This window comes from Acomys minous (assembly GCF_964271855.1).
Source record: "Acomys minous genome assembly, chromosome: 9".
Classification (NCBI taxonomy): Eukaryota; Metazoa; Chordata; class Mammalia; order Rodentia; family Muridae; genus Acomys; species Acomys minous.
In genome coordinates this window covers 103,675,956-104,818,571 of record NC_140490.1, presented here as the reverse complement: position 1 = coordinate 104,818,571, position 1,142,616 = coordinate 103,675,956, and the positions used below count along the sequence as shown (strand labels likewise).

At 36.2% G+C, this 1,142,616-nt stretch overlaps 3 protein-coding genes across 7 annotated transcripts; 1 reads left to right on the top strand and 2 right to left on the bottom strand.

Moving 5' to 3' along the window:
- Window positions 1–298,589: 298,589 nt before the first annotated feature.
- Window positions 298,590–325,398, bottom strand: RASSF9 (Ras association domain family member 9). Its single transcript, XM_084796248.1, has 2 exons — window positions 324,637–325,398; window positions 298,590–300,938 (listed from the first exon to the last, which is right to left on the bottom strand). The coding sequence occupies exons 1-2, from the start codon at window positions 324,681–324,683 to the stop codon at window positions 299,678–299,680; spliced, it is 1,308 nt and encodes a 435-aa protein (XP_084652374.1). The 5' UTR covers window positions 324,684–325,398; the 3' UTR covers window positions 298,590–299,677.
- A 19,130-nt stretch (window positions 325,399–344,528) lies between these two features.
- NTS (neurotensin) lies at window positions 344,529–353,944 on the top strand. Of its 2 annotated transcripts, XM_084794819.1 has the most exons (5): window positions 344,529–344,551; window positions 344,725–344,883; window positions 347,156–347,217; window positions 350,535–350,801; window positions 353,150–353,944. In XM_084794819.1, the coding sequence occupies exons 2-5, from the start codon at window positions 344,811–344,813 to the stop codon at window positions 353,300–353,302; spliced, it is 555 nt and encodes a 184-aa protein (XP_084650945.1). In that variant the 5' UTR covers window positions 344,529–344,551; window positions 344,725–344,810; the 3' UTR covers window positions 353,303–353,944. The 2 variants fall into 2 exon arrangements, with proteins under 2 accessions (XP_084650945.1, XP_084650946.1); XM_084794820.1 differs by lacking the exon at window positions 344,529–344,551 and having other exon boundaries at window positions 344,638–344,883; window positions 350,535–350,759.
- A 65,458-nt stretch (window positions 353,945–419,402) lies between these two features.
- On the bottom strand, window positions 419,403–1,034,218 carry MGAT4C (MGAT4 family member C). 4 transcript variants are annotated; one of them, XM_084796244.1, is made up of 8 exons: window positions 1,033,972–1,034,218; window positions 852,427–852,489; window positions 768,574–768,684; window positions 546,876–546,984; window positions 466,708–466,752; window positions 431,880–432,032; window positions 425,781–425,928; window positions 419,403–423,175 (listed from the first exon to the last, which is right to left on the bottom strand). In XM_084796244.1, exons 6-8 carry the CDS (start codon window positions 432,024–432,026, stop codon window positions 422,034–422,036), a joined length of 1,437 nt encoding a protein of 478 aa, XP_084652370.1. In that variant the 5' UTR covers window positions 432,027–432,032; window positions 466,708–466,752; window positions 546,876–546,984; window positions 768,574–768,684; window positions 852,427–852,489; window positions 1,033,972–1,034,218; the 3' UTR covers window positions 419,403–422,033. The 4 variants fall into 4 exon arrangements, with proteins under 4 accessions (XP_084652370.1, XP_084652371.1, XP_084652372.1 ...); XM_084796245.1 differs by lacking the exon at window positions 852,427–852,489; XM_084796246.1 differs by lacking the exons at window positions 768,574–768,684; window positions 852,427–852,489; window positions 1,033,972–1,034,218 and adding an exon at window positions 641,003–641,174.
- Between the last annotated feature and the right edge of the window lie 108,398 nt (window positions 1,034,219–1,142,616).

Here is a 1,142,616-nt window from a genome sequence, read left to right as displayed (position 1 = left end):
TTCCTCAACTCTCTCGCTCCTTTTTTCTCAGAGACAATGAGGCACCCAAGGGGTACCAACCCACCCTGGCATCATCTCAAGTCGCAGCAAAACTAAGTGCATCCTCTTCCACTGAGGCCAGACAAGGCAGCCCAGTTAGAGGAAAGGGATCCAAAAGTAGGCAACAGTCAGAAACAGTCTCTACTCTTATTGTTAGGGGAGTCACAGGATGACCAAGCGGCACATCTGTGACATATGTGTAGGGGATTTAGGTCCAGCCTGTGAATGCTCTTTGGCTGTTGGTTCAGTCTCAGTGGGTACCCATGGGCAAGTGCCTACCCCAAGAGGGAGATTTCTGGACACAACATGGCAATTGCATTAATACATTGATAGCACCTGTGACAGCAATCCAAAGGTATGTACAAGATCAAGCCAGAAAAAAAAGTCCCAGTACAGAATGAAAAGGAGATGAGGAATTCCGAGCCTTGGTTGAGGAGCTATGGGCAACTAATGGCTTTTAGGAGGAGAGTAAATTTTCATCTGGGATAAAATCCCAGAGAGACTGCCCATGCTCTAGCCTATGGTGCTATACCCATGCATACACTGGCAGCACTAAATAGCAATATACATATCAAGGACCTAAAGATAAGAGCTGATACTCTGAACTTCTGGAAGAAAAAGTAGGATGCATATTTCAATTTGTAGACAAAGCTACATAATATCTCTTTTGTTGTTTGTTTGTTCTGTCTTTTAATTTTTTTTATTTTTATATATACATTTATATTATTATACATATATAAAATAAACTATCTACAGCAAGAAGAAGTACAAAAAATCATATACTATATCAATGTTACATTCATAGTGTTTTGGCTATTTATTTTCTTTTTTTAAATTTTATTAATTTATTCATATTACATCTCAATTGTTATCCGACCTCTTGTATCCACCCATCTGTCCCTCCCTTCCCCTATGACTGTGACTGGTGACTGAGGGGGACCTCCTCCCCTTGTATATGTTCAAAGGGTATCAAGTCTCTTCTTGGTAGCCTGCTATCCTTCCTCTGAGTGCCACCAGGCCTCCCCATCCAGGCGACGTGGTCAAATATGGGGCACCAGAGATCGTGTGAAAGTCAGTCCCCACTCTCCACTCAACTGTGGAGAATGTCCTGTCCATTGGCTAGATCTGAGTAGGGGTTTTAAGTTTACTGCACGTGTTGTCCTTGGCTGGTGCATTGTTTGAGCAGGACCCCTGGGCCCAGATCTACCTGTCATAATGTTCTTCTTGTAGGTTTCTAGGACCTTCTGGATCCTTCTATTTCCCCATTCTCCCATGCTTCTCTCACCTAGAGTCCCAATAGGATTTCCTCCCCTCTGTCCCACTTTCCTGGTAAGTGAAGACTTTCATGGGATATACCCCTTGGGCTAGTGTCCAGATATAAGTGAGTATATACCATTTGACTCTTTCTGCTTCTGGCTTAACTCACTCATGATCATTTGTAGTTTAATCCATTTGTACACAAATTTCAGGAATTCCTTGTTTTTAATAACTGAGTAGTATTCCATAATGTAAATGTACCACAGTTTATTTATCCATTCTTCTACTGAGGGAAACTTAGGTTGTTTCCAGGCGCTGGCTATTATGAATAAGGCCACTATGAACATGGTTGAGCATCTGTCCTTGTTGTGTGCTGGAGCATCTTCTGGGTGTATTCCAAGGAGTGGAATAGCTGGGTCTTGAGGAAGCCATATTCCCATTTTTTCTGAGAAAGCACCAGATACATTTCCAAAGTGAAAAAAAAAAATTCCAAAGTGGCTATACTAGTTTGCATTCCCACCAGCAATGAAGGAGTGTTCCTCTTTCTCCACCTCCTCACCAGCATGTGGTGTCGCTTGAATTTTTGATCTTAGTCATTCTTAGGGTGTAAGTTTTGGCTATTTGTATTTGACAACCTTGAAGAAAACATCTTTCCTATCTTGGTGAGTCTAATATTCTGAATGTAGATCAATATCTATCATATCGCATGTCTGTCCACTTGAAACATCTATCTAGACCTAAAAACATCTTTAGGTGACTGTACAAGCAGCAAACAATCTCTGTCATCTTCTCATTTGGGAAGTTGCTAACCTGCACTCTCTGTTTACTCACGTAATTGATTTTATTCCTTCTCAAGTCTCTGATGGAGTTAAAGGCCAGCTAGTTTAGTATTACAATTAACCTTAGTTGTTTATGGGTTAAGATGTTTTTAGGTCTGAAAAGCTAGGTAATTTCTAAGTAGGATTTTCTGTAACTGAAAAAAATACAACCAACAATTGACAAGTATAGCTTCATTAAAATAAAAACACATTCTGTACAGATATGATACCATTAACAGAGGGAAGAGTAGCCTGCAGGATGGAGAACAATCTATGCTAACCATACACTTCACATATTAGTCTAAGGGATCCATGAAGAACAAAAAGAAAAGAAAGCAAGATAGAAAAAAGAAAGAAAGGAAAGAAGGAAGGAAAGAAGAAAAGAAAAACTAAACTCCAAAATGAAAACAATTCAATTAAAAAATAGTCTATAAAACTGAGCAAAGTACTCACAAAAGATGAAATATAAACAACTAAGAATTAAGAACTATTTTCACAAGCTTTCAAGAGCCTTACCAATCAAGGAAACGCATGCGGGGGGGGGGGGGGGGTTGGGGTGGGGTGGGGGAGGACAGATAGTGATAACAAGGATGTGGGGAAGGGTGAAAACTCATTGACTGCTGATGGTAATACAACATGAAGCCATCCCTGTGGAAATCACTGTGACGCTTCCTCAAAAAGCTGGAAATTGATCTACTTGTTCAGACAAGCCTTATCACTCTTGAACATAAACCCAGAGGACTCTATGTCTTACTACAGAGACACTCATCCATTTTATCCCTTTTTAAGCATGCTTCATTCTCAATTGCTAGGAAATTAAAACACCCTCATTGTCCATAAACCAATGAAAAACATAGCGCGAATAGACAATTGAATTTTTCCAGATATAAGGAAAAATAACTTAATAAAAATTTCAGTAGTCACACTAAAAGAGGCAGTCCAGACCAAGAAAGACATAATCTACACATCCTTCCTCATATGTGGGTCCTGGCTTTGGACCTTTACATCTGTTTTTTAATTATTGTAAATAGATTCTTCTCTTACAGAATATATCCTGAGCACACCCATTCCCGCTGCTAGGAGTCCCACAAAAACACCAAGGTAATTGCCTTAATGTATATGCAGAGAACCTGGTGAAGACTCAGGCAGGTCCCATACTTGATGCATCAGTCTCTCTGAGCCCTTCTGCTTAGCTGATTCAGGCAACCATGTTCTCCTCATTTGCTCCATCCCCTCTGACTCCAATTATCTCTCCCCTGCCCTTATACTTCTTCGGCAAGGGAGGGAACTGACAAAGGCTTCCAACTTAGATTATTTTTCTGCATAATGTCTTCCAGAGGAAGCCTCTCTGATGAAGAAGGAACAAGAAAGGCACCAATCTATGAGTATAGCAGAATATCATTAGGAATTAGAAATTTTACTAATTTTTTAAAATTGCCAATCTTGTTTGCTTCTACCCTAAGTCTTTGGTATATTTAGACTCTGGTTCCTACCTATCCAGGCAGTGATGCATGAGCTCCCTCTTGTGCAGTGGAGTGGGAAGCAAGTGAAATGAAACATTGGTTGGTCACTCTTACAAATTCTGTGTCACCATTGTCCCAGCACATATTGTAGACAGAACAGAGTTTATGTCAAAGATGTTGTGGCTGGGTTGGTTGGTTTTCAGGTTTCTTTTTTTGGTAGCCTGCAGACTAATTCCCTACATTAAAGAAATCAGGCAGGTGCCAGCTTGACTTCTCTGTGTTCAGTGAACTCTGTGGATGTTGTCCTAGGCAATGGTGTCTTGCTGGCAGTTTTAGGGGGAGAGCCTCTGTCCTAGCATCAGTCTGTGTTATTTCAGGGATCTCCACAGAACCCTGTCATCCAAAACTTGATCTGATATAACTCCAGTCACCACTGGAGGCCTGTCAGCTTGTAAGAAATAACCAGTTCAGACTTGGTAGCTTCTACTACTAGGAGGCCTCACTAGAATCACCCTCATAGACTGCAGGAAGTGTCCACTGCAGTAGTTTCCAGGCCACCCTCCAAATGGCCCCTGCTTTCAGTTGTCTCACACCGTATTACCTCCCCTCACCATCAACTAGTCCCTCTTGCTCCTATCCCCACCTGACCACAGTCCATTTGCAAAATCTATTCTATTTCCCTTTCCCACGGAGGTCTATGCACCCTCCATAGAGTTTTCCTCTTTATTTAACCTCTTTTGGCCTGTGAATTGTAACTTGATTATCATTTGCTTACTAGCCAATATCTACTTATGTAAAGGAGAGATAAACATTCTTTGTTTAGATCCCAAGTGTGTGATGAGGAACAGACTTGTGAGAGAGCAGGTGATGTTTATCCCCACCTTGTGGGAGAGCTTGATCGTTACCAGCTGAAAAACAACCTTGAACAAATTTTGAGAGAAGAGATAAATGTGAGCCCAAAACAGGAGGGGTGGCATCTTTTGAGATTTGGGATTGTTTGGCTGTTCATTGCGTCACTTTGAGATGCTCCTTGAGAGAACCACTTTAGTTAAGACTTCGGGGCTCAAGGCTTCAGCTGCTGCTCCGGATTCCTGTTGCTCCAGATTCCAGCAGAAGAAATCCTGCTGACTATGCCAGGAGAATCGTTCCTAGGAACTGATACCCAAAAGGTTTCATTCTTGTCTTCTTTAATCTCCTTTTCCTCTTGTTTAGGTTAGTCGGGATACAAGGGAGTTAGGCTCAGTTAATAAATTCATAATAAAAAATAATTGTTAAGAAAATTGAGCCTACTCTTATAAATGAACACATACCATATTTGTCTTTCTAGGTCTGGGTTACTTCATTCAGGATTATTGTTTTTTCTTGTTGTATCTATCCATCTTGAAGTAGATCAATTCCCAAGTCCTGAGGAAATGCCACATACTCCACCAACACTGGAGGAGTGTTCCCCTTGCTTCCCTTCCTCCCCAGCGTGAGCTGTCTCTTTTGTTGTAGATCTTGGCCATTCTGGTCTGCGTAAGACAGAATCTCAAAGTAGATTTAATTTGCATTTTACCGATGGCTAAGGTGTTGAGCATTTCTTTAAGTGTTTCTCAGCCATTTGCTTGATTCCTCTGGTGAGAATTCTCTATTTAGATCTATCCCTCATTTTTTTTTTTGGTATCTAGTTTCTTGGGTCCTTTATATATTTTCGATATTAGTCCTCTATTAGAATGTGGAGTTGTGGACTTTTATATGTAGGTGGCTAAGTTGGGGTAAATGTAAAAGTCAGAAGAATAAAAAGGGAACATTGGATTTTGAGGAAGAAAACACCTTAAGGGAGTGGGATAGTAGAACACAGGTGATATGAAGCAAGAAAGGATAATAATGGGAAAGGTTATAAGTGGGGAGAGTAGGACAGAGAACGAGCAAAGGCAGGGATAACTGACACTAAAAGGTTACATGGAAACCAACTGTTTTGTAAAGTTCTAAAGTACATTTACAGTGAAAGAGTTTCAAAGGTGTTGCCACACATGGGAAATCATGCTCCTTCCAGAAAATATAGGTTCTTAAAGAAGAAGCCCTATGCCAGGTTTGGGAGTCTTCCCTTAGAGATGTTGGTCAGAAGGTTTCCAGAGGTCCTATAAACAATATAGGTGATTACTATTGCTCTTGGTTGCCCACCAGAGCTGGATGCGTAGATTAATTTGTGGAAGCCCATACATCAGTCACAAGACATGGGGCTGACCAGGAACTTGTTCCCAGATGTGTCAATCCATGTACAGAATCTGCTTCCTTCCTCACTATGACTCAAAGCTTTTAGAAGTTTCACTTGTACTTGCGTTGGACTTAAGCATTCAGCCATTCAGGAAACCACGCATAAAAATATTGAAGAGAACATAATTATCTAGAAATGACTTTGAACTCACTGAACAAGTTTCTTTCACTAAAAAGAAATTCAGTTCTAGAATAATAACCCAAAAGCCCAGTGACCAGAGTTCATTTCTTTCTTGTCAATTTAAGGGCTCACTTTACCACAAATTTACTCTGGCTAAACTCACAGAAGTCTATGACTTATTTTATTTATGTTTTTAAAATTACCAGTGTAGACTCTTGATGATGGACAGTAATGAAAGTCTTCTGTTAGCTGTGTTAAAGTCACACAAGCCTTTCTCCTTGGCCCATTTCCCACCTGTTGTGTCTTCGGTTCCTGCTGACACTCAAATATTTTCCACATCTTTTTTTTTTTAATAGGAAATAGGATATGGCTAATGAATTATAGTGTCATAGAGAAATCTACCTTGCTTTCCATTGCCTCTTCTACGTAGTCTCTGACTTAAGAAATGATATTTACAAACCATGTATTACAAAAATATGAATTTCACAAACACTTTTCACTATTCTCTGTCAAAGGAAATGAAATTGGACTACTACCATGATTAAAAATAATCTCTGCTGTGAGACAAAAGAGGTTGTCAAAACTGGCTCTTGTTTAATCTCTCAAGTTTCCTGCTTCCAGTAAGTAGATATACGGTGTTTAAAAAAATAGGTAATTTATTTTCCGTTTTGAAAGTTTCTTTTCCAATCTATATAATGAACCAAGTTTAAAAATACTATATTTTAAGTCAATCATACAATGACTGCAATCATCTCTGTGTCTACTACTTTGAAACAGAGGGAACTTTCAACTCAATAATCATTTTTCACTGTCGTTATACAACTATCAAGAAACATAAATGATTAAAAACCTATATATATTTTGAATTTATCATAAGAATAATATACGGTTTACATATTATCTCCATTTGACAGCTGATTCATAGTATTCATACATTATAGAAAATAAATCTTTAAATTTATACATTATAGAACTTATTCATATTCATACGTTCAGTAAGTGGTAGCCTATAGCTGAGACTCCATTCATCCAAACTTTATAGAGTTTACTAACAAAGTATAAATTGCAATAATATAATGCCAAGTGATAATATCAGACTACATAATAATTGCATCACAATGGCTACTCAGAGGCAAATATAGAAAAAATAGGCAGAGTAATCACAGAAGGAGGACTGAGATGATTGAAACAATCCACTTGTGAACTTGTGAAATTTCACTAAAGGTACATAGAACTATACAAGAATACTATCTTGAAAGTATCAGCTATTATATTTGAAATCACACATATATTATCAGGAAAATTTATAAGCTACTGTGATGGTTCTTCTTGTTTGTCAGCTTGGTTGGATCTGGAATGGATTCAGACAAGCCTCAAAGTAAGAATGTAAGGAATTTCATGGAAAGATTAAATGGGAGTTAACTGGGATTAAAAAGGGGAGACACTCTACTAGACTAGGAGCAACTTTCAGATGGTAGACCAGTGTTGGAGGTTGATCTGATGTAATTTGAGGCTAATTATTGCTTACTGTCTTTGTGCCCCAAATATTGCTATGCAACCTTGCCTAAAAATGTATTCCTGTTTGACCAATAAAAAGCTGACACACCTGGGCAGGTAAATGGGATAGGCGTGGCTGAGGTTCCCAGGCTTTGAGAGCCAAAGAGAATCTTGGGAGAAGAGAGAAAGGAAAAAGGAGGAGGAGAGTAACCATGAGATAGGAATAGAGCCGCGCTGCATAGAGAATGCGATCTGATGTTCCACATGGAAAGAAATGCAGAACATTAGCAAGTATTTTGGGATTATGGGTGGGCGGTAGCCCAAACGGAAATTATTAGAAGCAGATGGAATGGGAGGGAGACTGGGAGTTATTGGTGTATAGCTTAGGAGTTAATATCTGCCTTGTCCTGGGTAAAGGCTATTTTCAAATAAATCAAGTGTCTGTGTTCTCATTGGTTGTTAGTGGGTTAGAAAATACCATCTAATAATAATTATGGGGCCAATAATTAATGCTTTTTATACCCTACCTTTAAATTAACAGCAACAGTCCAGATTTAAGGACATCTATATAATGGGAAAGCTATGGATTTTCCCTGTCTGCCTTTTCTTTGATGAGGAGTGCATCTACCTCCTTGTTGCTGCTACTGCTGCTGCCATTATTTCCTGACAGTGAAACTTGTGACTCTTAGGGGATTCTGAAGGTCTTCATTATTAGTTTGGAACCTCTGAGGCATCCAGTCTTCTGAAGTGAGCAGCCACAAGATTCTCAACGGGTTGTTAGGGACTCTCATGTGTTCTCTGTCCACCTCTATGCACTTCACTTGAGGGAGTTGCATGTTTTCCTTGATCCTGTGTATCTAATAAGTTATTGGCCCTGTTTTACTTGCTATAGATTTAATATGCTTATGTACCTTTGCAACCCAAATTCATCCCAATAAATGTGTAGGGAGGTACCATTTTCACTTCTAGGAATAAGTCATTGGCAATCTGTGCTGCATGCGCAGTGCTGAATACATGGAACTGTTTAGTGTCCACGCTCCATTTTCAAAATGAAGTCAAACACTGTAAAATGTCATCTTTTAGTACAACGCAGTCTACAAAGCATTGCTCTATATGGTATGGAAGAACTTAGGGCAAGACACAGCCAGAGTTCAATATTCTCCTGGATTTAAAAAATCCCAATGGTTTCATTCAATTTACAAGCATTGATTTTTAGCTATCCATTGGTTTTTGTCTCTCTTTTAGCTAGACCTAACTTCAGAGGAAAAAAAGAGCTTTTCAGAGGTGGCAGTGTGCCCAGACAGTGTCATAGGAGGCTTCTGCATTTGAGTTAAATAATATTTTACCTCTAAATCTTAGGGGACACTAAACAAACCAAATTAGGGTCATGTTTTCCATTTATTACATTACTGCTTATAGAAATTTATTTTTTAAACTTATAGGGATCTTGATAAAATAATATCTGTAGCTACAAAGGATTTATTTAAAGTTCAATAATCCTTTAATTTTCACCTCTGTTTATATATTTTGTTAAATCCAAGTAAAACAAAATTCATTACTTTTAATTTAACATGTGATCCCTAAGTGTGATTTAGTTTTTATGAAAGAAATTCTATCTTTATCTTCTACTTCTATCATTGATACAGAGAACAATATATTTTTATGAATAATTTATATTATATAAAGTCTAAGTTCAAATTCAGATTTGCGTTAACTAGTTGAATGGCCTTGAATAACTTACTTAACTGAAACCTTTATTTTCTTAAAGGAAGATAAATATAATGTCTACCCTATCCATTTCTTAGGATGACTAAGTGAGTTGATGCTTATTAATTAAGTCTTTTATGTCAGTAATTACATAGCTCAAAGTTATGATCATCTCTATTGTGCCCAGTGTTCCCTCTCATGTTGTTACATCCTTTGTGGTGATGGTTTCACAGGTACAACATTGATCACACTCACCATACTATTTTTTTAAATATGTGCAACATATTGATTGATTGATAGCTATACCTCAACGAAGCTGAAAGAAGTTGATTAGTGAGAGAGGTCAATATATCTACAGTGCTGTTTATCAAATCATAAAATCTCTTTCTGATTAATGACAGTTTCTGATTTATCATCAAACTATGTTGCAGAAGAGTGTAATTAAAGTACTTTCTCTAGTGCAAGAATAAGGGTTTTTAAGAATGATAAATATGTAAGACAACTATAAACCATTTGTTGTAGTCACTTAGAGGGAAGTATTTTGAATATACAGTGCATTCAATATTCATTTCTACTGCTGTAGTTTGTCACTCTTCATTGGATAGACATTAGATATAATATCTCCTATCCAAATCTCCGAGTGCTATTATTCCATCATTTTTCATTGACAGGTGTATGAGTGAGTTTGAGAACAGCTCTGCAATTGCTCACTGTGATTATAAAAAGTCCTTCCTCAAGCTTATGCTTCTTTCATTTCGAAGCAATTTATACAGTAAATACCTAAGTGCTCTCTGTCTTCTTTTCTATAGAAAACAATTCAGCTCCCAAACAAATTCAGCTTTTGCAATTTTTCACATGTAGGAAGTATTAAAAATCGTCTTAACTTGTCTGGGTCAGACTTGTCTCTTCTGTGTATTCCTTGTTGTATTCCTCACATACTGTACTCAAACATGACATTTTCTGGCAAACTATGTCTGAATGGGACAAACTTGATTAAGCTCTATTCTAGCTACCTAGCTACCCGCCCTTCCTTTCCATGAGTTACTCAAAGCACTCTTTGCATGCTTGAACCTATCTATCGACAGATGATGAATTACAGAGCAAAAGCTGGCTGGCCTACAGTGATACAGCATTGTATCATATGTGTGCCAATACTTTTATTGTGGTATAACTGTGCTAAACAGTATAAAATTATTGTTTGTTTCATTAATTTATATTAGTTTAAAACACTTAGAAAACCCAAGTAGTCATTTTGACTTTTCTCTATGATATTGAAGGTCATAGTTACTTTGTGTTAATAGACACAGGTGAAAACACAACCGAATACCACTGTCTATTTTCTCTTGATTGATTTTGGCATTTTGAGGCAGTGTTGCCCATACTGTCCTGGACTTAAGCAGGCTGCCTGCCTCAGTCCCCTAAGAGATGAGATCCTAAGTATGCCATATTATACATGATGAGCACCTATTCTTTGCCCATAAAATGACCAACTAAAAATGACCATGTTTCCTTTGCTTTTTTTTTTTTTAAATTGCATGATTTTATCCCTTATATCCTTTGGCTCTGTTTATTTGTATAAATACTCCGTCAACACTTGCTACTTCCCACTGTCTTCTAACTGTATTGCTCCTCTTGACTCATAAACACATTCATTATTGTTCTCATCCAGAACAACCCCGATGATGATTTGACTCCTGCCTCTGCTACAGGTCCGCTGTTAATTCAGATGACTTCTCACGCTAAATGGATGTGCCACTCCACTCAATTCACCAGGTTTCACCTCATGGTCACACTCCTGTGTTCTGATGCCTTCCTCCCCTCCCTCTAAGAACTGCTGCCTTCCTTCCTTCCTTCCTTCCTTTCTTCCTTCCTTTCTTCCTTCCTTGTTTCCTTCCTTTCTTCTTTCTCCCTCCATCTTTCTTCCCCCCTTCTTCCCTCCCTCCCTCCCTCCGTCTCTCCCTTCCTCCCTCCCTCCCTCCCTCCCTCCTTCCCTTCCTTGCTTGTTTCATCTCAATCCCTGTTCTCTCCCAATGCCCACTGAGAAAGCAACCATTCTCTTACTGCTTTGTTTAAATGTACAATTAAAACAGTGGATCTAGACGGTGAAGGTGCTTTAGAGATTTAGCGTTTCCATCCCTTACTGAGGCCTGGGAAAGTGAAGTAAGTTCATAATGCCACCTGACAACTACAGAGCTGAGACAGAATTTATTGAATTCAGATTTAATATCATACAGTAGCACTTTTATTTTAGTAGCATGCGATTTTTGTTTTGATATTAATCACAGACTGTATTATTGTACCATTTTGTGTTTTATTTCATAAATTTTGTTTCTCAGTTTTATATCATCTGATTTCCTCATCCAGTCTACTCCATGGAGGTAATGCACCTGCTTTCCCTTCTCTATCTCTTTCTTAATCTTTGCCCCACAAAAGCATAAAACACAGCTATGAATTACAGAATAATAATAGTGTTTACACCGACAACACATTATATACAATAGAAACTCCATACAATGTAAGCATAGCTAATTCAACTAGATTTGTGTAAATGTGCTTTATAAATTTTGTACAAAGACAAAATCACCTAGCTGCTCATTTCTCAAGACACATCACCATCAGTAAGTGGCTCATGACTCTATATGTGTGCGTGTGTATACACAAGTGGTACTCAACTTATAATTATAGACTTAGAAGAATTCTGTTCTTAGAGTTTTATAAAATATGTGTAAGCTCAATTTGGGTTCTATTAATGAAATTTGTGATTCTATAACTACTTATCTTGGGGAAATATTAATTACAAGATGTGTTAAGTGATTCTATAATTCCTTCTCACATTTTCTGTCATAAGTTATTCTTTTTAGGCCCATTACTATCCTTTATTTTTTGCTTTCCATTATGGTAGCAGAAGTCATCATCTCGCTGAGACACAATCTTCTAGTTGTCCTCCTCCTGGCCATCTAGTGGATGTATAAGGCCAAAAGTTTATGTAACAAGGCTTTGTGCACATGTTTTAGGAGCTGCCTGTTGTTGCCTGGTGGACTATATTTTTATTGGTTTAGGTTTCTTCTTTCATGGGCTTATGAACAGATGTACAGACTGTGATCATTTGAGCCACTACACACCTATGGATTCATACGTATTCATATGTTTAAATCTTTTTTTTTATTATGGAGGGAATTTATGCACCTTGAGAAGGAAAGCAAGACAGCTGCTACTGTAAGATAGCTTTGTAGAAACTGCGGGACTGAGTCATGAAAGGCCCTGCATGAAGTGAGAACAGGTTTGAACGGTGGAACGTCTCTCAGTGAATTGCCCTTTCACAGGAGAGCAGTCCCTCTGGAATGTCAAGTTAGCAATCAAAGCTATACTTTACTATTAAAACTTCTCGTGCTTAGAGTAAGTCGTCTTAGTCAGTAATTAAATCATAAAACCACTGAGTAAACTAACTGACATCTTTGTAAAATGGGGATTTAATTACAAACTTTAATCTTGGCAATGCTACTTGAAACCCAAAACTGTGACCGTGGATGTGTATACTCAACCAAAACTAAACTTTCCACTCATTAGCAACACTTCCCTCACTTGGGGTTTTCTTTTCTCAAGCTGTTGGCACGTTTGAGCTACTCCTCACTCTATGAGTTCTTAGGACATATAAACACTTCTTCAAATATGGACACTAAATTCAGAAGCCCCTCAAATGATTAATAATTTGAAAAAAAAATACACTGTTAACCAGAGTTTTAATTTGAAGAAGCATAATGACAGTTTCCCTGTCATGCAAATTTTACTATAAGACTACAAACTTTAGTACCTTAAGTAGAAGTAAGTTAAAAAGAAACTTTGCTTGCCTGTTGGAACCTAGCATTCCAGGTGAACGTGTTCTCTCTGGGAAATGAACGGGCTTAAGGGAAGTACTTCTCATTAAAAAGACGTGAATCCAAAGCAGAGTTTATACTCATTTCCTTGATATCCTCTACTGTTTTGAGTTGTAGTAGTTCTTGCACAATTCTATTTAATCTAGGATTTGGTTTAAGTTAGTAAATATTATCTAGCAATTTTAACAATATTCCCATAAATCATTATTTGATCGAATTATTTTTTTTCTCATCCAGAAACCAGCCAGGAGAACACTTGGCCTCCTAACAGTTGTTCATCATCTCCTGGGAATGAGTGGTAGTGAGCTTCGGTCTTCAACAGCTATTTCTGAGAATATCTTCTGCACCACTGTCTTGAATGGCATGGAAAGAAATGCTTGCTGAAGAGAATGTGCAGTCATTTAGCATGGACTTGGAAGTGCACACCATTTCCTCTTCCCTTCATTTGGTAAAAATCAGTCAAGTGACCAGAGGTAAGTAAAAGAAAATGGCTGCCGCTTGCATTGGTCATTGGCTGTTTCTGCCATGCCTTGCTAATGACCCAGTTCTTCAACAATGGCAGAAAGGGGCATCTTATTCTCAGATAACACACAACAGGAAAGCATTAGACCTCAGGGGAAAGATCTAGTTCAACAATTTCCTGTCTCCACTTCTTGATTTCTGTCATTGAAATAGAATTGTTCATATAAAACACATGAACATACAAATGGATATAATACCCAACAGATTTTTACATGTTTGGCCTCATTTTCTATGTTTAGGGTCACAATCTGTTGCCTAAGTTACTGATTATCTTAGTAATAGCTTAAAATATCCATGCCTAGAACTGATCTTTTGGGTCTCAAAATACATTAATATTTTTTATTTTGGGAAAGCTGTCTCAATAAAAACATGCTGTGTGTCCAAGGGAAGAAAATGGATAGTGTGGTGATGGAACGTTTAACAATACTCAAAGATAATGATTTTTTTTATGGGTCATGAGTTATGCCAAATTAATTTTGCCTTTCATAATGCCTGCTTTTGTCAATTAATTTACCTTTTGGAAGGAAAAGAATGTTAATTCTTCTGAAGAATTTCTATTTTCTAACAGCACAGAACTACCATCTTGTAACAATGGCATTTATCAAGTGCTCTGAGCTCTGTCCACCCCCCTCCCCTCGCTGTCAGGAATGGTAGCATCTCTAGTTGAAGAAACCCCCACTCTGTTCTTGATGACAGATCTATCTTATGTCCTCAGCCACTGATGTCCTTGTCTGTGTCACTTCAGAGGACCTCTGACTCATTGCCAAACTGTCTTCTAGTATCTTCGATGATTTGTGACCTGTCTGAAGAACCAGGGAATAAAACTCAGCAAATCTTTAAGAGCTAGAGACTACAATTAGATAAACCAAGGACAACAAAGATGAGTAGTTGCTCTTACTGATTTCGGATCCAGCAGAGCAGTTGAGCACCATCAGCAGCACAGGAGCTTGCATGTGCGCTCACTTCTCAGAATTCATGACAGCAAACATTTGTTGTTTCTCCCTTGGCTCAAAAGACACACCTTTTCTGCAATCCTGGGTCAAAATAAGAGTGGTTTTGAGAAGGCAAAACCTTGAGTTCTAACTCAGCTATGCCCTCACATCATAGCTTACAGGGGCATGGAAATCCACATTCTTAATAAGTTTCTCTTGGTATAATTTGGAAACACAAAATTTAGGCCTCTACAGAAGTCCATTTATAGAAAGAAAACAGAGATCCCACTTTTCCCACTTACCTGGGTAATGTTTACGAAACTACAGCATTCAGCAAAAGCTTCTCTATTCTGTTATTCACAAAACTAGAAGACGCAAGTATGTCTGCATAGAAGCCTGTAAGTTGCAGTATTGCCACAGAAGCTTACACAGCTCCCTATTTGAGTAGGAGTCTTAGGTCTCTCTGTCTGCGTGCTGTTCCAAACATCTTTGTCTTTGTGTATGACTCCCTTCTGCTCTGGGCCAACGATTGTCTCCCTCAACCCCACTGGGCTTTTTATTCTTAGTAGTCATTTTACATTTCTTTAATGCAGTCATATTGATACCACCACACAAGCACTTTGACAGAAAGTTGAACTCTCTATGTCAACCTCTGATTGTTTATGTTGTCATTTCTTCAGTCTCATATTTATTTCTATGACAGCTTCTTCCCACCCAGGCATATGTGCACACAAAGATAACCTCCTCAGTCTCCATCTGACACCCCATGTACAGGGCTTTCAGGGCACTGCAGCCTCTGGATTTCCTTATAAGCTCGCAGGGTTTGGTAAAAGGAAAGAGAAGAAACCATGGCTATCCTTGCCTCCTGCAACCGATTTTAGTTTTAAAAGCATTTTAAAATTTCCAGGTATTAGCTAAGACATAACATTTTCTAAAGAGACCACTCCCTCCAATTTAATGTCTGTGTTTTATTTGGTTATATATTACTATTGGTCTTATGCAGAGAGAAAACTAGGTTAGACTCAGGGACGTCTCTCTTTTCCTTTATATTTCTCTCATAGGTAAGGAGTTAGGAGCTGAAAAGAAAAAAAGGGGGATATAGAAATATAGAGGAAGGATAGAACAAAAGGTAGATAATTGAACCTATTCCTTAACTCAAGGCCTTAAGTGTTACTCACAAAGAAGGTTATTTTTAATTTGCTGATATAGAATTTTGTATACTGATGCAAATCATGGTCATGTCAAATAATAGTCTAATATTATCACAAGAATATATATCCTAGGTCTAACAGATAGATATGATTTTATAGATATTTAAGGTAAAATGGTTAAATAAGGTCTTCAAAAGCCTCAGAGACCCACAGAATATGGTATTTAAAGATATTTTCATTATCCTAAAGATTCTTTGACAACAAGACAAGTTTACTCCCGGCAACACCCAGCCTAACTCAAAGAAGATGATCAACATCAAATAACCTCCTTATGGAGTTAGCTTCAAATGTAGCAAACCAGCTGATAAAAATGTCCTCATTTCTGTCACAGACAGAATTCTGGCTAAAAATACACAAGCTTAAATGCAGGCAGAGTCGATGGCTGAACTCTGCCAAGACAGGGTAAGCAAGTCCTCTGTAGATCCTCCCCATCAAATATGTCTGGCAGAGATAATGGGCTAGAAGGCCAAAGATGATGCTCCAATGTGATGGAGAGTTTGGGTGACTCTTCAGGCAGTAAACTATCTCAGTCTTTTTTTTTTTTTTTTTTTTTTTTTTTTTTTTCATTTTGGAAGCTGCTAACCTGCCCTTCCAGTTCATTCAGGCATTTAAATTTTATTCCTTCTCAAGTCTCTCATGGGGTTGAAGACCAAACAGTTTAGTCTTCAATAAAGTTTAGTTGGTTAGGGGATAAGGTATTTTTAGATGAACATAGATGATTTAAGTTAGTAGAGATGAGATATGATAGATATTGACTTTCATTCAGAAATTTAGACCCAACAAGGTAGGAAAGATGTTTTCTTCAAGCTTGACAAATACAAACAGCCAAATCACTATGAATGTAACATTCATATAATTCATGGTTGTCTCATGGTTCTTCCTGCCACTTGTAGTTTATCTTACGCATGTGTAATAATACAAATGTGTATGTTAAGCCGGGCCGTGGTGGCGCACGCCTTTAATCCCAGCACTTGGGAGGCAGAGGCAGGCGGATCGCTGTGAGTTCGAGGCCAGCCTGGTCTACAAAGTGAATCCAGGACTGCCAAGGCTACACAGAGAAACCCTGTCTCGAAAAAAACAAAAAAAATGTATATGTTAAAAAGGAAACATAATAAAATAATTTTTTTAAAAAAGAAAAGCCTGTGGGAATAGTTTTACTAGAAATCTCCACTAGATGTCACTCCTGAGTCAGTTTAGTTTCAATTTTCATCATTGTAGGATTAGCGCTGCAGCAGAAAGAGAAAAATACTTCACGTTTCCTTATGTATCCATAACCCAGATTTAAAACTGTGTATGTATGTGTGTTTGTGCATGTATGTGTGTGTTTGTGTGTGTGTGTGTGTGTGTGTGTGTGTGTGTGTGTGTAAATTTTGAGGGGAATAAGAGATTTAAGGCAAGTGAAAAATCGAAGGAAATAGAATACATATAATCAAAAAATGTAACTTTGGAATGACCGAAAAAGATAGGAAACCTGGAAGAAGATATACAGGGATGGAAAATGAATGATAAAAACAATTATAAAGACACATGTATGAAGATCTTGTGATAAAATCCATTACTTTGTATAATACTTTAAACATGTAACTAATTGACTTTATTATTCATTTTTATAGTTTTAATTTACGTACTTTTAATATATTTTGAGAATTTTATCCATGAGTACACAGTATTTACATAATTTCCATTCCTCCTTTCTCCATTTTCAAATTCCTTTTTTGTACCTATATCCACTAGGTGGATACCTTTGTGAACTACCTTTGATGAGTATGAAGTGTCCATCCTCATCCCTTTATTCAGCTATTAAAAACAAGGAATTCCCGAAATTTGGATAAATGGATTGAGCTAGAAATGATCATAATGAGTGAGTTAACCCAGAAGCAGAAAGACTCAAATGGTATATACTCACTTATAACTGCATATTAGCCCAAGGGGCATGTCCCACGAAAGCCTTCACTTACCAGGAAACTGAGACAGAGGGGAGGACATTCTAGTGGGACTCTAGATGAGAGAATCATGGGAGAAAGGCAAAGTAAAAGGATCCAGAGGGTCCTAGAAGCCTACAAGTAGAACATTATGATAGGCAGATTTGGGCCCAGGGGTCCCGCTCAAACTAAGGCACCAGCCAAGGACAATACAGGCGGTAAACCTTAAACCCCTACCCAGATCTAGCCAATGGACAGAACACTCTCCACAGTAGAGTGGAGAGTGGGACATTACTTTCTCACATACTCTGGTGCCTCACCTTTGACCATGTCCCCTGGAGGGGGAGACCTGGTGGCACTCAGAGGAAGGACAGCAGGTTACCAAGAAGAGACTTGATACCCTATGAGCATATATAGGGGGAGGTAATCCCCCTCAGGAACAGTCATAGGGGAGGGGAATAAGGGGGAAATGGGAGGGAGGGAAGAATGGGAGGATACAAGGGATGGGATAACCATTGAGATGTAACAAGAACAAATTAATAAAGGAGAAAAAAATGAAAAAAAAGATAAACTGTTCACACTTATGCACAGATAATTACTGTATTCATAACCATCAGATGTTTTTATTATTATTTTCTCCTTTAAAGTTTCTGAATTTTCTGGATTTTTTATTGGTCTAAGCCCAGGAACTTCTTCCAGCTTGTACTTAATCTAATTTTGGAGAACAAGAGAGAACCACATAATTTATATTGTATATGCACAGTATTTGTGAAACTGAATTTGTCCTGGCTTTGTATATAAATATATTTATGGCTTGTTGGCAAAAAAAAAAAAAAAAAAAAAAAAAAAGAAAGGCTGTGGGTCTCTACATCTGTTACCGTTACCTGCTGGGCGAAACCTTTCAGAGTGAATGTCACTGATTGCAGTGACCTGTGATGGCCAGGATAGGGAGTCAAGTTCCTGGAAACTGGAGTTAACTCCTGGAAACTGGAGTTAACAGATGGTTGTGAGGTGAAGGATGGGAGCCAAACTCAACGCCTCCAGAAGAACAGCAAGAAATTTTACTCATTGTGCCATCCTTCCACCTAAAACATTTAATTTAAACAGAAAAAAATGCTGATTTTTCAAACTGGTGACTGATGGCCCAACCATTTTTCCAACAATGTGTTTTACACTTTTCAATGTGGAGAACATGGTCTTGCTTACATAGGTTGTTTATAGGCGTGTGATATTTGAATAGCACTGGTCACAATTTAGTTTTCAGTTCCCAGACTGTCTAATGCTAGTATAGAAAACTGCAAATGATTTTTAATACTGCATTTGCCAAATTCAATTACAAAGCTAGTTTTGTTTGGGTCCATAGATCTTTTTTTTTTGTTTTTTGTTTTTGTTTTTTTGGTTTTTCGAGACAGGGTCTCTGTGTGTTAGCCTTGGCCGTCCTGGACTCACTTTGTAGACCAGGCTGGCCTCGAACTCACAGTGATCTGCCCGCCTCTGCCTCCCGAGTGCTGCCATAGATCTTTTTAAATATAAATTTGTTCATTTATTATTTACTCACTTTACATCTGATTCATAGCCCTCCCTCCTCTCCTCCCAATCCCACCCTCCCTCTTCCCCCACTCCTTCCTCTATTCTTCATAAAAGGGGAGTAATTTCTACCCATTTGCCCCAGCTCATCAATTCACATCAGGATTGAACATGTCCTCTTTCCCTGTGTCCGGGCAAGTTCCACCAGGAGGAAGTGATCAAAAAGCAGGCATCAGAGTACTTGTCAGACACAGCCCCCGTTCTCCTTGCTAGGGGACCCACATGAAGCCTGAGCTGCCCATAGGCTACATCTGTGTAGGGGGCCTAGGTGCAGCCCAGGCATGGTCCTTGGTTGATGCTTCCGTCTCCATAGGCCCCTCTGGGCCCTGGCTAGTTGGCTCTGCTGGTCTTCTTTTTTTTTTTTTTTTTTTTAAATAATTTTTATTTCATTTTAATTTATGTGCATTGGTGTGAGGGTGTCAGATCTTGGAGTTACAGACAGTTGTGAGCTGCCATGTGGGTGCTGGGAATTGAACCCGTGTCCTTTGGAAGAGCAGGCAATGCTCTTAACCGCTGAGCCATCTCTCCAGTCTTCTTGAAAAGCTCCTGTCCCTTCCAGATCCTTTTCTCCTCCCCCCCATTTTCCCACAAGACTCCCTATACTTCCCCCAACATTTGGCTGTAAGTCTCAGCATCTGTTTCTTTTTGCTGCTGGGTGGAGCCTCTCAGAGGACAGCTATGCTAGGCTCCTGTCAAATAATATAATCCCCAGATCTTTTTCTACCGTGCATAAGCATGCCATTTCTAATTAGAGAGTTTTACTCTGATTTTTAAGACAAGAGTCATGATTTAGGTTTCAAGGTTGACTTGACTGGTTAAAATACTGTTTCACCCATAATTCTTCAAAAGTTAAAACTTGTGATTCATTGTTGAATCTGACCTAATAAATTTTCTATACATGTGTAGGGGGGATCAATTGTAATTTAAGCATACAGCAGAGAACAGGTGACTACCTACAGAGGGACTTTAATCCAGCAACATGGTGGTTCTGACTGGAATACAAACAGACCTTTAAGACATACCTTTAATTCCAAACAATTAAGATAAATTTAGCTTGTAGAAGGATGCACCCATCTTTGAAAATGATGTCTAACTGAGAGGAAGACAAAGTGATTAATCAGAGAAAGAGTTGACAGAATAGGATCCTCCTCAATTCTCATTAGAAAAGAGAGGATAAAAGGCCTCTTGAGAAAGCAGGAATAGAGAAAGCAGGGAGAAAGCAGTGGGTAGGGGAGAGAGAGACAGAGACAGAGAGAAAGAGACAGAGATAGAGATAGAGAGAGACAGAGAGAGACAGAGACACAGAGACACACAGAGAGAGACACAGAGAGAGACAGAGACACAGAGAAACACACAGAGAGACAGAGAGACAGACAAAGAGACAGACAGAGGGAGAGAGACACAGAGACACAGAGAGAGAGACAGAGAGAGAGACAGAGAGAGACAGAGAGAGAGAGACAGAGAGACTGAGACAGAGAGACAGAGACAGACAGAGGGAGAGAGAGAGACAGAGAGACAGAGAGAGACAGAGACAGAGAGAGAGACAGACACAGAGACACAGAGAGAGAGACAGAGAGACAGACAGAGGGAGAGAGAGACAGAGACAGAGAGAGAGAGAGACAGAGAGAGAGAGACAGACAGACAGACAGAGACAGACAGAAAGGAGGAGGAGGAGGAGCAGGAGGAGCAGGAAGAGGAAGCATTTTTACACATATTGTTGCAGGGAGAACTAGCTAGACACAGGTGAAGACAGTTGAACCAGAGAATGAGAAAGAGTCAGAAGATTAAGACAGATTAACAGGGCTAGTCTGAGGCCAATAAGAGCAATTCAGTGAGGAACTGAGAGAAGCCAGTTTGAATCAGTGAGCTTGAAGAGGAGTTTTGAGCCAGGCACATGAGTTGCAGCAGCCAGAAGTCAGAAAGAACTAGAAAGGGTGAACTTACTCAGCAGCAAGCCTCAGAGACTGAAAACATTCTAGGCCTGGATTCGATTTTACAGAGGCTATAAACATCGAAGACTAGGCCTAGATTAGCAGGTGGAGGCAATAAGCCTCAGAGACAAAAAATATTTCATCTGAATAGAGTTACTTTGGCACCTACCTCCACTGTGTACCTCAGGTATATATTGTAAATAATAATGAGTACAGCTGAGCACTGTCCCCCAAATGTAACCTGGATCTTACTGTACTTCTCACTGGCACATACCTGATCAACTGTAGCTTCTTTCCTCTCCCACTGTTAGTTCCCATATGATGTCACAGGTTGCTCCTTTATTTGGCTATATTTAATCCCCCTAATACCTGAGGCCTCTACTTTTTAAATGAGTGCAGATGAAAGTTCAAATTGGTTTCCTAGTAGTACCAAGCTATCCAACTTAAGAATTGTTATTTACTGAGTGTAAAGGAAATTACACCGACTCCAAACATACCCATCCCAAACAGAGAAATAGGCAGGTGGCCATGGAATCTTGGGGCCAAACAATAAGCCACATTTCAAACCACAAACTGGCCAATGACTAAATAATGTGCACAACGTTACGTAAGTCATTGGAGATTTTCTGACTATGCTGTCGAAAAATGAAAGGAGACCTCATACATGGAAGGTAAAGCATTAATAGGTTATATTCCTTAAGAAAAACACCAGAAAGCAAAACACAGATGAAAAACTTAAAGGGAATGTGATGAGAGAAAGCAGAAGACAGGAGTAAGAGTTTCCCAGGGAGGGAATTAAGACACAGATTCAAGGGGACAAAGGGACAGTTATGGAGACCATCTCCTCTCTTAACAGTTAAGATTTTCACACCTATTTGTCTGGTGAAAAGATGAAGTGGCTATAGATGTTGCTGATATAAAGGAGACCAGTGAGAATCTGTTCTTCCCCACCTAGATCTTGGGTTTGCTCTTAAATAAATAAGTGTGAGGGAAAAGAATGAAGTTATCTGGGGCTCTGTTAAACTACCATTAGTGCCACTATAGTTGGCATCCTGCCTTACAACACATATTTACCTGCTTTAGTTTTGCATCTTAAAATTTATGTATACAGTAAAAGGGAGGATATTCATCACAAGTAGCAAAATAACATTTAGTGAAACTACAAAAACAAGTGCATTGATACATATATTTGTATATCTACGAATGATGCATATGCCTACATTCAGAAAAATGTACGAAACTAAGAATTAATTTTGTACTAACATTATAATTAACCCTGCCACCTGAAAGCAGCTTGTGCTTGCACTTGTTAGAAAGTGAGCTCATTGGTTATTTAATCAATGTTTTTTTTTTAAGATCTTTTATTGCTACTTTATGTTGGTCTCTATGCTGAGAATTCTAATGCTAAATTAGGTTTCCATACCTGCTCCCAAGAAGGAAGCATTCCACGTTCAGTTCTCTTTGTTTAGAATTTTAAGAAATATAGGAACTCACATTCAGCTCACCAAACAGACATATTTTGCTTCTCTTTTTTTCACTTTTGCTTTATACAATAATATCATTTTGAAAATTGAAAATAGATTTCATACAGTATATTCTGATTATGGATCTCTTTTCCTATTTTCATAAAATAAAAAACACAAAATCTTTTCAGTCAGTAAAATGCGCTAAGTGAGATAAATAAGAATCTCACTAAGATGAAAATAATTTTAGGGATTTGCATAAACTCCCTCTCCCAGCACTGGAAAGTAAGACTGTCAAATCATTTTTCATGTGCAATGATGCCCAAGAAAAATTTAACCCAGCAGTCTACTAATTCTTCATGGATCACAGTACAAAATAATTCCTAGTTGAAAATATAAGAGATTGATGTGAGTGTCAAGCGCCCTTTATAAGCGTTTTTCTGCTACCAAATGTCAGCACGTCATGCTGTGAACACTTACCACGAATGAGCCCTGAGGTACCTTGGCTGAACACTGGTCTGGCGCTTTGAGCTAATGATTCACTCAATCCTTAGTGTAGCTGGCAAATTCAGGCTCTAGAAGTATAAGGAAGAATAACTGCAGTTTTTGCATCAGTGTTCACAGTAAGTTTCTTACGGACTCACTCTCAAAGCAGCCCCCCAAAATGAGAGGTATACATTTTTTTTACTACTGCTTTTAAGTGGCAAATGTAATTTTAACCCTTTGCTTGGATTTGAAAGAATTTCATATTGTGTAACACATGGGACAGTATTCTAGAAATAATAGCTTTGGACTCAGGGAGCTTCATGGGTATTGTTCCCTTCTATAATTTCAGTGATAGCTAGTAATTTCATAAATAGGTAAGCGGGGCTGGAGGGATAGCTCAGCTGTGAAAGGCTAGGCTCACAACGAAAATAAAAAAATAGGTAACTGATAACAAAAGTGTTGCTTAAGTTCAGATGAAAATGTCATTCTGGTATTTACACATAGCTAGCAACTTGCTGTTCACAAGTATTTCCTCCTAATGAGCCTCTATCTCTATAATGCAACCTTTAATATATGACTAAATTATATCACCTATCTATTTTTGTTGTACGCAGTTATTCAACCTGAAGTTTGATGATTGATGTCCTACTATGTAGAGAAGGCTGTCAAACAGCAAAGTCCCCGAAATGTTTGTGTTATTGTTTCTACTCTCATCTTGACCATCTTCTGTAATAAGATGGCTGTGTCTGTTGTTGAATGAACTCCCTCTCCGTGAACCCTATGCAATCTCTGACTATAGTTTTTTTTTCTCGACTGCTCTGTAGACACGAGTTAGAAATTATATGAGCTTCCCGTAATATTTTAATTGCGTCTTGTTATTGGCATGCTGAATGAAAGTGTACTGTCGTCTCCTTTTGGTTCTTAGTACTAAACTGTGACTCTGGTTTCCATAGCTTCTGTGCCTTTTGGCACAGAGTTCTCAGGCAAGAGAGCTGGAACATTCTACCACTGTGGTCTCTGGTTCTCAGTCCCAAGTGGGCATTAAAATTACTTAGGATATTGGAAAAAAAATAAAGTTTAGTGTTCACAGCCACTCCTCAAATAGCAGCCAATAATGTCTACTGTCTGTCTGGAAAATTCCAGTCTGCCACTTCCCCACAGTGATATGAATCTGAAGAGGAACCATAAGAAATTGAGGGGAATCGGCAGGAGAGGGAGAGAGGGTGAGAACGGAAAGATAAGAGGGAGGGGAAAACAATCGGGATGTAATGTGAATAAATTATAATCAAATATACATTATAAAGAAATAGGCACTTGTATCTTATTCACAGAAGTGCATTTTAGTCAGATCCCTGTTCATTCAGAGGGTGGACTAGAATGTGGTGGCAGGTGCCTCTGATTTCAGGACTCAGGAATTGAGAGAGGATTGGGAATTCATAGTCAGCATAAGGTATATAGTAATATCTGGTCTTCTAGGAGAACAAACAAACAAACAAACAAACAAACAAACAAAAGTTACTTAGCTATTGTGTTATACCCTGAAGGCAGTATGGGGAACATGAAAACACCTTGCCATGTGACAATTATGTGGCTTTTACTCTATCCATCTCCCCTTTCCTTCAGAGGCATGCAATTTAACTGTATAAGCACAAAGAAGAGCCTCTTTCCGGACAATTGTGTTGCTGAGGCCTTAAGATAATTTAGGCTAAACTGTTCCCAAAATGTCAGTAACATATCAATAACAGTTTTGGCATACATCCGCCTGTGCAGTAATAATAGTTCACTGTGACTCAACACAGCCTGCGACATTAGTGGACTTTAGTCATCAGAAAACTCCTCTGAAGCTGAAACCTTTGCTTATCGTTGTGTTTACTATCCTGGCATTAATGCTCTTGGTTGTGCCCATGACTCATCGTGTCTTAGTTTCACTGGTCACCCTTTAGATAACTGGAGACAGTCACAAATGTCTCTGCCACTTTTATAGATGACACAGGCTGAATCACTTCAATGATTCCCTTTCAGATGCCTGGTGGTTTAGAAAGAGGGCTGACCATACCTAAGTGGGTCTGAATGGGCTTGCGGCTAAGAGTACAACTCTAGTGACGCTATGTGAACTTCAAGGCTAAGTTTTGAAAGGCATGCAGCTCTTGTTGTGTTCATTGTAACAAGCCTTGTTGGAGTTCTGAACTCAAATGGAGTCCTACTGCCCCAGGCACTGTCAGCTGAGGCACAGTGTTCGTGCTCTTTATCACATGCCAAGAATTCTTCCTTTCAGCCATCCTCACAGAGTCCCTTCCTGAGCAGCTGACTCTTCAGAGATTCGTCACTGTCACACAGAAATGAAGAACTGCTTCCCTATCACTAACAACCTTAGCCCAACTTTATGTTCACTAAAATCTAAAAGTTGTGTTCCCACCACTACCAATTCGTGCTCAAGTTTCCACTCACAAGACCATAATATGCAATGATATACACAGCTTCATCTACTAAGTTTTGGGGTAGTTGCTCAGCCCCATCAACTCACCTCGTCTTCAATTTGTTACTAGACACTTCGTCTACAATGCCTCCTCTTACATATTCACATTGGTGCAAATGAGCTTAAAGTATTCCTTCCCTCTCTTTAAAGGTTAGTTTGAAATTTATCCCATAAGATAGTTTCCAAAAACTCTGAGGCATTCCCTGGGAGTCCTCATGCCGTGCCAGCCAGAGAAATAAGTAGGCTAGCTCCAAATCTTCCCTTCTCCTTCCTCGACTCTGAATCTAATCCCCCTAGACTAACAGAGAGCACACGTGGCCTCTACTTCATTTCTACTCTCCTCTCCAGAAGATCATGAACATCTCCTACAACTTTCCTTCCTGCTCTTCCCTTTCTCTCAAACCCCAACTCCAGCAGGCATTCCCCGGGAGCCACTGGCCCAGCCTGCCAGGAAAGTAAATAGGCCAGACGGACAGCTAGGCCATCTTCAGACCTTTACTCTTCTTCCTCTCCTTCAAGTGAAATGCCTCAGCCTCATCCCTGGCTCTGAAGCAGCTGACTTGCCCTGGCTTCTCTGGCCCCATTCTCACGGGACAATGCAGATAACGGTGGAACACCTTCCTCTGGTGAACCTCTCGGCTCCCGCATCATCTCCTAGCTTATCCATGTTCCTAAAGGTCACCTCTAAATTCCTAGAAACACAATTTACACGGGAAACTTCAGCGATCACACCTGGAAAGATCCGAGAAGCATTCCACCAGGTAACACACAGACACTGCACTCTGCTAAGTACCAGAGGGCAACAGAATGACAGCAATAAAAAAAAGCCCACCTAATGAAAACAAGACCAATTTCATCACGTAGAAATATAATCACCCCATACATGAATGTCCAGACACCAGCAAAGAAGCACAATCAATAACAGCTAGCACTATATATGTCCACCACAGCCTATCAGCCCTACCACAGGGGGCGCTGAGAAAGGCAACATAGATGAAGATAAGGATCTCCAAATAGCATTTAAGTATATGATAGAAATCCTTAAAGAAGAAGTGAACAAATCTATTAAAGAAATCAATTAAAACACAAACAAGTGGAAGAAAATAAATAAAAAGTTGAAGACCTGAAAGTGGATTTATTTCTACATCTCTATTTATAAAAGAAAAACAAACAGCAAAATCTGAGGATGAAGCACTTAAGAACTTAAACAGAAATGTCAGAGGCAATCCTCATCAACAGAATATAGGAGATGGAAAAGAGAATTTCAAGCATTGAAGACATATGCAGTGAGAGACCTTGGAACATTTAACCCTAATTGGGATGTCTCTGACAAATACCTCCTCTTGGGGCTGCAGGAACTTTGCAGAAGAGGAGGCAGAAAAAGTGGAAGTGCCAGAGGCAGAGGAAGGCATCGAGAAAGTGAGATCTTCTAAACACAGCAGGACTGATGAACCTATGAACGCACAGAAACTGAAGCAGCATGCACAGGGCCAGTACCGGGTCTGCACCAGATGGTGTCTGTCTTAGAGCTGAATTAAAAAAAAAAAAAATGGACTCATGCCCTTGCCATAACCCAGAAGCTAGCCCAATCTAGCAGGAGATGGCCAACAGAAAATACACCAAATGGTGTCTTTGGAGGGTCTTGTCTCATAATGTCGTATTTTGGCAGAGCTTTCTTTTTTCTTTTTTTTTTTTTTAATTTAAAATTAATTTATTTATTCATTTATTTGTTTTTTATTTGTTTATTACCCTACAGGTTCTCTCCACCTCTACTCCCTCCTCTCTCTCTCTCTCTCTCTCTCTCTCTCTCTCTCTCTCTGTGTGTGTGTGTGTGTGTGTGTGTGTGTGTGTGTGTGTATGTGTGTGTGTGTATTATGGCCACCAGTATTTTTTGTGGAAATCCTGAGTATGTGATCATGTTGGTCTCTGTGTCAATACCTGTTTCCTCTGCCTCTTCTTGGGACCTTTTCCTTCTGTTTTTGTTTGTGTTTTTTTGTTTTATTCTAATATGTTTTTTATATCTTTATCATATTATATTATATTATATTATAATCCTTTAGAAGCTTTTTGTTTTCCCACAATGGACAGAAGTGTGAGTAGATCCAGATGGGAGAGGATGTTGAGAGAAACAGGGAAAAGTTCCAGTGAGGAAACTTTAATCAGAATATACTGTATGAACATATTCTCTTTTCAATAAAAAAATCATTTAACTTTGTAATGGTAAACATGGAATAGTGACTGATTTTTTTTTTTTTGCTTAGACCTCTCAGTCTCTTTGATTTAATTATCTCTTAAATCTTCTTTTATAGGTTTGAGTTCAGTCTTAGAAAGACAGGAAGTTAAGAAAAGGAGATGTAGGACACCTTCGTGAATCTAGTCTATGAGAAGATATTTTATTCTCACTGTTTGTCTAAGTTAACTCAACTTCAAAATTAAATGTCTCTTCTTGTTGAAAACAAAATGTCCATTAAATTTACATTCTTATCTTTAACATCATATATGTGACACACATATACAGAAATGTTTATAAAAGATAATTTAAAAAGAACAATTGAACAAAATGTAAAACTTTGTAAGTATTAAAATTCTGTGAATTTTTCAGTGTTTAAATATCGAGTATAAAAATTTTATAATTTGGTAAAGTTCATAAATGCATACACATATTTAAAATTCATAAAACAAAAATAATTTGTAATTTGTTTTAACTAAAAACACATTTCTTGATCTATTTCTAATTGTGCCACTAGATGGCACACTATGCTGAAAAGTTATTCGCCTCCACCCGAAGATTTAGTGGGACTTGTGAGGTAACATGTTCTACTATACATTTCTTTGTCCTGTGAAATAAAATAAATTAAATGACAATGTATAAATGAAACAACCAATAAAATTTCTAAAAAGCTCCTTAGCATCAATAGGTTTCAGAAACTCTTTTTCATTACTCTTCAGCAAAATCTATGGATAAATACTCAAAAATGTAGTCAGAATAAAAGTCCGGTTTCTTAGAGCACACATTTCTTTAATAGTGTGTAGAAATATTGTCATAAATGGTAGAGCACATACACTCTATTCTTGCAAGAACATGGTTTAAAGGTTACAAATTGAAGTGATAAATCATTGAAACCTAGACAAAAGCTTTCCGGGGACACCTATTAAAAGCATACATAGCTAATGGACACATTTGTGAGCAGCAAGATACCTATTCTTAAAAAATGAACAGCCCAGAAGACACATACGCATTGGCCATTTTCCCTAGTAATTTGCATATATTTCTTTCATTTATCTTGTGACCAAGAGATATAATCAAAAAGTGAAACATAATAAAAGCAGATAATGAATCAAATTAGGCTCTGTGGTTAGGATGCTAGTCCTGGGTACCCCTATGTTAATTCAGAAACTGCCTATAGGTCAAAAGGTTCCCTTCACTTGCTCAATGAGAGCAATTTTAAGCCTAAGATAGAGGGGAGGGGGAAAGGTCTATCTAAGTAACCATTTATCCATTTATTCATTCAAGTTCCTTTTCTTATAATACATATTCATCAAAGGTCTACTAAAGTCAAGTTCTAATATCAGCTCATGGAAATGGACAAATATTATTCATTATACATTTTACATTGAATTTTGAAGGTCATCTGATGAAGCACAGGGGAAAACACAGAAGGGAGGACTAGGGTGGTAACGGTATGTCTTTCTGAGAAGGTAATAGTCAAATAGGCACTGAAAAGGGAGGAGGAGTCAGATGAACAGGAAGATTTTTACATTGAGTCACATATAGATAATAAGATTTATTAACTCCCATGGCTTGGCCATCATCTGGTCCCTCCTGAAACCATAGCCGGAGTGCAAATAGGAAGAGAGTCACTGCAGAGAGTTTGAGGAGGAGTGTTCTTCTGATTGTTGCCCATTAAGGTGATATATAATTTTCATGAGGGCACAAGATTACAGTCTAGAAATCTGGACTGACTTTCTCACAAAATGAAAAATACCAAACTCTTCTTGATAACCTGCTGTCCTTCCTATGAGCATATACAGGGGGAGGTAATCCCCCTCAGGAACAGTCATAGGGGAGGGGAATAAGGGGGAAAGAGGAGGGAGGGAAGAATGGGAGGATACAAAGGATGGGATAACCATTGAGATGTAACAAGAATAAATTAATAAAGGAAAAAGAAAAAGAAAAATACCAAACTTCCATGCAATTATCAAAACATTAGAATTTTTGTTCAATTAACATATGAAAATTGAGACCAAATATCCCCAGAAAAAAAAACCTGGAAAGATGGACATAAGTGGATGGGTTATAATGATTAGGAGAAAAGATAAATCACTTTATTTTATTTTTGTTATTTCGTTGTCATTGGAAACCCCTGTCAGAGGCTAACAAGGTCGAGCAGCTCTACTAGGCCCTTATTAGACAGAACATTCTTGTATTGAACAAGTTGATAAATTACACTGACCTGATTTGAAGTAATTTTTTTGAAAATTATTTTTATTAATGCTGGGAAACAGATTATCAAGAGAGTCTCTGATGGGGTAAATCCTCTGGGCCGGACTCTCCTATGTAGTCTAGGAAACTTCCATCCTGCCCTGCTTCAGAGAGACTTTCTCATAGAGGGCCTGCAGTTCCCAACTCCTGGATGATGCAGGAATGTCTGGAAAGACAGAGAGTAGGGAGCAAAACAGGAAGTAAGAATCAGAAGAGGAATGAGAAGAAAGCAGAAGCTTGAATAACTTGATATCTTCCCTCCCAATGCTTTGCTTGGAGCACAATTCTTAAGCATCATGAAGTCCTTTGCCTTTCTGGCTTCGAAATTAATAATATGCTTTATTGCATCGGGTAGGGGAAAACAAAATTTCAACTAAGGGAAGAGAAAGAACAAAGGCTCGTTTTAAATAGATTATATTGGCACAAGGTCTGGTTATGTCATTACTTCAGTTGGGAACAAGAAGAAAATCGCCACAACGCTAAGCCTTTCACCTTTCATCTTGTTGAGGCCCTCCAGATATTTGACAAGTTGCCATAACCAGCTATTGCTAGGTGTTCAGTTAGGCAGGAAGTAAACTTCCTGGGGCACCAAGACTGGTCAGGATTTCCTTGGCTAGAGGCAGTGAGTTACCCATGTGCCTGTCTACAGGATCCACATAGACTCTTCTATTAATTATTGTCTTGTGTTAATGCTCCACATTCCAGTATTCTCAGCTAAAGGGCCTAATGTATGTAACTTTGATGATCATGTATGTAACCATCCCTGTACAACAGTGAAAATACTGGAATGAGCATCATAGAAAAACACATATGAAAAGTACTTCCATATATTATATTTATATTCTTAAGAGAAAAAAAATATTATTCTGTAGTTGTGCTTTTTTTTTTTTTTTTTTTTTGTATTTGTGGAGTAGGGTTTCCAGCTTGCCTCCAAAACTTCCTTCTGTGCCAATAGAATCTAAATGTGGCAGATTTTTTTTGTTTCAATTCATGCTATATGCAGTAAGGAAACTAAACTTTAGTAAGGGGACTGGGGGGATAGGGCTAAAGCATAATAGGTAGAGCGCTTGCCTACCATGCATGAAGCCCAAGATTCAATCCTCCCCCCCCCCCCCGTTACAACATAAACTGGATTTGGTGGTGCATGTTTAATCTCAGACGATAGGAGCAGAAAGCCTAGAAGTTCAAAGTCATCACTGACACCATAGCAGATTAAAACTAGCTTGTAATGTAAGACATTTGAGGGGATACAGAGAGGGAGGGAGACATGAGGGTGGAGAAATGACTTGCCATTTTAGCAGGTTCTAGAGAGAACTAGGAGCATCTTCCATGTGTAAAATAAATATAAAAAATAAATGGGAGCCAAAGGATTACGCCATAAGATTTACAGGTCCTCTCTAAATCTAACGACCTTGATTCACCAGCTTGGTGGGTTTAAAGAGTCCATAAAAAGAAAGCTGACAAATGAATCTTTTGTAATGATTATATAAATTATTTTTTCCAGAATCATGAAAATCCTATCTGATACTGCTTTGAGTTTTGATAGTACTACACTCACCTGAAATATGAGAATAATAGTTAAGCATGTATCTCAGGATTTGAGATAGTTTGATATGGATGGAGGATGTAGAGTAAGTGTTCATTAGGTTACTGAAAACCCCCCTTTGGCTACAAACTCATCATGGTAACAACTCTTGGAGAAATTTAAGCGCTTATTAGTACTCACCTCATTTGGCACAGGTGCCAAATTCTTAGAACCAATCAGCCATCTACCTATGTAAGAGGGAGCATGGAATAAGAGATGTTATTTTCTTGCTGTTTTCAATACAATTCGAAGCCACAGAAGTTACATTGAATAGCAGAGTTAAAATGCATTCTTGCAAATGTGCCTAAGACCGCCTAGAGTGTGCAGGGAGAGAGGACAGGAAAGAGCAGCACTAGAATGGAAGCCGTGGATGGCTGCTGCGTGGAATTGGGAAGGGACATTCTTTGTATCAACAAAGGACATGCCTATTGTGTTCCTTAAAGAGACCAGAAAGAAACTATTTACCTGGGAAACCCAACCCAACTTTGGACATATGGTATGTGTTTGCATTCCAGTGAGAAAACCTAGGATTTGCCGTTCTTTGTGATTCCTTGTAAGTGTAGAAGATGTAATGTGTCTCTCTCCAATTCTTCCTGTAATTTTAACAAAAGTTTGAGCAGCTGTAATATTCTATGCAGTAAGCACTGTGATAGGAAGCTCTAGGTTCGCAATAGTGTTCTGGACAGATACATGTAATAAAAGAAAAAAATTGCGCATTTCATTTTTCTACGGATCTTTAGAATCTAAGATGCCAACGTTGTAAGATACACTCTAGTTCACGTACTACTAGGAAAAAGTACCAACAGTTAAATATGGCAAGAAGTTATTTATTAAACGGGATGAGGGGCAGGAAATGGCCCTGTTTAAAGGTGAAGAAACTGAATTCTGGTGTGTTTTTCTCACTATGGTGAGAGGTGAAGAGCGTACTGACGAAATCCCAAGGGTTTTAAACAAAATTTCAATAGCTATATCTAAGAAAAGCTCAGTGGGAAGGTGTCCTGGGATTTGGGAGCTCAGGAAACATACAGCACTGAGATAAGAAAGTATCCCAGTAGAAGGTCATCCTGAGATGGGGGCCCAGGAAGCACACAGCTCCGAGAGGAGGCCTCCTCAGCAGAGGCGTTGCAACTCCCAGCGAATTTTTGCAGCAGAGCTCAGGAGCCTCACTCTCATTCCTTCTTCAGTATTGAAGTTAGCTGCTTCATCAGCTGCTCTTTGAGAGATTTATAAAGACTATGTCTGCTCAGTTCCCTGCTGTCTTCTCCCGGGAGCAGAGGCAGCTAGCCCCGCATTCATCCCTCCATTCCCTGGATGCTCCAATTAATCTCTTTTACGACATTTTCTGCCTGGTGTGACTCCCCCATCAGAAGAAACCAAGAAGCAGTAAAGAGAAGAAGGGAAGAAGCCAATAAGTGGAGAAGGTCTGAGGCTCTTGAGCTCCTCAGCTAAGCTGTGGATACCCTGCACCCCCCCCCCTCCCCCGCAACCCCTCGAACTGCAATATCTCTGCTGAGGAGGGCCACTCACAGAGCTGTGTGGTTACTGGGCTCCCTGCTTCTCAGGATGCCTTTCCATTGGAACACTGTCCTACCTCAGAGCTGTGTGGCTCCTGCGTCCACTTGTCTCAGGGTACCCTCCTATTTAGGGACAACATGGTTCTTGAGCTCCCAAATCCCAGTCACCTTCCCATCAGAGCACGAAGGCCGACGACAACAATTGAGCAAAGATGGTCAAAACACGATCCATGCCCAAAGCAGTTTGGGAAATGATAAACTTAACATAGACCCCTTAACATTTGAGATAGTCTCTGAGCGATGGAGGAACATCCAGTAGCTCACAGTTTTGCTTGGCAAAAGTCATCTCTCCTTTTTTATTTTTAGAATAACCTCATGGTAATAGGGCTCATAAAAACTTAATCTCCTCAGAATTCAGTTGAAAATGAGTACTTTCAAATTTAAATAACTTTCTTCTGCGGCTTTTAGTTTCTAAGAAAGTTTAAATGTATGCATAATGAGCACTATTCCTTTCTGTGAAATGTACTTATGCCGTACTTCATATTTTTTTTCCTACTTGAGAAATAAAGAATTTGGATATAATAAAAACCCAGATTCTTAGACTACTACTTGAATGAGTAACCATCAATCAATTTTGTTTTTTGTTTTTTGTTTTTTTTTTTTACACTGGAGTGCTACCTTTTCTGTAGTATGCTTTTAGATGGTAAAGTGGGAATCAAGGTGAGCTTGCATCTTGGCTCAGCTATTTACCAGCTGTAATCACTTGGGAAGGTTCATGTTTCTCTGCCTCTTTTGCTCTTTTTACCTCACTTATGAAATGGGAATACCAATGTAGCTTGCCCTGTAGGGTATTGTGAAGTTTTTTTTTTTAGCTGTGTTTGTGTACGTATAGCTGTAATTTGATATTATTTTTAAGAAAACCCAACATTATATAATCAATTATTATTGTGTCTTCTTCCTACTTATCAACTGGGCTGATGGCCCAAGTTCTGGGCTGAGTATGAGTGAGAAGAGCTTGAATGCCCATTTAGACACAGTTAAGGAATATATGCAGCCCATCTTTTCATTTGAAAAAAAAAACACCTCACAAATCTTATGTACTAATCAATCAAACCTACAATTTATTTATTTATTTATTCATTCAGAAAATACACGTGCATGTTCCAGCTGTGCATTCTTTCGGCTTTCCCCTGGCACTTCCTAGCTTTAAAATAGCATCTTCAAGTGAAGCCCACCCAAGTCTGGGCAGGGTTCATGCATCGGAAACACAAAACTTGTGTCACCTGATAAAAGCTTTCCTATCAATGCCCATCTACTCTCCTGCTAATCGAGGACCTTACCCACACCATATCCAGAAGTGTAAGGATGAGGATCTTACAGCCATAGGATACCCTGTCCTTCATGTGTTGTCTTCATTAATTCTCTATTACCCGGACAAAGCACCATGTCTGAGCAACTTATAAAAGAAAGCATGTAATTGGGGCTCATGGTGCCAGAAGGTAGTGGAGTCTTTCATCATCATAGAACGGAGAAAGTCAAGCAACAGGCAGGCATGGTGATGAAGCAGTAGCTGAGAGATTTTTCTATTATCCTGAAGTTGGAAGGAGAGAAGGGAGAGAGAGAGAGAGAGAGAGAGAGAGAGAGAGAGAGAGAGAGAGAGAGAGAGAGAGAGAGACTAAGAATGGTATGAATCTTTTGAAACTGCAAAGCCCAAACCTAGTGACAGATCCCCAATCTCTAACAAGACTACAACTCCTAATCCTTTCTACATGATTCTGCCCAATTGGGAGTCTTTGGGGTAGGGGACTTCAAACATATGAGCCTAGGGAACTAATCTTATTCCGATAACCACACTGCTAGGGGAACCACTGAGGTTAAATCCTCCCTAAAAGAAAAGAAGTGGTGTGCACACAACAGATCCCGTTGCCTTCCTTTAGATGTTCCAGCAGCTCTGGACAAATGATGACACCCTTACATTGTTGTTGCTGGACCAGAGAATGGTAAACGCTCCAAAAAAATATTTAGATGTCTCCTACTGCAATCTTGAAAGAATCTGCAAGCACAGCCACTGTGTGTCTTTGCTTCTCTTGACATTCCTTGTCCTTCAGGTCATGGTGTGCTCAATTTAAAATCTGTGAGGAATAACAAGTTGAGATAATAGTATCTAGGTTTTTCATATTCTGGATAAAGCCTAGCATAATTTATTTACTCATTCCTTCACTTCTGGCTTTTGTTTTTCACCTAAAGCTGGGGTTTTATAGAGAATTTCAGGGAAAATCTCATTATCGCAATAAAATTTAATGATAAATTCCAGTGATAATTATCTTTAAAAGAATATAAGACAGACAAACCTAAACTTCTACATAACACTGAGGGAACTGTCTACTTCAGAAGCTGTGCCCTGCTTTGGAAATACTCTTGAGCAGGTTATTGAAGTTCCTAGAATTGGAAATTTATTGAAGAGGAAATGTAAGCTGTTGACATTTCCTTTTGGGGATTTTGCCCAGGACTTAGTAAAATAAATGAAGCATGTGAGAAAAATTAACAGTCAGTGTCAGAATATTATAAAACATAACTTATCTCCTACAATCACACAGTGTAGCTTAGAAAGCGAATACTTAGGAAGACCATCTGAGCGTAGCATCAGGGACAGTAAAAACATGTTACAAAACTCAGTGTTGTCTCAGAAGCAGAAGGTGACGAGTAACTACTTTCCTCTCTAAGAGATAAAAATGGGCCATTATTGTCAATCAGCTCTGCTTCCATGTCCCCATTTGCCTCCCAACTTCTGATTCTCTCTCCATATTGTGGGACCTGAATTGGAGCCCTATTTGTCTGCTACTGTAACAGCCTACATTATTTCTTCTAGGGCCAGATCCTTATGAAAGCTCAGGCAAAGGTTTTCCTGCCAGCAATTTTTGAGCTATTGATCGTGCTCTTAACTCTGGCCTGCCTCTGTGAGACAGCTTTTGAGAATGATGGAATGAGAACTCATCATTAGGCACTTAATGTACCCCATGTTGTACTACTTGGATTTGAGATTTAAAAAAAAAAATAGTTCCTGGAAGTAAACTAGAGAGCATCATTACTGCTTCTTGTTACATTGCTGTGAAAGCCAGCACCCTACTTTTGAAGCTTAAAAGCAAATCTGAGCAAGGGAAGATAGGATAATGTTAATACTTCAGAAAAATTTCTTTTTTAAATACAATTTTCATTGCAATGAATATAATCTTTGTGTAATATGCAGTACAAGTGATTAAATACTTGATGTTGGTTTTGTTCTTGAAGTTACATGAACCACATCAGTTATTGGTCTTATTTGGGGAGCCTGTATCAACTATTAAATAAGTTGTTATAGGGTCATATTTATTTATTTACTCATTTATTTTAATTTTTGCCCAAGCTATCCATTCTTACTTGTATGCATAAAAATGCCTATGACTGGAAATTATCTGCATTCAGCCCACAAGCCAATCAGTACGGTTATAAAGAGATGATTTTAATATAATATCTGAAGTCCCGAAGGCAAAAGATATCTATTATTTATTTATTATACTGGTCTTGAAAGTAGACCATATAGATAAATTATTGGATATTGGTCTATCTTTTGAGAATATAAAATAATGCTGACTTATTTTAGCATTGAAAAGGTAACCCCTTATTTATCATTTTGAAGTTTTGGTCCAGGTAACAAAATATGTTTATAGTTTTTTACTTTATCCAATCCATGAAATATAAGCCAACCATGAAATAGCCCCTGGATGATAACAGAAAAAAAAAAAAAAGAGAATGGATACTTTCATTTTATTTCATTTTGAGCTACTGCACACTACATGTAATTAACAAACTATGTATAAATGGAAATGAAAAGACATAATATTTTTGGAAAGCCAAAAGTAAAAAATTTAAAAAGCACATTAAAAATCTGGAGATAAAAATTGGTAAATAAATGAATTTGAAAATACAATTACCATGTGAACACACCGACACCTATTTCCTATATCACTTAATAACGTTTTTACATTGTTTTGGCTGAATGGGAATTGAGCCATGAGTGCAACAACTACAAAAATACTTCATTGCCTATGAGTTATGAGCGACACAAATCCGGTTATGCCTTTGGGCTCTATAATCAAAAGTAAAAGGATGCAAGGCCATTAATTTAGAAAATAGACATGAACGTACTGTCTCATTAAGTGAAAAGTGACATTTGTTTCTCCTTATACTCAAGAATGTCCAGAAATGAACTTGGTGCTGGGTAGTGGAGCTTAGTCTGTGATAACATGGCTCACGTATGTTTGAAAGACTCTTCCATGTCACCTCAAGCACATAGCTTCTAGGGAAAAACAAAGTCATCATCTATTTTTAGAGAAGCTATGAGATCATGGCTTGATTTATGTATTTTGCTAAGTTTACGTTTTCCTAAATTATAGTTTATAATGTTTATATATTAATAGGGATACCTCATTAGGCAATTTGGTGTGCCAGCCTGTACTATGACTAATACTGTTATTGCCTTCAACGTTAAACATAAACACTAGGAGATATTTATCTAAATTGACTTAATCATAATTTAATTACTATATACCAAGGCACACACCCATTACAAAATTCAGACTCCTATTGGCCAAATAATAGATTTCAAATACAGTGTGAGCATATAAGAATGGATTAAAAACTTGTTTATTAGGTCCCCGAGAGAAGATTTTAAGACTGGTCCTTAGGTTAATTGTGAAGGAGAGAAAAAAATCACTATGTTCTAGAATGTAACGTTCTATTCTCCCATTCTTCCTGATTTGATCAGCAATTCAGAACTCCTTGTGTTATTGCTTTTTAATATGTCAAACAACTATGTAAGCAGATACATAAGTAACATATACAGCCTGTGCAGGGTATATTTAGAAAAAAATATATATGTTCAATTTTTCTTTAGTTTTTGATTTTATTATATAATTACATCTAATTTCCCTGAACCTTTTCTTCCCACCAAAGCATTGTATATACCTCATCTTGATTTTTTTTCAATTCATGGCATATTTTTCATTGTTTCTTGTTATGGGAGAATTTTGAGGGTGGATAGGGAAAGGAAAAATAGTGTAATTATAATCACAATTTCTAAAAAAATTAAAGAATAAAGAAATAAAGAAAAATGCAACAAAAAATTTAGAACATTATATCTGGGCATTTGCAGCTTAAACAATTGTGTCTATAAGTGATTCCTTCAGTAAGATCAAAATTAACTAAATGGATAAAATGTTGTTACAATCAATACTTTAAAGGAATTTTCTCATGGTAAAGATAACTTACCATGGAGGAAAAGTTGCTCCTGTCTTGAGAAAAAAATCACATAATTTTTTTTTCAGACAGTTTGCATTTTGAGGCTAGGAAACTTCTTGATTGAAATGTTACAGTTTCGAATCATCTGCAAAAATGTTTCTAGAGTTCTCAGCACTCCAAAGCATAAGGCAAGGGGAACAAATAAGATCCAGGCACTGAATTGCTGAGCTCTGAGCCTATGACACTTCTGCTAGAGTTTCTTCTCCAAAGTAAAGAGCTTTGTGAGGATGAAAGTCATTGCATGCTTAGAGCAGAAAGGTTCCTACATACAACACATAGGACGATGCCTCAATCCTTCACGTTTCTCTCTAAACATAACAGGAGTTTTGTACCTTGAAGTAAAAGTTATCTAGAGCTCAGTTTCTCAGTCACAAATGTGTTTGACCTCTTTTATATAGCTGTTGGCCCCTTAATGTTCTTCCCTGAGACATCCTTGAGTGTTCACTAAATTCTGCGGCTGGGTTAGATTTTTTTAATATGATTGTTTATACTGGTCCTTGGAAAAATTCCCATCCTAAGATTCACATAAGTTTACAAATATTTGGAAACATCCACTCCCTAAGGGAAATCTGCCTCACTTTCTAAGTTTCTACAGCTTACTCCTTACATCATTGAACCTGTGCCTAACCACATTATGTGCGGCTTAAAAGTACATAATCTGTGCTCTCTTGACCATGGATTTAGGCATAGATATCACCTTTGATCTTAACTTACTTATTCTCCTGCCCTTCTCACATGATGTTAATATCCATTTGTTACTTGCCTGACCATCATTCTCATTGACTCATCATTAGCATCTGATAGGATGTTTAGCAAACGAGAAATAATCCCTACATTGGTTGATGTATATGTGAGTGCATTCATGAGAAACCACAGGGTCCTTTCAGCTCCCCGTTTTAAACACTGCAACAGCACGGCTACATACATCCATATTGTACCAAAATCTATTTTCTGTGCTCTACAAACATGAGGCTATAAAACTGTTACTACACACTGGGATCCAGTTTCCCTCACTGTAAACTGGGTATTACTTAGATGTCAAAAGTGAGGAACACAGCTTAAAAATCCCTTTCCCAAGACCATGTAGCTAGTTATCTGTGTTGGATACAGCTCTTCAAGATGAAATAGGATAAAGCACAGAGCATGGAATGACTCATGGATAATCTTCTAAGGTAGTAGTTTAGGAAGACTCAACACTGTTGCGTGGGTTGGTCATCATTTTTCATCTTCTGCATTTTGGTTCTTCTCCAGCTTATGCTGTCAACTTAGTTCTTAAACAATCCAAAGTTTCTATGTTCTCCACGCAGTGCTTTCTCTCTGAACATTCAACTGCACAAGCTTTGTGTGGGAAAAGGGTAAATATTAGGATACTGGCTACATCCATCAAAATTTTAGTGCCTGTCTATTAATTATCTTTTGGATTTTATTCCTAAACACTACTGAATACATTTGCTGCAGTTATAAATCTCAAAAAAGTATGATTGTTGCAGTTCTAAACAAAGGAAAACATTCCATGTAGAATTTTCACATTATCCAAGATGCAAAATGATTTTGTGCAACAAATTTACTCACTGATTTTTTCCTAGAGTAGCATTGTTTTCAGTAAACAAATTTATTATTGAAATATTTTATTATTTATTTGATTACCTGTTTTGCTATTCACAGCCAACACAAAAGTATTCCTTTTATTTTATTCTTCTCTATCTGTGGTGCAGTTACTTTGTTTTCTCAAATAATAAAGACCGTCAACTCAAATGCTGAACTGTGTATCCTTTTCCTTGAGAACATTCTCACAATTGCTAATTTGTCTTTGTTTAGTCTTCTCTTAACACAAGAAAGTAAACCTGCAAAATTTGTTGGGAACTATATACAAGTTCCTTTGAAAAGGAGATTTTCCTCTGCAGAAAGAAGCCAGTTATAATTTGGACTTCCTTTGTTCTGTAATGGGAAAACCTCATGCTTCTTATTTACCTGTAAGGTAGAGAGAATGGATTTGCTATGAGGACTTAATGGCATGATCTTATTCTGACACATAGTGGCTTTCAGCAAATGGAAGATGTTCATCTGTTGGTAATAAGGAAACCTGGTGGTCACCTCTGTACCCACTTTTGTAGGAGATAGACGGATGCCAGTTGATAGAAGAAGAGAGAGAGAGAGAGAGAGAGAGAGAGAGAGAGAGAGAGAGAGAGAGAGAGACGGAGAGGGAGAGGGAGAGGGAGAGAGAGAGAGAGAGAGAGAGAGAGAGAGAGAGAGAGAGAGAGAGAGAGAGAGAGAGAGAGAGAGAAACCCCAACCAAACAGGAAAACACAGTTTAGACAAATAAATAGCAGAAGGTAGGAACAGAGGAAGTGACTCCATCAAATGGAGAATGATAATAGGACAGACAAGTCAGTGAGCATTGAAGATAGATCTTATTTACTCTTTGTGATAAGAAATGAGGGAAAGCAGTACACCTTTTGCTACAAAGTTAGGAAGATAGTAAAGTTATACTTTGATGAAATTCTAAATTAAAGAAGATTAGCAGAATAGAAAAATAAAGTCATACTTGCTGTAGACGTGCATTAAACATAGGGATAGATCAAACGTGGGGAGAATAAATAGAATATAAATATAACTGGAGTGGCAGTTTTGTGTTATGATGTGTGTGAGGCTCAGCTCACGTGGACGTGCCAATCACGATTTACCGGGAGTCCATGGAAAAATGGGCTCCTATTGATCAGAAACTAGGGTCCTTTCGAGGAGACTGCTATCACAACTCTTCTTCAAATGTCTCTCAGACTTCCTCTTCTCATGTGTTTGTCCAGATCACTGCTACATCCTCTGCACATGACGATGTACTCCTTTATCAAGTTTCTTCTAATCAATAAACTCCTTCCTCCAATCCTGCTATAACCATGCCAACTAATCTTTACATAACTTGAGCTACGCAAATGTTACAGTGGCATGAATCTAGGACTTATTGGCGATAGTCAAACAGGCACCAAAAGCTTAGACAAACCACTGCAATATTCCGAAATAATGAACATAGCCTGGGGTCCTTGAAGACATTTTATACATGTGTAATTTAGTACTATGGAGTTCTTAAATATGCTTTCCTGTTAAATGTCCTAAAAGGAAACAAATCTTGAAAATGACTGTTCATATGTTTCTTTTAAAACTTGGAATTAAAATACAATTGCTTCATATTCTCTTCCATTTAAAAAATTTTTCTCCCTCTAACCCTTGCAAAGTATGCTGGACCTCCATTCTCTCTCTCTCTCTCTCTCTCTCTCAAAAATTCACGGTTTCTGGTTTCTAGCCTCTTTTTCTTTTTTTTTTTTTGTTAAATATGTAAATGAAATCTGCCCCTCTGTACAGTGTTACTTTTGTGTGCATGACTTCAAGGTTTTGGTATTGACTAAGAGAGATATCTTGGTATTGGATAAGAAATTATGAATGCTTTTCCATGGGAAAGACTATTTTTTTCTTACTCTCAGGATACGTTAGATTTTTGTCTGGAGTTGGTCTATGAGAGTATGTCTCTTGCTCTCATCCTTGGTCTCGTCTTGTTTAGGAAGCCATGTTGTTGAGACTTTTTCATGTAACCTTCCTTACATTAGGAGGAGAATTCTCACAGCAGACATCATGTTCTGCTGGTTAGTACAGCCTTTTTGCTTTCTCTTCCACCACATTTCCCTGAGCCTTAGGTGGTGTCCAGCACAAACTGGTCCATGGTCTGATCTTTTTAAAAATTAAAGGAAAGAAAGTTTAAGATATGGAAGACTGAGTGAAATCAGGAGCCACAAACAAAAGTTTATTCAAAAACATGCCATTGAATATAAAATGTAGAACAGGAGATAATTGTTTTGAAAAATGATTAGAACTTGCTAAAAAAACCCACTGCCAACCCATCTTGGAAGATATTAGTAGACAGACAATTAGAAATAATTGATCATTATATATAGCAAATATATGCATGTGTATAATGTATACATTATATTTATCTTAATATGCTAATATTTTTCAATGTGATATGCCTTCAGAAAATACAAACCTATATAGAATGGCCATATATAATTAAGTTGTTTTTTCTTTACACTTTATACATCTTTATCACTAATTTAAAGTCAACATATTTACTGTGAATATTGCTTGGTAAGAAGAAATGATCACTGGATTGAAGATGAGATCTGAATTGTGAATTCCAGGCCTTCTCATTGGTTCTGTTGAGAGAACCTGTCTCCTCTGTCTATATATGTGAATCTGTTACAGTTTCTTTAAACAAAGGATAATCAGGTTTCACAGTCAGTTTCACAATATAGATCATAGTTTATTAGCAGCTGAATCAAGAACACTGCTATATTACTTCTAAGCTGTTGTCTCCTCATAATAATATTTATTCTCTAAAGAAGTGGGGCTGAAGCTTAGTCAGCTTGGAGGTCTTCCCTGATGATCTCTTGACTCATCTACTCCTCCATAACCTTTATTCTTCTACATTAAAAAGTGTGCAGCGTATTACCAAATTTTCACTAATGATGCATAAAATGTAATGGGCTCTATGAGCTTTCAGACTATTATATGAATGGTCTTCAGTCTGATGTCTCACTGTGTACTGCAAACTCATAAGCCATAATTGCATGAGGAATTTTTTAAATTTTACATCTCAATGGAATAGTAAACTAAAATTGAACTACCTGCTCTTGCAACCTGAGTAATGAATTTTCAGAAACATGTCATCACAAAGACCTTTTAGCTGCATGTTTCACATGTAGTACTAATGTGTAGATTGACTTACACTGACATGTAAAACTTATTCCAACAAATAGAAAACAATTAAAAACAACAAAAGCAGGCTTAGTGAAAATAAACTACTTCAACACAGATATATATTTTAACCTTTCAACTCATTTCATTCTCTGTAGTTTTTCTAATTATATGTTTTATCCTTTATAGAACTTATTACATTTTAAAATTATTGTCTTGCTTTTTTTATTGACTTATTATTTACATTACTCAGCTGAACTATTAATTCTGTGGGAAAAATACATAATACTGTTCCTCTTTTTTAAACACAGCATATGGATAACAATTTCAGCTCCAAAGTCAGAAATTTGAATTTCAACATTAATAAACAGTAGTTTATATCTTCTAATATTGAATTATTAGTATTAAAAAGCTCTGTTTCATCATATGTAGTAGTTATAGAACAGTTTAATTTTAGTTGAAAACAAAAACATGCTCACTAACATATGAAATTAACAAGTCCATCAAATGAGTATCATAACTTTATATTTCAATAATTATCTAAAATGAGAAGGAAATTTAAGAAATTATTTAACTATAAATATTTCTTTAATATATGGTTTTTCTTGTGCCTAGGATAAGATTGCAGATTTGCTTCAATGACATACTATAAAATATGAAGATAAGATAATGCACACACACTAGTTATAGTCAAAGTAATTGTAATTATTTATGATTATGAAATGTTGAATGAACATCTAAATTAGTAGCCACCAGTTTCCTTAGAAGAAAGACATCTTGATGAGTGTAACCTTGTGGATGTGAAGATACCCCAAGATGTGCATGGGATATAGAAATATGATATTAAGTAGGATGTGAAAAACAGAAAGTTATCAAAAGTGATTGCACATGCTTGATTGGAGTAAATAACATATAGTTTCAGAAAAAATAGTTAAGTGTTTTTTATTTAAATTAAATCTAACATTCCAGATTGGAATATTTTGTTTAATTTGATAGAAAATAAAAAGTCATTAAATATTTTCAAACATGGGGGTAAAGTGAAAATATTCTTCTATAGAAGATTTCAGTAAGTCCAGGATCGACAGTGTTCATGTACTAAAATATAACTTGCAGGAGAAGAGTGGATAGGTTGTGGCTGGATTGTTTGGGTAGAGTAAAAAGCAAAATAGTAGCTTTGTGAATTGAAAGAAAGTTATATGCAGGATATAAAACATTAGAACTCTCTGTGGCTGAGATGTACTTCAAGCCTTTGTTGTAATGAGAACCCTTTAAAAGTTAACAAAATTTCAAATGCACACTTCCGTATTATTAACTACTGTGAAACAACTGGGCAGTAGATCTCAAGAAGTTAATCTTGTCTCACTGAGACTTAGGCCCTTTTGAACAATGACAATTACTTTTTATGCATTGAGCTTAATACTGCTTTTGATCAACGGAATCAACATTTTTTCTAAAGAGGAATTCTTCAAGTGTCTTATACTCCCTGGTAGTTTAAACTTGCTAAATAAAGGTAGCAAGCAACAGAGAGTCAATTTTGTGCCCAATATTGCTTCTGGAACTTGCTTCTGTGTTTTTAAAAAATGTTTAAGTCTTTATGCTTTCTTTATTATTGTTAAATTATTTTTTTACATCTGGACTGCAATTTCTCCACGCAACCCTTCCTTCCCACCTCTCCTCTGCCCACACCATTCACTCCTCCATTTCTCTTCAAAAAAGAGCAGACCTGCCATGAATATCAACCAAACATGGCATATCAAGCTACAGTAAGACTAGGCACTGACCCCCCTTATAGTAAGGCTGATTGAGGCAATGCAGTGTGAGGAAAGAAAGGTCCCCAAAGCTAGTAAAGGAGTCAGGGACAACCCCTCATCCCACTGTTGGGAGTCACACAAGAAGACTGTTTAAGGGAATATTCTCAGCTTGTTTTACCTGTGTGTTATGTCTGAGGATCCCAACACTGGGTAATTGATTCCATATTACACTCCAGTTTTCAAACACATTTGTTATAGTGTCCAGTTAGGACTTTAATGATCAGAACAGACAGATTCAGTAGGATTTGAATAGTGTGATAAGAAACTTCGTAGACAGCCCTTTTTCCACATAGACTGCAGTTTGCTAAGTTTTGACTCACTTATCTTATTTGTTGTTACTAAAGGTCAGGTAAGTATTTTCAAGAACATTACCATGAAGGGTAGAGTGCCTGCATTACTCTTACAGAAGTTCATGGCTAGTGAGTGTTCCATGGTAGAAGTGTCTATCATACAAAGTGCAGCTTAATTTTTGATCATTTGACTCATAATATTTAACATACTCAAAAGCTTTCCGATATGCAAACTTTTGCTTAGGGACTGAGAATATACTGATATTTACTTTTTGGAATGCCCATTTCACCTTTCTTTTAATTTTTTTATTTCATGTTTTTCTCTTGTAAAATAAAATCGTTTTTCTAATTCCCATATATATATATCATATGTATGTCTATTTATGTATTATATTCGTGTGTATATATATGCATGTAGTTAGTATATGTATGTGTGTATTATATATGTATATACATATCTAGAAAAATGAAGTTTAAAAATTGCAAGGTAATAGATGGATTTAAAATGCATACTATTAAGTGAAGTCACATAATCTTAAGTGTGGCTTAATGTTAAGTGCATGTTCTTCCATATTTTGGTGTAGCGAAGAACAGATTTACAGACATATATGTGTGTATATGTACATAACTGTAGATGCAAATACATTATAACACAAAGGAGAGAGAGCATGAAGGGATGATTTGGTGCAGGTAATGGACACAAGATATGAAGAAAGATATAGAGCTAACAGCTTTTTGTCTTTTAATTCTTGATTTTTGTTGTGGATAAGTGCATCAACTACATTCAGGACTAAAAGTGTAAAATGTATCTTAAAATATTACAGATTTCATTTTGAATGGCAGTTTTATTGTATGTAAATTAATTAGGTTGAATGGAATTTGGATCTATTTACATTGGAGGAGTGATGTTTCTATTTGTTGGCAAGTTTTTGTTTTACATAATATCATTTATTTAAGTTTAAAAAAACAAGATAAAGAGGAGGGCTGAGCAAGAAACCATTCAAAACAAACATTGCAGTCTTAGGAAATAGTTAAGTAACTAAAAGTTTGCAACTAAAGGACTAAATAAAAAGTTTAATTAAAAAATAGCTTATGAAGCACTCGACCAAGTAGTCTAAGGAAAAGCAACTAGTAAATAAAAAAAGAAAAAGGAAAAGGGTAATCAAAGTATTCTTTGAGCAACAGGTAACACTGGTCAGATATATTCCAACCCTGTTTTGTGTTTACTTTAAAAGTGGTCACATAGAAAATTTACATTTCATATTCCCAAATAGAGAGTCCATATACTGATGTTGTCTCAAAAATATTTTGATGAAGATAATTTACAGATATATGCCTAAAATATGTCTATTTCTGTCATTATTACATTTTAGTCTTGACACCAGTAGAACATCAAAATGTTGGGTAGTTAGAGAGCACATTTTTCTAAGCTCTAAAGATCTGCCAGGTTTTCAACCATTATTTAGCCTTAATGACACTAACTCATTACAAAATGACAAAATAAATACATATTCTTTTTTTCTTGTTTATTTTATTTTATTTTTAAATTAATTTATTCATATTACATCTCAGTTGTTAGCCCATCCCATGTATCCTCCCCTCCCTTCCTCCCACTTCCCCCTTACTCTCCTCCCCTCCCCTAAGTCTGTGTCTGAGGGGGATCTCCTCCCCCTGTATATGCTCATAGGGTATCAAGTCTCTCCTTGGTGACCTATTATCTTTCCTCTGAGTGCCACCAGGCATCTATGTCAGGGGGTAAAAGTTTTATGATGATGTCTTAACATTATTTAAAAGTCCTCCATACTATTTGCTTTCCCATCAGCTCTGAGTATCACAGCTACATATATTTCCATCACTACTGTGGATTATGGGAAACCAAGTCAACTTTTTGCCAAGACTCCATACCCATTATTAAGTAAGAGAAGTAGTTTTGGGTTCTAATCCTCTAATATGCCCCCATTTTTTTCATTTTATCACACATATTTTCCTATATATCATATCTATTCTTATCCCTCACTATATGTATTTATATAAACCATCTTGAGAAATGTATATAAATAGAGCCATATTTCACTTATTCATTTAATAGGTTATATTATCATACATGTATGTGCACAAATATGGCAAAGTGATGAAACGTCAATTATTTTTAGAATTAAGTTAAAACTTCCAATTATGTAGCAATTATAAATGATAGTACTATAGCTCTTTAATGAGGAAAGATATGTTATATTTGTCTGCCTTCTTTGCCTGTTTTCACCTTATGTTTTATATTTTTGGTTGTGAGCCTTTACTGGCTGAGCTTTCCTGGCAGGTGTAGCCTGCGGGGATCCAGGGACTGCCTGAGGGAGGTAGTGGCTACTTCCCTGACTTGGTGGCAGGCTGCTGCCGTGAATGATATTTTGCTCTTATTTATTTTTCTTTTCTTAAAAATTTTTTTTGTTTTTAAAATTATTTTTCATTAATTTATTCGGATTACATCTCAATTGTTATCCCTTCACTTGTATATTCCCACTCCTCCCTCCCTCCCTCCCTCTCTCTTTCACCCTATTTCCCTCCCCTAGGTCTGTGACAGAAGAGGACATATGGTCACAGCCTATCAGGTCTCATCTTGGTAGCCTGCTTATCCTTTCTCTAGGTGCCCCCAGGCCTCACCACGAAGGGGAACCAAAGAAGTCTCTGTCCCTCTCCCTCTCCTTCTCCCTCTCCTCCTCCTTCCCTCCCTCCTTTCCTTCCTCCCTCCTTCCCTTCCTTCCTCCCTCCCCGCCACCAACCTCTCTCTTTCTGCGTTTCAAGACATGGTTTCTCTGTGTAGCCTTGGCTGTCCTGGATGCCAAGTTAGCCTCGAACTCACAGAGATCCACCTACCTCTGCCTTCCCGAGTGCTGGGATAATAAGCGAGCACCACCGCACCCGATTATTTTTCTTTTCTTAAACTGAGTTGTTCCATCAGCAAAAACTTTCTTTTCTAAACTATGAAGAGCTTTTTCCTCACAAGAAGCGGAGGTGTAAATTACCTTGAAAGAGTCTTTTATCAGAAAAAAATTTCCACTTAAACTTTATATTTTCAGAAATGCAAGGCAACGTCAACTCATTATTCACGGGGGAATGGTATAATCCTTACTTTTTTTTTTCTAACTTGGTTTTGTAAATTGTTATGCTTGTTTGAGTTTGAAATGAATAAAATGTATTTTTTCCCCCAGTGGAGACTTTTTAAAATGGATTAATACAACAATAAGCCAACAAATGTAATTTGCTTTCATTTGTGTAGAGTTAGAGAAATTAGCCAGAGAGGTCTCATTAAGTATAAAACTCATAAGTAATGCAATCCTTAGAAAGCCAGGCAAGCTTTACCAGTTGTTCCCAAGGAATGTACTACTTAAAGCTGGCCTGGCTTCCTAGGCAGTTCAACCTGAAATCCAGATTCTCTGACCAACTACTAGAGCTGTGTCTTAGTAAACTGAATTTTTTGAACATTCTGTGGAAGGAAAAGCCTCACAGAAGAAATCAAAGTTTTAGAAGAGATACCACAAACTAGACATAGGTGGCACACTGCGAGAAGCTATATCTCATACTCGGATCCATGCCTTTGCCATTGTTGAAAGAGGTAATGGGGAAGGGACTTTAAAAGTTATGATTCTATAGGTATGTGTTCAGTGATAGCCCAGGAATGCATCTCTATGTGTATTAAGTCCACCTCTCTTCTGGCCACCACTCCGAAATATTGTCGAGATTGCCAAATTATTCTGTGAAATGAAAAATTTAGTCTAAATGTCGGCAAATAAAATCAGTTCCAGATTTGAACTATAAAACATCTTTTTATGTATATAATTTTTATTGGTTAATATTAGTGATATTTTAAGAATTATAATATTTAATTTATATGAATCCTTTTCAGATAGGCACCAGTTTAATCCCAATATGATAGGAAAACTTTAATTCTCCCTAGGTTCATTTACCTTAATATATATTTACTGTAATATACAATGTAGTAATATATATATGGAAACAAAGCAATAACATGCTATAATTATACTTTTAAGATGTAACATCTTGTTACTTTATTGACATATTTCTTCCATTTCAAAAGTTTTAATTTGTGTGAAAATTTAGGATCTGGAAAAATTAGATAACTGCTCTTACCTATGCAGTAGCTGCTCTGTTTTTTTCAAACTATTTTTTATTACTATGTTTCCTTTTAACATATACATTTATATTATTACACATGAATAAAATAAACTACATACAGCAGGAAGAACCAAGAGACAAACAGGAATGGTCTAAACGTTGCATTCATAATGGTTTGGCTATTTATTTGTATTTGGCAAACTTGAAGTAACCATCTGTCCTATCTTGTTGAGTCTAAAATTCAGAATGAGAATCAATATCTATCATATCTCATCTCTATTAACTTAAAACATCTATCTTCATCTAAAAAATATCTTAACCCCTAACAAACTAAGCTTATTTGTAAGACTAAACTATCTGGTCTTTAACCCCATCAGAGACTTGAGAAGAAATAAAACTTATTTATCTGAGTAAACCAGAAGGGCAGGTCAGCAGCTTCCAAAATGAAAAAAATGACTGTGACAGTTTACTGCCCAAGATTGTCTATAACATTGAAGCATCATCTTCAGCCTTCTAGGCCAATGTATCTGACAGACATATTTTTGAGGCAGGAAATGTTGAGCACTTGCTTAGCCTGTCTTGGCAGAGTTTGGCCATCAACTCTGTCTGAATCTAAGCTTGTCCATTTTTAGCCAGAATTCTGTCTGTGGCAGAAATGAGGACATTTTTCCCAGTGGCTGGTTTGCCACATTTGAAGCCAACTCCATAAGGAGGTTCTTTGGTGCTCATCATCTTCTTTGAGGTAGGCTGGATGTTTCCAGGAATTAACTTTCTTGTTGTCAAAGAATCTTTAGAATAATAAAAACATCTTTAAATGGCATATTCTATAGGTCTCTGAGGCTTTTGAAGACTTTATTTAACTATTTTACCTTATATGTCTATAGAATCATATCTATCTATTAGACCTGAGATACGTATTCTTGTGATAAAATTAGATTAGTATTTGACATGATCATGATTTGTTCAACAAATAATTAGCTTGTATTGACTAATTATCCTAAGTAGGTTGCAGCACCCTTTTCAAGGTTTTGGAAGTAAACCTTGTATTATAATTGAATTGAATGGATACTCTGTTATTTTTTAAGTGTAGCAAAATGGTGAACTTGTTTTGAAAGTCATTCAGAATCTTTATTTTCAGTCTTGCCTTGGGGAATCAAGCCATGGGGAACTGGCACACAGGAATTAAAAAGGTTTGCAACTCATAGTTTACCTTATTAGTTCATATGCAACACCAAATCCCAAGTATGATACAATGTTTCCTCTGTATGAAACACGAGGGTAGATACAGTTTGATTAGCAATTAGGCTTGGGATCTTTTGTTAATAGATTGCTTGCTAGTGGTATTTTTGTTGATTCAGGTAGTCATCTATATACAAATGAAATATTCCAACAATGAGGAATATCACAACTAATCTCTGATTCTTTTTGACAGATACATAACTTTCATTTTCATTATACATTACATGAATAAAATCATTTTAAGTAGCTATTTCAAATAAAAAATGACAAAGACAGTTGAAAGAGGGTGTTTGTACCATTGAGTTAGTTGCATGAAAATCTGGAATCTTTAGTGTAAAATAGAAGTGGGTCCATAGGCGATTGGAACTTCTGGTATAGTCACACCTTAGCTTCAAATACTTTCCTCAGGGAATAAACACCTTTTTTTGTTAAATGATAAGTTATTATTTACTTCTATGAGTCTCTCATCTACTCATGATAAATATCATCAATCTTTGATAAAATGTCATTTAGAGAAGGATGAATATATTTCCTTTGTGGAATTTTAGGAGAAAAACTTAGCTGTGCTCTCTTTTGTTGCGTGTGGATTCTAAGGTTGTAACTTAATGTAAATTTGCGTCTTGATTTGAAACCATCTGTGGGAAGCTGCAGTCCCGAGTAAGCGGGATAGATAAGCCATCTTTAGGAAGGAACGTTGAGATGTAGTCTAATATAACTTTATCTTCTTTTTGTCCCAAGTTCATGTTAATTCTGTGAGTTTTAAAACAGGAATTCTTACACACAATGGGAATCTGGACGTGGTACAAAGTTTGAATTTCACTACATTGTTCTGGTGCCTGTTTTAGGCTCTCTGCCCTGCCAGGTGTCATAACTCCCGACCTTACACCATATACAGCATGCATCCTCTTTTGTTACCTAAGCGCATACATTCTTGTTCCTTTTCATGAAGAGCATTCAAATAGGACAGACATAATTATAAAAAATATTTGCTTTGTACATTCTTGTTTTCTCTATTTAATTTGCAATGAATGCTTTTATGCTTGTTTCTGTGTAAGAATAAAAAAAGAATTGGATTTCTCTAAAACTGTGCAGTCTGGGTTAGACGATGGGTTGTTTGGCTGACCCTCTTACTTCTCCCAACATCTCCAGCCAGGCCTCCCATACATTCCCCAGGCTGCCACCCAGGGAGGGGACGATAGTGGGGTACCATTCTCACACTGAGGACTGAAAAATGGCAGCTCCACTTACAGTAGAGTGAAACCTTCAGGAAACTGTTAGATGACACTATTTTTTAAAAATTTTTATTAATTTATTCTTGTTACATCTCAATGGTTATCCCATCCCTTGTATCCTCCCATTCCTCCCTCCCTCCCATTTTCCCCTTACTCCTCTCCCCTATGACTGTGACTGAGGGGGACCTCCTCCCCCTGTATATGTTCATAGGGTATCAAGTCTCTTCTTGGTAACCTGCTATCCTTCTTCTGAGTGCCACCAGGTCCCCCCCTCCAGGGGACATGGTCAAATATGAGGCACCAGAGTACATGTGAAAGTCATACCCCACTGTCCACTCAACCATGGAGAGTGTTCTGTCCATTGTCTAGATCTGTGTAGGGGTTTAAAGTTTACTGCCTGTATTGTCCTTGGCTGGTGCCTTAGTTTGAGCGGGACTCCTGTGCCCAAATCTGCCTATCATAATGTTCGACTTGTAGGTTTCTAGGACCCTGTGGATCCTTCTACTTTGCTATTCTCCCATGCTTCTCACATGAGAACATGCACAGGAGAAATAACCTGCTTAAGCAAAAAAAAAAAAAAAAAAGTACCATAACATTGAGCATTTGATTAAATTAGAGTATTGTAGCTGAGAGATAATGACTTATCAATTTAGAATATAATTAATAGTGCCATTATGTCATTTGTTTTTCTGCCTGAGAAGGTTTAAGTTTTCTTTTGAACTGAATTACTACCCTCCTTCTCATCTTCCCTTTACTATGTATGAACATCTGGGAACAATGTAAATCAGAGACAGTGAATAAGTGTTTATGCTTTGGGTACTTCCCACGATGAGCAATCTATTGTTAATTTTATGTACACACTTGTGCAATGGCAAAGTGTGATTAAAATACAGCAGTGTTCCAAGAATATGACATTATGAACAAAGTCTTTCATGCTATCAGCACATTTTGTCTGAGCCGACCGCACCTCAGAAATACTTTAAACCAGAACATGTTCTGGTGACTTGAGAACATTTTTCTTCTTCATATTTATGTTTTGTTTTGTAAAGGCATAGTTAATTAATAATTTTCCAATTGGTACTGCCAAAAATCTCACGTAGGCTATATGAAGAAGCTAATCTGCTGTAATGTATATATCTAGCCTGTGCACCTCTTCTCTAGGAATTTGGAATTAATCATCAAGTGAAAAAGGAGAATGTAATATGCTAAGAGTAACTGATAGTCAATAAATAGAGGATGCTTCCAGTGACTGTTACATGTGTTCAACCTTTCAAGCTTTTTCCTCACTATAATGTACTTTATTATACTGAGCACAATATACGCAGGGCTCAGCACTTGTACCACCATCACAGTTCTGGCAGGGTTAATGTTTTCATTTTATAGAAAAGCAAAGTGTCAATCAGTGATGACGAAATAAATAAAAATAAGCAAAAGTTCCAAAAAAAGGTCGCTATGTAAACCTATCTGACTTCGCATTCTGAGTTCTTTGATATTTGGGTGCCTTTCAGAAGTTATTCATAAAATGTTTTAAAGTGTTTTTGCTTCAGTAGAGTTCACCAGTTTCATTAGCCTTTCCAGGCTAATATGCTAATATTTAATATGCTAAGCATGTCTCTCAACTCTTCGTTTTCTGTTTTGGATGATTGGTGCTATAGGTCAAATCACATTTCACAGTACTAGTTCTACATCATTATGAGTCAAACAAATTAATTCCTCTCCGTTTCCAGGCAAAAGTATGTCAGTTCATCTCTGTGTTGGCTAGAATATGGAACTCTCCCATTTTCCATTATTTGACCTTTTACAAGTGTGGCTCATAACCTAGTTCCCTTTGTTCTATTTTTTTTGGCATTCACAAATTAAAAGGAAGATTGGGTTAAGTAAACAAACAAAATTTTAATAGACAAGGATCCAGAGTTATGAAATATAGATGATCCTACATAGTTTCCAACAACATACTATATCCTGTACCTCTCCCCAGGTCCTAGTGGATTCTGACCATCCTAAAAATGTCATCCCAAACATTGCCTCTGCTTTTATTTAGCCTTCTAATTATTTGCTCTGTGTATCTTTATCCCTCTTAAGTTCTTTTTAAATTTTTATGTATATAGGTATTTTACCTTCACTACATGTCAGGTACCCCCAAAGCCAGAAGGGTGCACTTAATCTCCTGGAAATTGAGTTACAGAAGGTTACGAACCATGTGGATTCTGGAAACCAGGTCCTCTTGAAGGGCAACCAGTGTTCCTAAACCCTGAGCTATTCTACAGCCATCCTTTCTTCTTACAATTACACCAGTCATTGGATTTGGGGGCCTACCCTTATCCAGTATGATCTTATTTTAGTTTGGTTACTTCTGCTAGTATCCTGTGTTGTAATGAGAGGGGTCTTTTTCTGCGCTGCTTGGTGGACATGAATTTTATAAGACATTATTATACTTTCTTGATTTCCCAGCAGCCCACTGGTAAGCCAGTAATGTCTTTGTCCCTTCAGTCAATAGAGTAAAATGTACAGGTTAAATATATCTTTGCTTTAAAGTATCGTCCAATGGTCATGAACTCTTATGAATCTAGGGACGTCCTGTTGGATTTCTAACACTATCCCTTCTGATCAAGGGCATTGAGCAGCATCTACTGCTCTCCTTCTCCCTCACCCATGACTTAAGCATCATACCCAAACCATTGTTTTGCTGTCACTTTTCTTTCCAAACAGTGCTATGTGCATATCTTTGACATTCTGATTCAGTAAATCTATACTTCCCCTATACTCAATGACTGGATACAGTCCCTGAACTATAAATAACATAAATAGAGCTTTGATGGGACCTTAAACTCAAAAGTCTGACAAAAATCTCTAGTCTGGAAACCTTCAAATGTAGTCAATATTTTCATATATCTTTTTTCTGCAGTATACTTCTTAATTCTCATTCTTCCTTCAGCAGGTTTGTCTACCTATTCTTTTTTAATTAAACATCTTTTATTTTATATATATACATTTATATTATTATACATATAAACATTAAACTACCTATAGCAAGAAGAACCATGACACAATCAGAAATTACATAAACATATTACCTTCTTAGTGGTTTGGCTATTTGTATTTTACTTATTCATTTATTAGTGTGCTTACCTTCCAATTTTAGAATAAATGGGCATTTCTTGAGAAAAAAAATCTGTTTTAAGTATACTTAAGAGATTCTTCAGCATATATTTAACATACTAAAACTACCATGAAAGCAATAGGGTCAAATATTAATGAACTATCAACATATATCCATTTTCAGTCTCTACTCTAAACACTCTATTCTTGTGGGAAAAAAGTAAAATTGTTTTGTATAGTTTCTGTATTAACAGAAGAAAATTATTTCTATAATTATGTAAATTTCTATGTAGTATAAAATTAAGTTTAGGAGTTCAAATATTCATACAAGTCTTCCAAAATGTTTGTTTTTAAATGTGCAAGTACATTAGAAAATAATAAGAAAGAATTTAATAATATACAACTTTTTGGGGTTTTGGGTTTTTTTTTTTTTTTTTTTTTTTGCCTGTTTGTTTTTGGAGATGTTTCTCTGTGTAGCCTTGGCTATCCTGGACTTGCTTTATAGGCCAGGCTGGCCTCGAACTCACAGTGATCCGCCTGCCTCTGCCTCCCGAGTGCTAGGATTAAAGGCATGCGCCACCACGCCAGCCTAATTATAAAACTCTTATGGGCATTTCTCATGGTTTTTATGAATGTGCTAAATTCTGGCTCCTAATTTTGTATAGACTGTAATTAGTCTTAAAAAAAATCAGCTGTTTTATATTTTTTATTAAGTGTTACTGAATAATTTGTGACAATGGGTAATAAACAACTAAAATTTTAATTTTAGATTTTCAGCTTCTTTTATCAATTCTGCTCTTGGGTAGATTTTCAGACTGTATTGGGTTTTCAACAATTTGTCTGTGTTCTAGCTCTGTGGAGAAAGCCTGTCTTCCTCGGCTTGTGAAAGGAGCCCAGTTAGAGGGCACATCATTTGGGTTGAATGTACTTGATTCACAGGACAGAGTTCCTGTAAAAAAAAAAATGTGATATTAAGAAAGTTACTTAACCTCTCAAAGGTCATTTTCCTGGGTATAAAATCTATTCTAACCATAAAACCTCATATTTATTTACCTCTATAAATCTGTGTGATTAGCTGTAACAGAGAGTAGACACCTAGAACTCTATCTAATCTCTCAAACGTCAAGTGGGAGCATAAGATAAATACAGCTGCCGTGTAGAAATGAGCTGTAGGAAGAGAGTGTAAAATAAAATACTGAAACTGACGGTAAAGTTCACATATATCTATTTATTGCCAACTACTGCTCAACTATACTCTAGGCTTTTAAGCAAAGATCAATTAATTGAGTAGTAACTTCTTTGTTTCAGAAAATGGCCTTTGCAAAAATTTATGCCAGTTTTCATTGTTTTTTTAGCTTAAGAGGAGAAAGTCTGAGAAGAAATGTGGTTGAAGAAGAAAATAGTTAGCCATGACTTCTAAGGTAATAAAAATGTCACTATTCCCTATGAACAAGAATTGGCTTGAGATTGTATCCAATTTCCTTTGCAGATCCAATCAATAGGATGATTTGCCTTAAATTTTTGGATTTACGTTTAACTTTGAGAGTTGCTAAAACTCAGAGAAATCTTCAATTGTCTTTAAAATCACTTTGTAAAATATAAAAGTTATATTTCTCTTAAATAAATAGACTTTGTCTCCACAAGATTGTTTTAAATATTTAGCTAAGATTCTGTCCCTGGTAAAATTTAATTGATAAAAACTCTTCTTTTCATAAACAAGAAATCTTAAATAATTCTGGTTAGATTTTTTACTTTTATGGAATTTGATTATCTGGATATACCCAACATTTAAATGATTTCTATTAAAATACTTCTTTTATGCAAAGTAATTTTATGTGTTATTTTAACACCCACTTACCTCTCAAAAAAGATTCAAAGCCATTTAAGATCATCATTAAAGTACTCATCTTAAAATATGACTAATTAGTTTTGCATTGTATTTCAGAGTTTCCTCTAAATGACTTTGGAAAAGACCTTAATTGTGCATTTTCCACCCAGCTGAACTGTGCAATAGCGTGGGACTGGCAGTGGGTATAATAAAATCATTTCCTGGTTAATTTGACCTCACCATTGATAAGAAGGAGGAAGCATTTTTCTTTTTTTATCCCCTGTCACCAGGAGTACAATTACATTTTTAAGTAATTTCTTACAAAGGCTTTTATTGCTTAGCTTTTGGAAGATAGTTTAATTGTGGACTTGAGCCTTGTGAACCTGTCAGGTGCCAGGTACCAAGTTTCTCAGTAAAGAATGAAACCAGGGCTCCATTAACATTATCCTCTTGTTTTCCACAAAAGGATTTGCTCTTCTGGAGCTGTTTCTTTGGAGAGGCCCAAATGAATGATAGGCAGATTTGGGCCCAGGGGTCCCGCTCAAACTAAGGCACCAGCCAAGGACAATACAGGCGGTAAACCTTAAACCCCTACCCAGATCTAGCCAATGGACAGAACACTCTCCACAGTAGAGTGGAGAGTGGGATATGACTTTCTCACATACTCTGGTGCCTGAACTTTGACCATGTTCCCTGGAGGGGGAGACCTGGTGGCACTCAGAGGAAGGACAGCAGGTTACCAAGAAGAGACTTGATACCCTATGAGCATATACAGGGGGAGGTAACCCCCCTCAGGAACAGTCATAGGGGAGGGGAATAAGGGGAAAATGGGAGGGAGGGAAGAATGGGAGGAAACAAGGGATGGGGTAACCATTGAGATGTAACAAGAATAAATTAATAAAGGAGGAAAAAAAGACTCTATTGGTTGAGAAAAAAACCTTTTAGATCAGAGATCTTCAATACCTTAGACTTGACAATTAGTCTGATTTTCTGATATGCCAGTAGCATCCTGCCTTTATACCACAGTCACGGGGTCACATCTCCTTAAAATATATAATTAATCAGAGAACACTCTGAAGACCTAAACGGTGAGGGCAGGCTCACAGTCATCAAGGTATTCATAGTGTAGGCTAGCTCCTTTAGCCCCCACACATGGAGAACTTAAGGATGCCAAATGGCAGAGTTTAAAGCCACTTGTTCTACTTCCTTTATATCCTTGAATTTATTTAATATATACAAACGGAATCCAGTCTTATCCTCTGGGAACATTCTCTCAACAGAAACAATGGTGGTAGCTGTGAAATAGAAAGAGACTCAGATAAGGAGACATAGTAAAAAATTAGATTCTTTCTTCTCTTTTAAAAAATTTTAATAAATTAATAAAATTAAAAAATATTTCCCTACTATATCAGAAATGATGTGTAAATTTGGAATAAAAGTAAACATGGATTTCAAATATTTTTGCTAGACATGTAACAGAACTTGGCTCTTTATTCTTGTTTTATGTAAATTATTGCACTGCATTCTCATACAGTCCTGTGTGAATAATATAAGGTGCAGTATGTTTACACCTGGCCAGTTAACATTATGTGCTCTATAGGACAGTGCTATAGAAAATGATTCAACTTCTCTGAGCTCACTACCTAGCAAATTAGGGCAATGATTAATTAATTTAGTACTTGATAAAGACTTCACAAATGCTGCCTAATGCCATTGCAAACACATGCCCACACCAGCACATGTAACACATATAGAAGCAAAAAGGTCTTGGTTGAGAAAACATTCTGAGGAGAGAAACACAGCTGTGACTGAAAAGTGATGGGTGATGGTCAGATGAGAGCAGCGGGCTGTCATTCCCTGTCCATGGGATTACTTCCTACCCTCTCTTGTTTGGACATAGAAAGCTACTATTCTATCCTGCCTTAGTGACCTTTAGAGAAATGAGAACAATATACTCATTAAATTCCAAAGACTGAGATAAGACAGTTGCTCCATTTTGTTTCCTGAAATAAAATATAAAGGAATTGTATTTTATTTATTTCATATGAGAAGTTGATCATTCTAGTATGAAGCTTAAAACAATTGAAAATTTTATTGCATTACTTCTCTATTCTAAGGCTCCATTGAAAACACTTTAAAAGATGTAAATACTCACAAGAGAGAATTTCAATGTTTGAAGTTTAATTATGTCTAACACTTTCTTATGTTATATCAGATTCTGCTTACCTTACGTTTTTGAAGAAAGATTAATTTGCAATCTATTACCTTAAATGTTTCTTTTAAATATATTGAAGCAATTTTTCATAACCACTCCTAATATTTTATTAAATGGTTAAAAATATTATTTTTGTCACTGTCCATTGAAAGGAACACATTCCTGGCCTCCATGAGCCGATGCAAACCATTAACATTACTCATTTTGTTATATCTACTGCAGCTTCATTCTTAGGGCAATCAATGTGCCTATGTGCACACACACACACACACACACACACACACACACACACACACCTGTGAATGCATACACACTTCCTACACTGCTGTTGCGATGGCAAAGCTCAGGAGCTCTCTGAATTGTACTGCATCTCCTAAGAGACCCAGGCACTGACTCCGTAAGTCTGTCTACCTCTCTCATCAACGGGTACATTGCTGTCTGCTTTGCTTGCTCCTGAGATAGGCTTCTTTGACTGTCTGAACAATCTTCCCTCCAGACTGCCAACTCTGCTGCCACATCAGATGGGCGTAGGTCCACCAAACAAGTGCTTTGCTTACTTTAACAAGTTACATTTCAGCCAATACCATAGTCATTGTATTAACAAGATTTAAATTATGGAGTTCAGTTCAATGCAGTCTAGTGACCTGATCTTTTAATACTAAAAAAAACCACATTTTATTATTCTTTGAGAAGTCTACTCAATGCTTAGGCTTTGGATTTTTTTTCAAGGCTTGATTTTCAATCATTTTGTAATATACTAAAGCTATAAAAGATACTCATAGCCCATGCAGAGATTATGTTTAAAGTAGGCACAATTTTTACATTTTTTTTTTTTTACAGTTCTACATTCCCTGACAATACTCATTTGTTTTCTCTGATTCTGAAAGAGTAACGTGCTAGGAATTTGAAACACTCAGAAAATCGATTTATTTCATTGTATGTTCTAATTCTAAAATGCATCACTGGTGATGAATAAGCATACCTTTTTAAGTTTAAAAATAATAAAGGAAAACATTTAAACATATTTTCAGTAAGTATATTTGTCTTGCAAATATATAAGTCAGATCCTCGCTCTTTCAACAGGTAAAATGCTTGCCTTGAAAGGCCGAGGATCTGACTTTGCTTCTGCACATGTGGTAGTGCCGGTCTGACTCCTAGATTCTTTAAAGTAAGATGGCAGGTGGAGTAAGAAGAATCCTGAGAGGCTAAAAGGTCAGCAAGGAACACGTTCTTAAATAAAGTAGAAGAGGGACCCAAACCAACGGTGGTCCTTTAACCCCCACCTGTGTGTAGTCACACAGGTACACCAAAACACATACCATATTCTTCTCTCTCTCTCTCTCTCTCTCTCTCTCTCTCTCTCTCTCTCTCTCTCTCTCTCTCTCTCCCTCTCTTCCTCTCTCTCCCTCTCTCATTCACTCACCAAGAGAGAGACAGAGAGATATTAAGTCTAGAACAGAATATTTCAGCATTTAACTTTCACAGTCACAGTAAAATCTAAAGCCTCTGACTTGTCTAAGCCTCTGAATAACATTGTGGTATAAAAAGAACCACCCTAGGTGTAGTAGTGTCACAAAATAATGAAACCTACTATTCTTGGATCAGAAATTCTAGCACGAGAAAGTCAGATGATTTTTCTCTGTCAGCATGTAGGTCTCAGTTGGGGAAATTGATTATTTAGGGGCAGTGCAGATGAATGAAACTTCTTTGAGCTATCTTTACCCACATTTCTAGTACCTGATACAAGAACACTAAAAACTTAAGCCTGATGTGACTTTCAAACAGAGACTTTCCATGAAAGCTTCCAGAGTTACCCAGTTTCCATGCTGAATGATGGCTGGTTCCTGAGAGGAGCATATGGGATGTGAGCACACCACAGACTCAGGCATGGCGGATGATGGAGCTCAAGGTCTCTATAAGAGCCCTGGAAGTCAGAGATTCATTTGTTTCTCACTTGAGGTCACACCCTTGGGCCCAATAGAAAGGTACAGAGAAAACACTGCTCTTTAGAGAGACTCTTACCTAGACTGAAGACTTTGTTTATAATTTCCGTATTTCTATTCTGCTTACAAACTATTTATCTCCGATTCATATACAAAATCTATTGAAAGTTGCTCAAGGACCCACAGTAGCCTCATGCTGCTTTGGCACTGGACTCAAGTATGAAGTCCAAAGTCTTGTTATGAAAGGTATATTAGGAAATTGATGGGGCACTTCAAAGTCTGCTTCTTGGACAGTTTCCTATTATTTGCTTCCATAAATGTGGATGAGCAGGTCAGAATATTTGTGATAGGAACACTAATTAAAAAGATCAAAGAAAGGGAAGAATAGGAAAAACAACCATTGGCTTTTAAAGGGGTCTGATTCTTCACAGATAGTTGCTCTATGCAATGGAATAATTTCTACTCTAACTTACTCTCACAAGTCTCTTGTTTTTAGATGCATAATACTACCAATCCATAATTCCAAAGTCCTCTTCATTTTTGTACTTCCCGATCAGTTCATTTACAGATGGCACATATTTCCTGGATAGATTATGTGGACCCCAGTGTATATTGATTTTGTAAGCCATGCTATCACACAAAAGTCATATCTCTCCTTCTCTTGGAAATGATCTCACTTTTGCTTCAGGTTACGTTAGAGCTACAGTGAGCCTTTATCCTGTATATTTTCATTCTTCATTGGATAATCTGTGTACATTACACTTTCCAATATCTTTAGACGGCCTTTATTGTTTCACACACCCCATGATGTGTTTTCAAAAGGACTTTATCATGTTTACATGATTTCACCCTATTGATCTTTTCTTCCATCATGAGAAACTTTAAACCTGGCAGCTCCTGTATCTCTGAGGTGTCTGTTCAGTTCTGCTTGAAAATTGCATGCTCCCTTCCTTCGCTGTCCAAATGGACTTGTTTATGGCTGAATATGTACGTCAAAGCATAATAAGGTCTTGAAATTCTACATTCTACTGTGATCTTAAGAGGAGGGCTATGCAGGAGGTGATGAGGGAGAAGAATTATATAGTGCCATCATTGTGCTTACTGGAAGAAAGATGACATTCTTTCTTTCTTTGCTCTGTGCCACATCAATATAGAAAGAGACAATTTGAAGACAAAGAAGCAAGTCCTTACCACTCCTAGCATCAGGGCTATTAGACTTGAGAATGCTGCTCTACCTCAGCTAGTTCATGAATAACTGAGACAGAGGCCTTTTAAAAAGATTAATAAACCTGGAATATACCCAGAAGAAGCTCCAGCACACAACAGGGAATATGCTCTACCATGTTCATAGCAGCCTTTTCATAATAGCCAGAACATGGAAACAGCCTAAATGTCCCTCAGTAGAAGAATGGATAAAGAAACTTTGGTACATTTACACTATGGAATACTACTCAGCTATTAAAAACAAGGAATTCTGAAATTTGTGGACAAATGGATTGAACTAGAAATGATCACAATGAGTGAGTTAACCCAGAAGCAGAAAGAGTCAAATGGTATATACTCACTTATATCTGCATACTAGCCCAAGGGGCATGTCCCATGGAAGCCTTCACTTACCAGGAAAGTGGGATGGAGGGGAGGACATCCTGTTGAGATGCTAGGTGAGAGAATTATGGGAGAATGGGGAAATAGAAGGATCCAGAGGGTCCTAGAAACTTACAAGTAGAACATTATGATGGGTGGATCTAGGCCCAGGCATCCTGCTCAAACTATGACACCAGCCAAGGAATATACACGCAGTAAACATCGAACCCCTGACCCAGATCTAGTCAATGGTCAGGACATTCTCCACAGTACAGCGGAGAGTGGGGACTGACTTTCACACAAACCCTGGTGCCCCATATTTGACCATGTCCCCTGGATGGGGAGGCGTGGTGGCACTCAGAGGAAGGATAGCAGGCTACCAAGAAGAGACTTGATACCCTATGAGCATATACAGGGGGAGGAGGCCCCCCTCAGTTACAGCCATAGGGGAGGGGAGTAGGGGAAAAGCAGGAGGGAGGGAGGAACGGGAGGATATAAGGGATGGGATAACTATTGAGATGTAAAATGAACGAATTAATAAAAAAAACATTTTAAAAAGAAAAAAAAGATTAATAAAAAGCTTTAAGGTACCATAACTGGGCAGATATCAACCCTATAGACTATTTTGCTATTTCCCCGCTACACATTCCAAAGTACTTGCCATAATTATTCCTGCCTGGGTTGCTTCTGTTCCATCAAGCCAGCTTGTATGGCCATGTGCTTATGGCCCTTACTGCCGCATGGTGACTTCCTTCTTTATGGCTTCCTCCCCTACTGCTATATCTTCTTCCCCTTGTGGTCCATCTCTGACCCCCAGCCCAGGAAACCAAGCTCCACCTACTTCTCTTCTGCTCAGCTATATGTGGTCAGATACTTTATTTTACCAGTCACAGAATATGGGCCAGCAAAGTTTACACAACATCACACTCCAACAAACAAGCATTTGCAATCACCTTAATCTTAGACTTCCAAGTCAATGCAAATGGGAGAAATAATACTGTTCTCCTTTCAGGCACACCAGGAACTGATTTTTGTGATAAAATCCCAAACTAAATATATATAATTGATAGTGATAACTGATAGTGATACTTCAACATGTACATACACACACACACACACACACACACACACACACACACACACACACACACACACACACGAAATGACCGTGAATCTTTGTATCTAGACTTATTTTTTAAAAGAACCATTTATCTATCTATCTATCTATCTATCTATCTATCTATCTATTTATTTATTTTCTATCTATCTATTTATGGTAGGGATATTTTCTACTCTCAACGACAGCAGAGATGATGACAGTTTTCCACACCTTTGTGTAAGTGTATAAGAGCTCTCTTTCAAAATCTAGAAACGCCTTCCTTATTTTAAGTTATTACTGACAGCTTTTACATACCATTTCCTCAAATCCATTTTGAATTCATTGGCACTTCATTGTTAAGTCGATACCCAATGTTTTAAGGCTTGTTAGGGTAACACTTCGCTTTGAGTCACAAATTCTCTATCTGGAAGATTGCACCATATATTAGTGATGTAAAATTAACTGTTTTGTTACTCTCAAAGTGTTAATTCAGGAACTTGAATAGGACACAAGGAATGATTTCGTTCTACTACTATATATTATTTGGAATATATAGTACTCTACTACTATATACTATATAGAAATCTACTACTATATACTATATATCATCTTAAGTGACTGAAATGATTCAGTGATTTGAGTGGCTAGGTGCTAGAATCACACATTTGCTTCTTTGACTGGAGTGCATACGTGGTATATTTGAGATGACCCAAAGCCTGGACTTTGGAAAACAGAAAATAAAAGAGTTTTCCTGTGGCTTCTCTCAGTGGAATATGGATAGAATCAAAAGTTGGATTAATAGAATATCCAATATTTTGAAAAGGAACAAATAAGCTGTCATGACTTGTACAACTTATCCTCATGAATAATGCAACAATACTTGCAATGGCTTTTGGTTATTACTCTAGCAATTTTGCATTCTATTTATTTTAATTGAAATTTTATGTAATAAGAAGTTAGGTGTTTCTGTTGGTGGAAATGTAGATACCACGATTATAAGGGATATTTTTTCTTTTTAACATTTCTTGCATAGTCCTATTTTTTGTTGTTATACCTTGAACATAATAAACTTTATGTAGCTAGAAAGATATTAATGCAAAAAAGAAAGATATTAATGCCATTTGCACCAATCATATTAATTTCTGGAATTATCAAAATTACTAAAATTGACTAATAGAATGTTTGAATATAATAGCTTATCACCGAGTCAAAATTATACCTTATGTTCATAGATTAGACTTGATGGAATTTCATGACCTTTCACACAGCATTTTCTGGTAGGTAATTATCTTAAATATCTACCTATATTACATTCTTTCCCCAAAATGTATTTCAGTATCTAATGATATTTAAGTGTCATTTCAGTAATTGATGGCTCCAGATATCTGTCATTAGTTAAAGTCGTTGCAGGAGCCCTGCCTCAGCTTTTGTTGGTAATTTGTCTAAGCCAGGAAACTCAGATTCCTCAGGTAGTTCTTTCAGATTACAATTACATTTCCTAGTGAAATCTTGTTAGCCACACATTCTGCTTATAGCCTTTTTAATGAAATATGTAATTTTAAGTTTTTCATATTTAAATTATTTTATAGTGGTTGAAATAGATTCGGTAAGTGCTGTAAAGTTAACTTATTTATTCCTGCAGAAATGAGGCTGGTAGAAGAATTTGTTCTCTCAGGCCAAGTGATTGTTCAGCCGTTCATCCAAGACATTCTAAGTGGCCAGGTCTCTAGACAGAAAAGAGTTCTTTGTAATTGATTAACTGATCTCCCCTTGTTCTATGAATCTCTTTTCTCAAGTTTTGAAATTGTTATCACTTCAATATTATCTTGCTCATTCATGTGAGTTAAATCTATCTCTTTACTTACAAAATTTTAGTTTCCTGAAAACTTATTTTTCATATTTATCCTTACACACACATTATATTACACACACATTACTTTCTTTGCCTAAAATAAAATGATTAATAAATTTAATGTAATAAGGCTATATTTTTAAAATTGTTTTTATTTTGCTTGTGTGGTTATTACACATATACCTATGTATTTATTTTATTTGTAGCAATCACTTGTCCTCTGATAGCAAAATAAGTGAAAATTTTTGTGATTATTTGATGTTGTTCATTTTAATTTCATTTGTGCTATTTGATTTTATTGCTACTCTAATTTCTAAAAGCAATTTGACGGTAATAGTTTCTAAAAATTACAATGTTAAAGTGGTCTTTTTCAATTTCACATATTTTCTTACATTTAAATAGTTTTTTTCAAAGATATCCAAATAGCCTTAAATTATAAAATAATATATTAAAATATTTATGTAGACTTGCATAAACACCTATGGCATTTATAGAACAATGTAATAGTATAGTCTTTAAGATAAAAATACACTAAAATTTAAGGCTATTTCCTTGAAAATATTTTATGTAACTCAAAGATGCCTAAATCAGTTTAATATTATCTGTGGATGTAATAGAATGATGAGTTAAGTTCTAAGCTCAGACGGTTATTAGTTGTAAAATTAATCCTTGTAAAATGTAGGCAATGGATTTCTTACATTGGAAAATACCAATAATAATTTCACAATACTTCATGTCCAAGGCAGACTCCTCCGGTACAGACCCAGGCATGCTTTCTTTATCCCTTTCCCTGTCTCTTTCCCACACACTCTTCTGCTTTCCTTTCCCTTCCATCCTACTCTCTTTTCTTTTTTCCCTTTTTCAGGTTTTTATACAAATTGTTTAATTTTTTTCATTTTTTTCTCCTTTATTAATTTATTCTTGTTACATCTCAATGGTCATCCCATCCCTTGTATCCTCCCATTCTTCCCTCCCTCCCATTTTCCCCTTATTCCCCTCCCCTATGACTGTTCCTGAGGGGGATTACCTCCCCCTGTATATGTTCATAGGGTATCAAGTCTCTTCTTGGTAACCTGCTGTCCTTCCTCTGAGTGCCACCAGGTCTCCCCGTCCAGGGGACATGGTCAAAGTTGAGGCACCAGAGTATGTGAGAAAGTCATATCCCACTCTCCACTCTACTGTGGAGAGTGTTCTGTCCATTGTCTAGATCTGGGTAGGGGTTTAAAGTTTACCGCCTGTATTGTCCTTGGCTGGTGCCTTAGTTTGAGCGGGACCCCTGTGCCCAAATCTGCCTATCATAATGTTCTACTTGTAGGCTTCTAGGACCCTCTGGGTCCTTCTACTTTGCCTTTCTCCCATGATTCTCTCATCTAGAGTCCCACTAGAATGTCCTCTCCTCTGTCTCAGTTTCCTGGTAAGTGAAGACTTTCGTGGGACATGCCCCTTGGGCTAATATGCAGATATAAGTGAGTATATACCATTTGAGTCTTTCTGCTTCTGGGTTAACTCACTCATTATGATCATTTCTAGCTCAATCCATTTATCCACAAATTTCGGGAATTCCTTGTTTTTAATAGCTGAATAGTATTCCATAGTGTATATGTACCACAGTTTCTTTATCCATTCTTCTATTGAGGGACACTTAGGCTGTTTCCATGTTCTGGCTATTATGAATAAGGCTTCTATGAACATGGTTGAGCAAATTTTCTTGCTGTGTGCTGGAGCATCTTCTGGGTATATTCCAAGGAGTGAGCACATGGCTTTACATGGCAGTTCTCTGTGTCTTGGGATGCTGTTTCCCACTTTAGAAATGCTCCCCTACCTGTGGATTTTAAAAGTAGAAAAGATGTCTTCTACACTTAGTGCTCATTATAGTTTTCCCCTTATTCTTTAAATGGCATTCCTTTTGATCATTTTCTGTTGCAAGCTATGGCTTAATGATGCATTTGCCCAATTCAAAAAATAATATTTACATTTTGGAGATATGTGTGTGTAGTTTTTAATATATCCATGAAAAAGCATTTCCTGATTCCTATAAATTGACCTTTGTCATCACTGTTAAATGCAGGCCATGATGATCTAGCGACTAAAAATCTACTGCTGTTTGAATTCTAAAATAAAGTATAGGGCTAAAAACATTAATTGATGACAACTTAATGAAAGAAGCTGATGCCTTGCTGAAGCAGAAAATCAAACATGTGATAGCTCTGAGATGCTTGTGAGTTTGTGGTTTTAACAGTTTTGGAATTGTTATGACACCGGAAGCTTCTAGTATCCTAAACAAGATGCAGCATAGGCATATTTTGTGGGTTTCTATAATTAAACTTTGCATTTCCATATGAAAAAAGCCCCGCTTCTATTATTAAGGCATTTTAATTCCCCCAGGTAGTCACAAGTCTTATGCATTTTTTGAGGACTTTGAAAGGTCTATATTGCTGCCCCACATCCAGCTTGACTAATGACAAAACAGTTCCAATGCTTTCTATGCCATATTAATTGCCAATCTGTATTTTGGAGGCTAACAAATTTATAGATTAGTCTTGATTAGATAAAATTGCTCCCAGGGGAACGGTAGCAATAAAAATAAATTATGTAAAAAACTTCTTATAAAATTCAAATTACTGATGAAATAACTAGGCTTCCTGGGTTTGATAGACATGGTATGACACAAATCTATGAAAAAAAAATCACAGTTAGCTTCTTCCACTTTCCCCTGACATTTTTATCAAAGTGCACAAGAGTTTAACAAAGCTCTTTTTCAGTACCTCCTACATCTCATAACTTTTGGCTGAAAATTCACAATAAATGTCAAAGAAGATCCAAATTCCTCCTTAGTTTTTCTGACATGAATCATTTAATTTCCAGATATTCTCAAAAGAGAAGGCAAATGGCACAACCAAGCAATAAGTCAATAAACTCTTGTGCTTTGGGGATGACTTCAGTGAGGCCAGACTTGGCATGTGTGCTTCTTTTACTCACCAGAGGTCTGGGCACTTCGTTGATAGATAGATTTTATTCTTCAAAATACAAACAAAGCTGTGTTTTTATGATGAATCTTTAGTAGTGTTTGTGTTCACAGTGGTTCTTTTTTTACTCCTTTTAAAATGACGCACAGGTACAATAAACTAAAGATCAATATAAAGCTCTGTGTACACATTGGAGTCACATTTCATCAATGAGTAATTATGTACTAGGTATGATCCCATAAAACCTCCTATATTTGGTCTACTAGATGAGAATGAATTATACGTGTTTTTCACAAAATATTACTGCTCTTGGCTAATGATGCAGTAGAGGAGCTATTTTGTTACTGTATTGCTTAATTTTCATAAATTATTTTTTGAAAGAATAATTTTATTTATTACACAGCTTTAAAATCTGTATATCTAGCAAAAGATGAATTTCTTTTTAATTTAATAATTTTCTTTTTTTTTTCCTCCTTTATTAACTTATTCTTGTTACATCTCAATGGTTATCCCATCCCTTGTATCCTCCCATTCTTCCCTCCCTCCCAATTTCCCCTTATTCCCCACCCCTATGACTGTTCCTGAGGGGGATTACCTCCCCCTCTATATGCTCATAGGGTATCAAGTCTCTTCTTGGTAACCTGCTGTCCTTCCTCTGATTGCCACCAGGTCTCCCCGTCCAGGGGACATGGTCAAAGGTGAGGCACCAGAGTATGTGAGAAAGTCATATCCCACTCTCCACTCTACTGTGGGGAGTGTTCTGTCCATTGGCTAGATCTGGGTAGGGGCTTAAGGTTTACTGCCTGTATTGTCCTTGGCTGGTGCCTTAGTTTGAGCGGGACCCCTGTGCCCAAATCTGCCTATCATAATGTTCTACTTGTAGGCTTCTAGGACCCTCTGGGTCCTTCTACTTTGCCTTTCTCCCATGATTCTCTCATCTAGAGTCCCACTAGAATGTCCTCTCCTCTGTCTCAGTTTCCTGGTAAGTGAAGGCTTTCGTGGGACATGCCCCTTGGGCTAATATACTTATGTGTTCCAGTATTTTCTTATGGCTCTTTCAAGCTATTAGTAAAATGTCTTAAAACATTCTTCTACAATTACTTTCATCTTCGCACTGGAAAATACTATTTTCTTTGACTTTACATTGGGCTATAAAATTTATTTGACAGGTAAACATGATTTTAGTTCCTCATTCAGGTAGCTAAGAAGCGTTTATTAAGCATCTACTGTATCTTAGACGTTTTGCTGAGTTTTTCATAAGGAGATTAAACTACGTCCCAAATGTTGAAGAGATTATTTTAGTAAAATGATAGATTATATGTGTTGAACAAACAATGTAGTAAGTTATCAAATAGTGGGGGAACTAGAGAGAACTACTATTGGGTAGTAGTTCTACTAATGATGTCCTTGGTACCAGTGAAAATGGATGGAAATGAGAATGGCATTATATTAAAAACAGGCTATAATGACACTGTTGTGGATGGGGAAGAGCTCAGTTTTCTTTAAGGTGCTGGCTACTGGAAATTAAACTATACTCCAGTGACTATATGGGCAACAACACAGGACTTTTCTTTTTCCTACTTGATTTTCTGGGAAAGGGAAATTACAAAATTAGGGGGAAGACCTGAGAGGGCTGGAGTATGAGTGTATTTTAGGGTTTATGATGTAAAATTCCCAAACAATCAATATAAATATTAAAGGGAAAAAAGAGAAGGCATTCATAGAAAAAGGCATGTGGGCACCACAAAAAAGGCATGTGAAGGATTAGATGCATTCCCTTTGAGATCTCTAGAAGCTACCATACCTTGACTTTACTACAACTGCAAAGATAATGAATTCACATGGCTTTAAAAATACTAATTTTGAGATGATGATGTGTTACAGCACCAGTGAGAAATTAATAAGATTACTACCGAAACTGCTCATTTCTATTAGGTTGTGTATAACTATCTCTCAGGGTCTTAAAACATTACTGGAAATATTCTTGTATATCTTCTCTAGCATGCTCCCACTGTGAGCTTCCTTGCAGTTCTGCGATTCACTGGGGATAGTAAAAATAAGACTTCTCTGCAACTGCAATACAGTGAGAGTATCAAACACGTTATTCCTGTGGCATTTTCAAAGTCTAAGAAAAGTGGCTTAGGATCACTCTTCTGGATTTACCTTCATCCTCACACTAGCATATGGTATTTTCATTTTTTTCTTTTTTGACCACCAGAGGAAAAAAAATATCCTAAATCATTTGAAACTTACAGAATTCAATTGAAAATGTGGTGATATGCATAGACGTATTGATGTATTTGAGGTAGAAACATGATTGGTAGGTCACTTTGTGCCTGAGCCACACAACCGATAGCTCCTATAATCGTGAAATCCGAACATCTGACCACTAACGTCTCTTGATTCTCTGCCCAGGACAGCTTAACACAATTAAAATTATATTTGACACTAACTGAACAGAGATAAACACTCAAACCAATGGTTTTTGGTTGGTTGGTTGGTTGTTTTTTTGTTGTTGTTGTTTTTGTTTTGTTTTTTGTTTTTGTTTTTATTTTGTTTTGTTTGTTTTTTTATTCAACAGCACAGGAAAAGTGAACAACTCCATTTCCAGTCTTCTGCACTGTTAGTGTGTGTTCTGTTATGACTACAAATTTTCCATAGCACGATGTGCTGAGATCTCCAGTAGACTATGATCTCCTCATCTTCTCTGTTTCTGTCTTGAGCTGAAGATTAGATATAATATCCTAATTCAGACTTACTTCGGATAAAGAATTTTAAAAATGTGCTTTAAAGGGTGGGGAGTATATGTTTCTAATTGCACTTCTCAAAGATTCCATTAATTACATGAATTAAGGTGACAGCTTATTGTGGTTTTGTTGTTGTTTTTTGTTTTGTTTTTTGTTTTTTGATTTTTTTTTTTTTTTTTTGGTTTGGTTTGGTTTTTCAAGACTGAATTTTTTCTCTGTAGCCTTGGCTGTTCTGGAGACTAGGCTTGCCTCAAACGGAGAGATCCACCTGCCTCTGCCTCTAAATTGTTGGAATTTAAAAGGCATGCGCCATGATGCCAGGCCAAAAGACAGTTGTTTGTTATCTAAGACACAAGTACTCACATCTTGAAAATTCAAATAAATGATTGCACTATAGAAACTTATCTGTATTTATATGTTGGATTTAGATTTGAGGGTTATACAGTTATGTACCTAGGCTGGGGATACAATTTAGTCATAGAACTTTTGCATGCACAAGATCGTGTGTCTGATACCCAGCACCACAAAAGTGTGTGTGTGTGTGTGTGTGTGTGTGTGTGTGTGTGTGTGTGTGTGTGTAGTATTTTCATCAAGGCAAAGAACCACCTCTCCTGTTCCCAACTTTATTCAGTTATTTATGTAGTTCTTTGTGTAGGACTGATGCCTGCACATGAAGTTATATCAGTCTATGAGTCAAGAGTTACCTACAGGTATAGAATTCCATAATTGTTAGAAGTACTGTTCTAGCTAAAAAGAATTTATAAGATCAATAAAATTTTTAATTTTCCAAATTGAACTATCAAATTATAAGGTTTCTTGTTTGTTTATTTGTTTTTTAAACCACTAAATTATCTTACAAACTTGAGAGGGCCACCTCCCCTGCTCCAAGCCTTACTCAATTGCCTATTTCTTCATGTGTTGTTGAGACCTCATAGGCCTTTCCCTATGCAGTTTGATATGCTTGTTGGTGTCATCAGTTCCCTGAGATTGTGTCACCTTATATTTTAAGTACATTCCCTTGCTGAATCTGGGGCTTGCTGTGCGCTCTCTCTCTCTCTCTCTCTCTCTCTCTCTCTCTCTCTCTCTCTCTCTCTCTCTCTCACTAATTTTTATTTATTTACTATTTATACAGTATTCTGCTTGCTGGAAGATGACATCAGATCTCATTATAAATGGGTTTGAGCCACCATGTGGTTGCTGTGACTTGAACTTTTGGAAAAGCAGCCAGTGCCCTTAACCTCTGAGCCATCTCTCTAGCCTGAGTTTGCTGCTTTCAATGGACTGGGTACCCGTTTTGTCCAATGGGATAATCCTCTCCTCTCCCCGTAAACTGGCTACAAGTTTATTCAGCCACATCTGGGTTTTACAGAGCTGTTGCATCCAAGTTCATGTCCACATACCCGAGCAGCAAGCTCTTCACTCACTGGGAGGGCCACCTCTTCTGCAGAAGCAGTGGCTTTTTGTAAGGTCAGAAGAATGAAGACATAATACCAGTTAAGGAAATTAACAATATGCTATACATTGATGTGTTTTTATCAAGTTAGACAGAGGAGAATGTTCCTCAGTAACAATGTTGAGAATGTTTAGCAAGTTCCTTTGATGTTGCAATGACTTGAATCACCTGTGAGTTTGACCTCAGAACTCCAGTGAGTATTTTGTATTAGCCACTTCTCTGGAAGTCATTGACAACTCGGGCTCTGTTTGATTAATTTGCACTACTAGTGATAGCCACTGCACCAGAAATTGTACAGACTAGTGTTTAAAAGAAAGCTGAACCTTCAAAAATACTCACTTCTAAGTTAGTTTATGTGGAGGGTAGAGTGTGTCTGAGAAACAGCACTCACATTAGGTCCTATTTATATAAATACTGTTTGTTCTTTTCGGAGCATATTTAACCTTCCAGAAACATAAATATTCTTATTGTACAGTTTAGTCCACCAGCATTTGTAATTTAGACTACTTTAGTAAACATATCTCTTCACTATTTATTTTATAACCTTGAAAGTAGCATAAATGGACATTTGTAAAAGAAAAAAAGAAGTTTGTCATTTTTCCAAGTAAGGATTGTTTAAATATATTTTCAAAAAAACTTTTCCTTTGGCCATCAACATGGCAAGGGAATGGGTCAAAAGAATCCCTACAAAAGACTGTAAAAACAGAATAAGCAAAAGAAGCTTATAGGACCTATAAAAACGGAAGCTCACACAGAGATATGAGTACTGGTCATCACATAGTATGTATCAGAGGTTGAGTGACCTGTACATCAATCTACAGAAGATACCCTATAACCCTGGGGTTTTTCTAGTCTAGCATCAAGTTGAAACTGTCACCATGTGTGGTTAAAATACTGAGAAACATAATAGTGTCTTTTCTTACAATAAGAGACTGAGTTTGTAAAATTACTAGCAAGTGAAAATTCAAACAGAACTGAATATAAAGATAAGACGTTAAACTCCTTAAGAAAGAGAACTTGGGAAACTGAACCCAGATCAAACACAAAGAATACAAGGTAGTCCAAGTAGAGAAAACCACTTTTTAAAAAAGAAATTAAGAATCACACCACTGAATTTAATGACGTTTCCAATATAAAATGATATCTGAGCATCTTCAGTAGAGTCAAAATTTATATCCTAAGAATTATAAAGGGGGATGGGGTGTGTCATCAGACAAATATTGACCATAATTGTCCTATTTACTGTTCTATTGCTGGGAAGAGACTGTATAACCAATATAACTTTAAACACACTTAATTGATTGCTTGCTTTCAGTTTCAGAGGCCTAGTACATGTAGATAATGGCAATAAGCATGCCAACAGGCATACATGCATGGGCCTGGACTAATAACTGAGAGCTAGCATCCTAATACACAGGGAGGAGTCAGAAGAAGATGGTGGGACTGGGCCTGACAGACTTGTCAAGCATCTAAGTGCACCCTCTGTCACACACCACTTCCAACAAGGCCATACCTACTCCAGCAAGGCTACATCTTCTAATCTTTCTTTACCAGTTCCACTAAGTGGTGACCAAGCATTTAAATATATGAGCCTATGGGGCTCATTCTCATTCAGACCACTACAAGGGTTGACTTCTTTATATTTAAAAATAACCATCAGATAATATTGAGTTGGACCTTGTAAATATTGTTACATGTGATGGGGCACGCATTTAAAGTGTGTGTGTGTGTGTGTGTGTGTGTGTGTGTGTGTGTGTGTGTGTGTGTGTGTTGTAAGTCCTAGAAGAAATTAGAATTCATTGTAGATGGTAGAACGGAAAAGACTCCAGGAGTGGACTATGGGACCATTCTCGCAGGATGTTAGATTGATGCGCACATACACAGAATGATGAGACCCAGGACCAGCAACAACTCCCTCTGTCCACAGCCAGTTGGTGAAAGCCAAAGCCAGGAGTGGATGCTCCTGCCAGAGATGTGATAGTAAATAAGGGAAGAAATATTTAAATGACCATTCCCCTGCCTGCCAGTCTTTTACAAGTAACTCTTGACCATAACCATCCTGTAGTTGGTCAGTAAGTAAGAAGAAAAAGTCCAGGGCATGTAATGTACTTATTATAACAGAGCTGACTCAGGATGAGCCATAGTTCTCAGGAGAGGAACACCTACCATTGTACAAGTCATTTAATTCATAATAAGTTGTGTGATTGGTAGAATTTTGAATTTGGACCAGTTCACATGACTTACTTTGGCTAGTGTAAGAAGACATTACTTAAAATGTCTTGGATATTTAGAACTGCTCTCTTATATTTTTGCTGTTGCCTAGTGAACAAGCTCCAACTTGGTTATCCCTCCACCAAATACAAAATAATAAATGGAGCAGTGTTCTCCAAGCCAACTCACAGACATTCATCCCAAAGCAAATATTTCCAAGTGAAACTGCAAATGAGATAGCCTGATGCAGGTATTTGTTTTTCTTTAATTTAAATATTAATTAAGTTTTAAAAAGAAAGCCAATAATAATTGGATAGAATAAACATATTCTTTAATGAAGTTACTAAGGGAGCAAGCTGTGTGTTTGTCACTCATCTTTGTCAAAGGGCATATAGTCTCTCTCTCTTCCTCTCTCTCTCTCTCTCTCTCTCTCTCTCTCTCTCTCTCTCTCTCCTCTCTCTCTGTACATCCTTTTAATGAAAATATATTTTTTACATATAATATATTATGATTACAGTTTTCCTTCTCCCTATTCCATCCAGATCATCCTGCTTTTTCTTTCCTATCCCCTCCTACCCATTTCAGATCCACATCCCTTCTGTCTCTCCTTAGAAAAAATACACTCAGCACAAAAAGGGATGTCTCCATGAAACCCTCCCCTCACAGCTCAGGGAACTCTTAGAAGAGAAGATGGAAAGAGTATAAGAGCAGGGGTGGGGTGGGGGTGGGGGTGAAGGACACAAAGGAATCAAAGCTTTCTGTAGAGGAATTTAATCCAGCCACATGGTTACTCTGACAAGAGACCACAGACTAAGACCTAGGCCAGTGTGATCTGACTGGTATATAGACACACCTTCAGTACATACATTTAATCCCATATAAGAATGTCCAATTGAGGGACAGGCAAAGTGATGAATCAGAGAAAGATTTGACACAATAAATCAGAGATAGGATATGCCAAACTCTCATGAGAACAGATAGAAAAGAGAAGCTACTTAAGAACACACACACACACAGAAGAGAGAGAGAGAGAGAGAGAGAGAGAGAGAGAGAGAGAGAGAGAGAGAGAGAGAGAGAAGAAAGAGTTTGTGCAGACAATAGAGTAGAATTCGAGAGTACAGTACAATTCAGTGAAGTTTTGTACAGTTCAGCTGTGTGCAATTGACTTCCAGCAGTTCAGCTTCTGAGGATCAGATGAAGGTTTTCAAAGCAGAGCAATTCAGTGAGAACCTAAAAGAAACCATGAGTCAGTCAGCACAGAGAGAAGTTTTGAGCCAGAATAGCTGAATTGAACCAGCAGCCACAGTTTGGGGGGTCGGGGGGAGGGAAACTAGAAAGTGTGAGCTTTTTCAACAGTAAGTCTTGGAGGCTAAAACATTCTAGGTAAGTTAGCAGACAGAGCCTGGAAGCTGAAGCCTTCAAGGTCTGGGTTTACAGACGATTATATAGTGGCGAGAAGCTTTTAGGCCTAGGCCTAAGGGTAGTTAGATAAAAACACTCTGGACTCATCGCAAGCCATATATTCATAATGCTTGGGCGTGGCTCTCATCTCATCCCCTCATCTGAGGACCATTTACTCCTTTCTCTGTTCAACATGGTTGGCACGCACATAAACTCGCAGAGACTGTGGCATCATACAAAGGATCTGAACAGGTCTGTGCCAGGTGAAGTCCTAGGGTTGAAGGGGGATGTGAGAACATGTGCTCACCTCTAACCCAGAAGCTACTTCCAATCAATAGCCACTTGAAGATGAAAAACTAGTTTTCTCCAAGGGAGTCTCACTGGGGAAATGAACCACTCTGAAGTGCAGGCCCCATGCCCAGCAGTAGATAATCAACACAGAACAAATTCAATGTTGTCTTTGAAGTTCTGTTTCTGATAATGGTGGAATTTTTGTTTCCAAACCCTACTGATCATCTGCACACAAAGCATGGCTTCCAATTGTGGGTTTTCATGGGAGTCCTGCCATGAATGGATGCGTCTCTCCATCTTTATCATCAGCTTCTTGTACCTCCTTTTTGGTTCTTTTTTGCCCCCTGTCTGGCTGCTGTGTCTTCTTCTGATTTGTTTGTTTTTTTGCTTCATCTTATCATCTTTTTACTATTGTTCCTTAGACGCCTCTTTCTTTTCTGCCAACTCAGTTTTTATGTCACTGAATTTGGCAGTGGTCTGTGATTGACCTCTGACCAGTGTCTTATGCATGCTAGTTGTTACATGTTTGTTTTCACTTTTTGAATTAGTGAAACAGCACTGCAGGTAATGAGCGAGTGCTGTGTGAGCCTGAGATAAAACAACTGACATCTAGGTTATGAGAACCCCTATATTAATTAATAGTTTTGAATAAATGAGTATTTGATATTATAAAAAAACAGTGTCTGAAGGCATATAACACCAAATGAACTTCTTTTTTCCTCTTACTAATGTTTGCTATATACATATATAGTCATATATAAGATATTCACCACTTAGCCAAGTATGTGCATAATAAGTGGAACCTTTCCATAATGTATGTACTTGTTAATGTACTTTTATTGGCCAGATGTAATTGTTGTCTCAGAAGCTTACTGCTAAATAAGTTCATCCTTTCTAGTTCTTTCCATCTCTGGCTGGCTGGTTAAACTCAGCTGTGCTGGCGCAAACTCCTCCCCAAGCTGACTGATTCAATTTGGTTTCTCTTGGCTTCTCACTGGAGTGTTCTGCTTTGAAAGAGTCCCCCTGTCAGATTCAGTGCCCACTCTCCACATAACTGTGGAGAATGTCCTATCCATTGGGTAGATCAGAGTAGGGGTTCGATGTTTACTGCTTTGAATCTGACATGAACTCTGGTGCCCCATATTTGACCACCCTCCCGTTGGTGGGGAGGCCTGATGGCACTCAAAGAAAGAATAAGCAGGCTACCAAGATGAGACTTGATAGTCTATGACCATATAGTGGGGGAGGAGGTCCCCCTCGGTCTTAGACCTAGGGGAGGGTCATGGGGGAAAGTGGGACGGAAGGGAACAATAGGAAGATACAAATGATGGGATAACAATTGAGTTGTAATCTGAATAAATTAATTAAATAACTTTTAAAAACTCTGAACTCCCCAATCTGCACTAAACTGTACTCTCTGCTGTACTTATTGTCTTATCTGCTCTTTTGCTACTTCACTCTACTCTATATTCTTTTGCGCCGTTATCTCTACTGTACTCCCTGCTTTACTGTATTGTCTTATCTCCTCTCCCTCCACTGTACTCTCCTGTCTCAACCCTAATGTACTGCTCTTAAATAGCTGCTTTTTCCTGTCGGTTCCCATGACAGTAGGGCATATCCTAGCTCTGATTCATTCTGTCAAATCTTTCTCAGGTTTGTCACTTTGCCCCTCAGTTATAGGTCACTTTTCAGACATGGGTGCTTCTTCTACACACTAACTTTACTTTCGTTGTTTGGGATTCATTCTTTTCAAAAACGAAACTTTAAGATACCCTTCATCTTTTTCCAGTGCCTAAGACATGAGAGAAAGGAACATATACGTATTTTATAGAAATTGGAAGGTTACCTAAAAAGACTTTCATACATAAAATAGCCATTCCTAAAATTTGTTTTTGTTAACTCTCAAAAACTAAGAACCAATATTCTGAAGAACATACAGAAGAAATGAGACACTTGTCCTAACATTAACCGATATGTATCGGAAACATGACTCTATGCAACAACATGCAAGCTTTGTGTCTTGAACAAAAAACAAATTCTCCAAAGCAGGCTGCTTGGGGTAATATAATGTCTTTCTATGGAGGGATCAACTTAGTGTTAGTAAATGAGAAAAAAAAGCAAGGTTTATAAAAATAAGTATCGACTTTCTTATCTTATGGAAATGACTTCAAAATCATAATCTCAAGTGCTGGAGAGAGAGAGCTCAATGGTTTAAAAGTGTTTGCTGCATGAATATGGGGTGGGGCCAGAGTTCTGATCCTAGCACATATGTAAAACAAGGAGGTTCCATGCCAACCTGTATCCTCAGAAAAAGAAAACTAGTTCAGTTTGCTAGATGCCACCTTAGCTGGAAAAACACTGCTCCTGTGTCAGCAAAAGACTCTGCCTCAAATGACCAAGCAGAGAGCAAAAGGAAGACACCGCAGATGCCTTCCTCTGGCTGCCATGAGCACAATCCTGCACAATCAATACTATTAATATTGACAGAACACTGCTGGACTAATGCATACACCTTGCACACACATTGTATATAGCCATGTCACAGAAACTATAATCTCTTCTCATATTTTTAGCCTATGAATTTCATAATGTATTACATATCTCTTATTTCCAAATTTTAAATTCACTCTCAAAACCAAACCAAAACAAAACAGAAGCTTTTGTCACTTTCTAAAAAAGAAGACTGAGATACAAAAAATATAAAGGCACGGAGATGGCTGGCTAACATCTTCCTTATTGGAATTAAGGTTTTTGTGTGTAGAGTGGCACTTTCAGGGAAGTCCTCCTGCCCCTTATGAATACCACATCTGGACAACCTGCAACTATTTTTCTTCCTGCAAATAATAATGCTACCAGATGGTCATAAGCAGAAACCGTGGACCTCTAACCCTCATCCATTACCATTGCCCAAGTGTCTGACTAAATTGCTGAAAACCATATATGAAAAATAAAATGTTAAGACCTTTTGTAACAAAACCGACATATCCCTTCAACATAGCTATCTCAAGTGGCCTCAATGCTAGACAAAGCAAAGCAGTTTCTAAAGAATGATTTTGTGCACTCATCCCAACTACTTGTCCTTGAACTTTATGTTCTGGCAGGGAGATTTTTTAAAAAAATGGTTGGAATCACAACCACTTCATTAGAGGAAAGCCAGCACCAGGACCAAACAGACTGCTCTTAAGCAATTGGCATCCTTTTCATTACTTTATATGCTATCCTGTGCCAAGGCCAATTAAAAGTCTTAAACATGTAGAGGGCTATTATACAAGGGATGTTGTTAAGCAAGCAGCCATATGCATACAGGCTTAAATTTTAGCTGGGTGGATTTAGGATGTTCACAATCAATACTATTAATATTGACAGAACACTGCTGGACAACAGGATGGGAACAAGGTATGTGTGAGAGGACACTGATGTGGAAACAGGAACATGGGCACTTTAGCCTGTTTCCAAGGGAGACTTGTAGAACTCCTTTCCTGGACATCTTTGACAGATGCCGTGAAGTCTGGTGTAATGGAAATCTGTCCTACCTCAAGTATAGCTGAGGATGACCTGGTATCTACAGGCTCCTTCCAAGTCTAGCACATGGAAATAAGAAGAAGACAATGCAAAGAAACAAACATGAGATCAAACCAATAAATGGTTTGTATCCTTCTTAAGATGTCTATTTGACTAGCAAAGATGCACATGAACAATACTTATGTAAATAAGTCACCTAAGAATATATTAAGTTAACGAATGCAAATTGCTAACTTGAGTGCAGTTATCCTCACTTAATTGTGATGTAAAGGTTTAAAAAGAAAAACACATCAGGTAGTGATGGTTAGAACTTTTGCTGTGGAATATTATAGAATAAGTTATGCCCTTAGGAGTGGTGTCCTGGCATGAGATAAGAATAAGATGTGAGGCTTCTCCAGAAAGGGTTTTGGTTTTCTTTGTATGTGATTTAAAATGAAGGTCGGGTGCTGCAGAGATGACTCAGAGGTTAAGAGCACTAACTGCTCTTCCAGAGGTACTGAGTTCAATTCCCAGCAACCACATGGTGGCTCACAACCATATACAATCTGATCTGATGCCCTCTTCTGGCCTGCAGGTGTGCATGCAATTAGAGCACTGTATACATAATAAATTAATAAATCTTTAAAAAAAATAAAACAAAGGTTGGTTCTCTCTGTTAGCAGCATATTTAGCATACTCTAAATATTTTGTCTGTTTTGTATTAGTGTCATGGGGTTTCACTATGTAGACAAGGCTGCCCTTGAACTTGTAGTGATCTTCTGGTTTCTGCCTACCCAGTGCCGGATTATACAGTATGCTCCTGTGACAGACAGAAGCTCTCAAATCCAAAGCTTTACTCTCCCGCTGCTTGCTTCTGTCTCAGCTCACCTCTTTCATTGCTACCTTTGCTTTGCAGTGCATTGACTGAAAGGCTGTTTCATCACCTTGAAAGCACAGAAAGCGGTTTGGAAAGCACGTACCACACTGACTTCACGGATGCTGAAATATGCTGTATTGCATTCACTCCACACAGGTTTTCAATAGGCTGGGTGCAACGAAATCACAGTTCAAACAAACTCCTCCACGGCAGGTCAAGACATTTAAAAATCCACCTCATTTGCGGCAGCTCATTGAACATTTTTTTTTCTCCATTGCAAAGGAAAAGTGAAGTTCTTAATGTTTTCAAAGCAGCAGGGATTCACTTTTGTGATAGAGAAAATTCAAATTTGCAGGTCCAAGCTGGCTTAATGGGGGTGTCACATTTCTTATAGTCGGCTTGGAAGCCCACAAGTATAACAGCTCTGCCACAGGTTGAAATGGGCACTATTGCCTCTCCTTGATGCTGCAGAGCTAATGGCTTAACTCTCTGCATTCCATTGACTTGCTGTAAGTCGGTTTCAGAGACAAATTTTAATAGCTGTATGATGACAATTCTGCTTAGTTTTCTTCCTATTGTGGATCTACCGACATTTCTAAACAGGAAAGGTAAACCGAACAGATTTCAGTGAGGTTCATAAAACCTCATATCACTCACACACACACACACACACACACACACACACACACACACACACACACGAGTGAATTATGATTGCTCTTGTTCTCTCTCTTCCTCTCATGTCCTTCCCACTCCTATCACCCTTTCCAGATTTTTCCCAGATTTATGTAGTTTTGTTTGTTTTGTGGCACTGAGTTTAATCAGGTCTGCCTGCGTTGCTATAATTTGGAACTGTTCATCGGTATCTGGTAGGCTCTGCAGTTGATAAACAATGGGAATAATGCCAGTCCTTCCTCCAGAATCCATCATTTGCTAATAATTCAGCATGAGGATACACTGGTCCCCCCCCCCCGCCCCCATCCATGATTAGTCACTGACCAGTCAAGCCTGTGTTGGCTCAGTGCAGTCAAACATAGCTCCTGTGAGATCATTTGTTATGTCTGTGCCATGCTGTGGAGATAACATCTTCCATCATCTCTATCTCCTAGTTATTTTTATTATTATTAATTTATTTATTTATTCACTTTACATCCCTGTCGTAGCTCCTCCCTCCTCACCTCCCAGTCCTATCCTCCCTCCTGTCTCCCATATTCTTCAGGAAAAGGGGAGTCTCCCCCCCTCCCCCCCCCGCCAATGCACACCAGCTGACCAAGTCTCATTAGGACTGATTTCATCTTCTTCCCCTGTGGCCTGGCAAGGCAGTCTGTCAGGAAGAAGTGATACAAAAGCATGCAATAGAGTCCTGTCAGAGAGAGCTCCCTCTCCCCTTACTAGAGGACCCACATGAAGCCTGGGCTGTCCATAGGCTACATCTATGTGGAGGACCTATGTCCTCTTTAGGTCTTTAGTTGGCACTTCAGACTCAACAGACACCCCTGGGCCCTGGTTAGTTGGCTCTGTTGGTTTCATGTGGCCTTTTTGTCACTTCGATGTCCTTTTATCCCCCCCCCCCCACTTTTCTACAAGGCTCCCTACGCTTTGCCAATGTTTGGATGTGATTCTCAGCATCTCTTTCTAACCACTGCTGTGTGGACTGCTCAGAGGACAACTCCGCTAGGCTTCTGTCTGTAGACATAGCAGAGTACTGTTAATAGCATCAGGGGTTGACTCCCTTCCCTGGGGTGGATCTTGGGTTGGACCAGGCATTGGGTGGACATTCTCTTGATCTTCTCTATCTTTATCCCTGCACATTTTTGTAGGCCAAGTAAGTTTTGGATTGAAGATTTTGTGGGAAGGAAGGTGTTCATCTACCACCACTAGGAGTCTTGCTAGGTAGAGGGTGTCCTTTTCAGTCTCCATTGCTCTTGCTACTAGGAGTCTCAGCTAGAGTCCCCCCTCATTTCCTTCTAACTTAGGTCTCCAGCTTGTCACAGAGATGCCCCTACCCATAGTTTATCTTTTCTCTGTAGGCCTTCTGCCCCTCCTCCCCTCCCCAAGTCTGATCTGCTCCCTTATTTCTCCCACCTTGTTCTCTGTCCTCAACCACTACCTCTGTTTATTCTATTTCCCCTTAAGAGTGATATTTAAGCATCCTCCCTTGGGTCCTCCTCATTACTTATCTTCTTTGGGTCTGTGCACTGTAGTATGTTTATCTGGGCCCTGGGCTATATGGCTAAAATCTGCTTATAAGTGAGTACATACCATGTGTGTCTTTGTGGGTCTCGGTTACTTCACTCAGGATGATCCTAGTTCTTAATTCGCTCTGTTCATTTGTAATCCCTCACCCCTATCCTTAGAGGAGAGATATACATCTCCGGTTTAGTAATGAGAAACCAATCATTATATATTCTAAACATCTTGGACAGCCATGAATTTTTGCATTCATTGACATTTGCTGCAAAGAAAAGTTTCTCTGATTAAGCGTAGGAGCAAATCACATAAGCAATTTAGGGCTAGTTAATGAAAGTTGAAATTCCAGGATCATGGGTATAGAATGGCATGGCATAAGCTAATATGCTTTAGTTATGCCTTCTCCAACTCCACAATCCTCATATCAGCAATGAGTTTTAATATGTGAGACATGAAGTGAAAATGAATTACATCTTAGATCCAATAATTAAAAATATAAAAGCCCAGACTCTATATATTCAGGAAAAATCTGGGGGAAAAAAAGAGGAAAATTTCACATAGTGCTGATAAAAATGCAAGGTGATTGTATTCTTTGGAAAAATGTATTCGTCTATTAACTGAAAGCTTGTAAGTCTTTATCATTTTAAATCAATAATTTTAATCCTGAATTATTTCCAGAGAATCTCACACAACTGTGCACATAAAATGTGTTCAAGATCATGCATTGTATGGGGGATAATGTGTGTCATCTGTCTATATATCTAACTAACATCTGCCATCTATCTATCATCTATTCATCTATATCTATCTATCTATCTATCTATCTATCTATCTATCTATCTATCATATATCTATCTTCACAAATGAATATAGCAATACAAACATGTGAATAAGTCACTATATTTATAGGGTATGAGACACAGCTTAGCAATTACAAGCCTGGAGCTTTTATGAAGGTAGAAGAAGATCATTTACTCCCCAAGTTACCCTTGGGCTTTCATATGTATGATGTGGGTGGCAGTTGCACAAACAACCATGCAAGTGTGTGTGTGTGTGTGTGTGTGTGTGTGTGTGTGTGTGTGTGTATGTCTGTGTGTAGATATAGATATAAATATATAGATATATAGATATAGATATGGAGAGAGAGAGGGAGAGAGGAAAAGAGGGAGATGGAGAGATAAGAGAGAGAGATGGAGAGAGAGAGAGAGAGAGAGAGAGAGAGAGAGAGAGAGAGAGAGAGGATGTAGGTAGGTATAACTTGTTGGAGGAAGTGTATCACTGTGGATGGACTTCGTTTCAGAAGCTCAAGCCAGGCCCATTATCTCTCTCTTACTGCTGCCTGCAGATCTAGATGTAGAACTCTCAGGTACCTCTCCAGCCCCATGTCTGCCTGCATGCTTCCTGCCATGACAATAATAAATTAAACCTCTGAACCTTTAAGACATCCCCAACTAATTTTTTATAATTGTGTTTGTGATCATTGTGTCTCCTCACAGCAATGGAAACCCTAACTAAGACAACCATGAACTTAGCTTTGTGCTGGCTATCTACTGCTGGACATACAGCCTACCCTAAAGTATGGTTAATATACCTAGTGAGACTCCATTGGAGAAAACCAGTATATCCTTTGCAGATGGTATTAATCACTGATAGCTTCTTGGTTAAGAGTTGGAGCCCTTGGCCACTTCTCCCTCTAAAAGCTTGGACCCCCAGTTGCAGGCCTTGGGTGTGCTGCGACCATCTTCTGTGAGTTGATATGTGCTCAGTCTTAATTTGTATGGAGTCTCTTTCCCTAGTAGTTTCCATCTAGAACAGGAAGGAGATTCTCTGATGATAGCCTAGAGAGGCACTGATCTATGCACACAGCAAACCAGTACATTATTGCTATGTGTACTTAGTAGAACAATAGTATATGTCTTGCTCTAAGCCTGTGGCTTATCCAGTCTCATGTATTTGGTCTCCCAAGCTGTCTCATACATAAGTTCCATCTCATGAAGTGGGCTTTATATCCAATCAGAGACTGCTTGATGACTCCTAAATTTGTACCATTATTACTCCAGCATATCTTACAGGCAGATCACCATGTGGGTTGATGGTTTTGTAGCAGGGTTGATGATTGTCTTTCACTTCTAGTAGTGTGTAGAGTACCTTCTAGCACCATGAACACTAGTCAGTAGAGGTGAGGGTTCCAGGTAGGCACAAGCTCAACTTCTTTGTGTTCAATGAGATACGCAAGTGTTGTCTTCAGTGTCTACGCAAGTGTTGCCTTACGATCAGTTTGTGGAGAGCCACCCATAGCCTAAGCAATAGCCTGAGTTATTTAGCAGATTTAATGGGGCCCCTTTAGCCAACAACTCAGCTAGATATAACCATTCCTGCCACTGGAATTTCTATTTGGTGTCAAAAGATGTCTAGGTTGGGGAGTGTCTCTTTCGTTACTTGGCGACTCTACATAGATTCCTCTCATATATGTATTTTTTTTATTTTTTTTAAATACATTTTTATTAATTTATACATATTACAATATATGTATGTTTTAAGAAGTTCCTACAGGATTAGGGTTCAACATGCCCCTTCAAATGACCCTTAGGGTTTGTTGTCCTTCTATGTACCTCTTTCCTTATCCTCTCTTCCATTCTCCTTTCCAGTTAACCTTCCTATTCCTGTTCATCCCCTGTCTCTCATCCATAGCTATATATTCTAGTTCCCCTTCCTTGGGAGATTCTTCCTTACTTTATACCTGTCCCTTTTGGTACTACAGATTTCAGCATCCCTATGAAAATGCTTACAAGCTAACATCCATGACATACCACATCTATCCATTTCTGGCCTTGGTTTCCTCAGTCAGGATATTTTCTTCCTAGTTCCACCCATGTATCTGTGAATGTTATAATTTCATTTTCTAAAAAAAAAAAAAAAAAAAAAAGAATAGCATTTCATTGTGCAAGTATAACATAACACATTTTCATTATCCAGCTATCAGTTGATTGACATTTAGGCTGTTTACAATTTTTGGCTATTATGAATAGAGCAACAGTGAGTATGGTTGAGCAAATATTTCTATAGTTTGATGTAGAGCATTTTGAGGATGAGCCCAAGAGTGGTATACTGTATCTTGAAGTAGGACTTGTCTCAGCTTCCTGAGGAAGTACAGGATAATAACTTTAACATGTTATGCAAAATGATTTTACAGAAGTGAAAACGAACACCATGCAGTAAGAAGAGTTGAGTACTTGCTGTCGATATTTTCTTTCTATATTGAATATCTAGTTATTTATATGACCCTTTCAAACAGCACTCCACTTGAATTTAACTATCAGGAAAGAATTTTGTTAAGTCTCCATAAAGATAAAATTCATTGACTATTATTAACAATTACCCCCTAATCAATTGAAATTGTATTTGCTTACCTGATAAGTGTGGCAAAGGTCCCTTATCTAACTACCCTATGGCATAGGAGGGAGAAATAAAACAGTAGATTATAGGAGTTTATTTGAAGGTGACAAATGAAATATACTTTTAAACATTAAATATTTTCCTCTGTACAGGTATATATGCCTAAGCTTTTTTTTTTTTTAATTCACAAATCTACTGCCCCTCCTTTCTCACCAAATTTTGTTTTTCTTTTCCCATCAAGGCCAATCTATGTAAGACAATAGATGCATGCTTGGCCTTTTTTTGTGGAATATGGTGGACTTATCAGGGTCTACAGGTTTAGTGAGAGGTGGTTAAGTTCCTTACTTGACCATCCTGGGGCCATTGTGAATGTAGTAGCAATGATCATGATCATCCACTACATACATGAAGCCATGCAGTGCTTACCTTTCTGTGCTTAGTTTATTTCCCTTAATAGAATAAATTCTAGTACCATCCCTGTTGTTAGAATGCCCTTCCTTTTGTATTAATTATTTTGAGAGTAACCTTTGCTTGAAATTGCCCTCCATGTGATAATTCTTTACAACCCCACTGCCCCTCCTTTCCTACCAAAACTTGTATTTATCTTTTTCCATCAGGGCCAGTTTTTATCACCCAATATTTTTTGGATATGTGGCTAAACTCTTGGTGGAAACCTGACCCTTTGTTTCACAAAAGGTATACATTGCCAGTAGCTCCTCAGCCGACAGTGGGATGTCACGCTAAGCTAGAACTGTGTCTAGCGTGGGTTTGTCAAGTCTTATGCATGTGGTCACAAATGCTGTGATTTCATGGGCACAGTTTTCCTGCTGTGTCCTGAAGATACTGACTTTTTGTAGTCATCTACTGCCTCTGGCTCCAACAATCTTTCTATCTTCACTTCATTTTGCCCTAAAGATTTGTCCACTGTATCTTCACTGCGTATGCCATCTACACATTAGGTACATAGTGAATCTGTCTGTTATCACATCCAATCGCATGACAGCTTGCTGAGTATGCTTAAGTACTTTCATTTACGTAATAATGGCTTTAAAGTGCAAGAACAGTGATGCTGGAAGGACAATGCTCTTATTCTGTGGGAGGAGATTTCTGGGTCTTGTGTCCCAAATGCATAGTGTCTTCAGCAATATGGAATTACCCTGCATCTCTGGACAGAAACCAAGAACAAAATTAATAAACGATAATGTTTTGGGAGTTTCTTGTATAACACTGACCCACAGCTCAAAAGAGGGCTTCCTCTGCCTGGTTTTGGTCTTTGTCCCATAGAATCTATGGCTGTAAGGAGAGTACTGTCATCTCAGAAGGGAAAATTATGGGAGATCACTTTTTTTATTCAGTCTTAATTCATTACCAAGGTAAAATATGAGAGAAAATGATGAATTTTGTAATATCTTATTCTTGTTCATACTTGGTGTCCTATTATGTGAAACAAGTATATTGGTATTCAAAATTCTCCAAGTAAATTCCAAATAAAAAAGGTTTCAAGGAACAGTATACTTTTTTATTTCCCTTTTTTGTAGAATTGTAAAACTTTAAGGAATATATAATTTCAGAATATTAAAGTACAAGAACTACCTAGACCAATGTCCTAACTTTTTTAAATAAGAGAAATTCACTGCTACAAGCCTAGATTATGTTACCAGATCTGCCACATGTTTTTGTGTGTGAATCAAATGAAAAGTTGGAAAGAATATCATTCTACATTCATACCTGGCTAAACTTCCTATCTTAATAATGAGGAATGGATCATAAATATATTTTCATGATGAATGATATAAAGGGATAACTTCTATAATCCTCAGAATAAATTATGCTGTGAAATAAAATGAAAAAAAAAAGATTGACTTAGTAATCATCCTGGTTATTCTTGGAAGAGCAGGGAGAATTAATCTTACAATATCTCAAGGTGTTTACTGAGGTATTACAATAGATACCACCTTTACATTTCATAAGACAGAAATTCCCACACAATGTCTTAACTGTGAAATCTTCAGGCAGAACAGAAAGGTTGCATGTGTTAATAGTCATATACAAACTTATTTTAGTAAGAATAGTTTGGAACATTGTAGTCCTTAACTTAAAATTGGCCCCTTTAAATAAAGAGCCATAATAAGCATTAGCTAAATGAGTTTTTGCTAGAACACATTTTAAATGAAGTGTTCTGTTTTCAAGGAATTAAAACTACTATTGAGAAAAGACTTACATTAAAATTTTATACTAGCACATCTGTCCTTCTGTTTGAAATTAGGCACTCTGCAAAACATTTAAACAAAGAGCGTAATAACAGTCTGTTTCATTCTGGCTTTGGGAGTTGTGTGACATATCAGAGTCACATAGAAATCAAGGTGAAGAGTCCCAACAAGTGCGATGTAACCCTAGTGCATAAAGTCATAGAACTATAAATGTATTATCTTTATTTGACATTTAGAAACAGTCTTTCAACAGGAGATATTACTATATCATTAAAGCTATCAGAGTTGTTGAGTAAAGCTGGAACTATATTCAAGCCAAAAAAAAAAAGTAAAACAATCTCCAAAGTATTTTTAGAAATATACAATATGAATTATGTTTCTTGGAATAAAAATCTAAAAATGGAACTGGGTAATAGTGTATTCTCTTTGTTGTTAGATGCTAATAAAATATATTGCTAGAAAAGTCAACATAAGTGGCAAAGAGACAACCAAATTTCTTAGGTCATGGGCTGGAATATTTCGTAACATGTATAGAAGATGGCAAAGGAATATCTGGCTGGTTAAGCTGTCATTTGAAACATTCAGCAGTTGCTTATTGATATATCTGGTGAATATAATGAAATTGTTAAAAGTAGAAAGGATTTCTTCTTATCTTTTGTCAGCTAAATAGTTTCATCTCGGATGTACAGGTAAAGTTTTTTTTTTCATGAAACCAATTAAGATCACTTTAGTCTAGACTCTACATGGACACATAATGTTGTATTGTAATTGGCAAAAGCTCATTTCATGCTAAACTTTAGTGTATGTAAATGTGGTTTAATAATTTTTTAGACTAATATTTGATTATCAAGTGATGATTGTTTTAAGTGACTAGCTCTTCCTCTAAAGAAAAGGAATCATTGCACAAGGATTTTGTTTTATATACACTGTGAGAAAATAGTTCACAACTATGTCATTTACTAAGGAAAGAGGAAAAAATAAAAATATGCCTAGTTAGAGTTACATGTGGATTTTAGGGGTTTTTCAAGTATAAAGTTCAAGAATTTAGCACATGTGGATTGAAAATATAAAATCTGGAGCAGAAATAAACAATGTATCTATGAATTTTTATTTTGTGATCACTTTAACATATTATTCAGAGATTTGCCAAAATAGTCTAGTATGCTTAATAGAATTTCTCAATCAAAACAGCTGTATTGATTGCTTTGAATATTTTTAAGCACACATAATTCAAGATTTATAATAAAGAAAACCAAGAACAGCAACCACATAACACAGTGGACATAAAAGATCTATAAGGATTATGTTATTCAGGTCTACTAGGGGAAAATATCTTAGAAAAGATTTTGTTAAAGACACAAAAAATGTTTAAACATATTTAAGAGGAAAATAGTCATCCTTACTTTTTTCCATTAAAATCAAGCAGGATATGTTGGGTGCTAAGTATTACATTGATGTGTAAATTATGCAGAATACACTAAATAACACTTTCATGCTACACATGTAATTTGTAATACAGTAATAGCCATTATTTTGGTGAAACATAGGCACCAAAATGGTCCTCACCTTTTACGTGAACAATTTAGAGCACTCTCTGTCATTATGTAATAGGAAGCTTTTCTGTTTGGAGCATTTTGCAGAGGCAGTGATGACTAGGTGAAGAACAGCACATCTCAAATTAAACTAATGTATAAGAGTGCTAGCTATTGGGAGTGAAAAACCAAACATGTGAATTCTCAGCCAAGAGAATAACAAAGCAATTACCAAATTATGAGAATTCCAAACTAGTCCTCTCTTACTTATTTCTCCTAACATCAGCATTTTAGGCTAGATAATATTTTGTTGTGAAGGATTATATTATACAACATAGGAGGCTTTGCAGCATTGTGTGTGTGTGTGTGTGTGTGTGTGTGTGTGTGTATGTGTATGTGTGTGTGTGTGTGTGTGTGTGTGTGTGTGTGTGTGTGTATTAGATTCCAGTGACACTGCCTCAGTTTCATGGCTCTAAACTGATTCCAGAATTGGCAAAATGTGCCCTAGGAAGTCAGTTGTCTCTGTTGAGAATTAACGCTTAGTACAAAGGGTCTGAAACCATAATGGTACTCATGGTGGCTTAAATAAGAATGGTTCTCCTAGGCACCTATATTTGAATGCTTAAGGTGTGGCAATATTTGAAAAGATTAGATATGGCCTTGTTGGAGAAAGTGTGTCACTGGGAGTGGGCACTGAGCTTTCAAAAGGGCAAGCCAAGCCCAGTGGCTCTGTCTTCCTGTTGTTTGTGGATTTGGTTCAGCTACTTCTCAAGTACCATGTCTGCCTGCATGCCATCATATTTTTCACCATGATGGCAGTGGACTAAATCTCTGAAACTTTAAGCCATCCCCAATTAAGAATTTTTTAATAAGAGTTAACTGTGGTTCACGATATCGCTTCACAGCAATAGAACTCTGATTAAGACAGTGCTCATATTGAATTAACTTGAATGAGTTTGTAACATCAATTGCTAACATCAATATCTAATAACATCAGAAGAACCTCTATGGAATATTCATAGCATGTATTTCATAGGTTAGAAGAATGGAATTAGTTATGGAGCATCCCAGACTATTTTGACATACCGGGGATTCTGACAGCTGAAAATTTTGTTATGTGCGTTTCATTAATTTCATTTCCTCATAAAAACAAAATGACTAAATGTTGGTAAGGCTACACAACTTTAAAGCTTATGAATCATAACAATAGCAAGCATTGCAAGATATACCCAAGACTATAAATAAGCATTTATATATGAGATAAACAACATCTATCTAATGAGACTTAACAGCTGATTAATGAGAAGGAATTAATGCCTAGTAATATACATCTAGCCAGTTTTCTGTGGCTGGTGAGGTAGTGGACCTTATAAATGAACCTACTACTTCTAATTCCCTTAACTAGTATAGTACCCCAGCTACATTCTAAATGCCAGTCCTTATCTACACAGGTAAGTGTAGCTCTTATATCTCATCCAAGATGCTTCCCCCACCCCATCTCAGCAGCTGGAATCACAGAAATCCATAACTGACCAAACTGGAGATAATAACTGGCTGTGGTATCCCCAGCCACACTCAATACATCTACAACACAACTCCTATGCTAAATCTCAGGGAACATTGTGGAAAAGGGATAGAAAGCTTGTAAGGGCCAGAGGACCAGAACATCTCTTATTAAAGAGTTTTGTCTATGGATGATAGGGATGGAGATGAGCTCACAAAATCTTAACTACATGCCTGTCTAAATAAAACCTGCACAATAACACCACCAGTGGACATACAAATGTGGACATGGCAAATCTCACAAGGCCCTAACCATTAAAAAATGTGTACGGGAAAAATAATGTCTGTGCAGGCACACACACACACACACACACACACACACACACACACACACACACACACAGAGAGAGAGAGAGAGAGAGAGAGAGAGAGAGAGAGAGAGAGAGAGAGGGAAGGCGGCTGACTTTTAGTGGATTGTGCTCTCTGATAGAGAAAACCACAGCACCCTAGAAGCTCAGAATGTTTGTTATATAATTGAATAGAAAGGCAGGCTTATTGTGTGCAGCTGAACAAAAGGGTGGGGCTACTTCATACAGATAAACGAAGAGGCAGGAGTCATGAACCCAAATGGCCCAAATGATCGAGAAAATAAGTAAATATAGGGTTACAACAGAAAATAAGCCAGCATGTAAATTCACACACAAACAAATCATCCATAATGTGAATAAAGGAGAACAAATAACAAAAGAAAAATTCACACATAATATATATAATATATGTGTGAATTTTTCTTCTTCAGTAGGCAACCCAGAAATAGACCTATATAGAGAAAGTGAACTGGATTTTAATCATTACCAAGTATAACACAACAAAAGAAAAATAATTTTTGACAAAAGACACTGAAACAACTGGACATCCATATGGAGAACATATATAAGGATACAATTTTATAGAGCTACATATCTGGCCCTTTCATGAAAATTAACTCAAGCGGATAGGAGACTTCAATGTAAAATACAAAAGTCTGAGACTCCTAGATCAGAAGGGAATAAAGGCAAAGTATCAAGTCTTCTGGCCTAGGAAAAAGGAAGCACGTTCAATAAATTCACATGTGCAAATTTGAAATCATCACTGTACTAAACAATTTGCACTAAGGCATGACCTGACTTCAATATAAGATAATTATAAGTGTATAATATTGGTGGTGGTAAAAAATTAATGGCAAACATTATAAATCATAAAAAAAAATTAACTGCAATGTAGAACAGTACTCATAGTCAGCAGGTAGACATTAAATCCCCACAAAAGTTTTCCTGCAACTTTGATCATAAAACTAGTATATTTTTCCTACCTACAACTTTGTTTCACATTTTATTATTTACTTTAAACCAAGTATAAAACTGTATTTTGTGATTTTTTAATCCCATGAATAATTATGGCTTTCTGCCTGAGTAAATTGTTGTGTATTGACATGTGAAGTTATTCTTGATTTTATAGTTTTAATCCATCCAAACTTCAAAATCTTCCATCAACAGCTCTCCTTATATTTACATAGAATTACAGTGTTACCTTTTAACTTGAATGCATGCCATATGACTTAAGAGGGAACAGGGAGCACACTGATACAGTCAGGTTTTTGAAATGAGCAAGTGCTCACAAGTTCTGATAGTTAGAAACTCTAGGGCAAAGTTGACTTGGGGCCAAGCAAGTTGACTTTATAATTGAACAACAGATCTTTGAGTGCAATGCATTTTTACTTGCGAGCTACTTAAACAAAATACCATATGAATAGATATGAGTGTGTGGTGGTAATTACATAAACATAAACAAGTAAGATACATGTTTAAATAAACTGTGCTTTTTATAAAAGCTGGGTGATAACATTTATATAATGATGACAGCATAATTTTTGTCCCAGAAAACTTCATGACTGATATATTAATTTTTATTGGCTATATAATAAATTACTTCAAACAATGATTTATGTTTGTAATCTTACTGTTTGAATGGATCAGGATCTGGGCCCAGATGTTGTGTGAGATTGTCTTACTGTCACAGGCTTTGGTGAAGACGTCGGCAGGAGATAGAACTTGGAGTCATCTTCTCATTTATACTGCTGCTCACAGAATGCCACTAATCCTATATGTAGGATTACTGCTCACAGTTCCAGAAGCCTGAACTCAGAAGCAGCCATTCCTGAATAGCCTCTGCTCTTCAGAGCTACAGGAGATCATCTGCTGATCTTGCCTCACCCTTCAGGGGCTGTTGTGATGATACTTTCCAAAGAGGATTACCCGCTTATGTTAGAGGGACCCAGGATAATCTTCTTTTGGATTAGAAATCTTAGTTATACCTGCATATAATCTCTTTCCTTTATGCTATATTCTATCAGGTAAAAGGCAAGATAAACTTTCTTTCTGCATTCAAGGAGAAGAGATTATGTAAAATTATGACTGTCAGAGTCAGGACTTATAAGGCCCATCTTGGAGTTCTGCCTGATGCAACTGTCACACAACAGCATGCTATTCTCCCTGTTAGTCAAATATTGTGCAACAATGTAGAAGAAGTAACTGAAACCAGTTACTTTTAAAATATAACCAGTGAATTATCTTTTTCTATAGTAGAATTCATTGTATCAAACTGCTTGATTGGCTTATACTTATATTTTACATTAACTAAATAGTGGTCCAGGTTCACATAGCACTGTTACTTGACACGTAATCAAAAATTAAGCTTAGAAATTCGAAGATAATTTTTTCTTCATTTGACAGCAAAATCGTTTTGCACTTTCATGGGTAAACTGTAACATAGTTTTTCTTAAATCACATATTTTGTTCCTAGCTAGATATAGTTTGGAAAGTGAAATAATCAAGCTTTTAAACTTGACTGCATTCACAGGATTTTGTGAAAGTTGTTTTATTTCTAAATGATTCCTAAACTAAGTCTCCCATTCAAGATGCGTAGAACAGATACAAAAGTTGCATTCAAGTAACTGTTTCTTGGAGACAGTAAGAACTTTTTATACTTCCACACAAATCCTATCCTTAGAATTAGAGGATTTTCTTCTGCAGATTTACGCTTTACACTTGAGTGTATTGTTTGAGAATGTGAACTAGCTGAATTTTGTTTTCACGCATAGATGCACACTTCCTTGCAGCTATAACAAATGCTCTGAAAGCCCCTGAAAAATCAAGTGACTCTAAAAGTAAAAAATAAAATGACTAAGATGTTGCAGTCAAGAGTCAGGGGTCAGGGGTCAGGGTTACTTGTATGAAGATGTTCAGCCTGATGAACATCTGTGTCTTGTTTTGTAAAAATTAACATTTTGCATTATCTCAATATTGCTTTTAGGCCAAGAATAGGGTGAGTAAAAAGCATTCAGAACTAAATTGTGTCTCTTCACACAGTTAACTTTCATGGTGAAAGACAAAACAAACAAAAAATTCTTTAGATGAAATGCAGTCTTTTCAGATCTCCCTCTCTCTTACAGTATTGTAGACCAACCTCTGATTTCTATTATAAACTGCTTCTATGAAACAAGTCATTATTGACAAAATCCAACCATGCATTTTACTCAAATCTCTCTCAATTGCTACCAATTTTTGTTGATGCTTTTTCTTTGTCTATTCAACTATTTTCTTAAGATTACTGTATGCTAGAAAAATATATTCTGAAAACATATTTTCTTCCCCGTTTTCAAGATTGTTCAACCAACACCATCTTTTTAATGCAGTTAAAGTTTTTTTCTACTACAGTACATATGGCTGTTAAAATTTATTTGAGTGACTTTTATTGATATCTATAGAGGAAAATCATGTATGAATTGTTTAAAAATATTTAAACTTAACAGATAGCTTAGTATTGAAAACTCTGTTAATCTACGGACATTGAAATGGTCATGTACTAGAGGTCTAAGAAACTGAAACTTTCAATGTTGCTTATAAAAGTTATAAAATACTATATTTTCTTTATACTTTCTTCATTTTATTTAGTCCTAATCAATATGATGTGAAAACACTTTAAGGCACACAGCAGTGTAATGATTGAAAACTGTACCCCTAAATTCAGAACTTAATTAAACTGTTAACTACGGAATTAAATTTAATTAGCTTTTTAAGTTCTGACTCACTTTCTTTGGAAGACATGGCACCTTACAGGGGTTATCAAGTTCAAATTAAGCCTCAACCCAGTAGGATTTATATTTTATAAAGAGGGGAATCTTTGTAACAGAGACATTCAAAGAGGAAGACAAAAAAAAAAAAAAAAAAAGCTCCAAACAAAGCCAAACCAAAATAAACAAAACCAAAGCTACAAAAAGGATGATTTAAAGGGATCAGAGAGGAACACAAATCATGGAGAAAGTTCTGGAACTGTTTCACTCCCAGCTGCAAAGGCCATTTGCATCCCACAGGTTTTTATAGCTATGAAACATATTTTAACATTCTTCCACCCTTCCAGATGAGTATTTAGTCATTGATATTCCAGCAAACTAACATGTAAAGGCTTTGAACTTTTTTCAAAACTACTTGATTTGGGGTTCTTTAATAGTTATGGCTCCTCTCCACCCCACCTACCCTAGATAGGAGAAAAAAGAGATTAATGGGAACAGGAGAAGTAGACCTTTTTAGACTCGGTTCCTTGGAGTGCTTCCACTGGTGTAGTCAGCAGGATTCCATCAGACCTGTTAATTAGCAAAGCAGCAATTCAGCAAAAGTGATTGCAACTGCAGTTGCAGGAATCCAGAGCAGGAGCCAGAACCTACAACCCTGAAGCATTCACTGGAGTGTTTCTCTCTAAGAGCATCTCAAAGCAGAGTGATGAACAGCCACACAATAGGAAATGATGCCAAGATCAAAAAGCTCAAACCTCTTGTTTGGGACACACACACACACACACAGACACACATATGTACATATATATATATATATATGCTCTCAGAGTCCAAACTAGGATGTTTATCAGTTGGCAAAGACCATGCCCCTGCAAGAAGCAGTTCCTCTTCTAGTGGACAAACACCATGGGTTCTCTCACTAGTCTGTTTCACATCCCACAGTGGTGATCAAAACAAAAACTTGTTCACATCCACTACAAAGATGAGTCCAGGTGATCCCAAATTTAGGATCTCTTGACTCAGGAGTTTCCACTTTGAGCATTACGAAATGGATACTTAGTAACAACTGTCTGTATTCATTTCACCCCACATTTTCCAGACAGGCTTGGTTGACCCTCTACTGGTTTTACAGCCCTGGCTTGCTTCCAGCTCTCAATGCTCCCACCCCAGCCTCCTGAGTACTAGGATTCAAAGTATGCCACTGCGTCTGCTATAATCCTCAGTTTCTTGACTATTTACTGTGTTAGTTGCATCCTATGTAATACTCCATCAGGGAGCTAGACAGAATCACCAAATGTGAGCTCTCAGGTGAACAATATAAGCACAGAGGAAACAACAGATTCTAGATACTAAGTTACTAAGTTATGATCTGGATCCATTGTTGAGAGAGCAGACATTTTCAATTATTGACAGTTACTGTAACGAAGCCCCTTGAAGTAGGAGAACAACTTCCTTAATCTCATTCTTAAACTGTCCTGGTTGTTAAAAACCAACAGTTTCTTCCATCAGCCAAAGTCAAGTAACAAGTTCTGTACTGATCAAGGAAACAGCTCTTTTTCACTTTTACTGTTACTACTTTACCATTACATACATTTAGTCCCCCACAATGACTCCATGATGCAGGAATAGTACATGCCCTAGGAGTTAATACTTCAGATTTGGTGGAAGCGTCTTTGGGTTCAAATTCTGATTCCATTATTTTCTAGCTCACTGATTTTACTCAATTCATCTGTTTGTATTCTCAGTTACAAACCTGGTAAATGTCTGCAAATGTGAATATGGATTACCTATTAAGGAAAGAAGAAAAATGATGTTAAAATTGTTAAAATTCAAAATAATTGTAGAATTTCATTTTACTGCAATGATTAAGAATCTAGAGAATTGGGTAGAAATAGGATAAGAGGAGAAAGAGGGCTGAGATCAGGCTGTAAAGTGACTAAATAAACAAATAATAAAGGAAATAAGGAAGTGGGAGGAAGGGAGGAATGGGAGGATACAAGGGATGGGCTAACAACTGAGATGTAATATGAATAAATTAATAAAAAATACATATAAAAAAAGAAAATTGAGAGAAAAATGCTAAAAAATAAAATAAAAAATAAAAAAAATAAAGGAAATAAGAATATAGTTAATGATACATGTAAAATAGCATAAATTTAAAACAGTAAACATAATAACTTGGTTTCATAGCTTTATGTAATATAATACAAAATAACATAATACAAAATAATATTTATTAACTTTTTACCTCAATTCACTGAAGAAAGTTCTGGCACACCCTTTTTTGCAAATTAATTTATTAGAATATCAAAATTTATGTAACAGCTTCATTTTCCCATTATTTATTTAAAAGTGATATCAGACAGTCTTGACAAGTAAAACTAAGTAATTTCTAAATTTAGGAAGATTCTTTTCTAATGATACCACTACAAGTACTGTTAAGAATATTTTTAACTAATACACATTGATTTCATGCAAACCTAAATTTAATTTTAAATTAAAAGTTAGACAATGATATTTTAACACTCCCCCACATATCCTGTAATTTGAGGATTCAATTTTAGAAACCAAAAGTTGATCCATGTTATCTCTTTAACCAAAATGTCTCTTACTGTATTTTATCTCTCTATCTTGGGTTAAAAATGAAAAAAATTTAAGTTATTTCCCCAATTCATTTTATGTTCATATGGAAATTGGTTTCTGCTTAGTATCTGTTTTGAAGGCTGTGGACATTTGCTTTCCAACATCAATGCACGTTTTCACAATAAATATCCCGCACTCATTAAAGAATTCCAATCACTTCTTGCTGTGTCTTCTTGCACTGTGGATACTCATTCATTATTGAAAAAGAAGTTCAGATAGTCCATGTACGCACTGGCATTAGCAGTCTTGAATCCCTTAAGGAGAAGAGTTAATTTTTGTGTACATGCAAAATGATAGGCTGTGACAATGGAGGTCCCAGCCATATTCTCCCCAAGGTGAACAGAGCTTCTCAGAAGTAGAATCACCGCCTGGTGTGGTGGTGCAACCCTTTAATCCCAGCACTCGGGAGGCAGAGGTAGGTGGATCACTGTGAGTTCAAGGCCAGCCTGGTTTACAAAGTAAGTCTCGACAAAACCAAAACCAAAAAACAAGCAAACAAAACAAACAAACAAAAAGAAGTAGAATCATCCTTATAACCAGAGACACAGCTGCCACCACATATCTTTTTTATCATAGCTGTGGGGTTTCAGTTTTTTGTTTTGGTTTTGGTTTCTTTTTTTTTTTTCTCTCCTTTATTAATTTATTCTTGTTACATCTCAATGGTTATCCCATCCCTTGTATCCTCTCATTCTTCCCTCCCTCCCATTTTCCCCTTATTCCCCTCCCCTATGACTGTTCCTGAGGGGGATTTCCTCCCCCTCTATATGATCATAGGGTATCAAGTCTCTTCTTGGTAACCTGCTGTCCTTCCTCTGAGTGCCACCAGGTCTCCCTCTCCAGGGGACATGGTCAAAGGTGAGGCACCAGAGTATGTGAGAAAGTAATATCCCACTCTCCACTCTACTGTGGAGAGTGTTCTGTCCATTGCCTAGATCTGGGTAGGGGTTTAAGGTTTACCGCCTGTATTGTCCTTTGCTGGTGCCTTAGTTCGAGCGGGACTCCTGTGCCCAAATCTGCCTATCATAATGTTCTATTTGTAGGCTTCTAGGACCCTCTGGATCCTTCTACTTTGCCATTCAGCTTTCTCTATGTAGCCTTGGCTGTCCTGGACTCACTTTGTAGACTAGGCTGGCTTCAAGCTCACAGAGACTCACCTGCCTGTGCCTCCCCAAGTGCTGGGATTACAGGTGTTTTCCACTCTGCTTGGCTTTATCACAGTTGTTAATGTGGCCCAGGTCACAGTGCCCATTGAAGGCACACAGAGTACCCCTATTTTTCCTTTCACGTACATCCATGTTCTCTGCCTCCTTGCCAGTTGCTTATTTCTTCTGCCAGCCCCACATCCCTGATTTATCCTTGAACCAACCACACTACTCAGTCGTCTACCACATTGTCTCTCAGGTTTTGCTTGTAGCTCAAGCTCAGAATTACTATAAATTTCAAAGTGGGTAGAGAAGGACTTTAATCTAAGTGTGAAGCCTGCATGTGAGCAAGGTTTTATATTATACTATAAAGGCTGCACACTTGTGAAGCCTGCTTTATAGAGCTGATAACAAAAGCCAAAAGCAATTACAAACCTCTAGTAAAAAAAAAACACAAGTGGCCCCTTCACAGCAGATAGTCACCAGATACGAGTTCTTGTGCTACCGTGATGGCATGTATGATGTATTCACTGCCTCAGAAAGTGCTGACAGTGGTGCTAGCGACAGACATTTGAGCAGTTCATCATAGCAGCGTAGAAGTGTAACCAATACTAGAAAGTAAAAAAGGCCTGCCAACAGGAGACCTGGAAAGGCAAAACTAACAGACACAGGATGCTAGTTCAATTGATTAGTGGGCATCTCGCTTCTACTCATGATGTAGGAATTCTCAGGCACCTGCTATTCCTACTTTTCATTGACAAGAAAGAAGAAGACTCTACACGAGACAATAGTATTTTGATCTCTTCAGAAAAGGATGGTTGTCAGGAGACTAGATGACAAAGATTCCGTAGTGGTAAGCCCTGTATGAACACGTTGGAGACACAAACTATTTTTCCCTTGACAGGATATAAAAGGAAGAAGCAGCAGATGTAGATATGAGAAGAAAGCATCTGAAATTTCAATGCATTTTTGAAGGTTAAGCATAGCTTCCATGAGAACTGAGACTTCTTAGAAATTCCAGTTGAAGCTGGGCCACCTCTCCTTCCTCACCAGCTCTTTTTAAAACAAACAGATAAACAAACAAACACGCAAACATCCTCCCCCACAGGTTTCTGTTTGGCATGTGTTTAGTCTGGTGTTGGAGAAGGGATGCCCAGGGAGGGATAGTCCCTCAGTTGCTAGGCATGGGATGGAAGACAGCCCTGGAAGCCCAGTTCTCCACTTCTGGCAAACTCCACAACAGCTGCAGCCATGGCATTATGATCCCAGCCAGGATTTCGCCCTTTGAAGCCCCACGAAGAAGAACTGTGGGGAACGGGTTAGATAATCATTCCTGCCCAAGGCACAATTCCCTTTACAAGACTTCTTGGAAAAGAGAGGAATGACAGGAATGGGTAAGGAATGCTAAGAGTTCCCCATCCTTGAACTTCAAGTACACACAGTTTACCTGAAACTCAGATGGAAATAAGACACTTGTGAGAAATCCCCTGACTCCACCCTACGGTGTGCACATGACAACAAGCCTGCCTGAGTGCAGAGAGGCCCTTGCTATGGTACTTCCTCGGTTTCTCAAAGATGCCAATAAAACATTCCAGGCTTCATAGGACACGGGAAATAGTCTTTTTTTTCTTGTTGTATTGATATTTCAAAAAATTTACATATAAATTTATATTATTATACATATATAAAATAAACTATATAAAGCAAGAAGAACCACAAAACAATCAGGAATTATATTAATGTTACATTCATAATGTTTTGGCTATTTGTATTTAGCAGCCCTGAAGAAAACATTTTCCTATCTTGGTGAGTCTAAAATTCTGAATGTAAATCAACATCTATTTTATCTCAATCTCTATGCACTTAAAACATCTATCTAGACTTAAAAGCATCTTAACCCTCTAAGCAACTAATTGTGAAGCTAACCTATTCGGTCTTCAACCCCCTCAGAGACTTGAAAAGGAATAAGTTTAATTACCCGAGTAAACAGGAAGTACAATTTAGCAGCTTCCAAATTAAAAAAAAAAGGTGAGAAGAGATAGTCTGCTGCCTGAATAGTCACCCATAACTCTATAACATTGGAGCATCATGTTTGGCCTTTTGGCCCAGTATATCTGACAGACATAGTTTTGAGGCAGAAACCATTCCTTACCTTGTCTTAGCATAGTTTGGCCATCGACTCTACCTGCATCCAATCTTGCCCATTTTTAGGAAGAATTTTGTCAGTGGTCAAAATCCTTCTTTTTTTTTTTTTAATTTTTAATTTTTTTTCATTTTTTTTTATTAATTTATTCTTGTTACATCTCAATGGTTATCCCATCCCTTGTATCCTCCCATTCTTCCCTCCCTCCCATTTTCCCCTTATTCCCCTCCCCTTTGATTGTGCCTGAGGGGGACTTCCTCCCCCTTTATATGCTCATAGAGTATCAAGTCTCTTCTTGGTAGCCTGCTATCCTTCCTCTGAGTGCCACCAGGTCTCCCCCTCCAAGGGACATGGTCAAATATGGGGCACCAGAGTTCATGTGAAGGTCATACCCCACTCTCCACTCAACTGTGGAGAATGTCCTGTCCATTGGCTAGATCTGGGTAGGGGTTTGAAGTTTACGGCCTGTATTGTCCTTGGCTGGTGCCATAGTTTGAGCGGGACGCCTGGGCCCAAATCTGCCTATCATAATGTTCTACTTGTAGGTTTCTAGGACCCTATGGATCCTTCTACTTTGCCATTCTCCCATGCTTCTCTCATCTAGAGTCCCAATAGGATGTCCTCCCCTCTGTCTCAGTTTCCTGGTAAGTGAAGGCTTTCATGGGGCATGCCCCTTGGGCTAGTATGCAGATATAAGTGAGTATATATCATTTGACTCTTTCTGCATCTGGGTTAACTTACTCATTATGATTATTTCTAGCTCAATCCATTTGTCCACAAATTTCGGGAATTCCTTGTTTTTAATAGCTGAGTAGTATTCCATAGTGTATATGTACCACAGTTTCTTTATCCATTCTTCTACCGATGGACACTTAAGCTGTTTCCATGTTCTGGCTATTATGACTAAGGCTGCTATGAACATGGTTGAGCAAAGTTTCTTCTTGTGTGCTGGAGCATCTTCTGGGTATATTCCAATGAGTGGAATAGCTGGGTCCTGAGGAAGCCCTTTTCAAAAATCCTTCTTAACCCAAGGGTCTAGAATTATCTTCATTAGTGTTTTTTTTTTTTTGACAAGAAAAAAATCTGCCACTAGATGGCACCACACCTCGATGAGTCAGATCCTAAATATGTCTAAAAGGCACAGCTGGGCTCCTTACAACTCACCTTGATCTGAGGTATGCCCAGTCCTAGCCATCTTATTACTGCAACATCATAGCAAATAATAAAATGTCTCTTATTGTGGCTGGCCATTGTGTTTGCCATTGTGCACTTTTGTGTTTGAGTTTCCTATGTATTACTAAAGTGCATTTATTTAGTTTATTAAGGAATGTTTTATATAACCAACTTTCCAAAGTAAGCGATTACACACATACATATGAGGGGGAGAGACAGAAAAAGACAGAGACTTTAACAATAACATGAGTAATATGTAAAGGTGACATTTATTTTGAATACAGCACTGTACAGTGTGCAGCCTTTTTGTACAGCTTCTTAGGATTCACAGGAACATCCATTGACTGCTTAAACTACCATTAGCAGCATGGATTTTCATTAATTGTATATTACATATCCACTCTAGGGTCTTGATTTGCACAGCTGTAATAGTGATTTAGTTTAAATAGGTGGATTTAAATAAGTCAAATTTCCAAAGGACAACCGCCAACTCCCACAAAAACCAGGAACCTAATTTGAGGTCTTAGTCCTTTACAATGCCTACAAACACCAGAAGAAAGAATTGAAAGGTAAATGTTGAAAAGAGACTGTCAAAACTTTAAAAAAAATAATTTTAAAAGATATATTCAAATTCATCACTGGCTTAAAAAAAAAAAGCAAAACTTCCATGTATATGTGAAGCAGAACTCTAGCGTATGAAAGTCATTCTAGTTCGCTAAAACCCTAGGCATCTGCAGAAGCAAATGCAAACATACTCAGGGAGAAGCAAATGATCCTAGCATTAAATCTCACCACATAGTTTCATTTTGATCCACCTAGATGATTAAAAGTAATCAGCAATGAAAGAGTGGGCAACACAGTAGGAAACATTACTTGGAGAAATAAAATGTCAGCTGAACTCAGTGGATGCTTTCTACAAGAGTTTTCCATGTCAGTTCACACGTTGACAATGGGATACTTGTTCCATTCTGGAAACTGAACTCTGACACCTGTCCATGACCCAGATTCCTAGCAGCTGTCCTTACCTTTATCCATGGCTGCTATAAGGTTTGAGCACTCAGCCTAGGACATTCTGATCATAGAAGTCTCCAGTTCAGCAATAAATGGATAGTTTATTATCCAACTGTTATTCTAAAATAAATAAACTGAACAGATAGGGCTGTTAGCATTATTGAAGTTTTTCCTTCTGCTTTTGTATATTACTCCTCTTAAAGTAATATTCAGACATGTTGAAATATCTATTTCAAATTAGTGATAGTTTAAAGATATCGAGATAAAACTACTAGTAAGCTCAATTGTAAATAGATGGATAGAGCAATAAATTTAGGTATCAGAGAATAACCTTGATTAGTGAAAGGTCTAAAACCTTTTATGTATCAGGAGAACTTCAGAGCTTTGTTTAGATTAAGGATTGCTGAATTTTTAAGGCTGAGGTTTTCCTAAAACATGATATGATCTGGCTTTTTCAAATGCTATTTTTTTTCGAGACAGGTTTCTCAAATGCTATTTTTATGTGCTATATAACCCCCCAAATTATAAGTAAGTTCAAAGTATAATTTATTTTTTGACTCAAACAAATTGGATTGTGTAAATCGGATTACTGGATTAATCTATAAATTGTTTGATTGGACCACAATCATAATGATGACATAAGAATAAAGAATTGAGGGCACACATCAATTTGCATAAAATTCTTATTAGCAAGGTGCGCAATAGATTAATAAATCTAACAATGTTGGTGGATTATCACTGTGACCTGGTCCTTCCTAGTCCACATCCTGAATCAGGACTTCAGACGTCATACAGAATGGAACTTCTAACACTCTTATGGAAAAATGGAAGTCCCATTTTGATATCCAATTCTGGGGAGGAAACTGCTTTGCCAAAAACAATTTATTACACAATATTTCACTTCCACTATCTGTAGCATGATAGAAAACGTGTTTTCTTCTCCTTTGTTGTAGTTTGCTGAGGAAGCATATCACAGTCTACACAGACACCTGAACATGTCTGCCAAGATTCTTCCTTATGAAACAGATAATTTCTACACAATAGAAAGAGTGATCATGTTTCCTTCCCCTGTCAAAATTCTGTATATCTTGGAATAGGAGAGCACTCATATAGCTTTTCTAAATTAAATGCCTTAGATGTTTAAACAGGCAAATTTTACTCTTTGATTACCATGTGTTATAAACCTCATGTGATCCATTTTAATGGCTACATGTCTATTTTTATGCCTGCAAAACTTATATTACAGTTTACACTCTCCTTCCCCTTGTTCCCCCTCCCCCATTTCCCAGTCCTCTGAAAAGAGGCGCCCTCCTCCCCTCTCCTCTGAACCCAGCCTATCAACTCTCACCTGGAATTCCTGCATCCTTTTCTGTGGCCTTCCAAGGCCACCACAACAGGAGGAAGTGATCAACAAGTAGGCACCAGAGTTCACATCAGAGGTAGCCCCTACCCTCCCTGTGTTAGGGAACCCACAAGGAGGCTGCGCTCCCTATGGACTGCTTCTGAGCAGGGGGCCTAGGTCTTCACCACACATGGTCCTTGGTTGCTGCAGCAGTCTCTGCAGCAGCCCTCCATTTCACCCCAGATTTATTGGCTCCATTGGTCTCCTTGTGAAGCTCCTGTCCCCTCCACATTTTTCTGTTCCTGACTCTTCCATAGGACTCCCCGCTCTCCACCCCAAAGCTTGCCTGTGACACTTGGGCCTCTGCTTCGATCCCCCACTGGGTGAAGTCTTTCATAGGACCTCTGCGGTAGGCTACCATCCTGTTTCTTCTCTTACGGACTAATATTTCTTTTCATTCATTCACTAATGATTTTATGCTATTGTCTGAAAACAGCTATAAAAGTTTTTTTTTTTCGGTTTTGATAAAGATCATAAGTTTACCTGTTCCTTCCTTCCTTTAGCCTCACCCATATTTTCTCCTTTGAACCTCTCCCATATCACCACTCAAGCAGATCTCTCACCTTGATTATTGTTATCACACACATACATGTGCCTACTACACAGGTGCATGATATGCATGCATATCCACAAATTAATATTAAAAACTACTCTCTGAGTCCATTTTCATTGCTTGTGTGTATGTGGTTTCAGAAATAAGCATTTTATTGAACAAGTAATAAGGGGGCTTAGCCCTGTTATAAGAATGTTTATTATACACCAAAATGACAACACACATTATTAACAAATCAGAGCATTATTTTTTCTATTTCTTCGTGCATAGTCTGTTTCAAATAAGTCAGTTGTGAGCAATTCAACTCCCATAGGCCCTCACAGCCTAACGGCAAACTTAGAAGTCTCGTAATATACATGATTATGTACTATGTACGATTACATTTAATATATAATATATTAACATGCTTATGTACTACTATACAAGACTCATAGAGCTCACCATGGCAGTTCCACTCTAAGCATTTAACATCACCAAACCTTTCTTATTTTGTGCTTTTGCTGCTGACACAGAAGTTTTAATAGCTTTGCCCAACAAGAAAGTCAAAACTCAAATCTGTGACTCACTTTCATTCTTATTTTGACTTCAGTGTTCCTGCAGGCAAAAAAAAAAAAAAAAAAAAAAAAAGACTTGACTTATATAACACTTTTTAAACAGAAGCCGATACAGGTGTTGCAATAGTGGTTAAGTAACCTACGAATGTTGAATTATTTGTTGTTGGCCACAGAACTAAACTCCTGTAGGTGTGGGTGTGGACAGACGCCCTCTTGGTAACGTCAGGGAAATTCTTCAGTTAGTGTTTGAGGGTCAAACGTTTTCAGTCTCACACATATAAAAGCAGTTCACCTTTGGGATTCAATTGAGTACTAATTCCTTTGGAAGTTACCATTATTTTCCTTACAATCTGCATGTGCTTATTGACTTTTGAGTGTTAAAGAAACAAGAGGTGTTAATTAAACATACGTGATCACTGTCCATCACATTCATAGATCAGCATTGAACTTTGTCCCATAAATACATAAAAGTAACAGAGTAATCTCAAAACCTCCAAGCCTGTTTCCCAGCAGCCACTCTCCTTATATTTCTCTACTCCTTAGAACATAGTCCTTTAATGTTCTTCCTAGTATCCCATCTTTACATACAATACATGTTTTAGGTTGAGTTAACTGACATATCTCCTTGCTTTGAAGTATTACTTGCATGGAATGAGTGAGGGATTGAGTGACTGAGATGACTATTCTGTCTAGGAGAATAGTCCTATTCTCCATATAGTCAAACAAGAACTCTAGCACATTTTTCTTTTCATTAAATTTAAGATTTTTTTTGTAGCTTAATTATTCAATAGTTAAGTTTGAAACATCAAAGTTAAGGTTATTGATGTAGAAGATCACACGTTAGAGTTGAAACTGAAAATCCTAGATGAATTGTTAGCAGAAAACAACAACAACAACAACAACAACAACAACAACAACAACACACAGCTTGGTGACTTGTCAAAAAGACCTATGCTAGAATAAAGGCACTTTTAATGGAAGGATGTTCTCAGAAAATCTACATAATCTTTTTGATCTTTAAGCACTGAGTAATATCTCCTTTTAAATATTGTTTATGAGTATATATTAATATACAAGATGACAATTCTTAGCATATATTCAAGACAGCAAATGTAGGTGTTTTATAAATATGGTTATCATAACATTTAAATAAAACTAAATTAAGTGTCTTATCAAAGAGGCACAAATATGAAGAAGTTGGAGTATTTCAGAAAATAAACAAGAAATCAGTTGATGGAGGACGTAGTCACAGATATGTTGCTCTGCAGAGGATTTCATGATGGACTAAATTGATTCACAAGCTACAAGTCACAGTAATATATTTTCCACCTTTTTCCTGGGAAAAATTCCACTTTACACTCTTGTCTCACTTTAATTTTCCATACCTTTATGTTTTATTCAGTAAACTGTCAGGCTTTAGAGCATGATTTATGTATTCTCTACAGGATGACACAGATTATCTGTCGTAATGGAAACAATGAGAAGCAACTTGTTCACATTCCTAGTAAGTGTCTTACGCTCAAAGCCTGCCCAGGTACATTGACGCCGAGTTTTATTTTCAGTAGACAAAGCGTGGATGGTGAGCAATGCAGCTCTCATTGTACAGGAATTATAAAGCCTATCTTTTAAAAGTGACTTTTAAGGGCTTCACCTTTAACAATTCACTGCCAAATATCTAAAAGGAACATATTTTTGATCACTATGAATTACACAAATGTCTTGGCATTTTAAATTTTAATTATTTTGTTGACCTCTTAATAAACTTTACATTTACTAATTTGTTATACTCAGTTTTAAAATATATTTTATTAATTTATTCATATTATATCTCAGTTGTTATCCCATCCCTTGTGCCCTCCCGTTTCTACCTTCCTCCCATTTTCCCCTTACTGCCCTCAGTTTTAAAAAGAGACTTTTGTCGTGATTTGATAGTCAGGAGGCTCAGATGTGAGAGTCATTCATTTTTCTTTTTTTTTCCCTCCTCTTTTAAATAATGTACTTACTTATTTTTCAAGTGTGTGTGTGTGTGTGTGTGTGTGTGTGTGTGTAAGTATGGAAACACTTATTGAGGTCACAGGACAACTTTCTGAAGTTTCACCTTGTCTGACATACAACACCCTGTTATTTCTAGGTGGTTTATCAGCTTATGGCCCATGCTACCGTCTCTGTCTAAACATGAGGGCCACACCATCTTTTTTCTTTTTAATGTGAGTTCCTGAAAAGAAAACTAACTCTAGATACCAGGTACACTTACCTACTGAGTCCTTTTCTGTATGTTTGATGGATGAGAAAAAGTTTTGATTGAGGATACTTCGGGTTGTCATTTACCTGTCTTTGTTTTCAGCAACAGTAGTGATTCTTCAAAAATATTTCTATGAGTCTTTCCTTAGCTATCATCTACATAATAAAACAAACATAAATACTTGAGTAATTATTCATGGGACAAAACTTTTCCTATCAATGATGTTTTGATTAAGGCAACATAACCACATCTTTGATGTTTGAATACAAAACCTTTGAAGTTTGTACTTTTAACATGGTACATATTAAACTACTAATGATGAGAGTATCAATAGGAAACTATGCTTACAACATTTTAAACTGTTCTGGAAATAAAAATTGAGTTTCAGATCATGTGACAAATATGGTAATTTTCAGATAATCTTCACATTATAGGAAATGTGATTTAAAATGCTGAAGACAATTTTCCTGGTGAGCTATACACAAATTATAATTCCAGGAAAATTAAAAGATTCAACAGTATTTAAAGGACATTTTAATCAGCAATGATGGCCTCTGGGAGAACTGAGCATGAAATATTAATGTGGTAACTCATATTTGTAAGTGCTGTTAAAATGATGCCAAGAGCTGAAATCTGACAGCTTTTATTTTATTTTTGTCTTGTAGCAATTGCCCAATCTGCTAAAACATGAGATGCAATCAACATATAAGTAATGAATAATTATTTAAATATATTTTGAACTAATCTTAATCATTTAGAAATAATCGGATTCAAAAAGAAACATACAATAACTGTCCTGGTACATGGTAAACCATTTATTTAAAATATTATTTTGCCTTTTTAAACAATCATAATACACATAAAATGATAAATGTGTATTTCTATTGTATCTATATCATATATATTTACAAATATTAGCTTATCAGTCCACTAGTTCTCTAGCTTGGCTTCAAATTTAGTTCTACAGATCCTCTCATATTACAAATCAAGTGAAAGTTTATTGACATTTCTCAAACTGAAGTGCAAGTCTTGCTTCATTCTGTACAAGCCTACACAGCATAATGATTTTGGCCTCACCATTCTCTATCTGTAGAGTTCAAAATATCCCACATACCATACATAAATCATAAAAGGGTTGATGTTGGTCACGGTGCATGGGGTCTTGTACACGCCTCCACACCCTCTGCAATCAGTCTTCAGAATATAAGTCTGAAGGCACAAAATAAACTAAAGAAAAATAGCGAGGTATGAGCATCTGACGGTAGAGAGCTCCCCATTGCTCCATTTAACAAAACATTCAAATAAGTGCAACTGCAGAACAGGGAGATGTATGTGTGCCGCGACTCTCCGTGCGCCTATTTATTTAAATACTTTCATGATTCTACATGTTCCCGTTTCTTCACTAAAACATTCAAAGTTCTTATCGTCAGCTGACATAGGTGTGTGCCTGGGAGGAGTTATAAAAAATGTGTAGTAGAAGTTAAAACTCTTGACTTTTTTCCTCATCCAGGGAAAGGTAATGTGACTGTAGCTTTAGGAAATTTTTACTTAAAAGTTATGAAAGCTATTTAGTGTGAGAGTCATGGACAGATGCAAACACCAAGATGAGACTGCCTCTGTGTGATGCCCATCTGGAAAAGGGCAAGGAGCTGGGGAGAATTTGGTGAGAAGGACTCAGGAAGAAGACAGGAGAAAGTGAGAAGTCGGAAAAGAAGAAACAGAGGAGCAGAATTGAAGGAACAGTATGAGAATACAAACATGCCTTCTAGATAAAGAGCAGAGTTTTGTAACGTGTCTTAAAATTTCCATCTCTCCTATCTCCTTTACAAAGTCTTCCCACAAAGGCTTAAAGTTTTTACAATAAATTTTCGTTAAGAAACAAAGAAAAGTAGGGTACTGACAGTATGCTTTTGGGGTGTGTGTGTGCATTTTGTGTAGTTTTTACATATGAGTGTGTGCATGTGTGTGTGCATGTGTGTGTGCATGTGTGTGTGCATGTGTGTGCATGTGTGTATATGCATACAGATGTGCATAAAGAGGAAGAAACTAGAGCTAAATCTTAAAATCTTAAAAAAGCAAAAATTGTATACAGTATCAAAAGAAACCAGGCGACTAAGCTAACAATAAAAGCCCAAGTTTAAAGAGTTTTATTTTTTGAAGTACATGCATATTTTATTTTATTTTTTTTTAGGTAACTACGTGAACAAATATAATAAATCCATAGAATAGGATACTATACCGCTTTCGGTGAGATGGAAATTATTTTTTTTTGAGATGTAAATTATTTTTTTTTGAGATGGAAATTCTTTTTAAAAAGCTTTTTCTTGTGCAGGGCATGGTGGAGCATGCCTTTAATCCCAGCATTCGGGAGGCAGAGGCAGGCAGATGGCTGTGAGTTCAAGGCCAGCCTGGTCTTGAAAGCAATTTCAGGACAGCCAAGGCTAACACAGAGAGAACCTGTCTTGAAAAAAAAAAAAATATATATATATATCTTGTATTGTTTTTAATTATGTGTATGTGGGCGGGTATGTGAACATGAATATGGTGCCCATAGAGGACAGTGGATAGATAGAATTGGATGCCCTGGAACTGGACTTATGGGAGATTATGAACCACCTATTGTGGGCCATGGAAATTGAAGTTCCTTTCTCTGAAAACTTGATACCCTATGAGCATATAGAGGGGGAGGTAATCCCTCTCAGGAACAGTCATAGGGGAGGGAAATAAGGAGAAAATGGGAAGGAGGGAAGAATGGGAGGATACAAGGGATGGGATAACCATTGAGATGTAACAAGAATAAATTAATAAAAAAATTTTAAAAAAGCAGTAGTGACTGTTTGTTTGTTTGATTGTTTGTTGTTATTGTTGTTGTTTAGGCCTCTGGCTTCTGGTACCCCATCAATAATGGAGTCTAACTGAGATTCCTCTCAGATATCCCACTGCTGCCCTGATTCATGAAAATCCTTTGAATCTGCAGGACTGGCCTTTTCATGGGCCCCAGCAGCTCATAAATGGGATAGATGTTGGGATGGGCCAACTCAGAGCCCTGGCCCTGCGCCTGAGTGGTAGCTAAGCTGGTCAGCTCACCAACTCTCCAGCACCCATGCTGCCAGGGCCAGCTCTCCTGAGCTGCCCATGCAGGGGGTGGGGCCTACTCTCCCACACCCATGTCACCACTGTCACCACAGGCATATTTTCAATTTTGTTTTAACTTACAGAAACACTATGGGAACACTTAAGGTAGAACAGAAAGAAAATGGTAGGCCATTATTTAAAATATGAAATCTCCAAGTAAAATAACAGGAGAAATAGAAACACATTACTGAAATGAAAACCCCGTGTCAATTAAAGAGTCGAGGCCATTAGCAGAGTGAGAGCATTCATTCTCCTTTTTTTTTTTTTAGCTTTGATTTTGATTTTGTTGTCATTTTAAAACAATGTACAATTATATTGGATTATTTTTTGTTTTTTATTTTAATATATATATATATATATATATATATATATATATCAGATTGTCACATTCACCTCTGAAATTTACATCCTTTTTTAAAAAATAATTGCTAATGTGTTCAAGTAATATTTGTTGCTGTTTGTTTGTTTCTTTGGGCTAAAAGCTGTATGAAATTAAGCCTCGTGTCAAGAACTCTTCTTCCTCTCACAAATCTGCAAGCTCCTGTATCCTATGCTATAACACTGCATCAGTCAATATCCACGAGCACCATTTAGGAAGCTTAGAGTCATGAGTGACACCTTTGCCTTTCTCCTCCTTTAGGCACAGCTTATCAATATGTCCATGTAACTAATTTCTAAAAGGTTTCTGAGCCTAGATGTTCTGCACTTTTCGTGATTGCTCAGTCTTGTACCAATCCCCTTTGATTTAGAAGGAAAGTATTCCTATCTGGACCCACATTCCATTTCATCTCATTATGAATAAACTTTTTAGTCCTTTTTAACATGAGAGATAAACCTTTTAAACATGAAATTAAACCCTCCCCAGGATATAGCTTGGCTCCCTGCTACCTCTTTGGACTAAATTCTCCCCAGGATCTTCTCAAAGCCTTGTACGGCTACATGAACAATTGCATGCCTGTGTAACTACATGCTGTAGCAAGACACCTGTCACCTTCATTGAAGATGGTTTTATCCTCTTCTTGAACTTTCATAGCTATCACTCAGGCTTAGGGTCACAGCTTCAGTTTTATTTGATTGATCTCTTATTCATCAATCCTTAGTATTCTAGCTTTCTTGGTATCATGCAATTCCCTTTCCTTGGGTTTGAAACCTGCCATTTGTTTGCATGGTCATCTGTTAAAGCATATTCACCCGATAGAGACACCAATAAGACTAACAGGGTCAGTGTTGGTGTTTTTGGCCATGTACAGCTAGCTGCCTGTCATAGTAGACCCAGAATAAAGACTGTTGAAATAAATACATTAATAAACTCATCTCAATATATTTTGTAAAGAAAGGAGGCATTAGGGAATAATAATTGCTTGCATGTCAGGGTTTTTAAATTACCTTTACATTCCAGAAGTAACTTTAGGAGAGGATACTATATTGTGCAACATACATATAGAATGTGTGGTGGTGAATGCCTTTAATCTCAGCACTTGGAGGCAGTGGTAGGTGGATCTCCATAAGTCCAAGCCTAGCCTGGTCTACAGAGTGAGTTCTTGGACAGCCACGATGACAGTGAGACCCTGTCTCAAAATACATCAATTATAAATTCAAGAATTTATGTACATGGAGGTAGAAGATTGTCAACCAGGGCTGGGCATGATGGCTCATGCCTTTAATCCCAACACTTGGGAGCCAGAGGCAGGTAGATTGCTATGAGTTTGAGGCCAGCCTGGTCTACAAATTGAGTTCAGGACAGCCAAGGCTACAGAGAGTAACCCTGTCTTGAAAAACAAAAACAAAAACGAACAAAAAATGGCAACCACATATGGAATGAAGCAATGAAAATACGACTTGAATTAAATTGCAGCCATGCCGAATGATGACTTTTACCTTGTACGGTACAAAAATGTATGCTTTCTGGTCTGTTCATCCTTCCTAGTATATTAAAGATTCCATAAGTCTTTTACAAAATGTTTGAATTAAGGCATTGTCCCCAAAACCTCCCCAAAATGTAGTCTTAATATTAATATTGCCAACAATATTTTTAGTATAACACTCCTTTGTAAGAGAATCTATATTTGTTTGTACTTTGCAGTTACCATGGTTAGGAAATATTTCCTGAGTATAGTCTTTTAACATGGCTATCCTGTTCAGGTAAACAGCTGTTTTACAGTTGATAAGGCTGAAAAAGTAGATGACATGCACAAATGGTTGCCATTGGTAACCAAAGTTGCAGGAGATCTTGAATATATATTTTCAGAATAATAACTACCAGAATCTAGCAGATAAGCTTATAAAATACCCACTGATACAACTATTACAGGAAAAAAAGACACTCCCCCCCCCTGCAATGAAGAGAGAGAAGTTAACACTAGGAAGAGGAAGAACAGAGATTAATGAGTAAAGAGAAAAATACATAGAAATAAAAGAAAGGCAGAGGAAGGAAAGCTAAAATCAGCAATAGGGAAGAAATTAAAGGCAAGAAGAAAGCCCCACATCATCAAGCATTCTAATGCATAAATGGTAAATACTCAGACACTTCCCATCACTGTAAGAATACAGTATAGCCATGAGTACTGGTGATTTTTATCATTATTAAATCAGTCACATCCTCATTTCAAGTGCAAAATTAATGACATAATTCCTTTTTGTAAAAAAAAAAAAAAAAGACAGAAGATTTGTAAGAGGCTAATACAATATGGTTTGATTTGCTATCCAATCTGAATCCAGAACAGCCAGGAATACACAGAGAAACCCTGCCTTGAAAAACAAACAAACAAAAAAGTAAGCATCTTATTTTAATAAGAGAAAAATGGTACATATAAAGAACATAATATATTTAAGGGAAAATTTAACTTTCCTACTTATTTATCAACAAGAGCATATATCATCTACTTTTTACAATTCTGAAAAATGCAAAACTGACTCAAAAAGTGTTTGTTGATGATGATTGTAACAAAATTAGGCATAGTGAGTCAACTTTAATTCTACCTATGTCCTCCATACAGATGTCCGACTAAATATAATGAATGTTAAACGATTTACAAACTGACTTTGAGGCACTAATTAAAATAATTGCCATCAGAAATAATGTTGGTAGTAAAAATTTCATCAGATTTGATAAGCAGAGAGTCTGGACAACGTTAATAATCACGAATCCTAAAATAGAACCTCTTTGCCAGCCTGGAAATGGCCTTTAGATTAAGACATTTATTTTTATCAATCAGAGTCATTGATTTTACTGTTACTTTTCTGTCCCAATATTTATATGGGACTCATTTCCTTGTAAGACGCTTTCAGGTAGTGCATGAAGGGGAGAAATTAGGAATATAAGAACAGATCTCCTGACTTAAGGGGGGGGGGGGCGTTTTTCAAAGCTAAAGTAATTAGCATTCAGATCTGTACAAAAAGGAAACTGTAGGTCCAGAGACTTTCTAGTCAACCAGAATATTCATCTACTAACTACCATAAATCAATAAGGAAGGTTGAGAATAAAAACATAGGAAATATGGTGGAAAACATTACTATGCTCTTGCAGAACTAAAAATATTTTCTTTCCTCATCCAGCAGACTGGGAAGCCTGGAATCCAGAGCAGTTACAGAGAGCACCTCGAAACGTTGAAGGTGAGTACTGAAGACCTCCACACACATATATATTCCTAAATGCAACCTGTTCAGCCCATTCAGTGCCACTTTCGTGTGTGCTTTCAGAATTGACCACTTGGCACTGGGAAACAAGTTGATGTGTCTTTCCCTTGAGAAGGCTACCCCTTCCTTTCCCAGACATCTTCAGCTGTCTCTAGGTCTTTGGGTAGAGTTGAAGCATCGTGGGCTTTTCTTAGTCTTGTTTGACATGGTTAGTGGTCTGTTCCTCATTTAGGTCACATTGTGCAAGTCATATTAGTGAGACTTTATGGCTTAGCTTCTGATGTTACTAGAACACCAAGTCTCAGGGCAAATTCCCCGACTCTATGCCTCTTTCAATCATTCAATATCCTCTTCCATTGTGTTCCCTGAGCCTTAGGTGCAAGAGTGTTTTGTAGATATTTCCACTGGGACTTGTATCCATAACTTTGAATTATGACAGGTTCTGATTTTCTGTAGAGGTCTCTGTCTGTTGCAAAGAGAATATTTCTGGAGGAAGGGTGAAAACCACACTTATATGAGGGCCCAAGAACAATTTTCTACGTCATTAGATATTACAATTTTTTTATTAATTGTTATAGATTCTCCTCTAATAAGATGACTTCACTAGCCCTAGCCCTGAGTAGTTGGCTAGGTTTCCAGTATCGGGCATGGTCTCTCTCTTGTTGAGCTGTTTTTGAAAAAAGCTGTTGGTTACTGCCAAGGTATGTGTGCCACTACTGTGTCATTAGGGTTACGGTATCATGCTAGTCTTTCTGTGATCCATACACATTACAGCTGAATAGGCCTATTAGTTGCCTCCTTCCTTTGGAAATTTGTATGAGGCTTTCTTGTACCATGAAAGCTAGTCTTCTGAGAGGTGTTTTTCAGTAAGTTTTAATCCAGGGTGCTCTGGTCCTTGTTTCTGAAGTGTGAAATGTCTTCAGCAACACGGTCATAACCAAGGAAACTAACAGATAGACTACATGTTTTTGGAGTTTCTTAAGCAGTCTTATCCAACTACTTTAAAGAGGGTTTCATATGCCTGGAATTGGGGCTTTCTTTTTTATTTTCCTAAGTCTTTCTTCTCAAATATGTTACACAATTTACTTATAAAATAACTGTGCATGTTTACCATTCTCCACACTGTTATCATGCCTGGATTCATATTCTATCTGTATCTTCCTTCTGAAAACCTCTGTTGACTGCTCTTACATAGCTTTGTGGGTAGTGTATATTTTATTTTTCATATATTTGAAAATGTATGAAAATTTCATACATTGAAATGACTACAATTTACTTTTACATTTAAAAGCTTTTTCTAGTGGTAGAACTCTGGGTTGGAGATCTCTTGAAGATTTGTTTCTCTTTGGCATATAAGTCAAACATTAAGAATCTTGCTTTAATAACTCCTTGTGTACTTTTCTCTTGGCTATCTTTAAAATTGTTTTACTTTATTACTTGGACTTAAGGTAAATTATTATTCTTTGCCTTGGAATGATTACTTTATGATCTTTGTATTTGAATATCATTATGGTTTCCAATTTTGTATTTTTATGCATTTTCTCTGTGTGTCTTCTTCTCATGCCTTTTATTTTTCTCTGTTCCTGTTCATTTTTCTATTTGTCTGTTTAAATCTTAACAAGAGACAGAAAGAAGGCATGGATTTGGATTGGTGGGCAGGTGGTAAGGACTTGAGAGGTGATGAAGGAGGGCAAGAAATGATCAGAATATACTGTATTTTTAAAAAGCTGTTTTCAGTTAAATAAAAGGAAACAAAAGAGAATAGGATAAGGACTTTTGTCAGACAGACACCTTTATAAAACTTTTGGCTATAAAGAAAATTTCTCTATATAAAGTTCAAATTTTCATTAGCGTGTAAGACTGCACAAATCTATATTCTGCTCCAGTTATGTGTAAACTCAGCATAAAACATAACCACATAGCAGATTTATGATGGTTGTCCAGTGAAACATGCATGGAAAGTGCTCGGGTGAACTGTAAAACCCATAAATCCTATTCAGGATCCTGCCATCACTGATATGCACATCAGTTAACTATACGGCACTTCCTCTGCTGGAACTTGCACAATGGCTGGGTGTGGATTCTCAGGCATTTCCTGAATAAGTTTGTGATCTCAGGAGCCTTTCATCAGCGTGGCAAATAGCACATTTTACATGGCCTGATTCTGTAACTAGTAAGCACTGCACCTTCTGTTAGCTTTTTACTTCTTCTATTTGTAATGTCATCTGAAATATACTTTCTTATTTTGAAAAGAGCATCTCAAAGTTAATAGTTAAAGGATGTACAAGAAGGTTAGTAGTGGAATATATATATATATATATATATACATATATATATATATATATATAACTTTAGATTCTTTGTTTACATATTCTGGGTTTGGCATACTGTTAGAGCAAATATTTATTGAATTGCAGTGGCACTTCAATCCTAACATCTATTAAAAAATATTCCAAAAAGTTCCATTCTTCCTCTTAAATTAAAATGAAGAGCATGTATTTGAATGTAGCAATCTTCAAGAAAAAACTCTTTAAAACTAAAGGTTCATTTTCATTGGGGAAAAACATGATCTTATTAGAAGCAATGAGAATAGCCCATGATTTCTTTGTTAATGAAATGTATTCCATATTTTGTAATGACATTGCACAGTAGATAACCAAGAATACATTTTCTTCTTCCTATATAGTGCTGGAGGCACCACCCTCTCATACTTTGCCTGAATATAACAATAAGTATTTTTGCAAAATGGATAACCATTTGCTACCTGCAATCTATATTTGCTTTTAAGATATTGTTTTCTAAGCCCTTAAAAATATAGGAAGAAAAAACAAAACAAAATGAAAACATCCACATTTCAAAGCTCACTTGAAACAAATCTGGATCCCAAGTCTAAGTTGCTGGCTTTGTGCATTCCGTTTTTTATGTTTATTCAGACAGCAGGAGGTCTGCATCTGGTGTTTCCCCAGGAACAGATGTTCATTCCAGTTACCTCTTCAGAAAGAGAAATCAATTTTTATAGTCATATACAAATGTGACAGAGTTACCAATGCACTTTGTTCTCAGAAACAGCAAATTGTAACTAGAAAAAGTAGGATTACATTTCCTATATTGATGCTTTAAAATACTGCAGAAATAATCCTCTAGCCAGTGATTTCAGCAAAGTAAATCTCTAAAATCTGTATATCCAGGAAACATAGTCACTCATTCAATAAATACACGCATTTGGTCTAAGTCAGTAACATAAAGTCACTATAGTATCTGTTAATTTAACAAGACAATATAGGAAGATAAGTCATATTCTTATCTTTAACAAACTCATAAATCACTATACCTGAGGAATCAGTATAAAACTATTTTAAAAGGTTACTAATATTTAACAGTAAATAAAAGACGAAAAGGGGTATAGCTAATTAAATAAATTAGAAATGGTTATGTATGCCAGGAGATTTAAAGATGACATCACACAATAGTTATCATTGACATTAGGGCTTCCTCGTCTTTGATAAAATATGACCATTATGTTCAATTCTTCAGGTTTTCCGTAAGAATTTAGTATAAAAGAGAGTATTATGAAAAAAGGATACTATTATTACTTTTTACGTTGGTTATAAGGCATGTTAAGATACAATCTATAATATGATCATTTCTTTTATCATGATAATAATTCTAATTGCACTGCATGCTTTTCAGATTATGCTTACATTTATTTTTTCTAATGATCTCAATTTATAATACACAAACTCAAAAATGCTTTCTGTTAGGAAAGATCATGTGTAAATCAGAGCAGCTCAACTTTACAGCTGAGAGGGTACTTTAAGCCTGCATAGGTTGTAGACAATGGAAATTCATTCTGCCATCTACTTAATTGCGCTCCTAACTGGAAATTGTCAGATTGCTGAGGGAGATAACTTGAGTCTAAAGGTTGCTAGAACTCTTTAAAATGTGTTTTTATGAATTGACAGATAGTTATTACTAAATACAACACCAACAGTATGAAAGGCTCCAATTTTAGCCTTTCAAAATTGAACTGATGATTCAGAAGAAACACATGACAGGAAATATCTGTGCCCTTCTCAGTCCTGCTGAGAGTTGAGAATATACCTTTGACAATAAATAAAGTAGTCAAAAATAATAAAATGAAAATCTAAAAGCCAGGTTATTTTTTTAATATTATCTTGCTGAATAAAGAGTAAATCTATAGATTTTTTTTCCATAATGAGATGTTTCCCAGTTATCCCACAAGAAAAACATGAATAAATTTCCTCCCATATTTGACTAGAGAAGAAATTAATGAGATCTCAAGTTAGAACTTTAAAAGCAGGAAAGTTGTTAAAGGCTATTTATAATGTGTAAGAATTGAACACTGGAGGATTCTTTATCTTCAGTATTAGGCACCTTTCCATTAATAATGAAAATCTGGCAGTAAAAGACATTTTTACAGATGTTCAGATACTTTCATGTAGACTATATTAAAGCAGAAAACTATTATGATCTATCTTCAATATAAGGAATGTGGATAAGTTTTTTAAAAAATGATACCAGGTAGGCAAAGGGTTAGTAGACATGAGGTAACAGAAAAACTAGCTGTTTCTGTGTTGCTGTGTTGCCTGATGGTCCCAGCGCACTTAGTGCTTAAACATCCTTAAAGATGCTGTTAGAGTCACTTAAAGACACTATCAGAGATCTGCATACCACAGCATTCTATCACACATGTATGCTAATGAAGAGTTTCCTTCTCAAAAGACCTAATGTCATAATATCACTTGCCCTATCATTTTGATACCCTCTACCTTTGGTAGATACTATTGAAAAAGAAAAATTGTAAAACCAAGATCTGCTCCAACATAATTTGGGACATAAAAGTTTTGCTATACCCCATGAGCATGCCAACTACATCATAAATATTCAGAAAGCCACTAAAAATGCACTGCATAGGAATAGTAACTAGGCTGCTCCTCAGGTAGGAGCAGCCCACTTTCATCTCTATTTGGAGTATTTGCCTTTCTTAGCTTAAATAAACAGGTCAAACTATGCCTCCTGACTGAATTCCTTCCTTCAACATGATAATAGTTGGGCTGGACTCATGTGTCACCAGTAAGAACATTTACTTTAAAAAAAAAAAAACATGACCTGGGATCAGTTCCCAACACCCTTATTGTAAATCATATCTGTCTGTAACTCCAGTGTCTGTAATACCTTCTTACTTTAATGGACACTTACAGACATGAAGATAAAACTCTCATACACATAAGACATACTTTTTAAAAGCTGAGAGCTTTAAGAATGCCTCACCCCATGACATTTCCATTTTGTCCTAACAAAAGGATTTCATTTCACTACCACATTTTTTTCCCTCAGTATTTTGGCTGGAATCCAGGCTCTGCTTTCTCTATGCTGGAACGTGCAGGGGTAGAAATATTTCAAAGCACCCTGGAATGAAGATGAAAAATACTGAAGGCTATGAACATGGTTGAGCAAATTTTCTTGTTGTGTGCTGGAGCATCTTCGGAGTATATTCCAAGGAGTGGAATAGCTGGGTCTCCAGCACACAACAAGAAAATTTGCTCAACCATGTTCATAGCAGCCTTATTCATAATAGCCAGAACATGGAAACAGCCTAAGTGTCTATCAGTAGAAGAATGGATAAAGACACTGTGGTACATATACACTATGGAATACTATTCAGCTATTAAAAACAAGGAATTCCCGAAATTTGTGGATAAATGGATTGAGCTAGAAATGATCATAATGAGTGAGTTAACCCAGAAGCAGAAAGACTCAAATGGTATATACTCACTTATATCTGCATATTAGCCCAAGGGGCATGTCCCACGAAAGCCTTCACTTACTAGGAAACTGAGACAGAGGGGAGGACATTCTAGTGGGACTCTAGATGAGAGAAGCATGGGAGAATGGCAAAGTAGAAGGATCCAGAGGGTCCTAGAAGCCTACAAATAGAACATTATGATAGGCAGATTTGGGCACAGGGGTCCCGCTCAAACTAAGGCACCAGCCAAGGACAATACAGGCGGTAAACCTTAAACCCCTACCCAGATCTAGACAATGGACAGAACACTCTCCACAGTAGAGTGGAGAGTGGGATATTACTTTCTCACATACTCTAGTGCCTCAACTTTGACCATGTCCCCTGGAGGGGAAGACCTGGTGGCACTCAGAGGAAGGACAGCAGGTTACCAAGAAGAGACTTGATACCCTATAAACATATACAGGGGGAGGAAATCCTCCTCAGGAACAGTCATAGGGGAGGGGAATAAGGGGAAAATGGGAGGGAGGGAAGAATGGGAGGATACACGGGATGGGATAACCATTGAGATGTAACAAGAATAAATTAATAAAGTAAAAAAAAAAAAAGAAAAAGAAAAATACTGAAGGCACTGATACTTCCTACAGAGTTAGGGAATGTCTTAGTTGTTACCATGGAAGAGATGAAAAGTATTTTGATAGTATTATATCCTGATTCAGGCTTAGTTTACACATAATCTTCCTGATGTGTCTTATGTGGAGATCTGACAGTTTTTGCAAGCTGATAAATACTATCTTCACCTATGTTCTTTGCAAATAAATCTCCACTGAGCCACCCTTTCCCCTTCTTGTTGCTTCTCTCCACCCAGCTACACCTTCAACTGCATTATTTTTTTGTTGTTGTGTTGTTTTATTGTTTACTGTTATTTTGCAATTTTTATAAGAATGGTATTGACCAGGCACACAGCTGGCAGAGGTGAGCTGTACATGGCTCCCAACCCCCATTGTCCTCCATCCTGAGGAGGCTATGGAGCTGAGGAGGCTGTGAGCAGCTACACTCTGCATAGATCCCTCCCTACCTACTTGCAATATGCTTGACCCACCTTGGTCACAGAAAACAGAGCCAGCAGAAGTGAGCTGTATCCAGGTCTAGACCCTCATTGTCCAACATCTTGAAGAGGCCTGGGGGTTGGAGGGAGAGAGTCATTCAGCATAGAGCCATATCTTCCTTCTCCTGATCTGCCTGATCTATTGAGGCACAGCCTCTGAGCCCCTAGAGCCTCCAGGGCCAGCAGAAGTGCACACCTAGCATAGCCAGTAGAGGCCTTTAGGACCCCCAAAACATTCAGGTTCATCTGAGGCACAGCTACCAGAGGCAGTACCAAGGCCAGACAGATGACTAAAGGCCAGCATAAGAACACAGTTAACAAGGGCTAGGGTAATATGACATCACCAGATCCCAGTCATTCTACCACAACAAGCCTTGGATATTCTAACACAGTCAAAGCACAAGAGGAAGAGCTTAATACCAACTTATAAAGATGATAGAGGCCTTTAAAGAGGAAATAAATAAAATCCTTAAAGAAATATGAGAAAAATACAACCAAATAGGTAAGGGCCTTTAAAGAGGAAATGGACCCCTTAAGAAAGTACAGGAAAACAAAATTAAATGGGTGAAGGAAATGAATACAATTGTTTCAGACCTGAAAATGGTACTAGAAGCAATAAATAAAAATGAACAGAGAAAATCCTGGAAATGGAAAACTTAGGGAAGAAAACAGGAACTACAGAGGCAAGCCTCATTAACAGAATACAAGATATGGAGGAAAGAATCTTAAGCATAGAAAAAACAATTGAAGAAGTCAATCCATCTGTCAAAGAAAATATTAAACCTAAAACATCCCTGATAAAAAACATTCAAAAATTAGACGACACTATGAAAAGATGAAACATAAGAACAATAGGAATAAAAGAAAGAGAAAGTCCCTGGCTCCAAGGCCCAGAAAATATTATTAACAAAATCATAGAAAAAAATTTCTCAACCTAAAGAAAGGGAGGCCTATAACCATGCAGGAAGCCTATGAACATCAAATAGCTTAGACCAGAACAGAAAATTCTCCTGGCACACAATAAGCACTAAATCTACAGAGAAAAGTATGAATATGAAAAGCTGCAATGGAAAAATGCCAAGTAACTTACAAAGGCAGACATAAAAGAATTACACCTGACTTCTCAACAGAAACTATAAAAGCTAAAAGGGACTGGACAGGTGTTTTGCAGCCTCTAAGAGATCACAGATGCTAACCTAGGCTACTATATCCAGTAAAACTCTTAATCACTATAAACGGAGAAAACAAGATATTCCGAGACAAAACCAAATTTAAACAATATCTATCCACAAATCCAGCCCTACAGAAAATACTAGAAGGAAAACTCCAACCCAAGGAGGTTAACTACATCCAAGATAACACAGGAAACATATAATTCAACAAAAGCAAAGAAACAATGGGAAGGTACACACACACACACACACACACACACACATGCATTGGCTTCTGCTTCCATCAAGGCTAAGCTTCTGAGTTCTAAAACACACAGTTCTTACAAATAACAAAATTGCTCTCAGGAAAATTGCCTTTACTATATTTTAAGAGTCTAATTTGGCACCCAGAGGCATAGTTTGAATATTCTCTATGTACTCATCACACAGGAAATGTACAAATTCTACTCTCATGCTTTAGTTCTTGTGACTAATGGGAAGGAAGGACAGAAGAGGCGAGAGGGAGGAAGTCAAGGAAATTGGTCACTGCGCTGAAAACATGCTTGCCCTAGGTACACAGGTGTAGCAAAACAAGAGCAACGAAGCTCCATGTGAAAAATAACACAGTAGATCAGCTGTGCACATTATTCTTTATCTTTTCAATTTGGTTTTAGTGGTACTTAGTTATTTTTTCGTTCTTATCTAACTCTCCCATAAGCCTCAATGAAAGTTTAACACAAGCAAAAGGAATTAATGAACAAATTACATGAGTCAGAAGGGAATCATTTATGCTGTTTCACCTGTTCAAATAATCCAATGATATTTTTCTTCACAAAGCTATCGGCAAACTTCATGGTTTCTACACAGGGCAGACATTCCAAACATTAACATCCTGAGTTTGTGTGAACAAAACAACTAGCAGATGCCTAATAAAAACCGGGAACAGCGCCACGGGTCTGCAGGTGTGTCTGATATTGACTCTTCTGTTATTAGCTTGTGAAAAGTCTGAGAGTTATTGTGGGGTCTTTGTGATCATCTGCATGAGGTAAAGAGTAAATCTGTTTCATCATGACTTTCCGAGTTCAAACTTCTAGAGTCTGACCATGAGTCTGACCATTGTAAGCATATTTATCCACAGTACAATTTGGAGCAGCCTACCTAAAGATAGGCCACATGTGTTGGCTTAAGGGCCTAAGAAAGGATCTGGTGTGGTCTTTGTCATACAGATAGCACAGAGGTTATTTGGGGGTATTAGCCACCTCTAATCCTGCCTGTGGGAGCTTGGAGGGAGTTCCTGATTGTACACATAATTTAAGGGTCACTTAGTCTATTACATATCCACAATCCTGATTGTGAGGGCTTGGGGGAGGCCCTGGTCGTACAGACAATGCAAAGGGCACTCAGATGAGCCGTCTGTGAGATCTTGGTAGGCCTTGCCTCATCGACATTGGATATCACCAGGTTTTTGTTGTTGTTGTTTTGATTGTTTTTTTGGGGGGGTGGTGATGGTTAAGACAGTGTTGCTATGTGTAGTCCTGGCTGAACTGGAGCTCACTGTGTAGGCCATGGTGGCCTGGAACTCAAACTTCCACTACCATCTGCCTCCTGAATGCTAAGATTAATAGGCTTGCAACCCGTGTCTGGTCTAAATCACCAGGTTATTAAACATCTCAATTTCCAGCTTTCTGGTTAGAAAATCAGTTTGTCCATCTTTCCCATTGATAAAAAGACAGTTTTACATGTTTATCATTCTAGGTTTCCTTAAGTGCTTATTTATAAGGGCAAGGAACTTGGTGCTACCAACAGGTTCCAGAGACATTTCCAATAAGGCTGAAGTAAATTACATAGGATAGGATATTATTTGCAGTCTACATCTAGGCTGAATATCAGGCTTAGCACCAGCTTCTTGTGGTATACATTGTATTTTCAGCCCAGGGTTATTATTGAGATCCCATGTCTTCATTTTTCTAAATGAGTAATAACAGGTTCATCCTCAGTCAGCCGTAAGCTGGGCACAAAGTCAATCCTAGTCTTCCTTGAGGCACATGGTTGCTAATGAGGACAACAGCCCCACTGACTCTCTGTTTCTGGATGAGATTTTTTTTCACTATCTTAGCCTTCTCTGTCTAGAGTCCGGGTGCTGTGTGGAGAGGCTGGAGTTAGTTCACTCCATATACTCTTTCTCTGAAGGAGTATTAGGAGACAAGAGAGATAAAGGATTTGGTAACCACTATGGGTTTTCTCAGTTTTGCTCACAAGTACGGATATCCCAATCTTTGATGTCAGAATCTAGCCTCTATTTCCACCTTTTAGAGAAGTGCCACATGAAAACAATCATTGTTGCTTTTATAACAAGTACATACTAACATACTCGAGTCACTAACCTCAGATATCAAGCATGCAGGCTATTTGTTTGCATGTATCTTCTCATATATAACTGGCTCACACAGGTGCATTTAGTAAATAATTACTGAACTAAATACAGAATTGAGCTACTATTAGTGAGAAAAAAACCCTACCACAGGCTGTAGTGGATGTAAACATGTTTTGATTCCAAGTGTGGGATGTGAAATAGACTTGTGTGAGGGTGTGCAGTGTTTGTCTGCTGGAGTCAGACTTGTGAGAGAACAGGTGATGTTTGTCCACTGGAATAGGAACTGCCTCTTGCAAGGGCATGGTCTTTGCCAACTGACAAACATCCTAGTATGGACTCTGAGATTTATATATCTGTTTTTTGGTCTTGGCTGTACGTTACTCCACTATGAGATGCTCCTAGAGAGAACTGCTCTAGTGAACACTTTGAGGTTCTGGGCACCAGCTGTTGCTCTGGGTTCCACTTGTTGCTCTGGGTTCCAGTGGCTGAGGTTGCAGTCACTTTTGCTAACTTGCTGGTTTGCTGTTTAAGTTGGCTGTGGAATCCTGCTGTCTACACCAGAGAAATTGGTCCAAGGGACTCAGTCTACAAAAGGTCTACTTCTCCCTTGCCCATTATCCTCTTTTCTCTCCTATCTAGGGTAGTCTAGGGTAGGTGGGTTGGAAGGGAAGTATAAACATTAAAGAACCTCAAATAATGTAGGTTTGAAAAAGTTCAAAGCCTACAACAGGCAGCTTCAGGATAGTTTATTTCCTTGCATTTATTTTCTCTGGAATCAATGAAAACCTTTAAAAAGCCTCTCTCTCTCTCTCTCTCTCTCTCTCTCTCTCTCTCTCTCTCTCTCTCTTTCTCTCTCTCTCTATCTCTCTCTCTCTCTCTCACACACACACACGCACACGCACACACACACACACACACACACATTTGGTAAGAGGCTTGGCTACAATTCTAAACCATTAATGTTATAATGATGAACATTAACCAACTCCTTTCTTACCTAACCTTTGAACTGCATTTAAATGACTTGGCTTTCTAGACAAAAAGTGCTTCTAAATATAATGTGCAAATAAACACAATACTAATTACTAAAAGAGACCTTTTGGCATAAGCAGACAACACTTAATGGAATAATAAATCCCTAGTTTGGGATTCTTTGATCACTTTATCTTCTATACTTAAAAAAAAAAAGAAAATAAGAAATAAAGCAATTGGACTCAGGAAAACTAAATTTAAAACACAAGTAACCATTTTGCTTTAATAAACTTAAAATCTTCATCATTAATTTATACCACATATTTATTAGTTCGTGTATTTATCATAAATACCTTAGTAAAAGAAGTAAATTTTACATGGTAGAACACCATGACCAAAAGCAACTTGGGAAGGAACGGGTTTCCACTGGAGGAAAGGATCCTTCACTGGGGAAAGTGAGGGCAGGGGATGAAGGCAGGAACTTGGAAGTAAAGGAAACAAAGGACTACGGAGGCACACTGCTTACTGGCCTGCTCTCATGGCTTATTCATTTTGTATTTTTAAAAATTAATTAACTGATATACTTTTCACACCCATCATAGCCCCTTCCCTCTTCTCTTCTCAGTCCCAGCCTCCCTCCACTATTCCCTAGAGAAATGGGAGCTCCCCTACCCACCCACCCCAGCTCATCAAGTCTCATCAAGACTGAGAGTGTCCTCCTCCCCCATGGCATGGCAAAGGAATCTCATCTCAGGGAAGTGACCAAAAAAGCAGGCAACAAAGTCCATGTGAGAGACAGCCTCTGTTCCCCTTATTATTGTACCTACATGAAGCCTGAGCTGCCCATCGGCTACATCTATGTAGAGGACCTAGGGCCAGTACATGCATGGTCCTTGGCTGATTCTTGAGACTCCACAGGCTCCTCTGGGCCCAGGTTAGTTGGATCTTTTGGTCTTTGTGTGGAGCTCTTGTCACCTGTAGATCTTTTTATCCTCCCCCCCACCCCCACTTTTCGACTAGACTCCCTACGCTTTGCCCATTGTTTGGCTGTGAGTCTCTACATCTGTTTCTAGATGCTGCTGGGTGGAACCACTCAGTGGACAACTCTGATAGGCTCCTGTCCACAATTTTAGCAGAGAATAATTAATAGTGTCAGGGGTTGTCTGTCTTCCATGGGGTGGGACTTGGGTTGTGCCAGACATTCGTTGGACATTCCCTCAATCTATGGTCTACCTTTTTCCCTGAACGTCTTATAGACAGGGTAAGTTTTGGATCAAAGTTTTTGTGCGTAGGTTGGTGTTCTCCTTCCTCCACTAGGAGTCTTGTCTAGTTAAGGATGTCCTCTTCAGTTATTAAATTTGTAGTCAATTCTATTCCTAAATTCTTAACATTCTCTATGGAGTTCACCTCTGTGGGAATATGGGAATTCTGTTCTGGCTAGTCCGAGGGAGACCTTCAGTTTGTATTGTTATATCCATGACTACCTGTCCAGGGAACCACTCACAGTGGACTGGAAAAAAAATACCTGAGAGATATACTAACATGCTAGTTTGATTCCAGTGTTTTCTTGAATTAATTTTTTTTTCTTCTCAGATGACTAGCTTCTTTCAAATTGACAAAAGACTGACCAGAACAGAAAAGAAAATACTCCCATAGGAGGTCGGATCAATAGAGAGTGTACAGAATTGAGGAAGAGCCTTGACTACAAATTTAATAATTTCTTATTCAAGAAGTAGAACTTGAGACACCTGAAAATATTAAATACCTCAGTGGTTACATTAAAAATAATAGGAAAGTACAAGCAATTTAAATTATAATAATATCTATCTAAATATATCCCTGAGTATATAGTCTCCATGAATTTATTGTTATTGAGAAATTGGCCACAGTGCCTCATGTTTGTAATGTAGACACTTGGGAGTCAGGCAGAGACAGGAGAATTACCACAGTTCAAGAATAAACTGGTCTATACCAAGAATTTCTAGGCTAGTCAGTGTTAGAGAGCATGACCTTGTCATAAAATTCTGATTAGAATGTTTTCCATCTTAAGAAAATAAATTAGTGATATGTAATGTGTATATTTTCCACTTATAGCCCTCCTCAGTTCAGAAGCCAACTTTATAAAATGAAAATATATGCTTGGTATTTAAATGTCATAAAGTTTACAGGTATAAAAGTAGACTCTGTATGTACCTTATTCCAAACAGTTCCTTAAGAGCTCTATTGACAGCTTTTACAGTCATGACAGAAAAGTAATGCATATTTATAGGGTACTATGTAACATATTGGTGTACCTACACGCTGCAGAAGATTAAAACTGGGGTAAGCATATCAATGTCATCAATTTTTTCATTTATTTGTGGTAAACTATGCACAATTTTTTTCTCTTCATTTTTACACTTCTCTTCACTGTTACACTATCATTATCTATAGTACTAACACTGTATAGTAAGCACCCAGAGTTATGTTACCTTTCTAATAATTATTTAAGACATATTAGCCAATATGTCTTAAGTATATGAGAAACTCTAATTTACCCTGCTTTTTACTAGGCCCAAGCCTTTGGTAACTATTTTCTCAGCAGTTTATTTTGTTGTTTGTAAAATGATATTTTATTTAGTCTGATAGAAGATGTTGAACTTCTTTTCAGAAAACTTTTTAAAAGAGCCTTAAGGAGCACATTAATCCATTAACAAATGGAGTGAAATGTATAAATACATTATGCCTAACATAAGAAAAAAGAGTCTTGCAACTCATCTTATGAGGCCACAGTTACCCTGATACCCAAACCATATAAAGACACAACAAACAAAGAGAATTACTAACCATATCATGTGTAATGGAGAAAATGCGTTCACATTCATCACAAACAGGAAGCAAGAAGAAAGGGAAGAGGTCAAACTTCCAATTCGCTCTTTCCAGAGTACACTCCTCAGATATTTTAGTTTGTTCTTCTAGCTCCCCTTCATAATGCCCCAACACTACCCAATGGGTTACATGTTGGTACCATGTTGAGTTTCTGTTGGACACTCCAATCCAAACCATAAAAGTATCTATGCATCTGTTAGGTCTTTTCTGGAATTAAGAATTTGTAACTCAGCCTGAAAATCGACCCAGATTAAAGCCTTAAGCTTAAAGGAGAAAGATTTACTTGTGCTACCTAATCTTAGCAAATGTGAAGAAAGGAGATATTGTAGGTTGGATCATAGTATCCTAAATGACATGAGGAAATCCTAATTCCCATGTTTGCATGTGATAAAATTTGTAGACAAGAACCTGATAGATCAAATGTACATATAATGGACACATCTTGGTATATGTAGGGTGACTCCTAATCAGAAGACCTTTGTCCTTAAATGATATAGAGAGACACACAGCTTATTAGAGATGAAGGCCATGTGAAATCATTGGAAATTGGAATTAGGCTATAATAAATCAACTATGTCCAAGAATTGCTGCTATCCAGGGGAAGCTAGAAAACATCTCCCTTGAAACCTTCAGAAGTAAGCTATCGTTGGAGACTTTGAGCTCTCAGAACGTAAGAGAATAAAATTATGTTGTTGTAAGACACGTGGTTTGTTTAGCTAAGTTGTGACAACCTAAGAAATGTTTATAAATAATCATAATTTTTAAAAGATTTAAATATGGCTAACTGTTGGCTTGCTTTTTCCTTATAAGGAAGAAAATGCACCATCTCAATCAACATATTCTTGAGTATTCTAATATGCTTGGGTTATCGCTGCTCTATCTTCATCATTGTTTATTCATGCTTGAGAAACTTATATTTAATAACTTAACATGTTTAATAAAAATGAATAAATAAGAGATTTAGTCTTGGTGCTGCTGAGAAGGCTTGGCAGATAAAATGATTACAGCTCTTACAGTAGTAGACTTGAGTTTTGTTCCCTGTACGCACATCAAACAGTTCACAAATTCCTTTCAGTCCAGCTCCAGAAGTCTTGACATTCTCTTCTGGCCTCTGCAGATTTCTTCATGAATGAAGTGCATGTAAGTTATACACACACACACACACACACACATACACACACACACACACACACACACTCATGCAGATACACACACACACATACACACACACACACACACACTCATGCAGATACACACACACACTCATGCAGATACACACACACACACTCATGCAGATACACACACACACTCACACACAATACAAAGTCTATATGTGAGATGTATATTTCTACAAGGATAATATATTCAACTGAAATAGTATAAAAACAATTAAACTTATATCCATTGTAGTTAGTTTCGAATCCACTTTATATATTAGAGCACTTTCTTTGTTCAATCATGCTCAGTTTTTTTTTTAAGTGAAGAATGTTTTATTTAAATTTCAAATGTTGCAACAACTTTTCAGCCTTTAGGAATTATGCCCTTTAATTTAATGAGATTTTAAATAAGAAAGCAAATTAGATTTTTTATATTAGTATTTCCTAGTTTTTAATAAAAACCTAAATTTTGGAAATATCGTTTGCATTTCTTGTCAAGCAGTTTGTTCTAGTTTTTAATTGCTCTTTGTCTTCCCTAACAATATAAAATGCGAAGAAGCTTCTGATCACTACTGACATTTTAATAAGATAGTAATTTTATAATTTCTTGAGAATTTAATATAATGTACCTCGTTCACAATTGCTTCCTACTTCTCCTCCTGCCTCATCCCAGATCCAGGCTCTCTCTAACACTTTTTTTTTTTTTTAAAGAAAAGACTCTCGTTGTAAATGCCCTGGTTCTCTGGCTTTTATAGTCTTTCTGCTCCTTTTTGTGGCATGTTCCCTGATGCTTAAGTGTACGGGTTGTATTGTAAATGTACTCTTTTGGTTCAGGTACTCTGTGGTTGGTTGATGTCTGAATTTTTGACCAGTTGTGGGTTTATGTAATGTTTTCTGTCTACTGCAAAGAGAGGAGTCTTTGAAGAGAGAGGAGAGCCACACTTGTCTGTGGATGAAAGCATAACTCTTCAGAGTGTAGTTCACACACACACACACACACACACACACACACACACACACACACACACATCCTTCACAAGATTCCCTGCTCTCATTCCAATATTTGACTGACTATTAGTCTCAGCACCTGTTTTGATCCACTGTTGGTTGGAGCCTCTCAGAGGACAGCTATGCTAGGCCCCTGTCTGCAGTCATAGCAAAGTATCATTAACAGTGCCAGGAGTTGGCTCTTTCCCAAAGGGTGGGTCTCAGGTTGGTCAGGAAAGTGGCAGTAGAAGGTTCTTCGCTAGGTTCCATGGCTTCACCATACAGGAGTATTTTGCTAAGTTTATGGGGTGTGGCATAATTTCCCTCCTATTATCTATTCCTTATGTCCATTAAGTGGTTTTTGGTTACCACAGGGTATAGGTTCTACGGTTATATCCTTAGGATTATTTTCAGTGCTGCTCATATACAGCTAGATAGGACTATTGATTGTTCTTATCCCTTGGCAATTTACATAACAAATTTGTATATTATGAGAGCTGGTCCTCAGGGAACAGGACTTCAGTCAGATTTAGAATGATCCTCCAAGTCCTGAGTCAAAGGTATCATCAGAAATAGCTTCTTGTTTCTCTCTCTCTCTCTCTCTCTCTCTCTCTCTCTCTCTCTCTCTCTCTCTCTCTCTCTCTCTTTTAAGGCATCAAGTGCAATGGCAATAGCCGTTATATTTATTTGGTGGTGGGCACCTTGGACTCCCTTGACAAACAGCTCAAAAACAGAGACCCCATGCCTAAAACTAGTGTTTAATTACTGATAATAATTGGACAAAAACAAGCAAATAAAAAAAAGCCACACACTCATTAAATAGGCATTTTGAAATATTACTTTTTATTTTCCTTCTAAGAAAGTCTAAATAGTTTATATGATTACCCAATTGAATATCTGTTAAATTTTTTATGGTGAATAATTATTACTGAAGATTGAAAAAAAAACAGCATATGTAAAACGATAATGACCAGACTATATAGAAAAATACAATTCGGAACACAATCCACACCATGCTCTATAATTCATCCCATGCTATATTATTACTAGTCCATGAAGCCAGTCTGGTGGTGCCACTAGTAGTCAATTCATTATCTCTGATAGTAATATAGGATTCGCCCATAATACGTGTATAAAACTGGGGCCTGAATGTCCTCTTTTAAACTTATGACGCCTCAAGAAAAGGAAACTACGAACCTCTGACTTATCACCAAGCTACAGTTTGCCTGTGCTATTGGCCTTTAATGAGACTGCACCAAATGTTTCTCCTCTTGGCTTTCTAAAGCCTTCCCATTCCTCTACCTGCATTTTAGTCTCTGCCAAAATGCAAGCGACTGTTTTTATTGCCATAGCAAAACCTTAATAAAAACTCTTTGCTTGTTTTTAAGTAAAATTTTCAGTTAAAATAGCTATGTCGTATATGAGTTCCCTAAGACCAGCAACTATTTCTAAGTTTGTTTCCAATAACCGAGTGAATTCTTAACTATGCAACAGTTGAAAAATTTTTTTTTCAGTGCGAACTTTATCTAATGTAATGTTTACGCATTTGTAGAGATCATCAAGATAGCACATGATATTTTTCAAAATGAGCAATTAGTGAGGTGTGCAGACATGTTCAGCTTGGCACAGAGGGAAGATGTATCTATCATTCCTCATAAAGACAGAAAGTTCACTGGAATATACTCATTTTCACATATACAAGGTACAAATATAATTGTAAGTTTTAAATGTCACACACGCATTTGATTCACTGGGATTATATTTCTCTGTAATGTTAAATTTATGAACTTACATTTACACTTTTTTACTTAGTTTGGTTCAAGAAATGACAGCGAATCATGCATTCCTCAGTTCCCCTTCCGCTCCCCACTCCACAAAGGAAAAAAACCAACCCAGTTTTAATAAAGAATTTCCATTGGTCAAGCTTAATGGCTCATTGCCTATAATCCTAACAGTCAAGGGGCAGAGGCAAGAAGCTCTGGAGTGTTCCAGGACGCCCTAGGATCCACAGTGGAACCTGTACAGTTAGAACAGATGTCAAGAACACTCATTTGTATAGTGCATGTCTAGAATAAGACCATTGATTTTAATTAGTAAAACAAACAGACACACACACATACACCATATACACATATACAACACACATGTACAGCACACACACACACACACACACACACACACACACACACACATGCAAACATACACACAATTATAATTTAAATGTTTTAAGTGTGGCTTAGCGTAATTCATTCAAGGAAAGATGATAAACCTGTGCTCTTGCCATTAAAGGATATATATATATCCTTTCTTTTCTTTCTTAGGTCTCAAACCCAGTGTTTAGTTTGGCTGGTATACTGTCTTTCAGCGTTTGGTGGGGTGGCCTATGTTCCATGTCCTGTGGGTATTTCCAAGTGCTGCTTGCTTCCTGGAGAGGAGTGGGCTGACCTTGAGGTGGCCTGGGCACTAAGCCAGATTCCCGGTCTCTCCAGAGGAGGTGGAAAATTAGTTTTCCATGGAGTTTTACAGTTTAGCTCTTTCAGAATGAGACTGCAGGTCTCAGAAGGCAGTGGAGACTCAGGAGCTCCACAAGCCCAGGATAATACCAAAGTGTTATAGTTCCTTGTTTGAGCTGCTGCCAGAGGAATCAGGCAGATGTCTGTAATCAGCTGGCAGGCAGAACTGGTGAGATGCAGGTCTGGCAGTGCTTCACAGGGCATCAGCACTGAGCTTGCTGCAGTGGGCGGGGCAGGCCCCAGTAGCAGCCTAGGTAGTTCTGCCATTGTTGCCTGACCACAGGGTGTCTAGAGGCAATTCCCTACCCCTGGCCCCACCCCTGGAATAAGTGGAGTGTCAGATGGTCACGGTGGAGGAATGTTGAGCAAGAGAGAGAGCAGGCCAGCCGGCCATTATTTATAAGCCAGGGGCAATGGGGAAGGGTTTTTGAGGGTGAATCTATCTGATTCAATAGGGCTGAGGATGCCAGAATACTTAAACTACATACAGTGGTACATTGCTTCGTTTACATGCAGTAACACAGGGGTCCTATCACAAAAAGGAGAAAACAATAGTTAATTATCTAGGTACATTAAAGGTAATTTACTGGAGGCTAGGATCTAGCATAGGGTGGGGTACTTCCAGGAATTCCCTGCTGTTGCTGAAGTTCCTTACAAGGAAAGGGTGAGACCTGTGTTCTTCCTTGAAGGTTATGTGACACTCCTTACACAATCTGATGTTACCAGATCATGTAGAGTGGGAACCCTGCTGAGAAAAGAGAGTCCACCATCATAGACCAAGGGCAAACCCTCTCCTTCAAAGTTATCCAGTAGAGTCTCACATTATATAACAGAAGTATGACCCAATACTAATACAGTAGTTTTTTTTCCTAATACAGTAGTTTTATCAAACGAATTAGGCCTCAGGTAAGTGGATAGAGATTGACCTTGCAGTTTATTTATCCACAAAAGTGTCAGATGGAAATAAACAAAGCCCCTTAATATCTGCATTTTTCTGTTCCTAAAATTTAGGGTAGCCATCTTTCCCATTGCTTGGACAAATTGATCTCAAGCTAAGACAGTAGTATTGCCTGCCAGTAGACTGAAACATGCAAGTTGAAGACACACTTGGGCATGAAATATTTCTACAATGTATTAACTTTTGTGATTATTATGCCTTCCATATTATAATTCAACCTATTATTTACTGAATGAGTACATTTTGACAATCAGTAACTTTTAAAATATTATTAGTTAAGATTTGTATAATCCCCAATATATTCTAATTATAATATGTTCCTGGGTGTGAGATTTATGGCCTGACTCATTTAACACCAACCAAGAAGATGTAATTAAGTTTACATATTAATAAAGTGAGTGTGTGTGCATGTGCATTCTTGTATGTATACCATACATATAAGTATGTATATAAACATATTTGTGAAAAGACTAAGTTTATTTTTTATTGCATTTGCTTATTTACATATCCAGCATAAATTCTTTTCTAATTCTTCCTCACAATTATTTAATTGCATGTAATACTGAAAATAATATTTCAGACTTGTTCGCAGGGCAGGAACTATTGAGGACTTACTTCCCATGACTTTGCAGAGTGTGGCTGTCGACTCTGCCTGCATCTAAGTTGCCCAGAAAATATTTTTCTACATTTTGTTCCCAGACTCTTCTTTTTTTCTAAAATCCAATTCAGCAATAGAAGAATCATTCTAAAAGTACACTAGGAGACCTTGTCAATTTGGTCAGGCTGACATAATGCACTACACATTGATTGGCCTAAATGAGAACATAAGGGCGTTCACAGTTCTCTATTCTAAAAGTAGAAGGTGAAAACTAATAGGTTTGGTTTGTAGGGAGGTCTGTCTCCTTCCTGCACAGATGGTCACCTTCTGCATGACCGTGTGACAGTCTTTCTGTCGGTGCTATATGTTGAATATAATCCTACTGAGTTGACACCAAAGCCCACTTAAGATTTACCGTTTAAAAGTCTTTCTTCTTGGTACCCTATGAGCATATAAAGGGAGAGGAAGTCCCCCTCAGTCACAGTCCTAGGGGAGGGGAGTAAGGGGAAAATACAAGGGATGGGATAACCATTGAGATGTAATATGAATAAATTAATAAAAAAATTAAAAAAAATAAATAAAAGTCTTTCTTCTGAACTCTGTCCTATAAGAGCTTCAGCGGGTGAACCTTTAGCCAACAGCCCAGATAATAATCCATACTTGGGGATTGTTGCTTCTGTCTCTCAGCAAGTAAAGTTTCTCAGAAAATGATCTTCAAAGATAATCAGATACACCATAAAATAACTACGTTTGAACTTTGCACAATACCAGGCATGTTTATGTTGGAACAAGATAACTAGGTTATCATCAATAATCATATGTCAAGTTGAAAGGCCTTAATAGATGTGTGTCATAAATTATGCCCCATTGCTCATATCCAAGTCATCCAAATGGAATGCATTCCCCGTGCTTACCCTCATATTTCCCCAGCATAACACTTTATTAATCTGATCAAATAAGGTAATTCTACAGGGAGTTTCCTCTTCTGATACGCCTCCCTACTTGCATATTTAGTGTGCATATTCTCCACTATCTCTGTTTTAATCTCAATCTACTTCTTAGGCAATCTGGACATTATTTCATCTGATATTTCACTTGACATTGTAACTATTTTCTGGAGCACACCGCTTGAAACTCCTGTGACCTTTCCCTTCACTGACAAGTGCCCTGATGCTTTATAATTTCTACTCTTGTCTGCATACTTAAATAAAAATGATGTTCTTGGCTCTTACTTGTATGTATGTGAATGTTATCACTGGAAAATCCCTCATTGCAGCACTACTAGTTCTAGCACAACGCAGAGACAATGACCCAGAGTGTGCCAGCATTCAGTCCCTCCCTGAAACTGTGAACTGAAGAGAAGAAATTCATTTTAGGCACAAATCATGGCAGCCTATCATTTTTCTGAGTGACATATGTCAAGTTGTTCCAAAGCCCAGACTCTCAAAGGTGTTGTTCAGAGGACAATCTCAGCATGAAGACAAAGTCTAAAAGTCTTTTCTAAAATGCCTGAAAAGAAGGCATGATTATAAGGAAAGGATTAGTAGAAACAAATAATTTTTGTAATTGGTTTTTCCTGGGCTCAAGATTTCAAAATTGAGCTATTATCAAGACGGATGTCTAATATTCAATGACTTCTGGATGTTAATGCTTTATGTTATAGAAATTTTTTTCCACATGGATTATGGAAAATTAGACTAGTTTAGTTTACTTTAAGTAACATTATCTATGACATTTTTATTTAAATCTTTTAAACAATGTATTTGATCATAGTCTTTTCCCTTCCCTAGTATTCAAAGATCCTCCACAGCTCGATAACCACCCAACTCCATGCTGTGTCTGTTTCCTCCTCCTCTCTCTTAAAAAAGTAAAATCAAAATCAAAATAACAAAACAAAACAAAATGTGTACAAAGAAATACAAACATACTTATGCACAAGTACACACAAAGAAACACACACACACACATACACGAGAGAGAGAGAGAGAGAGAGAGAGAGAGAGAGAGAGAGAGAGAGAGAGAGAGAGACAGACAGACAGACAGACAGACAGACAGACAGAGACAGAGACAGAGGCAGAGAGTCCATTTTGTGTTGGGCAGCTACATCTGGCATGGTCTGCCTTAAGGGTGGTCGATATACCCAGTAACACCCTATTTTCTGAACCCTTTCAGTGTAGCCTACAGAAACTGACTTTGAGCACTGGGTTGCTGCTTCAGGGCAACAGTTATTTTGCTTGTCAAATGTTGAATTTACAGGAGAATATGTATGAAAAGAGGAAGACAGGGGGCTCCTATTATGTTAACTTCTCAGAGGAATGACCTCTCATGTGTATTAAACACCCACAAAGGAAATCACTTGTCTAACTTTTGGTAACACATATTTGATCCTAAGTTTTTAAATATTCTCTGACACAGCAAATTATATGCATAGTAGCCCCACTTAATATCCGAGTTGCAGTCCCAGTGACAAAATTAGAGATCAGACATACTCAAGGTTTCTAAAATGGGCCATCTTTTTTATGGCATTCTAGTAGTTCTTAGCTTGTTAAGAATAGGCTCAGCTGAGTGTTGTCAGGAGTTAACTTGTCCTGTTGTCAAAGAAATTTAGGATTATAAAAACCACTTTAAATGCCATACATAAATGTTCTGTGTGTATCTGAGGCTTTGAAGGCCTTATTCAACCATTTTCCCTCATATATCAATAGAGTCATATCTATCTGTTAGACTTGGGATATATATTCTTGTGCTAAAATCTGACAAGTATTTCACATGCCCATGTTTTGCATCAATACACTAAATTATGTACTAGTGACTTATACATAACCTTCGTTATGAGTGACAATTAAGGCCTTGAGTTAAGACCTGACCATAAGACCAATAATGACTTATGACCACCTCCAGATGAGAATAAGCATTTCTTTGATATCAAGACAAGTTAACTCCTAACAACATCCAGCTGACCTCAAAGAAGATTATGAATATCAAAAGCCTCCTTCTGGAGATGGCTTCAAATGTGGCAAACCAGCCACTGGGAAAAATGTCATCATTCCTGCCACAAACAGGATTATGCCTAAAAATGGGCAGCTTAGATGCAGGCTGAGGCGACAGCTGTACTCTGCCAAGACAGGGTAAGCAAGTCCTCAATAGTTCCTGCCCTGTGGATAAGTCTGGCAGAGATATTTGGCCAGAGGGCCAAAGATGAGGCTCCAACATTATAGAGAGTGTTGGGTGACTGTTCAGGCAGTAAACTGTCTAAGTAAATTTGTTCATTTTGGAAGCTGCTAACCCACACTGCTGGTTCATTTAGGAATTTAAGTTTTATTCCTTCTCAAGTCTCTGAGGGGCATTGAAGGCCAGATAGTATAGTTTTACAATCAAGTTTAGTTGGTTAGGGGATAAGATCTTTTTAGATCAAGATAATGAAGTTAAGTTATGAGAGTTGAGATAGGATAGATATTGAATTTCATTCAGAAATTTAAACCGAACAAGACAGGAAAGACATTTACTTCAAGCTGAACAAAGACAAATAGCCAAACCACTATGAATGTACCCTTTATAGAACTCATGATTGTCACATGGTTCTCCCTGCTGTATGGAGTTTATTTTATACTTATGTAATAAAATAAATGTATTTTATTTCAAAAAATTAAAAAAAAGAATAGGCTCCCATCCTGACATCTCAAAACACTATGAAGAACAGCTTTTATTTTAAAAAAAAAAAAAGTACAAATAGACAATTTTTTTAAATTGCTTATATTATTGTCTCAGTCCTAGTTCCTCCTACAAGGTAATCTAAAAAACTGTAAATCTTTCCTACCAGATGAGCTTCCCACCTGGGTGGCTTCAGGCTTCAGATTTTCCTTCTCCACCACGAGATTGCTGGGGAAATTCTAATTTTTGGAGGTCCATTGTTAGTCGATGGCCAAAGGGAGTGTCGTAAATATCTGAGTAGTATCTCCAGAGTGCCCTAAATATCTGTGTAGTATCTCCATTATTGTCAGCATGGCTCCAGGTGGGTGGCTCAAACAACAGAAATGAACTTTCTTTTTTAAAAATATTTTTCTTTTTCTCTTATATATCACATCCCGACTGCAGTTTCCCCACTCTCCCCTCCCTACAGCCTCTCCTCTCCTCCCCTCAGAGTTCCACAGCATCTCCTCCCCTCAAAGAAGAACAGGCCTCCCAGGAACATCATACAAACACTGCATAACAAGCTGCTGTAGGTCCAGGCACATTTCATCACACCAAGGCTGGACCAGGCAACCCAGTAGGAGGAGAAGAGCCTCACAAGTAGGCAAGAGTCAGGGACAGGCCCTGTTCCCGTTGTTAGGATTTCTACAAGAATACCAGGCTACTCAGCCATAATTTATATGCAGAGGACCTAGGCTAGAAGCTGTCCAGGGTCCCTGATCTCTACAGTTTTCATTTTCAAGATCCCATAATAAATCATTATGCAGGCCGGTGCTGTCTCTGGCTATTTAGAAAGACTATAAAGTGGAATCTGTTCTAGAGCCACAAGAATGAGACTAACCGGTAAACTCCAGTAAGGTTGCACATGAAACATTGAGAAGTGCCCTGGCTGTAATTGTAAACCTAAGTTACTTCTTATCTCTTGGCTGAATCCAAATGGCAGGCAGATTGCTGTAAGTTCGAGGCCAGCCTGGTCTACAAAGTGAGTCCAGGACAGCCAAGGCTGACACAGAGAGACCCTGTCTTGAAAAAAAAAAAAAAAAAGAAAGAAAGAAAAAAAAAGAAAAGAAAGAAAGAAAAAAAGAATCTCAACAAAGTTCGAGGTCTGCTATTATCTGATAACATTTGAACACCATACCAAAGAAGAGCAAGTCTTCTCTGGAGGCCTTTGCCACTCAGTGGGTTGGCTATAGTTGTATTATCAACGGTTTTTCAATTCTCACTCTTTTCATTTTAACTTCCTCAAATGGAAATAAGTCAGGCTTAGATATATAGGTAACCTTTAGGGAAATTTAAACAGCCTTTCTCCTCTGCAGGATGGTAACAGATTTGAGTCTTCCTAGCTTACCTCCGACAGTTTGTGCTGGCGACAATGCCGTCTAAAACAGCAGATGGTTTCTTGCAGATCATAGAGAGGGGCGGGGGGTGGGGGGTGGGGAAGAAGCAAGTGCTATATCAACTGGGATCACAGCCCTGGGAAAACTTGCACATTTCAGCAAAAGCTATGGAGATTTGAATGTTTATAAGCAACAAGGAGCAGGGGAGTGAACCAGAGGCGAAAACCTCAGTACAAAAAAGGAAAGGTTAATGTAGCAGAAAGTGTGGGCCTGGTACTCTTCCCCTCAGGAAGGAGCAAGTGCATTTGATAATTGTGTTGCCGCATAATGTGCACACCTTCAGAACAGTGCATCGTGGACATGGCGCTCTTAATGAAGCACACTAATGAGGCGCACAAAGTCATTGTCGCAGGCTACAACTGGGAACGCAGTAGCACAGCCTTTGGAAGATGGCTCGCCTCTGCACACGCATTCCAGTCCACAATCAACCTAGCTTTCTTTCCTTCTCTTGTAACCTGCCAAGTTTGTTTCCCTGTCCGTCGTGAATCTATATCAATTAAACGGATTGTTAATTAGTAATAATAAATAATAATAAACTCACTCTGTAACAGACAACTCATGTCCTGGTTTGCTTGGGGCAGGAGTCCTAATATAGGACTAAAACCTGGGACTTGTTAATGGAGGCTGCACAGCGTGTTGTGTTTCCAGGAGGTTCAGAGTGAATGTCTGCACCTCCTAGGACTTTGATGGCAGTCGTTGTTTGATCTTTCCGTTCTCTCTGCTGTGAGTGAGGATAATAATAGCACCTGCCTCACAGGTTTGTTTGCGGGGATGCGTTGAGAAAACCCAAAGTGCAACAACAGCGAGCCTTCCTTGGTGACTCCGTGTTCTCTTACTGACAGCTTACCGTGATTTATTGTGGAGAGAGAACAGTTCAGAGCAGTTTCTTCAGATTCGCTGCCACTGCAATAATTCACATTCTCTCCTCCTCTAGCAGATGGCTTTTAAAATTAATAAATGATAAATAGCTGACATTTGGTGTTTGCCACATGCCAAGCATGGCTCTTAAGTGCTTTACAGTCTTGTTCCCTATCGTAGAGTGAACATGCTCCGCATTACTCCTGCCTTAGATGCATAGGAATAGAGGCACTGATAACCGGTGAAGTTTGTCCTACAGCCAACTAATGAGCGGCTAGAGGAAGCCAGCTTTCAGGCCCAGGCTGTCTGGCTCCAGGGTCCACACCCTTACCTCTCCTCTGCATGGCTTCCTGTGTTTGTTCTGACATTAGCCTGTCTCTGAGCCTCACTGAGTTTGTCCCAGCCAAGCCCTAAGTCAATGCGGCTCCTCAGTTCTTTCGACTAGTGTACTTCCCGTGACCTCTTGCCTGGTAATTTCTCCATGTTTTCAAATATCTGTAATTTGTCACATTTCATTGGCTTTTCAGTGGGTCTCCAAACAACCAGCTCTCTCTTGTCTTTGAGATGAGTAAGTGCATGCTTGGGATTTGTGCTTGGATCTTAAAATCCTCCCACCCCTCACTGCCACACAATACTTCAAGAAAACAGGCTTCTTGCCAGCCATTGGCATCTGATTAATATTCTGTCTCTTCTTCCTTATCTACTTTGATCCCTCAACTGGGACTTTTTTTTTTTTTTTTTTTTTTTTTTTTTTTTTTTTGTGGGGAGAGGGTGTTACTATGAACCTGGCAAGTGTTTATGGATCTTTGTATATGGAGCTCATGAATTCAATTATTTCTGACAAAGATTGCATTAGGGTAGTTTATAGAAATACTGTCATATAGGATCATCTGTGAAAAACAATAAAGCATTTTTACTGAAATAAACATTAGTGCTTTTTTTTGTTTTGTTTGTTTGTTTGTTTGTTTTACTTCTATTTATCTCTTGGGAGCTGCCTTTGGTCATCTGAGTTAAATGGCTCAATTTTTAATGTAAACTTTTAATATTCTCCTTTGAATAACTATTTAGTTCTCTAGCTTTGAGGATTTAATTTTTCTTATTCTTTTGACATTTTCTTAGCTTTGTTCTTTGCTCCAAATGAACAGTCTTAAGGGGAAAAAAAAATTCTTTCAAATGAAGCGGATAATTAGCATAACAATGTTCATGACCCTCATTCTTTAAAAAGTAGTTGACATTTAAGAACAAGTAGGACAGGTTGTCATTAATCTGCAATAATTACATATGGACTTTTGAGATAATTGCTAATTTAAGGCTGTTCATGGTTTGGTACTATATATTCTTTAAAAATATATACCTGCTTAAAACACTTAATGCCACAGGCCCTGAGATAATCAAACATATAGGAAACAATCATTCTAAGGGATCTGGCTTGCTAGATGTTGCTTCCTGGCTCTGCTTTATGTTCAGCATTTTAAAACCTTTGTAGGTTCTATACACTAAGCCTGATGTAGAGTAAAGGTACAATTACTGTCTATTCAATGACTGCATGACTACCATTTGGGGAGGAATAGGATTAGGAGTTAGTTTCTATTTGTTTATAGTTTCTTTCCCTTCTGGGTTCTGGGTTCACTTAAGAACTGCGTAGCAGTGAAGGTATAGGATTCTACAAACAGAACTAACAATAGAAGGAAGTAGAGTGACAATCTTGGAATTTTCGGTTTCCTTTTAAAAACACAGAAATATTATAAGAATATGTTTTTGTTTTAATCCCAGGTGCGGGGATGTAAGGCTGCTTTGCAGCAGCTGGCTATGATTAGCCTCGTGCTCTAGCAGAGGCATGACTTAGTCAACTGCAGATAGTTTCTGCAACCGTGTGATGTTTAGAATTCCGGGGACGATTCAGAGGGTGTATAAATGCTAGGCTGGGAGGCTGGGTGAGTTGTTGGTTGCTGTTAGTTGCTGTTAGTCACTGTTGGTCACAGTTTGTTAAGTAGTCGGGCTCATAGGAAAAAAAAAAACAACACAAAGAAGAAATTAGATATCTTAACGGTAACGAAGAAGTGTGCCCCAAAGATCTTGAAGCTCCTAATTATCAGGAAGTAGTCTAATGGTAACATGTCCCCCTCGCTGACCTCTGACTTTACTCATGGATCTCTTTATTTTTGTCTCTCACAGCTAGTGTTAGGGAGTTGAAAGGGAAGGAAAAAAAAAGGGTGGAGAAGGGTAGAAAAAATAAGAACCCACAACGTAGATAACACCAGATGACAAGGGGTATATATGCATAAGTCATCTGTACTTCTCTTAGTTAGGTCCAAAGATGACAGTCTGGCTTGTTGGTGGAGGTGGGCACAAGTAATATAGTCATAATGCCAAAGCCATGTAGTGACTGAAATTGAAGCCTCAGTGGAATCTACGTTGTACAGAGAAGAATACACATTGTAAATATTTGCCTCACAGATGTGGAGGTTGCCAAGTCTCAAGATCTACAGAGTAAGTTAGTAAATCAGAGAATGGGGAATTTTTTTTTTTATTTCCGTGGCAAGAAGGCTCAAGACCTGAAGGGAAAAACTTTCAGTTTTAGTCCAGTGATAGGAGAAACCCTTATTTTTATCCAAAGCAGTCAGATGTTAGGAATTATAGATGTGCAAACATCTTAGATAAAACACCAGTATTATCACATATAAATATTAATATCTATCCAAGAAAACATTAAGAGAAGGAAGAAGGAAAATGTTTGACCAAACATCTAGGTACCTTCTAGACATTTAAAATATATCATTACAGATTCTTTCCGAATGAGGTATATGAGTGAAGGGGTATATGAGTATATTATATTAAAAATAATAATAATTTAAGCAATTAAATAAACGAGAAATTTCAAGCTTTATTCTAGCAGAATAACTATGACGTTTGAGCACTGTATGATAATATGTAAATAAGTGACAATTTAAGTATAGACTACCTATCAGGTATTAGTAATTGCATATAGGGTGTATCTGTATGTGCTAATTAGTTTTAAGTGTCAACTAACCACCACCCAGAATCAGCAGATGAGATCCTCTGTAGAATAACTGTCTACTTCAAGTCGGCTTATAGGTGCATATGCAGGGATGTTCAGCATTTTAAATTAATGTAGGAAGACTCAACACATGGTGGCATTGTGGGCAGACTCATTCTCTTGTCTACACCACACAAGGGAAAACAAGATGAAGGAAGGCAGAAAACAAGGAACCAGTAGCATGCTTTTGTTTCCTTCTGTTCATGTGTATGGCTGTTATGAGACCAGCTGCATGACTTCCCCTCACTGAATAACTGCAGCCCAGGGCTGTAAGCCAGATAAACCATTTCCTCACATAAGTTGCTTTTGGGCAGGGTATTTTATCAAAGTAACAGAAAAGAAACTAGAACAATTTACAATTATGTATTTTATTTGTAAATTCTATCTTTATATATTATATAATTCTCAGCATTTCTATTTGCTAAATATTGAGGACTGGATGTGCATGTGAAGATTATAAAAGTTTATAAAATCAATTCCTAAAAATAAGACATCATTAATTGTAGACTCTGAGGTCATCTCCAACAGCTAGTTCAAATATGGGACTGGACTCTGAGCTACTGATCTCTTATTCAGATATTTCCATGTGTAGGCATTTCAACTCTGAAAAAGAAGAATAGCCTTCATGTCAGAAGTTATTGGACTAACTCAGTAAATATTATATGTGCAATTTCAAGCACATTGAAACAATATTCTGAGGATAATGATTACTTTTATTTCTATCCAGGTCTGGGCATGGCAAATCAAGATAATTATGTAAATTCAAATATTAATATGTGTACACAAATGTATAGTGAAAGTTCTTTGGGTGCTTCTGCATAAATAAGAGAAAACATAAGAAAAAATCATCATACAAATTTACATTTCAATGGAAGAAAAACGCTTCAGTTGTAGCTACATACAGTACTATGTGGATTATATGTAACTAAATATATCTGCCATTCATTTTTTTGTTTTGGAAAAATCTTTTGTAAACATTTCAGTGAAATAAATGATTATAAAAACAACTGTTTGCAGATATTATGCAAACAAAATATTCGGGTTTGGAAGGATTCGTTTAATGCTTGAAAACTAATAATTAACCTTTACTTGGACCTCTGCTGGTTACATGTTCCTGCTCGTACTGGTTTTCTACAATGGGATTTCTTATATAACCATTATAAAAACCCCATAGTAACCGTAATTGTTGCTGCTGTGTTACAAATGAGTGAAGTTATCTGTGACCTATGTGGTTAGATCCAGACCCTGGAGCCAAATGTCTTAGACTCAGTGTGGTTTTCCTGCTTTCCTCATCAAGCCAGGGAAGCATCTCGGCCTCTGTGTGTATGTTGGCTTCCTCACTTCACTGGCAGACACTACAATAAGTCCCGTCTGACATGTAAGCTGTGAGCAATGAGTAGCTTGGAATTCACAACTCCACACTGGGAATAGATACCTGGGTTAGCCCTGGACCTGGGAAGAGCTACTTTCCTCAACAGTAATAACAAAAGTAATAGTTAGTACTGTAGCATTGATATTTTCTGTAACGAAGAAGAATTGGAACTCCTGAATTTCTTAAGGTATAACATTTCTTAAGACCAATCTTACTGTATTTCTAGGCATGGTACAAAGTTCTTTGTATATATTTTACCTTTCAATCATTTCAAACAGCTTAAAAAGTATACTTGATTATTGTCATTCTTTTAAAGTGACAATATGAGGTTTACAGATTTAACTTGGCTATTTAATAATATACCATATCTTCTCTTCTCAAAACCCCTAAAATTTAAAAAATTAAGGGTATTCCTTAAACATACAAAACAGATGAGAGCACATGTGAAGTAATCTACCAGAGTGTTGGAAGTCTAAGTTTGAAATGTAAAATTGGTGAAAGTATATTGTGCACATCATTTCTTTTTCTTATTTCCGAGATCATAATACACCATATGATTTCTGCAATCTCAAATTTTTAAGAAATCCTTGACTTCTGACATCCTGTCTTTTATAGTAGGCACCAAGGTCAGATGAGATGAGGCAGCCATCTCTGTATGTTTATGAGGGAAGGGTTGGAAACAGGAGGAGTAAATACAAATCCTCTTACTGAAAGTGACATTGCTTCCACTTCAAACTCTCAAACACTAAAAACCAGGTTCTAGCCTATGTTGACTCACTGGGAAGGAAAAACTGACCTGGACATTTGGGTTCCCTCAGAGTAATAACTACAAAGATTGTTTTAGTGTTAGTCACCCAATAGTGAAGCTTAGTACTAATTGAACTCCCAATCAACTTCTTTTTATTTTAAATTATTTTTGAAAATTTCATGCTTGTATAAAATATGTCTCCATCATACATACTCATCCTTCCCCAGCCTCTCCTCAAGACCTCTTATCACATCTCCCTCCAAACTCCATGCCTTCCTTTCACAATTGTAAATTAATCAGCTAATTTTTCACCAACTGAGTCCAGTTAGTGCTTCACGTGTGCAAATGTGAATAGGGTCAACCACTGAAGCATTTAAAGACCTACTAGGAGCCACATTCTTAAAGGAATGCCACTCTCCTCCCAATGGCCATCAAATGCCAGTAGCACCTCAGCCAAGAGTAAGTCTTAAGAAGTCTTTCCAGCTCCAAACTGGAATTGTTAAGTGATCAACCTTGTGAAGGTTTTATATGGGTAACCATGATTTATATGTGTTCATTTGTGCAGCAACCACATCGTGTCCCGATGACATATATCCATACTGCCCCTCCTTTTTTTCTGGCCATTACATTCTTTCCACTCCTTCTTCTGAGTTTTTCCTTGTATCTTGTGTGTGTGTGTGTGTGTGTGTGTGTGTGTGTGTGTGTGTGTGTGTGTGTGCAACACAAATGTATGGGTACAAACATAAATACTAAGAAGCCAGTGTGTCACCATGACCATTTAGATAATTAGTGTGTCAACGGTTTTGCGCCACGTCATGACTTACTGAGCTATTGAGCTTTAACCATATTTACAGTACCAGGATGAATTTCTGCCTCTGGAACAGATTCCAGGTTCAACCAATAGACTGATTGGTTACCCCAATAAACAGTCTTGCCACTATTGCACATCTTGCCTGGCAGGTTAGTATTATAGCATAGGGTACAGAACTAGATAAGACCATTGATGCTTCAGCTTCCCTAGCAGCCTGCACAGCACCTTCTAGCACTGGGAAAACTAGCCAGCAGGGAGAATTTCCTGGTCAGTTAAAAACCCATTTTTCTGTGTTATGTAACCAAAGGACATACTGTCTTTGGCAGGGTTTTACCATCCCTAGTTATGGTGTGCAAACAAGAACAATAGTCATTAATAGCTTGTAGTATATTGGCTGCCTCTGGAGCCCTTTTCTCTCTCTCTCTCTCTCTCTCTCTCTCTCTCTCTCTCTCTCTCTCTCTCCTTTTTAGTTCTCTTTTTAGTCATAGAGACTATATTCACTCCCTAAACTAACTCCTAATGTCCTCTTTTAAGATTCTTCATTTTTATATCTACTAAAAATATATGTCAATATACTTATTAATGTGTAGCATAATAAAAATGGGAAAAGGTAATTTATTTTCAAAATTGTGCTTGATTTTCAAAATGATAAAATGAATACCTTGACAGACTAGAGGACTTGATGAAATGGCCATACAATGCTCAATCTGGGAAAACAAATCGATTAAAGAGAGAAGTGTTAATATTGTAAGGTGTACACATTTTGTATGCTACCCTCTACCTGTAGCCTTTGCTTTCTGTGTTTCCTTCATCCATTAGTGATACCATTTTCTTACTGCTGTTGCTCAGGATGGCTGAAGTATTTTGAACTAAACACATGATCCTTTCTTCTGATATTATGGTATTGATAAAATGAATCTCGGAGCTACTATGAGCTCATTTATTTCAGTATATGAAACAAAGTGATGGGTGAAAGAGGAAAAAATACAGTTCATGTACTATCTTAAATTCCATATTTTAGGCTTGTTTAATGTAAGTTCATTGATGTCCCTCCAGTGATTTGTTTCTTTCAGATAATGAATTATTTTCAGCTTGTGAGTTTTGTTTTTATCATCCAAGTTAACAATCTCAACTAAAATAGTCAGAAAAAAATTTTGTACAAAGAGAACAGGTAACTTTTGGGAAAAGAAAGGGAACGAGACAAGGAATAGAAGATGTGATGGAGATTGTAATGTGTGGGTGACTCTATCAAATTACATACAATTATAAAAATACTGTAACAAGTCCATTATTTAATATTGTCGATCACATTGATGAATATTAAAATAACCTATGGTAAAAAAAAATCCCAATAACTTCTGCTCTAAAAACTGATGGGACACTAGGAAGAAATTTAATTTAGTAGACTTTTGTCATAAATTATATCCCATTAGATATGGTGTTAAATATTTAAATAGTTCAAATTGCAGGCTTGCTTTAAGTGTTGACAATAGCTTCAAAATGGAATGATGAAGTGCAGGGATGGAAGAGGTAGGGCCTGAATGGGAAGGAGAGCTATAATTGGGATGTAATATATGAGAGAATAAATTAATAAAAATACGTTCTATGATAGTAAGAGGACAAAGAATGACAAGGAAGCCAGTAGAAGAAACAATTTAAAGTGCTGCTACAAGAGCCTATTTACATTCAAGGGCTCGATTTCTGCAAGTCTATTTTCCTATGTTTGTGCTTAATATTCATTTTAATTATTAGGATTTGTTCAAACTACTAGAGTTAATTCTAAATGCATCTATCTATATATTTATTCTTCAGGATGCATGATAAACTAACTTTGAAAGATATAGAGGGAAAGTAGTTAGGGTAACTAACTAGGTAAGAGCTCTAAAATGTTGGGAGCCAGCCATTAAGTAAACTGTAGAGGGCATCCTAGCACACATTTAATATGGCCCTTTAAGGTTGTTTTAATTAGGGCTGTTTCTCAGAGAAAGTTCAGAGAGGCTACTGACTTGTCTATAACCCCACAGCACATAGAAATTGGGATTCAAACTACATTCTAATTTATTCTTTCTGCCACACTCCACAGCCAAAATGAAACTTACATCTCATTTTGTAGGTCTGGTTGCTGTATTGTGTGAAAACACTATGTAAATTCACAGCAGCATGAAAAAATTGTCACAGATAGTTAAAATAAGCTTTTGTACTCTGTTTAACCATTGTCTTAGGCTCTGAAAGCAAGACAGTTTTTTTTTGTTTGTTGGTTTTTTTTTATTATTTTTCTGCACATAGTAGAGAGCACCTTCTTATGCATAATTCATATAATGCATTTTTACTGTTAATATATAAGGAATTTTCACAGTTAATATAGTCTTAGCATGAGTGTGTCTAAATGTATTTCAATTTGTAACAATTTGTTCTAACTGACAGGAAGCATTATATGATTAATATATTTGATATTTGATATATGTAATGAAACTTTTGCTTCCAAATAAATAGTTCACTATATATTCTACTCTCAACATTGCAAACTGTTCTCCAAATATCTATATGACACAAGAGATGTAAAATTTCCCCCTATTTTAAAGACAGTTGCCAGGACACATGAGGAAGACTGAGAGATCTAGATATGCACTACTCAATACAGTTATTGCTGGTTATATGTATCTAAATACATTCAAGTGTAAAATAATTTAATTTAAAAACAATAAAATTTCTCCTGTTATATGAACCATTGCTAAAAACACTTAACAATCAAATACAACTGTTTTTCATAACTAACAATGCAGATTTTGGACATCGTCTTCCTTCAAGAAAGTCCCCCAAGATAGCACTGATTGAGACAGCATGAATAAGACATGTGATGGCTAGCCAAGCCTCACTCCTGGACACTTAACTCATCACTCACCTCATTCTTTTAAAACACTTCAGAAAACATGACCAGATATTGGATGTTATTGATGAATAATTTTGTAGAAAGGTTTGCTGTCATATTGATATATTCTCTCTCCTTTTGTCTCTGCCAAAGTGAGAGGACCATAAGAGAAATACTTAGAATATTTATATATATTCCGAAAGTTCAAAGAATATGACACAATCGTTCCCTTAAAGGTCTATGACTAAAATGTGCAATGAAGAGGCTATAGGAAGTAAAATCTGACCTGTCCTGGTCATATCTGCCACCTATAGCAATCATCTGGTAATCCATGATGTCAAGTGTCTGTGCCATGACAATTTCAGGACATCATTTAACATGTAGCTAAAGGACGTTGGCAGTTATAAGCCCTGGAATAAGCTCCTATTTCCACAGAAATTATTGCTATTATAACTTATAGTATGAGAAATAGGCACCATCAGAGGAAACTTCAAAAGCATCCCATAAAAATCAGAGGAAGCCCTACAACTACACTCTACTGACCACAAAGAAGCAAAAATAAAAAAACCCAGTCCTGATATGGTTCAGTGGTTGAGAGCCAGTACTGCTCTTATGGAGTTTACTCCCACAGCATGTGGCCCTAAACTTTTTCTATTGCTAGCTCCAGGGGGTCGAAAACCCTGTTCTGACCTCTCTTGACACCTTTACTCATGTGTGCATATTCATACACATGAACATTAAAAAAAAGATAAGGTCTTAAATGTACACATGATATAATATTGGGTGATACATGGACAAGAACAAAAAGCCACTCAATCAAACATGGGTGTGGACTGAAGATTAAAATACATGAGCTTTTCTTCTACACCTCCCTCCCTTCTCCCTTCCTTCCTTCCCTCCTTCCTTCCTTCTTTCCTTCCATTCATTCTTTCTATTTTTTAAAGTAAATTTGCCTTTTCATCTGTTAAGATACTTTAATGTAGAAAAAGGAGGAAGAAAAGGACAGAGGGAAGGGCAAGAGAATGAGTTGCATATACTCAAGTCAATGCAAAGTAGGAGCTCTTAAATGCTGAAGACAGAGTCACAAGGAGAAAGACAATAAATTGGAAAGCACTCTACTTTCATGTAGGAAAATCCTGCTCTTTTGGTTATTTGAAAGGTTACTGAAAGCTGTAGAAACGACCTAACTTCAAGCAGCACTCTCCACAGCCTCTACCTCAGTTCCCTCTGTGACATCAGACTGTTTCCTACAATACAAATAAACCATTTTCTCTCCAAATTGCTTTTGGTCACTTTTAATCATAGCTACAAGGAAGTAAACTTTAAAAAAAAATCTTCAAATTAAAAAAAAATATCTTCAGAAGAAATCCAAAGTTTAGACATAAAAGTATGATTCTGCCCATGGCTGCCTACTCTAACTAGTTCAGGAGGTTGTTTCCTAAAGAATACAGGGTGTCATAAAGAATGAACACCAAAAGAAATATCATTTTTATGAAGAAAAGTAAACTATCCAACTAATTTATGCTTTACCTGGCTATCCACTGCAACCACACTCACTGCCAGCATTAGTCATTTTTCTCACTTTCAGTGATAGTATTCTCCTAATAAAGCACTAATCCCATTTTCCTGAGTGTTTGCTCATGACCAATAGTTTCTAGTGCCTCTCAGGCTTATAAAAAGATGTGATATACACTTAACCTGTGTGAACAAAATGGCCTTTCTCTATTGCATGTAGTTATGTATTATAATATGTGTGGGAAGCTCTTTTCTTTAAAAATTCCTTTGTTTTGGAGGTGGGAGTGGAAGGGTTGTGGCGAGGTCTCAACATGCACATCTGCCTGTCCTGACCCTCACTATGTAGACCAGGCAGGACTTGAACTCACAGAGATCTACATGCCTCTGCCTCCTGAGTACTGGGAGTCAAGCATGTATCACTATGCCCACCTGTAAGGAATTCTTTATACTTGGCATGAAATTAATTTGCTCAACAAATTACTCTTGACTTGAATCCTATTATTAGTTAAGAAAAAAAAAATCCACCCAAATTTAAAATCAATGAAATGTTTTATTATGGGAATAGAAAAAAAAAACTCAATCCATAAAAATCTTAATGAGATAGAAATAGGAAGGAACAGTCATATGATATAGACACACCAAATAGCTTTAATGCCTTAAAGTATTCATCTATGTTTGGGGGAATATTTCTTCAGAATTCTTTGCCATAAATAGATAACTGTGTAATGGTACCCCTATTTCCCGAGTATTATGTTATTGTTAATAGACACAGGAAGCTGTTGAAAAGAGGGCAGAGGATTGGAGCCTACCATAGAGCTCCTCTGAAAGACTCCACCCAGCAGGGGATTGAAGCAGAAGCTGAGTCTCAGAGCCAAGCCATGGGTAGAAGGCAGGGAGTCTTATGAAAGAGTGGGGGATAGAAGGACCTAGCGGGGACAAGAGCTCCACAAGGAGACCAACAGAGCCAACAAATCTGGCCCTGGTGCGGTGGAATGTCTGTGTGGCTAGTGGAGACTGTTGCACCAAACAAGGAACATGCATCTAGAGGACCTATGGCCCTGCTCAGATGTCACCCATAGGCAGCTCAGTCTCTGGAGTACCCTATTAAGGGGAGCAAGGACTGTCTCTGCCAGGAACTCTTGTTACCTGCTCTTTACCTGGTGGGGTGCCTTACCAGGCCACAGAGGAAGAGGACACAGGCAGTCCTGATGGTAGGCTGAGGTCAGTTGATAGGGAAAAGGGGATCCCTGGGCAAGAAGGAGGGAGGGTAGGACCAGGAGGAGCTGAGGGAGGGGCCTATGATTGGGATGTAAAGTGAACAAATTTTTAAAAATAAAATTAAATAAAATAAATTTGATACCAGAGAAATTCTATCCAACGTCCTACAATATATGCACATTAACATAAAAAACATATTCAAGTTCTTTCCTATGGTGATAAATAAGAGGATAGGTTCTTCTTCTTCTTCTTCTTCTTCTTCTTCTTCTTCTTCTTCTTCTTCTTCTTCTTCTTCTTCTTCTTCTTCTTCTTCTTGTGCAACCAAACAGACTCTGTTAACTGTTAGAGTCATTGCAGTTCTGTATAAGAGAGCTTTATTCTTGACCGTAACTATTTTGATTTTCCTACTTCATGCTATTGGTTCACTTCTTCAAACATGCTCTGTGCATAGCTTTTTACAGAAGTTGAGAGAGTCACCATTACATCATTGCTATTCTGGGCCAACTCCTTACCACCTTTTCCTTGATTATCACATCTATTCTGTTAGAAAATCTGCTTAATGGCGGCAAAAGGAGAGAGACAGGCACTCTTCCTTGATCCAAACTAACATACGAAACAGTCTTAAGTTCTGCCTTATATGTTTTCTATTTTTTCATAGCGATCATTATTTTCTTATAAAAAGTATTGTTCACTGTCCCAACTATATTTAGTATTAAATAAGTATTTTTTTCTATTATAAACTATGGTAGGACATGGACTTCCTCTGTATGTACAGGCACATACACATAATGAAGTTTGACAATAACATATGTAAGCATAAATGAAATATTTTATATGTAAATATCTAATATACATATACATAAATAAATTTACTATGCCAAATATTGAATCATTTTTAAGTATGTATAAAAATTTTTAAATATATAAATGTATGACATCCATTTCCCCATATATTCATATATTACTACACACATTTTATTTACACATTTGTGTATATATGTGTCAGTAAAAACATATGGAGATACACACACATATTTATATGGAAGGGTTTAATATTTAAAATACCAATGACCAGAAATATGTTTGTTTTTTTCCAAAGTCTATTCTATAACTACTACCTAAACTGTCTTAAAACTTACATCGGCACCTTTAACAAAGGCTATAGAAAAGTACAACCTCATTCAGACTATTAGATGATCCATAGAGGAACAGGCTTTTTATTATTGATAAGAGAACCTTCAAAGAAACAGCATGTTGCAAGTAATATTTAATGGAAAATGGTAATTAAATTAAAGTTTTTTCATATTTAAAACCTTTTTATTATGTACTCTGTATAATCGCCCAAAGGTTTATATGTGCATTCATGTGCACACAAGAATGAATGACTCATGGGCTTCGCTCTTAAATAGCTGTCAAGCAGGGCATTTTTAGTTAACTTAAAATAACCTGCAAGTCATAAGGAGGTCCTTAGCATACCAGGAGCACAAACAGTGTTCCAGGCATCAAAGAAGATGTAGGTATGGAGTCATATTGTATTCTTTATTGAGCCATTGAAATAGGACTGATATTAAGGAGCTTTTCTAACAGGATAGGCTTCTTTCTCTTTCTGAGAGGAAATATCTACGAAAGCCTATTAAAAACTCCCACAGCAATTAATGGCAGTTCGAAGTATTGTAAATTTCAGAGCCCTTATACTTTGAAGTGCTGGATGCTTAGTTTCTTATGAGATGATTACCAGAGCATTGCCGTTATTGAACATTGTAATGAAGTTATTTCAGTAGAAACATCTAACTCAAGGGTTAATTAAATACATACCAAAAGGGCCACCCATCTGAAAAGAATGTTAAATGACCCAGAAATTAACATAATTTAGGTTTATGATTAAATTAGGAATCATTGGGCCACCCTTACCTTATGAATAAAGAGTGTTAAGTTTACAGAGGCAGTGATCCGCATGCAGTGTTTACAGTTCTGAAAAGGAAAGTGACAAGAATCAGTTTGGAAGTTTGGTCTAACCGTAGTTAGCCCATGTAGGACCTCTGGATTGGGATTTCACACTTGCTTCTAATTTGTCTGTCTCTGAAAGGAAAAAAATAAAATCTGCATCCTCGAGCTGTTCTCTCTCTTAGCAATAACAGATCCCATAGCACTTGAATTAAAACTGTTTAGACATTTATCCTTAGCACTGCTTCCCTTTCACGAAGACAGTAAATTGTCTTTTTAACGCTTGCTCCTCTTTTGTCCTTGTCGTGTCACCACTCACTTACTTCTCACGGTCGGTCACTAATACTACTTATGCTGTCTTCTTAGGAATTGGTTTGTAAATCCATTTTGTATTGTGTTACACGTATATCAAGTACTGGCTATAGAAGGACAAAGTTCTCAGAGGCAGGCAGGCAGATCACTGTGAGTTCGAGGCCAGCCTCTCCTCTACAAAGCGAGGTCAGGACAGCCAAGGCTACACAGAGAAGCCCTGTCTCAAAAAAAAAAAAAAAAAAAAAAAGGACAAAGTTCTCTCATTACTGCATCTATAAAAGTATCCAGGTATGCTAGCCAAATGTCTTCCAAGAGGAACAATATATTCCGAGGTGGAGAGTGCAAATTTCAAGCCATCTAACCAGCTCTCGAGACTCTCAAGTTTATAAAAATGAGGTTTCATAAAGCAGTGAATGTTGAGTCAAGGATATGTTGCAGATATTCCTCAATCTCCATCTTGTACAAAATTCAACATTTTCTATTGTCCCATCCAGAATTCTTTGATGAGGAGTTCAGTTACACAAAATAGCCCCCCTTAGTTCAACTGAATGCTTTGTCCCTACAGTGTAATTTCAAATGGTTACCAGCCATAATTCAAAAGCAGACAGACATTCTTTGCCATCTGTCATCGAGAGACTTTACGATGGCTATTATTTGTTGGCTCAGTTTATTAACAATTAAACTTTATTATACAACCCAACTAGCATATACAAGAAGGAAAAAAAGGTTAAAGGGACAGAAGATTAAAACCTCCTGGAATCCGTTCGGCAGGACGGGTCCTTAGGTGTCTCAGTCCCACGAGCTGGTCCGGTCCTTTCCTCTCTCTCTGCGCCTTCTTCTTCTTCCTCTCTACCTCTTTCTTTTTCTCTCTCCCCCACCTTCCCAGTCATATGCAAAGGGCGGTCCCTTCTCCCTTCGAGGGTCAATTAGGAAAACAATAGCCACGGTGGGGTTCCTAGGTAGGCTTCCTGAATTCCAAGCCCAGGAAGGCTCCAAACAGTCTCTCACAAGGTATTCATGGTGTGCCCTAAGGGTAAAGCCCGTCAAGACTGCTTCCACCTGCGACAAAGCTTAATCTATCCTACACCTCACCCTTCTCTAAAAAATTAAGAACTATATACACATATATACATATATACATATATACATACTCATCAGGAATCAAGAACATAACAAAGTCCTTTTATACTTGTTATCCTAAGGGAAAGTATACCACTATCCTACCAAAGAGAGTCTTTTTCTTTCATGAGAAACTGTAATTATTAATCTACTAAAGCTTCTAGTAACACTGTGGCTATCTAGTCTTCAATCCCATCAGAGACCCAAGAAGGAAAATCTATCTAATAAAGGAAGTGTTGGCAGGCAACTTCCAAGTTGCAGAGTACAGAGAGAGCAGACTGCCTGGATAGTCACCGAATTCTCTCCTTCATTGGGGCAATCAGTCTTCAGCCTTTCGGCCCAAAACATCCAACGAACTGCTTTTTGAAGCAGGAAATCCGACGGTCTGGTCCATCTATTCTCTTTAAAGCTGGACAGTCATCTTTCCAGCATCATTGTTGATCGTTGCAGACAGTCAGCCTGTCATCAGCCGTAGAGATAAGAGCAGTAGCAGAGCAGTTTTTCCGTCTAGTGACCATTCTGTCACCAGCGTCTCTTGAAGCCCCCATCTTCAATGATGCAAATGGAGAGGCGGCCAGGAGCGGATGTCTCTCTCTGTCAGGAAAGCCCTCATCATTAAATGCCATATTCTGTGGATCTCTGAAGAGTTTGAAGAGCAAATCTATCTATTCTTACAGTTATCAATCTATTCCTTTGCAGACATAGACAAGCTATTAAACAAACCTGCTCTATAACAAAGTGAGTATCTAATAGGATTTCTACGTAACTAAATACCAACTTTTATCCCCGATGATTCCAAACAGTTTTTTATAAGACATTAGTGGTACATGAATAATACATCAAATAAACATTGAACAAAAAGAACGTAAATTTCTGACATACAATATACAATATTTTGTCAACATATAACATACAATACATAAGGCAAAAATGAATGGAGTATACAATTTAAGTTCATATCAATGTGAAGCAAAAGTTGAAGTCTTAAATTTCCATCAATCAAAAGTCTTAAATTTCCATCAATCTACAATACCAATGTAGAAATTTTTAAGTTAGTAGATTCAATAATCTACCTTTTATTCTACAATCCTGTATCCTCCCTTCCTTCCCCCCTTTTTCTTAATATTAAAAGGGATAGAAAGTAAGAGAGAAAGAAAGATAGAAGAAAGAAATCCCCAAATGAACTTTTATTAATTGTAAATAACCCCGTTAGGCAAAGATGAGCATTGGTAACCCACCAAAAACACACATCCCAGCTACTGGGAATGGGGGCGTCGTGTTCTCAAAATTACTTGATGCTGTTTAAGAGAAAAATATTTTTCGGGTACCCAAGAAAAATAATATATTGGCCAAGCGCTGGAAAAGCTAGCTGTTTTTTGTCCAGTCCTTTTGGGATCGATCCTTTCGGCTAGCCGATTTATTGTTAATATGCATGCAATTTCTGGAAGAAGTAGTAGTGCCAGAGGCAGAAGTTCGATCTTCATAATTGTCCTGTTTTTTGCTCTGAAAGTAAGCAGACTTTATAAATCATTAGTACAGGTATGTTAGTACATATATAATTTTCAAGGGAACATCATTTGAGGCATTTTGCTCGAGGTGCCAGAGGCATGCTTTTGGGGTTAAATCACCCATGCTGCCTGCTGTCTTCAGCATTGTCCTGCTTTTTGCAAATACAGGGCTCTACCTGCATATACACCAATAGGACAGAAGAGGGCATTAGTTCTCCAAGCTGTAAGGAACAATGTCAAGCTGTTAAGAACCAGGTAGCTCTTAAGATTCACTTGTTATATGGTCAGATCTAATCTTTATAAGTTTAGTTGGTAGCCATATATTTTCACTCCCTGTGGAAACATACGCATACCCACGACCCCATCTCAAAACTACTGCAGGTTTCCATTTCATACTTTCCAAGTCTTTGAAGAATATTGGTTGCCCCAATTCCTCAGTTTTTTCTATTATCCAATGTCTCTCCGCAGCTGACGTCCCTTCATCATTCACATTAAGAAAATTTAGAGTCAACAAAGCATTATTTAATCGATCCCTGGGTGTCTTTACCCTTCCCTTTTGTTTAATAAGCATTTCTTTTAAGGTACGATTAGCTCTTTCCACAACTGCTTGTCCTGTGGGATTGTGAGGTATACCAGTAACATGTTTTATATTATAATACATAAAGAAGTTTTTCATCTTAAGGGACACATATGCAGGAGCATTGTCAGTCTTAATTTGTGCAGGTATTCCCATAAATGCCATTATTTCTAGTAAATGAGTAATCACACAGTCAGCCCTTTCAGAACTTAAGGCAGTTGCCCATTGAAAACCTGAATAGGTATCAATGGTATGATGCACATATCTCATTTTTCCAAATTCTGCAAAATGAAACACATCCATCTGCCAAATTTCATTCCTTTTGTTACCTCTAGGGTTAATTCCAGCAGGTAATGGTAGTTGACTATATAAGGAACATGTAGGACATTTATTAATTATCTCTCTAGCTTGTTGCCAAGTGATAGAAAATCTTTTCTTCAACCCCTTACCATTGACATGATGTTTTTCGTGAAATTTGGAGGCTTCGAATACATTACCTATCAATAATTTGTCGATCTCTTCATTTCCTTCTGCCAATGGACCTGGTAAACCTGTATGGGATCGAATATGAGTAATATACAAGGGATAATTTCTGCTTCTGATGACCTGTTGCAGCTCTATAAATAAAGTAGTCAATTCTGTGTTATCAGGAGTAAATTCAGCAGTTTCTATATGCAAAACAACCTTTTCAGCATATTGAGAGTCAGTAATTATATTAAGAGGTTCAGGAAAATCTAACAAAACCATAAGGATAGCATATAATTCTGATTTTTGAACTGATGTAAATGGGCTTTTAATCACCTTGGTCATTTTCTCAGACTTATAACCAGCCATACCTGATTTATTTGCATCAGTGAAAAAGGTGGGTGCCCCTGAGATTGGTGACCTCTTTACAATACTTGGAAGGATCCAATTAGTTCTTTTTATAAACTGTATACGTTTGCTTTTTGGGTATCTATTGTTAATGTCTCCCAAATAATTACTACAAGCTTTTTGCCAATCTTCATTAATTACCCATAGTGACATAATCTCAGAATCAGTAAGAGGCACTACAATTTCCGCCGGGTCCATCCCTGACAGTTGACGCAACCTTATTCTTCCCTTTGTAATCAATTCAGAAATTTTCTCTATATATGTTTTCAATTTTTTGCTTTGTTTATTTGGCAGGAATATCCATTCTATAATCCGGTCTTCCCTTTGCATGAGAAGCCCAGTAGGAGAATGTTTTGAAGGCAAAATAACCAAAATGCAACCAAGTTCAGGATCAATTCTATCCACATATGCCTTTTGAAGTTTTTGTTCCACCAGAATTAACTCCTTTTCTGCTTCAGCAGTTAAACACCTAGGACTTTTTAAATCCGAATCCCCTTGTAAAATCTGAAACAAGTTACTTAACTCATAGGTAGCTAACCCGATTGTAGGCCTTAACCAGGTAATATCGCCCAATAATCTCTGAAAGTCATTAAGAGTTTGTAATTGATCTCTACGAATCTGTACCTTTTGTGGTCGAATTTTTTGTTCAGTTATTTTATAGCCTAAATAGGTAATTGAATCTCCTCTTTGTATTTTTTCCACCGCAATCTGTAATCCCCAGCATGGCAGAATTCTTTGTGCTTCCTGAAACATTTTTTCTACAATACTAGGATCAGAATCAGCTAGCAGAATATCATCCATGTAATGATATATGATAGATTGAGGAAACAGCTTACGAAGTATTTCTAAAGGTTGTTGTACAAAATACTGGCATAAAGTTGGGCTATTTAACATTCCCTGTGGAAGTACCTTCCAATGATATCTCTTCATTGGAGAATTACTGTTCAGAGTAGGTACTGAGAAAGCAAACCTTTCCCTGTCCTTCTCGTGTAGAGGTATGGTAAAAAAACAATCTTTTAAATCAATTGTAATTATATGCCAAGACCGAGGTAATAAGGAAGGCAAAGGAATTCCAGGTTGAAGCGAACCCATGGGTTGAATCACCTTGTTTATGGCCCTCAAATCTGTTATCATTCTCCATCCACCTGATTTTTTTCTTACCACAAACACAGGGGAATTCCAGGGACTGGAAGATTCTTCGATGTGTTGAGCCTCCAGCTGCTCTTGCACTAAACCGTGAAGCGCCTGTAACTTTTCTTTTGTTAAGGGCCACTGCTCCTGCCATACAGGTCTGTTTGAAATCCATTTTAGGGGCAAGGCGGTTGGTATCTCAGCAGTGGCCCCTCTTATAAATTTTGACACTCTAAATCTGAAGAATTCTGAGGTTGGACAATGGGCATAGCTGGTGGTCGCCTCTGATCACTTACATTAATCTCTTCCCTAGAAGCGCATACCAATTCACCCATTGTTTCAACCTTCTTTATCTCAGTATTTGCAGGAATAGTAATCTGAGTACCCCATTGCTGTAAAAGGTCTCTTCCCCATAGATTTATAGGAATGTCAGCCACATAGGGTTTCAGCCTCCCTATCTGCCCATCTGGTCCCACACACTCAAGCCACTGTACACTTTGTTTTATTTGAGATAACTTGCCAATTCCTACAATTTCCGTATAAACCTTCTTAAGTGGCCAAGTTTGGTTCCAAGACTTCTGGCAAATGATGGAGACGTCAGCTCCACTGTCTACCAAGCCTTCTATTTCAATACCATTCAATTGTATAATTAACTTAGGTCTCTGATCATTAATTACTGTTTGCCAGAACACACGGGTCCCTGTGCTCCCGAACGCACCAGTCCTTTCCACTGGAGCGGCTTTGCCCTTAATGTAAGGAAACAGTAGGAGTTGAGCAATCCTATCCCCGGCATCAATTTTCATCTCCTTTTTCACACATACCAAGATTTTTATTTCCCCTTTAGAATCTCCATCTATAATACCAGGATGCACAATAAAACCTTGAGAAGTCAGCCCGCTTCTTCCCAGAACCAATCCTACTGTGCCTGAAGGCAAAGGTCCAAAAACACCAGTATTTAATTTGTAACATTCAACCTGAGGAGTTAGGGTAAGAGACATATTTGAAGCCAGATCCAAGGCTGCACTGCCTTCAGTAGCATGCATTAGATCGCTAACACTCAGTTCCCGTTTTCCTGCGGGTTTGTCACTTCCTGACTGGCCAAAGGAATTCGGCTGGCATTGTTTACGGGGGCCCGAGCCGATGGCCCCCTCCTGCCGTTTCCCGTCGGCAAGATATTGCCTTGCACATCTCGCTTAGATTGACAATCCCGAGCCCAGTGTTTCCCTTTTCCACAGCGACTACAGTACCCTGGGAGTCTTGGTACCTCATTACCATCATAACCAGAACCCCCCTGTTCTCTTCTATAAGTTACGTTTTCTCCTGGGTTAGTGCGCCTTCTATTTCTACAGTTTCTTTGCACATGACCGATTTGACCGCAATTAAAGCACCGAGTATTATGATATCTGGGCTCTCTGACTAAAGCTTGTCCCACAATATTATTCTGATATTCCTGAGAGTTGATATTAACTGTCTCCTTTACCCAGTCATCTAATGGAGCGCCTCTTTCCTTTAACGGTCTAAGCACCTTCTTACATTCAGCATTTGCATTTTCATAAGCCATGATAAGTTTTAATGCCTTTTTGTTATCAGAATCTGGCATCGCCTTATCCATAGCAGATCCTAATCTCTGCAAAAATTCTGTAAAGGGCTCCAGAGGTCCTTGGAACACCTTAGTAAAAGAAATAGTTGTTTTCCCAGGTTCCTCTACCAGCTCCCAAGCTCTCAAGGCTGCCTTACGACATTGTTCAATCACTCTATCGTCAGCTTGAATTTGTTCTCTCATGTTAGTATATGGTCCATCACCAAGTAACTGATCTCTATTAATATTTATTCCCTGTGCGATATTTTCTTGTTCTATTTTTATAGCCTCTGTTCGCCACCATGATAACCACTGTAACTGTTGTGCTGCTTCCAATACCGCTGAAACTAAATTTTTCCAATCTTGGGGAACAAGTCTATTCTGATAGGCCCAGCTGTTTAACGTTTGTTTAACGAAGTTAGAATGCATACCATATCTGATGATGGATTCCTTAAAATGTTTTAAATCCATCATGTCTACAGGACACCAGGCTATTTCGTCATGACCCTCAGCACCATTTGGCTCGATTACATGTCTTACAGTGACTGGAAAAGCTGAAGGTGCCTGGGTGACTGTGGAAGTATCCTCCACTGGTACATTTACTTCCAAAGACCTTTTGGTCGGTCTGGCTTCCTTTGCCTCTGGTTTCTGACCTTCTCCACCCTTTTTAACCAAAGGTGCCTTCTGCTTTTCCAGCCCTTCCACTTTTCTCTGTATTTTGCCTATTTGTTCAGTCAAGTCAGTAATTCTTTCCAAAAGGATAGAGCTTATTGACTCTTCCTGATTTTTCTGGCTTTCCGGTCTCTCTATTTTCTGTCCTTCATCACTACCAAATGCCAAAAATTCTATCCGTTTTCCCATCCCTTCATTTTCATACCTCAGCCTTTCTATCTGTCCAGTCAAATCTGCAATCTTTTCCAAAAGGATAGAACCTACTGACCCTTCCGGCTTTTCTATGCCATTAGCCTGTCTTCTAATCCTTCTAAGCATGAAATATTGTAATAAAAGGACAATGAGAAAACAAAGAATTCCCTCTAAGTATAATGCAGGAAAGAGTTTTGCAACAGCAGTTGCAATTTTGCCAATACCCTGAAACAACATTTCTATCCCGTGGAATACTGAATCTTCCCTCATATCATTAGGGATTGTGGAACCCATCGGGCCCCACATCGGGCGCCAGATGTTGGCTCAGTTTATTAACAATTATACTTTATTATACAACCCAACTAGCATATACAAGAAGGAAAAAAAGGTTAAAGGGACAGAAGATTAAAACCTCCTGGAATCCGTTCGGCAGGACGGGTCCTTAGGTGTCTCAGTCCCACGAGCTGGTCCGGTCCTTTCCTCTCTCTCTGCGCCTTCTTCTTCTTCCTCTCTACCTCTTTCTTTTTCTCTCTCCCCCACCTTCCCAGTCATATGCAAAGGGCGGTCCCTTCTCCCTTCGAGGGTCAATTAGGAAAACAATAGCCACGGTGGGGTTCCTAGGTAGGCTTCCTGAATTCCAAGCCCAGGAAGGCTCCAAACAGTCTCTCACAAGGTATTCATGGTGTGCCCTAAGGGTAAAGCCCGTCAAGACTGCTTCCACCTGCGACAAAGCTTAATCTATCCTACAATTATTACTCTCTCTTACCTTTAGGCTGAACAAAATAATGTTTTACAACTATTTCTAGCATTTTTTAGGCTGCTACAAGTAGTTCCTACAGTTCTTTGAAACTGATTATTCCTCAGGGTATATCATAATTAACAGTCAAAGGAGACCAGGAATTAGTACCTGCCTCCAGATGTGGTTTGGACAGAGCAAAGTGCCAGCGGATTATTACTTTATTTCCTTGGCCACTGTAATTTTCCTAATGCATTTTGAGACTTCATTATTTTTTGGCCATGACATCACAAAGTTGGCATGTATGGAACTGTAAAGCCAATTTTATTCACCCAGTTATTTTTTTTCCCAGCATACGATGTAGTCAAGTTTCTTTTCCATCACCCTATACTTGTCAAATTATTTTCAGAATCTAAATGTACTAATTTACTACAGTGTTCATTTCACCCCATTAACTAGACTTGTTTAAAACAGCATATACTCTTGACAGTATATGCTTCCAACTCTTGTTATTGTTTTTCTGTGATATTTTCAGATATAAGAGAATGTCTTTTATTCTTGAAGAGGACAGAGCAGTAAGCAACTAAAAACTGTTCAAATGCCATAAACCTACTACTTTGTAAGTCAATTAAAAACTTTAAAAATTATGATAGACAAATCATCTCAAAAAGTAAATAACAAGAATAAATGGAAAACTTATCTATTTGGAGTAGAAACTACCAAAACCTGGACATTACAACTTTAAAAACAATTATTTTTATGAAACACTATTTTCCCTGCTCAAGCATCTATCAGCCTGCAGGTCCTGAAAGTACAGCTCAAAAAACACATTTTTTGGCTAGTATGCTGATATAAGTGAGTATATACCATTTGACTCTTTCTGCTTTACTCTGGTGCCTCATATTTGACTATGTCCCCTGAATGGGGAGACCTGGTGGCACTCAGAGGAAGGATAACAGGCTACCAAGAAGAGACTGGATACCCTATGAGCATATATAGGGGGAGGTGGTCCCCCTCAGTCGCAGTCATAGGGGAAGGGAATAAGGGGAAAATGGGAGGGAGGGAGGAATGGGAGGATACAAGGGATGGGATAACCATTGAGATGTAATATGAATAAATTAATTAAAAAACCACATTTTTGGCACCGTCTGCAGTGACTTAATTCCAAATGCTCCTTTGTCTCCATCATGCATTTTCAGTCAAGTCAAGAGATGACAACTGCACCTGGACCACCCAGCTCTTCTGCTATGCATCCGTCAGACCCTGACCTAAGACGTCAAAGCACAAGGAGATACCATCCAGCTTCCTTCTCGAGTAATCATTCATTTTCTCATGAATCAGCGAAAGAGGGAAGCAGCTTTTGCTTTTTATAGATTATGGCAGGCACTCTCTCATCTGTGATAAGAATTTTTTTTTTTTTTGGAAGATGGCACAGTTAGCTTTGAGGGATGTTTACATAACTAACTGTACACGTCAATGGAAAACCACCAGAGCTCACTGTACATTTTTCTCATGGGAACAGCACCACTTTCTTGATGTCTGCTTGCCTTTTATTTATTTATTTTTGAACATTAATGTAAACACGTTTTCCTAACAGCATGTTTTTCTTGTGTTTTTGATGTCTGATAGGCTTATTTTCTTCATTTGCTTCTGCAGAGATTAAGATCAGTTTTAAATGGGTTGGGCCACTCTAAGAAGTGAAATTGCTCAACTGGTTCTTCTTGGTATGTCTCTGTATGTATCTAATGCCTGAGATCACCTACAATGGAGTAACTCATATAGTTGATCAAGAGTTATTCTTTAAGAATTTTATACGGATACACTGTAAAACGTGTTCACATACACCCTTAATATACCCCATTTAGGTCTCCTTGAATCTCCCTTTAAATATTTCCTCTCCAGTTTTCATGTCTTCCGGTCCAACATGGCCATTGGGTTCAGGAACACCCACTGGAGCATAGTCACCATTTCGGGTGCCACCCTATCAAAGAAGAATGATTCTTCTCTCTGCAGCAACATTCAACTTCCAATAGCTCCTCAGCTAGGGGTGGGGCTCCATGAACTCCTTCTCTCTCCATGTGGTAATTTTCGTTGGCTTCATCTTGTGCTAGTCTTATGCAGGCTACTACAGCTGCTGTGATTTTATGAGTCATGTCTAGAAGTCATGTTTAGCATTTCACAGCACTCTTCCCAGTTATTTAGCGCTCTCGCATTTTTTTTTCTTCATCTTCTTTTGGGATATTCCCTGATCTTTGGACAAGGCCTTAAGGCTGATCACCCAGTCATTTAATTTCAGCTCTTTGATCAGTTATCAATCTCTGTATTTCTGTATTTACTGCTACCTACTTCAAAAAGAAAGTTCTCTGACCGAGGCTGATAATACACTAGGGCTATGCTTATAACCTTTTAATATTTAGAAGGCAATTTAACAACATGATTATTTAGCAAAATGATGATAATAGGTTGCACCCTAGAACATATGACCTCCTTATGTTATTTTAAGATTTATTTTTCCCTTTCTGAAAACATTGATACTTCTTTATTGAATGAGACAAGAGTTTTCTTCATCACTCACAGATGAACACTCATTAAAAATAATCCCACCATCCATTGTCATATTCCAAGCCACAGTTTATCAACCCCCACTTTCCATCTTCATTGTAACTTGCTCCCTTGTTTTCTTCTTATTCAATGTGTGAAGCATGCAATTGCGCTTAAAAAAAATCTGTCCCCATCTTCCATATTAAGCCTGGGTTCTGAACACCCATTTCCCCGAATGCTTTCTTGTGAACCATTTTTTAAAATCTTAATTGCTTTCTTCTGTTCTCTAAAGCACGAAGAAGCTCAGCGTATGTCTTCCTATACCAAATGTATTCTTACCTAGGAGATATATTAGTATTCATTATTTTACAATCTTTTAAAAATGAATAATAAACTCTCACTGGGTAGGAGCTGTGATAATCTCAAAAGATTCCTTTACCCGAACCTCTTCAAGGACTCTGCCTTAAAGTATATCTTTATAGAAGCTTTTGGATACTTTCCAGATTCCCATCTTCAATGAAGTCCAGCCCCTTGAGGAGAAAATTTCATTTTCCAACCATCAGACTCAGCTTGGGCATCACATCCTTGAGGAAAGTCACGCTTAAGCATGGAAACTATGACTGTAGTGCCAGCCTTGCTCTGTAACACGAATTTGTCAAAAGCTGAATATTGCAGTCCAGTCATATTTGATGTGTGACTTATGAGTCCTCTTTCCACTACCTTTGCAGCTATGGCAAACTCAGGAATCTTTCTCAGAAATCAAAAGAATATTTAATATAATATTTAAATTTTTATTTAACATAAGACAAAACTTGCGAGAAAATTACTTGAGATTACACTAAATTCACAGTCTTTACAACCACACATCTGAATAAGAGGAATTGATTGTCATCTGCAATAGTTGTTGCCGTTAGAAAATTACCTTGCCTCTTAGTATGAGTCATTATTGTGCACATGTCACTAACTTGGAGCAAGATCCTGGATTCCTAAAATGTGCTGGTACTCAGTACTTGTGGTGTTACTGGGTTTTACTGAGGAATTTGAATGCACATTTGAAAGGAAGAAATAAATTCTATTATATAATTATTATCACAATGCATAGTTCTTAATCATCCAGCAATAAAAGCTGCATCTATTAAGATTGTTTTGTTTTTACCTTGTAGTGTACGTATGGGTTTGATTATCATTGTTTCCTAGCTGATTTGAAACTCCCCGAGGTAAAACGCTCACCTTAAGCATTTCCTTTAACACACACACAGAACTTAGAACATTGGATAAAAATGTGTTTCATCAAATTGTATTTGATTAAGTCTAGTAACAGGATGATTACTTTGAGAAGAATGGAGGTCTATTTCTGTTATGCCCTTTTAACGGTACACTGTAATACTCATTAAAATGTTTGACTAATTTAAAATTAGAAATGTGTATCCCTGAGGGGGATTACCTCCCCCTGTATATGCTCATAGGGTATCAATCTCTTCTTGGTAACCTGCTGTCCTTCCTCTGAGTGCCACCAGGTCTCCCCCTCCAGGGTACATGGTCAAATGTGAGGCACCAGAGTATGTGAGAAAGTCATATCCCACTCTCCACTCTACTGTGGAGAATGTTCTGTCCATTGGCTAGATCTGGGTAGGGGTTTAAGGTTTACCGCCTGTATTCATAGGGGAGGGGAATAAGGGGAAAAGAGGAGGGAGGGAAGAATGGGAGGATACAAGGGATGGGATAACCATTGAGATGTAACAAGAATAAATTAATAAAGGAAAAAAAATCAAAAAAAAAAGGAAAAAAAAAACATAGTTAAAAAAAAAAAAGAAATGTGTATCCCGGTCAACATCAATCTGCATGATAACTCCCTACTAAAACTGTTCACTTCTGATCAAAATTGGAGAGCCTCATTGCTTTCAAAACAAGTTCTCATATAAACTGAATGATAACTGCCACCCAGAACCCTCTGCCTTCATCAAACCTTTACTAAAGATTGGAAGCACCGTGTGTCAGAGAGTAAAAAAATGTTAGATCATTTTGTTTGGTAAGATTGCCCAACTTCATCTGCTTGATGTACAGATAGTCGTGTGATTACCTCAACCAATCCTTATTCATTGGCTGTGAGACAAACAAACAAACAAACCCAAAAAACTCATCCTCCTTCCCAAAGAGCTCCTTCCCCCGTCCCCTTCACACTGTACAGGAGTGTTGAAAATGGCGTTGCCATCAATCATACAATTGGTACGTACCAAAGGTTTTATTTCATCGATTAACGAGAAAGCAAATAAGATGTTTTTATTAGTTAAAAAAAAAAGACCATATGGCAATGAAGATTTCAAAATGTTGTGAATGCTTTTATCTTAAATTTACATTTTGTTCATATAAGAAATCAATGCTATTTTATATGATTCAGAGTGTTTTTATTTGAACCACTCTCAGACTCCTGTGTTATCCTTTGCTCCTACAAGGACTTAAGATATGTTAATCTACAGAAAACTAAAAGTCCTAGAACCAAATAAGATCAGCAAAACCCTAGAGGGTCCATGTACTCAAATAGCAACGGAGCATTTCCATACCGTGGGCAACTTTTGCAGGCAGAATATCTACTTTGTAAATGTGATCTTGATATTTCATCTTCTCCAGTTTTCTTAGGAACCAATCTCAGATTACAAAAACAAGGTCATTTTAGGTGTAGATTATGCTGTTAAGGTCTAAAGCTTTGATATATCACTGATTTAGACTCTAGCTGTGTAACGTAGTCATTCCATTTAGGAAAGGTCGTTCGGACTTTCCAATTTAATTATTTTTTCAGAGCTCAGTCCAAATCAAAGCTGAGTCATCCTTTCATGGTTCTCTGATGACTAAGGGCATGTCCTGATTTTGTATAAAACTCGAAACTACTTACATAACTCAAAGATAAAAACCCACAATATCTCTGTTCAACTATCTAGACCCAAATTCATTGTGGTGTTGTTTTGAGGAATTCTTACATGTTTGCTTGAGTATCAAATGAAACTGAGAACTATAATGGGAGTTGCCTCAAACATTTTCTTTGACAATGTGCCAATGCATCCCACATATCCTTATTAAATCTCAGCACAATTCATCTTCTGGAGATAATGGGAATGAAGATCTATTCACTTGATTCACATGCAACTCAAATGCAAAGAATGATACTTTCTTTTTTAAAGAATTATTTTCATATTTTATTTTTAATATGTGTTTGCTTATTATTTGAAAGTGTGTGCGTGTACATATATGTGGAGGCTGGAGGGCAATCTTGAATGTCACCCTCAGGAACCTATTAAAAGGTTCCTGAAAGGGTTCAAGACAGAATCTTTTGTTGACCTTGTGCTCTCAGATTAGAGTAGACTGAATGCCCAGACATCTCTTGAGTCACTCTACCTCCATAACGCAAAAACTACTGTACTGTGCTTTTCATTTTCTACATTGGCTATAGGGGTCAAACTCATGTCTTTGTACTTGTAAGGGAAGTCTTCACTGACGAACCATCTTCCTGAAGGAATATACCAGGCTGTTTCCCAACTCCTTATCTTCCCAACTCATCATTTTCAGCCTATGACTACTAGTGATTACCTTTACTCACTTCATTTGACATCATTCCTTTGGCTTACTGAATTCCTTCCCAGAAAAATCTCAATAGTTTTCTTCTTTTTCATTAAATAAGTTGCTTTAAATAAAACCCTGGTATTATAAAATTAGTGTTTGATCAGAGTGTTGATTAAACTTGATGTCATAAATTTATTGTCTTGAATTGCCTTTTTTGTGTTTATAAATATTTTTTAACCTTAAAAATTATTGATTTATCATTATGTATACAGTGCTTTGCCTGCATGTACAACTACAGGCCAGAAAAGAGCATCAGATCCCATTATAGATGGCTGTGAACCACCCTGTGGTTGCTGAGATTTGAACTCAAGACCTCTGGAGGAGCAGTTTCTGAGACAATGTTTTTTCTGAAATTAAAGAAATGACTAAGATATCTGCAATGATTCTCATTGAATCACCTTTCTTTGTGTTTGCAAAAAGTTTTGCTGAGTTTGAGTTGCCTACATTATCAACAAGTATATACTAGGACAGAATGCTAGCCAGTAGATTCCTCCTCTCAGTTGCCATCCACTCTGTGTCAAGCTGGATTCACCTGTTTATATTTAATTACACTGACACATTTCCAATTATTTATAGACCTGCAAGAATAACCTGAAAAATGCTGTACACATCCTCATTTACTGCAATGAATCCACTCTACTTGAGTCTAGTAATCTGACCACTATGCTTCCCTGTGTTGTGATGAATATGTTTCTAACTAAGGCTGTCTTCTGAAAGATGTTTCCATATTTGCCCATTCCTCTACAGTACTTTGCACACTGAATCTTTGATATAGTAGTTTTCTTGATTTATTTTAACCAGAAACTTGAGTAAAGAGTATTCTAAAGGAAGAAATTTTGATTTATTTTGGAAAATCTGATCAAATGCTACCTCATTGTCAAATGGCTTAACATAATTTTATGACCCTCAAGATTCAATTTAATCTGAAAACTGATTTATGTGCTTAGGCTATTTTTGATCAAATAATATATTTTATACAGATGGCATTGGACAGATATTAAAGACAAAAATACAAAACATAGTATTTCTTTTTTAAAAATACTAATGACAGAAATATTTCAATAGATAACACTATATGGTAATGAATGTTAAAAAAGTTGTATGAGATATAGCAGTACTCAAACCTGTGCAGGCTGGAGATCCTAGTCTTAAAACAGCGATGTTGTTCTAACACTGTTGTATCTATATAGAGGTTTGTGTAGCACTTTGAATAACTCTTTTCATTATAAAGAACACTGTGTTTTCAAGCAAGAATTTTACCATTCCAGTCTTAGCCTACTGACATGAAATCGCCACCCACATCTGTATTTATAAGCTTATTCATGTATATACTTTATCTATGATTCTTGGGCTCAGCTATGTATACTCAGAACATTCCTAAGCGTGACTCAGAATGCAGATCAACAATTCAGTTCAGTCTCTACTTCTCCCTGTCCTGGGGTCTATTGCTCCACATACATTGTTCAGATCAAAGAACAGGCAAATCAACTCATTGCTCTGTGGATGAGAAAGCAGGCTCTGACTTGTTTACACCTATCTGTGGCTCCTTTTCAAAGGAACGCTTATTTTCAAAGGCCAGATCTACAGCCTTTCATGAAGATGAACAAATAAGACAAAACACAAACACACACTTACGCATACAAACACACACATGCATACACGCACACAAACACACACGTACATGCACACTCATGTGCACACACAGGCACGCACACACACACACACACACACACACACACACACACACACACACACACACAGTAGGAAATTTCCCTGCAGTACATGAAGCTATGTGTGAAGTTTTTTATTTTTTTTTATTTTTTATTTTTTTACTTTATTAATTTATTCTTGTTACATCTCAATGGTTATCCCATCCCGTGTATCCTCCCATTCTTCCCTCCCTCCCATTTTCCCCTTATTCCCCTCCCCTATGACTGTTCCTGAGGGGGATTACCTCCCCCTGTATATGCTCATAGGGTATCAAGTCTCTTCTTGGTAACCTGCTGTCCTTCCTCTGAGTGCCACCAGGTCTCCCCGTCCAGGGGACATGGTCAAAGGTGAGGCACCAGAGTATGTGAGAAAGTAATATCCCACTCTCCACTCTACTGTGGAGAGTGTTCTGTCCATTGTCTAAATCTGGGTAGGGGTTTAAGGTTTACCGCCTGTATTGTCCTTGGTTTGAGCGGGACCCCTATGCCCAAATCTGCCTATCATAATGTTCTACTTGTAGGCTTCTAGGACCCTCTGGATCCTGTGAAGTTTTTATCCAGAGACTGTGACCAGTATTACTAAGTCTACCTGCCAAGGGCATTGCCTCATGATTAAATTTGCCTGCAAATAATTAAGGTTATAAATTACCCAAGGAAAATGAGCATAGTACTAAAATAATTACCCAAACACCCTGTTACGTCTTGCAAAACATCCTTTGCCATCCATATAGTCCATCATGATTATTACAGTTTTCATCCTTGCCTATTAACTTTTTGGACACCGAAAGAAACCTATTCCCTTATTACTTTTAAGCATCATGAAGAATGCTTAAGGAAAACTTTTAAATCCCTCCCATGGTCATCCCTACTGCTTATAAGGCAATCAAAAAGCCAACCAATTTTTATTGGTACATTTTTAACCATGCTAAAGAATTAAATGTACAAATTTTTATGTTAGAAACTATATGGCAATATTCTCCCCAGCTTCTGTAAAGCCCTTTCATCCACAGAACTACAAAATTAAACGACCTTCGGTAATGAAATAAGCTCCTTTTATGTCTTAAGCACTGGATTGATTTACAACTCCTTATTGAGATGAAGGTGCTCAAATTATCCCCCACCCAGCTTCTTTTCAAGTTAAAAATGAACTAAGTGAGTTTGCCTTTGGTGTTTTATAACGTCAATGAAATTTAAAGAGCTTTTGAACAAATAGGATTGCCTAGACACCAAGAACTGCATCGTTTTGTTTGGGTTTCTATCCAGTTGAAACTGTGTGACACTGATTCAGGACAGGCTCAGCAGGTATCCAGGACGCTGAGGCACCTGAGGGTATCACTCATCCAGTCCAAGTCTCCTTGCCCAACAAGACTTTTCTTGGAGATTATTCCTCTTTGACTCCTTCCTATAAAAAGAGATTAGTTTTATGAAGTCAGATTGCTAGAAACTGGAGCATGGCCTCTCGTTTAAACGAGATTTTCTGCCCTTTAAATAAATCTGTAAAGGTTACCTTACATAGAATTTTTTTTTGTATTATCATTTTTTAAATTATTTTTTCTTGTATGTGTTACATCCCCACCTTAGTTTCCTCTCCCTCTCTCTGACCCCTACATCCTCCATTCTGCCCCTCGTCCCTTCCCATGCATACTTTCTCTGCTTCCCTTCAGGCCGCTCAGGTGTATCTACCAAATATTTTCTGTACCACCTTTACTTACCACAGTGTGTCATGCTGACAGGACAAATTGTCAGTCAAACGTTTTGTGGCTGGGTTGGTTTCCTGAACCTCTCCACTGGAAGTCTTGCCTGGCTTTAAGAGATAACCAGTTCAGGCTCTGTATCCCTGTTACTAGGAGTCACCTAATAGATTCATGGGAATTTCCATTTTGTTAGGTTTCTACCTTGCCTCTGAATTGATGCCCAGTTTCCATTGTCTCTCCCAGTACTCTCTCCCTCCATCTTCTCTCCTCCTAATCCTTCCTGTTCTCCTTTCTTTCTTGTTAACTCTGCTTGTCCCACTCAAATTAAAATTCTCTCCTCTTCACCCTCAGTCCGTTCTGTAGGCTTGAGGACACCCCCAACCCTTTTGGTTCATCAGTAGTTCAACTCATTTTAATTGCCAAAAGTCACACTTGTGCTATGTAATTTTTCAATGCTTAAGGCTCCAGTATTATTTTTCTCTTTTCTTTTCTATCTTCATTACACTTCTCTAGATAACTAAACTTCTTCATCACATTTGTATCTCATGAACAAGAAAGTGTTTTATGTGTCATGGATAAATTAGAGTATTTCACAGAAGGTCAGAAGTAGTGTCTGGTAATGTAGTCTTGCAATACACATTGTCTTATTTTACAAATAAGATGTTTATTACTTAGTCTAAACAAGTGCTAAAAACCATACAATGTAGACCATAATTGTCATGGCAGTGTTCCTAAACACAGGATTACTATTGTTATTGGTGGTGGTGGTGGGATTTACTCTTTTTGAGGCAGGGTCCTGTTATCCAGCTTGGCTAAAAATTCACTGTCTAGTCCAGACTAGCCTTACACTTACAGTAATCTCTCTGACTCAAGCCTTGAATGTCTTAGAATCTCTTTGTGAGCTCCCATGTCCAGCCAAATTATAGTTCCTAACCACTGAGCCTGAAATTTATTTTTCAATTAAAAAAAATGCTTTTGTGTCCCTTAGTGTGATGTGAGCAGACCTGCAGGTTAAAAAGTGGTGCCTACTATTAAGATTCACAAATACTATTAAAATAACCAAGACATGTAAAACTTCAGCATGACCCCCTACCTAGCTGCATCTTATTACAACCTTCATAAAAAATTATTTAGTTTATCTTCTTTTTTTTCACACACTGAATCTGCTGGTGACATTTTAATACACTGCGGCAGTGTTAATGTACTGTGAGTTTACAGTGACATTATGAGGGTAATTTTATTCCAGGGCAGTCATGTAACAAACTGAACTAGATTAGAAGTTTCTCCTGCTGGGAAATCTGGCAGTGGGGTTTTCCTCTGCTTTTATACGTTGCATTTCTTCTAACTACAAAGTATATTTATATTTTCAAAAATAGCACTTACTGTTGAGAATATTTATTCAGCTGGATGGAGAACACTGTACACAGGGACACTCAACCTCTATAAAAAGGAAAAGAGTTGGGAGAGAGGAAGGAAGATATTTCAATTCTATCAGAAACAAGCATGAGTAGAATTAATAATAATATACAGATTCTGACTACAAGTATGGCATTGTACTTAATTTGTTTCCTTCATGTGTTCAAGTATTGCAAGTTGTGTCCAAACATCTTCATACTTTCATTAAATGCATATGAAAACATGGAATTTACAGGTGTGTATTTTTACATAGAATAAGCTGAACGATAAGAATGGCTGAGGTGGTATGATAGATGGAAAATTCAATATGGGAAAATTCAGACCAAAGTGGGGTAAAGTCAGTTCTTTTATTTTTAAATTTGTATCTAAAGTGATCAGATATTAAATATGTAATAAAAACCAAAACAAATAAATTTTAAAAAAGAAAAGAAAACACATAGATTGCACCTTGTACTTGCTGGTTTTGTAGGAATGGAGCTGAAATCTATTGATTTATAGAAAATAAATCAATTTTATTTTCTAAATGAAAATGATCAATTTTAATTTATAATGTTCATTCTGTATTGTAAATGCTATTTTAGTGTGAGTTTGTATAAATATTATTTACTTGGAAGAAATGAGCTATTTGGTCCATGTACTGTGGATACAAATGCACATTTCACCTGGTTTTAAACTGTGCTTTTACATACACAGCTTTTTTTGTGTGCACATGTTACGGTCTTACCAACTTCTCTCCACGTTTGAATCTTCTTTGCCTCATGTTGTCTTTGATATAGGGTCCCACAAAACTCAGGATGGCCCTGAACTCACCATGCAGTTATGTCATTGATCATCTCCTGATTACGATCATGATCTGCCTCCAGGTTCTGGCATAAGTTCAAGTGACTTATTTGAATCAACGCCAAGTGAAAATTTCATGGTAATAACTCCTAACGAAAAGATCATGACCGTTGCTGGTATATTAAGCAGTGTTTCAAGCCTGCATTCCAAAGATTACTAACTCTTCGTAGATTTTGGTCTGACAGTTTTTTTTAACTTCCTTACAAAATAATAATGGTAATCTTACTATCAGTAACACTACAAAATGATATTGTCTACCACAAAGGACTTTTGTTGTTGATGATGAGCTTTTGGATCTAATTATTACATAGTCAGTTTTTTTCAGATTTTGTTATTATTAAATATTTTTAATTTTCCATATATATTTATATTATTACATATATATATATACAATAAACTACCTACAGCAATAAGCACCATGAAACAATCAGAAATTATATAATTGTTACATTCTTAATGTTTTGGCTATTTGTATTTGGCAACCTTGAAGAAAATATCTTTCCTATCTTGATGTGTCTAAAATTCTGAATGTAAATGAATATCTATCATATATCATCTTTACCAACGTAAAACATCTATCTAGACCTAAAAACATCTTAATCCTTAAACAACTAAGCTTAATTGTAAAACTAAACTGTCTGGTCTTCAACCCCATCAGAGACTTGAGAAGGAATAAAATTAATTACCTTAGTATACAGGGGGTGTAGGTTAGCAGCTTTCGAAATGACAGAGACAGTTTTCTAACTGAATAGTTACCCAAAACTCTATATAATATTGGAGAATCCTATTCAGCCTTCTGGCCTGATATACCTGACAGACATATTTGTGAGGCAGGAACTCTGTCTCTGGTAGAAATGGGGGCATTTTGCCCAGGGGCCTGTTTGCCATATTTGAAGCCATCTCCATAAGGAGGTTCTTTGATGCTCATCATCCTCTGTGAGGAAGGCTGGGTGTTGCTAGAAGTTAACCTGTGTTATTGTCAGTGTATCTTTAAAATAATAAAAACATTTTAAAATGCTATATTCTGTATGTACAGAGACTGACACATCAACCAAGGACCATGTATGATGTGGACCTAGACCCTCTCCTCAGTACCACAGTCTCCTTGTGGGTCTCACAATGTGTAGATTAGGGACTACTTTGTACAATGATTCTGGCCACTGAATTTGGACACTTCCCTCTGGCGGGGGGGGGGGGGGGCGGGGCTTGCCAGGTTACAGAGGAAGAGGTTATAGTCAGTTTTTGTTAATGATCACTTCAAAGAGGTCGGGAGGAAGTTTGGTATAGGAAAAGGAAACATGAACTATTATTCAAAGAATTGTATCTGTGATGGTATGTGTTTATAAAGGAGAAAAATATTGTTGAAAGGATATGGACTCTGGGGAAAGAACCAGAGGACACTGTCCCTAAGAGACAGAAACTCCAAGTCATTTATTGTGAGAGATATTTTATTGCTTTTTTTCTAATGGGATAATTGCTAAAAATACAGATTAATCATTCATATTTTTGGAGTGAGATAGTTGTTTTTTCATAGAAAATGTGCCAAGTGCTTATGCTTTATCTTACACTTCAAGGAGTCATACCCCAAAACACTTAATGTTGAGTTTATACATCTGAAATATTTTTACTTCTGAAAAAATATAATCTTCAAAGCAAATATCAAAAGCTCTGGTTGAAAATAACACCTGTCTGCTTTCCATCTTCAAAGTTTAATATCAAGGAATAATATTACTGATAAATTTAAGTGGAGGAGAGGTTTTGACACTCAACAAACTGCATGCCATCTTGGGCAACAAAGTGAGACCCTACCACAATAAATAAGTGCTCTTCATAAACAATAAAATAATCACTAATGATAAAAAATAAGATTTTAGTCTAGAACATTTATTCACAATTTTTATAACAAGACTTGCATTAATTTTTAACAAAGTAATTCATTTTTAGACTTTGGCACTATTGTTAATCAATATTCAATTATTTTAAAAATGAAATTTAGGAAATATTTCAGTATTACTTTGTTGGATTATCTGTACAGCCCTTTTAATTGAATGATACTTTGCTTTATAAGAAGAAACATTCCTTTTATTTTACCAGGAAGTGAAATATTTATGTTTCTAAAAACCTAATAAAAGCTCATCTAAACCCAGTATCTTAGAATTCTGACATTTTTCACCTTATCCAAAAAATTACTTTTCTTAATCTATAAATGGTCTTTAAGTGTCAAAGGGGAAAAAGCAGAGTGCTATAGTGTAGTCAAGTAACATTTGAAATAATACACTATATTGTGTCATTCCCATAAATAGAATATAGTCAAACAACAAGAAAAAAATATAAAGGATGCCATACAAGAGTAGCTAGAGTGAAAGGTGTATGTTTCTCTGTGAAGTAAATGTCAGCAACTGCCTTTGTTCCTCTACTCTCTGTTGTGCTGTATGCTTTTGGTTCCTCTAAATTCCATGGTAGAATACAGACATCATTTAACTGTGTTGTCACAATGGCTTCCACTCACCAGGAATGTTTTATGCCTTTAAAATGGAGCTTTTAGTAGTGGGATATGTCAGAGTCCCCTACCTGCAAATACTTGATGCTATCATAAGGCTCTTGTTAACTCACCACCACTTCTTTTGGAATTCCCATCCTTCAGAACTGTGAGAATGCAGTTTTAGTCTCTAAAAATGGCCCATGCTCTGCTGTTTTGAAGAAGGACACAGTAATCTCATTGTCTCAGTCAATTCATAATGCTGAAGAATGCCATGAAATGGGTGATTCATAAAGAGCGGATTTTTTACTCATAGTGTAGAGTTAGAAAGGTACAAAATCAATACCTAGTTGGTTTGCTGCCTGGCACGGGCTGCTTCCTAATGATAACCACCAGCTGTATCTTCCCATGACCAATATATTTCCTTTATGAAGCACTATTTCTAGTTTTAAATTTTCTTCAAAGACTCCACCACCACAGAACATTGCAAGTGGGGATTAAGTTTAATATACGAATTTTAAGGTGAACTGAAGTATTCAAACCACAACTATTACTTAGTAATAAGCAGCCATGAGCATCTACACATGTATATGTGTCTGTGTATATCTATGTGTTTTCATAATTTGTATAAAAGCTTCTTGTAAGGATTTAACTCCAAAAGCTACTGTATTTTCAGTATTACACCATGTACAAAACACTCCTATGTAACAAAGATTACAAAGCATTCATGGTAGCCAAAACAACTGGCATGACAAATTAATATATTTTGTGAGATTGTAAATAAAAATGGTTCCTTTTGTACTTTCTCACTTGTATTCTGAAAAGAGAATTACACACACACACACACACACACACACAAACACACACACACAGTCCACAATTACCAATGACCAAGCTTTCAAGCATTGTTTGTTAAAGTTTTCTAGCTAGTAGTCATTTTCAAACCCTGCTTACCACTATGATTTGTCACAGGGTGGATGTTTCTCTATGAAACAATCTATTTGAACAGATTAAAGATAAAATTATATGTATATAAATTAATTAGTCTTCCTGATGCAGTGTAAATTTGATTATTTGAAGAGGCTGAGTCTCTCTAACAGCCATTTCCTTCAATATGTCTTAGTAGAAAATGATGCAATTGTATTAATTTACCAGCTTCTAGTTTTTTTTTTCTTTTGGGAACAGATTGAGTCTAGAGTTAGGGAACTCTGGAAGTTGGGGAAAATGTTAATGAAAATCAACCTCTGTGCTTCTTAGAAGACATGAGATTAAATTATTTCTTTGTTTCTTGAAGTAAAATCTAAGATTATACATTTAGGTAACTGTAGAGCATGGTTTTTCTCAACTGAAGGTCACACATAAATGCTTAGCTATGCCACAAAGAAGGAAAATGTAGGAATAAAATATTATAAGAGGCTACTGTCCTGTGAGTGTTTAGGAGAACAACACTAACTTGAGTCTTTTCATCATCATCCTTTCCTTTTTAAAGTTTTGAGTATCATGGTCAAACTAACCACACAACATCCATATTGTCCTCTTGGATTTGTCTCATCTCCGCTACAATCTCCTTTATTTCTCTTGAAAACAGATGACTGCCATTAATTCTATTAAAAATATAATTACAGAGTGAGGGAATCATTTTTGAGGGTGAAGTGCTTGTCTTATACACACAGGGGTCTGAATTTGATTCCCAGGACACAAGTAACAAAAGTTAGTGTAGCCAGATAGAGAGCTGGGCTTGCAGGCTAACCATTTGCCTGTTTTCTGAGTTCTAAGTCAGTTTTAAAAAACTGAAAAAAGAGTGGGAGAGTGCCATGCAAGGTGGTGTCTGTTCTTTATACATGTGTACATGAACATACATACACATATGTATACATAGAAAAAACACACGTTACTGTTATCAGTCTTTAAATTTGAGTTACATAACTTCATATTTTGTGCAAATATTTATAAGAAATATGTTCCTTATAGTCATTATTTTTAAATACAGAATAAAGGTTGCTCAAAATACCTTATATCAACATTTTAAGCTAGGTGCATTTTGGTTGAATAATCACTCATGTTTACTCTGCCATTTTTCACTCTTTCTCTGAATTTTGAATTCTAAACTGAATATTTATGTAGATAGCTGTAGCTTTTATATTATTGATCTATCTTACTACAAATTTATAAAAAAGTTATGCACAAAATATTTTCTTTATTTCACTCAGACAACCTCAGGCATACATATAGTTAAATAGTTAAACATTATTTCCTAAAAGAAAACAATAAAAAAATAGCATAGAGAATCTATTTTTTCATATGTAATAAATTTGGCTTGTTGTGTTTTCCTTAATAAATTGGTTTCTTCAATGAAGCATTTGGAATGTAAAGTAACAGAATGGGACAACAATGGGGACATGACAGGCTTAGTATATAAAGTGTCATTTATATGTCATTTTTAGTAAACACATAGTAAAACTGTGCTACTGGCAATAGTATTACTTGTAAATGGACAGTTACCACCCACACCCTATGAAGGAATCTTCCTAATTTCCTTGAGCTAGTTAAGGAGTGCTAAATAAAGTCTTTGAGTGGTCAAATAAAGCATGCTCTATTTTCTTCCCCTATAATTAGCTATACTAATTTAAACCATACATTTTCTGCAAAATAAGTTACTTTTAAATGCTTTCATAATGTAGAAAACTTACATTTACACAAGTACATCCCACTTTGATTGTGTTTATATTATGGTATATATAGGTTATCCACTTGTACTCAAGAACTGTGCATTCAAATAATTCTAGCAATATCTATGTGTCTTTGATGTGCTAGTTGAGAAGGCATTGCTCTTATCAATTATTATGAAGAGATGATTTTTTTTTGTCTGAATGAGTAAGAATTTTAAAAGAGGAAAAGGGCAAAGGAAGTAGCCTGGTTTCCTAGAGGGCACAAATCTCTGTATTAAGCTGAACATGGTAGCCATTCATTCTACAAGTAGAGTCCAAAGTCAGTTCTGATAGTTCTAATTGTCAACTTGACAAAATCTCAGTATGTACATGCTGTAACCTTTGGTTGGTTGGTGCCCATGGGTTGGTGCCCATGAATGTGAACTCATTAGGAAATGAGTTCTTTATGGATACAAATGAGTTCTGGATGGCCAATGGAGTAGGAAGAGTCTCGATTGTGTAGGAGCAGCATGATTGTTAATCTTGATTATGAGCTTGATTGATGGAGGAAAATATAGAAAATACTAAAGCTCACTCTGAGTTTGACCATAAGGATATTTCGATAAGTGAAGAGATAAGATGGAAAGTTGTAGTGCCCTCCCGCCGGCAGGAACGACGCAGACACCAGGATTCTTCTCAATCGCACTTTATTGGGAGCGCCCTTGAAGCTGAAGTGAAAGACCCCCGAATGCCCATGAGCACGTCATTTAAATACTGTCTGTATGTGGCGCGTCAAAGTCTCATTGGTTGCATTTGGATGCCTCATTAGCATGCCCTATTAGCATGCCCGCAGTCAAGAGGGCCGTGTTAGAGTGCTTCATTTGCATACCCCTGTTCGGGAGGGGTGCATTGATAGGGCTTATGTCTCCGCATGCGCGGGAGTGTTAATGGTCGCTGCCAAGTGGTAACGGTCGCCGCCATTATCGGGTGTGGCCGCGCCTTACAGAAAGTCCTTCCCTCCATATGTGTGGTTTCATCTAAAAGGATGAGAGGCCAGAAATTGAAGGGAGGAAGAAGCCGTCTAGTATTGTATTATTCCATTTTGCTTCCTGGCCACGAAGAGGCAAGAAGCCCTTGGCTACTGCTGCCACCATGATGTCTATGCCTCACCTAGGGCCACACAGAGCAGAATGGTGCATACTCAGGCTAAGACTGAAACTCATAAGACTGGGAACAAAAATAAATCTTTTCTTCTTGTAAGTTGTTTCTCTCTAATGTTTGTCAAAGCCACACAAATCTGACCAACCCCTCTAGTATTCTTCTGAGGGGAACAAAGACACAAAGCCCTTCTGTCATAGGGACATATGATGATTGACACACAGTCTGGAGTACTGAGAACCAAAGGACACCGAGGAACCATGGCAACACCAGATGTTAAGGAGAAATACCTTCCCCCTAAATCATAACCTCTAGGATAGACAGGTCTTGACATTTTCTGGTTTTTAAGACATCTACTTTATTGTGATTATTACAACAGTCTGAAAAATTAATTGCTGAAACAACACAGATGTTCTTTTTCTCTAAAGCATCTCTCATTTTCACTGTGTGATGACATATTTTACTATCCCAGGCTATACTTATATTGGGGATATTTTCAAACCTTCCTGCCTAGCAATTTAGATTCCAGATGAGCTCAGTTCTTTTTGTTCTTGCCACTGAATAAGGACTCAGGGGAGGCAATTTCTTCTCCAGGAAAACTGCCTTCCCTGGGTTCACCTCTGTAACTTCTCCCTCATTATGAGCCAGAAAGAAGTTATTATCTAGGGAGTGGTTCATATCAGAAAATGAGCAAGGAATATCTTCAGCCCTCTCTTTAGATAATCACTCCTTTTCTCAAGACACCAAAATTATTCTAAAGAAATCCAGATGATTTCCAAAGGAAACATTTTCTCTCTGGGAATGCAGTATATTAGGAAAGAAACTAAGAGAACAAAAGTTAAGTAACAATTTTTATCCACCCCAAGAATTTTCCTCATTATCAAATATGTGACCATGAAATGAAGAGCTGAATGTCTATTCAACATTTCTTAACTGAAGGATTTTCTCTTTCAGTCCTCCACAATAATTAAAGGAAACTTGTAATGCTGGCTGTGCTTAAGCTGTGGCTCGAGACCCCTTTAGGGTTGTAATGACCTTTTCACAAGAGTTGCATATCAGATATCCTGTTTGTCAGATATTTACATTGTAATCATAACAGTAGCCAAATCACAGTTAATGAAGTAGCAACGGAAATATTTTATGGTTATGCAGTTACAACAACATGAGGAACTGTATTAAAGGGTCACAAAATTAGGGTGGTTGGGAACCACGATTATAAGGCATTCTAATGTCAATAAATCTGGCATGCCTACAGTGAAGATGGTATGATGTTATTTTTAATAATAAGCTGCAGTATGTTAGAGCTTTAATGACTTACTTCCTCACCTTTTTCTCACTCTATGGTGTTGGGTAATATATAGTCTAGTCTAATCAATCTTTTAATGGACCTGTTGAAGGGCGACTTTCTTCTTCAATTTGAAGAGATTGATATGGAAAACACCCCCTGAAAATGCATTTAAAATGATAACTTTTTAATAGTTTATTTATTTTTATTTTTTGTGCATCAGTGTTTTTTTTGTTGTTGTTGTTGTTGTTTTCTTTTTTTGGTTCCATATATGTCTTTGAGTTATATCAACTGGAACTAGAACCACAGGCAATTGTGAGCTCTCATGTAGTGCTGGGAATTGAACCTGGGTCCTCTTGAAGAACCACCAGACTTTTTTTAAAAACTGTTGAGTCATATATCTAGTCCCCTGGCCCAGGAAAAAATTCAGATTATCTTTAAGTTTAAATTTAATATGTCATCAATTACTTTCTTTTAAAAAATATATTTTATTAATTTATTCATAATACATCTAAGTTGTTATCTTATCCCTTGCACTCTCCCATTTCTCCCTCCCTCTCACTTTCCCCCTATTTTCCTCCCCTATGACTGTGACTGAGGGGGACCTCCTCCCCCTGTATATGCTCATAGGGTATCAAGTCTCTCCTTTGTAGCCTGTTATTCTTCCTCTGAGTGCCAACAGGCCTCCCCATCCAGGAAACGTGGTCAAATGTGGAGCACCAGAGTTCCTGTGAAAGTCAGTCCCCAGTCTCCACTCAACTGTGGAGAATGTCCTGATGTCCTGCCAATTGGCTAGATCTGCATAGGGGTTCGAAGTTTACTGCAAGTATTGTCCTTGGCTGGTGCCATAGTTTGAGGAGGACCCCTGGGCCCAGATCTGCCCATCATAATGTTCTTCTTGTAGGTTTCTAGGACCCTCTGGATCCTTCTATTTCCCCATTCTCCCATGTTTCTCTCACCTAGAGTCTCAATAGGATGTCTTCACCTCTGTCCCACTTTCCTGGTAAATGAAGACTTTCAAGAGACATACCCATTGGGCTAGTGTCCAGATATAAATGAATATATACCATTTGAGTCTTTCTACTTCTGGGTTAACTCACTCATGTTCATTTCTAGTTCAATCCATTTGTCCACAAATGTTGGAAATTCCTTGTTTTTAATAGCTGAGTAGTATTCCATAGTGTGAATGTACCACAGTTTCTTTATTTCTTTCTTCTACTGAGGGACACTTAGGCTATGAAGCTTCTGTAAGGCAGAAAACACCGTCAACAGAACAAAGCGACAGCCTACAGATTGGGAAAAGATCTTCACCAACCCTACGTTTGACAAAGGTCTAATACCCAAATGGAGGCAGAGCACAGTGTGCTTATGCATATGCACACACATAAAAGAAAACAGAACAAAAATATAGTTCTTATTATTCACAGAGGCCTCCTATATAATAGATAAGACAAATTTCTACATAAAAATCCTCAAAGGTATATTTTTCCAGCAGCTACGGAAATAAAACGTCACTCTTACTATGTAGTCTATGGTTAATAGTAAAAGATAAAGGCCTTTTTATTTAGATGTTGGATGAAATTAACCAAGATTAACCCTAACAATATTTATCCACATTTTCTTACAACATAGTGCTTTCCATGTAAAGTATCTTTTAATTTAGTGCATTTATTTTTCAGTTGCTTTTAACATGAAACCTTTTCAAGAGTTTGTTTCAACAGAATTCTAAGAAACGCAGACAATCTACAGAGATAGTAAGGCACTGCCTTCATCCTTTTAGTAAGGAAATGCAGTTGAACTGTATAGGCTACAGTGTATATGTTTTATAAAAAACAACCTGTTTTAACACCTCATAAAACTTTTGCCTTGAATTTCTACAGTTGGTAATGAGATAATGCTTTTTAAAATACTCATTAAAACATATAAACATATAATCAGGACTATTGAATGGATTTTTTTCTTAAACTAGAAAGTCAAGATACCGCTGTTTAAAGTCCTCTACATAATTACTAAAATCTGAAGTAAGTTTATGATATTGAATTAAGCTGGAAAGATTACCATGATTAGACCATCAAAAATATTATCTGTTTATTTTCAGTTAACTAATACCCAAAATATTTGGTGTCACTGTTTGATTTCAAAACAAACTCTTTTTTTTTTTAAAGCCTAGACAGGGTTTCTCTGTGTAGCCCTGGCTGTCCTGGAGTTCGTTTTGTAGACCAGGTTGATCACGAACTGAGTGATCCACTTGGCTCTGCTGGGACTAAAGTCATGTGCCACCAGCACCTAGCTGAAACCCAGCTCTTTTCTCATGTCTGTCATGCTTTGCAGTTTCTCTGGCTAGACCAGAAATTACATTGACATCTCAGGATTTGGAAGAAGCACAGTGACCACTTACATTGCTGTGTTCCCTAGTCTCTTTTTGGTGGGGACTCCTGATAGAAACCAGTTTCACCAAAGCTACCTCTTGCTTTACTCCTCTAGCCGAATCCTTTCTCCTTATTAAGTTCTCACACCAAGAATTTCTCTGAGTAATGAATAAAACTTTTATTTGCCTTTCCCATAACTCACATCAAACATCCCTCTAATTATCTTGTTTCCTTCCCCCATAATGAGTACTAATACTTTTATTTCAGTGAGATACACCTACATTCTGTTTAACTATATTGTCTATACTGTCAACAAGTGTTTCACTGTGTACTATAGTACACATTGTTAACACTACAAATGTTTAAGGATTTGTTCTCTCACATTACACCAAGGAAGAACTGGGAAATGGTCTTGTATGTATTCATTATGAGAAATGGTAAGCAAAGTGCTTTGCAGTATGTTTTGATGAATTTATTTTTGATGAAGTCCTGTTTTTCTACATGTTTTAAGAAGTTATAAAATAAAAGAAAATATAATTTCATCTTATGAAAAAGAAAGCTGTAGCTACATTTTTTTACTGAAACATATGTTTAAATTAGATTTAAAAATTGAAGCAATTTTTGTTGGTTTGCAAAAGATATAGGCTTTGAAATTTATAGAATGAATGTGATTCTGTATATATAAGATGCATATATTATTTTAAATAATTTTACATGGTACTTATCTTTTATAGAACACCCTGAGCTACCAAGTCGGTATCACACATGTTATAATGCCCTTCAGATTTTTCTTGAGATCTATCTCAATATTTAACCAAAATAGATATTAATACATTAAAGTTAAATATACTCATTCTAAGAAACTTCACATAGATTTATATAATTCTAATAATTATAGTCCTACTAATGGGCAGGATTAGAAAGAGTAGGTTGTGGATGAAGGAGATTGCTATGTGGGTAAAGCCCTTGCCACACAAGTCTGACCACCTGAATTTGCATCCCTAGAACTCATGTTGAAGATGGATGCAGTAGGGCATGAGTCTGTAATCCTTGTCCACCCTATGAGAAGATGAGAGGTGGAGACAACAGAATATCATGGGAATCTTGAGAGGCAGCTACCTCACATGAACAACTGCGTAGACTCTGTCAAACAAGGCATAAGAGGCAAGGTCAGGTGCTAGAGCTTGCCCTCTGACTACACATGTACTTAGCAAGAGAGGTGTTTTGCCTGCACACATACACACTCTAAAAAAGAAGAAATACGTTGATTTTGAACTATGTAAATAAAATAAAATGTGAAATTATTAAGAAAAGTTAAGATCTTAATTATATCGAAGAAAAACACAGAAACACTTTCATAGAAAAAAAAGTACTGAAAACTAAAATGACTTTTTGGAACAAGTAGGCCTTTTATCTCATTTCTTGATCTATATGAAACAAAATATTTATCTATCTCCATGTTTCATGGAACAAACCTGAACAGACATTTCTAAAAGGAAGATACGCATATGGGTATCAGGGATGTTGAAATGATAAAAAAAAAAGCCAATTAAAACCACAGAAACATGTCACCTCATACTTACTGGAGGAAGTATTGTCACAAAGATTTAAAGCAACAGTGATATATAATACATTGAACCTTTCGTGTGATATTTAAGCTTACTGTACATTGCTGTTTAAGCTTTCCAAGAAGCCTGCTGTAGAAGCAGTATAGAATTTCGAGCGTCAGACCCACGCATATCTGTTTCAAAGTATCTTCAAGGTCTGTTGACTTGCGATTGGTTAACAATCTGACCATATAGCAAGGAAAAGGAATTAGAGAACAGCACACATCTAGAGGGTATTAAAAAGATCATATCTTGGCATACAACAGTGAGGAAAACAATTTTTAGTAGTGAGGACTATTATTTATTCTACTGTATTAAAAATAGCGGCCGTGTGGGCTGAGAACCTAGAAACTGGTCCATGGAGAGGAAACTCCCAGTGGGAAACTCCAGCTGATTGCTTCAACCTGCCTTACTCTGCGACTTTCTCCTGGATGCTGTAAGCCTGCATATTTATCTCTCAGTCAAGCTACTCTAGTTGTCTCTGTTTGATGTTGCAAGTGCCTGATTTCTGGTACTTTACAATCCTCTCTGTGTTAACTGTTCTTTTACTTTGGCTTTTTACGTGCTTCATAAACTCACTCGTTTGAAACTGCAAGTACAGCTAAGGCAGATCTGATCATCCTTCAGTCAGTACGGAACAATAAAAGTGCTGGCCATGACGTGGGAAAGGGCAATCCTCTGTGTACGCTGATGTTAGCAGAGCAAACTAGAATGAACTTAGGGAAAACATTTACGAAGTTAAAAAAGAGAGTGACCGTAGGATCTAGGTGTCTCGCTTTGGTTTGTGTAAAAAGATGTACACTGCCGTGTTCATCAAAATACTAATCAAAATATACAACATAAGAGTAAGCCTGTTCAGTCCTGATGAGACTTGATGGGGTGAGGTTAGTTGGTCGGTGAGAAGGGCTCCCCCTCTCTAACGACTAGAGGAGGGGCACAGGGAAAGAGAAGGAGGGAGGGTAGGACCAGGAGGAGATGAGGGAATGGGCTGTGATCAGGATATAAAATGAATGCATTAAAAAATAATTTAGAGAAAGAATGAACCTGATTATTTCCTTGTAGAGGATGGAATGAGAACATTAGTTATCAACATCCATATTTAATCTGTTTTATATATATATATATATATATTCAATCTATAGGGTGTAGAATAAAACATGTGTCTTTTAAGAAAAGAAGTTCTTAAGAAAAGAAGTATTACAATATGAACAAACATAAAGAATATTCTAAGAGAAATGAGTTATACACAAAAAGTCAAATACTATATGGTCTCATTCACTACAATATAAAAAAATTCAGATTTCCCAAGAGCACGGTGCAATGGTAGGTTGGAAATTCAGTAAAAGGGGTAACAGATAGTACAAAAGTTCAGAGAGCAGCATGAATATGTTTTGATTTCTAATGGAGAGCAGCATCTACATATACTTGAAACTTCCTAAAAGTTTATCCTAAAGGCTTTTACTACCTAATTCATAACCATGTGAGGAGATTAACATGCTATCCACCTTGATGGAGATATTTTCTCAGATATAAACAAATAGCAAAGCATTTCTTTGAATTCAAATATATATTATGGATTTGTTAACTATATCTCAACAAAAAAGTATAAAAGCATTTAAATAAAGGGACACAGTGTAGGCAAAAATATAATCTTATCTCATTCATGAATAAAAGCGGCTTAGAGAAGGAAATATTAGGGTATGCATTAACTCTCATCTATCCTCTTCCTTGACTGTATAAAATTTCTGTGTCTTTCTGACTCTCTGAGGCTTCGTTTTCTTCTACTCCCTGTGTTCTCATAGCACACTCTGCCTAGTGATTTAGGCTACTTTCAATTGTCATTTTGTGTCTCTCTCTCTCTTTATCTCTTTCCAGAAAAACCAGGAAAAAAAATGAGAGAGGGAAAAAGACAGAAAAGTAAAACATTCTGGGAAGAAGACATTAACTAGAGAGGGAGGTCAGTCTGTCTATCCAGCTGGTCATCTGGGCTGGGAGTGAGGTACCAGGCAAAATGTCAAATCTGAAGCTGGGAAATATGATGAAACAAACAAACAAACAAACAAACAAAAAACACATGAAATTTCATTACTCTGGAAAATCTCTATGGATAAAAGTCATCTGATAGATTGTGAACACTGAACTGTATGCTCCTACACTAGTATGCCATGCCTCTAACTCTTGTTCTGTAAAAATAAGTTCACGAGTTGTACACTAATGTAGAAGCTAGTCAGAAATCCACTCCCTCAAATGTGAAAGTTTCTCTGGAGCTTCATTTGCAGTGCTTCGCTGGAACAGTTCTCTTGACTCTAAGTCAGTTCAATTAAAGTAATATTTGTTACACCACAGAAGTGACATAGGAATTAGTGTGCTGCTTCTCCCCAATTATTAGCAAAACTCTATACACGTCTCCCAATTTAATAAGTTCTAGGAAATCTTTGCATTGAATCATAATATATTTTTTTCAAATAGAAACATGTTTTTCTCTCATACAATACATTTCAACCACAGTTTCCCCTCCCTCTACTTTTCCCAACTCCCTCATTCTCGTTCCCACCGACCCACATCCACTCCCCATCCATTTTCTATTCAGAAAAGAGCAGACCTTCAAGAGATGATAGCCAAACAGGACAGAACGAAATGAAATAAGACAAAGCAAAAGCCTTCTCGTATGGGGGCTGGTCAAGGCAACACAACAGGAGGCAAAGGAGTCAGAGACAGACCACCTCCCACTGTTAGGAGACCCACAAAAACACCAGGCTAAGAGCTATGCAGAAAACCTAGTGTAGAGCCCTGCAGGCCCCCTGCTTGCTGATATAGTTTGTAAGCCCATGTGAGCCTTGTTATTTGATCCAGTGGGTCATGATCTCCTGGTTTCTTCCATCCCCTATGACTCCTACAATCTTTCCTCCTCCTTTTCCATGGGTTTTCTGGATCTTTTAGGGCAGCTTCCCAATGGAGACAACCAATTTTGACACTCTCTCTGCATAACGAATGGCTTTGGTTATCTTCACCTGCCCCCATCTGCTGCCGGGGGAAGTCTCTTTGATGATGACTGACAAGACACCTATCTATGAATATAGCAAAATATTACTAGGAATCATCTCACTGATTATTTTTCTTTTTGTCCAATTGTGTTTGGTTCTACCCTAGGTTCCTGGACTATCCAGTCTCTGGTTCTAGGTCATCCAGGCTGTGTAGGACATGGGCTCCCTCTCCTGGCATGGCCCTCATGTTAAACCAAACATTGGTTAGCCACTACCACAAGCTCTGCGCAAATGTTCAATTTTGTCCTGCAAGAGGACTGCACCTCAAACCATGCTCTAGTTCCTTTGTATTAACATTATTCGATTTTTATTAAAAATTGCTCTGTTGGTTTTACCCATTGATGTTTATTGCTGTGCAGTCTGTCATGTAGCTATATAGATTTAACATTTCTGTATAAAAATAGAAAAGCATGACAGTCACAAATAAACACCTTAGGAAGGAAATCATTCTGCATTCTGTTATCTGTATGGCTCCTGGTTGGTGAATCCCATTAAAATGGATTCAGAAAAGAGGAGAAATGGCTTGGTTGGAAGAAATGTTCTGCTAATTGCACTCTGTAAGTTACAGTGCCAACCGAGAATCAAGCTGCAACGTGAAAGTCATAAAACTCAATCAGGATGAAAAAATCAAGGTAAACACAACATGTATAAATTCTGTATTTTCTCAATTTGTATCCCCAAGAAGAGAGAGTGTGAAGGGCAGACTTTTCCTTCAAATAAAAGATTTTAACACTTGAACATTTCCTTTTGTAACATTGGCATTTAAAACAGTGCAATAGCTGTCTGTATTATTTATGTCCCTTTTATATTCAATACTTTATTTTCCCTCTGTCTTAGTGACAGTGAGGAAGGGGCATTTAAGCAGATGTGGCTTAAGTCTCCATAAAGCAACTTTATTTTTATTTTACTGGAACTCTGTGAGAGGCACGTCATAAAATTTTTTTCTGTGTTGAAATTAGTCTCCTGACTAATGTTTGCTAGACAGTAAATAAAATAAATGACTGATTTCATTCAATCAGTTCTTTGACACATTTACTATATATGTAATAAATTTAGATGGAAACTTGAATAAGTACTTGTGATTGCCAAAGTTGAAACACTTGAACAAGTAAAAGCTTGGCTAAATTTTAAGCTCTCAGAAATAACACGTGATGTAACAAAGTGGTTTTTATTGAGAGGAAAAAGATTAAGACACATTTTAATGGAATTGGAACAATTATACTTTCTTTAACCACTTAAAGAAAAATCCTAAGGAAGATGCTTAATTTTTAAGGCATGGCGTACATTTTTCACAAACAATCTAGAAAAGCATAATAAAATGTGGTTACATTGAAAAGGATGTTAATGTTATTTAATATATAAAGTTTGTTTATTTGTAAAATTTATCTCGATCTTTCTGAATTACAGTGTAAGAGCAACACTGACATACAATTAGTGTTACAGGAGAAAAAAAGCTAGATTCTATTTGTTCCAGTGATAAATTAAAAATCACCTTAGAGTCTGTAAATCTACCAAATTAAGCATTTCTTGTTGATTTCTTCGTACTAATTAGGTTGCTATTGATGTGATCAACCCAATTCAAAAAGCACATTGTGGCACATGATTTATGCTGGTTTACAGTGGTAGTCTATCACTACAGGAAGTCAGCAGGAACTCAAGGGAGGCACCTGGAGACAGGACCTAAAGCAGAGATGATAGAGGAACGTGTCTTACTGGCTTACTCCCCATACCTTGCTCAGTTTGCTTTAAAAAAAAATCCCAGTACCACCCAGTCAGCCAGGCCTTTTCATATCAATCATCAGTCAAGAAAATACTCCCACAGAGATGTGTATTTTCTCAGTTGAGGTTCCTCTCACAAATGATCCTACCTTGTGTCAGGTTGGAAAAAAACCTAAACTGGACACATTTTTATTTCTATTATTTTTAATATTTGGGGTTTGTTTTATTTTATTGGCCAGGATCTTACAATCTCTTTCAGAATGGCTAGGACTCACTTTGTTAGGCCAGGCTTACCTCAAATATTTGGCAATCCTCTTGTGTCAATTTCCCAGTTCTGGGATTACCAGCATGTGCCACCACACTCAGCCTTATGTCATAATTCTTAGTCAGTATTTTTGGTATTCTTATAATTGATGGATAGTGTTTACTTTTTAAAGTTAGAACATTTCATAGTATAATGTATTAACATATAAAAATAGAAGTCAAGGAAAACCATAAATACATACATATATGTATATGTATATGTATATGTATATATATATGACTTGAAATACTTTTACATTGTGTGTCATTCATATAGAAGATAATGTTGACAGATCAGACTGTTCAAATAAATGAAATCATCCTATTCACAGTTTATCTATTCATACCTATTAATAGGATAAAGCCACGCTAGTGGGTCAACCTTTGGCCGACCTGTGCCAAGTTTGCCACTTAGAAATTATGCCACACAACGATCTATTCTAAGAGGTTTATTGAAGGAGGGAGGAGAGTGAAAGGCCATCTCAGAATGGGGACATGAGGGAGAGGTGGAGACAGAAAGGCAGACAGACAGAGAAAGAACATGACAGAGCACGAGTGAGACAAACACAGAGATAGAAAGAGACAGAGAGATAGAGACTTAAGCTGCCTGTAGATCCCCAAAGGGAGGCTGGTGGAAATGTCCGACTGCTAACACATGTAGCAATAGTAAAGAAACTCATGATGCTGTCATCCCAGGTGTGCCTTTGTGTCGAAATGCAGCTGTAGCTGTTTCTTATTGCATGGTATGAACATCAGCCATCATAATGTAGAGAAGTGACAGAACCTCGCAGAATGTGGTGGCCCACAGCGATGGCCCATAATCAACTATAGTAGAAGTAGGGAGGTTGTCAACATAGGGTCACCAGAGCCTGACTTGAAATTTCAGCCATCACTTCCTCCTAACCCTCAACTGCATGTAGTTAGTCTTGGCTGGTTCCTAGGCCATTAAAAAGGTAGCCTTGGAGGATGGGGATTATTCAATAGTGGTTAGTGTGATTTAATGACAATACAGCTCCCTCTGAGTCACCTATGTGCCTATAAATTAATTTATCAGTTCATCGATCATTTTGCTGTCTGTTAATGCCCTGACTCTGGCAAAGAGGTGCGTTTTTTCATAACTCCAAGGAAAGACAAGACAATATTTCCTTCTACTCTGAATTAGTGATATATTATGTATAGACATAAGGGCACAGAGAAGATTCTCAAATGAGCCAAGCCTTCTTAAATTTCCTATCTTATTATTTTTGGAAAATAATTTTGTTTCTAATAATATTTTTGCAAAATTGTTCATTCCTAACCAAACGTCAGCTTAAAATACAGTTTTTCTTTTTCTCTTGCTCATTGCTTCTTGTACTACATAAAACTTATTTTGAATATCTTAGGTTTTTTTTTTCTCCTGTCAATCTGTCATATCCTTTAGGTGTTTTAGTGAAGAAAATTAAAGAAGGAAAACATATTGCTTTTTTATTTCCATTTTTGTCCATTTTCAGTTGTTGGAATCTTTATTGCTGGGCTGTAGTGCTATACTATGCCTTATCTATTCCTCTGTAGATCAATATATTTTTAATTTTCACTTATTTTGAGTAAAGTTGCTAGGAGGATCTTGTGAAAGTCTTCTTATTAGTCTACCATTTCATGTCTCTTGGATGAACTCCTAGAATATGAATTGCTATGAAATTTAAATTTTCAAGGAACTATAAAGTACATTTATAAAATGGTTGCCAAAGTAATTGCCAAGGACAGTTCTTTTATTGAAGGAAAAACAAGCAAACAAACAAAACCAGTAAGTACAATCCAGGAGATAAAAGATTGGACAGAGTTGTGCTAACTACGGCAGTAACAGAAAGTACTGGGATCATACCAACACTGGCACCACCCTGTAACAAAGTAAACAGGAACAATTATTCGGGGATCTTATACATATTCATTTGGAAAAGTACCTTGTATTTGGGCATTTAGTAAGCCTATTCAGCAAGGTTATATTTCTAGATAAAACAATGTTGGACCCTTTCCTGGCCATGATTATCCCCAAATCAAATATCAAATATTTGGAAGATAAAAATGACAGGGAGGGGTATTTCTGGGTATGCCTAGCTTTTGCTTTAATGATAGGGAAGTCCAATATGAATAATTCTGGACATGTTTAACATGACTCATAAAGAAGACAAAGAGAAGAGATACTTCTAGACATTTCCAGAATTATTTTTTTTCCAAAAGATTTTACTTTAAGGCAAAGAAACGGACACTATAAAATTACATTCATGTGGAATGTGTTTTAAAGAGCTCTTCCCTCCTGGAACTTCAGTCACGCTATTTTACACTCCAGAATTTTCTGAGTGCAAATTTTTACAAGATCCCTATAGACACTTTTGATAGTAGTTGTTCTCCTGACTGAGAAGTCATATCATCTTCCTAACTTCAGTTTTTTTCACACTAAAAACCCAAGCAGTGCTGTCTGTACATGCATGTGTGTGGGGTCATCCCTAGGGCATAGGCAGCTTACCAGTGGTGTGTCTCCTCTCAAGGAGCACCTCTCACTTCCTCAGAAGCCATTGTCGCTCAATAGCTCTTAGGCAACAGTTAGGGAACTGGGAAAATTTTATTCCATCTGATCTTGACCTGTGTGTGTGTGCGTGTGTGTTGCTGTGAACCCACGTGTGTAGCAGCCATGCCATTTCTAAGTGCCAGCTTTTCACGGCCTTTCTTCTCACCTTCCAGCTCTTCGATTCTTTTCACCCCTATTCCATGATGTTCTGGAGGCTTGGCCATGAGTGTGGAACTAGATGTGTTCACCTGTAGTGGAGTTGCTCATACTCCCTTATTCTTAGCTCTGCATTAACCACTACCCTCTGTAATAAGGCACTCTGACTAAAGTTGAGAACAACACAAGTCTTCAGACATAAATATGGATCTATTTTAAAAGGTTTACTTTGCATTTGGGTGGTGTGTGTGTGTGTGTGTGTGTGTGTGTGTGTGTGTGTGTGTGTGTGTGCATAGATGTTTGGGCACTGGGTGTACTGTGTCCAAAGAGGCAAAAAGAAGCCATTGGATTCTCTGGAACTGGAGTTATAGATGGTTGTGAGCCACCATGAGGTTGATGAGAAGCAAATCTGGGTCCTCTAGGAAAACAGCGAGTGTTCTTAACTGAAGATCCATCAATCCAACCCCTAAGCATAATACTTAGGCAGAGTTTGTGTATATTTAGTTGCTAAAAATTTCTACATCCATTCATGTCCTGGAATGCTACTTTTAAAATTACTGTTATCTAGTTGTCCATGGCTAGAGCTTAGCAATACATTTTGGGGATTAAGATGTGTGTGTGTGTGTGTGTGTGTGTGTGTGTGTGTGTGTGTGTGTGTGTACGTATTGTGCAGAGGTGCATACATATGTCCTCATGCATATGAACAACAACAACAAAACAAAACTTTAGATGTCTTCTTCTAGAATCTTTTGCCTTGTTTGAACCAAGATCTGCCGCTAACCTGGGGCCTCACCAGTTCAGCCACACTGGATGGCCAGAAAGTTCTACGATTTTCCTGTCTTTGCCTCCCCAGCACCCTGATTTACAGCACTGCATCGTCTTCTCAGCACATAGCATTTTCTTTTATGGGAAAGAGGAAGACTCCTAATATTTCCCGTTTCTTCCCATGAAATGAATCTTTTCCTTTCTTTCTTTCTTTTTTTTTTTTTTTTAACAGAATGTACTTTCCTAGCAGAGATGCTTGGGAGATGACAGATTTTTCCAAACCTTTTCATGGTGTTTCCCTTTGCTAACAGACCTGTGAGGCAGCTGATTGGGAGCTGCAGCTTCTGAGGGGGAAGGCAAAAGCCAAGCAAGTCCCAGTTGCTATCAGCAAGATTTTATTCCCTGTGGGGAGACAAATGCTAATTAAAGAAACAGTGGGGAGCTCAGTCACACTGAATTAGTAAATACAACCACGCAAGAAAAGCTTCTCTTGATATCCTGTGAATTGGAACCTCAGAGGTTGCAGGCAAGATGTGTAACATTCTCAAAATGACAAAAGTATGGAGAAAGAGAATTGACAAATCATAGCAGGTGTAAATGAAACGAGGGAGATGTATAAAGATGCAGCCCATTAGAGTAGCTTTCTAAAGATGCAAAGATGCACGGATAATCCTTCACCTTTGCTGTGACTATTATACAAAAGCACACAGATTACTCACACGCAATCTTGTATTGATAAGTTCCCTGCTTTTGATAATGCACTATCACTATGCAATCAAAATATCACAAATTATCTTTTGTATTCTTATATGAGTCTATGATTATTTCAACCAAAAATTTAAGCGAATCAAATGTCAAAGTGTAACGTGTTGAGTCACACAAAATAAATAGCTCATTAGTACTAATATTAGAATTTCATATTCTATTACTACATTTTAGAAAATTTTTAATTTTGCTCTCTGTAATGTTGACTTCTGTTAATATTTAATGCAAGTAAAACTAGTTCCCTCACATGCTTCTCACAGTCAAAATTTCTACAATGAGAATTCATTGTCAAAAAAGGGATTATGATAATTTCTAAGCCCGTGACAGTTTCTATATTCAAAATACATTGTAGAATCATGCCACACTTAGGCTGGAAGGGATTATTTTTCACTAGGAATCTAGATATTGTTCCCACAAACAAACAAAATACAAACAAACAAACAAACCAGAATAAAGGTTTGTGTCCTGTGAAAGCACCAAGAGGAGCTGTCATTACTTAGAACTCATTCTCAGCAACAGAAACTTATACTGTCAGCTGGGCATGGTGGGTCGTGCCTTTAATCCAAGCACTTGGGAAGCAGAGACAGGGAATCATTGTGAATTTGAGGTCACCCTGGTCTACAAAGTGCGTCCAGGACAGTCAAGGCTACACAGAGAAAGCCTGTCTCGAAAAACCACAAAAACAAACAACCAAACCAAACAACAACAACCCCCCAAAAAACCCATACTGTCATAGAACGCATTTACTACTCAAGTAGAAATTCTCAATATGATTTTTTACTTAAATAAGGTGAATAAGGGGAAAATGGGAGGGAGGGACGAATGGGAGGATACAAGGGATGGGATAACCATTGAGATGTAACAAGAATAAATTAATAAAAAAAGGGAAAAAATAAGATGTGCTTAGAAATGGGTGTAATCTAAGAAGGCACAGACTTCCCTGTTATTATCACCTAGCTTTTAGCTTTATGCTGTCACTTAAGAACTCTCATTCCCAATTAGTAATCAGCTGTTTTGTATACTTGTTTTCAGTTGTCATTTCGACAAGCACTGTAGTTATAGCTATTAGAATAAAGTCTCTTAACTGTTAAAAAAAATAAGAACTCTCATTCATCTTCTTCAGCCTTCTGACCCAGGTGACTATTCAGGTAGCAAACTGTCTCTGTCATCTTCTCAGTTGGAAAGCTACTAACCTGCCTGCACTCTCGGCATACTCCACAGATCAAGTTTATTCCTTTTCAAGTCTCTGATGGGGTTGAAGACTAGGTAGCTTAGATTTACAAAGTTTTGTTGTTTAGGGATTAAGATGTGTTTAAGTCTAGATAGAGTTTTTAAGTTGATCATGACAAAATGTGATGGAGATTCAGTTACATTCAGAATGTTAGATGCACCAAGATAGGAAAAGATGTTTTCTTCAAGGCTGTTGAATACAAATAGCAAAAATACTTTGAATGTAACATTTTTATAATTCCTGATTGTGTCATGGTTCTTGCTATAGGTAGTCTATTGTATATATATATGTAATAATATGAATGTATATGTAAAAAAGAAATATTTTTGATTACTTGAGAATTAAAAAAATAAAAGAAGCCATTCAACTGTGAGTAGAAAAACTTAAACTTGCTCTAGACAGTCTTGCGAAAAGTCCTATTATGACACTTAAATCATACTTGTTTAACGATTTCAGGTTCAATTCTTTTGTTCGTTCTCCCCTTTCATTTCTTCCATTTTGTAGATGAAGAATTCTTGTCTGAGTTTATTCCATTCATCAGAAATTTACCCCTGGATTAAAACTCATCTCTCTTTCCACTCCCATGAGTAAAAGACTTTTTTTTCTCTGAGCTTATACATGGTCTGTTTTTGGTATTTGTTTTTTGTTTTGTTTTGTTTTGAGCCATGAGGTTGCCTGGGCTGGTCTTGAACTCACACTGTAAAATAAACTGGCTCTGCAACAGTGATCATCATGCCTCAGTTTCCCAAATAAATAGCAAGATTTGTATACCACGAGTTGTAAGGATGCACACCACACTCACACTCAGATGACTAAAAGCATTTATCTTTACTTAGAGATGTTATCTTTAGTTCACTAGTTTGTATGTTCCAAGATCCAGGAAACACATACACTCAGAGGTCTCCAAACCTGTAATTTGATGAGACACTTTCAATGAAATAAAAGGAAAAAGGTTTCACATTCTGAAGGACAAATAGAATAGACATCAGAAGCAGATGAAGAGAGGGAACGAGATGAAAACCTAACATAGATGTCCTCTGAAAGACTCCACCCAGCATAGTATCAAAGCAGATGCTAAGACTCACAGCCAAACTTTGGGCAAGAAGAGTGTGGACAGAAGGACCAGGAGGGGACAGGAGCTTCACAAGGAGACCAACAAAGCCAACAAATCTGGACCTGGTGGGGCATGCAAAGACTGATGCACCAATGAAGGACAATGCATGGAGAGGACCTAGACCCCCTGTTCAGATGTAGCCAATGGACAGCTCAGTCTCCGTGTGGATTCCCTAGTAAGAGGGTCAGGGGCCCTCTGACATGGACCCTGGTGCCTGCTATTTGATCACTTCTCCCTGATGGGGCAGCCTTGGCGGGCCATAGAGGAGAAGGACGCACTAAGTCCTAATGAGGGGTCAGATGGTAGGGGAGGAGGGTTTCCCTTTCAGAGGACTAGGGGGGGGGTGAGGAGGAAGAGAGAGGGGTGTTATAATTAGACATAATGTGAATACATTATGAAAAAGAAAAAAGAAGAAAGAAAAAAAGAAAGAGAAAAAGAAAAAGAAACTACATGGCACCGAAACTGAGGGATTACACCCTGGGTCTGTGAGCAGCCTTTTATATTCTGGTGAAAGCCTTCCTGACGTCTCTCCATTGTTGTACTGTAACAGTCATTACTTTACTAGCATTTTAATTGTCTGAAAGGCTTTAGATAAATCGTTTGAAGCTCAAAAATCGATTTCTAATTAAAAAGAAAACTTCCATCTCTCTTAGAAAATTCAAGACTGAAAGTGAACCAGGGACTAATTTGAAACCAGGGCAATCGAAATACCACCAAAACGGCACTCCATCTCTTGCTCTTTTATTTTCTTTCTCCCTTAATGTTTTATCTCCATTGGGTCTGATTTTTTCCTAAGAAAACTAATTCTTTTAAGCTTTATCAGGTTTGCACATGGGACACTTTAAACAGTCTCCTTCCTTTCAGCATCAGAATCAATGTTTCCTTTCCCTTCATATGGAATCGTAAAAGCCCTTGGTGGGTTAACATTCTTGTCCATGTGACCTGAGTCAGGATCTGTTCCTGTGGATGATGGATTGGCTTTCCAGGCTGGTGGGGCCTATCATTACTTTTTGAAAGGGAGAAGAATCCAGCTGTTCCCATGACAACAGCATGTTGTTTTTAGATAATTGCATGGGTGTTTCTGGGCAAACCCATGGCCAGTGTATTATTGTCTCTGGGCTGTACGTTCTTGTCTTTTTCCCCTCGATCCCATTGCTATGCCAGCTTTTCTTCTTTATGTTAGAGTCTCTATACCATTGTGAAGAGAAGCCCTTGTTTCCAACTCTAAGGTCCAAAGCAGCTATCACGGAATATCATATCAATATTTATTTCAAGTTTAAAATATCCCACTCATATTTTGCATCTATTTCCTGGCTCTCACAGTTCACAGGCAAACAATGTCTGTACCAAGGAAGCTTCTCTTGGTACCTAACTGGACCTGTCTAAATATTCACTATATACATAGTTTGATTTTAAAAAAAGTGTTATTTAGCATTTACGTTTAAATAATTCAGATATTATAAATAAATTACAGAATTGTTCAAAACTATGAATTGCTTATGTCACTCAACTAGTTCAATTGAATATAATTCCAATTTCAGTTAAAGCCTATCACTATGGGGTTTTTCTCTTAGCCACATTATTGCAAATGTATTATAGAATGCCTCCCAGAGTTTGTTCCCTTCTTAGCACTGTTATGAAGGAAATAAAATGGCAATTAAGTCAATCCAAAACCACAGGAGACAACCTCAATTCATGCACAAGCTAGGAAGGATTTTTAAAATGTATGATATATTAAAAGCTAAGATCTCCATGTAACTTTTCCTATATTTATGGTTTGTATGAGTTTCAGTGTGCATCAAGAAGGTATTTTTCCTAAAAAGAAACCACCAGGAATGTAAACAGCTCTATTTTTAATAGATTTTTGCGATCTAAACTCATCCCACACTGTAATTCATTACCCACATTTGTATTTCTCTCACATTTCCCCTTGAAGGGAAAGAAAGATTCTTGGGATTGAAGCCACTCAAGTATGTTCAACAGATACCTAAGCTATTTGGTATTTGGGAAATTCCACACACAATTCATAGAGAGAGAAATGAATCAGAGAGCTAGGAGCCCTATGGTGCCGGACAAGTGTTGCAGAGACAATGAAGCCAAGATCAGAGGCAGTGGCAGAAAACAAACCCTGGCATGCAGATAACTTGAATGCAATCTCAGTTACACACATAGAAACTTTTTCTTTAAAAAAGGGAAGAAGAAACATCATTCAAACGTTCACCTGTGACTAATGAGAAATTAAATTGGTCTATGCTATACTTCCGGTTTTCCTTTGTTAAGATAGAACACATAACAGAAACGACTTTAAGAGAAACAAAAGACATTTTATTCAGCCTCCATCAATTCAAAGTTACAGGCCATTAGTGTAGGGAAATCAAGGCAGCACCTGGTCACATGTATAGAAAAGAGAAAATAAGTGAATGTATGCTGCCACTCGGCTCTCATTCTGCACCCTCAGATAGTTGAGAATCCCCTGCCTGCCTAGAAAACAGTGCCAGCCATCATGGATGGGTCTCCTACCTTAATTAATGTAAACAATAATAGTCCCGCTAATGACACAGCTGCAGCCAGTTTGATCCAGACGTCCTCCAATTGAGACTCTCTTCCCAGGTGATTCTAGATGGTGTATAAAGTTGGCATGAAAGAATGTAGTGCGGATTTACCTCATGAAGGACACATGGTAGACACCACAGATACAGTTACAAACACAGGATTTCTGCTGTCATGATGTCTATAATTTAGATAGGAGTACAAAAGAAAAATTTACACTACATTTAGTACTTGGTTGGGCTAGTTTATGCCTACGTGAAACAAACTAGCGTCTTTTGGGAAGAAGGAGATCCTATTGAAACATTACCTATAAAATTGATCTACCGGCAATCTGTCAGGCATTTTCTTGACTAATGATGGGTGTGAGAGGGCACCTAGCCCACTGTGCATGGTGCAAACCTTGGAAGATGGTCTTGCAGTATATAAGAAAACAAACTGAGAAAATCAGGAGAGCAAGGACATAAGCAGCATTCCTCCATGACTTCTGCTTCTGTTCCCACTGTCAAGTTCCTGAGAAAGATGGACTATAAACAAGCTGTAAGATGAAATAAACCCTTTCCTCTTGGAATTGCCTTTGCTCATGATTTCTATAAAAGTAATAGAAAAGTATCTAAGACAGTACTGATAATTACTACAGGTAGCTACAGGAGAGAGCTAGAATGGCCAGTGGTTGGTAAGTCCCTTCGGAGAATATAGGCAGTAAACTTCGAACCCCTACCAAGACCTAGCCGACGAACATGATATTCTCCACCGTTGAGTGGAGAGTGAGATCTGACTCTCACACGAACTCTGGTGCCCCTTTTCTGACTACGTCCCCTGGATGGGGAGGCCTGGCGGCACTCAGAGGAAGGATAGCAAGTTACCAAGAAGAGACTCGATATCCTAAGAGCATATATAGGGGGAGGAGATCTCCTTCAATCACAGACATAGGAGAGGGGAGAAGGGGGGAAGTGGGAGGGAGGGAGGAATGGGAGGAAACGGGAAGGGCTTAAAAATCAAGATGTAATATGAATAAATTAATTAAAAATTTTTAAAAAGAGAGCTAGAGAGACAAGAGAGAGAGAGAGAGGAAAGACACGGAGAGAGGAAAGTAGAGAGAGGTCTAACTAAGTTGAAGGGCTAGGGATAAAAAGACATGAAAAAGTACTGTGAGAAATTAGGGTGAGTTTAAATGCGATAATTTTAAGTAAAGGAAATAACTGGGAGGAAAATAGTGCTTCCTGGGAGACAGGCATGACTGGAAAAGAGTACAGGAGGTGAGAGTAGTAGAATGGGTATCAGAGTCATATCAGAATTGAAGGGTTAAGGCCATACTAGCCTGGCAAATGATAACAAGATTTTAAGCAGGCTACCAAGATGAGACTTGATAGCCTATGACCATATAGTTGGGGAGGACTATAGAAAAAGAGGTAGGTAAAGGATTTAAACAAAGGTTTTAGAAGAAGCAGCTGCCTTAGCCTACTATGAACATGTAGCTGTTAGTTTAATAACTGAGCTAATTATTTCTCAAAATTATACTGGGGATTACTGAGTTTCATAAAATATACCTATTATGTGGAATCTGTTGACAATATAGTTGACAAAAGAAGAAGAATAGGATCTCAGAAGATGACAATTATTCCAACAATTGGTTTTTATTTCTGCTATTTAAATTGTGACACTATGAACAGATCATTTGTTCATTGCCTTTGCTGTTCAAGTTGCACTTTAAAATTTAGACAGTACCAACAGTTATATCCTCAGAAGATTACATTAATCTTCAGAGTCAGAAATGCTGCAAATTTTAAGCAGAAAATAATATTTTATTGCTTTCTTGCTTACCTGGGTATCTGTGTAATGCATTGCTTCTTTATATTTTAATATCATGTTTTTTTTCATGTTACCATAAAACCACAATGCTAAAACACTATCTCATTTTTAAAACATTTTATTACATTTATTTACTTAGTGTACATACATGTGTCTGCATGTGGGCAGAACAGTATCAGAGTATGTATGTCTAGAGGTCAAATAACTTGTGGAAGTCAGTTTCTCTCATTGAGTCATATAGGTTCTGGAGAGAAAACTCAAGTTATCAAGACTAGTATCAGGCGTGTTTACCTGCATGGACACCTCAGTGCTCTGGAATTATATCTTTCCTTGAGATCATGATAAAGAAATTTTAATCTGTCTTCTAGGATACCTAGCTACATAGTTTTGTCCTTGGGAATTTACAAAGATTTCTTTGTAAATTTAATCACAAAACATTTTAAATTCCAGAATAATATATTAACAGCCAGCATGGGCTTCACTGTGGTTGATTTTTTCCCCACTCAGTTCAATTTACAGCTTTCTTTTATTAATGTATTATTTCCTTTCACATTTAAATTTTGTCAGAAATTGTAATCTGTTCTCAATAATATAAAAAAAATTGATCTGAAATTCAGAGCTACCCAAGAGCATCCAAGATGCCTGTCTGAATCATCTCTCCCTTGCAGTGAGCTACACTAACAAATTGCTTTTCCTCTACATATTTTGAACTATTAACAAGCATGTGGGCATTTCATCACTATTTATACTGTTTCTTGCAGCTCTGTTTGTTGCATTGGTGTCAATTTTATACATCATGTGATCTTAAACTGCTAGATTTCGTCAGGACAAAATGTGTTTGGTATGTCAATACATGATCCATATGCATAAAACATGAGAAATCACAAAACAGATGTGCTCAGGGATGGATGCTGCAAGTCTCCTTCCTCCGAACAAATAAAAAAAAAAAAAAAAAAAAAAGAAAAGAAAAGAAAAGAAAAGAAAAAAAAAGAAGGTGCACACATACTTGTATTTGATGCTTATAATAGTATATACCTGACAAGAAAGGTCTTGAAGCACACCAAGTCCATTTCTTGAAATATTTTATATATGACAGTGAGAAGAATCTTCCACAGAACAGTTCTGCTTTTATTTTTGGTTTTTGTTTTGTTGTGTGTGTGTGTGTGTGTGTGTGTGTGTGTGTGTGTGTGTGTGTGTGTTAAGCCTTAGGAAGAGGTTGATGTAGATGCCTCATTTGGGATAAGACATTACATAGTCACTTATTATCTGTACTCTAGCTAGCTGGGAGTCTCTTTATTGATTGCTATCCACCACAAAAAGACGCCTCTCTGATGAGAGATGTAACATGCACTAGTCTATGTGTAAAAAGCTAAGTACTGAGAACGCAGATTGTCACAATGTCTATTTAACAAAATGGTACTATCAGGTTCACTCTTAGGGCATACTACTTCTCCAGTCATGGGTTCTTGGCCCTGTTTATAGTGCCAGACATGAGCTCTCTACTCAGAACAGGCCTTAAGTTCATTCAGAAAATTCTTTGTTGCTCCCAGATCATTCATGGCAGTATTGTACAAATGGGCACATCTATCTACATTAGTTATTTTGTTGCTCATGGAGTGCCTAACTTGGCAATATTGTTGATGACTTTTCTTCCAGAAGCCTTCATAGTATAATAAAGTACCATGATGGACATTGGGGAGAATGACACCAGTTTAGTACAATATTGATTTCGCTATGTCTGTGACTAAAGTATACGATGTCTTCAGCAATCCTGGTAACTAGACAAGATCTATGGTAATTCACCTGTACTGTTTTGTAGGTCTCTGGGACTACCCTGATCAACAGCTTTAAGGGAGGTATCTCAAATTTTGACATTTCTGTTGTTTTTGTTTTGTCTTTTTTTCTTATCTTATGGATTCTGGGAAGCATACTTTCCCTCTATGTAGTATATAGGGAGATTATTATGAGCTATTATGTTAATATATAACTTCTACACACATTAGGTTTTCTTTTTCCAAGACAGGGTTTCTTAGTATATCCTTTGGCTTTCCTGGAAATTGCTCTGTACACCAGCCTGGCCTTGAATGTACTGAGTTTCACCTGCTCTGCCTCCAAGGTACTGGGATTAAAGGTACACAGCACCACTGCCTGGCTCTACAAACATTCTTAATGTTAGCGATTCCTCTTCGTACTTCTTCCTCTCACCTATGCCTTCATCTTTCTCACCACCTAATCCTCCCTCCTCCATTACTTCTCTCTCACCTTTCCTATTACCTGTATTCCACAATACTCTCCCTTAAACTCTTCCAATCCGGTCATCATGGCCTCTTTGTAGTTCCCTGGCTTCCAGAAGTACCCCCAAGTTAAACTTTAAAGACTTGAGGTTTGGCTCTACAAAGAACGAATGCAGAGTCTGTCTTTCTTTGTCTAGTTTACTTCACTAGGTAATTTGTTCTAGTTTCCTGGACATTTCTTAAACCTATATGTCTAATTTTGACATTTTCCTCAAGCTAAAATTTTGTGTATTTACAACTGCTTTAGAAAATATCTGTTGCAGCACCTGCCACACTAAATCTCAAACTTCTTGAAGGCCCATACCACATCTTTCCTTAATCTCATCTCTTTCCATTCATTTTTATTTTGTCTGTAAAAATACCTATAAGATAGATATATTTTCTATATTTTTCAAAAATAGATATAATATACTCAAGAAATTTTACTATACGTTGTTATTAAGTCCATTCACATTACCTAGTAAAATATTGTATATTATAGTGATGCTCAATAGAACCAATAGAATGAATTCATGCTAATTTGGGTCTTCTTTAAAAGTATAAATGACCAGCAAGGTTGGCAGACCTAGACCCAGAGGGACTTGCACAAACTGCTGTGTCAACCAAGGTCAATGGATGCACTGAACCTACACTCCCTGTTCAGACCTAGCCAATGGACAGCTCATTCTCCACAGTTGTGGGGAAAGTGGGCACTGCCTCTGACATGAAATCTGGTGCCTCAGATTTGATCACTGCTCCTTAGTGGAGAGGCCTGGTTACATTCAGAGAAAGGAAAGCAGGACATCCTGATGAGACCTGATAGGCTGTTGTCATATGGTGGGGGAGGGGGTCCTCTTCTGTCAGATGTCTAGGGGAGGGGAATAGGGCAAAAGAGGGAGGGAGGGGCGAATGGGAAGATACCAGTAAGGGCGTAACAATTGGAATGTAATCTAAATAAATTATTTTTAAAAGTAAGTAAAATAGTTCATCCAGAAAACAATAAAAATAAAAGTATAAATGAATAAATATAATTTTAACAGGCCTTAAAATCATGTTCATTTACTGTCTATACTGTCTTTTGTGGAAGAAATTTTATATAAACTATATCAATTTGCTGCTTCACAAATAATTCAGGATTTTCTTGATAGAAATGTCTGTCCATTGATCCTATTCTGACGTTAGAGCTGTGCAGACATCTTTATGCATAGTTGGACTTTTGTCTTCATTGCAAACTCTAAGGGGGCTCAACCCCTGGATCTGGTGCAACATTAATGATTTTGTCATTAAATTTTGACTTCAAGTAAATTTAAAGAAAGCTGTTTTACTATGCATCATATTATCTTTTCTGAATTAAAAGATTACTTCTCATGCTTACAAATGTTTTTCTATGGGATCCATAATAATGAAAAACAAAGGTACTACGTGTTATTTATTTGTACCTTAGGTGTTGCTGTTATCTGTCAAAGCAACAGGAGTTAAGAGTGCCCAGGTCAGAGAAGGGACTTTCAGGAATGTGTGCAGTTCTGTTGTGGTCTCTTGACCTACTCTACATCTAGTTGCCAGCTTTCATTTATTCTTTGTAGCCTCAGAAAAGCTCAGATGAAATCTCCTATTACAAACTTCACTAATTGCTTATAAACATAAAGATCTGTCACCATGCACATAATTTTAGTACTTATCGTTTTCACTCAATTCACCACTTGGATGGAGCAGGATTTTATATAAAACACCTGGCCTGAAGCACTAAGTAGGAAGATCAAAGAAACAAATCCCTCTTTCTCTAAATATCTCTTTCCTTTAACTTTTTCCCTTGAAATAAAAATCTTGTATTGGGTTCTGCCATATTTATGAGATTCTAAACACGCTGAGAGTTGACTAGAATGGTTGAGTGAGGGAAAGACAGGACTCCAGTACAGACTAAATGCACGTTGCCTATGAAACATTTTTTTAAAATTGAGAGCAAGAGCTTTCAAGTTGGACAAACTTTAATTCTAAATTTTTGTTGTGCAGCTATAATAAAGTAGTAGAGTACTTAGTAACTAAAGGAGCCTCTTTGAGAATTAGATTATTACCTAGAAAATTAGAATTAACACCGACTGGCATAACTTGCAAATGTACTAAATTTAATAGAAAGTTTCAGTTAAATATTGTATATACATTTTGAGGGAGGAACAAGAGGCAGATGACATAATTATACTATAAACTTAAAATAGTAAAACTATTGTTTAAAATGGTTATTGTTCAATTTTATAAAATTGTAGCCAACTGATGAAATTTCTTCTGTAATATCACACAATTTATTAATCATGGTAATGGGTGGCACCAAAACTGGTTACTTTTAAACTGAATTGCTATGACTTTCTGACCTTCTAGACTGAAAGTGACTGTGCCTACTTCAGAGACTTGTTATGGGTATTTCTAGCTTCAGAGCTGTTGACATTTTAGTTCTACAGTATGAAAGGCAATTGTGTTTTGGGGAACATGTTGCTGTGTCTCTGACCTCCACTTTCCAGATGTCAATAACTATCTCATCCTTTCTTTCTCTGATTTTATTTCAACTTATTTCAACTTCAGTGCTGTCAGAGATCAAGCCCCAGGTGTCACTTACAACAAGCATGTGAAAATTTCCACTGAGCTATATACACCTCCTGTCTTAACAACTGAAATGAATCCTCTGAATAGTAAAGTAACATTTCCCTTTGTTAAGAACCATTAACTTAATGAAAACATTCACTGTAACAATATGGCTGACATATAACCAGTATATAATGTTAGATTTTCATTATATAACCAACATTAAAAAAATAATTTATACCATTTATATTCTTACATAATAAAGTTCAACAAAGAAATTTAAATACTAAATAATTTTTATCTCTAAAAATAATTATAAGTAATTAATAGCAATAAGTAATTAATTATAAATAATATTAGTAATTAAATGTAATTATAAATTTCTCTTTGAATTTGAGAAAATTAAAACTAATCATTCTTTTGAGATAAGTATTATACTAAATTCAATTATCAAGTTGAAGCCAAAATATTAGTAGTACCTGATAAAGTAATTAGCACATAAACAATATAAAGGACAATACAGGCGGTAAACCTTAAACCCCTACCCAGATCTAGACAATGGACAGAACACTCTCCACAGTAGAGTGGAGAGTGGGATATTACTTTCTCACATACTCTGGTGCCTCACCTTTGACCATGTCCCCTGGAGGGGGAGACCTGGTGGCACTCAGAGGAAGGACAGCAGGCTACCAAGAAGAGACTTGATACCCTATGAACATATACAGGGGGAGGTAATCCCCCTCAGGAACAGTCATAGGGGAGGGGAATAAGGGGAAAATGGGAGGGAGGGAAGAATGGGAGGATACAAGGGATGGGATAACCATTGAGATGTAACAAGAATAAATTAATAAAGGAGAAAAAATCTCAAAAAAACCAATTATATGAAAAATATTAGTAGATATATCAGTTTTCTATTTCTTGCCAACCTTAGAAAGTCCATGTGACAATGTGTCACATGACCTTAATTTAAATTATATAACAGATAATTATTATAATGAGCTACCTGTACTACCATTAAGTTCAAGGACAAGATATTCCTAAGGATCAAGTGTGCACATGGCTTAACATCTGAGTACTTATTCACAGACCATACTTAGATAGTGGGGGTTCTGATCTCATGCTTTCTTAGGCCCTGGCCCAAGCTTTAATTCCTTCTCCCAAATTAAAAATGCTCCTACTGGTCACCATGGTTTCATAACTTGTTTAGAGGATGAGAGGATGAACAAATTCTTTTGGTGTAATTTCATCAATGTTCAGTTTCTGTTTCTCTCATTCCTTCATAATGTGCTTCTGAGAATTCCTTTAAAAAGGAAAGGAAAAAAAGTAAAGCCGACACATCTGTCTCAGTATTGTATTCCTGGAAACTCAATCTACTTTGTGTTAGTAACTGAAAAGATGACTCAGAACTTGTATTTTGAAGACGGAACAGGACTTGGAAGTGAACTCCCCAACAGATAGCATCTAGGGTGCTGACAGCTCCTAGCATGCTTTGAGAGTGAGATTATTAAGTCTTTTACTCATAACAATCTTGGAACAGGAGCAGAAAAGATCATCCTCTGCACTCCCACAGAACTCCTCAAGGGGAAAAAAGTCTGTGGCTCACCTGAAGTCTCCTTACGAGAGCTGTACTGCTAGATGGGGGAAGAGCGAAAGAGCTCAGTGAAGTGTAGCCGGTAGAAGGGTCCTACGCAATAGCCAGCTATGTGCTGTGGAAGTAATTGTAGAACACATCTTCCACTAATGCATCGGGAGGTATTAGTGAGAGGAATTCTTTCACCACTGAGTAACACTCCTGATAGCAGCAAATACGATGATTGGTATAGAGTTTAGAAGAAGAAGAAGAAGAAGAAGAAGAAGAAGAAGAAGAAGAAGAAGAAGAAGAAGAAGAAGAAGAAGAAGAAGAACAACAACAACAACAACAACAACAACAACAACAACAACAACAACAACAAGAAAAGGAAAAAGAAGAACAAGAAGAAGAACAAGAAGAAGGACAAGAGGGACAAGAACAAGAAGAAAAAGAAGAACAAGATCAAGAACAAGAAGAGAAGCTTTCTCTCTGTAAATGTGAAAAAAACCTCACCCAAAGAAATATTGTAAAACAGTACAGAACTGTATCTAGACACAAAATACATAAAAAACATCTTACAAATGTGGATCTTGATATATCAGTAACAAGTAATGTTTGCAGGGACCTGGAGGAATTGCTTAACAGGTAAACTCTGACCGAGCCGGACATCCTGAACATTCTGTTCTTGGGATCAAAATGGTGAAAGGAGATAAAGTTGTCCTTTGACCTTCACATATGTGTTGGGGAACACAGACTTTACTCACTCACACTAATAAATAAAATGCACTCATTTCTTTTAAAATAGACTACATGGGATGAGTTGCAAGGATGAACAGAGAGGTGGAAGTGATGTAACTATATTTTACTTAAAATATATACATCATACACATATGTGAATGCAATAACAATTAATAAAAAAGAACCCACAAATTTTTATTTTTGTAAGGAGGAATTATGACGGGGTTTGAAGGGATAGAAGTTAAGGTAAAATATAATTATATTCTAATTTCAATATTAAAGGAAATTAAAAAAAAGCATAATCTAAGTAAATGGGCAGAAGAAGGTGGGCAATTACTCAAACAAAAAGTCCAAATCATTTACCAGTTTCTGAATTTGTGCATGGGGTCTTATGATGGAACCACTTATTAATGCATCTGTGTATAACTTAAAAAATGCTTGAGACCTAATGGATTCCTTCGGAGAAAATGGTGTCACATGACCACAGGTGGACTTTACCTCTTCCCTGACACTGGTAATTTATTGAACATTTTCCTGTCTCCACTGCACAGCAGAGATAATCAACATGGTAAAAGCAGGCTTGTAGTTTTATTCTTATCTTACAGGAAACTATCCACTCTTCACTAAGTCTGATATTGCTTGTGGTATTCCCACAGATGGCATTTCTGCAGCTGTTGAGGTTTTCCTCTATTCCTATTTTACCAATGATATCACGACAAAACAAAACATGAACAGATGGTAAATACTCTACCTAGGAAAAAGAAAAGACCCATACGCTGTATGTTCAAAAAATTGTATTCAAAATACATGATAGGCTTAATTATAAGCCTGGACTATGTCACTTCTAGAAAGGAGGATTTGGGATCGGCTCAGCAGTGTTCAATGAACCTTCAGTGCTAATTCTTTTTTTTCCTCTGGCACATTTTCAGCAGTTCATTTTTATATTTTATTGTAGATATACAGATAAACTATTTAAATGTCAAATAAATTTTGGTAAACAACAAAATTCCATTCAAAAGACTAAATATAAACACTAATTCAATTTTATTCCGTGCCAACATAAAAAATGTTTTTAGAAGCCAGGCAGTGGTGCTGCAGGCCTTTGATCCCAGCACACAGGAGACAGGTGCAGGTGGATCTCTTTTTCACCCATTTTTATTATGTTTCTTTTTAAAGATAAACATTTGTATTACTGCACATGAATAAAATAAAATAAACTACATACAGCAGGAAGAACCACAAGACAATCAGGAGTTATATAAATGTTACATTCATAGTAATTTGGCTATTTGTATTTGGCAACCTTGAAGTAAACATCTTTCCTATCTTGTTGGTTCTAAATTTCTGAATGAAAATCAGTATCTATAATTAATATAAGTAAGCAGGTCCTCAATAGTTCCTGACTCACAAATATGTCTGTCAGATATATTGGGCTAGAAGACTGATGATGCTCCAACATTATGGAGAGTGTTGGGTGACTGTTCAAGCAGTAAACTGTCTCTGTCATATTTTCATTTTGGAAGCTGCTAACCGGCACTTCAGGTTCACTCAGGTATTTAAGTTTTATTCCTTCTCAAGTCTCTGATGGCGTTTAAGAGCAGATAGTTTAGTCTTACAATCAAGTTTAGTTGGTTAGGGGTTAAGATGTTTTTAGATCAAGATAGATTTTTTAAGTTAATAGAGATGAGATATGATTTGTATTGATTTTCATTCAGAAATTTAGGTGCTAATTCTTATTAGCTCAGTTAGAACTTAATACTTGCACTTATTTATTTAGGTATTAGACAGGTGATATCTAGCTAAGGAATTTTTGCCTCTTTCTCTGTGTTCGTGGCAATCAATTTTTTTCTCTTTTGTTCATCTCTACTACTTTTCTAATATGAATCATAATTAAATAAATATTTGCCTGTGGTTTTTTAAAATTTGTGTGTGTTTAATTTGTATAACAAACCTTATATTATACCTACAGTTTCTTGAGGAATTTTGATGCCAGAAAAATTAATCTTGAAAAACAATAAAGGAAAACAATGTGTTGACTGTCTGTGGCATGCCTGACATAGAGTTGTGTGGTTTGCAGTTCATGTGAGTTATTACTTTATTTCTCAATAAAGTAGCAAAGAGTAAGGTTCCCGCTAGTTTATAGGTGAGGAGATTGGAACTCACAAAGTGTAATAGTTTTATCAATTATGTACAGTCATAAGAGGTGGAATAGAAATTCAGGCCAGTTCCTTTTGACCTGAAGTGCATGTTCCTTCGATTATTGCAGTATTCAGTAAGAAATAAGGAGCATCTTGGACTTTTGAGTGCAAAAGAAATATGATGGAAATTGTATTGTTAGAAAAATCGATGTAACTGCTGCTGACATGAAGAAGAGAAATGAGATCCTGGAGGCTGTTGGAAGAGCTGAAGTGAAGCCAGTGAAAGTGATAGCTGGAAATTAAAGAAGAAACAGGGGACAGTGAACTGAAAGAGCAGTATAGCTGCCTGATTGTTGAGGGACGTGAGTAGATGGGTGAAAGATCATTAAGGACGTTCTGACAGTTCTGTACAGTAGGACACAGAAAGTAGTTCTATGTAGTGAATGAAGTTTATGTGAGGAAGATTGTTAGCTGAGCTTTAGAGACTCTGAAGTGTCGTATATAGAGGGAGTACCCTCTATGGCAGTTTAACATGTCAGCATCCTGAGATGAGGACAAAGGGCTCGGCACTGAGTAAAGATGAAGGATCATCTGTTGTAACTTAATAGAACCTATTTGCTTGCCAGGATAAAAGTTGTAATAAAAAATATGACCAGATATTGAAAAACCATCTACATTTTGGTCATGAGACATGGAAATATGTAGGAATATAAAAGATTAGGAAAAATACAAAGGGAAGTTGAGCTTTTGTTAAACCAACATAATTTTTATTTGCTGCAAATATTCAATCTTTTAAAGCAACAAATGACATGAGTTGTCAGTGCTCTGTGCACATCTCCTCCCAGATTAGTTCATGGCTCCAAAATTCTAACATTCTATATCACTTGGCCTGAAAAATATTCCTCAATGAGGGCAACTATGCTAGCTTTGCTAGCTCACACTATAGGCTAGTTTTGTCAAAATTCCTTTTCAACTCAGCCCAACAATTATCTGGTGCAAACTGGTATCTAAGTACTTCAGCTCACTTGTGCTTTGGACTGGATACATCTCTTAGAGTGATGCCAGATGCCTGTAATTTTATGTTATTTTCAGGGGTGCTTGACTTAAGAAGGCTTTGCTGGCTAACTCCTCCTCTTGCATTTCCTACTGTTGTTACCTTGGTGTAAACATGGGCTGTGACCATTAAAACTGCTTCAGAGTTTGTTTTCAGGAAAAGTCAAATGAAAACAAAACTTACAGAATTGGAGACATTATTGGAACTAGAGAAACCACTGTGGATTTTAAGGGTAGTCCATGGAAGTCAGGGGAAGATTAAGTTGGGATAAAAATACTTAAAAGAAGAACGCTCAGAAAGACCAGGTAATGAGAGATTATGGATGAAGAGAAAATTATTCGGATTGACCCTCGTGGTGTAGGAAGTAACTCCACTCACTCAGAAAGCTGAGGTAAGGAGAATTTAAGATTTGAATAGCGTCTTAGACAGTGGAGTGAGCTCAGGGACAACATGGGCAACTTTATGAGGTATTATCCTAAACTCAAAAGCAAAAAGAAGACTGAAGACATTGTGCAGTATTTACCTATAATGTGAGTCACTAGATTTAACCCCTATCAATCAATAAGAGAAAAGAAAGGATGGGTGGATGGAAGAAAGGAAGGAAAGAAAGGAAGGGACGGAGGGAAGGAGGGAGAAAGGAAAGAATCTACCAACCATAAACTGAAGAGGATTTGGAGATATTGAGAAGAGCAAACGAGGTTAGTGAAGGTATTGTGAAAATAATGATTAGTCAGTCGGGCTGACAACAAATCTAGTACCTAAAAAATGAAACAAAAAGAAATAAAAAAGATGAGAGAGTATCAAGTCTCTCCTTGGTGACCTATTATCCTTCCTCTGAATGCCACCAGGCATCTCCATCCAAGGGACATGTTCAAATATGGGGCACTGGAATTTGTGTGGAAGTTAGATCTCCTTCTCCACTCACCAGTGGAGAATGTCCTGTCCATCGGCTAGTCTGGGTAGGGGTTCGAGGTTTACTGCCTATTTTTTCCTTGGCTGTTGCCATAGTTGCGGAGGACCCCAGGGCCCAGGGGGAGGAGGTCTCCCTCAGACATAGACATAGGGGAGGGGAGGGGAGTAGGGGGGAAGTGGGAGGAAGGGAGGAATGGGAGGATACATGGGATGGGCTAACAACTGAGATGTAATATGAATAAATTAATTAAATTTAAAAAAAAGAAATACAAAAGATGAGAGAGCGCTTTTCAGTTAGAGTTGTATAGAATTTATAATCTCATTCCATTAAATGTGTGACCAGGAGCATTGTATTTAATATCTCTGGCTTCATTTTGTCTCTGCGGCTCGAAATAGGGATAGTAAGGTCTATCAATCAAGGATCATAGATAAAGTGTATCAACACATAGGACATACGATAAGTAGTACATACGGGCTATTGCTCTCTGTGGGAACCCAGCTGAAATGTGATCAGAGATACACAATGGAGATACTCTGCGTGGTGTGGTGTGTAATGAACATGTCCCGCATACTCTTCTACATTACAGAAACAGTGAGATAAGAAGCAGCTAATTGCGCTGAGTTTTTCTTTTCCCATGAACTCTAAAATACTTTCAGGCCATATTTTTGATAACTTAATACATTTGTCCAGGCATGTACTTTAAAAGTTCACACAAATAAAAGGCATTTAACCTTCAGTTTTGAAGCTGTTTTACAGGGTTGTTCTTTTTCAAAGAAGGAATGATATCTGATTATTCTGGGGAAAATGAGACTCTGTTTCTTACTTAACAGATTAAAACAATGTTCCAAATAACAATGTGAGAGGATTTTCTTTTCAGCACTCTACACTGTTATACTTTCAAAATAAGTTATAACCTCAGGTGACCTTTCTTGCTCTTAGCACACAATCCAACTGATATTAACAGAGTTTTCTCCACATATTAGGCCATTTTAAATTAGTATTTATTAAGAGCAGTGTTTCACATCAGGTTTTATAGGTTGGCAATGGTCATATAAACATCCATGCACATGTATCATGCACCCACACACATCACATACCATACATTTTCACACACACACACACACACACACACACACACACACACACACACACGGGGGTGGAGAGAAAGAGAAAGGCAGAGAGAAAAAGACGAGGGGAGAGAGAGAGAGAGAGGGAGAGAGAGAGAGAGAGAGAGAGAGAGAGAGAGAGAGAGAGAGAGAGAGAGAAGGGAGGGAGAGGGAGGGAGAGAGAGAGATTTATAAAAAAAGAGTTTCAGAAAAAATTTTCACTGTCCTTTCTGCAGCTTAACAACAAAGCAAACAACAACAATTAAAAAAAAACCTCTTACTTTAAATAGCACAGAAGAGAAATGTTGATTTTCAGTTCATTCAAAGTTCATTGGAGTCAATTAGAAAAGAGTAAGGTTGAAAGTATTGTTGGTTCTAGTATTGAAAATGGTCACTTTACTATTCTGCTCTCTTGCGACAAGTTTTCTGACTTTACAAATCCTTATTAAAGTAAATTCTAACCTTTGACCATGTCCCGTGGACGGGGAGACCTGGTGGCAATCAGAGGAAGGACAGCAGGTTACCAAGAAGAGACTTGATACCCTATGAACATATACAGGGGGAGGTAATCCCCCTCAGGAACAGTCATAGGGGAGGGGAATAAGGGGAAAATGGGAGGGAGGGAAGAATGGGAGGATACAAGGGATGGGATAACCATTGAGATGTAACAAGAATAAATTAATAAAGGAGGAAAAAAAATAAAATAAAGAAGCGAAGAAAAAAATAAAGTAAATTCTAATGTAAAATAGAAGTAAAAGGTTATCAGAAAGCATTTCAACTACTTGAATTGCATGGAAAATTATAAGAAAATTATGCAGTGAAGGCTCCTGTATTGGTAATCATAACAAAATCTGTGCGTTCAGGCACTTATGTTCATTTTAAATAATTCATCACCAATTTTGAAACTTAATAATACACATTTTCTGTGTTGGGCCAAAAGACAGAAATTAATAACTCCTTATGCCTTCCCTCAAGGATCCTATCATTCAAGAAAACATTTAAAAGCCCTCTTCCCTGTTAGACATACCAATAATAAAAGTGGGTTTTCTCAGTAAGAAAAAAAATTTTTTTTAAATGTGGGGTTTCTTCTTTGATTTTCCCACATTCACACAATTACTCACAATGATGGAAGTTTTTCTTTATCTTCAACTTGTCATGGTTTGTTCACTATGGAAAAACACCTAGGTATTTCCCTTTTATTATTTCCAGAAGGGTTTAACCAAACAGGGAAAAACCAGCATGATTTGGGTAGCACAGTTTCGTGCACTCAGATTCTGGTTTGAGTATATGGGACCAAGATAACTTAGCATCCTTCCTTTTGGTCCCAGGGCTTAGTATGAACACAAAATGATTGGTTGCCTCACATCCTTGTTGCCACACCTTCACAGAGGTGTGCAATGAAATCCCAACTTGGTTGTTTTCAACTCCTGATGGCAGAGAATTTTGAATGTTTTCTACCATAAATGTACAAGCCATTTCTACTTGTTCATTTGAAAAGTGTCTTCCCAGTGGTCCTATGAAATGGCTCAGATGGAAGGGGACCTTACTGCCAAGCCTGCTGACTCGAGTTTGATATTTCCAACAGACAAGTTGTAAGAAGAGACCTGATTCCCAACATGTTGTCTTTTGACATCCATGAATGAGCTATGGCCCACACATGTGCATGCACACACATAAACATTTTAAACATAAATATAAATAACTAAATATATGAAAATACAAAGGAAAAAGTTTCTATTAACTTCCCTTGTCAACTTACTAACTGGAGTTTTCACTGTTTTGTTTCCCACCCCCCCCCCCCAATTCTTTATATATTCTAGAATTTAATCCTCTGTCACATGAACATTTGGCAAAGAAATTTTTTTTTATTTTGTAGACTGTATGTCCACTCTCTTGATTGTTTCTCATGATGGGCTACTTTTTTAAAATTTGGTACAATACAATTAGCCAATTCCTGGTCTTATTTTCTGAGATTTTGGAGTCCTTTTCAAAAAGTCTTTTCCTGGGAGTGATTTTTCTACTGTTTTTCTTCCTAAAGCTTCAATGTTCTCTTAGACCTTACATTAAGTTCTTTGACCCATTTTGAGCTGATATTTTTGTGTACAAAGTTCCAGGCAGGCATCGAGTTACAGTCTATGCCTTTCACTCTAAGGTACTATCTTGTTGCCTGTCAATTTGGAAGAGTCTGCAATTTCTTACAGTGCAAATCTAGTCATGAAAAAAAATTGTATTTGATAATGTGGGAATATATTTTAAAAATAATTTGACCAATATAAAATTCCTAGCTCATTACCTTTATCTTTCAACCCTTCATCTACTCATTTCAAGTGCTGTCTCGATTCTTCTTTCTGATGAGAAGACAAGGTCAGCGTGTCCTCAACAGCTCCTGCTTTACAAATATGTCTGTCAGACATATTGGGCTACAAGGCTGAAGATGATGCTCCAATATTATAGCGAGTGGTTGGGTGACTGTTCAGGCTGTAAACTGTCGTTGTCAATTTTTTTATTCTGGAAGCTGCTAACCCACAATCCGGGCTGACTCAGGTATTTAAGTTTTATCCTTTCTCAAGTCTCTGATGGGTTTGAAGACCAGATAGTTTTAGTCTTTTAATTAAGTTTAATAGGTTAGGGGTTAAGATGGTTTTAGATCAAGATAGATGTTTTAAGATAGTAAATATGAGATATGATAGATATTGCTCTCCATTCAGAAAGGTAGACTCAACAAGATAGCAGAGATGTTTATTTCATGTTTGCCAAATACCAATGGCCAAATCACTAGGAATGTAGCATTTATATAATTTCCTATTGTCTCATGGTTCTTTCTGCTGTATGTAGTTTATTTTACTCAGGTGTAATAATATAAATGGGTATGTTAAAAAATAAGCACAATAAAATTTTTCAAAAAAAAGAAAAAAAAAGATTGATTTGGAGAATCTTTACTTAGAATGTCCCCTAATCATACTAGCTTCGGATCAGTGATAAAGAAATTATATATAAATCCAGAGCTTTCCCCCTCTTTTTACTTTTAAATGAAAAAAACTGTGCAATGGCTTGGTCAGTTGTAAGCGATTACTACAAGAATCCAAGAAGCCTCAGGCCCTTTCACTTGGAACATTTTATGTGATATTCATGCAATCACAAAATCCAATGGAAATGAGCTAGGATAAATAACTAAGTAGGTGCTATTATGTGCAAGCATTTTTACTTGGGTAAAACTATAAATAGTGGTACCAAAAACATAAGCTGTAGAGAAAACAAATCTAGATTTAAGTCATGCTCTTTCACATAAGAATCCTGTGACATTAAATGATTTAGTCTTTTGAAAGCCCAACTTACTTCAGCTGGCTGGTGGTGGCGCACACCCGTAAATCCTACACTCAGGAGGCAGAAGCTGGTAGAACTCTGTGAGTTCAAGGCCAGCCTGATCTACAGAGCAAGTTCCAGAACAGCCAGGGCAACACAGAGGAACATTGCATCTAAAAACAAACAAAACAAAAACAACAACAAAAAAATTTCCCCTTGTAAAACGAAGACAGGTGTGAAAAAAATGCTACATTTGTGTGCGAAGCTCCTAGGTCACTACCTACAGGTGCCACACAATAAGCGCTAACTACACAGTGTTAATTATTAGCATGGGTATCAGTACTGGTGCCATTAAATGCTTGTGCTTATACACACACAGGGGTAGTTCGCCAAAGTCAGAGTTTAAATATCAGATAATTTCTGGGATAGAGAACCCCAGAAGAATCAACCGAGGAAGAATATGAATGCCTAGAGAATGAAGTAGCAAGCACAGGGCCTACACAGGTCTACACCAGGTTCTCTGTGTATATATGACAGATTACATTTTATGGGACTTTTCAGTGTAGTATATTTAATGGGACTCCTGAGTATGGATGAGCGGCTCTCTGATTTTCATGGAGATTTTTTTTCTTCGTTTGTTTGTCCTGTCTAACTTCTATGTGATAGTTTTTGTTTTATCTGATTATGTTTTATTGTGTTATCTTTTGCTGTTATCTTTTAGAAGCCTGTTCTTTTGTAATGAGAGACAGAAACAGGGGAGATCTAGATGGGAAGGGAGGTGGGGAGGAACTGGGAGGAGCAGAGGGAAGGGAAACTGTAATCAGGGTGTATTACATGAGGAAATAATCTATTTTAAACAAAAAGGGGAAATCAGACAATTTCAAATACAATCACACCCATGCAAGAGCGGAACCATATGAAGTGTGTACAGTGCCTTATGTACATAACAGGTGTCTGTGAGCTAACTAACTAGTGAGTGTTACACAGAGCAGCTCTGTCACTGCTTCTTCCTTGCATTTTTGGAAAAGCAATGTAGTCTCTTAGCATAAGAGACTGAATAACTCCTCTGTCTCAGTTTCCTGGTAAGTGAAGGCTTTCGTGGGACATGCCCCTTGGGCTAATATGCAGATATAAGTGAGTATATACCATTTGAGTCTTTCTGCTTCTGGGTTAACTCACTCATTATGATCATTTCTAGCTCAATCCATTTATCCACAAATTTCGGGAATTCCTTGTTTTTAATAGCTGAATAGTATTCCATAGTGTATATGTACCTCTAGATGAGAGAATCATGGGAGAAAGGCAAAGTAGAAGGACCCAGAGGGTCCTAGAAGCCTACAAGAAGAACATTATGATAGGCAGATTTGGGCCCAGGGGTCCCGCTCAAACTAAGGCGCCAGCCAAGGACAATACAGGTGGTAAACCTTAAGCCCCTACCCAGATCTAGCCAATGGACAGAACACTCCCCACAGTAGAGTGGAGAGTGGGATATGACTTTCTCACATACTCTGGTGCCTCACCTTTGACCATGTCCCCTGGACGGGGAGACCTGGTGGCAATCAGAGGAAGGACAGCAAGTTACCAAGAAGAGACTTGATACCCTATGAGCATATAGAGGGGGAGGTAATCCCCCTCAGGGACAGTCATAGGGGAGGGGAATAAGGGGAAAATGGGAGGGGGGGAAGAATGGGAGGATACAAGGGATGGGATAACCATTGAGATGTAACAAGAATAAATTAATAAAGGAGGGGGAAAAAAGAGACTGAATAACTTTGCTCATTATCTTCTTATTTTATTACTGTTACTACATGCCATTTTGTTAACTCCGAATTGTTTGTCTAATAGCAAGTAAAAGCGTGTTTGATTTTGCTGGCTCTTAGATCATATTTAACACTATGAAAGAGTCTTGCCTTCATTCAACATTTTTTTCCTCAAGGCTGCCCAATATGAATAGCCTTTTTTATAACATTTTTATAATTCTTCATTTTTAGTTTTACAATGTTCCATTTATTTATTGTTGGGATTAATGCATGCATTATCAAATGAAGGTGTAAATCATGTGAGCAAAATAAATGGTTTCTCTAACAATATGATAGTGGCACAAACATGAATATAAAACCCATAGCTATTACCATTTTTCAGGCCACGAATCTATGGATATATATATCATAGACCTTAGGAGAGAGCATAGTACAATTATTTTATTTTATGGGCATAGTATTAAATTAACCCCTCATGATCCATCGTCATACTCAGAGATCAAAGCATTTCCTACCCTACATCTGGGAAGTTTTTGTTTATAATAGACAATAATTAATACAGAGACTCATGACTGGCAAAGGTGTAGAGAATAAGAGACTGCAGAATACTTAGGCCTAAATGGAACATATACACTGCACCCCTGTTCTCAGGGCTCAGGGATAACTGTGCAGAAAGGGGCAAAAATGTAAGAACATGTAAATGATTACAATGAAACTGTCTTTGGGACACAGAAGCTGTGCATTTAAACTCATAGTGGTGGGGAGTGGTGGCGAACGCCTTTAATCCCAGCACTCAGAAGGCAGAGGCAGGTGTATCTCTGTGAGTTTGAGGCCAGCTTGGTCTACAAAATGAGTCCAGGACAGCCAAGGCTACAAAGAGAAACCCTGTCTCAAAAAAACAAAACAAAACAAACAATCAAACAAACTCACAGTAATTGTGATAACATACATAAAACTGTGCAAGGCAAGTAAGATAAAAGTCTAACAGAAAGGTGAGTAGGGTATGAAATCTCACCCCTAATATAAAGCTATGGCAATTGTTAGCTGCTGTGGGAAGAGGGAGAGTTTTCTCTAAGAGTATAGGCCCTGGTAAGCTAATCTTACTCAAGTAGAAGGTTATATATTAGGACTTTTTGTGTGGCACAAATTGGATTTGATAGGTTAAAAAAGACACAACTTGGGATTAGCAAAGAAGGGAGGATAACCTGAAAAGAGTTAGGGTGAAAAGGATCAAAGCAAGTTATAGAGAACTTTCATAAAACTAATTTTAAAAATTATGAATAGATTTACACTAGACGAAGTACTTTCCTGCCCATAATCCCAGAATTAATGCTCCCAGATTATGAATTTGAGGGCAGTTTGTCCTATGCTGTGTTTTACCAACAACATAAGAAATAATGATGATACTATAGCTATAGAAAGATAAGATTGAAAATGTGATCTGTACATTTCAAGCAAGTTAAAGGTTAATAATCAAAACAACATAATCTGAAGTAACTAACATATTTACTTGTATTTGGAATCAAGTCTGGCTACAAATATCAACTCATTTTTGAGTAAGCGAGCTTTGAAGACTAACTTGAAATCTCAACCTAAGTACTTAGCCTGTAGCTAGGTCTACATAAGAGGCAGCATTTAACAGATTTAATCTGTGACTAGTTAATTGGCAGCTGTCTGTGCATGCATGCATTTTACAGTCATGTGCACACATATATGCTTATAAGTGTATTTATAGAAGGGTATGCTTCAATATTTTCTATAAAATCAGGCTCCTAGCAAGTGCAATTATTAATAAATAATCTTTTCTAAGAGTGTACTATGGATTTTTAAAGTTTTGAAAAAATAAGTAACAGTGGGAAAAAAGTGTCATCTATCATGTGATTGCTAATTGTGAAATGACAATGTATTCTTAGCACATATTACTAGAGTAATAGTTATGGTTCACAGACCATGACTTTGTGACAGCTGTATAATTTTAGTGAAATTATAAAGAAGAACAAAGCATTGTGATGTTAAAAATGCTTCAAAATTAGTCTTTGCACTTAAAGACCTTATGTAATAACACAGCTACAGGAAAACATTTTTGAGTTTCACTTCGCAAATGGAAGAAGGTAACATGCATTTTCTTTCATATTAACTTCCAAATTTTTTTATGCTAACAGAAGTAATCAAACTTAGTTTCCAAAATATTCTTGCAATAATTCACTTAACATTTATTTACCTATTTATTTATTCATTTGTGTTCACGTTTATATAATTATGTACACATGCAGATGACAACCTTGGGTGTAATTACACAACACCATTCAGTCTTCCTCTTGAGATGATGTCTCTTATTGTCTTCAATTCAGCAAGGAAGCTAGCTTGGTTAACCAGTAAGCACCAGGGATCTACCTGTCCTGACTTCTCGACACTGGAACTACACACCATCACACTCTGCTTTTTTGACATGAAATCTTGGGATCAAATTCAGGTCTTGGGGCTTGGAAAATGAACACTTGACTTAGTGAGCCATTTCCTATTCTCTTTCTCTCTCTCTTTCTGTCTCTCTGTCTCTGTCTATGTCTCTGTCTCTGTCTCTCTCTCTGTGTGTGTGTGTGTGTGTGTGCATGCTTGTGTGTATTTGTGTATACATATGTGAAGGAGTTAAATGAAAATATAGATGCTGTTACATAATACAAAAACAATCTTTTTCACCAACTCAACAATAGCTTATAAAAGTTTTAAATTATTGCTTTCGTTTAATGAATTTGAACAATAACAACGATATATCAGTCATCCTAAGGATACTGAATTGGCTTATAGTAAGAAACATATGATATAGTTTTAAATCACTTTAAGTATAAGACAATTTGGAAATGTCAATATATATTGAATATACATTCCATTAGATAATGTATGCTTATATAGTATTAATTAATGCTATGAAATATAATATATAATAAAATTGATGTAGTTACAAGATAGCTAGAAAGACAATAAGTGAATAACACTTAGAGAAACTTTTTAAATTATATTTTTAAATCTGTATTCCTGTGAGGTTATCTGGGAGATTTCATTCTTCCCTTGCTCCTTGATAAAATATAGACTTAAGAGACCAGGAGCAACTTACGTGAACTTTCAGCTATGAATGTCAAAAGGTTGCAATCAAATTGTCAACAGAAATGGTTTCTGTTATAGTTAGAAGGTTGAAGAATCTACTGAAACTATATTCTGCCGAATTGAAGTCTGCAGAATTCATTTTCTTGCAGCTGGATGGCTGAGGGATCTTGGTTTTGGCTGCCTATGATCTGGACATGGCTCTTATGTCCCATAAGCCACCCAGAGCTCCTTCAGGCATCTCCTTGATTCGTTGTTGATTCTTTCTCCCATGTGGTTGCAAGGAAAATGGATACTTCCGGTCTGTTAGGATGCAACAGCATCATAAGCTTGGCACTATACCCCAAGTTTTGTTGTTCTATAGACTTAATTATAGGAGGATTATTTTTCACTTTTTCTGTACTCTGCTGGTTATTAATGATGTTTAGCTTAATAGACTTAATAATGTGAAGAGAAACAAATTAAAATGGATGAAACTAGAAAAAAAAAACCCACTAAATAAGATAAAATTGGTACGGAGGTAAAGACGCTAAATATCACTTAGTGGAATTTAGCTTTGACTTCTTAGTCTGTGAAATTAAGTTTTAAAAAACCCTCTGTAACTCATGTAACGAGAAAAAATGTCAGAGGTGATGATGGGGAGGTCCAAGTAAAATGGGAGAACAGAACGTGTAAAATGAAAGTTGAGAGGAAGAAAACCCAGGGGAGGAGAGTGTTAAATAGAAATAGGGTTAGGGGAATCAAGAAAATTATGGGGTGGGGAAACCTCAGAGAAGCCCAAAACATTATAGGTTCTTGCTGTATCACTTGCCTACCCAACAGTATTATATGATAAGATTCTATTGCTCAATATAACATATTTTCAAGGCAGAGAGAAATCAGGTTAGAATTAAGTTTAAAATTTCCTTCTTGAGGGCTAGCCTTGAAACTTCTGGAATGTGCTAGATAGAGAGACTACTAGAGAAGGAAGACATCAACGTGTTTAGCCATCAGTGACTACTATGAACAACACTACCATTTGACTAGGCAACATATGCCACATGTTCAATAGTGGCATGGTAATTTTTGTATAACTAATTTCTTTCTGGTTATATCTGAGGTGTGCACTATAAAAGGAAACCTATGCTTCATGCTATGCCTGGTCACACATCCAGGCCTAAGAAGGCCAACGATTGAATGAGAGAAATTACTACTCATATTTAGCTTAATACATGTAATGCTGAATTGCCTTCTGACTTTCTATGTCTATGCTCTTAGACAATGGATAATCTCAACTCCAATCAAAGACAGTTCTCTTTGCAATGAATGCTGGTGAGTGGAGAAATTAGTTGCTGTCCCAAATGCTGACAGTGAAATCTAGGTGCTTAGACTTATGCAAATCTATAGGAGACCTATACCATCCTCTCTAATGAGCAGAGAATCTTATAGAAGAGGTGGAAATAATGTAAGAGTTGGAATATAGTGAGAAGAACAACAAAATTTCATTCTCTATGCTTGAGACAGACAATGTAATCATGACGTCATAATAAGCATGATTACTTGGGCTGGTCCTTCATAAGACAGACTCTTCCAACATTCAGCAACTCATAGGAGTGAGACGCATGAATCATCCTCTTATAGAAAAATACTGGCTATCAAAAAATTCATGGGTGAATTCACCAGATTCCAATTGTTGGTTCCAGTCACGTGACTGCACAGACAAACCTTGTCAAGACCAGAGAAACAGAAACAAAATGAAATGGTACCAATGTGAGAAAGAGATTAGCAGGAAAAAGGAGATGGATGGGGAGAAAGTGATAAGAATGTGCAGAGAAGGGAGCAATGAGAATGTGCTATATGCATATATGTAGTTGTAAAATAAAACAAAATTAATAACAAACAATTTACAATTAAAAAGTAGTCAGTTTTATACATTCCTAATATATTTGCAAAAAGACCTGAGTAAGTTGAGTTATAAATTCTTTCTGAATAGGAATACAATATTAAAACCTGATATCAACTCTATACAACTCACACTTTTAGCTTAAGATGATGAGAATCTCAAAATATTTCTACATTTTGCCTGGAAGAAGCAAGTGGCAAAATAAAGTGAATTGTTTACAGTGAAAGGAAAATAAAATGTTAAAGATGTGTTCCCCATAAACATTAAAATACATAATAAACTGTAGTATAAAATATTAATGAATATAGAATGTAAGAAAACTGATCAGCTGTCACAATATTCTAGCATTACTGAGTGTCTTTAGTAGGATATGGCTGTGGTGAAACACCATAGCCAATGCAACTTGGTGGAAGTTTACTTGGATTGGTCTTCTACAGAATTGTTCACTGTTGAAGGAAGTCAGGATAGGGCAGTAAATCAAACAGGGCAGCTGGAATCAGGAGCTTTTGCAGAGCCCATGGAGGAGGTGGTACGTACTGGCTTGCTCCCCGTGACTTGCTCTGCTTTCTTTATAAAACACAGAATCATAATCGCAGAGGGAGCCCCATTCACAGTGGAATGCGTCTTCCTACATCAATCTCTAATTAAGAAACTGCCCTACATAGAGCCTGATCTTATGGATGCATTTTCTCACCTGATATGATCCTCTCTGATAACTCTACTCTGTGTCAAGTTGACATAAACCTAGTCAGTACAACTAGTCAACCTGTTCTGATCTGGTCACTGTTGTTACTAAAAGATCAAGTTCAGAAGATTGAAATGATTCAATGTCATTTTGCTATGCAATTTGGAGCTATTACGGAGCATCCACAGTCACCAGCCCCTGATGAACTGTTTTTAGGACTGTTATTCAGTCATCCTCAGTAGATAGTCACACATCTCACTGCCACCTTTATGCCTTCATCTCATCTAAGAATAAAAAGTCATATGAAGGTGCTTACATTAGCACCCTGTTAATATTTAGTCATATGTTTAAACACAGCAGAAAGAATGCCTCTGAAACACTATTTAGCTAAGTAGCAATTGGTACAGGCAAAAAAATGATTTATTACAAAGAGATAATTTTTCTGTATTTTTTACTGAAGGTTGCCCTTTAGACATTTAACTATTATATGTATCTACTTTTTTTTTCTTTCTTAAGTCAATTTTGTTTCATTCACAGGATTCTGCACATGGTCAGTTTTTTCATTGCTTTGGAGACTGTGGTTAAGTAATCCATGATAGTAGAGAACACAGATGTGTCAAAGGTGTTCAGTTCATGACAGCCTGGATGTGAAAGTGAGAGGGCGAGGCCAGAATCCCAATATTCCCAGCCTTTCCCTTAGCCACTCCTCCTAAAGGGTCAGTCATCTTACCCATTATAAAAGAAACGACAGCCAAGCCTTCAAAATATGGAATGAGAATGTTTATATTAGCTCTAAATACTGATGGAATTATAAGGGAAGATATATATAGCCAATGCATAGCTGAGTTTAAAATAATTTTAGAAAATGCTTATAATCTTGCATGAAAGCCTTAAAATGTCACATTAATGCTTATTTTATAATGTCTTCACTAATATATTGTAGGTTACATTTTATACTTTTATACAATATGATTAATTAGTAACTCAAGTGGGTGTAAATGTTTAAATAATGAAACACATACTGATGGAGTATAAAGTAGAGTTGCTATCAAGCTTAAAGCAGTTTTCTTTTTTTAAAAATTTTATTTATTATAATTTATTCACATTACATCCTGATTGTTATCCCCTCCCTCTTATCTTCCCATTCTCACCTTTCCTACCTCTTCTGCCCTATGGACATGTTCATGTGATGATGACGTGGAAGTTTTAGTTAGGTTTCCACTGATGTGAGAAGATGCAAATGACCAGGCCAGCTTATTAAAAAAATAAATAAAAAGGGAAAGAGGGAGTTTATTTGTGTTCACATTTCCAGACAGTTGACATTTAAAATGATGGCATGGATTCATGATGATAAGGCAGTGAGAATAGTAGTTGAGTGTTCACATCTTCAACCACAAGCAAGAGGTAGAGACAGCATACAAGGAATGGCTTGGTCTTTTGAAACTACAAAGGTTGACCCCAGTGACACACCTTCCTTAACAAGGGAATAAAATCTCCTAATCCTTCCCAAACAATTTCACTACTTGGGAAGCTAGTTGTCAAATATTTGAACCTACCAACATGGTTATCATTCAAAATATCTCAGCAGGGGAAAACAACAGGATGAAAATTATGTAAAATTAGTTTCCTTGTTATTACTATAACTGAACTCTCTCTGTCTCTGTCTCTCTCTGTCTCTCTCTCTGTCTCTCTCTCTGTCTCTCTGTCTGTCTGTCTGTCTGTGTCTCTGTCTCTGTCTCTGTCTCTGTCTCTGTCTCTGTCTCTCTCTCTCTCTCTCTCTCTCTCTCTCTCTCTCTCTCTCTCTCTCTCACACACACACACACACACACACACACACACACACACATTTAAATATTCATTACAATGTCATTGGAGTGCCTTAGGTTCATTGCCAGAAAGCATATGGCCTCCACAAATGATTTTCAATGATTTTTAAGAGTTTCTCAAAGGAGTAGCCATGAGAACAGATCTCCCACTCTCTTCCAGCCATAATTGATGCTCTGTTACTGATATTATTGAAAATTATATTTACTAGGTCATCTCTCTGTGAGACACACATAACATTATTTGGCAATGTCACTGTTACTGCCACCGTGACCTTGAAAGGGACACTAATAGCCCTTTTCTATTATTTTCCAATGAAAATGGGCTTTAAAAAAAACCTCAAAGATGTAAACAACTACTGTTCACTAAATCAAGGGTATGTATCCTTAACAGAAATATTTCACATTGATAAACCTCAGAGTCGAGAATTAATTTTCACCTTCCCTTAAAGAAAGAACAGTAGAGTTTTAAAATTAATTTTAATGTAATATCTATAAGTTAATGTTAATTGACTTAAATGTTCTCAGCAAGAAATCTGCAAGAGATCCTGAAAGATTGAAAAGTAAAAATTAGATTCATTTAAGATATTAATAGGATGACATTGATATAAAATTGCATTTAGAAAAAGAGCATACGGTACACTCTTACTTTAAAATTACATATTAGGGAAGATAATATCTAAGTATCCTACTGTTTACATTTAAGTCCCTTTCCATTGATGTAAAAATATTTTATATCATTTTGTGTTAAGGGAAAGATGACTTTCTAACAACGCTTTAGATAGCACTTTTGTTTCAGATGCTGTATTTTTACAGGAAAAACGTTTATGAGAATACAGTTGATTATTGGCATCTTTTGCTATCCAGCCTGCAGACTCCATAGTGAATTTGGACTTGTGTTAATGCGATGCCATTATGTCCACTAATAAGGCTACTACCTTGTAAGACGAGAATTACTCACACATTTTACACATGTTGGAAAATGAGCCCTGTGTATTGAAATAGTTTTTGTGATAATGTCATTAGTGACACACAAAGCTGATGCCAGTGCAGAGCGCTTGGTAAATGTTGGGAAATAGAAAGCTGGGCTCAGTGTGGGAAGATGAGGTAAAAGTTTGATGTCAAACTTTTGAGTGTTCTTTTGGAGGTAGATTAAGGATATCAGGAGTAAATCTCAATATGATGAAGCAAAAGTAAATGTTTATTACTAATTTTTAAGAACTTAAAATGAATAATAAGGGGAAACTATGTTAAAAATTATGGTAGATTATCTTGGGAAATCATTATGAGGGATTTCATTTTTCCTGTGTCACCTCCACCTTTCTTTCCATCGACTGAAAGTAGAAAATGACAATATTTTTATATGATTTTAGGTATCATTGAGTTACAAGTTGTCTCTAGGTACTGAATCTGTTTTTGCCCAATTATTAGCTTTCTCACTATTATAAATAACATTCCTGTCAAAACAGGAGTATTCCATAAAGGAAAAAAAAAGATTACTGGAAAACAAATCTTGAAAATTAGGAATATAGTCACAGAAAACAATTTAAAAATAAGCAATATGTATTAATGTTTATCCCATTAAAAATTTCTAGAGAAAAATCCAAATTTTCAGGCCAAAGTACTTACTAATATCCAACTGATTCTAAAGTTATAAAATGAATCAAGAAACTTGAAGGAAAGAAAGAGAGAATATAATGTTCCTGTATGAAGGCATTTAGAAATGGTTTCTGATTTTCTGAAAATCAATGAAATAAAGCAAAGAAAATGACTTAAAGAGTTTCCATTCTAGTCAAAAAGTATAACAAAACATTCCCAAGATTAAATATGACAAATGAATTAAAATATGACTTTTATGAATACCTATATCATTTATACTTATAATGTAAACTGACTTCCTGAGAAAATTTGAATTTATATTTGCATAATGACAAACTCTTATTCATACAATGTGCTACCTAATTGTTACCTAATCAGAGGAATTTAAGGTATTGTTTGACATCATATTCTCTTCAAGACAGGAAACAACTATATCATTTAGCATGCTCTGAAAAGGATATGATTATATGTGTTTCTCTATTTCATCCTGAGGAGTGAACTCAGGGCTCCTAAAGCAGTTAGCAAGTACTTACCACTAGGATATATGGCCAACTAGGAAAAGACAATTTGAAAGTTTAATTTTGTTAATGAAAATTGAGAAAACATACTTCCTTGGCTCAGAAAGCTACTAAAGGCTTTATGTACCAATGTCCAACGAATGCATGAAAGGAACATTTCAATATATTTTGTCCATTTCCAAGTTTCTGGGTTTTTTTCCCCTCCCTTTACCTAAGAGAAGACTCAACGTTTAAAATTTCTAAACACTTGGGAAGCTACTAAACGTTGATTATGTACAACACAAATGAACTCAACAGAAGGAGTGCTAACGTTTTAGATGACAAAGGGATCAGTTCAGATCCATTTTTCCAGCTTTTAAGTGAAGAATCACAATGACACTTGTATGTCAACCATATTGCACAAATGTTTAATTACGTATTTCATGCGATGGCAAAATACCTGGGGAGCAAACACATTTAAACAAAGAGGAAGGTGTAGTTTGGCTTACAGTTCAAGATTACTCTCTAACATAGCAGAAATGTCACGGCAGCATGAATTTAAAGCATCTGGTCACATTGCATCAACAACCAGTCAGTGGAGAGCAATGAATAAAGCTGAACAAGTCCCTTATTAGTCAGTCCAGAAAATAAGCCTATTGGGTGGTGTCACCCTTATTAAGCATGGGTATCCCCATGTCAGTTAGCCTAATCTAGTAATGCCCTTGTGTGGTGCTGCAATAATATGAAAATATATCTTGATATTTGATATCTTGAAAAATGAGTATCTGCCATAAATATTGAATACAATAGTTGTATATTGCCTGATAAGCACTGATGTTTGTAACACTATTCAGTACCCAGATCAGTTGTAAAATGTTCTTTATTCCTTTCCCATGAGATGTTTTTTGTACTACTCAATAAGGAGAGAGGAAACCACATTGTTAGTGGCAGATACACACAGACAGTTGGCAACTGAAAGAGATGAAGACACACATAGTTACCCGACAGCTAGACAGAGAGATAGCTATCACAAGACAGCCTTAACATAGGCACAGATTCAGACTCCTACAATAGACAGACAGTGGATCAAAGGCATAGGGGATCATGAAGCAGAAAATTTAAATCTGGGCTTGGCTTTGGTTAAATGATACCAGGGAAGTCTTTTGACTTCTTCCTTAATACAACACTGAGACATTATTGGTGACTTGGGATTTGTTATTAATGCTTTTAAACTGACTGCATGCCTGAGAGTTTTATTCCTATGGAGATAATAAATCTCATTATACTGACAGTCAGTACTGACAAATATAATAATCATTCATAAGTAATATATACATATTTAAAGAACAATTTACACATAAGAATTTGAATTCGGGTATATGAAAATCATGTATATATTTTGACATTTTCTTTTCTCTAGAAAGAAATAACAAGATATATATATTATTATATATTACTGATATCAGGAAACTACATTTATTGTATGCATACAACAGTAAATATAGTGCATTTCTTAAACTAAAACTATATCAAATAAATTAAGTGATATTTATTAATTTAATATATGCTTTAATATCACTAGATAAGGTTAATAGATAATGGAAGGAAATTCTTGAAATAAGATGACCACACTTTCTAATATGACAAGAAATTAATGGATAATGTATAAATTAGGTTAGGAAGTAAAGCATTAAGAAATCTAAGGGTTTTTTTTATTGATTAAATAGAAAATGTGAAACATGTAAAATTATTGTCTCTTGGGAAAAGTCTATTGTAAGTAATAACTGAAGAGTATGTTTTTAATGTTTATTTTAAGTCAACTTTGATTAGGAACTGTTACATTCATAGTAGTGATAAAAACAAAAACAATTCTAAGCAAACTGAGAAAAATGTAAATACATAACATATGTATGGTTACTATATGTAGACAAGGTGGTGGAATTGGTTCCAGTTTAGATGACATTTCCTTTTATGTCTATAATGAAACTCATATTTTTCTTGTTTGAAAAAGAGACACTGGGTCAGTGAGATGGTTTAAGAGGGAAAGATTCTTTCCGTCAAGCCTTGGCGACCCAAGTTTGATCCCTAAACTGTATTAAGTAGAGAGAGATAACTGGCAAAAGTTATCCTCCAACCTTTAAGTGTATGAACAACTCGCTACATGAACACAAACACACACACACACACACACACACACACACACACACACACACACACACAAGCATATAAACTAATAACTAAATAAAAATTAAGTAAACGTTCTTTGGTAAACATTTTATAAGTTGATTTCTCCTAATCAAATAAGGAGTGGGGATAATTGAGTTGTCCATAGAATTTTCTAGTTAAAGATCACTGACATTTCCAGACTACTTACATAAAATGTGAGTGTGCATGTGATGGAATGTATAAGGATTTCATAAATTCAATTCCTTACATCTTGCCTCATGCTGTGGAACACGGATTTAGATGTCTGCTTTTCTCATGTTCTCTGTAATTTAACTTTCAAACCTCAGAAAAGACTAAGAGGAGATGAAGGATGAGCCTTATGTAGAGTGACATAAAGAACTCAGACTCTTGTATGGAAGGCAAGTCTTTAATATATGCAGGCATGTATTTTCTTACCAGCAGATGCTGACATTACAAAATAACAAGCAATTGAGCACAGATGGTGTGCTTGGCATATGGAAATGGCTACAGGAGAAGTCAGCACTCAGCATAGTGCTGATTTCTTAGGGCTCTTTGGGATTTAAATATCATAGACTTCTTTCTCACCTAATGCCATACTGGGAAAGGAGTATTCTGAGTTAATATAAATATAGCAATTTATCAAATATTAATAAGATAAAGAATAATTTCTTTATCCCAAACCATCCTTAAATGAAATTGTGCTTCAATGTTTAAATGTAATGGTGATGTTAGCATTCTTCATGAATTACATTTATAACGTCCATAAACTTTGTATTTGCTTTAATTTTTATTTCAGACATGATTATTACATCAATTTCTTTTTGTAACTGAGTAAATTAAGCTTAGCCTTGATTCAGTGATATCCTAGTATTTTTGATAATTGCAGTGAGTCAGACTTGCAACAGGATAAAATCATGTCTATTCTCTCTTATTCATATTTCTCTCTGAAAATGTGTCTGGGTACTTAACGAAATTATTCATGATGACAATTGAAAGTGGAAATGCAAAAAGAGAGTAAATGCTTAAATCTAGCTATGAAATAGATAATTGTTTCAAATTACCATTTATATAGCAAATAATGTCACATTTTATTTTTTAAATACAATACCAGGAGAGTTTCATTACAATAACAGCATTGAATAGACATGCTAAAATATATATATTTAAAGTGTTTTTTCATTATACAAGAAGAAAAAGGACAACTACCTAAATTCTTAAAGTGTCCAAATTGTTTTACATTCACTTGAGAAAAGACTTCAATTATTTTATACCCCCAAAGGCATCTTCCACACAAAGGTTTCCCATTGACTTCAAAGTGAGAACCACAGGGGTGCACATTAACATTGAAATGAATGAAAAACAGATTGAAATTTTTGAATGAGCATAGCCAATTGAGAAGCAGCTCGTAGAAATGATCAGAGCTTTCACTAGTGCTAGCTGACCATTTTAATCTTTATTATATTAAATTCAGCCAGAAGGTTCTACAATTTTTTTTGTTGGGAATACAAAAAACTCCAAAATGAAAGTCACAGACAGCCAAAAGGAAAATTCCAGCTCTTTGGATGCAATAAACCATTATTTTGACATAATGAAGGAGTCAATCATTAGTGCTTGCTTATCAAACTTTTCATCATGCGCTAATTTCCAAGATACATATTTCTCAGAGAATCTCATCATATGGTAGGTGAGATTTAACTGAGAGCATCTTTCCTTAAAGATCTTGGAATGTATTTTCCCAGAAAGGGCCTTTTCTCAGAATGCATTTTAAACTAGACATGGGGAGTAGACATCAGTAGGTTGCTATGTTATCATCTATGAAATAACACCTTGATGTTTCATAGTTACTTATTTCTTAACAATGAGTTTCTCAGTCTTTTTTCAGTTCTTAATCATTCCTAGAGTGGTATATTGGGGTGGGGGTTATTAGTCAGGGTTCTCTAGAAAACCATAATGTCTAGGATGAATATATCTTGCTGAGCAGGTTTATTAAATCGGCTTATATAACACAGTATAGGTCATCTAATAATGCCTGAATTCACAATGGAGAAGCTGAGAACCCAACAGACGCTCAATCCACAAAGGCTGGTAACTCAGCTGTTCCAGTCTGGCAATGAAGGCCTGAATGACACCTGGAGAGCCACTGGTCTTCAATTCATGTAGGAAGGTTGAAGAAGATTGGTTTTGATGTCAGTAAAGGATGATAGCATCAGGGTAAGCAGCAGAAACAGGATAAATGAGCATTACAGCAAGATGCTAGCACAGTAGATAAACTATCTTGAGTAATGTTTTCACATATGAATAAAAAGCAGGTTATTTTTCCTTTCAGATTCCTCAGATGTGTTGTGTCTACCCACTTCAAATAATCTGATTAGGAAATTCTGTTACCAGTGTGCCTAGTGGCTTACTTTTTAGTTGAATCTATCTCTAGTCAAATTGACAACCAAGATCAAAGGAGATAATTTTAAGTAAAACCCTTAGAGGAGATAGATGATTCTAGTGTTAACCTCCTATGTATTGATTAAGTTTTAAAGGGTCTACTTAACAATAAACAGAATGAAGGATTTATTTGGGAAATGTTTGGTAAAAATTCTTTCTATACATTTTTTTTCCTGTTTACTCTGATATAAAGAATTATGGATTGAGCATTTACTAAAATAGCCAACTAGTTTCTTGAAGGCCTGATAGAATATTTTCATTCCATAATGTCTAAGGTCATCATAATAACAAAGAGTACAAATAGAGGCGTTGAGAAGACAAGCATTTTCAAACTACCATCTGATAAAGTTGAAAAATCAATATGCATGGAGAGAAATCTGTGGCTGAAGATGTAGAAAGTAAGGAAGACTCAACCAGGGAGGTTTCACATAATTTTTATATTAAAATTAGTCAATTTTAACATTAATAAACTTGATATTTCTGGTGTTATGGGAAAATAAGAACACCCAGACTAAAGCAATATAAAGGCAGAAGGCTTTACTTTGGTTCCTAGGCTGAGAATGTAGACCATATAGTCACAGAGTCAGATCATAAGTTGGTCAGATTGCATTTATAGTCAAGAAGTGGAGAGTGATGAAAGCTTGTTCTGAGCTCACTTACATTTTTATATAGAAGATGCCAATCCACCGTGGGTGGGTCATCCATTTTTAAACCAATCAAGATAACTACCAAAAAAAAAAAATACCTAGAGTCCCATCTCCTGTAATGATAGATCTCATGAAGTTGACTATTGGGACAAATCTTTACATGGATTTTTCCAATGGTCTTTACTGTTATTCATCTCTTCCTATATCCCTAAACATTCCTTTCCCATTCCTATACCAATTAAGCTCTCTTCATTCCATTAATTTATTTTTTTCATTCCATTAAGCCTTTATATTACTGCTTTCTTTTTTTTTCAAGTAGAGTGAAAGAGTTTACTAAAAAAGATGTAGGAAAAAGATACATTGTAACTCTTATATACTTGGGTTTAGAAGGGTTCATCTATTTATCTACATATTTATGATCGTGCATCTTTTTTTCCTTTTTTTTATTAATTTATTCTTGTTACATCTCAATGGTTATCCCATCCCTTGTATCCTCCCATTCTTCCCTCCCTCCCATTTTCCCCTTATTCCCCTCCCCTATGACTGTTTCTGAGGGCGATTACCTCCCCCTGTATATGCTCATAGGGTATCAAGTCTCTTCTTGGTAACCTGCTATCCTTCCTCTGAGTGCCACCAGGTCTCCCCCTCCAGGGGACATGGTCAAAGGTGAGGCACCAGAGTTCGTGGGAAACTCAGACCGCACTCTCTACTCAGCTGTGCAGATAGTCCTGTCCATTGGCTAGATCTGGGTAGGATTTTGAAGTTTACTGCACATATTGTCCTTGGCTGGTGCCTTAGTTTGAGCAGGACCACTGGGCCCAAATCTGCCTATCATAATGTTCTACTTGTAGGCTTCTAGGACCCTATGGATCCTTCTACTTTGCCATTCTCTCATGCTTCTCTCATCTAGAGTCCCACTAGAATGTCCTCCCCTCTGTCTCAGTTTCCTGGTAAGTGAAGGCTTTCGTGGGACATGCCCCTTGGGCTAATATGCAGATATAAGTGAGTATATACCATTTGAGTCTTTCTGCTTCTGGGTTAACTCACTCATTATGATCATTTCTAGCTCAATCCATTTATCCACAAATTTCGGGAATTCCTTGTTTTTAATAGCTGAATAGTATTCCATAGTGTATATGTACCACAGTTTCTTTATCCATTCTTCTATTGAGGGACACTTCGGCTGTTTCCATGTTCTGGCTATTATGAATAAGGCTGCTATGAACATGGTTGAGCAAATTTTCTTGTTGTGTGCTGGAGCATCTTCTGGGTATATTCCAAGGAGTGGAATAGCTGGGTCTTGAAGAAGCCCTATTCCCATTTTTCTCAGATAGTACCAGATAGATTTCCAAAGTGGCTGTACTAGTTTGCATTCCCACCAGCAATGGAGGAGTGTTCCTCTCTCCCCACATCCTTGCCAGCATGTGGTGTTGCTTGAATTATTTATCTTAGCCGTATATCTGCCCTAGATATCTAATCACTCCAATGGCCCTTACTAATTTCCTAATATCTGTGGTTATTAAAAATATGATGTAAGTATCTGAACATTCAAAGCTAGCTCCCGAAAAATGAGAAAAATATGATATTTATCTTTCTGGGTTTGGGTTACCTTACTCAGAATATTTGATTTCAGTTATATGTATCAAAATACATGTTGTATGAATACATGAACCTCACAATTGAATTTTTCATGAGAGTTGGATAATATAACATATTTTCATTTTCTAATCATCTATTTATGAACATCTATGTAGTTTATATTTCCTGTCTATTATGAATGGAGCATCCATGTATATGGAGGAACAGGTATCTCTAGAGTAGACTATTGAATCTCTTGAATATATACCCAAGAGTAAGTTAACAAGATCATGTAGTATATCTGTTTCTACCTTTTTGAAATTTCTCTACACCAATTTTCTTAGCGGATGCAGCAGTTTTTCACTCCCACTAACAGTGAACTAAATGACTGCATTTACCTCCATCCATGGCAGCATTTGCTTTTTGGATCTTAGTCATTTTGACTGGGGTAAAATAGATAGTTTTTTGACCATATTCATCCTTTCCCTCTTCTTCCCAGATCTATCTCCTCACCTTTCCTACCCACCTAACTTTAGGTCCAACTTTTCTTTTCACCCATTAGGTTCAATTTGTGTTGTGTTCTTCAATGTGTGGCTTTCTGTTAAGGCATGATTGACTGACCAGAGGGAATACTCTTAAAGAAAACTGACTCCCCCTCTCTGGGAAATTATCAGTTGCCAATAGCTCCTCAGTTAGGGATAGGACTTTCTGTCCACCTTAACCTCTCTGCTGGGATTTGGTCTGACTTGAGCCTTCATGGGTTATGTATATACTATTAGTACTGCTGTGAGTATCCCATGGGAAGCTGCCCTATTGTGTTGGGAAGACAACTTCCTCTGGCTCTTATAGTGTTTCCTAATGACCCTTGAACAATAGTGGGAAGGGTCGTGAAATAGAGACAATTGTACAAAATTTTTAAAGAGATAACCAAAAAAATAAATAATCTAAAAGAAAGAAACACTAAACGGTTACCCTGTACAGGCTACAAGCCAGTGTCAGCAAATATCAAGATGGTTTCCTCTATTAATTACTTGCCCCGCTGCTTTAACAAAAGGCCTGATAATAGCAAGTTACTGGAGGGCACAGTTCATCATGCTGGGAAAGGCAAATAATTAAGAGCTTGAGGCAACTGGCCACACTGCATCTTTTGACAGGAAGCAGAGGGCAATGCATGCTTATCCCCGTCTCACTTCTAAGAATGTTATACTCAGTTTAAGACTCTAACTCACGGAATGGTATCAAACTCATTCTTGTGGGTCTTTCTGCCTTAAGTAATATAATTATAATTTTTCATGGCCTTTTCTAGAGACTTGTTTCCACGGTAACTCTAACTCCCATGTTGACAGTCAAGATTAAACACCACAGAGGTACTGGTCACTTTTCCTGGGGAGACAAGTGGATGACACTCTCTATTCAGAGGTGTTTTTCTAAGGTATTACAAAAATTCCCAAAGAAACAGTTTTATCAACATCTAGCTTGGAGAAAAAAATTCCTTTATTAATAAGAACGTGAGTAACATAAGCTGTGGCAATATAAAAAAAAAAATAAGTCCATACCAATATGCAGTTACTTCACTAAGGGACTCTCCCTTCCCAACAATTGTTTACTTCTTATTTTACATCTACAATGAGATTCTTGAGTAGTTCAAATTTTCTGAGACTTCTTATGGTTTCATCGAGTTGTGTGAGCCACCTGGGTTTCTTTCTAAAAGGTAGTGCTTAAAATTCAGAGTAAGTACCTATGGAGTATGTAGATTTGGGAGCTTGAACTAGTTGGCATCCAAAATGGTGAGTCTGATGGAGCTACACCTTGATCAGTAGGAGCTGTAGTAATTCAGGGTAACATTAAAGATCCAATGACCTGCCAAACATCTACTTTGTATAAGTTGAAGTAAAGCATTGGATGTTGGTGTTTGAAATCATGACAATAAATAACAACATAACTTTAGGGCAATAAAGTCATGGCAGGGTGGTCGCAGAGAAAAGGAAATTATAATAGCATCACAGAGCAAGGATTTACTGTCCACTGACTACAGTTGGTTTTTATAGGAAGTAAACAATACCAAAAAGTTGAAAATTGTAAACACAACCACAAGGGAGAAAATGTTACATTACAATAATCAAAAGGTAAAATTGTACAGAGAGAATCATAAATTGCTTCTTTCAAAGTGATAGCTAACAGGTAATATAAAAATGTCAGACGAATTAGACAACTCAACTCTGTCAATCTGGCACTCTTGAGACTGAGGGAGTATCTTTAAAGTAAGAGACCATCTTAGGTTACACAGCAGAACTCCCTCAGCCTCTCTCTCTGTCTCTCTCTCTGTCTCTCTCTCTGTCTCTCTCTCTCTCTCTCTCTCTCTCTCTCTCTCTCTCTCTCTCTCTCTCTCTCTCCATATATATATATATATATATATCCTGTTAAAATTTTTCATACATAATATCTATTATTGAAACATGCTATTTAAAGTATACTTTAAACTACAAAAGAACACACTATTTCTAATGACAACCAATTCAGAGAAATATTTAAGTCCTATGTTTTGTTTTGTTTTTCAATTCAAGGTTTCTCTGTGTAGCCTTGACTCTTCTAGACCCCCTTTGTACACCAGGCAGGCCTCAAAAGCACAGAGATCTACCTGCCTCTGCCTCCCCGAGTACTGGTATTATAGACATGTGCTACTGTGCCCAGCTTGATTGCATTTCTTAAATGCGGTACATATTTGACGTCAAAACACAGCTGGGGCTTTGTTTGTGGTGTCATGTTTTCTTCAATTATCCATTATAGAGCTCTCTACTTACTTTTAAAATATACCTTTCTCACATCAAATTTAAGGGTTGTGGCTTTCATTTGTCTTTTTAAAATATATTAGGGCAGGAAAAGTTGTAAGATTCTTTTCATATTATGCTTTATGATTACATCTCAACTGCAAAAACAAAAACAAAAACAAAAAGTGAATGAACTAATTCTCTCTGGTGAATTATTGTGTAAACCACTATCTGCTATGTGTTTATAGAAGGCTGTCATATGTAAATGTTGTCTGAACACATATAGGAGTATTTGTAGAATAGTATATATCACATTGCTGTGAATATCCCTGAATTATATTTTTGGTTTGTAAGTTATGTTCTGCATTTAAAGAGAATTTCTTATATAGTGAATATTCTAAAAAACAGCTTTAAAAATTACATGGAAGTTACATGGTATGCAATAAAATTAATCAAGGGCCATCAGTATGGTACAGTGAGTTCTTCAGAAAGAGACCTTTAGAAACTTGAACTTGATTAATCCTGATTTATAATGCATAACTATCAAATCGAGTATCTTAAAAATTAACGGTCATGACTAAAACACAAGGAGGGAGACACTTAGTGTAATACAGTTAAAGAGTGCATTGACAATATAAAGTGTTCTCATTTTTATTTGCACAATCATATTAGAATGTGTCTTGTTATGCTTGAGTGTTTGGTACTTGCACTCAGAATGTACTATCTCCTTCTGTGAGCTTTAATGTCTAAATAGCAGGGTATGCAGAGATTAATTTCAAAATAATATTGTTAATATACTTCTCCAATGTCAGAAATTGTTCTTGTGTGATACACACACATACACATATGTATGTATACATATGTGAGTGTGTGTGGGGTGTGTGTGTGTGTGTGTGTGTGTGTGGTGTGTAAACTTCCTAAAAGTCATTTGGAGAATATGACTAACATGACCTGAAAAAAGATAAATTTATGTTAGTTATATAAGTTATATATACACACATATACACATATATGTATATATATGTGCATACACGTATGTATGTATGTATGTATGTATGTATGTATGTATGTATGTCAGGATGGGTTTATTTGGCTACTCCATTATAGTGCTGTAGTGTTTCTTCATAAACCAGGGAAATCTGTGTTTATGGTTTTCAAATTGGTAGTTCTGTTTGGTAAGTTGGAGAAAACTGTGGGATGTAATCAGGGCCATGTTTCCTCTAAGATAAATATGCTGTTCACTGTGGTAGCCCTGCCACATTGCCCTTTTTTTTATTTTACACATTGTTTGGATGCACTGTGAGCTATTTTTTTCTTTTTCTTTTTTTTTTAACTGCAGCTTGTTTTCACTTACAAATAGACTTTCATTTTTGTTCAGTCATATCTATATTACCTTCATTTCCTAGGGCTAGACCTTCAATTCTTCTTTTTATTTTTCATTTTTCTAATTCCTGACTGTATCCTCCAGAGGTTTTCGTTTCCTCCCCGTGACATATCCTGTGTGTAAAGAGTTGCCCAATCAGCAGATGGTCACAAGTGACCTCAGTACCATCACTGAAAACTGCACCAACACCTCCCCAAGCTGCTTCCTGGCATCCTTTCTTTAAAGACGCAACTAACAAAGCTCTCTTCAATCCTGCAGCCTTCCCCCAGAAAGGTAAAACTTTCGGAATTTCATTTTTGTTTATGGACCACGTTTCTACATGCAAGCATGTTTTGAATATAGAGGCTACACTTTTCTCGCAGTTCTTGTCTCCTAATTTACCAAAAAAAAGATATTAATAGTACTTACTTTGATAATGCATTTTGAGAATTAAGTACAACAGGTGTATTTTTAAAACTCCTGGTACCCAGGGTTTGATGCAACAAATGAATGAACTAACTCTTTATGATGACTTCTTTTAAAAACTTTGACTAATATGTGTTTACCAAAAGTCTTTAATTTTAATTTTATAAATGGAGGTATGAAGACTGAGCAGTGTTTGGATTCTTTTTCAGTCCTTATTAACTAAAACTGATATAAGGTCATATGTACCTACCATGCTCGACTGTAGATTTTAGAAAAATAAACACTCCAAATCTAAAAAATTTCTAATGCTTATTGGTGACCTGTGTGGGTCAATTACAGGCCAAAGTCACCTAAACACGATCTAATGATATGTGCTACACGATGCACTTATCTCTATTGGGTTTGAGTGCATCCCCTCCAATCTCAGGAGAGTTTCACAAAGTCTCTCATGCATTTTTTAATGAAAATAATTTATGCCATACCTGCTTTTTGCTCAGAAGATTTTACTTCTAATTAAAAGTGTAACTTCATTTTAATAATCTTGAAAAATTGTTGAAAAACAATCTTCATGGTCAAATTATTGATAATTTGAAAGCTATATCCCTCAATAAATATCATTCCTTATATTACTATACACACAAATATATCCTATTTCTAAAATAAGATATTGGTAGCATATATTTGAAATAAAATTATATAAAACAGTATTACAAATTTAAACTATAATATGGTATAAAATAAATATTAAATTTGAAATTCAAAATAGTAGCATTCAGTTTTATTTTTGAAATACTTATATTGTTCTACAGGTATCTATCTTTAGCTATAAACTTACATAACTAGATGGCTTTAAGAACACTTTTGTTTTATTCATTTTATTGCCATTGACTAAGATGACTTAACTTATCATACAAAATTCTTATTGTTGATATTCTAATCAATAACAATGGTTAATTCATTGAGGCAGAAATTATTTCAAGAAGAGACATTCAAATGTGTCATAATTACTTAAAGTTTTAGTGGCTACTATAAAATCAATGTCCCTGTCTCTAGTAACAGTACTTATGAACTTTTGTCCTGCATTGGTAATTATTGCTGTTCTGTTTAACTAATGGTTCTATTGACAGTTCTTATGTAGTTACTTCCTTAGACACAAAGACCTGTAACTCTAAACAATTGGTTGAAAAAATGTCTGGCCCTCTGAATGATGTTTTTCACCCAGATACTTGGGCAAAACAAAGGAGTAAAGAAGGCTATAGAAGTAGAAACCTTGTCACCGTCTTCATGTCTGAATCAGACTGTTCAAGCTGAACTTGTGGCCATTAGATATTCCACATGGAAAAATCAAAGTCCACATATTGATTTATTCCAAGGAAAACCAGAAAGGAGAAGTGGTTAATGAGTTTTTTTGACTGAGACAGAAAATGCGAGAGATGCATAAAGCCTTTTGTAATGCTAGAAGTAGGAAAGGGCTCACAGCAAAACAAGAATAATCTATGAGACATAAAAAAAAAAAAAAAAAAAAAGAGTTCCACTGAAAGCAGAACAACTCCAGTTTGTATTGCTCATATAATTGTAGGTGTGGGTTACCTCCTGAAATCATCCTACAGAAGTCATCATGAAGAACACTGACTCATCTTTTAGGAGAAACAATCATCTGTCCATCCACCACTCCTCAGTTGGAGTTCATGAACTCCATGTTGGTGGGTGTGATCTTGTTCAGATCGTGTGCAGGTAACCGCAGCTGCTGTCAGTTCATGGCTGCAGTGTCCTCTCCTGTTGAAGACAGTACTTCAGATCAGCTTTCCTGACCTCTTGTTCTTTTTTTTTTCAAATATTTTTTATTAATTTATTCATATTACATCTCAATTATTATCCCATCTCTTGCATCCTCCAATCTTCCCTCCCTCTCATTTTCCCCTTACTCCCCTCCCCTGTGACTGTGAAAGAGGGGGATCTCTTCCCCCTTTATATGCTCATAGGGTATCAAGTCTCTTCTTGATAGCCTCTTGTTCTTAAATCTCTTCTCCCAGTCTTCCATAATGGTCCCTGAGACTTATGAAGAGGATGTGATACAGATGGCTAAGGAATCTAGTGACATTGTTGGAACTATTATCTTTTGATAATATTTTAACTGTTTTAATTGAGGACTATGTGACACTCCTTACATGATCTGGGGTTATCAGATGAGGTGGAGTTGGCAACCCCTTTTTTGAAAAGGGATTCAAATTCATAAATCGAGTGTAAAATGCCTATCCAGACTAGTCAGCCTTCAGCCTTATCCAGCTGTCCCACAAGGAGCTTTGTAGATCTAACTTTTTCTTCTACTGTGTTGATTTCTTCATCATATATTCTATATCTGAGATTCTCTCTGGCATCTCTTGTATCCTGTTGGTGATGCTTGGGCCTGTAGATTCTGTTCTCTTCCCTAGGTTTTCCATTTCCAGGATTGCCTCAGATTATATTTTCTTTATTGCTTCTATTTACATTTTTAAATCTTGAATAGTTTTATTCATTTCCTTCTCCCATTCGACTGTATTTTCCTGTATTTCTTTAAGAAGTTTATTTAGTTCTTTCATCTATTTGATTATATTTCCTGTATTTCCTTGAGGGATTAATTTTCCTCTTTCAGTGCCTCTATCATTTTTATAAACATCAGATTTAAGACCATTTTCTTCTGCTTCAGGTGTTAGGGTTTTCAGGGCTTGCTGAAGTAGGATAGATATGTTTGGAGGTACCATCTGGCCCTGTGTGTTTGCTGTTTTTGTTCTTACACTGACCTCTATCCATCTGGTTGACTCTGGTGTTAGTAGTATGTTAATGCCTGATGGGTTTAGGGCTCTTGGATTGTAGGTAGAGCCTGGTACGGTAGCAGAACTCTGGTTTTCCTGCTTGGGAGCTGGCATCTGGAAATACAGGAAGAACTGGTAGGTTCTGGTGGCTGCTGACCTCTTATATTGGAGGTAAAGATGGGGTCCAAGAAGTCGGGCAGGAAGGGAACTGTTGGGCCCTTTTGATTGTCTGTTTCTGCTCCTTCCTGATGATTGGTGCTGTTCTCTGATAGCTGTTGATCTCTGGGATGGTTGTTCCTGCTTAATTGCCTGTCTCCAGCACTGCAGATGGAGATGTAACCCAGGAAATGAAGTGTAACCCAAAAGATGGAGAGCAGAGTACACTGCAAGTAGAGCTCTAGTGCAGATGGCCCAGGGAAGATCATGCCTCTTCTGGTAGGTTATGTTGTCCCCTGATTGCTGCTGGTCTCTGGGATTATGGGTGGGCATGGGGTCCCAGGAGTTGGAACACACCCAAGAGCTGGATTGTGAAGTTAATTGCCAGGATGGAGCTCAGAGGACTTGAGTCAGACTGTGCCTCTGCAACTGGGCTCTAGTAGGCCAGGAGTTGGGGGAGGGCTCTTACCTGTTGTTCCTCAATGGCTGCTTGCCTCAGAGACTGCCAAATGTCTGTATTTTAAATTTGTATACATATATTTATTTTATTACACATATATGAAATAAACTATATATAGCTATAAAATCCATAAAACAATCAGGGATTATATTAATGTTACATTTATAATGTTTTGGCTCTTTGTATTTGGCAACCTTGAAGAAAACATATACTTCCAACCCTGGTGACTCTAAAATTCTGAATGTAAATCAGTATCTATCATATCTCATCTCTATCAACTTAAAACATCTATCTAGATCTAAAAACATCTTAACCCCTAAACAACTAGTTTTAATTGTAAAATTAAACTCTCTGGTCTTCAACACCATCAGAGACTAGAGAAAGAATGAAATTAATTAGCTGAGTAAACAGGAAGTACAGGTTAGCTGCTTCCAAAGTCAAAAAAAATTGACAGGGACTGCCTGAATAGTCACCCAAAACTATCTATGACGTTGGAGCATCATTTTCAGCCATCTTGCCCAGATCAAAAATGAGGTTGGACACAGGGATGTTTCTCTTCTCCTTTATCTTTTTTTCTCAGGTTTGGAGATAGTGGTTGAAAAGAAAAAAAGGGGAATATAGAAACATATGGGGTTGACAGGACAAAAAGTAGACTATTGAGTCAACTCTTCAATATAAAGGATCACAAGGTTATTTTAAATTCATTGATATAGAATTTTGTGTATTGATGCAAAATAAATTTAATTTTGGTACAGTGGTATAGAATTCAAATTTAAGATTATTCTTCACACATATTATATATATTTTCTACTCAAATATGATGTATTGTGCCCATACAACTGAAGTACAACATAACATTTACCTCCAGTACTCTGAAAGTGCTATTTCTTAATTTTAGCAGGAAATACCTATTTGGGGTTCATGTATAAACTATTATCTTGTCAATGCTTTGTGCATCTTTTTGTTTCTATACTACACAGCAACATTAAGACAAGTTAATTTAAATATTTTAGATTTTTCAGTCAGCAAACTAAGTAATGGCCTAGCAAAATGCAAAGCTAAATTATTAATATTAGGGTAAATGAAGTTGTAAGGGAAACCCTAGATTTTCCTTGAGCTTTTATAGTTAGATATATATGATCCAACAAAAATTATTACATACAGGAAATGTGGAATATATTTTCATTTTAATTAAAAGAATTAAAATTGCCTTGTGTTAAAACATAATACATGAATGAACCTGTGTAAGATTTCTTCGAGCTTATAAGAAAACTCCAAGTAAATAAAACAAGAGTTTTACAAGTAACCTTGTATCCTCTGTTCCTACCTAACATGGGTTGTTCTTACAGCTTGCTTTCCTGCCCAAACCAGGTGTAGTAAATAGGAGTGGGTTTTGCTTCAGGTTACCCATCATCTTACTTTTCTTACTCAAAAATGTCTCCAAGCACAGATTGCCCTTGTGCCTATATACAGCCTTACCCATGTGAACTTTGCTCATCTGACCTTGTTTAACCCTAAAAGCCCTCAGAATATAAATTTTCTGATGCTCTGAATAAAGTTGGCTACTGCATGAGACATTAGTGCTCCTCATTTTAGGCTCTGATCTCCCAGGGTCACGATGCTAACTAGTGCAGTAACGCATTACAGTAAAAAACAACAATGTTTTGTAAAATAATTTCTACTTGGAGAAGTTTTATATTCATAGAAATTATGAAACTGACAAAGAAGTTATCTGTGAGCTTTGTTTCTCATTCTTTAAACAGAAAATGAGAACATATTTATTCATTAGATTTCTTTATTGAGGGTTCATAATGTGCTAATTTGGCAAAGACGATTGTAATATGAGCTCTTTTATTAGAGAATTTTACCCTCATCAAATTAATATACCACATTTATCTTGCAGTGAATGAAAATTAATTTTATCTGATTGTTTATTTTCAAGGGCACTTATAATTTTAAATCACTAAATTACATAAAGTGCTTTCTTAATAAGAATGAATCACTTTCTCATCACCCGGATGATAAGAGATCTTGCTCCCATTGTTCCCTGCATTATGACAAGGGCCCTTCTGCTGCGTGACTGACTCAAGTGGGCTCTTCATCCTTTTCAAAACTAAAATTGAAAACTTGCATATGCCATCTTGAAAAGCGCTAACTAAAAATCCCCACCATTACTAAGGTGGATCCATTTCTATGTCTAATAGTTTAAGTACATCATTAGCCTTTTAAGAATGACATTTTTTTTATTCTTTGAGAACTTTATATGTATATATTTAATTATATATGATCTTTTCCACCCTCATCTCTCCACAAATCTCCCTTCACATAACTACCTCCCAACATGATTCTCTCTTTTTCTTTTGTTTACGTGCCACTCACTAAATTCACTTAGTGCTGCTTATAAGTTCATGGATATGAGGGCATCCATCCATGAAGCATAACCAATATATTAGTGCCCACACCCACAAAGAAAAACTAGTCTCCCTCCCCTAGCCAATAGCTCCTCAGCTATGTGTGGAGCCTCATAAGTTCCTTCTCTTTCTATGACAGAAACCTTTTTTGCTTGATCATATGCAGGTAACCACAGCTGTGGTGAGTTCACGAGTACAGTCACCATTTCACACTCTGTCACTTCTCTGGCTGTTACAGTTTTCCTACTTCCTCCTCTCTGATGTTTCCTGAAACTTTGGGAGTATGTAGCAAGTGTTTTGTTCATAGTGCTTTCATCAAGTTTTTACTCTCTGCATTGACAGTGGCCACTGTGAAAAGAAGCTTCTATGATCATGGGAGAGGATCAGCCTGGTTATAAATAAATAAGTAATAAATAAATAAATATTTCTATATGGTAGTTTGACAGCATAACATTTAGAAAACTTAGAACTTAGAACACTTAAGAACTGTAGTACATACCAAATTATCACTCTCTGTCAAGGGGTTGACACCAAGAAAAAATATAAGAAACTCCAAAATTTAAACAGCTGAAACCAGATCAATTTTGAAAATGGTCAGTAGATATAAAGACCATTCTAAAGAGAAGTTTCAATGGCCAAGAGGTAGTAGATGAGAAATTGTTCATTAGGTAAGGTCTAATCAAAACCATAATGCAAAAATCATGTCAACCCAGTAAGAATGGCCAAATTAGCAAATAGTTTCATTATCATATAGTGCAGCCATTGGGGACAAATGATGCAGGAGTTCTTTTGTTAAAAAATTTAAAAATGGAGCTGCTGTGTCATCCAGAAACAGGCCTTGTTGTTCTTTGCTCCGTCGTGCCCTTTATCTCTTCAATCAACACTAAATTTTCATTTTGTTGTTGCCTTGTTAGTACATGTGGCAGAAAGACACTTTCAGCAGCAATCTCTGTATTCTCTACTGCACACACTTCATCCCCAAAACATTAGCAGCTTTTGATATGGGTCACTTTGTGTGCTTTTCAAATCCTGTGAAAGATGATTAACAATGAGTTATCAATCTATCTCACATTCGTATATTATAACTGTTTTTAGAATTTTAAAAATTGCATGTATCAACAACTGATAGCAGAAAAAGAGAGTAAGTATTTAATTGATGGAATTTATATCATTTGAGTGAAACCGTGGAATCATGGGATAGAGTAGCAAAATGGTATGTGAAGAATAAACGACTCAGCTTGAGGAAAATACTGTATTTAGATATTATAAAGGAAGTAAAGTGTGTTCATTGTTAGAAACACAAAGCAGATAAACAATAGGTTAATGGTTGTAAAGAATGAGGGTGGTTGTGATTCCTAAATGTCAGGTGTGTTCCTCACGGCAGGTGGTAATGAGTAATAGTTGCAGGAAGCCTAAGTGTAACATCAGGCGGGAGAGTGATGAAATATTTGGTAAGACCATTTGTTTGAAGCTAAGTGGAAGAAATTCACTGGGGGATGTGCAGAAAGAAGAAAGACACCGAAGTTAATTAGTCAAGGTTCTCTGGGAAACAGAATAAGCATATGTTACAAAAGGTATTTATTAGACTGGCATCCACAATATGGGCTGGGTAGTACAGGCTGGCCACGCGTTAAGAGAGGTTAAGAACTTCAGAGTTGCTTATTCTACGAAGCTGGATGTTTCAGCACTTCCAAGCTGACCCTGAAAAGACCAGAAGATTCCTACAGAGCTTTTGATCTGGAAACTGGACGGCTAAAAAGCTAACAGCCAACATCTCAGGGAAGGATGGGAGCAAGAGGGCCAGCAGTAGACTCACCAGGAAGGAGCTAATGCTGCCCCACAGAGCACTGCTTTTGCCTCAGGCATTATTTCTATATTTCAGCTACCTGATGATGATGGCTGGCTACTCTGGAAGGGTTTTCTCTTTCTTCCCCTTCATTAATCCTTTCAGGAAGCAGCTTGCCCTAACTTCCGAGATGTGTTTGTTGGTTGATGCCAGGTTCAAGAAAACCATCACAAGGAGACAATGAAGAAGAAACAAGAAGGGAGGAAAAAAATAGTTTTAGACTCTGACTCTGAAATCTCTGATGCCACAGATTTATGATTTTATGATCAGTGAGTACATATTAGCTCAAAGGAAGGTACAGGACACAGAACTTTATCTAATTCCCTCATGTAAAGTAATATAGAAACACAATTTTCCAACAGGATCTCAAGCTCAGAGTTTCTGTTCAGTAGCACAGAGAAGTACTTCAGAATCAAAATGGCTCACTTTATCAGATTCTTCCAAGAACAAGTGCCTACACTATAGCTCTGAGAAAATGTAAAATAGGCTTCAAGGACTTCACTTAAGGAAGAGAGTTGTGGGAAAGATAAGAAAGTCAGATCGTCAAAAATAATCTCAGAAAATTGAGTATTCAAATTGATGTCATAGAAACTGAGATTCATTTACAAGTCTGAGAAACTAAGAAATGCAAAGCAGAAACTCCCTGGGGATGTTGTCTGTGGTCTTTGTGCTCTGTGTGTGTGTGTGTTCCTTTTTGCATAGAGAGGAATGCATGCTTTTCAGGCAGATGTGGACATAGTTAAGTCTGTAGTGGCCAGTTTAATGCAGGAGAAAAACTGCTTACCCACTTTCTTATGGAAAGTGAGAACTGCAGGCATAATATTTAATAATAATAATAATAATAGCAGCAACAATAATAAAAAATAACAATAATAATAATAATGTAGGTTGACCACCCAAAGATGACCTGCATGGTCCTAGACACAACTTCCACAGATGTTTCAATCACATTAGTCACACTTCCTTCTGGGTACATGAGAATATGACCATAAAGTTATCTCCTCTGACAGAAACAGGATCACATGCTCTTCTAATAAAGGAAATTTTTCTAAAGATAATGAGAATTCGATCCTCTCTCTACCTATCCCTTTGAAAAATTTTTTCTGCCCTCTCATCACTTCCCCTCTAGTATAAAGTCTGAAGTTAACTGATACATTTTTCTTATCTCTGAGAAATTCATATCCTTCCAAAAATTCAGATTGTATTTGTGATGTTTTGGATAACATCTGAAAAGCATCTTCGCATGGGAAAAATGCTAAATCAACCCATTAACTTGTTAAAACTATTTTTGAAGGAGCCTCCAGTGTATCATTTCTTTCATTTTTTATAAAGACTTATTTATTTATTTATTATTTATTTATTTATTATTTGTACAGTATTCTGTCCACATGTGTGCCTACACACCAGAAGAGGACAGCAGATCTCATTACAGATGGTTGTAAGCCACCATGTGGTTTTTGGGAATTGAACTAAGGACCTTTGGAAGAAGAGACAGTGCTCTTACTCTCTGAGCCGTCTTTCCATGTTAGGGCTTTACATCACTTCCACTTCACTGAATTTCTTCAGAAGTCCTCTGAAGAGATTGTACTAGAAAAGTTTTACACACACACACACACACACACACACACACACACACACACACAAACAAACAAACACAATCACAAACACAAACACACACACTTTTGTAAAAGGTATTTTGATAAATAAACCTAGTGGATTGCATCCCAGGGTTTGAGAGCTAGCTATTTGTCAATTTATTTGTTTGAGGGTGTATATGCATAGGTGTTTGTGTGAGTGTGTGTGTGTGTGTATGTTCATGTTTAATCCAAAGGACAATTTTAGGTAAACTTCCTGAGACCCAATTCATCATTTTACACATGTACAGATATGCATATAAAGTATATATATGAATATATACATATATAAGTATACACATATACATGTATGTATATATGCATATATATACATACATATGTGTATGTGTGCCTGTGTGTATGTATCTACTTGAGATAGAGTTTTACTTACCTGGAATTCACCACTCACCATGTATGCTAGTCTGGCTGTTCAGCATGGCCCAACCCACCTATCTCTGCCTCCTCTGGGCTCAGATTACAAGTATCCTCCATCATCTGGCTTTTTCACACAGTATCTAGTGATCTTTTACTGTATAACAGAAACAACTTACCAATGATGTATAATTTCAGCCCTGTACTATATATTTTTAGTTTTTATAGGTAACAATATATTCAACCGACAAGTTATATAAGTTCTCAATAATATAAGAGATTTTTATCAAGCACCAGGGAAATAGCCTTCTTTTGGCTATACTTAGTCTTTTCACATTTTATAAAATTGATACATCTCTTTACAATCTATAAAAAATAACTTTTATCAAGTTTATTTCCCTCTTTAAGAAAGTTTTTTCTCATAACTTTTAAAAACATAACTTGCCTTGTGTGTTCTGTGATAACGTCATACATATCAGCATCAATATATCAAGACAAAACGATACTTTAAAAATGTACTTTTATTGTAAGTTTTTAAAAATGTTCATTCTTCAATGGGAAAATTATCAGGCATTTATCATTTTTATAATCTAATGTGAGCTTTACAAAAGAAAAGCAAGTAAATGTTTCAGGCTAATTTGTAAAGAACTAAGCAAAAAAGTAAAAATATATAAATTGGACTATGTAGAAACTTATATTTTACTTTCAAATGTAGAGATTAATTGTTATATATTTAGTGTTTGTTAAAGTCTTACTTCATGACATGCTCTGTATCAGTATTAAGGAATTTCTATATCTGACCCTTCCGAACATTTATTTATTTATTTACTTGTTTTCGTTAACAAGAGTCAGCAAGTCGGTAAATGGCATCTGCATGTTGCTTTTAGAAAAGTTCAGGGCTGATCACACTGTCTTCCTGCCCCTATACCATTCCATCATACCAGGAATGGTAGTTTACTTTTCCAGTTGCTGTGGTTGAACTGTAACACAGCATGTGCTTTCATTTAGTTTTCATCTTAGCCACTTTGATGGGTATGAGATGGAATCTCAGAGTCATTTTGATTTGCATTTCCTTGGTGACTAAGGACTCTGAGTACTTAAGTGCTTCTCAGCCATTTGGGATTCTTCTGGTGAGAATTCTTTCTTTAGCTCTGTACCGCAATTTTTTCTTTTCTTTCTTTCTTTCTTTCTTTCTTTCTTTCTTTCTTTTTTTTTTGATGTAGAATTGGTGAAGATCTTAGCCCAATCTGTAGACAGCTCTTTCATTCTATAGACAATGTTCTTTGCCTTATAGAAGATTTTCAGAATCCAGAGGTCTCATTTATTAATTGTTGATCTTATCGCCTAACCTGTTGGTGTTCTGTTCTGGAAGTTGTCTCCTGTGCCAAAGAGTTCAAGGCTTTTCCCCACTTTTGCTTCTAATAGGTTTAGTGTACTTGGCTTTATGTTGAGGGTTTTCATCCACTTGGACTTTAGTTTTGGGCAGGCTGATCAACATTGATTTATTTATATTTGTATACAAGTAAGCATCCAATTAGACCAGAACCATTTGTTGGAGATGCTTTATTTATTCTATTACATTGTTTTGCCTCCTTTGTCAAAAACCAATTGTCTGTAGGTGTGTGGGTTTATTCTGGGTCATTAATTTGATTCCATTTATCAAGTAGTCTTTTTCTGCATTCCATACCATGCAGTTATTATTATTATTATCCTTTAGTATAGCTTGTACTCATGGAGTTAGATACCCCCAGAAGTTCTTTTATGTATGGGATAGTTTTAGCTATTCTTTTTTGTTTGTTTGTTTGTTTTGTTTTGTTTTACCATATGAAGAACTGTTTTTTCATGGTCTCTAAGGAATGCGATGATATTTTGATATAGATTGCATTGATTCTGTAGATTGCTTTTGGTAAGACGGCCAATTTTACAATGTTAATACTACTGATCCATGAGCATGAGATATCTTTCCATGTTCTGATATCGTCTTCAATTTCTTTCTTCAGAGACTTGAAATTTTTGTTACAGAAGTCTTTGACTTACGTGATTAGAGTTACACCAAAATACTTTTTTTATTATTTGTGCCTATTGTAAAGGGTGTGATTGCCTTAAATTTTTTCTCAGCCCATTTGTCAAGTGACAAAGTGTCAAGTGGCAGCACATGCTGGCAAGGATGTAGAAAAAAGGGAAGACTTTTGCATTGCTGGTGGGAGTGCCAACTTGTACAACACCTTTGGAAATCAATCTGGTGCTTTCTCAAAACAAATTGGAATAGTTCTGCCTTAAGACCCAGCTATAGCACTCCTGGCTATATACCCAAAACGTTACACCATATAACAATTACATTTGCTCAACTATGTTCATAGCAGCCTTACTCGTAATAGCCAAAGTCTGAAAACAACCCAGAGGTCCCTCAATTGGAGTTTGGTTAAGAAACTGTGGTTCATTTACACAATGGAATACTACTCAGTTATTAAAAACACCGAAACCATGACATTTTCAGGCAAATGGATGGAACTACAAAAGATTATCCTGAGTGAGGTAACCCAGACTCAGAAAGACACACATGGTGTGTACTCACTTATAAGCAGATTTTAGCCATATAGTACAGGATAAACACATTTCATTTCACAGACCCAAAGAAGATAAGGAACAAGAAGGACCCTAGGGAGAATGATTAAATATCACTCAGAAGGGGAAATAGAATAAAAAATGGAAGTAGCAAGGAAAATAACTTTATGGTTTGGGATCACAAAACAAGAGGAATTGTGTTAAAGGGTTGCATCTTTAGGAATGTTGAGAACCACTGTATTAGAAGCCCTCAGCACAATTATTTCAAGTTATAAAAGTAAAGCTCTTTTGTGAGAAAGTTATATTTCTACTATTAAGTTTCTTTTCTAAAGAAATTATTAAAATTCCAACACTTTGAAGTAATTTCTATGGCTTTTAGAATTCAGGGAACATATGGTTCACATATGAAATTAACCAAAGAGGCATGCTTCAAGTATTCAAATACAAAATATCTTAGGAATATGGCTTCTTGTTTCTTATTATAAAACATAATATTGCTATAAAAGGTTAATTGAAGGATATTTTTTGAGAACTATCAATTCACTGTAAGAAAGTCCATTCAAGATATTTTCTAATATAGTGGGTATAGCACAAAAGGAATTGATGTTTCAATTTATTTTCCTTTTTCCTCAACATTTTATAAGTAGATACTTCAACTCTCTTTTAAAATTTTTTTCCTGTTTTCATATTTCTATTTTGTGGCATGAAACTCACTTATTATGAACTTTGCCACTTTCAAAAGTTCCAATAATGAAGTATCTTTACTAGTTATGTTTATATTTTCATTGATTAAATGATATCAATTAAAGCTATTGTACTGTTTGAGAAAAACATTATGAGTCTATTATCCACATCAAAATTTAATTACTTCAAATTATATTTTTAAGTGGTAATATGTTGTGTTCTTTTCAAGTTTGGGAACATACAGATATCAAGTTATAGTTCCTAGTATAAGAAAATTATTTTCTCCCTCTATTTTTGTCTTTTTGCATTGTTACAGATTATGTTAAATTTTTTTCTAATTTCCATTGACCACAGACATGTGAAATGTGATCTGCCAGAGATAGACATAGTTATAGAACACTGGGTAACTAAACAGTTATAGAGAGCACAACATGAGTTCTTCCATTCCTGACCCATATTCAGACACTTCCGAGGCTTAGCTGGTTACTGCGAATTTATAGTGTCTGCACTACTTCTTTTGTTTATGTTTTTCTCGTTTTAGGGAAAAATGATCGACAGAAGCAACATAAGAGACTAAGTATATATTTTGAATCACGATTTTAGTTTATCAGAGAGATAAAGGTGTGGTAGAGTTCAAGGCAAAAGGAACGTAAGACAACCAAAGCTGATAAGGAGTCAAATGGCAGGGCCTAGGTATTTGTGTTCTCAGAAGCATCCCTAAAACACTCCACACCCTCCCAGCACACCAGCAGCTGGGAAGATATTCAAACACATGTGCCTATGAGGTGGCATATATTATGTTGAAACCGTAACACCATTTACAGCCAATTCAATGTTCAAAAACATCAGACTGATACTTATTAGTTGTTCATGATGAGCTTAACATGAAACACACAAGAAAAAGCTACAAACCAGGCTTTTTGTTTTCTATTTATTGTCACATCACTGTCTTTGGTGGTCTTTATCATCTTGTTGGTCTTTAAGCAGACATCTGTGTAGCTTAACACTGCTGTTTCTCCATTTACATTCTAGAAACTTAAGTGTTGTTTTGTGAGGCTTAAGAAAGAATGCAACTCAGATAATTGTAACTCCGAGATGCACAATACCTAAAGATAAAATAAAGGACATGGTTGAATTTTTATTTTTATTTTTACAAACTAGGAATTTATTCAATAGCAATGAAATTTTACAGAAGAAAAGTTGATAACGTATCTAATGCTGCAAAATGTCACTTGTAAATGTTTTACCTAGTGATCCAGTATCAGAGTTCATATTTACTTAGGGTCTTAGTTTTGTCAAAAGTCAGACTAATAAAGATGTAGAAAAAGAAAAAGAAAAATTAAAAGAAAGAGAGGAATTAAAAGAGTTACAGAAAATTAAAAGAAAGAGAGAGGAGTCAAGTGAATCTTGGAAACACCTGACACACCTTATTTATTTATATAGTTCATTTACAATTTTAAAGCAAAGAGAAAAGTATGTAAATTGAATTCTGAAGATCTGAATAAGAATCTTTCTTAAGAAAATGATTAAAAGTTTGTTTCAATGTGATAGCTAATTTCTAGTAAAGAAAAATGTATTCAGTGCCTTAAATTTTTTTACATATCCTCTAATTGATGTATCTGAATATGTTTTTGAGGGACAGGATGCTCACAGAGAAGGAAGGTGTGGAAACATCCTAGAACAAATGAGTCACACAAATAGTGTACTGTGTTGTGCAGGATTATAGATAATGGGTTGTTGAGATCATCACAATGAGGAATATTGATTTGCTTACAAGAAAGTACAAAGTAAGAACTGAGTCAAGCCTCAAAAACACTACCAAATGATGCCCTATAAAATCCTGCAAAGACAAGCTTTATTGTTAGTCAGCCTCCACACAGCCTGGTTTTGCAAGGTGTCCTTGGCTGATACAGTCGTGTTATCCTTAAGTCAACATGGTAAGTTAATAGTGAATAAACCTGCTTGTAGCTTCTTTTGTTGGTGATAGTTCTTGAGAGTTCCAGGCAGAATGTAGACTCTGAAGTTGGATGACCCACTATTTTAGCACTCCAAAGGTAATAGTCACATTGATAAATCGCATCGACTCTATTTAAAAGTCTTGTAAAAACCAATTCAAATAAATAAAAAATAACATATAGAGGTTTTAACCAATGGCATTGTTTAGGGAACGTAAACACATTAAACAGACATTGTAAAGAATGTTCTCAAAATGCCTTCCAAAGTACACTGACATTACTTATGACTATTTTATCAAAAATTTTCAAGTGGATTGATTAAAAATTAATTGATAACTGAGAAATAATAAAAATGCCAAAATAAACCTTTGCAAGTAGAAAAGGACAATCTATAGAATCCACTAGTGATGCATACATAAGTATATTAGCTATGCTATTTATGTTGTGGTTTTGAGTAACTCTTTTTCAATATGTGTGGAGCCTTACTCAATCTGTCTATTCAAACTCATAAGAAGACTTGTCAACACTTTCATTAGCATCATTAAACGTGCTAGTACACACAGCATGACAGAAATGGAACATATATTTAAATCCACCTAATTTATTAGCACAATTTTAGAAGAAGAATAAAGACACAGACTTCTATCCCAGCAATGGAGGAGGGTGTACAGGAAACAGGCATAAGACTGGCTCTAGTGCTCCTTTACCTTTTTTAGAAGTGACTCTTACTTTGTGTGTGTTTAGTCATATTCTCTGTTACTAAAACAAATTTTTCTCATAGTAGAATAAAGTGGACAGTTAATAGCATTTAGTTAACTTTTTTCATATACAGAGCATCCAGAAACAATAGAATACCTTTAAAAATCCATACCTTTTATTTATTTATCTGATGTGTATATATACTATGATGGTTTTGTGCCACTCTAATTCATATAGGAAAAGCTGATAAATATAACAAGCTTCCACTTGTGGCATATTTCTTTGTCACAGACATGATCATGCTTGCTGATGCACTTACTATAAGGAGACTTTGCTCACTTATGGTTGAAAGATCTTCATATTTCTGTCCATTTACTGGGAAGAACCTCAGAGTTCCTAGAGCCCAACCCTTCATTAGAAAGCAGGAACAAAATACCCTCTAGATATATTTGTCCCACAAAGGAAGGAAGACTTTTACAAAGCTTTACATGAAAGAAACTTCAGTTAATTTTTTTTGAAAAAGATTAAGAAAAACAGTGCTTCTGGAAAGAGGGAGAAAGTATTTTGTGGATTAATAATTACTTAATGATCAAAAGTGGTATTAAGGAGAGTTTAGTACTTAACTCCTATAAGCCAAGTAGGATGAAATACATAAGAAAATTAGACATGCAGAGACTACAGCAGAAAAATCCAAATTTTAGTATCACAAAAATTTTTGTTATAGGGTGTGGAGTGTTGACTCATTCTCTCTTATTATTTATAAAATTGCCTAGATTGCATATGAATGATGCCTTATTAATGATATTGTCAATTTAAGTTTGATCACAAACTACCAACTTCAGAAAATGTTTATATGACCTGTCGCTGAATTAGACTGAAAATATACAGTAAACGTTTGCTAAAGTAGGATGTATTGCATCAAAGCAATAAAAGACTTTCGTATTGTAAAATGATAAAAATTTTTATGGTATAAAAAAATTGAAAGATGCAACTATCATGACTTCTATGCCATGCAGTCTAGGGAGAAGTCCCAAGGTCCAACTCATAAATTAAATACCTACGAATATCTTTAATGGTTCTCAATCTTCCTAAGGCAGCAGCTCTTTAATATAGCTCCTCATGCTGTTGTGAACCACAACCATAAAATTATTTGGTTGTTACTTTATACCTGTAATTTTGCCACTGTTATGAATAGTAATGCAAATATCTGATAAGCAGGGTATCTGATATTCAGCACTCACAAAGGGATCATGACCCACAGGTTGAGAACCACTAGCCCATGTGAAGCCATTTAGAAGGCTGCTTTTAGGGGTTTGGGGGGATACCAGAATGTGGTGGAGATCTGGCCTTATAGGATCCACTTTGGTTCAACCTGAAATGCTGCAAGTGTGCTGCCATATGTTTCCCTGTGATATAACGTGACCTTTACGCCAATATGCATTTTCTTCTCTTGATTATGTTCACTGCTGACAGTACGTTTCTCTCAAAGGTAATGCCCATCTGAAAACACATCTTAGACTTTGCTTTCTCTCTTATCCCAACCCCTCGGCCAAAGACCAACTTACGATTCAGAATCTCCCATTATCAGGTCTCCAACTCCTCCCCTTCGTGGGTTGCCTTTCAGTTTGCACCTTTAACAGCTGCGTGAGCCAACAGTGCCTCTGGGCTTCCTTTCTCATTGATCTCCTACTAAAGTCAAGGAACTTCAAAACTGTAGCGCAAAGCATAAGGGTTCTATATAACGTGACCCAACACATGTTTGCATGCTTATTTCTTTACTATCTCCCACCTGTTGCCAACAGCCTACACAAAAATTCCTTCCCTGTAGTGTAAGATTGCTAACATGTTCCATAACTATGGCTTTGTATATGTTCTTGCTTTAGCCTAAGATGCCCTCTTCAAATGCTTCTTCGTTTTTTTGAGATTAGATTCACATACTTCCCCTTCTCAATTCTCACATTCCGGCAGAGCTTCTGGGCTCATATTATCTTATTGCTATCTCTCTCAGATTTCTCATTTCTCCCAAGAAGTGTGAGAACAAACAATTTGCCCTGGACCAGTCCCAGCATCCCTGGTTCTCTGGCAGTCACCGATAGTGTCAGACACAGGGTAAGCCCTCAGTGTCCCAGTGTGCCACTTTTCTCACTGCAACAATAAAAGAATTCTCTTCCTTTCTTCACATATAGGACAGGACCCATGCCAACCTGAGTGAATAAGTAGATATGTTCTCTATCGTGTAGAGAAGTCAGTTTGTGAGCTAGAACACTGGCAAGCTTCCAGGAAGAGTAGGCAAAAGGACGGAGATTGAAGAGCTGACTGTCACCTACAAACCCCGGGGGTTTCAGATATGCTAGAGTCACAGAAGCTTCTTCCATTATGAAAGTGTGTTGGCTATCTTTTCAATACAGGTTTCTTTCCTCCCCCAACCTCTCTCTCTCTCTCTCTCTCTCTCTCTCTCTCTCTCTCTCTCTCTCTCTCTCTCTCTGTCTGTCTCTCTCCATCTCTGTCTGTCTCTGTCTCTCTTCATCTCTGTCTCTCTCTCTCTCTCCCTCCTTCCTTATGTCTCTCTCATCTTCCATACTTACTTCCTCCCCACCACCACTTTTTTGTGTATAATCAAGTTAGCTGTGCTTCACTCACTTGCTTGGAGTCCTGTCTAATGAAAATGCTTATCTCTTGGTAAGACATTGTTTCTGAACACATCACACTTGAGTAACAGGACACATAGAAATCAATGTGGTACACCAACCAGAAAGCTTCCTCCCTCCTGGATAGCTTTCATGGTCCTGAATAGTTTACCTTGTGCTGTGCAGATGACTAAGGAAGTTATAAGACTGCTGTCTTATAATAATGACCAGCAGGACAAAATATTCCCATATATGTGACAAAGACTTGATTACTTGACATGAATTTTTATGTTTGTCTAACAGTATTTCAATAGCTAAACCAAAGTCTCTTTGCCTATAAAAGTAAACTCCATTTTAAGTAATATTACTATGAATCTGTTCAGATGAAAGTTCTCCCAATCAAAATTAAGGATTCATGTCAAGTACTTAACTTAGTGGCTTTGGAAATCTGTTTTATTTAACTTGTAGTGAACCTCGAAAAATTTCAGGAAAAAACAATTTACCCTGATATTGAAGTGCATCTCAGATCTGTCACGTCTCGTGTCCTCTTTACTTAAGACTTAATAAGCAAGCACCTGAGCGAGTCTGGGAAACAGCTCAATAGGGGCTTGACTAGGAACCCCCTTAGATTTCCTCTTCTGGACAACCCTGTTCTGTTTCTGTTTCACACACCTTGTGCAGATGAGTCTCACTGGAGCTTGTCTCTCATGATCACTAAATAACTCATGTTTCCAAGCCACACTAACCCCACTTTCCCTACAATTCCAACCACACATTTTCTATTCTTGATACGCTCTGTATTCTGCTGCTTCTATGTTAGGTTATTTATTTCCTTCACATTATCTCCATAATCATTGCCTGTTTAGAGAGCATAAAGGATATATATATAATTAGTGACTGTCTTATAATGATATTTTAATATCTTGTAGAATATTGTCCTTCCTAACATATTAAACAGTTGTTTATTTCCTATCTCTGGTCACTATAATATAAACTATTTCAAAGCAATACATGAGGGCGGGACATTGTTTTGCTCACTCCTGTCGTAGCTTCATTTCTGTTCCTGTGACAAAAATACCCTGAGCCAAAGCAACTTAGAGGAGACAAGGTTTGTTTCTTACACAATTTACGGCTACAGTCCATCATTACAGGAAAGTTCAGGGGACAGGAACTTGAAAAAGCAAGTCCCATCCCATCCCTTTTTCACAAGCAGAGGGGAACAAATGCATGTTTGTTTGTGCTCAGTCTTTTCTCTACACATATGATGTCCAGGACTGTAAATGAAGTGACAACTACAGTGAAATTCCCACATCAACTAGCTTAATTAAGACAGTCTCCTACAGGACAAACTGATCTATCACTAATAATTCACATTATTTTCCCAAGTGGTTCTAGGTTGTGTTAAGCTGAAAAAAAAAAAAAACCTAATCATAGCAATTTTCAAATCCCAGTAACATGTAAGAGACCAGAAATAATGACTAAATCAGTTGTTCTGTGACCCTTTGATTCAGTTCCTCATGTTGTGGTGACCCTCTAACTGCAAAATTATTTTGTTGCTACTTCACAGCTGTAATTTTGGTATTGTTGTGAATTGCAATGTAAATATCTGAGAGGCAGGATATTTGGTAGATGACCCTCCCAAAGGGGTCATGATCCACAGGTTAACAAACTGCTGGACTAAATGAACAAGTCAAAAATAGAATAACATGATTTATAACTTTGGGTGGAGTAATCAAATATTTATAAATGTTTCAACCTATTACAACTTGAACAGTTTTACTTTCATTTCAAAGATCTTAAGTTTTAGTTAAAATGAATTTTGTATGCTCTACAACTGGAGATGTGTGTATATGTGTGATTTAAAAGCAATTAAGGTTTTTTTCTTGTAAGTTAGTTCAGCTTGTTATAGAGTACTCCTCAAATCGAACTTTGAACTAGGACTGTCTTTTTAGTTTAGACCATGAATTACCCTCTGAACACATCTTCTGATGAAAATCCAGGTGGACTGTTTCTAGGCTCCTGACCCACAGAAGCTGTAGAATCATAAAATTATATAGACTTCTATACTTAATGGTAATTTGCTATATATCCACAGATAACTAATATGGCTTAGGTAATTTTATAAAAATGTATCCATGTATATAACTTGAGTGGTAAATGTTATGGTTTCCTAAAAACATTTATTTGCTAATTTACATTTTAGTCACATAGACCTGTATCCTAAGCAAATAACCACTGAGATCAAAACAGATAAATCATTTTCTTTTGTCTAACATGAGGAGATATTGTTAGACAAATTCCATGACATCATATTCTATGTAAAGGTCAAATGTGCTTTAATTTGTTTCTTGTGCTCCACAACTTTCCAAATATACTCTCTCATTGTTTCTAAAAGCAGCTGTTTATCTGTGAGAAATTTCCATTTCCTCTTTGAGAGATTTTTAGATAGTTTATTCTGTTTGCTTTCAGTTGGGGACATATGTGAGAGTATCTTTTGCCTACACAATCTCTTACCTTATGTTATAACCTCTCAGTGAGTCACTGTGTTTACTGTGGTGTGCTGAAAACATTTTCCCTACTGTGGCAGATTAACTTTTACCTCTCTCTCTCTCTCTCTCTCTCTCTCTCTCTCTCTCTCTCTCTCTCTCTCTCTCTCTCTCTCCTTTTAAATTTTAACTAAGTTTGTATTCCAAGAAACAGCACCAAACTTTACCAAGTCTTCAGGGGTTGTTTTTTATATTCAGAAAAATTAGCTTAACGTGTTTGTGTTTAAAACAGTGAACTTTGTCATTTGTGGAGCAAGACACTCAGCAGTGTCTATCATATGCAGTGTCTATCAAGTTGGCTTCTGCTAAACCTAATTCAGTTTCAGAGTTAATCTACAAATTCTAACTCAAAATCTTTCTGAGATGAAAATTTCATTTTACCAGTCAACAGGAAGAGATTGATTGGATTACATAAAGCACGCTCAAATATTTACAGTAAAGACTGAACTCCGCATTCTTCTGTTTTAAGAGAGTGTCATGGAAGAAGAAAAGTGGTTACTTGGCTCTTTTTAGTTATTAAGGACTTGCAACAAACCTCTGTGTAATTGAGAGTTTATGAAACTGAGTCCAAACCTTTCATTTTTTTGGAGGAAAACTGCTGTGTGCTTCACCTCCCAACACTTAGGAATGCAAGTCTGCACCGATAAATGCAGCTCACAGCTAAATTACATGCCTTCAGTTCATTGCAGTTCAAGCTGTGGGTTAATTACCTGTGGGATTCCTCACCTTAGAACTAGAAAAGGGGGAAAAATGACAGAAAAATTCATGGAACCCCGAACAAGGAAACACTTATTTTCTTCCTCCATGCTGTTTTCAAGCCAGGAATTAAGGTTTAATGAAGCAGATACCCTTATTGCAATAGATGAGCAAGCTGCTTTTAGTCAAGTTCAAGTGTTCTCCTGACTGAAATGAACTTTAAATTAAAAAAAAATACTATTTAATTGATGTACTTTTAATGCTCAACTTAGAAGGACGCCTGACTCACACATTGTATGAATATATGCATAATGCTGCATAGAAGGAAAAATATGTACTCATATTTTCTTTTGCTGAATTCTTGCTAGTGTTCCAGTCTTCAAAAAGTTGTATCTATATACATTCAAGGTAGGTACTATAGAAAGTGATTATGTCTGTTTTAAGTATTCAGTTTTATTTTTGAAATCTTAGTTGATATTCATTGAATGGCAGGAAACAAATGTTACTCAGCTCAAATAAAGTCACACATGCTGGAATAGGAACTTTTCCTATCAAATATAGAGTAAAATAGGAATTTGTTGCTTATTACTAAGATTAAGTTAGTTAAATATTCTACGTTAGTTTCACCACTACTTAATTAATATGAAAAAATAATAATGGTTCTATAATTTCACTTGAACTGATACATTTTATTTAAAGCTATTTTGGTAGATATTTTTAGGTATAACAGAAGAGAAAAGATCTGGTAAGGACAGAAGTTTTGGATAGTGTTACCTTAAGGGAGGTAAGTATTGCTGTTTTGATGTGTGTGTGTGTGTGTGTGTGTGTGTGTGTGTGTGTGTGTGTGTGTGTGTTTATGTGTGTGTGACCTTTCTCTCACTGTAAAATACATATCTAAATAATAAACTTGGCTCTAGAGTTTCAATGCTTTAGTCTATACCCATTATTTTTCTTTTTATGCTTATGGCAGGGGAATGCACTGTAGTAAGAGCAGACACTAAAGGAGGTTGTTCACACCATGGTAGCCAGAAAGGGTAAAAGAGAGGAAAGGCTGTGGTCCTAATATTCCTGTCAATGGCTTATCCATAACTTCTTTTTTTAAAATTCATTAATTAAATTACTTACTTTACATCCTGGTAGGAAGTCCCTCTCCCTCCTGTCTTCCAAGTCCCTCCTTCTCTCCTCCCTTTCCATTCCCCACTGACCCCTCCTTTTCTTCTCACAGAAGGCAAGAGAGAGAGAGAGAGAGAGAGAGAGAGAGAGAGAGAGAGAGAGAGAGAGAGAGCTCCCGTAGATATCAACCTGCCTTGACATATCAAGTAGGATTTAATGCATATTCATTTATTGAGGCTGGACAAAGCTTTCCAGGTAAGGGAAAGGGAACCAAAGGCAGGCAACAGAGTCAGAGACAATCTCTGTTCCTGCTTTTGGAGGTTACACATGAGGACTAAGCTGTACATCTATCACATATGGGGGTGGGGGTGGTAGCTAGAAACATCTCGTGCGTGCTTGCTAGTTTGTTTTTGAGTCTCTCTGATCCTCTATGGGTCCAGGGTAGTTAAATTTGTACGTTTTCTCTTGCTGTCCTTCACCTCTCTGGCTCTTTCAGACTTTACTCTCCCTCTTCCATCAGAGACTCTGAGCTTGGCCTAACATTTGTCTCTGTGTCTCTGTGTCTGTTTTTATCAGCTCCTGTGTAAAGCCACTCGGATGACTGTTATGCTCGCCTCTTGTCTTCAAGAAGAGCAGAATTTTAGTAGTAATATCAGTGGTAGGCTCTCTCTCTCTTTCTCTCATAGTTTGAGACTCAAGTTGGGCTAGTCATCTGCTGTCTGGGTCGAAGGTTTTGTGTGTGAGTTGGTGTCCCCTTCCCTCCTCTGGAAATCCCAGCTAGCTGTAGGAAGTGGCCCCTTCAGGCTTCATATCTCCCACTGCTAGAAGTCTCAGCTAAGGTCACAACCATAGACTCACTCCCTAAGGCCTTCCCTAGAGATGCCCACCTACCAGCAATTTCAGTTCTCTCTCCCTCCCTCCTTCCCCCCCCTCAGCCCTCCCCCACCTTACCCCACACTTGATTCCCATCCCTGCTCCTCCCCTCAAGCTGAAGGTTTGAATGCTAGACTACGGCCCTATTGGGAGACAGGGTATCTCAGGTTGGATTTTGGCCAGAAGAAAAAAGCAGGTGGTCCATGGATGCCAAAGTACTTTATAGAGTATTAATAATGTTATACTATAAAACAGTCATGCCTGGAAATTAATTTAAAAAAAGCCTAAGTGGTACTATGTAGAAAGAAATTTATGTAAAAGATTACTTAGGCAATTTAGCAGGTACAATCTAGTGAAAGAGAGCCAGAAAGACACACATGGTATGTATTCACTTTTCGTTGGATATTAGTCATGAAGTACAGGATAGCCATGCTACAAGCAACAGGCCCCAAAAGCTAAGTAATAAGGAAGGCCCAAAGGAGGATGCTTAGAACTCACTCAGAAGGGGAAATAAAATAAACATGTGAAGTAGATAAAGGGAGGGAACTGGGTAAGTGATGTGTTAAGAAGTCAGACATTTTCAGGTCATTTCATTCAATTATAAGAATTGAAAACACCAGATACTAAAAATCAAACAACAGTTCTGAGACTCTTGGCCTATGCAGATATTTCACTTGTTTTAGTTGAAAATAAAATAGTCATTTGCTGGAAAATGCTCACAAAAGTAGATCTGAAAATATGTTCCTTGAATGTTTAATGTGTTATTTGCTTTGGTGTATTCTATTCACTTTACTACGCAACTCAGTCTACAAATATTTTGTAAATTTTCTAAATTTGTAGTTTAACGTGCATTTAAACACTTGAAGTTTAATGTTTTCTCTCCTTGGAGTATTGTGACATTTGTAGTTTATTCATAACATCTGACATAGTTCTCTTTTATTATTTCCTAATTTCCTTCAATTTTGTCTCCATCAAACAAGCTGTCCATTACAGGACTCCACAGCCAATGTTGTCATGCACTTTTCTTTCTACACATCACCACTTAGGTTTTCTTTAAATTAACTTTAGGGATAACTGTGTTTACAGTATAACATTACTACTCCTGTAATGTACTTTGGAATCTATGGACCACCTGCTTTTTTCTCCTGGCCAAAATCCAACATGAGATATATATTTTTTCCATATTCATACTCTATCTCTTTCAACATGTCCAGAACTTATTAAAATATATTTCAAAAGCTGTGATAATGTTTAAAATACATTTCTACTGTGTCCTCAGTGCCATCAGATACTCTGAAATTGTGTGTGTGTTTGTGTGTGTGTGTGTGTGTGTGTGTGTGTGTGTGTGTGTGTGTGTGTGGTGACATTTTAAAGGTTTTCACAAAATAGTACCATGTTTTTGCATCACCTAAAGGCGTTTAACCCATTTTGAATATGATCTTGTCTCCTAATTTTCAGTGAACTCTAACTCAGTATTCCTACTTACTTTTTCCCCCCAAGAATAAAACTTTTGTTTAATCAATTCCTGTTCCCAGAACTTGAATCTTGTTGCTTTTACTTTTCACCAGCCTTTCCTTTTGCCTCCACCCTGAACCTCTCTCCGTACTCTATTCTCCTTTATTCAGCTTAAAAGGTTCACAGGTCTGCCATAGTGGAAAAGATCAAATTCCTTCATCTGCCTGCTTTCTTTCTCTGATTCCAGACCACTGCATTTCTAAAGACTGTTTTGCATGGGCTAATTCTCTTTTCAACATCCATTCTCTTAATCAGTTGTAACATGATCATGGCTACATTCTTGAAAGTAATTCTTCAGTCAGCAGGTAACTTAGCAGTCAGCCTACCTGAAACTTTCAGTCTACATCCTAATTGTCTCTGAACAGTTGGCCCATTGAGGGTCCTTTCTCTATGAATTCTATTCTTCCTTGGCCTTTCAGCTCTTGCAGTGTCTAGTTTTTCCTCCCATATTTGGCTGACTCCACATTGTACTGCAAGTATTTTTCTTGCTCCACCAAGTGATGATCTCATCCGTATCCATAACTGAAAACCTAATCCTCCATGGCCATTTCTACTCACTGGAATTTTTTCCTAAATTATAGATTAGTTCTACCCCTGAATCCATTTGTTTTAAGTAAAGCTGTGGTCTTCTACTTATTGTTATTTTAAGGCAAAGTCTCCCAAAACAGTCAACACTGGCTTGGAACTCCTAACCTGTCTCTGCTTGAAGAATGTTAAGATTACAGGCACTAAGGTCCAAGTATTCCTATAATCTTCCTAAAGTCATTAGGATTAAAACAGGCAAAGTTTTTTTCTGGTGGAGGAAAAAGTTTATTATAGGTATCAGGAAGAGTACCGCCAGAGGTATAGACACAGGTGTCTCGGTGTTCAGGGTGAACCTGGCCAGACTGAGCCAGCAACAGGCAAAGTTTAAAGCCATTGCTTTACAGATTTATTTAATTACCACAATTGATTTCTATTTTAGACAGTGCTTAAAACCCCAGCAAATCAAAAACTTTTACTACTCTTCTGTTCTTGACTTTCAGTCCAAATCATTTTAAAACTTTAAATTTATATTTTTCTTTCTTCCAATGTTTTCTTTCATGGAGAATTGTTGCTCATCTTCGCTATATTGTTGCTCATCTTCGCTATGTTTTTTCCTCTAATCTCAGGACACCCACTCTTAAACATCTCATTTCTTCCTGTCTTGGCTTTTTGCAACATCATTTGCTTATTACTTCCGAAAGCAAGCTTGATGCCTACTGAAACTAAACAGGACAAACTTTTTTCCCATTTCCCATGAACAAACGAAGCTTCTTAGGTCTTTTGCTCAGGCATTATTTATCAAACTAATATTTTTATGCTAAGTATAACTTTCTAAGTTCCTCCAGGGCCAAAGTAAATCTTTATATGAGGTGCTTAGCTTAGTAATTAGTGTTTTCAAGGATGTGTGCTTCTCCTTTGGCCTCAGCTTTTTGTTTCTTCTTTATCTGCAATGTAGAGATGATACTATCTTTTTGTCCCAGACTTGTAGATTGAATTTGAAATAAGATAACAATCGTAGAGTCCTGAAGCTAATATTATTATAATCTTTCCTTAGTTAATGTTCTTTTCAATATATACTATCCTCATAAATTTTCTGTCATGATGCTTTTAATCACTGTAGGTGTCTGCTTTGCCTCTGACAGATCTGACAGAAGGCACTTCTATCTTGAGTCATTTTTATTTTGTCATATTTGTTGTAGAAACAATTATATGCTTATTGACATTATCTTTCTGAGTAAATAAATTTGAGATTCCTTTGTTGAAGTACAAACAAAATCTTACAAGTAAATCGGTGAACGATTTTACTGAGACTCCTAATTTGTGGCTGAAGAAAACCCAAACCATTAAACTTTTGATAATTAAAAGCAGAAAGCAGGACTCAATAAGAATCAATTAATAGAATATTTGCCTATTAGGTACAAAGCCTGGATGCCATCTAGTATTGTATAAACTGAGCATTATTTATTTATTTATTTATTTATTTATTAATTAATTCATATTACATCTCAATTGTTATCGCATCCCTTCTATACTCCCATTCCTCCCTCCCACTTTCACCCTATTCCCTTCCCTTATGACTGTGACCGAGAGGGACCTCCTCCGCCTGTATATGATCATAGGGTATAGAGTCTCTTCTTGGTAGCCTGCTATTCTTCCTCTGAGTGCCACTAGACCACTATCAAGTGGGCATGTTCAAATATAGGGCACCAAAGTTCAGGTGAAAGTCAGTCCCCACCCTTCACTCATCTGTAGAGAATGCCCTGTCCCTTGGCTAGATCTGAGTAGGGGTTCATGTTTACGGCATGTATTGTCCTTGGTTGGTGCCGTGGTTTGTGCAGAACCTTTGGGCCCAGATAGGCCCATCATAATGTTCTACTTGTATGTTTCTAGGACCCTCTAGATCCTTCTAGTTCTCCATTCTCCCATGCTTCTCTCACCTAGAGTCCCAATAGGATGTCTTACCCTCTGTCCCACTTTCCTGGTAAGTGAAGACTTTCATGGACATGCCTCTTGGGCCAAACTGGTCATTATTGATGTATTATGTTATCTCCTTTATTTGGCTTCTTTTATCTACCATCCCTCTCCACCCCAATCACTTCCAAGACCTCAACAGTAATAGGAGAGAGAAGGTCAATGGGAAGAGGTTATGCTGAGATCCTTTTAGGCTATTAGGGGTGCCTAATATTAGGCTGCTGATTAGGGGTGTTGAGTTCCTTGAGGCAAGTCCAATCTTCATCTCTCCAGGATGGCTCTAGTTTCATCTTATCATTTATTTACTCACAGCAGCTTGACAAACCATCAACAGCAGCAGCAGGAGCAAGAACCAGCAGGAAAAATAGATGCGCCTCTTCTCTTGGGGCTCTGGTCTTTTTATATCCTCTCTAGAGTCTCCAGAATTAAACTATCTTCAGCTGGCTGAATCACACCCCTGTGAGAACACACTGTGGACAGTGTAAAATAGCTCCATATCCAACACCTGGGATTAAAACAAAACCATATTTAAATAACAACATAACAGGGTTTTTAAAGACACCAGAATTCTCACTACACTTCCCCCTTAAGTAAAAAATAAAGGCTCTTACTCTAACACTAATGAGACTTGTTGCTTTCTTAAAAGGAGATCATCAATGAATGAAATACTTTTTGGATCAGTAGTTTCTTCCATAACCTGGTATCTCTTGGCTGCTCTTATCTGAAGTGGCTTGTACTTTTTGCTGCTGAGGCTCAAGCGAGGGCTCCAAAACCACTTTTTGAGGGCACAAAATTACCTTATATTTCTCTCTTGTACTTGCATTCATTAGTCCAACAGTGGCCCTTACCACAGCATCTACAAACCATAGGAAGCTTAGGTGTTCATAAGGAGAACCCAGTGCTGTCAGAAACTGCTAGTTTGCTTCTCCAGCAGAAAGTACCATATTCCCCAGACTTAATACACCTAGAATTTTGAGTTCAGGGGCATTTACAATTTCCTTTGTAAATGGCTGACTTCTTGGCAATTAAAGCACAGGGTATTTTGATACCTGAGACCTTGTATAACTCCTAGGAAAGCTAATGGTGACAATCTCATAACCCTTTCTCTCCGTATAGAGAAGAAAACGTAGATCCACACACACACCAGCAAAATGGGAGAAACCCAACAGGAGCAGTCACAGTAAACATTTTGTTGATATGTTTAAACAGAATATCCATTTCTTCATACCCTGCTGTTCCTTTTATTACATTAGAAACCACTGTTTCCTCTACAACATTAGTAATGATTTTCCATTATTCCAAACCTCACATTGGGCTCTACTTGTTGACATTTTTAAAAATCTATTTCATTTGAGTTCTTGTATCTACCGTCCTTCTCCACCACAGTGCTTTCTAACACTTCAACACCAGGTAGGAGAGAGAAGGTTAGCAGGTGGAGGGGGCATTGAGATCTCCTTAGTCTCCTTCCTGCCATTAAGAGGCATTGAATTCCTTGGGGCAAGTCCAAACTTCATCTCTTGAGGATATCTCCAATTTCTTCTTATCATTAACTTTCTCACAATCACATGACAAAAACCAGCAACAGCAGCAACAGGATCAGGAACCAGCAGGAGGAACAGCCTCTGGTCTTTCTATGCCATCTCTAGAATTCCCAGAATTAAACTATCTTCAATTGACTGAATCACACCCCGGGAGTGCACAAATGAGGCAAATAGTCTGCTTCTGTGGACAAGCTGAAGCAGCTCCATGTCCCACACCCGAGATTAAAACAAAAACATGTTTACATAACGTAACTAGGTTTTCAAAGACACCAAAATTCTCACTACAGGGCATAGTGGTACCTGTCTTCAGTGCCAGCCCTCTGGAGTCATCCTTGGCTGCACAGTAAATTGTAGGTCAGCTTAGGCTATGTGAGACCCTGTGTCAAATCAGTACAGTGGAAGAGGAAGTAGAAAGGGAACTGGGTAGGAGAGGGAAAGGAGAGGGGAAGGAGGGGATCATATATCAAGAAAGTGGGGAGGGGAGGCTTGAAGGCCTGGAGAGAAAAGGGAAACTGAAGGCGGGGACGTCACTGAGATGAGCTGGAGACCTGCAACAGGGTAGGGTATAGAAAAGATATGTGGCTATCTCTAGCTGAGCCTCCTAGCAGCAGATGGACATGAGACTGAGAAGACCACCTTCTAGCCAGGTAGAACCCTGGGGAAACTCCAATCCACATACAAAACCTTCGAACCAAAACTTACCCTGCCTACAAATGTGCAGAGATAAAGACAGAACAGTTACTTAGAGAATGGCCAACCAATGCCTGGCCCAACCTGAGAACCTCCCCATGGGAGAAAGCCAACCCCTGACACTATTAATGATACTTCGCTATGTTTTGAGACAGGAGTTTAACTTAAATGTTCTCTGAGAGACCCCACCCATCAGCTGACCAAATCAGAGGCTGAGACTCACGGCCAGAGCAGAGGCAGAGCTCAAGGAGTCCTACGGAAGAATGAGAGGGAAGGATTTAGGACCTGGAGGGGACATGGAAGGCACCTAGAGGGGACAAGAACCCTGCAAAAGAACCAACAGAGTCATCTAACCTAGACCCATGGGGGTTAACAGAGATGAAAGCACCAACCAACGAGCATGGATGGACTGCACCTACGCCACTACACATATGTAACTGGTGGGCAGATTGATCTTCGTGTGGGTCTCCTAGTAAGTTTAGTGGATGCTGGCTATGACATGGACACTGTTGCCGCTTTTGATTATGTTACCCTAACTGAGCTTCCTTGCCTGGCCTCAGTGGATGAGGAGGCAGCTCAGTCCTGATGCAACTTGATGTTCTGGGGTGCTCCTCTTTTCTAAGGACAAGGGGAGGGGGACTAGGAAAAGAGGGTGGGAGAGACTGGGAGGGAAAGGGCTAGAATTAGGATGTAATATAAAGTAAGTATATAAATTGAAAGTGAATTATAAATAAATAAACAAATAAATAAACAGAGGACAGTAAATACTTTGCCTGTGGATCATGCTTAGAGGTGAAATACTTGCTTAGAATACTTGAGGCCTGGGTTCAAGCACTGGCAAAGAAGAAAAGAAGTCTTAAAACTGACTTCATTCATCTAAATGCATATATAGTTTAAAGACCAGTGCTAGTATTATTATGTAGAGAATAATTGTTTTTTTTTTCCTTTGAGGTGCTTGAGGATGTGGGCAAGGGGCCACTCTGAGGTACTTTTATTTTTAACTCTGTTTCTTTTGTGTCTTGGTGGGCTGAGGTCATATGTGGAAGCATTTTGATGTTTTGTAGAGCTTCATATGTTTAGACATATGAAGTGAGCTTGCATGGCCAGAGCCGGAGATCTTGCTCAATGTAGAGACTTTGTTTAGCATAAGGCACTGGTTTGAGTCCTAACACAATAATAATAATAATAAAAACACCAGTAGTAAAGTGAGGTCATCCTGGTATATACTATAAATATTTACACATGTGTTTCTTCATAGACTTAGAACATTCTATTTATTCTTGACATTTCCTCCCCCCCCCCACCTCAGTGTTTCATTTTGTTATTCCATCATCAAAGTCAGAGTTCATGTGTAGTACATAGAAAATATATACATATATTACACCACCATTGAGGAAAGGGCATTTGCCAAACTTCTTTGAAATGTATAGTCACAGCAAAGTATACAGAATAAACACTTTCTAGCGCAACCTTCACAGTTCCATCTAGCAAGGCATCCTTTAGTGTGCATCTTCACAGGACAGCAGCGCATGCATCTGGAGGTGGAGACCTCACTACTGGCTCACATAGAGTCAACCCACTGTAGATAGACTAAATGCCATGTTTGGCTTTATTTTAATTTTGCTCTTAGATTTTGTTTGTGTGATTCATTTGTGAGTGTATATGTCTGTGGTATATGTGTTTATGTGTGAGCCAGAATACATGGAGGTCAGAGGAGGACACTGGGTATTCTGTTCTATCACCATTGGCCTTACTGTCCTGGGACACACTTTGTCAGGGACCCCAGAGTTAAGCTGGCGGCCAGCAAGCCCCTGAAGCCCTCTTGTTCTGTCTGCCAAGGCAACGAATTAAATCAGGGCCGTGACCACTCAGCTTTCTACATGGGTGGAAGGCACGCAAGTCCTCATGTTGTATGCAGAAAGTATTGTTATCCCCGGAGCCATATTCCCATGTGTTATATGTTAAGTTTGAGTGAAAAGAAGACACATACAGTCTTCAGTCCAGTGGAAGTTGAATTTTTTGCTGCATTACACATCATGCAGCTGGTAGCGTACCATTGCACAACACAAAACAACTCGCATTGTTGGTGAAACCAGAAAACTCATGATTGGCTGCTAAAATCTTGCAACAAAGTCTGGATGTCATAGTGATTATAAAACTCTTTGAGATTTGAATACTTCTTGAGCAATCCAAGATGACAAGAGATTTACTGTTCAGATGAAAACAAAGGAAAACAAAACCAAGTTCACCATAGATATAAGTGAAATTTGTCCTTCAGTATACTTTCCACTGGAAGCCTGAACAACACAAATTGCCACTTGGCTAATTTATCCTGTGAGGTGGGGTTAGATATATTCACACTCAACAGGATGTAGTAACGTGAGAGGAAGTGCAGTAGGTGACATAGCCAACGTGTGGCTGCCGTCCAAAATTTCTATGAGTCACACCTTTTCTTCTGGTATCATTTAATATGCACTTCCTTGCCTTGCTCAGCTGGCAATGAGATGCCTGATAATCAGGCCTATCCCAGTTCATCTTCCTCACCCATCCCTAGAGTTGTTCACGTTAACATTCATACTAAAACCGACATGCCTTTGTTGTAATTATAGCTCAGCAACTCTTAATTATTTGTGACAATGAGATTGGAAACCTTAGAAAAACTAAATTTGTTCAGAGATTTGTCACCTTGCGTGAACTATTCCGTACTATGATTCTGGGATGGTGGGAAGACTAGAAACAAACAGAGTGCTTGGAAAGAGTGCCTCATACTGCAGAGGCAGCTTCACTAAGTACCTCTGCAAAGCCCTGTATCACTACCATCTCAAACAAAAAAAGAATTTGTAAATGTGAGCACCACTGGCTACAAATCTACAAATATTTGTTGATTCAATGAATGAGAGATGATTTACTTGATGTGCTTCTAAAAGTGAACTATGTTCTTTTATTCTCCTCAGGATGTCTGAAATCAATAAGGCAATAAATAGTTATGGTGCCAAGTCTTCATGAAGAAGCCACACTTTTAAAATAGAGAGATTTGAGTCAAGTGTGTAAATGCTATAAAAAGACAACTGAGATGCATTCTAAATCAACTCTGTATGGGAAATAATGCTTCTATAAGCTTGCTCATATGTGTAATGTCCAGAAAAGATCCCTTTTATAGTTCCTTGGATATAACTAATGACTTTTCTGTAGTAGATATGCATTAGATAGGAGCTATTTAGTGAGAAGTTATGTGCATTTTAATGGTGTAACTGGTTGTCAAGTGTGTGAACTAATTTGTGCCTAATGAAAATTTATTAAACATTTTTTAGTTAGTTGCATCTTTCCAGCTGAATATGAAAATGTAAAGTTAAACAAGATACTGTACATGCGCATTTATTATTTCTGTGAATAGTGGTGTGGGTTATGGAAGATGTGACCAAATTCAAATTTTTTTCAAGGCTATGTGACTTCATACACATGCTCCTTTATCTGTACTCCACAGAAGAGTACTGAGACCACTACTAATCTATAGCAATAATCAGAAGGCAAGCATTTATAAAGCAGTTTAATAAGATGTTCCTTTAACAAAACAACAGTAGTGACTTGATCCTAGATATTATAATCTCCGTAAAACTTGACACCATACTTAATTTCTCTTCAGTGGAGTAGGCTTCAAATCCACTCAGAAATCAGGTAGCTACACTTGTAACCACCATGCCACTGTTGTACCAGTAAAAATATCTTGCCAGGATCACTGTGCTGTAGTTCTTGGAGTCCAAAGCTACTTAGTGTCATTGATTACACTTCTTTCCAACAACTTACACAGCCCTCTATGACGACAGTGTGAATCCTAGATACAGTAACATAAAACACTGTAAGGGATCTACTTTTCCAGAAATGACATGTACAAAAAAAAAGGGGGGCACTTCATTAGGATACTGATGTCTAAATTTCAATAATAATTTTAGTATCTATTTCTAAATCTTAAACTATGTAGGAACCTTGGTTCTTATATCACGTGAGAATATTACAGTACACTAATTCTTACATTTCCCTGACCATAAGAGAAAATGATTAATGATGGGAATACTGCGATAAATTCATGAATGTCAAAGATTAGTGGGCTCTGGGAACAAATGTATTCTTTATACCTCGAGGATGGCAAGGAGAATCTGAGGAGCCCAATTTAGATGACTCACTTCTGGTTAAAAGTTACAGAAAAAAAAAAGTTCACTGCTAATTCAACCAAAACGATGGTAAAAGGAAAGTGAACTGTAATGTTGTCTGGGGTAAATATAACTGACTTTTTTTTTTTCCTCTCTCTCTCTTCTTGACTTGTACGTTCTTGTGCAAACCATCAAGAGAAATCCCCTGGCATTGCGTTTAAAATCTCATTACTCAGCATGGGGAGAGCATGTATTCTTCAAGCCTCATTTAATTTGTATCTACAAGGAATGATGACTACTAAGCTGGGCCTCTAATTATGAACTTACCATCGCAGGATGAAGCGTAACTCAGTGACCACCCATGAGCCTACCTAATGGTTGTGTTAAGTGCACTAAGGTGGAGACAGACTTACAGAGCCGGTTTCGGCTCTGCTTCCACGGTGACAGAGGCCTACAAAAAAAAATGCAGTGCATATCTGTTTCAAACGACACAGCACAGCAACAAAGCTTTGAGTACCTAACTCATACCACATACTCTAGACCTAATATAATGTGTGATAAATTGAACTCTTATTTGTGTATGTATAAGAAGGTTGAGGTGTTTGGGGGCATGAAGCTATGTAGAAACTATCATTTTGTAAGCCTAGGCACCCTGTTCAGATCTAGGCATAGAAAGCTCATTCTCCACTGTTGAAGGGAGAGCAGGGACTGCTTCTGACAAGAACTCTGGTACCCTCAATTTGATCACTTCCTCTTGGGGTGAGGCCCAGTGGCACAGAGAGGAAAGGGAAGCAGGCTATCCAGATGAAACCTGATAGGCTGTGGTCATATGGTGGGGGAGGAGGGCTCCTTCTGTCAGAGGTCTAGGGGAGGGGAATAGGGCGGAAGAGGCAAGGAGAGTGGGGGGAAGATCCAAGTGAGTAGATAACAATCTCAATGTAATCTGAATAAATTATAATAAGTTAAAATTAAGAAAATAAACTATCACTTTGTAGCATTTTCAACCATTAAGTTATATTATGCTATAAATAAAAGCATGCCATATTCTTCCCATTGTTGCTAAATTTGGCCTGATTATTCATTTATGCATAGCAAAAAAGTACCTGAAATTATTTGTAAATAAATTTAAATGGAGAATAGAATATTATAACATGTACCTCAGATTTGGACAGTCAAGAGTCAGGTTTACAGCCAATTACAAGCTTCAAATTCTTTTTTTTATTAATTTATTCATGTTACATTTCAATGGTTATCCCATCCCTTGTATCCTCCCTTTCTTCCCTCCCTCCCATTTTCCCCTTACTCCCCTCTCCTATGACTGTGACTGAGGGGGACTTCCTCCCCCTTTATATGCTCATAGAGTATCAAGTCTCTTCTTGGTAGCCTGCTAGTCTTCCTCTGAGTGCCACCAGGTCTCCCCATCCAGGGATCGTGGTCAAATATGAGGCACCAGAGTGTGTGTGAAAGTCATATCCCACTTTCCACTCAACTGTGAAGAATGTCAAATTCATAAAAGCTATTACAGTTAAGCAAATGCCGTGCTTTTCGGAATAGGAGCATTTCTCTACGTTACCCTCTTTGTCTGTATATATGTAACAACTCAGGTTGCTGGAGAGAAGAGAGATTCTCAACCTATACAGGTCCAGGGTATTGATGCTTAGTCTCTGAATTTCTAAATAAAATCTGTATTCTTATTTCAACTCTGAGTGTGGTATTTTCTTATGAGTGTTATCTTTACCTACTCTACCTCCCACGTGTTGGTTGCTAAACTAATCCTTTGACAATTGGAACAGGAAGATAAAGGTCAGACCTGTTTTCTTTAAAACTCTACCATACCCAAAATGTCAACACTTATGTGTCAAAGTGTAATTGCACAAATTAGTTCCTCTCCAGCTCAACTGAAATGCCATTAGCAAGGTGATCAAATGTTTATGGTAACTATTTGCAGATTCTCTGAAAATTTTCAATACATGATTCTAGTATATGGTTAGCCTTATCCACCTATTAGGTCCATATTAACTTCTAAGTATGTCCTTAAATTTCACTTGCTTCTTTTTTTTTTTTTTTTGAATTATGTTATTACTATGTACTTCAAGCTGGCCTTGAACTCAGTATTGATGGTTTGGACCTCTGAGTCTTACTGCTGCAATCTCCCCAATGCTGATATTTCTGTACAGCTGGTATTGGATCTCATTTAATTCTTGTTTTCCTTCCTTCCTTCCTTTCTTCCTTTCCTTCCTTCCTTCCTTTCCTTCCTTTCTTCTTTCTTTCCTTACATTCCTATTTCTTCTGTTTCTCCTTCTTTTATTTTCTTCTTTCTTTGTTTAGATTTAGTCTCATTTGCCTGTCTGTTTTCCAAGTTTTAGTGCTAGGATTAAAGGTATAAGCTACATGCTTGGCTGCTTGTTTCTTGAATAAAATTCCTTTTTAAAATCCAAATAAAATGACTTGAAGCATTCAAATTTTGTAAGGCAATAAGTATTTCCCCAGGGTTAACAAATGGCTAGGAAATTTAATTTCTGTTTTTTTCCCTTCAAATTTAGTTTCCTGTTAAAGTTGTATTTTTGTCTTTATTTTTGCCATATCTTTACATATTTGTTACATTTTTGTTTTTCAAGTCCTTAGTGAAGATTCTCTTTATTAACATCAAATAATCAGGAAAAATGTAGTTTTCAGTATTTTATAGTAACTAAGACAATGTTCACAACATCAATTCACTTACCAAAATGGAGTTTTTGAAAGATTTGACAGTGGTATTATGGTTTGCTTATTTTTCATTTTCACAACAAATATTTTCAGAAAGCAATGTATTAATATGTTTTAACTCAGGAGTCTAGTTATCAGATATAGCCAAGACTAAAGACTAAAGCTTTGTTCTTGCTTATTTTTCATACACCAAAAGAAACCTTTAGACAATTGTTATTATGAGTTTTTCCAAAATTTGGTTTGTTTGTTTGTTTGTTTTCAGCACAAATAGCATTCTGAGTACTGGAATTAATTTGAGATTAAATACTTTATAGTATACTTTTTTGTATTTTTAACAGCAATTCTAAGCCTGCATATAATAAAAGAATATATGTATTTTACATACAGTACTTTATATGACTGTAGCATATTCTATACATGAGGCCACATCTGGTTTCTGTTCCAGAGTGTTTGATTCTCTGATCATCATTTCATTATCCTTAGCTTCTTTCTCAACTTTTATTTGTCCAGTTGTAAACAGACTCTTCTCCATTTGGAGATTACGACTAGTACAACATATTTGTATTCATGGGACAAAGATGAGATTCCTGGGAATAATAAAATGATATATAAAACTCCGAGAAGGAAACATTTAATTCAAATGTTTTACCTGAGAATTCGCTGATAATTCTGAAGTAACCGCCTGTTGGACATTTCCTCAAAAGGCTAATATTTTAAATTAAAATATTACTTTTTCGTTTTTTGGTGGCTTCACTTCACACTTTCTTTCTTTTTTTATAAATTCTAATTCTTTACTCTACTATACATTCCTCAGCACTGTTTTATACAAAGAAAAATGCTGTTATGTCAAGTTTCTAAGATACTATAGGTCATAAACTATCTATAAACAAAGTGTTCAGTCCTGAACTCGTGTCTTAGTTAGTGTATAAACTTGACACAACTGATAATGATGAATACTTTTATTGAGCAGATTTAAATAATAAACTAAATAATAAATATTGTGTATATTTAGTAAATAATTACAGAATTTTCCTACTATATGTTACAGAATAAAAATTACCCAATTTCTTTAGTTCATATTTTTATCACTGGCATTTATGACTAGTTCATGTGTAGATAAAATGCAAGTCTCATAGTATTTAAGAACTTGATTTTTTTTTAATTCTCAATAAATGTAGAATAGAAAGTGAGATTTTTGTTTGGATATAACTTGATAGTGTTAAGTAGTATTGAAACAGCTTTACTCAAAATACTTTATTTGTGCATTAATTTACAGAGATAAAAATCTACCATCATTACAGAGATGTATGACAGGCTTGGTGGCTGTAGCAACAAATTGAGAGGTCACATATTGAAACATGAGGAAGAATCAGGGAAAGAATCTGGGAAAGGCTTGAGACTTTCAAGTGACATTTCTTCCAGCAAGGCCACACCATCCTTATGACCATAGTAGTACCACATCCTGAAGACTAGGTATTCATATTCCCAAGTCTACGGGTAATTTCTCATTCAAACCAGAGCATCTCACACTGTGTCCCCCATAGTCATGTAGGTAATTCATAATGCAAGTCCATTTAGTGCAATTTCAAAAATTCATGTCGTCTTTCTTAGTGTTAACACTGTTTGATAGTCCAAAGTCTCTACTTAGACTCAAGACAATCTTAACTGTTACCCCTGTTGAAGAAGAAGAAGAAGAAGAAGAAGAAGAAGAAGAAGAAGAAGAAGAAGAAGAAGAAGAAGAAGAAGAAGAAGAAGGAGAAGAAGAAGAAGAAAAAGAAGAAGGAGAAGAAGAAGAAGGAGGAGGAGGAGGAGGAGGAGAAGGAGAAGGAGAAGGAGAAGAAGAAAATTGGATACTTCCAGCATACAATGGCACAGAATATATATCAGTATTCTAAAAGGGAGTAATAGAGGCATAGGGAGGAAATTGTAGACCAAAAAAGGCTGAAATCCAGCAGGGCAAACATCAAGTTTGGTAGCCCAGTGTCCAACATCCAAGGCTTACATGGTTACACGCTTCTAGCTTAGCTACCTGCAGCACACTTCTCTCACACACACAGTAGCTCAGCTCCCTATGTGCAGATCTCCTTGGCAGATATCCCAGATTCTGACACCAACATCTATGGTCTGGCCTTCAAGGTAAGCCAGACTTCCCTTTCACAGCTTCAGAGGATGGCCTCTATGGGCATCTCGCCTAGGAAATCCCCTGCCACATGCATGCCTGCTTTCTGGAACCATAAAGGTAGATTCCACAACTCCATCCCTTGTTTATCTTACATGGCATTAAAGACGGCGCTATGTGAACAACACTTCTGAGTTTGGCTGCCAGCATGAGGTGGATTCTGGCTTCCTGAAACCACATTTTCAACAGCTTTTGTTTGTTGTTCCCTTCCTCCAGCTGGCAATTCCCTAGACCCTTTTCCTTTCAAAAGGAGAAAAACTTAGCTAGGTAGTCTTGTCCTGAGGGCACCTTTTCATTGATTTAAGCATCAGGCTTCTCCTTAATGTCTTTAATCTTCTTAATCTGTGCTCTTTTTCTTCAAACTATAGACTTTATATTTCTTTCCGCCTCGTTTGCTCTTTTCCATTTTAGATCTGCATTAAAGCAATTACTGATAGCCATGGCGAAGAGTCAATATTGGGCTGCTTTGAAATGTGCTTTGCCAAAAATATTAGTCCATTGCTTTTAAACTTTGCCACAGGCAAGTTCTTAGGATAAGGCCAGAAAGCAGACACATTTTCTGTTAAAATATCACAAGAGAAGTCTCTCTCCCCACTGTTAGTATTGCTCCCTTCTGAAGCCTCTTGAGGCCTCCTTAGTCTGCACGGCTCTCAGCACTACTGGCTTCCAAGCTTTTACATACCACACTTCCAGGTCCCAACTTCTGTCTTAGTTACTATTACGTGACGAAACATCTAGGCAACTTATAGAAGCGTTTGGAGGCTTTTATATCTAGGGAACGTAGAGTCTATCACCATCATGCAGAGGGAGCATGGCAGCACGGAAACTATAACAACTGCAGAACCAGGAACTCCTGTCTTGAACTCCAAGCAGATCAGAGAAAAGAGACTGAACTGGAGATGTGAGGCGGCTTTTAAATCTCAAAGTTGGAGCCCAGTGACATTCTTCTGCTAGCAAAGTCTTGCCTACTAAACTGCCCCTACTATACCAGCAAGCAGCAGCCAATTACTTAAATTCCTGAGACACTAGAGGACATCTCATTCAAATGACCAACATAGCAAATGTTTGCTATTTGTTAATCTTAGCCCGTATTCAACATGACTCTGGGTGCCTTCTTAAACAAGACCTGTTTCAAGCATTATGTAAAATAAGTTAAACTTAGTTTTATCCAAGAAAAAATATCACATTTGGAAAGGTTACATAGGTTTAATATTTTGGAAAGGTTGTATCAGCGTAATATGGACCCTCCAGTGGCATATTTGATGGTAGTGTAGAGTATATAAAATACATATTCAGTGCTTATATGACAGCAGGGAGTCCTCTGAAGGCCTAGTTCATTCCAATATTTCCACCTTGGGCTAAGCACTGTGTAAACTGTGACATTAAAGCATCTAACCTTCTCCACCAGCCATTCCAGGAGCAGATACACCAAGTTTCTGTTTCTAGTTCACCTTTGGCTTAGAATTTAAAGATTACTGTGTTTTTCCTAGTTAATGAGTTTTCAGTTGCCCTGGCGATGCTGACTTTTCACATTCCTTTATCGCAGCTTGCTGAAGGCTTTAGTTATAACCTCTGCCAAAATTAACAAACCACACTTCTAATACTTTGGGCTTAGAATCATTTGGGCAGCAATTCAAGCATGAATAGTTAAAGTGGCATTGAAGACCCCCACATCACATTCTCCAAGGTGAAGTCAAAGCATCCGTTCTTTTTACGGGCGCTCTTTGTCAATCTGTTGTGGAAACAGCTTTGCAAATGATCTCAGAATGACTCAGGACTCAGGGCGACCTAGAAATTTAACCATAGGGCACTGTCCTCCAGAGTCTGCACTAGTTTTGAGTTCCAGTTTATTATTATTATTATTATTATTATTATTATTATTATTATTATTATTATTATTATTATTATTAAAAAGAATAGTGTAGTTCCATTAGACATCTTTGAATTGCTTCTACTAAAGAGAATTTCAATTTTTTCATGAAAATGTATACTCAGAACACTTTAACATTTTTATTAAGTAATTTATTCAGATTACATCTCAATTGTTATCCCCTCACTTGTATCTTCCCCTTACCCCTCTTTCACTCTATTCCCCTCCTCAAGTCTGTGGCAGAAGGGACCTCCTAACCCACCATATGGTCACAGTCTATCAGGTCTCTTCCTGGTAGCCTGCTCACTTTTCCTCTGAGTGCCACCAGGCCTCCCCACCAAGGGGAAGTGGTCAAATAGGGGGCACCAGAGTTCATGTCAGAGTAAGTACCCACTCTCCACACAACTGTGGAGAATGTGCTGTCCATTTTTAAAGCAATTCCATGTCCTATACCTGTACTAAAAAGGGAAATAACTCATAGCAATCTCACATATGTCTAAGATAATGTTAATAAATGTTTTAAAATATCTCTTAGTTCTGAAAGGTATAAAACTACCTTAACTTTCTTATATAAAGTAATTAAGTATGCATTCTTCTCGCTCCTGGCAGTTGATTTGTTATTACTCACCCACTTCTAGCTGTTTGCGATTTGTGAAATTGTCAAAGAGCACAACAAAGAGGCAGAAATGCATCTCACATACAAACCAATCTTAATTATGAAGACTCTTTATTTGTAAGTACATTTTTGGAGAGAACATAAGTATATTGGGTATGTGATGAAACTAGTAGTATCTACACATTCTCTAGACTTGCTACTTTGCATGCATCATCTAAGTTTTGTAACAAATTTGGAGTATACTGAAATTCACTTATCTCCAGATATATTTCACTCTTGCATGGTCTTTTAACTAATAGGAACTATCATTAATAGCATTCTCAAATTCTCTTAACTTTTCCTGTATATTGGGCGTTGTAACTTTTCGTATGCTTAAAGCAAAAATGATTATTTACATGTATTTTAAGAGATTTTGTAATTATTTTCTTGGTGCTTATGGAACTATAAGAGTACTGGCTGAAATCTGAAAATGGGAAGCTTTCTGAACTGTATTTGCAAGTTACTTTATTTTAATGTGTTAAAAGAATTGGAATGACGAAAGTAAGAATGTATTGGAATATATTCATTAAAAAAGGTCATAAAATTCACTTTATTCTCCAATAATATGAATGTCAAGTGAAATGAGTGAAATGCATACATTCATATAACGTTGTGGGTATAAGACTTGAATACAGAGCTATCCTAGACCATGTAACTGTAACATTAGTTTTTAAATTTTCTTTCTTTTTTATGATCTGTTTGTACATTATCTGATTTCCTGAATAGTGACTTTTCTGTGCAGTGCTTTTTTAATTAAACAATTTTTATTTTTTACATATACATTTATATTATTCCATGTATATACAATAAACTACCTATAGCAAGAAGAACCATGACACAATCAGGAATTATATAAATGTTACATTCTTAGTTTTTTTGTTTTTTGGTTTTTTTGCTATTTGTATTTGACAGCCTTGAAGAATCATCTTCCCTGTCTTGGTGCATCTAAAATTCTGAATGTACATCAATGTCCATCATATTTTGTCATTATCAACTTAAAACATCTATCTAGACCTAAAAGTGTTTTAACCCCTAAACAAGTAAGCTTCATTGTAAAATTAATACACCTGGTCTTCAACTTCCCCAGAGACTTGAGAAGGAATAAACTTGATTACCTGAGTATGCTGGGAGTACAGGTGAGTAGCTTTCCAACTGAGAAAGATGACAGAGACAGTTTGCTACCCAAATAGTCACCCAAAACTTTCTGTAATGTTGGAGTATCTTCTTCAGTCTTCTGGCCCAATATAGATGACAGACATATTTGTGAGGCAGGAACTATTGAGGGCTTGCTTACCCCGTCTTGGCAGAGTTTGGCTATTGACTCTGCCTGAAGCCAAGCTTGTCCTTTTTTAGGCAGAATTCTGTCTGTGATAGAAATGAGGACATTTTGCCCAATGGTTTCTTTGCCACATTTGAAGCCATCTCTCTCAGGAGGTTCTTTGATGCTCATCATCCTTTTCGAGGTAGGATGGGTGTTGTTAGGAGTTAACCTATCTCATTGTCAGTGAATCTTTATAATAATAAAAACATTTTTATGTTGGCTCAGTTTATTAACAATTAAACTTTATTATACAACCCAACTAGCATATACAAGAAGGAAAAAAAGGTTAAAGGGACAGAAGATTAAAACCTCCTGGAATCCGTTCGGCAGGACGGGTCCTTAGGTGTCTCAGTCCCACGAGCTGGTCCGGTCCTTTCCTCTCTCTCCGCGCCTTCTTCCTCTCTCCTCCTACCTCTTCCCAGTCATATGCAAAGGGCGGCCCCTTCTCCCTTCGAGGGTCAATTAGGAAAACAATAGCCACGGTGGGGTTCCTAGGTAGGCTTCCTGAATTCTAAGCCCAGGAAGGCTCCAAACAGTCTCTCACAAGGTATTCATGGTGTGTCTCAAGGGTAAAGCCCGCCAAGACTGCTTCCACCTGAGACAAAGCTTAATCTTTCCTATACCTCACCCTTCTCTCTAAAAAATTAAGAACTATATACACATATATACATATATACATATATACATACTCATCAGGAATCAAGAACATAACAAAGTCCTTTTATGCTTGTTAACCTAAGGGAAAGTATACCACTATCCTACCAAAGAGAGTCCTTTTCTTTCATGAGAAATTGTAATTATTAATCTACTAAAGCTTCTAGTAACACTGTGGCTATCTAGTCTTCAATCCCATCAGAGACCCAAGAAGGAAAATCTATCTAATAAAGGAAGTGCTGGCAGGCAACTTCCAAGTTGCAGAGTACAGAGAGAGCAGACTGCCTGGATAGTCACCGAATTCTCTCCTTTATTGGGGCAATCAGTCTTCAGCCTTTCGGCCCAAAACATCCAACGAACTGCTTTTTGAAGCAGGAAATCCGACGGTCTGGTCCATCTATTCTCTTTAAAGCTGGACAGTCATCTTTCCAGCATCATTGTTGATCGTTGCAGACAGTCAGCCTGTCATCAGCCGTAGAGATAAGAGCAGTAGCAGAGCAGTTTTTCCGTCTAGTGACCATTCTGTCACCAGCGTCTCTTGAAGCCCCCATCTTCAATGATGTAAATGGAGAGGCGGCCAGGAGCGGATGTCTCTCTCTGTCAGGAAAGCCCTCATCATTAAATGTCATATTCTGTGGATCTCTGAAGAGTTTGAAGAGCAAATCTATCTATTCTTACAGTTATCAATCTATTCCTTTGAAGACATAGACAAGCTATTAAACAAACCTGCTCTATAACAAAGTGAGTATCTAATAGGATTTCTACGTAACTAAATACCAACTTTTATCCCCGATGATTCCAAACAGTTTTTTATAAGACATTAGAATAATACATCAAATAAACATTGAACAAAAAGAACGTAAATTTCTGACATACAATATACAATATTTTGTCAACATATAACATACAATACATAAGGCAAAAATGAATGGAATATACAATTTAAGTTCATATCAATGTGAAGCAAAAGTTGAAGTCTTAAATTTCCATCAATCAAAAGTCTTAAATTTCCATCAATCTACAATACCAATGTAGAATTTTTTAAGTTAGTAGATTCAATAATCTACCTTTTATTCTACAATCCTGTATCCTCCCTTCCTTCCCCCCTTTTTCTTAATATTAAAAGGGATAGAAAGTAAGAGAGAAAGAAAGATAGAAGAAAGAAATCCCCAAATGAACTTTTATTAATTGTAAATAACCCCGTTAGGCAAAGATGAGCATTGGTAACCCACCAAAAACACACATCCCACCTACTGGGAATGGGGGCGTCGTGTTTTCAAAATCACTTGATGCTGTTTAAGAGAAAAATATTTTTCGGGTACCCAAGAAAAATAATATATTGGCCAAGCGCTGGAAAAGCTAGCTGTTTTTTGTCCAGTCCTTTTGGGATCGATCCTTTTGGCTAGCCGATTTATTGTTAATATGCATGCAATTTCTGGAAGAAGCAGTAGTGCCAGAGGCAGAAGTTCGATCTTTATAATTGTCCTGTTTTTTGCTCTGAAAGTAAGCAGACTTTATAAATCATTAGTACAGGTATGTTAGTACATATATAATTTTCAAGGGAACATCATTTGAGGCATCTTGCTCGAGGTGCCAGAGGCATGCTTTTGGGGTTAAATCACCCATGCTGCCTGCTGTCTTCAGCATTGTCCTGCTTTTTGTAAATACAGGGCTCTACCTGCATATACACCAATAGGACAGAAGAGGGCATTAGTTCTCCAAGCTGTAAGGAACAATGTCAAGCTGTTAAGAACCAGGTAGCTCTTAAGATTCACTTGTTATATGGTCAGATCTAATCTTTATAAGTTTAGTTGGTAGCCATATATTTTCACTCCCTGTGGAAACATACGCATACCCACGACCCCATCTTAAAACTACTGCAGGTTTCCATTTCATACTTTTCAAGTCCTTGAAGAATATTGGTTGTCCCAATTCTTTAGTTTTTTTTATTATCCAATGTCTCTCCGCAGCTGACGTCCCTTCATCATTCACATTAAGAAAATTTAGAGTCAACAAAGCATTATTTAATCGATCCCTGGGTGTCTTTACCCTTCCCTTTTGTTTAATAAGCATTTCTTTTAAGGTACGATTAGCTCTTTCCACAACTGCTTGTCCTGTGGGATTGTGAGGTATACCAGTAACATGTTTTATATTATAATACATAAAGAAGTTTTTCATCTTAAGGGACACATATGCAGGAGCATTGTCAGTCTTAATTTGTGCAGGTATTCCCATAAATGTCATTATTTCTAGTAAATGAGTAATCACACAGTCAGCTCTTTCAGAACTTAAGGCAGTTGCCCATTGAAAACCTGAATAGGTATCAATGGTATGATGCACATATCTCATTTTTTCAAATTCTGCAAAATGAAACACATCCATCTGCCAAATTTCATTCCTTTTGTTACCTCTAGGGTTAATTTTAGCAGGTAATGGTATTTGACTATATAAGGAACATGTAGGACATTTATTAATTATTTTTCTAGCTTGTTGTCAAGTGATAGAAAATCTTTTCTTCAACCCCTTACCATTGACATGATGTTTTTCGTGAAATTTGGAGGCTTCGAATACATTACCTATCAATAATTTGTCGATCTCTTCATTTTCTTGTGCCAATGGACCTGGTAAACCTGTATGGGATCGAATATGAGTAATATACAAGGGATAATTTCTGTTTCTGATGACCTGTTGCAGTTTTATAAATAAAGTAGTTAATTTTGTGTTATCAGGAGTAAATTTAGCAGTTTTTATATGCAAAACAACCTTTTCAGCATATTGAGAGTCAGTAATTATATTAAGAGGTTCAGGAAAATCTAACAAAACCATAAGGATAGCATATAATTTTGATTTTTGAACTGATGTAAATGGGCTTTTAATCACCTTGGTCATTTTTTCAGACTTATAACCAGCCATACCTGATTTATTTGTATCAGTGAAAAAGGTGGGTGCCCCTGAGATTGGTGACCTCTTTACAATACTTGGAAGGATCCAATTAGTTTTTTTTATAAACTGTATACGTTTGCTTTTTGGGTATCTATTGTTAATGTCTCCCAAATAATTACTACAAGCTTTTTGCCAATCTTCATTAATTACCCATAGTGACATAATCTCAGAATCAGTAAGAGGCACTACAATTTCCGCCGGGTCCATCCCTGACAGTTGACGCAACCTTATTCTTCCCTTTGTAATCAATTCAGAAATTTTCTCTATATATGTTTTCAATTTTTTGCTTTGTTTATTTGGCAGGAATATCCATTTTATAATCCGGTCTTCCCTTTGCATGAGAAGCCCAGTAGGAGAATGTTTTGAAGGCAAAATAACCAAAATGCAACCAAGTTCAGGATCAATTCTATCCACATATGCCTTTTGAAGTTTTTGTTCCACCAGAATTAACTCCTTTTCTGCTTCAGCAGTTAAACACCTAGGACTGTTTAAATCCGAATCCCCTTGTAAAATCTGAAACAAGTTACTTAACTCATAGGTAGCTAACCCGATTGTAGGCCTTAACCAGGTAATATCGCCCAATAATCTCTGAAAGTCATTAAGAGTTTGTAATTGATCTCTACGGATCTGTACCTTTTGTGGTCGAATTTTTTGTTCAGTTATTTTATAGCCTAAATAGGTAATTGAATCTCCTCTTTGTATTTTTTCCACCGCAATCTGTAATCCCCAGCATGGCAGAATTCTTTGTGCTTCCTGAAACATTTTTTCTACAATACTAGGATCAGAATCAGCTAGCAGAATATCATCCATGTAATGATATATGATAGATTGAGGAAACAGCTTACGAAGTATTTCTAAAGGTTGTTGTACAAAATACTGGCATAAAGTTGGGCTATTTAACATTCCCTGTGGAAGTACCTTCCAATGATATCTCTTCATTGGAGAATTACTGTTCAGAGTAGGTACTGAGAAAGCAAACCTTTCCCTGTCCTTCTCGTGTAGAGGTATGGTAAAAAAACAATCTTTTAAATCAATTGTAATTATATGCCAAGACCGAGGTAATAAGGAAGGCAAAGGAATTCCAGGTTGAAGCGAACCCATGGGTTGAATCACCTTGTTTATGGCCCTCAAATCTGTTATCATTCTCCAACCACCTGATTTCTTTCTTACCACAAACACAGGGGAATTCCAGGGACTGGAAGATTCTTCGATGTGTTGAGCCTCCAGCTGCTCTTGCACTAAACCGTGAAGCGCCTGTAACTTTTCTTTTGTTAAGGGCCACTGCTCCTGCCATACAGGTCTGTTTGAAATCCATTTTAGGGGCAAGGCGGTTGGTATCTCAGCAGTGGCCCCTCTTATAAATTTTGACACTCTAAACCTGAAGAATTCTGAGGTTGGACAATGGGCATAGCTGGTGGTCGCCTCTGATCACTTACATTAATCTCTTCCCTAGAAGCGCATACCAATTCACCCATTGTTTCAACTTTCTTTATCCCAGTATTTGCAGGAATAGTAATCTGAGTACCCCATTGCTGAAAAAGGTCTCTTCCCCATAGATTTATAGGAATGTCAGCCACATAGGGTTTCAGCCTCCCTATCTGCCCATCTGGTCCCACACACTCAAGCCACTGTACACTTTGTTTTATTTGAGATAACTTGTCAATTCCTACAATTTTTGTATAAACCTTCTTAAGTGGCCAAGTTTGGTTCCAAGACTTTTGGCAAATGATGGAGATGTCAGCTCCACTGTCTACCAAGCCTTCTATTTTAATACCATTCAATTGTATAATTAACTTAGGTCTCTGATCATTAATTACTGTTTGCCAGAACACACGGGTCCCTGTGCTCCCGAACGCACCAGTCCTTTCCACTGGAGCGGCTTTGCCCTTAATGTAAGGAAACAGTAGGAGTTGAGCAATCCTATCCCCGGCATCAATTTTCATCTCCTTTTTCACACATACCAAGATTTTTATTTCCCCTTTAGAATCTCTATCTATAATACCAGGATGCACAATAAAACCTTGAGAAGTCAGCCCGCTTCTTCCCAGAACCAATCCTACTGTGTCTGAAGGCAAAGGTCCAAAAACACCAGTATTTAATTTGTAACATTCAACCTGAGGAGTTAGGGTAAGAGACATATTTGAAGCCAGATCCAAGGCTGCACTGCCTTCAGTAGCATGTATTAGATCGCTAACACTCAGTTCCCGTTTTCTTGTGGGTTTGTCACTTCCTGACTGGTCAAAGGAATTTGGCTGGCATTGTTTACGGGGGCCCGAGCCGATGGCCCCCTCCTGCCGTTTCCCGTCGGCAAGATATTGCCTTGCACATCTCGCTTAGATTGACAATCCTGAGCCCAGTGTTTCCCTTTTCCACAGTGACTACAGTACCCTGGGAGTCTTGGTACCTCATTACCATCATAACCAGAACCCCCCTGTTCTCTTCTATAAGTTACGTTTTCTCCTGGGTTAGTGCGCCTTCTATTTCTACAGTTTCTTTGCACATGACCGATTTGACCGCAATTAAAGCACCGAGTATTATGATATCTGGGCTCTCTGACTAAAGCTTGTCCCACAATATTATTCTGATATTCCTGAGAGTTGATATTAACTGTCTCCTTTACCCAGTCATCTAATGGAGCGCCTCTTTCCTTTAACGGTCTAAGCACCTTCTTACATTCAGCATTTGCATTTTCATAAGCCATGATAAGTTTTAATGCCTTTTTGTTATCAGAATCTGGCATCGCCTTATCCATAGCAGATCCTAATCTCTGCAAAAATTCTGTAAAGGGCTCCAGAGGTCCTTGGAACACCTTAGTAAAAGAAATAGTTGTTTTCCCAGGTTCCTCTACCAGCTCCCAAGCTCTCAAGGCTGCCTTACGACATTGTTCAATCACTCTATCGTTAGCTTGAATTTGTTCTCTCATGTTAGTATATGGTCCATCACCAAGTAACTGATCTCTATTAATATTTATTCCCTGTGCGATATTTTCTTGTTCTATTTTTATAGCCTCTGTTCGCCACCATGATAACCACTGTAACTGTTGTGCTGCTTCCAATACCGCTGAAACTAAATTTTTCCAATCTTGGGGAACAAGTCTATTCTGATAGGCCCAGCTGTTTAACGTTTGTTTAACGAAGTTAGAATGCATACCATATCTGATGATGGATTCCTTAAAATGTTTTAAATCCATCATGTCTACAGGACACCAGGCTATTTCGTCATGACCCTCAGCACCATTTGGCTCGATTACATGTCTTACAGTGACTGGAAAAGCTGAAGGTGCCTGGGTGACTGTGGAAGTATCCTCCACTGGTACATTTACTTCCAAAGACCTTTTGGTCGGTCTGGCTTCCTTTGTCTCTGGTTTCTGACCTTCTCCACCCTTTTTAACCAAAGGTGCCTTCTGCTTTTTCAGCCCTTCCACTTTTCTCTGTATTTTGTCTATTTGTTCAGTCAAGTCAGTAATTCTTTCCAAAAGGATAGAGCTTATTGACTCTTCTTGATTTTTTTGGCTTTCCGGTCTCTCTATTTTCTGTCCTTCATCACTACCAAATGCCAAAAATTCTATCCGTTTTCCCATCCCTTCATTTTTATACCTCAGCCTTTCTATCTGTCCAGTCAAATCTGTAATCTTTTCCAAAAGGATAGAACTTACTGACCCTTCCGGCTTTTTTATGCCATTAGCCTGTCTTCTAATCCTTTTAAGCATGAAATATTGTAATAAAAGGACAATGAGAAAACAAAGAATTCCCTCTAAGTATAATGCAGGAAAGAGTTTTGCAACAGCAGTTGCAATTTTGCCAATACCCTGAAACAACATTTCTATCCCGTGGAATACTGAATCTTCCCTCATATCATTAGGGATTGTGGAACCCATCGGGCCCCACGTTGGGCGCCAGATGTTGGCTCAGTTTATTAACAATTAAACTTTATTATACAACCCAACTAGCATATACAAGAAGGAAAAAAAGGTTAAAGGGACAGAAGATTAAAACCTCCTGGAATCCGTTCGGCAGGACGGGTCCTTAGGTGTCTCAGTCCCACGAGCTGGTCCGGTCCTTTCCTCTCTCTCCGCGCCTTCTTCCTCTCTCCTCCTACCTCTTCCCAGTCATATGCAAAGGGCGGCCCCTTCTCCCTTCGAGGGTCAATTAGGAAAACAATAGCCACGGTGGGGTTCCTAGGTAGGCTTCCTGAATTCTAAGCCCAGGAAGGCTCCAAACAGTCTCTCACAAGGTATTCATGGTGTGTCTCAAGGGTAAAGCCCGCCAAGACTGCTTCCACCTGAGACAAAGCTTAATCTTTCCTATATTTTTAAATGCCACAGTCTTCGTGTTTCTGAGGTTTTTGAACACCTTATCCTATCATATCTATCTGCCACACCTAAGATGTATATTCTTGTGATAAAAGTAGCCTAGCAATTGACATGACCATGATTTGATCAACTAACAATTAACTTATATGATTTATTTATCCTAAACATCCTGCAATAGCACTTTCAAAATATTGGAAGTAACCCTTGTAATATAATTGAGTTATTGAGTTATATGGGTTAATACCTCATATGGAGTATATATATATATATATATATATATATATATATATATATACATATATGTATATATGTGTGTATATATAGGTATATGCATAGATAAAGATATATATAGATAGAAAGATAGTGTATATAGAATAAAATTACATTTGAATTCTATACCAGTGTATATAGAATTAAACTTATTCTGTATCTATATACAAAATTCTATACTAGTGAATTAAAAATAACCTTCTGAGTGACAATTGAGACATTAAATTGAGGAGTAGATTCACTAATCTACATTTTGTTTTATTTTTCCTATATATTTCTATATCCCCCTTCTTTCTTTTCAACCCCAACTCCCTAAGGGAAAAGAGAGACATTGCTGAGTCTAATCTTGCTTTCTTTCTAAATAAGACCAATAATAACTTACAACTAACTCTCATTGATTATAGCCCAAGAAAACAACCCAAAACCTACTTAATTCCCCTTAAAAGAGTGGGGCATCACTCTCTTAAGGTTTCTTCTGGCTGATTTGGGAAGAATAATACCTAGTAGGGGCCAAAATAAAATTGGGGAAATGGTTAAACAAGCTAGGAATTGGATTTGTGGTCCAGTTTCTAAATGTTGAGAAATTTCAGGCTTAATTGGCATCCTGTGTGGGACAGTCTGAAATGCCTGACCAATTGGGATTGGAAGCTTTCTTTGAAAATGTCCTGGGAGCTGGTTCGTTCTAATGAGAACCAGCAATTGAAGCATTTGGTGCTGGAACATGAAAGATACAGGATATCAGTGTCCACATGCTGGGAGGAATGAATCCTGTCAGGTCTGATCCAATGTCAGTGTGTGGTTCTTTTGTTCTGAAAGCATATAATTTCTCACAAGCATCATACAATCCTAAATTTATAAGTGTATAAGGTGTGCATGACTTTTTTAATATCAGGAAATGAATTAGTGTTGTAATTTAGGATATATAACATAAACACACTATTCAGTCACACCAAGACGATCATATAGAAAAAGCAGCAATAGATCTAACTTATAGACTGTAATTTGGTTCAAACACAACCAATAATAGATGCAACTCTAAAATAGTGGAAAAAAGTTCTGTGACAAATGTTATGAAATAATTTCTTTTAATTTTTATTTTTATTTAATTAATTTATACAGATTACAATTCAATTGTTATCCCATCACTTTTATCTTCCAGTTCTTCCCTCCCTCCTGCTTTTACCCTACTCCTCTCCCCTAGGTCTATGACTAAGGGGGATCTCCTCCCCCTCTTTATGATCTTAGGCTATCACGTCTCATCTTGGTAGCTTGCTTATTCTTTCTTTGAGTGCCACCAGGCCTCCCCACCACTTTTAATCATCTAAACAAAGTCATCTCAATATATTAAAAATACCTGCAACTCTAGATTGTTCCAAAGTTTAAAAAATAAAGCATAAATGTGTATATCAAAAAAGGTAGAAACTATTTTAAAAATTGTTGGTTATGCAATATGACAGCATGTAGGGTTTTGTTATCAGAATGTAACCTATACTGCCAGGTGTTGGTGGTGTCACTTTAAGTAGGTTTAGGAGTTATGGCAAGAAGAGGTACATCACTGGGGGTAGATATTAAGGTTAAAAATCCCAGTGACATTGCAGTTCCAGGTTTTTTCTCTGCTTCTTCCTTGCTGTTGGTGATCTGAGTTCTGAGGTGTTTCTGTTGCCAAATCTGCTGCATGCTTCCACAATTCCCTGATATTACTTATCCTCTGTAATTGTAAGTTCAGGTAAAGGCTTCCTTCTGTAAGAAATGTTATTACAGCAACAGAGAAGTAACCAACGTACAGCCCTTTAAAGAATAACAAAAAGTACAATATCAAATATTAACCCATAAAATCAACGAAATATCTTTAATTTTTTCATTTTTAAATTCATAAATAAAAAATAAGATTATCTGTGAAGAGCATGTTTCCAATTCCGATCATAAAAGATTAATTTCCACACATGTGGATGATAGATGTTATTAAAATTGAAAACACTTTTGCCGCCATTTAAGTCATTGTTTCTACATCTTGCCTCACAGGAAATTTTGGAAAGGTATCATAACAACATAGTAAATGACTAGAAAAAATCCAAATGCTCACCAAAAGATCATGCAACTGATGAGAATACCCTACTTTGCTAGACAGTGGGAAAGATCTCCATATGAACAATGTGGGGTCCTTTTCAGAGCAGTCACTTCTCTGAGTGAGAACAATATGTATGAAGGCAACATAACAAATTATCTGTCTGTTCTGGATATGGTACATTACATATGTCTGAATATGTAACTAATTATACAAGTATTTATTCATGTTATTTAGAAAATTTATACATTAAAGTTAATAGCTTAAATGTCAGAACAAACCACTTGGGCAGCTGGGTCACAGTAGTAGAAGTGAAATTTCACTTTTCATTATCTGAACAAATTGAGATTTATACAATGTATCTGTTTTCAAAAAGTAAATATAAAATTATATTACATGTGTATGGAGTGTAGTATCTTATTAGTCACCTATAAAAGCACCCTCTATGTATGCTTTAGAAAAACAATATGTCAATTGCTTATATAAATTATGAAGATAATTACTGAGATTTTCGTATATCAATCTATTAATAACAGCACTAAATTTTTCAGTTCTCAATTCTAACAGTTATTAAAACCATGACTTTCAAAAAAAAAGATTGTCTCTCCTCTCTAACTATTATGACATAGGCAAAGAAAGTAGTGTAAACTTAATCCTCTATGCTTGGCTGGAAAGTATATACAATCTTTTAATAGGGTTTTTCGGGAAATTGTAGAATGAAGTAGCAAATCTTCTTATGACTTCAGGGATGAACTATTTAAAACAGTAGAAATTGAATGCTTATTTGGGGTGAGCAGTAACAGAATGAGATCTGATAGAAAGAACCTGCAAGATCTTGAACATTCTTTTTTTTTTTTGAACATTCTTACATGAAATAACTTCACTTTAAAAAGAAAGAAGCCATGCATAGTAATGAGCATACAAGTTAGGGCAGAGTTCTCTAACAAGTTGAAACAAATATAAATGAAACCTGTTAAAAAGTTTTCTTAGATACAATTTGATGCACATTTTTTTTTGGGCAGGGGGGTTCAGGAAATACTAACCAATCTTAAAATAAATTGTATGAGCTAGCTTTGCTAGTATATAATTCCAGATGACATGTGATTTGTTTTAAACAAAACTATTTAAATAAAGAAAATACCACAGATGGGATACAATAGTCTTTTATTTCTACTGGATCAGTTATAACTTGAAGAAACAATAGTTTATATTTGTCACACGAAGTTTATAAAAACAGTAAGGCAGTATGAAAAGAAGAAGTCCAGTGTTATTTTATACGCTACCTCAGGATTAAAAGGTATTTCTTTGTCACTAGAAAAATAGGTTTTAAATATAGCAATAACTCTACTCTGAAAATTTATAAAATGCATCACAGAAATATATTTTTCATATACAGTGGTGGCTTAAATAAATACAAAAATAAAAGGAATTTAATGGGTTAGAAAACCTCTTATGTATTCATAAAGCATTATAATTTTGCAATTATGAAGAAAAATGATGCAGAGATTTAATTTAGGTACTTAAAAGATCCTGTGTATCTAACAGTTCAAACCCAACACTATGACATCTTTTCCCTACATATGCACAATGCTTAGATGTTATGACATTGTTATTAAATTAAAAGACATTTGAGTTGTTTTAAGTCAGAATCTCTGTTAATTAAAAAAGAATGATTTTCTAGAATTGAATTTTATGCAATATATATGTATATATTAAAATACCACATAGTGCCCTATAATTATGTACATTTTTTCATGTTAATTAGAAATGTTGTCACATTAATAAAAGTCATAGCAATGTAAAGATCTAGTATTTACTCTCTAAATTTCTAGGTAGAATTCTTGTTAATATTTTAAAGCCTGATAATATGCATGCTTATCTAAAAATTGCACAAGTGAATATAATGTAAGAAAAAAAATCACAAAATGTTAAAACCCTTTGCAATTTAGCAGTTCAATTCACAAATAGAACAAGAGGCTAAGAAGTTGATACTGACCAATCAAATTAGAAGGGCGGATAATAACACTCTGCTGGGTGAGTGAAGTTAGAAGGTTATATAAATATACAGCTTAATATATAAGAGGAGATCAGGAGAAGCCAGTCTAGGATATTTGTAAGTTCACAGATGAGATTAGAACTACCTAGATGGAACACAACGGTGTGAAAGGAAAGAATACTTTGAACGCATTCAAAGTAGGCAGTTTGGGGCTTGGTAGCACGGATTTTTAAACCCAGTACTCTGTAGGCAGAGTTCTTACTGTGGAGGGAGTTCCAGGACAGTCAGGGCTACACAGAGAAACCCTATCTAAAACAAAACCAAGCCAAATAAAACCACCACCACCAACAACAACAACAAAGCACCCCCAAAAAACCCACACAAAACAAACAAACAAAAACAAAAGTAAGACAGGAAAGTAGGTAGCTTTTCAGTGTAGTGTAAGAGGAGACGGAAACAGGCCTCTTGAGCAGAAGGGTGCACAAACACCAAGCATGCTCTGAGAACATAGTGCTTGGAAAAATACACATTGTATACTGTGGCTTGCTTCTTCTAGCTGCATATGGCCACCTCATGTTTAGTCTGCCAGGCTACTTAAGGCCTTGTAACTCACTAACTTTCTAAAGACAATTAAAGCATTAAACCTTCAAGTACTGCATTTATAAGCTTAATTATCAATTCAACAATAAATAATGTAGTATCTATGAGATCACTCATCATTTCTATCTGTATAAATATGTTCATATATAACTATATTAGAGTCTCACCATAGAAACTAATTGCCATGTGATTTAATGGAACAAACTAGGGCACAGATATATTTTAATAATTAAAGAAAACTGTAAACTCTGCCATGAGTTTTAAAAGTCTTCATTCTAAGAGAAGTTTTAAACAACTTTTACAGTAAAATTCAGAACTGCACCTTAGACACCATTATTCTAAGCAACTGTGTGAAAGCAGAAGTCAATTCAAAGTTCCTAAGTGAAACGCTGTGACTAAATCTTATCACTGCTGTTTACAAACTTAGATAATGTGGTCCAGTGGCATTGTGAGATACTGAGCACTTGTTTTCTTGCTAAACATACACTCCAAAGAGATAACTTTCATTTTAGGAAAAAAGAGTAACAGATGGCTTATCATTTATTCTAATCTTCTGACTTCAATCTATATTAATAACAATGAATACGTCAACAATTTAGCATGCCCTTTAGTGAGCTAAGGGCTGTTGTAGGTGAACTTTCCTTTCACAGTAAGTCGTCCACTCTTTCTTTAAAAGTGTAATGTGTGTGACCCTGATTGCTTACACTCTATCGTAGTATTTTTATTGTATGTCCCCCAAAATATTTTTTGGTTTATAAAGAATGGCAACATGAGTCTTTCCCAGATGTGAAACTGGGTGAAAGGATAAGTGTCTTCCCAAAGACAGATGAAGCAGTAAAGGGGGAAGGAAGAAAAACAGCTGGGAAGAGCAATTAAAGACATTGAGTCCACAAGAAACCTGGTAAAATCTTTAAGAACATGCACACTTTCAAAGAGAGAACAGTGAAAGGTTGTACCAGTTTGTATCAAAGAGAAACCTTCTGGGAACAATAGCTCATGTCTACATTATTACAAATATACAAACAACGTTTCTGATTTATGTATCCTGATATGTGTAAAATGTGTCAACTAAAGAAATTTAAAGCACAGCGATATTCAGTTAATAAAAGGGGATTAAAAAATAATTTGGGGGCATGTGATGACATCCCACCTTCACTGAGAGAAAAAGGAGATAGAAAAGGCAGATGAGAAGAAAACTTAAGTTAGCAAGAGTGTAGATGAGAAGAAAAATTAAGTTAGCAAGAGTGCAGATGAGAGAGGAAGTATATATCAAAATGGAGACAGACTTCAAATAATCCATTTAATTTCTTGAATTTCCCTTAATGTGGTTAGGACAGCTTAACAGTAGTGAGGTGTGTTAAGCACCTAGGCATTCTCCTGACAGACGGGCTACAGCATATGGGAATAGCCATTCAGTTCTACTCCTTCCCATAGAAGAGAACACTGATAGATCCACACCAAAAGCCATGCACTCCACTTCAGCATATGCAGTTACGGCATAAATAAAATTATGAGTGACTTTTCCTGTGGTCTACACTGTAACTCCCCAAACAATGAACCTGTACACAGCACTGGCCTGATCAGAGGATCTAAAAGCTGATGCATAGCTTGTTAGGCTTGCTAAAAACAAAAGCAAAAACAAACAAAAACCACGCTGATTGTGTGTTGCACTTGGCTTTCTTTGCCTCACCTGCACCCAAACTGATCCACTGTCAGAAACTGTACATGTCCCAACAGCTTCCTGTCCCTTAACGTAAACAGAGAACAGTCAGGAAGAGACACAGACAGTAGTACATTTTACAGTCTGACTATCGAAAGAAACAAAACAAAACAAGATATGAGTTAGTCCATATATGACATATAGGACACAGGAGCAGATCTGCACTTTACAGAGTCAAACGTTTTAATGATACAATGTTGTCGAAGATGAGAATCACATGCTCACTTTGCTTTTTCATGCTTGCAGTGTGATTAGTTCGATGAACAAAGTTAAGATCTATTTTTAAGTTCATATCACATATCTCTTGTAAAAGCTAAAGAGGAATTATTAATCAATTCCCATTAGATTTTTTTTCTGTGTCATGTAACCATAAGCTAGACCTACTGCATTGCTAATATACAGATTTTTGCTTGAACCTAAAAAAAAAAAAGGCAAATTGGGACTATTATATGAAAACAAGTAATGTCGTTCATGGTGTTCACTAGTTTTAATTAACTACTTAATACTTTAGCATGCTTTACATTTTTCACAGTTATGTACAGAATAAGTCACAGAAACATCATTGATGCTTAGAAAGAAGCCGTGTGTGTTAAGTTGACAGCAGCAGTACATCGCCCAGAGCGGTTTCAGAGTCCTGACTGTGGTTGGAACTAATACCAGTGTCTGAATCTGTGTCATTTGTGTATGTGTTAACCCTTTGAGTTAACGGAGGGATCTCCCCATTGCTGCTGCTGGGAGCTTCAGCGTCCTGTCCTCTGTTTTCTTTTAACTGGCATCCGTCTTGGTTGCTAATGTGGAGTGAATTGAACTCCTTGGCTAGCAGTTGGTATTCTCTCGCTTTCATCTGAAGCAGTGAGTCACTGTATTTAATCTCTCTCTGGACGCCACTCAAGTGAGAGTGGATTTTCAAACCAGCTTTCATACTTTTCTCCAAATCGCACTTCACGCTCTCTAAATCGGTGTTTTCCAGCTCCCACGCAGCTGCCCCTTCCGCGTCTTCACTTCCGTCCACGCCGGCGCTGTTCACCTCCCTCTCAATCTCCGCAGAGAGCTTGTCGATGAGGACTCTGTAGTATTGCAGCCGTTCTTCCAGCTGTGCCACGCCCTCGCTGTCATTCAGGTCTTCGAGAGTCTGGTTGTCCTCAGATTGAAAGTCCACTTTTGCCTCATTCTCATTGAACCTGGGCATTAAATATGCCTCCTGCACGTAATTCTCCCCATCATTCCCTACCCGGTCCAAGTGGATCTTAGCTTCACATTGTTCGATTTCCATATCCAACTCTTTCATCCTTTGTACTTGTTGGTGAATAGTGTGGTCCTGGGAGATAATCAGGTGAACCAAACTCTCCATATTGTCTCGATCATGAGATACCGTGTCCTGTTTAATTTTAGCCAGTTTCCGGAAGGTTTTCCTGACAATTCGTTTCTGTTTATCCGGTGGTAGAGTTTTCATGTAATTCGCTGGGCTGAGCTCCCAAGGCTTCTCACTGTTTGGCGCTGGTTTGGTTTCAGCTGTCCGCCACAGCGGAGCTGGGAGAAAGGCATCTGTTTTAACTAAAACAAACTGCATATTGGGCTGCTCGTCGCCCCAGGCCTTCCACAGCTTCAGGATCCTCGTCAGAGGAGGAAGGGCCCGCTCCGAGCCCCTCCACTTCTCTACGATGCAGTAGTCGCTGGCTTTGCCCAACAGAAATCGCTTCTCTCCAAATGTAGTCTCGTGCTCCTCCAACAGAGCCTGGATGACGTCGGTGGAGGTGGTGCGTTTAGTTAAGCCACAGACAATCTTCTCCTCCTGGCAAACCCAAACCACAATTTCCTTCTCTTCAGAATCCATGTCTTTAGTTGGAGATCTAAAAGGAAAACAAAGGGCATTATAGTTCTGTCATCGCCTGTGTAAACTCAGAAAGATAGTTCAGCGTCAATGCCTTTTCTTGCTTCTACTCTGAATGAAAGACATATAGATTTAGATTCTGACTGCGCAAGGTGTGCTCCAGGATAGAAACGTAAAGCTTTTGGATTTCTATTCAATTTTCTTTCTTTTTATCTGCTTATGGGAAGGGCAAATTGTCGGTGTAAAACATATGATATCATTTTCATTTAGTATTTTCAGGTCAGCCTTAATATGTTCGCAGAACTGGTACAGTGAGGAGGAGGATCGCAGACAGGATGGCAAACAAGGTATACCATGAACCCTTTCCCCTTTGGCTGGAGTCTTAAGGGTCAAACGTGGTTGACTCTGTGGTTCAATATTTAAATCAGCCATTGTGTTTTAGACTGTCTACCAATGTGAGACTAATGATCACAAGGATCCACAAGGCGGAAGTACAGAAATGACTCTTACAAATTGTTCTTTGATCTCCTCATGCCTACACTTGCATGTGCCCCAACACACACACACACACACCACACACAAACACACACAACACACACACACACCTACATCCCTACACACACACACACACACACACACACTAAAATACATAAAATAAGAAATAAATAAATAAATAAAATACAACACTGGAAAATATAACCATGAAATAGCAATAGAAATAGTCAAGGCATTCTCCTCAGATCTGCTTTGCATTTGTTCATGTAATTGTCACAATTCTATAAGGACAGCAATTGTATTAATCTCTATTCACAAATAAACAAACAAGCATGAGGATATTTTCATTTGTAAATTAGATGTTTTAGATGTGTGAGTTAAATAAGAAATAAAACAAGCTACTTTAATTAAACTTTATGATGAAAAATACTGTCTTCTGAGAGCAAATGGATTCATAGTGTTCACCGCAAACCACTTGGCTCATCTACAAGGACTTCTCATTTGCAGCCAGTAATGTGTTAGCTTTTGTGACACTTTTAAAGGATCCATCATGTCTCCAAGATGATACAGTGGTGAAGATGTTCTGGCTGCATTGAGCAACTCCATTAGCTTACAAAACATGTATACTAAAAGAAAAACAGAAATGGCGGGGGGGGGGGGGGGGGGGGGAACCAACCAACAAACGATAACTCGACCTGTTCTTTTCTCTGGTTGGAAACCATCAGTTCTGGTGTTTAGCAGTGGCTGCACTTGACATATGTGTTCTTCAGCCATAAATTGGAGGTGTAAATGACACTGGAACACAGGGAGCAAAGAATCCTTTATATGAGGAGTCATAATGATGGTAACCAACATCCGGGAACTCCTACACTAATTGGAAGGTTTCCTACTTTGATTTTCCTTACTCCAAAGGCTGCTAATTTTTAGCTTTTGCCATCAAGCTGCAACAATGTTCATTATGAACAATAAAGGAAAAATGTATTTATTTCATATCATATACAAAACTATTGGGGACTTTATTATAATCTTGCAATCTCACTGTCTCCAAGCCTTTGTTTGTAGCTTTTTTCCCAAAGATCTAATCACTATTTTTGTATTTTCTATGGCTGACTATCATTAAATATTTGGGGCATTCTTCAGCCAAAAGTAAAGCAAAATAATACTTAAAACTCCTGCTATTTGACTGAACACATTTAAATATAATGACCACTCAATACCGAATGTAGGCAGTAAAACTTTCACAATTTGCATGAGTTTTGTCATGTCTAAAAGATATTTTGTAGCTGGCTTAGAATCTTGAAAACTAGTTATTTTATAATATTCCTCTCACTACATTTCTATTCACCCACTTAACAAATATTTTCTAACCACTTCTATGGGAATTGCACATAATATGAGAGACACATGATTTACAAGACCATCTCTGGCACACTGTGGGAACAGAGTCAAGTTAAAGCATCCACAAACATTATACAATTTAAAATTTTTAGCAGTTCTTTTAGAAAATTGTATCATTTGATCATTGCAAAACTTAGTCATCTAATAGGGATAAAACCAAAACTTTAGAAAGAAGAAGGTGTTTCTTAATTTTTAGCTTATACTGGAGTTCTGACCTAGCATATCAATTTTTGGAAATGTGCTATGGAGTGACAGCCACGCTATCTACAAATATATACATAACTAAAGGTTGAAAAAATACAAACTTCGTGTGATAACTTGGTTTGTGATGCAACATAGTAAATAGTGCTTATCTAGTGAACGCAATTGTAGTGGTTGAGATGCATTAACTAATATCACTGATAGCAGGGCGTTGTTACCTGAAAATAAAAATGTTTAGACACATAGCATATCTGAGAGTGTAGTTTGTTTTGTCTTTGCTTTTTGATGTGTTTTGGGAGAGTGTTCATCAGATGACTGCTCTGTCAGGATGCCTGAAAACAAAACAAAACAAAAAAACACTTAAGAGGGAAAAGAATTTATTTTGGCTCATGATCAGGTGGCTCCATCCTGTCTTGGACCTGATGAGATAAGTTATCATGGTGGGGAGGGCTCAGTGGGGCAGAGATGCCAAACACATGGTGGGCAAGAAGCAGAGAGCAACAGGAGAGAACCAGGGACATGGTATAAATATCAAGAGTATGCCGGAAATTTCATCATCTTCATCTGCTACCTAGCACCGTTATCTATCAAGCCACAAAGTGGAACAGACTGTAGAAGAAATGACAACCCTCATGAGCCAATGAATTTTTAATGACTGGAGCAATGAGTACATTTTGTAATGCGTGTCATACACAAACTTACAGTGTCTAGGCACATTAAAACTGATTTTTAATGTTTTTAACTTAGAATACCTCACAGTCTAACAATTCACTTCTACTTGGTGTTTGTATCCCAGTGGCTTAGCAGTATTTATAGAGACCCACTCTCAATACAATTGTATGACTTTTTTTTTTTAATATTTGGGCTCCAGCATACAATATGCTTCTTCATTCCACCTTATGCAATTAGTTAAACTTCATTCTAAAAGTTGGAAATGTTTGTAAGTATTTGCTATTTACAAATCATTGGAGTTACTTAACTCGCAGATATCCCATGGTTTTGGGTAATCACAAAGGAGAAATCATGTATGTTGAACATAAATATTGTCCTGATTATAGCTGAAAAAAAAAACCTGAGACAAAAATGATGGCAACTAACTTTGCCTGAACCTCTGTAGAACAAGCCTTTGGTCAAGAGAGTCAGACAAAATTTCATGTCCTCGTACCACTGACATTAGTGCTGGAAACTGTGGTAATACAACGTAATGAACTGGGGAGCATTAGGGGAGCCTTAGGCTTGACGGGCTGCCCACAAGCCAGTCTCTATTTTCTTTTGTTACTCTTTACTTCTGAAATTAAAGATTCTTCCGATGAGCCACCCAAGATCGCTTTACATCCCAGGACACAGTGTCAACGTTTGCAGACACTTCTACTGTAAACATCAGTTGTCATCCACTAATGACAGCTCCTATGTGGAGAGGCTTGTAACACAAATATCCTACAGGTTACATCCAGAAACTGGCTCATCTCAAATGCCAATCATGACACGGTTCAAAGCACAGCTTCTTCGGTTGTGACTCCAGACTCCACAGGTGATGTCAGAAGGTTAGTATTAGTTGATAGAAAGAAAGCACTAGTTTTATGGCCTAGCAAAGCTTCTTTCTTCATTAGGAAAGGACATCAGGCTAGTAAATATGGAGCATAGGTTGTAGGGTAAAAGGAGATGTGTGGGCACAGTGCTCTGGAAATAAACAAGGACACCTGGGTGATTCTTGGCTGTGGTAGAAGTCAGTAGAATGTGCTATTGTTGCATTGCTCTCTGATTCCTTCCCTGAAATCTAGTTTGTGTTAGAATGAACAGACAAGATCACAGGCTAAGGGAATTTCTAATCTCTCAAAATTTATGAGAAGGCATTTATGCAAAATGCCTGCAGTGTTTTTGGATGAAATGGAAATATCCAGCTACGACTGCAGGAAATGATGACAATTTTCTCATTTGCTGCTATTGATTTGTGAGGATATAGGATAAGGCCAGATAAATCAATCAGCCTTCATGGAATGTCTCAGCAATTAAACTACAATGAATGTGTGTACTTTGGTTTTTCTAACAACACCATATAATATAATATAATCACGGGAAATATTTTTACTTATCTGTTTACTTAACTCTGTGTGTGTGTGTGTATGTATGTTTGTAACACCTCACACTTGACCAGGACAGAGGACAATGTACCACAGTCAAGTCACTTCTTCCAATATGTAGGTCTGAGAAATCAAATTCAACTATCAGGCATAGCAAAAAAAAAAAAAATGCCTTTACCCAATGAGTCTTCTACCCAACTACCTGGGACCTAAAACCACTAAGAACACTAACTGTTCACATGAGTTGTTATATAAACAAGCAAACAAAAAAAATAGCAACTAAATATTTTTGCTTTTAATTATTACATGTGAAGCCAGGATCAATAAAATGAAAATATATGCTTTTTACTCAAAATTTTCATTCCGTGAGGAACTTAAAATTCCCTTCCTAGATTTTTAAAGATTATAATATAATAAATTTCCTTGTTGTATTCGAAGAAGACATATATGCATCTCCTTAGATTATTTCACCATGTTAACAATAGGAAAATTTAAATACATAGCATGCAAGCAAAAACAACAAACTAGGATTAGTACAACATAAGTTCATTTCTCATTATTTACACTTGTGGGTTTGCCCACCTCATATCTCCATGACGACACAATGCAGAAATGCTTAAGTTCCTTCTGTTAAATAGTACAAAATTTGCACATCATCCTCACACCTCCTGTCATAGTCTTTGAATCGTCCCAAAATACCTATACTAAAGATGTAGTGTAAGCGTTTTGATAAACTGTCTTGTTTGGAGAATAGTGACAATTGGGATAAACTAATCTGAGAAAGCCCATTACAGACGGAACTGGTTTTTTATGATACTTTAGATTTGTGGCTGGTTTAATTCATGAATGCAGAACCCTGTATCAGGCAGAGCTGAATTATGTTATTCACCGTTAGGCAACCAGTATCCTGCAGAAAAGAGAACAAGTAACGTCTTAGTATAAATTGACTTCAAGGAAGCATGCAACAAGAAACATTTTGGGCATGTTTTTTTGTGTGTGTGTGTGAGTATGGGTGCTTATGTTTCCGTTCTGCATGTGCATGCATACGCCTGTGTGTGGATGTAGGTGCACACTTGTACACATGTGTATGTGGAAGCCAGAAGCTGATATCACTTGGTGCCTTACTCAATTTCTCCCCCCACGATATTTATTGAGGCAGGGTTCCGATGAGCCGGATACCTAGACAGCCTAGTGTGGGAATTCCAGCCTCTGGCTCATAAGTGCTGTCTTCTATGTGGGTTCTGTGGTCCTAGATTCCGGCTGTCCCACTTGGGCAGAAATGCTTTATCCACAAAGCCACTTTTCCAGCCCAAATCACAGATTTTAGTGACTCATAATAATCCAACCCTTCATCAAAGAAAGCTAATGACCATGACAGTTATGAAATTCCTTCAAACAGACACTTCTCATCTTATTTCCCCCAAAATATTGAGATGTGACTTTATGATGTACTAATGTTATTCTGTTGTTTTGGATAAGGAACAAGTTCACAAAAGACATATGCCAGAGGTTATAAGTTTGTTGAAGCTGTAGACCCAGATATATTTTAATTATAAAGCTTAAAATATTGAGAATGACATAATCATCTTGGATGCTAAACGGTAATTAAAATGTCACAGGAACTTTAAGACTAAAAGTTTATAATTCCTAGCTCAATGGCACTTTACTTTTCCCAAGCATTACTGAATGCCAGCCTGCAATTCTGATCAGTCTGTCTGACGCATCCCACCAGTTTTATCATTATTTTATGAGAGAAATGTGTATGTTTCTGCACAGTAAGACCAGTTAGCTTTGTGACAGAAGGCATGACACAAAAATAGAAATTTACTGGTAGAACTTTCTAAGGGCAAGATATTAAATGTGTAAATAAAAATAAATCTATTTAAGTCTATTTAATCCATTTAAGTTTGCTAGTTACCTTAGAATAGTCTATGCATTGAGAAACAGCACACAGGTTATTATAATTTGGCTGACATTTATTTATGGGCTAGATTTTTAAGCAATGTGCTGGAATGCTGAGAAGACCATAAACTCAGGAAGCAGAGGCAGAAACATCAGAACTTTGAAACTAGTCAAAAAAATAAAAAATAAAGATGACATATTGACTTTCCTGTTCAGGAAATTATCATATAGCTGGGAAGGAAAAGCAGTGTGCAAAGATATTCAGTTCCTCCTAGCCTTTCTGCACATATATTGTTTTCTCAGCAAACAGTAGTATAATAATAACACTAAATGAATGCTAGCTATGAGCTCTGTTGGCTCTATTCCAAATACTTTTCATGTTATTTATTTAATCCTCATCACAACATAAAATTGTACTACTGTGATACCCATTTAACAGATAAAAAAAAGAAGCTATTTTGTACATAACAATTTTATTCAAAATTATACCGTTAAGTATTCTTCCCTCATATTGACCATCTTTTTTCTGTAAACTCTTCTTTTTAAAATGGTATTTTGTTATGTTATTACGTTGTCTCAAACAACAACTGTCTCTGATATTATTGGGATCTACAAAGTACAAAGATACAATTCTAGGAGCTAAGAGTGTTTCTTACATTTGTAAATGTTTCAATTTCTTAAAAGAAAAAAAACAATTTTATAAGCCATGGAATTTATCTGAAAGAGACCTGATGGCTCACAAGCATTTATTACCCAGCCATTATCCACAGAACTTTTGCCTTGTCACGATAAATACAGGGAAATGTATTGCTTTAGAAATTCTGAGAGCATCTAACATGTAGTGTTGCCCTGTAAACCAAAGAAAAGAAAATCACGATTTTTGATAGAGCATTTTCTAATCTCTTTGGTATTCTTGCTACACCTCAGGAAATTTATGCTCTTCAAAAAACATTTTTGCACACAAATTCAGCTACCTTTACCACAACAAAAGAAATGAAATTTGCCTTCTCACAGGATATTATATAAGAAATTAAGTTACTACTTGAGGTGGTGTGTGAAAATAACATGATTTAAACTCATATAAAATATGCTGATGCGTTCCTAATATTAAAACATTAACAAACTGGCTAACACCCTTGAAGGGAGCTGCAGGTCTTCTTATGTCTTTGAAACCTGTTCAATTTATTTTTATTATGTTGTAGAACCAGATACCTTTCCCCAGTCTTCCCAGTATTTAAGAGCTATGTTGGGCAGTTAATTTTACTCCTTCCTTCTTGCTTGCTTGTTTCCTTTCTGTTTAATTTACTTTTTTCTCTGACACACAGTCTCCCTGGGGCAATCCCAGGTGTCTAACTTGCATGTAGACAAGGCTGGCCTGAAATTCACTGATTGGTCCCTGTTGCCTATGCCCAGAGAGCTAGAATGAAAGCATGCACCACCAGGACCAGCTCTGTTGATATGTTCTGCAATATCTCTGGAAAACTGAAGTTTTAAATTAAGCAAATGTGCTTTACACCAGTTAGAAGTAGTTATGATACATGCTGCCTTTTCTTGCCCATTTAAAAATATACACACCCCTATACAAACTCACAGAGTGGAGCTGAATAAGAACTTCAATTAATGAAGCACAAACAAGGGAAACAGCTCTCACCCACAAGCTTGTTTAGGTTAATTAGACTCCGTGAGAAGCAAACATTGGCTACTGGCAGCTCTGAGGGAAGCACTGCCACTCATAAAAGATAAAGCATTGACCCTCCCCCCGGTAAGTAACTCAGATCTTTCTTAAGGTCATGGGGAAAATGGGAATCAGTATTTTTTCTAAATGAAGCATAAAACCTACAAAACATTTTATTCCAAACATAAATGATCAGTATTTTTTTATTAAAATGCTTTGAGAATTAGAATTCTGTCGACAAACTTGGTTTTCCATAAAATAAAAAAAAAAAAAAACCAGGAGAGTAAAATAGTAGTACAAACAAGTGCTAAAAACGGTGTCCTGAGCATCCCAATACGCCTGTGTGTGCACCTACTGGTTTTATGTTCTAGAAATGCCAGTTTGATTTTGTGCCTGAGACTAGACGTTAGCCATGCAGAGGGCAGCGCTTGGCACTCCACTACTGCCCTGTCGGTATGGAATCTGATTCTCATAAACAGTGAAAGGGAAGGGTGTGTGAAGAACCTGTACTGAAGACCCGTGGAGGTTAAGTAAACGGAGCTCATAGTTTGGATTCCGGAAATTGATTATCATCAAAATGTAAATATTTAACATTAGTATTTACTGGAGAAAATATTAAATCTCTTTGTCCATTCCAGTGTTTACTTCCCACTGTTAACTCTGTCTGTACCTGGAAGATAAAGTTTCCTTATTGGTATATATTTTGTGGAAAAATATTTCATAACAATAGAGCATGTTTACTCTAAGGGAAAGCTACCTAACCTGAATGTTGCCTAGACTGAGAGAGCGCTATTGGTATTTGAACCTTAAGCATTAGTGTCTTCCTTCCTTCCTTCCTTCCTTCCTTCCTTTCTTTCTTTCTTTCTTTCTTTCTTTCTTTTTTCTCTCTCTCTCTTTTTTTGTGACAGCCCCAAATAATAGTTGGTTATGTCTTCAAAATAGAAGGTCGTTTTTAAGGCTCATAGAGTGAAACTTGTCTGTGCGTCTGTCCCCTTTTCTCTCCATAATGCTACATCATGGCAGGTTTGTCATCAAACAACAATCTCAGGAAATATTCTAAAGGAAGATTGCAGAAGAAAGCATCCATGTCCATATATAGGAGGTCTTTAATAAGATTTGTCCTGTCTCTTTCTCCTTCCCCCCTTCCTTTTTCTTCTTTTTCTTTTCTTTTTTTTTTTTAATCACAAGTCCTTCTGAAGGAGAGTGAAGAAATATCAACCTATTCACTTTGAAAAGAGCTACAAAGAGTTGGTGGCTCTGTGCAGTTCATGTTCAATGTGTGGAAGGCACAAAGTCTATGGGAAACTTGACAGCAAAAGGTAGAAAAAGAAACACGGATGACATGACAGTGGCATCTTACAAGTCAAGAATGAGAGGGCTTGGAGAACAGCTTGAAGAAGTCACAACACATTATGATAGGTCAGGTCTCACTAGTTCTGAAAATGATTATTGACCTTGGCAGTTAGAAGACCCCTCATAACTAGGAGAAAGTTGTCTCTTTTGTAATGTGTGGGGGTGACAGCCAATCTGTGTTGCGTTAGGGTTTGTGGAACATAATGAACCAGAGACAGTGATTATAGATAGATTAATTATTTGTGAAAGAAAGGTCATTGAGGGAAAGATGTTGTTAAACGGAAGTAGTGGTAATGTGACAGATAATAAGCTAAGTAGGAGAAAAAAGACAGAAGACAGAAAGAATTTAAGCAAGGATGAATCATGAAGCAAAGATCTAGGGAATGCAGAGACAAAAATAATCAGAGTATATTACGTGTTTAAATTCTTGGCATTAGTAAATGAACATGTAATACCATAGGCACAGATAAATGATGTTTCAATCTTATTAAGTTTTTTTTTTTGCTCTGTCTCCATATCATAGCCAAATATATGTCAGTTCTTTATTTCTTGCCGACCTCTGCCCTAGTATGTCCTTACATATTAACTGCAAAAACACACCAAACTGAACCTAATATACATATTTTTGACTGGTCTTATTGTCCTTTTACATTTAACTTTTTACTTTTCCATCTGAATTATATTTACTCTGTTTCCAGTGTTATTTCCTCTGGGAAGTCCCATGAAACTGTCCTCTAGGAAAATTCTGTTTTATCATTAACTCCATGCTCCCACAACCAACAATGGAAATTGACACCCATTCTTCATGTCTCTGTAGAATCTGGTGGATACTCAGTAACAGCAAATTCTATCTTGAATAATTTCCTTACCATATGGTCTTGTATTCAGACTTTCACCTTTGACCCTTGAACACCTTATGTAATAGGAATTAATCTCTGTCTCTCCCTGTGTCACTGTCTCTCTGTCTCCCTCCCACCCCATCTCTAAGTCTTTTCTCAAAGGAATAAATATTCTGTGATCAAGAGATATCAAGATGTCTGAATCATAAAAGGCAACGGCTACAGCCTTTCTTGCTAATTATTTTTATAAAGTTTCACTGAAGTAAAACTACGGCTCTTTCATTATGTTTATAATCTGTGGCTGTATTATACTACAAGGGGAGAGTGACTTGATGAAAAGGTAAGTAGTGTCTGGAAAAAATATAAAGTAATTGTCAGGTTGCATTATATAAAACACACACACAGACACAAAGACACACACAGACACACACACACACACACACACACACACACACACACACACACACAAAATGCCCTTTTTGAAAATTATAATTTAACTACACTAAAAATCTGCATCTCAGTTTTCAAGATAAGGCATTCTTTTAAATGAAGAATTTACAAAAGTGTTTTGCATATAGTTCTTTAGACGACATAAAATAAAAACAATGTAATCATTATACCAAAGAAACACATACATCCAAAGCAGAAGTTATGCTAAAGTTTGAAAGTAGCTTTAACCAAAATCTAAAAGATAATTTTAACATGGTTGTTCCATGTGGATTGAGTAGGATTATCACTGGACTAGTTACCCCGGAATCACAGGCTGGAAACCAGCACACTTTGACTATAAAGCCTTACTCCAGAGCATGATGCTTCATATACAACACCCCTCCATGGAGCCAGAGCAGGGTGGTGTAGGCAGGATGAACGGCAGCCATCATCATTGCTTTTCAGGTGTGTATGTCCTAACACCAGGATGTAGGATGGATGTTTGGAAACAGAGAAATGACATCTTGAAATTTCACTCTTCACCTTGATCCTCCCTCCCTTGATTTGCCCTTGTTACTTTCTTCCTGCTCTTTACCATGGCACGCCTATATCCTCAGTGACTCAGAACCAAACCTGCTGTCCTCATTGATTCTGTCTCCATCCTGACACTGCCCTCTTCACGGAACTGGAACCCTTACATATTACCTCTCCAATAGTGACTTTTACTTCTCTCCTACAGTTCTGTATTGAGAGATCTCTTTAAGCATTTCTGCTCCCGTTGGCCTACTTATGATCTTTTTGCACTCTCTTCAACCTTATGTCTCCTAGATTAATCACAGATTGTTGGGCAGATTTAAACTATTAAATGAAGTAAACCATTCATTTTCTGCAAATGACCGTGATGAAATGCTGTCTCTCTGTCTTTCTCCGTTCCATTTTTTTTTAAGTCAAATCTTAGACCTCACTTATAGTTTAATTTTGCTGTTGTTTTCGTTCTTTGTTTGTTTTTATTTAATTAGTTTATTCAGGTTACATCTCAGTTGTTATCCCATTCCTTGCATCCTCTTGTTCCTCTCTCCCTCCTGCTTTCACCCTATTCCCCTGCCCTATGTCTGTGCCTGAGGGGGACATCCTCCCCCACTATATGGTCATAGGCTGTCAGGTCTCATCTTGGTAGCCTGCTTATTCTTTCTCTGACTGCCACCAGACCTTGCCTCCACGGGGAAATGGCCAAATAGGGGCCACTAGAGTTCATGTCAGAGTCATTCCTCACTCTCCACTCAGCCGTGGAGAATGTCCTGTCTATTGGCTAGATCTGACTAGAAGTTCAATATTTACTGCTTGCATTGTCCTTTGCTGGTGCAGTAGTTTGAGCAGATGAGCCCAGATATGCCCATCATGATGTCATGATGTTCTTCTTGTAGTTTCTAGGACCCTCTGGAAAACCCAGGTAATCCTCACTCTTTGTCACTGAAGAGATTTTTCTACATATCTAGCCCTGAGCTTTAGTCTTCATAAACATTTTCACTTGAATACTCAGGGAGTTTTTGAAACATAACAAGAAACACATAAAATCATTAATCTGCCACATGTTCTCAACAAGTACTTTTATACATATGTTTTCTATTGGCACCACCACTTAAAGTTAATAAATTTAAAATTTTTTAATTATCCATTTTTACATATCCTTTCACACACTAAACACTTACAAATCCTACTTCCAAATGCATTCATTTTTTTCACTTCTCTTGCTCTTCTACTGTAATTACACTGGTACTAACTTTTGGCTAGACGATTGCAGTTAAGTTCTCAAATGTATGTGTGTGTGTGTGTGTGTGTGTGTGTGTGTGTGTGTGTGTGTGTGTGTGCGTATGGGGTGAGGAGAAAGAGCTGGTAAATACGTTATAGTAACCTTACAAAATAGTGCAATAAGGAAAGACTATATAAATCACTATACTGTAAGTCTTCATTCACTTACTTATCTAAACTGTGACCTCATTAATTTTTAAATAAAAGCAATAGTACTAACTTGGTCATCTTGCTAAGTCTTATGGATATTTTTAACAGTTACAAGAAAAAACCTTTATTGTAAGTGGATAGTGGTGGAATTGGGGTGGGTGGGGACAGGATAAGGAGGGATCAGGTGAGGGGACCATGGAGAGAGAGGGTACTTTGAGAGACAGCTGGAATTAAGGGGCAATTCAGGGGCAAGGTAGAAACCTAGTGCAATGAAAATTCTCAGGAATCTATTAGGGTGACCCTAGCTAAGTCCCCTAGTAATGGTGGACACAGAGTCTGAACTGTCCAATTTTAATAAAAAAGCAAGATTTACAGTAGAGGAATTGGAACACCAACTCAGCCATAAAACCTTTGACCTACAATTTGTCCTGCCAGCAAGTTGTGCTGGGGTAAAGGTGGCCCAGACATTGTGGGAGTGGCCAACCAGTGACTGGTTCAGCTGGAGACCCATGCCAAGAGAGGGGAGCCCACCCTTGACCCAGCCTGGAGGGCCAGAAACCAGAAGTGGAATAGCCCAGAGACCTATGAGAGAACCAAATACACCTGCCTTAAAAAAAAAAAAAAAGGTAAATGGAATAACTACTAGTGATATTCTTCTATACTTGTAGACAGGAGCCTGGCATAATCACCACCAGAAAGGCTCTATCCAGCAACTGGTGAAAGCAGATGCAAAGACTCACAGCCAAACATTAGGAAGAACTTGCTGAGTCCTGAGTAAGAAGGGGAGGAAGAAGTGTACGAACCTGAGGGGTCAAGAACACCTCCAGAAAGACCACAGACTCAACAAACCTGGACTCACTGAGGCTCACGGAGACTGAACTGAGAATTTGGGAGCCTGAATGGGTTTAACATAGGCCATCTGAATATATATATATATATATATATATATATATATATATATATATATATATATATATATATATATATATATATATGCCACTCTTGTGTAACTTGGTGTTTTTGTGGGACTCCTAACAGAGGGAGTGGGGCCGCTGGTTCTGGCTCTTTTGTCAGCTGTGGTACCCCTTTCCTTCCACTGGGCTGCTTCATGAAGGCTTAGTATGAGGGGAGGTGCTAATCTTATTGTAACTTGATGGGCCATGATTGGTTGATATCCCTGGGAGGCCCTGCCCTTCTCTGAAGGGAAATGAGACAAGGGTGGATTGGGGACAAGGAGAGGAGGAGGGAGGTGTTGGTGGGAAAGGACTGGGAGGAGAGGAGGGAGGAAAAACTGTGGTACAGATATAAATTAATAACTAAATAATAATAAAATAAGGGGACGGTAAGTGAAGAAATATGTACAGGGACTTCTTGCTGATCACAACCCTTTTCTTCATATGGAAATGGATTTTTTTTCGTATGTTTGCCCAATGGAAATTACCGTTTTTGTTTTTTTTTTTTGTTTTTTTGTTTTTTTGTTTTTTTGATGGCATCTGCTCTAGCTTCCAGGGAAATCTGAGGTCTTATTGGCAGAGCTAAAAAATAGTTACCCACAGGCTCTTCCATGGGCGATTATGATCTTTCAAAGCCACTGCCATCTTCCCTCAGCTAACCGCAGCTGCAGGAAATTCCAGTCGGATTGAAAGAGATCAGAACAAATAGGCAACACCAGGATAACTACAGGCCTTTAAGAGTCTATAAAGTGCCTTACTCACTGGTTGAGAATAGCAAACATATACAATGTATATATTAGCATGCACCAGGTGCAGTTTCTATTAGTCACACAGCACAGCTGAGGCAATGAAAACTTTCCAAATGTGGGCAGCTATTCACAAATACTGAACTAAAATTTAAGAGAGAGAACAATAGCTCACCCCACACAATCTGGTAAACTGATGGATTTAATAAGCATCATTAGGGTGATTTCAGGTCAACTACAATTGATTAAATGGAGCAAGGTCAAACAAACATCCACAGTTGTTTCCTAAACATTTCTGATGTAAATCCAATTGAAAATTTTTTTTCCACCACCACCAACACAGTTATGGATTCTTGCTAAACTAACCATACTGCTGCCCAAGTCTTAGGTTCTTCTGTTTTGCTCACACTGACTCAGTCCCATGCCTGTGTGATTCAGTCCCATCCCACATCTTTCCTCCACATCATACTGTGTTCTCTTCTCTTGCTCAGGCCTGTCACAGTGGGAGTTTAATAAATGCTACTTAATTACAATGATGTTCCTTCATTTGCCTTTACTTCCATCCACTCTTCTCTCTTATGATCATATAGTCAATCATCAATGCTTCCTGAGTTTATTTCCCAACTTCCATTTTTTTTTCTGCTGCTGCTGCTGCTGCTGCTGCTCAAAAGTAACTGTAATCTCTAGCTCCAGTGAATCCAACATCCTGTTCTGTCCCTGGAGGTACCAATACATATGTACACATACCCACACATAGATATACATATAATCCCACACGCAATACATATAATTGAAAAATAAATAACAACAACCATGCTGTGTTATGTATCTGGTAACATTATTACTCAAAATTGGTTCAGAAGAGTTATGAAAGTAAAACCAAAATATTTTTGAAATTCAAGTACTTTTATTATCACCTAAAGAAATATTTGTGTAATATTTATAGACATTTTAATTATGGTCAATAATTCACAATCTAATTCTTTTTATCACAGTGATAAGGAGATTAGTGCTGTTGCAGACATTCTAATAAGTGAGGGCTGGACTATCAAAGCCCCAAGTATCACACTATATTTATGTATTTTAAATTTATAGTATAATCCATCTAACTGCCATGAAGAGGGAATGGTTTCTTGAACTTTTCTTGTAATCTAGGACAGTGGCACGTCTGTCACAGACAATCCATACATATGTTGATTTAGCATTAATTCTATTTTTTAAATGATAAAATTATGTCCCAAGGATTACATACATCACACAGCAGTCCTGTATGTTAGAGAATGAATTTGAAAAATTTTGTCACTTACTAACTGCTATAAGGTTCAGTGTTTTAGAGGCTTCGTGTGTAGAGTTTGGGAAATAAGAATATTAAAGTATTAACTCCACAGTATTAAGTGTTAAGTGAGTTTATTTGTTCAATCAATCAGAAAAGTATTCAACATGAGTTGTTATAAGAAACGTTAGTGGGGTGAAGTAGTTTACAGTGAATGAAACAGAAGAATCACTTTCCCAGCCCAAGGATGCACTTAGGAATTTATTATTTGATACCTGTACATCATTTTACACAAAGAACAACACACATACACACACACACACACACACACACACACACACACACACACACACGAGTATTACAATGTTTAGATTTGTTCTTTTTAAAAAATATATTTTATTAATTTATTCATATTACATCTCAATCGTTATCCCATCCCTTGTATCCTCCCATTCCTCCCTCCCTCCCAGTTTTCCCTTACTCCCCTCCCCTATGACAGTTCCTGAGGGGGACTTCCTCCTGCTGTATATGCTCATAGGGTATCAAGTCTCTTCTTGGTAGCCTGCTATCCTTCCTACATGCTATTACTGTTGTTGTCTTTGTGTACGAATTTTAACTATTTACATCTGGCACACATGGCTAAGAGTGACATAGTTGGGCTATGTCCTAAATTCTTGGTGAATACAGAGCTCACTCTTAGCCAAACTATTTTTCTTGTGCGTTTTTAGTGCTTGCTCTCTGTCTTATAAACTGTGATAGTCTAACATAACATAGGTCTTCCCTTCATCTGGGAGAACAAATGGTCCACGGCCATGTTTCTCTATCTCAGGAGAATGAGGAATGGTCCATACAATGCATCAATATCTAGAGGACCCATCCACTGAGAGCTACCAAACCTCATTTATATACATCCATGGCTGCATTCAAAAGGCGCAAGTTAAGACATGAGGCTCACTAAAGAGTAACTAGGGAGAATGTTTCTTTCTGTTTGGTGTTGTTTGTTTTACCAGAAGCCAACAAGTTCTCTCGTGGAATCTCTTTCAACTATGGTATTCCCTACCCGAAGGCAGGGTGGGGTCACACAGATGGTCAAAGGTTAGCACGGCATTTATAAATTCATTCTAAATTACAGGAACATTCATTCAACAGAAATTCATTGGCACACTCTTCTGACATGATTTTATCTAAAGACCAGCTGTATTTTAAGAGCATATGACAGATTCCTTTGTGCAATCAGCAAATATTTATGGAGCACTCATTCTGGTTATTTTATGAGGAGAAAGAAAGGCACAGCAACCACCATTACTGAGGCAATATTTTTATGAGAATTCTTTATAGAAATGTTGACATTTTTCTGTACAAAAATTGAGAGCACTCCAGCTTATAAATATAAAACCTAAAGTACAGTTTTTCCAGTTGGTCAACTTAAGTAAGACCCATTGATATTCCTTATTTTTGAAGTAATTTTGGTATTATAGACATGTATAATGCTTCCCACAAACCCTCTTCAATTCAAATATAGTATTTTGTATTAAGTTATCTTTATTATTTATTAATTGCTTTTAAGTGTATCCAAATATTCAACAATTTCCTCTGTAGGGTAAAATATAACATGCAACAGGAGGTAGAAACTGCAACCAAGTAAAAATGCTGAATAATGACAGTTAAGAAATGTTGTGTTTTCCACTGTTGTTCTTAGATGAGCTTAAAACCATGCCTGGAAACCTAGCCAACCACCCAGGGCAAATGAAGTCATAAGTCTTGGAGGAGAACCTGCAACTACCACTTTCCTAAGCCAGAACAATCCCTAAACTACACTCTAAACATTTGTCTTTATACCCACAGATAATTGTAATCCCTGTCCTTCATCCAGGAAATTTCTCTTTGCGAGAGATGGAGACCATTATAGAAAAATCACAAGAGATCAAAAGGCACAGTTGTGGATTGCAATCCCAGAGGATACAGGCACTGTTACAGCCCCAGAACCTAAGGATTAATGAAGAAGGAAAGGAAGATTGTAAGGGCCAGAGGATGAGGCAATGTGCCCTAGGAACTTTAGAATGTACATGCATAGTCCTACCAGTGTGAGTGCCTGAAACACGAGCTGAACACGGATGACACTGTACACGACAAAGTGGACAGGGGAAAGGCCACAAGGCCTCAACTCTACCCTATTGCTGGCAAATAAGGAATGCTTGAGAGTCAGAAAAAATAGTATGCATTAAAGTAGCATTATATACATTGAGCACATTGTATTCAAGGATATATATGTGTATATACATACGTGTGTGTGTGTGTGTGTGTGTATAACAATTATTTTTTAAATGGCATGTAATTAAAATAGAGCAATAAGGCGTATACAAAGGGTTTGGGTATAGAAAAGAGAAAGAGGAAATGACATAATTATAATATTAGAAAATAAGAAAATTAATTACACGTACACACAATAAAATGCCTGGAGTATTCAAATGAAAACAGAATGAGGCAAAACTAACAAACAAAAACCAATCAAACAAAATAAAAACACCAGCCAACAAAAAAAATCAAACCCGCTTTAAGTAGAAAATACATGAAAGAACAGTGGGAGACAGAATGTACTGTACTTTCCCTTTGACATATATGTAGTATGGATACTACCAGGTTGTAAAACATAAATATGCTAGAGACATATTGCTTTTTGAGGCCTTCATGTATGCACATGTACATGGAAAAAGCAAACTTGTGCCCCTATGTCAGCTCTTTTTTTTGCAATTTATTATATATATGTATATATGCATGAATATATATGCTTCTATATATACATATACACACACATATATATGTATATATGTATACACATACACACACACATACACACATGATTTAGAGTTAACTTTTGTGGGCACTCAGAACTGTTGTCAGCTCCTCTATTACGCGTACATCAAATACACCTTCAAATATTCTGCTATGCAGTCAAACTAATCAAGACATTTTCTCAATTATATTATTAACCAACTATAAATTATTTAACTTGTTTCAAAACAACTTTCACTCAAGACCTGCTCTTAGTGGCATGTGCCACTTGCTGGTATGATGCCTACTGCAATATCTTACACAGTAAATGTTAAGCTAGCTAAATTGGCTCAGGTTTTTTTTTTTTTCCACGCAATTCAAGTTTTAACCTGGAATAAGTTTCACCCCCTGCCAATGAATGCTCTTGGGCTATTTTTGTCAGGGATAAAGCATTCCAGTCATTGTTCCTAATGGGCTGTCTGCTGCCAAGTAACAACTGCTTAAGGTACAAGGTATCATCAGCGAAACCTTCTGAGAAACTCAGGGACTGCAGAAGACTTACAGACCCAGTAATCTGGTATTTTTCTATCCAAGTTTGTGAACATTTCAAGTCTCCAATTGAAGATACAACTGTAGCAGCTGATCCTTTTACTCTTCTAATTACAGAGCAGAGACTGTCTCCTTGTCAAAATCTTTGACTCTAACCATAAAACGCAATGCTTCTTTGATGAAATAGAAGGATTTATTTATGATATGTGTGCTTGGTTAAAAAAAAATACAGCCAGGTAATATTCTAATCACTAAACAGTAATATGAATAACAATGCTTTAAGTAATTATTTAAAAGTGTGGAGCCCTACGACTTCAATATGTCCATTACAGGTACATTTTCTTGGACCCTTTAATTTAGGATTCATATATATATGTATGTATGTATAGCTTGCGACAGATTAACACAATTCCATTTTTTTCAGCAATAGCATTCTGAAATGGCTCAAGTGACAGTTTGGGAAAGCTCAAATGGGTCTCAAAAATAATGATGAAAGCCAATTTAAATGTGTTTTGTCTATTTGTAAATATTTATATAAGGAAATATATGGGGCCCTTCCACTCTATAATAATTTTCTGTTTCTAGTAAGAGTTGGTGAAAGTTCCAACCTATTCCATCTCCTTAAGTGTTACCAATTAAGACATTAATAAATCATGTCTTGTACAAGGATTTTGTTTTTGCTTTTGTTTTTTTAAATTTATTTATTATAATTTATTCACATTGCATTCTGATTGTTATCCCCCTGCTCTTATCTTCCAGTCCCCACGCACCCTCCCTCTTCTGACCTATTCCCCTTCCCTAGACCTGTGACAGGAGGAGGGGCCTCCTTCCCCAGCCATCTGATCAGTCTATCAGGTCCCATCAGGGTAGCCTGCATCCTCTTCATCCCTGTGCCCACAGGGCCACCCAGCCAAGGGGCAGTGATCAAATCACAGGCACCAGATTTCATGTCAGAGGGATAGGTTTGAAGGCACAGGCCTGTTATCTCAACACCCAGGAAGCAAAAGCAGGAGAATCATAAACTCGTGGCCAGTGTGGTTTTGAAACAGAGGGAGGCTGATTCAAGCAAAGCACAAGAGTCATGTCTCCTAAGCATTTCAGCATAACCTTGAAGTGTCAGTAGTTCTTCCCACTTTGTATAAATGTTCTTAATTTCTAGTTAACCTCACTAATTTCTGGAACAATTTTATTGAGTTGAAAAATATAATCTAGTACAGAGACTATTATAGTAAAAAATGCAGTCTCCATGAATAGCTGAATAGATTAAAAATCTAAATTCAATCGCTGAAAACTCATAAGAATATCAAATGCATCAAATGTATTCAATGTGCTTTATTATTTACTTTGTTAGCTTTTATGTGAGGAAAAGGTAATTGCTGAGACCTCATTAGCTTACATTTTTAAAAGATTGACTATTTTGTTGGAGAAAATCAATCTAGATTTCTCTATCATTTTTAGACACATTGAACAAAAGTCTTATTAGCAAAATGTGCAACAATACTGAGGCTCCTGTCACAGTTTATTTTATTATGCTTGAATCAAAATAAACAATCCATTCCCCAAAACTAGAAGCTTTTTGAATTTAATTCTTCTAATTAAACATACAATTAGACCATTTAAACAGATTATTGCTAATTATAATCATTAAATTTTTTAGTTCGGCTCTCTTTCATTCACATGAAAGCTAAAAGTTAAAAGCCCAAAATGTTTGGGGCCATGTAGTATTCTTGAATTTTCTAAAGAAAACTTGCCAAACGTTTTAATGAAATGATTTATTCCATTCATGATAAATTATCTGGTAGAACAGGAATAGTTTTGTATCTGAATCTGTAAGATACCTAACTATCTCCTCATGAGTTTGATAATATGGAGCCTCAATTGATTCTCTGGAGTACTGAGTTTCATGCAACACTAGCCTGCATCACATGACAAATAAGGACTAAAGTAATGATGGTCTGTCTAGGTTGAGGAGAAATTATAACTTAGTTCACAAAACTAAACAAACAACTGTATTACATGTCTACAACATCCCAGGCACTCTCCTAGGCATGAAAACATAATGATGTCTAGACAGCTATGACTCCACCCTCTGTGAGTGCTGGAGCTTCTTTGCTAAAAGTTATTATGCCTCATCCTTTGCAACTCCCAAATTTGCACTTATTCTGAGCACACTTACAGGGCTATCTCATTTTGGTCAGTTTTGGATCATTTAACACTGCTCCACAAGAGAAGAAAAGTAAAAAGACATGCAAGAAATTGAAATTAATATGCAAACTTCTTCAAAATTTTGTTATTGCAACCACCCCCAAATTTTTTCAGCAATCTACATTTCTTCCTGCTGAAAAAATGCAAACCATGCTAAAGCCATTCTGTTCATTATGTGTAGAAGATATGGCATACAAATATGATTATATATTCATAAATGCACAAAGTGCACATCTTATAGAATACATTTCAATCAAAAATAAATTAATTCAATAGTTCTTATTAGATAATTATTATTAATCACATTCTCTACTAAACATCCGACGGACTGGTCATTTAGTGAAATGATTTGTTGTTTAGGTGTTCGAGAGAGGTTATTTAAACCATAAAGTTTCTGGTTAATGAAATGGATAACCTTAACCATGTGACTCATTTTCTTTCTTTCTTTCTTTTTTTTCTTTTTCTTTTTTCCCCTTTATTCTTTAATTTTATCCTATTAATTTATTTTTATTACATCTCAGTAGTTATCCCATCCCTCGTATCCTCCCATTCCTCCCTCCCTCCCATTTTCCCCTTACTCCTCTCCCCTATGACTGTGGCTGAGGGGGACTTCCTCCCTCTGTATATGTTCATAGGGTATCAAGTCTCTTCTTGGTAGCCTGCTATCCTTTCATCTGTTGTTTTATCTTGAGACAGCTAACAGACAAACCCAAACATCAAGACCTCACATAAATTGCCATATTATATTAAATGTATTTCAAGGCCCAGCATGACTTCTCTCCTGATCATTTTCAAATGCTTGTTTTTTATGACACTGATTTCTGCTGCTGCTGCTCTCTCTCTCTCTCTCTCTCTCTCTCTCTCTCTCTCTCTCCCTCTCTCCCTCCCTCTTTCCTTTTCTCCCTCCCTCCATGATAAAAAGTAACAATCTGGCAAAAGAAACAATCAGTCTCTGGAATAGCTTTACACACACACACTCATCCTCCTCATCACGACCTTTGCTCACACTCTCAAATTGAGGTGGTAATAAATCGTAACCCTAAGTGATATCTTTCTACTTTCTCAGAGAAAACCAAAATGCTGCTAAACTGCCAGTTTTTCTGTTCTAATCTCTTCACCAAAATTTTGCATTCAAAATATCATGGTAAACATGTTTGTTTACATACCTTGAGTGGCACTAGTTTTATGGTAGACCAGAAGGTACACTAACAAAAATGACACAATGAATATGGATTATACAGTTTGATAAAGGAAATTCAGGGCTGCATCAAGGGCTTAGTGCATTGTTACTTGGCATACCAGTGATGGAATTCTTGAAATGGTCTAAAGAAAGTTTCACAACAAAGAATTCTGAAGATAAGCCTTGGTTGCCAGAAGCACAATTTGTTTACGAAAACAATAAACCTTTCCAAAATACCCTTTCAATAATTTCATAGCGTTTAAAGAAATGTAAAAATTCTATAGTAGTGGTACTACTAAAATTCACAGTAGAACTGGGATTGAGCAGCTGGGGTAGGTTTTCTAGAGTATTTATAAATACTTGCCACCATTAATACATGAATCTAGTTGTAAAAGAAATCATTAGCTTTTAAAATATACTGAAAAATGTTATCTTAACACTTTAATAAAACATAATTATTTCAAAAATACCATGTTTATCATATATTATCAAGTTATTAGCACATAAAAGTGGTTGAGAAGGCTTTACAGCATTTATTATGGCATTTTTAGTCTTTAAAATAAATTTAGTCAATTATACCATTGATACATTTGCAATGGGTTTAAAAAGAGTATTCAAAGTAAACATTTGCATACAAAACTGAAGTAGGAAGAATTATTTTAAAGTTGTATCACTATATTATCATACAGACACTTTAAAATAATTATATCATTTCCTACCTTGTAATTGTATGCGCTTAAATTTACACTAAGCAAATTATGGCAAGCGCAAACAGGCATAATGAAGAGGAGAGTGGTTGGAAAGCCCCTATGCCAAAACAAATATATTTTTAAAAATAAAGCCTGTCTAAAACTATCTTTGTATTGTTTCTATAAAAATTTAATATTTGAGGCATAGATAAAATAGCTATGGTACTGAAATATAAACATTGATATTATTCCAAACTATATGGATAATTCCCAAATTCAATCTCTCTCTCTCTCTCTCTCTCTCTCTCTCTCTCTCTCTCTCTCTCTCTCTCTCTCTCTCACCTCTATGGTTTAAGTACATGTATTTAAACCACAGTTATGCACGCTTGATGTATTAACTCAAAGTAAAGTGGCAATAATAAAGATCTGAGGCACGCAGCTGCTTGACTTCTCTTTGAGTGCCTGAGCCACCTAAAGTTCTCAAAGACACAGTCCATAAAAAGTTCCTCATGGGAATGTTTTCACATGGGAACGGTCCAGATTTTAAAAATGCTCCACTCTCAGGGGAAACCAAAGCATTGTTTCCAGATTATATCAGCAGTTGTACTTTTTTTTTCCCTAACAAGTGGCTAGAAACCCAAGTTATATCTTTCCCAAACTTTAAAACTTTTCCAAAAAGTAATGTCTTAAACCTGTGTTTAAACAAAATATACCTTGTTACTCTTCTGTCCCCTAAAGTTCAAGACAAACTAAACAGAAAGACTGCTATAAAGAGAAAGGCGAGTTAAATATCAGTCATGATTTCCCATGATCCTTGTACGGGTTACTGGCACCATCAGAATAGAACCTAAAATCTGAAGAGCTGCCTCTTCTTTCGAGATCCTGACTTTCAAGAGCCTTGCACTTTCAAAACAAGTTTCATCAGAAGAGCAAAGAAAGATACCTTCACACTTAGGGAATTTAATCGAAAACAAAACACACACACACACACACACAGTTTTTGTTTGTTTGTTTTTACCTGTTTTTATGTCGAGTCTTCAGCAAGTTTCTTCCAAAGGGAGCCATGGTCTGTCCGGGCAAGGCAAGCAAATAACACAGTCCTTATCGCAAAGTGATCTGGGGCCCTGGGAGGGGTGTCTGGGTCTCTCCGGTGAAAGGAGGAAGGCTGGAGGCTTCCTTTTCACTTCCTCAGATGTTCCTGGCTTTCAGCTCATTAGCAGCCGGCTGAGAGAGTTGCTGGAAGTTGTGCAATTGCTGCCTAACTTTGAACTGCGGGATTGTTGTGGCTGCTGCGCCTAGGGAGACCGGACCAGCTTCAGCCTGGAAGAAGGTGTTTGTTTGGAAGCAGAAAACCCAGAGGAGAGAGAGAGGGAGAGGGAGAGTGGGAGACACAGGGAGGGAAGGGAGAGAGAGAGGGAGGGAGGGATGGAGGAACGGAGGGAGGGGAGAGATTCTATTGTGTTCTGTAGTTATTTGCCAACTAGCTAAACTCTAAGACCTGCCAACCCTACAGGCATGGTAATAGCCATAGAACAGGAATTTCACTCAACTTGGAAACCCCCCTTTTCCTGCTATCCACACCCAACCACACAAGGTGTACACACATAAAAGATTTAAAACTAGCCCCCACCCCCTGCCGCCTCCGGCCAGCCAGCCCCAGTCTGTGAAAAGTAATCTGATCTTGGCAAAGGGGACTGGGGAGGAAGAATGTTTTCCCTACTGACTCCATACACAAAATAAATATCCTTTCCTGCGCTAAACCACCGCCAAGTATGTTAAGGCCAGCTGAGGAGAGTGTAGCTACTAAGAAACCAGGTTCCTAAGCACTCCCTTTTTAAAATGTCCCTCAACTCCACCCCCATCCCTTACCCTCACCCCACCCCACGCCACCCAGCCTGAAAACTCTCAAAGATGTCTTCCACAAGGTGGAGGACCAAGCAGCTGCAGTGCTAACAGATCATTGCCTTGTGTTGAATGGCCGGCCGACCACTAGGGTGCTGACATCCATCAGCCTTGTGAGATCACCTACTGCGCCTCCTGGAAACTGGGAGCACCATAGGAAAAGTGAACTGTTTGCCACCGCCGCAAGCACAGCCTTTAGCTATTGAACAGTAGAAGTGTGTTATGGAGCTAAAAAGGTATAAGGTCAAAATTGTGTGTGTGTGTGTGTGTGTGTGTGTGTGTGTGTGTGTGTGTGTGTGTGTGTAACTCGAACCCTTGACCTGGGCGTATAAGATAGCAAGAAAGAGAAGAAAGAGCAAGAGCGAAAGCTAGAGAGAGAACGCGTAAGATCAGCAGTAGAAAAAAAGAGTCCAGGTGAAAGGTACTAAAGAATTTACCCTTGGCCTTGCTTCTAGGTATGCAATCCTAAACCCTCCACCCGCTCCTGAAGCACAACTCAGCTCCTAATCGCTGGATTGAGGCTTGGGGTGTGGTGGGGGTGGGGGGTAACTAAGAAGGAGGAAGGAGAGAGAAGAAAGCGATGGTCTGTGGGCTCTTCAGACTGATGCCTTGAGTCCCAGTGAAGCACACAGATGGGCCCCATTTTCTACGGAAGTCCTGCCCTGACCTCAACAGCAGCAAACAAGACATGATTTCACAGTGCTCAGAAGAAACATTTTTTCATTACATCTATATATTATATATATGTGTTGTATATTAATTAAATTTTTTTTCTTCATAATCTTAAGTTATGTATATGCCCCTGGACCATTATAAATTTAAAAGTTACAACAGACACTGCTATAGTTTAATTACATTTTATAGCCCTAGAAGAACTGTTTAAGAATATATAATCATCTTTAAATGCTAGAAATAATAAACATACCAATTGCATGTTTTGTGTCTCTCTGTATATAAATACATGAGCATACATACATTTTTTATGCTTGAGATTTTATATATGTAATTTCTATGTATTAAAAAGCACATAATCTGAAATATACTTCTGTTTACTTCTTTGCTACCACATAAAATTATTTAGTCATTAGGAAAGTTAAATAGCTTCTCTAAGTTATTATAAATTGCTTTCTGCAAATGTGCTTATTATATGTTAATGTAATATTTTGTCAATTTGTAGAAAATTTGGCATTTGCTAATATCTGTGTATTTTACCATTTTGGTTCCTGCCCTTATTGACATTATTTGTATTAATATGGATGGATGGATAAAGAGGAAACAACACTGCATCTTTATTATCATAAACTTGATGATACTTCCAAGTTTGCCTTTAACATGTTTTCATTTCTCACATAAAATATCCTATTAATATTCTTCATGACAAGCTCTTTCATGTGTAAGAGTTAAAGACAGAGAGGTTTGTGTACATTAAACAAATACATTTTTATTTGCTAATTATAAATCTATAATGATGGGAACAGCACAAAATGTTACAACCCCTTAGTAATTAAAAGTAGAAAGAAATACAAACCATGCACCCTAGTACTTAAATAGAAAATAAAGTGAAACAGCAACCCTAAGAGATAATAGCACAACTGTGCTTTTTAAAGTTCGATTTACTGATAAGAAGATATTGTATAAGTAAGTAATTGGAAAGGGGTAGGGGGGGGACAGGAAGATACAGGTGAAGGGATAACAACAGGGATGTAATCTGAATAAATTATTAAAAGAGAAAATGTTAATTAGAAAGGTGGGTCTTTAAAAATCTTATACATTTGTCTAAATTTTTAAAAAATTCTCATGCTCTTCTCTGTTAATACAACGGTTGGAGAATCATGTTCCACATGTGAGGGAATAGAGGCAATGTACAGTCTTACGAATGAACTTAACTTTGTACAACAAGAACCTTCAAAATATTCAACATTGAAGTTGAATTTATTTTCAGAATGTTTTTTTCCCAAGAATGCAATGTTTTGTTCTGTGCCTGGGGCCACGGCACCCACTCTGCTCCTGACTCTGCGCCTTTCCACAACATGGCGCACTGAACTCTCCCTGAACCACGACGCAAAGTGAATCTTCACTCTCTTCAGTTGGCAAGTCAGGTACTTGCTCACAAGTGCCCAGAAGTAACAAATGTCTTACCTTTCATAGTTATATTGGCATTAAGTTTAATAATGACAAAAAGAATATCTCTGCCAATAAATGAATATTATTTAATCGGTGATTCAATTGGTACCAATGGGTAAAAAAGTGTTAAAACACTCTGACAGAAAAACTCTACTTGTGTAGGTTATTAACAAGAAACATATGTACAGATTGTTGGTACGGTTCGTTTTTTAAAGTGTAGAAGGGTAGAACTAAGATCTGTTGATATTATGAAGTCCTCTTCTCTTGTTGACAAGTAAATTTCAAGACAGTTTGAGCTGCTCTTTGCATGCACACAATGAAGTGTAGAGCCTTGGCACATACATTGAGCCACTTACATCAACACCTCAATTATCTCCCTCCTGCAGTACGTTAGAAAGCTAATCTTTGAAAATACTCCACTCGTTAGCAGTGTCAGGAGAAAGGGAGAACTTGGGGAGATGGATGACAAAGAATCCAAAGCAGCAAATATCTAAGGCGAACAATCGCAGAGAGCTAACATACAGCGTGGACGACATGTAAAACAAGCAGGAAACTCTGGGCTTCTGTCTAACGAGGCGACTGTAACTGCTCCTTGCCATAGGAAAAAAATACATTTGCTTCAAAACTTTCCACTAGTAAAAAGGATGTCATGAGTTTCTTGCCATGTAAAAATGGTATATTCGCTAATATATTCCACTAGAGCAAACGTGTTACATAAATGTCCCTCATCTGTTATCTGTCTTAAATATATAATAACAACTAAAATAAGCATAAATACCACCACTTTCCCAGCTTAAATATTTTAAAGTTCTTATAGAATCAGCTCTGCAGGCCCCCGGTTCTGTGAATTTTACTGTTGAGTTTCCTTAAGTATATATGTGTGACCTCACTAAATGGCAAAGGAGTTACAGCTTCAGTGTTCTAACTACACTGAACCCTGTGTCATGACTCTGAGGTTTCCTTTCAGAGACTGTAAGTAATGGTTACTCGTCTCAGGTTGGTTTTCTGCTCTGGAAAATGAAGAGATAAAGATGCTTTCTAACTTTGTTATAAAATGCAACTTTAAGGGGGAAGTTGTTCTTTAAAAAATTTTTTTATAGAGATGTTTTTTAATCTTCCTACTAGTCATTTCCTCTTCACATTTCAACAATTAAATCGGCATACTTGTATTTTTATCAGAAGCATCTGTGTTGGTATGAGCCAGTTTTCCCTGGGGCCTGTGTTAAAAAGAACAGCAGACCTGAAGTTCTAGGTCTGGGATTACACACAAGCGCCTGTGAGCCAATTTGTCACCACTTGCATGGTAATCTTCGAAGAAATAATACACTAGATAACTTGTTAAAATCAATCAGTTCATCCGATTTTTCTGAAAACACTACTCTCTGCTGAGGAAAAAAAATGTGTGACCTATTGTTTGGACTAAACAGAAAAGATCAGAAATAGTTAGAGCCTGTCAGATGGGTGGCACGGAAACTAGTGTGTGGAACTTTAGACAATCAGGATGTGCCTGACAAAATGCCATGGATCTCTGTGGCTGTTATCCAGTGAATATCTATCTTTTGCAGTTCTTTCCTGCCTTAAATCTGCTAGGGGTTATAGAAAGTATGTCGGGAACCCAGGGATGGATGTCACTTTGCCCACAAAAACCACTTAGGTCCTAGATAAGTATCAAGGCTTGTGAAGTTCCCTAAGAGGTTTTCAACAAGGGAGAGAGAAAAAAATCCTGAATGCTGTGAGAAAAGAGTAGGAGCTGAGAGTCCATCTCAGCTAAAAGACCTGTGGCGGCCATGTTCTGATGATTCCCCATAAAAGGCTAGAAAGACACTCCTTAGCTTTGTCAGACTTATATAGTCAGGGTATATAATTAGTCATCCAGCTTCAATGGGTGTTTCCATTAAAAATAGCTTTCAATTAATTAAACCCAGTGTTTGAATAGCTGACTGGCTGGGTGTTGGCCAGATACTTGTGACCTAAATAAAAGGCCAAATGTTTTCACTAAGTAGCCATGGCTGTTATTAACTTTAATGAGATAAAGTGACAAATCTCTGTAAGGCTGGTTACTACAGGACATTGCTCAACCTCAGGGAAAGTGTGGAAACCTAGGAACCCTGGTGCTTTAATGAAATGTCTAAAAAGTGTGTGTATATGCCAACACCACAAAAATACACTTTTCCATAGTAAATAATATTATAGTATAATTCTGTGTTTGATACAAGGTACCCGTGTATTTGACATCTTATTTTCTCCCAGGTTGGTGATGGAAGAAGAGAAAGCTATCCTGATAGCATCATACGATTTGACTTGAAAATGAGTTATCGATTAACTGGATAATGACTCGAAACCTAAATAAAATTAGAGCCTAAAGTGATTTTTGAATTGGTCTAAGAATCAGAGAGACTCTCTGTGTCCAGTTTTTCACTGTATAAACAGAGACCATGGGGCCCAGTGATGAGGGTACTTGTTCAACTGTTTGACTTGCACAGAGCAGAAGGAAAACAGATTAAGTAGGTTATGCCAGTGTGCTGCTTATGGGTTGTGGTCAACACACACACACACACACACACACACACACACACACACACACACACACACACGGGGGTGGGGGAGCCTGCAGACTGAAAAGGAGATTGTTGTATTCACATAAAGATTCATGTTCCAGCTATGAATTTTGAATCCAGAAGGAAATAAATTAATTTATAAACTTCTCATAATTTTTAGAGTTGGGGCACTACTCTCTTTCAATATTTATTTAAAAGCAAAACATCATGAAATTATGAGGAACCAGAGCTATCTTTGCAAAATAACCAATGTTTTGTCTCTACAAAACACTATGGCAGACATATATTAATAGAAAAATACTCACATTCTAAAGTGTTAGGCTAATTTTAAGGTAAATAGCTATTTTTAAATGAATGACAGATGGCTATGGAAATAAATAAGATTTTGTGTGTTTCCAGATGAATTGAATTCTCAGCAAAGTATATTTGTGATGTGGAGAAATGGAGGAAAGAAACCTTTTAAGGATGGAGGAATGCCACATAATTGAGGGGTGCCATTATATATGTGTTACTATCATTTAAATGCTATCAGCCATATAATAAATCACCCCTACAGATTTTTGTTCATTAATTGCTATTTCACTCCTGTAGAGTAGGTTAGAAAGTGTTGCTTTTAGAAAATACATTCCAGGCTTTGTGAATGCTGGCTGAATTCATCACTGTGCCGCTTTCCTTTATGGTGTTTTAGAACCACTCTGCTCTTGTGGGTATCAGAGGCATAATGATAATTGTTATGGACTGGGTTCTACTTCAGTCTGGAAACATATAGTGAAAATTCAATCCACAATATGACTTTGGGGACATGGCCTTTAATTAAATAGTGAAACTTAAATGAGTCACAAGAATAGACCTTTGAGCAGAAAGGGTTCCTTGTCCCTACAGTAAGAAAAAGAGATGTCAATTTCTGTTACCACTTACTGGAAAGTTTATGCAGGTAAGGCTACATAACAGTTATATGCCTATAACCTGGGAAGAAATTCATAATGAGAAAGTAGATGTTTGGGTAGTATGATTATACTATTCTAGCTTCCAAAATGGCAGGAATGCAAAGTTTGGATGGTTTAGCCACCCAGTCTTATGATGGGCCACACGGAGTAATAAGCCCATCAAACACCAACAACCTTAGACTTAATTTTCTAGTAGAGCATTATATTTCCTTTGTTCACTAAGAAAAAAATAACTTCAGTTATCTTCTTTTCCTATGCGTTCCTAATTAAGACAGGCTAAATTGGCATTTAAATCCACAATCCCTAAGAATGCAGACCCAGTGTCCATACCATCCCTTTGAGCCTCAATATTATCATTTTTATAATGAGTAAAACTACCCTACCAGGTCAAAGGGTTGCCAGAGTTGTTAACATTATTTAAATCCATAAGGCAAAGCAAACATCATGCTCTTGTCACTATAGCTCAACAGAAAAATCTTAGGCATGTGAGCAAGAATAAGCCTTGAAACCTGGTGGTACAGATCTGAATAGTTTAAGTATGCATCTTTGTAAGTGCAGTTCAATGATAGAATATGTGATCTTATGGCAGCAGCATTAAGCATTGTGTGGTTGTAGATGTCTGAGCTCGAGACATCAGTGATTACAGATGTAAATTTGAATACTTCTTCTTTGAGACTAAACCTATGAAAACAATGAAACAAGGACAGGTTAGAAGATCTATAACTAACTACAGGTCTACCATTACCATTTTCCCCCTCTTTTAAAAAGTTTTGTATGTGCATGCACACACACACACAAACACACACACACACACCAACCTCTATCTCTATCTTTTTCTCTATATGTCGTAAAGGAAGCTAAGTTCAGTCATGTGAGCTGATAGTTCCCCCCTCCTATAAGATCTATAGAATAATAAAAGCACTGTACCAGAAAAGAGGAACATCCTTTGAAAGAACTGGACAGAGTAATCCAAATGATTCCCTCAAACAATCTAGATGTCCAATGCCATACAGGGTTACAGCTCAGAGGTGGAGGGTGGGCCCGTTTTGAAGAAGCCACCACGCATTTAAGACACACAACTCAGGTGATTTGAATTGGATCTTAGCTGAAAGCCTCTGCCATGTGGGTCTAGCTTTCAGAGCTTCAGAAAATACTACGCAAGCTGCCAAGGGAGGGAAGCAATTAAACAGCTGTGATGTCTGTGATCCATGACAGCCACCAGTATGTCAAAGTATGCATTAAAGGTGCAAAATGGGGCACTCACATATTGTTGACAAGCATCAGCTATCTAATTGGATTCAGGGTCCACTCAGCAGGAGGGAAATTATGCCTGATATTGAATACTAGCCAGCTTCCTGGCACTAGTGAGGTCATGGACCTTAGAAAATAATCTACTACTGTCATTTGGCTAGACCAGAAAAATCCTTACTGCATTCTTAATATTCCCCTCATACGTACAGAAAAATGTAGCTATCAATTTTCCTCAAAGAGCCTCTCTTTACAGTAAATGGTGATCACCACAGAAAACCACATGTGGACACAATGTAGAGGTCAAGGGCTCTCATGGTCATTTCATCCTCAGTGGTCACATCTACATCATAGTCTTTTAAGTCGATGGCTTTGGGGAAAGAGGGCGTGGAAAGCTTGTGTGATCCAGAATACCAAGAAGTCTGCCATGAAACAGACTACCTTAGAAATGGCTGCATAAGCAAGACCAGAAAATTAGCACTATCAATAAACATGTTAATGTGGAAGGAGGAAAAATTTGAGGGCTTCCACTCCCAAACAAAGAACTACAGGCAATGATTCACATTTCTTATGTCATTTCTCCTAAGTGCTGCTTGTAAGCTGGACTGCTTTGTCTCTGTACGTGATGAGGAGAGTAAAGGGGACATACTAGGTTTCTCAATATTAGAATTATTTAATCAGATAATTGATAGGTTTCTATTTAAAGCAAGGAGACTATATTGCCCAAAGAAACCAGTGGTTTAGACGTCAGTATAGAAACATCAGACTCATAAAAATTAGAATCTAAAATAGTGGTCACAGATGTGAAAACAAGATTGCTGTAAGGAATAAAGGTGATTAATGTTTAGTTATTAAGAGAAAATCCTGATTCTTTCACGTTCGTTCATCCAATAGGTGAAGTTGAGTGTTATGTCCTTGGGTGCTGAGTAGTTCCCAGAGACATTCTAATCAATCAAAGTAGGTTAGATTTGGTGTGTTCTTGTTTATGAGTGTAGACAAATTATATATATATTATTTGTATATAAATAAATAACTTTATAAAATTTAAATTTATATAAATACATTTATAAATATATATAAATTTTCAATATTAGGCTAGTAAATGACTGAGGCTTCTATTTTTCTCTAGAAGTCATATTGTAAATGGCCTTTTGTAGAAGTGAAGATGCTATAAAAATTACGCTTTTCACAATGTCTACCTGAGGAGCTCATAATAACTTTTTGCCTTATTACTATGTCACAAAATACCCAAGAAAATTAGTTTAATAAAGCAGAAAGCTTTATTTTGGTTTTTGGCTTCAAAGTCTTTAACCCATGGTTGCTTTAGACACAGTATGTCATTTCCAGGGACGGGGTTGAGAACATAAGGAGACACTAAGTGTCCTTTTTAAGGGAATTACTCATATGACCCATCCATTTTCACTCAAGTTTCTCTTTCTTTAACCTCTATTTCCTCCTAAGTATTTTAGAATTTATCCATGAAGACACCAAGCTCTGAGATTTTCTTTAATGTGAGACCTTTTTATGATTGAGTCATTCTTCCTATTTATTATGGGTCTGAGCACATCTTCTACCTCATAGGTAGTATATATGTAAGAATTTGCTTAATCATTCTAGGTCATCCAGTTTGTCAATACAAAATTCTACAGACTATTTTCTTATTATCTATGGAATTATTTTCTTCTATCTTAGTTGTTTTTTCTAGTCTCTATTTGTTTCTGTTCTGTTTTTTTTTTCATTCTATTAATTTACTCTGTTCTCTTTTGTTTTTTATAACTTTTTGATATGTCAAGTTGATCATTTTAGATCCTTTTAGGAACCTAGCACACCTTCAAGTTAGTGTATTATTTTTTTCTTCTTAAGATTGTATTCTATGACATTCTCCACAGCTAAGTGGAGACTGGGTACTGACTTTCACAGGATCTCTGGTGCCCTATGTTTGGCCATGTCCCTTTGTTGGGAAGGCCCAATGGCACTCGGAAGAAGGATAGCGGACTACCAAGAAAAGACTTGATACCCTAGCACCATATTCAGGGGGAGGAGGTCCCCCACAGCCACAGTCATAGGGAAGGGGGATTGGGGTGAAAGTGGGAGGGAGGGAGGAATGGGAGGATGCATGGGATGGGATAGAAAATGAGATGTAATAGCAATTATTTTTAATTTTCAATAAAAATGTGTTATTATTAAAAAAAAGATTGTACTCTATGCCTAAGTTTCTCTGTGCTATTTAAGAAATTTTAACTTCATGCCTTTTCATGTCTTTCTTTCAATTTCCTTTTCTGTCCATTGATTTCAATGACATGTTGCTTCATCTACACATATGTTTTTAACTTTATAAAATTACTTCTAGTGAAAATTTTAATTTAGTATTACAGTAAATGGAAAAGATCTTTGATGTGATTCAGTATTGATGAATGATAAAGACAATAAAAAGTAGCTGAAGTTATTATAATCACGGTCTGATAAAACTCATTGATTTAATGTGTATTTTAGGAAAAGAACACTATTGAAACTAATGTTCTAAAGCTTACCCACAGAAAATAGAGAAGCTACATCAGTTTAATACAAAATAACAAAACAGTAAATAAATAAAAGTGTTAAGAATGGCAGCTAGTGCAACAGAAAATAAGTAGTGGGAAAATGTACAAATGCTGAGGTCATCTTGTGAAAGGGTAAATAAAACCAATAATTATTTATCAAAATAAAGCAGACAATAAAAATTCAATAATAACAGCCATTGAAAAGATTATTAGTATAGATATCACAAAATAAATTAAAAATTGCTATATCCCTCAATTCTTTATGAAATCACATTTAAATTAAGTTTAATAAACTATACGAGAGGGAGAATTATTGAAAACAATACAAATAACCAAAGACTACTCAGTGCATAGTAATGAATCTAAAAGCGAGAGCTTCCTTATTGAAGCAGTATTCTGAAATGCTATTATTATCAGAATAGCAGAGAATTTCCTTGGTGACAATGAAAGATGATTATTAAGATGTATGAAGTTTAACATCAATATTCCCTCAGCTATGTTTTTCCCAATCAAGCAGAAAAATATCTAAGCAAGCACAGACACTTCTCATAAGTCTTAAATGACACAGGCTACTTGCTTGAGTCTCTGAAACATTTGAGTATGTATCAAATTCATGAACATTTCCACCTGACATCAAATCTAGTCATGACAAAGAATAAAAAAAGATAATGATATTAAATAATGTATGAAGAGATAATTTGACTAGACAGTCTGTGATCTAGATATACTAAAATATAGCAGCAGAATTGAATACACCAAAGGCAAGAGACTAAAAACAACAATGTCCAACATCACAGTTGTCCACCTTAAGGGGATACAGGATTAACAACAAGAGAAACCCTCAGAGTAAGTCAGTTCCTCAAAATAGTTAGACTGATGTTCCATGAATACCTACCCTCAGGGCATGGTGTGAGACTAGATTTGGGCCATCAGAACAAACGCTGTAAAAGTAGCAATGGGAATAAGGGGAAAATGGGAGGGAGGAAAGACTGGGAGGATACACGGGATGGGATAACCATTGAGATGTAACAAGAATAAATTAATAAAAAATAAATAAATAAATAAAAGAAAAGAACTGACAAAAAAAAGTAGCAATGGCAATTTTTAATCTGCTTAAGAATGTCTAACCTTCATTTCCCTCTGTGAAAAGTAAAAGTCCAAGACTAGTTCTACATAACTTTTTCCAGGTCTAGTGTACACTGAGTCAGTGACTCATGATGGTGTTGAAAATATTGTCTAGTAGCAAAGAGAGATGCCAGCTGTGCGGCCACTCTTACATACAAGTGCCTCCACCTAGAGTGCAGAGTGGGAAATGTTCTCTTTTCCTGCTGCTAGCCCTCTGGTCAGACTGGAAGCTCACTCTAATTCCTCTGTTTATTATGCTAACTTTTTGCCCACTTAAAGCAATCCAGTGCCTTCAGAGTCCATTTAAGTTTGCACAGTAAAAAAATAATTCTGAGGTAAAGGGCCTATGTGTTTAAGATCTGTGCCATGTACAAAGGGAGGAAAGCCAGGCTAAAATAATGACAAGGAATCTAAAGCCTAAGCATGTTATTGTTTTACTTGGTGTACACTCAAGTTAAAAGCATTAGCTTATCCTGTATTGAAATGACATTTTCTGCAGCATATTCAAACAAAATCTTTCTGGCCTGTCTGAATTGACTGTTGTATTATCAGTTTAACAAAGATGACCACATCCCCTGGAGGGGGAGACCTGGTGGCACTCAGAGGAAGGATAGCAGGCTACCAAGAAGAGACTTGATACCCTATGAGCATATAAGGGGCAGGAAGTCCCCCTCAGTCATAGTCATAGGGGAGGGGAGTAAGGGGAAAATGGGAGGGAGAGAGGAATGGGAGGATACAAGGGATGGGATAATAATTGAGATGTAATAAGAATAAATTAATAAAATAAAATAAAATAAAACAAAGACCAACTGCATTGGCAATGGAATAATTTTTCTTTTACCAATACTCCAACAAGAGTATGTACCTACACTTAAACCATCTATTATCCTTTTATTTTTAGAAGTCTTCACATTGTATACAGTATAATCCTGTTACTTTTTATGCTTTTCTCTTTTGTGTGAAAAAAAATTAACCTGGCAACATATCTCTCATAGACAATTTCTATAAACCAATTTGAGATTCAGATTTAGATTACTTGTAGTCCTATGATATTCCTTGCAGTCGCTGTTTCTAGGTGACACTGTTCACTCTTGACTTCATCTCTGACAACTGCATAGTGACTTTGTTCAAAGTGATTCACTAAATTGGGGAGACTTACAAGTGATGTTAGTACAACTTACACCCACTTACCTCTCAATGGCAACTTGCAAAATGTCACCTGCAATTTAAAACAATAACCAAGACTCATTGAAAGGAAGTTCTCTCCTACCTTTTCATGTGGCTAAGATTCATCTCAAAATATTTCTTTCATAATACCTACTCTTTTTAGACAAGAGCATGAAATGTCCTTTTTGAGATGTAAGGAAAAGATGCCGGTTATGTAACTGGTAAGGATGTTTGAAATTTCATTTACTCATTTTATTATCAATATTTACAGAATACTTACTACCCAGAAACACTATTTTGTGTTCTGATAACTTAAGGGAACAAGACAAAGAAAGTCTTTTATATACAAGTGGCAAAAATAAATAGACAAAACTGAAAAGGACTGAACTGGTTACCAATGAACAGAGCAATAACAATCAGCTATTATTATAAAGATACTGCATGACAAATAACTCCAAAACTTAATTATTTAAAACTGGTAAGTTAAACCTGCTCACACGACTATGTATTGATTCAGGCAAACCTAGCTTAATTGCAGAAAACTCTGATTTATATGACAAGGTTTATGTCGGGTGGGATTGCTTTTGCCATATATTTCTTTTGGTGTTGGGTTTATTGAATGAAAGTTATTCTTTAGGCATGGCAGGGAAAGAAGAAATCAAGCATTGTGCTTCAAATGCGTATCAAGTCAATTTCCTTTCTGTTTGATAACATCTCTTTAGTCAAAGTAAGTCCCATAGCTGAGGCCATTTTCTAACAGTGAAGGATAGATTTCCTCTACTGTAAGAGTCATCAGGGAGTCTTTGCTTAAATACTAATCTAATCATAATATTCATTTTAGTTTTTTTATGAAAAAAGGTAGACATTTTTGTTAAAAATATTAAAAAGGTTTTGAAATTTAGGGAGAATAAAAAGTGGAGAGTGATAAAATATGGTGACAAAGAGATGGGGCCCCACTCTGCCGCTCTAGGTTGAGGTCAAGGCGTTCTAAGTACAAACAGAAAGGCTCATAGTCTTTAAGTAGCGAATTGCAGGAACCAATTCTGTGTGCTGGGCAATGTGTGCAATGGGAAAGATCAAGAATGATTTAGAGCCGAGGGGGGCCATGACTGGACAGGGGCTTTGACCTGAAGCTGGCTGGGGATAATAAAAGAAGACAAAGCACATGGGTATGGGACACAATTCAGTAACAGACCTGGACTCCCATGGGCTTTTGCTAGCTCAAAAGTGTTTGGAGATGGAAGAGAGGAACAGACAGATGAAGCCATCCAGACATTTTGATTATATCCAACTCAGCAAATAATCACTTCTAAAAAGTGAAACAAAACACAAGAGGAAGGAGCTATGGTTAGTAAGTAGCTCAGAAAATGCTAAAGCTGTGGACAGGATGTTCCTCCAATGAAAGATTCAGGAAAATCACTATGTGCATAATTATATATTCAATTGCAGCCCTCAGAGATGCTAATGTTAAGGCTATAAGGGCCGAAAGCGGATTTAAAGCTCATACCATGAGCTTTATGCTCATGTGCATATGCAAGTAATGTAAGTTGAAAACAAATAACAGGAGCAAGAATTAAGTAATATAAACTATCACTTATCACATACACTAGCAATGTCTTCTTTTTCCTCCCTCAGTTGATTTTATTTTATTTATTTATTTTTTAACTGTATTTATTAATTTATTCATATTACATCTCACTGGTTATCCCATCCCATGTATCCTCCCATTCCTCCCTCCCTCCCTCCCATTTTCCCCTTATTCCCCTCCCCTATGACTGTTCCTGAGGGGGACTTCCTCCCCCTGTATATGCTCATAGGGTATCAAGTCTCTTCTTGGTAGCCTGCTGTCCTTCCTCTGAGTGCCACCAGGTCTCCCCATCCAGGGGACAGTGGTCAAGCATGAGGCACCAGAGTACATGTGAAAGTCAGACCTCAGTCAAGAAATAAAAACAGGCATTTTATTGAGCCATAATGTTGTAGTTCACAGCCAGATTGTTTTTCCACCGTACATAGGTCACTCACTGCCTTTGATCCGCAGAAACATGAAAAGAAATGAAAAAAAAAAAGTTACACTTTTAAAAAAGCGAATCTGCTATTGATAAACAGTAACTAAAATGAATCTCAGCTTGACATGTTGCCGATGTTGTGAAAACACCCACACATTTCATAAGATACCATTATTATCTTGACAAAAATTGTCTTACTCTGGATTAGTGGCTCACAAGCTGCAGGTGGAAGAATCCTTTCACGATGGCCACCTGAGACAAAGAGAACACACAGATATTTACATTATGATTCACAACAGTAGCAAAACTTCATCTACAAAGTAGCAGTAAAATAACTGGTGAGGGTAGGATCACCACAATAGGAGGACCTGTATTAAAGGGCTGCATTAGTAGGAAGGTTGCCAGATAATTATACTAATTTGGAAAAAGAAGAAAAACCATGAAGATGACTGGCAAAGGATTTTTTTTCTTTACTTAGAAGGACTCCATGCAAGGACATTTTGCTGTCCTTTATTACGTTACATATTCATCACTACCAGGGGTAGTGACTCTACAGGTTGTCTGTTTTCTTAACATGAGAGAGAAGATAGTAACTGAAGTCAGCAGTGTGACACTGTAGAAGAGCCTTCATTAAATGTGCTAACTCATTAACATACAGATCACAAACAAGCCAGGGGTTATACTTAGAGTTTTAGTTGTAAACTTAGCCTTGACTATAGAAATCCATCACGAACTATTCCAAGTTAATCACCTATAAGGATATAGCAACAGAAACTGGAAGAGCCATCAAAAACGGGCTGGGAATTTGTAGAGATTACAGGCAAAGCATGCTTAGGCTTACAGTGGGAAATTGGCCATTTGGTTTCCATTTACCTAAATCTCTAATGCCTGTGCAATACACATTTAGTGTATAAGATAGTGTATATGTGTGGGTGTGTGTACACACACATCTATCATTATGTCCTGAAAATGGTCTTTAATTGAACAGAAAAAAAAATCAATTGGGCTTATAGGAGTTTGACATATTGTTTGCTCAGATGACTCACAGCCACAGCTCAAGACCGAGATGCATTTAGAGAATAAAACTAAAGCCACAGTTTATCTGAGCATTGAGCTGATAAAGGCCTGTGGTTCCAGGGTGATCTCTTTCAATGCCATTTTTCAAGGTTGATTTCCCTAGCCACGGAAGGAAAGATGACCTGCAAAGGCTGAGAAAGCTAAGTGACTTGAAAGGTTCACATCAGACTGAAAAAGAATTATGGAGATTTAAGAGATTGTGTCTCAAAAGAGTGACAAACTTGACATAAAAACTACATGAAAAGCATCTAAAAATTAGTATTTTCCTCAGGCCTGGGTATGTAAATTTTAAGCAATTGTAGGTTGTAAACTTTCTGAATACATACTGAGCCCTTTCCATCTGCAGTTTGTCATGAAAAGCACAAGTATTTGGAAGGTCTATGGAAAACAAAAGGAAGTGGGAAAATCTTATGTTTATAACTTGGTAAGGTTTCATTGGTTCACATCACAAAAGAATCTTTTTTTTTTAAATAAGCAGTACTGTCACAAGGGATATCAACGAAAGTCAAAAAAAAAAAAAAAAAAGGCAGCAGGCTATAGCTGATAGGAAAAGGAGACTAGTCATAATGTGAGGGCGTAGGTCCGTTCAGAAGTCTCAGCAAGCCGAGGGAAGGTTCAGTGATGTGAGGAAGTCTCTTAAGGTGCAGAAGGAGATGGTGTGGACCTGCGTGACCACTGTCCATCAGGTGATTTCAGGCTCTTTGGTCTCCAAGACAAGTAAATTAAAACATCGCTGTTTTATAATTGTTCATTACTTCGCTGTCTCTGTTGATTATTTTGAGAAACTGGCTAATGAATGTGTGCAACAAAAGACTTTCCAAATGTTGAGGTCCACCTACTGTGGAGTCCGTGCTGTCACTGGCGACCCTGTCACCAACACTGTGACCTGAGACTGGATGGCTAACGCAGGAAGTGTCACAGATGAGCACAGGCACTTATCATTCCATAAAGCAGTGTCCCAGGCGAAACGTCTGCAGAGTAAAAATTGTTCACGTTTCTCTCCCGAAGGATGCCTAAAACACCATGTGAAAGGTATCATTCAGGTTTCAGCGTGTGTGTGTGACACTGTATGTACACATATGCATGCAGGTGAAAGGACACGCACCTATGAATGTGTATGGAGACCAGAGATTTGAAAGTGGTTATTTAATAGTTCTTTTCAGACAGAGTCTATTACTGAACTTGAAGCTCGTTGATTTGCTTAGGTTTGCTGGACACAAGCATTCAGGTTTTCTTCTGCTCCCATTCTGCCCACCTGCAGTGTAGAGTTAACAGGAGCACGTGGCACTTCCAATATTTTACATTGCTTCTAGATATCCAAACTCAACGTTCATGCTTGCACTACGAGCCCTTTACGAAAAGAGACATCGCTTCTGATGATGTTTTATTTACCTGTTTTATGCTTATTTCTAAATATTTTTTCGAAATTATAATTACGTCATTTTCCCCTTCCTTTGCATTCCTCCAAAAGCTACAATGAACTCACCTCCCGTTTCTGTCTTTCAAATACACGAAGTCTTTTTTTTTTTCTCTTTAATTCTTGGTGAGTGTGTGTGTGTGTGTGTGTGTGTGTGTGTGTGTGTGTGTAAATGTGTGTTCCTAAATGTAGCATACTTGGTCTATTCAATGATATTTGTATGTATGCTTTGAAAACTGACCATTTGTTATTGCTTAATCATTTGATATATTCTTCCCTTGGAGAAGATCATTTCTCCCACTCTCAGCACTCTTTAGTTGCTTGTGGTTTTTGTGTAGAGTTGAGCTGTCTTGAGCTTCTTCATGCCCTCTTCCCTGTTCATGTGAGCTTGTCCACTGATGCCTGTGGGTTCAGGTCATATTTAGGCAGCCATGTCAATGAAACATTGGTATGAGCTTCTGACAGCTTTAGACATTTAGAGACAAAATCTTACAGCAAACATCCAGTTCTGAAAGCTCTTAAAACCTTCTGCCTCATCTTCTGCAACAAAACTTGAGCTTTAGGTGTCTGAGTTGATAGGCTTTTAGTTCTTTTTATTATGTTAAAATACTGAAATCATTTATTCTGAAAGGTCTCTGCGCCATTTACAGTATAGGCCTTGTTATATTTCTCGAGGTACTTTGTGAGCTATTTGTTTCTCTGCCAGGACTCAGTTATTTTGCATAGAAATAGCTGAGACTCTGTGAGGCCACTTTTGGTTGTTCTCTTGGGAAGATTCACAGGCACTGAGCAGTGACCACTGGCACCTGTGACTTCTAGCTGAAACAGATCCTTTAATACTACTTCTATAGCTGAAATAAACTGGGGTAAAAGGGAAATACCAATTAAAGGCCACATTTATAAGCATTGTAATCTCATCAGAAAAATATCTATTTCTTTTGATAATAAGGAATATTACCAAAGAGAACCTTTTTGGCTTTGAGTCATTTGACATTGGTTGATAATGTGTTCTTGTATTTATCCTTAGTATTTATTATATCCCTACAATAATTCTCACGTTAATAATGAATATTCATGCGATATGCTAAAAATGAGATGATTAATTAGGAATACGCTTATAAGCAGTTCCTTAAGTTTCACTTGCTAGGAAATCACTTGGGGGTGATAAGCATCACATTTGCCTTTTACTATCAATCAGCTTGCACACATTTTAACACTTTTTCAAAGATTATTCTTTGTGTTTTACAATTTAAAATGCAAAGAAAGTAATTCATGTAAATATTATACAAAATATATAATTTATGGACTTTCTCATTAAAATAGGCCTAAAATGATTCTGTCACACAGATGCTGGGTTAATGATAGAAAAGCAAGCCTTCTCACAGAGAAAAGGCCTTTTAAACTTCCACTGCTCCCCCTAGCGGAATAAAACATTTATGCATACTTCAGGTTTGCCAGTTAATCATCTTTTAGAGAAAACTATTTGAGGCGAACAGATTTGGTACATTTGTTTCACAGAATCAAAAATAAATAAATAAATAAATAAACTAATAATAAAAGAAAACTTCTATTTAACTTTTGGACGTTGAGTTATATGACTGTATCTTTATTATATAAAATATTTGTAATTAATAATTCAATACTTGTAGTTTCTAATTACTTCTTTAGGTTTCCTGCAAAGGTTGAGAGTTAATCTCTTTCAACTGCTTATATTACCAATGTGAATTTTTCTCTTATTGTTGTTATAGGATTAGTGCTTTTTTTAGTTAAACAAATCTCAGATATCCTTGGTTTCAACTATACACGTCCCTAACACCAGTTCAGACCATTTCTTTTGTTATTAAATACCTAATAGAGGAATAAAGTGACACCCCAAAAGGCATCTGAGCAATTTACCTTTAAGAACTGACAGAAGGAAAGAATAGCAGTGTAACTAACAAATTACCTGAAGTTTCCCTCTTAGAAATGTGACTCTGGTGGATGGTAGGTGTATAGATTTTTTTCTGTCTGAAAGCAGAGTCTCATTTTTGTTTGTTTGTTTGTTTACTACAAAAAGAGGATAAACTGAGGGGGATAGTTGATATAATGCAAAGAAACAGTGAAAAGGGATTATGAATAAAGATGGGGGCAGATATAACATCAGTAAGAAATCAAGAAAGATCTAAAAAATGTAGTAAAAATATAGTGAATCTGAAAGGCATCGTTAACACAACAATTCCTAGGTTATCTTCTAACAACAACCTATTTATCTCCTTATTTTATAACCATTCTTTAAGACATCCAATTAGAAGACAGTATATGTAATTTAGTCTCTCCTCAGTTATATATAATAAACTTTCAAGTGAGTAGAAAATAATACTATTCATTAGAACTAATTTTCTTCCTTTTGTACTGATTTTTAAATTTTTCTTTAGATTGGTTTGTGACCCCCATTATTAATTCCAGCTTCTGCCTATTTCTTTTCCTGTTTTAGTACATGCTATGAGAACTCTTTATGAGTTTTGAAACAATAAAACATGTGCTCGGAACTTTGTGTTACCAGAAAGCCTTTCACTCTTCCAAGTACAAGGAGCCAGTAACTTCCCCTAGAGCTTTTACTTAAATATTAGGAGTATTTTTTTTAAAAAAATCACTTTACCAGAAATCAAAATGACAAATTCTTGGAGTGGGGGCATGAGGGAAAATTAGGAAAGAATGGCACCAGGCTTGCTCCTTACTGTGCTGTATATGGCACTGCTTTTGAACAACTCTTGCTGTGAGTCAGAAATCCTGAGCAACAGCTGCAATTAGGGAAGATCGTCACTTTCAATCAAGGTTCATGGGTATTACATGAGATGAGGGACAAAGGAATAGGAGGGGGGAGTGGGGAGATAAGGGGAGGGATGAAGATGATGCAGTGTACATCCTGTACAGTCATGACATCATCCTGCAGCTCATATATATATATAGGGAATGGCCAGAGCATCTCTCATAGTTCACTCACATTCAAAGCCAGCTGAAGGCAAGAGAAAGCACCGAGAGACAGAGAGCTCCTTCAGTGTCTTTCTGGCTGTGTGGACCTGCCTGTCAGAAGTCTGAGAGATGATGGTGGGAATGAACCTCCAGCTGGTGTGCCTGGCGCTCCTGGCTTTCAGCTCCTGGAGTCTGTGCTCAGGTAAGCTCCACTGCATCTCAAACTCCCTGAAGTGATTTCTTTCACAGACTGATGCTACTCAGGTTAATGATTTCAGGAAGATCTCTCTCTCTCTCTCTCTCTCTCTCTCTCTCTCTCTCTCTCTCTCTCTCTCTCTCTCTCTCTCTGTGTGTGTGTGTGTGTGTGTGTGTGTGTGTGTGTGTGTCTGTCTTCTGTCTGTCTGTCTGTCTTTCTCTGTCTCTCTGTGTCTCTGTCTCTCTCTTTCTGCCTCTGTTTTTATCTTTCACATTCTGATTATACGAACTGAAATGTTCATTTTCCTTTTTAAATATCTACAAAGCAGTATATGGAGTTTCAAGGAAATGCAACATAATCTCCTTTGGCTTGTAACCACTAAAGAGAAAATAAATAAAAGTAATAAAAAGAGGGACGAAAAGCTGAATTGGGCTGGCTATTATTAAGGGAATAGAAGCAGTGCTTGTCAGCATGCAGACATTAAAAGATCCCATTCACAATCTTTTATTCTCATGTTTTCTCACTCTCTTAGGTTGTTATTGTCTCAAATTATTATTAACTCTATATGGGTGTTAGAACATGTGAAAAATATCAATAAATAAATGGTTAAACATTTGTTACAGAATATTGTTCCTAATGCTACATAAAATGCCCCAAGTCTTTTCTGAAAGCACATTTTATAGTCTTTCATCGTGACAGAATCACGATATGAATATAGCTGTTGCTTTTCTGACTGTAATTTAAGTTGGCACAAACTATAACCATAAAATTGGTATACTTATATCTGTGATAAATTTAGCTTTAGAGGATTTTGTATATAGTAGCTAAGGAGAAGGAATGTATTATAGCAGATATGTATCAACTTGCCTTGGAAATAAAATAGATTGAAAAGAGTAATATGAAATATTTTGATGATTGCAGTGTGTTTTAATTATAATTTGAAAATACTTGAACAGAGACATCAAAGTGGAAAACCTTATAGATAAATGAAGTAAAATCACTTACCTGTACTTGTAGATGTTGTACTGAATAAGTCGGACTCTTAAGTGTGATTAGAACTCATGCTGAGATTTCTAAGTACAAAGATAGCCATCAGAATAGAATGTGATTTGTTTAGAATGATTTAGTTATTTTGTTAACATAAGACATTGTAAATATTTTTATCAGACATTAGAGTTTTCTATAACTATGATTTTCTTAAGTCATAGAAGTTCTTAAATTGGTTATTGTTTAAATTCCATACACTAGCGTTTCAAACCATTTTCTGTGACAAGTGCACGTTTTCATCAGTGATTAATAGAATTATTTTTATCGTTCATTTTGAAAAGCAAACAACCAAACATATATCTGTAACAAAACAGCAAAAGTGTCTCTGGAATAACTTCATTCTTATATGCATTTTATCAGTTGTTTCCACCAGGTGGGTCCCATGTTTCAATAACTAGAGTAAAAGACTAAAAGACGGGGCAGTTTTAAGCTCTGCCTTTTTTTTTTTCTTTTTAATCACATGAGACCAGTGGATATTAAAGCGCTCTACTACTGTTTAGTATTTCTAAATTTTGCTTCTAAATATTGCTCTATCTGATACTCATAAGTGGAATCTTAGGAAATGTGTTCCAAAGTGAATCAGGATCCATTTTCAGTACTACGTAGCATGTGTGATGGAGAGCTCTGCTTTTGCTTAAGCCATTTCCTCATGTGCTTATGGTAATATTGAAAGCACACAATTCAAACTTCTTGTGTAAAACAGAAACCAATTCTTTTAGAGAGTATTTTATAAAATGACATTTGTAGTGAAATGACTCTCAGTATCATTTTTATTTACAAAATTACCAGTGAGTAATTCCATGTGGCTTTCCATAAAATAAAATAAAAAGCAATTGTATTCGTATCTTGTGTTCTTTATCAGATACATATTTTTTGAATGTGTGAACTGTTGCTCCTAAGACTCACCTAGTGCAGCATAACTGATGACGTCTACATTATATAGTATAATTAAATGTTTTACTGAGATCCAGTGATGAAACAATTCTAAGTCATGAATACTTTGCTTAGCAAATTACCAGGTGCTTATATTCTCAGAAGTGATTGCATGTTTGTAGCTGTCAGCATAAAACTAACACACGGTATGTTTCTTCCTGAATACTGATAGAAAGAATTAGCTGCAGAAGACTGTAAGCTTCAAAGCCTAATTCTTATTAATTTAGAGTATGTTTGGTATGATACACTTACGTGATAGGCGTTTACATAATAAACATGTGGTTTTGATTTTATTCAGATTCAGAAGAGGATATGAGAGCTGTAGAGGCAGATTTACTGACAAATGTGCATGCATCAAAGGTAACTTTTTCCTTTTCTTTAACAAACAGTTCAAAGACATATGAATACCCACTCTAAACATTATATTATTTTGTTTGCAAATCTATATAGGTATAGTAACTACCTCAAAGCTATAAAGGTCTTTGGGAGACATTTCATATTTGAAATATGTTTTTTTCTTCTCAGGAGTCACAGGTGTTGATATGAAAGAGAAAATATCTATAGGACTGACAACTGATATATTTCAGTATATTAAGCAGCCATAGATGATGTTATGGAGATATACAAACATATTTAATATAATTTGTTTTTATCACTATTATATTGGCACAATAAAAGGCATGTTGGTGGGAGGCTAAATAAAAACTAAACCTAGTTGAAGATTTGACATATTTTTATTGATTGTGGAAAATAAAATAGATTTTTCTAAAACATGGCATCATTGCAACATGGAGGGAAGGAACTATGGTATAAAAGAAAGCTATGGACAGACAAACATTAACCTTTAAATCCTAAAACCTTGACTTCTGGTTATTCAATATTATGTAACTGAGTCAGTCAACAAGACTATGATTTTCTGATAGGTTATTACACACTCCATTAACTATGAGTATACATTCTCACTCTTTCAAAAATCATAACCACATATATTTAATATTTATTGAATGAGTCTAGTACATTTCTGTATTCTGAGCAAGATTCTGCAGCCTTGAGAGCAACTTTTCTGATTACCAACCTTGCCTAGGAACAAAACTGTTACAATATATTGCATTAACATGCTATCATATGAAATTAATTGATCCAGACTTAGTAAATTACTGTGTATCAATACTGATGGTTAGAATACAGGTTATCAGTTAAAAGACAGACATTCTTTAGGTGAACACACCTCTTGGGACATGCAGAATTAAACACCTTTGTAGCAAAGCTAGGACTTAACACTTAAACACTGCTATGGTCCTGAAGAGACAGTGAGGTAAAATCTAAGATCATATAAAATTCAATGATGGCCAAGATTTACTAAAATGTACCAAAAGTGTATTTATTTATTGAATAGAATCCAATCATTATTTTGTCAATTGCATATCAGAAATATCCTCTTTACAAGTCTGTGTTATAAACTTACTTAATATCAATAAAAAATTATTTACATAATTATAATAAATGCTTTTTTAGTGCTCAGTCAGATAGAAATGGCTACATTCTTATTGTTTCAAAGGTAGGAGGATATGTGGAGTCAATTAATACTCTCTTAGGTTATATATAAAGCCCTTGGTGTCTTAGAATATATTTTATTTTTGAAATTCTATGTATACATTGTTTACACACATATGTTCGAAATAATCTCCAAAATGTAACAACTGTTTGTAAGTGCTACCATTCTGAGCAGGCGTGAGAGTTTGGGTTCTGCTCTCTGACCAAGCAAATACAAGAAAAATAAATTCAGTATCTGGAATGGTGTCATTTTTTCCTCTGAAGAAAATATCATGGAAAGGGTTGCTTGAGCAGCCTAAACAGTTCAAAAGGAAGTATTTAAATTATACTGTTTCATTTCAACTGAGATAAGTACGATGCAATCTTTGATGAGAATTTATCCAGATGTAAAACCACTCCAATTTGCTGCCAGGATAAACATAAAACACACATCTCATGTTTTTCTATGAAATTATTTGTCATTCACTTTTGTCATTCAACAATTTTTGTTTGTTGGAAGCAATATGTAAGTGAGAACTCTAGATATGAGACGGCTCTAACCAAATGGCTTCATTCAAAATTTTAATGAGACTAGTACTTGATTCTGTTATTTCAGTTCCATTATTAAAAACTCTAGAGATCATCTTCCTTCTTTCCACTGTTTAAATTAAGTATGCAAACAATTACTACTTTAGGATAAAGTTACTTAGACATTGAAGCACTATTGGTAAAAAATATCTAGGCAGGAGAAGTTCCACTGAATTCAAATGGAAAAGAGAGGCACGGACAGAAGGATTTGTTTGTTATTCTCACGATATTTTTTAAACACTTATCACCACTGGCATTGGAGGACAGTTTCATTAGGAAACAGTACTCATATAGCATGTTTTCATTGGAAGCTAACTAAATTTTGTAATCAGACTCAAACTCTTATATATGCTGCGAGCGCCAGTGCATATACAAGCCACTGGAATTCAAGATCTGTTACAAACGCTCACGTTTTCTTTATTCAGATGTAAAACTATAGAACTAGATACCTGATGACTTCAGTTACTTTCAACTTGTTGAAATCCTTGAATTCATCAACTGCTAAGCTGATCTTATTTCAATGAATCATGGGTAGTTAACTGTTAACCACAGCTCTTATGTCACAATTAATAATGGAACACACTTAATTAGGACTATACATGAGTTTATAATTTAGACATTAAACATCCTTCAAATATATTACCAGGTGTGTGTGTCCTTAGTTATCCTTTGCTCGAGCTTTATTTCTGTGCAGGACAGGAGCTACAGTGGCAGTTTGTTAGACAGAAAAAATATATATACGATGCAGTCTGTTGCCTCAACTTTTTTTTCCCATATACCTTCTGTGTTCAAATGTGCCGAGGAAACACATTGTAATATTCCATCCCATTCTATTCTATGTTCTACTAACCCACATATACATGCCACTGAATATTAGCATGCAGGGTCTCAGGATATTTAATTTAAAAGTCTTACTACTTCCTTTCCATTTCCATCCTATTGTAGTTGACAGTACAGAATGTTCTTTTAAAATAGTTGAGGTGTGTGTATAGTTTTCACTATTAACACTACCGAGAAAACCAGACTCAGCAGGATGCATTAATATGCATTTGTGCATATATATGCACAATCATATGTGTGTACTAACAAGAACAATAACAAAACAAAGAGGCTATATTCAGTGTGGGGAGAAAGGGAGGGGTTGAAGGAGAATGCTTGGGTAGGGCAGAGGGAGAAACGGAAGGGGAAAAGTGATGTCTAAAGAACCTTCCAAATGTAAAATTGAAATTGCATATTGACTGGTAACGGACAAGGTAGTGCTGAAATAAAATGGAATTTTTTTTTCTAAAATAATACACAAACTCAGAACATTGCATGCAATGGCTGGGTAGTGTTGCTCAAGTTATGCAGTAGAAAAGATTACACGTTTTTTGAAAACGGAGTGAGTATCCTTGTGCTCATAGGCTTGAACGCCTGTGTGTTAAGAGCTCCATAAAACAGGTGGATGCAGCCATAGATTTATTGCAAGTAGAACTTATGATGGTTTAACACAATCAGAGCAGAGTCCATCCTCTCCTAACAGACTTTAATTTCAATATGTTTTTTCATTGTTTCAGATCAGTAAAGCCACTGTTCCCTCTTGGAAAATGACCTTGCTAAATGTTTGCAGCCTTATAAATAACCTGAACAGCCCAGCTGAGGAAGCAGGAGAAATGCCTGCCGACGATCTTGTTGGAAAAAGGAAACTTCCCCTTGTCCTAGATGGTTTTAGCTTGGAAGCGATGCTGACCATATTGCAGCTCCAGAAAATCTGCCACAGCAGGGCCTTTCAACACTGGGAGGTACAGCAGATCCCACAGATGGGCCCAAGAGTCATTGCACCAGTGAGCTCCCTTCTGTCCTCAATCCTAAACCCTGATGACATCATAGTAGGGAGACTTAAAAATAACAGAAAGTGATAAGCCATGTTGTCAAGTCAACAACACTTCTTAACTTCGATGTGCTCTCCAAATATTTGGAGTTTATCAAACTCTGTTCTCTTCACTCTTTAAAGGATGGTTATATGTCTTAAGGTGCATTTAAGCCATATATGTAAATGGGTGTCCTTCTGAGGCAGTTTTTCCCTACATTGGTAATAGTGACATGTATTAAGAAATTTAAGTAACTCCAATTATTTTGCTAAAATAAAAACTTAAGGTGTACTTAGCAATAAACAAACAATACAAAAGTTTCAAAGAAAATAGAACAAAGAACAAAGGGGATCTACTTGCAACTCACAGAGTAGCATATGCATAGGAATTGTTTTTCAGCTTTTTAAATTGATTACTGGGCAAGTAAACTATTTCTTAATTTTTAAAATAGGTAATAGGGGTATGTGTATGTGTAATAGCAATCAGTCTAACTCCAAAAATTACTTTTCAGCCAGGCATGGTGGCACATGCCTTTAATCCCAGCAGTCAGGGACACAAAGGATTGATGTGAGTTCGAGGCCAACCTGGTCTACAAAATGAGTCTAGGAAAGCTAAGGCTACAAAAAGAGATCCTGTCTCAAAAAAAAAAAACCCCACAAAAAACAGTTATCTACTCTTAGAACAATCAAGAAAGACGTCATTAAAGAATGGCTTTATATATGCATGTAGATGTATACTTAGAGTATTTTTTTATGCATTTTGTTTATTTCTTGGTTTTGAGACAAGGGCTTGTAGCTATGTAGCCCTGGCTGCCTAAGACATACAATATACCCAGAATGGTCTCAGACTTGTAGCAATCCTCTTGTCCCTGCCTCTCAAGAGCTAGTATCACATGTGTGCCCCGCCATGTCTGGTTAACCTATCTTTAAAGGGGAGGGGGAGCTGAAATTTTTAGTAATCTACTAATTATCAAAATAGCATTCTCAACAAACACATGAGTTCATATTTTCCTGACACACATTTCACTAGAGAATAAATTAGAATTTGGGAAGAAGTATCAAAAATTGAATGAAAAGAAGATAAATGTGGCAGATAACTTAATGTTCCTGAAAAGGAAAATGGAGTTATATTATACTTTTCCAGTTCTTAAACTGTTATTTTTCAGATCAAGCTGTGAGAGCTTTGATGATGTTAACATGGTGGGATTATACTAGTGTTGCAGGTCTGAGGCTGCCCTCCCTGTTAGTGTAACAAGCCTGTGAGTGGCTGCCAGAGGCATAACTTGTGGCAGGAGAAAATGCCACCAGAACTGCTGGTTTATGCAAGCTGGTAAACAAAAACAATGCTTTCCAGATGAAAAAAACAAAAAGGCTAGTTCAAATTTACTTGTTGTGCTCTTTATCCTTTAATTTTAATTCCAGCTAAATGGTACATTCTTTAAAACACTAGTTAGCCCAATAAAACTTGAAATTCGTATCTTAGCTGAGGAAAATGCTGATTACACCTTATTTATCCAGACAAGAAAGACCCTCAATAAACTAATTAGCATATAAGTCAACTGAACATAAGACTGGAACTCTTGTTATTTTAACCGTTGAGTCATTTAAAAATGAAATGATAATATCATTCTGAGCATAGTACAAGTAATTACAGACTACATACTTTATACAAACCAAAGATTAAAAACCTGCATTGCCTGACAGAAGCGTTTGGTGATAGGATGGCATGCATGTGTGTTAGAGTTGAAACATCAGTATTTGTTATTGTGACCCCAAGGTTTAGGAGACAGCAGTAACCTTAAGAAATTTTAGCTATTTAAACAAAGTTTCCAAATTTGTTGAATTCTACATCTAAGATACTTGGAGTAGGCAACTCTTTCTTTGTTTAGGAAACCCGTCATTGCAATGGCTTTCAACATATGTTACTAACTGACTTGACACAATGTAAAATTCTGTTACCTTTTTATTCAAATGGCATGTCAGATTCAGAAGTGCATTTATTGGGATATATTTCATATCATTCTGGACTGCCATTATATATACAAAGCCTCAAAACTAATTTGAATAGATCTCCTGTGCAGTTCTTTAGTTAGAGTATGTAAAAATCGATTTATGAAAAGAGGTAGGCTGAAGAACAGAGAAAGGACATCAATAATCATAATGACTCCATCTCAGTCATTGATAATTCTCTGTCATCTGATAAAATAGCTTCTCAGATCCAACAAGCACATTGTGCTTAAAATAGGTAAAGTGAAATGTGGAAAAAATTATCTGAAACATAGTTCATGCATATAACTTCCCTTTGTGTTTTCCCTGTTTTAGGTCATTCAGGAAGATATTCTTGATAATGGCAATGACAAAAATGAGAAGGAAGAAGTGATCAAGAGAAAAATCCCTTACATTCTGAAAAGGCAGCTGTATGAAAGTAAACCTAGAAGGCCCTACATCCTCAAGCGGGGCTCCTACTACTACTGAGAAGCTAATTCTTGATATGTGATTGTGATTGATCACCCTTTATCTACATATATAATCATATGTTTATCTAGATATATAATTATGTGTGTGTGAATGTGAAGAAACCTGATTATTTCATCTCTTCCACAGTCACGGTTTCCCGGATGTGATTTCCCTGCATTCACGAGTATTTGCCTAAATGTTTTCAAATAAATGTAGGTCTTGAGCATGATGTGCTCCGTGTAATTGGAATGAATAAAATCATATCACATGTAGAGTGTTTGTAGTGTTGCAAGATATGTTGTGGGTTGTATGAACAGCCTCCACATTTGGCATTTTCTGTTAAATTATAGGAGATTATAGCATAGTTTGAGCACAAATCATTAACCCAATGCAGAACAAATGCATCATTTTGTTTATTTGGCTACTTTACTACTAGTTGAAAGAAATCTACACTGCTTTCCCAAAACCTCTGCTTGCTCTCTCAGTACAAAGGAATGTTACTGTCTTATAAAGGCCCATTTAAAAGAATTGCTAATGAAACATTGCTATCTATGCTTATCTCAGTGTCTCTTTAAGTGGATATTGTGCCTGTCAAATAAATTTGATAGCTAATAAAAGTTGACAAGGCACCATAATCCAATGCTTTATTACAAATGTACTTATGTTATGAGAATTCTTTAATTTCTCCTCTCATTTTTACATTTTAAGCTATAATAACATACATCTATTTTTCAATGTCATGTTGAGATTTTTGTGATTAATATATATTTTTTCTCGTTGGGAAGACATACTTAAGCTAAAAGCTGTGCATCTGATAATTCCTCTCAACTTTCCCTTAAAATCATGGTTATGGCTTAATCTTAGCCTTTGCATTTTGGATCTATCTGTGACTTTCTAAATTATGCCCCTTATTGGATCCTGGTAGACATTCTTTTACAGCACTGCAGTCTATTCCATTGTTACCCATGAAAGATAGATTCAGAGCTCACTCTAAAGTCACCTTTAGAATGCTACAACTTTTTGATATTATCTTCCTTCAAGCTTAACACTACTGAGAGAAAGGTTTATGAGTAGCTTACAGATTGTAGAGTTTTTAGCACCAAGCTCTGACTTTTACTATTATTACTTCACTGTCCTCAGATAATATGTAAACTTTTTTTTATAATATTTGTGTTAATAATTTGGGAATTTCATATCATGAGCCCCACCATCACACTAACTTTCCAGCCCTCCCAAGTCAGCCCCTGCTTACCCTTGTGACAGTCCCCTTAAGAAAAAGAAGGAAGAAGAAGAGGGAAAAAACAAAAAAGAAAGAAAGAAAGAAAGAAAGAAAGAAAGAAAGAAAGAAAGAAAGAAAGACAAGTCCAATGTGTTGTCCATATACTGACTGAAGCATGGTCATGCTCCTGGTAGCTAGTCCCTTACAGGAAACTGAATCCTTCCCTTCTTGCCAGAAGCCATCAATTCTGGAGAGCTACACTTCAGAATCATTTTTGTTTGGTTGGTTTTTGTTATTTAGTTTACAGCCTGATTGCAGGTGCCCTCCTCTCCTCTAAGGCCCTCACTTTGCACTACCACCCCCATTCTCCCTTCTTCTTCTCCCAGAGAAAGGGGAGGTCCCTCATGGGTACCAACGGGCCCTGTTACATTAAGTCCCTTCCATTCCCTTCCCTTCCCTTCCCTTCCCTTCCCTTCCCTTCCCTTCCCTTCCCTTCCCTTCCCTTCCCTTCCCTTCCCTTTCCTTCCATTAAGAAATGGTGCATTCTTTCCAAATGAGGCCAGACAAGGCAGACCAGTTAGGAGAATGGGATCCAAAGAGAGGCAACAGAGAGGCCTCGCCCCTGTTGTTGGTGGATTCTCATGAAAACCAAGCTGCACATCTCACACATATAGTCTAGGTCCAGTCCATGTATTCTCTTTGGTTGGTGGTTCAGCATCTGTGAGCCCTCGTGAGACCAAGTTAGTTGACTCTGTAGGGTTTTTTTTTTTTTTGTGGAGTCTGGACTTTCTGGATCCTCAATAATTCCCCTCAACTCTTCCGTAGGACTTCCCAAGTTCTGTCTAATGTTTGGCTGTGTGTCTCTGCATCTCTTCCCATCAGCTTCTGGGTGAAGCCTCTCGGAGGAGTTACGATAAGTTCCTGTCAACCACCATAGCAGAGTAAGATTACTAGTGCCAGGAATTCGGTTTTCTCTCATGGGATGGGTCTTAAGTAGGACCACTTAACCCAAACCCCCAAAAGAAATGCATGGTATGTACTCATTTATAAGTACAGAATAACCATGCTACAATCATGACAGACTCAAAAAAGATAAGCTACGAGTAGGGCCCAAGGGAGAATGCTTGAATCTCACTGAGAAGAAGAAATAAAATAGGGCATTGGAGGTGGATGGAGTGAGGAAGCTGGGTAAGAGAGAGGATGGGGGAGTGGAGCAGGAGTGGGGACCAGGAGTAGGGAGAGTGGGACAGAGAGGGCCCCATGAGAGAAGAAATAGGTGCTGTGGAGCATCTCTGGGATTTGCCAGAAAGCAGGGATAGGGGAGGCCCCAGGAAGTCTATGGGTTCACCCTAGGTGAGACTCCATATAGAGCCTGCTGCGGCTATCTCCTATAGGCAAGCAGGACTTCCAGTGGAGGGATAAGAACACAAAAGTTTTATTCTTTCTCAAATCTCTGATGGAGTGAAGACAAGATAGTTTAGTCTTACAGCTAAGCTCAGTAGGTTAGGGGTTAAATTGCTTTTAGATCAAAATAGATGTTTTAAGTTAATAAAGATGATATATGATAGATATTGATCTCCATTCAGAAATTTAGATCCAACAAGATAGGAAAGATGTTTACTTCAAGTTTGCCAAATACAAAGAGCCAAATCACTATGATTGTAACATTTATATAATTCTTGATTGTTTGTGGTTCTTCCTGCCATATGTAGTTTATTTCATTCATGTCTAAATGTATACATTAAAAAAGAAACATAATAAAATGTGACACTGAGGAGGAGGAGGAAGAGGAGAAAGAGGAGGAGGAGGAAGAGGAGGAGGAGGAGGAGGAGGAGGAAGAAGAAGAAGAAGAAGAAGAAGAAGAAGAAGAAGAAGAAGAAGACAAACCCGCCCCCAAAATCTTCCACCCAAAATTTGTCCTGCTTACCATCTATGCAGAGGCAAGATAGAGCATTTTCAGCATCCTTACTACAATTTTTAAGATTTTGGTTTGATGGCTTTATGTCTAAGCTGTTGCTTTTGGGAGGGGTGTTCTCACAGAAGCCTTCCATGTCTCTCTTTCTCAACTGTGAGCCTGCAGCCATCAATACTATGGCAACATTAGCTTCCTTGCCCTCTACATTCGGTGAGGTTAAAGATTATGGATTGTCATGTGGTTTCTTGCATCACTAAGCACTATGGACCTCAGCATGGTCTCCAGAAGTAGTGCAGACCATGGATGTGAATACAGCCATATGCTGCACCATGGGCCATGGACACGGTAAATCTTAGAATATAAAAATGTCCATACATCCAACCAAGAAAATAAGCATTGTCATGGAGACTAAGAATGCATTCTCAAATTCAGAATGTCCAAGTTTCGTGCTTACTAGCACACGTGGGCAACTGTGGTTCTCTTTTGTGTCCTTGACTGTAAAAAGGGATAAGAATGCAATTGAGGAAAAATGAAACGGTATTTATGAAAAGATGACGTACATATTATATATTACATAGACTATATTGAAACACATAAAAACACACACTCAACAGTTAGTACTTTCAGTGGTACTAACATTCCTGTGATATACTTTTCTGATATATTATTATACAATCATTAGTAGATATCCTAATTTTCTCCTACCATACCTTCTCATTTATGTTATTAGCCACCAAAAGTCAAATTTCATTAACACATCTATCTTTTTAAAAACCAACATCATCTCCTGTTTTCAACTATTAACTAACTTTTTTCTCTACATCCTATAAATTAGAGTAAAGGAAGATACATATTCTAACCGTGTCCCTACAATTTTTCTCTCATTTAACAACTACAGGTTATTTCAAATATAAGTTATATAGGAGAAAAAGTACAAAACTAGGATGAAAAATTATGGGACATAAATAAATGAGCGTATCACATTTAAGGAATCGAAAACTCATTACCAAGATGTTAATCTCTCCAAACTTGCCTTCCAATCTCAATGCATGCTTTGAGGCCTCTCAGTGAGCTATTTAGTGATTATGGACAAACTGCTTAGAAAACTTATGTTTAAAGACAGGAGATTCAGATGAATGAAATAATTCCAAATTAATTACCCGAGAGTTCTGACACCAATTTATTTCAAGGCTTACCTTAAAGTTATGTTAACCAAGGGAATGTAGTTTCAGAAAAAAATGTGTAAGTTAATAAATCAATTCAACACAGCAGAATGCAGAGATAGATCCATTATAAACTTGATAATGTGAGTTTACAGAATGGAAGAAAAGGGTAATTCAATAGAAAACGTCTTCCCAATATATATGACCATAATAACTAGACTAGCACATGTAAAAAAAATCTAAATAGAAACACTACACACTGAAAAATACTTCAAGATGAATCATAGACAAAGATGTAAAACAGAAAATTCTAGCATTATAACCCTGGGGGGAAAACCTAAATTTCTTTAGTTTGACAATAAATGTTGAGATACAACATTGTCAAAGGAATGAAAAATCCACTGGCATTCTTAACATGGAAGCAGGGAGGTAAATAGCTGGCCTTATATAAAAATCAGTTTGAAATTAATCAATCCCTGAGGGTGTGACCTGAAACATTGAAACTATTAGAGGAGAACAATGGGGAATCATATGATGGCATAGCCACAAGCAAGGAAGCTCTGAATAGGGCAAGAGGGACACCAATAGCTCAGGAAGCAATTGTACCAACTGCCACATGAGGCTGCAGGAAATTAAGGTTTCTGTTCATCAAAGCATTCTGTCACATGCCTGAAGTCCCAGCATTCAGTAGATAGAGGTAAGGAAATAAGGAATTTAGGTCATTCTAACCTGATAAGGCATTGAAAACCAGCTGGGCTGCATGAGGCCCAAAATCACAAAACAAAACAAAAGCCTCCACAACAAAGGAAACAAATATCAGAGTGAAGAAAAAAATCTTTCTCAACTCAGCAGAGAAAATCTTTTCCAACTAATCATCTGATAGAGGATTAATAGTTAGAATATATAACAAACAACAGAAAACAAAACCTAAAGTAACACAAAAGTGAACACAACCAGTGAGTGAGTAAGTAAATAGAATCAGTAGCTTTGAAAAAATTGGGAGAAATGGACAATTTATGGGGGAAAAACAGTTCAATTTCTTTATCCAGGAAGTGACTTGCGGTCTTGAACATCCTGGATCTGTTCCTCTCTGGCAGAAGGCACAGTATCTTTCTTGTTCTGCCTAAGTATTTTCTATGGTCCTGCAGAGTATGTCGTTCCATGTGTGGCCAGTAGGGGGCGGGGGGAAACACATAGTTTTATCTTCCCAACTTCAGTGATAAGAATAGAAGACAGAAACTGTTCAGGTAGGACAAAGACCACAAAGCAACAGGTAAAATATGTCCTTACTGGAATCCTGGACTGCTGAAGGCAATTCTGCTTCCTGGTTCCTTTTTATCTCGTCTCTTAAAAGAGCACCAACCTGGACCTGGAAGCTATACAGTAAGCTGTAACTGAAACTGAGAGCAAGCTTCTAGATTCCCCAAAGATAGACCAACTGGATTCCTTAACAGGGAAATTTGGGTTGGCTTTGAGGTCACCTCATACTAGTGTGGAAATCAGGGTTCTTTTTTGAAGTCACAATTGTAAAAGATTTTAACAATGGGCTTGAAATGAAGCTTGAGGTCAGTTTTGTTAAGAGGTTAAGAGAACAAACAAACAAACGCACACAGACTAGACAAGCTTTAAATCCTGGCAGATGCCTTGTGGAGGGAGCTAGAAAGGCCACTGGCCTAAAGCCGTGCAAAGGGTCTTAGCAAGGGTTCTACACTGCTAAATGGGTTACAGAGCTTCATGAAACCAGTGAAAAATCCAAGGGCATCAAGGAAAGCATGTCTAGGCTTTGGCAGGAGGGGGGGGGAGGGAGAGAGAGAGAGAGAGAAGTTTGCCTTCTGAATTACAACTCAGAAATGCCTCCAGGCCACTTTGCAAAGCCACCAACCACAGTGTTAACGGATGAAAACTCTTCAAGTCATTGGCAATCTCTCCCTGTCCGTTTTCAAGATGATACGTTTTTTTTTTTTTTTATCAGTTATTTGGGAATTTCCCGTAATGCACCTAGACCACACTCACCTCCAAGCCCTCCCATGTCTGTGACCTTCTGCAATCACCCCCCAACCTCCCTCAAATAAAAGAAGAAAAAAAGAAAGAAAAAAGGGAAATAAAGGTCCACTTTTCCAATTTGTGTTGACCATACACTTACTGGAGCATGGTCAAACTCCTAGTAGCCAGCCTCCTAAGGAAAACTGAGTCCCTTTAGGGGATAATTATTCCTTCTCTCTCTCCAGCATGTCTTCAGGTGAATGACATTTCCTGGGTGGCAAGGGAATAAGTTCTTGGCCAGGTGATTAATAAACCAGCTACACTACACATCCTTCTCCCAAGACAGGGCTTCCTTGTGTAGCCTTGGTTGTCTTGCACTTGATTTGTACACCAGGCTTGCCTCAAACTCAGAGATCTGCCTGCCTCTGCCACCTCAAGTCCTGGGATTAAAGGTGTGTGCTCCTGCACCCAACTAGATTGCCTCTTAAATAAAGAAGATAAAGTATCGGTATTTTGGGTAGCAAAGAATAACGTCAGGTCTCTATCCAGGGCCAGCCTTAAAACTTAGATTTTATCTTTTGAACTGAAGGGAGTAAACCTGCTTTATTGGACCTCACCAAAGCCCAGATACCTCCATCTTTTATATGGTTACTTACACAATAAGGGGGAATTGCCACGGTTTCATTTCAAACATTACAGAGGAGGCAAGAGAGGGGTCTAAAGTGCCTGTGGGAGGAATCCATCTTTAATCCAACCCTGCTAATATCTTGTAAATCCACCTCAGAATGGACTGCTACCCCATTTCTCACCAGTGTTTTTGCCATCAGTTCTAGGAGAAGCTTCCAGAATGGCAGCTTGATGGTACTTAATTTCCTAGGACCTGCTCCTGCTGTAACAGCTCTGTGCTTGTGCGCTCTCTCTCTCTCTCTCTCTCTCTCTCTCTCTCTCTCTCTCTCTCTTTCTCTCTGCAATAATTTTTTTCTAAAACTTATCACCTACAGTCCACAAATGTTACTTTTCAAACTGGAGAGACATGAACCAAGAAGCCACAAGGTAATGGAGTGGAGATTTTGTGTGAGAGTGGGTGTCTGGTAGAGCAGCTCTGAATTTCAGCTTGCCTGACAATGAAAGGGAAACTGCCCATCAAACACATGAAATATTTTGGTATCATGGGTTATCTTTGTTTTAATTTTAAAATAATTTATCCAGGTTACATCCCAATTGTTATTCCTGTACTTGTATCTTCCTGTCCCCCCTCCCTTCCTCTTTTGTCCAATTTCCCTCCCCTAGACCTCTGATAGAAGAAGACCTCCTCCCCTACCATATGACCCCAGCCTGTCAGGTCCCACCCTGATAGCCTGCGTCCCCTTCCTCCAAGTGCTTCCCAGCCTCCCTACCAAGGTGAAGTGGTCAAATTGGGGTCACCAGAGTTCATGTCAGTGGCAGTCCCGGCACTCCCCATCGGCTAGGTTCTAGGTTTACTGCATGTATGTCCTTGGTTGGTAGAGCAGTTTGTGCAGGCTCCCCTGGGTCCAGATATGGGAGCCTTGATGGTCTCCTTGGGGGGGCTCCTGGATCCTTTGGGTCCTTTTAACTACATCTGGAGTTATTACCATAGGTTGTAAAGCCATTTCCCTTTTTTGAACAAATATGGCATGTTGAAGTTGACTATGGTATATTGTGGGAATTCTTGATCTCAGGTTTCCATACTACTGACCCAGAAGTTCTAATTTGGTGCCTAGCACTTTGCTGGTGTGCTACAGGTCTTCTGTGTTTTCCTCTATTGTGCCAACTCCGGTGCCAGCCTCAGGTCCTAACCTGTTCACACGGAAGCAAAAACCATAGTCTACTAGCTTACCCATGGGTTGGTAAGGACCCATTGGTATGGCTCTATTTTGTCATTCTTACATCCTGGATGAACATGACTTGCTATCATACTCAATTGCTAAGGTCTGAATGCAGAATACCCCAGTTGTCCATGTGACCCTGCGGTTTCACAGTCATGAGATGCTGATACTTTTGAGCTGTAGGCAGATCCTTAGGGTAGGTAGGCAGATAGGTTACTGAGGGCATAAACTTAAAGGTGACATGGGACTCAAAGCCATATTAATTTTCTTTGCTTCTTGGAGTAACCCCAGCAGTTTGCTCTGCAACATTCTCCCTACAGTGTACATCTGGCATTCCCACCGAACAGAAGCTAGAAACAATGAGTACCCCTAAGCTTGGACCGAAATATCCAGAAGTGTGATCCAAAATAAGCCCCCTTAATAAGTTACTCCTGTCAGCTATTTTCTATAGTAATGAAAAGTCACTAATATACCCCTTATACTGCTGCTGTCACTTTCTTAAATACCTAAGTCACAGGAAAATCATTCTTCTCTGAACAATACCAGAATTTCAGAACACAGCGTAGTCCCTAAGCAATGTACCTTTTCATCTGCAAGCCCCCACACTGAAATGTCACAAAAATTCTAATTTTCTTTTTACATTTTTATTCATGTGCAATAACAAGCATGGAAATCATTTAACTTTTTTTTTAAAACTGAAAAGGTTAGTAAGCACTCATTTCTATTGATTTGCATATGAAAACAAAACAGCTTTCTATCTCATGCAAAAAGCAAGGATCTTTTAAAGAAAACCATTTCTTCCGCCAGAGCACTCACTTTTGTATTACCAAAAGTGACATAAAATTATACTGTCTGATGCTTTAACCAGGCTTTTTTTTTTCTATTTGTGAAATATCGCAATTAGGATTGCAAACATTTCTTTCACAATCTTGGATTTTAAAAATGTGTTAAGATAATTTTCTCAGATGTGATACACTTATTTGCTTTTCATTTCCTGTTGAGATGTGCTTTGAAGGTAAACAAACTTGATGCTCCCCAGTAACCAGATCTTGGAACAATACAAAGCACTTACAAAACCCACAGTTACCATTAAGCCAAAAATCAGAAAAGCATGTTTCTTTCCCATGATTATAGCTCTGTATCCAGGCCTCAGCCAGGCCCAGAGTGCATAATGAAGACTCCATCTTTTACTGGCTTTTTTTTTGTGTGTGACATCCCTCCCTCATACAGTGATGTCTAATCCAAACCAAGACTCTTGCTAAGGCAAAAACACTTGAAGTGATTGTCAGTTCCAACAGCAACTAGATACTATTTGACACTTCACACTGACAGCAAAACATCTTCTCAAATCTAATTCTTTCATAAGCATGAATTACTAATTTGCAGGAATAAAATAAAATCAATTTCAGGGAAATTTTTTTCTAATTTGATTTCTATGCTTTAAGAAAATACAAATAGCCAAACCACTAAGAATGTAACATTTATATAATTCCTGATTGTGTCAGGGTTCTTCTTGCTGTAGGTAAATTTTTGTATATACATGTAATAATATAAATGTATATGTAAAAATAAAAAAATTAATAAATAAATCACACTAAAAGAAGTTATAAAGAAAAAAAAGAATTTACAGAAGTCAGAATTGAGATGGGACTATATTGCAAATAAACCTCTCAGTTTTTAGTTTTCCTCCCACACATGTATGCCATTATTTTCTTTTTTTTCATGTGACAAATTTACCGAGGATTTTGGACTTCTGTGCCTCTCTCTAGTATACTGACTGGTGTGATTTTAATTGACCTCAATTGAGATAAACTCTTTATGTGATAGAAGGAATTCCCATTTCAGAATCTAGAGAAATACTATTAGAACAAACCTTCTGAGGCTAGAGAGATGGCCCAGAGGATAAGAGCCCTAACTTCTCTTCTAGCACTCATCAGGGAAATGCAAATCCAAGTGACTCTGAGATTTCATCTTACACATATCAGAATGGCTAAGATCAAAAACTCAAGTGACAGCACATGCTGACAGGGATGTGCAGAAAGGGGAACACTCCCGCATGGGTGGTGTGGGACTTGGGATTTAAACTCCTGAAGGCCTTTTAAATTTCATATACTTTTTGAGAATTTTTATCTTATTCCTCAAAATATGACACAAGATCTAGTTATCAATATTCTTGCATTCTTTTTATCTTACAAATAAGTCTTGGGTCCTTATCTCTGAGAACATGCTATAGTGCATTTTGAAATATATGGTTTTATAATCTCACGGTGTCTTCACATGCCTAAAGTTGGATCAGTGGGATAAAAGAGGAAGTTCATGTAGCAGTTTTTATATGTTCCTCTTATAGACCATTGAAACAGATTCTTTTTATCTCTGTGTTTCTCTATCCTGACTTTTAACACACAGATATTATCTTGTGCCACAATGTCCAGTGAAACATATTTGTGTGGGTTGACGGTGACCTGGGAGGACTTTGAGCCTCTGAGACTTACTAGCTCCACACCATGCATTTCTGGATTTTCATTCAAGAGAAATAAATAATTGTGTTTAGTTAAGTACTGGCAGCTAAAGATGTTCCACTAAGTAGAACCAGAATCATAATGTAATACGCTTCTAATATCCTTTTGTTATGTAAGTAATTTACCAAATAAATAACAAACTATTTCCCAGCAAACTTTCCTTGAAAGTACCAATCAAATATGATTAAAATATAAAATAATTTACATATGTGGAAACATAAGCAGAAGGATGGATGAGGAAGTTTAAAAAAAGAAGGATATTTTATAGAAAGTTTAATGATTTTTCCAAAGGAACAAAATACATAGTTGACCAAGAATATTCTTAGTAAGACTTTGTGAAAGAAATAGAAGGACTCAGAGGAAGCTAAAAAAATTATCTTCACAGAATCAGGTCACCTAAAAACATATGACAAAGAGTCTGAATTCTCCTTAGCAACAATAGAGGTAACAAGACAGTGGTAACGCCTTTAGAGTGCCAAGGTGAGTTAACTCAGCCTTGGTTCCTTACAAGAGGTAAGTCCTTCAAGGTTAAGTATGAAAATATGAACTAAAGATAATTACTTTTATTTAAGGGCTTGATACTATAAAAAATGATTCCTGAAAGAAAATAACCCAATCATAAAGATTTGTACCATAAGAAAAAAATGTGAGCTAAGTTACAGGTAAATCTGTGTAGTAAGACTAGACGTCCAAGATGCAGGCAGTGTACATCCATCTGAAGGCCAATATTCATTTAACTTTCTATGCACCATACTGCTATAAGACAAAGTTATCCTCTCTATGTTCAGAGAGTATTTGAGGCAACTGACAATATCTTCTAGGAGCAAGGATATCACATGTGTAATTGTGCAATTTTTTTTCTGGAGATTCTAGACTTGTGTTCATTTATCTTATTTGTTGATGGGACCAGCTATAGAAACATCTACAAAAGTGGTCCTAAGTGTGTTGGTTTCAACCTCTTTGGGAGTCACACAGCAGATATTCTGCACATTAGGTATATACATTACGCTGCATATAAGTAGCAAAATCACAGTTGTGAAATAACAACAAGAATAATTTTAAGGTTGGGACTCACCACAACATGAGGAACTGTTACAGAGGACTGGAGTATCAGGAAGGTTGGGAGCCACCGCTCTAGATTTTTCTATGGCTTATGTTATTGGAGTGGAAGTTATGTCTGCTGCTTTAGTAACTCATGGCCTTGTAAATACACGTTTGCAGAAATTCTATTATAGAATTAGGGCCATATGAACTAGGAACTTGATAGACATAATAAAGATGCCTCAGTGACTTTGGCTGACTGCAGTCACCTGTGGTTGTCCACTACTATGTAAGCAATCTCTAGCGAATTGTTTTATTTGTCTAGGTGGATATATGTGAGTCACTCTTTGGGCCGTTGGCCCACACTCATTTTGGAACCAGACATTACTTTCTGATTTCCCCAATGCCTAAGTCCACAGTACTTTAGAATGTGACTATGTTTAGATTTAAGACCTTTAAAGAGGAAACTAATGTTAAATGAGGTCAAGTGGGACTCCGGTCCAATATGTAGGAAATGAAGATTGCACTTGTAATGACAAGCACCAGGGAATCTGAGTGGCCAAAGAAAGGTGGTTTGTTTTCTGTGTCAGGTTATAGGATCCAAACACAGAGATAAAAGTAACAGAGTGTACCACAGCAGTACAGAGAACAGTGTAGATATTTTCCCTCCTTACTTCATTAACAACTGCATAATCTGCAGGGTGGAATCTTATATGTCGTCTGTTACTTATTTATGTCTCTTATCAACAACAACATAGATTATCTGTACATTTTGCAAACGGTTCATTTCAAAGCTTTTCAGGTCCGTGATCTTATTCGTTAGCCATGGTCGCCTGTTAATCATTTTGCACACTAAATTTCTGGGCTGGGTGGAGGCAGCTGAGCTACCAGGCATTAGCTGAGACCCGGTGTTTCCTATTTAATTGTATCTTAACACAAGCTGACTCAAGGTACTTTTGAGTATGCTTTTTTGTTATGATTTTAATGAAATTTATTTTAATTGCTTATGTGTGTACTGTATTTGCATCATTTACCCTCCCCCTTTCCTCCCTCTTAAATGCCCGGCCTGCTTTTCTTTACTTACTTTTACAGATGTATATACATATATAAATAAATACAACTTTCTAAGTCCACTTAGTGTTGCTTCTATGTATATGTTTTTAGGGTTAACTAGCTCATATTGGATGATCAATTAGGGCATTCATTTCTGGAGCACTCTAATTTTTCCTCTTTCAGCAGTCACCAAGGCATGGGTCCTGTAAGAATTTTCTCATCCAGGTTGGCTTGTTATGTGTTTTCATCAGTTAGATAGGTCTTTTTTTTTTTTCCGTTTTGTTTTGTTTTGTTTTGTTTTGTTTTGTTTTTTGAGACAGGGTTTCTCTTGTAGTCCTGGCTATCCTAGACTCACTTGTAGACCAGGCTGGCCTCGAACTCACAGCGAGCTGCCTGCCTCTGCTTCCTGAGTGCTGGGGTCTCTCTGTGTTAGCCTTGGCTGTCTTGGACTCACTTTGTAGGCCAGGCTGGCCTCAAACTCACAGCAATCCGCTTGCCTGTGCCTCCCAAGTTCTGGGATTAAAGGCGTGTGCGATAGGTCTTTTTTTTTTTTTTTAGTCTTTTTTTTTCTCCTTTATTAATTTATTCTTGTTACATCTCAATGGTTATCCCATCCCTTGTATCCTCCCATTCTTCCCTCCCTCCCAATTTCCCCTTATTCCCCTCCCCTATGACTGTTCCTGAGGGGGATTACCTCCCCCTCTATATGAACGGTAAAGAGAACAAAGCGACAGCCTACAGACTGGGAAAAGATCTTCACCAACCCCACATCGGACAAAGGTCTAATATCCAAAATATATAAAGAACTCAAGAAATTAAATACCACCAAACCAAATAACCCAATCGAGAAATGGGGCATGGAACTAAACAGAGAATTCTCAACAGAGGAATATCAAATGGCTGAGAAACACTTAAAGAAATGCTCAACCTCCTTAATCATCAGGGAAATGCAAATCAAAACAACGCTGAGATTCCATCTTACACCCATCAGGATGGCTAAGATCAAAAATTCAAGCGACACCACATGCTGGTGAGGATGTGGGGAGAGAGGAACACTCCTTCATTGCTGGTGGGAATGCAAACTAGTACAACCACTTTGGAAATCTATCTGGTGCTATCTCAGAAAAATGGGAATAGGGCTTCCTCAAGACCCAGCTATTCCACTCCTTGGAATATACCCAGAAGATGCTCCAGCACACAGCAAGAAAATTTGCTCAACCATGTTTATAGCAGCCTTATTCATAATAGCCAGAACATGGAAACAGCCTAAGTGTCCCTCAATAGAAGAATGGATAAAGAAACTGTGGTACATATACACTATGGAATACTATTCAGCTACTAAAAACAAGGAATTCCCAAAATTTGTGGATAAATGGATTGAGCTAGAAATGATCATAATGAGTGAGTTAACCCAGAAGCAGAAAGACTCAAATGGTATATACTCACTTATATCTGCATATTAGCCCAAGGGGCATGTCCCACGAAAGCCTTCACTTACCAGGAAACTGAGACAGAGGGGAGGACATTCTAGTGGGACTCTAGATGAGAGAATAATGGGAGCATGGCAAAGTAGAAGGATCCAGAGGGTCCTAGAAGCCTACAAGTAGAACATTATGATAGGCAGATTTGGGCCCAGGGGTCCCGCTCAAACTAAGGCGATAGGTCTTTTTAAGGCAGCTATATTGTTGAAATTTCTTTGGGTGCAGCTTCCCAGTCACATAAGAGAAGATAAATTTCACAATAGATGACTTGGCCCTCTGGCTCTTACATTTTTTCCACCCATTCTTCCAGAATGTTCCCTGAGTCTTAGATGCTGGGACTGTAGAGTAGATACAGCAACTGGGGCCACATATCCCACAGTCTGTTGTTCTCTATTACTTCTCATTCTCTGTCATGTATGTTTATTTTTCATGGCAGACATTAGCAATAGAATGTCATAGATGAAATATGAAGCGGAGAGCAATGAGTCCTACTAAGCTGACATTATCACCAAAAATTGGTGCTGGCATTTATTCAGCACTGCGACTTGACTACTAGTCTACTAAGTGCTTTCCATTAGGTTAACACTTAATTTAAGACAAATTAGAAAATATATCATATGCCATAAAATGTCAAAGCTTATAACAGACTCAAGACAGTTTGTATTGAATGATCAGTGTTTGTACAGCTATGTGATGAAGGAATCTGAATCACAGGGGCTAATAGTGACATGTAAGTGTGGGTAACAAGGGTTGGCATGAGTAGGGCGCTATCTTAGTGAAAAGAATGCATTTCTAAAGGTCCCAGGACAAGAGCGATTATTAGTGTCCACAGCGTAGTAACTAAAAGATAGTTATAGATTGGTAACTGTATCAGATTCATAATTTCTTTCTAGATTAGTTAATTTTCGGTCTTCTTATTTTTCTTTTAATTCCAAGAGAAATGCATGGTAGGAATGAAAGTTGGTTTGTTTTCAGAAATTTTCCATTTAAAAATCACTGCTTTGACTAGGGTCAGAGGAAGAAGTCTGAGCATTCTTTCTCATTTGAGTTATAATAAATTTTAAAAATGTAAGCATTATGTTGTTTGCACATATTTTTATCCGAGGATTTACAGAGGTGAAAATTTGGATGAATAAATTTTTTACACAGAAACTTAAAAGAAATCTTAGGCTGGATGATCATTAGTATCACACTATCTACAACAAATGATTTTTCCCCCCTCTCCATCAGCCAATCTTATTTTTCTCCTTTTCAGTTGCATTCTCAGTTGGGTTTAGAAAATAATGTAATCATGATATCAGAGTTAGTCTCACTAAGGAGCAAGAACTCAATTTTATTTTGAATATTTTTGCAAACTACAAAGGCACATAATAACTTCAGAAAACAAATTCGACAGTCTGATAGAAGGAACATGCTGTGAAGCAAGTTTTGGTCCCTTTTCAGAGAGCCCAGTCTTTGAAACAATGCGAGCTGTATGTGTACCCTTCAGCGGAACATGAGGCTGGAAAATGCTCAGAACGCTATTGGGCTGCTTTTGAAAGAATCATCACTTCATCCTTTTGCGGCGGGCTATGCTATGACCTAGGTCACCCTAGCCCAGTTGTCCTTTCAGCAGTAAGTAATTTCTTAGAATTTAGTCTTGATGTCGCTTTTACGGAAACCATCAGCAGGCTTCATCTACCCAGACGGATAACTGGAAATGACACAGATTCTGTCACCTCAAACATCTGTGACTGAAACTAAAAAAAAAAAAAAAAAAAAAACTTCTAGAAACATCCTGTTCCCACAAGGTCATTCCTATTCACTAAGAAAGATGAGGAATCATCATAGCTTTGACTGAATGGGACAGAAAGGCTGCCATAAATATGGATGGGAAAAAACCTCTGTGCTTTTACAACCGATCTTTGCCAAAAGGCCAAGAAGGAGTCTCTTGTTTATTTTATAATCTTATAAACATGTACCAATTTTTCTTCATTTTTTCCCCTGTATCAGAAAAAGTAAAGGAAGTTTCACTTTATAGTGTTAAAGAAAAATGTTGGCAAAATACAAAGTTTTTTTAATTTTCTGAGGACTGTTTTCTAAAGTACTGAACAGTGACCATGTTTTAAAAATCACCTTCGAATGTGATGGCCTGAAAACTAGCCAGTTAGGTAAAATCAACTGTTTTTATATAATAACAAAATACATGGTTTAAAAAGAGAAATACTGTCAACACATTTTCACCTAAGGTTTAAGTAAAGAATGTTTGGTAAAATATTGTTAGTATATTTATTAACTTTCTTATCTAGCATTTCCACTTATTTGTGCCATGCTTTATTCTTGGAATACTGGTAGATTTTGTTTGTTTGCCTGACAGTGAAAGTATAGGCTCTCCAAGTCTACTGTCGTCACGACTCTTCAAAATATTGTGCATAAGCAAAGGAGCAGATCTTGGAACAGCTCATTACATTATATTTCACTATAGCTTTACAATTTACATTCATGAATATATCTATAAGTAGTGCTTTATGTCTTGAGAGCAAAATCTGTTGCTTATCCTGCTCATGTGGAGGATGCTGGAGAAACTGTTAGGAAATGTGGATTATGTTAGCTCTGAGAAATTATGTTTTGTGCTGACCTGTTAAAGATTGAACGAAGCTTAAGCCTCTCTCTCTCTCCCATCCTCAATAACCCAGGACCTCTGCAAACAAAGGCATGTTCTGTTACTAGCCACTCCATCATATTTTGTGTGAGGTCCAGTGTGCTTGGGAAACCATTTTTACCAAACATCCAAAGGTTGTGCCTCCTTCATTCTTTGCTGAATTCGGTGTATCTTTTTGGGGGGACCTGTCAGTCTGATGATCTTGAAAGCTTCTGACTTATACTGCAGTAAAAGGAGAGCTGACACAAAGTTTGGAAATGGTCTGATCTCAGGAAATGAAAGCAATTTGCTTCATTTTAAGGCCACGTGTAGTCATTATTACGCTATTATAACTAGAACATCACTCACCCTGAGTAAAATGTAAGGTGGATAACGTCTTACACACTTGGAAATATGAGTGTCCTTGAATGGGCCATTCCTTGAAAAAGATTATGTCTTTTTTATGATATTTCTTTTTTCCTGGGCTTGTGATATTTCTCTCCTAGACACTAACAATTTAGTGATATACTAAATTATCGTCACTTTTATTACGATGGATCTTTTTTCTATGTTTTCTTTCAAGATTTGTCATGGATTGGTTTTCATTTATGTTTTCAGTTTCATTTTATTTCTACAGTAGATGATGGAAGGCGAGATGAGAATGCCAACTCCCGCTTCCGCAGGCACATATTATATCTCCAGCACTATGTGAGGAAACATTTTTAATTTTTTTCTATCAAATGCTCTTACACTCACATGTAAATCATTTGACCATATGCATGCAGGAATATTTGTGAAATATCTTTTTTTAATTTTTAATATCTTTATTTATTATAATTTACTCACATTACATCTTGATTGCTATCCCCTCACTCTTATCTTCTAATTCCCACCCTCCCTCCCTCTTCTGCCCTATTCCTCTGCCACAGACCTCTGATAAGGGGGTCCTCCTCCCCTACCATCTGATCTTAGCCTATCAGGTCTTATCTGGACAGCCTGCATCCCCTTCCTCTGTGTGCCCACAAAGCCTGCACACTAAGGGGCAGTGGTCAAATCACAGCAGCAGAGTTCATGTCAGAGGCAGTCCCCACTCTCCTCCCCCATGCCAACTTGGAGAATGAGCTGTCCATTGGCTACAACTGAACAAGTGGGTCTAGGTTCTCTGCTTGCAATTTCGTTGGTTGGTGTATCAGTTGTGTAGGACCACCTGACTCCAGATCCTCTGGGCTGATGGTGTCCTTGTGGAGCTCCTGATCTCTCTGAGTCCTTCCATTTCTCATCTCTTCCATGTCACTCTCAGCACTTTGCTCAGCTGTGAATTCCAGCATTTGTTCTGTTTGCCCGCGGAGTGGAGTTTCACAGACGCATCTGTGTTGGGCTAATTTCCATTTATAAGTGCATATATACTCTGTGTGTCTTTCTGGGTCTGGGTTACCTCATTCAGGATGAGCTTTTCTAGTTCCATCTATTTGCCTGCAAATTTCAAGATTTCCTTTGTTTTGATAGCTGAGTAGTATTCCATTGTGTCAATGTACCAGAGTTTCTTTATCCATTCTTCAGATGAGGGACATCTAGGTTGTTTCCAGATTCTGGCTATTATGAGTATAGTTGAGCAAGTGCCCTTGTTGTACGGTGGGACATTTTTGGTATATGCCCAGGAGGTGTATAGCTAGGTCTTGAGGTAGCACTATTTCCAATTTTCTGAGGAAGCTCACCTCTTCTGGGTTCACTTTCTGTTTGCTCACTGTTTCTGAACAAGGTGGGCCCACTAGCTGGAAAGAAGGTAGAAAGATATCCGCAGAGAGATGCTCCATTGGCCCGGCAAGCAGGCGAATGGCCAAACTTTGGAGACTGGGCACATGCCTGGCCTGCAGGGACCCAAGGAATTTTCGGTGAAATTTCAGCATGGCCAGAGGCTCAACCCACTCATGCTCCACATAGTGTGGACGCCTCTCACCTGAGAATCATCAGAACTGGTGTTTTGTAGTTCTCAGTTTGGTCCTTAGGTCTCTGTGCAGTCACTACTGTCCTGCTGATCAGACACAGTATGTGATTGGTGTTGCCATCTTGGATCTTCTCTCTGTGGAATATCTTATTCCCTAGAAAACTGCTAGACTTTTACATTTTTGTAGTACTTTTAAAAATAGAATGTTTGAGTTCTCTCTATTCGGTATTTGTTAATATAAGTTTATCTATTTGATGTCCCTTGGAATTATATGAGCAATGAGATACAATTTTCTAGTTTGGGTGTAAATATTGAGATTTGATAGGTATTACTCATAATTGTAAGTCATTTGGGGTAATACTGACTTCTCAATATTATTTATCTCCTAACTCATGAATATTGGCTACATTTTCATTGACTTAGGTCTGTTCAAATTTTTATTAGAAAAATTTATTTTCAGCCAGGTGTGGTGGCACATGCCTTTAATCCCAGCACCCGGGAGGCAGAGGCAGGTGGATCGCTGTGAGTTCGAGAAACAAAACAAAAAAAAAAAAAAAAAAAAAAAAGAGAAAAAGAAAAAACAAAAATATTTTATGTTGTTATTATTACCAATAAGAATTTTAATTTATATGACATATCGCTAATTGCTAGTATAAAAAACTGTAGATTAATTGTGAGTATGGAATTTTATCTTTCTATTTCCAAAAATTTTAAGTACTGAGCATTTGCTTTTGCTGCATGCATACATTATCATGTCATGTGCAGTAAGATGTAGAATATTAACAAGTGACATTAAAATATTTCTGTTACCTTCAATGTTTTTATAATAATGGAACTAGATTAAAATGAATAGTTATAGCATATTCAAGGAATAATTACTAGAGTCAGGGTGATGAGTATTGATAGAGCTGTGACAGCTTATCAAAATATATCTATAAGTTAAAGAGCTAAGGGCAGCACATTGTAAACCTCTGAGCCTCCTTGATTGTGGAGCTCATTGTTGGTTGTCAGTCTGACATTGCTGAGGCACTCTTAGCATCTGGTTCTTGTGTATCTTAGAAAATCTCTAATAAGGAAAGATGATAAAAGGAGAGAATTTGTAGTTTCTAAATTCAACATAGAAATAGTGTTATATGATTACTATATTAAAAGCTAAAACATACACACTAGTGTGAGAATAAGTGGTGAATACTTGGCTATAAATAAAATATTATACTACCCCTTCTAAGGCTCAAGGAACACTGCTACAGAGGGGACTGTAAGAGTGAAAGGCAGGTGTCAGGCAGTAAACCACGTTATGGATTGCCATCTGCTGGGTAGGATAAGTATTGCCTTCATCCCACAACTGTGCAAACAGGAAGGGAAGAAGAGGTTAGGAATCCCACCCCTCACTGACTCACTATTTGCTTCTGATAAGTTCTGGGAGAGGGAGGTGGGTCATTGCCTCCAGTTGTTTGCCCACTGGTGACCCCACCAAGTTTCAGTGGATAGTTACAGTCCAGTATCCATACCAATAGCTTTGGCTAAGCTAAATGTTTCACAAAGAAAAACCAAAAAATTATGAGTCTGTAGAGAGGCTGGTGGAATACAGGCGTAATTAGGAATGGGAAGGAAATATTATTTTAAAAGAGTGAGGTGAAAGAATGATCAGAATACATCATGTGCATGTATACAGTTGTCAGGGACAAACTAAGGAAGTAAATAAGCAGAAAAGGAAAAATAAACAACAACAACACGGAAACAAAGACAACAGCAACAATAACAACAACAGCACCCCCAACTCCCCTAAAAACATAGACTCAAATTCTGATCCGACAGAAAAATAATCCTTGTGTTAATTTAAAGGTTAATGTTTCCCCACTCCCACCACTCTCTCCTTCTCTCTCTCTCTCTCTCTCTCTCTCTCTCTCTCTCTCTCTCTCTCTCTCTCTCTCTGATGTGCACATATGTATGGTGTGTGCATGCGCATGCTTTGGGCCCTGTGCCAGAAGCTGATGTCTCCACTACTCTCCACCTTTATATTTTGAGAAAGGGTCTCTCACTCATCTGAAGCTTATGCATTCAGCTAGGCTGGATGGCAAATGGACTTCACAGACCTGCCTGTGCTCCCCTTTGCCAAAGCTGAAGTTACGGGCACAAGCAAGCACCATCACACCTGCTTTTTATAATAGCTTCTAGGAATGCATGCTACAAGGATGCATCTTTTTATGCTTTTAGCACTGTGTCATGTGTCACCTTATATTTCATTTAAAATTAACAGCGTAATTTTCAACTCTAAATTATACATCTTGAAATAAGCTCACTTTCATCTGTATGAAACACATGGATTTTCTTTTTTTGTTTCACAAGCTTAAGGATAGAACTGAAGGAAAAAGAACATTAAAGAAGGGTAAAAATATTATAGAACCTATTTTTTGTTATTCTCTTGTTTTCTGGAGGTTTTGTTTTGTTTTGACAGGACCTCTATATCCAAAGCCGGCCTGGAACTAAAATTGTAGGGCCATGAACCTACAACCATCCTCCTGCCTCAGAATCCAGAATGCTTGAGTTATAGCATGACACCTAGGTAATCTTTAATATAAAATTAAAGATTAAATTCAAGGATAGCACAGTACAACTCATAAATTAGGTGTTTTGGGCTCAGGGTCAAATTAAGATGCTTTTGGAAGTTTTATCTTTTTGCTTTATGTCGCCACCTACTGGTCACTGCTCAGAAGAAAATCAAAAGAGCTATTGTAGCCACAAATATTTATTATCTTGAAGAACTTACTGTGGCATATATTTGAGGAAATGGCAGCTGGACGAATTGCTGGTTTGGAGAGCAAAGAGGTCATTGGCAATCAGTCATTTTGGTTTTTGTTGTCCAGACCGTATTTCAATTCATGACATCAGACAACCAATTTAAGGGTCCTTTTACAAATAAAACATGCAGCGACAGAAATTAATAAGAGCAAAATTGCCAGCACTTTTATTTGTAAAGCTGCATAGTAAATAACATGAGATACTGACTTAAAGGTAAGACCTGAGACAATGAAAGTTCTCAAATAGGTGGGTGTTATGTTCCAAAATAAGGCATTTTGGACAATATTGTGATGCACAAGAATAAAAATCAAAGCAGATAAATGCGATTTACATTAATCTCCAACTCTTAGACTTGAATAGAAACAGTCATCAAAGTGAACAGACAATCTGGAGAATTAAACATAATAATGTTTACAAACTATACATGTAAGGATGACTTAATGTCCAGAATGCCTGAAGATCTAAATAAAGAACTCAATAGCACAAGCAAAACAAACAAACAAACAAAACCTATGTATACAAATAACAGTGGGCAGTGGGTCTGGATATCTCAGTCAGAGGGCTCATTTCCAGCCTCATTGGATTGTTTGACATTTTTATAATTTATTTCTCTTTACAGCTGAAAGACATCCCATTGTGTGGGTTGAAGTGTTGGCTCAGCAGTTTAAAAACACATATGGCTCTTTCAGATATCTTGAATTCAGTTCCCGTAATCCACACTGCTTGGTTCACAAGCACCTATAGCTCCAAATCTAGGGCATCTGATGCCTCTGGACTCTGCAGGCACCAGCACATGCCTACCTATCCACATATAATAATAATAAAAGCAAATCATTAAGGGAATATGTTTTAAATCCCTTGTGAATCTGTACTATCTTTTCATTATCCATTCACAATCAATTGGTGGGCATCTAGGTTGTTTCCATTTCTTGGCTGTTGTGACCTGAGCTGCGATGAATATGGATAAGCAAGTATCTCTATAGTAGAATATAGAGTCATTTGAGTACACATACATGAGTGGTATAGGTAGATAATTTGATGAATCTGTTTCTAGAATCTCCACTCTGATTTCCAAAGAACATATAAGAGTTTGTACTCAGGCCAAAAGGAAGCAAGTGTTTCCTTTCTCCCACATTCACATCAGCACTTGTTAATTTTATGGGTATTGTTTGTTTGTTTGTTTGTTTTATACTTTATTCACACTAAAGCCCAATTGTTGCCCCTCTCCCATACCTTCACTTTCTCAACCTCTCCCTCCTTCCTCCACCCTATTCCTGTCCCCTAGACCTCTGACTCGGGGATGTGGGCTCCTCCCCCACTGTCTGACCACAGCCTATCAGGTCTCATCAGGATACCCTGCATCCTTTTCCTTGGTTTGCCCACAAGGCTGTCCCACCAAGGGGAAATGATCAAATCGCGGGCACCAGAGTTCATGTCAGAGGCAGTCCACACACCCCCCTCCCTCTATGGAGACTGAGCTGTCTATGTTGTTAGTTTTTTGATTTTTGTTCTTTAAGCAGTATGACCGGGGGAAAGATAAAACACCAAAACAATTTAAATTTGCATCTGTTCTCTTATAGGAGGGTGCTAGGTTTGAATATTTAGGTATATGTGCTTAAATTGGAGAACCCATAAAAGGTTGGTGCTTTGAAAGAGAATGGACCCCACAGACTTGGACTTCAGTTATTGGATCTGCTTGGGAGAAGTGAAGGAAAGTGTTCAAGTCAAAACCAGAAGGTAGCAAGCACGGAGGAACTCTGTTCACAGGCTGGCTAAACTAGAAACACCTGCCGAAGAATGGGGCCGGCTGCAGCGGGCTAAGTCTCCTGTATCTATTAGCAGTGAAGACAATGCCCCGTAGATCAGCTTATCCAGCTAAGTCCTCCGCTGAGCCTCTTTCTTCCGAGGGGACTGGAGATTGTATGAAGTTGACAAAAACAATTTAACCAGCACAGATAACTGTGATTTTGTTGTTGTTGTTCTTTAGGGATGAATAATTCAGGGCTCAGTAATGTATTTTCTTTTTTTAAGACTTATTTATTTATTTATTTATTTATTTATTTATTTATTTATTTATTATATAACATTATGCCTCATGTGTGCCTGCATACCAGAAGCAGGCACCAGATCACATAATAGATGGTTGTGAACCACCATGTGGTTGCTGGGAATTGAACTCAGGACCTTTGGAGGAACAGTCAGTGCTTTTAACCTCTGAGCCATCTCTCCAGCCCCTCAGTAATGTATTTTCTTTGTTTACTTTTGCAGTGTTAAACATCTTTGAGCATGATAATCAAGTGCTATAGCATCAAGTTACTTCTGGGGATTTCTTAGCAACTTAGTGTTGCTTAATATTTCTGAATGTTGACAATTATCAATATCAACCTAGTGTGATATTAAAAATATAGACTGAATGCGTAGTAAGCACTTATAATTTTAATATAACTTTGTTAAATTCTTATTCTCTTTTGCATTTCATTTCTCTGCCATTAAAATAATCTTGTGCCACTCACCTACAAATTAAAAATATGTTCTTTGCACGTATCATTGTTTTGTCAAAATATCTGGAAATGCAATTTAGAGAAGAGTTTAATTTTGTCTCAGTCTATCCAGGTGGGAAAGACATGGCAGCAGATCAGGAGTGACTGGTCCCATTAAAGCTGTGCCCAGGAAGCAGGAGAGAGAGAGAGAGAGAGAGAGAGAGAGAGAGAGAGAGAGAGAGAGAGAGAGAGAGAGAGAGGAATGCTGATTCCTGCCTTGTTTTTTTCTTTTTGAACACAGTCCACAAGCCCTGAGCATGAAGTGGTGCTACCCGTATTCTAGGTAGATATTCATACCCTCAGTTAACTAAGTTTACAAACACTCGCAGAAATGCAGAGAGATTGCCAACATGGTGATTCTACGTGCAATGAAATTGACAACCAACACGAACCGTCTCACAAATAGTTTTCTACAGCTCTGAATATGCCTAAAAGTGAATGTGCTTTCATACTTTTAGGATATTTTATTTTACTTTGAAATAGTGCTTTTAACCTCTGAGCCATATCTCCAGCCCCTCAGTAATGTATTTTCATTGTTTACTTTTGCAGTGCTAAACATCTTTGGGCATGATAATCAAGTGCTATAGCATCGAGTTGCTATATTAAAAACTGTACAACAATAAGGAAAGTCAAGGTACGCTCATGGGAAACAAAAATTATATAAACAGGTAGATTTAAATTATCTACATAGGAAAAAAAGTAAGGCTGCATGAAAAATTTTGACCACTAGGTGGTAGTCCTAACACATAGATGTGCGATGAGATGTCTATTTTCTAAATAAAATGACATTCTTTCTGACGTATTAATGGAGTAATGATACAGATGAGTTTCTGTACTTTAATTTTGCTACTGAATTTCAATAAAATTTATATTATTAAAATATGAGAATAAGGAAAAATATCAGATAATATATTTACTAACATTTTAAATAGATTTTTAAAAAAAGAACCACACAGTTAGTGGAAACAGAATGCAAGATGTGAATTTTACTAAAATTAAACATTAAAATTACCACCACAGAAACATTAATGCAGTTTTAAAAAATAACTATTGATTCTGATGCTAACACAATTGAGTCTGTAATACCACTGTACAGGATCTGTTTCGTTCTCTGTCAGTTTTTAGTCAACTTGAAAACAACAGATCACATTTATTTGATAATAGAGAACAACTAAAGTAAAACATAATAATTACTTATATCAGGTCTCTGTGTAAATGAGAGGGCATTGATTATTGCAATTTTTTATACACAAGTTTCTAAAGCAGAAATTCATTAGAAATGTCAGTAAAATAGCTTTCTTTAGGCAATAGTGACTACAATTGTCTTCATTAGAAGTGACCACTTAAGTAGACACAGTTATAAACTTTTAAAAAACATTTGCTCTCTGGTTAGTTAAAACCTATATATACTTTTAAAACCAGATTGAATCATGATAAAGAAAATCAAGAACATCATCTCTGATGAAACAGAGTTGAATCCAACTAACTGACAACATTGAAGGACAATATTTTTTCTTTTTAAATTTAGATAAATGTTTTAATGTTTGAGAGGAAGATTAATGGACCTTGCAATAATTTTTTTTGTTGAGAATCTAGTTCTGAAGTGACCCAATGTAAGCAGAAAGCTTCCAATGAAACTCATGAGCCTTGATCTATTACACTAGCAGAAAATATTAAAAATATATGTTCCCACTAAATCTTTGTTTTAAAAAAATATATACGGGCTAGAGAGATGGCTCAGAGGTTAAGAGTACTGTCTGCTCTTCCAAAGGACCTGGGTTGAATTCCCAGCACCCACATGGCAGCTCACAACTGTCTGTAATTCCAGTTCCAATGAGTCTGACACCAATGCACATAAAATAAAATAAATTATTTAAAAAATATATAGATAAGCTGCTAAACCCAGTGCTGGAATCCCTTTTGGCATGTGGTGAAAAACAACATAAATACACTCTGCTTAATGTTTAACGGTTAGACTGTTTAAAGAAAAGATTTTGGTAGGGCCATATAGCTAGCTTCAGCTATGAACCTGACACCAAGCTAGAGTCACCTTGGAAGAAGTCAGCTTAGCTGAGCAATTGTCTTGATCAGATTGCCTTGTGGCCATGCTTAGGAGATTCTCTCAATTGATAATTGCTGTAGCAGTGTCCAGCCCTCTGTGTATGACATCATCCCTATGCTCCTATGACTGAGCTGTTAAGGAAGCTAGCTGAGCAAAAGCAAGCCAGGTGTCCTCCATGGCCCTGTCTTTAGTTCCTGTCTGCTAATAGCATTCCTTAATGATAGTGGGCTGTAGACTATAAACAGAACCAATCCTGTTTCTCTGCCAGTTACTTTGGGTTAGTGTTTTTTTCACAGTAGCAGAGAGCAAATTAGAATGGGAACTTATTGATGTATGTAAAGAAATGCCATATTAGCACAGAGGAAATCCATGGAGAGCACTTTCTGATTCATTTTGATCATACAATGATATTGAGATTTTTCTAATTAATTTGAGAGACTAGCAACACTATTATGACTAGAAGCACATTGAAGTAAAACCCAAATATATAAACAAGATCATACTTCAGCACACGCCACAAAGATCTATGGGAAAATGATTGCTAGAAGTAGGGTCTTGGTTTTGGACTTAGTATCAGAGTATCTTTGAAATTATTTTTTTAATATAAGTCTCACTTATTTCGGGCCAACAAACTCATTATAAAGGCAAGAAGAGTATGATCTTGTGGCTCTGGATACATTGCCTACTTTTGGTGAATGTTGGGCTCACAGGTGTGCACCATCTCAGTTTATGTGGTGCTAGAAACAAAATTAGATCTTCTTCAATGCTAAACAAATACACCATCCAGCTGCCAGTCCCAGTTCCACTTTTACCCTTCCAGTGTCCAGTCACTACTGTGCACAGATGCTGGACTTGAAGAAATGAAACTTATCTGGGTGGTAGGTTAGCTGGATCTTAGTCCAGCAGTGAGTGGGCAGAGGAGCCTTCCCCAGTGGTTTTCAGTGAAATGGATCTCCTATATTGAGGATAATAAGGGCTATATAAACCTTGGAAAGTGGGTGAGTGTACGTCATTGGTTGGGGCCGAGATGCTGGGAATGATTCACTTTCATGGAGAGTAATTCCAGGTGCTAGGCTGGACACGTACTTATAAAGAAATAGGAAATTTTAACCTAATCTTGGCCAACAGGCAACATGACTACCACAAGGTTGGCCAGTGCCATGATGAGATTTTCAGGGTTCAGACACACCTCAACCTCGTTCTTGCCTCAGGCCAGGTGCCCTGGTCACTTGCCCCACATTCAGCCCTCTAAATTTTAGATGTAATGACTACCGTAAATAGACTAGAGAAATGTAACAGGAATGATATGAAGAATAAACAAGACCTATAGACAACAGATGGCACCTTTCAGCAGAACCGACTCTGATAAAGCAGCTATTATATCAACTTTATAATAAATATGCTGTATGTGGGGTCTTGGTTTTAGACTTTGTATCAGAGTATCTTTGAAATTATTTTTTATATAAAGTCTCATTTATTTCAGGCCAACAAACTCATTATATAGGCAAGGAGAAAATAGTGGCATATCTTGAGACTTTCTGCTCAAGCCAATAAAATTAAAATGAAAATAAAAAAAGGTTTGCACTTAATAAAATCAAGAATACAAATAAATGAAATAGTACAACAGTTCACCCCTTTTGTTTACTTTGGCCTGAGGGAGACCTTACAGCCCAGCGAATGACCTTTAGGAGGTCACCAGTCATTGTTACAGGATGGCGGTATATTTAAGAATCACTAATGTCCAATGTTTCAGGACAACAGTTATTCTGGACCGGCCAAATTCCCAAGGAGAGGGGGCCTCGCGATGGCCTGAGCCTGCTAGAGGATCGATGCTCAATCTTACCACGCCTATGGTCTGTCCTCCCACCAAGGACCGACCGACGTCTGATAACCGAGGCTTATTCGAACGCTCCGTCTCTGACTTACCAGGCACTATCGCGGGTCAGGTCAAGGTGGGCTCAGGCCAAAAGATATAGGGGAGGGCTTGCACAGGTTTACCAAAGGCACCGAGGGCACAACCAGGCTCACCATCCAGCATTCTGCATCCTCGGGAACTGCAAAGGCCGCCCATAGGAACTGCAAAGGCCGCCCGTAGTTAACCGACTGAGGCGTAGGTGAAATCTCCTGGATGGAAATAGAAGTCTCATTTGAGTCCTCAGTCTCCAGGCTGCGGTAGTGAACCTGGATATTCTTGGTGGCAGCTTCAACCTGACTTTTAACAAACCCTGTAAGACGGTTTAAAGTCCATGGGCCAAAGGATAATAGAAGGAGAACACCAACGAGGGGCCCGAGCAGGGTGGGGAGAAGAGTAGTAAGCCAGGGGGAGGCAAGGTTAGGGTTGGGGAAATTCCCCCTTTCAGAAAATTTAAAAATGAGTCGGGGTCATGAATAGTAAAACGGGGAAGAAGAATAACAAGGACACACCAGTCTTTGGAGGAAAGGAAGGTAGGGGCATAGACGATCGAGGTTAGACCAGAGGAACAAGCAAAATGGGTGTTATTTGGCGCGAGAATGTAGGGGAGGGAGAGGTCGGGAATGACAGTCTGGGCGCGAACGTCGCTGAGGGGAAGAGGTTGGGGGAGGGAGCATATGGGGACCCAGGAGGCAAGTACCTATGCCGGAAACAGGCTGGAGGGTAATGCGATTGTCGGGAGCTAAGCCGGTGAGGGTGGGGTAACATTAGTAAAGAGCAAGGTGGAAAGAAGAGCAATACCCTCGTAAAAGGGCGGGGAGGGGGAGAAACACATCCAACATTCAGGAAATGACAAGGAGGAGTCATTCATTTTTTTTTTTTTTTTTAAGGCCCATATGGAGGCATTTGTCAACTGGGGAATGACATCAGCCGAAATGGGGGGGGGCCCAGGGGGAGGGTAGGTCGGAAGGGAGGGGGTGGGAGGGGAGGGAGGCATGGGGGGGGAGGGAGGCATGGGGGTGGCGGGTTTAGGCGGGGGGCCAGGAGCAGGAACGGGAACAGGATGATGGAAAATATGATTAGGCCCAACCACTGCAGCGCCCTTACTGGGTACCTTCTTTCAGGAGGTGTAACCTGAACGTAAGTTCAAAATCGTACTCTGATTTATAAACACGGAGGCCCCATTCAAATCCACGACCCGTCCAGATGGCACGTTTACCGGGCTCAGTGAAGCGAATGGTCAGGGGGTTGCACCAGCCATTGGTGACTGAACGAGCTACATTGCAAAGGTCTTTAAGGGTCCCAAGAAGAGGATGGCTTCCAGTACGTGTCGCCAGTGGTCTCACACCCCCAAGAGGCACAGTAAAAATCTTGGGCCCCACCACAGCGATGAGAGGGTCCCGGGAAAACATAGAGCCCTCCGGCCCAAGCAATCCCATCTTGGTGTAAGGTTTTGTGGAGCATGATGCGCTCCAGGTCATTACAGCAGCCGGGACTGGGACCACCAACCGAGCGAGAGAAAAAAAAAATGTCTTCCACGCCCCAAGAAGAGGGGCCTCCCAGGGCCAGGGCACAGAGGTCAACCTGTAAATCGAGCCACTGGGGATTAATGCCCTGAGAGGAGGAGGAACTAACAATATCTCCCGCTTGGTTAATAATGACCCAGATAAAATTATAGATTGTATAAGGCTGAGGTTGGCGCAGAAATGCGGCGAGAATCACTTCAGGGAGGCAGAGGCAAAGGAGCGACGTGGTGAGTAGCAACGTGATGCATCGGCGGTATCTTTTTTATCCTAAAAAAGAGCACAATTACATCTTTTCCTCAGGGGAGTTCCCTGGGAGAGGGGGGTTAAAAGGTTTGACTAGGCGCTCAGGTAACCAGCGCGCATTTTGTTCTTTCTGATCATAAATGCAGGCATGACCTTTGCCCCAAATAAGGACTGGGTCGGGTCCATGCCATCGGTGGGTCAGTGGATCCTTCCACAGAGCCTTGGCATAGGTGGAGGAGGTGGAGGAGTGCCAAAGGCGATCGGCCGCCGAATGGCCAAGATCATCCTTTTGTAGAAAATTTAGGACGAACAATGCATGATTGAGAAGCAGGCGAGGCCCTGCTGTAGAGGGATATAGGATTCCTTTGGAAAACTGTAATTTATTAAGCATTGTTTTAAGTGTCTGGTGGGCCCTCTCGACAATTCCTTGTCCTTGGGGATTGTAAGGTATCCCCGTAACATGTTTAATCTGTAGTTGGGCACAGAAGGACTTGAAGGCAGAGCTTGTATACCCAGGGCCGTTATCAGTCTTTAAGGTATAGGGTTTGGGGGCAACAGTAAGGCAATATAAAACATGATCAATAACATCTCTAGTAGCCTCTCCAGCGTGTGGAGAGGCGCAAATAAATCCACTAAAAGTATCTATAGACACATGAATATACTTAAGTTTCTTAAAAGAGGAGAAATGAGTAACATCCATTTGCCAGACCTGTCCAGGCATGAGGCCACGAGGGTTGACTCCCGTATGTGGCTCGGGAAGAAAGGTGACACATGCCTGGCATTCTTTAACAATAGCCCGGGCTTGTTCCCGAGTGATGGAGAACATGTGGCGGAGGCTTTGGGAATTAAGGTGGTGGAGGGCGTGAGCCTCCCTGGCCATAGCAACGGAGTCGCTGGCGGATGGAACGGCCAGCCCTGAAAGCAGGGGGCGCGTGGCTGAGTCCACCTGGGCATTAAGTGTAGTCAGAGGCCCTGGCAGGGTAGAGTGAGCGCGAATATGACCAACGAAAAAAGGCTGAGAGCGCAAAAGAATAAGCTGTTGGATACGGGAGAAGAGAGGAGAGGCATTAGTAGCAGGCTTAATACGAGGAACCGTCTCGAGGAGTGGAACAGAGGATGCTACATAGGCACTATCAGTATATAGATTAAAGGGAGTATGGGGAAGCAATGTAAAGGCGTGTGCAACAGCTTCCAGCTCAACAAGCTGAGCAGAGGTATGGGGGGTTTGTTTTTGCAGGATAGCTCCGTCCACAGAGAGGGCAGCAACCCCGGTAGAGGAGCCATCAGTAAAAACCAGGGAAGCTTGGGGGAGGGGTCTGCGAAAGGCTGGGTAGGGTCAGGAGCCGTTCCACCACCTTTCTGTTCTCCCTCCGAACCTGAGGAATCATGCTCGCTATCAGAAGCCGGATCTCCTGGCGTTGCCAGATCCAAATGGCGGTCTTGCCCCCAGGTCTGTAAGTTCGAAAGCAGCCAGGCTGGGGCGCGGGGTCTCTGGAAATGGAGCCCCCGTGGGGACCTGTATCGGCCACAACCTGTCCTGGGATGGTATCCGAAGAGCTGGTCTAGGCCCTTGGGGACTTGAGCCATTGGGCCGGCCCACGCTGCATCCCACCTTCTTCCCCTTCCTACAGTAAGGAATCTCAGGATGCCCCAGGGACCGCCGCCTGGGACCCTCTACCTAGGGCCCCGTGTCTGGCCGGGACGCCAGACTCGGGCATTTTGTAAAAAGTGCTGGAGTTGAGGCCAGCAGAAAACTGAACGGCGGGAGCTAGCCAAAGCAAGGCCTTCAGTGCCAACCGCGAGAATAATGAGCTGATACTCGGTGAAAAATGAAGATTGTGAATGTTGGGCTTCAAAATCTGTAAATGATGAGAGGCATAGTGGTCCACACCTTTAATCCCAGCACTCGAGAGGCAGAGGCAGGTGGCTCTCCCAAAGCAGCGCCTGAATCAGTGGCCTCAGTTTTTGCCCCGCTCAGGGCGGGCTGGCTCTGGGAACGGGTGACAGGGAAAATAAACAGGGCTGTGGAGGAAAGGCGCGTTGTTAAAAGTGAAAGCCGTTGTTGAAGTTGAAGAATCTTCGTCGCATGGGAGATCTGGTGTTGGAGATGAGCCTCCGTCTGGCAAAAGCAGTTTGGGAGGGAACAAGGTGGCGGGAGCCGGGAGGCAGGGTAGGGCTTAGTAAGGGGAGGGGGAAGAGTGAGCAAGGTAGAGGAGGGAAAGGTTGGCGCCGCGCGGAGGAGGCCATCATCGGAATGATGTCGAGCAGCCTCCTCCTCAAGGGTGGCAGCAGCATCCGGATCCAAGGGCTCATCTGGGGCCTGAGAAAGGAAAATGGCGGAATGGCGGGAGGCGCGTGAAGGGCCGACCGACGGAGGGGGGGGAACAGGAGAGGCTGGCGGACCAGACCGGACAGAGGGTGTCCTTTTTGGGGGAAAAACAGGGGCACAAAGTGGTGAACACCCGCGTTCCATAGCGGAAATGGGGTCCTCATAGGTGGGAGGAAGCGACGGATAAAGACGGTGGGGGTCTGTGGAAGAATCAGAAACGGGCGCAGGGGAAAGATTTTTTAAGGGCTCCGAGGATGTAGGAGGAACAGGATCGGGGGGCATGTCAATGAACGTAAGAGAGGAACCCTGCAGAGAGGAACAGGAAGGAACACGAGAAGGAGGGAGAGATTCGCGCAGGCAGAGTTCAGCCACGGAGAGGAGCTGCCTCTGTCCGCTTTCGTTTTCGCTGGACTCAATTATGTCCCGTATAAGGCCCCAATAAGAAAAAATACTGTTCGACACCGCTGTATTACCATCTTTTTTAATAAGTGCATTAAGCTCACGCCCCACCTTTTGCCACTTTTCAGAATGAATAGTAGGTCCATCAATCATGAACCAGGGACAGGTCTGGTCAATAAAAACAAAAAACTCAATCAAATGTTTCTTTTTTACCCTAATACCTCTCTCTCTGAGTACGTCCTTTAAGCCTTTTATGAACTTTGCTTCCTTGGACAGCGAATGGCCCATTCTTGAGATATGCGAACGGATGACTCACCTAATGACGAAGCCGGCCGGGCGAGCTCGGCTGGTCATGAAAACTCCTGTGGACCGGTCCCTTAATCCGTTCGGGGAGAAACCCGCACCTCGAGTCCCTTCGTGGTCGCCAGATGAAATTAATCCATGTAACGATAATTAGTCCACCAACCAGTCCAGCTGGTCAGTTATTGGGGGATCGAGGGGGGTCGCAACCTGTACATAAAGACATGGGCGGGAGAGAGACAGTAGCTCAAGCGAACAATTGCTTGTCAAGAGCTCGTTTATTAAAGGTAAAGGCAGGCTTTTTAAAACCTGCTTTAGTGAGGGCGGGGGTACGCAAGGAGAGTAGTGGAAAAGTACAAAATCTTCTGGGTTGAGCCCCGGGAACATTAGCAAGGGGAGGGGTCTTTCAGGTGAGACAAAGCAGGATGTCTCTGTGAATATCTTAGGATCCGATCGCTGTCTTCTCAGGACTAAGCCGGATGCCTTGCATACCTAATGAGTGGCCCAGCAGGATGTTGGCTGCAAATACTGAATGGGTGGAGGTCGGCCTCAGGCCTTTTGGTCCCTGGCAAACAGTGATTTTAAAAGTAGAAAGAACTTTAGGCAATACTATCGAATTTTAATATGAGTTAGAAAAAAATTTAAATGGAAGTACTGATAAATAAAGGCATGGAAATTATAACAAGAACAAAAACAAGTTGGAGAAATGTCTCAACTGGTACTGGAGTTTGCAGCCATGCCCAACAACCTGGGTTTGATCCCTTTGACAAATCTGGGTCCTCTGTCTTTTACCTTGATCTCTATATGTGTGCATTGACCTGTGTGATGACAAATTAAAGCAGGCAAATACATGTATTATTTTAAAATAGTTTTATTTTTGGAGAGAGGGGGGAGAGAGGAGGAAGAGAGAATGAAGTTAGGTAAAGAAGGAGTTGGAGAGTATCTGGGAGGAGTTGTGGGAGGGGAAAGAATATTATCAAAATATATTAATATTTTGTAGGGAAAAAATCCAATAAGGAAAATGAGTAAAAGAAACAGGAAAGATAATCATGGGTAGCTCTAAAAGGGATGAGAATGGAATTAAAAATAGACCTATTTTATGTTTGAAACATATGTATGCATCTGTGTATATATGTGCATGCATGTTTGTACATACATGTATGTGTGTGTGTGTGTGTGTGTGTGTGTGTGTGTGTGTGTGTGTGTGTTTATTTAGCTCAGGCTGCCCTAAAGAGGAAATAATGCTATTCGCAGAAGCTGTGGTCTACCAAACTAAGCGAAACCAAACCAAACAAAACAACTCAGGTGCCTGATATGTGGTACTTCCTCTTGAGTTAGTCAAGAGCATCCCACGGAGTACCCCAAACAACATAGTTTATTCATGTGACTTTTGGCTGTTCACTGTAACCTGGTTATAAGATACTATTGCTGAAGACACCATCGTTTGGTCACTGTTTATAGAGAAATTAAGTTGGTCCTGGCTAGAAAGCTTCCTCTCCATTGCTTTCATTGTACTAGAAGATGTCATGTGTGCTGCCAGAGGGATAAAAGATCAACAGCCTTGCTGAGATGGGAACTTTGTAAGCTTCAATAATAACCAACTGCGCAAGAATACGTAGCTTTTTATATCACTGGCCTATTTCACTAGAGAATTATAGAAGTGTTTGGAATTTGAGGCTCGAAGTGTCACTGGGTTCTCGGAGCTTGATGGGTTATTTTGGTGGGAGCTTGGGAGATACGATTGCTGGAAGAAATGTGGACTGCGAACGCTTAGCTTGTGAGAGGATTCAGAGCAGAGAAAAGGTTTTATGGAAATGGACTAATCTGATACTTTGATTGAAAAATCTATGCGCTGTATGACCCGAGTTTGATCCAATAGAGCAACATGGTGGAAGTGGAGAGAAATGACTGCTCAAGGTTGTACTCTGACATTGTTAAGCTTGTGCACATGTGCATATGTACATACATGCATACATTAAATAAATAAGTAAATTAATAACGTGCTAGAGAGAGGGCTCTGAGGCTAAGAACACTTGCTGCCATTATAGAGGATTAGAGCTCCCAGCACCCACATCTGGTGGCTCATATATGCCTACACACTTACACACACACACACACACACACACACACACACACACACACACACACATGCACACATGTATGCACACGCTTCTTAAAATTTTGAACAACTCAATACATGTAAAATTCATGAAATGAAGACTTTAATGTATAGAGATCTATGGGAAGGGAATAAGACAGAAGACGGAGAGAGTGTGGGAACAGGAAGACAGGAGCGAGGGGATTACAATCAGGATGTAATGTGAATAAAATATAATCAAAAGAATTAAATGTGGTACTTGAATACATGAATGACATTTGGTGTCTAAAAGAAACGCACATTGCATTTCTGGAACTAGAATTTCAAATGTTTTCTGTTGACATTTGGTAGTTAATTTATTCAGTACAACAACAAAGGACATGCAATGAATGAATAAGCTTAAAACAGAGTGATTTAATAAAATCTTACATTTGGGCTACTATGGCTGGTAGGTAATCATTCTATCTGCTGTTTTTTTTTTTCTTGGGTGCAGGACAAAAGTACAAGGAATAAGGAATAAACAAAGAAGTGAGTTCTTCACTTCCTTTGCTGGACTTTGGATGTGTAATGTTTTAAATATCCTATGGTAATTCTCAGCTGCGTTTGCCTTTATCATACGGTTCCTATCATGATTCTTTGCTTTCATGTTCTCATTTTGATTTTTCATATCTTATCTTCAAGTGGTTATTCTAGATGGTTATTTGGATATTTACCAAGTTAAATTGTATAGTTGTACATCTTGAAATTATAAGAGAGAGTTCTGAAACTTATTAATCACAATCATATTTCAATAATCAACTTTAACAATTACAGCTTGACAAATTTCAGTTTTTAAATGTAGTGAGTGAGTTTTATGTAAATTATCACTTAGTAGAAAAATACCAAGAATCTTATTACTATAATAAGAGCTTAGTTATTTAAAGTGATGATAATGAAAGTGAATTTAATAAGTTTTCTTTGTAGGACAAGAGAAGAACATTTGAATATGTGCTTTACTTGATGCAAAAATAATGGAATATGAGTGTATAATTTACATGTCATTTCCTCATGTAATGAATTTTTCTTTTGTTTAAAATTGCAAAGGAGATTTTTACAGAGGGTAAAATGGAAACAGTGGTAATCATTTAAATAAAAATGTGTTTCATATTCAATTATCTACATTTTCATGGAAAAGGTAAGGGAAATGAGCTCTTTAATTTCATGAGAAACTGAAGGATAGATTTTCTTTAAGACTTATGGCGTGTTGCACAGAGGTAAGCTCTGATGTTCACACTCAAATATTTATTAGCACTTCATTCTTTTCCTTTATCAGAATAACACCCCCAAATTTCCTTTGATAACTGTATTCTCATTGGAGTGTTGCCAATGGATACTAAAAGTAGCAGTAGTAATTATACAAGAAATGTATAGTTTCTAGAGTGACTCTGTTGCGATCAGGGATCAGGGGATAATTAGTTAAGTTTTGTTATGTTGTCAGCCTAAGCACAATTAAAGTGAATACCCTACTATTTTAAAAGGATTATTTTGTTTTGTTATTTGGAACTTTTATGTTTGAATGCATTTACTTATTTAGTTGCATGTGCACATGTCTGTGATTTAATGTATGTGCGTGTACCACATGCAGGGTGGAGCACATGAGGATAAGTAGAAGTCAGATCACCTATAACTGAACAATTATGAACCACCACAGGGATATTAGCAGGTAAATGCAGGTCCTCTGCAAGAGGAGAAAGTGTTATAACCACTGAGCCACCTTTCAAGCCTTGTTATTAAAATTTTTATTAATATAATCCTAAGTCAAAAGTGACAATGTGGAAGTTTCCAGACATTGAGTAAAATGTACAATTTTAATTATCACGAGTGATTAGGCAAAGCATAACATTCTAGTTCACACCTGTATGCAGCATTGCCTGACTTATAACACTATTTAGGTAATGATATAACAGATTGCAAAGAAGTTTAGTCTGTACATGTATTTCTGATGTATTTTCACATCAATAAGGAGCTACACTTAAATACTTTAAGTATATTACACTAAATATTGAATCAAATTTTTGAAAACAGCTTTAGATTTGAGAGGAATCCATCTAATTAAGTCTTTATTTAACACACCACACACATATACATGTGTGTATATATGTGTATATACATATTCATAAGTGAGATAGAGTAGCTCTACCCAGCAAAGACTTGAATAATAGAAACTTTAAGACACTGAAGAAAGAAAATGGAGATTTCAGAACAAGGAAAGATTTCCCATGCACGGATTGGTAGGATTAATATAGTAAAAACGGCAAGACTTGATACCCTAGCACCATATTCAGGGGGAGGAGGTCCCCCACAGCCACAGTCATAGGGAAGGGGGATTGGGGTGAAAGTGGGAGGGAGGGAGGAATGGGAGGATGCATGGGATGGGATGTAATGAGATGTAATAGGAATTATTTTTAATTTTCAATAAAAATGTGTAAAAAAAAAAAAAAAACGGCCATCCTACCAAAAGCAACATACAGATTCCGTACAGACTCCATCAAAACCCCAACACAATTCTTCACAGACCTGGGATAGAAAAATTTTCAACCTCACATGACAACACAAAAAAAAAAAAAATCAAGAATACCTAAAACCATTCTCAGTAACCAAAGAATTGTTGGCAGTATTAGCGTTCCAGGTTCCAGGCGGCACTTCAGAGCCATAATAGTAAAAACGTCATGGTATTGACCAATGATCAGACACGTTGGTCAATGCACTTGACTTACAGACCCAGACATAAGGCTACCAATGTATGGTCACCTAATTTTTTATTTTAAAAAGGCTAGAAATAAACACAAAAACAGTAATTTAAAAACAAATTCCTTCAATACACTGTGTTCTTCAAACTGAAAGGCTACACACAAAAGAATTCAAGTAGTTCCATGGTTTTCATCCTGCATAAACCTTAACTCCAAACTGATCAAAGACCTCAACATAGGGCCAGACACTCTACATCTGATAGAAAAAAAGTGGAGAATTGTCTTGAATTCAGTGGCATGGAAAAATGGAAAAAGTCTTCCCAGCAGGACAGCTATAGCCAAGGCACAAATAACAAAAATTAGCAAATGCAATCTTATGAAATCGAAAACCTTCTTTATGGCAAAAGACACCATCATTCACACGAAATTACTAGTTAGAGAAAAGGAAACTTTTTTTTTTTAACCAACTGCACATCCAATACACTAAGGGGCTTGAAAGAGGGAATACAGGGAGAGTCAGCTCAAACTAACGGCCATTAAAGGGTTATGCAGAATCCTAATACAATAGAAACTCCCTAAAATATACACACATAGGAAGAAGATATAAATAAAATCACCGAATAACATGGGAGACAGAGCCCCAACTTGACGTTACTCATCACCAAATAAGAACCTCAAGTTCTGGAAATGTGTTACAGCTAATCAGGTACCTACAAACAACTCAGAATATTTCCAAGGCTGTTGTTGCTCTCTACAAAGTGAAGGTAAGGCTTTATTGCTGAAGACATCACCTGCACAACAAACTAAACATGGAGTAGTTAATCTACTAGTTAGAACCTTCACCCCTACTGGAATGTAGTCCGCATGCTACCAAAGGAGAAAGGTAAACATCAAACTCAGCTACAAAACCTTTGATGCACAATGGTGTCCAATCTTGAAGATGTACTAGTGCAAACTTTACACAAAGCTCGTGGAAGTAAATAACCCACAGCTGATTGGATTTCAGGCCAATTCCATGAGATAGAATCCATTACCGGCACTGCTTGGATAGCACAAAACCTGAAACTAGATAGTGCTGGAACCTAGAGGTAAACCAAACACTACTCTTCAACTAAAGGAATCTAGTAATAAAATAACTCCTAACTGCATTTTGGTTTATTTGTAAATCAATGTGTTGCTCAGCCACCATTAGAATATCTTCCTTTGCAGCAGATGGGAATAAATGCAAAGACCAACAGGTGGACTATGTAGGGGAGGGAGAGAGGGAGAATGAATCAAACATTCATTCTTCCGTGGGATCTCTCCATCCAGGGCTTTATCCATTCAGGGCTCAGTGTACTCTGTGGAAGAGATGAAAAGATTATAAGAGCCAGAGGCAGCTGAGAATACTAATGAAACAAGGCTTTCTAAACACAGCAGGACTGAGATTGCACACATGAATTTATAGAAACTAGCGGCATGCGCATAGCGGCACGCAGGTCAGGTCTAGTTCCCAGTAATGAGAGGAGAAGTGGACACAACAGCGCATTCCTAACCTAGAAGCTCTCTCTAGTTGAAAACTGCTCTCAAATGAAAAGATAGGTTTTTTTCCAGAGAGTCTCACTGGGTATCCAAACCACTCTTAAGGCAGACCCCATGCCCACCAGTAGATAGCCAACACAAAAAAAATCTAAAAGGCATTTTCTGGATATTCTTTGCCCCATAATGCTTTGCCGTCCTTTCTGTTTATTTTTTACCTTATATGTATCTTAATGAGAGAGAAAACTAGAGTGTAGATTTGGATGTATGAGGAAGTTTATTTTTTACCTTATATGTATCTTAATGAGAGAGAAAACTAGAGTGTAGATTTGGATGTATGAGGAAGTGAAGAGGATCTGGGATTTGATGAGGGAAGAAAAGCCTGATTAGAATATATCATGTACCTTTACCATTTTGTTCCACACATCGACTATAACAGTTGTTGCATTACTTGGAAAACATTTTCTTTTATTTATCTGATCTTTCCAAACTTACATAATTTTCTCATCTTTTATTTGTTTTTTTTCCAGAAATGAGTAAATTTATTTTGCTCATATTCACATCCTCTGCTTCTCTACACACGCAACTTTAGGCCCTAGTTTAAAAACATAACCCATCAAGTCTAATTTGTGCTGCTCATATATCCTCAGATGCTTGGTCTCCCATTGGACAGAGGTCAACTGATGGTAGTCTATGTTCTTAAAGAAAATGAATTCTCACTCAACAGCCATCCTTTGCTTGTACCTCATTACCGGTGGGATATTGTGCTTGTTTACCCTCTTCATGTTGGGATTTTCACCTGCCTTGAGTTTGAACAGGAATTATGTGTGTTGTACCAACATATATACATACAAGTAACAACAATAATTAAATTGGAGTGAAATTTTTGGAGGAGATATGTGAGAGAATATAAGGATTTAGAAAGAGTGGGCATGATGTAGATACCGTGCTCAGATGCAAATACACAAATTTCTCAAAATTTCTAAAATTTATTTAATTTTTTGAGGTTGTGATATAATTGCAGCATTTTCTTTCTTGATTCCAATCCCTTCTGTATACTTGTATACACTCCTTAATCTCTTTCAAACTTATGCCTTCTTTTTTCTTTAATTGTTGATACATAGACACACACACAAGCACACACATATATATTTATGTGTGTGTGTATATATATGAATATGCATGCACATACACACATTCTTGTTTTTTTACACACATTCTTAAATACATAATTTAACCTTCTCAACCAAATAATGTTATTTGTATATATATGTTTTGGAATTGGAAATATATATTTCCAAATATATGTATTCATATTATCTATATATCCTTACAATTACATACTCATATCTACATTTGCATGTATATATCTCTAAATACAAACACACATATTCCAAAATACATAAATATAATATGCTCAGTCCACACAACGTTACTTATATGTATATGTTTTCAGGGCTGATGCTTTGGTATTGGATAACCAGTTGGTATGTTCTTCCTTGGGAAGACTATTTCTCCCACTCTCAACATTCCTTAAATTCCTGTAGTTTTTTGTGTAAGGCTAATGATTCCTCTGTTTTTCTCTGTCCGTTTAAGCATGTCTACTGTTATGATCTTTGTACAGGTTATGTTTTAGGAAAACATTTTATTGATAATTTGTGGGTAGAGCTTCTCAAAATTTTAGTAGACACGATCTCTCAGCAAATTCTAGTTTCTCTGGCTGCCCTAATCACCAAACAATCCTCTTACAATTATTGTTGAATTTAGGAGACTATGTATGTGTGTGTGTATATATATGTATATATATATGTGTATATATATTTATGCAGCTAGGCCTTAGAAAGACTGGTGGCTATCAACAGAGAAAGTTCAGGATAAATGGTCTGATCACACTTATGGGTTTGAAAATCTACCAATGCCTGCGTGTGGCTTGATATTTCACCAATCCCTAATATTGAAAAGTCTGCTCTAGGAAATGGTGTAATACTCAAAATTATCCATATGTTAATGTAATGCACGTTTTTGCTATCAGGATAATAATCCCAACACTTTTAAGTTGCAAAGTACATATTCTTGTTTTGATAAAATGTCTACAAAACAATAACTTTTATGCAAACAAGGTAACTTTTCAAGCATTTCCTTATCCTAACAACCATAAAGACTAAATGTTAGGAGGCTAAATATTAACTAACAGAGTCCAGTTGTGTCAAAGATATTGGCAAAACAACAAACAACAATTATCTTAAAAAGAAAGCAGTAACTCAACAAGTGAAAGCATCATGTTCATTTGCTGGTTTGTTTTCTGCATTTCCTTGTCATCTGCTGGCTATGACAGGTGGAGAAGGCAAAAGCTTTATCATGCCTTATTGACAGAGACTACCATGCTACTTATTAGTGTTTTAAATCTACGGTATGAATAGAACCACTGTAAGGAATGATAACATAACACATTACTTTGTTTTACACACTAGCTCTTACATTAAGACTGGAAGAAGAAAGGAATCCTTGCACATAAACAGCAGAGCTCCACACAACGACCTGTCAGTCTGCAGGGCATTGCTTTTTTTTTTTTTTACTGATTCTCTGTTATTCCAGGGAGATACATTTTATTCACAAGTTAGTTTCTCTTGCTTGGAGATACAGCAGAACACTCTACTGATTAGGAGAAGACCCCTCCCCTTTTGTAGCATTTCCTCTAATTTTAAAATTGAATTTTATAAAAAATAATTGAATTTTATTTTTTTTAAAGTTATTTATTTATTCAGTTTACATCCTGTTCATAGCCCCATGCCTCCTTGCCTCCCAGGCCCACCCTCATTTCCTCTCTCCCATCCCCCTCTCCATTCCTCAGAAAAGGAAGCCCCCATTCCCATCCACCCCAGCTCATCAAGTGTTATCAGGGCTGAGGGTGTCCTCTTCCCTTGTGGCTCTGCAAGACAGTCCCAGACAGGAGGAAGTAATTGAAAGGCTGGCGGGAGAGTCCATGTCAGAGAGAGCCCCACTTCCCTTACTAGGGGACCCACATGAAGCCAGAGCTGCCTATCAGCTACATTTTTGTAGAGGGTGTAAGTTCAGTCCATGCAAGGTCTGTGGTTGGTGCTACGATCTCAGCAGGCCCCTCTGGGTTTTCTTCTGAAGCTCCTGTCAGCAGATAAAGCTGAGAGTGAGGGAAGGATGCCTGGCTGAACCCAAGACCCACCCCATGGGAGAAAACCAACACTTGACACTATTAACTTGATACTCTGGTGTGCTTGAAGACAGGAGTCAAGTTTAGTTGTTCTCTGAGAGGCACCACCCAGCAGTGCCTCGAAACAGATGTTGAAACTCAAAGCCAAACATTGGGCGAGGTATAGGGAGCCTTGTGGAAAGAGTGGGGAAGAAGGAAAGGACCATGATGTGACAGGAGCTTAAATTGAATTTTAAATTAAACTAATAACACAGTGTGGGGGAGTTTTACACATTTGAAGATTACAGTTCATAAAAGTTATATTTTTTGCATGACTTTCATTATTTGATAGTATTTGCATTAAGGATGTTTAATGTGTTTGGTAACAATATTTGCATATTTGATAATAGTGTGGGATGTTCATTTTATATTAGCTCTTTAGTTTTATATAAAAATATTAAATATACAAGATTATCCATTTACAGTTGTCAAATATTTGCATTATGTAGGTGTTTTCTACTTTTTAAAAATAGATTTTCCATAAATCTTATTTGTTACCGATATTTGCCATGGTAAATAAATAATGCTGATTTTTGACATTTCAATCAGTAAATTTATGTTTCCTAGTTCTTTGAAGTTAACTCATTATTTAATGACAGTTACTATATACATTTTATTCTTTCTATTGAAAACTATAATAAAAGAGGTATAATTTAAATTTAAGAAAAGTCTATGTAGAGTTTAGCTATACAACCACCATGTTTCTCTAATTATTTCTGGACATTGCATGCTATTAAATAAAAGCATCACTTTATTGGCATTTATCATTGACTTCTTTTTCATAGTTGGTCACTTCCTTCTTGAAGAGCTTTACACAAATTCCTTCACATATATGTCATGAGAAAGCTTTGGGCCTTTGAAAACTTCTACCTGAAGGCAGCTCATGCAGCACTGGCTTTCCGATAATGTAAGTGTGCACATTACCTGGCCTCCAGTGTCTCACCCCTATTTGATACGCCCATTTGAAATGGTTACTACAAGTTTACATGTCCAGAAGGGGGATGCTTTGTTCAAAGTAGAAGTTATGTGATTTTTATTCTATTCGTAGGTGACTAACTCTGTTTAGAGTTCTCCTATCTCCATAGCGGCTATACACAATAGTTATTTTTTTTTTCATTTAAAATAATAACAGAGGAGACAGAAACCCAACTGGATATCTTTCATCACAAAATAAAGCTTCAGTAAGGAATAGCATGGACACATATGTTGTATTTCACTTACAATTTAGCATATATCTGTTCACATTATATTACTGTATACCTCTGAGTTATTTTTCTTGTGTCAAAAATGGTAAAAATGGAAATGTAAAGTTATATATCATGAAGATATTGACTCTATATTTTTGCTTTCTCTTTGTAAGCAAATATTTTTCCAACAATAGAATGTTGTTCAAATAAAATAATAGAAATATTGAAGTGATAAACTGGAAATAAACATTCAATTTGAAATACCAAGGAGAAGAAGTGTATGGGTCATTCATGCTGGTGATTGTGGAGTTTGAACACTAGATGGTGCACCTAATCTAGGAATCTGCAAGGCGGTCATCTGTAGGAGGGCTTCAGAATTTTAGAAATGGAGTCACTGCTTTTGAGTTAGATTTTAATTTATTGTAACATTTATTTTGAAAGGTAACCATTTCTCATTACGCCCTTCCATGACTTTTACTCTGATACAGGAAATGTTTTCTTTATACAATATTCAACACACACACACACACACACACACACACACACACACACAGGATTAGAAGTTCTTACATGTTTTATATATGTACATGTTAGTAACTGGCTAACAGCAATCACCTCATCACAATGGTTGCACTTAATGCACAGTAAACATTTTTGTTCGTGACAAAAATCACATCAACAAGCAGATACAATAAGAAGTCTCTACTTTTAAGCTAACTTATCAGAAGTCATCTATTTACAAAGCTAGATTAATTAAAATACGCACTTAAGTCACTCCCCTAAATGACAAATGAGATAATATAAATGGGAGGTGGTTATAATTATTTTGACCATTTCTCCTTCCACAAATATGAATATAGCCTTCTATTTTGTTGGAGAAAAGTTAAGATTTATATGTCTTTTCAGAAAAAAAAACCTATTAGCTATGTTTTGCTGTATGAACATGTAAGCAACAAAATTTAAATCAATTCAATTATCTGCCATCAGAAACACTGGCAGAATCCTGGGAGTGTAAAGTGTGTTTGCCGAAAGAAAATTAGACAAGTTATTTATCTAACAGGACCTTTTCTCAGCAACTCTGATGTTTCTTTGTTTTGAAATAACAGATTACATACATACCTTGTTCATATTTTAGCTCCCACAGGGTAAGATTTTTATATTGTTGAAACAATTTGACAAACTGACTAAAACAGGACTTAAGCACACCCATTTTCATTGTTTGAGAAGATTTGCAAGCCATATTTCCATTTGTTATATAAAAGATTAGATGAAACAAAGGGTCATAGTTGTGCTGTAGAGAATACAAACTGGTTTTTATTTTATTTTTTATTCATTTATTTTTTTATTAATTTATTCTTGTTACATCTCAATGGTTATCCCATCCCTTGTATCCTCCCATTCTTCCCTCCCTCCCATTTTCCCCTTATTCCCCTCCCCTATGACTGTAACTGAGGGGGATTTCTTCCCCTGTATATGTTCATAGGGTATCACGTCTCTTCTTGGTAACCTGCTATCCTTCCTCTGAGTGCCACCAGGTCGCCCCCCTCCAGGGGACACAAACTGGTTTTTATAACCTTCAATTTCTAACTCTTTGTGTAAAATTTAACCAAAACCACAAGCAAGAAACACCATAATGAGATGATGACTCTGCTCAAACAGTACCCAACAAGCAAACAAGGAGGAGATAATCAGGGGGCAGATAGTTTGTGACATGTAGCAAAGATGATTCCCAGCTAAAAATCCGATGGTTTATCACATCATGGTCCAAACTATGTTTAGAATAACTTTGCTTGTGAAGACATGATCACTTGGCACAAACCCACAGAAATATGGGAATAAGTTAAATTCAGGTGCAGTAAGTTCCCAAAGTGCTCAGCATTTGTGTTCCTAATATAAAAATGGACTCAATTTTTACACACTGGGCATGCAAGCATCATCATTGGTGGGTCAGCTATAATCAAGACAGAAAGTAAGTAAAAGATTTTGCAGGGCCATAGCTTAAAAGTGATTTTCTGTCAGAGACAGGAACTCACACTGTAGCCCTACCTGGCTTCCACTCATGGTGATCCTCCTGCCCCAACTCATATGTGTAGTTATTAAGCATTATGCTTGTCTTCTTAAATTGTTTTTGTTTTTGTTATTGTTGTTCCTTATATTTCCTCATTGCATCTCCTCATAAATAATTTTCACCAGAATGTAATTTCCCCAGTAAAATTTTTTCTACTCATAACTTATCTTATTGGGGGTCAGTAGCTAAGCTATATTCCTGTTTAACTTTTAGTTTTCATCTATAAATGAAAGCATTTTTTGGTAAAAGACATACAAGGTCAAGGGCATCTATGAGAAGAAAGATCAATGACAAACAATGGTCAAGTAGGTGAGGAGCAAAGATATTGCACCTTATTATGTAAGGAGGCCTTACCACTTCAAGTGTAGTAGAATGTCCACACCGTTCTACTGAGATGCATTTGAGGACTTAGGAATAAGATAGGTGCACAGAAAATATCTTCCCAGCTTTCACTCAACAATTCTATGGTCTCTCTTAGCACATAGATGAAAATTATGATTCTGAGGCTTGTACAACACATTTAGAAGATGTTTTCCTGTCATCTGGATATCAAGTTAGCTTTGAGGTAAGAGGAAAATAGACCTTGATTCCAGCAGACTAATTCTAAATGTACCTGAAAATAGCTAATTCTTCAAGCTAAAAATAGCTCCCTTATATGAAAGGAAGCTACAAAATTTTCTCTCATTGTGGAATTTTACAAGACAGCAGTATCTGCTCTAGCTTGAAATGAATGAGTCCAGGTATATGATATGTCATAGACACCAACTAAAATCCTTCAGAATGTGTTGCCTCTCAGTGGCATTAGTGAAGACTCTGATGAGGGTATTAAATGATTAGGGGATGAAAAGTGTGGTGGGGGCCACCATTGATTGTAGCTTCTGCTGCCTTATCTCACTATAAACTCTAAACATCTTTATTGAACTCATTATTTCCCTTGGGTTGTGTGCTTCTAATAGAAGAGATTACCCTTAACTTTCAACAAAATCTGTAACTTACAATTTTTCTCAAAAAATGATGAATTCTTTAACTACTAAAATATATATATTTGCTATATGAGTTGCAACAGTCACATTGTGAATTCATATATAGTCATGTGAGAAATTCATTTAATTGTCTTTCAATCCATCTTATCTTCTCAGATACAGAAATTAAAATAACAAATTTTAATTTCGTTGTACAACTGATCATGTAGCATGGAGGGTATAAGCATCTGAAAGAGAAGCGCTATTGGTTTAACTGGATGTCTACATGTAGAAAAAATGCAAGTAGACACATATTTATCACCATGCACAAAACTCAAGTCCAAGTCGATTAAAGATCTCAACATTAAACCAGGGACAGTAAACCTATTAGAACAAAAAGTGGGGAAGTGCCTGGAACACATTGGCATAGGAGAAAACTTCCTGAAGAGAAAACCATCAACCCTGGCCTTAAGGTCAACAATTAATAAATGGGATCTCATGAGGCTGAGAAGCTTCTGTAAGGCAAAAGACACAGTCAACAGGACAAAGCAACAGCCTACAGACTGGCAAAAGATCTTCACCGAGCCTACATCTGACAAAGGTCTTATATCCAAAACATATAAAGAGCTCAAGAAATTAAACTCCCCCAAACCAAATAACCCAATTAAGAAATGTGGCTCAGAGTTAAAGAGAGAATTCTCAACAGAGGAATATTGAATGGCTGAGAAACACTTAAAGAAATGCTCAATATCTGTAGTCATCAGAGAAATGCAAATCAAAACAACTCTGAATTCCATCTTTCACCCATCAGAATGGCAAAGATCAAAAACTCAAGTGACAGCACATGCTGGCATGGATGTGGAGAAAGAAGAACACTCCTTAATTGCTGGTGGGAATGTGAACTTGTACAATCCCTTTGGAAATCAATCTGGTACTTTCTCAGGAAACTGGGAATAGTGCTACCTCAAGTCCCAGCTATTCCATTCCTTGGAATATACCCAAAAGATACTCCACCACACAACAAGAACATATGCTCAACCATGTTCATAGTAGCCTTATTTGTAATAGCCAGAACCTGGAAACAATCTAAACATCCCTCAGTCAAAGAATGGATTAAAAAAAAAACTGGAGTACATTTACACCATGGAATACTACTCAGCTATTAAAAACAAGGAAATCTTGAAATTGCAGACAAATGGATGGAACTAGAAATGATCATCCTGACTGAGTTAATCCAGACGCAGAAAGATTCACATGGTATATACTCACTTATAATTGGACACTAGCTCAAAATGGATGTCCCATGAAAGTCTTCACTTACCAGGAGATTGGGAAGATTCAAGAACTTCCTATTGGGACGCTAGGTGAGAGAAGTGTGGGAGAATGGGGAAATAGAAGGATCCAGAGGGTTCTAGAAATCTACAAGAAAAACATCGTGACAAGAGGATCTGGACTCCGGGGAGTCTGCTCCAACTACTGCACCTACCAAGGACAATACATGCAGGAAACATTGAACTCCTACTCAGATCTAGCAAATGGACAGGACAGTTGTGTGGAGAGTGGCGACTGACTCTGACATGAATACTGGTGCCCCATATTTGACCACTTTCCCTTGGTGGGGAGGCCTGGTGGCACTTAGAGAAAGGATAAGCAGGTTACCAAGATGAGACTTGGTAGCCTATGACCATATGGTGGGGAGGAGGTCCCCTTCTGTCACAGACCTAGGAGAGGGGAATAGGGTGAAAGTAGGATGGAGGGAGGAACGGGAATATACAAATGAGGGGAAAACATTCAAACTGTAATCTTAATAAGTTAACTAAAAATTTAAAAGTATACTAAAACGCCCATTAAAGTCAATAAAAAACAATCCTTTCTATTTATTCTATGATTGTTGTAAAGTATAAATTGAAAAATGCATTTAGAACCAGACATTTTGAAGATGCACAGTATTAAATGGAGTCTTCCAAGACCACTGGTTATATTATTCAATTATGACACATAGCTCCAGGTGGGGGGGATATAATGCAGTGAATTTGAAACTAAGATCAGCTCCGTTATTGAATCAAACTTATCATCAATTATGAAATTGAATGAAATCTGATATCCTCATGGGTTTGAAACAAGGAAAGTGGATGTTGAGGCAGAATAGATATTACTTTCATCAAGGTCTTTAGTCTCTGACAGCCACCATGTAACATAAGACAGCACAACATAGTAAAAATTGTCATAAGTACACAATTAATTGAAGAGGAACTTCTTCATAACTTTGTTTAATTGTAACTACATGTTTTTAGTACAAGCAATAAGACACTGTAAGTAAGTAGAAATTCCCAAGTAGAAGACAGAAAATCTGGAAAATTCTCTGAGGAACAGGTCTCCACATTAACAAATTGCTCACATAATCCAAGTATTCCAAAAATGGGTATATGAAATTTAATAGTTGGAAAATCATCGCTCTTTTTTATGAGCCTCAAGTCATTTTCTTTCCTTTTATTTTTCTTTAACCCTTCCTCTCAGTTTTGACATTTTAAAAGAACTACTGTAAATTCAAGTCCTAAAAATTACATTAGATTTGTGGCAGATATTTTTACTTTTAGTTTAATTTTTAGATAACGGGAGAACATTTTTAAAAAGCATAAAAATCATGTGTAAGTCTGACACTGGCCCTTGTCCATGTACTATACATGTATTCTTGATTCTTCGAGTTTTCTCTGCTCATCTCTCCTTTGCTGAGTTTTAGCATTTTTCCTGGTTTTCCACTTTCCTCCTATGTTCTTATTGGGGAATTTTAGGACAATAATTATCATTTAATATTGTATTAGCTTTCCTTAAGTTAAATGATTCAAGTTGTGTTTAGTTATTTCATAAGACTACTTGTAAAGAAAGTACTGATGCTCTCTATTATTTAACGAAGTATTTATATTTTATGATAATAATTTTATGAAAATTCTCATTACAGCTAACTTTTCTACAACTATTATCTAGTATTCTCTTATAGTCATATATATTGTACATATTTTTGCATAATTGTCTTACAAAATGCAATTAGTATCAAAGAAAAAATTGGCTATTGTTTAGTGTCAAGTGTTAATATTTTTCACCCACTGTATTTTGCTCATTATGGTGGCCACAATATGCCACTAGTTAATCATTTGCTGCCTTTTATGGTAACGTGCAATAAAGGAAACCAATTTGCTACAGGAATAAATTTTGCAAAACATCCTTGCCCTGTCTTTCCATGCCTCATTATGTAGACATCCTCCAAGGCTGTGGGTATCAGAAAAGAAAAAAAAAAAGAATTTTTAAGTGAGCAAGAGAATGAGAACAGTGATTCAAAGATGTGACACTGTATAATGGGTAATATTTATTGATAAGGTGGACTTAGCCATTGGAAGCCTATTCCAGCAGTAAATATTTTGTTCTTACTGGTAAGATAAAGATAAAAGATAGATCACATATGAATATAGAGTGAGACAAAAAATTAGTTCCCACCATAAAGCAAATGTAAGTTTGAAGTACATGATTACAGTAAGATGATGTGCCACTAGTGCATCAAAGGAGTCTCTGTATCACTGTAAAAAATCATTATCAATCATTGAATAACAGTCTGTGAGCTACATCTAGATTTATTAAATATTTCATATTCTTGAAAAGTATAATAAACCATAATTCAGAATGTTATTGAACCTTAAATATTCACTTATGTAATATGTACAACTTCATTTTACAAAACTGTACAGAAATATTTTATCCCTATTCTTTCCTGGGCATTATGAACTATTGAATAAGATAACATCAGTATCTATTTAAAGAATAATAACACTCTTTTAAAGAAGGATAATCTCTTTGCCAACTTTCTGATGAAAAATTAAGAACAATGTTCTGTCTGTAATGTATGGGCCACCAGAGCAAGGATTGCAAATTGAATGCAAGTTGAGAAATGGTTGTTGACTTTCATTAACATTATATTTCTGCTTTAGTCAGATTTAGTGAGTATGACACATAGCATTCAACTCTATCACTTAATAATTGTTCTTGATACTGTCAACTGTGTTGGCATTGTGTAGCAGCCAATCTTTTTATAGCCTGATTACAGAGAAGAACAAATTAAATGATCAAATAAGATTTTATGTGCTCAGATTAAAATGCCAGGCATGAACACGGAGACATCTCCTTCTTTCCTTATTATGTTCATTTCAGGCAGTGATAAGAATTAATAAGTAAAACAGAATGTTTTGGGATAAAACTAATGGATAATAGTATATAGGATTTCAATTATGACCTTGATCATTAAATATATAGCTACAGTTTAGTTGCAGTTTTAACTACAGGTAACTTTCCACCATTTATGTTTCCCACATATTTTTTGCCTAATACATTTTATTATCTCTAGAGCAATTCATGTATGTATTACTCTACAGACCTCACTTTAAGAGAATGTCTACAACAAGCAAGTCACAACAAGTGAAGAAAACTAGTCAAACACTCTTATAGTCTAGAATTTTTTCATCTTATGCTGACCTGGCTAATTTGAAATGCCCCAGTTCCAAAGACTTTTAAGTAAATTGATACATATTTTTAATTGATCATAAAATAATACTATAAAACTTATTCAGAAATCTGGACTTGGCCGGTTGTTAGTGATTTTTGGAGGCCCAGCATTGTGTTAGGACTCCAAGGTTAATGTATGGGGTCTGGAGAAGATAGAGGTCTGGAAGGTAGAAATGATTTTATGAGAAGTTTATTGGAGAAAAATACTGCCCATCATCATATTGGAATGTCAAGTCAGGAAGCTATATGCAGTTGGACTCTTCTCTTTTGTGTACTTGCTTGAGATCTGACAAATGGAGTAACAATATGGAATTGAGTTCCTCTTACATCCCTAAAACTTGGTACTTATAATTACTATATAATATGATAACATTGAGAGCTAGTCATGATAAAAGTTTTCTCATTCATGGTTTTGATAGGCTTTAACCAGTACCCAGAAGGGAACGCACTTAGTATAGTTAGCCCATCTTGTAAACTATTACCTCAAGACCACTGCACCTTGCTAAACATTGTATCATCATACATTTTCTGTCCTAACTATCGCACTATACTATTAGTTGTGAGATCTGTAGAAAAAAAAACAATTATAATCCATTTCATCTTGAATATGTAATTAGTAAACCTGTGATAACTATGGTGGTTTAAATCATAAAAAAAGAATTGCAGTCAATGATGTAGCATTTCACCATATAATTATATAATTATAATATTAATTATAACTGGAGGAAATGACTTTGATGTTTGATCCTCAAAAGGTTCAACATACTATGTAGGTAAGAATTCATTCCTAGCTGGGTGGTGGTGGTGGCACACACCTTTAATCCCAGCACTTGGGAGGCAGAGGCAGGCCGGTCTCCCTGAGTTTGAAGCCAGCCTGGTCTATAGAGTGAGTTCCAGGACAGCTAAAAAAAAAAAAAAAACACTCGTGTCAGAAAGATACAGTTAATCTAGATGTCAGTGAAAGAAAAATAGTAGACAATAAAATGTGAAAATATATATTCACTCTAATGAAAAACTGTGGCTACACTATGGAGCAATTAACTGAACAATAATTTAGTTTATTATCAGAATGTTAATTAAATTTGTGTTCCTTAAATTTCAATGAAGCCTAAGACACTAGAGTTAAATTATTGACAAATGCAATACGAGTGTGCCTAAGAATGTCATTAATGAAGATTTAATGCACTCACTAAAACATATGCTCATACGTTAAACTGTTTCTTTTATATACATTATTGAAAAAATAACTTACTATCTTTAAGCAATGCTTACCTTAATATTTCTAAGTGATTGCTGTTACAAAATCTTAACCTTAAATTTCAAATATTAATGGTGACTACAGACTCCCTCTCAATTGTTGATAATTATTATTATGATTTAATGTTCTTATAGTTTATAAAGTTGTAACGCAGATCCATATTTCTTTGTAATTTGATAAGGATACAACGGCTACTATGGCTACTGAGTACACAGAGTGGCAAGCAATGTTTGGAGTTTATAACCAGATAAACTAGTACATGACAACCTTAAGCAGCATCCTTTAGAGAGTTAACTTGAATGGTTGTTAAGCAGGAATGGACCCTCCTGCCGAAATTTAGTGATTTCAGAACTAACTTACCATGTTTGCTGATGAAGAAAACATAAAATAGGAAGCTAATTGAATTTGGACGTACATCTGGCCACACTAATATATATTGCTTGCTGAAAACAACTCTCTTCCCTTAACATTGTCATGTGGCTTCAGCTTTTATTTCTTGTTCCTGTGACAGTTCAGGGGATGAGGAAAAGTGTTTCCATTCCCACAGGGCCTCCTTATATGGCTACATGGAATAAATTGCCACGTATATAATACAGTATGATACAAGTTCTCTATCCCCAAACAAATGTCCAGTGTGTAGCCAGATGACTAAAATATCTGTAACTAGAATCATTTTGAAGGTCTAGAAATTCTTCAAGAAGTGCAAAATGAACTTTCTCTGAACTTTCGTTATTATGGAAGACACTAAATAGCTGACAAATAATTGCCTGACAAAATCTAGAAAGAGGAGTGCTAGATAGTTTCAAATAAAAAGTTCATTTTAGGGTTACAAAGAAAGGTATGCCATTTTTACTATGTGTGACTGGAGCCTAATTGATAAAATATATACTTTTTTTATTATTACAAGTCCAAACATCAGTAATGGCAGACAGAAAAGAACAGCCTTTCATTGCATTGTTAATTTAATGACTTGTCTGTAGCAAATCAGGCATAATCTCTTCTGCCTAATTTGGTTATTTTTTCTTCTTTCTTCTTTATGAAATTATGGATGACATTGCATGTGATCCTGAGAATCTGTGGGTAGAAATAATGCAAGAGTTACTTGGAGATGTTTGTGGATGGAGCTTAGGTAAGGATGTGTGGACCAGATGCGGGCACATGAGTCTGTGTGGTCATGGACATAATTTACTTTCACTGGCTGTTATTTTTTTTTATTCAAACAGCATTTTCTATGACTTCTGCTATTATATATGTGTTTTTCAAGAAATGTTTATATTTTATTTCTGGGCATATATGTCAAGTGGTATATGAAGTAGTTGCTAACCTTCTAAAACAACCAGAACATACCAGCATGTTCATTCTCTGTCTCAAGAATCTGAAATACGGAAGCCTGACAAGTACACTGTAAATGTTCCAGATCCTAGAGGAAAAACAAATACAAATAAGTTGGGGAATTTGGATGTCATCATCCATGATGAATAAAAACAAATATCCAGACTTTCCTCCCAATATATTGTGTGCTTTATATATAAGATGATCCTCTATGGAATAATTGTTGGTTTTTTTTTTTCCTTTCTTGAATGAGGGCACTTAATTTTATAGTGAAAAGAAGTATTTGGCTTATAATAGTGAGGTGAACACATTGCTACTTACTTTCTTGCATTTTAAACTAACATTTGCAACTACAAACGTTGCAATGTTAGATTTGATCTGATAAATACAAATTTGTAGCTTAAAGTATCTATGTATGAAAGACCCATGCGGGTATCAAAGTATGACAATGAAACCGACTTTCCTAAGCAATTAAAGTACATTAATTTTAAAAGTTAGAAAAGTAAACAAAGACTCATTTTCAAGTGAAGAAAATGTAGGAGGAGTTGTAGAGAGGGGGACTTGGGCCAGGCTGGAGGGAGGAAAAGGAAGGGGTGAATGATGTAATCTTGCATGAGCAAGGAACTGGAAAGCGACAGGGGACTGCAATCAGCATGCAAAGTGAATAAATAAGTAAATACATTTAATTTAAAAAGAAAAATACATACATAAAATATTTTTAAATGACAATGGCAGCCCATAAATGTATTAAAATAGCCGAAATGGTTCTACACTCTTAACCCAGAGCTCTTCAACTTGGGTAGAAGAAAATAAACACAAATTCATCTTGTCATACTCTCTTTGACCTACACTTCTGTCCTCAATTCTGGGTGCATATTATTGATCCTTAAGAAGGATTATATATGTTCATGGCTGGAAACCTCAGAATTATTTTGATAGAGTCTGTGAATGTGGGACTCAGAAATGGGATCAGTACTTCCGTGGAGGTTGTCCTCTAAAACCAATAATCCAACCAATAGATTAAAAAAAAAAAGTAACAGAAGAAGATAAAGGCTTAGGATACCATTAGTCAGAACTGGCTTGGGAGACTTTCTAACTGCAATCATGACATGCCTAATCTATGGTTTGTGATGACAGACATTACTTATCAAAAGCAGTTGTAGACATTTTGTATAGCAGTTCTGAAAGGACTACAGACACCACTAAAATATATAAAATATACTGAATATACTATAATAAATTCAGATACCATATCTTGGACAAAACCAAAGGAAAAGTTATGTAGTTTATAAAGTACATTTTCAACAAATTTTATTGGCCAATTGTGTGTGTTTTTTCCCGTGGATTGGTATGTAGTTTCCTTTGGAATTATTCAAATAGTATTTTTTTTTACATAATGAGTTTCAATAATTATTATTTCAATGTTTAAATAAGTGAAACCATTTTAGATTGTTAAATTAACCCATTGGAAGATATCAAGTATGTGTTAAGGACCCAGTAATGTAAACCTAGCCGATAAATGCAACTTTAGGGTCCATTGAAAGGTTCCAAATCTCTAGATTAGTAGCTCAAATTTAAGTATTTATCAGTGAACCAAAACAGTTTTATATATTGCCAAAGTAACACAGTAGCAGATTTGGGAATGGTGACCCTAAGGACTATCACATAAGAAATTAATTAAATTTTGCAACTTTTGTACTCTTCAGAGTACCCATGTTCATGAATTGCTTTACTTTAATTTCTTGAGGAAGTGAATAACAGAAAAAGTGTGGAGTTGAGTTCAGTGAAATAAATTATGGAAATAAGTCCTTCAGATGTTCAGCTTTTTAAATGAGAAAAATGATTCACATGAAAAAAAACTAATTATTTAAATTCACTTAAACGTTTTACATTATTTTAATATAGTTACAGGTACCATAACATTTCTTTGTGGTCAAATAGATTTTAAATGAATTCTGATTCTTAGGAGGTGATTTATATACAATGCTAATTAAGAGCATACATTTTATGTTTATCTATTGGGGCTTTATCCATGATCAATCACGTGATCATTTACTGAAGCACAGTTTTTTTTTAATACCCTATGAGCATATACAGGGGGAGGTAATCCCCCTCAGGAACAGTCATAGAAGAGGAGAATAAGGGGAAAATGGGAGGGAAGGAAGAATGGGAGGATACAAGGGATGGAATAACCATTGAGATGTAACAAGAATAAATTAATAAAAAAAATGAAGCACAGTTTTTATTTTCTTCTTTGTGAAGTGTAGTGTGTACACATCTCTCTCTCGTCTGTGTGTGTATGTGTGTGTGTGTGTGTATGTGTGTGTGTTTGTGTCTGAGTGTATGTGTTTTCTGTGTATGTGTCTGTGTGTCTGTGTGTCTGTGTGTATTTGCATGTATGCTATGGCACACATGTGGAGGTAGCACCACTTAACTACTGGGAGTTAATTGAGTTTCCGTTAACATGGGGTTCAAAATTGACCTCATGTCTTCAGGTCTTGTTCAATTACCTTCACTTGCCCAGTCATTTTGGTAGCCCCTTCTATTCTTTGTTATTGTGTTTTGTTGTGTTCTTTTTGTTGTTGTTGCTGTTTAGGTTTCGAGACACTATGAAGTTTTGGATGACCTTGAACACCTGGTCCTCCTGCTTTCACTCCCTGAGTACCGGGAAGATACATGTGCATCACCGTGGCCGGTTTATGATACACTGGGAATCAAATCCAGTGCTTTTCGCATGATAGATAGCACCCTCAATCGAGGTGCATCCCCAGCCTTTTTTCAAATGATTTCTGTGCTTAGTCAAAATTTGTACTTCAGATGGTTGCTTACTCTTTTAAGTAAGATGGCAAGATACACTTTAAGTCTCTCAATTGGTCTCAAAATTAGTTGCTTATACAAAATTACTTGCTAATGTTGTTTTTATTTACCCTACAATGAATTGTATATCAAATAAATTATATTTGATATATTTGTTTCTGGTTCTTTTCATTCACAAATACATGTTCTTTGTAACTAGATAATTTAGTTTCACTCATGACTTTTGCCCTTAGTTGTATATGAATTACAAATATCAGGCTTTAATTACTCAATTTCTGAGAAAATTTTATTAATTCATTAAGATTAAGTGACAGATGCAATTGAATGTCTTTCCTGGGCCACTCAAACTGATTAAACACAATTAAATAATTCAAGTAGCTTTATACACATAACAAGTAATATCTAATTTTATAAATTTAGATCTGTCCCATTGATTGATAGGCACTTTCAATAAGAGATGAATCAAATGATAAATTTTGAATTATCTAATAGATTCATTAATTTTCAATCCATTATATGAAATAACATTAACTTTTCCACAGAGTGAGTGACAAAAATTAGGATTCTTTCCTGTGATTTGAAAGTAAGCCTGCATTTTCAGCTAAAATTAGTAAAACCTTTTAAAACTACTTTAAAGGTGTAACGTTATATAAAAATTCTCCTTGACTGTTTCTAAGCATGCAAAGATTCTTTCTATGTTTTAAAATTATTTTGGAGAAAAATATTTTTTATGTATGTAGTCATTCTAATAATTTATTTTTGTTCTGAATACATTGAAAAAGGGGTGTTAATTGATTTCACTGTTCTCAGGCTGTTCTGAATATATTTTAATATTTTAATCCTATTTCTGCTTTAAAATCAAATACCAATTTTAAACATTAAAATTTTTTAAGATATATTAAACTTTATCAGCAATATCCAAAACTTACCAATCTAGAATTTTGACATAGAAACACAGGTGTTTGTAACTCAACACTATCTGTCTTGGCAATTCCTAAGACACCATTAACTAAAAGAAAGCAAAATAGATCACATATTTCAATAAATATTTCACTTCAAATAAAACTAAGTAGTTTTTATTTGTCACTTGTGTAAAACCTTACAGTTCACTGCAATATAATTATTAATGTTATCGCTTCAAGTCTGAGGAATTTTGGAAATTTGTATATTATTTATAATTATAATATAAAACTCACATTTATAGTGTATAGTAATTGTAGATATATGAATGAGAATGATGTTATGAATATTGACATCTGGACATGATGTGCCTGTTGCACACTAGAATAAACAGCAGCTGTGTTTATCTGTGCAAGAGCAAGCCAGTTTAAAAAAATTATAGAGCAGGGATCTCAGTACACTGACACAGGCCTTTGATTCCAGCACTCACAGACAGAGAGGCAGGTGGTTTTCCCATCTATATAGCCAGTTCCAGGCTGGCCGGAGTCACAGAGTGAGATGCAATCAAATACAAAACAAACAAAACAAAACAAAACAAAATAAAGCCAGTGGTGGTGGAGCATGACTTTGATCCCAGCTTTTGGGAGGCAGAGGCAGATGAATCTCTGAGTTTGAGGCCAGCTTGGTCTAAGAGCAAGTTCCACGAGAGCCGAGCTACACAGGAAAGTAAAATAAACAAAACAACAATAACAACAATCCACCATTTAGAAAGGCCTATTCAAAGAGTTCATCTCTCTGCTAAGAAGCTATGGGCAGTTTATGCCTGCTATGGGAAGGAGGGCCACATTTTCTTTAAAGAGATCGTTTTGTCTTTCAAAAATAGCTGGCTTTGGCTAATTTACAAAACAAACAAATTTCATTGAAGGGAAGTAATCTTTCCTATAGATTATTACATTTCTAATTCTATATTAAGTTATAGACAAGAATTCAAATCAGGAATACATCCTGTGTTATATAAAATAATAAAAGGGGTGGATCTTCAAGACCTATCAATAACACTGTTAAAAATTTAAGTTTCACTTTTTATTTCATAATAGTTATTAATAATAGTTGACACATCTTAATATCATCTGATGTGGCTCTGTATTGAAAAGTCCTGCAGACAGGACTAGAGTACAGGATTGATTATTATGAAGGAACTAAAAAAAATTATTTAATGACTTGGAAAATTGTTTTCCATATAAGGACAGCAAACAATATATAATTACAGGTTAAAATGTATATCCATACATATTTTGGAGTTAAATTAACATAGCTATATTGTGTAGAAAGACTTTCAGAAAAAATTTAAATGATTTTAAACATTAGGGACATATTGCAAATAATATGTTATGCAAGTATTGAGCAAATTAACTTGTAGTTTGTTATTTGAAAATAATATGTCATGTTCTATTGAAGAAAAACGAACAAAGTTCCAGGGAAATGTTTTTAAGTGGGTTGTTGGTGATAGAGCATAAATGCTTGTTTTATTTTAAAACAAGATTAATGCATATCTGCCTTAAGAGGAAAGGGGATGTTCCCTATATTTCATTCAATATTTGAATATATGATAAACATTTTAAATAATTTTCTGGTTTCCTCCAATGGTTCACACTGCATTGTTATCACATGACTTTTCCACATTTGTATTATAATTATTTCTACTGGGATAGAGTTACTGTGTGTATATGTATGTATGTATGTATGTATGTATGTATGTATGTATGTGTATGTGCATATATAAATGTATACATCTACCTATACATGTTGACTATTGCCTATACAGTAGAAAAAACACACACTATGTTGTTTTATCAAGTAAATTTTAATTATACTTATTTACTGCGATTTTTACACACAAATATCACTGAATAAAGTGATTGCTAGACTTAATGAGTGTAAACCAATGATGATTCACTCGGTAAAAACACTAATGATCTCATATTGCACCTTCAGTTTCTCTATTTTGAAGACATGACTACTTATGTGCATATTTTAGTTCAAAATCTAAGATCATTGAATATGTTGTCTTCAAAACGTGATTGTAATTTTCTGAAAGCCTAAAATTTATTTTTTGTTTCCTTTCATAAAGACTTAATTTAGGGTGACTCATCCAAATATGTATCTCACATGGGAAAGGAGTAGCTGGTATGCTAATTTAAGCAAAAGCCACTTTGATTTCAGTTAGGCATGCTTTTCAGAGAAGATTCTAATCTAATTATCTAGAACACAGTCTGAAACGTACATTTAAACTTCAGTGTTAAACATCAAGTGTTAAAGAATTTCAGAATGTTTCAAGTCTACTGAAGTGAGGGTAATTTTCAACTTATAGTGACCGTCACAAATTATTAGAGAAGGACGGACAATGTGACTTAATTATCTTACTTCGGTTACATTTTTTTTTACAAAAGAACATCTGAACATCTTGCAAATCACCTTAAATGCAAAAACATAAAAAAATAAATATAATTTTTACATTTTGGTAATGCGATGTTCTTTTGTGAGCTATAGGATAGCTCTAGGATTCTCTAATAATCCTGGTGGGGAAAAAAACATGTTCTTGAAGAATGTAAAGATCCAACATGTTACAAAAGAAGTCTCCAATATGTTCTTTGTTTTTAAACAAATGTGGTGTTTAAAATATGCTGGTAAAAATAAAATCAATATGTTGAGCAAACAGACAAAACACAAAGACAGTGTTTAAAGAAACCAAAATACAAGAAGAAAGAGTGTATTGGACCTATAAAATTATGTGAAGTTTAAGTCTCTGCTTCTCTCTCTCTCTCTCTCTCTCTGTCTCTCTCTCTGTCTCTCTCTCTGTCTCTCTCTCTGTCTCTCTCTCTGTCTCTCTCTCTGTCTCTGTCTCTCTCTCTCTCTGTCTCTCTCTCTCTCTCTCTCTGTCTCTCTGTCTCTCTCTGTCTCTCTGTCTCTGTCTCTGTCTCTCTCTGTCTCTCTCTCTGTCTCTCTGTCTCTCTCTCTCTCTCTCTCTCTCTCTCTCTCTCTCTCTCTCTCTCTCTCAACCTACATAATATATACTCTTTTTCGTAGATGCCTTTTAGATAGATAAAATGAAACACAGTAATGTGATTATTTTAATATTTGTTTTATTGCTCTTCTCTCAACAGCAAGGCTCAGGGGCATTGTAGGATAAGAGGCAGAAAAGATAGAAGAGCTGCATCATGGAGATGGTTTCTACAGAATACTACCAAGTTCACTGCAACCATGAACTCACAGTGCTATGGTTGTCTGAACAAGTCCAACCCATGACTGAGCCAGCCCAAGTCTGGCTGCAGATAAGTCAGATGATACTCAGGCACCATCAGATACTAAAGAGCTGTCAACAGCAGCACAGTTGCTGCAGGTTAGAGAGTCATGTTTCCTTGATTATGTAGGCACTCTACCAAATGGTCACTGACCCACGCACACCTGAGCAGCACTACCTGAACTTAGTGTGTGATAGACAGATAGAGACACACTCACAGGGGAAGGGAGAGAATGAATTTGGAAAATGGCAAGTTACGATTGAATTGGATTGTGAAAATAGGAAGGACATGTTGTCATATTTCATAGTGTACTTGTATGAAATTTTCAAAAATTAAGAATTTTATAAAAATGACATTAAAAGACATATAGTCATAGTGGGGCAAGTTGATAAGTGCCTGTGATACCAACACTTTGGAGGTGGAGACAGGAGGCCCAAGACTTGGAGGTCATCTTCAACTTTATAAGAAGAAGAGTATCAGTCTGCTCTGACCGAGACCCTGTTTCAGAACAAAGCAAAATATCAACCAAAGATAGTGGATTCTTGGAACATAGAAAACATTTTAAAAACTAGAAGCAAAAATGAAACACTGTGGTGTATTGGCCATTTTTGTCTTTTAACAACAACCCCAATCCAAACATAGGAGCATCTCCCAGAAGTAGGGATCTAAAAACCAAAAATCATGTTCTAATGTCCTAATGTTTGCCCAACACTGGCTATACTCAATTAGCCAGGGCATCCATAATGTGTGCAGTATTAGCAAAGATGCTAGATATCAAAGTCAATTTTTTTCTTAAGTCAAATGAATATGAAAATTATTTTTCTGTGATGTCAATGTGGATTCTGGATCAAATATTACAAATTAAAAATAGTTTTTATAGTATTTTAATTTCAAAAGTAAATATTTAGATTTCTCAGAAAGGGATAACTATTACTATTTATACTGGGGAATTAGGGATAAGTGTTACTTTGTGTGTGTGTCTGTGTGTGTGTGTGTGTGTGTGTGTGTGTGTGTGTGCGTGTCTGTGTGTGTGTTTTAAACTAATAGATCAAAGTGGCCTGAATAGAATAGAATATACTTTGATTTTACGAGGTAGTTTACATAATTCTACTTGACATTATTTACATTAGAAGTTAGTGTAGTGACACTGTTAATGGACAATCAATTATTTTTACATTTTTAACTCTTTTATATAATAAGATGAAAATTGCAGGTAGTATCTGATAGTGTTAAACCTATTATATACAGATCACGAGGAAAAAGGAAATGTTTACATTGTGTTTAGATAAAAGCATTCTTACTAGTTCTACTGGGAAGTATAAAGTATAATGGCTTATCAAAGAAATCCTACAAGTCCCAATTATTACAGCTTAGCAGAAATGCAAACTGAATTTCATGGAGGTTACATCGCTTTCTTTATGTCTGATCTTAGTAATTGATGCATTCATTTTCAAAATCATGTAAGAATGACACTTATGTAATGTCTGTATCTCCTGTGAAGAGAAATAGTGTACATATGAAAAGAGGGCCCATGAAGATGAGGAAGCTGTGATGAAAAACAGAGTACAGATCTAAAGGAGAATGTAGGTCAGAGGATTCCGGAAATTACTATTGTCTTAAAAATTGCAAAATTAATTGAAAATATACAGAGAGGTAAAACATTGATAAAGATATATAATTATAAATTTGAGGTGTTGGCTATTACTCAATTATATTAAAATAAGTTCAGTGACTTTTAAATTAAAGAAAACAGTGGCAAAACAAAGACAGAAAATTATTAGAGGGTTCTGAAAGACATGTTATAATCCTTGGAATTATGTTTTAAAGAAAGTATTTACTAAATGACAAATTTTGAATGAAGTATATCATAGACATATCTAGAAGAAAAGATTTTTTTTCCTATTAGATAATTCATATTTTGGCTTCATTTATATCATTATTATAGGGAATAGATTTTCCATATTAGCATTATATAATCTGAATATTGGTCAAACAAATGGAATATGTAAATATCATAACTATAGCTGTATGAAGGGAAATAGCTCTAAATGACACACCGGTTTTTAAATTATATTTTCAGACCTGGGCAATATCTCTTTTGTGATTAGAATGAAACTATTGTTTACAATGAGATATAAGTATTTTTATCAACACCTTATGATATGTATGTATTTATACTCAATGTTGTTATTGCTGTTAATGTCTATATTTTCCCAAAACTATATTTTCACTATTTGACTGTGATTTATTACATGGTTTTCTTTTAATTTCATAAATACTAGAAACATTTACTAACAGAAATTAGAGGAAGTAGTGGGTGAATGGGTATTGTTGACGTGACTACTACAGTCATGCCGATGGCAGGACCCCAATGCCTCAGGTCCATGGAAATGACAAAGCCTTCTCTGAGAGATGCTCAGATGAATGGCAAAGCGTACCTTTCATCTGAGAACAGATGTTAAGAAGAGTTGCCTGTAGCTAAAACCAATGTGCGCAGATACTACCAACTATAGCCTTCTCCTAGACAGCTGCAACCTGACCCTGTTCCCTGTAGACACATCCTTCCAAGACTCCCTAACTTATCTCTTCAACTTTCAGCTGTACCTAATAAATCTGCCTCCAGCCTTTCTGTATATGTGTCTGTGAGTCTGTCCTTCCTTGATTCCCTGGTCAATCCAGTCAGGTTTCCAGAACCCAACCACAGCATGAAATAAATATTTTTGTCCTGCTAAATTCTATACAAATCTTAGGGTGTATTCAAATTTGTGCTTGGAATCTGTCAACATCTTGTTTTAATTAAAATTGAAAAGCAAAGTATTCTTTTCTCATTGTGGCAATTTTTAGTGGGTATTCTAAGCAACAAAAATAATCTGTGTATGTATGTGTGCACATAGGCAAAATATATACATTTCATACACACACGAGCACAATATCACTAAGAATAAGAAGAATCACATAAAATTTAACATATTGAATATGGATAAATCCCTGTATTCTTGGTTCTTTGCCTCTGTGATAAAATTCCTTGAGCCTTCTCCAGGACATCTTACTATGCAGAACACTGTATTGAGTTGTACGGGGAATGTTTTGTGAGATTTTTCATTTTGAAAGAGATTAGAAAGGCCTAAATATTATGCTTCAGAGATACTTGCTCATCCATGTTCATTTTTGCTTTATTCGCAATATCCAAGAAATGGAACATATCTAGATGTCCATCAACTGACAAATGAGTAATGAAAGTCTAGTCTTCTACATGAGGGTGGAAATAGTTATTCCTCTGAATGAGCTAATCTAGAAGCAGAAAGACAGACACTATATAATCTCTCTCATATAGGATAATAATTGTAAATTTATATTCAATTTATATATGTATTGAACATATTCAAAGGTATATTTATTTGTGTTTTAATTGAAATCGGAATGTAGTAAGTAGGTACTGGGAATTCCAAAGGAAGGGGAATGGAATAGTGAAACCCAGATCGTATGACAGGGTAAAAGAAATAATGGAACAGGGATAATATGTGTAGGAAGATGGTCAGTGTTTACCACAGAAGATTTTGAAAATGCCACATGAAAACTTACTACTGTAGAAGCTTTCTAAATTATAGCTATGTAGATATAAAAGGAGTTTAAAGTGAGTTGCCTCATAATAGGAGAAGGGTTCTCTCTCAGACACAGATTATCAAAAACAAACAAACAAACAAACAAACAAACAAAACCAACAAAAATAAAAACCTCTCAATTCCAGGTATGGGTTACCTCTTTTCCAGTTGTTAGTCAGTGGTGTCTTATAGACATCCCAAACATTACAGGCTCTTCAGTACTCTACAGAACTTGACAGCAAACCCCAACTTCTTAAGACAACCTCATAACCCTAATTAGAGAAGCTTCATCTTACAATAGAGTGTTATTAATATAGACACACAGGCCATCAACATGTGAAGAGTCTGTAACCATGGACTGTTCAGTGCTTAATGGGTCATCTATATCCCACTCCTCCTCAGTCATCACAGACGATGCGGCAAAGGCTATGAGCCACAAGTACTAGACCTCTGCAGTGCAAGTGTTTGCCTGGACATGCAAGGGCCACTGCACTCATGAACTCACAGTGCCTCTGACTGCTCACACAAGACCTGCACCACATCAAGACAAATTCCCAGCCTGAGTAGGGGCGGGACTCACAACGTCCCACTCTTAGCTGAGAAGTTATTAGGAAATAATATCTGATGGGGTAGAGAGCATTAATTATTTTTTTGGAAGAATTTGGCCCAGCAAAGGATAAATATTCCCTTGTATATTGTCCTACACCCATCCACACACGGGCAATGTGGACTCAATGGGTTATTTAAAAATAGCACATAAAGTTTGAAAGGAAATGTGTTAGTTGATAGGGCAGATTTGAGGGGAGGAAGCAGGACTGAAGTTGGTAAAATATATAATATGCACAGGTAAAGCTCACATACAATGAAAATTAAATACAAGGTCTAAATGAGATTTAAAAACTAAGACTTGAAATAAATAAAATAAAAGTAAGAGAAAGGGATGCGTAATTCTTTACAAATCCTATTCCTCTTTGCTGAAGCTTTCTTTGTAAAGGCTATGGTTTTCCTTAGAGGGTTAACACTGTTTTTCCTTCACCACAACTCAAACAAAATAATGTGCTGTTCTCTTCTTGTGATCATCTAGCTAGCTTAACTCCCTTTATTTACATATATTTAATGCTCTATAAATTAGAATATACATATAAGTGAGAAAACGCGACTTTTGTCTGAGTCTGAGTCACTTAACCAAGTAATATTTTCCAGAGACACATTTCCATGCAAAATTTATAATTGTATTTTCTACAGTTGGTAAAATCCCATTGTGTGTAATGCCACACAAGGAAAGGGAAACAACCTAAAATGTTTGAAAAGTGTCATAATGAGGTCTATTATTCTATATGTTTATAGAAAAAAATTTTAAAGTTAATATACATAAAAGAAGGGAAGAAAATGGTAGACTGGAGAGATGGGTCAGTGGTTAAGAGCACTGGATGCTGCTGTAGATGTGTTTAGCTATCAGAACCCACATGGGGCCTCGTAACCATCCATAACTATAGTTTCCGAAGACCTGATTCAATTTTCTGAATCACAGACACTAGGCAAACACATGATACACAGGAGACATACGTGTAGACAAAACACTCATACACATAAAATAAAATGTTAATATTAAAATAAATATTAATAGAATTAAAAGCAAAAAAGAAGGTAGCTTAACCCAATAACGACTTGTAAAGATAACATAGAAAACTCTCTTGGTGATTGCATCTTATCCAATGTCAGTTTTAGTAATGAAGGGAACTTAAGATAAAATGTGACTTCCTCTGGTCATATTTACATTCCCCAGCAGACCTCCAACCTCAACCTCTTTCCCCTGTCCATCTTTACTAAAGCATTTTCCAGAAATGTACATATAATAGTAGTCAGTGTTTGGACTCTCACTTTCAGGTTAATGTGTACAGGCTTATAGCACACTGCAAGTAATCATTTCTGATTTTAATATTTTATCCCATTGGATTATAGCAGTGTACTTTAATGACCAGAAATGCAAAAACATGTTGCTATGATCTCTAAGGTGCACAAAGAATACTCTACAGTTAGCCAGTTAAGAGAAAAGGTTTGAAGTATCAGGAAAGCAGAATATTTTTAAGTGTATGGCAATTATAGCTCATCCCCCAATACAGATGAGTTTCATGGTAGTGTATATATTTTCTTACAAGTTCAAATTTATTTATGTCCCAAAGTTTTAGTATTTACATGTTTAAGAGAGGTCAGCATCTTCTCTAACAATGTAAAAAATGATGTCAAGAGGGTGTACAATAGTGTCTGTGTCAAGAAAACAACAAAAATTCTGACTCTTAAAATTTCTAATTTAATTGATTGTGACAGAGTAAATAAAATAAAAACAATATAATCTCTTTTAGATTATATAAGTATCAAGACTGTGTTTTAGGATGGAAAGAATAGAAGACACAAATATCTTTTTTTTTCTTTTTTTTAGTATCATAAATATAGTCTGTACACAACACACACAGACACACACATTATACACACATACAGACACACACATATATGTGTGTGCAAGTATTACCATATATATGTTAATCTGCACTTGATTTTCCCATGAACACATACATATCAAATATCCCATATTTATTCGCACTATAAACAATTTCATTTGGTTGCTTAATGTACTGTAAATCTGATGTGACCGCTAAGTAAATTCTGAAACATAAATGTATTCAGAACAAATTGTGGTGTCTTGAATTTCTTTTAGGGAAAGACAGACAACTGAACAATGCCTAATAAGGTTTGATTACTATTTGTATGCATATAGCATGAAAACATCTATTAAAACACTTCACAATCATCACGCAGCATGACAATATATTATGGAGCAATTTTGCTCTCTAATTTAAGGTAGTCTAACAAACTACCTGAAACCTAAGTAAGACACATAACATAGCAGACTGGGATGATGGCTCAGTGGTTAAGAGCACTTGCTGCTCTTGCGAAGGACACTAGTTTGATTCCCAGTACCCACATAAGGTATCTCATAACCACCTGTAACTTGAGTTTCAGGATATTTAAAACCATTTTCTGGCTTCAGCAGCCACTGCACACATGTGGCATTCATAGACAAGCAAGCACAAACAAATAAACATTAAATAAATAAATATATACATGAAAGAAGACAGGAAGAAAGAAAAAAGAAAGAAAGAGAAGAAAGAAAGAAAGAAAGAGAGAAAGAAAGAAAGAAACAGAAACAATTACATTCTAGGAGGAGAAATTTCCATAGACAGTAAAGAGTGTTGCCTGGTAACCAGAACAACAACAAAATTCCTTCATTCTGGCTTTGTTAAGAAATAGCTCATTGACTATAGCAAAAAGAAAAGAAAAAAAGAAAAAAAAATCAACCAGTTTCTATAATTTTAACTTTTCTCTCACAAGGACAGCCATTTATTCTCTCCCAAATATGATAAATTACAACAATTTCAATCACATGAATTTTAATGCAAAAATATAAAATCAATTTGAATTTTTCGGCATATACTGAAAATGTTTGTGTGAATGGACTAAGTATAGGCCATCTCTCTTTTTTAATTACACATAATCAATGTAATCTTAAAATACTGAGCTTAACCTTTTTTTCTAAAAGGGAAGTTAGAAATGGACTTCTTCCCACAGAAAATTTATTAATAATAAGTGCTCAATTAAATGTTTTAAAACAATGATCAATATTCCTTTTCATATAAAGAACCAGAGAAATGACTATTTTTATGTCTGTTTTTCCATAGCCCTACTTACACAAAATCATCTGTTGTAAAGACACCACTTCTATGAGGAGGTATTTATTGTAGAAATACATCAGTCACTGAAAGCCTAAATTTATAAGAAAAATATCCCAGTTTCCCATTGCAGCCAACTGCATATTCTCAGAGATTCTTAAGAAGAAGTTGTTTAATCATATAATAAATTGTCAATTCATTAATTAATGTGTGTACAGTTGGCAACAATATTTTAATTATTTACTGTACCACAAGAGAATTTTCTCATTTTAAATGTTTCATACCACTATTTTGGCAATTGGTTGGAATTTGGAGCTTTGAAAAATTACATATTGTAATGAAGTTGCTTTAACTACAGAATGATATTCAACCTCAAAAGTGGGGGAAAAAAAATAAAGAATACAAAGGTGTGTTTAGTAAAACTACAATCAAAACTGCTGAGATACTTCATTTTTCTTGTGGCACATCACATCAATTGTTGCCCTCCAAAAGACGGAAGTAGCAAAAGAGGAAGTTAGCAAAAGCTGAGACAGGAAGACCTGCTCAGAAACTCGGCGTACTTATTTACTCGGCTAGGAAGTCCAAATGCTGATACTCCTAATTATCAGCCATTCTTTTTGCGTTTTGGTGACACAAATCCTCATGCAGTGTATGTCAAATGGAATTTTCTGGTTTACGTCTGACATTTCAAAGTTTCCATTTTTGAATTCCCCTAGTCTTAAGTAAGTATCACATTGTCTGATTTGTTTGCTAAATATAAGTTTTTCTCCTACGTCCAGAACTCCATGATGCAAAATGTCATTCTGCCTATCTTCTGTTCCAGTATTCACTTTAATTTTTTTTATTGTAATTGGGTTTTCAAATACAATAACAAAGGTATCTCCTGCTGATGGTGGCTTGCCCCAAAAGTACTCATCAACACTACTGTAGGCCTTGCTTGCTTCGTAGTTCTCAAAGACGTTCATGTTGGTGTAGAGACTTGCTGGGGGATTATCAGGGATGTCAAATGACTCCTCTTCAAAGTCATCATCCTTCAGCTTATTTTCAGTTCCTTTATAGGATGAATAATAGCCCATGTGCTGAAAGAGAGATGGTTTAAATCGGATCACATTTTTCTGAGCCAGCAGCCCTCTGAAATGTGTCAAAAGCCAATCACAAGGCATTTCTTGATAAAACATTAATAAAAAGTGAGCCAGACGTGGAAGATCATGCGAATGATAGAGTTTACCAATGTAGCCAAGTTTAGAGAATTCAAGAGTTACCCAGTATGTTCCTTCTAAGGATGCAATGACTTTCTTAATAGCAGTTAAGAAATTTCTAGAACACCGAACATCGTCTTCAAGCATTACATAATAGTCAGACGTATTGGCACAGAAATTCAGCAGAAAGGCATAATCGACATTTTGCTTGGAGCGAAATCTGACCCTATCCTCTGGGTCATTGTAGTTTCTTTTCAGACCATCCAGAACTGGATAATATTGCTCAGGAGCATGAATAACTATTAATCTTCCCGCAATAATATGGTGGGCAAATTTCTGTGTAATATCTTGGACCATGGCATCACGCCAGGATGAATTAAAGTCCGCTAGATGCACTACTACTGAAATTTCCTTTAGCTCTTCATAGCTGGACTGTTCAAAAATGGACTTGATTGTCTCAAGTAAGTAGTTTCCTTTCTTTCGTTTCACTGATGAAAGTCCAATTGTGAGATATCCTGAGCAAAAAATATCAGAGGAAGACAAATTAAATGTTAATAGGCTTGAATAATACAAAAGCAGGCAAAAGAGAATGAAGATTTCGGTTTTTATAGGCCTTCAATTATAATAAATACATCTACTAAATAATTATGTATTAAATGTTTTCATATTAGACTTTCAAGCTAGTTACACAAGTTCAATAGTGTTTTATGTATATTTGATATTATACAAAAAACAAATTATATCTAATGAGCATTCTGATATGGATCCTATAATATAATTATTGTTTGTAAATTATAAGAATGAAATTATTCTAAAATATTCTATAACACAATATTCTTATAGATTACCATTATTAAAACAGATCTCAACAAACAAGTGGGGCATGGCACCATAAACCTATAGTCTTAGAACTTGGAGATCTAAGACAAAGGATTGTCATGAGTTTGAAGAGTTTGAGTCTGCTATATACTGTGACTCACAAACCAAACCAAAACAAAAAGCAAAAATAAATGAACAGTGTAAAAATAACTAAAGATATCTATAAAGTTAAGGGAATTTATGATTAAAGATGACAAGTTAGACTCAGATCATGAAAAAAAAGAGACTAAAATTTAAATCATCTATAAAATTTCCAGTGAATGCACTATGTATTTCAGTTTTCATTATTGTATCATCATCTTTACTAAAAGAATTAAGAGGTAGACTTCACAGGCTTCTTTTGAAATTTGCCTGATATATTTTATGGAAAATAAAGTTTCACAAGATGTATTTGAAAAAAAATTTTATCATTGCTCAAATATAGGGTTCCAAGTTATGAATTTGCTATTAATTTTACAACAATATCCTATGGATAAATTTTTCTTAGATTTAAGTAAAAAAAAAAAGTAAGAACTGGATATTTGTAGCGAAAGAAATAATCCCAAGTACAGACTCTTTAGCTCTGACAAGCATTACATGTCTTCTAAGATCTAATTTCATGTCCCTAAGATTAAATATACTTTTAGAATAACCATTACATAAAATAGTATATGTTCATAGCCTTTTCCTGATAACGTATGTACGTTTAACAACCTCAGTGGAAGGCATTCATTTCTTCTACTATTCCTACCTGAAATGTACCACAATAGTCACCATTGCTAATCAGTATCCCGTTTTCTTGTCAGTCTATGCAGTGGTAACTATATGCTTGATGGATGTTCATTTTCTGTGCTTTTACTTTTACTCTTTTAATACCTAGACCACTCAGAAGCCATTTAAGGAACTCTAAATTTTGAATGGCTGTAAATTTTTTCCTAGCCAGGACACATGCTCTTTATAGTGGCTCAGGTAAACTTTGTCATCCTACTGAGTATGTCTCACATTATATTTTTAATTTAGCAAATCTTTTGAACAATCATAATGAGTATGAGAGTACCAGAACATATTATTCAGAAAGGGGGATCCTCCCTTCCCACCTACCCCATCTCCTCATGTTCTATGAGGACTGAGTGTGCCCTCTTCCCACGTGGCCAGGCAAGGCAGTCCCACAAGAGGGAAGTAATAAAAGGACCGGCAAGAGAGTCCATATTGGAGATAGCCTCCAGTTTCCTTACTAGAGGACCCACGCGGAGGCTGAGCTGGCCAATTACTACATCTTTGTAGGGGGCCTAGGTCCAGCGCTTGTACTGTCTTTGGTTGGTTCCTCTGGGCCCCGGTTAGTTGGCTCTGCTGAAATTCTGGTGAAGCTCCTGCCATATCCAGGTCCTTTTTCCTTCTTGTGGAGAAAAGGGAACACTCTTCCATTGCTGGTGGAAATGCAAACTTGTACAACTACTTTCAAAAGCAACCTGGTACTTTCTCAGAAAAGTCGGATTAGCTCTAACTTAAGTCCTAGCTATATACCACTCCAGGGTATATACCCAAAAGATGCTCTACCATACCATACAAGGACACTTGTAAACTATGTTCATAGCAGTTTTATTCATAATAGCCAGAACATGAAAACAACCTACATGCCCCTCAACTGAAGAATAAATAAAGAAACTGTGGCATATTTTCACAATGGAATACTACTCAGCTATTAAAAAGAAAAGAAATAATAAAAAAAATCAGGCAAATGGTTGGAACTAGAAAGGATCATCCTGATAAGTTAACCCAGACCCAGAAAGGCATGCATAGTATGTACTCACTTACAAGTGACTTTTAAGAATATGGTATAGAATACACACTCTACAGGTCACAGACACAAAGAAACTAAGTAAAAAGGAGGATCCAAGAAAGGATGCTTAAATCTCACTCTGAAGCAGAAATGATCGAAGAGAGGGAATGAGGTTGGAGAGAGAACACGTGAGAATATTTTCAATTTAAAAATTTACATTTTTAAAGCCAATGGATAATTGTTTATCTCATATATGGCCTTATAACAAATTTTTAAATGATTCTTATAAAAAAAATGTGGTATTTTAATAGTTAATGTGTCCAGAAGTATTTCCAAAGTTTGAAGAAGTAAATCCTCATTCAGCTACAGATCACAACCACCTTTTATTCCTACACAAAAGTCACAAATTATCAGTATTTTATGCAAATTTCATTAAATTTATTTTTATGCTGTTTTTTATTAAAAATCTTAAGAGTACTTACGCTTTCTCTGTAAAGGTGTGGTAGCTAGGTAGCGATAGGTGACATTTATGGTTCCTGAGAAGTTAGATAAATCCTTGAAGGTGTGAACATAGCGTTCAGAATTAAGTTGATGTGTGGATGTCTCCCTTATGAGTTGCTTGTCACCTTCCTAAATGCAAAACAACAGTAATAACAACAAACAACAACATATGTGAAATTAATAAGTAATAGGTGGTCATAGGTTACATGAATATCTTCTTACACTATGGTGAGGTGGGTAGTACGTGGATTTGAAAGTTACATAAATCTTCCTTGTTAGTCTACCCACAAGGTCATTACATTGAACACGATTTCTTAGCTTTTAATTTTTAAACTTTTTCACTTGTAATATTTATTTTATAATACACTTGCTTTTCTATAGTATGCACTATTAATGACCATTTTCAGCAAATCCATCATTACTTGAAAATCTCCACTGCCAACATGCTAAAATTCTAAAAGTTTCAAAAAAGTAAGGACTGTACAGTTTGAAATGGCCAATTTAGGACTTTTATCTGAGGCTAGTTCCTTCCTGGTTCCCTAAATTTTGAGCTATCTACTTACTCTTCTACAAATACTTTCAAATTAAATAAAAAAAATGAGGGGCTGGAGAGATGGCTCAGAGGTTAAGAGCACTGTCAGCTCTTCCAGAGGTCCTGAGTTCAATTCCCAGAACCCACACGGTGACTCATAACCATCTATCATGAGATCTGGTTACCTCTTCTGGTGTGCAGGTGTACATGCAGGCAGAACACTGTATATGTAATAAATAAGTCTTTGTTTAAAAAAATAAAGAAAAAAATGTATTGATAATGCATTTAAAGAATAAGTCTGTAGGTGAATAATTTGGATTTAGAAAAATCAGTTACAAAGTTTTAGTGATTCATTCCTCGATGACCTTATTAGGCCGATGTGATGGATTGACTGAAAATGACCCCTATGGAACTCATAGGGAGTGATGTTATTAGGAAATAGAGTACATATGGATTTGTTGGGGAAAGTGTGCTGGTGGCAATGGGCTCTGAGGTATCAAGTGCTCAATCCAGGCCCAGTGTCAGTCTCTCTGCCCGCCAGATCTGGATATCTCAGCTGTCTCTGCAGGACCTTGCGATCTCTATGCCCCCTTGCTTCTCATCATGATCACAGTGCAGTAAACCTCTGAGCCTGTAAGTAGCCCCAGTGAAATGCTTTTCTGTGCAAGAATTGCTGTGGTCAGAGTGTCTTTGCATGAGATGGCCATATAATTTGAAATTGTGGAAAACGGTTAGGCATTATATATATATATATATATATATATATATATATATATATATATATAAAATGTCTTCCAGTAGCATCAATTATAAGATATTTATACATCATTAGTAGAATATGTTAAGAGTTTCTTAGCATCTCATGGTTTGGGGTTTTTGTTTTTGTTTTGTTTGTTTGCTTTGTATTTTTTTTTTTTTTTACTGCGGTCCTTCTCCCTTTTTCTGTATAGATGCATATGTGAACATATGTTTTTGTTTGGTTTTCTGGTGAAGATAATTTGGATCACTTATATTCATTCCGCTACATTTTTGGGTGGTGGAAATTTGTGTAATTGAATCAAGAGAAGTACTTTAATTTTCAAATTCAGGTTAACCATGACCCATTAACCATTATTTGCTTTCATTTTTTCTAAGATTTGATGCAAGTTCAATGGTCAAATATGATCATCTGATCTAGTCTTTATTGGTGATATCTAATTATGTTAGAAATTTATATATGGTTATATATACTGTGATATGTTATGTCCTAGCATGTGATTTTGGGACAATCTGATAGTGAAGTCATGATTCTTTTTAGTAACTTGTACACTAGGCTGTGTGTTTTAATGTAGATATGCTTCATTTATATGTGTTAGGTACTAAAATGAGTAGAGTGCAAGCCACTAAGACTGTAGAAAATGTAAATTCATTAAATGACTCTGCCTATGGTACCTATCTGTGGTCAATAAAACTTTAATTAAATATCTGTTCTGAAAGACTGGGTACGATTCAGACACAAGCTTTACATTTATTGGAACACTGAATACTTAGTAGCTGACTAACAGGGGAAAGACATAATCCAACTTCAAAAATCTATGGGCAGAATTTCACATAGAATGAAAAGTAAGAAAAACTTGAATGTAACAGTAGAGTTAAGAATCTTTAACTCTGGGGTATACAATCTCACATTTTCTGTATTTGATTTATCTTTCTAGAAAAGTAATCTAACTACCATCAAGGAGAATTTTTATTATGTAAATGATGGAATAATATTTGATTATTAATATCTATAAATTAGTAATACTAATAAAACAATTTCTCATTTTATCTAAAAATAAATTAAGACATTTCAATCTTAAAAGTTTCAGTTATTCTTGTACTTTTATACATTTTCAATCTGTCTATGCTAACATATATCTATCTTTTATTTCATTTATACAATTTGAACAAACATTTTAACAAAGTTTGTAGGATATTCATCATGTTTAAAATCTATGGATTTCCAAAGTATCTGCAATTCAAATTTAATAAAAACTCCTTATAAATATCAGAGCTAAATGTTCACTAAATTTGGATTAAATTAATTCTCTTATGCATTGTTTTATCATTTCTGTAGATCAACAAGTATAAAAACACAATGTATCATAACAAAGAGTTGAAGATTGCTACAAAGTCACTGTAAATGAGTTATTAAATTAGCGGGCTCAACATTAATGTAGTGGTGTACATCAATAGGAAGCATGAAGACATTTCTATAAAATCTGCAGTAACTTCTATATTGTATATATTTTTATATTCTGTTATTGTATGAGACTACTGTAATGCTAAAGTATTTTCCCTGAACATGCAAAAGTCTGGGCCTTTTTTGTTATAAAATGGAATATATTCATATTGGCTGAAGGATGTTGCAGAATATAAAATGAAACAGAACTGATATGAAAGTACTTAATTCAGTTCCCACGAACAAGCTTCTTTATACTTTCAGCATCAATAAAAATGTAACTTTCACCTGAGCCTGTCTGGTTGGCTGCTTTCAGAGGCGACTAGCTGAACATCCAGGCTCCCTGGACGCCTTCTTTCTGCAGTAACTATGCTATAGTGTGTGTCTCAGTAATAAGGCAAAGCTTTATGACAATCATTTTCTGGATAGTAATACAATTCAATGGACTCACTACAGTCTAAATGTATACCCTGGTGGCTACTTTGAAGATGCTCACAGCTGAGAGGCTAACTTGATTGGGCATGCAACATCTCTGCCACTTAGTTTTCCTTGTAAAAGTATTTGTCTCTTCCACTGGGTTCTGCTTCCCTTCCAACAGAAACTCACTTATTTCTCTAAAACAAAAGTAAATATAGTAAGCCAGTACTATGCCTATTGTTTCAAGCCACAAATAAATTTTCTATGACAGTGAGAAGTGTATGTGTTAAGTAACATTAGAGCCTACTAATTCTGTTCCTCTGATTTCTCTGAATTATAATTAGTGTTTCAGAAATACAAGAGAAAGACATCGCAGTCTATGCCTGGAAAACTGTATGCACTATGACATTATGGAGGCAAGATAAACCCAAGTAAAATAATCTTAAGAAAAATACAATGAAATATGAAAAAGGAAAAGTGTTAAGCAGACACTATATTGTATTTTATTACAGAGCCAGTTTCCAATAAATATTTACATATTAGATGTATATATTTCTACCCTCCCTCCCTGTTCCACATTGTTCCCCTCTCCTAGACCTCTGACTGAAAAGGACCTCTTATGGGAAGATACAAGTGAGGCGATAACAATCGGATGTAATCCATGTACATTATAATACATTTAAAAAATAGAAAAAAAAAAGGACAACTGGCAATTGTAGCCAATACAAACACTAAAAAAGTAAATGGCATAGTTTGAAGCAGGAATCACTCAGGTTGTAGGCAGGCTACTGTGATTAAAAAGATGAATGATCTTTTAGAAAGTGAGGCTGGTGCTGCACTTCCTACTAGGAGGGTATAATCCCATTAATCCCACAGTGGGGCACAAGCAGCACTGTTGTCTCTGTCCTAGGGAAGCTTCTGCCTTGTTTGGAGACAACTGAAGCATATTTGCATATCAGTAATATAGTAGCAAATGATAAGACAATAGTCTTGTCCGGTAGACACTGTGCATACCAACTGCCTAATTACTGAATTCTGGTAGCTTTATAATTCTAAGTATCCAAAGCTGGTGTGATGCCCTAGTTCCCTCCCAACCCATCCTTTGGCTTTCTCTTTTTGTTACCACACATGTAATTAATATACTTTTTTAGAGACTTAAAAAAAATAGACATATACATTTTTAAAAGATTAATTTGTGTTGATGCTGTATAAATTGGGTTCCACAGCTCTGCATTTTGATTGGTTGCGGTTTTCAGAAATGATCCCTGTCTGTTGCAAAATGAAGTTTTATTGATGAAGAGTAAGAACTGTACTGATCTCTGGCTATAAAGATAGATACTTAGAATTTGGCAACTGTGCTGGCTTAGTACAGTGCGGCATCTCCTCCAATATCCACGAATTCACTGGGCCATTGGCTAGGTTTCCTGTGTCAGGCATGACTGAAGTGTACCTTTTGTGTTACTGCACCACACTTGTCATTACCGTGGGTCATAGGCATCAGAGATGTGTAAGGACAAAACTCCTGTATCTACCCATGTCTCAGGGATTGTTGTGGAGGAGAGATTGTAAAGACTGTGAGGTCAAGAGCATCACAGAGGTTCCTATTAGAGTGTGTCTGCTAGAAATATCAGAAGCTCCACTCATGAAGTCTCACCACCATGACTGCCAGAACTTGAGCAGAACAGTGGCAAATAATAGTAGCTACGTGAGTGTGGATGAAGAAAAGCTCAGTATGTCTCAACTCTAGGCAAAGAGCTACAGACAAGTGAGCAATGCAGCGAACAGGAGAAACAGTCTTCTCTTTTGAAAAGAACATCAATTCATTATGCACTAACAACTGGTGTGTGTGTGTGTGTGTGTGTGTGTGCGTGCGTGTAATAGTAATTAGAGAAAAGCGAGAATCTGAATTTGAATTTGAAAGAGAGCAGGTATGACTATAGGGAAAGATTTGGAGAGAGGAAAGAGAAGGAAGAATGATGTAGAAAGTAATTTTAAATGTATACTTATTTGTTTTATCATACATATCTTTGTGCACCTACATACATTTATGGGCACCACATGCATACAAATGGCTTTGGGATACAGAAGGGAACACAAGATCCCCCAAAACCGGCAATTCAAAGGTTAGTCAGCCACCATGTAGGTGCTAGAAATTTAATCCCAGGCCTTCTACAGAGTCATTAAGAGCTCTGAACCACTGAGCCATAGTTTTGGACTTCTGGTAGTATAGTTTTAAAAGAAATTTAATATTATTAGTGAAAAGAATTATGGGTTGAAACTAAGCATGTAAAACAGTTTACCTAGAAATCATCTAGTAAACAGTGAAAATGTTAAATTAAAATGCCATTACTGAATTTACACTGAAGATGTTTGTACCATTCCCTATAATTTACTTTTTTCAAATTTAATATAAGTATTTAAAACTTAAAATTTAAAACTAACTAGAAATATTTCCTTGGTGCCTAGACTGGTTTCCAAATTTGATTAGTAATAAGCTTATATAAGAAAATAAAATTTAAATACTAAAATAGATAAGTGGAAAAAAGAATACTACTTCTAAAAATAATAGGGCGGCTAGAAATAATGTTATTCAGCAAAATTTATTTACTCTCTATGTTTAACATTAAGAACAACAATCAATAATTTCATATATATGTATATTGTCACTATTGTATAATACATATTATATAATCATATAATATTGAAATGTGTGTATGTAATATATATATATGTGTATATACCAGTCACCATATAGTATTTAAGAAAGAAAAGCCAGAGTAAAACAAGTGTAGTGCTGACAATATATGGCTAAAAGAATAATCATAAGATATATGCTTGAAAAATTCTGCTTCAGGGTTGGAGTGCAGCTAGACTGACACTAAGTTTACTGAGAATACACTTTGAACTAAAACGAACGTCTTCATAACTTACAAGAACATAGCTATCTTCAATGTACAAGTTCATGAATAGAAGGAAAACGACAAGAACTCCCAAGAATGATACTGTAGAACGTTTTCGCAAGCATCTCATTTTATCCAGTACTTGAAAAATATACTTCATTTGATGAAATTTAAGCATCTTCTCCTGTGAAAAAGAGGAACAGAATGACTGAGCTAAAATTTTGTTTCAAAATTCATACATAATGTTGGCATTTATCAATGTATTATTACATATAGATATATCCTGGTAATTAACTATAAAGACAGAAAGTGTATTAATACTAGAAGAAAAGGAGGAATATAATTTTTGAATAACTCACTCTTTAAAGTAGTACACTACAACCTATAATTTAATATAGATTTTTTTCCTCTTATCTAATACAATTTTAGAACTTGGAATTACAAGAGCTGATTAAAATGACAAAAATGAGTGGAGTGTAGGAAGATAGACACACACATCCAGGGAAGGGATAAATCTATAACTTAAAGCTAAGGGAAAGGTTTTTCAAAGTTTAAAACCCTTGCGTTGCCTTTAGAATACATAAAGATATTAAATGATTTGTTACGATGAGCATTTGTTCCCTCAGGATATCTCCCAGCTTTCCTGCCTTCTCTTTTGCTACTTCTAGCTGTGAGACATATAATTAAAATCAAACTTATGGACAAGTTCCTTTTCAGTTCATTACATAAGAAGTTATAAGTTGAAGCACGGCTATGATTTTGAGCGTGCTGCATCGTATTACATTGCACTAGATAAATAAAAAAAAAAAAAATCCGAGAGTGTCTGAGGAAAAGTCTTGAAATCAAGCAAATGGTAGAACACGGCATGAGTTGGAATGGAAGCCCAATTATGACGCAGTGCTGAAAATAAAGCCTTGTTTGGAAATGAGTATGAACCAGGAACTTGGCACGACAGTTGGTAGGAGTGGTCTGAGGGTGCCGTGAACAAGGAGCGTCTAAATCAGGACAAGTATTGTTGTTCCGGGTGTAGGCTCATCACACCCAACAGCAGCTGCTCTTCCACGCGCCCTGGGAAACGGAATTATGGCCTGAAAGAATGTAGGAGTGGCTCCTCCAAGGAGTTACTAGTCTGGGATTTTGCTCGGAACCAGTTTTCCAGTTCACAGAGGCAGAAATCTCATAATGCCTGTGTGTGTGAGAATAAATTTCAAAGAAAACAGTGGAGGAACATGAAGTTCTGTTACAGTAAATTGTACTGGTTCAGCCTAAGAAGCAAATAACTGACACAGGGAGACTGAAACATACGTTAAGGCTGCCAGCACTGGGAGCTGGGCAGGATCTAAACTGATTCTAATGTACTCGTAAACTAGCATAAACTACTCTAAACCTCATAACACACATAATATATCCCAAGCACTTGCCACTATGATCCTCAGGGACTTCTCTCTCCTTCCCGTCAACCGTCAGCCGTCTTCTTTCTCTTCTCTCTCAACTGTGAAACCTGGCTCTGCCCCCTGTCCAGGAAGTCCTGCCTTCCCCTTCCTGTCCTTCTGTCCAGCTAATTGGATAAACAGCACTTTATTGACAGTTGTTACATCCACTCAAGACATTTCCTCCACACTTCCCCTTTTTAGTCTAATGATTAAAAAAAAAAAACTTCTACCTATACATTTATATCATTACACCAATATACAATATACATACACAAGAACCACAAAACAACCACCATATTCATGTTATACTCATAATGTTTTGCTGTCTTCAATCCCAATAGAGACTAGAGAAGGAATAAAATTAATTAGCTGAGTAAAGAGGAAGTACAGGTTAGCAGCTTCCAAAATGAAAGAAAAAAAAAATGACAGATACATTTTGTTGTCTGAACAGTCACCCAAAACTCTCTATAACATTGGAGTATCATCTTCAGCCTTCTGGCCCAATATATCTGACAGGCATATTTGGGAAGCAGGGACTATTGAGGACTGTCCTACCCTGGCTTGGTAGAGTTTGGCCATTAACTCCACCTACATCCAAGCTTGCTCATTTCAGGCAGAATTCTATCTGTGGCAGAGAACAAGGACATTTTTGCCCAGTGGCTGGTTTGTCATATCTGAAGCCATCTCCATAAGGAGGTTCCTCGATGCTTATTACCTTCTTTGAGGCAGGCTGGGTGTTGCCAGGAGTCAACGTGTCTCATTTTCAAAGAAGCCTCAAAACAATAAAAAATTATTTAAATGTCATATTCTGTAGGTCTCTGATGTTTTTGAAGACTTTATCTAAATATTTTACCTTATCTACCTATTGAACCTACGATGTATATTCTTGTGATAATGTTGAATGGTACAATGAATTAAAAATAAACTTATTTTATATCAATATATAATATTCTATACCAATGAATTAAAAATAGCCTTGTGAGTAACAATTAAGGCCTTAAGTTGAAGAGTAGATTCAATAATCTACCTTTTGTCCTATCATCCCTATACATTTCTATATTCTCAGAGAAAAATCCCTGATTCCAACCTCGTTCTCTCTCTGAATAAAATCAATAATAACGTAAGCAATTCCCAATGATGATGAACATCCATAGCCCAAAACCTTACCCAACCCCTCTTTAAGGGAAATGGGATGGCATTCCTTTTTTAAGGCTTTTTCAGGCTGATTTGGGATGAATAATACCTATGTAAGGGCCCACATAAAACTTCAAAAAATGGTTAAACAAGCTAGAGATAGCTTTTTTGGTCCAGTCCCTAAATGTTGAGGAATTCAGGCTTAATCAAAGTGCTCTCTGGGACAGTCTGAAAAGCTGGACCAATTGGAATCAGCAGCTTTCTTTGAAGCTGTCCTGGGAGCTGTTCTCTTCTGATGATGAACCCCAACCGAAGCGCTTGTGGATGGAACATGAAGAACGCAGGATGTCAGCATCTTAGCATGCTGGAGGATGTATCCTGTCAGGTCTGATCCATCATCAGTGTCTGGTACTTTTTTTCTGAAAATATATAATTTCTCACAAGCATTATACAGTTCTAAAACTATAAATGCATGAGGTTTGCGGGATGCACAGAACAATCGAGGCTTGTTCTGTAGTTTGAATTTGTCTATGTATAGACTGACTTAAGTCAGCAGTCTCCCTTTCATCCAGGTCTGTTTTATCTTGACCTCTTTCAAAGAGGAAATATAATATTATCATTATCAAAGAACATAAAATCACTATTCAGTTGAAAAACAAAACAAGATTGTATAGTTCTAAACATCTTTCTCTATGCTCTGTGGCACCTGATGTAGGCCAGGCTGCTACCTGTCTCTTGAGAAAATGTATCCCATTTTAGAAACAAGCCAGTTGCTCTGAGCAAAAGAAGAGGCATTAACCCTTAAATAAACTTATGCATACCCTAGACATCTTGTACCTGGGTTTTTACACTTACATAAACTCCCATTTTAGAGTTTATGCATACCCTAACCATCTTGTACCTAAGTTTTTTACATTTGTTGCAGGCATTTTTCTCTCACCCCTTCTCTCCATAGGGGGTGGACACTTCCACCTTTTAAACTAAATGTCTTCCCTGGGCTCTATGGCACCTGATGAATAGGCTAGGCCACTACCTGTCTCCCTAGAAAATGTATCCCGCTTTAGAGACAAGCCAGTTGCCGCGAACAAAGAAAGGAAAAGGCATTAAGGTTACCCTTTTAAGTATACGAATTTTAGCCTTTGCATTTTTGGGATCTATCTAGGGTGAGGTGTACTTTGTCACCTGTAAGTCCTCTGTGTCTTTTTGCATCTGGTGTGACTGCCACCTGTCTTCCATGAAAGTAGATCATGTTTAGAGGGATAAGCCGGCTGCCAGAGCAGTGACACCTCAACTCAGCATACACAGGCTTTTTGAAGTGGGAAGCATGCAGTTTGTATGTCTGGTAGGGAAAATTTTGTCAGTTTAAATCCCAGGCTGCTTTAGCAAGTAACTTATGAGCAGAGGGTTCACACCCTGTGGAGACCAGGCTAATTCAGGACTCACACAGATCCGTCTGTCTTTTTCTTCATTGTGTTAAGATTAAGAGTGTGTGCCACCACTGCCTTGCACAAATATTTCATCTCAATTCCAGTCAAAATCTACAAAAATTTCATGTAATATTCAAGAGTTAACAAAAGAAATTCTAAGTATTGGGTCAGCTGTGCCAATTTAGGCTTCAGTAAGAGAAGCCCTGTCCGCCATTATTTTGAATTTAGTTATTACTAATTTGCATAGGTGGACCCTTTCCAGAGAGAGCTGCCAAACACCTTGCAGCTAATAAGCTCTGAATTTCAGCTTTATCAATTCTATGGAAAAAGAGTTTGGTTCTTTCTTCCCTTCTCATTGTTGGTATCTCAGCCTGGCATCTCTCAGCTTTCTGCCTTTCTTCCTGAACAACAAAAGCCAAGAAAAGGCCAAAAAGGATCCAGGAGCCTTCTGCCATAGAGACTTGGAGAGAAACCATAGCAGTATTCTCCCTCTTTCCCCAACCAAACTAAAACAAAGTATTCTTTTTCAAGGGTGTGGATACACTAAATATGTTGGGCGCCAATTTGTTACAATAAATTGTATTGGTTCAGCCTAAGAAGCAAATAACTGACACAAGGAGACTGAAACATACCTTAAGGCTGCCAGTACTAGGAGCCGGGCAGGATCTAAACTGATTCTAATCTACTTGTAAACTAGCATAAACTACTCTAAACCTCGTAACATACATAATATATCCCAAGCACTTGCCACTATGATCCTCAGAGACTTCTCTCCTTCCCTATCAACTATAAACCATCTTCTTTCTCCCTCTCAACTCTAAAACTTGGCTCTGCCTTCTCTCCAGGAAGTCCTGCCTTCCCCTTCCTGCCCTTCTGTCCAGCTAATTGGCTAAACAGCTCTTTATTGACAGTTGTTACATCCACTCAAGACATTCCTCCACAAATTTCTCTCAAGCCAAATTTCTCTACATGGCCTGCCTAGGCTCAAATATTATACTGAAATTTTTTTCCAAGAAGGAGTTAGAATGGGGGCTAAGAGTTTTGATAATCTGAAATGGATATCAAAAGGTGGATCACCATGAATAGCTGGGAACATATTATTTTTATTTGTTACCATAAAAGGAAGGAGCAAAAGGCTTGGGGAGAGTAGACTGCTAATGTAGATCAGTCATGCAACATACATCCTGGCAGGGTGTAGAAGTTACATCTTTCACTGATACAGTGATAACTATATCTGTAAGTGATTGGCAATTGGGGACAACACCATCCAAACTTCTCTTTTATTGGCCTAAAGTTAGAGTGAGACTTTAGTCATTCTTCAAAGGCACTGAAAGTAATTGCAATTCAGGGTTCAAGTGATTAAAAAAACATCAAAATACAGGCAGGACTAGTGTCTTTAAAAAGAGCAAAAGTTAGTTATAGTTTAAATGTTTGAGAAATAAATATATCTTAGTACCGAATAAGGGGTTTTGTTCTGATAAATGACTTCTTTATACCAATAAGGACATTCAACAGCATTCACTATTGACTGGTCAGGTCTTTGCTACATTGCTACTACCAAACATCTCACAATATTGTCAGCAACATGTGATTAAGTATTTTCAGGAAAGATAATCACCTTTCACATGGCCAGCAGAGAGCACTGATTGTAGCAAATTCACTGACCATAAGATCCTACTACCAGGCCATCAGATTTGTAATGATTTATGTAGGGAAAATATAAAATATTCTTGTTATTGTTACATTCTGGAAGTAACTTAAACAGTTACTTTATGGTGATGAATAGCTTTTTAAACATTTTTTTTCATACATAGATGTATGGAACAAAATATGAGTATTGTGTATCAAAGTTGTAAGTCATGAAAATGCAAAAAAAAAAAAATGATCAATTAAAACGGTTGTGTTGAAGGGTTTGGAGATGTGTATTGGAAGGCTTGTAAGCAGATCTTGATGGGCTGTGCTGCTGGGAATTCAAAGCAGCAAACCTGTTAAACAATCAGGGAAAACCCAGAAGGATTCCCTTTGTAGACTCAGAAGCCTTATTTCTGTGGATCTCTTGGGAGTCATGCTATCTATATGCATTTTCTTTCCCTTGTATCTGATTGTGAATTCTTGTCCACTTTGTCAGTCCAAGAAATCAAGCCCTGTGTTTTGTATCCTTGAGGCATAGCTTAGAAACTCTTTCTGGAACACTAACATAATCATCATGTTTGTTTCCTTTTATAAAAATTCTTCACCCAGTTCTGCTTGCTACTAATGTCTAATGCCATTATTTTATATATGCTAGTCTAGTGTTTTGGTTACTTAAGGAAATGAGAAAGCTGGAGCTTATTTCTTACTGTAGCCATGGCATCTTTCTGGTAAAATTTCTCCGTCTCCGTCAAAGTTTCATTTATTTTCTTGACAAGTACTGCTTTACTGTTGACTGGCTTAATTTATTGCTTGAGACATAAAATTCAACCTGTTTTTCTTCCCATATGAAGAAAGTAGTAAGTAAACAAAAAAAAATGGACTATTGTAAATATTTATCTTTCAAGTTGAATCAAGCATCTCTTAGAGTTACCTATTATCCCAACACCCAGGAATTAGTTGGAAAGTTTAGCAAGAAACAAATTATCATTGGTCACTTGTGCTGAATTATAGTTTTAATTTTTAAGCAGATGTACGGAGCATAGTATAGCAATTGTGGATCAAAGCTGCCTGTTATAAAAATGCAAAAATGTGATCAATTACAACTGGCTCCTGTGGACGAGTTTGGACATGTATGTTCGAGGAGCCTTTAGAATGCTGTAAGCAGAGTTTGATGGGCCATAGTGACGGGAATTCAAAGTACCAGAAGCCAGCTAAAGATGAGTAGGACCATGATCTTGTCATGCTTGGTCTCTGCTTCCTGAACAGACAAGATAGAGCAGTTGCTCCATCAGCTTCTACAGACATGAACTGAACCACTTCAGTTAGCATGTCTTCCCTGCCATGATAAACCATATCTCCTGGACTGTAAGCTGAAAGACATCTTGCTTTTTTTATATACATCTACACTAGATAGAGAATGGGTGTGAGTTAAAGAACACACATTAACTAAAAAATGATAGCTACAGAAATAAGAAAATGACATTTATGCCATGACTAAAATCATTTTTAAAAAACTTCTTTAAAACCCAATAATAGTAAGATTTATAAATCCTAAATTAAGTAAATTAAATAAAAAACAACCATGTAGGAAAACATACTTCATATTTAGAATCATAATATAGACCTTAGATAAAAATGTTGTAATAATATATCATAGTATCAATTAATGCAAATAGAAATCTTATGTTTAAAACAAAAAGATTTGTGCATATGTAGATAACACACACACACAAAGATAAACCCTAATGTTAAACTGAGTAACAAAGCATACAAAAATTGAACACTTTCAAAAAGACTAGTAACAGTAGAATGAATAAAATAGAGTAATCAAGAAACACGAGGAACAGGGGTAGCTGGGTTGATTTAAAATGTAGTTGAATATAAGCAAGAAAAGTATAAAATTACATAATCATAACTTTACAATACAAAATGCTGCAATAGTGAACAAGATATTGTCAAACGATATACTGAGAACCTTTCTCACACTGGAAGAACAACTAATTCTAAAAGTAAAATATTGTTAAGAGTCATCTCACAAGAGATGAAAATAGCCAAATATGGCATCAGCAAAGTGTGAATCTCCACACAGAGAGAAGATGTATTTTGTCTCAAGCTATCACCATTTCAATAGCTTTTTCGGTGAAGCAAAAGAACTTAGAAAATCCACAGTAGTCATTTCTAATAAAAAAAAATATTTATGTGCTTTCATTAACAAAGCATATATGATATATAAGTGTTTTCATTTTTCTTGTTAGATGCTAACAAGAGTCATTGAAAATAATCACTCGAAGGAGAAGGAAAAGCAGATCCTCTGAGATATTAGTGCTTGCTTATAACAGTGTGGTGTAAGCAAGAAGAAGAGGAATGAAAGGATGTAAAAGCAAGATGACTCCTATGCATCGTAAGAGAGTTCTTTGGTGGCCTGGTGTGCTTTCTCAACTCAGACTTTAAGCTTGTAGACACTATAAGATCATAAGTCCTGAAGAAGCTTAGTATAAATAGACAGCAAGTTGATACAATCCACCTCTACTCAATTACTAAAAAAAAAAAAAAAAAAAATGCATTCATTAAACTAGTAAACTAGTAGTCAGACTTACACTAAACTTTGGATCTAGAATTGTAAATAAATGAAAATGCATTAATATTATAAACTTTCATGTGTCATACTTCCACCTAAGAACACCAGCATAGTAAAGTGTCTTAAACAGTAGTTTGGCTCCATATGTAACAATGTCTTACTAAAATTCATTTCCTTAATGTAAGTACAATATTTGAGAGGAAAAACTCATAATTTTTCTTTATTTTAAATTTGGAATATAATTATATCGCTTCTCCCTTCCCTTTTAAATCATTAGCCCCATTCATTTCCCCTCTCTCTAGCTTCTTCCATATGTTAAATAACATATATTAGGTTCATGTAATTTTTATTACCACGATATGAACTATCTTCTGAAGGTGCTACGTAATCTTTTCATACCCACTCCTAAACTGGAGATGACATCACAGGCACCCCAAGACCACTCTAGACTCTTCTGTCACTTGACAATTTCTGCCAAGGTCTGCTGATGACTATCTCTGCTTCGTCATTGGGAATAAATCAAGAAGTCTCTCTGCCGATGACCTCAGTTTAAAACAAGAAAACAGAGGCAGGAAACAATCAGCCATCCCTGACAGAGCACAGAGGAACAGTTTTCCCTGCCATTCAGACCCCAAGATCTGTGCATTGAAAACACACATGCTAAACCCAAACTATGCCTTTTAGTAATTTTTTTTTGCATGCAGTGGAGTATGGTATCTAAAGTCTCTTCAAAAGAGTGTTACTTATTCTTTCAGTTCTGGGATTAGCCACACTGTTATCTGTACTTATATTTAAGGAGAACGTCAGATTCTGAAGAGGAGTGATAAGAATTTAGTTGTTAGGGAAAGCAGAGGTCTAAACAGATTTTGAGGAAATGGCCAAATACTTCTCTGTGTTGTGATAATCACACTTATTTCACATTTGATAATAATAATGATAACAGTGAGTCATTTTCTTGTTCAACTAATAAGAAGTAACATAAACAAAGGGTCCTTGTGGGACGCTGGGGCAGTTTCCGGAGGACTGTTCTACCTTTCCTCCTACTGTGTCTGCCATGACCGTGTCTACCAAGGGCATTCAGAGAAGCAGGTCACCAAGGCAATTTCTGTGCATTGTGACTGAGCATCTCCCTTGTTGACGGAAAACAATGTGCCAGTTTGGCGCGTTCTATTTGAGATCACTGCTGAGTTTACCCAGAACGCAGATGGAGGAAGTACATTTTAGTGTTACCAACACAGACTGCTGACATAAAACCTTCAGCAGTTGTTGCACTGCTTTGCCTGATATAGAGAAGCCTTAGGAGCCACACCCAGTCTCTGAATAAAGAAATTGAAGTCTATGTTCTATCAGAAAATAGAAAGATCTCCCATGCTCATGGATTAGTAGGATTAACATAGTAAAAATGGCCATCTTACCAAAAACAATCTACAAATACAAAGCAATTCCTATCAAAACGCTGGCACAATTCTTTATAGACCTTGAAAGAACAATTCTCAACTTTATATTTAAAAACAAAAAATTCTGAATAGCTAAGATAATCCTATACAATAAAAGATCTTCTGGAGGAATCTCCATCCCAGATCTCAATCTTTACTATAGAGCAACAGTAATAAAAACTTCATGGTACTGACATAGAAATAGACAGATAGATCAGTGGAATCAAATCAAAGACCTAGAAATAAAACCACACATCTGTGGTCACTTGAATTTAGACAAAGAAGCTAAACCTTACAATGGAAAAAAATATAGCATCTGCAATAAATGATGCTGCCCTAACTGGATGTCTATGTGTAGAAAAATCCAAATAGATACCTATTTTATCACCCTTCTCAAAACTAATTTCCAAGTGGATTAAAGATCTCAACATAACATCAGACACACTAAATCTGTTAGAAGAAAACGTAAGGAATAGCCCTAAACTTATTGGCACAGGAGACAACTTCCTGAACAGAACACCAATAACTCAGGTTCTAAGAACAACCGTTAATAAATGGGACCTCATGAAACTGAGAAGCTTCTGTAAGGCAGAGAACACTGTCAACAGAACACAATGACAGCCTACGGATTGGTAAAAGGTTTTCACCAACCCTAGAATTGACAGAGGGCTAATATACAATACCCACACACACACACAACTCAAGAAATAAAACCACCACCAAACCAAGTATGCGATACAGGGCTAAACATAGAATTCTCAGGAGAGGAATAGCAAATGGTTGATAAACAAAGTAATGCTCAATGTCCCTAATCATCAGGAAAATGCTAATCAAAATGACTCTGAGATTCCATCTTACACCTATCAGAATGGCTAAGATTAAAAACTCATGTGACAGCACATGCGGTCGAGGATGTGGAGAAAGAGGAATGCTCTTCCATTTCTGGTGGGAATGCAAACTTGGACAACCATTTTGGAAATCAATCAGGCATTTTCTCAGAAAATTGGGAATAACTCTACCTCAGGACCCAGCTATATCACTCCTGCGCATATACCTGAATGATAGTCCACCACACAAGGATATTTGTTCAAATATGTTCATATCAGCTTTATTTGTAATAGTCAGAAACTGAAAATAACCTAGATGTCCCTCAACTGAAGAATGGATACAGAAATTGTGGTACATTTACACAATGAAATATTACTCAGGTGTTTTTTTTTCTTTTATAACTTTTACTTATTTGTTTATTTTATTTTTAAATAATTTATTCAGACTACATCCTGACTGTTATCCTCTCACTTTATCTTCCCTCTCCCTCTTTCATCCTATTCCCCTTCCCTAGACCTGCGACAGAAGGGTACCTCCTTCCCCACCATATGATAATAGATTTTCAGGTCTCATCTGAATAGCCTGCTTCCCCTTCCTCTGATTGTCAGCAGGCCTCCCCACCAAGGGGTAATGGTCAAATAAAGGGCCCCAGAATTCATGTCAGAGGCAGAATGCTGCTCTCCCCACAGCCATGGAGAATGCACTTTCTTAAAGGCCAGGGTGAAAACACAAACTACTCAGCTATTAAAACCAAGAAAATCATGAAACTTTTAGGCAAATGGGTGGAACTAGAAATGATCATCCTGAGTGAGGTAACCCAGACCCAGGAAAGACATGCATGGTGCATACCTTTATACAGGAAAACCATACTATAATACACAGACCTGAATATGCTAAATAACAAGGAAGATCCTAGTGAGAATGCTTAATTCCCATTCAGAAGGACAAACAGAATAGTTACCAGTAGTGGTTGAAGATAAAGAACAGGAAGGGAGCCTACCATAGATGTCCTCTGAAAGACTCCACCCAGAAGGGCATGGAAGCAGATGCTGAGACTCACAGCCAAACTTTGAGGTGGATCACAGGGAGTCTTATGGAAGAGTTGTGGAATAGAAGGACCTGGAGGGGACACAATCTCCACAAGAAGACCAATGGAGCCAACAAATCCAAGAATGTGGGGGGAAGTGATTGGGCTTGCTATAGAGACTGATGCACCATCCAAGGACTATGCACGGTGAGGACCTAGACCCTCTGCTCACATGTAGTAGATAGGCAGCACAGTTTCATTGTGGGTTCCATAATATGGAGAGTAGGGACTACTTCTGACATTGACTCTGGTATTCACTCATTGACCGTTTCCCCCTGGTGGGGCGACCTTGCCAGGCCACAGAGGAAGAGAATACAGACAGACCAGATGAGACAATAGGCTGAATTCAGATGATAGGGGAGAAGGGCTTCCTCTTTCTGAGGACTAGTGTAGGTGGGGAGGGGGGAGGAGGGAGGGACGGTGGTACTGGTAGGTGAAGAAGTAGGGGGATACAATTGGGATGAAAAGTGAAAAGTTTTTAAAAAGTAAAAACAAATAAAATAAAAGATAGCTGATACTAACAAAATTATTTTTAATGCATGTGTGGAACTTAGAAGTGTGAGTAAAATACTAGCCTAGGAAAATCTTACTTTCCTTTTTACAGAACAGCATTTGCTTTTTAAGTGTCCATTTCTAGAAGGAGTCCATCACACTTCCCAAGCCTTCTGAGAGCTTGCTGTCATCCTGCCTCCATCTGAGCACTGGAATTACAGATGTGAGCCAGCATGCCCAGTTTAGAGTAGCATCTTTAAAACCTTGCCCAACGATTTCTTTTCGCTTAGCTCTTTTCTGCAATCTCTATGTTCTTTAAAAACAAAAAGTCAAATGAAAGTATAAATTTTACTTTAACCATTCACAAAACACCATAAACCTTCTTGCATTATTTATAAAGTATTCATGTGCAAAGTGATAGTAGCGGCAACACTTAGCGTTATTATAGCATTTATTGAAATGTTTTATAACTACCATAAGCTCATTTTTAAGGACATTTAGGAAACGAATCAGGGAAAAATAATGTTTCTATTGTGAGCAATTAGAAGCCCAATAGCAATATTGGATAATTTCTTTGTGCTTGAAAACCCACAAACATGTAATTTGCTTTTTCTTAACAGAAAGTCTAGAAGGCACACAATTAAGAACAGATATTCAGGAATGTATTCTCCTTTAGTTCATTTATTCACACATGTAAATATAGAAATACCCATTATGTTATTAGAGCACTACAATTCTGTACTATATTCTTCACATTACTATTCATGGAAGCAAATTAGCTCCTTTGAAAAATGGCGTAATATCTTGTTTCCTTTAGGAAGCTGCTGGTACAGTAAGTTTTTGGCTAGTTTTCATCAATGCAAGAAAAATACTCATTTATTAAGGAGTTGATGCAGATAAGAATTGACAGATGAACTCATACACTGTCAAGCTCTTTGCTTCAATGCAGGTGCCTGTGTTCGTAGTGACAACACTTCATGTTTCTATAATTTGGGTTATTTGTTGCAAACTACTCTTTCTTAATGAATTCTGTTCTCACTCTCCAGATCTTCTGGGTAAAAAGAAAAAAATCATATTTCTGACTCCTCCCCAGTGAAAAATATGTTATGGCTATATGAGGATTTACCCTCATAAAGTACCAAATTGCTACCCACATAAATCAATGTTGTTACACTAATCTACCCTAAGGCACTGTCTTATAACAGATTGTTTGCTTAGTAGGTGTTAAAAATTAACAGAATACAGAAGTAAATAACTTCTTTAACTACCAAGGTTTATATATAGCATTTAACCTTACATTAAGGAAAACATGCTAAAAATATGTATTACAGTCAACTGCTCATCTCTCTGACATGTGACACCCTGAGTATCAGACTTGCTTGGCTTGCAATTTTTTTTAATGCTTGCCCAATTTGTTTTTCTCCTTTGCTTTGTGGAAGGCTGAACATGCCTTCAGGGCAGCAGTCAATACTTTCTGATGAATAGAAAGAACGGTGCTGACATAGCGAAAGTCTCAGAAAGCTTTCAAAAAAAAAAAAAAGATTATCATTATATTTGGTACAAAAGTTGCAGATATCGATAGCAGCAAATGTAATTGTTTTTCCCCCCGTCAGAGTTTTGTTGTCATCCCAAGTTGTGCCATTCATTTCTGTCTGTAAGCAGCAGTGAAGTGAAAAATGATGGCAACTACACCATTCCTTAGGGTTCATAGCAGTGCCTAGTGAGATTTATTTTTTGTGGCTCACGCTAAGTTACAATGTCGAGCAAACTAGTAGCAATGACAGGATGGGGGTTTCCTTGTCAAGTGCTATAAAAACAGGAAATGGGAGAGTGAGATTGGAAAGACAAGGCAATCTTCTTTAGCACTCAAGTTAACTAAACGAAAAAAAGCTACATTTACTTCAACAGCTTCCCGTTCAGGATGGCGTATCCCTACTGAATTATACATTTTATCATCAAGATTCGGGAAAAAAAATGATTTTTGATTAGGAGGCAAGTCATAGTAGGAACATAAAACTTTTGTAACACAGCCTTTGTTTGTTCTAAGGGTCATTATAATCATTAAATCTACTCTGAGTTGAGGTGGACACTAAAGCAACAGTTTTGGTGGCTGTAACAACTATCTTAAAGGGATGCACTGTGCTCTTTGTGGACCACTTGAAAAATTAATATGATATACTGTTATTATATTATACTTGGATTATTATACTTTCTGTTGAGTTAGTAATATACTCAAGGCCTTCTACTTAATAAGAAAAAATAAAAGGTGCATTTATTTATTTATTTAAGTCAGTGGACACTGAGGGCTTAAGATCGAGCAGATCCATCTCTGTGTATGTTTAATGAGACCCACCTGGTGAATGACATCACAAGTCTAAGTGTGACTGTGTAGCAAGGCAGAAAGCCAGATAATCACTCAAGAGAGAGGCTTACTCCTTTTTTTTTTTTTTTTGATATTCATTTTATTTTATTGTGCATGGGTGTTTTGCCTAATGTGCATCATGTTCAGCTCTGGTTGACGCCCAAGCAGGCCAGGAGAAAGCACTGGATCAGTTGGAAATAGAATCAAGACTATTTATAGACCACCATCTGGGTGCTGAAAATGGAATCCAAGCCCTCTGCAAGAGTAAGTGCTCTTCACTCCTGAGCCAGCTTTTCCAGACTTCGGGAATATTTATTTAAAAGGATTCATTCATAAGAAAACTAACTCCACAAACCAACCTGGATCACTTCTGAATGCCCTCAATCAAAATACCCCCTATTTGACTTCAGACCTTACAGCTTCTGCAAATTCTTCAACACTATAACAGACACTGGGCTTCTAGCATATGACTCCTGCAGTAGGAAACTGCATTCAAATAATAAAAATATTTATGTTTATTATAAAACACAAGTTCAATTTCAGTATATAATAGAGTGAATTGCTATAGGGGTATGATAAGTGACTGGTTTTAACCACAAGATATCTTATCTATCCTCTTCTACAAAAGGATGTTTGTCTGATATACTTTGATGCTAATTACTGCTTGCTGTCTCTGTACCCCAAGGTTGCTATGTAACCTTGCCTAAGGAACTTCCTGTTTGACCAATAAACGGCCACCACACCTGGGGAGGGTGAATGGGATAGGCATGACTAAGGTTTCCAGGCTTAGGGCGAATAGAGAATCTTGGGAAGGAGGGAGACCAGGGGAGAATAGAGGAAGGAGGCTGGTTCCGTGGATTAAGTGGAGAGAAGCACATGGCAGCCTTGGATGGAGATTTGGCCCATATGATGATGATTAGCAAGTATTTGGGATGATGGGTGGGAGGCAGCTCAATAGAAATTATTAGAAGCAGATGGCATGGGATTGGGGCAGGAATCCCATACCTGCCCCACTATGGGAAGTAGTTTAGGGGATTAATATCTGCCCTGCCCCAGATTAACTAAGGCTATTTTAAAATATAACAGGTATCTGTATCATTGATTGTTAGCAGGTTAGAAAATACCATCATAATAATTATAGGGTTGATAATGAACGTTGTTAGGCTTACGGATAAAATAACCTCAGCAAAGGGAGCTTAGCAGAAACACCTAAAACAAATGTTTCCAAGTCAACTTAAAATTTGACTAGTTCAGTAATATTGAATAATATTAATGTGTAGATTCCATAGTATAATGATTAACACTCTAGACCCTGAATAATATTAGTAACTGTACCTTGAACATGAATATTAAGAAATAGGGCAGATGGTTTTCATTACTGCCCATGAAAGGCAAAAAGCATGTATGCAGACTTTCCAGAATACTGCAAAAGGAAATGTAGAAACTATCTTGTTAAGATCACTATACAGACCAATATGCCAATATCAGGTAAACTGACATGACTCCAGTAGTAGGAAATAACAAGTGTAAGTAGAAACGATATACTCAAATATATTTCTGTGTTCAAATAATATACTTAGAGGATACTGTTTTCCCTTAGGTAACCATTGATTTTTCTGAAGCTTGTTATTAAATTCTAAAACCAAAGAAGTCCACAGTAAAAATTCATTACCCTCTATTTAGTGTTTTTTCCTCTTTAAGTAAGTATTGAAACTTAACCAGGCACAATGTATCTGTGGATGGAACAATGACCACCATCTCTTATCCAGCAAATACAGCAAATAAAACAGCAACAAGAAATATGTGCTTTGGTTAGAAATAATTGCTCCCTCCTGTATACTTTGTCTTTCCTCTATTCAAGAGATATAGTACAAAGTAATACACATACACATAAGGAAGAGAATATCATGAGGAATTACATTGAGATTTTAAAGATAAATATTATTGTCGTGTAACTGTGGTTTGGGCCAGACTTCTTTTTTCTTTTTTTCTTTTTCTTTTTTTTTGGGGGGGGGGTTGGTTTGTTTGTTTGTTTGTTGGTTGATTGGTTTTTTTGTTTTGTTTTGTTTTTTGTTTTTTGCATCAGGGTCTCTCTGTGTTAGCTTTGGCTGTCCTGGACTCACTTTGTAGACCAGGCTGGCCTCGAACTCACAGCAATCCACCTGCCTCTGCCTCCCAAGTGCTGGGATTAAAGGCAAGCACCACCACCGCCCTGCTGGGCAGCCTTTTTAAGGAGCAAATGCTAGCTGTAAAGAGTTCCTCTTCTCTTCTATCTCCTTTAATATTGTGGAAAATTACTACTTATACATTTTATGGAAGAAATGGTTACAAGTGTAATTCATAACGAAACAGCCCATTTTCAGTGTTCTATTTTGATTTAATTTAATTTTACACCGTGTGTGTGTGTGTGTGTGTGTGTGTGTGTGTGTGTGTGTGTGTTTCACATTTGGAGTTCACATCATAGCTTGTGGGAGTCATTTTTTTTTCCTTCCGTGATGTGTGTTCTAGAGATCAAATTCGGGTTTCCCGGCTTGTCAGCAAGCACTTTTATCCACTCAACACATCAATTGTGCAATACTTTAATTAGAAACATAGAATTATAATGATGACTCCCTGGGTAGAGCATAAGATCAGTTCTGATAGCCTCGCCTCAGATCCCCAGAACCCTCTAAATTCTTGACACGATAGCATGACCCATGTAAAAGCCAAACTGAGTAGAAAAAGAAAGTCAGTAACCTCAGAGCACCCCTGCAGGGAGCTAGGATGCTGAGAGAAGAGAATTTCTGGACCCCCAGTGGAAATCTAGCTTGGTTTACACAGAAGAGAACAGCAAGAGAACCTGTTTTAAACCAGGTGGAAGGCCAGGACTGATGCCCAAAGTTTTCTTCTAACATCCATACTCATGTTATAGCATCCAAGTACCCACACTCTACAGGCACACAAACACGTATGTACACCACCACACACATGCATAAACATAGCACACACACACACACACACACAGAGAGAGAGAGAGAGAGAGAGAGAGAGAGAGAGAGAGAGAGAGGAGGGAGAGAGGGAGGGAGACTTTGAGATTTGGAAGACAAATGTTATTGTCTTCTAACTATAGTTTGAGGCTAGCTTTCTTATGGAGCAAAGGCTAGCCTTCTTATGGAGCAAAGGCTAGCCTTCTTATGGAGCAAAGGCTAGCCTTCTTATGGAGCAAAGGCTAGCTGTCAGGTAGGTGTTCCTCTTCTATCTCTTTTCACACTGTGTAAAATTACTGCTAATATTTCTTATGGAAGACATACTTAAAATTACAAGTGTAATTTAAGATATATACATTTTTGATATATCAGGCTCCATCTTAGCAGGCATAAAGGGAATGCTGTTATTAGCCTTCTACTTGTTTCTAGTGAATTGAGACAGTAGTTTCCATACTTTTTTTTTTTTTTAACTAGAAATAAGAAGGATCTTCTCCATGTTCTACTATAGCATCAGTACTCTGGAGATAGCGGGGACAATATCATCTTCACATTTTAAATATTTTTAGGTTAAATATCTTTTATTAAAGTCAAGATCAAGATCCGGCCCGGCTGTACTAATGGATATATGACAGTTTTAATTTAATTTGTTTATCCTCAAACAAAAGCAGCATCACAGTTTCATCTTTCTTTCCTAATCACAATTTTTCTTAGCTAGGCTATAAAGTGATTTTTAATATAGAAAAATGAATTTTAAATGTGAAATATTAACATAGATTTATTGTCAGTCTCTTACACGTAATTTCTATGTCGACTTTTCAGTCTTCCTGTTTCATTTCCCATGGTATGAATTGCTTTATTGATTAGAAAGCTGTGGTCTGAGTGCATAATGAAAATCTGTAATGAAAAACTCAATTTAGAAAAAAGTTAATATTCTCAACAGTGATAACCAATTTTTTATGTTCAACATTTAATCTATCCAGCAGCATTTCCCATATGAAATCAAAATATCACTGAGTTGTGATATTATGTAGATAATCAATTAAATTGAAAGAATTACATAAAATATATCTCTCAAAGGCTAACCTCTAGTGGGTTCAAACTAAAATACTAATATTACTAGATTCAATAGTTAAGTATGCCAATGGAGAATTAAGCTGTTTTGTTAAAATATCTTACTTTAGTAATTCATAGAAAACTATTTACACATGTGTTTGGAGAACTGTATGTAAACTATGAGTAAATGTACCCATTAAAACTGAAAAAAAATCACTTAAATATTTTAAGTTTTGTGGAAATTTCTCACATGAAGGCACTATACTATAAGACTTCATTATTCATTATTGTCTCTTAGTCTTCCTGGGGCTCAAATAAGTGACAATAATATGTTTATTTTTATTAATAAAAACAATAAAGGGCATAATGGATATTTATCAAGTTCTATGAGGGTTTCAAAGCTGTTTCAGTCCAAACTAAAGATATATATGGCTCTCATGACTTGTGTCTAGTCATCATGTGTTCATGCCTCCTCAAACACTAGAAGTGATTGATCATCAACCACATCCCCATTCACATGTGTATACATGTGTATAAATGCATATCTAAAATTTGGCTAATGTTTTCATTTTCATTGTGTATTATTGTTAAGTAGGAAGAATTAGTACAAATACATACCTACATGTATTATTTTATATGTATATAAATTCAGAAGTTACGATGGAATATTCATGTTACTGATCTTGAAATCTTATGTCTTTTCTAATATAGGATTAAAAATAAGCCAGCTATTGTAGTCATCCACATAATTGCCGTATTTAGGAGGTTAAGATAAGGGTATTTCCAAGATTTTGAAGCTCATCTGGCTTATATAATAAACTACTGGTGAGAGAGAGAGAGAGAGAGAGAGAGAGAGAGAGAGAGACAGAGACAGAGACAGAGACAGAGAGAGAGACAGACAGAGAGAGAGACAGTGAGAGAGAGACAGAGAGAGACAGAGAGAGAGACAGTGAGAGAGAGACAGAGAGAGACAGAGAGAGAGGGAAGCAAATGCTATAAACATTATATAAACATTATAGTAATAGTAATTATAAAAATTCTTTTTTACTACTATCCTGTACTTTATTTATAGGTAACAACTTTTCTTATAATGCAATTTTTAGAAGGTTTTTATCTGTACACATTATGCATATATGTGCACACATGCTATTTATATTTGTATTTTAAACAAATTTACTGAACCATGGTATATATTTTTAATATTTAATATGTACTCAATATGCACATTTAATTATTGAATAATCAGCTTGAAAGGCATTACTCTAGTTCTCTCCCTTTAAATATATATACATATATATGTGTATATATATTCAAACCAATTTCTATTATGAAAGTTCTTCTCTATCAAAATTTATGCATAATTTTATTTTTAATTTTTAGATATAAATTTTAATAGACCCTTTTCAGTGTAATAATTAATGATGCATACTTTCAACTCTCCAATCCTGTAGAATATCCCCACCTATTGAATATATTAATGTAAATGATTCCACATTTATAGTGAACATCTAAACTAGATCATTTATCCAATAAATTGAAAGAGATCTGAATTATTGCTTTTGACAGAATAGTTAAAAACGTTTTCTTATATTTTCCAATCGGCCTGACAATAATTCCTTCTTTGTCCACTTATAGTAGGAGGAGTTGTCCTGAGTGGAGGGGAGTTGGGAGTGAAGGAGAGAGACAACTAAAATTAAGGGTTATTTGAAAAGTAGTATGAAAACCTAATAGAGGAAAAGCTGCCTAAAACCAAACACACACACACACACACACACACACACACACACACACACACACACACACCACCTAAGTGAAATCACCACCAAATAATGGGGGAGAGAACGTTAGCTGGCCATTTCTTATCAGGGAATGAAGGGTTCAATACTAGGAATCTCTATTATATTGAATTTATTTATTGGCCAAAAGGGTCCCATGAGAATCCCAAACCATGTAGACTGTTATTGCAAGCACGACAAATTGCTGAACACAACACCTACACAACTCACTGAATATGGAGAGAGAGAGAGAGCTGGGGCCTATATGGATATATGCTTCACTCCTATTTTCAAGCATCTTTGATGCAGGAAGTTATTCTACATGCTACAAAAACAGAAACATAAACACCAACTCACGAAAGAACCTTTTGATCTGCATTGCTGCACTGTGGGGCAGCCAACCAATATGTGCTTTGACTTAAGGCTCACTCCATAATGGATACTGATTGGGTGACCAAGAAAGTGACACTAAATAGCTTAAGGACCTAGAATGAAATCAAGTACTACAATGCTTACAAAAGTAAAACGTAGCAAATGTAGCAATAAAATGACTTCTAGTGACATTTGGCTACACTCATCGATCAATGCCTTGCTTTGCTGTCAACAGAGACATATCATCCTGTAGCATATGGGAGAAAAATACAGAGGTCTACAGGCAGACTTTATGGATATATATGTTCATATATAAGAATATTCATATGTAAGAATGCTTAAGAGGAGCCAGAAAGAGTGTGAGAGCCAGAGGATGGAGGACAACAACAACAAAAAAAACCAAGACCCTCTAAATTGAAAGAGCAAAGCTGCTATGAACTCCCAGAGAGTGAGGTGCCCCTGCAGAGGTCTGTACCAGGTTCTCTGCTGTGTGTGTTTGTGTGTGTGTGTGTGTGTGTGTGTGTGTGTGTGTGTGTGTGTGTGTGTTTCTCATTTAGTGAACACATGGGATTCCTTAGCGTGTAAACAAGTGGGTCTCTGATTCTTGTGCCTTTGCTTGGGTTTGTTTGTTTCTATTTGTTTTGTTCAATTTTGATGTGTTGCTTTTTGTTTTATTTTATTTTTTCTTAGAAGTCTGCTTGTTTCCTAGTTAATTAAAGAAAGGGAGTGGATTCAGATAAGAGGGAATGTGAGAAGAAACTAAGAAAAGAGGAAAATGTAATTATGATATAGTATGTGTGGAGAAATATATTTTCAATAATGGGGAGGGAAGGCAACTACAAAGTGTTTCTAAATGGTAGCACTTAACAAGTGAGACAATCTGTATAAGAAATAGGAAGAAAAATCTCATCTGCCTTGGAGTTGGTTTCTAAAATTACTATAAGCAAGTAAATAATTCCATATTTTGAAAGAAAATATGTTAAGGAAAACATGTAATGAAACATGATTATATATTTTTATATTTGATATTTATTTCACCTTAAAGGAAATAAAGGCCCAGCCCAGTTATTGAAAAGGAATGAACTATAAGTGGTACTGTATTCATGAATATTTTCTAGATACTGTTTCCTCTACTTATTTTATATTCAGAAAAAAGTTCCTAGTGACTATGTTGAATCATTTAATCATGAGGCATTACTTTAAAATTTTATCTTTTCTGTATATAAAACATTCTGCACTTTCACTTTATGATTCAAAACCTGGTTTCTCACTAATGAGACATTTTTACTCAAATATTTAATGATTAAATAAATAGCTAGATAATTCTGGAAGAATAAGAACTCCGTCCCCCTCCTTCTAAGTGTTTTTTATTTTCTTTTATTTTTGTTTGTTTGTTTTGTTGTTTCAAAAAGCTTGATTTTTACTTGGTCCAAAACTGGGAGGGGCTCCAGGATGGTTTCAAAGCTGCCTAGTGGCTTGAGAGGGTCATTCATGTGGAAGATCTAAGGTTGGCTGGTGCAGGACTGAGGAGAGAGTCCCGTGGAAGGTAAGGAGGCCTCCTAGTTGTGCTTGTGTTTTGAGACAGGGTTTCTTCGTGTACACCTGGCTGTCCTGGACTCCCTCTGTAGACCAGGTTAGCCTCTAACTCAGAAAGATCTGCCTGTCTCTGTGATCCAGCTGGAATGCAGACTTGCTCTGCATTACAGTATGATCTGGCTAGAATACAGACACGCCCTTAGCACTCACCTTTAGTCCTAAACAGTAAAGGTAAGATTAGTTTATAGAAGGAAATGTAAAGACTAAAATCAACATCATTTTGTGTTCAGGACCTGAGCACCTGACCCCGCTCCCCACCCGGAGTTTCCAGGGAGAAACACAAACACACAGCTAGAAACTGTTCCTAGGAACCTGGGACCGACCAATCAGAGCTACAGCTCACAGTGACCAGAACAAATGAAAAATTCCCTCCTGTGGTCTGGCCTTGGTCTGCTCACTTAGCCCTGGTCACACAGCCAATCAGCTTAAAGGTCACCTGTTAGCCAATCAAGTTTGTAATAATCACTGTTGCTGAAGTCTACTTCTGAAAAGGATATAAAAACTCACAGTTCTTGCTGATCAGGGTCTCCTCCTTCCCAAAGGCAGGTAGACCCTGTCTCCACGGATCAATGAAAGCCTCTTATGTTTACATCTCGGACTCTGTCTCTCATTGGGGCTTCCAGGAAAAGACTCTCCTGACACGAGTTCATTGGACAGGAAGTGAAGCCCCTCTGCGCGCGAGGACTCTGGACAGAGGACATTTGTGTGTCTGCTCTGTAGAATGGCCCTTGTTGACTCTGTTACATTTGTAGTTTAAGTACACCAAGAAACACCAAAGTCTTAATATAAAAGTATCTTTGGGACTTGTTACTTATTTTTAAGTTAACATTTTTGTTATAGATGATAACCAGTAATTTATAGTCAAGGTGTACAGAATATACTAAATTTATACATTTAAATAAAACAAAGTTGAATCTAACACACAGTAGCCACATATATCAGTGCATTTAAGATAGTCAGACAAAAACCTTATTTAGCAGCTATAATGTTAAGGGAAAAGTACCTGGTTGTCTGCTGAACCCAATGGATACAGGCAGGCGCTGGGGCTTTTTAGTGGTGTTCTGGATCAGGTGACTACTAGACCATGCTTGGGGGGCCAAGCTTGCAACCACACTGCAAGCTGGAAAAAGGCTTTTACCAAGGCGGAACAGCAGGCGCCCAAAAGCCCTGTCACAAGCAGGTGGGGAACAGGGTGTGCCTCTGTTGGCTGAGCGTTCAGGTGTTTTGAGCCAGCCATGGATCAAATAGCCCCCGTGTTCGGTGCAGGGGTCCCCAGAGGGCCTTTTATGCTTGGGACAGGTTCTTCTCCCCAAGACTCAGCAACAGCTGAATATTCAAGCAAGAAGTGGGAGGCACCAGGCTTAAGCTGTCAGGTTTTCAGTAGGTAGAGGAATGCACTGGCCAGAATTGTACCTGAGACATGGACCATTTCAGGAACTGAGACGGTTACAAGTAAACAGAAACATAAAAGGACCACACAAACAGAAATAAACTGGTACGGCAAGGCAAGGGGAAAGAACCAAAATTCAGAACAGCAGACTGTCCCGAGAGCCAACGGGCTCTGTTATGTTCTGCCAGAAACTAAACTCACCAGACCTGGTCTGGATGTCCTACAAAAGATTTTTAGTCACAAGAGTCACACGGAGACAAAAAAACAAAACAAAACAAAACAAAACAAAAAGCACAAATCAGACTTCCAGAAGACTCTCTCTTCCAGGTAGAGACGTTGGCATTTCACCTTTGACCACACTGCAGGAGTTAACTGCCCAGTTTCCCAGACAAATTTGAGGTTGAACGAGGGCCAACTTGTTGAACAAAATCTATCTATCTATCTGTCTATCTATCTATCTATCTATCTCTCTCTCTCTCTCTCTCTCTCTCTCTCTATATATATATATATATAAACTGGAACTAAGTCCAGAGAGCTGTTTTATTTTACCAGTCAAATTTTTTTACAAGGACCATAAACAGAAAAGAATACAAATACACATAGACCCATTTCGCTAGTTAACAATGGAAAAACTGGGTTCGAAAAACTGGGCTAGCTGCCAAGAGATAGCTGCTTTTACCGTCAGTTACTGAGAAAAGAAAAAGGAAAAGGAAACTTGAGAGCTGGCCAACAGGTAAACCGGTCAGCCGGTACAGAAATGTACCCTTCTCATAGAGCCGAGTAACCGAGGTGGCTGCTGAGGGAAAAACAAAAGAAAACAAAAAAACTGATAACTAGTGCAGAAACACGCCCTCTTACTGAGCCGGGTTACCAAGCAGGCTCTAGGTGGACACTCTTCTCTTCCCAACAGGGGGCGGGAACATCTTCTAAATGCCCCTACAGCTGTGATCCCATAGCGTGTCCACTTGACCACCTCTGTTCAGATACTGAGTCACCGGGGACACCAGCCAGCGGTCAGCAGTAGCGGAGTCTTCTTACAGAACAGGATTCGGCGGATTTTTACATTTCAGTTCTTGTTCCTGTAAGCAAGGACTTGGGCAACCGGATTAGGTAAAAATGGGCGGACCCATGATGGAGGGTTCTTGATGAGTTCTTTTCAGACGGCTATGTATGGATTTGGTCTGGGTGTCCAGCGGACCCGATGCCAAAAACAATCCACTTCACAGACATGTTGTGGGTAAGTCAAAAGTTCTTGTGGCTGGCCAGCCAACCCCAAAAGAGGGCCATTCTGCAGATTTTTTAAAAAACTGACTGGGATAGGTTATGAGCCTTAGTTCTTACTTCAGTCCAATGGTCCATTACTACAGTCAAGGGAGTAGTCTCTATCTGTCCCTAGTCCTTTTTTTTTTTTAAGCTTTTTTCTTTTTTAATACTTTTTATTTAATTTTAATTTATGTGTGTTGGTGTGAGGGTGTCAGATCTTGGAGTTACAGACAGTTGTGAGCTGCCATATGGGTGCTGGGAACTGAACTCGGGTCCTTTTGAAGAACAGGCAGTGCTCTTAACCACTGAGCCATCTCTCCAGCCCCAAGTCCCATAGTTTTGAGTTGATCAAACACAACAGTCTAGTCGAGTTACAAACACAAAAGATAGGGAGAAGAATGCCACGCGCTACTGCCACTGGCGGGGGCAAAATCCAACCCTGTGGGCTGAGGGAGGCCTGAAATCCCTCTAGGCACAAGGTGCTCAGGCACTGGTGGAGAGGTATTCTTGCCGGAATTCTTTCACCCTGTTCCGGTTGTGCTGGAGCATCTCCAGACTCTGCAGACTGGGAACCACTTCCTTGGTGGGACCAAATCCCGCCTTCAGACGTTCCCGAACAAACCAAACTGAAATTGACGGAGTTTAGAAGGCAAACAACACACAGAAAAGACAACCGCAGTCCCTGACACACAAAAAGAAAACCGCGGTCTCTGACACACAAATGTCCTCCGTCCAGAGTCCTCTCTCACAGAGGGCTTTCACTTCCTGGCCAATGCACCAAATGTAAGACTCATGTCTGGAGAGTCTTTTCCTGGAAGTCCCAATGAGAGACAGAGTCCAAGATTGTTGTAAACACAAGAGGCTTTTATAGATACATCACGGCGGAGTCTACCTGCCTTGGGGAAGGAGAAGACCCTGAGCAGCAAGAACTGTGAGTTTGTATACCCTTTACAGAAGCAGACTTCAGCAACAGTGATTATTACAAACCTGATTGGCTAACACGGTGACCTTTAAGCTGATTTGGCTGTGTGACCAGGGCTAAGTGAGCAGACCAAGGCCAGACCTGAGGAGGGAATATTTCATTTGTTCTGGTCACTGTGACCTGTAGCTCTGATTGGTTGGCCACAGTTGCTAGCTGTGTGATTGTGGCTCTTCCTGGAAACTCTGGGTAGGTGGGTGGTCGGCGCTCAGGCCTTGAACACAAAATGGTGTTGATTTGGTCTCTACAAATAGAAACTTCTTAAATATGTATGAAGGACTATAAATTATTACTTTCTTCTGTTTATCTTCTTCAGTGGTTATGCATGTTATTAGTGGGGATACGTCGCTTAGATTAGTGAAAGACCTAGGTGGATAGACACAGTGCAATTCTTGAAGAGAGTTGCCTCTTTTATATTATTAATTAATGTCTGCAGTACTCTTTAGCTTTATAAGATAAATGAAAAGTACAGTTGTTATAGGAAAGTGAGCATCTAGAGTTTAATTTAAATTTTATACGTGTGCATTTTGATGGACTGCATAAAGACATTCTTCTAGTGACAGGCAACAAATTTCTTAGTTACAAAGAGCAATGACTTTATGAGTATGACTATGGTGCTTATGAAGATAGCATACTGCAAGTACAGAATATATCAAACTGTGAATGACTCGCCTTAAAAAAAAAAGAGAGAGAAAACTATGGCAGTGAATGGTGTAAGTCATGTGCCATTTGATACAAAGGCGGCTCAGAGACTTAATTCACTGGCCCATCTCTGTACCTCTGTTAAGTATCAACATTATACAAACTTTTCTTTAGGTTTTAGAATCCTAAAATCTCATGGTGATAAGAAGAAAAATTGGTTGTGCATAACTTGTGTGACGTCTATGATACTAAATATGAAAGCAGTTTGTGGAATGAAAATTACTATCATGCCAGGATCTTTGTCATTCAACTATAAAATAAGTTTCATAGGACTGAGTTGTTTGGGGTTGGTCTGATGCTACATAATTTCATGCTAATTATAGGTCTCCAGGATCTGGTCCCTGGTCAGATGAGGACATGCTCACTGATACCTGTCCTTTGAGTGTAAACCTTACTTGACTTAAATAAAAGTGATTGGTTAATTAAAAATGTTGAAGCTTAGGATTTGGCAGTAAAAAACAGGTGTCTGTGTCTTTATTTGATTGATAGCGAGTTAGAGAATATTGCTTAATAATTATAGCCTAGTAATAAACATTAATTAGCCAAACCATTTAAATTAACCACAACACTGAGTCCTGGAGATTATTGTACCTTAGCATCCTTAATACATAGAATAAATCATGGCAACTGACAAAATGGACTGCATCAAAATCAACAATGAAAATCAGTAAAAACTTTTCATGGTTTCATGTGCTTGTTGAGAGTGTATTGGGCCAGCGCACTGGGTTGATGCATTTTAAGGAGAAGTATGAGCTGGCGATGTAGCTCCTGTGGTAGAGTGTATGCTCACACCCCCAGAACCATATTCTTTCAATTAAAAGAGGACAGGTGTGATGGCACAAGCCTTTATTCCCAGCACTTGGAGGCAGGTGGATCTCTGTTGAGTGCGAGGCCAGCCTGATGTATAAAAAGCAACTCCAGTACAGCCAGGACTGTTACACAGAGAAGCTATGTCTCAAAAAAAAAAAAAAAAAAAAAAAAAAAAAAAAAAAAAAAAAGAAAAAAGAAAGAAAGAAAGAAAGAAAGAAAAAAGAAAAAGAAAAAGAAAAGAAAAAGAGCCTAAAAAGGAATACAAAACTTGATTTAGATGCAAAAATGCATCTACATTGCTTCTTAGTGTAATATCAGTTATACTGTGGCAAAAAGGCCAGTATCTCTAAGTGGCTCAAATATGATTAGTTGCTTATTGAAGTTCAAAAATGACATAAACTCAAGCATAATTAGAACATGCAAGCTGGAAAGAAGGATGGAGATCGTTCAGTCATCTTTATGTCAAGAGGAAATAAATCAGTGTCAAAGAGTGTACATAAGCAGCTCGATTTGATGAGGTTGGGACTGAGCCTGGTTAAAGGTCTCCAACTTTCTTTGTAGTATATTTGAAAGGATGCAAAACTGTCCTTAGGGCGTAAGATTAGAGTTCTCATGTAGCCATTAAATTCAGTCACTAGCGAAAGAACAAAAGCATGTCTACTCCAATATAGGAGTAATAACACCTTCATATAACATCGAAAATTGATACTGTGCCTGAAATTGAATTTGCAGTGGTCAGTGATTATTACTACCATATACACGATGGCGCGTTTTACATTGAGTGCCAGATATAATCAGCTTGGTTTCAGCATCCTGTACAGAACGCACTCACTGCGAACACCACAATCACATTCGGTGTAGTAATAAGTTCACTCCAAGGGTAATGATAACTGAGAAAAGTGGGTTCACATCTGTTTCCTTCTCAGGATCACAGTGAGGTGTGCAAAATGAAACTGCACAAAACAGCCTACACACCTCTGCAGGCATTATTCTTCCTGTTTCTTCTCCCTCTGATCCAGACGAGCTTATACAGCATATTTGTTTATTAAGAGAGTCATAGCTCACTACCACATTGTAATCATTGGTTTGATCCAATTAAAAACTGCTTCAGATTGTAGGGGAAGATTCTCATTTCCTACAATTTTCCCTGTTCAAATTTCTTGACATTTGGCTAATTTCACTAATTACTCATTGACATTATGTCGATGTCTCTATAGTTCATTATGCAACACTTAAACAGACATTAAAGGAAACAAAAGCTGTAAACTTTCCAGTGTTTGTGATCTTAATAGTATGATCCCTTTTTGAGGTAGAAAGTTATGTAGTACATACTGTAAAAAACTTTCTATTAGATTGAAGAAGGAGAATACCAATGTCAAAACTATAACACTTGACCATCATATATACTACATGTATTTAATGTTTAATTATCTGACATCCAGCTATTTTGATGATTTAGGCAGCATTTTGACTTCTGTACTTGTCTAGTTATAAGAATGAAATGTGTTCAAATATGTATTTCTGCCCCTCGTGGTGTTGCCTGCCTTTAATACCAGCACTTAGGAGGCTAAGGCAGGCAGATAGCTGTGAGTTTGAGGCCAGTCTAGTCTACAAAAGGGAGTCTAGGACTTCAAGTCTACACAGAGAAACCCTGTCTCAAACAAATATGTATTTTACTTTTATCTGATAAAAAAACAACGTGTGTGTGTGTGTGTGTGTGTGTGTGTGTGTGTGTGTGTGTGTGTCTGTGTGTTCAGGTTGGTGTAAGTTCTGTTTCTAGTTGTGAATTCATACTGTGGGAGCCAAAGATGACTCTTAGTTCTTCAGGTTCTGTGTACCTGAAGGGTCTCTCACTAACAACCAATTCACCAAGTAAACTAAGATGGCTGTCAAGCAAGCCAGCCTCAGGGAGCCCCTGTCTCCACTTTACAAGCATTGGAATTGTAAAGACACAGAACCATGCCTGACTTTTAAAATGTTGAGTCTGAGGATTAAACCTATCCTCATAATTACTGAGCTGAGTTGTCTCCCTAGCTTGAAAGAAAATTGTTGATGCATATCTTTTGTTTTCTTGAATGTAAAGTGATTTTGCCACATCTAGATAATTAATATATTTTCAGCTCAAAAAATATTTGTTCTATATGTAACAAATTAGAATATAACAAACTTTCCAACAATTGTACACTTTCTTTTTTATATACATTCATCATATTTTTAAATATCTAATACTCTGGATATTGATGAATATGTATCAAATGCTGTCAAAACTAATACATTTTAAATGCCATCACTACTATTTCTATTTATATTCCTTGGGATTTCCATTGTACACAGTAAAGCTAGATTAACCAAAGACAATTCAAGTGAATCCTTATTCATTATAATTCACTCATCTTACATCCCAGTTGTTATCCCTTTGCTTGGGTCTTCTTGTTTCCACCCTCCCTCCCTCTTCCATGTTATTCCCCTCCCCTATATCTCCGACGGGGGTGTCACTTCTCTCACTTTTTGAACACAGTCTATCAGGTCTCATACAGATAGCCTGCATCCTTTCCTCTGTGTGCCAGAAGGTCTCAACACCAACAGGAAGTGATCAAATCACAGGAATCAGGGTTCATGTCAGAGGCTCCTCACACTCTGGCCCAGACCCAGGAAGGCACTCATGGTATATACTTACTTATAAGTAGATATTAGTCCTCTGAGAGACTCTACCCAGCAGGGGATTGGGGCAGATGCTGGAACTTGCAGCTGGATTGTGGATAGAGCTCTGAGAGTTGTATGGAAGAGTTGGTGGAAGGACCCAGAGTGTTCAGGAGCCCCACAGGAAGACCATCAAATAAAAAACTTATATTGTTCCTATGTAGTAATGCTATGGGAAGTTACTGTTGAAGTCTTATACATTGCTTTCATTACATGCACTTCATCTGGGATACAACTTTATAGTTTATCCTACCAAGAGCACAAATCTAGGGCCAGAGAAATCGGCTCTGTTGCTTGGGAAATTGTTTGACTTAGAGTGTAAGGACTTGTATTTGCTCTGTAGAACGTAAGTGAGAAGGCCATGTTTGATGACAGAGAGGACCACAGTGCTGGGAGGTGGACGCAGCAGGACTTCTGAGTCTCACAGCTAGACAGTATAACCAAGTCCTTCTCAGCCTGTGAGTCGTGACCCGTTTTGAGGTTGTATATCAGATATTTATGTAACAGTAGCAAACTCACAGTTGTGAAGTAACAACAAACATAATGTTATGGCTGGGGGTTCCCCACAAATGAAGAGCTATATTAAGGGGTCACAGCATCAGGAATGTTGAGAACCACTGGTATTGCCTAGTTAGTGAGATTCAGGATAATGAGACCCTGTTCCGAAGTTGGCTGATAGCCTTTCTGAGAAATAAAACTTGAGGTTGACTTCTGGCCTCCACACACCTCCGAAATATGTGTGAACACACATGAACACGTACATGCTCTTACACAAACATTAACACACACACACACACACACACACACACACACACACACACACACAACACACACGAACGTGCTTCCCAACCATGAATTTATTTCAAACATATTTTCATCAAATGAGTTCACTATGAGGAATGGTACACCATTGTCATCTTAGAATAAGAAAAGCTTTATGGCTCGAGAATCCCTTCTAGAACATGCTTACAGTGCCTTGGGAATGAACCTTCAGGATGCTGTTACATGAACAGAAGCCCTAGCAATCCTAATTGGGTCCATTTTAGAGCAGGCTCCCCCTGCACACTCAGTCAGTTGCTTACAAATACACTGCTAAGGCAAATGAGGACAGCAGAGCTCAACCAAGAGTGGCTTAGGCTCCATGCTGACTCCCTGATGAAAATGAGACCGAGTCACTAAGTCATCTGTTATTTCAGGGGATCTCCAGAACTTTTCAGGTGAATGGAAGTATCAAAAATATTCTTGTACTGAAGGACAACATTGGATTTTTAGTCTCTCTCTCTTGAAAGAGTGTAAGCTTTCAATACATATATATTATGTATTCACTTTTAAAATTTAGTGAATACATAGTATATACAGAATTCCAGCAGTATTCCATCAATGGAGATATTAAAGAGGCTATACATAGTAAAAATAACTATCATTATTATTAAAATTAATAAAACCACAACATTAGAAGAGGAAAGAAGAATTCAGGACAGTTTAGAGGGGAAGAAGGAGAAGTATAAAGAATGGATATGGAAAAACAGATGCAATGTATGATAACACAGTGTAATAAGGCCTATGTATGAAATTTCACAATGAAACCTATCTTTCACACCAAAATTAATAATGATGATTTAAAATGTAATTATTTTTCAAAAAATATCTTGCTTATATTATACATGAATAATGTATTGTTAAGGTTAAAAGAAATAACAAATACCTAAAAATTTCTGTTTCATTTCTAATACAGAAAATATTTATTATGTACACAATATGCATCAGATCACATTATAGATGGTTGTGAGCCACCATGTGGTTGCTGGGAATTGAACTCAAGACCTCTGGAAGCACAGTCAGTGCTCTTAACCACTGAGCCATCTCTCAGAGGAAGGACAGCAGGTTACCAAGAAGAGACTTGATACCCTATGAGCATATACAGGGGGAGGTAATCCCCCTTAGGAACAGTCATAGGGGAGGGGAATAAGGGGAAAATGGGAGGGAGGGAAGAATGGGAGGATACAAGGGATGGGATAACCATTGAGATGTAACAAGATTAAATTAATAAAAAAAAAACAGAAAAAAGAAAATATTATTACATAAAAATGCACATGAGTAAAGTTATTTGGGGTCTTCAGCAGTCTTTAAGAATGTATAAAGACTCAGGCCTCAGAGAGGGCTCATTAGGTAAACACTCTTCCTACAGAAGCCTGTCTGTCTGAGTTTGAGCTCTGGGTGTCACACAAAGGTCATAAGAAGGAACCGACTCCATAAAATTGTCACTTCCTTTTTGTGTGTGTGACTTAGCAAATGTTTTCTTCACACACATCATTATGTACACATACATATAAATACATAATGCACAATGCAAAGTTTAAGAAAATCTGAACATCCTGGAAACTATGGTGCTTTGCATTCGGCAGTTTGTGTCTTTTTGATATAATAAGATCGTCTCACAGACACTTGTTTGTCCCTCGTAAACTGACTTCTCTAACAGACCATGAACGAGAGCTCAAAGTCTGGAAATCTGAAGCCATCCATGGCTATGCTCCTAATTTTTGAGCAATGTTCCATTATTTTCTAGCTCATCATTTTATAACTAAACATGGGAATTATTTAACTTCCAACACACATAATGAGGCACTGATTGGTGTGTATACATTTGGACCAGTGCACCAACTTAGTTTTATAGAAAACAATTGTTTCTGGAAAACAGAAACACTGAATCTGAGAACTTGAAGGAAACTCTGTCCAAGATCTAAAGCTGAAGGAAGATTATTGTGGTTGTACTAATAATGCACTTTGGGAGATTAAATTACTCATAAAATTTTACATAGTTAGGCCAAAATGCATGGATTTTAAAGTTTAAATTTGTCACTACTCTAATGACAGATTTATGAAAAACTAACATTTCCCTGGGCTGATACTTAATATTGAAATGCCTATCACTGGTGAAAAATTATTATATCAAGCTGAAAAAAACAACTTAATTTATTCAACCAGTTTCCTTTGTTGTATGTTTTTGTTATTACCTTCTTGACTGGGATTTGGCTAGTTGGAGCAGTGGAAAGGCAAAAATATGGAATGAAATGACAGTCCCTGCTGTATTATATAATAAGAAGAAAGATGAGCCATATTTACTTCAAATATTTGGGAAGAATCATATTGTAATTGATACTGGGTACTATAGGGAAATAATATAAGTTCAAAACAAAATAGGTTGTGAAAATGAATTCAGTACTTAGGGGTTCAAATTTTATCATTGGAAGGTTTATGTTTTTCCATTACATTAAAAATAAGTAGCGTTCTAAGGCAAAAGTGGACGTTTTATTAAGTAAGTAATTTATAATAAAATATAGGACCATGATAATGATATTTTATTAACTAGAAGAAGGCTGGATTAAACAATTGGAAAGCATATAAATTTGTGCCTCAAAATTTTTTTTTAATTGTTAATGTCATAGGGTGACAATGACAACCTAATGAACATGAGTGTATTAGTAACTTTTTGTTACAATGATTACTGTCCTGTCAAAAACTATTCAAAGAAAAGGTTTATTTTAGATTATAATCCAGAAGGATAGAGTCGATCATGGATTTCAGGAAGGCTTGGTAGCAGGAGCAGAAATGAAACAGATGACATTTCATTCACACATGGAAAGCGGAGAAAGAGATAGGAAGTGGAATGAGTTTGTGAGCACTCAAATGCCACCTCTAATGATGTATTCCCTCCAGCAATGCTTCACATCCTGAAGCTTCCTCACCCTTCCCACATAGCTCTTCTCCTAGGGACCAAGTGGTCAAATACAGGAGCTCATGAGGGACATTTCTCATTTGAGCCATCGCAATGAGTAAGACAAAAGAGAGCTTTCATAATCTATGTCAACCTATTTACATATACTCTGTTGTTAATTTTACTAATGACATACATTAAATAGGCTTTTTATATATTGTTTTTGTAGATAAGCTGCATCTAATAATAATAATTACATCACTATTGAAAAACATTAAAATTCATATTATTTAAGGAGTGTAAAAGATTAAAGGAGAAACACAAATTACTTATTTTTCTTTAAATTATTCACACAAAGTTCATATTCATTTTCTCTGTTGACAAGGCTTAATAGTATGCTGAGATTAATGTGCTAAAAAGGACTAGCTTTAGGGAAGAGAAAGCAGTCACAGAAGCATAACAAAATTATGGAAGGAAAAGACTGAAATTTTGTAGAAGTCATAAATTAGTTTGAAATAAAGGGTTAGCAGAGGTTAGTTATTAAGTTAAACTTGAAAAGTATTTTTATTTACACTTATTTGAAAAACAAGAAACTTCATGTGTTAGCATCTTTATAAACAAGACCATTGGTTTTCAAATCTGGCAAGTCTATTGAGTATTGATAGCCAGCTTTTGAATAACTAAGCAAATGGAGCAGAAATACCTATGAAATTAACTAGACCGTCTAGAGGTTCATGAAAATTAACTGTCCAATGTGTTTGAAATTTTAGGAAAAATTTAAGTATTAATATATGTCTGCGACAGGCTCAATAGGAGAGAGCTTACTTATTTAGTTTAGTTTATTTTTTGCCTTATAATAATTCACTTTTATCTAACTACTCTATTATAATGATTAACATATTTCTTTTTAAATGAAAACACCAAGCTACACACATTCTCTACAGTAGCTGCTTTAGAAACATCCTCAGAATTATTGTGAAAGCAATACAGATGAACAAAAGGATTATGAATGCAAAACTATTAGGTAGATCCCTAAATGCAAGTACAATGTTGCTACTACCAGCAAATTTTACTTATGAAATATAATGTGTATATTGTAACTCAGAATATAACTGGCAAGCTACTTTACCTTAAGGAAGAAGCTGTCATAATCTGTCCTGTATAAGCTGTCACCCTGGAAGGAAGAAAGTTCAATATTACTACTATAGTTCAATGAGTCAACTATGATTCTATAAAATGCAATTTTCATTCAACTGAATTATGCTTATATTTACTATGTTTTATAAATAGTCATAAAATATACAAGGCATATGGCATAATTTATCATACATAAGACATTTCTTTCTTGAATAAAACTATGCATTAAAAGGTACCAAGGAAAAATTTAATTATATGTACTATAACACAATAAAAATGTAACACATATAGTTAATTTTTTAACATAATTGATATTACACTAATCAATAAATTATACTTTAGAATATTTCACTAATGTTCGGAGATACTTCCTCAATGAAAGTAATTTTAGTTCAAAGTACAAGAGTTTTTCTTCACCTACAATTTCGTAGGGTAGTTTGCTACAAATTTATCCATGCTATTGATTTTTCCATCATCTATAAGGACTTACAACATTCACGAGATTGTTCCTGCTACATTATAAATTCATTGCCCGGAACACGGTTTGCTATTGAATGTCTGCCAGACTATGTTAACAAGGGTATTCACAAGAAAACCAAAGCTGTACTACAATGAAAATGTGAAACAAATTATGTAAAGATTGCTTCCTTCAAAAGTTATTTGCATTTGCCTTAACCAAAGGAAGAATAAGAAATAAATATGGTATTATGTTGCACTAATGCTTTCTTGTATACATAAGAGTACCATTTATATTACTAAAAATCCAGCACTCTCGTGCTACTCTGGGTTACTAATGTATCTCTGAGAAAAAGCAGTGATGCTCTTTTCTCAAATACATCCCAAGTATATATTAATTTCTTATGATCATAGTCATTTGTAGAAATCCACATGCTCTTATCTCAAATATCTTCAATGGCATCTTTAATGGCATCCCCATTGGCTTATTTTACTTCTTGCTAATCAGTTAGGGTAAAAGTGTATTGCTTTTGACAATATTGTTCTCATTCATGTTCAAATGGTTTACAATAGGCCTATGTCATGAGTTGACCATTTCCACTCATCATCATGATCAACAACAACACATTTACACAAACATACACACACATACACACACATGCACATACACTTTTACCATCTTTTGTTTTTTACAGTAATATTTCATGAATTTTCTAAAAAGTTGATCAACATTATAGAATATGCTCATTTACACTTATGTGAGTATGAAGAATTGGAAACACATTGTTCATACAGAACTTTCAGTAACCATTTAATGATATGTCAAGATTATATATGAGTGGTAATTACACGTAGTGAGGGAAGCTATCGTATGGTTGTACCTGAGAAATTACACACCTGAAGTCAAGATATCGGATTAAGTGAAGGAAAAGTAATAAACTCAACATCACATGATAAAAGAAATAAAATATAACTATATGAAGAGAGTCAGATTTCTTCATGGATATGGCTCCTTATGGGCTTCCTGTTCCCTGGCCCTACACTCATGAACTTAATAAGAAAACTTAGTAGACATCATGAGCTTAAAAACCTCTGTAAATGAGGAGGGAAATGTGGTAGGGGGATAAGGGATGAATTTCAGGGGAAGGAATTACTGATGAATTTGAACAAAACACTGTATTAGGTATTACCTTTTCAAACAATAAAAAAAAGGGACACTTCATCCAGCCACAATTCTGACATGGATTCAGTAGGTAATAGGTAGACTCTACACCTAACTGTGACGCTATTATTGGAGGTTCATAGTTGCTAAGAGAGAATTTTCCCCCGAGGCCGTGGGACTGTGTGTGAGTCCCAATTTCCAGTGAATGGTCCTACACCATTGCACATCTAGGCAGCACTAACTGGACTTAGTGTGATTTTAAAAAAAAAAAAGCATTATGATGGAAAATTAATATATTGGGAGAGTCTTAGCTCCTATTCTAATTACAATGATAAAACCTCATGACCAAGGTAACTTAGAGAGGAGTTTATTGGGCTTAACATTCCAGAGGGTTAGAATCAATGATGACAAAGCAAAGCCATGACAGCAGGGACAGGAACCCTAGGACTCACATCTTGAACTGTAAGTACTAGACTAAAGCGCAGAGAATGGTTAAGAGGCTACTGGACTCCCAACGCCACACCCACATAGTGACACACTTTCTCCAGCAAGGCTATATCTCCTGAACCTACCCGAAGAGCTGTACCTTTTGCAACCAAGTACTCAAACTTGTGAGCCTATGAGAGACATTCTGTAGGCATGAGGTTATTGGGTAGTTTAAATTCTGATTTCCAGTCTAAATGTTGTGTGAAGTCGGCTCCCCAAATGTCCCCCTGTGATGTCAATAAAGCAGCTTACAACCAATCGATGAGCAAGGGAGAGAATAGGGCTGGACTTCCTGCCAGCCAGGGAGGAGGAGATTGGGGAGGAAGTGGGCGATTCAGCCATTGGCTTCTGCCACTAGAAGAGGCCTACGGAAGATGAGGAAGAAAGAGCTGGAGCCAAGGAAAGCTACAAAGTGCAAGTGTCCCTGGGATATTTGCTCGGAGTAAGACAAAATAGCACAGAGGGTTAAGAACAGATTTAAATTGCTCAGATTGTGTTGTGAAGCCATGTGTTATAAGAGTCTCAATTACTTGTGTGATAACTGGACTAAGAAATAAGCTAAGAGAAAATAACACTGTTTTATAAATGTAATGTCAACAAATGGCGTACTAACATGGGGGTAGAATTTACAGTACTCCAGCAAGAACTAATGTAGAAAATAAAGCTGCAGAACAGAGTTTTTTTAGTTCTGTTCAAAAGGAGAGGAACCACAGTTTCTAAATCAGAATCCTGATTAGATAGATCTCTTGCAGAGCATCAAGGTCTCCAGACCACTATAAAAAAACAAAAAACAAACAACAACAAAACAACCAACAACCAAAAAAACCAAAACTGATATAAACCCCAGATAGGTCAAGCAAAAGAAAAAAAAATGTGGCTCTTAAAAAATGCAAGCTTCACTCGGGAGGCAGGCGGATCACTGTGAGTTCGAGGCCAACCTGGTCTACAAAGCGAGTCCAGGACAGGCATGACTTGTCTCAAAAAACAGAAAATAAATAAATAAATAAATAAAAGCAAGCTTCTCTGGCTGGGTGCTGTGGTGCACACTTGTTATCCCAGCACTCAGGAGGCAGAGGCAGGAGGATCTCTGTGAGTTCAAGGCCAGCCTGGCCTACAAAGGGAGTCCAGGACAGCCAAGGCGACACAGAGAAACCCTGTCTCGATAAACCAACCAACCAACCAACCAAACAAACAAAGAAGCCAGCTTCTCAAAGCTATACTTTCCTAGCCAAGGCAGGAAGCTAAATCCCTTTGAGAAGGGGCTTTTGCTGGTCTGACTTGCTGGGCTGAAGAGCAAACACTTGTGAACCTAATAGCTTCCCAGAGTGGGGGAGGGGTCAGGATCCTCTGAGGAAGGCAGTAAAAAAGGCACTTCTGGAAACAGGAGCCAGTGACAAACTGAAAAGCCTCAAGCCTCTGAACTCGGAAGGCCTAGAAGGGAAGCTGGGTCTGAAAGTGTAAAGTTCTTAGCGAGAGGTTTTGAGATTAAAGAAGATTTTTTTCTCTGCTGAAAATGGAGGAGGACACAGTAACACAGAACTCTTCCCTATAGAGAATGGACAGCTGATAGCAGATGGAGCTCAAGGCTCTCTAACTACAAGGTGCTTATCAGCTGCAAAGCGTCTGCCTATGTGTTTTAACAACAACTAAATTTAAAAAAAATAAATAAAAGAGAGAGAGAGAGACTAACCAGGCTTCTTTTGTTGAAGCCTAAATAGGCAGAACTAGCCCCAAACTGAGATTTTTGTTTGTTTGTTTGCTTGCTTGCTTGCTTGATTTTTTTCCTGAAGGTTTTGAGTTACCGTGATATGGAATTGAGAGGCAGATTTCTGAGTTTTGCATCAGCCTGATTTACACAATAAAGTCTAGGCGGGTACTCCCTGCTGATAAAGTCCTTTACAAAGACAGCCTAGGAATCAAAATGACAAAGTTTTCCTTAAAGTTACTGTATAAGTTCTTTTTTCTTTCTTTCTTTCTGTTTTTTTTTTTTTTTTTTTTTTTTGAGATAGGATTTCTCTGTGTGGCCTTGGTTGTCCTAGACTCACTTTGTAGACCAAACTGGCCTCGAACTCAGCGATCCGCCTTCCTCTGCCTCCTGAGTGCTGGAATTACAGGCCACACCCCGCCAAGTTCTTTTTTCTTATTAATGGATGCTATGTCCTTACTGATCTAAAACATGGATACACATCAATCTAAGGTTATGTAAAAAGCAAAGTCACACTGCTCTAAAAAAACAAAACAAAACAAATCAGTGAATCTCCAGAGAAAGTGGGGGCTCTCATGGGAGAACTGGTGCCAGAGGGCGTTTTGGCCTGAGAGATATGTTCCGTTGTTCAATGTAAGGATGCAAGGGAGACAAACATGCAGACTGCATGCCTCCCACATTGATTGAGAAGCAGAGGCAGGTGAATCCCTGTGAGTTGAGTTCAAGGTCAGCCTCTACAAAGTGACTCCAAGACAGCCAAGGCTACACAGAAAAACTCTGTCTCAAAATATATATATATATTTTGAATGCTGACTGAGGTGAAGTGTCACACTGCTCTGGTAGCTAGTTTATCCCTTTAAACATGAGACAATTTCATGGTGGACAAAGGCCATCACATCTGATGCAGGGAGATACAGGGGACTATACAGGTGACAAAGCACACATCACCTTAGCTCTTTCCCAAGAACTCAAAGGCTACAATTCATATGTTTAAAAGGCAGAACCCTTCATCCCATATGGAGAAAAGGGGTGGGACAAATAAAGCAACAACAGATGTAAAAACCTTATTATAAGATGCCTAAGGGTATGCTTAAACTCTGAAATTAAAAAAGAGTTTATATAAGGTTTATTTTAAAACATATGCTTTTCTTTTGCTCGTGGCAACCAACACTTGTCTCTTTAAACATGAGGACTTCTCGTTAGAGACAGGTAGCAGCTTGGCCTAATACAACAGGTGCCTGAGAGCCCAGATGAGGATGTTTAGATCTATACAACCTTGCTTTGATTTCAACCTGGTAGTGGTACTATCCGTCCCCTTTGAGAGAGGTCAAAATAAAACAGACCTAGGTAAAAAGAAGACTGCTCAATTGTATCAGTCTATACTTATATGACTTTAAACTGCAGATCAAGCAGGTAACATAATTTGGTGATTTCCCCACGTGGAAAGGAGCTCTGAGGCTGACTGAAACGTGAAAATGTCTCCACCCAGGCCTTCAACTGTGCATGGCCTAGAGATCTTTGGCTGTAAATTCCTCAGGAATTATGATAGTCTTTGAAAAGGCAAAAAATTGATATATTCGTATCATTTTAGATCATAGAAATACAAACTTAAAATACTTTAAAATTAAATTAATTTACCTATTCACTTCACATCTCAAATGCAGCCCCCCTTCCTACTTCTCCTGGGCTCACCTTCTCACCTTCTTACTTCTTTTCTTCTCTCCCTTCTCCTCAAAAAAGGGGAGCGCCCCCATGTACCAAACTTTACATTTTTATTTTATGTAATGGCTGTTTTGCCTGCATGAACATGTAAACAGCACACATGTGTCTGATACATATAGAGTGTGTGGAAGAGGGAATTGTAATTCTCAGAAACTGAAGTTAGTTATGAGCCCATGTTCTTAAAGGCTAATAAGACATCTCTTTAGTTCACAGAAAAACAATTTTAGAGTTTTCATGTTCAGTATGAATTTAGCTCTGTGCTTGTCATTTTGAGATGAATGATTCATCTTAATTATGTATGTGTATAATTCTTCTTTTTCCAAATTTTTATAATTAAAATTGTTACATTTTCTTGGTGAAGTTATTTTGCAAATACTGAGATGATTCTGAGATTCTGTAATTTATTTTGTGTTATTATTCATGTTCATTGTTTTGTTTCTATAGAAACATCCTTGCATCCCTGGGTAAGGCTCATAAAGTTTTGGCATTTTATTATTTTGACATGACATTGAATTTAGTTTGTGTCTATTTTGTTGAGAATATCTGCTTAAGTATTTATTTATTCTGAATATTTTGTGAGATCGTGCTGCTTTTCTGCCTTTGTTTTTTGTTGTTGTTTGTTTTTTGTTTAGATGTTAACACTTTCTTTCATGTCTATATTACAAGAGAACTGTGTTAAGTCAGCCATAGCTCTAGAGCTTAGCTCAGCCCTGTGTGCCTTCTCATCTCGGTTCCAGGATGAAAGTTTTGCCCTTGATGGGGATATGTTATTTTTTCCTTTTTTTATTTTTATTTTTTTAAATACACATTTATATAATTAGATATATATGTATATATGTACATATATGTACACACACACACACACACACACACACACACACACACACACACACACACTAAACTATCTACAACAAGAAGTACCATGAAAAAATCAGGAATTATATAAGTATTACATTCATAGTGCACTCCTTGTATACTCAGGTAATTAATTTTATTCATTCTCAAGTCTCTGATGGGGTTGAAGACCAGATAATTTAGTTTTACAGTTAAGCTTATTTGTTTAGGGGTTAAGATGTATTTAGGTCTAGATAGATGTTTTAAGTTGATAATGACAAGATATGATAGATATTGATTTACATTCAGAATTTTAGATGCACCAGGTTGGAAAGATATTTTCTTCAAGGCTGCCGAATACAAATAGTTGTTCTGCTTTCAATTGTTTCGCTATATTGCTGGCGTTATTAAATTTATTATTTGTTTCAGAAAGAGTTTGAAAGAACTCTATGCCATTTTTAATAATATTTTCAGAATAACTAGCAATCATGTATTTTACACTGATATAATTCAGCTGCAATGCCCAGCCGTCCTTTTCTTAGTTTGTTTGATTTGTTTAGAAAAGATTTAGGGGTACAATTATACTTTTTTATACTTACTTTTATTTTTATTTATGATCATGTATGGGAGTCTATCTGAGCGTGCACGTATGCATGGGGGTACCCACAGATTCTAGAAGGCTGCATTGGGTGGCATTTGAGCTTGTTATTATTTTAGTATATAAAGGTACCCATCATGGGTGGTGGGAACCAAACTTCTGTCTTGTGAATGGGTAGTAAGTGCTCTTAACCACTGAGCCATCTCTCCTGAGCCACAATTTGTTTTCTTATTGTTAGTCTGTTTAGGTTTGCTGATTGTTCCTGGCTCAATTCATTCGGTCTATACCTTCCAAATTTTTGCTGCATAGTTCTAAGTAGTTTTAAAAGACACTCTGTATCTCTGGAGTATGACTATAATGTATCTTCTATCAGCTCTACTTTTGAGTATTCCTTGTTTCCTGAATCTTACTAAAGTTTTGTTGACAGCGTATCCTGCAGGCAGGTCTCTGTAGAAGGTTGCAGAGATTGTACCTGGGTGATATTACTGACTACCCTTCTCCTCCAGCAGTGTGTAGTGTAATTTCCAATATCACAAATGCTAGTCAGTGGGATGGGGGTGGGGCGGGAGGGGGAGACTGTAATTGGGCACCAGCTTGGATTTTCAATGTTCAGTGATTGGTATTGAATGATCATCTCATTAGCTGCAGAAAAAGCCTTTGACAAAATCTAACATTCTTTCATTTAAAAGTTTCAGGAGGGACATACCTTGAGATGGTAAAGGTTAAGTACTGCAAGCATCAACCTAATAGGGAGAAACTCAAAGAATTTCCACCCAAATCATAAAGAAGATATGGATATCCTTGCTCTTTATACATACGTAATACTTGAGGTCTTAGGTGGCATAATAATACAAACAAAGGTGTTAAAAGGTATAGGAGTAGGAAAGGAAGATGCCATAATATCTTTACTTGTAATGGCACGATTTTAAGATCTTAGGAACTTCGTTGGGAAACTTTTGTCACTGATAAATGCTTTCAGCAAAGTAACAGGATATAAAATTAACAAAAAAAACCAGTAGACTTCCTATATACAAATGATAAACACACTGACAAAGAAATCAGGGAAATAGTACCTCCCACAATAGCGTCAAAAATATGTTGGGTTGTTATTCTCTGTTGGATAACTGGATCCTAAATTTCTGAGTAACTAATGAAGTGCTGAGACTTCCATTTATTCCAAAATATATATTCGTAACTATTTTGAAACCATAGTATATACTCAATTTCTTAATCAGAAATCTTTCAGTTACTTAAACTGAAATAGATATGTTTTAATCTCCTTAAAAAATAACATGGGGGTAGCTCTAAGAAAGTGAAAGCATGTACAATAGAAACTGTAAGACACTGAAGTAAGGCCCTATTGCCATGGAACTTCTGGTAAGCAACTTGGCATTTTTCTTGCTCCTTTTAGAATTTGTTGTCTTAAAAATATTTTTGTTTATTTTGCATGTGTGTGTCTGCATATGCAGACACGTGCTCACCAGTGGTTGTGTACATGGAGGTCAAAGAAAAGTTTGTTTCACTCAGTTCTATCTTTATTCCATGTGGGTCCTAAGTATTCAAGAATGTCATCAGGCTTGGCTCTAGGGGCAATTACCTCCTGAAACATCTTATTGTCCTAATGCATTGACTTTTAACAAATGGCTATAGATGTGCCTTCCATAGACACTCCTGTGAAAGAACATAATTGATGTGCCTGCTTCAGAATTGTCATGCCCCTTTCAAGAGTTTAGTATATTTTTATATTAATGTTTCATTATCCTTCTTGTTCTTTCACCATCTCTTTTGAAACTTTCAAAATGCAATTTCTTATTTCCTTAATGGATTCTCACAGCTTGGTTGTCAACTTAGTTGGTTCTGGGTCAACTAAGACAAATGCCTCTGGGCAAGTCTATAACTGTATTCACTGAAAGCATTAAATGGAAAAAAAAAAACACCTCTCTAACAGAGTGGATGGCACTTTCTAATAGTAGTCAATATGTAAAGATGCCTGAGGGAAAAGCAAGGCATCTTTGCCCATCTATCTTTGACCCACACTTAAGGGTTTACGTATTATATGATTATCTATCTACTGCTGATGCCATCACTGGATGACCTTGACACTCAGCTTCTTTGGCTTTCCAATGTAAACTGAAGATCTGTGCTTTTCAATGGCTTCATTACCAGATAAGGATTATTGAGGTACCGAGGTTCACAAGGACCTCAAAGATTTGTAGAATTTGTAGCATACACACAACCATTGCTGAACTACCTACCCCATATTGTGCAATCCAATTTAGTCAAGCCGGTCTGTAATAAATATTGATTTTTTTTTATAAATTCTGTTCCTTTAGAGAATATTGGCTAATACAGGGAGTATAAACCTTCTTTACTTTTGTAATTTGTTATTTCTGTCATATTTGTTTATTCTTGCTTATTTATTTGTGTGTGAACCATCTGAGTACAAATGTCTTAAGAGGCCAGAAGAAGATGATTATATATTTGTTCTTCATACAGAGCAATTATACCTTCTCTTTCCACCCTACAACACTTCTCATCATATTGTTCATTATTTTGTCTCTCTCAAATTCATGGAATTTTTTTCTTTAATTGTTATACACATGGGTGGACACACACAACTTGCTGTGTCAAATTGGTGTTGTTTGTGTATATAAATGTTTAGTGCTGACCACTTGGTTTTGGATAACCAATTAAATTGCTCATCTCCAGAGAAGTCTTTGTCTCTCTGTCTCTCTCTCTCTCTGTCTCTCTCCCTCCTTTATGTAGATGGAACCTGAGAAATTTTCCCATATACATTGGCGTGTCAACTGTTGATTTCATTGTTCAGGTCTTGTTTAAACAACCATATTTTGGAAATTTACTATTTCAGCCTCCTGGTCATATATAGAAGTCACAATCTTTCCATAGAAGCCCTGGTCCTTTGGATTTTTGTGGGTGCTGGGACCCTCTGTTGGGGCCCTGTGGATGGTGAGAGAGGCTTCCACACTGCTTCTTATTATGAGTGCCCAGGAGACACCCTGTGAGACAAAATAGAGGATCCTAGCAAAGTACCAGGGCCTCAGAATGGGCCTGGAACAAGGCAGTGCCTGCTTCCCCATCTTCATGGGTGTTCTCTCGGGTACTGGGAGGCCTGGCACCTCCCTGTAAAGAGAATGGGATGGTTGGCTACTCTAGAGCTCATGTTGATTGCCCATTAGTAGAAATGCTGTATACAAAGCTTGCTGTTGCATAGTAAAAAATAGATCTGTACCTATATGCTGGTCTCTGGAGTCTGTTTTCTGGGTTGGTGACTCTGTCTCCCTCACCCCCCCCTTGATTTTGGTTCCTACATGTCTTAGAATTTTTCTTTCCCATCTTCGCTAATGTCCCTTTGTTCTTAGGTGTAGGACTTAGATCTTGTGGATCCTTTATATATTCTTTCTCTCTCTTTCTCTCTTTCTCTTTTTTCTTTCTTTCTTTCTTTCTCTCTCTCTCTCTTTCTTTCTTTCTGTTTGTTTGAGACAGGGTTTCTCTTTGTAGCCCCAGCTACCCTGGAACTACCTCTGCAGACCAAACTGGTCTCAAGTTCAGAGTTCCATCTGCCTCAGCCTCCCCAAGTGGTAAGGTCAAAGGCATGTGCCACCACTGCCCGACTATATTTATAGGCTTCTTAAAATTGTTATTTTGGATTCACTTTTAGCAAATTCATAATCTTCTTTGTATTCTTGTAGCAGAGAGTTGTGATCAATTTCCTGTTTGTGCTTATCTGGCTACATGGCCGTCTATGCATCAAGTAAAATGGTAAACATTTCTTGTGTTATGAAGGTTAGCTCATCACAATAAGAAAGAAATTCTCCTGTGCACAAGAACAGTATGTTAGCTTTCATTTTTGATGGAGTCAGTAGTGTGATCTCCCTGTAGTTTTGTTGTACTTTATTTATTGTTTGTTTCGCCAGTTATTTGACATTTCTGCCAGCTGGCTAAGCTACAAGTGTTTGAGAACATGATGGTTCTAGTTAATCTTTTTTGGTAGCAAGCCCTCTACCTTGCTGTCTATTGACCCAGACATTGGTATTTGTAGATTCAGTGATTGTCAAGTGGCTATGTACTGGATTATCCAATGGGCTGGCTGGGTCACCGATGGTTATTAACAGGCTGTGTAATAAGCCCTTTAGTAGGACAGCATGGATATTTGGAAAATGAAAAATTCCCTGAGGAATGAAAAGATATAAGAAAACAGAAACTGATTCAACGTGAACTGTAGTTAATTTGACTGGACTTAACATAGACAAGGAGCCTGTAGTTTGATTTTTTTTTTAACCCATATGACCTCAGGTTCTATAGGTCAGTGTGACCTTGGAACTAGACCTACGATTAGAGGAAAACCCACCGTGATGGCTATGGCTGTAGTGTGCTTCAGAATTCATTGATCTTCTTCATTGTTCTCACAGGTAGTTGATCCCTTAGGACCTCACTGCTCCGAGACTGGTTAGGCAAAGTTAAAAGCTGCAGTTTTCAAATCTGCATGAAAACCGTTTTCAAATCTTTGTGGCAATAGTTTGAGAAAGAAATTTGATGTGATTCTTGTAACGCTCTATGTACTGACATCATTCCAAGAGTCAACCAGATGCTCATAATATGTAACCTTATAAAACCTGCACAATATAATTTATTCTATCAACATTAGTTTCTTAGTATATAAGATTTGGATTAATATGTTAAAATGATTCACAGTAATAATAGTTACCCATGTTCTCTAAAAATGGGAAAACGGGCAAAAAAGCATGCATTACAAATTTGTAATGATTTTGCAAATGCTAACAAACCACAAAACTATACATGTAGAAGTGATGTTGTTTGTTAATACTAATATGTATTCAATCATGATAAACTGGCTAAAGGAATATGTATGACACAGAATTAGCAGGGGCCATTTATTGGTGGAGGGAGAAACTGTCATGTGGGAGGCAGTGGAGACAGCAGGAAACAGCATGCTTTGGTCAAATTAGAGGAAATTATAATGGCACATATGTATGGAAATGCTATAATAAAACTCATTACATTGTATTGGTATATTAATGAAACATTTGATAGGTGCCTAATTATGGAGTACATTTTATAACATGAGTGTCGGCTCTTGTTATATGTTACATTAATAAATATATACTTCATGCATTCTTGCTAGAAAACATCCCTCCTGAGCTCCTGAACTGCTTCAAGCATCAGATCGACCATGCTACATCACTCAGCAGAATTTACAGCGGATAAGGAACACAAAACATGATAGAAAATGAAAGACAGAAAGATTACCTTTCTCAAAAATCTATGCTCATCGGACTCCTAAATCTTATATCCCTTTCCTTCTATATCATTCTTGATGTGAATCTTACAGGAAGAAAAATGAGTTAAACTGACTTAGCCTCACTGTCAAGAGAAACCTATGGTCAGGGACATATCTAATTCCCAGAGCTTTCATCATTAATATTTTATGAGTCTCAGTGATATGTCCCTTCTAAAAGAAAAAAATTTATCTTTCATTTGTGCAAGAAGTGCCTGCCGAGTAATAGATTTCATCTCTATAAGCTGGTGGTGAAATGCAAACCACAGCAAAGGTACCAAAAAGCAAAGCGTTCACTTTATTTCTTTTTACTATAGTCTGGCTGCACTTTACTGTAGTTGCAAAGTCAGCCAGGCAAAGTAAAAGATCTTTGGGGAGCAATGAATAGAGTTCTTTCTCAAGTTACACCAGCCTATACTTGTGAGTGTCTACTGTTGTGTAAAACAACTTCTAAATGAAATGAGTGGCTACATGCCCTTTCTTTTAAAGCATTTCAGGAAACTGCTATACCTGGAATATTAATTTATTACATTTGGTAAATAAAACCTCTAGTTCAAATTTGAGCATTCCTCTCACATAGATAGATGACTAAAAGGCAAATTAATGATCAACAAATACTTCCATTGAAAGTTATGATTTTGCTCTTTGATTGAACAGGGCCTGCTTTCCCTTCTTGTGAAGCAGGGTTTTCTGCACAAGCTTATCTGTGACATTTGGCCTGAACTCCTTGGATTAATATATAGAAATGTCAAAGAAGAAAAAGGGTTCTAAGACTCAACTTCTTTGAAACCAGAAACATCGAAAGCTATATAACATTGATCTTAAAAGTGATTTCTTATGTAAGACCTCAAAAGTATAGTGAACAAAACCAAAATTAGATAAACTGAGTTACATCAAATATAAAAAATCTGTACAGCAAAGGTCACAACCAATGGGATGAAAACAAAAGCCATGAGAGAAAAGAGTTTGCAGGCAATTTATCTAATAAGTTAATGTAGCGGCATGAAAAAAATAATGTAGTTGAAATATGAAGAAGATCTGGCTATGTATTTCTTAAAGACAATACACAAATGATAAATATGTATATGGCAAAATACTAAACAACACTGATAAGCAAAGAAATTCAGATTAAATCTAATATAAAATATTACCTTCACCAATTAGGAAGACCTTATCAAAATGATGAAATAGTGTATTAGAGAGAGAGAAAGTAAACCTTAGAATAATGTAGCTCATAATTCCAAGGAAAAGATTATGGAAGCTTCTGAAAAATTAAAACTTTAGAAAACATGATCTGATAATACTTCTAAGGATATACAACCTCAAGAAACTAGATGTGTAAGCTGAGGAGATGTTTTCCATGCTACATTCATTGGTACATTATAAAAAATAACCCAGGAAAACTCACCCTCATGTCCATCAATGGATGAATATGTAAAGAAAATGTAAAAGTAATATCTATATATTCATCCACAAGGACTTGAAAGTGAGCCTTGAAAGAAAAAAAGGACATTATTGTCATTTCTCAAAAGATAAATGTAATAGTTTCAATTGTATGAGTTATACAGAAAGAACAAAGTCATCTGAAACAGGAATGGATCTGGACGATAGGGAGTAGTTCAGAAAAATATAAAAGATATTAGCTGCACACAATGGATAATTTCAAAAAATACATAATAGGATGACTACAGCCAACAGCTTCCTTTATTCGTAAAATTAGTAAGAGAATAATAGTATAAGCATATAAGTTAATGCATGTATTACTTAGCTTGATGTAGCCACTCTATAAAGGCATATGTATATATCCTAAAGTATCATTACATTTATAAACTTATGGAGTTTTAAAACTTAGCTGACAGAACAACTAAGAAGAATAGTAACAAAAAGGCCTCATTAACCTTGGGGGTCATTCTTCTGAATCTAACTAATACACAGAATAAATTAGAGTCACAGAAAGATGTGCAAAGTTCCTGCATGTAGGTGGACTCTTGTTGGAAGGAATGTGCTTAGTTTTGTAGGGATCATAGAAAGCCCTGAGCATGTGAGTCTTTGTTTTTGTAGGGAATAATGGTGGTTATGTTCTTCCTTCTTGCCATTATTACAGTCTAGTTTTGGGTACAACAGCAAGTTGTCCTTAAACTACATGTGAAGTTTCCTAAAGAACATAAAGAAATAAGAGAGGGGAAATATAGGAGTGGAGGAAGACCTCCATGAGTGAAATCCTGAGTGAATGTATATTTTGACACGAGTATGGATTTGGATTGTCAAGGACTCTTAACATCATTGGCTTATGGGAATTGGTAAAGCTGTTACCTAATTTCCCTAGGCTCATGAGCAATGATGATGCCTTCCCAGCATTCCTTGAGAATCAGGGTATGAGGGTTTATGAATGACTCATCATTGTGTTCAGTGACTAGCAACTATGGCATCATCCCTGTAGGTATATACAGACTCATGCTACCTACCCAGGCTAGATAATCCCTCCCCTGTCCTGTGCCTAACACACACAATGAGGTTATAGGTTGCTGAGGTCGTGGCCAGAGAGCCTCACCTCATCACAGCTTCATTGTGTATGTCTGTGTTTCTCTTCTTTCTTCATTCCCTCACTATTCCTATGCAGGGTTTCAGGACACAAGTTGTTTAGGATACACTTTCCACACAATCAAAAAAAATATGTGTTTGAAAGGGTATTTTCCTTCATTGCTGGCACTAGAATTTGAAACTATACAGAAAAAAATCTGTTAGGATAGTTAAGTAATACAAGCTAATTGCTGGTTGATCAAATCATGGTCATGTCAACTACCAGTCTGTTTTATACATCCTTGGTTTGGCAGATGGATATGGTGCTATAGATAGATAAGGTAAAATAGTAGGATAAGGTCTTCAAAGCCTCATAGACCTACAGAATATGGCATCTAAAAATGCTTTTAATATTTTTAGGATTCTTTGACAACAAGACAGGTTAACTCCTGGCAGCGCCCTGCCTATCTCAAGAAGATGATGAGCATCAAAGAACCTACTTGTAGAGATGGCTTCAAATGTAGCAAACCAGCCACTGGGCAAAATGTTCTTGTTTCTGCCAGAGAGAATTCTGCCTAAAAATGGGCAAGCTTGGATACAGACAGAGTTGATGGCCAAACTCTGCCAAGACAGGGTAAGCAAGTCCTCAGTGCTTCCTGCCTCACAAATATGTATGTTGGATTTATTAGGCCAGAAGGTTAAAGATGATGCTCCAACATTACAGAGAGTTTTGTATGACTGGTCAGGCAGCAAACTGTCCCTTTTTTCTTTCTTTCTTTTTTTCTCATTTTGGAAGCTGCTAACCTGTACTTCTGGTTCACCCAAGTAATTAAGTTTCATTCCTTCTTAAGTCTCTGATGGGGTTGAAGACCAGATAGTTTAGTCTTAGAATTAACCTTAGCTATTTAGGGGTTAAGATGTTTTTAGGTCTAGATAGATGTTTTAATTTGACAGAAATGAGATACGATAGATATTGAATCTCATTCAGAGTTTTGGAACCATTAAGAAAGGAAAGATGCTCTCTACAAGGTTGCCAAATACAATTAGTCAAAACACCATGAATGTAACATTAATGTAATCCCTGACTGTTTTGTGGTTCTTCTTGCTGTATGGAATATTTTTATTTATGTGTAATAATATCAATGTACATGCCAAAAAATAAAATAAAATCTTTTGAAAAAATCTTTTCATTTATTTTATTAGTATTCTCACCTCATTTTAAGTATTTATGACTACATAATACCATTCTTATATATTAGGTAGTAAGCAGACTTTGTTTATTTTGGCATAAAATTGTATTTCTAGAGTTTATACACTGTTGACAGGATGTAGGCATCCATTAAGTTGCTTTTAAAAGATTTGCATTTTTTTCAATTTTTATCTGTGCCTATCAGCATGTTATGGTATAATAATCACTACTAATATTTAGGCTAGAAGCGATTCTTTATTCAAAATATTACTAGTCTTTTGAAACTTACAGAGAGTACTGATTTAGAAATCACCTCTTACTACAATATCTGGGCTGTGGTTAATATCTCTTCCTCAAAGAGCCATCTAGTTGGAATAAGGTATATACCTAAAAATAAGGCAAACCCATGATTCACTAAATGTAAGGAAAGCAGATTCACTGTATTTGTATTTCATATGTAGAGATAAAAATCTTAATAGAGATACTTGGAGAATGATACTATTCAGCACTATTCAGGAGCTATCTGCCTGTAAAAACTGCCTGAGCTTTCTTCTAACAAAGATGTATTCATTTAATATTTGTAGTGAAAGCACACAGGATTCTTATGAGTGGGGGAATCATTATTCACTATGTATGCTAATTTGACATGTTCATATGCTTGATACCATATCTATTTTCTCAGATTCAAGATTGCCATTGGGAGCTTAAGACTTTGTAACCCTCTGCAGTCTTAGAATGGGGAGAGGAGACAGAGGGAGGACGGAGGTTACATAACATCTCATTTCTCTTTGAACTTAGCCTGAGTTTGGCAAAAGACAGTTACAACTGGATTATATTTTGTGGCATACCAACATTAATGCTCACACCAGGGAGGGATACAAATTAACAAAAACCCTGCTTGCCTTTTGCCACCAACTTTTCAGGTCTCTGCTTATTTGCTTTAAGCTTCCAAGGACTAAGCAATGCTTCTGTTCACATAAAACTTACTCTTCTTTTCTTCCTAGCCTCTCCTTCTATTAGGTTAGTGAACCCTGTGGCTCTGCTGCCAAAATAATATTCTAAAAGGCAATCCTCTTCAAATCATTATTAATGCTTATCTCATTGTTTTTTTTTTTTTTTTTACTATCTCAAAAATCAGACCACATAAAGTCTCCCAGTTTCAGTTCGATTTAATAAGTTTGTCAGATATATGGTCTGTTCCGACTGAATGTTCTGCACTGGAGCTACACTGATCAACTGGGATTTTCTGAGCACGGTTAATACACTTCCAGGTTCAGACCCTTCTACCTTTTCTGTCTTCGATAAAAATTCTTGATCACCTGTCCTCTCTTCAGGAATGTCTAGGACTCCTGCAAGGCTGTTTATATATCTTTTTTCTGGTTAAAGTTAGAGCACTTGCTTCACCTTCCTGCGAGTCTTTGAGTCTGTTTTTCCTAGTGCAACAAATTTAGGATCTGAAGCCTCAGACTTGCAGCTGTTTTTGTGGTAACTTACATTCTTTTAAAAAATTGTCTATTTAGTTTACATCCTGATCATAGCCTCCTCCCCCCCCCCTCTTCTTCCAGTCCCTCACTTGCACCCTCTCCCCCTTATACTCCAACCTCTTTGTCCTCTGAAAAGGGGAGACACCACACCAACCCTCCCCAGCATGTCACTTGTCATCTTTTTGTGTGTTTAGAGTACAGTGGATATGCAATGACTGCTTGCTAGATGACCAACGAGATGAATTAATATAACACTTCCCCATTAATTGAATTATCTCAGGGTAAACAAAAATGAATCCTACGTATTGCTATTTGAAAAACTATTTTGACTTGGAAGTTCCTTCTGAACTTGTTAAATCATGTAAATTACAGAGAAAGTCTAAGAGCTTTTAAAATTACATTACTTTACTTCCTTGTTTACACATTATATAAGCCTTTGCTGAGATGAATTTTATAAGAGAAATGAAAATGCAAATAAAGGTGTTCTTTAATTAGCACATTACATTTTTGTGAGGTGATATTTTAATTAATAGTTTATGAACTAAACTAATAACTAATAAATAATAAATAAATAAACTAATAAATAATAAATAATAAATAATAAATAAATAAATAAGTTATCTAGAAAATTTTAATATTCCCTTATAACTTGTGATGCATATGTACAATAAACCAGATAAAGACACTGTGATTCAAAGTCTCATGAGAAAGATGCCAGTTCTCCATTTATTTCAGTTGTTTGTATAAATTGCATCGTAGTGAGAATTTGGTGTCTTTAAAAGCCCATTTATGTTATGTCAATATGTTTCTGTTTTACTCCTGGGTGTGGGATATAAGGCTGCTATAGATTCTCCACAGCAGCAGCATATTTGTCATAATCTCTGGCAGGGGCATAATTAAATTCTGGGGACGCTTGAGAGGGTCTAAATGTCAAAGCCCAGAGAGGGACGCGGCCTCCAAAAAAAGGATTCTGTTGCTTCCCCTTCTTCTGGCTGAGGTTGTTGCAGGAGAAGCTGGAGTTATCCTGACAATGAAGGGTGGACTTTCCCCAAGGAACTCAACATCACTAATCAACACAAAGTACTTTATTTTAAAATATATTTTATTAATTTATTCATATTACATCTCAATTGTGAGCCCATCCCTGGTATCCTCCCATTCTTTCCTCCCTCCCATTTTCCCCCTACTCTCCTCCCTTATGACTGTGACTGAAGGGGACCTCCTCCCCCTGTATATGCTCATAGGGTATCAAGTCTCTTCTTGGTAGCCTGCTATCCTTCCTCTGAGTGCTGCCAGGCGTCCCCATCCAGGGGACGTGGTCAAATACGGGGCACCAGAGTTCATGTGAAAGTCAGACCCCACTCTCCACTCAGCTGTGGAGAATGTCCTCTCCATTGGCTAGATCTGGGTAGGGGTTTGAAGTTTACTGCACGTATTGCCCTTGGCAGGTGCCATAGTTTGAGCAGGACCCTTGGGCCCAGAAAGTACTTTAAAGAGGTCTACGTCCTGTTTCCCTTCTAACTTTCTTTCTCACCTACCTAGTATTAGAGGGTTGGAAGGGATTGGTGCAGAGAAGTTTGGAAGATATAAGATCCCAAATAAACTAGATTAAAAATAGTGTTAACAATGTATAATCTTCTTCAACTATATATAAAAATATTTCAGAGTGAGTTATAAAAATGTTCAAGTTCCTGTCAGACTTCTTTCACCAAGCAAAATGAACTACATAGTGCACTCATAGACCAGTGCTTCTCATCCTGTGGTGTCATCATCAGATATCTATCCTGCATATAAGATATTTACATTATGATTCATAACAGTAGCACAATTACACTTGTGAAGTGTCAATTAAGTAATTTCCTGGCTGAGGGTCACCACGACATCAGGAAGTATAATAAGTAGTCCCAGCTCTAGGAAGTTTGAGTGCTGTAGACACAGTTTAATACTTTAATTAATAGTAAATAAAGCTTGCCCTCAATTGCACTTTAAAATTTGCAGTTTAAATCAGAAAAAATATCTAAAGTAATATCGTCAGTGTTTTTTAGGATGGTCTCGTGAGTCATGCACAGTGAAATTTGATTGTTCTTACCTTTTATATTAGAAAAAGGATATCACAAATTTCATAATTCCCCCAAGGACACACACACACACACACACACACACACACACACACACACACACACACACACACATATATATATATATATATATTCTCAGTTTGAATTAAAATTAACTCATGGAACATAATGGTGAGACGTCAGATTAGAATTTTTTTTTTTTTACATAGTCTCTCTAAAGACATGGCAAAACTTGTGAGTCAATTCAATTATAACAAACTGTTTAACAACTACTTCAACAGCTTATTAATTACTTAGATCTAAATGAGGCTATTTCAATTTTTGTCTTAACGTTCTTCCAATTTCTAAACTTAATAATATATAGTCCATTGTTCATACAAAATACAAGGATATCCACATTTTTTAGGTAGGTTGAATAAAATGCAGGAAGATTTTTTACTTGTTTTTATTTAAGTAGTTTATCCATATTACATCTCAATTGTTATCCCCTCACTTGTATCTTCCCTGTTGCCCCTCCCTCCCTCCCTCACCCTGTTCCTTTCCCCTAGGTCTGTGACAGAAGGGGACCTCTTCCCCCACTATATGGTCACAGCCTGTCAGGTCTCATCCTGGTAGTCTGCTTACCCTTCATCTGGGAGCCAAAAGGCCTCCTCAACAAAGGGGAGTGGTCAAATGGGGGGGCACCAGAGTTCATATCAGAGTCAGCCCCTGCTCTCTTTATACCTGTGGAGAATGTGCTGTCCATTGGTTAGAACTGATTAGGCGTTCTAGGTATACTGCATGCACTGTTCTTGGTTGGTATAGTAGTTTGAGCTGTCTCCCCCCACCCCCCACCTCCGGGGCAAGATCCGCCATCCTTGATGGTTTTCTTGTATGGTTCCAGGACCCTCTGGGTCCTTCCCTTTCCCCATTCTCCCACACCTCTCTCACCAAGAGTCACAATAGGAAGTCATAGCTTCTATCCCAATCCCCAGCTAAATGAAGACACTCAGAAGACATCATTGTTGGGCTAGTGTCCAATTATGAGTGTATACCACGTGTATCTTTCTGGGTCTGGGTTGATCCAAGACGGCGCCAAACACACAGGGTATCTGACCAGCAGAATGGAGACTATGGACAAGGCTGGGAGCTACAGACCACATGACCTGAAGAGTTCTAGATGATAGGGGCCTGCAAAGTGCAGAGCAGCGGTGGGACTGGCCTCTGGCCAGAAATATCATTTCGTGTGTATACTTCAGCCCAAGAGAGTACCGACTTCTTCTTTAAGAAAGAAGTTGTAGGAAGTGAAATCAATGATTTTTTTCTTTTTTTTGGCAGACATCTAGAAACTCCTTGTGGGGAGTGACTGTTTGCAATACTACTCAGAATGGTGTTGAAAAGGAATAGTGTACTTTGGAAATAAGTACACTAGTAAGGAGGGGATAGTTTTGATTCATGGATGAAGATGGGAGGAATTTTCTTCCCCTTATGACTTCCAAAACTGGTGGGGTTTTTTTGTAAAAAAAAAAATTATCTCTGAAAAATTTTGTTGATGATTCAGAATCTTTCATGAGATTCACTCTACGACCTCTGCTTCATCCCCTCATCCTGAATTGAGAAATCATGAATAGTTCCTTTAAAATTAGAACATTTTCCCTCCTTCCTGCCTCAGACACTTTGTCTTCTTGCCCGGTCACTCAAAGATGAGTGTAGTTGTCTTATACTTGTTGACTTAATCTTTTTATGTATTCTCAGCTATAGAGGTTTCCTGATGAAAATTTTCAGTCACTTATGCAACATATTTTATATTCAAGAACTCATACATAACACTTAAACATTGGGAACAGGAGAAATGCTTGAGAGACCATTCTGTGGGTTTGTGTTTTCATCTGGTTGCTTAGATACGTCAGACGACTCACACACATCATCATTCACTTAGAAAACTATGTATTTGATTGGCCACAAAACATGGCAACCAGATTTTTTTATTTATTGAAGTATCTACTGTTGTATGAATGGAATGTATGTTTTAGTCAAAATTAGTAGGCATCGATAAATTTTAAGTTTTAGTAACTGAGTGAAAAAGGTATGTTAAGATTAATATGCAACCTCATAAATAAGCTAGCTTCCTAGTGTAAGATTAAAAATCCAATTATGGTTTTTCAGTATTATAAAAATTAGCAAGATAATAAAATTATTTTATTTTTATGATAAGCTTATGCTATTATAAAAATAAGCATAGGAATATGTTATATACTAAATCAGGACCATAAATAATATACTTAAATGATATTTTCTAAGTATTTTAATTATGTGCTAATCTAGAGAAGAGATATTAAAAAAATGAGTAATATTTAGTTGATGTGGATGTAAATCATTTATCTCTGATCAAAGTTAACAGTGAGAGAGGGATTATGTGTTTTATTATAACAATTTTGCCATTCCACATTGAAAACCACACATATGGTAATTCTAAGAAAGCAGCAACAGTCAAACATGAATAAAAATTTCAGATAATGCATTGTGCTCCAGAAACCTGCCTGAGCCATCTATAGATGTGAAGAAACAATAATGAAATCGTTTTCACTGTAATTATTTGTTGCTATGGCGACTTTGGGGGATAATTTAAATGACTATAATCAAAATGATCTTAATTTGAAAGACTTTGATCCAAAGGAGAAACAAATGTTTACTGGGTGGAAATTAGGTAGCCAATTTTAATCTCATACATATTCCATTAGCTTTTAATGGTCCATATAACAGTGGCTTTGGTGTCTATCCACCTGAACTCACAGCATTCGTGAAAGCATGCATAAGACCTCTGCAAGCACAAGCCAAACCAAGTCTCAGCATGGAGGAGAGGTGGACACAGAGCCCCAACCCTGCCTGGGAAGCTATTGGCAATTGGTGACTGCTATGAGTGGTGGGGCAGTTTTCTCTAAGAATGTAGCCCCTGGTGTAGCAACCAAGCTCATGTGGAGTGAGAAACATCCAGGAATATGCAGAATGTCCAGTCGGACTTAATGGGCTATTGAATGGATACAAAGTTGGGCAGGAAGGTTCTGTGAGGTGTTGAAGCCTGAGTACATGCATATAATAAAAATGAATTGTAGGACATTCTCTAAGAATTAATAAACTATTTTTAAAATTTCATAAATCTACAGGGTGGCCAACACATATACATTTTACAGAGACTGGCATGATACACCAGGTCTGCATAGGTCTTGACCTAATGGGGTCCCAGATATGTAACTGGAAGTGAACACAAGCCCCCATCACTAATGCAGAGGCTAATTCCTGTTGATAATAACTTCTAAATAAAAGAAAAATGGTTTTCTCCAACAAGATCAGACAGGGTATACAAACCTTTCTCAAGGGCAGGCAATTTCCATGTCTAACAGTAGATGGCCAACACAAAATGAACCCATTGACATTTTTGGACGTTCTTACTTTTTAAAAAGCCTTACAAGTATTTTGTGTATATATTATGACATTCAATTTTGTGTTTTCATGGGATTCATATATGGAAACGTGTATGTCTGTTTTTCTTGTGCTTTTCCCTTGGCTATTTGTTTTTTGATGGTTTGTAAGTTTTGTACTAGTCTGTTTTTTGTTTTGTTTTATTTCATTATTTTATATACCTGTTTGTTTTCTAAAGAGAGAAAATGAAAAAGTGTGGATGTCGATAGGAGCAGAGGTAAGGAAGGTCTGAGAAGAGATGAGAGAAGAGAAGCCATCAGAATATATGGAAAATAAAAACTATTTTCCACAGAAGAAGAATACATAAAAACAAAACAAATTGACATAACAGTAGGGGATGATTTGTTGGAAGGAAGGTTGTTGGTGTCGGTAGTAAAGGAATGAGAAAGCATTAATAATTGTGATTATAAACAAAAATATATGTATAAAATTGTCAAAAGTTAAGGTAATAATAGTGGTAGGGAATAAAACTAAAAATATAGACATTAACTACAAATCAATTCTGAAATATTCTGGAGAACATTTTATATAACACGATTGATTAAGACTAGGGCCGCATGAGTAAGAGCATCTTTGAACAAAGTCAGTAGAAGATAGATGTTACAAGCAGGAAATGAAGCCTGGTAGTAACCTGTCTGCCATTTTGCACTTCTGCAAAGAATACAGTGTGTAAATTGATGTCGGGTTCAGTTACTCAGTCATTAAGAAAAGACCCAAAAGATCATGCTAACTTTTGAAGAGACTGAGGAGAAAAAATTGTTATCTAAACAAACCAGGGAAGTTCTCCTAAAACATTGCAAGATGTCCTAGGGCATACAATTGCTGATCGTGACAGAGTCAAGGTCATGTCTCCTGGCATATGGTCCAGAGGGAAGGCAAATGAAACGCTTCTTTTACGTCTTCAGTAAAAAAAAAAAATACTTTATAATTTGAAGCTTCCATGTCACTAGAGAAGGGAGGTATTTTCCAGCTCATTACAGTGTGTGAAATACACTGTCTAGGGCCCGTTGCCCAGTGGGAACTCTTAGTAGCAGCCAAGTAATTTGGTGTTGTTTCTTCAAGGCAAGTGTTTCTGTTGGGAACACTGTGTTTCGTGGGTTTGTACTTTCTGAAAACTTTTAAAAATGTCATACCATGTGGACCACCGCATAATTTAAAAAAAGCAACAACAAAAAGCAAAACAAAACAAACAAACACTAGAGTGCAAAGTCTAGTCTAGTCAGGATTCCTAAATCTAGTAACGGTACTAAACAGGTGACTTTTGGTTGGTCAAAGTTTCTTCATTTTTACAATGAGGACTTTGAGTTAAATCATTTCTAAGGTCCGTTTACCTTGAAAATCCCATTATTCTTTTCAGCATTGCTATATGTCTTCATTTTCCCAGAAGGAGGATTTCTTTGACTAACAGGAAATAAAGTAAAAGTTTATACTGCAAAGAAACTAGTAGACAACATCTCATTTGTCTTACTGTACTTTTTTAGAGACAATCTGAAATATATCTATTTGCCAAGTGTGAGATTTTCTTAATAGGGGTTTAATACTAACACATGTCAGACACGCTTTAGGCATTGTCAGGGAAAAACAGAAAATAAACCTATCTTGGTTATAAGTGGTGAATGGTGTATTATTTTTTTTGTACAAAATTATCAAGCAGAATGTTATTTAGTCTGTTGAAAAAGCTATACTATGAAGAATAATTTCAAAATTTAAAATATTGGAATTTATATGAAATGTCATTAACACTTCTCTTCACAAAATAACACACACACACAAATATATATATATACATATATCACTCTATTAAAATTTCCACATCCTTGTAAATCTGTTTCTTTGTCTAATTGCATTGAACACTTAGTCCATTTTTCTTATTTTTAATTTTAATTATTAAACATTTTACATATGCATTTATATTATTATGCATGTGTACAATAAGCTACCTACAACAAGAAGAACCATGAGACAATCAGGTTTTATATATATGTTACATTCATAGTGTTTTGGGTATTTGTATTTGGAAGCCTTAAAGAAGACATCTTTCCTATCTTGGTCAGTCTAATACTCTGACTGTAAATCAATATCTATAATATCTCATCATTAACAACTTAAAACATCTATATAGGTCTAAAACAACTCAAATTTAAGATTATTCTTTACGCATTATATATATTTCTACTCTAATATATGGTTTTATAACTATTTTTTCTTCTTTTGAGTGTGTCATTTTCACTCATTTTTAGTGTCACTGGCATAATAATTGAGCACTCAATTAGCTAATTTAGGAATTTACCTAACTGGCCTTACCTACTGGATTCAATCCTGTAATTGATAGGCAAATAGATAATGGTCATACTTTTATTTGGCTTGAAAGCATTTGACTACTTACCTTCATTTTAATGACTAGCTTGAATCAGTGTGCTGCTTCTATGTACAGGTAAGTAGTTGTCATCCCCAAAATCCATTTCCTAACTTTCAGATCTATCTTGAAAAATACTAGCATTCCAAACATACTGACAGGGAGTCCTATAAATAGAACTCAGCAGCCTACGAATAAAAAATGGTTTAATGCAAAGGTGGTGAGGTTGTATGCCATCTACTCTAGAAACGTTGAGAGCTTTGCTTTAAGGGAACATTGGCAAGAAGAGAAGTTAATTCTTAAAATTGTTACAATAGTATGTGTACACACTACTGGGTGGCTGAATGGTGCTCTGGTCCTTCAACTCACTTAATGTCACAGTCTTTGAAGAGATGATGGATAAGCCCTTAAAACCAGCTGTTAGTCACATTGACAGGTTTTCTATAACATGAGTGCATCCATATAAAACAATTGAAACCTGGTAATGATCACGTCCCCACAAGATTCTACTGTACATTTTCAACAGATGCACTAAATAGTTGAAAAGATATGTGTATAATGCATTAATAACTATGGTTGCTACATTTTGTTTTAAAAATGACAGTAGTTCAATTGATCAAAAACTGAATCAGTTAGTAATGATCACTAGTGACATGCATGGCAGGAAGGTTACAGAGGTAAGAAGCACATTTGAGGTATTTGTTAAGTCATCAGATAGAAGCCTGTTCCCCTGATGCTCCTCCCTAAGTATTTCTGTCAGTAGTCTAGCTCTCTCATTATCTTACTTGTTGATTACACTCATTCTAAAAAAGAAAAAAGTTAAAAGCAAAGCAAAACAAAATGAAAAAAATTATCTGATGATTTAGGAAAGTATTAATTTATCCATGGTTTAAAGTTATCAAGAATCAAAAAAGAAATATTGTCTTATCACCTGTTTATGATCTGGCTTCTCACAGCGATGGAGAAAATGATTGTCCACTGTCTTTGGGAAAATGTTATTTATTTATAAATAACAGTGATGTCATGGACACCAAAGACACATGTGTGAGACTTGAAGGCAGTAGCCTGAATATAGCAGGTTAGTACCTAAAGAGGATTTCATTCAGGAACTGTATTTTTGTCTTTCAAGTTGAGAACCTACAATTGTTTTACATGAAGTCAAATAGTGATACACGCTAGTAAAAATATATTGTTGAGTAAGAGAAATGGTGAGACAAGACTGTTTTTACATAAGGCAGTTAGGGAACATGGTGAATGACTGAGTTCAAGCAAACGCACAGATAAAGGGAAATAGTGAATGTGGTTTTCTGCTCTGGGCTGCACAAGATCAGGTATTGACAAGTCACTTCTTTATAAAGCTACTTTGTTTTCTTTTTATCCTATGATTTTAGGGATGAAAATTATTTACAATTAATGACTGTTGATATTATGTGCTTCCTACAGTTACTTAGTGGCATTTCATATCTCTAGTCATTCAGTGATTTCTGTTATTTCTAGTGAATAGTTGACAGAATCAAGCTAAGGAAGATAAGTATCTACACACTAAACTAGATTTTAGTCATCCTTGTAAAGGAAACCTATAAGTTTGAAAATGAGATATTGAAGTTTAGCAAAACATCCTTGAATAAAAGCCTAATATATAATGAACAAACATGTTGAAAGCTTTCTTATGTTTTATTGAATATTCATTTACTATGAATCCTATAGCACCTATATTTTAAAATGATAAACTTTCCTTTGTAGGCAATTACATAATTTGTTCTTCTTTATGTTTCATATGAATAATATTATATCATAATATATTGATTTAGTTGTAGGATTGAACTATATGGTAAGTGAGTAAAAACTATGTATCTTTACCTTAGCTTTAACTAGTAGATTTTAAAATATATATGCATATATATATAAATATACACACATATACATATATCTTAAATTATTTATATTTTCTTTTCTTCCACCCTGCTAGTGGAATATATGAATCCTTAGGAGGGAAATTTATACTTACTGATTCAGTATTTATCTTTGTATTGTTAAATATTTAAATTATGTCTGGAATTGTTGATCATCTTATGTGTTTCTAAAATTTACCCATTTATGCATTGTTTAAACTCTTATCCATAAATGCTACTATATTCATTTTAAAACAGACTTTCATATTACACCTATAAATTACCTTATCGCATTTTGCTTTATAAGTGTTTCTCCCTAGCAAAACTTAGTAACTTGCATTTCTTTAGCTAAAACAGTCTCTAGTTTTGAATAGCACATTATTCAACCACTTCCTTTTCATAAGCAGGAAACCTGATATCATTTCTTTCATAGGATGTATTTTATTTTATATTTAAATTAAAAGCATGCTAACAAGTAACATAATTTGGGTAGAACAGGTTATAATAAGAACTATTAGTTAGTGAAATGATGAGACCATGAATTTGAAGGCGAGGTATATGGGAGTGTTTGGATGGAGGAAAGAAAAAAAAAATGGAGATACAATCAAATTATAATTTCAAAAATTAAAAAATATAATATGAAGTTCTGCACTAATTGTAGGCACATCTTGCTGAGCAAGCTTTATTAAATTCCCTTTAGACTCCACATGTCCATAATGCATTGTCTGCTTAGAATTCAACCAAATTTGGAATTATCTCCTTGTTCCTCACCATTTCTTATACATAATATCCTTCATATTGAGGTTTTTCTCATTCAGTTTGTGGTGGAATAGAGTAAATCTTTACATAACTATCATGTTAGGAAGGATTTCTTCTCTGATTTCTTCAGTGTCCTAACTGGTGGAAACTGGCCTCCAGTCTAGTGAAAATAGTAGATATATTGTGCTCATGCTTAACCCTCAAATAAAGTGACTTACTGCCAGGGTAGCCATGCCTATCTTTTTACTGCTTTTTCTTTCATATTTCTGTAAACCCTCTCCACATGTGTCTAGACTCCTGTGTTGTAATGAGGATTATAACACAATATAATTTTGCCTTACTAAATAAAGGGTTGACTTTTAGTCCACATTTTGAGAAGTATGGGCAAGAGAATTGTTATCTTTCTACATTTCCCATAAAACTATTTTTCTAAGCTAATGGCCCCAAATGACTATTACATTCAGCATTAAATTAAGACAACAGAAAGTATCACAGTTCACCTGATTAGTTTGCTGGAATGATTTATAAAACAAGCTAAACAGTACCTTACATCCTTTTTGTAAGATGTCATATGAAGACTAAGCAAATCGCATATATATGTGCATATATGCACAAGTATGTATGTATATATGTATGTATGTATGTATATTTGAAACATAAAGAACTTATTGTAGGTTACGCTGCTTAGTCTAACAAATATGGTGAATATCATTGAGGTAATAAAAATATTTTCTAAGAAAAATCATTCCCTCAGAAAATTCTTTTTAAAAGTCAACTAGAATTCAATAAACAGGAGCAATATACTTGAATAATAGATAGTTTTCAATAATTGAGTCAGTGAAGTAAAACTACAAAACTTACCCCAGAAAGATGCTCCACCACACAAAATGGACATTTGCACAACTATATTCGTAGCAGCCTTATTTGTAATAGCCAGAATCTGGAAACAACCTGGATGTCCCTCAGGCAAAAAACAGAGAAAGGTATCAAGTCTCTTCTCGGTAACCTGCTGTCCTTCCTCTGAGTGCCACCAGGTCTCCCCCTCCAGGGGACAGCAGGTTACCAAGAAGAGACTTGATACTCTATGAGCATATACAGGGGGAGGTTATCCCCCTCAGGAACAGTCATAGGGGAGGAGAATAAGGGGAAAATGGGAGGGAGGGAAGAATGGAAGGATACAAGGGATGGGATAACCATTGAGATGAAACAAGAATAAATTAATAATAATAATAAAAACAGAGAAAGGAACTGTGCTACATTTACACAATGGAATGATATTCAGCTAATAAAAACAAGGAAATCTTGAAATTTGCAGACAAATGGATGGAACTAGAAATGATCATCCTGAGTGATTTAACTCAGGCCCAGGAAGACAGGCATGGTATATACTCACTTATAAGTGGATATTAGTCTCATAGGGAGGTCTTCTGAGAGGCTTTACTCAGCGGGGGATTGGGACAGATGCTGGGATAGCTATTCGATTCCAAGTGAAACAGGTATGGAAGAATGGGGAGATGGGAGGACCCAGAGGGTTCAGGAGCCCCACAAGAAATCCATCAAGTCTGGCAAATATGAGCCCAGGGGGGCCTCCACAAACTGCTATAGCAACCAAGGACATTGCATGCAGTAAACCTAGTCCCCTGATTCAGATCTAGCCAATGGACAGCTCATTCTCCATGGTTGTGGGGAGAATGCAGACAACTGCCTCTGACATGAACTCAGGTGCCCTCAGTTTGACAACTTCCCCTTGGTGGGGAGGCCTGGTGGGGAGCCCCAGAGGAAGGAGAAGAAGGCTATCCACAAGAGACCTGATAGGCTGTGATCATATGGTGTGGGAGGGGGTCCCCTTCTGTCAGAGGTCTAGGGGAGTGGAATAGGGTGAAAGAGAGAGGGGGGAACGTGAAGATACAAGTGAGAGGATAACAGTCAGGATGTAATCTGAATAAATTATTTAAAAAATAAAAATTTTTAAAAATTGAAAAAAGAAATTTTAAAAAATTAACATGAACATTGTTATGGGTGTTACCATTTTATATACTGATTCCACATGCTAACATAATTCATGGGATCCTCATGATGTTACTGTTTTATATGAAGAACTAATGTATCTTGATATCACTAGACACATGAGAAAGAAGGCAGTACATAAAAAGACTAATCATGCGGCAAGCATTAAAACGTAGATTTCGCTGAACTGTGCCTACAGTATTAGACCTTGGTCTGAAATGGCTAAAAATCTTAGGGCAAACTAGAAATAGCAATCTTAAAAAACAGTATTTGAACCACAGCTTTATGACATCAGTTTTACTTTATGCTACTCTACTGAAAGATGACAAAACTATAGAATTGTAGAGAAAAATGAAAAATAACATTCCTTGACACAAAGGTGTGATTCTATTTATTTCTTCACTCAGTGGAGAGTCCTTGAAATGCATCTCAATGCTTCTGTGCTGCTGCAGAGGCATCATGGAGTCTGCTAGCACCTGCCTCTGGCACTTGGCAGACACACAAAGACATTATAGGTGAGAAACTAGCCTGCCTTTATCTAATAATAGTTCCCCAGAGAGAATCCCAAAGGCACTAAGCCATACTCTCGAATATCACAGGATTAGAAATTGTCTCTCTCTTTCTCTCTCTTTTTTTTTAAAACTCCATCCTCTGAAGCAAAAAGTTAAGTACAGCATTTTCTGTCACCCTGTAGTAATTCTTGGATCGTCATTCTTCTTTGATATATGACAGGATGAAAATACATAGGAAAACTGTCAAAAAAGCCTAATAGGTCTTTTCTTCCTGCCCACAGTTCTGTCTGGTAAACACACAAGCCCTCAATGCTGAAATAAAAATAAGTCAGTGTAAAGCCAGGAGCAAAACCTTGTCCACTGCCGGATGGGAAGAAACAGCAGGGGCCGATTATAGCACTCTCTAATGGCAACGTGCCTTGTTAGGTAATAACACTTGGAAGTATCAGGAAGAAATGTTGAATGCATTACCAAGATCCCATTTTTCAAATCTATAGTTAATTTTTCTTACTCACCATTAATGCAGTCAGTGTTGACAGAATAAGTAATATGTATGTTCCTGGGAAATTTTAGAACTGGCTCATATAACCTCTGCTTACTTTGCAGTTAACTCATTTTTTTATTTTCAAGATTATTCGTCTAACATTAAATTTATGAGTTATTCATAAGGACTTGCTAAGCATGTCAAACATGAAGTCTGTAGGTCACATTTATCTGAGAATATATATGAACCTAGTCTGACACAAAATTATAAGCTTAACTTAAAACATTTTGATTTTTTTATGTTTACAAATCAAATGTAAATTTCTTGAGCATGCACTATCTACAAAGTTCTTGCAATGTCAAATGGTTGGGCATGCCTGTAGCAGGTCATTATGTTTAATCATTATAATTACTCTACTATATATTATGTGCCCATGAGATATGGTAGCTACCATCTTAGGGCAAGCACATACTACCCAGCAGGCATATGCTTATTCCTTTAACTCACCACTTAATGTTGTTTGATAACTACTACATTAAACAGTTACATTCAGAAATTTAGACTCACCAAGAAGGAAAGATGTTTTCTCCAAGGCTGCCAAATACAAATAGCCAAAACACTATGAATGTAACATTTATATAATTCCTGACTGCTTCATGGTTCTTCTTGCTGTATATAGTTTATTTTACATATATGTGTAATAATATAAATGTATATGTAAAAAAAAGAAAAAAGATAAAAATCTCACCTTCCTATATTGAGTTTATTATGATATACTATATGTTGCACCTTTTCTAATTTTGCTACTGCATAGACTTGTTAAATGTCTGTCATCCTGAAAACAATTTATGTACACAGCTGTGTATCTGGTGAGGAGCAATAAGTGTGTTCATTAATTTAAGCACAATTCCAATTTCATTGACTTTTACTTCAAAATGTTTTCATTTAGAATTAAACGTCTGCATTTACCTAAAGATCAAATCAAAACAAACAAGCAAACAAACAACAATAAAAACAACAACAAAAAACTATCTAGTCCTTTTCTCAGTCTATTATTTTCCAAAGTTTTGGATTTTCTTAATGTTATGAAAACATCCCTTTACCTTTTTACCTAGGGCTGTTTAATTAGTATGCTTCTACAATACCATTTTCTCTTTGACTTAGCTTCTAGAATCTCCTGTAGACAACCCTTTTCAATGTCCATGATTTTGTTCTCTGAAAAACACATCCACAGTTGACTATATGGAAACAGCCCATGCATCCATTTAAGAATCTCAGGATGACCACCCATTATTTATTTGGAAACTGTTTTTTTAAAGTAAGCTTAACTCTGCCCCATGGATACCATACAGCACGGGTTTGAGTGAGAAGGGTCACATAGGTTCATGATTTTAAATAGTTGGTCCCAAGTTGGTGGAGCTGTTTGAAAAGGATTAAGAGATGCATCATCAGGGACAGACTAACTCTATCAGACAAAACATTTTCTCCTTCTTCCTGTTTTTGTATCTAGATACTCACTTTCAGCTGTTTTTTCCATCATGCATTTGCTCTGACATCCTGGAATCTACCTTTCTGAAACATAAACTGTATTGTTTGTAGTGTTTTATCATATCTATAAATGAGTACTGAATATACCTGTCATTAGTTTTAGTTGATAGGTTTTGTATATTACATAACAATATTGATTACACTTTTAAATTGTAAATCAATTCAATCTAAATGGATGCACTGCATTTAATGTAACTGGTAATGTACTTACTGACAGTAGGTAACAGTTTTGCACTAACAATATAAAAGTTACTCTTTATTAATGTAATTACTGCAAATATGTCTAGAAGGTAATTGTTGCAAATAGATTGTGTGCATCAAAGAATGTAGCGGTATTGAGATTGAGAATGTCAAACTGTCCCCTCCCCCCAGTCATTGCTCTTGGTTAAAATACCATAACATTTGTTATAGAGCAGCAAATGTAGCCTACATCACTGCTTCAAATCTGGATCCCAAGATAAAATGTTATTATTTACTATTAGTCTTATCTTTTCTAAATCTTACTTGTTTTAATGTCATAGTGAAATTTTATAGTACATTTTAGTTAGCAAATAGATTAGTTAATGCATGGAAATGTTTGGAAGAGATAGAGGCTAAAATTAACAATAGGACTAAAAATTATACCATTTCCTTCTACTTGTCATGGTTCCATATATTTCATTTCAGTATTTATCAGAGCCATTTAGTACTTAGTGAGGAAAGAAACTAAACAGGTGCATTTAAGCATTATTCACTCATTGAAAATTACCCTAACATTTTACTTATTAAGAGTAATTTTTGGTGAAATTTTATCTAAAGTACAAAAGAAATCTCCAGGTCCGTATCAAATGAGAACTAATCTCTGCCTTGAAGAGCTTGCGTTACCTACTGCACTATGACATCTTCCTCTGGAAACACTTTTGCATTTAAACCAGCTAACATTTCATTTCCCAGATAATTCTAATAGAGAATTTAGGAAGAGAGAGTGTAGTGATTGTTCATTTTGTACTTTCTCTAATGAAAGGAACCTGCCTGAATTACACTTTGTTTCCGTTGGGACAGTTCTCTTCCCCATTTTCCTAATGGCTATATATAGAAAATGGGTTCCTATGAGAAGCACCCTGGGAACTCACAGCTCTGTTTGCTATACTGCAGTCAAATTCCTCCCTTCAGAGCTCAGGAAACCCCTGAGAAGAAAAAGTGGGAAGAGTGTAAGACACAGAGAGGATGGAGGGCAGCAGAGCAGGGCTCACATGAACTCAGAGACTGAAGCGGCAAACATGGGATCTACATGGGTCTGCAACAGGTCCTCTTCGTATATACTATAGCTTTCAGTTTAGTATTTTTATGAGACTCTAGAGTATGAGAGCCAATTGGTCTCTGATTCTTGTATCTTCCCTTAGGGCTCTTTTACTTCTGTTTAATTACCTTGTCCAGCCTAAATGTGATAGTTCTCGTTTTACTTAATTATATTTTGTTTTGATGTGCTTGGTTGTTATCCCTTAGAAGCCTGATCCTTTATAGTGAGAGACAGAAAGAGATGAGGGGAGGGGACGTATTTAAAACTGGGTGGAGTAGAAGGAAGGGGGAAAACTTAAATACAGTGATGTTGTATGAGAAAATAATCTATTTTTGATAAAAGAAAATAAAAAAGAAAAGAATGCACAAGCTATAGATTATAGGGTTTGCTAGAGGAAAAATATTAGTATGAGTACTCTGGTCACTCTAGCTTATGCAGTAGTGCCACTCTAGTTAGGGTGGGTTGTCCATGATCAGCTACTCCTTTCTAGAATCACTTTCACAGAAACACCGATGTGTGTGACCTATAAGTATTCCTGTCTCCTTTATTAAATTTTACTCTTTTCTCAAACCTACATCCTGTCCACAGTTTTCCCTTATTCCATTCCTCTCAGCATTCACACATAGACACAGACACACACACACACAACACACACAGACACACACACACACACACAACACACACACACACACACACACACACACACACACACACACACACACACACCACCACCGCCTCTCTCTTGCAGATCCACTCTTCTTCTGTTTCTCTTTTGAAATGAGCAAGGCAGGCCTCTCAGCGATATTAACCCAACACAGCATATGAAGATGCAATAAGACTAGGCACAAACCCACATACCAATCTTAGACAAGGCAACCCAGTAGGAGCAAAAGGGTCTCAAATCAATCAAAAGAACCAGAGAAACCCCATTCCCATTATTAGGAATTCCAAAAGAACACCAAGATACACAACCATAAGGTGTATGCCGAGGACCTAGCTCAGACCCATACAGACTTTTTGATTGTTGCTTCAGTCTCTGAATCCTATAAGCTTGGCTTAGTTGATTTTATGGACTTTTTTTTATGTTGTTCTCGACCCCTCAATGGCTTATGCAATCTTGGCATGAGCTTCAATGATACTGTAACTCTTGAGCAATCTGTGTCTGTAAACTCGGCACCATATGGATGCTGCTTTCCATTTGTTCATGATTTGCAGAGGCATTTGTAAGCCTCGGTGGCTAAGCCTAGAAAAACACTTAACTTTTTGAAAACAAGGAATTACTTTAGACGCTCTCTTCTTTTAAATGTGTTTGCCTTTTTAGAAGTTGGAGTTTGGAACGAGTGGAATCTTGTTTTCATGGTAACTCTACTAAATTTCCAGCCAAAAGTGAAACGTAGCTTTTAATATATTGTCTTTTAAAGTTACCCTTGCCTTCGTCAGATGTACCCTACCTCTGATTTTAAGCTCTCCTTTCGTGATGACTTGTACATTTTTTCAAAACTCTGCACTATCTCTTTCTGTATCTCTGACTAAAAACAATTAGCAGAAACTTCTTGAAATGTATGATGCCTCGAAAACTTCTTTCACAAATAACTTAGTAAATTTTTGATCAACTTTTGAATCCAACCTCAACTATATATTCAGAATACAAACCTACTCTACCCAGGCTCTTTACCTGAAATTTTATGAATGTTTGTTTGAATATTTTATGAACTGTAGGCCAGCTAATAATTGGGACCTTGTTTCTTACTCCTATCCCTAGAGCATATAGTCTTTCCTGGCTGCTTTTATAGCAAATCTGCTCTGCCCTGATCACAGAAGAATGGATCTTTATGCTAAACCAACAGCATTCTCACATCTTATAGTCCAGAGCCCCAAGCCATTTTATTACGCTCCTCCATAATGCAGCATCAAAAGCCTTAGAACACACAATCTTCTTTATCATAGCACGTGTTCCACATGTCAGTATGTTTCCCATGTTCGATACCTCTCTAATTGCGTCAACCAAATATTTAAAGTGAGGCAAATGATATGGAAAAATATATTTTGGCTCATGGTGTGAGAGGATACAGGCATGTGGAGGGAAGGTATGGCAGAGGTCATTGTGGTAGGAGTTGGTTCAGCTGAGACTCCATATAACTGGGTAAACCAAAGAGCAGAAAGCATTGAATTGGATTTTTATCTTTTTAAAATTTTTATCATTATTCCCTTTTTATTCAGTCTTTTCAGTTTTATTGAATGCATGGAATAGTGGTCTGCACATTGACGATATGTCTTCTCTGATTTAATTCTTTCCGGAATCATTTTCAAAGACAGGCCCAAATATATCTCTATTTATTGGTTCTAGGTACTTTCCTGCTTTAAAAAGGTTAACCATCAGAAACTATCTTTCTGCATTGCAAGTTGACTTAAAATGTATCTAATTTAAATTAATTCAAAAATAGAAATCAAATTTCCTTTTTTTTTCTACTGTGAAATTACCTTACAAAGTGATACACTTCTAAATTTAAAAGTGATTACATAAAACTCTTTTCAGACACTCACATCAACTTGTTTCAGCTGATTCAAATCACAGTGGGAAGTCCAAAACTCTGATTTATGGTGCAAATATAATAGCAGTGTAAGTGCTATATGAGTTGACGGTGATGATGATGTGAAGAACGTGTAACAAAGAAATGATCCACATAAATCTAAAGACAATAAATATATCCTTGCAACACAACGACGTGATTATAAATTCAGTAATACTGTGTAGGCAGCTTTGAAGAATATACATTATATGTTTATCACTATAGACTAAAATTAATGGAAATAATGTCTTAAATTCTTAAATTGAAAGCGTCTTACTTATTTTCATATGTCAAGAAATATTTTCCCATTGAAAACTTTTCTTTAAATGAATGATCCTTTTTTTTTGTTTCAGTCAGATATGGATAGTCATAATCAAGGATACAGAGAAGACATGGGAGCCAAACTATCATGGCAGTTTGCTTTTAAGGCAGCCATTTGATATGAAAACCAAGTGCAAAAGACAAGAAGAGGGAAATAATACATTGTAATACATCTTGATCATGTGGACAGAGTATTATCAACAAACCTTTAAGCTGACTGGTCCTAAGTGAGGTAAGAGAGGCAGCAGTTAGGGTCTTCCAGAGTATAATCAGAGTGCAGCCAAATACAGAATTAACATAGAGTGCCACGAGAGTGTTGCCATGCATGGAGATAAAAGAGTCATAGTTAAATATAAGGTTAACACGACCTTCTGGCAGGCTCTGTTAGTGTAGTTTAACATGATCTTCTGGCAGGCTCTGTTAGTGTAAGTAAACTGGACTTTCTGGCAAGCTCTCTTAGTGTAGGTTAACTTGACCTTCAGGCGGGGTCTGATAGTATAGGTTAACTTGACCCTCTGGCAGGCTTTGTTAGTGTCACCTATGAATAACTACTTATAGGAAGTGAGTTAAAAATTTTTTTGAAGTTAATTTCACCTTATAAACAAAAAATGGATATTGAGTACAAAATGGTGTCAGCTATGTTACAGAGAGTAGGTCCTAACAACATCTTCTATTGAAGTAGCCAAGAGAATTTCCATGAGTTTGAATTCAATTTGAACTACATAATGAATTTGAAGCTAGTTTTGGTTATATAAGAAAACCTGGGCTGGTGGTGGTGGCACATGCCTTTAATCCCAGAACGTGGGAGGCAGTGGCATGTCAATTGCTGTGAGTTTGAGGCCAAGCCTGGTCTACAAAGTGCGAGTCCAGGACAGACAAGCCAAATATAGACAGAGAAACCCTGTCTCAAAACAAAAACAAAGAAAACCCTCCTTCAGGAAAAACATAAAAGTAAAAGGAAGAAATAGGTTCCACTCAGAGAACTCTCTTAAGAAGGTTGGTGACACAATTTAGTCCCTATTTATAGAATATTTTGAGAGTAAACCACGTAGATATGAGTGTGATCAGGAGAACATCCAAGAGTTTCTTTCAGTAATCATACTAGAGATGATAGTGTTTGTAATTAGGAAAAGAGCCATGGAGAACAAACTTGGCCAACGGCCCTGAGCATGAGTTTAAACCAGTCTACTGACAGACACAGTCAACACATGTCAGTAAAGGGAAGACACAGTTTTGAGCATGATGAATGGAGAAAGCGGTTGTCATTATCAGATTCAAGAAAAACACAAAGCAGAATCATGGGAAAGGATGATAGAGTTTGCATCTGAACATATTCAATTTTAAATCTCTAGACGTCTGTTGACATCTTATTAGAAACAAAGGGATATGCCCAGAATGCTGTAGATTAAAGGTGTTTGGATTTCGGAGAGAAAAAAATCAAAGTTTGTGAAGTGAATTAGCAAATTGTCAACGTGAAGTGGTGTTTAGGAAATCAGATAGATCCCTAAAGGATTATAACCACGGATTTTAGGGGGTAGGGAAGACTGAATCTACACTCTTCAATCTTCATAGAAACCAAGCGAGGCCAGAACAGGGAAAGAAAACATAGGGAGATTTGGGTCATTTAGAGCTCACAAGGCTTTATTCCTTCCTAGAGGAATAGAAATGCATCAAGTGTGGGAATTGTAAAAGACAATTGAAGATTGCAACGACTCAGATTTAGTGTTAGAAGCCTCATTGTTCACCTGAAACAAATAAAAACAATCACACTGGAATTAAAGAAAAAACGTGTTAATATTATTGGACACATGATACACCACTCATTAATTATTGACGTTATCTTGCATTTTTTCAAGATGTACATATTTGAAAGAGTAAAAATAACATGGGATTTACAAGCTGAAGACATGAGTTTGGATGTTTATTTTTAAATTTACTAGTTCAATTAAATTTATTAGGAGATAGAATTATCTTAGCAGATAACATTCCAGGTTTAACTATAAACAAGGACAACAATACTTAACTTATCAGGAGGATATAAGAATTAAATGTATGTAATTACTGATTTGAAGGGGCTTACAATTATCTAAGTGGTACCAATTTATTGAATGGCTTATCAGCTAAAATGGCAAATGAAGCTTATACATTCATCCTCCCTTTCATCTGAGATTCCACCATAATGGCATTAAAACTGACTGAAGATTATATAATAGCCATTCGAAATAACAGGATGTAGGCATCCAAAAGCCTGAATGTGAGCACCTTTGTGGAAGGGCGAGGCAGATAAAGCATGAGACACTCATAAGGCGGGCCAGAGTAGGCCTCGATCTATGGGAAGTGCAGGAATTTAAAAGTGCTTCATTTCTTCACACCTAAGAAGAGTTATGGCAGTGATGTTATCTAGTAACTGCGTAGAGTTCACAGCTTAGCCAGGTAGGAACTAGGGATACCAAGATTTAGTTCCTTTTACACCTAAATTCCACTCCACTCCATATGATCCCACTGGCATGTCTCACTCACAGATATGACGTGACCAATAGGCTAAGAGATGGGAAAATATTCATACATACTTAAATACAGGTTTTGCCACATAAGAAACCTTAGTCTTTGTCTGTCCCATTGGTCTGAATTGGATTCTTAGCTCTAAAAAATTAAATTTCAAGCATATTCACTTTCCATTATACTTTTATTTATTGATTTATTTATTGATTTATTTATTTATTATGGTTTTTCTTACACTTATTTATTTATTTATTGGGGGGGGAGGTGCGCGCGCACGCCATGGCCTATATAAGGAGGTCAGAGAACAACATTCAGGAGCTGCCTCTTTCCTTTCAGTGGATTATAGTTGATCAAGTTCAGCAAATAAAGCCTGGTGGCCAGTGCCCTTCCCTTCCCTTTAAAAGAAATGTAAATGCATTTTGAAAACCGAGTATATGCACTACTAGTAATCTTTTTGACAGGTCTCTCTATAACTATTATGATTGTGTAATGCTAGGAAAAATGAGCACAGTGTCTCATTCTCCAGAACACTGGAGAGTGTAAGATGTGTGAAAGAGGAATGATGAAGAGGCAATAGGGAGCGTGCACATCAACAGGCAACTGCGTGCAGCAAATTGGTGTTGAGTCATAATATGTGCTAGGAAGAATCTAAAGGCCTGGAGGAAAGAAAAGAATCTTAGCAAGAGATGTGCTGTTCCCTGGGACCAACTGCTGGACATCAGTCTTCCATCATCAAGATTCCTGAGATTTCTTTCTTTTTTCTTTTTTTCACTTCAAAGAGGATGATGAGCATCAAAGAACCTCTTTATGGAGATGGCTTCAAATGCATGATAATTCTTGCTTGAAATCTATGGTGTCAGTTTGTCTCACTAATTATACTTGGTCGAGAACAGATACCAGATAATTATGAATAGTGACTGATTAAATCTCATTTAAAAGATTTAAGCTGCAATCTTTATCAGAGAAGAAATTGTTTAGTGGAAGGGCAGCTAGATGTTGTTACAAAGTGAATAGCTAAGAAATAAAATATCAAAAAGGTCCATGAATATTAACAAGAGTAAAAAGGAATTGGTCAGTTTTGCTCTGACAACAAACTTGGCCTTTATTGCTCAAGAGAAATGGCAGAGCTAAAATTATACAACACAAGTAATGTTTACTATTTTTGATACTATTTTGATACTTATTTTTCTATTATTCATATAAGAAATTGGTTTATCCTGAAGAAATAGAGGTTTCTTATAGACTTATCAAAATTCCATGCAAGGCATAGAAATTCTCCTTTTCAATTGTTGGTTAGGGTGTTCTAAGAGAGCTGATTACAATATAGGCTATTTCCCCTATCGCTGATGTCTTCAAGAAGAAATTAATACTGTATTGCTGAAGACACCATACACTTCAGACACAGCACATGAGGGAACTGGATCTGGAGCTGACTTCCCAAAACTCTAGCTCTCAATATATCTGAATAAGCTATGCAAGCTGTCAAGAGAGAAAAATAATCAGTAGTCTTATCTAGCTGTAAAGTCTATGAACTACATCTACGACCCTCACGGCAAGATATTCTGAAAGGCTAAGTAGTGTCACTGTTATCTTGCAGGTAAGCGATGGCAAGACAATTGGATTTCAGGCACTTTCAATAGGAGGGAGTTTATTCCTGGTACTGAATTAAGCCAACTACCCATGGCTAGTGAGGTCGTGGAACGTTGAGAAGAATTTGCCAGTGCCACTTTCCTAATTCAGAATATATTTAAACTGCATTCTAAACATTTACTTTTACATGTACAGGTAAATGTATTTAGCCCTCATTCCTTCTCAAAGAAGCTTGCTTTTTCAGCAGATGGAGATAATTACAAACAAAACAAAACAAAAACAAAACCCACAACTAGACTAGTCAAAATGCAGAAACAAATTGACCATGACTTTAATTAATATACCCAAAATCAACCCCAAATCTTAAGGTTCAGGAAGTATCATGGGAGAGGGGATAGAAATATTGCTAAGAGCCAGCAGACCTAAGAATTATTAATTAAAGTATTACAGTATTAGATGTAATATTTTAGGTAATATACTAATCCTTTAAGACTTTCACACAAAGTATCATGATCATATTCTCCTCTCTTGTCTCTAATTCCCCCACCATTTCACAATTCTATTCTCTACCTTCTAAGTCTTTCACTCCATGTCACCTTATTTGTTTCTGTTTTTTAATGGTTGTTTTGTTTTATTTTTACAGGCGATCTCATAGTGGTCTGCTTTCATAGTACTGCTCTGTCCTTATAATGTTGTTTGTATCTGTATGACCAAGGATAACCATTTGTTAATGGACAACCATTTGGTGTACAATCATGGCTTTCTGGTCTCCAGATATTCATGTCACTCTTTAAATGTTTAAAGGAACTAACTTTATTTTTAAAAAGCCCATTTTCTCACAATTTTGAAAGTTTCACTCATTGCTTAGTACTAGGCAGACTAGGGAATAAAGAGTAGCGAATGGGGCTTCTTATCTGTGTTCATCCTCTTATTCTTCTGCCTTCCTTTGTATCTAGTCGACAAAATGGTGATTGAGTCTCTGATAAAGGAGCAAGGATGAGCAAGCTCTCAGGATTCATTTGATGATGTGCTTCTAATACTGTATGGATGTTTCACTGGGATCCACTTTCCTTAAAACATGCTTTACACTTATTTAGTTGTGTGTGGGTGCTATATTTGTGTGAGCGCATGGCAGGACTGTGGTGGTTAGAGGGCACCTTTTACGGTTGTTTCTCTCCTTTGGTCATGTAGATTTCACCAACTACGCTCAGGTTTTCAGGTTTGGGTAGCAAGTGCCTTTGTCTATTGAGTTTGCTCTCATAGGCACCCCTTCTAAAAAGTCTCCATCATTTTCCAATATTGCAAATTTGAAAAAGATACAAGGGAAGGGATAACCATTGAGATGTAACAAGAATAAATTAATAAAGGAGAAAACAAATTAAAAAAAAAGATTTTTCATGGGACATGCCCCTTGAGCTAGTGTGCAGATATAAGTGAGTATATACCATTTGACTCTGCTTCTGGGTTAACTCACTCATTATGAAAAATCAAAGGGATTGAAATGTAGAATATACAAAGTATAAAGGGCCTTGAAACTGTATACTTCTAAGTCTGTTGATTCTTATAGAAACAAAAGGCAACACTACCCTAAGACTCAGGATGTGACCTCCTTTGGAGTTTGGTTTTATACACATTGGTAAAAATAAGTGTTCAGCACTAAAACTCCTATTAAATTCCTGCCTACAATTTATTAGAATAAAAAATAGAAAATATACCTTAAAAAAAGATTTGGATATGAGTCTCTGAGGAACACTTACTTAAAACATAGGAAGATCTGAGGAAACCATTTCTGTTATTCTAAGACACCCATTTTGATGAGTTTGCCAAAGCAGACACAGGAAACAACTTCAAACCCCTTCCTTTTTCCTATCTATCTAAATAGCACTTCTTATTTTTCCTATATCTTACTAATTTGGACTTAGCTGTCATTTTCTTGTAGAGAAAATATGGGCAACATGAGAAAGGTGCTTATCAAGAAGTGGTGGTAATACATCCTTTTCTAACACACCTATAACATCTTAGGTATAGTACAAGCCTACGTAAGGCCGGAGAGCCTCTCACCTAAACATCTCAGATTACCCAATCTTTTTCCATGACACTACCCCTAGTAACCATATATCTGTTGTTTAAAATGGTTTGGAGATGAATCAATTACCTAAGTTGCTATTTTTATATGATCTGTACTCTAATTATAGGAATTTGTAAAAAAAATACTGTAAAAATTTGAAAGAGTATATGGATGGACAAATGTCAATTAAGTTCTCTGAATTTCTGTTATCTAAGTGTTGTATAATATGTAATCCATTAAACAAAGTAGAAGTAGAAATTCAAGTATAGGAATTGAAAAGGACACGTTTTGAAACAAAGTCCCATGATTTTTAAATGTTTTTTCTGTCTTTTGTTTTTGTTTTTGTTTTTGTTTTTGTTTTTTGTTTTTTGTTTTTGTCCTCTTTGGCTTTCATCTCCTGGCTTGCTATTTTCTCAAGAGGAAACAGAAGAGAATTGGATCTGGATGAGAGGTGAGCTGGGGAGCTGGGAGGAGTTGTGGGAGGCGAAACTGACTGGGATATATTATATGAGAAAAGAATCTAAAAAACAAACAAAGAAAACATAGCTGCAGAAAAATTTTTTGAAAAGAAAGAAAAGGAAAACCAAAGAAAATCTCAAGGAAGAGATTGTTTAAAAGTAGAAAATAAGCAAATAGGTGAAAGACATGGGATTTAGAGGTTAACTCTTTTTTTTTCTCCTTTATTAATTTGTTCTTGTTACATCTCACTGGTTATCCCATCCCTTGTATCCTCCCATTCTTCCCTCCCTCCCATTTTCCCCTTTTTCCTCTTACTCCCCTCCCCTATGACTGTTCCTGAGGGGGATTACCTCCCCCTGTATATGTTCATAGGGTATCAAGTCTCTTCTTGGTAACCTGCTGTCCTTCCTCTGAGTGCCACCAGGTCTCTCCCTCCAGGGGACCATACCTGATCTCAAACTGTACTATAAAGCAATAGTAATTAAAACAGCATGGTACTGGCACAGCAACAGGCTGGTTGATCAGTGGAATCGAATCGAAGACCCAGATATGAATCCACACACATATGGTCACTTGATTTTTGACAAAGAAGCCAAATCCATTCGATGGAAAAGGGATAGCATCTTCAACAAATGGTGCTGGTCTAACTGGATGTCTATGTGTAAAAAAATGCAACTGGACCCATATTTGTCACCTTGTACAAAACTCAAATCAAAGTGGATTAAAGACCTCAACATAAAACCACAGACACTAAGTCACTTAGAAGAAAAAGTGGGGAAGAGCCTGGAACATAGAGGTTAACTCTTATTTACAATATTCATGTCTCAGAGTTTAGCTTTCAGTGTTTTTTCAGTCATAAATATTCATGTTACCTGTTTTATTAATTAATTGTAGTTCAACAACTAAAATGGGATTATATGTAATTTCGCATTAAGATAATATAAAAATAAAATATACTTCTTATACTGAGAATAATCATCTCTACTAATGTATATTTGTATATATATAAGTTTTTGGGTACTGGATTCTCAGACACTTAGGTAAATTCCATCATATGTTAAAAAACCCAAATCCAGAAGAAAGTTTTTTTCTGCCTTGGTCAACTAACAATAGAATAATTCTGTAGGCATATCAATAAAGAAAGAACAAATTTATAGAAAAATAAATTTGTCATTAAGTATAATACTCTTTATATTATATATTATAAACATGTATTATAAGTATGTATAATATAATTTCAAAAAACATAATAGAGCAGAAATAAAAAGTCGTGTAAACTATCACCAATATTAAGATTGTTCTGGAGAAGCATCAGTTTGTCTTTTTTTATTAAGTATTATTTTACTTTTTACATATACATGTTTATTATTACACATATATACAATAAACTACTTACAGCAGGAAGAACATTGACACAGTCAGGAATTATATAAATGTTACATTCATACTGTTTGGCTATTTGTATTTGCCTGCCTTGAAGCCAACATCTTTTCTATCTTGGTGCATCTAAAATGTAAATCAATTTTCCTGTTTAAGTGAGAGGCTCTCTGGCCTTGTTTGTATACCTTACACATTCTATTGTAATAATTTCTTAACACTAACATTACATAGAAGGCAGAGGATATGTAGGACCTCCATAGAGATGTTTTAAATAAAAATTTAAAAGTATAACCATGATTAAATATTAATATTTTAATCTCAGTTGACAGCACATAAGAGAACTTCTATCTTTGAGTATATTATATATAAGTATTGTATATAATATTAAAATATAAAATTTGAAACTATAGACATGTCCTCGCTCCTCCAAATGGGTAGGCTCGTTAGCTGTATCCCCACAGTTTCGGTTTTGACTTTTCCAAGTTACAAAGCATTGCATGCCCTTAAGATTTGTCTTCAACCTGACACTTTCTTTTGCACAGTTCCAATATTTCCTGTTATTCTGTATATCTTTAGTGTTGTATAAATCTGGTAATAAAGAAGGATTCTATTGAGGAAAACCTAATTCCTTGTACAGACTGTAAGTGCTTGAGATTTTAGCATACTTTATAGATTCTATCGCTCCTTGTTGGTATCTGAGGTTGGCACCAAGAGTCATGCCTCTTTCTTCCTCAGATCACTTTCCTTTGCTAGTAGTACAGGGAGAAATTGGTCTGGGAGAAAACTAAACACACAAAAGGAACACCTTATTTTAATGCAGCTCAATATTATATGCTGAATATTTCAAGACAACTTTCACCTTACATTCCATGTTTGACCTAACCCTAAATTGTTTATGTATTTTATGAGGGATGGTGATAACATTCAGAGACTATGTCTTCTTCCTCCATTAATAGTCAGTGCCAAAAAATTACAACAAGTTCTTCTCCAAATCTCTTTGGTTGAGTAATGTTTTATTTTCTTTATTTTCCTTTCATTGAAAACATTTTCTTCTCACATAACATTGACTGAATATGGCTTTCCTTCTCTCTGTCCTTCCTAGTCCCTCTCCGTGTCCCCTCACATCCAGATCCACAAATTTTCTGTCTCTCATTAGAAAACAAACAGGTTTCTAAGGGGTAATAATAAAATATGATAGAAAAATAAAATATAATATAAAAGATAAGACGAAAAATAGCACATTAAAGTTGGACAAGATAAATATACAGAAGGAAAAAAGTCCATGAGAAGGCACAAGAATCAGAAACGCTTAGTCACACACCCAGAATTCTTAAAAACACTAAAATGAAAGTTAGGATATATACACAGGGGATACGATGCATACCCAAGTAGGCCTTCTGCATGCTGCCTCAGCCTGTGAGTTCATGAGTTTCATCATGGTGAATTAGAGGGTCTTATTTGTTTGTTTTGTTTTTCTAGACAGGGTTTCTCTGCATAGCCTTGGCTGTCCTGGACTTGCTTTGTAGATCAAGCTGGCCTCGAACTCACAAAATTCCGCTGACCTCTGCCTTCTAGAATCCTGGGATTACTGGTGTGCACCACTGCATCTGTCCCTTATTTTATTCTTAATGAATAGTTGAGTAAACAAGATAACAGGAACATCAAAACAAAAGCAACCCAATATGTCCAAAATTACATTCAATATGCAGTATTATAGGAGAAGTATTATATGTGCAGGATTATATTTTTAGCTTCCCATGCACTATTAGCCTATGTGAAATGGAAATAGTAATTCAAAAACAGTAATCGATTGATTCACATGGGTTTTCAAGGACCCGTCTTGTCATTTGCTATAAAGGAGAATTAAGATGCAAAGAATGATATAAAACTCTTATAAAAGATTCATAAAAAACAGACTATGTTTGTATTTCCTATTAGTATAAACATACAAGAATGAATATTATTTTTCCATACATGAACTCAGGTATTTCCTCATCTCATGGATGATATATTTACCATATCTGGTTTGTGAAAAGGGTTCTATTGAAAATCTGTAAATAGTCTCTGAACATATGTTATGTATTCTTCCCAATACACAAAATAATTTATTTTTGTACATGGTTTATAAATGTTATTTTACATGCTTCTACCAATATGAAGGAAATTGCTATGGAACTAAGGTATGAACAAGAAAAAATTCTTTTGACAGCTGAACTTTAGTGAAGTGATAGATGAATTTGCCATTGTTTTCAGTAAAGATTTTTAAAATATATTTTATTAATTTGTTCTTATTACATCTCAATGGTTATCCCATCCCTTGTATCCTCCCATTCCTCCCTCCCTCCCATTTTCCCCTTATTCCCCTCCCCTATGACTGTGACTGAGGGGGACTTCCTCCCCCTCTATGTGCTCATAGGGTATCAAGTCTCTTCTTGGTAGCCTGCTATCCTTTCTCTGAGTACCACCAGGTCTCCCCGTAGAAGAATGGATAAAGCAACTGTGGTACATTTACACTATGGAATACTATTAAAAACAAGGAATTCCCAAAATTTGTGGACAAATGGATTAAACTAGAAATGATCATAATGAGTGAGTTAACTCAGAAGCAGAAAGAGTCAAAAGGGATATACTCATTTATATCTGCACACTAGCCCAAGGGGCATGTCCCATGAAAGTCTTCACTTACCAGGAAAGTGGGACAGAGGGAAAGACATCCTATTGGGACTTAGATGAGAGAAGCATCAGTAAAGATTTTTAAAGTAACTTTCCTATTCTAACCCACTTTCACATACAAATTCCTTTTTTTTTTTCTTTTTGAGACAAGGTTTCTCTGTTTTGCCTTGGCTGTCCTAGACTCATTTTATAGACCAGGCTGGCACCTACCTCTGACTCTGAGCACAAGTACTTAAGTACTTAATTTGTCTACTACGTTTCACATATAAGTATACACTTAAACAGTTTGAGTATTTGTGTGTGTGTGTGTGTGTGTGTGTGTGTGTGTGTGTGTGTGTGTGTGTACTATGTTGGTTATAACTGAAGATTTATTCTTTTGGTTCTTTTTGTTTGGGGTTGAGGATTTAAAAATTATTTTTTATATTATAATTCCCCTTCTATCATTAAGTTGCACTTTTCTTCTAATGAGCAGCAATCTCTTGCTTTGAGTAAGGAAATATTAATACATGCTTTATCTATGAATTTAAATGTTTCCCAAGTATTGATGTGTTCATTTATTTGAGTGATATATTGTTTTAGGAGAACAGATAGGCACTTCAATGTATTTTAAGGTCAATTTCCTCCACTGGTCAGGAAAATTAATATGCATTTTCTCCTTAGTTGAATCACAGCTGATTTTACACTTGAAGTACATTGGAAATAATAGCTTTCACAGAGAAAATACAAAGATAATCAATACTCAGCACAGCTTTTATGAAGAAGGTGAGCTGTGGGACCCTACAGACACTGTGCAGAGCCATTCTTGGTGAGGAGCTCTCGTTTGCTTTGTCTACTGAGCACTCACACTTCACCTTTGTGGACCTGAAGCATGCGTGCTCTTTGTAGTTAAAATAAATAAATACATAAATAAAGAATATATCTGTTATACTTGGAAATATAAACAAATTTAGTTTTGATATAGATTTTGTCAGTACTTTTACAATTTAACTCACATATTGACATTTAATTTTAAATTCATAGTTTTAATTAGATAAGATTTAAATTTAAAAATTTTTTGCTGAGACCCATCCATGCTATGCTTGAGGAACACATGCCACATTTCTGCTTTCATGTACTCATTCCTGCATCCTCTCCTATGTGAGGAGAGCATAAACTCTTGTATCTAAAACTCCTAGGAAGATCCTTAGGCAAGACATGTAGACTTTTGTCTTTAATTCAACTACCCACTATGAAAACTACAGTCACCCTCTCTGTGAATACATGGCTTCCAGTACAGACAACTGCTAAACTCAGTCCACCAACTCTACACTCTTAGTGACCCTAATACTGTCTTTCCAGGGAAGGGCTGTACAGGGATTTTAATCCAGAAGCATTGCTACTCTGAGTGGAATGTAGCCATACCCGTAACGCGCACACCTTTAATCCCAAATAATGAAGGTAAATTTTCTTTGTAGAAGGAAGCACCATATTTTGGAAGTGAAGTCTATTGGTGGACACACAGAGTGATGTATCAGAGAAAGGTTTGACACAATAGGGTATATCTAACTATCATGAGATGAGAAAAGAAAGAGGGGCAACTTAGCAGAGAGCTGTAGGCTTTGATCTTTTTAAATCTGCTTTATTTGGGGTTTCTTAATGCCACTTCCTCCCTTCCAAGCCCTATCCCTTCAAACACCACCCCAGTGCCAGGTAGGAAAGAAAGAAGGTTGGTGGGGAGAAGCGACATCATTCTTTTTGGTTGCTTAGTGCTGTCTAGGGTTCTCAGGTTCTTTGGGGCAATCTCAATCTCTGTCCTCAGGATATTCAGTCAGCAACAGCAAGAGCAGAAGCAGCCTTCTCTTTCTTCTTCAACCAGCTCCTCCAAGTCCTTCTCACAGCCCTCCTTTTCCTTCCTCTTTGGGCTCTCATATTTATACTCCATTAGAGACTGCACAAGATGTTTTCCAGCTAGCAAAAAACATGCCCCTGCATGAGACAGTCTCCTACTGACAAAGATTACATGCCTTCTAACAAGGCTGTTAATAGCCATAGGCAAGCTGGAGCAGCCCCCATATCCCACACCTGGGATTTTAACCAAAAGCATGCTTACATTACACAACTGAATTAAAACAACAACAACAACACAAACAACAAGGAAAACCCACTTCTACAACAAGAGCAGCAGCGCGCGCGCGCACACACACACACACACACACACACAGAGAGAGAGAGAGAGAGAGAGAGAGAGAGAGAGAGAGAGAGAGAGAGAGAGAGAGAGAGAGAAGACAGTTTTACCAGGACATGCTGTAGAGAGAACAATCTAGACACAAGAGCAGACAGATGAGCCAGAGAACGAGAAGGAGCCAGACAGTAAGAACAGATTTCTAGGGTTAGTCTGAGGCCAAGCAGAGCAATTCAGTAGGAAGCTGAGGGAAGCCGGTTTGAATCAAATCAGTAAATTTGTAGAGGAGTTTAAGACAGAACAGATAAGTTGAACAATCAGAAAGTTTGATCTTATTCAGCCACAAGTCTCGGAGGCTGAAAATATTCTAGGCCTAGATTGGATTGTATGGAGGTCAGAAGTTCCCAGGACTAGGTCTAGAGTATCAGAAAGGCAGAGAGCCTCTGAGACAACCAATTATAGTAGGAGAATAAAAGCTAGCTTTGCAAAGGTAAAATACTCAAATCAGTAGCTCCATCCTTTGACTCTGTTGATAACTAAGTATCCCACACCTGTCATCTGCCACCTCCACTGCCACTCTTTTTACAGTAGTGATCCTAGACTTGACATCCCAATTCTGCTAGCATCTTTTCCTTGAGGAAAAACTATAAATACCTTCTCCAGAGTACCAAAACTTAGCAATGAGAAATTTATCATTTCATAGAAGGTCTTCCTTTAGGCTTAAAAGCTTCACTTAGCTTGAGCTGAACCGTGGTTAGTACTAACATCATTAGATCTGAAATTGCCCAATGACTGAAGTCTAAGACCCATACAGCCGATCAATTATTTGACAACTGAGATAATCAAGCAAAAAGAACTTTTAATGTCCACTCATGAGAAGAGATTAAATTTCCATACCAAGAAGCACAACGAACAACACAATTCCAGATATAATGTTATATCAATAACACACAAACAAGAATAACCAAAACCACAGTCTTTGCCAAAAATGAGTAGTAACATAGCCATATCTCCTGAGAAATGTTACTCAGAATATGTAGAAGACATTGATGTTGAAATAACAATAATACACATGATCAATGAATAAAAGAGGAATTAAATAGATGCCAGAAGAAAGATCGCAAAACAGAAATAGTTGAATGAAATAATGAAAACAATTCAGTATACAAAAATAGAATTTTTAAAAAGCAAAAATAAAATAAAACTTAAATGGAAAATTGTCACATTGAAAAAAATCAAGAAAGCAATTTTATTCACAAAACCCTTGACAAAATTAACTTTGAATAAGTCTAACCAAGAAAATGAAAGTCATTCACAATGAAAATATTAGGAGACTGAAAAAAGAAACTGAAGAAGATAATAGAAGAGGGAAAGACATCTCATGTTCATGGATTAGAAGAATCAATATTATGAACATGTACATCCTACAGATTCAAGATAATCCCCCATAAAATTTGCAATGGAATTCCTTACTTAAAATTTGAAAAATCTCAAACTTCATAAGGAAATATATTGCTTTGGACTCATGAGATGCAAAATAATCTTAAATAACACTATCAAAAACAACACAATTTCCCTGGAGACATCACCATGCTGGATTCAAATTCATACATTAGATCTATAAAATAACAAAACATTTTTGTGGTACTAGTGCAAAACCATGCTCATTGATCAATGGAAGAAAATATAGGACATGCATGTGAGCCTATTATCTTACAGCCACATGATTTTTTAAAGAAAAAATCAATAATAAACAAGAGAAATAGAGACAATATAATATAATTAACAAATAATGCTGGCCAAACTGGATAGTTGCATGTTTAAAAATGAAACTTTATCATTAACTCTCATCACACAGAACAGCCAATTCCAGATGAATCAGTAACATCATTTTAAAATCTGATACCTTGCATCTCATTGAGGATAAAGTAAGAATTACACTTGACACAGGAAAGGGCTATCAGAACAGGACCCAAAATACATAGACATGAAAAACAAAATTTAATAAATTAACCTTCATGAAAGTTAAAATGTTCTGTACATCAAAGGATGGCATCCCTTGATAGACAGCCCACAAAACAAGGAGAAGGAATATCTTGGCCAGCTAAATATTGGACAAAGTGTTAGTTTCTAGAATTAAAAAAAAAAACCTTAAAAACTGAATATTAACAAAACAAAACCAATAACTTAAAGATGAGAATATTCTAAATAGGTATTTCTCAAAATATGAACAATATAGAGCTGAGAAACACTTAAAATATGCAACATTCATGGGCATTTCAGAAATACAGATTAAAACTATTTTGAAAGTTCATCTCATACCAGTCAAAATATTAAAGGTCAGAAGAGGAAGAGCAGAAGGAGGAAGAGGAAAAGAAGAAGAAGAGGAATAGGAGGAGAAGACTCAGGAGGAGGAAAAGGAAAGTAGCTATGACAAATGCTGATGTGCATATGAGGGAAAGAGATAAGAAAGATGAAAGAGATCACATGTTCACTGTTTATGAGCAGGCACACTGGTGCAGCTACTATGGAAGCCAATGTGGAGTATCCTCAAAAACTAAAGTTAGATATACTGGGCTGGAGAGACGGACCAGTGGTTAAGAGCGCTTGGCTCCTCTTCTGCCTTCTGTTCCCAGCAACTACATGGTAGACGACACCATCTATAATGGGAGCTGATGCATGCTTCTGGCATGCAGGTGTACAAGCAAATAGACACAAATAAATCAATCTTTAAAAACTAAATACTTTGAAAAGAGAAAAATTCGGTATACCACATGTTCCAGCCACTCCACTTGTGTACCCAAAGGACTCCACATCCTGCTCTAGAGATTTCTGCTCATCTCCGTTCATTGCTACTCTATTCACAATAGCTGGGAAATGAAAACAGCCTTGATATCCATTAACTGATGACCAGATAAGGAAATGTGGTTAGTCTCCACAATGAAGTATTCTTTAGCTTTTGGGAAAGAGGAAATCATGAAGATTTCAGGTGAATAAATGGAAATAGAAATGATCATCTTGAATGAGTTTATGCAGACTCAGAAAGATGAGGATCATATGTTGTCTTCTCCTCATCTGGGGCTGGTAGCTTTGAAACTTCAGATATGTATATTTTATTTGCAATAGCCATAGAGGTGAAGGAACTACTAAAGAGCCATACAGAAGAGATTTTTAAGAGACAGGATGCAGAATTCACTGTGATAAAGACTTGTATAAAGTGCTAAAAGACAAGGAGGAAATCAGTGGGGTTAAATTAAGGTGGGACAGGTGGAGATTAGAAAAACTGAGTAAGCCGAAGGATAAGTAATACTAAAGATATTTAAGTTTTTTATATGAAAACCTACTACTGTAGAAGATTCATAAAGTTAAAACGCAGTTGTCACAGAGAGAGGGGGGGGGCATCAGATGGGAAGGAGGAGAGAAGAGTTGTTAAAAGAGAGAATATGAGGAAAGCTAAAATATAGGGGAATTTGAGGGATAGTATGAAAACCTAACGTAGTAGAAAGTTTCCAAAATATATTCATATATAAGAGCACTCTATATGAAATCATAAAAGAACGCTGGAGATAGTCCCAACTGGTCACCTCTTGTCACCAAACAAAGCTTCTGGCACTGGGATTGGGTTACATGTAATTGATTATTAAATTGTTGCCTCAAAGAGACCCATGGGAATCCCCAACATCCCAGGCTTTTGTCAAGACCAGGTTTCTCTTCACAAACTGACAGCATGTCCCCATTGCTGAAGTCAACACTTAGTTAGCTAATTTTTAGTTCTAGATGGATGTTTTAAATCGATTAATATGAGATATGATAGATGTTGATTTGCAGTCAGAAGTTTAGATGCATCAGGATAGGAAAGATGTTTTCTTCAAGCTTGCCAAATACAAATAGCCAATATACTATGATTAAAAAAAAAAAAGGATAAGATCCAAGACAAAAAACCAAACAAAATAAACAAGCAAAACATGGAAATGTGGAGATGGTGCTTCCATGGAGCCTTCACCCATACATTCTAATAGTTTGGGTTCAAGAAGGTACTCTGGAAACTACTAGCAAAGAGAAATTTAAGCACCAAACCAAACATAATAAGCTCTTTGAACTATGATAATGTACTACCCACAAGATATGCTACGGGCAGGGCGTGATGGCACATGCCTTTAATCCCAGCACTCTGGAGGCAGAGGCTGGCCGATTACTGTTTGAGGCTAGCATGGTCTACAATGGGAGTCGAGAACAGCCAAAGTTACACAGAGAAATCATGTCTCGAAAGCCAACCAACCAACCAACCAAACAAACAAAACACCCCCTCCCAAAACAAAACAAAAAATATGCTCAGGAAATGGTGGCACAAGGATTGTGGGAATACCACCAATAACTGATTTGACATAAGTGCCACTACACAAGATGGAACCCATACCTGGCTGTTCTTGGGTTCATACTGAAATATGATACTGAATAGCTCAGGGACCTAGGGTAAACCCAAATAATAGTGATCTAAAATATGTAATGATAAAATGTTTCCTAATAATATTCTCTATACTAGTAGATCAGTGCCTTAGTCAGCCGTGATAAGAGAGGCTTCCTCCTGCAGCAACTGGGAACAAATATAGAGATGCAGAGCCAGACACCGTGCAGAGGATGAGAGAGCTTGGGACATTTAGCCACAGCTTGGATGTCTCATCATACTCCTCGCTTCAGATCTCAAGACCGCTGCAAAAGATGAGGTAGAAAGAGCATGAAAGCTGGAGAGGAGGGACGCCAGGAAGAAACAAGATCCTCTAAGTCAGTATGATCAAAGCTCGTACGAACTCACAGAAACTGAAGCAGCATTCACAGAGCCTTCAAAGCCCTCAAAGGTCTGCACCAAGGCCTTTCAGTATGTATTATGGCTTCCATTTTAATATGAGTACAAGATTCTTGAATATATGAATGAGTGGGTCTCTGAGTCATGTGCCTTCTCTTGGGCATTGTTTTATTTTGTTTTTTTGGTTTGGTGTCTTTGTTGTTGTATTGGATATTTGTCTTTTTTTTATTTTTGAGAAAGAACATAAGGTCAGTGAGTGGTGGGGTGGATCTAGAAGGACTTGGAAGAGAGGAAGAATGTTGTCAAATTATATTTAAATTAAAAACTAGTTTAAACAATAAATAATGATATAAAATGGAATTATCCTATAATACGTAAACCTATAATACATAAAACTTTATGGAGTTGTACTGTCATTTCTGGTTACCCCCCCGTATATGATGGCAGAACTCTATCACTTAAGATACCAAATGTTTGAGTGAACAAATTAAAATTTAAAAAGTTAAAATACAACATACTTCAAGAAACATAAAAATTTTCTCAAAAAACTTCTAAAATTTTAATGGAATTTATAATCAAAGATCATTTGCATTGGTAAATAGGGCCTAAGAGTGGTTAGATATTAAAAACCTAAGGACAGCCAGGGTTACGCAGAAAAACCCTGTCTCAAAAAACCAAAAACCCACCAACCAAAGTTCTCTTTCAAAGTAGAATACTTAAGTATGTTATATAGTATATTTTTATTTTTAATATTAAGGAACTGTTTTGTAAGAGATGTAATGTTGGCAAAAATATATGACTCAAGAGGTATTATGTATCAAATCTCTTATTTGTAGTATACCTAAACTTTATTCCTTTGATTATATCACAGCTCATAAAAGTTATGTTAGTATATTTTTCTCTTAACTTTTGTAACCCATCTCTTCTCTAACAGTCAATAGAGTATTGAGTGGCTTCTTATGTACTTCTGGTTTGATATCTGTTATTGTTACAAATACTGGGATAATTTCCCATATGTTAATGAAAACACTCAATCAAAGGGTCAACTATTTCTGGACTGTATCAAAGTCAACAGAAGTTAATGGCAGGTTTTCTTAATGAAACCATTAATATAAATTGTATACTAGGGGATTTCCATTAAAGTATTAAGAGGAAGCTATTTATTTTAAATAAGTTAAAAATCTATGCATCATTAAAATTGTCTTAAGTACCTTTGGATCTTAGAATTCTCTCAAATGCAATTAAGGAAATGCAATTATTAATACTATTAATAAATTTATTTAAAGGCAAGATAATATGCTGTTGGATAAGGATGAGTAAGTCATAAACTGATGACCTTTTTTTTCCCCCTCTGTGCAAAATTTGAAATGGTTTATTTCTCTGAGCTGTTTTACAGATCAGAGATAGAGAAACTGGCACTACAGAAACAAGAGCCTGCAGAGTCAAGAAATGCACAGTCTGATTCAGATTGTCAATGTTGATCAAATACACGGATTTGATACTGACAAACTAGCCAGAATTGTCCATCAAATAATGTGTGTGTGTGTGTGTGTGTGTGTGTGTGTGTGTGTGTGTGTGTTTCTGTGTATTTGGGTACATGTGTGTACATGGGTGTGCAGGACAGATGCTGATAGTCAATATCTTTTTTCAGTGGCTCTCTGCTTATTTTCTGAGATAGAATCTTTCTCATTGATCCTTGTACGTACCAATTCACTAGATTGGGCGGACAGCAAAGTGCCAGGATCCTCCCTGCATTAAACACCTGTGCCACATATCCAGACTTTCAGGTGTGTGCGGGTAGTCCACATAGGGCCTAGTGTTTGAATAAGTACTTTTGCCATTAAAACAAATGTTCTTGTGACATTTGTCTCATATCCCAAGACAATCACTTCCAGGAGCCCCACAAGAAGATCATCAAGACTGGAAGATCTGGACTCTGGGGCCTCCACAAACTGCTGTACCAACCAAAGACAATGCATGCACTAAACCTAGACCCCCTGTTCAGAACTAGCCAATGGACAGCTAATTCTCCATGGGTGTGGGGAAAGTGGGGAACTCTGGTGCCCCTAATTTAATCAAGTACCCTTGGTGGAGAGGAAGAGGAGGCAGGCTATCCAGATGAAACCTGATAGGCTGTGCTCATATGGTGGGGGAAGAGTTCCCTTTCTGTCTTAGGGGAAAGGATTAGGGCCAAAGTATGGATGGGAGCTGGGGAGTTGGCTCAGCAGTTAAGAGCACTGACTGCTTTTCCAAAGGACTCAGGTTCAATTCCCAGCACCCACATGGCAGCTCACAAATATCTATAATTCCAAGATCTGACAAGCTCATACAGATACACGTGCAGACAAAAATCCAATGCACATAAAATGAAAACAAAGTGTGTGGAGGGACTGGAGGATATAAGTGAGGGATAACTATTGGGATGTAATGAATAAATTATAATAAAAATAAAGTAAACAAAATAAATAATCCCAACCATATTTAGTAAGTTTCCAAAAATTTTGGTGTTATAGGCAGGCTATCATAATTAGGAGCTTTGAGAAAGTTAATCTTGTAAGTATATTATTCTTATACTAGACCGTCTTTCTAAAAAGTTTTTTCAAGACTACTAATTTGTGAAAGAAGCATGAGAGGGATTGAAGGGAGGAGCCAAGGGGCGGGGCTTAGGGAGGTGGCCTGGAAGTGACTGTTGGAGGAAAGAAAGGGGAAATGTAGTCTTGATTTTTTTTCAAAAAAGTTGTATATGTATCGCATAGTTATGCAATATTTATAGGCTAAAGTATCACCATGAGGGACTTGAAAAGTGGAAAGAGACCTTGATATAGAGTCTTCATTTACAGATACTAGAGCACTGTACAGAGGAAAAAAGCATAATTATATGAACTCAACAAAAATCTCAACATTCAGAAGGCAATAAAATTATTGTTTTTGTTAGAAATCTTCCTTTTTAGATTTAAAGAATGTAAAGATGCTTATTTTGTCATGTATTCAGAACAAATAATTTTCATTTATTTAAAAATATAAGAAGTGGAATGCCTAAGAAGTACTAATTATAAATTTCATCCCTTATGCAGCATATGTGTGTTTAAATGGTAGGTGTTTTCTCTTATATTCACATTAAATAAGAAACCTTACTACACATGTCTAAAACTTAAATGTTTCAACACACTAAAAAAGTTAATGACAATTTTTTTGTGTGTGTACTACATCACACACTTGTCTAGATTCTGTAAACAAAAAATTGTAATTGTAGATTTTCAAATAAAATTAAATTTCTCTTTTAACATATATGTATATATAGTATTTTATATATAAACAATGTTATTATTGTTATTTATGTGTACATGATACATAAAATTTTCTTACTCAAATTTAAATTTACGTTAAGTCTGATATACTTTTAGATTTTTGAGTATTGACAAGTACATCTATGAGTCTTTAATTATTTTAGACCAAAAGTTTTCAGATATATTAAATGAATGAAATGTGTAGGTTGCATGTGCGCGCGTGCACACACACACAAATATATAAATACGTGAATACACATATTTATTTCCATTATGTGTGTATATACTCCTATGCATATGTTTACCTATGAATAGAAGAAGTTAATTGTGTATGTTAAGGGAAGTCTAATTCTAAGGGAAGTTTCAATTCCCAATCCCTCCTAAATTCACTTTCTGAAAGGTCGACTAGAGTGGCCACATGTTTTACACCTACGTTTATGTGAACACATTTCCAAGGGGACTGTACTTATTTTAAAACCTAAAACCACAGGAGCGTGTTATATTAAGCCAGTTCAATAAAAGACAACCACAAATGGAATGCAAAATATCTCTTCAATCTTTCTGTAATCACTTCTGAATAGTAAAGAGAGCCACCTGGGGCTGAAAATGTATTACCAGTCATTTCTGTAATGGAATTACTTGACAAATACTATTGCACACAAACACTATTGCTATAAAATATCAAATGCATATATATATATATGTATGTATAAGTATAAACTGGAGATCTACACATGGTATCATTACACATGTTCAAAAATAAAATCCACACTCTGAGTGGTTAACAGGTAATTATCCTATAAATGCAACGAAGAATATGAACACTGAAAAGCAAAATCATCTTCATATTATTCATGCATGGCAAATATTATAATTAGAGATAATAGTTATTGAAGTGAGCTTCAGGTTTATGACAACATTTAGCACTTTGTAGTTAAAATCTCTTTCACCTTGAAGGTAGATGACATTTCAGTATTCCCTATATAGCTCTTTGTAATCTTTCCTCTCCTTTCTCCTTTAAATCTAGAATCATTGTAGCTTGTTTTAGTGCTATAGACGTACCTAATGTCCTTGTTGAGTTCATTTCTTCCTATAGAAAGTTCTTGAATATTAGGTATCATATACATATACTGCATAATATATATATACATACATACATATATATACATAACAAATGTGACTTAGAGAAAACTGAGTTTAATTTGGCTTGCATTTCCAGTGGGAATAAAGTCCATCACTATGGGAATAAAAAACAAGAGAACAGTGAGACTGGCTGGTGGTCAGGAAGCACAGAGTGCAGAGAGAACAGGGAGAGGGACCGTTTTAAAACAGGAAAAGCCACACACTTGACATACTTCGTCCAACCACTTCATAAAGGTTTTATTACCTTCCCAAGTAGCATTAACAGGTAGGGATTAAGTGTTCAAATACATAAGCCTATGGTGCATGTATCTCCTGCAAACCTCCATAGGTATGTGCAGAAATACAATGTCAAGGTTTAATATGAACATAAAAGTACCAAGAAAGCTCACATGTTTCTTAAAATTAGTACCTGATCAAAGGGGAAATTGCTTTTGCATTAGTACATGCTACCTAAGAAAGGAGTCATGTATTTGACTCCTTAGTGATTATCCTTAAAAAAGGCCTTTCTGAGAATCAATATTTGAAATCCATTAAAATGAGGACAGAGGTAATATGTGAAAGAGTATAGCAACTAAAGTGATTCCACCACACATCAAGAACATTTGCTCAACCGTGTTCATAGCAGCCTTATTTGTAATAGCCTGAACCTGGAAGTGACCTAATGTCCCTTAGTTGAAGAATGGATGAAGAAACCGGGATACATTTACCCCATGGAATACCACTCAGCTATTAAAAACAAGGATATGCCAAAATTTGCAAACAAATGGATGGAACTAGAAATGATCATACTGAGTGAGTTAACCCAGATGCAAAAAGACTCACATGGTGTATACTCACTTATAGTTGGACACTAGCCCAAAATGGATGTCCAGTGAAAGTCTTCACTTACCAGGAGATTGGGATAGATGTGAGGATTTCCTATTGGGACTCTAGGTGAGAGAAGTATGGGAGAATGGGGAAACAGAAGGGTTTAGAGTGTCTTAGAAACCTACAAGAAGATCATCATGACTGGCAGATCTGGACCCAGAAGGGTCTGCTTAAACTACTGCACCAACCAAGGACAATACCTGCAGTAAACATTCAACCCCTATTCAGACCTACCCAATGGATAGGACATTCTCCACAGTTGTGTGGAGAGCAGGGACTATGACATCAACTCTGGTCCCTCCTATTTGACCACTCCTTCTTGCTGGGAAAGCCTGGTGGCATTCAGAGAAAGGATAGCAGGCTACCAAGATGAGACTTGACGGTCTATGACAACAGATGGCAGAGGAGGAGGTCCCCTTGGGTCACAGTCCTAGGGGAGGGGAATAGGGTGAAAGTGAGAGAGAGGGAGTGACGGAGGAATGGGGGATACAAGTGAGGGGAAAACAATTGAGATAATCAAATTGATTAATTAATTAAAAAACATTTTTAAAAAGAAGGAATAGGCTGTTGGTGGAAGAAGTGTGCTGCTGGAGGGGGACATTGGCTTTCTCTTCCTATTACCTATGGTTCTGGATGTAGAACTCTCAGGTACTTCCTCATCGCCATTCCTGCCTATCTGATACCATAAATCCAACGTATTTATCTACTTACATAACAGACTAAAGCTCTGAAACTATTAGCAAGTCCCAATGAAATGCATTATTTTATCAAAGTTTCTGTGGGCAGGGTGGGTTTTCTATTTTAAGTAATTTATTCAGATTACATCTCAATTGCTGTCCCCGTTTTCCCCTCCCTCCCTCTTTCATCTTATTCCCCTCCCCTAGGTCTGTGACAGAAGGGAACCTCGTTCCCCCACCATACGATCACAAACAAGGGTAGCCTGTTTACCTCTTCATCTGAGTGCCACCAGGCCGCCGCACAAAGGGGAAGTGGTCAAAGAGGGGGGGCACCAGAGGTCATGTCTGAGTCAGTCCCAGCTCTCCATACAACTGTGGAGAATGAGCTGTCCGTTGGCTAGATCTGGATAGGTTAGATCAGGAAAGTGGATATCATAGATGTTGTGGAATCCCTACATATTTTTATTGGAAATATAGGAGATCACATAGAAACATAAAGATATATTTAGTTCACAGTTAATTTATCTCTATGGCATAAATTTTTTGATTGCTTTTAATATTTTTTTTAAAATTTCTTATCAGAAGATATCTCTGGAATAAAGACTATCTTACCTCTTATGCCGTTAGCTCAATAAAGCTTTGCAATGTTCTTCACCCTAAGTATATTCTTCTGACATGTTCCTTAAGATTAATTCTTATTTCTCCCCAGCAAATACTTGCTATAAATATTATGGGGCCTAGCATAAGAGATGAAACACTTCAAGTGGTTGTAAAAGCAACTATTCAGTATGCAATTATGGAATAGAAATTTTTTACCACCCAGGCTGTGAAATGGACTCCATTGCTGGTGTCTACTAAAGTGTTATTTCTGTCCCTAGCAAAGCACATGATTAGATTGCCATGAACTGTGCATGGAGAAAGGCACACTCTGCTCTCTGGTAGCCATGATAACAGATAGAGACAGCAGTAACTAACATGCCTTTTGAGTTTGTTATGGTTTATGGGTTGACTTTAGGACTTAAGGAGACAAAGCATAATGTTCAGCTAAACAATCTGACAAATAGAAAACCTTTCACTTCAAAAGATCTCAATGGAAGCACCCTAAGGGATCCTTATCTCTTCCAAAGTCTAGAAAGGCAAAAGTGAAAGCCAGACCTTGTATTCTGTACAGTTAGCAGAAGTAGGCAGGCAATAAACACACTCACCTATATAAAGACTCATGTCTTAGCATGCTTACATTCTTAAACCCAGGATTATATATGGGGGGCAGACCGGCTTGAGAACCACAAGTTAATAGGATGCTTTGAACCTTCTACTCTAGAGAAATAACTTTCTTCTTCATTTAGATTTATTTATGTCTGTGACTATGTAGTCTGCAGTGACATGCATGATGTTGTGTCTCACAAGGACGATTTTATTTTATTAAAAAATATACTATGTCTGACACTATAACTTCCAAGTAGGTCCATTTAGGAATTATCTTGTGTAAAAATCAGTGTTAGTCGCAGAAAAACAAAATTAACATTTTACTGAAATAAAATGAGTGACATTAACATATGTTGAAGCATGTTTGGGAGATTTATAACAAAACGGAGAATATAAGGCTGGAAAGGTAAATATATATTTTTAAAAACACTTTTCTTAGACTCCTATACTAGGAGTGAATGGATAAAAGTATCATCAAGATAGGAAAATAAAATCCAGAAAACCAGCAAGTAAGAAACAAAGGTGAGCAATAGAAGAGGAAGAACATAACAAAGGACAGATAAAGAGACCACAAAATTACATAATGACTACAGTACATCTTTATTGGTAATAGCTATGAATGGAATATATGAGATTCTCAATGAAAAATATACAGGATGGTTTAATAAGGAAGAGGGAGAACCTATTCCCAACTGTATTTGTAATAATTAATAGTAATTTCTAACTTGGATATATTAAGAAGCTCATATGGAGGTGCCTATGAATTCATTCTCTGACACAATTAGATTATGAGATCTGTGTGGTAATCAAGGGATTAATTAATCTGTTGATTGAATTTATATTATGATGCAATTATTGGGAAATGGTAAAACAGTATGAGGCAGATTCTAGTCACTTAAAAGATGATCCACCACACAACGAGGACATGTGCTCAATGATTTTCATAGCAGCCTTATTTTTAATAGTCAACATGGAAACAGCCTAGATGTCTCTTGGTCAAAGAATGGACAAAGAGACTGTAGTACATGTATACTTTAGAATATTACTCAGCTATTAAAAACAAGGAAATCCTGAAATTTGCAGGCAAATGAATGGCACTAGAAATGATCATCCTGTGTGAGTTGACCCAGACCCAGAAAGATACACATGCTATGTACTCACTTATAATTGGACACTAGCCCAACAGAGATGTCCCCTGAAAGTCTTCACTTAGCAGGAAAATTGAGATAGATATTGCAACTCCAGGTGAGAGACATAAGGAAGACTGGGGAAATAGAAGGATCCAGAGGGTCTGAGAAACCTACAAGAAGACCATTAATGCTGGCAGATCTGGAGCCAGGAGGCTCTGTTCAAACTACTGTATGAAACAAGGACAATGCATGCAGTAAACCTAGAAACTCTATCCAGATCTAGCCAATGGACAGCACACTCCACAGTTGGGGGGAGAGTTGGGACTGCCTCTGACATGAGCTCTAGTACCCCCTATTTGACCACTTCCCCTTGGTGGGGAGACCTGGTGGCACTCAGAGGAAGAGTAAGCAGGCTACCAGGATGAGAACTGAGACCTAGGGAAGGGGAATAGGATGAAAGAGGGAGGGAGGAAGAAAAAGAAAGATAACAAAAAGATACAACCGAAGGGATAACAATTGAGATATAATCTGAACAAATCACTTAAACAAAAAAGGCAGGTCACCAAGGTTTCCAATTTGCTTACTCCTACACTCTATGTTCCTCTCTTCCTGTTTTTATGCATTTGATATGATAAATATTCGTTTGTGTTTCTACATGTGGAGGCCTGAAGTTTATGGGGTGTACCTTCATTGATGCTTCTACTTGGTCTCTTGCCAAATATGAAACTCTCTGATTCTGGAGGTCTTGGGAATGCCTGCCCTTTTCTCTACTGTGCCAGAGTTATAGGCAGGCAGCCATCCTCATGCTACATGTTGCATTGGGATTATGAAACCCGGTATTTGTATGAGGCGCCCATCCACTCTATCTTTGTAGGGGGCTTAGGTCTACTGCATGCAAAGTCTTTAGTTGGTGCTTTAGTCTCAGCAGGCCCCTCTGGGCCCTGGTTAGTGTCAGCTGTTGGTCTTCTTGTGAGAAGCTCCTGTCACCTCCAGACCCTTTTCTCCTCCCCCCCCCACTTTTCCACAAGACTCCCTATGCATCGCCCAATGTTTGGCTGTCAGTCTCAGCATCTGTTTTGAGCCACTGCAGGGTGGGGCATCTCAGAGGACGACTGATAGGCTCCTGTCTGTAAGCATAGTAGAGTATCTTTATTAGTATCAGGGTTGGCTCTTTCCCATAGGGTGGGTCTTGGATTGGGCCAGGCATTGGTTAGACATTCCCTCCATTTTCTCTCTAACTTTATCCCTGCACATCTTGTAGGCAGGGTGATTTTGAGATGAAGTTTTGATGGGTGGGTTGGTGTTCCCTTCCCTCTACTAGGAGACTTGTCTAGTTAGAGGGTTGCTTCTTCAGTCTCTATGACCCCTGCTGCTAGGAATCTCTGCAAGTGTCACTCTCAGACTCCTCCAGGGGCTGACTCTGACTTAGGTCTCCAGCTTATCACAGAGATGCGCCGGCCCACAGTTTCTCTTTTCTCTACAGGCCTTCTGTCTTACCTTGTTCCCCACCTTCAACCACCATCACTGTCAATTCTATTTCCCCTCCTGAGTGAGATTTAAACATCCTCCCTGGAAAATAATATTTTTTAAAAGGAGAGAAACCACCACAAGGCAACCCATAGAACAAAGTGACTTGAGCTCATAGGGCTCACAGACTAAACCGGCAATCCGAGAGCCTGCATGGGTCTGACCCATGCCCTCTGAGTATATGTGATACTTGTGTGGCTTTGGCCACTTGTGAGATTCCTAACTGTGCATAGGGGGCTGTTTCTAACTCTTTGGGGTGCCTTTTCGTACTACTGGGTTGCCTCGTCTAGCCTTAATATGAAAGGATGTGCCTAGTCTCACTGCAACTTGATATGCCATATTTAGTTGGTACTTCTGGGAGGCGTGTCTTTTTCTACAGGGAAATGGAGTAATAGATTGGGTGGCAGTGGTGACGGGGAAGGGAGTCACTGGGAAGAGAACTTAGTGGTGGTGCAGCGACTAGTGCAGGCGAAGTAATGTCAGTTCACCAGAACAATCTCCAGAAATTCTGGAGAACTAGAGCTACCTCATATATTTTATGTGACAATATTGGAATAAAACTGGAAATCAATAACAGGAGAAACATTGGAAATTATACAAGTAAGTGAACATTAAGCAAGATTCTCTTGAATAATGAATGCATTAAAAAGCCAAATTTAAGAAAAATAAAGTAAAGAAAATAAAAACCACCACATCAAAAGTTATGAAAAATAACCACCACCACCAGCAACAACAAAACTAAAAGAACAGCTCATAAGGGACATGTTTTAGTTACTTTTCTATCAACATGACAAAACACAATAACCAACAAGATAAAATAAGACATTTAATTTTCTGCTCACAGTTCTGGAGTTAGAGCCCATTAACATCAATCATAGTTGGGAACATGTCAGTAGTCAGAAAAATAATGGCTCTGGAGCAGTAGCTTAGAGCTTTCATTCTTACTAGCAAGTAGGAGGCAGAGAGAGCTAACAAGTAATGGTATGGGATTTTTTAAAATTAATTAATTTATTCAGATTACATCTCCACTGTTATTCTCTCATTTGTCCCTAGGGGCAGTTGGATATTCATAACATCTTATATAGATATAAAATGGTAATATATCATTCTAAAATGGTTGTGTGTTGTGAATAGAAAAGGCCCTTTTTTGTGATGAAACTGAACTCATTTTCTGCTATTCACTGCAAAATGTGGTAATTATGAAATAAGCTACTTTGATAGAATTCAAGTAAAAATTTTCTCAATGAAATATAATGTTAAAATATTTTACTTTTAAGAATTATGAACAAAATTTGTCGACAAAGGACATATAGAGTATTAAATGAAAATTCCATTTGCTGCAGGATTCACTTTCAGTATAATGAGTCTGAAGCATTATCTTCCTTCATCTTTTCATCCATGATGCTTTACAAAAAGATAGAACCTAGAAACCTAAAATAAAAGATCTATTCAAGTAGTTAGATTATTCTTATAAAAAGTAAAGATATATGTACAGTTTATTAATGATATGATTTCTATCTGTTAGAAAATTTTCTGAATGTTATCCTTTCAGCTGTTTGGCAGATTTCCATTTTCATTAAGAATTGTTTAGGGAAATGTCAAAGGCAATGTCAAAATAATGCCACAATATAGATATTACCATTATCAGACTTATATTTTCATAAATAGAGAAGTTTTCACTTGTATTATGCTTATGTATCACAGCAAAAATCATTCAAAAAGCTCAACTTCAATAAACATAAGTTTACAATTAAAGATATACTACTTTTTGACAAACAGTGGCAAAAGACAATAGTTTGTCTCTAAAATAAGAGGAAAGATTTAAATTAAAACAAATAATATTAAATCAGACAAATGTATGACTGGTCTTTCTAGATCATAAAATTTAACGTTTTGTTCAAGTTTACACAAGTTATTTATTTTATTTTTATTCTATTTTGTAAAAAGCAAAGGATATGCATGTATGATTTAAGTAGTAATGTACTCATTTTTGGCTCTTTCTTGTCCCATAATTTTGAACTTGCCTAAAACGTTGACAGACTGCTTACGCCTTAAAGCTGTTTCTGCTTTTTAAATTGTGAAGAAGTATGACATTATCTGAAAATCAAATGCCTGTTTTTAAAATGTTATATAGTTATTTTGATAATTAGGAACTCACAATTATGTTTTATGACAACATGTAATGTTTTCATATTATTGTTGTTATTATTTATATATTATCAATATTACCAAAAGACGTCATAATAGGCTTTTATGCAAAAATAAAAATACCATAATCTTTCACTGTAGAAATATGTTGAATTTTTGCAATGCCATTCAAAATCTTGATGGGTAAACTTCTACTAAGCCTACCAAATTTAGATTCTTGTTATTACTTATTCAATATCAAAATCTCATGTGATAGCGCATGGTTTACAATTTTATTGTAAGTTCAGCAATGCAAAAGAAGTCCTAATTGGTGTATTTAAATTTTACATGACACATTTCATCTTGGCTATTAAATAAGTAATTAATCCATAACATCTCTGCATTACTGCGCAAGCATTTCATCTAAGTTAATTATATAAATGAAGAAAGTAAACATTATGCTACAGAAATATCAACATTGCAGATGATCTAGTGGCTCACAGTGGTTTCATTAAGCTTCCAATTAATCCGGGAAGAGATGCTTGCCGCTGTGTGTAATCGTGAAATCAGCAGCACCATGAACAGGAATAATTGAAGACACCGTGATTCTCTTAATATGGGTGCATGGCATGTGTTTTAAAACAAGACCAACAAAAGAAATGCTAAAGCTTTCCTATAATGGACACAGTTTTATATATTCTAGAAAACCATGGACAATGTATAAAGGCACAAGAAACTGAATTAAAATAAGATATAATTACACTGTTTTTTAATGATACTTTTGTTAATGTAGGAAACTCAAAAATAAATAAATAAATAAAAATGAAGCCAGTTTGAAAAGATACTGAGAAGACACTTCTTTGATCTTAAACCCATGTTAATCAGTTACATACTTTATAGAGATAACTGCTTCCCTGGTTCATCAGTAGCATAGATAAATTAGACGCTAATTCTCCATCTACAGGACACTCAAATACACTCTGTTGAGAAATCTTTTCTTGCCCTAGTTAGCTATGCAACACACACTTGTCAGTATATTAATCTCTATTCTCTCTTATTTCCAATTCTAAAGATTACAGATATCTGATTAGTTTACTGAAATTCATAGGGACAACTTCACAATATTCAATATGTTTAATGAGTTCCTGCCATTGGCTTTACAACTGAGTCTTCAAAGAAACCAGAAACTTCCACTTCAGAATGGTAACAACAATTTTAGTTCTGCCTTACTTACTACCTTGTTTCATCTAATCTATATTAATCCACTCCACATACCCCAGTAAGATCCCAGAAGTTCCCTATAAATACTATGTTAAAAACACTATTTAGGCTTATAAAATGTGTAGCTGATGTAATCTGCTACTTAACTATTTTTTGGCAATATGTCATTTTTATATTGTTATTTTTAAATATGGCCTTGATGCCTTTGTCTTTAGCACCCAGCTTGTCTGTAAGTATTTGCCTTTGTACTTTCCTCCATTTGGGCCATTTTGGCTTATGTACCACTGTACATGTGAGACAGTGATGAGTAATACCCCAAAGGGCTGCCTGTCTAATTCCTTCTTTTGGAGTGAATGAAGTATGTCTCACCTGCCCATGAATTCTCATAATCTGTGCAATGTCCCAACCTCTCCTCCTGATTCTTCGTTCCTAGTGTTGGGGACTGCACTTTACACACTGTTTCATCAGTCTACCTCGAGTTCAAAACACAGCTTAGTTTGGTTTTTAGAAGTTGGGACACATAGCTGTAAGGAAGTCCAAATCTACCCTTAGAATATAGCACATTAAAAATGCCAGGGACAATCTAGAATCAGAATGCTTTGAATGAGAAAAAGAATACTTTAATGCTTATGAGCTCTCAAATTAAGTTATTTATGGTGTCATTTATTCTCTAGCCAAATGTGTGTATTTGTCAATAGCAATATATTTACATTATTTTATTCTTTTCTTTTATTCCTAAAACCTAAGATATACCTGATTTCAGCACTCTGTGTGTATGCAAACATGTCTCTGTATATTTCTTTGCCTTTGTTACTTATTGTTTATATATAAGCCTTGCAAGTGTGTCTTAGATTGTGAATCACCCCACTCAGCTGTATTAGAGCTGCATTTAAGGTAGGTTACATCATATCAGTTGTGTGGACTTAACTATAAATAGTTAACCTATAAAATGAAAACATTTGAAATAATTCGTACAAAAGACTCATTTCCTTGACAACATAATTTCTGGTGGGCAAATATTAGGGATTGGTATGATGAATAAAAGATAAACTCTAAATGAATCTATTTTAAATTGGAGGTAGAATAATTATATAAATTAATTATTCCTATGGCCACTGTAATACAAATGCCTATGGTAGAATTTCAGAGGTTACAAATAACATTGTATATTCAAAGATTGAAATATAAATCATTAATCTATGAGTAGATAAGTTAAGAAAATAGTTTCTATGCATCACAAGGTTTACAATTCAAAGCAATGATAGATATTGATTAACATTCAGATTTTTAGACTCACCAAGATAGGAAAGATGTTTTCTGCAAGATTGCCAAATACAATTAGCCAAAGTACTATGAATGTGACATTTATATAATTCCTGATTGTTTTGTGGTTCTTCTTGATGCATATATAAATGTGCATGCCAAAAAAGAACTGTAATGGATTTACTTTTAACATGTCTCGGGATATTGATTGCTCATGCTTTGTTAAATGGATGTATAATTAAACTACTTTCAAAATAATGAAAAAAAATCCTTAGTAGAAACTAAAGGGTTATCAAAGCATCATGCCCTAGTGAAGAAATTCTTCATTTTCGTCATTCTCTAAAATTAAGAAAGTTGACAAAAATCATATGGCTAATGTACATGAGAACAAAGGACTATTGTTTTATATTATATTCCTACAGAGACAATGTTCTCACCTATTTTCTTTGATACAGTTTTTTAAGTAAATAACTCAAATGCCCATTTAATGTGAAAATTTTTATATTAATATTATCATATATTGAATCTTCATTTTGAATTTAAAAAATTCTTTCAAAAATTTAAACTATTCCTCACTTAAGTCCAAATTGCTACTGAACCAAAACTTTATTTACTTTGGATATATTTGGGTACCATCAATATGACCTGAAGGCTCTGGTTTTTCTTTTCGACAGACTTACCATCACATATCAGTAACTATTTACATTTGCCAGCACTACACATAATTTACAGCTTCTTCTGCAGCTATGGCGTTAAAGATGTTCATTAAGTCGTACACAATGCTTTGTCTTAGGTTCATGGCAACTTATGCCAAGCTTCTGGTTCTCATTTACTTCTCATTCAGATGGGTGCTGCGGATGATCAAGAGAGCTATGAGAGGTATCATGCCAACCACTAGCAAAACAATTTTGTACAAGAAACTCATTTTCTATGCCTAATTTTTTCCTCCACATAATCTGATAATAACATTTAATTCACTGAAAAGGTATTAGAAAATATGCAATGAAATACCCGGATCAGGCTGGAGAGATGGCTCAGAGGTTAAGAGCACTGGCTGCTCTTCCAAAGGTCCTGAGTTCAATTCCCAGCAACCACATGATGGCTCACAACCATCTATAGTGACATCTGGTGCCCTCTTCAGATGTACAGGCAGGCAAAACACTTTGTATATATGATAAATAAATAAATCTTAAAAAAAAAGAAATACCTGGATCTCCCCCTGGCAATGGGAAAAGAGATTTCTTGTTGGTGGTGTTGTGATTTTATTACACAAGGACAGAGGAGAAGTCAGTCCTTCATTCATCCTAGCTTGATGCCTGGCTTGGTGGCCATAGCTGCTTTATAGGTAGGATTTATAAAAGTCAAATCAAATCAAATCCATTAAGCACAGCACGGGAAGAGAAAGACAGACACAGACCTATAGAATGCCATGCCACCCTGCAGCACAATGGCAATGGAAGATATTGCCCAGGACTCACGAGCTAAGCACATGGCCAATCTTTGGCAGGAACCATCACAGTGTGCAAGTATGTGGTGGGCAAATGGGAGGGAAAAAGGAGTGGAGCGGCTTGTGCACTATGAAGAGAGATGAACCTGAAGACTTGAGGACGGAGAGGAGTACCCTGTTGTCAGTGGCCGTCTCTGCCACCAGGGCCATCGTGTGGTCTTAGCCTGAGTTAGTGCTGAGGGCCATCTCCGGGTTCTTGGCTATGCAAGGGCAGGAGTCAGTGTCAATGTCTGTGGCCAAAGATCTCAAACCAGATAAATAACTCAATCCCATGAACATTTGAAAGTGAAGATGTGACTACAGCTTTCTCCATGAGGTCTTTCTATGCTTCTATGCTTTTTGTTGTTGTTGGTGAGGTGTGTGTGTGTGTGTGTGTGTGTGTGTGTGTGTGTGTGTGTGTGTGTGTGTGTAATTTGGGGGTAAGGTTGTAAGGGTGAAGGGTGGATATTAGTGGATAAGATATGAGAAGAACTGGGGTCCATGAGGTGAAACTCACAAAAAATAAAGAGTCAACAAATAACAGAATCTGAGAAATAATGTATCTTAAAAATGTGTGTAGTAATCAATGCATCTATTAATGTTTTTTCTTTTATGGTCATTATCTTAGAATCACTAACTTTAAATGTTCTAAACACAATGAGCTCCCCTCCTTCTTCTGATGATTTGGTGGACACATTTGGATAATTTCTATGTCTGTTAAATTTACTTGAAATATAGTCACCCAGCTAATGGTTGATATGATACATAGTCACCACCAATGAAGCATTGTACAACAACCCCAAGTAATATGTTTATTCATATATTTTTCACTGCTTTTGAAAATCGTGTTTTCTCATTTTACTTATCTTTTTTTTCCTTAAGCAATTACAAAATTTCAGTTCTTCAATTAAAATATTTAATTTTTATTTGATTTGCATATAGTTCTAGGAAACTTTTCTAATTCCTTCTCCTAATTTTTCATAATCAGAATGTTGAACATAATGTGCTGAAGAGGTTCTCCTTTTCCAATGTGATTTTGACACGTTTTTCAAACATTAAGCTAGTATCAATGTCTGAATTTCTGAACTCTATGGCTGGCATATGTGCCTGTCCTGTCAGTATCTAAATTTACTCATTTATCTTAACCGACTTAAAATTTAAAATGACAATTTATTAAACCTAATGGCTTATTTATTCCTAACAGAAAATGTTATTTTTAATTCATTGCTATAGAATTTTATATATTGATACAAAATAAGTTAATTTTGATACATTGGTAAAGAATTCAAATTTAAGATTATTCTCCACACACATTATATATATGTATGTGTATATATATACATATACATATACATATATATACACTCTAATAAGAGATATTGAGCCCATACAACTCAATTATAATACAAAGCTTACTTCCAATGCCTTGAAAGTGCTAATGCAGGCTGTTTAGGATAATCAAGTAATACAAGCTAATTGTTGGTTGATCAAATCATGGTCATGTCAACTACCAGTCTGTTTTTTACACCTTAAGTTTGGCAGATGGATATGATCCTATAGATAGATAAGGTAAAATAGTTTGATAAGCTGGGCGAGGTGGCACATGCCTTTAATCTCAGCACTCGGGAGGCAGAGGCAGGCGGATTGCTGTGGGTTCGAGGCCAGCTTGGTCTACAAAGCGAGTCCAGGACAGCCAAGGCTACACAGGGAAACCCTGTCTCGAAAAAAAAAGCAAAAAAAAAAAAATAGTTTGATAAGGTCTTCAGAGCCTCAGAGACCTGCAGAATGTGACACTTAAAGATGCTTTTAATATTTTAAACATTCTTTGACAACAAGACAGGTCATCAAAGAACCTCCTTGTGGAGATGGCTTCAAATGTAGCAAAATAGCCACTGGTCAAATGTACTTCTTTCTGGCACAGACAGAATTCTGCCTAAAAACGGACAAGCTTGGATATAGGCAGAGTCGATGGCCAAACTCTGCCAAGACAGGGTAAACAAGTCTTCGGTGTTTCCTGCCTCACAAATATGTCTGTTGGAAATATTGGGCCAGAAGGCTGAAGATGATGTTCCAACACAGAGAGGTTTGTGTGACTATTCAGGCAGCAAACTGTCTCTGTCATTTTTTTTCCTTTTTTTTTTTTTTTTTCTTTCTCATTTTGGAAGCTGCTAACCTGCACTTTCGGTTCACTCAAATAATTTTCATTCCTTCTCAAGTCTCTCATGGGGTTGAACACATGATAGTTTAGATTTGCAATTAAGCTTAGTTGTTTAGGGGTTAAGAGGTTTTAGGTCTAGATAGATGTTTTAATTTGACAGAGGTGAGATATGATGAATATTGATTCTCATTCAGAGTTTTGGAATCACCAAGGTAGTAAGGATGTTTTCTGCTATGTTGCCAAATACAATTAGCCAAAACACCATGAGTATAACATTCATATAATCCCTGATTGTGTCGTGGTTCTTTTTGCTCTATGTAATTTTTTTAACTTATGTGTAATAATATAAATTTATATGCCAAAAATAACATAAAGTCTTTTGAAAATGAAACAAAAGAAAAGAAAAACCAAACAAAGAAAAAGAAAAGAGTGTAATAAATTTACAGATAGGAACTACTTATCTTCTGCTCTGAAGCTGTGCTGAAGACAATTATTAGAAAATCGTTAATAATTTTGTAAAAAAAAAACAATCAGTTTAGGCTTCGTGAAACATAGCTAAAGTTTAGACACATTATTATAGCAGCAATAATTAATAGTCCTCTTTAAACATAACTGATCCTGCACCCTGCTGAATTCAATTATAGGAATAAAACTGTCTAGTAGATTTTAAAGTCAGAATAGATAACACTAAAGACATTAAAATTCTTAATGGCAAAATGATTAAAATGGATAGGCTAATTCCATAATTTCTTTTGATGTTAAGAATTTAATCTGTATCTCTGGACAGCTTTCAGCATCACATTATTTTAGGGACTACCATTCTGGGAAGGCTCATGCATTTTTTTTTCTGTTACTCAAATTTAAAAATATAGGCAAATAGTCATACAGGAAATAGAAAGAAATAATTGGTTGTCTTAATCCTGAAGCTTCCATCAGTGATTTGGTGAGCAATCTGCAAATAATTTCTTGCTGGGTAAAACATTTTTAATAGACACTTTATTTAGTGGTAAATATAAGATCTGGCTATCAGTGGAATTGAATGGGTAACTTCTCCTGAGTAGACTGTGAACTCTATTGTAATATAAATATGTTATTAAATCCAATTATGTTCAGAGGCTTCTTCCAACTATACTCATGATCTAACTTTCTCATATGTTCTTCCAATCTTTTAAAACAAAGAAAGCATTTCTGAAATAATTTTTGGGACTAAGATACAAATGGAAATTTAATAGTATTTAATTCATTACATCTGTCCTCAAAGGGAGCCAAACTGCCATGCCATATTAGCTAACGATTTGTGTAGAGTACACAAGCTTCATTCTTTTCATCACAATAATAGTCTCAATTTATTCCCTGAGCTTGTATAATATTCTTAGTTTGAGAACAAGGTTATCTGTTTTCTAAAATACAGTGCACTGAAGAATTATCTCTTGCATCTGAAATGCAAGTATTCGGCTGAGTCCATGTGAATTGCCTTTGTTAATGCTTTTCAGCAGTGCTTGCACGAAGACATTTAAAAATTCATTTCAGCTTCATCATTGATATGATAGATAATCGTGTAGAGTTGAAGGAAGACATGCAACATAATTTAAGACTAGAATGTACAAGGAACTCTTGCCAGAGAGGAAAAAGCACTTATAATTAAGAGAATGCAATACCAAAGTGAAAGAAGACTATTAATATTTAACAAGCTCAATTAAAGAGAAACGGAATGGTTAATATGCCATTATAGGTTTATCTAGATCATGAGTAACTTTAACAAAGAAAATAGCATACTATGTTAACTAAATGTTGTATTTCAGTGACAGTTGGAGTTAGTAATTACCACTGAAATTGACAATGTTTGTATATATTACAAACAAAAATTGTGTAGTTTCTATTTTATGTTTTACTTCCTTAAGTGTTTTATAGGGAGAATTGTTTTTTTTTTTTTGTTTTTTTTCTTTTTTTTTCCTCCTTTATTAATTTATTCTTGTTACATCTCAATGGTTATCCCATCCCTTGTATCCTCCCATTCTTCCCTCCCTCCCAATTTCCCCTTATTCCCCTCCCCTATGACTGTTCCTGAGGGGGATTACCTCCCTATAGGGAGAATTTTATTATATTCACCCCCCTTACTCTTTTGAGATTCACACCTTTCCATTCTATCCCGACTTTATGTCCTGCATTTTTTTTCTAAGTTTGGCTTTTTTTTTTCCTTTTACAGTGTAGCTGTTCTTATTTTTTTACATTTTTATTAATTTATTTATATTACATCTCGATGGTTATCCCATCCCTTGTATTCTCCCATTCCTCCCTCCCTCTCATTTTCCCCTTATTCCCCTCCCCTATGACTGTGACTGAGGGGGACTTCTTCCCCGTGTATATGCTCATAGGGTATTAAGTCTCTTCTTAGTAGCCTGCTATCCTTCCTCTGAGTGCCACCAGGTCTCCCCCTCCAGGGGACATGGTCAAATATGGGGAACCAGAGTTCCTATGAAAGTCAGACCCCACTCCCCACTCAACTGTGGAGAATGTCCTGTCCATTGGGTAGATCTTGGTAGGGGTTTGAAGTTTACGGCCTGTATTGTCCTTGGCTGGTGCCATAGTTTGAGCAGGACCCCTGGGCCCAAATCTGCCTATCATAATGTTCTACTTGTAGGTTTATAGGACCCTCTGGTTCCTTCTACTTTACCATTCTCCCATGCTTCTCTCATCTAGAGTCTCAATAGGATGCCCCCCCCCCCTCTGTCCCAGTTTCCTGGTAAGTGAAGACTTTCATGGGACATGCCCCTTGGGCTAGTGTGCAGATATAAGTGAGTATATACCATTTGTCTTTTTCTGCTTCTGGGTTAACTCACTCATTATGAGCATTTCTAGTTCAACAAAATGCAGCATCTGACTGCATTTTGTTTTTTAATCTTTCAAGATTGATATATGCTGTCTGTATTTTCTTGGATGTCCATCCTCTATTGGATAGTGGTTGAATTACCAAAATCTATTCTCTTAGAGAAAACTGACCACTCATTTACAGTACCTAACAATTGTCAGTAACTTCTCAGTTAGGTATGGAATTGTGTGCCCATGTCCACTCTCCATGCTGGAGTTTTCCCTGGGATGGGCTTGTGCAGATTACTGTCAGTTCATACGTAGAGCTTTCCTGCTCTGTCCAGAGATAATGTTTCCTTGTACTTACCCACCATCTCTGACTCTGATACTCTTTATTTCCTCTCTTCTACAATGACAATGAACTTTGAGCCACTAGGACTGAGCATTCTGCCATCTCTGAGTCTCTGCAATTCAGCCAGTTATGTCTCTCTGGGTGAATCACTATCTCCTGAAAATATAAGCTTCTCAGAAGAGAGTTGGTGGATAGAACGATCTATGTAAATAATGAAAAATCATTAGGAGTTGGTTTAATTCTATGTCTACTAGCAGCATAGACTCCTATAATCTGTCTAAACTTAGGTTCTTAGTCCAACAATGATGCTAGATCTAAGGATTTGTGTGTGTGTGTGTGTGTGTGTGTGTGTGTGTGTGTGTGTGTGTGTGTCTGTAGCACCATGCAGAACAGTGAAAGCTAACCAGTAGAGGTTAAGTTTCATACCAGCTTGATTTTATCACAATATGTATTTATATGTGTATATATACACATATGTTTGTATATGAATGTATATATACATTATATAAATATGTATATATATGAATATTTGTATATGTATACAAATATTAATTTATTTATTATAGCAAGCTTCTATGTAATAAGTTTGCATGTATGTCTTTTACTAGATTTTTCAGTATGATTTTCCTTCTCCATATTCTTTTTCTAGTACATGCTCTGATTTCCGACCACAGTGTTTCCATTCCAGCTTCGTAATTTTCTTCTAATCTTTCATACCAACAATTTCAAAATATCAAGGAAACATTTTTTTCTTTCTTTTGTGAACTCAGGAAGTAACTTTAATCATGAAGCTCATAATACTCATGTTTTGAAAGTAAGATAATATAGACAATTGCTTAAATATGTTGATACTAAATATCAAATTTATTTAAATGGTTATTATATAAACTCATGCTGTGATGGCAAGTAATCTACACTGAAAAAATTCACACTTCAATCAGTTAAATGTTGCTGTAGATTCTTTCTATTTGCTTTTCTCTGTAGAAAACGCCAGAATCTTTAGCTTTGTCTATTTAATCTTACTGATCAAAATAACAAAATTCCAACAAATTCTGATCCAAGTAGAGATGAACGCTTTGTTTCTGTTTCCTACAGCATGATTGCTACACGTAAACTCAGGGATCATTACAGAAGAAAAGAAGAAAAAGAAGATAGAGGAGGAGGAGGAGGAGGAGGAAGAATTGTTTAAAAGCAAAAGAGACGAGAAGTATGTGGTTAGTTTCTGTCTCCTAGAAATGTCAATGAAGGTATGCCCATGAAGTCATGTCAACATGGCTATTTAAAAAAAGACATGAACAATGATGTACAGATAAATATGCTAACATGAAAATGGGAAACTTGTAGGGCCTCAACCTGGACAAAGAACAAAGGCAACCAGGAGATGCTAAGGGTGGGATAAATGATCTTCTTCACTAAATTTATTATCACTAATGTTAATAATGTCACTTCTGTATACTTGCAGTCTCCTTATTTGTAAATAAAGATGCTGCAACTTGCTTTATTCTCCAAACTTTAGGAAGAACTTGGGAAACCAGAATGTCTGAGAGATTTAGAAAGGAAAAAAACCTAAATTATTTTATGATATTGTATGCTTTTTGTTGTAATTTGTGTTTGAAATCAGTGACCATCCTCTCCCCTCTTATTTTGAAACCATAGTTTCTTTTGCCTAATAGTGGTATAGTCCAATTTTTCCATTTCTTTTCTCACTTTCACTAATGAAACTGGTAATAGTTTTGGACCTCATGCTACTTTGTCATGCCGTTATAGCTTGTCCTTTATAAAAGAAAATTAGAAAACTGCTGAGTGTTATAGATATTAATGGTTGTAAGAAAAGTATAATAGAATGCTTTCTGTCTGGGGCATAGCTAAGCTTTTATGTCATTATTCATGAATGACTAATGCATTCAAAGAAGAGTGCTTATAGCCAAGGTTGGGAGGATAGACAGTGGACAGACAGAGTGGCTAAGAGAGAGCCATTTGTCGCATGCAGAGATTTAATAACAGGCTAGTCTAAAATGAGATGTTTCAGCTGAACTTATAAAAAGAAACTTCCTTACACACGAAGTTGTCATTTATTTCACATTGTCAAAGACTGCTCTTCGAGACAATGTCTGGATTACTGAATAGATAGGTTTTGTTTTCTTAGGTTGTTTGTTTGCTTCTTTCTTTGCTTTTTCTTTTTGTGTGTTTTCTCCAGCAGGTGGATAGCTCAAAATTTTAGAAGTGAGGTTTGTAATATTTTTTAAGATGTGCCAGTAGTTAGTCCATCAATATGACACCATTACTTAGTATTAACAAAATTAAAAATTTTCTCCTTTTAGTTCATAATGGCGTTCTGGAGAGGGATATTACCTGAGTACTTGGGAGGGGGGAGTGTGTGTTTCCTCCTTTGTAAGGTTATAGGAAATGCTGACTCATGATTACCTGACGAATATTCTAATAGCACTACTGAAAAAAAGGAACTGAGAAGGAAACACTGAAAAATTCTAAAGATAAGAAAAACTATGAGCTACGCTGAGATTCCGAACATCATTCATGTATACTTTTTCTTTTTATTCAATAATTACAAAATTATACTTAGAATTTATATAATAATATAATGACATCACTTATATTGTTTAATATAAGGGTAATCATATTCTGGCTCCATTATAATGTCGGTACTTTCCTTGATCTAACAGCATCAAAATATCATGCAGAGTATGACATATATCAACCTTAAGATTTGATTATTATGTAGAAACAGACATATAAGTGTCATGTATATGTTAGGTATACCAAATCAAAGGCTAAGTATCATGTATAAATAAACATACCAATCTATTGCCTGAGTGTCAGATACGCATAGGCATACACTACCTATTCTTATATATACTATCTTAACCACTTCCAGACGGGCTGAAGTGATAATATCTCCAAATAAATATGTTGTTGGTAAACTCATTTGTGGCAGATTATCATGCATCAGTTTGCTGAGCAAATGTTTTTGAAATTTTGTATCAAGGCCAGAGAATTTTATTTCATTTTTCGTAGGTGGCTGATAACTTTCAGAAAATTGATTTTGTGATCATTTTTGTTAAATTGTGTTATGTGCAGTCTGTAAAATAATCAAACTATACCTCTAATGGGTATGTTATTCACCCATTTGTTTAGAATTTGGATGCCTTTAGTTCCTAAATAGTACTCCAAAATGACAGGTGATATTTGTGTATAAATACCAAACAAAATAAGACTGTTTTACTTGACTACATATTTAGCATCAGAAGATACAAATTAAATTCCATGGTAAATGTGTAAGCTACTTGTATGTGCTATGAAGACAAAGAAATTGGGAAAACAGAGCTTGTTGGGGAAATGATCAAAAAAGGCCAGATATTTTAGGAAGAATGGATGAGACTGGCAGCTCCTTACATGTGCTATTCAAATACAAATGACAATACCAGAACAGGCCAGCTATTAAACCACAGGGATGTTCTCCATCTTTAATGTTTTGAATAAGATCTGATATGCCCGCTATGCATTTCAAATTTATTATACAATAGTTTATTAGTATGTCATTTTTCTTACTGGGCAAGATTTTCCTGCATAAGCTTTTCTTGGGTCTTCTTACATATCTTTACTTCAGCTGTGATAATTATAAGAGAGGGATGTATAAATACCTGTTGTGGACCCTAATTCCTATGCCAATTTACATACTTTGTGGTGTGTGTGTGTGTGTGTGTGTGTGTGTGTGTGTGTGTGTGTGTTGTATGTACATGGATGCAGAACCTATGGAAGAGGACGTCATATGTTGTCTTGTATATCTCTCGAGTTTGCCACCTGAAGACAGAGTCTCTGGTTGAACCTGAAGGTAGTAATTTCAGCTAGACTGGCAGGCCAACAAGCTCCCACTGCCTGCCTGACTCTGACCTTTCACATCAGGGATTACAGGAATGTGCAGCCATGTATAAAGTTTTTCATGGTGGCTGAAGACGTCAATTCAGAACCTCAGGCTTGCATAGAACATGTTTTAATAGTTTAGAACTCTGATATTTGTAAAAGAACAGACACAACTTATATACCCTTTACAAGTTGAAATGGAATCTATTCAACAACCTTTTATATTATTTTAGGTCAGTAACTTGTTTTTGTTTTTGTAAATGTATAACCCTCTTGCCATTTATTATAAGGTCCTTTTTTCCTTTTGACACATTTTAAATTTATTTTAATGACACGATACTTGAAAATAAAAGAGAAGGATCCTGTTTCCTCTTCTCAGTGCTCTAATCACTTTACCATCTCTTACTTTTATTTTTATAATATCTTTTCTACCTTCTCAGGTTTTGATCAAATATTCTCATCTGTCATTATACTATCTTTAATGGGATAATTGCCAATATGACTTTGTCAAGCTCCTTCTTAAAATTATTCATTGACTTCTTACAGAAAAAAGCATAAAGCACAAGCTCTTATGAAACAGAATTTGTACTATAACCAGTCATGACTTTAATCAATTTATTTATTCTAATACATCACTGTCACTTCTTAACTTACCTTAAACTCTTAAGAACAGTTGGTGAAACTGAGCATACTGGAAAACTCTCTTTGTGTTCTGTGATGTCATCTTTTGCAGGTACTTTCACATTCTTTGGCCAGGTGCCCTCTAAACACAGTGGAAAAAAAAAAAGAAAGGAATTCTGTACTACCAATTATTTCTCATGATTCTAGATTCTTAATCCTGTAATCTCATTTTCAGGTCCATCTGCAGATAACAGCTACCCCTTTTCAGAGAAAAGAAAGGAACTCAGCTTCAATAAATAATGAGAATACTTTATCATGCCAGGAGAACTATAAAAAAATCCTGCCTATCTCATTGATCAGAGACAATCCTCAGGATAAATGTCAACTTCAGACTGTGCGTAAGAAACCAAGATTGTGACTGGGTCTTTGCCTAAAATCACACACTTGTTTTATTTCTCTCTCTTCCCTACTTCTTTTTTTTTCTTAATTTCTTTTTTTTCCTTTATTAATTTATTCTTGTTACATCTCAATGGTTATCCCATCCCTTGTTCCTCCCATTCTTCCCTCCCTCCCATTTTCCCCTTATTCCCCTCCCCTATGACTGTTCCTTAGGGGGATTACCTCCCCCTGTATATGCTCATAGGGTATCAAGTCTCTTTTTGGTACTCTGCTATCCTTCCTCTGAGTGCCACCAGGTCTCCCCCTCCAGGGGACATGGTCAAAGGTGAGGCACCAGAGTATGTGAGAAAGTAATATCCTACTCTCCACATCAGAATGGCTAAGATAAAAATTCAAGCGACACCACATGCTGGCGAGGATGTGGGGAGAGAGGCACACTCCTTCATTGCTGGTGGGAATGCAAACTAGTACAGCCACTTTGGAAATCTATCTGGTGCTATCTCAGAAAACTGGGAATAGGGCTTCCTCAAGACCCAGCTATTCCACTCCTTGGAATATACCCAGAAGATGCTCCAGCACACAACAAGAAGATTTGCTCAATCATGTTCATAGCAGCCTTATTCATAATAGCCAGAACATGGAAACAGCCTAGGTGTCCATCAGTAGAAGAATGGATAAAGAAACTGTGGTACATATACACTATGGAATACTCTTCCCTACTTCTTCAACCATTTTCCGTCCTTAACATGTTTCTAATAAATAAAACATTAATTCTCGTAACAGTTTCTGCTTCTGAAGGTATGACCTCAGACACTGCCTTCTCTCATCTTCCTCAAAACACCTAGCTTCTCTTCATCATTACTCGTGTCAGCTTTTATTTTTCCATACAACATATAAATATTTGATGTCTACACATCCAGTCTCAGATAATTTTTCCCATTCACTCTGTATGCCATCCATACAGGTTTGCGTCTATTTCTTTTATCGCTATCTACTTTTTTAAGCTTTTCACTTTGAGACACAGGAGAAGAATATACCTACCCACAATTACCATTTGGAGGTCTGGAAAGTCATCCTTAACACATCTCAGAATGAAGTAACAATCTCACTCAATTGCTATTCTGCATATTTTGAATTACCTAATAAATACCTGTCAAGCTATAATAGAATACCTGAGTTTGTGCTATTTATTAAAAACAGATGTTTAAGACTTATAGTTCTGGTGGTTGAAAATTACAATACCTCTTCTATCATTTGGACCCTAGTTAAATGACTAATACATCCTTAATTACACATCAAGTACACAAGCTCTTAACACCGACACATAAGTATCAGGACTAGGCTGCCAATCTACAACCTTCTGTGGAACATATTTATACTACAGCAATGCTCACTTTAGGGTAAAAGCAAGAGTGGAATTATTAGGCCAATATGTATATGATTATATGAAGAGGATATTTTAACCTGGGCAAAGGGTTATAAGTTGGCTGGCTTCAGACCTTTGCATTTTTAAAATTCTTGATCAACACTTATAGGGCAACATGGAATGCAGGAAAAGGTGTAATGTCATTTGACTAAAGGTTCAGGGTGAAAAATGGAACGTGACATTCTCCAAGATGCAGCAAAAAATTCCACAGTCTCTTAGGGACTCTTTCAATTTTATCTTCCTTTGTTGTCATATTCTCCTTTTATTTTACCTACTTGTAGGGTAACAAACTGATTACATTTATGAGAGAAATATTTAATAACAATTAATGTTCTAAGTTTGAGTTTTTCCTTAAATAAATATTAATTGTAAATGATACAAAATGATATAATATAGGAATCATAAATACTAATATCCTTATTTATATACATCTAGTGTAAAAAATGTTCTGTGTTCTTCACATTTACCATATTCTTTTTTGTATTGAGCCATATAACAAAATTTCTTTTACTCATACTTCTAGATATATTTAATAAGTCATCACTTTTGTCTGTATTTTTAAACTGTCTTATTTACACTTGTCCTTAATCTATATGAGTAAAAGAAAATAGTACATATTATATATTTATTATATACATATATTATATATTTAGTATACTTATTTAGTATATAAATCTAAGATTTTCTTTGGTTCACTCAACATCTAGGTCTTCATTCATGTCAAATGAAGTTATATGTTTACATTTTTAGAGCTATTAAATATTCCATAATGTAAAAATAATGCAACATATTTATCTAGTCTAATGGTGGCAAATATTATGTTGGTTTGTAATCTGATGATAAAAGTATTTGTTAGCTTATTAGTCTATTTTAATAAACATATTAAATATATTAATAATTTATGTGTCAATATATGTTCCAATGAGTGAACAAGCTTCAATAATTGAGTAAAAATACTAGTTGTTTGACAGTGAAACATTAAATTAGCAGGAAGATATAAATATTTTTCCAAAGACTTTTACGAAATGTATACTCATAGCCAATCTATAGGCAAGGAGAATTACTAAACTCTACATTTTCATCAAGACTTTTCTTTTAGTTTGGTCTGTTACATTCCTCATCTGGATTTGCTATAACCTTTAACAAATACAAACCCAAATAAGGAATTTAACCCTATTTATAATCAGGTAATGGTTTCTTAATGATTCCCATATGAATTCTAGAAGTATAACATGATCAGGGGATATTTTATGATCTGGCTTCTTTATCACTTAGCATTTTATTTCATTTTTCCCAGCTTCTATGCAGGATAAAGGCACTGAATATATGTTTCTTAACACTGTCCCAGAATCTTATGCATGATTCCTCCATTGTCTTGTGTTATATGTCACTACCAAAAGGACATGTCTGTCATTAATGTTGGCTTGTTTTGTTTTTCTTTTGACATCACTCAGGACTCTTATGCACTATAGGAATTGTATAATGTATTTTTTTCTAATCTTCACACAGTTTACATTTACCTAAAAAGGGGGGTTATATTTCTGCAAAATGCCCCCAAATAACATTTGTAATTAATTGGAGTCAGTTACCTGTGTGTTGTTTGTAAACTTGCTTATAGCATACAGAAAGTATATGACAGAGTCAATGCATTCTATGTACACTGAGTTGGAAAGCCCATTATCTACAGATAAGTAAATATACATACTTCTGATCAGTTTTCATCAAAAAAGTGATACTACTAGTCCACATATATCCATGTACTTGAACTCTCTACCTTCCAAGCCTACAACTGAAGAGCAAATGTGTCACTGCCTCATTACTGATGCTGTGTATGTTTTGACCATTGTGATAAACATCACATAAAAACACCTGTGATAAGTTTAAAATATATTTTTGTAAGCCAGAGATATTTAGTGGTTACTTGTACAATCTAAATGTAACAGATACAGCAAATAAAAATTTTCAAACAAATGTCTTTCTTAAGTAGATACAAACTAAAGTAAGATAAGTTTTACTCACCAATATTATGAAAAATAAAATGAATTAAATTTGAAATAGTAATGTCTACTAAAGTAAATTTTCTTCAAACATACTTAGGTGATAATTAAGTACTAAGCATTGGAAATTTCAACAGAACACTTCCCAATGTCAAATTCTGATCATAATCCTTATGCTGCACAAACTCCTTCATGTCTCTGTATAAAATACAGCGAGGGATATGGATAGCCACTAAAAGCTATAATTGGCAGTTCCGCTCAACATTTTAAGGGCCAGCTATAAGCCGAACATTTTTCCATTAGCTGTGGGTAAAGAGTTTTCTGATTGCTTCTTTGGATGCCCCCTAATTCTCCAAGTTGAAATATAAAATACATTTAACCACTTACCACCTACCCACCTACACCTTACAGTTAAGTTCAGGTTTTTTTTAGTCATAAAGAAAAATATTTAAGTTTTAGAGGTGTTAAGTGATTCCTAACTAAAAAGCATGTAATTTAAACCAAACAGATAGTGTAATTCAGGTGCAAAAATGTATATGCTTCTAAGACTGTTCCTGTTGAAGTAACTCCTACAACAGAAAGTCTATGTAATCTCTATGGCCAAGAAAGTGAATCTACAAGAAGAACATCATGATGGGTGGATCTGGACAAAGGGCCTCTACTTAAACTACTGCACCAACCAAGGGCAATACATGCAGTAAGCATTGAACCCCTATTTGGGTCTAACCAATGGGCAAGACATTCTTCACAGTTGTATAGAGAGTGGGGACTGACTCTGACATCAACTCTGGTGCGCCATACTCGACCGCTTCTCCTTGGTGGGGAGAATTGGTGGCACTCAGAGAAAGCATAAGCAGGATTCCAAGATGAGGCCTAATAGGCTGTGACCATATGGTAGAGGAGGAGGTCCCCTTCTGTCACGGACATAGGAGAGGAAAGTAGGGTGAAAGAAGGAGGGAGGGAGAAATGGGAATATACAAGTGAAGGGATCACAATTGAGATGTACTCTGAGTAAACTAATAAAAAATAAAAAATTAAAAAATAAAAATAAAAGGAAAGAAAGAAAGTGAATCTACAGAAGGCAGAGTCTTTTTAAATTACTCCCATGATCCAAGGGTGTGGGTTTGGTTTTCTATCAGGAACCAAACAATGCTCATACGCAGAGGCATAAAATCCAAGGAAAAATTATCAATATTTCACTGGCTGCAATTAATCTCATTAATGGCATATCTTGATGGAATTAGGCTAGAATGGTTCTTATTTCAACAGAGAACAGGAATTACAGATTAATCATCACCAAGTATATTTCACATCTGGAATTCGAGTGCTACTGTAACCATTAAACCTTTAAATCAATCACATAAATGATGAAGTGAGAAAGTGAGGTCAAACACAGTCAGGACCAGCAAGCCAGTGTAATAAAGATTCATTGGATAGAGGTGGAGTCTACTCCCTGAGTGGTGAAAAGCTGTTTGTTTCTCTGTTATTCCTTCAAGAGGACTTGCACATATATATTCAAGTTCTAACCATATAATGAAAAGATAAAAAGAAAAAAAATTCACTTGTTAGGTGATCCACATGCTTATCAATGTTAACTTGTCAAAACTGAGGCATTTACTATCAATCTGCAATCTCAATACCTAAGCACCAGAGATCCCTCCTGTATATTATACTTTCTGTTTTAGCTGTAGCTATTTATTTATTTAGTTGATCACTTTATAGCCTGATCCTAGCCTACTCAATTCTCTCCCTCTAGCCCCACCTTTAAGCACCTCTCCCCTCTGCCCACCTCTTGTACTACTCAGAAAAGAGGAGCCCTCCCAAGGGGTATCAACTCACCCTGGCACCTCAAGTTGCAGTAGGACTCAGAGCATCCTCTCCCACTGAGGCCTAACAAGGCCGCCCAGCTAGGAGAAAATGATCCAAAGACAGACAACAGAAGCCCCCTACTCCCATTGTTAGGAAACCCATATGATGACTAAGTTGTACATCTGCTACATGTTTGTTGAGGGTCTAGGTCCAGCCCATGCTTCTCTTTGGTTGTTGGTTAAATCCCAGTGAGCACCCCTGGGCCCAGGGTAGCTTACTCTGTAGGCCTTCTGTGGTATCCTTGACCCTTCTACCTTCCTCAATTCTTCTACCCAGTCTGCCACTATGCTCCTCAATCTTGTCCTATTGTTTGGTTGTGGTTTTCTGCATCTGCTTCCATCAGATGCCAGATAGATCTTCTCAGAAGGTAGTTATTCTATGCTGCTGTCTGTAAGCATAGCAGAGTACCATTAATAGTGACAGGGGTTGCCTTTCTCCCATGAGATCATTCTCAAATGGGACCTCATGAAAGTAAAAAGTTTTTGTATGGCAAAGGAGACTATCAATAGGACAAAACAGCAGCCTACAGAATAGGGAAAGATCTTGACCAACCCCACATACAACAGAGGGTTAATATCCAAAATATATAAAGAACTCAAGAAATTAAACACCAACAAACCAAATAACCCATTTAAAATGGGGTACAGAGCTAACTAGAGAATAATCAACAGAGGAGTCCTTAATGGCTAAAAAGTACTTAAAGAAATGTTCAGTGTCCTTAGTCACCATCAAGGAAATGCAAATCAAAATGACTATGAGATTCTACATTACAACTCTGAATATGGCCTAAATAAAAAAACTCAAGTGACAGTAAATGCTGGCAAGGATGTAGAGCAAGGGAGAACACTCCTCCATTGGTTGTGGGCATGCAAACTTGCATAACCATTGTGGAAATCAATCTGGATGTTTCTCAGAAAACTGGGAAGAGATCAAGACCCACATATACCATTCCTGTGCATATACACAAAAGATGCTCAACCACACCACAAAGATACTTTCCAATCTACAGTTATAGCAGTTTTATTTGTAATATCCAGAAACTGGAAACAACCTAGATGCCCCTCAATCAAAAAATGGATAAAGAAACCCTCGTACAATTGCACAATGGACTACTACTTAGCTATTAAAAATAAAGATATCACCCAGTTTGCAGGCAAATGGATGGAACTAGGAAAGATCATTCTGAATGAGGTAACTCAGACCCAGAAAGACACAAATGGTATGTATTCACTTATAAGAGAACATTGACCATCAAGTACAGGATAACCATGCTACAATCCATAGAAACAAAGAAGGTAAGGAGGGTTCAAGGGAGGATGCTTGAGTCTCACCCAGAAGAGGCAACAAATTAGGCCTCTGAAGTTGATGGAGGAAACTGGGAGGTGGATGGAGTGGGAAGGGTAATAATTAGGGCTCAGGTGTTAGGAGAGAGGGGTGTGTTTGTGGTGGGGATACTAGGAGAGAGAATGGAAATCTGTTCAGGAGCATCTATCTCTGGAACAAGGGAGCCTGCCAGCAGCCTATGGGAATGACCTTAGCTGAGACATCTAGCAGCTGGAATTAAAGAGGTTGATGTTACCACCTCCTGTAGCCAGGTTGGACTTCCAGTGGAGGGAGGGGGACACCATCCCATTCCTAAAACTTTAGACCCAAAATTTGTCTTGCCTACAAGAAGTATAGGAGTGAAGATGGAAAAGCGATTGAGGGAATCACAAATAAATGATTAGCTGCAGCTGTTGATGCAACAATCTAATAATTCTCAATAATTGTAGAGATCTAGGGATGACTGTGATGATTTTCTACTTGAAGGGGAAAGAAATTTTAGTCAATATTTTTTTAGGCCCATGGGAATTTAGGCTATAGTTATTTGTTTATATTAAAAAGATAATGTTTTTTTCAGATAACTAAAATAGGCCATTTCCTTTATCCATACCCTGAGGTACTTACCTCTAATCTGAGTGTATTTGTATATAAGACCTATGAGGAAGGATTACGTCAGATCACAAGGGTAGATCTCTGATCACAAGACATCAGAGGGTTCACTTTCTCTCCATTGAAGCACAGAACATATTTCCTTGTGAGACCACAAAAAAAATGTAATTATCATAAGCTGAAAAAAGGTTTTTGCAGAAAACCAAGTTTGCAGGCTACTCTATCTGTTTTCCAGAAATGTTAAAAGTAAGTTTCTATTGATTTAAGTATCTGGTCAATGATATGACCTTAAATGTCTTGAAGTAACAGGGATAGTTTTCATTCTATGTCTGAAGAAAGTCACTTTTTACATGAAAGCATTAGTTTATGTACTTAAGTGCATGCATAGCAAAGTAGGATGATGGAATAAGCCACAAGTGGTGTAGCTTAGGAAGTATCTCTGCAACTGCCCATCATCCATGGAGAGCGCAGTGCATCAACTTTGTGACTAAAGATAAAGTTTTCCTAGGAAAAACCATTTAATGTTAGTGTATTACTACCTAGGATACTATATGTCTGTCTGACTTAGAAGACATGGCTGTGAAAAACGAGAGGGCAACTCACGAATATAAGTGCACAGACATTTTAATGTAGGTATACATAGGTTGCCATGTGAGGGATGAAAATACATAGGTGGGAATAAAAATAAAAGAAGAACATTATGATAGGCCTCAGGGGTCCCACTCAAACTATGGCTCCAGCCAAGGACAATACAGGCCATAAACTTCAAACCCCTACCCAGATCTAGCCAATAGACAGGACATTCTCCACAGTTGAGTGGAGAGTGGGGTCTGACTTTCACACGTACTCTGGTGCCTCATATTTGACCACATCCCCTGGATGGGGAGACCTGGTGGCTCTCAGAGGAAGGATAGTAGGCTACTAAGAAGAGACTTGATACCCTACGAGTATATAAAAGGGGAGGAAGTTGCCCTCAGTCACAGTCATAAGGCAGGGGAATAAGGGGAAAATGGGAGGGAGGGAGGAATGGGAGGATACAAGGGATGAGATAGCCATTGAGATGTAATAAGAATAAATTAATAAAATAAAATTTAAAAAATTTATACTTAGGATTTTTATTTTTGGTGTTAAGGTGAAACTCCTTTCTCATATGAGAAATACCTTCACTTCTCACATTTAAAGTTTTTCTCCCTAATGAGAGGATTTTACTTTCAATTTTGGGACAAGGTCATACTATGTTGCTCAATTAACTTTGCGGCCACTCTGTATCCCATGCTGTCCTTGAATGTGTGATTTTTCTGCCTCAGCCTCATAAGTAGCTGAGGTTATAGGACCAGGTCATTAGGGTCCTCTGTGTGTTTTTTTCCAAGAGTAAAGGTGGATGAAGTTAGGCATCTTAACTTCAACTGAGTGAAGTTAAGCTTCCCAATTTCAATGCTATTTATTGTTAGTCACCATGTTTATACTTCTGAGAAAAGGGAATTACCACATAGTCAAAAACAGCAAATAATCTCACTAAAACAGATGAATTCTAAAATACTACAGGTTATGTATTTTAAAACTAAATATTTCTTTTTTTTCTTACTTTTCTTACATGTACATTTATATTATTACACATATATATAATAAGTGACCTATAGAAAGAAGAACCACAAAACACTCAGGAATTATATAAATGTTACATTCATAGTGGTTTTTTTTTTTTCTATTCTGTGTTTCTCCGTTTAGTTCAGTTTGTCAGCATTCATTAACTAGGAAGAATAAAAATATCCAGAATATTTATATTTAGACATCTAACATTTTATATCGATGACAGGGACAAATAGAAACAAGAATTAAAGAACATAAAAATTATTATTTGTAGAACTTTAAGCACTAACTGGAAGGGAAGATTCAGCCACAAGAAGATAGTGGGATTAGGATCTCAGTGCAATCATGCTTGATATGGTCCATTTCCATGATGCTGTATAAAGCCTAGGAAACATGTTAGCCTCTCCATTGTGAACTCAGCATCTATCTCAGTGTCTCCTGCATCATTTATGTCAATAAGTTCTAGTGACAGGAATGGAAAGGTATAATAGAGCTCTACTCTGGAGTTTGCAGATCAGGAAGCCACTAGGTGACTATAGATATCCCAAAGAGACCACTAAGGCAAGAGTAAATGAGTGTGGGCAAAGACTGACATAGCTTGGCCCATACTATGCCTTCCAACCCATTTTTTTTCTTTTTGGCTTTAACACATAGCCACTGTGCTAATAAATGCTGTTCTGTTTCACCAAGTGCAGTATTTCTTTTACCGGGAAGGCTGTCCACTGCAGATGCGGATAGTGTTCCCTAATCAAAACCACATTTGCTGCTTATACCCTCAAGTGTCGCTCTTATAGCTACTTACTACACAAAGAAGAATAATGGTACTATTATTAAAATAGAGACAAAATGTTCCTTAGGTCAGAAAAAAATTGAAGCGTATGACCGAGGGGATTATGTATTACATTTCATCACAAACTTGTCATTCTTGTGATGTACTGTACAGCACTAAAAGCTATTGTTCCAATGAATCATGGCCTCAAATACATTCAGTCTGAGGAATCATTTCGTCAGGAGACTCGGTATTATATGTCACCACGGTAATGTGTAACACACTTCCAGTGACATATCTTCATTGTACACTATCAGCTAAAGGAACGTAATTAACGTCATAATGGGGGTTTTCTAGAGGTTTCCTGATTTACTTGCTATATTCAAAATTACTGAAGTTACCAATGCAAAAAGAACATTAAAAAACATCCATAGGTTAAACAGTAAAGCCAATTCCTTGGAAATGTTAAATTTATTTCTATGTTAAGGAGCATTTTATGAGAAGGAATACTCAATCAATGAAACAACCAGAACTTTATGTGCATGCTTTTCAATTTGCATTGTTTCGGCGGCTACAGAGCTGACTGTTTTGCAGGAAAACAAAACAGTAGAAGAAAAATAGGAAAAGAACCAATTCCTCTGCAGCAACGCAAATGATGAGCAACAGCCGACTGAGAGAGGTTTAAATGCCAAGTCCTGTTCAATTTTCTCTCAGGCCATACGAATTTTAAATCGTCCCTAAATATTTTAAACAGAGTAAGAAATAGATCTGCAGTACTCGTATGGCTATCCATCTCCAGCTTGTGCATTCAATTCTGGCCAGACTAGCTATTAGGGGGTAATTAGAAGTGACAAGGGAGATGCAACATTCAACACAGATTTGCTTTTTTTTTCTGGCTTAAGAGCCTGCTTACTTTATGCAAATTGTTCGGAGGCCATTATCATGCAGCCCCAGCAATCAGTATTTAATTTGTTGATAGCCTTGACAGTTGTGGCCAGGGTATAATTGGCGCGGGCTCTCCCGCAAAAATAAAATAAATTGGGTTGTGCATGAAGCTAAACAACATAATTACCAACAATTAGACATTAATTACGTGGTAGCAAGTCCTCAGATCCTTCTCCTGAATTTGGCCAAACCTGGCCATAATTACATTTTAATTTTCAGAAAACATCCATGTTCCTGAGATAATCAGGTGTTCAGAAGGTGTTTTCTCTAGAAATTGTGTTTCATTATGGATTACTATGTCAAGAAAGTAATTGCCTTCAAACTTGGAGGTGACTGGAAAAAAAAATAGAAAAGACATGTGATTTGTGTTAATTTGCTGGTCATTTATTTATTTGTCTGTGAATCAACCTCTCTCTCTCTCTCTCTCTCTCTCTCTCTCTCTCTCTCTCTCTCTCTCTCTCCTTCTTCTTCTCTCTCGCTCTCTCTCCTTTAGGAGCATAGAAAACAATGTTTATTAGGGAAAGGCCCATCCCACTGTGGTCAGTGCCCACCCCTGAGTGGTATAAAATGCAGCTGAACAAGACATAAAGACATAAACAGTGTTTTTCTCCAGTCTCTGCTTCTGTTCCTGTATTCAGGGTCTTGCCTGAGATCCTCCTCCTGCTTTCCTTCATGATGGACTCTAAGTATAAGCTGAAATAAACCTTTCCATTTGCCTTCAGTAAGACACACACACACACACACACACACACACACACACACACACACACAAACACACACACACACACACAAACACACAACAGACAGAGAGAGAGAGGGGGGGGTGGATTATGTCTTTAAAAGAGAGAAACAATAATAATCATGCCAAAAATAGAGCTTCCAAAAGAATTTCTGCCATAACAAAAAATATCCAGAGTGTCAGACAAGAGACTCAAGAAGATCAGGGAGACACTGGCTGGTAAAGGTTTAGAAACAGGCTATTACCACCAGGTGGGACATGATGATGTGTTCATACAAGAATAGTAGACCATGAACAGGAGAAGTGGTACCGAAGATATGACCACTTGCTGGTTTTGCAGAGGACCTAGGATCAGTTTCCAGCACCAACATGGTGACTCGCAATTATCCAGACTCCAGTTCTGACCAGTGTGGGCACTGGGCATGTAGGTGGTCCACATACATACACAAAAGCAAAATACTTACACACATAAGATTAAGGAAAATGCAATTTTTAAAGGATATAGCAGATTAAATGATGAACAAAGAGGTTTTATGGTATCCCTTCATAATAAGAGGAACATGGAAGGGATATTTTTTTCTCAGGAGAAGCAGAAGAGATAGTATGATGAGGCTGGAGAGATGGCTCAGAGGTTAAGAGCACTGACTGCTATTTCATAGGTCCTGAGTTCAACTCCCAGCAACCACAGGGCGGCTGTATACTATCTATAATGAGATCTGGTTCCCACTATTGGTGTACACGCATACATGCAGGCAGAATATTGTATACGTAATAAATAAATATTTAAAAAAAAGATATTATTAAATTGCATCAACAGCAGTATCTGAACAACGTTGTATTCTTCATTTTTATTGTCTATAAAGGACTGGAGAGAGACTACAAGAGTATTTATCTATGGCACAATCTCTTTATTCCATTAGGTTTATACCTTAGCTGTCACCAGGAGGATTTTCTTTGCTGAAAAGCACTGGTAAACAATATCCATGTGTGCTTGGAATAATCTACCAGACTGTCATTGAAATAGCTAGGTCATATGTATTTTATACTTGGTAGAGAATGGATGTCAAAGTCAACCTCCCTCCCTCTCTCTTTCCCTCATCCTGACCCTTTCCCTTCTTATCTCATCCCCTTCTGTTTCCTACTCTCCTCTCCTCTCCTCTGCTCTTCTTTACCTTCATGATTTTACTTTCCAACTTTTTCCTCTCTTTTAACTCCTCAATTTTTTAAACTCCCTGTCAAGCATTGGCTTCCTTGGATATTAGTCTTTACCTTGTCCATTTTCCATTTAACATTTGCATTGATTATTCATGTTTGTCATGGAATTGGATGTTAGGTGATCTGAAGGCTCCTTCTGGTCCCTCATTCTAGCTGCAGGGCATTGAGAACTTCTCAGCATTACTTTCTTTATTGCATTTATTCCTCCTTTCCCTTCCCTTCCCTTCCTTCCTTTCTCTCTTTCTTTCTGAAAGTTTTCTTTGTTAAAATATGTGTAGGTACCTTTAGGCCATAGCCTGAATCCTATGTACTTCCTTTAGCCATGTATTAGACTATGCGTTGAGTCAGTCTGTTCCATGGTCCTTGCATAAAAATATTCTTATTGATCAGTGGAATAGAATAGAAGATCCAGAAATAAAACCACATTCCTATGGGCACTTGATTTTTGACAAAAAAAAAAAAAAAAGCCAAATACATAAAATGGAAAAAAGATAGCATTTTCAGCAAATGATGCTGGCCGAAATGGATGGCTACATCTACAAAAATGCAAATAGACACATATTTATCATGATGTACAAAACTAAAGTCCAAGTGGATTAAAGACCTCAACTTAAAACTAGACAATTTAAATCTGTTAGAAGAAAATATGGCGATGAGTCTTGAATTTATTGGCACAGGAGACAATTTCCTGAAAGGAACACCAACAACTCAGGCTCTTAGATCAGCCATTAATAAATAGGAACACATGAAACTGAAAAGCAAGGCAAAGGAAACAGTCAACAGAATAAAATGACAGGCTACAGACTAGGAAAAGATCTTCACCGATCCTACATCTGACAAGAAGCTAATATCCAAAATTTACAAAGAACTCAAGAAATTAAACACTACTAAGCCAAATAGCCAAATTAAAAAATGAGGTACAGAGCTACACAGAGATTTATCAACAGAGGAATATTGAGTGGCTGAGAAAACCTTAAGGAAATGCTCAACATCCCTAATCATCAGGAGAATGTAACTCAATACAACTCTGAGATTCTGGCTTGCACCTATCAAAATGGCTAAGCTCAAAAATTCAAGTGACAGCTCATGCTGGCAAGGATGTGGGAAAAGAAGAACACTCCTCCATTGCTGGTGGGAGTGCAAACGTGTACAACCACTTTGGAAATCAATCTAGTGCTCAGGACCCAACCATACCACTCCTGGGAATATACCCCATAGATGCTCCACCATACAACCAGGACATCTGCTCAACTATGTTCATAGCAGCCTTATTTGTAATAGCCAGAACCAGGAACCAACCTAGACGTCCTTCAACTGAAGAATGGACAAAGAAACTCTGGTACATTCGCACAATGGAATACTATTCAGACATCAAAAACAAGGAAATCTTGAAATTTGCAGGCAAATGGATGACACTAGAAAAGATCATGCAGAGGGAGGTAACCCAGACCCAGAAAGACATGCATGGTATATACTCATTCATTAGCAGATATTAGTTATTTAATACAGTTTAACCATATTATAATACAGAGACAAATGCACCAACCAAAGACCATATACTATGTGGACTGCTCAGATGTAGTAGATAGGCATCACTGTCTCCTTGTGGATCACACAATAAGGAGAGTAGGGACTACTTCTGGTATAGACTTTGGCCTTCCAACTTTGATCACTTCCTCTCTGGCAGGGTGGCCCTGCCAGGCCACAGAGGAAAAGGACACAGGTATTACAGATAAGACCTTATAGGCAGAGGTAAGAGGTTAGGGGAGGAGGGCTTCCTTATTAGAAGACTAGCGGAGAAAGGGAGAGGGAATGAGGAAGGAAGAATGAGGTGATGGAGGGGACCACACTCAGGATGAAAAGAACTCAACCTCTAAACCAAGCAAGTAACTTGTAGTGCTGAACCCCCTACATGGGAATGGCTCTGAGACTTGTTTGAGACATGAATGTGCATGCATAGACAAGGCTTCTTATCGGTCACAGAATCTCTGTGTCTTATTATTAGATGCCATTTTTTCATATGGCATGAACGAAGATTAGCAGCTGTCTTTCTGCTGCTCGTACTAAGAGCAGAGAACAAGCCTTAATTGTCGTGTGCATCACGCACAGCTCATATAATTTTAGCACTCTATAATGGTTGTGAGAATGTATATGTTTTCAGAACAAAAGAACCGGACACTGAAGCTGGACCAGACCTGACAGGCTTCATTCCCATCAGCATGCCTGACTCTGACATCCTGTATCCTTCATGTTCCAACACCAAGAATTTCAGTCACTGTAATTCATCAGAACAGGACAGCTTTCAAGAAAGCTTCCATAAAAACTGGTACAATATTTTAGACTGTCCTACACAGGACTTTTAGTAAGCCTGGAATTTCTCAACATTTGGAAACTATCACGAATGCTATTATTGGTTTGATTAACCATATTCCCCAATTTTATTTAATAGTACCCCTACAAAGGTACTGTTTGCCCCCAGTCAGCGAGAAGAACCCTTAAGAGCTCTCCTGGCTTAAAATCTTCTCCAAGCTGACTGATTCAAACTGGTTTTTCTCTTAGCTTCTGACTGAATTGCTTCCCTTGGCCTCAAACTAACCCTAGCAATCTGTTCTAATTTTCCAGCTCCTTCTCATTCTCTGGACCTTTCTGTCTTTCCATGTGTCTAGATTGTTTTTATTTCATCCTATCTCTGTAAAACTCCCCTGATACAATTGTCTCTGAATTCCATAAACTGAACTGCCAAAAACTCAACTTCACTACACTGCCTCTCAACTCAATGCCTCAACCAAACTGCCTGAACATACTGATTAGATCTCAAAGATCTGCATGTCTGTCTTCTAAGGGTTAGGTTTAAAGGCATTTACCATTCACACCTGGACCTAAGCTTTTCTGTATCTGATATTTGTCCTGTACCAGGCTGACCTTGAGCTCAGCAATCTGCTTGCCTCTGTCTCCTGAGATTAAAGGCTTGTATGCATTCCATCCAGATCACTCATACCTAGAAAATTCTTGTATCACGTCTCTTGCCAGAGCAACCATGTTCTGAATTTAAAATCTGCTACAGTGACTTGACACTCAAATTATAATACCTGGTTCCTTGATACTCTCTGTCACATATGAAATTTTGAACTGAATCACATAATATTCAACTTCCAGCTACTCCTAAAAATGTAGAAATATCTATCTAAGGAAACATCAGATCTATCTATCTATCTATCTATCTATCTATCTATCTATCTATCTATCTATCCTCTTTGTCTGGGGACTGCTCTGTTTGAGAGTTCACCCTAAACGCTGCACCTGATGTAGCTCCTCTCTCTTTTTCATGGCAGCTATCTATATTTCTCTCCCCAATGCCTGTGCCGTTCTCACTCTTAATAAAACTTATCTCCATATTATAAAAAGAAAGCTCTCCTTTTCTTTAAAGCCTTCTATTGTTTATATATCTCTATATTGTATCATTTCTGTCTAATGCTACCACATTGTATCAAGATCTAATCATGGCCTTGAAGCTCATTCCTTCTAATAAACATCATACTTGGATGGAATTTATGTGCCGCTTTTATGGATCAACTACAGTTGTTCCATCACCATATATAATTCTGCTTTATAAATTATGCAACACTATTATAGCCAATGATTAAAATCCAAAGAAACCACACCATCTAGACATAGTAGGACTGGCACAAATATGGACTCACAGAGACTGTGATGGCACATACAAAACATGCATAGGTAGAAACCAGACATATCTCAGTACTGAGAACGGTAACTGGTCATGAGTCCTTCCCCTAACCAAGAAGCTATTTGCAATTGATAGGAGAGAAAGTAGATTAGATTATCTACAATGGAGTGTCACCGGTTATATCATCAGCCTTTCTCCACATCACATCGAATGCCTAGCGGTATTTATTAATCTGTGCAAAAAGGACTCCATGGTTCAATTTGTTGTTGTGGGTTTCTTGCGGGAAGGGCATTAATTCCTTTGGCGGCTGTTTATTATTTTTGCCTTATCACTTGCTTTTGTTCATTTGTTTTGTTTTCTTTAGGGGAGAGAGAGAGAGAGAGAGAGAGAGAGAGAGAGAGAGAGAGAGAGAGAGAGAGAGAGAAGTTGGAGAGTTGAGTAGATAGGGAGATGAGTAGGATTCCAGAGAGAAAAACAATGTTTTTGTTTACAAATATACCTGTTAACAACATCTAATATAATTAAGAGGGTGAGTCTGAAATTTATAACAATGTACCTTACACAGTTTTTCTTTATGTACTCTAGTTATTTTTTCCAGTAAAATAATATGTACTTTCAGATCTATTTTCTCACCCTTTTACTGGTTTTATATATGACAATATCTTGCTTATAATTTCACTACCATATAAATTGAAAATATTTCCCAAAGCAAAGTACTCATCAAACAGACTAAACCAATGGTCTATTGGAAAAATAATAGATGTGTTTTTTCATGTATGTGCAAAATCATAAACACTGGAAATTTATGAGATATGTGTTATATTTTTTCAGATGTTTATTCAGCATCAAAAAACAACTCATACTCAATTATAAATTGTCTGAGTGCAAAATATTGGGAGGCTGGATGTGGTGAAGAGAATGGCTCTAATTGCATTGTTCAGACTATGTTCTGTTCTCTCCTCTTCCTCTTCATCAGCTGAGATCCTAGGCATATGTATATTTTCCTGAAAAGTAACAATTGGCATGTGAAAAGTTACACAGGCATATAATTTCACCATGAATTAAAACACAATGGGTTTATTGGTCTCTTGCAGAGTCAATTAGCTCTATGTCTTTCTCTATGAAAATACAAGTAACCAGACCTGCTTGACTTTGAACAATTATAAATATATGCTATAATGTATAAATAGTGTGTGTGTGTGTGTGTGTGTGTGTGTGTGTGTGAACACTGGTATTAATATTAATAACTCTCTTGGGGAATATACTATATTTTAATATGTCACTATAGGTTGTTACTTTTTAGTAGTGTACAGGAAGACTGAGAAAAGTGAATGTCTCCTAAACTTTTGAAACTTCTTTCCTTTCTTCAGAACTTTATTGAAAAACAAATTGTATAATGGGATCCAGTGAGGTTAAAACAAATTAATGAGGAGAAGTTAAAGAACATAAGCAATAAGTGTAAAAATCTATTTTAAACTACTTCATATAGAATTACCAATTTGAAAAATAAATAAGGGGATGACTAATTAGTCATTGTAAAAGATTTCTGCTTTCATTCCATTAATGTCCTTTAAAATCTGCCTTGTAATAATTTTTAAATGAATTACTTATGCATTTTTGTATCTCTGTAACTATTTAAAGGCATCAGGACTGGTTACTTGTATTCCCACAGAGAAGGACAAGGAGCTAATTGACCCTGCAAGACACCAAGTAAACTCACTGTGTTTTAATTCAGTGTGCAATTATATGCCTGTGCAAGTTTTCACATGCCAATTATTACTTTTCACAAAAATCTACATATTCCTACTATCTCAGCACATGAAGAAGAGGAGAGAACTGAACACACACCAAACAGTGCAATTAGAGACATGAAGGCAATTAACTTTGCTATTTAGTACAAAGTTAAGAGCACTAAAGACGAGGTAATAAATATTCACAAACACTTCACCACTATACAGAATGGAGAACTGACACACATTTTTTAATACACAATACAGGCAGTCTTATTATTAAATTTAATGGCATCTGAGAAATGATGAAACACTCATAGCCATGAGCTTGTAATGAGATAAGCTTGTAGCCTGATAGCTTGCATACAAATCATCTCATCTGAATAAAATTAATGTTTGGCTTTTATATCTCTCCTCAAGCACTGCTGAGCCTTCCATCTCATTTTATGAGCAATTATAGAAAAGAAAATAAAAGTTTAGCTCTGATATGAGATATCCGTGGGAGGATCTCCTACGCAGTATAATAAGTCCAATTTAAGATTTCATGTAGGTTAAATAAATGAATAGCAGTGTTTTTATGATAAACTAAATAAAAACTAGAGCCTGCATTTTAGTATAAAGATATTAATTTTAGGCATAATTTCATATTATATTACATGTTAGTATTTAATGTTAAAATATTTAACATTTATGTATTTAATTGAGTCTACATTAAAACTTGATATGATGATCCAAATTCTTTATTTTTAAATTATAATGCTAAGAAAAAAACATGCCATGCACATTTTCCTTTTCAATTAGCATAAGAAGAAACTGACATATTATTAACAATTTATTTGAATAAAGTATTCATTCAGTATTTTGGATTCTGAAATCAGTAATATCTCTAATTTCTTTTAGATGTTTTTATAATGTTAATTGAAATATAGTCATCTTTAATCCCAGCACTCGGGAGGCAGAGGCAGGTGGATTGCTGTTGAGTTCGAGGCCAGCCTGATCTACAAAGTGAGTCCAAGACAGCCAAGACTACACAGAGAAACCCTGATTCAAAAAAAAAAAAAGCAATATAGTTATATCAGTTTTTCCTTCCCTTTGGTTCTTCCAGGTCCATCTAAGCTCTGCTCTCCAACACCATCTATGTCATAAATTTGTAGCTCGTTTTTTCCTGATTGTGTGTGTGTGTGTGTATATATATATATATATATATATATATATATATATATATGTGCCTGCATGTATGGATTTAAACATATATGTGTATGCATGCATATAAATGAAAGTTTATTTTTATTACTCCATTGTGAAGTGAGTTCACTATTAAAAGCTTACAAAAGGAAATCTCATTGCGGTTCTTTTAATCATTTTATGAAGTGTCTTCCACACTTAGCATTAAATAATTAACCAAAATGAAACACAAGTCTGAAACCAGAAAGTTGGTTCAGTGAGTAACGGCGCTAGCTGCTAAACTTCAGAATCAGAGTTTCACCCCTGGGGCCCATACGGTACAAGGAGAGAACCAACCTAGGCAAAATGTCCTTTAACATCAACATGCATCTTCTAGTGTATCTGTTACCCATCCCATCACAGAGAGAGAGAGAGAGAGAGAGAGAGAGAGAGAGAGAGAGAGAGAGAGAGAAGAGAGAGAGAGAGAGAGAGAGAGAGAGAGAGAGAGAGAGAGAGAGAGGGAGGGAGGGAGAGAGGGAGGGGGGAGGGAGGGGGAGAGGGAGAGGGAGGGAAGAGGGAGGGAGGGAGGGAGGGAGGGAGGCAGAGAAAGAGACAGAGACAGAAAGATTGAAAGAGAATAAATAAAATTAAGTACAAGGTCTCGTTTTGATTTGCAAAACATCATCTGGTAAAGAAATAAACAAAGAAGCTAAAGCACAACCCCTCTGTGAGATGATGACTTAGAAAATAATTCTTGAAGAAAGGCCTCAAAATATATCATGTTATGCCATGTACAATTTGGAGTTATTCAGAATATGATTATCAAATATTATCTGTAAAGATACAATTTCAAATAACTATCATATTTTCAAATAGATTAGAAATTGAAGACCTAAAAAATTAAAGAGAACATTTAGAGAAAAAAATAGACAATATATTAAATAAAAAACTCAAACTCATCCCTTGAACTTCTCAAAGCATCATTTTTACTCTATCTCTACAGACATCTCCTAAATGAAATGAGTTAAGTCATGTAAGGGACATAATAGTTAGTCTTAAGAGAAGGTAATAGGATCAGCAAGCATTTCTTGGTACTCAAAGAGCATGCCTCACTTTCAGTCCACTAAGCTCTAGATGTCTATCACAATCACTTGTGCTCATCTTTATACAGGTTATTTCTCAAACTAGTGTTTTCTTTTCATACAAGGCTGACACACCTTTAAAGGCCATATTCGGTAGGACTTTGATGTTTTCGAAGACGTTATCTCACTATTTTACCTTATTTACCTATAGAAACATATCTATCTGTTACTCCTAGCATGTATACTGTTGTCATAAAAGTAGAGTAGTAACTGACATGACCATGATTGGATAAACTAACAATTAATTTGTATAATATACTATCCTGAACATCCTTCAGTAGCACCATCAAAATATTGGAATAAACATTGTACTCTACTTGAGTTGTATGGGCACAATACCACCTATTAGAGTAGAAGTATATATAATGTGTGTGAAGAATAATCTTAAAAGTGGATTCTATACCAATGTATCAAAACTAAACTTGTTTTGCATTAATGTACAAAATTCTATGCCAAGGAATTAAAAATAACATTGTTAGCAACAATTAAGGCCTTAAGATTTTATTGTTTTAAGGATTTTTTTGACAATATGACAGGATAACTCCTGGCAACACCCAGCCTATCTAAAAGAGGATGATGAGCATCAAAGAACCTCCTCATGGAGACTGATCCAAATGTGGCAAACAAGCCACTGGGCAAAATGTTCTTGTTTCAGCTACCGACAGAATTCTGCCTGAAAATAGACAAGGCAGATTAGATGGCCGATCTTTGCCAAGTCAGGGTAAGCAAGTCCACAATAGTTCCTGCCTCACAAATATGTCTTTGAGACATACTGGGCCAGAAAGCTGAAGATGATGCTACAATGCTATTGAGAGTTCTCGGTGATTGTTCAAGCAGCAAGCTGTCTCTGTCAGTTTGTTTGTTTGTTTGTTTGTTTGTTTGTTTTTCACTTTGAAAGCTACTGACCTGCACTTCCTGTTTACTCTGGTAATTAATTTAATTCCTTCTCAAGTCTTTGATGGAGTTGAAGACCAGACAGTTTAGTTTTACAATTAAGCTTAGTTCCTTAAGGGTTAAGATGTTTTTAAGTCTAGATAGACGTTTTAAGTTGATAGAAATTAGATATGATAGATACTGATTTTCATTCAGAATTTGAGACTCACCGAGATACGAAAGATGTTTTCTTCAAGGTTGCCAAACACAACTAGCCAAAACACTATGAGTATAACATTAATATAATTCCTGATTGTTTCCTGGTTCATCTTGCTGTATGTACTGTAGTTTATATATATATATGTAATAGTATAAATAAATAAATAAATAATATTTTAAAAGACTTAATTAAAGCCTATACATTTTGGAGATGATTTGTTCACACTCAGAATCTGAGCATAATAAGCACTTCTGCATCGAAGAAACAAAAACCACAGCTCAAGAACTATGTATTCTGAGCATCATTGTGCAGGAAATTGTGTTGGGTTTCTTCGAGCTAAGCTTCTGTCTTCCTATTTGCTGATATGATTTTAAAGAAATGCCCGCTTCTAAAATTGACCTTGGTTCTATGCACTCCATGGTGCACAAAGCAGTGTCTTCCAATGCTGGAAGAATAGAAGAGAACATACCCGTGTTCTGAAGCCCTTTCAGAAGGATACTAATCTTAAAATCCACAAGAAGTTCACCCTCATTCCTTAAAAACTCTTCATATGCTCTTACTGTTACTGCTGTCATAATGATAATTATATTTTCAACAATAAGTTATTGGAAACATACTGAAAAAATACCACCTATATTATTTTCAGTTTATTTTATTAGGTTCCTCTTCCTAGCTAGAGGATCTCTTACAAGATACTCCATTCAGGGAGAAATTAACCATCGTGCAGCACAATATTTAGTGCTTTTTGGATGGTTCATTAAAAACCATGTGCTGTGCAAACAATGGGAATTATGAGGGTGTGTAATTCTAGCTGCAGGATACCAATGCTGACATATATGTCCTTGCATTAAATGAATACAAAGACGAAGTTCTAGCCTTTTCTTAATTTATAGAAAATCAGCACGTACAAATGGCTTTTATGTAAGTGCCTTCCAATCTTTCCATGAGGTTGTGTGTGTGTGTGTGTGTGTGTGTGTGTGTGTGTGTGTGTGTGTGTGTGTGTGTGTGTGTTAACGCTTTGATGGGTCCAGCATAGTTCAATTCACTTTGCAACCTGGTGAGAAATACTGTGTTCTGATCCTGCAAGTACAGTGTTACATTTTCCACTTCACAAATCCCAGTCTGCACCACTGATTATAAAAGTAATGCTCTTTGTCTCTGTATGCCTCTTAATGTGATGGAGAGTGACAGCCTTCCTCCCATTAGGAACAAAGACTAACAGAATGAATTGCCTCTCTTGGTACAAACAGTTGTAAACTCATCAGGTACATGGCCTCCAGATCTCCTTCTCCTGTAAGAAATTCTCAGGAATTTCAGGGAAAACATCTGCTCTCAAGTTAACATATCAACACACAATGAACAAATATTTAAAATGTAATTCTTTAATAAATTACATCTTGGGTAAATTATGAGAACGTGAATCTAAAGTCATAACCCATTCATAGTTCGGTATCTTCCAAATTTTCCATCTTTATCTCATTGGGTACAAGATCATAAAAAGCCCTTATCTCTATTTTTTTTAAACTACACCACCCCATGACTTCTTATAATCATTTCATTATTCCTTTTCCCGGGTACAATGTTTATATCCACATGTTGGACAGAAAAAAAATATTTGGTGATGTAGAAAAATATTTTTACACAAAGCACTCTGAATAGAAACGTTCAGTCCTTAAGGATTCATATTTATGCCTAATACACATTTTCCCATTAGAAATATGTGTTTGATGGGGAATATTCAGTAAACTCCCAACCCTGCTGTAAGACTTGGCAGGAGCACCATCTAGTCCTACTGTTTTACTTTTATTTTCAAGATCCACTGTAAGGAGCATTGGTAGATGCGTTTGGACTGTGACATCTGATGCAACGATTTATAAAGACAGCATAAACTTTGTTTAAACCCTTCTAGAAATGGTCTGACCTCTTTGTTCCCCAGCACATGGTGCCATCCCCAAAGTGGCCAAAGTGGAGTCAGCCATTTTTTGAGTTTCCTTGGCTATGGGGCACATGTAGAAAGTATGACCCATCAGCAGCTTTCTAAGCATTGAGTGACTACTTCCACTGAATTTAGGATTCTGATATTCTCTGTTGTCTGCGTGAAATGTATTTGTTCATTGTAATGTATAGGTCTGTGTGTCCTTTCTCACCAGGTTAAAGCAATATGGTAAACTGTATACAGTGAATCTGCTTCATAAAGAGTGAACTACTTATTTTGACAATATATTGAAACTGACAATTCAGCCATGGATACAGAAAGGAAAAACAACCAAGGGATGTTATTGTGTACAGCACCGACCATGTCCGTCTCTGAGAAGTTCACTTTAGGAGACATAAAGTTGCTAGAAAAAGGAGATGATGTTGATTGTACAAAGGAAAGGGATCATTAAAAAAAACAATTCTTAGATTCTGGACTTGAATTCTTGAGAAACAAGACCAGTACATGTGTGTTTCATATCTGTTAATACTGATGACACTACTGAAGAGCATACTGGGATACCAATTACGAGAAAAATCTATATTAATGTGATAAACATATATTTGTATGATTTACATCTAGTCCTATATTCATAACAATATGGATATAACTCTAAATATAGAAAATGTTAAAAGGCACATCATACAATATTCAAACTTGAAAATAGAGAATGAAGATAATTATTATTTCACTGCAATAATGGACTTTTTATGAGTTAGACCTTTTTTTTTTTTTTCAACAATGCAGAGAGACTTTGACTTGTACACAGCTACCGGCTTCTCAGTTTGTTGTTATTGTGGTTGTTTTGAGACACTGTAATTCTAAGAATCCTTACATACACCAATTTATAATCTACCTCACACAGCATCTCATGTGTGCTTGATTGTAAGGACAGGATATGAGCACGTTCTGATTTCAGTGCAGAGGGAACATCACCTAGGTCATTTTTATATTTTCAATTTTCCATTATTAACTATGGACCAGAACCTCAAAATGTCTCTTACAGAGGCTCAAGACTTAAAATAGTGTTAGAAAATAAACATATCACTCATAATATGACTAAAAATACATATTTTTCTACAAGAGCAAGATAATTCTACAGGGGAAAAAGTGGCTTAATTTGTTGTTGAGAAATGGTCAGAGCAATTTATGTAAATTCCCTTCTTTTTCTTCCCATGCATGTCCTCTTGTGAGGTGAGACTACTGTGAAGTGAGTTTGGATCGGGCAGGTGCATTTCTGAAACTGCATTATATAAGGTACCCTTTCCAAAACTCATTGATACAGATCAGTGAGAAAATGTGTATATGTCTATAATGAATGAATAATTCACATACGTTGCAATATTCTCAGTATTTACATTTGAAATGTTTATCTGAAGGAGTGCTGATGAACTAAGTAAAAGATTGCATTCGCCCTTTTTAATTTATAATATTCTAGTCTGAGGAAATGCATAATGACCCTTGGATGATTTCCTATTGAAAACTGTAATCAAATATACCTATGTGAAATTTAAAATATGATAATTTAAAGTCAGCGCACAATGAGACGGAAGCCATACATAAAAAATATGGTAATGCACATTTAGTAAAATGTTGTTATTGTCTTCACGTTCTCCACACTTCAATATATGCATATTCTTATGCAAGTAGATAAAAATACTTTTAAACCTCTTAGGAAAATAATGGAACCACTTATATAATTTTGATAATCAGTGATAAAGAACATTAAGTAATTGGAAAAAGTTTTTTTTTCAAGAAGCCACATTAGGTAAACATGAATGAAAATGGTAATGAACAAATTATATTACAGGAAACTGAAAGTATAATATAAATTTCATTGATGATGATGTATTTTTGAAAGATTGTAAATCAATATGCTACAGAGATGTCTGTACTCTTGTGCTCAATACACTATTGTATCTAATACAACTTAGATAATCTATCTAAGTTAATGGAAAAAAAGGAAATATATTAAGATACACTAGCATACTATCTAGACCTTCCAAATAAGGAAACCCTAACAACTAAATCAATACATAAAAACAGGAGAATATTATGCTATAGGGAATACGTCAGGCACAGGAAACCAAATACTACATGTTGTTAGGAATATGTACAGTTTACAACTAATCCCATAGAGGTAGACAGTAGAATCATAGCTACAGAGGATAGAAGGTAAAAAGAACTGCGCTAGGATGGACAATTAATGCAACATCTCAGTCTCCCAGACAAATCTACTTTGTTTTTGTGAAGTGTTTGCTCTGTCTGGTGGTGATAGTCACTAACACTGTGTTGTAAATTTAAAAAAAAAACTTGGAACTTTTCAAATATTCTTTGCAATAATGGTACCCAAGGTGGTATACATACTGATTAGCTGGAGCTGATTGTTCCTCAGAGTATCTACAATTTATAACATGCATAACCCACATTATACAAAAATTTTAAATTGTCAACTTATTAAAAATACCTAAGAATATGTGTCTTACATTCATTTAAAAGTAAATAGTGAAAATAACATAGGCTATTAAACATACAAAGAAAAATATTATTAATACAATGAATTTAATGATAGCAAATGACATTAAATTCTAGTGCTGTAATAGTTTTGATCTTAGATGCTCTCAAAATGCCACATGTTGCAGGTGTATTAGCTTGTTGATGCAGGTGTTGTTTGCCAGAGGCAGAGAAAAGAATTAGAAGATGCAAAAGAGAAAGAGTTTGGGTCATCAGAGGTCTGCTCTTTTCAGGGAATATTGCGACTCTGGCCTATTTCTCTCTTGCTTCCTGGCAGCCATGTAGTATACAAGAGTCCTCTTCTATCTCTTCATTTCAGCTATATGTCATAGCCAAGATCAATAAACCCAAGTGAAGATGTACTAAAGCTTTGAAACCAGAAGGCAAGCTAATCTCCCTCTTTTCAATTTGAATATCTTAGGTAGTTTGTCACAATACAGAAAGCTTAACAACACAACAGAATTACGACCCTTCACAAAATTAAATTTATGATGCATGTCAATGAATATCAGATAATGTTATCAACTGGAAACATAATTATTTTCAAGATGGAAATAAATAAATAAATTATCCCTGTGTTCTTTTATATACTGAAAAAGTCATATATCTCTAATAATTTTTATGATATATTGCATAGATTTCCACAAATACGTAAATTGAACTTTGGATCATTACTAAATTCTTTATTCTTAGGGCTTATAAAAATATAGTCTAGAAACTCTCATTTAGAAAGAATGTTGAGCCCTAGTAATGTATTCATCTGTAAGAACTTCATATATATTTTATTCCTGTACTGCCGAGAGTTGTGGATAATTTTTGTGAATAGTGCCTAAGTTCTGCCATTAGTTGTTTGCCCGGTTTCTGCATCTTGAACTCATAGCATCTTTATGTGTAAGTCTTATTCATTGCAATCACCATCTACTTAAAAATGAGTGACTACATGCAACTTGTTTTCCTGTGACAGTCTAGTCGGAACTTTAATAAAAAGTCATCCTTAAGATGCAAAGCTCTTAGACAATGAGTCCCTGCCTTTCACACACACATTTCCTTGATCATGACTTGCCATGTTACACAATAGGTTTATTTATTAAATTGTTAAACAAATCCATGTTATCCTTCAAAAGAATTCCCTGTCTAATCAAAACACTCTAAACCAGAGAAAGTTTAATGGCTACCACTCAGAAAAACAAGAAAGAAAGAAAATTAATCTGATATTCAGAGTGTCTTTGAACTAAGGAGAATAAGATATCACTTGAAACCACTGAACACACATTTACTGTGATTATATTTCATAATAAATCAATCTAAGTAAATCAGCTAAATATTGCCAAAGTAAAAACAGAAATAGGGGTTTACAGACATGCTGACATAGAAATATATGGCGCACTCTTGAGAGAAAACAAGGCTTTTGGAAAAAAAAGCATAAACCATTTTTAAAATTTTAATTTTATTAATTTATTCAGATTACAACTTAATTGTTATCACATCATTTGTATCCTCCCATTCCTTTCTCCCTCCTGCTTTCACCCTATTCCCTTCCCCTAGGTCTGTGACAGAAGGGGACCTCCTCCCCCACTATATGGTCACAGGCTATCAAGTCTCACCTTGGTAGCCTGCTTATACTTTCTCTGAGTGCCACCAGGCCTCCCCACCAAGGGGAGGTGGTCAAATATGGGGCACTAGAGTTCATGTCAAAGTTAGTCCCTGCTCTCCACATAACTGTGGAGAATGTCTTGTCCATTGGGTAGATCAGAGTAAGGGTTCGATGTTTACTATTATATTGTCCTTGGTTAGTGCAGTAGTTTGAGCAGACTCCCCTGGGCTCCGATCCACCCATCATGATGTTCTTCTTGTAGGTTTCTCGGGCCCTCTGGGTCCTTCTATTTCTCCATCTCCTATATTTCTCTTACTTAGAGTCTCGGTAGGATGTCCTCACATCTATCCCAATCTCCTGGTAAGTGAAGACTTTTGTGGGAAACATGCCTTTGGGGCTAGTGCCCAAGTATAAGTGAGTATATACCATGTGAGCATAAACCATGTTTAAAGAATAACTTTTTAAAAAAGCTAGTTCTCTTTCCAGAGCTTATTCAGGTGTAACCACAAAATCTAAGATTAAGCTACAGGCTCTGTGTTGCCTGGATGACCTTGGTAAAGAGTTGGCAGAGTGACACTGCATAGATAATTGTGATCTTAAAGCTGGAAATAAAACAACTTAGCAATCTAAAATGCATGCTTCTTGCTTTTTAATGATCTGTCCAACTCATAAGTGCTTATTGAGTGTGGACTCTATGCCAGGCACTCTGCTTTGCAATGAGATACAATATCGCACAGTGAGAAGGACCTGCTTTGCACACAGTTCTATTTATTACTGGAAACCGTGAAGATGTCTATAGAAAAGTTCAGTGTTTTGTGAGCCTGTGTTGGCGTTACAGGCATAGTTTTCCTGAATGAGTGCCTGGGATGCCGGCTTAGTACATGATCAAGGGACAGATCATTACCACACAGAGAGAAGTTTGTACCCAGCCATCTTTGATATCCCAGAGACAGAATATATATGGGGATTTGAAAGAGCATCACTGTAAAAGAAAATGATACAGTGAGGCAAGCTATGTAGTCAGGTAGCAAGGAGCAAAGACAGCAGGTCACTTAATATATCGTATATTGCTCTTCAGAGGAGCAATAAATGATGACTCTCTAAAGGACTGTAGTATCTAATAGACCCTGAAGCAAAATGAGTTCATCTAACTTAGCATCTAGGGAGGACATCGTAAGTGCTTGGGACATGTGCCAGAATAATGAGGACTCCGGGTTAAAAGAAAGAAATTAAATATTGACTATGATATCTTTGCAAGTAAATAATCATAATTTGGAGAAAAATTATTATCAGAGTGCCTGCTGGAAGTAGGGGAGAAGGGAATTCCAATTAAAAGAGGGGGCTTTCAGCCTGAATAACCAGAAAGACAATGGGCACATTAATCAGGACAGAAATGTACACAGAGGTGACATATTTGAAAATAAGTATCAAGAATGCAACATTCATCGATAATGCAACAAATATTTTTTTAAAAATAGAAGATGTCATGGATATATAAATTATGTTTCCCTTTCAGTATTGGCCATAGCCAAATTGGTTTATGTTGCAGTGTTTTTACATACTTTAACACATTATAACTCTATTATTTTTAAAGCATTATACTATAATATATTCTTATGTATAACAAAGTCCATCTGTAGACTACACATTTTTCTCCCTTCAAATATAGTTTATGTGTGCATTGTTTCACAAAGAGAATTATTTAACTGAAGTTCAAATTGAATGTAAGCAGGTGGCCAGGTAACGCTTCTTCCTTATTCTTTCTTCTCAACATATTTTTTTTGCTAAGTTTGTACACTATTTGAATCAATTTTACAATTTTGAAAATGCAGTATGAAACATCATCAAAGCCAACTGAAAATTTAATTGAAAACAAGTCAAAACTATGATATAAACCATGAACATTTTGTACTTATCAGTTTTCTAAGTTTAATCTGAAATAAAGTACAATAATTATAAAGCCAAAACTTAAAGACTTGGTGTTCATTATTTAACAATATATGTATACTTACTTCAACTGTTTTTTGTATGATGCTGTTATAGAGAAAATTTTGTGCTCAAACTTAGAGACAATCCTGGTCTTGTCAACATCTAGGCTTGAAACAAACTAAGATAAATGTATATAGACTATGTTGAAAATGTCAAAACTGGGAAATTTGAATACTTCAAATATTAATTAAAATGTTACATACCTTTGATAATACAGTATGCATATAAGAAATCATAGTTAAAATATCTCTATGACACTACTAAGTATTTGTTTTTATTTTGACTTATGTGGATGTATATTGGTATATACGTGTATGGGCACATGAAAACATGTGTCTGAAAAACACCTGAAGCTGAAACTACAGGCAACTGTGAGTCCACAACGTACACTCTAGATGCTTATCTCCAAAATATTCTAAAAGAATCCAAAAGGTAGTACTATAATTTTGCTATCTGTGGATCATATATATTGTAGTATAGTAGTATTAGGAAACAGAATGCATGATTTTATTCTGTGGTTTTTAACTTGTTTCTAAATGTGGAGGCCACAAAAGAATAACAAATACACAGACATGGTTAAGACCAAGCATAAAGCAAAGGACTCTACACCTTGAAACTTCATAGACTTCCACAAGGACTCTATACCTTCAAAGTTCATAGACTTGTCTTTGCCTAACTTTTTATTTCCTGTGGAAGCTGGTGTTAACTCTTATTCTATTTTCTGTCTTGATTCACTTGCATTTGACACACTCTCTTGTTTGGATTGGCCTTGTTCTCTGAAATGATTATGTGCTAAATGTTTGGTCCTCCTTGTAACAGTACTGAAGAGCTTGCTGGGAAGAAGTTGTTAAATCAAGGAAGCTCAGAATTCATGGGAGGTGTAGAAACCCATCTCCAGGAAGTAGGTTTTCCTATGTCACCGGAGAGTATATTGGTACCAAGCAAGGATCCCTTCCACGTTCATTCTTTATACTTTCTTCCTTTCAACACTAACACAGTGATAGCGTATTCAGCCAGGAATCTCTTGACAGGACACAAAGGTCTTGTTGCTTGGAGACTCCAGCCTCAAGCAACATGAACAAACTAGAACTTTGCTATATAAGTTACTTATTTTCTGGCTTTTAATTACAATAATACCAAGCTAATTAAGACAACACTAGAGTGTTATGTAATATCACTCTGATTCTCTCTGACAAGTGATGATTGCTTTAATTTCTGAACCTCTTTAAATTTAATACCACTCAATTTTCAATTCATGTTGTAATTTTACCTTCATATATATATATATATATATATGTTTGTGTGTGTGTGTGTGTGTGTGTGTGTGTGTGTGTGTGTGTGTGTGTGTGTGTTCTATTTCCTGTCTAGTTGGACTCAAAGCCAAAATTTTACCATGGCTTTGTAATGTTATCATAATCTTAACATCTATTTTACATTGGTATCTAATATCCATTGTGTTTAATTAGACAGAGAGTAAAATATTCTACAGATGTTCCATTGATGACTGAAGTGATAGGCACAGAATATAGTGAGACAATGTGCACATAAACATTTTTTGATACACTCCACTTTTACCTGAAATATATTATAAATGCCACCAAAGCACCAAAAAGATAAAATATACATTTACATTATAATAGAGTGATGTACATGAAATGAAAACATATCACAAGAGACTTGCACATATGCTAGTCCATATTAAAACCTTGTCCATCTCTGGCTTCTGGGGAAGGAGGGATTGGATTCGGGGTAGAAGTTGTATCAAGGCCTTCTGTGTTCCTCTTTCTCAACTATGTACCTGCAGTCATTGATAGCAGTGCAAAAGTAGCTTCCTTGATATTTACAGACATAGAAAGCACAAATCATGGACTTCCACAAGTATCCTTCCTTCCTTCCTTCCTTCCTTCCTTCCTTCCTTCCTTCCTTCCTTCCTTCCTCTCTCTCTCTCTCTACCCCCTCTTTATTTATTTCATTACTTCATAGCCTGATCCCAGATCCCTCCTTCCTCTCCTCCCAGTCTCATCCTCATCCTCCCCCCCCCCTCTTTCCCTGGCTCCTTCTTCTCATAGAAGAGGAGTCACCCAAAGGGTACCAACCCACCCTGGAATCTCAAGTCCCAGCAGTACTAAATGTATCCACTTCGACAGACTCCTGGAAAGGCAGATACTCTAGGGAAAAGGGAACCAAAGACAGGCAACTTAGTCAGAGGCAGCCCCTATTTCCATTGTTAGGGAACCCACATGTTGACCAAACTGTTCATCTCCTACATATGTGTAGGAGGTCTAGGTCTAAAACATGAATGCTCTTTGGTTTCTGGTTCAGTCTCTGTAAGCCCTCATGAGTACAGGTTAATTTACTCTGTAAGCCTTCCTGTGGTATCTTTGACCCCTTCAGCTCCTTCTAGCCTTCCTCCTACTCTACCCACAAGACTTCCCTCTTCCACAAATATCAAGAGCTCTAGCTCAGACTTCTAGCAGCTGAGGTTAAGGAACCTGAAGTAGCCACCTCCTGTAGCCACTTGAGACCCACCCCATGGAAGAGAGTCAACCTCTGTCAATATTAATGATACTCTGCTATGCTTGTAGGCAGGAGCCTAGCATACTTGTCTTCTTAGAGGCTTCATCCAGCAACTGATGGAAACAGATGCAGAGACCCACAGCCAACAATAGGCCACAAATAACTCTTTAAAAATGTAATAAGAATACTGAAGTGAGCTCTTCACAATAGATGGCTTCTGACAGGAGTCCAGGAAGGGAACAACCCACCTCTATTTAAGGGACAGGATACTGAGAGTTTGGCCATGCTCCAGTGAGTATATAGATAACACAAAATGGGCTTTATTCATTGTTTATTTACTTTGTGCATACATGTTTATATATTGTATGTGATGTATATTTGTTGTTGTTTGGGTGCTGTATGTGTGCTTACAGCTCACATATGTGCATATATACATGGAGCCAAAAGTTGTCTTTCTCAGAAACTGTCACTTTGTTTTTTCTGAGAGAATTTTTTTTTATTCTTCTCTCATACAATTCATCCCAACCAGAGTTTTCCCTTTTTCCACTCTTCTCAGTGCAACCCATATCTCTAGTGCAACCCCAGATTCACTACTTCTATTTCCTTCAGAAAAGAGTAGGCCAAGCTGTCAACCTAACATGGCATAACAAGATGCAATAAGACTAGACACAAACCTTCACATCAAGGCTGGATGAGGCAACAAAGTAAGAGAAAAAGGATCCCAAGGGAAGTCAAAAGATTCAAAGGTAGCCACACTCCACCTGGTAGGGGTTGCACAAAAACACCAACTTAAAGGACTACAGCACATATGCAAAAGACCTGGCAGAAACCGATGCAGGCTCAGTGACTGCTGTTTAATTCTATGTGAGCCTTTATGAGCCCTGGTTTGTTGATTCTATGTACCGTATTGTCCTGGTGCCATTTGACCCCTCTGGCCCCTACACTCCCTCCCTCACCTCTCCTGTAAGGTTTTCGGGATCAAGGGGAGGGACCCAATTTGGGATCTCTCTCAGCCTACTGTTTGGCATCTGCATCTCCTCCCATCACTTGCAGAAGGAAGCATTAAGAGAAATATTTAACTTCTCAATTTGACTAAATTGACAGACAGGATTCTAGGGATCCACTTGTCATTTCCCCCACCAGTGCTGGGGGTACAGGCATGTACTGTGTCTAATCTTTTTTGTATATTCTGGGAATTTGAACTCGGAACTCCATGTTTCTATGGCCGGCATTTGATGAATGAACCACCTCTCCAGTCTTGAATCAATGTATTATAGGAATTTGCACTTCTAGCATCTTTTCGTTCATGTTCCATGATAATTTGTGGGTGTACCATGAAGTTGAGAATATTATTTCATAAATAGAAATGCGTGTCTTAAAAAGGTGCAAGGCATAGTGGCTAAAAGAAAAGATTCCTCAAACCAGACATTATAAGTCTTCTATGCCAGTGACTCTCTGTGTATATTATTTTTTGCTTTCCCTATTTTCTCTGTTTTTCTCTTCTCTTGAAGTGGCTATATGTGACATGAGTTCAAATAATGACAAGGCTAAGAACAATATCTGAGAGTCGCTAAGCATGATGCTTCAAAGACACTATTATCACTTGTGTGCTACTAATAATTTTTTAAACTTTAAAATTACATTCTCTTCAACCTGCTTGGTCTTAAGAATAATGTCTTGATTAATTTAAATATCGTCTATAAAATTACTAATATTTTCAAATTAACATTATTGAAAACTACTTTTTCTTTATTTAAGCCAGTGTAATTCCCAATATAATATTTTTATTTTCCTTTTATTTGACAAATATTAACTAGCTGCATTTCATAAAGCTCTTGCTGGTTAACCGAGTATGAAAAGGATGTCTGAAAAATAAAGCAGAGTTGATGGCTAAACTCTGCAAAGACAGGGTAAGCAAGCCCTCAATAGTTCCTGCTTCACAAATATGCCTGCCAGATATATTGGGCCAGAAGGCTGAGACAATGCTCCAACGTTATAGAGAATTTTGGGTGACAGTCTAGGCAGTGAACTGTCTCTTGTCATTTTCTCATTTTGGAAGCTGCTAACTTCCACTGTCTGTTTACTAGGACAATTGACTTTATTACTTCTCAAGTCTCTGATGGGGTTGGAGACCAGATAGTTTAGTTTAACAATTAGGCTTAGTTATTTAGGCGGTAAGATGTTCTTAGGTCTAGACAGATGTTTTTAGGTTGATAGAGATGAGATATGACAGATATTGACTTACACTTAAACGTGTAGACTTTAAAGACTTGTAGACTCCAAGAATGCCAAATACACGAAACACTATGAATGTAACATTTGTATAATTCTTAATTGTTTTGTGGTTCTTTTTGCTGTATGTAATTTATTACATATGAGTTTAATAATATAAATGTATATGTAAAAGTAAAAAAATAAAATGAAAAAATTAAGCTGTCAATTTCTTTTATTTTAATATGTGAAACAGTAATAGTAATCTTTTTACAATAATTGTGTATGGTAAATCTATATTCAGTCAAAACTCTCATGTCTTTTGCATGCCACCCAGGACTTACACTCCATTTACTTTGATTTGTGGTGTTTTTCCAGTGCCTGTAAATCTCACATGGTTGCTAATGCATGCCTTAGATTTTCAGTTGTTCCTGTATATAAAAAAGATAGTATTTTCTTCAATTATGGACTAGGGCATAATTGATTTTTTTTTGTTACTGATGATTAAGCACAGTACAACTGGATCACTTTTAAATATGTTGAGCATGCCAAACCAAAGTAACTAGACTAAGTCTAGTTTACAAATATTTGAATAATTATTATTAATGGATAAAGTAATATTATTCGGGTCACTGATGGCTTTTAGGTATAAGATCACAGCATCATTAGCTTTTAAAATATAAGCATAAAATTATATGTATAGAAGGCCATGCTTATCCATTTGTGAATGTGGAACTGTCCCAGCAGGCAAAATCTACGTTAATGGGAGAACTATTGTTCTGCTGGATAAATTGTGATCAAGATCCTAAATTGCTTCCTTATGTAAAGAAGAGAATAGCCTCACCAGCAATTCATATGTTGCTTACAGGAGCTGGCATTAATTCTTTATTTAATAGTGATTTTTATTACTATGAACATTTAGCTTCATCTGTATAAGCAAATCCCATGTTGGGTAACAAAATCTATTTCATGTGAAAATGTATATGCAGTCTGATAATCACTAGGACAATATGAATCTCACATTAGTTTCCCAGAATGTATTTTTAGAAACGTTTTGTGTTTTGTAATTATCATACTTCAAGGAAACATGCTAACAATAGAACAATTGGTCAAAGATTCTGCAGTTATTTAGCTTTATTACAAATGCCATTGTTTCTTTACAACAGATGAATGGAAAATTTCCCTAATGAGCTATAGTAATAAACACAATTTTAAACTTGTATTTTAGAAAAACTCACTTTTGTTCAACATAGTAGTATAATATGTAAGTATATAATTTAATAATAATTTAATATTAATTCATTACATAACAAGTATATAATATATATTGTTTGATATATATATATATATATATATATATATATATATATATATATACTGAAAAAAATTATAAAATATATCCATACCCAGTAAGAGGGAAAAAGACAGAATAGAATTAATATTATAGTATGTTTATCTGCATTTAGGAATTCTCTATATTTTGATATTTGTACTCTTTTATGTTTTGTGATATGACAGGAGTCATTCCCTACCTCACCGTTATATGAACTTGTTAATAATTTTCTTTAGTAATTAGTATTTTCATTGTGTATCCCTCTAAGGATTTGTCACATTCATACACAGAAAAATCAGGAGTATGATATTTAGTAGGTATCTCATATGCTGAGACAGGAGGCATGCCATGATTCTTGGCCAGCCTGTGCTACATAGTGAGTACCAAACCAACCAGGGTTAGATAAAAGACTGAAAAAATAAATAACAAATATCTAAGCAGTACTAATATTCATCTTCATTTACATGTTAGTCAAGATAATTCAAGGAGATGGTTTATAACACACAACTATATGATGTTGTCTTCTCTGTTTTGCAATAATCTTTATTCTCCTGGGCTCAGTAGTGACATGAACCTTAATATATCTCTCTCTCTCCCTCGTTCCCTCCCTCTCTCCCTCTCTCCCTCCCTCCATCTTTTTCTCTGTCTCTGTCACTTTCTCTCTCTCTCTCTCTCTCTCTCTCTCTCTCTCTCTCTCTCTCTTTCTTTCTTTTATTAAACCAAGAAGACTCTCAAGTAAACTCTTATTTTCCCATAATGCTCTCCATTATGCTCTGACCTTCAAAACCCGTCTTTGCTTTTATGTTACTTCCCAAACTTCTCCTTCAGCCTTGAATCCAGTTTGCCTCATTTTCTTGTCTCCTTTTTGCTCTTTCTCATACTGCGCTGTTCACTCCCTAGAGTCAGAAGTGTTTCAGTATTAATGGCTGCCCTTTAGTTTCTCGAACGTTGGCTTCCTTGTGAGAAATACCTACCCAATCCTAGTTTTGGTGCTAAGAACTGTGTAAGGCTGGTGCAGATATTGATTTATGGTGTTTCTCTAAGATCAGTAATTGTAAGGCTACAACGAATAAGAAGTTAATTAATACACTAAGCTACATATTACTGGTAGCAAGTTTCAATTTTAGTTAATAATATTTGTGTCTGTAGACTCAGATGATGCAGGCTTCTAAAATTCCAAGTTCATTAGCCTGATTAATCATATTTATAACTTTAGAAGCTGAGGCAGGAGGATTGCTTGGAGTTGAAGGTCATCTTGGGCTATATAAGAAGTTTCTGGCAAACATTCTAAATGATGCCAAAACTGGAAATTCTTTTATATTTTAAAAATCTCACCACTTTGGAAAATGTCTTTATGAATACACTACATCTTAAATTCAAAATCTAATTATTCCCTCGAAGCAAGCAAAAGAGGTTGCATGCTGTAGTAGCTGGCTTCAGATATAGCGTGTTTGGCCACACACTACCCTAGAGATTGCTAATATCAATATCGTTTATGTCAAATAACATGAGCTTTAACACTTAGCATATACTAAAGTAGATTTATCCTTGATACTGTGTGGGTGCCACCTAATCAGTTCAAAACTTTTTAAGAGGAATAAATCAACCTAAAGACTAAATCTTATCTGAGTTTTTAAATGTTCTATAGGATCACATCACAAATGTTGACACTAGTAATGACTCCATAGAAACAGGTTCTTGGTGTTTATAGAAACAAACTCTTAATAATAAATTTTGTGATTTTGAGACTTAATTCTTTAATGTGATAGACATGACCGTGAATATATGATGTGACAATAAAAACAGGCAGAAGGTGGCTGTGGAGGTGGCATAGTTGACACACATGAAGACATGGGCTCAAATTGTCCAGATTCATCCATACAAAAGGCAATTAATGCAATTAATGTGGAATTCTCTGCTCCCAGTGTTCCCATAGGCTAACGCACAAGAATACCAGAAGCACATGGGGAGCTAGCCTGGCTTACGCAGTGAAATAAGACAAGGAGTCCTTGCCATTAGTAAGTTATAATGAGAGGACAAACATCAAGAGTGTCCTGTTTCCTAAATACTAATTATACAATTATACAATACTATTCTACAACAGATGGATGTGCTTCTATCCTTCTATATCATAACTGCAATTTTTTAAATAAAATCTATGTCATAGAATTTAACTACTTAGCATGACATAGCTTTCTAGATATAATTAAACACCAAACATTATAACATTTTTAACATAATTTTTTCAGGACAAGTTTGTGTCAGATTAATAAAATCTTGAGGTGGCTCAAAATATTTGACACATTTAAGAAACAAGGAATAATGAAATCTTTGATGTTGTACTCATGTGTAATTTTTCCATCTCTTGACTGTCTCCTCTCGGTCTGTCTCTGACTCTCTCACTGTCTCTGTATCTTTCTCTCTCTCGCTCTTTCATCTGTTCATATTCACATTCATATTAGTCCTAGTATTTATATTATTAGAAATATATACATATACTTCACATACATACACATAGGGGGTATCAGTCCTCCTGTTCTACTATAACAAAATATTAGAATCCAAGTATCTTAAGCTGCAGATATTTAGTTTCTAATAGTTCTGGAGTCTGGAATCTAAGGATGAAACTATGAGTAGGATTCATTTTTGGTGATCCTTCTATTTAGCTTCCAAAAGAACTTATCTTGCTGTGCTTTACAGTTATTCAGTCTGCACATAAAATAGTGCTTATTTTCTTTCCTTCTTTCTTTTCTTTCTTTCTGTCTGTTTGTCTTTCTTTTTGTCTGTCTGTCTTTCTGTCCTTTTTTTTTTTTTTTTGAGAAAGTATCATACCATACAACCCAAGATATATTGTAATTGACTGTCATATGATCTGGCCTCAAATTTCTATCAGTCTTCCCTGGATCAGCATCTTTGAAGGCTGTGATTATAGGCATGAGAAATCTCATCCAGCACACAAAAGCTCTTGTCCCTTCCTTTAATGTGACACAAGATACACTTTCTGTTGGATTGGGACCTATACTTGATCTACTTCAGCTATGACACCTCCCTAAAGGCCTTGTCTCTTCATATTGACACATTATCAGTTAGGGCTCTAATGCATTCTTGGAGGGCATGTAATTCATTGCTTAGCATATTTTGTTCTGCCTTCCCTGGAGTTCAGGACCTTCTTATATGTAAAATGCATTATTCATATTTTAACAGACCCCAAAGTCTTAACTTATTCCAGCAAACATTATCAAGTGCAAAGTCTCATCTAAATATCACTTAAATCAGAAATGGACAAGCCTCCATGTACAATTTACCCTGAGGTAAAATTCTTGCTCGTCGATGTGTGTATAAAAAAAACCATGCAATGCATGTGCTTCCTAAAGGCCATGATGACACAGGTATAAAATAGACATTTTTATTACAATGGGGGAGAGAAATCACTAAATGAAGAGATATTCCCACAGGCTGACGCGTAGCAAGGCAAACCTCACTAGATCTTAAGGCTTACAAATTCTGGTCTTTGGCTGGTTGCTTTTCCTTGTGATCAGGCTTGGTATCTGCCCCATCTCCTCTGCACAATGGCCCTCCCGTGTGGTCCAGAATGTGATTATCTCCAGCAGTGTTATACTGTCTCTGAATTTAAGTAGGCAAAAGCCTGGACTCTTGGGCATGATGCTATGGAAATTGAAACCCTATATACCCCATATCATTTCGGAACCCTTGAATGTAGTGTATTGTGTTTGGAAAAGCTCATGATACTAATATTAGGTTTTTACTTGGCTTATATCTGTTTTTGTTTTTGTTTGTTTGTTTAGTTGTGTTTCTTTTTGTGTGTGCTTCTGCTGAAAACTGAACCTAGGCCTTCCAGGCTGCATCAAGATTCTCCATACCATCCTATGTCTTTATTTCCATCTATTGGTGGTTCTAAAGGCTTAAATACATTAGTGTTTTTGACTCCAGATGAGAGAAAAATTAAAGCCCTGGGTTTTAATTTATAAATTTTGGACCAATTTTTCCAATCCAATGTGTTATCATAACAATGGAGCATGCTTCCCATTTTGTTTTTCCTTATAGAGGAACAGGGAATAAATTTACCATGTCTTCCATTCTGTTGATGTCTTGCCCAACAACATTTTAACTTATATACATTTTTTTCACTTCTTATAAAAGTAGTAAGGGGAAAGCTCTCTACACTTTCATCATTTGTCTTGGGAATGCTCAAAATACAAGTTTGTTGCTCACAACTCCTTGCTTTAGGAGAACACTACTGTGGCAACAGCTTCACTGTCATTTTATAGTAAAGATACTTTCCAGTTTACAATAATACTACACTTCCGCAGGAGTTCTTATCCTGCAGAGCCTCACCGTGGACGTTATGTTCATATTTCTGTAAATTCTCCCTTTCAGATGGTGTATGATCTCTCTCAGGTGAGCGAAGCTTTCTCTATTCTTCCTAAATCAATACCAACATTATATTTACCATCCATATTTAGACCAAGAGTCTTTACATGGTAGTTTTTCTCTGTGGCATGCACTTTAAATATCTTCTATCTTTACTCAGTTCCAAAGCCACTTACACAAATTAGGCAAACCTCTATGGTGGTTTGAATTAGAATCATTCCCTATAGGCTCGTATATTTGAATGCTTGCCTATCAGCAAACAGCACTACTTCAGAAAGATTAGAGGGTACGTATGAGCTTGTTGGCAGAAGGGTGTCAGTGAAAATATGGTTAAATTCCTGTCACTCATTAGCCACAATCCTCTGTGGGTGAAGGAGAAAATGCAGACAGTTACACAAAAAGTCTTGCAGTCTCTCCTTTACGTGGGATTTCTCATTCCTGTTGGAGACCCACCTTCATGGCCACATTCAACGAAATAAACTCCCTAAATATTCTGCCTCCAAATATAGTCACATCTGAAACTTCATGTGAATTTCAAGTACCAAAGATTTATTTTGTAAACACAACTACATATTACACAATTAAGTAAAATATAATATAGACCAAAAACTACCATATCAGAATTAGACAAAATGTATACAAACAGAAGAAAAGAGCCCAAGGGAAAACACAAGACCTAGAAACCCACTCTTTAGACACACAAACATCTCATAAAGACACTAAAGTTGATGTCATAATAAATATTCAAAGGATCTGGTAAAACCCCCTGAAGGCTTTATGCATGCTGTTCCAGTTTCTGTGAAATCCTATGAGTTTTGATCATATTAGTTTAGAAGGCCTTGCTTTCTTGATGTCCCACATCCCCTCTAGGGATCTTATGGGTTCCCTGAGCCCAGAGGGGAGGGATTTGATGAGAACTTGCTGTTTATGGCTAAGTGTTACAATGTTTCTCACTCTGTATGAAGTTTGGCTGTGGGACTTTGCATTTGTTCCCATCTGCTGTAGATACTGTAAAGTGACTCCTGTAGGGTCACTTTAGCCAATAATTCAGTCATACTGTAACCTAATCCTTGCCTCTTTATTAGGTGCAAATTGATGTGGAGTTGGGCCTCTGTCTCCCTGATTCTTTGGCACTTTCATTTAGATCACTTTCCTGTTTGTATATATTTTGGGAAGAAGTATCAGCTGTGTGGAAATTGTCAATTTACAAGCCACCATTATTCAAAAAAGTATCAACAGATATTTTTGAAACATAACTTGTCATGTAGAAATCAGATGTCATCTGCATGGTTAATAGAATCTGTTGAACACAATTATCTACAAGAATAAGAGTAATATTTGTCAAACAGTAATAATAGCCTTTTATAATGACTATAGTTTTTCTTAATTGAACAGGGATAAAGGTTAAAACAGGTCACTTAAAGACTTAATGAACGGTTATTCTTTTTCACTATAATAGCTGCACATGAACTGATAAATCCTCAGAAACATTGCCTAATAAATCTAATTTAGAAATATATATTTTACCACTAAGCTCCACAAATGTCACACTGCGATAGATTTGAAACAATAAGGGGTTGGCGACATGGGACACTTACTATACACTCAGCTGACTGACTGGTTCAATCTGGCCTCTCTAAGCTTCTAAATGAATTGCTCTGCTTGGCATCAAATTAACTCTAGCAATCTGATCTAGTCTTCGGGCTCCTTCTCATTCTCTGGCTTACTTTGTCTTTACCTGTGTCTAGCTTGCTCTCTCTGCAACCTGTCTTTGGAAAATGGCCTCTGAATTCCAGGACCTGATCTTCCATGAACTCAATTCCACTGCATTGCCTTTCAACTCACTGCCATACCCGAACTGACTGAACAGCACTGTTAGAACTCAGACATCTACATGCCTCTGTCTCCTGAGTAATGGGATTGAAGGCGTGTATCACCACGCCTGCACCGAAGCTCCCTGTATAGACTGTGATGGCAGAGAGAACACTGCAGCACTTTGGTAGGCCTGGCACTAGAATAGTAGTAGAGCAGTGGCAAAGAGCATAGCTTGACGCGAAACCATGAGGCAGAGAGAGGGGGAGGGGAGACAGACAGATACAGAGTCAGACGCAGAGAAAGGATGGAAGAGAGAGGGAGAAAGTATCTGCTTTTGAGACTTCAAAGGTCACTGGCAGTGGCATACCTCTTCAAACAGGCCATGCTTACTAATTAATTCTTCCTAAATAGTTTCATCAACTGAGGACCATTTGTTTAAGCATATGGTCCTATGGGTATTATTCTCACTAGAACCATCACATGACCTTTCAAGGTGTGTGAGAGAGCACCAGTGTGTAGCTGAACAAGGAAAAAGCCTACAGAAGAGTGTAGGATCGACTAATGAACACATGTCTCTATTGCTCTTTGACAAGTACGTACCAAGCTTCAGCATGGTAGAGCCACAGAATTTACTTAATTAGAAGCTATGATGTACTTTACTACCTTGGTAAAAATGTTACACACCACTAGCATTTTAAGAGCATTTATACTGCTATGATCCTTCAACAATTTTGGTTGTTGGAATTTAATTTTTAAAATTTTTATTAGTTTTTATTGTGTGTATGTAATTCGGTGAAATAATGTGAATTCTGATATATTATTATTGTTTTTAACATATTAATTTTCTTCTTGGAAGTACAAAAAAAATCAATGTGTTAACATATACATTAAAACCAAGAATGTAGCAAGAAAACATGGATGTTCATAGAAGAAATTTTAAAAAATATTGAGTCTTTATACTCAATGATGATATTTTAATTATACAGAGATATTTTATTATATAAAGTTAAAATCATAAAAGCAAATGTGATTAAGCACTTTAAAATACATACAAAATTTATGTTCTAGTAAATACTAAAACTTTATATTTTTATGAATTTTATTTGTTAGGCTGTAATTAATGTTATTTCAAATTATTTTCTTCAAAGTTGTGTAGTCATCTTAAAATTCAACTTTTTAAATTTGTTTCCTCAAAATGAGATGTTTTAATATGAAGATTGAAGAATAATAGTAACGAATTCTAAGATTAGTTGTAAATTGCATGTAATTTAAAACATTTGCTTAGTGTTTGCATATATTTTAATATTTTGAAGCCTGTATTTCCATTTATTACACAATTAGATGGAAAAATGATCATGAGTTTTTACATAAAATAGGGTTCACCACTCACAATAAGTTGAATATTTTAACATATATTTTATCTATAAAATTGATTTGCAGGAATTGGAGAGTTGGCCCAGTGCTTAGAAATGCTTGCCCATGTAAAGGACCAGATTCAGTTCCTAGCACCCGTACAGTGGCTCACAACTGCCTGCTGCTCCTACTGCAAGGAGCCTCATGTCCTGCTCTAGTCACTGTTGGCATGAGGCAGGCACGATGCACTTACACATACATTAATGTCCACCAGAAAGTTTGGACACAACATAAGGATATTGCTTGATAACAATAATGTTTGTAGTATGGTTATCTCTTTTTTTTAATACATTTTTATTAATTTATACCTATTACATCTCAGTTGTTAGCCCATCCCATGTATCCTCCCATTCCTCCCTTCCTCCCACTTCCCCCCTACTCCCCTCCCCTCCCCTAAGTCTGTGTCTGAGGGGGACCTCCTCCCCCTGAATATGCTCATACGGTATCAAGTCTCTCCTTGGTGACCTCTTATCTTTCCTCTGAGTGCCACCAGGCATCTCCGTCCAAGGGACATGCTCAAATATGGGGCACCAGAGTTTGTGTGAAAGTTAGATCTCCTTCTCCACTCAACAGTGGAGAATGTCCATCGGCTAGTATGGTTATCTCAATCAGTTGGGATAAGTTGGTGGCAATGGCTTCCTCCCTTGTTAAATTTTATAAAAGACGTGGCAAAGTGTCTCTCATTCCTTTCTCCACATCATCTTTTCTGTACTGTTCAATAAATACAGAGCAAAAATCCTCTGTTGGAGACAGACATACAGTGATATCCACAGTCACACAGACACAAACGCAGGGACAGAACACAAGACATTTTTGAGGCAGGTCCAGATTCACACTCATACAAAGGACAGATAGAATACAGGGAAAAAAAGGGAGAGAGAAATAAAATATTAAAATGTGTGTTCCTTCTTTGTTAACTTATTCCAGGTGGGAATTGTTTATTATTTATTTTTTTAGTGTGACACCCATATATTATTGGTGACTCTGAGTTTATTATTAATGTATTCAAACCTACACAATACAGGCAAAATATACATGCACATAAAATCCAAATACATAAAAAACAAAACAGTAACTGATTCATAATAAGAATCAATATTCAATTATTAGAAATATGTATTGCATTATATATTTTTGATTTGAATAACTTACAACAAATATTGTATAGTCGATATACTTTCTCTAATTACACATTTCAAAGATTGTTTCAGTTTCTTTTCTTCCTGAGTAAAGAGATTATTTATGTAGCCACATACATTCATTATAAACTGTATTTTTACATTAGTATTTTATTTGTTAAGTTATTTTTGAGATGGGGTCTCACTTTGTAAACCAAAAAAGGTCCAGAATTCTATATAAATTAGTTTAGTCTTGAACTTTTGAAAAGACTTTTGTCTCTTTCTTTTCTCCTCATGCAGGGATTAAAAGCAGCACCTGCATCTAACTTTATTTTAGAAGTAGATTTTCCTTTAATGTTAGTAAATTCAGGATATTTCCACAAAAATGTTTTAAAATGTTTAAACATTACCTAGAAAATGTGGAAAAGTCCAAAGCCATACTTACTGCCCTGAAGAGATACAATCTAGTGTGAGCCTAGAAAGGGTTAACATGTTTTAAAATGTTACAAAAGATATTTTCATACTGAGCAAAAAAGAGATCTTGAAAGAATATTAGGAATAAGTATTAAATATTGCAAATTTTTAAAAGTTAATTAAACAGTTTTACATATACTTTTATATTGTTACACACACACACACACACACACACACACACACACACACACACACACATATATATAATAAACTACCTATAATAAGGAAAAGCATGAGAAAATCAGGAATTATATAAATGTTACACTCTTAGTGCTTTGCCTTTTTGTATTTGGAAGCCTTGAAGAAAACATCTTTCCTATCTTGGTGTGTATGAAATTCTGAACATAAATCAGTCTCCATCATATCTTGTCATTATCAACTTAAAACATCTATCTAGACCTAAATATATCTTAACCCCTAAACAGCTAAGCTTCATTGTAAAACTAAGCTACCTAGTCTTCAACTCCATCAGAGATTTGAGAGGGAAAAAACTTGACTACCTGAGTATGTCGGAGGTGCAGCTTAGTAGTTTCCCAAATGAAAAGATGATGGAGACTGTTTGCTGCCTGAATAGTCACTCAAAACTCTCTATAATGTTGGAGCATCTTCTTTAGCCTTCTGGCCCAATATATCTGACAGATATATTTGTGAGGCAGGAACTATTGAGGACTTGCTTACCCCGTCTTGGCAGAGTTTGGCCATTGACTTGGCCTGTTTCCAAGCTTGCCCCTTTTTAGGCAGAATTCTGTCTGTGGTAGAAATGAGGACATTTTCCCCAGTGGCTTGTTTGCTATATTTGTAGACATATCCCTCAAGAGGTTTTCTGATGCTCATCATCCTCTTTGAGGTAGGCTGGGAGTTACTAGGAGTAAACCTGTCTCATTGTCAGTGTATCTTTAAAATTAAAAAAAAAACATTTTAATTGTCATATTCTGCATATCTCTAAGATTTTAGAAAATCTTATCTAACTATCTTAACTTATCTTTCTATAGAATCATATCTATCTGCTGCACAGTGTCTCCGGTACAAAGCTTTCACCCCAATTTTTGTGGAAACATTTGAAAATGGAAGAGGCAGAGTAGAATATAAAATAACATAAAAATCAACAACCAAATAAATTGCTGAATACTTAAATTTGATTGTATTAATAAAAATTAAATACGTTGAAATTTAAATTATTTATAATTTAAAAGGTATTATCAATCTATAAGAGTTTTTTTACCCTGCTATAGTAGTGGTGATTTTTTTAGTTTTTTTAGATCGTATTCGTATCAATTATTGAGCTCACTATTTCATCTTACTTTAATTATGGCAGAGTATGTGATATAAAGTGGAAAATCATGTTTTTTTTGTAATACACTCAATATGTTAGAAAAAATTAAATCATTTGGAGGCACAATTGTTCTTAGTTTGAACACTGTTTTCCCCCGTATTACAGAACCTATAATGATGCAGATATAAATTAAACATTGTGCTTTCACTTTGACTGCGGTTTGGGTGTTTAGGTTTAGGTTAGGTTATATTAAGATGTTATCACAATGATGAAAAGTTGATATATGTCTAGATAAGATGAAAGGAAGCACGAGGTGTCAACTTAGATATGCTGCCTGAGTTTACAAAATATGGAAAAGGAACTTGATATCAAAGTAAAACCAAGTAGATTTCCATTTAGTTAGTCTTTTATGCATTTACCTATTTACCACCCTATTACCTGATCTTCAATTTTGTTTCATTTAATACAGATTTCTCTTCATGTCCTTTAATTTTGTTTCCTATTGCTTTCTTTTTAATTGCTTCAATAGCATTGTCTCCTTTTCTCTCAAGCTTTTCTTTCCTTTCTACTTCATCCCATCTTCAATAAAACTCATTATGAGAAGGGAGAGAACTAGCAGATGTGCATATGCACTATATGTTTAACTTTCTTTTTAAATGCTTTTCATTCTTTGACATTTAAACATATCTTTACTATGAATATTGATTATGTCTACCACTTCCAGTTACTCTTTGAAGCTCTCTACCCGTCTCTCTCCCAACTTTCTGTTCTATTTATTTTTTAGCATTATTTCTTTTTATCGAGTTTTATAATATAATTATATCTTCCCATTCCCTTTGTTCCCTTCAATACCTCTTTGCCCACATACCTTCCATGTTCTTATTCAAATTCATGGCTATTTTTAAATAATTGTTATTGTATACATATATGTATATGCATATATTCCTAAATATGGCTTATTTGTTGTAGTTATTTTAGAAGTAGGGTCTAATAAATGTTTACTATTAGTGCTATAATTATTATCAAGTGGTATTTTCTTAGACTCTATCAATCAAAATACAGACACCTATTATATTTTAAACTAGCTTTAGTTTATCTGGAGCAGGGCAGATATTAATCCCCTAAATTACCTCCCGCATTGGGGAAGGTATCCCATACGCGGCCCCAATTCCATGCCATCTGCATCTAATAATTCCTATTGAGCTACCTCCCATCCATAATCCCCAATTCTTGCTAATACTCTTCATCTGGGCCAAACCCTCCATCCATGCTGGCCATGTGCTTCTTCCTCCACCTAACTCATGGCTTAGCCTTCCTTCCCCTCTTCCTCCACAGGTCTCAACTTTTTGTCTCCTGATCTCTCTCCTCAATCTCCTGGAACCTTAGCCACGCCTATCCCATTTGCCCCGCCCAAATGTGTTGGCTTTTTATTGGTCAAACAGGAACAGAAGTTTAGGCAAGGTTACAAACATTTTGGATTACATGAGTTTGCTCATTTGGGCAGCAACCAGAGCAATCTCCAACACCTGTAATTCCACCTACTGTTACTTGCATGTATGTTTTTAGGGCTGACCGTTTTGCACTGCACAACGAAGTGATGTTCTTTTCCTGAAAGGAGATCACCTCTCTTGCTCTGAGCTTTCCATGCCTGCTTATAATTCTTTATGTAGCCTTTAGGCTTGGTGGAATGTTTTCACCATGCAGCTTGGCAGGTTTCTTGGTGTAATCTTTGTTCAACTCACATTCGGCAGGTATGTTCCTGTGATTTTATGTGTATATCTTCTGAAATTACAAGGAGACACACAGTCTCACAGCTAACTCCCTAATCTGTGGCACTTACAATCACTCTTCCTTCTCTTTCTCAATGTTCCTTAGAGTTTACATGTGGGAATGTATCTGTTGTACCCATTATTTTCCACTGGGACTGGACTTCTAGCAAACTAATTGTGCTTACTAACTTATGGTGTAAGAGAAGAATCCACAACCACTATTTTACTAATGAGCACAACTGCTACAAGAAGCTATAACTATTTTCCTTAACCCCAGTCCACAGTATTTTACATGGGTAGTAGCATCACTGGACCATTTGCCACTTAGCAGAAGCCAAGTCCCCAAATAAGAAGAACTTCCTCTCCTCGAAGGCCTCCTGACAACTCTTTAGTGGCATTTCCAATATTCAGACTCAACATCTGGCAAAGAACTCTAATTTATACTAAGAAAAATATCTATTGGAAAGTCAGCCATGTTCAGTTCACCTCAGTGTCGTTCTCTCTCTCTCTCTCTCAAAAAAAATTGTAACTCATGATCACCAATGTCAGTTACTTTCTTGTAGTACTGATAACTAGTAATGGGGAAGACAAAAGAAAACGGTTTTTAGAAATACTAAATGGAGTGCTACAAATTGAATTTTGTATACTATTGGGTCCTTTCCAGTGATCTTGGTACTATGATGAGAGATATGTAACCTTCAGAGAGAGTTTTGCCATTTTTGAATATTTTGACCCATTCTTAGGCCAGAGCTATAAAATGTGCCCAGATGATGTGTTGCCACAGAAAACAGCTGCACCTGAGTCAGCCACAGGGTCCGCATAGATACAAAACACCTTCTGTGAGGAGTTGTGATGCTGAACTCTGTATTTTTTTGTATATGCATTTTAAATGGGAATGCTTTCAACGTAGCATAGACTCATAAGGATTTGGGCCTACAACAAATCATGGGAATCTAAATTGAATAGAAGGAATCAGTAAGATATAATTGAGAAAACATCTTCACAGTCATAGAAAAATGAGAATAGGATGAGATTTTCATTAATGCCTGAGCCCTATTCTTTGTGTTGTTTTGTTATTGTTTGTTTGATTGCTTTACAAATCCTTGGCATGATCATCTTGTGACAGGAGAAAGAGAAGTTCAGATCAATTACCTTTCAGTGAGGTTCACTCACAAGGAGTTCCAAAGACCGTTTCCTTAGCATTTTGAGGAGCAATTATAAACTTTGAAGTATGAAGATGGTAATTGTTAAAACAATTGTGTTAAAGAGAGATGAAAAAAGAAAAGGACATATGCTATTAGGAGAACAATATTAGATAACACATGGCACATGCATTACCACACACCTTGTAAATTCTCTCAAACTGCAATAAATTAATCCTAATATATGATTAAAAATGAGATAAAAATTATGTATAATTTTTGAAAAACTAAAGCTAGAATATTTTATATTTGTCTTTTTAAGAATGAAAAGTAATGAACATTTACAATTCATGAAAATTACCCCTAAACATATATTTATATCTATAAATATTTATAAAAGTATCACAATATATATGCTAATGAGCACATTGTTCAAAGTTTATGAAAATATTACTGTTTTGACACTCAGTGTATTAACAAAATCAGATCACTGCCACAGATCACTCTAGATGTTATAAATCTTATATTTATTCATGATAATATGAAATTTTAAAATTGTGATAATGAAACAATTTCATGAACTATCCACCTACCCTTTCTCTGGCCTATTCCTTGTCCCTGACATCAGAAACCACATGTTCTATTCACTGAGTTCTCTCCCATCTCCTGGAACATTTACTTTGGGAACCATGTAAAATCTTACCCTGCTGATTTGAGACATACGTCTTTTTAAAAAGCCTCTTGTCAAGTTTACAACATAAGAATATCATTATCAAGGAGCCGGGAGTTGTTCCTTGGAAATGCTTGGCAGGGTTCAGCCTGTTCTCTCTTTCTCTTGCTTATGGTGATAGATTAAAACAAAGTTTTCTTAATGTTCAAATTTTATCTGATGCAAATTTGCTTGGTCATAATTCTATTCTCCAAAATCTGAAGAAAGCAAAGTTTTGCAGAATAAAATACCTGGCTTGATTTAAAACCAATTTCCAAATCCCAGCTATATAGTTAGCTTTTGAATAATAGCTTAATCACCCACAAATTAGATCTACTTAACCAAATAATATATTATCTCTGCACAAAATAACTTGCTTATAGATGGTATCTTTATTTTCCACTATATGAATTAATTATAAAAGCCAATGGTTAGTTTTATTGCAGATTATATAACCTGATCTTTGCATTATAAAAGAACATTGTCTACATTTTTTAAAGAAAGTTTTATTGTTCTTACACTTGTAAGCAACTTTGGCAGATTTTCTTTGATGGAAGTATGGGGTAACATATAAACACACAATATTTTATACAAATAACTTTAGAACATTTCTTATTTCATCCTGGCTGATAATATAAAGTTTCCCATTAATTTTTCTCTGAATACAGATAGGATTAATGGAAGGTGCAAGTATTATATAATTTCAAAATTACACTGTGTTAAAGTCAGATACCATGCTTCATAAGGACAGTCTGTAATATGGTGATAAATCTTCTTTGTGGATTCTCATTTAGTAATACTTTCAAAGTAATAATCTTATCAATAATCTTTGGTATAAAGAATTATGTTCAAAAATATTAAATGTACCTGTGTTCCAATTTTTAATTTAAGCTTCTGATATGATTCTTGCTGCACCAACTTACAATAATATTAGCAACTCTTACCATTTGTAATATGCTTAGCGTTAATGTAGGTCCTTCACAGAAATGAAATTCTTCTTTTTTTCTTCATATTTAATTAATTTATACTAACCACATTGATCCAAGTTTCTCAATTTGATTTTAATAAAAATAAATGTATTTCTATCAAACTTTAGACTGGAGAGTCAGAGACTAGTCATTCGGAAGGCAGTGGTGACAGACTGTCACCGCAGGTTTGTGGCAGATAAAATTAAACTTATTATGCTACCCAGGTGGCTTCTAACTCAAGGTGACATTTCCTCCATGACCTTACAAGTTCTATGTTTAGAGGTGTGACCCACCACAGGAGGCTGGCCTTTGTTTCTCCTTGCTTTCTTTTTTCCTTCCTCCTCACATCCCTCACATTTTCTTACCTCTCCTCTCATTCTCTCCTCTTCCTTCTCTATTCCTTCACTGACCAAGAACTCTCCTAATAATCTACACTAACTAGAGAGTAAATTCCGGTGACCTGTATATTCAGGCTCTGCAGACCTCAGAACACCAAAGCACCATCCTTGACTTGCCGTAATTAGCTCTGATTCCGGGGATTAAACTCAAATATCATGCTGGCATTTTACAAACTAGTTGGGCCTAAAGTTTTCTGTTTGTGATTGTTGTTTTTCTGCATCATTTGCTGTATGGTACAAAGTTCTTACTAGAATCTCCAAGAAGGAAGGCAAGAAAGAATTCCAGTGATATTTTTTGTCAACAAGGATAATGTAGACATGTTTCTGTTGTATCTGTTTTCTATGTATAAAGTGCAAATTCTAATTCCTTTCTCAGTGGTTTCGCATCTTGGTTTTTAGTGGATATAAAAGTGGGGATTCTGTTTCTTAGGAATAAGGGCTCAACTTTTTCACTCTTTACCCTAAAGCCATTCTTGCTCTCCAATATATGTGATACTCATAACTCATCATGCCTTATCAATTTTAGAATATGTTCTTTTGAATGTTTTATACACAGGCATAATATACACAAAATATTCAAATGTGGTAGTTTATTTAATAGATATTTTCCAGGGCATAGTATTAATCTTAATCTTGAATATAAAGTCAGTGTAAACATTTGGTATATACCTTGAGGCCAACTCCCTCCCTAACCACTTATCTCTCCTCTCCCCAGCCTCTGTGTGTATGTGTGTGTGTGTGTGTGTGTGTGTGTGTGACAGACGGGGGGGGGGAAGAGAGAGAGAGAGAGAGAGAGAGAGAGAGAGAGAGAGAGAGAGAGAGAGAGAGAGAGGAGAACTCTTATTTTGAGGGTTGATAGATAGCTCAGCTAGTCAAAGTACTTGATGCACAACTCTGATAACCTGAATTTGGTCCCCAGAACCCACAGTACAAGGAGAAAACAATGAAACTCAGGCTGGAGGAATGGCTCAGAGGTTAAGAGCACTGTCTGTACTTCCAAAGGTCTTGATTTCAATTCCCAACAACCACATGGTGGCTCACAACCATCTATACATAAGATCTGGTATCCTCTTCTGGTGTGCAGGTGTACACGCAAGCAGAACACTATGTAAATAAATAAATCTTAAAAACAAAACAAAATAAAGAAACCCTGTCTCAAAAAAAAAAAAAAAAACACAAAACTGTCATATACATATGCCACTTTTCTACATGCTAATTACCGAGTAAGATGTCTTCCCATTTGATTTTATCATATTAATTATAATCAATATCCAAGTAGTCTCAGATTTTACTCTTATAATAATTATTTTACATTAACTTTTATGTTCAGTCGAAAATTTGAAGTTCTGGGTATGACAGAGTTGATCCTGGCTAATTTATTTGACAGATAACTGATCAGCAACGCATCAAAAGGTTGTCCTGGGTCCTAGAGAAAAATAACTGACATCATCTTATTCTTAATTTGCCTATAATTTGATTACAAAGAAATGTAGTCCAACATTAAGGCATAAATGATAAGAAATTACCATGATAAGAAATTATTGATAACAGCCATCTCATTCAGAATGTGCAGATACTAGATAATAAAATGACTCTTTGCTGACATTTGTCCTTGAAAGGAAACTAATATGTACTTCTAAATTTGTTATTCTTGTCATAACTTGTATGTCTCTCTCAATGTATTTCCAACACCCTTTCTTAGCTCCTTTTCTTCCTATCAGAATTTGTGTGCACTGTAGAGTTGGGCAAGAGTGCCCTCTCTTCTTTCATTGGGCTTTTTTTTAACCTGCTGAATAGTAAACCTTGCTGATGTGATAGACACCATTTTTATTGTGGATCAAGGTTGCATATGTAGCACTTTAATTTGTTTTTATCTAACTAGTTGACTAAGAGAAAAAAAAAACAAGTGCAAAAATACATCCTTTTATATGAACCTAGAACTCACAGAAGGAATATGATGCCCAAGAAAGAAAAGGAAGACATGATACAAGTCTGTTTGTCTTGCTGTAAGAAAACACCTGAAACTGAGGAACTGTAAAGCATAGCTTTTATTTTCTTACAGTTATGACAGTTAAAAAAGCTCAAGTTGAAAGCACTAGAATAATTAGTTTTCTGGTGAAAGTTCATCTTCTGGGTGAAAAGGGGGGGCACTAACTGGGTTGACTAGTTTGGCCTCACTGAGAGAAGATGCTCTGAGTCGTTCTGTGACTTGAGGTGCAAGGATGGGTTGCTACTCCTTGGAGGCTTTTCCTTCTCTGAGGAGGAGGAGATGAGTGGAGGAGGAGTGAGGGTGGGAATGGGAGGAGAGGAAGGAGGGGGCTGAAATCAGGTTGTGAAGTGAATAATAAATAAATATCACATACATGGGAAAAGAAAAGTGTGGCAAAGAACACTATGTGTCCACACAGGAGAAGTGTGGAAGAGCAAGGGAACAGAACATCTTTTTCATATGGGCCTTAGGTAAAGCTGTTATTAAGGCATGCGGCTTCACAGTTGCTTTATATTGTAAAAATGGCTCAGCATCCTACTACTTTCTGTTGACAACATCTGAATTTTGTAGGGGACAGTTAAAACCACAGCATCAGCCACAGAAAAGTTTTCCTCTAGTAGGTACCTTGCTTATGTGTGACATAGGCATTAATATTTTAAAACAAATTCAGATAACCTTGAAATACACTGTATGGTCTCTCACACTGGAACGATGCCTGAATAAAAATGATAACAGCAAGCACATTCTCAGGGTGCCTGGGTTTTGTTTGCTTTCTGAAATTGCCACTAACTAGCAGTGTGAAAGTGTCACCCAGGCCAGGGATCCTTAAATCCTTTTCTACTCACAATCTATCTTCACTTGAGAACTGCTTATGCAGCGCCGGGCATGTAGGTATACAACATCTTTGTACAAATCAAAAATTTAAAACAGCTCTTTAGCATTTATAGAATTGTATCATTTATCAAACAAATCACAGCACACCATGAAATAAGAAGATAGGCTCCTTTCAAAAGCCGTCTCCTGCTCTGTTCAGTAGTTGAGTTTAGGAACTGATGGGTAGTGTCAGAGTCTATAGTCCAAATACCTGTTCAGAGCAGTGCTTGCCAGAGAGGAAAATAATCCTATCACTTCATTAAACATCCTTGTAAGCTTCCTGCCTGAGGTTATAGCTTTTTATTTTCCATTTTTTACTTGCTAAACAAAGAAACAATGTCTATCTTATTTATGTATTCATTATAGCATCCTTTGAAAATTAGCATACATTTCCCCTTCCTACATGGTAAGTTCCCAAACTAACAAAGGAACAATTTTGCTAAGATTCTAGTGAGCTCCACACAAAGATAGCAGTTATTCTATTAATCTCCTTGAAGAATACTTTGTTGGTTATGCTTTAATTCATGTTTTATTGGTATTTTTATTGATTTATGGTGCTGGAATTGAGTGTAGGGCCTAAGACATTGTAGGCAATCACTTTACTACTAAACTACAACCCTGGCCCAGAAAACTCTTTTTTTATCATAAATCTCAGGGATCCTGATCAAGTTTGTAAAAAATAATATATGTATATATTTAACATAATTATGTATTATATATAAAATGCTAAATATATCATCATTGAATACTAAGGATGTTTGTCCCAATAAGAGGACGCATTCATGCCTTTGCCAGTATTGTTTCTGAATCCAAGATAGAGACAACAGAAGCTTGAATATGTGTTCTCATTTACTAAATACTACTTCAATAGTGTAAATAACAGTTTAATATCCATTATTATCAATAAAGGTTTGTCTGCATGTTTATGTGTAAAACACATGCCCAAGTTCAGAAGACATTGTACCCCCTAGAACTGAGTTACTGAAGAGGTAAGTGGTCTTAACTGTGAGGAGGGTATTAGGAATTGAACCTGTGTCCTCTGAGAAAGCAGCCAGTGCTTTTATGAAGTGAGCAATCTCTCCAGTCCATTTTTATTGCAAATAATTATACGAGATCCCTGAATAGCTGCCACAAATGGGATAAGTTGGCATTGTTTACTGAGACATTTGTTATAGTAAATTCTGACAGGTTACTGTGCTGTATCTTCAAAAGCATTCAGTGGCTGGTCCTGTGGATCTCCTCACAGAGGCTGAGGTGTGCCATCTTCTTCACTAGCTCAATAGTTAAACTCTTGGAGCATTAGCTTTGTGGGATGAGAAGCAACAGAATGGTGGCTGGTGAGTATGGTTCTCATCTACACCTGATTTCCTGTTAATTTTACCTTCCTAGGTTGTGGTGTCAGTGACCTAAAATGACAGATCAATTGGGAACTGGAACAACTTCTTGCCAAGTCCAAAAGTGAGTCTGTCCTGCTCTGCCTTTCCAAGGGTATCCCTACTGAGGGCCACTGCCATAAATGCAGCTTTGCCTACTCAAGGCCTCTTCCAGTGAGAGTCACCACAGTGTGTAGATTAGTTCACAAACATAGGGGAAAACAAACAAACAAACAAACAAAAAACCTCTATAATGAGAAAGACAAATTTTAATCATCTAAAAATCAATAAAATATATCTCACATATGGTAGCTTTAGCAGCACAGTATGTAGAAACTGTGGCTAGTATAACCTTGTGTTCCTTTACATCAATACCAGCCTTTCCTTGATACAGATCATTTCTGTGGGCCAGTTCCTATTGTATATCCAATTTGACTTTCTCTGGAATGTTTGCCATTATCTGATATTTTTTCTAAATAAAAGCCTGCTTCCCCATGTTTTTGAAAGGCTTATGATGAGATGAGATTAGTCTCTTTTCTTCTTATCCAGTTATGAACATTATAATAAAACATTATATCCTGTGTAACCAAAACACAAGTCATAGTTCTAGAATGGGAGGAAATATAAGATCATAAACCAAGCTGTTGACCACTGTTTCCTTGTTGGTAGACGACTACTTTTATAATTTGACCCCACCAAGCCAGAGAGAGCATTTTGCTTCTGTGTTTTGGTCTAAGTACATTTTTTTCCCACTCATACTGGCCCTACACTTATGGATTAATTGCATTCTGAAGGCCAATTTCTAAACACAAATGTTTTGTGTGTTGAAGGAATATCTGTTATTTTAATATAATGTTTAATGTCTAAGATAACAAAAAGCATAATTGTGAACATTTAAAAAGGATCAATATAAGAAACTAAGATTCCTTTAATTTTGAGCCAGAGTCCTGATTCTGAACTTAGGTACTACTTCATCATAACTGGTACCATTTGTAGAGTCATTTGTACGTTTTGATGATGTCTCAAAGGCATTTATGAATTAGTTCCATCCCTACTACTGAAAACAGCTACATTGTATTCTTACCTGGGGAGGAGACACCATGTTAAATGAGAATGTTTTGGTGTGGATAATCTCCCCAGAGTACACTCTGGAACAAGTAAAAGGGAGTAAATACATTTTGAATTAAAAGCAATCGTAGATGCATGGGTATCATTTCTATCAACTTACTATCATCTACTATCACAAGTTGTATGTTTTGTACAGGTAATTTCTTAAATGGTTATTAACTTCAGACAGCCTTTTGGGTAATATCCACATTGAACAAAGTAGTATTATTTAGTATTACGGTATCTGTGCACTCTATCTTGCTTAACAACATACAAGCGTGTAGTCTTGTAATCATATTATGCCATTCCAGTATTTATTTAGGATTGTGATATTAGTGTTGTTTTCATATGGTGATAAGTTATGAGTACATGAGAAATAAAGATTTCTTGAAGAAATTCTGTGGCACTCATTATATACAGACACAATATAAAGCCTAGGCCAAAACTTGTGACAACAGTTACAATCATTTTCTTTTTGTTTTTTTTTTTCTGATTTTCTCTCTTTCTCAATCACCCACCTTCTCTCTCTCTCTCTCTCTCTCTCTCTCTCTCTCTCTCTCTCTCTCTCTCTCTCTCTCTGTGTGTGTGTGTGTGTGTGTGTGTGTGTGTGTGAGAGAGAGAGAGAGAGAGAGAGATGTGTGTGTGTGTGTGTGTCTATGTATTCCTTTTAAGAAGGAATGGGCCCTCGATCAAGCCACAGTACAGCTCACACAGAACTGCATATGCATTGAAAAACCAGGTGTGGAGCTTTAGATTTGTCCTTTTGTGCAGATAAGAAAACCAAATTTACAAGCTTTTAAACTAAACAATGAGCTTTAGTTAACCGAAAATCAAATTGAAACAGAGGTCTCAAATAAGACTAAATTAAATTTAATTATACTCTGTTCTCCATCAAAAGTGACAGATTTTCCTCTTATGCTTCCCTCACACTGAATAAAAAATTTTAAGTCTCCTATTGTCACATTGTTGTATTGCTAGGTCGTTCTCTTCATCTAAATTATACCTTTATATTTGTCTGAAGTTAAAGATTAAATAACATCTTTGAGGTAATTATGGAACACCTCAGAAGCCTGAAAGATGAATTATATTTCATTTTAATCTCTTCAGGAATGATTAAACTAAAAATGAACTTTTAAGTGTCTTAAGCTTTATTATACTTGATCTTATCTCACATTTAGGTTTTTATTCTTTCTAAATCTATACATGCTACTAGAAGATTTGCTCTCTAGACTTGGTTGTCCTATCTCAAGTTCTCTATTGTGTGCGTGTTAATGTCTGGCTTAAGTAAAAGACAAATTATTCTGACCAGTTGCCTGCCCAATGCAGCACTATAACTGATGAGATATTTTCTAAGCCTCACAACATGTAGTTCTTCATATAAGCATATTGTGTAAACTTTAGGAGACTTAACACACTTTCAAATAAACTGAGTTTAGTGGGGAAAGGAGGCAAAAATATCGCATTAGTATAATAATGAATGTATATTTAAATATATAATATTCTACCTATAAATACTTCTGGTATTCAAAAATAATGGAAAAACGCATTTATATGTTGGTGTAAAAGAAAGGAATTGGGTGAAATATTATGTAAGATATGATAGGCGTATTTGGATTTTTAGAGAAGGAAAGCAAACTTGATTCTAACTGAAGATTTAATGAAGAATTAAAGGTTGATGCTTCTCTTAGTAGAACAGTAGCCCAAGGAAGGCTTTAGGTGTGAGTCCACATTTCAACGCCAAGCAAAGCAACCGTATGGCTTAAGCCCACTCTATAGATGAGAGTTCCTGGGGATCTGCATTTGCTGGTGAGGATATCCTTCTCAATTTCTTTGATCATTTCTTTTTCTTTTATCAAATTTGGTGATTTCCTATTTCTGGGAGAATGAGCTCTTCTTTCATGTTCTTAGACATCCATTTCATCTCTTCTTACTCTCATAAGACATTTTTTTTCTTTGTTTCCAAGTAAGCAGGAGAAATAATTGAAATATTTTAGATCATTCGAGATATTCAGTAGGTTAAGGAACCTTCAGGGTAGGTTGCAGCTGTGTTCTTGCTGATGTCTTTAAGAATGCCATATAGGCATGCAATAATGTACAGAACACACCCATTTTCTTCTTAATACTGCTCCTATATTTTCCCCAACATTCCCTCAGAACTTGATGGCAGGAGCAGCTTCTTTTACTACTACTACTATTGTTCCTTTTCTCCTCTTATCATCATTTTCTTCTTCCGCTATTTTGTTTATAATAAGTACTATCTCCAACTGGTGCTGCCTCTACATGCACCAATGTGGAGTGATATTGGCTAATTTATAACCTATTAGTGGTCACACCCTCAAAAAATGGTTTTCTTTGTTTGTTTGCTTTTTCCTTAGGAGCTTTTAGCTTCCAAAAGTTTCCCAATAGGAGTGGAACATGGAGATCAATTGTCAGTGTTTATTTCCTCAGATGAAAGAATGAGATGAGGGTCATACCCAAACTTTATTAATACATGGCTTGGACTTATCCTGGAGCATTGCTATCTAACTATCCTTATGCCTAGGCCTGGAACTTTCTAGCCCCCTTATAATAGAATCTACTGAAAACCTGGACCTTGAAGACTTCTGTTTCTAGTCTGCATCTGCTAACTTAGACCTACAATGTTTTCAGGCTCTGAGACTTACTGCTGAATAAGTTCATCCTTTCTAGTTATTTCTGAACTCTGGCAGGCTCATCTCAGCTCTTCTGGCTCAAAAGCCCTCTTTAACTGACTGACACAAACTAGCTTCTCCCCTCTTCTTGGTAACTTGCTCTCAATTCAACCCAAATGCACTGAACTGCACTGTACTCCCGAACTCCACTGTCCTGTCTCCACCAACTCCCCTGTTCCTTGTGCTTCTCTTTTTAATGTCCATTCTCCTGAAATTTGGGTGTATCCTGTCTCTGATCCATTCTGTCAGATCTGTCTCTGATATATCACTTTGTCTGCCCCTCAATTAGATGTCATTGTTTGGGATAAAAAGGAGTGTACTAAATTACAGACAGAAAGATTAAAGGTGCGTCATGTCTTTATTCCAGCCAGGGAACTTAAAGGTGTGTACTAAGGATGTGTCTGCATTTCAGCTGGATTATACAGATGTAGGTATGTTACTGTATTAAAGTTCCTCTACAGTTAACATCCCCTCTATGCTAGAATTTTGAATGGCTTGAACTTATTCTTTTTCTTTGTTTCTTTGTTTCTTTGTTTCTTTCTTTTTGTTTTTTGTTTGTTTGTTTGTTTGTTTTTTTGTTTTGTTTTGTTTTGTTTCCCTTAACCCTTTCTGGATAAGTTTTGCTTCCATTATCGAACTGCAAATTCTCCTCTCAACCCTTTTTCCTGCTCACACTGCCAGTCCTATAGTTTTTCCAAGGCTTTGACCAGATTAATTCTTGACACATTTGACCCCTGCCAACTCCTTTTGCTTGTTTTTATTGGTCACAAAAATACTTTCATCTTAATCCTTTCTCCTTTAATCAAGAATATATATTTCTCACATTATATATTCTGATTACAATTTTATCTCTTTCTATTCTTTCCGGTTCCTCCCCACTCACCTCCAATCCAGATCCACTGTGTTTCTGACTCAAAATCGAAAATAAACTGTGAGGCAAGATCCTTTATTTGTTTTGTTAATAGATGAAAGCTGCATATGACAATTTTTTGAGCTGTGATTCTTCAATATTCCTAAAATGCCTTTCTCATCACCAATAGCCATGTTTTGCTTTGGAGATCTTGTCCATGACCTCGGTGTACAGCTTGTTCAATCCCACAGACGCTTATTCAATTTACCTCTACATAAAACCCTGTATCAGACATTATCATGAGAAGGCTGAATGAGGTACATTTCCTGGTTTCAGCCACTTTGCTTCAGTTTCCTTTGGAAACTGCCTATTCAGGGCCATCAATTCTACCTATTGACTTTGAAACAGAAAAACAAAAAGGGAATCTAATAGAAAGGGAGATTACACTAAAGGGATCAATTAAATGTTCCTTGGGGAAAGTCATGAGAATAGAAACAATGATAACATTTAAAAAAAAAATCAGTCACCTTCAGTGTTGTCTGCCTGCAGCCCTGCTAGTGAAGAGAGATAATTTCAAGACAACTTTTCCAATCCTTCCATAATTAAGTCTAAAATGCACACAATAAAAAAATTTTTGTAGATATGTAATACATATATCTGTTTAAATACAAACAGTGAACTGGCTTTAATGAAGAAAAACCCTCGGAGCAGAAAAGAATTTCCAGAGCTTTTAGCTTCTCAAAAGAAATACATGAAGTCTGTTTGGAGGCTCAGAGAACCAAAAGAAATTTCACATTTACAGAGACACATAGTGAACACTGTATAATTATCTAATTATTCTCTCTGTTATAAGAGGAAGATAGTATCTTTTAAAAATAAATCATTTACCATCAATATTTTCTAATATTTCTCTTTATGTCTATAAGATGCATTTTTGAAGCAAACCAAAACTCATTCAGGCAGCAAAGCATAGTTAATATGTTGATCCAATGCTTACATATTCAACACAGCTTGGAAAATTAATTCTTGTTAAGATCAGCAAAACCAAATTTAACAAAATAGCCTGTCAATTGACTAACTCCACCAGGAACTAATCTCCACAAGCTAGCAAATGTTATCAGGGATTATCAAAGCTACTGTCAAGAGCATGTGAACTTGAGGCTTCTAATGTCTGGAGGGAATCATGAAATGTATGCAGATTTGGAAAAAAGAAGATAATTAATTTGATGCTTTTCCTTCATCTACCATAACTGAAATTCTATATAAATTGATAAGCAACTTGAATATTATAAAAGTTGGATAGCAAATGATTAAAACACTTATAAATAAAAATTAAATTTCCTATAGCTGTTTCTTCTCTTAGTAAGACACAGAGACAGATTAACAGAAACAGAGAAATGCACGTGACTTTGGAAATCATTTTTCTTACAACATAAATGTCAAAGCTTGAGCTTTGTGGTACTTGGAATAAAAATGGTCCCCAGAGATTTGCTGTTTCAATGGTTGGCCATAGGGAATGACACTACTAAGAGGTGTAACCTTGTCTTAGAAAATATGTCACTCTGGTGGCAGGCTTTGAGGTATTATATGCTCAAGCTATGTCCAGAGTGATGTGCAAGCTCCTTTTATGGATCAAGATGTAGAACTCTAAGCTCCTTCTCCAGCATATGTCTTCCTGCTTACAGCTATTTTCCATATCATGATGATAATATACTAAACCTCTAAAGCTGTAAGTGAACCCTAATTAAAAGTTTTCCTTTATAAAGAGTTGTCTTGGTCATGGTGTCTCTTCAAAGCAATAAAACCCAAACTAATACAGAAGTTGGTACCAAGGAGTGGAGTATTGTTTTGATATGCCTAATCATGTTTTTGTTTGGAGAAGTATGGTTTTTGGGATTTTGGACTAGGGAATCAGTGGAATGTTTTAAATTGTGCTTAGTGATCTTTTCTAGTAAAATCATGGAGGACAGTGATGCTGAGGGTGATTTGAATTGTGGAGGTCTTGCTCAAGAGCCTTCAGAGAAGAATTTTAGTATGGCCTAGAGACTGTTGTGATATGTTCACACACACACACACACACACACACACACACACGTGGCTGTTTTTAGCCCTTCCCAAAGAGTCTGCCTGAGGCTTTTAGATTTAGATTTAGATTAATTGCATTGTCAAAGTACATCTCAAAACAGCCTCGTATAGACTCTGTGGTGTTGTTAACTCTTAGGAAGAATGTTTTGATGAAAAGAAGCTGAACAACAACAACAAAAATACAAAATGTAGGTTATAAGGAGAAAGGAGGCCATCAGCAAGTGGAATGGAGCTAATTCTTGTGTTTAAGGAGATAAACAGATTAAAGATATTAAATGAAATACAGGGAGTGATAACCTCCTACACTGTTGTTGCTGCTGCTGTTGCTGTTGTCTGTTGCCGTTGGGGGCTGATTGTTTTCCTAGTGGCTGGTCTTGCACAAAGAGATAAGAAGAAATTGAATATCCTGACAGCTGAGGTCAAACTTGATGACCCTAATCAGCAGGAAGCAGTTATAATTCTAATGATGATAATGATGCTTCCTTTCCCTTTTATCCTTCTTTGTCTCCTACCTAGTGTTGGGGAGGTGGAAGAGTAAGATAAGCATGGAGGAGGGTAGAAGAGAGAAAATGGCTGCAGTGGAGGCAGGGTTTGAAGTCTTATAGCCTCAAGCTATCCCCAGTTTGGCACACAGACTCCTTTTGCTGTGTGTGTGTGTATCAAGGTATAGAACTCTCAGTTTCTCCACCAGCACCATGTTTGCTGCATGCTGCCATGTTTCCTGTGATGATGAAAATGGGCTAAACCTCTGAAACTCTAAGCTATACAAAATAAACGTTTCTTTTATAAGAGTTGTCATGACCATGGTGTCTCCTCACAGAAATACAACCCAAACTGATGCTTAATGTATACTTTTTATATTCATGTAATAATATTTTAATCTTATATTTTTCTTTTAGGACTCTTAGGACTACATGCTTCAGTTATACTAATATGAACCTGTAGTTATATGTACTTAACACAGGGGATAATGTGAAAATTATTGAAATGTCTTTGTGGACAAAACATGTGATTTTAAATTAAGCTAAAACTCAAGCAGGATTTATGAACACCGAGTTCAGGTGTGTGTTTTGTTTATATTCTCAATTTAGATTGGTTACATTTCAAATGACTATAGAAGTTCACTTGTTATGGCTCATGCCATGGATTAGGTCTGTGATATAATGAAGTGATGAGCATTGCAAGATCTCTTCCCAATAATTAGGTTTCTGTTTCCATCAAGTATGGCAGATCTGGACCCAGAGAGGGGGCCTGCACTAACTGTTGCACCACCCAGAATAAAAGTAGACCCCTGTACTGATATAGCCAATGGACAGCTCATTCTCCACGGTTGTGGGGAAAACAGGAACTGCCTCTGACATGAACTATGGTTCCCCCAAGTTTGATCACTTCCTTTGGTGGGAGACCCACAGGGTACACAGAAGAAGAGGAAGCAGGCTATCTGGATGAGATCTGATAGGCTGTGGTCATATGGTAGGAGAGGAGGTCCCCTTCTGTCAGAGGCCTGTGGGAGGAAGAGATAGGATGGAAGAGGGAGGGAGGGAGGGTAAAAGCAAGGGGATAACAACTGGGATGTAATCCAAATAAATTATAATAAATCAAAATTTTAAAAATAAAAAATGAAATAAAGAACCACTTAGTTACTTAAAATGAAAAAGTGTATGCGTATTATAAAGGACAATTTGTTATAATGGGCTGAGTTCTCAGCATGAATTGAAATAAGTGTCAAGAGAAGTCACAGGAAGGGCTATGGGAAACTTACTGAAGAATAGTGTTAATGTGTTAGAAAATAGCACTTATCTTTGTAAGGTAAATATGGTTGTGAATAATTTTTTGGAAATCATCATAGAAAAAAATAATCAAAATATGACCCTGCACACTACCTTTAAATGTTATAAAGACAAAATACTGCTGCTTCTGCAAGCAGGATGAACTGCAGTCAGTGCACCACCTCCCACCTTTGCCTCTTCAGATTCCCATGCGAAAAGATGACCATGATCATCTAAGGCATTGCCATTGGGGCACATTAGGATAAAAACTACCCAGAAATCTATGGACTTTGTAGAACTTGTTAAAATCCTAGAAGACTGACCTTTTATAAATATACATTAAATGAATGAAAAAAGTTATAAAATCATGAGTATTACATGACAGTAACTGGTTGCTTCCACCCATCACCCTTGTGAGCTCTAGAGTTTAGAATTACCACTTAATTAACTTTTTATAAACAGCTTAATATACAGGGAAATAGTTAATGTTTTAAAATAGCAGACAACATGAAAAATTAATGAAGAGCACTACTATGTACATGAAAAGTACAAAAGGTCTTGACATTTGAAGTAAAAGAAAATGAAGTAAATAAGCTATCAAACACTCACAGGAAGTCAAATAGGTTTTGACCTTTTCAATTTCATCCATCCTTTTACCCAAGGCCATGATTACCACTTATATCACATGGCTTTTGTAAATAAGTCTCAGCGCAACTAGTTCAATTTAATTTTGTCTTTGGAAAAAACAGAATGTACCCAGTGTACTTTGTCTGATTATGTGGTATGAAATAAGAAAGGAGAAGCTGAGGATGACGTGTCCCTCTGACCACGGATGGAAGTGCAACACATACTACACTGTACTTAAATATTTTTAATGCGAACACTCTACAAAGAGAAGTTCTGACCAACACTAAGGACCTCCACTTCTGTCAATTGCAGGAAAAAGCAAAGGATTTTTAATATTAATTTTTCCTCAAGAGGGTATCAGAGATGTCTCTGAATATTTGGCCTTTATCAGATACTATATACTTCTACTATTTTCTCTTTCTAACTTCTATGCCAAGTTGGCAAAGATATTTCCATTCCATTAGGAACAATTTCCCCTTCTTTTCTTTATTTTCTCCAGGCCATCAGGAAGAGTAAATAAACACTTATTATACTTCAAGTGCCACCAAACGTGGTCAAGATGAATTAAATCTCTATATCTATTAAACCAGAAAGTACAGGTCTCAAATTTAAAGTCACCGGTCCTCCAGAATAAAATCGATTATGTTAGAAGTCTATGGATATTATCAAAGCTGAACTTTCTCAGTAATGGTGGCTTTCTAAAACATTCAGCAAAATATTTGTTCTTGAAGCAGCAGAGCTCATATTTATCACATACTGAATAGACAATATTTCTGAAACAGATATTTTTAAGCTAAAACAGATAATTCATCCTTAGTATTTTGATTTTGTGTGAATTGTGATATACTTAAAGGGCATGGCAGAATTCTTATTTTATATGTGTGTGTGTGGACCCAGTGGATTTTCTTTTGACTTTCTAGGCATCTGTCAATCCAACTTCTTTTGTAATTTTAGAAGGGCTTTCATTGTGAAGCAGAGTGTCCCATTGACAAAGAATAATCTAACACTGGAAATGAACAGCAATCTTCATATTCTAAGTGTTAACAAATAATACATTTATGTTACTGAATAGAAGTAAACATTCCATCAGCTGTTTAAAGATTCACTCTGAACATGGGGCTGATGAATAAAATGGTACTTAATTGTGTCTCTGTTATTTGAGTTCTCTTAGATTTGCTTAACTCTAAATTATACTTGGGTGCCATAACAGGAGTACTGTTGTGCATGATTAAACATAAAGAAGGGCATTATTTAGTACCAGTTACAACCATAAGAAATTGCTTTATTAGAAATTAGGGTGTCTGATGCTCATCATCTTCTTGAGGTAGGATGGGTACTGCCAGGAGTTAGCCTGTTTTGTTGTCAAAGAATCTGTAAGATATTAAAAGCTTCTTAAATGCCATATTCTGTAGGTCCCTGAGGCTTTGAACTATTTTATCTTATCTATCTATTGGATCATATCTATCTGTTAAAACTAGGATGTATATTCTTGTGATTAAAAATAGGCTATTAGTTGACATGACTATAATTTGATCAACTAACAAATGGCTTATATTACTTAATTATCCTAATAAGCCTGCAATAGCACTTCCAGGTATTGGAAGTCAGATTTATATTATACTTGAGTTGTATAGGTTCAGTGCCTCATATAAAAGAATATATATATAATGTGTAGAGAACAGTCTTAAATTTGAATTTTATATTAACATATCAAAGTTAATCATATTTTGTATCAATACACAAAGCTTTATGTCAATGAATTAAAGATAATCTTTTTTTGTTAGTAAGAAGTAAGACCTTAGGTTGAGGAGTAGGTTTAATAATCTACTTTTTATCCTATAATATATATATATATATTTTCAACCCCTATCTCCATATCTACAAAAGAAAGACAGACAAAGGGAGACATCCCTGAGTCTATGAAGATGGCTTCGGATATGGCAAACCAACCAGTGGGCAAAAGATCCTTGTTTCTGCCACAGACAGAATTCAGCCTAAAAATGGGCAAGCTTGCATGCAAGCAAAGTCAACAGCCAAACTCTGCCAAGACAGGGTAAGCAAGCCCTCTATAGTTCAGGTCACACAAATATGTCTGTTAGCTATATTGGGCCAGAAGACTAAAGATGATGCTCCAACGTTTAGAGAGTTTTGAGTGACAGTTCAGGCACTAAACTGTTTCTGTCATTTTTTTCTTTCTTTCTTTCTTTCTTTCTTTCTTTCTTTCTTTCTTTTCTTTCTTTCTTTCTTTTTTTTTTCTTCTCATTCTAGAAGCTGGTAACCTACACTTCCCGTTCACTCAGGTAATTTATTTTCATTCCTTCCCCAGTCTGATGGGGGCTGAAGACTTGATAGTTTAAAGGTTAAGAATGTTTTTAGGTATAGATAGAGGCTTTGAGTTGGCAGAGATGAGAGAGGAGAGATACTGATTCTCATTCACAATTTTAGACTCACTAAGACAGGGAAGATGTTTTCAACAAGGTTGCCAAATGCAATTAACCAAACTATTTTGCATGTAACATTAATATGATCCTTGACTGTTTTGTGGGCCTTCTTGCTGTATGTGATTTTTCTACTTAGGTGTACTCATATAAATATATATGCCATAAATAAATCAATAAATATTTTTTAAAATTAGAGTGTTAAACCTTTTAGATTATTTGACTTCATAAAGTCTGTTGACTTCAGCAAGATAGTCCATTTTCACTAATTATATTTCTCTATATGGAAAAATATACTTTAAAAGCATTTCTACTCATAAAACAATATTCTTTTAACAATGATTGATGATGAAAATATTCAAAAACTACTCAAAAATTGTTTGTCACAAGTGTTAACATGAGCCACATCCTCTCCTCTCTGGCTAGCTTTGTAACACAACGCAGTGAATGGGAGTGCTCTATGCAAACGGATGAGGAATGTCTTGGTATACGACTTGCCCAGGTCATCTGTGCTCAGAGCATATATTCTTTTCCTTTTTTTCCTGGACATTAGGCTATCTTTTTTCATATGAATGGGAGAAATTTCATTAGCCTCAGAAGGTGAGTCTTCTAATTTTTTTTCTCACTGTGAAAATAGTTGATAAAAAATGATTTAAAGGAAGAAAAGTTTATTTTATCTCATGTCATAGGATACACTCCACCATGATAAAGGAAGGCATGGAAGCTGCAATGAAGAATTCTATATTGGCTAGGCCTTCTTATAGTGCAAAAGAAATCCAAAGGCTTGGATCATAGCCACAAGTAGATATTGTCAAATATTCTCTTAGTTGCCCAGTTCTTATATATCAACTATAATCTCAAAGGGTGACTTTGCCAAACAATACTAACACTTTGTCAAAACAAAAACACCAATCGTTCAAACAGTTGAACTTATGAAATATGGTTTTTAAACTTAAGTAGAAGGCTATGTTGTGGATGAGTTAATCAAAATTATATGCATTTAACCTAACTGTTCAATTTATATTCTTGTCTCTTGTCTACTTGACATTTCAATATAGTGTAAAGGAATCTTCAATAAAGACTGGTCCCATGCTTATATGTTATTGAGTCAGTGAATATGTGTGTAGAGATTTGTGTTCACCAAAGAGGAAATTGTGAAAGAATTCGCAGCTCAGTAGAGGAGAAAATGAATTTCACACACGACGAAGTGTGGATTTGTCTTGGATTGTCATCATTTACTGTGAGTGGTCCCTGTGGAATAATCTTTGATGTTACATGGTCGGAAAAGATCTCTAATCCCATGTTATGAGCACTGCAGTAGCTATAATATACGTAAAATGGTAAATAAAGATTCAGCAAATTGAGGAATCTGCCGATAGTAGATAAGTGCATGATGACACAATAATGACTAAACAGTACATATTACTTTGTTTTAGGTTTTTGGTTACAGGTTGATTCGTATCACATGTAGCTCAATCTTAGGGATTTGGTTATTCATGTATGTAACGGTCAATGGGAATGGAACATGATTTGAAATGAAAACTATATCCTGTAGAAAGCAATGTTCTTCAAAGGCAACTTAAAGTCAAGTGTGTTTTCAAAGGACTAAGTTACTATACAGTTTCAGTGTTTTACTCAGTAAGAAGGTAAGAACAAGGCAGCAAGTCATCAAGTGGTTAGTACACATTATGTTTAAGGCAAAACTAGTCCTGTAGGTTGGTAGTCACTCTAATGCCAATGGCATATTAAATTATTCTTCAAAACTTTATTGCAAATATTCCAATTGTGTAGTGTTTGATAAGTAATAGTCTTGCTGTGTTTCAATAGTTAGTTTTTATTTGATTTTTTGGAATAGGGTTTCTCTATAGCCTTGGATGTCCTGGAACATCCTGTGTAGACAAGGCTGGCCTAAAACACGTAGAGATCTGCCTGCCACTTCCCCCAGAGTGCTGGCATTAAAGGTGTCCACCACCACCACCCAGCAAGAATGGAATATTTAATCTCCTTCTGAGATGGAGCTGTGAAGTTTCACTACCGTGTGACTTGCTCTTCATGGGTTCTTGATGATTCTCAACACACTTGCTTCTCTCTAGCTAGAGAGAAGGATGACATTTTACGAAGAGTGAACTATTAAAAAAATGTACGTACAGAGTTTTAGACACATCAAGATAAGAAAGATGTTTTCTTCAAGGCTGCCAAATACAGATAGCCAAAACACTATGAATGCATCACTTATATAATTCTTAATTGTTTCAAGTTTCTTCTTGCCATAGGTTGGGTTTTGTACATATATGTAATAATATAAATGCATATTTAAAATTAAAAAGCAAAATCTCATTAATATTATATTTGCTCTTTTAATTTTATTAGGGATTTCTTGTCCAGATATGTTGAACATCTACTTACTTGTAGTAAAATCTGCATGTCTCCATGTCTGGGAGGATGTATATGGATTTGCACATACTCCCAGAGGTGTGATTCATAGGAAATAAAGTTATTGGGAATTGTGAGCAGCATGATGTGGGTGCTACTGGACAAGATTGGGTCATCTGATAGAGCAGTACACACCCAAGTGTTGTGCCATCTCTCCAGACCCTATGTTTAACATCCAAAGCATCCATAATTTGGGGGATATAAGCTAAGTTTTTGTGAATTATTTTTGTATTTCCCCTGAAATAAATATTTGTTTATATATATTATATATATAATTATTGAATTCTGACTATCAATATTAAAGACAGTTCATCAATCTTTTCATTTTATTACTTCATAATTATGTGATTTATTTTTCATGTAATAGGTTTACTAAACAGTTTCTATAAGGATATATTTGATTTCATTTCATTTGTATGAATATTTTGCCTGCATGCCTGAACACCAAATATACATATGGTATTCATAGATTACAGAAGAGGGTGTTGGATATTCTGAAACTGAAGTAACACACAGTTCCAAGCTACCATGAAATGAATAAATAAATTGAAAAATCAAACCTGGGTTCTTTGTAAGAGCACCAAATGTTCTTAACCACTGAGCCATTTCTCCAGGACCATATTGCAAGGATCTATTAGCAGGTTAATTGCTCTTATCTGAAATTATATAGGTTAATCTTTTTGATACTAAATAACATCAATTTATTATTTTTTAATCACAATAAATTATGACATCGTGGTAGCAATAGTAATAAAACTAAGAAAAAGTATAGGCCATGCTAGGTTCTATGTGTATTTAGTATATAGAAATCCTTTCAATAAATTACCTTGTTCAGCTCTTCATTAAAAATGCATGTGAGAGGGTTGGAGAGATGGCTCAGCAGTTAAGAACACTGGCTGCTCTTCCAGAGGACCCGGGTTCAATTCCCAGCACCCACATGGCAGCTCACAACTGTCTGTAACTCCAAGGTCTGACACCCTCACACTGATACATGCAGGCAAAGCATCAATGCACATTAAAATAGAGGAAGGATAGCAAGCTACCAAGAAGAGACTTGATACCCTATGAGCATATCCAGGGGAAGAAGTCCCTCTCAGTCACAGTCTAAGGGGAAAGGAGTAAGGAGAAAATGGGAGGAAGGGAGGAATGCGAGGATACAAGGGATAAGATAACAATTGAGATGTAATATGAATAAATTAATAAAATATATTTTAAAAATTAAAAATGCTTGTGAGCATTGCAATAACAAATATATAAAGAATATTGGAAAATACGGTGCTTAAATTGAGGTATTTCAAATCCAAATTTAAATGACTGCATTTTACACTGATAAGATCAGCACTTTGTGAAGAAATTACAAGGAAAAAGCCTGAAGATGTGAATTAAGCTGCATAAAACGATAGGCTAGCCAAGATTAATATTCCTGGCTTGTAACTGTGTCTTTGGATGATTACAGAAGAATCGCTGTATGTCTAACACTATGCTCTGCACACATACTTGAGAGGAACTCTCCATCAAGTACAAGAGCGTTGCTGAGTCAGCAGGCTGCTGTGGCTTCAGTATCATTCTAAATGCAAAGTAGGTACCAATCTGTGTCCTGTAAACAGTGTGTGCAAGCATAAGTCCCGGTTTGCGCTGACAGTCCTTGAGTACCTTGTCAGAATGCCTGACAACTCATGTATCACTGTAGCCCTCTTGGCCGTCACTAGTGGTCCGCTCTAACGACCTCTCTCTCTCCCTTCACATTAGCAGCTTGAGTTTTGTCTTCTCTAATTTACCTCTAATTCATTCCTAAACCAATTCTAATTTATATTCATCCCACACTACCTCACTGAAACTGCTTTCCCCCAAGTCACCAGTGACCTCCTTTTTGCTAAAAAAAAAACCAATGGATATTTGTTCAGTTTTTTGTTGTTGTTGTTGTTGTTGTTCCTAAATAAAAGCCTAGTACTTCAATGGACAATTACATTCCCCTCCTCACCTCTTTTCAAAATATAATTTTCCGTTGATTTAATTTCTATTGTTTCCTCTTAGGATTGAACTGTCATTATTTTTACTTCCTTTTAAATTATGCATTTAAAACACTTATGCTTTACATTTTTTTTTGTAAACACACACACAACTTTACTCTTCCATAATGGACTATTTCATCTGTTTCCTTTCTGTTATATTCTCTTTGAAGGAGCATTTTTTTCTACACAATCTAGGCAGGCACATCCACTCAGCTTTACAACTCGTACTCTGATTAATTCATTGAATCCTTTCTTTTTCCTGTGGTCTCTGCTCAGATTACAGTTTTTCTCCAGTTATTATTAATGTATACTCGACAATAATCACATTTAATTACTTATAATCTTTCAATAGGTTAGCAAATCTATTATTCTAATATACATTATGTGTATGCGGATATATATGTATACATATATACATATGTATAGATGCCATTTCTCTTACACATCTAAAATTATCTAGTGGTTACTCTGCTATATAGCTGACCACACAAATTTTACCATAAAGTGTCACAAGATTCGTTCTGCAATATTCACTTTCTCCATGCCATCTCAAATTTAACCTTTGCTCCAATCTCTGTGTCTGCATTTTTCATTAGCTAATAATAATTTTATCATCCTGACATTTTAGTAGGTTAGTCTGCATCATACCATTGTTTACTTCGGTCTGTTATGTATGTTATCTGAAGTACTACTCTACTCTTACCTGGATATCTTTCCCAAAGTGTCCAAGGTCTGAAGATTGAGAGTATTTGGCACTAAAAATCATCCCCACCCAAATAGTTACATCCTTTTATTTATTTTTTTAGAAGTATACCATATATTTCTTTTACGTAGACACCTGTCTCATTTACTACAGTGTGATCTTATAAAATCATTTATGGATCTTTTTTATTGATAACTTTATCAGTCAGTGTACTGATTAAAATAAAATGGCACTAAATAAGTATTAATCATAATATTAAGACATTCTCACTGCTTCAAGCAATACAAATCATTTATGTTACAACAACCAAATGTTTTGGAATACATTTTTGATAGCATATCATATCATAGCAGTTGTTAAAAGGTTAACCTGTCTGGTCAGCAGATTGAAAATGATTTTACATCTACTCTATCTTTCACTAGACATTTCTAGTTCATAGTCATTGGAACAACATTTATTTTCTTTTTAAAATCTTTTTATTATATTTTACTTTTTACATATACATTTATATTATTATACATATATACAAAAAACTACCTACCTATAAAAAGAAAATCCATGACACAATCAGGAATTATATAAATGTTACATTCTTAGTGTTTTGGCTATTTGTATTCAACAGCCTTGAAGAAAACATCTTTCCTATCTTGGTGCATCTAAAATTCTGAATGTAAATTAATCTCCATCACATCTTGTTTTCAATTCAAGTATGAGAAAATAACTGAAGGTGTATTCTCATCTAATAGTTCAAAGGCTGGGTGTTTTCAAGTTTTGTTGATCTTGTAGCTTTAAAAGCAATGCTCTTCTCCCCCTCCCCCACTGGCCTCTATGCTTATTTCCTTAGCTTTGTGCCTATTGAAATTCAGCAACATATCTGCAACAGATCCACAAAAAGGATCTCTTCTCCCTGTCTTAATTATACATAAAAGAAAATTCCATTGCCTCTGCCTTTATATTAATATGTTTCACCTCATACCTTGAAGATCCGAATTTCTAGATCTATGACAGTAGTTATGAAATTGTGCATTGGCCCAGATAAATGACAGCTACATAGCAGTAGATGTCTAGTAGACTCATCCTTACTCATACAGGCAAAAGCCAATGAAGTTGCCAATGCTCATGCTTTAAACCAATATGTATGTATGTATATATGTATATATCATGGATAGTGTGATGGTTAGTTTGGAATATCAATTCGATTAGATATGGAATCAGCTTATAGGTCAATCACCAGGCACACCTGTGAGGGACTTCCTTAATTAGACTATTTGAAGTGGGAAGAGCCACCCTAAATATAAGGGGCATTTTCCAGGGGCAATTCACACAAAAAGTTGAAGAAGTTTTGTTTTTCTTTCTGCTTGTCTTTACTTTACCCTGTGAGATGGGTCTCTCTTGTTGGTGACACTCTCCTTCATTGTTATCAGAGTCCAACTTCTTCCAGCTTCCAATATTGATTGAAAACGAGTGGCTCCCCACAAATCATCCACGTGTCCAGCACCAGACTGGCATTCCTGACTCACCCAGCATCTGATACTGAGAACCAACCAGTTCTCAGACGCTCCAGTGTGAGATTGCGCTATGTAAGCAATATCTTATGAGCCAATCCAACAAATCTCTGTTTAAAATATGCTCATTATATCTTCTCTGCCCCTCTGGAGCTCTCTCACTAATACAGGCTGGAACAGGGAGTGTTAAATGGTCTCTTTAAATCTTGTAATTATAAGAACATACTATGATTCAGTCATTCAAAGGTCACTTTTAGGTTAGCTTAAAAGAAAATAGAAATTTCTAAAAGTCCCAGAATAGTTCAATAACAGCAAAATATGCTGCAATTGGGAGTTCAAGATCTAGAATTATTCGGTGAGATTGGCTTAATAAGTAGTTATTAGAAATAGTTCTGAAGAGTTTAATCATAATTTTCTGCTTATGAAAGGCTTTATTTTCAATTAATTAATTGTGTGACTATGCACCCACACGCCATAGTGTATTGAGGCCACAAATGGATAGCATATGGCAGTTCTTCTTCTTCTACCATGTTGGTTCTGGGATCCAACTCAGGTCATCAGTGACACAAGTACTTTTTCTCAGAGTCGTCTCACCAGACCATTCAGTAACATGAACTAATACTCTATCAGCCAAGTCTTTTGCTAGGATATACTTTGGTACGAAGCAATGGTTTGTATAATAGCATACAGGTTATGTAGAAAATACATACACTATAAATCAACATACGAACATGCATAGCCATGAATTAATGGCTATTTCACCATTTAAAAGAACAGTTGGGGTAAAATTCATAGAGATAGCACAAAAGTTTGATTCCCAGATCTGTCACTGCTTAGCCCTATATCCTTCCTAACTGATCCTAGAACATCAAGAAAGTTATGATTAAGCAAATTGCTTTTTTAATATTTTGGAGTTACATAGAAGCTTAAAATGTAGCATAATTCTCCAGATATATATATATATATATACCATTTCTCTTATACATCTAAAATTATCTAGTGGTTAGTCTGCTGTGTAGTTGACAACACAAATTCATATATATATGAATTTATTTAGGGTGCTATGCTATGCTACAAATGCAAATACTCCATTCATAACACTTTTTAAAATGGTAGAGAGTAACCATTTTCTTCATCAGACTTGCTGAGCAGGCTTAAATATGGTTTCATGAGGCTGAATATTTCCCCAATAGCTCTGTCTCTGTGGATGCTAAGAGAAGTCCTCCAATGCATTAAATTAGGAAAATATCTTGTTTTCTTTCAAGTTCTTTAAAGCTTATAATCAACAAACAATAAAATGAAGTTTTAGAAAAAGACATGGCAGAGACATCATGGCACTTACAGAAAACAAGTGACCAGCAAAACTATAAAATTTAACAGTGGAATAACATATCAAAGGCAATCAGTGAGTGATGTTCTTTTGTAAGTCTAAAAGCAAGGAATTTGTGTTTTCCGTGTTTTTTGAATGATCATTTAAAAACATCAGAAAGAAGCCACTTACATGATTGATTTTTTTCTCTTTTTCTGAAACCAGGACTCTATGTAGCTTTGGCTAGCCAGTAACTCACAATATACACCAACCTGGCTTTAAATCCAAAGAGATGGACCTCTCTGTGTCTACTAAGTACTGGGTTTAAATATATCTCTGAGCCCTATATGATTCTTAATAATGATTTATCTAATGACCCAGAAGTCCGGTAAAAAAGACAATGTTGTTTCTGATGGTCTAAAATGAGAATCTCAGTGCAATAAAAGGAAAGAAATGCTGGGCGAGCTACAGTTTGTGCAATGACTAAAGGCTGGTGAAACACCAAGCAGACATAGACAAAGGTTATATTTGGGTGGAGTGCTGATCTGAGGGAAAATCCACCCAAGATATAGCTTTTGTTAATTTTTAAAAAATGAGAATTCCCAACAAACAGTGAAGGACAAACTATGTAGGTTGAACTTTCTAGAAAAAAAATCACCCAAAAACTATTAAGAACCCCTCATGTGTTAGATACACACAGATGGATTCACACCATTGACTGTTTTTTGTCACACTTTGAAATGGAGACATTTCATTTGGATGTTAGCTACCTTGGCTCCAGAAATTGGATGGGTATTGAGGGTTATAGTGATGCTTAAACTTTTAAATAATCAGTATCTGGTATTGAAAAGTCTAAACATTACAAGCAGTCATCAGTTATGTGTAAAAATTGAAATGTATAAAACATCCATTTGATCTAATCTTCAAAGTTTAGAGAAATTAATTGAATTGAATATATCACACAAAAACAATGTATTTGTATCTTTTCTTATAAAAATTTCCAATATTATGGATGAGACATCTCATTAGTCTGTGGCTGAAAATAATTTAAAATACATAGAATTACTTGACATTTAGGTAGATTTTATTATTTACTATGCAGTCAATAGTCAACTACCAATATGTACAATGGCCAACTGCAGTATATCTTTTTCCGTTTACTTTTGGGGAGCTATTTGGACCCACAATATAATAAGGAAGTTTGTCTTGTAATACTTCATTGGTTTTTCCCTTTGAGTCAAAGTAGTTTATATAGTCAATTAATACATAAGTCCACACATGTAGAAGGTGATATCACCTATATGCAAAGAATGATACCTAACAAAGAATTTGATCATATTGCATAGTAATAAAATTACACAGCTTTGTAATTTTGTTATTATGCCATAATACCTGGTACTTTACAATACAGTGTAAAAGTTTAATAAAATATGGATAAATGAATTCCATGGCATTACTACTACTTCCATCTGTAGTAAATGAGACAGATGTCTACGTAAAAGAAGTAGATGGTATACTTCTAAAAAAAAAAATAAAAGGATATAACTATGGCCATAGAACTTATGTGAATTCAATGTGCCTCATTGTAAAGTCCATAGATATTAAGCTGTTAGTGAATTCAAAATGCTAATATGGTGGAAAACTTGGGCAGCAACATCTGGCTTCATACTGATATACATCTATATCACATGCCTTCTTCACCGTGATAAGCCATTTTTATTCAATAATCAATATTTCATCCAGCAAAACATAAAACATGGGATTATTTATGATTATAATTAAGGTGCCCTTTTCAGTCTGGGAGAGAATTATAATGACCATTACTTGAAAGGTAATATGATTTAATGAAAAGGCCATCGGACAAGGAGGGGAACCTTTCAAATGAGATAATGGATGAAAAAGCTTTTGAAAAGGTAAGTTATTCTGCAAATTCATAACATTACTATAAAAATCTGAATACTTCATTTCTAGTGGATGCCTTTGTTCTGGGACTATCTTTCAGAACAACATCAATTTTCCAATAAAAGTAATGTATGCTATCATGGGAAATAGTAAATACTAGGTTTCAGTCCCAAAGTTGGAATTTGCTGCTTTTTTAATGTTTAAGTGTGACACTTGGCATCTGCCCATGGGTAATTTTTTAACTTTATTTGTTTTTATATTGGTATGCTCATCCTTCCCTGCAGGAAATGTTCCACAGGAATGGCCTTCTTCAAACTGGGCTTGTCCCAGCAGAGTCATCCACACCATCCCAGACTCTTGACAGGATCTCAGTGGAGTAACTAAAAAGTCAGTGGTCCAATGTCATCAGTTTTAGAAGGCTCAATAAATCTGACTTTGATATAACCTGAGAAGTCTCCTTGTTGGAGGTCCATAGAGGAAAGAATGAACAAAATTTGATAGAAACTTCCAAGTGCCAGTGAAAGTCTTAAGTTAATTGAGTTAAGACTCTCTCCTCTTTTCTTTCTTCTGTCTCTCTTCTTTATAAATTTTCAAAGAATGAAGATTTACAGTGACAATAGAAATATCATATTTTCTACTTATTTCATATACTTTTCAGTAAAGCTAAAAAATCTCCATGAGAATGAACTAATCTTTTGTAAAAAACATTCTCACACAGCATAGTTGTTGCCCGTGTTACAAAGAAAGGAACAGCAGATTGACACAGTGAATTTGTAATAAAATAAGATATAGGACTAGGGCTGTGAATTCATATCAAATTAGTTCAATTTGAACAGTACCTTATTCTATAATGTTCCCCCTGACTCAAAGATTTTTATCCACTGCTTCCTAAGAAGAATATGAGCTCCTTTAAAACTATTTCTAGGGCCTTAGCCAATACTTGGGGTAGCAATGAGCAATTTACATCTATTAAATTGGATGAGATCACTGTTTACGTTTTCTAAGTAGACGTCCCCATCCCGACACTGTAGAAAGTTAACTGTTCCAAATAACCTGTCTCTTTTTTAGATATGGAGACCCTGACCAGGACGCACAGGGAAGCTTTCCTTGATGTTTATGCTTCCATGAGTGAAAAGGAACACACACATGTTGGCATTTGATTTTTCTCTATCATCCAGAAGCAGTGTAAATTTAATATGCTGCTTATGACATAGCTATTAAAGGTGACTACAGGTAAATAACTGCATCTTATAAATGCTCATTTTGAAAAAGGTTCAAATTTACTCCTAACCTGTAGAAATACTATACAACAAAGATAAGCTGCCAAGATCAGGTGAGGCCAAGATTCAGCTGCTGCATTCTAAGATTAGCTTTCTACCTTTATCCTTTACCTAATGTCTCCTCCAATTAAACAGTGTTAAGGTAGACATGATTGTGGCCGTTTAAACATTTTGAAATTTATTTCTCCTAGTTGTAGTTTTATTTTCTCAGAAGAGGGTCTGAGACGAGAGCCATACCGAAGCCCTTATGAATACACGGCTTGTGACAAGCCCAGAGCATTTCTCTCTATCTATCCCTAGGTCTAAGCCTAGAAGCTGCTAGCCTCCATACAATCTAACCTCCACACAATGTGATATCTGGCAAGCCCGGACCTTGAAGGCTTTTGCTTCTAGCCCTCCTATGCTAACCTAGACCCAGAATGTTTTCAGCCTTTGAGACTTACTGCTGAATAAACTCAGCCTCTCTAGTTATTTCTGAGCTCTGGCTTGCTGGTTCAACTCAACTGTTCTGGCTCAAAACTTCTCTTCAAGCTGCCTGATTGAAACTCGCTTCTTTCTACTTCTCACTGAATTGAAAAACTGTCTCTGAACTCCAAGTACTGAACTTCAGGAACTCAACTGCAATCAACTGAACTGCACTGAACTGTACTGTACTCTTGTACTCTACTGTTTCCACAAACTATCTTGCTCTGTTTATCTTAAGTGCTGTTCTTAAGTAGCCTCTCTTTCTTGTCTGTTCTCCTGAGACATGGCCATAATCTTATCTCTGAATCATTCTGTCAAATCTTTTTCTGATTGGTCACTTTGTCTGTCCTATAATTAGAAGTCGCGGCTTGGAATTGAAAGTGTATACTAAAAGTGTGTCTGTATTTGAGCAGAATCACATTTGACCTAGGTCTTTGCATGTGGTCCCTTGCCAGAGTAGGCATGTTGTTGTATTAAAATTCCTCTACACTTTAAGAATGATTTTCTTCTATATAAATACAATACAAATAAACTTTAATAACTGTTGATACACCTGAGAAAATAATATATGTCCACACTCCAGTTTTGTTGTTGACTAAAAGCAACTTTCAGAGAATTTTTACCTCATGGGTATAAAATCTAGAATTGGCTGTCACAGTTAAGTAGTTTTAGCTCCGTTTAGCCTGAATCATATCAGCAATATTATCAGCTGTCATTGATAATTTTCTTATTTTATAATTTGATACTTTTCCATGTTCACTTAATAAAATTTTTTCATTTAGTGTTTGTTTAATGTGTCTCCATAAACAGTTTCAGATTAAGCTTTCTGGACATAAATACAGAGGTGATGCTGTTCTCTGGGAATCAAATCTGATTTATAATACCCAATTTCTCCTTGCTGTTGGTGTTAAATTTGAAAATAAAGTTATAGTCCAATTTTCCTTTAAATGACAAATACTATTCTCTCTTGAAAGCACTAAGACGCATCCTATAACAATACACAATTTCCACCTCAAGTCAAAATCTTGCCCTAGATTCAAGTAGTATCCACTGGTGATTTTCGTCTGATAGAATCTATAGTACTACCATGAATCAAAAAGTAAATTTTCAAAATCTCTTTCTCTATCCATTTGCTAGTTGGTTATCTACACATTTTGTATGTTAATGTATTAACATGCCATGAGCCTTTAGTGCCCACTTCTCCTCTTTAGTAGGTGTGGGAAAGTTAATACTTCATGGGAGAGAGTTGTCCTTCCTGAAAAGAAAAATTTATCAGCAATGTGTGCGGTGGATCAAGGGCTGGTCTCAGGCTACCGATTTGAGTGGCTTTTCTGCAGTGTTACTGAAATTTCATTGAAACCTTCTCTAGTTCCAAGTCCAAGTACTTGGCCACATACTAGTACACAGTAGGCTGGTGATGCTGACAGCTTGCTGCTGAAATCTGACAATCAGAGTTGTCAACAAAGGGCATTTGCCTAGCCCTCACCACCATATATCTAGCAAAACTAGTTTTCCTTTTATGAAATCAAGGGGAAAGGAAAGGATTGGAAAGCTCCTTGTTTACATGAGTTGGTTTCTCAGTTTTTCAGAAGTTATTCTCCCATTTTTCTATCCCACAGAATTACCAAGTACATTTATCCCTTCAGCTAAACTTGTCAGAGTTGTGTCTTGAAGAATCATAAAGGGAAAACGGATAATATGTATTCTTTCATAATATATTAACATCATGCAAACCCATTTTATTCTATTTAATTTTTGATTCTTTTTTATTCTTTTACTCTTTGTGTGTCGGCGTGTGGGTGCACACACGCATGTGCACACACGCACACACACACACATACACATGAATGTTTATAGACACTTGCAGACAAAATTTAAGCTGTAGTTCTAGGCTGTTGTGAGATGCCTGATGGGAGGACTGAGAAACAAATGCAATTCTGGTCCTCTGGGAGACTACCAAGTACACGGAAGCCACTGATCTATCTATCCAGTCCCAAGTAGGCCAATTAAACTAATCAAATGTTAAGTGTAGCTAAGGCCACATGGTTCTGTTTGATCAGAAGATTGTGTTGCCATGTGGGGGTGGAAAAATGTTTGAAGGTGAGCACCCATGGAAGAGAATGAAGTCATTCAAAATGGACTTTTGAAAAGGAAATTGGGTCACTAGGTTCATCTCTGCATCTTCTTCTTCACCCCATTCTCACTTACTTGCCTTCTGTCTCCACACACATGTGAACAGGCCACATCATAGATCATAGGAATAGCTTGGCAGCACATTTGCCTCCTGAGATGTGGACACAGTGAACCCTGGATTGCAAGGACTTAGATCACAAGCCAATGAAAACTTTCCCACTATTGAAGTTGATTTTTATCAGGCTTTTCACAGTGACAAGAACTGATGAAAACAGCCTTTTGTATTTCAAGCAGACCAAACAATGATGATCAGAACATTAGTCCACAGAAAATGTGAAGAAAACCCCAACTGTGGGGTCAATAAAGTAAAAATAAGTACATAGCCATATCTTTGAGATGAATAAAAACTAAAGTTGCAAACCGATGTTCCTTTAGGTACAATCATTCTTGCAACTGGGTCTGCATACCTTTCATATGTTAATGAGTGCATCCTTGATGGTTCCTTGGACACTTATAATTTGATATTCAATTTCCGCAAAATAACCCTCAGACCTTGAGCCATTTCTCCTCATGCCCCGTACATTGTCTCTTCCATTGAATATCTTCATATACAGCCTCCCATTTTCATGCTGCAATTTCAATTTATCAGGATTGACTTTGGTCTAGATGCCTAAAGAGGTTTTACTGATTGTCCAGAAAATAATGAAATTTTAAATTTTGGAAGTCTTGAAAGTATGTGGGTCTGATGGCATACTAACACTCTCTCTCTCTCTCTCTCTCTCTCTCTCTCTCTCATACTCATACACACACACACACACACACACACACACACACACACACACACACACACACACAGCATACATATACTACATGCCACATTCTTTCTCTTCAAGGGCTCTTCTCACGCATCATAGCTATAAGAATGCAGGCTAAAGGGCTCTGAGTCTAACTACTCAGAGTTCAGAAGCAGAAAACCTCTCTGGGATTTTGCCTCATTAAATAGGTTAGCAGCAGCCATTGTGTCCAGTGATAATAATGTTAGCAGTCTCATTCTCTTCATAAAGGCTAGACAATGGAAGCCCGTATCCCAAAATGTAGTTTTCCCAAGTTATCTTTCACTGCAAAATGTTGTAGCCTCGGAGCCAGCTCTACCATCATAACATGTGGCTAAGCTTTTGTAAGAACTGTTGAGCACACAGAAAGAGGCAGGTAGCACCTCGTCTGACTCCCATCTTCCTTTTATCTTGTTGACTCAAACATTTCTCCATCAAAATCGTCTCTTCCTGGGTACTCTCAGATACTAGCAGTTTTCTAGGAAATGATGTGGAAGGCAAAGTTGATAATCACTTAGATTTTAGTTCTCAGAACATCCTGCTATTGTTCCTTCAGGAAGACATGACCTCAGCTGACTCTCAGTGAATCACACCTTTGTCTAATTACCTCATGTTGAGGGTTGGCAAGATCTGGGCCTTGTTTTTAGCTATTAAAAGGTGTCAAGGATCAGTGGCTCAGCTCCTACTATTTATCATATTTTCTAAATCTCCATCACAGCCAACTTGAGCAAGAGAATCTTCTGCTGGCTTTTCAGACTGAGATTACCTGTTAAGAGTGAAATTATGAGATAATATTTGACCAGCAATGAAGGCAGCGTATAAGTACCGAGGGTTGCCTCCAATTAATCAGTAGGGACTAAACATGGAACTGCATTTTAAATGCAGAAGAAACCAACTATCACCTCAGCCAACTGGTCCCTAAAAAGAATCTCAAAATGTAGAAAAGAATATAACTTAATACCACGTTCATTTTCATCTCTGAGACTGAATAAACAACCTATTAAATACTAGACTATGCTCATACCTCTGCCATGTGGGGACTGAGATAGGGCAGATGTCTGCTATTTTAAGGATGTGTTTGTGCTTATTTACTACACACCAGTATTAAGGCAACACTTATCCTGTACACTGAGAAGAGTCTAGAACATTAAAAAAATGGTTAAAAAATTCAACATTTCTAAATTCATTTATACAGATTCTTTCTCCTCTTTAAATTTCTAATCAGGCTGCAGAAGCATTGCAGTTAGTGAAATTTAATTTTTTTTTCTCAAAGAGATCTAAATTGAGCCAAAAGAAACCTAAGAAAGATATTTATGGAAATGAACACAAGCAGTACCTAGCATGCTATGCTAGGCAAATTTTCTTTACTGTGACAAATTACCTGGAAAAAAAGAATCATCTTCAAGAAAGTACGGGTTATTTGGTTCATAGTGTCAGATTTATCACAGCTCTTAATGATCTTCCTCTGGCTGTATTGATTGATTGACTGATTGATTCTAGACATGTAGTGAGGCAGATCCCCTGTGCAAGGCACATTTCCATCATCGGGAAACAATGGGAAAGGAAGGAAGGGACCAATGAGCCAGGGTTCAACACAAACTTTGTAGGAAAGCAAAGATCTACTTCCCTCTGCAGATCACATCTCATAAAGCTCTCACTACTTCTCAAAGGTGTCATCATCAGTGACCAAGTCTTCAGCAGCAGACTTTACAAGGCATCAGCAACGCAAACTAAAACACGTGCTCATGTTCAGACAAGAAGAGCATAGGCACTGAGCTCTCTACAATGTTCTGCTTTGACTTTATACTAAATATCAGTTGTTATCAGTTCCCAGAGATGTTTACTTAACTCAGTTTTGAATGGTGGTGACTGCTGTGGTGGTTGAGGCAGAGGGAGATGCTCTCAATACTAAATTTCCCACCGATATCACAAGAGCAGGACATGGGGAGGTTTAGTGGAGAGTGAGTTTCACTGCCACTTATTGAAATCAACTTTATTTGCCACCACAGGCCTTCTACTTTTGGCTCTACTATTATCCAAATTAAACTGTGATTAAGAAATCCTTCCAGAGGGATATGTGGCTGAGGTTTCTCACCATATACTCATTTAATTACCATTTAATGAGCTTCTATTCGGTGCTAATATTGCTGATAAAGCAGTGGATGCAACTTATAAAATCCCAAAACACATTGGGCTTAGAGTCTAATGGGAGAGACTAAGGGAGGAAATGGTCGATTAAAATACAGGATACGGAAAATTAAAGCTCTTTCCGAATACAAAAGCAGATTCTGCACCCAACAACGTGGTTCTGAAAATGCTTTACAAAGGTCAACTAACAGTAATTTATGAAGTGGGACATGTGCCAGATATGTAGTCCTCTCAGAAGGAAACAGGTACCAAAATTCAAACTTGTGTTTTGGGAGCAGTCGAAGCATGGCGTCCTTGGGGTAGTAGCACTTGTCATCTTTCATCCTCACAGCACTCCTCTGAAGAGATAACTGAAGTTTGGGGAAACTATTTCTTTCTTTTTCTTCTCCTTTTTTCCTTATGGACACCACATTACTAAGTTGTAAAACCAGAAGTGGTTACCAAGCCAACTGATTCTAAAGCACAGACTTTTAACAAATACTACAATGATAGCACACAGACAATGAGTAGGTGAGTAGTAGACCGGGTTCTATCCTTTTCTAGTGCAGGTATGACCCAAACCTATATTTCCAAATAATCTTTAGGTTCTGAAACTTCTCTTCAGAATCCTTATTTAGTCATTGGATTGTTGTGAATAACTGGATCCCAGTTGTCATATATTTGGTACCTATACAGTCTCAGTACCAGTTTTCTTTAATGAGGCTCTGATTTCACAGCTTTCCTGGAAACTAGATTCACATTTTTTTAGTTCTTGACTAATGCCATTGCTCATGTCTAATATGTTGTGGTCTCTCCTAATTGACCGTCTTCATGATTTGGTCATGATTATGTAATCCCAAGAACTTGGTAACTATGCCATTCTTTGTTAGATGAATCTAGGGTTTAATCCAGTGTGATTAGAAAACTCTGCTTTGCAAATATCTCTCTTATTGGCCATGGTTTGTCCTAGGCAGACTGTTCTGTCAAATCTAGTTTTAGAATCACCTTGTGACTTCATATTCTTTGTTCCCATGATTCATAGCAACATTCTTTAGTCAGATGCTATCCTAAGGGTATCCAGATAGTACTGTTCAGGTTTCAGATTGCTATGAAAATAACACAAGTAAATTTTCTTTTCATTCTAAATTGCTCCAAGAATCTATGCCTTCCTGTAAAACAGGAAGAGATAAAGTGATTTCTTCCAACAAATATTTCAAGAAAAACTATAGTCAACATAAACATATTAGACTAAACCCTGTGGTATATAGTCACATTTTATAACAAAAATTTGCCTCACTACTCATTTTTACTTATAAAAAGACAGAAAATGCACAGACACACACACACACACACACACACACACACACACACACACACACACTTCCTTTTCATTGAATTTCTCCAACTTCTAGAGTTATGGGTAGTTTTGTATTTCATATTTTTGTATATACAAACACATTATATCCTGATACATTTTATTACATATTTACACAAGTTGATTTATCTGCTTAAGAAGTAGAAAAATGGTATTCATTTATTAATGTACTTAGAAATTATTTTGAATTAAAGCAGAGTAATTCTCCTAAGAATCTTGTCACTTCTGAATGAAATAATCATCACCCTTTCTCCCTAGTGGTTGACCTGATGCTGTAGATCTCTCATGAATAATTATTGTAAATATATTTAATACAAGTTTAGAAGATTAGTTTGCACCATTAGTGCTATATTTCAGTTATTTTGTTGTTAATGTTGTTGTTCTTGTTCTTGGAAGAGGGTATTACTTTGTATATCAAGCTAGTTTGGAGTTCACGGTGTAACTTACTGAACCCATAGCAATGCGAGTACTTCAGCCTCCCATGTGCCGAGATCACTGACATGAGCTCCATGTCTGAATTTTTAATGTTACTTTTTCACACATTTCACCACCAAACAAAGTTTTTTCATCTCTGAAGGTATCATTACTTGGCGACTCTCTCTGGCAGGGCTTTATTGCCTTTCAATTCTAAATTGCTCGAACATGACTGCAATTCCTAACTATCCATTTCCTCCTGGACACCTGGCCGCCTGGCATCTCAGACTACTTTCAAGCCACCAGTTACCTTCTTTCAATTTCAAGTACGGTTTTTATTGTTTTTATATTTCGAGCTTGTTTCTTGCCTTTCCCATGTCAGACTCCATCAATCTCAATTATATTTTCAGTTACGGCACCTGCAGGTATAACCTGATTCAAGGATGATAATCACCCACTCCATTTCTGTTGCAGAATCTTTACATCTTCATATTCTTTTCTATCTGCACATTCCAAAATTTAATTATATAACTACAAACCTTTACAAATATGCATTGGTAATTTTTTAAATTTATTTTTATATATTTCACGAGTAAAGTCTTATTTGAACATTGTGTCTTATATAATCACTCATGTGTAATTAGGAGGAAGCATTCAGTGGTGGAAAGCATTGTGACAAAATGATTTGTACACGCATGTTGTGCTGGAATCCATACTATATGCTGGGCCCCAAGCAGCCTATGGGAAGACGTTAGAGATGGCCTCATGCAAATCTGATACTGTATTGTCTATCCTATTTCCTGTCTTCAGGGCCATTCCCTGCTTCTTTTTTTGAACTTCTCACTTGCAGCCTTTTATACAGTGAGAGTTAATACTGTGTTCATGAGATGTTCTCTGTGGCAACAACCTGTGTAAAACGGGCACAGGGTGCAAAGGTATACTTTGCTCACACATTCTAAGGTTTGAGTGTATCGTGGTGAGGTGGGTATAGTGGCATATAGAAGCTTATACTATAGGAGCTTGAAGAGAAAGGGGGAGGGGTTGGGTCAGCAGAGTTAATAGGGATCCCAAAGAATTAAATGGAAAAATAAGTTAATTTTTTTTCAGGAAAATGGATAGATTCAGTATGTTAATTTTAATGTTAATTGTAAGTGAGGTCACACAATTTCATAAAGAAAGAAACCATATGTTCTCCCTCATGTGTGGAACCTAACTACTAATACATGTATATATGAGCAGAAATTTATGTTTGAGTACAGTATAACATGAAAAAGAAAGAACAAGAAAGGTAAACATAAGGGTATAAGGGAAGGTGTAAATCAGGTAATAAATGTGAGGTACAATCACAGAAATAAAGCTAATTGTATTCTTAGATTTAACTGTATGGTGTCGGTGGTGGATAAATGCATAAGATATTTTTGATGTTAAAAGTATAACATAGGTGGTGAGGCTTCACAGACTCCATTCCAAACGCCAGTTCTAATTCTATAGGATGTTATTGAGCTGTGTAGACTATGGGTTTGCTTAATGTGATATGCAATTCTTTATTTAGTTTGTATGATGTTTAAGAGTCAACCTTGTAAAAATAAAACAGTAATAATAATAATAATGGGGCGAAATACAATAGAGAATGACAGCAGATGGCATGTCAACCTCTGGCCTCCACATGTCCACACCTGAGCATAAGCAATCCCCACACGCACAAAATGAACAAACAAATAAATAAGAACTACTCAAACCAAGACGCGAGGATTTTCATATTTTGGTGACCCAACTTGTCCCATCTTCTCCAGTCGGCCAGCACATCTGTTATGAATACAGCGTCTTCGCTGCTCACTGTTCTATCTGTGCTTCTCTTCCAAAGCGATTAAAACACTCCAAGTATGGGTGACTATAGATCATGTTTTCATTTTTTTTTTGGCTCTTACTGGGTATCAAATATTTATCTGTATCTGATCTATCTATCATTGGTGTACAAGTGGATGAACTCAGACTGGAATGCTTTTAAAGTAATCTTAGAAATCTCTATCCTTCTTACATTGACTGGTGTTTATCTTATTGATGCACTGTACCAAAATTTTTACACTGAAAGAAAATCACTGGGCTGGTTAGTTTTTTCTCAACCTGACACAAACTTGAGTCAAGTGGGAAAGACAGCATGGATGGAGGAATTGCCTCCACAAAGCCATTCTGTGAGCATTTTCTTGATGTTTGATCCATGTGGCAAGGTCTATCCCGCTACGGGAGGTGGCTATCCTGGGTAGGTGGTCCTGGGCAATAAAATAAAACATCATGAACAACCAATGAAAGCAAAGAAGTGATCAGCATCCCTCGGTGGTCCCTTCTTTAGTTCCTACCACAACATCCATGCTTTGAGCTCCTGTCCTTGGCTTCCCCGGGTGTAGACTGTAAGCTTGAAGCCAAACATGCTCCTATCTCCTCAAGTTGCTTTTCGGCATGTTATCACAGTGACACATATTAAACTACCCCCTTCTCTTTTCTTGAGTGTGTAGCTATCCCACTGGCTATCACCAATAATTTAAAATAAATTTATAAGGTATAACAACTAATAATATTGGTTGAAACGTAGTGAAGAATCTTCCCTTGGGCATTTCCTGTTCCTCTGATCTGTCAGATTAAGTTAAGTAATCCAAGACAATCCTTCAAGTGGCATTCTTTAGGAAGTGTTTCTCATGTGTACAAAACCACAGCAAGCTACTTCCTCAACAGCCATCTACTGTATTTCATACACAAAGAGCCTAACAAGCCTCAGCCAGGGCGCCTTACACAGCCAATTATAACTAGTTACACAGGGCTTACTCTTTGAATCAGCTCCTCCTCTGGCAGATTAGAAGTCATTTTAAGTTCTCCTTCATCTCATTCTTCCTTCATGCAAAACTAACTGTCTCTCTCTGAACTCACTGTGATTGTTCCTTATAGTTCTGACTTTGTATTTATGAGAGGTTTTTCCAAATAAACATTGTACATTATTATTATAAAAATCTCTACCAGTTTTTAAAATACTCAATGATTTGTTTTTAGAACACTTCTTGTTTTTCAAGGAAAAAAAATATACTTATTGTTTGTGTTACCGGAGTACTTTTTGCAACACATTATATTGTATGTATTTATATCCAACTTTTTTTTGTCTTTACCTCAATAGCCTCTTCAGAGCAGCTGGCCTGTTCCATTCAGTGTTTGTATACCTGAACAGCTTTATAATTTGTTGCCTAACCTTAATTAATTGTGTGAATGAATTGGAGCTCTCAAATGTGAGGAATTATAACTCACTGATATGTTGGGTAGTTCTTTTATGTTTTATAATTAAATTAACACCTTGAATCTCTAAGATATACACTTATGAAAGGGAACTATTTTTATCACTGGCTACTTGTTACTCTCTTGGCAAAAATTTTGGATACATGTACATGTTTCATCGAAGCAAAAGAAATAAACAAACTATATAAATGTGCATACATTTTTGAACTGGTATTAAAAATAAATTTTTTATCCTTCCTTTAAAGTGTGTTGACAATATGGGATTATTTGAGTTAAAAATTCAGCTTAATTTCATCCACCCCATCACTTGCATAAACTAATATGCTTTTGAAAATTATGATAGTGCAATTTAAATAAAATAAATTCAGAAGTGATTCCTTTAGAAATTTATGTATATATGATATGCTATGTTGTATAATTTTAGATCTTGACTTATAAATTTGAGAGTCATAAGAGTAGAATATAATTCTTTATCTGCCACTAATATTCACTAAAAATTCCTGTTTTCAGGGTACTTAGTATAATTAGCTCAAATATTAGGAATTGTTTTACTGTATCAAAGTTTAAGTGTATCAGTGTTTAAGAAGACTTCATATTCAAACAACGAGAGAGAGAGAATGTGAGAGAGATACACATATGTACAAACACACACACACACTACTAAGCAAGTCACTAACAATAAAAGTACTAGCAAGAGGCAAGACTAATTGAGCATTTATTACATGCAGCTGTTGTCCTTAGTGTTTGAAAGATTAGTGCACACAATTTAAAAAACACAATTTTCAGAACAATCCTAGCTGTAGGCATTTTATCCCTATATTTTATGTGAATTTATAAAGGATATAAATGTGTGATAGAAGAAATTTTACTAATGTTGTCTGGTGGCAGAACTATTCTTACCACAGCCCATGCAAACCCTCCCGCTTTCTCTCTCTGCTACCTAGGAAGAACTGTGTGCTGACCTGTTTAGATAGCCTCCTGAATTTCAAACCAAGTAAAGTTTGTGGAACTTAATTTTATACTATACCGCTGTCAATCAAAACAGATTTTACTCTGTTTTATCTCCTTTCAGACTGTTGTTTCATAGGATTGATTTGCCATACCAATATCTATACTCAGGTCTCTGTATATTGATTTTCCATACTGACAGAGTGTTGTTGGTATACAATTGCATGTTTTTTTCAGCATACTCTGTCTCATCAGCTGAACAAGGCTTTGTGAATACTGTCTCCAAAATGACCTTCTCACCTTATTCAACTTTTAGCTAAAGGAATCAATAACATATAAAATAGCTAATTCTCTCTTTTCAGTAGAATTTGACACTAAAAGCACTTTGACCTCGATTTATGTTATCTTCATCCAAACATTATAAAAACAGATTTGGAAATGCCATTAAGTGACAGTAACTCATTCCAAAGCCCAGTGTTTTCTAATACTTCCTGGCAAAGCACCCACTGAGTAAAGACTTTGTCTTACATTCTTTTCTTCCTCAAGCTCATGGCACTTCTTTTAAGAAACTGAAAAAAGATTCCTCATAATTCACTCAATTCTGAAAATTAGGCACTAGTTTTATGAGGTTCAGCATGAGAACCAGATTTAAAAATCATGATCTTAATTGTTAAATTCATTTGTTACTCAATTTGCATATATGGGCTTTAATAAAGATGGTATGTGAGGGGTATTATTTTGAAATGTGACCTATTTACCAAGAGTGAAATGTTTTGTGCTTAATCAATAAGCTTGGGTATTCCAAAATTTGTAGGCATCTTCAGTGCCTAATTGAGTGATCCCATCCAGCTCTGGTTTCTTCAACTGATTAATTCTATGAATAAGTTGATTTTCTCTTGTGAAGTTGCATTTCACACTTCTTTTCCTTTAAAAATCTGTAAGCAAATTTGATAGCTATTAAATATTGCAGTTGGCTCAAAATATCTTATGAACTAATATTAATAGAATTCTCACTACAAAAATAGATATTTGCATATTTAGAAATATTACTATTACTTGTAGGATACAATTTTTAATAATGTAAATGAGAAAGTTCTCCAATTCCTTATTGTCTGTTTATGTGGTTGAATCCCACTAAAGTGAAATGACTATCTACTCAGTACATTTCATTCCTAAGGACTTTACTATAAAACAGAGGATGAAATTTGCTTGTATGTACATTATAAATACTGGAAAATGTCCAAAATGGTTGATGATTATACAATTCTCTACAAATTAAATTTTTGTTTTGGCCATATTGCCATGAAAATATTTACAATCAAATATTTGTTATAAAATAGTTGGAAGAGCCTTTCACAACATCTCAATATAAAAGATGCATAATTCTGGTTTGCATTCCAGTATCTTACTACTTACTTAAATGGAAACATCCAAAGTATAAATGAGGCTCATCCCTCAATGTCTGTCTCTTCTTTGATAGATTAAGACGTTTCTTCACCATACCTTGATATAATTACTGTAATTTTTGGACTTTAGAGATGAAAACTTGCCAGATAAAAGGAAAGAAAAATGTATCATTCTCCTCTGTATCTCTCAGTTGCACATACTAAGCACATAGAAGTGTCCTTGAGTAGACAATCAAAGAATTAACACTTGGTCAGATACCTAACTATGTGAGAAGAGAATGAATCATGACTTGATTGGTTGATTGATTGGACTGATATCTGTAAAACTGTTCCTGGGCCTTTCCTCCTTGGTTGGTTTGCTGAATGGATGAACTTTGAGACCAAGTTACAATTCCTACTGTAAATCACACTTTTCTTTACATATACAATACCACACATTTTCACCACTAACAGGCAACTAAAATCAAATTATTTTGTCCATGTAAATATAAGTTAAATTGCAAAATGCACATAGTAATTCTACTAAGTACATAAATATGCATGTATTCAAAATACTATAATCTCAAAAGAGGACACCAACAAAGCAACTACAGTTTGCCTAAGTAGGAAGTTGACTAGAAAGCCTAAAATTTGTGTTACATTTGAATGCTTCAACTAAGATGTTAGAAAACTAAATAGTATTTTACTTTCTAGACAGCTGACGAAGTTTATATTAAAGGGTAGGAGAGAATTAATAAAGAGTGAATCTATAAACTAGACAAATCATAACAAGGACTGTTTTCAAATGTGGTAGCCCCTTTTTTGTAAAATCCGGGAAACTCAGAGAACTGCACAGAATGTTACAGAGACCTCTTCTTCACCATGTTTTTCTCCTCTTCCTAAGTCCTTTGTGACACTTAACTTTGTGTGCCACTTGACAAAGCAACATAGAAACATATTCAAAATGAAAAGTACTAATGGTTATCTAACTTAAACAAAAGAAATATTTTGTATTGGAAAACCTTAGGGAACCTTGCAGTACACATAGCATCTTTTACCTGTGTCACTTGCACAGAGATACTTTCCTCAGAAGTGTGTGTGGCAACAGGAATTGTTAGGATCCCACTGATATATTCTCTTAAGAAAAAAATAAGGCAACAAATAAAATGTAAAAGTCTTCAGTTAATGAAGTGCAAAATGCATCAGCTGGCAAAGCACATCCTATGCATACGCATGGCACAGAGCTGCTAAAACAACAACAACAAAACCCCCCAAAAAACCCTAGGAGATAAGCTACTTATAGTAATCACAACCAGTACAGTGCATTTGCAATTTGAGAGGTAAAAGCAGATAAACAGTTTCCCATACACAACAAAATACAACATTAATGTGTAGACTGCTCACTGATTGAGTAAGAGTCTATCAACTGTGGACAGAATGGAGCAAACAGCTTTTTAGAGAATTAATTGTTGGGAAACTAATGCTTTCTATTAGTCAAGATGGATTGTGTGTAAAAACAGCAGCATCCATACTCATGGGCTGTTCAGCTCTGTTTTAAAGTACTTAAGGAGAGAAATATAGTCAAACTTCATCTCCAAACAATGCATCATTATCCTCAGAATCCACAGCACAAAACTTCTATAATCCTCATTTTGAGTCTTTTCAAGTTCAGTGATTTTGATTTTCACAGGATAGACAAGATGCTGATTTTCCGTAAGAAGGATGAACTCCCAATGAATACCTAGAAAGTTTTTGAAGTTTGATTGATCCCACATTGTTTTGACTGAGACAAAAGCCCTGTTCTTTAGAGTGTGTTAATGCACATTGGACACTATTAAGCTCGGATTTGTTCAGGTCTGAGGAGAACACAAGGAACAAATCAAACAACAGTCATGACAAGAGCTGTCAAACAGGACGAGGCTAGCAGAAGACAGAGCAGTGAGAAGGTACTGAGAAAACCCCTGCTGTCTTCCAGCACAACTTGACCACCTCAGGTCCTGATTTCTAATTATTAACATTACTGGTTTAAACAGACAGGGCAGACACACTTAACAACACAATCACAGACATCTGAAGAGTTAAATGTATTCTTTGAATTCTCTAGGTAGCTTTAGGAACATTCTCTGTCAATTAAAAGCTTTTTAGCATATTTGTTTTTAAAGGTTCCTGTCAGATTCAATCACCTATATCCAGAGCAGTACAGCAACTGTAAGCATATGTTTTGCTATAACATAAAAGGATCCTCAGATAAAAATATCAATACTGAGAAATAACTACAAGATGCGAAGCTCTTCACGACTCTCAAATACACAAACACATTATTACCTGTACACCCAAAAGCAGTTAGTACAATAAACTTTATATCAGGGAGAAATACCCTACACTGTACATTGAAATGATTTGCTTTTACCACTTCTTTTGATGAGACGGTAGGTTTCAGTGGAAAGTAATCCGAGCTTATTTCCAAAGCTGAAGCCTTGTGCTCACTCGGTAAGGGCTGAATGTGCTGGCCAGACACAACTTTAGAAAAACTGTCCCAAAGAACTATCATTTAACAATTAGGAGCCAGAACTCATTTTAAATGTATAACACTACTGGTTCAACTATTTCAAAGCCTTTTTACCGTTAGGAAGAAATGAAACACAATGGTATTCAGACACAGAAGCATTTAGAACATATTTGAAAGATAACAGTCCTATGATCCTACTTACTCTCCTTTTTCTAAGAGGAAGCTGAGATAACTGCTATCCCTTTTCTACACATTAGTTTGCCAGGTACACATTAGCAGCTCTTTCCCGTCCCTTCAGCTACATCTGTGCATCCTTTAACGATGCTAAACACTGCTCTGATTAAAAAGCTTACCAGATAGTAACACTGCTCAGACCTTACACTCTTCCCTCCGTTAGGCAGAGCCACCTCTGTTTCGAATGAGAAGGTAAAGCGAGCAGGCTCTTACCCGAGACAGAGAAAACAATTCGTTCAGCTAGATCCAACAGTGCTCTGTGCAGCCTGGCAGCATGAGTGATCCTTGGGCCTCACACAAAAGCAAGATAATTGGCTCTCAATGAAGACATGTAAACATCCATCATAATGGCACTCCGGCTGAAACTGAACGCTGCCTCAGCTGTTCTGTGTACTCCGCCTGGAAGATGATGTCACAAACATCAACTGGGTGTACTCTCATTGGCTTCTGTTACCTGGAATCATATCTTAACCCTAAACTGTCAGCTGAAAATCGAAGTGCTTCTCTCTTGCTATGATTTCTGCTGAAAAGAAGAATGGAAAAGTCTAAATAAGTTATTGGGTGCTGGAATAGTGAATACACTGCCCCCAAGGAGGATAAGACCTATTTGTAAAACTAATTACTTAGGATTTTTGAGAAATTTCATTCCTCAAGCGCATTTATTCTTTTTTTAAATGCTACTTTAAAAAAGGCAGTTCACTGGAGGAATAGCCATGAAAATGACCAGTTAATCACATCAAGAGTTTAACTTTTAAAGAATTCTTTGCTTTGATTATATAGTACGGCACAATTAAATTTAAGAAAGTTAAGGAAACTATAATGCAGATAACTGTGTAATCAATTCGCCTAGAAAAACATCTGTATTTTTTTTTAACTTTCTAATAGAAATAGGAAAATGGCAATGTATTTTATTCTCTGAATATTAAACAAGATCTTCAAAGTTTGTGCAGCAAAGCTTAAATTTATGTTACATTAAAAAATATAACATTACAAAATGATATTAATTATTGGTTTTTTAGAATGAGTAATTTAAAGCTACTTTATAGTATAGTGCTGTTCTTTTTTCAACACAAATGGGTACTAATTGTCCATGCCTTACTATCTTGACAAAAGCCCCATATATCTCCCTGGCTTGTGTCCAGTGGGGGAGGAGAATGCTGGTACAAGCTGGTTCTAGTAGCCTGCTGCCAGAGGGCCAAAGCTACAATCACCTTGAAATATACCCCATCTTTAGCAACCAAAAGGAGCTGTCAGTGGCATCACCATGGGATGCAAGAACTACCAGAGCCATTCAATGATCAAGCACCTACTAAATCCAGTGCTGCTGTATCTCAAGGCAAAGCCTTTGAAAGCTGTGCAGCTCAGAAGACACACAGCAGCAGCTCCAGGGAGAGAGGATCACTTCATTCACTGCCACCTTCAGGGATGAGGGTGTTACTACCACTGTCATCTGGTATGCCTTATAACCCATGGAAATTTTCAACAAGAATAAATTATTTTACTGGGTCACTCCAACAAGAGTTTTTAAAAGTTTACAATGACTGTAAAGAAACTCTCTCCGGTCCCTACTAGGTTCTGACTATGATTACCATAGAATTAACTCATTCTGGACAGCAATTTGTGTGTGATGCAGGGGACTGGGTTTTAGATGGAGTTCAAGAGTCAAGGCTATAATTTAAAATCTGTAAGAACTTGAACTCATTAGCATCTCTTATGAAGAACGACTGTGAGACTATCACCCATAGAAAGGTGACACAGGGTTCAGCTAAGGCAATGTGTAGACTTGTTATATAAAACAAGATGTATTACATGAAACATGATTTTAAAAATCAACATTATTGCAAGGCAAAGATCAAATACTCATTTTTTGACATTTGTATGATAAAATGAAAAGTGAACTCAATGCTCTCAAATATAATGAAGAATATGGTAAACTCTTTAATTCAATGAAGATGTTCTGTGGCAAATTAGCTGTGTTTATAACAGTGACTCACTTTAAGAGACGTTTTTTTCTTTAAAGTTATTGATACTCTCACAGTTATTTTGGATGTAATCATATTAGTCAAGCCTAAGAAGAACCTAGATTTAAAAAAAAAATTTCTATTTCTCAAAATGTACTTTGAGCAAATGAGGAAGACACTGTTCATTTATTTCTGCATAAAATCACCAGGTTTTATATGGAAATCTTTATGCCATGGAAGGTGACATAAAATTGAATTACAGATCAGAAAGATGAATTTGGACAATGGGAATGTCACCTGTATTTCTGGTAGACAAATGATAAAGCTGTGATATTACAGTCCCCAAGATGATATGTCATTGGTAAAATAAGTTATAAAGTATGTTCCTATACTTCATGTTTTATATAAAATATTAATGGCATAAATATTTAATGCCAGAGATAGATAACTAAAAAAATTAGATTATATCCTGCTGCACTTAAAAACCAGAGTGGTATGTGTTCCATTCAGTTACAAGATAAATGTTGATTCCACCAGTGAACAAAAATAATATTTCTTACTTTGATTTACATTTGTCCTAGTGTTTCAGTGCAACTTACAATAGGCTTAAAAATAAATCAAAATGAAGCCTAGAGAATATTATATGCTGAGGGCCCCATTGGCATTTTCTATCAATTTGTCTTCTTTCTGTGCATGATTCATCTCTCAGTAATTATCTAAGTACAATGTACAGGTTTTCTGTCATAAAAATTTATAATTTTAAGGTACAGATTTCAATATATATATATATATATATATATATATATTCGATACCCTAACCAAGCAATAACTAAAATTTCAAAAAAATGTTTACTTAAGGGAAAACTTATTTTATATCTTAATTTTAAGATTTTATAAATTGTTAAAATTAGCAGAATATATTTTAAGTTGTAGGAGACATACTGGGGGCAAGGGAAGTAGAAGAGAAATATTTAATACCAATGTTGGTCTGTAATAAATGAGCATTTAGGCCATAATCTCATTGTAACTCAGTAAGCAGTAACATATTATGTGTGTGCAAATGTGTGTGCGCTTGCTTGAATGTCTGTGTAACTGTGTGTGAGTCGGGGAATGAATATGCTGGTGCTTCCAGATGCCAGAAGGGGGTAGTGTCAATGGCTACAGTGTAGCTGCAATTACAGACGGCTCTAAACTGACTTGAGTGATCAAGACCAAACTGGGGCCTCTTCAAGGGCAAGCATTTATCTGCTAAGCCATATTTACAGCCCATAAATAACGTTTTTGTTTTAAATAATTATATATGTATATTCAGAAGAATGTCAGATAAATCTAGGATACAATTAAGTATATGTGAAAATCAATCAAGTGATATGTAGTATTATAAGTGTGTTCTTGACAAGGAAAATACAACCCACATGTCATTTCTTGAATATTAATTTTAGCATTCCTACGTACCCTAGTAGAACATGCTACGAAACTTACGAAATAAATCGTACTTCGAAAAATGCTAAATCTCATCAAACAGAGATAAACTTTGTACTTTAAATATACTTCTTGACATCGTGTCACTATTATTGTTTATACCAGCTGTGATAGAAATCTAGCATTGTTGAGTCCCAAAGAACATAAATTAGTTTAAGTGTAAAATATAAAAGGAGGAAAGCCACTATAGGAATTAATGTAACCTTTGTGATTTAATAAATCTATAATGTGTATATGTTGATATAAAGAATATGGAGGCTCCACATTATTTTTGCAAAAAACTGATATTATTTTATAGTTCAAGCAAGTACATTTCATTCAGTTTTATTATCATTCCTTGATGCTATATATTTCCCCAGAGCTGAAATCACTGCACTATTTAATTGCCTGACAATTATTTCTGTTACATCAATTTTGTGGTTAAACTAATTATTTATATTATCAAAACAAATCAGCACTAGTGGCTAATTAGACTAGAGAAACCATCCTACCCTGCTTCTCATTTTACATATTAAAAAGGCTTCGGTTAATACTAACTTTGCAGGAGATGAGCATGTCCTTCAGGTGATAATTTACAAGCAGAACTTAGAAATTCAAATAAGCTTTAAACGGCTCTAACCAGTCTTCCTTTGAACAGTTAGGAATATTAAAATGCCACGTTTGGCATCATCTTGAAGCAGAAACTGGCCCATTACCTGGCTATCCACAAGATGGCAGCTCTGCTTATTTGCTAGTGCATTCCATGGGAACCTGTTTTAGCTAGTAATCAAACAGGAAGCAAGTGAGTAACTTATAGGTAAAAACGTTCCTCATTATGTTCCTTCTCAATTACAGAATGGTAAGATATATTGAAAATGTTAATTATTTAAATTGCCTTAAACTATGTGATTTTAAAACACTGAAAACTAGCTAATCCAATTTCCAAGTTTTTCATTCTAAAATTTTTCTGAAGCCACTCTCTTTAAAGGTTATTGGTTTGCCTTAATTATGTTTCAAAACAATGATTGCTTGAAAATGCGAAGTTAGTGCTAGAACACACAAACAAACGTACCCTGGCTGCAGCAGTTTTCCCTCCCTGAGCCGGAGAGAAAAACCAACCACATTTTCCATCTGATGTGTTCTAGAGAGAATGTATTTGCAGCAAGACCCTCTACTCACTGACAACACTTGAATTCCCCTTTAAGCCATAATCATCTCCACAGTCACATTTTTCTGATGTCTACCTCACATCTCTTTTGTTTAGAGCATCTGTGTTGTCACTATCTTTGTTTGGGTACAAATAAATTTTTTTTCGAAACACTTGGAATTACTGGGCCACAACACATTTCTTTTCAGATAATGGGTAATAAAAAGATACTTATTGTTTATGTCTGTCAGTAAGTTTCACTTTAGGAAGGATGAAATCATTTTAATGGGGCGACAAAAAAGGTACAGAAGTGGGAATCCTCCTATCTGAAGGTAGGGACACAATGCATTTCCAGTGGTTTACCACACTGTTTGAGTGCAGCGTCTTCCTATCATAATGTATATTTTGAGTGTGTTAGGGTATCGTGAGAACTAGGATCTGATAGATACACAGACTTCTTCTCATCATGCTCCCTGAGCAGGCATGTTTCCTGTGTTTACATGCTCCTTCTTCATTAGGGCACTTTATATGATTTATTATATATATATATATATATATATATATATATATATATATATATATATATATAGTAGAAATTTGTATAAATGGTATGGTTTTTTCACCACTTTCGTTCTTTTATGTGTGTCATGCTATTCAAAGTGAATGAATTTCTTTTTCCATCTTCACAGGGTATAGTGGCCTTAGTCCCGTGAGTACTCAAAATTGTTACTTGAGAACCAACTAACTGAAATTACTTTATGTTATACCAAAGAAATGGCCTATTCTTAACAAATAAAAATTCACTGTGGTTAAATTAAAATCTTGTTCCAGACACATAGATATTTCTATAGGAAAGTCACTGAGAAATAGTAACCATCATGCTAATATCTCTGCGCTGGTCCCATGAAATAGATTATTTAAAGCATCGAGAACAATCTTATTATCAAAGTAGTAAACATTACTTTGGTAATAAATGAAACATTGATATCATCATCATAATTTCCTTTACCACCAGCACTATGAACTATGAACTCAGTCTGGGTGATTATTTTGTCCTAGAAACAATTCCAACCTCTCTAAGCATTTTCGCGTGATGGAGTAAGATTTTTGAAACAGCTTTTATTGGGTATGCTAGTTTGTATGTCTTCTACAGTTCCATAATGACAATACTGATTATTTTTCTCTAAGTAGGAAAATAAGAAGACATTGAATATGTGTGTGTGTGCAACATGAACATGCAAATGGTGTAACAACTGTTGTATTTTTGTGTCATTGCATCAGAATTTTTTCAGCTGATAATTTAAAATCTCATGTTACTTAAATGATTCTTCTTTGCATCTGTTAACATATCCCTCTTTTGCAATTACTTATAATACTTCATAAATTATTGAACACTTGACATGCAGCTTACTCAGCACATTGAAAAACTGTGAATTCAAGATTTAAAATACAAAATGTCCGGTTGCTTCTAAGTACCTAAGTAACAACCATCCTTTTGGGACTCTGTAGGGAGGTACTTGACCCTGTGTTGTTAGATAAGGTCTCGGTTAACGTTTTTCTAGGAGCTCACAGTCCATTTTAATCCCTGAACTCATCAAAGACAAGTGATCACTCTGATCTCTAAAAGGTCTCAACGGTCTCTCGAGGAAATAGAAAGTGGTAGCAGTAAACCATCTGCAAGGTAACAGGCCGAAAATTTGACATCTCTTTAAGACAATATTGGTGTCATTGTATATTTGGAATTATACTTAGCATTTTTGAGGTTAAAACAGTACAAATTAAAAAAAAATACACTAGTCAGCAACATGGACATACAGGAGACAACTTGAATAAGTAGTTTGCTTCCAGAAGGACTCTCTTTGGGAAATGTTGTGCACACATGACTAACAGAGGATCAAAACTTCCTTTTTTTTCTTGGTTTTTCAAGACAGGATCTCTCTGTGTGTAGCCTTGCCTGCCCTGGACTCCGTTTGTAGACCAGGCTGGCCTTGAGCTCACAGAGATCCACCTGCCTCAGCTTCCTAAGGGCTGGGATTAAAGGCATGCACCACCATGCCAGGCTTCAAAACTTCTTAAAGTCACAAAGGCAAAATTCCCACGTCTGAACTAAGCTGAAATCAAAACCAGCTAATAGCTATGAACAGACACTGATTTTTAATAGCTTTGCCTGAAATGTACAGGATGAAGTGAAAGTACTGTGTGAAATATAAGATCCTAACCAGGTGCTTGTGTGTAGCAGGTATGGTTGGGATGAATGTGAGCTAGAGGACACATTCCTAGAGGATTATTTATCACCTAGATGCTCTTGGGAGATGGAGGGATCTTTATATGGGGCCCTGTGGGAACAAGTCAGGCTGGCAAGTGTATGTCCTTGAAAATATTACTGGGGACCACACCTCTAATTTTCTGCCCTAAAGTAAGCAGTGTAGAAACATATAGATAGCCGTATGTGTGCACTCATGCTTACACATACAAATATACCCATGCATGTGTGCATGCATGTGTGCATGCATATGCAGCCCTACACACACACACACACACACACACACACACACACACACACACACACACTACAAAGACAGTTACAAAGTGAGCAATAATTACTAACTTCAGAAAACAGAAGCATGAGAAGGTTATTACAATAGTTAACATTCTAAGACAGGGCCAAAATGTCCTAAGGCACTGTATGACAGAAAATACACTTTCTCTAATTCCAATCAAACATCTCCATCCTTTTAACAGTTCTAAAACTAATCTAAATTTTAAAAAAAACTCTATACTGTCTACTGAGATGCAATCCAAACTGTTATATGTGAACCCCAATAAAATAAAAAAAAGAAAGATGAATACTTCTGATATAAAATGCAGTGATATTCTCACTCTAAAATAAAGACAAGAGAACATAGATGTCCGCATCAAAGCCAAACCTAGCATAATTTTCACTTCAGAGGCTTCATCCAGCAGATAATGGAAACAGATGCAGAGACTCATAACAACCATTAGGCAGAGTTTGGTGGAAGAGTTAGACGAAAGGTTGAGGCATCTGGAGGACTCAAGGACACCACAAGAAGACCTCCATTGCCAACTAACCTGGGCCCACCGGGGTTCATAGAAACTGAACCACCAACCAAAGAGCATGCATCTACTGGTCCTCCGTCCCCTATGCGTATAAAGCCGATGGGCTGGTTGGTCTTCCAGTGTGTTCCATAAAACTGGAGAGGGAGCTGTGTCTGACGTGGACTTGGTTGTCTCTGTCTGGATCCCATTTTCCATGCTAGCAAGGCTGCTTTGTCTTGTCTCATTTAAAAAAAAAAAAAAAGGAGGCACTTTCCTGATGTGCTGGGGTGGGGAGGTGCTGGGAGGGGGGAGACGGAGACGTGGGAAAACGGTGGGAGGGTGGGACTGAGAGAAGAGAAGAGAGTGGGATTGCAAATTGGGATGTAAAATGAACAAATAAGTTAATGAGAAAATTAAAAGGAACTTAAAACTAAAAATCATCACAAAACTAGTTCTTCAGAACCCAAGCCCCTTCACAGTGACTTTTATCATAATGGAAGCAGAGTTATGGCATGATGGAAAATAACCGACTGAAAGTTCTGGGAAGATGCCTATTTTTAAAGGGCCCATGGTTACCCCCAGAAATAAACAAAATATTAATGTCAAATAAAAATTGATGAAATGATCAGGACACACTCTCTCTCCCTTCCTCCCTCCCTCTCTCTCTTTCTCTCTCTCTCTCTCTCTCTCTCTCTCTCTCTCTCTCTCTCTCTCTCTCTCTCTCTCTCTGTCACACACACACACACACACATTTATGTAAATATAACTCTAGTTTTTAAAATTGTTGCTTAAAGACCTCATACACATGAGGCATGGCTTCTACTTAGTTAAAACAGCACACTCCTGAAATCTAAAATCAGCAATACTGCAGCAAAATTAGTGATAACGCAGATAATTATTTTCAAAATTTGCCTTAAATTCAGGAATAAGGCCATGACCTGATGTCGGGGGAAAAAAATTTAAGAAAGTAAGTAAAGGAACAGTGGATGCTTTCCAAGATATTTGTAATAAAGAATTGCATGTCCATCCAGATAATACTTTAAACTTGAGAGAATACGTTAGAGATCCTCAAACAAACAGATGAACCAAGATATGATTAATACGACGAAGAGATTTACACAGCGTGTTTGAGGCTAAGCCTAAAGTCCTCTCTAACAAATGAGGTAAATCCTGTTGTCTGAAACATAGAAAGCACCTGGCATTTAATAAATTGTCTGAGGTTATCAACTCTGATTCACATTATGATGCCCTCTGTTTATACATAACCAGTCTAACAACTAAGAACAAACCATTTAAAACCTTGGGGGAAAACATGGTTACTCCTGCTTTCACAGCTATTCTAAATTTCTAACTTAATTTTGTGTGATTTAGGAAACGAGGAAGGAGTGTAGTAAGAAGGTAACATTTTTTCATGACATCATAACCTAGCACTCTGGTGTTAGTCCCTGTATCATAACAAATAGAAAGAGAATAATAGAAATCTTATTCTTTGAGGGATCTGAGTAGAACAAAGAATAACCTAGTTTGTCTTTCTTTTGTTTCTTTGTTTGTTTTTCTTTCTTCTTGCTTGCTTGCCTGCTTCTTCCAGTTTCTCTATATTTCTTTTTTTCTGTTTTTTTTAAAATCAGTTATGTTGAAGTAACAGTTAAAAAAGAGACAACGCTTATCATTTCTAGAACAGAACTTTTATTATTCATTAGTATTCTGCTCTGGACATGCGTAATTAAAGGTTAATATGCTTCAGTCATTGGGCCACATTAATGTTAAAATTACTTTACAAACTGAAAAAAATTAATGGCGCTACCATAGGTGCAGGTAAATCAAACTTATTCATCTTTATTTATCTCTATACCATGCCCCCAAGTACAGTTTTTCCAGTTTAAATGTTGAGGATGTCTCAGTCTCACAGTTTTGTCTCGTCCCGGCAAGAGGCGGTGAGCTATGACAGAACATCTCGTATCACCTCTACAGAAAGGAAGAGAGAAGGCCTGGGTTTCTCACTTCTTTAATTCAGTCAGCTGTGTGGTGTTGCCTGTATTCAGGGTGAGTCTTTCCCCTTCACAGACACAAGCAAAGGAATACTCTCCTGATCTTTACAGTCTAATCAAGATACCAATCAAAATTAATCAGCATGCTGTCTAATGAGAAGATTGCATTAGAGCACACACAACAGTGTAATTCAAGAATTCTTAGGGTTGGAGATTCTTAGGGCTACATTTCCTAGCATCATGAAAAGCAACAAGTTGATGACTTATGAGAAACAGTATTGCTAGTTCTTAGTTTGAGTCATGACTGGAAATACATCTCAATGAATTTTTAGAAATATTTTAAAAAGAATTAAACTATATAAGTTGCTTGGGTAATTACTTACACTTGTTGCTTTCATAAAAAAGGAATGGATTTTTATGTAAATTATGAAAAACCTTTGAAATAAGCAAAAAACATAGAGTAGGATTCTTTCACAGTAGAGAAAGACTTGATCAGTCAACAGTACTTTAAGCCGTTCACAAGTCTTCTACAGAACTAGGACAGACAGTGATTTTATATATATGGTGACACTATTTGAGACAAGTAGTGTATAAATGTCTAGTACTTTCTTGTGCAGGATATTATATCATTTAAATGTTTAGAAATCATTTGAAGAATTCATAAACACCTGCAACTTAACATATAAATAAATGCTGCCTCTTTCACTTCTATTTAACTGACAAATACTGATGACCTTAGATAATGAGACATCGTTGATGTAGCCATAAACTGGTCTCATACTTTTTGTCCTAGAGACTCTTAGTCAAGGAGAAAATTGTAATATTAAACACAATGTGAACCAATTCCATATAGCAGTGACTTAAAATAAGCATAAGTTTTCTTATAAGGCTGAAGTGTCAAATATTTCTCTTTCCTGCTCGAGTTAATAAAATTTCAGCAAGCTATTAGGAACAATTTCCTGAGAAAAGCAACTTTTAAGATGTATAATAGCGCCATGATTGATTCGGACCAATATTTTGCAGCTTGTGTATCTATGGTACCCTATTGATTTTCAATATGCGCAACCAGGACCAAGAGGCATACGAAAGACACTCAAGTACCTTGTGAATCATCTTGGATTGATTAAATGTAATAGAGTTCATGATTAATTGAGAGCACGCCAGAAGTGTGTTGTACTTTAGGGTTTTGTTCTATGTGGAAGGACATTAGGATCTCAGGGAACAGGATCTATCATATAAATGAAGCAATTCCTTGTCACACTACCTGCACCACCTCCAGGCCCTGTATAAAATCTTTTAAGGGTCTGTATCCTTACAACTGAGGAGAGAATAATCCAAATATGGTCTAGAGTGAATTGGAGGTTCTGACTCCAATCTCTCTCGTTCAACCTTGAATTAGCCTCCAGACCTTGTCCTCACCCCATTCTCCATCACAAATGACATATTAGTGTCATTTCTTTGCATAAACCTTTCTGCTATCTTTGAGAACGTACTCTGATACTGCATTTCACTTGCAATAACTTAATGCATTGTTCTTTTCACATTTCTGCTCTTTTCAGACTTCAAAACATTGGAAACTCCTCATTTTCTCTTATAAGCATGTTGTATTTTAAACACCATATATTTGCTTATGTTTCTCTTCTGGTGATATAGCCTTCCACTAATTTCTACAGTCCTCTCCAAGTTGACAATTCTCATTTCTGATTGACCACCATCTTTTCCTCAAGAAATTCGTTCTTACTTCATAAATTAAATGCACTGATTTTGACTGTCTGCTGTATAAGGGGACTATTCTGTGTCATCTTTGACTCAAAAGGCAAACAGAAGATGCTATAGCCTAATACAATGACTGGAAAGCTTTGCATATACACATAGTATGTGTAGCTTGAATTTTTTAGCACAACCAAGATATTTTATTTTAAAGTCCTAATTTTTTCACAATTTACATAATAGTCAATTGTGAAAGCAGTATATACCTGAGGTCAGAATTAGAGAGAATGTATCTGCGTTAATGTTTCATGTAGGTCTTGGTAAAATTTTTTATTTAAGTATTTCAATTTTTATACATTTAGTTTTCATATAGGTTTTCCTTAGTATCTTATGCTGCTTGTGAATAGTGATACTTATTTAATGGCTTTGTCTTACACATTTGAGAAAGAAACATTTTGCATTTTATATTTGTGATATACAGGTGAAATTTTCATTTGTGTTTCATTGAAACATAAGGCTATGAAATAACACCAAAAAATGACATATATAATTTAACAGGGTATATATCTGATTGTTTCAGGAAATAATATAATTACAAAGATTTTATGAACCTTTGAGTTTTAAAAAGCCCTATCCCCTGGAGGCATTCAAAGAAAGAATAGGTAGGCTACCAAGATGAGACTTGATAGCCTATGACCATAAATTGGTGGGGGGAGATCCCCCTCGATCATGGACCTTGGGGAAAGGTATAGGGTGGAGGATGGGAAGGAAGGAGGAATGGGAGGATACAAGTGATGGGAGAACAATTGAGTTGTAATCTGAATAAATTAATTAATAAAAAATTTCAGGAGGATGTGAAGACTGCATGAGAGTAAGGAAGGGGGCTGTGATAAGACTGTAAAGTGAGTGAATGAATGAATGAATAAATAAATAAATTAAATAAATAAATTAAATAAATAAATAAATAAATAATGGAAATATTGAGCTCTTTCTTTCAGAACTCATTTTTATATACATACGTGTTTATTATAACATACAATTATACATACTTAAACATAGGTGAGAAATATTTCCATATTTTTAGTATTAAGTCACTATTTCCATGCAAACATTTTTATTTTTATTTGCACATTAAAAATATAAAGAATTGCTCCTTAACTATAATTAAATACTAATTGTTTCTTAATAAACTTTGCAGTTCAAAGTAAAATTAATTGAGTAGGATTGAGTGCAAAATTTTGGTCATAATTTCAATTGTTTGATGTTTTCCTTTTTTAACATATATTTATTTTATGACACATGAATAACACAAACTACATACAGCAGGGAGAACCATGAGACAATCATGAGTTATATAAATGTTACATTCATAGTGATTTGAATATTTGTATTTGTCAAACTTAAAATAAACATCTATCCTATATGGCAGATCTGATTTTTAAATACATTTTAACACATTAGGTCTGTATAACTTAAGGTGCATAAAGGAACTATAACATAAAATAGAAATCACTAAAGACATCTGAAAAAAAATAGACCAATTAGGTGGGTCTACAATGGTAAAGTATTTTTAGATACAGAGCAAATATAAACATTTTTAAGGTGAAAATTTTAGAAAATTCTAGAATTTAAAGATAAATTGCTGTAGTCTGAGAATTATTGCATTTTTGTTTTTTTATGTAAGACAGGCTTTACTGTATGACATACTCATATCATTTACAGCAACTCCTGTAATTACTGACTAGTTCTAATATAATCTTCTCATCAATATATAAGTGACACACTCAGAGTAGGCGACAGTCTCTGTGATGGCTTTAGCATACGTTGAATGCCAAAATGTCATCCTCAGGTTACGGTGGTAAAGTTGACTAAAGTACCAGGTGATCTCATTAGAAAGAACGAAGAGAAATTTGGCAGGTCATACAAACTTGATTTTATGTCTCTCAGTGACGGAGACGATGCTTTTGTTTGGGTTACAACTTTCTGAAACTACACAGTTGTTTATATCTTTAGAAATATTGGCTTCATTATCTCTTTCTGGTTTGATGTTTTTGAAATGTACAATATAAGTTCTAAGATTATTTATTTATTTATTTAGGAAAAGAGCTCAGTTTCTCATGGTTAAGATACTCTGATTTTCAACTGAAACTTCCAAAACCTGGCTCACAGAAATGGTGTAAATCGTAGCAAATGGAACCGACTCTTTTAGTGAGATTTGTGGTTTCAAATACCGATATTGCTGTTTAAAACCGTGTGACCTTGGGTAAATTACTATAAATTACTAAAACATCTCTTTTACATAATGAGGATAATGGTGTGACTTCCATGGCACTCCTTAAGAATTAGGTAAAGATGAAAGTATTGTTCTACACAGTGAAGTAGCAACAGTGGCAGTGGAAGGGATGAAAGAATGGCAGACACAAAGCAATTATGAAGATGGAGGCTGAGATTAAGGAGATGGGGGGGGGCACTGATTAAATAATCCAGGATGCCACCAAGCCAAGAAAACAAATGGACTCCTTTTGCAGCATTCCCTTATTCATATGCAGAGATTACCATGTGAAAATGCTTCTGATTTTCTATGATGATAAATTATAGAGGGAAGTGGCTGAATTTTGACTCATAGTTTTATAGGTTCCTACCCAAGATGTAGGAATAAGTTGCCTTTGGGGGCCTATTTCAAAGCAGTACATTACAGCAAAAACCCTGACAAGGCAATAACAATACCACTCACCGTGTAGCCAGAAAGCAGCAGTGAAGGAAGAAGAGATGCTTTTTACACTAAATAAACGCCACACACCTCTATAATGCCAAAAGAAAAAATAATGATGAAATGATTCCTAATGGTCCTCTGTTATGCTCATAGAAAGATGCCTTATTCGTCCATCATCAGAGAAGTTTTCTACTGCAATAGACAGGACCAAATTCAGAGACCCACATCTAGGCAGTATGTGACAGAAGAGAGATGGCGAAGCACTCAGCTTGAAATAAATCTCTTCCCTCAGAATTCAAGGAACCCAGGGGAAGAAGAGACGGAAAGAGGGTAAGAGCCAGAGGATATGGAGGACACCCGGAGAAAAGGCTCTCTAACTTAATGGAGGAAAGCTCTTCAGACTCACAGACTGAAGCAGCAAGCACAGGGCCTGGACAAGTCTCTACCAGGTACTCTGTGTATATATTATTGCTTTCAATTCAGTGTTTTTTTATAGGACATGTGTGTTTGTATGTGACTAAGTAGACTTCTGATTCTTAAGTCTCCTTTTAGGCTCTCATCCTTCTGTGTGCTTCCTTTGTTCAACTTCAATGTGAAAGTTTTCATTTTATCTTACATTTTTATTTTGTTAAGAAGTGGAAACAAATAGGCATTTCAGGAATAACAGAAAGTATGATAAAACAAAGCAACCAATTTTGAATAGAAGAAAACAAGCAAAGGGAAAAAGGAGCTAAAGAAAAAGCCTGAGAAACACATACAGGGTAAAAATTTGAGCAATATAAGAAACCATGCACCAAAAAGTCAAACTTTTCATTCTGTTCAAGAGCCATTTGATAAATAAAGACTTAATAATAGATTTGTGGTGATTCTCCCACAAATATTCCAATACAAAAAATTCAGAAGCATTTTCTTTTTAATTTATTAAGATACTTTGAAATTTCTTTATAGATCTGACCATCTTCTCTTATTTTCTTCATTACTGAATTCCTGTTTGGAACCACTGGGACTAGCCTACACATGTGAAATGTTCCGTGTTTTTGTAAGATTATTGTGAAATAGCCTTTAAATATTCATTGTTAATTCCTCAACCAAGTGACTAACTTTGTTAGCTTTTATAACAACCAGTCTTATTCTGTTATAAATTATATTTATAAAATGTAGTTTTACTACATTATTGATTTTACCTCTTCTGTGTATGTATCTTAGAAATGTGACATATAATAGGTATTAACATGGTTGCTTTTATTTGTTGTATATATTCTATTTTGGAATTTTAAAAATCACAATGGCTGTAATTGCTTTTAATTATAGTATTGAGATTAAATAATTAGCACAACTTTAAGCACAGGTTTTCTCATGCCTACCACTGACTGATTCTTTATTTGTCCTACATTCTTTTGAATTTTTTACTTTCTCTTTTTCTATTCTTCTTTCTTGAGTTCATTTCTGCATTTCTTCTTCTCTACTTACATTTCTTACTCACTGTGACTTAAAAATACTTTCCTGATGATTTATAGAGCACATTCTTTTCTGTCTGGTCTACCTCTAAACCATTATTTTATACAATATATAAGAAACTTATAGAATTGCATAGGCAGCTTACCTAGTTATTTTCTCTCTGTTTTTTTTCAAATGTATGTACACACGTATGTGTGTTCATGCCTGTGTTTGTGTGTGTGTGTGTGTGTGTGTGTGTGTGTGTATGTGTGTGTGTGTGTGTGAGAGAGAGAGAGAGAGAGAGAGAGAGAGAGAGAGAGAGAGTGTGTGTGAGTGTGTGTCTGTGTCTGTTTGTCCGTGTCTGTGTCCACAAATACATACATATGTTTGTCTTCTTCATAAACATGAACAAATAGATATATTTATATACTTAGATATAGTTGCATGTAGCTACAGTTTCTTTACATATATCAACATGTGTAAATTATATAAAATAGTCAATCTTTTGAAGAACTGCTAATTTTATTCTAAATTTGTTAACATTTGTCATACATTTTCTATTTCAGTGCTTCATTTTTCTAAGGTTACATCTTCTATGCTGTATTATTACTATTTTGAGGCAGGCTTTCACTATGGAGGCATGTCACCTGGAACTCCCGATACAAGCCAGACTGGCCTTGACCTCAAAGAGACTCTCACTTGCTCCTGGCCCTCTCCATCCTTTGCCTCTGCCACTTCCCCTGGACCTTGCCCTGCCTTCTTCTCCACCTCCCCAGTGTTGGGATTAAAGGCATGTGCTTCCGTGTATGATTTTCTTCAATAGACATTTGTACTACGTGATTGTATGTCTTGCCTGCGTCCTGGGTTAAATAATTTGGCACTGTCTATTGCTATGAAGAGACACAAGGACCATACCAATTTTTTTTGTGGAGGTACTGAGACAGGGTTTGGCTGTCATGGCCTCACTTTATAGACCACGCCACCCTCAATCTCAGAGAGAACCACTTACCTTTGCCTCCCTGACTGATGGGGTTACAGACATGTGCCACTGCACCTGGCTCAAAGCAACTCTTATTTTAAAAAAACGTTTAACTGGCCTACAGTTCAGAAGTTTAGTCCCTTGTATCATGATGTAAAGCATGGTGGTACTCAGGCAAACATGGTGTTCGAAAAGTAACAGAGAGTTCTATATACAAATCCTCAGGTAGCAGGAAGAGAGAGCAAGCCACAGGGCCTTGCTTGAGCCTCTGAAACCTCAAGGCCTGCCCACAGTGACATACTTTCACCAACATATCCTAATAGAGCCATTCTTGATGAGCCTATGTCTGGCAATTTGAATCACACCGCCACAGCAATCTAGTTTATTGCACATAATATGACTCCCATCACTCTGAAACTTTATATTAAAGGCTTAATATTGTGTCTAAGCAAAGATTTTATTTACATACCATGATGAACATGTGTAAATTTTTTTTGTGAAAACACAGCAGCACTTATCCCAACATTATATGATTGTCACATTTTTACATTTTTCATTCTCCAAGAATTGAAGCCAGTATACATACTATGAGCTACAAATTTCTGTCCTTTTCTATGGTCAGGAAGTTTCTTATAGGCAGAAATCCAGAACTGTTGCTCAGTCCACTTTCTTTAGTCCCATAAACCTGTTCTCTGGTCCACACTCTGGCTTCATCTGTTTTTATCTGGTCGTGTATTGATTTACAGTGTGAGAGAAAGTAAACATCTCTCTCTCAGGGAAGATGTGGAATTAAGTATTGATATTGCTATATTATGGTGCAGATAAGTATACTGGTGAGCTATTTGTTGACACATTATACATAAAAACTTGATTAGTCCATTGTGAAATTATACTTCCACCTCTAGATTGTTAAACAAATTAAGAAGTTTTTTTTTAAATCTGCATATATCTTAAGAAAAGAGTACATGAAATAAATAATGGAAAAATGTTTTTAAAAGCCTTTACAATAAAATACTCTTCTTTTAGCTATTATCCTTTTAGTAATATGCCTACGTCAATGAACTGAAATAAAATAATAACAATAATAACTCTTTTCCTGGATATTATTTTGTTTTATATTGCTTATACATTTTCAAATCTCCTTGTTACAAATGCATTCTGTTGTCAGCTACCTGCCAAGACATAAGCAGCTGAGCTTTAAAATGACATGTAGCTATATCTCTATTTGTCTGAATAAATGTCTGTGTGTGATATGTTTATAACTGCTGCCACACTCCGTTTCTCCACCCTGACAGTTTGGTAGAGATACAGTATATCACAATATGGAATTCAAAGCATGTTTGGCACTTTGACTGGAGGCATGGAAACTTCAAAATGTTTACAATTTGCTCATGTATTGAATCTTCTCTAACCAAAAGTACATGTTGCACTGGACCTTATACTGCCAAGGGAAAGGCACACGTAAAGTTCCAAAAAAAATTTAGAAAACTCAAACAATAATCTTGTCCTATCTGTGTTAAACATAAAATGTAAAGAACAAAATGGTTTTGTGAATAAAATAAACAGAAAACTCTAATATAATATGTATGGTTGAAAACAGAAACACATACACACACACACACACACACACACACACACACACACACACACGCCACAATTATTTTTTTCTAAACTGCTTTTCTCTGTGTGTTAGTTTATCTTATTTAAAAGAACTTTTATACTGTCGAATATGTAGTTAAGATAAGTTTATCGATAGCAAAAATTAAAATGATTATTTTCTTTAGGTAAAACTGAGAAAAATTTAAGTTATTTACTTGCACACACATACATATGTTCTCTTAAATAATGTAAGTTTACAGACATTGACAACCCAATTCTCAGAAACTCACATAAAACTGTATTTTAATTAGCTTTCTGTTATTGTGTTAAAATACATGATTTAATCAAATTAAAATACATTCATGTATTTAGAATTATGATTGTGGTTGTGATAAATAGGCCATAAACTTGAGAGATTTTAGAAGATGTACCTTGGCATGTGGCAAGAAGGAATAGAACAGGGAAAGTGACCCAAATATATTCTAATCTCAAAAGTGATAAATAATTTAAAATTTTAAAGTGCTTAAAAATAGCCTGCTTGAAATATCCATTCTATGAATAAGGCTGCTATGAACATGGTTGAGCATATGTCCTTGTTGTGTGATGAAGTATTTTCTGGGAGTGGAATAGCTGGTTCTTGAGGAAGCCCTAGGTCTCCCTTGGCCATAGACCTAGGGGAGGGGAATAGGGTGAAAACGAGAGGGAGGGAGGAATAGGAGGATACAAGTGATGGGACAACAATTGAGATGTAATCTGAATGAATTTAATAATAATAATAGTAATATAAAGTAAAATAAAAAAACGAAATAACAATTTTAAAGGGAGGAATGGAGGGAAAGGATATTTTGTTTCACTGTCCTTTAGATCTATGGTAAATTGACTTTCAAAATTAGGTCTCTGCAGGGCAATGCATTATGGTAGGTACATGAAGCATAAGATGGCCCTTCACCCAGTGTGAAAGACAGACAGGGATTGCTGTAGCTCCAATATCCATTTGAGACATTCTCCCACAGGACCTCACTAAGCCAGATATGTTGGGACGTATGTGTTAACCACATATTGAGAGGGCTACAAGTTCATATACTGCATTAAAAAGTGAGCTATTCTGCTTCATGGCACACAATATGTTTTACTTGAAATAAGTATGTGTTCATTCTTTCATCAGGACTTAAAGTCCACAAAAATTGGTCTGTTCATAAAGTTTTGGGAATACTAGTGTAGGCTACAGAGTACACTACAGAAAAGCCTGGACTAAAGAGAATGGTCTTATCTAAAAACAAACAAACAAACAAACAAACAAATAAACATAAATTTTTCAAGAGAAGAGTGAAATAGAAAAGGAAATAAAAGGAGAGAAAAAATTTTCATTCTATATTACCGAAATCCAAACCATAACATATTTGAGTCTCCAAAAGCTTTGTAGAAAGCGTGGTTACTATTAAGTGGAAACCTTGGCGATGACCTCATAAAATATATGCTTATGACCCCATAAAATATATGTTTGTGCCATGTGCAGTGTATAAGGAAAAGGCCAGTAGCTAACAGCTTACCATGACGTGTGACATAACTAGAGACAATGCTCTGAGCTGACACAGGACAGTTAAAGCAGAATGCCGCAAAGCTTGAACTCACCATGGAAGGAACAACGGGTATGTAAGATTCAAAGATGCACACCTCAGTTAACTGTACACAGTTATTAGTATATATCGCATACTTAGGTTCATGTCTCTTTCTAATACAATTCTATTTTGTATGCTCTGTATTTCTCTGTAAGTTTAGAAAATTTTGAACCTATTCACATACATTTATATTCACATTACATGGTAATAAATGATGTTAAAAAATGCAACTATTCACATTTTATGAGTTAATAACATGAATACGTTTTCATATTTTTGCCATATTTTTTGCTACATGTTTTTTTCTGAGGGTTTGTTCAAATGAGTGAAACCACATTTCCTTTCCATTTGAGGCAATAACTTGGAATTCGCATCCATGGAAGGCCACATCTCTTCCTGAGGAGCTTCTCCCAGCAATGGCGATTCTAATTTTCTCTATGATCTAGTTATTCTGTTTTCTTCTGTTACAAGTTTATCTTACACTCGAAAAAACAAGGCCCTGCTAAAATCCTATGCAGAAATAGACCACATATTCCAAAGGAAACTTACACAATTCCTGTTCCAATCAGCTACATTGCAAGCAATTTTACTATCATGTATTCTAATTAATTACAAAGAAATGATGAATAAAACAGAAAAATTAACAACCAGGTAACCATGTATTAGAGCCAAGCCTTGTCATAGACTATGTAAGTATGTGTTACAGTTTACTTTTCTCACAGGCTTATGCTAGGCTTTCTTTGCCTAGCCTCTAGTGCCTCTAGTGATTACTCTCAAGCCATAAAGCTAATAGAACTTCCAAGCGATGTCAATTTTAAATGACAGACAAGTTAAGTTTATTCCTCAATATATATAGCATCTAAATATCACCTTTTTAAAAGTTCATCTAATGAAATATTATTTTTTTCAACTAAACTTCCGGGTTTTTCCCCTAAAGTTTTCAGTAAATTCTTGTAGAAAATAAATCTTAATACCTTATAATATTTTCATAGTCTGAATAATATTAATCATAAACTCAAAGTGGTCACATCAGGAACATTCTGGACTTACGGCCTTGAGAGCTAATGCATTTGAATCTCAGTAGGCTCTTCAGTCAAATGAAGGAGCACAATAGGTCCCCTACTGCAATTTTTCTTCTAGCTGTGTGTGTGGGTCTATGGATGTCAGATACTGGAAGGAACACTGGAGATTCATTTAGAAAGTCAACCACACTAAGATCTATTAACAAAGCATCTCAAGCACATGGCCCATGTATACTTATGCTTTTAATTTTTACCCTTATGTATGTAAGATCTTTACATTTTGTGTTAAATATTGAGTGTGTAGCATTGGGTCTTGAAAGCAATGCAACCTTGAAAGTAGTATGTAGTGCAATATATAATTTTTAGGGGAAAAACTCTATGCTAAAGCTTTTTGTGACATACACACATACACACTTGCACAAGTACACACACATGCATGCATGTGCACACACGCACAAAACGCGTCAGGCAGCAAACATGAATATTTCAGCTGATAGAAAATTAACCATGTAAGAATTATTTCTATGTCAAAGAGACAAAATTTAAGAAAGGATGATAACAAAATCTGTTACAAAAATTTATAATAAGCTCATTTTTACATTAGTCAAAGAAGAAAAAATTGATTCATTGTTCTCTATGAAGCATAATTTTAGAATATGCACTCAAATTCCTGAAAATATTCAATTCCAGTTTTCACAGATACATATGAATATTTGCTATCAACATATATTATTTCAATAAAAATGGTGATGTCACTCAATATCACATAAATGATTAAATGGCATCTATATGATGAAATACTCTGTGCACGTTTTTTATTATAGATTTATAGACTATTAACTGAGATGACATGCAAGAAATAGAAAGTGAAACTATGTATTCATATACTCATATTGTTAGAAAGCATCTCCATAGATGTATGAAATAAACACAGTAGACAGCATCTATCTGGGAGTGTTTGTAGGGGGGTAATAAGTTATTTGGAGTTATTTACATCTTTTTATTCTTTTAATTCATTTTTTCCTATAATTAGCATGCTGCTTACAGTTCAGAACAAAAATAGTCTCAAGAAGCTTTTCGTATTTAAATACTGACTCAATTTTGTTCCTTGAATTAACGTCAGAACACTAATCATGACTATTATATTTAGTGAGTTGGAGAGACATGAAGTTTCACACACATTAAAATACTAGCCAAGCATGGCTTTTGCTTCAATTTGAGAGTGTCATATATGATAAAATGTTAGTAATAAAAAGAACATTAAACATGCCCTAATTAAAACTCCAGCCTTAGCAGTAGGTGACTACACAATTTTTTCACATTAGCTCTCTCAAAATCTATTTCAAACTGGCAAAAGGCTTGTATTTGTTTGAGTAACAGGAATTGGAGTGTAGAAAAATCATACAACTAGTGGGCCAATATTCTTCACTTGTAACAGTCATTTGCATTTCAGAATCTGGTACAAGCATGAATATTTACTAGATATGAAACTTTTCCAGTTGACAGCCCATGACAGTTTTGCTATACTTTGTATGTAGATAATAGTTAATTGTTAAAGTTAGGAGTACAAATAAATGGGGAAAAGATTGTAAGAACATTTCTCCCTTCCCTTAGATGCTTTCCTTTAAAATGCGGGAGGCAGAGAAATATGGTAGGATCCAAAGGATGGGATAACAATTGAGATGTAATATGAATAAATTAATAATTTAAAAATGTATACCAATTTTTTAGTTACATTAGCATTTGGATGGTGTGTTTATGGTAATTTCTACTGCCAATCCTAATTATCAGACGTTAAATTCATTAAAAAATAATATTTTTCTTTATAAAACCTATTTAATATTAAGAACCTCATTTTCTTCAGTGCATGACTTACCTAGGTCACAAGTGTTCCTTGAACATACTCTGCTTCCTCAGACAGGAATGTAAGTTGTGCATTTCAAGGATAACTTGCAAACCTTGCGTAGGTCAGCATTTATATTACACCTAATCTTTAAATCTATTAGAGACTGTTAGTAGGACAATGAGGGGCCTCTATCTACCTTTAATGGTTAGAGCTGACTGGAACTATGTGATCAAAAAGATTCTCACTGGGTTTGTAAAAGACATGAAGGAGCATTTGTTAGCAACTAGCTGTTCATGTTTACATAGAAGCCAACTCACTGATGATAAATGTAGGAACTAAATACTTTTGAACATAAGGTATGAGCTTAACAATTAGACAGAAGATTATAACAACACAGATAAAGCAAGATGGTCTGTGTTAGCTACTCTGAAAGTACATTTAAAGAGCAGCAGCAGCAGCAGCAGCGGTAATTTGACAGTGATGAATCATAGTTCTAGGAGTAGTTGGAAAGCAGCTATCAGAAGTCTGTGTTGTGCTCTATGTGTGTGTGTGTGTGTGTGTGTGTGTGTGTGTGTGTGTGTGTGTGTGTGCACATGCAAGTGTATGTGTGGAGAATTATATGCATCTCTGTGCATGTGTCAGTAGAGGACAGAGGACAACCTCAGGCATGATTCCTAAATTGCTGGCCACTGTTTTTTTGTGATGCTGTTGGTTTGTTTTGTTTTCCTTCCTGTTTTTGATGTAGTTTCTATGACCAGCCTGCAACTCATCACATGGTCTAGCTAGGGTTTGCCAGGAGTCTGTAGGGCTACACCAGCTATAACTAGGACTAAAAAGTTGCACCACTATGGTCAGCTTTTTTTTCTGTGGGTTCTGGGGATAGAACTAAAGTCCTTACAAATGCAGTAGAAGTACTTTCCTGGGCACTCATTGTATTTAACTCATGATTTTTTTTTTAAGCACGTCTCAGTAAGTAATTGGTTTTCAATTAAGCTACTCAAAAAAAGATAAGGAACACACAAAATTTTTTCATATGAAGTCACTGTCATTTCTGGGCACTTGTTACTACAATAGATATCATTAACTGATGAGTTCAAAGTAAAATTTAAAACAAACAGACGAATGTAGTTAAATAAAGTAGCAAAGATATGGAATTTAAAAGAAATTTAAATAGTCAGGACCCAGAGAGATGCTTCAGCAGAACAAATTATACAAACTCTAAATTGATTTTAGGAATTTTTCCCAGTCCATATCAACCCTCTGGTTTGTCTACTGTCTTGAGACTGAGATACAATATAGCAAAGATGAAAAGAAGTGAAACCTATCTAGGAAAGAAAACTGTCTAGTGTTGTTGCTACTCCTAGTTACAATTACATGGAAGCCACTTGTCTGTCAAGTTCTTAAGTAACTGGATTGTCAAATAACTAAAACACCAGATTCAAAGCACTTGACTCTACAACCTCTAAAAGAACCTTTAGATACAAGGCGAAGTACAAGTGAGAGATGAGTTTTGTATGTTGGTTAAGCAAAAATTATACATTTAAACCCCTACTTTAAATATGACGGTGTACAATGGGAAGAGCAATATTCAATTACATTAATTTTCCAGATCAGAGAGTTAGGGAATAAAAAGCGGCTTAACAGACTTTAAATTTCCTTCTAGGCGGTTGGACAGCATGTGTTCCCCATTGCTGTGTTATGGATCAATGACCTCTGTGGATCTTCTCTTGTTTTCCAAATGAAAGCTGCAATTTTGTTATTTTCTTTCTGTTACTATTGTATAGAAGGAATAGGGAACAGAATAAATGAGTTTGATTCTCATATTTCCAAGCCCCGAATATAGTTGTGTAGGTGGTGCTACTAATGAAAGCTCATTAATTGGAGATCCTAGAGCATCACCTGATGCAGCGACTGGATTGGGTTGGAGACAGTCTGCCTTTGTAAAGGGAAATAACATGAGGAGATCATGAATACTCTCGCTGGAACCTATTTATTCCAGTAATTCAAAAGGTACAGAACAATATAAATTTCAGAGACTTGATTATAGATGACCGTCTAGATATAATTAATGATAACTTCCTGTGAGGCTGCCATATGATGCCTGCAAAATTCATAATAGATTATGTTGCCCACAGTGTTTTCCACGAGGACTGCTGTTCTTTTTTGTTTGACCTTAATTGGTATAACTGATAGCAGGGAGTGCTTGGTGAGCCATTTTAATCACATAAGAGCAGCTTTCATGACAGATGATAAAATAGCTGCTTTGAGTTATCTGCTATTAGGGACAGCCCAGAAAGGTAGGGAAAAGTAATTTTTTTTCTGAATCTAAAGGTCTGGAGCATATAGATCCTAACAGTAGCTTCCCCACAGGTTCGTGGTGATCCCTTAAGGACCTAGGAAAGCTATTTTGTATATCGTTTTACGTAAGGAAAGTCAGAAAATTAGTTAAAATCAAGTTAAGCTTACCCACAGATATTAAAAAAGAAGAAGGCATTGAAGAAGTATCCAAACCAATAAGGAAGATTTTATAGCAGCTATGTTGCTGGCCTCTGCAACTTAAATATTTAATTTTTACTATCAAATAAAATTTGAGAAATATGTGAGGTTATAAATGTGAGCATTCATTTCTCACTAAATTGAATATGATCTCCACGGTTTGCACCTGGAGTACGGAAGAGCATGGCTGCCTTAAAAAAAAAACCAGACATTGCTAATTAAATGTTATTTTTGTGATAAAACACTAAGTCAACGATGAGCCTCATAAGGCCCTTCTATACAAAATGTTAATTGCTATGAATTGATGAGATGGCCAGCCTAAAACATTGATCCTTGTTCTTTTATCATTGATCTTTCAATATTTTGTATTGTCTCCTTTCTTAAATAAAAAGAAGGAAATTTATTTTTAATGATTGGAATTCAGAGTTTTCACATTTTTTCCATGGAACTGAACAATGTATATTTTACCTTTACAATTGAAAATTGAATCCTAAGTGCTAGGGAATTTTTTATGATATGTAAAATATATAAATATAGCAATACAGTAACATTTATATGTTACAACTTAAATATCCTTAGAAACACACTAACCAAAGCTTTAACAGTGTGCTTACTCTCCCTTGTGCTAGGTATCTTTGCCGTTCAATGTGGAAGATCATAAGCAATGAATAACCCAATATCTTCTCAAATTTATAATTATTTTGCTCCGATTTCCGTCAAACAAAGAATCAATGAGTAAAGCCCCACACAATCCAGTCATATTCCAGAGGGTACACAGAAACCCTAGCACACTCCAGAATGTAGAAGGAATGTCAGAGAAAATTGAGCTTCAGAGTTCACCTCTCTTTGAATTGTGTGGAAGCTGTAGACCAAGCTAAGTACTCTGTGGTGGTTTGAATGACTGATAGGGAGCGGCATTATAGGTAATTTGGCCTTGTTGGAGTGAGTGTAGCTTTATGTGATAGGGTGTGGCCTTGTTGGAGTGAGTGTGGCCTTGTTGGAGTAGGAAAGAACTTGTTGGAGTAAGCGAATCACTGGCAGGTGGGCTTTGGGATTTCATAAGCTCGAGCCAGGACCACTGTTTCTCTCTCTTCCTGCTGCCTGCTCTTCTGGATGTAGCGCTCTCAGCTCTTCTCCAGCACCATGTCTCCCTGCATGCCCTGGTGCTTCTTGGTGTGATGACAACGGACTTAACATTTGAACTAAACCTTTGAACTGTAAGCCAGCCCCACTAAATTGCTTTCCTTTCTAAGAGCTGCTGTGGCCACGCTGTCTTTTCACAGCAACACAACCCCAAGACATAGCCCTAGTTGGAGCATTTCCGCCGTTGCTCATCCCTTCAACTCCCTTCCTCATCTCCCCACTGTCTCTTTCGTAATTCATCTCACGCATTTTTATCTTCACCTTCTTATCTTCTTTCAATGCCTTCAGGAAAAAGGTATTAGTCATACACACACACACACACACACACACACACACACACACACACACACACACACAAAACCAAGTTGCTTTTCCTTCTTACTGTAAAGCAGCGCTATCCCAGGACTTTGCTTCAAGCCCTTGTACTCTGCAGCACTAAGTTCCTTTCTTACAGCTCTTTCTTCTGCACAAAGTTATTGTCACCGGACCAGCACTTCATGCCTTTCCCGAACTCTCTCCTCTGCCTGAAAATATTTATAGGGCTTGGCCAGTTTGAAAAATGAAAGAAGACAAGCGAAACCTATTTTGCTTCTCTCTGTTGCGTTTTCTCCCCATACAATGTGGTTTTCTCTTTCCAGAAATAGTTCAATCCTTTATGGTGAATACCACTTTTGATACCATGAGCAGTCTCCTTTCTTTCCTTTATGATATAAATTTCACTTCCAAGTCTTTCACTGCAGGGAATCTGCCCTCCTAAGAAATCTAATAAATAATTCCTGAATCACAAACGCTAGGGGTTTATTTATGTTTGTGTGTTCTTCTACTTAAAGCTTCTTTCTGCATTTTCCTTCTTTAACCTCATCTCATTATTGACGCCTCTTTCTTTCTTTCCTTCTTTTTTCTTTCTTTCCCTCTCTCTTTCTTTCTCTCTTTCTTCCTTTCTTTCTGTCTGTCTCTTTTTCTGTTTGTCTGTCTGTCTTTCTGTCTTTCTTGTCACTACTCTATAACTGATACATCCTATTTCATCTTTTGATTCATTGTCTCTCTAATTAGTGTCAAGAGGCATTGTTTCACTCTCACATCATAAATTGCTGTTAGTGTGTAATTAGGAAACTCCTTTTGTACTGTTATTTGAAGGTAATAGCTTATTTAGTCTCCAGCAAGTAAACACAAGTAGTGTATAATGATTCATATCCTCCTCAGAGCCCAAGCTCATGATCCCGCCTTCAGATCCAATCTTCCTTTCTATGGATGACTTCTAAAACATGCTCACACTTTACTTCTCACGCTATACCTCCAGCCCCATCCTTCTGGCCTTCAGAAACATTTCCATTTTACTCATTATGTCATCAGGGAACTCTATAAATTCTAAACTTGTTGCATAAAATATTTCTTTTGGACTTCAGAGGAGCTGAGTAATAATGCTAGAATAAAGCTGAACATGAATCTAGAAATTACAGTTTCCAGGATAATGAAAGCAACAAATACCACATCACAACCCATATATTGTTCAGAACAGAAGTGACTACAGGAGAGAACTGGTGAACAGAATCAAGAGGCCTTCACAGGACAATGGAAAATCTTTAGGAAACATTTGCTTTTAAGTCATTTGCAATCTACACATTTCTTTAAAACTGTTAAATTTTTACAACACACACAATTTCCTACTGGACTCATATTTTGATGCTTTCAAAAGCTTGCCCTAATCTCTACAGATGACATTTTTATTTTAAAAATCAACAAGCAATCCTTCATAAGAATATCTTTCATGTATTCCTCCTATTACAAATTTCCATATATTTATTCTCATGTTTTGCTCTTACAGTGGAAGATTTAGTTAGAATTCCCTATATCTATACCTAAGGTATATTCATTAGGCTCTTATCTCTTCCCATTCTCCCACTTTACACTGGGTAAGTTTTAATAAACCCAAATGTATACTCTATATGAAATAAACAATCCAAACTAAGGTATCAAAAGATAAATTTATGGATATTGCCTAAGGTGCCACGTTTTCACAATGTCAAAATAAAATGCTGTCACATCAAGTTCTTCAATCTTCCAATCCCATGACTACTAAAGGCAGGCAAAAGAGTTGTAAGTTCTAGAACTAATTTGGGCTACCTAATGATTTACAGACAGCCAGTACAGTGTGTCAATGAACAATATGTAAAATAAATAAATACTTAAAACTAATGTTCTACCATTTTTTTTTGTTTTCTATACTTTTAACAATTTCAGCATAGATTTTTGTTCTGTGCATGGATTATTCTCCTAGATTAGAGGTTCCTTGGCTGATTTCCTACCTTATCAAGAGATGAGGTAGTTCATACTTCTCTCTCTAAACCATTTTCTCTCAGCACTCCATTGTTATTCTTGATTATTCCTCAATCCATGTACAGTGTCTGTCATAAATGTGTCCCTCTACTAGAAATACAAAGATAACAATCTACAGGAAATGAGAAGGAAAGGGAACACAAAGAAGATTCTGCACAGCACAGCTATACAGGACACCAGGTAAAGGGGAGATTAATAGATCTAACTTGGAATCAGTCTATTGTGAAAAACAAAACAAAACAAAACAAAACAACCCACACATTTGACTTGGTCATAATGAGTAAGGTTAAGCATTTAAATAAGCAACAAGAAGTTAGATAACTTCCAGGTCATGATTGTTTTTTTGATTCTCACAAGTAACTACCTGTTGGATGACCTATTTATGTAATACTCAGATGACACCAACTAAACTAAAATTTAATCATTACCTTACCCTTTAAACAGGCTATTATCTTTATACCTTGTATTAGAATGCTAGAGTCCAAGAATGCTTGGCTGACTGAGCCACGTTCTCTTAATGCTCTTTATCTGTTCATAAATCTACTTTACCCAATCTATGTGGACCCACCTATGGTATCTTAGACATCATTTGTTCACTTATATTCCTCTTATTTCTAACTCAACAATACTTATCACAAACATCAGCAACAAAACCCATCTCTCAATCATTTCAAAAGCTTTGAGTTGGTTGGGTTGACGTCTAAATACCTTTTGAATTATAATGCTGTATTAAAAACAAGGAATTCCCGAAATTTGTGGACAAATGGATTGACCTAGAAATGATCATAATGAGTGAGTTAACCCAGAAGCAGAAAGACTCAAATGGTATATACTCTCTTATATCTGTACACTAGCCCAAGGGGCATGTCCCATGAAAGTCTTCACTTACCAGGAAAATGGGTCAAAGGGGAGGACATCCTATTAGGACTTTAGGCGAGAGAAGCAGGGGAGAATGGGAAAATAGAAGAATCTAGGGTGTCCTAGAAAGTTACAAGAAGAACATTGTGATGGGCGGATCTGGGCCCAGGGGTCTTGCTCAAACTATGGCACCAGCCAAAGACAATACATGTAGTAAACTTCGAACTCCTACCCAGATCTAGCCAATGTACAGGACATTCTCCACAGTAGAGTGGAGAGTGGGGTCTGACCTTCACATGAACTTGGGTGCCCCATATTTGACCACGTCCCATGGATGGGGAGACCTGGTGGCACTCAGAGGAAGGATAGCAGGCTACCAAGAAGAGACTTGATAACCTATAAGCCTATACAGCGGGAGGAGGTCCCCCTCAGTCACAGTCATAGGGGAGGGGAGTAAGGGAAAATAGGAGGGAGGAAGGAAGGAATCGGAGGATACAAGGGATGAGATAACAATTGAGATGTAATATGAATAAATTGATAAAATATATTAAAAATAAAATAAAATTCAAGTCATTAAAAAGTGACTATTTTATTCAAACCTTTATCTTCTCAGCAGTTCAGTTCTTTGAGAAAATATAAATAATTGATTCAAGTAGTATATAACTGACCTTAAGACATATAAATATGAAATGTGTTGATTCATTTGCATGTATGTTTCTTTGGAATTTTATTAAAATGAAAACAATCATAGATAATCATGAACTCAATAAACGATGGACACATATTCAGCATAAGGTCTATATGCCATAAAACATGAGATATATGCAAATCATAGTGTATTCTGTCACGTTCTACTATGCAATATATACACATATATTGTAAAGTGTTATCGACAAATGGAACCTTGAAAATCAGCTCACTAAGGAGTTCTACTGAGCATAATATTATAACGTGAAGATAATGGAACAGTTCATGGGTAACACCTGACTTAAAGTACAAACTCTAAAAATAATTAAATAGTAGAGTTCTACAGTAAAATTCTACCTGTAAAATTTATCCCTCCCTGTTGATAAACAGTATTGCCAAACAAGAATATACAAATCAACAAACTATATTTATGTATTGGTTTGATTCACAGGAACAAAGTACTAAATACTCTATTGCTATGATAAAACAGATAATAAAATGATTTATAAAATAAGCATTTAATTGGTCTTATAATTTCAAAGAGTTAGAGTTCATGATGTCCTATGAAAGTAATGAAAGGAGGGAAACTGAGAACTCAAGCATAATTCAGAGAGAGCGAGAAAGAGAGAGAGAGAGAGAGAGAGAGAGAGAGAGAGAGAGAGAGAGAGAGAGAAGAGGACATTGGGGATGGCAAGGTGCCGTTTGATGCATAAGTGCTTTCCCAGTGACAAATATCCTCCTTCAAGACCACACCCCAAAATCATTCCCAATCAGGTCCACCAATGTGGACCAAGTATTCAAATATATGGTCATATAGAAACCATTCTCATTTAAGCCAGTGTATATCCCTTTGTGTTGTTGTAGTTTTGTTAGTATTTATTTTTAGATGTATTTATTACATGTGTTTCTGTGCACCATGTGGATGTAGTGCCCACAGAAGATGGAAGATTCCACTGCACTAAGTTACAAATGGTTTTTAGTCCCCAGCTGGGTGCTGGTAATCTAATCCAAGGCATCTGGTAGAGTAGTCACTGCTCTTAAGCACCAAGCCAGATCTCCAGCCCCTTGCCCATTAGTTGTTCACTGTTCTTAAGATTACAAAACTCACTTTTAATCATATTTTGGATACTGACAGAGTACACAATAAAATTATATATTTAATGTGAAATGTTTTGATTGCAACTAAGCTGTTTTATAAATTACATGCCAAGAATGGTATTTTCTTTGGGACATTGATTAACAGATTGTATATTGCCAAAAGTGCTGAATGTACACACAATATATATTGTTTATGTACACACCCACATGGTATCATTCAAATATTTAATATTTTGTTTCTATTATTTTACTAAAGGATAATTACTGTGTCAAGAAAATCAAGTTGAAGAAACAAGAAATAAGCAAAGATTCTGCAACTAAAAAATGTCTAATAAACTTTGCCTTGTGAGTAAAAAACCAATAAAGAATGACATATGACCTTTGCAGTAGATTCAACTCAAACTTTTCAATTTTAGGCTTGAATTTCAATTTGCTGAGCAAACTTTCTTTATTTGGACATGGTTTCTTCTCTCCTGGCTCAGTTCCATCTCTCCTGATGCCTGAAGTGTTTGTGTGAGTTGGCTCACATTTGCAAAGCACCCAGTGTGAAATGGCATTTTGCTCCCTATGCATTCAGGGTTTTTTTTTATTCTTTCCCTTTTGTTCTTTGTTAGGGATTGACAGCAGCTTTACAGTGCACTGCATGTCATCAGGATTAGCTATTGTTGAAGAAAACCGTAAGGTTTGTTCTTAAAAAGAAAATTATAACAGAAATTGGTTGTCTTCTCCTACCTTTTAAGGTATGGCTATGCATTTTTTTTGCTTTTTTTAAAAAATGAGGAAGCAAAGTGAGTAGAGTCTCCCCCAGTAGTATCTTACTATGTAGGTACAATGGTCAACAAAGTAAAAAAAAAAAAAAAAAAGCAATTCTCTGTGGTTTTTGGTTGCCTCAAAGGCCTCCTTGAGCAATTCATAGAGAAGTATGCTGTACCTAGCATTTAAATTTTCATTAACTATCATGTCTTTTGAATGCAGTATTATCCATTCACGCATACTTCTTCTCATCAAAGACTATTTATTATATTATATATTTTAATTAATTTACAAACTACTGAATTTCCATCTTTAGTTTTGATTAACCCATGCCTGCACTTCCTTATTCCCTCAACCCTCTGTCACATTGATTGAACTTAAAAAGCAATTAAAATAATCATAAAATTTTTAATAACATGAATTCAGGAGGGAGATAGGGTAGTTGGTCCCTGGAAATTGGGGACACATAGTATGACAAGAAGAGATCAAACTCAGTTATATGTATGTATAAGATGCTCAAAGAAAGAGTTAAATTATTTTTAAAATCATATGCTGTACAACTAATATTGATAAATGTTATGTCTTCTGGTACTAGTTAATATATATCTTATTAAAATCAAACTTTAAAAAATCAATCAAAAGTAAGTTGGTGGGGATCCTCAAGATGGTGGCGCCCAGCAAGCACTGTATCTGATCAACTGCACGGAGACCAGGGACTTGAATGGAGCCACAGACTGTTAAATCCAGAGATCTATAGTGAAAGTCACCAGAAGCTATCTCCCAACATCAGAGACACCAAAATGACAAGAGGACAACGAAAGAATGCAAACAAAAACCAAAACAGTTTGGAATCTCCAGATCCCAACAATCCCAATGAAAGCAACCCAGAGAACCCAAAAACAATTGAAATACAAGAAAATGACCTCAAGTCCTTAGTAAGAAAGATGATAATGGAAGAAAGGAATGAAATCTGTAAACAACTGCGGGAGGAGGCAACCAAGCAGGTGGGAGATATAAAAGAGTCATATAGAAAGGCACTGGAAGAATTTCAGGAAAATACAAACAGACAGATGAAGGAAATAAAGAAAACACTTCAAGATCTGAGGACAAAAACGGAATCTATGATAAAGGAACACACAGAAGAAAAATGTGAACGAGAGACCATAGAGAAGAAAGCAGCCAACAAAGAGTTGGCCTTCTCAAACAGAATCCAGGAAACAGAGGAACGAATTTCAGGACTTGAAGATACAATTGTAGTACTCGAATCAGCCATCAAAGAAAATGCTAAATCAGAAAAGTTCCTAACACAGAACATCCAAGAAATCAAGGACACCATGAAAAGAAGAAACCTGAGAATAATAGGCATTGAGGATAGAGAAGACGCCCGACTCCATGGCCCAGAAAATATCTTCAACCAAATTATAGAAGAAAATTTTCCCAATCTGAAGAAGGAGATGCATATGAACATACAAGAGGCCTATAGAACACCAAATAGAATAGATCAGAACAGAAAATCTTCCCGCCACATAATAATCAAAACACAAAACATACAGACTATAAAGAAAAAATTTTAAAAGCTGCAAGGGAAAAAGACAGAGTAACATACAATGGCAAACCTATCAGAATTACACCCGACTTCTCAGCTGAGACCATGAAAGCCAGAAGGGCGTGGACAGAGGTCCTGCAAACCCTAAGAGACCACAGATGCCGGGCTAGACTATTGTACCCAGCAAAACTATCAATAACGGTAGATGGAGAAAACAAAATATTCCATGACAGGAACAAATTCAACCAATACCTATCCACAAATCCAGCATTACAGAAGCTACTAGAAGGAAAACTCCACCACACAGGAATGAGTTACAACCAAAACTACACAGGAAATAGATAACTACACCATTGCAAAATCACAACCTCACAAACTTTCAACTTAAACAAACATCAAAATGAAAGGACTTAATAATCTCTGGTCATTAATATCTCTGAACATCAATGGTCTCAATTCTCCAATAAAAAGACATAGACTAACAGAATGGGCTCATAAACAAGACCCAACATTCTTCTGCATCCAAGAAACACATCTCACCCACAAGGACAGACATTACCTCAGGGTAAAACGCTGGGAAAAAATATTTCAAGCTAATGGTCACAGGAAGCAAGCAGGTGTAGCCATCCTAATATCCAACAAAATAGACTTTCAACCAAAATTAATCAAAAGAGACAAGGAAGGACACTTCATACTCATCAAGGGTAAAATCAACCAAGATGACATCACAATTCTGAACATTTATGCTCCAAATACAAGGGCACCCACATTTGTAAAAGAACAATTACCAAAGCTTAAACCACTCATTGATTCCAACACAGTAATAGTGGGAGACTTCAATACTCCACTCTCACTGAAGGATAGGTCTTGGAAACAGAAACTAAGCCAAGAAATAACATCACTAACCAACGCCATGAATCAAATGGATCTAACAGATGTGTACAGATCTTTTCACCCAAACACAAAAGACTATACTTTCTTCTCAGCACCCCATGGAACCTTCTCCAAAATTGATCACATTGTAGGCTACAAAGAGAGCCTCAACAGATATAAGAATATTGAAATAATACCTTGTATCTTATCAGATCACCATGGTCTAAGGCTGGACTTCAACAACAACAGAAATAACAAAAAGCATACTAACACATGGAAACTAAACAACTTTCTACTTAATGACACGTGGGTCATAGAAGAAATAAAGGAAGAAATAAAAGACTCCCTGAAATTCAATGAAAATGATGGAACAACATACCCAAATGTATGGGACACATTGAAAGCAGTGCTAAGAGGAAAATTGATAGAGCTAAGTGCCTTTAAAAAGAAATTGGAAACATCCCACATAAGCAACTTAACAACACATCTGGAAGCTCTAGAAAAGAAAGAAGCAGAATCACCCAAGAGGAGTAGACGTCTGGAAATAATCAAACTCAGGGCTGAAATCAATAAATTAGAAACAAAAAGAACAATTCAAAGAATCAACAAAACCAGGAGCTGGTTTTTTGAGAAAATCAACAAAATAGACAAACTGTTAGCCAAACTAACTAAAAGGCAGAGGGACAGTATCCAAATCAACAAAATCAGAAATGAAAAGGGAGTCATAACAACAGACACTGAAGAAATACAAAGAATCATGAGATCCTACTTTAAAGGCATATATGCCACAAAATTTGAAAATCTAAGGGAAATGGACATTTTTCTTGATAGATTCCACTTGCCAAAACTGAATCAAGAGCAGATAAACAACTTAAATAGGCCTATTTCTCCTATAGAAATAGAAGCAATCATTGATAGTCTCCCAACCAAAAAAAGCCCAGGGCCAGATGGATTCAGTGCAGAATTCTATCAGACCTTCAAAGAGGAGCTAATACCGATACTCTTCAAGCTACTCCAAAAGATAGAATTGGATGGAACATTACCAAATTCTTTCTATGAGGCCACAGTCACGTTGATACCTAAACCTCACAAAGACCCAACAAAAAGGAGAACTTCAGACCAATTTCTCTAATGAACATAGATGCAAAGATACTCAATAAAATACTCACAAAACGAATACAAGAACATATCAAAGATATCATTCATCATGACCAGGTAGGCTTCATTCCAGGAATGCAGGGATGGTTTAATATATGGAAATCCATCAATGTAATCCACCATATAAACAAACTAAAGAAAAAAAACCACATGATCATCTCCTTAGATGCAGAAAAAGCATTTGACAAAATCCAACACCCATTCATGTTTAAAGTATTGGAGAGATCGGGGATACAAGGTACATCCCTAAACATAATAAAGGCGATATACAGCAAGCCAATAGAATCAAATTAAATGGAGAGATACTCAAGGAAATTCCTCTAAAATCAGGAACCAGACAAGGCTGCACACTTTCTCCATATCTCTTCAATATAGCTCTTGAAGTCCTAGCCAGAGCAATAAGACAACACAAGGAGATCAAGGGCATCCAAATGGGAAAGGAAGAAGTCAAACTATCCCTATTTGCAGATGATATGATAGTTCACATAAGTGACCCCCAAAATTCCACCAGAGAACTCCTTTAGTTGATAAGCACGGTCAGTAAACTGGCTGGGTACAAAATTAACTCAAAAAAATCAGTAGCCTTCCTATATACAAATGACAATCATACAGAAGAAAAAATTAGGAAATCTACACCCTTCACATTAGCCACAAGCAAGTTAAAATATCTAGGAGTAACTCTAACCAAGCAAGTGAAAGACTTGTTTGAAAAAAAGTTTAAGTCCCTAAAGAAAGAGATTGAAGGTGACTTGAGAAGATGAAGGGATCTCCCTTGTTCGTGGATCGGGAGAATCAACATAGTAAAAATGGCCATTTTACCAAAAGCAATTTACAGATTCAATGCAATCTCTATCAAAATACCTACACAATTTTTTTAAAGACATTGAAAGGTCAATTCTCAACTTTATATGGAAAAACAAAAAACCCAGAATAGCTAAAACCATCTTATACAATAAAAGATCCTCAGGAGGAATCTCCATACCTGATCTCAAGCTGTACTATAGAGCAATAGTACTTAAAACAGCATGGTACTGGCACAGCAATAGGCTGGTTGATCAATGGAATCGAATTGAAGACCCAGATATGAATCCACACACATATAGTTACCTGATTTTTGACAAAGAAGCCAAATCTATTCAATGGAAAAAGGATAGCATCTTCAACAAATGGTGCTGGTCTAACTGGATCTCTACATGTAGAAAAATGCAATTGGACCCATACTTGTCACCATGCACAAAACTCAAGTCCAAATGGATTAAAAACCTCAATATAAAACCAGAGACACTAAATCAGTTAGAAGAAAAAGTGGGGAAGAGCCTGGAACACATCGACACAGGAGACAACTTCCTGAACAGATCACCAACAGCCCAGGCCTTAAGGTCAACAATTAATAAATGGGACCTCATGAAGCTGAGAAGCTTCTGTAAAGCAGGAGACACTGTCAAAAGAACAGGGCGACAGCCTACAAACTGGGAAATAATCTTCACCAACCCTGCATCTGACAAAGGTCTAATATCCAAACTTTATAAAGAACTCAAGAAATTAAATGCCACCAAACCAAATAACCCAATTGAGAAATGGGGCTCAGAATTAAACAGAGAATTCTCAACAGAGGAATACCAAATGGCTGAGAAACACTTAAAGAAATGCTCAACATCTCTAGTCATCAGAGAAATGCAAATCAAAACAATTCTGAGATTCCAACTTACACCCATCAGAATGGCTAAAATCTAACATTCAAGTGACAACACATGCTGGCAAGGATGTGGAGAGAGAGGAACACTCCTTCATTGCTGGTGGGAATGCAAACTAGTACAGCCACTTTGGAAATCTATCTGGTGCTATCTCAGAAAATTGGGAATAGGGCTTCCTCAAGACCCAGCTATTCCACTCCTAGGAGTATACTCAGAAGATGCTCCAGCACACAACAAGAAAATTTGCTCAACCATGTTCATAGCAGCCTTATTTATAATCACCAGAATATGGAAACAGCCTAAGTGCCCCTCAGTAGAAGAATGGATAAAGAAATTGTGGTACATATACACTATGGAATACTACTCAGCTATTAAAAACAAGGATTTCCCAAAATTTGTGGACAAATGGATTGACCTAGAAATGATCATAATGAGTGAGTTAACCCAGAAGCAGAAAGACTCAAATGGTATATACTCACTTATAACTGGACACTAGCCCAAGGGGCAGGTCCCATGAAAGTCTGCACCTACCAGGAAACCGGGATAGAGGTGAGGACATCCTATTGAGACTCTAGGTGAGAAAAATATAGGGGATAGGCAAGTAGGGGGATCCAGAGGGTCCTAGAAACCTACAAGAAGAACATTATGATGGGTAGATCTGAGCCCAGGGGTTCTGCTTGATCTAAGGCACCAACCAAGGACAAAACGTGCAGTCATCATCAAACCCCTATCCAGATCTAGCCAAGGGACAGAACATTCTCCACAGTTAAGTGGAGACTGGGGACTGACTTTCACAGGATCTCTGGTGCCCCATATTTGGCCATGTCCCTTTGTTGGGGAGGCCCAATGGCACTCGGAGGAAGGATAACAGACTACCAAGAAAAAACTTGATACCCTAGCACCACCATATTCAGGGGGAGGAGGTCCCCCACAGCCACAGTCATAGGGAAGGGGGATTGGGGTGAAAGTGAGAGGGAGGGAGGAATGGGAGGATGCATGGGATGGGATAGAAAATAAGATGTAATATGAATTATTTTAATTTTCAATAAAAATGTGTTATTAATTAAACAAAAAAATAAAAGCAAAGACACTATTTAACCTCACCTTTGACCATGTCCCCTGGAGGGGGAGACCTGGTGGCACTCAGAGGAAGGACAGCAGGTTACCAAGAAGAGACTTGATACCCTATGAGCATATACAGGGGGAGGTAATCCTCCTCAGGAACAGTCATAGGGAAGGGGAATAAGGGGAAAATGAGAGGGAGGGAAGAATGGGAGGATACAAGGGATGGGATAACCATTGAGATGTAACAAGAATAAATTAATAAAGGAGGAAAAAAAAGTAAGTTGACATTAAAAATAATCTTTGACCCCATCATCTCTTAAAGTTTTCATAAAATTTTAAAACTGAATATTACTTAATTAAACTAGTTATCTGGAGTTTATCAAAACCTGAGTTTGTATTTATAAATAAAAAAAAAGAAGAGAACACAAATGGCTATTTTATGATTAGGGCAAATGTGAACTGATAATTTAATCTAAAATCTAATAACTGAATGACTTCATATTCTGTACACACCATTGTCTTAGACAGGCTTACTATTGTTGTGATGAAACACCATGACCAAAAGCAAGTGGGGGATTAAAGAGCTTATTTGGTTTACTCTTTCATATCATTGTCCATCATTGAAGATAGTCAGGACAGGATCTCAAAGAGGGCAGGAATCTGAAGGCAGGACCTGATGCAAAGGCTATGGAGAGGTGCTGCTAACTGCCTTGCTCCTCATGGTTTGCTCCCCTTGCTTTTTTTAAATCTCAGAACCACAAGCCAAGGGTTGGCTCAACCAGCATTTGACTAGTCCCTCCTGCATCAATCACTAATTAAGAAAATATCCTATAGATTTTCTGTACCCTGGTCTTGTGGAGACATTTTCTCAATTGAGTTTCCCTCCACTTAGTTTGACTCTAGCTTATGTCAAGTTGACATAAAACTAGCCAGCTCACCCATATTGTCAATGTCTTGTTATTAAAAGGCATTAATGTGCATCTTAGATATAAAATAATAGTTAATTGTGTACCATCTACTCCTCTTTCCATACTCCTCGGAATTTCTATAAAAGTCAATTTCATTTGCATTACATGGTCTAGCATAAAATAGTTATATTGCTTAAAAGTATCAAGTATCAAACATGGCATAGACAATAACAAAATAGCAAAATTCTTCTACAATATCATTTGCAGTCCCTCTAAGCAACTGTTTGAAACTTTGAAACTTTATACACACACACACACACACACACACACACACACACACATATATATATATATGCCAGATGCAGACAATTTACTTCTCCATGTCTAGGATGATGTGGAACTTTTAACTTCATCAGTGGAGAAACTGACTGAATTCTAAAATAAACTGGATGTGTTACTTTAAAATATACTTGGAAATGTAATGACATCCTGTTGAATGTGTGTTTGATAGCTAAGTGACAACTAGACAGTGACCTTACTATTCACCCTTTGTACTTTTTTCAAAATTTCAATTAAATATATGCCAATATTAACTGATCAATATTTTTTATCAAAATCACACAAACTTCACTCAAGGCTTGCTTTAATTTTCATGTATAATCCTAAGGAATGCCTGTTTATATCATTGTAACATTTCCAGTATCTACAATAGTCTATTGGCCCAAGAAACCGACAGATACACTATGTAGCTCTGTTCTCACATTTAAAATGCCATAGTCATAGGGGAGGGGAGTAAGGGGAAAATGGGAGGGAGGGAGGAATGGGAGGATACAAGGGATGGGACAACCACTGAGATGTAATATGAATAAATTAATAAAAAATTCAAAAAAATTTAAAATGCTTACAATCTAAGAAGGAACAAGCAAGTAAAACCAAACCTATTCTAAACAATGGGTTCAAAACAAGGCAGAACTTTCTGGGTATATGTAACTGACAAGTCAAGGGCCAATTAGTGAGGCTCAAAGAGACTGCAAAAATCTGTCTTCTGTGACATTGTCAATGTGACTGTTGACAATGTGTTTAGAAACTGTCCAGAGTAGTTTCCTCTTCCAGGATGATTATAACTTAAAGGCTATTCTCCTATGAAAATCACCCTGACAGGCATTATTAGCTAATCCTATCTTTTTGCTTAGCTGTATATAGTAACCTCACACCGATCCCCACAGACAACATCATGTACTAAACACACCGAGATTCCGGGATGCTGAAACTTGCGTCAAAGAGCACATTCCACCTGGTTGCTGCTTTTTTTGTGTGGCTGTGTGCTTGTCCTTTTTCACTCCCTCACTTCCAGGGACAATCTCTAGGGCAATGCAGAATGTGGCAATGGGCTTCTCGCTTCAACTGATGTATTTGCTGGGGCTGCAGGGACAGACTTGGTGAGGGAACAGAGAGAGTTTATAATTTGATTCCTCATACTACACATTTTATCAAGTCACAGTGTTGGGCCCTCATTAACTCATCTACAGGCAGGGGCTCACTAACTGTGAGGAGTCTGACATACAGACCATCTCAAAGAGTTGCTGAACAAAATAGATAATGTTAAGCTGGGCTTTCTATCTTAGAGAGTCTTGTAAGTACTTTTAAAGATAAGGAACATTTATCACAAACTCATTTATTTTTTTAGAAGCCTTGTTTCCAAGCCTTGAGATGTTTGCTGACCTTCACTTCCCAGTAGGATAAATGCTTTCCTTGTTTATATTATAACTTTGTTGAAATACTTTTCTTAATTTATTTTTAGCAAAGAGAGTAAATCCTCTTCTGTGTACTGTGATTATAAGCTACAAATTGGTACCTCTCAAAGGCATTGTGCTTTGTAAATGATAATTTTTTAGTAGAGAGTTTTTCCCTGTTTTTTCTTTGTTTGTTTGTTTGTTTTCCCCCTGATTTCACAGTTCTATGTGTCCTCTGTCTCTGTCTTTCTGTCTCTGTCTTTCTGTCTCTGTCTCTGTATCTCTCTCTCTCTCTCTCTCTCTCTCTCTCTCTCTCTCTCTCTCTCTCTGTGTGTGTGTGTGTGTGTGTGTGTGTGTATGACACAGCATTTGGTTGGATGCTTCTTCTATCATTTTTTCCTTTAAATTTAAAAGACAGCATGATCTTTATTTTCATCTGGTTTTTATATGAAAATAGAACACATTATACCCCTGGAAGTTGTTCTATCCTGTAGCAGAGGGTTTACTCTTTAACAAAAAGCAATAAGCCATATTCTAACATGCCATGCAATATATCTTTGCAACTAAAAATATTCTCATTTTAAGACTTCTCAAATTAATTTTTATCCTAAATGGTTGGACATCAGTAGAATTCCTCACAGCAAAATTGTAACCTGAATTTTAAGCAAAATTTAGGAATGATAGCATTTTAGGATCTATAATCAGAATATGCAAAAAATGTATACTTAGGGAGTTAGCATCAGCATATACTTCCAGACTTTCTAAAATGAAAAGTATGTGTCCTCTGAATTAATGTATTATTTCATAAATCTATTTTATTTACACATGAACCTCTAGAATGAATTGATCTAGAACACTAAATGACCCAAGTATAGTCTAAATATAACACTTATATGCAGTCAGTAAAATTATTTTATTAGAATTAGTAGTTTTCTCTGACATATCACTATATCTGGATTCAATGTACCTGGTAATAGAAATAGGTATATATTCAGACTTCATAAAATCCTTCAAATAAAAATTTAAGTTTTGACAAATAAAATTACATGTTTGAAAAAAAAGAAAATTATTTAAATAATAAATAAATGATAGGGTATTTTGATTGCTTCTATAACATTAAGGAAGAAGTTGTCAGAGTTTTCCTACAGCTACAGTTTTGTTATTTGTTTGCTGCTTTTTATAATTTTCTAATTTTATAGGTTTTCTTTATTTTGGCATAATAGACATAGGACCCAAGAAATGGCACAGTGATTAATAGCATTTGAAGAGACCTGTGATCAGTTCTGAGCATCTACATGGTAGCTACATCTGGATCCATGGGTACCAGGCACATATCTGGTTCACATACACAAAGGAAAGTACTCTTATATATCAACTAAGTTAGAAGCAATGGTGAATTTCATGACATGACACAATTCTTATCACCAAATTGCCTATAACCTTATTACAATTTTATTTAGTATACTATTAATACATTAATTAATAAATATTTTAACAAATGCTTATAGAAATGAAAGCACTCATCTAGAGTCCCAAGAGGATGTCCTCCCCTCTGTCCCAGTTTCCTGGTAAGTGAAGGCTTTCGTGGGACATGCCTCTGGGGCTAATATGCGGATATAAGTGAGTATATACCATTTGAGTCTTTCTGCTTCTGGGTTAACTCACTCATTATGATCATTTCTAGCTCAATCCATTTATCCACAAATTTCAGGAATTCCTTGTTTTTAATAGCCAAGTAGTATTCCATAGTGTATGAGAGAAGCATGGGAGAATAGCAAAGTAGAAGGATCCAGAGGGTCCTAGAAACCTACAAGTAGAACATTATGATAGGCAGATTTGGGCCCAGGAGTCCCACTCAAACTAAGGCACCAGCCAAGGACAATACAGGCAGTAAACTTTAAACCCCTACCCAGATCTAGCCAATGCTCAGAACATTCTCCACTGTAGAGTGGACTTTCTCACATACTCTGGTGCCTCACATTTGACCATGTCCCCTGGAGGGGGAGACCTGGTGGCACTCAGAGGAAGGACAGCAGGTTACCAAGAAGAGACTTGATATCCTATGAGTATATACAGGGGGAGGTAATCCTCCTCAGGAACAGTCATAGGGGAGGGGAATAAGGGGAAAATGGGAGGGAGGGAAGAGTGGGAGGATACAAGGGATGGGATAACCATTGAGATGTAACAAGAATAAATTAATAATAAAAAAGAAATGAAAGCACATTGCATTCAAGGTGATGTGAATCATCAGTGCCCAGCTCTGAGTAAGAACTGAGCAAAAGATACTTAACCAGAGGCAAATGGTGCAGGACCATGAGTCAGCAGCTACTTTGCAGAAACAGAGTGAATAAGGGAACTTACAGTTTCCCATGTAAAAGTAGAATCTTGTTCTCAATGATTTTGTTTGATTTATTATTTATTTGTTTAACTTAATTTATTTCCCCTCTTATACACGACATCCTGACTGCAGATTTCCCTTTCCTCTAATCTTTCCAGCCCCATCCCGCATTCTCTCATCCTCCCCAGATCTACTCCTTTTCCTTTTCCCTTCATTAAAAAGCAGGTCTCCCAGAAATATTTACTGAATATGGCATAAAAGGGTGCAATAAGACAAGCTACCTTCCCCTCATATCAAGGTTGAGCAATGCAAAGCAACAGGAGGAAAATAATCTCAAGAGCAGGTGAAAGATTCAGAGATATCCTGATTTCCTCTGTTCAGAGACCCACAAAAACACCAAGCTAGCAATCATAACATATATGCAGAGGATTTAGGTGAGGCCCATACAGAAACCGTGATTTCTGCTTCAGTCTTTGTGAGCCCCTATGTGAGCCCTGTGTACTTGATTCTGTGGGCTGTGTTTTCCTGGCGCTGGCTTAAGGGATATATTTTCAGCTAGTTGTTTGGATTTACCTATTTTTTTCTCCTTCCTAATATATATATATATATATATATATATATATATATATATATATATATATAATTGAAAATAGTGCTTTGGTGTTTTCTTTTTCTTTTCTTGTGTTTTGAGACAGGGTTTCTTTGTGTAGCTTTGGCAAACCTGGACTCCCTTTGCAGACCAGGCTGGCCTCAAAATAACAGAGATCGGCCTGCCTCTGCCTCCTAAGGGCTTGGATTACAGGAGTGTGCCAATGTGTTCTACTTCTTATCTTGTTTTTTTGTTTTTTTGTTTGTTTGTTTGTTATTTTTGTTTTGTTTTGTGTGTTTTGGTTTTTTGAGACAGAGTTTCTTTGTGTATCGGACACAGAAACCTTGTTAAGAAGAAGAAAAAAAGAGACAATAGATTCTCCTCTCATACAAAAATAAGATGCCATAAAAGAAGACAAAAGTTCTTATATTAAGGCTGAACAAGGTACCCTAATATGAGGAAAAGGGTCCCAAAGAGCACACAAAAGAGTCAGAGACACACCTCTTCCCACTGTTAGGAATCCTGTTTTTTTTTTTAATTACACCAGAAGAAAAATATTGTTCATACATGTACACAAATACATACTACAGATGTGGATAATATAAATAAACATACGGTATTTGAGTATCTTTTCTGAACTTAACATATTGTGACACTTTTTTCTACTCTTTTAAAAGAAAGAATTTCTAGATTCCTGGTTAGTGGTAACTACATGATAAAAAGGAACACCTAAATCAGAGCTCACCTTACCTGGCATGTATACAGAGATTTCCTATTTGAATCTTTCTAAGTATAGATTTATGAGAATTGTGCATTTACAAAGTTCTCTAAGGGCTAGTGAGAGTAGCACAGACTCAGACTTTCTTTGCCTTAAAAGATGTCTCAGATAGCAGGAAGGAATGGTTTGCCTTGGTAAACTAAAAGTCAAAGAGGATTTAGGCACTTGTTTGTTGTTATGTATATATATATATATATATATATATATATATATATATATATATATATAACAACTTGATTGCTTGTTTAGGATCTAACTGCCTAAGAGTGATGATGATAATCCTAATGAATGGACCATTTCAACAAGCATGGCGAAATAGAAGAAAACTGTGGTAAACAGAGACATGCAGACAAAGTCACTGTTTCTTGCCTCAATCAAATTCCAGATACCTTGGGGGATGTTGAGATTCCCCAGCTGTTTTCTCTGCATTTGTATTTGATATGAACTCTTTTAAATGATTCTTCTAGCTAATAACTGTTAGCTCTATTTTCATCAAAAGTTGTTAGAATTAAGTACTAACGTAATATTTAGACAGCTACCACACAACCACAAACAAGTCATGACTCACGTGCCTTGTCTTTCAAAACAAAATAAAATAGTGTATGATGTTCGTAAAGCTTTAAATAATGTGGAACTGATTGACACATGAGAGTTACTGAACACCGATCTGATTTACGTGAAATGCATTCAGCTCATTACTACCCATCTGGCAACTCAATTTCATCCTATAGGAAAAGAGAGTGGGGAGGGGGGGCAATGGAGAGGGAGAGGAATAAAGAGAGGGAGGGAGGGAGGGAGAAAGAGGGAGGGAGAGAGAGAGAGAGAGAGAGAGAGAGAGAGAGAGAGAGAGAGAGAGAGAGAGGGAGAGATATTAATGGTCCTTTCTTATTCCCCCCAAACAATCAAATTTAGTAAAAAGCAAATTAAAATGGACTACATTATCTATCAATTGTTTTTTAGGATTTATTACTCTTCAGCGAATTTTTTTGAGATCCCAGTAGAATAGATAGTAGAAGAGTCTAAAGTTAAAAAATATAATGTATGGTTCCATCCTTTTCTCTCACACAATATGCAAGAATGTTAAAATGAAAATAAGAAAACAAATCATTCTCAAACTAGAAATGGTGATTGGAAAACGAATAGAGAGGAGAAAAGACAAGGCACGGTTGTAGGACTTGGGAGGAAAAGGTTCTGATAACAAAAGTATGTGGAATAGGAAAAGGGTGTGGGAAAGATGGGTTGGTATAAAACTAATGTTAGTATTTTCTCATAGTCAATGGAGATAGAAGGAGATAAATGTCCCTCTTTTAAAACTGAAAAATAAATCAATGATTGAAGGTGATGTTATCATCTGTCTCTGCAGAAGAAAAGGTAAGGTGTAGATAGGCAATCACCTTGTCCCTGAACAAGCAGTAAGCAGGAACCACTCACCTCTCTCCAACACTGAGCTTATGATCTTTTCTGAAGTCTTATTCAAGGTCTCTACCACTAATGTGTCTTCCTGGTCTACTCTAAACTTTTCTTTTGAGAAGACATCATTAAATTCCATGGAATGAGCTTGTGCTGTCTCCCAAACTTTTGCACCATCAGATCCTAGCTTGGGGATGAATGAATGCTTTATGGTGGACGTTCTTGGATTACAACAATCTTTTGTTGGGTTATGGGTTCTCTGGGCGTCTGGGCCATTGCATCTGAACAAAGCTTTGAGCGTACGCTCACAGGCTGTCCTACTTCCCACTGTCTACCACAATCTTCTCACCTCCTTACTATGAATTCATGGCTTTAAACAACCCACTACGTCCCAGATACCAGGCACACTCTCCATTCTCCTGAGAGCTGAGCAAAGGAACAGGAAGAGTTTGCATAACGTTCAGGCATCCAGGAGAAGCATCACGGGCTTGAATCCTATGTACTGTGGGATCCTTACTCTAAAGTGCTCTAGTGGATGAAGGGTCAGGGACAAATCTAAAACAAGTGAAACAAAACAAAACAAAATGAAAGGCTTGTTCTAGTGCATGGAGGCTCAGAACGGGAAGGGAAAGGCTTCTTTAACACTGGGTCTCGCATTTCATTCTTCTTCAGGGCACTGAACACCTTGTAACTGGCCCTGATCTCTGGGATACTCTATTTTTTTCTAACCCACTCTTTCCACCCAATTCCACATCTTCATTTTTCGTTCCCGCTAACATTTGACATCAAGTTAAACAGACTAATAAAACGTGAGTGTTTTAAAGAGTTTCGCAGAGAGAAGAGGGGGAAGCAAAGTGTTGTCATTTGGAGGCAGGCACTGTTCCGTAACCTAAATCTGGAAAGTGTGAGAACTAAGTGCCAGTCCCAGCACTAGCACATTCTCCTGTCAATGCACCTGCTGCTCCCCCAACCTCCTACACATAAACAGTGTTAATAAGGCAGAAAGGGGTGTACTCACACAGACCTCCTTCAAATTCTCATTCTGTCACTTTCTAAAAATGGGTGGCCCTGGGCAAGTTTCTAAACCTTACTTGGGTAATTTCATTCTTCTACAAAATGATTTCAATAACATTTCACTCTTAGAAGACTAAGTGGTATCACATGACAAAATGACAGAGTCCGGGCATTCTTACCAAACTGTGAATAGCAGTTTGTATCATATTTTACACTTATCACTGCCCAGGGAGGGTAAATTGAGTGAAATGTAGCAATTTTATTGTAGTTGTCCAAATTAGACATCATCAAAAATCATTTCTGAGGCGGAAAGACACCAGTCTAGATGCACCCCTTTCTGCCATGGTGGGGCAATTTGTAGATGCAAAACACCTTATCATTGCAGCAATAAAGCTGACACAGGCCTATGGGAGTGCTGGCCCAGGCATACTGTTGTGATTTTTTCATAAATCTAAAGGATCTACTTTGGTTTGCTGTTAGAATTTCTTCATTTTTATGTTTTGATAATTAGAAGACTTGTTTTTAGTCTACTTGCATGCTTTAATAAAGTAAATTTAGTGGCGATTGGTTATAATTATTGATAATTATCAAAATAGGAGTCATAATACTCCTTTCACAATAGCTAAGTAGATTGGAATTCTGTGAATTATGGCTGAATGCCTCTAAGTCAAAATTCCACACAGGGTGAACGAAGAACAATATCAAAAATATATAAATAACTATACAAACTAGATATAAAAAAATACCCAGCAAAAAAAAATTGAGGTGCAGATCCAAACTAAAAACTGTCAAAGGCAGAAATTCAAGCATCTGAGAAATGTCAAAGAAATTTAACATCCTTAAAGAAATGTTCCACATTCTTAGGCAACGGAGAAATACAAATCAAACCTACCTTGAGATTTCATCTTACCCCCCCATAAGAATGACCCACATCAATGGGAACAAGTGACAGCTCATGCTGGTGAAGGTGTGGAGTAAGGGGAAAGCTCAGCCATTACTAGTGGGACTGCAAACTTGTACAGCTGCTATAGAAATCAGTGTGGTGGTTCCTCAGGAAGATGGAAATCTACCTACTGCAAGGTCCAGCTAGACCACCCTTGAGTACAGGATGAAAAGAAATGGCAGCACAGCACAGGAGCATTTGCTCAAGTATGCTCCTTGATGCTCTGCAGGTGTGTTTGTTCTAACTATTCTATGGGAGTCTTAAACCTCGCTTCTACCCCTCGTTCCTACCTAACCCCTTCCCCCAACACTAGGTAAGAGAAAAAGGTTAGAAGGGAAAGGAAACATAAACCTCTCTAGGCAACTTCCTGCTGATTAGGAACATAGAGTCCCTTGAGGCAAATCCAACGTTTGTTGACAGAATATCCAGCAGTCCATCAAACCAGCAATCTTGCAAGAGCAAGTGCAGCAGCAGGAAGAACCAGCAGCAGCAGATGGACCAGGAGGATACACAAGGCAGCAGGGTTAAACAGCAGTAGCCCACATCAAGAGAAGGGCTTAATCGCCAACTAACTACACCACTGGAGGAGCTGCCTGGCATTAAGAGATTGCCACATTATTTTTCCCAGTGTAAGCAACAAGGCCTTTGGTATCAAAATTCTGGTGCTTCAATTGCAGGGCATTCGTCTTTTGAGAAGTCACTGTGTTCAAGCCACTTAAGTTTTCAGAACTCAAAAATATAACTATGAAAAATATGGCACTTTCTCCCGGAGAGGGAAACAAGCCTTTTCTTACTGCAATGGTTTCTCCAAAAGAGCGCCAAGGCTTCCCAGGGTTTACAAACATTGCTGAAAGGGCTGCCACTGAACAAGTAAATGCAGGTCCAAGGGAGACATACAAGGTAATCTTTTGTAGTCAGAAAGCAGCTTTGGAGCTCTACCTGGAGGCTCAGCAGCAAAAGTATGAGCTGTTCCAGATAAGAGTAGCCCAGAGTTACCAGGTTACAGAAAAAAAAAAAAAAAAAAAACAACTTTGAACACTGATTTGAAAAGTGTTTAGTTCGCCGATAATGTCTCTGTTTATAATTTCTCACTAAACCCAGTGCAATTATTGGCAATTCATGTTAATAACTGCATGAAACTGAAAGAGGGAAATGTAGTGAGAATTTTGCTGTCTTAAAAAATTTATGTTATACAAACAAAAAAAATTAAAGCCAAGATATGGGATATGGGGCTGCTTCAGATTGTCCACAGCAACCAACTATTTGGCTCCATGAGTGCTCTTGCCGGGGTGTGATCCTGTCAGCTAAAGATAGTTTACATCTGGGGACTCTAGAGAGGGCAGAAAAAGACCAGAGCATCAAAAGGAGATGTGTGGCTGTTTCTCCTGCTGGTTTCTGTTCCTGTTGTTGTTGTTGTTGTTGCTGCTGCTGCTGCTGCTGCTGAAGATGATGATGATGATGATGTGATGATGATGATGTTGGTTTGTCAAGTGGTTGTGAGAAAAGAGATGAAAAGAAATTGGAGATGAAGATTAGACTTGCTCCAAGGAACTCCAAGCCCCTAATCAGCAGGAAGCAGTCTAAGGAAGATCTGAACAACCCCTCTTCCCACTAACCATCTGTCTCTCCTACCTGATGTTAAAAGGGATCAGGGTGGAGAAGGGTGGTAGATGTAAGATCCCAAATAAGGTAACCTTTACTTTACACTGCTCTGTTGAAAATAGCCAGAAAGTGAAAACAAACTAGATTCCCCTCAACAGAAGCATACATAAAGAAAATGTGGTGCATTTTAAGAACAGATTATGGTTTGACTGTTTTAAAATATGAAATCACGAGATTCCTTGGCAAATGGATTGAACTAGAAAAAATGATCCTGAGTGAGGTATTCTAGATCTAGAGAGACAATGATGGTATTTATTTGTGTATTTGTAGATAGTTGCTGTTAATTCAGTGATAACCAAGTTACAGGCCATAGAACTACCAGAGGGTATTAAGGCAGAGTGGTATTAAGGCAGTAGTGACCATGCATCGATCTCATTAGGGAAGGAGAAAAGCATACACAGTTATGAATGGATATAGACCCTTGAACTGGAGGATCAAGTCCTGGGGGATAAGGGGAAAAGAAAAGTGAGATGAGGGAGAGAGAGAGAGAGAGAGAGAGAGAGAGAGAGAGAGAGAGAGAGAGAGAGAAAGAGAGAGAGAGAGAGAAACCTAGTATGGCAGAAGGTGATCTAACTGACATGGGAATCCTAACCAACCGAGGTTGTTGCTAAGACTGCAGGTTTCTTCTCTCCACACACTGATGGTAATTCCCTATTGCTGAATATCAACCCACACACCTCATTGAATATGGAGACGGTAGGCTAGTGCCTACATAAAGCCTTCACTCCCACATCCTAGTAGTAGAGGTAAGTACCACGCATATTACTAAAGGAGAAACAAGCAAGCAAAGAACAACCCAGTCATTATTATTTAGATAGACAATAAAGGCCTATCTGCAGTATATTCTATAAGATATACTATGGATTTACAGTTTAGAATTTTTATTATTCCTGAGTGTATGGGCAAGTGTGCCTGTTTTTCCTGTCTTCCTTTGTTCTCTTTTCTTCTGTTGGTATTTTTAAATTCCTAGGTGATAATTTGCTGTTGTCGCTGCTGTTTATTATTATTGTTGTTGTTGTTATCATTATTGTTGTTGTTCTTGTTCTTGTTGTTATCATTATCATTATTGTTGTTGTTGTTGTATTGTGTTTCTATTATCCCGTAGAAGCCTATTAGCTTTCTAAAGAGACTGAGAGGTATTAGAACCTGAAGCAGGGAATGGTGGGAGGAACTGGGAGGAGTAGAGGTAGCATATATTATGTGAAGTTAAACAATATTTTCAATAAAAGACAAAATAATTCTTGTATAATCACAAAAGCTTATAATAAGTTAGCTCCCAAATTATACATAAAATTCTTACTGGAATCACCTAAAATGCATGTGAAAAATGACTGAGTATATGCATACATGAAATAATTGATTTCCTCACACTTGTCATTAAAATGTGCAATGTGGAACTCTGTTACATAGAAATAATTTTTCTGAAGACAAATTTTACTTTTATTAACATTGTATGATCATATTTTTTTGATAATGAAAAGTGGCACATTCAACATTCATGGTCTCCAATCCCTTTTACTAAAATATGTTCCATAAGTCAGTAGGTAAGACAGCTAAATACTCACTGAAAATATTGTTATGTTAGAATCAATAGAAGACAGTCAAAGCCTTCTAAAATACTAACTGAAAAGCCAAATTAATAGCTTTACTTTTATGTATAGAAAAGAGTAAACAAAATAATTACTTCTCTTATCAAATTAAAGGAAAAAAGTAATCAATAAATAAAAAGCTTGTTAAAAAATGGGAACTATTATTCTAATGTAATGTATTCAACATCTGTATAAGACTCATCTAACCAAATTGTGTCTTAGTAGAGAAGCTAAAGTAATAAAATATTTTATTTCTAATTGCAAAGATTATTAGAAATAATCAATGGCTTGGTGAAACATACTAGAAATAAATAGTTAAGGCTTATGAATACCTAAATAGATTTTCCAAATGATATATAACTCCATTGGAAGGAGAGCTAGTACCGTGAAATGGAATTCACAAATGTGAGACAAGTTTAAATCACTATAGCAATTGTAGGAAAGACGGTAGTAGTTAGAATTAATTCCTTGTGAGGTAACCAAGTGAATCACCTTTGCTTCATTGAATCAAACTGAACTATATTCCCTCTTATTTAGGTCCATGCTCTCTTGTTCTATAACCAACGACAACGGGCAAATGTTTTCTGTGTGTATTATTTCAGGAAAGCCATAAACGACTCCTCGATGTTCTCACAGATCTCTTTCTCTCTTCTTGGCTCATTTACTGTCCACCTTGTGGAGATCATTAAACCCTCAGCACAATAGAATGAATCTGTGTGGGATGTTCTAACAGCTCACAGAATTTGACAACAGTGGAGAAAAAGGATGGCAGACAGGTGAAGAAATATTCTGGGATACAAATTAAATGAAAAACCATTCTGTCTGAAAACCTACAGTGTTTTCTAACTTTTCAGATTTGAAATTTAAAGAATAGTGTAGCTCCTTCTCTGCTTCCTTAGAACTTTAGTCTTTAAAGTATACTAAAGACTGCCTTTAAGCACTGCTTCTCCATGCTCACCACTCAACCCATATCGCCTGCTGTGTGGTGCACAACAATGAAGTGATGTCTTCTGGAGTTATAGAGTACACAACACAGTGGAAGCACTCAGGAAACACAAGGTTTGCCTTCTGTAGACTAGTCATCAGAACAGGGCATCTTCAACATAGCTTTTGAGATTGAAGGTGACTTTAAATATTCTGATAAAAATACAAGCACATTATTGGTAACAAGCACGTTAAAAGATCATAAATTTAAAGGGCTTGCACACTTCCAAGAAATTAAGATAAAAGAAAAAAAAAGAAAAATAAATGAAGGAAGATGGTTTCACTCCATTCATTAAATCTCATGTCAGAAACAATTTATGGGATATCCATGATTTCCATGAACTCAGTAAGAGGATTGTATGCAGATTTACAAAATGTTAGTGGATTATATTAGGTAAGTCATTTAAAAAGAGAACTTAAATTTTTATCTTCATGGGACTCAGAATATGGGAATGTAAAGATTTTAAATTAATGGAAAATGTATCTATATAGTCCATGTCATGTAAATGAAATAACAAATACACTCTTCATAGCCTAGGTTTACATGATATAAAAATATGACAGAATTGAAAGTTAAATTTGCAAATAAGAATTATTCTTGTTTTAAGCCTCAAAACGGCATTGACTGAGCCAATTAAGTAGTAGAAATTTACTTTCTGGTGTTCTGGAGAATAGAAGTCCGTAGTCAGGATGTTTACCTTGACTCTCTGACTCAGGCACACCCTCTCTGGTTGCAGTTCTCTAGTCGGCTAGGAGACACTGCCCTTTTATGGATCTATGCCTCCATGTGGCAGAAAGGCATAGAGCCTGCTCTCAACACCGACTCTGTCATGAGGGCCATATCTTAACTAATCAATATAAACCTAATTACCCTCAAATACCATCTTCAACAAAAGCTACCACATTGGTACTTCTGTCTTCTATATATGAAATGATGTGGCTCACAACATGTTTGAAATCATTCACAGTAAGCATTATCTTGCCTGATAGAAACTTCATGCCTCTTGTCAGGCACAATGACACCTTCTAAGACTCTGCCTGGGCTGAGAATCAAACCTGGGCCTCCTGTGAGGCCGGCAGAGATCCTATCACCGAATGGCCCATACCATGGCCACAACTTGTCCATCGTCCTGGCCAGTGTTCAATTAAACTTGATTCAAATTTGGAAAAATGTTCTAGAGATATATTGTACATATGTAAAGAACACAATCATTGTACTTGTAATTAAGAATATTTTGTTATATCTTTATTTTATTTCTAGAGACTCCATCACCTGTTGCGGGAGAGAAAGATGTGAGGAGAGGAGCAGCAGGAAGAGGAGCATGAGGACTAGGAGGATGAGGAAAACATCCTGTAAAGCACAGATGCACAATAGGAAGAGAGTGATGTGAGTTCTATGTTATACAGTGAAGAAATATACTCGGTTTTTTGTGCACTATTTTTCAGCTTTTATAATCAATTCATTCAGAGAGAGTAGTCTGGTGTGTTGTATGAAGTGTTATAATATTATATTAACCTTAGCATAGCAAAACTGACTTCAGATGGCAGAGTCGGAATTAAAAGAGAGAGCTGAAAGAAGGATGGGGGTGTAACTTTAAAGGAAAAAAGAAAAAACCTATTCCGCATTGAATAAAATGTCAAAATATGTAGATCTTTATTCTAATGAGAACACTAGAAATATGGAAGAGAAGTGAATGGTTAGGAAGGAAACAGGAATAAATCATACATGTGAGGCATATTCCAATGTGAGGTTCTGGATCAAATGTGCTTTGAGCAGTTTCAAAGAATTGCTAGTTGATTTTTAAATTTCATAATTCTTATGTAAAATATGTTTCTTTATTCTTTTTCTTTCTACATATATTTTTATTATTACACATATATACAATAAACCACCTACAGCAAGAAATACCATAAAACAATCAGAAATTATAATAAGTGTTGCATTCACAGTGTTTTGGCTATTTGTATTTGGCAATGTTGAAGAAAACATCTTTCCGATCTTGGTGCATCTAAAATTCTGAATGTAAATCAATATCTATCATTGCACATTTGCAATGAGAAATCTCACATTTTCCTCATCCACACTCATTTTATGTAAAAAATGTAAGATATATAAATAAATTACGAAATTTAGTTTAATGCAAAGCAAAAGTAGAGGGTGTACTAAATTTGCATTGAAGAATAGTTGGTTGAAAACATCTCTGAGAATTCAAAGAAAGAAAGAAACTAGAAGGCTGTAAATGGTTTAAAAAGCAGTATTTTGTTCAATCAGGCTAGATGTATTTGGTTTAAGTTTCTTTGAGTATTCTGAAATATATATTTTATAAAGCATTTCATACACTTCACGCTCAGCTTTAATCTGAGTCTCAGACAACACAATAATGTTCAATCATCCTATTTAGCCTCAATTTTCCATCACCCCTTGCAGAACTGAAACATTACTTCTAAGTGGTATATTCTATGTCTGAACAAGCAGCGAGGACACAGAAGAGTGACACATAACCTCCTATGATGATTACGGCTTCTAAATGCACACTACTTTCCTGGAATGGTTAGAGGTGACAAAAGATAGGTGACTTTACTTAGACACCTCTAATTACTGGAAAATGCTGCATTCTTAAGTGAAATTCTAGACAACATAAAGTCTTACATGTTTTTCCTAAGAAATATTATGGTATATATTTTTTTTTTACCATAAGCTCATGTGCCTTCCAGATCTAACCCACCTTCACTATCATCAACAAAACAGCCTTTCACTATATTATTGTGTTAATAACACGATGTGTATAGCAGAATTGTGTCATAGTAATTATATTATACTGCCTTATATTATGTAGAAATCGAATTTTTTCAGAATTTACCCGTACCATACCGATCACACATGTCACTGTTATATTATTCGGATTCATACCAGGTTCCCATTTTTAATGACATTGTTGTCAGTGTTCCATATTACTTCTAGAGATGGTACCATTGGTTTTATTTCTGGTATTTTCTCTGTGGTCTTATGTCCTAAACAAGAACATGTCTTGTAGTGACCAAGACATGAATTCCGTGATTATGAGTTATCCCAATCATTCCATTTTCCTTGGGATTTCAACTTCTACCATCCAATCCTATACATAAGGTGTGACAAACATTGTTTTCTTACAAGATGTAGATTAAATGTTTTTTTGTGAGGAGGCAATTTCTGATTCTCTTCTAATATAATTTATATGCTTTCTTGCTACCACTGAAGTCCAAACATCTTTATTGAGGAAATATTTTCTTCCCAGTCTCTTCTAATACCATCTTGCATTGTGCTAACCAGAATCATTCTCCTTGATGCCAGGAAGACCGCATCATGGTACAATTCTAATTCTATCTCTAGTCTGTCAAAATCTTCTTTCTGAGGCTAGGAAGGGAGACTAATGGGCAATTTGTTTCCTGTGCAAACTTGGGAATCTGAGTTCTAATTCTAAGACGCCACACAAAAGCTAGCTGGGCAGAATATGACCTTACAGGGAGCAAGGAGTCAATGTCAGGAGAATCTTTAGGAGCCAGTCTTGCGTTCACAGGAGGAAACAAGAGACCCTACCTCAAACAAGGTGAATTTGGAAGTGTCCATCTTGTTTGAGCAGGGGTTTATTGAGTGCATGTGTGTGTGTGTGTGTGTGTGTGTGTGTGTGTGTGTGTGTGTGTGTGTGTCTGTTCTAAGAACTCTCATTCTCTGTACATAGTCCAGCTGTGGGTCCCTCTATTTGTGTTCATCTGCTGCAGGAGAAAGCTGCTGTGATGGTGGCTAAGCAAGGAACAGACCTAGGTGTATAGCATAAGGACATTAGGAGTTATTTTGTTGCCGTGTTGTTTTGATATAACTGTCAAACATGGTTTTCCCTAGGTTCTGCAATATTTAGTCTCAGATTCTTGACCTCACAAGCAGTTTCAGGTATGGGTTCCCTCTCCTGTGAGCCTTACGTCAAGTCAGATATTGGTTGGTTGCTTCCACCAGCTTGGGTCCACCACTGCACTAGCGTATCTTGCAGGTTCCACAGCAGTGTAGATCGGAGGTTTTGTGTCTTGTCGGTGTCCACACTTCTCTTGGGCTAGTGTGCAGGAGTGGAGGCTCTATGTAAGAAAACAGTTTGACTACTCCACGGTCGTGAGTTGCATAGTTGTTGGCTTCAGCAATGAGGCCTTGCAGTCAGTTCGTGGAGAGCAAACTACAGACTTAGCAGCAGCATTAATGGCTTGGGGGTTCCCATGGGATCATGTTGGCCTATAAATCAATTAGATATAATCATCCATTCCAGATACAAGAAACTTCCTTTGATCATGAGAGATGGCCCGTCTCCCCAATTCTTTGGCAGATTTTTTTTTTACATCACCTTGGAATAGGTCTATATTTTAGAAAACTTCTACTCTATTATATTTCTATACTATCCTTCCGTTGCTTGTAATTTTAACGGTCTCTCCAAATATTCCCTTCCTTGTCTCTGTCTCCCCACATTCTCTACTGGATCATTTTTCACCCTCCCCCTATCCATATGTAACTACTCTATTTACTTTTCCTAGGGAGATACATCTAGTCCCACTGCTTCCTTACTCTATACATACCTTCTGTGGTTCTATGGATTGTAGCTTGGCTCTCACAGACATAACATGTAATATCCACATATAAGCAAATAAATAAAGTATTTGTCTTTCTGGGTCTGGGATGCCTCACTTGGTTTCTTTTTCTTTCTTTCTTTCTTTCTTTTTTTTTTTCCTAGCTCCATCTATTTACCTGTCAATTTTATTATTTAATTTTTTAAAATGGCTGAACAATATTATCTTCCTCAAACACCTTAATAATTTCTAATCCCTTTACCTGTTGAGGGACATCTAGGTTGGTCCCTCTTTCTAGCTATTATGACTGGAACAGCAATAAAAATGGTTCCACAAGTGTCTCTGTGGTAGGATAGAGCACCCTTTGGGTTATGCCCAAGAAGAGTATAGGTGGATCTTGAGACAGATCCATCTCTATCCTCCTGAAGAACCACCACACTGATTCACATACTCACTGTAGTGCAAAGAGTTAGCACTCCTGCCAGCAATGGACGAGTGTTCCTTTCACTCCATCCCTTTGCCAGCATGAGCTGTCACTTATCTTACTAACTTTAATCATTCTGATAGGCATAAGATGAAATCTCAAAGCAGTTTTGAGTTGTATTTCCTTGATAGTTTATGATGATGAGCATTTTTTTAGTGTTTCTCAGCCATTTGAGTTTCTGTTTTTGAGAATTCTGTTTGGATCTATACCCCACTTTTATTTTATTTTATTTTATTTTATTTTATTTTATTTTATTTTATTTTATTTTATTTTATTTTTTGTAATCATTTTATTTTTTTCTTTTCTTTTTTTTTTTCCTTTTTTTTATTAATTTATTCTTGTTACATCTCAATGGTTATCCCATCCCTTGTTTCCTCCCATTCTTCCCTCCCTCCCATTTTCCCCTTATTCCCCTCTCATATGACTGTTCCTGAGGGGGATTACTTCCCCTTGTATATGCTCATAGGGTATCAAGTCTCTTCTTGGTAACCTGCTGTCCTTCCTCTGAGTGCCACCAGGTCTCCCCCTCCAGGGGACTCTAGATGAGAGAAGCATGGGAGAATGGCAAAGTAGAAGGATCCAGAGGGTCCTAGAAACCTACAAGTAGAACATTATGATAGGCAGATTTGGGCCCAGGGGTCCCACTCAAACTAAGGCACCAGCCAAGGACAATACAGGAAGTAAACTTTAAACCCCTACCCAGATCTAGCCAATGGTCAGAACGTTCTCCACAGTAGAGTGGAGAGTGGGATATGACTTTCTCATATACCCCACTTTTATATGGGGACATTTTTAATTGGGTTATTTGTTCTCCTGATAGCTAGTCTTTATATTTTGTTTTGTTTTATTTATTTATCTGGTTTGGTTTGGTCTTTTTAGTTCTTTATATATTTTGGACATTACTCCTCTACATCAGAGTCCTACCGAGGCTGTAAAATTTCTTTTCCCAGCCTGTGTGCTGCTGCTTTGAATGATCATGTCCTTGGCTCTGCAGATGCTTTTGATTTCATGAGGAAACTCTTACATATTAAGTGAGTGAATGGACACTTCTGTGGTCTAGTAAGTTGATTACAAAGTTAAAATTAAAATTAAAAGAGCCATTGATTTTTTAGAAGAATAGGTATAATATGAAATTCCAATCCCTATATAATAGTGAAGATATAACTTCAAAATATAACAAATCAGTTTGTTTTTGTGGAAAGGTTCCTAAATGGTCTTTACACTTTGAGATTTGATATGGATCTCAGAAAACCCCAAGGAAGAATGGACTAGCAATAGCAGCCTTCCCCTGGGGCCCTCCTGCTAAGTTCAGCCTTTTTGTGATTACAAGATCTTATTCTTTCCAACTCCTACTAAGTATGCTTTTCCTTATATCTCTACACTCACTACCAGGCCAGTGAAAAATCAGATAATATTTTCTGAACAAAAATATTGATGTTTCATAATGACACAATTCATCTTTTTTAATGTTTTGTGATTTCAAATAACCAACTTCAGCCCAAAGGAATGAATAAATAAGTCAATTTCGTGGTTAGAATTCCCAGTAGGCTTTATGTTATCATTCTTTCAGCTTAATTTAAAACATACAAAAACGCATTTCAGATAAAGATAATATATTTTACCCACTGGAAACATTTCATTTATTACTATTGGTTTAGGCTCATTTTTCATTAGAAAAAATCATGATCTTTAAAATCTGTCATTGTCAGTTATGAAAGAATCTGCCATGTATAGAATACTGTAACAATCACTTTTAACACTATTTTATTTCATGTGCATAATATTGGCTAAAAAAAATGCAACCTCACTGATAGTTTCGGTAGGGAAATAGGCTTAAATATGTTAGCCAACCTGCTGCAGGTTTCATTGCTGGTGAGCAATGGGACCCAGACTCAAACTTTGATATTATTAAATCTAAATCAATACTTCCTGAAACCTCTCTCTCTCTCTCTCTCTCTCTCTCTCTCTCTCTCTCTCTCTCTCTCACACACACACACACACACACACACACACACACACACACACACACACACACACTTAATATAGCTTATCATTCACCAAGTCCCATTTACGAAAATGCTGTAAATAGGTATCAGGAGAGGTATTTTCTTTATAAAAAAATGGAAAATTCATGACAATATAAATCAGTAAACACATAGTTTATGTAGCTCTAAGTTTTATCACATTATTTTTCTTAGTAAATCTGAAGCTAAAAATCTAATTATGAGTACCTACTAGTATGCATGATTTTATTTCCTGCCAGTCTGTTCATATGACCATACCTTAGTTCAGGGCCTCTTAGCAGTCTTCTTGGTAATCAATACAATTGTTTCCGTATTTCCATGCCAGTATTTAAGAAGCCTTTCTGTAGTATATCAATGCTTGCAACAAGATTATTTTTTCTTTTCACTTCATAATATACGAAGTGTCTGAACCATTACACGTTAATCACAACTAAGGTAACTGTAGTGCATTCTAAAAATATTGTGTGTGTTTGTGTGTGTGTGTGTGTGTGAGAGAGAGAGAGAGAGAGAGAGAGAGAGAGAGAGACAGAGAGAGACAGAGAGAGACAGAGAGAGACAGAGAGAGACAGAGACAGCGAGAAAGACAGAGACAGACAGAGACAGTCAGAGTGAGAGGGAGACAGACAGAGAGAGACAAGGAGAGAGAGAGAGAGAGAGAGAGAGAGAGAGAGAGAGAGAGAGAGAGAGAGAAAGAGAAAGGACCCAAATTATCATACAATATATTATTGTTGTAATTTACTATGAGCTACAGTTATTCATCAAAAATCTCAACTTATTGTGTTTAATCTTAAATTAAAATTTGAAGTATGGATATAGGACGGATGGCTCAGTGACCAAGAGCACTTGCTACTCTTTGATTTCCAATATTCACAGGGCAACTCACAAACATCCATAACTCAAATTCCAGTGTTGTGGGTATTTTACCAGCATGGCCTAATAGTGTTTATTTTTAGGCCTATAATTATTATTACGACAGTATTTTCTAACTTCCTAGCAGTCAGTCAAGACCCAGACACCTGTTATAATTTAAAATAGCCTTAGTTAATCTGGGGTAGGGCAGATATTAATCCCTGAACTACTTGCCATACCTGCCCCAATCCCATGCCATTTGCTTCTAATAATTTCTATCAAGCTACCTCCCATCCATAATCCCATAAACTGGCTAATGTTCTTCATCTGTGCCAAGTGCTCCATCCACACTGGCCATGTGCTTCTCCTCCACCTAACCCATGGTGGCCTTCCTTCTTTCTTCTTCCTCTCCTCTCTGCTCTGTCTCCCCAAGCCTTGGAAACTTAACCACGCCTATCCCATTTGCCTTGTGCAGGTGTGATGACCTTTTATTGGTGAAACAGGTTAGGCTCTTAGGCAAGGTACAGGTGGGTCACAGAGACAGCAAGCAGTAATTAGGACCAAAGTACATCAGACCAACCTCCAACACTCCAGGGAATCTGGCAGCCTCTGCCAGTCTCCACAGGCACCCAAGGTACACAAATATACATATAGCCAAAGCACCCTCACACCTAAAAAGGCAAACTAAGTACTTAAAAATTAAAAATTTAAGGAATGTGTGCTTGTATATGTGTGGGATTCTATAAGGAATGAACTGTATATGTGTGTATATGTATTTGTATGTACATGTATATGTGTTTGTGTGTTTCTGTAAATTATGTATACCTACATACATATGGGGCTTTGTACTCTTCCTGCAGCTTTAGGCTTAAAATCTATCCTGTATGAAAAATTTAACATTCTTGTTTCTTAATAATTCAAATAGAAACAATCCAAAAGACAAAATCTAAGATTCTTTAAAAATATTGTACCTTAAAACATTAAATTTTGTTTAAATATCTGAGATATAAAGAGGTATATAAGCCTCAAAATCACTTCTGTAGTATTTTAATTTGATAAAATAGATAATGCCCCTTTTCAATAAAAGTTTAAGTTATACATTCTATTGCTCAGTTTCTGACATTTTCTAAGACTGCATGAAATTTATATTAAGAATTATGAAAATTAAAAGAAAAAGCATGGCAACTTTTAGTTTTATATACAAGGTTATTCCACTTTGATTAGTAAGTAGTTTAATCTAACGTGTATTTCCAAACTGCATGTTATTTTTCCCATATCTGAAAACACGATTTAAATCTGCCTGTGGCTGACATTGAGTCTAAGTAGGTATTCTTTGCTATAGGAGCCAGTCAGCAACATATACCAATTGAATAACAAACAACAAATAGCAAACTACATAATATGCGTGTATAGCTTCCATACATAAAAGACTGTGGCCTTATATGTAAAATAATACCCTTTGCATTCCACTATTAGAGATCCTTGCTTTAATTTATTTTGAAGTATGCTGTAACATAAAGCAGATAATTTAAATTTTTATTTGTGATGATCATGCATACATTATAAATATTAGTAGGGTTTGTTTACCTATTCTTGCTGCAGATAAATGAGAAGTTTTATGTTTTTTAGATTAAATGAACCTTTTAGTGGACTGTTACTGAATTTTGTGAAATCTTAAAACGTTGAAATGTACTTATTTATATTTCACTATTAAGGTTAAGAAAATATATTGGCCCTATCATTGAAAATGATACTATCGGTGTGTTTTTAAGTCATGCCAGAAATGCTTTTCTAAACTGTACTTATTCAGGCACTGCTGCCTTATTTTTAAACTGTCCTTTGATTGTACTTTTTTTACACTGGAGGACTGCATATCTACTTCTGTATTTTAAACCACTACATTACACATTAATAGAGTTGTTTTCCTTTTTTTAGATTTATAATCTGATAAGCTGCTTTGTTCCTTGTTTCATTTTTTAAGAGATAAAAGCAAGGTCAGTATCATATTGAATTTATAATTTATAAAAAGACAGTATTTAGATGTTCCCTTTTTTTTTTTCTTGATACTCCTGATTGTAGAGATAGCATTGCTGCTACTTTATTGGAACTCAGTGGAAATAGTCAACAAGGACCCAACTCAATTGCTTTGCCCTGGACACCACACGTTAGTCCCTAAATGTCACTTCTTTCCATATTTTGCAATACCCATTGTGTGATGCTGTAAGTACCATGGAATATACATTATTAAGATTGTAAAATTGTAGTAGCAGAGATGAAGTGCGTTAAATAGTGAAAAGTGTACCTTTAAATTTGTAACTCTGTTTGTTTGGGTTTCTGTTTGTGTTTTTAAGTGTATTTCAAGGAAATAGGAAAGTTCATTCCATATTTGTTCATAACTTGGGGAATTATTAAGAAGGTTACAAACTCATCACAAGCATTGCTCATGTTTATTGGTGTTTGCATCAGAGCTGGGAAAGCCATTGCAAACTTCAGGAAAACACGAAGTCCGATGGGTAGTATAATTACAGAGAGATTTAAAAAACTTAATTATGACCACAGAACAGTTCCCTTGGAATTGTGTTTTATATTAACTGTACTTCGCTTTTGAGTCATATACACCTGAGACAAAAAGAGGAGAAAGAATTTGCAAATAATTGGCTATATCCTTAAAGTATTAGATAAAATGCATGTAATGTTTGCACTACTTATAAATAATAAAGCAAATTATTTTCCCTAAAGATTCAATTATACATTCTCAGAATTATAGTGGAACTAAGAAAAGATGGTGGTAACATAAAATGTTTCCATTAAAAAAAAAAAAAAGAACTCACTGAGGAAAATCTGTTACAAAATAGGACCATTTTTGTGTGTATGTGTTTATGTATGTGTGTGAATATGTGTGTTTGCAAGTGTGTGTGTATGTTCAAGTGTGTGAGTCTTTGTATAATTGTGTCATGAATATGTGTGTCAGTTTGTGAGTGTGAGTGTGTATGTATGTGAGTGTCTTTGTGTGTTTTTTTGTGTGTCAGTGTGTGTGTAAACTTGTGTGTATGTGTTTTCGAATAAAAGACTAAAGTTGAAGTCAGATGTTTTCCTCCATTTTATCTTTTAAATGGTCTTTTATTAAAATGGGAGTTCATGTATTGCCCAGCCTGGAAGTCACTGCACTCCAAAATTCTTCTGTCTTCCTTCATAATGCATGATATGGGGACTGCGATGCAGCACAGCTATGGCTGGCCTTTTGTAAGGCTGTGGGGATTTGATTTCAGGTTTCACCACTTTAGGCATAAGGACTGTAGCAATGGAGTTAGTCTTCCAAGTTCCATTAAATTAAGTTCTCAATTAATTCTTTCTTGTTTCACAGATGTTGGGGTCACTCTGTTTTGCACACATTTTGCCCATGTGATTAGGGCAAAAAAGAAAATGCACGCATAAAGAAAACATCCACAACAGACACCATAGCCGAGTATGTAACTGTATAACTCTTTAGAAGCACAAAGGGGCTGAACATAAAAAGCTGATAGTTGAGGGTTAACATGTGCTATACATGAAGATTTTGCCTCCAGAGTTCCCAGACCTACACGTCTGTCCTGCTCATTTCTGTGTCCAGACTGTGTGAAGTCTTCAACAAAAGATATGTACCTTCAAGGATGCAACTGAGGCAATGGCAATACCATGTACTGTTTGTGGGAGTCTCTTTCTTACCCTGACCAAAAACTCAAAGGGAGGTTGCTCATGGCTGATTCTTGGGTGTGTGAACTCACACACAGTGTGAACACACACACGGGTGAACACCCATGCGCGCGCGCGCGCGCGCGCGCACACACACACACACACACACACACTCACACACTGTATACATTTAAGCAAACATAAGTCTAATTCTCTCTGGACATTCTAAACATCCATACTGTAAGAAGTGGCTTTCATACTATAGAAAGGTGTTGTGCAAAGTGCCAAGGGAGAAAAACACTCCATAGCCCTCCAAAGCTGGAAACCCTCACAAGCACCAGAACTATGAATGGACAGCAAGGAGCACCATAATTGTGCCATACCAGCATCTCTTTTTGTCACCCTTTTTCCTGTTGGTTAATGAAAGTGATAAAAAATAAAATAGTCCATATGATATAAGCCCCCCCTCTCTGAATTAAGGGTACCTTATCCAACAAAATAGTATATGTTAATATTTGAGCTGTTTTTTATTCATAGTAAAACATAGCAAATGTCACATTGGGTTGTTTTTAAGATATTGCACATATATTTTGTAAGATAATATTAATGGACTGGTTACAACAAATGTGGAAAAGTAGGCTAAGGATATAGCTCAGTCATAGAGTGCTTGCCTAGCATGCAAAGACACCGGATTCAATCCCCAGAAATGAAAAAAAAATTGATAGCTATTTAGAATCATATAATAATCACTACTCTTCTACATATGCATGGTGAAAGAAGAAAACGAAGTTTGGAAAACAATGATGACACAGTAAATAGTTTTTAAAAAGGACACTGCAGCTGTTATTCAGTAGACAATGGGTTTGAATCCATCATTCAAAAGTTTCACAGCAAAGAAAACATAACTACAGTATGGAACAGATATAGCTGTGTATGCTTTTTTCATATGCATAAATATATAACCACAGTACATCTTTGTCTATTTACTTGCCACATTTTTAAGGTAAATTCCTTTTTATTTATATGTGTATGTGCATGGTTGTGTGTCTGCTGTGTGTATGTCCATGGTTTTGTGTCTGCTGTGTGTATGTGCACGGTTGTGTGTCTGCAATGTTTATGCCATGGTTGTGTGTCTCCTGTATATGAAGGGCAGAAGAGGGCATGGGATCTCTGGGAAGTGGAGTTATGAGCTGTCTGACCTGAGTGTTGGAAGCTAAACTCAGGTCCTTTGAAAGAGGAACAAGTATTCTTGACCCCTGTAAATTTCTCCAGCCACTCTAATCATCACATTAAGCAAATGACTTACTATATTCCTTCTTCCTATTGAAAAATGTATAATTATAATTAGTATGTTGCACCATTCTGGTTAAACTAACTGAATGTTAAAAAAAAAAAAGATTGCATAAAGTTCCTCAGTGTTCTCTAGTACTCTAAATACCTAATTGCCCTGTCCCCAATAAATATTAGGCATGGACAATACTAAAATCGACAGACCTAAGAAACTGTGTTATCTCACAGCCTATATTAAATGTATTCTATAATTATTTATGAATCATTAGAAATTACATTTAACTTCAATTACATTTATTCTTCATTTTATTTATTCCTAGGAGTGGAAGGTTTTTGTTATGGTTTTGTTTGTTGTTTTGCTTTATTTTGGTTTTTATTTGTTCATTCGTTTGTCTTTACCTTTTAATTAAATGCAGCAATGGAAAATAAACTATAACTTCAAAACTCATCAACTTTTTTCCTAACCAACAAATCGAGTATCAATATATGCAATGAAATGATTTAAGTTTTCTAAGTTTTTGTTGGTGTTGATATGGGTGTGAACTCACATGTTCATATGGGTGCACGTGTATCCGCAGGTGAATATGAACAAGTGTGCAGGCATCTCTGAAACAAAGACAACCATGGGTTATATCCTCAGCAAAGCCAAACACCTCCTTTGAGGCGGAATCTTTCACTTGCCTTTTGAGATGCCAATTAGACTAGCCTTACTGGTCAGCATGCAGGTCTTGTTCCCTTTACTGTGCCTCCTGGCGGGATTCAAAGCACATGCAACTCTGTCTGGCTTTTTACACAGATGCTAGAGAGAGCATTCACAGGTCTTCAAGCTTATTTGGCAAACAGTTTACCTACGGAGCCATCTCCTTATACCTACCTTCATCTGTCCAATGAATTCGTACAGGTTATAAAGACTGGCAAACGAAGGTTGTTCACACTGTGTCAGGCCTCTACATAGAAGACGGGCACGTGCTGAACCAAATAAACAAGTACGGTAGGCACCATCACCACATGCGTCCACGTTCTTATAAGTCCTTCATCGTCATTATGCCTTTCCAGAACATATAATGGAAATGAATTTTGCACACCTTTAATTTGGTTCCACTGCTGCTTCACACTCAGTTGCTTTTAGCTGTGGATTTCATTACTAAGCATGTGATCTAAACTTAGGAATAATTAGGGCATCTAATGTGCTGCTTTATTCTTCGTGAATCCTAAAGGGAGACTGCATGAATAATAGCAATTATTTCATATTAAATATTCTAACTTTGTATTAGAAGCTAAAGCGGCCAGAGTGGTGTAAATACTGCGATAACCAATCCTCTGAGAAACAAGGTGTTTTCTTTTCTTTCTTTTTTTTTTTTTTCTTTTCCTGCCTGTGCAAAGAAAATTAAGAAAACTGTCAATATTTGTTTTCCAGGAACATTTGCTTTCCGCTCAGATTTGCGTCTGGATGTTTGCTTGATTTGGGCCACTCTCAAGAGACACGGCTCATTGTAGCCTCTTGTATGGTAGTCTTAGAAAATCAAAGACAGTTGTTTTTTTTTTTTTTCCCTTGGGTACCACTGGTGTTTTTGTGAGCCCCGACTAGCTCTGTGCTCAGGGACTTCAGAGGCTGCTTGCCAGCCAGTCCTGTGGCCCTAGCCTTCTGAGGCTGCACACCAGGGTCTTTCCTGTGGTTTTTGCCGAGTGGCTAGAGGCCTGACTCAACCGTGCTCCACACAAAATGGGAGCCTCTCGCCTCTGCTTTACCAGTCCTGGTGTTTTATGGTTATCAGATCGGTCGCCTTAGGTCGCTGAATAGTCACTGCTATCCTGTTGATCAAACAAGGTGTTTGTTCGCCTCTGCCATCTTGGATCCCTATTGGCCATTTGTAATATGTGAAATGCTGTATCTTGAGTTTTGCAAATAATACTAAATTATTTCATTAATCATTTTCCCATCTATCTTATCCCAGGAGACAGTCTAAATTGAGAATCTGAAATCCTTGGTGAATGAGATTGTTTAATGTTGATTCTTTGTTTACTTATTAAACTCTTTTGTTACTTTTAGAATAAAAAGTGTTGGCACTGTTAGAATGTATGTTAAAATAAAACACATTTAGTTACTAAGTTACTAAATTTTGCACTGGCAAAGAAGGTTTAATTTTTCTCATTCTATCACTAGCCTGTGGCTCACATCCTTCTTGATCCTAAGCCCCACCTGGTTGAAGCATGCTGTGTCAAGTATTAGCTATTAACTGAAACCACAGCGTTTCTTCTAGTATTGTACATTAGCAGGAATAAAATATCTTCCATTTTATCATTTTTTTATTATTTGTTTTTTGTTTTGTTTTGTTGTTTTATCGAGACTGAGTTTCTCTGTAGTCTTAGCTGACCAGGACTCACTTTGTAGTACAAGCTGGCCTTGAACTCATGAAGAAGCTCCTGCCTCTGCCTCCTGAGTACTGGGATTATATTTTGATCATAGTCTTGCCCCAAGTGCTACAAGATATTCTCACTTACCAACTTTAAGTTTAAAAGCAAAAACAAAATAAACTAACTAACAAAATCCCAATACAACAAAGCCGAACCAAGAAAACAAAATAAAGCTATACCCCAAAAGAAAAAGAAAAACACAGCCATTTCAAAACAAATGAAACATGTATGTGTGTGTATATACATATATGTATATATATGTATGTATGTATGTATAAATACATGCATCAAAACTGGATAGTATTCTCTTTCTTTGTAAAATTTTTTGTTTCTTTTTTTGTTATTTATTATAATTTATTCATATTACTCCTGGCTGTTATTCCTTAGCTTGCATATTCCATTTCCTACATTCCCTCCCTTTTCAGCCCTATTCCCCTCTCCTAGACCTCTGACCTGACAGGGGAGGAGGCAGCAGGAGGCAGGGTTCCTCCCCCACCATCTGACCACAGCCTATCAGGTCTCACCTGGATAGGCTGCACTCCTTTCCTCTGTATGCCTGCACACCAAGGGGAAGTGATCAAATCTTAGGCAAGTGAGTTTTTGTCAGAGGTAGTCTCGCTCCCCCCACAGCCTTGGAGAATGAGCTGTCTATTGACTAGATCTGAACAGCGGGTCAAAGTTCACTGCATGCATTGTCCTTGGTTGGTGCATAGGTTTGTGCAGGCCCTCCTGGCTTCAGATTCACCAGCCCAGAACTGGTATAGCTGGGTCTTGAAGTAACACTAGTCCCAATTTTCTGAGAAAGCATCAGATTGATTTCCAAAGAGGTTGTCCAAGTTTGCACTCCCACCAGCAATGGAGGCGTGCTCCCTTTCTCCACATCCCTGCCGGCATATGCTGTTACTTGGGTTTTTCTAAGAGGTGTAAGATGGAATCTCAGAGTCATTTTAATTTGCATTTTCCAGATGAATAAGGTCTTTGAGAATTTCTTTAAGTCTTTCTCAGCTATCCAATATTCCTCTGCTGAAAAGTCTATTTAGCTCTTTACTCCATTTTTAATTGGGTTATTTGGTTTGGTGGTATGTAATTTCTTGAGTTCTTTATATATTTTGAATATTAGCCCTTTGTCAGATGTAGGGTTGGTGAAGATTTTTTTTTCCTGTCTGTTTGCTGACCTTCTGTTGTGGACAGTGTCCTTTGCTTTACAGAAGCTTTTTGGTTTTATGATGTCCCATGTATTAACTGTTGATCTTAGAGCTATTATGTTCTGTTCAGGAGAGTATTTTCAAAATAACGAAACTTTCAAAGAACCAGTATAATTTCCTGGTTTCCAATTAAAATGTTTCTTTTTGTTCCACTACATCCCTAGTCATCTGCAGCATAAAAGTGTCCTTTGCTGGAGTTGTGAGAGGAAAGGATATGCCTGTGTTTGTAGTCCGCTAGATGTGAGGATCAGTGTTTAGGTACCCTGACACCCCTCCATTCTTTTCTCTCTAAAGTGAGGGTTATTTTTCTCCCACATTTGTTATATTCCTATGATACAGGGAGTTTCTGGACTGTACATAATTGTAACATTGTCCATGACACCTAATTGCACCAAGTGTGAAAATTGATCTGATTAACTGGAAACAATATACCTTTTTGTGTCATTTTACTGGATTTTCACAATGCAATGTACATTGAAATATTCAATGTAATGATTTTTCTTGAAAATTGGCTTTTATAAGTATTGTTTATTTTTAAATTATATATTTATTAACATAAAACTGGAGTGGAATGAGTTTATATTTTTACAGTGAAACTCAAGATGTGGGAAATATTTTCACTACCTTTAAAATGGTTAAGAAAATCTTTTATATGTCTGGGATTCTGCCCTTTGTTGAACACTGAATCACATAGGAATAACAGACATATAAGGGCCGTTATCTAAAAGGTCTAGCTTTCATTGTATTATGGAAAACATGGTAATATGAATAAAAGTAAAAGTTTGGAGACTGTCTGTGGAAAGATAACATTAAAAACATCAAAATCTTAGAAAGTATGCAAGAAGTGCATGAAGCTGCTGCAATTAAATATAACAGCAATGCTTACAGATTTCTGAAAGGATTGGGGCATAGCAATAAAGGGAATTTCAACATCCATCCACTCAATGTAGATTTTGAATAAAAGTCAAGAAAGGATAAGACTTGTCAGAGCACTTCCTTAAAATGGTAAGTTTTATGTTTTTAGCAATATCAAGTTAAAATCCTATTTGTACTAAATTGAAATACTTTATATTGACAATAGAAGTATAAATAAGGACTAAATAGAATAGTTTTCACACACCAAACAGTAGCTCAGTATTTGCATTTTTGGTTGACTGAAGAAGAGATGAACAGTTATGATGCACGCATTTTAAGTGACAGAAAATTAAAGTTATGTGAGTCACGAAGAAAACATGACAAACTAATGACAGCGAAACTCAGTTTTATGTGCTGTCAATCTGATGCTAGTATATACATCCTTGCATTGTGAAGAGATTAAATATTGAAATCATGAATTGATTCTTGACCTTCCATTAAGGTTGTGAGGTTAGAGTTTGACAAGCTTTCCAATAAGCAGGTTTGACCTGCCACTGCAGCGAACCTCTCTGCATACTTAAGTGTGCTAATCCAAGGGGGAAAAGGTTAAGAAAAAGAGTAAATGTGAATATTTCTTTTAATGTCCTAGATTTCAGAAAGGTAAAAGCATATTTAATTCCACAAAGAAGATTCCTTGTTTCTTTCACTTACTGTTTAAAAACAAAATGACTAAGCCTTCTTATTTCTGGGAGCCTAACTGTAACTTGCCCCTTTCTTAATACATAGTCAAAAATGGAATTTCAACCTAATTTTTCCTAGAAGGAAATCATGACTTATGTTTCTTTATCTATGTATTTATAATTAATTTGTTCTTTAATAGTCTCATTGAAATAAGGTGTACAATAGATTCTTATATGTACTTTAAAATTATTTAGACTATACCTACAGTCACACTATAAGGTGGATAACTGCTTAGTTGTGATTCTTTGTCCCTTGATGACCATGTGAGTACTTGTATGTCCCAAACAAAGTTTGAATTATTTATTTCAGTATAAATGGCACTTATTCCAGCTATTTTCACTAAAGGTAATTGTGAATTTAATCTTAAAAATAGGATCTGAGAATGTACCTCAGTGGTTACCTAAAATGTACAAAGCCTTGAGTTCTACTGCTCAAGTCTTAAAAATGAGTCCTGAATATATTGTATTTGCTTTGTGTCACCCTAAGGAGGCTCCATAAACCCTTCTACTTCCAACTAGGATGATTAAAGAAAGACCTATTTTCCTTATTAATTATGATTATATTCTTATCTAACAAAATTATAGAAAAAGATTAATGAACTTAGCTAAAAATATTATGAAAACCAATACTTTTCATTTTATTATATATTTTAAAATTTAAATCTCTTTTAGAAACATATCTCAGTAGAGGTCTTATTCATGGATATTAGTAGTTTATTAGACAAAGAATATTAATTGTGTAGACGCCAATACAAACTTCTGTCAAAGTTTTCATACTATTGTTTTTCTATGTACAAGACAGAAGTGCAGATGCGTTTTTTAGCTGTGTAGTTTTAATAGGTGAGATTCAGCAGTTACTGCGGTCCTAAGTATCTCATTTCAATATTTTTTACATATTGTGAGTTAATTCACATCTTATCAAACAAAACAGAATTTACATTTTTCTCCAGTGCATATGAGACTTTTTTTATGATAAATGCCACGAGAAGTTACAAACCAAATTTGTCCTGTTGAAAAGTATGAAAATTTCCAAGTATTTTTTTCAGACCATAATAGGATGAAAATATAATCCAATCGAAGGAATATGGAAATATTTGCAATCACAGATAAGTTGAAAATGCTCTTAACATGGTGTTAAAGATGAAACTAAATGACATTTAGTAAATTCTTCAGATAGAATGAATAAAAGAAGTAAAGTGAAACTTTAAAACAACTAGGAATTACATTGGTGTGCTTTAATTTAAGCTGAAGGAAGTAGAACAAAACCATAGAAGCAGTATCTCTGCCTTCTGTCCTCTATTTTGAGGCTTTTTATATGGTGTGACCTACACTCTGTTTGGAAAAGAATAATAAACACAAGATATTTATAAAAAATCTGATTGATCTTGCTAACTTCACCCTCATCTAATGTATTAGTTTTATTTAGTCCCCTTTTATATATTCATACTTCTGTATGCCTACCAACTCTTCTTCAAACCAAAATATGTACAGTTTTTCCTAGGTTTTTTTTTTTTTTGCATCATTTCTATGGGATTCTGTGTCACATGAAACTTAAGTTTATTATAATTTTCTTTCATTCAAGATACATATGGTAGATAAAACATACAACAATTTTCTTTTCTACACGATGCTTAATGTCTGAAAAGTCTTAGCAAGTTTAGTTGTGCAATAATAAAGCTAATATTTAAAGTGGAATGTACTTTTCAATTTTAAAATAGACTTGTAAACTTTTTGTTAAATAGACTAGTCAGTACAGAAATTTAGCCTTTTGTATTTCACATATGTCATCCCTGTATTCTTGTTTATCTGGCCTTCATTTTTATTTCATCCAATCGTACATTAGTTAGATCTTAAATTAGCCCAACTACTATGATAGACATGGAACATCACCATTAAGTTTTGTAAATGACATCCAAAAGTGAACAAGTGTTTCGCATGGTTAACTTTATTACTGAAGATATGGGTAAAGGCTGATGGCTAGAAAAGACAAACATTGGGGGAAATACAGGGAACCTTGCTGAAGAGTAGAGGAGAGATATAAGAGCCTGGAGGAGACAGGAGCTCCACAAGAAGATCAACAGAAGCAACTAACTTGGGGACAGGGACAGATGGTGGAGACTGAAGTATCAAGCAAGCACTACCCATGGATGGCACCTCGACCCCCTATGCATAGGTACTGAATGCGTAGCTTGGTCTTCATGCGGGTCCCCTAATGAGGGCTGTGTCTGACAAGGACTCTGTTGCATGCTCTTTGATCATGTTCCGTGCCAGGGCTCCCCATGGGAAAAAGTTGCATTCAATCCTGATGCAACTTGATGTGCTGGGGTGAGATGGGGGTGCTCCCCTTTTCTTAGGAGTAGGAAGGGGCATAGGGATGAGAGGAGGGTGGATGGGACTAGAAGGAGAGGAGGAAAGGGCCTATGGTTGGGATGTAAAGTGAATAAATAAATTAGTTAATGTTTTAAAAAGGACCCTTTTAAAAGTCTTTATTGAAGTAGACTCTAAGAATTTGAGTAAATGAACGGAGGAAAATTTAAGATGTGTAAATTATTTGAAATCTTCCCTACAATCTGAGCAGCGAAGTGATAAATATTTAAAGTATCATGAGAAAACTCCCATTGAGCCGCTCTTTAAGAGCTACTATTTGTTCTACATTTTAAAGTGTTTTGAGACGAGTGGATCGAGAAACATTGTGTGTGAGGTATAAAATACATCTTATATAAAAATATCTAAAGACTTAGAATCTATACTTTTTTTTTCTCACAGAAAATTACATTCAGGATAAAAAGGCCAAGGAAGAAATATGGCCAAAAATCTGTGCACTTCAGATATTATACTTTTCTCCTAATAGTATACGTTTGTTTTCTCCAAATTTTTACGCACAAAAGGCCTACTAAAGCATTTTAAATCTTAAAATAACACTATTAAATATATTGATTTCACACCCTGTTTCTTAGTAGGACTTAGAAGGTTTTTCAGGTCACAATCTAATTTAAGAACTGGGACCAATGAGAAAATATCTCATTTGCATATGGTGAATTATGCATGAGAGATATAAAAAGTTCCCCACAGTAATGCCCTAATTATACTTTAATTCATTAATACAAAAATTCTGGTTTAGCTGCACCACAGGCCTACTTCTGGGACAGAATTAAAGAAATTATGAGGTATAAATGAGAATAAAGTCTTCATTTAGATCCATGTGTAAGTTCTTCCTTTGGTTGCTTCTGGAAATGGTAAGGGTTGTTTTTAGATGCCCCTCAGAATATAAGAAACAAAGCTGAATTTATGAAAATAGAGAGACTGTATCAATTTATGTTGCTCATTTACCACACTTAGAGACTGTTGTCCTGGCATGCGAGAAATAATTTAGAACGGTTTCACTGATTGCTCTTGTTTAACTGCCACTTCACCATTTATTGGCCTAATCTTGAGCAAAATGAAGAACACTTAAAACCCAGGAAACCATACTAGACTGCGGCTCTACATACCCCGCCATGGAAATAATCAAATGAAAACAACTTTTGGAGGGGGTATTTTTTTTTAATTTTTATTAATTTATTCTTTTTACATCTCAATTGTTATCCCACCCCTTGTATCCTCCCATTCCTCCCTCCCTCCCATTTTCCCCTTATTCCCCTCCCCTATGACTGTGACTGAGGGGGACTACCTCCCCCTCTATATGATCATAGGGTATCAAGTCTCTTCTTGGTAGCCTGCTATCCTTCCTCTGAGTGCCACCAAATATGAGGCACTAGAGTTCGTGTGAAAGTCAGACCCCACTCTCCACTCTACTGTGGAGACTGTTCTCTCCATTGGCTAGATCTGGGTAGGGGTTTAAAGTTTACCACCTGTATTGTCATTGGCTGGTGCCTTAGTTTGAGTGGGACCCCTGGGCCCAAATCTGCCTTTCATAATGTTCTACTTGTAGGTTTCTAGGACCCTCTGGATCCTTCTACTTTGCTATTCTCCCATGATTCTCTCATCTAGAATCCCACTAGAATGTCCTCTCCTCTGTCTCAGTTTCCTGGTAAGTGAAGGCTTTTTTAAAGTACTCTACATTAAAAACAAAATCCATACTATGGCCTCTCATCATTACCTTAACCCAGCAAACAAGAATCTCTTACCTTTATGTTCCTTTCTAATTCAAACAAATAGTTGTTTCTTTTTTTTCCGTAGTATAGTATTGTCTTTCAAATTCTGCAGTGATAAGCTGGGGTTTATTCACCTTTCACTTCGAAAAATTTCCACCTAGAATAGTATACTGTAAACTATAAGCCTTTTTCTAAAGCTTTTCACACATGAATGGTTACTTCAAAGCAGTTCTGTATATTTTTCGCTATAAATTAGTGAGTTTAAGTACCAATTCCTTTCTTTAAATAGATAAAAGAGCATTAAAAGTGCATTCATCAAAAACTAGGGCATTAAAAAGAAATAAACTTGTAAGTCTAAAATCAGGACAAAGATCACTCCGCTCTTAGGAAAAGTACTCTTTTGTTGTTATTAACATTTGCTTATGAAATTATGAGTAAGTTTTAGTCAATTATTTTGCTTTGAAAAATTTCCAGAGATATCTAATATACACTCAAGATACCCCATGTACTAGTGAAAATTCAGTGGCAAACACTCATATGAATCAAGCATGCCTGGTCCCACAGCGTGGGTCTGAGGACCCCTGAATGTGACCCGCTCCCAGATGAAACCAATTTAATGCTTCATTGAGCATAGAACAGTACATATGAATCACAAACCCTGCAGATAAATTAGTGACAGGAGCATCTGAATAGGATTCTTTCTAAGTCTCTTATCTGCAGCCAGGCAAGCTTGTTTCATACTTACTTTCAAAGATAAAAACCACAGGGTAGGTTGGCTTGGCAGGATCTTACAAAGTAAACAACCACCATTATCTACTGCATGGGGAGAAATCCCCTCATTATTTTAGGTATTGTGACAGCAAATGGAATAAACTGAAAATCTTCTGCCAGTTGAACATTCATCAGTAGACTATCAGGTCTTATGCCTTCACTCATTTTCACGGGCTCTGTGATTCTTGCTCCTTTTCTTACTTCTGACAGCTCTGATATCCCAATGTTGTAGCCATGGCAAGGTTCAAGAACAAAACAGCAGGTTATCAAAAACAACTTATCAGAGGCCCAACAGGGAGAAGAGATGTCAGCCGTCTGTAAGCTCATGAATACAGATCTATGAGAAAGCAAGAGGTAGGACCCTCCAAGATTTCATCTTTAATTTATTCTGGTTGAAAAAATTACTAGAGGGAAAAAAAAAACCTGAAGTACTAAATGTACGTTGTGACTATTTGGGGATGAGTTTTTGTTTTGTTTTGTTTTGTTTTTTAAACTAGAAAGCATTTAATGAAAAATTACTTTTGCATTCTCTCTTATTTGTAAAAAAAAAGAAAGAAAGAAAGAAAGAAAGAAAGAAAGAAAGAAAGAAAGAAAGAAAATGGGGTGGGGACTTGAGATCCTATTCCGTAGGTAAAACCTTCTGTGTGAGAATGAGCCAGGGCTCGTAGTCCCACTGCGGGGTAGCAAGCATAGTGTGGTCCCCAGGGTATGTGCAGCTTCAACACTGGGAAGCAGAGCCCGGAGCATCTGCCTGGCAACCATCCTCCTTAAGCAGTTTCAGTTCAAGGTTTAAGAAGAGACCATGTCTCAAAGGACTAAGATAAAGAGTTATATAGAATAGCACCTTAGATCCTCTGCTGACATATGCACACAATTGTAACACACACACACACAGACAAACACACACACTGCAAACATCTAAATCACTATTTCCTCAGTGAATAGGTAAGATATTTTTTTTTTGCAAAATTAGACATTTCTTAGTCTCTACAATGGCTTTAAATTGAAGATTTATAAAACAGTCATGAGTTCTTATTTTCTACATTCCTTATCATGTGCAATTTTTATTGAGAAGGCACTTCTTACTGACCACCTCATTTCCCTACTGTATCAGTCAGTTATATGGTATTTACAGCCCAGTAAGAAGGGAATGAACTCACTGTTTAAGTTCTCCAGAGGAAGCTCTTGTCATCCAAACAAGACTTGCTCTTTCTGGGTGAGTTTGTGTTAAACTAAACAAAATAGTTTTTCTATACCACAGACACTCAAATGCTAAGAATAAACTTCATTAAAGAGAACTGATTTGTAAATTTGGTACTTTAAAATGGAGATGATGCTTATCTCCCTCACTATATCTTTGTGGAGTCTACAGTGTGCTCCTTACATTAAAGTACCAAGTAAAACCATGCTCACTTGATGGGATTCGCTTATGGGATTAAGCTGTGGAACTATGGACCATGGATGTCTTGGTTCCCTGTGTGCATCCATAAATCCTGCGGATGTTGGATGTAGGGACCAAAACAAAAAGCCATATAATGTAAACAATGTACAACATACTTGATTTCTCTAAGTTACCCTTTGTTCTATATATGAGGTAATTAATATGTTTGAAAATATGTTAAATAATAGCAAAAATACTTTCAACGTGTTATTACCATATCTAATAACATGCTGGAGGGTATACATATTGCTACTGAATTTACCTTCTTTAAAATTACACAAGCTTAATTATAGCAGATATATTTTTATAGCCACAATCATTTAGCAACATTAAATACCACTTAAAATAAACAAGAATTTCAGTTTAAAGGTAATAAAAATTATTATTCCTGTTCTTTTTTATGCTTATCTTGAATTATTTTATTTACAATTACTTCAGGTCAACATTCAGCCCCTGGGAAGCTTTAGCAAATATACAGCTAAGGTGTTGTAGTACAACTCTATTCATTAAGTGTTGTATTATAAAAATGCTGTTTTACTTCTTTATGGACTTTAAATATAAAAATACATCATAATGATTGCTTTGAATAGTAAAGAAGCACATGTCATGTATATTTTCCTATAATTTACTTAAATGATATGAACTCAAAGTCATCTAATTGTTCCCATGTTGCTATATGTAACTTCTCGTACTATATAATTTAGAGTACAGATTACGATCAGTCTTGACCAAGATGCCCTTACTATTTCCCCTTGCTTGACTAATTTTAGTCAGGTTTATTTCTGATTCTAGGATCCTGACCTCCATATTCTGATCACTTAAGCAAAGTTGGAATTCTAAATTATTCTCCTGTCTTTTTGAAATGGAAATTTCCCTGCCTCCTGCCAGCTTACAACCCAGAAATGTCTTTCTTTAGGAAACCAGACGACTCAAATGACAAGAAATCGCCAAGGTTGCAATAGTGTCACTTACAACCTCAAGGTAAGCAACAGTCATTTATTTTTCTTTGAGACACACTCAATAGGGGGGAATTCTTGCCTAGTGTTGTTAACCTAACAAACAAACCATAATACTTAAGGTCACAGACTCTAGAGGAGGACCTTTTCCTGTCACTTTTCTAAACCAGTATGTATTATGATAAGTGTGTGTCCTACCCTTCATCAAAGATGCTTCTCTTTCTAGAAGAATGCTAAAATTACAGGAAGACTTCTGGGGAAAATGCAAAGAATTGACTGGAGTTTCTAATACCTAATGAATCATCTATGACATTAAAGACTACACATAAGATACCAAATGATATATATACAACATAAACCCTACACCTAGGCTCAGGGAACATCATGGAAGAGGGGTAAAAGTACTGTAAACAACAGAGGACCAGAAGGTTTCTTGAGAAACAGTGTTCCCTATGTTTAGCAGAGAAGCTGTACGCACAATATCTATAAGACGCAGTCATCTAAATTAGACCTGCACAATGATACCAGTTTCTGTGCTAACATAGTGGAGAAACTCTCAAAGGCACTGCCAGTTGAAGATCTGTGAGCAATCAGTCAAGGGAAACTAAGTAAAGGAGATTCAGTCTTCCCAGAGACAACTTCCTCTGTGGTATGTTATCCAATCCCAAGAGGTCGGCCATAAGCACATATACAAAGGAGTAAACTAAATGGACTCAGCTGACTGTGTGTGTGTGTGTGTGTGTGTGTGTGTGTGTGTGTGTGTGTGAGTGAATAAAACAATAATTATTAAAGAAGAAGTTAGGATTTTGAGAAGTGGGTGTGAACACGGGAGGGGAAGAAAGGAGGGGTGGGAATGATATAAACTTCGTACTCACACTCAAAAATTTCAAAATATAATGAACAAAAATGAGAACTTGTACATTTTTTAAAGTGGAGTATTATGTTTATATTGGAAATATATTTTCCCAAAACATTGTGATGTTATTAAAATGTTTAAAACGTTGAGAGGGTATGGCTGTAGTCCAGGAAAATTATGTGAGCCACATGATAGAGGTAGCAGAAGCTAAACTTTTGTTTAAAGCAAAGTCAATATGTAAATAAACACTGACTTTGCAGTGAATTAACCAAACTATGGAAAAAATTACTATCTTTTCAACAGCTGCCCAAGTGTAATTTTAAAAACTATAGCTTTTTATTCAGAAAAAGTATCAAAAGGAGTTGAAACCTGAAAAATTATGGAAAGGAGATGTAGAGGGCTTTGTGAAAAGCAACTAATTTATTTTGTACAATAGTTTTTAAACAGAAAATCCGTTGAACTAATATAATATTTAAAATATACCCAAACAATGAAGAGAAATAGTTAATATTTGCGTACATTTGTGAGACACTGATTTAAGTAACTTGTATTTTTATATCATTTAGTTTAGAGAACAGCCCTGTTTTGTAGCTATTGTTGTGCTCAGTATATGGGTAGGAACATGGGACCAGATAGAGATGAAAATAATTTGTTTAAGTGACTAAGAGAAGAACATGGAGTTGAAACATTGTCTTGTTTCCGAGTTTAGGCTCTGAACTTCTATGTGAAAAGTAGCATAATAAAGTAGTTTTCACTGGGTGAGAACTCAGAGAGCTAGAAAATCCGAAGGGAGTGTAAAGACTCTTATAGGCAGTCGAAGACATGTTTTAGAAGCATGAAGAAAATTACGGAATTGTGGTACTTCATTTGGTGAACAAAAACTCTTTAACTTGTCTGTGGAGTCAGTTGGGTTATGGTTACAATGTATATTATACCACAGGTTAATAATGATCAAATACAAGAAATGGCTTCCCATGCATATCAAATTATAAATTTTCTATGTATTATTTCCTACTTTCTGCAGTAATGAATCTGCAGGAGAATGTTCATGTAAAAACAATAATAACATGTATAGCACAACTTTATGCAATTTTGATAAGCATGTGGATCAATTTGAGAGGTGTCATTTAAAATTTCAAATTTTAACTGCCAAAAAACCAAAAATCGTCAGATCAGCTTCAACATAAACAAACAAGCTGAATGGTGTTTCAGGTATACATATTTTACATAAGGAAACCGCATCATTAAAAACTAAAGACCGTGAGTGAGTGAGTGTGTGTGTGTGTGTGTGTGTGTGTGTGTGTGTGTGTGTGTGTGTGTGTGTGTGTGCGTGCGTGCGTGCGTGCGTGCGTGTGTGTGTGCGTGCGTGCGTGCGTGCGTGCGCCATGCGCAGACGTACACATCTGCGTGTGTGGAGGGCGGAGTTAAACTTCACAAGCTGTTCTCCGGGTACCCTTCCATTTCGTTTGTGAGGCTGACTCTCTAGCCTGGGGTTCACCCATTTGCTATACAGGCTGGCTAGCTCTCAGCAGAGATCCCCTGTCTCTTACCCCACCTACCCCTCACCCCCAGTGCAAAATTGACTGGTTTTCACATGGGTTTCTGGGCTTCTAACAAGTTCTCGTGCTTGCATGGCATGGAAATGTATCCTATTTTCCTTTCCCTGGCCACTCAGGCTTCGGATCCTTCATGTCTACGTAACTAACACTGTACTTAGCGTGGGTTCTATAACCTCTGGGCCAAGGACTCTTCCAGTCTCTTTCAGTAAACATCATATTCTCGGTGATGATACAGAAACACTCAAGACTGGATGATTGACGAATAAAGATTTACTTCTTATGGATTCTGGAGAAGCACTAGCTGTTTCTAATGCCTGGTACAGTTTGTGTTGTGCTTCTTAGATGTTCTAGGGAGATGAAGGGGAGAAGCTGTGTCTTCACATAGTGAACTCTGTGAGAGCAGGGGACTATTAACACTGCATGAAGCCTATTTAAAGGGCATTAATCCTATTCCTAGGTGAGAAATACTTATGTTCTAATAACCCCTTAAAGCTCTACATTTTTATACGGTTACTTTGGCAATACTGGAATGTTGAAAGGAACATGTTCAAATCCCAGCAACAAGGTTCCAGTTCCTGACGTCTCCTTCCTGGAGAGTATCAAAGATAATACTTCATGTGGTTTCTATGATTACCAAAAACTTTATTACAAGGCCTATTTCTCAGAAGAGCTGGATTCCTGCTGGTTCTTATATTTTGGTATCTTTCCAGTATCTCATTTACAATAAATATTTGATGAGTCAGTGGTGTATAAGTTGGCAGCAGGCCATGCATTCACACTGTGAATGAGAAAATGTCAATACAAACTATTGACTTAAACGTACCAAAGCTAGATTGTTGCAGATAGAAGTTAATAGACATAATGTGTCTTTATGGTAACTACATTGCTAAATATGAGTCATAATGCAAGATATAAAAAGAATAATTATGACATTAAATAACTAAATTCTATCAAAATAGGAACTGCAGGCATCCTGTGGTCATCAGGGACTCGTTTCTTGTTGCTCAGCTGTTTTCACCTGATGGCTGTCAAGGTTTTTGATACATTGATACTTCAGATCTAGCTAAATTTTATATGATGTAGAAATCTTATAGAAATGAAGGTAATAAACATCCTGAGAAACTTAAAAACAAGCAAACAGTAAATAAAATCTCAGCTCTTAGTACTGCTGACTAACATCCGTTTAAATAATATTGGGCATGCTTTTGAGAGCGAATCTCTGAGATAAAGGCAATTAGGCAAATCTATTTACCATTTCAAACACCATGCTAACATGTTAGTGAGATGTTACAGAAATCAAAAGGCCTTCACTTCCTTATAAAAATACTCATATATATTGTATGTATATATACATATATATACAATACATATAGTTACATTTTCCTTTTCAACTAAGTTTTTCGTTAAAAAACAAACTTTGGAAACATTATTCATACTACATGCTTTCTTTAATTTTAGTCTTAGATTTCTGAATGAGGAGATTAAAATTTGGGATTGAATTTGCAGCATGGACTGTCAAGAACTGGCTAATATATCTCCATCTAAAGTCTGATGAGACATCGATAGCTCAACTTCTCTCCTGACTATCCTCTTTTAAATCGTGGAAAGCCTCAGTCTGTCAGTTTTCAATGTTAACCTCTACTGTGGTTACTAAAGAAGCTTCATTTTCTCCCTCCTTCTCTCTCTCCTTTGGGTTCTGATTGGTTCGTGTGTGTCTGTGTACTTTCTGGTGACTGAATGCCTGCTGTTTGGCTCGGCTTTCTACACCAAACAATGCATTCATGTGGAGATGACCTGAATCTGCAGTAGGCGGGCTGTTTGGTCATTTCTTCCTGCCTCTTTAGTCACCATAATAGTGGTTTTAAAATAAAACAAAACAATGATCTGCCACAATAAAGATGGAATATTCTCAACTTTAACCTTCTTTCATCCTGAGGTATATCATCATATTGGGAATCCCAAGAAGATATTTTTCCCAGGAAATTCAAGTTGTTTAAACTGAAAAGTAAAAAAGAAAACACTTAAAATGGTTTGAATGCTCTTAATACACTTGAAAGAACACCCTGCATCCAAAGAATCAGGAGTAAAGGATAATTTGAGATGAAGTCATTTTTTATATTTGTGCTTAGTTTTGACCTGCCTGCAGGGACTGCTTTGTCAAAAGACAGTGTTGTTTAAGTTGATTAAGTAAGGCCCCGAAGAAGAGACTATTTCTTTACTGTAGGACAGTTTTACTAATCCAAAGGAAAAAAGTGTTCCTAGGGTAAAAAGAAAACTGAACTGGCATCCAAAAAAGACAAACAAACAAAACAAAACATCACTTGTAATATTTTTGCCAAGCATTGTTGAACAATACAGTTAAGTGTCATGTTCTCTTTTTAATAGTTTCTTTTTAATGAACCACAGAAATAAAATCGACCAGTTACATTATTTGTACCTTATCATAAAGATGATACAAATGTGATTTTTAAATGTCTAATTCAAAGAAAAACAGTGCTTCTTTGATGTACTAAACAGCCATATAATTGTTTCCATCTCAGCTTCTCTCTGTGTCTCTGTCTCTCTTTGTGTCTTTTTTCTTTCTGTTTTTATTTCTCTCTGTGTCTTTGACTCTATCTCGCTGTCTCTGTCTCTGTCTCTCTCTCTCATTCTCTCTTTTACTTCTTCAAAGAGATTAAACAAGATATCCTAAATATCCTAAGTGCTGCTGCTGCTCATTGGATTAAGTGCCTCTGGAAGGTATCTAAGATAGGTCTTGTGACTATTTGTGTACACATGTACTTTGGCTCATCTACATCTTTTGAAGATTCCTCAGGAACATGCTAATGAGTCAATGAGGATACACTGTATTATGTATGCATGATAGCCTCATAGTTTTATTTTTTTAAGTTGAAGGTGAAGTTATCTCATAGATACAAACATAACTCACACATGCTACTTTTGTAATAACACAATAAATACACAGAATTTTGACTGACCTTAAATTTCTTAGTTTTAAAGCTACACTAGAATTATTTTATTTTTAAAAATATTTTGTTATTACTTTATGTGATGGTATTTTTTTAGAAAAGGAGATTTTGATAAATTTTCAAATATCATTTCAAATTCCATTCAATAAATTATGCTCATTATATTTTATTCTGAGAGCATTTAGGACATGTTAAAATGTGAGAAATGGGCTTACTTTTCACTTGCTGTGCAAAGATAGATTGCCACACTGGACATTTCTTCTACTGAAATTGATAATCAACAGTTTGTTTATGCAGTTACCGGTTCAGAGACATTATTGATAGAGAAATCATGAGTGGATGAAATTGTTACTTCAATTTTTTTTTTCCTCTTCTCATTGGGAAGGAAATAATTTTTTTATTATGCATGGAAATTTAAAAAACACTATCAAGTCAAGATTACTTATATTTCTTGTAGATTGTTATTGTATCTGTGATTTAATTGGAAAATTGTGAACTATAGGAAATATACTAATGCCTTCTGTTTCTGTGCTTAGTCAGTAAATTTTTACTCTACACACCTTTGGCACAAGCCTCACTTGACTATGTGCCAAGAGATTGCATGCCAGCTTCCTGTGTCCCTCCCTGCCAACAACATTATGAGATGTTTCAGACCTAAGTACTTTTCACCTCACATCTCACATCATCACAAATTTATTTCTAATTTTGGCAGAAAATATGACTAATATTTAAATTTGTAGACTGCCTCTTACACTGAGCAGTTTTACAAAGACAGAGGACGACTGCTAAGGAAGCTAAGAGTGGACGTAACATACTCAAGTCAGAAAACAGGCATTTAGGTTATAAAAAATTATAATGTATTTATATTTAAGTAGGCAGGGTGCTATATTTTTAAATTAACAAGTCTTTCAGGAGGCTGGGAATGTAGCTCAATTGGTAGAGTACTTGTAAGCAAGCACGGTTTCATGTGGTTTTGGGCTCCCTTCTGTCATTCTTCCATTCAACTTTACTAACAAAAGCTTAGGAGCTTCTGGTGGATTCTTGTTTGTGGTCCTTGGTTAAAGTACATATGTTGCGGTTAAATTACCAGTATGGCCTAATAATGCTTGTTATTAGGCTTATAATTATTATTATGACAGTATTTTCTAACCTCCTAGCAATCAATCAAGACACAAACACCTGCTATATTTTAAAATAGCTTTAGTTAACCTGGGGCAGGGCAAATATTAATCTCCTAAAGTACTTTCCATAGCGGAGCAGGTGTCCCATACCTGCCACAATCCCATGCCATCCACTTCCAATCATTTCTATAAAACCTACCTCCCATCCATAATCCTGTATGCTTGCTAATGTCCTTATCTCACTTGCCATGTGCTTCTCCGCCTAACCCATGATGGTGTAACCTTCTTCTCCTCTCCACACCTCCTTTCTCTCTTCCCCAGATTCCGTCTCCCCAAGCCCAGGAACCCTGGCCACGCCTATCCCATTTGCCCTGGCTTTTATTAGTCAAACAGGTTAGGCTCTAGGCAAGGCGCTAGTGGGTCACAGAGACAGCAAGCAGTAATTAGCTTCAAAATATATCAGAACAACCTCCAACACACATGTAAAGCATTCATATGTATCTTTGGTGATATCCCAATCCAAATGAATCTAGCTTTAATGGAGAGCCTTACCTAGATGGTTGTCAGTTACAAATGAGGTCAAAGTGGCCTTGTTTGTAAATAACCTTTGCAGTTTTTCCCTCTGAGAACATAAGAAGATTGGCTACTCATGACAATTTAAAATGTCAGTATGTTTTCTACTTATCATTTCCTAACTTTTTTAAATTATCAGTAAAGCTAGGCAACACATAGTTTTATCAGGTAAACAAAATTTGTGAATGAAAAACATATCTAAGAATGTGTTAAATAGGAATGAAAGATTGCCTAAAATAGAATTAATGAAGGAGAGAGAATGAAGGATGCATAACTCAGTTATAGCAACGCGAATGAAAATCCAAAGTTATGACACATATATGAAATGACACAGAATAGTTATATCATCCAAATATAATTATTGTCAGAGAGGTAATATGGACATTCAGTTTATAATGAATTATTAGACATTCTAAAGATGTATATGTATTCCCTCAATAACTTTGTTTCTGGCAATGAATCTTAAGAAATTAAATCAGAAGAAGAATATAATTTATACACTACTATATTATTTTAACATTCATAATGACAAATTTGTTCAATAATTTAAGTATTTCAGTAAAATAAATAATAAATTATTTTTATCATCTCTATCAGATATTAAAATTAATATGATAAGTACAACAAATTTATTTGAAGTTTTTTATATTAAAAATAATTTGTCGAAACTGTAAAACCTAATACATTATTTATATGGTCAGGAATGATAGTAGTTTAACACAATTACCACATAATGAATTTGCAATGGAAAAATTGATTTGCAAGAGATTTTTTCCTTTCATTTTTCAGTGAGTGTTAAAAACAAGAAAATGAAAATTAGAAATTACCAGTAAATACTAAACAAATTTCCCGGCACCACTAAAATAAGCAGTTTCATATACTTATTACTTAATACTGATTTGATGATTTCATTACCTTAAAAAATCTATCAGTTTCTATGATGGTTTTATTATCCTTTTATTGAGGTTTCATTATATTTACACTTTGTAGTAGATTACCTAAAGGGGATTGGAGAATTTTTTTATGCTACCACTTAAAATTCAAAGATAAGAAATACATTATAATTTATGTAACTGTATAGTCTATAACTGAAAAAATATCTGTTGCTTAATCTTAATTAAACACAAACACTTTATTTTAAAAAGTTAGTGTTTAATGTTCATTCGAGTCGCAATTATGATTATTACTTGCTGGGAATGAGGTCCAGGTGATAAATAATTTGAGAGAATAATAATAATAAAAAGTGCCAGAAAACATGCATTATGGGCTGGAAAAGCAAAAAAAAAAAAACAATTTCATGCAGTTTTATGAGGGAATATTCTGGCTTAACATAATCCTTTCATCAATACTTGAAAGATAAATAGAAATTTTCAGATTAAGAAATCCAAATGTTTAAAAAACTTTTGCAGTCAACAATACCTAACAAAAATGTGAACACTTTTTCCAGGGTAAATGTACTCATACACACACAAACACACACACACACACACACACACACATTTATGTAAACATTTTGTAGCTTCCTGGGAAAATGTGAGATCTCCAGTGTCTTTATTACTTTAGTCAGGCTACTTTCCCCTAGAAAATATGAGAGAGGCACAAATAGAAGAGAACAAACAAGTAGACACACATCTTAGAAAGGTCATTGTGTGCAGGACTTCTAAAAAAAAATAAAAAAATAAAAAAGAATGTATGAATCCGATCCTGAGCTAGTGTGTATCTTCCATTTCCATTCAAATTGTTTTCTTCTTTCCTTCCTTCCCTTCTTTCTTCTTTCATTCATTTATTTATTATTTATAGCATGGCCTATCTAATCTCTGAAATTTCTCCTAATCGATGTACATGAATAAGTTTCTAGGAAAGATTTAATTAAATTATATTGATAATGTCATTATATCTTAAGGAAACATATTAACACTAAACCTAGATATGTACATACTGAGGTAAATAGATAATTGCCTTCTAAAAATGTATTGCTTTGGTAGCATAGATGGGGCCAGAAACAGTTTCAACTGCATATGAAAGTGATTTCACGGAGATATGGACAACTAAACACCTATCTCTATTTATGTATCTCTCTCTCTCTCTCTCTCTCTCTCTCTCTCTCTCTCTCTCTCTCTCTCTCTCTCTCTAACAGCAGTATGGAAGAGAGAGAAAGAGAGGGACTGAGAGAGACAGAGACAGAGACAGAGAGACAAAGAGAAAAACTGAAATAATAGCTCAGCTATCTGATAAAATTTATCCTAAGCCTCTGGGCTTAATGACACCACACATGATGTTCACTCCAGTGCGTCTATACTAATTATTTCAAGAAGTAAGGATGCCAAAATAAACTAAATATCCTTCCTTCCTTCCTTCCTTCCTTCCTTCCTTCCTTCCTTTTATGCTTTCCTACCTTTATGGCCACCAAGACTTGATTCTAGCTCTGTGTGTGTAGACACAAAGCCTTTAACCCTGACACTTCGCTCAAATAATGTCTTTCATTTTCCTCTTGCTCTTTCTAGTTTCTTGCCATCTCTCACTTAGGCTTTATAATTACCTTATTCTTGGACAATCAATCTTCCATACTGCTGCTAGAGGCTCTTTCTAAAAGATAAATCTGCTCTTATTATTCCCCTGCTTAAAAAAAAAAAATAGAACAACAAAAGCATTCCACAATCTCCCATTGCCTTCAGGGACAATTCAAAAACATCAAGTCTGTCACAGCACATTGCTCACCAGGTGACACTGACCTGCTAGTTCTCTTCCTGCTTATTCTTTCTTCCTCAAAGTATTATTTTTTCTATTAATATGTCCTTGTTTGAAAAGCCTATATCTACCCTATAGGCTAAATTGATTATTCCCCAGGTTACAGTCATTTTTTCCTTGAATGAAATTATTTATGTATAGCCTTCAGTTTGGAGTGCAAGTATTTAAAGATAGACATTATAATTTATCCACTTTTTATTCCTCAATATTTGCATCAACTCCTGGCTCATTTTTTACCATGGAGAAAGTACATTTAAAATGAAATATACAATAAATTAACTGGTGTATGTAAACATGTCAAGAAATAGCAAATCATAAAATTCACACAGGAAATCAGAACTTCTTAACAATATGTCTGGATTTGAATATCCAATGTTTGCCTTTGGGTCCATCAAAGTGAATTAAGATTTTTTTCAAGTCCATTAGAAAAGTTTTAGTACACAGATTTATCAAAATCTAGTGTTTAGATATAAGAATTTATATATAGTAATCTTATTATCAAACTTATACAATGTATCAATAGAATTTTAATCAGAGTATGGCATGTTTACATAACTAACATTTTCTTTAAGATTTATATATATGTATATATATCAGTTTTTATGTTTTATTATTTTTAATAAGACACTAAAAGACTTCAGTGTTCATTGCATTTATTGCATTTATTCATGTCTAGGGTCTACTATGAGCTGCAAACCCAAAGGCTAATTGCTTTAACTGTCCAAGTCATGTCTTAGTGGATCAATAAAACATACCCTGGAGTATCTTAATTCTACAATATGTCTCCTACTTCTTATTTAAAAAGAGAAAAGCAGTTAATCTAGAAAAAGCCTAATACTTTAGATTCTCTTGTTAGAGATTTCATGCAGTGCATCAAAGAAAACAGTGGCCCCTCTTTTAGAAGATGGGTGCACAGAAGTGATGAACCATGCTGTTCATTAGCTTCAAGCACATCTTTAAGAAGATTCTACAGAAGGACAGCTTGAGTCCATAAAAGTTATATCTTTATGTCTCGTAAGTCTTTGTGCCATTGCAATCTGAATCAGAGGAAATAAAGAATGAGGGCTACATTTTATCAAATTTAACTTACCCATGTTCTTTACCATAAATGTCATAGAGCTTTGCATTCGCCTCAATTGTAGGCATCTGCTATACTGTCTTGGTGTAACTTTTCCATTACAATGTTTTTGGTAGTAAATTTTTCCACTGCCACAAATTTTGTCACACTCAACATGTTTATTGGCACATTGCAGATGTCCAACAATATATAGCTCAAATGTGTAATGGAAACTATCAATTACCAATTGGACCTCAGTTAAGGGGTGTAACTTGTTGCCCATAACAGAATCCCTGTTGGAGTTTTGTCAAGCATGTTCACAGTTCCTGTGGGTTCATATATGTGAACTCCCTATTGTGGTCAGAAAACACCATTTCCTTATCTACCACCAGTGCCACCAGGCCTTCTACAGTTCCCTGAGCGTGAGATACAGATGCCTCATTGAGACCTGAGTCCTCTGTAGTCAGTTATTTCCTACATGCTTAACTTAATCGCATTTACTGAAAAATGAAGTTTCTTTATGGTGTTGGAGAGATGTGCTAATCTATGGGTATAATAACAGGTCATTAGTAGCCAGTTTATGTTTGTTTATCTCTGTCTGTCATATCTCATCTATCTTCTATCTATCTATCTATCTATCTATCTATCTATCTATCTATCTACTATCTACTATCTATCTATCTACTATCTATCTATCTATCTATCTATCTATCTATCTATTTATCTATCTAATTTTTTCAATACAGAGTTTCTCTGTGTAGCCTTGGCTGACCTGGAACTTGCTCTGTAGACCATGCGGGCCGGGAACTCAGAGATCTGTCTGCTTCTGCTTACCAAGTGCTGAAATTGAAGGCATGCACTACCACACCCAGTTTAGGAGCAAGTTAAACCTCTGTTCCTTCGGCAAAGTAAGAGCAGTAGGGGGTATATGATCTGTCTAGCTAGAGATTCTTGGTCCTTCAAACTGTATCATGAATAGGTACTGTCTTATGGAGAAAGTCTGAAAGGCAATCAGAAAGTTATTAGTTGCTCCCTTGAGATTCATTGAAACACTGGACATAACTGGCAGTCGGGTTGATATTAGGCATTGTATTGCTCACAGCTACATAGGTTTTATAATGACTGGGAGAATGCAAAGGACTTTCTTAGCACTGTATAGACCATCCTGCAGGAGGAATGTTGGCACATCCTGCAAAAACGTAAGATAGCTATAGATAGTAAAAGAAAACAGAGATTAAGTACAAATAACTGTGATAACTGCATATAATATACTCAAATATCATTAAAGTTCTCTTATTTATCACAAAACTAAAATGTGCGAGAACACTGACTTTTTGGTATTTTCCAGGGTACCATATTCGTTGATGAATCACTAATAGAAACAGCAGTCTTCATCATTTACCAAGAAAACCCAAAACAAAAATCTTAAATATCAATATAGTAAATATGGCCTTCTAGACATTACTTTCCTTACAGATATTTTACAAAGTGTAGATTATTTCTTCTGCTTTTTAAAATGGAGGAGTAAAGATCACTGCAGTGCTTTTAAAGCAGATATTAGGGAAGGCATTCCTTAAACCACACATGTGTTTCTTCAGGGAATGTGCCTACAAGAAGAACATAGGATGCCTCTAGGTTTTGAGGAAACGTTTCTTGTTAATTGTACATCTCTTGAAGGCATTTTGCAAATGCTGATATCATTTATTGATCTTAATAAAAAAAAACAATAGTTTGGTAAATTAGGCACAAACTAGTTGTGATGTTTTTGCAGAGTAGGACACTCAAAGGTATTACTACCTTATGAACAAATAACTTTTACTGTATGATATGGAATTGGGCAACCTCATTTGCTTTTAATGCTAAAAGTGGTAGTTGATTTCCCTGGATATTTGTTATGTTTAGAAAACTCTAATGAGAAGATTTTATCTCCTATGTTTGAAAGTTATTCTTCTGATTTTCACTTCTCTTGAATTAAATCGGGAAACATGAGGGCTGGCTTATCTAATAGGAGAAAGCCGATGTTTAAAGCCTCTCACTCAAGCGGCTTTGCCTACAGAGACATAGAAATAGAGAATGCAAAAAATAGGACACTCAAATATTCATCCTGGGAGATGACAGAGAGAGAAGAGAGAGAGAGAGCATATGAGAGGTTTATGAATAAAAGTCTGCATTGTGCCATAACTAAGCAGGAGGAAACTCCTCTCCAGTCACACAGAAAATAGGTAAAACTGAACAGAAACACAATTTTGCCAGTTGATATTAGGCTGAGTATAAATTGGGTTTTAGTGTCCATTTTTTTCTCTAAAAATACTTACACGCATACAAACATACAAACAAATATACATACACACACACTTATTTAGTGTGTGTGTTTGTGTGTGTTTTGTTGAGCACATGCCAGGTTGTGTGCATACCAGGTTTGAGTGTGGAGATCAAAAGACATCTGGCATGAATAGCATTTCTCTTCCCACCATTTGACAACTCATATTGTGAGGCTTTCTGTGCAGTGGTCTTTACTCACTGAGTTGCCTAAGCAGTCCCATTTTTTTCCCAAGAGTTAACAGGGTAAATATCTGTATCCTAATATTTCAAATATTTTGCACCAGGAAGAGGAAACTGTCTATTAGAACTAATTTTTTGGTGATTTTCATTAAACTAAAGTACGTCTTACTGGACAACCTAGCAAACTAGCACATGCATGTATCTTTTATAAGGATTGTAATGTTCAAAGTTTAAATTCTATGTTAAGATAAATCATAAAAAGGCAGCAATAACTTCACATATATAAACATTGAAGTACGAAAAAAAGACTGGAAATGTGATATCTGATATTTTGAAGTGATAATAAATGCACACATAAAATGTTAAAATCAAAAAGATATTTGTTATAATACCTTCCTTTAAATCTTTATGTATAGAGTAAAAGTTAAGTCACATTGTAGAAGATTACCAAATATTATGAGGCAGTAAAGCTGCATGTCTCTATTACACTGCTCTTTAACTCCCAAATATATAATTAACAGCTACACTTCAAGCGTATATATATATATATATATATATATATATATATATATATATATATATAGTTTTTGAGTTAGAATAAAAGACATTTCTATATCGTCATATTCTCCTGTATCCAAGACATTGATTGAAATATAATGCATATTTATAGATGGAATCTCAAAGTCTTTTTGCTTTTCATTTCCCTGATAACTAAGGACAGTGGTAACATTTTTTTAGGTATCTCTCGCTCATTCAATGACAATTCTCTGTTTAGCTTAGTGCCCCGTTTGAAAAATGGGAGGATTTAAGGTCCCAGAAAGTTCAGAACCCCACAAGGGGACTATCAAGGCTGGCAGATCTGGACCCAGAGGGGCCTGCACTAATTGTTGCACCAATCAAGGACAATGCATGCAGCAATCTAGACCCACCTGTTCAGATCTAGCCAATGGATAGCTCATTCTCCATGGCTGTAGGAGGAGTGGGGACTGCCTCTGAGATGAACTCTGGTGTTCTGGATTTGATCATTTCCTCTTAGTGGGAATGCCTGGAAGACAGAGGAAGAGGAACCAGGCCATCCGAATGAAACCTGATAATTGAGTAGGCCATAAGTCTAGTTATACTGGTATTAACTTGTTTCAAGAAAAAAAAATGCCACTATTGTAATTTGGGGCCTATATTGCCTTTCTGAATATAGATTGGTTCCTAGCATTACAGATGGGTAGTGCTACTTACTGCATTTATTCCTTGGCAGCTTGTATTGCACATTCTGCTACAAGAGAGCTAATTATCACGGGGTCTGCTCCCTGGTCAGTTCAAGCTAAATTCCCCCACGTCCTACATCCTGGTGTCCTCAGCAATAAGACCTTATGTTCTCTCTCTCTGCACGTGTTAAATGTGTGTGTGTGTGTGTATGTGTGTGTGTGTGTGTGTGTGTGTGTGTGTGTGCATGTATGTGTGTATGTATGAGGGTGTGTGCCTGTGTATAATTATAGACACCAAAAATCCATGATACAAATACATTTACATGTGTTATATGGATATTTTATATAATACGTCTGTCTATGGTCTTTCAAACATCTTTATTTATCTTTTCTCCACCTCTTGCTCTTTATTGCCCCCCCTCTCTTCCCTTCCCGTTTACCTTCCCTATAGCATCTGTCTATCACTATCTCTCTTACAACAAAGTTACCAATTTATTACAATTTTGAACAAGTTCCATGTATACAATTTACCATAACACTTTCTGTCAATTCCTGATTTTATGTAAATCAGCATAAATAGATACATAATTTTATAAATAGTCCACACTTTACGTCAACAAATCAGGCGCTGTAATGGATTTCTGCCTCTTCTCTAAACTTCTCTCAGGTACAAAATGACACTAGTTGTCTGAATTAATTCATTTCTGTCTTAAATTTCCAAGTGATTTTCAGCCCACAACAATGACAATATGCTGCCTTCTAGATTACTAGTCCTTGTCCCTTAGATAAAGTGACTATAGTCATCTGACGTTAATGCTCTTTTCATTAACCTTTTTTTTATTATTAATGCTACTTAAATATGGTTAGATAGATATGCCCCTGAATATGCATTTCATACAGATATGATATCTATGTTCATAGTAACTATCTAGGGAAAATGTTTATGAAAAAACAAGGTTAACTTTACAAGAGACTATGGAGAAATATAAACTAAGGTTGCTTATATTTTTTGTATTTGTATTTATAAGCAATTCTATGCACTACGTTTAAAAAACAGTTGAGAGACTGGGCACAGTAAAGATCTATTTAACCAATGTTCGCTGACGTTGTTTGTAAATGCTGTCAGTTGTTTGTCTTATCTAGAGTGTACAATAAAGTGGGAAAATATTAAGTTAATGGATTCAATAACAAGTCCATTATTGCTTGTGCTGTATTGAGACTTGTGCAGCCTTAAAGATCATAGCTGAGCAACAGAAGGGGAGAAAAGCAGATCATCCATTTGCTGGAGCACTTAATGATATTTTATTGCATTATTTATCAAGCACTATGGATGTTATTTGTAGCTGCAAGCTTGACCTAAGCTGATCATAATTTGATGAATGTGTACATAGCAAAGGCTCTGTGACAAAATGCCCTATTGTTTCACGAAGCAGGAACATGAGCCAGTATGGTGAAATTCAATGTGTTGTTTGCAGATATTAATGCTGAGATACTTATGCACAAGATAGAATTGATGTTTACAGTCCAGACATGGCTGCTGAAATGTCATTCTCTTTTATATATAAATATTCCAACCGTCTATCCTAGATGATTTCTGCAAAACAGTCCTCTAAATGCATCAGAAAGACTATAATGATGATATATTATTAATATGTTAGATTTCTCATTCTCCCAGGAACACAAGAAAAATCAGAAGCTTTTCATAACGTTGTTTAGTAGTTTATATAAATTCTAGATTTGAACATATTTATTTATGTATTTTTTGAGAGAAAATTTAAATGTGGCTAAGAAATCAATGTATGATATACAGATTTTAATTTTATTATATTTGCCAAAGAGAAAATGTCATGTGTCTTCTAACGACAACAAAGTATTGATTTGGTTTACTTTTCACTCCTTGAGTTTCTTTTCATTTCTAAAACAGTATTGGTAACAAGGAAGTACAATTTTGAAATGATAATGTAACTTTAATTCAGACTACAGCTATTTAGCACTTAATGCACACAATTTATGATAGAACACAGAAACAAAGTAAGAATTGCCTCCAAATAAGAACTATTTCCACAGATTATGTGAATGAAACCTGGTGATTAATGACTACTTTGGCTTCATTTTAAGTAAAGATGTTTTCCCCCCTGCAGTATGTCACATTTGCAAATTACAAAATGAATCATACCAAGTGTCCTATGTAACAAATTATCATATTCAACAACTGATCATATATAATACTGAGTTATTTTCAACCCAGATATTGGCAATATTGTGTGTTCCACATGAATATCAGGTGAAGAACTAACTGTTGTATATGAAATATTAGAATTTTCATTCTCTCTTTGCAGAGTACCTCAGCATATCAGTATTTTTGGTAGGTCCCACGTGAATTGCTTTGGTCATATCAAACTTCATGAGAATATATAACTTAAAGCAAATGGGAGTTATGCTCTGCTAGAATACGTGCTAAAGGAGCATGTACATTTTATAGCTTCATGTTCACAGCAGCTCTAAACAGGATATAGACCTGTCCCCTGGTCAATGTCCAGACCAAATGATAGAATGTCTAGTCCAGGTAACCCACAGGTTAAATCATATCCACTGAAGGTCAGCGAACAGAGATGAGCAAAACTCAGCTTAACTAAAGAGCTTAGAGTTGAAAGTGGTTTGTTGTCCAGAAGTACCAGGCTATTATTCACAAAATAAAACAATATTAACAACAACAACATCAACATCAACAAAAACTGCACAATACCTTACTGTACCTCTATTGTTTATATAAGAAAACATTTTTTTAAAAAATTGTGTGCCGTGTGTGTGTGTGTGTGTGTGTGTGTGTGTGTGTGTGTGTGTGTGTGTGTGTGTTTATTTATGTATGAATATGTATGGTTGGCAGAGGCCAGTGGTCAACATTAGGTGACTTTTTCAAGAGACAAGATCTTTCATTGAATTGGTGCTTGCTGTCCTTATCTCAATGAGTAGACACAGGGTCTGGAATGAGCCTTTTCTAATCTCCTCAGATAACAGTGTGAGCCAGTGTCCAGCCTTTGACTTGGTGTTAGAGATTGAGCTCAGGTCTTCAAGAATCATACAAGATTTTTCCTGATAAGCACTTCACCCACTGAGCCATGTCCTCAGCCCTAATACATGACTAGATATTTTTAAAAATCAGAGTTAATAAAGCATTTATTTTTCTATTGTATTAAATATAATTAGAAATAAATGTTTTTGAGAAATAGTAAATAATAACATAAATATATTTTTCACTATTTTAACTTTAATTTTTCAAAATGTTATAATCTTTCTATCTTAATAATACACAATATACATAAAACAAATATAAAGTCACATCTAAATAGAGATGTAATCACACTGTTGAAAGTACCTAACATAATGGATGCCAATTTAAGAGAAAAATGAGTACCGGGTAATATATATTTCTAAAAAAATTAGTTGACTAAAACTTATAAAAATTATTTTATATTTTAATTAACTAACGAATAAATGAAATTCCTTCTATAACTTTAACTTCTTAGTTAAAGCTAAGTTAGACTAGCCTATAAGGATGAACCATTTCTCCAGCCTGTTGTTCTTAATATAACTACTCAGTAAATACCTGATATGTACACAAAGGCTGTAAAGAAGAGGGGATTTGATTTCTAAGTAATAAAACTTAACAGTATACATTAAGTTACTTATTTCTTTACATAATTTCTCTCTCTAATAATGAGGTGAAAGGGGAAAATCCTGACAGTATCATAACATTTATAATGATGATATCGTACCAACTAAAGGATATTTTAAATGGTAATTTGTTATGCATATTTAGAATAGCATGAAGTATTGAGTGTTGTTCATTGGGTAAAAGAAGGTAAAGTATATATGGGAGAAAACCCAGTGAATTCCTGAGTGTATACATACTCCAGAAGTTTAGGTAGCAGAAGGCGTAAGAACATATAAAGGGTCTATATAATCATTAGAGAATAGTGGGGCTTGCCTTTAGAGTGACACTTTATCTGAGTTGTGAAAGATGAATGGCAGTGGAACATAAAAATAGATGGTGTTTAGGGAATAAAGTTGATAAGCAGAGAATATGCATTTATGCTATGGATATGTAGTAAAAATTAACAAATATATAAGGGAATACTATATATAGATATGGAATTAAAAGTTTTACATAAAATAAACCATCCAGCTTTTAAAAATAATTGTTGGAAAAGTTTATCATTGTGGGAAAACAATTTGCATAATAATATTACAGGCATTTCCACATCTAGGCACATAGATCACTCATGGTTTTACACAAGTTACACCAGCATTATGAAAATTGTTAAGCTATAATAAACAGAAAAAGAATTCAGTGATAAAATTTAATATGTTTACATATACACATAAACATACAGTTTAAGTCCATTTTTGAAATAAAATCAACAAAATTTTTGCAAGATCTTGCTTGAACTACTTATTTAACCTTGTTTTCATCTATAGTGAGTGTTCCTTGTATTTATGTGGTATATAACCTTGATTTAATATAATATGTTATATCTAAATGTTTGGATGTTCCCGTTTACTTTTGGAGATTTCTCAGTGAAAAGCATGAAGATTTTTACAAGTTTAATTTATTATTTTAATGTTATATAATTTCTGTAACTTCTCAATTACAGTTTATCATACAACATCTGCTATAAAAAATAAAATGCAGAGGTTTGCTGGTTGCATTTGAAGTAAGACAAAACATATTATGATCAAAAAGTATCATTTCAAAGATAATAATCTTGAAGTATGGAGTCACTATACAACTTGTCCAAAAATTAAGTACAAAAACAAAAACAAAACTCAACTAACTGAAATACTGACTGGAGCCTTGTTAGTGGCCAATTACATGAACAGACAGAAATAATAAAGTAATTTGCTCATTCTCTTAGAAAAGTGTGCCTTCCTTGTTCATCTCCTCAAGGCTAGTCTTGTTTTCTATTGATTTGGAATATAAGTGACTTTATTCTCCGGGCAATAAGCCCAGCCTTAGTATTTAATCACTGACTCTCAGTGGTTGGCAGCTCTGATTCTCCAGAATGTATGGCGCGTGATGTTGGCTGCCATGGTGATTAGCCACAGGCATTTAGTTTCCAGGGATTAGAGTCAGTCCTGGTCTATAATGGGTTTCCTCATCCAAAATGTCAACACTGCCAGTTGGAAACACTGGTTTCACTAATCCTGGCAAGCAGGTTCCATGTTGCTAGGAATTAGCAAGTAAGGATGAATATGTTACTTGGTTCATGCCAAAAAAAACCTGAAATGGAGTCTGTGATGGACTTGAGTGACTTTCCTTGTGCATCTATAAAAAGACTAAAAGTCCTTGAAGAAGTGAATCTTCATCCTTACCCTTCCCTTGCTTCACACACTGTTCTCCCAGAAGCTAGTGCTTGGGCTGTGCAGAGCAGCAGCCAAGTGATGAGGAAAGCAGCATATGAGGAAATCAACAGGATGATTAAAAAGATGCCTTATTGAATCTTTAGGGGAAGGAACACCTCCATAGGACTTAACTAATAAATAATGCATAGCCATATGGGGTAAATCCTGTTTCTTAGGCAATCTGAGAAGAGGGTGATGATGTATGTTAACCATCATGATATATATCTTCAGTAAATTTGCAAAGACAAAATGAAGTCACTTTGACCAAGTGAATAGCTAAAAGAAAACATTTCATTTGGGGTTCATGGATCAAGAAAATTAGAGTCCTTGACCACCAGTAAAGGGAGTATGGCATCAGGCATTAAGGCATGGTGCTAGAACAGTAACTTAGATTTGACATTTTGAGACACAACCAACCATTCAAGAAAAAAGCAAAAGCTAAGTGGGATTGGAGACTTTTGAAACCTCAAAGGTCAACCCCAGTGACACACTACTCTATAAGGCCACACCTCCTAATTCTTCCTCAACAGTTCCACCAACTGGACCCTGTATTCAGATATATGGGTTTCTAAAGGACATTCTCATTCAAACCATCTTGATCTCTATCAAGCAATTTGAAGTTAATGATTTTTCTTAAAGTAGTTAGATGAACTATTGACTATAGTCCACAGAGTATTTTCATTTGAACTTAAATATTATTAAAATATTTCTCATTTATGTTCACTTTCAGTGAATACATTTTTTGTGAAGTAAATTGTGTGTGTGTGTGTATGTGCATGTGTGTGTGTGGTTGTGGTTGTGTGTTTTACACGAATTTTCTTGTGAGTACATTTTAGAGTGTACAGGTACTTCTTTGCAAATGTTAGCATCCAAGTAGTCTTTCTTTAACACTTATGATTTTATTTGCTTGAGACTTAGTCTCTCATTGAATCTGGTGCTTGATAATTGATAGAATTGCTCTTCAGCAAAACCCTGGATTCCGCAGGTCTCTATCCTTAGTTCTAGGTTACAGGGGTGCATATGACATTTTTTGTATGGTTGCTGCGGATCTGACCTCAAATCCTCGTAGTCACATATCAAGCAATGTACACACTGGAGATCTCCCCAGCTCAAGCTAGTTAATGAGTGGTTGCATAAACACTGCATGTCTGTCCTCTTCTCTTCACTCTTCTCAGTGTTCTCTCAAAAGCCAAGCTGGAAGCCCTTTCATACCCAAAAGGAAATGTCTTTGAACAATAAATAGGAACATTTAGAGGTCTAGCAAAATTAGTTCTTAGCAATTTTGGTGAACAAAGTTTATCATTTCAGTTCTAGCCAGTTTCCTTCCTGTATATTAGAAAATGTTTCTATATTTTAGAATGGGAAATGAATAAACCATCTGTTGCATTATTCAACAGAGAGGATTTGGCTTATTTAAAATATTTTATTACTATGATACCTATCATGGTTTACTAATCTTTCTAATTTATGTAAGCACTCAAAAGTAAAAAAAAAACATTTTAATATTTAAGCTAATGTATATTCAGCCTTCAGTTTAAAACCATGCTCTTAAAGAAGGCAAGAAAAATGGAAATTATTATTTGCACTTAAGAATTGGGATCACCTTAAACCTAGAGAAAAGCAACCTGCATTTAATCTTTGGTAAAGGTTCCAACATTATACTCTTTGTTAAATCCTTCCGTGAAATTAGAGCTTTGTTATGCACCACCAACCAGAGTAGGGTTTTGCTGTGCATTGCTGATCTCTTAGATTTGGAAAGTGCAGTGGCCTTTTGGATTTATACTTCATTGCACAGAAATTATAATGACAGAGCATGTTGTTGATTTTCTTTCCTTTGAAATCTTTAAGTGTTTTAAAGCAAGTATCTTCCCTAAACAGTCACATCAGGTTCTCTTTGGGCTTCCTGCTTTTAGCTTAGGGCTAGATGCCCCCTGCCTTCTCTTAATGTGTTGACAAAGTCTCATTGCATAGACCAGGACATCCTCAAACTCACCACCCTTATGCTCGCTTGTTCTTAGTACAAGGATTGTAAGTGTTTGCTGCTGTGCTGGTATCATCTTTCCTTTGAGTGTAAGGAAAGGATGAATGCTAGATGTCGGAATTTAGATCCTTAGGCCTGTGCATGTTGTGCAGGCACTCTAACGCTGAGGTACAATCATAGCTTTACTGTCCCCAACACTGCATTTTGATACATGGTCTCTGAGGTGGTTGAATAGGTATGGCCCCCTAGGCTCACCTGCCTGAATGCTTGGCCATTAGGGAGTGGCCTATTAGGAGGTGTGGCCTTGCTAGAGTAGGTGTGGCCTTGGTGGAGGAAGTGTGTCACTCTGGAAGTGGACTTTGAAGTCGGCCATACGTTGATGTCTGGCCAGTGTAACACAGTCTCTTCCTGCTGCCTGCAGATCAAGATGTAGAACACTCAGCTCCTCCAGCACCATGTCTGCTTGCACACTGCCGTATTTCTCACCATGATGATAATGGCCTGAATCTCAGAAACTATAAATGAGACCCAACTAAATGTTCGCCTTTATAATGGTTGCTTTGGTCATGGTGTCTCTTCACAGCAATAAAACTGAAGTCTCAGTATATCGTCTTGATGTTCTAGAACTCACTGTCTATATGAGGTTGCCCTCTGCCACCGAGTGCCCTGTGCCTCTGCCTTCCCAGTACTGGAATTAGTGGCATGCACTGTTATACCTGGATAGCCTTTAATTTTTAAAATATATACAGTAGGTACTGTTTACAAGGACTCAATAGCTTTCTCTATTGAAATATTTTCAAACTGTAGTTTTAATATTGTACTTGAACTACCAAAATCTCCACATTTCTAAACATCATTTTGACATAATTAATATGAATTCTTAATGATGGATGTCCATACTTTAAAATTATATTGATTAGTGAATATATTCATATTTGCAAATACTAGTCACATTGTAGTAATTTCTATGAACTTCTTAAGACAATAGAATATTTTTTCCTCATGTATTTTGGAGATCAGCCGCTCTGTCAGATGTGGAGTTGGTAAAAATCTTTTCCCATCCTCTAGGCTGCCATTTTGCCCCTTATATTGTGTTCTTTGACTTACAGGAGATTTTCAGTTTCAAGATGTCCCGTTTATTAGTTGTTGATCTTAGAGACTGAGCTGCTGGTGTTCTGTTCAGAAAGCTCTCTCCTGTACCAACGAGCTGCTCAAGGCTCTTCCCTACTTTCTCTTCTATCAGATTTAGTGTATTGGGTTTTAGAGTGATGTTCTTGACTCACTTATGTGCAGGATGACCGAAGAAGATGTGCCTAGTCATACTGCAACTCTATAGGGCAAGATTGGTTGATATTCATGGAAAACCTCCCCTTTTCGGAGGAGACGGGTGGGAGGAGTACAAGAGGGAGGGGAGAGGAGAAAGAGGGACTGGAAGGAGAGGAGGGAGGGGAAACTGTGATTAGGATCTAAAAATAAATAAACTATTTAGTAATAAAAGGGAAACATACATGAACTACAGAAGCTTAAAACTCACTATCACTTGGGGAGGCTTGTGTTATAAGGTCCGTCTTGTGGCTGAGGCTTCACCAACCCTACTCCCTGCACCTGGGTTAGTTGTGCCTTTTCCTGTTCGCCATCACCCACTTCACAAAGAAATGCCTCTAAGACGAGAATTTTGCATTAGTCTATGTGGAGAGAGGATGAATTTAGGAGTTGGCTAGTCTATTTGTTAGAACGGGGGGTAGTTTCAAATCTGAGGTCCTGAGCTCCTAAACTAAGGTTTTAGGCCAGATTCACAGTACCCACAGTACCCAGCAAGTATTCCCTCCCAAAGAACAGCCCCTATACTTGATTAAAAAGCATTGAGTTACCTGCACCCCACTGCCGCATTAACACTAGTGTTACTGGTGCACCCACGGGTATGTATGTGTATATATATATATATATATATATATATATATATATATATATATATATATATATATATATATATATATATATATATATACATATGTACTTAGGTGTTTAATCACTTTACAGTTTGCTCTTGCCATGTCAGTCTTTATTGCAGTTCATATGGCTGACAGCTGGTTAAGATTTTGATAGCATTTTTCCCGATTGTTTTGCATAGCACTTTCTAGTACTATCACAGCTAGGCAGCAACAAGGATGATTTTCAGTGCCAACGTGATTATTTTTTTGTCTTGTGACAAACACAAGTAATGTCTTCAGTAATAGGGTCTGTTTTGCTCTGTTTTATAATTTATTCAGATTACATCCTGTTATCCCCCAGCTTGTATCTTCCCATTCCCACCTCTCCCTCCTTCTTCCCCCCTCCTTTCCCCTCCCCTACACTTCCTCCCCCACCATGTGATCACAGACTATCAGGTCTCACCTGGATAATCTGTTTCCCTTTCTGCTCCGTGTCCGCCATGCCTCGGTTTGGCTCATGATCCTCATGAAAGGGGGCAAAAATATTAAAAGAACAAGAAGTTGGAGAGGAACACATTGAAAGACGGCCTTCCCTGCACAATAAGGGGCAGTGCATTCATGAACTCACAGTGTCTGGGGTTGCTGCATAGGACCAATCAAGCTGACATTCTAGGGTTAGATGGAGTTTATGACCTTTCCCACCTAATTGAGGAGTTATGGAGAGCCGGTGATTTCTGAGGAAAAGAGAGTCATTTTCCTCTAATATCCTGGCAGGTCTACAACATTCTAGTGGATGGCCCCAAAACCCAGAGTTGTGGGCAGCACTAATGATAAGAAATCAGATATAAAAATAATGTTTGTTTCTCACATACTCTGAGCTAGCTTTCCACAATTTTGATTAGAATTTCTTGTACCTATCGCTACAGTCACCAGTTTTTGTTCATCCCTCCCCAACACTTGTTTATTTGTGCTCCACGTCATATAATATCAAATTGCACTCCTGTACTCTCTACACATCGCCACTAGGAACTCGTCTTGTCTATCACTGAACTGTTAAGGGTAATTATTCTTGTTAAATAACCAAGTCAGAATAAAATTTTCTTGAGCAATAATATTTGAAAACCCAATATCACTAAGTTAAAATGAGTATACCAGCAGATGGTTTTGGAGAATTAATTTATTCCTCACCTTTTTTAGCTCTTAGTGGTTGCTATCCCTCTTTGACTGGCGTCAGCTTCATTATTTATCTCTCTAGGTCAATTGTCCACAGACCATCTTTTACAAAAAGTACATTATTGCACATAGATCACAGTCTATGATTTTTACAAAAGAATATAAAATAATTTTAAATATCTCAAATAATATTTAAGGTCGCATGTATATTTGACACAAAAAGACACCCTAGGATAAAAAAAGTACATGTAATTTGGCTCAAGACAATCAATTGACTTTGAGCTTTACCATGTTGTATTTGTTGTATAATGTAAAATATTAAAAAGTGTAAAATTTATTCTGAATTTATTTGCCTCAATTTATAATAACCTAGAGAAAGATATAGTATATTCCTGAATGTGGTACTGCTTATTCATCTTTATGTTTATAAAGGAAACTCTGAGTTCTTTCTGAAAAGAAAATAAGTAGAAGAACAAAAGTCATTCTTCTCCTAATCACAACTTTCTGGCTTGTAGCTGGTAATGACAGCACCTGAGATATCTTTTTTAATATGAACATTACATTAAAACATTGAAATGAATAAAACCCTCTCTCTTTGGTCACATGAAACATGAGAAAGTGTTCAATCATTTAAGATACTCACACGAAAATAAAACCTAACTAGTAAAAACAACTTTGAAGAGTTCTAAGCTAGACTGACATATTCACTGTTTCCAAAGAGTTTCAAAACATCTGAAAAACTACTGATCTAACAGTATCATGTCCGTAAAATCACATGCCATTAATTGGCACTACCATATTAGTAGGAGTGTCATTGATTTTTCACAAATATTTTCTTAAAAATAAACTTTGTTTTTCAGTGAAATTTTGTTGAAGAGTGGGTAAGGAAAATAATGCTTCTTGTCACTGTAAGGATAAAATACTGTTCATGACAGTGCTGTCCTCTGTATTGTCAAAGGCAATCAATGGTCTTACTATTCACGATGAAAATTATGGGATAATATGTAATTACTTGTCTATAACCTGAAGCTACATGTAGGTAGATAGACATAAGCGAGATAAAGAGACATTCCTTTGTTCACTTCCTGTTCTCAATTATAAGCTACAACTGACATAGTTATTTAACAAACAATTTCTAACATTTACCAATTATTGTGGAGCTCATTAAATGGTAGTTATTTTTAGATTATAAGACTCTCAATTGTTAAGAAGAAAAACTTGAAAGCCAACATTTTTCTCTCTCTAGAGTCCCAATAGAATGTCCTCCCCTCTGTCTCAGTTTCCTAGTAAGTGAAGGCTTTCGTGGGACATGCCCCTTGGGCTAATATGCAGATATAAGTGAGTATATAACATTTGAGTCTTTCTGCTTCTGGGTTAACTCACTCATTATGATCATTTCTAGCTCAATCCATTTATCCACAAATTTTGGGAATTCCTTGTTTTTAATAGCTGAATAGTATTCCATAGTGTATATGTACCACAGTTTCTTTATCCATTCTTCTACTGAGGGACTCTAGATGAGAGAAGCATGGGAGAATGGCTAAGTAGAAGGATCCAGAGGGTCCTAGAAACCTACAAGTAGAACATTATGATAGGCAGATTTAGGCTCAGGGGTCCCACTCAAACTAAGGCACCAGCCAAGGACAATACAGGCGATAAACCTTAAACCCCTACCCAGATCTAGACAATGGACAGAACACTCTCCACAGTAGAGTGGAGAGTGGGATATTACTTTCTCACATACTCTGGTGCCTCACCTTTGACCATGTCCCTGGAGGGGGAGACCTGATGGCACTCAGAGGAAGGACAGCAGGGTACCAAGAAGAGACTTGATACCCTATGAACATATACAGGGGAAGGTAATCCCCCTCAGGAACAGTCATAGGGGAGGGGAATAAGGGGAAAATGGGAGGGAGGGAAGAATGGGAGGATACAAGGGATGGGATAACCATTGAGATGTAACAAGAATAAATTAATAAAGGAGAAAAATAAAAAGAAAGCCAACATTTTTCTACAGAGCTTTGGATAATTGTAGCCTTATTGATGTGATATATTTATACATTATTTTAAATTACAAATCCTACTGAATTAAAGTTTTTTGAATTATGGTATGCCCACAAAGTAATGCTAGTGGGCTCTCAATTAAAACCACAGATTAAACTGAGGTTTTCATTGTCATAATACATTTCTAATTTTGCCTAATATCAAATAATACATTATGGCCATGACTATTTTAAAAAGTGAACATAACATCTTTTGAAGCAATATTCATTTTGTTCCCGGTAGTCCTGTACTCTAAGGCAGCTTTGTATGAAACATCGTCTGATTTTGCATAATTATTGGATCCTGCTGCCAACAGATACTAATGGATAATTTTGACCTTCCCTAAGGAAAGTTTTCTTTTGTGCAATGAAGCATAATTGAATTGTATGTGTTTGTGCATATGTGTGTATTTTTCAAAGTGCTCTTTAATGAGCAAATCATTGGTACTTTGTTGGATCTCAGGAGGATTTAAGTATGAATGAAAAAGGCAGTCTTCAAAGGTTATGTACCGTATTTTAATATACCATAATTCAAATTATATAGTATCTTTGAGGTGATACAAAAATAACTGAAATAGAAGGGTTATCAAAAATTAAGGTGAGAAAAGAGAACTAGATTTGGCAAAGTTAAGGTAATAGAAGGTGTGTTGAAAGAGTTGGGAGTGTTATGAATTTCTAGGTATACAACATGGTATCTTACTGGATTTTAAAATTCTATGTGAAAATAAAGTGTTCCAAAGTAAAAAAAGTAATTATAAATTTCATAGCTACTTATGAAACAAGGCAGTCTAAAATAAAATCAGAGTATTTATTTACTTTTAAGGTTCTTTGAGAATTGCATACATCGCATTAGGACCACCATGTTCACCCACTGTTTTAACTTTTCTCAGAAGTGTTTCACTTTGTCTACCCAACCAACTTAGTTTCATTTGTTTTTCCATTCATTCAGTCTAGTTTGTGATGACTGTGTACACTTGTAAGTACAGTCTCCTAATGGAGCATGAATGGTTATCAGGGGCTATACTGTCAAAGAAAATGAACTTCTTCCATCCAATTGTCACTGAATGAATGAATGAATGAATGAATGAAAGAACATGAAAAATCTATGTAATAATTTTAAGAGATAATGCAGAAAATACTTTTATGGATTTGGGATATGGTTTCAAAATAAACACTTACTTAAGAAAGATTGACACATTAGCCTATAATGAAATCATCATCTGTCTTCTAGACACAAAGTGGTCAGTGTGGTAGTGAACTCACAGCATCTTTGGTTACCTGCAGAAGACCTAGGCAAGAGCAAACTATCCACATGGCTGGCATAGGTGGGATGCTGGAGGGCTATTGTCTGTGAATAGTTGCTCCGATAAGAAAAATCCTTCTTTGAATGTGTGATCACTCATACTTTTCACATGCTCCATTGGATGTTCCCATGAACAGCTATAATTGGATTTGCCAAGTTACACATTAAGTAAATAAGTAAATAAGTAAGTAAGTAAGTAAATAAGTAAGTAAGTAAGTAAATAAGTAAGTAAGTAAGTAAGCATGTAAGTAAGTAAACAAACAAAGAATATCAAAAGAAAATAAGGAAATTGAAAGGGTATGGCATTAATTCTCTCTGTCTCTGTCTCTGATTCTTTCTCTCTTCTCTTCTCACTTTTCTTTAAGTAAGGCAGGGGTTACCATCAAACCTTTTGGGAAAACTTATACATTATCTTTAAATCATAATTTCAGAGTCACTAACAAACTACAATTTCTAAAGCCCTGAAGCAAAATTGCATTGTCTTTTTAAAAATAAAATCTGTATATTATTAAATGATTTGACTTGTATCATCAAGTCTAGCCAGATCTAGCATAGATTCACAAAGATTGTCCAGTAATTATAACTTCTCTATGGTCTCTCTGGGTGGGACAGTACCACCCAGCATCCACAATGCAGTAAGGTTTGAATAGTGAGCAAATGTGAAATGGAGCAAAGCAGTGTTTCTTCTGTTTGACCCTGTAAAAAATAGGATTATGCAAATGGACCATTTGAACAATTTTCTATTTGCCTTGGCATTTTAGAAACTATACGTTAATTAAACTGAAGGAAAGCTCAGTGTTACATAGGCTGCGAAGATGGTTAATTTGGACTAATAGAAAGGGACTATATTTTATAAAAATGCAGTTTGGAACTAAATATTAATGATAACTAAATATAATGATCTCATGATAATAATATTTTCTTAGTATAATATTTCTTCTTGCAATATAATTGAACTGTGTTCATAATTAAAAATAAATTATGTTAGAGCAGAGTAAGATAAACAACTTGCTATAACATTATCTGAAAAAACAAGAGAATATGAGTATATTAATTTAATTTAGTTTTTGTTTTTTCTCAAAGACTCAGACACACAAAAACACACTCACACACACACATACACACACACACACACACTAATAGCCAACATAATGTCTTTGATTATAAATGTATCCCCAATGATGAACCAGATTGAAATATTGTATATATTTTAATGAGAGTTATTATGAACTAAGTTTGTAAATTACTATGATTTATAAAGCTCAGAAACAACAATATACTTAGGTTACTTTTTATTTCAATTGTTGAATTGTGATCAATACTTAATTTTGCAAATGAGTGCATGGGTTTTATTAAATAAAAAATAAATCCATTCATAGTTTTTATTCCATCATACATTTCTATTAAATATAATAGACATTTCTATTAAATATAATATCACTTGACAATGAGAGTTTGATCCTGAGCACCCACATGGAGTCAGAAGAGAACCAGCTCATCTGTGGACTATGGAGTATGTGCTTATATGCTTGTGCACACAGGTATGGACATACACACAGAGACACATATACATTAAATAAAGGTAAAACAATCTAAAATATATTAGAATATAATATGTTATTCACATTGGATATATAACCAAGCATCCTTGCTTTGATTAAATTTTTCTTTCATGTGCAAAATTAAAACAGAAAACATTACATTGAATATCTGAAATCTAAAGGGTAACTAAATACAAGCTAGAAAAAGATTATATCATGTATCTATTTAAATTCTGCAGTTATTTTTTTATTGGCTATGCATAGTTCAATATTTATGGGGAAGAAAGTAAGTTAGGATGAAATATTTATTTGCTTGTCAATATGTGCATGACTCTGTGAGACTAATGGTATTTTAAAGTGGATGTTACTGAAGTTGGGTTATACTTTTTTTTTTAAAGTTTATTCAGTTTATTTGGCTCAACAATTCCTTCAGGTACAATTTGATTCTGCACCATAAAACTTTAATTCTGTTTGAATTTGTGAATAAATCACACAGCTCACTACTCTGTATGGTCCATTTAGAACATTCATGATGACGAGATGATATTTTTCTACACAGATAAAGACATATTAGGTCCTTATGTTAGCTACAAGGTCTAAACAGAAATACAGCCACTCTCTAGTTTTGGAAGCACAATCTAGTCAAGCATTAAATGTACACTTATCAGATACCCGATAGTCACAAGAGAGTTGATAACTTAAATCATTTAGCTATAATGAGGATAAATAGCATTATACACATGTATGTTAGTAAAGTAACTCAACCCCTATTCTATTGCTTGGCAACATCTTTGGAAAGTTCAAACATACTTCATGTGACTATGTGATTTGATTGTATGATCACAAATACACACACACACACACACACACACACACACACACACACACACACACACACATACAGACACATACTCGCAAGAATGAACCAAGCCCAGAGCTACTGTATTTGAAAAAATAGTGTGACCATAAAGTGTATTTTGTTGTACACATGGGTGACATCAAAATAAAACTGTATTGTTGGAAGCTTCATTGTGTACATATACAATAAAAATATGACCTGTCATAGTCTTTCAGTCACTCACAGTATATATAAAGGTTGAAGCCATTTGTTTTCTGATTTGAGTGGAAAGTTCTTTGGGGATTTACACAACTACTTGAGATGATTTTTATTATGCCTAAAGCAGCTGGAACAAAATGCAATAACATTTTATTCTTGTCACTCATGCTACTGGAATATATGAGTACCCACTTTATGAACAAGTAGACATTTATATTTTTATATTTTATATACATGACATTTTTCTATTATAATTAATTTTAGACATTTAGTTCTACATTTTGCACTGATGATTGATTTTCTTCTCTCAAATTCATATAGCTAATATATCCCTGAATGAAAATTCATAAAAATTGGATAACATATTAAAAAAAATTCTGTATACAAAAAATAACATAAATGAATTCAGCAGGCCTTATTAATGTATTGTGTATAACATATATATACACACCTTTATTTGAATATATATATACATAAAAGAAAAAAGTCATCAGTTTGAGAATGGAGGGGAACTGAAGGAATGGGAAAGGGATAAATCATGTGATCATATTTAAATTAAAAATGTAAAATTAATTATTAATTAGTTAAATATCCATAACTCAACATGACTTAGTTATTCACAGTATTTTCAAAACAGAGAGTTAAACTCTGTCCTCAATATATAGAATATGATCATCATCTATTGTCTTGGTCATTTTTGTTGTCCTCTGATTCACGTATAATTGCTTTTATTTCAGATATTGGTAAAAAGGTTTATATGTCTGACCAGTCCAAAGTTATTCTGTTAAATAAAAGATATTTCTCTTTGTATATATTTTCTGAACCTTCCATATATTTTTCTGATCAATTCATATATATTGTGCGTGTGTGTGTGTGTGTGTGTGTGTGTGTGTGTGTGTGTGTGTGTGTATAGAAGAGAAAGGCTGTATTTACTAAGACAGAGACTTCACATCTAAGAAAGAAAGCAATTTTACAGTAAAAAAAAATTCCACTCTATATTCCTTTGTGTTAACTTGAGTTTTTCAATACTAATCCTAGTAAGTTAAATTATTTCTAGGAAAAAGAAATTTATCATAATGGAAATATTAATAAAGATAACTACAGCTATATCTTAAGCCAATCAAATATACTAAATAAAAATCATAGTATATGTTTTAGTGGTACCATAGAAAAAGTCTATTGTCAACATATGTAAGAAATCATAGGCTGACAGAGCAATAATAGTGGTAATAAAAATTGCCATTTATAAAAGTCTTGGTTTGTTTAGGCTCCGAGGGAAGATGGACACAAGTAAATAAAAGATTCTGTTAAGTGAACTGGCTCACATAATTACCAAAACTTAAGTCCTACAGCAACCTGTGTGCTGGCTAAGATTCTGATATGTTAACAGTATGAGCCAGCCTAAGCTTGAAGTCCTGACAAATGTGTGTTGTGGGGTTAAAGAACAACTTAAAAGAGATGAGATTTATTTCATCTCACCATGTCAGAGATGTAAACCTACATCCATCCTTCTACTGATTCTGACGCTGTGGAACAGAACTTCTTGGTGGGCAAATCTTCTGGAAGAAGAAGCCTTTTATTATATGGTAAATAGGAAGCAGGATGAGAGAAAGAGCTCCAAGGACTATTGTCACTTCCAGATGCAAGGCCAGGACTGCTTTTTTCTTCATCTAAGCCTCAACTCACTACGCTTCCCTCACCTGCCAAAACTGGGCCACCAGCTAGGGACCAATGCATGAAGCCACCGTGGGGCATCGTGTTCACACTACAACCATGAGTTTCTCCTACTAGCTTTGCATTCCTAGGTGTTGATGAGAAGTTTGGATTAACGGGTTACATTTAGCTGCTTGTTCTTTAGCCAAGTTATTCTGATGAGTAGATGTCAGAGGAGAAAAGGGCAAAGGAAGAAAGAGAGGAAGAACATGGAAGAGGAGACAGAACTCTTGTCCAAAATAAATGTTTCATTTCTAACTTCTAGTCTGTTTAGTAACCAGTTTGAACACCAAGTACAGGATTTTGTCTATTGAGAACATAGATTCAAGAAGTAAACATTAAATTCTTATAGCTTTTATTTCCCAAAATCAATTTTCAGGTTGCAAACTTTGAGGTAAATTATCTCTTTTGGGAGTGAACTTGGAGCAAAATATAAACCCGAAGATTCCAAGAATAGATTTTAATTAGTATTAAACAAACACTCAAATCAGGAAATCATCTGCAGGAATCAATATGATGTTCAGACAAATAGATTTTTTTTTGCTTTTTAATTATTCCCCTCACAGATTTAGCGTTTACAATACCATGCATGTTCAGCAAATCACAGCAAGCAATTCTGTTCTCAAAAGAACAATTTCAGGCCCTAGAGACTCTTTTCTAAAATTCTGAGCACATATTAGTTACTTCTTATTGACTTAGACAATATATGAGCTGTCAGAAAACCCATTTTTAAGAACTGTAACAAGGTTTTCTAACTGTGGATATTTTAAACAATCATTAGTTCCCTTTTTGAGCTATAATAAATCCCCTTCATGTTGAAGATCTATATCCCTAATCACTGATTCTTTTTAGGGCTTTCTAACCAGTGTATCTTAATGGTTGCCTGCTCAGTTGGAGATTAGGCTTCTAGCTACAAGTATGCTCTTTCAGGATTATTTCATTTTTAACTGAATGGGGAAAACTACTTGTTCATTCAAGCTTCGCCCCCCCACACACACACACACACTGACACATTCTCATTGGCATCAGTAGAAGTAGTAGTTATTTGAAGTTGTTTCCTCTCAACAGTACAAATGATGTTCGGTTTATGAAACCCAAATCCCTTCTGTCTGTCTTGCGAATGGAGTACATAATGTGACTGGGACTTATCTGTACTGAAACGAATCATCATGTGTAACAAGGATGTAGAAACACAAAACTTGGGTTGCTTCTCAAGTTGCTACAGAAATCCTTGGTTTCTTTTGTTTGGACATGTACCACCAAAATCAACTCTACAGGGGGATTGGGGGTAGAAAAAGGGATTGATAAGACGTAAGATAATATCTGGACTCCCTAGTCTTTTTTACTTTCTGTATTTTTAAAAAAGTAATAAACTTGCATACCAAGTGCTCTTACACAATGCATCATCTCCTCCAACCAGAAATATTTCTTATTCAGGGAAGAAACTTGCTATCAGTTGGTGTAGAAAGATGACAAGTGTTTTTAGTATAATGAAAGTGTGAAATAAAAAGTCTTATGTCATCTGCTGGACCTCTGGAATAATGAGCTCCTTTATGAATCAGAAACTGATTTTATGTCTGAATCTGATTTTACTAGCATGGTATGGTTCTTACAAAGATTTTTTCTCTTCTGCTCCCCTCTCTTCTCCTCTTCTCTCTCTCTCTCTCTCTCTCTCTCTCTCTCTCTCTCTCTCTCTCTCTCTCTCTCTCTCTCTTTCCTCTGTCTTACTTTTTTTTTCATATTCTTTTCTGTGGTGACTAAGAAACAGGCCCTACATATGTGCTCAACCACTAAGCAATATCTCCAGCTTTGGGATCTTCAGCTGTTAATGTTCTTTAAGCTTTGCATACACTAAGCTAAAGTAAAACGTGTAAGTGTATTGAAAATTTAACTGTTGTAACATCTGTTCATGGAGATCTTTTTGATTTTTAACACCACAAAAATACGTGTAACTAATGACTCTATTATCTTGTATTTATATATTTGTTTTTAATTGAAGCTACTATGTTGTTAAAATAAATAAAACCATGGGATACTTGAGCATTTATTTTGACTGTGATCTAGGGTAATTACTCAAATTTGGGCTCACAAATTTTGACTGTTCAAAATATTTGAATATACTTAAATAATGTTCATAAATTTAATATAGACATATTTGTAATGGAAAATGGCTATCATGCTGTTTATATTATATGAAAAAGGAGGTAGGAAGATTCATTTGTTTGTATATGTTTTTGTAGTATACATGTTTATGCAGCTGTGTGCATATGCATATGTATGTGTGCAGATCAAAGTCAACATTAGGGGTTGTCTTTAGAATCATCACAGATTTGGGCTAGAGAGACGGCTCAACAGTTAAGAGCACTGGCTACATTTCCAAAGGTCCTGAGTTCAATTCCCAGCAACCACATAGTGGTTCACAACCATCTATAATGAGACCTGGTGTCCTTTTCTGGTGTGCATGTGTACCTCAGGAAGAACATTGTATATATAATAAATAAATCTTTTAAAAAGAATATCTCCAATTCAATTATGTCTCTAAAAATATTTATTTTTGATAATTTCATATATGTACATGAATATCTAGACCATATTGAGCTTCACATTCCCCTCTAATTCTCTATGGACATGTACTTCTTATCACATCCATTTTCTTGTATGAATCTTTGATTTCTATCCACTTGATAGGTTGAGGTCAGATGTTAGGGGTGGAGGGCTCCCCTTTCTGAGGACTAGGGAAGGGAGGGAGAATATATAAAGGAGGTGGGGGAGTGATCAGGAGGTGATGAGAGAGGGAGCTACAGTCAGGATGTAAAGAATTAAAACTGCAGAACAAGCAGGTAACTTATATTGCTAATCCCACTACATGGGAATAGCTCTAAGACAGGCTGAGACAATCTAGGCAGAGACGAGGCTTCCTGTTGGTCATCTGTTTTCTCCTCTGCTTTATGTCAGGGCTGAGTATTGAAACACAGGTCTCACCCTTATGAGCAATTATTCTTGGAGCCAGAGGCCTCAGCACCAGAGTGATTTATTCATTTTTTAATATTTTATTAATTTATTCATATTACATCTCAAGGGTTATCCCTTCCTTTGTATCCTCCTACTCCTCCCTCCCTCCCATGTTCCCCTTACTCCCCTCCCCTATGACTGTTCCTGAGGGGGATTTCCTCCCCCTGTATATGCTCATAGGGTATCAAGTCTCTTCTTGGTAGCCTGCTGTCCTTCCTCTGAGTGCCCCCAGGTCTCCCCCTCCAGGGGACATGGTCAAATATGAGGCACCAGAGTTCGTGGGAAACTCCCCACTCTCTACTCAGCTGTGGAGATAGTCCCGTCCATTGGCTAGATCTGGGTAGGATTTTGAAGTTTACTGCACGTATTGTCCTTGGCTGGTGCCTTAGTTTAAGCAGGACCCCTGGGCCCAAATCTGCCTATCATAATGTTCTACTTGTAGGTTTCTAGGACCCTCTGGATCCTTCTACTTTGCCATTCTCCCATGCTTCTCTCATCTTGAGTCCTAATAGAATGTCCTCCCCTCTGTCCCAGTTTTCTGGTAAGTGAAGACTTTCATGGGACAAGCCCCTTGGGCTAGTGTGCAGATATAAGTGAGTATATACCATTTGACTCTTTCTGATTCTGGGTTAACTCACTCATGATCATTTCTACTTCAATCCATTTGTCCACAAATTTCAGGAATTCCTTGATATTAGTAGCTGAGTAGCATTCCATAGTGTAAATGTACCACAGTTTCTTTATCTATTCTTCTACTGAGGGACACTTAGGCTATTTGCATGTTCTGGCTATTATGAATAAGGCTGCTATGAACATGGTTGAGCAAATGTTCTTGTTGTGTGCTGCAGCATCTTCTGGGTATAAGTGTAACACAAACAGAAACTTGAACTCAGAAATTCTTACTACCTTACAGACCTGGTGGCACTCAGAGGAAGGATAGCAGGATACCAAGAAGAGACTTGATACCCTATGAGCATATACAGGGGGAGGAAATCCCCCTCAGAAACAGCCATAGGGGAGGGGAATAAGGGGAAAATGGGAGAGAAGAATGGGAGGATACAAGGGATGGGATAACCATTGAGGTGTAACAAGAATAAATTAATAAAAAATTTAAAAAAACAATCTCATATACCTTTAAAAACACAAAGCATGTAAATGATATGTTGTTTTAAAATCATAAGATGACAGTAATCAAGAGATGCAAAATTCTTAAAGAATGGTTACTTGCCTGAAATTATTTAAGTAAGAATCGTTGAAGATTTTATTAGGTTCTTGTCATCTTCTAGAGCCTTTATTGGAAATTAGTGTAACAAATAAATATTTATAATTATATAATCAGAGTATACTTTTTCATTTTAATATTTTGAATAAAATATTACAAAAGTATACACTATTACCTTAATATTCTCACCTAAGCCTATTTATAACTAATGATTGATAAAGCAAGATGAAAACATATATCCATGAGCTAGAGTGGAGGGTTTATAATACATAACAGGCAATGAATAAATACACATTTGGAAAGAGAAACCCAAAACAGAGTTTAAGAATAAGTCAAGCTACAGGTAGGCAAAGGAAAAAAGGGAAGCAAAGAGATTGGAAATGTAATCAACAGAGAAAAATGCACGAAGTTGACAGGAAACATTTTATGACTTTCAAAATAGTTTTGGCTGAAGTTGAGGTCAAATACTCTGCTAAATAACTCCCTAGAAAAATTCTAATGGTTTTGATTTTTCCACCCTGAACAATTTTCATGCCTTTCTGTAGTCTGGGAAGTTATTACAGACATTATATCAAGTTTATGCTAGATAGCAATAAAACAAAACCTGCTCCCAGTATTTTATACACTATATTGTCTGTTTCAATTTGATATATTCATGAGAAACCAGTATAAATATTTGTCTATTTATATATTTTCAAAAAATTTATTTATCTTATGAAATGCTCTAAATATGGATATGTTAACATGGAAAATCTAGTTAAATTGTTAAATTTTATAATTTCTTATAGTCAAAGAATTTCCTAAGGCAAATCTCTAAAAATTTCTTGTTGAATATCATTCATCTCGAGCATTTCTAAATTTTTAAAAACCATTAATATTTCAAAAGGAATAAATGTTTGAGGATGGAGCTCAATGACAAAACATTAAATTTGCATGTAGGAAGTTCTGGGTTAGAATGTTTATATTCAACATAAAAAAACATGGTTGTCTTTACAGATATTGACTGTGTGTGTGTGTGTGTGTTTGTAAAAACATACTTATATAAAACATATGGAAGATAATAATTTTATAAATCATGGACTTATGAATTGGCAACTACATAAGAACTTACACTGGTCAATTTTAGCATTGACATTAATAATTTCTATATAAATCATACATTAAGTTTCAAGGTAGAGGGCAGAAGCCCCTCACTTTATCCTGAAAGAAGATAAGGTAGAAAGAAGCACATCTTATGTCTTCAGATAAATATCATGAAGAAAGTTGGGGTAAATTAAAGAATTAAAAGCATGCAATTCAGAGGATAAGTAAAATTTAAAAATAAATTGGAAGTAAAAGAATCATACAAATATTTGTTGTTGTTGTTTTATCTTATGGTATTTTCTTATGATGATTAAACAATAAAAAGAAAACTGTTTCCCATTGTTCACGGGAAACACTTTTTTTTAAACATAAAGAATGCATGCAATGGCAGCTGGTTGAAATAAGGTTATTAAAAAAAAAGAAAGAAAGAAAGAAAGAAAGAAAAAAAGAAAAAAGAATGAAAAAAGAAATAAATAAGGTTATCTTTGATTCTCACTACTAAGAGATATATTGAATATAGAAGAATGCCATGAATAGCTCTTGTACAATTGATAATATTTAATATTGATTCACATATTATTGAGTCATATAAAATAAATTATTTGTATATATTAATTAAATAAAGGAAATTATTACAGTGTTACTGTGTCAGTTATTCCTTAATCTATTATTTATAAATAAAAGACACAAAACTTCTGAGTTTTAGAATAAATCTTAAAACACTAGATCACTTACCCCCTGGCAGGGTGGCCATGCCAGGCCACAGAGGAACAGGTAACATGTAATACAAATGAGACTTGATAGGTTGAGGTCAGATGTTAGGGGTGGAGGGCTCCCCTTTCTGAGGACTAGGGAAGGGAGGGAGAAGATTAGGTGGGGGAGTGATCAGGAGGTGATGAGAGAGGGAGCTACAGTCAGGATGTAAAGAATTAAAACTGCAGAACAAGCAGGTAACTTATATTGCTAATCCCACTACATGGGAATAGCTCTAAGACAGGCTGAGACAATCTAGGCAGAGACGAGACTTCCTGTTGGTCACAGAATCACTGTGGCTTATTATTAGATAGCATTCTTTGTACGGCATGAGAGAAGATATACAGATGTCTTTCTTCTACTGATACAAAGAGCCTAGAACCAGCCCGAATTGTTCTGTGCATCCCGCACACCTCATACGTTTATAATTTTAGGGCTGTCGAATGCCTGTGAGAAATTATGTTTTCAGAACAAAAGAACCAGACCCGGACACTGGATCAGACCTGACAGGATTCATTCCTCTCAGAGTACTGGATGCTGACACCCAGTATCCTTCAAGTTTCAGCCCTAAGCACTCCATTTGCTGTTACTCGTCACAACAAGACAGATTCGAATGAAACCTTCAGATTCCAATTGGTCCAGCATTTAAGACCGTCCCGCACAGGACTCCCGTTAATCCTGGAATTTCCCAACATTTAGAAACTGGACCACAAATGCTATCCCCGGCTAGTTTAATCAGTTCCCCAATTGTATTTGGGCCCCTACAAAGGTATTATTCACCCCCAAATCAGCCAGAAGAGACTTTAAGAGATTTATGCCCCATTTCCTCTAATGGGGGGTTGGGTAGATTTTTGTTTGTTCTCTTGGACTACAGATGGTTATCTTCACTGAGAACTTGTTATAAGTTATTATTGGTCATATTCAGAGAGAAAATGAGGTTGGAGTCGGAGACGTCTTTCTTTTCCTTTATCTTTCTCTCTTAGGCATAGAGATAGAAGAGAAAGAAGCAGGATATAAAAATATATCTGGATGATAGGACAAAAGTAGATTATTGATTCTACTCCTCGACTTAAGGCCTTAATTGTTACTCACAAATAAGGTTATTTTTAACTCATTGGTATATAACTTTGCATATTGATGCAAAATATGTTTAATTTTGATATGCTAGTACAGAATTCAAATGTAAGATTATTCTACATAATATATATACACATATATATATATTTCTACTCTAATATGAGATAGTGTACCCACACAACCTAAATATAATACAAGGTTTACCTCAAATACATTGAAAGTGTTATTGCAGACTATTTATGATAATTAAATAATAAAAGCTAATTGTTAGTTGAACAAATCATGATCTTGTCAATTACTAGTCTATCACAGGAATACACATCATAGATTTAGCAGATAGATATGATTTTATAGATATATAAGGTAAAATAGTTAGATAAAATCTTTAAAAGCCTCAAAGACCTACAGAGTATAGCAAAAAGGTGTTTTTATTATTTTAAATATTATTTGACTACAAGACAGGTTAACTCCAAGAAACATTCAGTCTACTTCAAAGAATATGATGAGCCTCAAAGAAACTCCATATGAAGATGCCTTCAAATGTGACAAACAAGCCACTGGGAAAAATGTTCTCATTTCTGCCCCAGACAGAATTCTGCCTAAAAATGGGGAAGCATGGATACAGGCAGTGTTGATTGCCAAACTTTGCCAAGACTGGGTAAGCAAGTCCTCAACAGTTTCCTGCCTCACAAATATGTCTTTCAGATATGTTGGACCAGAAGGCTGAAGAAGATGCTCCAATGTTATAGAGAGTTTTGGGTGACTGTTCAGGCTGCAAATTGTCTCTATTATCTTTTTATTTTCGAAGCCGCTAACCTGCACTTTCAGTTTACTCAGGTAATTAAAGTTTTCTTCCTTCTCAAGTCTCTGATGGGGTTGAAGACCAGATAGTTTAGTCTTACAATTAAGCTAGTTGTTTGCACGTTAAGATGTTTTTAGGTATATATAGATGTTTTAAGTTGATAGAGATGAGATATGATAGATATTGATTTACATTCTGAATGTTAGACTCACCAAGATAGGAAAGATGTTTTTTACAAGGCTGCTAAATACAAATAGTCAAAACACTATTAATGTAACATTTATATAATTCCTGATTGTTTCTCAGTTCCTCTTGCTCTATGTAGTTTATTTATGTGTGTTAATATAAATGTATATGTGCCGAGTGTAGTAGCACACGCCTTTAATCCCAGCACTTGGGAGGCAGTGGCAGGTGGATCACTGTGAGTTCAAGGGCAGCCTGGTCTACAAAGCAACTCGAGGACAGCCAAAATAACATTAAGAAACCCTGTCTCAAACAAACAAACAAATATATATACATACATATATATGTGTGTATATATATGCATATATATAATAAAAATTTTAAAAGAAATACAAATGAACATAAAAAAATCTAGGGCTTGGAAGATGTCAACCCGCTAAGCTATCTTGTCTGCTTCCCAGCCAAAACCCCCATGAATATTTGCACATGTTCCACTTGGGCTGCTTCTGCTTCATCAGGCCAGTCCTCTGAGTAAGCTGCTCTGGGCCACATGCTCCTGATTATGATAACCCATGGTGACCTGCTTCTTTCTTCTTGTTTCTTCCTTCCTCCTTATAGGGCTTTTGCAAGCCGCTGACCAGTGAATCTTGCTCTGCCTATTTCTCTTCTGCCCAGCCCAGGCTGTAGGTAACTTTATTAGCCAATCAGGAATAATTTGGAAGGCAGGGTTCACACAATGTCACTTTGGATAATTGAAAATTTGCTCATAGGGTAGTAATGAACTTGAGGAGCAAGCAATTAGCATTTGAATACTTAGCACATATAGTTCAACCCCAACAAATAGATGTTGCTTTCTATGGAAATATGAGTAGAGGGCATGTGACAGAAACATAGCAAATATGATAGAGATAAAACTAAGAATTAGTTTAAATATGATTCTATTAACTTTTCCAGAGAAACCATAGCAAAATCCATCTTTTCAAACAAATCTTAATATTAAAATATGAACTGGAATCATGGGTTATTCGTGTAGTTGACACACAATGCAGTTTGCAAGTTTGCTGAATATGCAAATTAATAGATAAGTTTATTCATAGAATATTTAAATCTGAGCAAACTTTAAAGCTAGGGCAAATCTCAGTAGCATATAATGCAGAGGTATCTTCAGGTTAATTTTAAGTATTATGAGGTCCTCTCCATAAAACATAAACCACAGAAGATATCCATAATGCTTTAAGAACCACATTGTTCTTTGGCTTTGTATCAACTTGCATTTTAATGTACCCAGTATTCTGCAACAGCTCTGGTCCAGGGAGATATCCCACAAATAAAGCTCACCACAAAAGCTATTTGGCTTTAAACAACCCCAATGGGTCAATATTTATCTGATATAACTATTCCTGTAATATTTGAATCTTCTTATTTAATTAGCTTGATGTCCTGAATATTTTTAAAGTGGTGCATGTTTTAGAACTTTTTTCCTGTTGAGAATATAAACTTGGAACACATGAACCAAATAAAATATTGTCTGATTCAGAATCAGAAAAGCTACTGTGTAAAAATAACTGCACACACAGTTTAAATTTGCATCTCTTTTTACTTTACTTTTGAGTGTCACTATGACAGAAAAAGGTGAAATATCATCATGAATTGGTAGCATTGAACATATGCTTGGTTTTGGAAGATCACTTAGTATATAAATTATAGGTGCTCTATCTCATGCTCCTATAAAGACATAGGTTTCTGGAGTTAGACTCCTGTAAACATGCATCAAATATTTTTATTCTTTATCTATTGAGCTGAATGGAGACCCCATATATGAGGTTCCTAAGATATATCTGCTGTGTATTAATCATACCAATAAGACATTAGGGAAGGAATTTTTTACAAAACCATATTTTACAATTTTTCTATAACATTTTAAAGATCTTGAATTAAGAATGAAACATAGAATATATAAATAAAACACAACTGGTGAGTAACATGCGCCACCCAGCTTAGATTCCAGAGGAGTGATGTCTATTTAATGATAATTAGACACTGCAAATTTAATCTACAAGTCACTCTCAATTATTTAAGCTTATACAAAAAGACAACATAAGAAGAGAAAGTAAGTCACTAGTAGCACTTCTGTACTACATATGATGTTTTAAAGCCATGACTAAATTGTGGTTTTTATCAAAGAGGAAAAAGAATGATACAGAATGTCTTGTGAATGAGATCAAGGACATTCAATAATATAGCAAACATTCCTATTCTGTTTGGAAACCATGTCACTTTTGACCTTGTTAATCATAAACTTAGTGTAGCAGATAAAAACGTGAAACACCAATGCCACTGTTTGTAAGAGTGGTGCGTCATCTCAAACTTCTGACCAACAAGTAGCATTGAGTTGAACTAAAACTAAACCTTTAATAACTGACTATTATGATCCTAATAGCCACTAGCTTGAAGGTGACTCAACTGCCTCTGAGACACTAAACAGAGGCAAAAGCTAGTCACAAACAGGAACAGAATTTTATAGATCACAGGAGGATGGTGGGCAGGGACAATAGAAGAGCGTGTGGAGAGATGATCAGAATCCAGAGCATATGTATGAAATTGTAAATATTTACGAACAAAATTCATTCCAAAACATCATATTTTCTTATTTCAAATATTTGAGTAGTTTTGTCTAAAACTTCATAATTCATCAGGCTATTATAAAATAGTCTAAAGTGTGCATGGACATGAAACTGGATGTCTTTTCGTTTTAATATCCATATATTGCTTTAGGTTTATATAAAGCAAAGAATAAGGAGTATTTCGGTTACAATGACAAACCAGCTTCTCTGCAATGCATCCCTCCAGCATAGGTTTAATATATCTGATCTGTCAATGTCAAAAATCTTGCTAATCTTTCCTGCCACTGTCAAATGCTGGGAGTTATTGCCTATTCATTGAGTTGTGAGGAGTAGGGCAACTGACATAAATAGGCAAAAAGTAATCTGCACATATATCAGAATAAAATGGTCCTTCTGAACAAAGTTTTTAAAAAAATTAGAAAATCAGCTCTGTCTTCTAAGATGACTGTTCAGTTAGCTAGCCTATGATGTTATATTGCACGTAAGTTAAACCTAACTACGTACATTAGATATTTACTGAATGTACCCAGAGAGCAAGACATTTTCGGGTTATATTAAATAGTATGTGTTTTGTTTCATTGTAATACCTTACTATATTAATATTAAAGTTAATGTCCAATATTTACTGACTTTAACTGTCTGAAACATTTTATCAGTGATTTTATATGGGATAAAATTACTTAAGGTGAAATGTTAACATCATATCACTCTCTATTTTTCCGAATATAAAATGTCAGGTAAGTCTCAGTCTCAGAAAATATATAGTAAGAATACTTTTTAAAAAGTCTATCAATAATAATGGGTTTTCCAGAAAAGAACAACTAAAACTTTGAACATCAATATAATAACTTCCCCTAACACACACACACACACACACACACACACACACACACACACACACACACACCACACACGTGTGTGTGTTGTTCCCATGTGTAACTGTAAGTCCATGCTATTGAGTATTGCTGACACTGAATAAACTGTAACGTAAGTATAAGTTTCTTGGGATCACTTATGATCAAAGAGGGTAAAATTGAGGATAATGAAATATTTGCTCCAATAATATATGTATTTACAAATGTACTGTGATTAGTAGATTGGTGTTTCTATTTTCCTTGACGCAGCATATATGATGGTAGTAAGAACATATCATATGTCTTTACATTTTGTTTATAATTTTCACCTTCAAGAGTGTGAAAATCATAGTATATCTACTTCCAGGACCCGATGACACCTTACTAGATTGTTCCTGAAGAAGCTGAAGCTGAATAAAAGGAAGTGAGGATGCCTATATTTTCTGGAGATACATCTAACCATTTTCACCAGAAATATTTTTGGGGAAAGGTAGACAATATCTATGCACTAATTAAAAACCTAAACAACCAAATATCCAGAACCATATTTACTGCGCACTATTATAGCCAACCCATATTCTCACATTTGCTAGGGAAACTGCTTTTGGACTGCTTAATCCTAGTAGATTTATTTTTCTGTCTGGATTCTGCCCTCTTACTCTTCCAGTACTCAAAGGCCATGTGCCACACTTCATCAAGAGGGTGAGAACATGTGTATGTTATTTGTATACTCAGTTGTGTTTTTAACTTAGAGTAAAATGTTTTACTCTTTTTTTTTCTGTGTAAAAAAAATAAATAGAATTACATAGTTACAAAAGTTCTGTTTAACACATAAATTTCAAGATTATTGAACACATACTCATGCAGGCGAGCGCACTCACACCTTTCCCACATTCAGGAAGAAGAACAAGTACAGTCTCAGCATTGTACAGTCACACTGCTTTCAATAACAGAAAAACGTCATTCTTTTTTATATGATAGAAATGAATTAGCTGATTGTCGTATATTTTCTAAAATGCCACAGAAGGTGAAGAACTCTTTCAATCCCATGGGATATTTAAAAGCTATTCTACTACCAGTAACAGTTTTATATTACTTCCTATTAGGTTATAGAACTAAGAAATGAGCATATTACCTATAATCCTTAACCAAAATCATTTCATCTAATCTATAAAATTGATGTCATTATTTCCATATTAAAGATGAAGGACTGAAAGTTAGTGGAGCTTGGTTTAATTACCCACATTTTTAACAATAATAGGTAATGGAACGGAAGGAGAAGTAACACTAAGGCTTTGTGATCTTTTGTATTTGCTCTTAACTATGTTTCCATCCAAGAAGAGGTGCAAAGCAGCACAGAGAGAGAGAGAGAAGCAGAGTTCAGCCTTGAAGTTGCCTCTGCACACCCTGTAGGTGGAGGCAGCCAGTTTTGAGAAGCATGATAAGCTCATAGATACCAGGATCCTAACATTAAAAAAAAACCTAGCTATATTTGTAAATTGGTAAATTATACCTGTGTCTTAGGGGTACTTTTGCTGTGATGAAACATCATGACTCAACCCAAGTTGGGAAGAGAGGGTTTTATTAGGTTACACTTCCATATCACTGTCCATATCCAAAGGAAGTCAAGACAGGAACTTAAATTAGCCTGAAAGCTGAAAGCCAGATTGATAGAGCAGTGTTGTTTAATATCTTGCAATTTCTGCCTTTCTCATTTGTCTTATATATAGAATTCAAGACCACAAGCCCATGAGCTGGGGACTCCCCCATCATTCAATAATTAAGAAAATGCCCTACAGGCTTGCTAAGCTCAATCTTCTAGAGGCATTTTCTTTCCTTCCTTCTTTCTTTTTTTTTTTTTATCAGTCTTACATTTTATTTATTAATTAACTGAATTATTTACTTACTTTGCATCCCAGTAGGAAGTTTCCCTCCCTCCTCTCCTCCTGGTCCCTCCCTCTACCATCCTTTTCCCTCCTCCCCACTCCTTTTCTTCTCAGAGAAGGGTGGGCCACTCATGGCTTTCAACCTGCCTTGGCATATCAAATAGGACTAGGAGCATCTTCTTCTATTGGGCCTAGAGAAGACATCCCAGTTATGGAGAAGGGATCCAAGTGCAGGCAACAGAGTCAGAGATAGCCACACCCAGCGCTTGCAATCATATGTCCCACATGAGGACTAAGTTGTAGATCTGTCCCATGACTGATCTCTGGTTGGTTGTTCAGTCTCTGTGTGCCCTTATTGGGTCAGGCTAATTGATTCTCTAGGTTTTCTTATAGTGTCCTTGACATCTTGCTCTTTCAATCCTTCCTCCCCTTCTTCAATAAGATTCCCTCAGCTTTACCTAATGTTTGCCTGCCGATCTTCGCCTCTGTTTTCATCAACTATGCCACTCAGATGACAGCTATGCTAGGGAGCCATTATTTTAAAACCAAGATTCCTACCTCTCAGATGATGATAGATTCTGTCAAGTTCACATAAAACTATTCAGCTTCACCTAATAAAAATGGAAGAAATTAATACTGTTTATATCATCTTCCATTTTTTCTGAGTATATAAATAATACCATTTTATAAAAAGAATTTTTAAAAGAGAGAATCCATCTATTTATTTATCTATCATCTATTCATGAAAAATGTGACTTGTATTTTTAATAATTTTATGGAGTGGTAATATAAAAATAAAAATTAAGTGTAATATTAAATTTAAGGCTTTGCTTCATGCACAATATAATTCAATGAATGATAAGAATAAATGAAGGATTTTAAATCTGGAGGTTGATAAAAGTTAACAGGTTAGAGATGGAGGATATAGAAGTGTTCAGACTTCAGTTAAATTGCAGATCAATCTATCATCTATTTAAGTATCTAAGCTTTATCAATCTCTAACATCTGTCGATATATCTGTCCTGCTCATCATCATTATCATCTCCGTCATATTCTTGCACTCATCTCCATGACTATCCCTGTATACAACCTTAACATGCTATGAGGTGGGTTTAGCTTTTTGGTAGCACCTGCACACTGTGGGAGTCTGTGTGTGTGTTGCAGTGGGGCAGAGTGGAAGATTCTACAGTAGTACATTTCCAACTGAATTTCTTGAAATGTCATAACTGTTAGTTATCCCACCTTATATAGTCTCCTCTAAACTCACAAACCATTTCCTATCTGTTTAACCCTTCCCGTTACATTAGTATTTTTTACCCTAAACCTTTCACAATTCTGTAGAGAAGTAACTTAGAGTTTTAAAGATCATGAGGTAAGGACATAGATTTTGTAACTGGTTAAGAAAAAAGTTGGGAAGTCTGTGTATTGTGTGGTAGTGTCTAGTGTAAACAACACACTTAATTATGCATGAGCATGTTACTTTAATAAAAGATGGAACCCTTCCAGTATTTTCTAGAGAAAACACAGCTAAAGTTTAGGAATAAAGAATATGCAGGCAGAGGGAACCCTTAAAAGTAAGAAGCAGATGACATGAGAAAAAATAATTTGTCCCAGTACAAGATGAGAGAAGAGACAGATTTTTGCAGACCTTAAGTTGTATGGATTTAGAAGAAGAAAAATCTGGGGGAACTATCCAAATAATCTATATTTTCATAATGAGTAGGGAGCAAAAAGAAGGGTCCAAATGACACTTTTCTAAGGTGTAGGATTCTGAAAAAAATATCCGTAAAAATCAGAAGTTGGTGGGTCTTTTTTTTTTTTTTTTTTTTTATTTATTCAATCACTTTACAGACTAATTCTAGTCCCCTCTCTCCTCTTCTCTGATCCCTACTTCTTCTCAAAAAAGTGGAGGCCTAAGAGGGAAAGCACCTTGGCACCTCAAGTTGCAGTAGGTCTAAGCAGATCCTCTCCCTCTGAGGCCAGACAAGGCAGCCCAGTTAGAGAAAAGGGATCCAAAGGCAGTCAACCGAGTCAGAGACAGGCTCTACTCTAATTGTTAAGGGACCCACATGAGGACTAATCTAAACACTTGCTACATAAGCGTAGGGGTCTCGGTCAAGCCCATGCATGCCCTTTGTTGGTGGTTCAGTCTCTATGAACCTCCATGGGTTCAAGGTGGTTTACTCTGTAGGTCTTCTTGTGGTATACTTGACCCTCCCAACTTCCTCCATCCTCTTCCCACCCTTCCACAAAACTGCCGAGCTCAGGCTGTTGTTGTTTGGCAGTGTGTCTCTGCAGCTGATCCCATCATCTGCTCCTGAAGTCTCGCAGAAGACAGTTCTGCTAGGTTCCTGTGCTGGCGCACCAAGTCACAGCAGGGCTAAGCTCCAAATAATTTGGGGTGTGTGGTCTCGCTGTGGAGTATGGCTGACCTAGCAGTATGTACAATCTTAGAAAAGCTAGCAATCATCAATACCCCATGGCTTAGGGTGTGATTGTGTATGCATATGAAATAAAGGAAAGGGAAAAAAAAAACCCAAGATGGCTGTTCTTAAACTATTTAAGCTCATGTGTTAAAGGAAGAAAGAATCAGTTTATTAAATCAGAACATTTACTTCTCATTTCACCTACCACCAACTCTTTCTCTAGTTTCTCTTTTCTACCTGTCTTTAGTTAAACTCTCACTTCACTGTAATAATTTACATGTCTAGCTGGTAAACGATCATTACATTTGTGAAAATATTTATATAAAATGTAAGTGTTTTCATTTCTTAAAATAATTATTAAGGTAAATGGTCATTAAAATTTAAATTGAAGGAATGTAAATATTTATTAGAGACATACAAATCAAGGCAAATTAGTTATCCTTCAATGGTGGGAATCATAATCTTGTGTATAAATCTGAAAAGGGTTATATTGAAACTTGATGGATACATAAATATGGATGAGATTGAGTAGCCAAACCAAATAAAATCACATCCTTTGAGTTTATTGTCAATTGAAAGTATAGATTTATCTCTAAAAGCATCTCTTTGGTTGGAAAGTTTCTTTTGATATCTCTATCATTGTTTTCTAAATTCATGTTTAATTAAGAGGGAGAAATTACAAAATTGAAAAATAATAATCATAAAATCTTGTGGATTTATAGTTATAGTCATACATTGGCCATTATGTGCAATTAATTCTGCAGTTAAGTTCAAATACAATTCTACATATATAGTCACATATGAATGCTTTACTTGAAAAAGTACATTTGCATGCATGGGCACATGCATGTCTATACAGCTATAGACATGTATGTTTATATAGATAAACTTTTCTTATAATTTTAGACACAGATAAATTCATGGTGAGCTGATAAAGAGTAGAGCTTTTTTGTAAACTTACTGAATAACAGTACCAGCCAAAAGACAAGAGCAACAAAGCATACACTTTGCACATCTATGCGCATTTGTATTATTTAGCTATAAAAGGAAAATCTATAAATAAACCAATACATTCAGAGTTCTTATCTACAGCTTTTCCAATTCTGAAAATAAAGGACGTTAGATTGCTCCAAAAGTCTGTCAATAATCCCCAAAGTACACTTAGTGGTTGTGAAGGGGTGGCTATTCATTACATTATTCAACAGAGGAAAATGTACACACACAGATTAACTCACTATGGTTTCAATTGCCCTCATCTTGGCCAGAGCTATAGTATTACACATCACATTAACACAATCCATTAACTACCCAAGTATCTCTAGACTCCCTTACCTACAATACACACTTAGCATGCCAGGACAACTCAGTGTTATTATTTATCTTCCTGCAACATAAGGCAACAGACATTATGAAAAAATATATCTCAAAGCGGGAAGCATTTTGTAACTTCTTACTCAGAGTGCCAGTTCCTTTCCAGACAACAGTATGATCTGGAAAGATTCCTTACCTAATTCTCACCATAGAATAGAAAAAAGAAAGCATCTCTCTCTTACCAGAATGGAGTAATACTTCAACTTTGCTGTAGCATTCTGTCGAGTTGCTATTTGAAAAGACAGATCCAAAGCGGCTCTGTGCCCACAACTGATCTGGCTGATTTCCAATCCCTGTACACACAAACACAGAAAAAAAAAAACAGTGTAATTGGCTCTCAAGAAAGTGATGTAAACATTCATCCTGATGGCAGTTGCATGTTGAATCTAGTCACTGTTACTCTTGTAGGCTTTTCCTAAACAGGCCAAGTACATTTCCCCTTTCAATTCCATCTGTTTCAATGTCTCCAATGCTGAGATGAATACTTTTGAAAAAACACAGACTTGGTAAAAGGTGAGGCACCACAGTATTTGAGAAAGTCATATCCCACTCTCCACTCTACTGTGGAGAATGTTCTGACCATTGGCTAGATCTGGGTAGGGGTTTAAAGTTTTACGGCCTGTATTGTCCTTGGCTGGTGCCTTAGTTTGAGCGGGACCCCTGGGCCCAAATCTGCCTATCATGGGAGACCTGGTGGCACTCAGAGGAAGGACAGCAGGTTACCAAGAAGAGACTTGATACCCTATGAGCATATACAGGGGGAGGTAATCCCCCTAGGGAACAGTCATAGGGGAGGGGAATAAGGGGGAAATGGGAGGGAGAGAAGAATGGGAGGATACAAGGGATGGGATAACCATTGAGATGTAACAAGAATAAATTAATAAAAAAAGGAAAAAAAGAAGAAGAAAAAACGCAGACTTGTGTCCATTCCACAGGGCAGAGACCTTTAATTTCTAAAAGTGTGGTCTAACACATGACAAAAAAATACACCAATTTAAATAGAAAGGAAAGCATTTCATTATTTTACTGAGTATGTTCACTCCTTTTTCTACAATTGGAAGTATAAAATCTAATATTGATGTCATGATGCTAATGAGGTGTCAGTATTATTAAGTGTCTTGTATTTGTCATTTGATAAAGCAAACTGCACATTCAATATCTCTGTTTTTTTCCAGATGTCACATCAGTAATGTCTGCAAGATATTCCAGCATCTGACTCCAGCTGTTCTATTTCTAAGTCTTATTAAATATTCCACTGTACTTTTGCCCAAACCTTCAAAGGGGCTTAGACACAAAAACATCCTTTACTTTTTATGGGAGCAAAGAAGGGGGCCATAGAAGCCTGGGTCTTTTTCTGTTTTTAACATTCAAAATTTATGGGAACATTAGGTGATTATAACTATGGGTCACATGTTCTTGTTACTCAGAGAGTGAGAATACTAGATCAAAACATAAGCCCCTACAAAAGCCACAATTTCTAGATGAATCATTCTTTGTAGTGATCCAAGCTGCACATTGATCTTACAGCTGCACAAGCATGGTACCTTTGTTTTGCTTTATGCCTGTGTAAAGTTATTAGCTCTACCACAACTTAAAACAAAGAGCTAAAGCCTAAGAAAAAGTTGAGTTTCATTGTACATTTAGATCCATTATTTTCTGTTTATGAAATGTATATACATTAAACACAAATACAAATAAATTCTATGGCTTTATAAATTAAGATTGCATAATACTCTAAAGGTAAAATGATATAAATTTAATTACAAACAAGTAAAAATAAGATATTCTATTAATATAAATATTAATTACTGAATGATATTTAATTATATCACCCACCAAATTTAACACATCACAAAGCACTGAGATTGAAATTGTCTCACTTGTGTAGTCAACAATCATCTATAACGTATCCCTAAAAGATGGAGTTTTGAAAACAATGTGTTTAAAGCGCACATTTGTTTATAGAATACTATTGGCAAATAATTGCCAAAGATGTCAAATGGCCTAAAAGAAAGGTTTATTTAATATCAGAGTTTTAAAAAATGATTATATCTTCAGGATGTGTTTCTATTCATTAAAAAAGAAAAACAGGGGGCTGGAGAGATGGCTCAGTGGTTAAGAGCACTGGCTGTTCTTCCAAAGGTCCTGAGTTCAATTACCAGCAGCCACATGGTGGCTTACAACCACTTGTAATATGATCTGATGCCCTTATACTTAATAAATAAATAAATCTTTTTAAAAAAGAAAAACAGTAATAGTGGGCTAATGATTTAAAAGTGACTCTCAGCATATTCATTATCATATTTTAACATAAATTTTAGGAATTATTCAGGGATTGTTCTCAACATTACAATAATGTTGTGTGTAGATACAAAATAATTGATATACATGTCACAGTGGTAATGTTTCAGCATAACTCAATTATGATTGCTTTATTAGTTTGTATGACTAAATCTACAGTTCTATAATCACACTAAATGAGTAGATTAAAACAAAACGGAAAAGAAAAACGACAAAGTCCTCTGGTTTCATGTCAGATAAACAGCCATTTATTTCCAGTTCAGTCATTTTGTTTCTTTACAAATGTTACCTCTCTATTTATTTGTGTTTGTGAACTCTATCACATAGGTTTTGTTTAAACATTGCGATGCAACTTTTATTATGCATTGTAGATATAGTTATCAATACCAACAAAATAACAGTGAATTACCCAAAGTCCAAACACTTTGTTTCACAGAAAGCTCCTGAAGAAAAGCTAATTCTTGATTATTTTGTGACTTTGCATTCCTGGTCATATATAACAAAAAATAAATAAATAAACTCCTACAGATAATCACTGTAATTATGAGGACTAACATTGCCTTAAACTCTGCTGAGAAAATTGGACACATCTACCTCAATATTACCAATCTCTCTGAATTAAATTCTAGTCCCTTTTAAATTACCAAGGAACTTTGTCCTGGCTGAAATACTGCTTGACTAATTCAGTAACTTCATAGATCTAAATATTATCTCTGTTCCATTGACTACTAAATTAATATTTGTGTCTTGGTATTTCTATTAAACTATAAGATGCTCCATTTGTATATTGATATGAACATCTGGCTCTCCAGAAAATATTTCCTATTTAAAAAGTGACCAAATAAGTACAGCATTTTCAGGTGTATAATATGACTTTTTTTATTAATTTATTCATATTACATCTCAATTGTTGTCCCATCTCTTCGATCCCCCCACTCCTCCCTCCTTCGCATTTTCCCCTTACTCCCCTCCCCTATGTCTGTGACTGAGGTGGACCTCCTTCCCCTGTATATGCTCATATGGTATCAGGTCTCTTCTTGGTAGACTGCTATCCTTCCTCTTTTTATGCACCCCAAATCCATGCTAAAGTCGGGGGTTGTCATATATGATGGGTATTTACCTGCAGCTTGCTTCCCCTTGCTCCATATATCCAGCTCATATAATAGAGGGAGGCGGACTTTGGCCAATTCCCTGCTCTCTGCTCTTTGAGGGGAGCATGAAGCACATGTCTTAGTGTACCTTGAGCAGGAGAAGGTGAGCATGGATTGGCTCTCCACCAGAACCTGCCAATCCCACTTTGAGGGCTATGTATTTAGTCTTCAGGTTGAGTGTGGAGCATGCCTTAAAGGGGCGGTGCAGGCTGTCACTGGCTGTCTGCCTGCACCTAATAAAGCACCTGGCTAGCTGTGCCCTGCCTACAAATAAATACACACCCGCATCTGCCACACAGGCTGTGCATTGGAAGAAGGGTAGTCTTATATGGAAAGTATATTCCAAATTCTATATTTTTAACTAGAATAGTTGGGAGTCATCTTATATGGCCATCTTAATATGCTGGAAAAAATTGTTAAGTCAATAACACCATATATTTTGCAAATCAGACTCTCTTTGGTCTTCAAAAGTTAAGCGAAGGTCAACAGTTGCTCAGTAAAAGTGGTATGTTATTTTTATTTTAATTTTTGTCATAATTTATTGACATTGCATCCTGATTGTTATCCCCTCCATCCCATCTTCCCACTTCCACCCTCCCTCCATCTTCTGCCCTATTCCCCTCCCCTAGACCTCTGAAAGGGGTGCCCTTCGACGCCCACCAATTGACCATAACCTATCAAGTCTCATACTTACAGCCTGCATCCCCTTCTTCTGTGTGCCTACAAGGCTGCCCCGCCAACAAACTCTAACTAAATAAAGGCAACTCCCAATTTATCATAAAATCCATTTAAAATGACCACATTAAAACTCATATATAGAAAATGAAAAAAACAAAAGAAATGAAAACAGTGTATATTAAGATTACCATACGAATACTTAGAATTGCAAATTCAAGAACCAATAGATAAATGCCTGTTTAGCTATGCTGCACCAGCGATTTGTAAAATGATAACTTTGGAATGTGATAAGATGAAGAAATAATATATGAACAAGACTAATAAATGAAATATGTATTTAAAAAAATCTAATAACAATGACATTCTAGAGCAATAGAAACACCCCAGAATTGTGAGGGCTTAATATTAAATAAAGGTTTATTTTGAGTATGCACCTGTGACTAGGCAGTTTAGCCTGAAGAAGAAAAGAAAATAATTGAAACACCTTGATTATATCTACAAGTAAAAAGAATGGGATCAATAAGATTATAAAGTTCAGAGATCATTATCTACTACTAAAGAAAAAAAATCTAACACTGAATATAAATCTGTTATGCTAAGAAGGAACAAGGCTAAGCAATTTACTTTCAATGAAAAGTCCTTGGGTTGACCATTGTCTGATTTCATCATTTAAAACGGACTTGAGTTTTAATCATTCTTAATTATTCTTTCACAGGAAAAAAATTTAAAAAATATATTCTACAATGAAAAGGCTAATTAATGCAAAGCATGAAAGTGAGTCCTGAGTGAGAAAATGATGAATTTAACAAGATAATAGACATCCAAATGGACAAATAACAAAATAAATGAATTAATGCACAAATACATATTTCGGCTGAGGATAATCCATTGCCTTCTTCCTTTATTTGATCATGCAATTTATAGTGTTAACTAATACAGTCATTTCATATTTGAATTTATATGTTTTTTTAATCTTAAATATGAGTAACTTAATTTTTTTTGCCTCTTTCTAAAGGCAAAACATATGACTCAATTTCTTTGAACTAGATATTGTAAAAAACGCAGATTAAGGATTCACTGGAAAAGTAGGTGGTACCAGGATTTGGGATAAGGTTGGGGGCATTATTCCCTACTGGCAACTATTGTATATATATTTGACATCTGTACACATATTGTCAAAATTTTATTGGGTGTCAATTTTATCTCAGTGAAACTTACTAATTACAAGAAAAAATGGAATGATCATATACAGAGAAATTAAGATAAGTTGAATTTGCTCAAGGCACCAGCAGTGTTCTTAAATCCCCCTCAGGAACAGTCATAGGGGAGGGGAATAAGGGGAAAATGGGAGGGAGGGAAGAATGGGAGGATACAAGGGATGGGATAACCATTGAGATGTAACAAGAATACATTAATAAAAAAGAAAAAAAAGTAAAAAAAAAATCTGGTACTCATAGGTATAAGCTCTGTCCTCAGGACTTTCTTGTCCTGCCTTGTGGAAGTAGGTCTTCCATGAAAAGCTTGTCACAAAAACAATCTCTTCTTTCTCACCTTATCAGATCCTAATTTCATAAAATCAGCTACATCCAAATCAGTGTTTAAAATTATAATTGTCTTTCACCAGAGTAAAGAGGTCCCACAACATACATGATGTTAATCATATTGTTTTGTAGTTTGCAAGGAGGTGAGCAGTAGGTGAGTTGTAGGTCATAATAGCATGGACTGTCACTACAAAATTACCATTGAAAAGTATAGTGCAAAATGATGTCTACTTAAATTTGAAGAAAAAATATTAGTAACAGTATTGATATTTAAAACACATTTCTTATTCCTCCTTGGCCTCAGACTGTTCTACCTCTCCTGTCTTATTTTCATTCTTTCTCCACTATCTGTGACCTCATTTTTTATTCTGTTATAATTGCATATTTATGGAACCCTTCTTATGTTTCAGTTTCTTGTCTGAGTGTTTTACATACTGCATAAGTTTCTTTCTCCCTTTTATCTGACATATTTCCTCTTCTAGGCCTTTCATCTCCCCCTGTCAAAGGAACTCAACTTCTCAATCTTTTTTCCTGCCAATGTTAACCTTTTTTTATTACATGACCCTTCCTTCACTGATTTTATAAAAATAAACCTATTTAAGGTTAAATCTTGACATTAATTAGTCTTCAACTCTGAACATTTAGCTTTGTATATAATGGTCATTTACATTTCTATCACACTTTCCAATTAAACAAGCAAAATATATTCACACAACCTACGTTTTCTTCAACCTCACATTGCTACTGTGACTTGATTGTGTTCTGTAGTTTAAATAATTCAATATCTTCCCTTCTACTGTTCCAGTTTTCAATTCTACTCATGCTCATTTGGGAGAAACTGATATTAATAAGATTTGTAAAAAACAGATTTGGCTATTAAGAACTTGATATCTGCTTCTTAAAAACGTATGTAGTGACAAGAAGATGCTTGTGGTGATTTTGAAACTATGATTTTGAGTAAATTGAGCACCTCAGATTATATTTCACAACACTGATCCAAACCATCGTAGATATTGTACAAATAATATATAACAATCTTTTTAAAACTTTGTATTAACCTATTTTGAACTGGTAATGTAGTACATTTCACCCATGTTTTCATTAATTAGAAATTATTTAGCTTATAGAACATAAAAAGGGGGGTTGTACATATTTATATAGGTGAATGACAGTCACCAGCTGTGCAATATATAGGTCAAATTATAGTTGATGACAGATAGGGGTAAGGTTAGATGCAGTCTCGTGCACGCGCGCGTACACACACACACACACACACACACACACACACACACACACACACTTAGCTCTTGTGTCTTCCCAGATTATTTTCATCCACGGAAGACGCAACTTTCTTCACTCCTTTTGTGCCTTTAGAAATTATGAGTGTAGCAGCCTGTGTTCTGTCATGTTCTCTGACCTCTTCATCCTCCTGTAGTAGCCACATTTTCTCCAAGTTTCTTATCCAAAGCACCTGAGACTTCTGTGGATTTTCTTCATCAAGGAACATGCACAACTCACACACATAGTGGGCCACAAGGTTATGATACCTGAAAGCACTTTCTAATAAGTAAAAGATGGGAATGAGGAGTTAATTGCCCAGAGCATCTGCATCTGTTGGATGATATATTATGTGACATGATCCATACAGCTTTGTATTATTTTACTAGACTCCACTTCATGGAAGATACAAAGTCTCCCAGGGCTGGAGGGTGGTTTGACACATAAAACCCTTGCTGAGCAATACTGAGAACAAGAGTTCAGGCCCAACACCTATGTAACTAATGAGTCCCAGTGAACACCTATAAACTATGGACCAAAGGATGAGGCATTCTCCTCTGGTTTCCTCTTGTGCATTGGCACATATACACATATATTTCTATGGACAGTGATGGTAAATAACACACAAAATGAATATAATAAATCATTAGAAATAAAAATTCAACAACAAGAAACTAAAAACATGGTAAAAATAAACCATTAATTGATTTAGCATTTTTAAAAGAAAACATAAATAGCAGCAAGTTACATGAATAAACAGGGAAATTAAAATCAAAACCCCAATATAATATCATATCATTATAACAAATTCAAAAATCAAGTGGTTGTGAGCATGGAAATTCATTTTAAAAAATGAAAAACACGCTTGCCACAAAATCCAAAAGTTTCACTAATTTGTATATAACTGAAGGAAATTTACTCATTATATCAAGTATACATATGAGCTAAAGTTTATTTCAACCTATTAACTGTGATCTTAATATTGATTCAACCAAGGCATCCCTTACCAAATAAATGGATAAATAATATGTAGTAGATGTAAAAGTTAATGTTATTCAGTTGATCATCGTTCTCAATTTTATATGAAAACAAAACCAAACAAGATAGCTAAAACAATCCTGAACAATAAAAGAACTGCTAGAGCTCTTACTATTCCTGATTTCAAGTTGTACTAAAGAGCTGTTGTAACAACAATAACACCTACAAAAATAACAACAACAACAACAACCAATGTATGATATTTGCAAAAAATGCACATAGGCTTGAAATGAAGACTGAGACATAAATCCATATATCTATAGACACTCAATTAAAAAAAAACAGACTGGAAAAAAGAAAGCATCTTCAGTAATTAATGCTGGTCAAACTGGATGTTTTGCATGTAGAAGAATGTAAACAGATCCATATTTATCACCCTGCAAAACATTCCAGTCAAAATGAATAAGAGGCCTCAACATAAAACATGATACACTGAACCCGATAGAACATAATGTTCGGAACTCTGGAACTCATTGGCACATGAGAAACTTTCTGTACAGAACACCAATGGTTCAGGCACTAATAGCAACAATTAATTAATTGGACCTCATGAAACTGAGAAGCTTCTGTAAGGCACATGACAAAAAGTGGAAAATATTTTAGCAATTTAATATTTTATAGAGGACTAATACCGAAAGTATACAAATAATTCAAGAAACCAGATATCAAAATATCAAATAATTCAATGAAAACTAGAATACATGTAAGTACTATGTGCTGATTGCACCACTGGAGCTCCAAGGCTGCCAAATACAAACAGCATTTATATAATTCCTGATTGTTTCATGGCTCTTCTTGTTGCAGGTAGATTATTGTATATATGTGGAATAAAATAAATGTTTATGTAAAAAATTTAAGAAAAAAGAAATTATGGGATACAGATCTAAAAGAGAATTCTCAACAGAAGAAACTGATGTCTGAGAAATCCTTCAGGAAATGTTTAACATGACTAGCGAGGCTCCATTTTACACCTGTTAGAATGGCTAAGATAAAAAACACAAGTGATAGATCACACTGGCTAACATGTGGGATATGGAGACCAAACCACCATTGCTGCTGATACTTCAAACTGGTAAAGCTACCAAAGAAATCAATGTCAGTTCCTCAGACAGTTGGGATCAACTGACCACAGAATCCAGATATACTACTCTTGGCAAATAAGCAATAGATACTTCATTTTACCATTAGGACACTTGCTCTACCAGATTCATTCATTGCTGCTTTATTCATAGTAGCCAGAAACTGGAAACACCCTAAATGTCCCTCAACAAATGAATGGCGAAAGAAAAATGTGGTACATTTACACAATGGAGTGTCACTCAGCAGTTAAAAACAGAAGATATCATGAAATTTACAGGCAAATAAATAGGACTGGAAAATATTCCAAGTGAGATAACCTAGACCCTAAAAGATAAATATTATACGTATATTTCCTTTTATGTAGATATTAACCATTAAATAAACAATAGCCAAGCTACAATCTGCATACCCAGAGAGATTAGAAATAGCCAATGGAGCTGAGGAAGGTGAGGGCGCATGGCTCTTCCTGGAAGGGGAAAATAGAATAGATTTTGAGGGCAGACCAGGGACAGCTGGGGACTGGACAAGGTGAATGAGATGAGGAATGGGAAGGTAGACAGGATTGAGGGCAAGAAATACTGGGAGAGACAGCTGCAAACGAGGAATATTTGAAGGATGCTATGGGAACCTACGGCAGTGGAAACTTCCTAAAATATACGAAGGTGGCTCTAAGGAAGTTTCCGAATACTGTGGGGAACAGAGTCTCAACAGCACAACTCTTGTCACCAAACAAGGATGCCAGTAGCAAAACTCAGTTGCACTCAGTTGAGTAGTTAGCCAAGGGCCACCCGTGGAAATCTGTGAACAAACCAGGCGGTTGCTAAGACTTTGCAATCTGATAGTAGGGAACCCATTGCTGAAGGCAACATTCACACATCTTATTGAACACGGAGAAATGGAATTGGTGCCTACACAGTGATTTCACTCCTACATTTTAGTGTCTCTGGTTTGGGAAATTATTCTCTAGGCTACCAAAAGTGAAATGCAAACAATAATCCAGCTTGGGAAGCACTGGCATACAATTTATGTAGTCCACACCCCATGGATGATTTGACTTAAGGGCCAGTCTGTGAGATAGAGCCCATACTCAACACTGAAATTCTCCAAAGACACCAAAAGAAAAATGAAAAGGACCAGCATCGTTAAAAAACAAACAAAAGCAAACCAAACAAAAGGCCCGACACAAAAAGACAAAGAATCTACAAAGATGCCTTTGAGTTCATTTTGTGTTAGGCATCTTCTGCTACGGGGCCAGGTGTGGTGCCTTTGCTTAAGAGTAGGTTGTATCCCCAGTGAGACTCCATTGGAGAAAACTGATTTTCATTTGTGAGTTCTTACTGAGGATATTGAGACGATGACACAGAAAACAGTGAAGAAAAAGAGACTGGTGACTGAGGAAGGAAGAGGAAAAGAGAAGCACTTTGAGATCTAATAAAGGCCAATGAAATACAAGTAGTTTAGAGGTGACGTTTTATATCATAAGCCTAAAACCATAGTCTCCAACAGTCTGTGATATATTTGAAAACAACCACATAGTTCCAAAGTTGAAGGGAAAAGCTGGTGTTCAGATGGGGGAAAGATGGCTGGGAAAAATAAGGGTGGATTTTTGTCAAAATATGTTATATTCATGGATGGAATTTTCAAAGGGAAAACATATTTGCAATGTCCCCCCCAAATCATACCAATATGTGTTTGGTCCCCTGAAAACTCAAAATCCAGGAAAGAATGGCCTTTCCAAGTTTCAAAGCTTTCAGATTAAACATGTTAGCTACTTTTGTAGGTTGGCACTACTTTTGCTGTTCACTTGTCTTCCTGTGGCAGGATTATTAAATTAGAAAGGTAATATTTCTATTTGACTTAATTAAATATAATATATGATCTAGTACTTAGAGTTTTATATCAATTTCTTGCTCAATTCAGGTATACAGTCTGTCATTATTCAGTTTTCATTAAATGTTATTTAAAACATTTAACAAATAGGGTAGTACAACATGTAAATTCATTCTCTTCAGCCCTAGTAATATGAACATTAGGCAGGATTGCTTTGACAACGTAAAACAGCAAGTTACTTTCAACTTCTCAATGAAAACCATAGATTTTGCTCATGAGCAACGCTGTGTTGTCATCTGAATGGAGAGATAATGTTATTTCTGCAACATCATTGTCGTTTGCTTTTATATTCTGATAATAGGAATTTATATACACCGATGACGTTACATTCTGATAAAAGGAATTTATATACACCGATGACATTTCATGGTGGAAATTTATTTTTATTATAGTTTTACTGAACTGTCAAGCTAGATCTAAAGGAAAGGAAAGTAGCATGGTAATTTATTGAGCAAGAAATATTTTTTTTCAGAGATTTAAGCTCCAAATGATATGCATGACCACGAAGTTGTCAGTGGTACATCTATTCCACCTATAAAGGAGATGTATGTTTTTTAAGAAAGTCAAAGATTGTTGTCTTATCAGAACCTTATTAAAGAAATGAAAATTAATAAGTAGGAACGCATATTTATTTATTAATTTATTGTCACTGGGTGTGCATCAATACATATGAATTTCTATTTATCTAAAATGGTTTTCTCATTGGAACAAACACAAACAAGAAAAGAGAACTAGAGGCAACCAAAATGGCTGAACTGTGGCACACAGTTCCACGGGGCACATCTACAAAACACTTCTGACACCTAAGGCTCAGGGAATATTGTGGAAAAAAGAGCAGAAAGATTATCCAGGTGTTTGCTGTGGTATTGTGCTTCCTGGCAACATCAGAAGCCACCCCCATACATTTTCACCATCATGACAGCCCAAGAATGAGCTGAAAAACTATGACACCAATGAGAGTGGTAAATTGGATGGAGAAAAGCCTTTGTGATCTCAAGCACACATAAAATACAAAAGGCAGCTGAGGGAAGCTGTAAGCAGGAGAGATGGCACTCCCCAGGGAAGAGCCTAACAATGGGTTATCTGGTGACAAGTGGTTAGCCCCAAAAATATACATAAAAGTAACATCATATGGAGTCAACAAACAATATGTGCAAATATATCTATGTGTATATCACAAATATATATGCATATGGATACAATACATATATGCATGTAATAATAATATGGCTTTAAAGACCCCATGAATTTGTAGGAGAGTGGTGTGTGTGTGTGTGTGTGTGTGTGTGTGTGTGTGTGTGTGTGTGTGTGTGTTTGTGTGGCATGTACATAGACATGTATGAAAGTGTCCAGGACAGAAGAAGACATCAGATCTCTTACTGCAAATTTTACAGGCATTTGTAAGCTGCCTTCAGGTTCTGAGATCCAACCTTCAGTATTCATAACTGAATGTGAATAATTCTTAACCATTACACAGCCCTTTAATTGATAATCATAATAAGACATAAAATTATAGAGAGCCACAAGGTAGTACTGTTTTAAATTTTTCAAAACAGAATGAAAGTAATATTAAAGGAAAACCTATACCTATAGCAAAACAGAACATAACTGATGAAGCTCCTAATGTATTCCTTTAAAACAGAGCATTCTCGAGTTAACTACCTCAAGTGTTTTTATCACTTATCTGAAATTATTTTTAAAATGATGGAAATAGATACATTTTAAGTACCTAAGATGTGGACAAGCTATAAAGTAAATCATTCTGACGTCTTACTCTCAGTTTGGTTTTCAGTCTTCACTGCTGACTCCCCTAACAGTTTTCAAAAGTACAACCAACCCATGCTATGACCATGTTTTGTGTTCTCAGTGCACACTCTTACATTCACCTTCACTGTGCAGCTAGGCTGCATTTGTAGATAATATTTATATGCACATAAAAAGGAAGAAACATCTTCCCTTTAAAGGAATGAATTCTGGAAGAAAGAAAGTAGTGACCTGCTGAGTGTTCACCTGTGCTTCTTACTACATCGGGTATGTGCATGTGACTAAATTGATGCCTTGCAGTTGAGTAAGGACCTACATTTAGTGTGGGAAAAGCATTTACAGGTAATATCACCACACAGAAAAGGAACAACTAAGCTTCTTTTTAGAGTCTATAAAATATAAAAAGCTTTTAGTTAAATTGTAATTATCTTAGTGTATGTTTAAGTGCAGAGATGCAAACTTTTTCTTCTCTGTGTGAAAAACTGTTTATATGAACACTTATAATGTGTAGAACTCTTGGACTAGAAGAATTCCAAAGCCAGCTATATAACTTGACTCCATTCTTAGAGCTGTTATTGAAAGCAGACATGCATGAGGTAAGTTTACAGATGCTCTTATCATTATATGGATTTTAGTTTTATTATGGAAATTTAAAATTATTTTTCATACAACACATGCTGATCATATTTTCCCCATTCCTCAGCCCTCAATCCTAACTCTTTCAGGTCCTCTATATCTCCCTACATACTTGTCTTAGTTAGGGTTTCTATTACTGTGAAGAAACACCATGACCAAAAAGCATGCTGGAGAGGGAAGCATTGATTTGGGATTTGCTTTTTTTTTTTTTTTTTTACATTTTTTTCTCCTTTATTAATTTATTCTTGTTACATCTCAATGGTTATCCCATCCCTTGTATCCTCCCATTCTTCCCTCCCTCCCAATTTCCCCTTATTCCCCTCCCCTATGACTGTTCCTGAGGGGGATTACCTCCCCCGTATATGCTCATAGGGTATCAAGTCTCTTCTTGGTAACTTGCTGTCCTTCCTCTGATTGCCACCAGGTCTCCCCGTCCAGGGGACATGGTCAAAGGTGAGGCACCAGAGTATGTGAGAAAGTCATATCCCACTCTCCACTCTACTGTGGAGAGTGTTCTGTCCATTGTCTAGATCTGAGTAGGGACTTAAGGTTTACCGCCTGTATTGTCCTTGGCTGGTGCCTTAGTTTGAGCGGGACCCCTGGGCCCAAATCTTCCTATCATAATGTTCTACTTGTAGGCTTCTAGGACCCTCTGGGTCCTTCTACTTTGCCTTTCTCCCATGATTCTCTCATCTAGAGTCCCACTAGAATGTCCTCTCCTCTGTCTCAGTTTCCTGGTAAGTGAAGGCTTTCGTGGGACATGCCCCTTGGGCTAATATGCAGATATGTGAGTATATACCATTTGAGTCTTTCTGCTTCTGGGTTAACTCACTCATTATGATCATTTCTAGCTCAATCCATTTATCCACAAATTTTGGGAATTCCTTGTTTTTAATAGCTGAATAGTATTCCATAGTGTATATGTACCACAGTTTCTTTATCCATTCTTCTATTGAGGGACACTTAGACTGTTTCCATGTTCTGGCTATTATGAATTTGGCTTAAAGTTCCACAACCCTGTTCATCACCAGGGGAAGTCAGGACAGGAACTCAGTCTGGGAAGAAATCTGGAAACAGGAGCTGATGCAGAGGCTGGGGAAGACTGTACTTGCTGGCTTGCTTCCCCTAGACAACTATCTTATAAATCCCAAGACTACCAGCCCAGGGATTGACCACACAAAATGGGAGGGGCTTTCCTGTTGATGACTGATTGAAAACAATAAAAGCCTTTCAGCTGGATCTCATGGAGGCATTTATCTCTGATGATTCTAGTTTGTGAAAAGTACATGACTTGAATTTATTTCTCCTTCCCCTTCTCTCTCTTTCTCTCTTTCTCTCACCTCCCTTTTTTTCTCTCTCTCTCAAAAATTATAATGAAAAAGATCATTCCAAGTTGAAGTACTCTTGGTAACGGGACCTGGAGTATGGTTTATATACATAATGATACTCAGTTGAAGAAAACAGATTTTCCATATTCCAGTTGGTATCAATTGCAAATAGCTTCTAGATAACAAGTAGGGCTCTGTGTCCACTTCTGCATCTCAGTTTTGGAATTTTTTCTGGTTTTAAACTGTGCAGTTATTACAGCATTATAAAAATATACCTACTCAGAGTCATTATTATGTTCAAGTGCTAAAAATGTAATCCAATAAGAAGGCACTTTGAAATGTATTATGTATGTATATTATTTTAGCAATATGATGCATAAAATGTATTATTTAAATAAAATATTGAAATACAGGTGATCTGAAAGTTAAAGGAAATGTCCTAACAAAAACTGTTTCCCATGATTGCTATTGCATGCCAGTAATCCCAGCACTTAGGGAGGCACAGGCTGTCAAATCTCTGTGAGTTCAAAGCCAGTGTGGTTTACAAAGCGAATTCAAGAGAGCCAAGGCTACACAGAAAAACGCTGTTAAAAAAAAACAAAACAAAAAAACTAAAAACCAAATGAAACCAAACCAAAACAATAACAACAGCAACAACAGCAAAAACTCCAAATGAATTTAGTGTCAGAATCTAAATAAACACATTATATTTTATGTAATGATTAACAGTGCATCAAACACATTAATGAAATGACTCTATTAAATGAAACTCATTCAGTTAGGTGATAGATATAAAGCTAATCTTGTACTGCAGAAAAAAAATTTAGGCCAGAATAGTTTATTTACCAACACTAAGTATCAATAAATGGAGAACTCAGAGATCAATCTGAGCCTTCGGAACCAATGCTCTATGGTGCTGAGAAACAGACACTCCACAGAACAAATGATGACTCTTTGAATGATGTCACATTCACCTACAGAAAAAGACATCGAGGAGCAGACCTCACATTTTCCTAAAATGGTCTCCAGATGTCCATATCTGGAGTGACACACTGTATAGTCATCTTCACTTGAGTAGGGGTAGATTCTATAAATATGAAAGTGACAGCACTTTCATGAATAAATTAAAATTTACAAGGTCTCAGTAAAGTAAATTTTAAAAATTCTTGAATAATTGTCCAAGAGATTCATGCCTTCTGGCCCTGGGAAGCAAATGTCCATGCACTCATTTACTTTTGGACCACATGGGATAAGCCTGCAACAACAAATTAATTAATTAATTAATTAACAATTGGACAGACAGATAATAAAGAAACAAACAGTAAATAAATAAATAAACTTACTATAGGTTTATAACATTCTAAAGTTAATAGCTAAGAGACAATAAAGTCTTTTAAAATTCACTTCTCTTAGAGAAGACTCCTAGTGACCTAGACTGAAAAGCTTTTGATACCTATTTTCATAAATGACTGAATATATTCATAATATACGCATATTTCCATCATAAATAAGTGAATATACATTACACACACACACACAGAATTTTCTGGATTGAGAAAATTCTACCTAGAGTAGAGGTGGCAATTTGCCAAGTTTACCAATGGAAGAAAAAAGTCCTTTCCCATTCTGCCAGTTCTCAGCCCAGGGAATCAAACAATACATGGAGAATAAAGCTTTGTTAGCATCAATTATTATAAATTAAGAACATAGTTTTTTAGAATGACTTCTTTACATCATTCCATTCTTTACACTTAATGGTATTCAAAACTCAGTAATTATTGACACTGTAGTAATTTTGAGGACTTGGAATGCAAATTATTAAAACCTAAAAGCTTCTTAGGAGCAATACAGCTGAGCTTATATAAAACAAACCCTTTCTACCTCCATGGCAAGAGTGACAACAAATTACTAGGCAAATTGTCTGTATTGAGGTTATTTTGCCTAATTAAGTAAGTCAGAGTTTTTCCTGTTATGATTCTGTACTCTAGCAAAGGCAAAACTAGAATAATCTCACAAATAAGTAAATTTTCATATTTAAAATTAAATAGTTTGATTGTCTAAACGGTCTGGTGCAAAGAGAAGATTCCTTGATTAAAAGTGCAGACTACCTGGATTGAACAAGACAGCATCAATGAGCATGGCAAAATGCAGGGATAAGGCTACCAAGCTGCAGCCCTACCTAGAGATTACAGGCCACTAAGGGATGCTGAGAGTGGCAGCAATAGTCTCTTCAGAGAACAACTCACCAATTTGTTAACATAATGCTAAATCATCAGCCCTAAAATTACATGAATGAGTGAAATTAAAAAGATGGTGTAGGACATATTTATGAAGATTTGTGTAAATATAAGTATATTTACTCATATAACAATAATAAGAAAAAGAAAGAGGTCATAGATGTTAACAAAGAAAGGGGGTAGTATATGAGACAGTTCGGAGAGGAGAAATGGAGAGAAATGATGCATTTATATTATAATCTGAAAAATCAAAGAAAAATACCTACCACCTTATGAATATACAATAATACTTAATATTTATTAATTGTTATGTTTAAAATGTTGCTGATTCCCCCCAGGCATGTAATCTTTTGTTCCATCATTATTTTGACACACTGTAAGGCAATACTTATATGTGGTTGTAGACTGTATCTGCAATCATTAGCAAAAACAATCACCATCTTTGTATCTGATACTAACACAGTGGTAAGAATAATGCTAGCAGTTTGTTTTTCTTTTTTATTCTCTGAGCAACATGTTATGTGAATAAAGTGGGAATGCCAAAGATGTAACTCATAGCAGTTAAAATGTTAAATTTCTACTCCTTCCCACTTTTTAATATCATCACTAAAGGTTGATAGTAAACCAGGCCATGGAAGAAATAGCCTCCTTTCTCAATTTACATGCCAATGAAAACTGTATTTCATTTTATTCAGGGAGTGAAGAAAATGTTGTGTTAACACAATGTGAAAGCATTTTAAAGTCTTGGCACATTTTTCCTGTCAATTCTCATTTCCTATGATCCTTAAATATAAATTTTTATTACATTTCATGACTTTTTCATGAATAGTACTCCCTAGAAACTTATTGGTCTGAAAACCATTGCAATGTTTATCATGGGGGATGGATATAAATGTGACAAGCTAAAGGAAAGCACACATTTTACTTCTTCTTAATTATTTTTGTAGTAAAGAATCAGTGTTGGCAGTCCAAATGAAGCAATTGTGTTAAATTTTCATGGGCCCCTTTTCCCAAAGATTATATGGCAGACTATACTTTAATTGAGCTCAGTAAACAATTCGTCAGTGTGCCTTTATACCTTTATGCAGATTCACAGCAAGATCAATAAGGCTCACAAATTCTCCCAGAATTTCAATATATATGAATGCTCAGGAGCTAGAGTTTCACAGAACCTAATACATTTTTAGAGACAGTAAATGTACTGATGAAGACTTTGTTTTTAACAAAAGAGGGGAAAGGTACAGTGCACTTTATAAGCCAAATTCAATACTGATAAAGTCAAGTTCTGTTGTAAATAATTGTTCTTCTCCTCTCATTACAATGAAAACTCGTACAGCATGAAGCCCTCTGTTGCAAATAAAGCAAATTTTCTCCTTTGTTTCTGTTTGTAACATAAGGGAGCCATAAGACAGCTGCATGCAACATGACTTCATGAGTATATAACTGTATTTAAATCATTTATATATCACACTTTACAAAAGTAATAGAAAAATGTGTTCTTTTACATTCACGGTTAGTAGATGGAACAGATGGTGAAAAGCTCTGTTTTAAACTAATATAGGCATTAAAATAACTGATACTGTATGCATTCCTTGGTGTAGTAGAAGTTTAATTCACTATAAAATATTCTTGTGGCTTTCTAGACGACATGAAAGATGATGCTTCTTTAGACACAGTTTGGATATATGAAGAAACCTGCTACCACAAGTTATTCATAAGAATTTTTAATGTAAATAATTCATTCCTATATTTGATATATATAGACTGAAAATCTATAACTTTAAACAGTTGCTTAATAATACATTGCACACAAACATACAGAAATGTGGTATCTGCCTTTATGGTAAGATTCTTATCAAGAAGATCAGTTGGAGATGCTAAATAATGCTCATGTGACATAGAATGTGTGTAGCACTTCGCTAATGGGACTTATTGAGTGGTATTGTTATTGGCATGAAAATGTAGTCACCAGATTTTGACAGTAGAATTTGCAATGAAGCCAGGGGGATATTGCCTTCCCTTTTGTGTGGTCATGGGGTAAAAGGAAAAAAAATAACTAAGGAATATATGCTTCAAATATTCTCTTTCTCTTTTCCTTCAAGTAAAGGGAGAAGTTAGAAAATAAAATATTGAGCTACATTTGAAACACAAGAAAATATCATTGCCTGTAACAAAGTAATCTATAATTTCAGTAGTATTTTTTTTGAGATCTTCTCTTAAATGTAATCATCCCATATCTTTATTACAATTTATATTTGGTAAAACGGTAGTAAATCATATATTGTTCTAAATTTGGATTTAGAGTTTTCTTTGTCTATTATTAGTTCAATATAATATTGTCAGTGACAGGACATTATTTTAGGACCATCTTTAATGTACTTCACAGCACTATTTGCAGACTCTCATTCACCTAGAAATCCTTTACGTAAAGGTTGTTTTTACTATGCATAGCCTTCCTAACACAAAGGCAACATTAGCTTAAATTCAAACATATTCCTTAGAATCACTGACTTTTTGAAGAATATTTTTCATCTTTGTTTCAATCCCTTGCTGAAAATTCACCAAAAGTGTAAGCATACAGAACAGTCTCTTTAATATGCACAATATGTATGCTTTATTAAATATAATATCTTTTTACTTGATTAGTTTATTCTCTAACACTTTTATTATATGTGTGTTGGTGTATATTCAGCGCGTGTAGGTGTCACAACTTCATAAGAGGTCATTGGAGAGCCTGGAACTGTAGTTACAGTTAAGTGTAAACTGTTAATATGGATGCTCTGAACTGAACTGGTCCTCTGCAAGAACAGCAAGTTCTCGTAGTCACTGAGAACCTCTTCAGCCATGACTAATTTCTGTTAAATTTGCATTTATTGGTATATGGTTGAAAAAAAAATAATGATTGGACCTAGAAATGATCATAATGAGTGAGTTAACCCAGAAGCAGAAAGACTCAAATGGTATATGTTCACTTATATCTGGACATTAGCCCAAGGGGCATGTCCCATGAAAGTCTTCACTTACCAGGAAAGAGGGAAGAGGGGAGGACATCCTATTGGGACTCTAGGTGAGAGAAGCATGGGAGAATAGGGAAATAGAAGGATCCAGAGGGTCCTAGAAACCTACAAGAAGAACATTATGATGGGCGGATCTGGGCCCAGGGGTCCTGCTCAAACTATGGCACCAGCCAAGGACAGACAACACAGATCTAGCCAATGGACAGAACATTCTTCACATTTGAGTGGAGAGTGGGGTCTGACTTTCACATGAACTCTGGTGCCCCACATTTCATGACGTCCCCTGGATGCAGAGGCCTGTTGGCACTCATAGGAAGGATAGCAGGCTACCAAGAAGAGACTTGATACCCTATGAGCATATAGAGGGAGAGGAAGTCCCCCTCAGTCACAGTCATGGGGGGGGGAGAGTAAGCGGAAAATGAGAAGATGAGGGGAATGGGAGGATATAAGGGATGGGATCACAATTGAGATGTAATATGAATAAATTAATGAAATATATTTTTAAAAATGGAAATTGATGTAAAACTGAAGTTCAGAATGGCACTTTAAAAACACTTCACTTAAAATCATTACTTCATTTCTCCTGTGATACCCCAGCTGTATGTACTTCTTTATGTGGTTTTAGAGATTTGCTTTGTTAGGAACAGAGCAGTACCGAGTTCATGAGATACTCATTTGGCCAGCCTTCTTCTGAATGCTGTTTAACATTATGCATCATCTAGCATATTCTAGGTACTGTGAGTCAAAAAAATGATGTTGCTGGTGAGGTACTCTACATTATTTTCACCAAGATTCCTCCCTGATAATTCTGAGAAGAAATTCCCCGGTGATTTGAGGAACATGGGCCATTTTCAGGATGGAGAGTGTCATGTAGGGCTGTTGAGTCTTCTGCTAATCTAATGAAGCTGTGTAAAGGTAGAGGAAAATTGTTTACTTGAAAACATTAAAATGCCATTTTTTTCAGTACTTAAGTATGAACGAATAAGCACTGGGAGTAGAAAAAACGGCATCTTCACATTATAAAGTGATTTTATATTGAAGTCACTCAATACGGAAGTGATGATCATTGAAACATATGCACCTGCTTGAATTTGATAGTACATCACACTCTCTAAAAAACATCTATATCCTCCAAGTGCATCTAAATCATCTGCACCTTATTTTTTTCTTTGGTGATTGTACATTCAAATTCATGCAGATGTTCAGAGAATATGTTCATGAAAACACAGCCTCAAAAATATAGTCCATTAACTTACCAGAGTTTAACAGTCTCATCTATGAAAATACATTGTTTTTAGACTTATCTAATTCAATTTTCTGTGAAGAGAACCTACTCTATAATAATACTAAGTTAATGTTTGGAAAATACATGAATATTGTATTATCTAAATAAAAGAAATATATACTTTTTAACACTAACGTCTTTTTCTTAATTTTGCAAGTAAATGTATATCTCTAATGAGTGAATTTAGGCCAGGTCTTATGGTGCATGCCTGTAATCCCAGGACTTAGGGAGGCACAGGCAATCAAATATCTGTGAGTTCGAAGCCAGCCTGGTCTACAAAGCGAGTTCAGCACAGCCAAGGATCTATATACATTATACTTTATGTAATGATTAAAAGTGCATCAAGCACATTGATGAAATGATTCTATTAAATGAAACTCATTCAGTTGGGTGATATAAATAAAGCTAATCTTGTATTGCAGAAAAAATTTATGCCATAATAGTTTATTTACCAACACTATGTATCAATAAACAGGGAACTCAAAGATCAAAGTCTTCTGAACCAATGCTCTAGGATGCTGAGAAACAAAAACTCCACAGACAATGGTTGACCCTTTGAATAATGTCACATTCACTTACAGAAAAAGAAGTCGAGGAGCAGACCTCACATTCTCTCAAAACTTAAAATTGACCATAGACCTAAACATAATGTAAAAAAATCCTACTAAACATAGTAGCAAAAACTCTTAGGACCAAAGGCATCATGATGACATTTAGATATATCTAAAATTAGAGCCTATGAATTAATAAGATAAGCTAGAAGTAAAATTAAAATTCTCCTTCCAAATAATATATTTGTAAAATGACTTTAAAGTCTTGTAAGCAATATCAGTTAACTATAATTATAATATATCATTCAAAGAACTATAAGAATTCAGCAATATAATACAGCCAAATGACAAAGGCAGACATCAAAAGACCAAAGATATGGAGATGAGAAACAAACATGAGATGTTCTACAGCCAGGGTTGTTAGAGAATTACAAATTACATTGAGGTATACAATTATATGCAACAAAATGACCATATTCCAGAATGATCACGCCGCAAATGTTACATAGCCTTAGAAGCAGCAAATTCCCTCATCTATGACTATTGAGAATTACAATCCATATAAACATGGAACAAAGTTATGTAATTTATTACAAACCTCCCCATATTTTATAATATCATTTAGGAGTTATACTCCACAATATCAACCCAAGCATATTGAAAATTTATTTTCAGCCGGAGCCTTCACATATATAGTACATATAGATAGTTATTGTACTCTCATTTCTAACCTGGAAGACTGAGAATAAGACAAGTTATTTTTAAGTTGACTAGACAAGACAAATGTATGACATATGAACAATTGCATTTGATAAAACACTAAATAGAAGTGAATTATTAGGCAACAGAACTTCATAGCAAGGCTAAAATTAGACATACTATTAAAACGAAAAAGGCAACCTGGAAATTTTTACTCTGTATTATATTCAGGAAAGAAAATTTAAAAAACTAAACTTAGGGAGTCCGTAATAAGATAAATGGCTGTGAGGGCTAAAAAAAAGTCCAGAAGGAACAGAGCACAAGAAAGATTTTAAGCACTTCATATTTGTTAAATGGTGGGTACAAGTTATTACATGTGTTTTGAAACCTACAGAATAAACTCTGTATGATGACATTAAGCACTTCCAATTAAATATGCTAATCTAATGAAAATCTCTACCAAAAATTAATATCTCCTACATAAAAACCATTTTTGATAGTTGTTTATAACTCTATTCTTCTCTAGAATCTAATAATCTTGCAGGCAAGATCTTCTGTGCTAATCTCTCATTTATTATTTATCTCATGTTGTATACAATCTATCATGAAATCCTCTTGGCTTAATTTTAAATGTTTTTTTTTCTAGAAGCTACTCAGTTCTTAATTTATTCATGCGTTTATTTTACCCAAATGCCACAGAAACTTCTTGGTTCTTTGAACTGGTGTCTTTGCTCCATATCCTGACCATCACTCATCAACAGCATACAGAAGTGCCAGGGAGTCAGCACACATGTTTTAAACAATTCCTTGGTAGAGGGTGTGACCACTGATTCTTCCCTTTAAGATCAAGCCTCTGATATTCCATGAACATAAAGTCTGATGCAACCTGTTACTTTCTGTCTGCCTCTTACTCTAATTATGGTTTAGGCAGCTTTTGTTTTTATTAATTTGATAGTAAGAAAACAATGATTTAACTGACAAGAGCATCTCTCTGGACACTAGAGACAGGCCCAAGGAAAATATTCTCAAACAGATTCCATACACATAAAAATAATCTTTGGAAATTATAGTGAACAAAAAAATTGTTCAGTGAATAAAAAACAGAATATCTGTTCTTTGGGATATTTTTTTAGTTTAAAAATTCTAAGTATTCTACTATAACTACTGTCTTATTATTTATGGTGTAGAGATGATAACTGTGTAACACGATTTTTAACCTTTGAACAATGTCAGATATATATTTTTTAAAAATAATCACTTTAATAGACTACACATAAAACTTTCCACATTTTTTTTTCACAAAAACTCAGTTGTGCTGTCATCACAACAAAATGTAACTAAGAAATAAGCTATAGGAGTAAGGGCTATCACATGACAGAGGAACCATTCTTAGAAAGTAGATAAGAAAAATAAAATCACTTGTAATTCATGTAGCTAGGAAGACAGTGACCAAGAAGTCAAGATATTATCTGGAAATGGTAAATACTTAAATGACTACCTCAACATTTTGAGTAGAACTATGTCTTAAGATGTGAGATACAGATTCTTTCATTATACATGTTTATATATTAAGAGTTTACAGAGAAAATTGTTACAACTAAGTAAAAGACTTTTCATAAAAAATAGTACATAATTTAGAATGTGAAGTCCAAGATCTTCATTATGATAGGCAGATTTGGGCACAGGGGTCCCGCTCAAACTAAGGCACCAGCCAAGGACAATACAGGCGGTAAACCTTAAACCTGTACCCAGATCTAGACAATGGACAGAACACTCTCCACAGTAGAGTGGAGAGTGGGATATTACTTTCTCACATACTTTGGTGCTTCACCTTTGACCATGTCCCCTGGAGGGGGAGACCTGGTGGCACTCAGAGGAAGGACAGCAGGTTACCAAGAAGAGACTTGATACCCTATGAACATATACAGGGGGAGGTAATCCCCCTCAGGAACAGTCATAGGGGAGGGGAATAAGGGGAAAATGGGAGGGAAGGAAGAATGGGAGGATACAAGGGATGGGATAACCATTGGGATGTAACAAGAATAAATTAATAAAGGAGAAAAAAAACAATTAAAAAAAAAGACTCCAAGAAAGGTGAATTAAAATAACAGATATAACAATTAATTATATTCTTTCAAAATATAAATAAATGTTTCCTGTATCATTTATTATTATATTTCAAGTTAAACACTTATACCTCTTTCCCTAAGATAGCCATACTCACACTTTCTTGGTTTAACAAAAAAAGACTATCTCAAACAAAGAATTTAAAGTTTGAGACAATGCTGATCCCTCTGGGATGAGACACTAAGAACTTTTCATGATGAATGTGGTTCAGGCATCATGGGTCATACTATAAATCTTAGACTCTGGTGTATTTATTTAAAAACATTTATTCTACAGCTGAAACTAGAAGTTCCCAACAGAGGATAAATAGAAAAACAAAATAGTATCATACTGCTCTCTTTGTGGATGTATAATGGCACTCTCCCGACTGACATTCTCCCAAAGTCTCCCCAGGATAGGCTGTGATAATGAGATCTCTTTCTTTAGCAAACACAAAGTCAGGGGCAGACATATTGAGGCCTCCCTATTGACTAGAAGTAATTAAGTACCTGAATTATAGATACACACACTTATGTCTTGGGAGGTTTAGCTAATTTTATGAATTGTATAAATGGAAATGCTCTCAGCTTTCCTGAAGATTAATATTCTGGACATTAAGCTCTCTTCCTCCCCTGTAAAAATGCTCTTTGTTTGAGAGTAAACACACGATTTATACTGGAGAATATGGAATATGGTCAGATTAATGGTGAGTTCAAAAGTGTGCATTTTCTTATTATATGTATACAGATATATAAATGATATACATTAATACTTCACTATAAAGTGCAAATGTATTCTATTATTCTTCCATTTCTGTTCCGATAATAATTAAAATATATGCATGGGAAATATGTTGAAATCATAAAAAATGATTGGATACCTTAAAATATATAAAAGATAAATACAAAAATATTAATTAATTTTAACTGCATATGTTGTATCTATTATTAAAAGATAGTCCATGTACTTAAAATAGTGTAAGTGGGAATAAGGACATAACCTTCAAGTTAGGATGCTTATTCTCAGCTTCACAATATACCTATTCATTTGCTGGGTAAATTTTAATAAATTTAAACTTGTTGACAACTAGCTTTCTCACATGGAGAATATTATTCTAGTTTGCTTTAGCTATTATATGAGAGTATAAAATATACTTAGTATAACTCTAAGAACATATTTTATAAATATTTGCTGAATGGAATTTGGAGAGAAAAAAAATTGATCAGAAAGGGCCTCTCCCTTATTTAGAATTTTTTTACTTTTTCTTAATAAATCATAATAGAACTATATTCTACATGCTCAAAAAAGTACTACAAATATAATTGCATAGGATATTAGAAATGTAGTTTTTTATAAACATTTTTACATGTTACTTTAAATCATATTCTATTTGAAATGCAGGAAAAATATTTGCTATCAAATTGGTACTTTTATTAGCACTAAGATAGATATTTGAAGCAATTATGGTGTATACTTAATTATAGTAAATTAGTATCCTTAATTTCATCATATGTCATGAAAAAAAGAAAGATTTCAGAAGGCAAGTAGCATATATTTCATAGAAAATATATATTTATAGTTGGTCATACATTTCTTAAAAGTCTTAAGATTATATATTAACTGTTTCAAAAGAAACATATAAATGTAAGAACTTATAGTCAGATATTCGGAAACTTTTAATACATGTGATAGGTATAAAGTGACAGAAAGTAATTGTAGCAAGTTGTCATAATTTCATTTCTATTCATTCATTATCATCATCCCGAGAGTTATTGTATAAAATCTATATAAAAATAATTTAAGTTTTTCAATGCATTGTTTTGAGTCTCAAAAATGTTTTGATGCTATTTCCACTCCTTTGAAAAGTACTGAAAAATATAGATTCAAGAAGCCTCCTGAAGGCATCCAATTTGTGAGCAAAGTAAGAATGAAGTAAATCCATGATGTCTATAATACAATTTTATTTAATTCTAATTTTAATTAATTTTTTCTTAACTAAACAAATTTATATATTCTAAGTAACAATCTAAAAGTTTTGAAATGTCATGTATTTGGAAAGCGTGTCATTATTAAATACTAAATCTACATAATCTCCCAGTTTCCTAAGTGGGTTACTGACAGAATGAGTCAATATGTATCAGTATAATCAAATAGAAAACTAATTCAGGCCTCAAATACTCCACTAATTCCAATCAACAAATTTAATAATGTTACTTAATCTAAGCATTTAGATACTTGCATGTTCGAAAACGTGGATGTTTTCTCCTTTAGGGAGAGAGCTAGCCAATGATATATAAATAAATACTTAATGCATTTTTATGCTAAGCAATTAAGTAGTGTAAAGATTTGATAAAGTGGGAGGGGTCTATTATTGGGATATAAAGTGAATAAATAAAAAATCAAATAAAAATGAAGCACTGTAGAATAAAGATTCATAACTTTGAAGGAAGTTAAAAGCAACAAATATGTGTCCCCGTTAAAACATGGTAATATTTGAGAAAATCAGTCTTACAATGTAAAGTGATTTTCATTTAATTATAATTTTGTATACATATGAGTGTGTACATATACAGATCATTATGTATATATTAGAGATGAGTATATAGTATATATAGAGATGAATATATATTGTAGATATTAGAACCACATCATGATTAGCCTGAGACCAATATGCACTCAAACTGAAGCAATTTGGTTTTTGGTTAGTAGCTACCATTACACCAAGGATCTTTTATAGATCTAGGTTGACTTAATTATCTAACCATTATTGTGTTTTTATTCTTAGAACTTTCAAGTAAATAATATGGGTTGTTTAACCTAAAACCTTGACTACTGTGTAGATTTTTCTGATGATAAATTTATGAAAAAAGCACTCATTTTTCAGGACCCTCAGCCTCTGCTTGATCGCTATTTTCTCTGATATTAAAACATTCTATTACGAAAGGAAGCTCCTTAACGAGGAAGCTAAACACTCAAACATGGCTTAAGGAAGTCCTAGAAACTGACTAAATTCACTAGGCCCCCTTCTTCCAAAGTGAAAACAAGCCAAGCTGCTGAATTTCACTATTAGACAGTAATTTCACTATTAGACAAAAGCAAGGTTCAAAGAAGACTCTGAGACCAGACCAGCCACCTGGAAGAAGCAGAAACCAGCTGAGCAATCTGAACGAGGTTTAGACTAATTAAATCACTTACAACACTCCTATCTGTTGATCTTCTATCAGGCTGTACAGTGTACTCCAAGTTGTGAGCAGTCACCCAACCCGGGCTCGATTTTGGTGAATCCACTGACTCAGTCATTTCCTTTGCTGTAGCAATCTCTCACCTATATTCCTGTAAGTAACCCCAATGAATGCTCAAGGTTCACCAAGTGGACCTTTGTCAGTGTCCCTACCTTGGTCCATTGTGTGCTTCCTATCTGAGGGGAGTAGATGTGTGTGTGTGTGTGTGTGTGTGTGTGTGTGTGTGTGTGTGTGTGTGTGTGTGTGTTCAGACTGCAAATTCCCCTCATAATCATCAACCTGTATAGGGAAAGAATCACCTGAGTTTTATCTCTATCCATGGGATAAGTGTCATCACAGGTTACAAAGGGTCTTTAGGTATCTAAATCCATCTACAAGAACCTGAAACCATATATGACACCTATATGTTGTAATTTCTTTATGTCACCATGATCAAACATTCTGTTAATTTATAATTTCATGTTCCAGTCCATCTCTGAGGGGAGGTAAGGCAAGAATTCACACTGCTACCCAATCATATCCATAGTCAAGAAAGAGAGAAACGAATGCGTTTGTGCTGCCTGTTTGATGTCACTCCTCCAATAGCATTCTACACTCATAGCTTTTATGACTCAGCCTTGGAATGATGTAAGCCGCCATGGAGCGTGCAACTAATAATCAGGATATTCTCCCAAAGACACGCAGGCAGGGCAAAGTCATCTGGGACAATTCCTCCATTGAGACTCTCTTCTCAGGCAGTTCTGGGTGGTGTCAAGTAGACAGTCCAAACTAACCAGTAAACTTTCTAATAACAGGCCAACACCAAGCACCTCAGGAAAATCTTATTCTAAAGAGTCAGTAAAAACACTAGGAAACATGCCTTAAACATATTTCAAGACAACAAATAGTCCTTTGGTTATTTTCTGTTCTCTGAAAATGGACTAATAAAATCTGCCTTCCTTAATACTACAGAGTCTCCTGAGAAGATTTTGAGGGGAGATCCCGGTGACTGAGAACTGACACGTGTCTTGATGGGGAGAGACCACATTGACAGGTTGCTTAGCAGACTTGATCATGATTTCCAATCAATATTGGTCTTGATTTCATCAAAGGTCTATCACTACTTATTGGTATATCTATGTTCATAACAACAGGTCTTTTAGATTTGTCATTGGATTTGCCATTTTAATTGATTTTTGACTCTAATTACAATTATATTTTAGTCTATCAGTATCCATCTAGTTTATTTTTGGGTGAAGTTTTTTTTTGTCCTTTATCATCAACCTTGTGTGTTTTTTAATCCAAAGCTTTCCTGTTATTATTAAATTCTAATAATATAATAAAGCATCCTGCTATTTTGAGGGAGTGGAGTGTTTAATGCATGTAATTAATATTTATATAACTTTTGATGTAGTATATTTTTGCTGTTTACTTTCTTTACATATAAAATTTCTTTGGCTCTTCTGTTTTTTATTATAATTATTTTGTTTTTTATATTTTATTAATTTATTCATATTAAATCACAATTGCTATCCCATCCCTTGTATCCTCCCATTCCTCCCTCCCTCCCATTTTCCCCTTACTCCCCTCCCCTATGACTGTGACTGAAGGGGACCTCCTCCCCCTGTATATGCTCATAGGGTATCAAGTCTCTTCTTGGTAGCCTGCTATCCTTCCACTGAGTGCCGCCAGGCTTCCCCATCCAGGGGACGTGGTCAAATATGGGGCATCAGAGTTCGTGTGAAAGTCAGTCCCCACTCTCCACTCAACTGTGGAGAATGTTCTGTCCAAAAGCACCAGAAAGGCCTGGACAGGGGTCCTGCAAACCCTAAGACACCACAGATGCCAGGTCAGACTACTTTACCCCACAAAACTATCAATAAACATTGATGGAGAAAACAAAATATTCTACGACAAAAACAAATTCAAACAGTACCTATCCACAAATCCGGCTTTACAGAAGGTACTAGAAGGAAAACTCCATCCCAAAGGGACAAATTACAACCAAAACTACATAGGAAATAGATAACTACACCATCACAAAAATATTATAATTATTTTGAAACAAATGCCCCCTGATAAGTTATTTGAGTCTTTGTTAGTATATTTTACTACAGATGTGCATGTGTCTTCTTAGAAACACAATTAAATTCTCACACTTAACACTCTCTACTTTAAATCAGGATCAATTAAATTAGTCTATTATGTCAAAAACTCTGTTGCTAAATATTTAGCTGAGCGGTGTGCTCAAATGATTGATAAAGGTTTCTCTTCATTACTAGGATCACTATGTCTTCTGTTCACTGCAAAATTGTTCTTTTGCCATTTGGGAGCATACCTTAATTAGCAAGGCAGCCGCAAATGTTTCTTAGATTTAGCTTCCTGCTTTCATAGATAAAAAGATTTCGATATCAGGAGGAAAAGCAAGCCCTTTATGGTGTTTTCTGATAATGAAACCATGGGCATGAATGTGATCATTTTTTTCTCAGTATATATGATTTTTAAACTTCCCAAGGGAACTTATTTCTAAGCTTTCTTCTTGATCATTCTGATTATTTTCTCCAATGTGTATCCCACACATACATCATACATGAATATAATCAATTTTGTCCAACAACATCCCCAGGGAAAAAGCTTTTTGCGATGGCTACCCACTGAGACATTGAAAGTAAAGGCTAATTTGCAAATGAATCTCCAGACAGGAAGCTCTGAAGGCTAATGTAGCACACAGCCTACCTACTCCATGGTTGATTTTAGATGTTGTTGTAAAGCCCATCAAAAAAAAAATTAAGAGAGAAAAATGAGCGCTTGGCAAGGGTCAATTCTATAAAACACATAAATTATACAGAGCTTCTGCCATTTTTCTTAAATATCTACTTCTTAATTTCTTAGGCATTAGCAAGTTTTACACTGAAATTTATTTGGATAATTCTCATTATTTAAGTCAAATATGATACCATTGTACTAGTTTAAATGGACATGGGGGAAAGGAAAGATTTCTAAGAGCTAGAAGACCAGGAAAACAGCTGTGCACTGTGTATCTTAGAAATAATAGAGGAATTTGCTCCATGATACCTCAAAGATATGACTTCCTAAACATGACTTGAACAAGGACAACACAAACGTATATACTATAGTGGAAGGAGTAAATCTCAAGAATTGTATCCTATAGCCAGGAATTACAAGCAACTAAAGACTATCAACAATTGCATCCCCTAGCCAGGAAATACAGGCAACTAAACACTATTGGGAGGTGGCTAATTGCCTCAGGAGGGAGCCTCTCTAGTTGGTTATCCAGTACTACTTGGTTATCCCCCCAATTGTATAGATACAAGCCACACTGAGTGGGCTCAACGGGCTTAATTTATATACCTAAATAATCTTAAAAATTAAAGAAAGAGTCCATGTATCTGAGAGGTACCAAAGGGGTGAATGAACATAATCAAATCAGTTAGATCAATTACTAGGAGTACAGCTTAGAGAAAGAGCTGTGCTGCCTAGAGGAAATACTGAAACTGTCTCCTTCATTCTGTTTAAGACAGAGTGTGTACTGGAGAGATGGATGTGTTAATACTTAAAATTATGTGTTGATACATTTAACAATACTGTCAGGAATTGCTAAAAAAATAATCTATAAAAGATACATCATTTTTTTTTCTATTTATCACATTGTGTCTTATTCAACAGATAGACAATCAAGCCTTAAAATCTGTTAGCAGGCTGTTTGTATAAAAAAGCATAGAAGAAAAAATTATGATAATATTAAATTCTTTTTAAAGGTAAATAGCATCTAAGAAATATTTACGGGTTTAGTTTAGTGTAATTGAGGTCATCAGGCAGTCATTTATAAAATTTTATTGTATTTCGCTAAATATTTTATGAATCATGCAATTACTCTAAGTAATTTTGAGAGCAATAGCTTGTCCTAGAAATATACCTGTTATACTATAGCTCTATCATGAAACCATATAGCTGAAAATAATATGCCAAAATAATCATTTCTAAAGAAAGAAAAATTTGATCTTTATCTTGAACATTTATAATGTTTCAATAAATATAAAATGTTTAAATTTTTAATCACATTATGCACAGCTTTATAAAATTTCAGATACTACTAAAATGTAAATATTTTCAAGAAAATCCAGATGGCTACAATTGCTAAGCATTTAGTTAATTACAATTACTTTTAATTCAAAATGTGTTCCTCCTTGTAATTGATTTTAAATTACTTAATTTCTTTGTGCATGATTTATGTCATTAACAAAACAAAGTTTCCACTGAGAAAGTAATCCAAAGTATTAAACATTGATAAATTAGTCTCTTAGGACTTGAGAGCCATATCACTTACAAATTAATGCAACATCTTTTTGACCTGGGGGAATATGGAATAGTTACTTTGTGTGTGGCCACATGGGGAAATCTAGATTGATTTTATGTGAAGAATTAAAAGTACTTTCATGAACGTTCCAAGCACCCAAATATCAAATCTCTTTTCTGTTGTTTTATTAATCAATATTCTCCTCTTAAGGCTATTTACAATTCATACTACATTGAAGAGTGCTCAACAAAAGGTAAGAAGACTCACTCAGTTTATGAGCAAGCTTTCACTAGTGACAGGATGAGTTTAATAGTAGAGCCCCTTGAATTTCATAGGGAAAAATAATGAATTTCTAGATAATTTTTATCTGCAAAATTGTATCCTGTGCAGATGGTATGCAGATTATTTTAGAACAGGGTGAAATGCTTCTAGGAGATGACATAAGAAAACATAAAGAGCACTTGGTAGGAAAACAGAATCATGATTAGAAATCAAAACACAGCCACGACTCAGGATTCAGTTGCCTCCTCAAAATACTTAATAAGAGATCCTTAAAGAAGGAGAGTTTGTTAACATCTAATCTTCTGAAACAGCCTCATATGACTCTATCTCTTTGTGCCTGAGGCAAAGAAGAATATTTTGCCAGTAGAAACATGTGTCCGTACAAAAGAGGAAATAAGGTAAAAAATAAAAATAAAAATAAAAGAAATTTAAAAAATAAGATAGATCCTAGAGTACAGGATGCCCTCCCAAATCCTGTTTCCACCAACCAAGTTCCTACAACTGAACTCAACTGTAGCTTAATGATGAAGTAATGCCTCCACTAGTTTCTAGTCACTGCTAAATGACCCAACTTTTGAACACAACTGTCTTTGTGATGGAATATTAAATATATTAGCATTTGGGGAATTTTATACCTAAACCACAATATAGTGGTTTTTATTGAAGACCAATTGATAAAGTTATTATAAATAAAATCAAGTTTGTTATAGAGACCACTAAAATAATCAAAATTAACCAAATAAAATGTCCTTCACTAAGGGAATGAATGAGCAAAATATTTCTCATTTGGCGGCTGTGCATATTATCATGTTGGAATAGTGTGTTTATTTTTAATTATTTAATTATATATCATATGTATACAGAATAAAGATAATTTCACACATATACAATAAATAGATTTTATTATGAATATCAAAAATATACACTAAAGACAAATATTCTAACAAATAATGCTGGATAACAATATATCCACACTCAAAAGAGTTAATTAATCTTATTTCCCATAGCGTACATAAAAATCTAATCCAAAGAGATTAATGACTTAAAATTGAGAATAGATATTATAAAACACATAGACAGATAAAATAGAATACTAAGAGAAATTTTAACATAGAGCTCTTATGCTGAGAAAGAAACAGTCTGCGGAGCAAAAATCCAGCCAATGAGATAGGAGAAAATATTAGCTGATTATGTGTCTGGTAAGAGGTTAACACCCAGCCTACCTCAAAGAAGATGATGAGCATCAAAGAACTTCCTTATGGAGATGGCTTCAAATGTGGCAAACTAGTCACTGGGCAAAAGGTCCTCATTTAAACCACAGACAGAATTCTGCCTTTAAAAAGGGCAAGCTTGAATGCAGGCAGAGTGGACGGACAAACTCTGCCAAGACAGGGTAACCAAGTCCTCAATAGTTCCTTCCTCACAAATATGTCTGTCAGATATATTGGGCCAGAAGGCTGAAGAAGATGCTCCAACGTTATAGAGAGTTTTGGGTGACTATTCAGATAGAAAACTGTCTCTGTCATCTTTTCATTTGGAAAGCTACTAACCTGCACTCCTGGCGTACTCAGGTAATCAAGTTTATTCCTTCTCAAGTCTCTGAGGGAGCTGAAGACCAGGTAGCTTAGTTTTACAATGAAGTTTAAATGTCTAAGGATTAAGATGTTTTTAGGTCTAGATAGGTGTCCTAATTTGATGATGACAATATGTGATGGAGATTGATTTACATTCTGAAATTTAGATGCACCAAGATAGGAAAAATGTTTTCTTCAAGGCTGTCGAATACAAATAGACAAAACACTAAGAATGTAACATTTATATAATTCCTGATTGTATCATGGTTCTTCTTGCCATATGTAATCTACTGTATATATCTGTAATAAAATAAATGTATATGTACAAAAATAAAATAATTTAAAAATAAATAAATAAATAAATATTCAAGATAGAAGTAGATAAGAAATCAGGGGGCTAGAGAGATGGTCCAGAGGTTAAGGGCACTGTCTGCTCTCTTCTGAAGATCTCGAGTTCAATTCCCAGCAACCACATAGTGGCTCACAGCCATCTATAATGAGATTTGGTCCCATTTTCTGGTGCGCAGGTGTACGTGCAAGCAGAACACTGTATAAATAATAAATAAGTCTTTAAAAAAAAGAAATTAGAAAGCTTTTACAGACAAAATCTTATATTATCATTTCTCTAAGGAAGACTAAAAGATGTAAGTAAAAATTTTTGAACATCATTAACCAAAACAGAAGTGCTAACTGAAGTAGCAAGAGATCACCTCACAACTGTTATGAGGAAAATTATTTTTCAAATATAATTTGTGCTGGGAATGATATAGCAAAATGGAATATTTTGGCTTAATGTTGGTAATGTGAAAAGTGTTGTAGCTACTGCAATATTATATGATTGAATTTCAGAAGATATACTTGTAAAAGCCACTTTTATTGGCAAGAAATAGTTATCATCGTAGAGGCTTACTGCTGAATATTTTCAACCTGTCTTGATCTTTCTGAACTCTGGCTGGCTGGTTCAACTCAGTAGTTCTTGATCAAACCTCCTCTCTGAGCTTGCTGACTCAATCTGATTTCTCTCCCTGAATTACTCTTAAGTAGACTATCTTTCCCTTTTTGTTTTCTCCTAATTTATGAATATAAAACTCAGTTATGCAAGACAAACATGTTCTGGAAAGCTATACTATAGGTCCTCTCTCAGGCTTACTGACTATATCATCTTGTTAATGAGACTAGTTTGCATGCTTTGAATTTTGATACAGGGAGAATTCTATAACTACTCTGTAAAAATTTTGAAACATTAAAAGAATTAAACTGAGTGTTGAAAATATTATGTATTTCAGAACATCATGCATGCTAATTACATGTGTCCACATGAATTTTTTTCTATTAACTGAATAACTTCAGTTACACATTAAAGTGACAACACATAAACCTCATGTCCTTCAGAAATGTTAGTAGTTATTTATAATTTTAATACTTAGGAAACATCATTAGCAGTCAAATAAAGTAGGAAAATAGAGTCATTGTTAAATTGTTGGATTTCAAATATGTCTTCATGAAAAAAATTCAGTCATTAATATGTAGTTAGGCAGTAGTTCTCAAAGACTATGTAAGAGTTATTGATAGGTATCACCTATGGAAAAATGAGGTTTCAGTAATATATATCTACCTATGAATTGCCTTTATTTCTGTTGCCTCAAAATCTACTGAAAAATATTCTACTAAAAGTGTAGCAAATTGTTGTTACACCAGTTTATAATGTATACAACTGTGGGACAATAAAGAACTTAGACACAAGGCTACACATACATTTCAATCACTGCACTTGGTATATTATTTGAGAAATTGTAGCTTATTAAGAACATTTTTTAGAACAATGAAATACCAACATTGGAATGACAGTGAACCTATTAAGAAATCCATGAAATGTCCCTTGTGCCTTATCATTTATATTAGTGATGTCAAAACTGTCAATAATAATTAAATGCAAATGATTTGTGATTTCTGGAAATGAATAAAAAGTTGTGTATTTACTTGAGAAAAGTAATAAAATATTTATGAGAATAGAAATCTCAACCCCTTGCCTCTCTGTTCTATTCCCAGTTATACTCTGTAGTTTGAAGTAGCCTTCAACTCCAACAACGACAACATCAAACATGCTACATGAACATTATCTATCCCCTAGGAACTGGAAGGGACATATGAATTACAGAAGACCCACCCCCATCTAGCATGCCCTGGAGGCTAACCTCTGAAACTTAAAAAGTACAAGAAAAAAAAATAGAACAAGCAAAAAGCAAAAGCAAAGGCAGAATTACTAGCATAACCAAAAGTGTTATTCAGCCAATTCATTCATGCACACAAAGGCACACACATTTACATGCACACAATATGTACACATGCTTAGACCTTCATATGCACACATATACACATATGCACAAAAGTATATATAGCTTCTGGCCTTGGCATAATGGTCCAAAAATTACTCTGTTAAAACATTGGAGATCTCTGTCATAGTAGTTTACCACTTATGTGAGTAAATAAAAGCATTTTTGGCTTTACATAGGAAACATAGGAAAGTTAAGCAATGCTATGTAAACAGCAAGGTAAACCATGAGTACTAATAAAAAAAACAGAGCTCCTAAAATTATAATATTATATCATTTTAAATATTTATTTTGATAAAAATTGAGAATAACATGAAAATTTGGTCTCACTCAGTACTATCCTGACTTGAACTGATTCGTATTCCATATGAATGTCACTAGGGGAGGAATGGCTCCTAGGCCCTTTAGCCTCATTCCATAATTTCCAATGTCAGAGTATTATGCTATGTAGTTTTGGGTTTGTTTGCTTGTTTACTTGTTTGCTTGTTTGTTTATTTACATTCTTTTTCAGAATCATCTTAGCTAGGAATAAATGCTGCTGCTGAATGATCATTCTCCCACTATGGTCAGATGATGACAAATACTACATCTTTCCTATTTTTGTTTCTCTTTGGGAAGAGGTCTCACTAACTATAATCCAACTAACTTGGACCTCATTTTCTATTCTAAGGTGACCTCCAACTCTCCTTCCTGCCTCAGGATCCCAGAATGTTGAGGGTACAGGCATGTGTCACTATTATCAGCAAATTCCCTGACTTTACTTCCCTTCTCTTATATAGCAAATGTAGGGGTTCCAATAACTGAAAGAAAGTATTTTGTAGTTTACTTTTCTAGCTATAATGTAAAGTAAATATAAAATATGGTACTTATAAACTGCAGTAGTGAGAAGGCAATGAGGTGACTTGACATTTTCAAATTGATGAATGAAAAAGATTCTCAGTGTAAGAGTCTACTTTGGCTTAAATCATTCTTCGGAAAATGAGTCATGTCACATCTGTATTCAATTGGACCTAAGAAGTAGTAGCCACGAAGCTGATGATAATTTTTATACCAATTCAAAACTTAAGAAGTTGAGAAAGTCTTTGTGGGCATGGCCATTCCTCCTCCTTTCTAGCGTTCAACCAGACAATATCATGAATGTGGTTCTGGATTTCTTTGAGCTCATTGTACTTATAATTCTTTTTTTTTCCATCTGTACTGTGCATGGGAATATCAGGTATTTATAATTCTTAAAGCATCTTTAATGTATACATCAATTACTTCAGTAAGCCACTATCTATAGCTCTTAATCCCTTTGTGGTGGAATGCTCCCACTGAATATTGAATTCTATGTTTTCTCATTATATGATAAAGACTGTATCTCTTCTCCAATTTATTTATTATTATTATTATTTTATTAATAATATTTTTAAATATTTTACACATCTGTACATATTTGAGCTAATATAAAATAGATGCTATAAATATTTTATGAATTGGAAGCCTGACATCCTTAGTGTATATTTACTTCACTTACAAATATTAGCTTTTCTATATTTCATCTTCTATCCAGATCCACACCCTTTCTATTTTTCATTAGAAACCAAAACAGGTTTCTCAGGGATAACAATGTATACTAAAATAAATTATGTCTAATATAAGGTATAAAACAAACACTTAAAAATACCCTATATGATTTCTAGAAACCATACAGATGTTCAGCTATCAAGATTGTATGGTATTTTTATTAAATAGGTGTATAGCACAGTAAATGTAATTGCAATTTCAGTATCAGACTTTCATTTTATGATAATAAAGATTTGGATTGAAGGTACAGGAATATTAAACAAAGAAACACATTGTTTTTTATTTATCTTTTGGTAGCTTCATAATCACAGAAAATGCATTTTAGTTGCTTTCACCCTTATTACCTTATCTTACTCTGCTGCCTTCCTCTACAGACATCTTCTTCAAAATTGTTTGGACACTAGCCCAAGGGTCATGTCCCATAAAAGTCTTCACTTACCAGGAAAGTGGGACAAAGGGGAGGACATCCTACTGGGACTCTAGGTGAGAGAAGCATGGGAGAATGGGGAAATAGAAAGATCCAGAGGGTCCTAGAAAACTACAAGAAGAACATTATGATGGCTGGATCTGGGCCCATGGGTCCCGCTCAAACTATGGCACCAGCCAAGGACAATACATGCAGTAAACTCTGATCCCCTACCCAGATCTACCCAATGTACAGGAAATTCTTCACATGTGAGTGGAGAATGGGGTATGACTTTCACACGAACTCTGGTGTCCCATTTTTCCCACGTCCCCTGGATGGGGAGTCCTGGTGGCACTCAGAGGAAGGATAGCAGGCTACCAAGAAGAGACTTGATTCCGTATGAGCATATACAGGGGGAGGAGGTCCCCCTCAGTCACAGTCCTAGGGGAGGGGAAAAGGGGAAAATGGAAGAGAGGGAGGAATGGAAAGATACAAGGGATGGGATAACAATTTAGATGTAATATGAATAAGTTAATAATATATATTTTAAAAGTAAAACAACTAGATATCTGTTTACAAAATATACGGCTACAATCCATACTATATTTAAAAAGAGAAAACAGACAAGAGAGTGAAATGTGAAGACATTAAAATTGTAGTGTAGAAAGAGAAAAATGGTTAATTTTTCTTGGCAATGAATTGACCATTATTTTGGGTATAACAACAAAAGGCTCAACTGTATAAACAAATGCATGAACTTCATCAAAATTCCATCCTTGTACTTGAGATGACAAATCAGAAAAATAGAAAGATAAATGACAAAAAAGTAGAAGACATTCAAAAATGGTGTTACTGCAAGGGTCAAGTATCCATCATGTAAAACAGCTGTTGTGACAGGTAACTCACATTTACAAGAAACGGCGAAACATTTGTAGAGATATTTCTCCAAACATAATATACAAGTAGCCAATAGGCACATAATAATATTCAATGAATTATTGCCAAAAATGCAAACCAAGTAAAATTGAGATTCTGTATCACATTCACTAAAATAAGGATAATCCAGAAGATATGCAGTAATAAATTATTGGTCAATAATGTAAATAAACTATGATCATTAGATATTCAATGAGAAGTGTTCTCTTCTCCTCTTCACCTGATATTTTTACCCTAAACATCATCCAAAGGCCAAGTGCATTTAACCTGCTGAAACTGCAAAAGGCTTCATGAAATAAAATAACTTATCCTATTCTCTGTCTTCTGTGGTTGGAGAAAATTGTCTCCCATGGCAAATAACTTATGCAATGGAATGATTTCCCCTTGTAAGATAGATAGGGCCGTAACTTTGGAAAAGTAAGCAATTTGCAACAGCTGAAGACCAGGCTGTGTTTAAAGTGAAAGGTGAGCTCTAAAACAAAAATGGCTGGTTCCTTCTCCCTCTGGGAACAAATAGTAGCCATCACCCCTTACTCTTTGTCCCCTTTAATTTCTTACAATTTCTATGTGTTTTTATAAAGTTAGATAATTAAAATTTATAGCATAGTACTTCTTTTAAGAACGCATTAGTTGGAACATTATAGAGAGTTTTGGGTGACTTTTCAGGGAACAAACTGTCTTTGTCAAGTTTTACATTTTGGAAGCTGCTAACCTGCTCTTCCTGTCTACTCAGGTAATTAATTTTATTCCTTCTCAAGTTTCTGTTGGGGCTGAAGACCACATAGTTTAGTTTTACAATTAAGCTTAGTTGGTTAGGGGTTAGGTCTAAATAGATGTTATAAATTGATAATAATGAGATATGATAGATATTGTTTTACATTCAGAATTTTAGATTCACCAAGATAGGAAAGAGTTTTTTTTTCAGGGCTGCCAAATACAAATATCCAAAACACTGAGAATGTAATTCCTGTTTGCTTCATGGTTCTTCTTGCTGTAGTTAGTTTATTGTTTATATATATATAATAATATAAATGTATATTTATAAAAGAAAAAAGTATTCAATAAAAAAAGAACACATTAGTCCTGTGTGGAACAATCTTGTTGTATGTAGTTTATTGTATTTATGTGTAATAATATAAATGTATATGTGAGAAAGAAAAAGAAAAAAGAATTGCTTATTGGTTTATATTAATATTTATGAATAAAAGTATTTATGTGCAGTTTTAGGGCAGGAAATAAAGAGTGCATTAATTCAAAATGTATTCATCTTTAGGGGCCAGATAAATGTCTCAGTGGTAAAGAGCCTTGTTGTTCTTGTAGAAGACACAAGCTGAGTTCCCAGCACCTACGTAGTGACTCACAACCATGTGTGAGTCTGGCTGCAGGGAATTCGATATCCTTAGCTGACACCTGCAAGGACTAAGCACACAGATGATGAACTTACATGCAGTCTAAAAACTCATCCACATAAAATGAATATATCTAACGATACTCCTTTCTCTAAAAGCAATTGAGGATGTTGAACAAGTTTAAATAAGCAATTCCCTCATTATATTAAAGAGGTGCTGGCTTAAGGAATCCACTGAAAACAGAAGTATCAATCCACTGAAAGCTTCCATGTGACATCTTTTTCAGACATTTGAATAAACAATATGTATTTAGTGAAGGACACGGCTATACCTATTCGGTACAATAGAAAAAAATTCTAATATTGATGCAAAAAGCCAAGTCTCTTACAAGAGCCAAAAAAATGATAGTTTGTGAAATTTCAGGAGTTTGAACTAAAAGATAAAGATATGCTCTTATGCCATTAAAAAGTGTGTACCTTTAAATGCTCAGAAAAGTAAATTCATCTTCAGAGTAATGGGATGATTTTGTGGGCTGGGGTTCTAGTTCCGTGTTTTTCTAGCGTGTAAGAAACTCTTGAGCGTGATCTTCTGCCACGCTGAATCCATCATGGTGTTGCGTGGTTTTAATCCCAGGCCTCAAGAGGAAGAAGGGCCAGAAGTTTAAGATCATCTTTGTCTACATAAAAGTTCAAGGACAGCCTGGGCTTCATGACAGCATGATACTCTTTGTAAAAAGTAATTATCAAAGAGATTGCTTATATGAATCATATAAAATAACATTGTGTATCATTGCCTTTTAAGAATGCATTACAAGTTATATGAGACATGAGAGTCCTTCTTCCCCAATTTAAGGAAGGGCGCCAGTTAGCCTATCCAAATGTATCCATCATTTGTCCCAAATGTGAAACCTCAAATTAGACTATTTGAATGTACTCTAAAAGAGGTTACCCCTGGGAACCACTTACACACCTCACGGGGTACCGAAAGGCTTGGCTGCTGACTGGTTTTAGCCTCAGGGAATATTATACCAATGCACAGCAGTCTCCGTGACTAACAATCTGCATCCCAGTGTGATGCAAGGCATTTCCTGTGATCATTAAAGCCATGTTTGGTAAGAGATTCACTAGTTCAGAGATGGCCCTTTTCTTTATTCATAGGAAGGGCCAACTGCTGGTATAAACTTCAACACTCTTGTGTTTAAAAATCTTTTGATTTTAAATTTATTTTTTTAATGTATTCACTTTACATAACAACCATAGCCCCCTCCCTCGTGTCCACCAGGTCCCTCTCTTCCTCCTCCTGCCTCTTCCTCAGCCCTTTGAGAAGGGGAGCCATTGTCTCCTACCAACTGGCCCCAGCCTATTCAGTCTCATCAGGACTGCCTGCATCCTCTTTCTCTGTAACATGGTAGGTAGGGCACCATGTCAGGGATAAATGATCAAAGTGCAAACAACAGAGTCCATAAGAAGGACAGCCCCTGCTTCCCTTAATAGAGGATCTATATAGAGACTGAGCTGCCTATCACCTACATTTGAACAGGGAACCTAGGTCCTCCCAAAGCATGGTCTTTGGTTGGTGCATCAGTCTTTGCAGGACTCCCTGTGCCCAGGTTTGCTGGCTTTGTTGGTCTTTTTGTGGAGCTCCTGTTCTCCCCACGAGTCATTCTAACCCTCTACTCATCCAAGGGATTTCCTGTGCTCTGCCCAAAGTTTGGCTGTGAGAGTCACCTTCTGCTTTGATCCGCAGCTGGATGGAGTCTTTCAGAAAACAGCTATGGTAGGCTCTGTCCTATTCCTTCTCTTCAACTGCTTCCAATGTCTAGTCTATTAGCCCTTCTGAATGAAATTTGAGCAATCCCTCCTCGCCAGACACTGGAAACAACCTAGATACCCATCAATGGAAGAATGAATAAAGAAACTCTAATATACAATGGAATACTTTTCGACTATCAAAAACAGGGACATTACGAAAGTTGCAGACAAATGGATAGAGGTGAAAAAGATCGTCCTGGATTAAGTAGCCCAGACCCAGAAGGACATATGTGGTGTATTCTCACTTATAAGTACATATTAGCCATATAATACTGTATCACCATATTATAATCCACAGACCTAAGAAGCTAAGTAAGAATGAGTTTAAAATTTTTGCTTTAGGGACAATGTTTTGATATTTTCCTATTCTTCAGTGTTGGGTCATTCTTCACTTCAGATTTGTAGGACACAGGTCAGAGGTACATTCTACAGTATAATGAAAATAATTAATGTTCTGTATATTGAATATTTACTTACTTTTGTATTAAAATGTTGACATTAATATTATTTAAATTTCTCCACATTTTTATTACTTCTGTTAGAATTTTGGACCTTTTTGTAATGGAGGAGATCAAATTATCGTGAGCTTTCATTTACTTATCTTTGCATCTGATGTAACATTCTTATCAGAGCTATGTTACCCAAACTAAACTATGTATATTAGATCTGTGAAACATAACAATACCGTTGTTTTGCTGCAGCTCGGTACTCTATTCTCCCACCAGTGAAATAGTTGACTGTTTGGATTCATGTATTTTGGGTTCTATCATCATAAAAGTTCTCGAGACTACTCATGAAAAGCAAGTCAGTTAGAGTTACTTGAATCCATTTTCCTAGGCGTTGGTGGTTTATTCATATTTGGTTCTAAATAAATAAATTTATTTTATAAGAGAGTTGTGTATTGCACACACAAAAATCCATAAAGATTCATATATATATATTCTTTTTTGTTTATTTATTTCAGTAATCACTTTACAACCTGATACCAGCCACCTCCTTTTTTTCCTTCCAGTCCCACTCTCATACTTTCTTCTCCTGAATCATTTCTCTTCTTCTCAGAGAAGGGAGAAGGAGAGGTCTTCAGGGGTACCAACTCATCCTGGCCCCTCAAATCACAGAAGGGCTAAGCACGCCATCTTCCATTGAGGCCTGTCAATGCTGCACAGCTAAGGAAAAGGGAATCAGATATATGTATCAGAGCCAGAGACAGCCCCTATTCCCATTGTTAGGGGACCCACATGATGACTAAGTGGCACATCTGCTACATCTGTGTATGGGGTCCAGGTCCAGCCCATGCAAGCTCTTTGGTTGGTGGTTCAGTCTCTGTGAGGCTCATGGGCCCAGTTAGCTGACTATGTAAGTCTTCTCATGGAAAGGAGTGCACAGGGATGGAGCAACATTTACCTTTTAAGAGATAATGTAAATGTGAAGATTACATCTACGACAAAGGAGTTTAAAATATTTAAGGCCTTTACATCTGCTTATTTATGGGGAACTGCATATGTGCCACAGTGTGCATGTAGAGATCAGAGGTCAACTAATGAGAGTCACTTTTCTTCTGCAACATGGGTTCCGTGAATAAAACCTACGTTTTCAGTTATCTGTAAATTCTGGATTAAATTTAACCAGTAAAGCCATTTGACTTGGCATATATGAGTTCTTATTTTTTTAACCAATGACGAAATAGAACAAAAATTGATTGTAAAAATGTAGAAAATATGAATGTTAAATGTAATTGTTCTCAGGACTGAAAGGACAGAAAGTTCTCTGGTTAACTAAAATGCAGAAGGTAAAACAGGGAGTAACTTCCAGTGATCACATTACATTTTCTGAGCTGTCATGATCCTGTATGTTATTATGATGCTGCTAGTTAATGTCAGGATTAGAAAGTGAGCTTACACAGTGGAATAATGTGTTTACCAAGACACTTGAGAACAAAATAAGTTAAGTTCATTGTTTACATTTACACAATAATACATATTTGATGATTGTCCATTGAACTGAATCCAGATAAACCATACATAGGAAGGTCATCTTTTACTGGACAATAACCTGGTCTTTAATGGACATGTCATTTTTTAGGAAGTGATTTTAATGACTAATTTAGAGTTCATTCTTATCTCATTTCAGGTAGCCATTATATTTTTAAATCTAACTACCTAAAGGTTCTGCTCCTGCAGATTTACATATAATGAGATTTGTCTTACCAGTGCCAGCAAATGACAGACTAATGAGAAAGTAGTCACAATTGTAGGATGAATACTACATTGCACTTGCTCGACTCAGTCTGCAATGCCTCTTACTTAATTTTATTTTCATTTTGTCCATGAGAAACAGAAATTCATGTTAATATGTATTCAGTAACATGTATTAGAAAGGCTATATAATTTTCCTAAATGTTATAATCATGAAAGTCTGTTCTGATGTTTTATTTTATTTCCTTGGTGGTGGTGATGGGGTGGTGGTAAATTCATCTGGCGTTGGAGCACCCAGCCCTATTGGGATGTGTTTACCAAACTCTTCCTTTCAAGGATCAGATACCTACTCTGAATGGGCAGCAGGAAGATTTTTGTTAAGAGCCAGAGGTGGAAAATGACTACAAGAAAATAATCTATTCTTTACACAACACTGATGCTTCTGATTCTCCTACCACTCCAATAGGACTGCACACATGAGACCTGCACAGGCTCAAACTAGACAGACTCCCTGCAAGGAGAAGGGAAAGTGCAATCTTATCCTAACCAAAATGGTATTTGTAAGTGATACCCATGGAAACTGAATCCCGGTTTCTCCAATAGAGTGTCACTGGGTATATGGGTATATCAACCATACTTATGGGCAGGTCCTATCCTCTGTAGTAGTTGAACACTGCAAAGTGGATTGTACGTTTTCTTGTGTGTGCTTTCTGTTTGTGTGCTTTGGTATTTTTTTTTTGTCATATTGTTGTAGCTTTGATTTTCTTTCTTTATCTTTTCTTTCATTTTTTTCTTTTTTTCTTTCTTTTTGCGAGAGAAATAAAGAGAAAACATCAAGTGAGGTAGGTCGGGAGGTGGGGAGGCTCTGAAGGCAGATGAGAAAGGGACAAAAGATGATTAAAATATACTGTAGCAAAAACTTAAAAATATAAATTAACCTACAAAACGAACAAAATACAAGGAAATTAAAAGGGCATGTATAGATATCACTTGAATGATTTAAAAGCTGATTCGTTCAGCTATTTCATCCTTATACATTGAGATCAACAAGTTAGAAATAACTAATGAATTCAAGTGATGTAATTAGATAGCATAACATCTGAGTTGCTGTAATTGTGAGCAAGCCAGAAAGAGAACTTTAGAAGTGACATATTACACCATAAAAACAAGAACCTTTAAGGGGCCTTTTAATAATGATGAAGAACTTCTGCAAACCCAAGCAATTAATCCTTCTATAACATTGCGAGGATATCACCAATATGTCTCACGGAGATGCAAATTCATGTATCCTTTGTAATTTAAAGCCTGAGGTTTCTACATTATTGCAAACAGTTTTAATCACAATTGTAATTTTAAAAATAATCTCTTATAGCACAGGTGGACCATAATTTCCCTATGTAGCTAAAGATACCCCTAAACTGATAATTCTCTTGCATCTATCACCAATATGATGGAATTATGGACATATCATCAAATCTGGTACTTCATATAGAACCAGATTAGCACAGGGCTTTGCTCATATCAGGCAAATACTCTACCAACTTAGCTGCATCCCCAAGTTCATAATAAAACACTGTAAACTTCATTGGCATACAATTTTTAAAAAAGTGTTCCACTTTTCTTCACTAAGACAATGTGAGAAATGTAAGGAATTTGTGAAAAGAAAGATATATTTTGAATCCTGTTTGCAGACATGTTCACACAGAGCAGCTCACCACTTGTTGGACAAAATGAGGAGAGAAAGAAAGAGGTTAAAGAGAATGTTCATTTTTTTGTTTGTTTGTTTTTTCGTTTTTTGTTTTTTTGTGTTTCTTTTTTAATATATACTTTTAATTTATTACACATGTGTAAAACAAACTACATGCAGCAGGGAGAACCATGTGACAATCATGAGAATACTGGGTTCTATATATGTTATTACATTCATACTGACTTGGCCATCTGCATTCGTCTCCTTTGAAGTAAGTGTTTTTCCTGTCTTGTTGGGTCTAGATTTCCCAATGAGATTCAGTATCTATCTTATCTCAACTCTAATGGCTTAATTCTTTATCTTGATCTAAAACAATCTTGTCCCCTAACCAGCTAAACTTGGTTCTAGAACTGTATTATCTCGTCTTCATACAAGTCCCTCATTATCCATAATTTCCCCCACAAGTACCCTTTTGAAGTGTTTCCCTGTCTCTTAGTAGTGTACTACAAGTTTTAAGCCCTCAATAATTTTAGCCATCCAAGGAGCAAAGCCTCCATAGTCCCATGCTGTCCCACTGGACACAACCCTTGATTCTGCTTTTCTGAAGAAATAAATCTTCAAAGCATGAACTAACATAAAAACACATAGAAACAACACTATGTATCTAAAAAGATAAGGATGCTTTCAAATTTTCATCAGTTTTCTGAATATTTTCTTTCATAAAGCTTTTTTGAATTGATTTTCTTTATAAAACTGTGAATTATTCTTGTGGAACTGAAACCCAATATTAAATAAAATTGAGCATATTGCACAGAAAGTAAAAAGGTTATGCAACTAATCTTAAAGGTTCAGATGTTAGTCTATAAAGTCTCATAAACATATCTACTGGGATGATCTATCATTTTATTACTATATATATTTTTTATATATTATGTCAACTTTATGTTTCCGTACATGGACAAAATCACATTACAACATGAAAAAACTAGCAGATGTGAATATTTTAGTACATACCCATTACTTACCTAAAAAAAATTCCAAAGGTCATACAAGGAATAGAACAATTGTTTAACTTTTGGACATATAAAACAATTTCATTCCTCCTAAAACTTGTATCTTTACCAGAAGCATAAAACTATTTTGAAAGAAAGAAATCTGGTTTTTTTTTCCTTCTTCTTCTTCTCATTTGAGAATCTACTAATCTGCACTCCCTGTATACTCAGGTAATTCTTTCTCAAGTCTCTGATGAAGTTGAAGACCAGATAGTTTATTTTTACAATTAAGCTTAGTTGATTAGAGTTTAAGATGTTTTTAGGTCCAGATATATGTTTTAAGTTGAAAATGATGTGATATGATAGATATTGATTTACATTCAGTATTTTAGATGCACCAAGATAAGAAAGATGTTTTCTTCAAGGCTGCCAACTACAAATAGCCAAAGCACTAAGAATGTAACATTTATATAATTCCTGGTTGTTTCATGGTTCTTCTTGCTGTAGGTAGTTTATTGTATATATGTGTAATAATGTAAGCATATATTTAAAAAATAAAAAAATGTTTAATAAAAAATTACAAATAAAACCCCTCTATTTAAATTAACTTAAAACTTTTATTAACTTAACATGAAATGAGCTCCTAGTAATGGTGCTCCATGTACATCAGAAGTCCTAAATGAGAAATATGTTATCCTGAAGGCTGTAAAATAAGGCAGATAAGCCTTTCCCAAACGGGAGTGAAGATCTGTTGCCAAGAAACAAGCAAAAACCAACATCAAACAGAGCAGGATGAAGTGTAGATTCTTAAAAAAAAAAAAAAAGACTGTGATCCTTTTCATCCAGTACAGTTGTCCTTCACATAGAACATGAAGCAGTACAAGTTCCCTATTCCAAGAATAACAAATATGGAAACTCAACACTTAGTGTGGGTTCCCAAGCCAGATGAGGTGTGGTAGAGCCTTGCTCATACACAGGGCTTTTCTCAGAGAGGAGGGCAGGAGTGGGTCCACTCCCTACCCACATCAGGCTCTGGCTTACTCAACCCCATAGAGACAAAGGCCATGCCATGATAAAGTCAGTTATGGCACTCTTTCTCTAGCAGATAATGGGCTTCTTAGAAATCATGTTGCCTGAAGTCTGCTAATCTGATGGATAAGCTTGGAGAGGCTTCATGATTTTATTATTAGTAAGTCCTTATTTATTAATAATTTTATTATTAATAATCAGTTTTATTATGAATTAATAAATTTTACTCACAACAAGGAAAGCTCAGTCTACTTATTAAATTTCCTCAGATAAATGCCAAAGATGCAGATTGACCAAATGTCTGGAACTGGCTATGTCATTCAAATCACTAAATGCAAGTTACCACTGAGTTGTCAGTTGTAATCTTGTGTAGTTGAGATTGTTCATGCATTTGCTTAGCCTACACAAGCTAGATAATAATGTGATTCTCCTGGGCAGTTGAGATGACAAGAAAAATATTTATAGATAGGAAGACATGCTCCTAAGTAATGAAATTATTTTTGATGCCATTGTTGGGATACATTATAATCTTTAACCTTTACATCATTTTTCTAGGTAGATATGACATTGCTATTCTATAAAAGGTAAACTGAGGCACCGACCAATTAGACTATATATCTAATGTCACAATGCAAATATAAAGAGCTGGATTTAAAATACACATTTGTCTATTGGAAAGTATACTTTGTCTTCTGCAGCCATGTTACCAAACTGACATTGAAAAGTGGAATCTCAGGAGACAAGTCTAGACAAGAAACATAGTTTTTCAAGTCAAGACAAAACACAGAAATGCCACTGAGCCACTGTCATTTAAGAAGTAGTCTAAGGGAAGCAATGAAATAGAATTGCTTTGAGGAAAAATAAATGTTTTGTAAATATAAAAAATGTGAAATTGGGATTCCTCATGATATAAGTTAGTGGCCCATTGGAACCCAGATAAATGGATCATATATCTGTTTATGTGCATATATTTTTATATATGCAGAAATATTAGTGGAGTATTGAACATAAGATAATCAAAAAAGTGTTTTCTTTCTCCAAATGTGGACTCAAAATTTTAAGTATCACCTGGGGGGGGGGATATGGGAGCTGGTAGCCTTTACCTACACAGTTAATTATCTTATTTATTTCGTTTAATTATTTTATTTATTACTTTAAAATATGCATGTACACAATATATTTTAATTGTACTCTCCTATCTCCCTCTACCTATTCAAAATCTTTAATATGCCATGTTACCATATAGATTTCATATAATAGCATCTATTATACACACACACACACACACACATATATATATATATATATATATATATATATATATATATATATATACAAACACACACACACACACACACACACACACACACACACACACACACACACATACACACTGTCTAAGGATGACCGGTAGGAGTTTGTTCTACCATGTGGGTCCAGATAATCAAATTAAGGTCATCTTTTTTGGCAGAATAGAAAAACTACGAAAGAGCAAAAGAACAACAGAACTTTGCACATTAAGCCACCTTATTGACACTAGGTAGTTACAAATCTTGGTGATTGTTTTTCTGTTTGATATGAGAGCAAGGAATGTTAACAGTGAATAAAAGACATGCTTAAGGTTCTGAGAGTTTGATATTCTTTCTTTCTTTTATCTTTTCTTTCTTTCTCTCTTTCTTTCTGTATTATTATCTTTTAACACACCGTGGTGAGAAAATGGGAGGCATTCAGTAGAAATTCCATCTCCAGTTTCATGGTATCTCTCCCCTGATCAGTGATAGACAACACTGTATTCTCTTCAGAAGTGGGTAATTATCATAAAGCTGTAGCTCTCTGTGTGATGTAAGCATAGTAGACAGAAGAGCGAAGCAAACAAAGCAAAAACCAAAATTAAGCTGGTGCTTTCCAGTGTACAAAGTCTGTCATAGATGTGTCTCCTTAGCAATTAGCTTGAGATCTCACACTTTATTCTAAAATAGGCTTTGTCGTACATAAATTTTCTCCAGCTAATGTAAACATTCTGAAGGTTTAAAGTGACTGAGATTGAGCCTTTACTTTTGGTGGCTTAGGCTTATTGAATACATGGTCAGTGCAGGTTACTTTTAATTTATTAGGGGCTTTTAGGGATGGAGCTCCACTGTAAGTTCCTTTAGATCAAGGAGTACCGGAATGCTTTATCCAGAAAAAAAAAGTGGTAATGGCAAATGCGATGTCTGCCATTTTAAAAATGTACAAGACATTAAGTAAATTGTCTTAATATAAAGACAATGATGTCTCTATATATGAAGATATGACTTAATCCTTAAGCATTTTTTATTTAAACAATTACGTGTCTTTTGATCTGGTTCGGATTACATGATACTTCAATTTCTCTCTGAAGTACATTCTTTGAAGCATTCCTCTGTCTGGCTATAAATCTTTCTGATATTCTGTCACATTGGCAACCTTCTCCCTGGGTCCCACAAACCTGACTTTTACATAAAACATTCAAAAATTTGTCTCTATGGCAATGTAATTAGTACTCTACATCATTACATTCATGGAATCTTTTATTTCATATGTAGACTTTTTCTCATGTTAACTGAATGCAGTGGATATATTTTCTTTGACACTGACAAGATAACTATACCTAGAATATAATAGAAACAAACATTTTAAATAAATATACATGAAATTGATGAATGAACTAATAAAGTAAATGAATGTTGTCTATTGCATCTGTCTCCTTGTTAACTGGAAACATGTAATGTTTATTATTATTAATATATGGGATTCATGGAACAGATATGTACTAAATTCACACACACATACATTAACTTATACTAGTTTTTACAACACTGCTTTCAGTTTTAATTTATAATATTGTTCTAGATATAATTTGGTTTGATACGATCAAACAGTATTTCTCCTATTGGGAGTGTCTTTACATAGTCCTGGGCACAAAAATGCCTCCCATATGCTTTAGATCTAGTTTAAATTATGGCATTATGATTTTATAAAATTAACTGACTATCGTAGCACTACAAATTTGTTCCTATAACTTATTTTTAGTGGTACTTATTGACATGTTTGGAATTTATGTTCCTATTTGAGCCTTGAGGCATTTCTCATTAACTACTGAGTATAATTTCTGAAAATGACTCTATATAAAAATAATATCAAAACATAAGATTTTGATTATTTTCTTTGTAAAAGCAATTTATACAGTAGGAATTAGAAATAAAGAAAAAAGAATAATATATTGTGCAATTACAAGATAAAGGAATAATGTTAACTGTTCTACTTACTTATACTGATTGAATATATATGTAAAAAGATAGAACAAAACCCAATGGCAGGATCTTGTGGGGTGCAGAGATGACTCAGTAGTTAAGAGTTCATACTGTTATCCCAAAGAACCAGAGTTTGTTTCCTACCTCCCACATAATATTACTCACAACCACCAGTAAATCTAGCTAAAGAGGTTGTGATTAACAATTTCTAATGACCTCCATGAGCACTACACTCATGCAGAGAACCCTCCTATATACACACACATACAATAATTTAAATACCAACCTTTAAATATCTGTTTCACTTCTTCATTTCACATAAAAATTAAGTACCTGGTTTAGTTGTATACACCTATGATTCTAGCTACCAGGCCTTCCTAGTTTACACATAAAGTTCAAGAATATATTAGGCCAGCTATGGAGACCCTCTACCAAAGAGTATTAATTAAACCAAAAAATATTCTGTATAAAAATATTAATTTTTCCTTGAGGAAATAGAGGATACAAGGCATTGTACTTAAAACCATTTGACTCCCAAATTATGTTGTTTGCCCTGACTGTATAACAAATACAGCAAATCCATGTTAGTAGCCTAAAACTTTGATCTTCATTTTTGTGGATGTTGATTTCAATATGGCTGTCCTTTGGTTCAGCGTCCTCCAGAAAACCCAGTTACAGGCATAAGATTATTGTGTAACTCAAATGCTGATTTCCATACTCCTCCATATCTGTTTGCAATCTTTGTTCTGAGAATTTCCTGTCTCAATGTTGTGTACACACTGCTCCTCAATTGTCCCCTGATGTGCCAATAAAGCAGCTTACAACCAATCACTGAGCAGGGGAAAAAATAGGGCTGTATTTCATGTCAGCCAGATGAGGAGAATTTAGAGTAGGGAGTACAGGATTCACCCAAGGTCAGAGGTCAAGGATTAAACCAGGAGAGAGATCTGGAATAGGAAAAGCTACAAAGAGCAAGTATCTCTGAGATGTAAGCTGGGAGGAAGCCACATTAACTTACAGGGCTAAGTACAGAGTAATAACTGCTTAGTTATTGTGCCAAGAAGCTTGCAAAAGTAATATAACAGAGTCTCAATTTGTGTGATAGCTAAGTTAAAAGCAAAAATGAGAAACAAACACACATTTTTAAAATTAATTTTAACACCAGGGTACCACATGCGATAAGAAAGGGCTAACACACTCTGCCAACCGAGTAGTTTTAACTGAGCCAAACTGGGAAGAAAAAAAAAAAAAAACCAAAACAGGAACAGCATCCTGGAACTGAATTTGCTCTAGTCACACATGTCAATAGTTGCGAATCCACAGGTAATTGTATGGACTAGTCCTAGCTTCCACAAATCTTATTTTTAGCAAAATAGTTTTCACAGTTGTGTTTTTAAGGCTGTATTTTTTTTTTTAATTACTTAACAGTCCAAGTGTTGCTGCATCTTGTTCTGTGGCAATGTTCTCAACCTTCCTAAAGCTGCAATCCTTTGAAACAGTTCCTCCTATTGTGGTGACCCCCACGATAAAATGTTTTTGTTGCTACTTCATAATTGTTATTTTACTGCTTTTATGAATCATATATAAATGTGTGTGTGTTTCCAATGGTCTTAGGTGACCCCTGAGGAAGGGATGTTTGAGCACCAAAAGGGTCGCAACCCAAAGGTTAAGAGCCACTGCTTTAGAAGATTAGGGATATGGTTTTTAATATTTATGTATATCACTAGCTTAGTTTTCAAATTTGTGAGCATTATCTTCTCCAACTCAATCATTTCCTGGTGATGGTTTGAGTATAGGTTGGTTCAGATAAAGTTTGTGGCCCTTTTGGACTTTACTGGGTTCTCATGAATGCCTGGCAGGGGGCTACTGCCAGCCACAGTGCCCTCAATTTTATAATGCAAGGCTTTAATGTCATGATATTTGAGGCTATGCACATAAAGATATCAGAATTCTGTAGTCTGTAAGAGAGCACTAACTCAGTCTCTTCTTTCACATCATCCAAGACGTCTAGGGAGATTGAAAGTACATTGCTAAAGCCAAATTCAGAAGGAGATAATTGTAGAAAATATCTGGATTGTGATAATATCCAAGACATCTCAAAGAAACACATAGCACATATCTGGGATGCAAGTGTATTCTGAAATACACAATCAAGAAATGATTAAAAATTATCATGGCAGGGAAACAAGGAACCGATCACTATTTGTCTGAAAATATTTGAGAAACCTCGCAAACTCAATCATATTCAGAAATATGTCAGATAGACTCTACTGTAATCTAATAGAAATGTATAAAATATACGATGTGTATTCTCAATGTTTGGATTAGGATCCTTCTATAATTCATTTGCTTATAATATTTTAGCTTATTCTCCTGAAGAATAATTTATGGCCATGGAAGTTAGTTTTAGTTGAATGGCCAACAAAAATATAAAACATCCATGCATAATAATTGTTTCAAGTACTTCTTAGTGTGCTAAGCTAAATTGTATACTAGGAAGTGTTAGGTGCTTTATATAATATAATAAATATAATATAATATATTACATTATATATATGTATGTGTAGTTATATGTATAATGTGGTTACATATATATTGAATACATGTATACAATGTGTAATATCTTCACTAAAACCAAGTAAGTACATATAAAGTTAGAATAGATGTAAAAACGTTGCCAACAAAACTATGTAATGAGCTGGCTACGATAAAGAAAAACATCAACATATTAGTAAAGCTCAAGATATTAAAGAGAAAAAAAGAAAATGGCTTATTCACTAAGCCATGAAATCACGCCATCAGAACACTAAGCACCTATACTAATGTAAATCCACCACTATTAGAAACGAGCATGGCATTTATGTCTGATTTTAGACTCACATGCAATCTTTTTAAGATGTAATAATGAATGTTTTACACTTTGATAAGCTATTTATTCTCATTTTCTGTCAGCTCTTTGTTCTTTATTAGTTTCCAAATTTCTAGGTCCATAGTGTAATTTGACCTCAGAGAGATAAATATCATTTTTCTACAGGAATCCAAGGTCTAATATAGGTGATGATCATCCATTTTACAAATACGAATTTCATAATATCTCTCTCAATATCTAATATCTGGCACATTAAAATGTGAATTGATATAAAATAATGATTTATTTACTTTCTAAAGAATAACATAGCTTATTGACAGGGTAGCAGCATTCTAAAATTCATTATATATGAATCCATTTTCTAAAGCAGAAGCTGTGGAAACTGGAAAATGCAGTAATTTTTCTGAAATGGTATAAAATGGTAATTTTGATAACCTCATATAGATGCTGCATTGCAAAACATTTATTTCAACTAGAACTCATTCCCTGTTTCAATATAGGCAGAATAATTTTAAATAACCACAGGCTATGCCAATTTCAAATAAAGCACATATGTCTATTCCAAATAAAGCCCATATTTGATATTACTTTTTGGCCAGATTAGATGACAAGCAACATTCAAATCACAAACCCCTGAGTATAACAGACTGCTGCCATAATACTGGGTTATGAGTTTTTGATTACCATATGTTTGCAAATGGTTTGCTTAGAAGTGAAGAAATAGCTTTTTTCCCCCTCAGAAAATGGTAAAATAAAATGAACCCTTATTTTGATAATATTTGAAAACAAAGTCATAGAAAGTAGAAAACAATCAGAAAACATCTTTTTATGAAAATAAATTATACAGTATTTTGAACTCCCCCCAATTGATGCCAATGTGAAAAAAATACATAGGCTACCAATTAATTTTCATAAAAAATACAACTTTAAGAATATTGCCAGAGATGTAAATTTCTATCTTTAATGAAATTGTCAGTCATTGACACTGTTACCTGAAATATTAAGCTGCTTTATTCAGAAATTATCAGAATTATCTATTCTCATTTTTTCAAAATATAAAATTATAAGACATAATATTTTTAGTTCTGTATTTTCAACAAAAAAAGTAATTAAGAATCGTTCTCAGTGCTAATGGCAGTGACTTCTTTGAATTTGAACATTTCTATTTTTATAATATAGGAATTACAGAGTTCTAGAATTATGTTTATCTGGACAACTTAAGTTCTACTGAAATATTTGACAACCTACATGTGTTTTACACTTTCATATTATTCTTTCTAGCATTCAGCAAACAGTCTCCATCACTAACTCTGAGGAACATGGAAAAATTCTCTACACTAAGAAAAAAATTTGATTCTATTGAATGCTAAAGAGCAAATGGAAAACTTTCCCTTATACTACTGAATTCATAAAAGGTTTGCACTCACACACTTCAAATTATAGTAGCCTTACACTTAAAGGTCAGAAAGTTAAACACTGGGAAACAATTTCTTCATGTGTTTGTTGAAATAGTTTGATGATTAAATTTTACCTGCTGTGAAAAACCATATTCACTTAAACACTTTAAATAATAGTTTTCCCAAGCTGTAAGTAGATGGACATAAGCACTGTGCACTTCTCGGAAAAATGAACAGACTCATGGAGCTGGGTATCATGGAAGTTTTCCGAAATGACTGTGAAAGCTTCCTAGACTCCTGGCTCTGTGCCTCCATGAAAAAAAATGCAAATCAAAACGACACTGAGATTCCATCTTACACCCATCAGAATGGCTAAGATCAATAACTCAACTGACACCTCATGCTGGCGAGGGTGTGGAGAAAGAGGAACACTCCTTCATTGCTGGTGGGAATGCAAACTAGTACAACCACTTTGGAAAGCTATCTGGTGCTTTCTCAGAAAAATGGGAATAGGGCTTCCTTAAGACCCAGCTATTCCACTCCTTGGAATATACCCAGAGGATGTACTACCACACAACAGGGACATATGCTCAACCATGTTCATAGCTGCCTTATTCATAATAGCCAGAACATGGAAACAACCTACGTGTCCCTCAATAGAAGAATGGATAAAGAAACTGTGGTACATTTACACTATGGGATACTACTCAGCTATTAAAAACAAGGAATTTCCAAAATTTGTGGACAAATGGATTGAACTAGAAATTGTCATAATGAGTGAGTTCACACAGAAGCAAAAAGAGCTAAATGGTATATACTCACTTATATCGAGACACTAGTCCAAGGTGTACGTCCCCATGGAAAAAAATGGAAAGAGTGGAGGAAATCTGGGAAATACACAGTGTTTTGAGTCTGTGAGTGGCTGGGGTTCTTCTCTTTACCTTTCACTCTTTCCCTACTCTTCCTTCTCCTTTTTCTTCTCATCTTCTGTGATTACTATCAAGGACAGATTTTCCTAAGATATTTGTGATGATTAAAAATGTTGCAAGCTATTACAACCTTCTCAAAGGCGTTTCTGAAACTTCAGTTATCTTATGCACGATCCAAAAAAAAAAAAAAAAAAAAAAGAGTGACTGGCGCACATACGTGAAAACGTTCAGACAAAATTTACTTAAACATAGGATGAGGCACTGTGTGACTTGATGTCTGCTGAGACTGTTCATTGCAACGTGTGTTTTTAAATCCAGCTGTTCCTTAAGCGAGCTTATGCACTTCTTTTCATGAAGCAAGTTCTCCCTCAGCCTCCGGGAGGGGAGTGGTGGTCATGTAGACCTGTGCAAAACTATAACCAAAGGAGTTTTCCCAACTGAAGCCAGTTGCCAAACTCTAGACTCGCCTTTTATTTTGTTTGGGGATATGGCCTCAGGGGTTGGGGGTTTGAACTGTAGATCCTATGTGCTGTAAGTGATACAGCAGTGGTTTCAATTGTTTTCCATCTTCACAAACGAGTATCTCTACATATCTCCAAACTGTTGTATATGTATAAAAGAATGCACATCCATGTCTGTGTATTTTGTTTCTAATAGAAATATTTCTCTCTTATTCAAAGGTAAATTCATACATGGTGGGAATGAAATAAATCATCATTTGTGTATATATGATATTTCTTCCTAATCTCTACTAAGCATGGTAAAAATGGTTAGTATATGCTATACACACTTTTTAAAATTAATTTATCCAGATTACAACTTAGTTGTTTTCCCCTCACTTGTATCATCCCATTCCTCCCTCTCTCCCATTTTCAGCCTAGTCCCCTCCCATAGGTCTATGACCAAGGAGGCCCTGCTCCCCCACTATATAGTCATAAGCTCTCAAGTACTCTAGCTTTGTTAAGACTGAGGTAGGAGAAGTAAAAAATCTAAAGCCAACCACAAAAATCATTCATACGAACAGAAAATCCAAAAACCCAAATCAAGTAAAGCAATAAATATCTTTCTCACTGCTAAATTAAGTTCCACATTGACTTAGGGTCTCCAGCTTGTCACAGATATGCCCCTACCTACAGTCTCTTCTCTCCACAGGCCCTTTGTGCTTCCACCCCTGAGTTCCGCAGGTCTGATCTCCACCCTCATATCTATCTGTGCCTCCTCTCCAACCTAGTTGCCTCTCTTCAATCACTACCTTTGTCTATTTCCGTTTGTTTTTAATAGCTGAGTCCTACTCCATTGTGTAAATGCACCACAGTTTCTTTATCCATTCTTCAGTTGAGGGACATCTAGGTTATTTCCAGATTCTGGTTCCTATGAATAAACTAGCTATGAGCATAGTTGAGCAAGTGTATTTGTTGGAAGTTGGAGCATGTTTTAGGTATATACCCAGGCGTGGTATAGCTTGGCCTTGAGATAGAGCATTTCCCAGTTTTCTGAGAAAGTGTCAGATTATTGAAAAACAAATTTTTGATCAGAAATTATCTTGCAATGCCTCTCATTAACACATAATGCTGGCTTCCTGTAAGGGCACATTTGACACCTAAGGCACCTAGGAATGTCAGTTGCCATCTTTATCTGTGCAATGATGACTGAAGATTCCTACCGATAGAGGGTGTTACTTTATAGTGAACTTACTATAAAGGAAGAATCTGCTTTATTCTTAATGGAGAGACAGTTTTGCTTTTTAGCCCTAAACTCTTTTATGTCTCTTCTTCTTAGAGTCTCAAAAGGTGAATGAGAACTTCCACAGTAAAATTAAGTAAATAGAGAGAAGTGAAAACGATAAGGGATTGTACATTAATATCCTTAATAAACTATTGATTTCATGATTGTCACTGAAAATGGTAATACATAAATAATGTAGACACTTCTCATGATTTTAATGAACTGCACCAAACATACTCAGCACTATACAAAGTAATATAGTTTGATATGGGCTATAACATTTTCTATAGTGATAAAGAATACTGAAATGATAAGCATTTGAGTTTTCTTTAAACATCATCATATTGCCCAGGTTAAGTTTTTCTGTAAAGCAATTCAAAAGCTTATGTACTAGCACACAATTATCACGGAAATTACTTAAAGTCATTTTGAGATCTGCTCCATGTCAAAAATGTTGCACCTAAAACAGGAAATACTTAGTATAGCCTTTATTCCATTCATAAAATCCCATGAATTCTAACTGTCATCTGCTTAATGAAAGTGTGATTCAGTGTTGTATAACTGACCTCGAGCCATTATCCTTTTAGGGTGGGATATGTTCCCAATAATTGTATATGAGTCATTTTGACTTCGAGGGTTTAAACTCACACATGTCCCCTATTCTAAGAAAAAGAAATGTATTTAAATTAAATGCTGCTGTATGAGTACACAACTATAAAGTGTATGAGCTGGCTTTACAAAGAGTGCAATTAAACAAAGGATCTGTGCCTGTCTTTTAGTGTCTTTGTTCCTTCTCCCATCTCTCTGAACACTCCCACTAAATGAGTCTTTGTATCCTTAACATTGTATCCTGTTCTTTGCTTTAATAGAACTATCTTTCTCCCAGAGGACTGCTGGCCTACAGTTCCCCAGTGAACAGATAGCTATTGCCTCCCCCTTTGGTGCCACAGGCTCTTCCATTAAAGTCACATGAAGTTGGCAATAGACCTCTGGAGTTCCCACATTACAGGATCACGTTCAGAAATTCTAATTGGAAACTTTTCACTCAATTGCATCACTCTTTACCACTGTACTCAACCAGGAGTAATTTTACTCACAAACAGCAGACAACAAATGAATAAGACAGTAGAGACATTCCGAATTTTTCTAGAATTTCTCTTCGAGGATGCAGATGCTTTGATAAATTACTTTTATTTATATTCATGATTCCACCATTGTTTCTACTTTAGCATTGATAATGACCTCGTGTTTAATGTAACTCACATCTCAGAGAATTTTATTCCACTCCTTTTTGGTATAATTCAACTCTTTTTTTTTAAATTTTTTTCTCCTTTATTAATTTATTCTTGTTACATCTCAATGGTTATCCCATCCCTTGTATCCTCCCATTCTTCCTTCCCTCCCATTTTCCCCTTATTCCCCTCCCCTATGACTGTTCCTGAGGGGGATTACCTCCCCCTGTATATGCTCATAGGGTATCAAGTCTCTTCTTGGTAACCTGCTGTCCTTCCTCTGAGTGCCACCAGGTCTCCCAGTCGAGGGGACATGGTCAAAGGTGAGGCACAAGAGTATGTGAGAAAGTAATATCCCACTCTCCACTTTATTGTGGAGAGTGTGTTCTATCCATTGTCTAGATCTGGGTAGGGGTTTAAAGTTTACCGACTGTATTGTCCTTGGCTGGTGCCTTAGTTTGAGCGGGACCCCTGTGCCCAAATCTGCCTTATTTTTAACCTACAGGAACATTGACACAGAAATGTTTGGTCATCTCTATTTATTAGTTTTTCTGTCTTCTTCTTACCACTGTCACTTTGTTTTGTCTAACATATATTCTTGTGTTTGGTTTAGTAGTTGTAGTCAATTGATGACGTATTCTGACCGCTGTGTTTCCCTTTTCTTTTTTTTTTTTTCCTTCCTCCTCTTCCCTTTTTTTATTTTCCCTTGGCTCTTTAGTTCTCTCCTTCCTTCCTTCTGTTTCTTCTTTCTTTCTTCCTTTATTTCTTTCACTTCCTCTCTTACTCACTTTCTTTATTCATTTGTTTTAAAAGTAAGTTACTCTCACATATTTCACATCCATTCATTTACCCTGTGCCCCTGACGGCCTCCCTCCTTTTCCATTCCTCTTGCATTTCCCTTCAGAAAGGGGCATGCCCTACAGGGATATCCATCAGACATGGCCATCAAGTTGCAATAAGATTAGGCCCACCCATTATATTACTACTGTATAAGGCAATCCAGTAGAAGGACAAGTCCCATAAACAGGCAACAGCCCCAATCCTTACCACAAAAAACACACAATTAGAACATATATACAGTGGGATTTCTTATGTATACCTAGCAACCTTGAGCTTCCTGTGTATCTAAGTCTGGCTCCATTTCAGATCCTCCAGAGTCTATTTTCTTAATTCTGGCATTATACATAAGTATCAAGCCTCCTGGCTTTGTGTGCTCTGATGAATGAACTCACTACCTTGTTCATAACAGTCAGGCACTCTACCAAGAATTTAGGGTCTCTAGGCCTTGTGATCTGTTCTGATTTTGTTTTGTCTTCTGAACAACTGTTTAAGCTCAATGTTTAGAATGTAGATAGGAATGATCATGGTTTAGAGACTTGTGGGCTCGCCAATATCCATGACTTCAGTACATCTTGCCTAGGTTTCCAGTATCATAAATGTTCTTCCTCTTTTTTTAAAAGTGTCCAATTAGAGAGCTGTTGCTTACTGAAAAGGAATGATATTCTCAATATTTTAATATTTTTGTATCATATGAGGAAGACAAATGTAGCCTTGAATAAATTATATGGTTGGCATAAGCAAGTGCTTTTCTGTTATTCACTTTCACAGCCTTGGTGATTACTGTTAAATTCTTAAATCTCACAATAACATATCCATTCAAAGGTAGAGATTGAGAACAAGTAATCTAAAATAATTTCTTTGTAAAAGGTGAAGGATGGTAGTATGTAACATTGTAATAAGAAAATATAGAATTTGTTTCATGTCAATTATTTATATCCATGAGCATATTACTTATTTTCAAACACTTTTTCATACTTCACATTTTGTCTTACAAATAACTAACAGCGTATATCAACATTCATTTTTCTGCAACCACATGTTTCACATTCACATCTTTGCTGTAATATAAGGCCATAAAATTATAACAATGTCACAGGAGGAAAAACAAACAAGCACCATATTACTAATTTTTAAAGACGAATTTCTCCGTAGCCCTGTGTCATTTATAAAGGTCAACTTTAACTTTTGCATGATACTGAAACATGTGATAACGTCTTAAAATAAAAAGACAGCCATACGGTACACCATATCAATTGTTGACAGTTTTTTTAATATGCATTCTGTAGGTTTTGAGTTTATGCAAATATTACAATGTTAAATGAGCTCAATACATTTATTTTAATTTTCTACATGGACATATCCATGCACTTTACCAATTTTTGGACTTTTTGAAAATTGTGTATCTGTAAACAGTGTGTATTTATTAATAAATTCACTCTAATTCTTTAGTAACTCCTGCAACATTTTTTCTCCTAATCCATGGATTGCTTTTATTTTTATTTTTCTGAACTCTTTAGTGATATCTGTGTGGGGGGGTAGAGGGTCACCTATTAGTCTATGAAAGCATGGGTATCAAGCCTAATGTGGCAAAAACTTACCCTTTCTTACTTAGCACCTATTAATTGTCAACAACTCTTGAGCTAGCTTAAGACTTCAAGAGCCTCTCCTCTGTCAATGCTGGACATTTCACTGTCTTTATTTTGTGCATGCTAGTGTAGAAAGGCTTAGGTTTTATAAATTTCTGTGTAAAACAAGCCTACCCTGTCTAGAAAATACTGTTTTATCTATTTCAATCCTTTGCCCCATCATCCAGTATGACCTCTGAGCCTTGAGAGTGTATAATATAATGTTTTATTTAGACCTGAGCACTCCACTCGGTTTTGTATTTGCATACTGAACAGTTGCAGTCCTCTATTAATTGCTATCTGCTACAAAAAGGAGTTTCTCTGATGAATGCTGAGAGATGAATTAATTTATGGGTATAAAGAACATAGGGGGCAGTTTAATATTATAGCCTTTTAGGGGGTTAATAATCTTGTGTTTCCCTGTAGGGCCTATAACTTCTCTATGTGCACGTTTATTATACTTAAAAGTACCAACCATGAATTCAGTCCTGTGGAGTGTACTTTAATTCCTATCATAAAATCTCTGGTTACTCCAATAACTCTCATACCACTACTATACCCAGAGGTATACCTTGCCAGGTCAGTCATTTTTTATTGCTAGAAATGCTTGCAGTCTTTCCTGGTTGATAGTGGTTGGGAAAGGACGATACTTATTTATTGTGTGTTGGAGATCAAACTGGTGCAAAAACTTAACTATCAATATGTGATTTTTTTTCAAAGAGCTACAAACTTTTGGATAAACATTCCCATAGGACATCCTTGCCATAGATATATTTGTCCATGCAAGTTCATTTCTGTCTCATTCATAATAGTTTGGAAATAGAACATCATAGATGTCCATCAACCTACAAATTTCATTATCCAATGGAAGTGTAGAACATACACATAGTGTGGCGTTTTTATTCATCTGTAAAGAAAAACAAAATTTTAAGTGAATTTGTAGAACCTCCAGTAATAATATTGAGTGTAGGAAAATATAAATATCTATAAGTCTATAAGTTTTCTAACTTTAATCCATACTCTATGGTTTCAATTTTCTACAATGGCATATGCTACATAATATATTTGTCTTGAACAATTTGTGTATCACTAAATTTTTGAAAGTCATTTATCATTGTGTTTGAAATTCTAATTTCATATCTGTTCATTCAAAATGAAAATGATTCATTTTTAAAATGTGTTTTGTCTTTGCATTATTTTATTCAATTATGTAACAGAGCCACTCTGGTAGGGATAATAAATGTACCACAGACATATGTAAAGAATATGAAGCAGAGTAATTTTTTGCCCAAAGTACACTATACATATGAATAAACTGACTTTAAGGAAGGAAGGAAGGAAGGAAGGGCAGAGGGAGATGTTGAAAGTAGGACATATGGGAGCAGATGGAGAGGGGAATGAAAAGATGGAATGCTGCAATTGTGACTTGATTTTAAAGATTTAAATATTTAAATATTACATATAACCACATTAAACTTTATAGAAATAGAATAGTATCTAATAGTATCTAAAGAAATTTCCAATTTTAGGAGCATAGGGTAACCTCTTCATGAAAAATTCTCTCTCTCTCTCTCTCTCTCTCTCTCTCTCTCTCTCTCTCTCTCTCTCTCTCTCTGTATATGTTTGTGTGCGTTTGTGTGTTTGCCATTAAACAATCATAGTGCACTTTAGTCTGATGTTAGCATGGATACTCCATACTTAACTACAAAAGAGTTAATTATATCTGAATAACAAAACCCAAAGAAGATCATCCACTGCTAAATGTTAATGTGCTTTAAGGTCACAGAGATGAAATATGTATTAGGCACTTAGGTTCTTACCTAAATCTTCAGAAGACCTTTAAAGAGAGTAGTTCACCTCAAATGCATGGTAATAAATCCTGTTTTAAATAACTCACATGTTGGATAATTTATCTCTTGACTTTTATCTACTTTTATCAATAAAGTTATTCCTTTTTCAAAGACTTACACTAGTAATTTATGGTAGTTTATAATGACATTTGAACTGTACATAACCTTCGCTTATTTAAACTTAGATGTGCATAAGACAAGGATGAATAACTTGCCCTATTTCTAATGTCAAAGTAGAGAAAACATCTCAAGTTGAAGATTTTTCCTTTTAAAAAAAATATACATACACGTGTGATTGTGTGTCTATGTGTGTGAAACAATTTAAAGTTCACCTAATGACAGAAGAATAATTCATAATACTATGTTATTATAAGTTGAAGAACAAATTAAAGATGTCAAAGAATTTGATGGGGCCATATCCTTTCTTGGGAAACTACTAGTTATTGATGGATACAGGAGAAAGGATATTGATTATCAGCCATCATGTATCCAGTAATGTGCCTACCACACAACAATGAAGAGCTCTATCCCCATATCACCATGTAAAGCACTTGTCAAACTCAACAGGGAAATAAAAAGTTCACATAGATTAAAATAGAAAGGGACAATTTGAGAATATATTCAGAGATGTGGGAGGTCAGGGAGGATGCAGTATACAGATATGAGATTGGCAAAGAAAAACTTGATTAAAAAGAAACATGACCTAAACATCAAGACAGGCAGCTGTTTCTGTTGTAAATTACTCCTTCAATGCCTAGGTATAACATTTATCTCCCTCTCCTTCCTCAGATCCCATCCCCTTTGTCATGAATTAGCCATATAATTCCACAATTTTATATCAACGTTTCCCTCAACTGGATTTTCCACCTTAGATTCTCTCTTATCATTATAATATCCTAATTATATCAATCTATTACTAAATTATTTTGTAAAATATTATGTATACATACACTTTTTCTGTTCATATCTCTCTATTTTTTAATCCATAACAAACAATGTCTCCTTGAGAAATTCAAGTGAACAAATAGGTAGGCTAAACTACTGGCCTATCAATAAATTGTCTTGCTCACTCACAGAGCTTATCATTTTGCACAGATTTTATGCTGGATATATATAGTTTAACTCTAGATTATTAGTGTCAATAAATATTTAATCAGTTTTTAGGCTAGCTCATCTTCAGCTGTTCATTACATCAATACATGCTTTCTCAGTGACAAATAGTGCTCTGTGTCCTTCCACAAGAGCCCAAATGAGCAAATGGATGAGGATGTTTACTCTCCAATTCCCAGACTCTTTCATAGGTCTCTTCTTTTCTTTTTATTTATTTTTTCCATAGGTCTCTTTAATTATGTACTTGGATCATATTTCTTTATTATAAACTTTACTTTTTATTTATTTTATTTTTTATTAATTTATTCTTGTTACATCTCAATGGTTATCCCATCCCTTGTATCCTCCCATTCCTCTCTCCCTCCCATTTTCCCCTTATTCCCCTCCCCTATGACTGTGCCTGAGGGGGATTTCCTCCCCCGTATATGCTCATAGGGTATCAAGTCTCTTCTTGGTAACCTGCTGTCCTTCCTCTGAGTGCCACCAGGTCTCCCCCTCCAGGGGACATGGTCAAATATGAGGCACCAGAGTTCATGTGAAAGTCATACCCCACTCTCCACTCAACTGTGGAGAATGTTTTGTCCATTGGCTAGATCTGTGTAGGGGTTTAAAGTTTACCACCACTGTCCTTGGCTGGTGCCTTAGTTTGAGCGGGACCCCTGGGCCCAAATACTTTTAAATAGAAATTTTCAATACCGATAGCCCTGTCCTTTTAAAAAATGGCATTTGAAGCCATCTCCATAAGGAGGTTCTTTGATGCTCATCACCTTCTTTAGGTAGGCTGGGTGTTGCCAGGAGTTGACTTGTTGTCAAAGAATCTTTAGAATAATAAAAACATCTTTAAATGCCATATTTGGTAGGTCTTTGAGGCATTTAAAAAGTGTATTTAAGTATTTTATTATATATGTATATATATATATATACACATATATATAATTATATCTATTTGTTAGACCTAGGGTATATAGTCTTGTGATAAAAATAGACTAGCATTTGACCATTGGACCAGATCATGATTTGTTCAACAAACAATTAGCATGTATTACTTAATTGTCCTAAGTAAGTTGCAACACCTCTTTCAAGTAAACCTTAGAAGTAAACTTTGTACTATAATTGAGTTGGATGGGTATTATACCTCATGTTAGAGTAGAAATATATCCATAATGTGATGAGGAATAAGCTTAGATTTGAATTATATATCAATATAACAAAAATACATTTATTTTGCATCAATATGCAAAATTCTATACCAGTGAATAAAAAATCACCTTATTTGTAAGTAACAATTAAGGCTTTGAGTTGAGGAGCAGATTCACTAATCTACCTTTTATTCTATAATTCCTCTATTTTTCTATATCCCCCTCCTTTTTTTTTCAGCTATCTCCTTACCTACTGTTGGGCAAAATGTCCTCATTTCTACCACAGACAGAATTCTGCCTAAAAAATGAGCAAGCTTGGAATGCAGGCAAAGTCGATGGACAAACTCTGCCAAGAAAGGGTAAGCTAAGAAAGTCCTCAATTGTTCCTGTCTAGCCAATTAGTCTGTCAGATATATTGGGCCAGAAGGCTGAAGATGATGCTCCAACATTATAAAGAGTTTTGGTGACTGTTACTGCAGTAAACTGACTCTGACATTTTTTCATTTTGGAAGCTGCTAACCTGCACTTTTGGTTCACTCAGGTAATTAAGTTTTATACCTTCTTAAGCCTCTGATAAGGTTAAGACCAGATAATTTAGTCTCACAATTAAGCTTAGTTGGTTAGAGTTTAAGATGTTTTTAGATCTAGATAGATATTTTAAGTTAATAGAGATTAGATATGATAGATATTAATTTTCACTCAGAATTTTAGACTCAACAAGATAGGAAAGATGTTTACTTCAAGTTTGCTAAATATAAATAGCTAAATAACTATGAATGTATCATTTATATAATTCCTGATTGTTTCGTGGTTCTTCTTGCTGTTTGTAGCATTTTCTATTAATGTGTATTACTATAAATGCATGTGTTAAAAAAGAAACATAATAGAAATTTTTTAAATGGCATTTATGGACATTCTGTTCAAGATGCAGCTAAAGTACACCATTCCCTTCTGTCCAATAAAACTTCAAATTAGCTCCTACATTAGAACAAAATATCTTAGTTTGCATGTCAATATCATCATCATAATCTCGCGATATTACAAATATTGAACATACATGCAATAGTTAGCCTTTGACCTTAATATTGAAACACATATTATAATTTTACAAGGACTCTCCTAATTCATTTTAGAATTAAGTAAGTTACTCAGTCTTCTAATACAACATTTAGAATATTTGAAATAAGCTAAGTTTCTTTATTATTATGAATGCAGAATGATCACAAGTAGTGATATACATAAATTAATGCATAATTAACTTTGTTTAAGATTTAATAATCCAGTTTATTTGGTTCATGAAGTGCAAAGAAAAGCAATTAGCAAATTATGCTGTTTAGTTCATTAAGGATGTGTTTCTTATTTGCCTTTATCTATTGAGATTTCAGTTTCTTTGGTATTTTTATAAATGATTTGAATCTTTATTTAATATATTAATGATCCTATTGTTTCATGAAGAATATGTATGTTAATAACAAACAATATATATAATCATAGCGTTTACCATTTGTGTACTATAAATACCACCTTTTAAAATGTTTTCTTATAATACTAATAAGGGATATCTCTATTTGGTCAAACATATTAGTGTGGTAAAATAGAAACAAAGCTTCAGTTCTCACATGTGAGCCTATCTCCCCCAAATGAATGCAAATACACACAGACACACACACACACACACACACACACACACACACACGTCCATTCATCCATGTTCCTGAGACTTATTTCTTCATGCCTCTTTCCTCTTCATTTTTTCTGTTGCTACATTGTTTCCATTTTTAGTTTATGTGCTAAGTGCTTTTCTATACATACTGTCATGCTAATTTCATTTACTTGTACTTTACTAGTAAAGTGTGGCAATTTATGTATCAAATTTCACCCAAGTTCTGAATCAACCTAATTTTTGCATATTCTTCTATATTGCTTTTTTACATCATTTCACATATATTTACTAAACACATGCTCTCTTTTTGAAATGTTAGTTTAGTATAGTTATTAATTCCATTTATTCAGCACTAAAAGTTGCTCATGATTTGGCTCCCGGTAGACAGAGATATTTTATGCACTAAGTTAGCAAGTTGATGTACTGGTATCTAGTGTCCATAAGCATTTCTCAAAAACAGAGATAGTAGCACAGGCCTGTTTACATTAATAGCTACATAATCACCTATGAATAATGTCCTGGATATTCAGATTAACTATATGATTTCATTTATGTTCATTTGTTTATTAGGGGACTATGGATAGTGACTTGCCTTGAAGCCTTATATCCTCCTTTGTGAAATGTTAATGATTACTTTGTAGAATTAATTTACTTTCAAATTGAAAAGTATATGTGCTTTAAAGAGTTACTCTTTTTACACTCTCAACATTAAGATGTAAAGTAAAAGTGGAATGTATTTTTCAATGTAATCTTACTGAAATGAATGTAGGAACTATTACTAATTATGAGGGAACAAGAGAAATGTACCACTATTGAACCAAGCAACCCACGTTTCATGGTTAATAGATAGTATGTATTCATACATGGCAATTCTAAGGCATTTACACCCTATGTGAAGATAATAGTGGCATGGGGTTTAGTATCATTAACAAGGGCAGACAATCTAGTAAATATTTCTGTGTTGATTAGTTTTATCTGTCAAATATTATTATGCCCTATAATCAATTGTTAATATGGCCTTTAAGGGAAGTATTCAGACCATGCTGGCATCTGAACACTCCTGTGGAGTGTTACCATGATTGTGTATTGGTGCAGTTAGACATAACACACTGTAGATAGCAACATTCTTTAGAAAAGGAGGCTTGACAAGTGAAGGCTTTCGTGGGACATGCCCCTTGGGCTAATATGCAGACATAAGTGAGTATATACCATTTGAGTCTTTCTGCTTCTGGATTAACTCACTCATTATGATCATTTCTAGCTCAATCCATTTATCCACAAATTTCGGGAATTCCTTGTTTTTAATAGTTGAATAGTATTACATAGTGTATATGTACCACAGTTTCTTTATCCATTCTTCTATTGAGGGACACTTAGGATGTTTCCATGTTCTGGCTATTACCAGGAAACTGAGACAGAGGGGAGGACATTCTAGTGGGACTCTAGATGAGAGAATCATGGGAGAATGGCAAAGTAGAAGGATCCAGAGGGTCCTAGAAGCCTACAAGTAGAACATTATGATAGGCAGATTTGGGCCCAGGGGTCCCGCTCAAACTAAGGCACCAGCCAAGGACAATACAGGCGGTAAACCTTAAACCCCTACCCAGATCTAGACAATGGACAGAACACTCTCCACAGTAGAGTGGAGAGTGGGATATTACTTTCTCACATACTCTGGTGCCTCACCTTTGACCATGTCCCCTGGAGGGGGAGACCTGGTGGCACTCAGAGGAAGAACAGTAGGTTACCAAGAAGAGACTTGATACCCTATGAGCATATACAGGGGGAGGTAATCCCCCTCAGGAACAGTCATAGGGGAGGGGAATAAGGGGAAAATGGGAGGGAGGGAAGAATGGGAGGATACAAGGGATGGGATAACCATTGAGATGTAACAAGAATAAATTAATAAAGGAGAAAAAATAAAAATAAATAAATAAAAAAAGAGAAGGAGGCTTGAACATTGTACAATCAAGAACACTAGACCAGAGCAAACAAGCAGGCAAGCAAAGATGAGTATATTCTTCTTCCTTTGCTCCTGACTATGGCTACGATGTGACCTGACTTCCTGAATTATACCCAGGGAATGATGGACTAAGACCTGCAATTTTAAGATGAATAAACCCTTTTTCTTATAAGTTGCATTTTATCAGGGATTTTGTCACAGCAACAGAAATGAAAGTAGAGAAACTTCTCAAGCCACACTTTATATAAGGCTTTTTAATAAGTTTGCAGGTTTGTCAATTAAATGTTCAATGCTAATTTTAGAAGAAAAATGTGAAATATAGAGTCGGGCACTTAGAACATTTATGTGAGTACTATAAATACAAATCGCTTATTTCTCATAAAGAAGATTGTAAAAGTGAAAGAAAAGGTCACTCAGCTCTCTTTTGCTTTTTTAGACAAGTTCTGAGATGGTGACACTTCTGTGATAGAAGGCTGTGTTTGTTAAATGGAAGTTGTGCTGTGATGTCAGCCACACTGGTCCTTTTTTTTAAAAAAAACGTCAGTCATTGTGGGTTTCTGGAAAACTTCCTTTGCATGAAACAGTTCTTGCTATGAGTTTTGATGCTTTCAAGTGGTGCGCAAACATGTAAAACCTTATATACCTTTCTATTAGTGTTTACTTTGGAGTTTTCTGTTTTCTATAAATTAGAACAGACATACAAAGATAGACTACGAAGTCTCCTTACATACTTCTCTACCCAATAGTATCTGAATTTATTCATTGTGTACGAATAGACTTGACTGCTCTGCCACCATACAGTACTAATGAGTATTCAATACTGTATTCATTTCAATCACGGATCTGAAGGAACTATTACTCATAAATTTGAACCTATTAGAAGTAAATATTTCTGTGAGTCATTCTCCAGAATGACACTAAAAATTAACCTATTTTCATTTTCATTTATAGTTCATCTAGTTTATTGTAGTACTGAAAATATGAGTAAAAATGTACTCAAGTTGTCAATAGTAGTCAGTATATAGATTGCTCCATCTAAGGAAACAGTGGCCACCCTTTAGAAGGTTAGGGCTATTTATCCACATGATTAGTTTAGTTTAATTTACTGATGGTGACAGATTCCTATTGATTTCTTCATTTCCTCATTACTTGGAAAAGCTATGAACAATATCTTACAGATTTTCTATGATCAGTGTCTCTGCTATAGCTATTGTCAACAAATCAGAAAATTTGCTTATATCCTCGATGCTATAAATGGTTATAATATACATGAGTGAGAGGATTTTTGTTAGTCAGTGCACATATATTTATTTTCATTGATCTAAACAGGGACTCACATAGCCCTACTCTTAAATATTCTACAAGGTGATTTGGAGAGCTGAGCTATCAGTAGATTATTACTATATTTGCACATTTGAAGCGTGTGTTGCATCTGACAACAGGAACAGAAAACCAATTGCTGGTGCGGTCACGGGCTCTAGAGATGACTGCTAATGGCAGTTTCCTAAACCAGTATGATACCTGCTTTATCAAAACTCATCCTCATGTCCACAGACATGTATATTCCTCATCTCTCACAAAAAAATGTTTCACTTATCTTGTAGTAAACAGAAGCCATTACAGAAAGCCAGCACACTCAAAACTCAGATAACAGCTGACCTTTGGTTGCCCAGTGCTAATTGGTGTATATATAACTCAATACCTACACATAATGGTCAGAGATTTTTTTGTGTGTGTGAAGAGAGGAAAGAAAAAGATTATAAGAGCAAGATGAGCAAAATGTCTGGTATGAGATTGTATCTGGTATTTATGATGTAGAAGCTGCATTGATGAAATAACAAAAATCTGTCCACAGAATAAAATCCCGCACCATGACACCAGCTGACCTAACCATGTGGTTGGCAGAAACCCAAAATGGTCAACCATTACATAAAGAGCTAAGGACAATTCATGACTGCTGAGAGGAAGCATCAGTCTCACCCTGTGACAAGCCCCTTGAGTGATCATTTCATCGCTGCGTCCATCCCTAAATGCATGTCCGTATAAACAACATTAAATTATCTCAGCAAGCTGCATTTATAAATGGGGTGTGTCTTACCAGAATGGTTACGATCACTCGAACAAGTGACCACTTGGGCCGGCAAGGATAAGGATAAGGAATCACTCTAAGTACCATGCATTGCTGGTGGAAACGGAAAAGTGTATAGCCACCATGCAAATCAGTGAAGTGATTTTTTTTTGAAAGATGGGAACTGATGTACCTCAACATCCAGTTGTATCACTCTTGGGCAAACACCCAAGGGACAATTCATCCTACCACAGAGATGTTTATTCAACCACATTTTTTGCTGCTGTACTTACAATAGCCAGAAATCGGAAACAGCCTTGAAATTCCTCAACTAAAGAGTAGGTAAAGAAAATGTGGCACATCTACATAATAGAGAGTGTCTCAGGTGTTAAAAAATAAAGTGAAATTCTCAGGTAAATAGATGGATCTTTTAAAAAAACACTGTGAATGAGGTATCGCAGACCCAGAAAGAAAGATACGGTTAGCATTCACTTATATGTGGAGTACAGGTAAGCAAAACAAAACAAAACAAAAGAAAAAACAAAAAAAAAAAACCCGAATCAGGTTATATTCTATTATGAAAAATATTTTCAATAACTAGAAAGCAATAAATTGGTATTTTCAAGTAGAAACGATAATTTAAAAAACAATGCCATTGATAAGAAGAAGTGGGAGTTAGGAGTTACTTTGGAGTGGGACAGGTGATTTCATAGAAATATAGTACTTATATAATAAATTTTTAAAATATTAGGAAAGACGTGATTATTGGAAGTGATAAAACCAAATTTCTAAAAAGTTGGAAAAATGGAAGCAACAATCTTTATGAAAGCATTATAGTTTAGTGAATCACATAGTTCCAAATGGGAAATGAATAATTGTGCTTTCAATTATTCAGTATTTCAGAAATATAGTTCAGACTTAAGTAAAGCCGAACCAGTACACCATCAAAATACTCAGGATAATATAGCTGTTTGTGGCTAATTACTTTGGTTTTATCATGACATGAAATTCAAATGTGTGTGCCCTATGATTAAACATATATAAAGTTTATTAATATAAATGGAATATAGTTGACAAAAATGGTATGTTGAAATCATTGATTTTATAGACTGTCATGATGGGCATAAAAATTCTTTTGTTTTTCAGCTGTTATATACAAATGTAGAGAAAGTACAGGGACTCTCACCTCCGACCACTGTGTAGTTTCAGATGTCACCATGATGACATATGACTATCTAGTATGTTCTAGTCTCTAGGACATCAAACAACCAGTAAGTAGCATCTTCAAAAGTATCCTAACGAACAATAATGAGCTCGTTCCATTACGCTTGAATAAAAATTGAAAGTTTCCAATATAGGAATGCAATAAAGAGTTCTACTTAGCTAAATCATGAATGAAACCCACCAATGCCCAACCCAGAAGACGTTCTCACATGTAAAAGGGTTCCACTTATATCCTCAGAGTAATCAAGAGCCACTTAATTGGACTTAAGACCACACATTTGGCCTTGCATAAAGCAGTCATGCATCTGGTCTTGTTAAAAGGCTACTGTTATTGGATGCCAGCGAAATGGGAGAGTTTCAGATCCTCCTACTCCAGCCTCCCAGGTTCTGTGATTAAAGCCATGAACCAACACAAGTCGGTTAAAAAAAAAAAAAAAAAGACCCACACATTTGAAGGGAAATCATGATCATGTAAGTGATGTACTATGCTGATTTTAAAATGGCCAAATACTGGTAGCTAGTGACGAAATGATATGCAGAGGAGATCCTCCTACAGATATATTTCTAAACTAGTATAATCTTCAACATTACTTTAAATGCTTATCCTCAAATCCACAGAAGAATACAGATCTCATCATTCACCAAAGAAGCTTCTTTTCTCAGGGACTGAGACCATTACGGAAATTATCTCAGTCAAAATATAGCGATCAATCAACTTCAAGGTACCAGCCCCCAGTTAATACATCTACAACACAAGTCCCACTCTTAAGGCTCAGAGGGAATCACAGATGGATGCAAAAGTTGTAAGGTCCCGAAGACCAAGACAGCTGATGTGAGAATGTCTCTTCTGAAAAATAAAAAAAGGGCACAAAATGCCGAGGAGTGGTTAGTGTGGAAGGAGTTAGGGGCATGAACGTGATCAAGATGCCTAGTCCCAGAGACTCTGACCAAGCCTGGTTATGTCAAAGCTACAAAGAATCAACATCAGTTCCTGAGGGGGATTACCTCCCCCTGTATATGCTCATAGGGTATCAAGTCTCTTCTTGGTAACCTGCTGTCCTTCCTCTGAGTGCCACCAGGTCTCCCCCTCCAGGAAACATGGTCAAAGGCGAGGCACCAGAGTATGTGAGAAAGTCATATCCCACTCTCCACTCTACTGTGGAGAGTGTTCTGTCCATTGGCTAGATCTGGGTAGGGGTTTAACAGAGGACGTATTTTGAAAAGACAACATTCCTACAGGTACAACCATAAAGAGTAACACGCAGATAATAACACAAACCTTCTTGACATATAATCATGGATTTTAAAAAGCGACACAAACTACGTAAGAATGTTAAAAAATAAAATAAAAAACATTAAAATTGCATTATATTGTCTCTGACTTGCAAAAAAAATCAACAAAAGAACAGCAAAACTGAACCCCACTATTTTTACAATGTAATGACTTTTTTTCACATACAATTTTGCCAAACCAGAATCTCAATAATTCCACTGTAAGGGTGCTATGCCTTTAGGACTACATATTGTACATGGAATACAAACAAACAAGAGAACAAAGTAAAAACACCCCTAGGGACTGTAGATCTGTTAGATTTACTTTACAATAATTTTTTGAGGAAATGAGTTCCCCATAAAGGGACACTCAGGCTATCAAAATATCTACTGCAAAGAAAAGGAATGAAATATTCAGTGACTTTTCTCTCAATAACAAAAGTAATAAAGAAAACCATTGGCAACAGCAGTCCAATTCAAAGGCAAACTCCTTTTAGTCTGAGATCTTTATTTTTCTTCTAGCTGAATTTTAGTGGCAATGCCTGCCAATGAATGGCTGAACTCATTTATCAGGGTCAACGCATTTTCTAATAAATGCCAAAATCAACTTCCAGGCTGTGTCTTTCCAGTCTCCTGTCCTTCATAGACACTAAAAAGTTTAACTGTTCCTTTCTTCCACTCTGAAAACATAAATAAAATATATCACTGCAGTTTTAACTTGCTTAAGCAGTTATTTCTGTGAAAATGTTCCTTATATACTATGAGCTCTAAAATATTTCATGAGAAGTTCAAATTCGAAATAAAATGTTAAAATTAAACTATTGTCACATAAACTTATATACTCCTCAGTGATGCGTAAAATAAAATTTTAAATATATTAGTTTTATATTTATATGAAAACTCAAAATTTTCAATGCTACTTATTCAAGTGCAATTAAACAATACTTTTAAATCACTCTGCAATTTTATTTAAGTCTTATCCTTACCTTAATTCAAATAATGAAAAATGTAGTTTCTAATTAATATCTTGAAGTTGAAAGCATACATGATAATCATGCTGAATAGATGACTAGGCCCTTTTTAACCATTTGTTCCAATATGTGGGTTTGAATTTACATTTTTTCCTCATATACATTAAATCTAAAATTTTCCATTTGACCTTTGCCTCACTAACATCCTGTGAATATTTTGGCTGATGTTTTCATTCAACATTCAGTTTAAATAATTAATCTCATAAGCCTCTTATTAAGGAATTAATATCACATGAATATTTGTTTTTATTCTGTATAGTCAAGGATGTGTCAACATACTTAAGTCCATAAATATAGTAAATCATATAAATGGCCTGAAAGACTAAAAAAATTATGTCAGTAGATGAAGAAACTGTCTTTGAGGAAATGCATTATTCCATCAGAATAAAAGTCCTAGAAAGTAGGATTGAATGAAACATACTTGTGTGTGTGTGTATGTGTGTACCTTGTTTTTCTCACTTTCTAATGCATTTTGCTGAAACTAAAATTTTAATATAGCATCTCAGATTCATGAGTTAAAGGAATTTACTTAATATTCCCAGTAACAATGGCTATTCATCTGGATTTTTCTACACATTCTATTATTAATAAAGTAGGATAAAATTTTAATATACACCTTATTTCTGCCTGATGACACTTCAGTATCTATTGGATTTGGGCCCAGATTATGCTTACGGGTTCAATGAACATATGTACCTTAATGTATGAAATGTTTTAAAAGACAAATTTTAAAATATTTAAAAGACAAGTTTCATCAAGCCTGGGATGCTGTTAGGCTTCACTGAATAATCAGCGTTTCAAATTTCTATTAGCATGGTCACGTAAAAAAATCTCATTGTTTCTTTTGGTCTTCATGTCCTCCATGTATGGTATAGTGGAGTTTGTTTCCCTTGTTGCTCATTGGCACTCTCTTGTCAGTGAATTTCCTGCCTCTTTTCTCATAATCCTTTTCTTCATTTTTATTAGGAAGTATAACGTAATGTATAAAACAAAGGTATTAATCCTTTTTTTGTTTTGTTTTGTTGAGACAGAGTTAAGATAGTAATCCTTTATCTTTTGATCTATATGTATTTGCTCACAGGTAATAATTTTGTTTCAGAAGTATGAAAAGTTAGTATAGTTCAGCCAAGTGTTATCTCAGCCAGTGTCTGCAATTTGATTTTCTTTATTACTTTTAATATCCAAATAAAAAAAGATTTCAGGTAAGTAATACTTACAATTTTTTTTTTACATTTTAGCATTACTATATTTCCTTAGCATCATAGAAGGCATATATCTTTGGTCTTTCTATATTGTTTACAATTTTGATTATTTGTAAATTGAAAAATCACTTCAAAGCAGAATTCCTATACACTTTCATGGTTATATTAAAAATATAAAGTTACTTAAACATGTAATATATATATATTATTTTTATTGGATCTCTTATTTTGTTAAATATAAGTCATTTGAATTAAATTTAAACGGTGCCAAACAGTTAAAAAACACATTAATTATGAAAAGAGATGTTTACCCTAAAAATAGAATATCAGCTGTAGTAGGCACATGACTGATGAGTGCTGATGTTTCTCAATTTATGCTTCAGTAGATCACTGGATGAATAAATACACCGTATCTGCGGACATCTGTGTGCAAGCCTTGCTCAGTCCACAGTGTATATGGTGTCACTTGTGTTTCACTTTACTCTACATCATCATGAAAACCGTTATTGGACTATATTCAAGTAATCTTCATATTTGAAATAGTACGTTACCTTATTACAAGCACAAACAAAAGTCCAGTATCTGACTCAGAGACACAAATAACTTGACTATACTATATGTCTTCAGATTTATATCACAAAACAATAGACAATGTGGTAATTATTCCACAGCATTTTATTTTTAAGTATGGCGGTATCAAGCACTATGCTAACTGTAGTCCCAGGTCCTCTCTGTGTTTATTTATAATGAAGATGATGAGGATGTGCAGCCAGAAATCAGTAGAAGACGTTCAAATCCTTTTACACACTAACACATAGGTACTCATCTACATGATCTCTCTAGTCAAGATCACTCTGTAACTCCCGTGGATTTTCATTAATAAAAATCATTAAAAACAAAACAAAACAACAAAAACCATTTACCAAGGATGACAAGTTCTGAACATTTAACAATTCTCCCTGAATGATGTCATCCCAAGGCAAGAGAGTGAGTTTCCATAGCTACGCTGTCCATTACACAGTTCCTGTCTGTTTGATCCACCCCGGAGCAATGACTTTCAGCAAGTGTCTGATATTTCGCCAGTTCCTGTTCACTACAGATGGCCTCATTTCACTACTGTCTAAATGCAGGAAAAATGTAACAAGGTAACAGCTCATTGAAAAAAATGAGCCTATGGCGGTTGTTTTAATTCCAAAGCCCCCCCCCAAATACTCTTTAAAAAATACCCTTTCAGTATTTTTTCTCCTTTCTCTTCTCTCATACATGTATATTCTAGATTTACAAGGGCATTTATTAGAACATTTTGGAATAAATTGCAGCATAAAGATTATACGGAAGTCCAAAGCTAACTCAGGCATACAACAAAATGACACAAATGCAGCATTAAAAAAAATAGGATGCTAGACTGGCATATTTAATTCCCTGAATTTTTACCTAAATTGAATTCAGTGGTACTTGCAGGGAAAAAAAAAATAGGATGCTAGACTGGCATATTTAATTCCCTGAATTTTTACCTAAATTGAATTCAGTGGTACTTGCAGGGAAAAAAATCCCTCCTGTTTTACACATGAAAGCAGATGGAGGCATCCTGCATCATGAGTTCAGTCCTTTCAAATTACAATAGTTTATGATGCTCATCTGTATTTTAATCAGATACAAAAGATTTATTCCCAAAGTGTATCAAAAAGGCCTATTTTCAGCACTTGGAAATGCACAAGAGAAGTTTACAGCCAATCAAGTAAACTATGTCACAGATTTTTATTCCGTGTCTCTTTCTCATGAGTATATAATGCTACATGGAGGGACTTGTCAGTGTGTGGTTTTGTTGTTGTTGTTTTTTTTTTTTTTTTTTTTTTGGTCAGAAGCTATGCATAAAGCTCTCAGAATAAGGATGAGAAATGATTTTATATTCATATTTATTTTTATTGCACTCAAGTCCTCTTTTAAAATGAGGTATCTATTATCATCCAGATTAATAATCATTTATTTAACTCATGTTTAATAATATAGAGTATAGATAGATCATTTATGAATTTCCTACCATCCATCTGTCTTTACAATTAAATAGGTACCAAATCATCATCTTTTTCTTTTTTCTTTTTTTCTTTTTTCTTTTTTCTTTTTCTTTTTTTTTTTTTTTCGAGACAGGGTTTCTCTGTGTGTAGCCTTGGCTGTCCTGGACTCACTTTTGTAGACCAGGCTGGCCTGGAACTCACAGCAATCTGCCTGTCTCTGCCTCCTGAGTGCTGGGATTAAAGGCATGCACCACCACACCCGGCAACAAATCATCTTTTTCTAATATCTGGAAAGAAATCATGTTAATAGTGGGAGTAATTATATTTCCACTTTACCTTTCAGAGTATATTAGGAATTTGCTATTACAATTTATGACTGTTATTAGTTAAATCAGATACAAATACTCAAAAACAATAGTTTATTGAGAGAAATATAAATTCTCACCAAGTATTCTGATTTTTTAAAGTATTGTAATAAAAGCACTACTTTGTCTGAACTTTGTGGACTAACAGGAAGATAGAGAAAAGGTTTCAACACACACACACACTCAAATAGAAGCATCTCCAAGGCTGCAAACTAAACATAAAATAGTGAAAATACTACTTAACTCATTTACTAAATGGTGTGTTTTTACAAAGTTACTTTAAAACTTAATAATAATTTGTAATATTTATGCCACTGGACAAAATACATCTTAAGCAATATGTACTTAAATATTTAAATTTCCAAGTAATGCATATGTCCAATATTTTGTTGTCTTTTAAAAATTTAACCATATAATGGTATGAATTATCTGTGAAAATAAAAGAATTATCTAAATATTTTAAGTAACCTATTTTTATATTCTTGCAGTTTAACAAATAAGCATTTATCATATTAACCTTTCATTCTTAAGATATTAGTGATCAACTATATGCAAAAACAGAAAAGAAAAGGTGTGGTCAACAAATTAATAACATTTACATTTCAGCAGTAAATTGTATAATCCCTCAATAAATAACTTAAGACTTAAAAATTAAATTATATTTTCCTAATAGCCAAAAAGGCAAAAGGAGAAACTTGAGTCATGTGCAGAAAGATCCTTAGGCTGATAAAAACAAATCAATACAGCCATCTGCAGTGAAAGGCCAAAAGCAGAGCTTATCAGAGATTGAATAAGCAAATCTCTTCTCAGATATAGATTTCATGTGTCATAGAAAGTAGACCATAGTAATTTTTGCAGAAAGTTGGTATGGGTGAACATAACAGACACATGCTCTTGAGAACACCTTTAGATTTCCCTTTTAGTGTCATTGCTTACTGTGTCACTGCTTACACTATTGGGCCAGTATATCAATAAAAGACAAAAACCAAAAAAGAAATCAACAAAAATAATAGGGCAAAAATAGAGAACAAAATCAAACAGAGAAATATGAAACACGCATTCTGCTTTGTGTTGGTTAGTCCTGGGCATCCGGGGTTCCCTGGAGTGTGATTGATATGCTCTGGGATGGCAATTTACTCTTGAAGGGACACTGACTTTCCCTTTCTCAGTCAGTGTCAATTGCAACTAGCATCTTGATTAGTGGTAAATTTCATGTCCACCTTCCCTTCCAATGCTGAGATTGTTAGGCATGCTTCTTACCATCGTCTGTACTGACTCGGCCCAGTTTATAAGATATCTAAAAGTAAGTAGACGGCCTCTCAGTTGGCGAATACAGAATGCAATGCCTACAAATGATGTGCATCTAAACTATAGCACGTGTGCATAAGTCACATTCAACTATGAAACTAGAAATATTAAGAATTACATTAAAGAAACTACATTCCAAGGTCCTTGTATATTTTCAGAGCATACTTTTTTTTTAAAGTTGCTAACTATATATTTCAATGTTGAGGACATAAAATGCATGGCTGGGAAGAAACAGAGTTTCTATTACAACTGTAAACGAAGATTGTGACCCCCAATGGTGTGGACAGAGCTGTCACTACTGAACAGTTCTTTACTGCCCAGTGAACTATATAAGGTTTTCAAGTTTTCCTGCCCCAACATACCTAATCAGTTTCACAATTATGTAACACTTGGAAGTGTTCACTATGTTATTTTCTTTGTGTGTTTTTGATTACTAAGCTCTGTGTTTTGTTTAAGACATTTTTATTTCTAATGTATGTATTTTTTTCTAAGAACTACTGTCTGGTCCATCTAAGTTGTCTACCTCATTAAAAACAAGTGTTTACTGTATTTTAAAAAGTATCTTTTTTTTTTTTTCAAATTTACTAAGGCCAGGTTGGAGACATGACTCAGTGTTAAGAGAACATATTGCTCTTCAAGAGGACCAGAGATTAGTTCCCACTCAATCTGGCTTTTTACAGCTATTGGTAAGAGCTGCTCCTGGGGATCTGGCATGTTCTTCTGGATGCTTTGGCACATGCACACACATATACAGAAATAATAAATATTCAAATTCAGCTTGTCCAAAAGTTGGCCCACTTTCATTTAAATCATAGGACTTTCATTTATCCCTGTCTTTGTTTTTGTTTGCTTTGTTCCACTTGTTTATATATTTGAGTCAATCTAGCTAAGATATTAATATTTTTAATATCTCCATCCAAAAATCATACTTTTTTGAGTTTTCAGTATTTTCCTCCACTTCCTTAATTTCTTTAGCTCTCATGTTTTCTGTCATTTTGCTGGCTTTATTATAACTTTGTTATTTTTCAGGTGCCTTGAGTTGAGCTTTCATGTCATAGTGTGACTCCATGAAGGCATTTGACAGTATATATTCTGCTAGAAGCACTACCTTTTCTCTGTTCTCACAAAATTCAGGATGCAAGTTTTACTTTAATGTATCTAAAAGTATTTCATAAAAGCCTCCGTGGCATTGTCTTTGCTCCCTCTGTAATTCTAGAGTATAATAATATTTTCATGGTTCCCTGATTACTTTCTGTTACTGATTTCCATGTATGTTCCATTGTGACAGGCAAACATACGTACAATTATTTTTCTTCTTTAAAATAGATTGAGATATGCTTCTTTGGATAAATAAGTAGCTTTTCCTTGTAAATGAGTATATTATGTACTGTTGTTAGAAGAAATGTTCAACAGTGGCCACTAAGACACAGGTGGTAAGCACTTGAGGCGCCTTTTCTATGTCCCAATTATTAACAAGACATCACTTCAGAATCAAAACTATGGTGCTAAAAGTAGAGTCATAGGCATCGCTACATTAGATGCCCAGGATCTTGTAGGTAAAGGAAACAACCGTTTCTGGTGTCATTGGCTTATTTTCTTATCACAAGACCTGTTCCAGAAAAGCTAAGGCAAAAACATCTGTGATGGCTGGGTATCTAGCAATGGTTCATACAGAACAGAGACTTGGTTAACATAGGGACTAGGCAAAGAAACAAACCTCCACTTATGCATTGTACTTAGATAGTATCTAGTTATAGCAAGATGTACCTATGGCATTGTATGAAGGAGTGATATTCCATTCCTTTGGTTTTGAATGCTCTGTACAGCAACTGGAGGTACCAGAAATTTCAAAATGTTGCCACCATTAGTCAAGAGGAGATTTTTATCTCTTTAACCAAGACTATTACATATAGTGTCTGTCTCTTTTCAAATAATAAGGGTTCACAATCCTGTTTTGGTGTTTAACAGTACAGATGTCAGCAGACTTTTAAAACAAATGCCACTTTGTCTGCTGTCTGGGTTGACATTGTTGAATTTAAGTGCTTACAAGTTTTATTTTATAACGATCATCCATTTCCCTCAGAGTGAGTTTCTAGAGCTTTCCACATTGTCGAGCCTGGCATGGGATTCTTTATTCTTGACTCTTCACATCCAGACATTATAAAATCTGATGTAAAAGAATGCCTTCATACCCAGTAAATCCTCAGGAAAACCTTCTGACATGAATTAGCATGCCCCCTCCTTTGTGCATCTCATAGTCTCTTCCGTGGAGATGGTCCCTTGAGCCTGATATAATGTGGTCATCATTCATTCAGATTCTTTCCCCATGGCCAGCTCCTTCTTGGCTTGTGTTTCTCAATATCCCACGTATATAATAAAAAGCTGGTGCTCTATTGAAAATAACTTCTTATTCAGCGCAGTGCTGGGGCCTTGAAGCACCCTTTCTCTGTCTGCCATTCACTCTTTCAGTACCAACGATTATGCCAAAATTCCAAGTAGCCTTTCTCTTAAGAGACACCCTCTTTCAAATAAACTCATAAAGAATTTTACATCCCTAGTGAAGAAGTCTGAGTATCAACAATATGTCCATCTAATAACACCAAAACCATGGTTACTAATATTGCCATTTTTTGTTTTGCCTTGTTTTTTTAACCAGTTGAATGACATGCCTTTCAACTGTCTTGTGAGATTGGTTTTTGTAAGGATTAAGTGAAGAAGGATATGTCAAACTAATTAAGACCCCACAACTAGCTGTGACCCATGTCTGAGGGTGAAGCCGAGCCACTGTCTAGCCTGCCTGTCTTGTCACTCTCTACTGAATGGAATTTCTCTGTTGTTGCTAGTGCTGCCATCACTTCTGACATTGGAAATCCAACACTGGATTCCTTCAACTTGGACTTAAGCCTCGTGTGTCTTGGAGTCTTTCATGGTCAGGTCTCCATTGCCAGAGCAGGGCTGCTGAGTCATCCAGCCAGCCTTGAGAGCTGAATAGAGAGACTACTGACTGGTTCTCTGGCTTGTGATTCACTTCTAGCATTGTTAGATAACACAGCCTACGTTATACTGTGAGCCATTCTAATAAGCTCCATTTTAATATATGTTTGACCTATGGGTCAGGGCCTTTAGAGAACTTTGAGTAACAAAAATTAAAACAAGACAAAATCAAACATAAAATATACAATTTCCTTTAGTGAAAGAAAAATTGTAAGTACTTTACTATTATGGCCACGTTAATGTGTACTTTTTCAGTCTCTAGAGATGAGGGTTGTGATAAGAGTAAGACCATCATTTCATGATGTCATCCCTATGTGATAATCGTTTTTATTACTGAAAACCAAGCTACCACAACCTTAACATCTTAAAATATCACACACACATCCTTGTGATTTTGGCTATTATGTAGTGTGTTCTTATCAGAAATCCTGGCTGAACTGAAGCTTTTGTGGCAAGCTGGAAAATATATACAGAGTCCTGGTCTTGGATTAGAAGAAAGGGAAGGAAGGAAGGAAGGAAGGAAGGAAGGAAGGAAGGAAGGAAGGAAGGAAGGAAGGAAGAAAGGAAGGAGGGAAGGGAGCAAGCAGTCAGTGTTCAAACTGAAAATGCAGCTGGATTCTTTTCTCTGACCTGGGTAAATCATCAGAGCTTAGTCCTTACCTGAGCCAAGGTCCTCTTTCTAGTTTATTCAAGCAGATGGGAGAAATTGTTTCTCGTGTCAATCTAGATAAAATGAGTCTGTTATCAGAACTCAGTATAATATGGGAAATTATTTAATTATTTATTTTACATTTCAGAGTTACAATAGCCCCAAAATCTAAATGATAACATCATTGAAGTTTTAAATTTTTATGGGATGGGGCAGATGCCTCAGTAGTCAACATTTTATACTGCTCATGGAGGTCCAACATTCAGTTCTTAGCAGTCAGGAAAGGTGTTTACAACTTCCTCTCAATAGAATAAAAATCAGATTATATACACAAATGATTATGTATCCTTTAGGTGCTTAACTAACATGAAAATTTCCACACAGATACACACACACACACACACACACACACACACACACACACACACACACACGCACACACACAATTAAAATGAATTCTTTAAAACTCATATACATATATACAATGGTATATATGTATATAATTATAAAAATTGTCTACTGTCATAGCTATATATTCTCTAATTATAATATTTCTGGAATTAATGAAAATATATATGATAGTCTTTTTCTATTTTAAATTTAAAAACTTAGAAGTCGAATCTAAACTACTGGTAATAATAATGAAAATATTACTGGTAGGATAAAAGCATTTAAACACTTTCAACTTCACATTTTGTAAACTACATAATATAACAAAGTATTATATGATTTTTTATCTTAAACACCAAAAGTGGATATTGAAAGATTACACTTATTTTTCTAATTTAAGTATCAGAACTTTTCAAAAATTAAAGGTTTTTCATACACATATTATATAAACTTTCACAATAATTTCATCTTTATGTTAGTGTAATAATAGTGTCATCACTGAAATCAATGTGTTTTTAATCCAAAATTGTAATGGCAATCTTTTGCTTTGTTTTTTATTTTATTATTTTATTTTTTCAAAATAATTTTTTATTAATTTATTGTTGTTACATCTCAATGGTTATCCCATCCCTTGTATCCTCCCAATCTTCCCTCCCCTCTTTTCCCCCTTACTCCCCTTATAGCTATATTATTCATTAGGAACAATGAATATAAAAGAATATAAGATTTTGGGTTTATAAAAATATTTAATACATATTTTATATTTAAGTGTTTTGCATTGTATAGTTAAGAATATAATAAGATAAATGTAAAATTCTCAGAGCATATTAGTATTATAAATAAAATTTCTAGATGTCATTAATTGATAAGAAATTTAGATAACAACTACCTCGAAGTTTTATGGTACTTAGCTATTTTTTCCTTAATAATTTGCACTTATTTGTATATAAGTTATTTTTTAAAACCCTTCCATATCCTCCTTGATTGGAGTTATAAAATATATTATCTAGGTATAATGTAGATAACATGACATATGTAATTATTTATTTCCTTAGTAGTTAAAAAGTAAGCAACAGCCTCAGGTAGAAATACAGGTATGCACACTAATATATATCACTTTAAAATTCATAACTATACTCATTCATGAATTCAAAACCATTAAAAACAAATGACACTTGTCATAAAATAAAACTGAGTAATAGTTCTTTAATATATTAAGAAGAAATTCTTCCAGATTTCAGAATAACAGCTAATTTTCTTTCTAAATATGTAGTGAAATTCACCAGAAATATTTTTTCTTATAAATACTATACTAGCCATATGTAATTATTTATACATCTGTTCCCATAGCAATCATGTAAGCTATCACAGAAACTCATTTTCTTTAACACTCTCTAAACGCTCTTAAATTGTATTTCTGTAGTGATTTTTATTCTAAAGTAAAACTTTTATTATTTCATTAAGATAACTAATACTGCATCTTGCTGAATCTATAAACACTTAATAGAAACGCTTCTCCTAATTCTCTTCTTTGCTTAGTGATGTTCAAATATAGTAAACGGTATACATCTGGTGAGTAATTGAAATATTTCTAGTCTCTAGGCTATTTTGAGAGGCCTATTTCTTCCGCTGGTTCCAGTTCCTATTTGCACACTCTCACTGTGTCAGTCATTTGCTGTCTAGCACTCATTACTTTGAGAGTAGCGTAGATGTTTCATTAAAGGTATCCATGCAGGAAAATGGAAAGTGGTAGGTACTACTGAACGTGGAAATCACCAGCAGGAACTTTTCTTTGAATGAAGAGCTGTAGCCCTCTGCCTCCAGCAAACACAAGAATAACATGCGGAAATGACTTCCACTTTAATTTCCGTATGATTTTCAAGTTCATGAGATAGACAGGTTAGCTTGACTTCAGAGTTGTGGGTTATAAGAGGGATCACATCTGACAACTATTTTATAAATGTGCACTGCTGACATATATATATATATATATATATATATATATATATATATATGGTATATGACATATATATGATATATATATGGTATATGACATATATATGATATATATGTGTGTATACATGTGCATGTACAATTTATGTTTTTCTAGATTACAGGTACTTTCAGAAAATAAGGCCACATGCTTTTAAAAATATGCGATTTTGCTTTGTATCGTATAAAGGCCACATAACATTAATATTTGTAAAATAACAACAACAGCAGTAAACAGATTTCCCTCCTAGTCTGCTATTCCTTTGTAAATATAAATGGACTACAGAAATAGCAGACATTTGGAACATTCGTTGGCTTCTGCCGCTCCCCCCTTACGCTCGATCAGATGAGGAGCACCTCGCTCTGCTGATTGATAGTTTCATAGTGCTAGTCCTTGTTAACTCCCCCAGAAAACACAGCTGTGTCTGGTACCTCTGAGTGCTCACCTTACAGAGATGCATTTTTAACAGTCACTATCCTCATTGGGATTCAGTGTGACTTGATCAAAGCAAATAAATACTAGGATTTCTATTTACCATACAGAAAACAAGTGATTTGGCCCAGAATGCCTGCATATTTGGAGACTACCCTAGCATGTGTCTCTAGGTAAATTTATCTGTAAATAAATGGGACACTGTGAACATGGAAGATTGTGGATGTTTCTTACATTAAACTACAACCATCACTGTTTGGAAATTTAGCTTATATTTAACACATTTCAATAGCGAACCCAATATTTTTCATACTTCTGTTTGATGATGGCATTTATCTTCTTTAGTTTAGCAAAAATGTGATACATTTCAACTAAAAATGTGTTGAGTCTTTTAAAAGACTAATCTCTAGAGAGCAAGGCTTAGAGAAAAGAGAAATCCCTATAAGCTCAATGAAAATACATATACCATTAAGCTCCTCATTTTCTTTTTGGTTTTTTTTTTCCAGTGCTTAAAAATCCCATGTACCTTTTGCCCACTAGGTCAGCACCAGAACTGAGCTAGAGTTCCATAATTTAACTCTTTCTATAATAAAAATGACAGAAAGTAAAGTGTCTACCACACAAGACTTCTGTGCTTTATGAAATACTAAGACTAATTTTGTAATTTAAAGTTTTATATTTACAATTGGTTATTAAATAAGTGTATGGTGGAGGTTATGTGAGCTACTGTACACATTTGGATGTCAGAGGAAAACATGAAAGAACTGGCTCCCTGCTTCTACCACCAAGAATTAAACGCAGGCATTCACACTAGCTGGTGAGCAGGCAGCATTACTCAGTGAGTCATTTCACAAGCCCTTTGAGCCCCTTTGCGCTAGTAAAATGAAAACTGTACTATCACCAGACACTGATCTAATGTCCAGGGAGCATCTCTGCCAAGTTCTACTTCATGTTCATGGAATAGAAAATAGTGATTTTTTTTTCTGTATTTGTCTTTATGTGCATATTAGCTGTTAAGTCAATGATAACCGAGTTAAAATCCAGAGAGCCAAAAAGTGTAGGTGTACACTAAGGGACTGGAAGAAACAATGAGTTCTCACTGGGGGCAGGAAACAGAATAGACAGCCATGGATAGATGGGCTGATAGGATGGGGGGGGAAGAAGTGGGAATTGGGTTGTAGGGTGAATACAGAGGGAGACAGCTAAAATTAGGGGACATTTGAGGAGTATCAGTGAAATTTTAATACAGTAGAAACTTACCAAAATATACATACCTATGGAACCTATCCAACTTAAATTGCAAAACACTGGGCGTGACAGAGTCTCACCTGGGCCTCCCTGGTCACAGAAATAGCTTCCAGTGGATGGATTTCTTTACATCTAATTGAGTTGTTGGCCAGAGTGTCCTCACGGAAACTCTCAAACATTCTGTTTGTTGCCGAGGCTATTACAAAGAATATAGCTTGCTCTCTACAAACTGACCTCAAGTCCCCGTTGTTAAAGACAACACCTACACGACTCTTTAAACTTGCAGGTGTTCAATGGGTAACTACATAATTCCAGCTTCTTTGCCACAAGGACCTCTCTACATGCTGTTAAAAGAAAACCATACACACATTCCTATGGTATCTTGATTATGATTCTTCTATAAAAATTTGGCTGAAAATATATAGAAAAAGTGAAAAGAAAATGGAAAATTTTTTTACAATAAAGTTATTTTCTCTAAAGAAAGAGAAACATTCTGTCAGTCAACTCCACACTCCAAGTCTCCTATGCGTTCCTCATATAAGTCCTACTGAACTTGGATGTTAATGAGGCATTTTCTAGTTTGTTTCATGAGCCTTATCCAAAACAACACAGTTTTTCCTTGACTTAGTAAGGTGTGACTGTAACTTACACGGCAGCATGTTCATAAACAATGTGCCGTCTTGGCAGCCTTGGCAATCGCCTCTAAGTTACACTCTTCCTGCTTTTCTGCACTTGTTGGCTGCAAAAAAAAAAAAAAAAAAAAAAAAAAAAAAGATCCTGGTAGCCAAGAAAGTTTGTATCATTTTATAGTTCTATCTTTGATAAAGATTTATTTATCCATATCCATAAAACCTAGGACTAATAGTAATAAGTAGACTTTCTTTGAAGGGTTATTGGTTAAATAATAATATGTACTATAAATACAAAAGCCATATAGATAAATCTTAATGGAAAGTATGAGAAAATTGTGAAATTGCTAAAAAGACAAATTAAAATGAACTCAAAATCTCCACATTTTTTATGGAGAAGATACATCAGGTTAAGGGCTGAAGGTTGTTAATGCAGTAATCTTTACTTTGACATGGAATGGATTATAAATTTCATCAAAATAAGAGTAGAACCTTCATTAACTATTTACCTGGCTTGTATAAAATAATAATTCAAAAATATCATGCTTATAAATGAAATTCAATTGAGGATGAGACAATATTTTTGGAAAGACTTGCTGATTTCTTCTCCTGAAAGGTAGATCTGGCTTCAAACTACCCTTTTTCATTTTTCATTTTTTGATAAAAACATATATTGGGTTTATTTTTAATATTGCTCAATTCAGAGTCACACTTTAGGTATGTTATCTCAAATGAGCTAAGCTAAGATTCAATGTACTCTGTTATTATTAAAAATACAATTTGCTCAAAGGAATCACCTGAATAAATAGCCAGTTGTGTGGGATTCTCATAGCATGCTTAATAAGAGAATTTTAAATGAATTTATATTTACATTTCTTACATTAACATAGTGGCAAAACATTTTTGCAGGGAAAATGTGCTCCAGATTAGACCTTCACACTAAACCATTGAAATAGAAAGGAGTTTTAATATCCAAATGACTTTTACCCTGCAAATACGTTATTGCTTTTTTTTAAACTCAGGGATCAAGAGTTATTGGTGATAGGGTTATCATCACTGTCAAAACTCATTATTATCAATTATTTATTTAAACTCTGTTCTTTGGTACAGATGTCAAAAAAGCTTGTGGAAAGACAGTTTTTCACTTTTTAGACATAAAAATGGTTTAGAATTTACTAACCAGGGAAAGCATAAAATTGTTTACCCCTCCCTATCAAAACCAAGGATTATATAATAAGAGACTAACACTACAATTTGTGATTAATTTAAAAAGCTTTGTGAGGGTGATTGAAGGTATACTGAGAATTATTGTGCTGAAGAGGATGTTAACCTTTACAGGTTTGATGAATAGAAGTTGAAGTGTACTTGAAATAACACACTGAGAAATTAATTTTTGTACTTGTTCAAAAGAATGTACAATCCTGGCTTGTACAAGATACAGAAGAGAGCTCACTATAGTGCATGTTTTGTATAAATAAAATGCTAAGTATGTGTTCATATGATGGATCAGACCTTTCAAATTTTTACCTTCATTTAGTGTGTGTTTGTGTGTGTGTGTGTGTGTGTGTGTGTGTGTGCATGCATGTGTATGCATGCACATGCACATTGTGTTTGATGAGGTTGTACAATTTGCAGTAATCCCTAGGCTTGACAGCAAGCTGTTTTTACCAACTGTGCCATCTTTTCCTTCCTAACAACCCATTTAAAGCACTGCCTACTCTCTCCATTGTGACCACTTATGTTTATATGGAAGGATGTGTACATGAGGATGCATTAGAAGGACTTAGAATATTACCTGATTTATTGTCAGGAAACCTGTGGGAATAAGAAATAAAAGGGAGTGACCAGGACTAGGTGACTCTCACATCCAGACAACAATAGAAGCTTGCTACTGTGCACAAAGAATAGGAACCCAAGGTTGAAAGATCACATACAAAGAGGCTTACCTTCTGAGACTTCGTTTCTGCCTGCGTGCTGCAGAATACTTGCGTAGAGCCTTGGCTAGCCTTTCACAGACATAATACCACACTCAGTACATTGCTAATCTCACACCAAGCTTAGGAGAAATCTGAAGATGCATGTTCTTATTGAGAACACAACAGGAGGTACCTAAGATGCACAATGGAGGCTATAAGGTAACCACTTTGAACAGGCACGTTCCCATTGCTACCTCACATATAGAACCACCACAACAAAGCACTTAAAAAGTGTAATGGTACTAATAAAACCAACATTTCGCTTTTCAATGGTTTCTGTACCAAAATATTACGTATCTCCATTAAACCAACAGATCTGGATTTTACACAGCAATACCAGTCTTAGGAGACATATGTCAGCTCTATATGTTCGGGTTGCTTGACTAAATTGCCATTTATAAATATTTGCTTGCCAACTTCATCAGTTTATGGTGTTTTTCTCATTCAGCACTCCTTCCCTCCTGACCATCAGATTCCTCCAGTATTGGTGCCCTCAGTTTTTTGTAAATTAATAATAGATAAGAAAAAAATGCGCTGTAGTTTTAAGGAGTAGGTCTTCTTATTTTCTTTAGCATCTGTTATTTGTACAAAATGATGCTTCTTTGGGTTTTAATGTTAGAATGTCATTACATACAATGAAAGATGTTTATAACGAACCCCCATTTGCACCACCATTTCCCACCATCACCCATGCTGATTCCCTCCCACCCTCATATCTTTTCATTATATATTTTTTATTATGCTCTAAGTCCAATGGACCCTGACCCAGTTCCTGGTAGGAAACTTCCACTGTGGTATGGGCAACATACTAGTAACCACACTCAGTTAAAAAAAAATATATTTTTGTACCCCCCAACCACAATGCACTAGCAATAGCTCCACAATAAAGATGGAGCACTGAGATCATCTACACCATTATTACTTGGCTTTGGACAACTTGGTCTTGTGTGGGTCTTGTTCATGTTCTCAAGTGAGATTAGGATGTCTTGTCTAGGAGACAGCATTTCATAGCACCCCAACTATGCTTCCTCCAGCTCCTAGACTCTGCCTCCTTCCTCTTCAATAATGTTCCTTGAACCTTGCCAGTGGGGGTGATATTGACATCCAATTAAAGGCTGAGCACTCAGTACTTAGTGCAGAACTGTTTAATCATCTATATATTTATTGCTATTCACTGCAAAAAAAATTAAAGCTCTTCAAACTAACATTAATATATTCAGAATTTTAGACACATCAAGATAGGGTAGATGTTTTCTTCAAGGCTGGCAAATAGAAATAGCCAAACCACTCTGAATGTAATATTTATGTAAGTCCTGGTTGTTTTGTATTTCTTCTTGCTGTAGTAGTTTAATGTATATATGTGTAATGTTATAAATGTATATGTAAAATAGAAAAATAAAAAATAATTTAAAAAGGAAAAACCAAAAGAATTGTAGTCATGAAATTGGAAGGAAAAATTATTGTGATCGCTGAATTCTATTTTTTAAAAAATAGAAGCCTAGAAATATTGTTATAATCACAAATCTTTAAAAGGCAATTTGAGAGCATTACAATTTAACAAATTTAAAGAAAACTAATTCTAATATGTACCCTAGAGCCTATGACTTCTCTGGTCATGGAATTTTGATCAATAGTAAAACACCAGACACGATATTACATTTTGTGGAACAGAACCCAAATCCATTCAGAAAATAGTTAATTGCTTTGAAATATTTTTAGCACTTGTTTACAATAAGGTACATGTTTCCTGGAAGGGTGGTATTGCAAGTGAAACATTCAACACTGGCAAATGCTATTCATGTGTTTTATACCTCTGGAGCCTGCACTGACACTTCAGGTTCTAGAAAACTTATCGAGCTGGAAGTTTCTCAGATGGTTTTAGATTGATATCTTTCTCACTTAAGCCAAAGTGCATAAAGCCTTCAGCAACAGGGCCTTGTCTTGTATTTATAGAAGGTAAGCAACGACAATAGCCTGCGTGCCTTTGGAGACACCTTGGGTCTCCATTAGCAATAACTCTGTGGAATGGTATCCAATGCCTTGTACTAAAATTTGCATCTAATAACTCATGGTTTTCTGGAGTAGCATTGTCTGTCCATACAGTGCAACTCTGTTCAAATGCATTAAAATTATAGTTATATTTTTAAGTTAGCTTAGAAGGTGTTGGATTTCTATGAAACCTTTTGAACCACCATTAGGTTTAATTAACTCACTTGCTACTGCCACCTCTCTCCCATGTTTCTGCCCAGCATACACACATTTTTAACCTTTTAAGCCTTAGTATTTTCTGCCATGTTTCTTTTCACACTTCTGCTCACTCTACACACGCACGCACACACACACACACACACACACACACACACACACACACACGTTAATTTGTGAAATTGTATTCCTCTGTGTGAATCTTTATAATCTGTTCTTCCTCCCCTTCACCTCTGATGTGCGTATAGTTTCCACACTGGTTAAGCGTTTTTACTACCAGTATTCTTAATACTGACATTTGCCCTAAATACTACTATTCCACTCCTCTTAGAATCCCCCTAAATGTCCCTTGTAGTCTGGCTTCTATTTATGCTCCAAGTTAAATATACAAATCGAAAGATTACGAACTAGGGTCTGCATATGTGAATATAAGGCATTTGGCTTTTGGGGCTTGAGTTACCTCCCTCTGCATATCTTTTCTAGGTCCATCCATTAGCCAGCAAATCCCAAGATGCCATTTTCTTTAGGTATTTGTCATATTCACTGTGCATTTGTGTCACATTATTCCTATCCACTCATTTGTTCTTCTGGCTACATTTAACAACGCAGCCATGAACAAGGGCATGCAAATGTCTCTCTTGGAGTTATCATCTCTGGTGAATATTTGGAATAACACAACTCAATTATAAAATTTCTACTTCTAGTTTTTGGAGACATTTTCAGAATGATTTCTCAAGTGCCTACACTAGTTTGTCAAGCAGATATATAATTTCGCTTTTCAGGCCATCTAATAAAGCATATGTTATTTGTAATCCTGAGAATAACAATTCTGACAGAGTGAAGTAGGATCTCTAAGTCTCTTAAATTTACGTTTCCCATGTGGCTAAGGTTAACAGATTTTAAAAGTACTTCTTAGCAATTTGCTTTGCTTATTTTAATGATTTTCCCTTCAGCTCCATAGTTCATTTTAAAACAGAGATCCTTATTTTCTTAATGTTTAGGTCTTACAATTTTTGTATATTCTAGATCCAAACTCTTGTGAGATACCAACTAACAAAGGTTTTCTGCCCTTCTGCCGGGTACTGGTTCATTCAGTTTCCAACATGCCATGAGACTGTGCTGTTTGATTGCTGGTCTGACATCCCATGTAAATGGAGTCTTGTTCAGAGTTCTCACCTGTGCCTGTAAGTAGAAACATGTTGCTGTCTGTTCCCTTTAGTAACTTCAAGACATTAAGTTATTGTGTCTAGGTCTTTACACTATTTTGTGCATGGTGAGAGAAAAGTGTCTAGCTTCATTAATCTATACATTTAAGTAGGGTTTCCATGACTATTTATTCAAGATGATGTCTTTTTTTTTTCCAGTGTGTACTTTTTTTTGTAATTTTCATCAATATGAGATAACTACAATTGCACTAACTTATATCTCTGTTGTCAACTATATTTCATTGTGGTAGTGTGAATATGTTTTCATTATTATAGCTTCGGAGTATAATTTGTGATCGCAGGCGGTGATTCATCCTGAAGTGTTCTTTTTGTTCATGACTGTTTTGTCTAACACTGGTATTTTGTGCTTCCATATAAATTTTTGGATTTTCTTCTACTTGTGAGGAACAGTGTTTGAATTTTGACTGGAACTGCATTGAATCCATACATAGTTTTTCATAGGGTGGTTATTTGTATAATATTAATTGTTAGAGTCTATGAGGAGTGGAATAGTAGTATTTAGGGCAAATGGGGTGTCTTCTGATCTTTTAATGTCTTAATCTATCATTCTTGAGTCTTAAATTTTTTACTGTAGAGATATTTTGATCCCTTGATTAAGGTTATCACTGGGTGCTTCTCTCTGTCTGTCTGTCTGTCTGTCTGTCTGTCTGTCTCTCTCTCTCTCTCTCCCTCTTTCTCTCTCTGTCTCTTTCTCTCTCTCTCTCTCTCTCTCTCTCTCTCTCTCTCTCTCTCTCTGTGTGTGTGTGTGTGTGTGTGTGTGTATGGAATTGGTCCCATTTTTCTATTTCTGTATGTTTGTCATTGAAATATAGAAATGTTACTGCTTGTTTATATTAATACTTTTACTTTCTCATTTTGCTAAAATTATTTATCATACATAAGAGGTCTTTTTATTTGGTATAATCTCCATGGCCTCATATGTAAAGAATTATACATGCCTATGTTTTAATAATCTAGAATCTAGAGGATCCCACGTTAACTTTATATACACTTATAATTTTGTTATGACTTTTACCTTAAAGAAAAACGATGTAAGATTATGGGTAATTTAGCCACATAGAAGTAAACAGTAAGTTAAGAAATTCAAGATTTTAGGTTGTTTTTAATTGTTTTTCTTTCTATGATAATTTGGTACATACAAAATTTTGAAACCCTTTAAATATACTTTAAGAATCTAACTTATGAGACTGGCATGGTAAGGCATGTGGAGGAATCACCTAACTCGCAAAGCTATGGAAGAAGTATCCCTAGGTATGAGCTAGAGCCATAAGGCAGGACACTGTCTTGAAAAGTCAATCAATCAATCAATTAGCTTTGGATTTATGTTTACGTGGAAAATATATTAGAAAAAAAGCCAGTATTTGTTTAATGACTTCGGAAACTTGGAGGATCTCTGTTTCAGTGACTTCTGGCTACAGAATATATTTATATTTCCGAGTATCTCATTCTAAAAGTATCTGCTTTTCCACTCAGCCCATCTTTTACTGTTCCCCTTCTCACACTCTATCCTCTAGTTATTCTGAGAATCCATTTAGTGCAGTTGAATGTGTTATTCTCCACCATATCATGGTAATCTCTGTGACTGGTACCTTTACATATGCTTCAACAAGTTTTAAATACTGGCTGCAAAATTATTTCACATTCGGCTACATAGACTCTGCTGCTCTTTATGTTCCACCAGTGACCGCTCTACACTTGTCTTGTCCTTTCGATTTTAAAATCAAGAATGATGGTTTACTTTTATCTTTTACCCAAAATGGTTTAATTAAAATGGTAAATATCCCAAAACTAAAATCAACTATTTATAAATCTAGATATGGAAACTTGCAAATTCTGGAGATAAAAATCTCATCATATAGTCTTTTACACTTCTAAACAACTCTCGTATAATTCTTATGTAACTACACAATTTGCTGCAGAAATTAAACTTCTACATTATAAAGTGCTTATTAAGTGAATTAGAAACTGTGAATCAATGACATTTTAGTTTCTTTATGATGAAATGTTTAAACTTATTATTAAATGATTTTTATCCAAATTCCATTTTTCTCCAAATGGATTAATTACATACTTTCCTGTAAATTGTGTGTGTGTGTATATATATATATGTATATATATATATATATATATATATAATTTATTTTTGATTTTCTATACTTATATGTCTAAAATTTGATTCCTTTGGGGAAAATTAAGATTTTTAGTTAGTATATGAAGATAATTCTCCTATTTATGCTATATACAACACTAATTGGTAAATTTTATAGAGAGCAAAATATTTTATTAATATAAAGAATACGTTTGTATATGTTTATCTATCTAGCTATTAATTATCTAGGCATCATTTGCCTATTTTTTTCTATCAGGAGCTGGAAACAAGCAACTCAGCAGACACACATGCCTGTCCTCCCACACAACTGCATGCAGAGTAAGACTATCTCCTAGTATGTACTGATAAAAGGAAGCCTCTGTTGATATTTAATCTTATTTTATGTATTGTATCTTCTTATTTCATTGTCTGAAAAACATGACCATGAATCTAACGGAGTGAATAATGAGACTTAATTAATCAGGAAAAAATAGAATATTCTGAAACTGTTGTGCATATGTCAGAACCACAAGAGATCCATTTTCTACGAACAAGAAGTCATATTTCAGATTTACAGTGCAATTACACTGTTATTTCACAGTTGTCAAAAAGCATAGTCTTGAAATATGACTTCTCATGACACATACTCAAAACTCTTCCAAAGATTTTAACTGAGGATGTTTCAGAGTTCCAAGTATACTATCCCTAGAATAATCTAAATAAAAATGAGAGGCAAGGTATCACAGTCTTTTAAAAGACTTTCAGTATGATCTTTTCTAGTTACAGAGAGGTAACCCAGACCCAGAAAGACACACATGGTATATACACACTCATAAGCAGATTATTAGCCATATAATACAAGATAACTACACTACAATACAGAGACTGATGGACCAGCAAAATACCATGTATGATGTAGACCTAGACACTCTGCTTAGATGTAGTAGCAGAGTCTCCTTGTGTGTCCCACAATGTAGGAAGTAGGGACTACTTCTGACATAAACTCTGGCCACCCAACTTTGATTATTTTGCCCTGGCAGGGTGGCCTTAACAGGCCACAGAGGAAGAGATTACAATTAGTTCAGGTAAGACTTGACAGGCTGAGGTCAGATGTTAGGGGAGGAGGACGCTGCTTTCTGAGGACTATGGGCGAGGGGATGAGGGAGGGACTGGGTACCAGGAGGGCATGAGGGAAGAGGATACAATCAGGAAGTGAAAATTTCAAACTGCAGAACAAGCAGGTAACTTATATTGCTAATCCCACTATACGGAAATAGTTCTGAGACTGGCTGAGATACAAATGTCTATAAATGGACAATGCTTCTTGTTGGCTACAGAATCCTTGTGAATCATTATTCAGTGCCATTCTTATATAGCATGAATGAAGATTTACAGATGTCTTTTTGTTTTCTGTTCATAAAAAGAGCAGAGAAGCCACCTTAATTGTTCTGTGCATCACACACACCTTATACATTTATAATTTTATGACTATTTGATGCTTATGAGATATTGTATGTTTCCACAACAAAAGAACAGGACATTGTCCCTGGATCAGACCTGAGAGGATTCATTCCACTCAGCATGCTAGACATTGGCATCCTGCATCCTTCATGTTCCGGCACCAAGTGTTTCAGTGATGTGCCTCATCAGAACAGAAAAGCTCCTAGGACACTTTCAAAGAACGTTTCTAATCCCAGTTGGTCCAGAATTTCATACTACTCTACCCAGGACTCTATTAAGCCTGGAATATCTCAACATTCAGAAACTGGACCACAAATGCTATTCCTAGCTTGTTTAAACATTTTACCCAATTTTATTTCGGCCTCCACAAAGGTATTACTCATCCCAATCAGCCAGAAGAACCTTAAATGAATGATGCTCTATTTCACTGAAGGGGTGTGGGTAGGTTTTTGGTTGCTTTCTTGGGCGATAGATGCTTATTTTCACTGGGAGTTGGTTATAAGTTATTATTGGTCTTATTTAGAGAGAGAAAAAAATGTTGGATTCATGGATGTCTCTCCTTTCCTTTATCTTTCATTCTTAGATTTAGAGAGAGGGGTTGAGAAGGAAAGAAGGGGAATATAGAAATATATAGAGATGATAGGACAAAAAGTATATTAGTGAATCTATTCCTCAACTTAATGCCTTAATTGTTACTCACAAGGTTATTTGTAATTCACTGGCATAGAAGTACTCTGGTGCCTCACATTTGATCATGTCCCTTGGAGGGGGAGACCTGGTGGCACTCAGAGGAAGGACAGCAGGTTACCAAGAAGAGACTTGATACCCTATGAGCATATACAGGGGGAGGTAATCCCCCTCAGGAACAGTCATAGGGGAGGGGAATAAGGGGAAAATGGGAGGGAGGGAAGAATGGGAGGATACAAGGGACAGGATAACCATTGAGATGTAACAAGAATAAATTAATAAAAAATAAATTTAAAAAGATGCAAAATAACTTTAATTTTAGATACATTGATATATAATTCAAATTTAAGATCATTCTTCACACACATTTTATATATTTTTATTCTAATATGCAGTATTGTACTTATCCAACTCTATATTAATACAAAGTTTAATTCAAATACTTTGAAAGTGCTATTGCAGGCTGTTTAGGATAAGTAAGTTATACAAGGTAACTATTAGTTGATCAAATCACAGTCATATCAATTACTAGTCTATTTTTATCACAAGAATATGCATCCTAGGGGTGACAGATAGATATGATTCTATAGAAAGATAAGATAAAGTAGTTAGATAAGGTCTTCAAAAACTACAGCGCCATATAGAATATGACATTTAAAGATGTTTTTGTTATTTTAAAGATTCATTGACAGTGAGATAGGTTAACTCTCGGCAACCCTGAGCCTACTTCAAAGATGATGAGCAACAAAGAACCTCCTTATGGAAATGGCTTCAGGTATGGCAAACAAGCCACTTGGAAAAATGTCCTCACTTCTACCACAGACAGAATTCTGCCTAAAAATGGCCAAGCTTAGATTAGGCAGAATCGATAGTCAAACTGCCAAGACAGAATAAGCAAGTCCTAATAGTTTCTTACTAACAAATATGGTTGTCAGAAATATTTAGCCAGAAGGCTGAAGATGATGCTCCAACATTATAGAGAGTTTTGGGTGACTGTTCAGGCAGCAAACTGGCTCTGTCATCTTGTCACTTGGGAAGCTGCTAGCCTGCACTCCCTGAATACACAGGTAATTAATTTATTCCTGTTCAAGTCTCTGATGGGGTTGAAGACCAAATAATTTAGTTTTACAATTAAACTTATGTGGAGACCCATGACAAATTCTGCTATGTCAGAAATCCTGTGCTTAGGCAGTATGCTGTGACCTTAGAGTTGCTGACCTCACCACGAGGTCTTGTGTTCTAGGCTGTACTTGGACTATTTACCTTTGAAAGAAATAAAGAAGTCTCAACTTGGAACTACCCAGAGGGTCTAGGAAGTTCTTACAAGGAACTACTCAGAGAACTAGGAAGTTCTACAGGGAGCGATTTAGGCTATTGCATTCTTGCCCAGGGGCTAGGGTGAGTGAGATAAGAATAGATCCTATTGACCTTGCCCTATATATGTTCCTGCTAGTCGGCAATAAAGTGAATCTTGATCAGAAATTTCCTGACTTGATTCATTATTTCTCGCGTCTCTGTATCCTACTTTCAATCCCCACTCCCTCTTTCAGGTGAACCCTGATTCAATATTTCCCACAGGCTGGGACCCGACAAACTTACTTGTTTACGGGTTAAGATGTTTTTAGGTCTAGGTAGATGTTTTTTCAGTTGATAATGATAAGATATGATAGATATTAATTTATTTCTTTAATTTTTTAAAATAATTTTTTATTAATTTATTCTTGTTACATCTCAATGGTTATTCCATCCCTTGTATCCTCCTATTCTTCCCGCCCTCCCATTTTTCCCTTATTCCCCTCCCCTATGACTGTTCCTGAGGGAGATTTCCTCCCCCTGTATATGCTCATAGGGTATCAGGTCTCTTCTTGGTAACCTGCTGTCCTTCCTCTGATTACCACCAGGTCTCCCCCTCCAGGGCACATGGCCAAATATGAGGCACCAGAGTTCGTGTGAAAGTCATACCCCACTCTCCACTCAACTGTGGAAAATGTTCTGTCCATTGGCCAGATTTATATTCAGAATTTTAGACTAACCAAGATAGGAAAGATTTTTTTCAAGGCTGCCAAATACAAATAGCCAAAACACTATGAATGTAACATATATAATTTCTAATTGTACACACACACACACACACACACACACACACATACATGAAACAAAACTACCAAAAATAGAGAAGATGCCATATAAAAGTTAACATTTGTAAAGGTGTTTCACAAAGAGTTGCCAATTAATAACACATCTTTTTAGTTTTGATCATCTAAAAATATTGAAGACAGTAATGATCCTTTACAAAAATCCATTCTTCACAGAAAACCAGTGCTCATTTATTGCTGAAAGTTTCCTGTTGTTTGAGTCAACTCAGTTTTATTGGACTTGACCTTGACAGCATCTTTCCCTCTCTCTCTCTCTCTCTCTCTCTCTCTCTCTCTCTCTCTCTCTCTCTCTCTCTCTCTCTCTCTGCTCCATGTTCAATACCAATAACATACACAGATATTTACCACCACCTTTAGATGTATGAAAATCCATGGATGGAGAGAATAAACATATGTATATACATGTCCATCAATCTTTTGGTATTACAACTGTTCTTTTTTTTCAGTTTTTTTATTAATTTATTCATATTACATCTCAGTTGTTAGCCCATCCCTTGTATTCTCCCATTCCTCCCTTCCTTCCACTTCTCCCCTACTCCCCTCCCCTATGTTTGTGTCTGAGGGGGACCTCTTCCCCCTGTATATGCTCATAGGGTATCAAGTCTCTCCTTGGTGACCTATTATCATTCCTCTGAGTGCCCCCAGGCATCTCCATCCAAGGGACATGGTCAAATACGGGGCACCAGAGTTTCTGCAAAAGTTAGATCTCCTTCTCCACTCAACAGTGGAGAATGTCCTGTCCCTCGGCTAGTCTGGGTAGGGGTTCGAGGTTTACTGCCTATATTTTCCTTGGCTGTTGCCATAGTTTGCGGAGGACCCCAGGGCCCAGACTTGCCTATAGTTTTCCAGGACCTGCTGGATCCTTCTATTTCCTCATTCTCCCATGCTTCTCACACCTAAAGTTTCAATAGGATGTCCTCCCCTCTTACCCACTTTCCTGGTAGGTACAGTTTTTCATGGGGACATATACCTTGGACTAGTGTCTCGATATAAGTGAGTATATACCATTTAGCTCTTTTTGCTTCTGTGTGAACTCACTCATTATGACAATTTCTAGTTCAATCCATTTGTCCACAAAATTTGGAAATTCCTTGTTTTTAATAGCTGAGTAGTATTCCATAGTGTAGATGTACCACAGTTCTTTATCCATTCTTCTACTGAGGGACACGTAGGCTGTTTCCATGTTCTGGCTATTATGAATAAGGCAGTTATGAACATGGTTGAGCATATGTCCCTGTTGTGTGGTAGTGCATCTTCTGGGTATATTCCAAGGAGTGGAATAGCTGGGTCTCGAGGACGCCCTATTCCCATTTTTCTGAGAAAGCGCCAGATAGCTTTCCAAAAGGATCCATGTGAGAGCACATGCCAAGGGAGAGATGTCTTTTATTTATAGGTCACTAAACTTTCTTCCACAATGTTTTGCTTGGGGTTCACTCTCAACAATGAGTAACAGAAAAAATAACAGCCCATAATATATAATTTCAGTAGTCAACAACACAAAATTTCTTATTAGATTACTACACTATTGCATCTTATTTCATAAAGATTTAGCATTAATTCTTATGTTAACGATCTGCCTATACATACGAACTGAACCAGGTTGAGGTTACTGCCTAAATATCAGGAATGCAACTGAGCTAAAACTTTCCTTCTCCTCTACCATAACAAAGCATAATATTTACCAGCCTATAAGCATATTTATACAATGATATTATTAATGGTAAAAGCTGGAAAATGTACCAAATCAAACAAAAAAAAAGAACAAAATTGTATTATTCCAAAATAGGAAGCAGAATTCACTATATTAAAAAGATGCTATTTTGTTTCTTAATTATTTACTGTATAACTGAAATTGTACCAGTTAAAATGTGGGAAAAAAAAACCAGTTTTTCACGAAAAAACAAAATAGTCTTGAGAGTTAAACACAAGTAATATTGTGAGAAAAATGTCATGACATGGAAAGATCTATAAAAGCTCACTACAGTGAGTGTATCTCAATGCTATGATGCCGGCAGAGCAAAAAAAACACCATCTCAGGCTAAGAGAAGAATTTAATGTTGGGATCACAGAGTAACTATACCAAGAAAGAATTGAGTACCTAGATATTGGTACAGATTATATTCTTTAGACTACAGACTTGTTAGGTAATTCTAGGAGACCAAAAATCTCTGTGTGTGAAGGTTATGATGCTTGTGATCATTAGAAGCTGAAGAAACCAGATCATTTCAACTCTAGCTCATTTGTAGCATCTATTCAACAAACAGGAAGGCAAGGGCTGAAGCAGATTCTATATTGAGTGCTATCAAGTGGTCCCAGCACACAAAAAGAATTTGTCAGCAGAGAGAAGACTAGATATCTTAGTTAAGAAGAAGAGCATATTAATGTAAATAGAACACAACTGTTCTAGTTTCTCTTCTGTTGCTGTGATAAAGCACCATGGCTAAAAGCAACCATAGAAAAAAACAGATTATTTTGTTTTATACTTCCAGGGCCTAGTCCAATGTTTACCGAGGTCAGTGTAGAAATTAGAGATGGTAATTTTGGTGTAATAGTGAATGCAGGGTAGGTAAGTGGCTTTTCTTACTGATTACTCACTAACTTGTGCTCAGGTAGCGTTCTTTTACAGTCCAGACTTATCTGCCTCAGGATGGTGCCACCAATCCCACCCACATAAAGAAATACAGTCGCAGGGACATGGCCACATTACAATTTGATGTGGAAATTTTCTCAACTGAGATTTCATATTAGGCTGTATCAGTTTGGTAGCTGATCTAACTAGGACAATAAGCTCCATGCATACACTTAGAGAAAGCAATTTCCACTGTTAAATTTACTTTAGAGAAATAGGAACAAAAGAATCAGAAGTGAACTAATATAAATCTGGGCTCATTAGAGACGTACCAGCCTGGCATTTGCCAGGTGAGTTACCTAAAACTGCTATATATTTCAAATTTTGTTCAGATCTTGATTGCATTCTGTTTGGTTTTATAAAATTTTAATATATACAATGTTAGTATCAAATAAAAAAGTTATATTTAATGAGTGAATTAAAGTAAATGACCTGAAGTTCATCTTGTTTTCTTTAATATTAAAGGGACAGCAACTCTCCTACATTAACATACTTGAGAGAATTAATTATGTAAGAGATGATAAAATGAAATTATGTATTGTTTACTCATTTTAAGGAGTCAACCCTAATAGCTTTTGTTTTTATTGTGTAAGGTATATTGTTGTTGGTTGTACTTAATCAAGTAAAGGGAAAATGTACAATATATAAGGTAGTTTAGATGACCATTAATAGCTTGGTTAAAATTTGAAATCTGTCTAGAGAGTTTGCATGTTTAAGCAAACTACTTCCTGATACTTCCTAGTATATTTTCAGACGGATGCACACTATTAATAAATCACCTGAAACATATCCTTAAATAAGCGATGGAAAGGGATTTTAATCCAGTAATATGGCTACTCTGACAAGGGATTACATCCAAAGACCTAGGTCTGTATGATCCATCTTTTATCTCTCTGGTGTCATTACAGACATGCATCTCGAACCCACTTTTAATTTCAAACAATGATGTCTAATTGAGTGGCAGAAAAGTGAAGAATCAGAGAAAGAATTGACAGTTTTGTGCAGTTCACATAGTCAATGTACTCAGTACAGTTCAGTGCCTGGAGTTTTGAGGCAGTTTTTCCAAGCAGAGAAATAGCAGAAAGAAGCCAGACTGAATCATTCAGCTTGGTGAGAAGTTTTGAACCAGAATATATGAGCTGACCTAGCCAGCCAGAGTTTAGAAAGTACTAGAAGGTGTGAGCTTATTCTGCAGTAGATCTCTAAGACTGACATATTCTTGGACTACATTAGCAGTTGGAGGCTGGAAACTGAAGGCTTCAAGGTTTCGATTTGCAGAAGAATAGATTGTATGGAGGCTAGAAGCTTCCAGGCCTTGGCTTAGGGATAATTAGAAATGCTCTGGGCTCAGCCCAAGCCATGTATACACACAGTTTGTGTATGGCTCTAATCTCATCCCCCTCATATGAGGAAATACAAACAGCATTTATAAGCAATAACTACTTCTATGTTCTAAAACACTAGAAAATGTGTGGGAGACATAATTACTAGGATTTATTCTCAGGCTCAGTACACACATAAAGAACTTTGATGTTTTTTGCATATAACAACTGTAACATCCTATTTTGTAAGTACAGATCATACAGTATTAAAAACTTCAAATAGATTGTATATTAATCATATTATTTATATAACTAGTATTATAATGCATGATCAGACAGAGTAAGGGACAAAAATACACTAAACATATGTTGTGACCTTTGGCTAAAAAATTTGGATTATAATGGAAACTTGTGATTATGCTATTGTTTTAAAGAGATATATAGCTAGTGAGCCATTAAATGTTCTACTAACAGTTCATTATAAAACATATTATTATCCTACATTTGCTGTCTCATAGTCTCTGGTCATTTCAAGTATAATAATTTCAAGTATAAAATCCAAAGAATTATTTAGATTTTAGCCATGAGAAGGCTGCAGTTTTACAGATCTCTAATCTCATCACAAGGGGTGCTAATGCAAGGTGATCATAAATTTGAGGCTCTTCATGATTGACAAGCTGGCCTAGATGATGTGATGAGAGACTTTCTCAAAGAAAGCTAACATACAAATAAGCAAATATACAAACTACCAATAAATTAAAAATAATAGACTTACAGGAATTTTTCTTTTTAATTCCAAAGTTGGATGCATATTTTATTGCAACAAGGGATTAGGACTATAAACTTTTATATTACCATCTATTATTAAAAAGATGTTACAAGGTAATCTGTGTTTTTAGTACAATTTATTCAGCATGAGGAAAAACTATAGTAGTCTCAACTATAAGTTAGTGAAGTATTTTATCTGTCAACATTTTAGGTTTGTGTCTGTAAAACAATCTGTTGCTTATGTCCATTCTAAGTGGTGTAAGCGACTCTCTTAAATGTAAGTAAACGTCTCATTTCTATGGGGTTATGGCAAGAGCAATCTAAAATTAAGTTACTTTGCAATATTTTTCATAAGCAGCTGGGACTACTTGCAGGTGACTCTCAAGACTGTACATGTAGCTCATCCCTTATAGAAAGAAAGAATGGGTAAGAATCATGATTTCATCACCTGTGTCTGCTGCCTTTCCATTCAAAGACTTTCTGCCAGTTGTGTTCACTTTCCCAAAAATTAAACGCGGCCTAACGGTCTAGAAGAGAAACTAGTTTGTGTGTGTTTGTGTGTGTACGCACACACTGGATACTCCATGGATGCTACAAAGAGTAAGTTGCTACCTAGGCTGAAGAGAGAAATGTCTATGCTTCTTTGTTCGCCCATGCGTCTATAACTAATCTCTCATCTATCCTCTGTGTGGAAGCCTAATGGGCTTGTTGACCTAATATTTTGCCAGGGAGTACCAAAATTTCAACAAACCAAAGCCGTGTTCCTAATTCTACCATGCCTGTGAGTCAGGAGTGTGGATTAGAGGGAATTCTGGATGAGACACAGAACTGTAGCCAAAGTGATTAGTCCTCTCTAGAGCTCATGTCTAGAGTTCCGAAAGCAGTTATGTGATTTTATTGCCTGGGACTTGAGTGACAAAGGACACTATAGTCTTGCTGGCCATCATTTTAGAGATGTTTTCAGCTCCTAGTGACCTCCTGCAACTTCTGTGTCCCATCACAAGTCCTCAACTAAATATGAAACTTCCTTCAGAGACGGGGTCTTATATACCAAGACTGTCTGGATCTCACTATATGTAGCTAAGAATGGCCATTAACTCCTAATCCTCTTGCATCAGCTTCCCACATGCTGATATGATACACATTTACAGGCAAGAATTATTTATGTAATATTTAGAGTAAGATCTGCATGCCAGGTGAATGTTAAACAAACATCCTGTACTGTAGTCCTAATTTCACAAATTTTCTTGCTCAATAATAGCTGGCCAACCCTTTTTCCTTTAAGTGAATATAAGGCTTCTAGAAATTAAACTAATCATAGTTTACGCCTTATTCCTTGCTGTGTTTTTGATTACCAGGAAGTCACAGTTACTAGTCACATAAAATAGGATAGACTTGATAGGCTGGGGTCAGTTGGTAGGGGAGGAGGGCTCCTTTTTCTGAGGACTTAGGGGAGGGATGGGGGGAGGGAGGGAGGGCAGGGCTGGCAGGAGATGATGGAGGGGGCTATGACTGGTATGTAAAAGAAATAAATTTCAAAAATAAATTTACATTAAAATAAATAAAGGAATGAATGAGTAAATGGTTTATCAAGGTTATATCTTGGCATGTGTGAAAACCCTAACAGGTAAACTGAGGTACTAATGCAGGAGAAAATTTGTATATGTTAGCTAAAATGTGTTCTCAGTAATTGCAGTGCTTAGAGTCTATTTTTAGTAGACAGTTGTAAAACTGTCTATTCTGAATCTTACAACTATGCAATGAATCCACTTTTTTCCACTGCTAGATTCTCTTAGGGTTTCTATGTGAATTTTCTCTCAAAGTCTCTATTTCTGGGGATATTGATGACTGGCTCTGTTCTTATGCATTTATACTGATCATTTTATTTGACATAATCTTCTGCCTTTTTGTATCTAGAGAAAGATAAATACCATTTTAGATGCTTATGGAAATGAAGAATCTCTCCGGTTCTTATTCTACTGAATAAATAGACTCCAGTCCCGGTCACATCTTCCAAAATGCGAGTGCATAGAGCAGTTTCAGCCAAGGACCCCCTGTGGTCAGTGCAGTCAGAGACTGACCATGCATGAGCTGTCGTAATAAAATATGAGGCTATATTTCTTGAAGGATATTCGCATCCACTATTTTTCTCAGCTTGATAATGTTCTGATTCTGTGCAAAGAGCAGACCTAGCAGTTAGTGTAGGACAAGTTGACCTGTAGGGCAGTGCTTTAATGCTTTCTTCTGAGATTCTTTGATACATAGCACGAAGCCCCACTCTCCCCTAAAATCCACTGCATAAATTCAACATGTGGCACACTTTTCCTGTGGTACCCCTATTAGCAATCAGACTGTTCGTGTATTCAGTTTTTAGTAATTGACTACATCACAGATAACATTTACAAAGCTGTTTATTGCCCTTTTTGTAGTAACTGTCCCACATATCCATTAGGGGAAATGCACTGGAATATGGTGTTAAATAAATATAGTTTGCTATACTAGCTGAAGAATATGTCTTTCACCTATTGTTTTGTTTTTAACAGTAGAATGGTTTGTCATTGTGACTTCATCATCAGTCTTCATGAAACAGTCATTTTTTTATATTTTAGAGAGCACATATAATTATGTTAATCTCAAATATAGCCCAGTTGAATAGTCAATATTATAAAATATTTATATGCATTCAATATGTCTTAAATTGCTACCATGGTTATATAAATACAATGTATTGCATAAGTTTTGTTCAAAGTAATATGTAGTTATTATCTGAATAATTCCTGCTTAGACATTCCTTCAATATTGACCCCTTTCCAGGTATAGAGAAGATTAAACATGCTCTTGAGTTATTGTATTCCACAACATTTCAAGTCATGACAATTGCCTGGTTACAAAAGGGCAGTCTTTACAGGGATGGGTTCCAAACACATTCATTCATTACAACCCATAACACTCTAGTGGTTTTCACCCTTGAGCATACATAATCTGGATTTTATGATAATTGTATCTTATATGTAAATATTTCTTTATGGTAATAAGCAGCTTTGAAATAGATTATAGACTAAATATTCATTCTCTGCTTTCAATTATTCTGTTACATATATGTTTATAAGTATTTATATTTATGTGTATATATAATACACATACACAGACACACACACACATATATATATATATACACTGGTATTCTAAGAGTTCAAAATTACATCATGTGTTTATAATACAAAAACTTATTCTATGGCTGGAGAGATATCTCAGTGATAAATAACATGTACTATAAAAGTATGATGACCACACATTGGATGTTAACATCTAGATGATCAGCATGCTTATAATTTGAGATTCCACTTGTTGTGAGCAAGGGTATAGAAACAATTTTTCCTGGTGTTTTCAGTCAAATGTTCAAGGAAAAGCCCCAGTTGCAGAAGAGAAGGTGGATAGAGACAGAAAAGATGTCCAGAACCTTCTTGCTTCCAAGTGTCTGCACAGGAATGTGGTCAGCTCACTCTCAGGTGTGTGTTTGAGTATGCATATATTCACACAGAGACACTAATACACATCTAATTCTAAGTAACAAGCATGAAAAAAAAACCTTTTTCTGAGTGGCCAACTCGGGTTAATTTAATGTTAGTATTCTAACCTTATAGTCTATGGTGTTAAGGACACAATTAGTTCAAATTTTTAATCTACCCATTTTCATTCAGGGATGCATCAATCTGATTTCTGAAGCTGAGAACTTTCCAGAGCCTCTTACTAGCCTAAAGTGTCATCCTTCTCATTGCTTATTTTCAACTATGCTAGATATGCATTTGTTGATGGGTAAGCCAATTAAATAGCACACATGTTGTTTCCAGTGACTATTTGGATGATGTCTTTCAAGCCTCAAATCTCACTTAAGTATTTCATGATGAGTGATACTGTAGAAGAAGCTAGAACAGCTGTTCTAGACATGTATCCTATGAGAAATGCGTGGATTAGGCGAGTTCATTTGATCACACTCTCTCATGAGGTTAACAACTAATGGGAAGAGTCAAAAGATACCTTGGTTTCTATACATAGCATAGCGCTAACAGCAGAAGCGCACTTAACAAAACTCACTAGAATACAGAAAAGCATTTCTTTCTGTTTCTATTTGTTTATTTTTAAAACAAAACTATAATTCTATTATTTCTCTTTCCTTCCCCCTCCGATATTTTCCATGCATGCCGCTTGTTATCTAACTCAAAGGTTCCACTTCGTTACATGTTCCTGTGTTCTGAGAATGGATGGCGTCTATTTCAAGCCTCCCAAATTATCCTACTTTGTTATGGTAGCCAGACTTAAGATAATGTATCAGTCATCACAATAGGAACGCATACGTTGATTTCAAACGTAAAGCATTTACATCTAAGTTAGTTCCAGTAGAGATTGTCAACTCCTCAGAAATGTCGTGATTGGAAATAGGTGACTTATTATGTTTCAAAAAAAGCATTCTTTCCTATACATTTCTATACACATTCTGAAATTTCTGACACTTCTTATAAATTTATGTTTTATTTAAAAGAATCCCCAGTGGATACGTTATCAAAGTAGCTTTATACTTTTATATCATATTGACTCTTTTATTTGCAGATGCTATGGATTCTGTAGCCTATAATCTCCTGGATGAGGTGAGAAAAATATTACTGCAGAGTTTATTTCTGGATATTAACACATGCTTTAATGTAGATGATTCCAAAATTAATTGAGCTGAGAGTGATAGTGATTTCTAATGAATACGTACAGAGATTTAACTTTGGCATATATAAAAGCTTGTCACACCTAAAGTTTCAATAGGATGTCCTCCCCTCTTACCCACTTTCCTGGTAGGTACAGTTTTTCATGGGGACGTACAACTTGGACTAGTGTCTCGATATAAGTGAGTATATACCATTTAGCTCTTTTTGCTTCTGTGTGAACTCACTCATTATGACAATTTCTAGTTCAATCCATTTGTCCACAAATTTTGGAAATTCCTTGTTTTTAATAGCTGAGTAGTATTCCATAGTGTAAATGTACCATAGTTTCTTTATCCATTCTTCTATTGAGGGACACGTAGGTTGTTTCCATGTTCTGGCTATTATGAATAAGGCAGCTATGAACATGGTTGAGCATATGTCCCTGTTGTGTGGTAGTGCATCCTCTGGGTATATTCCAAGGAGTGGAATAGCTGGGTCTTGAGGAAGCCCTATTCCCATTTTTCTGAGAAAGCACCAGATAGCTTTCCAAAGTGGTTGTGCTAGTTTGCATTCCCACCAGCAATGCAGGAGTGTTCCTCTTTCTCCACACCCTCGCCAGCATGAGGTGTCAGGAGAAAGAGGAAATAGAAGGATCCAGCGGGTCCTGGAAAACTACAGGCGAGTCTGGGCCCTGGGGTCCTCTGCAAACTGTGGCAACAGCCAAGGAAAAAATAGGCAGTAAACCTTGAACCCCTACCCGGACTAGCCGATGGACATTCTCCACTGTTGAGTGGAGAAGGAGATCTAACTTTCACACAAACTCTGGTGCCCCATATTTGAACATGTCCCTTGGATGGAGATGCCTGGTGGCACTCAGAGGAAAGATAATAGGTCACCAAGGAGAGACTTGATACCGTATGAGCATATTCAGGGGGAGGAGGTCCCCCTCAGACACAGACTTAGGGGAGGGGAGGGGAGTAGGGGGGAAGTGGGAGGAAGGGAGGAATGGGAGGATACATGGGATGGACTAACAACTGAGATGTAATATGAATAAATTAATAAAAAAAAAAGAAAATTCGTTGGTTCACCAAAAAATAAAAAAAATAATAAAATAAAATGTCTACAAATACAATTCAAAAAAATAAAAATAAAAATAAAAGCTTGTTTGTAGACATCAAACAGAAAACATATTGGACATCTCTATCATTATGGATAGTAGGGAGGGAAAGACATGGGGGTTGCAAGTTTGAGATGAGCTAGCTGGGAGACACTGACTCAATGAAAAATAAAAGAGCTCTTGATGTGGCGTCATGGTAGTCCTTACCTTGGATGTGTATGGCCCTGAGTTCAATCTTATTTATTGAAAAAAAAAAAGACAAGAAAAAGAAGAAGATGATAAAGAAGAGGAGGAGGAGAGGAAGAAAAAAAGAAGAGAAGGAGGGAAATTAAAGTGAGATTCTGGAAGAGGAACTAGCAGAACATTTTGGTGACATCAGGAGCATGTACAATACCGGATGGACATACCTCTATCAAGAGCCTTTGTCACAGTGTCCTAACTTCAATTCTACTCCTGAAGAAATAAAATGATACCTTCAAGCAGTAATTTATATTTTTAGATGTGGGCCTAGCCTTTAACAGCTGAGCTATCTCTGCAGCCCAATAGGCAGTAATTAAAAAATTAAAAATTACCCAATTTACTTTTATTTCTTGTTTCTGTTTCAACTTTATTCATTTATTTTTTACTTTTTTCGCTGGAGTAGATCTGCTTTCAATGCTTTTACTGCGACTGGAGAAACCACCTGTCTTTGTATTTTGTGTAAAATATTGGGATAGCTGTAAGCACCTTAAATACAGATATTAGGTCATTAGACCCCCTGTTTTCTCAATGTGGTTACTTGTAGCTAAAGCTCCTCTCCAGCCTTCAGCACTGCTATGTTCAAATATTTTATTGGCCTTTGGGGACAGGTGGCTAAGCATAGTGTACCATGATTTTTAGCACCTTTTTCTGTCGCCAGAAAGAACAGCTCAAAAATGTCATAGAAAACACTGGTTTCTTTGAAATTCTAGAACTGTTAATTTAGCAATTCTTTAAAATAATGACTTAAAGATCTGGTAATATGTTGAAAGTAATAACATCTGAAGGGTGTTGATAACTTTCACAGAAAAACCTCTAGTTCTAATATTTTGGAGAAAGTGTTTAACCCCTGTAAGGTTTTATAAATTGGATATATATGCACTGTTTTACAATTTGGAATATTTTATAATATCGAAACGGTATAAAGATTTCAAACTCAGTAGGACAACATTGGACAGTCCCTTGCTCCTGAAAAGCACCATCCATCTGGAAAATTGGAAAAAGTCAAATTGTCTTAAGTAACTGCTGCAGACCACAATTCTTAATTAACTTATAATTTTAGAATTATGAACTTTAATATAGTTTTCCATGGTACAGTGTGTTTTACAATAACTGCTCTGGTCTGAATAGATTTCCTCTGACAGCAATGGGTATATTAGTCAAAAAAATAGTTTCCTGTTTTGAAGAGAAAATGCAACGATTAGGAAAAATGCTCAGTATGTCTACAACTAAGAAATATGTCAGAGAGTGGGTTCATATTGCAAGCAAGATCATAGTACTGTAGACAGAGAGTGAATATTCCCTCTGGGTGGTTACATGAAATCATGCTCTACTTCAATGCAGTTCCATGCTAGAGTCTGCTCTAAGCTTGGAAATCAGTCTATTTGTCACCAAAGGAGCTTTATTGGTAAAGAAAATTGTATTACACCCCTTTCCACAATTTCATATCAAATCTGTCCTGAGAGTTCAATCAGGGGTGGGAAAATGCAAGAATGACACATTTAAATGCGAAATGCAGAGGCAGCAGGAAAAAATAAAATAAAATTACCACAAGCATTTCTAAGGTTCTGGAATCAGATGGCTCAGAATTAAACTGTTGTTTTACTTTGAGTTGTAATGCTCTTGCCGTCTAGTGACTCTAGAAGTAGGGAATAGATGTCTGTTTTATTATGTATCATGTGAGAGGCTTTTGGAGACTGAACTGAGGAAGAAAAGCCTGCCATCTCGAGTCCCTGCAAAGCTCTCATTGACTTAAGAGGAATTTATCAATGTAAAGGAATTGGTTTACTATGGGCTTTAAACCCTCATGCACCACAAAGGGATTTGCTAAATACTTTCAAGGGGAATCCGTGTATGCTGCCAAGGGGCTCCTGAAAGGCACTGAACCGTCTAGCGATTGAATTGTACAGTTCCCACTGCAGTGAATTAACATAATTGAAATCAGAACTAGATGTTTTTATAGGAGCTGATTATATTCAGTTCCAATAGTATCATTACTTTAGCCTGTCTTCTCCCTGAGAGCATAGGAAGTCTGGAAAGAAGATATTAAATATGATAACTGCTCAGCAGGTAAGCAGAGCTGGTAAGAGGTACTATAGCTATAATTTATAAGGCATACTTGCTGGCATTTAACATTTTAATTATATGTAATATTAAGATGTGTTAAGTGATAATATATTGTATGTTCTATCTACCTGTGGAACTTTTTTAGCATGTCTATGTTATTATGATTTATTATAGAATCATAGTATTATCCTGTGTGGTTCACTGAGAAAAAAATTGTTGCATTAATTGGTTGCAGAATTCATAAACATCAGTTTAATTTATATGCAAGAAAAAATTCTTCATTGATTTAGAATGAATAAAATGGTAAATGTAACATGTACACATATCCCCAGCCAAATTTCAGTGAGCAAAATCAGTCCATCAATCAATCAATCAATCCAAACACAACACTATTTAAACCTCACATGTCTGTTGTGCCATTAAGATTTTCAAGGAATTTTTCTGTATAGTAATACACGTAAAATTTAACTCTATAATTATTTTGCTTATATCCTTAAGACTAAAAGTATCATTCATAACTAATGTGAGTCTGCTAAGTACATGGAAGTAAATACAATTACTGTGAAAAATGAAGGCTTGTGACATTATCCATGAAATACTTACTATATAAAGGTGGCTGCACTAAACTTGACAGCCTGAAGTCCATTTCAAGAACCTACAAATTGAAAATTGGTCGCAACCCCTTCACGTTGTTCTCTGACACAGTGACCTATGTTTACCATTTTACACACACACACACACACACACACACACACACACACACACACCACACACACACACTGATATTAATTGAAAATTATTTTTTAGTACACAAGATAACCAGTATTGTTTAAAAACAGTAGCTTCACACATATATTTTTCTTTCCTTAATAAGTTTCTATCCGGGCGTAGCGGCACACGCCTTTGATCCTAGCACTTGAGAGGTAGAGGCAGGCAGATCTCAGTGGGTTCATGGCTAGCTTGGTCTAAAAAGTGAGTATAGCACAGCCAAAGGTATCACAGAGAAACCCTGTCTCGAAAAACCAAAAAACCAGAAAACCAAACCAAAACATAACAAAAAAAACAAACAACAGCAACAACAAAAAGAAAACCAGAAGTTTCCAGGACAATATTTAGACATGTGCATGTCTAAAGACAAAAAGCACATGGTCTAATTTTTATAGAATGTGGATAGTCATAATAAACTAAATAATTACATCCCCTACAAGTAAACCCAGCCTGGTAACACTGTAATACAGTGTCGTCTACTATATCATGTGCAAGAAATGTGTTGTTTAGTTACAAAAAATAAAAAGGACATAGTCATATGGAGACCACATAACAAAGTCATATAATGTTGAACAGTGTGTATAGTAAAAATTTAACAATATAGATTAATCAATTAAAACTTAAGAAAAATATCTTCTCAGTAATGCTGGAATACAATGAGAAAGTTGAAGACAAGCTCACAAAAGCTAGACTACTATGTAAACCATGCCTGGTCACTTCTGATGTATTTTAAATAAATTAAAATGCTTAATTAATAGTACTTGTAGAGCCCCTGACCCTTTCAGTTCCTTCCTTTCCCCAATTTTTCCATGTAACTCTCAGCACTTTGCCCAGAGTCCAGATGTGAGTCTCAGTATCTGTCCTGATCTCCTGGTGGGTGGATCTATTTTGGGCTAATATCCACTTATAACTGAATATAGACCATGTGTGTCTTTCTAGGTCTGGCTTACTTCACTGAGGATGATCTTTTCTAGTTCCATCCATTTGCTTGCAAATATCAAATTTTCTTTCTTTCTTTCTTTCTTTCTTTCTTTTTTCTTTCTTTCTTTCTTTCTTTCTTTCTTTTTTTTTTTTTTTTTTTTGATAGCTGAATAGTATTCCATTGTGTAAATGTAGCAAAGTTTCTTTATCCATTCTTCAGTTGAGGGACATCCAGATTGTTTCCAGATTTATTATGAAAAAAGTATGTATGAACAGAGTTGAGCAAATGTTGTTGTTATATTGTGGAGCATCTTTCAGGTGTGGTATAGCTGGGTTTTGAGGTAGGACTACGCACAATTTTCTTTTTTCATTTTTTCTTTTCTTTTGATTTTTTTTATTTATTTACTTATTTATTTATTTATTTTGGTTTTTCAATACAGGGTTTCTCTGTGTAGCCTTGGCTGTCCTGGACTAACTTTGTAGACCAGGATGGCCTCGAACTCACAGCGATCTGCCTGCCTCTGCCTCCCACGTGCTGGGATTAAAGGCGTGCACGACCACTACCCGGCATATGCACAGCTTTCAAGGATACCATCGAGCCCAGTTGATCTGGACCCGGGGGCGGGGGCTGCACAAACTAATACACCAACCAAGGACTTTGCAAGCAGAGAACCTAGACCCACTGTTTAGTAGTACCTGATAGTTCATTTTCCACTTTGGCCAGGGTTAGGAGAGCAGGGACTGCCTCTGACAAAAACTCTGGTGCTCCTGAGTTGATCACTGCCCTTCGATGGGCAGTCTTGTGGCCTCACAGAGGAAGGGGATGCAGGCTATCCTGATGAGACCTGATAGGCTGAGGCCAGAGGGTGGGGGAGAGGGCCTTCTTGTACGAGGTCTAACGGAGGGTAATAGGGCAGAAGAGGGCCAGAATGTGGGAACAGGAAGATAAAAGCTAGGGAATAACAATCAGACGTTTAAAAAAAAAAAGTAATAATTGCCAGGTATGGGGGTGCCAGCCTTTAATCCCAGCACTTGGGAGGCAGAGGCAAGCAAATTGCTATGAGTTTGAGGACAGCATGGTCTACAAAGCTAGTCCACAACAGCCAGGACTACAAGAGAAATCTTGTCTCAAAACCAACCAAACAAAAAAACCAAAAAAAACAAAAAAACAAAAAAAGAAACTTGTATAATGTATTTGTATTTTATAGTAACAATGTCTCCTCATCTAAACAAAGTTCTTCTTTTTCAAACTTTACCACATTTCATAAATGGCAATAAATATAGATAGACTTCAAGCCTAAATTTTAGGATAACGAAGGTAGGTGAAGATGATCTAGCCTACATGTACACTGCTTTGTCCCACGAAAACGTTTATATTTTAGATACTTAAATGTCAATAGAAATGACACATGACCATGTGTCTGCTCAATGCAAAAAAATGCTATTTTTAATATTTGTTTTTAATTTTAATAGCTTTTAATTTCAAACATTACATTTTTAGATAAAACACCGCCCACTCAAATTTCAACACCACTGGTCAAATAGGGAGGTGGCTACAAAGCCTGAGAATAAATTTGTAATCCTGTGTTGTTAAATCATTTGGTTTTCATTTGTGAGTTTAGAATGTGATTGGAGAAAAAAAAAACAATTTGGGCATGGATATCCATGTTCTTAAGATTGCCAATATAATTGGTCCTTTTGGAATTAGTGACCTCTAAAGTAATGGCCAAGTGTAATACTTGGGTAATAAAAATTCAATGCACTTCTCTGAAACTATTTTTAGAGAGGAAAACTTAATGTATATGTATAAATATTAAATAAATAATACAGAGTTCCATAAAGAGATGTGTAAATAGACTGTCTTTAAAAACTCACTTGAAAAAAAAATAAAAAATAAAAATCCACTTGAGCCATAATGTATTTACTGTAACTAATTGTTTCCTAGTTTATATATCCCAGAAAACTCTTTTCTTACTTAAGCTCTCTGAATGAGGATTGATAATTGGAAATCAAAATTATCTTTGGCTACAATCCTATAATCACAAAGAGAATTGCATCTGTTTATCTATTGAATAACTACAACAGGACTTTTCTGGAGAAACATAGATAATATAATAATATTGGTCCTTGATCTTTTTATTTTTTTTATTTCAATTCAGTTTTTTGTAGCATCTGAGTGTGTACTTCTGAGTGTATGTGCACATGCACACTGAGGCCACAGGACAACGCTGTATGCTGTTCCTTGGGAACCATTCGCCTTGTTTGTTGAGACAGAGTTTCACACTAGGACCTGGGGATTCCAGATTAGGCTAAGTGGACTGGCTAGTGATGCCTAAGGAGCAACTTGCATTATTAGCATTAAAAGTGCTCACTTACCACCTTCTGAGGATGAAGCACGAGTCTTCATGCTTGTGAACCACCTGACCAACTGATCTGCATCCATCCCCAACATTTGAAACGTTTACAATTTAAAGGTCAATATGTTACACTTTTTTTTTCAAATTACAATAAAAGTTCCTCGTGATTATTATTGAGTTACTAAATGCTCTCATATCAGATAGATTTGAGACCTGCCTCACAGGAGGTCTAAAATCCTGCTCAAAAGCCTTTGCTGTGAAGGGCATGGGTCCTGCAACACACAATTTTCTATCTCATTAATTGGTCGTGTTGTCAAATTGTCTTCTAAATATTTATTTTGATCCTCATAGACATGGCGGGTTTCAGTTGACCAGAGCAGCTTCTTTGTGCAGTATGCAGCAGTCAATTCAGAAAATCCCCAAAGCTCATAATGCTGTGAATAAGAGACTGAGCTTTAGGCTCTGAATGGAACATTTCGATCATCACTCATACCACAACATCCAAAGGTGTGGGAACACTACTGAAGAGGGAAAAAAAAAGGATGTAAGGGACAGAGTATGGGGACACGTGATGTGAAACATTCTATTCTCAACCTGCAAGCAATACATATTAAACACATAAGCGCATAGCACCTGTAGTGATTGGAACATACAACCTGGCCAAGGTCAAGGCAGCCAGCCATAGTTAGAGCATGAGGATCTGGTTACAACTGAGAAACTTTTGGCAGTTAATAGGCATTGCACTGGCAGGCGGGGATCATTCTTTCTTGAGAGTATGGCCACTAGTAAATTTCCAGTGATCCAGTGGATTGTTCCAGAGATAAACATATGGGACCCAACTACTGGACTTCATGGGTTATCAAAAAATAGAAATTGGTACGAAGATGAAGAGGGACATGTTTGGGGAGTAGGTCAGAAATTAGAGTAGGAGAAATATGGATTTTATGATCATATTTTATTGTGTAATACATGAAATTTAAAAACATATGGCCATATAAAGGTCGATAAATACCTGTGAACTGCACCAATATATTAATTAACCTACTGGAAAAAGTCATCATTTTTAAGTTTGTCAGTTATGTGTAATCAAAGATGCTTGTGGTAAAGATGGTCTTTATAGTAGACTGTCGTTCAACTTCATGACATTTTTGTTTCACTGTAGATTTGATAGCGTAGAAGCCATAGCACAACTATTAAATATTGATTGATTTTTTTAAGCTAGGCTGTCCACATCATGGCATCTCCTTAGATGATTTAAATGAGCAACAAACCATTTTAGCAGTCAGTCACAAACACGCACACACCCTAAATCTAATATATTGTATTAGATATTTAGAAGATTAAATATACCAAATACACTTTTATCTTATATATTACATGGTGTGCCTATTAGGCTGCCTACCCATAGCATTTTGAGGGACATCTGAGTCTTCAGGGTATTTTTCTCAAGTAATAAAAAAGTATTTTCCTTACAACTCTCTGGATAGTGACGAACAACAAGTAGCTGTGCATCGGGCAGGGACCTAGGCTGACTCACCCTGTGAATTGTAAGTGGCTGTGTCATATATAAACTAGCAATAACAGGAGCATAATTACCATTCAACAGCAAGTGGAAAACTTAAAAGAGGCATTGAATAACCGCTTCACTCTATGGAAATACCATGAGTTACACTCTCTATGCATGCTCAGCTTCGTAAGGCAGAGCTTTACCAGATGGCCGCATTTGTTACGTGAGAGGCCATTGCCTCTTAATCATCTGCACCACCTCAACTTGGGTAAAGGAGACTCGTACCAGCGGAAAAGAAGGGACAATCATTGGGGGATAATATGGTTATCTATGTACTAACAACCTTATGATTTGGACCTTTTGCATATTTTTCCATCAAGGCAAATATATTCAGAAAATATATGTTGGCAGGGGAGGAATCTCAACAGAAATTTCATCAGTCTTCACTCATTAGAAGACATTTTTCAGGACATGAGTATGTCTGTATATGCATGCACATATATAAATAGGTATGAGTTACTTAGAAAAGCAAGTGTGTTAATATAGAAAATTATGAAAATGAATATTCTTTTTTGTTTTTTTTTGAGATAGGGTTTATCTGTGTAGCATTGGCTGTCAATATTAATTTCAAATATCATCCTGGCCATAACAAAGATATTATAGCTAACACTATTATGATTTTTATTTGAATAAGGAATGTAAGTTTTAGAATAAAGACAAAACCAATCCAATTACATATAATTAGAATTACTGGTATTTTTTTTCTTTAATGAGCAAAGAAAAACATGATGATATAATAGAACATGAACAAGAGTGTGTTTATACTCCTAAAGTACTATGGTAACACAATTTTAGTCACTGATGAGCAAGGTCTTATGGTTTAGGAGAAATTGGAGAAAGTAAACACGAGGTTGTGTTTTTTGGATTAGGAAGGCATCGACCTTTCAATTCTCCATTTCATTTACTCTGATTGCATCAGACAGGGAGAACAAAGTCTACAAATTGTGGCTGATGTGAGAAAGAGAAATAAATCCAGTGGAGAAGTTAGAAACAAGTGGAAATAACTTGGAGGGCTTTCTTTTTTTGTTTTTTGAAACAAAGAAAAATCAGTTTATTTTCAAAGTAGTGGAAAAACAGAATGATATAAAAGAGAGTAAAACAAAATACATAATCTATGTATAAACAACTAAATGCCTTATTTCATTCCTGTGGAAATTTTTAGTTTTAAACTTAAGACATGAAAAAAAAAAAAGACAACTTCACCTTTTTTATCCAGTCAATACCAAGCAAAAACCGCGTCTTCAGATAAAGCCTTCATATGCATCTCTTTTTTCTTTCTTTCTTATTATTTTTATTATTTATATTTTTATTTTTATTTTATTCTTTCTTTTGCTATAAGAATAGAGGTGGAGAGAACAGTCCAATACTTTTATCTAATGCTATCAAGCTATGTGGTTAGATGTATGACCCTTTCCATTTATGCATTTTTCATTAAAATGTTACATTCACATGTTTTCTAGATTTTTCTACATGAGGAGGAAAGGTTTTGGAGTGTTGTGGGACCATTTTTAAATATGAAACATAAATTAGAATACATGAAAAATCTTTGTAAAATAGAAAGTAATAAATATGTCATTGCATTCTTTAACTCTTGACATGTAAACATCCATTCTTACTGCTTCTGTCCCATGCCCGTTCTGTTATACTCCATTGCAATCTGACAACCCCATTAAATAATCAGTGCCCCTTTTGCAGACACAAAAAAGAATGACTTCCATACCTCCCTTTGCCTTAACCATCTTTTCACCTTCCGAGAGTTCCTCAGCCTGTATCATCTCCCTATCCATCTTATCTGAAAGGATGCAGTATAATTTGACTTCATTCCTTCTAACTTAGACGAGGAGATGAGAGAGACTTCAATTGTTCAGCTAAATTTATTTGGCAGTGCCATTTTGAGCATGCTGCTACAGCTGGAACAAAAGAGCGTGTGGCTCCATAGGTTAAAAAAAAAAAAAAAAACGTAGCTGATCTACTCTCTGGAGGTTATGTGCCCACATTCTGCCTTGAATTCAAGGAAAACAAGTTAACAGAGCAAGGTCTAGAGAGATGCTGTTTACTTTGAAATTCCATCTCTGTCACTTACTGTTATTTAATGAAGTGAAGAAGATGTCCTCTCATATTACTGACACTAGAGTTGAGAAGTTTAGGAAACATAATATGGCAGAAAAAGTCAGTCAAGTAGAGTGGAACCTGAATTCTGCTATAATTCTCATTTGTGTCAGTTGGAGAGATATTCCTTGCTATTGCTAGCAATTTCTCTATATAGAAATTTAAAAACATGGGCTAAAGACAAATGAATTCATAAGAGCACACACACACACAAATGCCACATTGGAAAAATTATTTTAATAGTTTTGGTAATATTTGCCATAAAATATTTTTTAAAAAAGTCAATGATCAAAATTCATTTTTATCTCACTTATTTTGATTGAGGAACAGATTTTGAAAAATTAGACATTGCGCATCACTTGTATGTCTGAAGTTCAGCTTGCTAAGTGCACTCTTAAAAGTTAAAAACAAACAAACAAAAAAAAGATTCAGAATTTTAGACTGACCAAGATAGGAAAGATGTTTTCTTCAGTAGCCAAATACAAGTAGAAGAACACTATGAATGTCATTTATATAATTCCTGATTGTTTTGTGGTTCTTCTTGCTGTAGGTAGTTTATTGTATATATGTGTAATAATATAAATATATATGTAAAAGTATTTAATAAAAATATAAAATATGGAATCTAAGAGGATGGAAGGAGGAAGGAAAGAATAAAAACAAAGAAAAATGAAAGGAAAAGAAGAGAAGGGAAGGGAAGGAAGAGAGGAGTAAATTGGACGCTCAGTCCTCGGAGAATTCTGGAAAGGACATGATAGAGTTGTGATTTAATGTGAGTTCTAGCTAAACTTACCAGGAAAAGTAGCAAGGATAAATATTATCTTAATCAGAAATAAATACTCTTTTTTATGGACAGGCAAAATATTAATGAGTTTACTCTTGTATGTTGTTTCTAAAACCAACTGAATTAGTGTTTAACCAAGATGGAAATAAGTCTAGTTTTCTCTAAAAACATTTTCACCAAACAACAAGCTTATTCTTATGTTGTATTTTTAGAGACTTGAGGAACAACACACACACAAAAAAAACGAACAGGCATGTATTGATAAAGAAGAGACACTTAGAAATGAGATGTAAAAGCCCTAGGAGAATGTATTCTAACACTCTGAGCTTTCCTCCCTGTAGGTGTACCCAACTTGTCCAGACAGACACTGACTGGCAGGGGAATGCAACGCAATAGTTCAATTGTATGTATGGGGAGTTTGGACAGTATTTATCCATTTGTGATCCCAAAATTGATATAGCAGTTTAAGGAAACATTTTAGAGAATATACTTATGTGTGAAAAAATGCTTTTCAAGTTGAAAACACACACATTGCAGCACGTTTATACTCCTCGTGAACAACAGACACACAAATCTTTTCATCCTCACATAACCATGCTCTGAGACAAAAGGTGTCTTTGTGTTTCAAATTCAGTTTCTGAGATTTAATTATTGCCTTCCTAATTAATTAGTCTTTCTCTTGAACTAAGAGAGCCAGGAAAGTTTTAGAATCACATTCAACTCCCCTGATAGGTTTTATTTGTTTTCCTCTTTGGCTGCTTAAATATACACTCAAAATTTCTGTTTTTATCAAGCAGAAAACCCAGAATTCTGGAGAAGTCTTTGACCACGGTATTGATCTTTTCAAATATAGCTTAGGCAGAATATGATTTCAAGAAATGTCACATCTGTCAGCTTCTCAGTACAGAGCTGATACTCTTTATTTTCTTTACCTTCTTTCCCTTACACGCTCATTTAAAACCCTATGCAAAGTGAGAACGAAGAAGTACAGAGACTAAACAGAGATGAATTGTTAGCACTTAAACAGAATGGATACAAGTATAAGAATCTGTATGAGATGGAAGATGAGGCCCTGAACTGAAATAGTACAGCACTCTGCAGAAAGGAAGGGGCTTTTTTTTTTTGTCTTGTCTTTTGCTCTATTTGGTTTAATGTTTGACAGCATGGACTCATCAGGACCAGAGGAAAATATGTTTCCTTGTTGAAAAGATTTATGGCAAAAGAGGAAGAAATTCAAGAGAAATTTATTTTGCTGAAAAAAGACTGAAAAAGAAATAATGAGGTAAGGGAAAGCCAGAACTAGTTCTGGGAAAACTAGATAACAATTTTTTTTAAATCTATTTTTTTTTATTGTTTCAAAAGTTTATCTTTTTTTTGTTATTTTTATTTAAGTAATTTTTCCCTCCTTTATTAATTTATTCTTGTTACATCTCAATGGTTATCCCATCCCTTGTATCCTCCCATTCTTCCCTCCCTCCCAATTTCCCCTTATTCCCCTCCCCTATGACTGTTCCTGAGGGGGATTACCTCCCCCTCTATATGATCATAGGGTATCAAGTCTCTTCTTGGTAACCTGCTGTCCTTCCTCTGAGTGCCACCAGGTCTCACCGTCCAGGAGACATGGTCAAAGGTGAGGCACCAGAGTATGTGAGAAAGTAATATCCCACTCTCCACTCAACTATGGAGAGTGTTCTGTCCATTGGCTAGATCTGGGTAGGGGCTTAAGGTTTACCGCCTGTATTGTCCTTGGCTGGTGCCTTAGTTTGAGCGGGACCCCTGGGCCCAAATCTGCCTATCATAATGTTCTACTTGTAGGCTTCTAGGACCCTCTGGGTCCTTCTACTTTGCCTTTCTCCCATGATTCTCTCATCTAGAGTCCCACTAGAATGTCCTCTCCTCTGTCGCAGTTTCCTGGTAAGTGAAGGCTTTCGTGGGACATGCCCCTTGGGCTAATATGCAGATATAAGTGAGTATATACCATTTGAGTCTTTCTGCTTCTGGGTTAACTCACTCATTATGATCATTTCTAGCTCAATCCATTTATCCACAAATTTCGGGAAGTCCTTGTTTTTAATAGCTGAATAGTATTCCATAGTGTATATGTACCACAGTTTCTTTATCCATTCTTCTATTGAGGGACAAAAAAAAAATCTAGATTAAGTCTCCACAATACTTTAAATTCAAATGTTTCTGGCAACACTATCCAGTAAAATAAAATGAAACTTAAGGGTTTATGGAATTAAAAAGCTGGGCCACTGAGGAAACCATGCATACATGAAAAACCTCAAGTTTGGCTCTCCAGCATCCATGTCAAAAGTAGGTGTAGCAGTGTGCATCTGTAACCAACATGCTGGAGAAACGGAGAGAAACGGACCTCTGCAGCTACCAAATGCAGGCCATCTGGCTGAAATGGCTACTTATAGGTTCAATGAGAGATTGTGTTTGAAAAAAAATAAGGTGGTCAACAATCAATGGAATTTGGAGATAAATATCTGACCTTAACACAGGCACAAAATGATGTGTATCTGCATCTACCCACACAGAAACATGTATATATGTAAGCATACACAGCACAAAAATAAAACATTGTAATTAAAAATCGACTCACTTGCTATACTAACGCGGCACTACTAAGTTAATTGGATAATGTCAAGGAATGTTCTTAGAAAGGCATAAATCCAGGCGATTGGGATAGATGTGAGGACATCCTACTGGGGCCCTAGGTAAGTGAAATATAGGAGATGGGGAAATAGAAGGATCCAGATGGTCCTAGAGACCTACAAGAACAGTATCATGATGGGTGGATCAGGCCCCAGGGAGATCTGCTCAAACTATTGCACTAACCAAGGACAATAAAAGTGGTAAACGTTGAACCCCTATCTGATCTAGCCAATGGACAGGACATTCTCCACAGTTGTGTGGAGAGCAGGGACTGAGTCTGACATGAACTCTGGTGCCCCATATTTGACCACTTCCCCTTTGTGGGGAGGCCTGGTGGGACTCAAAGAAAAAATAAGCAGGCTAGCAAAACGAGACTTGATAGCCTATGGCCATATAGTGGGGGAGGAGGTCCCCCTCACTCATAGACCTAAGGGAGGGGAATAGGGTGAAAGCGGGAGGGAGGGAGGAACGGGGAAGACATAACTGATGGGATAACAATTGAACTGTAATCTGAATAAATTAATTAAATAATAAAAAGAATTATAATAATTAAACAAGAAACAACAATTTAAATATTGTGCATTAAAACAGTAAACATTATGCTCAAGATTATTTTATGATTTTTTATAAAATTAGCATAGATAACAAGACAATGTGAATTTAGGACCATACATGGATACAAACTTATTTTATAAGTATCAGTAGCCTTTATAAAAGTGACAGACAAAAAGAATTCAGATAAACATCTCTCACAATAGCCTCAAGTAATGTTTCTTGGAATAATCCTAACCAGGCAAGCAAAAGACTTGTATGATAAAAACTGTAAGGTTTCAGAAGCGATCAGAAGATGGAAAGAACTCCCATGTTCATGGATCCATAGGATTATTGTAGCAGTAATAGCCACTGAACAAAAAATAATATGGATGCAATGCAATCCCCCATGAAAGTGACAGCACAGTTCTTCACAAATCTTGAAACTGACAATCCTCAAATTGATGTGCACAAAACAAAATAAAACAAAACAACAGTGACAACAAAACAAAATATCAAGGACAATACTGAAGAATTGGCTGCTAGAGGTTATCAACATCCAATTTGCAAGTTGTAGTGCAGAGCTATAATAATAAAAATAGCCTGATATCAGCACACACAGACACAAAAAGATAAGTTGATCAATGTAATCAAATTGAAGGGTCCCACATAAATCCACACAGTTGTGAACACCTGGTTCTTATAAAGCAGTCAAAATCATACAACAGAAAAGAAAAGTGTTTTCAACAAATGATGCGGGTCAAAGCGGATGACTTCATGTAGAAGAATGAAGGTAGATTTATATTTATGACTGTGCACAAAATTCAATTCAAAATGTATCAAAGGCCTCAACATCAAGCTAGATATGCAGAACCTGATAGAAGAGAAAAGCGGGATAGATTTGAGCTCATTGACACAGGAAAAACCTGAACAGAACACCATTAGCACAGGCACTAAGATCAACAATTCATAAGCAGGGCCTCATGAAACTGGAGGACTGTGAACAGCAAAGACCACCATCATTCAGAGAAGGCAGAGGCTCACAGAATGGAAAATAATTCATCAGCTATACATATGACAGAGGGCAAGTCTCAAATATATATGGAAATCAAAAAGCTAGATATCAAGAAAGTAAATAAGCCAGTTTAAAATGGGGTGCAGAGTTAACGAAACTCAATAGAGGGATCTCAGATAGGTGAGAAACACTTAAAGAAATGGTCAAAATGCTAATACATCCAGGAAATGCCAATGAAAATTACTCTGAGATTTCATCTTATGTCTATCAGGATGGCTAAGATCAGTAAGAAGTGCCAGATCATAGATCACATTAGTGAGCATGGGATTCCTAAGATTTCTGCTTCATGTGCTTCCTTCTGCTTTCTCCCTCCCTCCTTCCGTCTCTCTCTCTCTCTCTCTCTCTCTCTCTCTCTCTCTCTCTCTCTCTCTTTCTTTCTCTCTCTCTCTCTCTCTCTCTCTCTCTCTCTCTCTCTCTCTCTCTCTCTCTCGTCTGTATGGTCTAATTCTAGTGGGTTATTTTGTTTTTTAATTATATTTTATATATCACTATATTATGCTTTTTAAATATTATTATCCTTAAGATATCTGTTTTCTAAGGAGAGACATAAAGAAGTGGGTTGGAATGGGAGGGGAAATGGGATGAACCGGAGAGGTGAAAACATAAGCAGGGGATATTAAGAGAGAAAAATATATATTCTGTACAAGAAAAAATTAAATTAGCATAAAAATGATGTTTTGTTTTGAAATTTTCACAAATACTGTGATTTTACTGGTCCTCTTGCAACACTCCCCTCCCTACCCACTCATTCTCAATAATTGTTTTTTAATTCATCCTCAAGTAATACACCATTTTTTAAACCTGAGCACATAGCCTGTATATAGCGTTTCCACAAATTGTAGTTTTTTACACTATAAAAATGGTTAGAAACAGTATTCCAAAATGTTCAACAGATTAAATAATACAACCCATTTTAACAATCAAGAAAGTCATATTTCTTGGAAAATGTTTGCAATTAAACACAAATTATTAAATGATTACATTTAGTTGCATATACAGCAGAAAATGTTTATATGTCAAATGAGAAAAATGCAGTCTTCATGGATACATTTTACTGATTCCTATCAGCTGTAAAATAAAGTTCAATTCATATTGTTGTCCTAACTCTTTGTTTGCATAAGCAAACATTTATGATGCGATTAACTGAATAACTGTAGTTTGAAAATAATTTCTTAATGGAAAAATCAGATATATCCGACAAAGTGTTTCACAGAAATCCTACTTTATAAAACACTGTTTAAAGCACAAACTACCATTAAGTTTCAAGAGAGAGAGGCATTTAAGGATATTCTTATCCTCTTGTCTATTTGATTCATCATTTGCCAGAATACTAATTATTTGAAGATTTGCCTGATTCATTTTCTTCACTTGCTAACTATACCCGGCAAGACATATCACAGCAATTACTGTCAAGAGAATTACTATTAAAAGAATCATTTTCTCTTCACTTACAGTGTTTTCACTTAAAACAAAAGAGTAAAAGTAGTCATTATGTGCCTAATAAGAATGATCTGCCCCTGATGTTCCACAACTGGCTTCTTTACTTTCAGGTCTTCAGCTGCGGACGATTAGATGCCACTTTCTCAAGTTTTCTCCACGTCATATGGTTAAGTGCACTTTTGGCCACAGCGATGAATTCTACCAGAAGGATGATACATTTCTAAACCACTTGCTTTAATGCCAGGATGTCCAAGATGCTCTGTTCAATGTCATGTGAGCAGCAGCAATAACTTTCAGGCAGACATTTTAAGCACGTTCACATAGCCTGAGAGGAGATACTTTCCTGCTTGCATCCTCTTTTAGCTACGAGTCTGGACGGGTGCACTCTCATTATCCATAGCCGAAGAATCACAAGAAAAAATGAAAAGGCCTTGCTTCCTTCTGTGACTGTCCTAAAGTATTCACCATAATTATTATATATATATATATTTTTTTTTTTTTATTATAGTCATCCTCTGTAGTTTGGAGTATGATTGTGTTCACTGTGTAACTTAGTCTATCATTAGTAAAGTAACCACCTCATTAAATTGGATTCTCTAGTCTGTTTAATACTGTTGATGGTCTTTACTCATGAGATAAGAACCTTTTTGAGTTCTGAGGCTTTATTATCTCTACTACTGGTCCTATGTTTCTGGTAATCAACATCTACATAGAAGGTTCCTGGAGAGAACTGCAATTTAAGCTTGGGTAATCCTCCTAAAATTCCAGAGGAAAGATGTGAATTATCAACTCAATTTAGCCTTTCAAGATGGAGAAAGAGAAAAACAAAACTAATGGGCATAAAATTAAAAAAAAAAACTTGGTTGGTTGTTTCCCTCATTAAATATTGTCCAGCTCCAGTCAAGAGAAAGAAACTAGATAGAATTTGTGTGTGACAGATTTTATATGGAGAAAGCAGACTTGTAACAAATTACAGTAATGAGAATCAGAAGAGTAAGTGATAAGCACACTCTTAAAGAACAGAAGAGGGCAAATGGCCGGGCCACACCTCGGAAAATTGGCACTAGTGTTGAGAGAGAAAGTCCAAGGAAGAGACTCAGCACTCCTTTCACCATCCATGGCTTCAATATAGACTTCAACATAATTCCTACAAGGCAGAGAAGTCTTTACATCCCTGTGCCAGTAGAGTGTCCTTGAGTAGAAAACTGTTAACTAGCCATGAGATTATTAAGTACTCAATTTTGCACCTATACAGAAACTATATCAGAAGGAAACTTATTTGACAAAATCCAAAAGCAGGCTGGATATGTAGTCACTATGGACGCACCAGGGCAGGGAAGCAAGAATCCTGTGACAGTTCATCTTTGCTGTCGCCTTGATGGTGTACACTGTACTAAATGCTAATTCTCAGAGGTTCGGATAACATTGTCTAGTAGTTGTTACACTCACTTCAAACACTGCCGATATACTAAGAATTTATCATGTTCCTATTTCTAATTACTCCTTATCTTCCAAAATTATCCTCTTTCAATTTTCATTATTTGAAATGGTTACCAATATTATGAAGATCCAAAAAACATTTTTACAGAACAAAGTTAATAAACAACATTGTGGACAGGTGGACAAAAATTATTCATGAAAATGGTAATTGGTATTGTCACCATATAATTGTATAGAAGGAGAGACACAATTTGAGATATGAATTTTACATTTGCAGTGTAAAATAGAGAAAACTTAATACAGATGCATAAAAAATGCTAGTATTAAAATTTTCATAGCATCATCACAAATGAACAAAAAGATATAAATACTAAAAGTCACTCTTTTGCACCTTGGCTTTTTTTTTCTGGGTACTAAACAACAGCTAAACTTTTATAAGAGCCGGTAATTCGGAAGTAAATGCAGGCTCTATGTCCGGTCTGGACATTCTATATGTCACGCCTTATTTGTTCTGTAAATCACAAATCTCTAACTATTTCTCACACAGTGACTGAGGAATATGAGCATTCAGGAAGTGACATCTTTGCAACAAGTTAGGGTGGCATTTGCATAATGATTTATAGCTCAGAGAAGAATGAACAAACATCTGCATGGTGAAATTTCTTGGAAAACCACTCCCAAACATGCAGAAAGTTCCTCGGGGAAATGAGGAGACTGTGCTAGAATTTATATGGGTGAAAAACCGTTCATATCTGTTCCTATATTATCATTACTTTAGTCAAGTCATGATAATAATTATAAAAGAAATTTTTATACAATAAAGAAAATAGGAAGAAAAAAAACCAAATGTGAATAAAGAAGAAAAAGAGTAAAAATGGAAATGAAAGATAAAATTACAAATGAAAATTAAAAAGCTGTATACCTTGAGTTTAGTTCCTAGGACCTGAGTTTAGTTCCTAGGACCCACATTATTAACAAAGGTAACTTGCTGTTACAAGTTACTGTGTTGTTGTATAAGAATTGCTACACAAACTACCTGAACACAAATATCAATGAGATACGGATTTTTTTTTTTAAATAAAACACACCAAAACTGACCATAACTAGGGTCACAATAGGCTTGGGAGCCAAATTCTGGTGCTAGCATGTTTCTGAGGCAGGTCTTTAATAAGAAAAACGATAACCAGTTAACAACCGGGTAATCAGGTGGGAAGCAAGGGGAGGGCAGTTTTACTTCATTGTAACCAGCTAAACAAAAGAAGAAGCAGTTTTGATCAGAATACATTGTAACCAGGTGACTAGACAAAACATGACAAGCTGATTGGCTAGGATGCAGGTTTGTGGACTTTCCAGTTCCCCACGATTCTAGGAGAAGGGAACATAGTAGGGTATTGTGGCTTTGATTAAGTAGAAATATATCATTAACTCAAGCAGAACTTTCAACAAGTATTGAATTGTAAGTAAAAGGCTGTTCAAGTTCCCAGGTGGGTACAGCCTGAGAACCTGAATTTAACTTCACCTTATAATCAAAATGGAGACTTAAAAACAAATGGCTCCTGTTATTTGAGGAGCTATAGTCATGCTAAGAACTAAAGTAGGTCTCAGCTGATGGGCTAGAGAGTTTAATCAGATTACAACAATTGTTTGATGTCCATATTTGGGCCTTCACGCATGTTCAAATGGATACACACATATACACATAAATAAATGTAAGGTATGAAGGTAAGTACTTTCATTAAAGTAGACATAAGTAAAAAGAAAATATAGAATTAGACATAAAGTGAAAATAATGGAATTTGAAATATAACAGGAACTATATATTTCAAAAAAGTAACCTTTTTGCTTCTAAGAACTTTTAATGGTGCTGATGTTTTGATATACTTTTATATGTATAATATATAATAAAACACAGACACATATGAGAGAGAAAGAGAGAGAGAGAGAGAGAGAGAGAGAGAGAGAGAGAGAGAGAGAGATGATAGTGGTTTCGGAGAGTTTCTTATAATGAGTGTTGATCATATTCACTGTTTCTATCAATTCTCTGAGTACATCAGCTCTTCCCTACCTATAATATTTGTGTCATTTTAAAAATTGTTCATCAATAAAGCCCAATTGGTGCTTCCAAAATATTCACGCATGTGTGACATCCCATTGGATCAAAGTGACATACAGAAGGGGACACTGTAAAAGTCCAGTGATGCCTCATCTCCCAGTGGCAATCAATTACTAATTGTCCCTGCTCTGAGGAGAGACCTTCATGTTCTTCTCTATTTTCTATGCTAGAATTTGGTCTGACTTGAGTTGCCATGGGATTGTATGTGCTGTGAGTCCATGTGTGAAGTTGACTTTTTGTGTACAGAAGACACTCTATCCGTGTAGTCATGAGTCACTTCTGTCTTTTAGTCCTTTTGCAACCTTTTCCACAATGAACTGCGAGCCTTTGGAGGAAAGGTATAGTATAGATATACCATTTAAGGCAGGGCAATATGGCACCATCAGAGCCATGCTGTCCTACTACAGCAAGCTCTGCATATTCCAACGTAGCCGAAGCACAAGAGGATGACCTTAAACCCAATCTTCTAAAGATAATGGAGGCCTTTAAGAAGGAAATAAATAGATTCCTTAAAGAAATACAGGAAAAACAGAAACAAACAGGTTAAAGAATTAAATAAAACAGTTCTACTGTCTAGTTGGTGACTACATAGTAAGGGAAGAAATAAAGAAAGAAATTAAAGACTTCCTAAAATTCAATGAAAATGAAGGTACAACATACACAAACTTATGGGACACAATGAAAGCAGGCATAAGAGGAAAGTTCATAGCACTATGTGCCTTCATAAAAAACTGGAGTGATCCCATACTAGCAAATTAACAGAACACCTGAAAGCTGGGAACACTAGGAAAAAATAAGAAGAAGAAGAAGCAAACACACTCAAGAGATATATACTGCAGGAAATCAACAAAACCAAAAGCTGGTTCTTTGAGAAAATCAGCAAGACCCAGATATGAATCCACACACATATGGTCATTTGATTTTTGACAAAGAAGCCAAATCCATTCGATGGAAAAGGGATAGCATCTTCAACAAATGGTGCTGGTCTAACTGGATGTCTATGTGTAAAAAATGCAACTGGACCCATATTTGTCACCTTGTACAAAGCTCAAATCCAAGTGGATTAAAGACTTCAACATAAAACCAGAGACACTAAATCACTTAGAAGAAAAAATGGGAAAGAGCCTGGAACATATTGGCACAGGAGACAACTTCCTGAACAGAACACCAACAGCCCAGGCATTAATGTCAACAATTAATAAATGGGACCTCATGAGGCTGAGAAGCTTCTGTAAGGCAGGTGACATGGTAAAGAGAACAAAGCGACAGTCTACAGACTGGGAAAAGATCTTCACCAACCCCACATCTGACAAAGGTCTAATATCCAAAATATATAAAGAACTCAAGAAATTAAATACCACCAAACCAAATAACCCAATCAAGAAATGGGGCATGGAACTAAACAGAGAATTCTCAACAGAGGAATATCAAATGGCTGAGAAACACTTAAAGAAATGCTCAACCTCCTTAATCATCAGGGAAATGCAAATCAAAACAACGCTGAGATTCCATCTTACACCCATCAGGATGGCCAAGATCAAAAATTCAAGCGACACCACATGCTGGCGAGGATGTGGGGAGAGAGGAACACTCCTTCATTGCTGGTGGGAATGCAAACTAGTACAACCACTTTGGAAATCTATCTGGTGCTATCTCAGAAAAATGGGAATAGGGCTTCCTCAAGACCCAGCTATTCCACTCCTTGGAATATACCCAGAAGATGCTCCAGCACACAACAAGAAAATTTGCTCAACCATGTTCATAGCAGCCTTATTCATAATAGCCAGAACATGGAAACAGCATAAGTGTCCATCAATAGAAGAATGGATAAAGAAACTGTGGTACATATACACTATGGAATACTATTCAGCTATTAAAAACAAGGAATTCCCGAAATTTGTGGATAAATGGATTGAGCTAGAAATGATCATAATGAGTGAGTTAACCCAGAAGCAGAAAGACTCAAATGGTATATACTCACTCATATCTGCATATTAGCCCAACGGGCATGTCCCACGAAAGCCTTCACTTACCAGGAAACTGCGACAGAGGAGAGGACATTCTAGTGGGACTCTAGATGAGAGAATCATGGGAGAAAGGCAAAGTAGAAGGACCCAGAGGGTCCTAGAAGCCTACAAGTAGAACATTATGATAGGCAGATTTGGGCACAGGGGTCCTGCTCAAACTAAGGCACCAGCCAAGGACAATACAGGCCGTAAAACTTTAAACCCCTACCCAGATCTAGCCAATGGACAGAACACTCTCCACAGTAGAGTGGAGAGTGGGATATTACTTTCTCACTTACTCTGGTGCCTCACCTTTGACCATGTCCCCTGGATGGGGAGACCTGGTGGCACTCAGAGGAAGGACAGCAGGTTACCAAGAAGAGACTTGATACCCTATGATCATATAGAGGGGGAGGTAATCCCCCTCAGGAACAGTCATAGGGGAGGGGAATAAGGGGAAATTGGGAGGGAGGGAAGAATGGGAGGATACAAGGGATGGGATAACCATTGAGATGTAACAAGAATAAATTAATAAAGGAGGGAAAAAAAGAAGAATAGAGGTAGAGAGAGAAAGAGAGAAAATGACCCCTGGGGGGGAAAAAAAAGAGAGTACAAACTTATACAAATACTCTGAAAATCTGGTGACTTCTCAGAAATTTAGAACTACTTCTACTTTAAGATCCAACTTTACCACCCCTGGGCATATACCAAAAAGATGCTCAACCATTCCACAAAAACCCTTTGCTCAACTATGCTCACAGCAGTTTTATTCATAAATAATAGTCAGAAACCAGAAACAACCTAGATGTCCCTAGAGCAAAGAATGTCTAAAGAAAATGTGGCACATTTATACAATGTAATACTAATCAGCAGTTATTTTTAAAAAAAGAAAAGGATATCATAAAATTGGAAAGCAAATGAATAGACTAGAAAATATCATCCTGAGTGAACTAACTCAGGCCCAGAAGGACACACATTATATATACGTACTTATAAATGGATATTAGCCAAAAAGTACAAGATAACCACACTAAAATCCACAGACACAAGGAAGAAATGTATGAAAGAAGGTGGAAGGGAAAATTTTTAAATCTCACTCAGAAGAGGAAATAAAATAGACCTAGGAGATTGATGTAAGTAGGGAACTTGGAGGGAGAAAGGATGAGGAGGGGAATGAGGGTGGTAATCCAGAATGGGGAGAGTGGGGATGGGAGGTGAAAGGGCTGGGAGAGAGGAAGGAAACTGATGGAGTATTTCTGGAACAAGCCGGAGGTCTGCAATGGTGTAGATGCCTGGGGGGATATGGGGGTGACTCTAGCTGAGACCCCTAGCAGTGGTGGATATGGAGACTGAAGTAGCCACCTCATATAGCCAGCCAGGACTTCCAGTGGAGGGATGGGGCACCAAGTTACCCACAAAACCATCAAGCCAAATTTTACCCTGTCTACAGGATGTAGAGGGATAAAGACAGAGCAGAGATTGGGAGAATGGCCAAGCAATGACTGTTCCAACTTAAGACACAACCTGTGGGAGAGAGCCAATTCCCAACACTAATAACAATATTCTGCTATGCTTGAAGGTTGGAGCCTAACAGAGCTGTCTTCTGAGAGACTGTACCCAACAGAAGACAGAAACAGATGCGGAGACCCAGAGGGAAAGATTAAGTGAAGCTCATGGAGTGTTGTGGAAGGATTTTAGGGGAAAAGACAGAGGGACCATGAAGGTACAAGAAGTCAACAAGATGACCAACAGAATCAATAAACCGAGGCCAAGGGGGCTTACAGGGATAGAACCACCAAGCTCAGCATGGACTGGACCTAGGTACCCTATACATATGTTACAGATGGGCAGATTGGTCTTCATGTGGGTTGCTAGGAAGTGCAGTGGGGGCTATCTCTCTTTTTTTCAAGTTCTTCAAAGGACATTTATTTTATGCATGTATGTGTGGGTGTTTGTATGTGTGTGCATCTGTAGGTCAGGACAATCTGTTGGATCAGTTGTCTTTTCCTACCACGTGGGAAAACCCAGGGCCTTGAATTTGGGTCTTCAAGTTTGGTGACTGATGCTTTTCTTTATTTCACCAGCCTGGGATTTCAGGCTTATAAGACTTATTTTTATGCAGAGAACTCCTTCCTAAAATGACACCAGGTAAGGCCAAGGATTGACAGAGACTTTGTTACCTGTTTTTCAATCACTTTCCCCTGGCTGGGATGCCTTGTCTGGCTTCACTGTGAGAAGATGTGCTTAGTTATGATGTGACTTGACGTGCCATAGTCGGTTGGTAAGGGGTAGGCATGGGGATGAGTGTGTTTCCCTTCACTGAGGAGAAGGGGAGAGGGAAGGGAGACAGTGGTGGGAGGTAACTACATTTTCAGTCATTCTATATATGCATAGTTTGGAAAGCTCCTACATGATAGATTCCCATTTCAATCTCTTGAAGAGTTTTTAGAGTTACTTGGCTCTCCCCACATTCCCTCTTTTATTTCTTACTTCCTTTCCCAATCTACATATAATCCTTCCTGTCATATAAAACTAATAGTCTTAATAAACTCTAAATACATAAGCAAGCACATTATTGTAAACATGAAATGTTCTACAGATTAAAATTTGAAAATTCATTAGTCAAAAAATACTAAAGACCTAACTACTATTGAAGATCTGAGGAGTGTAAAAAATATAATGAAACAAGATTTTTCAGTGGCATCTGAGAAATAAATGAAAATATTCCACACAAGCATGATATATATATATGCATGCAGACACATTTTCATTAAGGTTTTATATATGTTGTTTTTGGTTTAGTCTGAAACCTTGGATTAAGTTGAGCTAATTATGCCATAGAATGCTTGGATTGATACACACACACACACACACACACACACACACACACACACACACACACACAGAATGTATATATAGTCTAAACTTCATGTTTAGTCTTGAAGGCATGAAAATCCTGTGCCATACTGATATCTGGACAGTGACAAGCTATAGTCTTTCAGTGACCTTATATATCTTAGAAAACAGGAGACCATCAGATTTATACATCTGTCACTTAATCATCCCATAATCATCAAAGTTCACTTGCAAGAACATGAATTTATTTAAGAATGAAGAAATATTCATCTTTAATTTTCTGTTACAACAATCACATTTGTGCACTACACGTTAGTTAAGACTGGCTTGAAATATAAATAACCCTTTGATGATGGTAGGCAGACATAACTTCTGCGTAAAATTACTATTTCTTGAATTATTCTTCTTCCATTGTTTAAAAAGTCATCAAAATATGTATAGCATTAAATGGATAAGAATTCTTTATATTTTATACTATTTTTAACTCTCAGAGTTCTACTATATAAACAGAAACAGACAAAGATTTGGGAGTGGGCACTGAATCTTAAAAGTTCTCAGAGACCATTAATAAGAGTGTTTGGGGGAGAGGTAACTGGACTTTTTGTATTTGTTGTTCGTTTAAAAAAATAATGTATTAATATTACATCCCAATTGTTACCCTGTCATCCATATCCTTCGGTTCCCATCTTCCCTCCTTCTTCTGCCCTATTCCCTTCCCCTAGTCCTCTGACAAGGTGAAGGGCCCTCCCCGCTCACCATCTGACTGCAGCCTATCAGGTCTCATTAGGGTACATCAAGTTAGTACTGCTGGGCAGCAGCCTCATTCTTCAATCATAAACTAGTGTGATCAGCTCTCCAGGGTGTGCAAGGCCGTGAGCAAAGCAATTAACTTCATTAATTGATGTCCAAAAAATGAACACTGATAGTCATTTGAGAAACTGGATGAATTTCTGTCCTTTTAAATCATATTTGAGACCTTAAATAAAATACAAGTAAATATTTGAATTTCATAATTTGACTAATTCCCATGCTGTGTAACCCAAGCTATTCAAGAATCTTCGACAAGAGTGGATTATTATTCAGAAAGAACTAACATCCCAGAGGGAACCGATCAAATGGCCATATGTGTTAAGAGAGCCTGCTAGGCCAGACATGAAAGGGTCAGAAGCCATGCAGAACTTAGTAATTCTCCACCACAGGATTTGCCTCTAAGGAAAGAAAAGTTGTTTTAAGTGTTATTGATTTTTACTCAGAAAATGTGTCCTATTGATTTTTCCATCCAGATCCTTAAATGTAGTGTTTACTGTACTGTTCTCATCTATAATAACAACCAATGGGAAATGAAAGGACAGAAGTAGGGTGGTCACGTGAAGGAAAATTATAATACGGAGCAGCAAATAATAATGCCTAAGACGAGGCACAAAATGTTGGAGTTGATAGGTTTTTTTTTCTCCTAAACCCGCTCTAACACCCACATAATGAGATGTAGACATGTTACATTTATTAAAGATTCAAGCACCATAACTTGGAAGCTATCGATCCATCTAGCTAGATTATGCTAGCCCGGCCTACTTCCCAGCCATGTGCCATGTAATCTGTTCTCTAGTCTCGCCCTGGCTACCTCTGCTACATCCTTGACCCGTGGCAATGCTTCCGTGGTGATCTCCTCCTCATGCCATGGTGACCTTCTTTTTATGGCATAGTCCTCATAGTTATATTTCCATGCCCTAGACACCTCTGCTTCTTCCCTCCCTCCCTCCTCTCTCCTCTCTCCTTTCTCTCTCTCTCTCTCTCTCTCTCTCTCTCTCTCTCTCTCTCTCTCTCTCCCTCCCTCCCTCCCTCCCTCCCTCCCTCCCTCTCTCTCTCTCTCTCTCTCTCTCTCTCTCTCTCTCTCTCTCTCAGATCTCCCTGGGATTCCAAGACTGGGAATGGAAGTTCCTCCTACCATCTCCTCTGCCCAGTCTTCAGTTTCCTTTTTAACCAAATATCCCAGCTCCTGAGCTTTTATTTCAGAGTCCTACATCTTTTTTTCAAAACAGGGGCATACTTTTCTTGAATTTTGAATTGAAAAGATGAGGTGAGTTTATTAAACATACGCAATTGCATTTCTCATTCTCTTGCTTCCTGTGCTTTCAGGCAAAGGTTTCCTGGGTCTGAAAAAAAAGAAGCTGAAGTTCTAAAGGAAATTAGAACTGTTTTGTGTGTGGAGAGAGAGAGACAGTCCTGCATGTCTTTTAATCAGGCTTTGTTTGTCCCAGCTGCCATTTGTTGATTCTGTTTTATTACCTGTTGAGATATGGCATTCTACTATGTGTAATGATATTTATTTATTCAGTCAGAAGAGAAAACAAAGAACAGACTTTTTGGAGTTCTGAATCACACTGTTTGTCATCCAGCTTTGCTACAGCAAAATTAGTCTGTTTCAGAGACCGGCTTCTGCACTTACTAAGATGGATTTTGTGGGGATAACAGCTTTGCTGGCTTTCCATTTCTTTCTTTCATGAATCTTTCCTACTTTTTTCTCTCTAGCATCTGTCCTTCTCCCTTTATCCTTTCTTCTGTCTCTTTTCTCTTTCTTTCTTTCTTGGTCTGTCTCCTTCTCTCTGCCCTCTATTTGGCATTACCTCTCTCTTTGCACTGTAAGTTGAACACCTAAACTGTTAGATGTGAAGGAAAAATATTTTTATAAAAAGGCTTATCAAAGTTTTTTGCATTAGTGTCACAGTGCAAAGCATAGAATGAAATTGTAGATACTGCAATACTCTAAGCTGTCAATTGACTCCACTGTATATTTCAGCCCTATATGTTTTTCATGTGCTGTTGGATAATTGCTTAATAAGGGAATTCACTCAAGTGCTCAAAGAGTTTTCAGAACAGGTTACATTGATATTTTTCTGGCTGCGTAGAACAATTGGATTTTTAGATATTGATTCTACTGAAAAGAAAGGATAGAAATAAGAACAAAAAAATAATACATTTACTGGATAAGTTATTTACCTATAAAACATTGAACTTATTATTACTCAAAATAATAAAAGCTTATACTTATATGGTTTAAAATATTGCTAAGTATTTCACCATGAAAAAAATACCCCAAGTTTCTACTTACTAATTGTAATCAAATAATAATAACCACATTAATGTAATATATGTGTAATATTATAAGATATAGACAATATCTAAATAGTTTAGGTATTTTAATTATCTATATTTTGATATTGACTAGGATTACAATTTTTTTGTTACTTCACAAATCCCTCTTTTGATACTTAATGATCTCTGAGGCAATATAAATTGTGGGCAGTCACATAGAATAAATTATTATTAATTTAAATTATACTAAAGTAATATAAATTATTAGGGATTATTTGTCTATAATATATACTAACATTTTTATTTTCAGTAAACTTTACTTACAAATTTATTGTACAGAATTGATCTATTTTCTTAGAGTCAGAAAATAAAGTCATGCATGTTAGTGCATAACATAATCCATGTATTTAACTTAAGGGCTGAAATAGTCAATGTTAGGTCCGCTTTAGGCAAGTTGCCAAACTTGCAGAGGACTTCAAAGCAATCCTCTGCTCCTCTGGTTTGATACAGGAAACTCCTATGCATACTAGAACCCAGTATAAAAACGAGATTATGTTAGACCGTTTACATAAGTGTATTTTTGTTCTCTTTTTTACATTAGTGATGAGAGGTTAAAATAGTGTCACCAAGGCTGAAGTTTGTTATACAGCACATGCCTGACACCCAGTGCTCAGGGATCATCCCGGAAGAAGGTGCGGAAAGAAGTTAAGAGCGAGAGGCCCAGGGTATCTGTGATGACGCAGTGTCACAGTGAAACACAGTGAGGGAAGCTGCACCTGGGAACCCTTGACAGTTTCAATAACTAGACAAGACCTGCTAAATTTGACAACTTCAGCTGGCATGCCAGCATGAAAGTGGGGGATCACCAAACACAACAGCGTTAGAGGAAGGGCTTCATCTTCTCAGTGAACAAGGCCCTGATAGGTTATCCAACTCCAAGTTGCCGGCCCTCATCATACATACATACTAGCTGCAATACACGACCTCCTAAGCTGTATTTCTTTATACATGTATGGATATGTCAGACAAATGTGTGTGTGAGTGACAGTAATAAGTAGAGATTAGATTATGAATTTGAAGAGGAGTTGATAACATGGCAGTAGTTTGAGGAGGATGTGTATGGGGTAGATATTATTTAAGTGCAGTGTTCATGCTTGAAATTCTCAAAATAACCATAAAGGAACATGAAGATTAAAAAAGAACGACAATTAAAAACTAAAAAGAACTAAGAACTAGAAATTGCCAAATAGTAGAAAAGCATGAGAACAAAACAGAGCACCTCACTAAAGCCATCACAAGCACCTACTGAGTTTCTTTTCCTTTCATTTGCTTTCAATATATTTTTCTGATTCTGAGATCTGTATTTACTTTCTAAAGAAAAAGATAACAGGCTAAAATGTGTAAGTATTTGAAAAATTGACTAATACTTAGGAAAAGGATTATTTTACTTATACAAAACTGGTGACTATTAACTACATTGCCTAACTTGGAGTTCATATGTTCCTGATTTTTTATTAACTAAACATTTTTTTGTTTTTTTACATATACATTTATGTTATTACATATATATGCATACAATAAACTACCTATAGCAAGAGGAGCCATGACACAATAAGGAATTATACAATAAGCTACCTACCGCAAGAAGAGCCATGAAACAATCAGAAACTATATAAATGTTACATTCTTACTGTTTTTGGCTATTTGTTTTTTTTTTTACACATTTTTATTGAAAATTAAAAATAATTCCTATTACATCTCATTTTCTATCCCATCCCATGCATCCTCCCATTCCTCCCTCCCTCCCACTTTCACCCCAATCCCCCTTCCCTATGACTGTGGCTGTAGGGGACCTCCTCCCCCTGAATATGGTGCTAGGGTATCAAGTCTTTTCTTGGTAGTCCTCTATCCTTCTTCCGAGTGGTTTTTGGCTATTTGTATTTGAGAGCCTTGAAAAAAACATCTCTCCTAGCTTGGTGTGTCTAAAATTCTGAATGTAAATCAATCTCCATCACATCTTGTCATTGTCAACTTAAAACGTCTACATACACCTAAAACCATCTGATTTTTTATTTTAAAGAATATATCAGAAATTGTATCCCAAACAAAACATCAGAGATACAGCATAATTAAACAAAATCAGTATATTTGCAAAAGCATATTATAAAATGTTTTCTAGCTTATTCACTTAAGTTCTCAACAACACTGGAAAAGGGGCCCTTAAGTTGCAACCTGGTTCTGGCATTATAGTGCACATCAGCAATTCCAGCACTTGCAGAATGATGGTATCGGAGGATACAAGATTAGTACTGACCTGTGCTACACAGTTATACTTTGTCTCAGAAATCAAACAAATACAGTTCTGAAGTCAAATTACACAATGCTCAAACTCATAAGCAAATCACAGATTCTACAGTGATCTCTATTTTTAAATAACCCATTACTAGGAATAACCCCTTATTATAACTTCATATCATCAATGATATAAATCCTTTATAGCACATGCTGGTCTTCCATAAATCCCTGTAGTACTACTGACATGTCAAACCTCATTTAGAAAAATGTTCCATTTGCCTACAGTGTCTTCATTTTCTTGATGTCTTTTGACAGTTCATTACTTGTTCTTTTCAAAAGTAAATTTATAGAAAATTATCTAGTTTATGGTGAATTATTATTTTATTATTCACAGATTCTAACACATTCTCTAGTATAAGTTACAAACACAATTATTTCATGAAAAGTGACAAAGTCATAACATACTTGAAACAAGTGGATATGTAGAAATGTCACTGTAGAAAAACATTTCAAATATTCTGGGGGAAATTTCATATCATAATTACACAACTAGTATTTCAGATAGGCTTTGAATCAGATGTCTCTTTTCCACTAAGCAAGCCTATGGTAGTTTCTATCTTTGTAACAAAATTTGATTAGAAAACTAGTAAATAGATATTTCTTTCAAATGTTATTTCCATTCAAATCTGATTAGATTAGCAAAACCCAACATATTCTCCTCTAAGACATGGCTGTTGTTGGAATGAGCACTGATTTGTACTAAGTGACTGGTTGCCTACTAAGAAAGTATCCATTATTTATGAAACTTCTTTACAGAAGTATTTGATGTCTTTTCCTTACATTTACTAAACATCCGCAATACAAAAGAGATCAGGACACTTAAGTATAGTCAATAAAATTACAGAGTGGATCTTTGTCTTAGTTAGGGTTTTATTGCTATGAATAGACACCATGACCACAGCAACTCTTATAAATGAAAACATTTTGTGGGGCTGGCTTACAGTTCAGAGGTTTAGTCCATTGTCATCATGGTGGGAAGGATGGCAGCACACAGGCAGACATGGTGATGGGGAAGGAGCTGAGAGTTTTACATCCAGATCAGCAGGCAGCAGGCCTGGCTTGAGCTCCTCAGACCTCAAAGCCTACCTTTGAGGGACAGACTTCCTCCAACAAGGCCACACCTACTCTATGAAGACTACACCTTCTAGTACTGCCTACTGTCACTCCATATGATCTATGAAGATATGCTCATCCAAACCATCTCAAAGTTGAAGACTGGATCATATATAAGGTATGAGGGGATACTCATTGTGAAAGCCAAGAAAATTCCAGTGAGAGCTGGATTTGAAATGTACCTGTAACATAACAGACAGATTCCATATTAATCAGAATCAAAAGCTGTCTATGTGCTTATGCATGCCAAAGTGCAAGTCTTTGGTTTGTATCAAGCAAGGGATTAGATATCTGAAGATACATTGCATATTGGAGAAATGCAAAGGGTTCATGTAAAGGACAAGGTTAGACTTGTGTAAGCAGGTTTTAGAATGTGTTTTCCATAAAGGCTCATACAGAAGACAATAACAGATTGTCAGTTCACCTAGTCTCTGGTATTAATATTCCACTCTGATTTTTCAAGAGAAAAAAATCTCATACGGCACATAAATGAAAAAGCACAGCTGTATTCTTCAACAATGGCTACCCAATTCTCTTTATTTATTAACATTAAAACTTGAATTTTGTAGCATCCAGTATTTTCTTCAGTATTCAATTGATTATTCTATGTATCTTTTATTAATTTGTTGGCTGCAATGAACCAAGAATTTATAACTTTGACATCAGTTATAGTTTCAATTGAGGTCCCTCTTCTAGGATTAACTTTATCGTGTGTTAAGTTAACATAAACTGGATGGTACATTCTTCTCCCGGACTCTTCTGTATTTGCCCCCCTAATATCTACCCACTTCATGTTTTCATAAAAAGGTTATTTTCACTCTGAAATTCTCCTATCTATTGTTCCCCAACTCCCTTAATCTATCAACCATCCCATTTCACTTTCCTTGTTTCTGCAGTTAGAAAAAGATAAGTATTCACATCTGAAGATTTAGAGGTAGGAGTCTTCAAGTGAAAACATGCACTTTGTATGTCTGGGTTACCTCACCCAATCTTTTATACACAGGCACAGACACACACAGACACACACAGACACACACAGACACACACAGACACACTATACACACACACACACACACACACACACACACACACACACACACACATACATATGATTTTTTTCTCATCTGGGCAGACAGGGTTCCCTGCAAGAGCCAAACATTAACTAACAAACCCTAATACCACTCACAAGGAACCCTATTTTGAATTGTATATAAGTTGATATGTAAGAATCTCCCCTCCCAAACATACAGCCTATGGCTATTTTCTTGGTTATTCAACAGAGGTGAAAGCTAAGTTCCTATTGTTGAAGGTGCTATGTATTTCAGAGACAGGGGTCGGTCATGGGTCCTGAGCTAGAACTGACTTGAATGCCCCCTCCCTGAGAACCAGCTTTCATGGTATCAGAATACAGCATGACATATTTCTAAGGAGAAAGGAAGCCAAAAGGTCCACCTAGTTATGATGCCTATGAACCACAACAATGACCATCATGACACCATACTCCTATAGATGCAAGTGGCATATAAATTCTGGCAGCAGCCAGTGGCTCTCATATTGGGCTTATGGCCCACGCAACAAGAAGTATATGATAGCTGGTACAAGAAATCTAGTAAACAAATCAATAGTAGTAAAATCACGGTTATTGGAGAAGATTCTACAACCAGTAATTTACTACAACAGCACAATCCATAATAATAATATATAAACATTTGCCTTTATACCCACAGATAAGTGTAGTCTTTAATGCTCAAAGAAACTATTCAAAGACCACCTCAGACATAAACAAAACATAACTAATGAATATGTAGAGCTATGGAGCCAATGGCTATGGTCATTTCTACAAAACGTTTCTATACTTAGGGCACAGGGGACACTGTGAAAGAAGTGCAGGAAGATAGTAAGAGCCAGAGGCTCGAGGGTTTTGATGGGGAATTGTGTCACTTCAGAACATCAGAAGCTACAACAAAAACATCTCAGAATCATGATCACCCAGATGTGAGCAGAACAAGAAGGACATCCATGGACATGGAAAAGTGTGTGGAGGAAATCCCATGAGTCCTCAGTCCTAGAGAAGAAACTATGGGTAGCTGAGTAAATCTGGGAGCAGAAGAGGTAGCCATCCCAGGGGAAGAGATACCAATTGGTTGCTCAAGACTAAATTGTCAGCCCTGAAAACATAATTACAAGCAATATTGTATACACACGATAGGTTATATTTGGGAATATGTATGTATATAAGTATAAGTGTGAAATAACATTTGATAAAAAATAGAGGCCATGAAGTTTAAATGGAACAGGGGTATGTGAGAGGGTTTTTGAGAAAAAGAGAGGGGAAATGCTATAATTAAAATACAATCTCAGAAATAAAGAAAACTGTTAGATGATTGTTTAAATAGGCGTTTTCTGCTCAGAATTTAATTTCTAAAAATCAATAATGTAAGCAACTTGTAGTATTCTAATTCATTTCTTCTGAAAAGAAAGCCTATGACTTAATTTAGTGACAAATGAAAGTGCTGAAATAACTTTGGAAGATTAAATCTAATAAGTTTCTATTTCCTCCTATCTTGATAAAAATACCATTATAAAACTGACTTGAAGAATGGCTTTAATGTTTTATTTATTTATTTCTAGAAAACTGCATGTATTAAAGTCTATATTGATCCAACCAAAGTAAAATGTGTAATTTATCACATAATAATTCCCTAAATTTCAGGGTTTAACATCCAAATAAAAACTACTATATCTAATTTTAAGGTGTCCCTTAATATTTCCAATATGTAACAGACAGTGGGCTGTTTACAAATAATAATCCTTCTGCTTTCAACTGAACGATTTTTAGTAACTATTGTTGTTTGGATCTTAAGTCACCTCAAAGTTGCATTTGATTAAAGATTTGTCCCCAGTGGTGTCACTATTAAAATATGCTGGAACCTTTAAGGGGAGGCGCCAACTGTAATAAGTTGCATTATGGGTATTTTTTAAATACTGAATCTCAAGACTTTCTTCCTCCTCTTTTTCATTCCCTAACCAAGAGGTATCAGCTTTGCTGTCCAACATAGGCCAACTCCTTACAATAATATGCTGCCTCACCATAGGTGCAAACCACAGGATTACCCAGTCAAGCACTTAACCCCCTAAAACTGTGAGCCAGATTAAGAAGTTTCCTTTTTTAGTTAATTAACTAAAGTACTCATTATAATGATACAAGACTTAGTTGCCTTAATGCTGTGACTCAGTACATTCATTTTTATTCCATTTTACATAGTTAATTTTGAACTTACCCATGTAAAGCATGGGGAAGAGAGCATGATGGATTTACTATCATTATAAGAAAGGGCTTTCACATACATAATTTTGACAACTGTGAAAATTTGGGCGGTACAATATACTTCTGTTTGGTGAAATTTAGAACTTCGTGATAATTGCAATTCTCTATTTATACGTTCACCTAAATGAGAAACAAATGAATCTTATTATAAAATACACATATATCTACTTTAGTCAGTATAGAAAAGAAAATGAAAAGTTATGTCTAATTCTGAATAATTATGTAAATATGTTAAATAAGCATCTTTAGGCAAATAGTGTACTATCAAATAGCCAGGTTAACTTGTATTGTAATTTTGTCTGAAAGCAATAGGTAATGGTACTCCATGGGAAAGAAGATGTTTCATTGTACGGACATGACTCTGTACCTCTAAACAAACATTGTATTTGAAGTTCCAATTTCAGTAAAGTGCTTGAGTGTTCACTCTGTGAAAATACCATCAGAAGTGTAAAACAGATGCAACTTCTCCATGAATATGATATGTAAGTATTTTCCTTACTGTGAAATACTTTGACAATTTGGATGTATTTTCAATTAGAATGTTTATATATTATAAATGACAGTCTTGCCACTAAAGCAGAAAACTTTCTTATATCTTTGTCTTTATAATTCCTAAAAAATAGATTCTAAAGTTGCTGTTTACAAGTGTAATGCTATACCAAGCTCAATTTTGAGACGTGATAAAAATAACTATAAAAAATCGACATGGATAGTTTGCTAGATGGTAGAATGGATAATGCATCATTACATTGTTGAAATTGCAGCTAAGTTTAAAGATGAAATTATTCTCTTAAAGTTTGTATTGCTGGGGTAATCTTTTGTACATTCTAGGGAGGGTGTCTGTGTATTCAATTGTTGATTGGTAAGCCAGCAGAGAGCTGAGTATTGTACAGACTTTGATATTGTCATTCTTATGGATCATCACCAGCTCATATTTCATAAATACTCTCCTTTAATCACCTTTTGATTGACTTTTAAAGAGCTGATGGCCAATATCTAGTAAGGAAAAGGAAGGCAGGATTTCTGGGTTGAGTCTCAGAGAGAAGAATGAGACAAGAGGATTCACCAGCATAACACAAGGAGGAACAGGTGGAAGGACAAACAGGCCATGTGGTGAGACATAGGCCAGAGTTTAGGTTTGAACAGCTGAGAATTTGACCAGCAATAGGGCTTAAGCTTTTATAAATAGTAATAAATCTCCATGTCTTAATTCACCTGTTGGTGGGTCCGAGACAGCCCTCTATATTTGGCGTCCAACATGGATGCACGGAATCCAAGTTTAGGGACTGAGAAAAGCTCCGGACACAAGAGTCTGAAATGGTTTCCTAGTAACCAGGCAGGGCACAATTACCAGCAGCAGCATGATCCCTTCTTTGTGAACAGAGGTCCTAGCTGTGGGCTACTGAGGCCTAAAAGGAGTGCATACTCTGAGGTCCTCAGGAAATACTTCCTGGAACTATGTGGTAATGTCTCCTGCAGGTCAGGATGTTAGGAAAAGGCAAAGACTGGAGGCCCCAGTCAGAGCCCACCCATGTCGTCAGCTTGATCAGCACCACAGCCAGATGCTCCATGCCACCACCAGCAAACTTATTTCCAAAGCTGGGACAGGGCAGGGCAGCTGTCTGCCAGTGTCCACAGGTGAAAGCCTGAAGCCATTCAGTATCACGTCAGTAACATCCTATGGCTTACATTCACCCTTTGTAAGACAGATAACTGTCAAATAACTAGAACATGCAAAATCAAATAATTCCAAAAATTGGAGATATTTGATATCAGCCACCTTAGGACATGACCCTCAACTATATGGCTAACATGGTATAAAGATGATACTTCAGTTGTGGAGCAATGAAATCAGACTAGACACATTAATACTGTCAAGAGTCAGTTGCTAGGTAAAGATCAGTGCGCAGAAGAATATAGATTATGTTTGATGAGGCCATCTTAGAATGATGTCATACAATATATCTAAATGTTTAGGACAAGGTTGGACAGGAGGAAAAATTATCTGAATCATGTATGAATATAACCCAGAGTTAAAATGAATATTTACTGACTTTTACAAAGATTATCTTCAGCTCTACATAGAGCAATATAAGATTCAGAAGGTAGAGAAATTCTAATTGAATCTTCAGCGTTTGAGAATGCTAATTCAGTTTGGTGGTGTTTAATTTCTTAAGTTCTTTATATATTTTGGATATTAGACCTTTGTCAGATGAAGAGTCGGTGAAGATCTTTTCCCAGTCTGTAGGCTGTTGCTTTGTTCTCTTGACAGTGTCACCTGCCTTACAGAAGCTTCTCAGCCTCATGAGGTCCCATTTATTAATTGTTGATGTTAAGGCCTAACCCAATAGAGAAATGGGGCGCAGAGCTAAACAGAGAATTCTCAACAAAGTAATATCAAATGGCTGAGAAACACTTAAAGAAATGCTCGACCTCCTTAGTCATCAAAGAAATGCAAATCAAAACGACACTGAGATTCCATCTTACACCCATCAGAATGGCTAAGATCAATAACTCAACTGACACCTCATGCTGGCGAGGGTGTGGAGAAAGAGGAACACTCCTGCATTGCTGGTGGGAATGCAAACTAGTACAACCACTTTGGAAAGCTATCTGGTGCTTTCTCAGAAAAATGGGAATAGGGCTTCCTCAAGACCCAGCTATTCCACTCCTTAGAATATACCCAGAAGATGCACTACCACACAACAGGGACATATGCTCAACCATGTTCATAACTGCCTTATTCATAATAGCCAGAACTTGGAAACAACCTACATGTCCCTCTATAGAAGAATGGATAAAAAAACTGTGGTACATTTACACTATGGAATACTACTCAGCTATTAAAAACAAGGAATTTCCAAAGTTTGTGGACAAATGGATTGAACTAGAAATTGTCATAATGAGTGAGTTCACACAGAAGCAAAAAGAGCTAAATGGTATATACTCACTTATATCGAGACACTAGTCCAAGGTGTACGTCCCCATGAAAAACTGTACCTACCAGAATAGTGGGTAAGAGGGGAGGACATCCTATTGAAACTTTAGGTGTGAGAAGCCTGGGAGAAAGAGGAAATGGAAGGATCCAGTGGGTCCTGGAAAACTACAGGCGAGTCTGGGCCCTGGGGCCCTCTGCAAACTGTGGCAACAGACAAGGAAAAAATAGGCAGTAAAAACCTTGAACCCCTACCCGGACTAGCCGATGGACATTCTCCACTGTTGAGTGGAGAAGGAGATCTAACTTTCACACAAACTCTGGTGCCCCATATTTGAACATGTCCCTTGGACGGAGATGCCTGGTGGCACTCAGAGGAAAGATAATAGGTCACCAAGGAGAGACTTGATACCGTATGAGCATATTCAGGGGGAGGAGGTCCCCCTCAGACACAGACTTAGGGGAGGGGAGGGGAGTAGGGGGGAAGTGGGAGGAAGGGAGGAATGGGAGGATACATGGGATGGGCTAACAACTGAGATGTAATATGTATAAATTAATAAAAATGTATTTAAAAAAAAAGGAATAAAAAGGGGAGAGCAACCAGAAAAAAAAAAAAAAAGAAAGAAAAAAGAGAATGCTAATTCAGAATGCAGAAAGGATATTAGAGCTTTAGGGGCCAGATCTGCAACTCTTTAAGTTGGTTAAAACTAAGAAAGTTCACAATTCAGTGGTTGTTAGATAAACAATTACAAAAAAATATGAGAGCTCAAAATATTCACTGCTGTTGCTTTAAAAGAACAGGCCATTTCCTAAAGAACTATAGATAAACAGTTCCTTATGATAAATTTTTCTCTAATGATAATCCAGGAAGAAAGTTCCTTAGGATATGTAAAAGATGTAGAAGAAATGGGCATAGGACTTACGAATGTAGACCATCCGTATATACTCAAGAAAATTTCTTAGTGGTTGAAATATTACTAAGGGGCTTTTCTTTGGTCCTGCCAATAAAAACAAACTAACTAACTAACTAACAAACAAACAAACAAAAAATGAGCCATTTTTTCCTGTCAGCCAAAAGACATAGAGCAACTACTATAGATAAAACAAAAGATTCTGAAAATACCAAAAAAAAAAAATCTAATATTTTGGCCAACTTCTATAAATGATAAGAAACCAAAATTAAAATCACAGTTAGATGGAATTGAGTTTGTGGCCTAGTGTATACGAAAGCAGGTGTTACAATAACTTCACATAGATTCCTGGAATCTATGTGATTCCCACTTTATAAAGGTATCTACAAAGCTCCTAGGAATTGGGACATTGCCTCAGGTAAAAGAGAGTCTAAAATGGATTAAATGCATAAGACCAGAAAGTCTGATAGGAAAATTAAAGCAATATGTAGCAGATATAGCCATAAATTTATGAAGAAGAGATCCAGTGCAACAGTGTGAAGCACAAATTAGCATTTCTCCAACTTCAGTGACAAGCTGTAAATTAGGAGATGCTCCTGATGGAGGTGCTGAAAACTGTTATGGCAGACCATGAAAGAATGCCAAGCTGCCCATAAGCAGAGCACAACAGGGGTGGGCTCTCCAAATTTACTAGGAAGGCCTCTGCTAACAGAATAACAACTGCCCTATGCCCTACCATTAAAATGGTTAAGTAACAGTCTGTTTGGGTCAATCAATAGCCCTTAAAGAGAAAGTTATAAGTAACAGAACAGCTGGTCCAAGAGCAGCTGGAGGCTCAACATACAGAAGAATCCACCAGCCCTTGAAATTCTGCTATATTTATATTAAAAGGAAATCTGGATAATGGAAGATACTGACAGATCTTAGAGTAATCAGAGTAATCAATAAAGTCATTCAGCCTATTGGTTCCTTATGATATAGAATCCCTTTAACTTCTCTCTTACTTTTATTGTGATTCATTTAGAAAAAAAAAAATTTCCCCAATACCTCTTGAGGAAAAAGCTGGGATAACGTTTGCTCTCACTGTGCCCTCATATAACTATGTCATGCCATCTAAGTGATACCACTGGAAGGTCTCAGAGAAAGGAACATTTAACAGTCCCATCTTGTGTCAATATTTTGCATAACATCTGTTAGAAATATTTTGTAAAAAGTTTCCTCCATTTATCATTATATGGATGATATCTTGCTGGCTGATTCAGATGCAGATACTTTAGAAAAATATTTGATAAAGCAAAGAGAATTTTGCCTTGCTTGGGATTACAAATTGCTCCTAAAAAAATAGGAAAAGGGGGTTCTATTAATTACCTAGGATATAGGATAGGTTTGTAGATAATCCAGCCACAGAAAGTACAGATCAGAAGAGACATATTACAAATTTTTAATGATTTTCAAATATTGCTGGGACATATTAATTGGTTAAAGCCTACAATTGAATAAACTACTCAAGAGTTAAGTAATTTAGTTTAACCCTTAAAGTGTGATTCAGACTTAACTAGTTGAAGAAAATTATCAACTGAAACTGAATAAGTATTGGTTCTGGTTAAAAAAAAAAAAGATTATAGGCTGTGCATGTGGATTGCTTAGATCCAAACCTTGATTGTATTTTAGTTATTTTGCCTTTTCCTCATTCTCCTACAGGAATTCTTAGGTAGAAAGAAAATATCTTTGAATGGATATTTTTAAAACAAAAACAAGTAAAGAAGTTAAAAATGAGTTTCTAAATTGCTTGTGAAAGGGAGGATAAGACTGTCAATTATATGGAACAGACCCAGCAGAGATTCTAATGGCTTATACAAATGCTGAAATTACCTCATTATGGGTAATCAATGAGGATTGGTGAAAAGCTTGCAATGATTTTTTTGAGAAATTAACAATAAATATCCCAAAAGCAAGTTACTTCAGTTTATAAAAAGAAAAGTTGGATTCTTCCTATACAGATGCCAATAAATCAGGAATGACAGGATATAAATCAGAGAATATAAATAGAATAATTCTAAGTCCATATGCTTCAGTTAAAAATCAGAAATAAATGCTATTTTTGTGATTCTATTAGATTTTCCGAAACCTCCTAATATAGTTACTGAATCTCAATATAGAGAGAAAGTTGCTTTCCATATAGAAACTGCTGAACTTATTTAAGGCCATTCAAAATTAACTTTGTAATTTATAAAATTATATATATATTTCATATTCAAGCTCAGCCAGGTTTGTCAGGACTATTGGCATTAGGAAATGAGGAGATAGATAAATTATTATTAGAAAATGTTTTAGAAGCTTCAATTTTTCATAAAAGACATCATGTAAATAGTAGAAGTTTTAAAGAAAAATTGTCTATATCCTGATGACAAGCCAATGAATATGTGTGTGTGTGTGTGTGTGTGTGTGTGTGTGTGTTTGTGTGTGTGTGCCTACTTGATATTTGTTTAATCATACTTTACATGCTATAAGTAACCCAAAGGGAAACCAAAGAAATGTAATTTGACAGATGTATTTGTTTTATTTTGCAGTTTGGAAAATTAAATTACGTCCATTATACAAGTGATGCCTATTCAGGATTCCAGTGTGCTTCTCCCTTGAGTTTGGAAAGGTTGATTGCATACCTATATATTAATTAGAAGATATGGCTCTATTAGAGATACAATTACATTAAGACTGATAATGTTCCAGCATATTTATCTAGTAAAATGCAACAATTGTGTAAATATTTGAACTAAGACACATTACTGGTATATCTTATAATCCTACAGGCCAAGAAGTTGTGGAAAGATCTAACCATACCATAAAGGATATGCTCATAATATAGAAAGAGGATGTAGGATATCCCAGAGATAGATTACGTAATGTTCTATTGACTTTACATTTTTTAAAATGTCAATGAGACAGGTAGCCCACTTGGTGAAAAACACTGGATTTTAGAAAACATGGCTGGACTAAATCAGCCCATATATTATACTTATGTCATAACTTCAAAATAAAAATCAGAATACTTGTTTCTGTGAAGGAGAGGTTATGCCTTTGTTTCAACAGGAAACAAAAAGCTGCTGATTCCTTCAAAGTTTAAGATTAGAGTTGACCAGGAGAGACGTTTTGAAAACCTTGGCTACAACCATGAAGAAGGAAACCAAGAAAAACAACCAAATAGGTAACATGAGTACTGATCCCCTTACATGGGAACAGCTCAGGAGACTAGCAGAGACATAAATATCCCTGCAGACACCAATAAATGTTATTGGCTACTTAGTCATCGTGACTTATTATTACATGACAGTCTTTCGTTGGCATGGGTGGCAATTTATATTATAGTTTGATGATGCAGTCTATTTGACAAATGCCTTTCACCTGCTCAAACATAGAGCGGAGAACTATCTTTAGCTTATCTATGCCTACCACAGATTCCATACATTTTAATCTGGAAACGTATCTTATCTTTAAAAGTTTCTGGGTTTTCAGAATAAAAGGGCCAAACAACAACAAAGACAAACTGACTAGAAATTGTGAATGTATTTCTTACCTGATAATTTTCACAATTGTTGTTATTGTATATAATTTATTGATGTTAGAGATAAAGCCATTTATTAGTCTAAACGGGGGAGATGTTAGAGAAATCGTTTTGGACACTGCGTGAAGGGTATCTCAGTGCATTCAGTTGTTGATCGCTAAGCCAGCAGAGAGTTGAGTATTGTACAGACTTTGGTATTGTCAATCAGTGGTTCATTCTCTGCCTCATATTTTGTAAAAACTCTTCCTCCCTCACCTTTCCAATGGCTTAATAAAGAGCTGATGGCCAATATCTGGTCAGAAAAAAAGAAGGCAGGATTTCTGGGGTGAGAGAAAGTTTCAGGGAGAATGAGATGAGGGGATTTGTCAGTGTAAAATGGGAAAGAACTGGTGCTGGGACTGAGTGAAAGGGAGGTAACAGGCCATGTTTTAGGGTGTAGGCCAGGATTTGTTGGGTGAGAATAGTTGAGAATCTGCCCAACTTATATTATATAAATAATAATATGTCTCTGTGTCTTTATTCATCCACTGGTGGGTCCAAGAAACACCATTATAGTTTATGCCAATATTCTAAATTTACACATTTTTGAGTGGTAGAAAATTTTGATGTTTTTCTAAAATAATTTTTAGATGAAAGTTAATGAATATTCCAAATTTCTTTTAAGCATTTTTTTTCATATACAGATTCATTATAGATCTGTCTCAAATTAATATAATATAGATTATTGTTGAGGAACAATGTATAATTTCATAAGTAAGGGCAAATAATTACTTTAATCATTTAATATAACTGACATGTTTAATTTGTTCAAATATATTATAATAAAAACAAAGAGTCAAACTAATAAACAGTAAACACATTTTATTTACTTTTTAAATTGTTTTTATTTTCATCTGTGTGTGAAGTTGTGTGTGTTGTGTTGTGTGTGTGTGTGTCTGTGTGCAAGCACCACACATTTGTGCATCTGTTTGAGATTATGCCATACTTAAGTGGGTGTTCATGAAGATAGCAGATCTCTGGGATCCAGAGTTAAAAGGAAGTGAGAGTCACTTATGGGAAGTGCTGAGATATGTATTCAGGAATTTTATGGAACATCAAACTCTCTAAAACTCTGAAATATGTCTTTATGCCCAAATCACTTATACTTAAAGATGGCTATAGACTAGATTAAACATTACTATGCTAGTTTAACTTATGTGAACTGAATTGTGTTATTCTCCTAGCAACTGTACCACTTCCTTACATCCCTTTTTAAAGATAAGCACAACAAACTTACCTAATTTTTACTTATCCCTATTACAGTCTATTAAGAAGGAAGTGTTTTTCTATCATTAAGTGAGATAACTTAAAAATCTCACAAATATGCCATAATTTCAAAACTATGCTGCAAATACACAGCAGACTCAGTACTTGAAGGTCTGGTCTTCCCTTAAAGATGACTTTCTGCTGAAGGGAGATGCACATGCTCAGTGCTCTAAATGTGAGAAGTGTCTTTTGAGTCCCATGGAAACATTTATTTTAATCATTTTTTATCTGATAGCAATCTTCTGGAAGACTATTAGCACTTCCCTGACATCTTTTAAAGAGCGGTCACTAAGGGGACTTACTTTTATCTTGATGACTCATCACTTTCATCCTGAACATCCATTATCACACTCTGAGGTGATGAGGTGCCTGTCAAGCTGTCAGATGGCACATCTGCAACCACTCTGCTTCCCTCTGACAGTCTTTCGTTTTTATTCAACTTTGTGCCTTTAGGTCAGGAAACCAGGTGGCCCAGTCTTTTAAAGATTATATGTAAAGGTCTCTAGCCTTGTCTACTATAAAATGTGGTAGCTCTACCAGACCAGTGGTGTTGAGACTAAGGTATAAATGTCAGTTACCATGCTCAGCCTCCATTCTACAAGATTATTGGTCTGAAATGAGGCTCTGAACATTGTGGTTTTAAATTTTTCCTGAAGTGTTTTATGTTTAATATTTAAACAAAACTGGAAAGTATTGTATTAGTATAAGAGCTCCAAAATGTCTTTAATTCTGAGATCTTTTCTCTTTTTTTAATTTATTTTATTAATTTATTCATATTACATTTCAATTGTTATCCCATCCCTTGTATCCTCCCATTCCTCCCTCCCTCCCATTTTCCCCTTACTCTCCTCCCCTATGACTGTGACTGAGGGGGACTTCCTCCCCCTGTATATGCTCAAAGGGTATCAGGTCTCTTCTTGGTAGCCTGCTATCCTTCCTCTGAGTGCCACCAGGTCTCCCCCTCCAGGGGACATGGTCAAACATGAGGCACCAGAGTACATGTGAAAGTCATACCCCACTCTCCACTCAACTGTGGAGAATGTCCTGTCCGTTGGCTAGATCTGGGTAGGGGTTCAAAGTTTACTTCATGTATTGACCTTGGCTGGTGACATAATGTGAGCAAGACCCTGGGCCCAGATCTGTCCATCATAATGTTCTTTTTGTAGGTTTTTAGGACCCGCTGGATCCTTCTATTTCCCCATTCTCCCATGCTTCTCTCACCTAGAGTCCCAATAGGATGTCCTCCCCTCTGTCCCACTTTCCTGGTAAGTGAAGAGTTTCATGGGACATGCCCCTTGGGCTAGTGGCTATCAGTGTCATCTACACCATACAATCTGTATAGTTCCTGAATCACTGTTTTGTACCGGTGAGTCTAAGAGCAAGGGAACTGTTCTGCCCATGAGCATGGATGACACAGTAGTCCCCCCATTTTGACAACAAAGGGCTGGATGATTTCTAGAGAGTCACTGGGTTTTTTTGGTCTATACGGCATGCCCCAAAATGGTGGTTTCTAATTTCAGAAAAGAAAACCCCATTATTAGTTACAGCGGTAGCAGCAACATTAGGGTATAGGAATTCATCAGCAAGATGTGAAGGCAGAGAGGCTTTAGTGCTGCCTCTGGACCTTCTCTTATTTATGCTTTCACTGGATGGCGCTGCCTCTGGACCTTCTCTTATTTACGCTCTCACTGGATGGTGCTGCTCATACTCAGGGTTGGTCTTCCCACTTTAGATAACAGATTAAATAAAAGTATTCAGAGCTTGAACCAATGTCTTATTTTTACTTGAGTCTAGATTCAGTCAACTTGACAGTCAAGATATATATATAATATCTATTTATCATCTATCTATCTAATATCTATCATATTTCTACTTAACTATATATCATTTATCATATATTTCTCTATCTATATCTATATATCACAAATAAAATATAATTTTTGTTGAATTTGGTATACTTTTCTACATACTTACAAAAAGACTTATTCTATGTAATGATATATTCAGAATTTTTCAGTATTTGTTTTTTAATTTCCTTCCATTTAATACATTTAAATTCTGAGATGAAGACGACAAAGTTAAATACTGTATGTAGCTATGCAAGATTTACAATGTACATGTGCATGACTGTATATACAAAACATTAAAATATTTTATTGCAGCCTTACCCATTCCTATCTCTCCCTTTTCTCCTTCTCATATGTTCCTTATTTCTCACCTTTCTGCAGTTTTAACATAAAACTATAAACTTGATGTGCATACCAAATAATAAACCAACATTAGGTAATATTATATTATGATTCATTGCTGAGCATAATAAAATAACAAGTGTGCCATCATTACAATTAATATGCAAATTTTCTATTGCAGCAGCCGTAGGACAATCCAAACACCATGGAGGGTGAAAGTGGAATAAGGGCTTCTAGAATACCTGAGGATTTTAGTCAACAAAACCTCATCTAAGTGAGGAAAGAAGGGGTGAGTGAAAGGAGGCAATGGTGAGGAAAGCAAATGTGAAGTGTAAGGGATATAATTCTAGTGTATTTGGGAGATCTCAGGGAACAGTGTGAGTCTGAGAAAGTGGCATAGATGATGATGGATATTAGATATGGAGCAGTGAGCTGGTACGTAGAGAAACACACGTAACCTATGAAGATGTTTAATGTTTATTTCAACTCAGTAGAACAAGATTGAAAATTCAAATATCATCCACTTTCCACATTCATGACAAAATGATCAGTGAATGTAATTTATGGCTTTTTGAGGATGTATTCTAATAATAAGCCTGATTAAAATGAACCGTAGGATGAGATGTCACTTCAACACAACATAATGACTCATGACATTTATGTGTCTGCGTAGTTGTGCTTATATGCATCTGCGTGTGCACTTTGATATCAAACAACAATAGTTCCTGTGCCTGCCTTTGCTTTTTTCAGACAGGCTGTTTTGTCTAGATCTAGATAAGCCTGGATCTAGATCTAGAAAGCAGGCTACCTCAGCAGTCCCCAGTGGTCCCCTTCTCCTGACTTCTTCTGTGCTGAAATTACAGGTAAGCATACATCCCTAGCAATTTTGATGTGTGGATTCTGGGACTCAATCTCATGTTGTTGTGCTACAAGTCAACCTGCTTACCTCCAAAGATAGATCCCATACAAAGTTTTTATGAGTTTCTTATGAATAAGATCTGTGTCATGTAGAATTTAGGAATATTGAAAGGGTAAGCTCAAGTTCTTTGTTTTCTTACTGAAAAGTTATTTTTATTATATAATATATTCCTGATTTTACTTCCCTTCCCATTGCTCTTCTCAATCTCTCCTCTTTACCTCTTCCATTTAGACACCTCCTTTTTTATCTCTCATTCGAAATCAAAGAGCTTATAAGAATTAAAAATAAAATAAAAAGATAAGATAAAAGAAAAACTAACAAAGAAATATTTTAAAAAGAAAAGAAACAGAGAGATAGCACAAGAAACAGAGACAGGTTCCCTTGAGCACTCCAGAATCACAATTAGACACTAAACTAGAAGCCATGGTTATATATGCAAAGGACTTGATTACTGTAGCCTTGTAAATCAAATTGTGTGTCTGGAATAATTTGAGGAGCATTGGTTGGGAGACATTTAGCTACAATTATATTTAACTAGATGTTACAGGTCTGTTCAAATTGCTTATCTGTTCCTGGTTTAACTTTGGTAAGTGGAATCTATGAAGAAAATGGTCATTTTTCAAGTTGTTGGAGTACAGGATTTTGAAGCATGACTTTATGATTCCATGGATTTCTAATATCTGTTGTTATCTACCCCTTTTCATTTCTAATTTTATAATTTGCATCTTGTTTTTATATAATATATTTTATTAATGTATTCACATTACATTTCAATTGTTATCCCATCCTTTGTATCCTCCCATTCTCCCCTGCCCTATGACTGTGACTGAGGGGGACCTCCTCCTCCTGTATGTGCTCACAGGGTATCAAGTCTCTTCTTGCTAGCCTGCTTTGCATTTTCAATCTCTGCCTTTTACTTAATTTGAATAAGACTGCCAATTTTGATTTCTTGAAGAACAAACTCTGTTTCACTGATTATTTGTAGTGTATTTGTTAGGTTTTTTGTTTGTTTGTTTGTTGTTTATTGATTTCAGGTCTGACTTTGGTTATTTCTAGCTGTCTACTGCTTAGAGTTCTTTTTTTTTTTTTTCCTAGACTCTAGAACAAAGCTAGAGCTTCCTGGTATGCTGAAAACTTACTAGCATGGTGTTGTGGTTTGAATGAGAATGGCACACGTAAGCTCAGAGATTTTAATAACTTCATTAGAGACTGGGATTATTTGAAAGTAATAGGAGGTGTGGCCTGGTTGGCGAAAGTGTGCCACTGGGGGTAGGCTTTGAGATTTCAAAAAGTTCAGTTGACCCATTTTTCATTCAGTAGAGAATTAAGTTCGATTTCAATGAATTTGCAATTTTCTATTGCTTATATTGGTCTTGTTCAAGCAGGTTTAATCTGTGGTTGTGTGTTATGTCAATTTTTTGTATATGTTAAGACCTTCTTTGTGTGCAAGTATGTGATCAGTTTGGGAGAAAGTTATATGAAGTAGTGGGAAAAGGTCATATTATTTTCTGCCTGGGTAAAATGTTCCTTTTGTTTGTAACATTTGTTAGCACTGGTATTTCTCTATTTAGTTTTGGTCTTGATGACCTCTCTATCAGTGTATGAGGGTGAGAATGTGATTTAAACTGTAGTAGTGTTTCTTTCATGGGCTTGGTTGCCTTTGTGTTTGGGTTATAGATGTTAAGAATTGAAATGACCTCTTAGTGTTTTTTTCCTTTGATAAGTATGCCTTGTCCTTTTCTATCTCTTCTGATTACTGGGCATTCTGTGGGCTTCTTTTACTTTGACAAGATAGGGAAATTTTTTTCCTATGACTTTTTAAAAGTATTTTCTCGGCCTTTACCAAGGTTTCTTCTCCTTCTTCTATTTCTATTATTTTTATATTTTGTCATTGCGAAGTGTCCTAAACCTCCTGAATAATTTGTTCCAGGAGGTTTTTTAAAGATTTAATAATTTTTGACTAAGTTATTGATTTCTTCTATCATGTCTTCAATGCTTGTAATCCACCCCATCTTGTTTTCTGTTTGTGAGACTTGCCTCTGAGGTTCTTGTTTGAGTTCCTAAAATTTTCATTTCTATATTTCCCTCAATTTCAGATTGACTTATTTAATTCATTTCCATGTTTATGCTTTGAACTTATTTATTGATTTCCTTTGACTGTGTTGTATAGACTTCTTTAAAGGATTTATTCATTTCTTCCTTAAGGAGATCTATCATATTCATAAAGAACATTTTAAGGTTTTTTTCCCTTGTTCTTCATCTGGGTTTCAATACTTGGGGCCTGCTGTGGTATGGTGTTGAGCTTTCTGGAAACATACTGTTCTGGCTGGTTTTGATTGTGTTTTTTTATGCTAGCATCTAAGTCTGAGTTTAGAAAGATTATAATTTTAGGTGCTGATTTATGAACCTATTTTTGTTGGGTGGGTGTTTTATTCCTCAGTTTCTGTTGCCCTCTCTGGTTCTTAGCAGAATCTAGTATCCTTATGCTGCCTGTTTGTAGATTCTTCTTAGATCCTGGTAATTTTGGTCACTGGTGCTTCCTGGAACAATGTGATTCTAGGCATTGGAAGCTGACAGCAATTTCTACTCCTACTTGTTTGAATTGAGGTAGTGGCCAGAGAGAGTTGACAGGGCCACACTCCATACATACATGCAAAAGATCTGAACCAAGGATACTTTGAAACTGCGGATATTGAAAGAAACAAACAAATGTGCAGGGTATTTTAACTATGGATTTATATATTCTACTTTCATATTGAGTTTCAAGAATGGAAATGGCACACAGATTTTAAAGTCATGTGGAGAAGTAAGGAACTGCAAAGAGACAGAAGATAGCTCGAAGTGGTAAGTGGACAAAGTTGCCAATTGTTTTCAAGTAATTTCCAATAAGAGAATATTCCTGAAGTGGGTTTACTAGCACCGTCAAACAGTCAATGTCTAATTACTGTGCAGTTTCAGGAGCTGCTCACCAGATCACAGAGAGTTCAGAAGCACGGGGCATAGGAAAAAAGAGTTATTTGATTTTTAGACTCATATTTATAATTGTCTGTAGTTACTTGTTTTCAATTAATACATACTTGAGTTGTTATTTGAAAAAATACACAATAGCAATCTTAAAGACATTCTTGAACTTAAAGCCTGGGCAGGAAATGTTAGATCACTCCTAGAATTTTGGTTTTACAATGCCGTGAGTTGACTCCAATCACAGAAGAGTAATAAAACCAAATAATCCCAAAAGCTAATTTCCCCCATTATCAATAAATATTACCTCCCCTTACTTATATAAATTCCTGCCATACTTAGAATCTCCTGTTACTGACTAAACCACAAATTCCCAACTAGAGAAAAGGACTACTAGACTATTTGCTTCCTTTGTCTGACTTGTTTAGTCAACAACTCAATTATAGACACACCGACTATTCAAAACTACACTTGCTGTGTTTATGCTTTTTAAAAAAAAATACATTTACAGAGGTGACATAGCTGAGATACTTATTGACTACATAAAAGAAAAGTAGAGCACGGTGACACAAAGACTGGGAATAACCAACCAATAACTGATTTGACTTAAGGCCCAGTCACTACCGTGGACTCTATACCCAACACAACTTATGTGCTTCACTCTCAGAAATCTGTGGACAGTAAGGAATATGCCAGTATATTATTTAATAATATTGTCTATTAGATATCTATTAATTGATTGCTGTATTAATATTACTTGTACAGAGGTGGTGAATTTAGAGTCATGTGATTCTTTTTGTAGTAATGAGGTGACCATACACTTTGCAAAGAAGTACTCTGAGGGCATGAGAAATATCACTCAGAAGAATTCAATAGCAATCATAAAAGAGACTTGGTTAGAATGGCATCCGTCAGTCACTTATGGAGATTTTGGAGGTTGCTTATGCTCAGATATTTGGTAACTGGCATTGAGGTTGAGGACAGAGCATAACATTGGGGAAAAAAATGACTTTCAGAAAACTGTCTGTCTCACATGGAAAACACAGAAAGTATAATATATGAGGAGAGGTTTCCCATTATACTTGGTGCATCACTACCTGCCTAGAAATCTTTTATTACATTCTCATCCTCGCTCTCCATGCTGAAATTTCATTGTTCCTAACTTTGTCTACCTTTCAACCTAAAGTATAAGGTCCATAAAGTAGAAAGAATGAATCCTAGTATTTTTTAAAATAAGTGGCTGAATTGAGGACTGATGTGGAATTGTTTTGTGTTTGTACACTACAAAAAATATACAGAGCATAAATACAGGCAATATGTTTACATGATTTCCCAGAAAAGGCCACATTTTTAGTAAGGATGTACTCCAAAAAACTTATCCTCTACATAAACAGTATTTCAAAACAAAATATACTCTGAAGAACTTATCTCTAAAAAAAGCAATATTTTAGAGACAAAAATGGCAATTAACACAGCTAATTTTCCTGCTATAAGATACATGTTACAATTTTAGTTGCAGTCTTCTGAAGGCAAAATCATAACCTTGAGCCTCAGGCAGCATGAGATTGATATTACTGAATACAGTCTGGAATCCATTGCACATCACTTGTAAATTGTAGGTTCCTATATTGTGGGGTTTTTTTTCCCTTCATCTTTATGTAGCCATGGATCCAGAGCTTTTTAAATCAATGACTTCAGGGGAAATGGCATGCTTATTTGTTACACATTTGCAAGCACCCTTTTTCTGGTGTGTGATACATCATGCTCATGAGACTCCTTGTGCGTTCTGTTTTCAAGATGTTGGTAATTTATTTCAAAATCACCTTAGCATACTTATTTGAATAAAAATTGGGAGAAAGGACCTATTACTCATGAAGAGGAAAATATACACTAGAAAGAAGTCCCAGTGAAACATGTGGCTCTCCTTGTGCAGGCACTGCATTTATATTCCATAAAACATCCCATCATCATATTGCTTAGACTTTAGATTTCATTATGAATTCTGCACTGCTGTAAGAGCCTCTATAATAACGATGTCAGAAGTAACTAGCTTGCCATTGATGTGATTAAAAAAATACGTACTGTATATCAGAATAGGTACACAGTACAGAGCCTGATTTAAAGAGGACCTGTCTTTTATGATAATTGCTTTACAGGCTATGACAGTTTTAATCTTGGTGAATATGAGATGTTCCCATCTGCATAGGATATTTATACTGAAAGCTTTACATACATTGTACTCTGACAGCTCAATAGGTTAGGGTTTTCTTTTAATTATCAATAATGGATTAACACAATGCCATCTCAATTCACTCACTCACCCACTATTCATCTTTATATTTAGTGAGTACTATGTTACTTGATGTAGTTAAAAGACAAATTAAACGTGAGGGATGTTAAATAGAGATGTCTATGTCCTGGTGAGCTATGCAAAGAAATGTATTATTACAGTGTGGTTTTCCAACTATACAACAGCTTCAGAGAAATTGTGAGTTGTTTTCTTATAAGGATAAAAGTGGTCAATCATGAGGGATTGATGCTTACTTAGGTTGAAGACAAAATCAAGTTTCTGAACTTTCATAGTTTCTGAGTTCTAGAGCAGCAAAATTTTAGAAAGATATATGACTTGAAACTTTTCCTGTTCACACTGTAATTCTTTTTCACTTTTCTTAATGTAGTCTAATCAAGTAAATACAGTTTGGCCTTCAAAACAAAGAGCAGCATTTTGTTAGAAGACTTTTAGGTTTTTAAATTCAACTTTACATGTGGGTTTACTTTACTTGTCTTAAACCATATGCAAAACCATAGCAGTTGCATAATCCTACTTATTCAGAAACATTTTTATATTATAAGAAATTCAAGTAGGCTAGCTTTGATTAATCCTGAAATTTAGTAGGGAAGATGGCACTAGATGTGAAATACCTTTTATTAAGTGGTATGACACAGGATTTTTACTGTAAATGCATTATCTCACTCTTCACAGTTTTTGTAGAGGTTCAAAATGAAGTAATAATGTATGTTAAAGGAACGGTAAGAGGTACATTGACTGTATAATAAATTCAAGGAGAAAAGAGCTTGTCATGTCTGGATGAGAGGGCAACGTCTTTATTAGCACAGGTCTGTGCTTTGCCCGGGCCCTACATTTTCGAACCTCAACCTAGGTAGAAATTTTTCTTACATAAATGATTCTTATTTTCTCATATCATCAATTTTCTTAGAATGGAGTTATAAAAGAATCTCCAACTTAAAATAAGTAAAAACCTCAAACTCAGTAAAAGTGCATATCTCTTTTTAGCTATGCCAATCCACTGTCCCCCCCCCCCTTTTTTTTTTTTGAGAATTCTGTAAGATGTGTATTTGATGACATTCACCCTCCTCCCCCAACTTGTCATTGAACTAAGCACATTCTCCTATTTTCCTATTTGGGAGACCCCCTTCATTCTCTTGAATTATTTTCACTTATTCTTAACGAGTCTCCGCTAACTCCATTCATTTTTGTTTGTTTCCTTGTTATTCTTAGACAAGAAAGGCAAACTCAAAAGCCACTGACTTTGGCAACTGTGGTCTTCCATTGTCGTAGTTCACCAAATAAAGCTCATCAAAAACAGAAAAAGTTTTTAACTCTAAAATAGTCCTCACACCCTTACCTATTAAAACAGTGTTCCATCTAGTGGGCTTTTATAAATCTACTTGATTTTTACCCTTCATTCAAATCAATACTTAATATTTCCATGTAGCTTTGTGTACGACTACTAGATAAAACTTTGGAAATGACTCACCATCTTTCTCTGCTCATTTGCCATTTTAAGAACAACATGCAAGCACTTAAATCCTGGGCTGAGTCTTTTAATCACTTCCCTTCTTCTGCGCCAAATGTCTATAGTCCAGCACAGTAAAAAATTTTAAAAGATTGATTGATAACACTTAGATATTTTAAACCCTCTAATACCTATAAAATAAAAGAAACATCACAAAAGTTAAGAAGTAAAGATGAGATGGTAAACACAACACGGCAATGCAGATCTGTTGGCATTGGGTCATGGTATAATTCATATGCTGATTTCTGTCCCCTCACCCCACCCCCATATCTAATTGGAAGATTTGTTCTGAGAATTTCCTATCTTTATGTTGTGTAAACTCTGTTCTCCAATTGTCCCCCTGATATGTCAATAAAGCAGCTTATAGCCAACGAGCAGAAGGGAGAATAGGGCTGGAGGAATTGGAAAAGGAAGCTGGCTATTTCAGCCAGGGGACTCAGACTCAGGCAGAGATGCTGGAGAGATGGGGAAGATTCAGCTGAAGCAAGGGAAAGAACTAAAAAGCTGGTAAATTGGGAATTGTGGCAAAGATGGAGTCAGAATAACAGAGGGTTAAGAACAGATTTACACTGCTCAAAATTGTGTTGTGAAGCTTATTTTTAAACACATAGAAACGAGTCTCAATTATTTGTATGATAGCTGAGTTAAGAGAGAAACTGAGAGAAACAAGCATTGTTTATAAAGATAACATCAACACTCACCCCAAAATTTAAAAAGTTAGGGGGTCGGAGAAATAGCTCAGTATTTAAGGGCATTCGCTGCCTGCTCTTCCAGAGGACTGGGGTTCAATTCCTGGCCCCCTCATGGCAGCTTACCACTGTCTGTAACTGCAAGATCTGACACTCACTGAGACACATTCAGGCTAAATATCCTTGCACATAAAATAAAAATGAATTAATTATAAAAAAATTAAAAGTTAGAAGGAAACATGTGTTAAATTTTAGTGGTTATACCACTGAAGTGAATCATTACCATCCCTCTTTCCTTGAAGAGAAATTGTCTTCCACGCATTTCACGCAAAACCTAATTAAACACAGTGGCCTCACATAAAAACAAGCTGAATGTAGGAGTGGGATTTGATAATGAGTTTACCTGTGGGAGAGGGACAGGAAGGAATGTAGCATGGGGTGTATGAAAAGGACTAAACCCATTCCCTAAACATATGAAATTGTCAAACAGTAAAAAAAAAAAATAAAAATAAATTAATAAAAGGCAATGTCTAGTCTGAGAACCCACTCAGGCATGCATGATCTTTCCATCGTTAAGTCATGGAATCGGAGCCTAGCTCAACCATCATCAGAGAGGCTTCCTCAAGCAGTTGATGGGAGCAGATGCTGAGACCCACAGAGAAGCATTAGGCTGAGCTTGGGAAAGAGGTACCACAGAAGGGGTGGAGGAAGGTAATGGAAGCCAGAGGTATCGAGGACACCAGCAGAACATGGCCTACAGAATCAACTAAAAAGGCCTTATAGGGGCTCATAGAAACTGAATTGGTAACCACAGAGCTTGCACAGGTCGGCACACACATGTTGTAGTTCTTTCTCTTGGGTTGTTGTTGTTGTTGGTGGTGGTGGTGGTGGTGGTGGTCGTGGTGGTGGTGGTGGTGGTGGTTGTGGTGGACTCCTTAGAATGGGAATAGAAATGTCTCTGACTCCCTCACGGCCCTTTTTTTCCTCCCCCTGGGTTGCCTTGTCCAGCTCGATATGAGGCTAGACTTCTCATGCCTAGTCTTATTGCATCTTATTATGACATATTTGATTGCTGTATCTGGGAGGTCTACTCTTTTCTGAAGGGAAATGGAGGAGCAGTGGATCTGGGGGACAGGAGCGACGGGAGGTGAATGAGAGAAGACTGAGGGAAGGCTGAGGCTGTGATGTATCGTATAACAAAAGAATAAATAAGTTTAAAAAAAAAAGAAAAAGAAAATATACTACAGAGATCAGAAGAAGGATTGCCTCTTTTGGTGAAAACTGAGTATTAATAGAATGCTTAGACAGGGTGCAGCAGGCAAAGTGTCCCTTATAGAGTGGATTGGTTATTGAGATATTTTCATAGAAAGTCATCAGACAGAAGAGGAATAAGAAAAAAAAAATCAAGTTAAGACACTTCAACAGCATCTTTAAGGACCTCAAAGCCCTTTGTAAATAAACACAGTGGCTGATTGCAATGACCCTATCGTGGGGAAGATGCCCAGGCCATGTCACTGCAGCTGACATCAGAATCTACATGTGAGTCAACCTTGAAAAATGTTAGTTTAGGCAAGATGGCGCCTTAACATTGAGCTGTCCATGAAGGAAGCTATCAACAAGTGAAGAAAAATTCCAGTGTCCAGGGGCAATTACCCACGGACAAGCTAGAATTTGCCTCATATTGGTGATCTCATTTTCACTTATACATATCACTATCAAAACTTTGTTCAAAACTTTTGGCTATATTTTTCATTAGAAATACAAGAAGAATAGAGCCCAGAAGTATTGTTTTGTAACTATTTCAATGAATGAACTGGAAGATGTCAAACTACAAATATCTACTAGATGATGTTCAAAATATGTCATTATTTTCTTTTATGATCTTTCTGATATCAAGTTGTTTTAGATCTGCAACTGGTATCTCAAATTATGTAATGTTTAGTGAAAATATGTGATTTGGTATAATCGTAGTGAAATAATATTTATATGAAATTAGAATTATGAACAAAGAAAATGTTGCAATTAAAATTATTAAAATATAATTAATTTTATTAAAGTGTAATTTCATAATTAGTCAATTTAAGCATCTTATGTTCTGAGAAAAAACTTTAGACTTCTGGATTATTTTAAGCAAGACTAATTTTATTCCTGTCTCATTTCTAAACATCAGATATGAAATAACATCTTCAGCATGTCTGAAAACGTATGTGCATTCTTCTTTTATTACTAAAGTTATTTAATTGAGAAATTCATACCTTATATATAAAATGCATTATACTTATTCTTTCCTCTTCCCTCTTTCATATTTCTCCAATCTATTGTCATCTTCCAATGACTGCCAATCCACTCTATGATTTCTCACTTTTTTCTGTGACTCATTTAGTTTTCGGGAGGGTATCTGTTTAACAATCAAATTTTGATCTGTGGCATCACTATAGGAACACAAAAGAACACAGTGCACTCCCCAAGTCTGTGATTAGCAAACAGTTAATCAGTGAGGCTAAGGATCCACTAGCCCCTTTCTTCATCAAGTCTGGCAATTGGCAGGATCACTTTTTTTTTTTCAGACCCAGTACAGGGATAGTTACTATGATTACAATGGTCTTGACTTGTTCAGCAGTTGTCTTTCTGCAGCCTCTCTCTCTACCTTTTGCATCTCTCATGTTCTGTCTGCTCTTCTTCCACAACTTGCTCTGTGCATTTAGTGGATAGTATAAGTGAACTATTTAGGGCGGGCACACAGCTACCACAGCTTGTTCTGTAGTTATGGATCTCTGAATCTAATGTTGATCAGTAGAAAGGGTTTTTCTGGAATAAAGCCTACTTAGCATTTGTCTGTGTGTACAGCCAGCAATATTTAGAAGGCAATTTTACACTGCCAAACTGCCTAGACACCATTATTATGTATCTCTGTAAATCTATGCCTCCTTGGCCGTGGGTTTTTGACAGGGTTTACAGCACCAAGCATGGGCTGCCTCCTGTAAAATAGGACTCAAATACAATCACAGAGCAGATGAATGCACGCTCACCACTGATGAGGCTCAGTATTGCACCTCTTTGTCAGGTTAGCATTATATTTAATAGGGATCATAGTTGAGTAAGACCATTGGTGCCTCTTGCTGATACTGAGACACAATATTGACATTCATATTTTTATTCTATAAAAGAATATAATTGAGCTGCCCAAAATGGAAAAAGAAAAATCATATTAGTATTCGTATAAGATCATGGTTTTGTATTGGACCATCTTCACTGCTATTCTGGAGAACAAAAATCCCATGGGATGCACGTTGATTGGCTTCTTTCTCTTTCCACTCATTTTTTGCTGTTGTTATTTTATAACCTTTGTTCCAATATATACTAATGTCTAGGTGTCTTAAAGCTTTTTCTAAATAAGGGCACCTGGTTCTCTATTGTTTCTTTTTTGAAACTTGGAATAAAGGCACTTTACTGTTGTTTGTTTTGATCAAAGTGTTATAGTGATAGAAGAAAACATTTCAACCTTTCCTTTCCAAATTCTTGGTCACATGTATTATCTCTGAATAAATTATAAATACTTCAAACGTACTTTGAAATGCATCCACTGTGAATCCATCTGATGTATCTTTTCCATTTCTTAGTGAATAAAGAAAAAAGAATATTTTAATTTTCTTTGCATATCTATTTATCTGGACACCACATCTAATTCAATTAATCATTATATGCCAGTCATTTGTCTCATTGTACTTTTTATAAATGGCTTTTGTCAGGAGCTGAAAGTAGATTCTGGACATAATAAAGCAAGGAAGGCCAGTTGGACTTTTCTTTAGCATCAGTATACTCTTTCCAGTTTTCTCTCTAGTTTCTAGTTTTGCATTTATATTAACAAAAAGTAATTAGATCTCTAAACACACTTAGAGAGAAGTGGTGAAGAACAGAAATTTTGACCCTTTACATCACATTATTTGAATTAGTTGACAAATTTATCATTGATGGTAATAGAAAAAGAGACACGTGTTTCTATATTTACTTAAAAAAAGATCAAGTTTAGAAATTATTCTACTTTAGAAAGTGGTTTCAAGATTGTTATTTAGTAAGATATAAATTACTAAGTGTATTTGAATTTATAAAGGATGTTCCAAATAAAAAAAAACTGGGAGGGGGAAGTTTGTATACTGAATGTGTCCTTGCCTGAGTCCAGAACAGCCACGGCAAGCGATTCTCTATGATAAGCTTTAAGCAAATATGTTTGGCCAATAATGTCCTTATGAAGAGGCATGAGAAGTGAAGTGGGAACTTTCTTAGAGAGAACTCTGCAAATCCCAGTGTTGTTTATGACCATCTTCATTTTAAAACAAGATATTTTATTATGCAGGGAAATTAAATTCAGTTTTAACGTTCCACAGCTATTGTCTCAATAAAACTTTCTAAACCTTCTGTTTTTGATTTAGCTTCTCCCATGAGTCTGTCTAGATCAAAATTATACTGGCCATGTGGCATTATAATGAATTAATATCACCCTCATGAATTGTTTTTAGATGAAGCCACAAAACAAAAAGGACTATGTACTATGAAGGTCAAATCAGATTTTTAGTCTTTAGAAAATAAGACTATCTTCAGCACTGTGAGTAGTTCACATCAGTTTCAGGAGACAACTATCTATCTATCTATCATCTATCTACCTATCATCCATCTATCTACTTACATAGCTATCTATCATATAAATATATATATATGTACATGCACATGAAAAATCATATGTCCTCAATTTTTCTAATGTGTTTTTAATGATCCCTTACTGTATGGATTTGTTATGTGGCAATATCAGTGGAGTTAACAGAATAAATATGTGTTGTGCCTTTGACAAATAAGCCTTCCTTGAGCACTGTGAACTCAGATGCACTACGAAAATTGTGTAGGTCGTTGATAATATCATATACAATTTTATGTTTTAGCTTTTACCAATAATGTAGCAGTTAATAACATTGTAGTCTCTTCCCAGTATAATTATTATATGCATTTCTAGGAATGATATATCTGTGAAATAGTAAAATATGGAGAAATTTTGTTTTGAATATAATCAATTATTTAATTTTAAAACTGGGTTTGAGCTTATCAAAAAACTTTAAATCTACCTACATATGTAAAGGGTTATGAATCCACTCACCAAATTGTCTAAATAAAGTGTTACTCCTCTAAAAATCTAGGATGAAGTAAGTGCAGGGGTGTGTGTGTGTGTGTGTGTGTGTGTGTGTGTGTGTGTGTGTGTGTGTGATGTTTGGGTTAATATAATAAGAAGACAAACAAAGAACTGTTGCTGACAAGTATTGATAAAGTCACAGGGCAACACTGAAGTTCTTACACTTCTTATCAGGAGGGGAATATAACATACTCAACAACTTTACCAGATGACGGGGCAATATCTATATATAATTGCTATCATTACATTTATATTGGCATCATGGTGGTGTTAAAAATGTGGTTTAGAAAATTAAAACAAATCATTCGAAAACTTGCTGGAATGCCGAACACATGCCATAGTCCGTACAGTTGGGATGTGCGAGGGACACCCTGCTGATTGTGTGTGAGTGCCACATAAGTTCATTTCAATCGCATTTAGTTTATTCACTCGGTTTCATTCTGAAGGAATGAATTCATTCTGATCATTTTGTCTGTGGTTGAGAAAATTGAACTCTAACAGATTGCAGTCCCAGAAGAAATTGCCTAGTGTTAGAGCTGCAAGTAATTGCTCAACTCCCACGTGCCTCCGGGGAGAAAGTATGTCCTTGATTAGAAAACATGCAAGGGAAAAAAGAGGCAGTAAGTTCAGAGTTAATGGGCAGGGTAGCATTCTCTGTTAAGTGCTTCAGAGCAACAAGGCAGATTCCTCTCCATTTTTACTAACTAGAGGAATAATTTATATTCAAAAAGAAATGTTAAAATTCTAATCATCCCTCATCATTAAGCAGGGATTCTATGTCTTCTCATTACCACACAGAAGGGAAATTTAATTCAAATGAAGTAGATAGATAAATAAATCCAAGGGACTTATTTAAATTCATTTAGTATATATTTCTAAATTACATCCTTCTGACAATACTACCATAGATTAAATAGGATATTTTACTATGCAATTATGATAGATCCTGCAGTCAGAAAAATCAATATATCTTAGCAGTGTAAGCACTTAGACTTTTGTAGTGTAATATTGAGTGCTGTTTCTATGTATTTCAAAGATGAAAAATGGAGTTTTTTCTATTTATTATTCTATTTCTGATTAGATTTTGAGTAGATACTTATTCATAATTTATGTGTTAACTTAGCTATGCAGAACACATATCACTCTAAAGTCCTATAATATGCTTTAGAGAGTTTGTGTATGTGTTGGTATTTATTACATTCTAAAACACACTTTGCTCCCTAATATCTAACCATAGCTAAAGACAAACTATAAAGAATGGGAAAGTGATGAACCTCAAATATAAAAGTGAAAAGTACTACATAATGGCACCCATAATGTTATCATGTCACTGGTACTTAGAAGGTAAATACTCAAAATTCAAATATTCAGAGCACACATAATCATGTGCTTATATCTCTACTGTACATGAGCAATATAAAAGAGTGCTTTACCTTGTCCTCGAAAGGGAACAAAGTATTCTCTCATGATTGCCCATACCAGTACTGAAACTCTCTGACAATCAACACAGACAACAAATAAAATAGCAACAACCACACAAATTCCTGCACTGAGAACAATTTACATTCTCAAAATTAAACATGTAAGTAAAATTGTTCACAAACAATGGTCTCTGAACCTTGGTCCCCTAAAATGTAAGATACATGCATGGAGATTCACGTGGATCAGGTTCAGTTTTTCACAGCCATGTAATAATGTTTTAACTAGGAACTCTAAAATGGAATAATGGTATTATTTGAATAAAACAATAATCCAGCAGGATTATCTCTTAGCATTAATCTTCTAATTAAGACCTAGTAAAAGTAAGGCATGTTTCTAAGCTATTATGCAAAAAAGTTACTACTATATTTACAGAGGCAGAAGTACAAAATATATTAAGCTTAATTTGAAATGTGTGTCTGTGTTTTGGGGTACACCACATCAACAATTAAATATAAAATAAAGACACTGCTTGTAATTTTAAATATTGGCTTGCATTTTAAAAAATATAGCTATTTAAGATAGTCCTTTCCAATAAAAATATTATGAACAAGACATGATTTACTTTTTTAAAGATTTATTTATTTATTATTATGTATACAGAGTACTGCCTGCATGTACACCTGCAGGACAGAGGAGGACATCAGATCACATTATAGATGATTGTGAGCCACCATGTGGTTGCTAGGAATTGAACTTATGACCCTAGAAGAGCAGTCAGTGCTCTTAACTGCTGAACCATCTCTCCAGCCCCTTACTTTTTATATAAATGATAAAATTTGATAAACTTGTAGAACTTACAAACTACAGAGCTAATTTTTATCAAGTCCAGTATAAAACCTTTTCAGGACATATGAGTAAGTGACAATAAGGTGTGTGAACAGTCTGTGTCTCAGAGTATTAAAGAGAGGTGTATGTATCCTAAATGTATCTGCCACATCGACTTTCCATTTTGAAGATTACAGTAATAGCAATATTTTAAAATTCAAAATCAATACATTGCACTAAAAATTTAAGAATTATATGTATTTTAATTGTCAAGAGAAGACAATACAAGTATGTCTAAGAGTGTAACTGTTAGAAATGAAGTCTTATGACATCCCAGAATTTGTGGAGAACAGAAAGTCCCTATGGAAAGGAAGCTTTTAGAACAAGTTTTAAAGAAGAGAATTCAGTGAAAGCCAGACTATGGCAACATTATGATGAAGATAAACACTTTAAGGATAATATGGGAAGAAGATAAAAAGGAGAAAACAGTCATAAAATTTTTTTCAGGAGTCATCTAAGCTATTACTACCTGTAACAATCACAATGTTGATTTTCTTATCATATTTTGCATGGCCTATGTAGGGCACAGACTAGCTCAGCAGCAGAGGTTGGCCTTGAGCTCTTGCTTCTACTTTAGATTTATCTGGGCTTCAGGTAGGCAGGGGCATGAATAGTTTGTGATATTTGTTGGTTGTAAATGCGATTGATTACATTCAGGCAGTTAACTACCCAAAGTCATGGCTACAAGTATAATTGTAAACTGACAAAATTTAGATGAGGAACTGTAATGCTTTGTTAACATATATGCAACAACAGCTGTGCCACTATAAAGAACAGTTTCCATAGTCTGTGGGCTTTTATTCATGTTAGTAGCCTCATGCTTTATCCCTCCTTAAATATCAAACCGAATCAGCATATGACCTTCTTGAGTGAAAAGTACCAGTATGTTATCAATGCCATATCAATCACATTCACACATAAGAGATATTTGCTTTGTTTCTGAGATTATTTAAGACAGGTCTCCCCTTCCCCTCCGCTCTATGTCTCTCTGTCTCTGTCTCTGCCTCTGTCTCTCTGTGTCTGTGTCTGTTTGTCTGTCTGTCTGTCTGTCTGTCTGTCTGTCTCAGAATATTTATATCACTTTTAAATTATTGATCATACTAATATAAACTTCAGTACTGACTTATCAAGGCACAGAGTCACCCCCCTACACACACACACACACACACACACACACACACACACACACACACACACACACACACATGTTCTTTCTTTCTCTCTCTTTCTTTACTTATTCCCACTCAGCTCCTTGTCATCAAGAAATCAATCATCTTCTTAGGTACTAAATATTGTATCACTTTATTATTTCACTAAGCAGGATTAATAAAGGTTTGGTGTATGACTAAGTTCTGGGATGAGCTCAGGGATACATGCTACTGTGAAAGGCGAAGCCTCAAAGGTGAAGTCAGGTTTCAAAAAGAGAATGAGAATTCTCCTAGACCTCTGAAGCACAGAAAAGGTTTAGCATAAATTCAGGAGGAAGAACTGTATTCTAGCTAAAAGCAATACTATAAAATACTAAAGGTTAGACTTTTTGAAATCTAACCACAGGGTGAGATGATGTGCTTGAATCAAATCACTAGATCAGGGTAAAATATAATCCAGAAATAAGCCTCAAAGATGGAATATAAAAATATATGGAAGACTCTTAGAGAAAAGAATTTTGCACTGGTTTTTAATAAGTACAGAGTTACTTTAAAGAGACTGGAAAAGGTAAGAGAAAATTAAATGCAATAAAACAATTTTGGGGTGGGATCAGAAGTTTTAGGGTCTTTGGATCTGTTTTGTCAACTTTATGAGCTACTATGTACTTATCTGCAAATGAAGACATTATGTGACAAATACCATGTTAGGCCACCCTGTAGGAAGGGTTAGTTATTACACATCTAAGAAAGACTAAAGCAACGTCATGGTGGGTGTGTAAGTTATCTGTCCACTATGGTAAATGTGAGAATCAAGAAACTGAGTTCCAGCAAGACACCTACCAGATTGATAGGCTGGGTTATTGCTTTGTTTTCCTCTTGGGAATCCATTGCACTTTACTGAGTTCCTTTGTCTTTTTTGTTAATTTCTTACTTTTCCTTATTTAACTTAGCTTAGTTTGCTTTTGCTTTCATATCCCATACTTATCTGCCTTCAATCTTTATGTTTAATTTTTTTGAGAATTTTCTACATGAATACAGCATTTACCGGATTTCTGCCCCTCTTCTCCCTCCAGTTTCTCTCACAATTCCCTCAAATGATTTATGTCTCCTTAGAATAAAAGTTCACTAATATATCTTTAATCCTTAACAGCTTGAAACAAGGTACTCTGGAGCCATTGTTGAGTTCCCAGCATCTATGGTTTCTAAGGGGAAAAAAAACTGGGCTGAAAAACATTGAGATGTTACAAAATGTACCTCCATGTCATGCACAGCATGCAGTGTTTAGGCTTTATTTTTCCACTTTGTTTTGTGCTTTGGGTTTTGCTGGCGGGGGTGTGGTTAAGGAATAGAAGCCATCACATGGTGGGACTAGATTTTAATATATGAATATTAGGAAGGATTTTGGATACTTGTCCTCAGGAATGTCTATAAAATAGCAATAAAGAAAGTTTTATTATTTAATTCTATCTTTCCCGAACAATATCTTACAGGGCTAGTCATATTATGTCTAATGGCCGATAGAGAAACAAGAGAAGGATGCTAAGGAAGTCTCTTCCTTCAGGGACTGGCCTTTTTATTCAACAAGCCCTAATGTTCACTAGAAATTTTAACTGACATACGGTAATAAAAGACGTACAAAGTAATATTGTCCTTTTGAAGGGTTTTATTTGACAGAAATGTTCTTTCATCATTTGTTCCATATTTCTACTTCATTTTAAAAAATGGTAATAAAAGTAGGTGCCTGCAAGAAAGCTATTTTTTTTTAAAAATCTTCAAATTTATGGGCCCAGGAAATGATGGTTTAATTATAAGTACATGTAGAAGATAGGGTGAATCTATGCTATCTTCTAGAAACATTGTAGATTGAGGTTCTGAATCTCTAAACATATATAGGTGTTTTATAGACCTACTTAGGCATAAAACAACCTTCAGCACTTTCCTGTTTCTGTGCAAGAGATACTGGAGTGAGAAGAGGGGCAGAATTACAATCTGATGATGACTCTCCCACAGTATAAGATAACTATTTTTATTTAATGATTTACATACACATTTTCCTGTATATATACAAAACACCTAGATATGCAAGCTTAGTGAAGTTATCTTATTGGTCTTGCTACTGGGTAAAAATTTTTAGATACTTGTGTTAAATTCCCTTCCAAATAAAAACGGTAAAGACATCATGTTATGCTGAACTAGTTACTCTTTCTATGCAACTATAAATTCAACAGAGGAATAATAATGACCAAGAGTATTAAGTGGTTTTTTTTTTCTGCACTAACATCAGACTAGAGTAAGTAAGTATAGGGATATTGTAACTTTTCAATGGAAAATTCAACCATTTTGCTGTTCTCTTTCAAATTCAATAATTCTCAAAAACAAATTAAGTTCAAGTGGCATATTAACTCAGGGCGGAACATGAAGAAGAATAAGGAGAGGAGGAAAAAACCAAAAGGCTTACAAAGATGCATCTAAAGAGAAGGTCACCCATGGCTTTCTCCAAGGAAAAGCAACTCTGGGTAGGGTAAGCTTTAACAAATGTGAACTCCAAGGTTTGTCTAGACATTCTTCTTGCACTACTACTTCCATGAAATAATTTCACTTTCAGTAATACATTCAGTGGCCTATTAAAATTATACTTTCAGTCAACACTTTTATTTAATTAAAAGATCATCTCCGTAATTAAAAATTAGGAACAAACAATAAGTGTGGAGAATAAAGAAAGCCCTGAGGATATGAAGTTTTAAGTGCATGAGCGTTAACTTGGGAACAGCATGGCAAAGATCCTAGCATCAGACCTAGAGGAAAATGAGAAAGCCTGGGACTGCTCCACCTGTGAGGCTCAGAGAGATAGCTAATCCATCATATGGGCCATGTGTGTAGGTTGACAGTGTATAAAGAAAATGTCCATCATAACTTCTGTGAATTCTTAGTTATTCATAATCCGAAGACTGACTGCTCCTTCACAGAGACCAACCCTCCTGAAACAGGCTACCTCTGCCTCCTTGACTCTGGTGCATCCCATAAGCCTTGCCTCCTTTCTGACTCTAGATAATAATCTTACTTTTATGCTTGGCTTAATGCAATAACTCTATTCCTCTGTTCAACTTTATAAAGTAAACACGCAGAGATTCTGGGTACAGTAATTTCTCCGTCAGAGAGTATAACCCACATGAGTCAGCCCTCTCTGTCTGTGTGCTCATTTCTCTGTCATTTCTTCATTCCCGTGTTGACCCTTAGGTCAACTGGGACCTAAGGACTCATCCAAGAAGAGAGGCAGATAGACTGTTACTTCCCAAATTTACTTATTGAAATTGATGTGTTTAACAAGAAAATTTGTTCAACCATGTTCATAGCAGCCTTATTCATAATAGCCAGAACATGGAAACAGCCTAAGTGTCCCCCAGTAGAAGAATGGATAAAGAAACTGTGGTACATATACACTATGGAATACTACTCAGTTATTAAAAACAAGAAATTCCCGAAATTTGTGGATAAATGGATTGAGCTAGAAATGATCATAATGAGTGAGTTAATCCAGAAGCAGAAAGACTCAAATGGTATATACTCACTTATATCTGCATATTAGCCCAAGGGGCATGTCCCACGAAAGCCTTCACTTACCAGGAAACTGGGACAGAGTGGAGGACATCCTATTGGGAGTCTAGATGAGAGAAACATAGGAGAATAGCAAAGTAGAAGGATCCAGAGGGTCCTAGAAACCTACAAGTAGAATATTATAATAGGCAGATTTGGGCCCAGGTGTCCCGCTCAAACTAAGGCACCAGCCAAGGACAATACAGGCGGTAAACTTTAAACTCCTACCCAGATCTAGCCAATGGACAGAACATTCTCCACAGTTGAGTGGAGAGTGCGGTATGACTTTCACACGAACTCTGGTGCCTCACATTTGACCATGTCCCCTGGAAGGGGAGACCTAGTGGCACTCAGAGGAAGGACAGCAGGTTACCAAGAAGAGACTTGATACCCTATGAGCATATACAGGGGGAGGAAATCCCACTCAGGAACAGTCATAAGGGAGGGGAATAAGGGAAAATGGGAGGGAGGGAAGAATGGGAGGATACAAGGGATGGGATAACCATTGAGATGTAATAAGAATAAATTAATAAAAAATAAATAAATAAAAGATAAAAAAGAAATTGATATGTTTATTATAAAATTGCTAATACTGTGATTAATCCAAGTCCAAACCATACACATGATTACTCCCTGTGCTTTTAATAGTCTATGTTAGAGTCATATACACAATGAAAACGTTTTTTAAAAGGCTGTGTGGGTCTTTCACATTAGTGAGGGTGCTCATGGAGTAAGAAGATGGTTTCAAATCCCCTGAGTTACAAGCTGTTGGAAAATACTTGACACAGGTGCTGTGAACCAAACTCTGGTTTTCTGGTAGAGCAGCAACTACTCTGAACAGCTGAGTCATCTCTCTAGATGATATTTGTATTTTAAATGACTCAGAGGAGCATGAAAATTGTAGAGCTGCCTCGAGGCATTATCAAGACTTTACAGGATGAACACGAGCATCAAGAAGAGAGCATGGGGCCTTTGGATCTCCTGGTCCTGTTCACACCTGTTACCATCTGAACACAAGTCCTGCTCTTCACTCAAGGGTGTGCTACAGTGGCGAGGGTTTCAATGTGTTTAGAATGTCATGAGCTAGAGATATAAGTGCCTATTAATATCACAGATATGTCAAAATTCTACTTTTATGGCAGTTTAAAAATTCATGCTTTTGAAACCATGGCTTTATCCCTCAAACTAAATTTGATAATGAGGGTGTGGAGGCTTTTTGGAGGTTGGTCTGATGTGTTCTGATGCTAATTACTGCTTGCTGTCTTTGTGCCCCAAGTACTGCTATGTAACCTTGCCTAAATATTTATTTCTATTTGGTTTTTAAAAATTCATGCTTTTAGCAATAAAAACAAAATGAGTGTAGAATTTAGTTAATAAAATATTTGACAACTAGAGCATTAGAGTTATACCAAGTATTGAAAACACTTGCAAAATTGTACAATCATTAAATATTTTAATGTAACTAATAGGAGTATTTCTTCTTTTTCATCATACCTAGATAATAAAAAATCACAATTCAGCAAAAATAAATAATAGAGTAAAATTTGAAGATGATTTTTAAAGTTATTATAATCAGTAGGTCTAGATTCCTAAAGAACAAAGCAATGTTTGAAGAGAAGAAATAAAAAACTCCTTAGGTACATTGTATGAATCAAAAGTAGAAACTCATCAAACTTGAGTGACTTTAATGATCTGGATTATTTATTATCAACACAGGAGAAATGAGTCTTCAGAGGGATGCTGAGATCTCTGGAGTTGTGTCCAACCTTTCATTGGTTAATAGACATTTGATAAAGCTTTTGTGTCATCGGGTGTCACTTTGAGTCATGACAAAATTACTTTTGAATACTGGCTTTTGCTTTGACCATTAATCATTACAACAGGCTTTTTTTTTTAAAAAAAATCTGTTCCCTAGACCTAAAGAAATAAAGGAAGAAATGAATATTGAAAGAAGTGAAAATGATGCTGCCAGGATACCTTTGATCTCCTTAGAAAACACAAGTTGGACTGAATAAAAGGTGAGAAGCAGCATTTAACTGCCTACAATTTTCTCTACTATGATATTTTTCTCAAGAGAATATATTTTCCTAACATAATGCCTATTTATGTGAAGCCATTAAAGCAAGGAAAGAAACAGGCCCCCTCTGCACCCAATCCCCATGAGAGCAATGATGAAAATCCAGAGACATGTTTCAAGGGAAGCCATTTTGTTGAAAGGTTAATAGTGCAACAGTTTAGAATCTGTAGTTGGCAGTGATTTATCCTGAACATCTCTGTGGAACATGTTTGCATATTTTTTAATTGCTGTGAGATTGTTTTACTCAAATACAGAAGGCTGCAGTACAAACCACACACACACACACACACACACACACACACACACACACACACACACACACACCATTACATTTATATTATTATACTTGGCAGTTCTGCTTATGTTTGAAATACTAGTGCTATAATTTAGTGCCTTCTTATCCACAACAGATGGCTTAAGTTATGGATTTTTTTTTAGAGTACATTTGATATAAATGTAGCTATGAGGCAGTGGAACTCCCTCTGTGGATACTGTTGATTTTGATGAATTGGTTCTTTTCCCTCTGAAATGACAATATGTTTAAACAGCTGTTGAACATATCAGCCAGCAAGTACTAGGTTGACCCTTCTCTCTGAGGAAGTATCATCTTATTCTGAGCAGCTCAGGCGTCTTCTTGGTTTATATCATATCATATTGAATGCATCTGTTTAGCCAAAGGCTGATTGATAGAAGGGTAACATCTATTAATATTCATGGCAAAAATAAGGCCTTGTTGGTGGCAAAAGAACTTGTGTCTCTATTTTAAAGGTGTCTTTTTAAGTATCTACTACTAAAGCAAACTACCAGAGCAACTAGGATACTTTTAATCTCCTTAGGAAGCACAAGATGACTGAATGAAAAGTCGAAGTTGCTGCTGTTGGAGTTGGGGCATGGTAGTGGCAGATGAAGGACAGGGAGGGAAGATTATGGCTGTTTTAATTTTTTTTCTCAAACTTAATGCTCAAGAAATGGTAATATCAGTGTTGTTATTTATTTTGCTTCAGGTAGTATACTTTCATATGTGAATATTATAATTCAATAGATCATTAATATTTCAATATGTGTGAACATGAAAACCTTAGTCATGTAATTAAAATATAAAATTTCAATTGCAACTTTCAGTCAAAACACCCATCTAATTTCAGCTGGGGCATAAACATCATTTCATATTTTTTCTAATTAATATTCATTTTATAACATTTCAAGGGATCCTGTTCCACTTCCTTTTGAATTATCATTAAATCAATTAGTCTTATTTGAATAAGAAGTCATAAGAGTAAATGGCTGTTATTATTATATGTTAATGTCTTAAGGTCAGTAAATCATGCACCTAACATTTTAAGATGTAGACAATTGGTATTTTACAAAGTGATACATTTCATATCAAGTACTTTCAAAGTATTTCTCTTATGAAAATGAAAACCAAAAAAAGTTCTCATAACTTGATATTCGGTTTATTTACCTGAATGCAATCTATTTATCATCTGATATATATTGCTTAAGGTAGATAAACAAAATATATTATTGTGCTGAATTTTGTTTCTTTTTTTTTTTTTTCTTTTTCCATTTTTTTTATTATTAATTTATTCTTGTTACATCTCAATGGTTATCCCATCCCTTGTATCCTCCCATTCTTCCCTCCCTCCCATTTTCCCCTTATTCCCCTCCCCTATGACAGTTCCTGAGGGGGATTACCTCCCCCTCTATATGATCATAGGGTATCAAGTCTCTTCTTGGTAACCTACTGTCCTTCCTAAGTGTCCCTCAGTAGAAGAATGGATAAAGAAACTGTGGTACATATACACTATGGAATACTATTCAGCTATTAAAAACAAGGAATTCCCAAAATTTGTGGATAAATGGATTGAGCTAGAAATGATCATAATGAGTGAGTTAACTCAGAAGCAGAAAGACTCAAATGGTATATATTCACTTATATCTGCATATTAGCCCAACGGGCATGTCCCACGAAAGCCTTCACTTACCAGGAAACTGAGACAGAGGAGAGGACATTCTAGTGGGACTCTAGATGTGAGATTCATGAGAGAAAGGCAAAGTAGAAGGACCCAGAGGGTCCTAGGAGCCTACAAGTAGAACATTATGATAGGCAGATTTGGGCACAGGGGTCCCACTCAAACTAGGCACCAGACAAGGACAATACAGGCGGTAAACCTTAAACCCCTACCCAGATCTAGACAATGGACAGAACACTCTCCACAGTAAAGTGGAGAGAGGGATATTACGTTCTCACACACTCTGGTGCCTCACCTCTGACCATGTCCCCTGGATGGGGAGACCTGATGGCACTCAGAGGAAGGACAGTAGGTTACCAAGAATTTTGTTTCTTACTGCAGTGAAAACACATTCTATTGATTTTCTAACATTGTTAATTTAACTGTCCACTTACTGATCATCGCTTTTTTAATGGTACTACATGTAGAAGCTAAAGAAAGTAAAGCATTAATTTAGTATCAAATGACTCACCTAGTACCAAATTAAGTGAAATAAATGTCAATATTAAATGACAACAATTGGATAAACACTGTGAGATCAAAATTTACTTTTAAGGAATAACTGCCTGCACTTTATCCTTTGCCTCTATTTACTATTATATTTCCTGATTCTTTTTGTTAACATTCACTAAACTTTGAAAGTGAACATCACCCTTGGAACAGGCTCCCTCCCTTGGTCAGTGGCTGCTCTCTTTCTCTCCCCTACCCATCCTCACGTGGTCTTGTTTCATCTTCCAGCTATGATCAACTGGACTCTTGTTTGGCAACCTAGGGGCAGCATAATACATCATCGCTAGCTGCAAAGAGGCTACATAATTCCTCAGTCACCAGGAGTTGCTATATACCCTTATAAAAAGCCAGTACCTCCCTCCCTGCTCTTTCTCCAATAAACCTCCCATGTGAGATCTGTTGTATAGCATGACTTTGTTGTGTCCATTGCTTATATAATAACACTTGGTTTATTAAAGGCTTAGTAGGCTTTCCTGATGTGGTGCTCCCACTTTTGGGTCTAAGCCACACACCAGGACTCTATTTCCAGTTTACCTGCAACAGGCTCACTTTTCTGCTAACCAATCACTGGATGTTCCATATGACACTGACAATTAATAAGCCTCCTCTCCACTGCCCAACTCCTATCTAGTCAGTGTAAAGCTTAGTCTTCATGGGGGTTCCCTAGTAAGGGAAGCAGGGACTGCCTCTGACATGGACTCTGTTGTCCGTTGTTTGATGACTTGCCCCTGCCACAGCTGCCTTGCTTGGCCTCAGTGGAAGAAGATAAGTGCTATCCTGATACTGTGTGATGTGCTGAAATGGGTTTGTGGGAGAGGGGAGAGAGGGAGAAAAGAGAGGTGAGATTGGGGGGGGGAGGGAAAAGGCTACGATCTGGATGTAAAGTGAGTAAAAAATAGAAGCATCACTGGATCTGACTAACAGTTGAACATCTGACATCCTCTGGTATTCATGGAGGTGTACATAGCCCCAGTCATTGTCTTAAAGTCAAGGTTGACCCTTGACTTGCTTTTCTGGCCCACTCATCTTTTTCCTTGGGTAAGGGTTCCTTTTTCCAGTATGTTGTTTTTCACCCTTTTGGCTTCTCCTGAAAATTCTAGTACTATTATGGACAATGGCTGTTCAGGCTTTAATTCCTGGACCCTGTCCAGTGTTGTGACAACTCACTAAACAGCTTGTACCTTCTCAGCCCAGTCCTTCCTGGTTCCCCTAAATGCCTTGTAGTGGGGACTGCAACTCTTCTCCTCATCCATGGAAAGAGTGTCTTCAACAATACCTCCAAACTCCTACCTGGGATGCCTTTTGGAAAATCTCAGACCCCTATACCTAACACCTGACTTAATGGCTCTTAAACTTACATAGCTTTGTAGCCAAATTTGGCCCCAATACCCCTTAGATTACCAAAGGCTTCCTTGATCCTCATATTATATGGGACCTTTACAACTATTGCCACCTAAAAGGTAAATGAAAGGATGTCCCCTACATCCAAGCTTTCTCTTATCTTCACTTAAATTCTTCCTTTTGTTCTTCCTGTTCCCTCACTCAGCTCCTTCTAGCTATGAAGTCTCCACCAGAGGAAAACCCCACTACCCTTGATCCCAATAACAAGCCACACTCTTACTGGCCCCAACCTACAGGTCCCTCTCCTCTTCTGGATCCTCTTCCTCTCCAGCCACAGGCAGCTCTAACCATCCCATTCTGTCACCCACTGTCCCTTCTATCCTCTTGCTACTCACTCTTGCTTTGCAGTGGGACTGGGACCACCCCCTTCTCTCCCCACCTGGCTTATCCTGACCTCAGTTCTTCCTTTATGGAAGGTTGCTGGGGTATATGGCCTGGACAAAGCACATGTCACATTTTCATTAAGTGAACTCTCTCAAATACAAAACGAACTAGGGTCCTATACCTCTAAATCTTCTATTTTCATTAAAGAATTCCAGTATATTACCCAATCCTATAGTTCACTTTCCATCACACACACACACACACACACACACACACACACACACACACACACACATTTATAACAACTTATTTTCTGAAGAGAACAGGCAAGTTAAGGAGCAGGCTAGAGCACAAGCACATAAAGTTCATCAAACTACAACTAACATATCCACCCAGTTGGGGCTTAGGTGGTCTCCGACCATGATCCCAAAGGAGCTACAATACTCCAGATGGCATTCTAGCTAGAGACCAGTTTTCAACTTGCCTCCTGGCCAGTCTCTGTAACACTGCCTTTCAACCAGTAAACAAGAAACCCAAAGAGGTCATCCAGAACAATCAGGAAAACCTGTCTCAATCTCTAGAACGCCTCACAAAGGCTCCCCTAATCTATACCAATCTTGACTTTGAAAACCCAGAGAATAAACAATTCTTCATGACCAGTTTCTCTTCCCAGAGTTTCCCGGCCACTAGGGACAAGCTTAAGCACTTGGAGAGAGGACCCCTCACTCCACAGGCAAAAGGCTTAGCACTGGCCTCTAAAGGGTACCATGGGAGAGATGAAAAAGGCCACAAACAAAAATACCAAATGTTGACCAAGGCCACTCAACTTGCTTTGGTAAGTAGACAGGGTCCCTAGCCTGCTAAAACTTGAAGAAGACCACTGTGTCCCTGCTTTAAATGTGGTCAGGAGAGTCCCTGGGCCTGGCTCTCTGCTAACCCATGCATGCAGCCCCAGCCATGTCCAAAGTGCCAACGGGAGAGACAGATGGCAGCTCCTTTGTACATAACCAGCTCAAAAAGCTGCATATGCCATAGTGTCAGATACTGATGTAGTTGAGGCACAGGCTCACCTGTGCTTTATAATTGGCACAGCGACAATTCCCAAACATCTACACAGACTTCAAATATGCCTTTCATATCCTCATTTTCCATGCAGCCATCTGGAAAGAGCACAGCTTACTTAAAACAAAAGGAGAATCAATAACCAATGCAGATGAAATTATGACTATCCTAAAACCTCCCATTTCCCCATTCTATTAGAATTTTCCACTGATGGCCCAACAAGACTGAAAATTCTATAATCTCTAAGGGAAATAATCAAGCTGAGGAGGCAGCTGGAGCTGGAGCCCTTGGAGGCCCTGACCAGTCTCACCAGCCAGAACATTCTTGCACTACAAAAAACATCCCCACTGTCACCCCCTGACACACAAAATACTCTGTCCTGTCTACCACAGCTCTTTAATCCTAATAGCCAAGCCCGGTCTCACTTTATTAAAATCCACCTGCAGTCCACCCCTGAGGATTTGAATTTCTTAAGGGCTATTAATGCTTCCTGTAAAATCTGTCAAATGTCACACCCCAACTCAGATATTGCAGCCACCCTTTTACCATGCGCCAGGCCAGAGGCTCTCTCTCCAGAACCAACTGGCAACTTGACTTCACCCACAGGCCCACAGTAAAGTACATTCAGAATCTCCTGCTCTTGGTGGAAACCTTCTCAGGGTGAGTGGAAGTGTTTCCCACCACCCAAAAAGGGCTCAGGCAGTCTCTCACGTCCTCCTCAAAATTTTTCTCATTTTTGCAATCTCTACCTCCCCCTTGTTGGACAATGGTGCTGAATTCACTTCCTATATTTCCCAAACCGTATCTAAAGTCCTCAACATCCGTTGGCATGTCCCATACCATCTCCAGATCTCAGGAAAGATGAACTAACAACTTCTTAAAAGCACACTTGAGTATCTCCTCACTCCCTCTTCTACCTTGGATATCAGACCTGGGGAGAGTCGGGGTGGGGAGACAGATGGCCTGCAGAGAGGAGGGAAACTATGGGTGGGGACATCTCTATGACAAACCTAAAACAGGGTAGGCTTCAGGAAGGACACAGGGGTAACCCTAGCTGAGACTCCTAGAGACAAGGGTCATGAAGACTGAAGAGGCCATCCTCTAACTAGCCAGAACTCCTAGTGGAAGGAAGGAGGGGAATGCCAACCCATCCACAAAAACTTCAACCCCAAACTTATCCTGCCTACAAGATTTACAGGGATAAGGATAGAGCAGAAATTGAGGGAATGTCCAACCAATGCCTGGCCCGACCAGAGAGAGCCAACACCTGACACACTATTAATGATACTCTGCTGTGCTTGCAGACAGGGGCCTAACATAATGATCCTCTGAGAGGCTCCACCTAGCAGAGCTTAGGAACAGATGGTGAGATTCACAGTCAAACATTGGGAGGAGTGTATAGTGTCTTACGGAAAAGTAGGGGAAGGTTAGAAGGACCTGGAGGGGATGGGAGCTCTACAAGAAGATCAACAGATCCAACTAATTAGGTCGCAGAGGGGCTTGCAGAGACTGAAGCACTAATCAGGGACCATGCATGGGCGGGACCAAGGGCCACCTACACAGGTCTAGCTGATGGGCAGCTTGAGCTTCAGGTAGGTTCCCTAATAAGGGGATCTGGGGCTATCTCTGACATGGACTCTGTTGTCTGATTTTTGATTGCTGCCTCACCAGGCCACAGGGGAAGAAGATGCATTCAGTCCTGATGCAACTTATGTGTTGGGGTGGACTGGTGGGTGGGGCTCCTATTCTTCTGAGAAGGAGAGGAAGCGGGATGGGAGTAGAGGGAGGGACAGTGGGACTGGGAAGGGAGGAAGGAGGGGCCTACGATTGAGATGTAAAGTGAATACATAAATAAATAATTAATTTTAAAACACACCCGTGTCAAGCTGCTACAAGAACTTCATCTCTATTGGTAAAGCCCTGCTGCTGTCCGTTTTCATGCTATGAGTTTTCCTCAAATGACCTCTTTCCATCCCACCATTTGAGCTCATGTAAGGATGCCCCCTTGATTACCTACTCACTCCCCTGCTGTCTCTCCAACTGAAATTCACTGACCACACTGTCTACCCTGGTCACACACCAACTCTCATCTGTCCCCCGTTCAACATTGCAGATCAGGTCATTCTCTCCCCTTGGGACCAATGTCCCTTATTCCTTTTTCCTAAGTGTTGAGGTTCCTTCAAAGTAATTCTTATGACCTCACAGCTTCTAAGCTTGAGGGAATCCCTCATTGAATTTGTCTATCATACCTCAAGTCCTTTACCCCTGCACCACCTTCAGAAAAATTCCTCTTCCTACACGTCAATCCCAACAGAACCCTGCTCCCTTAAGTTTGAGAAGATGCCAAGATCAACAGCCTTTGGCCCAGTCACAGAAAAATGAGGCTTCACTTTGACAGTCATGCCTGACTCTACCAGATTAGACAAAGATTTTTGTTTCTCCTTTCCATCTAGTTTGTTTCTGTCCAGGGTAATTCTTCCATATGGAGATTCAAAGTTCAAGAAGCTCTCACTGATAGCAAAGACGGCCTCTAAATAGGGTTGGAGAATTGTTCCATAGGAGGTTGTCAGGAACCAATGAATATTCCCCTCATTCCTAAATCCATCCCTCCTCCTTCATTTAATGACTTTTTTGTCTGGTTTCTCAATGACCGGAGAGAAAGATATTGTAAGCAGATATGGAGGCTGCCCATACTGGTCTAGCCAATATTATTTGTCATATATGAAAACTCACCCTGATTCCCTCTTCTGTTTATGAACTAGAGGCCTCTACCTCTATATTCAGGACCCATGGAATCCCAGGTGAGAAACTGGTGCTGCTGGTAAACTCTACCCTCGCATCATCTCCAGACATTTGGTGAGCACATTTAATATCCAAAGAAAATATATCCTGATATAGGGAAAGAAGAAGGGGTAAACTTACACTGCTTCAAGGTCATTGCCTCTTTAACATGCCCTCTTCTAAACAATACAAACCTGCTTTAGACTCTAACCTAAGCCTACCAGCTCCCTAGTGTCACTCATCCTCGGCTGTTTTGGAGAATGCCTGGCTGTGTGTTCCTCCTTGAATTAGTTCACATTGCAATGGTTGCTTACTCTTCTCCCACAACTCAGTCAAAAACCCTTAGTTCACCATTCACCAACTAGTGCTGGGCTCATGGATCATGCCTCTTCTAGTGAGATGGAGCATGTTCAAACCCCAGGAATCTCAAACTTGTGGTTTATATCTTGTCCTGAAAATGCAAGGTGTGGAACAAAGCTCTCTCCTTGCTTCTGTATCCTGGCCCAGGAGCACATAGCACAACTCCCAGGAGGCTACAGGTGGTCAGTCGCTCAGGCTGTCACCTGTTATCCTTCCCAATGTAAATAGCGCATCACCAGCATCCTAGAATCTGTCTTTCAAGCACATTCATCCCCCTAAAACCCTCTCCACTAATGATTCTGTTTCACATGAAATAAAGAGGCCAACACCATCTAGAAGGGCTTCCGTCTCTCTGAAGAATTCACTGCTGGAATTACAGGGCTTAGGTGCTGGCCAGGATGCTATAGTGGGACAGCCTTGGCTGCTGCTGGAGCTGGCCAGGTCCAGCTTGAGCTCAAGCAGCTGCCCCATTCGTCCAAATCAACTTGGACCTCTAGAAGCCCTGAGCACCTGCTGCTTGGATCAGCCCCAGATCCTAGCAATCACAGGATCTGCTATGGGCATTTGCCGTACTCTGCATTTAGACAGTGATTTAACTAAAGGACTATACCAAGGCAATATCACTGCCTCCTAGGCTTCAGAACTCTGATTTCCGCTGCCCTCTTGTGCAGGCAATCTCAAAAAGAGCTAGCTGCACCATGGTGGAAAAATTCGTTTCCACATCCCCAGTGAGATAGGAAGTCTTGTTGCACAGACCTCACTCTGCTTGCTTGAGCTATTCCTAAGGGAAGCAAAAGTCGGCACTCAGAGTTTCATCAGTTTCTACACAGAATCCAACAGCGCTCAGACCTTTCTGAGAAAGAAACCCACATTCAGTGGCACTAGGTGGTCAGCAGCGGTGGTAGTACAAATGGTGGCAAGAGAAACAGAACTACAGATTGGATTTTACAGCTGGAAAAAGAGGGCTTTGCCTCTTTCTCCAAGAGGAATGCTGCTCCTACATCAACCAATTGGGTACAGTAAAAATTAAAATCCAACAACTTCAAACTGACCTCCAAAAACATAAGGAACAATGTGATGCCTCCAACTCCTGGGCCTTTGAAAATCACACAGGGATATGAATATTGCCTTTCTTGACCTCTCTCCTGATTTTCCTGCCTTTACTAATTGCACCCTGCTTCATCCATTTCTCCTCTGCCTGTCTCCAACAACACATTAAAAAATTCCAAACCAAACAGTCAGTTACTGTTACGGGACTACCGACCACTAACCAGTGCCTGAGGTTCACACATACCAAATGTGTTCTGATGGTGAGGATCAACAGTGCTCTGAAGAGATGCCATCCCCAGACAACAGGAAAGAACATGATGCCAGAATTGTCATCACCATCACCCCTTTCTAGTTCTTCAACTTTTATAATTAAAATAACGGGAGGAAAGTTAGCAACTAGGCATCCCCACGGCCTGCCTCAGGGACCTAGTGCCAGAAGGATCCTTCATCACTAGCTGCCAAGAGGTGACACATTTCTACTGTCACCATGAGTCACACATCCTCCCTATTTCATGTGCTTCATTTCTTAATAAAAAAAAACAAATGCTTCCTATCTCTGCACTCTTTTTCTCTCCACCCTCACCCAGAGGTGGCCTCTGTATATACCCTCCCCAATAATCCTCCCACGTGAGATCTAGCCCATGGTCAGGCTTTTTTGTGTCTCTAACTTAAACATAACACTCTTGCTGCTGCCTGCTTTCTCCTTGATATCTACAATAAAACCTTCCTTTCTGTGTTTTTTGAAAAGAAAATTAATGTTTGAAAATGCAATTAATCTCATATTATTTAAAAACTTGCCCTTGGGGGAAAAATGTTAACACTGAATGTGCAGCAGTTCTTTAAATTGTACTGGCAGATTAGTTCTATCTGGTTTTCCTCAACTTTTGTGGAAAATTAGGAAATAAACTAATGTAAAGTTATGAATGGTTTAATTTACATGTCACTTTATTATGCATCATTTGTAAATAGAAAAGAATGTTTTTAACCTCACTGAATGTTATGGGAAAGAAATATCCTATTTCTCTTGTAAGTGGTACTTGCCAGCTAAAGACAAATTGATGCCTTGTACTATTTGTAGGATAATAACTAAGGAAAAGATAATGTCTCTTACAGTTGAGAGGTAAGCCTTACATATGATAAGACAGGCATACTTGGGACATACAATAGAAACAATATTAAAGTATTATTTAGTGTGTGGATGGATTCCCTGCCTTTAAATATGCACTGGATTATTTTTGCCCTCTGACATTATATAATACACTCAACTGCTTTTTATTATTCTAGTGATGGATCTGCACTGTCCAGCAGTGAAGATAAATTTGCTTTAATTTACTCCAGGTTTCTCATACTTTGTGTCAACCAGCTTTTGAAATACAACTGTTACAAAGTGATAGTCATACTACTTGCTACAGACATAAAATCCAAACACATGAAGCATTTTATCCTCTTTCTGAACAATGACCATCTCTAGTCTGAGAGAGATAATGGAAGAGTGTGTGTGAGTGTATGTGTGTATGTGTGTGTGTGCGTGTGTGTGTGTGTGCGTGTGTGTGTGTGTGTGTGTGAATGTATGTGTGTATGTGTGTGTGTGCGTGTGTGTGTGTGCGTGTGTGTGTGTGTGTGTGTGTGTGAGAGAGAGAGAGAGAGAGACAGAGACAGAGAGACAGACAGAGACAGAGACACAGAGACAGAGACAGACAGACAGACAGACAGACAGACAGACAGAGAAAGAGGGTTGAGGGAGAGTGCTGGTAGCATAACAGCTCGCACTGTCTACTTAACAGAATTTAGAATCACCAGGGAAACTGGCCACCATTTATACCGGACAAGGATTTTTTTTTGATTATGTTAATTGAAAAAGCATCTTAATTGTGGACAAAACCATTCTTTGGCAGAGGCTCATGGCCTATGTAGTGTCCAATAAGAGGTTGAGAATGTATTCATTGTTATTCATTTCCTGATTGGATGTAATTGACCATCTGCTTCAAGTTCCTGATGTTTCTTTTCACTCTGCTAAATCAAACAAACCGTTCTCTATTAAGTTGCTTTGCCAAAGTATTTCATCCAAGCAACAAAGAAAGAAATTAAGACAATTAACACAATAATCTTAGTTGTTCATAGCAAAAACTTTGAAGCAAAGGAGAAAGTAGTGGAAACTATTTGGATGACTAATCTTAAATATCTTCCAAAGCAATTTAGATTCAACAAAGATACAAAATCAGAAATGCCAACACTTTAAAACACTGATATTATGGGAAAAAGAAAGGGTTCTTAATAAAACTTGGTGTCCTTTCAACTGCAAATCTAATCTCTTTGTTCCTGTTCATGATTAACAATTCTGATAGTGCAATTCTGTTCAGAATTGCAAGTTGCCACACAATTACTTTCATCAAAAGTTGAAGAGTAAGATTATACTGTCAGAAATTCTCAACATATTGCATTAGTCTCAATTAGCAATTATAACCTGATAAGTATTTCTAAAAGCCCCAAGTGCTAACATTATACTTATCTGATGGACAAAATTCATCACTTTAAAAGTTATTAAATTATAATATAGAATGCTTTGATTGAAAGGATACAAAAGAACATGGAAAAACAGTCAAACGATGAAATGAGAGAAACAACAACAAAAGAGAAACAAAAAACAAAGCGAGTACCAACTACCCCACCAAATCAAAGGAAACCTAGCTTTATATACCTGTACAAATGTGCTTATAATAAGCATTTTACTAACTTTTGAATAAACCATTGAATTCTAGAGAGACTGACCTTTTTGTTTTGTTGTCTTTTATTCCCAACAGAGTTTCTCAGAATTTTGCTACCAGGGGACTTGACAGGACTTTTTGATTTTAGTCCTTGTACTCTTCAAGATTTGTTTTCCCATCTATTCCTTCTTTCTTATTATTTTTAAATAAATGGGTGGTCTTAATTCTTAGTAATCTAATCTCCAATCATTACTTTCAAATTCTGATAGGCATAGTTGTAGATACTGTGTGCCACCAGCATCCCATGGGCATAGTCCAGGATTACGTTAACATTGCAGGAAACAGCCACTGGCAACAGAATTGTCCAGCAGCTAATGAAACCCTGGAGAATATCTAAGTCACACCAAATGGTCAACTAATGTCTACCAAAAAGGCTACTGTTCAGGCTTGATGGAGAAAAATGTGTCCTCCACATTCCAACACGTCTTTCTAGTCATCTTTTTGATGTAACACTTTTAAACTAAGGAATACTACCAGCTATAATATAGTTTGATTATGACTACTTCATAGTTGACAGCCCCATCTAGCAATAGTTGGCCTGGCCTATGTGACTCATGCCAACACTGGCTGAGGACAGAGCAGCAAATGTAGCTTCCCAGGGGACTCTAGAAAGCAAACACCTTCTATAATTGCATTGTCTTAATTAGCAATTAGCATAGTCCCTGTCATTTAAGTCCAAAGTAATCTATGTGCTCTAAGCCAACATGAAATTCAACATGGACTGATGTTGAGAACTGTATGAGGGTAGATGGTCAGTACTGATAGAAAATTCAAGAAGCTACTGACTTATTTACACTTTCTTCTAAGTTTGATTTGAAAATTAGTGTTCCTTTCTCTAAATCTAATTCCTTAAGTTCTCTCCACAAGACATCTTTGACATGGCTGTTTCTTTGGCAACTGAAATCTCCCAAGAAAGTGTCTAAAGATGGTCCTCCATAAGCTTCCTAACCTTTTGCATTCTGCCCTCAGATTTATACAGGGTTACTCATTCTTCAGGGTACAGATTGGAATATTCACAAAGTTACATATGTCCAAGTACTGTGGATACAAGGATGGGCTCCTAACAGAGGGCGAAATGAAAGAATCAGGCATGTGTTAAATCCACTGCTATGCTCTATATGGTATTTTATATCACAGTAATACTCCAATTAGGAGCAAATGATACCAATGCTGCATTTTCTGCTGTGACTTTATCTTTGCTTATTATAACTGAGCTCTTAGCATCCTCCTATCACATTCTAAAATTTGACTCCATCATACACATAAAAGTAGCAATGGTTAATTATTGTGTCAAGAGAAAAAGGAAGAATAAAAGACTTAGTTTATAACCTTAAATATGTTAGTTAGGGGAATTCTGAAATACAAAACTATTTTAAATTATACATGAATGTAATGTTAAAATAAAACATTAGCCTAAACATAAATACAAAGTAGTAGAATCATTTGCAGAAATTAAAGCAGATTAATTGAAGTTAATTTCCTTATTTAATTAGGGAGAAGAACTGCTGTAAGTTTAAAAATCAAGGCAGAACATTATAAGATTTCCTTGGAGATATTTAAGAAGTAAAATTTATGCTCTCCTTTCTGTCAAATCCAAGTTACATAAGCCTCTTCGATTTTTGTGGGAATGGATTTGTACAGTCCAGTAGGAATGATAGATTTGCATCCACTCGCTAGTCATGATTTGTGACCAACATGAAAATATAGTATAAAATTAATCCCAAACTGGAAAGAAGATCCAAGGGTAGCATGTATTTTCTCAAGGTTTGACATGTTATGCAATGGCTCTTAACTTGTTCTTGAGACGTTTAAGGGGAAACAGGTGTAGAGGACATCCTTGTAAAATAAGTCTGCTTTCCCTTCTGAGAGCTAAAAGTGAAAGAATCTAATAGAATCCATAGAACCCAAGGGTGTCTAGCCAGAGAGCATAGGCCTATGTCCAAAGACGATGGGACCTTCTCCAGAACAATGTCTTCTTGGTTCCTGGGGACTTAGTCAATGCCTTAAGTAGACAATATTCTTGCATATGTGAACTGATTTAAAGGAGCATAGTTAAGAGACTTCTTGTTCATATGAAGAATTCCCCTATAAGCATAACATCAGATCATTTCAGAAATGCTCCATAAGAAGTAAATTAAGCTTGAGCAGAGCAACACATCTGGCTCAGAAGACATCCACTCATACTCATAATAGCATGCTCTTCTTTCCTCTCAGCCTTATTCTATTTTCATCATTTCAGCCAACTTTATTATACACATGCTACTTTTTTTTATCTTAAAGTGTTAATAAAGTTGTATTACAGGCTTTCATAGCATATTGTTTTTTATCTAAAGAGAAAAGAAAGAAAGGGAAGGAAGAAAGGAAAGATACTAGCAAGAAAGCAAATAAAAACAACAGACCATGAAGTCTCCCAGAGGGTCAAATCTTGTTGTCCAGCTGATTAAGTCCAATCTAATCACAGGGGCAGCAAGCTCTGCTTCAGTAACTTCTAATGCATATTTTAACAGAGTGAACCTAAAGATATCCTCGTTATATTTTCTGTGGGCAAAATCAACAGCCAGCACGTATTGATGTCATGTTATTTAATGATAGAACTGTAACTAATTTTCATCCCTGCGGTGTTGCTAAATCACCCCACACGTCAAGCTCCTGCAGCCCAGATTAAGGAAATACCAACATAAATAACAAGGACAGTAAATAGAAGACTGGTATGGCTGGGTGAGCAACTTAGTGCTTTGCAGTCATTGTTTAGTAATGGTTTTCTTCTCCCATCAGTGATCACAAGAACTAGAGGAGCAAGGGTGACAGCGGGAGGGAGAGCACTGTTAACTATGCATAACAGTGAGCAAGCAGCCTGCAAAGTGGAAGGCAGGAGAAATTTAGCATTTCTGCAGGCCTGATAGCACTCTATGCATGCTGCATCTCCAAAGATCCTAGAGACAGTATGACAGTGGTAGTGTCCTCAGAATATTTTCAGCGCCTGAAGCTGACATTACTCTTTAACATTTCAATAAAGGATTTAAAGCTTATAAATCTACCTAAGGGTCTCATCTGCTTTTTTTTTTTAATGAATTTAACTGCTTAAAAACTAAAAACTAATTAACTAAAAAAATAAATAAAATAGTGAGATAATACAGGCCTATTTTCAGGTAGCTGGATAATTTCAGTCATTTCTAATTCCATCTATGTTTGAAATTAAGATTAAACTAAAAATAAATTCTCCATTTCTCAGTAGTCATTAAATGCCTATAATTCTTCATCTATAGGTGGGGCCATACGAGAATGTTCTCATCCATGTTGGCATCCCAACTTATGTTTTCGTTGTTCAGGTCTTGTTTAGACTACCACACTTTTGTTATTGCATTGGTTCACTGGTAAAGCATCACTCTCCTATATAAGGGTCACAAACATGCAATAGCGTCCTGGTCCTCTGGCCCTTACAATCTTCCCAAACCATCCTACCCAATGCTCTCCAAGCCTTAGGTGAAGGGGTTGTGTTGTAAATGTATCCACTGGGCTGGGCACCCCACTGTCAGTTGACTTTTACATTTTTACTACTTGTAGCTTTCTGTAATGGTCTTCTGTAAGAAGATTTTTTTTTTTTTTAGCTTGACAGTTGCTGTCAAGAATGGCTTTCAAATAAGTTCTTATTCTATGGCACTGGCAGACTATGTATGAGTTTGGAAAGACATAATTTCCACTCATAATGGGTTATCAAATTTTCTTCATTCAGTTATTTACATTTTGGTGTCTGGGCCGCTTTCCTGGACTCTCACTTTTGAAAGATTTTTATTTTACTTTTTCAAAGTAACAATTTTAATATAATCTGGAGATTATATTACTGTATATATATATACATTGTACTTGAAATTTTATATTCTTTAACCTACAGCCTCTCAGGCTACACTTCCCATACCCTAGCCTTTGGAAACCCTAAGTCTACTCTATACTATTAATAAAACTTTCCCTGTGAGATTGTGTCTCCTAGTAATATCAGAGTTATAGTCATATAGTCTCACCAAGATGACTGCCTAAAGGTGACCAGAAAAGGTCAACCCAAGTTGACATGCCAAAGTGGATGGGGAAAAGTCCAAGATCCATCAACTCTACACTATGAACTATAGACAGTGGAGGAAAGCTAGGAGCAGGAGAGGTGGTCTTCCTCAGGGAAGATTGGTGGTTCAGAGCTATGTAGTCAGCTTTGATAACATACATGCAAGTAACATACAGACCGTATAGGTTATATTTAGAATCTCTCTCTCTCCCTTCCTCTCCCCCCCTCTCTCTGTATATATATATATGAACTGTAATTATACTATTACCTCAGATATAAAAAATAAAATTTAAAAAATGATGAGACAGTCAAAACAGAAGGTGGAGCATTTGTCCTCCACACCATCTTTGAGGGATTCCAGGTGACTACTTGCTAGGAAGGTATTGTTTTTACCATTTTCATACATTATTTCAAAATGATAAGCATATATGAAGATTCAAAATTGTCAATAAATATTGATTATCTAAAACACCTAATAAAATATGAGAATTTCCACAATAAATAATGTTTTACATTCATTTATATTTTATTTAGTGTGTATTTATGTGTGTGTTTATGTAGTGTATGTGTATATGTATACATGTGTGTGTGTATGTATGTTGGCACACCTGTGTTGTGGCATGTTTATGGAAGTCAGGGCAACTTGTGTGGGTCTCTTATCTTCTCCCATGTGGCTTTTAGGAATCCCTCTCAGGTTCTCAGGCTTGGAAGCAGGCAGTGCTTTACATGCTGAGAAAGACGGCAACTAGTTAAGTTGTGGCCCTCAAAGATAGCACGGAGGACAAATGTTCTACCTCCTCCATCCTGAACCAACATGGCGACTGCCACCCGTTGTGAGGAACCAGTGGCCGGCCGATTTGAAAATGTTATTGGAGGGTCCCGGAGGCAATATTGATATTGAACCAAGGCATCAATATCAAATCACTAAGTATGTCCTGTAGCTAATTGGCCCCCTTGTAGGGTTCAGCTTGACTCAAGGCCAGCCAGCCTGTGGTAAGGGTCCAGCTTGACGCAAGGCCAACCAGGCTGTACTGAGGGTCCAGCTTGACTTAAAGCCAGCCAGCCTATGCTGAGGGTCCAGCTGTATATAAAAATATTCCACTACTCCTACTCCTGGAATGTACTTACCCCTCCCAGCTAGCCTGGCCAACTCTGCTTTTGCAAAAGATACAAAAGCACTTGTGCCTGCTTTTTGAGGTTCGCAGCCTGAAAGAGCTTGTCAGACCTCGATGCGCATAGACTCAATAAAATTCCTGTGTGTATTGCATCGACATCGGACTCCGTTTCTCTCTGGGGTCTCTGGGTATAGACTAGAGATCTCTCTGGAGGTCTCAGTCTTACATTATCAGGCTGCCATGATGCCCAGCTGCTGCAGCTGCCAGCGCAGGGGCATGGTTGCACAGAAGGCTACAGAGCCCAGGCTGCACAGTGCTTCTGCCCCCTGGGAAGTGCGCAGGTGGCAGCTGTGGGGGTTTGCTGACCCTGTCCTGTCCTGACTCTGTGTAGCCTTCCCTGTCCTCCAAATCCCCAGAGCTCAGGGCATAGAGTCCCTGAAAAGCAGCTTCAGGTAGCAGTAGAGGCTGAAAGGGGGCTGCAGTTGATTGGCACTGCAGGGGGCTTCAGCCAGGGTGGCTGAAGGAATCACCTATGTATGAAACACAGCCGGAAGACCGCAGCCAGACCAAAGTCGCTCCCATCAGAGGGATCCACAACTGGTTACACTCTGTGGTAGGCATTTGCTTACCAATAATAGATGGTCTGGCAGTCTGCTAGTCCACACCAGAATTCACCACAAACAGCACTGCGGTGGTGGGGGGGGGGGCGGTGTAGCTGCATGGCAGAGAGTATCACCTGTGCTCCACATTGTGTCCAGGGAAAGAGCTAAGCAGCAGAAACTTATCTCATCTTAGGCAGCAGGAAGAGGGAGTGCTGCCAAAGTACTTAGAGAAAGGAATTTGTTGCAGACAGTAAAAGGAGATGGGATTTTACTGTGAAGACAACAGAATGGCCGTCTGGGTTTTGTATCAGAGTCTCGGCACCAATTTTATGTTTAATATAAGAAACTGATGAGAAGATACCAGATATTAGATTATATGAGGTTTGTTAAATGAGCATGGAGAGAGAAGAAAAGGGAGGGGTACCCGAGAGAGAGAGAGAGAGAGAGAGAGAGAGAGAGAGAGAGAGGGAGGGAGGGAGGGAGAGAGAGAAGAGAGAGAAGAGAGAAGAGAGAAGAGAGAAGAGAGAGAAGAGAGAGAAGAGAGAGACAGAGACAGAGGAAGAGAAGAGAGGGGAAGAGAGAGAAAGAGAGCCACAGGGAGGGTTTGTCCTCTTATATAGCTCTGGGCAGGGTCATGCCCCCACGGCAGGTAGGCAATGACATCACAGGTAGGCAGACTGAAGCAGAATTCTGACAGTAAGGCTTTATTAATTCTTTGAAATCTTGAAATCATAAATGTGGGTGTGATGTCAAAAAGTCTTTACAAATTTGCCAACACAGTAGCCCTCTTCAAATTATGAAGCTCTAGTTTCAAAGTTGATTTCTGACAAATTTGCGTCTGTTTTTAAATTGTGTAAAATCAATTGTTGGCCTTAATTAATAAGAAATTAGAAGACTGAGCATCTCAATTTATAATTAGTACTATTTTAGTCTTTTCTTGCTATGTCTTCACTTAACCGACTCGTCACCTTAAAAGAAGTTTTAAGCAACAGTTTAATGCACAGGTCAATTATTTTAGAGCCATTTTGCTTAAAAAATAACGACTAATCAGCAGCTCCCTGATCTCCCTAATACACATAGAGTGATAAGAATAACAGATTAGCCAACTCAACTTTAACATTTCAAGGTTGAAATAAAAGAATGGGAAAATTGAAAATATAATTTGCTTTTGTTGAAATGCCATTTTAATGATGTGAACATAATTTGTTAACATTCTGAAACCTTAGCAAACAACCTACACTACCTCTCTCTAACACTATCTTTGCTAGTGATTAATGGAGACCAATGATGCTAAAGTCAAAATTTCTGGATGTTATCACACTTTCCAGAAGGTTATTTACATTATTCTACATCTCGTAAAAAAGGAACTGAAACTGACTAATTTACCTCTTTATAAGCTTGAATAGACCACATTTCCCAATTCTTTTAATTAATAAAGAACTAATTTTTACTTGATCAGGTAGCTCTATGATATAAACTAATTCAGAAAGGAATCACATCATTTTTTTAGGATGTCCTAAGTGACAGTGTTTTGATTTATGCCAAAAAGGATGCGTTTACTCAAGTTTCAGTTACAATGATAAAGACTGACCAAAGCAACAATAGGAGTAAAAAGACCAATGTGGCTTACAAATTCAGGACTACCATTTTGCAGAAACCAAGTCAGGAATTCAAGACCTAGTTCCATTCTATATGCATTAAAGAGAAATGAGAGTAAATACAGCTTTTCTTTCTTGCTTTCTTGGTGCCACATAGCTTTTTCCCTCTCTTACACTGTTCTATAATCTCCTACCTAGAGTAATGTGCAGCCCACAGTAGTGTGTTTTCTACATCAATAAACCATCAAGACAGTTCCGCATAGACATTCTTACAGGTCAGCCTCATATCCATAATTCCTCGTTCAGACAGCTTTTCAAGGTGATTCTAGGTTTGCTGACAGAACTGGTTGACAGACTCCATTTAAAGTTGGATAGACACAAACACTAAAATCTCCATTGCCTTTTCTTATCATGGGTAACTGAAATCAACTGTGATATTTCTTAACTCACCACCAGAGACTATGCTTTAGGTGGTCACATAAAACATTCAAATAATCATAGCATAAATTTTATCAGTTACTTTACAAAGCAGAAATGTCTAGAATTTGCATGTAGCTATCTCAAAATTATATAATCTTACATAATTATATGTAAACATAGTGCTCTATACCACTATTTATACATAGATGTAACTGTGTTAATATTATAAAATATATTTAAAATGCAAAGGTTTTAATTAAAAATGGATTTAATTCTAAGACTATAAAAATCTCAAGTCTATATATTTGGCCATTTATGAGAGATGACAAGGAATCCAATAATTATATTATAAATTTATTGTGCACTAATATAAGCAATAAGACAAATGGGTCCATATATTCATTCTTGGTAAGCACAGTACTTGAAGTCTCACCTAGAGCAATAAGACAAGTATGTAACACTTATCATATAAGAAGCACATAACAGCAGCTGAGAACCCATGGAGAAATGTGATCAGATAGTTAGTAAATCATACCACATGAAGATGGAGCCAACTGTGAAAATGGGCCCTGGTATTAGATGAGTCATCTCCATTGCCTCAGTGGTAGATCAAGGTTTTGTTAATTATGTGGAGGTCTTCTTGGCAAACTCTGGCTAAATGAATATTTAAAGACATTCTGATAGGCTTGGTGTCAGACAATAACTTGTTTGCCAGCACGCATTCAGAGATGGGAAAGGTTGCTGAGAAGAAACTACAGATGCAAAAAATAAAATAAAATAAAATAAAATAAAAATAAAAAAGCCAGGGGTCAAAGTGTGGCTCAACTTGAAAGAAATATTGAGAAAAGTAGTCAGGATATAAACTATGAAGAGCAAGTGGAATTTAAATTTGAAAATAAATTAATGAAATATAAATATTAATGTATTAACAAAGGAGTGACTATTGAAACATATTGTCTAACATGAGAAAACTAAGTATTGAAAGGAAAGTTTAACTAATATCCTAAAACATAAATTTTACTTATTTGTGATAATTTTCTTATGTATTTTTACATCTGGGCTGACAGTGTTTCTTCTAAGAGTCAAAGACCAGCTAATCAAACATAGTTGTTTCAGTGTGTGTGTGTGTGTGTGTGTGTGTGTGTGTGTGTGTGTAGTAATAATTAATGAAAAAAAGAAGACATGAATTTGAAATAGAGGAGTAAGGAATGGTATAGAGAAGGTTTCAGAGGGAAGAAAAGGAAAGGAGATTTACTGTATTTATATTATAATCTAAAAATACTTAAACTAAAACAAAAATACAATGCTGAAAAATATAATATGTCACTTACATCTATCCAACGTTCATGAACTAATTCTCCAGAACAGGCATGGTGTATGTTCTTATTTTGTTGGTAGATAATAACTATGTGAACAATATTTACTCCACATAACTATCAGGAGCCTATATGCTATTGTTTTAACAGCATCCTTACAAATGACATACTTTATGTTGTTTAGCCAAAAAGTGGTATAAATAATTGCCTTTCCATTTTCTGAGATTAATTGTGGTAGAGTGCCTTTGTTAAATCATAGCTGATTGGAAAATAAACGGCATGTGCTGAAATATCCTCTGAACTACAAGTTCTGCAAATTGATATTACAGCATGAATTTTTCATTTTGACAGCTTACCACAGGAAACATGTAGCCTCAGAATTTCATTAAAGGATATCAGCATGAGTATGGTCAAACCTTATTTAAACAAAGTAGTATTTATTGTAGATCCTAGTGTCCATTATATCTATTTTAGTCCATAGCACAAACGCTGAAATATTTTAACCATACAATGTGGGTCAGTTTGATAAAAGGTAAGGGTAGCATCCTGACATCAAATAGAAGTAGAGAGACCTGTTTAATTGAAGCAGTCAGAAGGTAGGGCAACTATCAGGAATTTAAGGTACTTCTCTGTAGTAGCTACAGTTGAAGCTTGAGACTATTAGGTGATACATAAGATCTTTTTAAAAATTTTTTTATTAATTTATTCATATTACATCTCAGTTGTTAGCCCATCCCTTGTATCCTCCCATTCCTCCCTTCCTCCCACTTCCCCCCTACTCCCCTCCCTTATGTCTGTGTCTGAGGGGGACCTCCTCCCCCTGTATATGCTCATAGGGTACCAAGTCTCTCCTTGGTGACCTATTGTCCTTCCTCTGAGTGCCACCAGGCATCTCCATCCAAGGGACATGTTCAAATATGGGGTACCAGAGTTTGTGTGAAAGTCAGATCTCCTTCTCCACTCAACAATGCAGAATGTCCTGTCCATCGGCTAGTCTGGGTAGGGGTTCGAGGTTTACTGCCTATATTTTCCTTGGCTGTTGCCATAGTTTGGGGAGGACCCCAGGGCCCAGACTCGCCTGTAGTTTTCCAGGACCCACTGGATCCTTCAACAGAAGAATATCAAATGGCTGAGAAACACTTAAAGAAATGCTCAACCTCCTTAGTAATCAGAGAAATGCAAATCAAAACGACACTGAGATTCCATCTTACACCCATCAGAATGGCTAAGATCAATAACTCAACTGACACCACATGCTGGCGAGGGTGTGGAGAAAAAGGAACACTCCTTCATTGCTGGTGGGAATGCAAACTAGTACAACCACTTTGGAAAGCTATCTGGCGCTTTCTCAGAAAAATGGGAATAGGGCTTCCTCAAGACCCAGCTATTCCACTCCTTAGAATATACCCAGAAGATGCACTACCACACAACAGGGACATATGCTCAACCATGTTCATAGCTGCCTTATTCCTAATAGCCAGAACTTGGAAACAACCTAAGTGTCTCTCAGTAGAAGAATGGATAAAGAAACTGTGGTACAGCTACACAATGGAATAAACCTCAGCTATTAAAAACAAGGAATTTCCAAAATTTGTGGACAAATGGATTGAACTAGAAATTGTCATAATGAGTGAGTTCACACAGAAGCAAAAAGAGCTAAATGGTATATACTCACTTATATCAAGACACTAGTCCAAGGTGTACGTCCCCATGAAAAACTGTACCTACCAGGAAAGTGGGTAAGAGGGGAGGACACCCTATTGAGACTTCAGGTGTGAGAAGCCTGGGAGAATGAGGAGATACATAAGATCTTGATGATAAAAAAAAAGGAAAGAACAAAGAAAAAGACATGAAGACATGCAACAATTGTCTCCTGGAAGCCTAGCAGTAATGTTACAATTTTGAAAGAGCTGGAGTGATAAATGAATTCACTTAACTGAATAATTGTTACTTAGTTTGTTCACAATGTAGAAATTAAACATTTACAGTTACAGGAAGAAAGGTCTTAACAGTAGATGGTTTTGCCAATTAAAAGCCATTGCTAAAATCAGCATATAACATATTGATGTGACCTTAGGATGTATAGGATTACTAAAAGCACCACAAATATATAGAACCAGGAAAAGATATACCATGTCAAAAAAAGGTGAAAGACAAATTTTGCTGTATCAAAAATGTATTAAAGTAGAAAAAGAGGGAGGGGCCCTTTTGTGTTGCAGAAGGATGTATTCCAAGGAACATGAACTTTCTTTAAAGTACTCTTTTCCTTTCAGTGGAGAGTAAGACACTGATTGCATCATGATCATAAGGTATCTTGGAATATATAGGTTAAAGATAATATTAATATAACTGTAGGAAAGTGTCAGGGTCTGAATCCCAGGCTGTGGTTCTCATCTTTTTCACTGTGTCAGTCCACACTTGTTGTTATACAATAGATGTTATTATTCAGTTAAGGAAATTCATTTATCACTCCAGGTCTTTCAAATTTGTAGCATTACTGCTAGGCTTCCAGGAGACATTTGTTGCATGTCTTCATGCCTTTTTCTTTGTTCTTTCCTTTCTTTTTATCATCAATATCTTATGTATCACCTGATAGTCTCAAGCTTTAGCTGTAGCTATTGCAGAGAAGTCCCTCCTTTGGATCCTCTACAATTCTACATATCTATATTTATAAAACAAGTGGTAAAGTCAGACATACTCATGCACACACACACACACACACACACACACTCCAACAGGCACACTACTTTGTGTTTCGTTTTGTTTATCAAGAATTATTTTGCCCCTTACATTTCATAATAGAAACATCTTGTAAAATCCTCAGTGAGTAGACCTTTACTTTAATTTTATACTTACCAATTTTACAATGTAAATAGACATCTTAAGCCACCAGTAGGCTTTTCTCATTATTCTCTGTCTGCTACAAAATTGTGAGAAAAAAAAAAACCTTCAAGTTCACAAGAACTCAGCTGCCCTCCAGGTGAAAGCTGCCATCAGTATTCAGCCTATCACTTTTTGTCTCTTTCCTTTCATTTAGTTTCCCCTCAGAGTATTCTTTACTTTCAATTTTGCTCATTGACGCATTTAAAAAAGCTTTAATATGTTCATCATTTACAGTTTTATTCTTCCTAATCAAAGAAAAGGGCAGATTAATCATCCTGTCATACTGCAGAAATATCTCTTCTCATTATCAAGTAAGTCCACGTTATAGCTTTGGGTCCCGTTTCCATTGCGGCCCATCGAGCTGTAATGAAGTGATGGTGGAGAACTAAGGACTGAGATGTTAAATCTTTGTCTTTTCTGTTAATGAAAGCCATGGTACTGATATAATAGGCAAAAGGTTTAAATGAAACCACTCTTCCTCCTTGTTAGAATAAAAGGATAATTGCTCTCTCTGGGACAGGGAAAAACCTGAAAATTCATTAGGGGGATCACATAAAACATGTGGGGTCTGCAAGGAAACTCAGTTCTTAACACTGTCCTTTGGGAAGTCAGTGGAAATACAAAGGATGTTGTCAGAACTCACAGACGTGTTCACAGGTCTAAGAATCTGCCTGACTTCCGCAATACTGCCTGAAACAGTGTGGAGAAATAGTAACGTATTTTCTGCCCTATAATATGACTTTTTTAACCCCGAAAATCCATGTCAAAATCAGGGGTCGTCTTATATGCTGGGTATTTACCAGTAGCTTCCTTCCCCTTGCTTCATATGTCCGGTGCATATATTGAGCGCTGCTGTGGCTGATTCCTTGCCGATTGGCCGCTCTGTGAGGGGAGTACGAAGCAGGGAGGAGCAAGCTTCACAGAGCTACCTGTACCTGGAGGAGGAGAACATGAGCATGGATCGGTTCTCCAACGGACCTGCCCATTTGACTTGGAGGAGAAGAGTAGACAGGCACTGGCTGTCTGCCGGCCTTTAATAATAAGGCACCTGGCACCAAGCGTAGTGGAGCACACCTTTAAATCCCAGCACTCGGAGGCAGAGGCAGGAAGATCGATTGAGTTCGAGGTCAGCCTGATCTACAAAGTGAGTCCAGGACACCAGGACAGCCAGGGCTCCACAGAGAAACCCTGTCTCTGAAAAAACAAAACAAAACAAAACAAAAAAGCACCTGGCTGTCTTGACTGCAAACAGACACAAGCCCAAGTCTGCTGCACAGGGTGTGCATTGGAAGAGAGGAGTCTTATTTTAATTGGAAAAGTTGGGGGTCATTTTATATGCCCAGTCATCTTTTACGCTGGAAAAACCGGAAAATTAACGATGAATGGGAATGTATTTAATTTAGCATTAAATCACTGTCTATTGGAGAAACTACCTAATCTCTGGCTTTAGACAACTCCTGTAGAAATCTGACTTAGGCCAATAGAACAGTAAGTCACTCTTGAGATATGTCAGCCCAAGCTCTCCTGGAACCCAGGGGAGCCCTTGGACCTACAGAGACCCACTGCCTATGCTTTGGGGGTGCTGGGGTTAGTTCTAGTGCACAATGTTTCATCTTTCCTTTATCCCTCCCTACACAACTTGCAGAGATTCTCATGTCCATGAAAGGCTTCTCCAATTCAAATACACTACAGAGAAACAGATTCCTATCACAGAAACAATCCTGAAAAATGATTTATATATTTAAAGGCAAATCACGACGCCTTCAGTTATTTTTATATCGCGTTTAAACAACATCTTCATAGCCTTAGGTGCCCATTTCAGCTTGTTAACAGTTTTCTGATTATATAATCATTGGTGATTAAGTCGAGTTAATTTGTGATAATCATTGTTACTTGAGTTCAATCCCTCAATGTGTTAGATCATTATTCTTTCTCATGGGTTCAAGGTTATTGCATATTTATATTTTGTTTACTTCATCCATGCACCCTCTAGGACAGTATAATGAATTTTGGTCGATTGTCTAAAACCAACTGATAATATGTGTGCATTTGAAGACCTTCCTGAATGCCTTTATTTGTTAATATTTATTTTTGTTAAGTGCATGCCATAGTTCAGAGTTTGTGAAATGTTTTCCATGATTAATTGATGCCTACTATGTCTCTGTGACTTATTCGAGATTTTGAAGTAGTGAGGATACAAGGAACTCTTCATTGATGTGAAAATCTTTTTTAAAAATCTTTTTTATTATAATTTATTCAGATTACATCTTGATTGTTATCCTCTCAGTTGTATCGTCCCGTTCCCCCTCCCTCCATCACTGTTTCAGCCTATTCCCCTCCTTTAGGCCTGTGACAGAAGAGGACCTCCTCTTCCACCATATGATCACAGCCTCTCAGGTCTCACATGGATAGCCTGCTTCCCCTTCCTCTGTATGCCAGGCCAGGGTCTCCCCACCAAGGGGAAGTGATCAAAATGGGGACACCAGAGTTCATGTCAAAGGCAGTCCCCACTCTCTCTACAACCTTGGAGTTAGCCAATGCAGTGAATATCTTATCGAGTGAAATTATGTTCGACTTGAACTAGGAGTCTAACATTCTCTAATTAGCAATTATTTCATCATCCAGAATATATACTCATAATACCAAGTCTAGTGATTCACTTTGGCCCAGGAGACTTCAGCTGTGGTTAGCTAGCTTGAAGCCTAAGAGACAGTAAATTATGAACATTCTGAAGATATGTTATACTACACTATTAACTAATGCTTCTTGAACATATTAGACCAAGGTGGTATATATTAAAATATAGGAAAAGGAGCCACTTAAGCATTTTATCAATGACAAAAATATAATATTGTTTAGTTTTAATCTTAATTTACAAGTTAAGAGTTACTCTCAAATTTATTCTGAGTCTTTAATATGAGTCTTTCAGAATATCCCAAAGATTATAAGGAATAACATTTTGGTTGTTAATTTTTATAAAAGGAAGAAGTAAATTGCATTAAAAATATGCATATCTATACAGGCACAATGATAATTTATTCGTGTGCCAGATTAGTCTTTGCCTCTGGTTTGGATACTGTAAGTACTCTAAGTTAAAGCAAACATTTCTTCACAACTAGAAAAAATGTCATGTTAAATATATTTTTAAGTAACATGAAACACAAACTCTGTGTAAATGTATTCTCAATTATGTCAAGAAATTTTTACATTAGATATTGCTTTAAAGTTGGCTGTGACTACTTGGGAAATATTGACATAAAACAACATATCTAATTTTTCATGCAAGTTTTCTCGCCATGATAGGTTTGTTCCTAGGTCTCGTAAGTCTCTGCTTTTCTAATTAGTTTACACAGATGGAGTTACATTGAAAATATCCAACATATTTACTTACATTAAAGAATGCTAAAATTCATTCATGTTTTTCCAGATTCTGAACCTTAGTATTTCCAAACAAAGATCCAGTCTAGATACTCCCCTTTTATTCTATCCCTATGGGTACTCATCATATATTTTTGGGGGTTATCTGAATTATGACAAGTATAAAATTCAATTTGCTTTTATTTTCCATAGATCAATATGCTAATTTTTCATATTACTCTCAAGTAATTGCTAACTATGAGATAGTATGAATGACAGTATTTTAAAGAATTATTTTTATTGCATTACAAGACGATAAAAATCAAATTTACTGATTCAGGCTTTTTTCTTTTCATTTTCTTTTATTTTTGAATATATTATAATATTTCTCCCTTTTCATTCCCACAACAAAGGCCTCCTATATACAATTCATTACTGTCTTTCAAATGTGTGGTCTTTCTTTTTCATTGTTGATATTGCATGCATTTATGTATATGGAGACATTTGTAAACCTGAAGGCAAGTCACTGGGAAAGAAACACGCTATCTGAAGCATCTTGAATTTAATAATAGCAGAGAGCCATGACAATCCACTGACCTGAAGCAGCAGTAGACAGAACATTGAAGGTGGGTCTTCTCATATGAAAACAGAATGAAAAATCAGAAAATAAGATTTAGATAGATAAACAGAATTATGTAGCCTACCTACTTGGTGCTTCAAGAAGAAACAGAAAAACCTTTTCTAGTCTTTTCCTGGTCATTCTCTCATCCTGATTCAAAGCACATTTTGGTTATTCTACATGTCCACTTTTAAATTCGGTAGTGTCATAGACTAAAGCAACTATTGATGATTAGAAACCCATGAGCACCCAATACTCACCAAAACAGGTAAACGTTTAGAAGTAATACAATATGCCATGATTCACTGTTTACTACTTTAAGGTCACTTGGTTATGAAACTCAGAGAGCATTTCTAACAAAAAAAAATTCAGATTGATAAACAGTAAATACTTATGAAGATGTAACTTTGGAAGTATATTCTGAGAATCTGTATTAAAACGTCTTCTCCACATTATCACTAGGCTTTGGGTAGGTAGCTAGTTCATGTGGATTAAAATGTTCCTCCTTAGAGGAAAAAAGGCTCCTAGACTCATGAAGACAGAAAAACTTACACAGCTATAGAAGTTGAGAAAGTTTCCAGACTCATATCTCTTCCCCAGTATCAGAAAGGCACAATACAATCGCTGAGGGAAAATGTCTCTCTGCAGCAGCGTAGCTGCACGCAAGCTGAACAATGAACTCCCTGCCATGAAACATTCATAAGTTCTCACCCAAGCCAGCATAGGCTTTTCCGTAATGAAACTCCTGTACACAATCACTATAAACTCATTGGTTCACTAGATAGACTTGCGTGGAATCATCTTTACCTTTCTGTCAGTGCCCTATCTGAAGAATTAGATATTCGTTCATGTCTTCTCGGTGAAAGTAACCAAATACTAGGGAATAAAGCTATGTGAGGGACATCATATCTGATACTGTTCCAACCAGCATGCAAACTTTACATGAATAAAGACTTGAAATATGAATTGTAATTGACTTAGCACCTTCAGTTTGATTTTGTAATAGCACTGTAGTAAGGAAGATGACCATGATACAGCCTGTTCTGCACACGTCAGCCTTAGGTCCCCTTAATGGCACCTAGACAGCGAAGGGACTAGGTCTGTGCATAACTAATGAGCTGTAGAAATAGTAAGGCTGTTCACCCAACCTTCTCTTCCCTAGAGGGTAGTTAGAGCTACACCCTATGGGGCAGAGAGGAAAGGGTGTACCCCCTGAGTTACACCTGTGTAAAACTGAAACAGCAAATTAATGGCTCCGGTAATCAATAGAAATACATTTAAAATGTTTTAAATAGCATCGGAAGTCTGGCGTAAACAAGAGAGGAACAGATTCAGGTTCTAAGAGGTCATATACACGAAGTAGTTGGCATCTGGAGGATGAGAAATTTCCTATATCTTTATAACCAAAGGATTTTGAAAGATTAAGAGCAGATTTTATACAATGAAACCCCAACTTCAGAAGACAATCAGATGCTTCTGTGAATATAAAGTATAATTTGAATTTATACTTCTGACTTTTGAGCTTAAACTTTACAAAATAGTAGACATAATATAAATTAAACTTAATCTTTAAGATAATTAAGAATTTCTTGTATCAATTGGATTACATTGATTCCAAAAACAATTTTCAGTAAGTATTCAATGTGCCAAAAGTTTGTATGAACAAAGGGTTTAGTTATGCCCAATACAATGCTTCTATTTTAAAGTTCTGGTTAAGTTTGTATCGATGAATTCATAAATCTGCCTTCATGAAGACATGTTCCTTTCTCTTAAACTGCAAGAATATAAACTAAAAGCCCCATATTAAGTAATGACTGTGTGTCAAGTATTGTATCAATCAACTAGATATTCTTATGTGAATAAAGAAGTGTTACTTTCAAATTTAGAAATAAAAATTAAGATTCAAAGCTTAAACTATCCTTAAAATTTGATGACTTTTTTTTCAATGAAGCAGAACTGTAGATCTTTTTGTTTTTGTAGAAGAAGCTAGCATTGTTCTCTGAACTGGCTTTTCTGCTAGCCTTTGTAGGGACTTATATTGTGGTTAGTGCTTCCAACGGATTTCATTTATTTTCTCTGCTTCTAAGAGCCCAGTGCTTCATTTTCCAGAAGGAATAATCAACGCATTGTAATTCTTTAGTACTTGCAAGGTCTCTGAGGCTGTATTTGCCTGTCTAAGGTGTTTCTGGAACTGTGGCACTGTATTTTTAATTCTCACTTCTGTAAGCCAACTAAATAGATTTTTTTAAAAGTAGAAATATTATCATATCTACACCCCGCCTAAAATCATACTTGGTGGCCTACACCAGTGCCTCCAGGTGTGTTCAGATGCTTTGGTTTATCCTACATGGGTTTTGATGGTTTGAACTCAGTGTTCCTTCAGGGACCACAGTTGTAATTGAAGTGAGACATACTACAGATATTCTGGAGTATGTCTGAATAGAACTGTCACACTTTCCATCCTAAATCTTAGTAATGCTGCTGCTTTCTTGTCATACTGATGTATGTCCACATCAACATGCCCAAATGATTCATTAAAGGGTGGATCCTCTCCTCGGTTTAGACTATTTCTTCGTAAAAGGTTATATTTAGAACACCATGGAAAACTAATGGTTTACTTAAGAGGCCATATATTTCTTACCTCTGATACTGTTATCTGTTCCTCAGTCTTCCTTGTCACCCTTGTTCATCTGCATAGACCTAACTAATTATATAGAGATGAACAAACACTATGCTAGATATGCTCTGTATACCCTCACAAAGTGTTGGTTATGTCTCCTTAGTCTGTTTTAAGTCACTCTGTATTTAAACTGAACATGGTCATTTTGAAGTGTTCCATAATGTATGTGTCACCAGATATATTTAAAGATACCTACAAGTATCCTCTTTGGAATAATGCCCATGATTTCCATAATATGGCCCACTTCTTGTGAATTGGCACAGAAATAGGTGAAATGAACTGTTGGCACTGGGAATTAAACTAACTGATTTTAAATTTGTGTCTCAATGCTACTTATGTCATTTTGGGAATGTCTCTAATACGTTAAATCAAGCTTTCAATGAAGATTGAAATGAACTGATGTCTGATACAGCTTTTTAAAAGTTGATTTATAGTTATGACCATTTTAACCAAAAATTTTCTAACTATAAGTTTAATTTTACTAAACAGCCTAATAACTTTTTGGACAGTGCAGTTCATTAGAGGGTGTAAATTGTCTCTCTGACTCAGTGTGTACTTAAAGAAAATCAATTCAATTTAATCAACCTGTATTCATGTCTTCGTTCAAATCAAAATAGTCACTTACTTTAAACGCATGTATCAGTTTTACAAGAGTTTCTCCATAAAACCAAACTCATCAAAACCACAAAAATTTTAATTTAAAATGGAAACACCATAGCATTGTTACTTAGAGAGAGTATTTTATAAATAACTTTGTGCTAAATACATAGAGCATTCTTTCATCTTTTCAGAACATATTTCACTACAATGTTCTCTTAATTAATGTAATTGATAACATTTATTGAGATATCTGGCACTTTAGTCACTCAGATGTGTCCTTTGCTCTCTGAAGTGAAATTAAAAACTGTCAGCACTCCCTCCCACTGGTAGCTGGAAAGGAAATTAAAAAGAGGTTGGCAATAAATGGCTGGTGTATTTAATTTGTAAGATCATAGACCTGGGGGTCAGAGGCATGGATGGAAAAGTACACAGTATACTGAGACAGAAGAACTTCTCTATCCATGCCATGAGTAAAAGAAAGAAAAAAAAAACCCTGAAGTCTTCAGCACTTAGTTTTATAATTTACAAGTTCTCTATCACAATTAAGGACATGAGGAAGAATTTGTTTAGCATTAAGTCCTGTGTACATTTTTATAACAAACAAGAACCAAATCTTCAGTTACACATGGCTATTTTATTGATCAGTTCCTCACTGGGTACCTGCTAAAGAAGACTTAAATAGAGCCACAGTTTCAGTAACCACTCCACAAAAGCTCGTAAACAGGAATGTGCTAAGGTCCTTTTGAATGGAAATACAAAATGCACACTTCTAGATAAAGGCTATTGTTCTCAAGTCTCTAAGAAAATACAGGAAGCTAAAATGAGATCAGTTTTAATTGTAGAATTACCTCAGAAACAGACAAAGGGTAATATGAAAAGTCTATAAATATAGAAAGTGAAAATTGGGCAAAAAAGGTATTCAAAAATTTTATTTCCAAGTCTGCTACTCAGCAAAAGCTAATTCATTTGTGATTTTCACTCCTGTTCCTAACATGCCGAGCCAATCAAAGAGAAATTGGCTTTAACATCTGGCAAACACAGGAGTAAAGATATTAGATGAGACCATGACTTAATGAGAGTACCAAGAAATATAATATAAAAAGTCGAGAAGAGCCCTGAGAACAAAACCAAAGGGAATGCCAGTTTAAGGATGTTAGTGTAGGGGAAAATGCAGCCAAGGCCAGACACTGCATACAATATTTTGTAACCCAAAGGAGACTATCAGCTGGGCATGCTAATCAGCCATCAGTATCCACAGAGATTCCTTGCCTAAAAGATGTGAATTTTAATATGTTCTGGGGGTCAAAATATTTTCTGTGAACATTTACAAAGCCATATGTTAACAAAAATGGCCAAGTTGTAGAGGAAAAAAATTTTTGAGGAATCAGTAGAGAATTCAGCAAAAATAGCTATCATATGTTCATATTAGCATATTAGTTAGAAGTGTTGCTTTATATTATAAGTCTTTTCTTGAATATTTTTCAAATTCTCTCATGTTATTATATATACACACTCCTTTAAAAGGTTACTGATGCATAGCTTTCTTTTTCTGCCGCCACATTCTGCCTATTAATTCTGGCTTGCGCATTATAGCAAGCCAGTGTTCTCTTCTCACAATCCTGCAACAATATTTAAGTCAGTGAAATTAGCTGAAAATACATTTTTGCAATATGATAAAACCAGTTATCCATGAATTTTTATTTTCCTTCTTATTTATCCTTGCATTTCTATAAACTTGTCTTTTTTAACATTAACTGAATTGTTACATATTAGAAAAAATACAGAACCTCTTTAGCGCTTTGATTAATTTCACTATATTGGATGAATATGCATAAAATCCATAGAAATCTTCATTTTTCTCTATGGTCTCATGTATGAAAACTGCATTATCATTTAATTATTTTATAATAATATATTATCATCACTGAATGAAAATAACATGTTTTTAATTTGATAACTTTTTTCCTCTTGAATATTGCAGCATTACCCTCAACAAAAACAGAAGTAGTTACAAAGGAAAAAGGATATTATCAAATATTTTAATGACATTTACTGAGTGCAGAAATGCCTATTTTAAATATTTCTTTCCAAGTAAATTATTTAAAACAATTGTGGCTTCTGTGTCAAACACCGTGGTTCAGTTATCCAGTTAGAAACACTGTAGACACTGCACAAGTAAATGCCACCAGTCTGGGAGACTGGATAGTCTTAAAACCCTGGCTGCGAGGCTGTGTTTCCTTACAATCTGAAAAGCTGACATCAAAAGCTCCACCCACAAACACTCATCAATTTGACTACCTAAACATGAACGGGAACAATGACAGCAGCAGTAAGCATGCTATCCTGGAAGAAGGAAAGCACACTGAGCTTCACTCTACATGAAGTACTACAGATAGTCAAGGCAACCTCAAATTAGGAGAAATAGTCTTCCCCAGAGAAGATAATCTGGTTATTCAATACAGAACACTCAGTCTTGAAAACATACATGCAAGTAACATTACACAGACTGAGCAGGTTGCATTTACATATGTATTCAGAAATATATTTCATATACATATACACATGTACATAACAACATTTAATGAAATCAGATGCCGTAGTTTCATAGAGAGGAAGGAGAGATGTGGGAGGCTTTGAAGGGAGAAAAGGCAAAGTAGTAATGATGTCATAGTGTAATCTCAAAACGAAAAATAATTTCAAACAGTTGTCGCTACCACCACATAAGCTCTAAAGGTATCTCTTGTGTGTGGAACATTATCCTTCAAGAATGAAAGATTTCCCGTTAGCTAGACCAAGATTCTAATTGCCGTCGGGTCCAGCGTGGCAATGTGTTTCAAGAAATTGAGAACACAGATTTACATGGGTTAAGTGACAATCATCATGGGTAAGGTTGATTATAAGAAATTTTGTCATCGTCTATAATCACAAGTTGTTCGTTTCACACAGTTTGAGCATAGTAATATTGAATATATTAGAGCCTTGAGTTGGAGTCCTATACTTCATATCTGAATAAATTAAGATGAAGTATATCTCATCAAAATGTAGAGAAATTGGACTGGGCCTCTTGAGAAGGGACTACTGAGGGATGTGTGGAATAATTTAGTTAAAGGAAGCCTCTGGCAAGTACACATAGGCGTAGGTAAACTTTCACCAGAGCTGAAATGGAGCTTCAAATACAGAAATTCATTTCTTGAGAATGCAATAACTTGGCTATAAAAGGTGTAGCAAACATTCACAGCCATCTCAGGGGTCCCACATGGTCATAAGAAACTTTCAGTCCTCACGAAAAATTTTACTTGGACCGACCACATGTTTAAAAGTGGTTTTTTTTTTAAGGCTACAAGGTGGGGGCTATACTCCACTGAATATTTCTAATGATTTAAACAAGCTCTGTTTTACATTTTACATTTTAACGGGCTCTTTTGGCACTGTAGCCTGAAAAGTTCGCTTAGGGAAAACAAACAAAAACACTTCCACACTTACTGCATTGTTTCAGATTTTCACAGAAATATACCCGGACACCCAAAAATTCAAACAGAAATAACTCTGGGGATGAATTCTAGTGAAAATTCCTGGAGTAAGAAAGGAAAGTAAGAGTGAAAGACTAACATGAGTAATTTAAGCCAAATACCTTGATAACTTGAAATCAGTATGGAAAAGGGACTTTCCAGGTCTCTTAACCAAGAGGTACAAACTTAGCTTTCTGTTTCTCTTTTCACCAGCTCTATTTAGTCAACAGTTAAATGCCATTGAGGGTAGAATAGTAGGTGATAATTCTCTTAAAGTTTAGAGCTGCCCTGTGTCCCAGACTCAGGTTGTGATACATATACTCCAGTAGGAACACTTAAGGTTTATAAGCTGGCGTATTATACTCTACTCAAGACAATGCCTTCGGAAGTCAGAAGAAGGCATTGGATCCCCTGGAACTGAAGGTACAGATTATTGTGAGCCACCTCGTGAGAGCTGGGATTCGAACCCAGGCTTTCTGTAAGAGCAAAGTGCACTAGAATGCTGAGTCCTCTCTCAAGGCCCAAGTTCGGCATTGCTTAGGGAAGATTAATCATCTAAATGTAGAGAGGTTAATTTAGGATACATTTAATTCCACAAGATGATAAAATTTTGAAGAAAAATAGAAAAGGCATGATAATAAGTAGGGACTTATAGAAGAATCTCAGCTTCTATGAACACTGTTGAGTGACCTGCCATACCTGGATAGGTTACAGATATCTAATGATGGAGCACATTGGAATTCTAATTGAATTACATATTTAATTTAATTTTTATTATTTTTATATTTTCCTTTTGTGCTCAGTTAGAATAGTGATTAATTCTCACAAATTTTTTATGGAAATCACAATTATATATTTTAGTACAAGATCCATATATATGACTTATCTTAATGTTGAGTCAGGATAAATAAAGACATATCAATATGCAGAGAAAAGCCTTTGGTGGTAAACAAAAAAGAAAAACAGAATTACAAGTATGTCCAATTTTTTAAAAAAACTTCATTAGGTGGGTTACTATAACAAGAAATTGTACAGTTAGTATAATAAGTGAGGCGGAATGGATGGAGAGAGACAGACTGACAGACAGAACGAGACAGAGGGACAGAATATATAGCAAATAGACTGACACATTTATTTTCATGTTTAAATACAGGTTTGCCTTGCTACATGACTTTTGGAAAACATACTTGATAAATTTATTACATTTTAATGAATATTTAAATTGTATTATGTAGTATGAAGAAAGACAGCAAAAAATGCTTTACAAACTGCGTTGGAGGGCTCAGTGGATAAGTCTCTTGACATAAAAGTTGCATATTAATGTCTGCCACCTGTAACCCCAGTATATGGGAGGCAGAGACATGGGATTCCCTAGGCAAGATGGCTAGCTAGATGAATGAATCAATTGTTTCTGGATTTAGCAAGAGATACTGGCATAAGAAATACCTGGCGAGCAATTAAGTCAAATATCTAATGGCAACTTTTGCCTCATACGTGCTCTCAGAAACTCAGTTGTACTCACATGCACATAGACATACATGTACACATTTATTACAACCACCAACACACACACACACACACACACACACACACACACACACACACACACAGTCAGACCGCTTACATATTCTGATATTGGAAACATGTTTTGAATACTTTAGGCCTTTTGGATAGTCCTATAATTTCTAGAATTAGCTTTTCACCTTTTGTAATAATCATTGCTAAGACTTTCTTTGGGATTTAATGATTTTTCCTAACAATTAAATGAGGAATAGTATCCAAACAGTATTAGTTCTTTCAACACAATAGTGTGTTTCTCAATACGTTTCTTTATTAACTTCTTTCTTCAGTCATGACACTCAAATATTTAATACAGAATATTAAATCAAGGTGATAGTATTCAAAACCAGAAATAGATCTACACATCAAGACACTAGATGACTGACTCATGATAAAGATGTCAGTACTATTCATTCAAAAGAGACATATTTAATAATGTTGCTAGAACATGTGCTTATGTATATGCATAAAGCAATATTTCTTTATAGTTCTACACCTGTGCAAAAATGAAGTAAAAGTGGATTTTAGATCTAATTGTCAAACTTAAATCAATGAAACTTTCTGGAACAAAACATTATTGCAGGGAATTCTATGGTCTTCTGTTTGGAAAATATTTCTTAAAGTGATTACCAAATAACAATACATAATGAATGCATATATAAGCTGAACTTTCCTATTGTTGAAAAGTTCTACTTGACAAAATTGACTACTATTGAAATAAAGAATCTTTTAAATATATTTTATTAATTTATTCATATTACATCTCAATTGTTATCCCATGCCTTGGATCCTCCCATTCCTCCCTCCAATTTTTCCCTTACTCCCCTCCCCTATGACTGTGACTGAGGGGGACCTCCTCCTCCTGTATATGCTCATAGGGTATCAAGTCTCTTTTTGGTAGCCTGCTACCCTTCCTCTGAGTGCCCCCACCCAGGGGACGTGGTCAATTATGGGCTACCAGAGTTCCTGTGAAAGTCTTGAAGCAACCATTAAAGAAAACGTTAAATCTGAAAAAATCCTGACACAAAACGTCCAAGAAATCAAGGACATCATGAAAAGAAGAAATCTGAGGATAATAGGCATTGAGGAAAGAGGAAATACCAGACTCCAAGGCCCAGAAAATATTCTCAGAAAATCACAGAATAAAACTTCCCCAATCTAAAGAAAGAGATGCCTATAAACATACAGGAGGACTATAGAACATCAAATAGATAGACCAGAAAAGAAATACTTCCTGTCACATAATAACCAAAACACAAAATATACAGAACAAAGAAAAAATATTAAAAGCTGCAAGGGAAAAGGGCCAAATAACATTTAATGACAAACCTATCAGAATTACACCCGAAATAAAGAATCTTAGAGTGGGAAGGATTATTTAGGATTCACGACAAAGGAACACCTAATGGCTGAGTGATCAGTGTCCCTAGTCCTCAGGAAAATGCAAATCAAAATGACTCTAACATTCCATCTTACATTCAACAGAATGGCTAAGATAAAAACTCAAGTGACAGCACATGCTTGCAATGATGTAGAGAAAGGGGAACACTTACTTCTTCATTGCTGGTGGGAGTGTAAACTTGTACACCCACTTTGGAAGTAAACCTGGTGCTATCTCAGAAAACTGGGAATAGTTCTACCTCAAGACCCAGCTACACCACCCCTGGGTATCTATTGGAAAAATGTTCCACCATACAACAAGGACATTTGCTCAACTATGTTCATAGCAGATTTATTTGTAATAGCCAAAATCTGGAAACAACCTAGATGTCCCTCAATCAAAGAATGGATAAAGAAACTGTAGTACATTTACACTATGAATACTAATGAGCTATCAAAAACAAGGAAATCTTGAAATTTGCAGGCAAATTGATGGAACTAGAAATGAACATCTTGAGTGAGGAAACCCAGACCCAGAAAGACACATAAGGGATATACTCACTTATAAGTGTATATTAGCTACAGAATACAAGATAACCACATTACAATACACAGACCTAAAGGAACTAAGTAATAAGGAGGACCCTATGGAGAATGCTTACATCTCATTCAGAAGGACAAACAGAATTGACATCAGAAGCAGTTGAAGAAAAGGAACAGGACAGGAGCCTAACAGAAGTCCTCTGAAAGAGTCTACCCAGCAGAGGATGGAACAGATGCTGAGACTCACAGCCAAATATTAGGGTGGATCTCAGGGAGTTTGATGGAAGATTTGGGGAACAGAGGGACCTGGAGGGGTCAGAAGCTCTACAAGGAGACGAACGAAGCCAACAAATCCAGGTGAGGAAAGGGAGCGTTGCAGGGACTACGCTAAAAACGGACCAGGAATGGTGAGAACCTAGACTCTCTGCTCAGATGTATTAGATTGGCGGCATAATCTCCTTGTGGGTACCATAATATGGGGAGTAGGGACTACTTCTGACATAGACTGTGGTCCCCACGTGTTGATTACTTCCCCTGGTAGGGCAGCCTTGCCGGGTCACAGAGGAAAAGGATACAGGTAGTCCAGATGAGACTTGATAGGCGGAAGTAAAATGTTAAGGGAGGAGGACTTGGCCTCAGTGAGAACTATAGGAGGGAGGGTGGGAGGGTGGGAGGGTGTGACTGGAAAGCAATGAGGGAGGGGACTACAATGGAGATGTAAAGTGAAGGAATTAAAAAACAATCTGAGTGTGCCCTTAAAATGTAAACACATATTATCATTGGATGTAGTTGGTCTAAGTAGTTAATCAAGAGAAATGAAAACATACTTTTAGACAATGCCCAATCTAAATGTCATTAAACAGGCAAATTCACAAGTAACTGTGACATCAACTTGCAGCAAAACATGATTTAGTATTGAAAATAAATATATTCTTGTTACATGAAATAACATTGAAGAATCTAATAATAATTAGTCCCCCCAAAACATATTAATAGAGCTCACATGGAATATTCATTTATATACAATTATGAAAAAGAGTGACACATATATACATACATATATATATATATATATATATATATATATATATATATATATATGGCAAAAGTTCCCTAAATATAGATACAAATATTGAAGCCATTTAAGATATCAACCCTATCCCATGAGATTCATTCAGAACACAACAAAAGTGGCATACAGAGAACAAAACTGCAGCATGAGCAAGAGACAAACATGGGGTGGGATTTTTTTACTGTAAATATTCCTTTTAGGGAGGTCATGGTATTGCCATTTTTGGTTAATGAGAACACAGAATAATAAGTCCCAGGAAAAGTGTTTGATTCTTGAATGGAATTAGGCAATATGGTCCTATTGTATACATCTTACTGGAGTATACTTTTAGAGAGAACTTAAAATCCAATGGTCTTTTGCCAAAGTTTCCTCTCCCTAGAAGGCATTGAGAAGACTACCACTTAAAATTCCGTGATAGGCTGGACAATGACATCATATATTTTTATAACTTTCTTAATATATCCAAGCAAACTTATTCTCTGGGTTTACAGCTAGAACTGCATCTTTTTCTGTCTGTAACATATTGAATAATACAATTGCTAATATAATACACATTTATTTAATAAAGAAAATTCTCATATCCAGGATTTTCACTTTCTTTTTTTTATTTTTATTTATTTAATTTATTTATTTTCTCCTTTATTAATTTATTCTTGTTACATCTCAATGGTTATCCCATCCCTTGTATCCTCCAATTCTTCCCTCCCTCGCATTTTCTCCTTATTCCCCTCCCCTATGACTGTTCCTGAGGGAGATTACCTCCCCCTGTATATGTTCATAGGGTATCAAGTCTCTTCTTGGTAACTTGCTGTCCTTCCTCTGAGTGCCACCAGGTCTCCCCCTCCAGGGGACATGGTCAAAGGTGAGGCACCAGAATATGTGAGAAAGTAATATCCCACTCTCCACTCTACTGTGGAGAGTGTTCTGTCCATTGTCTAGATCTGGGTAGAGGTTTAAGGTTTACCGCCTGTATTGTCCTTGGCTGGTGCCTTAGTTTGAGTGGAACCCCTGAGCCCAAATCTGCTTATCATAATGTTCTACTTGTAGGCTTCTAGGACCCTCTGGATCCTTCTACTTTGCCTTTCTCCCATGATTCTCTCATCTAGAGTCCCACTAGAATGTCCTCCCCTCTGTCTCAGTTTCCTGGTAAGTGAAGGCTTTCATGGGACATGCCTGTTGGGCTAATATGCAGATATAAGTGAGTATATACCATTTGAGTCTTTCTGCTTCTGGGTTAACTCACTCATTATGATCATTTCTAGCTCAATCCATTTATCCACAAATTTCGGGAATTCCTTGTTTTTAATAGCTGAATAGTATTCCATAGTGTATATGTACCACAGTTTCTTTATCCATTCTTCTACTGGGGGACACTTAGGCTGTTTCCATGTTCTGGCTATTATGAATAAGGCTGCTATGAACATGGTTGAGCAAATTTTCTTGTTGTGTGCTGGAGCATCTTCTGGGTATATTCCAAGGAGTGGAATAGCTGGGTCTTAAGGAAGCCCTATTCCCATTTTTCTGAGATAGCACCAGATAGATTTCCAAAGTGGTTGTACTAGTTTGCATTCCCACCAGCAATGAAGGAGTGTTCCTCTCTCCCCACATCCTCGCCAGCATGGATTTTCACTTTCTTATGTCAAAGCCATTGTGTATATCTTAACATTTACTTAAGGATTCAAAAGAATTATTTAAGTAGTCCTAATCACACTCATGTAAAGTGTCTATAATACGTTTGAGCAATCTCCTCAATTGGTATCAAACTAAATCATTAAATAAGTATAGATTTTGCTCATGGGCTACCACAACAAAATTGTGTTTTAAACTCAGGAATTTATTGCTCACAATTTTGGGGGTTAGGAAACCCAACATGAAAATGCTGCTCAGCTAAGAAAATGCTCCTTTAGGCTTACTGATGATGAGCTTATGCATACTCACTTAGCTTTTCCAGAGGATGTAAGAGGGAGAGAGATGCATGGAGGAATGGAAAAGAACAAAGATAAGCTGGCTGTTGACTATTCTCAAAAGGAAAATAATCGTATCACAGGGTCCCACTGAGGTGGCCTCATTCATCCTAATTGCCTCCCAAACTAATTTCCAAAACTTATCATAGAAAGGGTTAAGGGCTTCACCATATGAATTTTAGAACAACATGATCCAGTTCTCAGAACTATACAAAGGCTCTGCTTAAAATAACACAAATCACTTACTTTTTTGTACCTCAACATTTATTAGAAGATCAGAACAGATTTCAAGACATTTCACTCTACAGTTAACAGATATATCAAAAGAGTCAGGTATCAAAATTTCTTTTTCCAAATGATAATAAACTAAAAGAGATGAGCCATTTTCTGCATATCATTATCAAAGTAAAACCAAATATTTTCTTTTAGTTTGTTGCATTATTCTTACTTTTCTATATTTTATATTTTCAAATATAAAATTTCTATATTTATATCTTCAAAATACCCTCAAACACATGATAAGGTTTCACATACTGAAACAGGCTAGCGAGAAAGACAGCCACAATGTACACTCTCAATCTGGCTTTTCTACAGTTGTACGAATTAAACTACAACTGTTGTCATTGAACAAAAGTGGGTTTGTCAAAAAATTTCAACATGTAGGTTATACTGGAGTTGAAAATTCATGTTGATAATGCCAATTGATTCATCTTATTGTTGTTATAGAACAATTCCCCAAGGCTATTTAAAACAATATGTAAATTACATAAACTTAATTAGCACGTTGCAGAATATAACATAAAATTTCCCCATGTCAAGGAAAACGCTACAAACTACAGACATCAAAATGTATTTTACATGAGGGAAAACATTAAGTAGATGTTTGCAATGAAATCCATCCTGATAATCAAGTGGAGATGAAGGCTGGGATGAGGCCTGTAATGTAAGTGAAGGGATGTATGCAAAAGCACAGGCATTTGGGTTTGCATCAGCACCACTTTCCTCTTTCCCATATTGAGCCCTAGGCTTCCTTTTGCTGTCAGAATAATCTATAAATTTCGGATGCAAACAGTTTAACCGTCTTTATATATTGAGATTTTTCTTCTCAGAATTCATATTTTTGCCTAAAATTTTGAAGGATAGTTACGAATTGGACTGTATGCCTGCTACTTCAGACAGCTCTGCAATATAACACAATCCTGGGATTCTTGCCCTCCTCCCGACTTTAACCTCAAGGCACCAAAAGATAACCATTCCACCCAATAGTAAGTAGCAATTCAGTTTCTTATTCAGCCAAAAAACCATAGCCTCACCTCAATTTTAACAGCTAAAATTCTTATGTGCTTTATGGGTCATGCCTGGTCACTGTTCAAACCTCTTACACTCAGTAACTACAGAACCAATGGATATCATATTTAGTATCCCCAGGGTGAGCTAGAAAGTGAGTCAGAAAATGCCTTTCCCTAATAACTTCTTTTTGAAATTGTCCAAAGAACATTTTATACTGAGCACAATTTATGGGACTCTTTACATTTTTCTTATGATAGGTGGCAGAGCTACATCGCCAGCTTCTCCTGAAAGCCAACAAACTGCATTTCAATTACCTAAGGTCCCCCGGTCTTACACTAGTGTCACAAAAATAAATTGCTGTAAAACTTTGCAAGCATATACCACTAAAGATTTTTCTATACCAACCTGGCAGGCTATCACAGAAGCATGCATCTGGATAAAGATGAATCAAAAGAAATTTGATAAGTTGCCGAGTCTTGGAAAACAAAGCTGGTGCTTGTCTTCATTGCTATGTACTTTGCAAAAACAAACAAACAAACAAAAAAAACCCCACACATCTAACTTTTAGCACCATGCTTAGGAAAAGTTATTACTTTACTTTCTTATGAATTAATTAAATACTTGTCCAGTGTGTTGAAAAGGAGTCCATTTACCAGACTTATCTTTTTTTTTTTTTTTTTTTTTTTTTACAGGAAACAAAGAGAAAAAAAATAGGGTATAAATGTCTTACATCTGTTTAGGTCATAAATGACAAAATGGCCATATGTAAATTCACCAGAGAAATCTGTCTTCTTAGTTTTTTCCCCTGCAATAATATTTGCAATCAAGTAAAAATGTTTAAATGAATACAAAGTACCAACAGTATCAAATATAAAAATGTTAAATGACATTTGGTCACATGCATTTGATACTTTTCTTGAAAAAATGGCACTTGTAAATATTAAGCAAGAACCTCTGTCCTCAATGTCCCTGTGTTATCATATTGTTAGTGTTGTAATTGGTAAGGGATATTGGGACTCTTAAGGTTGGAACACGTGCATTTTGGATCATGAGATGTACTCCATAGGCAATTGTGTTTGAGCCTTTAGCTTCCATAAGGTGGTGCTATTTGGAATGGTGATAAAGAAGAATGTCACTGGGAATGACCCTTAGCATTGATAGCCTGGACTCACTTCCAGCTTTCACACTGGAGCTACAACACACAGATGAAAAATGACCAGCTGTGTCCTGGCTGCCCGGCTGTCCTCACTGTCCTGCTGCCATGCTTTCACCACTGTGGCTGATTGTATGTTCTCTTGGAACTGTAAGCCGAGCAAACCCTTTCCTCTTTAATATTCTTTATGTCAGAATATATTACAATGATGGAAATGTAACTAATATGGATGAATGGAAAATTCTCTGTTATATATTTTAGCTCACATATTAAGTTGTAAGCATCTTTACAAAATGACAGAAAAAAATGAATCAGATTATAACTACTAGAAGTTCATAAATGTTAAGGACAGTTACTTCAATAAAGAATGGAATCAATGTTTTTTTTCTTTCTGCAAGAACCAAAAGAGAAAAAAGGAAAAGCATACAATAAATTGTGACAAAATAATTTTTGAGACATTTGTTTGGGTGAAGATGGAAAATGATCCTTAGGAATTATAGAGAAAAAAATGACTCCCATGATACCCTGATCAGTACAGCAAAATAACTGCTGAATCCATTCTTTTGCTGACAGAAAGGATCTAGTTTGAGTCCTAACAATGTTCTTATTTCAGGACAAATTAGTGTTAACTTAAATGCTTTGTCTGGATGATAGTCAGGAAAAGAACTTTGTTGTCATATAAGGTAATTTCTAGAGTTGATAGAAATGTGTGGATAACTATTAAATGACACAGTGTATATATATTGTAATGGTGAAATCCTGTTAAAAGAGAAAAACTTCAGGGTTAGATAGGGTGTTTTAGGAAAGCTAGTAGCATTGACATATTGATTGCATCTAAGAAGAAAGAAAAGGCAACACTGAGAGAAGAACAATGAGATATAAGTAGGAGATACAATGTGTTTCAAAAAAAAAACTCAGAGCAAATACCTTAGAGTATATCTTTATTTAGGAATTGAATATTATTGTGGGATAGTAAAAAATTATCTATGAATATATTCCATTTTCTTTGGCTGTTATGATACCTCAGGTCTAGTATTAGGAACAATGTAAGTATGCAATTTCTTTTCATAGATCTGTCATACTGGCACGAATGTGTTACTCTAATATAACTTTATGGCAAATTAAAGCAACCCCATTCATCAAACAGAATACTTTTGTTCTCTTCTATGTCTGGCTTTTCAGAAGTCTAAAATTGGCTGCATTAAATTAAAGTCAGAGGTTAGGAGTCAACCAGACTGTGCCTCTGCACATTTATTGGGAAGAGTCTGTGTTTTTGTTAAATATCAGCCTGTTTCCACCAGTGTTGTGTGGCCAGTGGACCCATCCCCGTCCTTTCAACACTGCCATTCCAATTTCCGTTTGTGTCATGATACTAGCCTCGGCTCTCTTCATCTTTTGCCTCACTCTTTAAAGAACCTTTGTGATGGCAACTACTGTGCTCCTATTCCTCAAAAAGTATTATCTTTGTTATCCTTCAGCAGCCCCAGAAGGATAGATCTGTCTACTGAACAAGTTGTGGTTATTGGCTTGACTGAGAATGTAGAATTGCGGTTCCATTCCTGGCTGATAGTGTGAATGCCAGTTGCTAGTGGTTGCTCCTAGGAGAAGATGGTAACTCGCTCATTCAAATCTGCTAGGAAAACAAAACAAAACAAAACAAAACCTCTCTGAACACCATTAAGGAGCTATGTTCGATTTAAGTTATGATTCACTCAGCATTTCCCAACATATAAATAATTTATGAAAACCATTTGAAAGAAAAACTTAAACAAGATGAGCTTTAAACAATGTATCTCTGAGCCGGGCGTGGTGGTGCACGCCTGTAGTCCCAGCACTCGGGAGGCAGAGGCAGGTAGATCACTGTGAGTTCGAGGCCAGCCTGGTCTACAAAGTGACTCCAGGACAGCCAACACTAACACAGAGAGACCTTGTCTCGAAACCGCCCCCCCCCCCCGAAAAAATGTATCTCTGAGCTTAGAGTAGTGGCACTTGCTACTAATCCCAGCACTTGGGAGGCAAGGTAGATGGATCTCTGTGAGTTTGAGACTAGCCTGGTCTACAAAGTGGTTCCAAGACAGGCAAGGCTACACAGAGAAACCCTGTCTTGAAAACAAACAAACAAAAAACCTCCAAAAATGTATCTCTGGCACTAAAAAACATTCTGTCCTTTTAAAAAAATCCTCTATCTAGTCAGTTGTTAGCAACTGAACAGTGAATGCATTGCCAAAGTATAAAAACATGTCACTAGGAAGTGGCACCAGGTTCAAAGCAAACAAAGAGAAACCACGTTCATGATATGAGGTGCTCCTTTCTGCCATTTTCAAATGAAAAACAAATACAAAAGCCTCCAGTCTGCAGGTGTTCAATATAAACAGATAGTGAGATAGGATTTGTGTTCCTCCTCTTTGTGGAATATAGTCTCCTTGGAGACACTCTGTTATAAAATGTACCTTATTGAATTTACTGGTGTTTAAAGGAGACTAGAAAAGAATGCAACAGTAAAAACATGCTTAGCCTTGTCTCTCTAAATTAGAGAGAAGTACACTTTCATGTTCATGTTGGACTCTTATGAGATCATAAAGAAGAAATGGATGAATGAAAAGTATTAAATGTGATGAAATAGATTTGCTATGCCCCTCTAGTTTCTTGAGAAAACTGTGAGCAGCTCCAAGACTTTCAGCATCTTTGCCTTTAAACACATATGTTGAAAGGTGGGGAGAATGAAATGTTCCCCTTCTTATGTCCCAGAGTTGCATTAATATGTATTAATTTGTATTTTTTACTGCAATCATACTTCAATCAACCCTGATTGAATCTAGTGCCAATTTATCTCATTTATTTGCTATACTAATTCTTATTAATATTCATTATATATTTTATCCTTAAGAAAGTTTTGAAGACCAAGAAAAGACTTGATACTCTATGCGCATATACAGGGGGAGGAGGTCCCCCTCGATCACAGTCATAGGGGAAGGGAGTAGGGGGAGAGCAGGAGGGAGGGAGGATGGGGGGATACAAGGGATGGAATAACAATTGAGATGTAATATGAATAAATTAATAAAGTATATATATATATACATGAAAGTTCTGAAGAACTAGACTTTCTATACTTTGTATCACCAGTATATATCTATGCCTAGGATACTACCCATAATAATTTATAATGGCTCTATAGATAATGTTAATAATAACTACCCAATTATTTGAGCATTTTATAATACAATAATTAAGTTTCCAAAAGACAAAATTGTACTCCATAACATGAACACGTATGTTTATGTATGGTATAGTTAATAATTACCTTTGAAGATTTTTATATATTAGTGTCTGAATGCATGTGTTCAGGTGCAGTTGCATATGTGTGTATTTGGAGAAGAGGACAACTTCTGTTGTCATTATTAGAAAATGTATTTTTATGATTTGAGACAGGGTAACTTATTAAATTAGATGTAGCTCTAAAACTCTGGCCAGTGAGCAAGTCCTACATATCCTGTCTTCACCTCCCTAGTAGTGAGATAACAAGTGTGTGTCACAGTGGCTAGAATTTTTATGTGGGCTTTTGTGTCTGAATTCGGATTCTTGCGCTTGCAGTGCAAGTAGTTTGCCTAATGAACCATCTCTCCCAATCCCTTCATTTGAACTTTGTATATGTAAACACTATTTAGAATGACACTGGTGCCCTTCTAATAGAAATTGGGTAGCCCAATTTGAGCTCTGTGGCTTCTGTTTGACATCTAATAAGAATGAATTTCCTATATTCAGAAACAGATGTCATTGTAATAGCATTGTCTTAGCCATTACCAAATATAAACCATTCTTAGCCTAAATACCGATTCATTGTCAATTTAGAGTATATACTCTGAGTTGAAATTGCATTTATGTACTCAGCATCCTACACTGCTTAGTGCAGATTCCAAACTCTTCAAGAAGATCTGGATTCTTTTCATTACCTGCCCTCTGCATGGTATTTTAATACTAGAAAATAGTGGCCACTAAAGAAACTTCATCTTTAAACATAGTTTAATATTTTAAGTTCTTGGCACCAATATTACTTATGATGTATAGGATTGTGATTACAAAAGTAAATTAAAAGTACCTGCATAGTAATCATTGGTTTTAGCTTTATGTAGATAAGGCACTTATGTGAAAAGTTTCAGATGAATCAGAAGTTAATGCTGAATATCATACTTTAAACTATGGATGTAGTTTTAATCATTACTGCTTTTACTTTTTTTAGTGTTGAAAATAGTACATTTGAAGTTTAGAATTAAATTGGAAAGCGGGAGATAATTTTGGATTTACTTAGAAGAAATGATACTGGTATTCTTAGAAATCTTTAGTTCAAACGCTGTTATAGGTGTGATACAGTTGAACAACGATGTAATGTGTTAAATTTGACCATGTCTCTAATTTATATTTCCAAGTCCTTACCTTACCCTTAAGGCTTCAGAATGTGAAAGCGTTTAGAAGCAGGTTTGTTGTAAAGATAATAAGTTGAAATTATAATTAGGGCATTATCATGAATCCTTTGCAAATATGACTAACCTCAAATAAGAACAGGAGAGTAAATGAAGGCAAACATGTGCAGAGTCATGATCTGAAGATATTGTTAAGCCATTTACAATCAAGGAGGTAGATCTGAGACAGTGTTTTCTCACAGTGTCCAGCAAGAACTAACCCAGTCTACTGTGACCTGCTGTCATTAGTGTCCAGGGCTAAAAGAAACAAAGAAGTAAGGTCTATCACCCAGTATATGTCATTTGGGTATAGTGTCTCTTTCAAAACTAGCACAGAATTTAATGCCAGGAAACTAGTATTAAGATAAATGTACAAATAGCTTTAGGATTTAGTTAGGGTGGGAGGCTTTTATACTAAATGTTGTTAAAAAGACAGTATTGTTTCCAAAAATCTGGCTGAAAAAAATCTATGCCAATTTCATTTATTGTAGGAACTCAGATTAAAAAGATAACTGTGAAGATAGGTTTGATCCACACATACAACGCTATGTACATAACATATCATACATATAATGCTATATATAACATATTTTACATCAGTGCTAAACATAACATCAATGAAGATACAGATAGATGTGAAACTTATTATGAATTGTAAGATAGATGGTCCCTGTGAAATAGTGGAAACCTGATACAAATTGCTACCCAGTGTTTTGTGGGAAAATGGTATCGTGCTACACTTGGATATTTAGCTGTGAAGAGTTCTCTAAAAAGTATTGATGATGTGGATCTGGCTTCTCCTTGATGTTTATACTAAAATATGAGAGGAAAGAATCAGACGAAGGAATCACAAAGTATAAAGGAACCAGAAATCACAGATGAGAGAAACCCTGGAGCTATCCATAGTACAAAGAGTAGAAGAAAATCAAGGTCTGGGTGAGTCAGCATTTGTTACAAAGTTTGCAGAAACATTCAGTCTCAATACAAGTCAGGATACAGAGCGGTGAGCCAGAAGAGACATGTGTAAGGTATAAAACTCTATTGTATTTCGAACATAACAACAGAGGTTTTTGAGGCTTTAATAAATTTAAAACAGGTAGTTTTCTTAAAGAGATAAAAACAGGCTAAAACAAAGGAAGGCTGTAAGAGTTTAAGATGATGACACCAGCAGACATGGTAATGTAGGCAGTAAAGCCTATGAGGCCTCATGAAACTCTCCAGCATAGCTGTATAAACTGGACCTGAACAAGGACAATACCAGGAGCCATGCTAACACAGATGGGCAAAGCTCAGGAATTCTCCACAGCACACGAAGAATGCTGAGAGTGAGCCAGGCACAGAGGGACATGTCTGTAATCCTAGAACTACAGGAGGTGGAAGCACATGAATCTCCATGAGTTCAAGGCATGCTTGGTCTGCAAAGCGAGTCCAGGACAGCCAAGACAACAGAGAAAACCTGTCTCAATAACAAAAAAATAAAATATAAATAAAATGAAATGAAATGAAAATGCTGAAAGTGGAAGAAATAGTCTTCTTCAGGAACAACACACCAATGGTTGCCAAATGGTTAGCCATGGGACATGTATGCAAGTATATTATATAGAACGAGGAGGTTATATTTAAGAATATATAAAAATATATACGAGAGAGTTATATATGTATATCGTGTTATTACATTAAAATGTAATAGAAATTAAATTAAGAAGTGGTCATAATTTGAACAAGAATAAAGAAGTATATGGGAGCTTTTGCAGGCCTGAAAGGTAATGAAAAATAATATAATTAATTATATTATTCTCAAAAATAAAAGAAAACAAAAAATTTTGAAGGATGGTTCATTGGTTCTCATGGGCTTTGATGGTGTATTTCCCTTTAATAGATTGGAAGGACGACCTCACAGTCAGGGCAGTGGTTTGTAAGGTGGCCTGTATTTCAGTGTTATCAAAGACCTCAGACCCAGAATTAGCGATTATGGTGGATTCTAAATGGTGGCACCCCTCTTGCATTTCACAGGGCCCAGCCACTGACACTGGGTGTAAATGACATGGAGTTCCCAACATGATCAGTTCAAAAGACAGTACTACTCTGTAGTGACCCAGAGACAAGATATTGAACTTTATAGGTTAAGTTTTGTAATACAGAACCTATTTGCCATCTTTTATTCTGGACTTGATGGGGACCTTATAGCTCTTTTGTCTCTCGGATTACCGATTTGTAATAAGAGTAAGTATACTTGTTTTTTTTTCCACTAATGCTAGTTAAAAAAAAATTTTTTTTTGCAGTATTAGGGATAAAACATAAGGGTTTGTATATTCTTCACAATCACTTAAAACCTGAGCTCAGCTTGGCACTCATCATTCAGGTAACATAGGTCGGTAGAGTAGGAAGAAGGCAGGCATATGCTATGGGACCCAGAGTTCTGCTAGGTGTGGTTTTATTATCCAACGTGGCACCCAGAACTGGCTTACAGTTCTGCGTTCAAACTGTCAGTCTCAAAGACACTTCCTTAAATATCAGAAGTCTGACAAAACAAAAGCCATTGTCAGGTATTTTTGGTCCATGAAGCAAACTAACATGAATTTTGGTTCATTAATAGGTTATTACAATTAGACAAAAATTTTTTTAATTGACCATAATGGTTTTCCCTTAGGTGTTTATGAATATGCATACACAACAGAAAGTAAATTATAAGATCCATAGATAGCTGCCAGTCACTAGGAAGTGACTCCCTAGAGAATAGTGGTAGATCTATCTTAAACCCAATCTCATTGTTTAAAATATAGTTCTTTTAAAAACAGACACAAAACCCCTTGTTCATATTACAATATTTCTGTATTTGCATTTTTTCGAAGAACAAGAACAACAACAAAAGAGGCACACAAATACAATTTCATGGCCTCAGACAAATTTTGCCTTAAAATGAATTATTTGTGGAGTGCATCCAAATGTAACATAGATGGCATTCTGAACTCCATGCTCGAGTGTGTTAATATTTTACCTATTTAGAAAGAGTGAATGTATTTTGCATGTGAGAAAGATAAAAAAAATTTTAGAGACAAAGTATCTTTAAAATGATATCTACTCAATGTTTAGTGACCTAGAATATATTACTTTGCCAAAATATGTGATTCAAATGTGATTGTTTAGGACGGACCCTTAAAACTATGGGACTGGCATGCTTACTGGAAGAAAAAAACGGGGATGCAGACACGCACAGTAGGGAAATGAAATGAAAACTCTGCAATAACGTAATCATCTGTAAGCCAAGGAGAAAGTTCTTGTGGCAAAGGAAGCAACCCACATGAAAACAAGCTTTTTGTTTGCCTTTGCCTGTAAGAAAATAAATCTGTTTCTAAAGACTTATACACCATGACACATTGGTATAGCAGACCTAGGGTATGCATCAGGAATCCTAGGCACTAAGGAGTTTCTTCTATGAAATATTCATCCAGAAGACTTAAAATCTTCAGCTCACTCTCATGCAGTGAAAACTTCACCATGTTTAGTCAGAGCATCAGATGTTCGAGATTATGCCAGACTAAATAGCCTAGAATACACAGGGACCATACACAAAACAAACGTAAAGCTTAACACAAAATTGTTAGACTTCAGGGTATAAAAATAGTGAAAATGTATTTGTTAATTCATTAATATTGCATAACTTTTGATTCTACTTTATATGAGTATAATTTTATTCATTTCATTTTTTTCTACTTATTTATAAAGTGTATATATATATATATATATATATATTCTTAAATGATGAAATGGTACATGTGCATATACATGTTCATGTATCATAGGAATGTTTGTGAATGTACACAAATTGTCAAAATGAAGGTTGTGTGCATATATATATGTGTGTGTGTGTGTTTATGTGCATAATGTATGCATATGTATGTACAATGGTTACTACAGTGAAGTATTTAAACTGTTTCTTTTATTTATGTCCTATGATGCAATTCAACCACACTATTTCAAAAATCTTGAAAATTAACTAATTAAATATAGGTTATTTACTGTGTATTATATAATTAACTTTCATTGCTCAAACATAACAGATAGTTAAATTTAGAGACTTGTAATCTTCCTTGTCTTTTCACTGTTAGTCATGATGTGCACATAAAAGAAACCAAGATGTATGTTAGGGCAATTTTATGGATCTGTCAGGGTTGTCTGCATTTTGAAATAACTATAATTATGCTAGTCTAATTTTTCTCATTTTAAAATAAATCATGTTTCTTTCAATGTGTTTTTATATGAAATAATTCACTACATTTTCCAACTTAATTTCAATCACTTCCCCTAACCAAGAAATATGATTCTTAATTACTATCTAGAATTTTCATTTACTCCTCAAAAGGATTTAAGTATTTTTAAAACAATCTTTAATAAGGCAACTATTCGAGCTTTACCTTAATGACAGCCCTAATGAAATGATTGAAAGCAGAGCGAGCTCTGTAATTAGCTCTCATGAGTACCTTCCTTTCTTATGTGAAAGTAATGACCCACCCAAGACAAGTGCTTCTAGACCAGTGAGAAACATTGGCAGAAGAATCAATAAAGAGATTATCTTTTGCTCAACTGTTTTAAATCAGAAGTAATAATTTAATGGGATCTTTTGTACATATATCAAAACCTGAGTTATAGAAAATACTACAGTGTTAAAATAAAATGATGTTTCCAGTAGCAAAAAAATGGCCATTAAATAAGTGTCTCACAGGGTGAGCTAAAGTGATTTGCATAATGTCACAAATTCTATTACTCACATATACCTGCAAACCTGTCAATCATGTACCTTTTTATTAAATAGAAAATTATGGTAGGAACATACCGTTCTATGTACTAAAGGAAAAATTTGCTCAATATTAAGACATGTAGATAAAGATAAATATGAGAATTACTATTCATGTATATTTAACATATAAGTGTTTTATGTATTGCATTTTGCATAAATATACATACTATTGTATCATGTGGAATCAAAACCATTTTGTGTATTTGTTATTATATACGTTCACAAATAAAAACTTAAAAAAAATTAAAAAATACAAAATTACTCAAAGAATAAAATAAAAGCCAAAATCTTGTTTTTTGATAATAATTTGAATAAAATGGTAAGGGTAATATCATGAGATATTTAATCATATTAATAAACTTGAATATATGAACTTGCTGATGCGTAGAATCAGGATTTGAATAAATGACATGAGCATACAATAACTATTAGATGTGTTGTACTATTTGTTTTCTGTAGTAGTTGAAGTAGACAGTAGACATAATCACTATAGTAAAAATATTAGGAAAAATAAGGAAGATTGAAAAATTTTGGATAAATTACGTTAAGTGAATATCTGTAAAACACTCTATATATATAAAGTGCCTAAAACATATAGCTGTACAAGAATCCATAGAACAGATCACATTTTACTTTTTTTTTTTTGAAGATTTATTTATTGTATTATCGGCAGAAGAGGGCATCAGATAACATTATAGATGGTTGTAAGCCACCATGTGGTTGCTGGGATTGAACTCAGGACCTCTAGGAAGAGCAGCCGGTGCCCTTAACCACTGAGCCATTTCTCCAGCCCCATTTTACTTTTTATTATATTATATTATGATAACTTTCTCCATGTTTATGATACTTTATTAATTTATATTTATGAAATAATTAAGATATGTTATCATTATTCAATTTTTAAAATAATTTAATTGAGGAAAATCATTCTTAAATAAAGTATCATCTTTTCAAATAATAATCTAAATCACAATCTTCACAAACATCTGAGGCTAACAGAAAATTCATGTTAATGATTGCAATTGTGCCCGTTTGCTAGTGTGTTACGCTGAGCATTTAAAGGTCTAATTAATCACCTACGAAATATATATATATCCCCCGGCTTATCCTGAAGACTACTTAAGTAAGACATATGCAACAATTCGGGACAGTGGTCTGCACATCATTATTTTTCCCAGCTACTCCTTGCGTCTGTATGATTCTAAAAGCAATGTGATACATAACCCACTGAGAAGCATGATTTTTAAGATATGCTCAGCCATTTCATTTATGTGAGGCCTCAGTTTCTATTTTATTACCTATTGTCCCCCTAAAATAACCTGGGATTACAAATTATTTGACTAGAAATTGTAGCAAATATTGGCAATGAAACTATGCGCGAACTATATAATTCTTTCAACATGTTAGAAAACACTTTGATCTATTGAGGCAAGTTTAATTTATTAAATTTAGTGTGAAGCTACCAAAGCAAACTGTTCCATTGTGTTCTGTGGTGTGATCTAGCCATTCACATTAATAGCAAATTATAAGAAAATGTAAGAAAAATACTTTCTTTAATATAGTCTGCCAACACTATGGATTCTGCTTTTTCTGCTTGAGTTCAAGCTGTTCGGTGTTAGAAGAATATCTAGTTTGTTTTCAGATAATTTATCAGAATCGGACTGGTTTACCTGTCTTACAAGTAGGTATAGCAGATCAAAATGTGTTGCTGGCTCTAACTGTGTTTGGCTGGAGTCTGTAATACCCATATGTGGGAAATAAAAAATAATAACAATAATAATAGAAGCATACAGAGTGTGAATTAGGTTGGAAACTTTTCAGAGAGTTTTTGGCACAGATTTCAACTTATTCAAGTTTTCTAAACAGCAGTTCTGAAAAATTCAAAAGCAGTTGTGTGTATTATTTAAAATACCTCAGAGACCTACAGAATATGGCACTTAAAGATGTTTTCATTGTTCTGAAGATTCTTTGACAACAAGAAAAGTTAACTCCTGGCAACAATCGGCCTACCTCAGAGAAGATGACGAGCATCAAAGAACCTCCTTACTGACTTGTCTCCAAATGTAGCGAACCAGCCACTGGACAAAATGTCCTCATTTCTGCCTAAAAATGGGCAAGCTTATTTGCAGGCAGAGTCAACAGCCAAACTCTGTCATGGGACATGCCCCTTGGGCTAGTGTCCAGATATAAGTGAGTATATACCATTTGATTTTTTCTGCTTCTGGGTGAACTCACTCATTATGATCATTTCTAGTTCGATTCATTTAGAAACTCACAAGTAGAACATTATGATGGGCAGACGTGGGCCTAGGGTGTACTACTCAAACTCTGGCACCAGCCAAGGACAATATAGGCTGTAAACTTCAACCCCTACCCAGATCTACCCAATAGACAGAACATCCGCCACAGTTGAGTGGAGAGTGGGGACTGACTTTCACACGAACTCTGGCGCCCCATATTTGACCATGTCCCCTGGATGGGGAGACCTGGTGGCACTCAGAGGAAGGCAGGCTACCAAGAAGAGACTTGATACCGTATGAGCATATACAGGGGGAGGAGGTTCCCTTCAGTCACAGCCATAGGGGAGGAATGGGAGGATACAAGTCTTCACCTATCAGGAAAGGGGAGAAGGAATAAATCTTAAATGTCTGGGTGAACCGGTAGTGCAGGTTAGCAGTTTGCAAAATGAAAAAATTACTGAGACAGTTTACTGCCTGAACAGTCACCTAACACTCTCTATGACATTGGAGCCTCATCTTCAGCTTTCTGGCCCAATGTCTCTGCCAGACTTGTTCGCGAGGCAGGAACGATTGAGGACTTGCTTACCCTATCTCGGCAGAGTTTGGCCATCAACTCTGACTGCATCTAAGCTTGCCCGTTTTAGGCAAAATTCTGTCTGTGGCAGAAATGAGGACATTTTGTCCAGTGGCTTGTTTGCCACATTTGAGGCCAACTCCATGAGGAGGTTCTTAATGTTACTCACAGAGAAGGTTATCTCTAAGTCATTGGTATAGAATTTTGTATATTGATGCAAATCATGGTCATGCCAAATACTAGTCTGATTTAGCACAAGAATGGATATCCTACGTCTATCAAATTGATATGATTCTATAGCTATATAAGATAAAAATAGTTAAATAAGGTCTTCAAAAGCCTCAGAAACCCACAGAATATGGCATTTAAAGATGTTTTTATTATTCTAAAGATTCTTTGACAACAAGACAAGTTAACTCCTGACAACACCCAGATGACCTCAAAGTAGATACTGATTTTCATTCAGAAGTTTAGACCCAACAAGATAGGAAAGATGCCTAATTCAAGTTTGCCAAATATAAATAGCCAAATCACTATGAATATAACATTCATATAACTCTTGATTATCTTGTGGTTTTTCCTGCTGTATGTAGTTTATTTTATCCATGTGTAATAATTTAAATGTGTATGTTAAAAAAGAAGCATAATAAAAAATGGAAAAATATTTCTTGATATTTTATATTGTACATATGTATATCACTTCTCTGAAAAATACTGTTATTTTTCCTAAAAGTAAGAACAAAGGCCTGTAAATTGCCAGAGAGCACACAGCTGGTAAGTGGCTAAGCTCCTGAGGATTACAATGTTATTATGCTTAATTCTAAAATCTGGACTCTTCCCTCTATATTATTCTCCATATTAATTATGAAATATAAAAAAATTATGAACTGAAAAGAAGGCAGAGAAAAAATTGCAGATGTTTGAATGATATTTCAGCAATACCATGGGAATTTGGGGGGAAATCAGTATATAATTACTACTATAGATCATCAAATTAAAAAAATCCACTTTGATAAGTGTTATATCTATTTTTGATACTGTGCCCAAATTAGCAAAGCTATTTAATTCAAAATCATGTAAATAATGCAACTGCCAAGACTTGTATTTTGGCAAATATGCAGTTTTATTAAATTCCAAATAAATTAAATTAACGTTTATAAAATATATACTCTTTAGACAGGGATCAACTACGGACTCAAGCTTTCCCTCAAAATTCTAATGCTCCTGCTTTGTACTCCTGCATATGGGCATTTCAAGTTCTCAGCACCATGCATGTCCACAGGCTATTTTGATGTTTACGTCTTCAATGTGAGCTTTGATCTTAGTTTTGTTGTGAGTTACTATAGTTCTCAATTTTGTACTTGAATAGTTTCATGTCTTCAATAAACAAAGGATCTATTTTAAAAAAAATCACAGCTGGTCTACAAAGTGAGTCTGGGACAGCCAAGGCTACACAAAGAAACCCTGCCTGAAAATCCAAAAAACAAACAAACAAACAAACAAAACAAAACAAAACAAAAACCAACAACAACAAAAACCCCATCAATCTTATTAATAAGAAAGCATATCAACATACAGATTTGTGCATGATGGCCTATGAGTATAAGCAGCATATTTACATTTCACTGCTTCATAGTCTTGTGATGATAATTCTGGAGAAACATGAAGTGGTGCTGAAAGTAATAAGACTAGGGATTTATCCATGGGACATGTATTTGAGAAGACTTTTTTTGAAAAAAGATTCTGGGCATTGATAAAGATGCCATAAGCACCCATAGCCAATGAAACACTTGCTGAATTTGAAGTGTAGCAAAGAGACATTACACTGCCTTGTTGATCATTCTTTGTGTAAATAGGTGCATATCTCTCTTGTAAATGACATGTCCTAAAAGTAGTTCAGTATTGTACAAAGGGTTTCTCCTTATTTTCACCTAAATAAATATTTGTAGCTATTATTTTTTTTCCTTGCAGGTTTTTGTTTTGTTTTTGTTTTTCAATTTTTCAAGAAGTTAGCAGTTTCTTTCCTTGCTCAAAGATAGGACTGGGGCTGGAAAGGAAGATTTCCCTTTAAAATATCTCTTTATCAGTTATGATTTATAGAATCTAAATTCATAATGACATTTTATAGTGTGCTAAGGAAGCTGTAAAGAAAGAGACATAGCCTGGAAAAGAAGCACCAAGGAAGAATATATGAACATCATAAACGGAGAAGAAACAGACTTCATTATCAAGTTAATATGCATGAAATGCAGAAGCATGAAAGATAGACGGTGGGAATCCTTAAAAATATACCAGAGGCAGAAATGACGTAAGCAAGTAGTATTGCATTGAATAGGGTCCTTACGAAGAAAAGGACTGTAGAAATGTGTTTTCATAAGTGTTGACCAAAATTCTTTTTTTTTTTCCTTGCATTTTTGAGACAGGGTTTCTCTGTGTAGCCTTAACTGTCCTGCACACCCTTTGTAGACTAGACTGGCCCCAAACTCACAAAAATCTGCCTGCCTCTGCCTCTGCCTTTGCAAGTTCTGGAACTTCAGACATGTGTCACCACATCTGGTATAATCAAAATCTAATATTTACAATTAATGTAAAAATTGCTTAAAGCTGCTCGGAAGGCAGAGGCAGAAAGATCTCTGTGAGTTCAAGGCCAGCCTGGTGTACAAAGCAAGTTCAGAACAGCCAGGGATCCACAGAAACCATCTTGAAAAAACAAACCAAAAAAAAAACTGTTTACAGTCTGCAACTGAAAAATTGTCATAAAGGATGTAAGTAGTGTATTTTTTCTTGTCATTTGAATTCAAGGGCCCAGCCAAAATCATATTAATTTGGAGAAAATAGAGTGTTAGCCCACCAAAGTGAAATTCATATCCTCTTCACATAAAACTGAACTGAACAAATGAATCTAATGAAGATACACTAATTCGTATCCATAATAATTGCTTAAAACATTACATATAAAAACAAGGTATACTTGTATTAAATTTTGACAGTGAGAAACAAATGAAATACTTAACTTATAAAAATTACATAGATACACTTTTGACTTTACAAAATTATAGACACTGTCATAGCTTCTGTCACCTCAAAGTAAATGTCTGTGATTAGCACATTAACATATGCCTAGTTTATATAAATAAATTGATATTAATCCATATGTCAATATCTAGATTTCGTTCACAGAAGACTTTCTCCTACTTAAAACAAACAAAGAAACAACAACAACGACAATGACAAAACCCAAAAATAAAAAACAAAAACAAAACAAAACAAAAAAAATCACATTATGTAAAATTGGAAATGTTGTATTTGAAAATTAGTAGTTGAGGGGCCTGGAGATACAGTTGAAGTACTTGAGTGCTTGGTTTGCACACACAAGGCCTAGATTTGGGCTACAGAATCACACATACCATAGAACAATGAAATGATGCTTATTTGTAATTTGAGCATTTTATGAGAAAAGACATTAGAGGTTCCACCTATGCTTTGTTAGATGGAAGTTAAAAGCTGGGCTGGAATCTCTAAGACTTTCTATCTAAGTAGAACTTTTAAAAAGCTGAGATTAAAATTTGAAATTTTATTTTTGTGCAAACTTATATTTAATTTCTGAAGAAATCCAGATAATAATGGCATTATCTTTCTCAATATTTAAAATCATGTCTTGTTCTAGGACATTCTATCACACATTTGTCCTCACATTTTGATGTATTCACAAATGAGAATGAATTGACTTGAATTTGAATAACTTGAATTTGAATAACACTCATTTTAACTATAATTTTGTAGGGATCCATTTTCATTGAATATTGCTAAGTGCTATTTAACGTCTCCACTGTCCTTCAGAAGAATATACTTAGTCAATAGGAAGGCTTGTTGAAGAAGACCAACTAAATATTCAAGAACTTTTTGGACATGAATAATGTTAGCTACCATGATGTGCTGTGCTTATACAGATATGAAATGATTATATTTTTCTCCAATTTGTATTTTAGTAATGCCACTTTAAGTAGTATTTTCTTTTAAATTTACATTACTGTTCCTGAGGGGGATTACCTCCCCCTCTATATGCTCATAGGGTATCAAGTCTCTTCTTGGTAACTTGCTGTCCTTCCTCTGATTGCCACCAGGTCTCCCCGTCCAGGGGACATGGTCAAAGGTGAGGCACCAGAGTATGTGAGAAAGTCATATCCCACTCTCCACTCTACTATGGGGAGTGTTCTGTCCATTGGCTAGATCTGGGTAGGGGCTTAAGGTTTACCGCCTGTATTGTCCATGGCTGGTGCCTTAGTTTGAGCGGGACCCCTGGGCCCAAATCTGCCTATCATAATGTTCTACTTGTAGGCTTCTAGGACCCTCTGGGTCCTTCTACTTTGCCTTTCTCCCATGATTCTCTCATCTAGAGTCCCACTAGAATGTCCTCTCCTCTGTCTCAGTTTCCTGGTAAGTGAAGGCTTTCGTGGGACATGCCCCTTGGGCTAATATGCAGATATAAGTGAGTATATACCATTTGAGTCTTTCTGCTTCTGGGTTAACTCACTCATTATGATCATTTCTAGCTCAATCCATTTATCCACAAATTTCGGGAAGTCCTTGTTTTTAATAGCTGAATAGTATTCCATAGTGTATATGTACCACAGTTTCTTTATCCATTCTTCTATTGAGGGACACTTAGGCTGTTTCCATGTTCTGGCTATTATGAATAAGGCTGCTATGAACATGGTTGAGCAAATTTTCTTGCTGTGTGCTGGAGCATCTTCTTGGTATATTCCAAGGAGTGGAATAGCTGGGTCTTGAGGAAGCCCTATTCCCATTTTTCTGAGATAGCACCAGATAGATAGGGGAGGGGAATAAGGGGAAATTGGGAGGGAGGGAAGAATGGGAGGATTCAAGGGATGGGATAACCATTGAGATGTAACAAGAATAAATTAATAAAGGAGGAAAAAAATAAACAAATAAATTTAAAAAAATAAATAAATTTACATTACATTTATTTTCTAAGATGAAATATGCTAAAATGAAGACAGTACATTTTTACTGAAATTAGGTTCTGTGGCACAATGAATCCTTGATGATTTTAAAGCTCTGAGACACTAAACAGACACCCGACCTGGGAATATATTAAACATCTGTCTTAGTTAGGATTACTATTGCTGTGAGGAAACAGCATGACAAAGAACATTGGGAAGGAAAGGGTTTATTTGGCCTACACTGTTTATCACTGAATAAAGTCAGGACAAGTACTGAAACTGGAAACAAGAGATGATGCAGAGGCCAGGGAAGGGTGATGCTAACTGGCTTGCTCCCTATGGCTTGCTCAGTCTGCCTTCTTTTTTTTCCTTTTTTCCTTTTTTTCCTATACATTTATTTTATCACACATGCATAAAATAAACTACATACAGCAGGGAGAACCATGTGACAATCATGAGTTCTACAAATGTTACATTCATAGTAACTTGGCTATTCATATTTGTCAAACTTGAAGTAAACATCTTTCCTGTCTTGTTGGGTCTAAATTTCTTAATGATATTCAATATCTATCCTATCTCATCTCTATTAACTTAACTCCTTTATCTTGATCTAAAATGATCTTATCCCCTAGCCAACTAAACTTGATTGTAGAACTAAACTATCTTGTCTTCAACACCCCTCAGAGGCTTGAGAAGGAATAAGACTTAAATTCCTGAGTGAACCAGCAGTGCAGGTTAGCAGCTTCCAAAATGAACAAAATGACTGAGACGGTTTACTGCCTGGCCAGTCACCCAACACTCTCTATAATTTTGGAGCTTCATCTTCAGACTTCTGGCCCAAAATCTCTGCCGGATTTAATTGCAAAGCAGGAACTATTGAGGACTTGCTTGCCCTGTCTAGGCAGCATTTGGTCATCGACTCTGCCTGCATCTAAACTTTCCATTTTTAGGCAGATCTGTTTGTGGCAGGAATGAGGACATTTTGGTTCGCTTGCCTTGTTATAAAATCTAGGACCACAAGCCCAGGGATGGCACCACCCACAATGGTTTGTGCCCTACGCCTTTCACATGACTCTACCTTGCATTAAGTTGACTTAAAACTAGCTAAGACAAGACCCATTCTGATAATACATATATGGACACTATAATTTCATTATAAATATTTAGCACTTATTTCTGTATAACACATAGAAAATCTTTCATAATTAATTACATCCAAACTATATGTTATCAATATATATAAGTTGGTCACACTATAAATTATTATTTAATAATTTTTTAACTAGCCACAAAGTTAGCTCCAAAATATATTATACAGATTAAATCAAAGTATAATAAATAATATTGAAAATGTGGCAAGAATGTTAAAAATAAATTTTCATATAAAAAGTAAAATGAAATAATAAATTCATAATTGAAACCATGAGAAAATATATATGAATCAATTCATAGATTTTTAGAAATAATGCACCTTAAATTTTAATGCATATTAAGTACTATATATAAATTTATACAGATAAACAATTAAATTTATATCAGTGTAGTACTTATTAAAATAAACAATGTGGTTATGAGAATATTAGGGAAGTTGTAGAGACCTGAGAAACTTTATGAAGATATAATATATCTTGACCTTGACGTGAAAATACATTTGGAGGGACACACTATGGATTGAACATAAAAAACTTAGTTCTCGATGTCATTCTAATGTTTTCTTCCTCAAAAACAGCTTTAATGACATTTACAAGATCAGTTTTATCACAGCAAAACTCTTTAATTTGGCTTTATAGGCCTATGTAAATAACATCAGGTAATTATATTTAAACTATGATTATTATCTTAAACTTGTGGTCTTATATTCAAAACTACCCTGGCATAAACACATGTAAAGCATATGTTTTATCTCAATGAAACAATGCTTTAGAATCTAATTCATGATTCATATCACTGCCAAATATTCTTCTCTTCCTTTGTTTGGTTTTCTCTTTCTCCAAGATGGATTTTAGTTTCCTTTTATGTGTAAATTTTGGGGTCAGTATGGATGTATATAAATGAGACACGCGTGTGAGTGCTTGAGGAGGCCGGGAGAGGGCATGGAGCTATAACTAGCCACTGGCTGTGGGTGCTGGAAGCCAAGGGGCCAGTCCTCTACAAGTGCGGCAAGGGCTCTTAAACACTGCCATCTCTTCAACCCCTTCCCTCTGCCTTCAAAGGGCATTATGCTCTAGTACAGCTCTTGGTTTCCTTTCCACATCCTTTTTTTTCTTCTTCTTCTATATTTAATTAATTTATTCAGATTACATCTCAATTGCTATCCCCTTGCTTGTCTCCTCCCGTTTCTCCCTCCCTCTTCATCCTATTCCTCTTCCCTAGTTCTGTGATATTATCTATTCTGCCTCTCCATCTCCCCTGTGATGTCTTTTGTCCCATCTTACATTTATCTGTCTGTCTGTCTATCTATCATTTATTTATTTGCCTCTGAGATGAGGAGAATTTTTAATTGATTGATTAATTAATTAAAAAGCTGTCTGTATGCTCCCCACACTCACACAGTTGTTACTCAGTCTTTCTCATCTTACTCTCTTATAAACTGCCTTTGTTTCTTATTATTTTCTCTTCCTTACATCTCATCACTCTCATTTCAAGACAACTGACTTTTGTATTTTACTAAGGAGCACATGCTTCTAAACAAAGGCAAAGACACAGGAAGAACCCAGCTGGAAGGACTCGATATGTGCTACACAATTTTACATCTGTTAAAAGAATTAATGGAAAAAAATTTTAGCAGATCCTATAAGTATAGTATTCAATAATCGAAAATTGTTTTTTTTAACATGGCCTAATTGTTTGTGGAAATTATCATTCTGTGAATATTTGTAGTTTGCCCTTACTAGCATGTTTTTCTCTTTTACATGTGTTTCCATTGCTTCTGCTTGTTAAAATCTGCTTTATTGTTCTGCTCTTGAAAATATTCTCAATTTGCTATCATCACTGATGTGGGTATATAACTACTATGAAATTTTTTCTTGCCACAGCCATTTCACCTTGCTAATTTATGTCAGTTTTTGATACTGCCCATCTTTATCATTAGGACTACATGCCATTAGCCGATTTGAAACTATGTCTGTCACTAATGGAGAAGACTGTTTATTGCATGCAATGTTAAGTACATTAACCAAATAGGCTTTTGTCTCTGGACAGGGTCATTTGTGTCATGCATAGTTGCTTCATGTTAGGCTAAGGCACTAACTTTTCTGTTGAAGTTAAATATGTATTAAAGGTTGAGAATGGGGTTGAGGAAAAGTGAATTCCACACCCGTGCCCATTTTCCCTAGATGCCACATTGGCTTCATCCTCCATTCCTTCTATTTGTAGGATGGCTAAATATAGATTCCCTGACATCTGTGTTATGGTTTGCATCAACCAATGAATCACTTCAGAAGAAAGAAGGTTAAACGTTTTTCAATACTTCTCTTGTGGAATTTTGAGAGCGCACTTTCATATCTGTGGTTGTAGCTAAAACTACAGACACCTGTCCTGAATCAGGATTGCACAGGGTGATCCTGACTCCCTGTACCCTCTAAAATAGCATCGTTCTTCCTTCTGTCAGTTACGGGCCTCCTGGTGGATAATCTGGTTGTTCCTTCTTGAGTTTCCACCTTTTCATACTAATATGTTTCATTAAATTCCAGCTGGTTTAAATATAACTGGGAAACATTGGCTTCCTAATACAATTATTGACTCAAAGACAGCTACATATCACCAAAAGCCATACCAGCATGAGTGACAATTTACAAGAGCTTGGAACCTGGAGCTTAGATGGTCTGAAGGCTACTCAAAAGATTGGAATGCATCCATTATCAAGTGGCTCAGTTGGGCTGAGTGTCTTTTACACAGCTTAACTCTAATTTCCCACTTTCAGATCACTTAACTGGTCCCTGTCATGCCCAGGCTTCTCAGCTCATCTCTGCTTCCTCTTCGCTGCTGGGTTTGTTCCCTAAGTCTTCACATTCCATTTATATTCTATATTTTAAAGAGTTTACTTCCAAGATGGAAGGCTTTAATTTGGCAGGGACTCTTTCTCAAACAACTATTTTCTGTTCAACATTTACCTTTATTTTTCATCTGCTCTCCAGCTTTAGATGTGACAAAACCCAAAATCAGTTAGTAGAAATTCAAGCCAAATATTCTTGGTGACAATGGTTAAAATCTTTAAGAAATAAGAATTTCACATGGTGATTGACATTTAAATGGGTTTTCCAGAATCAATTAGAGAAGAGGTTGCCTAATGTGGTAGAAGTTAGGCAGTTATATTCATTTCATATTCTTAACTTTAGAAATGTAAGAACAAAAATTGGAGAGGTATTCAGGAGGGAAAATGTTCCTGATAGACAACAAGGTTTTAAGAAGCCAAGAGAGTAAAGACAATAGCCCAAGGACACCATTTATAGGACAAGTTTTACTGATGTATGAGATAAGGAGCGAAAGACTCAGGGCAAGGGTTTCAAAGTGCAGGTGATATAGAAAAGGCACAGGAGGGAAGCAAATGTACACAATTGTAGAGGGAAGAATGGGGAACAAGAATTCACTAAAGCATAGAATTTCTCAACGGGACAGTGGGAATTTAATCTGTTGGTTCTGAGGGAGACAGCTTCCAGTGTTTATAGACAGGAGATGAAAAATGTAGGTCCAACCAGATCTCTCATTGTAAGCGTATACAATTCTCCATTCTAAATGAATAAAATTTTACAAAAATTAAGTAGAAATGGACAGGGTGGATTTCTATGTAATTTTTTGCAATGTTATTTTCTTTAACATTTTTAACACTTAGAGCAGATATCCATATGTATTGTTTTTTCATAACCACTAATTCAGCATTAATGATACTATAGTGTGATTATATTTCTGTGTTTTATTATTATACAGAAATGCTATTTCTGTGTGGAATATATTTTGAAATATATAGGTTTTTAAAATATTTTTTGTACTCTCCAGATGGAGAAAAATGTAATCTATATAATGATAATTTTATTTTTCTTTTCAATTTTTAATTCTTTATTTTTGAAACTTTTCCTCCTGGAAGTGGCTAGTATTCTCAGTATTGAGGTGAAAACCAGTGTCTTGCTCCCAAACTTAAAAAGAAACCATTCAGTATTACACCACTAAGACTCCTAGGGAACTAGATCAGCAATTAAGTGTGTATTGCTCTTAAGGAGTACTTAAGCCCAGTTTCCAGCACTCATATCAGATGGCTCACAGCTGATTTTAGCTACAGTTCCAGGGAAGATAATGGTTTGGCCTCAATGGCTCCTGCCATCAATGGCATATATCCACCCAAACACATACACACATACATAATTAGAAGTAAAAATAATAGTTTTAAAAGTAATGGCAAGTTTCAGAATTTGGTGATTGTCTTTATAAATGAAAGTAATTCCTTCTTGTTCTTACTATCTTAAAATCTTTAACAATGAATTATTATTGGATTTTTTTCACAAATTAATATTTATAAATAATTATGGTCATATAATTTTCCCTAAGATTTATTAAAGATGATAAATTTTATTTCTGATTTTGAGTGTTTATTTACTTGACACCTGTAATTATATAAACTGCTTACCAAACATCATCTATTTCTTGTGAAGATGCATTGAAATTTCCAGAAATGGCAACAAATGTAATGCAGTTACATATACTTACTTTGTAAATCAGAGACAGGTTTTCAAGAATTGGCTAAGATCAAAAACTCAAGTGAGAACTCATGCTGGCGAGGATGTTGAGAAAGAGGAACACTCCTCCTTTGCTGGTGGGAGTTCAAACTTGTACAACCACTTTCGAAATCAATCTAGTGCTTTCTCAGGAAATTGGGAATATTTCTACCTCAAGACCCAGACATACCACTCCTGGCCATCTACTCAAAAGATGCTCTACCACACAACAAGGACATTTGCTTAACTATGTTCATAGAAGCTTTACTTGTAATAGCCAGAATCTGGAAAAAAATGAATTAAGGAACTATGGTGCATTAACATAATGGAATAGTACTCAGCTATCAAAAACAAGGAAATCTTGATATTTACTGGCAAATGGATGGAACTAAAAATGATGATCCTGAGTGATGTAACCCAGACACAGAAAGACACACCTGGTATATACTCACTTATAAGTGGATATTAGCCCAACACAGATGTCTTCTGAGAAACTCCATCCAGTGGTCTATCTGGACAGATACTGGGACATGCATCCCGATTCTGGGTGAAGAGTGGTGAATTGTACGGAAGAGTTGGGTAATGGAAGGTGGCAGAAGGGACAGGTGAGGACATTGTGAGGAGCTCCACAAGGAGACTATCTAGGCTGGTGGATCTGGACCCAGGGAGGCCTGCACAAACTGATGCACCAACCAATGGCATTGCAAGAAGAAGACCTAGACACTTTGTTGAGATGTAGCCAATGTACAGCAGGCTATCAAGATGAGACCTGATAGGCTGTGGTTAGAAGGTGGGGGAGGAGGATCCCGCCTTCAGAGATTTAGGGAAAGGGAATAGAACAGAAAAATGAGAGGGGGTAGAGGGTGGGAACAGGAAGATAAGAGTAAAGGGTAGATAATGTGAATTAATAATAATAATAATAATAATAATAATAATAATAATAATAATAATAATAAATTAGAATCCTGAGTTGTTCAGGCTGGAAAAAAAGAATTGGCTACAATGTTAAAACAAGTTCTAGTGTGAATTGTACTAAATAGTATTTTATGATAAAATTAAATATATAAAATAAGAGCTGTGGTGGAAGGAATGACTTAGCAATTAAGAGTACGTACAACTTCTGCAGAGGACTTTACGTTTGATCTGAGCACTCATACCATGGCTTACAACCATCTGCAAACCCAATTTCAAGGAATATGGTGCCTGATTCTTCCAAATTCCATATGTTTTTAAATGCATGTGTTACAATACATACACTTGGGATCACATATGGTACAAGAGTCTTCTAGACACAACAGGACTGATACATGTCACGGCAATATGATGTCACAGAGACTGTGACAGCACACATAAGACATGCACAGGTTTAAATCAGACAGTATCCCAGCACTGAGGAGACATAAACTGTGACCCGGTAATTGATAGCAGGTGGCAAAGGTTTGTTGCTGGTTCTATCACAGTGCAGCATCCAAGATGAGCAGTAGTTCGTGAAAATAAAACCAACTTTTTTGTTCCTCTTGTGAGAGTTCTGTCTTCTTTTCCTTTGGTAATATTTTGTCTTCCTGGCTTTTTGTAAATGTTATGGGCTTTGCTTTGTTTTGTGGTTTTCCTCTCAGGAGTGGGTAACATGAGAGGCATACCCAAGCTGTACGAATACATGGCTTGGGCTGAGCCCAGAGCATTTTATCTAACTATCCCTAGGCCTAGGCCTGGAAGCTTCTAGCCTCCATACAATCTAATCTTCTACAAGTCCAGACATTATTGAAGGCTTCAGCTTCCAGCCTCCGTCTGCTAACCTAGGCCTAGAATGTTTTCAGTCTCTGAGATTTACTGCTGGATAAGCTCACCCAGGGTAGCTCTTTCTAAATTCTGGCTGGCTGGTTCAACTCAGCTATTGTCCCTCAAAATTCCTTTCCAAGCTGATTGATTCGAACTGGCCTCTCTAGGATTCTCAGTAAATCATTCCGTTTGGAAGATTACCTCTGAACTCCACAAACTAAATGGAACTGCATGAAAGTGCAGGAACTCAACTGCACCAAACTCAAGTCTGTCTTTCTCTCCCTGAACTATTCTTAAGTAGCCTGTCCTTCCTGTCTGTTCATGTGAGGATTGGGTGTACCATAACTCTGCCTTATTCTGTCAGATCTTTTTTTTTTTTTTTTTAGTCATCACTTTGTCTGCTCCTCAAGTAGACATATTGTTTGGGATTAAAGGTGTGTACTTAGGGTGCTTTTGTACAGGTCATACTGTAATCCTGGTGGGGCCACATTCCAGGCAGATCATACAGACCTAGAAGGTTTAGATGTGACCCCTTGCCAGAGTAGCCATGTTTCTGGATTAAAATCCCTTTATATTTTGATTCCCAGTATTTATTTTGTTTTGTTATGGAAGACATAGAAAAAGGAGGGTTGGAGGTGAGAATGGAAGATCTGAGAGGAATTGGGGGAGGGGAAACACAATAAAATATGTTAAAAATCATTCAAGAAACAGAAGGGAAGAGCCGATAATCCAATCAATGTGATAGCTTCATTATTAACACACACACACACACACACACACACACACACACACACACACACACACTTTACAAATGCACCAGTCTTCTGAAATTCTCATGCTAATTTTTCAGTAGTATTGATTACTGTAAAGGCTTTTTCTAAGCAAAAAAGCTATAATTTGCTTGCCAAAGTCTTTAGAAATAAATGATTTTATAATTATGTACATTATTTTAAAAATACAATATTACTCATACTGAATACATGACAGTATAGTCCAAATATAGATATGTATATCCACAAAATAATAATTAGAATGCACACTAGACAGGAGAAATGCACTTTTTTCCTTTACATTTTATAAAACCCTTCCACACTATTATAGGTTTGTTCTGGGTTTTTGTTTGATTGTTTGCTCTCTCCCTCATTCAGTCTACAAGAAAAAAAAACTGCCTTTAAATAAATATAAGCTTATATTAGCCTACTCAATGGCTATAAAGATATAATATGCAAATACATACATATTTATTTTCTACAATTCTAATTAATGATAGGCTTATTACAACATTTCAGTTAAAATTTATTAAAGATTGTTCAAACATGAGAAAAGTAATAATGGCACCAACTTGGTGACCACATTGATAAAGAAAAGCCAGTGAGGTCTCAAACCTCCACAGAGAACTAGCGGCACCGAGGAAACCTGGGAGAAAAGTGGGCGTACCCAAGAATAATCACACAAAATGGCTGGGCAGTGTCAAGCAGTCTGCCTTGAAAACACATGCACAATAACATTTTATAGACTGAGCAGGTTATAGTTAGCAACAAATAATAATTAGTGAAGAAACAAAGAACCAGTGACTTTGAAGGAGAGCAGAGAATGGCATGTTGGAAGTTTCTGTTGAAAGGAGAGGAAAGGAGACAGGGAATTATAATCTTAGAAAGAAAAAAAGTGAAAAAACAATTGTTAGAGAAGCTACATAGAAAGTTGTTTGTTTACCTAATTCAAGTTTTGGGGGTAAAAATGATAGTTTCCTGGCAATCTGGCTTAGACCCAGTCATCATCCCTTGATAGTATTTTCTCTGATTTATGATCTTAAGTGTTATTATTGTGCCAATGATGAGCACCATTTCTGCCTGTACTTACTTACATCTTGTTCTCATCTATTATTTCTGTCTGTTCTCATACATTTATTGTCTGTTTCTTTTATTTAAATGCTCTTAGGCTTCACAAAGTTCAGAGATAATGTTAGTTTGCACATCCGTGAACAGAATGTAATAAAATGGGTTGTTCGTATTTTTTGGTATCCAGTTTTTTAAATTTTGGGTACAATACAGAACATGAGGATATGACCCTGTTGCTAAGGACATTATGTATTTGGATAACAGGAAAGTGAACAACCAAGGGAATGTATATCCCTACAAGTTACCCTCTCATAGTGATGAAAAGTGTTATGAATGTTACTGTGTGGGAAAAGTAAGCAATACTCTCTGCGTAGTTTACACTGTGAACTGTAATAATGACAGGCCTGGCGAAACATACCTACTGGTGCAGAAGTGGCAGGAATTTTTATGGAGTAACAAATCTATTTCTTATTGAGTTTCTCCATAAGACAGAACTCATGTGCAGTACTATTAGCTCTGACAAGAAACAGTGGCTGTGTAGGTCATAGACGATAGGAGAGAAGCTAGTACTATTATGCTAAATGGATACGTTACCATACCCTCTTTAAACACTGCATAGCCTCACTTGTCATCAAATGTTTAGCGTTTTATTACACATATAATAGAATAATGAAAGAGAGGAGCTTTTTATTGCAATGCCACATCACTTTTTTCCTGCATTTTTGTATGCAGTCTAAATATGAATAAAATAGAAATCATCTTATAAAAAGAATAATTAGTTTTATTTTTTAAATAATGCTTTTGGTAACTACTGCATATCAATTAAATACTGAATATTTAACTATCAGGTCAGAATCAGAAGAATGAACTTACAACCAGAATACATACGTATATGTGTGTGTGTGTGTGTGTGTGTGTGTGTGTGTGTGTGTGTGTGTTGAGGATGGGACTGTGAATACAAGACAACAAACTGAGTAAATATAGAGCAGAAACAGAATAAACAAGGCGTACTTACGAGATGCATGCGTCTCATAGCTGAGGGAATAGAAAGTATATTTTAATAAACCTTTAATTTGTTTTCCTTATTCAGTATGAGGTACAGAGAGATACTGAACTTGAAAGCTATATGTTTCATTGCTTGACTGAGTTGCTTTACTCAAAAGGCAAACATATGTAATGGAAAAAAGCACTGTCAATCAGTCATAAACAAATGGATAGGTAGAGAGATTATTCAGAAACTATCAAAAGGTCATTGTATACCGAGTGGGCTACCAGTCACTTTAAGAGTTAACAGAAACCCTTCTGATAAGTGGGATAGCCACAGGTCTGCTTAAATCAACACCATGTTTGGAACCCATGCCCATACAGTTTTCTTTTCTTTCTTTCTTTTTTCAATCTCCTCAAAAGGGAAAATATTCATCTCTCAAACTATAACTCACACCAGCAGGCAAATTAAATGTAGGCAAAGCTTAGAGATGGGTATATTTATGTTAAGAGAAACTCTATAATAAAAGCAATAAAAGACTGCTAAAATATATGTACATTTTAGTTCTATTGGTGTTTTATTCAATCAGGAACTTCAGTTCTCCTTTAAGATTTTTTCCATATATAACAAGTATTCAGTAGGAAAATTAATGAAATATTTTAAATAGCTTGTATATTTACCATTTACATTTCTACTGTGAGACACTTCACACAAGTAAATTAGGTAAACATGAGCTTTCTAAGTTTTTGTTCATTTATTTTGCTTAATATTAGCATTTTAGAAGTGAGTGTTGGAAATATTAGTGTTGACACATGAGACTGAACTTCAGTTGACCAGCAAGCATACTCTTCTGTTGCTAGTGTAGATATTCAGTCACATGGTACTGTTGTAGTGAGCTTGTTTGCTGATGTCATGGAGAAGCATGACCAAAGCTACCTGAGGGAGGAAGTTTATTGCATTTTGCAAGTTACAACCCACAGGAGAGGGAAGTCAATGCAGGAACTCACATCAGGAATCTAGATGCACAACAGAAACAGAGGCTAAGGAGAAGCCAAGGTAATTAAAAATCAAGGAATTATCTCTCAGATATTATCACCGTTCATTAGGATGGAGACAATTCAACAGTAGAGATTCTTCCTTTCCAGGTGTGACTACTTTTCCCACAAGTTAACAAAAACTAACAAGAACATGATACCTTCTTTGCTTTTAGAGATTGAGAGATCCTAAAACTTTCACTTCAAAAAATTCTGCTAAGTATGTAAACTGAAAAAGCAGCAATAAAACCTTATAATGCTGCTGAACTGTAAAGAGATATTGTCACATTATGAATCTCAGAAACAGGGTAGGTGAGCAAAACGAAGCAAAAGGCGACATGAAGCAAGAGTCCAATTATGTGTGATGTCCGCAAAAGGTAAATGTAGAGAGCTCAAGGAGATTAGCCTCTGGGTTGACTTAGATCATTTGTCTTGAGTGAAAGAGTGGCTGTATACATTCATGTGTTGCTTCCTTTTGGAGAGATGAAACTATTCTAAATGTAAATTACAATATATAGATTAAACAATTGTCCCAAAGTCAAAATAATGTTTTTAAAAAATCTCTGCACTAAGACAATTAATTGCATCATTCATGACTCATACTCCAAGAAAGTAGAGTGTAAAATAAGATATTCTATAATGTATTTCTATACTTGAAAGATTCTAGTTGAAAATACAGTCTCAGTCTTCAACACCCTCCCACGTCCTGCACCCCTGCCCCTTGAATTTACCCAGCAATAAAAGTTTAGTTTGTGGAAGTAGCATGTTTTCTGTTCATTGGAGGTTTATATCAATGCTGCTGGGTGATTGGCAGATTTTTTACCTACCATGAAAAAGAAAACATAAGACTCCACCAGGTACTGGATTGCCATATCAGTAACGGTAGCTTGATAAATGCATTGTATTACACAGATTACATAGTCTTCCAAATGTGTGAAGAAAGATGTAGGTAAATACCACATTTTTTAATACAATGAACAATCTTACAACACTTGAAAGAATAAATAACTACTCATTCAACATACAAACATTCATTCATACATACATACATACATTCATTTGTACAACTCAATGGTTAAATATAATTCAATAATGGCATGTTTTATAGATTCAAATTCCAAAATATATCCATTCAAGCTATAAATTTCTACACAGTCACATTATTATATGTTCCTTTGCTTTCTATGCCTTTTATACAACAAAAAAATGTTTATGAGTTAGAAATTATTTCACTGACCCTCATAAAAAGACAAAGGGCTGCTGTAATTCTTTTGGCACTAATAATGTTTTGTACGAAGTCGATTTTTTGTTCTTTAAGTTTGGCATGCAATGATTGTTGCTTATGGTAGAGAAGGAAAATTGATTGTGTTCTTTTCTGAATTCTGACTTGTCTCTTACATCACAGAGCTTGAAAAGACCTTAAGGTTGCATTATAATAGCAGCACCCAATCACTTGTCAACTTTTGTTTGTTTGTCTTACCTAAAGACAGCGCTATTAGAAACAAAAAAATAAGGTTAATTACAAGCCATACACATATGCGTATTGAGAGCTATGTTTTGTGATTTGAAAAAAATAACATTGTAAAAGAAACTTTAAAAAATCCTTTCATAAATATTAAGGTAGTTTATTCCTCAAATTTAAAGTTACAGAGTAACACTGAAGTGCACATAACAATTGCATATTGATGTATCAGTCACACCAGTACCAATGTTGATTGTTTATTCATTAGTGGACCTGCAGTCAACTGCGAACCTGAAACTTACTATCCTTTCTTGTCAGTGTATACTTTCTGTAGCTTTCTCATATTTGGACTTTATTCTAAGATATGTGTATCATACTCTGTCTATGTGTTATTGATGTGCCAAACCAAGTATCCACCTTCCATATATCTCCAATCTACATATTAATTACTAATTAATTATTTTTTAGAATTGTACCATCACCTCCAATGGCAGTCAGGTTTTAGAATACTTGGAAAATGATGACTTACCAATTCCTGTACTATGCCCTGTCACATCGCACCTCATCATTATTATTATCTCTTGTAATGTGACTTACTACAGGTAGACACATATACTTTCATCTCCGGTCTCTACTGGATCAGTTGCTCTAGTGTTCTCAAATTATAAGACAACTTCCTGAGGTGGCTAATGACAAGTTCACCACTGTAATGATGGAGAAATTATGTCCATATCATGTAGCAGCCAAGTCTATGAGGGTATTTCCCAAATGTTTGACATCATTCAAATGGCAATAGCAAACAAAATGTTCCTTGAATTAATACAACTACAAGAGTCTCACAATGAATAGAGAATGTGAGAAGGTATAAATCCTCTGACCATTTTATGGATAGCCATTTTCCAGGTTTCAGCTTTATTCTCAGTTTCTATTCCAATTCACCCTCAATGATAGCCCATAGGACTCGGCCTTATTCCCAGATTTTACAATGCTATTTATAATTGCCACATATAAAATGCACTTATTCTCATAAAGATTTCTATTACTTGTGGAATATGCCAAATCTTGGACTCTTCTTTTCTTTCCAAAAGAGATTTTAAAAAAATACTCTCGGGAATATGTTTTTATTAAGCTTGAATTATCTTTTTAGGAATAACACAAATAGACAGAGCTGAATAGAGAAATGCACTACAACCCGCAGGAGACTGAGTGATATAGTTCTACACACTAGGATGCAGTTGGTAGTGCAAGAGGGCACTTCTCCATCTTCTCAGTATTTCCCCTTATACTACGGATTTTTTTTTGTAAATTTCTGTGGAATATCCTTGAAAAAAAAAAAAGGCAACTACCACTCATAGACATGCCCGTATTATCCACAGATCAAATTAAGGCAGGCTTAAGAAAAATTAAATCTAAAATACATTGATAATAATTTCTAAGCCAAATACAGCATAGTTACTCATCTGTTGAAATGAAAATAATTAAGAAATTATTAGACTTTGGAATATAGGATAACATGTAGAAATCTCTTAAAATCTGATATTTTAAAAAAGCCTTTGGTAACAATTTTTCAAACAATATTTACCGTAACCCTGTTTTTATTAAGGTTTTTAAATAGGAACATATATTTTAATTACACAATAGAAAACATAGGTAAATTTTGGATGGAACAAGTAAGAATGTGTGTTAATATTGTTTAATTTTAGCAAATGGCCAATAGATTTCTTAAAAATGATCATATGTTTGGTCTTAGATTAAAACAGAAGTGTATTCTGTTCTGTAATTGAAGAGATAAAACAATGTATGAAATAGGTCAAGTACATTCACCTCACTGGGTAGTGCTGGCCTACTTTCCTGTCATGGGGAATCTACTACATTTACAATCAGCTAAAAACTATAGCAAAGTTCCATAAAGCCTATTGAAGGCATCTCAGATACTGGCGTAACTTCAAAAGAGCAACCCAGGAATTCACACAATATCATATGCTTGTTAAATATAAAACAGAATTGCCACCTGGTGGTTTTAATTCAAACATACTCTTTCAAAAATTATTCTTCTATTCGAATTTAATTGTGTTATAATGAGAAGAAATAACAGCATCTTAAAATTATGTTAGCCTATTCAATAGACCATTTCCCCAGTTAGCACAAATTATTATAGCAGTGATATTTACATAAAAACTAAAGATAATACTTCTGAAATTCCATGTTCATAGCTCTTTGTTCATTAGGTATTGTATAATCAAACTAACTTTACATTCATATGCAGCCATTATAAAATATTTTGAGCATGATGTCCTAAAATATTCTATCCTTCAGGAGAAAAGAACAGTGATAGTATTAATATGGTACTGTCATACATTATATTTTATTATAAAAATGGATTAAAAATAAACAAGTGCAGATACATTGGGCCAGAAGGCTGAAAAAGATGTTCCAATGTTATAGAGAGTTTTGGGTGACTATTCAGGTAGAAAATTGTCTCTGTCATCTTTTCATTTGGAAAGCTACTAACCTGCACTCCAGGCATATTCAGATAATCAAGTTTACTCCTTCTAAAGTCTCTGAAGGAGTTGAAGACCAGGTAGCTTAACTTTACAATGAAGCTTTTTAGGTCTAAATAGGTTTTCTAAGTTGATAATGACAATATGTGATGGAGATTGATTCACATTCAGAAATTTAGATGCACCAAGAAAGGAAAGATGTCTTCTTCAAGGCTGTCAAATACAAAAAGCCAAAACACTAAGAATGTAACATTTATATAATTCCTGATTGTGTCACAGTTCTTCTTGCCATAGGTAATCTATTGTATATTGTTTTTTTTATATTTATCTTTTTATTGAAAACATATTTTTTATTTTTTTATTTTTTCTCCTTTATTAATTTATTCTTGTTACATCTCAATGGTTATCCCATCCCTTGTCTCCTCCCATTCTTCCCTCCCTCCCATTTTCCCCTTATTCCCCTCCCCTAAACAGAGAATTCTCAACAGAGGAATATCAAATGGCTGAGAAACACTTAAAGAAATGCTCAACCTCCTTAATCATCAGGGAAATGCAAATCAAAACAACGCTGAGATTCCATCTTACACCCATCAGAATGGCTAAGATCAAAAATTCAAGAGACACCACATGCTGGCGAGGATGTGGGGAGAGAGGAACACTCCTTCATTGCTGGTAGGAATGTGAACTAGTACAACCACTTTGGAAATCTATCTGGTGCTATCTCAGAAAAATGGGAATAGGGCTTCCTCAAGACCCAGCTATTCCACTCCTTGGAATATACCCAGAAGATGCTCCAGCACACAACAAGAAAATTTGCTCAACCATGTTCGTAGCAACCTTATTCATAATAGCCAGAACATGGAAACAGCCTAAGTGTCCCTCAATAGAAGAATGGATAAAGAAACTGTGGTACATATACACTATGGAATACTATTCAGCTATTAAAAACAAGGAATTCCCGAAATTTGTGGATAAATGGATTGAGCTAGAAATGATCATAATGAGTGAGTTAACCCAGAAGCAGAAAGACTCAAATGGTATATGCTCACTTATATCTGCATATTAGCCCAACGGGCATGTCCCACGAAAGCCTTCACTTACCAGGAAACTGCGACAGAGGGGAGGACATTCTAGTGGGACTCTAGATGAGAGAAGCATGGGAGAATGGCAAAGTAGAAGGATCCAGAGGGTCCTAGAAGCCTACAAGTAGAACATTATGATAGGCAGATTTGGGCTCAGGGGTCCCACTCAAACTAAGGCACCAGCCAAGGACAATACAGGCGGTAAACCTTAAACCCCTACCCAGATCTAGCCAATGGACAGAACAATCTCCACACTTGAGTGGAGAGTGGGATATGACTTTCTCACATACTCTGGTTCCTCACCTTTGACCATGTCCCCTGGAGGGGGAGACCTGGTGGCACTCAGAAGAAGGACAGCAGGTTACCAAGAAGAGACTTGATACCCTATGAGCATATACAGGGGGAGGAAATCCCCCTATCGTATATTGTAATGTATACTATATGTATGACAATATAAGTGTATATGTACAAAAATAAAATAATTTGAAAAAATAAACAAGTGATTTTTCTTTTTCCCATTGATCTATATCCCAGTACATTTCAGTAAAATTATCACTGATATTCTTAATGTAATTTTAAAAATCATGCTGTAGCTTAGATTCTTTTATAGTGTATTGATTAAGTGTTATACACAGGCTCTACCTCCTAGCTTCCTGCTGCAGAAAACTAAGAGGCCACTGTTTTATCTCTTGATGCCTCAGTTCCTATATCTATAAAGTAGAGACAAGAAAAAATACTATGTAGATCGCTGATGAGATTCACATAAGAAAGAAAACCCTCAAGTGATCTTATCATTTTTCACCCTTTGGAGTGTGTTTGAGAGGCACACGCTATTTTTCAGTTTTGCAGCACTTGCGACCTCACTTTCAATGTCCCTTTTAAGATGGGATGAGAATCTGTGATTAGATAAACACAGCAAATGTATCTCATTTATTGACTTTTTTTTTTTTTTGGAAGAAAGAGATTGATACTTTTTTCAGGATTGAAACTAGTATTGACTTTTGCAAAAAAAAAAAAAAATCTGTGCTCTTATCTGGAAACTCAAGGCTCTCTTTTGGTTAAAATTTAAGGTCCTGAAATGATAGACATATTAGTTAAATTCTTCTCGGATAAGACTTTATATACAGACTGCGCTGTCAAGGTTCTAAAACAAAGGTCAAGTTCACAGCATCTCCTGGGCTGTTTGCTGAAGCCTCTCCCTGGCTCACAGGTTCTTCCCCTCACACTAGGTGGTCAATTAATTTTATCAGTGTGTTAATCTCTCCAAACACCCTCTGATAATAAGGACTATAGTCTTACAGGAGAGGACACTACCTTGTAATTGCTCCATTAAAGATGTTACCTACAAATATCGTCACGTTCAGGTCCTTGAAATAAGGGTTTTCTTGTCTGTATCTGTGTAAACATAATTCATTTTTTAGGATTTACTGCTCAAACAAGTCCTTCACTTGCTTAGTTAGAGTAACTCATCCTCGTACTGAAAGTAAATACTGACTGCTGTTATAGAAAACTGAGGAAGAGATGCATGATAAACACGCAGTTGTTTCCTCTTTAAAATTTAGTTGCCATTATTCACAAATTGATAGAGCCAATAATCTGAAATTTTTGTTTTCCTACTACATATTTGGTTGTTATTTCACAGCACATCATACCATATAGGTTTAATTCTTGTTGTTTCAAATGATTTAATTCCCTTTTAAAAGATGAACTGTGTTCTGCTTTTTTAAAAAAAATATTTATTTATTTATTATTATGTATACAGAGTTCTACCTGCAGGCCAGAAGAGGGCAAAGGATCACATCATAGATGGTTGTGAGATACCACAACGTTGCTGGGAATTGAACTCAGGACCTCTGGAAGAGCAGTCAGTGGTCTTACCCTCTGTGCCATCTGTCCAGCCCCATATTCTGCCTTTTGTATACCACATTTCCTCTTATCTTTCATCAGCAGTTGAATACCTACCTTGCTTGCAAAGCATACATCAAAAATAAAACCAACCACAAACAAAGAAGTACTGCTGAAGGAAAATTTACCTTGAGGTACTGGTGACCAAGTCAATCAGTTTAAAATTCTGTTTGTATTGAAGATGTTGAGTGAAGCTATTGAAGCATCTGCCCGGAGTTAGCAGAAATGGGATAAATAAATATGTGAGATCTCAGAACCTATTGGAAGTCGATAAATGAAAATGAGTCAAAACAACTCAAGACGAGGGCACACCTCAAACGGGCACGGTGATGGCACCAGCTGTGATAACCGTGAGCATTTTTAGTAGTGACCTGAACAGAACAAAAATGGTTTGGCAAATCTTGTTGTTAATGATAAATCATTCTATGGGTATTTATCCGCTAACCACCTTGTATAGACGTGGGAACAAATTAGGACACTGAATTGAATATAGAGCATAGATTGTAATCTTGTCAAAATTGATGAAAATTTCTAAAGTTGAGAGTCAGGAAGAAATAATATACAACTTTAAAGGATGTTTATGGGAGTGAGGTTACATGTATAAATTGTTCGATGATTAGTGATCTGGTAGGCATTTGCAATTTAAATTAAGATTGGTAATAGTGACCAACAGGACTGAAAACAAAAATTAAAACAATCCTGCCAGTGTATGACACATTGATGACCAAACCCCAACAGAGTTAGAATATAGTCTAAAATTCTCTGCAATTATCCTTGCAAATAATTGTCTTGGTGCTTCAACTACAAAATTCCAGTAACAAGGAGCAGGCTACCTTGCCTCTCTACATAACAGAATACTCAGTAAATTTCCATAAATTCTGAGTATATAATGTTCCTGAGAAAATCAGAAACCCGTTTGCAGTAATTCTGAGACCAAAGTCAAAGCAGTTTCTACCATGGATATTGGTTTTGTGAAGATTTTAAGTCAGTCTAGATCAACATCTGGCTAAATTGAACCTTGAGATTTCACAGATCTACTCTCATTAAGACACATGAAACTGAGAGACTGATACACAGCCAGGGACATTGTCATTCGGACATACCAGCAGCCTACAGAATAGGACAAAGATGTTTAACAATTACATATCCTCTAGAGGGTTAATATATAAAATATATTAATTAATATACTAGATATACAAAAATAATTTTAAAATGGGTTACATATCTAAACAGAACATTCTAAACAGAATAATTCAAGTGTGAAAAACTTAAAGAAACGTTCAACATTCCTCACCATCAGCAAAATGCAAATCAAAATTATTTTGAAATTTTATCTTACTCTCTTCAGAATGGCTAAGATCAATAAAACCAGTGAAATTCATCTACTGCTGGTAGGAGGACAGATGTGTACAGATACTATGGAAATAAGTGTACAGTTCCTCAGGAAAATGAGTATCAGTGAACTTCAAGGTCCAACTACATCACTCTTATGCATATACACAAAGCGCACATCATCCTACCATAGAGATATGTTTAACCATATCAATTACAGCTCTATTCATAATATGTAGAAATTAAAGCTAATCTAGATGTCCCACAATAAATGAATGTATAAAAATGTGGTACATTAACACAATGGAATATTATTAAGCTGTTAAAAATGATATAGTGAAACTTGCAGGTAAGTGGATGGAACAAGAAATAATTACCCTGAGTGATATACCCAAAACCATAAAGGCAAGTATGGTATGCATACACTTATATATGGATACTAGTTCTTAAGCCAATGATAACCAATCTATAATCCATAGACCCACAGAGGTTAGGTATACAGTTAAGGACTAGGGTGAACAGATAGATCTTGTTAGGAAAAGTAAATAAAACAGTTAGAGATGTATTGGGGAGGGCGTAGAACAGGAGGATCAAGTGGTGAACAGGAGGGAAAAGCCACTCAAATTTAAGGGCCATTCAAAGAGAACTAAGGAAACTTAATATAGTAGAGGCTTTCTAAAATATATACATATATTATGGCAATCTAAATGCCATCACCATTTGATGTGGAGACAGTGCCCCAACTAGACATATTTTGTCATCATAAAAAGTTTCCAGTACTTGGATTGGATTACACCTAATTGATTCATTGGCCAAAGGGGTGCAATGGGAATCCTCAAACAGCCCAGGCTGTTGCTAAGACTATAGGTTGATCTTGAGCAAGGCCGACTGACAATGAGTCTCCATTGTTGAAGATAACACCAAACAACTCATTGAATATGGAGAAGTCTAGCTGATGCCTACATAGAGCCTTTGCCCTTACATTCTACTGTTTGGTACAGGAAATTCTTCTTCACACTACAAAAGAGAAATGTAAGTGACAAAACCGCCACAAACCCTTTGATTAATATTGATGTCCTGTCTGAAAGGTATGCTAGGGCAATGGTGACACAAAGCTTCTGGGAGTGACCACTCAATGTCCGATTTGACTACAGTTACTCCATGAAAAGTGTCCCATACTGGACACTACTTGGGTGACCAAGAACCAGTGAAGAAAAGATAGCCCCATGACATAAAACCAAATACTACTACTATAATATTGTTCCTTCTCAAGTCTCTGATGGGGTTGAAGACCAGACAGTTTAATTTTAAAATTAAGCTTAGTTTTTTAGGGGTTAAGATGTTTTTAGGTATAGAGAGATGTTTTAAGTTGATAATAATGAGATATGATAGATATTGATTTACATTCAGAATTTTATACACACCAAGAAAGGAAAGATGTTTTCTTCAAGGCTGCCAAATACAAATAGCCAAAACACTAAGAATGTAACATTTATATAATTCCTGGTTGTTTCATTCTTCAATCTTCTTGCTGTGGGTAGTTCACTATATATATGTGTAATAATATAAATGTGTATGTAAAAGATAAGAAAATATTTAATGAAAAAAGGGGAAAACAAAAAACAAAAAAGAATAATTGAGTAAATGTAAAAAGCAATAAAATGAGTCCTAATCATATCCTTCTATACTTACAGATTAGTGTCTTGCCCAGCCATCAACAGAGAAGCTGACTTATGCAGCAGATAGAAAATAACAGAGACCCACAGCTAAAATTTCTGAAAAGCCCTTGAGACCTTGAAACCCTCAACAGTAAATGGGATGTGTTTCTATTAAATCCCTTACCTTGGGGTCTAAGGAATGTTGTGGCAACAGCCAGAGGGAGATGGAGGACACCAAGTAAAGAAGGCCCTCTGAATAAATCAACAGGATAAAAGCTCATATGCACTAGTAGAGACTAGAGTAACATATAATTGGTCTACACTGTTCCACAAAAGGTCCTCTGTATAAATATCATGGCTTCCTTTTGAGTGTTTTTCTGGGATTCCTGAGTGTGTAAAAATGGGTCTCTGATTCTTCTGCTCTCTCTCTCTGTCTCTGTCTCTGTCTCTCTCTGTCTCTCTCTCTCTGTCTCTCTCTCTCTGTCTCTCTCTCTCTCTCTCTCTCTCTCTCATTCTAATATATTAATTTTATTTTATCTTATTTTATTATTTTGTAATTACCTGCTAGAATGCTATTCTCTAGTGAGAGAAAGGTAGTGTGTGTATCCAGATAGGAGTGGAGGTGGGTAGAAATTGAGAAGCATAGAGGCAGGGGAATTCAAATCAGGAGAATTTTTTTTTCAATTAAAGGAAAAATTTCACCATCTTTTCAATACAGATGGTGCTGTTTTGATTAATTGAAGTCCTCATGTTTTTCTTTGCTCCTTAAGGGGTAGTTTTGTATGCTTGACCAGCTGGAACAGAGGTCTTGTCCCTAGTAGAGATTCTACCAATATAGAATGCAAATAAAGGGTAAAGTCTCATGAGCTAGACAATTTATTTTCTTGTCCTCTATTGTTATGTCCTTTGGGAGGGTGTACAAGATAAATGAGATACAGTTATATCTATTTTCCAAGATAAGTTATGACTGATAATTTAGCTATTTGATATCTACATAGAAAATGCCTTCTAGCATCAATCACTAATAAATTTCTAATTTTATGTTTGCATGTGTAGTATTTTGGGCACATCTAGAATTGCCTTACTGCCAAAAGACAAAACCACTTTCAAAGATTAATGTCTTATTTAATAGGATCATTATATTACATACATACATTCTTCAATGCATTATTGAAAAAATGGGGAGTGGAAGAAGTTTCACTCAGTCAGTGCATACGTGCTCCTTACATGAAAGGCTATAGTACAATTGCCTTTGATATGTACCATTTATCACATATTTACCATGCTTGAATTGTTTATTGCTTAAATATGTGATCTCTCCAAACAAATTTCTTAACAGTAGATATCATTATTGCATATATATAACTGAGGTCAGAGGTATAAAAAGATCAAGGAACTTAGAGAACTTGCTTACTGTATCAAATTCTCTGAATTTAACCCCAATCCAATATTTTGCTCATTATACTACTTTTACATATGGGATGGAGTTTAAGGTGAATTTGAAACTAATCAGATGATCTACACGTGTCATCTATAAAGATCAATGCAAGTCACTGACTAAATATTAGATATTTCATACATTGTATGTACATAAGAGACCACTAAAGATCCAGTTTAATCCCCTCCCTTTTCTGTGTACCAATTAGAGTCCCTGAAATATTAATAAACTGTTTGATTTAGGAGAGAATAGCATTAAATGTTTCCTTGCTACATGTTGCTCAGAAGCAGCAAACACATCACCAGCACTCAATAAATGTTATTTAATAGCAAATAATAAAATGAAATTACAGTAATATATTTTGCAATGAACTCACCATAAGATGAAATAAAATAACTTTTAGTACTAGAACAAGAAGCTGAGCCAATTTAAATAGCAGGGTAAGTAAATACATCCTATGGGAAGGCAGAAGGTGCCAGTATGATTGTAGTAAGAAAGGTTAATATAATGCCAGAGTGATAAGAATTTTCATTGTAATTTGATAGGTGGAGCTGGTTTTCACATTTGTTTTACTCACATAATGTTCTGAAGTTAATTCATAACATATCTTCCTCATGCTCAATGTTGACATAGCTACATTTTATTATATATTGGTACTCTCCTTAAAAAAAAAACCCAAATGTGTTACCTAAAAAACTCTCTTAGTCTTCTTTAGAACAGAAACTGAGACTTTTAGGAGCGTCATTGGTTAAAACAGAATGGACACACCTTATCCTGTACCTGTTCATGAGCTATTGATTTGGAAAACATTTGGGACTTTTTCAGTGTTCTTTTATAGATTTACATTGTATCTTTGCACTATTGGTGAAGAAACCAGACTGAAACCAAGTGGGGAAAGTGGTACCACAAAAGAGAAGAACAGCTTGCCAAATGGAAATATCCATAGCAAAACCTCACTTTCAGCTTCTGTTCTTCAATACCTCCTATGGAGGAAAGAAAGTACTTTAAAGTGGAGTTTGGCAATTCTATTCTCTTTACTCTTTTCCTTTTTTTTTTTTTTCTTTACAGTCCCTCTGAGGATAAGGGGAATGCTCTGAAAGTCACTGATTTTGTGACTCACTCCTCTATGTCTCTTATTTTTCTAACACACTCTCTCTCATGCTCTAAATAAAGTAGAACCTTTCCTCAGTGCTCTTACAAAGCTCAGCCACCATTTCCTTTTCTAAGTCTGTGATTAACCCATGGGTGGGTACATAAACTCTGTGTTCCTGTCCAAATACAGCAGCTGGTATACTGTACCCACAAAGAATGTGAATGCAATTCCACAGAGCCTAATAATCATTTTTATCATGGAAAAGTACCGGCAACATGGTAGGTTTCACTGAGCCCATTCACACAGTCAAAAGATGTCAGGTGTATCAAAAGCTCCTCATACTGTACTTTTAAAAATTCGTCTTGCTTTATAAACTCTGTGATTGTTCTGGGTAGGCATTCTACCTTGCACCGTCATTCCTCTCTGATGGAGAACTGATTGTGACACTATCCACACACACACATCTTTAACTTTAGTAAACAGAGAGAGAGAAGTCACCCTTTCCTGTTGCAATAGATCATTGCAATCAGCTACATTTCACTTAGGTCAAAGCTCTTTTATCCCCTTTCATTACCACTGTTATTGTTCAGAAGTTTGGCAGCACCTAATATATTACTTTACTAAATGCTTTTCCCGCCTAAGGGAAGGCATTAAGATTTTTATTTACTAAGAAAACAGTAATTTTTACAATATTTTTGGCTGAGAGTATAGTAACTAATTTTAATACATTTATCTCAAACTCCCAAATATCGATCAGCAACACAAAGTGTTCCCTTACCATGTTCTCAGAAATACTTCTAATTGAGTTCATTTACACTAAACATTTCTATTATTCATATATCTGCATAAACATCCATGACAAACAACGCATTTAATAACAGCATTTGATATAAAGTATTTGCCAAGACAGAGAGAAAATATTATGACTGTTCCAGAATACACAGGCTTAAGCAAGTTTTCAAAGTATGTATTTCCCTTCATTATTGGCTGCAGCCACAAAAGGAAAATCCTCCAGAGAATTAATATGAACTTATTGTAATGCAGCCTGCAGCACGGTTTTGTTTTGGTTTTGCCTGTTTTTGTGCTGACACCGCAATTCAAAGTATATATTCTCATCTTTAGTAAAGGAATCCAATTATTTCACATAGAAGCATGCAGCAATAAAGTACCATTACTCAGTCAATACTGACTCCTAAACATCTTTCTCTATTTGCTGGTTTGGATTCCCAGCTCATTAGCTTATTACTTGATAAATAGGAGAGGGTAATGAATTGAGAAAATAACTACGTACCTTCAGAGAAAACCTGCCCGATAACAATAATCCATTAGGAACCTGGCAATATCCTCTGATCTATTGCCCGCAAACCTACGACTGGATGGAGAGTTTCACTCCCTGGGCTCAGCTCTCCAGAAGAAAACCAGCACAATTTAAATATTTCTTGGAATGTGACAGCTCTCTAGATCCCCGGTTGCATTCTGTTCCCCGGGGATGGCAATCTGGTGTTCCTGTGTGCACAGAGCAGTGAAGATGAATTGAAAACGCTTGAGATAAATTAGGAATGGCTAAGTTAAAACTGTCTCTGCTCCAGACTCTCTCATCTGCAGTCTGCAAGCCTGTTTTTCTGTGAAAAAGCTAGATGGCAGGCTGCCTCAGTAAGTTCTTCTTAAGCGACAGAGAGCATTTTCAATGAAGAAAAATTCTCCCATTATCTAAGCTAATGTGACTGCTGCTAAATCTAGTATTTTAAACTGTCTACTGGCATGGAATTTATTTGCACTATTGCTTTTCTTCAAACTACAGTCTAGAATCCATACCATCAAGATATATGTAGATTTATATGATGGGAGCAAAGTTTTAGTTAAAACAAATATCTCTTTTTTTACATTAATGATCATTTATCTATAAGAAATTTACTCTTTTTGTTTGTATGCATTTTATTAAAATGACATTTTAAAGTGACAATCTCTTAAGTGTATACAGTACCAAATAGAAGTGCACAGTTCTCCTATGCCACTCAAATACAAAAGGTACATAAAAGCAAAAAGAAGGAATCTCTAATCTTAATAAGTAACTAAAGACATAAATTTTATCTCTTCGTACATAGTCCTGACCAGCTAACCATCTTAATAACATTCTGGATTTGAGATATAAAATAGCATTCATATGGTTAATTACCATCAAGCAAAGCACTACAGTATTTTTTAAAAACACAGATCCTTGTCTTAGATTTGTAATAAAAGAAAGAACATAATATCTGACAAGGCAATTAAGTGCATCAAAACTTATAAGAATATAATCTCTTTGAAAAAATCCAGTGCCTATGAAACTAATCTGGTGCTTCTGTGTGTTTTCGTATGACAATCATATATTGCTAAATAAGTGATGATGTGATGGTGTGATGTCTAAGCAAATTCTTTGTTCCATGGTACGGATGGGGTTTACATTTGTCTGGGAAAAACAAAGATAAATGCTATCACCTAGGTATCAGGGGAAAAAAAGGTTAGATCAAAGTTTTGTTTTTTTATTCAATCTACACGTGGAGTAATGGCTAATCATTCTGGAGCATGGTGTGTATACAGGAAAGGGAATGTGCAACATCATAGCTGGATGCTGCCCAACTCCTTCCATCCATCAGGTGATCTTAGGCAAAAGAACATCAACGCATAACTGGCTACCAAACTGTGGAAACAGCAAGCGTAACATTGGATCATTAAGGCTTTACCTTCTGAATATAACTCACCATACACTGATTATTACATGGTTTAAAAATCTCTCATCTTTTCTACCCTTCATTCCATTCCATCACATAGTACCTCTTTCATGACAAGAATCATCTATTTGACTTGTGAGTCTCTTTCTTGATCATTTTTTAAGGCTGTCATTTAGCATTCTAAAATATACAAGGGATCTGGTATTCTTGATTATACTTTGTGTATCCATTATTGCCTTGAGAATGAAGTGACACACATTTACAATGGTCAGTCTGATTTATAAAGTCAAAACCCATTCTTATCATGAGTCATCAAACAGAAAGCACAGTAGTGAAACATTACAGGTTTTACCTATGTCACCCATGTACTAAACCTTTTCCCATAGCTTTCCACCGGAGCAGGTGACTCTGGAGAAACGACAGATACTTAGATCAATGTAAGTGAACAGTAAGAAAGTAAATCAAGCTTTACCAAACCATGGATGCAACTCCCTTAGAATGTTTACTTAGTTTGGACAACATCTTAGGGTTAAACCCTAGTACCACTATATAAATACATATATATTTACTGTGTTTTCAAATAGTTTTCACTCAGGGCACAAACATCATTCTCCTCACAAAGAAAATGCTTCAAGAAATGATATTAAAGAAATAGGTCATTGATATTGATATGCAATGGTGTGACACTAGACAATTATCTTGCATGAGATATAAATCAATTCAAATTAGTGAAAATTAAAACATAAAAGGGTTGACTGTAAAATTTTGAGGATAAAACGCAGAGGAACTACTTTATAGAATTTGATGCTGTTCTCTTGGACATAACACTGGGTCATTGGTACACATATAACAATAGCCAAATCAGACCATATTAAGACCAAAATACTGAGGATAATATTTGCCAAAATAAATGGAACGAATGCATATAATTTAGGAAAATTAAGGGATAGCTCGTGTGCTACAAATAAGTTTGATGGATGATCAGGATTCAGTGGGATGCTCATGCTACAACTCCTAAGGCTAAAGAAAAATCTCAGAAAGAGGAGGCAGAACTTAAGCTGATGTAAAGGGGTATAAAGAAGTACTTTCTTCCGTGCATAACATGTCTGTTGCATTCATGGACTCACAGCTTCTGCAATCACAAGTCCAGGGTGTGAACAAAACTGAGGCTCTCAACATGCAGTCAGAGGTAAGGAGCTGGGGTCATGGAGCCTGCCTGGGCCCTCTCTTGGGATCTCTTGGTTGTTGAAGGCAGAAGGTCAATGTTTTAATAGGTGAATCAACTGGTGAGTTGCATGACTTCCAGACCATAGGTCAACATGGGCACAGATTGAGAGGGTTTATATTAAACTGAGTGCTTCTCAGAACAAAAAGAATCCAAATAAAAAGACATAAGAATTGAAGAGTAACTTATTAAAACTCAAGTGTATTAATTGGGGATGAAAGTAGGAGTAATGGGGGTGGGGATGGACCATAATGTAACATATGCATGTACAAACTAAAAAATAAACAAATTCACATCACATGTAGAGAGAACTACAGCATGTAAACAATTGAATAAATATTAAAATATATATATATATATATATATATATATATATATATATATAGACACACACACACACACACACACACACACACACACACACACACACACATCTGGGTAGAAATGTTTCCAAAGAATATATACATGGCAAATAATCTCATTAACAGATGTTCACTATCATCAGACATTAGATGAAGGCAGATAAAAGGACACTGAGACGCTACCTCATACCTATTCTGATAGACAGCTTCACAGCTAGACTGTAATAAGTGCTGACAAGAATGCTGAAAAAATAGAATTCTTCTTTAAACTTGGGAATGTCAAATGGGGCAAATGGGGCACACAGTATAAAAAGTCATACGGTTGTTTCCCAGAAATAGAATTAGCAAGCAAGTCAGCATATATACTTTGGGTGATACGCTCAAAAGCATTAAAATGTTTAAAATTAGTCATTATTATACATATCCATTTTATAACAACATTGTATACAATTATCAAAACTTGAATCAAAATAACTCAAGTCACTAAAAGTAAACATGTATAGCTTTTAAATTTATCCAAATTAAATGGTAATTTCACTAACTTAAATGCCTGTATCAAATATTTTTTTCATTCAGTCACACACAAGATGAAATATCCTTGATAATTATAGTATAAATCCATAATATTGCTTCTTATATTTTATACATAGTCTAAACATAAGCACCCCTTAATTCAAAGTAGCCTAAATATTATTCATTCAAATATTTATTTAGAAGATCCAATAACATACATACCTCCAGCACAAATAGATGCAGGAATAATGCATTTGTGATCTTTTTCATTAAATCTTTGAAACCTAAATTTTTAAAAGTGTAAAAACATTATAAAAAGTTTTTGTTCATATAGCAAATTAATTTCTTTTTCTATTTCTATTCAAAACCAAAATACAAGCAATTCAATCCTAGTTACTGATTCATGAATTATTATTTACTTTCATAAAATAGAATACTCATAAATAATAAAAAAGGAATTTAAAATTAATCCAATTAGAATTAACATACAATTCAAGAAAGTTTGAGTTCATCATTAGTAAAAGACTAACCACCTCTATAAATGTTTTTAAAAGTTCCTGAACTAATTAAGTACATTTCCTAATGAGTGCTGAGCAGTGTGTAAGATATGCAGATGCAATATATGAGATTGATTGAGCTCTGTTATGAAATGATATTCTCTTGGCAGGTAACACAAGCTATTGAGGGACATGCTTAGATATCTATGCAAAGCTATATGTAATGAGTATCTATAACCTCAAATAAATAAGCGCACACAGAAACAAATCGAATCAGGTTGGTCTGAGTTATATAATCATGAGGAACGTTTGAAATATTTCTGAGCACAAATTAATATTTTGAACCTATTACTTTTAGAAACACTTATTTGAAGTTTAGTAATAACAACCATTTATAGTAGAAGAATATGGCAAAATGTTTTGATATATCTATGTGTGGTGACGTAAAGTTAGAGGAGTATCACCTCAAATCTGCACATTATGCTTATGGAAGAGGTGAATTTGTGGCATACATTAAAACAATTAATATGACTCTGAAACCACAACTACCTCAAATACTGAACTTGTCATTAAAGCAGCAAGGATTCAGAATTATTTACAGAATATACTTTTGACAAGACTAAAATATCTGCCCATTTCTTAAAAGTAAAAATATCTAAGAGAATTTAAAATCTCAATATGTTCAAATAATATATTTTAAAAACACAGATCTCACTATTTTGTCCCAAATTCATGCATTCATCATACATGCAGAATACATAAGCAAGATACTAAATCCAGCAAAATATGATTCTTTCTTGATTTTTTGGTAATTTGTTCTCTTCCCAGTTGCACCCCTGTTCCTTCATTCCCCTTTGCCTTCCCTCTCTCTTCCGGTCTTCAGAAAGAGGGAGCTCTCCTCCCCTATCATCTGAACCTAGCCTATCAATTCTCATCTGGACTACCTGAATCCTCTTGCTCTGTGCCCCTCTGGATGAGAAGAAAGCATGTACCATGCATGATATCTGGGTCTGGGTTACCTCACTCAGGATGATAGTTTCTAGTCCCATCCATTTGCCTGCAAAGTTCAGGACTTCTTTGTTTTTAATAGCCGAGTAGTATTCAGTTGTGTATATGTACCAGAGTTGAGGGACATCTAGTTTGTTTCCCAATTCTGGATATTATGAATAAAGCTGCGATGAACATAATTAAGCAAATGTTCTTGTTGTGTGTAGGAATATGTTTCATTTATATGCTCAGGAGTGGTATATCTGGCTCTTTTTTTCTTTTTTATTAATTTATTCAGATTACATCTCAATTGTTATCCCTTCATTTGTTTCCTCCCATTCCTCCCTCCCTCCTTCTTTCACCGTACTAGCCTCCCCAAGGTGTGTAACAGAAGGGGACATCCTCCCCCACCATATGGTCATAGCCTATTAGGTCTCAGCTTGGTAGCCTGCTTATCCTTTCTCTGAGTGCCCACAGGCCTCCCTACCAAGGGAAAGTGGTCAAGTATGGGGCATGTCAAAGTCAGTGTCTGCTCTCCACACAACTGTGAAGAATGCCCTGTCAATTGGCTAGATCCAAGTAGGGGTTCAGTGTGTATTGCATGTATTGTCCTTGTTTGGTGCAGTAGTTTAATTAGATGCTCCTGGGCACAGATCCACCCATCATGATGTTCTTCTTGTAGGTTTCTAGGACCCTCTGGGTCCTTCTATTTCCCCATTCTCCCATACTTCTATCACCTAGTGTCTCAATAGGATGTTCTCACATCCCACCCAATCTCTGGATAAGTGAAGACTTTCATGGGACATCCCTTTTGGGCTAGTGTCCAATTATAAGTGCGTATATACCATGTGAGTCTTTCTGCTTCTGGGTTAACTCAGTGTGATCATTTCTAGTTCCATCCATTTGTCGGCAAGTTTCAGAATTTTCTTGTTTTTAATAGCTGAGTAGTACTCCACAGTGTAAATGTACCACGGTTTCTTTATCCACTCTTTGCCTTGAGGGACATGTATGCTGTTTCCAGGTTCTGCCTATTACTAATAAGGCTGCTATGAACATGGTTGAGCATATGTCCTTGTTTTGTAGTGGAGCATATTCTGGGTATATTCCAAGAAGTGGAATAGCTAGATCTTGAGGTAGCCCTATTCACAGTTCTCTGAGAAAGCATCAGATTTATTTCCAAAGTGGTTGTACCAGCAATGAAGGAGTGTTCCCCTTTCTCCACATCTTAAGCAGTATACCTGGTTCTTGAGGTAGAACTATTCCCAATTTTCTGAGAAAATGGCAAAATAAAGTGGTTGTGTAAGTCTGCCTTCCTATGAGCAATGGAGGAGTGTTCCCCTTTCTACACATTCTCACCAGCATGTGCTGTTACTTGAGTTTTTTATCATAGACATTCTGATTGTGGTAAGATGGAATTCAGAGTCATTTTGATCTGCATTTCTCTGATGACTAGAGACACTGACCATTTCTTTGAGTGTTTCTCATCATGCAATATCCCTTTATTGAGACTTCTCTTTTTAGTTCTGTACCCCATGTTTTAATGGAATTATTTCATTTGGTGATGTTTAATTTCTTGAGTTCCAGACATATTTTGGATATCATCCCTCTGTGATCTGTGTGGTTGGTGAAGATATTTTCCCAGTGTGTAGGCTATAGTTTTGTTCTATTGACAGTGTCCTTTGCCTTACAGAAGATTTCAGTTTCATGAGGTCCCATTTGTTAATTGCTGATCTTAGAGTCTAAGTTGTTGCCATTCTATTCAGGAAATTGTCCCATGCCAATGAGTTCAAGGCTCTTCCTCCTCTTCCTCACTTTCTCTTCTAACTTATTTAGTATATCTGGTTTTATGTTGAGTTCTTTAATCCACTTGGGCTTTAATTTTGTGCAAGGTGATAAATAACAGTCTATTTGCATTTTCTACATGTAGGTATCCAGGTAGACAAGCACCATTTGTTAAAAATGCTATCTTTTTTCCATTGTATGTTTTTGGCTTCCATGTCTAAAATCACGTGTCCATAGGTGTGTGGTTTTTTTTTTCTGTGTCTTCTATTTCATTCCATTAATCCACCTGTCTGTTTCTTGCCAATATCATGCCATTTTTATTGCAGTTGCCGTACAGTACAGCTTGAGTTCAGGGATTGTCTTAGAATTCAAGTTTTTTTTCTCTAAATAATTTGAGAATTGTTCTTTCAAGGTGTAAAGAACTGTGTTGTTATTTTGATGGGAATTACATTCAATCTATAGATCGCTTTTGGTAAAATGGCCATTTTTACTATATTAATCCTATCAATCCATGAGCATGGGAGATCTTTTCATCTTCTGATATCTTTTTCAATTTCTTTCTTCAGAGACTAGACATTTTTTTCAAATAAGGACATTGTCAATACAATGATCTTAGGCAAGTGACATACTTGTGATAAATTCTTGTCATTATTCAGAGTGCAAGAATTCTTGGAAAGTGAAGATGTTTTCATTATCTACAAAAAGTTGAAAGAAATTGCAGCAATGCAACAACGGCACATTTTATCTACCATTAGGTCATTTAAAAGGATGAATTTGAGGATAAGATAACAGCATGATATTCCGCAAGGTCCCTTGTGGGGAGCTACTGACCAACCATTGCAGTTCCATTTTTGTTTTCATGTCATTGGCTTTAGAGAAACACAGAGCACAAGAGATTCCTTGCATAACATCTGAAAACCATAAGGTACTGTCTTCAGAAATCAGGATGAACATCGACCCATTTCCTTTATTTACTTGCAATATCCAAAGTCAGAATCAGAATTTCCAGAATCAGTACATTCATTTTAACACATATTCCTTTGACACAAAAAACTATCTGTGTGTACAAAAACAAAACCTAAAAGCAAAACCAAACAAACAAAACAACCAAAAAAGTATTTCCATTGATTCATTCTGTCATGCAAGTTTTTAATTATTTTTATTGTTTATGAGAGAGAGGGGGACAGAGGGGGGATGAGAGAGAAAGAGAGGGGGGGGTGGAGGGAGGAATGTTTGTGTGCATAGGTAACCAAGGTGGTCATAAGGGAACATTAGATTCCTTGGTGCTGGAGTCACAGGCAGTTGTAAGCTGCTGATATGGGAGCTGGAAGCTGGAAGCTGGACTCTGTCTGCTGTAAGAGCAGCAAGTTCTCTTAATTTCTGAGCCATCTCTTTGAGCGCCCACATTTTAACAGTTATTTATACGCTTAGATATTTCCAAACAGAAGATAATGAGAAAAAATGCTAACTATTCCTGTATCTTAACGAGAGTTCAGTATCAAACTTGCAGGGTCAGATGAGAAAATGCACACAGAAACCAGAACATATGACAACATCATGACAAAGAGCCCATGATAATCAAGGCAGGGATTTGAAAATCACCAAGCAGATGAAGAAGCAGTACATTTGATGAAACCAACACTTAGATTGCCTCCTGAAGATAGGCCTGAAGATAGGTAATACATGGACTACCAAGGGCCTTCCTTGCTCTTCACAATCTCTCAAAATTTCTCATGCAAGACACACAGGAGACAGAAAAATAAAATAAAATTCATCATGTTCTCTAGCATATGTTATAAATTTATCATGTTAAGAATATCAGCCTGTTTGAGAAAAATCTGTGTTTATCACTGTGTATTTATCTCAAGGAAGCTCTGGGTGGAGTGTACGCATTAACAACGTTGAGGCACTCGGGTGATTCAATCAATACACCAAAGGCAGAGCCACCAGCTTAATAGCAAAAGGTCTAAAACACAAAGGAAGCTCTGTACATATATTCAGTGTATGCTGTATGTTATTAGGGAGCATCAGTTCTCAATAATTTCCATTTTCACCATAAACACAATACCAAATTGTTATTCTAGCTTAATTCTTATTGGTTAATGTGAATTTAATTTTGTCCCAATACATCCTAATACAAATATATGGAAAAGAAAGCACCAAATCTACTTTTTAATTTTCACCACTGACTCACTCTTTTTTTTTTAACTTTCCATTTAACATTCTGTTCTTTTTCTAGAGTACCACATGTATTCCTCATTACAGCAACTGTCCTTGGTTTTAAGTTCTGCTTGGTTGTAACATTTTCTAGATTTTCATGTATCTGAAGGTCATGAAACCTTTGAGCAATGTTGGTGAGATAATTCACTTAATACTGAATTATCTCCCAATTTCCCCCCTTAGAATTAGCCTATGTGCATGGGTTTGCAAGGGAAAGCATGTTTCTGCCACCATGCTGAAAAAAGTAAAAGAAAAAGAACCTAGTTTATGTTCATTATGCCCTCTTAACAGAATGAGTGAGAGTCTAATTTTCTTACTGTCAAATTATGTGTTTTTATTGTCTTCCTGTTCTTTTACAAACTGCCAATTTTGGGTTGAAGTGACTATTAAGACTCAAAGTTAATGAGTTGAAAGTTGAGATTTACTTCAGTAACAGTACAGTCCCTACACAAATTATTTAAAAATATTTTTAGACTTTTTATCTCAATGAAAAGAATAAGCAGGCTACCAAGATGAGACTTGATAGCCTATGACTATATAGTAGGGGAGGAGGTCCTCCTTGGTCATAGACCTAGGAGAGGGGAATAGAGTGAAAGCGGGAGGGAGGGAGGAATGGGAGGATACACATGATGGAATAACAATTGAGTTGTAATCTGAGTAAATTAATAAAATTAAAATAAAAAACAATTTAAAGCAGTATAATCTCATGAATGTTATTCTTAAATTTTGTTATAATCAAAACACTACTTACTTATTTTATTTTACAAAATTGTTAGGGTCTGCCTCTTGTGTCCACAAAGAGACTTCCATCATTATGATGTGTTTTGTTTTCTTTTAAATCCCTCACCTGGGAGACAAGAAAATGTTTCAAAAAATCTTGTCTACTTCCCAGAGCATACTTCAACCAACTGTTTCTCAGGTTCTCTTTCTTTCTTTTCTTTTGTTATGTTTTTCATTTTATTTATTTATTTTAGGGTAAAATGGAGACAACACTACTTGGGACATAGAAGTGATTACTGGTACTGGGTTGGGCATATTTATTAGAACACTCACTTGAAACTAAGAAAATATAAGACTGTGTTCCATCCATGAAGGCTCACGCTTATTAACAATTATACATGTCAAGACATGTTGACAAAACGTTGATATGAATTTATGCTGTTTGGTTACCTTATGTGTAGTATTTCATATTTTCCCTCTGTGATCCACATAAGCATGCATTTTTATTATAAAATTTAGTTAAAACTCACAATTAGTGACATGGTTCAGCTATTAGTAACCCAGATGTTTATTAAGTCCATTGTATTGGGGCAGGAGCAGTGGCTTCTCCACTGACCATACTTGATGCTCTTTCAGAAGACCTAGATTTAGTTCCCAGCTCAACATGTCAGCTCACCACTAGATGTAGCTACAATTCCTGGGGATGGAATGTTTTCTTCTGACATTCTGAGTGCCAGTCACAGCCATTTTGTACAATGATTTAGGAAAACAATCACAGACATAAAAATAAAATAAATAAATTTAAAAACCTCCTTTTGAAGTCAGTTATATACATACAACTGGTGTCAGGATGAGAACTTTTCATTCAATCATTATCCTGATTTTAATAAGGACAACTCATCAACATTTTTTTATGAAGATTGGGCCCTTGAAATTTTACTTAAAAGTTATGATTAAATGAAGGAAACACATTTTTTAATATTCTTTGTCTCTTTAGACTATTGTTTTTAAATTCTTTAATATATTTTTATAATCATTGGCATAGCTGTTTAATTGTGGTAATTAAGATATGTATATGTATTATAATATGACCAAGTCAAGGGTATTTGGGTCTCAGTTCTCTGCCTCAAAAGAACCTGGAAAAAATTTACTGATAAAAATCCATAAAACTTATCCCTAAAATTTTGCCACCACAGAAGTTCCTCACATTGTGTCTCATGCATGTCATCAAAATCTAAATACTATTCAAATATTCCTATTTTTAGGACTTCAATGGAATAAGCCCAGGTCAGAACATTCTGTCAATGATTGAGCATATTTCCTTTCCCTTAGATTGTTCAGGGCAGTTTGCCTTGTAGTCTTTGTCATCTAGGGTAAAAGATGTATTTCTTTGTTTTTTCTTTTTTACAAATATTATTGTTATTATTGAAGAGATGTAATCATAATTAAGTTTTTTCTACATTTCAAGGCAGAAGAAAAAGTCCTTTTTCTTTTTCTAACTCACTAGCCATTAAATGTAGGTTTCACATATCAGATTTTAGAAAGGTAACACGAATACACCCTCAGTACAAAATCCCTTTTTTATGTAGACATTAAATCACAAAAAAGCATACAATTAAATATATCATGAAAGGTAATAATAAGTAATAAACAATGATTAAAAAATTCTAGACTATAGTTCTAATCCATAAACAAACTTGGAGACTACTATACAATAAAATATATAGTATAAATTATAAACAACAACTTTGTTATTATTATTTTAGATATTTATATAAATAGGCTATAGAATGAAAACATAAATACTTGAAGGTACAAAATTTCAGAGACCTTCATTCGTTTTTCATACTGATCTGTATAAAATCTATGTTTACATTGCATTACTACAGATAAACTGCAAATATCTGCTAAATGTGACAATCGTAGTGTCAGACAACACAATTCTGATAACATACAGCCAAATTTACAAGACATGCAGTTTTGCTACAATTAACCCCAACCCATAACAATGTGTAAAGCATACCCAAGGACAGCCAGCCACATCAGGCACATCCCACTGACTACATAGTCTCCCCATAGTAGTATAAGGCTCAGTTTTCTAAAATCGAGCTACTTAATATCACCATAACCAACAGTAAAAACAATGGAATAATAAAAATGCCTCCTAAGTATCATATATGGCCACAAAATTATTGTTATTTTATATAACCCCCTTAAATGAAATGAGAAAGTAAATCCTGTTGTCAAAATGAAGTATATTACTTTGGAGACAATGAGAGAGTGTACTAAGTCCTGTGAGATATAGCACTGCATAAGACAGATATGGTGCATCCTCATATGGTAGGCAAAAAATTCTCTTTCATCGAATCTGGCTTTAGCCTTTTTACTGACATCCTTTACTTTCAACACAATACAAAGTCTTCTGGGAAAGAACATGTAGAATGCCTATACTTCACCTTGGTATGAGTGAGCATAAAGGTTTTCAAACAAACAAACAAATAAACAACAACAACAACAACTACAACAAAGGCTTAATTCCTGATTGGTAAATTCAGCCTTTAATCAATATGTTCATGGATGTTAACTGAAAAGAAAGTTTATAGGTGAAAGTTAACATCTTAGTTAATCAGAACTCACACTCCTAATCCCTCCACGAGTTTAAAAAAATAGAAGAAGAAGATTCACTGTGACCTCTAAGGCAAGTAGAAAGCAATGATTACTTTCCCATCATATCCCTGCATCTGATCCTGGTCTTCTTGCCTTCCACACATGTCAAGGTATGTTATGCTGCACGCTCCTTGAGCTTCTCCCGGGGGTGAAGTGGATATAGGAACTACAACATTGAAATATATATATATTTTTTTTACAGTAGGAAACTAAGAAGTGATTGTATATGATATTTGAAAAATAGATTTGGACTCAGGGGAAAAACATCAACCACAACAAATGGAAAGGTGGGGTAAGATTTCAGGAGGAGCCTCAGTCTTCACTTAGTTCTGTGTTTCTCGCGCCTGCCACCTATGGTGAATGTATATCAGTTTCAAAGAAGTTGAGAAGGAGCAAACAGGAGCTAATCTTCACGCATTTTCCACACTCGCTCTGAAGCAGCTGCACAATAATCTCTAAATCCTTGACATTACTTGATTGTGCAGTTTAATTAGCACAACACTCATCATTGAAGGCTGGAAGGTTTTAATCCCTTATCTCGTACCACCGTCCAAATCACATGTCTCAAAGTTCAAATATTTTTAATGATCCATTAATCCTACCGATCATTTACTGTGAAAAGTATATGTTTATTTTTAAAAGCACGCTGAGTTTTGTTTATTAATCCTAAAATTCTTACTTGATTGTTCTGTGCAAACAAATACAAATTTTCGCTAAGATGCCATTTGTTATTGAGATGAAAGATTCGGATATGTTTTATTTTTCATTAGTTTGAATTAATTATAAATTCATGTAGTTCCCCCTGTTAATGAGTTTCTAAAATGTGATATTTAAAAATATATATGGCTGTGCTCAGTGGTGCACTCCTTTAATCCCAGCGATCCTGGAGGCAGAGGCAGATGGATCTCTGTGAGTTCAAACCCAGCCTACTATAAAAAGCAAGTGCAGGACGGCCAGGGCTACACAGAGAAACTCTATCTCAAAAAACCCCCCAAACAAACAAATAAAAAAAATATATATGAACTTATCATATCAACTCTTTTTAGATAATTATAACTTTATTTGTATGATGTGGTTTTACATGTCACAAGATTCTAAAATTTGTTTAAAATTACATGCTAGAAGTAATTACACTTCTCCTAAATAATGGCTCCCCAAATCTGGTATTGTTAAAAGATGAATATTGTTTTTATAAAGGAATATTTTTATGAAAAAGCAAGTATATGGGAATATATGTGTGTAATTACCTGATATGTTGATTTTGTCCTAGGATTTTAGGGGACAGCTCATGGTATTTTAGTAATTTTAAAGACATTGTGTTTAATGGATAAGGACTTTCTTCAAAATAATGCTACTTTATTATACAAATTTTAAAAATTATTTTACCTCTCACATGCCAGGTTTCTTTTAAAAATATATAAAATATTGCTACTTTTTATGAAATATTTTAAATTTACTTTACATCATTATTTCCTGTCAAAGTTGTTGCCATTATTTTACTTATGTGTAGTTGATGTCATACTCCACAAGTATAGTTCTCATCCAAAAATGTATAAACATGTATCCCATTACATTAATTTTAATAGGATATGCTTCAGTGGATAAATAATATTACTACATGTTGTTATAGCTCCTAAACTAAAAGTTGTTTCCCATAGAATTTCTTTCATTAAAAGTGTTAGTAAGGGATATCCAAGCAGGGGATGTAGGAGTAGTTTGTTTAATGAAGTCTATAACAATAATTAATAATGATAATAATAATACTGACAATAATAATAATAATAAAATAGTTGTTACTATTATTATACAAATGTGCTGGGGTATATGCATTTGAATCTGCTGTTTTATATTATCACTATAGTTTCTATTTAGAAATGGGTAGAATTACACTTCTGCAAGAGCTTTTTGTGTATCAAGTACAATGCTTTTGCCAACAGGAATGATAAAAAAAATACAGAAACATTCGGACTCACAGATGATATGCAGCATTCTGTAGTAGAATTCACAGAGTGATAGACTATCTTTCGTAAAGACACTGCAAAACTTCTTTTTAAAAAAAAGGTTTCACCTACTGATGAAAATGGGGTATTAAATTCATCCAGACTTTACATCCAGTACTGTTTATCTCATACATGTTGAAAGTAACAATATCTAGTGCATATATATTGGTTGTGCTCACATTTTCTTTTCATCCTACAAGATTTACTAGTATTTATTGCCTATAATAATTTCTTATGAATGAATATTACTCAAAATCTGCCTGAATTATAGTATTCACCCTTCGAATTTCAGTCATTAACAATGATGTCTATGTCCTGGTAGCAACTCATGGTTACAGTTTTGTTTGGACAACATCAGATTCACACATAGTTTAACTAGAGAATTTAAATAATATCATTTAGAGATAACATATAATAGATTATTGTTTTTTATAAAAGAACAAGTTAAGTTGTTTCAAAGTTTAAATGGAGTCTTAGGCATCTTAAGACTACATTCCAGAAGCAGAGGACTTATGCATTCTTTGCAGAGTCTCATGAAAGTTTCTCAAATTGAGGGCACATACTGTGCTATAAATGATGCAAAAAAATAAAGTAACTACCTGCATTGAATCATATTATAATAGTACAAAACAAGAATTCACTACCTCAAAAGACTACCACATAGATATATGGAATCTGAACAATACGTTTCTTGAATGAATAATGGTTGCTTAAGAATTCAGAAAAGAAATGTAAAACCCCTAAAATTAAGAGGAAACAGAAACATATTTACCAGGACCTATAAGTTATAGTAAAGGCAGTTCATGTATAGTAAACATGTAGAAACTGAAAACAAATACAAATATTAATGACAAAGTCAGTTCCTTTAAAATATAGATATTACCACCTTTCTAGTTAGCAGAACCAAGAGAAAGGGACAAAGAGCTGAAATCAATAAAATAAAAGATGAAAAGAGACACAATGTAAAACAGGCTAATGAAAATCTTCATAAACCTGATGCCAAAAATTGGAAAAATATAGAAGAAGTAGGTAAATTTATACTTATATTACATAGAAAAGCTACACTGAGGGATGAAAACAAGTTAAATATAAAACAACCACTAAAATTGAAGAAGTACAAGTCTAACCAAAAGATAAAAGAAGATTATGTAGAGGTGGATACATGTGTAGATATAGATGTGTGTAGTAATAATAATTCAGGATGAAAATGCTATTAGAAAAATTTAGGAAGGGAGATATTGGCAAATTTGAAGGGGAAAAGAGGGATAAAATTATTTAAACACAGTACTAAGATATGAAACTATAAAAAAATATGAATTTAAAAGTTGTAGTACGTTGCCAAAGTAGTTTCATTCCAGGCACACAGAGTGCTTTAACACATATGAATCTATCCGGGCGTGGTGGCAAATGACTTTAATCCCAGCACTCAGGAGCCAGAGGCAGGCGGATCTCTCAGTTCGAGGCCAGCCTGGTCCACCAAGGGAGTCCAGGACAGCCAAGGGTACATGGAGAAATCTTGTCACACACACACAAAAAAAAACCATATGAATCTATGAATGTAACATAGCACATCCATTAGTGCAAGGATGCATATACCATGATTCACAAAGGAACAGGGAAGGCCTTTGACAAGGTTCAACAAACTGTTCTCCAGAGGAGTACGAGAAAATGGCTGTGACCATAAAGGATTGGCTAATGACCTGGGTTCACATGCCTGATCCCATTTATGAGTCAAAAAAGGAAAATCAGTTCCTCAGAGCTATGCTCTGACTTTCTTGCTCTTTTCCTACCACAGATCACATAACTATAATGTTTAAGAAATAATTTGATATGTTCTTGGTTTCAGTTTGCGATCATTTTATTGAGTATTTTTGCATCAATGTTCATGAGGGAAATTGGTGTGAAATTCTCTTTCTTTGTTGAGTCTTTATATGGCTTGGGTATCAGGATGACTGTGGCTTTATAGAACAGATTTGGTAATGCTCCTTCTGTGTCTATTTTTGTGGAATAATTTGAAGAGTATTGGTATTAGCTCTTCTTCAAAAGTACTGGAGAATTCTGTACTGAAAGCATCTGGCCCTGGGCTTATTTTGGTTAGGAGACTTTTGATGAATGCTTCAATTTCCTTTTAGTGTATAAGACTTTTTAAATTGTGTACCTTATCTGGATTTAACTTTAGCAGGTGAAATCTATCAAGAAAATTGTCCATTTCCTTTAGAGGTTCCAATTTTTCGAATACAGGCTTGTGAAGTAAGAATTAGTGGTTCTATGAATTTCCTCAGTTTCTGTAGCCATGTTTCTCTTTTCATTTCTGCTTTTGTTAATTTGGGAGTGTCTCTCTGCCTTTGAGTTGGTTTGGCTAGGGGTTGGTCTATCCTTTGATTTTTTCAAAGAGCCAGCTCTCGGTTTCTTTAATTCTTTGTATTGTTTCTTTGTTTCTAATTTATTGATTTTTAGCTCTGAGATTGATTATTTCCTGCAGTCTACTCCCTTGAGTGTGTTTACTTTTCCTCCCCAAAGCTTGCAAGTGATCTGTTAGGTTGCAAGTATGTAATCTCTTCAAGTTTTATATGAATGCACTTAGTTCTATGAACTTTCCTCTTAGCACTGGTTTCATTGTATACCATAATTTTAGGTGTGTTGTGACTTCATTTTCATCAAATTTTTGGAAGTCTTTAATTACTTTTTTTAACTTCTCAAACTCAGAGGTCATTGAGAAGGGAGTTATTTAATTTCCTTTAGTATGTGAACTTTTTATTATTTCTATTGTTGCTGAGGTCTAGCTTTAATCCATGGTGATCTGATAAAGACAAATGGGTAAATTCAATTTTCTTGTCTTGGTTCTGGTTTGCTGTGGGACTGACTATATGTTCAAATTTGTTGAAGGTTCTATGTGGTGCTTAGAAGAAAGTATACTCTTAGGTTTGGGTGAACTGTTCTGTAGACATCTATTAGGTCCATTTGATTCATTATCTCTGTTCTTTTTATTATTTCTTTATTTAGTTTAAAGTAGGTTTTATCTCAGGGATTCAGTGATGGTTCAACATATTAAAGTCCATCAATGTAGCATATAAACAAATGGAAAGAAAAAAATCACATGATCATCTCATTAGATGCAGAAAAAGCATTTGACAAAATCTAACACCCTTTCCTCATAAAAGTCTTAGAGAGATTAGGGATACATGGCCCATATCTAAACATAATAAAGGCCATAAACAGCAAGCTGGTAGCCAACATTAATTAAACAGACAGAAACTCAAAGCAACACCAGTAATATCAGAGACAAGGCAAGGCTGCCCACTCTCTCCACATCTATTCAACATAGTACTAGAAGTTTTAGCTAGAGCAATAAGACACTAATGCCTTTTTAAAATTAATTTATTCTTGTCACATCTCAATGGTTATCCCATCCCTTGTATACTCCCATTCTTCCCTCCCTCCCATTTCCCCTTATTCCCCTCCCCCAATATATATATGAAAAACCACAAAAAAAAGAAAACAATTTGTTATTGGGATCCATATTTGTGGCTAATTTCATGTTCATCATGAACATAGGTAAGCTGAGGATGATCCAAACCAAAGTCCTTTGATACTTAGCAAATGAACAGAAATTTTAAAAAATGAGAAAACATGACTCTTGACACTTTTATATTTCTTTCTATCCATATTTTGCATTTACAGAACTGTGAACTCCTATGGTGATTATTAATATCTACATGATTAAACTGTAATCAAGCAAGGCATGGTAGAGGCAGAACCAGGTGGATTTATATGAGTTCCTGGTCAGACTTGTCTGCATGTTAAGGCACAGTGTCAAAAATATATAAATAAATGAAAATATCATAAAAAAGACAACTAATGCCAAAAAAGTGGATACAAGTCAGAAAGCAATAGGTCAAAGTATTGCTATTTGTAGATGATATGAGAGTATACATGAGTGATCCCAAAAATTCCAATAGAGAACTCCTCCAGCTGAAAAACATCTTCAGCCATGTGGCTGGATACAAGAACAACTAAAAAGAAAAAAAAAACAGTAGCCCTTCTGTATAAAAACAGCAAATGGGCTGAGAACAAATTAAGATATAGCCAAAGGGCTCCTCAGGTTTCATTTTGGTCCACACATAAGGGGAGTACGATGTCTGTGACGTGGACTCTGTTGCCTTCTTTTTGATCACCTCTCCCTTATAGAACTACTTTTCCAGGCCACAGGGAAAGAACAGGAGCTCAGTCATGATGCAACTCGGTGAGATGGGGTGGGTGGGAAAAGATGCTCCCTTTTCTGAGGAAAAAAGGAAGGGGTGTGGAGGGAAGATAGAACTTGGAGGAGAGGAGGCAGGGGCTGTTACTGAGATGTAAAGTAAACAAAGAAACAAATGAACAAATTAATTAATTAATGTTATTTAAAAATAAATATAAAACAATTTTGGAAGAACCTAAGAGTAGAAAGAACATACACCAACATGGAAAAAGCTGTATATGAAAAACCCATAGCCAACATTAAGTTTCAGGAGGAAGACTAGAAGCAGAAACTTAGGAATGATAGAGAATCCATTTTCTCTACCAATACAGTGCTTGAAGCCTTAAAAAAATAAAATCAAGACAAAAAGAAGATAAAAGTAATATATTCCATATTTGCTGATAATAAAAATCTTATGCATGAAATATACAAAATTACTAGCATAAAATCCTTAAATCTAGTTAACACTTTTTGTCAAGTGTCAGGACACAAAATAAACACAATCATAATATTAGTATATTCCTATCTATTGATACCTAGGAATAAATCAGTAAGATAATTTCATTTACAATAGTTTCAACAATTTAATAACCAGACTATTAGCTGAGAAAAAACTACTGAATTAGAACAACCTGTGTATGTTAAACATGTTTTAATGTCAGAATAGAAGTCAGGTAATGTGTTACATTGGGAGAGGGGTTTTGTCTATATTTCTACAGGTGATTAAAGACTATGTATTCTATCAAAACTGATAAAGATCTCATGCAAGTGAGAGAAGATTTTACAGGAAAGGCATCACTCAAGGAAGGGACTACATGAGCACAGCCCAACAAACCAGCTGAACCATTCATCAAATTAGCAAACTGGAAAACCCCCCTGCTGAAATGGACATTTGATGAAGGACAGATGATCAAGACTGAAGATATAAAGGATCATCACATCAACAGATCTTCATGAGGACATTCGGACTGTTAAGGTTATGGGATTGATGATTATTTCTGTTGTAATAGTTCAGCTGCATACAATTTTTAGTTTAAACATAAAGAGGGGATGTTAAAGGAATTTTATTCTAGCAACGTGGCTACTCTGACAAGTGATCACATCTAAAGACCTGGATCTGTGTGATCTGGCTACAGTACAGACATGCCCCTATTATATGCCTTTAATCTCTCTGAATAGAATACACATTTTCAATCCTTCTGGCTGGTACACACACCTTTAAAGCTCTAGCTGCAATATAAAAAAGATACACATTTAATCCCTCTGGCTAGAAGGGAAATGCCCCTTTGGGACACATCTTTAACTGCAAACAATGACTTCTAAACGAGGGACAGACAAAATGATGAATCAGAAAAGATTTGACAAAATGAGTCAGAGATAGAATATGCCCAACTCTCATTAGAACAGACAGGAAAGAGAAGCTACTTAAGAACATCACAGAGAGGGAGTAGGGGGCAGACAAAGAGTCAGGAAGAGTCTAGTACAGGAATATAGTAGAGTTTGTACAGTCCGTACAGTATAGTTCAGTGTAGGTTCAATTTGGCACACAGAGTTCCTTGTCGTTCAGTTTGCAGAGTTCAGAGGCAGTTTTCTCGAGTAGTGCAATTCAGTGAGAAATCAAAAGAAGCCCATCTGAAACAGTCACCTTGGAAAGGAGTTTTGAACCCAGACAGATGAGTTGAACGAGCCAGCTAGAGTTCAGAAAGAACGAGAAAAGGTAAGCATATTCATCAGTAAGTCTCAAAGGCAGAAAACATACTAGGTTAGGAGAGAGAGGCTAGAAGCTGAAACTTTCAAAGAATGGACTTGCAGAAGATTAGATTGAGTGGATGCTAGAAGCTTCTGGCCCAGACCTAAGGATAGATAGAAACCCTCTGTGCTCATCCCAAGTTATATATTCATAGAGTTTGGGTACTGTTCTCATATATCCCTTTATCAGAGTAAAGTAAAAGTACATTTACACAGAATAAACTATTTTTAACCAGGTGAAAATGTCTTTTATGAAGCTAGTGACAAGAATAGAAAAAAACGACTATCCTTGTATGGATTGGAAGAAAGGAGGCAATATAGATAGTTATACACCCAAAAGTAATCTTTTTTTTTCTCCTTTATTAATTTATTCTTGTTACATCTCAATGGTTATCCCATCCCTTGTATCCTCCCATTCTTCCCTCCCTCCCATTTTCCCCTTATTCCCCTCCCCTATGACTGTTCCTGAGGGGGATTACCTCCCCCTGTATATGTTCATAGGGTATCAAGTCTCTTCTTGGTAACCTGCTGTCCTTCCTCTGAGTGCCACCAGGTCTCCCCCTCCAGGGGACATGGTCAAATGTGAGGCACCAGAGTACGTGAGAAAGTCATATCCAACTCTCCACTACCCTACCCAGATCTAGACAATGGACAGAACACTCTCCAAAAGTAATCTTATGATTCAAGAAATCACAATCCCTTCATATGGAAACATGAAAGACCCTAAGTAGCCACAGCAAAATTGTACAAAATAGTGCTAAATATATTGCAATATTTGATTTTAAGTGACATTTCAAGAGTAATAAATAAACAAGCAAACAAACAAAAATAGCAGCATAGACTAGCAAAAAAAAAGGCATATAGATATATGACTAGAGAGGGTACCCAGAAAAAAAAGTACACATGTAAAGCTATCTAAAGTTTATAAAAATGCAAAGTGCCTATATAGGAGGAAGGACAAGGATGCTTTGTCTTTTCAATATATGGTGGTCAAGAAATCATATATATTCACATGTCAAAAAATGAAATTAAATCCACAAGTCTTTCTCTGGACAAATACTCAAATCAAGTGGAACAAAGACAGCAATTTCATGCCTGAACCTTTGAAGAAATTACAAGGAAACACTTCCCAATAAATGCATAAACCAGTATATTTAGATGAGCACTTAAAAATTGAGAAATTATTTTTTCCTTTTTTTATTAATTTATTCTTGTTACATCTCAATGGTTATTCCATCCCTTGTATCCTCCCATTCTTGCCTCCCTCCCATTTTCCCCTTATTCCCCTCCCCTATGACTGTTACTGAGGGGGATTACCTCCCCCTGTGTATGCTCATAGGGTATCAAGTCTCTTTTTGGTAACCTGCTGTCCTTCCTCTGAGTGCCACCAGGTCTCCCCCTCCAGGGGACATGGTCAAAGGTGAGGCACCAGAGTATGTGAGAAAGTCATATCCCACTCTCCACTCTACTGTGGAGAATGTTCTGACCATCACAAGGGGCATGTCCCATGAAAGCCTTCACTTACCAGGAAACTGAGACAGAGGGGAGGACATTCTAGTGGGACTCTAGATGAGAGAAGCATGGGAGAATGGCAAAGTAGGAGGATCCAGAGGGTCCTAGAAACCTACAAATAGAACATTATGATAGGCAGATTTGGGCCCAGGGGTCCCGCTCAAACTAAGGCACCAGCCAAGGACAATACAAGCAGTAAAACTTTAAACCCCTACCTGGATCTAGAGAAATTATTTTTTTAAACTCTATATATGGGATTAAATAAAAGTAAAATCTTCACAGGAAACAATGAATTGAGTGAAGAGATATATAATAGATGACAATAAATCTTTCTCAACTATATGATAGTTTACTAATATCTGTAATATAATATTTTATTAAATAATGGTATAAAATCATAAAATAGTCATTTTCCTTATTTAAAAAATTTGGAGTTATCAGGTTGATATTTTTTTTTAAACACAATATGTTAGCAATCAGGAAAAAGAAAATAAAAATAAATCTTTTGAGTTCCAATTCACCACTCTAATTATAGTTAGCATTTAAAAAGAAGCATAATCATGATATAAATCCTTCAAAATACTAAAAGAACTGAAAGCTATCCCCCAAAATGAAACTGTGGTAATCTTTTTTTTATAGAGAATCATTTTATTTTATTTTATTTTTTTATTAATTTATTCTTGTTACATCTCAATGGTTATCCCACCTCTTGTATCCTCCCATTCTTCACTCTCTCCCATTTTTCCCGTATTCCCCTCCCCTATGACTGTTCCTGAGGGGGATTTCCTCCCCCTGTATATGCTCATAGGGTATCAAGTCTCTTCTTGGTAACCTGCTGTCCTTCCTCTCAGTGCCACCAGGTCTCTCCCTCCAGGGGACATGGTCAAATATGAGGCACTAGAGTATGTGTGAAAGTCATACCCCACTCTCCACTCAACTGTGGAGAATGTTCTGACCATTGGCTAGATCTGGGTAGGGGTTTAAAGTTTTACGGCCTGTATTGTCCTTGGCTGGTGCCTTAGTTTGAGCGGGACCCCTGGGCCCAAATCTGCCTATCATAATGTTCTACTTGTAGGTTTCTAGGACCCTCTGGATCCTTCTACTTTGCTATTCTCCAATGCTTCTCTCATCTAGAGTCCCAATAGGATGTCCTCCCTTTGTCCCAGTTTCCTGGTAAGTGAAGGCTTTCATGGGACATGCCCCTTGGGCTAGTATGCAGATACAAGTGAGTATATACCATTTGACTCTTTCTGCTTCTGGGTTAACTCACTCATTATGATCATTTATAGCTCAATCCATTTGTCCACAAATTTCAGGAATTCCTTGTTTTTAATAGCTGAGTAGTATTCCATAGTGTATATGTACCACAAAATCCGTGGTAATCTTGAGGTTAACAAACAGTGTCTGCTTTGGAGGTAATTCAAGCATATCACTGTAAGCCTAGGCAACTACCCAAGATTTGTGAGGAATAAAGGAAGACAAAGTATTGCCATGCTCCTAAACTAGGAAAAAATATATATACATATATACATATACATATATATATATGGCACTATCAGTTGATATTTCAAAAATCTATTGGGAATCTCAAAAGGCTTCACCCCTCATAAAGAAGATCTCCAGGCAATTAATGACTGTTAAAAGGGAGAATCAATCTTCCATAAAAGAAAGTCATATTTTGGTTTTAGTGGTCAGCCCTAAAATCCAATACACATGAACTATATTAAATGCATTTAAAAGAAAGTGTTTATGTATCTGATAAATGAATATTTGCAACAATAATAAGAAAATGAAAAGAATTAAACAATACAGATAAAACATGAAAGGAGATGGATGTTTTTGAAGTAGAAGAAGAGGAAAAGAGGTAGGGAAAGTGAGATATTATTATAAGTGGTTGAAAATGATCATAGTACACTATATTCAAGTTGAATTCTTTTTTAAATTTAATTAATTTGGTCAAATTACAACTCAATTGTTATCCCATCACTTGTATCCTCACATTCCTCCCTCCCTCCCATTTTTACCCTATTCCCTCCATTAGGTCTATGACCAAGGGGACCTCTTCCCCCACTATATGGTCATAGGCCATCAAGTCTCATCTTGGTAGCTTGCTTATCCTTTCTTTGAGTGCCACCAGACCTCCCATTAGAAGATGGGAAAGGTAAGAACAAACAACAGAAAGTAAACAATTGATAAAGCTTAAAGGTTTGTATTTACAATTTCATAATCATACAAATTATTTTATATAAGCACTAAATGAACTCTAAAAAAGAAGTAAATGCTGTGAAACCAAATAAAAACAAAAGTTTCATCTAATAAAAAAATGGCTATTAAATGGAGATCCAAGAAATTTTGTAATTTTTCCTTTGTCTTTAGACAGGCTTTCTATCATATAGCTTGGCTGTCCTGGATCTCACTCCGTAGACCAAGTTGCCCTTGTATTCACGAAGATCCTCCTGCCTCTGCCTCCTGAGAGCTGAGATTAAAGCTGTGAAGCCAAAAAGGTATGACAACAACCTCAAAGTGTTAAATTTAGTTTCCAGGATACTATCAATACACTGTACATGCTAACTGTAAGGGCAGTTAGGCTGTGAAGAGGTGGGGCAACCATCACACAGATGAGGGCCAGCCACCACGGCGTCCTTACTCTGTGCTTTTAGAAACTTCTTACATGACACACCATATATATATATAAAATGTCTGTGTTCTTAAATGCTATAACTCTTTATCATGCTGAGGAAGCACTGTGTGAGCATATGTGCATAAGAGCTTACATATGCAAGAACATTTTCACTGTACTCTCATGTTACTACACCCGGAAGAGCTCCGTATCACTTGTAGAACAATTGCATTGATAAGATACGTAGCACTGAGAACACCGCTTCTTCTAGCCTCCCACCACAGCCGTCCCCCTCAAAGCCTAGATTATTTATTTTAGGAATATCAGTGCAGCATATTTTTTGTAGGTGTTCACATAACTGCTTCCTTAAACAATGTTTTACTCCATCTGATTTATCCAGCTTTCTTTCTAGTAACCTCTTTACAAACCATGCTAGACTTCTGCCACAATATGTTTTAGTTTTGATTTACTATTTTAATCAAAACTCAATCTTTTCATACAGTTTCACTGAGAATATTTTATGCGAAATATCCATATCATATGAGAACAAAGGCATCACACATATCTAAAGCTAAAGTTTCCAACTATTCTCAATATTTTTGTTAAAGTTAAAGTAACATTTTTATGTCAAAGAAACAATATCTATGTGTATCTTTTATTATTAATATTATGTGGATCTTAAAGATTATCTCATTTTGGATCAGTTGGTAATAGTAACTTTACAAATTTCAAGGAACAAATTTTTATTTGAAGTTCCTTTAAGTTTATATTCCTAGATATCACAAGAGTATGATATTAATTTCAATTATAAATAAAAATAAAGATTTATTTTATGTATATATGTTAAACTATATACTTGTGTTTCTTTATTAAACATTTTATTAAATACAATATATTTTGTTTACAATTATCCTCCCTCTAATCTTCCTAGTCCTCCCTACTTCCCTTCACATCTTAATCCACACCTTTCTATCGCTCTTAGAAAACAAACAGGCTTCTAAGACATAAAACAGAACAGAAATTAACAAATAGGAATAGGAAAAACAAACACAAGAAAAAAAGTCAAAAAATGCACAACAAACTCATATAGGCAGAGAGGCGAAAATGTTTGCACAAAACATAATCATAAAAACACGAAAGTCAAGCCATAATGTAAATTCAGATAACATGTAAGTATTAAAAAGAAGAAAAGGGGAAAGTGTTCCAGATAAAGATTATGAGACAAATAACCTCCAAAGATACTGCCGTGTTCATTTTCTGTTGGCCATCTGCTGCTGGGCAAGCGGCTTACCCCTAAAGAGTAGTCTTCTTTTTTCCCCATTAAGATCCTCTTGAATAAAACTAATTTCTTATTTGTAGGTGGTTATCAGTTGTACATAGTTCTTGTTTAGGAATAAGGACCCATGTCCACTTCTCTTTCCAGCTCCAGGAACCCATCTGGTGCAGACACCTGCAAGGCCTTAGGCATGCTGCCTCACACTCTGTGAGCTTATATGAGCTTTCGTCTTCTTGACCTAGAGGACATTGTGCTCTATGTGTCCTGCTGGCTCTTGTACACTTTCTGCCTCCCCTTGAGCGGTAATCCCTGGGACCTGCAAGGATGTATGGGATGGACACATCCAATTGAGGGTTAGGTGTGCCAAGGTCTCTCACCCATTTTACATTATCTGGGTGTTGATCTCTGTCCTTTTCATCAGCTGCAGGAGGATGCTTTTGTGATGATATATGAGCAAGAGTCTGCATCCATATAGAGCAGAATATCTATAGGAGTCATTTTATTGCTTCCTTCTATTAAGAGAACAGTAGTGCTTGCATTTCACCTATGTCCTTGAGCTATGTAATTTCAGGTTCTTAGCCACTCAAGCCGCACCAGGTACAGATTTCAGCTCATGGACCGTAATATTGGTTGGTTGCTACCATAGGTTTTGTGCTAATACTACACCAGCATATCTTGCAGGTAGTTCACCATTGTAGACCTCACGCTTTATAGGTTTATGGTAGCAGATGTGAAGTCTATCTTATTGAGAGGGATTTAAGTGTAATTAGATGACTGTTAGGTACTCCTGAGATATAGGTACCTCTATTGAATCCTGAGGTACATATTGCCATAGTGACCAATGTACCTACCTGTCATTAAAATATAAGGTTTAGATTTAATGTCTGATAATTAGGTTTGAACATGAATCAGCCATTGTAACTACTTTACAGAGATAGCACCTGATGCCTACTTGGCTCATTTAGATGAGTTTCTGGGAAGCTGTATATCATAGAAAGTGATGTAATGCAATCATACAAGCCTACAGAGAATGAAGATGCTTGCCTCTTAAATAATATAAGGCCATTTAAATGCATGGACATAGTGATAGAATTTAAAGAAAATCCATTCATAAACTAGAGAATAAAGGCAAACAGAAGTTTGTACTAGTGTATAGTGACCTATGCTCTATTAACAAAAGGCTTTGAAAGATAGATTCCTGTTCTTTCTGTCTTCCATGCTGGGTGTAACATATAGGTAATCTAAGTTTTCTACAAATTTCTTTATCAGTCTGTTGCTCACATCATATTTGTTACTGACGTTCCACTGAGAACATTGAAAATTCTTGATCTAAATTTTTGATATTCTTGAAACTACTTAACAAATCAGTAAGAAGCATTTTTTAATGTAAACTCCCAGGTTTTCCCTCAGCTTGTCTGTTTTCTTTAATAAGCCAATTTCCCAATTTTTTATATTTTGTCCTATTCTAGAATTCAAGTTAAAATTATCTGGTTACCTCATTTTAGGATGAATTTAGAATCTACCAATAATGTGGAATTATTTATCAACTATGAAAAATAGCAAATGTACATATAGTAAGGTCAAAGTGGTGTACTTAAATCATCTTATAATAACTAAGAACTCAGTCAGAGCAGAGGCTCACCAAAACCACCAAAACCGAATATCATTCTAAATATGTCTTACAATAATAGATTTTGTATGATATAAAGTATTTTCCGAAATTACATTATTTTCGAAACATCATTACTTACTTTTCCTTTATATTTACATAAGAAATTTCAAAATGTCAGTAAAGAATATACAGTTACAGGCTCAGGGCTGTCAAATCATTCTTGTGGTATAATCTTTGCTAGCATAGAAAACTAATGTGCAGAACTTGCCACAGTGAAGAAAATCGCATGGGAATGGCTTCCTTTTATTAATAACTTAAAATTTCACATGTCACAGGAGCCATCTAAATAAGATAAGCAAAAACTACAGCTGTTTTTATCTAGAAAATGTTATGTAAAATTTGTTTGTAAATGGTTATTGTATATCTAATAAAAATCTCTCAATATTTAAGGAATTAAGTGCAATTATTCATATTCTATACTCATACAACCTTTTATAGAGCAATTATCTGTAGTATTGTCTAATTAGCAATTTAAAGATATCCCACAGATTGATAGAGTGGGTCATGGTACACACGGCAAAAGGAGTGCTCATTAAATCCAAGACAGATCAAAGTAGTTTCAGTTCTGGGCAGCTAAGTGAATTAATTACTTCTTCAAATGAAATACCAAGGGATCTATAAAACACTTTAAAGATGTTCAGTTTCTCCATAATCCATTCAAAACTCGGAAAATATTTCACATTTAGATATATAGTGGATTGTTATAAGTTACTCTTTGGAAATGAAGAAAATCAGCAGTTTGAATTTGGAAAAATTAATTATGGGCCATATGTCCAATAGTAAGCTGTAGCACTAACATTTATGGTTTTCTATGTTTCAAAGGACATTTATTTTAATTTTTCTTAAAATATCAATAATATTACCAGTCAAGCCAAACACATACCTTCATTTTTAAAATAGACCTTGCTCTATTACAGATATCTTAAATATTTCATATACCATAAAACATACCTCCCTACACATGTAGATATGAGGACTTGAAGATAAGATAAAGGCCTGAAATGATTAAAGCTCATTAGTGCAAATTAGCTTTCACACTCAGACATCTTTACTCTGAATCCTGATATTTGACCATGACTTTTCATGGTATGTGAATCATCATCCTTAATGTCATGATGAATACACAGTTTGGTAGGTCTTAAACTCAGAGCCATATCTAAGGCAATGTAAATGAATCTATAATCATTCACTACTGAATGAATATTTCTTTTTATAATATTTGTTTCTATAATTTATTTATTTATTCCTCTTTTTATTAATTTATTCTTGTTACATCTCAATGGTTATCCCATCCCATGTATCCTCCCATTCGTCCCTCCCTCCCATTTTCCCCTTACTCCCCTCCCCTATGACTGTGCCTGAGGGGGATTACCTCCCCCTGTATATGTTCATAGGGTATCAAGTCTCTTCTTGGTAACCTGCTGTCCTTCCTCTGAGTGCCACCAAATGGCTGAGAAACACTTAAAGAAATGCTCAACCTCCTTAATCATCAGGGAAATGCAAATCAAAACAACTCTGAGATTCCATCTTACACCCATCAGAATGGCTAAGATCAAAAATTCAAGCGACACCACATGCTAGCGAGGATGTGGGGAGAGAGGAATACTCCTTCATTGCTGGTGGGAATGCAAACTAGTACAGCCACTTTGAAAATCTATCTGGTGCTATCTCAGAAAAATGGGAATAGGGCTTCCTCAAGACCCAGCTATTCCACTCCTTGGAATATATCCAGAAGATGCTCTAGCACACTACAAGAAAAAATTTCTATAATTTTTTATTTTATTATTTTTTACTTTTATATATACATTCATATTTTACACATATATACAATAAACTACCTATAGCAAGAAAAAAATGAAACAATTAGGAATTATATAAATGTTATAGTTACATTTATATTGTTTTGCCTATTTGAATTTGGCAACCTTCGAGAAAACATCTTTCGTATTTTGATGAGTCTAAAATTTTGAATGTAAATAAATATTTATCCTATCTCATCTCTATCAACCTAAAAACATCTATCTAGACCTAAAAATAACTTAACCCCTAAACAACTAAGCTTAATTATAAAACTAAACTATCTAGTCTTCAACCCCATCAGACTTGAGAAGAAATAAAATTTATTATCTGAGTAAACAGGAAGTGCAAGCTATCACCTTCCAAAATTAGAAAATGACAGAGACAGGTTGCAAACTGAACAGTCACCCAAAATTCTCTATAACATTGGAGCATCGTCTTCATCCTCTGGCCCAACATATCTGACAGACATATTTGTAAAGTAGAAATTATTGAGGACTCACTTACCCTGTCTTGGCAGAGTTTCCCATTGACTCTGCCTGCATCTAAGCTTGCCCACTTTTAGGCAGAATTCTGTCTATTGCAGAAATGAGGACATTTTACCCAGTGGTTAGTTTGCTACATTTGAAGCCATCTCCATAAGGAGGTTCTCTGATGGTAGTCAGCTTCTCTGAAGTCCAAACTGGTGATGAAATTGCCATTTTATAAATAATCCCACTTAACCTTCAGAGTGGCTCTGGTAGTGTGAGTGCACATTTAGGGTATATACATATGTGAACATTAGTATGTTTGAAATTAGCAGGCATATGCTATTTTAAAGACTAAGTTGTCCACTTTATCAGAATTTATGTTTTATAAAAAATTACTGACTTCCAATTTTAGGCATACAATTTGTTGACTTTTAAAATTTATATTTTATCTATATGAGTGTTTTGTCTGACTGTGTATCTGTGCACCACATGCACACCCCGGTGCCCACTGAGGTCAATAAAGGGCTTCAGTCTCCTGTAACTGGAGGAAAAATGGTTTTAAGTCATCATGAAGACAATGAGAATAGAGCACATGTCTTCTTCAAAAGCAACAAGTGCTATTAAAGATTTGACAACATCCCCTTAGTGGGGAGGCCAGGAGGCACACAGACGAAGGGGAAGCAGGCTATCCAGATGAGACCTGATAGGCTGTGGTCATATGGTGGGGGAGAAGGTCTCCTTCTGTCTGAGGTCTAGGGGAGGAAAATAGAGAAGAAGAAGAACAAGAAGAGATATTGGGTAGGGGAAGAGATAAGTGAGGGGATAACAATTGGGGTGAATTCTTAATAAATTATAATAAAAATTTTTTTTAAATTCACTGAGGAAAAACAAAAACTGATTTGATATCCTTTCAGCCTTGTAATAAGTCCAGAGATTATTTTAAATCAGTGAAATTACTAAAAGGCTGCTTCTCCAAGGGTAAATGATCAATTTAGAGACACCAGAGTTCAAGTCAGAGGCAGTTCCTGGCTCCTCTCCAAGTGGAAAATGAGCTGTCCAAAGGCTACATCTGAAAAGGGGTTCAAGGTTCTTTGCAGGTATTGTCCTCGGCTGATGCCGGTTTGTGCAGGCCTACCAGAATCCAGATGAAGGGAGGACAGGGAATGGGAAGATATGAGCCAGGGGGTAACAATCAGGAGGTAATATGGATAAATTATAATAAATTAAAAATATTTTTAATAACGAAGTCCTCAAGCACCTAGACTTTAACCTAATGTTAGTTTTTCAGGTTTACAAAGTCTTTGAGAGACTATTATGAACCAGATTTATGGGCACATTTCCTGATGTCTGATTTCCTGATGAGGGCATCTTTTGGTGTCTGAAACTGGCATAATTCATGTATATCTTAAAGATGTTGATATATCCACCTTTAGTGTTGCAGAAGAATATCATCTTGGTTTTAAAGTTTCCCACATTCCAAAAGAAGGCCCACATATTCAAACGGCTTTGAATCCAAAGTAATTTGCCTTGGATATCATTTACTTTTGAATTTAAAATTTATAAAATATTGCGTACCAACCTAGCTATTACTAATTTTCTTTTCAGATAATTTCCACTTGAGTGACTAAAATTTTTCCTTTTATTCTTCTCTTCTCTGTATCCTTTTACACTACCCATTATAAATTGTACATAAAATTAACAAGAGTCACACTTCCTTTCTTTGGTTACTACCAGGCTGTACTCAGTTTTATTTTCTTTTGTATCTTTTATGAAATTTGTCTTACTAAAATATTCAATGATTGAATGTAATTTTTATATGCTTCCCAGCCTAGAAAAGGCCAGACTAATTCACATTAATTCTTCAGTGTTTCAGCATATAGGCAGGTATTCTCAAGTATACCTCGAAAGAAATGAGTGACTTCACATTAATATTTTCACCTTTAAAATCTTTCTAGAAAACAGTAAAGGGTGTGAAATGGTTAGTCTTTGTCATATCCTTATGATGCTCAGCTCAATACTAGGGGATGCAGAGCACTAAAATGGCAAAACCTTAAATCATATCACTTTATCATAGACAGATTAGCACAGACTAGTTTGTTGTATTACATAACTACTAATGCCTAGCTTAATGAGGATAAAGAGTGTACATATGAAAACAAAATGCTTGTTAATCTGGGTATCTTATAGAAAGCCACTGAAATCTTTCAAACAAATTCAATGTATGCTATTCCATTAATTCAAATTGTTATAGTCAATTTATTTATTTTTTAAACATTTTTTATTTTTATATATACATTTATATTATCACACATATATAAAATAAACTACATACAGAAAGAAGAACCACAAAAGAAATCAGGAATTACGTTAAAGTTTCATTCATAGTGTTTTGGCTATTTGTATTTGACAACGCAGAAGAAAACATCTTTCCTACTTTAGTGAGTCTAAAATTCAGAAATGTAAATCAATATTTATCAGATCTGATCTCTATCAACTTAAAACATCTATCTAGACCTAAAAACATTTCAACCCCTAAACAACTAAGCTTAATTGTGTGACTAACCTATTTGGTCTTCAACCTCATCAGAGACTTGAGAAGGAATTAAATTAATTTCCTGAGTAAACAAGACGTGTAGGTTAGTAGCTTCCAAAGTGAGAAAAATAATGACAGAGAGTTTGCTGCCTGAACACTTACATTTTAAAGACAGATGGATTATGAGATGACATTTGGGAACACTATCTTTAAGCTTAATTATTAAAGATGCTTAATTTGTTTTAATTATTAAAATCAAGTCTATGTCTTCTTGACTTTAAAGTTGAATTATTCAACATAAAATCCAATCACTGATAAATGAATATTAAGTCAAATCATGTTTTGAAGAAAGTATGTGACATGGTATAAGTACTCAATCAAATTTAGTGTTAAAGATTTTAAAAGGATATATAAATTACAATAAACTATATGAAAGAATGTCCACCTGCATCAATAATGAGAGAAATCCAAGTTAAAATAAAACTTATTTATGAATCCCATTATTAATAAAAGGAAAAAATAAATGCTACAAAGGATGTGAAGAAAGAGGATGTACCTTAGAATGCTAATAAAATTTGTAATAACAACATATAGAAATTAGTGTCCAGTTTCCCCCAAAGAACCAGTGAAATAACTCTCAAGTGCTATGCCAATCTTAAAACTAGGTGTGGGATCACAGGGTTTGAAATCTGTGGTCTCATCATTCATAGTTGTCAAGACAGGTAATGAATGTATAAGGACATTATAAGACTATACTCACAACAGATTATTAATAATCCTTTTAAAGGAATGAAACTACGTAATTCACAGCAATAAAGTTGGAAATAGGGGACAATGTGGCAAATAAAGCTAGGTATGTAGACAAAGAGTTACATGGCTGCATTTATCTGTAGAAACAAGGAAACTGAATTCAAAGTAATAGGTAACACTGTATTGTGGAGTAGATAATATTATTAAGTATGTGAGGGACATAAGAAAATAAAAATAATAATTATGGAGAAGTGAGCTTTCTAGATACAAGGAGTCTCTTCTGCTTTTTATAGCACGAAAGGATGCCTATGAGTGATAACTGAATAGTTTGAAATATGCAGAAGAGAGAATTTTAATGATTCCAGCTCAAACATCCGATGATATCTGAGATGACAGAATACAAACTACTGTGATTGATCAATATTAATTATATATGTGTGTGTGTGTATACACTATAAATTTGTATAACTGTGTCTAACTAAAAGAGTAAAGGATAGGTAAATGTGGTGATAGAATCTCATAAAACCTCCAATGAGGAGACTAAGGCAGGTGGAATAGGAGTGAAAGGCCAGCCTTAGTAGCCAGAGAGACATTCTCTCCAAAATGTCACATATGTAAATACAGTGAACTTTCTAATTTAAAAGAACAAAACAAATGGCTTCAAAGCCAGAATAAATATCAATCATTGATGTACTTATTTTGTATTTTTTTTAACTTGAAACAAAATTTTATTTTTTTCACACAAAATTCTTTCTCATCGAAAAGCATTGCATTTTTCATTAGCTGTCTATAACTGAAAATACACTTTCTATATGTACCCTCTCTATTGCTTTCCTTAATTGAGGTCTCTCTCTCTCTCTCTTTTTTTTTTTTTTTTGCATTCATGATTTTATTTTTTCTTAATTTTTTTGTTTTTTGTTTTTTATTTTTTTTAATTAATTTATTCTTGTTACATCTCAATGGTTATTTTGTGTTTTTTAAAATCTTCCAAAATAAGCAGGAAAATGTATATAACTAGTAAGGAACAAATATTAAATTCTGAAGAAACAGAGTCACATCCTATTAAAATTATTGCTTTACATATAATTTAGGGATAATTCACATTTTTAATCCCTGCATCCAGGAGAAAAAGGAAGGGGAATACTAGTTAGTTCAAAATTATTGGCCACATAGAATTCCAGGTTAGTCAAGGGTATATAATTGGATTATGACACTTCTCAAATATAAACATATAAATATGATATTTATGTTATATATAAATTGGAGATAGTCTTAACACACATAGAGAAAGATCTTTTACAAAAATATATCCACTTGATATCCTAAACATACTCTATACATGAAAATAAAAAGTTTAAGGAAACTGTATCAAACATATTCAGATTGTTTTTATAAACAAACATATTAAATTTAAAGTTCATAAGTGATTATAACTTAGTTATATAAACAAATAGTCTAGAAGAATATATATGTGATAAAGTAAAATAGAACAATTATAGTGAGATAATTTAGACAGTGCTAATTATAGGAACTCACTCTCATTGTTGTACTTTATCACACACACACACACACACACACACACACACACACATATATATATTCTTTTTTATTTTTCTACCTTATTTTTATTATTTTTATTTTATTATATATATATGTATATATACATAAATACAATAAGGTACCTACATCAAGAAGAACCACAAAACCATCTGGAATTACATAAATGTTACATTCATAATGTTTTGGCTATTTGTATTTGGTAACCTTGAAGAAAACATCTTTCCTGTCATGGTACGTCTATATCCATCACATCTCATCTTTACCAACTTGAAACATCTAGCGATACTTAAAAACATTTTAACCTCTAACCACTAAGCTTAATTGTAAAACTAAATCAGATGGTCTTCACCCTCTCAGTGACTTGAGAAGGAATAAAATTAATTACCTGGGTATACAGGGGGGGGGCAGGTAATATATATATATATATATATATATATATATATATATATATATATATTAGACTTTTTGTTTATATAACTTTTTTCTGAAAGGCTTCACCCAGAAGATGATGAAAACAGATGCAGAGACCCACAGCCAAGCATTAGGTGGACCTCTGGGAACCGTGTAGAAGATGAGGAGGACGGAGGCTGAAGGGTGGGTCAAGGACGTCACAAAAGGAACTACTGAATCACCTAACCTGGGCACACAGGGACTCACAGAACCTGAGCCACCAGCCAAACAGGATGCGTGTGACAGACTAGGATCCCTACATATATGTAACAGATGTGCAGCTCGGTCTCCATGTGAGTCCCTAACAAGAAGAAAGGGGCTGTCTATGACTCTGTTGTCTGTCCTTGATTCCTTTTCACTATCTCGACTGCCTTGTCTAGCCTCATTAGGAGAAGAAGTGCCTAGTCCTACAACACATGATGTGCCAAGGAGGGTTGATGCCCATGTGAGGCCTCCCCTTCCCTGAGGAGAAAAGGTGGTGGGATGGGGGGTGGGGAGGTGTAAGGGAGGGAATAAGCAGAGAGGAAGGAGGCGAAGGTGCAATCGGGATGTAAAGTAATTAAATATTAAATAATAGAAAAAGAAAATAAAGCGTTATGAAATACTGTTCTAAATTTGTGTTTTCACTTGTGAAATAGTTTTATGCATTTCCTCTACAAGTAAGAGCTCAGGAGAATAAATAAGGAACATATTTTGTGATCTTTTTCTATCTGGACTATATTTATTTTTGAATTGTTATCTTTACAACTGGTGTGTGTGTGTGTGTGTGTGTGTGTGTGTGTGTGTGTGTGTTGGGGTGTTAAAGGAAGACTGTATCTACTGTATGTGTGTAAAAAGACTGCGTAAGGGACTTGCTGTCCATGGTGGTTTATGTTCAGACTCTTGCTGCACTACCCTTCGGATATTGCACTGTACTTGTGTTGTCTCCCATTTTTTCTTCACCCCAACTCACATTTGTGCCGGTAATAAATTATTCTCTTCTCTCAGAACTTTTCTGGATGCATAATCAGAGAATGCGATCAAATTTTCCCTTAAAATATTGGTTCTTTTCCTTCCTCCAAGCAGGTTACCTAGCTGTGCTGATTTCCTAGTTTAATGTTACACGGGGAGATAGCTTTGTAGTTTGCTGATAAACTTTCCATTGGATTCCAAAAGAACTTATAAAATTTTGTAAGTCTTAATTTCAAAGAGAAAAAAATAATTCTTTGGCCATAGCACAGAAATAAAAAATATTGATTTATTTATAGCACTATGTATTTCAACTGAGCTGTAAAAGTCCAGTTACTGTGTTTATTATTCAGTTCTGAATATCTCATGCTTAGGAGCTGTAAATAATAGAAAGTGGATCAGTTTGGGAGAAGGTTTGATGTACCCGAATTACCATTCAGATAATATGAACACAGGAAATTTCTCTCAGTTGAATTTTTTTTTAAAGTTGGTAAACCTCTGTTCCTGTTCATTCTCATTTGACTATATTTACAGAAGAGAACCTAATTAACTAGAGAAATATATGTAATTGAACAAGATTTAAACATACACACACAAATTTATTTATTTGGTAATAGTGCTCGATGACATTTATTTTTTATATTTATATTGACATAGTAGTTAAACTTTCTTTTCGAGATGGACAATGTGAGCTCATCTTTTCATTATATCAAGTTTTTAGCTATTTTTAAAAATATGATACAATATCACACATATTTCGGTAAAATGTGAATTTTAACAGCATTTATTCCTGACTATTATTCATCTTCTAAAATTCATTTCATTTACAATGTACGTGAATTTAGGTAGTATAGACAAAACAGAATAATGTTGGAGTCTACATTTTAGGAATTTATAGTGTTGTATCTTTGTATTTCAGTATGTCATTCAAGATTAAACAGGAGGGCTATGGCCAAACAACAGAAAGATAACGGACAAAGGCACATTGAAGTAAAGCAAACCTAGCAATAGCCAATTAACCTATGCATATCTGCTTACGTGCTTACATATTCTTATGAAATACAAAGATAGACTGTTGCACGATATTTCATCATGCTCTGAACCCCGAGATTGTATACTGGAAAAAACTTTTTCTTTTTGTGGTGTCATTCAAGCCTAGCATACGCCTTTAGTCCAGTAGCTTCCTGTGAACAGGACTGAATAATGCCAACTATTTCTGATTGATAAATTCTGTACTACTTAGCCTTTAAACCATATTTCAGAAGCAACTTGGGGAAGGCAAGTTTTAGTAGGCTTACAGGCTAGAGTCCATTATTGAGGACAGGTGTTCAAGCAGGAACCTGGAAGGAAGAATTGAAAGGAGAGACCATGGAGAAGTCCTGCTTCCTGGCCTCTTCTCTCCTTACTCAGACAGATTGCTTTATTTATCATCATCATCATTATTATCATCATTATAATAATAATGATAATAAAACTAGTTCCCCTCAACTAGTTTTCCTGTCTAACGGCAGCTCCTCTCTCTTTCGGTTAGGCCCACCCACATCATTTATCTCTAGATATAATGGCATACAGAATTGCTCATGGGAAAATTGGATGAAAGCTGTGCCTGAAAAGCAGTACCCTTTCCTCTAGCTCTCTCTTGTTTTTATCAAGTTGATAAACCTATGTGAATATTATTTGAGTAGTATTTTGATAGGTGGATATCATTTTTCTATTATATTGCTATTTCTTATTTGAAAACAACAGGCATGTTATTAAAACCTATGTGTCACACCAGTGGATTAATTCAATAGTCCTGACCACAGGACTTCCTTATCATTACTGGATAAATATTCCAGACAGCCAGGCAATAGGTTCTTTCTCAGTGAAATAGCTTTTCTCAGGATATTTTATCACAACAATGATAAAAATCACTTAGACACAATACTCTAGTCAATACTGAAAAATATCATTATTGTAGTGGAGTTCAACAAGAGAAAAAGAGACACCTGAAAACAGTTAATTATATTATTCACTGATCTAATTTTGAAAGTTAATATAATGCTTCTCCAAATGGTAAAATGTATATTGAAAATTTGTTAGACATTAATACTTTCACATCTAAAATACACATGCAAGAACAATGTAAATTTTACAACATCAAACATGAATTATTGTATTAACTGCTCATAATATAGAAGAAAAAAAGAAGTGTTGTTGAAAGTGAATTGAATAATGATAAATATTAGTCAGGAAAATTATGCTTAAACATCAAAAGCATGATATTTATAAAGGAGACATAATAACAGGGCTATTCTGATCCATCAGTAAAAAATGATATTTAATAAATATTCTTTTTTGGATAGAAGCATTTAATGTATACCATGTTGCTTGTATATTTTCATTGAAGGTAAATTACAGTAAATATTTAGACATTAAATGAGCAAATAGGAAGTAACTCTCCCTACACTAAGTGTTCACCCTAAAAGTCAAGCAATAATTTGGTCATTCTAGATTTTGTGACCACTAAATAAATGTGTCATAATATGGTGAATAAGGGGTGTTTTAAAAATTATAGTCCAGTGTGATGAAATAATTGGATGCCTGGTGATGCTTGTAATAAAAGCTTTACAGAGAATCTCAAGTTTATGGGGAAAAAATATCTCACTAAGTAAACCACAATCTTCTATTTATTTTATTTGCATGGGTGTCTTACTTGTGTTTATATTCATGCACCACATGTGTGCCTGGAGTCAGTGATGACCAGAAGTCAGCATTGGATTCCCTCAGCACTGGAGCTACAGAGAATTGTGATTGCCTTGTGGGTGCATGCTATCAAATTTGGGTACTGGGGAAGAATACACAGTATTTATAATTCCTAAATCATTTCTCCAACCATTCATCCTAATTCAGATGATCTTTTTTGCTTATATCATATATCATAAACTGATATAGTCATCTTGTGACAATGAAAAAACATGATCTGTTTAGGATGAGAAAATAAGAAGACTTGTAGAGACACAAATTAATCTCGGCTGGTAGCAGGTTGTGAATCATTATAATCACCCAAAAATACAACTCAATCCTGTATTTCTGTGCTGAAGACTGAGGAATATATATTCAGAAATGAAGACTTATGATAAAATTATTTTACCATATTCCTAATCTCTGATATTGTATTAAAATTATTCCATCCTTATATGCATTTCCAATGGTCTACTAACATTTATTTTCTATTAACATTTATTTATTTATTTTTTGTCTTTTATATATCCATGTACATACATGAAAGCATAGTGGTAATAGTAATGTCATTTCCACAAAAATCAAGGTCAAGTTTTCATTTCCTTATTTAGTATATGCTTTTCATTAACCTTTCTTTCCTACTTGGATTATAGATATGAAATTAGTATAATGATTAAATTTCAGGGCAAAATTGATTAGGTTATCATCTAAAGGACTGATGAAAAATAACTTTGTTCTCTGTGATGTCCTTTCCATAGACAATTAAATCTTCACTGCCCTGATCTAATAATTGGATAAATCCCTTGACATTCATAATAGAATGGCATTACAAAATTTAGCTTAGTTAGAGGAAGAAAATCACATGGGGTATGTCCTTTGAACTGTATCTCAACATGGTCTTTTCCTGCATTTCCTGTTTTCTTTTCGCTTTTTATCTACTATGATAAGATCGGGATCTTGTATATATTTCTACCTTCACACTATTCTAAACAAATAGCCACAGTAAGAACCAAACACCAACACAAAAGTACATTCTCTTCCTTTAAACTCTTTTAATAGATATTTGGGGATCACTGAGACAAAAGCAGTTAATATTAAAGATATTGTGAAACTATGTGATCTCTTCCTATGTAAATTTCTTATACAACTGTTTATATGACTTGTCTAAAGGGCATGTTTCATATCATGAAGAACCATGTTCCTATTATCAACATGAATTTACTTGTCTTACACCTAGTCACCTGTTCAAGAAAACTGGATGTAAACCACACTATTATTCTGTTCAAGGAATTAAACCCATTTAGAATAGTCATATTGTTCTTCCACTGACAGATGATACCATTAGAAAGCCTTTTAGAAATCTGCAACTTTGCCCTGCTGCAAACTTCATGGAACTATTCAAGAACAAAACAAAACAAAACAAAAACACATGGCGTTAAATTAATCTACATACTTCAAACCCATATCAACGTTCTCTCTTGACTATTACAAAATTCACATGTAAAAGATGAGAGTGTTCAGCAATCCTATGAGCATATTCAATAGAACATAGCTATTCAAATGTTTAAGACCACCATGATTATTACTATTTTCAGAACTAATAAGTATGATGTGTGTGTGTATGAGAGAGGGAGAGAGAGAGAGAGAGAGAGAGAGAGAGAGAGAGAGAGAGAGAGAGAGAGAGAGAGATTTACTAATAGCCATGAATTTGTGACATGCAGATGGATTATGGTAGCATAATATTGGATTAAAAATAAGACTCTTCAGAGTGGTTGACCTCTTTGTGAAAGGTGACAGATTTAAAACCAAATCATTGTAATATGAGTCTAAAAATAAAATCTATTTTAGATGTTATATTCAACAGTAGTCATGGCCCAGTCTATCCTTCTTTGAAAGAGACTACTTTGATAAATTGTCTAATTGCTGCCACTATTTAATAGACACTACGGAAGAATTAAAATCCCTTAACGTGTACTTTGGTGGCATGAGGCATTTTCATTTTCACTAATAAGTGTAGTATTTATAGTTACCTCAGATATAAAAATATGGCTACTCAATATGATATTCCATGTCAAATAGAGTGACTTTTAGATTCAGGTTAATACTCACTATTGTGCAACCAAATTTCTTTGTTGAACTCTACATCAGTACCTTAGAGTCTCAGCTGAAATTTGACACTGACATTTCCTAAAGCGTCAAAGAATAACTGACATTTATCTTTTTCCATAGGAACAATATGCTCCACTTGTTACTATCCAGTTGTGATTTTATAAGACAATTTAATGACTACACTGGAAAGAAAAGAAATAATCTGCAACAGGGAGAAAATAGCAACAAACTCCACTCTTTTCATTTTACTATGCATACATTTCCTTCTTTTATTATTCCTAAAATGCCATTAACATGACATGAGAATTGTAGATTTAGGAAACTTAAGCGTGTGACAGTATGAGTGGTTCTAAGCTTCCATGAATGATATTTAAACATCTTTAGAAGTATGGAAGAATAAAAATCAGAAGTACCTGAAATGGCTTTAAGGACTGTCATCAAATAAAATAACAGAACAGGAAAAAAAAGTGGTTAAAATAAAAAGACCAGCGAGAAATTCCACCTACACAATTTTTGAGCAGGTTTTGTTCTGTCTAAAATACTGCAGAATAGCTTGGGTTATCAACCCATTTGTTGTTAAGTCAGCTAAAATCTGTGAATAGAAACAAATATAGTCAACTAATACTTTAGTAAACTTATGAATATAAACAATACAATGAACTAAGAAGGTAATCACACTTAAATAATTGCAGTAAGTTTTTTGTTCACATTTAATGTATATTTTGTTTTATAGACTACAAGCTGTGATGCTCATAATTGCTCTTTACCAGAAAAGGACCAGCTCAAATCTATCCCTTTTTTTTTTTAACACATGTAGTTTTGGCTAACACTCTCACACTTTCTTCATCTCAGGAGAAAGGCTTGTAATATGTCATCATATCTATGTATTTATTTTATTTATTTTCCATTATTACTCATACATAGTATTTATATCATGCTTATATTATTGTCTTTATTTAAGCTTTGAAAGTTCTGACTTCAAGTTACTTCAACTGTGAAACTTGTAAAACCCTGTTTGTGTTTTCCAGAGATTGGTCCTGTGCTCTTTGAACATCCTGCCCTGACCAACACATGACGAACATATAATCCTTAAATATCTCAGCCTTTTCTTGTACCTTACTACCAAGCTTTCAGGTTCCGCTGCCTTTGAAGATCTGAGTCTTATATTAGGTCTTTCTAATGCTATGAAATTTACATTATCAGTGCAGGTTCTGACATCGGACAACAGTCATTCTTTTTATGACTTTTTCGGGAATCCAGAAATGAAAAGTTATTCTCATTTTAAATTTATGTTTCATTGGCTTTTGTATCCTTGAGTCCTCATTTCCATGGTGGCATACTGCTTACAATTCTGATGTATGTATTTCTCATTTTTAAAAGTTAATTTATTTTTCATTATTACTCATATGTAGTATGTATATCATGCTTATATTATAGTCTTTATTTAATTTTTTATTATTTAAAGTTCCTGAGGATCAGATATGACTTCCTATTTTTCTGTTATAATTTTGAAATAGATGCATGTTTCATTGTGTGATTCTTTCTTTTGTATTCTGAGATAAGATCTAGTGATTCTTTTTTATTTAATCTCTTGGGCTACTGTGCAGGGTTGGTGAGAATAAATATATCCAGCTGGATTTTTATTTTGTTTCTGAAGTTTATCCAATGGATCCCAGGCTAGGAAGCAGTTTTGATGCTCCCTAGTAATATTTTGCAATATGCTATGTGTTTTGTATAATTAATATAGCTTACTCTGCTTGACAGTGAGCCAAAGTACGTGTCAACTATTTTTCTTCCAATATTTTTAATGAAAGATTATATGAACTTATACATTAACTTCATATCCCTTTGATTTTACAACAATATTTTTCTATACAACCATTTTTTTTTATTGTTTACAAGATCCTGACTTTCTGGGGCATCCTCTTTCAAATTATCTATTCATTTGTATACTCATTGTTAAAGATGCTTCCTTTCTAAGAATGGACAACACAAATGCTATTCATCGTCAGTCCTCAGAGCACCCATGTATACATTGTGGACTTTCTACAAATCATTCATCTTATATAGTTCAAATGTTTTTGTATATTATAGCAAAATGATTTACTTAGTTGATGCTCATTTAGGTATGTTTATTTCACTAATCTGAGTATCTGAAACAGGAGATTGTCTGGGTTATTGACACAATATCAGTGGAAAGCAACACAAGATAGTTTTTTAAAAAAAAAACAATTGATTCATGAAGAATTGCAATGATAGATAACAAAACCAACACATTGGCTAAATTAATCGCTGCAGATCTTGGTTCAAAAATGTAGATACAAAGAAATCATAAGATAGCCTTCCTTCACATTAACTATAAACTTATCAATGTACATATTTAGATATAACTTTCTTCATTAAATGATAAATTGTGGTCTGTCCCTTAGGAAACTTACTTTATGCACCAGTCAGCAGCTTTCCTTGCTGTTTAATTTAGAGTTAAGCAAGTTTCCATTTAGAAAGAAAAATGATTTAGAATATAAACAAGCATCAGGGTGACAGGTACATTTGCAGAAGAAAGTCGAGCATCAGAAAGGTTTTTAGTGGAGTCCTGTAGCGAGACAGAATTCTTTTTAATGCAGAGGAGAGTCAGCAAGGCTGCCCAAAACTGAACTTTATCACAGAACACAGACTTGTATGGCTCAGAAAGATAGTGCCTCCATACCACACTGAAATTGTGTGGTGAGCTTGGCAGCACCATCAGGCAGTTTCAGCGAGAAAGCAGATGAAGAGCACTGCAGCCCACTTGCCTCCATAGGGAATGGATAAATAGCTGAGAGACTAAAAATAGACAATGCCATGTTTTCTATTAATTGAAAATAAAATGATGCTTCTCCTCCTACTTCCTTTTGATGAATATTAATCATGCCATGCTATTTTAAACTTAGGAGCTGTACTAAAATATCTATGGTAAACTGTTACACGAGACTGCAGTTTTCCACATTTACATTTCTTAAAACATATGAATCATATAACTATTTAAAATTTATGAAAATTTGTGTTACCCTAAATCAGTTCATATATACACCTACATATATGTAGCCATGGAGTAAGTGTTTTGTGTTTATTTCTATTATGAAACATTATGTCATATACTAAAACCTATTGTTGCAAATAAATTTTACATGGATGAATATGAATATTTATGTGGTTTAAAAATTTATCAAACCACACTGTCCATTCTCAAATAAAAACATGGACTCCTATTTAGAATGGAGGGATAATATTTTTAATACTACAGATTAGTTTTTCACTCTTAATTTATAACTTATTAATAATAGTTATGATTGTGCTTATATATGATTATTACAAATTATAAACTTCTAGAGGATGATTCATATTAAACACAACTTAATGGTTAATCACCATTGAGAGAGATAGTCTCCCTTCCCCAATCTCAGAGACTTTATTACAGTTTTCTGGCACTCAGTCTATTTTGTGGCCAAGCATAGATCTATTAAACAGTTGCTTGGTCTCTTCAAGCGCATGAAATGAACCTCATTGGACTTTTCCCATAAAAAGTTATGGGTTTCTACCTCATGACCTGAGTACCAAGTTCACCTGATGGGTTTTATTCTGGTACCTTGTCCTTCAGTAACTATCACTTAAATAACAGTTACTTGACCTCAAGAACCAAGGCACAGGAGGAGTATGTTCATAGTAAATAAAGAACAATATTATGTTTATCTTTTTCATTGTTTATCAATATCATGTTTGCCTTTTAAATATTGGACACTTTCTCCTATGTGAGCAGATTTGCCTCACATAGACTATTTGGTGTTGGGTCACTGTAGTTTTAAGCTTCATAACTGGTCCTGCTTACAGAACAAGCAAACTGATGGTGCTGATAATGAATACATAGACTTGACTGTCCTCAATAAAAGCAAAAGAAAGAGGACCGGTTATATCAGCATAGGTGTAGAATCTCAGTGAGTACATTGTCCCTAAATATAATTAATATAAGCCCTGCATTAAAGCTAAGGGATGGGGAGAATCCAAGATGGCTACATCAATCTCCTACACTATGTCTGATTAGCAGCAAAACCAGGACTGCACAGTGACCTAAAGACCAAACTGAGAACTACAAAATACCAGTGCTGCTGAATCCCAGGTGAGAGGGATCCACACAGTATGGGGTAAGGGTGGGTCTGACCCCTGGCCACGCGGCTAACCCACAGAAAAATCCTGGGGGACATCCCAGATTAGCTGCCATGTTGGGAAGGACTGTGGGATTTCTCTGCAGCTTCAGGCTCTCACTGCCCGGTCTACTGCTTGTTGGATCCAGGACATAAGGACTGTGGGATATAATTGCAGCTCCAGGCTCTCACCGCCTGATTGCTGCTTGCTGGATCCAGGACAGGGAGCGAACAGGCACAGCTGTGTCCCAGCACCAGACACAAATCACATTAGCTGCTTCCCTAGAAAGAGAGCGGGTACCGAGCTCTTAGCTCTTTCAGCACCCCAGATGCTTGCTGGCCTAGCCTGGCTGGGTCATGGAGCAGATAAATATACCCCTGACATCTCAAGAAGACCTGTGGAACTTCTGAGAAGCATGGAGATCTGATCTCTCACAGTCCCCCACCTCCAGGTGCTTACTAGCTGGAAACATACCTTGTGGCCCACAGAGTTGAATCCAGGCCGACCACGGTCGCATCACACGAGCTGCCATCATGCGAGCAAACTCAGGACTTGGTTTGTCTCTGCCCAATCACCTGAAGCTCGTGGCTCAGTTACAACTAAGACACAAGGCAGGCAGCCTGAGCAGAGACCTGCATGGACCACCACCCTCGTTATCTGTCTCTGTCTCTATCTCTGTCTCTGATCTCACCCTGCCCACCTACAGCCTATTGGCCTGATCCACCTAGGCCACAGAGCAGAGACCTGTGCAGGCCACACCCCATATTCCCGGCTGTTTTTTGAACAGCTTAGGGCTCTAATCTCTCTTGGGCAGCCAACAATTTACTGGCCTGATCCAACATCTGGAACACAGCCGATAGAGCCCTGATACCTCGAAAAGGACTGTAGGGTATATGAGCAACTGTGGGTGAAGAAATATATCAGCCTACCCCTCTTCTTCCCTACCCAACTGGTATACAGTCAGGGAACCAGCTGAGCTGATCTGGGTACAGGCTTTAACACCCATTGTCCAATATCCTGAGGAGGCCTCTGGGGAATACTGGCAAACTTGTAACACAGATAGTGACCTTATTGGAGGAATCTCTAGGCCTGCTAACACCAGAAACAACCAGATGCCTAGAAAGCAGCTCAGAAAATACATTCAAATAGATGAAGGAATTGAAGAAATCCTATAAAGATTTATAAGAAAATTCAATCATATGGGAAGAAGAAATGAATAAGACTATTTAAGACCTAATTAGGGAATTAGAAGCAACAAAAAAAACAGAAGCTATGGCAATCTTAGAGTTGGAAAACATAGGGAAAATAGCAGGAATTATGGACACAAGCCATGTAAACCAAATACAAGAGATGGAAGAATCTCAAGTGTGGAGGAGCCAATCAAAGTTATCGATACATGAGTCAAAGAAAACATTAAAACTAAAAAGTTCATGACACAAAACACCCAAAAAATCTTGGACACTATAAAACGATCAAATCTAAGAATAATAGGAATAGAAGAAGGAGAATACTCCAAGTGCCAGGGTCCAGAAAACATTTTCAACATAATCATAGAAAAAAATTTCTCCAGTCTAAAGTAAGAAAAGCCCATTAACATACAAGAAATGTACAGAACTCCAAATAGATTCAACCAAAAAAAAAAAAAAGAATATCCTCCCTCAACATAATAATCAAAGCTTTAAATGTATAAAACAAAGAAAGAATATTAAAAGTGGCAAGAGAAAAAGGTCATGTCACATATAATGGCAAACTGATCAGAGTTACACCTGACTTCTCAACAGAGACTATGAAAGCCAGAAGGGCCTGGATGGAAGTCATGCAGACATTAGGAGACCACAGATGCCAACCAAAACTACTACACCAGGCACAATTTTCAATCATCATAGATTGAGAATACAAGATATACCAGACAAGCCAGGCATGGTGGCGCACTCCTTTAATCCCAGCACTCAGGAGGCAGGGACAGATGGATCGCTATGAGTTCGAGGCCAGTCTGGTCTAAAAGTGAGTCCAGGACAGCCAAGGCTACACAGAAAAACCCTGTCTCAAAACAAAACAAAACAAAACAAAACAAAAAAACAAAAAAAACCACACACACACACACAAAAGATATTCCATGACAAAACAAAAAACAAAACAAAGCAAAAAACAAAATTTAATCAGTATCTAACCAAAAATCCAGCCCTACAGAAGGTACTAGAAGAAAAACTGCAAGAAGGCTACCCAGACTCAGATAAAACACAGGAAATAAATAACTCCACATCCACAAGTCCAAAACACAGAAACACACACACTCTAACACCACCACCGTCAAAACAAAAGGAACTAACAAACTTGGTCATTAATATCTTTTAACATCAATGGCCTCAACTCCCCAGTAAAAAGACACAGGCTGACAGAATGGATGTGAAAATAGGATCCATCATTCTGCTGCGTTCAGGAAACACACCTCAGCAAAAAAGATGAACATTACCTCAGAGTAGATAGAAGATAGAATAAAGAGTAGATTAGTAAATATACTCCTCAACTTAATACCTCAATTGTCACTCACAGGTATTTTTGATTTACTGGTATAGAATTTTATATATAGATGCAAAATAAGTTTAATTCTAGATACAGTGGTATAGAATTTAAATGTAAGATTATTATTCACATACTACATATATATATATATATCTGCTCTAATATGAAATGTTGTACCTATATAACTCAATTATAATGCAAGATTTACTTCCAATGCTTTGAAAGTGTTATTGATAGCTGTTTAATAGAAATAAGTTATACAAATTAATTGTTAGTTGAGCAGATCATGGCCGTTTCAATCACTAGTCTACTTTTATCACAAGAATATACATCTTAAGTACAGCAGATAGATAGGTAGAATAGTTAGATAAGGTCTTGAAAAACCTCAGAGACTTGCAGAATATGGCATTTAAAATGTTTTTTTTTATTTTAAAGATTCACTGACAATGAGACAAGTTAACTCCTCGCAACACCCAACGTACCTCAAAGAGGATGATGAGCATCAAAGAACTTCTTTATGGAGATGACTTCAAATGTGGCAAACAAGCCACTGGGGAAAATGTCCTCATTTACACCACAGACAGAATTCTGCCTTAAAAACGATAAGCTTGCGTGCAGAGTACAGCCAAACTCTGCCAAGACAGAATAAGCAAGGCCTCAATAGATCCTGCCTCACAAATATGTCTGTCAGATATATTGGGCCATAAGGCTGAAGAAGATGTTCCAATATCACAGAGAGTTTTGGGTGACTGTTCAAGTAGCAAACTGTCTCTGTCGTCCTCTCATATGGAAAGCTACTAACCTCCACTCCCGACATACTCAGGTAAAAAAGTTATTCCTTCTCAAGTCTCTGAGGGAGTTGACGACCAGGTAACTTAGTTTTACAATGAAGTTTAGTTGTTTAAGGGTTAAGGTTTTTTTAGGTCTACATAGTTGTTTTAAGTTGATAATGACAATATGTGATGGAGATTGATTTACATTCAGAAATTAAGACACACCAAGATAGGAAGGATGTTTTCTTTAAGGCTATTAAATACAAATAGCCAAAACACTAAGAATGTAACATTTATATAATTCCTAATTGTGTCATGATTCTTCTTGTTATAGATAATCTATTATATATATGAGTAATACAATAAATGTATATGTAAAAAATAAACATTTTTTAAAAAGCTAAAAGAATGAAAGAACAAGATTTTAAAGTATATTCCACAGTTTATATATTTGAATAATTACATAGATATATTAATATATTCATATATAATCCAATAAACACATCCTCACTCATACATTGAGTTTTCAGGTTTTACCATTTTCTATATTATATTAAGTATTAGAATCAGTGAAAATTAAATAAATGTTAAAAAAGACATTGAACTTAAGGACATGTTAAGGCTAAATAAGATCTTCAGTTAGATGACTACCGTAACACTTGTGCTGCTAACAGTACCTTTCAAAAGTAATACTTTTTAAGCATTAGAGACCACTCACCAGGACTTTGTGAATACCATGCCCTCTGATACAAGAATTCTCCAAATAGTCATCACTTAAAAACAAATTTTGATAAGTTTGCTGTTTTAACTGCTCACGCTTCTTAGCTTCATTTTAGTATGCATTAAAACAAGACAACTTTATTTACAGTCACAAAATTATCCATCTGTATTTATAGAGAAAATAGTTTATAGAGAAGTAACTTTATTAGCTTTTAAATATTGGAATTAACATCTAAATCATATTTTCTTTATAAGACAAAATAGAACACTCTCTAATCATTTATTTTAATTAGTTCTAATCAATCTGCAACATGTCACTAAAAGTCACTACATTTTTTCATGGTGTTATATTTGATAACTCATTAAATGTTATCACTAGTTGTGGGTTTTATTATTATCACTAAGTAAGCTAATACTTATTTATGAATATGTTTATGAGGTATATTAAATAACTACTAAATTGTTCTATGATAATATATTTGATGGTGTTTGAGAAAGATTTTTATGGTGTTGTAACATTTCAAACAGGCAAATCACACTATACCAAGTCCCATATATTATTAAATACACAAAAGCTTGTTTATGTACCTTTGAATCACTTGAGAACACTGTTAATCAACAGTATTATGATATAATTCGATATTCTAGGTATTAAACATATATAATCCCATTACAATCACACATCTAGGGAGAAGGTATGTTTATATTGGAAACCTGTCTTGAATGAATAATTCTTAAAATTAATTGAACTACTTGAACAAATTGCTACTATATTAAAATCATAAAATTATCGCCTTTACAATTTTGTGCATTTATTAATTCTGGATGAAATATAGCAGTAAATTTGGTTGTCACATGCATATATTCCAAGTAATATTAAAGAAGATTTCATACTTAGGGTTAATGTTGCAAGTTTATTCTGATAAAAATATTATATCTAAAGATACTTATTTTGGAAATAAATTTGAGGTAAAATATTGGAAGTCCTACCTGAAATAAAAAGGATTTTTTAGGTACTGTTGCTTTAATGACAGTAGAAACATCTTTATGATGAAACTCATAATTTGTTGATGAAAAGTCTTACAATCTGCACTTAATAGAGGAGACAGGGAGCAAAAGTTATAGAATACCTAGAAAGAAAGTGTCAAAAAAAAAAAAAGAGAGAGAAAGTGTCATTTAGTATGGACTTGTGTGACCTAGTACATTCTACACACAAACACGCACACAGAAACATGCACACATATAAAAATTATATACATGGAAACAACATGTACATGACCTGTTGCATCTCTCAAAACATAATGGAATTCATTATATTTATTAGCATTATAACCAAATAGGCAGATTCACATATAGTAGATACATTTAAGTGTTTACAGAGAGGATTTTGTAATTCCTCTTGACCGTATATTATATTTTAAGCATATAGAAGAAGAAAAATAAGAAAAGCATAAAAATCTCTGGCAAGGAGAAATCTTCTTTCAGAGATTTCCTGCAAGCCAAACTAGCCTAGAACTATGTAGAACAGGGTAGTCTTAAACTTGTGACCCTCCAGGCTACTCTTTCAATTCCTGGGATTATATATGTGTGCTACTGCATAAGGCCATGAATATATTAAAGGGATATTCAGATAAGGTTAATGCATGAAGATAGTATGGTTAATACATACTAGAGGCAAGTAAACTTGCAAGAACAGTTCTGAAGAATAATCGGATTTAGATAGAAGAGAAAAGGTTCAGTTGGAAATACTGATAGTCCGATGGGAGTAATGCACTGAACTGATGGTAATAAGGGAGAAACAATCAGAAGTGAGCAAGAGAAAGAGGAGATTAAAGCCAGCAAGGTAGTAAACTCCTTTCATATTAACACTTGGGAGTCAGAAGTAAGCAGACCTCTGAGTTTGAGGCCTTCCTGGTCAACAAAGTGAGCTTCAGTACAGCCAGACCTAGACAAAGAAAAATGTCTCACCTAAAGGAGGTTTGTAACATATAGAGGAATTTTAATCATTTTAATCCAGTAACACGGCTACACTGGAGGAAAGGGATCACATCCAAAGACCTAGGTCTGTGTGATACAGCTGAAACGCACACCATTAAACCCCCTGGCTTGAATATTGACACGCCTTTTGACAGAATGAAATGAGATAAAATATACCCAAGTCTCATAAACAAGAGGGTATTTGAGACCAGTCCACAGAGAGTCAGACAGACAATACAGAGAGTACAGTTTAAAACAGGACCAGCATAGAGGAGAGTTTGTATAGACAGTACAGGACAGTTCTCTGCAGTCCTGTTGAATTCAGTGCAGGCAATTCTGTTTGTGGAGCTAAGACAGAAGCAGCTTTTCCAAGGAGAACAATTTAGTAAGAAGCCTAAGAATCCAATTTGAATCCATCATCTTGGACTTCTGAGGCAGAGAAGCTTATTTGAACCAGCCAGAAATGTTTAACTCATCTACTAGTAACTGTTGGAGGCTGAAAACATTCGAGGCCTAGCTTAACTTAAAGAGGCTATAAGATGAAACCTTCAAAGTCCAGGCTTGCTGAATATTAGATTATATGGAACCTATAGAAACTTCCAGGTTTAGGCCTTGGGATACTTAGAACAGACATGATAACACTACATGGCCTAAGCCATGTATTCTCAAAGCTTGGGAATGACTCTCAACTCGTATCCTTTGAGGCAATAAAAGCAACATTTACAGTACCTATTATGATACTCAACAGCAGGGGTTGGATAACTATGTAATTAACGTTGATTTTAGTTTGTGACTCATTTTCACACTTATACATGAATGATTTACATTTTAAAGGCTATCTAAATTATATAAATAAAGGACCAAAAAAGAAGCAAAACAAACAAACTTGTGCTTGACATAAAATTGTTCAAATTGGTACTCTCTGGTCCCTCATAGAAATAGCTTGGCAAATCCCACTTTCTTTTTTTCTTTTTTCTTTTTTTTTAATTTTAACATTCATGTTTATTAGTTTGAGACCCTGACATGCAGCAAATGAATTTTTAATTAATGAACTCAGTTTCAGAAACCTTTAAATATGCCTATGCCATGGCATTTTGAGGAGGCGTTTAATGACAATATTTTATTTTGTAACATTTTATTAATTTATTCATATTACATCTCAGTTGTTATCCCATCCCTTGTATCCTCCCATTCCTCACTCCCTCCTATTTTCCCCTTACTCCCCTCCCCTATGACTGTGACTGAGGGGACTTCCTCCCCCTGTAGATGCTCATAGGCACTCAGAGGAAGGATAGCATGCTACCAAAAAGAGACTTGATAGCCTATGAGCAAATCCCACTTTCTATAATTGTGAAAGCACTGTGAGAATAAGTGAAGAACTGGAAGAAAAGATGACATTAAAACCTTATTCAGTGGTGGGCACATAATGCCACAATACTCATATGCCAATCAAGATATGCCCATTGGTACAATCCTGGCAAGACTGTTTACAATCCACTTTTCTTGGTTGTATTTGAGGCTTGCACCACAAAAGGAAGATAGTTCCTTGTTTTAAAAGCGTGGTCAAAATACATGGCTAGTTAAATCTTGGCCTTAAACTATCATATGGATGTTGTTTTTCTAAGTAGGTATCAAACAGCCCTATAAATATTTTTGTTTGTAAACATAGACTAATACAATTTCCAACCTTGGTCCAGAGGCTTCATGGAAAAGAGTGAGAAGCCTAAGTATTGGGAATGTTATTCATTAAACACAACATTGCTATTGTATACAGGAACCAATGCAGCAGTGATTTACCTGAGATAAAGCCAGATAAATGTTGCTAGGAAGAGAAATTATTTTATTAAAAATAATTGATAGAAGAAAACTTAATAGAGGAAATCAATGGGGTTTTGGAAATCGGAATACTGAGAAAGAAGAGAAGAACAAGTTGGAATACTTTCTTGTGAAAGTTCCTATAATTAGACCAGCTATGAATTGCATACATCTCTTAACTCAATATCAGAGGATAATTCTTAAATATTTTAAATCAGTGTTTCAGTGTTTTACATTAAATACATGTTCAATTTTGGTATAATTTTACTGTAAAGTTTGATATATGCTTTCAAATTTATATTATATATAATTATCTTTTTTCCCCTCAGTAATCAGTAGTTTACTGGGTTTCTTCAATTGAGTCATTTAATAAAATTTAATGTCTATTCCATGAGTCCCTGTTCAATCTGAACTTATGGTACTTTTTTTATGTCAGATAAAAATCATTCTCTAAGTTTGGAAAATGGATTTCATTAGTGTATGTATGACTGCCCCCCCCCCCGAGTGAAATTACAATGCACATTTTGAAATTATCTTGTCAAATTTTAAAGAACCCTGGTGATATTTTATTGACATTGCAATATGCCCACAGACTGATATGCAAGGATACTGTTGACAGTATCTCATGCCTATGGAATGTCTTCTTGTCCCATTTATATTACTTAAATATTTGCAATCAAATCTGTGACTCATGTCCATGTATTGCTACTGTGTGGTTTGTTATTTCATTTAAATATCTCCAACTGTGATTATGATGTCTCTATTTCTCTTTCTATTGTTTTCAGTTTGGGAAAACTATTTCCTATAAATGCTAACTTGAAACATATAATGGTTTCTTATATAATATTACCATACATATTCATACAGATACATTTCATATACATATTGAGCTTAATATTCATCACTATTTGATGTATTTGATCACATATTTACAAATAAGAAAATAGTCTACCTCCCCCAACCAAACAGTGCATTTGTTAGCATTACGGTGAAATAAGATTCGCTATCCTTGCCACTCTTTCCAGCGGCAAATGTCACAGATACCCTGGCTTGTGAATAATAGGAAACCAACATGGGGTTGTGCTTAGGTGAAATTGAAATTAATTTTCACAGTTTAGATGCTGTGTGGTCTCAGATGACATGACTGTTTAATCTTAACGAGTACAGGTGTGAAAGTCATAATACGAAAAATGACACATTCAAATTGAAAAACTGACAATATTATAATTGGGCCTCATGCTCACAGTAAAGTGTGAAAGCAAATGTGTTTTGCACAATTCCTCTAAACTGCAGAAAAGTGAGGGGACTTTTTGGAAGGGTACATATAGATGTTACAGAGATTTTCTTCTGTATATTACACAAAGCAAACACATTTCTTGGATGATATTTAAAGCTACAACTTTTTATTCTAACAGGGTCTAGGACAAATACCTCAAGCTATCATACTCTTGGGGAAATGCCACATTGTGTGATGAAAGACGCACTTTTGCCACTGAAAGTGTTGCTTTAAATTAGAGTTCATGCTATGCCTTTCATTTCTGTTTATGATTCAAGTATCATTTCATAATCACCATATGTTTGGCTGAAGAAATATGTCCATTGTATAGCTTTCCTAGTCTTTATAGGCTGCTATGTTCTACATTTATGACTAATAACTTATACTGACTGATATGAGTTGACACATCATACATGACTGAGTATATTGCAAGACATTTAGTGTCAACTTTAGTATAGTCAGGAATAAATTCACATTTGTATTACTTTTTTCTTTAGTGGAAAATACAAAAATTGAAAACACACAAAAAATGTATACTTTGTTAGTACAATTTATTCTTTGAATATTGCATACACACTCAAACACACAAACACACACACACACACACACACACACACACACACACACACACACACACAAATACACACAGAGCATTCCCTCACTCTCCTCTATATCCCTCCCATCTTTATCATCTACTCTAAAATGAGGACCCTACAAGTCTTCCTAATTCCATATCTTCTGTTTTATTTGTAATATCCTGAGTTTAAGAAGAACCATCAGGGGCTGGAGAGATGGCTCAGAGGTTAAGACAAATGACTGTTCTTCCAGGGGTTCTGAGTTCAATTCCCAGCAACCACATGATGGCTCAAAACCATCTATAATGGGTTCTGATGCCCTCCTCTGTCCTGCAGGTGTATAAGTGGGCAGGACAATGCATAAGCAATAATAAATAAATAAATCTTTAAAAAAATAAAAAAGAAGGACCATCAGCATGGTCATATATGTGGAAATATTCACTAGAACCTCGAATGATCACCGTTCAGTAAATAATTAAAAATAAATCCCTTCTGTTCAGCATCATTAGCCAGTAGCTCCACTGGGAGGGGTAGGGATGGCGAGCACCTTCTCTCTTTTGTCACTGACTGTTGGTAGGGTTAGTATCGTTGCCCCAGTACAGGCAACCACAACTTTAATAGCTATGCTATAAAAAGAAGATAACATTCCAGTCTTGTTCACTACCTTTTGGGTCTTGCATTCCTTTATTTTTTCCTCTTGTATGTTATCAATCAGCCTTAAAGGGGGCAAATCAATGTCTTGCTGTGTATTTAAAGATAAACATGCATTTATACAAGAACTCCTCAAGAGAACTAGTGTGTATTTTCTATTAGTCACTACAAAGAGAAGCTTCATTAACCAAGTCCAACAGTAGCATTTCTCTACAGATGCGAAAACAAAGATTTAGAAGGTAGTTTGATGCCACATTGAACTAAAAAAAAAAAAAATAATAATGCTATGCTCTCCAATAGGTACTGTACCCTTCATAGTTATGCATTTTTAAACCACTGTTTAAAGTGCCAGGCATAAATCTCCTCATAGGTCGAAGGCTTCAAATCCAGTAAGATAAGAGTTGGACTTTGAAAAAACTGTCCTGTCATTATTGTACAGTGGACACATTTTTGCTTGGCAGATTTCATAGCTTTGGATTGAAGCTATGATTTGTTATTGTTAATGACTTTTCTGCAGGCCAAATGTCAGCATATGCACACTAGTCATTTTCAGGGAAAGTGGGAGCTTCTTTCTCAGATACAACTTGATATCTCTGGCTACTGCAACCAAGATGTATTGTATCTTTAGCAATAGGCTCTTTCATTGCATTTGTAACTATGAATTAACAGTAACATATAGAGAGTTACTGTGCCTTAAATACATAATTAAAACATTACAAAGGAATTGCAGTGAAAAATGAACAAATAAGAACACCTGCTGCTGTAGTAAAGGACTCAAGTTTTGTTTCTAGCACATACTAGACCACTCTGAATAATCTATAACTCAAGTTCCAAATGCTCTGATGCCCTCTTCTGCCTCTGCAGGACAGACTTGCACATGATACGCAGACATGCATACAAGGAAACAGTCAAACACATATAAAAGTAAATAAACAACTGAAAAGAAAATTTCTTCAGGATATTCTGATATTTTATTACTTTCAAACTAGCTTTGTGGTCCAGGTATAAATCATCTATACATAGGATTATACTAACCAAATTAATTTTGAGCACAGAATAATATTATATAATTCAAGATGTGATAAATATTAAAATATTCTTAAACTGATATTGGTGATATCTTATGAATGAACAATAACCAATGTTTTAATCTCTCCATGGTATGTAATTTCCAAAGTTAGAAAGTTTTATTCAAATAAGCCTGTCAGATCTATTGGGCCAGAAGGCTGAAGATGACACCCCTGTATTATAGAGAATTTTGGGTGATTATTCAAGCAGCAAACCATCTCTGTCATCTTCTCATTGGGGAAGCTGCAAGCCTGCACTCCTGGTATACTCAGGTAATCAAGTTTACTCCTTCTCAAGTCTCTGATGGAGTTGAAGACCAGGTAGCTTAGTTTTACAAAGAAAGTTAGTTGTTTAGGGTTTAATATGCTTTGGGTCTAGAGAGATGTTTTAAGTTGATAATGACGAGATATGATAGATATTGATTTACATTCAGAAGTTTAGACTCACCAAAATAGGAAAGATATTTTTCTCAAGGCTGCCAAATACAAATAGCCATAACATTATGAATGTAACATACATATGATCCCTGATTGTTTCATGGTTCTTCTTGCTAGGTAGTTTATTGTATATATGTGTAATAATAAAAGTGTATATGTAAAAATAATAATAAAGAAATAAAATTTTTAAAAAGTTTTAATATACAATATAATTTTAATGCATTATTATAAAATGGGTCAAAAATACAGCATGTTTAAAACTCTGCACATTAATTTTTTACTAAATTATTTTAAAATAATGGAGTAACAGGAAGCTTGATTTGACTATTTTAAATAACCACTGAAATTATCTAATGAATATGTCAGAAGAAGACAGTTTCAATCAATCATTATATGTGAATTTTATTCACATAGAGTTACTAGTTATGCTAAAACATTTACAAGGCATTTTATAAAACAAATATAGGAAATACTGTTTGACAACATGAGTCATGTATTATTATATTAAAATATATTTTGAAAAGAATTTAGATGCGATGTCTCCCTCTCGAACACACACACACACACACACACACACACACACACACACACACACAGCAAAATGAAAAACACAGTTGTCCCGACAAAGGAAAAAAGAGAATAAGAGATGTTTTGTTCTGGAGCTAAACAGTTATTTTACTGACACAACAGGGCTGATGTGCATTTGAACACACAGAGATTAGAGGAGCCTGCATAAAAGATTCACAAGTTCAACTTGCACAACGAACCCAGCACTAAAGAGCGGAAAGGAAATGGTAAACAAAATCCCACCTTCAGCCAAAAAACTATTCTGATAAAATCCAGGAAGGGAAAATTGGTGTTCTTCTATGTAGTGACACTGGGGATATCAACTACACTCCAGAACAGGCCCCGTTCTGGGTAATAATTGGCTAACACAAATCAGATCCATGCTTTGTTTTGTTGCTTTTAGTGCTTCTTTTTTAAATTTTTCTTTTGATTTAATTTTTTTCTTTTTTAAAAATTTTTTATTAATTTATTCTTGTTACATCTCAATGGTTATCCCATCCCTTGTATCCTCCCATTCTTCCCTCCCTCCCATTTTCCCCTTATTCCCCTCCCCTATGACTGTTCCTGAGGGGGATTTCCTCCCCCTGTATATGCTCATAGGGTATCAAGTCTCTTCTTAGTTTAATTTTTTAAAGGGATAAAGAACAAGCAGTTTGCTAAGTAGGGATGGGTGGGTGGAGGATCTTGGAGGAGTTGGCTATAAGAAAGAATATGAGAAAACACTGTGGGATTCTCAAAGAAAATTATTTTTAAAAAGTAGATTCTAGTATTAATGACAGGATGTTTATGTTAGCGTTTTAGGTTTTTAGATGCTGGGTAGCTAGAATGTGTTTCTTAATGCCAATTAGCATTTATTTTACCATTCAACAAAGAGACAGTTTTTGGAGACAATTTAATTAACTCTATTTCATGATCTTTAAAATGCATGTTAAACTTGCTTGTTACACCATTTTATCATACATAGAAACCGTTAGTGATACTTCCGTTTTTTGAGACACCCACATGACAGATAATCTAATGTTCTCTAGCATGAATGTATAAAGGCCACATATATAAAGCAAATAGAATTGAGAATTCCAAGAAGAAACCTTGACTAGTTCAAAATCAGCTTCCACACAACTGAAGCAAATGAAAAGGTAAAATGAAATATTCATTCAACACACCTTTCTTTCACATTCATATTTATTTACCAAAAATGTCAGTTTCTGAGTATTTCACAGTCGAGAAAATGCCTTTATCAACTTGAATCAGGATTTTCTGGGAAAAAAAAAAAGTCTAGAATTTTTGATTATTTATGTGATTCTAAATTATAATGTTTTTAAATTGTCTTGAGTTTCATAATGTGTCAAGAAAATAAGAAAAACAAAACAAAACACAGGTGACAACTGATCGTGAAGTGATTACATTATGGACAAGAACTTTTTAATCCTTGGAAATAATTCTTAGCTTGACAACACACTCTGGATCCCATTTCCTCTGAGCAGCATGTCTGTATAGTGATTATAAACATTTACACTTAAGGAGATTATCTTAGAGATGCATAAAAATCATATTCAACTTTTTATTCTATCATAGATCCATTTCAACCATTTTTAACTAAAATTTTAAACCCAATAACTAATTTTCAAGTTTTCAATGTGTTAAATATGAAATAAATACATCTTAGTAATAACAAGAGGTATGGTATTACAATTTCATTAAAATATGCTTTTTAGAAAATATAAAATAAAAATAATAATTTGAGACACTGCATAAAAACTTAGAAGGCTTTTCTGCCTACAGATGGTAAAGAACACTATAACCATCGTTAAGTGTCTTATACGCACAGTTCATAGAATTTGAATTTTAATGATACTTTGATATTGTTGAGGAAAGAGATGGTTAAGGGAGTTTCAAAGTGGATCAGCTTAATACATGCCTTAACTTCACTTTTGTTGCTGCAATAAAAATTATCTGACAAAAGCATCTTAAATAAGAGGTTTGTTCTAGCTCACAGTATGAGGCTGCAGGCCATCAAGGTGAGGCAGCCATAGTACTGGAAACTGTTGCTAATCTACAGCTCATAGCATGAGGCTAGAGAGACGACTCAGTGGCTAATACTGTGTTTATGTAGGGATCCCACAAGAACCCTGAGCTACTCAGCAATAAAATGTATGCCGAGGAGCAAGATCAGATACTTACAGGCTCCCTAGTCTCTGCAAGTCCTTTTTCCAGTTATACTGGCTAGAATACCAAACAGAAAATGGTGCCACCCTGGTGAGTAAATCATCCCACCTTACTATCTCAATCGATAACAATCTTCCATAGCTACTCCTAGAGTATGCCTAGACTGCCCCTGCCGAGTGATTCTATTCTGCCATTGCAAATAGTGTTCATCAATCGCTTACTGAGACCAGATGCTGTTACTCCAAGTTCTAGAAAATTACAAAATAATTGTATGCCTACTTGTATTCTTTCTCACTTATAGATATAATTCTTATTCAAAATAATAGCACATTGGGCAAATGAAATGAAGGAAGACATTTTCATAAACATGTGAGTGGCAACTTGGAAACATTGTTATAAGTCAATGTGCAAACATAAGAATATTATACTGTTGTTTAAAATTTATTACATACTCTGGATTAAACATTACACATATTTTAATGGATATGTACTTATCAGAGTAAGCATGATCTGAAGGTGGAATCATAAAAAATGCGGAAAGCAAGAAAATACTGAAATAAAGAATAAAAATCACTAAAATTAAATAAAATATACAACATTCATATGTTAAATTTAAATTACATAAGTAATAAGTTAAAACACTATCAAAATGAATATTTAAAATAAAATAAATTTTATTTGTGTATATGTAGAATACTAGTTACAAATTTCTGGTATATATAAAAACATAAATGAACCCGAAAGCTATTACATTAAGTGGCAGGCGCCTAACAATGAAAAGGCAAATATATAGGAGTTCACTTAGATGCTGTATCCAAAAAGATCAAATCACAAATACTGAGAGTAGACGAATCTTCTTAGCAATATAGGAGATAAGAACATGCCTAGCAAAGTGCATAGAGTTTCAGTTATGAAAGAAAAAATTTAATAGCAATCTACATTGTACAACATGTACACAGCCAATATTTTTGCATTTTAAAAATATTTGCAAGAGACTTGTTAGCAATGTCACCCCCAAAATCATTAAGTATGAAGTAACAAATATTTTAATTAATTGATGCAACCATTTTACCACATATTATACTACATAATATGTCCTTTCTATTAGTGCAAAAAGGAAAAAAAACACAATACAACCTAATTGCATGTGTTTTATACAAGAGATATTTTAGAGGTAAAGATGCCAACAATTTAAAAACTACAATTACGGGACTGAAGGGAGGGCTCATCAGTAAAGAGCTCATGATGCTTATTCCTAGGAGTTGGTTTCCCAGGTAACCCACAGCTGCTTATAATCTTCAGTTCCAGGAGATCACTCATCTTTGATCTCCTCAGTACACACAGAGACATGGGCACACATGCACACAGAGGCACACAAATACACAGACAGACACACAATAAGAATAAGAATAAACGAAGTCTTCAAATTTAAAATTAGAATAAAAGAAAGTATGTTGGTGTATGGCCTAGTGGAAAATGGCTTGTTACAAAGATGCGGCCCTGAGTTCAAACCCCAGCATACATGTAACAAAGCTAGATGCTAATTGTACCTGTAATCTCAGCATTAGAGGCAGATACAGGAGGATTCCTGGGGCCATGCTAGCTAGACATCATAGTTGAAACATTAGGAGGAGAACAGAAGATAAAGAATTCCAAAGTGAATCTTATCTTTCTTACAAGTATGTTCATGTACATACACATGGTCCCACATGAAAACATGCACACACACACACACACACACACACACACACACACACACACACACACACTCATACAGAGGGAGATAGAGACAGAGGGGGAGACAAAGAGATAGAAAAAGAGAGACAGAGAGACAGAGAGAACAGAAAGAAAGAAAAACACAGAAAAAGAAGCCAGAGATAGAGAAAGAAAGACAGAGACAGAGAGAAGGCTAGGTTGCTTTAAAATAAAACAAGACTAAAAATCAATCATAAAAAACACACTGACACAATAAAATCATTAAACATATAGATGGCATAGGAATAAATTTAAGAGACCTTGAGTTTGAAAGAAGCATTTTCATGACATAAAAACCTGGACTGTCAGAAAAGTAAAACTTCTACAGTGAAAATGACACCATTAAGAAATGCAAAGAAAAGATACGAATTACAAGAAAATATTTTCATGCCATATAATTCATAAAAAAATCCTATCCTAGCACTCCACAATAACAAGGCATAAACCTCACCCTGAAATGGGCAAGCCATGGAGGTAGATGTCTCGTCAAGGAGCAGACACAGAAAAAGCTGGTATATGTAAACAACATGCTGAAAATGTATATATCATGTGGAACTAGAAAGTGGAAATAGCAATGACATACCACAGCACACCTGTTAGCATGGCTCTAATCCAAAGCAGCGAACCAACAGCCATGGTCCAGGAAGTCCTGTTCATGTTTCTGAGGATGCGAAATGGTTCAGCTAAATCCAATGCCATTGGTAGAAACTGCTTAAATCTAAGCACACGTAACAGCATCCACCTGCCTTGGTATTCATCTGAATTACTTCAAAACCTGTGTCAATAAAAACCTTATACCCAAAAGTTTTAAGATCTTAATTCAAAAGTGCACAAACTTGAAGAAATAAAGAACAGAATGTGTTGTGTATATAAAGAATAATATATTCGTGTTAAGAAAAATAGTGAACTATTTAAGCAATTACATCGAAAAATTTAAGCACATATTTTACAAGCCCAACATGAAAGTGTTATATAGTAAGACTGCCATGGTATGGTATTCTCAAAGGGCAAAATTAATCAGAGATTCAAAAGATCATCAGTTGCCAGGGGCTTGAGAAACATAAAAAAAAAAAAAAAATAGTAGGCAGAGCACAGATGATTTGGGCCATTGAAACCACTCATGTTAGTGCAATAATAGAAATATGATAATATGTATTTTTCACCGGAAATGTGACTATACAAAACAAAATACAAACATAATAATACACTACAAAGCTCTTAAGGCAATGTAACAACTTTAGTTCATTTATTGCAATGAATAAACCACGCAATTGCAAGAACACAAAAATCAGAACTGTGTGTGAGAGAGAAAAGAACATTTTTCAGTTCTCTTGTTCATTCTAATTACCTTTGTGAAAACAAAGCTGGTCTGACAATAAATATATAAATTTAAATTTCTTGAAAAGATGATATGCGTGCTACCCAAGCATGAGGGCCTGAGACTGTATCTCCAGCATCATTCACAAACTCTGCATGTGGCACTAAGCATACTCAGCCACAGCGCTGGGGGACAGAGACAGGTGTATCCCTAGAACTCATTGGGCTACTAGGTATCCTAGCCAGATTTATAAACTCCATGTTTAAGAAGAAACTCTGCAGGAAATACAGATGAGGCTTGATTGTCTGTGGTCAGATGATAGAGGAGGAGGGATTCCTTCTCTGAGCACTCTGGGAGGGGACATAAAGTGAATAAATTAAAAAGAAAATAAGGTCCAAAGTGATCCAGGAAGATTTCTGTAGTCTACCTCTGTCTTCCACATGCACAAGGATAAATGCACATCTTCATAGTCTTGAAAACATTCCATGGGTGCATCCATGTACACACACACACACACACACACACAGAGAGAGAGAGAGAGAGAGAGAGAGAGAGAGAGAGAGAGAGAGAGAGAGACTTGGATGTTTGCTTTCTCAAGAGAGAGAGAGAGAGAGAGAGACACTTGGATGTTTGCTTTCTCAAGAGGCACAATTTGACTATAATCTTAAACAGACACTAGTATCTATGAATAAAATATTGCCTCAGAAATAGAAACTTTTAATGATTGTACTACTATTTTAGCAATAAACAGTGTAAGAAAATATAACAAAATGAGACAATATGCATATTGTTTATATGAAAATCTTTAGTGTGATATACTATCAACAGCAACAAAACAGGTAAACTACCTCATGCATCATGGTTGGGATTACTGATGGGTGAAAACAGTTTGCTGATGTACATTTTACTTGGTGTCTTACCTATTACTAGATGAAACATTATAGAAAAGGTAACTAGGAAGAAAATTGGCTCTACTGCAGTACAAAATTACAAGATGGCAATAAGTAGTAAAAATAGTAAGACATCAGATGGTGAAGACAAATGATACAATGCCAAGATTAAACAGCAGACATTACAGCCCATGAAAGCCAAGAGATGAAGCCTAGTCTTGTAACAAAAATTCCAACAGAGTCATGGTGTTTAGTGTCATAATGTTTACTAGGAAATAGATTTAAACTATACTTGATAACTCCTTTTAATTATGCTTTTACTTGGTTATCTTTCCCGTGAAAGGATCATCTTTAGAAAGTGCCAATGGAAAATATACACAATATAATCAATACCAACAGACACAAAATTCTTTTCTTTTCATTTTGAAATAAGATCATCCACAGTTGCCTAGGTTGCCTTTGGGCCTAGAATGCAGTTCAGATGTAGTAACAGGGTTTATAAGCTTCTTCTGGTTATCCTGTCTCAGCCTCCCAAATAACTGGGGTTAGAGGCTTAAATAGGCCTGTAAATGATGGACTGAAATGATAGGTTAAAAGGTTAAATCTTCATGATATTGGAGGATGTAGTTCACCTTATCCATCAAGGAAGGTATTGCAGTTGAACATTTCCAAGAAGGTAAGCTTAGCATGCATTCACAGTGATAAACACAAAACAATTTGCTCTTGGCCCCACATTCGAATTTCTGTTTGAAATACATAACACTATCTACCTATCTAAATTATATTTCTAAAAACATTTTTTAAAATTAAGTATTATTACGTTTCTGCTTTACTGAAAATGTGTGAGGAAATATGAACATTTTTTTCATTATGATTTTAATCACTTCCCCTCATCACCAAATCTATTATATTCATCTGAGTATATTTCCATAGAGAATATCTGCAGATATATGAGATAACTTCATTTAAAACTACATTGGAAGTAATAAGAGACTTCTAATATAAGAAAACGTGGTTTTGATCCTTCACATATTGCCCTGAAAATAGAGTAACAAGATTGTATTTCCTTTGAGGACTATTAACATGCTGTTTCTTTCTCTCTATTGATTAGGTTTCTTTAATAATGCAGTAGAACAGATATAATATAAGTCTGAAGAAACATCACAGAGTAAAGATAAAAATGATGGCTTTGAGTTTAAGAGCTTTATGGTAAAATGATTTAACACAAACCTCTTCAAAAGTCATACAGCTTGTATTTTTCAATTTAGAGGGCTTTTAATGTTTATTTTAGATATTAGTATAGACACTAAAGTGCTGATGAGGTATTTCAATACAGGCAAAAATAGAATTGTTACAGAAGCTTTTAACTTAGATTTTTCCTCACTTTGTCACCTGTTTCTCCAACTGATACTTTGTGTTATGATGCAATGATCTCCTTCTATGTTTTAACCCCAGCAGGAAACATTACATAAAAAGATTCTTGAAGGGTAATGACATCTGCTCTATTACTAACCTGTTCTTTCTACCACTGATTAGCATCTAAATTGATGTTCAACTTCTTGTGGTGAAAATGACATTAATCTAACATTTGCTGTTAGAAACAGCACCTACTTTATGTTTCCAGTTGGTGACACGTCATTAATTTCATACCATGATGGTTCCAACTATACCAACCATCACAATATTAGCTATAAAATACCAAATTGAAAAGAGTAACTTAAATATATTTAGAGTCAAAGAATAAAGACGTACTTCTTTTGGAAAATATTTAGGTTAGGTGACGTCAGCAGATCTTTGTAGAACTCTGGACTTCATATCAGTTCTCTTTACTAAAAACTCACAGGTTATTAGTCTCAACTAGTTGTACAATCACTAAAAGAGTGAAATATTGACATTGTGGTTGAGAAGACTTACAAACTAGTGAAATAATGAGAGAGAGAGACCCTGACTTAAAATATTAGGCAGAGATCGCAGTTACGTGTGCACGTAGATGAACAAAGACACAAACATACACATACTATCTATGGAACACATGCACCCTCCTAATCAGATCAGTTATTCCTGCTTGCAAGAGTCAGTCATAATTTGACTTGTTGACATTTCCTCATTTAAGAAGGAGGAGGATTGCCCAGACAGAGGTTATCCTCTTCAGTCTCCAAGGCCCCTGCTATTAAGAATATCAGCTAGGGTCCCTCTCATATTGTCCCAGAAGCCTATCCTGACTTAGGTCTCTGGATTATCACTAAGATGCTCCTGCCCACATTTTTCTTTTCTCTGTAGGCCTTCTGTCCTCCTGTCCTGTTCTTCCCACGCCCTCTAACAGGACAAGACTCCATGTAGAGGGAAGAAAACATCAATCTACCTACAAAAACTTTGATCCAAACTTTACCCTGCCTACAAGATGTGCAGGCATAAAGATAGAGCAGATAGGGCAGAGATTGAGGGAATGTCAAACCAAAGTCTGGCCCAAATCAAGACCCACACCATGGAAGAAAGCCAAGACTATTAAGTATACTCCTGTCTGCAATGCTTGCAGTCAGGATCCTATCCTATTTGTCCTCTGAGAGGCTGCACCTAGTAGCAGTTGGAAAGCCGATGCTGAGACGTGCAGCCAAACATTGGGAAAATTGTAGGGAGTCTTGTGGAAAGGTGGAGGAGAAGAACAAAAGGACATGGAGATCACAGGATCTCCACAGGAAGACCAACAGAGCCAACTAACCAGGGGCCAGAAGGGTTGGTGGAGACAGAAGCACCAACCAAGGACTTTGTGTGGACTGGACCTAGGTACCCTACGCAGTTGTAGCCTATGGGCAGGGAAGCTCAGGCTTCCTGTGGGTCCTCTAGTAAGGGGAGCTAGGGCTGTTTCTGACATGGACTGTGTTGCCTGATTTTGGATCATTTGACCCTGGGGGGACTGCTTTGTCAGACCACGTGGGAAGAGGCAGCAATCAGTCCTAATGCAGCTTGCTGAGCTGGGGTGGGTGGATAGGAGGGCTCTCCTCTTTTGAGGAATTCGAGGAAGAATGGAAGGAGGAGGGAGTGTAGGACTAGGAAGAGAGGAGAGAGTAACCAGGTTGCAAAGTGAATAAATAAATCAATTAAAAAAAAAAAGACGTATCAGAATACTATAAAATAAAAAGAAGTCATAGGGGAGGGGAATAAGGGGAAAATGGGAGGGAGGGAAGAATGGGAGGATACAAGGGATGGGATAACCATTGAGATGTAACAAGAATAAATTAATGAAAAATTAAAAAAAAAAAAAAAAAAGAAAGTGAGGAATATCGTTGGATCCTCCCTGAGTCTCTAGCCACCCTTCAAAGCCGTTATACATACTCCTTCACCACTTGACATGCCTTCCAGATTTTAGAGTTTGTCGGGGAAAGACTCTTGGCCTGTGGCCATATATACGTAGTCATGATAGAGCTGCCATCAATTCTGAGCGCATACCTTCCAGGGTGGCTGTCTTAGGGCCAACCACACATCTGTCCGTAATCTCCCACCAATGCTGTATAAACAGCACTAACCAATTCATTGATATAATATGGTGAGCATTGGAATGGTCCTTGGCTTAATTACTGGGACCTTTAGGAAAGTAGGTAGATCTTTGTCTATAGATCACTGGAGAGGATTTAGCCCACATACCAGTAAGCAAAATAAAGATTTCAAATCTATTTATATCTTGCTTTAAACTTCAGAGTTTCTGATCTTTTTTTCACATATGAGACAGCGTGTGTGTGTGTGTGTGTGTGAGAGAGAGAGAGAGAGAGAGAGAGAGAGAGAGAGAGAGAGAGAGAGAGAGAGAGAGAGAGAGAGAGACAGACGGACAGACAGACAGACAGACAGACAGACAGACAGCAGACAGACAGACAGACACAAACACACACAGACAAAGAAAGACAGACAGACAGACAAAGAGACCAAAGACAGCAAGACAACGACAGAGACACAGAGATAGAGAAACAGAGAAACAGAGAGATATAGAGAAAGAAACAAAGACATAGGCAGAGGCAGAAACAGAAACAGAGACAAAGAGAGAAAGGAGGACAGAGACAGAGAGACTAAATGAATCTTAGATCTGGAATGTTACTCACAGTCCTGTGGCTAAGAACTGGCTCTCCAGCGTGTACTATTTGGAAGTTGAATTTTAAGAGTTAGAGCTTAATGTGAGGTGAACTCTCCTGGTTGCTGAGACATGCTCTTGAACGGGACCCTAGGATTCCTGTCTCCCATAGTCCTCGTTCACTCACTCACTATCAGGGAAATGGTTTTGCTAGATAATTCACACCTTATCAGGATGTGCCTCTTTAGTCCTAGCAAAACTCTTTCAGTGTTCTCTAGTATTTGTTACACTGAGAAAAGACTTCCTAACGTATACCCAGACATGTGTACCTACAGTGTATAAGATGTTCAGTATATCAGGAGGTTTTGTAATGTACATTACTCAATATACTCATTAAGCTAATTTAGATATGAATCCTTTCACATGTAATTTTATCTTTTGAGGAAAAAAACTTGAAAATTTGTGATCAGTCATATTGAGTCTATAACACATTGCTGTTTATCAGAGTGTATTAATTTCTTATTACTATGACAAAAACACCAGACAGAAGTTGCTTAAGAAAAGAAAGGTTTATTTCTAACCCCTAACAACCTCAGGCCCTAGAAGTTTATTTTCCCTTACTTATTCCTAGAAACTAGTGATGGTAGTTTTGAACATTCAGTGATTCTATTTTTTTATTCAGTGATTCTAAAACATACTTCTTATATGTTAAAATTGTCAGTAAATACACATTTTAACTATTAAGAGCCTTTATTTTTGGCTCTCATAAAAAACTTGTGGAGGTGAAAAATATAATACTATCAGTCTTAGTAAAATTTAAAAATAAATGCTGTGTTCATGTCAAACACTTTCATGATATTTCAGTTAAATTGTCTTTTAATCATATAGTTAAATTATGTTATTTATTTTGAACCTTACTCATTAGAAAACAGGGCCAAAGTAAATATTTTGAAGATACCCAAGCCCATGATGTTAAAAGCAAATATTCATTAACATTTTCACAGCCATTGATTCTTATAATTATTTAATTTTCCTAGTTAGAGGTAATAAAACATACAAGAGAAAAAAAAGATAAGACTGATGAAAATTTCATTATACAAAATGGCCTGAGGATTAGAGTTCTGGCATGACACGGTGGCTCACTAGATGTCAGATCCAAGTTAATTCTTTCACTGCTCTTCTCTCTGTAAAACATGAGCTTCACATTAACTTAATCCAAATATTCTTTTGAGGAATTTATTCCTTTCAGTTATTCTTAATACCAAAAGAAAATAAAATTTACCATGGATTTATAGCTGGATTGCATTTAGCTTGACTGACAATTCAAAGGTGTTTAAGTAATACTTGTGAAGTGAATGTTTCTCTCACTGTGCTGAATATTTTAGCACAAAGCCCCACTTTACGTAGTTTCTTCTTTTGATGCTGAAACTCTATAAAATATTGTTCAGTGGGATCCCCCTCCCAACCTTCTCTGGTATGCCATTTCAACAATTTCAGTACAATAAGAATGAATGTATGTTACTATGTTATATAACAATAACAAGGATTTCTCTATGCATAGCAGTATAAAAAGATAGCCTTGGACTTGAACAATGCCATCATGGAAGGAGACTCCTGAGAGCTGGCGAACTCCATTGTCTTGGAATTCTGATTCTTAGAAGAGTCACAAGACCCCCCTTATCAAAGCTGTGAGAAATAGTGAATAACTGCTGAGGGGAAAGTCTCTCCTACCTGTCTAAAGGCTCCAATTTCTGCAGAAAGCTTTTTTTTTTCACAAATATTTAGGATTGAATTCTAGGTGATGCAGCTGTTTTGAGTCATCTATGTTCCTGAAGTAACCACAATAAACTACTTGATTCACCAAACTGGACTGGGGTGGCATTCTTAATCTTGTGGATCTTTGATTCTCTCTCTGGGGTGAATGTGTGTTTCCCAAGTGATAGTGTCACACAATAATAGCGTTTTATATATTTTATTGTGCATCTATATATTAATTTAGATAGATGATAGATAAATGGAAAGATATTGATAGGGGGATGGGTTGATAGTCAATAGATGGATAGATACTAAGTAGATGACAGATGAGTGATAGATACATAAATAGATGATAGATAGATAAATAGAGAGAGAGAGAGAGAGAGAGAGAGAGAGAGAGAGAGAGATAAATGATAGATTTTAAATGGCATATTCTTATCTAGGTAAGCTGAAAATTGAATCATTTGTTTTATTTAAAATTTTATTTTTCTTAACCTCTTAGCAGAAATTGGTTACAAATATATTAAGAATAGTAAGGAACATTTAACATGACTTTTGCTGACATCTTAGTATGCCAACTTTTTGTACTTTCCTTCACTTCTGCCTAATTTAAAGATAGTAACTTTTTGTCAGGAACTAATATAGCTGAAATGAGGACTTCCCCATCAGAGATTAGAGAATAAAAAAAGAGTGATTACTCTCCTCTCTCCTTCCCTCCTTCAGCCTTCCTTTCTTCTTTCCCCACCTAGTCTCTCCTTTCATTACCATGTTGAATACAGTATTAGTACAATGACCAGCAAGGAGCTAAGACCATAGTTTCAGTACTAGAAAAGAACTAGCCACAGTCTGGTAAGTAAACTTGGAAGAAACTTCTCTCATCCTAGATCAGAAGAATTTGAGCCCAGAATTAGGTGATTGATGTCAAGGCACATGACATACATAATCTGTGAAAAAATTCCTAAAGAGAAGAAAATTATATAGCAGATCCTACGAGGTTTGGTCACTTGTTATTCAGTTGTTCAGTACACAACATTCTAAAACATACACACCCAAATGTACATCTCATGTCAGATTTGGACCCTGTGAGAGGCAAGTCCCATGTCAACCCCAGATTGAATATTTTCTACATGTTATATTGAAAAAGACTGATAGATATTTTTAAAGTTATTTTCCATCATTAATAATACTAAATGAAAGCAACAAGTTCTATGCCTAAAGTATTGTTCTGAAATAGGAAAATCCACGGGGAAGCTCAATGTTTGTACCAAGAAATTATAAATACAACTTGCATTATCTGTTTATTATAAAAATTCTGTATCCTTAGTTTTCTCCCCTGTAAAACTTACTAAATGGTTAATCCATTTGTTAATGATTAAATAATAGAAATCATTAAATACATAATGGAATAATACAGCTTTCACATGCTGGGCCAGAGAAAATAGTAAGAATGGATAAGTACACAGAAACTGTGCAGCACTCTAAAAGACATCAAGCTCATGTCTCCAAAATGGAAATAAAAAGTGGTATTTATTAATGCATCTCTCTCATCTCAATGTGCCATGCGATCACTACTCACACATGCATCCACTCCATAGTAAGTCCATTAATGATCCTTTGTGTGTAGAATGACTGCTCCATTCTGACCTTAAGGATGGTGCTTCCCTTCTACGCAATACGTTTCAATCCAAATTGAAACAACTATTGGAAGAGGCATCATTAACATGACAAGGTAGAGAGTAGCTCCTTAAAAACAGGAAATACCAACAGAGAGTTGCTTTGTTCTGACTTCCAGCTCTCTTTCTACCTTTGTCTTTCTTATGCTCTTCTGGTGTCCTGACCACTACTCTGTGCTAAGTTGTTGGAACTTTAACTGGATCAATTTTCTTTCCTCACAGGAGGGAGACTTCATTACTCACTGACAAGACCTTCATCCCTGGCTCTGCAGATGCTGTGCTTTCACTAGAGAAGTGAAAATTAAGCCTAAAGAAGACAATGAATATCTGTCATGTTCAGGAGATCTACACCACAAAATACAGAGCACAAAATATGAACAAAATATTTGGGAAAATATACAGTAACTAAATAGACAAACTCAGTTTTTTGGGAGGTAAAGGGTACTATAGTATACAACTTTTTTCCAACTGTACCAAGTTAGTCTGCTCTTTAACTAACTCAAGAGAGTAAGACCAGTAGTACTTAAAAACTGTAGCCTCAAAGGTCAAAATAAACAAAGTTACATATGTACAAATGAACAGGAAGTTGGGATAATAATGGTGATGTTGGAATAAAAGGGAAAATAAAAATATTTTAAATTAATAACACACAGAATAAAGAGCAGTGTCACTCGGGGCTAAGGAAAAGGACAGATGGTAACAGGACTCTATAACCTGATTGGGAAAGTGCTTTATGAAGAAAACCTCATCAAACAGCTATCAAAAGACAAGGCCTACATGAAAGGCAGGGAGCAAGGGAGAGAAACCATGCCTGCATGGTAAGAATCTATTTACTTTCAGCAGCGGCTGAAAAAAGCTGTCTTTATCTCTCCGCAGCTCACTGCCTGTGGTCTATTGTGACACCTTCAATGTACGTCCATTGCTTTTGATGGTATTTTATTTTCCACCAAGTTGTTTTTTCCCTGTCGACGCCAAATAGATCAAAGGTGCTTTTAGCCCTTCCTAATCCCCTTCTATTGACACTATGCTTGGCATATGGCCACACTCAAATAGCAGAGGTTTTGGATAGGTAAGTACAGGGAACATTCAATTTCTAATGCTTAATAAATTCAACTTTCCCGAGAAGCTAGTGCTTGTTCAAAAGTGCTGAGTGCAGTGTTCTAAAGGCTTAAATTTTTTTTTTGTTTTATCCAAATAACCCGTCAGAACTGATAGTTTTTCGTTTATTAAAATGCAAAAACATGCTTCTTATTTTTCTTATGAGCCAGGACTATCTGAAGAGGAATGGATGATATACTTGAACATGAGACAAGTGGGTGTTGGGGATTAGAATGCTGTCTTGTCCAAAATCAGTTCCCCTGACAAGGCTTGGGCCGCATTCGAGGTGAAAATCATGGCCACAGTCCATGGGCCTACCACTTTAAAATAAGTAAACTACAGAAAACAATAATGGAAGATCCAAAGCTGCAGAACAACCTGAACACTGTAAAAATAGGACAGCAGCTATTAAAAAAAAAAAAAAAGAAACTCAGGAGGACAAGTACATAAGATATGTCTCAGTAAAATTAACAAAAAGTGGAATTTAAGAAAATCTCTGATATATGAATATGACTTCCAAAAACTACTATAAAATGAATAAAACAATATTCATTTTATGTGCTATTAAATACCTGATTCCTCACCTATATGCATGTGTTTCTCCCTGTGTGCTTCACATTTATACATAAGTACATGGATATTAAATCATGGTGCAAAGGAAGCTAGTTTTCATTTGTCCCCACATAGTAGAAGTCTATTAACTATAGCTGGAGTATGTCATGTGACTTTCAGACTTTAAAATTTCATGATAAAAATGAAGGGGTGATAAGGAAGGCAGAAAATATATCCATGATTGTGAATAATAATAAACATTAACTTTCTTAATTAAATTTCAACTTTCTTAAGTTGAAGCCAATATATCAAGCTCCTTATTTATAACGAACATGGGAAAACAACATTCATATGTACATTGAATGGAAGCAAAACTTGTTTTCTTACTAATAGCTGCAAGCTTGTAGGTATTTAGTCATTACACAGAATTTGGTCCTATACAGAAGAGATCTTACTTGCAATCACTTAACATATATACCAGATCTACCATGGCCAGCCAAAAATATTATCCCATAAATTTAAAAGTGAGATATAATAATATGAATGTATATGCAAAAATATATATACATATTTTTAAAGAGACATAAAAATGAAGTACAGTGAGTAAAATTTTAAATTGAAATATAAAATTTAAAATATTGAATTTAGAGTGTTAATAAAATTAATTCAAAAAATACTATTGGTAATTGTTAAAATATGACTTCTCAGGACAATGTGCTGTACGGAATCTGGGGCAGATAATGACAATACTGGCCCAAGTAACTGCTGGGGACCTGTTTCAATGAGGTAGGATGCAAAGGGCGGCATCTATGTGGCAGTGGAGAGGTGGACAACCAGACTCTGATCCTCCTCTAAGAAGGGAATCCAATATCTGGCCCCAGCCAGATCATCACAGGTGCTGCTCGGAGGAGGGAGCTAAAGCTTAGCTGGGGGAGGATTCTCCCACCTTTCCACATAGCTAGGAACCAAGCCAGCATTTTGGAGACATTTAAAATATCAAAAAGGGGTGCTCCAGTGTTAGAGAGAGTTTTGGGTGACTCCTTAGGCAGCAAACTGTCTCTGTCATCTCATTTGGGAAACTGCTAAGCTGCACCCCCTGTATACTCGGGTAATTAATTTTACTCCTTCTCATGTCTCTGATGAGGTTGAAGACCAGATAGTTTAGTTTTATGATTAAGCTTAGTTGTTTAGGGGTTCAGATGTTTTTAGGTCTAGATAGACATTTTAAGTTGATCATGAGAAGATATGATAGAGATTGATTTACATTCAGAATTTTAGACTCACCAAGATAGGAAAGATGTTTTCTTCAAGGCCGCCAAATACAAATAGCCAAAACACTAAGAATGTAACATTTACATAATTCCTGATTGTTTCATGGATCTTTTTGCTGTAGGTAGTTTATTGTATATATGTATAATAACATAAATATATATATAAAATAGTAAAATATTTAATAAATAAATAAATGGCAGGTAACAAAAACAGAGACAGCCCATACTCCCATTGTTAGGGTGACCCACATGATGACCATGCTGCACACCCGTTACATATGTGGAGGGGGTCTAGGTGAGGTAAATGAAAGTCTTTGGTTGGTAGTTCAGTTTTTGTAAGCACCTGTGGGCCCAGGTTAGATTACTTTGTAGGCCTTCCTGTGGTGTCCTTGACCTGCCTCAGTGTGAGAAGATGCCCTTAGCCCTGCTGTGACTTGAGTGCTAAGGTGGGTTGGAACCCCTTAGTGACCTTCCCTTCTCTGAGAAGGAAAGAGGAAAATGAGGGTGACAGGGCAGGAGGATGGGATTGGGGAGGAGAGGAGGGAAGGCCCTGGAATCAGCCTGTGAACTGATTAAATAAACACAATGAAAAACGAAAAATAAATCATCAGTAAAACTGTAATAATGAAATTATTACAAAGAGGAAATTAAACATCAAAAGGTTGATAGGAAACTTTTTTTGATTCCTTAAAAAGAGATGAATATGTAAAATGTGACTATTGAATGTATAAAACTAATTTTAAAGTTAAACAATTAAATGCATTTTATCATTAAATTGCAAACTGTGTTAGATTTAAAAACCAAAAACTACTGTTTAGTACTGAAATGAGAGAATCTAGAAGGACAGCAAGAGGAGATTTAGCATACATTCCCAGTGTCTTCCAGCTTGCTGAAGCATTTGATTAAAACCTGGACTAATCTTTCCGCTGCACTTGAGATTTCAGAAACTAAAGCTTTTTTTTATTTCCCCACAAAAAATTACCATCTATTAAATCAGGGTGTAATGTACATAAATTCTTTCTTCTCCAATATGGCCATTTGTATAAAATCATACAGATAATGAAATGGTGTCAAATTGAATGTATTTAAATTCTAAACTGTAATTCCAATTATTCTGGTCATATAGTTTATTAATCTATATAGTGGGGATTTAGATTTCACAGCACTGACACTCTTGTTGGGAAATTTCCCATGGGATGTGCTGGTTTGGAGGTTGGGCGATGCTCTTGCACAGGGACTCCAAGATTATATTATCGTTATCACAGAATTTTAATTGTCTGCTGTACATCAGTGTGAGTGTCTCAGGTTGATATATCCCCAAACGCTTCCTCTAAGGCTACAAATTAGAGCTGTAATGTTATTCCCCTCCCCCACACTTTTTTTTTTTGGTGCTATCTTATTTTTCTTTTCATCAGTGAAGTGCTTCAGAGAATCAAAGGCTGCTGAGGTGGAAGGAATTCATGCCCTCCAAGAGCCAGATTCCAGTTGCCTCAAGTTGTCATCCTTATTATACATAAACACCTGTACACAAGAGCGACACTAACTGGGCTCGGTACGTTTTAAGTTCACAGACACTCACACAAACACACATCATGTGTATCTAGGCATATGAATAATAATGATAAAAGATGTGATGAATTTGAGAAGAAATCTGGAATAAGGGAATAGTTGGAGTGTGGAAATATACAAAAATGAACTGAATTTGGCACTAATGAAAGAAAATCTCAGAAGTGAAACGAAACCGAGGCTAAACATGTGGCAATTGAATATGACCCTCGAAATCATCAGCTTTCTACGGATTCTCATTTAACACATACAGAAGCTGCCACTTTTATGCAACACTGTATAAATATAGCTGAGAAAGCTAAACGTGTGAGGGAACATGGCCTGTTCCTAGTATAAAAGAAAGAAAAGATACATCAAAGAAGTAAAGACAGACAGACTTGGTGTACCGATCTTTATCTTTTAGCTCCAAACAACAGGAACTGATACATCCTTTTGCTTGGGACCAAAAGAAAGAGTTAAGCCCATTGTTGATTTCACAGCGTCCTCAAGTGCTACAGTTAAAGCAAAAATGCTTTTTCCAAGAATACAAAGATTATTTAACACAGAACCTTAAGCTTTCATAAAACTTACCAGTATGAAGATATTAACGGTTTCCATCCTCAGACAAGTGCCACAGATAAACTCTCAGAAATAATCCCAGCGCCAGACACACAAAAGTAGACCTATTTTATGACCTATTACGTAAAGATTATTTTTGGCTGGTTGCAATGGTCTCAGACCCACAGGACAAGCCATAGTAGCCAACCCATAGTAGTGCTGTCCTTAAACATACTCCAGAATTGTCTTGGCACACTAAATCATTACTCATTGTGATTAAGTGATATTCATCATACAGATGTAGTAGTGGATCTCAGTAGTACCCAACTGAGAATTTATAATCTACATTGGGAGTCTAGTATTAAAACAAGAAAAACATTTGGTTTTTTAACTTTAAAAATATTTATTTATTATTTATTTATTTATTTATATACTTATTTATTTATTTCTGTGGGTCTGTGCAGATGGCTCTGCCTGCAGAGGCCAGGAGAGGGGAGCTGGAGTAATGAACAGCTGTGAAAGGTCAGAAGCACATGTTGGGAACTGGAATCTGGTCTTAAGAGGACAACCTCCCTTAAACACCTGATGCTGCTCTTAGGAGCCTAACCCTCTTTCTTTTTATATTTTATTATAACTGATGATTTCACGGGGTCAATAAAAGCATTTGAGTCATGGCGCTTTAGTCACCAAAGCTAATTTCCTGGGAATTGCTTCTAAGCACTCTGCTGACAGAGCGTCCTACTTTTGAAGATCTGAGCTCAGGATGCTATCCCAGGTACTGATGCTCATTCAGAGGAAGGATAGCAGGCTACCAAGAAGAGACTTGATACCCTATGAGCATATACAGGGGGAGGAGGTCCCCCTCAGTCATGGATATAGGGGAGAGGAGTAGGGGGCAAGCGGGAGGGAGGGGGGAATGGGAGGCTAACAATTGAGATGTAATATGAATATATTAAGAAAATATTAAAAAAAGAAATGAAGCAATTCTTTCCCATTATCACCCATATTTACAGCAAAAAAAAAAAAAAAAAATAAACATATTTACTGATTATGAGGTAAATGGTTGTCCTGAGAAGCCATGTTCTGCTTCTGTCATGGATATTACAGCCCTTATATGGCACCCATTCTCCTGAATTTATATTATTTTTAGCTGGGAAAATGACAAATTATTTTCTAAATAATTTATCAGATTTCTGGCCTTACTAGATTAACTAAATACTAACTCATTTAAATTTGGTTTTTTTTGATAGAATAATTAACACACTAGGAAAGACTAAAGTGTCATAAGTTTATCCTGTCAAGTCCTATCAAAACTAGCGGACTTATGTTTTTTGTTTTATAAAACCTGTTCTCAAAGTGAATTTCAATTTACACTAAACTGACACAACAGGTTGTGGGGAATAAATGGACATGGGAGGTGTCAGGAGGACAAATGTAATTAAATAGTACAATTAAAAATTAATAAAATCATATTTTATTTCAGTAAATTATAAAATAAAGAAATGTAAAAGTGTCTGAGGTTTTATTTTTTAATGTATATATAGTATGTATGTAATGAAAAGATAGGTATGTGCTGGAAATATAGTCTGAATGGTATGCTAAAAATTAAGAAAATTAATTATATTTTTATGCATAAACCACTTTTTGAAAATTTTTTTATTTAAGTAATTTATTAATAGTACATCTCACTTGTTATCCCCTCACTTGCATCTTTCTGTTACCCCTCCCTACCTTCCTCCATCCTATTCGCCTCCCCTAGGTCTGTGACAGAAGGGGACCTAGTCCCCACTATAGTATCACAGCCTATCAGGTCTTTTCCTGGTAGCCTGCTTACTTTTCCTCTGAGTATCATCATGTCTCACCACCAAGGGGAAGTGGTCAAATAGGGGGCACCAGAGTACACATCCCAGTCAGTCCCTGCTCTCCACACAATTGTGAAGAATGTGGTGTCCATTGCCTAGATCTGACTCTTTTATAAAATTTGAAAATTATATAAAAATCTTCCTTCTTAATATGGTAATAAATTACTCTTTTTAAATTTATTCTTGTTACATCTCAATGGTTATCCCATCCCTTGTATCCTCCCATTCTTCCCTCCCTCCCATTTTCCCCTTATTCCCCTCCCCTATGACTGTTCCTGAGGGGGATTACCTCCCCCTGTATATGCTCATAGGGTATCAAGTCTCTTCTTGGTAACCTGCTATCCTTCCTCTGAGTGCCACCAGGTCTCCCCCTCCAGGGGACATGGTCAAATACGAGGCACCAGAGTACGTGGGAAAGTCATACCCCACTCTCCACTCAACTGTGGAGAATGTTCTGACCATTGGCTAGATCTGGGTAGGGGTTTAAAGTTTAAGGCCTGTATTGTCCTTGGCTGGTGCCATAGTTTGAGCAGGACCCCTGGGCCCAAATCTGCCTATCATAATGTACTTCTTGTAGGTTTCTAGGACCCTCTAGATCCTTCTACTTTGCTATTCTCCCATGCTTCTCTCATCTAGAATCTCAACAGGATGTCCTCTACTCTGTCCCAGTTTCCTGGTAAGTGAAGGCTTTCATGGGACATGCACCTTGGGCTAGTATGTTATGGACTTGCTGGACACAGTGGTGTACTCCTTGAACCACATTTGGGGAGGCAGAGGCATGTGAATCTCTGTGAGCTCAAGGCCAGCCTGATCCACAAAGAAAGTCCAGGACAGCCAAGTCTACACAGAAACACACACACACACACACACACACACACACACACACACACACACGTGCACATACAAGTCTATGTGTGTGTGTATATATATATATATATATATACATATATATATGACTTATAATGGAACTATTTGGTGTGCATTGGAACCTTTATCTATCTATCTATCTATCTATCTATCTACTTATCTATCTGTCTGTCTATCTATCTCTTTGTGTGTGTGTATGTTGGAAAAATAATTTTAAAAAGCTACAATTCTAACTGTCTGAGTTAAATAATACTTGAGAATTAAAACACCCAATATTTACTTAAAGGATCATTTCTCATAAAAAACAACAACCTTAAAAAGGTCTTTGCATTTTTAAATCCTGAGGAAGATTTATTGACTCCTAGTGACAGTATTCATCCTTTACTTGCAGAGATTTTTCTCATTAAAAAAAAAAAAAAAAAAGAAAAAGAAAAAGAAAAGAAGCCGGGCGTGGTGGCGCACGCCTTTAATCCCCGCACTCGGGAGGCAGAGGCAGGCGGATCGCTGTGAGTTCGAGGCCAGCCTGGTCTACAAAGCGAGTCCAGGACAGCCAAGGCTACACAGAGAAACCCTGTCTCACAAAAACCAAAAAAAAAAAAAAAAAAAAAAAAAAAAAAAAAAAGAAAAGAAAACATTCCCCTTAATGGTATTTTGTGCTCGATAAATATTATGTTTGCTTGGGGTAGATATAATCCCAAGCTTGCAAAGCACATTTTTAACATTAAAGTGTCTCATGTCTCCTGAGATTTATTTCACAGTCAAATTCAATATACTCTGTATTTAGTAAACATTCAAGAGCTGCATGTGCTGTTGAAGTCTCCCTGAAGAAAGTATTGTAGAATAAGAGGTGATGTGCTAGGACTCATTGTCTATCAAGTGTCATCTGGCAAAAGGACCGGGCTAGAAGCCTTCAGTACACAAAGGCTGATGTGGTGAAAGGATCAGGCACCGAGCGGCTTTATCATGATGAAAATCAAGCATAGCTCCCTAGAAATACCATAAATACGACTCCTCTAAACACTGGTGCTGCCTTCTGCAGTGGACTTATAGTAAGAGGTCTGAAATTACTGCTGAATCCAAGACCCTGAAGAGGTATTTTTCGAGGTATTTTTGTTTTGTCATTTTCCAAGAGAGATAATCTATTTTGACAGTAAAATCCATTAGAAACACCACAAGTAATCTATTGGCAGAAACAGTACTGCAAATATTTAAACTTAGAGAAATATATTTTATTATCTAGATAATAATAGATCAAAGTATAACTGTATTTTAAACTTTTCTAGTAATTTGAATTATCTATAATTTTAATTTTTGTGACCATTTCATTGTATGTTATTTATCCAGTTAATCTTTTAGCCAGATCTATCTGTATACACTTGTATGTTCATGTTTATATATCATACATGTTGTCATCGATCCTTATATGCCTTTATAAACAGATTGGACTTTGTTTCTTTGGGGCCAGACAGATATTTCTACAATACTGAATTTGAAGAAGTAAGATAAAATGGATTTTTTCCAGCCCAGGGCTGTTTCCTCATTCCAGGCAGCACTGCATATTGATCTTCTTCTATTTCTAATTCTGTTGCCACTGATTGAGCTGAGCTCTAAATCTTCTGACGGCTTACATGCTGTTAGGATGCTACATTGCTACCAGAAGCGCAACGTGACAATGTTCTCATTTTAAACTCTAATTTGGTCTTATTTGCAGCAAATTAAGGTTCCTGGTGTGGTATTTTAGTATCAAAATGCTTCGGTATATGTCTTTCTTTACTCACCTACACAGAAAACGAGGTCTATATGGTCAATACAAATATGTGGAGTAGACAAAAGAGCAAAATAGCACATGAAAAGACAACAAAATAAATAATGCTCTTATATTCCCTAATATACATATTTGGGTAAAGACCATTGATATTTTTCCTTAAATTTTAGGACAGCTTCTTGGTTTGAGAGTTGTCTCATATACTGTAGATGGCTTAGCAACACCCTTGGCTTCTACTTACCACGGGCTTTTATTTTGTCCCCCTGCCCCTTGTGACAGCCAACCATATTTGCAGGATTTGTCAGTTAGCACTGTCAACTTGACCTAGCCTGGACTCACTTGAGTCTCAGCTGAGTAGTTACTCAGGTTCTTCATCAGGCTGGTCAGTAAGCATGTCTGTGAGAGACTGTATTGACTGATGGCTGATGTGTGGCTCAGCCCACTATGGGCAGCTCAATTCCCTGAGCTATGGATCTGGCTATGTGAGAAAGCTGGCTGAACTTGAGCCAGCAAGCAGCGCTACTCAACGGTGTCTGCTTCAAGCAACTGATTGAGTTCTTGCCCTGACTTGACTCAGTGATGGACTGTGACCTGGAAGTGTAACTTGGACTGTGGCCTGAAGCATAGCTAAATAAGCTCTCTTTTCCCTTAAAAATAAAATAAAATAAAATAAAATAAAATAAAATAAAATAAAATAAAATTTAGTATGTGTGTGGGTCTCTTCCTCTCCTCATTACTCCTGCTGTCCCCCACCCCCACTACAGTGTGTGTGTGTGTATGTGATTTTGTGATTGTGTGTGTGTGTGTGTGTGTGTGTGTGTGTGTGTGTGTGTGTGTGTGTGTGTAGAGGGACAAAATGAGCCAATGAAGGGCAGAAGACAACTAAGAAAATTAAGTTGTCTCCATCCACATGTGTGTAGGTTCAGGGGATTGAGCTCAAGTTGCTAGATTTTTGTGGCAAATCATTATTTACCTTCTGAGCCATGTCAGTAGCCCTGTAGATGTTGTTTTATAGTGAAGGCTCAAATATATATATACACACACACATATGGAGAGAGAGATGTATATAATTTTATATTATATATATTATATACAGATTGTGGGGCTAGAGATATGGCTTGGTGGTTTATAGTGTTATTGATATTTCAGAGGAGCCAAGTTCTATTTACAGAGCCCCCATCTAGTGGTTCCCAACCACCTATAATTCAGCCACAAGATATCTTTCTCCCCTGGCCTCCATGTTTTTTAATACATGTGCATATATCTGTATACATAAACACTCACACAAACACAAATATACACAAATAATTTCAGGATTATAAATGTTAATGTAAGCAAAATAATTAAAAGAACACTAGTATATGAGAGAAAGAGTTTATAATGGGAATATATGTGGACTATTCCCATAATTATTTATGTCAAACACTAGAGAATGGTAGAAAAAGGGATGTCCTATGAGAAAAAGAAAACTAATATGTTTGTTGTCTTGTTGTTCTGAAATAATGATCTTAATTGATAATTTGTATTTATTTTTAATTTTTGAGAGAACAATGATTGTACTAGTCGCATTAATTATTTGGCCTTTGTGTGACAGAAACAAATTTCATTTATATATATTGAAATAATCAGTTATTTTAAAGAAGAAATAAGGTAAAACAGATTTTTGTCTTAGGCAGGTACTGACAATGTCTACCACACTTTGTTTATAGAACACGTTTAACCATTCCCCCACAGTCTTCCAACTCCCAGAGAACAATTTCATGTTGATACATTTACATTATATGTATCACACATATAAAATTAATAGGCCACAATAATGCTTCTTGCCAAGATTATTTTACCAACTATCATATCTTAAAGTAAAAGAAAATTAAGTTGAATTTGACAATTTTATAAAAAAACAAACCAAGATATAAAGGTATCCTATCGTGAGTCGGTCCCTTCTTTAATTCCTTTTGAGTAGCTTTGCTTATTACCTTGTCTTTATTAAATTCCACTTGTCCTTCTATTGCAGTTACACCTAAATCTAGTATCCACTTCCACCATGGCTGTGTTCAATTTTAGGCTGATCAAAATATTTTTTTACTATAACTTTTGATTAGTAACTTCTAGTTAGATCAATAGACAAACTGTAGGAGCTCATGCATATTATGGAAACAAAACCACAGATGTGACAACATGAGGAAAGTAGTTGAAATTTGGTTGTAATTTGTAAATGAAAGTTAACAACGTAAATATCTTTATTGACATTACAATAAAAAATAAAATTCTGCTTCCAAAATACTATATTGGAATAAAGAGCTCTATGAGACCTTCTATGATATACATATATATGTAGAAATAGATTATATACAATATTAGAATACATTGAATATAGAATACATATATCTCTAAAGAAGAATATAAAGATTTTTTATGAAGAAAACAAATAATGATTTCATTAACCCACAAATGTACTCTTAATTTTGACTTTCACAGTAACTATATGTTATTTACAATTTTTAAACGTTCAGACAAAAGAGAAACACATTTAATTTAGAAATAAGTGAATGTGGCAGCAGAACTAAACATCTAATGCTGCTTAGTGAATTGGACGCATAATGTTGTATTTATAACAAAACCCATGGAATTTTTTAAAGGATTTCTCAGCACACCTGCGCATTTCCCCAAATACTTCACATGCTCCTGTAATTCTTATCCTAAATATGTACATTCACTGATGCTGTTTTCAAACTTTAGAGCAGACATACTTCTGTTTTATGGATTGATTAAAATCATTAGAAATCTGTGTTTTTTGATATTTTATACCTTCTGTTGGAACTATCCTTTTTTTTTAACTTAATGTAAATAACTATGGTATGTATTGATCTGCTTGGACTTAATTTCAATATCAAAATGACTTAATATTTTGAAACATTACATATTTCATTATAATATTACATACGGCAGTTTAATTTCCTAGGAAACTAACTTAAAACTTTATATTTTTAGGAAAACCAGACAAATCACAAATAAAAATAGTTGCAATAAGTTGAGGCATGGTGGCACATGCCTTTAATCCCAGCACCTCAGGAGGAGGCAGGTGGAGTTCTGTGAGCTTGAGGCCAGCCTAGTCTACAAAAGGAATCCAAGATAGCCAAGGCTACACAGACAAACCCTGTGTCAAAAAGGCAAAATAAATAATTAAATGATTAATTAAAATAAAAAAGTAGTAGTAATAGTACATTTGCCAATGCGGACTCAAATCTTGCTTTGAATGACGTAACAAATTAAAACACACTCATTATTTCTCTGAAAAGCAGAATAAAATGTGCTCTTAAAGTCTCTCTCTCTCTCTCTCTCTCTCTCTCTCTCTCTCTCTCTCTCTCTCTCTCTCTCTCTCACACACACACACACACACACACACACACACACACACACGAGAGAGAGAGAGAGAGAGAGAGAGAGAGGGAGAGAGAGAGGGGAGAGAGAGAGAGAGCGCGCAGACATAGACAAAGAGAACAGAGTCACATAGAGAACACACACACATGTACTCATGATGACATAAAAATGATAAATAATAAATGGTATGATATTAGGTAATTTACCTGAAAATAAACTGTTGAACAAATACAAGCTACTAAAGTGTCAAAGAGGTAAAAGGTCTATTCAGGGCCTTACATATGTATCGTTTCTAACAAATATTGACAAAGTAGTTTTCCTGGTTAATGCCCTAAAGACAGAAATGTAAGTAAATTTCCAGACTATGCACCTGTGTCTTTACAGGGTAGGGCTGTGATTTGGAAGCGGAATGCATGACCATCAATGGAAAAGACATTAAAAGCATGGCACTACACCTATAGCAGCATAATTTGCTGTGGCTAATCAGAATCAATTAGAAGAATTGAAGATGCAGAGAATTAAGGTCATTTCATCATAACTGGCCATGGCAGCAGGAAGTAAGCCTAACATTGCAGAAGTTTCCACAGCAGAAAGAGTTCCATAAGACTTGTTGTGAGCAACAGATGAAGACACCAACTGAGGGCCATGTAACAGGATCACAGAGTCCTGTTAAGACCTAGCTAAAGTTGGAAACCACACCTGCACAGAAGTACATTTGCTCTACCCACAGCACACAACAATCTGAGAGCAGAGACAGAGAAACAGATGGGGAGATGGATAAAAGTGAGCCGTGTATGAGGAAACTGCAGAATTACAGTTGAGGAATGAAGTATGTGTTTTTTGTAGACATATGGGAAGTGCCTGTGCCGTGCCTGGCCGGGGGCTGGCAAACTAAAAAGCCATGCTATGAAGGAAAGAGGAGAAATAGATCTGCTAGGGCAGTCTTTTGTATTCCTTTTTTATTTGTTTGTTTGTTTGTTTGTTTGTTTGTTCACAGAATAATTTGAAGGTAAATCATTCAACTAAAAATAGTAACAGGAGGCTCTTCAAACAAGATGGCTAGCTAGAAACTGTACCACAGAGAAATCCAATTTTAATTATAAGAGTGTACTCAAAGAAACAGTCTGGAGTGGTTGAAGAAGACTACTTTACACATGCACACAACACAGGCACACACACGCACACACACACACACACACACACACACACACACACACATGTATACCCATGTAAGCAGGAATATATGTGCATACTTACACCAAACACATGCACATTAAAAATTTGAACTTTTATGATTATTTTTTCATTTTCATTCAGGGAAAAAGGTACTAGATTTATCAACTTTTAAAGCGTTTGCCTAAGTTTAAAGTTTAAAGATACAGTCAGAGATTTGAGGTCAAATGTGTCCATCTCCACAGCTCCGAGACTCCTCATCTGTGCTTTCTTCCATTCTGTTTCACACAGAACACAAATAAGAATGTTACAATGACAGATTGAAATACGAGCACTGTGGTGGACTCATAAACCTAATCCAGGATTAGGTTTCCAGGCCATATTATTTCTCCACTTTTATTCCTTTATGGGTCATTTGACATCTGATGGTGTCACCCCTACTATTCCCCCTTTCGCCATTTGCCATGGCATTTCATATACATTACAAACCTACTATTGTTTTCTAAAATTTCAACATTCAAATGAATTATCTGTCAAGCATCTTATTTTTTTTTTTTTTTGAAAAATCAATGAACTTTCCAATGTGATTTGATTTCTGATTTATCTTCACCGAGGAGAATTTCACATTTAAAATTCTATCTTCCCATACTGAACAGAAAATTCCTAGCTTTTTCTCTGTGGATCAGTGTCGTCAGATACTACATTACTTTCAGTCAATGTGTCTAACCTTGTTGGGACTTCAGGGGCGACCTTACAACTCGTTATATTCCTTCTGTGATGTCTGTCTAATTTTTTTATATTTATAGCTTATTTATGAACTACCACAATTTCTTCTAATTTAATTTCCAGTTTATCTCCCGCTTTTAATGTGTACCTTTCCAAAAAAAAAAATCCCAGTAATCAATTGCTTTATTTCTTTTTTCTTCCATTTATTTATTATTTACAGCCTGATTACAGCCCCTTCTCTGCTCTCCTCCCAGCCCCACTCTCCCACTCCCTCCCTCGCCTCCCTTTCTCCTTCTTCTCAGAGGAGGGGAGGCTTCATGTGCTATCCAACCTACCGTGCTACCTCAGTGGGCAGCAGGACTAAGCAGAGCCTTGTCCACTGAGGCCAGACAAGGCAGTCCAGCTAGGGGAAAGAGACCCAAAGTCAGGCAACAGAGTCAGACACAGCACTACTCCCAGTGTTAGGTGATCCACATCATGACCAAGCTGAAAATCTGCTATATATGTGTGGGCGGGTTAGGCATGCATTTTGCTTGGTGGTTTGGTCTCTGTGAACCCCCATGGGCACTGGTTAGTTTACTCTAGGTCTTCTCTTCGTGTTCTTGACCCCACTTGTTCCCTAAAACTCAGACTCGCGTAGCACATGCCATTTGTTTTTTTCTGCATCCGATCCACATGTAATACAAATAAATAAAAATTTCCTAATTTTCTTCTATATAGCAGATGACTTTCCTGTTTTGGTGACTGATAAATATCAATTAGTATGTCTTTTTTTATATTATTATGTCTTTATCTTAATTCTGACTTGGTTCTTTACTTTTGAACTGAATTGACTTTGCCACCATTTAACTACACTTAATTATCCTGAAAATAGATATTTAAAAATAGTTCCATGCTTCCTGATAGTTTACTCCCCCTATCATTTCTACTCAGTTAAAGTGTGTGGTCAGTACTCAAATAGTAAAATTTCTTCTAACAAAATCATAATCTTTTAATTGAAATGATTGATTCTCATGTTCTGGACATAGCTCTAAACCTTCATCAAGTAAAGTCTGCTTTTTAATGTACTTTCCAGGTTTTCATTCCTTGACCTACCCCCTATATGCTTTCTGAATTCTCTTAGCAAATCGCTCCTATTCGCACTGCATACTATGACTCTGAGTATAAAGTAATGATAACTATCATATATATGAAAGATGATTTCTCTAAAATTTTTCCATGATCAGATGGATGGATTATTCAAGAACTGAATTCTTGAAGTGCCCCCAGCCTTCAGTATGTTAAAGATGTTAGCTTTGTGGGAGACAATCACCTCAGGTGAGATCATTAAACATACAATCCCTGCTTCTGAGCTCTAGGCCAAAGACACGGAGGACCTGAGATGCCTGTGTGGACAAGATAGCATAGTTCTTTGCCTTTACAAATGTGGTCGTACTCATAATTATGATGCAGGGAAAGAGAAAAAACATATTTAAAAGAGCAATACAAATCCAAAGCCAAAGAATTCATTTAAAAATGTACATATGTTAGAAAATAAAAATCTACTACATATGTGTGATTATGTTAGATAGTCATCTTTCATTTAAAGACAGGTTTTCTCAGCTCCACAGAATATTGCATAAAAAGTTAAGCTAAAATATTCTATGACAAATAAGGCTACAAAAAGACACACACACTAATACACACATGCACACATATATGAATTTAAATGTATATTTTATTTTATATTTATAATTAGTGGATTATCTGATTATTGTATTAAGAGAAACTGTTCGGTTTCTGTGATGGTTCAGTGGATAAAGTGTTTCTTATATTTGCACAAACAAACAAAAAGGAAACCAATTAACTATATTTATTTATGCACATATGTATGTAACAATAAAAAGAAAAGATAACGAGACTAACAATTTGAGAGATGTGGGGTCATGGGAGTGGTTTGACAAAGAGTTGTTGATAGGATTGAGGGAAGAATAGGAGGAGAGAAAGTGACATAATTCTATTAAGACATGTTTTAAAATGTATGTGTTTGCACGTGTATATATGTGTGTGTGCACACATAATTTAAAATAACGTGAAGCTGTTTATTTTGGGGGAGGAAGACAATTCTGGAAAATACTGTTTAGCTGTAATGTCCACAGAAATAAGTGGTTTCATACTCAACAACCCAAACCCAACACTTAGTAAATTATTCAATATCTGGCCTTTAAATTTAGTTTGAAATGTGTTTAAGGATGTAGGCTAAGAAGCCATCAATATCATTCAAATAAGATCTGGGTTCTTATGCTTGTTTCTCTGATTTTTCTTCAAACTTCTATAAGCCTTTTAATTTTCTATTAAATTTACAATTAGCTTAAAGACTAAATATTTAAGAAAGAGGTTGTACTGTTGTTAATGTTTGTATTTAATGCCTTCTAATAATACACACATACTATGTACAACTCCAACCCACAAACTGTATATGCTAAAACATGATTATGCATATCGGAATTGTTGTGAATTACATACAAATAATCCAACATGTATGGTTTTGGCAGGTATTTTTATACATTTACATTCATAAATGCTCAAAATGTCCATTACTTATAAAACTTGCAAACAATGCATACTAAATGTTTAACTATATATACTCTCATTTACTGAGGACATGACTTTGAGGCATTAACCAAATATTTTTCTGTATATGCACCAAACTATATTTCATTATAGTTTATTTATATCAGTATTTTCCTTTCCTTCATTCAGAAATTTACGTGATAAAAGTGTAAAGCATAAACAACTATAACTTTCCTTGGATTTTGTCTCAATGCTAAAATTGTTTCCAGGAAAACTAACTTGTATAAAACAGATTATCAATAACCATGTATATATTGGTGTGTCTATCTGTCTATATGTCTGTTTTCTTGTTTCTCTTTCTATGAGTCTCCAGAGAAAATAATCACAATTTCATCTATACATTGGAAGAAAATTCCTCTAGGTGTTCTACTTCAAAATTATTGTATATTAATATAAAATAACAATTATTTTAGCTGATATTATCCAGGTTACTTAGCATTTTAACTATATAATATCATTTAAAAATAATTGTGAAGAATACAAGAAAACTGAATATCTGATATCTTTCCAATGGCATTTAAAAAATAATCTGAATATTTATATTTCTCTAGTGAAATTTTAAATACTTTCGAAAGTAATATATATAAGAGAAATGTATAATGGCTGTCGTTATCACTCTTATTCTAAGTACCATCAACATTTATTAGTTCAATGTTTGAATAAGCATTTTATCTTCAAAATTGGGATGTATATGTCCTATCTGTTCATTGGAATACATTAACATTAATAATCAGTGGCTTTTTTGCATGTGCTACATTCCAACATAAAATCAGAAAAACTACAAAATAGCCAATTCTGTTTGTTAATCATATAATTATTTTTAAATTCTGATTTCAAAGAAAATAGGAGAATAAGTTCAAGATTTTTTAATGTGTTTTTAACTTTGTCACATTTTATTTACCTTAAGAATTAAATTTGGCCGGGAGTGGTGGCGCATGTCTTTAATCCCAGCACTCGGGAGGCAGAGGCAGGCAGATCGCTGTGAGTTCGAGGCCAGCCTGGTCTACAAAGTGAGTCCAGGATAGCCAAGGCTACACAGAGAAACCCTGTCTCAAAAAAACCAGAAAAAAAAAAAAGAATTAAGTTTGGTGTCCCATATTTGACCACGTCCCCTGGATGGGGAGGCAGGTGGCACTCAGAGGAAGGATAGCAGGTTACCAAGAAGAGACTTGATACCCTATGAGCATATACAGGGGGAGGTAATCCCCCCTCAGTCACAGTCATAGGGGGAGGGAGTAAAGGGAAAATGGGAGGGAGGGAGGAATGGGAGGATACATGGGATGGGATAACAATTGAGATGTAATTTGAATAAATTAATAAACTATATTTTAAAAAGATTTAAGTTTCCTTAAATAAAACAAATATCTGAAATTTGCTGATGAAATTGGGAGGATATAGATTTTTAGTTTTTCTTAAATTTTAAATAAATTTATTTATTAGGGTTTGTGTGTGTGTGTGTGTGTGTGTGTGTGTGTGTGTGTGTGTGTGTGTGTGTTGATATGAAGTGCTAAGGTTAGAGGACAGCCTTTAACACTTGGTTCTTCAATCCACTTTGTGGGTTGTCTCGATCAAATTAAGTTGTTAGGTTTGATTGCAAGTGCTTAAACTCACTAAGCCAGAATAATTTTCAATTAAGAGAATTATGTAAATGTCCTTTTCATTCCCTCAGATGAGGGGAGAAGATGAGAGCCATCCCCAAGCTTTATAAATTCATGGCTTGAGCTGAGCCCAAAGAGTTTTTTTTTTTATTATCCCTATTCTAACTATCCCAAGCTTTCAGCATCTATACTGTCTTTGAGCCTCGACTTTGAAGGCTTCAGCTTCCAGCCCACATCTATAAAACTAGGTCGAGAATGTTTTCAGCCTCTAAGACTTACTGCTGAATAAGCTGACCCTTTGTAGCTCCTTTTGAACTCTAGCTGGCTGATTCAACTCAGCTGTTCTGGCTCAAAACTCCCCTCAAGGCTGATTGATTCAACCAGGCTTCTCTCTGTTAAAGCCTGGCTGCTGCTCGGAAGAGGTCTAGGGTAGGGTCTCTGGGGCTTCCAGTTCACCTTCCAGTTCACTCTACCTCTTGGGGGGCCAGAGCTGATGGATCAGGCAACTGATCAAGATTGAAAGAAAAAGGAGTGAAGGGGAAAAGGAGCCCAAGGTTTCTTCTCTAGGGACTTGCTGTACTGCCGCTGAGAATAAACTGACCACAAATATCCTATGGCTAAGGCTGTAAAAGCAGCTTCCGGCTAGAAACTGCAAGGGAGTCTTAAAAGGAGGCTCTTTGCCAAGGACAATGCAGGCCGTAAACTTTAAACCCCTACCCAGATCTAGCCAATGGACAGGACATTCTCCACAGTTGAGTGGAGAGTGGGGTCTGACTTTCACACGTACTCTGGTGCCTCTTATTTGACCATGTCCCCTGAATGGGGAGACCTGGTGGCTCTCAGAGGAAGGACAGCAGGTTAGCAAGAAGAGACTTGATACCCTATGAGCATATGCAGGGGGAGGAAGTCCCCCTCAGGCACAGTCATAGGGGAGGGGAGTAAGGGGAAAATGGGAGGGAGGGAAGAATGGGAGGATACAAGGGATGGGATAACCATTGAGATGTAACAAGAATAAATTAATAAAAAAATTGAGGTCTGTAGCTAGGCCTCTTTGCAGAGATCTCAAGTAAATAGTGTAAACTTAGGCTTATTAGCTATAGAAGGCTGATGGCCCAGAGTCTGCTAACTTATTTGTGAATCTACAGAGAAATAAGAAGTAAAAGAGAGATAGAAAATAAACCACTCACAGACATACATTCAAGAGAAAAGGTGGATGAAATTTGGCATCTCAACTTCAACTGAAGTCAAACTTCCCAACTTTCAGCATATACATTCAAGAGAAAAGGTTCAAGAGCAGAGGTTGATGAAGTCAGGCATCTAAACTCAACTGAAGTTAAGCTTCCCAGTTTTCAGCTGTGATTATTGAAGAAGACCATACTTATACTTCTGAGAAAAGGGAATTACCTCATAGTCAAAGAGTACAGTTAATCACAAAACAGATGAATTCTAAAATATAATAGGTTGCATGTGTTAAATTTAAACATTTCTTATCTGTGTATCCATTACATAGGTTCATAGTGAGTTCAGAATGATGAAGGTTGACAGGGTCTAAGGTTAATAGGGTCTGAAACTTACAAGAGTACTCGACTTATCAATTAGGATGGACCTAACTATACATTTTCCAGCTCTCTCTTAATTCATTATGAGCTCAGGACAATAATTTTATGTGTCTTTCATGCTAAGAAACAGAGTAAATTCAGACAGGTATTCAGACAGTAAATTCAGATAGGTAGCTTATTCCACATAGGTTCATGAGAAGATTAAAGAAATCTGCCTATATTTGCAGTGAAAAAGGCAGCATTCCTGGTGCCATCTGGGGTGGGGGCTTATCTGAAGTCACAAATCTCCTACAAGGCTATCCTTAGTGAGGCATCTGGAGGTCCACAAAGGTATTTATTGTAGCCATAAACTAACTTTAACTTTTAAAACTATTTGAATCAAATCAGGAATTCCATAATCAGGGATTAATTCATCTGAATAACAAACAGTGCACTTTCAACAAAATTGTGTAGGAAGTTTGCCCAACCAGAGCTCGTCAGTGCCCAGAAAATAGCAATTCACACCAATGTCAGATGTATTTGCTTTTGGTTTTCTGAGACAGGGTTTCTCTGTGTAATCTTGGCTGTCCTGGACTTGCTTTGTAGACCAGGCTGGCCATGAGTGTAGTCCTGGCTGTCCTGGACTCTCTTTGTAGACCAAGCTGGCTTTAGACTCACAGTAATCCACCAGCCTCTGCCTCTCTGGGCACTGGGATTAAAGGCATGCACCACCACGCCTGGCTCTAATGCCAGATTTTAGAGAGATTCAGTAAAGCACAATTGACAGTATAGTCAGAGGTTGGAAGCAATTCTGGGGCACAACACGATACAGACCTTGCAAATACCGGACCATCTCCAGAGATCTCTCATGCCTACTGGAGTTCCCCAAATCAATGGCTCCTGACAGCTTGTCAGAGGCTGGAAGCAATTTGAGGGTGCATCATGGTACAAGACCTTGCAGACATCAGATCACCTCCTAGACAGCTCACATGCCTAGTGAGCTCCCTTAACCAGGTGGCTCCTGGCATCTCTCCTTCTCAGTGAATTGTTCTGCTGGAATAATTGACTCTCAACTCCACAAACCAGACTCCATGAACTTAATTCCACTCAACGTCACCAAACTGTACTGTGCTCCCAAATGTTACTCTACTGCCTCTCTGCCTACTTATAAGTCTCTTCTCTTTCCTGTTTGTTCTCGTGAGAACTGAGTGTATTCTATTTCTGATTTATTCAGTCAAATCTTTCTCTGATTCATCCCATTGTGCCCTCTTCAATTAGATGTCATTGTTTTGGATTGATGGTGTGTACTAAATTACAGCCAGAAGGACTCAAGTTGTGCCATGTCTATATTCCATTCAGAAGAATTAAATGTGTGTATTCAAGCAAGAGGGATTAAAGGTGTGAACTAAGGGCTGGTTTATATTCCAGATGGATCACACAGACAGATTTGTGGATATGATCTCTTGCCAGAGTAGCCATGTTATTGGATTAAAATTCCTCTACAGAATTATAATTTCTTTTCTTTTCTAAAGGAAACAAAGCACAAGAAACTAATAAGATGTAGTGGACTGGAGATGTTCTATGCAATGTCTCTGGTAATGAGAGTGGATTCTGAATATTTGTGGCAATCGTTAAGTGCATTAAAACATATCTCTATGTTTTAGTAACAGCCTTACTCAGATGAAAAATTTTTAAACATAAATTTATACTTTAAAATATACAGTTCAGTGATTGTTTTTAGAAAATATATTCACAGAGTCAAATGGCCAACTTTATTTAGTTTAGACTTTCTGCATAGTTCCTGTCTCATAGCAAACACTCACCTTCTTCGCATCCACATAAAATATGTGGTCTTCTGGGACTCTCTCCTTCAGATTATCGTAGTGTTTTCTGTGTTACTCCATTTACTGAAATATTTGTTTACTTATCAATTGTGTTCCAAGTTTAGACATTCCAAATGGCCATGGCCGTTCTCTTTGGTCTATTTTTCCTTTCAACATAGGGTGCATAACACCTCTCAGATCTAATGAATAGAGTCATCACTGCCAATGAATCATTCCTCACCCACATTTATAACTTAGCCCATGTTTTGTTTCTTCTAAGGCAACATCATTGTAGCTTATTCTATACTCCTCAATTTTACATTTATTTTTAGATAATCCTTTCATCCCTTATGTAGATACCAGATAGTGCATAGGCAAATATATATATATATCCATGATCTCTACTACAATATTACAATTTTGCTTTTTCATATCTTCATATTATATTTTTCTCTTTAGCACATTTTTATATAATGAATAATAGAACTTCTTAGGTATCTAAAATAAAATAAATTATACTTTCTTTCTTCCAACTTGAATTATGCATTAGCAGTTTGCAAGTACAGAGTGAATATCTGAAGAACGTAAGCAAAGGAAACATAAACTTGGCATACGGAACCATGGCCAAATCCCAGCTCATGGAGTGGAATTCGCGTGGATAAGGACCATGGGAGCAGGGAATTTCTTTAAAACATGTCTGAAAATTCTGGAAAAACTAAACTAGTGGATAATAATACCTGTTATCTTCACAACCATAGTGTTGTAAAGGAAGAAGGCAATTAAAACAAAACGTGTAAGAGTTCCATAGTCTTGTAATAAGCAATTGATGGTTGTGTAATCGGAGGCCATTGTTAAGGGTGGTATAATAATATGCATCTTGAGCTATAGGTATAATCTTTTAAATAAATCCATGTAATATGACAATCATGATTCTGGAGACAGAATAGTATCTTTAAACAATGAAGAGAAAACGAATGCATTCTTTGGACCTGAATTTTATGCTTGAATTATGACCTAGATTCTTAGCAGGGAAAACTGTACTCAAGAGAGAATATGAAGACAAGAAAACAGTCCTACTAAACATGTGCTAAAGCATACATACTTGAGGGAGTATTTACTAGACTGGCATACTTTGTTATTCATGTTTGACCAAATTGTATACAACCAGAGCTCTGCTAGCAACCAAAACTTTCCCCTACAACACAAAAGTTTCTCTATGAATGTCTTGAATGTTTATTTAAATTTATTTCTGTTGTTTCATCATATGAGCTCTGTTAATGTAAACATGCTTTGCTCTGTAGTATATATTGTTCTGTCATTTTAGTCATCTCTTAGACAGACTACCTAAATTTTTTCTGAATGCTCTTGGCAACTATAAATATTGACATAGAATAATGGTTCATTATGATTGTTGAAAAGTCTATGATCAGTGTGGACTATGGATTTTTATAGTACATCACTGTAAATAAATAATCTCATCTTCATGAAAGATAACTTGCTGTAGTGCACTCTTATGTTGTGGGTGGGTTTTCTTCCCCTCCCCATGCTCTCAGAATAACGACACATAGGGCTTAAGATAATTATTTACAAATACCTAGGCAAAATAGCTAGGGTCTTTTCTGACTAGCTCATAGTGAGTTTGAGGCCAGTCTGGTCTACAGAGTTACTCCAGGACAGACAAGGCTACACAGAGAAACCCTATCTCGAAAAACCAAACTAAACAAACAAACAAACAAACAAAAAGGTATAACAACCTATTATACTAAGTTACGTTTTGCTACATGGCTGGTTATCTGACACAAGTACCATAAGTTTATCTTGCTGGCTGTATGTTTTATGTCTTGCTCTCTCCTAGAATCCTTTCTGTCTACTGGTGATGTTCCATCTTCCATTTCATGTCTCAGCCATAGGCCATACTTTTATTTTTTTTAATTGACAGGTGTTGCATCCACACAATACAGAAAAAAATTCCTTCTATAATAACTCAAGAATAAGTTTTACCTTTTTGATTTTATAATATTTAACTTACATCTTAAGCAACAACTTTGCAAATATCAGAGAAAGATATCCAGATCAGGAATCCAATAATCAGCCTACAGGGTCATCATGTTTTATGGATATTTTATTATTTTTGCTAATTCCAACCAATGTCTTTGATAATATTCAACCCCTCTCCTAACTAATTGTACAAATAGTTGAGCACATGACAATTTACCTTTTAATGTACATGATGTTCATTCTATACATTGTTCAGTATGAATACTACGAATTAAGTTAGCTTAGTAGAAATTTCCAGAACAACGTAGAGCAATGTGACTACTAGAGGTGGGGAATTAACATTTTTTATCTCATTGAGTTAATCATATTCAGACCATTCACAGCAGATGCTTTAACATGCCTTACATGCAGGTGCCAGGCACTCCTTACCGGAGACACTCTGATAATCTGCCTATTTTTCTATTCCTTATTTGCCTAGAATGCTTCTTCTTATTCACATAGTACAACTATGAACATATTTTTTAAACACACCAATTCTTTTAAAATCCACATACTGTATCAAATTATTTACTTGGCCCTTACACTTTTCATTTACTTTTCATCTGTTCTAACCACCCTCTGGTCATATGCCAAATATCTTTTTTTTTTTTCTCAAGAGGAGTAGTACAACTGTGAACATATTTTTGTTTTGCACAGAAAGGTGAAAATTTCTTTTTTATTAATTTTTACATATACATTTGTATTATTACACATATATACAGTAAACTATCACAGCAAGAAGAACCATGACAAAATCAGGAATTATATAAATGTTACATTCCTTGTGTTGTGCGTTTTTTAAAAACACACCAATTCATTTAGAATCCACATACTCCTCCAAATTATTTAGTTGGCCCTTACACATTTCACTTACTTTTCATCTGTTCTAACCACCCTCTGATCAGAGGGCAAACGTCTTTTTTTTTCTCATTATCTCTCATAAGAAAAAAAACTCCTAAATGCTTGAGGAACTCTACAAAAACATTCATAAGAAAATAGATGAATGGGAAAATAAAACTATGCATGTGTCATCAATAAAGATAGGTTTATAACAATGAAATTTCCACTTCAGGAGATATTCTTGATTTTAAGATAAGTAGTACTTCTGAATACAGAGCCTATATCTCGGAAAATCTCTACCAATAGCTCCTCATGCAGAGTATGTGTTATAAGTCGGTAAAATGGCACATATAATCAGAATCTATGTCATAAAGATTTTTCTATGGTTCTTGATCAAGAAGAGAGAACATTTAAAATCAGAGATTCAGGGAGAAAAAGAATTCAGAAGCCTGAAGTCCAAGGACCAAAGGCATGCCTCTGACAGAACCTAGAGCCTACTGAACATCTAAAAGGATGAATGGTGATAAAAGAACTATTTCCATAATTTCAAAACGATATTACTTTTGCATTAAGTTTACACTTTCCATTCCTTAAATATCCACTCCCTTCTCAGCCTGCTGCTCCAACTCGTACCCTTTCATCCACTCTTCTCTCTTGCTCTCTCTTCTTTAAACTATTTTAAACAAAATTTTTGCTTTTGTAGCTAAGGTGTATATTGATATCTTTTAGATCTATAATAAAGTTAGAACAGAAACTAGGAAAAAATACTTTAAAATGGTCAAGCCAACCAATATTTAGGAGATATAATTGTGTCGTGCAATGAACTATATTCTCTGTGAGGAGAGGTTTTATCTCCCAGTAACATGTGGCTTTGTTTTGTTGGTTTGTTGCTTTGTTTGATTGACTGATTGATTTTTAAAAAAAAAAGGTTTACAGATGCAACTAATTGAGATAAGGTCGTTAGAACAAACTCTACTCTCGGGTAACTGGGATTTCTATGATAGAGAAAATTTGTAGTCAAGGCACTCACACAGGAATAATATCTTAAGAAGATGAAAACAGACACCTATTAGCAACTCTACATTTGAAATAACCCAAAGATTAAAACCCACTTAGGCATGGACTAAATCCTGCCCCCTTCCTAATACTATGAAAGGATCAAACCTTCTGACCCCTTCATCTCAGAATTTAGTTTCTACAACTGTGACAAAACATTTCTCATTTTGAAGAAAATTAGTTTGAATATTGGCACAAAGTCTTTTGAAAAGAAATATATTTTAAAACACCCAGCTTTAGGAAACCTTAGAGACAGTTCAATTCAGCAGCTAAGTGTTCTCAGTGCACCTAAGTCAAGCAGCTTAAAACAGCCTGAAATCCTAGCTTTAGGGCCTGTGCTGTCCTTTTCTGGCCTCTGATGGCACCTTCACACTCACCTGCATATTGATTCACACCCCTCCACACAAACACACACTCACACACTTTAAAATGAAACCAATTAAAAAAAAAACAAGTTTTGATGTGATAGTTTCAACACATAAACATACATGCACACACATATAAGTTTATTTATCCATGTAAAATATAAACACCAGTTTTGGAAAAAAGATGCTTTGATAAAGGTTTTTCAGAAGTCAATGCACAGAGTTCAAACTTACCAAGGTAAGTCATAAAATTATTTTTTTTTTACTTTGATCTTACTTTTATAATGACTAAAACACCCTAGAATCACATACGCAGATAATATAATCCGAAGAAGCCTACATGGTAAGGTATACTAACTGTCTGTAGAAGCAATAACTACAGGCTAGATATTTCTTAAAATTCATGCATACTGATTATTTTAACATTAGGCTGTTAAACAAAATACACCTTTCTTTTATTATTGAAGTCAAGATTTTACTGTTTAATTTTTAATTTTTTTAAATTTTAATTTATTCATTTTACACCCGGATTGTATCACCCTCCCTCCTCACCTCCTGGTTCCACCCTCCCTTCATCATCAGCCCCTCCTTCCCTGGTCATCAGAAATGGGGAGCCATTCTCCCCTATTATCTTCCCCTCACACTATTTTTTTAAGTTACTTTGTAAAAAAATTTTTGTTTAAGCATAAAGAATTACACGGATTTTTTTTTTACATTATAATAGATTATGAAAAATCAGGATGACTAAAATTTAAAAAATAAAAAGTAACATAAAAGCACTTCCCTAATCCCCCCAATCCCTACTTCTCAGGAAGGGGAGTCCCACCTACCCCCCCACCCTAGCTCATCCAGTCTCCTTAGGACTCAGCACATCTTTTCCCCTATGGCCTAGCAAGGCAGTTCTGCCAGCTGAAGTGATCAAAAAGCAGGCAGCAGGGTCCATGTTAGAGACAGTCCCAACTCCCTTTACTAGAAGACCCACATGAGACATGAGCTGCCCATCAGCTACAACTATGTAGGGGGCCTAGGTCTAGTCTATGCATGGTCCTTGATTGGTGCTTCACTCTCTTCAAGCCCCTCTGGGCCCTGGTTAGTTGGTTCTGTTGGTCTCCTTGTAGAGTTTTTTCATCACTTCCAGGCCCTTCTATCCATCCCCCTAGTTTTCCATATGACTCCCTACACTTTGCCCAGGGTTTGGCTATGAGTCTCTAAATCTGTTTGGGATCCCCACTGGTGGGTGTAGCCTCTCAGAAGGCAGGTATGGTAGGCTCCTGTCTTATGGCATAGCAGAGTATCATTAATAGTGTCAGGGGTTGGCTCTCTCCTATGGGCTGGGTTTCAGGTTGCGCTAGGAATTGGCTGGACATTCCCTCCATCTCTGCTCTATCTTAATCCCTGCAAATCTTGTAAGCAGGGTAAACTTTCAGTCGAAATTTTTAGTGGGTGGTTTGATCACGCACAAACGGTGCTGGTCTAACTGGATGTCTACATGCAGACAAATGCAAATAGATCCATCTACATCACCCTGCACAAAATCAAGTCCAAGTGGATCAAAGACTTCAACACAAAACCAAATACATTAAAATATTCCAAATTTTAAATGTCCCAGTCTTTAAAAGTCCAAACACTTGAGCATTCAGATTCTTTAAAACAGCCACTCTTTCTTGAAATCCAAAGTCTTTTAAAATTCAAAGTCTCACATCCGTGGGTTCTCATCAAATAAAAAATAAATACGTTCTTACTTTAAGAATGAAGAACTGAGGCACAGTCACAATCTGAACCAAGTGAAAGAAAACTCCAAAACTGTAAGCAACTGAATTTCCAATTATCTTGGACCCACTTACCTTCTTCATGTCTCTTCCAAAGGGCTTGGGTCACTTCTCATGTGTAACTCTCTGCACACACTCAGTCTTCCAAGCTCTGGCAGGCTCACTCCACCACTGCTGGTGGGGGTGGTGCTTGTCCCACGAGGCTGGCTTCTCCACAGTGCTAGGGTTCCTTGCTGCAACTGGGCTGCACTCACCACCCGCCTCCCCTTAGGCTCTCTTCTGGGATTCCAGCAACTCATAGTGCCAAGTTTCAGCTGCTCTCCATGAGCCCTTTATACCTTCAAAATCAGTGCCACCTGGGTGACTCTTAGATCTCTCAGGTTCAGCTGCCTGGATAAGATACAACCTTGGCTACCTCTACAACATAGCTACTCTGTGTGTACTGACTCTGAGGCAACACTTTCCACATTTCACTTAAATGATGGAGGTCTTTTCTTAATCACTACTAATTTCTTACCACTAGCTGACTAGCATCTATGGTCCGAGTAACAAAAGAGTTTTACTTCACTAGTTCTGGTCTCTTGTTAATCACAGCTGATCTTCAGCCCCAGAAAACCAGAATCACAGACTCTCCACTCAAAATAGCTATTGGCTCTGACTGAGTCTTTAAACTTTCCCCTAAAACATCACAAGCCAGACCTCCATCATCTCCACTGCTCTTACAAAACGTCCCACTGAGTCTCAACACTCAGTTGACTTGTCTAGTCCAAAGTTCCAAAGTCCTTCCACTATCCTACCCAAACATTGTCATGCCTGTCACAGCAATACCTCACTATTCTAGTACCAACTTGACTTAGTCAGGGTGACTATTGCTGTGATAAAACACCATGAGCAAAAGCAAGTTCAGGAAGAAAGGGTTTATTTCACTCACAGTGACATGTAATAGTTGCTAGTCTAAGGAAGGGAGGGCTGGAACTCAAGCGGGGCATTGTGTAGCATTCATCCACAGCCTCCTCACAAGCTCCTTCCCTCTGGGTTCCTGATCTGCTAACAAACACGAGAGAAACACAACACAAATAGAAACTAATGGTTAAAAATTGAGAATAATCCAAATATATATTAATTTACAATTATAGAAAATAATATCTAAAGCTGAACACATTTCCCTAAAAGCTTGCCTTTATAGCCACTACAAGTGTAAAATTAAAATGCTTTTCATGCTCATTTCTCAGTATATGCTTTCACATATTTGACATACTTTTATTGGAAAATTTACCAGAAATTCCTAGAATTATTGAAATGAAAATATGTACTTATGTTTCTTCTATGGTATACATAAATAATGTAAAGTTAGGTCTATTGTAAAATGGTATTTGCATTAAACATTAAATAAAAATGCATCCTATATATTGATTTTACCTTACTTATGAAATACTTCTCCCACTCTCCACTCTACTGTGGAGAATGTTCTGACCATTGGCTAGATCTGGGTAGGGGTTTAAAGTTTTACGGCCTGTATTGTCCTTGGCTGGTGCCTTAGTTTGAGCGGGACCCCTGGGCCCAAATCTGCCTATCATAATGTTCTACTTGTAGGCTTCTAGGACCCTCTGGATCCTTCTACTTTGCCATTCTCCCAAGCTTCTCTCATCTAGAGTCCCAATAGGATGTCCTCCCCTCTGTCTCAGTTTCCTGGTAAGTGACGGCTTTCGTGGGACATGCCCCTTGGGCTAATATGCAGATATAAGTGAGTATATACAAGGGATGGGATAACCATTGAGATGTAACAAGAATAAATTAATAAAAAAAGGAAAAGAAAAAGAAATACTTCTCAAGCCTGTGAGAGCAAAATCATGAATCCTACATCTCCAATCTACATTTTAAGCAGGACACTGTTTTACTGAGAATTTTCCTTCAGTGAGTGTTTATGATGATCTTAAGGTTATATTCTAATCTTCATCACGGTCTTGCGTGCCAGCAGGGAGAAAGAGAATGAAACTGACCAGCATGAAAAGTGATTTTCACATTTTAAGCAAGTTTTTATTGTTATTTAATGTTTCTTATTTTCCTTATTTTTCTCATTCGTTAAACTACTTAGCCTTCTTGTTGGAAGTAAAATGATACAGTCCACTAATAGTTCGGTGCATTGACACATTATATTGCTCTACACATTTCTATGGTGAAACAGTACATTGGTACACATTTTTTAATCCACTAAACTTTCACTTGTTGTGATACCTTTGTTTTAACATTCTGTCAGTTGACTTGAGGTTAATGAGGTAGTAAAAAACAATCACAGTGTGACAGACATTGGGGTTCCATAAGGGACACTTTGGAATAGATCTGCCTTATTATAAGAAAAAAAAAGCTTAAGTATGACAGTAATGAGAACTAATCATGTTAGATTTTTCAGCCTACTGAAGCTTAACCTTTAACTTATTTTGTCACAAGGATAGCTGTAAATAGACATACAGTCATAAATTCCACACAGTATTTTCATGCGCTGTTATCAGTAATGGAATAGCAATTGAAATTTAAGAACATATTTATAATTTTAATGTTTCTTAAGTGAGCTTGTTAATTTAAGAAGAATGAAAAACTATTGCCTTGCTTAATAATAACATATTTTGATTGTTAGGTAAAAGAGTGACTTAGTTATATCTTTATTTAAAATCTAAAAAGAAGCTGGTAGAATAAATTATACTTGGAAATATGATTTGGATTTATAGATTCATATCTATTTAGTTGTTCTTTTAACATTTTTATTTTATTATAATTTATTTACATTATATTCTGATTGAATTCTCTTCACTTTTATCTTTCTGTTCCGACCCTCCCTCCCTCTTCCACCCTATTTCCTTCCCCTACACCTCTACCAAAATGACAACAGTCTATCAGGTCTCATCTGCAGAGGCTGTATCCCCTTCCTGTGTGCTCCCACCCAGCCCCTCTGCCAAAAGGCAGTGATAAAATAGCAGGCATCCGAGTTCCTGTCAGAGGCACTCGCCCTGCCCCCACTCTGACTCCCCCATCTCACCACATCCCTTCCCCCACGTGCCAAAAGAGCTATCCTTGCACTACATCTAAACAGGGGGGGGGGTCTAGATTCTCTGCTTGCAATGTCCTTGGTAGGAGCAACAGTTTGTGCAGCCCCCCTGGGTCCAGATCTGCCAGCCTTGATAGTGTCCTTGTGGAACTCCAGAAAACTCTCCCATGCCCCCAGCCCCCAACCTCCCAACCCCAAACTCCCCCACCCTCCAATCCCCACCCCCCACCACACACCCTCTCAGACCCCAACTTCCCACTCCCACACTCCACACCCTCCTCCTTCTTCTTTCCCCCAACTCTTCCGTACAACTCTCAGCACTTCTCCTAAAGTCCAGCTGTGAATCCTAGTCTCTGTCCAGATCCTGCAATGGATGAAGTCTCTCAGAGGACACATATGTTTGACTAATATCCACTTATAAGTGAGTACATACCAAGCATGTTTTTGGGGGGTCCAGGTTACTTCACTCAGGATTATCTTTTCTAGTTCCATCCACTTCCCTGCAAATTTCAAGGTTTCCTTGTTTTTAATAGCTGAGTAGTATTTCATTGTGTAAATGTACCACAGTTTCTTTATCCATTCTTCATTGAAGGACATCTGGTTGGTTTCCAGTTTCTGGGTATTACAAATAAAGCTGCTGTGAAAATAGTTAAGCAAATGTCCTTTTTGTATGGTGGAGCATCTTTCAGGTATATGCCCAAGAGTGATATAGCTATGTCTTGAGGTAGCCCTATTCCCAATTTTCTGAGAAAGCACTGGATTGATTTCCAAAGTGGTTATACAAGTTTTCACTCCCACCTGCAATGGAAGAGTATTCCCCTATCTACATATCCTTGCCAGCATGTGCTGTCACATCATGTCATGTGCGTTTTTTATCTTAACCATTCTGATGGGTTTAAGATGGAATCTCAGAGTCATTTGATTTGCATTTCTCTAATGACTAGGGATGTTGAACATTTCTTTAAGTGTTTCTCAGCCATTAGATGTTCCTTTTTTTGAGAATTCTCTGTTTAGCTCTGTACCCCATTTTTAATTGGGTTATTTGGTTGGGTGGTGTTTAATTTCTTGAGTTCTGTATATTTTTGGAATGTTCTTTTGTCAGATATTCCAGAGGAATCTCCATCCTGGATCTCAAACAGTACTATAGAACAATAGAATAAAAACAGCATGGTGCTGAAATAGAAATAGGCCATTTGACCAATGGAATTGAATCTAAGACCTAGAAGTAAATGCACACATCTATGGACATGATTTTTGACAAAAAAAAAAAAAAAAAAAAAAAAAGCTAAAACCATACAATGGAAAAATACAGCATCATTAATAGAGAGTGCTTGTCTAACTGCATACCTTCATGTAGAAAAAGGTAAATAGATCTCTATTTAGCACCCTTCACCTATACATAAAACCAGACACACTAAATCTGTTAGAAGAAAAAGGTGGAAAGGGCCTTGAACTCATTGGCACAGGAGACCGCTTCCTGAACAGAAGACCAACAGCTCAGACTCTAAAAACAACAATTAATAAATGGGACCTCATGAAACTGAAAAGCTTCTGTAAGAAAAAGGACAATGTCAACAGAACAAGATGATAGCCTACAGACTGGGAAAATATATTATTTACATGTTCTTATAAATATAGAATATGTTAGTTATTATGACTCAATAGAAAGGGAAAAGTCAATAATAATTTCTTTTGTCATGAAGGTAATATTTTGGAAAGTCAAATGCAAGAGAATTTTTTTGTTAAATATTTATTTCCTACATAGAAAACACGAGAGAATATTAGGATAAACTAAACAATTGACTGCTTCAAATTATCTGGCTAAGGACAAGTTCTAAGAAGAGAGTATGAGTAAAGGTCAAGAAGGAAGGACAACACAAACTGGAAGAAAAGACTACTGTGGGCCAGTTGAACAGCATGTGTTGAAAACTCATAGGAAAGTAAAATATGTGTGTGTGTGTATGTGTGTATGTGCGTGCATGTGTGTGTGTGTGTGTGTGTGTGTGTGTGTGTGTGTGTATGACTGCAGTCCTTCTGCCCTCTAAATCACATCCAAAGTGTATGCAAGGTGACAGATATGAACAATACACATGTGTGTGTCGAGTCAGTGGTTCGTAATTATTTGAAAATATATTTACACCTTCCAAAGTTTATTTGCATCACAACTAGACATGCTATAGTGATATATTTTACAGTGCTAAAACTAATGACACCTTTAAAGGTTTTAAAATAAAAGTTCCTGTTCTGCCATTCAGAATTTCGCAGCCAAGCTTTACATTCTTCTTGTGATGGTGAGAAATCATACAGACACCAGTAAGGACATAGGCACTTACCCACAGACTGGGATTAGCCATTTTCCATCTGCAAGAACTTCTCTGAAGCACTGATGATTACAGGACACTTGAGACCATTTGCAATTACTTGTCCAGATGTTGAAAAATCAAAGAGTTCAGAATATGTCTATAGAGGAGAACTAACCAAGAATTCCAAGTCTATGGGTTTTCTACTATCATGTTCCGGCAACACATCTCAACAGAAAGCTCTTCAGTTTTTTTTTTTCCTTCAACAGTCTGTTTGAGAAAAGCCTGGGTAAAATTAACAGAATCCGTGAAGGTGAATACAAGACTGGGGTATATCAGTTGACTGTAGTACAATAGTTGACTGAGGCAAACTAATCTCTATAATTATATATTTGGATAACGAGACTCTCAATGGGTACCTGATGGCATGAAATTATGCAGACTTATAAATTGTACAAAATCCCTCTTGTTTTACAAGAAATCCCTTAGCTAATTTCTAAGTAGTGGAACTTAACTCGAAAACTTTTTCAATTCGATCTTTTGGTTTGAGAGGGTGAGATTCCATTACCTAACCAATAGTCATAATTCAAACACTCTTCTCAAATGATTTCAGTTCCCAGTATGGATTGATATATATATATATATTTCTACTGCAAATGGTTTCCTGAGAATCAGGGAAAAGTGAATGTATTATTCTAGATAATAGGGTTTATACTTGGCTCAGACTTATGATTACCATTTTCATCCTATACTGTGTAGAATGCCTTCTTACATTATGAATGCTAGTCAATAGTGATGAAACCACTAGTTTTGTAGCAATTTTCTCCATATTGTGCCTCAAGTATATGCTTGAGTAATAGAGTAATGTCATCAAGTTCTTGAATGTAACCAATAGCATTAGCGATACCCTATAAAATTTGAGAAGGTCTATGGGACCCCAGAGACCACAACCCAAAATATATGTTACTAACTGATGGTACTGTGCACATTATTTGATGACATAGGAAATTGATCAGTGGTATTATTTACCCATTAAGGGGTAACTACATTTAAACACCATTTTTATATGTACATATTTGAGAAAGTTTCTAAAGTACTAGGCATCCATATGCATTTTAACAAGATCATTAGTAGATTATATTCACTGGAGCTGGGGTCCACAAGCCTGAATTTGATTGTTTTTGATTTTTTGTAGTGCTCTGCGTCTGTTTAAAATAGATGTCTCCTTGAAGAGGAGAGAGGAGTATAATATCTGTGGCTATAAGAACAAATGTTTAGAGATTTGTTGTCAGAGTTTATGCTGGTTTAGAAAACTAGGAGACCAGGGACGATCACACCAATTGGCTGCCCAGTGTCAAATGGTGAGCTCTGAAAACATACAAGTAATATCATACAGACTGAGTAATATACATTATACATATATGCATGCAATAATAATTACTTGGAACAAAAGGCTAGACTTTGATGGAGAGAAGTAATGGGTATTTTGGAGGGTTTTGTGGGAAGAAGGGAAGGAGGAAACACTGACATTATATTTTAATCCCTATTATTATAAATCACTCTTAAAATATTATACTTCCTCAGTGAAAAGAGTGTGATTAATTGAATTGAACGGTATCAGGAAATGAGGAAGGAAAACATTGGCACAGGTTCGTCAGATCAACTTCCTTGTTCACAGTCCATATTTTAATTGAACTATTGATCACTATGATGTTGGTTCAGTTGTACAACATAAGAAAAACCTTAATTTGGGGCTACAGAATAAACTTAACAGCGAATCCCACTTGCTTTTCTTAGTCTGCATTCTTCTGCTTTCATAAACACCATGACTAAAATTATCTTGGAGGACATAGTTTTTTCCATCTTAATATATATATATATATGTATATATATATTAATATAATATAATATAAGATATATATAATATATCTTAATATATATATATCATGCAGACAGGCAGACACACACATAAAATAAAAAGCAATTAAAAAGTGAAAAGAATCTTAGTTTGTGATATTCTATGGAATGATGTTTATGGCATTTCCAAAATTCTAAATTTCTTAGGAGTTGGTGCCTTTAGGAACATTCAGTTTAGCTAATATCATAAATATAGAGTCCTCACCATCCTGTCATTAGTTCCCTTGGACACAGAGTAAGACACAAGGATTTTCTATCTGCCATTGGAGGACATTGAGAAAAGAATCATGTGCGTTCCAAAAATGACTCTCATCAGAATGTTGTCACCACGGCTCTTATTCCTTGTATTTGATTTCATAGAACATTGGGAAATAAGTTTCCGTGTTTCAGTCACTTATATCTGATGTTTTGTCATGTCAATCCAAGATGAGAAAATTATAGCAATTCCTTTTAATTTCTACATTCTTCATAATCAGCTAGTAGTTACAGCCAACATTTGTACTGGCCAAATCATTCAAATAACCAGATTTGGTATGATGTCATCCTGTCAGCTTGTCATGTTGGTTGAATAAAAAGAACAAGAACCACTAAAAAAATTAGTATTGTGGACATCAAGCTTCCTGCAAGGCTTTATACAAATACAGGGAAGAAGTTACTGTATTTACCTACCTTAGAAGAATGGACAATCATTGAGCACTATCTGGTCCATTGAATGTAGAAGATATAGTTAGCTTTGATGGTTTCTTTCTTGTAGCTATGACCTGTGCTTTTGGAAGACCAAGTAAGTAGAATCCCCCCAAAAAAGACATCAGAAGTTTTTGAGCCTACCTTATTTTATTTTTAATTATGAGAGAAGACAGTGCTTTGTTGAAATTTTAAATGGAAAAATATTTGTACATAAGTGTTAGAATATTAAAGACAATTAAACATTGTAGCCAAAAATTATTAAAATATGAATGGTTAGGGAATTGTAAGCAAATATCCAACTATTCTTATTTACGTTAACTATATTCCAAAGAGTGCCAAAGAGGGAACTGTCTACTTTAAAGGAGAGTAAATCTGCTTTATAACGCTGTGTCGCATCATTCTCTTTGAAAGTTTAAATATCACCAAGATTCCTATATTTGTGAATATACATTAGGAACCAATCAAGTTGGGATTAGTGTTTAAAGGTTAAGAGTTTTCATAAATAAGAATATCACATTTTCATTGGTAAATAGCTTAGTTTATTCTGATTCTTCAAGTTCTAAGAGGTTTCTATGTCTGTGCTTCCCTTCATAATGTTTAAAAGATTTTGTAGTTATAAAATAAGAAATCATTTTTCTACTAAAAATAAGAAAAATGTTCTGATAAAATATGCACTGTGTATTTTATTATATAGTTAAATATTTGTAATGGAGCTTGTAATCAGGCTTGAACTCATGAAGCTATTGTAAATATTTATGCAAAAAGGCAACAATGCAGAACTCTTAGAAAGAGTATAGCAATGTAAAAACATGCTGAATTTGAAATTAAGGTTATTTTTTTATTTTCAGTTTGTTAAGTGAATAAAAATTAAAAAGTTATGTTGTATTCTTTAATTAAAGCTATATATTTAAAATAATCCCTATAGAAATATGAAGTCAAATATAAGGTAGAAGCTAACAGTTTAAAAAAACATAATTCCTTCAATTCTGAATTCTGTATATTGTCCGTTGATACCCTTTGTTTAAGTAAATATCTAAAAAATTAACTAAATATGTACAGCACGTTATTTTACAAATTATTAAAAATAGTGGACTATTTTTATTATTAAAACTATTAACATTTATTGTTTCTATGAAATTGTATTTTTTCTTTTCTTTTTTAAAAATATATTTTATTAATTTATTCATATTACATCTCAATTGTTATCCCATCCCTTGTATCCTCCCATTCCTCCCTCCCACCAGTTTTCCCCTTACTCCCCTCCCCTATGACTGTGACTGAGG

What these genes read in the sequence shown, in the direction of transcription:
- RASSF9 (XM_084796248.1), bottom strand. Translation starts at nt 324,683, where the DNA reads ATGGCTCCCTTTGGAAGAAACTTGCTGAAGACTCGACATAAAAACAG. An exon ending in AAGACTCGACATAAAAACAG is followed by an intron (nt 300,939 to 324,636) that starts GTAAAAACAAAC and finishes TTTTCCTTTTAG; the next exon opens with ATCTCCAACTAAAGACATGG.
- NTS (XM_084794819.1), top strand. Translation starts at nt 344,811, where the DNA reads ATGATGGTGGGAATGAACCTCCAGCTGGTGTGCCTGGCGCTCCTGGCT. An exon ending in CTCCTGGAGTCTGTGCTCAG is followed by an intron (nt 344,884 to 347,155) that starts GTAAGCTCCACT and finishes GATTTTATTCAG; the next exon opens with ATTCAGAAGAGGATATGAGA. An exon ending in GCCCAAGAGTCATTGCACCA is followed by an intron (nt 350,802 to 353,149) that starts GTGAGCTCCCTT and finishes TCCCTGTTTTAG; the next exon opens with GTCATTCAGGAAGATATTCT.
- MGAT4C (XM_084796244.1), bottom strand. Translation starts at nt 432,026, where the DNA reads ATGCTTAAATTTCATCAAATGAAGTATATTTTTCAAGTACTGGATAAA. An exon ending in TTGAAGATAGCTATGTTCTT is followed by an intron (nt 425,929 to 431,879) that starts GTAAGTTATGAA and finishes TTTTGCATTTAG; the next exon opens with GAAGGTGACAAGCAACTCAT. An exon ending in CACACCTTTACAGAGAAAGC is followed by an intron (nt 423,176 to 425,780) that starts GTAAGTACTCTT and finishes TTTTTTGCTCAG; the next exon opens with GATATCTCACAATTGGACTT.